This window comes from Gopherus flavomarginatus, chromosome 13, assembly GCF_025201925.1.
Source record: "Gopherus flavomarginatus isolate rGopFla2 chromosome 13, rGopFla2.mat.asm, whole genome shotgun sequence".
NCBI lineage: Eukaryota > Metazoa > Chordata > Testudines > Testudinidae > Gopherus > Gopherus flavomarginatus.
The window spans coordinates 17,177,525-18,330,957 of record NC_066629.1 but is presented as its reverse complement, the minus strand read 5'-3'; the positions used below and the strand labels follow the sequence as shown (position 1 = coordinate 18,330,957).

General features: G+C 47.1%; 2 protein-coding genes and 1 long non-coding RNA gene across 12 annotated transcripts in view; 1 reads left to right on the top strand and 2 right to left on the bottom strand.

Moving 5' to 3' along the window:
* Positions 1-390,880, top strand: part of OPCML (opioid binding protein/cell adhesion molecule like) — a 729,650-nt gene extending 338,770 nt beyond the window's left edge. The window contains exons 2-8 of one of the 2 annotated variants that reach the window (XM_050921726.1): positions 50,284-50,368; positions 226,546-226,778; positions 293,945-294,070; positions 343,127-343,261; positions 346,258-346,378; positions 347,373-347,524; positions 385,318-390,880. In XM_050921726.1, coding sequence (XP_050777683.1) covers positions 50,284-50,368; positions 226,546-226,778; positions 293,945-294,070; positions 343,127-343,261; positions 346,258-346,378; positions 347,373-347,524; positions 385,318-385,418 — 953 coding nt within the window. In that variant the 3' untranslated portion in view covers positions 385,419-390,880. Of the gene's footprint in view, positions 1-50,073; positions 50,369-226,545; positions 226,779-293,944; positions 294,071-343,126; positions 343,262-346,257; positions 346,379-347,372; positions 347,525-385,317 lie in introns of those variants that run through there. The other variant, XM_050921724.1, reaches the window with a different exon arrangement.
* Positions 390,881-431,321: 40,441 nt separating this feature from the next.
* Positions 431,322-1,132,391, bottom strand: NTM (neurotrimin). Of its 9 annotated transcripts, none has more exons than XM_050921713.1 (10): positions 1,132,136-1,132,391; positions 711,424-711,508; positions 557,365-557,597; positions 513,831-513,956; positions 460,006-460,140; positions 458,452-458,572; positions 454,217-454,368; positions 449,870-449,905; positions 436,707-436,739; positions 431,322-432,032 (listed from the first exon to the last, which is right to left on the bottom strand). In XM_050921713.1, exons 1-10 carry the CDS (start codon positions 1,132,194-1,132,196, stop codon positions 431,932-431,934), a joined length of 1,083 nt encoding a protein of 360 aa, XP_050777670.1. In that variant the 5' UTR covers positions 1,132,197-1,132,391; the 3' UTR covers positions 431,322-431,931. The 9 variants fall into 9 exon arrangements, with proteins under 9 accessions (XP_050777670.1, XP_050777677.1, XP_050777669.1 ...); XM_050921720.1 differs by lacking the exon at positions 1,132,136-1,132,391 and adding an exon at positions 808,571-808,605; XM_050921715.1 differs by lacking the exon at positions 1,132,136-1,132,391 and adding an exon at positions 446,283-446,373 and having other exon boundaries at positions 431,980-432,032; positions 711,424-711,722.
* LOC127033694 (uncharacterized) lies at positions 745,250-745,653 on the bottom strand. The gene is made up of 2 exons (XR_007769182.1): positions 745,601-745,653; positions 745,250-745,464 (listed from the first exon to the last, which is right to left on the bottom strand). It is a non-coding gene; the product is annotated as an uncharacterized LOC127033694 (long non-coding RNA).
* Positions 1,132,392-1,153,433: the final 21,042 nt, after the last annotated feature.

Here is a 1,153,433-nt window from a genome sequence, read left to right as displayed (position 1 = left end):
GGGGCTTGGACCGGCCCCATGTGGGGGAAGGGGTCCTTGAGCTGTCTCCACGTGGGCGGGAGGCAGGAAGCGCTCAGGCTGGCTGCGGGGGTGTCCCGTTTTCCATTTGGGAAAATATTCTCACCCTATTTTAATGCCATGTTTAAAGAATCTTTCTTGAGTAAGTCCACTGAGGATTCAAGAAAAGTGCAGGAGAAGACTTGGGGTAGAGGGTCAAAATGTAAAGAGGAAACGAGGATGTCCAGAGCAATGGAGTCAAAGTGATATTCAACAATTGACGGGGAGGGTTTGGCAGTTTTGGAACATGGGTTATGTAGGTTTAAGCCCCAACAAGGTTACCATGTAAGATCAGCTCTGGTTTTAGAACAAACTCATTGAACTTTCAGCGTGAAAACAGGATGAACATTGCGTCCCAGAGTGAGATGGAGAAGTGAAAATAGCAGTAAACGGGGCATCCTGGAATGAGCATCAGACTTTCCAAATAAGCCCTTGCTGCAGGATTTTGAATTTTGAAAACCTCCTTTCATTTATACCAGGCACCAGTTCAAAACCACAATATTTGGGTCTAGATTTTCAGCACCCCAAAAGCTAAGGAGTTCGGATCCAGCATTTTGGTTCAGCTGATGAGTCAGACATACGGCCTGTTTGCAATATATGGATCCAGAACTGGATTCAGATAGATCACCTTGAAGCCTGGGGCATTTTGACTTTGGTGGGTTGGATCATGTCTGCATCTGCTTTCCCGATCCAAGCCCCCTGCAGTCTTGTGGGATTTGGGGACAAGTGACACTTGTGGCTATCAGGTGGGGACTTTTTGAGCTGCTGGGAATTTCTCTGCCTTTTGTCTTTCACCTTTGGGAATCACGGATCACAGTGACAGCAGAGTCGTGTATGAGTGCAAAGTAAATAATATTGTGTGTGGGTGTGATGACAGGTTTCTTTTGTCCATAATATATTCCTCCCCAGAGTGCACTGGGGTTATGGATTTAATTTGTTGTGCAATTCGCAGCTTTAGAAATACTTAAATATCTAGCTATCTTTGCCTAAAAATACATTTGAAAAGAAAACAGTTTTCTGGAAGGAGTGAGGTACAGGGGGAGGAGGCTAGCAAGGAGGCAATTAATTGATAGACAGACCTTTCTTAATATGGCGGTAGATATTTTTGTCTCTCTCTCTCCTCCCACTCTTCGGCAGCATACTAATTTGAATCCCTGTCACTCTCTTCTTTGTTGAAATAGGATTTCCACTTCTCTCTTGCATGAGGGGCAGGAGAAATTGTCCCAAGAATGCCCATGGCCACTCCCATGGTATTTTCTGACTGTAGTAATATTATTCTGCATTTCCCTGGTGCCTTGCTTTGGAGGTACAGATGTTGGGGCAGATTTATGCCTTGCCCTGCTCACTGTGGGCCTCCAGAGTGAAAACCATCCAAATCTCCCCGCTGTTGGGGAGATCCCAGAAGGCACAGGGGCAGGATAGCTAGGTTTAATACCACCTTTCTGCAGCCCCGGTGAAGAGAGGCTGTGCCAAGAGCATGCTGTGCTCTGACTTGTCTCCAGTGGGAGATGGCCTCTTGGGGAACCCATGTCCAGCAGCCCCTGGGCTGGGTTTAATGTGAAGCTGTTAATGGTTGCCTAGCTGCCCTTGTCCTCTGCGCCGACCAACTCTCAATGACAGCAGAGTATTTGCTCTATTGTCTGATGCACTGAAAATGTTACAGATGGGTGAACTGAGGACGAGAGGGTGTCAAGGCAATGCCCAAGACCACAGTTAACTAGTGGCAGAGCTGGGAAAAGAACTCGGCAGCCCTGTCACCCAGCCCTCTGTTGTAAGCAGTAGAAAATTGACAGGAGAAAAGAATGGAGGCAGATGAGTGCTGTGGGGAGGAAAGGGGCAGCTCTGTGTTTCATTTAAGTGGTGCCAACTCTCACAATGGTTGAGCTTTTTTTCTCCTTAGACAAGCTCCCAGAGTTGTGTTGTTTCACGAGAATCTCAGTGTTTGTTATTTAAAAAAAAATAATCTAGCCTTAATGGCTGTGGAGAGGAAGGATGGTGGTTAGCACAGACGAGCCTAGGACTTGGATTCAAATCCTCATTCCGCCACAGACTTTCTGTTTGACCTTGGGCAAGTCACTTAGCTTGTGACTCAATCACCCATCAGTGTGCCCAAGGATTCAGAATGCCATGGAATTCCTACAGCCTCTGTGATCTCACTGTGGCCTCCAACTTTGGGCACCTGTATTTTTGGGAGCCATGGGCCTGATTTTCCAAGATTATGAGTCCCATATGTTCCTGTTGGCTTGAACTAGGGTTCCAGATGCTCAGCTCCTCTCAGAATCACGTCCTTGGCCTCTCCCGTTAGGCACCCAAAATTGGAGGCATCCAAAATCACTTGTCACTTGAGAAAATTCTTGCCTGCATGGGTAGCAACAGAGCTACACTAGGCCTTATTTGTGTTAGGGAGTTTTGCATAGAGTCATGCAAAACACGGGGCCCCAGAACATATAGGGCTTGGCTACACTAGAGAGTTGCAGCGCTGGTGAGGGAGTTACAGCGCTGCAACTTAGGATGTGGCCACACTTGCAAAGCACGGCCAGTGCTGCAACTCCCTGGTTGCAGCGCTGGCTGTACACCCGGTCGAGCCTCGGGTGTAGGGATTCCAGCGCTGGTGATCCAGCGCTGGTCAGCAAGTGTGGACACCCACCAGCGCTTTTATTGACCTCCGGGGTATAAGGAGGTATCCCAGCATACCTTAGAAGCCTCCCTGGTAATCATGCACACTCCACTGCCCTGGGCTCAGCTGACCCCTCCTTTAAATGCCCCGGGAATTTTAAAAATCCCCTTCCTGTTTGCTCAGCCAGGTGTGGAGTGCAATCAATCATTCAATCAATCAGCGACCATGCCTCCACGCCCCAAACAAGCCCCAGCATGGAACAATTCCGAGCTGCAGGACCTCATCAGTGTTTGGGGTGAGGAAGCTGTGCAAGCACAGCTGCGCTCCAGAAGGAGAAATTATGATACCTATGGACAGATATCGCAGTCCTTGCTGAGAAGGGGCCATGAACGGGATGCGTTGCAGTGCAGGGTCAAAATAAAAGAGCTGAGGAGTGCTTACTGCAAAGCCCGTGAGGGAAATCGCCGCTCAGGAGCTGCCCCCACAACCTGCCATTTTTACAAGGAGCTGGATGCCATACTTGGGTGTGACCCCACTGCCAATCCGAAAACCACGATGGAGAGTTCAGAGCAGGGAGAAGTGGGGGAGGGTGTAGAGGAAGCCGACAGTGAGGCTACTGGCGTGGAGGAAGACACCCCGGAGTCCCAGGAGGCATGCAGCCAGGAGTTCTTCTCAAGCCAGGAGGAGGCTAGCCAGTCGCAGCAGCTGGAAGTTGCTGGTGAGGAAGAAACTGAGGAGCGTGCTCGGGGTAAGCAGATTTTTATATTTTGGGAGAGGAGGGTTTGGGTTATGGCTGCCTGCATGCATGCCTAAACGTGGAATAGCCCATTGATTTGCTCTATCACGTCTCTGTAATCTGCCTCGGTAATCTCTTGAAAAGTTGCAGCCAGAGCATGCGCAATGTGCTTTCTCAAGTTTATCGGGAGAGCCACCGTGGTCCTTGTCTCGGTCAGGCTAACTCGTCCGATCCACTGTGCAGCGAGGGGTGGGGGGACCATGGCTGCACACAGGCAAGCTGCATAGGGGCCAGGGCGGAATCTACATTGCTGTAGAAGACCCTCCCTCTCTGGCTGGTCACCAATTTACTTACTATCTCACAATGCTGAAGTGGTTTCTGAATCACTGCATGCATCTGTTTGGCAGATGTCTGGGGGCAAAGAACTTCTGTTTCAGATCTTATAGTAGTTCTAAGCTAAAAGCCTTCTGAGCCCAGGGTCTGGGCCCCTAGAAAGATTGAATTCCCCATCCCTGCCTTGCAAGGAAGAAGACAATCTGTCTGGCAGGACAGGTTCATTAACAAATTAATAGAATAATCAGCAGGGCTTTGTGTGCATTTTGGAGATAAAAAACTGGTAACAGCATTCTTTGACTCTTTAATGGGCTGATAAGAGCTAACTATCTGTACCATGGCTGGGCTAATCGGAGAGATAACAGAGGTTAAATCAATTGCTGGGCTCTGGTGAGGGCATTAGCTGAGGGAGCTGCTTTCTAGGGAGGCGGAGGATGGAGGACAATGGTTTTGAATATGATAAAAGGAAAGGAAGCAAACCAAACTCGTCTCTGTAGATATTTCTAGCTTCGCCATGCAAAGCCCATCAGGGCTTTGTCTGTGGGCTGCACCTGGGAGAAGTTTTACGGGGTTGCAGAATGAATCACTGGCATGGGCCTTCCACTCCTGCTCTCAGTCCTGACCTGCCTGCACCCCTTTGTGCCTTTGCACTTCAATCCAGAGCTGCAGCACCTTCCTGCTAGTCTAGTTCTGGGCTCCCCACATCGATCTATACATTGCCCTGGGTTTCCAACCAGCTGGACCTCCTGCTCTTCTCACATTGGGTTCACACTGGCTCAGTCCTGACCTGCGCCCCTCTTCCAAATGCACCAGACCCTTGCACACAGGTGGAGGAACTGAGACAATGAGAGATTAAAGGACTTGCCCAAGGCAGCACAGCAAGTCTATGACAGAGCCAGAACTGAACCCAGATCTCTGGAGTCTCTGTCCAGTGCCTTAAGCCTTGTCTACACATAAAAGCCTTGCCAGCATAGCTATTTCACAGAACGCTCCTCGTGTAGACAGTTACAGCAGCAAAATAACCTTTTTGTCAGCACAGCATATTTTGGTTCATTGAGCCAAAGCACTGTGTTGCTGGTATAACTATGCCTGCACTAGGGTTTTTGCTGTTGTTAAACACACACACACACACACATACACACCCTGGCCTTGACCATGAGAGTACCTGCTTCTCGCCACTAGTCCACACCAGTGGAATGGTGCATCATCCTCGCCCCCTGCCGGCCAGAGAGAAAGGCATGGCAGGGATCCATCTCCAGCAAAGCACATGGGGGAAAGTGGCCATGAACCTCTCATAGTTCAGGGCTCCCTAGAACATCTCTCCTGCATATTGCTCTGCCTTGATGATTCCTGTGGGCTCAGTGATCACTCCAGCCAGATCCTCAAAGGGATTCCCTCAAAGCCCCACTGGTACAGGTACCTAACTCCGATGGATGGAAGGGTTATCGGTGGGCAGCCTAGTGTGAGCATAGCAGCAGGTGCTGCCGGTGGGGAATCCAGTGCAAAGCAGTGATCTGAGTTCAGTTTATGACTCTAGATTCCCTGATTGGGAAGATCAATCCTCAAAGGCACAGTCTTGAGGACCACAGCTCCTGCACAGGCTTTGAAAAGACATTGAGAACAAGCGGAAAAAAACACCGTCGGGGCTCGAGTGCAAAGGGCCTGCATGCGTCTGTGCCTGAAGGGCTATTAACTTGTACAATATTTTCTTTGCTAAAGAGAGAACGTTGTCAGGCGGCTTTCAAGTGATGTGTGAAAGTGACACTGTTAAGACGTTCTGGGGAAGCCTGCAGCCAGGCCCGCCTCTCCTCCAAAGCTCTTCATCTTCCCTTTGAAAGGAGCCTCCACCACCTTGATCCGCCTCCTCCACTAGCAAACGCACTCCCAGTACTAACTGCAAGTTCCTCTGGTGCGAGGAGTGAGGGGAGGAGGCAGCGGGCAGAGTGGGAGTGCCAAGGATTCCGGGTTTGGCAGATAATTGCACGAGTCTGACTGAAGGGGAAGACAAGTGAGGAGGAGGCGGCGCAGGCAGTGGGAGTTTTCTTAGGCGGCGCAGCTGCAGGCCAGAACTGGGGCAAGCTTAGTGGAGGAGACTACAGATGAGACTTAATGCTCTCGTATTAAAAAGAAGTATGGTCGGGTGGTTAAAATAGTGCCTCCATACTCGAGATCTGGGGTTCAAAGTCTGACTGTACGACAGGCATACCTCTGGCAAGTCATTTCATCAGTGTGTGCTTCAGTTTCCCATTTGGTACTCAGAGATGAGGATAACACTTGCCTATGTTGCCTTCCTCACATTGGTCTTGTCTTCACTAGGAAAAAAAGAACATAACGTAAGAATGGCCCTGCCTAGTCAGACCAAAGGTCCATCTAGCCCAGTATCCCGTCTTCCAACAGTGGCCAATGACAGGTGTTTCAGAGGGAATGAACAGAACAGGTAATCATCAAGTGATCCATCCCCTGTTGCTCATTCCCAGCTTCTGGCAAACAGAGGCTAGAACACCATTCCTGCCCATCCTACCTAATAGCCACTGATGGACCTATCATTCATGAATTCATCTAGTTCTTTTAGAACCCTGTTGTGGTCTTGACCTTCACAACATCCTCTGGCAAGGAGTTCCACAGGTTGACTGTGTGCTGTGTGAAGGTGTGTTCTTACCCCCTGTGAACGAGCATGTGATAAAACCCTCACGGAGATCAGGCAGTTTGTATTTTTCACACACGTGAGCAAGTCGAGGTAAACATTTTGGGGGCGGGGTTCCAGAGAGCACTTAGCTGGAATCCCTTGCAAGTAGTTCCATTTATTTCAATGAGGCTCTTTGCAGAGTAAGATGCTACATGACCTGAGTAATGGTGATCAACATCTGGCTTTTAATTGCAGGCGCTCTCAAGGCCGTTGATCACGACGGTCCCTTCTTGCCTTAGAAGTCTGTGAGTCTGCCTTGTCAGCTATGTCTTCCCTGCCGAGAAAGGTGTGGTTTTACAGTGAGATAATTAACATAAGTTAGCTCTCTTGCTGTAAAAAATTAAACAGAACCATCTTTAATGGCACTGAAGACATAACCTTACACTGTGTTTGTACAGCACCTGGCACAATCAGGCTCCGATCTTGGTTAGGGCCTCTAGGCACTACTGTAAGAGAAATAATAATAATGGAGTCAGAAATATCTGAGCATTGAAATCTCATCTGATTGGCTGCTGTAGCACTGTGACATCATAATATACATAGAACTTAAATAGCTTTGTCCTCTCATTTTGCACAATGTCATGTGGCAATATCATGGTAGAGCTGGGAACATTTGTGTGCAAAGCCCTTGCTCTCTATCCATTGATGGAGGGGGCATTACTGGGGAAGGCTGTAGCATAGTTTAACAGGGTTTTTTCCTCCCAAATTACAGGTAGCCAGCTCCTAACAACTGCGCCTCTTTTGTCGTACGGCTTGGCTACACTGGAAACTTCAAAGCACTGCCGCGGCAGCACTTTGAAGTGTGAGTGTGGTCATACCCCCAGCACTGGGAGAGAGCTCTCCCAGCACTGCACATACTCCACCTCCCCGTGAGGTTTAGCTTGCAGTTCTGGGAGCCGCGCTACCAGCGCTGCGGCACTGTTTACACTGGTGCTTTACAGCTCTGTATCTTGCAGTGCTCAGGGGTGTGTTTTTTTCACACCCCTGAGCGAGAAAATTGCAGCGCTGTAAAGCGCCAGTGTAGCCAAGGCCGTAGGCTGCACTGAAAGGAGAAAAAAGGGCTGTTACTCAGGTTCAATAAGCCATGAAGACACGCAGTTCAGATTAGCAGCTCAAATGAAAGCCTATTGACCACCCTGGGGGTTGAAATAGGATGATCAGATGTTCCGACTTTATAGGGACAATTCCATTCCCGATATTTGAGGCTTCGTCTTATATAGACACCTATCACCCCCTGCCCCCATCCCGATTTTTGATACTTATGATCTGGTCACCCTAGATTGAATTCAAGCTGCAAACACAACTAAGAAAGCCGACTCTCTTCCGTCTTTGCTGCTGTTTTAAGCAAAGATAGCAACACACACACACACACACACACCGCCCCCCAGCCCCACATAGACTTACCCTTAGTCTTAGGGGAAAGAGCAGTAAACTAAATCAAGTCATGTTCGCGCTAAGGCTTCCAGTGGAGTTCAGCAGCAAGAGCAGGACAGATGCAACCCTCTGAGCCACTCATGAATCTTTTTTTTTTTTCTCTTTTGCAGTTGTTGGAGGAATTAATTAATTCTTAATAAACTAATTAATATTTTGCACTTCCTTCACATCTTTCATCCAAGAATCTCAAAGCTTTTTACGGATATTAATGAAAACTGAAAAAGCCTCTTGCGAGGGCAGGCGAGGGATTATTATTCATTTTGCAGAATAGGTAAACTGAGGCACATAGCGCTTTGCCCAAGGTCAGTGGCTGAGCTGGCAATAGAATCCCAGAGTCCTACTACCTTGCTACAACTGCTAAATGTTGCCCCCCCCCCTCCTTTCCTGGTGTTTAGCTGTCAATTCCCAGTGACAGGCAGGACTCCAGCCACCTAGAAGAGAACGAGACCATTAATAAAACATCAAAACCATTAGAATCTAAAGAGCCAAACAGAAATGGGAGATAAAGGAGATCACATGCTCCGGCTCCCTGGAGTCCCCCAAAGAGACGCTTGTGCCCTGGAGGTGTATTAACTTGTGGAAGTGACTTTTAGGAGGCACTTGTGGAAAAAAAAAAAAAAAAGAAAGAAAGAAAGAAAAAGAAGAGGCCCCGGGATATAGAAGTAAAGTCTGGATTTTTACAAGGACAAGGTAGCGTGAAGCAGTCACATTACACACAGACAGGCAACATGTGCTCCTCCTCTCCTACAGTGGAAGATGCCCAAATCTCTGCACAACCTTCATTTGCCAATGAACTCCCCCAACCTACCTCGCCGCACGCCTACACCCCACTGTGCATTAGAATCAGCTGGTCCCTGTTGCCAGGACATTTGGGACAGTGCTGGGGAATCGACTCTTACGTCTCTCTCTTGGCACTCTGTTAGTTCCTTTTGCAGAGGGAGAGAGAGATCTGGAGCATGATTTTCCACCACACTGCACCCTCTGCCATCGTTTACACCGGTGAAAAGTGAACGTGAACCTCTACCTGATCCGAATGGTGACGTTTCACACTCACTTTGCATGTGTGTGGATGAATGAGAACAGGAAGTGTTGTGAGTCTGTGCACACACACAGAGTAACAGAGAAACCAGGTGCTGGGGCTGTATCTGGGTCAAAGCAATGAGTTCTCATTTCCAGGAATGCAGTGGGCCCCGTCGTCTAGCAGTTATAGCAAAAGACAGATAATCAGCGACCCTAGCTCTGACACTGTCTCACCTCTCTGTGCCTTTGTTTACTGGTTTATAAAATGGGGATAATAATGCTAACCTACTTCTTCTTACTATAGAAAACTACTGCAGATCTATAAAAAATAGCCCAATATATTCTCCTGCTGCATTGTTTTGGAGCATGAATCTAGCATACAATAGTACTTATATATAAAGTCCTGGGATTAATTAATGTTTGTAAAACACTTTAGACTCCTATTGTGCCCTCCCTCAAAGGATTATGACTGTAGATTCTCATCAGCTGAAAGATCTAATAAGTGCCAATTACTGAACTTTGCAAATTGCCAGGTAATAATAATAATAATGCTGATTAATAATGCTTCTCTCTTCTGATGCTGATCTCAGACTGATGGCATAGGGATATTAGTCTGTTGCCTTAAACTGAATTTACTCGTGATTTACATCAATGATGAGCAGGCTAAGAATCAGGCTCATGATATCTTTGGCCCAAAGGTTGCCAAATTCTAACCCACCCCATAAAACCCTTGTGAATTTGTAAACAGGCAAACAATTAAAAAAAGCAAGGAGAACCCATTGCGCAATGCACTTCATTCGTACCCTTGACAAGTGTAATTTGGTTTTAATTATTTATGATACTTCATAGCCTGCTAGTAAATGTGCTGTAGTATATTTTGTAAAACGAATGAAGTCTTAGTAATACAAGACCTACCTCGAGCCGTCTGCGTAGCAGTGGGGAGAGATGGGTATGGATTTTGTGAGGTTCTGTTGAATTATTCATTACAGATTGGATATGGGTTCTGATAGTGCCATTTTTCACATGGCAGCGGTAGGAACTGGAACCCAGAACATTAGTCCGGTTGAAACTGCTATAGGTTAGTTAGAAAAACAACTCATCCTTTGAACCTAGTGATGGGAAAGACCTTCAAGACAGGGAGTTTGGGTCTAGGTAAGCATCTGTATATTTGGAAGCTTTCTTTCTAACCTGTTGAGTCTGCAGAATTGCACAGGGGGGTTTCTCAGATGTTAGAGACTTTGTTTGGTCAGATTTTCCAGGGCTGATCTCAAATACAGAGGTTGAATGAGAAAGGGAGAATGGGGAAGAGAGTATAACAAGGGAGGAAGGGATGGCTCAGTGGTTTGCGCATTGGCCTGCTAAACCCAGGGTTGTGAATTCAATCCTTGAGGGGACCATTTAGGGATCTGGGGCAAAAATCTGTCTGGGGATTGGTCCTGCTTTGAGCAGGGGATTGGACTAGATGATCTTCTGAAGTCCCTTCCAACTCTGATATTCTATGATTCTAAGGGGGGGATTCCCATTTATGGGCCAGAGGAGGCTAGTCAACCCTATTTGATTATCAGGCCCAGCTGAGAAGGGGTAAGCTGACTCCCATGAAGGGCTAAGAGTGCTCAGTTGAAGGGGAGCTGTGGCAGAGTTTCACGGAAAAATGTCTCTGGGGCTATGTCTACACTACACAGCTTTTAGCAACATGGCTGTGTCACTACAGTGTTCTCCTGCCGACAAAAAAAGTCACCCCCTCAACAAGCTGCGCTAGCTTTGTTGGCAGGAGAGTGCTCCTGCTGACAAAGCACTGTTCACAGTGGCCCTTGTTGGCAAAATGTTTGTCTTTCGGGGGAGTGTGTTTTTTTAACACCTCTGAAAGGCAAAGGTTTTGTCATTCAGTTGCCAGTGTAGACATAGCCTGGGCAGCTACAGCCTGTGTTGGTCAGGGGAAGAGCTGTGGTTGGGTGTTACCTTGTGAGTGTCATGTTTGAGGGGAAAAAACTGCCCCCGGAGGAAGGGCTTAAGCAGACTTTGGGTGTTGGATTAGTCCTTCTGGGCTGGGGGAGATGGGCCAGTAGCCTACAGAGAGGAAAGTGATCCACACTTTGTCCAAAAAGAGCTCCCATTCAAGATTTGGGTGAAATCTGATCAAAACTGGTTCCTAGGGTAGGTACAACTGTAAAGTTACCCATAATTCCTTGCACGTGACTCCTCATACCTAGAAGAGAGCACCTTCTCTTGGGATCTGAAAGGCATTCAATCTCTGTGCCTCTTTAAGCTTCCCTTACATGCTGCTCCAGCCACCCTAACCTTGCAAGACGCTCACCAGGAGGCAAGGTCACGAGAGATCTTGGGGCTAACTTGGCAGAGTGAAGAGAAAGAGCCCATCCGTGGCATGGTGGGAGTTCTGATCAACAGAGCTGAGCACTGCAAACTCGTCTCATTGCAGACACTCAAATTTCAGCAAAGCCGCTTCTCAAACGGCTGGTGCAGGCCGACAGCCTCCCAGGGACCCTGAGCTGCTGACATTTTAGTAACCATGGATGGATCTGCCGCGTGGGCATGCTCAGAGCAGCATGGGGCATTGCACGGAAACCTAAATTTAAATGTTAAAAAGCTTTTATTCATTACCAGTGGCATTTCCCTCCCCCCATTTATCACTTGGAGCGGAGCTGTGACTCTTTTAATATCAAACAAATAATAAGCTCCCTCTAAAGTGATTTTTCTGACAAGGAGCTCAATATATTAAACTTTATCTATATTTTAATAGCCAATTTCACACCAAACTGCCTCCTTAATAATGTATTTACCACCTGGGGATATTATTCCAACCCATCTGGAAAGAATTGGAAATTAACTGTCCCTAAACTGAGTCTGTGTGTGCTTTAGATGCAGTGGAGATAACAGCAGTGTCATTCCTAGGGGAAGTGGGGGAGGAAGCTCATAATGCAGCGAGCAAAATGTCACCAGCAAAGGCAATAGTTGGTAGGGAAAAGAGTTGGTCTTCCCTAGCAATTCAAAGCCCACCCCAGCCTACGTCATCCATGTTCAGCAGCAAGAGGCATAGTCAATGGGGCCCCCTTCAGATAGTTCTTCCAAGCACCAAGGATTTACATTGCCAGGGATTGAGCATGGAGCCAGGACTCAGGCAATCTGGGTCCTATTCCACACACTGTCACTAACTCATTGTGCGACTCCAAACAAGTTGCTTCCTGTCTTTCTTTTTCTGCCTCAGTTTTTTCATCTGTAACATAGGGATGGTATGTACCTGCATTTGAAAATCACTTGGATGCTAGGAAGGAGAAACCCTAAAGCACGGAACATTATTTTCCCTTATCATCTTCCATCATATCTAATCTAAATATATGTGATCACACATCACATCTAATCTAGTCTCATCCTCTGTCTAATCTAAATCAATCTCTTCTAATCTAGTGTAATCTAATCCCCCATTCTCCCATCTATAATTATGTAATCCCAATCTATTTAATTTAAACCTGTCTGATCTCATTTTTCCTTGTTATGTATTTACTATTTATCATGTGGTGGTGGTGCCACAAGGCCAATCACTCTGTGCCCTATTGCAATAGGTGCTGTACAAACACAATGTAAATGAAGAGTTTGCAATCTAAAGTAATCTAACTACCTAGTCTGTCTAATCTCTCTCTCCCTGTACACCAAAGTGAAAATGGAGTTCAGCAGAGTGGGCAGTTTCTCAAAGAGACAACATTAAAGGTGCAACAGCAAACTATGCCCATGCGAAGGACAGATAAGAATAATAAGAGGCCAATATGGAGGAGCTCTTTAGTGACCTGGAAGTCGAGAGGGAATCCTACAAAAAATGGAAAGATGAACAAATTGCTAAGAAGTGTGGGGGAGGGGGAGGGGAGCACAACCAGATCAGAGGCTAAAGAACAAAATGAGTTACTCTTAGCAAGGGACATAACAGGCAATATGAAGAGGTTCTATAAATACCTCAGGAGCATGCGAAAGATGAAGGAAAGCGTAGGACCTCTACTCTGCAGGAAAACAGAGCCAATAGTGGATGACATCAAGAAGGCGGAGATGTTAAATACGTATTGTGCTTCAATCTTCACTGAAAAAATCAGTTGTGACCAGATACTTTACACAATTGATATTAACAACAAAGGGAAAGGAACACAAGCCAAAAGAGGGAAAGAACAGGTGAAAGAATATTTAGATGTACTGAAGTCAGTAGAGCTGGTGAAATTCGTGCTAGCGTATTTAAGGAACTAGCTGAAGCAATCTCGGAACCGAAAGCAATTATTTTAGAGAACTCCAGGAGGATCGGTGAGGACCCAGAGGACTAGAGAAGGGCAAGCATAGCCTCTATCTTTAAAGGTGGGAGCAAGAACCTTGGAAATTATAGATGAGTCAGCGTAACTTTGATAACTGGACAAATACTGGAACAAATTAATGACTTGGATACTAGAGTGAAGAGTCTGCTTATCACATTTTCAGATGACCCCAAGCTGGGATGGGTTACAAGCACTTTGGAAGTCAGGATGAGAATTCAAAACAACCGTGACAGATTGAAGAATTGGTCTAAAATCAACAAGGTGAAATTCAGTAAAGACGAGTGCAAAGTACTTCACTTAGGAAGGAAAAAAAACAAGCACATAACTAACTACAAAAAAGGGGTATAACTGGCTAGACAGTGGTAAAGCAAAAAAAGCTCTGGGCATTACAGTGGATCAGAAATTGAACGAGTCAACAATGTGTCGCTGTTGCAAAGAAGGCTAATATAATTCTGCTGTGTATGAACAGGAGTGTCGCAAGACATAGGAGGTAATTGTCCCACTCTACTTGTCACTGGGGAGGCCTCAGCTGGAGTATCATGGCTAGTTCTGGGTGTCAGACTTTAGGAAAGATGTGGAGAAATTGGAGAGAGTCCAGAGGAGAGCAACAAAAACAATAGATGGTTTAGAAAATTTGACCGCTGAGGAAAGGTTAAAAGAACTAGGCATGTTTACCCTTGAGAAAAGAAGATTGAAGGGGGGATCTGATAAGTCTTCAAATGTGTTAAGGGTGTTATAAAGAGGATGGTGATCAATTATTCTCTGTGTCTCTTGCAAGTAGAACAAGTAGTAATTGGCTTTCTCTGCAGCCAGGGAGATTTAGGTCAGATATTAGGCAAACTATAAGGATAATTAAGTTCTGGAACAGGCTTCCAAGGGAGGTTTGGAATTCCCATCATTGTAGGATTTAAGGAACATGTTGAGCAAAGATCTGCCAGGAGTGGTCCAGGTTTGCTTGGTCCTGCCTCAACACAGGAGCTGGACTAGCTGATTCTTGAGGTCCCTTCCAGCCGGACGTTTCTATGATTCGACCTTTTTAACTTAAGCTAATTGAATCAAAATCTATTCGGTTTATTTCATTTATTCATGAAATGTATTGAACACCAGTCAGTGCAGTATCTAGATTTTGAAGGAACCTCAGACCCCCACATTGCCTAAGACACTGATTCCGTGGCTTGGCCAAATCAGAGGTGAGACAATAATTTAGTCTCTTCCTTCCGTTCGACTAATTGTTCACCAGAGGTTCCTGATTTTTTCAGTTGCATTTGCTCTTCGAAATTGCTTCACCAGACCTGTTTGCAAATGATTCTTGGCTTGTGGACCATTGGTCAGCAGTTTGCTGCATGTATTTGGTACTTCACAGTAATCTAGCTGTTTTGGATAGCTCTGTTTCTGTGCCCCATTCCCATGGCTTTGGTCTGTTCCATCTAGCTGTGCCGGCTGACCGCAAACTCTTTAGTGTTTGGGTTTGGAGGTGACTATTCTTGTTCAACATTACTTTTTCATTAAAGTTCCCTGCAGTTTGATTAAAAATTCACTGGGAACATTCCTTTGAGAGATCTCCTTTGCTAGAAAAAGCAAGCAAATTCAACTGTTTTGTCTGCAGACATCTTGGCAAAAGGCCGTAGGGGGAGGTATGCCTCTCATTTCATCTGACAGGGACCTGGGGTAGTAGTGGTGATGGTGCGGGGCCAGGAGGTTGTTTGGCTTTTGTTTTCTTCCTCTGCAGCTTGGGGCATGGGTTTCTTACTAGGATCTTCTGCGTCTGTCTCACCAAATCAATTCCCTTCCATTGCAGGGGGCTTCGGTTCCTGCTGCTCTCTGCCTGTGGCACACAATAATTTGATCTCTGGAGGGCTGTAATATCTTAGGTTAACCTGGGTATTGGGCTCAATACAGGAGAAACTGGAGGGGGTTTGTGGGCAGGCTTGTGATTACAGGAGGTCCAACTAGATGATCTGGGGGTCCCTTCTGGCCTTAAACTCTATGACATTGAAAAAATAACCCCAACTGTACATACAATATGATGGGGGCTAATTTAGCTACAAGAAGTCAGGAAAAAGATCTTGGCGTCATCGTGGATAGTTCTCTGAAGATGTCCACGCAGTGGGCAGAGGCCGTCAAAAAAGCAAACGATGTTAGGAATCATTAAAAAGGGGATAGAGAATAAGACTGAGAATATATTATTGCCCTTATATAAATCCATGGTACGCCCACATCTCAAATACTGCGTATAGATGTGGTCTCCTCACCTCAAAAAAGATATTCTAGCACTAGAAAAGGTTCAGAAAAGGGCAACTAAAATGATTAGGGGTTTGGAGGGGGTCCCATACGAGGAAAGTTTAAAGAGGCTAGGCCTCTTCAGCTTGGAAAAGAGGAGACTAAGGGGAGATATGATAGAGGTATATAAAATCATGAGTGATGTTGAGAAAGTGGATAAAGGAAAGTTATTTACTTATTCCCATAATACAAGAACTAGGGGTCACCAAATGAAATTAATAGGTAACAGGTTTAAAACAAATAAAAGGAAATTCTTCTTCACACAGCGCACAGTCAACTTGTGGAACTCCTTATCTGAGGAGGTTGTGAAGGCTGGGACTATAACAGTGTTTAAAAGGGAACTGGATAAATTCATGGAGGTTAAATCCATAAATGGCTATTAGCCAGGAAGGGTAAATAATGGTGTCCCTAGACTCTGTTCATCAGAGGATGGTGATGGATGGCAGGAGAGAGATCACTGGATCATTGCCTGTTAGCTTCACTCCCTCTGGGGCACCTGGCATTGGCCACTGTCGGTGGACAGATGCTGGGCTAGATGGACCTTTGGTCTGACCCGGTACGGCCATTCTTATGTTCATATGACTCTGGCTATTGTCCCATGCAAACCCTACTTAGGTCTGTTTGGAGTTGGAAGGAGAGTAATGGGTCGAGATTGTCCCAGCCCTTACTCGGCCAAACAGGGGAGTGTGTCCAACTCCTATCTTACTCCCCTGCTCAGATGGCATTTAGGGCTGGAACAGAGGAGCAAGGTCCCTCTCCTCCCTCCCCCCACCTGAGAGCAAGTGGGTGGGGAGCAAGAGGACTCCGGCTCTACCCCACCCATCATAGGCTGGGATACAGGAAAGAGTCATCTGCTCCATAAAAAGAGATATAATACTTACTCCCCTGCCACAGCAAGCAGGCAGCAGGTGAGAAATCACACCTCTCTGAGTCACAGTTCCTTCTCTGGTCTGCTCCCAAGGCAGTGTAGCCATGCACTCCCTGACCCCCACGTCCTCAGGACACACTGTAAAGTCACAGCCTAGTCCATTGCAATCTCCAATGGGCCATTCCAGAGCCTGGTAGTGAGGGCTGCATGCCACAACCTGTGACAGACAGGGCACCTATAATCAGAGGTCACCTTTGCAAATTTCCCTGCTGACAGCCAAGGCTCTCCAGAGGGAGAAGCTGCATTGGAGAATGGACGAGGAGAAAGAGATTGACCCCTCCTGCTGGGAGAGGGGTCTAGGAATCACTCTACTCCACTAGCCCATCTGCCTACAAGTTACAAAGACAGGAACGTTCTGGGATCTGTGGCTCTTTCAGAGACTCCTGCATGTTGGGGTGTGTTTGTGTAGAGAAGGCAAGAAGTAATAGCTGTCTCTGCAGGTGACGGGGATCCACAGTCCCCAATTAATCAGCTAACTGGGAGACTAAGTGTGGTAGGCAGGTCCAGGGAGGAGCGGTGTAAAAAGGCTGCTTCAAGCCTGCGGTGGGAGGAGGAGGAGAATGCTGACGGTTACCTGGGGACCCTGAGACACCAGAATCCCTAACTTAATCCGACAGATAACAGGAGCAAGTCGTAGGACACGCAGAACCATAGGAGCCGGCCCCAGCGGACCCCTGTGCTGTGACTGAGATAATAAACTATATAAAAATCTGTCATCGTGCGATAAGTGATGAATTAGAATCAATTATATGTTTAAAATAATAGACATCCCCCTGGCGTTCCCCTTCCAGAAGTGTGATGGCTCCTGACAAGGCTCAGCAGCTTTAAGAAGGGGCTGGCTGGCTGGCATCTTTGTCGCCTGAGTCAGCTGGGCCAGGAAGCCTCGCACAGGCAGGGTCGCAGAGCAGGCAATTCAGGGAGGCAACAGAAATCAAAACTGGCAGCGGAACCGGTGTTTTTTAGCTGGCATGTCCTCCCACCAGACACACACGGTGTGCATGCTGCTAACGTGCATGCAGCCAGAGCGTGCCCAGCCCCTGGGACATGTGTGGCACAGAGAACTCTAATCGCAGGTGAGTAAAGATGTGTAGCGCACACGTGGAGATGGAGGGCGGGTTGAGCTCAGGGGATGGATGGTCTTTTGGTTAAGGCACTGGCCTGGGGCTGAAGGGAGCTGTGTTCACTTCCAGGCTCCCTCTGTGACCATGGGCACCTCACTTTATCTCCGTATCTTATTTCCCCTCTGATGCCCACTCCCTCTCCGTAAGCTTCAGAGCCTGAGCTCCAGCCCAAGGAACAACTGCAAAGTGCCATCTGTGCAGCCATTTTTAGAGTGCTAGCCCGAATCTATTGGCTCAGACTGGGTGATATGCTCCCACCAACTCTCAAACACAATATAGACATATCCTTCAAGTAATGGAAGCTAAACCAGTTGGACAGTGCTAGCGTGGTTCTTTGCAACAAATAGTCCCCATTCGCTGATGTAAATCGGCCATAAATCCCTGGGAATGGATGCTGTAAAACAGATGTGGGTGGTGAATCAGGCCCGGGATTTGTTGTAAACTTGGCTTGTTTTTTGGCTACAGACTTATTTGAAAATTGATCCCAGTCTTCGTGCTTTTGCCTGGTGTTCGTACTGAATGGCTTCACTACCTAACCATTAACTTTAAAGATTTGATATGTGTTTGTGTTATGTGACTGGCCATTGCAGGCATGTGCCACTGTTCCCCTTCCTCGATTGGATGACGGAACCTTCCTGAACAGGTGAATAAGGGATAGGGAATGATGCTCTTTTCCAGTACGGCCTTTCCACTGAATAAGCATCAGTGCTAACACTGGAGCACATTTTCACAAATACCAGGCAGCCATCTGAATATTCAAGAATAAAGAGTAGCCCCATGACTGAGTCATCGAATTATTTGTGAAGCTGGTTTTTTTCTAAACTGTTCCGGCTAACCAGACACTCATTGTATAGACTTGACACACCTGCCCCACATTTCAGGAGGGTTTTGTCATTCACCACTCCCATCCCTCTCTCTCCCTCTCCATTCATACCTTCTGCTTTAATTCTCTCCCAAGAAAAATCAATTTCCTGCCACATGCCAGTGGGTCCCCTGCTCTGACCTTGTGGAACTCGTCCTTTGTGTGGTCCTGTGTCAAAAGTTTAATTAGGAACTCATGTCTGGACTTTTTTTATTTTTAATAGCGGGAGCTCCAGCCATAAAACCCCTGGAAGTCTGTGTTAAGCAGGAGTGCTGGGACTGACGCTAATGGAATGAAGTGAGCGGCTCACCAGTCACAGGGGGACTCTGGGAATTCCTCTTTGAGTCTTATTTACATTAGGACTAACAATAGCTCCCGAGCTCGGCTATAAATAATTTCTAGGGAAGAATTATCTAATTAAATGTACAGGAACAAGGAAAATACTTCAACTCCACAAGGCAATGTCCTAATGAAAGTAATCACTGGGTGGGGACAGCTTAGGAAACAGAACTCGATGTTCTCCCCATGGAAGTGAAGAGATGGAGGGGAAATATACTTGGGGAGAATTTCCGGTCAATATTAATCATGCAGTGCAATAAATTCCTTAGCATTCTTTAAAAGAGAGGAGGGGCAAGGGAACGGGAAAACGTTAAAAATGGGTGTAATAAGTAACCTAAGTGCTCGATTTAACCCTCAGGAGAGGAGATGGCATCTGGAATCTAAATGCCCCATTTAAGTATAGAAATGGTAGCTCTTAATATACTACAGCACAGTCTAAACAGGGGATTAAGAACTGACTCAGTGCCAATTTCCACTCCTACTACTGAATTCTTCATGTTTCCCCTCTGTGCCTCAGTTTCCACATCTGTAAAATTGGGATAATGATAACACCCCCAGCAGGGGAGTTGTCTGGTTTTAGTTAATGTCTGCACAGTATCTGAAGTGAAAAGTCGCATATAAGTACTGAGTATTGTATACATAGGCGCCGGCTTCCTCCAGGCTCGGGGAATGCTCAACCTCCTTGCTCCACCCCAGGCCCAGCCCGCACCTGACCCCTTCCCTCCAAGTCCCTGCCACCACTCTGCAGCACCTTTTCCCACCCATTTCACCCCCTCCCCCGAGTGTGCCCCATCCCTGCTCATCTACCTCCTTGCCAGCACCTCCTGCACACCACGAAACAACTGATTGCGGTGGGCGGAAGGCACAGAGAGGAGTTGATTGGGAGGTGCTGGGGGAGAGGAGAGAGCTGCTAAGCACCCACTAATTTTTTTCTGTGGGTGCTCCAGGGAGCACCCACAGTGTTGGCAACTAAGATTGTGAAGGTATCTGTGCCTCACACCACAGTCCACTCAGAACTTCCTGGCAATTGCAGGAATATGTTATTTGTCTTGAGGTAGGACCTAGAGGCTTTCTTGTGGTAGGGGATGTACAAACATATCGCCAAGGGTCCCTGCCCCCTGACCTTACAGTCAAGGATAAGACTATAGGCAACGAGAGGAGACAATAACCAGATGGGGAGTACAAAGTAACGAGTCAGCTATGATCCAGCATGATGAGAGATAGTCACAGCTTACTAGCTGACTAACCATTGACTACTTTTTGTAGGCATAGAGCAGGAGTAATCTGAACAGAGCATGAGCCCTAAACTCTCAGGTTAAAAATCTGATGTTCTGCTGGCAGAGCTATAGATCAGATCACTTGAGCTAACCGAGAATATCCATTAATTCTCAAGTAGCATTGGGTCTGTCGCAGAGCTGGACAGTTCCAATCCTGTTCAGCAGAGGCAGTGACGCACACACCTTAGGCCACTGTACTAGTGGAGTTGCATTTACTGTTCAACACGTTGTATTTGCACTTTTCAGCACCCCATGTAAAATCTAGTAAGTGGCTGATGTTTTTTGTAGGCTGCATCCACTGATTACAGACCAGCACGGCTGCCACAGCCGCTGATGTCCTGCATGATGCCGTCATATAGATAAGAAACTGGTTGAAAGGCAGCTCTGCTGATTTCTGATTTGTTTAGAAACGGGGTGGGCGAGAAACACCCTGGTTCAGACTCTCAGCTGATATAAAACAGTGTCAATCCATAGTTATCAGCAGCTGTGAATAGGGTGACCAGACAGCAAATATGAAAAATCGGGATGAGGCGGGGTAATAGGATGCTATATAAGAAAAAGACCCAAAAATCGGGACATCTGGACACCCTAGCTGTGAACCCAATGGAAAGGGAAAACTGTGAGGCAAAGCCGTGGGGCTAGATCCTCAGCTTGTGTAAATCATTAGAACTCTACTCAGCGGAGCCGTGCGGCTTCACTTCAGCTGAGGATCCAGTTCCCAATAGTTTCCAGTTTCTAAGAGGGTTTTATGAATAACACAACATTAAGACGTGATTCCCCAACACAGCAGTGATACAAATGTGGTCCTGTTGTCATAGCCATTGAACTAGGCACACCATAGGAGTAATGCTGCGTGGAATGCCAGAGGCATTCCTATTCAGTTCCAAATCGAACTTCCATCCTTGTCAAAGAGCTAATTCCTTTCTCCATCCCCTGAGAAAATACGGTGTAGATACTCTGCGATTAATCTAATCGGCCACTGGATGTCAATGTTGCTTCAGCCAATTATAGTTGTGAAAATCCATGTAACTTGCAAAGCAAAGAAAAAGCACTCTACAGAATAGCAGCGTTGGGTGGTTGATTGTTTTTCTCCTCCTGGTGGTTGGCTATGAGGATACCATGGACTGGATGCAGCCCTGGTTGGAAGTAGGTGAAGTCAGGTCATCCAGGCTGGATTTGATCCCGTGTGTCTACTGGACTTGACCCTGATTTGGGGCAGAGAAAAGATGAGCTTCCGTTCCATGAAAAGCTGGATATGTTTGTGCTGAGAGACCATGCCCAGCCCCTTCTGGGTGGGAGCACGTTGAGTAGCTCTTTAGTGACCTACCCTTGACTAATGCTCAATAAGACCGCCTTGTGTACCACAAAGGTTCCAAGGCCTGAGGAAGGATGATTGGAGCACAAGCCCTTAGAAAGGGAGAGCAATGGGGGTATTCCAGAAAGCACTGACTCTGCCAAGAGAGAGAATAGGGGCACGCCAGTGAGATCTGAATTTAAAATTTGCAGCTTGGACCCATCCCTAGAACTATTCACAGGAAACCACAGGCAACAGCTGCGTCCTGTCGTGATCCATAATAGAGATGAACGCCTCTCCCACCTCCCGCCTTCCTTTGAAAAATAGTTTAAATGTGATCTCCATTTTCTAGTGCAGGTCATGGCTAGGCTCCTGGAAAGCCACATCTACCCATCTTCATGTCCAGAGGGGTGTATTCTAACCCAGCAAGTGCAAATGCATTTGAAACTTGAGACCCTGAATTTCAATGCAAACATATTACTTTATTTTTTAAATAAACCTATATTGTAATGAAACTTAGGACTTCCAAATGAGAGCAGGGATAGAACCCAGCTTCTCCTGCTTCAAGAGCTCAGGCCCCTACCACCTGAGCTAAAACCGAGCATGGGGCCTGACATACACCGTTAAGCAGTCCTGATTCCATCCACTACAGGCACTGTTACCCACCGGCAAACACGACTGTCCAGTTTTCTCAGAGGAAGCTGAGAGGAGGATGCAAATTGGCCTCTTCTCATACACCAAGGTGTAATTCCCTCCAAGTTAGGGCTCATGCATGGGACGAGCTTGCTGCCCTTCTGGTGAAATCAAGGACTTCGTTCCCTAGAGCTACCTTTTGCCAGCACTATAAAGGAAAGAAAATGGAATTGCGGTTTCCATCTCTTTGGAATTCTCCCCCCTCCCCTCACATTGCTCTCATTTATGCTCGTTAATATCTCGAATTGAATGATAAGCCTGGCGGAATTCATTATAAGGTAAATAAGATGCTATTAGTACCTTAGTGGCAAAAATGTGCAAGGACACAGCTGATCTAAGGTGAAAATTGCCGTATTGAGTGAAATTTAATTAGCAGATTGTGTTCTATTAGTGACTTGTACATTGAGTTCATGAAAATGAATACAAATATGATCCAGACAATCTCTTCAGAGAATGAGAGCCTCTGATAACCTAACCTCTCTCCCCTCCGCTTTGCATCTGAAGAAGAAAAATAATTTATGTCCTATTCCACTACCAGAAAGGGACTTTCCAGGGTTAGGATAGATGAGCATAAAACTGATGGAGGTAGTTGTGAAAAAGCCTTCCCCCTGCAGTTGGCTGAGTGGCTGATATGGTAGTGATTCTTCTATATTAGTGCAATAACAGTGAAGATCACAGAGGCCTTCCTCCCTGGTTTTCTCCTGCAGGCATCTGGAGCTCAGAGGTATGTGGGTGCAGTGGTAGCTGCTGATATCCTGCAGTAGGGGAGCAGGGGCCCTGGATGTGTGAAAGCATCTACCAGAAGGAGAGGAATTTGGAGGAAGTGCAAGGGCGAGAAGGCGAGTGATATAATCCTACCAGAAAGACTCATGTGCAACTTGTCGTTGGATGGCAGAAAGCTTCATTCGTGCGAGTCCATCAGTGTACTGTAGCTGCAGAGGAATGGATCAACTCCAAGGATATCAAATCTTTTAAAGGATTATGAGTCTCTACCAAGCAATAACATGTGCAGCATTTCTCACCAGGGCCATCCTAGAGACCAGAATGTACCCGTTCCCCTTTCTGGGGCTTACCCTAAGAAGCTAGGTGTGGAATGGGCACTCCTAGTTCACAGCACCACGTATGTGGTATAGGTGAGCTGCCTTCTTCCACATCCCTGGCCTGGGCTGTGCAACTAGCAGTCATCCCTGAGTGAGCTTTACACCAGACCCAATAGGCCAGTAGGCGTTGGGACTGTTCTGTGTACTGTGGGGGTGCTGCTGTTGTAACTGAGGTGCAAGGGGAAATTCTGGCTCTGTTGAAGCCAATAGCAAAACTGTGAGTGTGGCCAGTATTTTACCCTCTGTGTCTTAATTCCATGCTCCCAGTGATCGGAGACACAAGGAATCTTTATCTGTAACGTGCATGTCCCAGGCGAGCACTGGGCATGCTTTGTCTGTTGTCTGATATGATCTTGCGAGGTCTGCACCCCACCTGGTTTTTCTCCATGTCCTTTCAATGAGATGTCTTTTGGAGATTGGGGGAGAACCTTTCAGCTCTCATGACAGAAGTGGGGGAATCTGGTGATTTGAGAACTTCCTTCTGCCTCTGACATCTGGGCGGCCATGCAAGATTCAGTTCTCTCCGCTTCCTTTTACGAGCAGAAGCAGAACAGTGAACGGAGTGCACAGGGAGTCATTACTCATGCAGATGATCCTCACAATTCAATCGAGCTAATTAGTAAAACGATGGAGGAAATTATCACTATCTGCAGGTTTATTAATATTAATAAAATCACTCCACAGTTAAAAAAAGAATAATAAAGTAAAAACAGAAACACAAATGCCGTGCCCAGCTAGAAACTATCAGCATAGCCCAGCCACTGATCAATGAATGGCATGTGCTTCCCTTGAGAGGCAGAATTCTCTCTTTCCCTCCTAAGGTATCTTGAGAAAAGACTGTCGTGTGTAGAGCACGGAAAGTTTTTTGTTTCCAATTCATATCTCATCCACCCTACTGTCGGGTGAACCTCAGTCGTTTCAGCTCTGCAGCTTGCTTAGGAACACAAAAGACAGGATGCTTATCCGATCTGTGCTGAACCTCTGGGGTGTGGTAGATGCACATGAACATCTTGTAAGACCTGGCTCCGAAGCATGGTTTCTCCTTGCTTTTGATCGACGGTGTGTGTAATGATAATAATAATTCCTCACTCCTGGTTCAGGGCTCAGCGGTTCCCGGTTCCGCCTGTAGACCTCACCTCAGGTTTCTCATCTCATTTACAGCTCTCATGTCTTACTTTGCTGGTTAAAACACAGGACTGAGAGGCAGGATTTATGGCTTCTATCCATGCCTCTCGTGTTGACTTTCTAAGTGGCCGGGGGCAAGTCACTTCACCTCTCTGCTCCATCTGACTCAAGTTTATTGACAGAATTCATTAAAAATCATTTGCAAAGTGCCACAGGGATTCTCAGTAAAAAAAAAAAAAAACAGCCAAAGAACCAAAAACTTGTTGTTGATGTTACCGTTTCTTTTCACTCTGTTTGAGATTGGCTGGTTCCCAGTTCCTAGGTCTGACATCAGGTTTTCACATTTCCTGGCTCCCAGGTCAGGGACTGCTGGCTCCTGGTTCTTACTACTTTGTGCCCAATTTAGCTTCATGCATTTCCCACATCAGCACAGAATCAATATGGCGAGCTCCTATGGAAGCGCTGGCTATGGTGAACCAATGATGGCTGAGTAGGGGACAAAGCCTGGGAATCCTGGGTAGGCATTTAAAAATTAACACACACACACACACACACACACACACACACACTCTTACTTTTTAAATTGCATCATTTATTGAAAAGTCAATACAATAAAAACAGTTTCCCTTAAGCTGATGAATTCTCCTGGACAGTCAGAGTGGAGAACTAGGGACTCAGTACATGGCCCTGTCATCAGAATGTGCATTGGCTGGGAGGCTACAAACTAGGCCCTGGGCCAGATTTTGATCTGGTGTAAATTGAGCCTTAATTGGCTTGGAGTTGCTTGTTGGCTAGTTTTTGGCTTGTAGCTTGTTGCTTCTTTTTTTTTTGATCAGCTCCCAGCAAGCAGGGGTAAGGAGGAGCAAGCAAGGGCAAGGCAGGGAAAGCGTTAGGGTGCACAGCGGTCCCACCACAGTCCCAGACTGCACACCGTGAGATCTAGTCATATAGAGTGTTGGGGTTCTTAGGGATTGGCTTGTTTTGAAATGGGATTAACTTGATTTTTGGCTTAATGTGAAAGTCGGGGTTCTTATTTGCCGCTTGAAAGTTGGCAACTGTACCATTGACTTTACTGGAGCGAGGCTGGAATTACGTGGGTGCAGCTGAGATCTCAATCTGGCCGTCTATCCACATAGACTGGGGAATTTACAGTGGTCCCAATCCTGCTGCCATTGAAAGCAATAGGAACGTTGCCATTGACTTCAGTAGGCACGGGATCAGGCCTCATGTTAACCTTGGAAAGCAGTGCTTAAACCTGGTTGTGTAGGGAAGTGATCATGTGGTTTCCCTGGCCGTTGCTTATTGGATGGCAAAGCAGGCTGGAGTGACAATTGGGGATAGTCTGCATCTGGCTGGGGAGTAGCTGCTGTGGCAGCCTGCATTTGACTTTGAGTGGTGATTGATGAGGGTCGTGGCCTGCCAGAAGCTGCCTGCCACAAGACTGTAAAGACAGCTTCATTCCAAAGCCATCCTAATTTGACAATAAGTGCTCCACATCTGTAGTCTTCCTAATGCATGTCAGGGTCACACAGATAGCCCCAACACCTTATTTTTGCTAGAGGAGGATGCTGCTGCTGCTGCTCCTGGCCCTTCCAGCTGAGATGTCTCCCAGGGCCTAGGTGGGCTTTTTGGTTCGAGGATCATTCCAGAGCCTGGATTAGTGCCAGGGACAAGTGCCATTCTGCTGACTTCATCGCAGCCATAGCTGTTTGCAGAAGGCTCGACTTTCACCTTGCTTCCACATGAGCTGCAATACTGGCGACTAACCTCTCCTTCCCCAGTAATGGTGGCTGCATCTTCCTGGCTGCTCATCGAGCCTCCAAGCACAGGGATGTTATAGAGATCTGTGTTCTAAAACAGGCATTGTTGTTGCTGGTGAAAGCTTTGCAAGGCCTTATCTTCACTGGGGGGGAAAAGCGTGTTCCTAACTCGAGTTAGCAGGTCAAGGTAAACCTCAGGCTCTCCTGTAGCCTTTAACTCACCCTGCTAACTCACGAACATTATAAACCAGCTTGCCTTCTCTAAGATTTTACCTTATATTAGCTAGCTTGAGTGAAGAGCTCACCTTTTTTCCCAGTTTCTTACTGCATTGAGAATGAATAGCATCAGCGCAGGCTGCTTCATAGCTGTTCAGTCTGTCAGCTTCCACTCTGACTCCGGATACCACCCACCAGAAGTTTAGCCACTAGGGTCCATCCAACTCTTGGCTCTGTTGTGGTTGCCATCAAGGATTCTGGTTAGTGCTTGGCCAGTGGTTGTTTCTTTGTTATTATTTACTTGAAGAGCAGGTGGAAAAATTTCATCCAGTGAAAGGGGGTGAGTTGGTTTTAAGAAGGCTTTTAAAAATATGAAACTTAGAGCAATCAACTACATGATTAACATTTTCCTTTTTCTTTGTGAAGATTTCTGTGATCTATTCAACCAAAATTGTTATTGAAATCAGTTTTTTTAAATCTTGTGATTACCAAATACCAGATTTTCTTCATGAAAATAGGCTTTTTGTACAGACACACACAAATCTGAGACCACTTCAGTAAAAGTTTGGATTAAAAGTATCATAGAAAATGTCACCAAAAATAGAACATGGGGCCATTTCAAACCTTGTGACAAATTCAGAAATACTCATGAAACTATTTTCCTGTTTTTCAACCAGCTCTTTTTTTTTGTGGATTCCTGTAGCATCTACAGATCTCAGCTGATACAGGGTCTCCATTGTGTACAGAGTACAATGCAGTCCCTGCCCTGAAGAGCTTACTGTATAAATGAAGTGTGGGAAGGGAAAGAGATGCACAGTGAGAGGATGTGACTAGTCTAAAGCATCATGGCAAGTCAGTGATAGAGCTAGTATTAAAACCCAGGTTTCTTGGCTGATTGTCTTATGCCCTGTCCACTAGACTATACTGCCGTTTAGCCATGTGAATGTCTTATTCATTGCTCACAAGTCACCAGACTAGGAACAAGCTTCTTAGTAGCTCTCAGTCAGTATGAGCATAAGTGTGTTCAGACTGGTGAGTTAGAGATGCATGTCTCTGTGCCATGATACCAATTCCTTGAGCCATGCAATCTCCTATTTATTATTATTTTTTAATTTAAAAAGAAAACTTCCAGGGCAGTTGAATCCATGCTTCTACTGGTAGGATCCATTATATAGCTCAGTTATCAGAAAATCGCCTTGTTTCCTAAAAGAAAGGGCTTTTAAAGAATGTAATAATAGAGTTAGACATAGTGATTTTCTGCTAAAGTGTAGCCTGTGATCTGAATAGTGACTATTTAAAATAACCCATCATCTCTCAGTGTACCTATTCCTGGCAAGTCTTTGGCCTGGTCTGCATTACCAAGTTAGGCTGACATAACTACAGAGCTCTTGTAATGGCCCTTGTGTATCAAAGGCAGCAGACAGGCATTCCAATTCCGCCCTGACACTCACAGCAGCTTTTCCCCCTTTGCCTCGCAGATATTAAGCAGGACGCACAAGGCAGCTATAACCATTGGAATATTTTTTTTCTCACTCAGATCCAATCTAGTGAGTAAGCACCGCCAATGTCTCTTCAATCAACCGAAAGCACATTCAGCTGTCATCCTGTACCTGCTGTCGAGGTGGCCAGTTTGTGGCTTCTGAGCTAGGGGAGAAAGGGGTCCCCCCAGAATCACGACTGGCATTTCTGGACAAAATAACTTTTCAGACTATAACTCTACTCAAAAGCTAGAATATGTTGACAATGCTTAAAGCATGTTACATGGACACAGCACTTAGGACACGATACAATTTGCATGGAAGTATCTGCTAGTTGGACTGGATATTAGGTACTTGTACTTGAATATAAAATATTATTCAGGAATGCATCTGTTATTCCAGCTTTTTTTATTACTTAGAACAAGTAAGAGCCCCTGCCCTCTCTTTGCATCTTTGTTTCAGAGGGTCAGTTTTAGTGAAGGAGGCTAAAGAGGTTTATCCTGCATTAGAAAGGAATCTGATTCCAAAGCCTTGGATCCAGGAACTTGGAGGAAGTTTGAACCAGAGCGGAACTCATTGGGTCAGGCCATCTCTGCAATAGGCTGTATCAAAAACATAGCTCAGGTTGGTGTGGACATTAGCAGAGAGTCATCTCTGTTTGTCAGACTCTTTTGGGGAAAGCTAAATGACCATATGAACAAGGGACAGACAAGGTTTCAATAAAACAAAACAAACCCACCAAAACTCAAGTCTAACCCTAAATGAATCTTTCCAATTTTTTTTCTGTGTTTCGGGCACCTCTGCTCTACCAACTGGCATCAGAGGCAGATGTACTGAAATCATGCAAGAAAGACTCCTTCAACTTCACCGTACACCACAAGTTTTGCATCTGTAGGCTTACCAGATAGCAACTGTGAAAAAATGGGACAGGTAGAGGGAGGTAATAGGCGCCTATATAAGAAAAAGTCCCCCAAAATGGGACTGTCCCTTTAAAAATGGGACATCTGGTCACCCTATGCATCTGCTGCTTGTATTTCTATCACACACGGATTTGTTTAGTAGAGAGAAGGTTGGGAGATGCATCCTGGATGTGTGACTGCTTATATCAGCACAACCACCACCATTTCTGTGTGCTTCACCCATCACAGTTTGAATGCAGACAACTCAAAGCAGACCTTCAGGAAGGAAAATATATGGATTTTCTCTTTCCATCCTCTTGAGACCAGAAACCAAGGCAGTCAGCTTCTCTCAGTTCTCAGGCCTTCCTGCTCAACTAGCTTTTCAAACAGCAAACTTACACTTGGGCTGAGCACTCCTGAAATTTAAACAGCCCTCGAGTCAGCGAGATGTTTGAAAGGCTTGTGTTTCTTAGCTAGTTTCCTTGTTTCTCTCTAGAGACTCTGTGTGTATGTGTGTAGGAGAGAACATAAGCCCATGCTGAGCCAGAAGTAGGAATCCAGGCTTCCTCTTGGGGGTCTTATTTTTCTCTAGAGTCCAATTCTTCCTTGATATAACTCTATGAAAGGTTGCACCATGGCTCAGTTGGGCCTTTGTGTCCAAGAACAATGGAAGGTTTTAAAAGAGAATGTATTGTGCAGGATAGCGGAACGGAGTGCAAAATAACTTGCTGCCACTCTCATGTTTCAGGGCACAAACTGAAGGTGTTTAGGGGCTAGGAAGTTTGGGCTGGTTTTTTTTTTCAGTCACATCCTTCACTGCTCCGTTAGCTGAGTATAGAGTGTTAGATATTTTCTCCCTCCCTCTAAAGCTGCCCGAGGCAGGATACTAACCTAGATGAACCCATGGTCTGAGATGGCAAATCCCATTTTCTTTCTTTGTAACAGGGACCTAAAAATGTAAGGAGCAGGGATTGATTATGATTAGATTATATAAAGCACCAGTAAATCGTGGGATTTGCTAGACAAACCTGCCTAGCAGAATTGAGAGAACCTGCTGAGGACTCTGGGTATGTGCTGAATTATTGGTACATGTGCATTAGTTGGCTTGGTTGGAAGCTATTCGGGCTCTTCCTGAGCACTGCATGCTGCTCCTGTGTTCACTGGAAGAGTTAAAATAGAACTGGGCAGATTTTGGGGGGGGCAAATAATTTATCCACCAAAAAACGCAGTTTCAGATCAACAAAAATGATTTGTGAATTCAGATCAAATTCAAGGGGGAAAAAAAAAGGAAAATGTTTTTCAAAAAAGTTGAACTGTTTCATTTTGACTTTGGCGAAATGAACCTTTTAGACTCAGTTTCTAAACAAATTTTTGTTTTGAAGTTTGGCTAAAACAATAGCAGCAGCAACGAAAGGGTAAAACAAAGAAACAAAAAACACCAGAAAATGAATTAGCAAACAAAAAAAAAATTGTTTTGGGTCAGGAAAGAAAAATATTTTATTTGCCCTGAAGGAATACCTTTTCAGGGTTTGGTTTTGTTGAGAAAAAAACTACAACAAAATGTACATTTGGGGTCAACCCAAAACATTTCTATTTATTTAATTTATTTATTTATTGGCTCGGTCACTGAATCAAAAAGTCAGTTATATACTCAGCTCCATTAAAGTGGCTCCACTTGCTAAACAGAGTGATTAGATTTAGGGGAAAGTTTCTCCTCATGTTTTGAAGAATGTAAGTGATATGTGGCTATTAATGACACTGGGTTTTTTAGCCATATTGTATGGTAGATTAGTGTGTAAAGTAGTAGCTAGCTATGAGCAGCTGCCAAGTATAGGGGGATCTTTTAGTTGCTCAAATAGCAAAAACAAACAAACAAACAAAAACAACCCACTCACACACCCTACATAAATACTCTGGGTGAACTCCAAGCCCCACATGGCATAACTCCTACTGATGGCAGGATTTCACCCTATGCGTTCAGAAGAATTCCTTTGTTGGCATCTCAGAGCTGTTTATTTTCAGTTTAATTGGCTGGCAGCAGGGGGGGGAGGAGGTGGAGGGAATAAAGAGAGACTTTCACACAGGGGATGCTTCCGTCCATGCTGGTTTTGGCAACAAAGTCACAACATCCTACATTTATTTATTTATTTGCATTATTAAAAAAAAAACACAAATAAAAATAAATTCAGGAGAGCAGCCAAATCTGTTTTGTGCTGCATCTGTAAAATAGAACCATAAATGCCATGGAGCATGGGAGGGGATGATTTATTAGCCTGTTATTGTGAGTGACTGGGATGCTTTCGATGGAGTCCTTGCTAATTTCTAACAGCTGCATTAAATCACAGATGCTACCAACTATTATAAAATAATCAACCAGCCTTCTGCAAGCCAGCCTGAGTCTGGGGTCAGTGGTGGAGCCCTGGGTTGTTTTGTTTCACATCAACACCTCTGGGGTTCCTATTAAGAGGAAATAAATAGAGCTTGTAGGTCACTTTATTTCTATCAGCCTGTAGCTGTTGGGGGGGGGGGGGGTTACAAAAGGGAATTGGACAGGACATTCCCAGCTGATGCAAGTCGTGGTTAGAACTCCTAGATTCTACTTGTAGTTTTGGGTGGTGCCAGAACTCCTGGGTACTTATCATACTTCTTGAATGGGTTGTAAGTGTACTGATTTAGAGCAATGGACTCAGAATCAGGATTGCTGAGTTCTAGTTTTGGCAGGTGGGTGGGGAGAGGATCTAGGTTAAAGCAAGGAAATGTGCGTCAGGACTCTTGAGTTCCCTTCCTGTGTTGACTTTGCTGTACGATTTTAGCCAAGTCAATCCCAAGCCTCAGTTTGTCCCTCTGAGAAGCAGGGATAATAGCTCTCCGCGAGTAGGGCTAGTATTTGTGCTTTGACATCCTTTGCTGAAAGTCACTCAGGAAATGCTAAGTATTGACAACAAAGACAGATAAAAGAAGAGTATTCCATATTCACGTTCAATGAGCAGCTAGTTTCCTGGCAATGTTGGACAAGCAGCTCTGCACACCTAGTCCAGCAAGAAAAATAGTTTTAAAGGGAAGGGGAGGGAAACAATAAAGCGCATTAAATGACAAATGTCACCAGTTTGGAATGCTCATATTTTGTGACAGTGCTGCTCTACGCTGCGGCAGCCACTTAACATGACAAATGCTGGCTTTAATAGAAATGCACGCGAGGAGATGCAGGACCGGGAAGTGAATAATGGAGCTCTCTAACCTGACATCTTGTGTGACATGTTCGCCCAGCAATGAACAGCCCTGGCCGCTGTGACAGCGTCTGCTTGTGCTTCCCACAAACGCTTCGCCAGGCTCTGGGGAGATCATTTGGAAAACGACCCTGTCCATCAGGCCCAAGGATTTGGGAGCTATGTTTCGGTGGCTTCCCAAAGCTGTTCCATGTGAAGAGCTGTCGTTGGCATATGGTACATTGAACACAGTGTTTGCTTTTGCATGGTTTTGTCTGCACTGGGAATTTTACCTGTCGCTCAGTGGCAGGATGGTCCAGTGGTTAGGGCAGTACATGGCACTTGGGAGACTTGAGTGCCATACCCTGCTCTGACACTGATTCCCTGTGTGACCTTTGACAAGTCACTTAGCCTGAGATCCTAAAGGCATTTCGGCTTCTAACATCCATCCCTCTGAGGATCAGGTCTCAGTTCCCCATCTGTGAATGGAAAAACTATGTTGTGAGGATTTCAGATTAAGAGGCACTCAGGTACTATAGCAACGGGGACCATATTAGGGCCATAGATAACTGGCAATGGATGCAACTGAACTGGCACTACACACCACAGATCAGACCACTGCTTGTTCTGCACCCTTTTGAAATCATGGCTAAACCCTGCTATGAGGGTCTGTCTCTAGCACATTGGGTTTAATTTTGTGATATAGATGAGCCGAGATTCAAAGACTTGAATCCAAACAAACCTGAATGGTGAGGATCTCTGGATCCAGATCTGACCTGGGTGCTCAGACCCATCTCCGTAACAGGCTGAATCTAAAATGTGAATTAGAACAAACCAAGAATGATGGAGAAGTTCAGATTCAAAACCAGACTTGGCTATTTGGGGTCAGCTCTACTTGACGAACACCAGTTGGACTAAATGAATGAGCACATAAGGAGGGAACAGATAAACTAGTCTGGACAAGATGAAACCTGTAGTGACAATTTACCCAGAGTACAAATGAAACTGAACCTTTCTGAGGGTTTGAACTAGTTTTCTTCCCTCCCTCACCCACCATTGTTCATGTCTTTTCCTCTACTGTCCGAAGCACACCAGATGAAATTTCATATGATACAAAAACTCTTCTCTCCTGATCATAAAGAGAATAGACCTGAAATACTATAGAGGAACCACTTTTCCTATATATTTGTCGGCTTATCTCAACAACCACCAAACTCTCTGTGTTTCACCCATCACAGTTTGAATGCAGAAAATTCAAAGCAGACAGGAAGGAGAATTTATGTATTTCTTCTTTCCACCCTCTAGAGACCCGAAATCAAGCACATCAGCTTCCTCCAGTTCTCAGGCCTTCCCGCACTCTAACTGTTCAAACAGCAGGCTTATGCTCATGCAGAGCAGTCCTGCAATTCAAACTGTGGTCGAGTTGGAGGGACGTTTGGAAGGTTTGTGTGTGTGTGTTGGGTTCCTTGTTTCTCTTGTGACAAAGTTCCTCCTCTACCTTGATGGGTCCTGCGCTTATTTGGCAGATTTGCTCACCTCAGTGATCTTCCCCACAGTCCGGGTCAACTTCTCCTGTGTCTGATCAGGAGCTGGGAGGTTGGTGGGGAACCCGGGCCCACCGTCTACTCCGGGTTCCAGCCCAGGGCCCTATGGATTGCAGCTGTCTATAGTGCCTCTTGTAACAGCTGCATGACAGCTACAACTCCCTGGGCTACTTCCCCATGGCCTCCTCCAAACACCTTCTTTATCCTCACCATAGGACCTTCCTCTTGGTGTCTGATAACGTTTGTACTCCTTAGTCCTCCAGCAGCACAGCCTCTCACTCTCAGCTCCTTGTGCCTTTTGCTCCCAGCTCCTCACACGCACTTCCTCTCCTCTGGCTCCTCCTCGCCTGACTGGAGTGAGCTCCTTTTTAAACCCAGGTGCCCTGATTAGCCTGCCTTGATTGGTTGCAGGTGTTCTAATCAGCCTGTCTGCCTTAATTGGTTCCAGCAAGTTCCTGATTACTCTAGTGCAGCCCCTGCTCTGGTCACTCAGGGAACAGAAAACTACTTAGCCAGTGACCAGTATATTTGCCCTCTACCAGACTCCTGTACTCCACTGGCCTGGGTCTGTCACACTCTCTTGAGACTCTGTGTGTGTGTGTGTGTGTGTGTGCGTGTGTGTGCGCGCGCGCGCGCGCAAAGTGCCATCCCTAGGAGGGTGCAGAGCCCTGGGCAGAAGTGACAGATTCATCTCTTCCAGGACTGACCATGCCAGTCAATCGCACCAGCCCTAAGGGCCCCCCAAAGTGCAGAGCCAGGAGCAGGGGGCCCAGGGTGGAAGTGATGGACCATCTCTTCTGGGACTGACTGCACCGGCCAACCACACTGGCCTGAAGAGCTCCCCAAAGTGCGGGGCCCAGAACAGTCGCCCTGATTTGCCCTAGCCAAGGGATAGCTCTGTGCGTGTGAGAGAGAGAGAGAGAAAAAATAAGCCTATGTGCACCCAAAAGCAGGAATCCAGTCTTCTTCTTATGTGATTTTAGCCTTCTCTAGAGTCATATTCCTCCCCAGTGAAATAGCATTGAAGCCCTATGGGATTATAGCCAAGTTCGGTTGTTATGTCCAAGAGCAATGGAAAGTTTAAAAAGAAAATGAAATGGGCAGGATTACAGAATGGAGTACAAAATAACACATGTCCACTCTCATGCTTCAGGGTATAAGCTGATTGGTTTCAGGGGCTAGGAAGTTTCTTGTTGTTTTCTTTGGTTTGGATTCTGCTCACTTCTGTCGCTGCTCAATTAGCTACGTGTATTATGAAGGATATTTTCCCCCTTCCCTGTAAAGCATTAGCTATTGGCCATGGTGCCAGAAGCAGGATAACAGCCTGGATGGGCCTGAAGTTTGATCCAGGATGGCAAATCCCATTCATCTTCTTAGTGGCAGGGGCATGACTAATGCAAGGAGCAGGCATCTGTTAGGATTGGACAATGTAAAGTATCCGTAAGGAATGGGATTGCCTGAACCAACACGCCTGGTGGGGCTGACAGCCCCTGCAGGGTGGTGTTTATAGGCTGTGCTGCTTGTACCTGGGTTAGTTTACCTGTGAAGGCCTCAGGGATACGAGTGCTGGCTGCTCAGGTGCACCCCTGTGGCTTGATCCAGTACCCACTTCTGCCAATAGGAGACTTTTCCCGCACTTCCAGGGGATCTGGCCTTTGAGCAGCACAGACATCCCTGATCATAGGTTTTGAAGGGAAGGGGAGATGGAAGAAGAGCCCCCTCCTTCCACCCAGCTTAGCCAAGGGAAGCAACAGTGCTTTCCTCTGCTACTCCCTGCCGCCCTCAGTCTGGCTTGGAAAGGGCTGGGGGGACCTCAATCCGAGAGCCAGAATCGCTGCCCTGAGAGCTGCTGAGCCACCAAACGTCAGTGGAGCATTGACCTAGGCTCAGCAGCATCACTCTCAGCCAGCAGGAAGTACTCGGAGGTAGAGGAGAAGGCACCATGTTGGGGAGAAAAGACTCAGGTCCCAGTGAAGGGGGAGGAGAGAAGGTACCTTTGGGAGCACGGACAGGGGTCACAGAGTCCCTGGCATGGTGAGACACAGGGTGGTTGAGGAGATACTGAGACCCTGACCTAGGGAAGTGCCCCTAGCATGGAGGGAGATGTAGGGGAAGGAGGCCCTGGCATGGGAGAGATATGGGGGGAAGTGCCCCAGGTATGGAGAGGGAAGGGAAGGGAAGGGAAGGGGCCCCTGGCATGGGGTAGATTGGGGGGAAGCAGCACACAGTACCTGCTGACATGGTTTAGTTTTACCAAACACCCTGACTTCTGTTGTGTCACTCGGTGAATGTATCGGGGCACTAACTGTCCGCCAGGGTGCTGCTGCTGGAGCCTGTTGTGGAGGTGGAAAGGTCTGTCCAACCAGCTTTTTGTCCCCTGTTCTTATCTCTCTCTCTTTACCCACGCCCATGGCCCTATGCTCGGTTGCAGAGTTAAGGAGCCTGGAATCCCAGCAGGAAGGAGACCCAGGACTGGATTAAGGTTATGAGGGGCGTCAGGATAATGGGAGGGAAGGGCCTAAGTATGAATGACATATTGGAAAAAAAAATTACATCCACCTTGAATTCACAGTCTAGAGGGATTCATTTGTACAAAGCAATATCTAATGAGAAAAGATTTCCGATGGCCCCGCTGCCATCGCTTAGCTGTTACTTCAATATGGAATGTGAGGCCTACAGCAGGGCTTTCAGCCTCTGGGGAGGTTTGTGCTCTCACACCTGGGTTAATGAGCTAACTTGGGGAAGGAAGAGATCCCAGAAGGGTCTGTGAAATATGTTGGCAATTGAAAGGGCCATCTCAAAGACAAACTTGGCTTGGGCTGAGCCTGAGGTGGGCAGGGACCCGCCTCTAGGAGGAACCGTCCTCCTCTCTCTCCAGCACCACTCTGGCAGCTGAGTTGCCTTTGCTAATACACCCTAGATTTGAACTTTGGGGTGTCTCATTTAGGGCTCAAGTATCAGAGGGGTAGCCGTGTTAGTCTGGATCTGCAAAAGCAGCAGAGTCCTGTGGCACCTTATAGACTAACAGACGTTTTGGAGCATGAGCTTTTGTGGGTGAATACCCACTTCGTCAGATGCATCTGACGAAGTGAGTATTCACCCACGAAAGCTCATGCTCCAAAACATCTGTTAGTGTATAAGGTGCCACAGGACTCTTTGCTGCTTTCATTTAGGGCTGTCTCAGCGGAGGGTCTTGTATTCTGGAATTCACTCCCGCATCTGTCCACCAGGCTCCTAATTTTCTGACCCTGTGGGCATAATCCCTCTGCATGTGGGGTGACTGAGGAGAAATGACTGTGTGAGGCAGACAAATGGGTGGATTTCTCTTCTTTTATCCTCTGGAGTTTTGGGCAGGGGCCATTTGTCTCTGTGATGCCCAGCACTCCCAGGAGCAGTGTATATTTCTGTTATAGCATCTAGTGTTGGCAGCTGACTCATCCAGTGATAATTTGTGCTTCTCTTTGTTTTGCAAATAAGACTCAAGGCTACACAAATGGGTGCATATTTAGAAATATAATAGATAATAATAATATCATGCCCACATACAGCACTTTTAATCATTGGGGCTCAAATCACTTCACAGACATTAAAGAATTGAACCTCACAACTCCACCAAGTGGTCAGAAAAAATTCTGATCTTGTTTTATAGATAGGGGAAACTGAGACACAGAACAGTTCAGTGACTTGCCCAAAGTCACAGCAAGAGACAGTGGCAGAGATGGGAATAGAACCCAGGGGTCCAGAGCAGACTCTCATTCTCTAACCGCTGTACTGAACTCACTGCTTAAGAAATAATCCCTGCCCCAAAGAGCTCAACATTTACTGTATATTTGTATAGCACTGACCTGGTTGAAGCCTTTCAGGGTATGTCTACACTGCTGTTAAAAACCTGTGGCTGGCCCATTCCCATGGGCAGAGTTTGGAGCGGGCATGGGAGGGCATTGCCTTCCCAAACTGTAAGTCTCAGACAGGCAGCCTGAGTGTACAATGTAATGAGTTCTGCAGAGGAGATTGAGGAAATGCTGCTTCCAACTTGTGACTGTGAAAAAGGATATATCAGGCCAGATTTCCAGTACAGACAGGGAACTGTTAGTACCATTATACAAGGCACTGGTGCGATCGCATCGGGGATACTGTGTGCAATTCTGGTCTCCCATGTTGAAGAAAGAAAAAATCAAACTGGAACAGGTACAGAGAAGGGCTACTGGGATGATCTGAGGAATGGAAACCTACCTTATGAGAAGAGACTCAAAGAGCTTGGCTTGTTTAGCCGAACCAATAGAAAGCTGAGGGGAGATGTGATTGCTCTCTATAAATACATCAGAGGGATAAACACCAGTGAGGGAGAGAAGTTATTTAAGTTAAGCACCAGCGTGAACCCCAGAACAAATACATATAAACTGGCCATCAATGAGTTCAAGCTTAAAATTAGATGAGGGTTTCTTACCATCAGAGGAGTCAAGTTCTGGAGCAGTCTCCCAAGTGGAGCAGTGGGGACAAAAAACCTAACTGGCTTCAAGACCAAACTTGATAAATGTATGGATGGCATGGCATGATGGGACTGCCCATGATGGCATATGGCCCATCGAAGACTGCCTGTAGCAAAACTCTCCAATGACTGGAGATGGGACACTATATGGGGAGAGCTCTGAGTTACTACCAATAATTATTTCCCAGGTGTCTGCCTGGTGGATCTTGCAACATGCTCAGGATCTAATTGATCATCACATTTGGGATCAGGAAGGAATTTCCCCCCAGGTCAGATTGGCAGAGTCCATGGGAGGGGGGGTTCACCTTCTTCTATGGATTCTCTGTAACTTGAAGTCTTTAAACCATGATTTGAGGAGTTCAGTAACTTAGCCAGAGGTTAGGGGTCTGTTACAGGAGTGAGTGGGTAAGGTTCTGTGGCCTACGGTCTGCACCGAGTTGCTACAAAACATAAGGAACTGAAATAAGAGGTCAGATTAGATGATCATGATGGTCCCTTGTGACTTTAGTAAGAGTATCTGAGTAAGAATATACATTGCAATTTAAAACCTAACCAGTGTCCCACAAGCTGTCAGAACATGTTAATATTAGGGCTGAGTGGGTCTAATATTTATTAATTTTTCTTTCTTGATATAAGAATTAGATACAATGCTCCCATCAAATATTTCTAAGTTATTATCTGAAAAAAAATAGAGTTTTCAGTTGCCCACATAGCCCCTGGAATCACGGTTAAAGTGGCACTCTCATCCTCCCAATCTGAAATGGCATCCCTATGGGCAGGCACAGAATTTGTCTCCCCTCCCCGCTTCCCCCAACGCGCCACCCCGTTGACCTGACTGGAGCCCCTCCCACAACTGTAGAAGTCACACTGCACCTATGTCCGTGTCAGCTGACTCAGGCTCGTGGAGCTCGGGCAAAGGGGCTGTTTCATTGCACTGTAGATTTCCGGGCTCGGGCTCAGAGCAACTCCCGTCCAGCTGTCTTGTCCTGGTGTGATGGATGGCTGTCTTGGCGAGTGCCAGGGGAAGGCTGATGAGGAGTTCTCACACCTTTGTGAGGCCACGCCCACAGGTGGGATGTGCATGAATGGGGAGGTGTGGGGAAAAAAAGCAACCAGAACCTCAAGGAGAGGCTATAGGTGAGATTCTCATGCAGCCCCCTGGCCCGGGGAGCAAGGGCTTTTAAGCAGCACCTCAGAGATCACAATGTAATCAGGAGAACTGGCAACAGCGAACTGGCACAGAACCGAAATAAGAGGTGATATTCGAAATGAGGGATCCTTACAAGGTCTGTGTAGAAGGACACTCTGAACCCTCACAGGATATGTCTCCCCATTGTTTGCCTCACAGCCCGTGAACACTGCAAGGCAGAGAATAATATATTCTTCTCCATGTTGTAGAGTTCTGAGACTCTGGCCTGTAAAAACCAGCTGAGGTTCAGTCAGTCCTGCCCCACCCCTCATATTTCCAGTGAAACCCCCTCTCATCCATTCCCCCTGTCATGCCACTTCTTCCTCTCCAGTGGGAAAGTGGAACACAACATAGCAGTGTTTTGTCCCACTCCCCTGGGGAGATGGGAACCCGTGGGAATTCTGAACGCTGATATACCGTATGCAAAAGCTCGTCAGCCTGGCTGTGCAGTAACCTATTTGCACTACACGCTGCCTTTAAACAGGAGACTGGGCCATATAGGGATTGATCAGCCTGGCTATCCCCCGTGCAGCCTAAGAGTCCAGAGCAGGCATGGAGCAAGCAGGAGGGGCTTTATGCAAACTCAGAGCCTACCTTCTCCAACCTGCTCCACCACAGGGGATTCACACCAACAAGCTGAGCCCACTGCAGAAAAAGCACTGTCCTGGCCCCCTCCAAAGCCCTGTCGCCAGCAGCCCTAGAGCAATGGCATCTGGTTGAAAATTTCAGGGACTATATATTTCCAGTGAGCGGTTCCTTTATGGAAAGAAACGTTCTTTGGGGCGATATTGAATCAGACAGGCTTTTAATTGGCCATTTGTGTTCTCTTTCAAAGGGTGTTTTGGCGTGTCCTGAATGCATAGCACTCAGGCAAAGCCGAGCCTCTTTCTTTCCCTTTGCGCACACGAACACTCCAGTTTGTGCGTGGGGCCGGGGCCTGCGAGAGCTGGTGTGTGCCCAAGTCAGGTTCATCACCAGGCGTCCCCCTCTGCGCTGAGCGACCGTCAATCACAAGCCACCTGTGGGCCTATGCTGGGTAACAGGGTTGGGGTGCGGGAGAAGAATAGGTATGTCAGAGAAGACGCTGGCATAGCCATGATCCCTAATCATGCCAAAAGGGCACTTATCCTGGCCTCAGTTCTCCGCCATCTCTCCTCCTGCTAGGACATGCAACATCTCTACAGCACAGACTTGGGGGTCCCGATACCCAGCACCATTACCTTGGCACCTGTACTGCACTGGATGGTGCCCCAAATGTCCCCTCCTTGTCTCTGCACTCTCTTTCTTTACTCCCTCACTCAACCCTCCTCCTCTCCTTTGTCACTCTGCCTCTCTCCGTCTCCCGCCATGGACTCTGGCCTCTCCCCAGCCTCCTCTCTCAGTCCCGTTGTCTGGCTCCATAAGATTTACACGTCCTCTGCCATCGAGCATGCTCGCCTCCCCCAGACCATTTCTCTCATTCCTGTGCGTGCTGGATTCCACTTTGCAGTAAATATTAGCTGACCAAACGAACAACTGCAAGTGCCATTCTCACTCCCTAGAGTCTGCTCTTTTTTCCTCCCCTTTGGTTATTATTTTTAATTAGCTCACTGCTATAATTCTTGACTAGTTCTAGAAAATATGCAAGGATTTCTACATGGACTCTTCCCCCTCACGTCACCTCCATACCTTTGCAGCAGTAGGTGACTCCCGAAAGGTTTGGGGGATAATCACTCCAAACACGGGTTGCTTCTCTGAAGTCTCTGAATCTCCCAGGGCTGTGAACCTCACAGAAGAGGTAGATGGGCTTTAAAAAACAACCCGCTTCTCTGATGGTGTTTTGATACATTTGCTTCTGCTCCTGACTGCAAAGGGGTTGTGCAGCAGTGTGCATCAATGTAATGAGAAAAAAGTCACCCGAACAGAATCGGCATAAAGAATAGCAGCTGGGGAGAGAACCCAGGGAGTCAGGACTTAGGTATAAAGCTTAAGTACTTTGTTGAATCGTGGCTATAGGTTCTACAGGGCCATTGTGATCAAAGGTAGGGCTTTGATGCCTGTTACGGACCCTTTGAAAGAAAAGAAGGGGGGTCTTGGGGTCAAGGCACTAGATTAGTATTTAGATCTGTATTTAGTTCCTGAATCAGTCACAGGCTCCCTGCCTGCCTTGGGGTAAATCACTTGGTCTGTCTGTGCTTCTGTCTATCTCTAAAATGGAGAAAATATTTGCTTTCTCCACCCTGTTGTCTGTCGTGTCTATCTAGATTATAAGATCTTTGGGGCAGGGACTGTGTTTTACTAGGTGTATGTATTCCAGAGGTTAGATTGGAAGTAACTTTGGGAGTTGTTTTTTGTTTTGGCCTTCCTCTGCAGCATGGGCTATGGATGAGAAGTGGGAGACAGTTGTACTGGGACCTCCAAAATGTGCGTATGTCTGTAAATAACGCAAAGTGCCTATGTGAGTCACTTAATCAGTTCCCTACCATTGCAGAGGCCTCCAGATTTGATGCACATCGGTTCCTCCTATTTTCTCCCCACAACACGTAATAATCGAGTCTCCTGTGGGCTGTAGTGTTGTCTAATTTTGGTTGTCAGGTTTGGTGTGCAGGTGTTGGTGGTCTGTGACGTAAAGGAGATCAGACTGGGCGATCTGGTGGTTCCTTCTAGCCTAAACTGTGTACATCACCCATCACACTGGAGCCCAATCTCAAAAATAATTAAATTCGGCATCTAGTGTAAATGTAACTTTTAATGTAATGCTAATGTTGGCCAGTAGGGACTGCTGTAGAACAGTGCAAGATACTTCCTCTCTTTTCCTTCCACCAGAGCTGTGTCTGCAGGGCTAATCGAAGGAATGTTACCCATTTGAAGAGGAGATTACATTTACTGACTATAACCCCGATTGTTTTTACTAAAATTTGGACAGTAAAATACATTAAATGCAGACATACAGAAAATAAAAGCTGAGGCTGCAGAGAGATCCTGATTTAGTGCAAATATAAAAAGATAAAACAACTAAGAAATTAGGTAGAGTACGTAAATTGTGCCCAATAGATCCTCAAGAGGCCAAATCTGACAGTCTTAATTTTCAGAAGGGCCGGCCAAGAAAAGAACTGAGGGGAACATTTTTTACTGAGGTGAGCTGTTAATGTGGAATATACCAGGCAGCAGTAAATCCTGCGAAGTGTGAACAGCTTTAGAGAGACTTTCACTCTGGAAAGAACTTTTACACAGGGAGCAATGTACTTGGCTGGTATTTTTTGCTGTTCCCTTTGTGGTTCTTAAAGGCTCTTTTTTTTTGTTTTAATCAAGGCTTTTTCCTTCTCCCACTCAGCTTCTGTCTCTGATTTGTCTTGCAGGGATGTCACCGTCCAAGCCCACACTTGAAACACAATAGTAATATTTTCTAGTTACATTGCACCCTTCATTCACAGATCTCAAAGCACTCAGAGACGGGCAACTATTGCAACATCTAGGACTTAATAGTCACCATGGCAACAGCAGAGCCAGAACTTAGATACACCCCTCCCCCATCTCACATTTGTAAAGACTCAATCTCTTGGTCTGGGGCTACAAATGCATCTCAATTAGTTGTCAATGGTACAGAGCCTCTCACACGTCTGAGCTGGTTTTATCCAGCAGAGGCAGAGATGCACATACACGCTAGCTAGTTGATTACAGTCTTATTAATTCCATTTTGAAGATGGGGAAAATTGAGGCACAGAGAGGTTAAGTGACTTACCCAAGGTCATGGCTGGAAACAGTGGCAACACAGTACAATTACTTTGGTGTCTGACACTGGCCAGCACCTAATAGGAAGAAGGCAAGAGGAAGGCAAACAATCTTGCAGTGTTCTCTGTGGCACTTGTTGGTTTCATGATAGAGGAAAGACAGACTTTCTCCTCTAGACCACCAGTTCAAATCTGGTCCATGCTGGTGACAACTGAAAGTTTTTATTTTCTCTCTGATGACTGATGGGGGACATATTTGGTGGTCTGTTCAGTTCCCAAGCTTCAGATGTCCACAAGAGAACACCTTATTGGTAGTCCTAATGCAGAGGTCAAGAGCCGGATGCACCGCAGTGTCAGAACTAAATAAAAAGCGTTGACAGCAACAGGGAGTAGTTAGGCAAACCGGGATGAGGGAGGGAAAGGGTTGGAATTAATTCACAAACGTGTTGGGTAAAAAATAGCAGCTGAAAATGTGCGAGAGACGAGAAGGTGGAGAGAAAAAGGGGCTAGGGACAGATGGAGAGGAGGAGGGAGAGAAGAGGGGGAAGAGGAGAAAATGGCGCAGAAACTAGTTTAAAGATCTGATAAATACAGATGCCATCTGCATCTACCAATACAGCATAGGTATAGACACGTGCCAGGTACATACTATATGCATGTGGGCCAGATACTTAGGCCAGGTTTTCAAAAGGGGGACTAGTGATTATGAGATATCTTAAAGGGGCCTCATTTTTCTCTGAAAACAACAAGACAGTGTTAGCGTAAAGATGCTCACTCCATCAGATGATAACACCCTGCTAAACAGAGCCCTCCATGATTATGTGGCTGTGTAACATTTCTCTAAACAAAAAGCTGATCGTTGTAATGAATACTGTGTTGTCTCTGATAATTACGTGGCTAGGACTGGTAAAAGGGGAGGAGTAGGAGGGGGCCCAAAAACTATTGTGCATCTGCCCTCCACCAATCAGGTGCCTCTCAACCAGGGCACGCAAAAGTTGAGACCCTGGAAATCACTAATCAGCTTGTCCTGGGGAAATTCAGGTCCCATCAGCCCCCGGGTTGAATTCCATTGAGGAACGTGGAGTTCTTGTTTAATTAAACAAAAAACCAAAAGACCCTACTTTTCTCCAGGACAGACATGACTTGAAGGTCCACCTTGTGATGCACTGTACTTGTTTTTTTTCCAGCTCACCCGCTGTGTTCTATTCCTCCCTGCTTTTTTGTGATCTCCTTTTCCCCAACTTTATGGGCTTCTAGATCCTACAGCTGTGAGTGACCATGCCAGAGCCATGTTTTAATACTGTTTCCCCTTCACCCATGTGGACGTGTTTTTTTCCTTATCAATAAGGCTAGCAAAACCATGCAATAAAATAAATCCATTGTGTGTTTCCCCTTTTCTCTGAACATCCTAACTGTTAGGGGAACCCATTAACAACCAGGTAGCTGTTTGGCTAGGCTAAAACAAAACTGTAGCTCTTATGCAAGAGTCCTGTTGAATTTGATTGGGATTCAACCAATTGCATTCTACAGGAATTACTATAGACTGAAGGAGGTAATAGAGAATTCTAAGCTTTCTGTAGCTTTAAAAAAAGGTTTTTAACCAGTCTATAGAATTCTACGGCAGGGATATAATTTTTCTATTCAATTCTATAGATGGTCCAAAAAACTGACTGATCATTTTCTTAAAGGACAGATCAGAAACAGTTTTAAAACATTGTTTGGTCACCCTTCTGCTGCACGACCAATCTGTGTGTTAACTGTATTGCAGAGAGAAAGGATAGTCTTGTGGTCCTACTAAAGAAGTGGGTTCAACACCTGTCTTTACAATGGACTCCCTGTGTAATCTTGGCTAGATCACTTAGGGCTGGATGTGGCATGATGCTTCCTTATTCCAGCTGAGGATCTGGCCCAATATCGCTCTCCGAGTTCCCCACCTTTGAAAGGGGCGAATGATATTTTCTACTGTGTTCTTAAATTGCAACCTCTTTAGGGTAGAAGCCGCCTCTTTGTTTGTGCTCAGTACAATCCTACAACATGGCTCCGGTCTTGCTTAAAGCCTCTCTGTGCTACTGGAACACAAATAGCAACATGTAGGATGGATGGTTCAGATGGGACCTTACGCTGCTGCATGGTTTGCTAGTACCGAAACATGGCTCCTCAGCCCAGAAACCCTTCCCCATGCATGCTGATCAGAGGCAGTGTCCTGGAAGGCTGTTAGCCAGCACTGCGGATAAACATCTTGCTTGTTAGCGGATTCTCGAGTGAACTGCGGGCAGGGCCTTAGAGCCAGGTCTTGCTGGAATCTGGAGTGCTAGCATGCTGAGTAACACAGACAACGCTGAGTTGGCGAGTGCCTTTCAACAGGAATATAGGGATCCATACTAATAGACTCTGTCAGAGTTTTCTTAAATTCTCCCCGAGCCGAGGGGAAGGAAAGAAGAGCGTGGCTGGGTCTTTGGCTTGGAGCTGGAAGGGATGCTAGCTGTCTCTGCCTCTCTGACTGCAGCTTCCTATAGCTCTGGGGAGATGGAGAGAAAATCCAGTAGCAGCAGCAAGGTTGGAGAACAAGTTGATCAAATACCTCAGTCCTTCATTCCCAGGGGTCTTGCTGGCTGCTCACCATGAGCTTCTGGCCCCATTGCCTGACTCACTCCCCAGCCTCCAGTCTTCCCATCCCTCACTAATTGCTTCCAGGCCTGTACTCCTGACCTTTGCAAGCTGCTGATTAGAGCAAGGAGGGAGAAATCTCCAAGGGCGATTGTGGCCAACCTCCGCCACTAATAAAACCTGAGACTGACAATCAGAAGGAAAGAAAGAGGGGGGTGGGGAGAAGGGACTCGTCCTCACAAGCTCAGTTTCTTTCTGAGCCTGTGGTATGCTGAGAGCCGATCAGAGCTTGTTACCCTCACAAGTGACAATCCACCGCTGCTGAACCCTGGGTGCCCCCAGGAGATCACGCTGAGCTCCAAGTACTTCTTGGTTCTGTGATTTTATTAGAGATTGGTCTGATGCAAAGCCATGGAGCTGGGCACCCACATGGGCTGGGGGTGTTTGAAATCCAGGTCTGGAGTTTGCAGATGACCCCATCTTCATAACAATTGTTCTTATTCTTAGAGGGCCCACCTAAGCTCAGGGCCCAATTGTGCTGGGTGCTGTACATACACATAATAAGAGGCAATCTCTGCAGAGAAGAACTTGCAGCCTAAATAGACTAGACAGACAAAGGGCAGGAGGGAGAGCAGTATTATTCCCATTTTTCTGACAGGGAACTGAGGCATACAGAGACTAAGGGCCCGATTTTAAAAGTTATATAGGAGCCTAACTCCCCCATTCATTTCTGTGGGAGTTAGGCACCTAAATACCTTTCCAAATCTGGCCCAAGATCACACAGAAACTCTGTGACAGAGCTGGGAATTGAACTTGAGTTTCCTGAGACTCAAGCCAGTGTCTTAATAACAAGCCCCCCTTCCTCTCGTTTTCCTTTTATAATGGTGGACCCAAAGCTCCACTTCTCGTCAACCCCAGCCATCAAATTCAGATCCAAATGTTGTGCCCTTAGCACAAACCCACCCACCCACTCTTTTGCAAAGTTCTCTGTCTTCCCTCCCCGTTCTTACTCCTTTCTATTGAGACCAGCATGTTCACTCATTATTAATTATATTGTGGGTCCCAAATGCATTAGAAGTGTGATTCAAAGTATGCCAGAAAAATTACAGTGACTGTGTCACCCACTCCCGAAATGCAGCCACCTCTGGGGCATAACGTGGCAGCCGGAAATGTGAAGGATGGTAGGAGGCGCATGGAGGTTAGTGGGGCAGAAAGGCACTGAAAGTTGATTTGCTAGAGTGGGGAAAGGTTATCTTGTCTAAACTCTGCACGTTTGGAAAGGAATAGAGGTCAGGGCAACTTTTTATCTCCCTTCAATCACTTGGCTCAACCCCCAACTCTATTATCACATGGATCCACCATTCCACATTTAATCTGCTTGTGCTTCCTGCTCTTCTGTGTCCAAAACAGCCCCTGGAGGGAGTCTGGTTTAGGTGAATAAGCTGCACAGTCTCCTTCAAAGTCATTCCACTCCATTGGGTAAATACCCAGTTAGGCAGGTTTTTGTTACATAAATATGTATAACATTCTCTCTCTCTCTCCTCCCTCGTCCCTCACACAAATGCCCAGCTATAGATAGCAGGGAGTTATCTGTCTGTCTATCTATCCATCCCCTGTCTGCGCCTATCCATCCAGTCATGTGTATTCTTATCTCTGGAGGCTGGCTCAGCCTTTGGAAGGTAGATATGCACTGAGGCAGGATGTCAGTTCAATCTTCCCCTTGTATGCATTACACTCATTTCAGCGTTATTTCAGAAACATGCACTGTGTGTCAACAGCTTCCTATCCCAAGGGGTAAACACCAATTTACCCACCAGACCGGAAAGCCCCTGCAGCAGCAATCACTCCAGTCAACCCAGTCCTTGCGCTGGTATGTGCTTGATGGACTTGTTTGTGGTTTATTACTTCCTCTCAGCAGCTCCATATGCATTTCCCCTGTATTGATGCCTGGGGTGATCTGGCAGGGACAGCAGGCCAGTCTCTCAGTTACCTTGAGCCATCATTGACCCTACTTAAATGGACCAGCCAACTTGAACGTTAGGGGTAAAGCAAACTTTTTTTTTTTTAGAGCTATGCCATCTTTGGATGGAAAGCCCAGCCTCTGCCCAGTTTCATCAGACCCGGCTGCCCTACTTATCCGAATGACATAGTCAGCATCTCTCAGCCATACCTCTTGCCTTGAGCCAATGTGAGTCCTTGCAGCATTAGGCTCTTGGCTAGTGCTGTGTCTTTAGGGTTGTGACATTTCAATGCAAGATGGAAATTGATCTGGCTGGCCTGATTATTCCAAAAGACCTGAGCGACGCCAGGGATCCCCTCTTACATGTACACACACTGCTAGGATCCTTTCCATGTCAAAGCTCCCCAAACCTTAGCACCTGCCCCTCCCCACCTCTCAGACTTGAGGGGACCTTTAAGGACTCTAAAAGCTCCCAAGTCTCTAGCCATAGTCAAGAAATTGTAACCACCACATTTGGAACTTGACTCACCTGTCACACCCCCAGTCTAGGGAAGGCACATGAAGGCATAGTAAAGCAGCTAGAACTCCCTTCACTGGCCATATTACCCACATACAGTACACACCCCATCTCATGGGGTAGATAACACATCCTCACATGCTCCATCTGATCACTGACCCAGTGGGTTCCATCAGAGGGAGAAATCTAACTGGTGTTAACAGAGAGCTTGCCACTGGCGAGTCTGCGTGGCAGGGGTTAATTTTGCAATTAAAACATCACCGGGTCAGCAGCCTCTTGTCAGGGCATCTGAGCTGCTCCCTGAGCTGCCAGGAAATGCCCAGCCTGACTTGGGCATTGTGGAACAGGTGCCATGCAGGGGCCCTCTGAGCCCCGTGTGCATGCTGGGTGATCCTTGGCATGGGTCTGTTGATGATAATGGCAGAGGGCACTGAACCACGAGGGGTGGATGAAAAGCCCTGAGCATCTCCTTGCGCAATGGCCTTTGGGTCAGTGCCTGGCAGCACACAAAGGGAAGAACTTGCTTGGATGGGGAAGGCATGGCAAGGGGATCCCTGTGCTTAGATGACAGGTGGGACCAGGGTGGATGTGCATTCTGGTGCACCGTATGTGTGGGGTAGGTGAGGCCAGGGCTGGAGGCTGTATGCCCAGAGGTGGGCAGAGAGGAAATGGGGTGCTTGGGGAATGGGCAGGGTATGCGTGAGGGGTGCTGGAGGCCACCTGGGGGCATAGAGAGGGAGGAAGCAGGAGATACTGGGAGTGTGGGAGAAGCTGAGCAAGTCCTTGGTAGTGGGCTATTATGTATTTGTCTTGCGGTTGCACCTAGCAGCTTCAGACATGGACCAGGACTCCAGGGTGTTAGGTGCTGTACAGACAGAAAGAAAAGCTGGTCCCTGTGCAACCAAACTATAAAACTAGAGACAACAGATGGATCCGGACGAAGCACAAGGAAACCAGGAGACAATACGTGACCGGCGGTGGTCCCAGCACACCAGCTGCCTAAGCGGGGTGGCTTATGTAGGAGCGGGGACATTGAGGGTCTCATAGTTGTGTGGTGCCCTACTGTAAACCCAGCAGCCAGCGCTGATGCCTTCAGGGTAGGAGACGGATGCTTCTCAGAGGGGTCCCTGCTGCAGCTGCAGGAATGGTTTAATTACTTACACACACACACACACACACACACACACACACACACACACACACACACACACACACACACACACACACACACACACACACACACACACACACACACACTCTCTCCCCCCATCCCCCGCTGCTATGCCTGGCGCTGCGATGGTTAACGGGGGTGGAGGAGGCTGGTGGTCCCCTGGCTCGGTGATGCCGCCTCTGCGGGAGCCCAGAGCAAGCCCGGCTCCTAGCGCTTGCACCGCACCGGGCAGCCCGGCGCTGGCAGGGTTAAAGTGGGAGAGCCCCGCAGCGGCTCCGCGTTGCTCAGTGCGGCGGGGCCGGTGCCCGGGCGCTGGTCACTGATGGAGTCGCTGCCATGACAACCCCGGGAAGGCAGCGCCCGGGCGGGCGAGCTCCGAGGCGATGCTCCCGGCCGGGAGGGAGCGCGCAGCTGGGCTGCTGAAAGTGGGGGCAGCCGCCGGCTCCTGCGCGCCTCGGCTGCGCGCCTCTCGCCTCCCGCCGGCCGCCGCGTCCTGCCCGCGCTGAGCCGAGCCGAGCCGAGCCGGGCTCCTGCCCCGCGCCCGCCGGAGATCGGAGCCGAGCCGAGCAGAGCCGAGCCGGGCTCCTGCCCCGCGCCCGCCGGAGATCGGAGCCGAGCCGAGCCGAGCCGGGCTCCTGCCCCGCGCCCGCCGGAGATCGGAGCCGAGCCGAGCCGAGCCGAGCCCGGGCTGCTGGAGCGCGCCAGGCTGGCTTCGCCTTGCGCTGCGGGAGAGCCGCTGGCAGCAGAGTCCGCTGCTCCGCAGGGAAGTTTTGATCTTGCGACAGAAGCAATTTTTTGTGGCTTTTCTTTATTTTTCCTTCTCCTCCTCCCTTTTCTCCCCCCTCCCCGGGCCGGGGCCAGCCTGGGTTTGACAGCCACCCCCCTCTTGCCAGAGAGCCTCACGCGTCCTCCTTGGGTTCTAAACTTTTGATGCCAGATCTCCGCAGCGCGTGCCCAGCTGAATCTTAAAGTAGCGTCTGGAGCAGAGAGAGATCTGTGACCTTCATCTCTCGCTCGGCACCTTCCCTCCTCCTCTTCCTCCGCCCCCCACCCTGCCCCCTTCCTCCTCCCTCGCCCAAGGGATACTGGGGACTCCCTCCGGATGCTCGGGTCTCTGAGGCTGGATTGCCAGGGGCGCTGCTGATCTCCGAGGAGCTCCCGCCCCGTTTGCCTCTTTCCCCCTGGTTTCTCCTGGTTGCCTTGTCGGGTGTGTTTCTGGCCTTTTGGAAAGTCCCCGCTGCCCAGGATGGGGGTCGGCGGGTGCTTAGTCGTGCCCTGGAGGTGCCTCGTCGTCCTCTGTCTCAGGCTGGTCTTCCTTGTGCCCGCAGGAGTGCCCGTGCGCAGTGGAGATGCCACCTTCCCCAAAGCTATGGACAACGTGACCGTCAGACAAGGGGAGAGCGCCACCCTCAGGTAGGAGCAGATGCTTTTCCTCTGGGTATCTACAGGGGTGTTGCTCTGTGGGTGCTCCGGCCCCAGGTGCATGCCAGGAGGGGCAGTGTAGGAGTGGAACAAGCCTACTTAGCCAGGGCTTCGATGCCACATGGTAACAGGGGTTAGCCTTGGCTCTGACTGTTTCTCCTGTAAAAACAGGTTGAGAGGGTTTGTCGTGAATGGGGTGGGGTGAGACCCCTGAGTCAGGGAAGAACCTGCAATGCTGAGTCAGGAGCTCCGGAGCTGGGGCCCAGTGAGCTGGGAGTGGAGTGGGGGGGTTTGCTGACACGGTAATGGGGGTGTCTCTGCATAGAGTGCCAGGGCGTCTAAAGGAACAAAGAGGGTACGTTCTGTTGTTTCTTCAGCACTGGGGCGTGAGTGCCAGATGGGGGGGTTGCAGTGAAACGTGGGTGCTGGGTGGCGTGTTGGCAGTGTCACGGTGGAGCTGGCAGGAGAACACTGGTGCCAGACAGTGAGCTGGCAATTGGGTTTAGGTGGCAGACAGTGAGCTTGCGCTGGCTGACACTCCAGTTCTCTTCCTAAAGTTGTGTGTATGTGTGTGGGAGGAGAGGTGGGGTGACTATCAGGATTCTGTATTGCCTGTGTATCTATGTGAGTTTGCATTTCTAACTGGTTTCCAGGGCTGTGATGCCTCCAGAGATGTCAGTATTTTGCCTTGATCACTTTATATTCTCTGCACACATCTGTTAATATCAAATCAATCTTTTACTCCGGGGGTGCATCTTATGAATTCTGCTGGATGTTTTACCTTACACTGTTTGCTGCAAAAGAAATGCAGGCAACTTATATGCAGATGGGTCGCTTCTTCATGAGGCAGTACAGCAGAGCATTCCTTTCCCTTTCCTCGGCGAGTTACAGGTGTGCCCAGTGTGCTGTGGGCGCATGGTTTTGGCACAGCAGAGACAGCCAGTTCAGTAGATGCTGACTGTGCTGCTTGTGGTCAGATAGACAGGTCCAGTGTTTTTCCGGTCATCTGTGCGGCATGAAGTGTCCGTGGTGGGGTGTGGATTTTGCGTACGGATCTTAAACAAACAGGTCCTGAGAACTTTGCATTCTCCTGCCCTGTCTTGAATGCCAAATAGTCTGTGATACCGCTCCACCACACTAGCCTGCCTGCTTCCTTCCATACACCTAGAAGGCCAGGGCTGCAGTAAGCAGTTCTTCCTCCCAAACTGACACAAGGGGGAGCAACATGTAGGCTAAGTGTGTCATCATGTCCTCCTCTAGCAGCTGACCCACATAGGGGATAAGAGCCTACTATGATTACCAGCTGGCATGGCAGCAGAGGTGCTGAAGGGCCTGGGTTCTATCTCTGCTGGTGCCCCATGGTCGGGGGGTCACTACCAAAAGGATGCTGAGTTTCCGAGAAGAGAGACTGATAAGCCCTGCCCTTTTAATGGGGGCTTTGCCCCATTTACCTACCCGCTTCCTGGTCTGTCATCTCCCTGCTTCATGGGCAGAGGGGCTCCCAGAGGGAGATGGACAAATTGCACCCTGCCATTCAGACAGTGGCCTTGTTAAAACAGGATCCGCAACACCGCTGCCCCTTTCCAAAGCTCATTCCCAAAATTAGCTAATGAGCCCACACGTACTCTTCTGAGAAGAACAAGCAAACAGAACAGAAATCGAGAGGCAAAGTGCCACCCACCTCATCATACATAGGGGAATTGGGGTTAGGACTCAGGACTCCAGGACGCTTAACCCTCTGGCTCTGAAATAAACACACTTTCTGCAGGCCAGGCAGAGGGCCCCCCTCCCACCACAGCTCCCCTCTGTGCTCTGTCCTCTTCAGGGTCAGATTCTCCCTGAGGTCTGCCCAGCCCAAGCCGGGGTGGTTTACAACGTGTGATTAAATGGACGCAGGTTAAAAAGCCAAAGGCACAATTTCCGTTTTGCTCCCAATAATACAGCCTCTGAGATAATTAACCTAAGCTCGTTAAAAATCTCATTGTTCTTTCACCCTGGATGCTGCTTGGTGGTTTTCTGAATTCCTCCCAGCCTGGAAAATGGAGGCAGACTAGTTAGTAAACTTTCAGGTTCTCATGCCCTAGCAAAGTGCTGTGATGTTAGGGCTGCAAATCTAACAGGGAGAGAAGATCATATGTTAAAAATATAAAGCCATTTTCTTTTAGGGTTCTTGGTTTTAAACCACTGGGAACATGCCTCTTGGTCTAATAGCTTAAATTTTAGGGATACATTTGATCTGATGCTGTCTCTGATGCACTCTCTGATTTCCACCAGCAGAGGGCCAACTTTGATCTATTTTTTGAGGCTCTGGTCTGGTTGCCTGCTGCGAGGCTGGAGCTTGCTGCAGCTGGCCTTGGGAACGGGAATGGTTGGGAAGAATCCAGCCCCATAGCTGTTGGGCTTTTCAGCCTTTATCAGTCTCTCTCTCTATCTCTCCTTTCATCTTTTCTTTTGCCTTCTGTCTCTCCATCTTTTCAACCTCCCCCTCTTTATCCCGTCTCTTTGTCACCGCATGTCTCTTCTCCACTTTCCCCATTTCCACACTCTGCCCTTTCCATCTTTTCATCCCCAGCCACTCTCCTTGCAGTGAGCCACTCCCCTGTCAGCCCCTTGCACTTGCTTTGGTGGTGGCATCGCTGGGAGCCCAGCCACAGGAATTGTGTGCAGCTCTCCTCGTGCCTTTCCATGATAACTGCTTGCCAGGGTCTGCTGGTACCTCCTGCCAGCCCCACTTCCAGCTGGTCTTGCCAGGCTCCCTTTTGAATTTTTTCCCTGCTGCCTGGCTGCCAGTCCCTAGAAGACAATTAGCTGCTCAGTGAGCTAATGAAGATTCAGGACCCCCTAATGCGGACAACCCGCACAGTATCTATGCTAGCCCATCGCGCCCACAGCCTCTTCATTAATTAGCTTAACCCAGTGGACCTTTCAGGGAATGGTTTGTCTAACGGGGGCCCTGGGAGGCTATCAAAGCCAGGGCACCAGCTTCCCTGCTGTGCTCCACCATGGTGCCACTTCCCTTCCCAGGGGCTCCACTGCACAGAATGATCAGTACGTGTGTTGAAAAGCACAGCCTTAGCTCTCTCTGGAGCTGGGTTATTGCCATCACATGGGAGAACTCCACTAACCGTAGGAACAATCCTAGACTGCCAGGGCCTTCATTGCTGAAAGCAGCTGTTGCAGCTCAATCTGACTATCTGAGACACACATGTGCAATTCATCTTTAAAGTGAACCTTCCGCTTCCCTCAGATAATGTGGCATTGCGTTTGTCCTTACCTGAGATGTGACACCAGCAGCCATGCAGCGGGCTGCGGCATTTTGCAGGGATATGGTGTATCAGGGATGTAGTGGGAAATGATTTGCATCAGCACTGAGCAGGCTGCAATATCCTGCGGGAGACGAGATATCAAGGATGCAGCTGGTGCTGATTCGCAACAGCCCTATATAGCAGACCACAATATCTTGCAGGAGACAGGGTAGGGGGATGCATGTGATACTGCTTTGCAGTTTCAGGGAGAGGGTACATTGGGATGCATCTGACATTGATTTGTGGCTTCACTGTGCAACAGGCTGCAGTATCGCAGAAGACAGTGCAGTGGGATGCATGCAATACAGATTTTAGAATGTCCTTCTCCCATGGGATGGGAAAGCAGTGACACCCTTAAAATAGACTTCCAAGACTCACTGGATTATGCATTGATGACAGCTTGCATTAGGCCTCCGGCATGCACAGTCTCTGATTTGATCCTGGCATGAGATGCAGAGTCCACACCCAGATTGTGGAGGGAGGTTGCATTGACAGCTATCCGGTTAGGAGACTGACGCTTTAAAAGAGAAGTTAGAGGTTTCTTTTTCCAGTAACAAGAGGACTTGTAGGGCCTTCCAGCACTTTCACAAACCAGGGTCCAGAGATGCAAGCTCCTTATTCCTGTAAGCCCTGAAAATGCACTTTTTAGTTTTCACCCAGAAGGTCCCTTTTAAAATGATAATGTAGAAGGGCCTGATGCTGAGAGGTGCAGAGCACCTGCAACTCCCTGTTGGCTTTAATGGACTTATGGAAGCTCATCACCACTCTGGATCAGTCCTTTAAATGCGTACAGTGCTGAAAAAGTGACCACCTTAATAGAAGAAATGAGATCTACAATGGAGAGCAGGACTTTTGGCTTTTCGGGGTGGGGAGGGGGGCGGCAAATGAAGATTCCATGCGGACAGGCAATAGCTTAGTGCTCTCCTGGGTCTGAGTTGCTCCTGAATCGCGCTCTGCTTTTTCTCCCTAGAGATCGCTAGCATAATCTATGGCTCCCTCAACTGGCAGCTTCCAGTGTCACTTTAGATCACTGCCCTAAAACCATTCTCATATTTTAATGGATAACTTGCTGTTTTGTTTTAAGAACAAACAATTCCCTTAGTACATTTACACACTTTGCATCTCAAAGAAACTCCAAGTGGTTTGCAGTCAGTCTATACACTGTGAATAAAATCAAACAAACAGCCAACGTGTTACCAACTGCTGAAATGCAGCCACTTCTGGTGTGAAGCACAGTAGATGTTTAGTAGCCCACAGAAATGATCACTACATAGCAGTTAGAACAGGAAAGGAAAACACACAAATCTGCTTGCAACTAAAAGTAAGAATTTCATTATCTAGTTGGAATTTGGTCAGGATGCAAGGTTTAATATTCTTGTTCTTGTGGAAAGTGCTGTGGAATCCAAGGCCACCCAGAGGATTCAGGGGGCCTGGGACAAAGCAATTTTGGGGGCCCCTTCCATAAAAAAAAGTTGCAATACTATAGAATACTATATTCTTGTGGGGGCCCCTTCGAGGCCCAGGGCCTGGGGCAAATTGCTCCACTTGCTCCCCCCCCCACCGGGCAGCCCTGGTGGAATCTTGAATAACCATGTGCTTAGGGCCGCAGTTGTACATCTCATCTGAAACCCCATTTCCAGTCACACAGTGTATCCCAGCCCCAGGTTGGAGCGAGTGCCACCTACTGACTTACCAACATTTCTACCTGTAGTACCCAGGTACTCCCTGGAGTTATCTCGTCCAAATACTGATTGAACTGTACTGGTGTCTGTTGTAAAAGGCTGGTTTGCTGGCAAGATAAGCAATGCAATGTGGTTTACGGTAGATTCCCATTCTTATTTTACTTAAACATTTACCACAATAATGGCATTTTATCTAGCTTATTGACTTCAGCAGTCCTTTCCGTCCCCGCTCTGCTTTTGGCAGCCCTTAGTGACAAAGAAGTTCCCTCCAACGTAATGACATGCACTCTGACCACACCCAGACCACACAGAAACTTAGGTCCTACCGTGGTGCTACCTCAGCAGTCTCATCTAACTGAGCTGGGTCAAGTCTCATCACATCAAGACATAAAGCAACAGCAGAATTTTCAAGGCTTTATAGGTTAATCTGTAGCTAAGAAATAATAGCCCATTTATAAAGGCAAAGAAAGTGTGCATGGGAATTAGTGCAGGCCAGATTAATGAGGCCCTGCTCTGTCACTGCCCCCCTTACTCCCCTCAAAAGTTTCCTGAAGCAGCTAAATATATACCTGCCATTTCCAAGGTAGAGCTCCCTGCATGTAGGAGCTGTAATTGGCGAGGCAGTGAAATTACAGCCATGGATTCTGGCATTTGGATCCTCCTCGTTGGCATAATAATTTCCCCCTAGGTAGCTGGTATTTAACTTGTCTTATCTGTTCCTGATAGGTATAATTACAGTGCCCACTAATTTAACTGTAATATCAAAGCCACTGTCTGGGTGTTGGAGAAAGGGCATGGGGGTGAAGGAGAGTTCCCCTCTGCGCCAACCTGTTGCATCGAGACAAGTGCTATTACAGAACTGCAGCTGCTAGGGTACTGCCCGAACCCAGCCCCCTGGACTCATGCATGATGGAGTGTTTGAAATTCTCATTCACGCTTTGCAGCTAGGTGCCATCACTAGTGTTATGGGAGGAAGCGCGAGAAGTAGCAGTGAGAGGAATGTCTAATGTTTCTATAGCTCCTGACGGATGCTAAAGAGTTTTACACACTGTGGGCAAAATCCCAAAGTTCTCACTGCAGGCCGGCCTCTGCCATCCTTACTCACATCCTAATCCAGAATCAGATGCTCTGGTTTTACACTCAAGCAAACTTCCCACTGAAGTCAATGGCTCTAATTCACTCGGGATCTGATCCAACATCTATCGCAGTCAATGGCAAGAACTTTAGGTCCCAATTTAGGCACCTAAGTACCTTTGAGGATCTGGGCCCCAGTGAATTCAGCATGGGCTTTAGATCAGGCCTTTGGAATATATTCCTCAGCAAAACTTAGCCACTGATTCTGCCAACACCTCTCTGGGCCTGATGCTGGACCATGAAGACAAGGGGTGCTTTCCCACTGGCTGCCCTGGGTGCCAGATCAGACCTGCTCTCTTTGTCTGAACATTGTCCAGGGGGCTGGGTAGAATACAGCAGACAGGAGGAGGAAGTGGGTGAGGGGAGACCTGGAGACAGTGAAATTGCAACCAGAAAACTGGAACAACCATCCTTGCTTTAAAATCTGCTTTGCATAATGCAGCAGATCTCTTCTGTCTTCACAGAAAAGAAAGAGCGAGAGTTGCTTGCTGTTCTATGAGGAATACGATTTAAGTTCTAGCAAGGTTCCTGTATTTCTTTCTAGTGAAAAGCCAGCATCCACACACAGCTCCAAACGCTTGACACTTGAGCTTTATTCATCTGAAATAGTTGGAAGCAGCAATATTCAGTTACAGAGGTTCAGAATAAATTTTTTGTAATCCCTTTGCTGTGGAATACACTAAATCTTCTGCAGGCACAATAAACTCCCCTGGACTGAAGATGGTAATAGCTGCCCTTTGTCCGGACATATGCACAGTTCCTAGAGCTCTAGTCTTTGTTTTAGGAAAGGGCTTAGGAATTAACTCCACAAAATGAAATCAAGACCCAACAGGACCCTTGCTGTTCCAATTTCCATCTTCTGAAGCCTTTCTTGGTTCCACTACCTTCTTTCACAGTTTGTCTCTTGAATCTCGATATTTTTTCCATTTCCTGAATTTATTTGGTTTTCCCTCAACCCTTAAGTAAGGATACCTCATACAGCAGCCACGTGTATTATTTTAAATGATAATCTAGATACTACAGTCAAGCAGACAATTCATAAGGAATAACTAATTCAGTGAATTTCACCTCTTTCCCCTGCACTCCTTTTGCCAGTTATCTGTGGGTGGAGTGCCGTTTTTCTCCAATTTTATTCACGAAAAACAATTCACCAGGTAATTCCTGCCAATAATTCTTTGTCTGTTGTGAGCAGTTTGTTGTGGGATATTTGACATTCAAGCTGATTTGATAGGACATGTACATCTCATGTTTTCTGTTCCCTGGTGGGATGAGCCATAACTCTCAATGGTTAGATCTCCAGTGCCAATACTCACAAATACTAATTGTATATTTGTTTTCCATTCATATTCTCCTGTAGACTGTAAACTCCTTGAGGCAAGGACCATCTTTGGGTTCTGCGTTCATACAGCACCTAGCGTAACGGGGCTCTGGGGCATGAGTAATGCTGATATAATAATATTTGTTTAAAACTGGCTGATTGCATGAACATTCCCCCTAGCCAATTTGTTGGTTGGAATATGTGAGGAAAGCAAACACAAAAGGGCATTGAGTCCCATGAAAATAAATTTGATTAAGTAATTGGACAAATGGTGGTGGAAATAATTTTTTGCAGTAGCCGTCCCACTCTGCGTTATGCCCGCAGAAGAGGAGTACAGCTCTTAGTCTCGACTGGCTGATGAACTGAGGTTCTCTTTCTAGTCCTCTCTTCATCTGGGCAGTGCTGCATATAGAAGAAAGAAGGGTTTTTAGTTCTGCCCTTTGCAGGATACAGCTCATACCTTGAAGCAGGGATCGGATTAGCAAGGTTCAAAATGGCCATTGCCTAAGCATGTTGTGGGTTACCTACAGCTAAATATCCATTTGCAGAATAGGGTGCTGCTTGCTTCCAGTTTGTGCTGCAAGGAGCCTGGGTAAGGGCTTATTTACATGGAGAAATTGACTAGCATAGCCAGTGTTGAATAAAATACTCTGGAATAGCTCACCGAGTTGACACTCTGTTAATAAAAGTGCCTTTATTCCAGAATCATCAGTGCACTTGTAGAGTCGAGTCATTTATTCTGGAATAAAATCACTTTTATTCTGGGACAGCGGGTCAATGCGGGGAGCTGTTCTGGAATACTTCCTCAACCTTTATTGCTTATTCCTCAACAATCCTTATGCCTCAGTCTGGTCAATTTCCCCACTTAGACAAAGTCCTAAGACCCTTTGAATTGCCCTATGAAGGAGGGAGGCTCCAGATGAGTGGGAGAAGGATCTTTCATAGTTTCTCCTTCCCTATGGGGAAATCCAGGTTTCTCTTTTCCTGCTGTTTATGCAGCAAGGATCTGAAAAGGTATTGCATGTGGTGGAGGGGCTTCCTTTGTGTCCCAGTGAGGGAGTGGATGGAGCTGAGGAAAGGGAAAAAGGGATCAAGCAAGAAAGAGAAGGGTAGGATTGGAAGGAGAGAGAGGCAGGAAAATAGAGGGAAGAGTGGAAGAGAAAGAAAGGAGAAGAGAGTAGAAAGCAGGAATGCTTGAAGCTTGAATGGCAGTGCACAACAGGAAGCTTGTAAAGTTCAGTGCTCCGAGAAGGCGAGACTTCTTAAATCAGACCCAAGTAATCAACACAACTAGCCTGAGGACAGGAGGGAAAGGTGGTGGCTAGAGATAGCTAAGATTAATGGGGTTTCGGTTTAAGCCAGCCTGCTGTTACCCATCCCCCAGGATACGTCACAGCGGGGCAATGCCTTCCCGCCTGTCATTATTTATTTATTTGTTTATATATTTAGTGTGTGTGTACATTTAAAAAAAAATCTAACAAATTTCCACACCATCTAAATCCAATTACCCATGTTTTGCCTTGCGGGAGTGAGGGAGATTAATGTTGGTATTTTGGCAGGAGTGTAAAAAGAAATAGGTGGTAATAACCATGAAGGCTCGTAAAAAGGAGCCAACAGCCTAGTCCAGGCCTGGGAACTTGGCCATAATTCTCATGGGCCTTTGCCACTTTCCATGTGCATGTGCCAGGACCCTGTCCTCCCAACAGAGGGGCAGGGAAGAGCCAGGTTCTTTCCAGACCCTTGAGCAGTTTATCCTGAAAGGGAAGGCTTCAGGGTGGGAATAAGAGAAGAGATGAATAATAAATGTGTTAAGCTCCTGCAGTGTCTTCCGTTCAGGGGCCTTGAAGTACTTCGCACATGTTAAGTGAGGAAGCCCCATGACGGCCCTGTGAGTCTGGTATGGTTGTCCCCATTTTCCAGATGGGGAAACAGAGTCACAAAAGCAGCTGAGGACCTGTTTTGCAGACGTGCCAAGAGTCCTCAACTCCAGCTGAAGTCAGCAAGAGCTCCACGTGTGCCTTTCTCTTGCAAATTGGGCTTGGTTTGACTTGGCTCAAGGTCACTCAAGAAGTCCATGGCAAACTCAGGAGCAGAATCCAGCAGTTCAAACTGCCAGTCTCCTGGTCTAACTACCAGTTACCCTACGGAGGCTCTATCTGTGCAGAGGAGCCCACATCTCTGGCATTGGTCTATTTTGCAACTCATCTCCAACTCAGCCCTGTGTTTGTATCATTTCTCCATGCCAAGTTCTTCTCCAGTCCCTTCCCAGGTTCCTTGCCTCCTCACCCGAGTACAAACCCGGCCATGTAAAGTACATCTTCTCTGCAGAATTAACTCGCACCTGGGCCTGAGCAGCCACCTGGCAAAGCCCTACCCCAGTTACTGCATCCTCATTGGTGCCGCGCTCTGCCATGTGTGTCGCTTAGGACTTCAGGGGCCACCATCAGTGGTTCTTTGTGCCACAATAAGCTATGCTGCTCTATGATTCTTTCCCATGAATTGTGGGAGAACTTGTCTGTTCTTCTGGGCACTCAGGAGGGAATTGTGGGAAGGCTTTGAAGGGCTATCAGAGTTTCAGAGGTTTAGCCTGCAGCCTTACTGCAAAGTGGGTGGGTTACCAGCCCATGTGAAAGCCTCACTCAAGCTTTAGCTTGTAGCTCCAAATGGCCCAGCCAGCTCAGGTTTAAAGCACCATCAAATGTGTGTGAGTTTGATGGGTGGAGGGGAGAGGGGTTTGGGGCAACACCCTAGTAAGACCCCAGGCTAACTCTGCTGCGAAGATGGACCCATACAGTCTGTGCAATCAAGATGGTGCCAACTGTATAAAGCTTCAGAGATAAGAAACACAAATCTTGGCTTTGCTATTTCAGTGACCCCCAATCGACCTCCCACTCCTCAGGACTCCTAAAGCCCATCTTCAGCATCTTAAATGTGTTTCTATCCTTTGCCCTTCCTAAATCATTGCTTTGCCCCAGCTTGTGGAATACTGCTATGCTTCCCTGTAATCACCCTACTTCATTTATTAATAATACATCCTCACAACAGTATCTCCTTTTTCTGCCATGCTTTGCAGCAGGTTCCTCGCGCCGCGTTTATTACCGCAGCGCGTTTTATAACCCTCTTGATCAGATGTCATAAAAAAAAAAAAGGAAGCACGTAGCCCACAGTCAACTCATCATTCCATAAATAGGGAGAGAGCCTTTAGCAGAGAGGAGAAAGCAAGCTCCCATGCCTACCCCTTAAACGGAGAGGCTGTTTACGATGCATTTAATTCAATCCGGGCCGTTAAAGCCGGATTTAAAGTCTTTTGTGCTATCACAAGAGTTGCCCTGATGCAGTGACAGGTCTCCAAGGGAAGAGGGTTGCGTCCACACTGCAGCGAGTCTTAGATCCTGGGTCTACAGACTCAGGTTTATGCCAGCGGGCTAGAAATAGCTGTGTAGACATTCTGGCTGGGGCTGGAGCTTGTGTCTAAAACTTGGTGAGGGTGGGAGGTTTTCAGAGCCCAGCCAGAGCCTGAATGTCTGCACTGCTATTTTCAGTCCCGTAGCATGAGCCCTGGTTAGTTGACCCAGGCTCTGAGACTTCCTGCTCCAGGTCTTTATTTTTTTTGCCGTGTAGACGTACCCTGAACCATTTCCAGGGAGACTTGAAGTTACTGTGAGAAGCAGCCAGGCCTGGGGCTCACTGCAGCAGTGGCTTCATTTGGAAGCAGTTAGTATGCATGTCGCATAAGATCTCTCTTTCCCTCGCCTGCCCTCCCTCGCCTTGCTCCTTGTTCACATATATTCCATTAAGTGAAATTGATTAGTTTTTTTTTTGCTTTGTTTTAATTACTATGTTTAACTGTGTAATTATTACACCGGCTGGTCCTGGTACTGTTTGAAACAGCCTTGCTTCCTTCACATCTGTGGGAGGAATATTCAGACTTCACTGAAGTTAGGGTGCCAGGAGAGCAGAGCATCTTTTGCGGATGTGTAAGGTAACTGGAATGGTTATCGCTCTGGAGGAAGGAGCTGTTTAGTCAGAGAATCAAAGATTTTAAGGCCAGCAGGATTGCTATGATCATCTAGACTAATCTCCTGCATAACACAGGCCATAGAGTGTCATCTCGTAATTCCGGCATCAAGCCCGTAACTTCTAGTTGGAGAATCCACCACATCCCTGGATAAATTGTTCCAATGGTTAATTATCCGCAGTGTTAAACATTTGCATCTTGTTTCTCGTTTGCATTTGTCCAGTTTCAGCTTCTACTCTCAGAAATCCTCTCCCTATGTAAGTACTTATCGACAGCGATTAAATAACATCTTACTCTTTAAATTAAACAGATGGCGCTCCTGAACCCTCCCCCTGTATGGCATGTTTTCCAGACCTTGAACCATTCTTGCGGTTCTTCTCTAGAACCCTCTCCAATTTTTCAGCATGCTTTTCAAAGTGCAGTCACCAGAACTGGACATGGTATTGCAGTAAAGGTGTCACCAATGCCATATACTCGAGAGCATAGGAGAGTCTCTGAAGTGGAAACAGGACATGCTATCTTAAAAGTGGTTTTGTTTTGGTAGCGTCCTGGGTCTCATTTCCAGTAGGGAATAGCCATGACTCCAGCTATCAGTGGCCAGCACAACTGCATCGCTGCTGACCCCTAGTGTAGACGAGAGTGATTTGTACTAATTGAGCCAACCCAAGTTTCAAGCAAGACCAACTGCTGTAAATTGTGGCTTTCCTCGTGGGTGTGCCCTGGTGCACCTATGCCAACGTCTGGCCACTGATTGCTGAAGTTGGGGCTAATAACCAGTGGAGCCAATGCCCTAGAAAGATTCTGCACATTGTTTTTAATCAAGAATTTTTGGCAAAGTAAATTGGATAGACAATCTAAGGAATCCATGCCAGGGTTCACAGAAGACTCAGTGGTGGTAGGGTTACTTCAGGAGTTTTCTGCAGATTCAAGCCTGAATGGATGTACTCCATAAAGTCACTAATAATTTGCCCTAACAGAGAATTTTAGAGGATTAACTACATGTTTTGAGCAACCTGGAAACCAATAGCATTCAATTAATAGACGCACCTCTCACCATCCCCCAAATGGTGCCTGATTTGCCAGATGGAGACAATTCTGGTCATATTTCCAAACCAGACAGCCCTGCCCCATGGGAAGTGGTGAAGGAATCTGTGCAATGAAATCAAGCCGTTGTCTGTTCCCAAGAGGAATGGGAGCAGACAATGGCTTGATTGTTCAAATCGCAATGAAAACCATGCTGGATAGAGCACAAGAGTTGGGAATATAGCGCAGGGGATTGGGTATTGCTAGCTGGGAGTGGGGGAGGGGAACGGATGAGGCACTGAGGAGTCATCTGTCTTTTTCATCTCCAATTTCAGTGCTTCTGCTTTCAGGCAGCCCTGCCACTAGTGCTGCAATGCAGCCCAAGCAAGTGAGACTTAACAAGCCCCGAGAGCTGCCCGGAAAGTTATCCGGACACCAAGTGACAGGCTCTCAATTGATATCCTCTGGAGGCTTTAAACACACTTCTGTTAGGTTTCTAGAACTGGTTTTGTCTTGTACCTGAAGAATCCTTGATCTATTGTGACGCCTCCCCAGCTTATCTCACCACTCTTCGGTGCTTGCTTCAGTGTGCAGGTAAACGCCCACAGGTGCAGGATCTACGGGTACTGAGGGTGTTCCCACATCCCCTGGCTTGAAGTGGCTTCCATCATAGACAGGGTTTACAGTTTGGTTCAGTGGCTTTCAGCACCCCCACTATACAAATTGTTCCGGCACCCCTGTAAATGCCTCGCACGACTGGAAACCTTTGGCTTGCTCACGCTCTCCCTCTCTCGCTCCTTCCCATCCACCTGCTCTTGGTATTTATTCCATACTCCCCATCCTAAGGTCTGAGTGTCTGCCGAGTGTTACGTCAACTGTTTAGCATTCTAAGGCGATTCCTGGTCAGATGTCCCAGTCTTGAGTGGTTTGGCTTAGAAATAGACCTGAACCCAGGCCCCAGATACCAAGGGTGTGCAAAATACAAACTTGGATCTTGGTTTTGGGATTTTGCAAATGAGCCCATCCTACTCCTGCTCCCCCGGATCAGCTCGTCCTACTACATTGCAGGGCCACCGGAGGAGGGGGAGGGGCAAGTTGCCCCAGGCCTAGGCCCCTCAGGGGCCCCTATGAGAGTTTTTCTGGGGGCCCTGGAGTGGGATCCTTCACTCGCTCTGGGGGCCCCGGAAAACTCTCATGGGGCCTGGCCCCCGGTGCTTCTTCCACTCCGGGTCTTTGGCAGCAATTCAGCGGTGGGGGGTCCTTCTGCCCCGGGACCCGCCGCCGAAGTGCCGGGTCTTCGGCAGCGGGGGCCCCCCACCACTGAAGACCCCAGGTCCCCTGAATCCTCCAGGCGGCCCTGCTACATTGCCTTGAACCTGAATGTACCACTTGATCTCATCTCTAGTGCAGGTACAGTTCAGATAACTCAGGTTTCCCTATGCATTTCTGGCCCTATGACCTTCCGAGGTTCACCCACTGGCAGCCATTCTCCAGCCCTAGCTCCCAATAGAAACTCTCTTTGTGGATTAGTAACATAAGTAGGCCCTCTTTAGGCCTGTAGTAACTCTGTATTGCTTAGGGCTTCACCCATCCAAGGGCCCTGCTGTCTGCCCAGCCTGCCAGCCATCCTGCATCCTATATCTTTAGTATCCCAGTCTCTCTTCCTTGTCTGTGGATAAGTCCCACAGGCAGAGCCCGCATGGGATTCCAAGGTGAAAGATTCCAGGGGTCTGTGTTGTGGATATGCACAGGAGTCAAATGCACAGACAATGTGGGGGAGTCACACTTGTCACCAGGACCCCATGAAGCCAAAACCAGAGGTTCACTGACACGCTATGCCATCCCCCGCATAAAGTATCCGTCCCTGTGTGTGCTTTAGACACGGTCAGGTTTATGGCTTGACGTAGCTTTGTCACATCTGTTCTTCTGGCTCAAATATCTGCTAGGTCCACACTCTGGAATATCACCCAGGTCCGTAAAATGTTTCCTGGTGGCAAAGGTCTGATGCTGACAGTTCTGTGGACTTTAATAGAGTGTTCACTTTTCTGTAGGGCATTTGAATCACCCTATAGAATTTAATAGAGACTCCCATGCTGGCTGTAGAATTCTATAGGATGGTCTTAACAGCCTGTTGAAACTATCTCATTCTCTATTAAAGTCTAAAATATTTTTAGAGTAATTTCTCTCAAAGCCTGTTTATTAGCATCACCTCCTTGCATTCTGTAGAGAGTCTTGTAAAGGGCAGCTCTGTTACAGGGTTATGGGAGCAGGTTTGTGACCAGCAAGGGCAACAATTATATTCCATTTCATTGCTGTTGGGGTTCTGGAACCTATCACAGAGCCAGCCACCATCCTGCAGAGCTTGCTAACACCTTCTCCAAACTGTCCCACAGACTAATTAAGCACCTGTTGAGCCAAATGGGGTTGGGGGGAGTACCTCGGATACACTCAATTAAGCCACACCAGGTGCATAAATATAACTGATATTATTGCCAAGATATAATAAACTTCCCAGCCTTCACGCATTACTAAATACTTGCTTTCCAGCGCCCAAGCAAGAAAGAATCAATGCTTACGCCCCTTCTGCTGCGCACAGTCCCGGACCCTCCAGCCTTGTCCTTGAGGGCTCATAGCGGGTGCTGCTCCAGCATAGGGAATTCCTGGGCACCCACAAGGCCAGGGTCCGCAAGTGAGACTGTTCGTCTAAAGCAATTCACATAGCCGTTTTTATCACCATCTCTTTCTCAGGGGGCGCATATTGACCCACAAGCAAGCTCTGGCAGGAAACACTATTGCTTCCTGGTCCCGCACTTCACAGTCTGAGGTCTCGCTTATCTCTTTACTTGTTTATTCAGTGGAGTGGCTGCAAGCGAGCCCGTGTGGTCAAAGCCAGCTCACTACTAGCTCCCCCCTAAACTATGCTGTAATAACAGCCCAAGGTAACTTGCGGTCAGCCCCAACAGCACCACCACAGATTTCAAAGGAGAGCGAGGGACTGCCCAGACTCCACAAACATCACTTGCAGACGCCCAGAGATGTAGTCCAAGCATTTTGTCTTGATTTTTTTTTCTTTTATTGCCTTGGTAAATCAATTACTGGGGCAGCCTGTCTGCAGAAATCTCCTCCCTTTAAAAAGAAAAAAAAGTTGTTCCACCTTCTAAGTGGTACATTAACTTCCCTGGCTGTCAGTGATTGATGTACTGGGACAGCATTCTGTCTCTCCGCCCTCACCCGCTTTCTACTCCTCCCCTGGTGTCCTCTCCAGGAGCAGCATCCCAGAAATTAGGATTCTGCTGCAGTTGTCTCAGTCTTGGAGCAGGCAGGGGGGAAGATTCTTCATTGTCATTTGCAGCACCCACCCCCTGTTGTTCCAGTCCCTGCCCTCTTTGCCCCCCAGTTCTGCCAATTCCCCCCATCCTCACCTGCAGCACCCCCAGCTGTTCTGTGTTCTCCCCAGCACAGCTCTGCCAATAACCTCAGTCCTGGCTTGCACCTTTGCCAGCTCTCTTAGTGCTGACCCCGAGCTTAGTTCTTCAGATACAGCTTGGTGCTGACCCAAGGCACATGCTCTCACTCCAGGCCTGTACCTGTCGTGCTGCTCTGCCAATGCATCTCAATCCTGCCCTGTCCTTGCAAAGTCCCCTGCTATAGCAATCCTTGTGATGGCATTTTTGCACTTAACAGGGTGCTTCCCTGCACACTGTTCCCATTCAGAAACCATTTTCCCTTCAGCCTCATACTCAAGCATGCTGCTGCTGCTGCTTTTTGCAAACAGTGGGGCCTGGGCCTGCGAGGTGCCGAGCACTCCCAACTCTCATTGACTTGAGCTGAGTGCCCAGCACCTCCCTGCCAGGCCCCTGCTCCACACAGAATCAGGCCCTGTATGGTGCGATATTGAAGAGGAGGAGGAAACGCAGCAGCACGCAGCAGACCTGAGCTGTGAGCAGGCATCGTGCTTCCTGCCTCTCCGGTGAAGGGTTGACGGGACCCAGTTTGGTTCTGTGACATCGTGTGACACTTATTGATTCCCTTTGTTTATTATTTAGTGGTAAATCACTTCAGACTGGAGCTTGTGCGTGTCTTTTCTGATCAGCTGGCTTGTTACAGGTAAGATGCCCTGTGGGGCCATCAGAATCCCAGCAGAGGCTTCTGGGGATGATTAAACAGCTTGAAACCCATAGCAGGAGATGTGAGGGAATGACAGCATTTAGGAAGTTGTGATATCAAGGAGCCCTTTTCTGTCATTTGAAATGTACCTCAGGTGTACGAACTGTGGCGAAAGTCAAGCATTTTCACTCAAGGGGGTTAGCGGTATTGAATATGGAACTTGAACATGGATCTGACTCCCCCAGGTTTTTGGAGAAGTTCTGATCTGGAGGAGAGTTTCGTGTCTTGGCGTCCTCACTGGAAGGCATATGATCTAAACCAGAACACAGGACCTAGATTTCCTTGATGTTTAGGAAAGTTCAGCGCTGTCTTCTCAGATCAGTCCTATCTCTAGTGCCTACAAGAGACATTAGGTCTGGTTTCAGTTCCTGTAGAGTTTGCACCCTTGTGAGTTTCAGACTAAACCAAAAGCTCAATCAAAATTTGCAAGTGCATTGAAAATGCAACAAAGTGGTGGATTACCGATGATTTCTGGGTGAAACCATAAATCGGGCCAGGGCTACTCTAAAGGTTTGTAAATGTTAGCAAGTCTTTGAGGAACATGATCTGAATCTGAGATTCAGCCTGAAATTAGACACATTTTTTTCAAGATTCTGGGTTTCGTTGTGTGTAACTGTCTTTTAAATCCATGGCAGCTGCTGTGTCTCAACTCACTAGCAGCCTTGGATTACTACCATGAGTCTCAGTGTTAATTTAAAGACCTGGCAGCTCTGCTTCGTACATCTTGTTGTGTGGGAGGGTCTACATAGATCAAGAGAGATCTCTGTAGAGGCACAGGGCTAGGAGTCAGGAGACCTAGTTTCTCTCCCCAGCTTTGCCACTGACTCTATGTGAAGGTGTGCAAGTCACTTCTGCTCTCTCTCCCTCAGTTTCCACCTCTGTAAAAGGGCAAGAATGCTACACTTGCACAGAGCTTTGAGCTCTTTGGCTGAAAAGTGATCCAGAAGCGTATGCATCTGATTTGATGTTTCATTATTTTTAGACATGTAGGGCAGGATTCTCAAAGAAGCCTGAAGAAATCCCACTGAAATGCAGTGAGGAGGTGAGTGCCGAACTCCTGCTGGCTCATTTGAAACTCCCAGCCTTGAAGCCAACATAGTGCTGCTGACAGGTGCCAGGCTGACTGACCTGGAGACTCATCTAGTTAGTCGCAGAATAGATACAGCGCAGGAAGCATCAGTGTGAACCCCTCCCCCAACATGTCTGATCTCTTATGTAAGAACCACTTTCAGAAGGAGAGGGGAGAGTTCACTTTCCAGCATTGGCGGGTTGTGAACCGTTGGCGGGGGGAGGCCAGCCCACCAGCCACGCCCCTTCCAACTGAGGCCCCGCCCCTTCTGTACCCACTGCCAGAGCCCAGAACCCCCCCACTGCTGGCTAGTACCTCACAGGCCCGGAGCAACCCCAACCCCCTCATGCCAGTTCCGGAGTGCTGGGGGGGCAGTTGGCACCACCCCAGTCCCGGAGCGCCGGAAAGCAGGTGGCATGGTCTGAGCCAGGGCCACTCCACAAGGAAACTGGAACCATGCCGAGTGGAATGCAGTAGGAGGGGCCTGGGGGCGGAGCGTGGGTGGGACCTTGTCATGCTCAGGGTTTAACTGATCGCTATATTTGGAGTCGGGAAGGAATTTTCCTCCAGGGCAGATTGGCAGAAGCCTTGGGGGGGTTTCACCTTCCTCTGCAGCGTGGGGCACGGGTCACTTGCTGGAGGATTCTCTGCAGCTTGAGGTCTTCAAACCACAATTTGAGGACTTCAATAACTCAGACATAGGTTAGGGGCTTGTTATAGAAGCTGATGGGTGAGATTCTGTGGCCTGCATTGTGCAGGAGGTCAGACTAGATGATCATAATGGTCCCTTCTGACATTAAAGTCTATGAGTCTATGAGTTTGAGGAGATGCAGCCTCCTCCAGCCTCTGATACCCGCCACCCATGCTTTCCAGTCATTTCTTTGCCTTCTGCCATTTGTGCCTGTGGCTTGCTGATGCAGACACCTGGCCAGTAGGAATAGTCCGATTCCCACCGGGATCATTTCATGCTGGCCCCCAAATAAAGGTTGACCACAGTCTGCAAAGACGGGCACCTAAATCCATAGGTAAGCACCTCTATCAAAATGGCCTGATTTTTTTTTAAAGGTACCATGTCCCCCTTGGCTCCCATTGACAGCATCTCTGAATATCAGACCATTTGTATGTGAGTAGCGACATATCGATTTTAGGAGCCCAACTTTAGGTCCTCACGTTTGCAAAATTTGCCCCTTGCTTATCAGATGGGGCTTTCAGTGCTGGCCTAACTCCATTCTCATTTCACAGAACTCATTGGGAGCTATGCCATTCCTTCAATGTTAGCACAGTTTTTTCAATAGGGCCAGTTTTTTAAGTCAATGGGAGTTAGGCACCTATATACCTTTAAAAATCTGGCCTTTAGTCCAATGCTGTTTGCTTCTGAAAATCTCACCCACAATGTTATATTTAACAGAAGACCAATTTTACCAAATGATGCACAGGAAAGCTGTGTGGTAGTTATTAAAGTTCCACAACTGTGTATATCTGTTACATAGTTGTTAAAGCTTTATATGTCTTAAATAGTCCAGTTTTATTTAATTAGCATACAGTACAATTGCTGCCTTCCTGAATCTATAACGATAAACCAAGTTGCAAGTTATTGGATGTTAATTACCAGCTGATGATTAGAAACAGCTATGGACATTTTCCCGTCTCGTCCTAGTTATAATACAGCGTGTCCATTATGTACTGCAGAGGCGTTTACTGTGTCTTAATAATCAATGGGTGTTTAACATGCAATATTTGTCTAATTAACTCTAAATTAAAACCTCATTGACAACACTTCAGGATAAGAGATCTGCATCAAGTATGACGGATTAGACACAGAAGGTCCGTTATTGTTCGCTGGAGATGTGCGTGTCATCAGCTGTGCCTGCCATAGATGATGCTTGTCTCCCTTGTAGCATCAGCCTTGTCCAAGGGGGGCGGACTGAATAATGTCTTGGTGCTGGATTGACATTCCTGGGGAGCAGCAGGCTCTCTTTGACCACACAGCACATATAGCATGAGCAGCTCCCCTCTGCTCCCCCTACATGCTCCCCCAGGAGTGTCTACACTGAAGCCCTGCAGCAGCCCAGCTGTGCAGCGGTAGCATTCCACATGTAGACGAGCCCTGTGAAACTTCTCTTCTAATCAAGGCCTGGCTGGTCCTTCGAAAGCAGCAAGTCTAACAAGTCTGGTGCAGAAAACTTCCCCTCTCTCTTCCTTCTGGAGTGGGAATGACACTGTCATGCTAAGGGCAGGACTGCTGCTGTTCAGTGTGTGTTGTACCAGAGCCAGCTTGGTGACAAGCAAGGATCCCTCGGCGTGTGGCTATGTGTGACAGCACATCCTGCTACAGCTGAGCTTTCAGGTGTGGCCATGGAGGCAGCCCTTGACTACATTCACAGCCCAGTCTGATAGTGACGGCCGGCACAGGTCCCAAGGGCTTGTCTACACTTGAAATGCTACAGCAGTGCACCTGTAGTGCTTCAGTGTAGACACTACCTACGCTGACGGGAGAGGTTAATCCAGTAGCAAAGTGGTAGCTAGGTTGATGGAAGAATCCTTTTGTCAACCTAGTGCTGTCTACACAGGGACTTTGGTCGGCTTAACTATGTATGTCGCCCAAGAGTGTCGATTTTTCTCACCCCTGAATGAGGTAGCTGGATCAATCTTATTTTCTAGTGTAGCCCAGCTCTGAGCTCCATTTGGAAGAGCGGGGTGTGACGGCTTGGATCCCCCTTCTGGGAAGCCACCTGATGTACTGGGATTTCACTGAGCCTCTCCTGCTCAACCAGCCTGGGTTCCCTCTCCCTGCTTTGCTGGATTAGGCTCTCCAGCCTCTTGCAGCACACACCTTGCTGCAGACACAGACTGAAGTCAGCTCTGTGTGAGAGGTCTCTCCCTAGCACTTACATGCACCCTCCTTTTGGGAGATAAGCCGAAAATAATACTGTCTTGCACTGCGTAGAAAAATCTGCACAGTGCAAGCTCATAAAAATTCGCTCTCTTCCTCAGTGTGAAGAACGATATGCAGGACTTCTTGCCCCCCACAATTAGAAATTACATAAACTGGGACCTGTAGGTGCTACCATAATCTAATAACTAGAAAGAGAAACGAAGAAACGTTTCTTGAAGAGCTGGGCTTTGAGGAGAAGAAAGGAGAAATAGCACCAGCTGAGGGGTATTTGCAGCCCGTATTCGGGCATCATGACATGGATGCAGCAGTCAGATGGCCTCGCTGGGCAGTTTGGGAGGTGAGAGCATGTTGGGGTGGTGGCATGTGGCAGAGAACCCCCCATGGGCCCTACGTCTGCAGCATGCTGGGGGAAGCAGCCTCAGCTGCAGTACATCGGGACAATGGAAGATGTTTTGCAAGAGCAGTGGGCTGGATTGGATTGCCTCTGGCTCTTCTGAGAATCAGCTTGTCCTTCACACTCAGCATGGATGTAATTAACTGCACTGAGAGGATGGTATGCCAACAGCAAAGCAGAAAACACCAGAAGATGAGACAGAAACTGTACAGGGTTGCTGGGAGAGGAGGCACAGAGGGGGAAGCAGCCCACTGTGCCATGCAGCCAACCTGCTGCAGCAGGGACATATGCCCTGACATCAGTTCAGCCTCCGCCCCCATCTAATGGGGGAAGGGTTGTGAAATGGCTCTATCCCTTCCAGAGAGGAGGAAGAAGTTAAATGGTGTGGCATGGGGGAGGGCCAGAGCTCAATGATGGATCTGCAGTAGGAACTGAGGTATATTGCTACATCCCCAGGGTTAGAATTAATTTCAGTTTTTAGGGGGTGGGAGGAGGAGGCTTCTGCCATCCCATGCCTTCTGTTGGATGGGATCCGTCACTGGTTTGCTAATGCATTGATTTGGTTTGTTGTGGCTAGTGTGACCTGATTTTCAGAGGTGCTGATGTGGCTGCTATGTATTTGTATTACAATAGCACCTAGGAACTCCACACCAGGATCAGGGCCCCATTGTGCTAGACGCTGCACAGAAAAGCAGCGAAAACTTGTAGGATCATAAAAAAGCAGGGCTAGAAGGGACTTCAAGAAGCCATGAAGTCCAGCCCCTAGTGCTGAGGCATGGCCAGCATACCTAGACCATCTCCAACCTGTTCTTAAAACACACAGAAGACGACAGCCCCGGTGCTAGAGAACCACCAATGAGGACAGCACTTGAGCATGTGCCTAGATCTTATTGATACCAATAGGAGTTAAGCACATGTCTAAAGTTAAATATATTCTTTTAGTGTTATCCTGAGTATGGATGGACTAAATCAAACGCTTCCCTGAATCATAGCCTAAGTGATCTATTGCCATCCATGTCGGGGAGACCTGTGGCCGCTCAGCTCCTTTTTAAATCATGCCCTGGATTTTCATCCGCTTCCCTGGGGTTATTGTGTGTGAAATCCAGGGGTCAGGTTCTCATGATCCTTGCATACATCAAAGAGCATGAGTTGTCTCATTGGCTTCAAGGCGTTACTGAAAATGACTAAGGGCATCCATACCTAAACAAATACACAGAAGTCACTTTGTGTGCGCGTTTGTCACAAGGCTTCATGCTGCAAGATCCTGAGCCCCCAGATCACTGAGAGACACCCATTACAGCTGAGCACCCCACATGATCCAGAGCTAGAGAAGGGGGAAATTACTTTCAATTAGAAAGCGATATTGTCCTTAAAAGGATTTGCCTATTCTGCAAGGAATGTTTAGTAATTGATAGCAATTTCTCGTAATTAAATACAAATTAATTCATGTTACTGAGGAGCAGTTTATTTATGGCACCATATTTATGGGTGCTCTCTCCGCTTAGAAATATCATTGCTGCTTTTGTTAAGTAATTAAAGTTTGCTAAATAATTTCCCAGTGTAGGTGTGAATTTCAAGTAATTCTTCGTACAGAGCAAGTGTCACATTGCACCAGAGAGTCAGGAACGATTATTTGCCCTGTTGTAGCTCCTAGAGGCCAGGGTAAGCACTCTACAGATATACTGGATGTCAAAAGAGATGGTCCCTGGCCAAAAGTGTTGTTCCATGATTGTTGTTATAGTCTGTAGTCCCCACCGTGTGTTTCTGTAAGTACTTTACCCATGACTAAAGGCAGTGATGAGCTGCCAGAATGTTAATAACCGGTTCCCTACCAGGTCTTCGGCGGCACTTTGGTGGTGGGTCTTTCACTTGCTCCGGGTTTGATGGCACTTCAGCAGTGGGTCCTTCAGTGTCACTGAAGAGCCAGAGCGAGTGAACGACCCGCTGCCGAAGTGCCGATAATGACCCGGTAGGGAATCGGTTATTAAGCGCCACTCGTGAGTACAAGCCTGAGACCCCCCACCCTAACTGCTCCCTAGGGACCAATCCCCTACTCAACTCACCCCGCTCCCTGTCCCCTGACTGCCACCACCCCATCCACCACCACCCCCGGAACTCCCACGCCTTCCCAACCCCCTCTATTCCACATCCCCTGACTGCCCCCCCCCAGAACCTCCACCCTCTCCAAACTCGCCCTGCCCCTTATCCAACTTCTCCTCCCAGCCCCGGCCTGGCCCCCTTACCATGCTGCTCAGGGCAGCATGTATGGATGTCATGTGGCCCCCTGGAGCTCGCAGCCCCATCCCCTTACCATGCCGCTCAAGGCGGCAGAAGCTGCAGAGCTGCCCAGGAGTGGTCCAGAGCACTGGCGCCAGGCTCTGTGAGAGGGGGAAAGGCAGGGGAGGGGCCAGGGGAGCCTCCCCAGCCGGGAGCTCAGGGGGGCTGGACAAGATGTAGCCCGTGGGCCAGAGTTAGCCCACTCCTTCAACAACCGGTTCTAAACCAGCTTCTAAATTTAACAACCAGTTTTCATGAACCAGTGCTAACCAGCTTCAGCTCACCACTGACTGAAGGGCCCAGTTCTCCAGTGCCTGTTGTGCAGTCATTTTCACTAGTGCAATGTGAGTGTGAAACACTCCCCAGTCAGAATCCACATTTCACACTCTGTGCTTGTGTAAATGACTTAATCATGTGTAGGGTAATGGTGACCTGCATTGCTAATACCAGACATTCAAAAGTCATGTGTCAGGCCCCAAACATTCATGCAATTGGCTTAAAAATCACCAGTGTTTATTATTATTATTATTTTATTTTATTATTAAGATTCAGTTTATTTGCTTTCAAGTTTCTGAGTCTGTAGGGTGAACCTGGGTTTCATTTTCAGCCTTTATCTTGAAGATTCTAGGTTCATTGGCAGCAAGTACTATCTTCTTATCTTGGTCACAGGGTCAAATACAGCATCTGCAGGCTTAAAACAACACTGTCAGGTTGTTTTAGGCTCAGTGTGTAGGTTTTGCTTTTTTATTTATATATAGAAAGCCCAACTTAGCATTAATACAGAAGTTTTCATGACGTTTTCATGCATACATTCCCTGCACCTTGTGCAACCAGAGCAGTGTGGCATTGTGCTAGTAGATGCAGAAATTATTGGATGAAATTCTTTGGTCTGCATTATGCAGGAGGTCAGACTAGATGATCATAATGTTCCCTTTGAGATTTAAACTCTATGCATCCAGAAATGGCTAGCATAGCTCCATTGTCTGTGCTGAATGAAATGCAAAAACAGCTGCAGCAGCACAGGAGCCAGCAAACAGAGCTGCTAACAGGGGAGTTCCCAGGGGGAGGTTACAGGGGAGACCAAGGCAGAGAAACCAGGAAGTCAGACAAGGGAAGGGGCAGGGGTCCAGTGCTTGTTGGTGGCCTGTGGTGCGGTGTGAGGCGTGGATTGCCAGGCACAGAGTTGGAAGGGTATGATTGAGGCAGAGGCAGCAGGTAGAGACACACTGAGGATGACCGGATGCGGTAGCTGTGGCATGTACGTGGTCCTGGAGGGGGCACCTGAAAGGAGTTTTGTCTGCATGAAGTGCCGCCTGATAGAGCTGCTGGAAGAAAAGATAAGAGGACTGGAGATGCAGGTGGAAACTCTGGCTGAGTTTAGAAGGGGGTTTGAGCAGATGACGGAACACAGACATGATGAGGCACAAGGGATAAGCTCAGATGAGCGGATAGAAGCAGGACCAAAGAACTCTGAGGAGGGGCTGCTGGGTGAGGAAAGTGGATGGTGGAAGCATGTGACTAGGAGAACCAGGCAGAGGAAAAGACGGGCCAGCGATGGAGAAATAGAACTCAGGAACAGGTTTGCTGAGTTGGAAAATGAAGATGGAGCACAGGAAGCTGCTGAAGGAGAGAGGGCAAGGAAAAAGAGACGAGCAGCTAGTCCTGCAGAAAGAGGGGAGGAGTCAATGGAGGCGACACCAAGTATGAGCCCTAGGAGGATTGTAAGGGCGAATACAAATCGAGAGGACTTGCGGCCAGCTGGTGTGGAGGATAGACCGGAGAATCACACTGTCGCCAGGAAAAGGCAAGTCTATGTGATTGGAGACTCTTTACTGAGAAGAATAGACAGGCCTGTAACTAGACCTGATCGGGAGAACAGAAGGGTGTGCTGTCTGCCAGGGGCTAAGATACAGGATGTGGACCTGAGGCTGAATAGGATCATAGCGGGAGCGGGAAAGAATCCGTTGATTGTCCTTCATGTGGGAATGAATGATACGGCTAGTTACTCGCTGGACTGTATCAAGGAGGATTATGCCAGACTGGGGAAGACGCTCAAAGAAATCGAGGCTCAGGTGATCTTCAGTGGGATTCTGCCGGTTCCTAGAGCAGGGCGACGAAGGAGTGACAAGATTATGGCGATCAACAGATGGCTCAGGCATTGGTGTTATAAGGAGGGCTTTGGGATGTACGGTCATTGGGAAGCGTTTACGGACAGACGATTGTTTGCTCAGGATGGACTTCATCTAAGCAAGGAGGGAAATAGACTTCTAGGATGGAGGCTCACCGACCTCATCAAGAGAGCTTTAAACTAGGAAGTTGGGGGAGATGGTTGGGAGATGTTCAGGAGATCTCCACGCCGGAATATAACCTGGAGAGGGAAGTAAACAAAGTGAGAGGGGATACCCTTGCGGACCAAAGAATTGATCCAAGGAGGAATAATGGAGTAGAAACCAGATTAACGGGTGATGCTGGTGGTAGAAGGTCTGTGCACGACTGGGGAAAGAATGCCACTGACGCCAAACGCCAAAAATTAAAATGTCTGTACACTAATGCGAGGAGCCTAGGTAACAAGATGGAGGAACTGGAGCTACTGGTGCAGGAAGTGAAACCGGATATTATAGGGATAACAGAAACCTGGTGGAATAGTACTCATGACTGGAGTACAGGTATTGAAGGCTATGTGCTGTTTAGAAAAGACAGGAAGAAAGGCAAAGGTGGTGGAGTAGCCTTGTACATCAATGATGAGATTAACTGTAATGAAATAAGAAGTGATGGAATGGATAAGACAGAGTCTGTCTGGGCAAAAATCACACTGGGTAAAAAAGCAACTAGAGCTTCCCCTGAGATAGTACTTGGGGTATGCTATAGACCGCCGAGATCTGATTTGGATATGGATAGAGACCTCTTTAATGTCTTTAATGAAGTAAACACAAAGGGGAAATGTGTGATTATGGGAGACTTCAACTTCCCGGATATAGACTGGAGGACGAGTGCTTGCAAGAATAATAGGGGTCAGATTTTTCTGGATGTGATAGCGGATGGATTTCTTCATCAAGTAGTTGAAGTACCTACGAGAGGGGATGCCATTTTAGATTTGGTTTTGGTAAGCAGTGAGGACCTCGTAGAAGAAATGGTGGTAGGGGATAACCTTGGTTCGAGTGATCATGAGCTGATTCAGTTCAAACTAGATGGAAGGATAAACGAATGTAGATCTGAGATTAGGGTTTTCGACTTCTCGAGGGCTAATTTTAAAGAGTTAAGGAAATTAGTTGGGGAAGTGGATTGGACGGAGAAACTTGCGGATTTAAATGCGGAGGAGGCCTGGAATTACTTTAAGTCGCAGCTGCGGAAATTGTCGGAAGCCTGCATCCCAAGAAAGGGGGAAAAAACCATGGGCAGGAGTTGTAGGCCAAGATGGATGAGCAAGCAACTCAGAGAGGGGATTAGGAAAAAGCAGAAAGCTTACAGGGAGTGGAAGAAAGGCGGGATTAGCAAGGGAAGCTACCTTGGTGAGGTCAGAACACGTAGGGAAAAAGTGAGGAAGGCTAAAAGCCGCATTGAACTGGACCTTGCAAAGGGAATCAAAACCAATAGTAAAAGGTTCTACAGCCACATAAATAAGAAGAAAACAAAGAAAGAAGAAGTGGGGCCGCTATACACTGAGAATCGAATGGAGGTTAAGGATAACCTAGGCATGACCCAATATCTAAATAAGTACTTTGCCTCAGTTTTTAATAAGACTAGTGAGGAGTTTAGCGATGATGGAGGGATGATAAACGGGAATGTGGATATGGAGGTGGATATTACCGCAACTGAGGTAGAGGCCAAACTTGAACAGCTTAATGGGACAAAATCGGAGGGCCCGGACAATCTCCATCCGAGGATATTAAAGGAACTGGTGCGTGAAATTGCGAGCCCGTTAGCGAGAATTTTTAAGCAATCGATAAACTCGGGGGTTGTGCCGTATGACTGGAGAATTGCTAACGTAGTTCCTATTTTTAAGAAAGGGAATAAAAGTGATCCGGGTAATTATAGGCCTGTTAGCTTGACATCTGTAGTATGTAAGGTCTTGGAAAAAATTTTAAGGGAGAAAGTAGTTAAGGACATAGAGGTCAATGGTAATTGGGACGAATTGCAACATGGATTTACTAAAGGTAGATCATGCCAAACCAATCTGATCTCCTTCTTTGAGAAGGTGACGGATTACTTAGATAAAGGAAATGCGGTAGATCTAATTTACCTCGATTTCAGTAAGGCATTTGACACGGTTCCACATGGGGGACTGTTAGTTAAATTGGAAAAGATGGGGATGAATATGAAAGTTGTAAGGTGGATAAGGAACTGGTTAAAGGGGAGACTCCAGCGGGTCATATTGAAGGGTGAACTGTCAGGCTGGAAGGAGGTCACTAGTGGAGTCCCTCAAGGATCGGTTTTGGGACCGATCTTATTTAACCTTTTTATTACTGACCTTGGCACAAAGAGCGGGAATGTGCTAATAAAGTTTGCGGATGACACAAAGCTGGGGGGTATTGCTAACACGGAGAAGGACAGGGATACTATTCAGGAAGATCTGGACCACCTTGTAAACTGGAGTAATAGTAATAGGATGAAATACAATAGTGAAAAGTGCAAGGTCATGCACTTAGGGATTAATAATAAGAATTTTAGATATACGTTGGGGACGCATCAGTTGGAAGCGACAGAGGAGGAGAAGGACCTTGGGGTATTGGTTGATAGCAGGATGACTATGATCCGCCAATGTGATATGGCTGTTAAAAAAGCAAATGCGATTTTAGGATGCATTAGGCGAGGTATTTCCAGCAAGGATAAGGAGGTGTTAGTACCGTTATATAAGGCGCTGGTGAGACCCCATCTGGAATAGTGTGTGCAGTTCTGGTGTCCCATGTTCAAGAAGGATGAATTCAAACTGGAACAGGTCCAGAGACGGGCTACTAGGATGATCCGAGGAATGGAAAACCTGCCTTATGAAAGGAGACTCAAAGAGCTTGGCTTATTTAGCCTGGCCAAAAGAAGGCTGCGGGGGGATATGCTTGCTCTATATAAATATATCAGGGGGGTTAACGTTAGGGAGGGAGAGGAATTATTTACGTTTAGTACTAATGTAGGCACGAGGACGAATGGGTACAAACTGGATATTAGGAAGTTTAGACTTGAAATTAGACGAAGGTTTCTAACCATTAGGGGAGTGAAGTTCTGGAACAGCCTTTCGAGGGAAGTAGTGGGGGCAAAAGACTTATCTGGCTTTAAGACTAAGCTTGATAAGTATATGGAGGGGATGTTATGATAGGATAGTTTAATTTGGGCAATTGATCTTGGATTATCACCAGATAAGTCTGCTCAATGGTCTGCGGGGAGATGTTGGATGGGATGGGAACTGAGTTACTGCAGAGAATTCCTTCTTGGGTGCTGGCTGGTGAGTCTTGCCCATATGCTCAGGGTTTAGCTGATCACCATATTTGGGGTCGGGAAGGAATTTTCCTCCAGGGCGGATTGGCAGGGGCCCTGGAAGTTTTTCGCCTTCCTCTGCAGCGTGGGGCATGGGTCGCTTGCTGCTGGATTCTCTGCAGCTTGAGGTCTTCAAACCAGTTTTGAGGATTTCAATAACTCAGTCCTGGGTTAGGGGTTGTTATAAAAGTGGATGGGTAGGGTTCTGTGGCCTGCCTTGTGCAGGAGGTCAGTCTAGATGATCATATTGGTCCCTTCTGACCTATGAGTCTATGAGTCTATGAGTAAACAGCACAAATGGTCAGAAGTAAATTAGAGTTCTAAAATCCTTTCGTTGTTAATACAGTACTAGTGTGAGCACTCCTTTCCCCTGCTGGATAACATTTAAATTGCTCACTAGTGTGTAATAAACCCTGTACTGGTAACAGGTAGCGGTGATTCTCCTTTACTGAAAGTGGTAATGGCCTGTGCTTTCGAAGCAGGCGGACCCATGTTCCATCCTTGCTGTCATTGCGAAGCTGTGAGTGTCCACACAATGTGCAGCATTGTGACCTTTGTAAAGGCCTATGTGGCCACAAATTATAGTTACATCGTGTTAGAAATGGATTTTGAAGTCTTCCCCAGACAGTGCATTGACTAAGTGAGAGCTTAATGTACCAACCCTCTGTGTGTATGTGTCACCACTGCCCTCTAGCGAATACAAACAGAACTGCTGTACTGTGTGTCATAGGCCACGTAGTGCTCAAGTGGCACAGACCTCTGCTTTTGGAGCAGTGGGATCTCAGTTCTAGTCCTGTCACAGTGAAATTTTTAGTGCCTATGATGCACAGCAGAGTGACGGCTGTAAAGTTGGATGTGCCTGCAGATTTGCTGCAATGTGATATTTAAACTGGCCACAGCTTTTTGAAGCAACTGGGTTGCACTTTATTTTGCTTGTATCAGCTCTAATGGCTGTAAAAAAGGGCTCATATAAAAGCAGCCCTCGAGTGAGACGAGGAGGAGGAAGATCCGACAACCATGCTGCCCAGGTCAAAACCTTTCTCCCTTTATTGCTGTCTCCCGGACAGAAACCCATCCCTCTGCTGAGTGCAGCTTCCACGCACAGAGCCCATTAAAAACATCAATTAGCTCTAAAACAATTATTATTTTTTTGAAATGCCATTTTATAAATGCAATAACCCAACACAATAATTCAGGGTTATTGAAAAGAGCATTTAGCATGAAAACAGTCATTACACTTTAAACGCTGCTGACTATACAAGCCTCTTAACATTAAATGGCAAGTGAGGCAGAAGTGATGCAGTCAGAAATGCCACATCCCTTGAATATGTTATGAGAGGCACTGTGACTGAGAAGTTCCCTGCCCTGCTGAATGCCATTTCTTTGGCATTTCCTGCGTTCAGGAAGCTCTCACGTTCAGGAGCAGCTGTCACCATTGACAGTGACACCAGGACCACTGGCAAAGCTCTGGACTCTGCTCAGATATGAGCTGGGAGCTGCAGCACATGAAGGGAGGCAGCAAATTAGGAGAAGCCTGCCGCTCTACCCCTCTTTTTCCTGCGTTCCTGTCGCAGCTCACAAGGCGAGCTGAGATGCCCGCGGAACACCAAGACGGTAGGCTTCAAAGGAGCAGCGGTGTACATGCCCATCGGGAAGCAGGTGCTAGTGATTCAGTAGGGGGCACTCTTTTCTTAGTGTTGAACAAGCATCCTGTCACGGGACAGAATCATAGAATATCAGGGTTGGAAGGGACCTCAGGAGGTCATCTAGTCCAATCCCCTGCTCAAAGCAGGACCAATCCCCAACTAAATCAATCCAGCCAGGGCTTTGTCAAGCCTGACCTTAAAAGCCTCCAAGGATGGAGATTCCACCACCTTCTTAGGTAACCCATTCCAGTGCTTCACCAACCTCCTAGTGAAATAGTTCTTCCTAATATCCAACCTAGACCTCCCCTCTGCAACTTGAGACCATTGCTCCTTGTTCTGTCATCTGCCATCCCTGAGAACAGCCAAGCTCCATCCTCTTTGGAGCCTCCCTTCAGGTAGTTGAAGGCTGCTATCAAATCCCCCCTCACTCTTCTCTTCTGCAGATTAAATAACCCCAGTTCCCTCAACCTCTCCTGGTAAGTCATGTGCTCCAGCCCCCTAATCATTTTTGTTGCCCTCTGCTGAACTATCTCCAATTTGTCCACATCCTTTCTATAGTGGGGGGCCCAAAACTGGATGCAATTCTCCAGATGTGGCCTCATCAGTGCCAAATAGAGGCTGTGACCATTTTGGGGAGTTAGGCTCTGTCCCACTTGTACCTTTGTTATCCAGCCCCAGATGGTTGATTTGTGCTTGGGTTATCAGTTGGGTCAGAGGACCAGGATAGGAGCTGAGGGGTGGGATTTCCTATAAACCTAAGCCTGTTGCAATAAAGAAGAGAATGAGCGAGAGATGCGGGGAGGCTTCTACAGGGGACCCAGGATCAGAATGGATTTGGGAAGGCACTTGCCATACCAACCAGATGGAAAGGCCTGGTTGGAGTCACCTGGCATGAGGGCAGGAGCAGAAGCCTTAAGAGGCAGAGGCTTGAGGAAGTGCTAGGTGGCGGCAGGACCTAGGCATGTAGGAAAGAGCTATTGAGCCCAATGAGGGACTGAAGAAAGTAGAAACCGGATCCCAAGAACGGCTGTCATTTCTGTCACAGGAGATTTCTGGGTGCAGCTCTTGGGAAGCCCAAGAAAGGAAAACGGAGCCAGCGGGCAGTGTCCCGATGTGCTACTAGTGGTCAGCGTGCTGTTTTTGGTGCAGACTTTTGAATGAAATGTAAATCTCAGTCCTGTGCCATTAGTGGTCACAGAAGAGCCCATAGCACATTGTGCTAAAACGTAGGGCTCAGCGCGTTGGCCATATCCCAATGGAGATAATTTTGTCATTCCTCTCTCAGTCCCTGCTGCAGTTGCAGGTGGGTAGTTTCCTTATACACTTAGAATGAACCTCTTAAGTACGTGTTGTGTCCATGCCCTGGGCACTGAGCCTTGAGCCAGCCTCCTGTGGCATTAGAATTCACAGGCACCTTTATCTCTGTCTGTCCTGCAGGATGTTTTAATTATCAGGCGGCAGGATCCCCTGTATGGCTCCCACGGAAGTGAGAAGTGAGATGAGACAGTAGTCTGGGGCCGACAACTGGGCTGAGCAGAACTCTGCTCCTGTGTAAGGCTGGACGTTTGCGACAGCAATAGGTTTTGGCCTGATCACCAAAGTGTTGTACCCGAGGCCTGGTCTACACTCAAAAGTTAGGTTGACGTAGCTGTGGTGCTCAAGGGCATGAAAAATCCACCTTGGACGTAGTTAAGCTGAATTAACACCAGGTGTAGGAGCAACTAAGTTGATGGGAAAATTATTCTGTTGACCCAGCTACTACTACCTACATCAGTGGGAACCCTTCTGTCACTGCAGGAAGCATCTATGCTACAGTAGCACAGGAGCAGCACAGTAGGTGTGAGATTTGTAGCATCCACAGTAGATATGGCCTGAGCCTCAGCAGATTGTGAGCTGTATCTGCAAGAGTGCTAAATCAAGGGACTCACCGGTTCACCACCCAGAATAATCAGCACACATCTGTAATTAAACTAAGAGCTGGGGAAAAGCTGACAGGTGTGGAGGAGCATGTGGTTCAGACAAATGCATCCCTTAGGGCCATGGTTTTCAAACTTTTTTTCTGGTGACCCAGTTGAAGAAAATTGTTGATGCCCGTGACCCAGCGGAGCTGGGGATAGGGGTTTGGGGTGTGGGAGGGGCTCAGGGCTGGAGCAGAGGGTATGGCTGCGGGAGTGAGGGCTGTGGGGTGGAACCAGGAAGGAAGGGTTCAGAATATAGGAGGGAGCTCTGGGCTGGGGCAGGGGCTTGGGGTGCGGAAGGGGGTCAGAGCTCTGGGCTGGGTGTACAGGCTCTGGGGTGAGGCTGGGGATGAGAAGTTTGGGGTTCAGGAAGGGGTTCTAGGTTTGGGGGAATCTGGCACCATGGACCGTGCTGCGCCCTGGAAGTGAACAGCCAGGGACAGCTTTAGCAAGTGCGGGGCCCGATTCCTGGGGGCAGGGCTTGTACTCACCATGTGGCACTGCCAGTCTTCAGCAGCACTTCAGATTGCCAGCTGGGGGAGGGGGACCTAGGGGTTGCCGTGCTCCGGCTGGAGCTCTAGCTGGGAGAGCGGAGATATGGGGCTGCCATGCTCTGGCCGGGAGAGCGGGGCCACGGGGCTTGCCGCGCTCCAGCCGGAGCTCCAGCCGGGAGAGCAGGGCCACGAGGTTTGTTGTGCTCTGGCCGGAGTCAAGGGGCTGTGGGGCTGCCGAGCTCCAGCTGGGAGAGCGGGGCTGTGGGGCTGCCGAGCTCCAGCCGGAGCTCCAGCCAGGAGAGCAGGGCCACGAGGTTTGTTGTGCTCTGGCTGGAGTCGCGGGGCCGTGGGGCTGCCGAGCTCCAGCCGGGAGAGCGGGGCTGTGGGGCTGCCGAGCTTCGGCCGGAGCTCCAGCCGGGAGAGCGGGGCTGTGGGGCTTCGGAGCTCCGGCCAGAGCTCTGGCCAGAGGAGTGGGACCCCCACCGAAGACCCCTCCACTCTACACCTTTCTGGCCTGGTACTGTGGGGCTTACCTATGGAACCATGTTTTCTGCCCCATATTGCCTAATATTAGCTATTTTAATATTTCCTATAGTGCCCATCACACTGCACGGCAAATTAGACTGCCCAGTTAAATCAAGAGTGGATTTCATGTAGGATTCCACTTTACACCCCTAAGTTCTGGGGAATTCTGCTTGGTGAATATTGGTTACTTAAACTCCTGAAATAACTGATCTGAGCTGGGGGGCACTTGGGGGTGGCGGGGAGAGAAGGAGACACTCTTGTAAGGCTACCAAAAAGCCTTTGGCTTAAGCAAAATAGTTGTACTTAAAGATTAATTTAAGATGCTTTAAAAATTGAGCAGTCTCCATACATTTTTAATATCGATTGATATTATTATAAAAGATTCAGCTGCGGCTCTTCTCCTCGGCACCCCTCCCGGTGCGCGGACGGCGTGTCGTCTGCCAGGGACATGGCTTTGTCATCTTTCATCCTTGAAGCTGTCTCTTGTGAAATTTTATGGAAAGTGCCGCCTCTCCCCTGGCGTGCCGAATCGCCGCCGGAGAGTGGGGGACAAGCGACCGGGAAGGAAGCAAGGGTGAAAGAGCTGAGAACCTAGGCTAAGTTGAGGAAAGGATTAATAGCTTTCTGCTGGTATCTGAAGAGCACAGAGAAGGGGATAGATGTGATGAGGAGTTGTGGGATGAAGTAAGGCATGGGGAAACATAAGCTGAATATCAAACAGATCTAGCCCATGTCTATCTCCAGCTGCAGTCATCAGCTCATGCACCTGGCTTTGGCTTCTTGCAGACTGCTCATATTTCATCGTCTTCATTTAATTCTGTTTAACTTTGAAATCGATAGGGAGAGAAACATTAGGGACCCAGGACCAGATGCCAGATTCTGACAGGCTTGGTTGATGGGTGTTTCGTTTACAATTTAAAATTGGCGAAGCTGCTGTGCGTCCCCAGAGGAGCTGCAGTTTGCTACTGAAGAGGAGTTCTCCAAATTGCATTTATTCCGTGGGCGTGGAAGGTTGTGAATTGAAGGAAAACGAGAACTGTAGTCAATTAGACAATTCGATCAAAATATATCTGTCAAGGATTCTTGCTGAGGAATCAATTGGCTTGGAAAATGTTATGTCGCTTCTACGTATGTCTTGGTATTACTATTTGAAATCAGCTTTCGTGTCGGAGCTGCATGGGCGAGCAAGAGCACCTAGGCTATCCACGCTGTCCATCACTCCTATTAGATATTAATACATCCTCCTCTGCTTTGCATTTGAATGCCTTGTTAGTAGCTAAGTGGGACCAGAGCATTTCCTGCATGGAAGATACAAGTGGCTAGTGATGAGAAGGGCTGGGGAAGCTATTTTTAGGCTGAAGGTACAGGACAAGCAAATGCGTTTGGGCAGGTAGATATCTTGGGCTGAACTGAGAGGCAGATCTAAGTCAACATCACTATCCCCTGCTTTTGGTACCCCTCTGTGGGCCTGTTACACCGAGCAAGATGTTTGAGTCCTCTGTGGCCTGATTGAGCAACACATTTTAAAGCATGCTTAAAGCCCATTAGCATTAGTAGGATTTAAGTATGTGCATAAAGTTAAGTACATGGTTAAATTCATTGCTGAATCAGGGTCACAGTTATGATCATGGTATAAACACATACACAGAGAGAGAGAGAGAGAGAGAGAGAGAGATTATGCAGGAATTAGGTGGATACATCCACTCACTAATGTGTGATTAATACCCGCTTACATATCACCTTGGCTTCTTGAGACTGAGAGATAGAGTCTAAGGATCTGTCTACACTGCAGCCAGTGGTGTGACTGGAGCATGTATAGATATCCTTGAGCTAGCTTTAATCTAGCAAGCTCCAGTACAATAGCAGAGAAGCTGTGACAGCATGGGCTAGCCACTTGAGTACGTACCTAGGGTCCCTGGTGGCCTCATGCAGCCCGTGCTGCCACGGGTTCACAGGTATTGCTACTGGACCTTGCTAGATCCAAGCTAGCTCAGGAACCGTCTCCGACTGCAGTGTGGATGCTCCCTAAATTGGTGCAGCTCACATGTGCAAGGGCCTGAAGAGAGTCGTGTATCAGGAGCAACTTGACCGAAGGCAGGAAGAGATTAAAAGAACCCATATGCATAGACAAGACAAGGTGCTGAACTGGAACTTGGAACATATGGTTTCAGATCCCAGCTCTCCTGCAGATTCCCCGGGTAAACTTGCACAAGTCACTTAATCTCTCTGGGAATCAGCTCCCTAGCTGTCAAATGGGGATGATGAGAGGCTGCCTTCCTCCCACACTTGGTCTTTTTAGGTTGGAAGTTTTGTGTACGTGCAGTGCTCTGATATTAATTGCGGCTTCTAGGTGCTACTGTAATACAAATAACAATTAAGGTTGCATGCAGCTGGGTTTTTGAGGGAATCTACAAACCAGGAAAGAGGAGGAGCTTTTTAGAGGGACCCAAGCTCAGGTGAAATTGAGCATCAGAACGTTTGTAATGAATACACGTGGCATTAATGACAGGTTTCAGAGTAGCAGCTGTCTTAGTCCGTATCCACAAAAAGAACAGGAGTACTTGTGGCACCTTAGAGACCAACAAATGTATTTCAGCATGAGCTTTCGTGAGAAGTGAGCTGTAGCTCATGAAAGCTCATACTAAAATAAATTTGTTAGTCTTTAACATGGCATTAAAGAATTCCTACCAGTGAGGCCTTACACGGTGGGATCCTCTCCCCAGAGGACACACTTGTAAGATCCATCATTTCAGCCATTGAAAAGTTGATGCAATAAAGCACTAAGAAACATAGTGAAGAAACAGCTCTGCCGTTAGCCTGGATAACCTAAGAGCTTTGGAGCGTCTCTCTCTCCCTCAGCCATCAAACCTTCCCTTTAAACCAGCACTGTCCCACCTGCTCCCCCACGGTGGCCATCTCTTTGAAAATATAGTGCAGGAAAATCAAACATTAAAGTTTTCCTAGGACTGGGGGACTGGAAGTTGCTGCAAACATCAAGGATGGCTGTGCCTTGAGAGGCAGTATGAGACGTTTCATTGATCTTTCTCTACTAGCTGGGGTGTATTCTTTTTATTGGGCAGCCTATTCTACCAGCCCCTTTAAAAGGACTTATCACAGCAACGTACTGATTCAACTGTCTCCTGCTTGGTACATTTCACTGATTTACTCCCTGATGCAACTGGAGCAGATTCATTTGTTACCACAGTTCTCTTGCTCTGTTTCTTTTTCCTGCCCGCAGCTGTGTCACTTTATCATGCGAACCTTTCATATCTCACAAGCCGAGCAGGGTAGGACTAGACAGTATTTGGAGGGCGAGAGTAAGTGTGTGGCTACACTGCAATATGGGACCCGGGCCTCATCTGGGGCAGCTGACTCAGGCTGTGAGACTATAAAGTGGCAATCCACCAAATGTCAGAAAAAAATCAAAACATTTTGTTGTGATATTTTCATAACTAAATGTTTTTTTAATTTTTTTTTTAAATTCAAAACAGCTTTTCCCTTTGAAATTTCCTTTACTTTTCTTTTAATTAAAAACTTTTAAAATGCTCAAAACTGAAAGGAAACATCTCGTGTTGCATCAAATACAATGTTTCATCTGACCCAAAGCAAACATTTTTCTTTTTAATTCACTCACAATTAAAAAAAAAATCTTTTTCAGGTCGGCCCAAAACAATTTGTTTTTGACTTTTGGGGATTGTCAATGAATCAAAAAATTTTATTTGCATAGCTGTAGTCCTGAGCAGTTGGTATGAAAGATCCCACAACATTTACCACTGTTACCCCATTGTCCTAGCTAAATTCCAGCATGGACATCCTGCCTCTCCAATTCTCCTTTCCCAATTTGAAAGCATGTTGTGGATGATTGTCTGTCATTGTTATCTGTGAATCTTAACCCTGTCTGTGGAGCACTGAGATGGAGTGAATGAGGGGAAAAGATATAGAGATAGGTGGGAGAACAGGGGAACAGGGTAGAGTGAGAGAGGGGAGGAAGAGAGTGTGGTGAGAAAGAGACAGGGAAAAGGTAGGAAAATGGGAATATGAAAGAGGCATAAGAATATAAGAGTAGCTGTAATGGGTCAGAACAAAGGTCCATCTAGTCCAGTATCCTGTCTTCCAATGGTGGTTAATGCCAGGTGCCCCAGAGGGAATGAACAGAACAAATAATCATCATGTGATCCATCCCCAGTCACTCATTCCCAGCTTCTGGCAAACAAAGGCTAGAGAGACCATCCCTGCCCATCTTGGCTAATAGCCATTGATTGACCCGTCCTCCACGAACTTATTTAGTTCTTTTTTGAACCTTGTTATAGTCTTGGCCTTTACAACAACATCTAGCAAAAAGTTCCACAGGTTAGGTGTTGTGTGAAGAAATATTTTCTTTTGTTTGTTTTAAACCTGCTCCCTATTAATTTCATTTGGTGACCCCTAGTTCTTGTGTTATGAGAAGGAGTAAATAACACTTCCTTTTTTATTTTCCCCACACCCGTCATGATTTTATAGACCTCAATCATATTCCCCCTTAGTCATCTGTTTTCCAAGCTGAAGAGTCTCAGTCTTATTAATTTCTCATACGGAAGCCGTTCTATACCCCTAATCTTTTTTGTTGCCCTTTTCTGAACCTTTTCCAATTCCAGTATATCTTTTTTGAGATGGGGCAACCACATCTGCATGCAGTATTCAAGACGTGGGCATACCATGGATTTATATAGAGGCAATAGGATATTTTCTGTCTTATTATCTATCCCTTTCTTAATGAGTCCCAACATTCTGTTAGGTATAGAGGAAGAGAGAGAGACATCACAACTGTAAAAAGCACAAAACAAAATCCCCCAAACCCCTCCATTTCTTCTTTCCTTCTCTAGCACATTCAGTCACACGGAAAAATCCCATGCACTTGGCCTTTCTCCTCCACTCGTTAACTCCTGTGACCTCCCGGTGCTGAGGAGAGCAGAGCATTTATTCCAACAGAAGGATTATAAAAATAAATAACCAGAGTTTTCAGAAAGGTCACGTCCCTCGCATGCTCAGGCAGCAGCAAAACCTCTGTGCTCTGCTGAATTTGAACTGGCTTTGTTTCCCAAGGTCAGAGGCCACAAGCTGTCACTTTGTAGACAGGCTTCATCTCATGTCTTGTGTCTTGCGGAGCAGCCCACATGGATCTCCTTGGGCATGACCTAGGGAAGAGGAGAGGACTGGTCCCTGGAGTATAGCTAAACACCTCCTAATGGAATCACAGTATTGACTTGACATTGCCCCTGGAACTAGACCTGGTCATTGGAGGCTTCCATACAAAGATGATAGAAATACATTAGATAGATCCAAGTGTAGCTAGATTAGGTTAGATAAAGTACCTGGCAAATGGATGTTAGAGCTGCTTTGGTCAGAGGGTTGTTCTGTGTTTAGTGGCAACAAACAAGGAAGAAGCCTTGAATTTGTATGGGTTTTTTGTTGGATTTTTTAAAATAGTTTTTTCAATACCCATTTCAGTTGGGCATTGAGCTCTTCTGAGATCCTGGACAGAAGGACCACAGCGGGAGTTGCTGGGTTCTGAGCTCTTTAGAAATTCTAATCCCAGATCATGCGGAGAACTTGAAAATCTGGGCCGGTGGGCAAAATAAAATGCCCACAGTCCAAACTGATCCTCTCAAAATATGCCAGCAGGTAGCTGCATGCACAAAACAAGTAACTTCTATTGAAATGAATGGCCCCATATTCTATGCTGTTGTCAATTCAGAGTAATGCCGTTAACCTCAATGGGTGTTGCTCATATCCTGTAGTAGGAGAGTTCGGTCCCTGAACTCAAAATAATACCACAGTAGAATAGCCATGTTTCACCTGGTTTTACATCCATTGTGTGCTATACTGGAGATTTTTCTGTGTGTGAGAGTTGCCAGAGGTCAGAGACAGACCTGAAGCAGAGCCAAACATCCAAAAAGTTTAGAAAAGTTTGGTGATGGATCCAAAATTTGTACTTCATACTAAACCAATCCATCACAATCCCTTTGATTTCCAAGGCAGCTCAGGGTGGACTCCTTTCTACTGAACTGATCAGGTTTTGCTCAGACTTAGGTAAGGGATGCAATTTGTGGATCCAGGTGTTTGTTCAGACAGCATCCTGTCATAACAGAGTGCTTCCTTTCTCCATATTACATTCTGGCGTTCACTGGCATTTGATCTTCACCATGTTGCATGGACAAAGTGACTGAAGGCGGCACGACAGGAGCTCACTGGCTCTTTGAGAACTCCCCTTCCACTTCAGTTCAGAAGAGCCCTGTACTCCCAAGGAAGCCCTGCCTCCGATGTCTGTGTCCAACTTAAACCTTAGCAGTTTTTATCCTCTCCATCTGTCTCCCTCTTTCACGCTTGGGTGCAGGACAGAGCTGTCTCCTGTCGTCACACGTCCCAGGAAGTTTTTGTGGAACATTCATCCAGAGCAATAAAGAAGGCAGCGATTTGTAAAGAATTTAAGGGCTGACTCCCCTGCATCCGCCACCCCCCCCCCCCCGCTTTCATCTGCTCGTCGGCTCTGACATGATTTAACGCCCCAGAAATTGTAGAGGGTGGCTCTTTTCCTGTGTGTGAGCGCCCGCGTGTTGTTATAGAATTTGTAAATAATTCATCAAGCGGCTGAAAGGCGCGCGCAGCTTTAAATTATTAAAATACATTTTGAGCCTGAAAGGAGACATTAGAGATGTTTGCCTTGGCTCGTTCAGCTGCTCTGCTATGGGGCGGCGGGCAGGAGCAGAGGGAAACAAGTGGCTCTGAATGGACTCTGAATGTGCTTCAAAGACTGTCCATGATTTATGGGCTGGTGGGGATGGAGTCAAATAAACAAATAAACCCAGATTGGCAGAGGAACAATACAGACAACTTTCATTATTTAAACTGGAGATGCCTTTCCCCAGGGGGAAAAAAATGACCTTTTGTGGCATCTCCAGAGAAATGACATTTTCTCTCTCTCTCTTTTTTTTTTAAACAACCTCTTATTCACTTGGAGGCAGATGAGTAGACACATGTTTCTTCTTCCTTGTAACTTCCTTTCCCTAAGACGGCAGGGACATGGTACCCCCACCGTCCCTACACATACCTTCTCACAGTCGGGGATACAGAGGTGCCCACATACATTCCTGGTATGCACCTGCACACTCGTCAGCCAGAGGTCTGGGCCTGCACACCTGCCCACTACATAGGGGGGCAAGTCCCCCTATGTGTGCCCACTCACACAGTGTGGGTCGTGCCCAGCCATTTGCTCACACATACAAGGGTGCACACATGTCCATATATCTGCCCATCCATGCACACAAACACCCTGGCACACCAATGCATGCCTGTGCTTTCTTCTCCTCTCCACCCCTGCCTCCCATAGCCTGCTTCTGCCCTCCCACATACACAGATGCAGACCTGTGATCCCCATCCATGCCTGTGTCCTCCGGGAGGGCACTGCCCAGGGTGCTGTGCTCAGGGGTCACCGTGGCAGTGCTGACGTGAGCACCACGTAGAATATCCCACCTGATCTGCCAAGAGCCAGCTTGGCTTACAGAAGCAGCCAGGCAAGCAAGCGGCAGTGTCTGGACAGGACGGACAGATCCAAATGCCAGGCGGGCAGCTGGAGCAGCCAGGTAACTTCTCTGGAGCAGGGGTCCCCCTCCTCTCCCTACTGCCTTGCTCCACTGCCGTCTGCAGCCGCACGGCTTCCACCTGCCATAGAGCCGTCCCTGGTGCCCACATACACTTAGGCAACAGTCCTAGGCTTGGCATACACATGTCAACACACACACAACCCCACACATGCACTTGTGATGTTTTGGGGGTTTGGCAAGGCCAGTCAGGGGTTTGGTCACTATCTGCCTTGTAATCCTGGGTATGTTGTGGCTGTGCATTCAGCTTTGGTTCAGAACTCTGTCCCCAACAGGCTGCCAGTGCCAGTAGCACAAAAGGCTCACCCTGCCTTTGTCGAACCTGGTTACTCCTTGCAGGCTGACTTGAGGGCCCTTTCCAGCCCTGAATTTGCCCCCAAATCATCCTGCTGGAAGAACCTCCCAGAGAATGTGTTAGATTCGCTACCTTCCCAGAGACAGTCAAACTCTCCAGGCTGTCAGCTTCCTAGAAGCCCGCACTCTACTGAACTGACACAGCACTGATGATTTCTAACGAAGGCAAAATAAGTTTATTAACAAAAGTGCAAGGATTAAGTGATACCAAGTAAGAGATAAAGGTAGAGAGAGTTACAAGCCAATAGAAGTGAAAATACATGTGAAAGTCTAGAACTTAAATCTAGCACAACACAATCTTTGTTCAAGCTGGTTTCTCTCACCCCGTCTCCTTTCCAGCCTTTATTGGATGGTGTGGCCAGGAGCCGTCCCCAAGATCAAATCACTTGGTTCCTTTGTCTTGTAAGGTGAAGGATAAGGATGGAGTCTGGGGATTCAGTCTCCTGTCTCACTGGGGTGCAGGAGTCATGTTAATTCCCTGTCTCTGGAGTTCAGAAGCAAGGTAACTCCTGCTGGTTTAGCTCCATGGCTTTGTTTACTGCTAACATGTAAACTGAGGTAAACCCACATTCCTTATCTCCTACACCTAGGCTAGGCTGCCTGGTCTTAAACATGTTTCAGTAACATCATACAGGGGAAATTCATAACTTCACTGTTAACACATGCAGATGAATACCCAGAATGGTGTTAGCTTTCATATGATATCTCACAAGGCATAATCAGTACAGATCTTACTGCAGTAGCATGTAGCATGTGAATACAGGGGCATCTAGGGTCACAGGACCGACACAGGTCGCGTAGACACATGTACACGCACAAAGGTTCTCACCCAGTGTGTAAACCTCGTGAGCTGCCTGGAGCAGAAGTTTATGAGAAGTGACATGCATTGGAAATAGAACTGGCCGAGTGCGCAGCCAGTTTGTATTAGGGGTTCGGTTGTTCTCTCATTTTGGAGAGTGGCTGCCTTAACGGCCAAGCGTTGACCAGTGATGAGCAAGCCGGCATCTTGCTTTCCATTCTCATGCATGCTGAGATCTGGAAGCATCACTAGTGCTCAGATGTTTCTGGCAGGCTTCAGGATACTAAATGTAGCTAAGTGCCTGGAGCACCTGTAACTATTCCACTCCTTGCACTCTCTCCCTAAAGGGACACTTTCATAAGGGGAGCAAGGAAGCAAGCACAATCAACCATGTTAAATAGTATCCCAGCGTGGGGGTGCCATGGATACACCAGCCTGCAGGGCTGCTGGTTCAGTGTGCTGATTGGCTCCCACTGACCCTAGGGAATCTTTATGCTGTTCATACCCTTCTTTCCCTGGTTATGGTTTGGCCAATCCCTATCTATTCCGTTTTTTGAACCTTTTTCCTGAAGTCAGTCCCTCCAGCCCTATATCTGAGCTTCTCTGAGTTCTCTTCTATTAGGTGACGTCTTTCTGGTGTCTGGAGCTCAGGGTATTCTGCATGGGAGCCATAAAAGGCTTGCTGCCACAAGCTGCTGAGAGCACTAGCCCTGATCTAGCAAAGCACTTCAGCACCTGCTTAACTGCTTGACTGGTTCAGGGTCAGACGGCTCAGCATCTGGTCTGATTGAATCAGTGGAGAACACACTTAGATGCTATGGGAGGGACATGGAGGATGGACCTAGGTGGATAGATAGAGATATTCCCAACGCTAATCTGCAGTACCTCTCCATATGCAACGAAAAATCAACATAGATTTTGGTTTTTCTACATTGCCATCTCGTATCCATTTTGTCATCCACTCTCTTCCCTGGGCTATCTATTGGCATTAATTCTGCCGTTCAGCTATTCCGTCTGCGATATTCACAAGACAGCCTACTCACTGGTCTGTCCATCCATCCAATCATCTCCCATTTCTAATGCATCCTCCTAGCACTGTCTGTGCACAATAAATTGGTAGCTCTGTGTAGTTTGCAAACTCTGCTGTTGTTGTCCTAAACCCAGACGTCTGGCGCATTGCACCCTTGTGTTTTTGATAGCCAGAGTGCTTAGTGGAAACAGAATGAGATGTTGTTAATCCCTCAAGTGCTGAAGGAAGCTTGTAGATCACCAAAGCTGCAGGGATTCCATGGGCTCGGATTGGCAGAAAGCATTTTTTTAGGCCATAATAACTGTGTCCTGGGACATCAGTGACTTCCACAAGGAGGCCCTCTGCCTCCACTTTGGCTCTGGGCCCTAGTGAGTCACTCTCTGACTCCATTTGAACTAGACTACCAGGCTACCAGCTGGATCCCTGGCCCCAACTGCCCCTTGATCTTGGGGCTTAGTCCCTAGAATAGCTGTTCTCCAGGCCAGATTATTTTAATGGGGTTATCTCTACAGGAGGGCATGATGTGTGTGCCCACCCACACTCCTATCTGCTCCAGCCTGGGTCCCAGGCCAGTGGAACATCCTCCGGAGCGTTCAGGATATACAGATGAGGACAAAGGTGGTTGCTGAGCCCCGCTGCCAGTGTGAGGGGGGAGATCTCTGCATGGTTTCAGGTGGGGGGGGGGGAAGAGCAGAGGCAGGGAGGAGAATCTAGGCCAGTGAGTTCATTTTCCAAGTGATGTGTTTCCTTTTGGGTATTTGTGAGAAGCCTTTGTACTTGGTAAATAGCAAATTACTGAAAAACAGCAACAAGTAGTTATAAGTAATGTACAGAAAGGAAGCCCCAAATGTGTATGCCGGGTAAGTAGCTCTTAGCAAACACAGATTCCAAACTGATATCAGTAATTCAAGATCACTTAGTCATTTTATTTAGTTAGTTATTGGTTAACACAGCCCTTGTAGATATTTTGGTTTTGTTCATGCTACCATAGGAACCCACCCTGTCAAATCTGAGCTGAAATCCTAGCTCTAAATCAGCTTTGAGCTACTCTCCAAACCCTGGCTTCAACCACAGGCATGTTAGTTATGGACTTGTGGGACGAAGGCCCGAATCTCTCAAAGCACTAGAGCACAGGCTTAACTTCAAGCACGCAAATACTTACATTGTTGACAATGGGACTGTTCACCCACCCTAGAGTTAAGCACTTGCTGAAGGCTACACAGGCAGTGTAAATCAGCACTGGACCAGAGACTGCAATCGACAGTGGTGTGACCCAGCTGGGCATCTGGTCTAGAGTCATGAGGGGTCTGGGATTCTGGCCAGTGCCAGGTTGCATTTCCATCTGGCTTTTCTCCTCTATTGGGAGGCCAGAGGCTCCTGGGCTTTCCCCACCACTCACTTCCTCATTTCTGAGCACTGGAACAATGATGCAGTACATCGGCTGCTGGCTTTGCTGGCTTCCGAGCCTTTTCCTTGACTCAAAACCCCAGTGTGGGGGTTGAGAATCACAGGCTCCTTTCTGAGCAGGGTCTATATCAGGTATCATTGTTGGGATTAGCAAATCCTTGTACCGTGGCCCACTGCTCAAAGAGAGAGAGAGAAAGAGAAGAAAAGGCACCAGCATCCCCTTGTCCTTTCCAAATATCCCACCATCGGCACATTTGTATTAGATATTGATTTCTGTTTAATAGAATAAGCCAGGAGAAATCACACTCTTTGTTGGCATTCAAAGGATAAGCCATAAAAGCCATTAAAAAGTACTGTAAGCGGTGGGATGATTAATGGGACTTTAGGTGCTTTCTACTGAGTGTTTCCAGATAATGTCTTTGAAAGATCCCAGTGCTTCTGGCTGTAGTTCAGAGCTATTTATTTGCAAGGTGAAGCTCTGAGTAACAATGCTCCCAGCACAGGCCCTGCCTGACACCATTAAAGAGACAAACTGGATGCCCCTGAACTTGGATCTCTGAAGAGGGGTTTTTTTTTCCCCTCTGTGGAGCTACCAGGATACTTGTGAGGTCAAGGCTTGAAAGACAATATGTCTGCCCTCAGAATGCCTCTCTTGGCCTGTGCGGAGAGAGACTTCCCCGCCAGGTTTCAGGTTTGTAGGAAGGAAGCCCTTGTCAGGAGATATCGATTCCATCTTTTCTGAACCAGACATCTTTTCCCCTGGCTCCACAGCAGTGACACACTCAGCTTGGACCAGGTGAGCCCCTTCACGGCAGTGGCCTCATGGCTTCTGGCAGCGTTAGCTTCTTCACGACATCACAGCAGCATTCTGTCAGTGTTGGCTTGGGCAACGTTTGTGTGAGCTCCATCAGAGCAGTGCCCTATTACTGTCTGGGTTGTGACCGCCTCACAGCAATGCCCTGTCAGTCTCAGCTAAGAATCTATCCCCGTGAGCATTCGCCCAAAGCAAGCTGGAGCTCTTAAGCACTATGGGACATTCACAGTGTATCCCAATGTACACTGTCAGCCTGAAGGCCTTTCTCCCTGGCAGCTTCCCTGCTAAGTATTGTAATCTTGTCATCAGGGCCTTGCTGGAGCACCAGACGCATCACCAGTGAATCTAGCCAAGTTCAAAACATAAATAATCCCACCCTTGCCTTTCAGCAGCATCTTTGACTCAGGATGACAATGTGCTTTCCTCTGAAACTATAACACAGTACGCGTCACTGTCTTTCTGTGAGGTATTGTGCTGGAGCCTTAAAGATCCACCTCTTCTCCGAGAAAGGAAAGTTAGATTTCACAGGAACTCAGTGATTTTCAATGGAATTCACCCTTCAGGGCAGATGGAAATGTAAGGCTCCCCATCTCCCCTGCTGCTTCTTTTACTTACACCAAGGTAAGCCAGGAGACACTGAAGTCAGAGGGATTGCACTGAGGTAAAGATGCAGAGAGGGAGGGAAGTTTCAGGCCATTGTTCCTATTCACTGGTGAGGGTATTGAGGACACAGAGAGGGCCAGGCCCGAATGATTCTCAATGCCTTGGTTTTTGGGTGCCCAACTTGAGACATGGTGGGCCCAATTTTCGGAGGTGCTGCGGATGCCTCCCATTGACTTCAGCTCAACACTTCTAAAAATCACATCCAAGGTGGATCTAGCTGGGCTTGCAAATCAGTGCCCGCTTTTGGAAAATTGGAGGGTAAGTGGCTTGCCTGAGGTCACGCGGCAAATTGTGGCAGAGACACACAGGATCCAGGAGTCCTGTCTCCCAGGCTCCTCCTCTTTCCTTGTGAGTTGAACACTGCTGTCATTGCTACAAATCCCTTTTGATCTTTCAAAGTCTTGCTAGGACCAACTACAGCAAAAAAAAACTTGGAGTGGAATGATATTTTTGCACTCTCTGTGCTCCAACATAAATCCGTTGAAGTCTGTGATGTTAACATCAATGTACAACAGCCTAGGACCCATCCCTACCATATATAATTTAAAAGAATGTCTTCAGAAAGTTTCTCCACCCTCCTCCTCCCCTTGCTTGGTTAACGCCTGACTAGAGACCTCTTATTGGCGGTTGCACCTGTCAGTTCCGATCACTGGTGAGGAGGGCTCAGTTGCAGAGGGCAAAGAGGCGATACATAGCAAAAAGCAGCTTGAGAGGCAGCATTGCAAATGGAGTTCATGGTGCTTCCTGGCTCGGTTTGCTAAAACACTTACATCCTTCAGTGGAATGATGCTTTCTGCCTTCTGCCACAGAGGGGCGGGAAATCAGTTGTGTTCTTGAGTTATTCACCCCCATTGTTTGCTTTCATTTCCTCCCATCTCTCTCTCCTAGTCATGCTGTAGCATTCAGAAATCTGACTGTGAGAGGGCAGGAATTTCTGTCAGGGGAGCTTTAGCTGCAATAGTTTGTCATCCAGAATAATAACCAAATGATGATTGGCAAACCACTGTTGAGGGGGAAATAAGGATATAATCCATTGTGACCATTAAACAAGAAAGGAGGATGTGGCAGGGGGGCTCACCGGAGGAAGCAATATCCAGTCTTTAATGGAGAATAACAAGAAACTTAAACCACCGTTGGTGTGAAAGCAAGGGCCTGGTCCAGCCTGACAGGATAATTATTTACTCCTTCAGCTGCTGACTGCAAGTGCCACAGGGACAGTGGGAGAGATAAATTCACCTTAGTTAAGCAAGGAGTTTATTTTATTCTTAGCTGAAAGATAAAGCTCTGTTGTTAAATCCCTTTGTTACTATTTTATCTCATTCTGGTCCTCCTCTCTAGCTCTCCTTCACCTCCTTCTGCTTCTTTCTTTCTCATGTGGTTTGCTTCCGTCTCTCTCTTCTCCATCTCCTCCTCTCCCTCTTTTTTTGAATCCTCCTCCTTCCCTCTCTGCTTCTTCATCTCTCTCTTTTTCTCATTCTGATCCTCTCCGACTTCCCACCTCTCCCCCTCTCTCTCCATCTCTTGTCACTCAGCTCTCCGGCTAGAATTCTAATGAGCAGATCCCTCTGCTGGTGGCTGCAGTGCAGGGAAAGGCATGAATTGTGGTGGAGCAATCGGTTTCATTTGCCATTGCTGGAGCTGATGTATTGCTCTTTCCGGCTCAGTTGAAGAAAATTGTTGATGTTTTTGGCTTCTCCAAGATGCTGCTGGCAGTCGGGGTGGTGGACATTGTCTCAGGGGCCAGAAGGTATAGCTAGACTCTGCAAATGCACAGCCTGGCTGCAGGGAGGGAGGAAGGGTGGGGGAGAGAACAACCTCAGGAAATTAAAAGGAGACGAAAGCTCTGATTTTTCTCAGGATGGAAAAGAACAAACTCACCAGCTTTGTTTTAAACAACACTGTCAAGTAGTGTAGCGTGGGCGCCGCACTTGCCCTGCAGGCAGTGCCTTTAGAGAGCCAGGCATTAAGTTATTTCTCCCCGGGCTTCCCAGTACCCCCCATCCTTTTACACCTCTCCTTTAGATTGCAAGCTCCTCACAGCAGGGGGCTTCCCTGTTTTGTCTCTTGCCAGGCACTTAGCTCAGGGTTAGCACTTAATAAATACAGACAATAGGAAGGAGGTGTTGCCATCAGAGCTCGGAGCCTGGGACTTGGGAGCTGTGGTAGGAACTGGTGAGCTCTGACCATGCCTGTGTCATGGATTTCACCTAGGTAGGATCTTCGGGCAAGTCCTTCAGTCTCTCTGAGCCTCAGTTTTCCCCATCAGCTAAATGGGGATAGTGATCCATAACTAACTCACAGTACTGTGGAGGGGATGATTCGATTAGGGCCAGATCCTATAAGGCATTGAGCATCTTCACCTTCAGCTGCTGTAACTCCCATTGATTTCAGTGGAGGATCTGGGCCTTAGCCCATAGCAGATGCTGTCACCCACAATGTGCTGAAGAACGTGTATTCTGGCTGGTGGCACAGTTCACGTCCCAGCTGTGCCACATGGCAGTGAGGAGATGCTCAAGCTGGATATCTCTGCTCCCCTTCCCTTCCTTTGTGGTTTGCAGATGTTCCTTTTCCTTTCACTTCTGTATGCACGGGGGTTAATTGCCTGGTGCATCTGCCAGCCGCAGGGCTTCCCAGCCAATGCTGCTCTTCCAGGAACAGAAGCTCTTGGTTTTCAACTCTTTGTCATAAATCCAAAAAGAGAAAAAAGAATGGCGAGGAGAAAATAAAACCCGTTCTTCCCAACTTCCGCAATGTCTCTGGCCCCCTGACAGCTCAGTGCGGCTTAAAGAGAGGATGGTTTCCTTTAGGGGGACAGAAAGTGAAACAGACAATTAACAGATGGAGGAAGAGAGAGAGAGATGCACCCCTTGCCCATCTGTAGCATTGATTTTCCTCTTACCCTTCTCCCTTCAGCTCATGCGTGAGTGCTGCTCACACTGTTTCTCAGGCTAGTGCCCCTCTGGAACAGGGACCCTCTCCTGAGAGCATTTACTAATTTACCTTCCTCTGTGATGCACATCATACCCTTTGCCTGTAGCGTGAATGAGCCCTGTCTTACGAGTGGTCTCTGCCACCTTTGCTTGTGTTGAACACTTCCTGACCGTGCCAGGCGACCCAGGTAATAGCCGATGGGGCTGCTTACAGAGAAATGCACTGCTCAGCACGAGTGCCTGTGGGATTTAAGCATATGGTTAAGTGCTTTGTTAAATTGGGGCCATCCTTTTTATTCTTGGATTAACTTGCTAAAGAGCCTTTCCTCCTAAAACAATCCTTCCATTCCCCACATGAGGCTTCTTGCCTTGCCTGGATTCCTTCCAAGACTTGCTTGGCCTGTCTTGAAGTAGGTGAACGATATTGCACGTGATACTCTTGCTGAGGCGACTTATTTAGGGAGCCTGCTACCACCCTTGATTTTTAATTGTAATGATTCACCAGGGGCATCATTAGTATATTTGTTAGTGAACCCCAGCGCCCTGTTGATTCTCTTTGCTGCTGCTGCTTTGGCTGATCACTCTCCCTCTGGGTGGTGCATTTCAAAGGACTGGCTGACATCTAAGTAAACTGCCTCCGCTGCTTGCCTTCTGTCTGCTTTTCTTAGTCACTCCCTTAACAAAATCAATTATGTTTGTCTTACACCCTCTTTTTTTTCCCCCTTACATGATGAACCCATGCTGACAAGTGCTTAGATTCTCATTCTCTTTCCCCCTGCCAAAAAAACATCAACATCAACAAAACAAACAGAGAAATACATAAGAGTTCCACCAGTACTCATTTCATCTCTAATGAATGTCCTTAATATCGTTATGTTTCTAACAGGTTTCCTTGGCAAGGACCTAACACTAGCTGGACTCCAGTTGCCTCTATTCATCCTAGTGCTCTTTTTTCTTTTCCTTCTCTAAATAACGGCTTTAGAAGTGTCTGAAGTAGACTTAGCAAAATGCAATGTTGTTTAAAATCCAAATATATTGAAATGGCTACCGGGTGGGTTTGTTTGCTCGTGGTATTTCATGAGCAGTACAAAAGTGACCCCCCGCCAAAAAAAAGGCTTGACTTTTTTTCCCCCCAAAATCAGACCCATTTCCAAGCAGAAAGTCTCATTTCTAAGCAAGAAATTATTTTGTCTCAAAAGCATGAAGCAATTTGCATTTTTCACTTGGTCTGGATGAAAAATTGTCGCTTTTGTCAAAATGTTGAGTCATGAGAGCAGTCTAAACCTATATCGAACAGCCTAGATGATGCAGTGTGCTCTGTAAGCATCCTGTGACATGCTCCTCTCTTGGAACTGAACAGAACCAGCTGGGTCGTACAACTGAGAGGCAGCGAATCTCCTGCTTAGCTCCTGTGTTAACAATAGAAGTTATTTTAATCTCTACTGACTGGAGAGTTCTTAGGACATTGCACTCAGAATGCCTCCATCTGGCCATGCTGATACCCAAGTTCCTTTGAATGCACTGGGTACCTGCCCCCCACACACACACACATACACAGACGCTGATTCTGAATTTGCCCCCCCGCAGATTCTGAATTTGCCATGCCACACTCATAGACACAGTGATTCTGAATTTGCCATCTCTCTCTCTCTCTCTCTCTCACACACACACACATATACACTGATTCTGAATTTGCCATGCTGCACACCCATACCCACACATAAACCCACAGTGACTCTTAATTTGTCATCTTACACACCAGCCCACCACCCACACACAATTATTCTCAATTTGCCATGCTTTATACACACACGCAAGCTCACACCGTGGCTCTGAATTTTCCCAAATCCTGCCGCATGCATCCTCTCTTCTTCAGCCTGGTCCATACTAACCCTTTCTGTGCACTGCAAATACACTTACGCGCTGTGTTTGTTGCTTTGAAAGGTGCATGTTTCATCTCAGGGTGATAAAACACACAAGCTCTGCTAAGGTAAAAACACAGTGAAGACCAGGCCTGTTAGTTTTACCAAGAGGTAAACAGTCCTATACCCACTCCAGGTGTTGATCTTAGGGAATTATCTTGAAGTAAAACTAAAATGCCTGGACTTCACTCTGATTTTACCTCAGGATAACTCGTGTGTTAGTTACCTTGAGGTAAAAAAAATCCATCTTCTTTAGTAGTGGGGATAAGGCCTTATACGGTATTTCTCGGTGGTCTCATTTTTCTCCCACTTTACTCTGTAAAGAAACTTGGGCAGGGAAAGTGGTTTTGTTTTGTTTTGTTTTGAAAAAGGAAATTTTTAATTCTCCTCTTACTGCCCTTTCTCCTGCTGGGCAGGAACTGGACAAAGCTCTGTTGCTTGTGTGTGATGTTTTTAATAAAAATTGCTGCAGGGAGAATTCCTGCACTTTGTGAGTGAGGTGTACGAGGTGACATTAGAGGATTTTTTTCCCCTCTCTCATTTCTCTTTGAAGCCCTTGTTATTCCTTTCAAAACTATCCTATCTGCTGTTACTGAAGGGATGAGTCTCCTACCCCACGTCTTTGCTCTGTTTCTTTCTACTCAGGGTTTTTCCACTTAAAGGCAAAGCTTTCTTGGTTTGTGTTTGGCACAAATTTACCATCTGTACACTTTGAAATATATGCCCAGATATGCATCTTTCTGTGCAGAGCCTGATTAACTGGCTTTGCAAGGGGCTGCAAATGATGGTCTCCTGGGGAAAAAACTATGGTGCATTCTGTCTGTCTATCCAGCCTTACAGCCTGCTATACACAGAAACTGATTTATAGATTGAATGTTGACTCCATGTCTTTCAATATTTAATTAGATTTTGATCATTATCAAAATGATAATGTGGACAAATTGGAGAGAGTCCACTGGAAGGCAACGAAAATGATTAGGGGGCTGGGTCACACGACTTATGAGGATCGGCTGAGGGAACTGGGGTTGTTTAGTGTGCAGAAGAGAAGAGTGAGGCGGAATTTGATAGCTGCTTTCAACTACCTAAAGGGGCGATTTCAAAGAGGATGGAGCTTGGCTGTTCTCAGTGGTGGCAGATGAGAGAACAAGAAGCAATAGTTTCAAGTTGCAGTGTGGGAGGTCTTTGGTTGGATATTAGGAAACACTATTTCACTAGGAGGGTGGTGAAACACTGGAATGGATTGCCTAGGCAGGTGGTAGAATCTCCATCCTTAGAGGTTTTTAAGGCCCGGCTTGACAGAGCCTTGGCTGGGATGATTTAGTTGGGGTTGGACCTGCTTTGAGCAGGGAGTTGGACTAGATGACCTCCTGAGGTGTCTTCCAGCCCTGATATTCTATGATTCTATGATTAAGAGGAAAATTCCATCCCCATATCTGTGAATGGTCTGAAAAACACATGGGACTGCTGTTCCACCCCTCCAGCTCTGTGTCAGGTAGTGCCATATTACTAATGGGTAAAACTCAATTAAACAACTTGGTGGAGTGAAAATTCCATCCATGTGTGAGTTTCCAGGTATAACCTACACCATTAATAGGCCGGCTGCTGTTCTTATTTATTTGCATTACAGTATTGGCTAGAGATACCAGCTGAGCTCAAGATTCCATTGTGCCAGGCGCTGTACAGGCACAGATTGAGTACAAATCTGTGCCTTGAAGTACTTACAATCTAAATAGTCAAGACATTCAAAGTCTGTTCTTTTCCAGCCTTTGAAGGGAATTATCTTCACTGTCCATTCAATTCTGGGCTTCTATGCTCCCAGGCTGTTTCACATAAAGGCTTTTGTCCTCATTGCTAGGAACAACTGTCTTGAAATCTTGCCCTTCTCTCTTCCCCTGAGCCGCCAAAGAGATTCAGCCTCGGCATCCACTCAATCCCGTAAATCGTTTTTATGGACATGCAAAATATCGGCAAAAAATACTTCATCCCTTTAAGGAGAAAAATAAACAGTTTCTCTCATTACTATACAGTTTCCAGGAAGAAAAGCACATTCAGTATTGACAAAGCTTAAAATGAAAATAATAATAAAAAAAAGCCCAACCCAAGATGCTGAACTTTTCACAAAACAACCGTGTTTGATATTTACAAATGGGTAATTTACTCTTTATCGGATTTTGTATGAAGTCATATTTAATGTGGCTGGACTAAAACTGTGAGACTTGTCTCCCACGGGGATGTTCACTAAAGGCTAGGGAAAATGGTAGGTTATGGAGAAAATAAAATAAAATAAGAGACGTGTGTATGAGCATGTATTTGTTGGTTTAGATAGTACTGAATAGTCAATACTGAATTCCCCTAGCTGGATAGATCTGTGCTGGCTGAATCCAAATGTGGAACTGACTCAACGAGATGATCACGGGTGGGCCTTGCCATGTGTTGATATAATGGTGCTGATGAGGTAGCAGGTGGCACTCTATCCCCTGAATCTGTGAAGAATCATTGCCCCATTATGGTGTTAAGGAGTGGGCAGGGACTCAAAACAGTATTTATCTGGCTTGGTTCAGGTTTGGATTCAGTTCTATTCTTTGTATTCGGGTTCGGTTCTGGTGTAGCCGCCAACAAAACAAAACAACCCACGGTTTGGTCACCAGTTTGAAATGGTTCAAATCAAATTTCAATCTTAGTGGATGTAAATTCAAAAAACAGAGATGAACCTTCAAATCAAAACTATTTTGATTTTTGACCATTTATTTATTTTTTAACTTTACAAGAGTTTTCCTAGTGTTTGTGTGTTGCCAAATCAACACGATTTTTTTTGTGACCGATTTGTGTGAGTGAACTAAAATAACATAATCTAATATTTGTTCTGCCATGTTGGACCTCTGTGATCACAAGATAAATTTGAGGCTTGAAAACATTCTTTCAGCACTCATTATTGTTGCTGGGACTTCCCATACAATTTTTTGCCAGTTGATACAGCTTGGGCATGACATTTTTATGATGCTCCCAATAGTTAAATGTGTTTTCTTTCTTACTGAGACATGGCTCATCTGAAAATGAATCAAGAATTGGCCCAATCCTTTTGGGGGGTATCCTTTGTCCAGATACCTCTTCCTTTTTGGAGATGTCATGAGATTTCAGATTTGGCGCCCCAGAGGGAGGAGGACAGGGTTTGGGAGAGGTCATGAGGCTTGCTTAAAGGTGGAAGTAAGTTTGGGGAATGGGCAGTGACTGAAGTGGTGCTGTTGGAGGAAGAAACTGCCCCAGGGGTTGGGGATGGGTGAGGGGAAGCCTGTCTGTCTGGGAGAAGGTTGGGGACCCACTTCCTTTTTCCTTGGGCTTGAAGAGTTATTGTTAACTCCTGGGTCCAGGGAGAATTCCACCTCTTCTCTTCCCAGGCAGGAGCCTGAGGGCTTGTCTACATCACAAAGTTGCAGCGCTGGTGAGGGGGTTACAGCGCTGCAACTTAGGAGGTGTACACATCTGCAGGGCATCACCAGCGCTGCAACTCCCTGTTTGCAGCGCTGGCCGTACTCCCGTTTTGTCTCGGGTGTAGAGGATCCAGCGCTGGTGATCCAGCGCTGGTAATCAAGTGTAGACACTTACCAGCGCTTTTCTTGACCTCCGTGGAATAAGCAGGTATCCCAGCATACCTGAGGAAGCCTCTCTGGTAATCAAGCAGGTCTCCTTCCCCGCGGTTTGCTCCGGTGTTCTCCGAATCCCCCCCCAAGCGGGTCTCCTTCCCACCGGTTTGCAGGGGGGTTCGGGGAACGCGAGAGCAAACCGCGGGGAAGGAGATCTGCTTGCTCGGGGGTTCGGGGAACGCGAGAGCAAACCGCAGGGAAGGAGACCTGCTTGCAAGGGGGTTCGGGGAACGCGAGAGCAAACCGCTGGGAAGGAGACCTGCTTGCACGGGGGTTCGGGGAACGCGAGAGCAAACCGCGGGGAAGCAGGTCTCCTTCCCCGGTTTGCTCTCGCGTTCCCCGAACCCCCGTGCAAGCAGGTCTCCTTCCCCGCACCCCCGAGCAAGCAGGTCTCCTTCCCCGCCGTTTGCAGGGGGGTTCGGGGAACGCGAGAGCAAACCGCGGGGAAGGAGATCTGCTTGCTCGGGGGTTCGGGGAACACCGGAGCAAACCGGGGAAGGAGACCTGCTTTCCCGCGGTTTGCTCTCGCGTTCCCCGAGCCCCCCTTGAAGGCGCCCAACAGCGCTGCAGTGTGGCCACATCTAACACCACTTGCAGCGCTGGTTGCTGTAAGTGTGTCCACTCTGCGGCGCTGGCCTATACAGCTGTACTAATACAGCTGTAACAACCAGCACTGCAAAATTGTAGATGTAGACATACCCACACCAGAAATGGTTCTTCTATCTCTGGAGTCCCTGCTGTCTCATATGGTGTACAGGCAGCTGCCCCTCTCCCTCCGCACTTGTGTGGGCTAGTCTCCTGTTCTCATTCTCATGTCAGTCTCTTCTCATTACCGGAGAAAACCTTTGTAGGTAGCAATTACATGCCTATTAGTTATTTTGTTGTCTTCTTTTGTAATGAAAATAAGATCATTGTAACTTTGTAAAAGACAATTGAGCTTAAAAAATGCTGAACCTTTATTTTAACCAGTAACACTCCCCACCCCCCCACCCCCTGCAACTCAATTCCAATCAGGGTTGCTAGACAGGACAAAATTATGGTTCAGGTTCGGTTCCGATTCAAGTAAAAATTACCAGTTTGGTTTTGGTTCGATTCCCTTAAGGTGCCTGCTATGGGAAGTTGAAAAGCCTGGGATTTTCCATCGCCACCGCTATACGTGGGTTTCCCTCTGATGTTTAAAAATGGAGATGATACATCATGTGCATTTATTAAAAAAGAAAAGAGTGTGAGTTTAACAGACTGAGATGAGCATTTTAATATCTCATGCTACTTTCAATAACCTGAAATCGATGTCTGTGTTGTCTCTGCTTTTGGACAGGACTGTAAGAAGGAAAGGGGCTCTATTTTATTAATTTTATTAATGTTATGGTCAAAGTGCCAGTTAAATTTTAAAGCTAAAATCTAACAAAATATATTTGCTAAATGGATAACATTATAGCAAACATTCGACTGGAATCTAATAGGATAACCTCTGTGTACTGAGTTCAGGGAGTGTTAGCTTAGTAATTTAATGCTAGGTTCTGTTTTGGTCAGCTGTTAATTTGAACAGTAGTTCTCAAATCAGGACGCTTGCTTATTCCTAGCTGATCAACGATGTATGAATTAACTCAGAATCACATCAGTATACGATCAACACTTCATTAATCAGGTGCAGATACAACAGATATTCTAGGCCTGTACTGAATGCACCAATACAGTCCTTCTAGCAATTGTCATGTACTATAGGTAGGCTCAATAGTAAAATCAAGGAACAATGCAAGTCACCAGGTTTTTTTAATTACATTTACTTGTGACATCAGTCATCAATTCTTTAGCACCATTTAGCACATTTCAGGTATTCCTCCAAGGAGTAAGGATGCTCTTGTCTTTAAAGCACTTTCAAGTAGGGTGACCAGACAGCAAGTGTGAAACATCTGGACGGGGGGTGGGTGGTAATAGCCTATATAAGAAAAAGACCCAAAAATCAGGACTGTCCCTATAAAATTGGGACATCTGGTCACCCTACTTTCAAGAGTGTGGTCACTGCTATTTGAATGGTTTGATGGGAAAGGGACAAGTTAGACTATCTAAAGCAATTGCTTAAAGTTACGGTTCAGATCTTTCTTAGGTCGATTTGCTTGCACTTATAAAGGAGAACATGCAGATACCATTAGTTAAATCTACAGTATGGTTACTTGAGGTCTCAGTAAAATGTGTCAACTTAGTAAGATCACCTTCAGGTCTGGTCTACCCCTAAAAATTAGACTGACCAAGCTACATTGCTCAGGGCTGTGAAGAATTTCAAACTCTGGGATATTGTTAGGTTGACCTAAGCCTATTGTAGATGCAGCTAGTTTGATGGAAGAATTCTTCCTTTCTACATGGTTGGTCCAGGTGTCAGTCGAACTAGGGCTTCTGCAGCTTCTTAAGGGTTCAGTCAATTCTATGACCCTGGATGAAGGGAGAGGCTGTCCAGGGCATGGGTTTCTGGTAGCTTTAGGGCCCCACATGGTGACCTCAGTTTTAAACACCTTGATGATTCCAGGGCTCCTCGGAGGGGGCCACCCTCTGATTTCTGTTGGCTGTTTGCCAACTGAGTGCTCAGATTTCAGCTCTCTCAGTTTCTCTGCTGCTTCCATTGGCATCCAGTAGATGGTGATGGTATATAACAAACTTTTTCAGTCCTTTTCTTATTGGAGGCTTTTTATGTTTGATTCATTTTAAGGGTTGTATTTCAGCGTTAGCCCATGTTATTAGTTGGCATTTTCCCCTCTTTAAGCAATTTCTTTCAGTAATTCAAAGTTATAAGCTGATTTGTATCTTTCAACATTCCATCTTCCTTCTGCCATACAATACAATTGCTTCTAGAGTGCAACAATTATTTACAGTAAAAGCCAAGAAAACCCAGTATCTTCGAAATCTACACTTCATACATCACTTTATTGTACATAAGCATTTCATGTTCTTTTGGTTTTGCAAGAGAACAAGAGATGCTGTGAATGTATAGAAAGATGTAGATCTGACTCAAAGGCAAACAAAAGAGCAGCTTCTAATCTGGGGTGAAAACATGGTTTGGATTTCTTGGGGGCAACACGTAGTTTGTCCCATGTTACCTTCAGTCTCACAGCAAACAATCTCTAGTTTAACTCACAGCTTCCCCATCTGTCTCTTGATCCACTCATCGTGTGCAATGGGCCACTTTGCACTGGTAGCTTTTTGGAGTTTTTTTTAGCTAGGTTGAGAGGGGAAAAAGAAATGTTATCCATATGCTGATGGAGAGAGGTTCTTGGTTAAGCCATTAACAATAGTCTCATGTATTCATTTTAGTTTCCATTCTTGAGGAGTGGAACTCATAACCTTAACTGATCTGTAGGTCCTTAGACAAAGTGTCTCACATAATATGAGTCATTTTCTTACTGTTTTTTAATTCCTAACTGGGTCCTATTTTGAGATAAGCGGGTGGAGAGCTTTTCTAATTTTTGTGTGCAAAGCAGAATTAACAGTTGTTAACCATTCAGGGACTATCTGTTCTCTATATCCCTTTTGCACAGCTAGTGTATTTCAGTGTCACCTTCCCTCTAGACATATTATCTCCCAGCCACTGCACCAAAACCTTGAAGTTAGCTAGGTATGGTTGGGGAATGCTGTGCTGAAAGATACAGTCTTCTTCAGACGAGTTGTAAACAGAGGTCCTCCCCGCTTTTAGTCATTAAAGATCCAGCTTTTTGTAAGAATTAGGGATGGTAACCCTGGTATTTGCGCTGAATTCCAGCTCAAGTAGTTGTGTTTTAATTCTCTAATATCCCCCCTACTTTGGTTTCAGTTGGATACACTGTGCTAGCTTTTCTTCCTTTCCTAAACTGGTGCGTACTGTTGCTGTGCACTGTCAATCAGCTACCACATTTCTCTCCAGAGGTGGTTGCACTTCAGTGGTGTTTGAAGTGATCCTTACGTAGAGCAACTTACAGCCACTTATTAAGGCTGCAGAGTGCTATGGGATCAATTGAAATGAAAAGCGCACTGTACGGTGCCTTCCCTTCCTCCTTGGTTAAATCCCCCGGCCTTCCATATTTTACTTGAAAGTAGAGATGGGTCTGAGCCATAAAGTTCTTATCGGATGCAGATCCATATCCGTGGTAGGGAGCTGTTCTTATATTTGGTGTTTCTGTGCATGCCATTGTAGAGATGGACCCAAGCTATGAATTTCATATCCAGACCTAGATCCAGACCCCAGTTTTGGGGAGTTCTAGGTCCAGTGGTCTGGGCTGGCTCCCTCTATTTTAATGGGAGCTGGAGAACATGCTGTGCACTAGGGGTGAACTCTGTCAAAGACTGGGAAATCATCAGTGGACACAGCAATAAGCATCCAACATGACACTCATTTACCACTGAAAGAGACACGGGGGGGTGGGGGATGATCTTGCCATTAAAGATGCTTCCTCCTGAGAGCTCTTGAGCCCCTTCAGCTCCCAATGATGATCGCAGTTGCTGAACAACATGCAAGATCAGGCCCTAAAAGGGGATAAATAGTGTTTAAAAAACAGAAGCATGACGATATAACATAACCATCAACTTTTTCATGGTCCCCCTCATCACCCCCTTTACAATTTCCAGTAAAACATTTTGGAGGACAGGAATTTCAATAGCCCCCTGCAGTGCCAGGAACTCAGAGAAGGACAGCAGGGCAGATCCTCAGCTGATTTGCTGTAGCAAAAATGGCAGCAGCAGCAGCAAACAAATAGCACAGCGGTTGAAAAAGTAAATTAGGTTTTAAGAATTCTTTCTGTGGCAAGGCACTTTCAGTAACACAGGCAATATAAAAAGGAGTTCAGCAATTCCTCATACTTACAAAGGGATCAAGATGGGTTTCTTCTCTTCCCACTGGATCGAAGGCTAGTTAGATCACAGAGCCTCCTAGGATATATGGTGGCAGTTTATAATAAAGAATGAGTCAGTCTTCAATATTACACCAAGGTATCCAGCTTAAATAATGAATGGAGTAAAATAAATCAAAGTATCTCTGAAGGGAGATATGGACATTCTAATCTAGTAAATTCAGAAGCATCTCAGCAACTGTCAACGGGCAACAACAATGAAGTAATTTCCGATAACCAAATTGAGAGGTTCTCTGGATAGTGCTCCCTATTCCTTAACAAGAGTCATTTGTTTAGAGAGTTCCTGTTAAATGATCAGCCGCTTCGTGTTTAGAAGGCTCTCCCCTAGAGCTTTTCCAGTGTGAAACTTAGCCACAGTCCTGATGATAGCAGAGTTACGTCCTTTAACCACTAGGGTGAAAACTCCAGAAACTCAGTTTGGGCGTAAATCTGAGGAACTTGAGGTTTTGCTTAGGAACAAAGAAACTGGTTCAGATAGGGGGAGAATTCCCAGAAACCTGACGGACTCTCTCGCAGCTCAAACTCAGGTACTCAGACACCTCGGTGAGGAGTGAGATATAAATCCCAAGATATAAACAGATCCCAAAGATTTTTCATTCCCCTTCACTTTCTGGCTTCATTTTTAAATCCAAAGTACCACAGGTGAGGCTGTCTGCCTATTTCCTGGCCTGATCAGGAACAGAAGATATTTAAATTGTCTATGTGTCTTGTCTGTTTTCCAGAGTAATAAGCCTAAGCCTTAAATTCAGATCCAGCCGTAGGGTGTCCCTCCACTCTGCAATGTTGGGCTTTCTTGAGATTCCCCACCCCTGCCTTTCCAGGCCTGGTGGAAGACATCATAGAACAGACACCCCGCTTCAGGTAGTTGAAGGCTGCTATCAAATCCTTCCTCACTCTTCTCTTCTGCAGACTAAATAACCCCAGCTCCCTCAGCCTCTCCTCATAAGTCATGTGCCTCAGCCCCCTAATAATTTTCGTTGCCTTCCTCTGAACTCTCTCCAATTTGTCCACATCCTTTCTGTAGTGGGAGGCCCAAAACTGGACACAGTACTCCAGGTGTGGCCTCACCGGTGCTGAATAAAGGGGAATAATCACTTCCCTTGATCTGCTGGCAATGCTCCTACTAATGCAGCCCAATATAGAGTCACAGAATCATAGACTTTAAGGTCAGAAGGGACCATTATGATCATCTAGTCTGACCTTCTGCACAATACAGGCAACAGAATCTCACCCACCCACTCCTCTATCAAACCTGCGTCTGAGCCATTGAAGTCCTCAAATCATGGTTTAAAGACTTCATGCCATTGGCCTTCTTGGCAACAAGGGCATGCTGCTGACTCATATCCATATTCTCATCCACTGTAATCCCCAGGTCCTTTTCTGCAGAACTGCTGCTTAGCCAGTTAGTCCCCAGCCTGCAGCAGTGCATGGGATTCTTCCGTCCTAAGTGCAGGACTCTGCACTTGTCCTTGTTGAACCTCATCAGATTTCTTGTGCCCACATTCCACTGAAAGTCATTTGGAGTTGAGGGCCTAATTCTCTTAGTCAGCTTTGAAAATCCAAGCTGTAAACCTCCTGGCTTCACTCTCGTCAGACTCAGCCTTGGAACTGGATTCAGAGGATAAGAGGTAGATTTAACTTTTCCTCTCCTCTCAAGAAAGTGCTATATTAGCCCATGCACAAGGGTGGAGAATGGAATAGGATTTCCTTACTTCTAATGTGACAACTCAAGGATCCCCTTTAAGAGCCGGGTTAGGCTAGGCTGAGTTTGCTTTATGAAGCAGTCAGTAGCAAAAAACATACAAGATAATTGGAAAAGTAGCCAGTTTTGAGATTAAAGTTGTTCGGTCAACTGAGACATTTATAGCAGCTTCCTCTTTAGCTAATTTGCATAATGCTCCTGACCATTTCAGGAAGAGTATTGGGAATCCCATAATGCAAATAAGCCCCAAGTCTTTCTAATCAAATGCCTTCACCTGATCTAAGATGAATGCAGAAGGAAATTTACCACATGTTTTACACAGCTCAGCAATGTCTCCTCTGCAGACGGAATTGCTAACAATATTCCGACCTGTTGGAGCACAACATTGAAACGTATAGAAACAAGACCTGCAGCCACTTTCTGCAATTCAATCTTGTCTTTATTGCAGCAGTGGAGGTGTGCTGCATATTAGCAAGCGTGTGGTTCTTTTTTTTGTTGGTTTTTTTCCCCCTGACTAACCTTGGCTGGGTCCCATTACCAGCCTCCAGCTCTCTTAAGAATCACTGTTTGGGGTTTAGTTCTGCTGGTTATAAAGGTGATGAGCATCTTATTTTGTCTGGGGAGGGTGTGAAATGAATTTTAACTTAAGCTACAGTATATCTGCTCCTGCAAGGTAGTGAGCACCCACAGCTCTGAAAGAAGTCAATGCAGAATTAGGTTCAGAGTCTGAGCCAGATCTTCATCTGGCATCAGTTGGTGTAGCTTCATTGTAAATCATTGACTTCTATGGAGCTATGCTGATTTACAGCAACAGGGGATCTGTCCTCTGGTCCTTTATTTCTGCTTGTATCTACCAGAGAAGAACAATACATTTCACACCTTTCTGGGATATTTCCTCTCCATTCCCAGAATGAATTACACAGAATGTACACTTGAGTGATTTTAAATCTAAATGAAAATGGAAAGAACCTTTCGCCAGCATGTGCAGTCCTACCGGAAAGCGCATTGTTAAAGTTCCACACCCCGCCATCTGGCCTCAACTGATTCTTGTAACCAATCTGTGATTTCTAACATGTTCTAGTCAGAGAAATCTACCAGCACTAATTCTACATAGTGAGCGCTGATATGACATTTAATGTGAGAATGAGATCTATTTCCTGTCTTGAGATAGCTCAGGAGTAAGGGTAACCTTGGGGGATGTTCATTACATAGCAGTGATGGAGCCAACGAATGCAGAAATAAAAGGAACTGGGACAAACTTTTTTGAGGTTTGGAAATGAGTGGCGGGGGGTGGGGCGCAGAGGGTTCTTTCTTTTTCTCACATAGCTGCTCATCCTGATTCTTGTTTGCACTGGGAGTCCCACAAGGCAGGACTTGGGATAAGAAGTTGCCACATTTAGGAGCAGGCTACGAGGGCCATACCCACATGGGTGAGTAGTTACTGGCCCCATGGGCTTCAGAGGGCTTGCTCATGTGGGGGCCTGCTGCTAAATGGGCTTACAGGCTGGCCCTTGAGTTCTCTGCATGGTTTGGGCAGTGGTTGGGGCCGAGTCTGTTTTTTTGTGTGCACTGGTTCCACCACCCCAGCCCCTGCTGTGCACAGCACAACTTTGAGGGGTGTGTATCTGAGGATGTGTTGAATCAGGATAGCAGGTTGTTCTTTCTGAGCGATGCTATGAATAGAAGGATCTCTTGTTTTCTTGCTAAATTACTGGTGTTTTCTGTGTACTTGTGGCCTGTTGGTACAAGGAGTGTGAGTGAGGGCCCCTGTCGCTCATCCAAACACTCCAGTCTGATGGAAATAGCACAGGACCCACAGAAGTAAGTGCAAGCAGGCCTTTGGGGCTAGAACGATGTGGGCCATCATTCTCCCTTAGCTATCCCTTCCCTGAGGACACTGCCTTTCTCCTCATAACTTGGGTTGCCAACACTCCCAATTTGGCCAGGAGTCTTCTGGAATCAGGCTTTATCTCCCAGAGGCTACTGATGCCAAACCGGGAGATTTTAGGAGCTAACAGTCCGGTGATGCAGCAGGGCTAAGGCAGGCTCCCTACTTGCCCTGGCTCTGTTCTGCTCACAGAAGGGGCCAGCACGTCTCTGTGGCCCCTGGGAGGGAGCAGGGAATCGCTGCATACTGCCCCTGCCCTGAGCACCAGCTCCACAGCTCCCATTGGCTAGGAACTGCTGCCAATGGGAGCTGCGGGGGCGAAGCTTGTGGTGCGGGCAGCACACAAAGCCCCTTGCTCCCTCCCCTCCTGCAGCTGCAGGCTGCTTCTGGGAGCAGTGTGGAGCCAGGGCAGGGCCAGGCAGGGAGCCTGCCTTTGCCTCACTGTGCCGCCGACTGGGAACCAGCCCAGGTAAGCGCCTCCCAGCAAAAGCCTGCACCCCAAACTCCCTTCTGTACTCCAACCCCCTACCCCAACCCCGAGCACCCTCCTGTACCCAAAGTCCATCCCAGAACCCACACCCCTCAACCTCTCCTGCACACCAACCCCTCACAGCTCTGAGCCCCCTCCTGCACCCCAAAGCCCTCCCACAGCTTGCACACCACACCACTTCCTGCACTCCAACTCCCTGCCCCAGGCTCAGCCCAGAGCCCCCTCCCACACTCCAAACCCCGTGCTCTCAGCCCTCTGAAAGTGAGTGAGCGTGGGGGAGAGCAAGCGACAGATGGGGGGGATGGCATGAGTGGGGCAGGGCCTCAGAGAAGGGGTGAAGCTGGGGCGGGACAAAGATATTTGGGTTTGTGTGATTACACAGATGTCAGTGAAAACTCCTAGTTCAGACACAAAGGATGCTGATACTGCACGATTCAACCCACTAGTACAAATCATGTTGCGCCAGTGGAAATAATGTCCCCTCGGTGCATGCACGGATGCAGCTGTATTGGTGTCTGAAATCCCTGCACAGACGTTGCCTTTGTCTCTCATTACCTTAAGACAATAATAAACCCTAGAGTTGCCTTTCACCATTGCAGTCTAGTGTAACTGGCAGGTGAAAGGCTGCTTGGTGCCAGTGACTGGCAGGAAGCCAAGCTCTTAATAAAAGATGATAGGCTCAGCCAGGAACAATGAAGCCCAGCACCACGTGCTGATTGGGTTGGCTTATCCTTTGTGGCACTAGAAGAAATGCCACCTACAGTCTAGGTGATGGGGCTCAGAGCAGAAAAAGTGGAAGAAGCATCCCTGTTTTCCACCACAAGCAGCCCAGAGCATGGATAGAACATGGGAATCCTTCTGTTCATTCACAGAACAACACCAGTGATGGTGCCAGCTTCCCCGCATGCTGCCCCATTGATGTGCCTCACGCCTGACATAGAAGAATTACATCTACAGCAGGGGCAAGAAGGTTGTGCAGCCACCATTGGTCCATTTATTTTTCGGCCTCCCTACTGAAACTGCCAATCAAGAGGCTAATCTTGATGGTCACTTTCATGCTGTGGATGCTGGGAAGTAGACTGAGAGCCTCTGACTTATTTCCCACCAGCCTCTGAAAAGTGGAAGAAAATGTTAAATTGTCCTGCACAGCAGGAACCTGCTAAGCAAACCTCAGCTCTGGCAGTCAGAAGTCAGTATCGGTAAAGCACGTTCGGGCTCTGCCTTTCATTGGAAGGGTCATTCCTGTTCTCCAAACAACATACAAAGCCCATCTCCCATGGGGTGGCAAGGCCTTGAGGTCAAGGAGTGAATTAGTGGGCATTTGTCTTTCCATGTATGCACACGCATATGTGCTTGTGAGTTTATGTAGCTTAGGTTGTAGCGGGTGGGATGATCCTCTCAGACTTGACGATTGCATGGTTGTTTGCTGTAGTTTTTCTTGCAAAAGCTGCTGAGAATTGAAATGGGGGAGAAAAGGGCTCTTGATTCCAGAGGGGAGAATGTACCACAGTGATTTACGTGGAAAGGACTAAAAAGTTTCATTCTGTTAGTTTTGTAGTTGTGTTTTGTTCACTTATTGCTTGTTGTGTACATTAGACATTCAGGTCTTGTCTATCCTTTGTTTCCTGGGAGACTTTGAAGACAACTGGAGAACTTAGTAGGATTACCATTATCGATAATCTGATTCATTCAAAGAGAAAAGGGGTGTCAGAGTGATTCAAACCCACTGTTTGGAGCAGGGGTCGGCAACCTCTCAAGTGCTGTGCCGAGTTCTCGCTTATTCACTCTAATTTAAGATTTTGCGTGCCAGTAATACATTTTAACCTTTTTAGAAGGTCTCTTTCTGTAAGTCTGTAATATATAACTAAACTATTGTTGTATGGAAAGTAAATAAGGTTTTAAAAATGTTTAAGAAGCTTCATTTAAAATTAAATTAAAATGCAGAGCCCCCCGGACTGGTGGCCAGGACCTGGGCAGTGTGAGTGCCACTGAAAATCAGCTCGCATGCCGCCTTCAGCACACGTGCCATAGGTTGCCTACCCCTGGTTTGGAGGCAGGATTTGTTTTTATCATCACCTTTATTTACATCTGAGGCCTAGGGAGAACACATGGGAGAAAGGATGTCTTTGTTGAAGAGATGAGGTCCCTTGCTCTTCAAACAAGGATTCAGAAAGGCCCAAATCTATATTTCGGAGGCTTCTAATAACTTCTTCAGACAGACACAATTTGATATTCCTGATATTTGTACGTTCATTTAAAGAAAAAAAAAAGAGAAACAAACAAAATACTTTTTGGTCAGAAATGAGCAGTGAACACCCCAAACTTTACCTTTCAGATTTTCTTTGCACATTAATATTAATTAAAAAAAGGGCACACACCTATTTTTATTGACTCATCCTATATACTTTATTAATAAAGAATTACATCCCTTGTATATGATTATTAAAGAAGAAAAGAGGAGAAAAAGGATCTCATTTGCTATTATGAGGATGACAGTACATTATGTGGATGACAATAGATACATTTAAGCCATGTAGCCCTGACCTTGGCACGTGTTTTGTCTCAGCTCTCTGGGAGCACGGAATTGATACACTCAGACTCATCATTAATATGAAGAGACATCAGCTTCGTTACTGATGAGGAAATTTTTTCCAACAGTCGAGAGATGGAAATGACTTTTCCCATCCCTTCTCCCCTTGACTCAAATCTGGAGGTTCTCACAAATGGTTTTTTAACGTTAGTTTTCCTAATGACATTGAAGGAATTATTGTCCAAGGAATATTGCTGGGTAATAACCTCCTGTTCTGCTTCCCCTCATCCTCACTATCTAATTTGTCTGTCTTTTGATCCATATCTCTCTGGGTGGTCTCATAGTAATAAAGGCAGAGTATGTGTAGGTTCTGGTAGTATCTAGACCTTCTTACTCACCATGGGGCAAGGAGATGTTTCCATACTGCTTATTCCTGATGCTCTCAGTCAATGAGGAACCAAGGGAAAGCTGGAGGTTTGATTCCGCTGGATGAAAAGCCCCGGAGACCGAAGCTGAGATCCACCAGTGCTGCCTAAGGCATTTGGAGCCCCAACCCCCATTGATGGCAATGGGATTGTATCCAAATCCCTTAGACGGCTTTGGATAGCTCACTGAGCCCTGGGTCTAAAGGAGAGATGCAGCACAGGCAGTGCAAGAGCAAGCTTCTCACACATGCTGAGTATCTCTCTCAACCCTGACCTACTGGCACTCCATGAACTCTTCCCCCCGGGGTCTCCTGGGTAGGAGGACCAAAAAGGGGGCTAATTGTGACGGTGGGGTGCTGTTGTAGGCAGCTGGGAGCTGGCCTGAGATCTACCACAGTCAATTCGCAGAGGACACTGAGCAGCAGCTAGAGAGAGACAAGTTCTGTTTGCACCTGACCTGACCCAACACTCAGAGAAAGCTTCGGATCCCATTAGCCTCCCAGTGGCCCCCTTTAAAAGGTTTCCCCTTATATCCTGGACTCAGAACAATTTCTTCTGCCTCCAGAGTTGCTGCTGCTGCTGCTGCTGCTTCCTAAACCCTGTTGTTAATATTGCAGAGGCAAAAAGTCCTCCATTCTTTCTTCCTCAAACCAAGTTTGTTTAGCCCTCAAGCTGCTGTGAATATTGGGAGAGAGAATGAGCTGAGTTATGCAGTGATGACTCTGCTACATGCCGGCTAATGCAGATATCGTTTGATCAATGTGATCCCCTGCAACCTCTTGTGAGGATTAATAATGGGGAGTAATTTGTTCTAGTGAAACACCGTACAGTCTCAAAAGAAGTAGTCTCCAGTGCCCCAGTGCTTCAGATGGGACCTTGGGCTGGTCATGCGGGGGCATCACCGGAGAAGAGAAATAGCACCAGGGGGCTCTCTGGGGAAGATTTCATCCATGAGGCACCTCATGGGGGGTGGGAGGGATGGAGGAAAAGCAAAGCCTTGGGGAAGTGGGAAGAGAAAAGTGTTCTGATGCTATTGCTTCCACTTCAGGAAGGGCTCTCTCTCTGTACTGATATCTCCCCCATCTCCAGAGCCCCCTACATGCCACTCCATCAGGGGGAAGTCTCTATACCATTATCCCCCAACCAAGCGCCTTCTGTTCCATTCAGTAATGGGGTTCTATCCCCACAGAGCTTTATGTGTCTCATCATTCCTTAAGAGGCCAACCTCCACACTTGTCCCCCAGAACCCCCTCTGTCCCACTCCATGAAGGGGTTGTCTTCATGCCTGTCGCCTCCCAGAGCTCCCTCTGTCCCATCCCATCTCATCTCTGTGCTGCTGTCTGTGACGAACTGGGAATGTTCTTAATGTTTGCTCTGAATACTGTGTTGGTGCCTCAGTGTCCCCATGGCAGTTCTTAAGTATCTGGCAGAGCCAAGGGCCAGTGCACCTAAATGCCTGACCCTCTGTCTCCTAGCAACTGATGGCCTGGGCCCCTCCTCTGCAAAGGTGCCAGCTGAAGGTGTTGGAGACAAAGGGATCAGGTGACCTCCTGGCCCGGGAAAGGGGCTGAGCAGAGAGGAGGGGCTGGGAGGGGTGGTTAGTCTGGAGCTGGCTGAGGGCAGACGTGGGGGTCAGGCTCACTGACCCCCAGAATGGACCGGGCCGAGGGGTCCGGTTCTCTGTACCTACAAGCTCTGTTTTAGACCCTGTTCCTGTCATCGAATAAACCTCTGTTTTACTGGCTGGCTAAGAGTCATGTCTGACTGCAAAGTGGGGGTGCAGGACCTGGTGGCTTCCCCAGGACCCCACTGAGGCGGGCTTGCTGTGGGAAGCGCCCGGAGGGGCAGAGGATGCTGAATGCTCCAAGGAGAGACCCAGGAGGTGAAGACGTGTGAGCTTCTTGCCCTGAACAAGTCTGCTCCAAGGGAGAGGAGGCTCCCCAAAGTCCTGCCTGGCTTGGTGGGGAGCAGTTCCAGAGCATCGCCCGGTGACTCCGTGACACTGTCCTCACAGTGCCTCCTTTCCACAGCCTGTCTCCGTCTCTCTTCCTCCCTACCTTGAACTGGTCAGGGGCTGGAGTAGGAGAGGAGCTGTATTCCCACTTCTTAGCTGTCCTTGTTTGCTTCAGACTTCCCAGTGGGGCATTCTCAGTTGGCTTTTACTTTCTCCTGTATGCATGCAACCCACGCAGTCACCTGGCTGATTCAAGAGAGACTGTCTGGCCCGAATCACAGCAGGGGCCACATTCGGCTGACATAGTTTAAAAGGCAAGTCGGCTACAAATGGATAAATGCAGGAAAACGTTTGCCAAGAGAGAGCACGAAGGGACTTATCTCTAAAGACCTTGATGTGGAAGCTTAGCTGCCTGAAAGCACCGTGTGTGTTTATTTCTCTTTCTTTCCTCTCCTTTTTCTTTTTGTCCCCCTTTTGTGGTCTTTGTTAGTCCCGCTGAGCTGTCAACTCACTGGGAAGAAAAATATACCAGAACAAATGTTTCAGGCAAATTGAACCGGCTTGTTGGGATCTTCACCCTTCTTCCTTCTCTCTCTTTCCTCGGTCCCTTCCTCCCTTAGCATGCGCTCTCTCGCTCTCTCTCAATTTCAATGTCAATAACTTTATGGACATGACAAGATGTGCCAGTCTTGCTGGAGTTAATACTGTCTCAAGTGTCTGTGTCTAGGAGAGAGTTTCACAGTGGTAACTGGGGTTTATATAGTGTGTCTACTTCTTGATTTGATGGCTCAGGTAGGTGTATATTGGGAGGGTATTTCAGCCATCACTGCTCAAGTTAAGCACAGCTTTTCATCCTCAGTTTTGAATGAGGAATGGATAGGCCCCTCCCCAACTATTAATGCCTGAGGTAAAAACCCCTCTATATCTCAAAGGACAGAACGGCTCTCGGTTTCAATCTCTCCCCTGTCGTGTCAATTACAGAACTGTTCCTCCATGGATTTCCATTCCTCATTCTCTCACCCCATTTCTTTTTCCCATGTGTCTGGAGTAGCTGGCTCTGTACTTGGTAAAGCATCTGCCTGGAGTTTTGCATTTTGCAGATGCTACCGTGAAGATTCTATGCACGGTTCACTATCGCACGAGGTTGTGATCTTTGCTCTGCTCTGCAATTGGCACTCTCTTATCTCCTTGGAGCCTTGTCTAATGTTGAGCATTGGGGTGGTCGGCATGGCAGGTCTGCAGAAGACAACAATGAGCCCCCAGGGCTGGCCTATGTCGTAGCGATGTGCGTTGGCCAAACATCCATCTCCAGTTGCCAGTCAGACTTAGATCAGGCTCCTGAAGTCAATGGGAATCGTTGCAGTGATTGAAGTGGCAGTTGCAATGAGCCACTAGTGCTTTGTGGCAGGGGTTTGGGGCCCCTGTTGTTTTTACTGCCACGGCACCAGAAGCTGAGTGCTCGGTTATGTATAATGATGAGCAGAGGGAATTGTCCTAGTTTTGCCCTGCAGCCATTGTGAGGAGAGATCCTGTGTACGTGGAAAAGCACAGCTACAGGCTTTCTAATTGTGCCTGATCCCTTTCTCTATAGAGTGATAAGGCTATAATGCAGTTAAGCCCTAATCTTTGCTACCATAAGCAAAAAAGCAAGACTCCTGGGTCCTATTGCAAACTCTGATGAACAGAGTCTGTGACCTTGGGCAAGATGCATAGGCCCAATTTTTCAATCGTGTCTGGTAATTTTGGGTGGAGGGTGGCTAATTTTGGAAGGTGGCTGATCTGAGGCTTCTAAGTCACTTCTCTGCTAGGACATTTACCCACTGCTCAGAATGGAGGCTGAAGCAGGGCTGGAAATGCTTTGCAAGGCTCAGCCGTGGTGCGACGCATTGGCTCTCCCTGCAGTTCAGCCATTCTCTGCTCCAGGCCGGCCACTCCCATTGTCAGCAGTAGTGACTTCCTCAGTGCAGCCCAGGTGGTAGGGGGCCTGGTTTTTGGATATTGTGCAAGGCCCATGGAGCTTTCTCTTGTCCTGTTGATTCTGCATTTTCCCTGATGCCAAAGTACATGTAGGGTGAGAGGTGGCAGGTTCCTCAATAAAAGGCAGTGGGGCATGCTGTGGTTGGGGTGGGCTCCAGGCTTTCCCATCCAGTAGCCCCTCACTCGCATGCAAACTCTCCATTGTGTGGGTATGAGCACAACTGGGTCATCTGCATTGAGCAGGCAATCCATCTTGGCACCATTTAGTGGGAGGTTTGGGGACTGCTCCGGCAGAGTAGGCAGCTTATTGATGTCGGCACTGAGAAAGGCTACGTTCCTATCTCACTCCCCTTTCTTGCTTGAAGGCATCTGTTTGCATGTTATTTATTTCATCAGAGAGCTGGTGAGCATAGGATTAATTGTACCAGTTGGCATCCCCTACTTTCCTCCTCCTGTCCTTGGTCTCCTTTGCCTCTTTCTCTGCACTGCCCACACTCTCCTCCTCTGCTCCCTCACCCCGTCTTTTCTCCATTTCCTTTCTTCACCTCCTCACCTCCCTCCATTTCCACACCTCTCCTCCCTTTCCTTGCCTATCCCTCCACACCCCATCTCATTTTCCCTCCCCAATTCCAGGGCTTTCCCCATCCTTCCTTCCCCACTGCCTTCTCCCTTCACCCTCCCAGAAACTCTCCTTGCCTGCCATCCAGCTTAGCCCCTCTTAAAATGCCAGGAAGCCAGCTCAGAACAGAGACAGTGATGACACGTGGGCTGTTTGCAAACCAAAGGAATAAATGGGACTGAAGAAAGACAGTGTGCAGAGCAAGGAACCTTTTGCTCTGGGAGGCGATGAAAGGAGACAGAACTGGAAAAGATTTTATTTCAATTAGATTTTAATTAGCTCCTGTCTCCAAGCCATCAGATCAGTCACCAACTAATTGAAAAGCAACAATATCTGCAATGTGGCATTCCCAAGAATAGATGCATCTGATTTGCAGTGGGCAGGGTTTGGGGAGATAATTCCTGAGGTCAGCGGCTCCACGCTGCAATTCGTCAGGGGCATGTTTCTTGCAAATATCCCACTGCAGCCTCGCACTAATTTTACAGTAACTTAATGCCAAGCCAGCGTTCACATGGATTTAATTAGCAGGCAACACAAACTTTTATAAACCTTTTGCAATGGCAATTGAAACTTGATTGCAAAGTTATTAAAGGCAGCCATGGCAGGCTGGTTCTATTAGTCTACAGGGAGCAGGCAATGTGTATTTTCTATAGCAGCGGGCCACGCTGGGCCAAATTCAGACTGGTAGACCTCCCTTGATTTCAATGCAGTTGCACTATCTTAGACTGGGTCTGAATTTGACTCTCTAAAAAGCCTTTGTGCCGCTAACATCCCACGTTTGGCTCCAAACAGGATTAGGGTCAGTTACATATTTGATATGCTCTACACCCTGCATTTATAGGGGGTGCACTCAATAGTTTTAAAAGGTCCTTTCTGCCTGTAAATTCTATGATGTGTGAACTGCAGGCCTGTATTTCCCAGAGTGGCATTGCTGCTGCCAAGTTAATTGCCTGCATATTCCTTCATTGGTCTCCTTTGTCTGGATGGACAGGTATGCTCGGGAGAACCCAGGTCTGAACTGAAATCAGCTAGGTATTGCACCAAACTGCAGCCAACATGTGCGTGTATCACTGTAGCTGAAGGATTTTTCAGATAGCTACAAATAGTTAAGAAGACATGCTTGCTCAATTCCTATGGCCATTTCTGATCATGGCCTAGTAGGAGAAGGTTATAAGGAGAGTCTCTGAGCCCTCCTTATCACATTGGTCCTTCTTCTCTCCTCCTGGCCAATTCATGTGCGATCTTTCACCAGGCAGCTCCACCAGGGATACAGATCCTTGTGTATCCTGCTCCGTCTTACTTTCATTTCTTTCCCACCCTCTTCCCTGGAATCAGACCCTCCTCACATACCAGAGTGAAATCAGGAGCCTTGGCACAGAGCTGGTTTGCACCTGTCCACATTCCTCACTCTCACCATCTGCATTTTCCAACTCTCATTTCTACACTGTCAGAAACGTTATTTGAAAGATACAAATATCACCATTTGCTAGTCTCAGGGCCTGATCCTGCTGGGTGCTGAACATGCCCAACTGTCCTGGATTCCAGCTCTGCCCCTTGCAGAATCAGGCCTTGATGGACCCTGGACTCAGTTCTGCTACCCCTATATATACCTTGCTCCACGAGTATTCCCATTTTCTTCAATGAAACCGGGGATATGGTACTGTTCAAAGTGAGTAAAAGTGGCAGGATTGGGTCTTGTATTAATATCTGGTTAGATCCTCTCCTGCATTCAACATCCTGGGGCGGTTCAGAGGCACCAGGAGAACTGGGTTTGGGTTCTCTGGTTTGTGAGACCACCCTTGCTGGTGTTACTTAGACCAATCTAAGGTACCATACACCACATGGAGAATCAACAGAGCAGAGCTTCACACTGACTCGTCCCCTTCTCTCTCTGCCCCACTCCACCACCTCCCTCCCCCACTCCACATGCCTTCTAGACCAGCGTTGGAGAGGTGGGCTCCATCATCTTTATACCAGCTGAAATTTCCCATGCCCCAAAGGAATTCTCAGCTGACTACCTAAGGCCAGAATTCAGCTCCATTGCTCTGCCTGGAAAGTGCGAGGAGCCAGATCGCAGATGAGAAACTGGTCTGTTATGCGCTAGGCCGACAGCAAACACAAAAGAGTTCTCACAGGGAGGGTCCCAAGCCTTCCCGGAGTGGGTGAAGCCAGTTCATACTTTGAACACATTGGGTTTTTTTTTTAAATCATTTTATTAAAAAAAAAAATTCTTTGCACGGTGAATTTAATTACTGAGCTGCCTTTCTAGATAATGGGAATAACAGCCTTTAATTATGATTAGGATTTCCGTATGGAGATTCCAGGACACCTCTTTCATCAGCCATAGATATTTTGCCCGCCATGCTTTCCTCATAATGCGATATGATGAGAATGGCAAGTTATTAACGAAATATAATGGGAAAAGCTCTATCTAACTACTCCAGTCGTTTCTGTGAGGCTAGGAGAGTGACTAACCATTGCTATTTTGTTTTTTTACTACTACCATCCTGCATTGGCCATTCAAATACACTACAGGCGCCTGTGCCATTCACATCTCTGCCTGGCTTCTCTTTCAGCTTTGGATGAGCACTGCGCCCTGTTCAGTTGTCAGTTTCAGCCATGTAAATCTGGAGTCACTCCACTGTCTAACATTCATCCCATGTAAATGGTAGCGGAACCTGGAGTACTTCAATTGCTAATTACTGGGATGAATGCTCAGATTACTTGTCTTAAATATCTGATGAGGAAAACAATGATTGTGTCTCAAAGTGAATTAAGAAATAGCTGCATTGGCAGATGCAATAGGGGCAGACTCCTTTGCTGATATGACTGTGACATGACAGCTCAGTCAGATAATTTTAACAATGCTAATTATACCAGGACAGAGAAAGGGGCTCCCAGAATGAGATGGCCGTGGCTACTGGCTTAGAGCCCAGGTGTCCTTATGCCAACTTTGTGTGCTTCAATTAGGCATCTCAATTAATAGTTAGGCACCTACGTAAGTGGCTTGTTTTTCAGAGGTGTTAGACAACCACAATTCCCAACCAATGGGAGCTCACTATCTCTGAAAATCAGGCCACTTATTTAGGTGCCTAACTGAATTGTTCGCAGAGCCTATGGGAGTTAGGCACTCAAATCTCATTGGAATTCTATGTGAGATGGGCACCTAAGTCCCTAGGGATATGCCAGCCTTGGGAGACTAGACTAGCATTTGACTTCAAGGCCAGGATCATAACCTAATGATTTTGGGTGCCTCAGCTGTAGATGCTTTAAAAAGGGTCTTTCTACTGAGAAAGTGCTGAGCACTTGCTGTCTGAAAAGCAGGCCCCTTTAAGGTGTCTCAAGTTGAGAACCTATAATCAAGGATCCTTTTGGAAAACCGTAGTCCAGGATGTGAAACAATAACTTCCATGGGTAAGTGAGTTCAAGCAGAGAGGGGTGAGCTGAGGAAGGGACAGAGAGAGGAGTCATGCAAAGGATGGGGAAGACCAAAGTCTGGGAGATCCAAGAGGTATTCACAGATGGATGTGGTTTGGGAAATGAGAGAAAATGATATTTACAGCTTGTGGTTATAATAAATCTGAGCAGGAGAGAAGAAGGCAGGGCTGAGTCTGTTGATGTGTCTGATGAAGCAAAGCTGATTCCGCTAGAAATTGACACAGCTGTGTTAATGTGGCTGAAAATAGAAGCTCCTGTCTGCCTGTGATTAAGCGGCGATGGAAGGCCGACCCATCGCCTGTGGGTTTATAAATACAGATGATTCCCCCTTGACTGGAGATCATTTCTCCCTGGGTTCCCACACGTGATGAATCTCTGACTCCCACTGTTGGCTAAAGGAGCATTAAGTTGCAATTTGTTGTCTTGTCTCAGGCTCCCCAGGAAGCCAGTCAACAGCGAGGTACATTAACCCCAAGCTTTTTTAAATTTCTTCTCACATTTTGGTTTTCAAGGGGGGCAGGGAGCAAACCTCCACTATGTAGAATTGCAGTGATTTGCCCAATTGCTCTTGCATCCATGTTAGCCAGACAATTTTATGATACTGGATATGCACATGAGTCACTGAGCAGAATTAAGGTTTCATTAGCCAGCTCTCTGTCTGCAGCTTTAATTATGGAGGCAGGGGCCGGGGTGGGTGGAGGGAGGGAGAAAATGCTACAGGTGGGTGATGGGAATTCATATGTTCTCATCACAAGTCAGGTCCATTCTAAAATATCCCCATCTAGCCAAACTCCCATCAAGCAGCAGTTACGCTTTCTCTTGCTGTTGGTGCTCATCAGAACATTGGGGTATAAATAGCCATGCTCAGCTTGTACCCAACAGAGCTGCTCGGTCTTGTTTTGACATCACAGTTGTCTCCAGGGTACTGAATTGTGATGACACAGATGCCGGATTGTGACATGGCCGAACGATCGGTCTCTGCTTGTGCAGAGATCATCCCTGGAATCAGCAATTTGCAGCCAGCTTGGGAGTCCTGTTGACTGCGGGTGCCTGGCACCCTTCAGGAGTAGGAGCAAAAGGTAAATGGGAATGCGGTGCCCACATATTGTAACAAATTCAGCTGCTGCAGACAACAGGTGCATACATCACTGTGAAGGAGTGTGCCATTCATTAAAGGGACAGGCTGGAGCCAAAGACCAAAACAGCATGGAGTTTAATCCAGGAGGCCCTTGGTTATTTAAAGACGAAAAGGCAGCTGGGCAGAAGACAGAGGACAGGAAGCTATGGGCTGCAGTGTCTCTGACTTAGCTGCCTTTTCCTCTTTAAATAGCCTCCTTATTTATTACGCCTGGGCGTTTTTGATTGTAGGCTCTAGTCCATCTCCTAAGCTTTTCCCACAATCACCACTGTCCACCATGTGGTAGAAATTTCAACTCCAGAAATATAGGCTTCTACTAAATGAGGTAGAATTGACCTCTTGTTGCTGTGAATAGCACTCGGTCCCTTATCCACTCTTTGGGTCAGCCACAGAAGAACAGCCCTGCTTGTCTGGTGGTTAGAGCACAGAGGTGGGATTCAAACAGCCTGAGTTCTAGTCTGGCTCTGTCAGCCATTGTCTCTGGGCAGGGGTCACCTCACCTCTCTGTATCTTGGTTTTTCCCATTTGTTAAGTTGAGTAACGCTGCCTCTCCCCTTTTGAGTGACAGATGCTATGAAAGATAAAATGTGATTGTGGTCAGTCATAAGCAGACGCCCACAGAAAGCTGGTACATTACAATATGATGGTCATTAAATAATTACAAAAGGATGATGGGAGAGAGGTGACTTCAGGCTGAATGCTGGGAGCTGGGAATAACCCTCAGATTTCCTTGTCAGACTGTGTCGCTGAAACCCAAATGCCATCAGCAATTTGGATACACACAACGGTTCCTGTGAAGCCAAAGTGGGACATGTGCATTGGTTTATTACAGCTGCCATCTTGCCAGTCCACAGGGTTTACTTGTGATGGTGGTGTTCATTGAGGGCTAATGATGTGATCTCTGGAGATGGACGCTGCCCCAGAAGGCTTGAATCTGAATTAGTCTCATCCACTCTGAATGCTACTGTTATAACAAATCTGGGGCAACCTGTTGCAAGTAACAAAACCATTCGGCACTGCTACCGTAGGGATAGAACTCCAGTCCTCCTGCTCCATTAGCACAAGCTTCTACACCCCCCACCCCGAGCTAAAGGAGAGTCTCCATTGTTGCTAGCAGTACAGGGCCCGTGACGTGCAATACAGCAGCTCTGTTCAGTGTATTTTACTGTACTGATCAGAAAGGGTATTATATTGTTGAAAGGCCTCATGAAAGAAAGGATTTGAATGTGACCAGGAAGGACTCTTTGTGAATGAGGAGGAGGAGTGACAGAGCGCTGGGCAACAGCAGCTGTACCGTGTAATAGCCTGCTGGAAGTAAACCTGACAATCAGAGTGGGGCCTAATTGATAGATTGAGGATGGGCGGGAGAGCGCTCCAAGGCTAATTAACCCTTGAGCCTGGAAAGTGGAAAAGGCACAGGAAGGAAGTGCCAAGAAGGGAAGAGGGCAAGAGAGCTAGAGTTCGTGGTCTAAGAGGCTGATGATTATATGCTGTTGTAGATAATGCACTGAACAATGGTGTGAAGGTGGCAGGGGACCACGGTAAATAAACCACATATGGTGTTTATAAGCAGAGGGTCTCCACGTGGTCTGCGTGCACAGAGGAAAATAGGAGCAGAGGGCATGCCCTGTTGCTAGGGGGCTTTCCCTTCACCCCTTCCCCTGGTTCTTGTCAAGCAGACAGAAAGCAGACCGGAAGTCCGAAGTGCAGGCAATGCGATATTTATTGGGATTAGTTTCAAGCAGGCGTATCCATAGCTCTGATGCTACAGAGCCTTTACCAGTGTTCTCGTTCCCTAGTCCCACCTCCTTCTTAGCAGGCCCAAATATACCTGCAGTGCACACCCCTGGTCCCACCCCTTACAACGTATGGTCATGTTCTGTTTTGGAGGGTCAAGTCTGGGGCCTTGGTACCACCTCTCTTGTATCTCATGGGAGAAGTAAAGAGTGAGGTTGTTTACTAGCCAAAGCCAGGCTTTTCTTCAGCTTTTAATGTGTCTTATGCCTCCCCGCCCCCATCCCCTCTTGTCTCTCCTGACTGGTTGTGTGACCTTGGCTTGAGAGAGGAGTCAGATAGCCTTCCAGTATTTGCTCATGTATCACACCCCCACCATACCCTGTAACACTTTAGCCCTATCCCTTATCTTTTCTCATTTTGCTAACAAACTCATCTGGCTGGGCAGAAGCAACACGCTCTGTCTTTGTTCTTTATTCACACCTATAAGGATATGGGAAAAAAAAAGAGTATCAAAAATCAAACGCAAAATTCTATCTCTGGCTAACAAACAGGCCTATATATTGTCACCTGTTACAGGAGCAGAGACAGAGTTTGCATTGTTGTACCATCATTGCATTCGTGTCTCTGACAGCAGTGGTTGGGATAGTCACATCCCTTGTAGCAGATACACTAGTTTATCACAATAGCATCCCTGAAGCCAGGCACTCTGGCCTATCACAGCTGTGTCCCTGTGGGTAGGTGGCTGGTTATATCCCTGGGAGCAAGTGCTGTAGTAATCAAATTGCTTCTCTCCCACTAGAGGAAGTTTGCAGAAAGTTCCCTAAGGATTCTGGGGCACAGCCCTTCCTCCTTGTTTGGATAACCCCATGAGCTCTTCTCCTGTGGGCTATTGTGGGGTTAAACCTTATTCTCCGCAGTAATCAGAAAAGGGATAAAATGTGCCAGTTAGGAAACAGAAAACCTAATGGTCAGGTAATTAAAGAACATGCCAGGGGATAGATGGATGAATAGAGAGAAGGTAGGATGCGGAAAGTCTATAGAAACACATCAATACACATGCGAGGAGGGGATAGATGGAAGAGAAGATTAATTTATGAGTGTCCCTGTCTGTTATTCTGAGTCAGAGATTCTGAGCACATCTGGAAAGTCTCCAAAATTGCAATGGTGCCATAAGGTTAATAGAGGACCACTCACTGTTCTGAGATCCTCTGGGCCATGATCCGGATTAGAAACACACCAGGTGAAATTTAAGGTGGAGAAGATTCAGGGCTGAGAGAGAAAAGATTGAAGAGAGGAATTAGGGGACTGCATGGCTGGGATTGGCAAGTGAATCATCCTGCTTGGAACCAGCTTGAGGGCATCAGAGTGCTGTGAATATAGGGTGGCAGCAGCTGAGGAGTACATGTGTTTTCTGTGGGAAAAGGGCTAATCAATACCACCCCTCTACCCCCCTGCACCAAGTCTCAGAGCCCGGGTCAGCTGTCTTGGGCTGCAAGGCTAAAAATAGCAGTCTGGACATTTGGGCTTAGGCTGGAGCCCAGGATCTGAGCCCCCCGCCCCCTCCATCATGAGGTTTCAGAGTTCAGTCTTCAGCCCGAGCCTGAACGACTACACTGCAAATTTTATAGCACTGCAACCTGAGTCCCATGAGCCTGAGTCAGCCGATCCAGGCTGGTCGTGCCGTTGGTCTTTTATTGCAATGTAGACACACCCATTCTGTTTGTTGCCCAAGCGGGCACATGGGTATGGGTCACCGTCCTTATTTTCCAGGTGGGTTCCCAGCCCTCAATTACCAAGCTCTGCCACCGGGACACTGGGTCTGGAACTCAGCGGCTCCCTGGATGCAGAGAAAGAGGAGCCTTTACAACAATGCTCCTGATCGAGCCATCACTGACCAATATCAGTTTCACAGACCTTGAATGTGTAGCCAGCGCATACATATATTCCCTGTAAGGCTGCCTAGATACATTGCCGGGCTGCATTTGCAGCATTCCAGGGGAAGAGAATCCATACAGCAATGCATTGGCTTTGCTGTGGTAGCCGCAGCTCAGTGCCAGCACTTTGAATGGCAGCCCCTAGAAGCAGACAGGAAGGCAGGACAGTCTTTGGGGCATTGGCTTGATGCCTAGGCTCTAGCTGGCATTTGGCATGCCCTCTGCTTCACTGAGATGCAGGCTGCTTGCAACAACATGCCACCCCCCCGCCCATTTTTGTACAAGCCATTTGCAGCCAGCTGTCCTCTCCCACCTAGTAGGTCTGATGCAGTTCAAAGGAAATGTGTGGCCACTTTGCTCACCCTAGCAGCTTCAGCCACTCAAGAATAAGCTAAAGCGGTATTTCCCAGCAAGAGTTAAGCCATGAGACATGTTTGAAAATCTAGTTGTTAATGACAATCGTCAGCAGAAACTGCCCTTCCCCAAATACTTTTCCTCCATTTGAATCACACCTTTACTAGTTAGGCTTTCCGGGCTGCTTGGCTGAGCAAAATAGGCATTGATTTCCTTTCTGAATGACACGGGGGACAAAAAAGGGTATTGGAGCAAGAGTCTATTTTCCTTAAATGCTGTCTTTATTCCTCATTGTGATCTGTTCTTTGGTGTATGGCGCAACAAGCACCCACGCCTCCTCACATTCCCTGGGACATCTCACAAACCCAGGTGTGGAGCTCCAAATTAACTGTATAAACCGCATGTGACCAGAGAGGTCCTTATCTGTGTCATATCTGGAATAGCATAAATTGATCTCAAGAAACCAGCTCCAGATAGGGCTGTTTCAGACAGTACAATGTGGAAAGCTAATATGGTGTAGAGGGTTGAAGCTTCTTGCTTTGGGGTCAGATTGGATACATTGATAAGGCGGGATTGGCTATTTTGGTAGTGAAAGGCATTGTGGGACAAAGTTGCAAATGGCAACACAAAAGAGTAGGCCTAACAAATTATTCTTTTGGATGAGGTATAAAACTAAGGTCCTCACCACTTTGTAGTCATCAAAGATCCCATGACATTTTCCCAAGTAAAAGGATTTGAACCCTGGTGTTCTGTTGGAGATCATTTTGGGTAATTGCCAGGGCTGGTCAGCACATTTTTTAAATTAATTGCAAAACAGAAAGGTTGAAATTTGCAAGAGCACTCAATATTGACTTAACTTTGCTTCCGTTTAAATCAGTGGGAGTTTTACCATTGACTTTAGAGGGAGCTTCTAGGCCAATGCTAAGTGCTTTTGAAAAACTCATCCAAACTCCTTTAAGTGTGTGTAATATAAATCTTATGCTCTGCTCTATAGCAGGTACAACATTCTGAAATTTAACTGAAAAAATTGGGTAAGAGGATTGTAATGTGCCTTCCTGTCTCCCCAATATTCTGGCCCATACTGATAATATTCTGTCTAGATATGGGATCCTCCTTTACTTCCTGGCCCAAATTTGTCTGTAGTGTTTCCATGTGCTATTATATAGTCATTCCACCCCAGAAGCGGCTGCATTTTCATGATGGATCGAGTGAATGATTACGGTATACATAGGAGGCCAAATCTCAAAGTTTCCCTTTCAGTTTTAACTCACTCTCTTCTCAGGCAAAATTCCAAATAAAGTCACTGGAGTTTTGCTCAAATGAAGATTTAGCCAAGAGTCCTGGTACATCTCTGACTTGCACTGGTGTAAATCAGGAGTAACTCCACTGAAGCAGTGCTTCATTTGTAATGAAAGAGGTGCTGGGACTCAAAGCAATTCTGTTACATTCATAACTGATGCAGCAAGTCCAGAGGGGCCGGGGCTATGAACTGCCAATCCCAGAGGTGCAGTGACTTACCCCTGGCAAAACTCAGCATAAATTAAGCCCTGCACTGAAGTTAAAGGAGTTAGATCAGTGGGAGTGAGAGGATAACCAGGACTGAAGTTTGTAGCTTATTTGCTGCAAGAAGGGTGGGTGGCAAACGAGAACTAAGAGTTGTGTGACTCCTGCAAAATTCTAGATGAAATTCATCCCTGTGCAAGACCTCAGGAGTGCAAGGCCCAGGAGTGAATTTGCCCATCTAGACAGAACCTCATAGGCTTTCCCTTTGGTGGTGGAGCAGGGCACTCATGACCAGGCATGAATTCACAAGCCGTGACATGGCAGGGAGGGAGCACAGGCATCTCGGATTGTTTATTCCCTGTTTTAATAATTGGCTGATTAAGTTCCATTTTTATTTGGTTTCAGCAGCAATCAGATTGAGAGCTGTAATATCCCCTCGCACCTTGTAATTATCGTTAATTTCTTCCCATGCAAGTCAGGCTGAGGTTGGCAGAGGCAGCCCGGGGAGTGTGAGGGAATCAGTGGAGGAGAATGCATATGCATGAAGTGGAGCTAGTTCAGGACTCTTCGAAAGGAGGGAGGGAGGGTGCAGGAATAGGCCTTCAACTGAGAGTTTGGGGGTGGGGAAGGGGAGAGGAAAAAAACCCACTTTAAATCTGAGACAAAGGCAAGTGCAGCAAAGTGTCAGCGTCAGCACTACAGCCTTGCAAGCCTAATTACCATAATGATGTGAAATAGTCCAATCAGCAATCTGGGGCTAATCTTTCATGTATTACAGGTTTCTCTTTCATAGAGCTCCACAGCTAAATGCATTTTTAATGAAGATATTCCTAGACTCTCAGATAATTTCCCACTCTTTACAGGGAGGGTATCAGAGATCATTAAATGTGTCGTTCTTCTTTATATATATATATATATATATATATATATATATATATATATATATATCCTTAGCCAGTACCCACAGGAAGCGCTTGCCTCTCCTCATTGCTGGGAGTGTGTAGTTCTCCCAGTCCTAGCTTGGCAGGTTTGTTCTCCAGACCTCCCTTCTGTTCTTCCCTGGGCCTTTAGGTTCTCTGTGTCCCCTGCTCTGTGGGGAAGTGACCCAGTGATCTCATTGCATCCTGGGCTGAAGAGCTGTCTCAGGGACCCCATGTTTCCCCAGGCTCGCAAGGAGAGGTTTGCACACACACCCACCCACCCACACCCTGAGGGCTGTTTGAGAAGACCCAAGAAGTCCCATGTCTCAGGCTAAGAGGTAATGGAGAGGTGACCCCTGAGATAAACTGTGTGAGCTATGTCACAGAGATCCCCTCTGTCAATCACAGAGATTGGGTTTTTGGCAGAGGATGAAACGTCTTCAGCTTTGTGTCCCCAACAGACGACGGTTCCCAGGTGAGTTCTCTCAGATGTCTTTGTCCAGTGCAGCAGGGATAGGCATAAAGACCAGGTGAAAGGAGAGGTGACTTAACAATCGGGGCACAGGGCAGCTAGCAGCACATGCATGCACAAGAGTGGGAAGCCTTTATGAGAAATGCAAGGCAGAGACAGCAGGAAAACGGGAGACTGGGAGTGAATTGTGCAAAGGTGGGGGGGTGACATCTTCTGCCTTATCCAGTCCGAAAGGCATATGACATCCCTGGGCTGATGGCACCTCTGCCTCTGGTCCCTGAGGCTCTTTCTCCTGTCATCTTTCGCAGCTCCCAGTACACTCTGAACATTAGCCACTTTTCAGCATAGCTGGGGCATTTTCACCTCAGCCAGGCCTCTCATGTTGATGGGTTGGAAGCAGCCCGACCCTCCAGGGAAGCCGCAGACATGTACAATTGTTCTGGCCACTCCCGCCTTGCTCGGTGCTCTCGGGTGAGGTGAAGCGAACTGAGGCGCGCTCCCCTCCTCATACAACCATTACTGTCAACCGGTCCAGCGCCTCAGAGAGAGGCGACAAACTCCCTGTCACTCTGGAGTGGCCTCAGACTCCTCGTTGGGGGAGAAGAGGGTGGACCAGGATAGGGCTGGTGCCTGTGGAACCGGCAGCAGGTGTAATTATTGGTTCTTCTTTTACGGCTGTTGAGAGACTTTAATTGTATTATTATTACGACTTCTTCTAACACCCCCTGAAGAGCTCTCAGGGAATCTGACTGAATATTACAGGGGAAGCTCAGCCAGATCTGGAGTGGTATGGAGCCTGGGAACTAAGCAGCACCCCCCCAGCTCCCTTGGTGCTCATCTCACCAGGATCTTGGATGAGGCTTTAGCGGGGAGCCGGGATGAAAACAATGTGATTGTTTTTAAAGCAGCAGACAGCTGGCTCCTGTCATGAGGAGGTGGCAGAGGGTGCGTTTCCAATTATCTCTGCAGATTGGGCCAAATCCCCAGGGGTGATGAGGCAGCTGTAATACAAAATGAACCACAGGAATTGCCGTAGAGGATCAGACCAACAGCCCTCCAGTCCAATATCCCGTCTCTGACAGAGGTGGATGCTTCAGAGTAAGGGGCAGGAAACCGCACATTGTTCACTCCAGGCAGTTAGTGGTTGCTTTATGCCTTGAAGCAGGAAGCTGTGTACAGTTGTATCCCAGGTAGCATAGCTGTGGATCTCCTTAGTGTCTATCTGATGCCAACGGCTCGCTTGAACTTCACTGGCAGTTATACAGGGCTCATCCCTTCTCAGGATTTGGCCTGTAGAGATAAAAATGGCCAGCTAAGTGTCGAGCTCTTTAAAGACTCTCTGGAGATGGACCGGAGATGCCGCCTCCCAGTCGAGATGCTGATCTCCAACCCCACCAGCATCTGGGCATGATGTGAGCTGGGGTACTGGTTTGGCCCAAGGCTGACAGAGGGACCAGTGGTGACGTTTTGATCCATATCCAGTTTCCAAACCTCAGTGAACTCCAGGAGTGCGTAGTGTTGATTCAGACTTGTTTCTAGTCTGCTCCCTTCTTGGTGTTTGGACCCTTTAGACAGCTATGGTTTGTCACTTAGAAGGAAACAAAGTGGGGCAGTGAAGACTCTTTTTTAAAACAAGAGCCAGGCGAGCAGGAGGACTTGGCTGGAGGGGAGAAAGGTATATGATGGGGGGCAAAGGAGCAGCTATTGCATGTCCTCAGAAATTATTCCCCGCTGTTCTCCCAAAGCCCAGCATGGAGACCCCTCCCAGGGAGAGTGAGGAGCATGGCCAGTAAGGAGTTAAAGGGATAGAGGCATCTGAAGGGGACAGTAGCCTTTTGGGAGAGTGACTTTCTCTCTGCTGGTTGATGATTAGACTGGCTGAAGCTTTTCCAGAGTCATGTAGGAAACAGCGTGGTAGAGGCACAGAGGCCAAGGAAAGAAGGAACCTGAGCAGGGTAGGGACAGGGTGCCTGAGAGGAAGGTTTTGGTAACGGAGGCATGACCTGTGGAAAAGGTGGGTGGAAAGAGAAGAAATTGGAGAGGTGGGTACTGGGCCACATATAAAAGAAATAAGGCCCAAATCTTCAGTGGACCTTTGCCAGATATGTGTGTGGATTTAATACCCCTGGGCAGCTTCCTGTGCATGCTCACCGCAGCCTTCACTTGGAAGGGCCTCCTCTAGGAGTGAGAGGGGAGTTTGGCCTATGTGAGCTCATTCAATCCAGGGCCTTTCTGCTGAGACTGCCTGCCCGTGGCGGACTGTTAGCACTGACTGTGGCAGTGGGGTGCGTGTGCTGTAAACAACCAACCACTAGGAAATGGGCTGAGACCCTCCAAAGTCACTTCACAGAGGCCCCTCTGTTCCCTCACCACAATGCTTTGCACTCACACAGCTCTTTTCTAGGGTTGCCAACCCTCCCGGTTTTGCCGCGAGGCTCCCGGAATCACACCTTATCTCCCAGAGGCTGCTGCAGCCAAACCGGGAGATTTTAGTCGCTGAAAGTCTGGCAGTGCAGTGGGGCTAAGGCAGGCTTCCTGTCCTCCCTAGCCCCACACAGCTCCCAGAAGCAGCTGGTTCGTCCCTGTGGCCCCTGGGGAAGAGGCAGGTGGCTCTGCATGCTGCCCCCGTCCCCAGCGCTGACTCCTCAGCTTCCATTGGTCAATGGGAACTGTGGGGGTGGGCAGTGTGTGGAGCCCTCTTCCCCCTCCCCTGGGGCCGCAGAGACAAACCAGCCACTTCTGGGAGTGGTGTGGGGCCAGGGCAGGCAAGGAGCCTCCCACACCCAAACTCCCTCCCACAGCCCACACCTCTCACCCCCTCCTGAACCCCAATCCCCTGACCCAGCCCTGAGCTCCTCCAGTACCCAAACTTCCTCCCAGAGCTTGTACCCAACACCCCCTCCTGCACCCTAGCCCCCACCCCAGGCTCAGCCCAGAGCCCCCTCCCACACTCTGAACTCATCAGCTCCAGCCCAGAGCCCACACCCCAACCTCCTACCCCAGCCCAGTGAAAGTGAGTGAGAGCAAGTGAGGGAGGGAGCAGGGTGGGGCAAGGGTGTTTGGGTTTATGTGATTAGATAGTTGGCAACCCTACTCTTTTTTCCACTAAGGATCTCAAAGCAGTTCACCAAAGTGGCTAAGCAGAAGTACCTCTATCTGGCTTAAGGGCACAGTGAGACAGAGGCAGCCAGGAATAGATCCCAGATTTCCTGAGTGCTAGCCCTTTGCTTTAACCATTAGGACATGCTGTCTTCCGCTCTGTAGTGACTGGGTCTGGCTTCAAACCGGTGATGTAGAAATGGAGCGGGCTTTCACTGTAGTCAAGAATAATACTCCCTTTCATCGATTATAAGGCCAGATGGGAGCACTGTGATCTTCTAGTCTGACCTCCTGCATGACACAGGCCTCAGGGCTGCCCTGGAGTCAAAATGACTTCAGGAGGAGTCCAGTTAGGCCTAGCTGAAAATCCCACCATCAATACCATAAAGCGGCCTGCCCTACAAATTCTTTTGAGTGTGAATTCTTGCTTCCTGATTCCTGCCAGGGCCAGAAAGAGAAATTCTAAATGTCTCAAGAGATTCTGTTCTCGTGGAATGTCTGGCCTGAATTTGAGACCAAAGAGCTTAGCTTTCAAACTCTAAAAGTAGCTTCAGTCTTCTCTGATTGAAGCCCCAGAACCTTTTGAGGTTCACCCAACTTGGGCAAGAATATCCCATGAAGCCTCAGTCTGCAACTCAGGGCTTACATACTACCAGGAGGAGTGGTCTATAAATACCTATTCATAAATGAATAGGAAATATGGCAGATACTGTAGCTAACTAGGTAATGTAGGTATGTAAATAGATATCATAGACAGATATATGACAAAATTATATCTACAGTGCCTGTCTACATACCTAGGATATCTTTAAATACTGTAGATCAGGGGTCGGCAACCTTTCAGAATTGGTGTGCCGAGTCTTCATTTATTCACTCTAATATAAGATTTCGTGTGCCAGTGATATATTTTAACGTTTTTAGAAGGTCTCTTTCTCTAAGTCTCTAATATATAACTAAACTATTGCTGTATGTAAAGTAAAGAAGGTTTTTAAAATGTTTAAGAAGCTTCATTTAAAATTAAATTAAAATGCAGAGCCCTCCGGACTGGTGGCCAGGGCTGGCTCTAGCCATTTCACCGCCCCAAGCACGGCAGCACGGCGCGGGGGGCACACTGCTGCTCGCCAGTCCCGTGGCTCCAGTGGACCTCCCACAGGCATCCCTGTGGAGGGTCCGCCAGAGCCACTTGTCGCCCTCCCAGCAACCGGCAGAGCACCCCTCATGGCATGCCGCCCCAAGCACGCGCTTGGCGTGCTAGGGCCTGGAGCCAGCCCTGCCAGTGGCCAGGACCTGGGCAATGTGAGTGCCCCTGATAATCAGCTCGCATGCTGCCTTCGGCACACGTGCCATAGGTTGCCTACCTCTGCTGTAAATAAACACATAGAAATGGGTAGGAAGGTGGGACAGGAAGTCACTAGGTAGGTCAAGAGGTGCATAAGGAGGTACATTGGACAGGAGGTCACTAGGTAGGTAGGTATGGCAGGAGGTAAGTAGGTTGGCAGATAGATCAGGAGGTCACTAGGTAGGTAGATAGGTTAGTAGGCGGGGCTGGAGGTCATTAGTAGGTAGAAAGACCATGTGCATCCAGGCCAGCATGGGGGAAATGGGATAACAAAAGAGGAAGGGATTACATAGAACACACCGCCACAACATTTAATTACAACCACCACTTTCCTGTTTCCCTCCAGCTTTGTGACTGCAGCTGGGCCTCTAATTTTCCTCCCTGTCTATTATGCATATATACTCAGCCCTGTGGCTTCTTATTATGCTGATGATTTTAAAATAGGACCTGATTCTGTTGCTTTCTGTGTTTGGAAATCCATAGCAGGCACTGACCTTTCAAGTCTCTCCATGTATAAAGCTCTTACTAATTTCCTGGGGGGCTGCAGACATTCTGAAGCAGTAAAGTGCTGGGAGTTCATTAACATGCGGGGCTTTAATTAGTCAGCAGGAAATCTGTCTCTGTCCTGATTCAACCAAAAAAAAAAAAAAAGAGAGAGAGAGAGAAAGAAGAAGAAAGTGATGATGACATAGAAAACAATGGCAGTTAATGAGTGCATAAGAGGAATAGATTTAAGAGCTCACAATTTATTTAGCCAACACTTTAAACTGAATTCTGGCCATATGTTGCATACAAATTAGTGACACTGGCCCTTTAAATGGAGGGACAGAAGCTCTTGCTCCTTCTCCCTTTTTCCCCTACGGCTGTCCCTTCTGAACTAAGGACAGGGTATCTCCATGAAATCAGACATAAAGCGGAAAAGGAGAGGGTAAAAAAAAAAAAAACATGGGAAAGGAAAAGTAACGGAATCGTGCATGCCAGCAGAGGCTAAGAAAGGGTTAATCAGGGCAGGTGAGGGGGGCTCTCCAATCCTGCACACATCTTTCCCTCTGCTAGGTTAATGCACCTTCCCCAGGCAGCAGGGCCCAGCCATAAATGTCTTCATATAGCTCCCTACCCACTCATCCCTGGATTCCTTCCGCTTGTGTCATGCCCCCTCTCCTCAGCCTCTACTTATCCCTGTTGCCTGGGAAGCTTGGAGGTGGTGGCAGTCGGGCAGAGTGAGGGCAGCACACGTAGGGGATTCATTTCTGCCCAGACTTGCTGGTGCTGGTTCGATGGGACCGCAGGGAAGCAAAGAGTGATAGTCCTACAGCCAGTGGGCCAGATGTGTGTATAACCCAGTGCCCTCTGCAGCCTCCTGAGTCCCCATAGCCTATTCACAACACAGCATGCAACTTGGGGAGCCAAGTGCTATTTTCAATTACACGGGTGTGAATACAGAGTGAGTCCATGGACTTCAGAAAGATTTATGCCAGCGTCACTGTGGGGCGAGGGGGCTGTACTTCCCCTCATGCCAGTTTTACACCAGGGTAATTCTATCTACGTCAGTGGTAGTAACTCCAGATTGAAACTGAAATCAGAATCTGGCTGGGCATCTGAACAGAAAGCATAGAGGAACCCTATGAACAAGTGGCTCGCTCAGTGTCCCTCATCTCCCTCCTCCTAAACGTAGCCCATATGGGAGCTTGGAGCGCTCACCAAGCATGCCCACCAATGTGTAGGTCTTTTATTTACTTAAATCTCTGGGTGGAATAATATATGTTAGATTGCCCGGTTGATCTATTTGTGACAAGTGTTAAAACACATGTGCATTGATTTTTTTTTTCCGGAGCGTATTTCTAAGGGTAATTTAATAGTAGTATTGAGCATAGCTTTTACTGGCCCAGGAGAAGGAAGTGGAGGAGGAGAAGGAGGTGGAGGATGAAGGGGGGTGTGGGGGGATTAGATGAAGAGAAGAGAGCTGCTAATGGTGTTTTTGTAATGCAATTGCTTAGGTCAGTGAAAAGTTGTCACAGTTTAATGCACTCAGTTGTCGGGGATGTTATCATATACAGGATTAAGCCATTCCAAAACATGAAAACAAGAGCAGCTTGTTAGCGAGTGAGCCTGTTAAAGAGCTTCTCTTGCAGTTATGATCATTTTAAGAAGGGAGTTATAGTCGTCATTCTCCTCTTATCCTCCGGCTGGCATAAGTACTGAATGGAAGGAAATAATTTTCAGTTCTCTTGGGGTTACTTGGGGTTCAGTCAACCCTGTCTCCCTTCTCCCCTGAATCAGATTCCCTGTGAGATGGCCAGGCCAAGACAGGCTTGTTAATCATGGAAATTTGAGGACCAGACCCTTGACTTGAGATAAATCAATGAAGCTCTTTGGGGGTCCGTTTGCACCAGCTGGAGACCTAATGGAAATGCCTAATGTGACTTCAGTGGCGTTACAGTGATTTACACCAGCCGAGGATTTTGCCTACCGAGTGTGACTCAGCCATTCCTGCACCATCTTTCTTGTGCCTCAGTGATTCCATATCAAATGTATTTACCAGTGAAAGGATTTTCTGCAAACTCAACTTGTAGACTAGATGGAAATATCAGAATCAATCTTCCATAAGGGATCAAGAGTCGTATTTTGTTAAAAGGTGATAGCTGCTTTTTCTAACAAAATGTGAACCTGCTGATTTTGAAAATGGTTGTTACCAAGCTGAATTTTGACATGTGGACCTCAAACTTAAATATGGCCACCAAAATTCACCAGAAATGTTTGATATTCCAGCAGTGCATGTGTGGCCCTACCAGCAAAATCCAGTTGTTTGGCATAATTCCTTTTTAGTCTATTAAGAACAGATATGAGAAGACACATCATGGTTTTTACACCTATTTTACCCTAATATTCAACTTTTTATTGCATGTAGACATCTATATATCTGTAATATTAGAAATCAGTTAAATTAGAACACAAGTTATTTTTCCTGTATTTCGTGAAATCATTTTCTTGCATGCTTAGTTTTCGTTTGAGAGCACCATAATGCTTTGTAGTTAGAGCAGAATTAACATAGAATTGATGGTATTTTTTACAAAGAGAGAGAGCAACAGCAGTTAGGTGAGTTTGTGGTTGATGAGTAAGGCTGCAATTTAGTCACAGAGATCACGGCAGTCACGGATTAAGTGACTGTACCGGACCTCTGTGACGTCTTCAGCTTCAACTGTCAGCGTCGGAAGCCGGGGCTGGAAGAGGGACTGTGCACCCCTGCCCTGAAGCTGGGGATGGAGCCAGGGCCATGGGTCCCTGCCCTGTGGCTTGTGATCAGGGCCGTGTGCCTCCGCTCTGCAGCTTGTGGTGGGGATAGGAGCCGGGACCGTGTGTCCCTGCTCCATAGCTTCCAGTGGGGGCTGCAGCTGGGGCCGTGCGCCCTTGCCCCATAGCTTGTGGTGGGGGCTGCAGCTGGGACTGTGCACCTCTGTCCCACAGTTTGCAGCAGGGGTTGCAGTCAGGGCCATGTGCCCCTGCCCCGTGATAGGGGCTGCAGCGGGAGCCGTGCGTACCCCTTGCAGCTTCCCAGGGCCGTGGGCCACCCCCTGTGGCTGGAGTTGGAACTGGGACTGTGTGCCCCTGCCCACCAGCTGTGGCCAGCTCCAGAGCGGGGACTGTATACACCCTCCCCCCCCGGGGATGTATGCCCTCACTGGGGCTGTGACTGCTGGAGCTGGGGCTGTGCCTCCCCTCCCCCATGGCAGGGGACTTGGCCTATCAGCCCCCTCCTCCCCCCCACCATGGGACTCCAGCTGTCATTCCTTCCCCCCTACCTTGCCCTGCCCGTGGTTATTTTTAATAAAGTCACAGACAGGTCACAGGCTCCCGTGAATTTTTGTTTATTGCCCGTGACCTGTCCATGACTTTTACTAAAAGTAACCATGACAAAATCGTAGCCTTAGTTATGACACTCGTATTAGTTATAATTGTAGGTAAATGTCAAGGCACATCCTCATCTTGTGCCTGGACATGGCGTTACAGGGAACTTTGCCTTTCACACTCCCTTTGATGGCCACTTTCTCAGCCATAGTGACTGCTCCAAGCCGATCTCTTCACCCAGACTCCTTCCCTGGGTCTTCTGTGGTTCATCCTTCTGGCCAAGTCTGGCCACCCCTCTGTCCATGTAACAATTCAGTCCCTGTTCTGGGATTCAGCTGCAGGCAAAAGGTTCTTCATACTTCCTGAGTTCGACGCTAAACAATAAGTCCTTTGCCTCTCCTGGTCTCAAATTCAGTTCATCCCCCTTGTCAGGGTACTGATTCCCCAGGTTCTTCCCTGCTAGGAGTCTACCTCATTCGCTAATCCTTAGAGACTCTAGCCTGGGGGCTCTTCTCCACTGTAGGGCCCCACCACAGGAGCTAACCAACCCCTGTCACTCTGTTTCCTGGCCCTAATCAGTCCCAAACTACTGGGTCATACTCCAGGCCCTTCCCAGAGAGACAAAACTCTCCCCACCTCCTCTTTCCTGGATCTCTCAATTTCTACTGTGTTCCCAGCTCTATTTAAGCAGTGCTTACCCTGCTTCACCATCACAACTGGGGTCAGTCTTTCTAATTAAGCTTAATTACACCCAGCTGGGGTCACTAATTAGGCCTTATGTTGCTATCTCATCAGTGAGGCTGAAGGATAACTGCTAAGTCACGGGCAAGGGCTGAGTCTAGCCTGCCTCCAAGGGCCAGCCAGCCCATGAGAGTAAACTGTGGTAACGGTAGTAAGTCTCAAGAAATCCATGCCAGTTTCCTACAGTCTTTGCATTATTTGCATCCATCAGCATCCAGTCATCGTCGTCGAACATCTCCTCTTCTTCCTCCTCACACAACCTAGATGAGCTGCATCTCTTCACCGTCAGATGTATGCTGCCTTTGTTCGGGAGCTAGGATCACACAAATTATGCCAGCTGGGAAGCCATCTTCATTGCAGAAATGCATCAACTACCGCCCTAAGTGCTCCAGCAAGGGAGCTTTGTTGTCAAGAGATCGTGTCGGAAGTTCAACCAAGTGGACCCAAGTGTGGCTTTCATAGGAAAGAAAAGAGGTGGAATAGAGGCATCACAAAGACTTGCTCAGCCCTCATCAGAGTCATGTTTTGTGCTGGTTTGGATGACTAACTTAAGGCCTGGTCTACACTGGGAGAGCGGGGGGTGGGGAAATCGATCTAAGATATGCAACTTCAGCTATGAGAATAGTGTAGCTGAACTCGACATATCTTAGATTGACTTAGAATCACTTACTTCGCATCCTCGTGGCGGAGGATCAACGGCCGCCACTCCCCCATCGACATCGCTTCCACCTCTCGCCAAGCTGGAGTTCAGCAGTCGATGGGAGAGCGATCGAGGATCGATTTACTGCGTCTACACTACATGTGATAAATCGATCCCTGATAGATCGATCACTATCCGCCAGTCCAGCAGGTAGTGTAGACATGCTCTTATTCACTGTGAGTCAAGAAAGCCAAGGGAGAATGTGACAATGAAAATGAGGATGCACTCTTATAAACACTTCAAAGGTTTAAGATTTTATCTGGGGAGTAACCACCCGTATCATTGCAAAATATTACCCCAAAATATCTGGCTAATTAAATTACCCAAGATAAACTGTGGAATGCAAAGATCCCTGGAAAAGTGCAACTGGGCAGCTTTGTGGACACTTACGACTCAACAAGAAGAGCCTGGGCATGTACACATTCATGACCCATGCCACAAAATAACGCTGCAGCTTTTTCCATGGTATGCAAAGGAGGAAAGCAATCAAAGGAACGGTCCCAACCAGGAAGTCAGACAGAAACATTCTTCAGCTGCTAATCACAACCTAGGAACCTGGCCAGATTGTGAATTTGCAACAGGTTCTGAAACATGAATTAATGCCTGTCATTTGGCATTAGCATAGTCAAGTGGCAGTCTCAGAACAAACACAAAAGTAATACTAGGTGATGTGCTGACAGCTGATGTCCCTTGCCTACCCACAGTTACTCCCATTCGGAGAAGCTGTTTTGCGATAGATGCACAAGCTTTGGTACAGGCCATAGGAAAGGCCTCTGGAGCCAAAACACTTGGAGACCTTGCAGACGCATTTGTAAAACAGGATTTAGGAGTAGAGCAGGCTTCCACAGAGTTGATGCTGTGTTTGACAGGTGCTAAAAGGAATCTATGAAGGGTGGCACCAGGCAAAACCACGCAAGAGATACAAGGCCCATCTGAAGAGTGGTGAAAGGCAGATACATGCCTCTTCCAGTAACTGGATGAATTTCACAGTGCTTCCAGAAAATTAGGAGGGCCTTTGTAATATTGTTATCTGAACAACTAACGATCCAAGCACCACATGGTAAAATCATGACTCTGGCTGCTGGCTTTGAGGAGGAGGCTGAAGTATGGTGCTCAACAGCAGCAGTTGACACCGATCACCTGTGTGCTCCTCAAGCAGACACAAGAATGATTTTCCACTGTGTTCACGATGATGCTGACTGTGTGGTCGTTGCAGCCAGGGACACTGATGCACTTATTCTTTATCTGGCTTCCTATTGCAAAAATGACATGTAGGCAGCTTTGGATGACAGCTTGCACATCAAAGGAACTGCAGAACTCTCCTGTTCCTGCCATTTGTGAAAAACTACCATATGGACCATTGTTCTGGAAACTCTGCAGATCCCATTTCATGTGCTGCCTGGTTGTGAGGCTACCTTTTTTATTGCTGGGTACAGCAAAAGCCTGCATGGAAAAGCTTTTGCAGTGACACCACCATCAGCTTCTAATACACTCTGGACAGGGTGACCTGGACTTTGAGAAGGTAAAAAGTGCAGTAGAGTTTTTATAAGATTTGTGGATTGCCAGAAGTCCACAGCACTGACAAAGCATGTGCCATTTTGGTCACACGCTTGTGGTCATCAGAAGCTCTTCCCCCAACAAGTGATACTCTTTTCTTCCATGTACAGAGAGCTCATAGTCCGGAGACAGTCCCTTTGCCCAAATCCAGTGTTTCCTCCTCCAAATACAAAGGGTTGGAAACAGGAAGACGGAGGTCTGGTGCCACAGCTCATGTCCTTACTACCAATACCCACAGATTGCATGGAAGCAGTATTCAGTGGCCACACACCAGGTGCAGAAGTCAAGAGACAGAGGGGCAGGACGGCACGACTTGTTTGTATAGGAGACTGCAAATGTAAAGTGCTAGAACAAGTCTATGCTGATGTTCTTGATTCCAGGTGCTTAAGGGCAGCATTAGCAAATAAGTAGACGTGTCATAACATGTGACCTAATAAGATGTTGATTCAATCTGCCATTGTATGCTAAAATGTCTCAAAATAGTACAACATTAACACGTCTGCTTAGCTTGTGTGCATTAAAATGTTTACTTAATGTTTAGTCAAGAAAATACTTGTGCCTGTTTTAAAAAACCAGGTGTTCTCAGATTATGTATTGTGTTTCTCATAGTTATAGCAACTTGTGCACTTTTGTTTCAAGGTGCAAATGCTTGAGTTATAAGAGCCATGTAAACATGTTCTTTCATTGTCATATAAAGTATTAAATATTTCTAATGCCTCTTGCAGATAAGAAACTGAAATTCAATAGCTTTATAAAAAGGTCTGGCATATTATTTGATTACTTTTATTGCATCCTGCAGCTCATTAAGATCCTACAGAAGTGTATTATCCTAAACAAAAAGGAAATAAAGATTTACACTTCAGTGATTTCTCTGTTACTTTGTGCTCTTCATAGGGGCCTTTATACACAATATACAACTAGATAACAACCGTATTTGGATTCAGCACACCTAATTATCGTGAAAAGACTTGTTAACGACTTTTAACAAAAAATGCCTCTTACAGTTAACTTTTCTGATAGTCCGACTAGACAATTGGGATGTGCAAGTCAAGCTGGGCTTATTCTGGCCTGTGCATCAGCACACATAATGAAGATTTCCCCACAACAAATGCTGTCGTCATTTATATCTGTGCAACCTCCTTATCTTGTTTGGGATTACAGTGCTGTTAGTCACGGCAGAATCCAGGACTGTTGCTGCACTAGCCAGAATAAATAATGTCTGCTCCCTCTTTCTTAGTTACATTGACTCTGAAGTGGTAACAGGAGAAAAAAGCATTAAAACTTATTTTTGTTACTAAAAATCAGTTGATCTGGCCTTGAATACACATGGGGAACATATCTGTTGAGTTAGACAGTAAGATGGTGTCATTTTTCATAGTAGGGACTACATTTTATTTCATTCACTCTACTGGTACATACGTTAGTCCCCCCTATATGTTTAGTGCTTTGTCCAGGTTAGATTTAAATTAAATGTCTGAGACATGGGATTGCCATCCACTTCCCTTGGGAGACTGTACCGCAGATCTGTAGATCTCAGTACCAAAAAGCTTTTTTAAAAATCTATATTCAGCCTAAATTGTCTCTCTCTCAATTTCATCCTATTACACCTCTAGCAGCTAACCTTCCTAGTTTGTATCATGGTAAGTAATTCCTCCTTTTTTTTCTTTAGAATTTACATCCTTCAAATACTTGTAGACTGGTAAAATGTCCTACATTTCCACATCTCTTAACCAAGCTATAAGTCTTGCTAGTTGACAAGATTACTGCTACTTGGCTTCTGCCATGACCTACTGTTAAAATACATAATATAAATTACACAGAACATATCATACAAGCAATTTTCCCCGTATGAATCCTGAATAAATATTAATGGCCCGTTGCTGTAGCTTCATACAGGGGCAGTATTGGAGTCAATGAGGTTGATCTGACATGTGGTAATTGCTAGTGGACATGGACACCAACCAGCATAAAATTCTCTCTCTTCCCAGATGTGGAGCTGCCATTTGCCTCACAGATGTTTTCCACTTTGCTGCTCTGAACTTTCTGCCATGGATAGGAGATCTAGTTCAGATAAAATGAGACCTTGCCCAAACCATATACCAGACCCAGGCTTATTAACCTGTTTGTTTTTTTTGTTTGTTTGGTTCGTTGATTTTTTTTTTTTGTAGGAGGTGGGGGGTTCAAAAAAGTTTGGCTGACTCAGCTTTCCATGTTTGCTTCTCTGAGTTTCCAGCTGAGACTGGAAATCAGAATACTATGAGAGAGACTATTCTTGCATTGAGACTCCTGGGTTCTACACCCATCTCTAGAAGAGAATATGATCCAATGATTAGAACATGGGAGACTAGGATTGAGGGCTCCTGGGTTCTAGTGACAAATTTTTCTTTTTTACCTTGAGCAAGTCATTTCCCCTCTCTCTTCCTCAGTTAGCCCATCAGTGAAACCAGTATAAAACCTGCCTGCTTACAGCACATTGCAGTGTAATTGCAATAATTAATTAAGCTTAATTATTGTAATTAATATTTGCAAAGTGCTTGGAGATCGCCAGGTCAAAGGCTCTGTAAGGATAAAGCTCTATTACTCCTGGCAGGATTTTCTCTTGCCTGCCTATCGGGGATACTGAGGTTTGCCACCCACCTGGCACCAGATGTGTGTGAAGGAGCTTTGAAGTCTTCTGTGTTCTCAGACCCAGATCGATACTTCCCAGGGCGGCTTTGGGATACATCGGCACAAACCTTCCCTATCTTGGCAATCTAAATTCACAGCGCCTGCCTCATGTAAATAGCACTTTATCCACTGGAAATGTGAATGCTGTCACCGGCGCTGGCTCCGTCATGCTTATCAGAAATACATTATCAGGTGGGGATTAGACAGAGCCTGGTGCTGGTGCTGCTGTCCTCACCAGGTGAATAATGGATAATGAAAATTCCAGGGACCGGACACAAACGCAATTGACAGGCAGGGAAGCGCCTGTGCCTGCCTTTCTCTCATTTTAATGTGACAAACATGGCTCCTTTAGAAAGCTTTCCACTCCATTCACTGTGGCATCATTGATTTATTTTTTTCCTTTCTCCCGCCTCCCCTTGCCCTCTCTACCCCGCTCCCTGAGTCAAGTCGCTTTCCAGCAGCCTATGAAAGAGAAAATCTGATATTAGATTGAGGGGCGTCTGGAACAACTCAGCACTGACTCAACCAGACAGGAGGCTGTTTTGCAGTCAGCTCACTCCCAGTGCGGACACTGCATGATTTGGGTCCTTAACTGTTTTGAACTTGGATGTCGCTGAGTTTTTCTCCTTTTATTTGTTAATACATTTGGGGTCAGTGGGCTCAGATCTTGCAATATAGTGGACCAAGGTAGATACACAGCTCCATTCATGTGGATTTCACTTTTGCTTGCGGGTAGTTGTTGGGAAGTTGGCACTTATGCAAGTGGAAGGATTGATACTAGCAGCTAGCGGCAAATATAGTGCAGGCAGGGGATACAGAAAGTCCCACTTCACAGCTCTGCAGCCACAACCTTCAACAATGTTTGTTATTCTGGTCCTCCACCTTGAGATGCAGAATTCTGCAAATGCCCAATGCTGACCTGTCCTATCCCCTGTGCTCTGAGGCCCAGGAGCTTGCTCTGACTTACTACTGCACATCCATTCTGATCCACAACTCCTGGAGTACCTAATGTGGGACCTGCATCCCAGCTTTTCCACTCCTGGGCCTCATACATCTCTGCCAGTTCACTTCAGCCATGCCCTGCAGCTCCTCCCTTCCCCCTGCATTCCTTGTCCTAGGCTCTCATGCAGTTCTGTTGATGTTCAATCCTGTCTTGCAGAACCCTCTGCTTGTCCAGTCCTGGGCTACTCACTTGCCTCAGTCCTAATCTGCATCATTTACTAGACTGGGTTTCCCAGAACAGGTGCTGTCCGTGATGCTGAATTTCAAGTGTCTTTTGTTTTTGTATTTATTAAAGTGGACTGTAGGGTTAGATCCAACTTCTCTTTCTGATGTGAGCAAGATTTCAATCCAGACCTCAGGAAGTGAAAGACAATAGAGCAACCTAGAATGGTGTGACATTAACTTATTGGTCCCAGAGTGGTGGGGTTTTGGTTTGTGCTGTTATTGTTGTTTTGTTTTGCAACCCTGCATAAGGCATTGGGATAACCCTTGATGCATATGGAACACAGATGAAGGAAGAATAGATTAGGAATGGACATCCCCAAGTTGAACTCTCACTCAATTTATTATCCTCAAGAGAGGTTTTTTTGGCTATTTCATTTGAGGATGAACAGAGTACAATTCCAGGACTCTTAGGCTGTACACAGTCGATGGCCCAGCCATATTCAGAATAAGGATTTGAGATCTTCAAAGCGATGCAGGGGATTTAGCCACACATCTTCCAATAAAGTGTCATGAAGCAACTATGAGCCTGATTCAGACCTCACTCCAAGGATGGTAGCAGAATTACTTCTTGTTTAGTCCCAGGTAAGTGATATCAGAATTAGGCACGCTATAGGAATCACTTCAGATAGCACATAAATGCAGCTACCTCTTGGGTTAGGGCATTAGCTGAATAAATAATCAGCATACACAAAAGAGTGGAGTTATTGGGGCAATGGCATTGTGTCAAGGCCAGGCATGGGATATTTAAAAATAGTGCTCATTGTTGTCCTAATTCTACTCCCATTGAAGTGAACTGTAAAGCTCCCATTGCTTTTGAAAATCCCAACCTTAACATCCACATTGAGGAGACAGGGCAGAACATAAGAATGGCCATACTGGGTCATAATAAAGGTCCATCTAGCCCAGTATCCTGTCTTCCAACAGTGGCTAGTGCCAGGTGCCACTGTGTCTATCATATCCCCACTTAGTCATCTCTTTTCCAAGCTGAAAAGTTCAAGACTTATTAATCTCTCCTCATATAGCAACCACTCCATACCCATAATCATTTTTGTTGCCCCTTTCTGAACCTTTTTCAATTCCATTATGTCTTTTTTGAGATGGGCAACTACATCTGCATGAAGTATTCAAGATATGGATTTACCATGGATTTATATAGAGGCAATATGATATTTTCTGTCTTATTATCTATCCCTTTCTTAATGATTCCCAACATTCTGTTCACATTTTTTGACTGCTGCTGCACATTGAGTGGACGTTTTCAGAGAACTATCCACAATGACTCCAAGAAATCTGATGAGGTTCAACAAGGACAAGTGTAGAGTCCTGAACTTAGGACAGAAGAATCCCATACAGTGCTATAGGCTGGGGACCGACCGACTAAGCAGCAGTTCTGCAGAAAAGGACTGGGGATTACAATGAACAAGAAGCTGGATATGAGACAACAACATGCCCTTGTTGCCAAGAAGGCTATTAGTATATTGGGCTGCATTAGTAGGAGCATTGCCAGCAGATCGAAGGAAGTGATTATTCCCCTCTGTTCAGTACTAGTGAGGCCACATCTGGAGTACTGTGTCCAGTTTTGGGCCCCCCACTACAGAAAGGATGTGGACAAATTGGAGAAAGTTTAGCAGAAGGCAACAAAAATGATTTGGGGGCTGGGACACATGACTTACAAGGAGATGCTGAGGGAACTGGGGTTATTTAGTCTGCAGTAGAGAAGAGTGAGGGGAGATTTGATAGCAGCCATCAACTACCTGAAGGGGGATTCCAAAGAGAATGGAGCTTGGCTGTTCTCAGTGGTGGCAGATGACAGAACAAGGAGCAATGGTCTCAGGTTTTAGTGGGGGAGATCTAGGTTGGATATTAGGAAAAACTGTTTCACTAGGAGGGTGGTGAAGCACTGGAAATGGGTTATGTAGGGAGGCGATGGACTCTCCATCCTTAGAGGTTTTTAAGGTGCATCTTGTCAAAGCCCTGGCTGGGATGATTTAGTTGGGGTTGGTACTTCTTTGAGCAGGGAGTTGGACTGGATGATCTGTTTTCTTCCAACCCTAGTCTTCTATGATTCTAAGATCTCTTTCTTGAGTCGTAACAGCTAATTTAGACCCCATCATTTTATATGTATAGTTGGGATTATGTTTTCCAATGTGCATTACTTTGCATTTATCAACACTGAATTTCATCTCCCATTTTGTTCCCCAGTCACCCAGTTTGGAGAGATCCTTTTGTGCTCTTTGCAGTCTGCCTGGGACTTAACTAGCTTGAGTAGTTTTGTATCATCTGCAAATTTTGCCACCTCACTGTTTACCCCTTTTTCCAGATCATTCATGAATATGTTGAATAAGTCTGGACCCAATACAGACTCTTTGGGGACATCACTGTTTACCTCTCTCCCTTCTGAAAACTGACCATTTATTCCTAGTCTTTGTTTCCTATCTTTTAATCAATTATCAATCCATGAGAGGACCTTCCCTCTTATCCCATGACAGTATCCTGTCAGCTCTGTGGACCTGAGTTTACTGAGCCCAGTGGATGAAGGACTGAAGTGACCCTGTTTGAATTTGGATATAGGGTTCCAGAGAGATTAAGTATTTCAAAATTCATGCTTAGATCACCCAGTGGCCACACTTTAAAGAATCACCTATTCTCAGAATGACACAAAACTGCATTCCCCGGGGCAAGCAGACATATCTGGAGCTCAGGTTCCCTCTGCCCTTGCCTTGTCTGCCATACATGACATCTGCCCCCTGCCCCACATCTCTATTAAATAGGTCTCTAGTCCTGCAATTGAGAAGATGCCTCAAGTTAGCACCAATCGTGACAATAATTCTTGACATCGTCTTCTTGGATGTGATGTAAACTCTCAGAATATGCAGCTCTTCCCCCAATCCACCCAGCAGGCAGAGAGCCTGTCTGTGACACATCTGCTCTCAGTGTGCATCTTTGCCTGTGAAATTCTTGCTAATTAATGTCAAACTTATTTTAGCAAATAATACACATTATCTCGTCCTGCAGAAGAGATTGGTGCCAGCACTGATCATCACCCCTTCAGAGGAGAAACATCTGAAAAGCTTTTGTATTTCAGGCACAGAACCAGGTGGAAATGTGCAGTGACCTTGGAAAAGTGAACTGCTCCAGGGTCTGGATTCTGCTTTGACACACATGTGCATCTGGAGTAAGTCCACTGAAGGCTGCAGAAGGAGCCTCTGAGGGTATGTTTACACTGCATCAGGGAACAAGCTGTCATAAACAGATAGCTAAGGGTTAATGTCTCTTTCACCTGAAGCACCTGACCAGAGGACCAATCAGGAAACCGGATTTTTTCAACTTTGGGTGGAGGGAATTGAGTGTCTAAGGTCTTTGTTTTCTGCCTGCCTGCTTTCTCTGAGCTTTGGAGAAGTAGTTTCTTTTTTCTAGTCTTCTGTTTCTAAGTGTAAGGACAAAGAGATCAGCTAGTAAGTTATATGGTTTCTTTTCTTTGGTATTTGCATAAATATAAGTGCTGGAGTGCTTTGATTTGTATTCTTTTGGAATAAGGCTGTTTATTCAATATTCTTTTAAGAAATTGCCCTGTATTGTGTCATCTTAATACAGAGAGACTATTTGTATTTTTTCTTTCTTTTTTATATAAAGCTTTCTTTTAAGACCTGTTGGAGTTTTTCTTTACTGCAGGGAAATTGAGTCTGTACTCACCAGGGAATTGGTGGGAGGAAGAAATCAGGGGAGATCTGTGTGTGTTGAAGTGGCTAGCCTGATTTTGCATTCCCTCTGGGTGAAGAGGAAAGTACTTTTTGTTTCCAGGATTGGGAACAGAGAGGGAGATTCACTCTGTTTGGATTCACAGAGCTTGTGTCTGTGTATCTCTCCAGGAGCACCTGGAGGGGGGAAGGGAAAAAGGATTATTTCCCTTTGTTGTGAGACTCAAGGGATTTGGGTCTTGGGGTCCCCAGGGAAGGTTTTTCAGGGGGACCAGAGTGCCCCAAAACACTCTAATTTTTTGGGTGGTGGCAGCAAGTACCAGGTCCAAGCTGGTAGCTAAGCTTGGAGGTTTTCATGCTAACCCCCATATTTTGGACGCTAAGGTCCAAATCTGGGACTAAGGTTATTATATGGTGTGCAGCTGGTGGGAGATAGACAGAATCCAGAAGCCAGTAGAAATATTATATTTTTCTTTTCTCTGCTAAGGGCTTTTTAGCAGAGAGAAGCAGTTGGTTTTAAAAGGGAACCAGAGAGAATTTTTTTTTCTGCTCTCTCTCGCAGTTTGTGGCTTGCATGTTAAGGGTCTTTTGTCATGCAATAGCCCTCCCATTAGGAGGCAAGTACCGGCACTTATATGCATGCAAATAAAGTGGTTTTTCTGGTTTCCCTTCATTGAACATTAGCTAGAGAGAGAAAAGGAAAATTAACTAAAGGCACTGTTGCTAGGCAGACTTCAGGAGGCAACAGAGAACCTGCAGTTCAGAAGATAAACACCGGAGGGCACCCCAACACAAGAAAACAGGAACCATGACTTCTAAGGCAAAAATTGACGCCGAAGAACAAATCAAAGAAGCTGAACACAGGCGACAACTGGAAATAAAACAAAAAGAGATGGAGATGAAAGAAAGAGAAGAACAAATCAAACAGGCAGCACACAAAAGAAAACTAGAGGAAGAAGAGTTCGCCCACCGAAGGAAACAAGAAGAAGAAGAGTTGGCCCACCGCCGAGAAATGGAAAAGCACCAAAAAGAGAATGAAGAGAAGGAAAAACAGAGAAAACATGAACTGGAGTTGGCAAAAGCTGGGCTGCCTGTGCCAGCCAACCCTAACAACCCGGCGCCAAATATTGCTCCACAGCACAGGAAATTTCCCACCTACAAGGCAGGTGATGACACCGAGGCCTTCTTGGAAAATTTTGAAAGAGCCTGTCTTGGGTACAGCATTCCCGAAGACCAGTACATGGTAGAATTGAGGTCACAGCTCAGTGGACCTTTAGCAGAGGTGGCAGCTGAAATGCCTAAGCACCAAATGAATGACTATAAACTTTTTCTAACCAAGGCCAGATACAGGATGGGGATAACCCCAGATCATGCCCGTCGGCGCTTCAGAACCCAAAAGTGGAAACCCGAGGTGTCATTTCCCAAACACGCCTACTACATTGCAAAAAACTATGAGGCCTGGCTAACAGGAAACAACATTCAAACCTTGGAAGAACTGAACCTCCTCATACAAATGGAGCAGTTCTTGGATGGTGTTCCTGAAGACATCACGCGGTACATACAAGATGGAAACCCCAAGAATATCACTGAGGCGGGGGAGATTGGAGCCAAATGGATGGAACTGGCAGAAAGCAAGAAAGCTACTGTCAAGGGGAACGATTACCCCAGGGGGCACACAGACCATAAACCCTACAACCGAGGACAGCCAAAGACCCCACATACCACCCAAGTAAAGCCACAGATACCCTACCCTTCAACCTCACCAGTCTCCAGTAACTCACCTCGGCCCAGTGACCCATCAGATGGAAGATGCTTTAAGTGTAATGAACTGGGACATATCAAGGCCAAGTGTCCCAAGAACACCATGCGAGTGCAATTCATTACACCACCATCACACCAAAGATCCCCAGGCCCGGATGCCTCTCAAATACCCTTGGAGCGAAGGGAAAATTTGAGAGTGGGCGGAAAGAAGGTTACTGCGTGGAGAGACACGGGGGCACAAGTGTCAGCTATCCACCAATCCTTCGTTGACCCCAAATTCATCAACCCAAAGGCCAAAGTTACAATTTACCCCTTCATGTCACAAGCTGTAGACTTGCCTACAGCTCAACTGCCTGTCCAGTACAAAGGCTGGTCAGGAATGTGGACTTTTGCAGTCTATGACAATTATCCTATCCCCATGCTACTGGGGGAAGACTTGGCCAACCAGGTGAGGCGGGCCAAGAGAGTGGGAATGGTTACACGTAGCCAAACCAGGCAAGCTTCCAGACCCATTCCTGTTCCTGAACCGTCCACAGAGGCCCCGTCTGTGTTACCAGAGACCCAGACAGAGGTAGTGGACCCAGATTCCATGCCTACCACTGAAACAGCCACAGCATCTCCAGTCCCAGGCCCGGAACTGGAACAGCAACCAGCACCAGCAAGTGCAACCCCATCTTCAAACTCAACGCCAGAGGGCGCCAGCGAGCCAGAACTGGCAGAAGCAAAAGACAACCATACCCAAAAGGCTCAGCCAGAGCCTAAAATACCCTCAGGTGCACCAGCGGAGAGCGGTTCACCAGCAACGGAAACAACCCCATCACCTACATCGCTTCCGGAGGGACCAAGCCCAAGTCCACAGTCTGAGGAAGAACTGGTGACCCCAGCCTCAAGGGAACAGTTCCAGACTGAGCAGGAAGCAGATGACAGCCTTCAGAAAGCTTGGGCGGCGGCACGGAGCACCCCACCGCCTCTCAGCTCTTCTAATCGATCCCGGTTTGTTATAGACCAAGGACTTTTATACAAGGAAATTCTTTCTGGTGGACACCGGGAAGAATGGCAGCCGCAAAAACAGTTGGTGGTTCCAACTAAGTACCGGGAGAAGCTCTTAAGCTTAGCCCATGATCATCCCAGTGGCCATGCTGGGGTGAACAGAACCAAGGACCGGTTGGGGAAGTCCTTCCACTGGGAGGGGATGGGCAAGGACGTTGCCAAGTATGTCCGGTCTTGTGAGGTATGCCAAAGAGTGGGAAAGCCTCAAGACCAGGTCAAGGCCCCTCTCCAGCCACTCCCCATAATTGAGGTCCCATTTCAGCGAGTAGCTGTGGATATTCTGGGCCCTTTCCCAAAAAAGACGCCCAGAGGAAAGCAGTACGTACTGACTTTAGTGGACTTTGCTACCCGATGGCCAGAAGCAGTCGCTCTAGGCAACACCAGGGCTAACACTGTGTGCCTGGCCCTAACAGACATCTTTGCCAGGGTAGGTTGGCCCTCTGACATCCTTACAGATTCAGGGTCTAATTTCCTGGCAGGGACCATGGAAAAACTGTGGGAAACTCATGGGGTGAATCACTTGGTTGCCACCCCGTACCACCATCAAACCAATGGCCTGGTTGAAAGGTTCAATGGAACTTTGGGGGCCATGATACGAAAATTCATCAACGAATTCTCCAATAATTGGGACCTAGTGTTGCAGCAGTTGCTGTTTGCCTACAGGGCTGTACCACATCCCAGTTTAGGGTTTTCACCATTTGAACTTGTGTATGGTCACGAGGTTAAGGGGCCATTACAGTTGGTGAAGCAGCAATGGGAGGGGTTTACGCCTTCTCCAGGAACTAACATTCTGGACTTTGTAAGCAACCTACAAAGCACCCTCCGACACTCTTTAGCCCTTGCTAGAGAAAACCTAAAGGATGCTCAAGAAGAGCAAAAGGCCTGGTATGACAGACATGCCAGAGAACGTTCCTTCAAGGTAGGAGACCAGGTTATGGTCTTGAAGGCGCAACAGGCCCATAAGATGGAAGCATCATGGGAAGGGCCATTCACGGTCCAAGAGCGCCTGGGAGCTGTAAACTACCTCATAGCATTTCCCAATTCCTCACTAAAGCCTAAAGTGTACCATGTTAATTCTCTCAAGCCTTTCTATTCCAGAGACTTACAGGTTTGTCAGTTTACAGTCCAGGGAGATGATGCTGAGTGGCCTGACGGTGTCTACTACGACGGGAAAAAAGACGGTGGCGTGGAAGAGGTGAACCTCTCAACCACCCTGGAACGTCTGCAGCGGCAACAAATCAAGGAGCTGTGCACTAGCTTCGCCCCATTGTTCTCAGCCACCCCAGGACGGACTGAACGGGCATACCACTCCATTGATACAGGTAATGCTCACCCAATCAGAACCCCACCCTACCGAGTGTCTCCTCATGCCCAAGCTGCTATAGAACGGGAGATCCAGAACATGCTACAGATGGGTATAATCTGCTCATCTACCAGTGCATGGGCATCTCCAGTGGTTCTGGTACCCAAACCAGATGGGGAAATACGCTTTTGCGTGGACTACCGTAAGCTAAATGCTGTAACTCGTCCGGACAACTATCCAATGCCACGTACCGATGAGCTATTGGAGAAGTTGGGACGTGCCCAGTTCATCTCTACAATAGACTTAACCAAGGGGTACTGGCAAGTACCACTAGATGAACCTGCCAAGGAGAGGTCAGCATTTGTCACCCATGCGGGGGTGTATGAATTCAATGTCCTTCCTTTCGGCCTTCGAAATGCACCCGCCACCTTCCAGAGGCTGGTAGATGGTCTACTAGCTGGACTGGGAGAATTTGCAGTTGCCTACCTCGATGATGTGGCCATTTTTTCAGACTCCTGGCCCGAACACCTACTACACCTGGAAAAGGTCTTTGAGCGCATCAGGCAGGCAGGACTAACTGTTAAGGCCAAAAAGTGTCAAATAGGCCAAAACAGAGTGACTTACCTGGGGCACCAGGTGGGTCGAGGAACCATAAACCCCCTACAGGCCAAGGTGGATGCTATCCAAAAGTGGCCTGTCCCACGGTCCAAGAAACAGGTCCAATCCTTCTTAGGCTTGGCCGGATACTACAGGCGATTTGTACCACACTACAGCCAAATCGCTGCCCCACTGACCGACCTGACCAAAAAGACCCAGCCAAATGCAGTTAAGTGGACTGATGAGTGTCAAAAGGCCTTTACCCAACTTAAGGCAACGCTCATGTCTGACCCTGTGCTCAGGGCCCCGGATTTTGACAAGCCATTCCTAGTAACCACAGATGCATCTGAGCGTGGTATAGGAGCAGTGCTCATGCAGGAAGCAACAGATCACAACTTCCATCCTGTCGTTTTTCTCAGCAAGAAACTGTCTGAGAGGGAAAGTCACTGGTCAGTCAGTGAAAAGGAATGCTATGCCATTGTGTACGCCCTGGAAAAGCTACGCCCATATGTTTGGGGACGGCGGTTCCAACTACAAACTGACCATGCTGCACTAAAGTGGCTTCATACTGCCAAGGGGAACAACAAGAAACTTCTTCGTTGGAGTTTAGCTCTCCAAGATTTTGATTTTGAAATTCAACACATCACAGGAGCTTCTAATAAAGTTGCTGATGCACTCTCCCGTGAGAGTTTCCCAGAATTCAGTAGTTAAAAAGTGTTCTTAAAATGTAGAAGTCTGTTAGTTATATACTTAGGAGTATATGTAAAGGTGTATGTGTTGTATTAATCTGTTTATTTTCAAGTTCTAGAAGGAAATCGCCGCCAGTGAGCTTCCCCACTGTCTGCAATTTGGGGGGCGTGTCATAAACAGATAGCTAAGGGTTAATGTCTCTTTCACCTGAAGCACCTGACCAGAGGACCAATCAGGAAACCGGATTTTTTCAACTTTGGGTGGAGGGAATTGAGTGTCTAAGGTCTTTGTTTTCTGCCTGCCTGCTTTCTCTGAGCTTTGGAGAAGTAGTTTCTTTTTCTAGTCTTCTGTTTCTAAGTGTAAGGACAAAGAGATCAGCTAGTAAGTTATATGGTTTCTTTTCTTTGGTATTTGCATAAATATAAGTGCTGGAGTGCTTTGATTTGTATTCTTTTGGAATAAGGCTGTTTATTCAATATTCTTTTAAGAAATTGCCCTGTATTGTGTCATCTTAATACAGAGAGACTATTTGTATTTTTTCTTTCTTTTTTATATAAAGCTTTCTTTTAAGACCTGTTGGAGTTTTTCTTTACTGCAGGGAAATTGAGTCTGTACTCACCAGGGAATTGGTGGGAGGAAGAAATCAGGGGAGATCTGTGTGTGTTGAAGTGGCTAGCCTGATTTTGCATTCCCTCTGGGTGAAGAGGAAAGTACTTTTTGTTTCCAGGATTGGGAACAGAGAGGGAGATTCACTCTGTTTGGATTCACAGAGCTTGTGTCTGTGTATCTCTCCAGGAGCACCTGGAGGGGGGAAGGGAAAAAGGATTATTTCCCTTTGTTGTGAGACTCAAGGGATTTGGGTCTTGGGGTCCCCAGGGAAGGTTTTTCAGGGGGACCAGAGTGCCCCAAAACACTCTAATTTTTTGGGTGGTGGCAGCAAGTACCAGGTCCAAGCTGGTAGCTAAGCTTGGAGGTTTTCATGCTAACCCCCATATTTTGGACGCTAAGGTCCAAATCTGGGACTAAGGTTATTATACAAGCCTCCCAGCTCATGTTGATACACTTGCAGTAGCGAGGATCACACCAGCACACTAAAAATAGTGGTGTAGACATTGCGGCTAGGGAGAGCCTACGCCACTATTTTTAGTGCACCTGTGCAATGCCCATCACCACAGGTGTATCATCTCGGGATGGGATGCTTGCTCCAGGAGGCAGTCTAGAACAGATCCTTTGCCTGAGAAAGCCATTTGAATTCCAAGCATTTGTCAGAAGAGCACATCAAAATTTTACATTGGAAACACTGTTTTTCCAACCCATAACGTACTTTTGTTTTTGTCAAAACAGAAATTTCTGGGTTTTTTTCAGTTTGTATTTGAAAAAAACAAACCCTTAAAAGCCATCCATTTTTCAGTTTTTGATCAACTAAACATGGAAAAATTCTCAGCCAGTCAGGTAAAACATGTAAAGTAAAACCAAAATATATGGGTTTTTTTCTTCCTGACCAGATGAAACTGTTTTGTTTCTGCTTGTCAAAAACTGAAAACAAACATATATATTTGTCTCAAACCAAATGAATATATTTATGTATTTATTTATTTCGTGTCCCCTCCCAAAAAAAAAGATTTTAAAAAATCAACAAAATATGAAAAATAATTCATTTTCTAGTGGGATTGCTCAGCAAGCTCTAGGTGTGATGCACCAGTGCTCTTCCAAAGTGGAGTAATTATGCCAGCATAACATCACTTTTATTCCAGAATAGAGTGTCTGATAAACTGGCGTAGCCGTAGTGGAAGATAAACTGGCGTAGCTGTAGTGGGATAGTTATACTGCTATAGCTATGTTCCCAATTTTAGACAACCCCTTAGTTCATGATTTATAATACACCTAGTTGTCCATGTGGAGAAGTCTACAACCAGTAAACTTGACAGCTCTTGCATGGAGCTTTGAGTTTTATTCCTGAACATTTGCTGTTGTTAAACATGCCATAGAAAGTTTGTAAGAGTAGAGGAGTCAGTCATAGTGTCCTGGTCAAATTCCAGTCTAACCCCAAATATACAGTACCTTCCCTCTTAACTTGTGTATATTTAATTTTAAACATTAATTTTAATAATTTTTTAAATCTTGTCTCCCACAGTGGTTAGTCCCAGGTGCATCAGAGGAAAGTTCAAGGCACAATCTGGTAGGCATTTATAGAATAACCTGCCCAGGGGGAAGCCTCTTTCTAACACCAACAGTTAGTGGTTGACTTTATTCCCTGATATGGCGAGGGGCTGTATCCTTTCCAGAATGCATGTTTATTTGGCTTTTGTAAAAATCCTTGCTGTGAGTCTGGATGATATAGCTATCCAGAGAAATATCCACTCCTATCTGGAATCTTGGCATTCACCCCTGGTCCTAAACTGTTCTGTAATGTTGCTGTGTGCTCTTGTACAGTTGTCGCCTTCCACCTCAGAGGTCGTTGCATGTCAGTGCTGGGCAAAACAATCCATGTATTTATTTATTAGGATTTACACTAATTAAAACAAGCAATAGGTTATACACACATTTTTAAAAGTACAGCACAGCTAATGGCCTGGACATACAAATATCAATAAAATTGACCCCATATAAATAGCAGTGCATAAAAACAAAAATCGATCCTTGCAAAGTCAAGCTCTCAAAAGTTAAGAAATGCCAGCATTAAGGTTGCCCGGCAACCTGAAATCGGCCCCCTTATGCCTATATGTTATGATACAGTCTTCAATTACATAAGTCCATCTATAATAGCCCAGCAGTCACCATCACCCATCAGTAAACCCACCATCCTGCTAGAGTCACACACTATTAAACTGCCTTTTTATATGGAGATTGCAAAGTGCCAAGGAACCTTCGTTTGAAAGGGAGCAGAAGAGATTAGTTTTGGAAGATGATTATTCTTGGAAGATGCCAGGACTGAACTCTCCGAGTCATTTGAGCTTAACATCAATATATTACACCAGTCATACAGACAGGAGCAGAGAGGAGAGAGTGAAACTAAAAGCTCAAACCATGATCTCATGTAAGTGATATCACCTCGTGTGAAAATTAAATGCCTCTTCGGCTTTATCAGCCTGATGCTAGAATCATGACTATGGAGCTTCATAGTCCATATAACACAGAGGACTATGACCGTCCATTCTGCTGAGCCTGGATTTTGCTAGCACAGGCCTTGCCGTGAAGCCAGAAAAGAGGAGACAGTACATTTGGAAGAAGCACTGAATATTGGAACTCATTATCATAGTGGATTTCCACTGGTCAATATGCCAGTGACACAGGTGGTAGCCAGGGAGCAGTCTCCATGGAGATCCATTTGATGAGAACGAGACATGGTTCTTGAATCCCATACATCGACCACATTTCGGACTTGGGAAGAACACTTAATCCACAATGCTTCACTCACCTGTTTGATTAATATGCCGGTTTGTCACCTTCCCCCTCTCCCTCAGACAGAGTGTCCTTGCGTTTCAGTGTGAGGAAGAATGAAGTTCTGTCTTCAAAGCTCTGCAGAGAGCAAGTGAGCTGTTCAAATGCTAAGGAGACAAAAACCATGTGCTAGGCTTCCCTGAGCTTAAACACGACTTACAGAGATCCCTATTAAAGAGATGGTGTTTGCCAACTGGTAGCTGACATGCCATCATTTCCATCCCCTACACTTATGCTAGGAAACTGTATGGCTTTTCTTGGCACGCAGTGACTCTTGACTGTTGTAATCACTCAAATGTCCCCTTTCCCTGGGAGGGTAAGTAACAGCCACCAATTCTGACAGTCTGGAAAGAGAAAATCTGACCAGCGCCATGGTGTTATTAGTCTTTGGGCTTGCAAAATGTCCTTTTCATCCTTCCACCCCGGTGAGATAAACAATCCATATGCTACATGTATAATTACTGTACAAATCACATACATATGGGAAGCCAAGACAAGAACCATGGTCCTTTGGTTACAATAGCATAGGCTACTAGAACTGAAGGAGACCTCCCTCAGCCACACCTAGTAGTAGGTCCTCTGTGTTATATGCAGCCCGAGCCACTAGATCATACCAGACTTCTGTTACTTGTACACAGCTAGAACATTACAGCAGCTCCTCCTCTTCCCAGCTGGAGTCCTGAAATGCTGCTTTTTCTTTGTTTTAAACACTCCCCACCCATGAGCGGGTGTTGCTCCCAGCAGGAATGTTAACAGGACTACATTCGATACTCTGTAACTGGCCAGAAGCCATACTCTTCTTGTTAGAGCTGCATTCCCCAGGCATAGCAAACTTACCCTCTGTATTCCAGAACTGAGCCTAGGTCTGCTGTCAGGTAGTGAGGGTGGCTCTGTCACCACACCATTTCCTAAAGGTCCTTCTGTTCTGTCAACTAAAATAACTGAGGGCGGGCAAAGTGTTCGAGCCTTAAAATTCCACCTTTGCTGCTGGAGAAACCCTGACCTGCAGAGTGAACATAAGAACGGCCATACTGGATCAGACCAAAGGTCCATCTAGCCCAGTATCCTGTCTTCCAACAGTGTCCACTGCCAGGTGCCCCAGAGGGAATGAACAGAGCAGGTAGTCATCAAATGATCCATCCCCTGTTGTTCATTCCCAGCTTCTGGCAAACAGACTAGGGACACCATCCCTGTCCATCCTGGCTAATAGCCATTGATAGACCTATCCTCCATGAACTTATAGCTCTTTTTTGAACCCTGTTATAGAGTGAATTCCATCGAAAGACACAAAGTGCCTAATAATAAGCAAAACCACACCTGGTGAGTTACACCCGAGATAAATTTGGCCTCTTTGTATAGGTAGTGGTACTTAAAGGCATCAGATCTGAGTAGACAAGTTACATCCTGTTATGTCTTAGCCAGTTCCCTACCACCCTAAAGACATTGTGATACTTCAAGGGGATAGAATACCTCATGGGCAGTGTATGGCCATCGTTGTGAGCCCCTGCTGGTACCCACTGAGCTGCAGAGGATGCACCCTACATCCTGGATCATGCTCTGCTGACCAAGCACCAGAGCATGGACCTGCAGGGTGCCTTCTAGGGAATGTTGGAGAAACAATACAGTGCACCCAGCTTGCCTTTAGCATCCTGGCATGCTTGCCTCCAAAACTGCAGCATCTCCTGCTCATTAGCTCATAACTAATATGGACCAGCCGCGCTTGATGCTAATTAATTTTGTGAACTGAACCGGGGTGAATGAGGTAATTGTCCATGGCATTTGCAGCCATGCAGGTGCACGCTTCCTCTCCCCCCTCCTTGTTTACAGGCTTCTTTGTATTTATTTTAAGAAGCATTTGACCCCCCCACACACATACACACACTCCATGTAAAGAAGAAAACCCACATGATTCAACCCAGATAGAAGCAGCAAGCGCTGAATATTTAATTAAAACATATCCACACTCACACACAAAAAACCCACGCTGGAAAGGCTAAGAGCTAACAGAGATCCTTGGAACAATCTGTGTTTGGAATGAATTAATCAGACCATTAAACAAATCTTTTAATCTAAAGTATCCTTTTCATTTCAACGCTCTGTAAAACAAAGTGACTGGAGTGTTGATGAAAGAGTTTGTAGTCGCTTTGCCTTATTTGTATTACAGAGACTGGAGGGTGCTGTGATTCTCTCCCCCCCACCCCTTCCTTTTATGGAAATGCGCTTGGAAACTGAAGAGGCCCACATAAGGCAACTGTGTTGCAGAGAAACCCTTGAGGAGGAGTCCCCAGGGCTAACCGGCACCATTTACCTTGTTCCCCACCCCTGGCAGTGATGGCAAATTGATTGTATGGAAAGGACTAGTCTGATGTTCCCTGCTTGATATTCCAGAGGGAAGCAAAAATACCTAAGGGTGCTGGACTTGGGATGGAGGAGCAGATCCAGCTTCCTGATCCCCAAGTTGGAGAGCCAGTTTACCCCAGTGCATTTGACTAATTTAAATCTGGCAACTGGTTTACACTTGGGCATAAACATCCGATCCCATCTGTTCCCTGAGATGCTGTTTGGTGTCTAGGAAGCTGCCCATTTTGGCCCTTCTGCAGCAAAGCACTTAACTACGTGCTTAACGTTAAGCTGCTGACTTGGGACTTTAGCACGTGTCATAAACAGATAGCTAAGGATTAATGTCTCCTTCACCTATAAAGGGTTAAGAAATAGTGACCTGCAAACACCTGACCAGAGGACCAATCAGGAAACAAGACTTTTTCAAATCTGGGTGGAGGGAAGTTTGGGTGTGAGTTCTTTGTTCTTTGTCTTGGTTCGGTGACCCTCTCAGGTCTGAGAGTGATCTCTCTATCTCCAGGCTTTCTAGTCTTCTGTTTCCAAGTTGTAAGTACCAGGATAGTAAGACAATAGGTTTATATTGTTTTTTATGTATTTACATGTGTGTAGTTGCTGGAATGTGTTAAATTGTATTCTTTTTGGATAAGGCTGTTTATTCATTTTTTCTTTTAAGCAATTGACCCTGTATATTGTCACCTTAATACAGAGACCAATTTTATGTCTTTTTCTTTCTTTTTATATAAAGCTTTCTTTTTAAGATCTGTTGGATTTTTTTTTAGTGGGAGCTCAAGGGGATTGAGGCTGCAGCTCACCAGGGAATTGGTGGGAGGAAGAAGACGGGGGGAAGAGAGAATCTCTTTGTGTTAGATTTACTAAGCCTGAATTTGCATAACCTCTGGGTGAGGGGAGAGAAATATTTGATTTCTTGGTGCGGTGTTTCAAGGACTTGAAGCAGGGAATCTCCTGGAGTACCCAGGGCGGGGAAATCTGGGAGGAAGTAAAGAGGGGGAAGGGAAGTGGGTTATTTCCCTTTGTGGTGAGACTCAGGGCATCTGAGTATTGGGGTTCCCCAGGGAAGGTTTGGGGAGACCAGAGTGAGCCAGACACTGGAATTTTCTGGCTGGTGGCAGCGATATCAGATCCAAGCTGGTAATTAAGTTTGGAGGTTTCATGCTAGCTTCTCATGTTCTGAACTCTAAGGTTCAGATCTGAGTAGGAAAGTTATGACAGCACGTGCTGAGGGACTTTGCCGAATAAAGATGGGATTCCTCCCGTGCATGAAGTTTAGCAGGTGCTATGCTGAATTGGGGCCCTTGTGCTTTAATCTCAGCGAGATGTTGTGATCTGGTAGCGTTTCCTCCTGAGGACACAAGATGGCACATGTCCTAGAGTGGGGCTTGGACGCTGTGACCAACAGCACAGGCAGCCACAGCTCCTTGAGGTAGGGAGAGGGAATTGCTGTCAGAGCACCTCAGTAGGGGGGAAAGAAGGTGCTGAAGCAGCCTGGGGCAGGGTTAGGCAGGGTCCTTGGGACCTGTGCTCTAGAGTCAAGGAGCCATGTGCCTCTGTTGATAGGAAGATCAAGGGCCCGGAAGTGGGAAGAAGATAAGAGTCTGTGAGGGGGATGATTTAGTTGTGGTTGGTCCTGCTTTGAGCAGGGGGTTGGACTAGATGACCTCCTGAGGTCTCTTCCTACCCTAATCTTCTATGATTCTGTGCAGGGGGGGATGGAAAGGTAGACTGGGCTGGGAGGAAGGGTCTGTCTAGAGGCAGAGGGTTTTCTCAAGGCTTTTGAGTTGATGGGAAAGGAATAAGAAGCACAGCCTTCCGAGCACCCTCCCTGTCCTCCTCTCAAAGGCCCGCGTGTCTGGTGAAGTCAGGTCAATGCTTGGTATTCATTGGGCTCACAGAGATAAAGGGAGGGCAGAGCCAGGTAAAAAGGCAGGCAATCCTGTTTTCAAAGTCAAACGTATCCTTGTTATGCATGTATTTATTTATTTAATTTCTTTGAGACACCCTCTTCAAAGCTAGCAAAGATTAAGTGTGTGATTTATCTTTGCAGAGTTTGAATTTTAAAAGGAACAGCCAACTGTGTGATCATATTATTAATATTTATACCTCGTCACAGAATGTTGACGGATTAATTATGCAACATGGTATAAAAAGCAGCAGGCAGCGTGGGAGGGTGGTGGCAAAGTTCATGTATTAAGAACACAGCAGGGTGGCTTGCGCGGTCCCTGGGTGGCTCTGTGTTATCAGACACTGCATTGCTGATTTATCTAAGGTACCTTCCTCCTGGCTTGACTCAGCACCACGGTTTTTTATAGTGATGGGTGAGCTGGCTCAGGAAGTAAATAGAAAAGAGAACTGATTCTTATTTATGGTAAAGCCCATTTACACTGCTCTGAGAGTGTGAAGGGGCCTTCAAGTGAGTATTTATGCTCCCTCTAAGCCCCCCTCTTACACATTCAGATCAAAAACAATGTGCAGGTTCTGAAAGGTTAAGTTAACTTTTATTCCCTATGGTTTTTCCTTCTCTTAGCCACCTCTGCAGTGCTGAATTCCTGTAAAATGTTGATAGGAACACTTATCCACCTTTGTAAAACGTCTCCAGAGGAAAAGCTGAGCAACAGAGAAATTGCCATATTGAATCTGACTATTGGTTCATCTGGTTTTGTGTCCCTTCTCTGACACTGGTCAGGACTAGATACTCCAGAGAAAGGTGTGCAACTTTTACAATGGACAGTTATGAAATAATCTGTCTGTAGGGGGTGATTCCTTCTGTCCCTAGCCAGTTGGCTTCTGTTCTTAAGCATGAGGTTTGATAACGTTAGATACAATGCAGCACAGGCAAATCATTATTATTAATCTGATTGCATCGTTCTGTACGTCCTGGTCATAAGAAGCAATCGTGGTTCCTCAGGAACCTGTTCTCATGTCATGTCAAACCCAGTTTTGGAAAGTCCAGGGGCCATGCAAATGCTTGGGGATGCATATAGAATGTCACCTGCTTTTCGAAACCACAGCCCCAGTGCCAAACGTTTTGAGTTCCTCCCATCAACCCTTTGCTTTTGCAGATGTGTGGTCCCCAGTTAAAAAGTAATTAGTTCTGTAAGGGTTTGCTTGAGCACTGCAGCAATGGGTCCACTGAAGTGAGTGCTGATCAGGGTTTTTATTATGTCTGTGGGTGTTGCTGGATATAAGCTAAGCCATCAGAAAGCAACGAATACACCAGGGCCTGGTTCTGCTCTCACAGGGTCCTAGAGTCCAGACTCCAGCCCAAGTCCAGACGTCTAAATGGCAGTGAAACATCCCCGCAGCACAAGCCCCATGAGTCGGCTGGCCCAGGCCGGCCACCGGTGTCTAGTAGCTGTGTAGACATACACACGGAGATCAGGAGAGATCCAAGTGCCACCAAAGCCCAAGGCCCCTGCGGTGAGATATGCCCAGATCCTAGCAGTGGATTCATGCCCCTTGCTGCAGTGAAAAGGGAGAACACACACACAAACACACGTGGTTCTGGTCATTCTGACCTGGGGTAAATTCCTTCCTTACCCCCAAGATGACAATCAGTTAGACCCTGAGCCTGTGAGCAAGCCACCCCGCCCCAACCAAGCTTCTAACAGAGGATGAATAAGAGTCCATTGATTTCTGAGTGCAGCATAAGTGCAAATATTCTGGTTCGCTGGTTACTGGACAGAGAATGTGAGGAAACATATTTCACTCATGGGTGCATTGATGGCATGCGGTTTGTTGTGATTGTTCACAAAAACCAATCAGTTATCAGACCACATAACAAAACGCTGCTATAACAGCGGCACATCTAATGCATTCCGGCAATTCTATACCTTATAATCACACAATGCAAATAATCAAACTCAGTATGTAAGTCGGAGTGGAGTGTCTTCAGGCAGTACTCAAACCACAGCATCTCTGCTCACCTCAAATCAGCTCTTTAACTCTTGAGCCTCCAGCAGAGGCCAGCCATTGGCAGGATGCTGATGGACCCGGTTCTGGCAGGTCATAATTGGAAGGGTTCATACTTAGCATGTGCCTGATTAAATTAGCCAGTTCACCTCTCCATGGAGTTTGATTATGGGTATCCTATTCCAAGCCAGTTACATTTATCCTCTTGGGAGTTTCCTATACAGTCTGTTTTGTTGGTCCTCCTCCTAGGGGGTCGTTGTTGATAGCAGGTGGGTAAGTGGTGGTGCTCTCTTTTATTCTTAAGTGTCAGTGTTCCTTCTCTCCAAGTCTAAGTGTTCGTGATCTTCCAGGGTCTTGTGCCTGATATGTGTTATGTGGCTTACAAGGGCAATGGGGCCTTTTGTTCTGTTTTTTTACTGGTACTCTTCACTCTTAGCCTTCCTAGTTCATGCTGTCTTTGACTCTTAGATGCTATGTCTATGCTTAGGCCCCGCAGTGATGAGTGTGCTAGAAATAGTGTGGGTAGGCGTGCAGACAGACTGACGCCGCCTGAGGTTTTAGGCCTCAGTGACAGTCTGTTTTGAAGATATGGAGAGAGAGAGATTACCTTAAGATCCAATGCAGAAGTGATGCATGTTAGCCAGTCTGGCCGGATAGCAAAGGTCTCGAGCCTGGAATAAATCCTTCCACTTGGAGAGTGTGGCATTTTTCAGAAGCAGAGCTGTCTTCTTAACTAGCACATTTACAGTTGTGCCCTCCCGTCATATTCAGAGGGATGAAAGTGCCCCCTCTGAAGTCCTGGCCAGCGCTTCTTTCCATCAAGACATTGCTCTGCTGTTATATTATGGAACGATTACTGGTATTTCTCTGTTCTCCTTGTCTCAAGTGGGTGTTTTATATATAACAATTTGAGTGATCCAGATAGAATAATAAATGTCAGCTCACAATGTAGGGATGTCCCTAGTTCTAGAATAGAATTCTTTGTGAGTTAAGACCTTGAGTCTGAAGGGTAAGGAAGTTTGTTGAGACATTCAGGCTATACGTATGGCTGTCATTTTTTTCTCTTATTCCCTATCCTCGAACAAACTCTTAACTAAACTGTGCGTGCGCAGCTACCTTATCAGAAAGAGCCTTAGTAATGTGCTGCAGAGTAACTGTGAGAAAAGTGTCCAATGAGATGGCGAACTCACTGGAAAACACTGGGCCTTTAAAGAAAAATCATACGTAAAGTGGGATTTTCAAATCCTGTGATGAGATTTGGATTCTCGCTTTCCATTCTGATTCATTTTCCTAGTTCCCATGAATCTGAGCAGGGATTGAGAAGCCAGATCCCTGAGGTGGCTTTGACAGTTTCAGCTTTATTGTACTAAGAAATGGAAAGAACCAAGGCCCCAATTCAGCAGAGCACTTAAGCAAATGCCTAAATGTAGCAGACTTCGGTGGGATTTAAGCACATGCTTAAACTTGAGCATGTGCTTAAATGGGATTTTTTTGCTGCATAGAGATGATTTGTGGAATCAAGGCTCTCATGCATGTCTCACAGCCATATCTCACGATCTTTTGCCCTTGTAAGCATTGCTCTTCCAGTACCTCCCGAATCCTCCACCCACCATTGTCCCCACCAGCCACTCTTCTTTGCTGCGTCATGCCTAAGGTAGAGTAATCCCCTCAGGACTGTCTCTTTCGTTTCCTTGCCATGCACACCTGTAGCAGTGTATTGATAACAAGGCTCTGTGTGTGTGTGTGTGTGTGTGTGTGAGAGAGAGAGAGAGAGAGAGAGAGAGAGAGAGAGAGAGAGAGAGAGAGTGCATGCACATGCAGGAAAGAGAGGGAGGGAAATGTATCTAATTAATTCATTCTCAGAAGAGAAAAGAGACCCTCATTAACAGTGCGGTATGTAATTTGCCATGCAAAGCTCACCGCTTGTTTACCAAGGTGAAAGTTAATTGTGAGGCATGAAAATACCACGTGGTGGTGTCTTTTGCTATTGCTGCTCCTTTGTCTAAGTCTCCAGGAACTCTGGAGTAACTGAGTGGGTCCTTTGATAGCCACAGTGGCAGCCAATGTCCCTGGCTGTTCTTGGACAGGTTAATGTGTTGCTGCCACCTCTGTAGACTGAGGCAATCAGGATCGCAGCTTGAGAGAAATCAAATGGAGATGGGGATGGGGGGAGAAAAGAAAGCTAAATCCTGGGGCTGCTATTTCAGTTAGAGGCAAACCATACCTCAAATCAAATGTTGGGAGGAAAACTCATAGTAAAATAATAGCAGAGGGATAGCTCTGATGCATAGACTAATCCCCATTTCATGCTTTCTTTTTAGTTTGCTTGTTTTTCTGTTCTGTGCGGATGCTGTTGGGTGGGAGCATTTTATCTGGCATATCCATGTTGAGGGGATGATCAAGCTGTGAAAAGCCTGGATGCTGTGTTAGACTCTACTGTCCGTTTCACAGGTGTTAATCCAGGTAACTCCATTGATATTGGTAGTACTTCCAATGGACGCTGATGTAACTGAGATCAGAATAGGGCCTTCTCTCTTTCATTTGCTCTATGTCTGCCTGTCTCCTTTTGAGAATAAGGACACCCCCCCTCCTTCAGTTTCTGTTTTTCCAAGAGGCATTGACCTGGGTAAATGGGATCAAATGACTAAACTGAAGGATACTGTAAGCTCTAGGAGAGCAGGGAAATTCCACACATCCCAGTGAGGTTGTGACATGTCTGTTACATTACACAAACTCACTGCCAGGGATTGGCTCATCTCGGCAAACTTCAGTGCCAAAGAGGGGAAGTTACCCTTTGATCATACGTGAGTGTTACTCACATGCATGATGCTGCATAGACAGACCATGGTTGGAAAAGCTTCAGGGTGTGTCTGTGCCCCATTTCTCTAATTACATCAGTATCAACATCTACATCATACTGGGAATAAGAGGCTTCTGTCTGGTCTGTTCCCTCGGGCATTTAGAGTCCCTGTCCTCACAGCTGTAACTAAAAAGTAAGAGTGTGTGTGTGTGTGTGTGTGCGTGCGTGCGTGCGTGCGTGCGTGCGTGTAGCAGTGAGGAGGGAGAATGGATGGACTGGACTACTGGCTACTATAATAGTTGAAGCCATCCCAAGTACACCAGAAAACAAAATGTCCCTGTGCTGCTATGCTCTCTTTGCAAGATATGCAGCCCCTTTTTGGAGTCAGTACATGCTCCTTTCAATCAAACACACACTGGAGGAGATTCCATGCTGTTTTCAGACAGATTAAAAATACAGCTCAGTGTGTGTGTGTGTGTGTGTGTGTGTGTGTGTGAGAGAGAGAGAGAGAGAGAGAGAGAGAGAGACCCATAATGACTATATAGAGGCCCTCAAATATGTCTGATGCCGGGCCCATAAAAGGTTAATCCAGGCCTGCTCTTTTGGCTGGTCTACAGAGAGGATAAAGGACACTGCTTCTACAAGTTAGGGCCAAGTCTTTTGCAGCTGCTGTGATTGAAGCCTATGTTTTTGGAGTTGATATGCCAGGGTTTAAATCCTGCCACCCCAACTACGTGTGTCTGATGAATATATTAGATGTATCTGTGGTCTGTGGACATAGATTCATTATACCACCTATATCTAGTTTAAATCTGTGGGTCACTGGGCCTGGTTAGGGGACGTTTATTCAGGAAGAAGGTGGGGGAGATTGTGCTGTTTCCTGCATATTTCTCTTGTATTGTTTAGGGTTAGTTGGATAACAATTAGAACTGATTGGAAAAACTGTAGCTGAATCATTATCCCATCAGGGAATGCAGTGCCGTAGAAATTAAAATGCTTTGCAAAGTCATGTTGATTTTGACAAAATTTCATTTGGGAGAAAACCAGCATTAAAAAAGGGCCCCAACAATGTTGAAATGTCCCTTTTTAACATTTTTTGCTTTTCCATTTTGAAATGACATTTGGTTCAGGTTTTGTTTTAACTTCATAACATAAGGCCAGATTTAAAGAAAATGTTTCGATCAACCTGCAGTAGACTAAATCTGTTAGTCTTTAAGGTGCCACTGGACTCCTCGTTGTTTTTGTGGATACAGACTAACAAGGCTACCCCTCTGATAGTCTGCAATAGTTATTTTACTAAATTTTCTTTCACTGAGAATTTCATTTTTTTAGATGTTGTTCTTAATCTGAATGAAGACCACTTGAAACCTCAAAATCCTTCACACCATGGAATTTCTACCCTCTTCACAGCTGTAATAACAATCCTTACCTCCCTCATTGTGGGCTGGTGAGGTATTTCACTAACATCAGGTGCATGGAGAACATTTAAATGAAAGATGCAGTGGAAGTGAAAAGTATTTATAGTATAATAATATATAGTATAATAAAAGTATAATCATTGACTGCTCCATTCTCCACCTCTCCCTGGTCAAAGTTAGGCATCGCTGAGATTTCTGTCCCAACTTCCAGAGCTAACTTGGCTTGCTAAATGATTTATTACCGGTGAGACTCACTTGGCTGTCTATTTCCCAGCTCCCCAAGCTGAATTGTGTCACTTTCCTGGTCTTGTTTTGCTGTCACCGAACTATGTGAGGATCTGGTAACGTGGCACGAAGCAGATGGAGAACCCATCCTTTAGACATCAAGCCTCGGTGGCTAAGTGATTCTGTTCAGAGGTTGATAGCTCCCAAGACCCAGGCGTGTTCAGAGGAGCGTTCTACAAAAGCCCATTTCTCTGTGGGAAGGCGGCATTCGCTAGTTCAAGGTTCTTTTTAAAGCAGCCCTCAAGGTTAAAGTTGGATGTTCCTTCCAGATGGTCTCCATCTGATGCTTTTCATTATGAGGTTGAACTGCCCTGGAATCCAAGCCACCCACTGCCAAGAATAACAAGAAATGGAAGCCAGCAGCAGTGAGCACTGCTGTTATAAGGGCATAAGAAGAGTTGGGGTCAAGACACCACCATATGGCCCCTCAAGGTCCTTTCGTAACAACCCCGAGGAATACAAATCAACCTGCAATAGCCATCATCTTTCCAGCCTCCTGTTGAGTCTGTTGCTGTAACCTCTGAAGCCTTCATTCTCCAGCTCCCTCTTGTATTGATTTGTGCTATGGGTTTCTTATTGCACGGGCTGTATAGTCTGTATTTCAGACACATGAATTGCTTATAAGCTAATCTCCTCCTCAGTAGTCCCCTACAAGGAGAACACGTTTTCCTGGATAGAGCAAAGGCATTGGCAGTAGAGAGAAGTTGATTTCTCCGGTTCGCGGTCCAATCATAATTTCACTGCACATTTTTTCAGGGCAAGTCATTTCACCTTGTGCCTCACTGCAAAACTGGGTGTAAAGCTGGAAATTTGTAGGGACCTGATACCGCAAATGCGTTGGGGAGGGAAGTGAGGGGTTTATAAATTGTGCCATAAAGCCTTCTGAAATCTGTGTCAGGCTACTAGTTGGTATTACTTTCAGAACCATCTGCCCCCTCTGCTTGTAGACAGCCCATTTCCCAAAGCCGCACAGGTCAAAGCGGTCCAATCGTTCCTCAGGATTTATGTGCACCCGGACGTAGCTTTTTTCTTTCCTCAAATGGGATAGGGCTTGTGAGTCTGGGGCTCAAAAGATGCCATCCTTCAATCTCTGCCACCTGTGGCTTCCTGGTGGACCCCAGTCCCTCCTGGCTATTCACCGTGTTTTACCATCTTCTGTGTTTGCATACGCAAGGTACAGATGGGCCTGATATGCAACACTCAGGGCTTTTCCCTACTTACCGGTGGATCGATGCTGTGGTGATCGATCCACCAGGGGTTGATTTAGCGGGATCTAGTGAAGACCTGCTAAATCAACCGCTGATCGCTCTCCTGTCGACTCCAGTACTCCACTGGAACGAGAAGCATAAGGTAAGTTGATAGGAGAGTTTCTCCCGTCGACCCAGCATGATGTAGACACTGTAATAAGTCGACCTAAGGTACATCGACTCCAACTACATTAATAACATAGCTGGAGCTGTGTACCGTAGGTTGATTTAACCCCATAGTGTAGACCTGCACTCAGACTCACTCTTTTCCAAGATTTGGGTGGGGGTTCAGTTCTGGGGCTTTGCTCCAAGTCCATTATATAAACAAGAGCCCAGATCCACAGTTTGGGGAGGGGGTAATTTGTAGCTGGGCCTCCTGTTCCAATTAAGGGACCATGTATCTGCCTGTGTTTATATGGTGGCTGGCACTAGGGCCTTGGGACACTACTGCCATGCAAATAAATAATAATAGTAATTGCCAAAGCAGAGTGATCGCTTTCCCTGTTTCAGGCTGAGCTAAGGGCAAGTTTGTTTAATTAAGGCTGTGGGCGGGTGCAGGAAGGGTCAAGAGAACCATCTAGAGGAGGTGATGGGTGTGATAACTGATCCCTTTATTAAAGGGCATGGTCACTGATCATTAATAAGGTCTACGCACAGCCTGTCTGTTTCCCTTGCTTATATTTTTAATGACCCCATCTCTGTCATTGGTCGCACTTGCTGGTGAATGGCCCTGGGTCCTGTGAGTGCAGTTTTATTGCAGTGTGCACCCTTTCATGGTGTTTCTATAGCTCCAGGCCCTTCTTCTGAATCCACTGACTCCAGCCCTTACACCGAGTTTCATGGCATTCCTCTGTTTGGACGTAATACAGTAACATTTGAACGCAACAGCTCCTCAATTCCAAAATTCCAGAGAATGTTCTAGGCCAGAAACCTATTGATTTGGATGAAAATTGGAAAATCGGAAGAAGGAAATGGGGAACACATGGAGCCCTGGCATCTCCTTAGCAAAGCTGCCAGCTTCAGCTTCCTCTGTAATTGTTGGGTGAGGGCAGCGTGTAACAGGGTCTTCACCCACTTCCCATGGTTGCCCCCTTTTCTCTTGTCAATAGTACCAGCAAACACAGTTCTTTTCACGGGGAGGGGGGCACCCACCTCTCATGGATGCCCCCCTTTCTCTCAGGTGTGAGCTTGTTTTTCTTTGTTGGTCTTACATCAGCTGGCACCTGCCTCTCTGGAGCATCCCCTGGCTGCTGGTTCTCTCGGCTGGTCTTCAGCTGTTCAGCCCTCCGGCCAAGCCGCACACGCTGTCCCCCCATTCTGGGGTGTACAGTTCAAGTTCTTCCTCAGCCTTGGTATGGGGCCAAAGCTCTAAGACTTCTTCCCCAAGAGGCACTGCCTGTTTCAGACACCTAGCCAGGGCCCATCTTGGTACCCTCAACTGGTGTCCTTTTCTGGAGTCCTCCTTGGGCTCAATGTGCTACCAGACCAGCAAGGCCCATCTCGGTACCCTCGCCTGGTCTGGGCAGGTCCTGGGCTGAGTCCCCTGGGCTCAGCCTGCCCGCACTGACCTTTTCATGCTCCTGCTGCTATTCTATCCAGCCAGGCAGGCACCTGGTCTTTGGCAGCCTTCCCTGGGCTCAGTTCTGCCTGGTGAGCTATCTGCAGTGAGCTGCCCATGGCCTGCTGCTCGTCTAGCCAGCCAGGCACCCGGTTCTCCCTCATCAAGCTCCAGGTAGCAACTGAAGACTCTGCTCTGCTGCTTGCCTTTTCTCTGGCCCTTCTGGGCCCTTATTGGTCACTCTTGCAGCCCCGCTGCTCTGTTCTGGGACAGGGTGATGCAGGGCCATGAGGCCACCAGCAGGGCCCTTCTGGATTTAGTCCACCCTGCCACACAGCTGTTAAAACATTGCAACATAACAATAGCCCTCATCTTAGCCCTGACCCTCCCAATACAGTTTTAAAATGATGAAAGTGAGACAAAGAGAGAAAGAAAGAAAGATAGGTCTACACGTAAGCACTGCAGTGCTTCTCCCATTGGTGTAGGCACTCCACCTCTGTGAGAGGCAGTTACTATGTCGACAGGAGAAGCTACTCTGGGGTTGAGGAGGTTGGTATAATGATGTCACTCAGGATGGATGGATTTTTCACACCCTGAGCAATGTAGTTACACCGATGTAAGTTTATAGTATCAACCTGGCCAAGAAGAAGAGTTGTGCAGGTTGTGGGGGTACGCACGGTGCTCTGGCAGGATGGGGAGAGAACAGGGTACCCTGGCATGGAGGGGATGGGGAGCACAGTGGTTGTGATGGTGAGAATGGAGTTCACACTGAGCTCTGGCACGTGGAGAGAATGAGGGATCACCCGGAACCCTGGCCGGGGCTGGGGGGAGAGTGGGGGATACTGATAAGGAGTGGAATGGGGGAATGGAGAGAGAGGATGATGAGAAACGGGCCGGGGAGGGGTCACAAAGTGACCCTGGCATGGCGGGAGAAGGGAACGGGTGGGCAGACACGAGGAAGGGCTTCAGTGGTGGATTTCGAGAGTCCCTGAAATAGCTAGGGCTGGGCACGTGGCACATGGGGAGCATGTAGGGGTGGAATGGAGGGATGCAAGGAGTCCCTGGCGTGCGCAATGCTCTCACTTACAGGAGCAACTAAGTGTGCAACCCTCTAGTGTAAACTAGGAGTTACTACACTGAAGTCAAGCTGGTTACCTTGGCATAAAAACGGTGGAATCAGGCCTTAGCCTCTTCTTGTGTATTGCTCCTCTTGCTTGTTCAAGTGATCTCACAACAGGCTTTGTGCATGTTTGTGGATCCGTGCAATCTTCACACCAAGAGAGCATCAAGTTGCCACATCTGTTCCCTGCTTAGGAGACAGTCCCTAGTCTCAGGGGAGCTAGATCCTTCCTCTCCCACTCCTGTTCCATTCCAAGCAGCCAAGCCACTGTCCTCAATGTTGCACTTAGCCAAATGGTCCAGCTACCCAAGGGAACCTTCACAGCACTGAACTGAAAGAGCAATTTCAGGCAGGACTAGAGCAGCTCAATTGTTCATAAACCTGACATTTATGTTGTGCGGATTCTTTCTCTGCAGGAAGCGCTGCTCTTAAGAGTTTACACTCCCTCCGCCTACCCCACTCCACACCCCGCCATCACTTTTCCTGATGTCTTTGCCTCATCTAGCACAGGCAGAGAGCTGTAAGACTTGGGGGCATGTGTCTGTCCCTAATGTTGCAGCTTGGAGGGGTGGGAGGAGGTGGTTGTCCATGCATGAGCAATAATGAGTCACTAAATCTGTGCTTCGGCCTGACGCTGGTAATTGTGGTGCAGGGATTAGGGGCTTGGATTGTGCTTTCTTGGCATAGAGAAATGCAGGATAAAACATAAAGAGGCCAAGGATCTGATGACCCTTTAAAGTTTTAATCCTATGCCTGTGTGATATGGCTGTGGTCTCTAAAGGGTCCACACAAGGAGAAAGATTGAGTGAGAGCTGGCGGGGGAGGACTGAGAGGAGAGGCGGGGTGGAGACGGGCACAGTATGGAGGGAATCGAAGCCCCACCATCCCCTCTCCCTACCTCTCATATCACAGTCCCCGCACCGTGTCTCTGTTCCTCCTCACCCTCTGGCATTTGGCTCACAGTTTCCCCCTTTTCTCACCGCCCACCCCATCTCTCAACTCCCCCTCAGACTCCCACCTCCACTTCTCTTAGTCTTCAGAAGATATCTGAACCAGGAGATCAATACCACCTGCTAATCAGCTCTTCAGCTGCTCCAGCAAATACTCAATTTAATTCTCTTCTACTGCCTCCGCTAATCATTATTTCCAGGCCAGAGCCCTGCAGCCAGCAAAAGAGGTGAGTGGAGAATGTTAGATATAGTCACCTGCAGCAGGTTTTGAGATCTTGCAAGCACATTCAGGGTCTCTGCACCGGGCAAGAAAGGGACCGAGCAGCACAAAAGCTAGAGAACAGAGTACACCACAGAACTCCCAAGCTTGAGGGCAGAGCACTCCAGAGCTGGAAGGCAAATCTACCCACTTCATGTCACCCCTCTCTTTGAATCCGCCCGTTTGCTTCTCCTCCTCCACTGCATGATGCTCACGCTTCTTGTGCTACCCTTCAAGGTCTTGTGTAGCTCCATCTCTCCCTCTTTATCCACCCATGGCTGTTATTACACTGTTCCCACCATCCTCTTTCCCTTGCCAAGAATGCCAGCACTGATGTCCCATTTGTTTGTTTCTCCTGTAACCATCCCTGCGCTATATTCCACACTGTGAGCTGTACCTGGAACGTCTTCCCTGATCTGGTCCTCTACATCCCTGTCGCCCCTCCTGAAGGGCCAATTTTTCTGTGGCACCTAACGGAAACTGGCTGATTGCAGCAAGGTCATGAGATAGATTTATATAGTCAATGTTTTTGGCCAGCTCCAAAGCTGGTGTAAATCAGCATATTTCCATTGATTCAGTCATTGACTCCAGTGGAGCTATGCTGAGTAACACCAGCTGAGAATCTGCCCCTGCATATTTAACAAAAACAGCCACCTTCCGTGATGTTATTGAAAGCTCAGTTATGGGGCGTCAAGGTCTAGTGGATAGTGCACTGAACTAGGAGTCAGGAGACCTTGGCTCTTCATCGACCTGCTCTGTCACCTCCTTAGACAAATCACTTTGCATTTCTCTGTGCCCCTGTTTCTCCCCCCACCCTTTTTCCATTTAAACTGTAAACTTTTCTGGGCAAGGACTGCCTCTACGTCCTTGTCTACATGGGGAAATCGTTTCGGTATAACCTAAGAAGTGAATTTCGGCCTATCTAGTTATAGTGTAGACACTCTTACTGGAACATAAGAGTGGTTCATTTTGGTTTAGTTTTTGTTGTTTTTGAAGGGATTTAAGCTACAACAACAACAACAACAAAAAGCAACTCTTACAATGGAATAAAAGTGTCACATGGCAGTAGGGGGATTATTCTACTATAACTCTATTGGTATAACTGGTAAACTTTCCCATGGAGATAAGACCTTACTATTGTATGTCCAATGCCTAGCACAATGGGCCCCAATCTTGGTCAAGTCATCTAGATGCTGCTGTAATACAACCGACAATAAATAAAGACATTGTATTGTCAGAACAGGGCCAATTAACACTCAGCCATTTTACTTGTAGATAATACAGCGATGAGCATGATATAAAAACCTATATAGAATCTAATATGACCCCTTTCCCCTACCTTCCACCCTGCTGCCTGTTTATTCTATTCCTGATCTCCAGCTATGTATTGTTACCACCTCCTCTAGAGTACAGGGGCGTGATACTTCTGCCACTGATGCGTTGTGCCATGGACATCAGTCCAGAGCAGAATCGGGCTTCAAGAAGATGGCGTTATTTGGGGAAAGGGAAATAGTCTCCCCTCCCCAAATTGATACTCGCACCCTAAGCTCTCAAGTCCCTGTGTCATGGCAGGCCCACTTTGGCTGAGAACTGGATGCCTTTTGGGCCCACTGGTGCTGTTCCCACAATAGTCTGAGCACTCATGGAAGAGCAGAGTTCCCTATCTGGGGCCCATTAACCCCCTTGAGCAGAACTACCCATCAAAAGATCCAGCCGTTGGTGAGCATGGGAGGATGAGGCTCTGTGAAATGACCTTTCTCTTAGGAAGAGTCCCGTTGTTGGAGAAACACAGCCAACGAGCAAGAATCTGAAGTGCACTGTCTCTGCAATGTTCTGAGCCCATGCCAGCTCTGGAGACCAAGAGACCCCACTTGGAGAACTTTGCTTTGCCTTGGCTCTATGGCTAAGAGCCAGCGTAGCATCCATTTGACATCAGCTATAGCCCCTATCAAACATACTACTGTCCCCAGCACTTAATATGAGGTACTAATAGCCCTTTTCTAATTCTAACGGCTGTGATCCAGCAGAATGGTTCAGCACCGAAGCCTGCATGGAAAATCAGAATGAATGTTAATGATTTTTTTTCTTTTTTTGCCAAACCCAGAAGGAACAAACTCTACAGGGAATTGGTACTTTATTTTTTCCTGCTACCCAAGTTCAATAGCAATGAATTGCATATTTCTCTGAGGCGTCTCAACAAACAATTTACAGTGTAAATATATTGTTGGCATGCAAATCACTCTGCATTATGAGTCTTGATTAATATTATAATGTGTTGAAGAAAGCCTGTAAGTGGTTCTTGGAACTAAGGTTCCTGACAAAGATAGGCTGTTTGGGTGCTGAGTGTTTGTTGAATGTTAGATTAGGGCTTTTTGTTTTTGTTTTGTGGTTGTTATCCCCCCCCCTCACTCCTCACATCCTTTTCTTTTTTTTGATATGCTCATTGTTAAGTGGCATGGACACACTTCTTAATACACAATTAATTAACACAAACAATGTCTCCCCCAGATTGTGCCAAATCACTCCCTCCCCTCCCATTCCCGATGCATGCTTTATAACTGAGCCCACTCAAGATTGTCTTGTCTGTTATAACCCCCTTGGTCTGGTCTGACGATGTGGGACTGTCTGCCTTGGCAATGGGAGACTTTCCTTGAGGGAGCATACCTGAGCACTTAACATGAGAACCCAGGAAGGGGGTTGGAGGCCAGATGACACCTCTGCCCGGGAAACTGGAGAAAGGCTCGGGGAAGGAGCAGGGGAAGGCTGAGTGAGATGGCTGGAGGGAGTTTCAGTTGGGAGCTGGCTGGGGATGGGAAGTGAGTGCAAACATGGGTGTCTGGCTTGCTGCCCCCAGGATGGATCCGGCTGAGGGGTCCTGTTCTCTGTACCTACAAGTTCTGTTTTAGACCGTGTTCCTGTCATCTAATAAACCTCCTTTTTACTGGCTGGCTGAGTCACATCTGACTGTGAAGTAGGGGTACGTGCAGGACACTCTGGCTTCCCCAGGATCCCGCCTAAGTGGACTTGCTGTGGGAAGCGCACGGAGGGGCATATGCTGAATGCTCCAAGGTCGGAGCCAGGAAGGTGAAGCCGTGTGAGCTTCTTGCCCTGAAGACAGTCTGCTCCAAGGGAGAGGAGGCTCCCCAAAGTCCTGACTGGCTTTGTGGGAAGCAGTTCCAAAGCATCACCTAGGGACTCCGTGACATCTGGCTACTTTTTTAAGTAGTTGCTTGGCTGTATGGTCCCTTACTTGCATTTGCTTATCTCTATAGGAATAGGATGTTAAAGCACAGTGGTTTTATGTTTTATCCTAATCTTAGCTAACTAACAAGGAACTCGGGATGGTTGATTAGTTAGTGATTGTAAAGGATTTAGGAGATGAATTGTGTTTAGGAGACAAATTTAGGAATATTGTGTGCATTAAGTGCACATATACATATGTGTGTAGTGTGTGGGTATGTATAAGATAGACTTTCTCATAAGAAGGCTAAGGGAATGTGGTGTAGATGAAACTACTACAAAGTGGATGCACAACTGGTTGAAAAACCAAACTCAAAGTAGTTATCAATGGGTCACTCTCAGACTGAGAAGACATATATACTGGTGTCCTGCAGGGGTATGTCCTGGGTCTGGTACTGTTCAATATTTTCATTAATGACTTGAATAATAAGGTAAAGAGTATGCTTATAAAATTTGCAGATGACACCAAGCCAAGAAGGAGTTGCAAGCACTTTGGAGGATAGGATTTGAATTCAAAAGAATTTGGACAAATTGGAGAATTGGTGTAGCATCAACAAGATGAAATGCAATAAAGCCAAGTGCAAAGTGCCACACCAAGGGGGAAAAAAATCAAATGCACAAATACAAAATGGAGAGTAACAGGCTAGAGGGTAGTACTGCAGAAATGGATCTAGGGTATAGAGGCTCTCAAATAGAACATGAGCCAACAGTGTGGTGCAGTCTTACAAAAAGCTAATAGCATTCTAGGGTGTGTTAACAGGAGTAACATATGTAAGACACAGGAGATCACTGTTGCACTCTGTTTGGCACTGGCGAGGCCTCAACTGAAGATCTGTGCCCAGTTTCGGGCACCACACTTTAGGAAAGATGTGAACAAATTAGAGGGAGTCCAGAGGAGAGCAACAAAAAATGATTAAAAGGTTTAGGAAACCTGATATACGAGGAGGAAAGGTTAAAAAATACAACAACTGGGCATGTTTAGTCTTGAGAAAAGGAGACCAAGGGCCGGGGGAGGGGGCTGACAACAGTCTTCAAATATGTTAAGGGCTGTTATAAAGAGGACAGCGATCAGCTGTTCTCCTTGTCACTCATGGTAGAAGAAAGTACTGGGCTTAATCTGCAGCAAGGGACATTTAGGGAAAACTTTCTAACAATCAGGATAGATAGTTACAGGAATAGGTTGCTGTCACAGGGTGACTGGCCCCTTTAAGAGGGTGCACCTGGACTCATTTTCTGCTGCTTAACTGGGGCTTAAGGGGGGGGGGGCGCACTTTATGAAAGAGGGAATCAGGAAGAGGACTGCAGAGACTAAGAAAGACTTCTGCAGAGGGCGGTTCCCTGGGGACCTCTCTTGCAGCCGGAGAGGTAAGGGAAAAGGATTCCACTGGGAACTGCTGAAAGGGCTCTGAGGGAATAGAGTTGCCAGCTGTCTAATTGCACACACCCAATCACCCTTGCCCTGTCCTTTCCCCACCCCTTCCTCAAGTCCATGCCCCTGCCCCTTCTCAGAGGTCAAGCCCCCACTCACTCCATTCCCCCTCCCTCCATCGCTCGCTCTCCCCTACCCTCTCACTTTCACCAGGCTGGGGCAGGGGGTTGGCATGCAGGAGGGGATGTGTGGTGCAGGGTCTGGGAGGGAGTTTGGGTGCAGGATGGGGTGAGGGCTGCAGGCTCTGGGAGGGAGTTTGGGTGTGGGCTCTCAGCTGGGGCAGGGGGTTGGAGTGCGGGAGGAGGTGAGGGGTGCAGGCGCTGGCTGGGCAGCGCGTACCTGTGGCAGCTCCTGAAAGCGACCAGTACTTCCCTCTGGCAGTGGCTCCTAAGCGGGGCAGGAGGTCTCCACACACTGCCCCTGCCCTCAGGCACCACCTCTGCAGCTCCCATTGGCTGCAGTTCCTGGGCCAATGGGAGCTGTAGAATCAGGGCAAGGGCAGTGCACAGAGAGCCCCTGCCCTCTCACCTGGGGGATGCAGGGACATGACAGCTGCTTCTAGGAGCAGCACAGAGCCAGAGCAGGCTTATCCCCGTTGCACCACTGGACTTTAGTGCCTAAAATCTCCTGGTTTGGCTTCAGTAGCCTCCAGGAGATAGAGCCTGATTCTGGGAGGCTCCCTGTGAAACTGGGAGGGTTGGCAACCCTACCGAAACAGCTCAGGAAGAGACTAGCAGAGCTGCTGTGAGCAGGAATTAGAGGTCTTCTGCAACACCCTTAACTGAGGGAAAGGGTTTGGGCCCAAAAGCCAGCGCCAGAGGGCTGAAGTCAGAGAGGCAGGGAAAGCAGACTTCACAGAAGTAGAAAAGACTCTGGTCAGGAAGGCCTTAGTCAGTGCAATTTACCCAGGCAGGGAAGACTGGAGAGACCAGGCTGGGAGGGTGGGTGGAGAAGACTCCTGGCTCAGCATTGTTTGGGAGTTATGCAAATAAATTAGTCCCTGGGAGAAGGGACATTATTGGACAGAAATAAATCCTGTGTGGAGCTTATATACCAGAGGCAGGGCCTTCGCAGAGCCACACGTAGCCAGCATGGGGCGCAACAGGGCATCATGCCCATGTACAGCAACCAAGGGAGCCTGTGGAATCCCCATCACTGGAGGCTGGACAAACACTCGCCAAGGATGGTCTAGAGTTTACTTAGTTCTTCCTATCATGGGGGGACAGACTAAATGACTTCTCAAGGTCCCCTCTAACCTAGTCCAAGGCATATTGGAGTCCAAAACAAAAAGGGAAACAGTGAATTAAAACCCAACCAGACCCCACCCCTCTGCTCCAGGCTTGTCTCTTTGTAGCTAATTGTCAGGATCCTAAGCACAGCTAGGCAGGAACTTGGGATCCCAGAACTGAAGCCAAGGGTCAGAGCCAGAATCGGGGTCAAGAGTCAAGCTGAGGGTCAAGCCAAAGTCAGAGTCAGGAGTTAACCCAAGGGTCAATACTAGGTATTGGCATCCGTGTTGGGCTCCAGGGGTCGGTCAGGAATCAGAATCCAAGTCGGTACTGGGAGCTCAGGATCACAGAAGCAGGGGTATCATGACAGCTAGCTACAGAACCACATTGTTGCCTAGACACATCTTGTACACTCCACGGGCTTATCACTGTCAGTCAGAGACCTTGAGGCAGAACTTCCCATGGCATTCAAACTTTGTGGATCGCTGAGAGTGGCCAGGTTACAGCTGCTGCTGGGTGGCAGTGTAGGGATGTTGGTTGTCTGATAGTCTTGGGTTGAGCTCTGCTGATCCTTATGCTAATTCCTTTTTGTTCGTCTTCCTGGGCCTAGTCATTCTATTCACCAAATGGCTCATCTAGGTAGCAAGCTGTCTTAGTCTCTTGGCTGGAACCAAGGGGGGCCCAGGGAGCCATGACCCAATCACTTTTTCCCCTGCTTTAAGTGCGAGTGACATGGTGGGGGTGGAAGGGAGCGAGCACCAAGCGGGGCCTCAGGGGGAGAAGCGGAGCCATGGTTCAGGCTCCAGTGGCCCCCTCATTTCTCGGGCTCCTGGTTGGAACCCCACTGAGGAAGTACCAGAGCTCTGGTCAGCTCTTTTAACTCCCTTCTCCATGCCTGAGGCTGGCTGCATGTATAGCTGATTGGGGTCAGCTGGGTCCACAGGCTCTCCTTAACCCTTGTTTATTTTTTGACTGTGCTTCAACCTGATGACAGGAAGAAGGCAGTTCTGAGATACCAGCATGGTTGGGGTCCAGCACAGAGCCTGAAGACAGATTGCTAAGATACATGGCTGAGTCAGAAGGTGCAGACACACAATATACCTAAGGCTAGACTGGTACATGGTGTAAACAGTCACACACAATGCACATGAAGTTACGCAGGCAAATGTTGGGAGCAGGAAGTAATGCAGGGACATTAACAGTCCTGGATGTCGAGCTGGTCTTTGGTGCGCTAAAACGGTGTGTAAACAGGTAGCAGATGGAAGTGCAGCTGAGCCAGTCCGTGAACAGAGCTTTGGCTGGCATTATTAGACACAAGGAGGTGTTTGGTGTGATGGTGTTGTCTAGCCCTGTAAAGCCAAATTGTTCAGTACTAGTATTTTAGTCTGTATGGCTAACGTTGGGGATCTGTTTTAGCTAGCTCTCATCCCTGAGCTGTCATAAACAGATAGTTAAGAGTTAATGCCTCTTTTAACTGTAAAGGTTTAAGAAGCTCAGTAAACCTGGCTGACACCTGACCAGAGGACCAATAAGGGGACAAGATACTTTCAAATCTTGGTGGGAGGAAGTCTTTTGTTTGTGCTCTTTGTTTTGGGGGTTGTTCGCTTTTGGGACTAAGAGGGACCAGATGTCAATCCAGGCTCTCCAAATCTTTCTGAATCAGTCTCTCATGTTTCAAACTTGTAAGTAACAGCCAGGCAAGGCGTGTTAGTCTTATTTTTGTTTTCTCAACTTGTAAATGTTCCTTTTTGCTGAGAGGATTTTACCTCTGTTTGCTGTAACTTTGAACCTAAGGCTAGAGGGAGTTCCTCTGGGCTATATAAATCTGATTACCCTGTAAAGTATTTTCCATCCTGATTTTACAGAGATGATTTTTACCTTTCTTTCTTTAATTAAAAGCCTTCTTTTTAAGAACCTGATTGATTTTTCCTTGTTTTAAGATCCAAGGGGATTGGATCTGGACTCACCAGGAACTGGTGGGGGAAAGGAGGGGGGAATGGTTAAATTCTCCTTGTGTTAAGATCCAAGGGGTTGGATCGGGGTTCACCAGGAACTTGGTGAAAAAGCCTCTCAAGGCTGCCCTGGGAGGGGAAGGTTTTGGGGGGACAGGAAGTGATCCAGACACTGAAATTTCTGGATGGTGGCAGTGTTACCAGATCTAAGATAGGAATTAAGCTTAGACGTGTCCATGCAGGTCCCCACATCTGTATCCTAAAGTTCAGAGTGGGGGAGGAACCTTGACACGAGCCTTAGCATTCCACTTCTCCTGCATGGTGAATTCCAGTTCCTGTACACATAGAATAACATTCCCTTTCTCCCTTGGCTCCTGTAGCCTCTGTGCCCCCTGACATGCAAACAGGATCACTTCTTGGGCCTCCAAATCCCTTTGAAGGGGGGATTCCAAAAAGGAATCTGGCTGTGCCTGGGTGGAATGCACAATTTCCCCTGCTCTGTGTTAACCCCTTTATTAATATCAGCTGCTGTTTCTCTCTGCTATGTCCCAGGGTCCCTCTCTTGTCTTGCAGGGCATGTCTGAAGCCTGTAGCTGACTCCTGATCTGGCAGGGGCTTAAACCCTCATTCCTCCAGCCTGTCTCAGGCTGCCTTGCCCTGATGGCTCAAGGTGTTGCAGGGAGGGTGAGGAGATGACTCGTGGATGTTTTCGCAGGGCCATTCAAGCATTGACATTCACACAGCCGGCTGGGCAAATGGCACAGAGGGGACAGGTTTCAAGGGGCCATAATCCCTGATCTTGGTTTTGTGACTGCTCCTTGTTGCTCTCTCTCTCTTCTGCCCTTTGCAGCGCATCTCCCAATGGTGGCAGGACAAATGCCACCCTCTTCATGTGGATTTGCTGGAACACAAGGCCATCGGAGAGGACCCGGGGAGGGAGGAAATCCCTCCTTCACAGGCAACTGGGGAGTATTTAATGACAGCCTCAAGTTCTGACCTTTGTTAACTGCTGTTTTGCTCTGACAGTGACAGGGAGTTCGGTGAAATATCAATTTTTTTGCTTGTACCATTCCAGAGAGCTGCACAGCTCTCAGCAGGTTATACAAGGGCGTCTGCCCGTAATGTGCTAAACGGTTAACAGCAGGAGAGCAGAGGCAATTGACTGAGGGAAAGTGGAACAGCTCCCTGGGGCCTGCACCCATATTCGTTTGCACCAGGCTGCCCCATTGGGGAGGTAGCATCCGACAGGACAATATCCATATTAATTAATATTAAACAAATTAATATTTGTTATTAATATTAGGGCAGCCCTTACAGACCCATCAAGATCAGGACCCTCTTGCACTAGGTACTCTGCAAACACACAGTAAGGGACAGCCCCTCCTGGAAGTACTTACAAACTCAATAGGTAGGAACAATGGAAACTGGCAGCAAGGCAGCACTGTTATCCCCACACAGAGAGACAAAGTGACTTGCCCAAGGAGCCTGTGACAGAGCTGGGATTTGAGGCCTGTCTCCTGAGACACAGTCCAGGGCTTTAACCGCAGGCCCATCCTTTCTCACCACCCTTCACAGAACCCTGTCCTTTGGGACCCTGGTGCTGTGTGAGAGAGGCTAGCTCAACGTTCCCCGCCCTTCCCAGGACACGCCCCACTAAGTGGGGGCAGAGAATCTGAGGGCGAAGACAACTTTCCTGGGGACATTCCCAAGAAGCTGCAGTAAAACACCTGATAACTAGGCCATCCACTGATATAGTATCCTCTTCAAATGTGGTTTCCTAAACTCAGGTTAGATCCCTCATGATTCCCTTTCCCGCCCCCACCCCCTGCTAAACTGCAATCTGCTCTGCTCCATGGAGTTCCTCTCCCGTGGCCCCATAAGTTGGGGAAGCTGCTGCCATGAGACCAGTTAACACCCTTCTAATTAGCCTGATTTTTTAGCAGTGCACTGACGGTGAAATTTTAGAGGCTAGAAAGCTGTCATTGTCAGAACATAGCCGGGGAGGAGGGGGGAAAGGACACCTGAAGAAAGATAGCTCCTTAAAATAACATATATTGTCTTTCCTTTCCTTTGAAGGCAGTAGTGCCTTTTTCCAACACTTTTAAATGGTTGCCAAGGAAACAGAGCAAGGGAGAGTGGAAAGGTTAGATGGAGATTGGACCAGGCTAATGCACTTATTTCAAATGAGAATTGACAGGTGCTCAGGACACCAAAGGTTCTGATCACTCCTCATTTGCATGGCTCCTTTAACAGAGCCTCAAGTACCCACTTAGTGTTGTTAATTGGGTTTTAATCGTCTGTAAATTATACTCCATCTCCATCAGCGGGACTGTAGGGGTGGCTTTATGAAGCACATCCTCATATTCATAGCCTTTCCGGGACAATCGGGAGGAAAGTCTGACTTTAAAGAAGTTTGACTCCAAAGGGAGTCCTGAGAGAAATGTGGAGATCACAGTTCAGTAACCCAGACTTGTTCTGACAGCATTCAGGTGGGCTGGGGGTCAGGTGGAGAAAAGCCCAGATAAAAAGGAATGCACAGTTCCTGGCTGTTTCTTTGAGGTTGGGAATGTGTGGGCGTGTGCAGCACGATCCAGCAAGGTGCTGGTCATCTGGAGGTTGCTGGGTGCCTGCAACTCTTCCTATCGCTGACTCCTATATCTATAGTGAGCCAAACCAAAATCCTGGATCAGGAGAGACATCCTGGCATCACTGAAGTCAATGGAAGTTTTCCGTTGACTTCAGTGGAGCCAGGATTTCGCCTCCAGACTTTAGGGATGCTGCTGCATCAGAACTTTGTTCCGACAGTGGGTCCAAACCTCCTCAGCTGATGCCTTCTCATCCACAAAGATCTTAGATAAATCCCAGCTCGAGGGGACTTTTGCCTGTGAGATACAGTTATGTGATTCAGTGGACGAGTAACTGGGTCTGTTCAAAATCAAGGGAGCACTCTGCTTGTCAGATCGCAGGGCAGCCGCTTCGGAGGAGCAGCTGCAAATGAATCACAGACTGGCTTGAGTGTGAAATGCAGGCATGTTCCTTCGCTGCAGCACGCGTCAGGTGGCTGACCTGATGCTTTCTTCTCCACTCGGCAGAGTGTAAGCACATCAGAGCGTAAGGCCTTCTGAGCTGGATGAGTCACAACGCTGTATGCGAGATCAAGTCTGGTGAGAGGGTTGTTTTGTTCACTTCCCCCTGGACACACACATCTCCCATTATATCCTCCAGGAGGTGCATGTAGAGAGAAATGAAGCTTAGATTTTCGAAGGGCCCCACTGCCGCAGAAATTACCTGGGAGTTGGGTGACTAGCATCCCAAAGCTCCTCTGAAAAGCCCAACAAGACCTGAAAACCCTGGTGTAACTCCATAGGCTTTGATGGGCTTACACCAGGGATGCATTTGACCCATCACATACAGTGGCACCAGGTGCTACAGTGGGCACATGGCATGGATAAGCATCTAAAACACCAAAAAAAGGACCTGGAGAAATGGGTATTATTTAGGTCCCATGTTTGTCAGCTGTGGCCCAGGGGAGCCGTTCCACAGATAATCACCAGATCTGTGCTCGGCGACAGCCTATGGCATTTCCAGTGGCACATCATTTGGCTTATAGCCTCTGGTGAATCTCTGCCTGCCGGCAGTTTGACTCCAGTCTGACGCAGCTGTTTGTGAGAGTTGGTCCCGGGGTGCTAATAATGCTTCTTGGCATTTTCACCTTCCTCTGAGTTTAAAAACAAGGTTGAATGCATCACTATAGATTTTGTTGCTGCTGCTGTTGTAGCTGCTGTTGTTGGCTTTTTTTGATTTGCGTGGCATGCGTTTCTCCTCTAAAATAGCTGATCTGATCCATCTGCAGAATAACCAAGAGGCCTTACACTAAACCATTCCCCATGCATGTCGCATCTGGTGTTTGCAAAACAGAGAGAGCAATAAATAGCTACCATGTCATAAAATTTAGTCTCGGGCTCCAGAGGAGCGTGGGTGGGTTGTGTTATTTATTTATTTATTATTTAATGGAGATTTTACCTGAATTAGAAACTAATAACTAACCGACCCAGGGAGCCAGGAGACGGCAGGAGAGCAAATCTCTCCTTCACCTCCCCCAGCCTTGCATGTTGAGCTCTGCCGTTGAGCAGAATGAACTGTACGCAATGGCTGTGTGCATCGATCGCATTAGTGCTTTGACACAGTGGCTTGACTCCCTCCTGAGCAACTTCATGCTAGGGCATGCAGCAGCGTGAGTGCTGTCCATAGAGCAAAGACGTTCAGTGAGAGGGAGACCAGGTTTGCAAAGTGACAAGTGAAATGTCTTTTGCAGGAGAGTGGGGGTTATCCCAGGGCATTTTTTTGGGTGAGGAGGTCAGGAAAGTTTTTGGTGCTGGGTGATCAAGAGAAAATATTGTACCAATATCTCCCTCTCCTCCCTATCTCCACCAAGAAGCTCCCGACCCTGTTCATCTCGAGTATCAGGGAAAGCTGGCCTGAGAGCTGTGCAGAATGGAGAAGGTAGTTGGGAGGTCCTGTGGTATGTGCGGGAAGAGACTATGTGTCAGCATTAGGCATGCCTGATGTATCTGTCTGTCTATCTCAGGCTCATCACCATGGTATCTGAGCATCTCAAGTGATATTTGGACCTCAAGGAGGTGTGTGCTTTTCATAGAATCATAGAATATCAGGGTTGGACAGGACCTCAGGAGGTCATCTAGTCCAACGCCCTGCTCAAAGCAGGACCAATCCCCAACTAAATTTTGCCCAGCCCTGTTGTCAGTTTCCCCTGTTCAGCTGGCTGGCTACGGCTTCATAAAAACAGGACAAAGCTTGGTGTGGGGAGGAAAGGGAGTGGTTGGTAAAACAGTCAAGCTCTCCAGGACAAATGCCAAGAGCAGGGATGTTCTTGGAGCTCAGGGACATGTGGCTCCTGCCCCACTGGTGTGATTCAACACCATTGCTCTTCAATAACTTCCAGAGGAGGCTTGTCAGCAGGGTCAGGGTGACTTTCTGCGGCTCCCAGCAGGGATGTGCAAACTCAGCTCTCACCTTTAGCTTTTTCAATTATAATCCTCACATGAAGTGGAGGAAGTTTGTGTCACTCTTTGCCCATAGCCACAAATGAAGTTTCTTCCCGAACCGCCTTGTCACAGAGCTCCCAAGTCTGCAATCTGTCCATCACCCGTGAGTGACAGGTGCCAGGCCAGCATTGAGACATGAGGCTATCACAGTCCCCAGGATGACCTCATCGGTGTGTGGGAGGGGTGAGTGGTGAAGCAAATGTTACAATAACTACGAAAGGGTGATGGTGCCGTGCTTGGGCTCTGGTACTGCACTGATGTGCTCCTCTCCCCCAGGCAGTCCTGGGCAGTGAATCGTTTCTTCTCAGTCAGGGTTTTCGTTTTGATTTGAGTTGAGAAGTGATTTTAGTGCCGGTGAAAGGATCCAGATTGACAGCCTTGGAGAATGGTATCCTTGTACCCTACAGAACAGCTGCAACATGGGCAAGCTTCCCCTGCTCAGCATCCTGCCCAGTATATCAACCTAGCCATCTAGGTTCTGATACGTCCTCCTCGACAATGATATCTGAGCCTCTCAGCGCTGGTCTGAAGGGACCCCTTATAGCAATGTCAGGGGATGTTAGTCTCCAGGGCCTGCTCAGACCTTGGTGACTCTGCTCAGAATGCCGACAAGGGGGCTGGTCAGTGCCTTTTGGGGCTGGGATGGCAATGCTGGTATTTAGGCACCTTCATAGGTAAATCCCTGGTGACTGTAACTCCATTGACTCTGCTGGCCCCTCGTGTAATGCCAGTGACTCTGCCGAGCTAGGATGGGGTGAACAGGCCCTCGTACCCTGTAGGAGTACCCGGCTGCTGGATTCAGGGGTAACTATTTGCTCCTCACCTTGCTTTTGTCATTCTGAATGCTTGGTTCTTTTCTCCAGCTAATGTTCTGCATTCAGGCAGTGGGTATTGTTGCATCACTATAATCTTACCAGAGCCCCATGGCTGATCATAAGAAGCCATAAGAGATGGATGGCATACAATGAGGCTGTGTCTATACTACCACTTTCGGCGCTCAAACTTTAGTTGTTCGGGGTGTGAAAAAACCCTGAGCGACAAAAGCTTTGGTGCTGAAAAGCACCAGTATAGACAGCGCTTCCCAGTGACAAAGCTACCACCCCTCATTCGGGCTGTTTGTTTTTTTTTATCGCTCTCCCCCAGCAATGAAGTGTGACTATACTGCCCACGTCACAGGGCTGCTGTGGCTGCGCTGTGACATGGGCAGTGTAGACAAATCCTAACTTGACATTTTGGAATACTTTGCATTTCTCTAGCCCTTCCTCTCTGAGGGTCCCAAGTACCTCCCAGACATGAATGAATCAAGACTGGCAATGCTCTTGTGAGACAAGGGGAGAGAATAATACCTGCCTAACAGGTGGGAAAGCTGAAGCCCAGCTGAGCAACTGGCTCAGGTTCACACAGTGGGGTGGCCAAGCCAGGAATAAAACCCAGGATCCCTGACTCCTAGTCCCCTGCTGTAATCACTAAACCCGCACTCCTTCACGGATCTGCAAACTGAACCAGAAGTCCTGGTGGTTAGACCCCTCCTCTAATGACTAAACCCTCACACCCTCCCAGGTCTAGGAGTAGAACCCAGGAACCTGGACTCTCTGGTCTCCCGTTCTGCCTACAAGTCTCTACAACCTCTCTCAAATACCCTTACCCATTAACTTGTGTCTGCCCTCTCCTTAATTCCCCTCTTCCAAACCCTTTGCCTCTTCTCCCCGCTTACTCCTCAGTCTTTTTTCTGCCACATCTCCCTAACTTCCATTCCACGAACCCTCAACATGTTCGTGGAACTGGCAAGGCCGCGAACTCCCCAGCGAACTGACATTTTCCTGTTGAAGGAGAAATCAAGCGTAGGAAAGAAGAATGATTTATGAGGCTTCAGTTGCCCAAGCAGGAAATTCTCAGCATATTCCAAAATAATTTAACATCATCTATTCTGCCTGCAGCGAGAGTCTGTTGGCAGGAAGAGGGGAATCAGAGCTACTGGATTGGGATAGTTAGAGTTTGAAGTTCAGATTTTCCTAAGGGCGACTCTTTCTTCTCACTAGCCCTGTCTGTGATTCAAACTGTGATAGCTGGGGTTGGATTAGTGGCTCTGTATTTCTCCAAGAAGAAGGCAGCTTCTCCACTGGATTTCTAACTCCTCTCTGTGCAAAGGGGACACAGAAGCCACCTACAAATGTTTGAAGAGATTCAGCACAAGGGCAGAGCAGATGATTTGTGGTGAATGATTTAGTGGATGAATTTAAAGCCTTTTGTTCTCTTCATAAATGAGCTGTGAACAGACTTTGATCTTTACAAATTCATTTGATGCCATCGTTGTCTGTCTTTCTGTCTGCCTAGCTATCTGTCTAATCTATTTTATCTTTTAACAGAACAGCAGCTCCTCTGGGTGTATAATCTCATTGTGCTGCCATACTTGTGCCAATGGGCTGTTCACAAACTCTTTGCTCAGATTTGGTCTCTGACTATTTACTATTCTTTAATAATAACACCCGAGGTCACTTACGTCACATGATATCATTAGGCTTCTTGCTTGGATGACTGGGATGTTTATTGTACAGGAGGAGAGGTCAAGTGGGACAGTCCTGGTGTGAATCATCACACGCATTCGCATGCATTTGCACAAGTTGTGATGTTGCACTCCATATGCTTTATGAAAATATGTATGGAATGTGAATATATTTTAACTGGAATATGCTTTGTGCAAAAGGTCTCTTGTAAGGTATCATTACAAAGCTTATAATCTACTGAGTGTGTTCATCCTATTTGTATGAATGTATCATTCTTGTACCCTAAACTAGAAATACGAAGTATTACTCTGAGGTCCTATTGTAATTATGCAAAGTGTGGGCCATTGACGGTAGCTTAGGATCTTGATGGCTCCCATTAACTAGAGCAATTGGTTGTAAATGGCTCTGTTTACTTGTAAGCCTTCCTGAGAGTCAAGCCAGAAAGAATGGAGGCGTGGGGTCTCACGGGACATGTGAATATGTCACCAGGTAGTGGAATCTCTCTTAAACCTGTTGCTTTTTCATATAGAAGGAGGGGTGGGGACCCAGAGAGACAAAAGATTCCTGCCTTGTGCCAAAGCTATAAAAGGGAGTAGAACAGAACAAAGGACGTGGCCAGTCATGAGAAATCCCCTAGTTACTACCTGAGCTGGAACTAACAAGAACTATACCAGGGAAAGGATTGGGCCCAGACTAAGAAAGAGTCTAGTCTGTGAAAGAAGCTCATTGGAACACCTCTGCGGGTGAGATTTACCTGTATTCAGTTTCTTAAATGTATTAGGCTTAGACTTGCGTGTTTTGTTTTATTTTACTTGGTGACTTACTTTGTTCTGTCTGTTATTTCTTGAAACCACTTAAATCCTACTTTTTATATGTAATAAAATCACTTTTAAACCTAGAGTAAGTGATTAATACTTGGGGGAGCAAACAGCTGTACATATCTCTCTATCAGTGTTATAGACAGCTAACAATATATGAGTTCACTCTGTAAAAGCTTGGGGTCTGGGTGCTGGAGACAGGTGACTTGCTGAGCAGTTTTTGGTTAAAGTCTGCAGCTTTGCGGGCGTGGACCAGACCTGGGTCTGTGTTGCAGCAGGCTAGCGTGTCTGGCTCAGCAAGACGGGGTTCTGGAGTCCCAAGCTGGCAGGGGAAACGGGCTCAGAGGTAATTCTAGCACATCAGGTGACAGTCCCAAGGGGATCATTGTGACCAAACCTCACACAAGTATTCATGCGACTTTTGCTTTTCCGTGAGTAAAAAACCTGCTGCTAGTACAAATGTTTACAGAAGCAAATAGAAACAGCTGGGAATGCCATCACAGATGGCCTGAATTCTCCATTACATGAATGTCCCTTTACACCATTCTGGCTGTGTAAAGTGGCTTTCGTGTAACTGAGGATTCAGACCCTGGAGTTTTTATCCAAGGAAATGTATGGAGATACTTTTCTGAGCTGTCCTCCCATCTCTGGCAGGCACCCAGGAGGAGAAAGACTTCTGAAGTGTGATTTGAAGGGGGCATAACAAAGAATGATAGAGCGACCCTAAGAAAGGGGAACTTACGCCACTGGGGACATTACTATTGCTATTGATTTTACACAGAAAGTGCTCAGATACCATGGTGATGGGCATCAGTATCAAAACCTTAGATAGGTATGATTTAGTTGGGTATTGGCCCTGCTCTGAGTAGGGGGTTGGACTAGATGACCCCTTGAGGTCCCTTCCAACCCTAATATTCTTTGAGTCTATGATAGGTAGGCTGGCAGGTGGGTTGACCGAGTTTCAGGAAGTCCTGCATGTATTAGGCTGTAGAACAGGAGTAGGCAACCTATGGCACGCATGCCAAAGGCGACACTTGAGGTGATTTTCAGTGGCACTCACACTGCCTGAGTCCTGGCCACCGGTCCGAGGGGGAGCCTTGCATTTTAATTTAATTTTAAATGAAGCTTCTTAAACATTTTAAAAACCTTATTTACTTTACATGCAACAATAGTTTAGTTGTGCATTATAGACTTATAGAAAGAGACCTTCTAAAAACATTAAAATGTATTACTGGCACGCAAAAGCTTAAATTAGAGTGTGTAAATGAAGACTCAGCACATTACTTCTGAAAGGTTGCCGACCCCTGCTGTAGAATAATCTCCTAAGGGAAGCTCCGGATAGCCCTTTACCTGGTATTTGTAAGGCAGGGTGAATAAAGCTGTCGAGCACAAAGGAATTGCCTTGCACTGGCCTCAGGGAGAGGGAGTGAAGGATCTAAATAAGCCTTTTTCTAGCGGATTCCTCTCTACTGCTCCTCCTTAAGAGCAGCAATCCCACCTCTCACTCCTGCCAGAGTGGGGTTGCCTCACTTGTTCACTTCGGGCATGGTACCAGACTGTGAAACATATGGTTAGAGACAGTGGGACCCAGATTTTCCCAAGAGCTCTGCACCTACCATGCACCCAATAGGTTGAGCTCATTGGAAAATCTGGCGTGTGTGTGTGTGTGTGTGGAGCTGAGTTTGTGTAAAAATCTGCCCTGGTGCTTTTTGTGCTGAAAGAAAGAATCCCACATTGTTGCGAAGCATCTGTGCATCGGCGGGAAAGAGTCATTGGGAGTTTTACTGAATAAAAGACTGTGTAGAAATTCAATAAAGGACTCCTCCAGCTGGACTTGCGATTCTAAGCATAACTACAACACATACAACCTCAAATATCTCCTGCCCCTTTCATGTCCATTTTGGGAGCTTGTCCTATGTTGCCCCTCCCAGGCCTGATACTCCACTCACTGAACATCAGTGTAAATTATGCGTTCTCTCTTGAGGCCTATGCAATTGCCCTGTGATAAGCAGAAGTGGGACCCTGATTCTTGTTTTTTGGCAGAGGACCTTCCCACGGACTTGCTCCAACCTACCTAACAGGCCTTGTTTCTCTCCATTCCCCTCCTCTCATTTAGCTCCATCCTCTGTTCCATCCTTATTTGCAGTCTTGACACTGTAGGCCCAAGAGCCTTCTCCTCTGCAGCTCATTCCAAGAAGAAGGTCCTTGTGGTATATCCTTGTCTCAACATCCCTATGTCACCTCTGGAACCATCTCCATGTGGCCTTCTGTCTTTGCTTATGCCATCTTCCTGCTCAGGGCACAAGGGCCTTCTCCTTTGCATCCCCAGCACTCAGCTGATGACCTATCCTCTGCCTTTACCGCTCATTCCCCATCCCTCCGCTGCTGGTGTGCTATCATTTAGTTCAGTGATGGTGCATTGAAGTTTATTAAACCATGTCAAGAGAAGGGTACAGTTTGCCTGAAAGACACCATCTGAAATAAAGTTGTATCACATTTCGAGATCAAATTATCCTTTCGGCTCCCAGAGAGAGGATGTGGTAAAGTCCCCTGCAAGAGTTTGCCACCTCCTCATCTCGGTTTATATCTCCATTCCCCTGGCAGATGCTCCAAATGCTCACTCATTAGGGCTTGCTCCCTGTGCTAATGGCCCTCTATAAATAAGCCCCAGGAACAGTGATAGAGAACAATCATAAAAGGCAGGAGCATAAATTAAAGCTGATGTTATAATAAACTAGACAAGCCCTTCATCTGGGATTTTATGTTTCTCCTTGAGTCTGCAGCTTTGCCAAAAGAAAATGACTTCTGCTTTCTTTTGCCCATTCTCTCCTTTTTCAAAAACTGTGTGTGTGTGTGTGTGTGTGTGTGTGTGTGTGTGTGTGTGTGTGTGTGTGTGTGTGTGTGTGTGTGTGTGTGTGTGTGTGTAAAGAGAGATGTTAATAATAGTTTTACTGTTTCATAGGTAGAGGAGGCCACTGGCATTTCCTGGAACCACTTGTGACTTTTCCTGCAGAGGTACTTAAAGAGAAGACCGCAAATTAACTGGCTTGAGTGGTTTTGGTCCCTGTGTTTAGCTTTTTTCTTAAAGAGTTTTAAAGCTTTAAAGAGCTGAGATCATTTGGGGCTTGATCCACAGCCTGTTGAAGTGCCTGGGGGCTTTTCGGTTGACTTTAGTGTTTTGGATTAGGTCCCATGTGAGCAGAGGGAGATGCCGTGGGAGACTGAATGGAAGAGCTGCCATGGGGGCATAAAAAGGCATGTTCATTAACTTTGAAAGTGTGGTTTTCCTCCTCTGCAACACATTGATGTAGGGATTGGAAAGGGTGTGCTGCTGATGGACGTCTCCATCTTTCTGTCATGCCTGGATGTGCATTCTTCATCATCATGGCAAATCCCAAAGGCAATCTTATCACACTACCAAAGCTCTTGGTGATCGCTAGGTGGGCATTAGTGTCAATTAGACACTGCACCTTCTCTGCAGCATTTCACAGTGAGTTCATATTTGTACCTCTGCTGCATTTCCTGGCCCCCTGAAACCTCATGCCGAGAGCAGAGACAGAACTCAGATCTCCCTGCTTCCAGAGCACAGCGCTTACCAGCTTGTGCTGACGTACAGTTTCCCTAAGCATTGGCAGAGTACAGCCAGTGACTCAGGGTTGTACGATTCTGATTCCATCAGTGCACGGCAGTGGTGCATGTGAGCCAGCCAGTTACTAGGTGGTGCACTTCATTGATCCATGTAGAGAGAACAGCACAGGTGAACCTGGATGGCTCAAGTGAATGATCATGGGAGACAGGCTGTCACCATGAGGAAGCGGAGTCAAGTCCAGCCCAAGTCAGGAGCGACCATCATTTGTTGTCTTCTGATGGTTGCTTAGTAACCTGTGTAAAATGAGTCTCGGTCCTTATCCCCAGTGGACATGTGGTCTCTCTCGTGTGGTCCACTGGAGCACAGGCAGGATGGATCTCGGAGACTGAACTCTCCTCGCATGCCCGGAGGTGTCTACCCAGAACAGCACTGAGCCACACTCATGGGCAGGGGTGGCGTGTGCACAGAGGATGCCGTACCAGTTCTGAGGATAAGAAGATTTCACTTTCCAGGACTGCCAAGCTGGTGCCTTTGAATAGCACTAAATACCCATGAAATATTCAGAATAAGGGATTAAAGGGGGAGAAGGTGTAGCTCCTGTAGGTAAAAAGAGCGGGTGGTAGGCAGCACTCACCCGAAGGTACAGCTTCTCCTGATGGGAATGTGTGTTTTCCTCTGATGGGTGTGTGGTGTTCCCTGGCAGAGGCTGAAGCCGTCACTGGGAATGCATGGGGACACAGGCTAGTATGACACATGCAGCTGCAGAGGCTTAAATTGGGTCACCAATGAGCTTGAGCAGATGTCTAGTCGGGGAGGTGAGATGAGCATCTCTGAGTCCTGATGACAAAATCCAAACAATATAAGTATGTGTCTGGAGATGGTTGGAGGGGGCGTGAAATGCAATGGGTTTTCTGGGGGCTCGCAGCCTTTCACATTCAGAAGCTGCTACACTCGGGCTGCAAGAAAAACTGTGTTTTCCTTCTTGTCTTAATTACTTTCCAAGTAGGGAGGGGCTGGGAGCGGCAATTCATAATGCTTAAAATGCTGTATCCATAGGATGCTGTTGGTGCAATGACGAGAAGAATTATAGGGGTCATGCCCATAATTGGAGGTTCAAAGCAATTTGCAGGCACATGCCCCACACTGTGATAAATATAGCCCTCACAACCTTCAAAGTGTTGTGTAGAGACATGAGTAAACCATCCTCTGCTGAGGGAGGGTGGCAAGGGCTGCTGCTGACTCGCATGCTGGTGGTGGCTCTACGTAGCTACGTGCGTCTTGGGGCAGTGAGAATACTTCCTGTTACTCAGACGCTTCTTTTCCTTGCACTCCTATTCGGAGGCAGCGCAGCCTGCACCAGCGGAAGCGGTCGGTGTCTGTGTGAGACAGTGGGGTACGGAGAGCGTGGCGTGGGAATGGTGTGAAGGAGACAGTGAGGGTGGAGTGAAGAAAAGAGCAAGAGAAAGATAGGGAAGGGAGTAGGGGGGATGTGATGGGAAAGAGATGAGAAAAGGGGAGGGAGGAAAGGAAGGGAGGAATGAGAGAGATGGATGGATGGAGGTGTGAAAAGGAGGATGAGCCAGAAAGATGGGGAAAGGGATAGTTCAAATTTTTTGCTCTCTGCTCCCCATCAATCCATTGCCTGGGCTCCACCTAGCGTTCCAAAGTGTGTATTGCAGTAACCCCCTCCTGCACTCTTCTGTTAGCATAGAGGCAAAGCCAAACTTTCTGACATTCGACCCAGAATCTCAGATTCAAACCAAACTCCGACTGTAGGCTGCAGTCTGCCCAGTACGGAAAGGAGCATGCCAGGGAGGAATAGCCTTTCACCAGGCAGCTCAAGGGAAGACATCGCTAATAGCCAATGTGGCGCTCTAGGTTTGAACTCTGAAATTCAGTGTGAGCTTTCCTAGGCCCTAGTCCTTAAGGGACCGCTGAAGTGTGAGCTCCCCCAGATTCCATCTCAGTCTGACCTGCTGCATGATGTCAGGCCTCACTCTGTGATGTCGTCATTTGGGAACCACATCCTGATTGAGGGCTGCTGCCACAGGCTTGCACTGGTTGGTGGCAGGGAAGCCCATGGGGAGTCCTCCCTAGTCCTGTCTCCGAGCAGCTTTGGCAGCTCCAGGCAGAACACTTCCATTAGCTGTCTATGAAGGCAAAGGGGCAGCTAGCCTACCTGAGAATGTCCCGTGGACAAAAGGGGAGGGCCCAGCCGGGTTGGGGCATGGTCCTCAGGCTCCTTCTCCTTTCCGTGCTATGCCTCATGTCAGTGTGCACCCCAGCTTTACTGCACCTGATCCAGCGAGGCAGCATTGAGCTTCCTCCAAACAGACAAGAGGTGAGGAGATTTACTGGGGCTGGGGGATAGAGAAACAGACCATGATTACCCCAGTGAATGGTTGCTCTCTTTATTTCACTGCAAGCTGGCAGATAGTGTCACGGGCATAGACGTATGTGGGGCCATGTGGGTGCTGAAAGCATTCTAAGCCGACTACCTAAAATTCCCAAAGGCTCAGACGAATTGTGCACCTGCGGATTGGTGGTGGTGGTGGGGGGGGGGGATTACAAAGTGGTGATGAACAGAAAGTTGGAAACTGATTGCAAAGGGATTGGCCCTGTTAGATTTGTCCCTGCAGTCGACGTGCCTCAACCCATGAAACGCTACCCTGTGCGGATCAGCCAGTGACCATGCTCTGATTGAAAGAAAGCGTCCAAATCAGGTGCTTCATAGCCTCCTTGCTACCTTCCCTCCTCCTGGAGACCGGCTGGCTGCTCCCCTTATCCCACCACCTTAGTTCATCAGCATCTCCCTGCTCTCATGTTGGGTCATTTTCTGCTCCATTTCCTCTCCGAGCCCTTCGATCACCCCAGAGCGATCTGCTATCTTTACCGTCATCCCGGCTAGAATAAAATATGACTGCAACCGAGAAGTGCAGAAATCAAAGCTCCCCTCGGGGACTGTTTGCCCACATCACCTGTCGGATTGAGAGCCTGTGTGTCCTTGGAAAAATATGTATTTCAGGCCGCTGGGTGCTAATTTGCAAGGCCCATTACTCAACTGAAACATTAAAATAGCCATCCATAAACCAGACCCTTTATTCCTGCCTCTCCCCCTGTCTGAACTCCCCTCGCCAGGTATAGGCTTCCTGTCAAGCTTTGGAGCCAGAAGCAAAGATTTATTGATAGGTACCTTGACTCCAGCTTGCATTTTAATTATGTTGCCATCGGACTCTGGTGAGAATAAACTCTGTGGCTATTGTATTATCCTCACTCTCTCTCTCCAGATAATGCAAAGGGAGAGATGGTTTTATGAAGTCTCTTGCGTGGGCCCTCTTGCTGTTTCCTCCCCACTCATCTCCACACATCCACGGGGGTGACCTGCTTTGAAGCCTCTAAAGGTATGCCTACACTGCAAAGAAAGGTGTATTCTCAACTCAGGTTAAAATGGCAGTGAAGGCATGACAACTTGGCTTTTAACTTGGGTTAGCAGCTCCATTTCAAACCTAGAGGGCAGCCTGGGACTGAACTCTGGCTGCTAATCTGAGTTAAAAGCTGAGTTGGCGTCTCTTCACTGCTGTTTTAACCAGAGGTGACAGTAAGCCAGTATGGTCCGGTACGGTACGGCACGGTGTACCAGCAAGAGCTGGTACGCTGTGCTGGACTGGACCGGCTTCCCCGGTGGTGATTTAAAGGGCTCAGTGCTCCAGCTGCTGCAGGGAGCCCTGGGCCCTTTAAATTACTGCTGGAGCTCTGGCAGCAGGGCTCAGGTGGCGCTTTAAAGGGCTCAGGGCTCCCCACAGTGGCTGGAGCCTCTGTAAAGGACCAGGTGCTCCATGGTGGCCGGAGCACCGGGTCCTTTAAATCACCACTGTGGAAGCTCACCCCTGAGTTTAACCCAAATTAGCTAGCTCACGTTAAGAACGCAGCATTCTTTGCAGTGTAGACATACCTTAAGTAAAGTACCATAGCTAATCTTAAAGTAAGATAGTGCAGTTAGGATGTAGAATATGGGGGTGGGGAAGATCAGAGTTCTGTTCCCATCTGTGCCACTGACTCACTGTGGGACCCTGAACAAGTCACTGCTTTGTGCCTCAGTTTCCCCATCTGTAAAATGGGAGTGACACTTCTGTGAAGTGCTTTGAGATCTACAGGTAGAAGAGGAGCTATAGGGTTCTGAGCCATGCCCACTGAAGTGAATGGCACTCTTATTAATGAACATGGGGTCAGACCCTAAGATTGTTTAGTGGTATTATTAAAACTGGTACTTAGTACGGCAACATGGCACCTTGTGTTCTATTATCCCAGAATCCAAACTAGAACATAGCATTTGGGGTTGGCAAAGAATTCCCCCTGCAGGCTATTCTTGCCGGGACCTTGGAGGTTTGCAACATCCTCTGTTGTGCTGAGTGGGGAAGTCTCAGGAAGGGAGCCCCTATAAATAAACAATGCAGAGTTGCCCTAGAATAGCTTAAGCCACCATTTTCTAAGAAGGTCATACAGTATTTGGGGTTATGTCTCCAGGAAACCATCATTTTTTAAATGATGATGATTATAGTTCTTTATTTATTTATTGCATCAGTGGCTGGGTCATTAAAAGCAGCCCGAAAATATTTAGAGCCAGGAAATGTGGTTACTAGGCAGCATGCGCCAATGCCAGGCCTCGTTTCTCAGGGGGTATTGTGTAGGACTGCGTTACTACAAGTGACAAAGGAAAGTGGAGGTAACGCAGACCCATTATCAGCTGCCACAGCAACTTTAACCCAGCGCCCCAGAGTCATTCTGGACATGCATGCAGCATGTGTGGGGCCAGGCCTAACCGTGTATCTCTGTAAGTGATGCTGCCATGTTTTGTTGTTTCTTAGGCCACGTCCAGACTAGCTGCCGTATCGGCGGGTTAAAATCGATTGCTCGGGGATCGATATAGCGTCTAATCTAGACGCGATATATCGATCCCCGAGCGCGCTTATATTGATTCCGGAACTCCATCAACCCCAACGGAGTTCCGGAATCGACAGGGAGAGCCGCGGACATCGATCCCGCACGGTGTGGACGGGTGAGTAATCCGATCTTAGATATTCGACTTCAGCTACGTTATTCACGTAGCTGAAGTTGCGTATCTAAGATCGATTTCCCCCCCCTAGTGTGGACCAGCCCTCAGGGTGGCTCCAGGAACGTTAGGCCACTGTGAGGCAGAACACCCACTGCTCAGAGTCCCTGATAGCTGAATGTGGGGGTGTTGTGTGCACCCCCCCACACACACTGTGCGGGAGACACCCAAAGCCACCATACTGCTGCAAAAGCAGGGAGCCTTTGCACTGATTTCTGCAGTAGTTGGGCTTGACATGTTAGCATTGCTAATCGCCGACCCAACAGGCACATCACAGATTCAGCATGTGCCGATAATGATAATAGCACCCCTCCCCTTTCTAGCAGTGACAGTTACTCATCTTTGCATGTAGCTGCTTCTATCCTGCACTTTATAAACTCTGTGTATGTACGGTGATGAATCACCCTGCCTGCTGCTAAAATGCAGCCTCCTCTGGGGTGATGCAACAGCTTTATAACGGTGCAACACAACCAATAAAAATGCCAACAGCAACTTTGTCTGGGCAGAAGGATAACCCGAGTGACATTCCTACTCCTGCTTCTTAGGGCTTGTCTACATCACAAAGTTGCAGCGCTGGTGAGGGAGTTACAGCGCTGCAACTTAGGAGGTGTACACATCTGCAGGGCACCACCAGCGCTGCAACTCCCTGTTTGCAGCGCTGGCCGTACTCCCGTTTTGTCTCGGGTGTAGAGGATCCAGCGCTGGTGATCCAGCGCTGGTAATCGAGTATAGACACTTACCAGCACTTTTCTTGACCTCCGTGGAATAAGCAGGTATCCCAGCATACCTGAGGAAGCCTCTGGTAATCAAGCTGGTCTCCTTCCCCGGCTTGCTCTCAGCGTTCCCCGAACCCCGAGCAAGCAGGTCTCCTTCCCTGCGGTTTGCTGGGTGGTTCCGGGAACGCGAGAGCAAACCGCGGCGAAGCTGGTCTCCTTTCCCGGTTTTGCTCTCGCGTTCCCCGAACCCCGAGCAAGCAGGTCTCCTTCCCTGCGGTTTGCAGGGTGGTTCGGGGAACGCGAGAGCAAACCGCGGCGAAGCTGGTCTCCTTCCCCGGTTTGCTCTCGCGTTCCCCGAACCCCGAGCAAGCAGGTCTCCTTCCCTGAGGTTTGCTGGGTGGTTCCGGGAACGCGAGAGCAAACCGCGGCGAAGCTGGTCTCCTTCCCCGGTTTGCTCTCTCGTTCCCCGAACCCCGAGCAAGCAGGTCTCCTTCCCTGAGGTTTGCTGGGTGGTTCCGGGAACGCGAGAGCAAACCGCGGCGAAGCTGGTCTCCTTGCCCGGTTTGCTCTCTCGTTCCCCGAACCCCGAGCAAGCAGGTCTTCCCTGCGGTTTGCAGGGTGGTTCGGGGAACGCGAGAGCAAACCGGGAAAGGAGACCAGCTTCGCCGCGGTTTGCTCTCGCGTTCCCCGAACAAGCAGGTCTCCTTCCCTGCGGTTTGCAGGGTGGTTCGGGGAACACGAGAGCAAACCGCGGCGAAGCTGGTCTCCTTTCCCGGTTTGCTCTCGCGTTCCCCGAACCCCCCTTGAAGCCGCCCAACAGCGCTGCAGTGTGGCCACATCTAACACCACTTGCAGCGCTGGTTGCTGTAAGTGTGGCCACTCTGCAGCGCTGGCCCTATACAGCTGTACTAATACAGCTGTAACAACCAGCGCTGCAAATTTTAGATGTAGACATGGCCTTAGTCTAGTCTACCTGTGTGATGCCCATCGCTGTAGTATAAAGGACTCCTTAAGTTATTATGTATTTATTTATTCTTTGTATTACTGTAGTATCTAGGAGCCCCAATTATGGATCAAGAGCCCCTTGTGCTGTACAGAACAAAAAGATGGCCCCAGCTGCCAAGAGCTTACAAGCTAAGTTTATGCATGACCTTGTAAATCATGGGTAGTAGACATGCTCAAAAAGAGGGTGGGGCCTCTCTGGTATTGGGGAGGTGGGAAAAGGAGAACAAGGACACGGGATAGAGGACTGATCCTAAACTCATGAATGAAACTCTTGTCAGTGAAAAGAAAGCCATTGAGTTCAGTGGGCCAGACTGTGATACCCTCACAGGGAACTGTGCCTTATTTCACAAGTAGCCTTCATCTGGCCCGTGAATCCTAAATCAGTGCTCACTGAAGTCAGTGAGAATCTTTCTGTTGACTCCACTGGGTGCTGGCTGGAGCCGTGCGAGCCGAGAAGGAGGTGGGAAGGAGAGGAAGATGATCTAGGGAGAGCAAGAAAGCCCATTTTTCATGAGAAGATGTTCGAGAGGAAAACAAACCAACCAACCTCATAGGAACTGACAGTGTAAAGCAGAGCTAAACTTTGTTTCAATGTTACGCACTGTCAGGGGTAGATGTGTATCTCATTGAACAATGAAAAACAGGTATGCTTTAGAGCTGATTTGGCCAAGCGGGTTTGCGGGAACAAGCACTCCTTACCGTCTGGCTGCCCAATTTATTTTTTCCCTCGCTTTGCATCAAAACTGGAAGGAATGACGAGGTGCCCGTGCTGAAATTGCTTTTTGGCGGGCTGGATTTCACGCTGAGAGGGAAGCGGTGGCTCGGAGGCGAATTGGAAAGCCACGCTTGTCAGGAAAGAAATGTGATGAACTTCAGAGGGCATTTTTTTTTATTTTTTTTATTGACATGCAAGAGCCAGCGTCGGCATCTTTTTAATATACTGTGTTCTGGGGACGGCGTTTGACCGGACACGTTCTGGTGGAAATGATACATATTTATTAGAAAAGAGGAGTGCAAAATTATAACCCACTCGATGTGTCAGATGCTATATCAGCAAAACATTTCTGTTATTAAAAATAAAGACAAAGATAGTCTTGCCATGACAGTTTCTCTAATGTTAACTTTATTATGGAGCGACCTTCTTCCTTTGCATGAGATTCAGGTCCTGACCCAGAGTGATCATTAAAAATCCCATGGCATTTCTTGCAAGAGAAAAGATGCATTGTCTGGTTTGAATTCTAACTCTGAGGATTTGCACTGGGCTAAACTTTGAAGTCCTTGATTCCTTTGTTATTGGCTCCTTACCTGAGCAAAATGCCCATTGATATCAATGAGAGTTTTGCCTGAATAGCAGTAATGATGATGATGCTGATGATGATGATGATTTTAGGAGCATGTAGGGGCCCTGATTGAGATCAGGGCTTCAGCATGCAAGATGCACATGGTAAGACACAGACCATGTCCTGAAGAACTGACATTCGAAATACCAAGACAGAGAAAAGGCAGGGGAGAAGAAAGTACAACTCTTCCCATTGTACTCTTGGGGAGTTAAGGTGCAGAGAGATTGAGTTGCCTCAGGTCACACAGGAAGTCTGTGACATAGCCCGGAATTAAACCCAGACCTCTTAAGGGTTGAGTTTTGCCAGAATAAGGAGTTCAGAATTTGGGCTATTGAGCCTGTGGTAAATCTTGTCCGTCCATCCCTCCGTCCATCTCTGTGGCTGAGATTCTGTGTTGCTTTTCCTGAACAATGCAGCCCAGAGGAAGAGGTGCCTTTGCACCTTTCTGATGCTGGCATATTCCAGGAACCAGTGTGGCATCTGACATAATGCAGAGCAGCCAGGATGTACAATATGTATCGTCCCTCCTTGCATTCCCCACACTAGGCAGGGATCCCCCTCACGTGCTTGATACACCTCCTGTGGCTTGTGAAGGGACCTGTTACCGCAGTATACATCTGTGTTATACAGTGCTGGACAATTTCCCCCTTTCTGGCTATGGGGCTTTTATGGCCTGTATATTCCAAAGTGTATAGAGGCCATACTGAGGGAGGCGGGGGAATCCCTCCCCTTACATTTATAGTACACTCATCACTGAGGTAGTATATAGCAGTTTTGCAGTATCCTGTTAAACAGCTGCCAAATTCCACACCAGATGTGTTTGCATTTCAGTGGCCAGTGAAATGACTCCAGCCACACTATAAGGAAGTGGACCCTTTCTGGCTGAAACACGCTCTGTTAATATTAGCTCTGTATTATAGCTGGAGAGGCACCAGACTGCTCTAATGGTTGTATATTCTAGCCCCCCTGTTTTCGGTCAGTTAAACCCAGACCCTCAAAGGTATTTTTTGTGGAGTGGGGGTAACTGACTACCATTACAGTCAATGGGAGTTAGGTGCCTTAATACCTTTGAGGATCTGGGACTTAGAACTTAGTAACATTTTCATCCTTCAGACTGAAGTTTTCCAGGGCTACTCTCTGGCCAAAAGTGGTTTCTATACCTTCCTTATAACATGTATTTGTTTGTCTACCTCTAGCATGTCCCCCATTACTCATCAGCTACTTAAGCAAACAGCCCCAGTCTTTTCAATGTCTACTTACATTCAGAGTCTTTCCGGCCCCTCCTCATCTTCATCACCTGTCTTGGAACCCTTTCCGTTTCTGCTATTTTCTTATCAAGCATGCGAATTGGACCTGAAAATGGTTGAGACTCAAAAAACCATGGAATGGATCAGCGCTGTTTTTTCACAGTCGCTTTCAAGAGCCAAGCTACATTTGAGCCTCTCTGCCTTCATTTGACCCTCTGTAAAAAGGAGAGAAGTACTATGGATGTGCATCATAGCAGGGACCTTGAAAAGCTCAGTTCATTAATATGCGTACAGCACTTTGACATCCTTAGACAGAAGTGCAAGGTATTATTATAATATTACTGTAGCTCAGTTAACTTCCCTTTCTACCTGAAACCCGCTCTTGATCCTTTTACCTGTGGTAACAATTATCTGACTGTGTTTTACCATCTGAATATTTCAATTCAATTACATTTTTGAAACTCATACAGAGAGGTTCAAAATGATCACTATATCACTCCAACTTTCCACCATTTCCAGAAGGTTAATTGAAAGGCAGCCATCTTGGTGACGTTTAGACAAATGAGGATAATTATGTGTTCTCCAGTTCTTTGAGAGGTTAATTGCTTAGATGTACGAAGACTTGAAGAACAAAGAAGGAATAAATCAGACACAGGACTATGATCTGATAATGTAATTTGGTATATTCGTGTACAACTCAAACAAATAAACTCCCTAATTAGATGAACTCATTCAGTGGCATGGACACACTGCCAGTTTGCTTGTGTCGGGAGCCCTGAATCCACACATTTCATTCAGAAGCCAAATGAATCACTCCTCAGGGAAGGCTCAGAGACAGGTTGTCTGTTTAACATGAGAGAAACTTCAGCAATTTCCTGGTGATGGAGGTAGGAGGGAAGGAATGGGAAATTGATCAATATTTCTGATTCTCTCCTAGCAGATGAAGATGTTTTACTTCTTAAGGCTTTGGGGGGGTTTGTTGTTGTTTTGTTTTTGTTTTTTGTTGCACTTGGTGTTTCCTTTTCCTATGAGAGCCACTTTTGGCTCCAGGAGAGAAAATGAGGAATTGTATGCAGGAGCAATAAGTTGCTTGAAAGGGGGTTGTCAGTGAGGATGCTGTTGGTTAATACATACCTCTCTTTACAATCACGACACATACTGCTTAACTGAAGCTCAGCAGCTGGAATTACCAACAAATGTGTTTGTCTAGAGCAGCTGGTGCAATTGCAGCAGGTGTATCTAGTCAGTGCACCCCTGCAGGGCAACTGAAGGCACTGGCTGTACCCAGGGAATGCCCTTACTCACTGCATTCACCCACAGAGCACAGTCCCTCTCTAGTTACTGGAGCGGTCATGTCCAGCTAGGAAAATTGCTTCTCAAGCACAAACCGCCAAAGAACACAGTCCTCCCTCTGGCCAGAGATGTGGGTCCACCTCCAGGGCGGCCATCCCAGGAACACATTCTGACAGGGTTTTCATCCTGGACCCATGCAGCAAGAGTTCCAACTCTACGCCTCCAATGTAGCTAGAGATATAAAGTCTGTCCAGAAAACATGTCCCTTGACTGGGACCCACGTAGCCAGGTCCAGTCTGGGCCCTGCTTCTCCAGTGCAGATGAGAATATCTGGTCTTTATCAGAAGGACATTTCTCCAGGCTGGTCATTTTATTTGTTTAAATTCTGTGCTCATATTAGCATCGTATTCATTAGACATGTTTTTTTTTTTGTTAAGAAACCCTCAGTTATTTCCCTCTCTACATTGTACCATACCAAAGTGTTTGGGAGGAAAGAAGCTTTATATCCTAGAGAATTCCAGGGAAATTAGACGTTAGCAAAGTCGTTTTGCAGTTCCGCTGAGATGGTCACTTCCTTCCTATCTGTTGAATGAAAAATCCCACTTTAATTTCAGAACGAGAAATAAAATATTGAGTTGAATCTAGACACGTTTAAAGAGGTGCTGGAATGTCAGGCATTAAATTTCCTCAGGTGGGTTATTTTATTTTGCTTAATTGTTGGTGAATTTTTTGCAAATTGGCAATTATAATCGCGAGCTGATTGCTTACCCAGGTAATTTACAGATTTCTCATTTGGCAGGAATGGTTCATAACACCTCCCATGAAATATGGTTTCATCATCCTCTGAGAGAGTTTCCTTCTTTCTCTACAGTATTACTCCTGCCTACAGGACGTTTGCATACTAATTCTGTTTACTGTGCCTTGCTAAAGGAAGTCAAGATTCTATTTTGTTCTTGGTTTTTTCTTTTCATTTGTGTTTCTGTGTGTCACATATCTGGACGGCCTCCCCTGCTGATGGCCCACCAGATGCTATGAAGGGAATCCAGCCTCTGGATCCCTGGATGTTTTAAACATCCAGAATCCGAAGAGAGCCCAAGCATTGCTTAGTTCCTGCAACTAGTGCTGAATCCTCAGACACCGCTACATCTTAAACCCACCCTCTCCCAGAATCCCTCCAAAGGTCTGAGCCCTCTGGGTTACAGTTTAACCATCTGAGAGCACGTGGTGGGGGTAGCATATCACACAGACGTCTAACACATTATTGCTTTTTACTTAATCACATGAGAAATACACAGTTCTATCCAACCCTGTTCACATCTCCCTGTCTAGCTCACCCTTTCCTTGGGAATCGTGGGGAACCATCTGTGTTTAGGTAGGTAGGCAGGGTCCCTTCGTCCTCCTGCCTGATCTGACTCCTGCAGCACCTTTCCTCATCTTAAGATGGGGGGAAATGGCCAAAGAGACTAAATGGAGCAGTTTATGCCCTTTTCTAACCTTACAGTCCCTCTGTTGTCAGGTAATTTCCTGATTATCCTCCTCAGCTGACCAGAGACACCTCTCAGGTGCCTTTGTTACCAGGTGACCTCTCCTCTGACTAACCAATTCTTCTAGGTAGGAGCTATCTTCTTGTCTAAAATGTTTTCATTTGAATAGATGAGTATAGCGAGTTAATGACCATGTCTTGTCAGTCCTGTATCACTGACCCTTAGAATTCCAGTCCAGCATAGAGCCAAACAGATAATACAGAAGGCAAAGGGCTGCAAATGGAATTTGCAGCTTGGTAAAGGTACATACAGAAAGTGCATACTCTCACAGAGATTTCACAGATTGCACAGACAGATTCCTGTAATTATCACAGCATGTTTGCATTTTCCACCACCACCACCGTCCAGGGAGCTGAGTGTGAGATGTTGCTTGCTCTTCCCAGCCAAAAGCACCAGGAATCTCCATTGCCTTGCTCCCTGTGTTGTCATTTCCCCCTCAGGGTAGTGGAAGTAAAATGCTACCAGTGGCGTGAATAAGTGGGGAGTCCAGATTTGTGCCCACTTTCCAACCAAGGGAAAGGACTACAAGGAAACGCAAGGTAGTGGAGAAGCAAGACAAAGGTTTTGAAGGGGATGGGCCTGATGCTCATATATATGAAGACCACTTTACACCTCTCTGACTGTGTGTAAACTATATTTAAAACCACTGTGTGGCCCATTTGTGCTGCAGTATAAAATGGCTTGAGTATAAATGAGAATCAGGATTAATAGGTAGGTCAAACTGGGCCCTGAGAGGAGTTTTCATCTAGCCCATTCTTTTGTGCTGCCCTTTCCTCCAATACATTTGACTAGCTGTAGGTGGAGCGCAACCGATTGGATTTAGCTAGACTGACATGTGAAAAGTTGGGACTCTTATCAAGACCTCTAGGCTACACCAAAACTGCCAGAACGAACTGACACACAGCTGTTGCCTCGTAGCAATTTTGTAGGTGGTTGACAAACTGAAATTTCCTCCTGGGAGAAATTTAGAATGAAAAAACTTGGTTCCATTTTTTTTTTCAGTTGAACAACTTTGGTTTTCCCTGGGGAATTTTGAGCTGACTAGAAATTAAAATATTCTCCCTCAAATCTAAAGTTAGGGATGTCTTGAACTTTCACTTGCTACATGTCGGGCAAGATGCTTTTTCTGCCCATCTGTTAGGCCAGCCTGAAATTGCAGTTTAATTCTCCATATTTGCTCTTGTATTGTGTATGAAGATACCGAGAGTTTATCCACCAGTCCAGCTGTTTTGAAGATAATTACTACAGAACTCAACCTGATGTAAAATAATCCTTCTGGGCAGGCAGCCAAGAATCTGAGTCTTATCCTCCAAAGACTGAAACTTCTCCATTACCCTTAGGAGTCACAGAGATAGGAGCCAGTGTCTCATGACAAATATATTTTGGGAATGATTACAAGTGAGTCAGAAGTGGAACCTCAAATCAAAATCTCATCAGTCTTCAAGCTCAGAGGCACAGAATTTGAATCATTGGATCCCAAAACACTCAGATATCCTGGTGAAGGTGCCTAGGTACTATGGTGTTTAACAGATTGTAAATGCTGCATGAGAGGTGAATTATGAACCTGATCATACGGTTTTAGTTCTGGGCTGAATCCAGAGGACCCTATTTGGCAGTTCTCTAAGAATAACACAAGAACGGCCCTTGTTGCAAAATTTTGGCCTGGGATGATCATCAGAACTGATGAGCATGGTGCAACTTCCACCATTTCAAGCCCAAATCACACAAGAATAGCTCACAAGATTATGGTGATGCTGAAAGAAAGCCCAATGTCCAAGGTTGGACTTAATCTCCAGCGCAAGCCCTGGACTCCAGCATCCACCCGGTCCAGAACTTAACACACCTCCTTGGCTTATCTATGGAAATAATGGCAGGAGAGGGTTTTTAAGATCACTTGACATGCACGAGACGTTCTCCAGGTCTCTGACCAATCTAGTTTTAAATGATTCAAACATTCCATTGTTTCTCTTGTGAAACTGTGCCATAGATCTCATCCAAATACCTCACTTAAGTCTTCCTTCGCTTAACTTCATCACACTTAACTCCTTGCCATACCCACTTTGTATCAGACTACGCATTTCTTCCTCCCCCTTGTGGTTATGCCTTTTCCAAACAATGATCCTGCCCCTCCCCTTTTGTCATCGTGATGCTTCATGCAGCTGGCAGATCCTCAGCTGATACAAACTGACGTAGTTCAATTGACATGAGATCATTGACTGAGCCATTATTCAACCCTTCTGTGGTGCTGTCCCATTTTATGCCAACTGATATCCAGTCCAGTCTATGAGATTCATGGACAGCATGGGCTAAGTGATGAAACATCTCTAATTGTGGGTGCTCTGAACGTAACAAGTATTTTCTTTTCCTGTGTACTGATGCTAGTCTGGATCCTTTCATGGATTCCAGCCAGAATTCCACCGGCAATTTCACTGTCTGATTGATTCAGCACTGCAGCAGCTTGAAGCAGGTACTCGTGATATAGCTGGTCCAATTCTTCCTCCAGTCCTTAGGCATCAGTGGCAGATTTAAGATCCCTCTGCTTAAATAGCCAGCTGTCCCTTTTATCTCATACCTGCACTGGGAGTCTCCTGGCCCATATTCTAAGGATACTGGCAAACTCATTTCCTTGTTTGCCACTGCTATATGCTGGGAAGACTCCACTAAAGTCGATGAAGCAGTACCTGCTTTAACGCAGAGTGAATTTGGCCTAGTTTCTTGGTTCAGATGGAGATTGTGACCAATCTGTCAGGAAGACCGAATCATAGTAGCCAGAGCCTGGTATTAACACATGTTAATTACTGTTACTTAATTACAGAGCTAGCTGAAACCGCAGTGAAATTTCTCTCTCTCTCTTTCTCTGCCCCCAAAGGTGGAAGAAAAAAAAATCTAGAGAGCTCCAGGTTCTTACATTTTCAGGTCTGCTAACACTGCTAGCAATAAACTCTGCTTTTCTTCTCTTTCGTTTGATTGAAGAAGACTAGAAATCAGCCGGGGAGCAGGTGCTGTATTGTGTTAGATTAGCACTGATTGAATTCTTACACAGCCAGCTGATTGACGCACGTGTTCTGCAAGCACATGATTCTGCAAATGCCGGGTTGCAATGAGGAGGGTATTTTGCTGGATCATGTCCCTTAATCAGCACCCTTGAATCTGTCAATATTGTCAGCAGGTTTCCCTCTCTCTCTCCTTGGGTTGTGCTACGGAGCAGAATCCTAGTCTGGCTGTGCAAGTCGTCTAGTGGTTGAGAGGAGAATTCAGCTTCCTTGACCAGAAGACGCCTGTTTTAGTTCATGCTCTGAATCACCAGCTCCTTATAAAATACAAATTGTTAGGCTATAGGACAAAATTGCCAAGTGGGCTGTTATGCCCCAAGCCATCTATTCTGTGCCCACATCTCCTGCTGCAAAGTAACCCCAGAAGAACAGCTGTTTTGGGAGCTACCGGGGACATTATAATCCAGAATATATTTCCCATGATGCTGCAGGGTGCTTTGGTGCTAACGAGGGGTGGACGCCAGAAGATTTGCTGGTTTGGAGAAAAGCCCCAGTGTTGATGTGCTAATTACTGAAACGACACAACTCCCTTGAGGGTTGAAGACTAGTCTGGTGGTTAAAGCAGTAGATGGGGATCCAGGAAGACAGGGCTTAGTTCCTAGCTCCGTCACAGGCTTCCTCAGTGACCTTGGGCAAGTCACTGAGGGCCAGCTTTTTAAAAGGATTGAGGCAGCAAAAGATGCAGATAGGTTCCTACTGCAATTCTCAAAAGAGCCTAGGAACCTAATTCAATGGGAGTTAGATGCAACTAGGCACCTATCTGCATTTTAGCACCTCAAAATCTGACCCTTCGCCAGATTTTCCAAACATCTAAGGCCCAGATTTGTAAAGGTATTTAGGTGGTGGTCTGCAAAATGTTGCAAGGCCTGAACAATGCAGGAGCCTGTCTCTTTTTCAAAAAGTGACTTAGGAACTTAATACAAGTCTCATTGAAAGCCAATGGGACTTAGGCGCCTACTGCATAACTCAGTTTTGGAAATGAGACAGGCTCCTAAGTCACTGAGGCCTTCCAATGCTTAAGCTGAGCAACTCGTAAATACCTTTACAAGTTGGGCTTTAGCTCCCGTTGAGGCATCACAGGGTATGTCTACACTGCAATGTAAGCGCAGAGTTAGTGGGACTTGAGTCAGCTGCGCCATGTTAGGGAATCCTGAGCTTGACCGTCTACATTGTATTTTAACTCTATGTTAAGAATTTTCTGACCCATGCTTGAACCTAGGGCTCTGGCATCCACACTGCAGGGCACAGACCTGAGTCAAAGTGACCATATCCCAGATTCCCTTGCACCTCCAAAATATGGCCGCTCTAGCCCTAGGATTGTGGTGCACTGTGGGAAAACTTTACTGCGTGCCCTGCATGTTACCAGGAGGCAGCTTGCTTTGCAAAAGGCTTGATTGGTTGGCTCTTCATTGCAAACCCAGGAGGCTCTCTGAGACTGTGCTTGCAGATCAGTGATCAGAAGAGAATGCGCTGATGGTGATCCGACCTGTTGCTGTTTGCCAAAGTGGGGGTGGGGGGTGTTCCCTTTTCAGTAGAATGGACTGTCGATTGTTGGGATACAGAGGATTAATGAAGCTGTCCCATGGAACTATGGGATACTTCCAGATGACTCCCAGGACCTGAGTCAATCAGGGCTGTGGCTTCACTGCAAAGCAATAGGGAAAGCTTGGACCCTGGTTCCCAGCTTGATTCAAACTCGAACCTTCCAGCCCTGTAGGGTCCTGGGACCCTGGACCTGAGCCCTGGGTTAGCACAGTTGCAGAGTAGATGCAAGGCAGGTTAGCCATGAGCCCGGGATCAAACATGGGCTTATATTGCAGTGTAGAGTGGCTCAATTCTCAGAAGTACCCAGCATCACAGTCCAACACCATTGGGAGCAGCTGAGTGCTGGACACTTGAAAATCTGAGCACTCCAACTTGGTGTGTCAATGGGAGCTGAGAGCTTTTGAAAATCAGCACATTAGAGTCTCTCTTAGTCTCAAGTTTCCATCTGTAAAACCAAGCTAAGAATTCTACCCTACTGCAGAGCGGCAGTGTGAGGTTAAGGTCCTTAATCCTTCTGTGGGATAATGTGGTGATGAGAATCCTATAAATACCAAGCTAGCCTGCAAAACAGGTTCCCATATTAACTGGTTCTGGTCAGGTTGTAGGTGCCACTTTCTCGTGGTATTTCAGTACCCCTCCCAAGATTTATAAAAGATTTGGGTTTAGGTCTAGTATTAGGAGAAGGCACAGGGGCTAGTTCTGAGTTTATCCACACTGGTTGCTCATCCCTATTTGATACATTTTGTGTATTAGTTTTCATTATCATGCAGTACACCAGGGACGGACGCAAGCATCAGCTTACTCTGATGTTAGCATCCAAGTGCCGTCTGTGCTATAAACATTCCCATTGATTTGCTCTATCAAAGGCCTCCTACCCTATTTCTTCTGCTGCTGTCTCATAATTCCTAATGACAATTTCCATTAAACCAACAATAGCTCTCTGTCCGCCTCACTTACACAGGACTTAGGCTGAGGGTGCCAGTTTTTCCTCTCCACTGGACCTGTGCTGCTGCTGCTGCTTTAAAAATGTACTAAACTGCAGAGATGAGTTCGGGCCTGGAGAGGAGCAAGGTGCGGAGACATTCACATGCATGTACCCCAAAAGTCAGTGCTGGGAAACAGATTGAGGTTTTGGAGATGCCAGTGCAGCTCAGAGGGCTTCCTTCTCCACTTTCACCCCGCTCTTTGCCTCTGGTGGCTTCTTCTCTGGAGGACCCTTCCCAATGGAGGACACACTTTTGGGGGTAACCTGACACTTGCTTGGGTTTCTGGAAGGCTGGGTAACAATCAAAGAGATAGCCCCAACCAGAAACTATTCCGTTCAGTTGCTTCAGCTCCACTCCTTTATCATCTGGTCTGAGTGAATCTGCAAAGCCGTCTGGGCAACCACATTGTGTCACTTATGTGAAAGCCCAGTGTGCATTCAAGATGGAAGAGAGAGACAGTTCTTTGCCTGCTTGCTAGGTCCCAGCTGACTAGTCTCAGGCATCTCTTAGGCAGTCTCTACCCTTCGGTCAAGTGACCCAGTAGAAGACTTGAGCAGAGCTCAAAACAAGAGTTACTGCATGCAAAGCCTACTCTACCTGATACCTTGTTTTAAGAAGGAGCAATGGAGCAGAGAATGAGTTCAGGACTTGTGGGCCAAGTGATTCCATTTCACACTCTGAAGAGCTTTCAGATTCCATTTTATCGGATAGGGTTAAGTGATCCTTAGACGGAAGAAAGTAATTTAGCTGCAGAGACTTTCTCTTCCAGGGAGAGAGGGACCACTTGTGCTGCCAGACATAGCCAATGCACATTTGTGAAGCACTGTGAGATCTTCAAGTGGACAGAGCTGTAAATGGGAAAAGCGCCTTCATTATTTTGATCAGCATCATGCTTCAGAATAGACTAAGCTGGTGGGATGGGGGTCAGAATGGGTTGAGTGGAGGGGCAGCAAGGTTGAGATGGAGACACACATTCCAGACCGCAGAGCACTTGGCTGCTTGAAACATGCAGCAGGCTCATGTGTCAAGAGACCCTGACCAGACAGAGAAATATAGGTGCCTAAATCCCATTGACTGACTATGAGAGTTGCATGCCTAACTGTCCTTTGTGCTTTTGAAAACCTGCCCAGTATGGGTAATCTAAGGTCTGATTGTACCAGTAATAGCACAACTGAAAAAAAAAGCAGTGGCGCAGACTTCAGCATGGGATGTACAAGCATGTCAGGGACCCTGGGTATGTACTCACATGGCTACCCTGTGCTGAAGTCTGCACAGCCATGTCTGCATTGCCAATTTTAGACAAGCTAGTATGGGTAAAGCTAGCAAGGGTAGGTCTACCTGAGCTGCAGTCACACCTTAGACTGCAGGGTGGACTCGTCTTCAGTGTCTTCAAGGTTTGTACTTCAGTAACTCAACAGCCCTTTTCATGCTGTCCTAACAGCATCGCCCCAAATGGCCAGCACGTCATATGGAACATCTGACTTTTACATTCAAATCAAAACACATGCACACCCTGCAGAGTTCCTGAGGTTCAGCTGACAGACTATTTGGTGGGGAGAGGAGGCTTAGTTTTCGGTGGTAATATTAGAAAGGGATTGTGGATTCCACAGCCCTTTGCTTCTATATAGCTCCAAAGATCTATCATGTGGTCATGGTCAAGTTCACTAATTAATGACACTTTGGAGTCCCATTGCAATTGGCACCCAGAATCTATGGAGATAGCTGTTTTATCAGAGCCATAGGTAACACATAGCTATAAATAGATAAATGTATTTTATATAGGTAGTGTGAAGGGGCAAGTCCAGATGGCTACAGTAAAGTAATGAGGAACAAGTATGTTAGCCCCAGGCTAAACAAATCCCTGGTACCATGGTAACCAAATGGCAGTTGCTCCAGGTTAATCAAGACACCTAGGGCCAATTAAGATCTTTCTAGAAGGCAGTGGAGATAGTTACATTGATTGGGACACCTGAAGCCAGTCAAGGGCTGGCTGGAACTAGTTAAAAGCCTCCCAGTTTGTCAGGAGGGGCACGTGTGAGGAGCTGGGAGCAAGAGGCACAAGGAGCTGAGAGTGAGAGGGTGTGCTGCTGGAGGACTAAGGAGTACAAGCATTATCAGACACCAGGAGGAAAGTCCTGTGGTGAGGATAAAGATGATGTTTGGAGGAGGCCATGGGGAAGTAGCCCTGAGAGTTGTAGCTGTCATGCAGCTGTTACAGGAGGCACCATAGACAGCTGCGATCCACAGGGCACTGGGCTGGAACTCGGAGTAGAGGGCGGGCCCAGGTTCCCCCCAAACCTCCCAACTCCTGATCAGACACAGGAGGAGTTGACCCAGATTGTGGGTTCCACCAGAGGGGAAGATCACTGAGGTGAGCAAATCTGCCAATAAGTGCAGGACCCACCACAGGGCCAGTGCTGACATTTAGGCCAACTAGGCGGTTGCCTAAGGCACTAAGCTCTGGGGGCACCAAAAAGCAGCGCCCCCAATTTTTTTTTAAGCATTTCAGCGGCTGCTGTGCTGCAAGGGAGAGGGAGTCTGAGCCATCGGCAGGCAGCCCAGAGGTTCCCCTGGGTCAGCGCGCCAGCAGGCAGCCCAGGGGCTCAGACTGCTGGCGGCACGCTGACCCAGGGTAACCCATGGGCTGCCGGCCTACACTCCCTCTCCCTCCCAGCGCAGCGGCCGCTCCATCCCATGCGATTCTTCTCATTGCCGGCGGTGGCGCTCGCGGCTGGGCAGAGTTCCGCAGCTCTGCTTAGCGCATGTGGCACGAGCCGGCGACAGGCGTGATAGCAGGGATTCTGGAGCAGAGGTGAGCTGGGGTGGGGAGGTGCCGCATAGCTCACGGGGGGGGGGGGGCGCCTCAGGGCGGGGGGGAGCTGCCATGAGGGAGCTTAGAGTGGAGCTGCTGCAGGGCTGCGGGGGGGGAGAGCGCAAGGTAGAAGTTTTGCCTAGGGCGCGAAACTTCCTTGCACCGGCCCTGATCCACCAAGGTAGAGGAGGAACTTTGTCACAGTAGTTAGATAGACATAGAGAGACAAACAGATAAATGTATATAAGTAGATAGGTAGGTTTCTCTCTTTACTGGAAATATACTCCTGGTCCAGTGCAAATCTATGTGCATGCTCCCACTTAGGGTGATGGGATATATGCACAACTCATGATAAGCCAGGGACTTACAATACACTCGAGACGAGGATCTGATGGTTTGGTGCTTTGGATCACAAGCTGACCCCGGTGTGCTGGAGCCTTTCTTCAGAGCAAGGCAGTGAAGTTACCCTGCAGCAAAGGAATCTGTTAGGACATGATCCAAAGTCCATTGAAGTCAGTGGGAGTTTTTCCTAAGACTCTAATGGGGTTTGGATCAGGTCCTTAGTCATCGAAATATGGATATTTGTCTCTGTAAACCAGCGGCTCAGGCTCCTAATCAAGGGGGAGCTTATTTCATGTTAGAATACTCAACCACAAAGCCCAGGCAAATTCCCCTTCCCAACTGAAATGACTTTATCAAGGGTTTTGTTCTTGTTTTCCCCCGTAGTCTGAATCTGAGCTTCAAATAAAAAGCTTTTGGAAAAAATAATAAAGTAACTTGGTTTAAAGGATCAAACCATGGTTTCCGGATTTGCTTGATTTGGAGCATTAATTCAGAAAATCCAGTGAACAGCTTTGGAGAAGAAGATACAGTCATTTAGCGGCTATGAGGCCAGCGTAAAGTTGATTTTCTCTCCCTTGGTGCCTTCCTGGTTCAGACAGGGTCAGTATACACTGACCGCAAGACAGCTCTGTCCCCGTGAAGATTAGCATCACACAGCCTGCTGTAAGCTGCCCATAGTCAGTACCTAGTCCCATTGAACCTTAGTCTGCCTACAGCTGTTCAAGCCTGCGTGTAGAAAGGAAATTCAAAGGGAAGAAAGAGAAGTTGTATCTAAGGGCTGGTCTACACTAGGGGGGGGAATCGATCTAAGATACGCAACTTCAGCTACGTGAATAGCGTAGCTGAAGTCGAAGTATCTTAGATCGAGTTACCTACCGCCCTCATGGCGCGGGATCGACGTCAGCGGCTCCCACTGTCAACTCTGCTACCGCCGTTCGTGTTGGTGGAGTTCCGGAGTCGACCGGAGCTCGTTCGGGGATCGATATATCGCGTCTAGATGAGAGGCGATATATCGATCCCCGAGAAATAGATTGCTACCCGCCAATACGGCCGGTAGTGAAGACGTAGCCTGAATGACATACAGGCCTCTTCTGTGTAACCAGAGATGGTGAGATTTGTGCTCCAGCCACTTGCTGAGTATGACCCTACTTAACTTATTTAAATCTGCTGGTTTAGAATGTCCTCTTTACGAAGGTGCTCGAGCAGGGGAGTTGAAATGTGATTTGGACCAGATGTGCGCAAAAGTTAGCAGCTTTAGTGAGCGGAGGGCCATGTGAACCTTTTAACAGCAAGATGGGCCTGAATCCAACCCCAGGACTCAAATATTCTGGAGCTTTGTGGCAATCTGGACTTGGATCCAAACTTTGCAAGAACCCTTATCTCTGAAAAGAGCAGAACCGCAGCTCCTCAGGCGAAACATCCCCAGATTCTGAGGGCATTTGATCTCTATTCAAACATGGCTCATTCATGTTTCACTTATCCTCAGTGAGGGCACACAGTCCCCTGCCCATGAAGAAGCAGCATGCACATGTAGAACACGCTTCAGATGATCAAAGAGCAAGACGACAAGAAGATGTGGAAAGAAAAAATATTGGTGTATCAGTGCCATGGCGCAGATAGACCCATGGCTCAGAGAGAAGAGATGATGCCAACAGCAGGGATTGGGAATTAACACAAAGCGCTTTCTGCCCTCAACACCAGAAATAAATGTCACCAGTGACAATGATGGAAACCCGACAGACACTGCCCTGCGCTCTGGGATATATTGTATTAAACCAAATGTTACATGCTTTGCATTGCTGAGAGGGGATTAGTGGAACCTCCCACTTTGATGGCCTGTTTCTAATTTGCATCTTTAATGAGGTGGGACCCCAGCCAGGTTTTTGTTCCTTTGTGTTTACTTCTGAGGAACTGTGTTTATTTCCAATTATTACAAATAAATCTCTTCTTCCTTTTCTCCAGCTGCCTGGAATAAAAGACATTCAGAGCCTGTTAACTCTGTAGCTGGAGTGACTACCAGAAGAAGAGAAAATATTCAATTATGAGTCCCCTGAAAATGTAATTAACATTCCCTTCTCAAAGAGCATGTTGCCCGCACTTTTGTTCTTCCTCCTTTTACAGGTAGTTACAGCTGAAAACGTTCACAGCTGAAATGTGGAGCCAACATCAAGTAGCTAGAGCAATGAATTGGGAAGCTAAAGAATCTTTGGACTAAGTTATTTACTCTCATACATTATTGGTATAATGGCAATGTGTAGAGACTCAAATGAGATGGGGGCTCCGTTGTGCTAGGCACATACATACATGCTGGAAGAGATGGCCCCTGCTCCAAAGAGCTGGCGATCTAACAAGGCATATTGTTCTTCCCAAAGTGCAGATGAGAACCTGAGGTACAGATGGATCAAGTGACTTGCCTAACGTCACACAGGATGTGAGTGGCAAAAGCAGTGCTTTGGCATCACGACCACTCTGCCTCTCTGCTGAGATGTTCTCATGGCTTTGAACTAAGCATCTGAACTTTTCAGGAGCTTGATCAAGTCGTCAGCGGTCTTAAACCTCCCCTCCTTGAGACTTTCGTTCCTCCCAGGAATAGACTCATTAGGGTTGGAAGCGACCTCAGGAGGTCCCCTAGTCCAACCCCCTGTTCAAAGCAGGACCAATCCCCAGACAGATTTTTACCCCAGATCCCTAAATGGCCCCCTCGCAACTCTGGGTTTAGCAGGCCTATTTGTTCTCCCCCACACACACACACTTCTTTATCTGTCACTGATCCTCCTAAACCTCAGCATTAGAGGAACAGTGGCACTCTGACTGGAGAGCAGCAAAGCCTCCTATTCCTCTAGCACTGCAGCTGGCACCACTGCAAATAAAACCTCGCCCCTCAGAAAGCAATGCAAAGGTGAAGCAGGAGCTATTCTCTGCCGCAGACCTTCCTACTACTCCCCTAACATGAGACACAGCTAGGAGTCGAGGGGTGGAATAGCAACCACAGGAGATGAAGGTGGCTTCTGTTCTTTAATCTTCCCTACATGGTAACAGCATGTCAATATCATTAATGAGGCCAGGCGTAGGCCTGCCGGTGTGATCCAAGCAGGGACCTTTGTTAATAGGCCTCCAGAGATAGGGGCTGACCACTCGCTCTAGCAGATGCAAAGGACTTAGCAGTGCAATCTGTATTGTTGACACTAAGTAAAATAATTCCCTGGAAAACTTCAAAATTAGCATGTAAGGAGGAAGAATGGTTGCAATTAGAGTGCAAGCAGCAGAGTCTTGGTGCCCCAAAGCCCCTTCTTCATGCATCTTCTCATTCTGCGGCATTCAAATTTGTCTCCATTGTCTCTTCCAAAGCTGCATGACCTGTAAGGAAGCTCTTATGATTTCAGAGCCATGATGGGGGGATAAAAAATGGGCCTCAGGAGGCCTGCGTTTAGAGAGCACAGATTTGTCAGTATCAGCACAGACAGGGTTAGAGCCCTGGTGCCACGTGGCTTCTTTTTGCAGCCTCCGCTCCTGGGGACAGAATGAGGAACTAGCCCTGATGGCCACCTGTTGTGGTGGAAGGTGTTGTCGGTGAACCGGTTGTGCTGCTGGTGACTTTCTTTTTCATTGTGTTTGCTGCCATGCGAGACCAAAGTCTCTATTCCAAAGAGCAGAGAATATAAACCAGACAGACACGGAGGAAGTTGTATGCATGTGATACACACAGGAGCACTGTAGTCGGATGCAGCACACCATCTCAACAAAGGACACACCAGGCAAGAAAGGCTGTTTGAGTTTTTTTTTTTCCTGCAAGTTTGTTAGAAGAGCCACGGGCTGATGGCTTTCTGCTATGGGCAGAAGTTATGCAGTTGGCTTACCCAGCAGAAGTAGGTGTTTGCAAGTTGATACAACTTCATTCCTCCTAAGCCCAATGCAAAATTAGTGAGGAGAGAGACTGGTAAATATTCGGGCTCTAGCTGCAGTGTTTGGTGATCCCAGTTCTGAACCCTTCCCTGTGCTCCCAAGCCAAGAAAGGCTAAGGCCTCTCAAAATTTGGATCCAGGTTTCAAACAACCCCCAAATCAGGTGATTATAAAAATATAGGCCACTTGTAAAATTAGGAGCCAGGTCTGGTTCACATCTCAGCCCTACTCTCTAAATGTGGGAGTGTTTAGCTGAGGTTTTGATCCAAGCCCCTGTTTAGATTCAAGGAAAGGCTTCCCCAGAATCTGCAGTTCTTCAGGGATGCTGCCGTGAAGGAAGGAAATCTGTGTGGTAGCACCATGGGGCTGAACCTGCAGGGCACCCAGCGCTAAGCACCCTCCACTCCTGCTGACTTTAGTGGAAAGGTTGGCCACTCTCCTACAGGAAGGGGGACTCTATCCTGGGGAAAAGATTTGGGGAATGGTGAGGGTGGTACTAAGGGGAAGATGAGCTCCCAGTGTGATGCTGTGGCCAAAAGGGCTAATGAGATCCTGAGAAGCAGGGGAATCCCGAGTAAGAGCAGAGATGTTCTTTTACCCTCTGTATTTGGCACTGATGAATATTACCCAGCCAAAACACAACACCTGAGATGGGTTATTTCATCAGACACTCTCTCCTCACCTTCCCCACCTTCTTCTGGATTTGCTGCACAATGATTCCTTGGGAGATGGAGACAGAGCCTTTAGGAGAATGTTGATGCAGGTTTGTCTTTGTTCTTAATTAGATCCCTTAAAGGGAAAACCTCCTAGCCCGGTTTATTATCCAGCTTTGTCAGAGCTTGTCTGCTTTATCTAAACACTTTGGAGAAGTCTCTTTACCTGTTTGCTTTACGGGAGACATTATCATAATCCTGGTCAATTGGAAATAGGTACAAAGGACCACTCCACAGATAAGGGGATGCCTGAGGCTTAGAAGCTAATGGATATTGGTCTTGGAGCATATTGAACAATTATGCAGGGCGCTACTGGAATTTTGGTGCCTATGGGCATTTGTAGTTAGACCCTGATTTCCAGTGTGGGGTGTAGGCAGTTTCTATAAATACAAACCTTTGCATACAAGGAGCCAGCCCATGTGCAAAGTGACAGAGTTTCTTGGTCTCACTTGTGCTAGAGCATCTCCTGGGCCTACGTGTCGAGTAGAGTTTGTTATTGCTGGTGATGTACTAGTTCATATTAACCATAGTCGATAGGTGTGGTGCTTTCTCCCACCAGACACCAGCCTGAGCCCAAGTTTTGGCATGGTGTGAGGGGTCGTCTCTTTGTAAAATCACACCCCATGGGAGTTTTTGCCCAAGAAAGCACTTCAGAGAGCAAATGTGCAAAACGTACCCAACACACTCAGACCCATGCAGTTCTCTCGCTTTCATTGCAAACTCAAAGCCCAGCCCAGCCCAGCAAACATTGACAGGTCTATGGTTTTGATGCAGTGCAGCAATTTCACCTGCTTTTTGCTTTGAGTTCTTTGGGTGCATTCCAAACCCATCAGGCAGCTGAGAGAGGTATGGCTGAGATTCATGGAGCCCTAGCTAGAGACACAGCACACCTGATTCTGATCTCGTTTACTCTGTCTTTTAACCAAGTAACTCCACTGCTATCAACAGAGCCAATCCTGACTTCCACTGGTGCGAATGAGATCAGGAGTCAGATCAAGAAACTCACAAATGCTAGGCAAGCAGATGCAGTTATATGGGGGCATGTTGTTCTTCCCACTACACAGGTTCACCAGCAGTTGGGGACTGCACCCAGGTAAGCGAGAGAAGCATTTGAGGAACGGAGTTTTAACTTGCACAAAACTGGAGTGAACAACTCTTCACTGTCACTTCAAACCCTAGTTCCTGTTCTTCCCCCCTTAATGAGGGGACCATATATTACCTTGAGGGGCTTTATACTAGATATTTATATGAGTACAGACATGCACGTTGTCTGTTTTACATATTATTGCCCTGCTTTTTCAGTTCACGCAATGAATAATTTACAGAAAACGTGTGTAAGTATCTCTTTATTATTCATTATAATGAACTGAGACAGGAGTAATAGTCCACTAGACTGGAATTCCCTAGGGCTCAACTTAACTAGGCTGCGCTTAGCTCTCCCACAGTTCATTTGAATAAAGGGAGGGCTCTGAATCCTGACATTAGAATAGCAGGATATGTTGCAGGTCAGGACTGGGGTGTGCTGGCAGAGTTCTGGGGGTGTGGGAGAAGGACTGAGATAGCAGTGGGAGGGGTGCTGCCCATCAGGGGTAGGGGGGTTGCTTTCGATTCAAGCCCAACTTTCATTTCATGTATGGCCTTCCCCAGAATTTGCAGTTCTTCATGGCTGGCTGCTGTGAAGCGAGGAGTGTTTTGTGGTGGCACTCTGGGGCTGATCCTCCTGGGTGCAGGGCATGTCGTGGGAAGCACTGAGCACCCTCTGCCGACTTTCAGGAGACTTGCATCAGCTCACCACCTTTCAAAACCTCACCTTGCAATGCTGGGGACAGGAATAGCACAACATGGGTACAGTAGGTGAGGATTGAGATTCACTGGTCGAATTTTGCAGGACACAAGATTAGCCCTGCAGATGATGCCAATGTCAGGATTAAGGTGCATTGGCAGAGTTGTACAGAGAAGCCAACACCTGGGCTGCCAGTCTGGATTAAGTGCATGGGCAGAGTGGTATAAAGGGAACACAAAATATGATTCCAGTGGCTCAATCCCTCTGTTGTTTGAACTGTGATGGGGGAAATGAAGGGTGGAATGACACCTCTTCCCCATGGTCCGTGGGTCCACCATGTCCCATTAAATGATGTAGTGCCTCCTTCTGGAGTGGTGGGACCGGCCCTTTTGCCGCTTCTCCGGCTCCTGAGAGGCAAAGCTTGTGTAGCTGCAGACACGGCATCTTGTTTGAAATATGGCGGCCTCCTGGGGTAAAGGTAATAACATGCCAAGCTCAGCGGACCATCTGTCTTCCTAGGAGTCCACACTTGAAATGGCTAGTGGGAGCATGTAGCCGCTACAAGGGGAGAATTATTTGTTTAAGGGAGAATATATCTCTAATTCCTCTGCACTGCCTGCCCAGCGGGGCACTGAAATATGCTTAATGCAGTCCTACCCGCACACCCCAAATCATAACCTTGATCGAGCTGACACTCGGTGAACATGGCATGGGAGGCATATAACATTTCTGCAGCTTCAGTGCAAGAGGCCCAATGCTCCCCTCCTGCCATGTCTGGCGGCAGAGGTGAGTGAGATGAAACATCTTGGAAGGCACTACTGTCAATTTATAAGTTTGAAGAGGAGTCTGAGCATCATCATCAGCATTCATGCGTGGCACGATCCAGCATGGCCTGATGATCCTACTTCAGCACAGGGGGAAGGGCCAGATAACTTCTTGGGGGGTCCCTCCGGCCCCAGATTTCAATGGTGTTAATACTCTGAGAATTCTCCTTCCATACCAATGTCAAATCACATGCCTCAAACCACAAAAATATATACACCTCTACCTCAATATAACGCTGTCCTCGGGAGCCAAAAAATCTTACCGTGTTATAGGTGAAACCACGTTATATCGAACTTGCTTTGATCCACTGGAGTGCGCAGCGCCCCCTCACCCAGAGCACTGCTTTACCACGTTATATCCGAATTCATGTTATATCGGGTTGCATTATATCGGGGTAGAGGTATATCTGGACCCCCTGCTCCCATCCCATTTGAAAACAGTAGTAGCCTTGTACCTGTTTGTTTGCTAGAGATTAATGGCCCGCTTGGGTCAGTATGGGCTACAGACACTGCTTTCGGCAAGGAACAGTGCAGGATCAGTTTAGTATCTGAGACAGCTTCTGATGGGGGACTGTGTCCCATCTGCAGCTGGCTGAGCTTGATAAATCTAGTTGGGTCTATAACTGTAAGGGTGGTGATGTGGTTAAGGCACTTGCCTGGGATTCAGGAGATGTGGCTTCAATTCCCACTCCTGCCACAAACTCCTTGTGTGGCCTTGAGCAAGTCACTTCTCTCAACTTGCCTCAGCCTCCCATCTGGAAAATGGGGATCAGAATACTCCCATTTCCTGCCCTTCATCCCTCCTTTCTATTAAGGCTTGGGTTTTGTGGAGGGGTTGCTGCACTCAGCCTTCAAGTCCTACGTGACTGAGGTGGCTAAGTTCCATTTTCATAAGAGGTATAGGAGCCTAAGTCTATTGAAAGTCAAAGAGACTCACATGCCTAAAGCCCAGATCTGTAGAGGTATTTAGGTGCCTAATTTGCATTGATTTCTGTGATCTGAGAATCTGGGCCTAAGTCACTTGTGAAGTTAAATCACTCAAGACTTGCAGTGCTGAGCAGAGCAATGCCTAAATCCCTCAAAAATCTGGGCCTATGTGCTTTGGGGGGCAGGAACTATTTCTTAAAGTGTCTTTATAACACCTAGCATGATAGGGCCCTGATCTCAGCTGGGTCCTATAGGCACTGCCGCAATGCATAGAATAATAATCACCAAGCCACTTCCCAGCTCTTTTCCTCAGTTTCCCCATCTATAAAATGGGGATATCACTGGCCAGCCTGTCAGGGGAATTACGAGGGTTAATTCATTCATGTATGAAAAGCCCTTGGAGATCTTTGAAAGGACAGTGCTGTAGGAGGACCAAGTATTACTATTACAACCCACCACACCAGTAATGTCCATTTTATCACAACCTAGTGTTCTTGCCTTCTATGCTTGCTGAAGCTTTGGAAAGAAAGGGAAGGCTCTGGAGACATGTTCAGCTCTCGATATAGCCAAACATGTGACACTTTTTCTACGGGTGCTCCTGAGCCAGACAGACCCAGGAGTAAAATACATCAAGTAGGTTGTGTCAAATATCCTGCCAGACTTTGGAACTGAAGGGCACTCTATGAATGTTTCTGGTATTGTGCATTCTGAAATGACCTGTGGAATAGTTTCTGTGGTTCTTTGTCCAATTCATGTGGGTTGTAATCTCCTGGGGGTCAGGAACCTGCTTTTTATGTGAAGTCCCTACTACACTTGTAGGGGCTATGGAATAGGAATAATAATGAATACGTTTGCTAGAGTGGTTTCTATAATACCCCATTTGATTGTTTTGCCACCCTATTGTTTGCATCTCCATTATCCTGTACAGAGTTTTTTCATACTAAGTTGCCCAAAACCACCAGTGAAAAAAATGACCTCTTTTCAGCATCACTATGGGCACATTCCCAGCTGGCCACTGGCCTGTCTTCTGACATTCTCTCTCCCTCTGTTTGTAGGTGTACCGTGGACGAGAGGGTCACGCGAGTAGCTTGGTTGAACCGAAGCACCATCCTGTATGCTGGAAATGACAAGTGGTCTATAGACAACCGCGTAGTCATCCTATCAAACACAAACACCCAGTACAGCATCAAGATCCATAACGTGGACGTGTACGACGAGGGGCCCTACACCTGCTCTGTGCAGACAGACAATCACCCGAAGACCTCGCGGGTGCATCTGATCGTGCAAGGTAAGGCCCAGCGCTGCATGCTGAGAAAGAAACTTGTTAAGCTGAAGGCAGACAGGGCTTCCCGTCACTACAGCTTCTATTAGATGCTGCTGATGACATGCAGGGGATAATGAGACTGATAATTCCTGCTCGCTGTCTTGGATGCTCAGTAGCCAGGCATTGGAATTTTGTCCTTTGTCTGCTTTTCCATGCCCTCTGCTGTGTAGAACTTGGGCCAATGTCCTCTGATGATTATCCCATTGCAAGTGCTCTGCTCTCTTGGGATTGAATATAGAACAACTAGTGACTCTGCTAATTGAAAGTTTAACTTGGGCCCCTTTAGTGCTTGCTGTTTCCAGTTGGGAATTGCACCCAGGTCTAATGGTTGTTAACCAGGTATGCTACCAGCAAAGACATGGATCCATCAGCTTAGAGGGTCTGGATTGTTGTGGTCAATGAGCTCAGCTAGGGACTGTTCTTGAAAATACTCCCGGTAACAGCTGAAGTATTTCCCATAGAAGGCGAGAATGGCAAGCCGGAGTTTGTTTTGATAGTATCCTAGGGGTTGGAAGGGCCGGCCAGGCATTGCCAGTTCTTGCTTTCCTGCTTGCTCAGGGGGGCTCAGTTCCAGAGGAATAAGGGATTCTTAGCATTGGAAGTGATGTCTCAGTGGCACCTTACTGGCCTTGACAGCAGAGTTATCTTCTTCTTTGGGAAATGTAGTGCTGAAATAAAAGAACTGTCAGGTACTGTAGAGGAACAGATTCAAAGAGAACAAGGCCATCACTTTTCAGGAAAGACGACAGATTGTGTAAGTACGTCAAAGTCAGTACAGGCCATAAAGAGCTTTTGGCACACAGCTTCGATGGCTAATGCTATTAGAGAAATGCCTTGGCATAACACAAGCTGTTGGGTTGAAAAGTGGGCGTCTCGGAGCCTCTTCAGTCAGAAGGCTCTCAGAGCTTCTAGATCTGAGACGGGCTGGGTAGGAGGAGGTGGGCTGCAGCATGAATCTCTTTTTGAAGCAGTTCCATTGACTTGAAATATTTGATCCAAATCAGAAGAGTCTGAAAGCTTCCAGTACCCATTGGAGAACATGAATTATAAACTCAGAAGGCATGCGCCCTGCATCCCCTGGAAGGAGATGGAATCCTCCTTGCGTGACTAGGTCAGGAAAATGTCCCTGTGCATTAAGAGGAGGAAGTAACAGTGGCACCGTATTGGTTAGAAAGATTTGGTCACTTGTGGAAAGAGCTGTCAAAGAAGGGTGTGTAGGGCGGTTTTCACATCCAGTTGAATCATAGAAATAAATGCTGAAATGCATTGGTTCCTTTATCTCCAAAGAATAATGAGACCAGCGTTGCCTGTGAGGGGCTCTTGTTTTTCTCAGCACTAAACAGATTTCACCCCTTCACCAGCTACCCACCCGCCCACTTCAATTAGAAAGTAACTCCAGATCCCTACTTCTTTGCAACAGCTATTGAGTTTTGTCCAGTCTATAGATTAATTTTTCAGAGTTAGTGTTAGTTCAGGTTAGATAAAGATAATGAAAGTTTCCTAATCCTCTTAAAGAAGATTTATCTGGCTGAGTAGAAAGCTCTCCGAATACAATAAAGCATGTATAAAACCAGGACCTAATCTTTCCTTTAATTTCAAACATCTGATGGGTATTGATTTTGCAATGAGCAAATCTGAAAAATTTCTGTGCCCCAACCTGTTCCTTAAAAAAACTCCTACTATTATTTATCCTCTCTCCATTTAGAAATGCTAAGGTCTGATTACTGCCACCAATCAGTTGTTATTAAGGAAGAGAAAAACCCACCCAGATCTGTCACCTACCCTGTTAATTATGTATAGATCTAAGAATCAGTTACCTCACTGCTTGCCCAGATTATTTATGCTGTTTTTCTTGCCAAGCCTCTGATGGAATTTACTGTCATAGTCCATTTGGGATGCACTGTATGCTGTCCCAGGCATTCTAAAATAATCTAGGCATTGTCACCAGGAAAGGGCAAAACTGATTTGGGAAAAACAAAATAACTTACTGGGCCTTTCCTTCCCCATTTGGGGGCATTTCTAGATCTGAACTCAGACGAAGCAGCTGTTAAAATGTTTGCATGGCTGCGTATTCCATTTTTACACCCATCTACACATCTCACATTCAGCAGGATCTAGAAAGCAAAGTGCTAATATACCCCCCCAAAAAAGCGTGATCTTGCGAGATATGCACCTAAATTTGCAGATCCAATAGACTCTGAGAAATCTCTTTCTATAATCTTAATCTATTTATCTACCCTATCCCGTCTTTATCTTTCTAATTTATCCATTGTCCATTTCTGATGTATCTGAGCACTTGACACCATTATATAAACCCATGAGTGATTTACACGTGGACTTCTCTTTTTCTTTCTCCTCCAAGATCCAAAATTCCAAACCTTTTGTGGTTCACCCATACCTAACTGTAACTAGAGACAGGTTCAGAAGGCAAGTTTCAGAACTGGATATGGATTGCATTTAGCAGAGGGTTCAAGAAGCAGGTTTGATGCCAAGGCAAGTGTTCGGTGTCGGGTTTGATGTTGCTGGAATTCCTTGTGCTGGTCTTATGATAGTTTATCCACAGATACATGATTTTGAGATATAGTCCATTTTGGCCTAAAGTTGTAGGAGAATAGCAGTTGCCATGAGATTTTGGCTGCATCCAAACCATTTACTACTAAATTAACTATAAAAATCCTGGGGTGATTGTCTTATCTCTGTACTGGCACTTCAGTGTAACTACTTATGTGGTTAGAGCTACACATGTGCTTACATACCTCACTGAACTGGGGCTTATGTGATGCAATTTAGTGGTTATATGCCCAGTTTCAAACTGGAACCGGTCAAAATATATCTGTTCCTGCTAAGTTTCATTTTGAGCTTTGAGGTTAAAATTCTCACCACTATCATCGATCTACAGCAGGCATCGTCCCTCGTGTAATTAAGTCCATGGAATAATCGTAGGGATGCATTTGGCCCTGGGATTGTACACGGTAGTTCTAAACTGGAATTTACAAGGGGGCAGAGTGTGATGTCAGGCTTAGTTACAGAACCATTTGCTGCCTCCACAGGGTTAATATTAAGGACTGGAAAAGACTGGGTGGGGACCAAAATTAGGAGAGGAGAATGGCTGCAATATAGTTAGAGGGCAGGAAACAGATGGAAAGGGAGGGGCTCTTTTTTTTTGCCGCAAGAGTGTGTGTCTGAAATGAGTGTGTGTGTGAGATCGAGAGAGAGAGATTATAGCTTTGCCTCCTATTTCCCCCTCCGCATGCTCCACCTCTCTTCTGCACATAACAACCAGTATCTTGCCTACTAAAATCCTGTGTGATTATCTTATCTCTTTAAAACAAGCCGAAAAAGCCTCTTACTTCACAGAGACACTTGTGCCAAAACTCTGCTTGCAGCAAAGGAGAGCGCAGAGAAGTAGAGATCCAGCGGACCTGCAGCCATGGCTTTCACAGCAGCGCAGTCTGCAATGCAGACCTTTTCCCTAAAGCGCTCAAGAATCTAGAAGGTTAGGGCCTGTGACATTCATGGACGACCTTCCTCTGGAAATGCTTTATTTCCACACACGGGGCCAATTTTGCCTCGAGCGTAACCAGGCATTGTTCAGTTGACTTTAATGGAGTTCTCTCCACTTAACGTCAGCTGTGAATTTAGTCAGTAGTTCTTAGCTTTACCTTTATTCATCCAGATGACTGGATCTTCCTTTCACACTCTCCGTGTCTTTCAGGTGTCGTGATCATAACCCAGTGCTAAGAATGCTTGTGGCCAAGTGATGTTTGAAGCAATTTCACTGCTAGTATGGATAGGGCAAAACCAGAAAGTGCTCAGTGCTGCTGAAAATGGTTTTGTCCCATCCGTACTATCAGTTAAGCCATTTTCAGGGCATGCTCAGGGAGATTGAGGGCAAAGGTCATAACCATAGGTCAATTTCCCAGTTTAGCCGGGTCTTCTAAATTGAATCTGAGCTTGAGGAGCACAAGTGACTGTGCGAATAAGTGATTGTTTTGGTCGGCTGGCAATTCTGAAAAATGGGGAAGGGGGGACGAAATTGAAATTGAAATTTTCAGCTACACAAAACACTAATAGTTTCAGGCTGAACAAAACATTTTGTTTGACCTGCAGTGAAACTTTGCATTGAGATTTGGAGCTTTGTAAAACAAAAAGTCAGTTGGAATCAAAAAAATCAAAAAAGTTTGTTGACTTTTTTCAGATTTTTCTTTCCACATAAACTATTTAGGAAAACCAGCACAACTTTGTGAAGCAGTCCTGAGTCACTGACACTGCATTTTTCCCTGAAAAAAAGTTTCAGCTGAAAAATGTCACCTGTTTGTACAGGTGACCACACTATAATGGAAACCAGGTAACCAAGATCCAGTACAACTTTAACATGTAAAAAAGCTTTTACTTTACTGGCTTCCTATCAGTGGAAATGCATTAACTATTTTCTTCTTTGTGATTTGGGACTGCTAGCATAACCCAAATCACAAAGAAGTGCTCTGTCCCCCTCTAGTGGCACCTAGACCATCGAGAGCAGGGGTTCTCAAACTGGGGGTCGGGACACCTCAGGGGTCACAAGCTGTCAGCCTCCACCCCAAACCCCGCATTTCCCCAAGCATTTATAATATTGTTAAATATATTAAAACGTGCTTTTAATTTATATGGGGGGAATCGCACTCAGAGGCTTGCTGTGTGAAAGGGGTCACCAGTACAAAAGTTTGAGAACAACTGATCTAGAGGTTGATGAGTCTGTTACTACCATGGCTAAAAGTATGTATCATTCAGCTTATGAAGTAGAGGCTCATACATTAAGTTTCAGAAGTCCCAGGTTCAATCCTGCCCACTGACGACATGGACATACACTAGGACTGGCCCTCTAGGAGGGGATCCCCTTTTCACCCCAACTTTTTTTTAAGCAAAGTCATTTGCTTCATTTTCTCCCTCCAATAAATCCATGAGTTCATACTGCCTAGTTGTCATTTCAATGGAGCTATAAGGTACTACATCAAGGACTGGTCATAGGAGATACAGAAACTTTCACCACTTGTTTCCTGCTTTAGATGCAGCCCTGGTTGATAATGAGTGGGAACTGTTTTGCTCTGACAACTCTTTGATGGCCTGAGTCCAGTTCTGAGTGGGCAGTATCACAGAGCAAACCACCAGTGTTGACAGTAATTGCCCATCTCAGCAGAGAAGCCAAGGACTAAATGGGCCATGGAGACTGTATGCCCATCTTAACTCTGCAGTTGGTTTTCCCTGGTTAAGGTTGAGACTTGCAGGATAAGAGCAGCATATGGAGAATTTGCACAGTTGCGGCACACGTTGTCCCTGTTCAGTGGCTAAGTAGAGGATCCAGTCTCTGGGGCTGTCAGTCAGCATTAAATTCATGTACATTTTCAATACAAAGCCCAAACACTGCACTATCTCTAGTGTAAACTCTAACATTTTGGACCAGTAATTACAGTGTACACATGATGTCAACCTCATTTTTCATACAGTGCCTGAAGGGAGGCAGTGCTGTCTGTCTAGTGGTCAGAGCAAAGGAGGGGGCACCAAGATTCCTGGACTCTATTCCCAGTTTTTGCCACCTGACTTGCTCTGTGACACTAGGGAAAGTTCTCTAATTGCCTGGTGTTTCCCCATCTCTTACATGGGGATAATAATCCTTAATTCACTGTTATTAATGCTCATGAAGCGCTCAGAGAGGCTCAGATAGAAGCTCTCTCAGGTAGGAGAGCAAAGGATCATCATTTGTACCTAGTTACACCCAATGGAAGCGCCAGTGCTCTGATAGAAAGTTGGCACTTAAAAGACCCTCGCCATGTTCTGCTGCATCAGGGAGATTATAGCCAGACTGCAGCAATAATAATGAAAGAAGGGAAGGGTGGGGGCAGAGCCTGAGTTTAAACCTTTGAATGCAGTGTTAGCACGGAGCGAAAATCTACAGGTGAAGCAGAAAACTCCTGAAAACTGGAGACAAGCCTGAACCCAAACGCTGGCTCTAAAGTGACCCAAGCTTTAGGGGAAATCACATTTGGATCTGAACTTTGTGATTGGCCCGCCTCTGTATAATAAAAGGATACAATGGTTGGGTGGTGAAGTTTAGGAGATCTGGGAGGCTCCTTCCCAGCTCTGCCATGAGCTCTTTGGGCAAGTCACTTAGGGTACAGTTTTCAAAAGCAGCTAAATGACGTAGGAGCTTACAGCCTAGCTCAACACCAGTATTTAGATGTTGCTCTGCTCAGCATTACAATGCCTAACTAGTTCAGGAACGTAAGTCTCATTTTCAAAAGTGATTTAGGGACTTTGGTGCCCAAGCCCTATTGTTTTTTTAATGAGTCTAAGGCTAAAGATCTAAGTCCCATTTGAAAATGGGTCTTAGGCACCTACGTCATTCAGAGTGCTGTTCAAAATGTGACCTTTATGCTGTGTCTACACGGATGGCAGCATGTACAGTACTGGGACCCCATGGGTAACTACACGCTGCTGTGAAAAGTGGGCGGCGTCCACACTTGTCACTGCAAAGTGTAGCTACTTGCTGCCATGAAAAGACTCCGGCAGTGGGGAAAGGCTCCAACCACAGACATGCCGACTTTCTGATTTCCCTGGGGATGCTCAACCCCCATTATGCCCCAGGCACTGCCCCCACTCCACCCCTTCCCCCAAGACCCCACCCCTGCCTCTCTCTGCCCCATTCCTCCCCTCCCCTGAATGTGCCCCGCCCTTGCTCCACCTCTTCCTGCCCCCACTCCTCCTCGTCCCGCCATTGCCTTCTGCCCGCCGCTGAACAGCTGATCAGCAGCAGTTGGGAGGCGCTGGTGGGGGAGGAGCTGATCGGCAGGGCTCGCCAGTGGGTGCAGAGTGGGACTCAGCACCTATGGCTCCAGCAGCTACCTTTGCCTCCTTGCCTCTCCACTGCAAGAGCCTTTCGCCATGGCTGGAGACTTTCCCTGTGGCGGGCTTTGGCAGTGGGGAAGCAGTGGGACACGACACTGCTAAAAATAGCCATGTAGAAATGAGAGGCACTGCTTGGGCGTGCCGAGAGCCATGAAGAGAACATAGCCTGGGGGATTAGGCATGTAGGGCTCTCCCCCGCCTAAGCCGTACCTCGCCGTCTACACTACTGTCTATACCCGTGCTAGCAGGGTGGGCAGTGTCTGCACTCTACATGCTGTTGTGAGTGTAGACGTCCCTTTAATCTCTTTGTGCCTCAAATCTGCATCTGTAAAATGAGGTGGTTTTTTTCTCCAATCCTCTGTTTGGTTTGTTTAGACAGTAAATTATTTGGACCAGAGTTTGTCTCTTACTACATGTTTGTACAATACTTATTCCCTCTGATCTCAATGGAAGCCTCTAGGCGCTATCATTATAGCACTAATAATAGCAATGGGTGGGAGCAGAGCCCTACCTGGGTACCAGCCCTTCTGGCATTTTGGGGACACTCGGATGTGGGCCGGAATGTGGAAGCTCTGGTCCATCTCCCTTGAAAACCCAGGGGATCCCAGTGGAACCACAAACAGCCACTGTCTGGGGCAACACAAGTGGGAGGTTTATGCTCCTCAACTTAACGAGCTGCGTTGCGTGCTCAGCCTGGCTAGCTAACAGGCATTAATGACCAGTTAGCAACTGTGTTCAGCTCAATTAATTTATATGTGTATTTTGCAAAACTAAAAGTTGCCCGGTTAGATTATCGATTCTTTGTCCCTGTATTCAATTTGTTTTTAATTGCACTACTGCAGGGCCAGACCTCCCCTCGTAGCAACCCTGCGGTAAATCTGCCAGCAACTCAACAATCAACAATAAATGTGTCTCTTCATGTTGTTATTAATATGTCTCCTGGATTGGTTCATTACAGCAGTTAACAATGGTTTATAAGAGCGGTGATGGCGCAGGGCCAGAGGGCTTTTCTTTTTTCCTTTTCTCTTCTTCAGAGGCTATCTTGTTGTGATACGATGGATGGTTTCGGGCACACACGTGCGTGCGTGCATGCGTGCGTGTGTGTGTGTGCATGAGAGAGAGAGAGAGAGAGAGAGAGAGAAAGAGACAGAGATACCTGGGATTTAATTTAATGTAACTAGGGTATGAGCCACCCTAATTCTTTTCTTATCATAAACAGCTGTTGGGCTTAGGACTTTTCTATGTCTATCTCCCTCTGCTCTCGCCATCCCTGTATAAATGAAACTGGAGCCGTTTTGGCAGACCACGTAAAGGTGAACAGGGGAGGGGGGAAATAATTGGCAGACTGACTTCACTGGCACTAATGACATCAGAGGAGCTGTAATTTCGCCATCAGACCAATTAGTCGAAAGCAGAGGCTTTTGCCTTCGAAAGGCTGTTGATTAATAAAGACAGAAATGCAGCTCTTGGAAGGGAAGTGAGATTCTGGCTAGAGGGACGCCAAAAAAATCATCACAAATGTGCCAGCCAACAAAGCCACTTCCTTTTCATTTGATATTTTGTGCGTGTGAGTGATTTGCAGTCCTGTCGGGGAGGGAAGTGTCTTTTATCTGCGTGCCATAGATATGCACTCGGAGAAATCATTGGAAGCATCAGTGGTATAAACAGGAGCACTCTGGAATCTACTGACAGCACAGAACTCCTGCAGCCTCCCATGCATGGATTGTTTCAGGATATAGAATATATTTCTCTTGAATACAGAGCTCTTACTCAATGTTTTGGTTGATGCTGTGCATTTTACACTTAATGTACCGCTTAACAGTATCACTCCATTTCCTCAGTAGCACAGATTCCTTGGAGAGGGAAATGAATGACATAAAAATCATGCATCAGTGACAATTGGGGTGCCATGGAAGAGGCTGCAGCAGTAGCGGAAGGAGATGAAGGGTGAGTGTGAAAGATGGAAGGTAGTGAAGGCGGCGTAGGGCGAGGGATAGGGGAAATGGCAGGAATGGGGTAATACTTACCATCTCTAGGGCACTTTACCAACATCAACTAATTAATCAAGTTAAGGAAGTATAGTCAGAGAAGGACCGGCTGTTTGGAGAGGCTAATAGAAAAATAGAGGAAATTGGAAGATTGATAATGGGAGGAAAAGGAGGAGACATGGTGTGGAGGGGGAGGATATTAGAAAAGGATGGAGGGAAAATAGAGACAGGATGATAGAAAGTGGAACACAGAAGGAGAAATGGAAATGATCCCGGGGAAACAGGGAAAACACATGGAAAGAGGGAAACATGGAAGGAAGTGAGAAAGAGGAGGTTTGGGGAAGAGGGGAGAATAGGAGATAAAAGGGCTCGACCCTGCAAGGTGCTGAGCATTTTGGCCCTGTTGCAGGAAAGCGCTAGGGCATGTGCTGAACTGTAAGCATGCAGTAGTCTCATTGAAGTCAACTGGAGTGCTTGCATGCTGAAAGTTCATAGATTCATGGAGATCATAGATTTTAATGCTAGAAGAGACCAATATGATTATCTAGGATGATATGAATAATGTAGGCCAGACCATTTTACCGAGTGATTCCTTCTGCAGAAAGCCCATAACTTCTGGTTGAGTTGGAGCATATCTTTTAGACGGATGTCCAGTCTTGATGTAAAGGCTTCAAGTGAGAGGGAATCCACCACATACCTAGGTAGGTGGTTGCAATTGTCAGTTACCTCATGGTTACAAATCCATGACTTATTTCTAGTGTGAATTCGGCTGGGTTCAGCTCCCAGCCACTGGATCTTGTTATACCTTTGTTTGCTAGATTAAAGAGCCCTCTAGCAGGAATCTTCTCCCTGTGGAGGTACTTATAGGCCATGATCAAATCACCTCTTAACCTTTTCATTGAAAAAAACTCAGTAGATTGTGCTCCTGAAGTTTCAGTGTCAGGCAGGTTTTCAAGAGCTCAGATCATTCTGGTAGCGCTTTTGCGAACCCTCTGCAAATTTTCAACAACCTTTTAGAGGTGTGGGCACCAGAACTGGATACCTTACCCAGTAACAGTTTCACCAGTGCCACGTACACAGTGGTAATACCACCTCCCTTCTCTGATGGACTGCAACCTCGGTGTGGTGGAGAGGCTTGCATGGGCTAAAGATCCTCAGAGCTACATCATCCGGAGCTTTCATACTTCTAGTAGGGGCCCCCTTGGCGAGCAGGTCTGAGGTGAGGCTCCTGATTAACCAGGGTCCAAACTTCACAAGACCCCAACAGTGGATCAGGCACATATAGAGGACATTTTAGTGCTCTGCGGCTGTGAAGGAGGGTGAAGGAGGGTGATGGCTGCAGCATGTGGGAGGCCGCTGATTGTCTTGGATCTCCTTGCCACTGGATCAGGGCATTGCTCCTGTTTAGTCTCATGTGGTCACTGCCTGTGCACCAGTTTCCCCACATTAAAAGATTTTATGTGCAGGCCTCTGCCTAAGCGCTCACAACCGCACAAAGCCTTGTGGTGAGGGAGGAGTGGCGGTGAAGACAAGAGTAGTGATTTCTGGGAGTCTTTCATCACACACCTGCACATAGGCGGCAGCCGTGTGATGGTCGTCTTGTGCTTGGATGAGACAGAAGTGCATTTCGGCAGCAGCGGCTGTGACTGAGCAGGCCTTTTTAGGATCCCCTCTGCTCACCCCAAATAGGGAAGGGGCTAGAAAAGATGTCCCAAACATAGGCTGGCTCACACACTTCCAACTGGATGACCACGTCCAGTGGGATCTCCTAAGTCCACGGCTAAAACAAGAGATATAAGTACGGCTTTCTGAAATTCATGGTCCATTTTGGTAAATTTCATAGTCGTGGGATTTTTTAAATTGTACATTTCATGATTTCAGCTAGCCTGCATATCTTGAAGGGACTATTCAAGTTAAATGTCTCATCAAGGGACACTTAACTCACAAAGGACCGCAGGAGATGCCTACCTACACTTAATGGATTTTCCTGTGAGCGTTCCATCTGACGTATAGGTGATGGCTTCTGCTGTGACTAAGAGAAATCATGCACGGACATGTGACTTGCCCATGTGAACCCAAACACCATCTTGCTACCTGTAATTTTCCACAGGAAGAACAATGGGATTCCCTTCAGTTGGCAGAAGCTATGAAAGGCCCTGGAAACACCTCCATTTTGCCTCTTTCCTGCTTAAACCTCTGGACTATGAACTTATACTAATGGGCATTCTAACCAAGGGACTGAGGACCTTCCAATGATTTGGAAGCAGCCAGAGATTTGATTAAGCTAGCAGTTTATTCCATCACTGCTATAAGCCTGATCTAAGAATTTTTCAATTGTTGTATGTATTTGATTCCTTTAATCAATTTTAACTCTCACCTTTCTTTCTATAAATAAACCTTTAGATTTTGGATACTAAAGGATTGGCAACAGCGTGATTATTGGGTAAGATCTGAGTTATATATTGACCTGAGTATGTGGCCAGTCCTTTGGGATCAGAAGAACCCTTTTGTTTGATGAAATTGGTTTTAAAGAACCTATCATCTTTAAGTCTTGTGTCTGGGTGTTGAATCCAGGACTGGAATGCCCAAGGAGATTGCTTTTTCTGACTTCTTGTGAGTCAGAAGTTTACTTTTATTGCTGGTTTGGTATATCTTATGGGAGAATAACCATCAGTTTTGGGGTTTGTCTGCCCTATTTCTCAGCAGTTTGTCCTGAAGTTGGTATTCTCAGCTGTGCTCCATGGAGGCCCGGTGACAACCCCTAAATCCTTTTCAGAGTCACTGCTTTCCAGGGTATGTTCCCCCAAACCTGTAAATTTGACATACTCTTTTCCATCCTAGACCTTGTGTTTTGCACTATTAAAATATGTGTTGTTCAGATGAGCTAGACAGTGTTCCCAGTAACTCCGTAGAACTGATATGACCTTCTCATTGTTTACCATTCCTCCAAGTGGTAAATGTGTTCTCTGCAAACTTTACCAGGCATAATGTTATATTTTGTTCCAGGCTATTAATATACATATTGAAAAAACATAGAGTCATGGTAGTTCTCTGTGGGATCCCCCCTAGAAACATCCCCAATGGATGATAATTCCCCATTTACAAGTGGGCTTTTTGAGATCTGTCAGCTAGTCCGTTTTTAATCCATTTAATATGTGCTGAATTCATTTGTGGAGTGCTAATTTTTTAATCAGAATGTAGGCAGTACTTCATCTTTCTGAAGTCTGAGTATATTATAGCTGTACTATCCCTTGTCTATTTAGTGACAGATCTGTATCATTGCCAGGATTTCTTTTGCTCCCGATATACATAAAGAACCCTCCTCTTTACTTTCCTTAATCTTACTAGCCATAGATTTTTCATTAATACCTTTAGTTTCCCTTATCAATTGTGTGCAGTTCACAACTGTTAATTTATAGTCAGTTTGCAGTGTTGTTCTAGCCATGTTAGTCCCAGGATATTAGAGAGACCAGGTGGGTGAGGTAATATCTTTTATTGGACCAACTGATTTATGATTCGAACTGTGTGTAGCTTGAAAGCTTGTCTCTTTCACCAACAGAAGTTGGTCCAGTAAAAGATATTGCCTCATGCACCTGGTCTCTCTAATGTATAATCAGTGCTGTCAACTTCCCCCTTTCGCTAGGGATATCGCTGCTTTCACCTCCATTTTTAACCCAGAAAGAAGTCTTTTGTTGTTGTTGCAGAACTAGAGGTGTTTTGAGCATCCGGTGAAATGAGTTAAGTAAGGACCCAGATACCTCTCTGAATCAAGGCCTAAGTATTTTTTGCAGTGGGGCCAGAGTGCTCAACACCTCTCAGGTTGTAGCCCAGAAAGGAGATTGAGGGTGCATATTCACCTGGCAGAAGAGAGACTCTAGCTTTGGCTTCTGGGTCACATACACCTAGCAGGGGTAATTCGGTTCATTCACAACATGCCATTCTTGATCTCTTCAGCACAAAGAAAGATGCCCAATGTCAGACACAGCAGCATTGATCAAAGTGGGCTGTTTTGAGAAAATGCCATGCTGATGGATGCATCAGAGAGAGAGAAACACATCTCATCAGTAAGTGTTTCTAAAGCAGTTTGGTTGTGTTTTTTTTAATTTCCCTTCTTCCCAATAACAACTTGTTCCTTAACTCCAAAAAAACCCAAGGTGGCTGTTCTTCAGTTGCAACACATTGTGCCTGAGGGCCCTGAGACAGGAAATCTCACAACTCTGGCTTTTTAACTTTCTTTGATAATGTTGTCTTTGATATATGGTCAGATGATGAAACGGTGAGACCTATTAAAACTTTACCAGGAGGATGTACCACACAATATGGAGATGAGAAGGCTGTGTCAGCCTTAGTTTGTCTTTAGAAGTGTTATTCCAGCTGCATTAGATGTTGAGAGCAGAGATGCATGCTGCCTTTCCACTTGAGTTTGTTGCCCTGATGTCACGGAGTGTGGGGGAGTCCGGCCCTGCACCCCTCTTCCTGGGACCCACAGTGACTCTTAGCCAGCCAGTAAAACAGAAGGTTTATTGGACAACAGGAACACATGTTACAGCAGGGCTTGCAGGCACAGTCAGGACCCCTCCATCGAGTCCTTCTGGGCTTTCAGGGTGCTTGGATCCTAGCTAGGATACCCTGAATTCCGCCCATCCAGCCCCAAGCCCAAACTCAAACTGCTTCCCTCCTGCCACTCCCTTCCTTTGTCCCCTTCCCGGGCAAAGGTGTTGACCTTTCCCCTCCCTTACCTAGCTCAGGTTACAGGCCCTGGCATCGTCCATCCCCTAAAGTCCTCCCCTGCTCTCCCACTCCCCACACAGACAGTCCCTACTGCATCACACCTTAGTCTTCCTCCTTTTCAGGACATGGAAGGGTGTGTGTGTGTGTATGCACAGTGATGCACAAGGTAAATCAGTTTAGGTTTGATTTTGTACATTGTAGGATGCAACATCATCAGATAAAAGACTGTAAGAATAATAGTAGAGGGACCAGTCTTGTTCCCATTGAAGCATGGTAAAGGTTTGGCCAGTTATTATAATAGGAGCAGAATTTGATCCCAAGACAGTACCTTGAAAGAGTGACACCTGCCAGGTCAGGGATCAAATTCTCTGCTAGTGTAAATGCATGCAGCTCTGTTAATTTCAGCCAAGTTGCACCAATTTGAACTAGCAGAGAATTTGTCCACAGGAATCTTAGTTATTCAACAGTGTATATATAGATCCTTCAATATGCCAGGGCCCTGATGATGTCTGCACCTCAGTTTACCCATATGCAAAATGGAAATATTGCTTCTTCAGGCTTGGACGATTAGTTAAGACTCAGAGTGATCTGAACATAGGAAGTGCAAGGCATGTGCTAAATCTCTGTTTGCTAATGCAAGACTGGAGAGTTTAGAGGGAGGTTTTGCCATGTAGTCTGCAAAGACAACTACTGCTCAGACCTGAGGAAGGGATGATGAAGAACAGAATGCATGACCTGCAGCGATACAGACTCACTCAAGTATCTAAGATCAGTCTCCATCCCAGGCCTGGAAATTTTATTTGCATCTAAGATCCTTACCAAACAGCAGTAGGTTGGTGATTTCAAATCTTGATGTCAGTTTCATGAAAAAGACTGTAATGAGGATGAGAGTTGATGCAAACTAAACCCAAATCAAATGCTAGCCCTTCCCTGCCATCAGGTGATGGTCATTTAGAAGACACTAAACAGTACAGGGGAGCTTTGAGGAGAGCTACAACCTGGCCCATGAGTGGATCTAAACTCCTTAATGGACATTTACAGTGGGGCCCAGCATTTCCAACCCGAGGCAGTCAAAAGTCATGACTCCCCAAAATGGAGAGATTGGCTTAAAACCATGAAGTAAATGATTCATAATGAGTAGTTGTTACTCAATTAGTGTACAATTGGTGTTTGGATTTTGTTTACCTTTGGTTTGAGCTTTTAAGGTTCACCTGAGTCACGTTTGTAAGTGTTGCTTCGCAGCTGTGAGAACTAGAAACCTTTTTTAAATGGAAGCTGAGATTTTCATGTGATCACATGACTTCAGGAGCTGGGACTTCACCCACCACTGCTGTTTAACACAGGGTGGGCCCCCTTTTTTTTTAAGCAGCCCAACACACGAGTTTTGTCCAACAAAGCATCTTGTTCATACTCTATTGCAACAGTGTGTGTGGAATTTTCATTAGTCAGAATGTAATTATCTATATTGGGATTTAGTCAGAACAGAAGGTTCTCAGCCTCTTCCCTTGTCAAGATGCTCTTATAACCCACACACCTCACAGGTATGGTGCTCTATCCCCTCTAGTGGCACCAAGACTACTTAAAGAAAGAGCCATAAAATGAGTCTGCGACAGCCTTAATTAACAGACAGTTGGCTATTAGCTCATACACTAAGCTTCAGAGGTCCCAGGTTTGAGCTCACCTGCTAATGAATGACCAGGGTCTGCCAGCATTACCCTGTCACTTTTTTTAATTATCACAAATGATCTGGACCTTTGTTCCAATCTGAAACTAAAGAGAGCTCTTGTCATAAACAGATGTTTAAGGGTTAATGTCTCTTACCTGTAAAGGGTTAAGAAGCTCAGTAAACCTGGCTGACACCTGACCAGAGGACCAATAGAGGGACAAGATACTTTCAAATCTTGGTGGAGGGAAGTCTTTGTGCTTTTTTTTTGTTTGCTCTTGGGACTGAGAGGGCCAGGACATCATTCCAGGCTTAGCCAGATTAGTCTTATGTTTGTTTCCTCAACTTATAAATGTTTATCTGTTTGCTGTAACTGAATTTAAGGCTGGGGTGGTGGGTCGTCCCCTCTGGTCTATATGAATTTGAGTACCCTGTAAAGCATTTTCCATCCTCATCTTACAGAAATTTTTTTTACCTTTTCTTTCTTTAATTAAAAGCTCTAAGAACCTGATTGATTTTTCCTTGTTTTAAGATCCAAGGGGGGATAGTTAATTCCTCTTTGTTTTAAGATCCAAGGAGTTTGGATCTGTATGAAGCCTCTCAAGGCAACCCAGGGAGGGGAAAGTCTAGGGGGATGGTTACTGTCTCCTTGTTTTAAGATCCAATGGGGTTGGATCTTGGTTCCCCAGGGAAGGTTTTGGAGGAACAGAAAGTGTACCAGACACTACTTTCTGGCTGCATACCAGACCTAAGCTAGTAATTAAGCTTAGAATGTTCATGTAGGTCCCTACTTTTTGTAGTCTAAAGTAGAAAGTGGGGGAAAAACCTTCACAGCCCTTCACTAGGCACAGGACTGCCTGGCCTTCACCATGATGGGTCTTAAGATGTATCCATAGCAGGATTTAGCAGCAAGACCATGTTATGAGAGTTTTAAAAAAAAAGTCCCACACTTTTAAACAACTACCTTTGTTAACACGAACAGGCCCAGGTTCCTACAGGTAACCCTTCCTTGTGTAACTGACTCCCAGCTGTAAGATAGGGAGTTTTATACAGAGCTTCCCTACCCAGAACTCTTTGTGGGAAAGGGAAGTCCCTGACTGATTGACAGCTCTTTCTCCCTTCATTCCACAACAGCTTTCCTGTCACAGCATCCTTCTTTACTCTCCTATCAAGTGGGGGAGACTGACAGGGACTGGTCCCAAAAAGTGTTGAATGCCATCAACTCCTAGTGAAATCAACCTTACCAGAAGATGCTCAGCACTTCACAATGACACTGCTGAACATTGTGATTGTAGCTTATATGTTCCAAGTGCTATGCAGATCCATGGCACTGTTATAAGCAAAGACTAACTCCTTACCTAACTTAGCTCTTGAAATCACAGCCTGAGGTAGCTTAGCTGCAGGTAGAGTAGACTACATAACTGATGTGTGAGGGTTCCCTCCCCACACTGAACTCTGGGGTATGGATGTGAAAACCCACATGAAAGACCCTCTACACTTATATTCTACCAGCTTACATTACAAAACTTTCAAGGCATAGTTTCCTTTCCTTATCCTTGGACAGTATTGCTGCCCCACCAAGTGATTTAAACAAACTTTCAGGGAGGGGCTGCTTGGAGCCCTATCCCCCAAAATATCCCCCTAAGCTCCTTCACCCCCTTTCTGGTGGGGGCTTGAGAATACACCAACCAATAGGTTAACAAAATGAGCACAGACCAAAGCCCTGGTTTTTTTAGGACAAAAACCAGGTTCTTAAAAGAATAATTTTATTTAAAAAGTACAAGTATCACACCTGCAAAATTAGGACAGAAAGTAACTTTACAGGCTAAATAAAAAGATTTAACATAAATGATTCCCCTCTGACTCTGCTTCCAGTTACAAAACAGGAATAAAATTACCTCTTAGCAGAGAGGAAAATTCACAAGCTAAAACAAAAGATAATCATTTCCTTGCTATTACTTACAATTTCTGTAATTTTAGCTGCATCATTTCAGGATCTTGTTAGGAGCCTGTTTACCTTCTTGGTCTTTGTCCCAAGAGGGAACCAACAAGGAGCACAAACAAAACCTTCAAACACCCCTAAGATTTCAAACTATCTTCTTTCCCCATTGGTCCTTCTGGTCAGATGCCAACTAGGTTAATTGAACTGATTAACCCCTTACAGGTAAGTGATTCTCTACTTCTGGCCAGGAGGGATTCTATGTTACTGAATACATAAAAGATCTTACCCTTCCCTTTATATTTATGATATGATGTTCCCCCTTGGCTTGAACAGCTGCTCCTTGGATTGAGTGTTAAAGACTGGTATGTTGATCATACTCCATGTTTGATCATGTTGTCCCCACCACTGCACCTCAGAATAGCATTAGGTGTTTTGCTGATGCCTTGTTCAGAACATTGGCTTTTGCTGATCCCCATTGCAAGAGGTTAAATTATGCCAGTGGGGAAAAGCAAAGTCGTTATGCCCAGACTTTAGGCTTTGTAAGTGTGGGGACCGAGAGCAAGGAAATAACACAATCAAAGGGCTTTTAAAAGGAAGGGGGAATCTCCCTAGCAGGATAAGGGGGAAAACATCTGTTGCCTTGAAAATAATGTTTTGCAATCTCCTGTTCTGTACACATCTGCACAAGTTGTTGGGCCACAGGGGGAAGGCATAGACTGAAATGGGTCCAGTCAGCTTCAGTATGTTTTATTTCACTTCCGCTGGCTGACAGGACAGCAAAAAACAGGCAAAGCCAATTAGAGCTGGCACTATTGCAAGGGATCCTAGGGAAACATGAACATCTCAAGATCTCTTCTTATGGAGGTTGAAAGCCTCTGAAACTGGTTAGTGCCTAAAGTGACTACCTCCCAGCTTCATGTTGGATCTGACTCAGCAACTCAGAGATCATGCCAAGGAGGCAGGATAATATAATAATTCACCTTCTCACTTTCAGCTCTGCATATCAATGGGGTCTTGAGTGTTTAATCACAGCAAAGGTCCTGGGGAGAGACAAGAGGGAAGGAAAGTTTAGATTCAGATCTCACAGGCTGCTTATTTTTCCCCTGCTGTGTGAGTGGACTTGATCAAGAGGCCACTGAATTCATTGAGAATCCTTCCATTCAATTCATGGGACACTGGATCAGACTCAGGACTTGAATTTCAACCAGGAGCTGTGGAAATGGTTCTGATTTTATAAGGACTGGTTGGTCTTGTTTTGATTTTACAAAACCTAAACTGGTGATGGCTGGGTCTGGATCATAATTGCTAGAGGTTCAGGGCTTTGAATAAATAGTTCTGGTTGGGCCTGTTTCTGATACAGCATCCAGGGAGGTGCTGCATGATCTTGTTCCCTGGGATACCATGGTGACTAGTGGCATGGCATGGCATACACTCACCTGTACCAAGGTGAAACTGATTTCATTTTATCTCCAAATGTGGCATTTCCTCCAGGGCACATTAGCAGGGGCTGGCTAACCTCCACCTCTGAGCTGGTGTCATGTCAAGATTGCTGAAATTTTATGTCATCAAGGACTGCACTGTAGGCTTACCAAGGGCTGTGCCTAATTTGCATGAGTATTTACATAGTTTAGCCTAACAAGTAATTAGGCAACACTCCCTTGCTGTTAAAATGTGACATTGGGAACAGCAGGTTTTGGCTGCATCCAGTACAAGGTAATGGTGCCTGGGGACTTAGTCTGCCACTTTCACCAGCACTGTCAGTACAGACTGCTCAGGGGACTGAAGTGGTCAGTCTGTGGAATAGGCAGGACAGGCTCTCCCTCCCCCTGTCCTGTAAGCACCCCTTAACCCAGACAGGGACTGGATACCTACAGCTGTATAAGATCCCTGCTTAATTTCTTCAACCTCCCAGCTGAGACTGCCAACTAGGAGTTGGCCTGAGATCACTGGCTCCTTCCACATGGGCCAGCAAACAAACATTGGGATAACAACTTAGTCAGTACTGATCTTGGGCCTAGTACATCCCCCACTGAAGACAATGGAAGTTTTGCCATTTGCTTCAATGTGGAGCTCATAAACTACTCTTTAGCCCAATCTGCTCAGTCATAGTATTGCATGATATTGCAAAATGTGCATTACCTAGGCTGAGAACACATTCATTTTGCCATGAACAGCTCATTAGAAATGACTTCAAGACCACCACAATTCACCAGTTGTGTACATAGAGTAGGGTGGAATTTTGCTACATTGCCTAGAGGAAGGGTGTCATTTTATCCTGGATAGATTTCAGCTCACCTTGAATATACCCTTTAGTGAGCAGGTGCCAGCAATGCCCAAGCTGATAGCTTAATGTTTGGATAAGTGCTGTGACTTATCAAAGAGATAATGCAGAATCTAGAGTACGAAGTTACTTTCCATAGACGAAAGACAGGCATGTAAAAAACAATATAGTCTGAACCCTACAAAAACAAAGGGAAACAAAGCTAATGACAAAGCATAAGACAAAACAATTCAAAGCCAAGGAGAGACCAGAGAAAATCAGGAGAGAACAATGAATGGAGAATAAACTAACATTAAAAAAGAACAGCCCAGCAACTTGTGCATTTCAGTCGCTTCCGTGCTCTCTTGTACAAAAAGAGCCCATCATCAAAGGAGGAGAGAAAAGCACAGAAACAGAACAATGGAGGTGTGAGGGTGCAAGGAGGGGAAAGACTTCGAGAAAAGGCTTGGCTTGGCAGTAGAAAATAGCACATGGGCAAGACAGTGATGGCCTGGTTTGTGAATGAAAGCAGATTTGCCAAAGACCCATTGCTTGCAAGAGACAGCCTGTGGAAGACTGAGGTCTGTCAGCACTCACTTGGAGCTGCCATTGAGTGTTCTGCACTGTGCTATACTCTGTGCTCCTGCTAATACCTCTTGGAACCAGTACACAGAAGGGAAGAGCTACTTAGTGTAGCCAGGGGCCTGATTTTTCAGTGGCACAGCCACCATTCACACTGACAGCAGTTAGAGCTGTGGCACACAGGGTAAATCCTGGCCCTATTGAAGTCAAAGGCACAATAGTAAACTACTTCTTTTCAAAGGGAAGCTAGGAAGGGTAGTAACAGGCCAACATGGCTCCCTCATGAACTCTTTAATGACCTGAAAACCAAACAGCAATCCTACAAGAAAGTGGAAACATGGACAAATTGAATTCAAAGGGACCTTGATAAATTGGGAAAACTAGTCTGAAATCAACAAGACAAGTGGAAAATATTGCATTTAGGAAGAAAAAATCAGGTGCATAACTACAACTAGAGTGATATACTGGCTAGATGGTATTCCTGTAGAAAACCATCTAGGATTACAGTGGATCATAAATTGAATATGAGTTAACATAACACTGTTGTGAAAAAGGCAACTATCATTCTGGGGTGTATTAACAGGACTATCACATGGGAGGTGTGACAAGGTTGGGATTCACCACCTCAGCAGCTCCTGCTGGTCAACCTTGGAAATTAGCTCACTGCAGTGGAGCACCCTCTCATGGTGCTGTCTCACCCTTGGTTGGCATCTGAGCCCACATCACTCTCCACTCATGGCTTCTTCCAGACCACTGCCCTGCAGCAGTGCCCCTTAGTCCATCTACACCCTCTTGGGGGTCAATCAATTGCACCCCCAAAGTCACACCCCTCTTGGCAGGGGGTTGGTGCAGCCCCATACAGCCAGTCCTACTGGCCAGGTGTAAGGCAAGGGGGGGGTCTCAACCCAGGGACCCTCTAGGGGCAGCTATCCTGCCCACCTCTCTCCCTCCATCTGACCACATCCCCAGGCCATTTTCCCTTCCCCCCCCAGGGCCTGCAGCCTGGCAGACACCTGGCTAGACTTACCTTCTGCTTCCTCAGGCCTGCCCAGCACTGTGTGGTTCCTGATGTTACCTTCCCTGCTTTGGACACAGACCTTCCCTTATCAAAGGCCTGGGACAAACTGCCTGTTGCTGGTCTGGGCAGCCTTTATATATAGCTGAGCCTGGCCCCGATTGGCTGTCTCCAATCTGGGCCCTGATTGGCTCCAAATAAGCCATTTTCTGATTGGTTGTTCATGTGTGCAGGACCACTGGCTTATAGCAGCCTAAATTCTTAGGGAGTGGGGCAGCTGCCCCCCTAAAGGAGATAATTGTTCTGCTCTACTTGGTACCGCTGAGGTCTCAGTTGGAGTGCTATGTCCAGTTCTGAACACCATACTGTAAGAAAGACATGGAGAAATTGGACAAAGTCCAGAGGAGAGCAGCAAAAATGCTAAAAGGTTTAGAAAACCTGACCTATGAGGAAAGGTTTAAAAAAAACTGGGTATGTTTAGTCTTGAGAAAAGAAGACCGAGGGGGTACCTGACAATAGTCGTCAAATATGTTAAGGGCTGTTAAATAGAGGAGGGTGATCAGTTGTTCTCCATGTCCACTGAAGGTAGGGCAAGAAGTAGTGGGCTTAATCTGCAACAAGGGAGATTCAGATTAAATATTAAGAAAATCTTTCCTATTCTCAGAGTACATAGGCTTTGGAATAGGCTTCCAATTGAAGTTGAGGAGTCCCTGTGTTTTGGAATTATTTTAACAACAGGGCTGACAAACACCTGTCAGGGATGGTCTCGGTTTACTTGTTCCTGCCTCAGCTCAGGAGGCTGGGTTTGATGACCTCACAAGGTCCCTTGCAGCCCTACATTTCTGTGAGTCTATGATAAAGTGGGTCCAGGACTTCACTCTAGATGTCTCTGATTGGACTTCCTCAAATGGAAGCACCTAAAATCAGAGGCTAATTTTGAAAACATTTGGCCAAGCAAAAAATCTTTTGGGAAGGACCTGGGAACCCCACAATATTTACTGCGTGAAAGTTCATGTCAAAACCTGAAGTATGAAAAAAAATATCCAGAAGACCCAGTTCACAAATTTGTTTGAGGCTGATTTTTTTGGCCGTGTTCTAGCAATGACTGACAGCTTGTCATGGCGAAGTTCTGTCTCAGGCTGGGAGAAAAGGTATGTGTTTTTTCTTTGTTTGTTTTTGTTTGTTTGTTTATTTTGCTGTGGGTTGTACTATGGCTTCCTCTTTAAGATGTGGGTGGCTATTGAGAAAAAGTCTGTTCCATAGGTGGATCCTGAATAAATATTGCCCCGTGGCTCAGGGTTGCTGTGCAGGGTCAGGAAGGCAAGGAAACCTCCTTCCAAGTTGTGATACCAGCAGATCCACCTCATAGCTACTGTTGCGGTCAGGGCTGCAGCCACTCCCACAACCACTGCACTCTCCATACCTCCATAGCGGCACTGGAAGGTGGATCTGCACCCAGTACTCCAGCCGCATTAAGGAGCCCAGCAGAACTGTGATGCGCAAATGGGACCCAGACCTGCTGCGAGGGCCTCTTTTGCATCCTGCTGCACCAGAACTACAATAGTTCCCCTGCTTCCAGAGTCCAGGCTGCAGAATTTAGCCAGAGATGGGTTTCTCCTGGAGAAATCTCAGCTCTGGTCTGCAATATCTTTGTCTCATTTTCTGCGAGTTTGATAGCCTGGAGTTTGATAGCTGCTTTCCCTCTTCAGCACTGATTTGAGAGGCTGTGTGGTGAGGTAAATTGATGTGGACACCTGCTACACACTCCCTCCAAAAACATGCTTCCCCGTCCCCCTCATCCCCCCCCTCAAAAAAAAAAAGGCTTGAGAAATAAATGTTATAAGACTTCCTGCTCCAGAGCTCTTCGGCGTTCACCTATACCAGCCCCACCATTGTCATGCCGTGGAGTTCCTCACACAGCCCAGGTCAGTAGTGCCGTCTGAACAGCCTTCTCCCGCCAGCGCTATGGGGAGAGCAAAACCAATGTGGATTAATTTAATATCAAGTTGTGGGGTGGGAGCAGCACATGGGCTGTCCCTGGAGGGAGAGGATTTCAGAGGCCCTACATGGCCTGGCCGTTCCTACCAGAGGGCTCGCCTTTCTTCCAGGACCACTGCCATGCTTTGCAGAAGTTCTTGAGCTCCCCACATTATAAAGGAGATGGGGAACCTGGCAGGGTGTTCTCTGTGGGTACGTCTACACTTCAGTAAAAGAGCCCAGGTCAATTGACTTGGGCTCACAAGGTTTGGGCTGTGGGGCTAAAAATGACAGGGTAGATGCTCAGGCTTTTGCTGCAGCCCAGGCTCTGAGACCGCTTGACCCGGCTCTGAGACCCCATGACATGGACTTTGAGACTCGGTGCCGCAGGTTGTTCTTTGCAGTGGAGACATACCCTCTGAGGGCTCGGGACTCTGGAACTTGTTGGTACTGGTTCCAGATAGCCCAAATGTTGTGACTTTCTGAGCCCCCTGCCCAGGACACCTGTTGGATAGGGGATTTGGAGAAGGCTGAGGGTTTATTCCCTGGATAATGAGAAGGGTAGTGGCTGACTGAGTTCCGGTGGGACTGATGATTTGAATACTGCCGAGGTTGAATTTAACTGTATTTATTGTATAATTAATAATGTTGGAGTCTGGGATGGGCATCTTTTAGTAGTTTAAATCTAAATGAAAAATAGCTTTTAAAAAATATTAATTGAGTGGGTATTAGCGATGAGCACAGGGAAACCTTGTGGAATCAGAGATTCAGGGGAACGTGGAAACCAGTGCTGTGGAGAGTCTGCAAAAGCAAGTTTGAATATGTGAGCCATTTCTTCCACCCTGAGTCACCCCTGCATCACTCTGGTTTTATGCTCGTGTAACCTTGTTGATTTCAGTAGAGTTACACATGTGTGAAACTGTAGCAATTCAGTGGTGAAATAGGCCCATTATCTGCTATTTCTTTTTCCCGAGGGCGATTCAGTTGAAGCAGAAAGATTGTTTTGTTTTGCATTTTCTTGCTATGGGAAAGCCTATGTTATCTTGTAAGGAGTCCCCTTGGAGCTAGGTGACAAAGGAAGTTCAGATCCAGATCTGAGTTTTAAAACTGCCAGCCCCGAGCATTCAAAAATGACAAGTAAAGCCCCCAAAATAATGAGATTGGCTTATTTCAGAGTAGCAGCCGTGTTAGTCTGTATCCGCAAAAAGAACCGGAGTACTTGTGGCACTTTAGAGACTAACAAATTTATTTCAGCACAAGCTTTTGTGGGCTTAGAAATCATATGGCTTAAAACGGATAAATACATTTGGGGTCTTTTTATTTGTCCTCTGGCTTTTCAGCATTTATGGTTCGCATTTTCACACGTTTCTCTGCAGCAGTGACTGCTCAACATGTACTTACTTTTTTGAATGTAGGAGGAAGTTCTTACAAAAACACCAAATATTGAGAGACCAGTGATAAAATTGCACGAGTTAGCAGCACTGGAATTTGAAGACTAGTCACTCACTTTTTAACCAAAACCTAGATCCAAATGCCCCCAAATTTGCTGGGGTCAAGAGAGTGGAGCCACAAAATTGAGAGCTGAATTTTTCTGCTTGGGACCAGCGCTGTCACCAGCACAACACGACCAGGAGCACCAGAACACATCCATAAGGTTTTTAAGGTCAGGCTTGACAAAGCCCTGGCTAGGATGATTTAGTTTGGGTTGGTCCTGCTTTGAGCAGGGGGTTGGACTAGATGACCTCCTGAAGTCCCTTCCAACCCTGATATTCTATGATTCTATGATTCTATAATGTGAAAGACAAAAGGAAATCAAGGCAGGCTGTGGATATTTGTTAGATAAATTAAGTTGTGTCATCAGCTAGAGTAGGGGAAGGTACAACAAAAAGGCTAGTACGTGTGTGTCACCATTGCCCTTTACTGGTGTGAACGTCAGTTCTGACCAAGAGTCTACTGGCTGCAGCCCACAAAGGACATTGGTAGGCCTTAGTATTAGTGATGCCTAATGGAGATAATCCTTCAGGTCCAAAGCGAGGGACATGTATTCAATATTTATGCAACAGAAATGTCCCCATTACAGCCATGAAGCATGTTTGGCCATTGAACTGTATCCATTTAACACGTGTAATTTCCTGTGCCTGGAGTCTCAAGTTCTCTGGCTGTTATAAACGACCGTTTCAGCTCTGTGCAATTTGGTGTATTTGCATACTGAGGGGATCGTAAGTTTCAAGAATAAAAGAACAACAAAAGCTGATTAATTACCACAAAAGCTAAATTAAAAAGAGAGGAAAAATTAGAAAAGTTGTTTCCCCATTATATTTCCAAACAAAATGAGCATTTTATAGCTTGCGCAAATGGTTCCCTGGAAAGCACTTTCACTTCCTAATTGTTCATAAATTTACTGACAGGTGGTTACACAGTAGGTGAAACATCGTTATTTTCATTTTTATTGCGTACACTGTCTTAACAAGAAAATCTGGAGCAAAAGGGTGTGTGCAGAATATCACTTTGAGGTCCCAGGCAAAAAAGGGTAGCTCCATGGGATGGTATCTGGTTGTAGGCTAGCTATCGCTAAGGCCTGTGGGCTTGATTTAGCAGTCCATTCTGTTCAGCAAAGCGCTTAAGCATGTTCTTAAGTCTCACTTAGCTTAATGGCACTGAGGCATCTGCTTAAGTGTTTTACTGAATTGAGGCCTATTGACTTAAAGTCCAGCAAACTTTGCGTATGAAGCCTCTGAAACTATGCAACAGTCACTGGGATGGATGGGGGGATGGATGGGATTTTTGTGACTCCCACTGTCTGACTTCCATGAGTAAAGCCAGATTGGAAGCTTCATGAGTTGTTTAAAATCCTGGGCCAGTTTTGAAAATTCAGAATAAAATGTGAAGATCCCACTTTCTGAGGTTTTCAGATTTTGTTTGGGCGTCTTTTTATTTTATTTTATTGTAACGCCTATTTCCATCCTCTAAAAAATCTCATGGCCTGACAATGTCACATTCTAACCCTAACCACAGGCAGTGTTCCAAGCTGGGCACGTAATGTTTAGCGCTTAAATCCTCATTTAGGCACCTAATAAAACTGGCCAAAGGTTTAGAGAGAAGAGCTCCTACAACGCCAGTGGTTTCGTCACTTCTGGGTATCAAGTCACTTCTGCTTAGGGCCACAACACAGCGATACACTTACAGGTGGATGTGAAACCTCACTGCTACTCACATGCTTTAAACTCAGGCTTGCGTTCAACTGCTTTGCTGATTTGGGATGAAATCCTGGCTGCATTGAAGTCAATGACAAAACCCCATTGACTTCAGTGGGGTCAGGATTTCACCCACTATGCCTTTAGCCCTGATTCAACAAGGCACTGAAGCATTGCCTAACTTTCAGCACAAGAATGCTCCCTTTCTAGTGCTTGTTGCCCAGTCATCCCAGCTTCATCTTCACATCTGGCCCTACCCTCTAAGCTGCAAGTAATTGAGGCAGGTCCTGAAACTGAGGTTTAAATCATTTGGAGCCAGACAGTCCAGGTGTTTAATGTTTGGGATGTGCTTTTAGGGTGACCAGATGTCCTGATTTTATAGGGACAGTCCTGATTTTGGGGTCTTTTTCTTATATAGGCTCCTATTACCCGCCCCCTGTCCCAATTTTTTCACACTTTCTGTCTGATCACCATAGCTTAAGTGCTTTCCTGAATCAGGTGGTAAATTTGGCTTTAAGCACCCTGGTTTGAAAATGCTGTTGTTGGATTTTAGGTTTGATGCTAAATCTGGATGGAGAAGGAGTTTTGGATGGTTGGTGGAAGGGGTTGAGAGGAGGGAGTGGGCAAGGGTTTCAGGGCTGTGAAAGGGGCTTTTATGTTTTCCAAAACATGTTTTCAAGCAGTGTTTTTAGAGACAGGAAGAAGAGAAACAAGAAGGCACCATAACTGGAGAATAATTGCTGGGTTGGAAACTCTCTTCTGAAGCCGCCCTTACAAATTGTGTGGACATATTTTCCCCATGAAATGTATTTTCATCAGGGGAGCCAGATGAGGATGTCAGGGAAGGGGAGTATTTAAGCACAATATTGAACCCATACCAAAATGCTTTTAGAGAGAGAGCGATGGGTGCATAACTTGCCTGTCTGAGAAATTTGACAAAAATCATTTTATTGACCAAACTCTAGCTGTCAGATGTACTTAATCTATTATCTCGATAAAATCAACTCTGACGACTCTCTCAGATTATGCTGTCATCAAAATTGATTTTATCAAACAAGATATTCTTTGATTCAACAAGCAACACTTGGTTAAAACTCCAATTATTCCCCACTCCCCACTTTCTGTTCCCATAAGCTAAATGGGATTCTGAGACACAATTACACATTGTCACTCTTCACCCTGCCACAGTCTCCCAAACCAGAAACAAATTGGAAGAGGTTAACCAGGGGTGAGCATCTTTCAAGCCTCCAGATGCCTTCATCCCCACAAAGAATAACAAAGCTTAGATACCCAGGTTTTCAAACACAGCCGGCTGAGCTGTGTTTGAAAATTGTGTGCACAAAACCATCCACTTGTATTTGACACTTTGGTGTGTGTCTGTGTGTGCCAACATGTCTTTTGCAGATCCAGGCTTGGGTTTTCAAAAGAGCTCATGGAAGTTAGGCGCTGAGCTCTCACTGAAAGTCAATAAGAGTTGGTATGTAAATCATTTAGGCCCCGTTGAAAAATTTTACCCATAATCTCCAGATTACATGTTCATATTTTGTCAGTGCCACTGAACCAGCTAAATTTGAAAAGTTGGCTCTCTGGGCTGAATCCAATGCCCAGTGAAGAAAATGGAAAAACTCCTGTTGTCTTCGGTGGGCATTGGATCAGAGCTATAATGTCTGTGCATAGCTTAGGCTATTTGCTTACAATAAATAGAAGACTCTGGTTGAAGATCTGTCATGTGCAGAAAGCCAGCCCAAGGTCTATGTGCCCCTGAAGTCCCATGCAGGCCCTGTTTTAAGGACCTAAATGGAAGTTCATTGTTGCGAGGATTTTGTGCAGGCCTTCCGCAAGGGGGTGAATTTCACCCTCTTTGTTCCTAAAGTTAATCCTGACTAAACTCAATTTGTACCAATCTCTCTGTCCCAAATCTAAACTTCAAAATTAGTGCAAAATCTGAAAACATTACTTATTTATCTGTTCTAAATCAAATTCCCCAGGAGGTTTCCCTGTGTGATCAGTTGCTAACCTACCTGGATAGTTTGCAGCTCCTTTGTTCCATTGACTACTCCATCAATGTCTCCAGCTTTGTTCTCCCATTCAGCCTTCTGTGCTACAAACATTACCTTGATCTCTTTGATTTTTTTGGTTTGGCCTGTTCCCCAGCCTTCATCTGAATTTTGCCTCATTCAGCAGTTTTCAGCCTGAGCTCCACGGACCTCAGGGGTTCCGCAGGCTATGTCTAAGGGATCTGCAAAAGGTGGTTGTTATCAGAGAATGGTAGTTTTCAACCTGTGGTCCATGGGCATGTGCATTTGAAACATTTTAGGGGTCCGCAAATGAAAACAAAAGATTGAGAATCACTGGCCTATTTTGATTGTTCTCTCATCAGCTGAGGAACCTGTTCCCTGATAGCACCTGCTGTGGGGTGCACTTAGTATAATGATAACACTATCACTTGACTTAGAGGAGGAGCTGTTTTTAGCTTCAGCAATTGTGCCGCTATTATCCTGATTTTGGCCATCAGCCACCAAAGGATGTAAACAGAACAACAGCAATATAATAAAATAGGGCATGGCAATGGCTCTTCATTTTCACCAATCAGTGGTCAGTACTGTACAGCAGGTCTTGCCCTTTCAGACTATGTCCAGGTAGCATGGATACAATTTGAGGCAACATGGGGTCGCGATCAATTTTTCAGATGACAAAACTCTGCATTAGAAATTGTGTCACTGGCAATTTGTTTAAATCTCCAATGCTGATGCATTTTCCTTATTGTATTTGACCTCCTTCGATAGAAACAAACTATTTGTTTCCTTGACAGCAAAGAGGATCTGACCTCCGAGGAGCAGCCTACAGAAAAGTTCAGAAGCTTACGCTGTGTGATGGTTGGGGAAAATGTTTGGAACAAATTAGATCAACGGGAAGCTGAGAAGCCACACAAACAGCTTTGACAACACTACTCCGACTATGAAAGGAGTGGGTGATATCTACAGGGAGCTAAGAAACCCTGGCTCTCTCTTGATTGAAGGCAGAACTCTTGCTTCAATAAAAATAAATATTGTGAAAGGTTAGGCACCTTTAATAGAACAGCAAAGTCAAGGTATCACCTTGAGGTACCAGAGGGGCCACTGGCTGAGGATTAAAGGAGCAGAGAAAGCAAGCTAATGGCTCAGGGAGGATGTTTTCCACCTTGGGTACCACTAGCTAATGAACTGAGCTCAAAGGAAGGGTGCAAAATCATTAATGAAATACTGAGTGAATGATAAAACAATTCTAAATCCCATCTATATTTTGCAGTGACTCAACGGGGTTGAGTTTGATTGTCCCTAACAAGACAGATCACACATTTGTGGCCATCCTTTGTATCTGAGAAGTAATTAAACACTTGCCAAATGACAGTTTTCAAATGGAATGTCAGGCTGGAGTCTCCTCCGGAAATAATGATGCGGTTGTTGCAGCAGTACCCAAAGAGAAAAGCTCTTTGCTGTGTTCTGAAACCACCTCTCTGTTTGTGCTTCAGTCCAATTTGGTAGCTTTGACAATTAATTTCCTCTTCGGCTATCTTCTGTGTGTAAGTGTGTGTGTGTATGTCTATTTCTAGTGCTCTTTTCCACAGCGAGTCCTAGAGGAATACTGGTCATGAAAGTCCAAAAAACCACTCACTGCTGCCATCAAGCCTGTGTATTTTTAGTAAGCTGTGTTATTGATGGTGACTTCAGTAAAGCTGTAGTGGGAGACTAAGACTGCTGATGCATCAGAGTAACAGAGAGTTAAATAAGAACGTGTTCTTTACCGAGTAATTTCTTTCTGCACTGGGGAAACTTTAGATTAAAAAGAAAAAAAGACAGAAGGTTTAAAACCAGGTTCTGACTGCACAGCAGTTTAGTTCCTTCTGAATTATGCAGCTGGAGTTTGATGTACAAGGTGCTGAAAGTGCTAGTCCCAGTCCTGCAAAGTGCTTAATGTTAAGCACATACGTGGACACTGACTTCATTGATTTGCATAGTCCCTGCTCACATGCTTTAAATGACATAGGTGCCTAAGCAGAGCCATGATATTCAGCACCATGCATGACCAAGCCTTAGGTGTGCTCTGACCAGAGAAGATCATACAATACTTACACTTATGTGTTACTTTGCAGCTAAAAAATGCAAAGCATATTATAATTGCATAGTTTTAATAAATTAAGCCTCATATCATTGTCATCCTCATCATTATTTAATTAATAATTAGGTCATTTGTTTGTCTTACATTAGAACCTAGTGCTTATAGATTCTAATCAGGGAGCAGGGCGCCCTTGTGCTAAGCACTGTAAAAAGATGTAGGAGATAGTCCGTGCTCCAAAGACTGGTGACAAGATGCTACAGATGGGTGAAGTAGACAAGTAGAAGGAGGGAGAGTGAAGTAGCAATGAGCATACATTTTCACACAGACTAGCTGTGGATATGATGTACCTTGTCCCTTGCCTAGCCAGTAGGTACATTTGATGTAGTGAAAGGGACACGGTCCTCTTAAAAATCATATGTTGCAAAGAAGGACATATCTTACTAATATCATCCTGGATTGTTTCATATGGAAGAATTTTAGAAAGCCAGTTTGTGTGTTACTGTCAGCATAACTGCCTTTCTCTTGGCTTGGACAGTGCAAGTCAATGGGGTCAGTTTCACTTACTGATGAAATATTTGGGTAGCAAGCACTGGAGAGGAAATGTTTCTGAGTTTTAAAAAAAACAAGTTTTACTGGATTGTTGTTGTTGTTATTATTTGAAGGAAACATTTCTATTGGACTTAGGTTGTCTAACACCTTGTTTTTGTGCAATGTAAATGGTGGGCCAAATTCAAACTGACAGTGTCCTTTTCAATATTGTAATAATCTTGCTAGTATGTATTTGTACCACTGCCCGCTGCTGAATGCACTCAGAATTGCTCAGTTGTGTGTCATGGGCCTTGCATTGCTAGCAGAGATTCTCATTTAAGTGGCTGGGACATTTGGAGCAGAAGGATCTGAGTTGGGTGCACTCAGAATTGCTCAGTTGTGTGTCATGAGCCTGGCATTGCTAACAGAGATTCTCGTTTAGGTGGCCGAGGCATTTGGAGCAGAAGGATCTGAGTTCTGTCCTTGCTATTGGTGAGAGGCTCTGAGTTGCCATAGGTCTGGGGCTGAAGCTATGAAAGCACAGGTTTCGGCCTGGGCTGTACAGACCCTCCCAGGAACCTGCGTACCTACTTGGGCAGCTAGCCCACTCTGAAGTCCATGCTGCCAGAGCTGCACTGCTGTTGGTACCTGGTTGGTGTAAATCAAAGCTAGCTCGAGTGTGTCTACATGTGCTGCAATCACACCTCCAGCTGCCACGTAGATCTGCCCTTAGTGCTTTATCACAGCAAGGTGTCCAGCAGCAGAAAGAATAAGGCTGTGTTCGGGCTGGTTGCGTGGCTGCTGCCAAGTGCTGCTTCACACAGATAGCTGCTCTAGCTTATCAGGGAGGAAAGATAGTCTTGTGGCTAAAAGACTTTGGATTGGGTCTCATGGTTGCTGAACTCATTACCCAATTTTGCCACTGACTTCTGATCTGCCCTTTGGCTAGTCACTTAATCTCCCCGTCTCAATCCCCCCATCTGTAAACATGGGGATAGTGACACTTCATTTGTCTGTCTTGTCTATTTGGATTGTAAATTCTTCAGGGCTGTCTCTTAGTGTGGGTATGTACAGCGCCTAGCACAGTGGGGTCCTTGATCTCAGCTGAGGTCTCCAGGCATTACTGTAATACAAATAATAATAAGGGACGGATAAAAGAAACAGGGGAAAAAGACGAGGTATCAAGTGACAAGTTGTGTCTGCTCATTTCTACCGCTGCTGCCAGGCCTTTTCTTCCCATCTGTAAAGGAAATAAATACATTAGGGCTGATTAGTCCCTCGTCAGAGCTCTGACCCAGCCAGCGCTTTTTATAGAAAGTTTTACTTCCCTCGCTGAGCTTAACTGGAGTTGTTAATATATTTCTCCTTCCTTTGCTGGCTTCGCACACACCATCTAATTAGTTCCTGGACAATGACATCTCCAACAGCTCCATCCTTCCAATGCTGGGGAGCAGAGACGGGCATGGAGACTCTGACAGAGCTATAAATGGAGAGTGCTTTATATAGCAACGGAGAGAGGGGAAGGGGGCCGTTGTTAGGTATGCCCTGTGTCAGACCTTTGCTAGGGTTACAGTTGTGCTTCCTGGAGGTGACAACTGTGTCTGATGAAGGGCATGGCTGCGCAGCTTGCCTGGAGGATTAAAAGGACAACAGCAAACAATTCTCTTATGAGGTTTTTGGGAGAGGCAAGAAGAGGGCTGTGGAGAGCTGGATAGACTCCCAGACAGCTACAGAGAGGACTGAAGGGAGCCTAAGATGCCTGGGAAGGGTCAGAGACAGTCTGAAGGGGCTGAGAGGACCAGAGAGGGAGACTGAGATTGTTGGGGCAACACCTAAGAGGCCCAGAAAGGATCTCAGAAGTGTGGGTCATAGCCACCTCTCCCATATAGACGGGATAGGCAGTAGGCTTGGGGTACTAAACATTATGTTGTTGTTTGTTCAGGTAGCTGCAGGCTGGCACATTAGATAGGGACATTTGCTTGCGCTAAGGTAGAAGAACCCCTAGAGATTGCCCTGGGATGGGGTGCCGCCCCTGAATGCTGTTGGAGCTGGGCCACAGAGCAACTGGCCTGCCCAGCTGCAGATGTCTTGCGGAGCTAGATGAACTTTCCATCCCGCACGCGTCTGACTTTAACAAAGCGGAGATGGGTGGAAAGCCATATAAGGAGTTGATGCATAAGCTCTGTCTTTATGAGTTGCTGGGGAGGGGTGCTCCATCCCAGGCCCCGCTCCCACTCCACCCCTTCTCTTGAGCCTCCACCCTTGCCCCACCTCTTCATGCCCACACCCTGCCCCCAAGCGTGCCCTGCCCTCACCCCTTCTCCTTCCTTCCCTCCCCAGCACCTCCTGCACTCCGCTGAACAGCTGATCAGTGGCTCCCGGGAGGAAGGGGGAGGAGCTCATTGGTGGGGCCACTGGGGGAGGGGGAGGAGCTGATTGAGGAGACTGCCGGTGGGTGTTGATCCCCCACTATTTTTTTTTTGCAGCCCCGGAGCACCCACAGAGTCGGTGCCTATGAGCTGATAGGTTCGTAACTGCATCTGAATTGAGAAAGGCATTAACAATTAATGTAAAGAGGGCCAGGGCTCACCTTACAGCTACAAATATTGGAGGAAAGTCCTCTCGCAGCAAGGGAAAATAAAGTGCCTATCTCCATGTGAGCAGCCAGAGAGCTCTCAAGAACACTCACTCAGCATAAAGGAGCCGGGACTTGGGCAATGCATGCTGCCCTCCTGCAGAGTCCAAGAGCGATGGAGCAAGGAGGATCCTACACTCAGAACACATCCCAGGCAAAAGAAGCAGGAAGAGGACTCTTCTCCAGGAAAGTGCCTCTGGAGTGAGCAAAGTGGCCTCAAGAAGAGAGAGAGAGAGAGAGAGAGAGCGCTTTGCAGCACCTGTGGCAACATCTAAGAAACATTTTCCTTGGCCGCTTTTGCTACGTTTTCTCAGAGAGCTGGATTGAAATGCTGGCAAGCAGTGCTGGCAGCAATGTGAGCTCCCTGCCAATCCAAAAAGCCTTGGCCCAACCCCACCTCTCTAGCCTCAGCCCTGGCTTAGAGTCACCACCTCTAGGGGGGCAAGAAGATGTTGAGTTCTTTACTCCTTGGCACCTCCATTGATAAACGGGGCCAGTTAAGGCATTGTTCCGATGGGGGCTTTTGTGATGTGGACACGGGCCTGCTAGGAACTGTATAGAAAGCAATAGCAATCAAACAGGCAAAGATGTTTGTCACAACAGACCTGGAGTGGATTCTGTCTAGTACCCCAGGGCTGAGAGCTTTCCCGTGATGGATTAACCAGTTGAGAGAGTTCTTTCTAGTATCTCAAATTTCGTACCATGTCGGTTTTCATTGAAAGACATGTTGTCCTGGGAACATAGCGGGCAGATAGAGGGCAGGATTGTCCAGTGGTTGGGGTACTGGTTTAGGCTATGGGAGATCTGAATTCAGTTTCTTGCTGTGCCATAGACTATCTCTGTGTTCTTGGGCAAGTCAATTAAACCAATGTTCCTCAACTTTTTTGATACCAGGGACCAGTTTTCTGCCTTCCTAACCTGTGTCAGGGAAATCTCAGGAATTGGCACCACTCCATGGACTGGTTGTTGAGAAACACAGAATTAGACTTCCTGTGCCTCAGTTTCCGTGGGGGAAAACAAGGCTTCCCTACCTCATAGCGGTGTTGTGACGATAAATACATTAAAGAGTGAGAGCTACTAATGAAACATGCCAAGTACTGTAATAGTAGGCGTTATTATGTTGTTATTTTGACCAGCTGGGACCAGTAAAATCCAAAGAAAAAAAAATGAGAATTTTCACTAGAGGGTGGAATCTAAGTGGGAAAAAAAATGCGTGATGGGTGTGTGAAAGTTTGACCAAACTGTTCCTAATGGCAAACAATTTCCTTTGAGTTTAGGGTGCAGGCTTGGGCCAGCTCATACTTTAGCTGAAGCCAGTCATTCGCTGGGCTCTACCTCATGCCTGTCCTTCCTGTGCATAAATGAATTCCTAGTGGCGTTGCTGACAAACAGATGCCCTCCCAGCACAGCTGTAGAACTGGCTATCCCAGCTATCTTGCCTGCAGATTGAGGAAGGTAGTGAGTAGTGATTGCTTCTCCTGCCATGCCTTCCATGCAGAGACTTTTTGGACTCACGGGTGCAGGCAGTAGGCACTGAGAGGCATAAGCAGGGTGGGTGGAGCAGAATGGGAAGCACACGGTGTTTCAACAAGCTGCAGAAAACTTCGAGTGAAGTGAAGAGTAGGCAGAAGATGAACCCGACCTATAGAGGAGAGCAAGACTGTTGGGTTTGCAGTGCCCTGTGTGTATATGGGCAACCTGACTTCGCACTAATGAGAATCACACAGGGGTTGAGGATGGTATGGCAGAGTTCGGGCTTCTAATTACCGTAGGTAGACCCGGTTATTGGAATACAGAATTGGCTTTCTGACGGTATGACTGTATTGGTGCCATTTCACAGGAGGCTGTTGTGAATCAAAGCAAGCAGAAAAGGAAAGAATGGCTCAATATAAGCTGCTTCTCCACAAGCACTTGAGGGTAATTCAGAGAAAATGCCAGGACAGGAAGAAGCCTGGGATCACAGATCAAAGAACTGTAGCAGGGTTTAGAAAGGGCCTTTCTCTCAAGACAGAGCGGGGGAGTTGTTCAGAGAAACCACCCTAGGCCTGACTAGGTTCCCAGGAGGGCATGATAAGTGTTTAGGTAAAATAGATGTATATGTAGCTGGTTGTTTTAAAATCCTTTATTTCATGATGCATTGTTCCTATGGGTTAAAATAAACAATTCTTTGATTGAAACAGGCTGTGTGTCACTGTATGCCAGGGCTCACAGACTCCTGAAAGGAAGAATTGCAGGTACCAAACTCCTGCTGGGTTAGCACAGTTGATACCCAGGATCCTGTAGCCTGGGCCAGCTCTAAGAGGATTAGAATTGGAGAATTCTTCCTCAGCAGAGGTAAAGGTATGTGACCCAACACCTGAGGGTGTGCTCTCAGAGAGACCAGAGAGGTGCAGCCAGCCTTGTAACTGTGACAGAGGAAATTGTTTTTTATGCAAAATTAGAAATATCCGTTACCACATTAGCATTTTATTTGTAACCAGCTTGTTGCAAAGCGACAATGGCAAAACAAAAAAGCCATATCTGTTAGCCTGGCTAGGCTGGCCTGATGTGTGAGCAGTTTGTGAACCTGGGGAAGGAAAAGAGGAGGAGCATACTTAGTCTCCAGTGAGGCTCCCTCCATGGGATAACCCGTGAGCCTTGAGTCTGCATGGGCTTGCACCAAGAAACACGAGTTTGTTGAGTGAAAGCTAAGTGTGGGTGGAAGCTATGTACAAATATGATGATGCCTTAGGGCAGCATCCTTACAGAAGATACTTTGCTGCGCTCTGAATCTCATCAGCCGTGGTGGGATCAAAGTAGCCATCCACAGAACAAGTCACGCACATCAAAGAACACAAATTTGTTGGCTAGCCCAAAACTGGGTTAAGTGAAAAGGGTGAGCTATGTGTGTCTGCACGCATGCAGCCTAAGGGTACGGCTACACTTGAAATTTCAAAGCGCTGTGCTGTGGCAGCACTTTGAAGTGTGAGTGTGGTCGGAGCGCCAGCGCTGGGAGAGAGCTCTCCCAGTGCTGCACGTACTCCACCTCCTCTACGGGTGTAGCTTGCAGCACTGGGGGCCTTGCTCCCAGCGCTGCGGCACTGTTTACACTGAGGCTTTACAGCACTGCATCTTGCAGCACTCAGGGGGGTGTTTTTTTCACACTCCTGAGCGCGAAAGTTGCAGCGCTGTAAAGCGCCAGTGTAGCCAAGGCCTTAATGTGTGGCAGAGAGAGGCTCATTGGTAACTTGCCAGAATCATAGAATATCAGGGTTGGAAGAGAACTCAGGAGGTCATCTAACCCAACCCCCTGCTCAAAGCAGGACCAACCCCAACTAAATCATCCCAGCCAGGGCTTTGTCAAGCTGGGTCTTAAAAACCTCTAAAGAAGGAGATTCCACCACTTCCCTAGGTAACACATTCCAGTGCCTCACCACCCTCCTAGTGAAATAGTGTTTCCTAATATCCAACCTAGACCGCCCCAACTTCAACTTAAGACCATTGCTCCTTGTTTTGTCATCTGCCACCACGGAGAACAGCCAAGCTCCATCCTCCTAGCAGAAGCCCAAGGACCATTTCTAATTTGCTCATAGATTTATGTAGACTGTTTGTTGTTTTTAAAGTGATAGAAGCCATTATCTTCCTGGAGACATGGATGGACACTGCTTGTTGGTTAAGTTTACCAGCAGCAACACTGACATTTGATCAGAATGGTGCGCAGAGTGGGTCTAGAAGGGAAACCCTGCATGTGAACTCATTTTGGCTTTGGGCAAAATCAGATCACATCCAAAGCCAAATTGTGCAGTTCTGGTCTGTCTGAAATTTGGCCATGCCACTGCAATTACAAGGAGTGATACATGGAGGTTTTATTATGGGATAATATGACTGTAAACTAGATATAAAATATACCACCCACCTCCCTCTCCAAAAGACCAAGGTAATCAGCAATCATTCCAATAAGTCTGTCTGTCTGTCATCATCTACCATACATACCCCTCTATCTGTCTATCATCTTGAAAGGTTTAAAAGTAAGTATATTTTAATGGATTAAAAACTAATGATAAAGAGGAAGGATATTGGTGGTGGGTGTCAGTTCTGTAAGCTTACTTAGCCTCTTTACTGCTTGGTATGCAGCATTAATGATCTAGGCTAAAAATAGTCTGCTGCGCTGTCTGTGGGCTGCTGCCGAGAGCATCTTCAGAATATATCTGTGCAAAAGTGTGATTGTGAGATGAGTCAGCCTCTGTGTTTTTGTGTGTTTCGGCTCTACATTCAGTAAATAATCGCGCAGTAATTACTAAAGTGCTGTCTCTCACAAAAGGCTTTAGCGACAGTCGGTGAGAGCTGTGTCTGTCGGAGCAGGCATGACTCATCCTCCCTGGGTGGGTAGCACATGCCAGCAAGGGAATATTCATTGGTAATAATATTTAGGTTTCATCTAGCGTCTCACAAACGACAAGCTGCTTTACAAATGGTGTCTGTGCCACGCACCTCTATCAAGTAGTATCTCACCCACCACTGTAATGAAGCCTTCTCAGGGTAGAATCTGGAAGTTGTTTAGCAGACACATTGCAAAGCCAGACACATTTTAGGACAAAAATCCCATGTGCGGTTGGAACTATATTGGAACTGTATGTAGCTGCAATATGATTATCCCCATATTGTATTTGGGAAAAGCACAGTTTTTGTTTTATGTTTGTACAGCACCTAGCACCATGGGGTCCTGGTCTGCATCTACACTGCATGCTAAGCCTGGGCTCTGATTCAGGTTTAAGCCCAAGCCCTGCTTCCATCCACACACACATCAATCTGACTTGGATCAGCAAGCACTCAGGACTCAGGTCCTAGGATCCTGCTCAGGGGTGCGTCAGAGCCTGAGTTCTTCTGTGACTCAGGTCCAAGCCCTGTCATTTTGCAGTGTGGACACAGCTCAAGCCTCAGACCTGAGTCAGAAGGTCTGTGTAGCGCAGTGTGGACAGCAGGGCCAGTTCCAGGCACCAGCGCAGCAAGCAGGTGCCTAGGACGGCCAATGGGAAGGGGTGGCATATTCGGCTCTTCGGCAGCAATTCGGCGGCGGATCCCTCAGTCCCTCACATAGGGAAGGACCCACCGCCAAATTGCCACCGATCGCAATTGTGGATCCCGCCCCACCACCACTTAGGGCTCCAAAAACCCTGGAGCCGGCCCTGGTGGACATGTGAGCATGGTTGTGAGACTCGGGTCCAGCAGTTGTAAGCCTAGGTTTACAATGCAGTGTGGAGACTCAAGCACGGGCTTGGAAACGCTTGAGTCCACAAGCCCCAGTCCCACACACCCAGGCTTAGCGTGCAGTGTGAACATACCCCAGGGTAAGCACTGCAGCAATACAAATCATAATACTCATGAAAATTCTGCGTCTCTTTCAGGATCCAATTCAGCGCAGCATTCCTTTCTGACGACAGCCCTAAATCACAGTGTTAAGTCCCAAGACAATGGAACTTAAGGATACGTTTAAAGCTAAGGACATGCATACGTGATGTCTTGAGGAGGGATGGACTTAAGCATGTGCTTTGGTGCTTTTCTGAATCAGGACCTCCAAAAGCACCATAAGCACTTTCAGGTCCAGTCCAAACTACCAGTCAGGCTATGGCAGCATTCAGCTGCTACTCCAGGAGCGTGTCTGGGGCGGCAAGCTGTGGGGGGTGCCCTGACGGTCCCTGCAAGGGCAGCAGTCAGGCAGCCTTTGGCAGCTTGCCTACGGGAGGTCCGCCGGTCCTGTGGATTCGGTGGCAATTCGATGGCGGGTATGACGAAGCCGCAAGACTGGCGGACCTCCTGCAGGCACGCCGCCGAATCCGTGGGACGGGGGACTCACGCAGGCAAGCCGCCGAAGGCTGTCCAACTGCCGTACATGGGGCAGCAAAAAAGCTAGAGCCGCCCCTGACAGGATTTCTATTGGCTTCCACAGAGTTGGGTAGAACCCTGTTTGACCTTGAGAGGTCAGGATCTCAGTTTTCTGTCTGAGCTGCCTCCTGACGGCAAAACAAAGTTGAACTAACCAAGTATTTCAGGTCACAATTTTCCTGAGTGCCTTTGTTATTAGACTGTATTTGTTAAATAATTTCTGTGAATAATTGGTCTGTTGATCGCAATCAGTTTGTTGTGAGTTATTCCCTGCTCAAGCTACTTTGACTGGTTATATAGATCACATAGTATGGCTCAGTTCCCTGATTGGATGAGTGTAACTATTATAATCCAGTTTCTGGTGTAAACATTTGCTCTTCCAGATTTGAAATTCACACGCATATTGTGAAGTATTTTCTTAAAATTCCTTGTTTCTGTGATCAGCACTGCCTTGTTCTCCAGGCTATTCGCAGCAGGGAAGGCACAGACACAATTGAAGCAAATTTGTTTTAAAATTCCAATAAGTATTCATGGAAGCTGTTGTGAAGCGTTCACCAAGTTCTAATATAAAAGATTAATCAGAACATCAGATGATTTGGGTCTAAAACTGTAAAGGAAGGAGATAAATCAAGGGCTTATTGTTATTGAATTTAGTGGCATCACTTACATGTTCAATATCTCTCTCTGGCTTTTTGAACAAACAAGAAATTACAGTTTAAATGCATTTTTTGGCCCACCAAACATTATGTATTAACTTATCTTTGATTAATATTACACTGTGCTCCTGAAATCCTCTAAGGGCTGCTTGGTGCTCAAATAAGATTGTTAAACAATGTGTTGCGACTTGCTTCTTGAGATTTTGTTTCATATTCCATTTAGTTTTAATAGAAATGCTTTACATGGAAAACAAGACTATTAATAAAATAGACAGAATGCTTAGCTTCCCCATTACTTTTCATCCAGGGATCTCAAAGCACTTTGCAGAAGGGGGACAGTGTCATTATTCATGTTTTACAGATGGGGAAATTGAGGCACAGGGAGATGACCCAGGAAACCAGAGGCAGGAATAGCATCCAGGTCTCCTGATTGTAGTCCACAGATCTATGTATTAGGCCAAATTGCCCCCTAAATGGAAGCACACTAGAGCTCTGACTCATCGTTCACCCTCCCCAAAGGCCTGAACAAACCAAGTGTCATGCTGTCTGGAGTGGCTCAGGAGCATGTGTCCACCTCAGGGCAGACCCTCCAAACTGTGATGAGTTCTATAATTAGATTTCACCAACTGAGTAACAAATGTGAACTCCTGGATCACTGTAACAGTCTTGTCATGGGCTCACAGATAGTCCCCTTAGGCTCTCCAATCTTTCTTGGCACCCAGGCTGGGCTTTGTGGTAAATGGTCACTTACACCAAAATGACAAAACATTCAGAGTGCTCTCAGTCCTAAGAAACCAGTCACTTACCCAGCTCAATTTGTACCTTAGATCTCACACCACAGGCAACGCCTGTAGCCAGTTCTGTCATAAACTAACGGAAGGTTTATTAACTAGGAAAAAAGTTATGTACAGGTTAAAGCAAGGAAACAGGGACACATGAATGAGTTACCATCTATAGTTCCATAAGGGGACAGAGATGTAGTACTCTGTCAGTTCAAAATGTCTTTCAGGTTGACTCTGCGATTTCTGCTTAATTTTAGTGTGTCTGGCCCTGTGAGAGTTCAAACAGCAAAGGGATGATTTTTTTTTTCTTGTGACCATGTTTTATATTTTACCTTTGACCATCCCGTCCATGAGCAGAGCTCCTTTGGAGGTAGTATTTCCAAGGTGTGATAGGGCCATTCACCAATCCTTTGCATATGATATTCCTTAATGGCCCATTTACTCTTCATAGGCCTCCTGAATAGAGGGAGGAGGGAGAGAGACGATTCCCGGGCCTGGAATCACAAGTGCAGAGCAAACATTTTCCAAGTTATAAAGCAAAACTTACCTGTTTCCTTATAGTATGAAATACAGCCAATACAAGTGCTAATAATGCAGGCGGCAACTTACAAGCAGCTCATAGTCTAAACACGAAATACGTTCTTATAAGACTAGTACCTATTTTGGACAAAACTAGCATACGGGGGAGCTGTTTTGGTTTCCAGGCATAAGTCTGTCAGTTCCTAGCTAAATCCTACGGCCTTGGCCAGAGCTCGCACTTGGTCTACCAGCATCACACAAAGTTCCAAGGTTTGCAAGAATAATTGAGACAAAAGAACTCTTGTATTCCTACAGCAGAGCAAGGGAGAATAAGCATCCCTGAGCTTTACGGGGCCACAGCCGCTCCCATTGACGGCAGGGGGGGGGTTGTCATTGACTTCAGTGGAATCAGGATTTAGCGCTCTGAAAAGAAACTCATGAAGCTGCCACCACTACGCTGTGTGCAGGGCCTCGGTTATAATGAATATAAAGGAGCTTCTTCACTGAGGCTGCTGAGTGCAGACAGCCCCAGAGATGTCTCCCTGGCTCTCTAGCTATCACAGACTATGCTGCCTAATGTTCGCACACAGAGTAATCCTTAGTCCTGGACGGGACCTATGGCTACTGACAGTCACCTTTTGGAAATGACATTGCTACTACTCCCCCACTCCCCCAGCATGTCCTTCTATTCCACCAAAGAAGTACAGTACCCACCCTCCCTCTTTGCAAACACTATTGGCCAAATCATGCCACCTTCTCATAGGTCACTGGTAACTCTGGGGCAAATCACTTCTAGAGGTGGAATATAAGCAGGTGGAATGTAATTACCCCAAGCAGAATTTGGCCAGGACACCAGAGTTAACAACCTTAGTCTTTGGCAGGGAGAGGAGGGAAATGGGCTTTACTAACCACAAAATATCAGTATTGCAGTTTCATGTCACGTCTGGTAGAATGGTTGATGGCATATCCAGCAACCCAGCCTAGTTGTATTAACCCAGTAGAAGTAGCATCACCTGCTGAACCACCAACTGCCTGCAAAGGCCTATGCTGGCTTTTGACTCTACCATCCAAATCCTGGAGAGGATGAACCCTGGTTTAGTTGTTGAGGTGTGTCAGTATCACAGCACAAGGCAGAATGATGGAAGGGGAGGCGTGACATACAAAAGTTTTGCAGTATTGCACTTCTTTGGTGGCCAGTGATTTTCCACACTGCTGTCCATCTTGCATTCGGTTTCCTGAATCTTTGGTAGAAGAACTCAGAAGACATGACCTCCTACCTGATTACAATTTTAGGAGAAACCTAATCTATTCAACCAATAATCCCTTCAAGATGACTTCTTGTAATGGCTTAATTCACACGAAACAATGGAGGGGCGTGTAGCCTTTTTTTCTTAAATATTTTATTATCATACGTTATGAAGTGCATTAGTAATAACAGCTCCTGAACTGATGAGGCTGTGGCAAGCTGTTATAAAGCATATTATGTCTCAGAGAAGATGTTAACACAATGAAAGGGATAACAGGTAATAGTACTATATTTTCCTGTCTAAGTGACATTGCTATTCTCACTATTCCCCATGCTTTTGAATGTTAACAAATTTGTCTAGTGATCATTTCTTATGTTCTATATTTAGTGGTATAGATGGTGTGTCATAAATATTGAATGCTATCTGCATACTGGAGTTGTGTGGTTTGTTTCCCCCTCCCCTGTCATCTTTAACTATAGAATATCAAAGATAATCCAAAAAAAGATTACTGTAGACATTTATATGAATAAGAATAGCATCTGCAGTTCCACTTACCAGGATACAAGATATTACAAGGGCTATCAATCCTCATGCATCAGGGGACTTGGATGGCTTACAGGCTTGGTAATGGGATACAAGAGCTTTTCACCTTCATGTCTGGAGCTCTTGGTGGGAGGAATTGAAAGCAGTTACCGCCTGACAGATGTTTGGAGGCCTATTATGAAAGAAGCCAGGCATGTGAATCCAGCTGTTCGTGCATAGGTGTCTACATAAAACAAAACAAAAAAACCCACACAGCTGTAATACCCTGCTTGGCGGAAGAAAGATCAAAAAGCTGAATGGGCCACGGAGACCTAGCTCGTCTCTTACTCTTCGTGGCTGGGGCATACTGGCAGAGGAATGTGGAGAAGCTTGCATTGCAAGTGCCTTTGCTGGATAGGTTCATTGGGGCAGAAACCCAGTACAAGATCTATGCACCAGGTAATTCCCCCTTAAGCTTCAGAGTAGGACTTGAGTGGTACCTGTGCCTTTTGCTCCAGGGTTACATTTATCTTCCTAGATAAATAGAATTCTTCTATCACCAGAACTATCAGTCCAGCACCTGTCTGGAGCTTTCAAGAATTCCTAAATTCACTGAAACAGCTCCTCGTGCCCTGGGGTTTGAGGAGAAATTTCCTTTCCTCTTCTCCGTGGCACAATTGGATCCATTGTGGAGGTTTGCATCATCTGTTGAAAAATCTGGCATTGGCCAATCAGAGAACATAAACCAGTCCAGATGGACCATTAGTCTGTTCCGGTATGGCAAGTCCTAGCTTCATATTGCTACATAAGCCCTTAAGTTGTTTTTCTCCACTGCTCTAAATGTCACAGAAGACCATTTCCGTGTTATTGACAATGTTCACATCTCCAGTCTCCAACGCTCAGCGCTGCCTAGGAGGCACAGCTGCTGTAATAAACTGTCCTCCCTCCTTGCCAAATAACAGCCCTTTGCCAGTAGCTGTGGGACTGTAGGCCGCTCAAAGGGTTAATGCAGGTTTTTGAGCAGTGCAATGTTTTCATTCATGAAAACACACGATTCAGCAACAAGGAGGAGCAGTGTTGCTGTGCTGCCAGGTGTTGCTGAGAACATCTGCTCCGTAATAACTTGCTCAGATTTCTCTGTGGCAGGGTGGGAGCCCATTCCATATGTGACGTGGGTGCACCTATTTCACTTCATCCAGCAATCATGAATTCAAGATTATTTTTACCAGCGCAATCAAGTCTATTTTTTTTCTCTTAAATGTGCCGCTTCTTTTCTCCTCTTCAGTTCACTTCAGCTGTTAACCTTCCTCCCAGCCACTCCCTGTTCCCTTCCAGCCAGTTGCTGGGCTGAGTTTTTAAATGGTAAGGAGAGTGTGTCTTTAGGGAAAAGTTCCCTTGAATGAATCAAGTGGGCACCATAGAAATGCAATCAAGTCTTTTAGAAATGATTCTAAACACCTGTAGACTTTCATAAAGAATGATCTCCTTTCTATGGGTTTTTTGAACCCACCCTCTAGCACTGAATGCTATAGCATGGAGAATAGTCGCCACTGAATCCTAAAGGATAGCTTAAAAAGCCCACAGCAAGGATTTCTGTTAGATTCAATGGGGACTTTCACTAAGGGTGCTGTAGCAGTGAGGGTCAAGGCCCCCTGGTCTCCCAGGACTTTGCTGACTCTGTCACTGATTAGCTGTGTGATGTTGAGCTCATCACTTCACCTCTCTGTGTCTTTTTTCCCCACATCTGTGAAATGGGAATATCGATGCCTGATCAATGAATGCTTGTAAAGTGGTTAGAGAGCCTCAGATGGAAGATGCGATAGAACTATATGCTATTTAAGGAGCATTTTCTGTTACTCCTTCCCTTGGTGTTAAATTTTGGTAGCCCAAGTAGTATTACCCTGAGATGTTTGTCTCAGCTTCAAGGGATGTTTTTTTCTAGACCTCTCCGTGTGAATTTATGGCTCTGGACTCAGCAACTAGGCAAAACCAGCTTTAGCCCAAGGCTAAGGAAGGAAGGATGGTCTAGTGAGACGGGGTCAGTTCCTGACTCAGCTATTGAAGTCTTGTGTAACCCTGAGCAAGTCACTTGGTGCCTCAATTCCCTATCTATAGAATTGGGATACTACTTCCCTACCTTGCAGGGATGTCATGAAGGTAAGATCTGGGGATGACTATGAAGTGCTTGGATGCTATAGCATTACGGGGGGTTGTAAGTACCTGGATAGATTCCAGAGAATATTCTGCCATGAGGAGGTCCTAGCTTGAATGCTCCTCTCTGGAACTTCATTGTGGCTTGGTTCTGACCCCCGTTTTCTGCTGTGTTTTGTTCAGGTCTCCAGATGACACCCTGGAGATCTTCCATAAATTCTGCTGGATGTGTTGTTGATGACTTACATAGGCCGTGCCTTTCCTGGCTTTGTCAGCACCGACCTATGCCTTAGCACACCATTACAGAGGTCTGTGTTGCTGAGGGTGCTGTATTTCAGATGAGATGTAAGAATGTGGTTCTGGCCATCTGTGGTCAGTAAAGATCCCAAAGCATACCATGCAGATAGTCTGTATAAAATCTCAGTAAGTAGAATACTTTGAGATGAAAGGTGATATATAAATATTAGAGCTCAGTGAATAATTCACTATGAATAATTTACTAGACTAATTTAGCTTTTCTCTTCTGCTGGTGGAATATCTACCAGGAGATTTCAATTTCCTTGGATTTATTGGAAGGATTTGTTTCACACTTCTGTTTAGTTTTTGGGGTTTTTTTGGCTGTGGGTGGGTTGTGAGCAGTAGAATGTGTGAGTATTTGATAGACAGACAGTATTGGAAATTGAAGCAGGTGTGATGAAGAAGCATCACGGTCTAAGTCTCAAGGGAGCTGTGAACTATTCCAGGCTCTGCCACGAAGCAGATACATGACCTTTACTGAGTCACTGCACCTCTCTGTTTCTCTGTTTCCCCTTCCACTCTTTGCTTGTCTTGTGTAGTTAGGTTATAAAATCCTCGGGGCAGGGACTGTCTTATTGTTCTCCTGTGCAGCACCAAGCACAAAAGGGCCTTGATCTCAGTTGGGGCCTTTAGATGCTCCTACGCAATACAAACAATAATAATAAGCTGTGGTCATTCACCTATCGTCCTCCTCGCTCCCAGACCAAGTAAACACAATCATCCTAGCAAGCGCTTCAGTGTGAACTACTCTCGGGTGTGCATTTAACATCGGCTTTCCACAAATGATCACCCCACGGAAGTTTGAAGTTCGCTCCCTCCTCCAGAACATTGGTGAGAGTAAAAACTCAACCACTCAAATGTTTGCTTTGAGTCCTGTCCCAAGTCCACTGAAGTCAATGGGAGCTTTCCACTGGCTTCCTCAAATTTTGGATCAGGCCAGTAAGAGATCACAAAAGCTGCATGAGAGTAGTCATGAAAAAAATAAATAAATCATGGGGTTGTTTGCAGGAGCAGGAAATGTTTTACAGAATTTGCTCAATCTATATGAATATATTGGGCCATGTTCATTCCCTGGTGAGGAAGCAAGGAGTCTCAGCTCTCGGTGAATGACTTTTATTAAACTAATACATCAAGAACATAACGGATGAAACTAGATTTAGCTCTCACTCTGTCTGTCTCCGTGTCTCTCTCTAGCCTATTTCTACTTGCCTCTGCACTTCCTGTAAGATGCATGCTGTGTCCACAAGATGACACTATGCCACACCTAGTATAATGTCACTGAAGTAGCGTTACGTTAGGAATGAAACATGGTCCATTGTTGTGTGTCACTATCAATCTTTCCTTTCTTTCTTTCTTTCTTTCCAGTCCAGTTAGACAGTATCCTGCAAGAGTGCCCCACCTCCTGTTTTTGTGAAGAGACTGCTCCCTTCTCACGCCCTCTTGTTGGCAGAGAGGAGGCAAGGCCATGCCCCTAACACTCAGCAGAAGATCCGGCCAGCTGTGCAGGAGACCAGACTCCCTGAAGCAGCCATTAAGCCACCACTCACAATTTTGGGCCAAAATACCTGGTGGTGTCAGCTGGTGCAGATCCACTGCATTGAGTGGAACTGAGTTCATTTCCACCATCTGAAACTTTGGACCATTGTGCCTCACTTAGACACAGGGCCTCCCAGAGCTTCCTCTGGAGTGGGTTGGGATGCATACCAGCCCCAAACCAGGGTTGTTGCTAAAAGTCTAGAGAGAGCCCTACATGTCCTTTTGTCCATCTGTCTGTCTTTCTGCACTCCTGTGACAACATTAATCCATACAGGGAACATGTATATCTATTAACACTGAAAAGCAGATGATGTCTGAACATTTGTTTTCATTTTTCTGTAATCCATGGGAATATCCTCTTAGTTAGCCTGAAGGATAGAACACGGGGTTGCAAAGGAAAATTGATAGGAAGGGTAAGGAAAGAAAGTTAGAGTGCAGCTCCTCTCTTGCTTCATGAATAATGTGACTAATTCTGTTTCCAAACCACTCTGTCTCTATAACATACATTTTCTCTATTTCTGCACTCTCCATTTCATGATTAAGGACACTCACCTTAGAAACAGTATCTCCGCTCCTCACCAAGCCTTCTTCCCCTGCTGCCTTGTTGACCACTTTAAGGCATCACAATTGGCTGCTGCGGAAATGATGATGGTATCGCAAACAAAAGATTATATAATTCCCAGGTAGGGAAACAACAAGTAGGAGGGGATCTTTTCTTCAGAAACAACCGTTTTGTGCTTGTGCAATTACAGACAGAGAGAGAGGACTAAGGAGAAGGGAATTACAGCAAAATCTGTGATCGAAAAGGAAAACTGCTTCTGGAGAGGATTGTTTTTCCAGGCTTTACAGGAAATCATTATAAGCCCTTTACAATAAAATATTATGCAAAATATATACATAGTTGTATACTTTCCCAATATTGTTTTTTATGTGGCTTTAGTGCAGGTAAAAGATAATATATTGACACTCATCTCAGCTAATGGAGTCACCTCTTTAGTTCAGAAGAACAGCCATCCAAAGGTCCATCTAGCCCAGTATCTTGTCTTCCGGTAGTGGTCAATGCCAGGTGCCCCAGAGCGAATGAACAGAACAGGTAATTATCAAGTGATCCATCTCCTGTCGTCCATTCCTAGCTTCTGGCAAACAGAGGCTAGGGACACCATCTCTGCCCATCCTGGCTAATAGCCATTGATGGACCTATCCTCCATGAATTTTTTTGAACTCTGTTATAGTCTTGGTCTTCACAACATCCTCTGGCAAGGAGTTCCACAGGTTAACTGTGCATTGTGTGAAGAAAAACTTTATTTTGTTTGTTTTAAACCTGCTGCCTATTAATTTCATTTGGTGACCCCTAGTTTTTGTGTTATGAGGAATAAGTAACACTTCCTTATTTACTTTCTCCACACCAGTCATGAATTTATAGACCCCTTTCAGATCCCCCCTTAGTCGTCTCTTTTCCAAGCTGGAAAGTCCCAATTATATTAATCTCTCCTCATACCAAAGTTGTTCCATACCCCTAATCATTTTTTCAAGCAGTGGAAGACTGTCTTTTAGGGGATGAAGGTCCTGGGTTTGTTCCCAACTCATGATCACAATGTCCGTGCATATCCAGACACAGTGTGTTGCACAAGGTGGTAGGTAACTCGAATCCAGTGTTCTGAGTAGGGCTCATCCCTCCATTAAGTGTTTCATCTTATAAGTAGTGCTCCAGAGACCATGGTGTGCAAAGTGATGTTTTAGTCCATTCCATTTCCAGCACTTACTTGCCTGTTGCAATATTTCCTGGGGAGGAGAGTTTCTTTGAAGAGCCGGTAGTGCCTACCAGAGATTGTGTCAAGGATTGGTTATGTTCTGGAAGATACTGAGGGGAAGAGAGAAGAGCACCACCTCAGGAGCATGCATCTTCAAGTACAGATGATACAGTCTTATCTGCTTTTGTTTTTACAGAGCCTATACTTCCTGTATTGTGGACAGAGGTAAATTTGCAGAGACAGCACCCATTTAAGAAAAAATAAAATAATGGCCAATAATTTCAGATGTGACCAGCAATTTTAGGTGTTTCTGTTTCAGCTGCTCCGCACCATCTGGTCCTTTTAAGCTAGCTCAGATTGGGCACACAATGAATGAGATATTCAAGATTACTGGTCATGTTTGAAAATCTTGGCGAGAAGGTTTTATATTCAGGTCTCCCCCCAAAAAATATAAAACCTTTCATTGTCTATCTGTTTTCAATCCTATTCCCAAGAAAGGATCTGGCCCTTGGAAGCCAATGCAGGTGCTGGGCAGTAGAAACGGTTTCCTGAGATGGCGTTTGTCAGAGATAAGGTGGTAAAACTTGCTCAGTTCAACGCTCGATGTTGACTACATTTTTCACCCATTGCCAGCACACACTTTTCATTTTTGGATTGCCAGTTCCCCCTTAAGGACTAAGACAATCTCCCTTTGATATAACAGACTGTACTTCTATATTAATGTGTCAAGTTGCTGTGAAATTTACTGCCTCGCTGGGTCCATTAGACTGCTGAGATTCAGCTCCATCTTCAGTGCGTCTCAGTCTATCAGAACTCTATCGTCTCGCTCGGAACAGCCTGTGCCCGCATGCTACTGTACTGAGGAGAAACCCTTAATGGAAACAGTGCAGATGAATTCTTTAGGCCCTGAAAATCTCCATGATTGGAGGATGCCCTCTCGCAGGAGGCTAGGCGGCAGGCTCCAGGTGTCTGCTCTATGTAGCAGGAGTTTTTCCGTACCTCCTTCTTTTTGTAAAGAAATGATTTAGCAGCGCTGACTCAGTGCTTGTTTAGCACCATTCTTGCCCAAGAGACTACTACAGAGAGAGTCATTTTCAATTTAGTTCAAATCACCACAAGAAAAGTTTACCTCATTTTGCCCTGCTTCCTCCCCTCCTCCTCACTGTTCTACAATGAATTTAGTGCTGGCAATCTAGCCCTGCAGTCTGAAGTCTTCTATTTAATCATGGCTCAAACACAGTCTGAGCAACATCATGTCAAGTTTCACCACATAGTCCCCTGCTGATGTGCCTCAGGCCTGACCCAAACAGACCATGCCTAGATGACAAGATGGCAATTCAGTTTCCAGGAACCTTTTTCTCCGTTGAATCTTTGTTGTGACTGGCAACAAGGAAAGCATCTGGGAATGATGTGGGGGTGAAATTGTCACCTCTCTGCTGGAAGCAGGGGTGAGACCACCCAGTTCATGACACATGTTGGTAGGTCGCTGCACACAACCATCAGATGGTAGCAAATTGTAATCACAGTCCTTACCACCTACCCTGGGCTGGAGTCTAGCCTGGGAGTATGACCTGGCATTGGAAAGCTCTGTATCCCTTTATTAATCTCCTAACCCATCCAGCCCCAAAGATGTTTAACTAACCTGTTTGAATGTAACCAAAAGCAGAATTTGGCCTACACTGCAATAGTCACTCTGTAATAATCATCTGAATAATCAATCTGAATTCAACACTATTCTTGAACTAGGCTGTCATTGACAGTTTTATCTCACTGGATGTTATCATTTGAGAAAGAGCTTGACTGACTTAAAGATTTAGGCCTTTGATTCTGTCATATCTGTCTGAGCTCTCTGGATGTCTATAATGCACCCATCCCATAGTATCTGATCACCTCAGATTGCCTTGTGTTCTTTCCTCTTCTCTGAGACAGGGAGTAGGAGAGATTCTGTGTGTGTGTGTGTGTGTGTGAGAGAGAGAGAGAGAGAGATTGATCTTGCATTTTGTACTAAAAACGATAAATACGGAGATCATTCTGATCTGACGCGACTTTTATAGCAAGTTATATGGGTGACCATGTTAAACTCCAGTTTCTTTATAGATTAAGTAGCAGTTTGACTTAGCACTCTTGGCTGAGAATAGGCATGCATCAGCGGGGAAGCCAGTTCTTGCCGATGGTAATACTGCATATGATAATAATGCAGTCTAATGAGCTCTCCCAATGCAGTTTGTATATTATGTGCAGGATATGTCATTTGGCATTGTTCGTTAGCTCCAACAAATGCGGCTGTTTTCTTTATTCAAAAATTGCCTGCTTTGCTCCAGCGCAGAGACGACAGTACTGCTGGTACAATTTTATTTTTAACATTCTGAACTGTTGTAAGCCTAGTGAACTGTTTAATACGCTACATTCAACAAGGCCAGCTTACACACTACAGAGGCTTTGAAACTGTCATACCTTAAAATGAATACAAGTTATGGACAAAAGCTTTTTGTTATAAAGTTCTGCAAATGTGGAATCAGTTACCATTAAGACTGAAGAACGACTGTAGAAGGTTGTTGTGCGGGTTGGCTTCTGCCTGGAGAAATTTATTCTATTGTATATAAGTTCTTATGCCACCCTCACCACTGTAATATCTGAGTGCCTCCAATTGGGCATTGTTACATGTGGTTTGTTTTCTCATCCTCTCCCTGGGGGGAGAGTTGTTTGTGCACTGGGGTATTTTTTTTTGGTAGGGTTTTGTTTTCATTTCTTTCTTTTGAAGCCCCCTCTGTTTAAAGAAAGCAAACCAGAGAAGTGCACTTGAAGTGGAAGGTGGGGAAGTTTGCGATGACCCTGAGTTCTGGGTGAATTCATTCCATAGTCTTGGGCTGGCCCTCAGGAAAGCTTGTCTCCGGAACAGGTAAGCTTATGATAGAAAATCCCATTGTGTCTGGGAATTGTCACCACAGCTCCCAAATAGAGCTTTGTGTGGTCTGTTAGATATCCTGGGCCCAGCACATTGAGCACCTTGAGGATGAGCACCACGAACTTTCTCGAGAATAAATGATTGGGCTGGTTTCAGTTGTTGCCTTGACTGTGCTCGGGGATTGTTGTGCAAACACTTTGTGCAGCTTCCAGATAAAGAGAGAGAGAACAAATCATCCAGCCAGCCAGCCATCCTGGTTTCCTCAGAGGGCAGAATATGAGTGCAAAGCCAGTGAGGAAGGAAGCTTGTAGGCAGACTGGGAAAAACGAGCTGTAGTCACCAAACTCATCTAAAAGGCTGAAAGGGGCAATGGCATACATGCCAACTGTTTTCGGGAGCCGCAGGAGCTTTTCCTATGCATTCTGCTCTTTATACATTGGCTGACCCATCAGTTGGCCCCTTCCAGTCCTGAAGTCTGTCCACACACCTGCCTATCTGTGAGCCACAGCTGTCCGTGAGTGTGAGAGACAAAGGGAAACAGGCTTGCGAACACGAACCAGACATGTATGCACAGGATCCACAGGCACTGCACGTGCATAAGCAAATCTGACAGCAAAGGCAGACAAGGTGCAAAACAAATTCCACAAAAGAACACAGATGCATGTTTCACTTCTGGGCAACCATCGTGGGCCAGTGTGCTGAGAAAAAAATCCCTGAATAGAAGGGCAACAAATGGATTCCTCCACTTAGAGAAATCTGCCTTGTAAAAACCTGTCAGACAGATTAGAGCTACCCTGTGGCAGGGGGCCAAGAATTGACAGACACTTCCAAAGCACTCAGCTTACGCAAATTTGTGACACACAGGCAGCTTCCACCAGTACAAGGTGGTTAATTAATGGCTTGGATCCAGGCAAATGGGTAAAAGATCCTATGCTGCCTCTGCCAACGATCCTAGGGTACCACAAGGGGGAAACAGAGGCTCTAAAGTGAACAGTGAAGCGATTGTGTTGGTAGTGGCCAAAATAACTGTGCTTGTTGAAAGGAGAATAGGGGTAAAGGGAAGCCTTAGGCTACCTGATGTGGGAGTAACTCACACTGGGAGCATATGGTTGGTTGTCCCTCTCTAGTGGCTGTTCCAGGGAAGCCATGGAGTTCCCCCAAGTGGCAGAATCCCGTGCTCTTAGCACTGAAGGTCCGTACCCCAATGTTGATCCAGTTACGGCAGTGTGGTCGTTGTACATGGTCCTAGCACCATCCATTGGAGAGGAAAGTAGAGATCAGAGTGAAACCTATGGGAGCTTAACAGCTCCTTCTGCAGCAGTGCATTCAGGGGCAGAGGTGTTCATCTGTGTTCATCTGCAATGTTGTAGCTGTGTTAGTCTCAGGATATTAGAGAGACAAGATGGGTGAGGTAATATCTGTCATTGGATCAACTTCTGTGGATGAGAGACAAGCTTTCCAGCTTGCACAGAACTCTTCTTCCGGTCTCAGAGCCTCTCAGCGAAATACAAGGTGGAACAGATTGTAAAGCATAAGGAATTAACATGTGTAACAAGAGACATTCAAGATGCTTTTCATTGCTAGTAACTGTGAAGTGTGGGAAAGCATGGGGTCAGTATCCACTGTCTGCAGTCACAGAGATGCTCATCTGAGAGTGGAATCCGGTGCTAATATAGGGTGTGTTCCACTCCATCTCACGTACTATTCTAGTCTTTATATTTTTCTTATTTTAAAGACTCTCCCCCTCCCTCCCTTCCCGTGAAAGACTCTTCTATGACAATGTTAAGAAATTAGGTCCTGTTTTCCCTTTTCTTTTATTAATTTGGGTGTTTTAAATAATTTCTGTGATGAGCTTTGGGGGGAGAGGGAACAAAAAGCAAATGCCCTCAGCTGGGTGCAGTTGGAATCCAAAGGTTACAAATAATGGATTAGCTTTTCCCTATTTCCATGGCAACAGCTCGGTTGCTCTTAAATTCTACTTTAAAAGCTTCCCACAAATGTGTCTCGTGACCCTGAAAACTTTTCCATCTCCCTCCTGACTTCTTTCATTTTGTTTTTCAAACATGAGTTATTTGCCACAACCTTGCAGCTCGGCGCTGACAAGCTATTGAAGAGATGAGCTCAGAGGGGAACAGGATGGCTCGAGGGGATTGGCAATACTGCTTTGAAGGCTTTCACCTCTTGGTTCTTCTTTCAAATCTGGAGCCAGAGCGGTAGTGACTGAAAATTGGTACTGTCGGACAGCTCCTTTTTATCATGTGTGCAATGACTTAGCGGGTGTCAGTCTGGATCCTAGCGGATAGGTACTCGGATCTTGACAGCTGTTATTGCAGTCGGCCCTGATTGTGGAGGAAGAGGCTGGCCTAACAGGTAGGAGAAATGAGATGGTGTTGTGGTTAAAACACTCAACTGGGACTGGAAAGATTTGTGTTCTGTTCTCATCTCTGTCATAGTCTTCCAATGTGGCCTTTGGCCCCTCAGCTCTTCATCTGTAAAATGGGGAGACTAGCACTTGGCCTCGCTCCCAGGGGTATTGTGAGCATGCATGTTTGCGAAGTGTTTGCATACTGTGATGATGGTGGCCACGTACGAATATATCTGCATAAATAGGGCACTGGACTGGGAACCTGCAATCTGGCTTGTGTTCTGGTTCTGTCACTGGCTCAGTATCTGTGACCTTGCCCAAATGGCTTCACTTCTCTGTCCAACACTTTCCACATCTGAACATGAGGGGAAATAGTATTAACTTCCCCACCTTTGCACGGTGCTTTGAGCCCAACGGAGGATAAATGCTATGTAGTATTTTAAATATCCATTGGCACTTTTGCTCTTTGTCTCAATAGAGCATATTTATTTGGACATGGAAGTTGAACTCTAACCTCTGAGTCAAGACTAAGGCACAAGTTGCTTTGTTTTTTTGGTGTCTGTCCTATGAACAAAGGAAGAACGTTGCTCTCCAGGGATGTCAGCCTGGTACATCCCCCCTCCCCAGGGAAAGGGAGGAATAGCTCAGTGGTTTGAGCATTGGCTTGCTAAACCCAGGGTTATGAGTTAAGTCCTTGAGGGGCCACTTAGGGATCTGGGGAAAAATCAGTACTTGGTTCTGCCAGTGAAGGCAGGGGGCTGGACTTGATGACCTTCCAGGGTCCTTTCCAGTTCAATGAGATAGGTTTATCTCCATACATTATTTATATTATTACCTTTCACCTGCCTCAGCTTCATTTCCAAAATACCCAGAAATCTCTGCCACTCAGTGGGCTTTCGAATCACTCCATTATTTGTTCTCTTCCAGGTACCACGGCAGATTAGAATAGATGTAATGTGGATTTACACGGCCCCTCTCTTAATCAAGAAAATGCTGAGTGCTTTACTGGGATAATGCAAGTGAAACTGTAAGCAAACACAACATTCCCGATGCACTGAGCAACAGCATGTGCATAGCCTTGGATAGTAGAACTAGTCAGACATCCCAGAGGGTTAGGATTTGCCCACATAAGAGCACTGTCTGCATTAGAATGTTTCTTTAAGTCTATCACCATGGCACCACCACTGGTGCAGCTAATATAGGCAAGTCATTGCCAGCCAGGCTACATTAGCAACTCCATTGGTACTAATGTGGTGGTAGTGAAGCTGTGCAAACTTGGATGAAAAATGTTAGTGCAAATAGAGCCTAAGGCAGGAATCCTGCTAAGAACCATTGCCCACCATAATCATTACTAGCATGGCCCTTGCTGGGTTTCCTTATCCAGCATGGATAGGGATTTTTATGAGACTAGCCCAAATCATGCTATCAATTAGTCAGTCCCTAGGTATCCTATAGTATGATGGACACATGGTTGGAACACAGCCTATAAACAATGTTACAATTATGTTAGCACCCGGTTATGTCTCAAAACATTGGTTTCTTTGCTGGGCCTTTGTACTCCTTAATGCTGATCACTGCTTAGATACTGCAGGGAGGCACCTTATACAATCGTATAGGTCAAAAAGAAGGAAGTTTGAAAAATTCAGGTCTGGATTTCTAATATCCTCCTATATTTAGTAGTGCTCGACTCTAGGTCTTGACCTAAGCCTACTTAGAATCCAAAGGACTTTGTTCAGAGAATCATCCCCACTGATGATAATACCCAGTAGATTTCAAAGTGCTTTGCACAGGAGGGCAGCATCATTAGCCCAATTTTACAGATGGGGAAATTGAGGCACAGAGCGGTGAAGTGATTTGCCCAAGGTCACCCAGCCAGCTAGTAGCAGAGTAGGGAATAGAGCCCCAGTCTCCTGAATCACAGTTGAGTGCTCTATTCACTAGACCACAGAGCCTCCACTGCACAAGAGAGAGGGAGCCGCAGTCCTTGTGTTAGCCAAAGCCCTGTGGAAAGCTTTATGGGTATGGTCCTGATGGTAGACCTGGAGGCTCTGTGAGGCCAGTTTCAGGGATCTGACTGTCAGGGGAGAGGACACTGGTTGGGGTCAGTGTGAGGGCAGAGCTGGGGCCCAGTTTGGCGCTGGGAGCTGTGAGTACATCCTTAACTAAACCCATCTCAACTCTTAAAAATAGCTCGTTTTCAGCGTGGCACAGAGACAGGGCTGAAGTTCAAGCACGTCTCACCTACCAGAATGGTAGCATGCATTTCTAACTGCCGCCCATTTCATAGAGCAGGGGAACAGCAGCTTGGGTTTCATGCTTTTTACTCTTTTCTAAAAAGTGGCAGAGGATCTTTTGCTTTTCTCTGGGCAGGAGGGACCTCAATGTGTTGTGTATTTGAGGGAGTCTCCTAGCCAACTGGATGGTTGAAAGCGTAGAGCACTATATAGCACAGTCCGTAGAACTTCCCCAAAATAATTCCTAGTGCATTTGTAATAGATCTGCTCTAGGAATTATTTTGGGGAAGATTTCTAGCTTGTGTTATACAGGAGGTCAGAACAGGTGATCACAGTCGTCCCCTCCGGCTTTAGAATCTATGAATTTAATGCCTTTCTCACTAGACAATTCTTCTAAAGGTCCAGTACCCTTCTAGTCCTGTGATATATAAGAACACGTGCCCATAGGATACTAGACCCTATATTGACTGAACCACACTGAGAAACTGCTGGCCCATCTCTTCGTAGCGTGTCTGCATCTTTTGTGTCGGGGTAGGCAAGCTATCGAAAGTTTGTTAGAGAATAATTCACTCTAGGTAGTCTTAGGCCCTGTCTTCCACCAGTGGCACTGTCCTTCTGTTAGTGGAAACTGCCCTGTGTTCGTATACACATTTTCTTCCACGGATGATTCTCTGAGTACCCATCAACGCAAAGTATCCTGGTTTGCATCCAAGGCAGATGTCTATAAGAGAGAGTTACATCAGTGTAATGCCATTTTAGATGCGTTCCACTTCTGGGGCAACTGAATCGGTGCAAACAATCCTTCTGCCCTGCAACGATGACTGCAGAAGTGAACTACCTGGTCACCTTTCTGAGGGAATGCATCCCCAGAATGCAGGTTACAGAGAGAGCCTGGAATTACTTGTACATCCTGATACATTCCAGATTCCCTGTGAGATTGCATTGGCAAGTCCCTGTTTAACAGACTAAATTTCTCACCTGCTGTCTGGGATCGGGCCACCATCAATTAATTTCTTTGCAAATTAAAAAAAAGAGAGAGAGAGAGAAATTATGGATTGTGTTGGAGACTGTTCAGAGGAGATTTGCACCAAGAGGGACTATCACAATAATTAAAAAAGGATAAACTCTATAAACAGAGCTAGATGGGTGTGGAGCAGCTGTTTGACTTGGAACGCTGGGAATGGAAATTTGGTTAGCATTTGGCATTTGAGGGGCATTAATCTTTGGCTCTTTTTCCCCCCCTTGTATTTTAAATCATAAATCACTTGCCTGGGCAAAGTCCTATTTGCTCAAACATCTGCAGCAGGGAGCACACTGGCAAATCCCTGCAGAGCAAAAGCTGTTAGATTGCTTTTCTACTGGGGTCGTTCCAGAGCAGTTTGTTCTTCTTAAGGAACTGGCAATATCGTAAAAAGTTGAATCAGAAACCAAGTGGAAAAAAAAAACAGGTTGGGTGGGAGGAGGTTTCTGTTATAGGCAAGTGCCCTATAGTCCCTTCCAAGACCTTGCTAGCAGTCCAAGCAAAAATGGAACTAGTCTCTTCCTTGCTTTGCTGCCAGGCTGAAACCTGGCTGGAGCTAGGAAGAGGAGCAGAGGGAGATACAAAGAGGGGCCTATTCTCTCCATAGCACACAGTCTGGACAGCTGGGCTTGGACTCTGGTAAAATCTGCAAGGAGAAGGGGATATAATCCTCTCCCATGGCAGAGCAGTGAATGGCTTACAAGTTCTATTCAATATCTGCATGCAGCCACCAGGTGAACTGGCTGGCTGATGTGGAATCCAGTGCCAGCAATATGCAGATGACATAAGTCTACCTGTTTTTCACCACCACAGATGACTAAGGCTAAGATATAGTCACAGCTATTTTTGATAAAAGTCACGGACAAGTCATAGGCAATAAATAAAACATTTACAAAAAATACCCATGACTAAATCTCCACTTCTGGGGCCCAGCTGCTCCAGGGGTCCTGCTCCAGTGCCGGGGGTTGACTGCCCGCCAGCTGCTGCTCCTGGGACCACTCTCTGGATGGCCTCTGGGTGTCCCTGGGGCCCCTGCTCCAGCTGCCCCAGGACCGCTGCTGCCCAGGCAATCCCCAGGGCACCCCCAGGACCACGGCTCAGGCACTCCCCAAAGCCAGCCACACCAGCCAAAAGATACAGTACACTGCAGCACATGGCCTCAGCAACTCAGGCACTGCCAGCACATCAGACCTGCCCACCACTCCTTATACTGGCCTCCCGTAGAATATTGAATCAAGTACAAGGTCTCGATTGTTATCTGCATGGCACTCCCTGGCTTGGGCCCAGAGTATCTAAAAGAGCCACTAAAGCGCAATGATGAAGAGCGCAGTTAACTGCTTTGCTCCTCTGGCACAATGAAACTATTGGCTGTGAGGGTAACGTTTGTCTGTACAGGAGACGGCTTTTTCGCAGGCCAGCCCAAGCCCGGGGAATGATCTGCCCCAAGCATTAAGGCCCATTACAAACCTCACCACTTTTCGCTCCAAGTGCAAGACACCTCTTTTTTACCCTGCTTTCTCCAACATGAACATGGAGCAACGTGTGTGTGTGTGTGTGTGTGTGTATCATAAAAAAAAATCCACAACTAAACATTCCCCTTCACACACATCTCCCTCAGGATAAGGATGAGAGAACGAACACACAACACTCTGAGAGGACCTCAGATACTACGATGATGAGGATACCATAAGTTATAGATACTAGACTAGAACCCAGCTTAGGATACTTCGCCCTAGTGGCTGGAGGAGCATCCCTGGTCCTGTCTCTGTGGGTTGGAGAGTTCACATCACAGCAGCTGCTGTTAAACTTTCACATATGTCCCTGCCTTAGGATATCCAGTTCCACCTTTGGGTGCTCCAACTACCCTAAATACTTATTAAAGCCTACAAATGTCTCCTTGTTTCTCCTTGATGACAGGTTCAGTTCAAGGTCCTCTCCTCCTCACATTCCAAAGACAAGTGAATGGTACAGACTAGGGTTAGGCCTTTCCTTGCAAATTCCTGTGTTGCTCAGTGCTGTGGCCTGGGATTGGCCACACAGGTATATCCCAGTATGAAGGAACCTTCAGTCTGGGCCAAACTCATCCATGGTGTGAGTGTCACCAAATATGACTGTTAATTAAGGTAATTCACTTAGGACAGTCAGAGATAAATTCTAGGCTGAAGGAGACCTTCGCTGTCTGACATTGACAATGGTTCCCATTACTCCTTTTTAAATCTGTAGCAGGAAACCAGGCCAGGCATTAGACTCAGGGTCTCGTGCAAGGCTTTCCATCCCTAGATCTTAAAAAACGATAAGGGGACTTATCCCTGTTTTAGAGCTGGGGAAAAGAAGGCACCAAGAGGTGAAGTGACTTTATCAAGGACACCCAGCAGTTCAGTGGCAGAACTGGGACTAGACCCCACTTCCTCTAAGTCCGCCCACTCGTTATCCTAGTCCCTCGATCAGAGGTGGGCAATCTCTGGCCTACAGGCTGCATGCGGCCCATCAGGGTAACCTGGTTGTGGGCCACGAGACATTTTGCTGACATTGACCATCCACAGGCACAGCCCCCGGCAGTTCACCGTTCCTGGGATGTGCTGGTTGGCCACAGGGACGTGCTGGCCACTGCTTCCCGCAGCTCCCATTGGCCCGGAACAGCGAAGCGCAGCCACTGGGAGCTGTGGAGGGCCGTGCCTGCGGATGGTGAACATCAGCAAAATATCTTGTGGCCGGCAATCAGATTACCTTGATCGATCACATGTGGCCCGCAGGCCACAGGTTGCCCACCACTGCTCTAAACCAGAACTTTTCTGGAAAAACAGGAAGTGAACTTAGTTTTAAGGACAGTGGGTCAGCGTCCCACCATTGAAAGCAGTGGGAGTCAGGTGCCTACATACCTTTGAGAATCTGGGCTAAAGATGTTTTGCTTAGAGTCTGCCATACCCACTCCCCCTTCCTAGGCTTCAGAGCCTGCGCAGCACCTTCAAAGCACTGTCCACACAGCTATCTTAGAGCCCTCACTCAAGCCCCCCGGTCTTGGATCTGTACCCTTATGTGTACTTCTACACGGCAATAAAAAAACCCATGGCAGTGAGACCCACAGCCCAGGTCAGCTGGGCCCAGGCTGCAGGGCTAAAACTAGAGTGTAGACATTCAGGCTCAGGCTGGGTATCAGAGCCTGGGATCCAGTTAAGCGTGCGTGTCTACACCTTCTTTTTTTAGCCCCGCTGGCTCAAGTCAGCTGACCCGGATTCAGTTGCGATGTTGCATGCCTTTCACTGCTGTGTAGATGTACCCTGCATGCCTACTCAGGTTCATTAATCAGTATTAAAAGAAAACATGTCTTCCTGGGAGACTTTACCATGGTCTTATGAAAAATAGCTAGCACTTTTCAAGGGAGGGATAGCTCAGTGGTTTGAGCATTGGCCTGCTAAGCCCAGGATCATGAGCTCAATTCTTGAGGGAGGCATTTAGGAATCAGGAGGGGGAAGTGAGGAATTGGTCCTGCTTTGACTAGGGGGTTGGAGTACATGACCTTCTGAGGTCTCTTCCAACCCCAATATTCTGTTTTTCTAAAGTAAGTCCCACAATAACTCAACTGAACTAGATTCTTGGAATTCAATTAAATTTTGCAGTGAAACCCTCCATGACCTACCATTGCATAACAGGGAACTTCTGTTTGGAAAAGCCACAGTGTCCAGAGTACACAAGAGGTTCTCGTTCATCGTCCTGGTGAAAACAGGGAAGAATCAGGGACTTTCCTAGAGGTAGTGCCACTAAAGCATATAACACTGAACTCCAAGTTCTTCTCATAAATAAGGGTGACTTTTACCAGGCATACGCCTGAACTTTAATAACCTGAAATATATTCTGGGCTGGTGAGGCAGGAACCCTTAATAACATTTTAGTCTGCTGTCTTGGTGCTTATTGCCATACCATTTTAAGCACGTTCTTTGGCTCAACTGCTTCCCGAAGTAGTTTTTAACAATATTTTAGCAGCCTAAGCTGTCTCAGGAAGCTAAGGAACACTTGTTGCTGGAAATAATGTTTTCCTCGGTAACATCTCTGCATCATTGTGACATGTTTAAACATTAAAAAATTGTTTTGTATGTAGCTTGTTTTTAAATTGGAGCAAAAGCATAAATTTTGGATGGGGGGAGCTTGGCAAGAGTGGAGTTTTATGCGTATGGGTGGTTTGTTTTTCTTTTTTGCCTGAGTAAGTGGTGTGAAATATTCCAGGTGAAGCATCCAATGACATTGCAGTCTGGAGTGCTGGGAAGCAGCATTTCTTAACATGCTTTAATTGCTTTTTGCCAGGGCCAGGGATATTTATGGATTAGGAGATTGCCGAGTTATTTATTAGATGGAGTATCTGGGGATAGACTAATATAAATCACTTAGGCTGGTATTGAATATATCAGACACTCAGTAATTTAAAAAGCTTTAATAAAAATGCTAAAATATGAGACTTGTCTTTAGCTGTAATGAGACTCAGTTATCATGTTTTTATCAGCAATTTTCAGCCCTTTTTTTTTTTTTTGCTCAAAGCTGGAAAATGTAGACTTGACCCCCTCCCTATATCTGGCATTTCACAGCATCTGGCCCCAGCCTTTGATCTTGCAGGCATAACGAGTAGCACCTAGACATCTTGATCTACGGGTGCAAAATCAGAAGCTGTTCCTGAAAGTCACACTCACATAGGGAGCTCTAGGTCTGGCCATCAGGCCTCCAGGCCAGTCCACCTACTTTCTGCTCCGATTTCATCCCACATGGACACTTGGGCGTCCACATCTTTTTCAGATAAATTAAAGGCAACGAATAATTCTCTACTTCTGCTCTCCTTCCCCTCCATTAGCTGTTTCCCAAATGGTCCTATGACTAATGCTGCTGGCCATTGGTAAACAGGGAATGTCTCAATGCCTGTAGCCTTGATTAGGATTCTTGCATCCCTGCTACACCAGCTCCACTCACACCTGTCTGCTGATGGCAAGAAATCACCATTCCAGCCTGGAGAATAGGAGCTGCGGGAGGGGAGAGAGGGATGGTGATGGGGTGAAGAGAAGGCAGAGGAGCAAGGAGGATGCCGGACACACGAGCTGGAAGGAATTGCAGAGGGATAATAGGGTAGGGGAAGGAGAGAGAGAAATAAGTAGCAGCAGGAAAGAGAGGGTCAAGACTGAAGTAAGAGAAGGAGGAGCTGGTACTAAAGCAAAGGGGAGTTAGTGAGACAGTTGAACAAGCAGGTGCTAATAGGATAGGAGTGAGGTGGCAGTGCCAGGCCTTAGATGGTAACAGGGACTTTCATCTCAAGGTTAGTGGTTCAGATCCAGCCCAGGTTAATGGCCCGAAGTGCCTGCTCTGTATGAAATTAATTTGCCATCGGCCCGTTTCTGAGTGTGTATGTCACAAAATCACCACTGTGACAGGACCTGGCCAGGAGGCTCAGCAGAGGCAAAAAAGGGAGCAGACCAGAGAGACTCACGTTAGGGTGTGGGGGGAGGATTTCCAGTCTCCAGAGCCATCAAGCCAGTACCTTGCCCAAGAGACACTGGGAAGAGAGCCAAGGTAGATGCCAGGGGAAGGATGGGCAAGAAGTAACCTCTTGTTTTTCAGTGTGTAATAGACTCTATGCCTTGTGCACATTAAGACTAGGGAAACTGTGACTAAGTCTATAAATAAACATACCAGGAGATGCTCTGTAAACAATCATTATAAACCACCAGAGCAAAGCACGAGTAGTTTGTGATGTCATCAGCATCATGGCATGTATTTATATCCTTGTAATTCATAATCATTTGTTCTCATTCCCTATCATCTCTCTCCGCAAAATACAACACAGGGGCGAGACGCAATCATAAATATAACAGGATCTGAGCTGACATGACATGATATAAAGCAGCAGGGTTCTGGGTGCTGCTGCCCAAGGGCAGGGATTTAGCTGTGCACTGCATAATGCAAACCTCTCGGCAGACTCGCAACCTCAAAGGAGTATAGCATTCCTAGGAGTTAGGTGTAACCAGGCTCAGTGTCCTACTGTGCTAGGAGCGGTATATATTCAAGAGACAGTCCCTGCCCGAAAGAACATACCATGAGAGGGCTAAACTGTGGCACTAACACCTCGCCTCCTCTATGCAGGATGGATCACAGTTACCTGTGCTTGAATGGAAGTTTATCTTCTATGCATGGCCGTGTAATCCTGGATAATCTTCTTCATTTAAATATAAACCACAAAACTATTCAGTCATGCCGCGCTCCTTATACAGTGCCTTTAACGGACTCCAGTCCAGCCCTGGTAGAGACCACCCATACTCTCCTTGAACTAACGTCTTCCTTCCCTGCTTTATGGTGGGAGCGTAAGATACCAAGGACATAATCACTTCCATAGCAACCAGCTTTGAAGGCGCAAACAGGAGCTTATGATTTCAGGTGGGGAATAAACAGCAGAGACACAGACGAATCCTTGAAGAATATGTTTTCACGCCAGTGTCCTTTGTAATAAAGAGCCAGCGGAGAGAAATATAGAATATTTAGGATGGAGGGGGCTGAATAATTTCCTCATCGGATGTTTTTCAGCTTGCCATGAGACGTCAGCCATCCTTTAAATCTGCCAGGCTTTACATCGCCAGCAGCAGAGTGGGGAGTGAAAACGAAAGATCTTTCCCGGGGTGATTTCAGGCCATCGTGAATAGCTTTTAATTCTTCCTGCTCCCAGCAGTTGAGAGGGAAGTGTCAGAATTGAGCCTCCGCATGGCAAGAGATCTTCCCTCCAACCACCCACTGCTTTGCAGCACCACAGAATGAAGCTTTCTTAAATGAACGTTTTGAATAACCTGCCTGGTTAGCTAGGTGCTTGTCTTCATTGCTGTAGTGTCTGAGGGGCCCACAAACTTAAAGGAAGTTATCCTCACCAACTCCCTGTGGGCAGAGCCATAAGGGCAAGCTGAGGCCCAGAGAGAGAGCATTGCCATCCCTTGAAATGTTACTGCATCTTGGCATATTTGGTGTTTTACTTACAGCCCCAGCTCCTGGAGCCAAGGGATTATTGTGGGGAATCTCAAACGGAAAACCTAGTCCTCGTGGGAGTGAAGAAAAGCTTGAAATGTGGGCACCCAAAAGGCTCAGAACCCCCCTCCCTCACACATATACACTCTCTCTCTCTCTCAAAATAATGCTTCAGCTTCCTCATCTGTACAACTCTTGCCTCTTTGAACATTTGGGATTCACAAAACAGGATTAAGGCCTCAGTGGCCTTTACGTCTGGAGGCCTCCATCTTTGGCTGCCCAAGTTAGGGCCTAGTTTTCACATGCAGTGGTTCTCAGCCAGGGGTATGCAGAGGTCTTCCAGCTCCCACAGGCTGGTCCTTGGAGCTGTGGATTCTAAGCACCTTTGGGTGCTTCAGGTTTGGGCATAAAACATCAGGGGTCCCTTCTGAAAAGTTTGGCCTGAGTGACTTGCCCAGGGTCATCGCTGAGCTGGAAACCGAATTCAGTGCCCACTCCAGCTTCCTGGTTCCTTTTCTGACCAATCTCTTGTTTGTTTATTTGGATTGCTACATTTAATAAACTCTCCAAAATGTCTAGGAACTCCTGACTCCACACGTAGATAGCAGCTCGAACCTAGAACTAAACCAGTTACTACTGTGAAGCCTTGTCTACTTAAGGGCTTCCCTCCCATCTAACCAGGAGCACACCCTCCCCAGCAATATGAAAAGTGTAAGGGGCTTGTGACCCCTTTCTCAGCAGCCTTACTTGACCCCCATATTGAAAAACTCTGCCCTTCTAAATTCCTTTCACCCCACACAGACCAAACCCCATTTTCTGCAGTAATTTCCTTGACAGTTTCCATAGGAGGGATTGAACCAGTGATTTTGAGAGCTTAAAGTGTGAGTGCTAAAGCTTGAGCTATAGAGCCAGTGCTGTAAAACTTGACAGCCCCCCCCCTTAAGTCAGCATTGGGCTGCTCTGGGATGCTGTTTTGGAGGTTGTTTCTTTAAGAGGCAAGGGAAACAGAAATTAGGCTTGCCGATGAGAGAGAAGGGTCAGGAAGCAGGAGAGCTTTGAAGTCTGGCTGTTGTGTTTGCTGGGTGAGACATGAGTTTGCCATTAGGTGTAGAACATCATTGCAAGCCTCTTAGAGAGCCAGGCAGCAATGAATAAACAAATAGCTTTGATGGGCTCAAATCATGAAGGGATGAGGATAATCCCTGCATGACCTCAGGACTGGGCTGTGGGAAGGGGTCTTCTAGTATGGTCTCCACAACCTGAGGACTTGTGGTGGTGCTGCAGCCCTGGATGCCCAGCCAGGGCCATGACACTGAACTCAGAAGCAGGCAGACAGGGCCTGAATTCCCAGGGCAAGAATGGAATCACACGGCTGCTTTAGAGGTAACAGCTAAAAGGGACTTGAGTGCTCCTTCTCTATGAGTAGCTGAGCAAGCGGGAGGAGGATGGAGGCTTTGGGAGGGGAGAGAGTCATCTGAAAAGACCATCTCAGGCTTTCCATTTTCAGGTGGACAGGGCAGGGAATTGTGCTACTCCCAAGCACTCTATGGCAGGGAGGGTACTAGGTGGCTGAGGTCCTGGACAGTGTCCCAAATCAAATCAACAGGGTGTGGTTTGAAAAAAAATAACCCCTTCCCACTCTGTGCATGGACAGAGCCACATCAGTAACTGCCTATACATGGACAAGGATTTAAAAACCAAGTCAGCAAATTTAAAAAGCCTACAGACCTGGGTTACAAACCCAACAGCAAACAGACAAGGCTCATAAGCAGCAAGAGCAGCACCCTAGAGCAAATGAGCTGAGCATTAAAAATAGTAATAATAATAATAAAACAATTATAATTAGGAAAAGAGGGGGCAGGGAAAATCTAGTCTTCCATTCCATCTCTTTCCCCTTTCTTAAAACACCATCTGCAGACTGTAAATCTTGCAGGGCACAAGCCTATTTTCCCACCTGTCTGCAGAGCACTTGTGGGTCCCATGTACCACCTACAGGCAGTAACTGTAGCTAGGGCCTGATCCACAGTCAATAGAAATTCCACTGACATCAGGCCCTAAAAGCATCCAGGGGTTATATTCTGCCAGTGAGAGATTCCTGGGCCAAGCTGTGAAATCTCATTCTACAGTGATGAGATCTGGAGGTTTGTTTCAGGTTCATCTCTGATCACTATAAAATGTGCTTTGATGTGATGAGCCCAGACAGGTTTCATTTGCGTAAACTAATCCCTCGATGCTCTACCGAGGAATATTTGGTAACAGTGGCATGTTTTTTGTTGTAGTAAGTTGACTGCTCTGTGCTATTAAAACTTTGCAAGAAGACAGAGTATTTCAAACTGTGGGATGTGTAAACCGGCTGGATGCAAATGGCCAAGCTCCTACAGCATCCAGCATGTCTCTTTTGGAAACAAAGGGTACTTGGAAAGTAGGTGGATTCCCTTCTGGATGGTGGGATATATCAGTGCTTTTAAACAAGCCTTGGACTGTGGAATGAGGCTGCAGCTCTTGAGTGGGGGCAGCATGCACGAGGAGGCCTTTGAACAGCTGGTATTGTATTAACTCTTCAGTAGAGACTTCCCAAGTGTAACAGGGAAAGCACTAGGAATGTGGTTTACTCCAAACTCTTTGAGCCTGCATAATTCAGCCTTGAGCCACTTCAGACATGCTGTACCAGAGTGGAAGAGTTGAGATTGCCAAATATTAAGGATGCTGCCTTGTGTATGTGCATGGCAAAGCCTTGGATCAGACACAGTTCTTTTGAATTTCTCCTCATTCTCTCTCTCTCTCTCTCTCTCTTTTCTTCTAGTTCCTCCCCAGATTATAAACATCTCCTCAGACATCACAGTGAACGAAGGTAGCAGTGTAACTCTCATGTGTCTGGCCTTTGGGAGACCAGAGCCTACGGTGACATGGAAACACCTGTCTGGAAAAGGTAAGAGGATGCCTTGAGATGGACACTGGGGCTTCAGGCATCTGCGATGGTTCTGAACAGATACACTAAAATGCAGTAGGAGAATAGTCACAGGAAAGAGTGCTCAGTTTTTCTTCCTGTGTATTTCTCTCTCTTTGCACCTTTGCCCTTAGTCCTTGGTTCCTGATAGTATTCCTGGAATTGTAGTGATGGAATGGCACCAGGAGAGCAGGAGGCAGGCTTCATAGGATCTTTGTGGAGTTCTGCCTGATTTGCTGTGTGGCAAGTAACTCCTCTGTGCCTCAGTTTCCCTATGTGTAAAATGGCCATAATGGCACTTGCGTGGGACAGTTACTTAACCTCACGCTACCTCAGAGACACTGTAAGGTGTAAGTGATTAATGTTTTTAAAAAGATTTGAGGTCTGTGGCTGAAAGAGGCTAAATAAACACAAAGCCATAACTATTTAGATGTTTGTTTCTTGGGTGAGGCTTCCAAGCTCCTGCTTAGCAAGGGGGAGGGATTGGCTCCCAGAATGAGCTGAGGGATGAGGAGTTATTATTCGTAACAATAATATGCTGGATGTTGCTAGCCCCTTCTGTCCCAGCATCCCGAAGCATTTTACAGACACTAATGAATGAAGCCCCTTGATCCCCTGGAGACACAGGGTCAGTGCCATGTGTACAAAGGGGGAAATTGAGGCACGGAGCAGTGAAGTGACTTGCCCAAGGATACACACAAAGTCAGTGCTGGGGGTGAAACCCTGGAATCCCAATTCTCAGTCTTCTGCTTTAATCACTAGACCTCGCTCTTTGCTTACAACTCTGACTGTTGGGTTGTTTTATAGGTTATTCTCTGTGTATTCATAAACCTACTAAATATTGTACCTCTGTGATGCTTCCCGGGAGTACCCAGGGCTGAGTGGCACCTTGCTACCACCTACCCTTAGTGTATCTGTGCCTGTTGTGGGTCTGCTCTCCAATAGCACTGGTCATGGCAAACACAAGCCTCCCCTCTTGGCCTTGTAGGCCCTGCTGTCACAGTCCGAGCCCAGAGCCCTCCGAGCATCTCCCTGGACCGTCCAGCCCGTGATCCTCTGGAAATTTGCAGTATTCATTACGCTGCTGCTTCCAAAGAAAGAGGACAGCCCAGCTGACCAGTTCCACATAAATCTGCTTAAATCGTGGCACTTAGATTAGTTTATAGTGACATCAAGTATAAAATTATTTAACAAAGCACAGAGATTCAAATTGTAGCAAGTAGAAGTCTTGGAAACAAACTGTTACAAAATCAAATCATAACACACACTCTAGCGCCTAGATTTAATTAACCAGATATTCTCCTGTTGAGTAGAGAATTGCTTGCCCAGAGTCCCTGCAGTACTTTACAGCCAGGCTGGCTGCGAGCCTCTTTCATGAGACATGAATATGGTCAGTTTGCTTCCCAGGTGAAGGATTTCGTGTGTTGCTTTGCACGCTAAGATATACCAGACCTATCCTTTGTCTTTTTCATAAACAGGTAACCCCTCCCCCCATTGTTTGTTTCTTCCAGTAGAATTCCTTTCTTGTCGATTGTACAATCTCTCAATTTGCACCTGGGTCAGTATGCAAATAAGTGTACAATATACAAGTGGCCAGACAGGGAGATTGGTGTCAGTTACTTCCTGCCTGACAGGAACATCTCCAAGACACGTCACCTCCTAGTGAGCTGCTGTAACCCCAAGGCTTGAAGAACATCATTTTCTGTATAGGTACATAACTCCTTAAACATGATCCGTACATATTTTTTGCAATGATTATGGGAAACTGACTCTCAGAAAATTCCCATACCACCCTTCACTGGACTATTATGCCAATATCTGACCCAGGCATCCTTGTACAACCTTATGCACTCTGTTCCCTCTGCCAGTTGGCACCCAGGGGCTCTTGGGTCACAACCGCCAATGTGAACATTGAGAATGCTCCACCACAGTCATGAATGCATGTGCACATGTGTAAGTTGACATGCGCACACAAACACACACACAAGTTCTCTAATTCCTCCTTTTGATGAATTGGGGAGTTAAAAATATGAGCAATCATGGGCAATCAACACATCATGTTGCTTTTCTACCTTTGACATGGCCTGGCAGCTGCATCCACTTTACTATGAATCATGAAGCATAATTTTTTAACTGTGGTTCACACCGCTAGATGCTCCATGTCTTAGCACAGCAGGAAACCTAAGTAAAAGGACAATGTCACTTTAGAACTCATGTAAGTAAAAGGCTAACAGCTCTGACTGGAGGTGATGTACAGAGTGAATAGGAGCTGTACAACCTGCATCCGCCCAGCTCTGCCGAAGTATCTAAAACAGTCCTGACCTGCAGCTCAAATCCTGCTACCCCGGTCCTATACCCCATGCACCTCTGCAGCTGCATCTCATTTCTTGATCTGGAGCATAATTCTAATTTCTCGCCAGAGTCCTGAAATGGCAGCTGTCAGGCAGTGACTGATGGGGTGGCTTTGCGTCATGTGTTTGACTGCAGTATTTAAACCCAGCACACTAATTTTCACGATGTCTATGCTGGCAACTGAATGAAAAAGCTTTTGTCTTTCACCTCCAGCCCTGGGCAGACAAAAGTTTTGCCATGAACAGCATGTTGTCAGCAGCTGACAATGCAAACGTCGCTCGTTGGGGGGTAGACATTTTTGTCGGCAGGAGAACCGATAAACAGCGGCTACCCTGCATGACTTTTAAAAGCGGTGCAGTCTAGGCATAGCCTTTCACTCCTAAGTAAGCTTGGGTCCCCGATCTCTCTGGGCAGGATACAAATGACTCTTGTGCTGAGACTCAGGAGATCTGGGTTCAAGTACCTCCTCTTCTCCCTGTGTGACTTTAGGTAACTCACGTCGCTGCTCTCTGCCTCGGTTTCCCCATTTGTAAAATAGGAATTCTAAGATTTCCATTCATCTAACCTTTGTCTTCTCTGTAGAGTCTTCAGTGCAGGGGCTGCCTCTGTACAGCATCTAGCACTACAGAACCCCAGTCTTGCTTGGAAGCTCTGGTAGCTATTGTAATACAAATAATCATCCTCCTAATTGCCATCGGTGGTGTTTGCTCAGATCCTGCAGCAGGAGAATAGGACTCCTGCGTGTCAATCCCCATCTCCAGAGAGGAAAGAGGGGTTCGTTCATCGGTTAATTGAGCTGTTGTGCTCTTCCTCCTCATAGTACTGTGTTTTTCAGGCCAGAATGCGGGCTGGTGGATCTGAAGCATTTGGAGTCACAAATGCATTTGATATTGATGCCTGCCTTTGGGTATCCAGTAGGCTTTCAGAGGCACGTAAGCAGGAGCAGGAGAATGCCTCCCTTCCAAGTGAATGCTGCTGATGGCAACATTGTCTCACTTTCAAACAAGGGCCATGGCCCATGGTCAGGAAGCACAAAGTACCCGATTCTGATCCCATGCACACTGGTGTAAATCGGGAGTAACTCCACTGATCTCAATGGAATGATGTCAGGGTGACACTGATGTAAGAAGAGATTCAAGGCTGGTTCTGTCTTCAGCGGTTCTTACTGAGCATGACCTGGGCTACATTGGCCAGCGATGCCCAGATGATGTCTCCACGCCAGCTTTGGGGCAGTGTGGGTGGATTTTAAAAAGGGCTGAATCAGACTTAGCATTGCACTTACATAAGCTAGTCAGTTATATCAGCTAGGCAGATCTCATGCTTCTTGATTAAGCTGATCACTTCAGGGGTAAGGAAAAGATTTCCTCGTCTTTATCCCCAGCATTGTGTAATTGGCCAAGTGTCTATATAGTGGGGTGGATCAGCAACCTTGTTTTAAAACACTGGGTCCTGACCACTGCCGGAGCCTTGGTATTGAACTAGATGGACCAGTGATGCACTGACTCCTGGGTTTACATTATCTACTTTATTTGTACTCATGGATGTCTCCCAGTTGTAACAAATTACTTTCTGTATAGCTACACGTGAAGGAGGGAGACATATGTTAACAAGGTGTGTGGAAGCTCAGCCGCATGCCTGAATCTGTATGGCTAAGTCCGTCCCTTTCCAGTTCTATGAAAACTTGGCAGTAGTAATACGACTGATACAGTTCTTAGATGTGCTATGTCTGTTAGGCCAAATTCTGGCCTCTGTTATACACCCCAATGGCTTCCTTAGGGATGTATTGGAGGGGAGTTTGGCCCAATGTCTGTTTAGTGGGTTCACTGTCAAAGTAGATTTAGTTCTTATAAAGGATGCTAGAGTGATGGTCCTGGAGACAAAAGTTCCCTGTTTATCTAAAAAGCATCAGCAGTGTAGTGTGGTATTCCCCATGACATCCTACCAATATATCTCAGCCCTTCCCTGGCAGAACTTCCCTAGGGGTGAGAGAGGAATTCAGCTTCCATGTCCCGTTCAGCGGTTGCTCACACTGCCATGACTGTCAACAAGGGGCTGGTAAGTGCCAATGGTTTTTCTGCTGTTGACCAAGAACTGGACTGATTCCCTTAGACCACCAAACGTTCATCTGGGGACAGCTACAGGAACGAGCTAGTCTCTTAGAGGTGAAAGCCTTTGTCTCATGTTACCAGTGGTGCAAATAGAATTCATTTCTTAGCAGTATGCTGCACCAGCTAAATGGGGGGGCTGCTGTACAGACCTCAGACAGGAGACGCTAGATGCAGCTGCGTGGAAGGGATGGGGGCAGGGCTAGGGGTGGTACAGCTGCGATGGAGGAGCTGCCGGCATGGGACCACTTGGCAGCCCCACATTCTGCTCCTCCTGTGGCTTTCCAATACAGCGTACCAGCTATAAATATCTTACCAGTACGGCGTACCAGACAGCACCGCCCTACTTGCACCACTGCCTCTTTCTGAACCATAGAGCTGGCATAATTCTTGCCGTCCTTGTTGAGAACAGAACAGGTGAAAATATTTACCTCTGAGGCACCTGATTTTGCAGCCAAAGGCCTTGCTGCCACTGATGGGACCTACCAAAGCCATATGTCCATCTGCTGCTGACCAGTGGCCCAGTCAGTTTGCTGGCAGTAACACTCACTTTTGCTCACTCCTGGCTCTCCTGCAATGCTGCTCTAAATCTCCTAGCTCAATTCAGTCATCTTTGCCGTGCCTCATGGCAGCCCTGCATCTGCTCCCCAGCTTGCTTTGCATTGAGACCAGCCTCCTTTTAGCTCTTCCCTCCTAAAATGTCAGGCCAGAGCTGAAAGACATGTGCCTTAAGCACACGGCCACGCAGTATCTATTCCAAGCACCGGCAGGATCCTCTTTCTCTTGACTCTACTTTATTCCAGTATTCAGGACTCCTGCTTAGCATATGTTTGCTCTTTCATCTTGTCACTGTGTTACTGATCATTGTAAATCACCTGCTTCTCAGAGTATCCTACCAGACCCTACTTTGGCATGTCTCACCTTTATGTATCCCCCAGTAGCCCATGGAGAATATACTGCCAAAGATCTGGTACTTGTTACTTAAACTGCCAGGCAGATGTGGAAGTTTTGGGGTCAATGGGATTGAATAAGGCGTGAGAGACAGTGCAAAATATGGCCGTTAACCAGTAATGTAGTTTTCAAACTTATAGGCTCATCCATGTCTCCTATACCCTTTCAAAATTAGCCCATCCAGCCGCGGTATATATGTGCACAGCGTAGGAGGAATTATGGGAACAATGCTTGCCACGTAAACGAATCATGTACCAGACCATGTATGACAAACATATCAGAAACACACACAGGACATATACCATAACTGTCAGGGCTACATTTTTACAGTATGTGTATTGGTAGATATGTTACATGCTTTCGGCATGAATTGTACACGTGTGTTGGCATGCTTGCTTTCTGTACTTTGGAACATTTGTTACATGCATTTTGGTATGCATGTTGTATACTAAATTGCTTTCTCAGATTACACTATTGTAACTCTAAAGTAACTAATAGTGTTATTTACCTAATATATACTAGAGGTAAACTGGTGTTAATTGAGAGAAGAATTTAATGTATGACAAAGATGCCAACATACACAGAACACATATGCAAAGTGTGTGTAAGACATGTTCCAAATTACACAAAGCACCTGATTCATGCCAAAGACATGTAGCATATCTACTGATATATGTACAGCATAAACACACAACGAAACATTGGTAATGTGTAGCAAAATGTGTATTATATATGTACAGAACCATTACTCTCTGTACTAAAGCATAATCGGTGCAAAACACAATACATGTAACAAGTGCGGATGTATAACACCCAAACCAATTTCTCTCTGCAACCAGTGAAGAAAGACATCTTTACAAATGCTTGAAATCCCCGGTATGTATTTAGTTGATCCTAAATACATATTTATATAAGCCTGAAGATCTTTTTGAAGGCATCTTGGCTTCTGGTAAATGCTTTAACTCATTTTTTGTAGACCGTACATGGAAAGATTTAAAAAAACCAAAACAATAAAAACCCCAGGGAATTAAATACAGCATTGAAGTCACGACGCAAAGGGAAAAATGCTGGGGATATTCCAGGGTCAGACTGACCATCTATGCTCAACTCAGCTGATATCTTTATCTTTTTTGCTTTTGTTTTTATCACTTTGATTTTTTTAACTCCATGTCTTTTGTTCATTTCTGTCCCAGCCTTTAAACACAGAGGCCTTCATTTTCTCAAGGACCTAGTGGTCTTGCGTGTCTCTGGTTTTGGGTGTCCAGCTCCAGGGAACTGATTTTCAGAGAATGCTGAACACCTTGCCCTCTGACAATCAGGCCCTTGAAAAATCTCTCAAGTTGAAAACCCCAAGATTAAGGCCTCAGAAATCATGCGGCACTTTTGAAAATGCCGGTGAGGGTGGCTTTTTATTCCTTTTACTTAATTTTTTCATTTATTTGTTTTGAGACCAATGGAAATCTAGCTGCATGCAAATGTTTCTTCCAAGATATTTCTGTCTCCCTTCCCCTTCCCCTCTTTCAACTACTGAATATCCATTCACAGGCACCAGGTTAGGAAAGCCTTTAAGCACAAGGTTAATTTTAAGCTCATGCTCAAGTCCTTTTGAATTCAATAGGAACACGTGCTCAAAGTGAAGAATACACTTAAATGATTTATTGAGTAGGGAGGCTTTCCTGAACTGGGGCCATAGGGAGGAAGGATGGTCCAATGTTTAGAGTCTTCATCTCGGACATGAGAGAACAGGGTTCAGTTGCATACTCTGCTGCAGATTTCTTGTGTGAGCTTCTTGTGAGGAGGTAGGGCAAGAGGCGTAGGGCTTAATCTGCAGCAAGGGAGAATTTGGTCAGATATCAGGAAAAATTTTCTTACTATAAGGATAGTTAAGCACTGGAATAGGCTTTCAAGTGAGGTGGTGAAATCCCCATCACTGGAGGTTTTTAAAAACAGGTTGGTCAAACACCTTTTCAGGGGTGTTTACTTGGTCCTGCCTCAGTGAGGGGGCCGGACTTGATAACCTCACAAGGTCCCTTCCAGCCATACACTCCTACGATCTTATGACCTTAGGCAAGGCACTTAGCCTGTCTGTGCCTCGGTTTCCCATTTGTACAATAGGAATCAAAGCACTGCCCTGCCTTACAGGGTACTGACAGAGCTATGTTAAAGACTGGGAGCTGTTCAGATACAAAGATAATGGGGGGCATAAAAGAACCTTAGTAAAATACTTCTGGGTCGAAAATGCTCTGGTTAAAATAGCAATCAGCTGTATCGAGACTGTCATAACCAGGGTCATTCTTCTGCTGGAGAGGTGACGGCTTATCTAGGCTGGAGGCCCCTTTGAAAGCATCTTAATTATTACTCACACTTCTCATCAAGGGGGAGCACAGCATGTCTCTTAGTGTGGTGGCTGGAGACAGGTATTTGGTCTCAGATTGCATGCGGAGCGTGATCCTTAACTCTCATCCGCAGGGCTGGGAATTGTGAACTCTCAGTCACTGGCAGGAACCGATCTGATCTTTCTGAATTCCCTTTGATCCAACGCTCTCAGGAGATACTGGCTTCTCCCGGGTTTCGGATAGGTAGTAAATATCCCGAGAAGAGCTGTGCTCAGGCTTTCTTCAACATGTGTACTTCTGCTCACTGATGGGACTGGAAAATGCAGAAGCAGTCAAAAAATGATGCTTTATTGAAACTTGATAAATCCAAGGATCTCTCCAAACGTTAATGAATTCACTCTCACAGCCCCTCTCAGGACTCAAGAGGGAGAGAAATATCATATAACAGATGGGGGAATGAGGCTTATATAGAGTGACTCGCGCAAAAGCACACGGGAGGCCACTGGCAGACAACCCAGGAACCGTGACTCCCACTGCTCTGCTCTGTTGCTCTAACTATGTGTCAGGGAGAGAACTTGCTTTTTCCCCATGTTTCATGCCCTTCCATCTCTCTGTAGTTGGAGACCACACCTGCTCCTATTTATATTACACAGTGTCATTCTTTTTGTTTCCTTTCTGCAATAAAATTGGCTTGTGCTGGTGGGATCTGTAGCTTCCGAAGGCACCAGGCACTGAGACAGCTAGCAGATCTTTGTAACATTGCTGTATCTTCGCTACACAGGTAGGGTCTGCTCCTGAACAAGCAGCTGCTGACCCCTTGCCGCTGCACTGACAATTTTTTGAGCTTTCAGTTCTCATTGACTTGACAGGCTGATTGCACTAATTAAATTTGGGCTTGGTCCTGGGAGGGAAAAACAACCCTGCACAGCATTTCAGTTGCACCTTAGTCCTGACCCAAAGCCACTGAACTTTGCTGATGTATCTTATCTGAGCTACAGTACCCTCTGCCATTCTATCCCCAGCCTCCCACCCCCCACTCTGTTACTGATGCACCCCAGACCCCGTCAGCAGCTGGACACACATAGACACAAACTATGCTCAGGCAAAGCTTTTCAGTCATGCCCTTCCGTCCCACTGCTCTTTCAGTACCTGGTCCCCACACAGCTCTGCCAGATCCCAGATTACACTGCCCCTTTCCTAATCCCCCCACATACCTATTGCTCAGTTCAGGTGACCGCACCTGTACAGAAAGCACTCACCCTGCTTCCTTCTGCTTTTGTAGCCCTGGGATTTTCCTGATTCAATCTTGTGCAGCACCAGTGGCTTGCTACTTGCTGTTTTAATAGCTAATCAGCCAGCAATAAATATGGAGGAGCCCCACCAAAATAATCTCATTTGTGACCTAAACCAGGTAAAATTGCAAATGACTAACGAGAGACATCTAATATATTGACCTGCTGTGTCATCTAGTCTTGTCGCCTCCTCTGTTTCTTTTTCCTTTCTATCTACGAGGCGCTCTGTATCCCCATCTGAAGACCTGTTTAGAGGCTAATTAATCCCCCGAGAGCATGGATGAGGTGGCTGAGATGAGAAATCAAGGTTATTCATATCTTGCTCAGTAAAACAGTTATGGGCAAGCAAGCTGTTCCTTGCACGTTTTTTGCAAAGCAAATTTATGTTCGCTAACTTTGCTTCTTGTTGTAAATGAGAAGTGTAGGAAGGTCTAGCAGTGCGCTTTTTACCAGATGGGCGCCCATATGTTTCCCCTCGCTGCATGCATCCGTTTTAGCTTTGGCATGCACATATGCCTGTATTTTTGCAACTTAACAATATTAAAACTAATTCCATTTATGCTCCTTTTGGGTTGGTTGATTGAGTCGTAAATTCTTTGGAATATCTTCCTTGGGAGGCCCTTTTCATTCCCCTTCCCGAAGCCGAGAGAGGGCTGAGCAATCTGCTCACAGCTTAGGAGCTGGACTCAGTGCATTCACGCAGTCTTGGAATGAAGTGCTACAGGGAGAAGCCCCTACTTTCTGGAATGATGAGCCATCTCCAGGGAGGAGAATGCCCCTTGCCCACACCCCTTTCTTGTGAACTGTTCTGGGACTAAGCCCAGTCTGGCCCTAAAGCAGAAGTTGTGAACACCCAGGACAGACAGATAATTTTGTTATGGAAGGCACCAGCAGGTGGCACTGTTGTGCAGTCTTCCAAATTCTTTTTTTCTTGGGGTGCAAGCAAGTTTTGATTCCTGGGGAGATGTGCTGTTTGTGTTGTGCTTTTTTTGGATTAAGCAAGGTTGTGTGTAGAGGTAGATTAAGGAGAGAGGGAGCTGTGTGAGTTTGCTTTGTGCCTTGGTCAATGACTGGAGTCAGTGCTTGAGGCAGAGTTGCTCCCTGGGTGAGATTCCTGAAAAAAGAGATTGCCTTGCATGCTGTATGACCATCTTAGTTAAGGACTGGTGTACGGGTGTAACTCAATTGCACTCAGTGTATACCCAAACTCCACTTCACTGATTTCTCCTCCTCCTAAAAAGTCTGCTTGCAAGGACCCGGATTTCTGCTACCTCTTGGCAAAGGGGCAAAACGGGTCTCAGAAGAATGGGCAACTGAACAAAAGAATCTCAGACCCTGATGCTGCAGTGAGCTCTGCGTGGTCAGACATCTTGCATCCAGGTGGGACTCACAGCAGGATCTGGGCCTTACAGAGTGGAACCACAGCCAAACTGTGAGTCAGCTGTTGACATTATCAAGTTACAACTAGGGGGGAAATAATCCAAACCACAGACACTGAGTAGAAGAGAGGTACCTGGTGAAGGTTCATGGCTGAAAGAGACTCCGGGCTTGTCTACATTAGGGAAGCTCAAATTGATGCAGCGTCGCTGATGCAAAACTCAACTGCAGCTGCAGTGCGCCAGCGGACAATGCATCTCACACCAGTGCAGTGTTGCTCTGTGCAGGCCCCATTTTACACCAGGGCAGCTTATCGACATTAGGGGTTTCTACCAAAGTAGCTACCTTGAAGCAAATCTCTAATGAAGACAGGCCCTCGGTGGTGATAGTGGGCAGCCAATGAAGCATGAGCTGGCGATGTAGGACCGAAATGTCCAAAATAGGGGCATTGGTAGAGCTGCGATCTGCACGCCCAAAGACACCAAACTGGGGACCAGTGTATGAATGCTCCCTCTCTCCGCTGCCCTGGTGCGATGATCACAACCATAACATGGCTTTCAGCCTCGAAAGAGTTCAGATAAAGCAATGCAAAACTCAGGGGGCTGGCAGGAGTGATTCTCAGAGAGATAGCACAAGTTAATCGCCAATGGAGGGCCTCGCTCTCCCCATCCGTGCACTGGGCCTCCTCGCTCACACCTGTGCAAAGAGGCTGTAGCTGGCCATTCAGTCAGGATGGTAGCAATTTACACTTATTTTGCACAGGTATAAATAATGACACGCAGAGCCAGTCAGTAGAAAATCAGGCCTGGGAGGAAGGGAATGTCCGTATACAAATAGCTGACGGGTATAAGCACAGAGGAGGGATGGGTTAGCGTAGCTCACAGGGATATTGGGGGGAGGGGAATGAGATGAAATCTTTTTAAAAAGAAAAATTAGATTGAATATGACGACTGCATCTTGACAGCCATGGTCTGTGGGCAGCACAGGCTGTGTGATTGCGGGGCTAAATATCCCATCCCCTAAGGGGAGGGAACTGTGAACAGGCTGTTTCCCCTCCCCTGCCCTCAACAGAACACACAGACTCTGACGTAGGGCCCCGTTCAGAAAAGCTCTGAAGTATGTGCTTAGATCCCATTGACTTGGACGAAGCTGTACTCGGGCGGCTAGCCCATGCTGCCACCACAGCTTCGCTGAGATGTTTAACATGCTAGCTTGAGCACAGCTAGCATGTGTCTGGCTATTTGAACGGGGAATCGCACCTTCCAGCTGCAGGGTAAACCTATCCTTGCAGTTGAGAACATGCTTAAAGGCTTTGTTGAATTGGGGCTTTCATCCCCAATCTCCCACGTCATCCCGGGTGGTAACTCGAAAACAGAAATCCCCACCTTAAACTCCATCCATGAACTTGTGTGCCCCTAGGAGATCCCTCCTGCGTCCTAGCACTCACTTGCTAGGCTGGTGGTAGCTAAGCGGCTCCACCTTCAGCATGACAGATGGAGTGGTTCTCTTTAATCACAGGGCAAGAAATTCAGCATCCAGGCTGACTTAACAGAACAACTTTACATACCTGCACAGGGTCTTAGTGCCTCTTGCATCTGTACAGAGAATGTTTGCTCACCTTCTCTCAAGGCCTTGCCTTGAGGAATTTATATGGTGTGTGGGGCAGGAAATGAGTCAGCACATTTGTAACGGGAATGGTCACCTCCGTGGACCGTCTTGTGGCATTAAATATTTCCTCTGCCACTGATGACTACACAGTTGCCAAGCTAATTGGACCCTTCTCTCCGTGCTGAGCTTAGAGGAGGGAAAAGGGATGGACAGTAAAAAACAAAAAAAAACCCCAAGACAAACAGCCGTTAGCAGTGAGAACTTTAATTGGAGTGGAACACTCTGCCTGGCTAGTTGGACTGAGCTGGCTCCAAGGAAGGGTCCCTCTCCAATCTGGGATCCAGGCTCCTGGGCTGAGGGAGGAACCGGGCTCATTAAGCAGAAAATCCTTGATTGTTGCTTTGTGTCTGGGCCGCACAGCCAGAGGCATCCCTCATGCATCCGGCGCACCAGCAGGGACGGGGTGGGCGAGGGGGATGTGTTTCATCCCGCTGTATCTAATGCCGAGAGCCCTGGGGTCCTCTCTCTCCACTCCGCTCCCCTTTAGTCAAGGGACTGTCATTAGTCAAATGAAGGGTGATCATTAAGGCTCTCTTGTGCTCTTCACTGGCATGCCCAGCGCAGGGATGACTTATTAGTGAGTTCCAGACCTTCTGCAGGGCCGTGTAGTGGGTTGTGGATTTTAATGACTTTCTGGGTTATTTTGCTTCTTAAGCAAAGAGTTTGGATTATGAAATAGCCCATGTCTCCATCATCTCTCTCTCTATTCCCAAGCCCCTCCTCCTACCTCCCCTTCCCTTCGCCTCCCTTCTTAGCCTCGTTTTTATCACCCTGCTCTATCAAACTCATATTCCTTCACCTCCTTTCCCCACATTGTGTTTGCATGTGCGTGCTTCTCCCTGAACAGTTTGGGTCAGAAATGACGCAGCCGGATGGCAGCAATTATGAGTGATTAAACCCCACTGAGATGTACGTTGATGGATGTTGTTTATATATAGAGAGAGATAACTTTTTCTTCCCTTGAGAAGTAAAATTCCTACATGGTTGTCACAGGCGCCTCCATGACACTGCTGTTAATGGTCTCAAGAGTGTTGGCTTCCCAAGTCAAAGGGGATTTGGTTGTAGTCTGTGTTGTAAGGTGTGCCTGCCCTGTAGCGCCCTCTGCTGAGTTCGTCTTGAGCTGCAAGTATTCCTTGCCTCAGTTTCCCTTCTCAGGAAGCCAGTAATTGTGCTTCAGGCACTCTTGACACTTGATTCAATAATACTCTTTCTAGGGCTTGTTTATGACAGATCTCTTTGAAAAAGGGCCATAACAAAAAGTCTTAAACAAGCAAAAGGTGCTTCTGGTTTTCAGGATTCGTCTAAGCTCTGCTCCCAGTCCCCTCAGGGTTCTCTCTCAGTCTTTCTTCTCATGGCAGGATCCCTAACTCTCCTCCTGGAACTGGGTAGCACCTTCTCCGTATGCCAGGAGTCCCAGCGCACCTCCTGGAGCTAGCTAATTCAAACCTTGACTATCCCTCTCACATCCCCAGCTTGCCTCCTGGAGCAAGTGGCACTTTTTTTCCCTAAACTGGCCCCACTTAGTCCTCAAGCTCAGAGGGCTTGGCAGCTTTCTATTGGGGTCTGTTTCTGGCTAACTTAGAGCCCTGCCTTCTTACTCTTTTCTATGTCTGCAGGCATCTGCCCTGCTGGGTAGGAGGAGGCCAACATTTATGCTGGCCCCTTCTCCCAGCTGATTTGTTATTGGCTGGGTGAAAGGGGAGCCCTGTCTCATCATCTCTGCAAGGCTCCAGGTCCTGGGCCCTTAAACACAGATAAACAGTCCCTTCTAAGTGCTATTTTTCCCAGGATTCCTTTTGTCTTTCCCCTTGTCTCCTCGGGCTTGGTGTATCAGACCACCCCAAACTCTTAAAGGGCCATGCTAGGTGACAGGGTAGACTGACCAGTAGACAGTATTGCTTAAGGGGTAGACTCCCCCATTACAGTCCGGTTACTCTTCATTCCCTTCATTCCCTCCAGAATCATCCAGATCAACTCAACCACTCGCTATAACGTCCTTCACAGTTGGGAAGAAACCAGACTCTGTGGTAATGACTGTTCACAAACAATAAAAGGATATTCAGATGCAGCTAAGGTTGAGAGCACGGATCAGTAATTCAAGGGTATAAAACATTAAAGAGATGTAGTAATTATCCCATAACCATAAACCCTGGACATGGCTCGCCTGCAGGAGAGAGGGGGGAGCCCCGCTCTGCAAGGACTCGGCCCAGATGGTGACTAGGTCTGGGCTGAAGACGTCCCAGAACACGCAGAAGAACTCCACGGTCAGCCTGTCCATGCCCGGAGATTTTTGGGGGGGCCATGTGGCAGAGGGCTTCCGAGAACTCATCCAGAGTGAGAGGCAGCTCTAGCCGGTCTCGGTCGCCCGTGCTGACCATCAGGAGTCTGTCCCAGAGCACTCTGCAAGCCTTAGGATCGGTTGGATCCAGGGAGAAAAGGCCCGCATAGAAGGCCCTGCCCCTTCCGCACATCTCTGCTGGATCCGTGAGGGGGGTGCCGTTCTCCACCAGGAGGCAGGTGACGTGCTTCTTGGCTCCCCTCTTTTTCTCCAGGGCATAGAAAAAGCGGGAGCCGTGATCCATCTCCCAAAGGAGGAGGATGCAAGATCGAACAAAGGCACCCCGGGCCCGATGGTCCTCGAGGGCCTGGAGCACCTCCCGCTTCTCTCGGCATGCTCAGCAGAGGTGTGGATCCTCGGGGATGGTGGCCAGACGCTTATCCAGCTCTAAGACCTCCCGTTCCAACTGCTCTATCGCCACATCCCTCCATCAGCAGAAGTATGAAAAAAAAATCAAAAGTGTATCTCGAAATGTAGTTTCACTTAATTAGGCAGCACAAACACCAAAAGGCCTTAATGAAATTCTTATGATTACTGCCTGGCATCACTCTCCAGCGATGAGGGGATTTCCATCAAATCCTCCAGGCTCCCAGCTAAGAGAAGGCCTTGCACATTAGCCTCAATTCCCCTACATTTCTGAAATGTTACTGGCTCCCTGAAACAAGGTGATTTGCATTTCACTGCTGCAATTACCCTTCACCATCTCCCAACCACCCTCACATTTAAATAAAACTCTCATTTCACTTAACAATGGAAGGACTTAAGAAATTTGCATATTAAGTGCAAGTCACTTAGCTCCGAGATCTAATTAAAAACCTCTAACCCCCCCTTTTCATTTTTTCCCTTCCTCTCTCCTGAGCTGCTGACATTATTGTAACTGTATTTTGTGTCCCCATTCTGTCAGCGCCTGTGCTGTGAGAAAGGCAGAAAGTGCAAGCGGGCGAGCCAGAGCCAGGGAGATCGAGAAATGGGAATGGAACTAGGGGGAGACACTTTGCATGGCTTTCAAACAAACCCAGAGCAAGCAGGGAAGAGATGATTTTCCTAGTTCCCAAGGCCAGAAGGGACCGTTGGGGTCATCTAGTCTGAGCTCCACCCTAGAACTTCCTCAAAATTATTCCTAGAGCAGATAGGTTAGAAAAAACATCCAATTTTGGTTTAAAAAACTGTCACTGAGGGAGAATCCGCCACTATAGATAAGTTGTGTCAGTGGTTCAGGAGAGAGTGAGATCCAGGACCAAACGTTGGAGCCCTCCCTCAGGCAGAGCTGCCAACTGGACTCAATTACAGTCCATGGGAGTTCTACCTAAGGTGTGCCGGATTTGGAAGCTTTTGTGTTCACCTGTGTGTATTGGCAGGGCCAGATTGCCAATTTGGCACAGTAGGGACGTGCCTAGGGGTGCCGACAGTGTTCTAGGGGCAGCTAAAAGTTTAAAAGTGGGTTAAAAGTTAAAAAATGAACACATACAGCTCCCTTGCGGGCGGCCAGGTTCCTGGCGTGGGATGGTGGCCGCCCAGCGTGTGGGGCTGGAGCAGGGTGAGTGTCCGAGTCAGCCCGCCTGGGCGTGCTGTGAGCCGCGGCTGCGTGGGGTGCGGCAGCTGATGAAGGTGCTGGGAGAATCCCAGCCCCTTCCCAAGCTTGGCCACCCTGCTGCCTCCACCCGTGCCGGGGCGGGAGAGAGAGGGGCTTGGCCAGTGCCCCATTCACTTGCATGGGCAGAGCTGGAGTGGGGCTGCCACGCTGGTCTGTGGGAGGGATGGAAGACACCCATTTTTTATGGAAAACACAGTCAGCTGCAGACTGGGGGGTGCTGAAGATACTGTGCCTAGGGGCTCATAAGGTGTGAATCCAGCCCCATGTATTGGCCTGAGATTTCAGAGATGGTGGGAGATGGATTTGCAGTTGCCCCCGTCCCTGGATTGGAGGGATGTAATAGCAAAGGGAGGTACAAGGTGTGCATCACCAAATCCCTCACCTTTCACTTGGATGCGATCACCGGTTCTGTGTGTACGACTCACCGATTTTGTATGCTTATGATAGTTGCACGTGGGGGTTTTTCACACATATGCCTATTGTAGCCTCCTGTGTGTGTGTGGGGGGGAAACCTGTTCCCCAGAAATTTGCTGATTAGGAGATTCCTCCCTTTGATTCCCCTGAAGCAGAATTAAACTGCAGAAAAATGTCCCTTTTGCTCAACTTGTGTCTATTTCCTTCCCTCCCTCCACCCCAAGCCCCATTTGTCAACCAACCTCCTGTAAAGTTTCTGTGTTTAACAGGGATATCTTGAACCCCCCATCTTCTTAAGTTTATTTATACCTAGGTGTGCCCCGCAGCGTACACAGAAATTGACTTCAAAGGGATTTCTCTGTAATGGTTTTGTTAACTTCAGGATCCTGCCAATAGCAGGATATTTTTTTCACCTCATTAGAGCTTTTCTGGTACAATGAATATGAAATTAATTAAAACCTTCCACCTAGTGGTTTATTATTTCCACCTCTAACAGAAACCTGCATATCAAAAACCATATTTATGGAGAGAATCTGCTATTTGTGGAAATAACGTACAGTGTGAAAGGGCACTATGATGTGCTTGGAATCAGACAAAGTCAGGAACAAATGTGTTTTTCATTAGGCACAGTTTGGTGGGGAGTGAGGAGTGTTTTAAAAAAGCATGGGGGTGAGTAGTGGGTACCCCCCTCCCAACATATTTATTAATTAATTTGGTCCTGTTGTTAATTTCTAGTGCAGTAGTGACTGGTAGCTCCAACTGAAATCAGAGCTCTGTTGTGGTAGATGCTGTACAGAGACCTAATAGTCAATGCCAGAAAGAGTTTGTAATCTAAATAGGCAAGGAAAACAAGGACTGGGAGAGATCACGTGACTCACCCAAAGTCATTCATCAAGTCAAACTGTAGGTATATATTGTTGAAACAGTAAAATCAAATAAATAAGAAAAGCTCTCATGAATAGAAATGCTTTTATATTCTTTGTTTTGTTGTTTATTTTTAATTTCACTGAAAGTGGATTTTTATCCTGGTTTATATATTCCCCTTCCTATGTTCTGCAACCCACATGTTTCTGCATAGTGAAATGCTAGCATAAGACCCGTTTATCATGTCATTTCCACTGTAAGCCCTCTTGTGAGGTTTCCTTGGTAGGATTTAGGAGGTGCGCGGACCCTCGGCACAGGGGTGAATTTCATCCATTTGCAGTAAGTGCCTGGAAGTTAAATTGTCTCGAAGCAAAAGTGAAAGTGGCTGGTTTCCTCTCCTTCTCCATGAGGAGGGAAATGCAAAAATAAACCAATATTCATGGGGTGGGGAAATAAATTATTTTTTAAAATTCATTCTCCTTTAATACCGGAAGGTGTTGTCATCCAGTCTTGCACTTCTGAAGCATCCAAATCTCTCAGTGAAACCAATGGCAGAGAGTGGTTTGCGGAAATGGGCCCAGTTCTCAGAGTATCCTTTTCAGCAAAACGTAGGGCATGCCTCTGCTGGAGCTGGAGGGGTAATTTCCAGCTCAGGTAGACATACCTGCGCTAGTATCAATCAAGTTAGCATGCTAAAAATATCAGTGTATCCATGGCAGCATGGGCTAGCCACCCAGATACAATCCCATCTGAAACTCTAGCCATGTGCTGGGGCAGCTAGCCCATCCCACCGCTTGTGCTGCTACATTACACTGTGAGTTAGCTCAGTCAGATCTGAAACGGCTTTTTCTATCCAAGCTGGACTTGGACCTGGGGCCTAATCCTCTACAGAGGCAGTACAGCTCTGTGCTGCAGAGATTGGTCCCTACATAAGAACAACCATACCAGCTCAGAACAATGCTCCATCTAGCCTAGTGTCCTGTCTTCTGACAGCTATTTGTAAGCTCTTTGGGGTGGGAAATTCTGCAGTCTCATGCCCAGAAATGAGAGTGATCTGATTAGCTGTTGGCTCCCTATATGGTAGTGAATTTTAGCAGTATTGGGGAGAGTTTAGTACTGGCAACTCAAATGTTCAAAAATCATGAGTCAGGCCCCCCCAAAATCATCAGATTTCAAACATAAAAACTCTGCTGTTCTTTTGTTTTACTTCTGGCCTTTAAGACATTAGGATTTGTGTTTTCATCCCTTTCTCTGCAGTTGTGAGGGCTAGGAGTGGACTTTTTTTTTAAATGAAAGATGAGATTCTTCACATAATCCCATGATTCTAGGAGCTCGGGCTTTCAGAAAAAAGAAAGAGTCTCACAGTAAAATCACAAGAGCTGGCAACAATTGACTTTAATTCTGTGTGGCGGTTCCTACAGCGTATTTTGTTAACAATGAAATAAAACCAAAGAGCTTTTTCTGCAAAGTGTGAATTAGCTTGGTACAAACTCAGCAGCTCTTTAATCTGCAAGCCACAGGCTGCCTTTGGTTCCTCTCACACCAATTAACAGCTATGACTTGACTCCACACCAAGAACTTTTTGGAGCAACTTAGCCTCATTCTTGTTTCTAGGTAGCCCCTCTCTGCTCTCCCTGGGCATCACGTATTGTAGCCATAGCGGGGTGGCAAACCCTTGCCAAAACAACAGCATCTGCAGAAACAACAGCGTTTGGCATACACGGGCTCCTATCGTGGGCAGCGTCCCCAGTTGTGCAATTCAATCACTTGTCATATGGCTATCCTGCCTGTCGTGAAGGAGAGATAAAATCTTCAGCTGGGAAACATTCTCTTTCTCTGCTGACTGGAAACACTAGAGCCAATCAGCTGTTCACCTCTCTGAATCCCCTTATGTGGCGCTTTGATTCTTAGGGGGCTAATTTTTGCCCATGCTGGCTATATTTGTGCAGCAAACATGCATGAAACATGCAGGTGTGTCCTGAATCAGGGATGAGCCTGCATGTTCCTTGCATTACTCCTTGGATGACTTAGGCACATCTGCCTCATTTCTCACCCTTTTGTCTGAAACATCTGGTGCTGGCCATTGTGGCAAACAGCATAGACGGAACGTGAATCCAATCCGGTCTGGCAAAGCCGATTTTCCTCTGTTTCCTGTATTACTTCCCCCAGGCACAATGTTCAATAAGCATGATATGTAACCTCAGTCTGCCATCTGTAAAATAACAATTCTGTCCTTCTCCCCTGGTTTGTCTGGTTTGTCTATTGAAATTGTAAGCTCTTTGAGACAGAGACTGTGTCTTATTGTGTGTTTGCTCAGAGCATAGCCCCGTGGAACTCTGATCTTGATTGGAGGGTCATCCGTTGTGTTGTGATACAAATAAAAGGAAGAGTCAGGAAGGCAAGTGGAATGGAAAATTTGTGTATGTGGTTGAGAGAGACCGAGACAGACACAGATTGATCCCCCTACACAGTTGCTTGAAAAGAATTAGCAGGGTGAGCAGGGGAATAAAAATATCCAGAGACCTCCCTCTTGTCCCTACATGGGAGAAAGCAGCTATTTTTAAAAAGATAATTGTTCCATCTAGATTTATTATAAGCAGTGGCATATTTGGAGGCTGCCTGATTCATGACTGTACAGTGTCTGGAAAATAGCAGCTTGCAACGCAACGTTTTTCTTCCCTTGCCTCTGGCTAATTATTGATAAGGACAGCCGAGTGATTAGGAATAAAACTAGGTAGTAGCGGAAGGGCTGTGAGCCCTAATTGGCAGTGGCGAGATGCTGCCTCGAGAAGGAGGCTCACCCTCCCAGAGTCCTAGTTGACACTGACAGGCTGCGTCTTGGAGACATCTCTCCCAGCAGGATTAGTGGCTGGCGGTGATAGGGCACTGCTGTGAGGAAGCTCCCGCTGAGCTGCCACAGGGAAGGTGTTGCTGGGAGGAAATTTGGGCTCTTGTTCCAATGGAGATTGTCCACAAATTTTACCCAGCTGCTTGGTGCCACAGAATAAAAATGTGAGGTCTCTCCCCTTTTCTGTCTCAGTGGGACTGCCTGTCCCATCTAGCTACAAAGGGAAACCATTTGCAGCCTGCCTTCCCCCAAGTTCTGATCCCATACTTTCAAGCAAACAAATGTGACAAGTGGTGCAGGGGAACAGAGCCAGAGCAAATCCCCTGTGAAGCATGGAATAAACAAGTTCCCTGGGCTTGAATTCAGAGTCTTTGGGATCATGGAGGAAGGCAAGCAAAGAGACCAGCAAACCATGTATTATTAATACTGCACCGGTGTTCTCTTTACCAAGAGTTGTTACAGAGCAGACACAAACCACTGCAATAGACAGGGAGGCGAGGAGAGGAGGGAGAAACCCTTTGAAACCGGCAACTCTTTGTCTTGAGCTTCTCTCCATGGGATGTGATACGCATCCTCCTTTCACTGGAGACAGAGGAAAAGCAGAGAGAGACAGAAGTGCAAGAAAAGAGGGGAGAGAGGGGGAGGAGGAAGAGGACGGGAAGCTGACACAGGGGCTTTTGAGCCCCTTTAGCTGACTTGCCTGCTGCCACTAGGAATCCACTTCAGAACCATGCTGCCTGGCTTAGATTTTTAACCCTTTTGAGGCAGAAGAAAGCCAGGACCTGCTTTCATCCCTGGTGCCCCTACCCTGCCAGGACCCAAGCTGGTGGCCGAAAGCTAATTGGGAAACCCACACGGGTCTTAGCCAAATGAGCTGTCCCCGATTAAGTTCCATGTCCTCGGCCTGCTGCACGTGTTGCCAACATGTGAAAGGTCTGGCAAGGGCAGCTGGGTCTGTCTGCAAGCCAGGCAGCTGGGAAGAGGCTTCGTTGTAATTAGCAGCAGGTTCAGACTGTCTGAGTACCCGCTGTGCCGCTCACCTCTTACCCACGGAACACAGAGACCTCCCACACCGGTAGGGCAAGTCAGAACCAAGGCGGGGCACAGACAAAACATGGGAGGGGTTCGCGGCCGGAGAGCCGGTTATGTGATCTTCCTTAGCTGTGCGTATGGAGGAAGGGCCTTGCCAATTTCGGGGTCAGGGCAGTGCAGGTGTTGACAGAGACCCCAAAGAACACATCATCCAACAGTACAGGTACAAAACACTGTAACGTACACCAGTGGCTCTCAACTTTTCCAGCCACCTGTACCCCTTTCAGGAGTCTGATTTGTCTTCTGTACCCCCAAGTTTCACCTCATTTAAAAACAACTTGCTTACAAAATAAGACAGAAATATACAAAAGTGCCCCAGCATGCTGTTGCTGACAAATTGCTGACTTTCTCATTTTTATCCTATAATGATAAATTAAATCAACTGGAATGTAAACACTGCACTTACATTTCAGTGTATAGTATATGATCCAGTGTATAGCGTCTACACAGAGTATAATATATGATCCAGCACCTGCACTACAAGGAGAAATAGAGCCATGGTGACGCAGGCGGGAGGGGCGAGCCACCCCGAGTACATACCTGTCCCAGATGCTAGGCTTGTGTTTGGGGCGGCTAGCACCTCTTGCCTCTCGTGCTGCCTAGCTGCATTTGTTTCTAGCTCTGATCCAAGCTAGTGCAGGTAGGTTTCCTGGAGCTGGAAATTACACCTTCCAGCTCCAAATGTAGAGTGCCCTTAGTCACGGCTGGGGAATTAACTGATCTGTCCATTAACCCTTTTATTGCTGCTGTCCGGTATGGGCTATACATTCCATCATGTAACAGGGGTGTAACATACGCCACATCCCTAGTAAGCAGAAGAGAGGGAGTATTATTGAGAGATGAAGGCACAGTAAATGCCTTCATCTCTCAATAATACTCCCTCTCTTCTGCTTCTCCAGCCATGAAAACTGTTGTTGACCCTTAGGCCTTTTCTCCTCTACAGCTTTATTGTGTCAGAAAACAGTCTTTTCGAATCCAGTGAGTTAGGCAAGGATATCTCACGATCGCTATCACGCCAGCTAATCATGGTTAAGCGCTACTGGGACTAGGGTTCCCCAAAAGTTGTGGTCTGCATTGGCTTACTTATCTTGGCTCTTTGTTGGAGGCCTTAGTTTGCTGGCTTTTTCCAGACTGTCAGTCAAATGGAAGCTTATAAGGGGATGTATGTGATACACACGCACATTTATAATGTATACACACACATGCATTTTGTATTATGCATTATACTTAATGTATGTATACACACACACACAAACTGTACATTATATACACACATACCTGCACCCTCTGCAACGTATGTGGCATAAACAGACTACATGGTGGTGGGGTTCAAACATTTTACCAGTGATCATTTGCAGTCTCTAAAAGGTTAAGTTTTCCAGGAGCATCTGCCTGAAAATGGAGCTCTTTTGCCTGTCTGTCCATCTGATCTAATTTACTCTGCACCTAACCCATTTAGCATATGCATAAGGTACCTATCAACATGGAATCTAGGTGCCAAAGTAGACAGTTAAACTCTGTATGCCTAGTGGGGTTTGCTTTCATATGCCTGGGTTTAGCTGCTTATACTTAATACTACTGCTACTAATAATAATTAATAAAAAAATCTTTTTCCTTCTCCTCCTCCTCGAAGTTATTTTGCTACTGTTAGTGACAGAAGACTTGTGTGAAAAGGGGAGCTTTGCAACTGTGTTTAAAGTCCGCTGGGTTGGGGTTCATTCAAACCATGGACTAACTGATGTAGCCAATTGGCTATTTCTTTAAATAATATCAAAATATTTTATATCCAGGATGAAAACAGTTGCCCGTTTTTAATGGTGAGCAAAGGATGTGGTGAGATGGTCCATCACTTGGAGTTTTGAAGTCGAGACTAAATACTATGCTCTAGTTCAACCGCAAGTGATTGGGGTAGATGTTGGATGCTTTCCATCAAGTCTACAAACCATGAAAACATCTGATGCTTTATATTGATAAGCACACACAGCTTTTCTTAGACAAGTTGAATTTGTATTAGCAGAGATCTCTTCATATGATGGCGTATGATCTGTGAATTGTAGCTATTCTTCAAATTATGTCATACTTAGTGTTCTCTCTTGTATCTTTCCACTTGCTTATTGATCATTTTAGAGCTGTGAGGAAATCAAATTCTGTCTGTTTTTCATAGATTTCCAGGCCAGAAGGGGCCTCTGTGATCATGTAGTCTGTCCTCCTGCATAACGCAAGCAATAGAATTTTCCCTGAAATAATTCCCGTTTGAATAGATCTTTTAGAAAAAAAAATCCAATCTTGATTTAAAAATGGCCAGTGATGGAGAATCCACCCCAACCCTTGGTAAATCATTCGAGTGATTTATTACCCTCACTGTTAAAAATATGTGCCTTGTTTCCAGTCTGAATTCGTTTAACTTCAACTTCCAGCCATTGGATCTTGTCCACCAGATTGAAGAGCCAGTCATGACATATTTGGTTCTGGCAATGGAATGTGGCCATTGCCACAAAGCTTCTGTTGCTAAACGACATTGTGGCTTTGCTAAGGAAGCTCAGGAGAGTGGTGTGAAATAAGCAATAGGAAATTCATATGACCCACTGATTGTACCACTTGGTCAGCAAGCTACTTTCGAGCATTCAAGTGGTATAACAGCCTATTGAGATGAATTCAGTAGGGAGAGAAAATTTTCAGTGGCTAGCTAAACAGATCCAACTTTATTATGACTGTGCCTGTATCTCTTCATCTATGTACTTTATATGGCATCCAAATCACAATATTCAAACTGTAACCCAGATAAATACGATAATAGAGATAAATAATACCAGAAAGTGAGGAATCAATAATGGAAAAATACTTGTATGGATTGAGATGTTCTTTAAGAACTAATGGGAAAGATGAAAGTTAAAACCCAATTTCTCATGCTGTGAGCTCCCAATCAGATGCACTGGTTTAGGGTAGCACGTTTGGGGAGGGGACACTTAAAAAAACATGGATGCTTAAGTGCCACATAATACTGTAACACAGCCAGGATTGGCATCTGACGGCAATGAGTTTTGCTCAGGTGTGTCTGAGGGCATAATTTATCCTGCAGATCTCTTATTCATAGTGATCATGCACAAGATGGAAAGCCCAGCGGGAGTTTGCATGTCTGGCAGTTTGGAAAAAACAAATGTCTAGGCTTGTAAACTCAGCAAATCTGACATGGAAACCAGTGAGACAGAATGACGGAGATTTTCACAAGCAGCTTGTGATTTTGGATGCCGAACCTGAGGCACCTTAAAGAGGCCTGATTTTCAGAGGATAGGGGCACAGCACTTCCTAAGAATCAAGTAGCTCTGATGGGCCTCCCCTGGAAAATCGCAGCATCCAAAATCAGTCGTCACTTTTGAAAAGCTTGGCCAGCCTCACACTGATATTTTTTAAAGAGTCAATTTCAGGGCGGAGCCATGCTTTAAGGTACTGTGGATAGTGTTTGTAAGTGTGGCCAATTTTTAGCAGCTATGTACCTGATCCCACAAACACACCAGAGTTTCCATTAGCTGAATGAAGCAGGAGACGGGGGGTGTGGGGGGGAAATATGTGATCATGTAGGTTGCACAAGCAGTATGAAATCTGGCACTTCCAAACTTTTAAGTGCTTGCCTTTGCAACCATAACATTGTTTTAAGCCTGTGCATGTGTGTGCATACATACATGTGTGAGTAATATATATGTACATCTTCTCTGTCTAAGCATCACCAACAAAGGTGACGCCAGGGATGAATGTTAGGACAGACTTGGGGCCTCCCGCTGAATATACCTGTCAGATCCAGATCTCCAGCTGCTGTAAAGGGTCAAAGCTGCACTGACGTCTGTGGTGATTCATCCCTTTCTACCACTTGTGGATCTGCCCTGGCCGCCAGTCTTCAGGGGCCATGAGAGGCCTGCAGGCAGGAGAGGGGACACGAGGCCCAGATAGCGTAGACAAGGACCTGTGTGTAGAGCACAAAGAGAAAGAAGGAAAAATGAAGTTTGTACTCTGTCCTTTGCCCCTTTTCTAGCCCTCGCTGCTGCTCCGTGCCCTGGTGAGGTCCCAGCCTTGGTCACTTTGGCCCTTCTGTTCCCTGACTCTGAAACAATTGACTTTAATGACACTCATTTTCAATGATAAACAATTTCAAAGCTGGGCTGCACAAAAGGCTGGAACACACTGCAGGGAGCAATGCGGCATCAGCCAGGAGTGGCTAATGCAACCTGGGAGGTCATTTCTATCTCTATTTTCTATTATGATGATTCTATGAGTGTGATTGCTGACTGGCCCGGCGTCAGCCCTCTAATGGATTTAAGCCAGCAGGATCCTACCACAGGCTACTCTCCCAGACCCCAGAGACCTCCGTACCTGCCGTCCCTTCCCCAGTATGATTCAGTGACCCTTTACAGCGGCCCATTGTGCATGCGGCAACAGAGCCATGCTAATTAAATGGCTTCTGAATGCCAGACAGCACTCGTGGCATGTCCTAAAAGCAGGGAAACTGGATTGTGTGTGTGATATTTCATTTGCAACAGACACTTCACAGGACTGCTCCCTAACCTAGTTACAGGATATATTTCTCTCTTCAGTTACAGCCAGTGTCTCAGGCTCTGTACCCATAAGACATTCCCTCTGAAGAGCAGCGTCTCCTCCCATTTCTTCTGCTTCATTTCCAGGGCTTTGCTTGGCAAAAGCTCTCTTTTCTCCAGATTTGACATGTGTCCTGCCTCCCTGCTGGGGGGCCAGAGTGGAGAAAAAGCATTGTGTTACACCCCCCCACCCTCTTCTGCCCACAATCCCAGAGCAACTGGGTGCCTCTGCTAAAACAATCAGCCAGGAAACAGTTGCAACCCACTCATTCAGGAACGACCTCAGGATAGGTTAGAGGCTGGGACTTAACTTCAGCAGAGGGCTCTATCATTGGAGTAAAAGGGTCTATATCTACAAACTGCTAGCAGCAGTACGTTTTTATCCTCTTGTGCAGACCAGCCACTAGAGATGGATGGGTAACAAACCCTGAGTGAGTGGATGACAATGCTGGCATTTAAATAAATGTTGCTACTCTTTAGGATCAATGCACATTTGAGACGGAGAGTTCGTACATATCTTAGACCTGTTGTTTTGGTCTCTCCTTAGACGCAGTCTGACATCCTTGCATTCCGTTATCTAGGCAAAGTACAACTTTTTTTTTAAATTGACAGTTTAAATCTTGCAGAACATGATGAGTTATTGGACAAAGGCTTTTCCATGTAACCCCTCCACCCCAGCTCCATCCAGCCCATGTGTCTCCCATGTGGGTTTCTATTTCTAATTTGTCTGTTAGAAGCCAGGTGATGTGACAGGCTTCCAAACAACCCACAAAAACAACAGCAACAGATACTGGGGGCGGGGGCGGGGGAGGCGATATGTTGTAGACTGGGGAATTTAATCACAGCCATTGTACGTCCATCCGGGTCCTCTGTGTCAATTCCCTTCCCGTGTGTTGCACCGTATGGCACACCTAGCCCTGGGCTGAGCAATGAGACTGTGAATATGGGTGAGAGAGCTCAGGAAGGCAGCTATTCACAAGACGAAAGAGCCTCCTCTCAGCTCATGCCAGCAGTCATGCTACCTGGAGCTGAGATCTTGTCAGATCTTATCAGCTAAGGAGAGCTGGCCCTGGCTAGTAACTGAATGGGAGATCTCCAGCGGGAATCCAGCTGGTGTTGGTGGCACAATAAGCTGCCTCTCTTCCCTCTGAGTTAGTGCCCCAGCATGATGCTAAGGGATTCTGTGCTGCTGGCTGTTCATTCTCTTGGATAAAACCCTAAGGCCTCGTGGTAATTAAAAGTTTCATGGCATGTTTCCCAAGGGCACTACTGTGAGCCCTGGTGCCTTGGCCAACTTCCTAGGTAGGTTAATTACATTCTGCCTCCCTAAAAGCATGCTGCACTCACAATTGGATGCAATATTTCCCCTTACTTCCTGTCTCAAACTATTGCTTTAAACAGCTTCCCCACAGAGGTGCTGAGACATTTGCCTTTCTGTGCTGGCTGCTGAGATCCTTGCGTAGCACTTTGGGAACCGCATGGGTGAAAGGCATCGTAGAAATATACCTTCTTTTAAAACGGCATGACAGATACAGAGCTGCCAGACATGATTCTGACAGCTGCTGGGCCAAGGCAAGGTGGTGGCGGGGGGAGGAAAACGTGGACTGCATCTATTTTCTTGCCCCATCTGTTCCTTCCATTCCTTGGTGAGGTCAACTCTTTCTGAATTATGTTTCTGGTTCTCGGATTTGACATGTCAGATTCCGATGCTCCCTGCTCACAGACCCAGTTATAACCTGATTGCAAAGCGGTAACAGTTGTGCACAATCCGAGCCTGGGGCCAACTCTCCCAGTGCATGTCTGGTCGGTCCAGCCCTCTGTCCTACAGGATAGAAGAGTGTGGGTGAGCAGACTCCAACTGTTGACATGCAGATGCCTGGACATTCTTTATTTTGATTTCACCGGGTGGTCACTCCAGAAGATGCTCTTCATGTTCAGCCCCTTCTGCCCTACTTCAGCAAGAACTCGGTCTTACCAATTGCTAGCTGACACCCAAGCGAGTCTTCCTTCAGTCCCCAGCAACTGCATGATTTCTCTCCTTGATACAGTACATGGATTTAGGGCAGATCTACCAATCTTTGAGATTGAGTCCTTAGTGCAGGCAAAGCACAAGGCAGAGGGAGCGGCCCTGCAAGCTTCCCCCCTGCTGACCCAGGGTGATGTGTCTCATCTGTTCACTTGGAGCCATGTTCAGTCTTCATGCTCTGTTTGGTTCTTAGCCTCTCTGCTGAGGGACAAAGGGGGAAAGGGCAGTTACTGCCAATTGTGTTGGTGTTTTTCTGAATCAGATTGAAGCCCACCAAACTCACTTCATATCATCCACCAAACAGCCAAACAAGGGTAAATACCAACCTAAGCTGGATTTGAACAGTGACAGAGGGGTAAAAAGCTCTCTTGCCATTTACCAAGCTCTACCCTCAATTCTCACGGTGGTGCCCCTCATTGTAGATCTCCTGAGTCACCCACGTTGTAATCCATGGGGCCATTCTCCAGATTGGACACTGGGAGTCCAGTGCTTACGGTGAGAGACCTAATTTCTGACATACCGCTTCTTGCATGGGCACCTAGGTTCTTCAAATCATGCCATGTAGGCAGCTAAGTTGTGGCGGGAGGCAGCTAATTTTCAGCACTCAAGTTTGAAAATTGGGACTGTGCTATGAGGGAAAAAGACATGACATAATGACTTATGGAACTGGAAGTCTTATAGCCTTAGGAAAGCTGATCATTTTCTATCATTACCGGTCACATTTGGGCTGGTGAACATATTATACGTTTGCAGGAAAAAGGTGTGTCCTGTGTGGGAATAAATGTACATTGAAATGGAGTGGGTGATACAGTGCTTGCCCCCAGCGAGCCATGCTCTAAGAATGGACACAACGTCAAATGAAGTGGGTACCAGTGGAGCATCTTTTCCTGAGATAAGGTGCCCCAGGTCTCGGTATGATATCAGATGAAGAGGTTACCAAAGCAATGCTTTGTCCCTGGAACATCATGTCCTGCTTTGTAGCCTGCATCGAGTTACAACACACAAAGGCAGCAGCTGAGTCCCTGAAATGCTGTGACCTAGTTACCATGGAAAACTTGTGCACTCTTGGCTTCTTTTTTTTTTTTTTTCCACATGATCTGCAGAATTACAGAACAGGACGTCTTTACTGCTGGGAAGTATAAATATTACTGAGAGATGCTCATTTTCTCCGCATGTGATGATTATTTCCAGAGATATGCAAGAGGACTTCATTACAGAACATTGTCCCTCTTAACGAGCCCTTGGAAGTCTTTTATAGAACACACCATGAATAAACTTTATGAGAAGTGATTATTTTTAACACTTGGGTGTCTGAGGGCCCACCATGTACCTAAGGAATTATAAAATATCTATGGAGAATCAGAGAGACAATGTGGCTGAGGTAATATCTTTAATTGGACTAACTCCAGACAGCCTGTTTTACTGGCTCATTTTTTTTTGTCCTTCCAAAGTATCTCAATCCTGGTTGGTAGGAATGCCATCTTCTGTACTTGGAGGGAATCCTGGGCGTGGCCTCATGCTGCCTGCACGTGCCCCAATTTTTACCTGGAGCAGTCACCATTTTCTTGAGTATGAAGGGAACTCTGTCACCACATTTTGTTCAGTCCAGAACTTACCACATGCTCCTCCATCCGTGCACTCCCAGGTCCTGAGCTACAAGGTGTCTTCCTGCCTGAGATGGGAATTAAGTTGAAATGATTCTCATTCTTCACTGCACCTCACCTGGCCTGGAGGGACTACTGTGTCCTAGGAGAATGCAGTGCCCATGTTCATCTTCAGTCCTGGGCTTCCCACACTAAGGATGGATAGTCTGGATCTCTTGACAGACATGCAGGGGTCAGTGCAAGACAATAAGAGGCCCTGCACTTGGTACAGATGTTCGACATCCTGATTCAGCACCCGTTGAAGTAAATGGAAATACTTCAGATTGTGCCCCTCATCCTTCACACACTTCAGGGAAGGAGGGAGAGGGAAAACACAGTCTCCATCTTGAGTGGCCTGAACACTTTTCTACAGTTCTACAGAAGGCAAAGAATGAAAGACGCTTCAGCTGTAGACAACTTTGTATCCCTGCTTCCAGAGCGCAATTTCTGCCTCCCTAACAAAGAGCCTTCTGACTGGTGGATGAATCTGTTATCAGCTTGCGGCAGGTTGAGAAATAATCTCCAACTGGTAGCAACAATAGGTGCTGTATCTCAGGCCAGGTAATGAGGAGTCTTTAAACTGCATCAGCTCAATTTTATTATCCTTTAGTTTTATACTTTCCAGCTAGGAATATTCTTATCTGTTCTTTTCCTTTTTCTGTCTTTCTTCATTTTCTTTTTTTTTCTATTGCAACTATCTCTTTTATTCTCCCCTTCTTTTCACAAAAGGAAGATATTAGATGGCCTTTTCCTTTTCTTTTTCATTAATCTAAAGCCAATGCATGGAAATAAGTTTGTGTATGTATCTGTAAACACACATCTATACAAACACATGCATATATACACTCATTAAGATGCATATGAATATATATGCATGTGCATGCAGAATTGAACCTCCTTTGGCCTCATTTTACAACATTTAGAACATGTATGTATGAGAAAGTAAGTGTGTGGGGGTGTGTGCGCACGTGAGCCTGGAGGTAAATATAGACAGCTGTCCGTATATAAATAGAGAGATAGAGACAGGTGTACGTGTGTATGTTAGACTTTTTTGTAACTGTATATAAATACACAGACTCCACTTTCTGCATTTAGCTATATATCTTTACATCTCTAGACACACACACGCACCCCTCTCTCCCTCTATAGATTGTGTTTGTGTGTAGCTCTTGAGAGCAAGAGAGAGACACACATCTATGTGTGTTTGTAGTTCGATAGGTATAGAGATGTGTCTGTGGAGAGGTGTGAATTGGTAGGCATTAGTGTGCAGGTAGATATTCTAGCTGTGTATGTTTACCGGTAAGTAGGGGTGGGATTGTATGCATCTCTGTGTCTTATCTCCCCAAACTTCACCTTCTGGAAACTTTTGTCTTAATAACTTTTTTTTTTAACCAAAGGAAAAGGAAATAAAAATGGCCCAGCCCTTCCCCATGCTCTTTCAGCGAGAGGCGTTGAGGGCTCTTTCAATTTATCCCTTTTTAAAGGATGTTTCTTATTCCGCTGGGGATTAGCCACGCTTGATAAAGTTCTATTCTTGCAGCTGGAGCCGCTTTCAGGACATTTACCTACGCCTTTCCCCTCATCTGTGCTGCACGATGAAAAAGGCATCCCTCAAGCAAAACCACCAAGATAAACATCCACCTGCCTGCACAAAGAGGCCAACTCTCCAATGGGGGGATGCTGCATGTAATGTGTGAAGAGCCACAGAGCAGGGGGGAAAAACTCATTTCAAGGTATCAGCAGATGCTTTGCCAGCTCCCAGCTAGGATTCCCTCACCCACAGGCCCCATAATGAAAGGAGAGCCAAGAGAACTGAGAAAGAGGGGAAGAAGGCGAGACAAAAGCGGCCGCACAAGCTGAGCAATAGGAAACGGCGGTGAAAGGAACTCATTATGAGCTGCCTGCCTTGCTCTGCAGGGATTTGTGGGACAGAGAGGGAGTGTTTCACACAGGAGCCAGAGTCTTCTGTCTGCCGAGCAGTTTTTTACCGCACGGAAAAACTGCGTAGAAAGGCCAAGATCACAGTGTGGTGCTGTCCAGGGCTGGGAGGGCAGATTCGGGAGATGAGCATATTTCTGAGAAGCCGTTAAATGCTGCGGGAGTCACAAAGAAGAATTACTCTTCAAGCTCAGGGACAGATAAACCATCTCGAATGTCCCTGGATAGATCCTTCCCATATCTCCCACCTGGACTTAGGAACAACCAAGATCCTGGCCTCTCCTGTGCAATCTCTTCTGGTCTCTCCATGAGATTTGGTGCATGCTGTTTCCATCAACGTTAAGCAGGGACAGCAATGTTGTATGTGTCCAGTAAAGCTGCTTGGCCTTTTGCTTAATACCAGAGATAACCCTGACCCATCACCTGGACTATTGCTATGAACTATATTATTTAGTGTTTTTCAGTGTTTTTTTCAGTGCCCAAATGTGCTGGAAGACCCTTAGTATCTATATAGGCTTGTGGTTATGGGAGTGGACTTGAGGCTGAGAAGATCTTGGTTCAGGACCCAGCTCTGCAACAGATTCCCTGTGCCTCAGTTTTCCTATCTGTAAAATGGGCATAATAGCACTTCTCTAGGGTCAGAAGGCTGTTATGAGGTGAATTTTTGTGGTGCTCAGTTACTATGCTGATAGGGCCTACCTAGACAGGTAGAAGACACTTTTCCTGACCTGAAGAACCTCTCCAATCAGCCCTGAAGTTGGCTTCCATAACCCAGATCCCTCGGATTGCTACAGTTTATTCTCAGGCCAGTGGGTTATTGCTTTCAGCCACCTGATTTATCTCACTGTTTACACTCAGGTTGACCCAGCTGTGTTTTCTGGTCCTTCACTCTTTCCTGTAAAAAGTGAGAGCACATCATAAGGCATTCCTGGTTCTCCCTAGCCTGGGAACCTCAGAGACTAGTGGATGCTGTGAGCTCGTGGCTTGACTTCCAGTAAACACCTCATTAACCAGACATGACTGAGCCATCCATCCCGTTTGTAGCGAGAGCTGTTTCACAGTCACTAGCTACATTCTAGACTGTAAGGTTCGGTCTATCTAATTAAGATATATTGTTCTGAGTTGGACGGCGGGGAGGGAAGGTTGCCCAAGAGGTTATGAGGCATGGTAATTGAAGCTGTGTCCTTGCGTGCCATGTTCTGGGGAGATTTGCTGTCAGTAAGACAGTGTTTGGTCTCAGCTACGCTGATGCTAATCCAGAGTAACTCCACTGAAAATGAGATCTGAATCTGATTGCTTTCCTCAGCGAATAGCTTCCTGGAGACATATTCTGAATCAGAATATGCCCAGCAGCCCACTGATGTTCAAGGCTGGTGACGAACAGGCAAATCCCAAAAAGTTCCCTTCATAAAGCAGCCTAGAATTTCCGAGGCTTCAGCAAATGTCTGTGGTGGGTAAATCCCTTCAGAGCTGGATGCGCCTGGGAACATTTCCAGTACTTCCTGCTCCTAATCCAGAGCTGGGTCTGCCACAAACAATCTCCTGCTTGATCCAGAGACCCAACTGACCTACTTTCAGCCTAGATAGGACTTGAGTGCTCATTGGGCCAACTCCTGACCCCTTGCAAACTACGAGGCCCCAGCCTGTTCTCAATGGGGCCCTACCTCAGAACAGGGCTGGCTGGTCCCAGGCCCCCTGGCCCTTAAAGGGGCAGACCACTTTGTTACTGGTACTGTCTGAAAAGGCAAGGCACGTGCCAAGGTAGAAAATAACAAAGAATCAAAAACAGTTAAGTGCCAGGCAGAGTTTGGGGAGGAAGGTCCAGCAGGGCTGCCCATTGTCATTCTGGGGAGTGTGAAAGGGTCTGATTTAGCCAGGTGCTGAGGCTGAGTGCATTCAGCCCCTGGCAGAATCCAGACCCTCATTTTCTGAAGCTCTCTGATTAGTTTTGCAAAGGCTGCTGTTTTGTTGAGCTCTCCGGATGGCTTGGGATCCTCCTGGTGGTTGTCAATAAGAAGGTCAGGCGATTTCTTCCAGGGGGGTGATTCCTCTTGTGCAGATGGGGTGTGGAAATTATATAATCCCCTCCCCAAATTGCAAACACAGACGTGACTGCAGGTAGCAGTCAGTGGGGACGTCATACCACTTCTGCTACAAGTGTCCTTTTGTTTGCGCGGTGGGCGCGACAGCCACTCACCTGGCAGTTCACGCATATGAATGACACTCTTACTCCCAGAAAAGTACCTGCAGCAGCATGCATTTGCTTGAACTGCGCAGAAGGCCGGCTTTCTGCACGACCGGCCTGTATTTCCATTGCCTGGTGATGCAGAGGCACAAGAGTTTTGCAAAGGGTTAAACTAACATGGCTTCCTTATGAACAGTGACTCCTGTGAACTCTGAATTGACCTGATTGTCCTAGTGTAAATCAGGAGCAGCTTCCTTAGCACTAGGGGTGCTGATTCTCTGCTGCCTTGCACCTTTTGTGTAGCCATTTGCGGCCATTCAAAGTGAGCATAAAAGAGAGCAGCTGGTGTGTGGGGAGAGTTTACCACCCTTTTTGCAAGACGACACCAACGTGCAAAGTAGCAGAGGATCACTCCTAGTGGAATGACACTGGTGTGCGTGAGATCAGAACTGGGAGTTGAGACTGGCAGGGAAGAAGGGTCCAGTGGCTAGGGTACTAGCTTATGACGTCTGGGTTCGGTCCCTGCTCTGCCACAAACTTCCTTTGTGACCTTGGCAAAGTCACATAGTCTCTCTGTGCCTCTGCTCTGCTCTACCTCACAGGCGTATTGTGAGGATAAGTTCGCTAAAACCTGTGAGGTGTGGTCAGATATTGCAGTGATGAGGGCCAGATAGGTACCCAAGGTAGATTGATAGAATTGGGCTCAGCAACCTAAAAAAAGCTTTTTCAGAGTTAAACAACCTAGTTACAAAATTAAACGAGGGTGGAGGAATAATAGCAGAAGGAGAGGAAAGGAATAGAATCAGATAGAGGCAAGGGAGAAAAGATTTTTTTTAGAGGAGTTTTGAATATAGATGGTGAATTTTTTTACTCTTGTTTTGTGCCTTACCTGCTTGCTTCTGCTTGGATCTTTCCCAATTTCTCTTCGTCAGAGAGATCTCCAGCTCCTCTATATCACTGTGATATAAACCTCTTTCCCCTCATCTGCATATATGCCTTCATGAGAGAGTGCTGAACTTGCTGATTAATAATCTATTTTAAGAGTCACATTAAGTATTTCTGGTGGGATGATCCATCTCAGTATTTCAGCAAGGAGTCACTGATGCATCTAACTGGGTTGGGAGCCAGCCCTTGGCTGCTAGCAATGATTTGCCTGGTGCATTCTGATGTGAGATTAGGCTGTTGAAGGCACCCAGCTTCCCTTTCAGTGGGCTAGGAACCCTCTCCTGAGGAATTGGTGAGTGCCCTGTGATAGGAAATTAACCAGCCTTTCATCCACTCACTAAGACATTAGCTCACACGCAAACCTGATCAGAGAAACTCAGTCCTTTCCCCGAACTATCCTATTTCCCAAACCCCTTCCTTCAACATGGGTAGGTACAGCGTCCTGCTAGCAACCTGCCCACAGCACACTTCAGTTTCCCCTCCGAGATAGGCCGTGTCTGCCCACGGAAGTTGCACTGATTTAACCAAATTGGGGTAAAAACTCAAATTTACCACTCCAAGTCAAACTGATAGAAGCAGAGTTTAAATTGAATTAAGAACATCCATACAGGACTTTTCACCAATTTAACAAAATCTGCTTAAAAACGTACCTTTAGTTAAACCCAGCGCAACGTTGTGCTTTCAGCTTTGTCTTCTCTCCAGGAAGAGGAGAGTTTTTACATTGAGACAGCTGACTGGTATGATCCTAGTAGAGACAAGGCATGGTCGGTTTTACCTCAGCTAGCTACATCAAGGTAAAAAAAAAAATAAAAAAAAAAACATCTGTGCCTTGTCTCCCCTAGGATTTTAAATCAAGATGTCTCTCTCAAGGTAGCTGTCTCTGTGTAGAAACACACCTCTGTCTGCAGTGAACATGTAGCTTTAGACTGAAGGTCTGATTCTACACTGCCTTTCACATCATGCCACCATTGGAGCTGTTACAAGTTAGGTGTCAAATGCTACCGGATCAGAAGTCTTCACTCACTCACGCCTCTGATGATGCCTTTATACACACTTGGCACTCACTCTGCCCAGGTGTAAATAACTACACAGGTTGCTGGGCAGTGCAGAATGACTACCGAAGATTTCTGGGCTTGATACCTCCAACTAGGTCCCTCCCTGAAGCACTCTGCTAATCCTTCCCCCCCCCACACACACTCACTTTTGAGATCTGTTGCCTGTGAGATTCAGGGCCAGGATTTAAAATGTTTTGTACTACAATATTGTACTTAGTTGTCTGAAGGATGCTGGTTTTGGGGAGATGACTAGTTGGTAGGTGTATGGACGCCACTGTTGTCTATTGGAATCATTCCTTTGTAGTGAAACCATTTGCAATTGGGAATTGACACAGACTTTGAAGCTGTCACTTCCCTTTCCCTCAGTGTCGTCATATTGCCATTCGATTTCCCTGAGCATTGCTCTTGCGTGAGCACATTTTGGACTTTCTCTCTTGCTCTGCCGGCTGCACTGTAAGAGCCTCTGTTGGCCGAGAATTTGTTTCCAGGTGATCAGAACTGGGCACAACCTCCGTAGCTGAAGTCACTGGTTTTACTGCCCTGCAAAAAAGATGCTGCTTGCCCAGCTGCTCTCCCACAGACTCCATTCCAGTCCTGTAAGTCTGCGCTGCCTCCTCAGAAGTTTAATATCTGTGGGATTCCAGAGGTTTTGGTGCTCAATCTTGCTTTTATTTCCTGCGCTGCTGCAAAAGACCTGTTTATTATGTTGTGTGTCCTTGAGTTACCGTAGATTGGCCGTCCCCAGAGTTCCTTAGGGCTTTAGCTCGTGAAAAGGTAATGGGCCAAATCTCTAGCTCACGTTTCCAAATTCAGCCCCCAGGCAAAAGTCAATAGCATCTCTGGAGGCATTAAATAAATTGGTGCATCTCAATAACAAGTCTTTGTGGATTGAACGCCTGCCTATATCACTAACCACAATTGGCACTCACTGAGAATTTGTCTCTATTAAGAAAATGTGTCCCACTATAAATTACACCAGTGCACACGCCTAATATAGAGGCCTCACGTGCCCAAGGTGGGGTCTTAGCCTGGTTTACCTTAATTCAGTAACTTGCTTAATATAAATGAGTCCGTAGCAGAGAGGCCAGGGACAAAAAGGAGTATAGGACTTTAAGGAAGAGAGTTCTATCTTTATCTGCACTAGAGAAATGATTCAGTTTCAGCCCCACTTGTGTTAACAACACTGGAAGTCCTAGGGCAGAGAGATCCCTCAGTATTTTAAGCGCTATGTCAGTTACACCCACTCTGAGAAGGATCATATGACCCAAGGCTTAAAATCAGAGGCCTGTCTACACTAGGGCTTCCAACATGGTGGGATACTTTGATTGTCCTTCGCATAGAGAGGCTATTGGTGTTGCTGCTTGGGGCGAATGGGCAGAGTGCTGCATTCCCGCTTGCACTGTCATTGCCTGGGCTGCACCTGGACCTCCAGCTGCAGAACATTTTAATAGTAATATATACTAGGGTGGAGAGGCCGTCTGGAGGCCAAACCATTTGAACCGGATTGGGAACAAGGGGGCATGTATTGATCTGGGAGCCATTCGTGCCTCCTCTTGATGGTTTCCCCACAGATGGGTTCCAGTCCTACCATCCTGACTCAGGCAAAAGCCAAGTGGCTTCCATAAGAGTTTTGCCCAAGTCATTCTATTCTATTCAACCACCTCGTGCAATCACCTTCCAACACTGCATTAAGCAGGGTAATTAGCATCTGTCATGTATGTTGGGTTTTTCCCCTTCAATCACTCTTCCTCTCTTCAGGGAGGAAATTGGCTTGCTGATGGTTTGAGGCTTTTTAAGGGCTGCAGGACTGGGCTTCGTCTATCCTGGACTAAATTCATCCCTCTATAGAGAACCAGCACAAGTCCCACACATGCTCGGGGCTTGACTTGTTCTGGCCTTCTGCACAGGGGTGAATTTCATCCTCTGTGGATAAACAAAGGGTGTCAGTCGCCAATTCTGTCAAATTGGCATCTTGCCCTAGCAGTAAATTCACTTCAGAAATTACAAGTTGCAGTAAGAACAGGGCTCTGTTTATTCCTTTGTAGTTTATGCCTTCTGCTGTAGTGCAAAATCCCTGTCTCACCAGGGGCAGGAAATCATTATCTAGTTCTCATTTTGCATGAGTTCGGCTTCGTAACCTTAAGAAGGTCTGCTCCTTCTTGTCATTTTAATCTCAGCCATTGATTATTAGCATTAATAGCACAGCTCTGCTGTGCAGGGGTTCTAGTCCTGTGAAAGGCGAAGCTTTAGGAAGAGAAGACGACTCTGGGGAAGGGGCTGAAGGAGATCAAACGCGAAGAGGAGCAATAGACCTGGCAGTATCCTGAGCAAGGATACTAAAGCTCGTAAAGTGCTGAGAAATGGACATGGAGACATGGACAGGGAGCTCTGATTAAGAAATGTCAGGTCAACAGTGTTCTGGAGTGCATGGAGACAGGGCGAACCCAGCCACTTCTCTCCTCTCCCACAATTGGCTTGTGAGAGTGTGAGGGCCAGGTAATCCCCTTCGCTGCGTCCTGATGTGGCATGCAGATATTTCTAGGGAGGCCGGCCAGGTGCCATCGCGGAGCGGGCTCTAGCAGAATGAGGAAAGGCGTGGAGGAGTCGGGGTCTAGTTTCAGAGGAAGTGATCGCACTGAGCATTAGAAAGCGGACAGTTCCACTAGCCCCAAATGCTGTTATTTAACCCCCAAATGTAGTGCCACTGTGTGTTGCCCTGTCCTGACTGGCTGGCTGGAGCTGTGCCTGGCCTTGGACTGACATGGGAAGGGGATCCGGGCTTTGGGTTTGAACCTGTTCTCCCCACTTCCTCCATTCTCTCAATCATCCTTCTTTCACACAGCCCTGGAATCTTCTGTAGACCCACCCCCCTTTCTTGCCATTTTCCTGTACTCTTGTCTCAGCCCCAATCCACCATATTTCAGAGGATCCAGCGGGGAGCAGGGAAGGAGCATTCGGAAAATCTGGGAGCTTTTCTGCAGCTTCCAAATGGCAAGTGCTCTGTGCACCCTGGCACATGCTGGAATGGGGCTGTGCAGAGCTGCAACGGAGTGACTTACACCAAATAATGTGTTACATTTCTGTGTCAGCTCCACACGATTAACCACCAGTCATAATTATAATGTAAAGCGCCCTTACACAAAGCAGCTGCTTCCTCCGCTGATTTCCTGGGACGACTGTGTCGTAAGGGACCCGCTCGACACAAGTCAGTGTGTCCAAATCAGGCCCATTGCAGTTATCATCTGATTCAATTCAATCACACAAGCAAACCATACCTATAAATGCAGAGTAATAGCCTTTATATCCCTTCGCCATTAATGCCCTGAATCAAAGCACAGGCTCACCTCTGTTCTTAAAACTGATGCAGAGATTAAGATGGTGCTACCTGCTGCTGCCCCCTCCTGGATGGAATATGTCTACTCACAGGGATATATCAATTTGCTGTATCCGCTGAATGGGAGATATTGTTCCTTTAGCTCCGTGGATTGAGGCTCAATTGTCCTGAGTTCTGTTCTCTGCATTGCACCTCTGCATAGGTAAAGCCAGAGAACCAGGACAATGGCTCCATTTAGAGAAATGTACCCAGTTATTTCCTGGTCTCAAAATTTCAGCTGGCAGCAGTGCAAAGTGGGAATATGACGTAACCACGCACACTGCCGCACTACAAGTACAGATTGCGTCCGCCTAAGTCACAGACTGGCTCGCAGCTGCATTGTGCACGGGCTGAAGGCTCCACTACACCAACAGTGCAGACCTTCCGGTGTGGCGTGTGCTGCGCCAGTGGGAGAATCTCACCTGAGAGGTGGCGTCGCCGGACCCATCCCAGCACAAGGATCTTCCAGTTGGGTTGAGATAGAGACTCCCATGCTATCCCCTGCTACCAGTATGGACAGGGTGTGGTTGGAACGCTCCAATGCTTTGTCGAGACTCTTTCTTTACACAATGTCATTGGTAATTCCAAGAAGTTAATACCTGATTAGTAAATATGATGATAAAAGAGTTCTGGCTGCATCAAGGCCTCCATTTACAATCCGCCTCTGATTGAAAAATTACGTTCAGTTCAGTAATAATTGATGAAAATGGGCTCCCTTCTTCTGCAGCTGATTTGCTTTGTAATTGTGATTTAATAATGTAAATATCACTTGTTTTCTTCTGAAAATGAATTGCTTTCTGATTTGTTAAAGCAGGCTGCTCTGCGCCTGCCTGTCTTCTTCCTAACTGGAGACCAGTAGGCTTGTTTGCAAAGGATTTTGGGAGAGCAGAACCATTAGCTGACTCCTGGGTGTGGAATTGGATGTGGACTGGGGTGCCTAGGGTGGGCAGGTACAGCTGCAGCAGTCCAGTGTGGGCTCTGTCAGAAAGCACAGCACTTCCGGGAGTACAATAATGGTTCTTGCATTGCGCTTTTCATCTGTGGATCTCAAAGTGCTTTACAAAAGAAAGCAGTGCTATTAACCGCAGTTTACAGATGGGGAAACCGAGGCAAAGACAGGGGCCATAATGTGCCCAAGGTCATGGAACAGGCCTGTGATAAAGCCAAGAATAAAACCCGGGTCACCTGAGTCCCAGGCCATATCTGCTTCTTCCAAGTTTGTTGCCCCCAGGAAGGGGTGGTTTGCACTGTGAGAGCCAGCTGGTGGGCTGAGTCACAGAAACCGTGCAGAGGCAGGCAGGCGGGCCACCTGCAGCAGGGGCTGGGAGCTGAAGAGCTCAACTTTCTAAGCTCCTGATCTACGTCCATGACTGAGACATGCCATGCAGAAAGCCCCAGCTCTCCTGGAAGTGTTGGTGGCTGCTGCTACCAGGAATCCCCCGCATGGAAATGGATGCAGAAAAATCGGAAATCAGCTCCCAGACTTCTCCTCCTGGCCACCTTTCATCCCTTGAATCTCTCTTTCTCCCCTGTGTTCTGTATCCTTTGCCACTTGTTTGACTACCAGGACTTGCAATAGGTGGAGAACTGCTGTTCAGGATTGAACTGCATGCGTAACACTGTGCGAGGGACAGGGCTGGAACGGCAAAGGGTGGGTGGTGCCGATCAGGATCCCAGTAGTAAGCAGAGTGGCGTGAGGACTCGAGACTTAGAGCATTGGGGCGAGGCTGACGGTTAGGAATGAGATGAGCTAGGAGGAACAGGAGTGAGCCGGGAGAGGAGTCTGCAAACATGCCAGGAAGAACAGGCTAAGGGACGGGAGCTCAGGACTGGGACAATGAGGTCAGAGGTAACTGTAGTTCAGGAATGAGGCAGGAGTGATATTGGCAAAGGGTTGGGTCAGGGAAGCTTGCACAGCACCATCCTGCTCATGGCCAGTTCCAGTTAGCCCTGTCCATCCTTCCCTATGAGCACATCAGCCCCACGGAGCTGAGTCCTATCCCAGCTGCTTTACTCCCTGCTGATTCACCCTGGCACCAGAGAGGCATCAGGGCAATGGGTAAATAAAAAGGCACCTTCCAAAAGCAGGGCCCCTTTGCTGAGACGAGCAGCTCTGGCACCTGGTTCCAGTACCAGGCCAGTCTCCTGTGGATCATGCTGTCCTTTGGTGACATGATCGCTCTGGAGTGTTCTAAGGAACAATGAAATGAACATCATGTCCCTTGCTGATGCAAATCTGCCAATGCTGCCGCCGCTGTTAGTGGGTGTTTTGCCTGGGAGCTAATACAGGTAATTTAAAGATATTAACGAATGCTGTTAATTAGCATCATTATCATACCACTAGGGCTATGCATAGAGAGATAATCCTGCCGTGTCAAAAGGTCTCCAATAAAAACACCTGTAGGATGAGGAAGAAGGAGATGGATGTACTCAGCGCTGGAGGACATGCTAGGGCTGTCTTGGAGTTTGGAGCGAGAGAACCTGATCTTAGCCAGATGTGCTGGATAATGCAGCTGTTGATGATTCCAAAAGGAAGCAGCAAGGACTCAAGGGTATATTCTGGACTGAGCATTGTACTTCACTCTCTGTTGTAATGCCCTGCATTAACTTCCATACTGGCTTTGCATGGGTTTGTGATAATGTCTTTTCAGTGGCTGCCTCACAGGAGGAGAAGGGACCTATTACTACAGATTCCTGTTAAGAGAGTTCTCTTTTAGCTCCAGTGTTCGAGGTCTGTGTTTCTAGAAATGAAGGAGATATGCATCAGTGTACATGATTTCCACAGTAATCGTCTGCCTGTGCAGCACATGGATTCATTGTTATCCCACCAAGTTTTCTGATGATATCATGCATGTTCCAAAACTTCCGAGCAGAGAAGGGTCACAAGCTGCAAATTCCAGATCTGGATCCAAACTTCCCCCAAGGTCCCGGGCTCCTTGGAGACAGGATTTCTGGTTGGTCTATCATGGAGAGCCAGCCAGCAGTGCAGTTTGGATTCTGGTGCAGATCCAAACTGCTCTGAAGTTTGGGATGCTCAGATAAGGAAGTGGAGTCCAGTGCCCTCTCAAATTATGGCGTATCCCATTCCAGCAATGGCAGAAACATACCCTAACTTCTTGTTCTCCTTGCCCACTTATCTCTCATTGAGCAAAGCATGTGCCTTCTCCTCTTCCTATTTAAAACCTGCTGTGTGATAATGTCCTGGCAAGATCATTTTCATATGCTGGACAGAGACTTTGGACCAATTAAGCAGAACTGTCCGCAGAAGAATCCATCTGAGCCTTTACTTGAGTCTCAGGGAAGGCTGGTTGAGTCTTGGTGGGCAAAATCCTCCTTTGCTTGTACTGATGTTGCTTCAGTGGAGTTGGTCTAACTAGGGGGAATTTAGCCCCGTCAGTTTTGGTTAGTGTTATAAGGACAGGGGGATGGGTTGTATGCAGTAGACCTGCCACTTTCAATAGTGACTCCTAGCATAATAACCTAAGGCTTTCAGAAACCTGAGGCTCCATCCTTGCAGCCTTTCTGCATCATTCACTGTCCAGCCAGAGCCAGCTGACCTTCTGTGTTTCCAAAGACCCAGTTCCATCTGGGCATATCAGTCAAGATAGTCATCTCCCCCAGCTCGGCTGTCCCTGCCTTTCTCTCACTGTGTTGATTCAGGGTTTCCCGTGTCTTTAGCTGTATCCTGTTTCTATCTGGCTGGCTGGAAAGGTCATACAGATGTAATTAATCTGCAGCACTGGGGCTGCCTTGCCAAGAAAACTTTGCAATTATGTCACCCGTTGCATGCTAGCATCTCATAGGGCTTTACTGAATTCCCACCCCACACGTGTGAAATAGAGAATTAGTAGTACCCGCTGGAAAGCACTCGGGGCACCCTTTGGTTAATGGAATATGAACCTCCCTCTGGTAAGGACATGCCCATTTTTAAAGCACCTACTGGATCTGCATTGTTGCTGCTGCCCGGTGGAGTTGAAGGTGTTGCTTTAAACCTTCCGTGCTGTCGGAGAAAACCATAGTTCTCACTCTCTGGTTGGGTGCAGCAAAGTCAGATCCTTTATTCTCAAGCAATTGCATAGAGGGAGAGAGTGCACCAGGACACAGGTTTTCCCCCTCCTACGCAGGTCTCTCTCTACAGGTAAACAATTACAGGAAACATTTATACCTTTATTATAAACAATAACAAGCAACACTACACAGACAATAATAAGCAACAGCTGCATTTTGTTTATACATAGGTCATCCTGATAACTTATTTTTCTCACTTATTTAGACTCTAGTCTACATTCCGTATTTATCTACACAAGGTCGCAACAACTTCTCACACAGTTCTTCCCCACTCGCCTCACACAATCCTCGCTTCTACAAATCTCGCGTTATTAGGGTTACAGCTAGCCTGATTCTTGCTGACAGAGACTGTCATGCATTGAAACTCCCTTCAAATCCCTGTCGGTTTTTTCTCAACTTCCCCCCTGAATTTTATTCATAGCTATTACTGTTTGTATCGGATCAGGACCTCATTGTGCTAGGTGCTGTACAAACAGAACAAAAAGGTGATTCCTGACACAAAAAGCTGCAATCTAAATAAGTTAGTAGAACCTGCCTGCTCCCCACCCCACCCCTTGCCATGTGGCTGGAGAGATCATCTCTCTCCTCTCCCTCCATGCCACATGGCTGGAGTTCCTGAGCTTGATGCCCTGCGCTGGGTTCTCCATGAGAATGGAAGGCTCTGTCCCCTCCCGGACTGTGACTGTTGTCCTCCACATTTCTTCTAAGGAGGGTGGGGTCATACGTGTTGTGTGCCTGAATCTTCTCCTCCTCCCCAGAGTAACAGCTCCCATCACAGTCACACATTGGCCTTAGGGTTACCTTTCAGCTCTGGGAGAGGAGACAGAGTGCCTGGGCAGCAGCAGGAGGCCTGCGGGGGGGTTAGTGAGCAGGAGGGAGGGGAGCCCTGCAGAGCTCAGTCACAGCTGCTGCAGTCAGAGATGCTCGCGCTCATCCCACACCCCAGACAAAGAGCCGCCTCCTCACTCCACCAACCAGCAGGATGCTGACCCCGGGGCGCTTTCTCCAAACCAGGCTGACTTCAGCACAATCCAATCACTGGGATTAATTAAGGCGAAATGAAACAATGGGTTTATCACACTTTTCATTAACTCCAGCGTGGCGGCATCTCTGCTGCCCGACAGGAATGAAATGCACTGCAGTGACCGTCCTCACACTTAATTAGCGAGGGGAATCTACTCCTCCATTGCTGCAATTAGATTCCCAAATGGAGAGAGGCAGATGGCTGGTAGCTTGGAGAGCCCCCACATCCCTCTCTCCCCTCCTTCACCCCCCACAACCCCTGCCTTCCTCCCCTCACTTCACTGCGTCTCTCTCCACCACTATGCCCCGTTTTAGGCCTCTGTAGTCCTGCCTGCCAAGGCATCTCCCTTGTCATACCACATCAGGTACCCTAGCAGCGGAAACGCAGGCTGTTGTTGGCACTAAACTCAGGATGACAACACCCTGGGCTCTCCAGAACAGCGTATATCTGGGCGAGAGGCAGAAAGGCCCCAGTAATGCCAGATGCTGGGCCTGGACAGCAGGGGATGGAACCTTTTTCTGTGCCTGATGATTGCCCTGTTCTGGTCATTCGCTTTGATGCTGCTGGTGCTGTCCACTGTCGGAAGACAGGATACCGAGCTATATGGACCATCGGTCTGACCCACTATGGTCATTCTTAGGATCTAAGGGAAGGCTGCAGCCAGCAGGCTCTGTGCTTCCCTTTTCCCAGCGTGCTTCTGGGTCAGGCTTCATCTCGGAGACCCTGTTGCTGAAGGGCCTCAAGTGGTTCAAGGAGATGCCTTAGAGGGCATCACTTAGGTGAGGTAGGAAGAGAAACTTGCACCTCTCAGGTCAGCTCCCCTGAACAGGTGTCTGCATGGGAATGGAGCGGGTAGCTGGAGGGAGGTGTTAGACCAGCTAGAGTCTAATGGATTTAGTACTGATGAAAGGAGACCAATGAGCAGCGCTGGGCACCAGTGACCTTTGTTTATCCTAAGGGAGACTGGGGCCCTGCTTCACATCAGTCAGTCAGTGAGGCACCAAGCAGCACATCCCAGTTCAGCCCTGTCCCTGAGAGACCCCCCAACATATTTGTTATCCAGCCAGATGCAGGGGTGAGGGGCACGGCGCGTGACCTGGCGCGCGTCAGCTGGCTCCGGCATGACCCCCCCACTCCATGATTGATGGTCCCGTGTCTGTCACGCAGCCTCCGTCTGAGCGCGCCCATTTGTATCCTTGTAGATCCTTATCTCTCTAATGTAGCGAGCTGGGCTTATCTCTTCCCGAGGCCCCTTCTCCACAGAAAGAAATCACCTTGGTTATTTATGTATTTCTGTCATCGGCTCGTCAAATCTATTTTCTTTCGCTCCCAATCATCTTTTATAGAAATCGCCGGGCGGATAGGCCAGGTCCATAATGACCCCAGGATTATGGGATCATTACAAAGAAGACTCACTTGCAAAGAGTCGGTGTCACTCATCCGCTTCATCTCCCTACCCCCCAATCGTTATTTTTTGTCTTCCCACTCCACCTTCCCCAAACCACGCTCTGTGAGTTTCCTTCTCAAGGGATGGTTTTGTCTTCCAAGCAAGGAGGGTTTTGCAGTCAATACTGTTATTTCCTGGTTTGAAAGGCTTGGTATTCCTGGTATTAATGTCAGCAAGGGGTGATGGAGCTGTAGTTAAGGCAGTGAATCTTGTGTGTGGTTTTGCAACTAATATTTATATTCCAGCCTATGAAAACGATTGTGCGGTGAACTCTTATGCTTTGATCATTCCTGGTTAAACTGGGCCAGGCTTGGTCAGCATTTGGGGATATGATATTATTTCAGTAGACTCTTCTCCCAGGCTCTGGCAGACATTTGTCCCTACCCCACCAACCAGTTTCGCACAGCTGCTTTGAAAAGGTCCGTAGCTGAATTAGCAGTCGGGGTCTGCAAGTCAGGAACGAAGTGCAGTGGCAAAGCTCTGTGCATGTGCGTGTGTTATGACTGGGATAACAAGGGGTATTTCAGCTGGGTCATGGGTGGCCCTGGCAGAGAGATGTGGAGAATCATAGAAGATTAGGATTGGAAGAGACCTCAGAAGGTCATCTAGTCCAATCCCCTGCTCAAAGCAGGACCAACACCAACTAAATCATACCAGCCAGGGCTTTGTCAAGCTGAGCCTTAAAAACCTCTAAGGATAGAGCTTCCACCACCTCCCTAGATAATCCATTCCAGTGCTTCACCACCCTCCTAGTGGAGAAGCTTTGTCTGGTTCTAACTGGGTGTCCATGAACTTTAAAATTCACTGTTCACAAATTAGACTGCATGTGAGGATTATTTTTTACCACCTAATCCCGTATTTATTCAGTGTATAGAGATGACTGCACATTTAGAGGCACCCTTTTAGGATGGATTAGAGGGAGCATTTCAACATCCAGCCTTCAGATCCTCGTTGTCCGAGCAGAGTAGCCGTTAGAACAGTGATTCTTGAAACGTATGGCTCTCCTTGGCTCCTGTAGGTTGAGAAGAGCTTCTGCTGCCTGGTCTAGCCAGAGTGAACAGAACAACTGATGCATGTGATGCAAAGCAGCCTGGACATCATTGAGCAAATGGACAAGGAGTTGCTGTTGCTTCTAGATCAATGGGAGAGAGATGCTGGGGGAGAGGGAAGAAGCAGCTGGTCCATTTCACCTCTGCAGACAGAATGAGTGGGGAGGAGGAGAGAGGGAGCAGAGAGCCCCAAGCTAGTCGGGGTGTTACATCCTGATGTTGACTTGTAGTGTGAGCCACAGGTAGCTGCACCAATAGGGGATGCCATTTAGTCACGGTCACATGCTGCCATGAACTGCACTGTTAGGACATCACAGTCTGATTCTCTTGTGTCTCTCAGTGACCACGTCACCGGCAAAGATACTCTGCAACTCTGAGACCTGCTGGCTAGAGTCCAGGATCTTTGTAGCAACACTGCAGCTCTTATAACCCAAAATGTATTTACCCTGTAAGCTCTTCAGGGCAGGGCCTGTCTACTTCTCTGTGTTTGTGTAGCACCTTGCACAACGGGACCCTGAATAATAAGAATAACTACACGAATATAGCAGCAAACTTTAGCTTCCACAGGGAGGGCTGGAGTACAATTGTGATAATTGTCACATAGTGGCTGGCATCTCCTGATCTCTGACAATTTATGGTAATGATACTGTGCTACATTTTCATGATAAGAATGCTGCAGATAACTCGTGTCGCCGCTGCAATGAAATTCATCCTCCTCTCCTTGTTTGCAGAGTGACATGAATACATCCCCACACTGCTAGCCAAGAATAAGCGCTTGTATTTGCCATCCTTTCCAGACATCCCAAATTAAACCTCTGAGCATCCCTGGGAGGCCGAGAAGTAGCGCTATTCCCATTTTACAGATGGGGAGATTGAGGCACGGAGCGTGACTGGCCAACAGTTACACAATATCTGGATGGCAGAGCTGGGAATAGAACCCAGGAGACCTGACTCCCAGTCCCATTTGTTCACCAAGAGACCATTTTTTAATAATAATTTAGTCCCCAGCCCCCAAAACAATGGAAATGGTGTTTTTTTTGACGGGAGAGAGACACCTGCCCCGTGCAACACTGGGAACCCAAGCGCAAATGCAGGGTGCTAATGAATGACCATGGGAAATGATACTGACCAGTTTAATATTCTGCCGCAGTGGATTGAAATGCAAAACAGTGAGCAAACTGCACAAATGGCAACAAGTCGAGGAGCTCTTTGCATGTATTTCAGGTATAATAATCAGTGGCATTGTCAGTAGAACAGATTAGTATTAACTTAAAATGTGGGATAGATTCTGCGCTGCAGCTCGTGACGTGTGCAGCATGGACGGCACAGCCCAGGGGGAAGGGTTGACTTTGCCTCTGCACTGCTTTGGGAACATGTCCACTAGGATAAATTTGAGCAGCTCCTGGGTTGTAGCCTTCCCAGAGCTGCCTGAAGTCCATGCACTGGGCCAGAATAGCTGTAGCCCTCAGTCTAACCCAAATGCGACCCCAGCCACGCCCCTGACGTGCTTACATTCGCTCTGGCACTGCTCCAACCCGGAGGAGTTGTTTTTTGGCCCCTTACAGCTTATTCAGCAGCTTTATATGCTGCTGGAGGCAGAGCTGGAGGGGAATCAGTCCCAGGGTTCTTATGTGGGCAATAATGTTTTAAAATGAGGGACCACCAGGATTTCACCTCTTTTACAGCTGCAGTGAGATGTGGCCCCTGGGGTCCTGTGAGTGTTAGAGAGTCTGATTCTGAGTTAACCACCCTGTAACCCTCAGATTTACCCAGGACCAGTGCAACCATTTAGGCAACCTAGGTGGTCACCTAGGGCACTGGGATTTAGGGGGGTGCTATTTTCTTTGGCAGCGACCGCGGCGGCTGGATCTTTGGCCGCCCCGGTTGCTGCCGGCATTTAGGCGGAGGGAGCTGGGGCAGAGGAGCGCGGGGAGGGCCACCTGCAGCAAGTAAGGGGTGGGGCAGCACGCTGAGGAACTCCCCACCCCAGATCGCCTCTACCCCACCTTCTCCCTGAGCACACCGTGGCTGCTTCAGTTCTCCCGCCTCCCAGGCTTGCGGCGCCAATCAGCTTAGACACTGCAAGCCTGCGAGGCAGGAGAAGTGAAGCATTCATGGCATGCTCAGGGTGCTCGTGCGCTGAGCGCTGAGCAGGGATGAGCTGAGGCGGGGGGGGTGCCTTAGGGTGGAGGGTGGGAGGTGGGGAGCTGCTGCGGGGGGGAGCACCTCAGGGCAGAGGGGGGAGCTGCTGCGGGGTGGCGGGTGGGGGGAGGCGCAAGGTGCAAGTTTCGCCTAGGGCACAAAACATCCTTGCACCGGCCCTGGATTTACCCTCAGTGTAACCAAGCAGGATCTGACCTGTAGGTTGCCATTCCGTCAGACTATCAGAGTTTACTCCCAGTCACCAACGGGCGTGGAAGTGGCAGGCTGGCGGGTTGATCTTTCCACTTGCGCCTTCTCCCTTGCAGGCCGGGGCTTTGTGAGCGAAGACGAGTACTTGGAGATCTCTGGGATCACCCGGGATCAGTCCGGGGAGTACGAGTGCAGCGCTGTCAATGACGTGGCAGCTCCAGACATCCGGAGAGTAAAAGTCACCGTGAACTGTAAGTAGGGCACGACTCAGCATGATACATTCCCTGACCCCACCTCCTGGCTGCAGACAACACCAGGCTCAGGCTAGTTGTGGGGGCTTTTCACAGAGATCATTTTGGCTTTTACCCAGCCTGAACATCGGGGGCCGTAATGTAGTCTGTTTACAGTTCCACAACTGCCTATTCTATTCTGTTCTGTATACCGTGCCCCGTCGCCATACTTTCGAAAGGTACGTCTACACTTCAGGCGGAGGGTGTAATTCCCAGCTCAGGGAGACATGCCCATACCAGCTCTGATCGAGCTAGCGTGCTAGTAATAAAGTGTAGCCACAGCAGTCCGAATGGTGGGAGGGGCTAGCTGCCGGAGTATGATCCCATCCTAGGAACTAGACACGTACTCAGTGTGGCTAGCCTCTCCCACCACTCCCATCAACACAGCTGCACTCTATTTTTAGCATGCTAGCTGGATCAGAGCTAGTACAGGTATGTCTCCTTCAGCTGGGAATTGTGCCCCCAGCTCAGAGTGCTGATGTACCCTGACTGGGGATGGGTGCTCCTGAAGTGTGACTTTCCTTTCCCTACCCGCCAGTTTTGGGATCGAAGGGCCTTGATTCTTCCCCTCTTTGCAGGGGTGTAGAAGATGACGAAAGGCACAAGACGATGGGGATCCAAAGCTGAGATCCTAGTATTCCAGTGCCAGCTAGGGTTTGCTTGTGTGTTAGAACAGCTGAACTATAACCATAAACTCCTGAAAAAAAGTAAAGCAGATAACATCTACGTCAGCATCCCTTAAAGACTATTTATAGCTGGAACATAAATGGTAATACCTTTTTCCCGAGGAGCAATTCAGGGGAAAAAAATCTCTAGTGGCTCACCACACACAGAGCACATTAAATATCCTTCCCTTTAGGAAGGAGCTTGCAGAGTTTTTATATCCACTAAATTGCTGTAAGAAAATCACATATATACATTTCATTAAGCTTAAAGCATTTACAACTTAGGACAATTTGTTCTTTAGAAGCATGGTTAGGAATTTAGAGCCCAGATGATTTAAAGACTTCAGATGATGAGCCAAAGCAGAAAAGCTGGAGTGACATAGCTTGTCGGCATTTCAGGGGTGACTCGAATTCTTTTGCACCTCTGGGAAGCTTAAAAAAACCTGAGTATTTTAGGGATGAAGGGCTGTATCTGCTCTTCTGCTACCTGGTGCTCTTTTCTTTTCAAGCAGGGTTCCACTGTTATAATCCTCTTCACACCTGACACGAGGAGAAGTGGGTTTAGCAGAGATGGATGAAACTGGAGCAGTTGGTCTATTCTTTGAGTATACAAAACCAGGATTGGTTTGGCTAAGGGTTACACTTTATAGAAACCCTTCTGGGTGCAGGGGAGAGGCAAGACTTTGCATACATTGTTCTGGCTTTGGCTCATCTCTCCAAACTAGTCTTTTTGTCTAGATCCTACAGAGGGGTTGGCCTGTTTGTAAATTTCTCGGCACAACAGCATGGGTTAAAAGATGCAAAGATACTTACAAACCAGGGAACTTTCCCAATCAGATTAGAAGAACTTTAAAGTAAGCCCACTCTGGCTATGAGTCAGAGGAGTGCTTAAGGAAGGGTAGAGCCTTGTGAATTCAAAACATCCCTATTTAGGGCACTCATCCAATCCGCATCCCAAAGTGGGATTAGGGACATCAGGGACAGCACCCTACAATGGAGCAGCTCTTCTCATTCTGCAGGCTCCTTGTTTCCATCCTGTGTATGTGGTAGCTCCCTTATTAAACGTGTGTTTCCCACAGTCATGCGGTGTGGGGAGGACCAAAGATTTAATGTGCACTGAATTGACCCTTGGCATTCACCTTATTCATTTCTGAATGACCTAGTGCTGAGTGGGCTACCCAGGTCCTGAATCTTTCTCTCTGTCCCCATGGGTAGCAGTCGTCCAAGTCTAATCTACGTTGTGCTACCAGTGTGCCACAGTGTTGATCCAGTGAGGGGGGGAGAGCAGACTATGGTCTCCCTGGCCTGTTCCACCTTTGGTTTCTTCACTGAGATTGCTCACCCGGGCTCCAATGAGCGTCAGTCATGGTGGGGGAGGTCACTATGTGGCCCTCTGCCCTGATAGGACTTCTCATTTCATGCTGGCCGACGAACAGCCCTTAGATACTGACCCTCTCGACTGGCCCATGTTGGCCAGATATTGGCCATTTTTGCGGGGAGGGGTGACCACGTTGCGCGGGGAGGGGTGACAACGTTGTGTGTAGGGTGGTGACCACGTTGCTCAGAGAGGGTTGACCACGTTGTTTGTGGGGGGGTGACCACATTGCACGGGGAGGGGTGACCACATTGTGTGTGTGGGGGTAACCATGTTGCGCTGGGAACTGTCCCAGGCTCTTCTCCGTCTCTGCTCCCCTTTGCTGGATGGGCCTACTTGCTGCCAGCCACACCACCTCAGCTCTCTAAGCTGTGCTAGCCTCGGTCCACCTTCCCCACCACCAGCTGGGCTCAGGGGAAGGGTGGCTCCTTTTGTCCCTGCTCCCACATGGCTTTTCCCTCTTGCTGCCAGCCCTTTTCCCACCCTGTCCCAACACAATTCAAGGTTCTGTGCTCCCACTTCACGTGGGAAAGGAAGCCCCAGAGGTAAATGGGGGAGACCACAGGCCAAAGCACAGGGCAGATGAGGGGTGGGAAGAGAGAATGGAGATGGCTCGGGGTGGGGTGGGGTTGAGAAGGGAAAGGGAAAGATGCTGAGCAAAGCAATGTCAGCCAATTGTGTGTCCTTTATATGAAGGGTCAGTGCCTAACACTGCCTCTTCTGGGAGGTGGATCTGTGTGCCCCTCCCCCCTGCCATCCAAGGAGGGCACAACCTGGACTGGGTTCCAACCAGCCTCATAACGACGCGGCTCCATATCCCTCACCTCTCCCCACGTCTCTCTGAGTCCAGCCTGTGCTCATGATCCAGAGCCCCTCACAGCTGCAGTATGGTATAATAATATCCCTTTGCTCTGCAGACCCACCATACATCTCCAACGCCAAGAACACCGGCGCCTCGGTGGGCCAGAAAGGAATCTTGCGCTGCGAGGCCTCTGCTGTCCCTGTCGCAGAATTTCAGTGGTTTAAAGAAGAAACCAGGTACCTAAATAGGCTGCCAGGGCCTGGCAGATTCCAGGCTGTGTTCTTGGCAAGGATGGGGAGTGCTGAATTCCCTGGGTCAGGATGGCCATCTGTCAGCACGGGAAGGAGAGAGAATTACACTTAATTTTAATATATCTATTGGGGGCAGGGGTGGATCTTGCTGCAGACATCTCTCTAAATAAAGGATCCTGTGGGAGGCACATCGGGATCTGCAGTTAAAACATCCAGGTCCCAAATCTCATACCAGGAGGAGCCTCTGACCTGAGGCTGTTTCAGAAGGGAGGGGAGGAGAGTCCTAGTGCTAACCTGGTGTGAGCTGCTGGGATCCTAATGACTCAATGTGGAAGTCAGATAGAGACTCAGGGTATGTGTACTTGGGAACGGGATGTGGAATTTTTCGCTCAGATACCCATACCCCTGCTAACTCCGATCTAGCTAGCATGCTAAAAATAGCAGTGTTGCTGCAGCTCAATTGTATGGTGTAACCACGCCAAAAACAGTCTCATCTGAAACCCAGGCTAAATACTCGGGTGCCCATCCCATCCCATCACCCCGTGCTGCCCCACTGACACTGCTGTGTTTAGCAGGCTGGCTTGAGTTAGCTAGCATGGGTATGGCTACCTCAAATGGAAATTAAACCTCCTGCTCCAGTGGAGATGAACCCTTAGTGATGGCCTGGTCCGGGGGTCCCTTTAGCTGGAAGAACCTTCTCAATAACCTGGCAGAAAATATCCTGGACCAGGGAACCTTCAGGAGGAGGGGGAGACTTTGGGGCAGTGGCATAGCTCCGCTAAAATGACGAGAGTCACTCTGCTTTAGACCAGCTGAGCTAGTCCAGTGCCCTGGTGACAGCCAGCTGGGAGGCCCTGATCTGGGGACTGGCGGGGCTTTCCCTGCTAACCTAGATATAAGCTGGTGGGACTGCATGGGGGTGGGAATTGATTGATCTTGTCATTGGGGGGACCAGCCCTTCGTCTTTCTCGCCCCACAGATTAGCCAATGGGCTGGATGGAGTGAGAATTGAGAACAAAGGTCGAATGTCCACGCTGACCTTCTTCAATGTCTCGGAGAAGGATTATGGCAACTACACCTGCGTGGCCACTAACAAGCTGGGGAACACCAATGCCAGTATAATCCTGTACGGTAGGTATGAGGGGCGGAGCCTGTGTTTTGTAAGGAGACGCTTCTGGTACTGATGGAAGGAGCTGGATAACCACCGAGCCTCACAAGGGGTGGAATTCAGCTCCCTGCAAAGTGCCAGTCCAAGGCTGTGGGTGCCCTACTTTCAGGGCATAAGTGGCGTGGGCCTGTGTTGGGTTCTCTGGGGGAGAGAGACTCTGAATCTCGCCTGCAGAGAGGTGTGAGGCAAAACAAGATAAGCGATGAACCCACCATCCTGAGAAAGTGGAATCTGGCCATTTAATTCAATGCTTCCTCCTCAAGTCCAAGCTGCAAATAAACGAGGCCCTTATGCTTAGAAGAACCCGACCCTGCTTATTCACTAACTCACACAGATGTATACCGCTAGCAGCCGAGTACTAAAGGGAGCCATTTTCTCTTTCTGGGAGCAAAATGTGATGTCACCTCACCAATGAGTGTGCTTCATTCCCCGGCCCCCACCTGACCCAATGATATTTAATCTAAAGCCTCGTGTCTTCAAAGCACTGTTCACACGAGTGAATCCTCCCAGCACCTCTCTGAAGTAGGCAAGCACTGTCATCTGCATTTTACAGCTAGATAAACTGAAGCACACAGTGAGTACGGGTGAGTGAGCAGGAGTCAGTGGCTGAGCCGGGGTTGGGTAAGCCTGGCTCCCAGTCCCAGTCTCGTTCCACTAGACTACACTGCCTTGGGAAATGAATCTGGTTCCCTCGCCTGGAAAGGGAAAGCAACCCCTTCCATACCTTTGTAGTGGTCTCAGTTCTGCACCTCACTAAACCATTTCCATCTTCACGTCTATGCCTCCAAAATGCCACCTCCATGGTCACCGTCCTCGCCAGCAGACCTGCTCAGCATTTTCTCGTGGCAAAGCAGTGAGCGGGGCCGGAGGTCGGAGACATTGCTCTGCCTGGGTCTTCTTTAAAACCGGGGTTGCATTCTGCAAAAGTGATATAACATAGAGCAGAAGGGTCCAAGTATATTGTCTCCTAGTCTCTCCCAGGTTGCAGGCTGTTGAGTTTAACTGCCAGTCTCACCTGGCATCTGAAAATCTAGCAGTGTTCTCTTCCTATGCCTCAGCCCCTGTCATTATGATCCCATGTACTTAGCTGATATTTGTGCTGATACCCAAGGCAGAGAAGTATATAGCTTCCTCTGTAGTAGACTCTCATCACTGGGGGCTTCTCTACACATGGGATTATCCCAGAATAACTATTCTCAAATAACTCCACGTGTGGACACACTTATTCTGAAATAAGATTGCCTTGTTCCTGTGTAGTTTAATCCATTTTCAAACTAGATTAAGCTAAACCAGAACAAAGCTTGCTTATTCTGAAATAAGAACGTCCACTCACAGAGTTATTCAGGAATAGCTACTGTGCTTTAAATTCACAACCTCCCTTAATCCAAATTGTCTTTCAAGTGTAGACAAGCAAATGTGAGGCGGGATGTATGGAGAGAGAGATGCTGTCATTTTTTCTGATGGTAACCACACTTCCTGCCTGTTCTGTGTAACCATGTCAGCGGCATGCACATTATCATCAGTGCGTACTCACCTTTCTAATGATCATTCTTTGGTCAACTGTCTGAAAACATGAATTATATATTTTCTCCCCCTCCCCTTTCTGTTCTCTCCCTGTCTGTCTCCATTGTCCTCTGTTTTAGAAATAAGTGAACCCACAGCACGGGCAGGTTGATACAGCATGTTCCTCCCTTCATTTGCTTGCAACACCCAGACACCTTTGCCACGTAGGCTCGTTACAAATGATGACTGACTCCTAGATCAGCCCAAGTGGGCAAGCATGCACAGATTTAAGGCCAGCGATCTGTTCTAAGGAAGGATGGAAGGAAGGAACTGACCGGGCACAGATTTTTCTTCTAAGCAGGAAGGAGCCAGTTTGTATAAATACACATTAGTCACAGCCGCCTTGGTCCCATCTTTGCAGAAGTCAGTCTGGCAAAGTGTATTCCAGTTTTACAGACCCATGCACGGCTTTGCAGTGCTGGTATTTTGGAGGGTTGGGCTGCCGTGATAGAATGAGCCTCTAGTTGCTTTGTATAAAGCAGGGCAAACTCAGTTATACAAATGTAACAGGGGACACGACATTCCTTCGGATAATCAAAGGGTTTGGACAAATGACTATCAGTCAGTGCCAGGGATCTACAGAGTTCCTAAGCTCCAGCAGGGAGAGGCTGCCATGTTTATTTGATGGGCTTATGCTTTGAGAACTTCGCTGCACATGGTCAGTTTCAGATCTATGCGTGGGTGCAAATCCATTGATATCAGTAATGTTACACTGTTTATACCAGGTCAGATGCTTATTTGCTTTATACATTTAAACAACTAAAAACTCTCAGGGCACTTACACAGCAGAATCATCTGCCGCAAGATGGTTGAGGATTTTGTCTTAAAGGTGACCCACAAAGGAAAGCAAAGATTGGATGTGTGCCCTTTTTTGATTTCTTTCTGATATATTTAAAAGGTGCTTGGGGTGTGGGGACATGGGAAGAAGTATGCACTTGCTTCATTTCACCGTTAGAAAGTGAGGTCTTGTTTACACTGTGGCTACCAGAGAACTTGGAGAATTTGGACATAACCAATACTGAGGAATTGAAACCTAATTAATTATTATTATTATTATTATTATTAAACCTATTGAACGCAAATGTCCCACAAACAGCAGAAAAGTTCTCTTTGTTAATTATTCACTCCTTCATCGCCAAAGGCTGACAAAGCTTGGCAAACTTTTCTCTGAGACGCCAGCAAGTCTTTCACTGAAAGCAGAGATGACCAGACTTGATGTTTCTGCTACATCTAATAGCTTAAAACAAACAATCAAAGGAGCATATGCTTGATGAATTAAATAAATGTATAAGGTTGCCTTTGTACATCATAAAGACATAACAAGGTGCACCATCCTAATGTGTATGTTTTCCCCCTTCAGGACACCGTTACAGGGATACTGTCAGTTTGCGAGAAGCCCAAATTTTTAATTGGGGGTGGACTGAATCTTTACAAAATCTATGCTGAACAGAAATACTCCCATTATGGCCTCGTTTCAGTTCCAATGCAAGCAGCTTTATGGATTTAGTGGGGGTGGGGGAGATTTGTAAGGTAAACCTTGCACCACTGAAGTGCTACATGACCAGAAGAAAGTGAAGCTAATGCAGTCTCCTTGCTAGGTCTAAAAGAGTCTGGTTTCATTTTCAAACAAAGCTGCTAGAATGAAAATAAACTATAAACGTCTTTGTTTTATATACTCAAAGGGAGTGATTCTAAACAATTCTGTGTGTTATTAAAGTATATGATTTTTAATCAGACAATGTCGAGATACAGTTCCATTATCTTTTCTCATTAACTGAGTGTTTCTTTTGGATTCGATTTTACCCCGGCTGTGGGCCTTAACTCAGCTATTTCGGTACTGCACAGTGCCTTCCCTCCTGCTGTTTTCCTTCAGTTTTGCCTTCTGACATAGGACTTGGATCCAGGTTGCTGTGCACTAGTCAACAGCGTCCGGGCTTCAGTTGCTGTGCACTAGTCAACAGCATCTGGGCTTCAGCGCAGCATTCCCGGCACGGGAATGATGTTCTACAGGGAGAAGATAAAATACTGTGGAAGATGGGCTGGATGGCAGTGCTTTGTAAAGACATACTACTTTAGAGCAACAGGTGCCAGCAGTTACAATGAGAGACAGAACATGAACATTCTGTGCTAGTTTTGGACATGGGGTGGTGGTCGCATGTTTGAGGTTACAAGTCAAATAAAGGCAATGTCACCTCTTTATCCTTCATGGATATATATCTCTTTCATAGAGCTGGAAGGGACCCTGGAAGATCATTGAGTCCAGCCCCCTGCCTTCATTAGCAGGACCAAGTACTGATTTTGCCCCAGATCCCTAAGTGGCCCTCTCAAGGATTGAGCTCACAACCCTGGATTTAGGAAACCAATGCTCAAACCCCTGAGTTATCCCTCTCTTCTATACAAAAGACACCCCACAGCAGGGCCGGATTTAGGCCAATTCAATCAATTCCCCTGAATCAGGCCCTACCCCTAAGAGGGCCCCGCGCCCAAGCCCCGGTACAGCATACCGTCAAGAGCCTGGCTTCCCCAGGGGGCAATTTAAAGGGCCTGGAGCCCCAGGCCCTTTAAATTGCCACCAGAGCCCCACTGCTGGAGACCTGGGCTAGGGCTGTGGGGCTCTGGGGGATATTTGAAAAGTCCAGAGCTCCCGTTACTTCTACCACCCTAGCCCTTTAAATAGCCACCGGAGCCCCACTGCTCCCATGGCTATTTAAAGGGCCGGGGTGGTAGAAGCAGGGGAGCCCTGGGCCCTTTAAATAGCCCCCGAACCCTGGGCTGCTGCTGCTGCTACCCTGGTGGGAGAGGAGGAGGAGGAGGGGGCACTCACTGTACAGAGTGGGCTGTACCCCCTGTACCTGCACCTCCTGCCTGCAGCCAGCCCCTGCTGCACCCACCCCACACACCCTACCTGGCCCGCACCAGTCCCTGCCTGCAGCCAGCCCCTGCTGCAGCAGCCCCACACACCCTGCCCTATCTCCAGCCAGCCCCGCGCACCCTCCCCGCAGCCAGCCCATCTCCAGCCAGCCCCTGCCACACCCCTTGCCCTGCCTGCACCAGCCCTGCACCCCCTGCCTACACCAGCACTGCACCCCCTGCCCTGTCTCTAGCCATCCCCTGCCACACACCCCTGCCTGAAGCCAGCCAGTCCTGCACTCCTTTGTCTCCAGCCCTGCCAACCCATGCCGCACCCCCCTGTGGCGCTGCCTGAAGCCAGCCAGCCCACCCCACACACCGCTGTCTCCAGCCAGCCCCACACCCCTTGACCTGCCTGCAGCCGGACTCTACCTCCAGTCAGCCCCTGCCCTGCCTCCAGACAGCCCCATGTCCACTGGTGCCCTGCAGTTCCCAGGGCAGTAACCTTGCAGGGAACCACATATGTGCACACTCTAGGTGCCCTGACAGCAAGTGTGAAAAATCGGAACGGGGCAATAGGATCCTATATAGGAAAAAGACCCAAAAATTGGGACTGTCCCTATAAAATCAGGACATCTGATCACCCTAGCACACCCCCAGGGTGTGGCGGGGACCCACACATGTAAAACGGAGCTCATTTCTAGTTCAGGCCAGGCTTTTTTAAAAAGAACTTTAGGTAGGTTTAACAGATAGCCATATTTTCCTGGACACGTCAGGCTTTTTGGTTCTTAAATCGCCATCCGGGAGGAAAATACAGATGTATGGTAACCCTATTGGTACAAAAAATACATACTGTGGCACATCCTTTAAATCAGAACTTTTTATAGGGACCTGGTTGCCAAGAAATTAAAGGCATTTTTAACATTTTTTTTTAGTCATGCCTGCTGGGGCCCCGCTGAAAATGTTTGAATTGGGCCCTGCACTGCCTAAAGCCAGTCCTGCCCCACAGTGAAGTGTAAATGGATGAGTCTCCTTGCACACAGAGCGGGGGCAGGGGCACATTGGGCAGAGGGGTACAAATAAGGGTGTGGAAGGGGAATAGTCAGCCCACACATGGTGTGGGCATAGATGGAGACAGGCTCAGAGGTGTGGTCTGAAGATGACATGTGGACACCAGGATGTTTCAAGGGTATGTTCCGAGTGTACACGGGCTTGGGAGGGGCCTGTATCAAGGCTGATGTGAGCACACAAGGGTGTCAGGGATATGGCGGGGGCATGTTTCAAGGCTGCCTAGAGCCTATGGAGCCATGTCAGGGCCATGGGAGGGCTTCCTCAAGGCTATGGGTGGTCGTGTATCAAGACTGCTTCAAACCTATAGGGGTGTAGTGGGCAAGTGTCGGGGGTGTTACGGCAATGGCTCGAGCCTATGCAGGCATGGCAGGGGCATGGTGAGAGTGTGCCAGGGTGTAATGGGGTTGTGTCAGTGGCTTAGCCAGGATGTCTACAGCCTATGGGGGCATCGCAGGGGGCGTGTCTTTTGATGATGCATCTAACCTATGGGGGCGTGGTGGGGGCGTATCAGGGTTGTGCTTTGATTGCGCCTTTAGCCTCGGGGGGGGCGTATCGGGGGACGTGACAGAGGCGTGAAGGGTTCTGGTTCAATTATGCATTTAGCCTGGGAGTGGCCGTGGCGGGGGCATGCCAGGGACTTCACGGGGGTGTGTCAGGGTTGTGGGAGTATGTCAGGGTTGTGGTTCGATTATGCCTTTAGCCTGGGGGGTGTGTCAGGGGCGTGTCAGGGTTGTGGCTAGATTATGCCTTTAGCCTGGGGGAGTGGCGGGGGCGTGTCAGGGACATGGCAGGGGCGTGTCAGGGTTGTAGTTTGATTTGCCTTTAGCCTGAGGGCATGGCAGGGGCATGTCAGGGGTTTGGTGGGGGTGTGTCAGTGTTGTGGTTTGATTATGCCTTTAGCCTGGGGGCATGTCAGGGCGATTCAGAGACTTGGCAGGGGCGTATCAGGGTTGTGCTTGATTATGCCTTTAGCCTGGGGGTGGGGGCGTGTCAGGGTTGTGGGTTGATTATGCTGTTAGCCTGCGGGCATGTCAGGACTATGGCGGGGGCGTGTCAGGGTTGTGGGTCGATTATGCTGTTAGTCTGCGGGCATGTCAGGACTATGGTGGGGGCGTGTCAGGGTTGTGGGTCGATTATGCTGTTAGTCTGCGGGCATGTCAGGACTATGGTGGGGGCGTGTCAGGGTTGTGGGCCGATTATGCTGTTAGTCTGCAGGCATGTCAGGACTATGGCGGGGGGCGTGTCAGGGTTGTGGTTCGATTAAGCCTTTCGCCTGGGGGCGTGTCAGGAGCATGGTGGGGGCGTGGCAGGGTTGTGGTTCGATTGTGCCTTTAGCCTGGGGGCATGGCTGGGGCGTGTCAGAGGCTTGGCGGAGTCATGTCAGGGTTGTAGTTCAATTATCCCTTCAGCCTGGGTGCGTCAGGGGCTTGTCAGGGTTGTGGTTTGATTATGCCTTTAGAATGGGGGCATGTCAGTGGCGCGTCAAGGTTGTAGCTTGATGATGCCTTTAGTGCAGGGGTGTGTCTGGGGCTTGGCGGGGGCGTGTCAGGGTTGTAATTCAATCATGCCTTTAGTGCAGGGGTGTGTCTGGGGCTTGGCGGGGGCGTGTCAGGGTTGTGGCTCAATCATGCTGTAGCAGGGTGGACACCCGCTCCTGCCCTGAAGGGATTGAAATCAGCCCTGAAAGAGGGCTGCACTGGTAAAAGCAGCCCTAGAGAGGGCTGCAGCTCTAAAAGCTGGGCTGATTGGGGAAGTGGCCGCAGCTGGGCCACACCCCGATCAGGCCACAAAAGGCTGGGAGCCAGAAGCTCAGCAGTCTCTTTCTGCATTCAGAGAGAGAAGGGCCTGGCTGCAGGGAGCTGGACATAGGGTCTCTGAGTGGATCAGCCTGGGGAAAGGCAGAGGAGCTGGGGAGCTCCAGCTTGGAAAGTCCGAGGCTGTGGCCTAGCACAAGGCCAACAGGTACTGGGGGTTGCAGAGGGCAGCCCAGGGGTAGGCCAAGGCAGCAGGTCCAAACCCTCCTTGCCAGTGATGAGTAGGCTGAGACTGCAGTCTGCCCCAGGGCGTGGGGGCTAGACAATAACTGGCAGTAGCCATATACTGAGGCGAGGTGGGGATAGTGGGTGGGGGTTCCCCGGGGAGGGGAGATCCTAAGACTGAGGGGTGACTGCTGGGGGGCAGTGCCCCAGTTAACAGGACATTGGGTCTGGGAGGGACACGACACCAAGAGGTACTGGGACACGGGCCTGCAGAGGGTGCTCCAACAGCTTGAGAGCTAATTCCTGAGACGACCAGCAAGAGGCAATGCAGGGGTGAATCGCGCTACATATGCCTTTAGACTGGGGGTGTAGCAGGGCTGTGTCAGGGGCATGGTTCGATGATGCCTTTAGCCTGGCGGTGTGTCGGGCTTGGCAGGGTTCTGGTTCAATTATGTCTTTAGCATGACGGGAGTCGGCGGGGTCGTGTCAGTGTTATGGTTCGCTTATGCCTTTAGTCTGGGGGGCATGTCAGGGGCGTGGCGGGGTTTTGGCAGGGCATGTCAGGGTTGTGGTTCAATCAGACCTCTAGCCTGGGGCCATGTCAACGACGTGTCAAGGTTATATTTTGATGTTGCCTTTAGCCTGGCAGCATGTCGGGGTCTTGGCAGGGGCATGCCAAGATTGTGGTGCGATTACGCCTTTAGCCTGGGGGCATGTCATAAACATGGCGAGGTCATGTCAGGGTTCTCGTTAAATTATGCCTTCAGGCTGGCCGCGTGGCGAGGGCGTGTCAGGGGCTTGGCGGAGTCGTGTAAGGGTTGTGGTTCGATTATGCCTTTAGACTAGGGGCATGGCGGGGACATGTCAAGGGCATAGTGGGGGCTTTTCAGAGTGATGTTTCAATTATGTCTTTAGGCTGGGGGCATGGCAGGGGTGTGTCATGGTTGTGGTTAGATGATGCCTTTAGCCTGGGGTTGTGTCAGGGCCGTGGTGGGGCTGTGTCATTAGCTTGGCCAGGAGTATGTCATGGTTGTGGTTCGATTATGCTTTTAGACTGGGGGCATGTTAGGGGCATGATGGGGTTGTGTCAGGGTTGTGGTTCTATTATTCCTTCAGCCTGTGGATGTGGTGGTTGCGTGTCAGGGGCATGGCGGAGGCATGTCAGTGGTGTTGTTTGATTATGCCTTTAGCCTGGAGGCGTCATGGGGCATGTCAGGGTTGTGGTTCAATCATGCCTTTAGCCGGGAGGCGTGTCAGGGTTGTAGTTCAATGATGGCTTTATCCTGGTGGCGCGTCTAGGGGCTTGACAGGGGTATGTCAGGATTATACTCTGATTATGCCTTCTGCATGTCAGAAGATTCACAGGAGTGTATCAGAGTTGTGGTTCGACTATGCCTTTAGTCTGGGGGCGTGGCAGGGGTGTGTCAGGGACAAGGTGGGCAAGTGTCACGATTGTGGTTTGATTATGCCTTTACCCTGGGGGTGTCTGGGGCTTCGTGGGGCTGTGTCAGGGTTTTGCTTCAGTAATACCGTTAGTCTGGAGGCGTGTTCGGGGACTTGTCAGGGTTATGCTTTGATAATGTCTTTACATTAATGCGTGGCAGGGGTTGTCAGGGTTGTTGTTTGATCATGCCTTTTGACTGGAGGAGTGGCAGGGGCATGTTCCACTTACATAACATAGCTAGGGGCTATGATAGTTCAACTTCTCCCCAACTTGAATGGCCTCTTCTGAAGTTACATTTATTCAGTAGTAAATGGCAAAGCAAACCCCTGTGTAGTCCAGTGGTTTGGGTACTTAGCTGGCATGTGGCTGAGGCTAGTTCAACTTCTCCCCCAGCTTGCTGAGGAAGGACTTGAATGGCCTGTTCTGACATGAAGTGCCGGCTGCTAGACTCAGAGGTGTTCGCCTTGGGCCCCTTGACTCTTTCTTTTTTTCTGCTGAAGCTGTTCCACTTACTTACATTACATAGTCATGGGGCCAGCAAGAAACCCACCAGCGTGGTGTAGTTGGGGGGCTGCAGTGCATGCCTGGCATGTGGGCGGTTGGGGTTCAAAGCCTCTTTCTGAGAAGGGATTTGAACCGTGATCTCCTGCCTCTCTGCTGAATGGCCTGAGTGCTGGGCTGGGAGGTGTTCCCAGGTGGGGACTCTCTCTGGCTTTCCTGTCGAAGGAGGGTCACTTTGGTGACATAGTCATTTGAGCCACAAACAGCACCAGCTGGTTTGCTTAGCGCAGTGGTTGGACTGCGTGGCTGGTGGCCGGGAGTTTGGTAGTTCCCATCCCCTTTCTTCTTCTTCTTCTTGAAAAGCACGGAGTTGAGCATTTAGCTCTTAACTGAGTGGCCTAAGTGCCAGGCGAGAAAGTAGTGGGATGTGGGGGCTCCCTCTCTTTTCTGCTGAAGATGGGCCCCTTGCAGGAAATAGTACATGAGAAGTGGGCCCCAGCCTGGCTGTGGCTCCTTTGGTAGTCCTGTGGTTGGGCTCCTTGGCCTCCAGCTGGTGAGTGGCTGATTCAAGCCCCCTCACCTCTCTGTTTGTTAAGGGAGGGCCCCTTGAGCTCTTGCCTCGCAAGCGTTTCACTTTAACTATCTATTAACCGGGGCACAAGCTGCTCTCCAGTTCCTCTACGGTGCAGGGGGTTAGGGTGCAGACTTGCACTGGGGCTGGCCCCTGGTTCTGATCCCTCCTGGGTTGCTTGAGACTGGGTGGGCGTCTCAATCTCTTACCACTCAAACGTTCCACTTTAACTACATATTAACCGGGGGCAAGGGAAGTTCTTGTGTCCCTCTATGGTGTGGGGGTTAGGGTGCTCGCTTGGATTGTGAGTGCCCTGGGTTCAAGTCCCCACTCTGTGACCCAGGAGGGCTGCTGCTGGGTGAGAGGAGACCCCTCCTAGCTGAGCAAGAGGCCTGTCACAGGGCCTCTTGCTCTTTTAATTAAAGGGGCTTTGCTGCTGAGCAGTAAAACCCCCTCTCTCTCTTGTCCACCATGATCAGGATACACGCCCAGGTTGTGGCAGACCCCAGGGCACTCCCCTGCTCTTTTGAGGGGTGTGAACTGGGGGCTGCCACCTCCTGGGGAGAGTCACTGGTGAGCGATCCCTGTCCAAACCCCCTCTCCGTCCCAAGAAGACAACGGCCTCTTGAGAAAGAGAGGGGGTTCAGACAAGGATGGCCCACCGCAAAGGACGGTCGCCTAGGAGGCAGGAAAATCCCTGTGCAAATCCCTGCTGAACAGGCAGCTGGGGGATTTGAACCAGGATCTCCCACAACCCAGGCGAGTATCCTAACCACTGGACTAGAGAGTGAGGGTTGCTGGGGGGCCGGTCCAAAGCACATTTAACTAAAGTGGAACAGCTGCGAGAGGCAAGAAGGAGACAGACAGCCCCCCTCACTCTTACAGAAAGGACAGGGGACGCACACCAGGCAAGGTTCGAACCCACATCTCCGGCACCCCAGACACAAAGCACAACCATTGGCTTATAGAGGGCACTGAGTCTGATGGAGGACCAAAGGCCATTTAATTAAAGTGGAACAGCTTTGAAAGGCAAGAGGGAAGGCACACCCGACACTATCCCGACAGACAAGCACACGTGCACCACAGGGGAGATTTGAACTCCCATCCGCCCCTAGCCCAGGAACCCAAGTGAACCACCATGAACCTACAGAGGGAACTGGAGGTGTGGGTGGCCCAAATGCCAGTTAATTAAAGTGGAACAGCTGCCACCGGTAAGAGGAAAGCAGCCCTCGCATGGCAGGACCCAAAAACCTACCAGGCCATTGTTAAAGGCTCAGCTCAAGCCCTTTGAAGCATCAGCTGACCTGGAGAACTGAACCCACAGCACCCACATCCCACACCTGTGGCCCAAGCGCTGGACCATGGCAAGAGCCATAGCTGATGCTTTGCCCAAACAATAGTTAATTAACTTGGAACACTGTCCATGGGCAAAGAGAAAGCAACCAACTTGACCGCCCCAGAACAAGAGGCGAGCCAGAACCACTGGGGCTATCTTTCAAAGGTCTTTGCCGCACACCGAAAGGGGATTTGAACCCAGAGGGGTCACAAACCAGACCAATAGCCACACCACTGGGCTACAGAGGAAGATTGCTGGGAAACACTTGGCCCAAATAATATTTCATTAAAGTTGAACAGCTTCACGGGCAAGAGGAGGGGAACACAAGACCCCCTCCATCGCTAGAGCTGTGGCATTGCAGAGCGGAGGCAGGCTGTAGGAGAGCCCTCTTCAAATCCTCTCCTGCCCCACAACCTACCGGGCAGGCAGAAAGGGGATTTGAACAAGCCATCCTCAGGGTCCCTCTGTGAGGCCTAACCACGGGAATCAGAGAGGGAGCCACAGCCTTTAACTGGGGCTGGTAGCCTGGCATTAAAGTGGAACAGCTTCAACTGAGGGTGCTCCCATCACTGTAGCACAGGACCCAACGATGAGGGCACGCACCCGGGCGGTAGGTGAGTCCTTTGCAAATCCCTTCCGCTCGTCAGGCTAAGGGGAGCTTTAAGAACGTGAACGGGCAGATTGCATCAGAACAATGGCCCAGCTAGCTCACCGCCCTGTCTTCCCGCAGCGGCCAACGCCACCTGCTTCAAAGGCAATGACCCGAAGAGGCCAATTATCAAGCGATCCGGCCCGTTGGCCCCTCCCAGCAGCGGGCTAAGGACAGCCCGAGTGTGGGGCCACGTCTCTGACCGTCTCGGCTAACGGCCGCTGAGGGACCCATTCACCGCGCACGTTCTCATTCTTTTTTCGACCCCACTTCCAGTTTTGGCCCGCCCCACAGCAACTGGCAACAAGTTCCACAGGCTGTGCGTCGCGGGGGCGAAGTACGGCCTCTGGTTTGGGTGAAACCTGCTGCCTACTAATTCCAGCGGGGGAGCCCCGGTTCTTGCGTTGCGTGAAGGGGTGAATAACGCGTCCCGAGTCACGTTCTGCATCCAAGCCATGATTGGCTAGACCTAGCAGATCCAACCTTAACTGTCTCTTTCCCCAGCTGAACCCAAAGCAGCTCTCGACCCCCATGCCAGGCGAGGCCCCGTAACCACTAGGTTAAAAGTTACCCGGGAGGCCTCTGCCTCCTTCTCCCTGGGCTGTTTTGCAGGGCGTTGGGCGGGTCCCTAACCAGCTCACACTAAGCGGGTTAGGCACCTAAGTCACCTGAGGGGTTCCCGGCCCTGGCCTGCAAGCAGAGGTTGGGAGGGGAAGACGCTGTGTCAATGTCCTTCTCCCCGCCTGACGAGCAGGGCATTGAAGAGGGCTCTGCAGTCTCTCGAGCGCGAGCCCTGATACCGAAGAAAAGGACAGCCTGAGCAGGCTTGCTGGTTGTAACGTGGCGAGGCTGTGCCACTTTCATTCAGTAGGAAGTGGCCAGGCTTGCAAGATGAATCCCTGTGTAGTCCAGTGGCTTGGGTACTTACCCGGCGTGTGGCTGAGACTAGTTCAACTCCTCCCGCCCCCCAGCTTGCTGAGGAAGGACTTGAATGGCCTGTTCTGACGTGAAGCGCCAGCTGCTGGGCTCAGAGGTGTTTGCCTGGGGAGCTTGGGCCCCTTGACTTGTCCTCTTTTTTCTGCTGAAGCTGTTCCACTTACTTACATTACATAGTCATGGGGCCAACAAGGGACTCAGCTGCATGGCATAGGCAGGGGGTTGTGATGCATGCTCAGCATGTGGGCAGTTGGGGTTCAAAGCCCCTTTCTTCTTGCTGAGAAGGGATTTGAACCGTGATCTCCTGCCTCTCCGCTGAACGGCTTGAGTGCTGGGCTGGGAGGTGTTCCCATGTGGGGACTCTCTCTGGCTTTTCTGTCGAAGGAGGGTCACTTTGGTGACATAGTCATTTGGGCCACAAACAGCACTAACTGATTTGGTTAGCGCAGTGGTTGGAGCGCATGCCCAGCAGCTGGGAGGTTGGCGGTTCCCTTCTCCTTCTTCTTCTTGAAGAGCAGGGTGTTCAGCACTTAGCTCTCAACTGAGTGGCCTAAGTGCCAGGCTAGGAAGTAGTGGGATGTGGGGGCTCCTTCTCTTTTCTGCTGAAGATGGGCCCCTTGCAGGAAATAGTACATGAGAAGTGGGCCCCAGCCTGGCTGTGGCTCCTTTGGTAGTCCTGTGGTTGGGCTCCTTAGCCCCCAGCTGGTGAGTGGCTGGTTCAAGCCCCCTCACCTCTCTGTTTGTTGAGAAGGTAGGACCCCTTGAGCTCTTGCCTCGCAAGTGTTTCACTTTAGCTATCTATTAACCGGGGCACAGAGTGCTCTCCAGTTCCTCTACGGTGCAGACTTGCACTGGGGCTGGCCCCTGGTTCTGATCCCGACTGGGTGGGTGTCTCAATCTCTTACCGCTCAAACGTTCCACTTTAACTACATATTAACCGGGGGCAAGGGAAGTTCTTGTGTCCCTCTATGGTGTGGGGGTTAGGGTGCTCGCTTGGATTGTGAGTGCCCTGGGTTCAAGTCCCCACTCTGTGACCCAGGAGGGCTGCTGCTGGGTGAGAGGAGACCCCTCCTAGCTGAGCAAGAGGCCTGTCACAGGGCCTCTTGCTCTTTTAATTAAAGGGGCTTTGCTGCTGAGCAGTAAAACCCCCTCTCTCTCTTGTCCACCATGATCAGGATACACGCCCAGGTTGTGGCAGACCCCAGGGCACTCCCCTGCTCTTTTGAGGGGTGTGAACTGGGGGCTGCCACCTCCTGGGGAGAGTCACTGGTGAGCGATCCCTGTCCAAACCCCCTCTCCGTCCCAAGAAGACAACGGCCTCTTGAGAAAGAGAGGGGGTTCAGACAAGGATGGCCCACCGCAAAGGACGGTCGCCTAGGAGGCAGGAAAATCCCTGTGCAAATCCCTGCTGAACAGGCAGCTGGGGGATTTGAACCAGGATCTCCCACAACCCAGGCGAGTATCCTAACCACTGGACTAGAGAGTGAGGGTTGCTGGGGGGCTGGTCCAAAGCATGTTTAACTAAAGTAGAACAGCTGCGAGAGGCAAGAAGGAGACAGGCAACCCCCCTCACTCTTACAGAAAGGACAGGGGACGCACACCAGGCAAGGTTCGAACCCACATCTCCGGCATCCCAGGCACAGAGCACGACCATCGGCCTGCAGAGGGCACTGGGTCTGGGGGAGGACCAAAGGCCATTTAATTAAAGTGGAACAGCTTTGAAAGGCAAGAAGAAAGGCACACCCGACCCTATCCCGACAGACAAGCACACGTGCACCACAGGGGAGATTTGAACTCCCATCCGCCCCTAGCCCAGGCACCCAAGTGAACCACCATGAACCTACAGAGGGAACTGGAGTTGTGGGTGGCCCAAATGCCAGTTAATTAAAGTGGAACAGCTGCCACCGGTAAGAGGAAAGCAGCCCTCGCATGGCAGGACCCAAAAACCTACCAGGCCAGTGTTAAAGGCTCAGCTCAAGCCCTTTGAAGCATCAGCTGACCTGGGGAATTGAACCCACAGCACCCACATCCCACACCTGTGGCCCAAGCGCTGGACCATGGCAAGAGCCATGCCTGCAGCTTTGCCCAAACAATAGTTAATTAACTTGGAACACTGTCCATGGGCAAAGAGAATGCAACCAACTTGACCGCCCCAGAACGAGAGGCGAGCCAGAACCACTGGGGCTATCTTTCAAAGGTCTTTGCCACACACCAAGAAAAGATGTGAACCCACAGAGGCCACAAGCCAGACCGGCAGCCGCACCGCTGGGCTACAGAGGAAGATGTTGGGGAATGCTTGGTCCAAATAATATTCCACTAAAGTTGAACAACTTCACGGGCAAGAGGAGGGGAACACAAGACCCCCCATTGCTAGAGCTGTGGCATCGCAGAGCGGAGACAGGCTGTAGGAGAGCCCTCTTCAAATCCTCTCCCACCCCACAACCTACCGGGCAGGCAGAAAGGGGATTTGAACAAGCCATCCTCAGGGTCCCTCTGTGAGGCCTAACCACGGGAATCAGAGAGGGAGCCACAGCCTTTAACTGGGGCTGGCAGCCTGGCATTAAAGTGGAACAGCTTCAACTGAGGGTGCTCCCATCACTGTAGCCCAGGACCCAACGATGAGGGCACGCACCTGGGCGGTAGGTGAGTCCTTTGCAAATCCCTTGCGCTCATCAGGCAAAGGGGAGCTTTAAGAACGTGAACGGGTAGATTGCATCAGAACAATGGCCCAGCTAGCTCACCGCCCTGTCTTCCCGCAGCGGCCAACGCCACCTGCTTCAAAGGCAATGACCCGAAGAGGCCAATTATAAAGCGATCCGGCTCGTTGGCCCCTCCCAGCAGCGGGCTAAGGATGGCCCGAGTGTGGGGCCGCGTCTCTGACCGTCTCGGCTAACGGCCGCTGAGGGACCCATTCACCGAGCACGTTCTCATTCTTTTTTCGACCCCACTTCCAGTTTTGGCCCGCCCCACAGCAATTGGCGAGGTGTTCCACAGGCTGACTGTGTGTCACGGGGGCAAAGTACGGCCTCGGGTTTGGGGGAAACCTGCCGCCTACTAATTCCAGCGGGGGAGCCCCGGTTCTTGCGTTGCGTGAAGGGGTGAATAACGCGTCCCGAGTCACGTTCTGCACCCAAGCCATGATTGGCTAGACCTAGCAGATCCAACCTTAACTGTCTCTTTCCCCAGCTGAACCCGAAGCAGCTCTCGGCCCCCATGCCAGGTGAGGCCCCCTAACCACTAGGTTAAAAGTTACCCGAGAGGCCTCTGCCTCCTTCTCCCTGGGCTGTTTTGCGGGGCGTTGGGCGGGTCCCTAACCAGCTCACATTAAGCGGGTTAGGCACCTAAGTCACCTGAGGGGTTCCCGGCCGTGGCCGGCAAGCAGAGGTTGGGAGGGGAAGATGCTGGGTCAATTTCCTTCTCCCCGCCTGACGAGCAGGGCATTGAAGAGGGCTCTGCAGTCTCTCAAGCGCGAGCCCCGATACTGAAGGAAAGGACAGCCTGAGGAGGCTTGCTGGTTGTAACATGGCGGGGCTGTGGCACTTTCATTCAGTAGTAAGCGTCCAGGCCCGTGAGACCAACCTCTGTGTAGTCCAGTGGCTTGGGTACTTACCCGGCATGTGGCTGAGGCTAGTTCAACTCTTTCCCCAGCTTGCAGAGGAAGGATTTGAATGGCCTGTTCTGACATGAAGCGCTGGCTGCTGGACTCAGAGGCGTTTGCCTGGGAAGCTTGGGCCCCTTGACTCTCTCTTTTTTTTTTCTGCTGAAGCTGTTCCACTTACTTACATTACATAGTCATGGGGTCAGGAAAGGACCCACCAGCATGGTGTAGTTGGGGGTCTGTGGTTTGCGCCTGGCCTGTGGGCAGTTGGGGTTCAAAGCCCCTTTCTTCTTGCTGAGAAGGGATTTGAACTGTGATCTCCTGCCTCTCCGCTGAATGGCCTGAGTGCTGGACTGGGAGGTGTTCCCATGTGGGGACTCTCTCTGGCTTTTCTGTTGAAGGAGGGTCACTTTGGTGACATAGTCATTTGGGCCACAAGCAGCACTAGCTGGTTTGGTTAGTGCAGTGATTGGAGCAGGTGCCCAGCGGCTGGGAGGTTGGTAGTTCACCTGTCTCCTCTTCTTCTTCTCCTTGAAGAGCAGGGAGTTGAGCACTTAGTTCTCAACTGAGTGGCCTAAGTGCCAGGCTAGGAAGTAGTGGGATGTGGGGGCTCCCTCTCTTTTCTGCTGAAGATGGGCCCCTTGCAGGAAATAGTACATGAGAAGTGGGCCCCAGCCTGGCTTTGGCTCCTTTGGTAGTCCTGTGGTTGGGCTCCTTGGTCCCAAGCCAGTGAGTAGCTGGTTCAAGCCCCCTTCCCTCCCTGTTTGTTGAGTACGGAGGGTCCCTTGAGCTTTTGCCTCGCAAGCGTTTCACTTTAACTATTTATTAACCTGGGCACAGGGTGCTCTTTAGTCCCTGTACGGTGTGGGGGGTTAGGGTGCAGGTTTGCACTGGGGCTGGCCCCCAGTTCTGATCCCTCCTAGGTCAGTTGAGAGTGTGTGGGCATCTCAATCTCTTACTGCTCAAACGTTCCACTTTAACTACATATTAACCGGGGCAAAAGAAGCTCTTGTGTCCCTCTATGGTGTGGGGGTTAGGGTGCTTGCTTGGATTGTGAGTGTCCTGGGTTCAAGTCCCCAGTCTGTGGCCCAGGAGGGCTGCTGCTGGGTGAGAGGAGACCCCTCCTAGCTGAGCAAGAGGCCTGTCACAGGGCCTCTTGCTCTTTTAATTAAAGGGGCTTTGCTGCTGAGCAGTAAAACCCCCTCTCTCTCTTGTCCACCATGATCAGGATACACGCCCAGGTTGTGGCAGACCCCAGGGCACTCCCCTGCTCTTTTGAGGGGTGTGAACTGGGGGCCGCCGCCTCCTGGGGAGAGTCACTGGTGAGCGATCCCTGTCCAAACCCCCTCTCTGTCCCAAGAAGACAATGGCCTCTTGAGAAAGAGAGGGGGTTCGGCCAAGGATGGCCCACCGCAAAGGACGGTCGCCTAGGAGGCAGGAAATCCCTGTGCAAATCCCTGCTGAACAGGCAGCTGGGGGATTTGAACCAGGATCTCCCACAACCCAGGCGAGTATCCTAACCACTGGACTAGAGAGTGAGGGTTGTTGGGGGGCTGGTCCAAAGCACATTTAACTAAAGTGGAACAGCTGCGAGAGGCAAGAAGGAGACAGGCAACCCTCTCACTCTTACAGAAAGGTCAGCAGATGCACACCAGGCAAGGTTCGAACCCACATCTCCAGCACCCCAGGCACAAAGCACGACCATTGGCTTATAGAGGGCACTGGGTCTGAGGGAGGACCAAAGGCCATTTAATTAAAGTGGAACAGCTTTGAAAGGCAAGAAGGAAGGCACACCCGACACTATCCCAACAGACAAGCACACGTGCACCACAGGGGAGATTTGAACTCCCATCCGCCCCTAGCCCAGGAACCCAAGTGAACCACCATGAACCTACAGAGCGAACTGCAGGTGTGGGCGGCCCAAATGCCAGTTAATTAAAGTGGAACAGCTGCCACCGGTAAGAGGAAAGCAGCCCTCGCATGGCAGGACCCAAAAACCTACCAGGCCAGTGTTAAAGGCTCAGCTCAAGCCCTTTGAAGCATCAGCTGACCTGGGGAACTGAACCCACAGCACCCACATCCCACACGTGTGGCCCAAGCGCTGGACCATGGCAAGAGCCATATCTGCTGCTTTGCCCAAACAATAGTTAATTAACTTGGAACACTGTCCATGGGCAAAGAGAAAGCAACCAACTTGACCGCCCCAGAACGAGAGGTGAGCCAGAACCACTGGGGCTATCTTTCAAAGGTCTTTGCCACACACCAAAAGAGGATTTGAACCCAGAGGGGTCACAAACCAGACCAGTAGCCACACCACTGGGCTACAGAGGAAGGTGCTGGGAAACACTTGGCCCAAATAATATTTCATTAAAGTTGAACAGCTTCACGGGCAAGAGGAGGGGAACACAAGACCCCCTCCATCGCTAGAGCTGTGGCATCGCAGAGCGGAGACAGGCTGTAGGAGAGCCCTCTTCAAATCCCCTCCCACCCCACAACCTACCGGGCAGGCAGAAAGGGGATTTGAACAAGCCATCCTCAGAGTCCCTCTGTGAGCCCTAACCACGGGAATCAGAGAGGGAGCCACAGCCTTTAACTGGGGCCGGTAGCCTGGCATTAAAGTGGAACAGCTTCAACTGAGGGTGCTCCCATCACTGTAGCACAGGACCCAACGATGAGGGCACGCACCCGGGCGGTAGGTGAGTCCTTTGCAAATCCCTTCCGCTCGTCAGGCTAAGGGGAGCTTTAAGAACGTGAACGGGCAGATTGCATCAGAACAATGGCCCAGCTAGCTCACCGCCCTGTCTTCCCGCAGCGGCCAACGCCACCTGCTTCAAAGGCAATGACCCGAAGAGGCCAATTATCAAGCGATCCGGCTCGTCGGCCCCTCCCAGCAGCGGGCTAAGGACGGCCCGAGTGTGGGGCCACGTCTCTGACCGTCTCGGCTAACGGCCGCTGAGGGACCCATTCACCGAGCACGTTCTCATTCTTTTTTCGACCCCACTTCCAGTTTTGGCCCGCCCCACAGCAACTGGCAACAAGTTCCACAGGCTGTGCGTCGCGGGGGCGAAGTACGGCCTCGGGTTTGGGTGAAACCTGCTGCCTACTAATTCCAGCGGGGGAGCCCCGGTTCTTGCGTTGCGTGAAAGGGTGAATAACGCGTCCCGAGTCACGTTCTGCACCCAAGCCATGATTGGCTAGACCTAGCAGATCCAACCTTAACTGTCTCTTTCCCCAGCTGAACCCAAAGCAGCTCTCGACCCCCATGCCAGGTGAGGCCCCGTAACCACTAGGTTAAAAGTTACCCGGGAGGCCTCTGCCTCCTTCTCCCTGGGCTGTTTTGCGGGGCGTTGGGCAGGTCCCTAACCAGCTCACACTAAGCGGGTTAGGCACCTAAGTCACCTGAGGGGTTCCCGGCCATGGCCTGCAAGCAGAGGTTGGGAGGGGAAGACGCTGTGTCAATGTCCTTCTCCCCGCCTGACGAGCAGGGCATTGAAGAGGGCTCTGCAGTCTCTCGAGCGCGAGCCCTGATACCGAAGAAAAGGACAGCCTGAGCAGGCTTGCTGGTTGTAACGTGGCGAGGCTGTGCCACTTTCATTCAGTAGGAAGTGGCCAGGCTTGCAAGATGAATCCCTGTGTAGTCCAGTGGCTTGGGTACTTACCCGGCGTGTAGCTGAGGCTAGTTCAACTCCTCCCCGAGCTTGCTGAGGAAGAACTTAAATGGACTGTTCTGACATGAAGCGCCAGCTGCTGGACTCAGAGGTGTTTGCCTGGGAAGCTTGGGCCCCTTGACTCCTTCTCTTTTTTCTGCTGAAGCTGTTCCACTTACTTACATTACATAGTCATGGGGCCAACAAGGGACTCAGCAGCATGGCATAGGCAGGGGGTTGTGATGCATGCTCAGCATGTGGGCAGTTGGGGTTCAAAGCCCCTTTCTTCTTGCTGAGAAGGGATTTGAACCGTGATCTCCTGCCTCTCCACTAAACGGCTTGAGTGCTGGACTGGGAGGTGTTCCCATGTGGGGACTCTCTCTGGCTTTTCTGTCGAAGGAGGGTCACTTTGGTGACATAGTCATTTGGGCCACAAGCAGCACTAGCTGGTTTGGTTAGCGCAGTGGTTGGAGCGCATGCCCAGCAGCTGGGAGGTTGGCGGTTCCCTTCTCCTTCTCCTTCTTCTTGAAGAGCAGGGTGTTGAGCACTTAGCTCTCAACTGAGTGGCCTAAGTGCCAGGCTAGGAAGTAGTGGGATGTGGGGGCTCCCTCTCTTTTCTGCTGAAGATGGGCCCCTTGCAGGAAATAGTACATGAGAAGTGGGCCCCAGCCTGGCTGTGGCTCCTTTGGTAGTCCTGTGGTTGGGCTCCTTGGCCTCCAGCTGGTGAGTGGCTGATTCAAGCCCCCTCACCTCTCTGTTTGTTAAGGGAGGGCCCCTTGAGCTCTTGCCTCGCAAGCGTTTCACTTTAACTATTTATTAACCTGGGCACATGATGCTTTCTAGTCCCTGTACGGTGTGGGGGGTTAGGGTGCAGGCTTGCACTGGGGCTGGCCCCCAGTTCTGATCCCTCCTAGGTCAGTTGAGAGTGTGTGGGCATCTCAATCTCTTACTGCTCAAACGTTCCACTTTAACTACATATTAACCGGGGCAAAAGAAGCTCTTGTGTCCCTCTATGGTGTGGGGGTTAGGGTGCTTGCTTGGATTGTGAGTGTCCTGGGTTCAAGTCCCCAGTCTGTGGCCCAGGAGGGCTGCTGCTGGGTGAGAGGAGACCCCTCCTAGCTGAGCAAGAGGCCTGTCACAGGGCCTCTTGCTCTTTTAATTAAAGGGGCTTTGCTGCTGAGCAGTAAAACCCCCTCTCTCTCTTGTCCACCATGATCAGGATACACGCCCAGGTTGTGGCAGACCCCAGGGCACTCCCCTGCTCTTTTGAGGGGTGTGAACTGGGGGCCGCCGCCTCCTGGGGAGAGTCACTGGTGAGCGATCCCTGTCCGAATCCCCTCTCTGTCCCAAGAAGACAACGGCCTCTTGAGAAAGAGAGGGGGTTCAGACAAGGATGGCCCTCCACAAAGGACAGTCGCCTAGGAAGCAGGAAATCCCTGTGCAAATCCCTGCTGAACAGGCAGCTGGGGGATTTGAACCAGGATCTCCCACAACCCAGGCGAGTATCCTAACCACTGGACTAGAGAGTGAGGGTTGCTGGGGGGCTGGCCAAAAGCACATTTAACTAAAGTGGAACAGCTGCGAGAGGCAAGAAGGAGACAGGCAACCCCCTCACTCTTACAGAAAGGTCAGCAGATGCACACCAGGCAAGGTTCGAACCCACATCTCCAGCACCCCAGGCACAAAGCACGACCATTGGCTTATAGAGGGCACTGGGTCTGAGGGAGGACCAAAGGCCATTTAATTAAAGTGGAACAGCTTTGAAAGGCAAGAAGGAACACAGACCCAACGCTCCCCCTGACAGATAAGCGCACACACACCCCAGAGGGGATTTGAACTCACATCCATACCCAGCCCAGCTACCCAGTGAACCACCATGAACCTAGAGCTGTAGGAGGCCCAAATGCCAGTTAGCTAAAGTTGAACAGCTGCCAGAGGTAAGGGGAAGGGATCACAAAACCCCCATCTCTAAATTTGTGGCCTCACAGGGCATAGATAGGCTTTGGAGTGAGGAGTGTCAGGGTTGTGGTTCAATTATGCGTTTAGCATCGGAGCCTGTCAGCACTGGTGTTCAACAATGCCTATCAGGGTATGGGAGGGGTGTGCTTAGATGATGCTTGGGGTGGATCAGCGGCATTTCACAAGGGTTTTTTGAGCCTCTGGGCACGGCCTCAGTGCCAAGCGGGCATGGCAGGGGCGTGGTTCGACTATCCTTTGAGCCTATAGGACCATGTTTTGGGCATTGGTGGGAACATGAGGTGTGTCCCCCCACCGTTAGTCAGCTGATTCAAGCTTGCGGGGTGCATCGGGGCATTTCTAGTGTGCCTCAAACCTCTGGGGGCATTGTAGACTGTGTGGGAAGGATATGTTTTGAGGTTGCATCGAGGCTATGGGGGTGTGGCGGGGGTATGCTTAGAGGCTGGACTGAGTGAAAGCTCATTGTGAGGCTGTGTGGTCACTGCTGGCCTTTAGCCACCAGTACCTTTTGCATACAGCCCAGTACAGCACCTCTTTGCGCATAGTCAGGGCCAAGTCCCGACACCTTTGTGGTATAGAAAGCGGGGCAGGATATGCTGGAATAGTGGCTTTCAGGGATATAAAGGGTGAAAGTCACACACTGTGTTCTTAGTCTGGAGCAAGGTCACTTTGAATACGTATTAGAAATCAACCACTTTTGTCATAGAGGTGTAGAGAAGGCAGCGGCGCACAGTCTCGGCAGCGTGAAGCTTCCTTCCCTAGCGCAGCAGTTGTCACCTTCCCTCTTCTCCACCAACAGGGGCAAAGCCGGCTCTGCTTGCTTCAGCAATTCGCTTTGATGGTAGTAGCCTTGCATGATGGGGAGTGGAAAAGGAAGATGCTTTGAGATGAACTGTGGAAAGAACAAGGTGTTAGGCTGATTTTCCTTTTACTGAGGGAGTCGAGTGTGTGTGTGCGGGGGTGCAGAACTCTCATCCCAGAGCAGCAAAAGTGGAAAGTTATTCCACAGCTTCCACTCTGCCCACACTTAGATTAAAGAGGTGGTGGCCCAGTATTGGGGCACTATGGCCCCACTCCTCAGCAGCTGCTCCCCAGGGCAGCCTCAGCTCCCAAGGGAGCTCTGGCAGTCAGCCTGGGAGAAGGAGAGAGTGGCTGCAAGAGGGCAGACATGCAGTACCCGCTGAGGCAGCCCAGTCTGCAGGAGGAAAACCAGGACTATGAGCGAGACTCAGCCGGAAGAATGGGTGCCTGACCCCACATGCTCGTCCCCTCCCCTTCTCCCTGACTAGGGGGAAGCTCTCCCTGCACCCAGCTGGAGCTCTGAATTACTGAGACTGTGCCAGCAACTGAAGGGAAGGGACGAAGTGGCTCAGAGGAGGCACCTGCTGGAGGCACCCTCAGAGGCCGCACCCTAGGTCCTCCTACCCTTTCCTCTTCCCCCTGATAGATCCTGCAGGACTCCAGGGGCAGGCCCTGAACTGCGCCTTGCTCTGGGACTCCCCTCGCATTGCCCAGAAGAGCTGCCCCCAGACTTGGAGAGAGAGCTTGGAGCAGCCTGACCACTCCCTCTCCCTAGAACTTGTATGGAAGGGAAGGGATGGATCCTCTCTGCATTTACTTCGCTGAGTGCTGAGCTCCTCTGCAGGGCCTAAAGCAGTCATAGGGTCATTTACACCAGGGTGAGGGAAATGAAAACGCTCCTATTGGGTAGCACTTCCCACCCACTTTGCACTGGTGAAAATGACAACGCTATCCATCAACAGAGGCCTAGGTTTATAAAGCCAGGCTGCTACAAAGCAACATTTTAAAAAGAGAAGAAAAAAAAAATCCCATCTCGTAAACATTTTCAGAAAAATGAGAGTCTAGAAAGTTGTGAATAAAGGAGCGAGATAGACAGGAACAATAGAGGAGGTTACTGAGCCGCAGCTAATCAGATTTCAGAAGCCAAGATAAAGGAGCAGGGGAGAACATGAGATTGGGTAAAAATAAACAAGATGCAGCAGAATGAAGACGGCTGCAAACTGTGAGTAAGATCAAGTGGAACAGGCAGCAGTATTAATCTGTAATCTGAAAAACAGCAAGTGCAGCTAGAAGCCGCAGAGGGAGAGAAAACCAAACAGAACCCCCATCTCTTGACCCAAAAGGAATATCTCCCCCACCCCAAAGTAATAATAAACCAGCGTCTGTCCCATCTTACTGCATAAACTGGAGTGAGAAACACAGCCATGGGCAGAGTATTCTTCTCCAGAGGGGAAGGGCGAAAAAGAAAAATCCCACGAGACCCAGTGTAGTGGAAGCTTCTGCTATCACGGCTGCAAGGGAGAAAAAAAAAATCAGTTTGAAATATCTATTCACATTGTGTCTCCACTCAAGTCCAGCTCTTTGTGGAAGGAAAGAAAACAACTTGAATAAAACCCACTAGCTTGAGTTTTCTCTCCACACATAAGTTAAGAGCATACTGGGCTGTTCGGTGGTTTGTTTTCTGTCTTGTGCTGTGTTTGTACCTTTCAAATCCCCTGGGATTAAGGGAGATGAGACAAAGGCACAGCATCCCACTAATTGCATTCAGAACCTGAAAGGAGGGGCGTGGGGGAGGAGAGATGAAACAGGCTGATTTTTTTTTCCTTTACCATTTAAAGGCCAAAGACAACTGTAGTGAGCTGTGCTCCAGGCATGGCAGGAATGAGATCCACGTATCATGCCCTGGGAAAGTTATTGTCATTACCTTTTTGCAGGAAAATAATGCAGTAGTTCTAGTTTAGGGGAGGGCAAACTTTTTGGCCCAAGGCCACATCTGGGTGGCGGCATGCAGGGCCATGAATGTAGGGCTGGGGCAGTGGGTGGGGTGTTGGAGGGGGCTCAGAGAAGAGGAGTGGGGTGCAGGAGGGGTGCAGGGTGTGGAAGGGGCCCAGGGCAGGGGGTTGGGGTATGGCAGGGGTGTGAAGTGTGGGAGGGGGCTTGGGGCGGGGGATTGGGCTGCCGGAGGGGTTCAGGGTTCGGCCTGGGGCTGCTTACTTGGAGCTGCTCCGAGGTGGCAACGGCGCACAGCGGGGCTAAGGCCAGCTCCCTGCCTGCCCTGGCCCCGCGCTGCTCCAGCACCACGTCCCTGCGGCCCCGGGGGGAGGAAGGGGGAAGAGGGCTCTCCTCCCTGCCCTCACCAGTGAGTACCTCCCCTGAAGCTCCCATTGGCCGCGGTTCTCCTTTCCCAGCCAATGGGGGATGCGAGGCGGTGCCTGCAGGCAAGGGCAGCACACAGAGCCCTTTCCGCTCTGTCGACCATTTCCGGGAGCATCGCGGGGCCCACAGTGCCATGGAGGTGGCAGCCCCGCGGGTGCCGTTTGCCCACTCCTGTTCTAGCTGCAGGTTTCTGAGTGAGATCAGCTGGGCCACAAGGAAGTACCTTCATTACAAGCCACTTTGAATTTCAGGGGGACACAAGAGGGTTAAGGACAATACAATAACATCTTCATTCATCTCTTGAAACTTCAACTTTCTAGTGCTAGCTAGAGATTGGTGTGAATCACAGCATGAGTCTGATCTCCAAACTATGGGAGAGTATGGATCCACATACAAACGTCAGGACTTAGGGCTCTGTTGTGAGTCAAACTAACATCAAATGGAGGCCCCCTCTAGCCCAAAGGTTCTCAAACTGTGGATTGGGACCCCATTTTCATGGGGTCACCAAGTCTGTCATTAGACTTGCTGAGGCTCAGGGTTGAAGCCGAAACCCAAAGTGGCAGGCTCAGGCTTCAACTTCAGGCCTGGGTGGTGGAGCTCACATTACAAGCTCCCTGCCTAGGATTGAAGCCCTTGGGCTTCCGCTTTGCTCCCCCCCCGCCCCCCACCTGGGGTGGCAGTGCTGGGGTGGGCTCAGTCTTTGGTGCCCTCTCCCAGTGGGGTTGTGTAGTAATTTTCATCAGAAGGGGGTTGCGGTGAATGAAGTTTGAGAAGCCCTACTTTAGCCAATAGATATGAAGCCAACCTCTGCAAATCTTGCTTATCGCTATTATAAGCCCAGGCCTTTACAGTGACTGCAGATACTCCCTGGACTTCGGGGGTTGCTCTGGATTCCAGCCTGACTCTAAAGGTTCTGGCTCCTATGTAGCACTGAGCAAAACCAGTCCCTTTCTGCACACAGACTCTCAAACAGCATACTGGCTTCATCTGGTAAATTGGTGAGTCATACTGAAAGTGCCTTGAATTCAAACTGAAACAAGGTGGGGAAAAAAAACCACTTTCAATCAGAAATGGTTAAGCAAATTATTGTCAAGGGATTTCTTTTCCCCTCTGTAGCAAGAACTCTGAAGAGCCTTCCATTCCCGTCCCCAAATACATTTTCACATCTCCGATTTAGTTACGCAGGAGTGGAGTGAATCAGTCCCTTCCTTTCTCTGGCTGACAGCCGTGCAATCAGTTACTTTTTCTGAAACCTGCAGAATGTCAACATATTAGAAAAATATGCAGACATTTCACATTTCATTTCTGATGAGCGTCCCCCCCCAACCCTTTCCCAAATCATTGCCATCTGGTTATTAGTCCTAGCGTTCCGAGTTCTGACGCCGTCAATTCGACGTTTGCTAAAGTCAGCAGAGGCTTGGAGTTTTTGCAGCTTGGCAGTGTCTCTGTCTTTATTGTGATGATCCGACTGAAATTAGCTTTTCTGACAGAGCATTACAAGGCTCCTAGTCACAGCACTGTACCCTGCAACAACTCGATGTGATTTTAAAATACAAAACCAAAACAAGCTACCACTGCTCTCTCCCCGCCCCGCACAAAATAATTTTAATTGCTCTACAAAGATCGTCTAGTAGGTGCCTGGAAACACAATACCACAGTCTGTTGTAATTAAGGAAAATAAAAGTTCTGTTTGAAATGAAACAATTTGGCGAGGCTGGTTTTGCACTGCGGAAAAGAGGTTTGTGTTCCTGAACAAGCAGAGAGACGCATCAGCTAATTAGATCCCCTCACTCCATTATTTTTTTTTCCATTATGATGGTTGTTATTCCTTTGCCTTAAAATTAATGAGGTTAGGCTGTGCACACTGTGTTTATTTTCAGTTCAAATCACAGCCAAGTGTGAGAGATTGCACTTAATGTGTAATTATAAATTAACGATTCTTCTTTTAAAGGGGGAAAGTTCCCTTTTCCTCTTGTTGCAGTTATTTCTGACTGCACTGCAGTGAACTGAGAAAAGGGGGAGCTATTCCGATGGGAGTCTCAGGGTTTGAGGTTACAGCCGAATAAGAGACTGATGGCTCTGAAATCTCACAAGATTTTGTCTCCCCACATGGCAAAAATCTTTTGAACTCAGCTGAAGTCTCAAGTTTTCTATCAACTTGGGACAAATCTGAAAGTGTGACTGTAGAACCACTGAGGTGGCTTTCAATTTGGGGATTCAAATCTGAACCTCCATGGGATTTCAGAGGGGTTTTGACCAGAGGCTTCGCATTTGGCCCATCTGTAGTTACCGAGAGGGTGGAGGGTCTTGAGCTGTCCAGCCCAATAGCAGCTATGAGACACAGAGGTGCATTATTTCTGTCCTGGATCCCAGACACCCTCTGGATAGAAGGGTCCATATAACGTCTCACTTAAGCTTTAAAGCCTGAGAGTTAAGCAGTGCAAAGGTCTCATGCAAGCCCTTGCAAAGGGGCAAATTTCTCCCTTAACAGTTAGGGCCCGTCAGCAAGATTATAAGCCAGTCAAGTTTGCGAAGGATGATCTAGACAAGAGGTTCCCCCTCTCTCTGTAACTGGAGGCTGAATATATCCCACTGCAATTTGAGCAGCTGGGGAACAACAGTGAACAATTCCTGTTAATCTAAACAAGCATGGACAAATATTTCCTTTGGATGGATTTGCAATTAAAAAAAAAAGTCCTGCCAAGTGGCCAGTGAAACCCTTGGTGCCATAAAGCCGAGGGGCACTCCCCAAAACACACTCACGCTGCTGCCATATGCAGTTCATAGGCCACTGACTTCAATCAGTTAAACCAAACCAGCGAGAGGATGCAAGCTGAGTTTAGAATGTAACCCCCTCTTCCTCCCTGCCCAGTTGCCACTCCACTGGGTGAGCGACCCAGGCACTCCCACTAACTTGAGGAAAACAAGTTCCTTGAACAGATTGTCTAGATTTCCCTCCATGCGTGCAAGACAAATCCAAGGTGAAGCTGATGCCGGAGAGCGGACTGCATTTGTAGCATCAGCTGGTTATTAAACTCGCCCTTCGCCCGTCATAAAGTCATGTTCCACTCAGGCTCTCTTAGAATAATTGGCTCCTTTAAGAGGTTTGTCTTCCAGCGTCGCTGCCAGAAGAAACAGCGATGGAGCACAGTCACGTTTGTCAACCTGTTTTCAGACTCATCTCCCACTGAAAATGGTCTGTCTGGCTGAGTAATCCCTCTTCTCGCCCCCTGCACACACACAAATTGACCTTACAAATTCCCAAACAGCTTTATGTCTTCTTTATGGGCCTCTCTCTGCATGGCTCCTTGTTTTTTTCCTCTGTAGTTCTTTTTCTTTATGTCCTTCCCTGCTTTCTCTTTACTCTGTACACGAAGTCTTTATGGTGCCTTTTCCTTTTCCTTTTTTCTTTTGTCCTTCACACCCCATTTTCCTGGTTTCGCATGAGACCCTGGGGTATATACTGTACCTTCCCAAGGCTGAAGATCACAGGTGCAGAACATATGTTACTTTGTGCTGTGCTGGAATGATACATTTTACTTCTACCCAGTCTGGCCTTTACTGTATAGTGGCGAATTTTAGCATTCTGGGTAACCGCACTCATTCTAAAGGTGGCTTTGTACTGTTGACGTTCGCCCCACTTCAAGCAAGTCCCAATCAGGTTTGTTCTTAGCTTGTGACATTACAGTGCTGGCACAGACAAGAAGCACTGGAAAACTAGCTGGCATGTTCCAATTATTCCTGACACTCCGCTGTGGGCAGGGCACTTGTACTGCTTAACTACACCGCGAGGCATGAACCCGGGGAGTAATGCACGTGGAAGAGAACTGCTAGTTTATTACTGTTTATTATCTGTATTATAGTAGCAGCTAGGAGTCCCAACCAATTAAATCGGGGCCCTGCTGTGCCAGGTGCTGTATAAACGCACAATAAGAGACAGTCCCAGCCCCAAAGAGCTTACGTTTTGAATCGACAATTGGGACAGAGGGCAGGTGGGGAAACTGAGGCACAGAACAGTGAAGTGGCTTGCCCGAGGTCACAAAGTAGGTCAGTGGCAGAGCCAGGAATAGAATCCAACTCCTATTACAATGTCCTGTCTGCTAGATCACGCTGCCTTTCCCCATTACATACTACTGGCCCTAGCGTTTCCATTACACTGTACCATTCCCCAGCATAGACAAGGCCTATGTCTCCCAGTTTAGGGCCTGATACTGGTTGACTGAAGTCCCTGACAATTTTGCCCATTGAGACAGGAGCAAGTTAAGCTCCTTCAAGGCAAACCTTAGTTTAAGGCTGTTTTCATTAGGGTAGCTAGTTCGACCTAATTAATTCAGATTAATTTAAGTAGGCCACTTGGGACCGACTGGCTATTTAGCCATTTTTGTGGTGCCCATCACCATAGCTCTTGGGCAGCAATCACACTCTGCCCTCCTAGCGTGCCTTCCATCAGACAATCTCTATGTTCCTCATGCAGCTTAATGAGGCCCCTCTCCCACTTCCATTCCCCCGGCCTCAGGCAGAGGAAGCAGGCTGAAAGTCATTCGGCCTTTTACTTGATCAATGCTTTAAGATCTATCGCTCCAGCTATAATTACATTCAACAATATTTTGATGCTGTTCTTTGCATCTTCCTTAGAGATTAAACACACCTGTCCACGTAGCACATGGGAGCAGATGGAGTCCACACAGAGCTCTGCGTGTCTGTGTCTGGAACGTGCTAAGAGGAGCAGCTTTGGGTTTCTCTTCCAATTACAGCCAGAGAGCTTGATCTGAAAACATAATGGGATGGGCATGATTAACCAGGGCGGCCTTTGTTACAATTCCAGAGATGCTTAAAATGAAAAGATATCAAGGCACCTAGGCTGAGCCCCTTCAAATACGAAATGTGAATATTGTCTCCCCTGTGCTGTTGGCTGCCTTCTCCAGTTAGCCTAGAGAGGCAGAATGGTTTAAGTAATCCGAGCAGGGCGCAGGGAGGAGTCACACTTCTTGGATAGAGTTGGGCAAATCATGGATTTTTTTGATTTACTCGCAATTGCGGGGAAGGGTGTTGTTTTAGGGTAACCCAAAAATAAAAGTTTTTAAAATGGTGGGTGATTAGACAAACCAGAAAAAAAAACTCCATCTGGGATTGGAACAAAACGTTTTGGTGGGATTTCAAGTTATTTTTAAAATACGGATAATTCTTACTTTAGTCTGCCAGCCAGATCTAAAAAGGATCTTATTAATGAGTCAGAGTAACCCATCAGCTAGAAAAAATGTACTGCTGTCACACATGAAAAAAATAATAAAATCACAAAAAGGGACACAACTGGAAGAAACATAGTCTAAGGCCTGGTGTGTGTGTGTCAACCTAAGATACGCAACTTCAGCTACAAGAATAGTGTAGCTGAAGTCAATGTATCTTAGTTCGACTTACCTCGCGTCCTCATGGCGCGGGGTCGATTGCCGCGGCTCCTCCGTCGACTTTGCTTCCGCCTCTCACTGAGCTGGAGTTCAGCAGTCGATGGGAGAGCGATTGGGGATCGATTAATTGCATCTACACTACACGTGATAAACTGATCCCCGCTAGATCGAGTGCTATCCGGCAGGTAGAGTAGACGTAACCTAATTTTGACCAAAACTGGCAGAAAGCTTCTAAATACAATTGCTAACGCATCTATATACTCAACAGAGTACTGTTTTGGAAAGTTTGGGAAATATTTAGCCCCAGATGATATATTTTATGCATTTTCCTGTACAGATGCTCCCTAGGTTACGCAAACCCAACATACGCAAATCCGCACTTACGAAAAATGTTCTATAAATTCTGTAAGCTAGAAAGTCTTTTTTGGCTTTTGTTTTTTTTGCATAATGGTCAGGTAAACATTCAGGACTTACGCAAAATTCAAGTTACGCAAGGTGTTCTGGAATGATACACTTGCATAAGTTGGGGAGTGTCTGTACTTTTTGCCTTCTGTTAAAGCAAAAGTTTGTAGTCACATGACAGCATGAGCTTGTCCGTACCAGGTAATACATCAAAATGTGTGTCATTACTTGTAGAATGGACTGATCTGAGAAAAAATATTCTGTTTGCTATTTTATGAATAGTGGCTACTGTCCTAGGATTCCTGCACCAAGAACTAATGTTAATACAGCATACACAATGATGAAATATTTTCAGGATATGTTCCATTCTCAGGGCCAAGACTGGAGATATGTTATTTATGATGAAACAACCTATTGCAAAGAACAGTTGGTTAAATGGAGGAATCAAAACTAATTTGATAGGGACCACCTTGAGGTGGGATTCATGCACTCTACACTGAATTTCATGGGCAGTATAGGTAGCAATGAAGGGAAGTGGGTTTGAAAACATTCTTGTGGAAGCCACCGTCTATGAGCCATGCTCTGAGAGGGAAAGCATATAACCATGGCATTAGCATACACAAGTAATGAATGAAGCAATTAACTGCATGAAATGGATGACAGTTGGCGGTTCCACAAACAATGGTATTCTCCCAGAAGGTGACACATCTTGGAGAAAACTCGATTGTACAGGGATGCATTTGAAGCTGTAGAGAAAGCACACAGAGGAAACAGAGTAGAAGCACTGAATGTGCTGGCAGCTTTAAGGAATAGTACCCAATCACTCCATCAGATCATGGACACTTACGTTACCCAAGAAAAAAAACTGTTCATAAGCATTTCTCTTCTGGGAAAACTATCTAATGGATTTCTCCCAACTACTAATGGATACTTAGCAGCCAAGAGAGATGATGACAAATCCATGGAGCATTTGCAGAGATGATTCCACTTACTTCCAGTGTGGTCAAGTGAACGATGCTAGACGGAGTTCTGTAAATGGAGCAAAAACCAGACTTCTGGAGGTGGAGAAGCCAGCAATATGTCACGTCCTAGTTGTTTGTCAGGGAGCAGTATACCCGACTGCCAGACCCTTCAATGGTGGATGGCATGACATGTCCGTTGAGCAATCACTCAACAAGAACTGTGGGAAGCATCCACATCTTTGCACAAAAGATAAGGCTCTGACCAAGTATTAACTGGCTGCAGCTGTAACAGCTGTGACAAAACAAATGTGTGAAGGGCAGCCTTCGGCAACAGATCTCCACAATGCAGCTATCACAAAGTGAATGGCTGCAGATGAAATGTCTGTCCAAGAATGACAAATTCTTTTAGCACTAAACCTGAAACAAGCCCAGATAACAGACAGCCACTTGTGAACACCGTGGGCCCACCTGAAATGGCAGAAAGTTAGTGCATGACCAAAGAGAACGGCACACAAGAAATGAAGCCGTTCGTAACCAGGAGGCTGCAAAGAGATGAGGCACAATCTCAAATCATTTGGTAATCTCAACAAAACAATCGAAGAAGAGAAGAAGCAGACAGCACAAACAATAAACTACTGATTGTCAGATCATCTGCAAGCTGATCGTTATTGCCCAGTCCGGAGATGTTGCTATCCCAGGTTTGAAGTATGTCCCATTTCCCCTCTGCCGGAACTCGAGGCGAATCACAAGGACAAGGAACATGCAGATTCACACATGTTCTTCCACGTTGCCGATGCAAAGCAAACACTCGGCGTGAACAGGACGCTAACGTGGAGTTTGGAATCAGAGGTTGCACTGATGTGCCCAAGTTATTGCTCTATTCTTGGGGCAGATAAATTCTATTTCTGAACTGGTGTTGGCCCAAAGTAGAGAGGCATTCCTATGCATAGAGTAGCTGGGAATGGACACGCATCTTATGCTGTCAAACATTCATGCTGTCAGTCGATGTGACGCTAGTTCAGCTTTCAGAGGCAGGGGAAAAGAGATGATTGAAGACAGCAGCTGACCTCCAAAGGAGTGGATAGAGAAGGAATTTAGAACTCCCTATCCCAAGCAGCCTGGGTATGGAGGAAGAGGAACTCCAGAAAGCCTCTCACACACCCATCTGGACACCCCAGGTTTAGGGCTCTGTGTCTATGGCAGGCATTGAGGCTATTTGTTCTCAATTCCCCACCTTGGTCTTGGGTGCGAGGCTGTGGCCTGCACTGACGGTGTCTATTTTGCACTCTCTTCTTGATCTCAGTGCTTGTGGCATTTACAAAGCATGCCCTGCATGCCCATTCTCAGTTCTCTGGGTCCTGGTGATGTGGCATGAACAGAGCATGCCCAATCTCAGCATAACCCCTCTCCTCTGCAATCAGGGCGATATGCCCATTCTCTGCTCCCTTACAGTCACAGCATGGTCTGCCTATAAAATGGACCAAGTATACCCAGACTCAGCTCCTCTCTATCTCAGGACTGCGAACCAGATCCACAGGACTCAGATGTGGCAATATCAGCAGTGCCATCGCTGCCTTTTAGATGCCTAGAAAAATAATTGGAACAAAGAGATTCCCAAAGCTTGAGCTGAGCACATAGGCTCCCTCTTCAATGAAAAGGGAGAGACAGGTACCTAAGAACGGAATCCATAAAAGCCAGCTGGGAGACAGCGACAAGAGAGGTTCTGCTAAGCCCTGCTTCTTTCAGGGAATTCAGCGCCTATCTCTGCCAGGAACCCCCTCTCCTGGAGTCAGGTGACTTCGGTGCCTCAACCATTTCTTATGAGACTGTGAGGTCCTGGCCTAACACCCCGCAAAAGAGCCGAGGGCAGAGGGGGAAGGAGTCGGGAGGCCTGCGGTGTAACCTTTAGCCCAGTGGTTAGGGTGAGGGACCCTGTTTCAGTTTCATCCTCTGTCTGATGAGGAAAAGGCCTTTAGAGAAAGGTCTCCTACACTGCCCGTCTACTCCAGGGGTTAGGGTACTCACATGGGCTGAGGGAGATGCGGGTACGAATTTCCCCTCTGCCTGTTAAAAGCGGGTCTGAGCAGGCAGCCCAGATTTATGCCCTAACCTTGGAGGTACCACGATGGGTGGCTCCCTCACTCTTGCCTGTTGAAGCTATTCCACTTTAATTAGATATTCATTGGCCCCAGAGGGACAAAGAAACGCGAGCTCTCTGCAGGCTAGTGGGATGTGCTGGTTTGAACCCCGTGTCTGCTTGCTGAAAAGGGATTTGAACTTTGCCCTCTTACCTCTCAAGCGAATGGTCTAAGTCCTGGACTAGAAGCCCTGCCTGTTTGAAATCGGGGTTCTCCGTGTTCGAAGGGAGAAAGTGAAATCAACAGATCATTACTGCTAATATCCCCTGGTATGAAGAGGAATGACATTAAAATGAGCAGGGGCCGCATGCCGTATTTGTCGGTTCGCAGTCAGCCTGTGCGCCTTGGTAGTTATCAATTTTTAATTAGGCTAGTGCCATTAGGCGAGTTAAATAACAACTGAGATCTGTCTTTCCATGTACGGGGGAAAACAGAGCCCACTAGAGAACAGAGCTACAAGAGTGTAGAGCATTTAAGAGCAGTTACAGCATAAAGAGCTCCAGATGGGAGGAGTTAGGCACAGCTGCTTTCTTTTCTGTGGCTCCGGTCAATCATGGTTACTCTAAAATTGTGATTAATAAATCAAACAGCATGACGCTTTCCTCGCGTCTTTAGTCTCTAGCAATTCCACTGGGGGTGCAGTGGGGGGGTGGGGGAGGCAATCTGTTTGGAGAGAAAGCTTCTTCTGCTCAGATTCTATCCTAAATCCAGAGCTTTTGGAAAGCTGTGCAAAATACATAGATATATATTCTGGAATTGTAAGCAAATGAGCCTACCAGAGGCAGTGCGGTCTATGGAGTTTTGCTGGGCTAAAGCAGGGTCAGATACTTTTTGCAGCAATATGGTGCTCTGGAGAAATCATGTACAAGAATGCAGCGCATTTACGCTAACTTGCAAAGCACTGTGGAGCCGGCTGCAGGGTTCTGGGTTTTTTATATATGCCAACGTTTGAGGCAGCTTGATTGTGGTGCGGCTCAAACCCACAGACTGATAGCAACAGCTCGAGCTGCTTGCTCTCTGTGTAAGCTCTCTTTACGAGCTCTGACAATGCACCTCAGTTCTGATCTGCCGCTGCCCCCACTATTCCCGCCCTGAGCTTTCCCACATCTCTCTGTCAACACACTCCAACCCTCGTCCCCACTTTCCCACGCAGCTCTGCAGAGGCACCTTCATCCTGACCCGCAGCCCCGTCCCTGCTATGCCAATCCTGGGATCCAGTGTGAGGGTTTTGTAAGAGGTGTCAAGCAGGGACTCAGCAACGACGATTAAACTCACTCTTACTTACAGGACCTAAGTGGAACGACGCCGGTCAAAGACATATCACTTACAGTCTGGTTCCCCTGGTCCTAAGGCTAGGAGTGTCTTTACCACACCATCACCAACAGAAGAAGGATATAGGACGACACCAGTGGACCATGCTGCATATGACGGTGCCTGCAGCATGGCCCCCAGTGGTCTGCATGGGGCGTGCAAGCTGGAGACAGGGAGGCGGCTATTTCTTATCTCTAGGGACAGGCAGTGCCACCCATCGACAACTTCACAATGTTCCCTGGGAGGAACTCCTCTTCCTCTCTGCCCTTCCCCTCCCTATTGCATATGTAATGAGTTCCTTTGGGTCAAGTGCTCCTTCCCAGCAGGGGAGGGGAGCGTGGAAGGGAGAGTTGCTGGCTCTGTGACCCCAAGGAAGCTCCTCCAGGAATCCTCCATGGGGATCAGGCTCTGCAGAGGAGGATGGGGCAAATCAGGGGATGACAGCTCTTTAGAAGCAACCTGCCCTTGTGCCCCACAGGGATTCCTGGCCCAGGCCTATACAGTTCCAACAATAGCGCACCGAGTTCTCCTCACTGGGACGAGACTGCGCGGGAGGGCTGTTGGGATACCCCGGGAGCAGGCGGTGGGAGGGAGTCCTGAGGACTCGACTCTGACAACGGAGGCAGTTTTGGGGAGCGCTGCAAGCAGCCGGCGCCTTTCCCCTGCAGTAAAAACAGTGCGGGTCCATACTCTGCAGCTCTGGCTCCGACTTGGGAATCATCCACGTGGGGGACATTCCAGCCCTTGATCTCACTGTTCCTGACCCCAGCCCCCACAGTGGGAGCCAGTGTCATCATGATCTCCCCATGACATTTCAACCTTGCCTTGGCTGTACAGTGCTAACAGATTGGTAACAGGCATCACCTTCCATCCTGCCAGCAGTTACATGTCCGTGGTGAGTGTAATGTGTAATGCCTCTTGCTTATCAGCTCAAATCCAGTCCCCGTCGGTAGCAACCTGAGGAAAGGCTAGGAGGCTTACGTGAAATGAGCTAGCTCAGTTCATGTTTCTTCCCCATCACAACTGTACTGCCTGGACCTTGTATTAGCACAGCACAGAAGCTAAGGGCGGAATGGGATTGCTGATGCCAAGAGCTGGCTTCTCAATTTAAAATTAAGGTGCAAGGGAGCGCGGGTGGGAAGCCTGCGTTGAATTCTCTCTGGGAATAAACAGGAGACTGCTGTCTCCTCAGTGGCCAGGCCTGCACCTTTCTTGGTCCACCAGCCAGTATTTAAATAGTCCAGAGCCTTTCCTGAGCACTACAATTCACTTAAAGGAAAACAACCCGATGGATGTGTGTGGGCCATTTCCTTAGAAGGAAAAGCCCTGTGGAAAAGCAAAGGGATATTTTGAATTGGAGTCGAGGGACGGATATATTTATCTGCTCTTGTTATGAATGGCCATTTCATTTGAACCTCCCTGACAATTTAGTCCAGTGTAGTCCCGAGTAAAGATTCTCTCTGGGATTTCCAGAAGGAGCCCAATGGGAAAGAATTTCCTTGGGATTTGGGTCCCCAACTCCCTTAGGCACCTTCGAAAATCCTAGTGCCTGGTAATTAGGATGCAAGGCTGCATGGCATTAGTGGAGTGGGAGTGGAATTCAACTGGGACTCACAGATTTTGTTTCCACCTTTGATTTTCCCTAATCGGGGTCAAGCTGAAGTCACTCCGTGTAAGAACCTATGCAGAATAGGGTGGAATAGAAAAGACCCCCAAAGAGTCACATAGAGGATGGGGGATCCATGTAGGCAGCCACATGATGCAGCGGGAGAGCTAACTCACGGATGGAGGTCACTCACTCTGCCTAGTACAAACAGGTCCTCAAATTGTGCCACATGGACCAGATGGCATCCCTTCTAGTGGGCAGCGCAGTGAGGCCTTTGGGGACCTGAGTAGGAGGAAGTTGGCTGACTAGGAGTGATTCTTTCCCCCCCTGCAGTGGTTTGTGGACTGAAAGTAATGGTTGAGGATGCCCCCACCCCAGCAAACCCTGGCTTAGTGGGGCTGCAAGCAATGAGTGAGAGAAATGAAACTCTGGCTTTGGACAAAGGCAGGGAGGAAAGACCTGCTGTGTTTTTAGCTGAGATAAGCCTGAGCCATAGACCTCAGATCTAGACTTCCCCAAAGTTCAGGGCTTCCCTCTGGGACCCACCTCACCTAGAAGTCAATGGACCAGCTGATTTTCTTGTCCCTCCAGCTGATAATAACAAAACTTTCTTTCTTTCTCTCCCTCGTCCAGGCCCCGGAGCAGTTCATGACGGCAGCAATGCGGCTTCCAGAGCAATGGCCTGCCTCTGGCTATCGGGCACCCTCCTTGCTCACTTCCTCATCAAGTTTTGATAAGAAAGCAAAGGGTCCTCGGAGGCGACACCTGGCGTCTCCCACACCACAGACTTTAATCTCTACACTGCGGGGGCAACACCCAGTTTTACCACTTGAACGTACTGCCAAGGGGGAAGGGAGAGGGAGAGTGGGAGGGGAAAAGAGTTCCAACCGCCTGTTGGGGGATAAGTCATGGGCGTTTCGCAAGGCGAATCAATTTCTTCTACCCCGGCCCCGCCCTCAACCCTATTTATAAACCTATCCTAAAGGTAAGCGAGTCTCGGCTGAACCTGTTCAAATTGCCCCCAGAGACGTGTCTTGGTTTGAGGGACGACACACAGCGGAAGTCAAAATGAGTCAAAGTGTCCTATTATATCTGTGTCTCTTAAGCAAAAGGATTGTTCTTTCTACTTGTTACACTGTACATACCTGTTCATGTTGATAAGTGTCCTATTACACTTGGGCTTCACCTGGCATCCATTTGGAGGGATGTTTTAATAAATCAATCCACCCACCCAGCCCCCGCCAGCACCTGGGCTCTCGGAAACAACTGCAGTAAGTTGCGGCTGTGAACGGGCCATAGCGATAGTGCATTTGGACACTGACAAAGGATTTGAGATCCCTTGGAGTGCGGAAAGGGAAAAGCTAGAGGATACTGTTCTCCCCTCCTGCTAAAACTGATGGCTGAGTGGCTAATGCAAACAGATAAATAGACAAAATGGTGAGTCATCCATCTCCCCATCCATCAAAGTAATCACGGAGCCATTCTATCCATCCATCTATCCTATTCACCCATCCATCTAATTAGTTATCCATCTGGCTTTCTATCTCACCATCTCTTTACTGTATTTATCAATTTATCAATGTAATTATCTGTGCTTCTATCCAAATCTCTCCTTCTCTGCTCTTCATCCATCCATCAGCGTAATCATCTCTATTGAGCCACCTATTTATCTAGCCAAGTTTCTATCTCGTTCCCTCCATCCATTTAGCTTTCTTTCTATTTTGTCTGTTCATCCACCTGTTACGGCGGAGGATATTGAGAAATTTCACAATATTACATTTATGCGTGTGGTAGAACGTAACTACTGGTCATAAAGCTAAGCAATATTTGGCCATTTGGGCATGTCTCTGACAATTCAAAACATGATAATGCAGTAGCAATCCTTCACTTAGTCCTCCCCGCAAAAAAAATAAACTAAAAAAAAGAGAGATCTGTTTTCTCCTATCTCCCCAAAATATATACTCTCTTTTTCAAAGTAAACAACACCCGTCACTCCACCCCAATGCTGTTATAATCTTTTGCCTTTAAGAACCAATGTTTTATATTTGCTAACAGGTGCTTGTACTGCTGTTTTCCAATGGGGATGCATCCAGTTTCCTTTAAGAAAAGTCCTAATTATCCATTATTTATGGCAATTCCAAACAACATGTCCACTACCCATCCCGGGAGAGCCAGATGCAATCTGGCCAACACTTCTATGCTCACTCCCTTTCCCAGCCCCGATCCTCATTTGCTCTGTTCAGAATCCATCCAGTCAGAAGCTGACGGAGGCCAATTATTTTGCTAGTGTGTTGACATCACTCCTGTATTTGTTTGGGAACCTCTTATGAGCAGAGGGTACTTGAATAACTGACTTAATTTCCAAGCACTTGATTAACTCAACACAGAAAACAGATGGGAAAGAGGAAGGGAAGAGGAAAAAAAAAATACAACCTCCCACAAACCTACATTCACATGGTTTCCTGTTTCTCAGTTGCTTCTCTGGAAATGTTTTAGAGAGGGAATTTCAGGCAGCTGTCTCCAAAATGGAACAGCAGCATCAGACCTTTTATTTTTTAGACTATGGATGTTTATTTTGAAAGTTTCAATTGATTCTTCTCCAAGTTCCTTGCTTTGATTTAGGCCTTATTTGAATGAAACATGGCACTTTCTTGAAAGCCTAATGGCAGTAAGGGAGGAATCTGCATTGTTTAAATGTCTTTGAATGTACTTTTTTTTTTTTTTTTTTTAATTAAAAATACTACTAGCTTTCTGGGTCACTGCTAAGGCCTGACAGGGCTAGACGACTGTAGTATTCACAGACCAAACCGCAGCCTGCATGACAGGCATTCCAATCAACGCCCCAGACCTGACTGGGCGGCACAGTATGACCTGAATCACTAGAGTGAATCAAGTGGCTCTTACAAAGACCTGCCAAGTAGAAACCTCTTTGCTTTTTCTGATCCCACAAGACATAAACACTATTTTCCAGGTAGGAAGTAAAAGGAGACATTGATTCATTTGGTTATTTTTGTTGTTGTTGATTGTTTTAGTTTTTTTTTGTTCCTTTTACCACTGTGGCCATCTGACTGAGTGCAGGCACTACCAATGGTGCTGGTCTGAACGCAGTAGGCAAACAAACTGCAGCAAGGAAGCATACAACCTACCATAATGAGCTGCCGACAGCCATGTGTCAGGGACGCAAAGATGAACTTGCAGAGAGGGAGTGACTCGTGCCGGTTTCCTGTAGGATCTAGGTGTTTTAGTCAGAAGGTCAAGGATGTGCCTCATCCAATCTGTCAATAAATGTAAAACATGAATGATTAAAGGAAAGTCTGAAAAAATACTTATACAAGACTGAACGTTTGGGCGATATATTCATAAAATGGAGCAGGACATTCTTTTGAGTTCATGCATATGAAAAAAAAAAATCCAGCAGTCGAGTTCTTGAATGTATACACTTGCTTTCCCATTTATTTTTCCTTCCAAGAGGGAAGGTTTGAGTATGAAGAGGGACATGCCTGGATTTCACCACCACCACCACCATCTGTTTTACTGCTTTGAAAAAAAAAATCTAACAGCGTCCTCCCACTCTTTCATCTGGATAAAAAAAACATCATGAAGCTGTTGCACATTGGCTTAATCTGTGCAAGAAGTCTCCTACAACAGGTCCACATGGAACCTTGTTCATTGTCAAAGACATACAAAGGTGTATTCTTATTTTAAACCACAGATATGCACGCTGGATCCACTGGCTTATTAGGTGGAATGCTGGTAAAGAACTAAAACAATATGTCTTCACTTTTATATCTAGTTCAACCACAAGTTATAGGCTAGCAGCTGGGATCATTGGATATAATCTACGGCCTGTGTCATACAGGAGGACAGACTAGATGATCTAACAGTCCCTTAAAAATCTATGAATTAGTACTGAACAATGTTGTTGGTGTATGAATACCATAAACAGCAGCAGATGCCTTTAACTGTCAAAGCAGGGCACCAAACAGAGAGTTTTAAGTGCTTAATCATGCCATAACTCTGTTGAGGCTGAGGGAGGAGAGCTGCTGGAGAGAACCTGAAGAAGTGGTCTCTCAGAGGGGTTAACTAGTGTAGCTACTCCTACCTAGACGCCTCTTCTCTTCCTGCCTGCTATCATCATCAGAGAGACAATAACTTGAGAAGCCACACAGACACGCATACTGCCGTTAAGAAGAGAGAGGTACAAGTGGAATCTAGTGGAAGTAATAACAGACCATTTCAAAACAACATTTCAAAGCCCACTGGGGCATCCATATCTTTCATGACTTTCAAGGTCATGTGAACTGAAGTTGGTGGTAAATGTTAAGTGCCTGATACATGGTTGTTTGGAAGCCTGTTTTTTTCCTGGTGTTCAGGAGAAATGCCACCAATGTAAGAGTCAGGTCTCCATGTTCTGTTGCTGTGCTACAGCATTCCCTTGGGCAAGGGCAGACAAAACGTTTTCACTTCAGTATCTCAAGCACCCTGCAAATTTAGGCCAAGCTTTGGCAAAATGTTCACATTAGCAAGGAAGCTCTAGGCTCTCAACTCTGTATCCCAGACACCACATCTCTCTGCACAAGTTTCATGTGAGGATGACATTATGTGCTAGGTGTGTAGCAAGCCAGAGCACTGAAAGTCATAGAAAGTTCCTGTTTCAGGGTGTGTTACATTGACTTAAAATAGATCTGTTAAACCATGCAATAGAAAAAAAAACCCTACAAAAGTAATTGCTGCAGATGATTCACCTGGAAAACTTCTAAGATGTTTACACCCCGGGTGGTCCCAAGTGGAGCTGCATGAAAAATCTCAAGTGACGCATGACAAGGAGTGAGATTTTTCTCCCCTCATCAAAGGGAAAAGGAACAACAATAACAACAAAAACCAATGATTTCCCTGAATGTGACTCCAGGTTTCTTATCTCTGGAAACCCAGGGGAAAAAAAAAAACAGCAGCCACAAGGTAAAGCTGAAAAAATGTTTTAATTTGGGGCAAAAAATATGATTTTCTTCTCCTCTTCATTCCCCACTGACAGCAAGAGGGTTTTAGTTTCTGCACAGCCCTTGTTTTGAAAACCTTCAAGTGCAATTTTCCCTCCCCCAAAGACAGGAACGTTTAAGTAGCCACAGGACGCCTTTCTAAGAGGTGGGTGATATATCAGAGAAAAGTGTTTCCAAATAACGCTAAGATGGGAAAAATCCTATTCAAAAGGAAACAGCGTCCATTCGTCCCTTACAGGAGAAAAACAAAACAAAATATTGCAGTTAAAAGCTATGCCATAAAATAGCTAACCAAGATACATTGTCCATTCAGTATTCAACGCTTTGGAACAGAGGCCAAGTGATAGTCAACCAATGCACGTTGCTCTTCAGATATACTTTGGTACTAAGGCCAAATTTAATCAACGTAAGTTGTCCTTCAGATATTGAACATGCTGGCTCCAAGGCTAAGTGAAATGGAGTTTTTGGAAGATGGCAACCACACACCCAGATCTCTGCATTACTTTAAAGGGATCCTTTAGACTCTCCAAGACCCACGGCTTCAAGACTGAATTCTTCCTGCAACCATGGGTGGTTAGCATCAAGAACAGGAAAACCTCTAACCTAGTCCCCTCTGCTCCACACGATTAGTTCTTTTTGGCAGAGGAAACTAAAAAGAATGGCTAGCAGGGACCTTTTTTTTTTTTAAAGCATTCAAGTTTCTTGTGACACGTAAAGTGCAGTTGTGAGGAACATGTTGGGTGTATGAAACCGTTAACTGTCCAGTTCAGAGTCCTTCTCTTTGCTAGGTTTAAAAAATGCTATGACTTATCAATGGTGCAGTTCTACTAGCTGTGTAAAAGGCTATGGTTGTGCACATTTTACTCACAATTATCCTAAAAAAAACAACAAAAAACAAAAATAAATAATTTTCTGTATTCAAACGCTTAAAAGAAAATCAAACAAACAAACCATCACATTGTTACAAAAAAGCAAACTTTATTTTTCCTGTCAGCCTTCTAGGATTACTTTCATTTGATGATTATTTCTTAAAGCAATGAAGTCAAGTCTTGATTTTCCGTCAATAATTGTATTAAAAAGGGTGAATATACTACCTGAATTTTGTGCATGTTACATTGTAGTTGTAACCTTTTCTAATTCAGAAAGAATAAGAGATGGTTGTGATTGTGCAGTGTATCAATAAAGTTTGAAGAAATTTGTACCTGGGGGGGAGGGGTTATTTGGGACTCCACCCACACAGCGCTTCTGTATTGGACTCCATGAGGAATTCTAGTAATGGAGAGGCCCCCGCCAGTGGTGAAATTCAACCTGGCCTTAATCTGGAAAAACGTCCCTATTTGGTATTGGTCCCGTCTGCATGCGGGTTCATTTCACCTGGTATTCATAGCAGCACTGGTACTTAAGGCTCTTGTGAGTGGTACTCTAAGCTTCCCTCTCCCCTCCACCATCAGCCTCTGTCCTGATCCCCACTGTTCCTTCTTCCATTCTCCTGCCTGCACCCTGCCAGGCCTGGCCACTTGAGCAGCCACAAGTTCCTACGGTGACCACACCTCGCAGAGCCAGATGAGATGAGGTTGGTATATCTGGGCTCTAAATAAACTGGCCCGACAGCCACCGAGGAGAAGAGGCAACGCATACAAATATGGAGGGTGGTGATTCTATGCAAACGCCTGGCCTGCTCTTCCAGACAGACACAGGGTCAGAACCAAAATATAACAGCTATCCGCCAACCAGAAGAGCATGTTAAATGAACTGTTGAGATCTCAGTTGCCTGAAAGCCCTTTCTATCAGCATCTCTCTATAATTATCTTACTAGCTAACCATCCTGCTTTCATCCATCTCTGTCTGTCAATCCTCCAATTCCTCACTTCTTCACTCACCCCCTTATTTCTCTCTTCCCTCAACCAACAAGTTAACCACCCACCCATCTATCAGCACCCACGTAGAAAGCCCCCCTTTTATCCCTGCCACACTCCATCTATTCACTTGCCTACTTATCAATGATTCATCTAACTATTTATTTCTACATCGTCTAGCCACTAACCAGCCATCATGAACACCCATTAGTCTCCACTCCCATTTATCTTATCCCCTGAACGTGTATTCATCCAATCTACCTGCCTAATGTAACCATCTACACACATATATCCCTCCATCAATTTAGCTAACCATCCATCCCCCAACCTTCATCTATCAATCCATCCACCTAGCATCTCCATACTAGCCCTTAGCAGACACATGCCTATTTTCAGAGCCACTTCAATGTAATGAAAATCTTTGCCCTTATCTCTCTTTAATGTTCAACTGGGGAAGCTTTATCCAGTTGTTCTTTAAGCACAGCAGTTAAGCGATCCAATGCATTTTCTTTATCTTGTCCAGAAATACATGCTATTGAAAAAAAAACAACCCTGAACAAAACAGAAATGCCTTTGGAGCGGTAATAGTATTAAAGATGTTTCTGTCTCTATCAAGACATATCAACACGGGACTGAGGGGAAATAAAAGAGAGCAAAGCAGAGCAGAAACAAGATGGTTAACCCTTCCTTGTATTGTGCACAAGTCTGTCACTTTAAAAAGCATCATTTCCTACCCTGCAGGGTGAATTCCAACAAATAACATTGAGACCCTGAACAAAAATGCCCTCCCTTCTAGACACTGAGGAGAGGGTTTTTTTAAAGGGCCAGGGCAGTGTTTTGTCATGGCTCACATTTCCTCAGAAAGGGGGCTCCCGTGTCCTTTATTGGAGAGTTTATGTAGAGTTGAACAGTCTTTCCTGAGTGAAGTGAACGCAAGGGGTAATATTTAACAGGATCATTCTGTGAGAGGGTGTAATGAGGAAGCCGCAGCTGAGCTCTGCATTGGCTGCCTAGCTATCTCCATCTCAAGTCCTACAGGATTCAAAAGAGCTCAGCATTTCAGACGGTTTGATAACGAGGGCTGAGCTCCTTTGAAAAATCTGGCCGAGCATTTGGCCCCGATTCTGCAATCTGATCCACATACAGATCCCCAATTAGTGTGTATAAGTTCCTGCCTCACCCTAGCGACTGTGAGAGCCACTGGTGGAAAATAAAAGACAGTCCCTCTGATGAAGAAACGATATACATGAAGTACAGCCTGACACACAAGCCTCCTGTCACCACAGCTCCACCAGGAGGAACGCTAGCATCGACTGGACGCAGGCGGCTGCTGGCACTTTTATCACTATCTTGTCTAGAGCTGCTTTGCATATGCCTAGGTGACACAGTGGTTTGAACGCTAGTACGATTGCAGCACGAGTGTTCCCACTAGTACCGCCACACCGGCTGCAATGGGGGGTGATGCTAAGAAGAAAGCCTGAATAGTTCAGCCCACAGTGTTTCCATTTTGGGGCCCAGTCTCACACTGCTATTTCATGGAGAGTAAGTTTTGCAGGAGCAAGAACCAGAGGAGTGCCCCAATTTACAGACCTCGAAAAGGCGACGGGAGTCCGTTTTGTGACCCGTTTTGTAACAGGGTGCATTAACGTTCTGACTCCTGCAGAGTGCTCCGTCTGGGCTGAAGCAGTGCTGGGACTGTTGTTCACCCAACATCCCCATTGGCACAAACGTTGTCCTTCTCCAAGCCAGTTTGCTGCTGCTTTCTTCCAGCAAGAGAGAGAAAATCCCCACACCCAACTCTAACCAGCAACAGACGCCTAACCCTGAGTATACCAGGCCCTATCCTACGATTGCTTCTTAGGCAAAAGTACCCAGGTGACCAGACACAGTTCTGGTGGTGGCATCTGTCACGGAGTCCCCGGGCGATGCTCTGGAACTGCTCCCCACCAAGCCAGTCAGGATTTTGGGGAGCCTCCTCTCCCTTGGAGCAGACTTGTTCAGGGCAAGAAGCTCACACAGCTTCACCTCCTGGGTCTCTCCTTGGAGCATTCAGCATCCTCTGCCCCTCCGTGCGCTTCCCACAGCGAGTCCACCCCAGCGGGGTCCTGGGGAAGCCACAGGGTTCTGCACCCCCACTTTGCAGTCAGACGTGACTGTCAGCCAGCCAGTAAAACAGAGGTTTATTCGATGACAGGAACAGGGTCTAAAACAGAGCTTGTAGGTACAGAGAACCGGACCCCTCGGCTGGGTCCATTCTGGGGGGCAGTGAGCCAGACCCCCAGGTCTGCCCTCCACCCTTGACCCCAGCCAGCTCCAGACTAACTACCACTCCCAGCCCCTCCTCTCTCCTCAGCTCCTTTCCCGGGCCAGGTGGTCACCTGATCCCTTTGTCTCCAACACCTTCAGCTGGCACCTTTGCAGAGGAGGGGCCCAGGCCATCAGTTGCTAGGAGACAGAGTGTCAGGCATTTAGGTGCATTGGCCCTTGGCTCTGCCAGATACTTAAGAACTGCCATGGGGACACTGAGGCACCAATACAGTATTCAGAGAAAACATTAAGAACTTTCCCAGTTCGTCACATCTCTCCCCCCTTCGAGACCGAACTGAGCAAGGTCACTCCAGCCAGTGACCTGGGGAAGTTCGAACCCACCAAGGTTCCCATGGATGCCCCAGCATCTCTCCCATCCCTTGGTGTGAGTTACACCAGGACAGTCCAGTCTTACGCCCTCCCTTAGGTCGGGTGTGCTTGATGGCACTTGCAGGCCGCATGTGGGAAGGTTTATGCAGCCCACACCCTTTGCCACCCCAGTACCCCTGGGCTTCAAGCTGGGATTGGGTCTTTTCCCAGCACTCTGGTCTGTGATTCGGGCTCCCTTGGTTAAGAGCCCCCATCTTGGCCTTTGCCAGCTCTGGGCGTGGGCAGCCGCTTCCCACTTTGTGGCCCAGACACAACACCTCTGCCATCCCCCCTTGCACTTTCCAGCTTTTACCGTCAGTCCCACCTCCTTGAGGCAGCCCAGCCCCCTCTTCACCTGGGACACCTGTTCCTCCCAGGTCTGGCTAAAGATGCACATGTTATCAGTGTCTGCCAGGGCCAAGTTCTCCATCCCTCTCAGCTTGTCTAGAATCTCCCCAGGCCTAGGCATGGGGTCGGCATCGGACACTGTGATGGCTTTAAGCTTCTGATAGCCCCCATAAAACCAGATCATCCTGTCTCGCTTGGGGATCAGCCCCACGGGTGAGGCCCATGGGCTGTAAAATGGCTGGATCCCATCTAAAGCCAGCATGTCCCTGACCTCTCTCTCCAGGTTCTGGGCTGCTTTCCTAGTGACTCTGAACGGGGAACACCTGATGGGGAGATTGTCTCCCACCTCAGGGAAGAGATCCTCCCGGGGTTCTTCCCCCTTCTTCATCCAATCCTCCCTCTTCAGGTTCAGGGGTCCCCTCACTCTCCTCCCATCCAGCAGCTCGAACGGGAAGAACCCTGTGGATTCCTGGGGCACCACCAGCTGCCTCCCGATTCCCCCCAGTTCTACTTCCCCTTGGGGAGCCCATTCCCGGTACAGGAATCCCTTCTCCTGCAGGACTCTGTCCCTGCAGCCTTCCCCAAGGGGGTTTGCAGCGCTGTGGCCAGCAAGTTCTCTCAGCTTCTCCAAGGAGGGATCCCTCTGCAGCTCAGTCTGGGATTCAGCTGCTGGGGCAGGGAGTGGGACCTGCTCCCTCTCGCTGGCTGGGCCTGGGGTCACAGCCCCCCTGAGCCCTGTCCCTGGTAGCTCCCTCCCTGCTGTGTAATCACTTCCCAGCAGCACGTCTGGACCAGGCAAACCTGTTTGGCAGCTGACCTGCCCTGCCTGGGTGTCCCCCCACTCAGCTGGGGTCTCAGCTCCCCCCGTGCTCAGCGCTGCCCTTGCTGTCCCAGTGGGGGCAGGCAGCGAGCTCTCTGCTCTGGTCACAGCATCAGAGCCAGCGTGAGCCCCCTCTCCGGTGTGCAGGGGGGCGGGGAGCATCTCTCCCTCCCACTCAGCCCCAGGGGCTGGTTACAGGTAGGCAGGTATCCTGAGCCCAGCAGCCCCTCCCCCCTGCCAGCCAGGTTATTTGCATTTTCACTGACCATTTCCATCCTAGCCAATTGGTTCCCTGGATTTGAATTCAAACCCTCGGCAATTACAGGAGCGGGGCCTGGATCCTGTCCCATGGGGAGACAGTCACCCCCCAACAGGGCCTCCCAGCCGATATCCTGGAGAACCCGAACTACCAGCCAGCCCGACCCCTCCTGGGTCTGCACAGGGATCTGGGCCATAGGCAGGGCGAGGGGCTTCACCCCAGGGAACTTCACCCAGGTTCCACAGTCCCTCAGCATCTGGGGCTGCACCACCACAGTTCTCTCTGTCCCAGGGTCTCGCCCCTGCAGGCGTGTTTCCCCACTGACCCCTGGGCAGCCCCCTATGTCTCTCTGCTCCACCATCACCAATCCACGCTGCTGCTGCTTCTCCTGCAGCTTTTCCTTGGGCTCTTCCTTTCTCTCATGGTCCTCTCGCTCTCTTGGGCTCTGCTCCCATCCCATCCATCTCCAATCTCCTGATGGGGAACCCAATCGTGAAGACCCTCGTCTGATTGGGGACCAGACTCCCGGGGATGCCTGGCTGATGCTCCAGCTGCTCTCAGATCCTCTTGTAGCCCCATCTGGGCCAGGAATCTGCTCCTCAGAGCGGTGCTTCTCCTTCAACTGCACGATTAACTGTGCCTTGGTGAATTTCCCCATGCGTAACCCTCTCTTTGTGCACAGGATCACAGTGTCCTTTTCAAGGAGATGGTGATAGGCCATCACTTCATCGTTCCCAAATGGCTCTGGACTCACAGGCCTGTGTGCTCTTGGCTCCCCCATGGTTTCCAGGAAGAATCCCGGGTGTGCCAGCCCTTCTCGTGATCACCACCTCTTTGCCAGGGTCGAGCTGCAGACTCCTCCGCCACTGGGACTGCTCCTGCAATCCCTAGGGGAACCCTGCTACTGCAAAAATCCTTCTCTCTCCCAGGGTCGAGCGGCAAGCTCCTCCGCCCCTGAGACTGCTCGCTGCAGTCCTCAGGGGGACCCTGTTACTCCAACAGTCCTTCTCGCTGGTCACACACTCCCAGAGGTTAACCGCCTCCTGAAACCGTCCCACTCTGAGCCTTCAGCACGCCTGGTCCTCATTATCCCTCCTTTGTTTTACTGCTCCCCAGTCACTTACTGCAAGCAGCGCCATTCACGGGGTGCAGTACGTCCCACCGCTGCCACCAGTTGTCACGGAGTCCCCGGGCGATGCTCTGGAACTGCTCCCCACCAAGCCAGTCAGGACTTTGGGGAGCCTCCTCTCCCTTGGAGCAGACTTGTTCAGGGCAAGAAGCTCACACAGCTTCACCTCCTGGGTCTCTCCTTGGAGCATTCAGCATCCTCTGCCCCTCCGTGCGCTTCCCACAGCGAGTCCACCCCAGCGGGGTCCTGGGGAAGCCACAGGGTTCTGCACCCCCACTTTGCAGTCAGACGTGACTCTCAGCCAGCCAGTAAAACAGAGGTTTATTCGATGACAGGAACAGGGTCTAAAACAGAGCTTGTAGGTACAGAGAACCGGACCCCTCGGCTGGGTCCATTCTGGGGGGCAGTGAGCCAGACCCCCAGGTCTGCCCTCCACCCTTGACCTCAGCCAGCTCCAGACTAACAAGCCCCCCAGCCCCTCCTCTCTCCTCAGCTCCTTTCCCGGGCCAGGAGGTCACCTGATCCCTTTGTCTCCAACACCTTCAGCTGGCACCTTTGCAGAGGAGGGGCCCAGGCCATCAGTTGCTAGGAGACAGAGTGTCAGGCATTTAGGTGCACTGGCCCTTGGCTCTGCCAGATACTTAAGAACTGCCATGGGGACACTGAGGCACCAATACAGTATTCAGAGAAAACATTAAGAACTTTCCCAGTTCGTCACAGCATCAAAGTGACACAGCTGATTAAGCCAAAAGTTGCCCATCAACAGAAGGCTTCTGCCTATTCTTTCACCAGTGACTAGTGATTTTGGATTCCCTCCATGGGACACTTGATTTTCATGGAGTGGAGGCTCGGCAATTTCCAGAAATCAGGCCCTTTTAAAGGTGTCTCAACTGGGCCACCAAATCCCCAGTCTGTCTGTCTGTCTAGCTAAGAAAGCTAATATGAATTAAGACAGTTAAATTCCTTTTCCAGCAGCCCCGGGAGAGGGTGGGGTGGATTATTTTAAGCTATGCTGCTCTGAGAAGGGAAAGAGAAATTGAGCCGACCAAAAAGGGAAAACGAATGACCCCAAAAACCAGCTTCAAAGATATATAAGTGCTGAGGAAAAAACTGCTTTGCATACAATGATCGCTGTTAAGAAGTCAGCAGCAGTCATGCTGCGATGTCTGAAATCTTGCAGGTATTTTATTTGACTAAGAATAAAGACATTCAGCTCATCCTCGGACACTACCGCACGGTAACTTATCTAGCGGGCATTTCAATGGTGGTCGCTGCAAGGCAAGATTAACGTGTGTTGCTTATTAAAGCAAAGCGACATTGGAAACAGTGGCGTTTTAATGCGCCCTTTTATGCTCTTTGTTTAACTCCGCTGGGATGGTGAAGCTGGTCAGATTCCCTTGCGATTTGTTGTGGGTTTCCCCTTCTCTTTCCAGCTAGTTCCCAAGCATTAGCCAGTCCAGTGCCATAGCACTTGAGGTCCTGGGTGCCATGGGAAACTGTCGAAAATGGTCTTCACTGAAGGAATCTAAAAGGCATAGAGGCCCAGGTCTCAAAGGTATTTCAGTGCCTAACCCCAACTGAAATAAATGAGAGGTGCTTAAATACCTTGGAGAATCCATGCCAGAAGACCAATCCGTTGCTGACATGAACACTATCCCCAGAGAGCTCAGACGGCAGTTTGCCCTACTTCTGCTATGCTGTGTTTGGTCCAACACCGTTTCAATGGCTCACCCCCGTCAGCGGAGGCATCTGGCCTCAAACTCTGACCTCTCAACTCCCAGCCCCCTTGCTCCAACCACTTCACCAAAACCCTTTTCAAACAGCCCAGGTGGCCCATGTTTTGGGCCTGATGTCTCCACGGCGTCTCCTTTGGGCGATCCAAATGCTCAGCTCACTCTGCCGTCTTTCCCCTGCATGGGTCTTTATCACAGAGCGCTCTTCCTGCCGCTACGACCGCTGCCTAGTTGAACCACCCAGGGCTTTTTCCACCCCCACCCCCATATATATACTGCTGTGGTCCTTGGGGGCGGGGGGGGGGGGTCTGGAGCACACAAGGTTGCAGGTGTTGCTCTCCCTCCATGCAGGTGTGTAGCAACAGCTGATCCGGAGGGGAGAAATTCGCACAGCTGTGACAGTCCACCAGATGGGATGTGACACTTCCACTGTCTAACACAAAGGGTCAGCCCATTAATCAAAGGGTGATACAGAAATAACCAGGGACTGAGTATATTTCATTACAATTTACCGGTTAGGAGTGGCTCCTAGCAGACACCCTGCTTCACAGTGGGGAATGACTGGCTGCCTCACCTGCTTTCTGGACACGGCTTGCTCTCTGCCAGCGTCGGGGGGGTGGTGGTGGTGGTGGTGGATGTGATCCCAAGTTCCCTGCTGACCTTGCTTTGCTGGCACAGGCTGGCAGGGGAGGCCGAACCTCCACCCAGCCTTCCACTAACAGAGCTGAACACACTCCGGCAGCAGGCCCAAAGGGAGGGGAAGACTCATTGCCCTTGCTTGGGGCCTCAAGCATCCTAAACGTGGCTCCACCTGAATGGACACGCACCCTTTTGCTGTTTTGCTGCTACATTCTGCACAAAGGGGCCTGGCTGACAATCTCTCTCCCCGCGGGGGCTCTGAAGAGCGGCTGGAATAAGACATTCCACCCAGGGCTCTGCATTGCCCTAGAGACACAAGGGAACAGGGAGGTGCCACTCAGAGCCACATTCCCCCGCGCCTGAGCAGGTCTCTATTAGAAATCCTCTTTCTCTCTCTCTGTTAAGCCATGAAGGCAGCGACAGGTGCCCCGCTGGCACATAGCGGGCGCAGTGGTCCGGATGGCCTCTCAGTAAACAGCCCCGTGGCAATCAATGTGTCTTTCTTTTTGATGAAGACAAAAGCGTAGAGGAAAAAATCATTAGGGAAGGTAATAAAGGCCTTTGCCTACAGTTAATAGAGAGGCTCCTGGATGGTGCAGGCACAGCTGCGGCAGCGGGAAAATGCACTTCTCTTCTCAAGTTCAAATAGAGACTAAAACCTCCTGTCTGGGCCTACTGATTTTACGTCCTCCGAACACGTGCCACCTTAATTGTGTTGTGTGCGATAGTTCAGCCCCTGAAAGCTTTCGTTTATCTCTACCTGGTTAAACAACGTTAAATACTAACAGGTCAATATATCTGTCTGTTGACCAGACCTGTTCGCCCAGCCTCCCCGGCCCTACGCCCCTCCACTGCCTGTTTGGAAAAAAGGGGGAGATGTGATTATCTCACAGAGTCAGATATTCACTGCAGGACTAGCCTGGCAGGGCAACCGCAGCCAGGTACCAGCTGCCACCTATCCTGGGAAACCAAAGCCTGGGATACTCAGATGATGTGACTGATGGAGCATCCAACCCTCCCATAGCACCAGGATGCCAGCAGAACTCTCTTAACCCCCAGCTCCCACTCACCAATGCTACCCCTACTGGGGAGTAGGGTAGAAGGGGAAATTTACCTCCCTCTCCCCTTTCTCCAAACTCCCTCTGCCATGGGGGAATTTACCCATAGTTTATCCTCTTCTGCACTCTTTGTGCCAGAGTTTTACCCCTATGCCCCTCTCTATGCTCCCCAGGCCGGGGTTTTCCTGTTCACCCCGTGGCAGGTTCTTATCACTGAAAGCTCCATCCCATACATACATGTGCCATTCACAGGAGCGAGCAACAGCCCGATCTACTCCACCTCCCCCATGCTGACTATGAAGCTGCTGCATCACGAACATGCCAGAGGAGCTGGGCCATGTCTCACACATCTCAACTTCTGGGCTGACTTGGTCCCCACAGAAGTCTCTCCCACCTACATTCGGCAAACTCCATCCAACACTCATCTCCGCAGCCCTGGGTTGTCAACATGGCTAGACACACATGGCTCCTCTGGGCACCTTGCCACCTCCAGACCATTGTTCAGACATCAACTTGTTAACAGGGATAAAAAACATCCCTTCTCCTTGTGCGTCGTGTGGCTTCCCAGCACAGAACCCATCTCAGGCCAGCTCCCAGCAGCGACTCCATTTACATCATAACCCCCAGGACGCTTCCCAGGGTTTGGAGGCATCTTGCCACAGCCAGCCCTTAGCGTGAAGAAGTCTTGTCTGTGATGGATGTGGATCAGCTCCCTGAAACCACCAGCCTCTGGCAATCCAAGCACTCTGCAGGCTTTGCTGTCTCTCTACAGGTTTGCGATATGCACACGCCAACCCCTGAGCATCCTTCGGCTAGCCCTGTTTCGCTGAATGCCCCCAGATTTGATATTTCCAAAGGAACAGTACCTGCCAACTTGTAAGAGTCAACTCGGGATCTCCACTCCACTTAACACACAGCACTTAGATATATCTATATAGTGAAAACAAGACTATATTCGTTATGAAAGAACAAGGATTCAAGTGATAGGGAGTGTGAGAATACTCAAAACAAATGGTTACACATAAAACAAAATCATACCATGTTTTCTAGAGCCTAATCTTAACTCACAAGGCATTCCCTTATCTCCTACAAGACAGCTGACCCCAAGTCCTTTTCCCAGCATTTTCAGTTTGACAGGGTTCCCCTCTTGTAAGATGGAGCCAGCTGGCAGCTTGTCCTCACAGACTGAAGGAATGGCCGGCGATTCATCTGCACCCCACATACAGTTCCAAAAGTTCATAGTCTTTTCTTCTAACCAGCATAATCACTGCTGGTTTTATTTTTTTTCCTCCAGGCTCCAAAATCAATACATTCACATTTTGCTCAGACTGTAAATGGGCCTCCATTATGAACCATACAATACTCAAAGTGCATATGTCCAGCCAGAGAAAAGTGTCTCTCCCCACTGCACGACAGGAGTCAGTGGGTCACCTTTCGCTGACTTACCTTAACTCACAGTCCTAGAAACCATATGGTTATAGGTAGCTCTTCACACGTTTTGCATACATACATCGCCCAGCGATGATGATGACCCGTTGGCTTTCACTAGAGACCTTACAAGACATTCTTTGGTGTATTAGCAGCTAGATGCCAGACCCAGGGGATCTCTGTATCTGTATCCCTGTATCCTTTGCCAGTTGGCATCAAAAGTTCCTTCAGTCACATGCCCAATCATATCCTGTCGCCCTTACTGGGTGTCTCGACAGAGAGGCCAAGAATAAAGAGACACAGAGACCAAATTCTCAAGCCTGTGGAAATGGTGCTGACTGGTCATGGCACCTGTGTTGGGAGGGGCTTGCCTTCATGTTAATCCATTCTATACCTTTTCCATGGATAAACCCTGGACTCCAGTCCTCTGGGGCGGTCAAGCCACCATCCCCACTACCCCTGCCCCTTGTTAAACTCATCTTTTAACAAAGACTTGAAGCCAGCGCTGCACACAGTCTGGGATTTACTGCATGCCTCCGGTGTGTGCTTTGAATTTCCCTTAGAAAGGGTTGTGCCACTCTCTTTTTCCACAGGCGTCTCCCTCGGCAGCGATAGAGGGAGCTTCAAAACAGACACAAGCCTGTTCGTGTAGGTGCCCTGAATGGTGATGGGCCTGATCTAAGCCCGTGCGATGACAACTTCATGAAGAGAGCCTAAGGTGCCAAAACAGTCAACGCATATTTAATAGGGCTCCTTAGAAAAGCACCCTCGCCCTTTGTGGACTTTACACATATCCCTGTTGCTGCGCCAAGCGGGTTGCTAGCTTGGTTTTGAACTAAGTGCCTCTCTCATTTTGTTACTGAACTTTAGTCAAAGGCTTGTTTTCCCCCTCCTTCTTTCACCAATCAATGGTCGTTTCATTAACATGCAATCATTGTCTAATTAACTCTGCATTCAGTCGCTACCACTAAGTGGTATGGTCGTGCGCATCAAAGCTGAAGTCTGTTTCATCAGATTCTTATTACTGCCTGTTTATGAGCAAGCAAAGGGACTAGAGGTTGTAACCGAGGCTGGCAGGTAGACAGGGGAAGGCAGGAGGGGCCCCCCAATAAGGAAGTTTCTACCTGATCATTGTTTCCCTATTTAACAAACAATTGTGTCTTGAGCAAACCTGCTGCCTTATGAGTAACAAAAGATAATAAGAGCAATCAGCCCTCTTGACTCAGGAGCTGAGCTGCCTAGCAGCAGTGGGGTCAGGATAGAGTTACACAACAGTTCACATGCATTGTGGAAGGCTTTGTTTTGCTTTCTTTTGAAGCATTGGGTACTGGCCACTGCCAGAGACAGGATACGGGGCCTGGGCCTGAACTGAAACCCTGAGCCCTACGCTTGGTCAATGTTTTTTTTTGTCTCCCAAGAAAAGAGAGACATGAAGAAATACTCAGTGAACGAGCAGACAGACATGTAGAAATAAGGGTTGGAGAGAAGATACCGGGTGTCCCTCCCCTCTGGAACTGTAGGGTTGTTCCCACCAATGTATATGCTGGGATTGTAGTTGCTACAGAAATGTTGGCACTGATTGCTAATAGAATTAAAGGGTCTTTTTTTCTTCTGTCAATTTAGACCTTGAAACATAAGCTTTGTAAAATCTGTGTTTCTTCCAAAACTCCAGATCAGAAGTGTTTCTACAGATGGGATCGTCTCTGATCCTCTTCCTTCCTGGTCCTACTCCCTTCCTCTTTCTAACTCTCCGACTGCTGCCAAATCCTCATGTGCATTAATTTATACACAGTCCCTAACTTTTTAGGGGGGCTGTCTCTCCTTTTGTAACAGCCAGCTGAGACTCAATCCGGCAACCCTTATTCTAGCAAAGCTTCCACTAGCTTCCACAGGGGCTGCCTGCACATCAGACTGCAGGATCAGGTCTTTGATATTTCAGGGCTTGATTTTCAAAGGTGTTGAGCTCCCACAGTTCCTATTGGCTCCAGGCCTTTAACGAGCAATGCCGTCTAACCTTCACTCCGTGTCTACTCATGCTCATTCGCGAGTGCCGCTCATTTTTCTAGACTCTCTCATCTGATATTCCATTGGACAGCAAAACAGGAAAAGACAACCAACTTCAGCTGGGTAATGGTTCTCATAATCCATCCAAAATAATGCTACCTCCTGTAATTTCTTCTTCAAGGAAGTCTGTGACCTTGGAAATATCCAGAACTTGCCTGCAGCTACACCATCCATCCCAGCTTATCTCTCCAGCCTTAGTCTGAACTCAATTGATCATAAATTTTCAGTTTGTTTTCTTCTCAGAAGCCTAGAGGAGGAGGGAAGAGCCAGGGAGTTTGACACACACGCACTCTTTCTTGTCTGAGCTCTGCAATGAGCAGACTCCCTCCTCTGTCCTATCAATGCACTTGTAAGGCATTTGGGATGAATTATGTTGTTTTTCCCTGGTACAAGCATGAAGTCTTAGCCCCGGTCTACGCTAGCTGGGGGGTCGACCTAAGATACGCAACTTCAGCTATGCAAATAGACACCCGTATCGAATTACCTGGCCGTGAGGACGGCGGGGAGTTGACCGCTGCCGCTCCCTGGTCGACTCAGCTTCCCCCTCTAGCGAGCTGGAGTTCCGGAGTAGACAGGGAACACGATCAGGGATCGATTTTATCGCGTCTACACTAGACGTGATAATTTGACCCCTGATTGATTGACTGGGTAGTGAAGACCTGCCTTTAGAGTTCCACCTGATCTCCAGGAAGTGGATGTGACTGTCACAGGAACTTAGTGTGGAATTCATCCGGACACTTAAGACTCGGGACTAAGCAGTCATGATTTTAGTCTCAGCTGTGCTGCTGACCTGCCACATCACTTATCTGTGCCTCAGTTTCCCCTTTGTTTTGTCTATTTAAATTGTAAGCTCTTTAGGGGAAGGGACTGCTTCTTACTATGTGTTTGTACAGCGCCTAGCACAACGGGGCCCTGATTTTACTATACTATAAAACAAATGAATAATAAGACTCTGTAAGTGAACTTGACACTCTTTTGTATCTGAAGATTTCTTTCTTAAAGGGCCACAATTCAGGTCAAATTTGACTCCATATTTTTTCCCACAAAACTTAAGACCAACTGTAATATGTCTCTGTTTTTTTGTTTTGAATCCCAATGGGAGTCCATGTATATTTTGTAGATAGACAAATGAACATTCCTCTGCAGAATCAACCATCCACACACTGCAACCCTGTTCCTGAAGCATGAGCACCTGAAAGTGAAACTGACCTAAAACTGGCTATGAATTAGTGACAGAGCCCAAACTCCACTCTCTGGGGATGTGTGCATGTGGTGTCCCAGCCCCTTGTCACAAGAAATGAAAGTGAAACTCACTCATCTATTTTCACTATCCAACTTGAAATGCAAAAAGCAAACATTGCAACGACAGACTCACAAAGCACTATTTCTTTACAGTCTTTCATTTGTAACAAACCCTAAGGTAGTGTGGGCTGTGGGTAGAGTGCTGGACAGGGACTCAGGAGACCTTGGTCCTAGTCTCACCTCTGCCACTAGCCGGGTGGGTGACCTTAGGCAAGTCCTATCACCTACCCGTGCCTCAGTTTCCCCACCTGTGAAATGGGGATAATGCTAGTGATCACCTTTGTGAAATGTTTTGAGATCTATGGATAAACACTGTATAAGAACCAGGCATTGTTATCATTAAGGTAGCATCTCTACTATAGAAAGGAATTTCCCTCTATATGATGTTTAAGGCACATCTATTGGGGAAGGGCTGATAGCCAGGACCGCCAAGTCTACCACCACTGTTTTGCCTCTCTTGTTGTCTTGTGGGGCTATGGGCCTGATACAACACTCATTAATACCAGTGGAAAGACTCACGTTGACTTCAGTGGCAGCTGGATCATAGCATAACAGGAGCTCTCATGCAGAGTACAAATTATTACATCTACCCAGGGTGAGTGCCCTGGAATATAATATGAGGATAAATACGACCAGGAAGCAGACACACTTATCTCTATCCCTGAGCATCCTCCAGAGGCTGCCAAATTCAGGAGGCACATTCCATATTCCCATCAACCAGGACAAGCTACCTGCTTGGGGGGTGAGCCCTGTGACCTCCAAAGTAAGGCTTTTGATTGCCTCTGGATTTTGTTTCATTAAGGGGCTGTTACCCTGGCCCCTTCCAGGCTCCCCCATGGACTGCATCTTTCTTAATGGCAAAGCCCATGCAGTAACCCTGGAGATCCAGGCGTTCTACACGACATCTTACACAAAGACATCCTCCCGCCGGGAATTTCCCCTCCTCTACCTTCAGGACACTGAGCAACTTGGCAAGGTCTTTTTCAAGCACTGTTCTACCCTGAAAAGTGACCGCCCTACAGTGAGCGGTTCCGCGTTCACTGCGTCCCACTCATTTCCATATTGAACGAGCTCTCGATATGGAAAGATGGGGCGAAGAGCTGAGTGCTCAGATGGGGCTGGGAAGAGGTGGGGAACAGCTGCTATATGGTGCATGCTCCCTGGCTTAGGAACTAAAGCTCTGCTACAAGATTCTGTGGTGGTGAAACTGGCTCAGAGCCCATTAACTCCCTGCACCACATAGCACTGACTACAGTGATGGCGACTGTTATTCAGCCAATGGCAGCTCAGCACTGACGCTGTCCAAGGTAGCTGGAATCTAGGTAGAGTGACAACTGCTTGAGGAGCGGCACAGTTGGATCCCGGTTTACTAATCTCCTCTGTAGGCTTTGGCCAACCCACGCCCTAAAGGGGAGCCATCCCAGCGCAGCAACAGGGGAGACACAGGGAGGATGCACTGCACTGAACGGCACAATGCCACGCAGGTGTTGCCCCAGCTAGATTTGTGAATTACTGTACAACTCCAGAGCCTTTTCTCCAGTCCATCAGTGTCAGGATGTTTGCTGCTCTGCGGGGCCAAGTCCAGTGAATCCCACGGAGTTCCTTTAAAGGACGACACAGGGCAGGAGTGATTGTGAGGTTCTGGGTCTGTAGCTGTGGGACTCAGAGGCAGGGTACCACACTTCCCCATCCCCATCCCCGCACTATCAGATCCAGAAGGGAGAAGCCAAATGATACCAGTCTTCACTATCCTGGGCTCAATTCTCCAGATCTTTTGTATGCAGATCCAGTAATACTCCTGCAGTGACTTTTGTGCTGCAGAGTATGTCTTCAGCTCTGCCTCCCCATCCCTTGCCTTGGGAATGCCAAGGAAATGTTTGTTCTGGCAGCTTTTTATCTCACATTCTTCCAAGATGCCCCAAATAGGCCCAGCTCTTTTGCCATAGTACACCTCTACTCCGATATAACGCTGTCCTTGGGAGCCAAAAAATCTTACTGCGTTATAGGTGAAACTGCATTCTATCGAACTTACTTTGATCCGCCGGAGTGCGCACCCCCCGAGCGTTGCTTTACAGCGTTATATCCATATTCATCTTATATCGGGTCACGTTATATCGGGGTAGAGGTGTACCTGTAGGAAGTTATGCCCCTTCTTGGACCACGTCATTACATACTCTGGGAGTCCATTTTACTTTGAATAACACTGTGCCCCAGCACTGGAGTTTCTGTACCCGGAAGGTAAGGGCAATCTCTGTCTTCCTCTAAACCGCGGGTTCTCAAACTGGGGGTCGGGACCCCTCAAGGGGTCATGAGGTTATTACATGGGGGAGTTGCAAGCTCTCAACCTCCACCTCAAACCCTGTTTTGCCTCCAGCATTTATAACGGTGTTAAATATATTTAAAAGTGTTTTTCAGTTATAAGAAGGGTCACACTCAGAGGCTTGCTGGGCAAAAGGGGACACCAGTGCAAACGTTTGAGAACCACTGCTTTAAACCTTCCTTGCCTTAAATGAGAGTGCAGGCAAACACTTTGCAGACAATCTCTGGGGTCCAGTAGCTACATCACTGGATTTGGATTGCGGCTGCCTGGGTACTATTCCCATTAGCCTTGGACAAATCACTTCCCCTCCCCACTGAGGATAATTCTACTTATCATTCTTTGTAAAGCACCACCAGACCTCAGCATCATTATTTATCTGCTCAGGTAGGCTGCAGTCAAGTCAAACCACTTTGCTATCTCATCTGCAGGCTCCCCCACAGCCCAGGGCAAGCTACAGAGGGATAGTTCTCTGGATAGAATCTGAATTCAGCAGGAGGAAGAATTCTCATGCACTGCACAGGAAAGGGAAGAGAAAACCTTAGTGATTGTTTCTTTTCTGTGCTTAATCAGTGACCACTTTGTTTAAAGAAAAGTATGAAATTACCACTTTGCCTCTCCAAAGCACTGGTGACTGAGGAGCAAATGATTTTTGTGTCAGGAGCTTTAAGACTGAACAAGGCCAGAAACTCAAATCAGAAATTACAAGAAGGCACCTGGTGAATTTCTTTGCCTTTGTCAAAGTTAAGAGTTCTCTTAAAGGGACAGTAGCCATCTTTTACAACTCTTGACTGCACTGAAGACCCATGCTGGTCTAAGAACCCGTTTAATTTCCTAGCAACAGATGCGACAACCACATGCAGAAATGCTGCAGCTGGTTTATAAGCGTTTTGAAAATTGGTTGGCATAGATGAGGCTTGTATTGGGTCTAAGAACCAATTCAGTCTCAACTGGTTTAGTGTCTGTGTGGACACAGATTTGCTGAAATGCTCAATTATCCATCCCTACTAGCATTCTAATATTCAATGGTGCCCATAAGGAATTTCCCAGAATCCGCTGCTTCTGGGAGCTGTGACGGGAGGTTTAGAAGAGGTGGCCAGAGGACACTGTGACTGAAATGGATTGGAACACTGCTAGCGTGGGTGTATCTGCAAAGGTTCTTAAACTAGTTCAGCGTGGCCCGTGCGGATACACTGAACAGTCTGTGTTCAATTACAAATAGTTCCATTTCCTGGTGTAGACACAGCCTCACACCTTTCACCACTCCTCTTTCCTGCTCACAGCACCCACGCAAGCATCTACTCGCTTTTCCATCTCTCCCCACCACCTCAAGAGCCTGCCACATCCTCCAACCTCCTTGTTGACTTGTTTAAAGCAGCCTATTGCTCCCTTGTCTACACTTAAACATCTCTCTCTCCCTGCAGTTGGCCTGCTGACTAAATGCTTTAATTCTATCGCCGTACAACTGCTTTCCGTAATTTATACCAGGGACCTGCAGTGAACCATAAGTCTGCAAAGAGTTCTGGGATGTAGTTTGTATGGAAGACACTATACAAAAGCTATACTGTATTGATTATGCTGTTAGGAAATGTCGTCTTGGTAATATCCATGTGTTAGCTGTTAAAAATGATATCTCCAAAAAAGAGAGCAGAGGGGGAAAACATAACAACCTCAAATACACAATCAGTGCTTTTCACATAAGGGATGCAGTGCTGTCGAGCCGCTAGGGCACTAGGACGCGGAGTCAAGAAATGTCGGGTGAAGTCACAGGTCTACTAAAAGCAATGGGAATTTTGCCCCTGACTTCAACAGGGCAAGAGTTTTACTCCTGGGTCCCATTCCCAACTCTGTGGTTAAGCTGCTGCTAAGCAGAGACCAAGTGCACCATACTGATCAATACAGTCTCACTGTTTCCTTTGCTCCCCCATCGACCTGTCTCTATCCATTTGTCGTCTCTTGCCTTATATTTAGATTGACAGCTCTTTGGGGCTTTGTGTTCTGTTTGTACAGCACCTAGCACTACAGGGTCCTGGAGCATGGGCTCCTAAGCACTGAAGTTGTAATAATAATAAAGTCACTTCATTCCCCATTCCTCAGTTTCCCCTCCCACTCTTTGCCTATGTAGACTGTAAGCTCTCAGGGCACGGGGCTGTCTCTTACCATGTGCATGTACAGTAGCTAGCTTGGGGGAGAGGAGCTGTAATTTTGACTGGGGCCCCTAGCCACTCTTGTATTACAAGTAATACATCATCATCCTAATCACAGCAAAGAACACGTTATCCCCGATCATAGCTTTCAGGGGGAAGTTTCTTAAGTCCCTTCTGACACTCCATATCAAGGCACGCGAATTCTGCCTCTCACATGGCTTAGAGTGATGGAGAGATCTCAGCCGCCCCCCAGGCGTGGACTATTATACAAGAAGGCAGAGAGGAGAATAAAGAGATTTGAATGACTGAAGAGAATTCTTCAGCAGTGAAGTTAATACATCTAAATTCACAGGGTACGCAAATTACAACTCATTCGCTGCATCGTTCCCGGTGAGCTGATGGAAGAACTAAGGGCCGGATCCTCAGCTGGCGTCAGTGGGCACTGCTCCGCAGAAGTCAATGTGGCTATGCCAATTTATAGCATGGGAGGACCTTGCCCCATATTTTTTCTAGTACAGTGTTTTATATTAGATTAATGGAGTTATAGCTCCAGAAGGGGACTCAAAGGAGCTTAAAACCAATGGGAGTTCTCATGTCAATTTCAGTTTAATCATGAGTTTCTTTTCCTCTCTCTTTTGCGTTCTCTAGGAAGGCACTCAACACCATAGGGACGACCAGGCCCTTTCATGAAAACAGCTCATCTGTAAGCTGCAGCAGCATCTAAGTTGCTGCCAGCAAAGAGGAAGTGGCTTGTGAATCTAAAGCGAGAGCTCCCATGGGTTTTTGATTGCTGCCTGATTTTAAAGCCCAGAGCATTGCAGATCCATGTAATCTTTAATCACATTTACATACATCCCCTAACAATGGGTATGTCTGCTTTATCGATCAACGTTCATCTACGGATGGGAAGCTTGGAAAGATTCGGAGCATCTGATTACTAGCATCCAAGTGTTCAGGGCCAAGGTTTGCAAGAGTGGCTTCCAACATCAATTATTGGAAATCTTGACCCACATGCTTATCTTATTCTACAGGGTTGGTGAAATCTGGCACGGTTCTGGCATGAGAACCAGTTCTCCTGGGAAAGATCTATAACAGGGGTGGGCAGACTTTTTGGCCTGAGGGCCACATTGGGTTTCGGAAATTGTATGGAGGGCCAGTTAGCGGAGGCTGTGCTTCCTCAAACAGCCAGGTATGGCCTGGCCCCACCCCTTATGCAACCTCCACTGCTTCTCGCCCCTGACTTCCCCCATGGACTCCTGCCCATTAACCCCTCCAGTTCCCTAACGGCCCCCCTAGACCCGTACCCCAGCCCTGCTCCCTGTCCCCTGATAGCTCCCAAAATCCCTGCCCCTGACTGCCCCCCGCCTTCCCATCCAACCCCTCCTCTCATTCCTGACTGCCCCCACCCAGGACTCCTGCCCCATCCAACCACTCCTTCTCCCTGTCCCCTGACTCCCTGGGAACCTCTGCCCTTAACTGCCCCCGTCGTGCCATCCAACCCCACCTCTCATTCCTGACTGCCCACCCTGGGACCCCTGCCCCATCCAACCATCCCTCCTCCCTGTCCCCTGACTGCCCCCAGAACCCCTGCTCCTGACTGCCCCCTGTCCCTCCATCCAACCCTCCCTCTCCTTCCTGACTGCCCCCCCAGGCCTCCTGCCCCCATTTAATCCCTATTATCCGTCTTCTGACTGTCCTGCCCCCTATCCACACCCCTGCCCCCTGACCACCACTCCAAACTCCCTTGCCCTCTATCCAAATCTCCCTGCTCCCTGCCCCCTTATTGCGCTGCCTGGAGCACCAGTGGCTGGCGGCGCTACAGTTGCGCCACCCGGCTGGAGCCGGCCACACCCTCGCCACCGCGCAGCACAGAGCACCGGGTCAGGCTGGCTCTGCAGCTGCGCTGCCCCAGGAGCTCACAGCCCCGGCACCCAGAGCATTGTGCCAGTGGCACAGTGAGCTGAGGCTGCAGGGAAGAAGGAACAATGAGGGAGGGGCCGGGGACTAGCCTCCCGGGCCAGGAGCTCAAGGGCTGGGCAGGAGGGTCCTGCAGGCCAGATGTGGCCCGCAGGCTGTAGTTTGCCGACCTCTGGTCTATAACTTCCAGCTTCTTGTAGGTGCAAAAATACCCCATGGACGCAGTATTATTATTGTTACCCCACCGCATTTTAACCAGTACCAGAATCTCAGCAGCTACAAAAGTGAAAACGTTCAAATCACCTATAAGAATAAATGGTAATGGGAAAACATGCAAAAGGGAAACAGAGACTGAAAAAGTCAAAAGAAAAAGACTCCCTGGTCTATCTCAAGCCCCGTGTTAAAATGGTGTTTGGTAAATGAGAGAAACGTGGGACTGGAAATCAAGGAACCAAAACTGAGGAGCCTGTCCGAGAAGAACTCTCTCCAGCTAATGGGCAAGGGAACAAGGGATGTTGTTAAAATGAAACTTTACTTAACACTGCACGTTTTCAAGGCTTGCTGTGATTTCCCTTTTTTCTGTATCTTTAGTAAAGGCTTATAAGGCCTGATAATGGGTTTGCCACAGTATTAAGCAGCCTGAGGTAGGTCTCTTTATGCTACGCCCTGAATCTTGTTATGCGATGTCCTATAAGCCGGGTCCTGCTACCTTCACACACTAACCCGAATATGGGTTATGTTAACACATTTGGTCTACATAGTCCATCTAAATAATATACAACAGTGACCAATCTGCAAATAGAACCCAGGTCTCCGGGGCAGTCGCTGTCCAGTGCTCTACCCACTACTTATGGCCTTTTGTTTTTACACATGAAAGCATGTAAAGAAACCACATTTAGACAGTGTTAGCTTGGTTTCACCTCAGGTGCACATGCTCCAGCACAGTGTTGCAATATCTGTGACGTCAGTGTTGCTTGTTCGTTTATAGATATAAGTATTCCTACTAGGATCTGGGAAAAACAACAACAACCCATAAACGCATTACTAGTGGTCTTAAATTCTGTGGGGGGAAAAAATGATTTCAAATTTGACCTGAACTGTATTCCTTTAAGAGCTCTTTAGATATTCATGGAGTCTTTTTATCTATTTGTGTTCCCATAGTTCCCCCCGCCCCCAGAGATTGGGGCCCCATTGTGCTAGGTGCAGTACAAACACACAGTAAGAGACAGTCCTTTCCCCTCAAGAGTTTACAATAAAAAACAGGGGAAACTGAGGCACCGGGAGGGGAAGTGACCTGCCTATAGTCATCCAGCAAGCCAGTGGCAGTACCAGGAATAGAGTCCACATTTCCTGAGTCCTAGTCAAGTGCTCTAACCATTGGTCAACACTATCTCCCTAAAGCAGTGGCTCTCAACCTTTCTCATACCAGGACCCATAGGCATCCCGAAACCTAACTGGAAACAGCTTCTCATTCAGCAATATGGGAAGGGCAGGTTGGTCATGACCCAACCTCAGGATGAGAACTCAAGATCCAGACACACAGCAGAGAAACCAGGGCCACTTCGCTATGGCAGAACTCAGACATCATGATAGGGTGAGAGGCCACCAAAGCAGATCCCGCTACCTTCACTCACTCTGATTAGCACTTCACACTGCAAGCAGTCCCACTGAAATCAACGAGGGCCACCCATGGAACAAGGTGCTAGTCCACATAAAAGTGTCAGGATATGAACTCCCTGGGCGTAAAGTTTCATAGCTGTGTGTGGTTTCAGCAAAGTTATTAACATTCCTCTCTTTGCGGCAATTTAAAGTACACAGCAATCGCCGTTACAGAACAGCCACATCATGGGCCACCTCTTTTGGCATCCTGTCACTGACAGTGACCTGCTCCATCACAAAATGTGAACTAGACCCAGTGGACCCCAAGAATGTCTCATCCTAACCACAAATAGTTAGAGGTTGGATTAAGCTCTGAAGCAGGAGAATTATTTTTTTTAACCCAGATGAGAGCCGTAATAAATAATAATATTATTCTGCAGTTTTGGAACATCATCAGAGAATTGCTAAGTGCTTTCCCATCCCCGATTCACAGCTGGGGAAACCAAGGCACAGAGGGGTGAAGTGACTTGCCCAAGGCCATGCTGAGTCAATGGCAGGGCCTGGTACGGACCCCATGAGTCCCCACATTCACTGCTAGACCAGCCCACAGGGTTGCAAATGTTTCTTGCTACTTACGCAGATCCAAGTTCATGCATGGGGCTGGGTTTTCCAAAGACCCCCCCCACGACACAATGAGATTTGTGCTCATTAAAAAAAATTAAAATAGGAGGGGATGGAATCCCCAAACTACTGCTGGTAATGAATACATGAATCACCTGAGAGAGGGGGATAGAGTAGGCCAGAAAGGCTGCACAAGCTGATAGCCAATCAGGTAAAGGCTTACTGAGAGCCAATCAGGGTCAATATTAGAGCCATCCAATGAGGGCTAGGCTAGGCCCTATATAAAGGCTGCTCAGGGAGACAAGTCAGTCTTTCCCAGACCTTCAGAGGAGGTCTAGGTCTAGGTCTAGGTCTAGGTCTAGGTCTAGGTCTAGGTCTAGGTCTAGGTCTAGGTCTAGGTCTAGGTCTAGGTCTAGGTCTAGGTCTAGGTCTAGGTCTAGGTCTAGGTCTAGGTCTAGGTCTAGGTCTAGGTCTAGGTCTAGGTCTAGGTCTAGGTCTAGGTCTAGGTCTAGGTCTAGGTCTAGGTCTAGGTCTAGGTCTAGTCTGCTGAGTGAGGAGAGCAGTATCTGGAACAGCAGAAGGTAAGTCTAGCCAGGTGTCTGCCAGGCTGTAGGCCCTGAGGGGAAGGGGCTAGCTGGTGTGAGGAGCCAAGGGGGAAGTGGCCCAGGGATCTGGACAGATGGAGGGAGAGAAGGTGGGCAGGATGGCTGACACTAGAGGGTCCCTGGGTTGGGTCCCCCCTTGCCTTACACCTTGCTGATGAGAGTGGCTGTCTAGGGCTGTACCAACCCCTTGCCAAGAGGGGTGTGACTTTAGGAGTGCAGTTGCCCACATTGGCTGGGGTGCAGAGAGACAGCTGATTGGACCCCCTGGAAGGGGGTGAGGATGGACTAAGAGCCACTGCTGTAGGCAGTGGGGAGGACCCAGACAAGGGGGGACCCAGGCCTACCCACTACACTGGAGGCAGTGGCTCAAAAAGCACATTGCAGGTTGGGTGCAATGTGGGTTAACATGCCAACTGAGGGTGAGATGATGGATGGGACAACACCAAGAGGGAGCATTCCACTGGATGGTGGTAACTCCTGGAGCAAACAGCAGGAGGTGCTGTGGTGGTAAGTCCCAACACTGTTACACACCAGCATTGTGATGCTGCTAAATGGTGTCATGTCTTTCCTGAGGGCCTGCCCCAAAGCCTCCTGATACACTCTGGGAGCTGTTCTAATTAGTTCAGTAGCCTCTGGATGATGCTCCTACTGAGCTCCAAGCAGTAAAAGGTTGGCTACTTGTCCTTTTGACTCATAACTGATTTTATCAAGTGGGAGAAGGCTGGCTAGGAGAATGGGGGACTTTCTTGGATGTCTGCACTATTTCTGTCCTTTCTCTCTCTGGTTTATGGCTGAGATTTGCAAGGACATTAATACCCAATTTTTATGTGGCACTTCATCTCAAAGCACTTTAAAAAGGTCAGTGCCAATATCCCCATTTCATGTATGGGGAAACTGAGGCATGGGGAGTTGATCAGACTTGCCCATGGTCACCCAACAAGCCAATGGCAGAGCTGGAATAGAACTCAGGTCTCCTACATCCTTATCCAGTGCTCTACCTGCTAGGTATCACTGACTCCCAGTTAGTCACCCACATCCCACTGAAATGTAATGAGATGACTACCTAACTTGCTGAGGCCCTTTTGAAAATGTCAGTCTGTTTCTGGCTATTCTGTACATCTGCAGCTATTTCCCTTTGTAGATCCAAAATGAATAAGCCCCTCCCCTGGGAGGAGCTAAATTAGAGGGGCAGAAATAGGGCCCTCCATACAGACTTGTCTGACTCTGAGAAGCCAGTCCACATCTACTTTGCTGGCCTACCATTGGTTTTCTGCCCAGACTGCAATTCCACAAAGAGGCCACTTGGTTGCCCTGCCTTTTTAAGAAATCTGTAGCCACCTTGACCACAAAGGCACCCTTGTCCCACACCTGGCAGGCCAAACTGCTCTCTCACAGCAGAGGTGCAAACCCAGCACTAGGCTGCACCTGACCCAACTGCTTAGGCTGTCTAGACCACAAGTGCTGACCATTGTGCATTAAAAACCAAGTTACAAAATTGTTTTTATTTAGACCCCAAGAGGCAGGACTGCTTGAGGGATTAATTTGGTGTGGGAGTCTGATCTTGGGATCTCTACCTCAGTCCCCTTCTAGCTGCTGTTTAATCACCTCGTTGTCTTTATGGGACCTTCTGTCAAAGCTGCATGTGGTGGAGATGGGACTTAATTAATGAGGCAGGCCAAGATCCCATATGGGACCATGGGGTCCAACAACATTGGACCACTATGGCTGCACTTTCTGTGCAGGGGGAGAAAGGATGTTGGGTTGCTCCCCAGGATCAACCCCACAAGGCCCTCTTCCTGAAATCACTAACACAGCCTGTCTAAACAGATGGTTAAGGGCTAATGTCTCTCCTACCTGTAAAGGGTTAAGAAGCTTAGTAAACCTGGCTGACACCTGACTAGAGGACCAATGAGGGGACTCTTGCCCACTCTTGGGGATAAGAGGGACCAGAGGTACACCCAAGTGTTCCCAATCTTTCTGAGTCAGTCTTATGTTTCAAAATTGTAAGTATAGCCAGGCAAGGTAGATTAGTTTTGTTTGTTAACTTGTAAATGTGTCTTTTGCTGGAAGGATTTTTACCTCTGTTTGCTGTAACTTTGAATCTCAGGCAGGGTGGGGGGGAAGTCCCTCTAGGCTATATGAATCTGAGTACCCTGTAAGCATTTTTCATCCTGATTTTAGAGTTTTTACTTTTTCTTTTCTTTAATTGCTTTATTTTTAAGAACCTCATTTTTTCCCTTGTTTTGGAATCCAAGGGATTGAGTCTAAACTCACCAGGGATTGGTGGGGGGAAAAGGAAGGGAATGGTTAATTCCTTTGTTTTAGGATCCAATGGGTTTGGGTTCCCCAGGGAAGGTTTTGGGGGAAACAGGAAGTATTCCAAACTATATTTTTGGCTGGTGGCAGCATACCAAATTTAAGCTAGTAATTAATCTTACAGTGATCATGCAGGTCCCCACTTTCTGGACGCTAAAGTTCAAAGTAGGGGGGAAATCCCTTGACACAGTCCCTGTGGCTAGTGCCTGTTCACCTTCCCCTCCTGTGGTTGGGTGGCAGGTCTCTTCTCTTCCTTCCCCATGCAAATGGTCAGGAGAAAACCAAGCAGGCTGGCTTTTCCCAGTCCTGCTGAGGACAGAGCAAAGCTTGATGATTTTCAGACTAAGCAGAGACAGCAGGGCTGGATGCAGGCACCAGGGAAGCAGCAGACACTACTGTCCTGTAAAACAACTGATCGCACATCTCTGAACTGTACTGGATCTTAGAAGATGTGTGGTGCCTGTCCTGGGGCTTTCATGCCACCTGTCTCTGGGAATGTGCCAGGCAGGTTCACAGTCAGCCCCAAAAACTGCCCCTCATCAGAAGCCTTGCATGAGCTGTATTAACTCCAGAGGCCAACAGCCTGGCATGCCACAGTTGTGCATGAGATGGGCTGGTGCATCCCATATAAAATCACAGCCATGTAAATTGTCTGGTTCTCCATCTTCCCAGGATGCTGAATACAGGTGACACTTGCTTAGCAACTGACAACCTTCTACCATGATACATCAAGCCAAATCCCATACCTGGTATAACTCCACTGAAGCTAGTGGAGTTACACTGGGGCTGAGTTTGGCCCAACAGCATTCAGGAACAAGGGAGGCCCACCAGGGGGTCAAATGTTACAATATGTGCTGTGGTTGGCCCTGAAATGAAGATGCATGACAGGAAGATAGACCAAGGTTCTGTTCCCAGCTCTTCTACCGCCTTGCCCTTTCTGTGCCTGTTTCCCCATCTGCCAGATAGCACATGATCCCACCTTCCAAGGCATTGCCATGAGGCATTACCTGTTAATGTCTTTGAATTCCTCAAGTGGAACACACCAGAGAAGATCTGAAGTATTATTCTAACACAAACTAACCTCAGGAAGGAAAGTCATTCCAAGGCTACCTTATACCTTCTACATGCTCTGGGAGAGAAATGAAGCCTTCTGCTCAGTCCACCATGTTAAAAAAACAGGCTAACTCAACCCCAGCCCAAGAAAATCCCAGGATGGTTCAAGAAATGTGGCAAATCACCAGCAGCTGTTCCAAAATGCAGTGTAAGTCTAGGGAGGCCACAAGTAAAATACTGTGAATTGATGTGGCAGCCTTATTATATCATGGGGATTACAAGAACCAGCGAAGGCGGAGCAGAGGGCAGCCAGCATAAGGATGCAGGGAGCTGAGGAGCTCAGTTCTTCAGAAAGGTGAAACTCAGCTTGGATTCCTCAGCGGCGAAGAGAATTTAAGCTGAGGGCCAGGCACTACAGGGATTTAAGGTGCAATTCCTTGACCCGGGGCATGTTAACAGATGCAATCAGAGGATTCAGAGAACGAAAATGGGGCAAGATGCAGCTGTTACCACGGCACTATGGGGGATGCATGAGACCAGAGCAAGACAGTGTTCCAGTAGATAGTGTCATAGAGTTGGACCAAGTACCATGAGCTCATAGCCTCACCTTTTGTATAACACAACATTCAGTTACAGCCAGTCACCCCTGCCCAATAGTTTGGGTTAGCCTAGAGCACTTTGGCCTCCAGGAGACTAAAACTGGGCTGCAGGCTGAGAAAAGGGGAGACTAAGGTAATCCCTGGGTCTGAGGCCCCTGCAGTGGCAGGGGATCCTAGCAAGCAATCAGTGCCCCGTGCTGAAGAGGAAGGTCAACCTCCAGCCCAAGGTCCCCGTCAGTCTGACCCAGGGAAAAATTCCTTCCTGACCCCAAATCTGGCATGCAGTTTAACAACTCGTCACTAGACATCTGCTAAAGAGGGTTCTCTGCACTACCTCAGAGCACTGGCTCACTGCATCTACTGTCCTGTCTCCAGCTGTGGCCAAAACCAAGTCTTCAGAGGAAAGCAGGGGAATCCCATCCCAGAATAAGAACAGCCATACTGGGTCAGACCAAAGGTCCATCTAGCCCAGTATCTGTCTACTGACAGTGGCCAATACCAAGTGCCCCAGAGGGACTGAACCTAACAGGCAATGATCAAGTGATCTTTCCTGCCATCCATCTCCATCCTCTGAACAGATGCTAGGGACACTGTTCCTTACTCAGTCTGGCCAATTGCCATTTATGGACTTAACCACCATGAATTTATCCAGTTCTCTTGTAAATGCTGTTATAGTCCTAGCCTTCACCTCCTCCTCAGGCAAGGAGTTCCACAAGTTGACTGTGCACTGCATGGAGAACTTCCTTTTTGTTTTGTTTCTGCCTATTTTCATTTGGTGACACCTAGTTCTTGTATTAAGAGAATAAATAATAACTTTTCCTTATCTTTCTCCACATCACTCACGATTTTATATATCTCTATCATATCCCTTTGGTTTCTTCTCTTTCCAAGCTGAAGAGTCCTAGCCTCTTATCTTTCCTCATATGGGACCCTCTCCAAACCCCTAATCATTTTAGTTGCCCTTCTCTGAACCTTTTCTAGTGCCAGTATATCTATCTTGAGATGAGATCACAGCTGTATGCAGTATTTGAGATGTGGGCATACCATGGATTTATATAAGGGCAATAATATATTATTCTTTATCTCCTTTTTTGATTCCTAACATCCTATTTGCTTTTTTGACCACCTCTGCACACTGCATGGACATCTTCAGAGAACTGTCCACAATAACTCCCAAGATCTTTTTCCTGACTCATTGTAGCTAAATTAGCCCCCATCATATTGCATGTGTAATTGGTTATTTTTTTCAATGTGCATTACTTTACATTTATCCACATTAAATTTCATTTGCCATTTTGTTGCCCATCACTTAGTTTTGTGAGATCTTTTTGAAGTTCTTCACAATCTGCTTTGGTCTTAACTATCTTGAGTAGTTTAGTATCATCTGCAAACTTTGCCACCTCACTGTTTACCCCTTTCTCCAGATCATTTATGAATAAATTGAATAGGATTGGTCCTAGGACTGACCCTTGGGGATCACCACTAGTTACCCCTCTCCATTCTGAGACTTTATTATTAATTCCTACCCTTTGTTCCCTGTCTTTAAACCAGTTCTCAGTCCATGAAAGGATCTTCCCTTTTATCCCATGACAGCTTAATTTTATGTAAGAGCCTTTGGTGAAGCACTTTGTCAAAGGCTTTCTGGAAATATAAATACACAATGCTGCTCACTTGTGCACTAGAGAAAAATATTCCTTCCTGACCCTTGCAGACCAGTTGAAGCCATGAAATATGAGACTGCATTATAGACATTGTTTTAATACACTGCAGCAAGTGTTATGAGCACACTGAGGGCAATGCAGAGCTTCCTGTTCTCTTCCTGGGCCATGAAGTGAGGGAATGAGCAGAGGTCAGAAGGGACTCCCATGACCATCCAGCCCAACCCCTTGCATAGCCAGGCCATAGAATTTCTCCCAGATACCTTTCTAAAAAAATGCAATCTAACTAATGACTCCAAGCAATGGGGAGGCCACAACTCCCCTGGTAAGCTGTTCCACTCTTTAATTACCCTTGCTTCTTACTTCACTGCTGAATGTATGGCACTTCAGCATCCAGCCACTGAATCTTCTTGTGCCTTTCTCAAAGGCCACCCCCCCCCCAAGATGTCTTTGCACAAGTAAATACCTAGCCACAGTGACCAAGTCGCCTCTCTTCACTAAGCTGCCTGGGTTGAGCTCCATCACATGGCTTGTTTTCCAACCCCTGGATCACTTTTTCCTTAAACTCTCCCCAGTATTTCTATGTCTGGCTTGCTGTGTGGCCACTAGAGCCAGACATTCTATTGTAGGGCTAGCTTTAACAATACACTGTACAGACAATGCTTCCCTATTTCCCAGTTCCCTATTGGTATGCTATATGTATGTGCCCAATTAAAATTTATTATGCTAGTTTGGCACTAGAGGGCTGGAGACTAAAAACCCTCCACTTAGTTGATGGGTGGCAGCAGTGAGCATCGCCCTGCCAATTTTCCTGAAGTAGGATGTGGAACAGTGAAAGGAAAGCCCAAACTGCAAAACCTCCCAATCCTTGCCTCTCTGCTATCAGGCAGGCTGTCTGAGATCACTGGATGGGATTCTACTGCCTTGAGTGGGTAGGAGGCAGACTGCATGAACAAAATGGTCTCTTCTGGCTTTGAAATCTATGAAGCTATAATGCAAGGAGGGAGGGATGGATAGAATTATTTTTTAGGGCTTGGCAGGGGTGGCCTTTCATCCCCAGATCTCCTCCTGCAATCAGAGCTGCTTGCTTGGACCCCTGTGGTCTTACTGGACCCAGGAAGCTGTAGGTGATTGTGCTAAGGGGACCTGACTTGAGAATCAGGGCCTAAGACCTGGGTGGAGATCATCAACTGAGCATGTGAGCGAAATTTCCTCCTGAAAGCCAAAAACCTTGGGTTGCTCCCAACTTGGGCTGACACCATCATCTCCCCTGAAACAGCCCATGTGTCTCCTCTACAGTGGCAAGTTGGCCTTCTGCTGCAGAAACCTATTGGACCCTTCTAATGCACTCTACAAACTTATATACAATTATTTCAACTGCTGTGGGCAAGCAGCCACCTCTGGAGTGGAACGCAGCAGCAAACACCTATGATGGACAGGAAGAAATGGAACACGCAACAAATGACTACAAACTAACCAATCAACTGGTTAGGAAGCACAATGCTTTTAAACTCAATGGTAAGGAATGATGCTTTTAAACTAATCTGGGGCTGCATGTTGATAGACATCAGGCACTTATTTAGGTACTAAAAGCGGTGGCTAGGTTTTTGTTGGGCACTGAAAATCAGACCCTAGTTGTGGGGGTGCTGATAACCAGGCTTATGAAGTATTGTTTTCAGCCCTCATGATAATGATAACCACAATCCTGCAAACACTTAGGTGTGTGAGAAACTGTATGGTGCAGAGTCCCATTGAGTTCTGGGATTTTTCACCACCTTATGCAGCAAGGAGGATTTAGGATAAACACTAGGAAACTTCCTAACTCTAAAGGTAGTTAAGCATTGGACCAAGTTGCCTGGGGAGGCTGTGGAATCACCATCATTCAACATTTTTTAGAACAGGTTGGACAAACACCTACCTGGGAGGGTCTAGGTTTACTTGGTCCTGCCTCGGCACAGGGGATCTCAAGAGATCCCCTCCAAGCTGGCAAGTCTGATTCTGTAAGGTGACATTCAACTGCTGGGCTAATCTGGGAGTGTTTCACCTAATCAATTCCCTGCTGTTACAGGGGACCTTAAATTGGGCCCAAGTTCCCTGTAAGCTGCATGGCTGCTCAGTAGGCTATTAAGGGCTGCAGGTGCCTAGTGGGTAGAGGCACTTCTCACTTCAACCCTGCTAGAGCTGCCATGGCAGGGCGAAACTCTCTCCCCTGTCCACTGTAGTGAAAGAGGGCTGGAGGAGTCCTCTCCCCATGGAAGCCTGCACACCAAACCCCTCATCCATGGCCCCACCACAGAGCCTGCATCCCCAGCCAGAGCCCTCACTCCCTGCACCCCAACCCTCTGCCCCTAGCCCTGACCTCATCCCTGGCTGCATCCCAACCCTCTTCCTCAGCCCTGAGCCCCCTCTCACACCTCAAATGCCTCATCCCTGGCCCAACCCCAGAGCCTGCACCCCCAGCCAGATCCCACACCCCCTCTGCACCTCAACCCTCTGCCCCAGCCCTGAGTCCCCTCCCACACTTCTAACCCCTTAGACCACCCCCAAAAAACATGTCCCTTCCATATTGGTGCACCTAACAACATTCACTCAGCACATGGATGTAAAAACTTAGAGGGAACACTGCCTTGGGCCCTGGTGGCACCATAGCTTCCTGGTTTCTGCCAGTGGAACACAGCTTAGTCTCCTGGAGACTGCAACGCATTGGGTCTAACTGGTCTTTGGGTTTCACATAGGTGAAACGTAATGGCCTGGGATATACAAGAGGTCAGACAAGATGATCTGAGGTTCCCTTCTAGCAATTAAGTCTCAAACTATTATGCCTTTTCATATCTAAAATTCTTCCCCTGCCTAAATGCTGGCAGACGGTAGGCCTATCTTTCCAAGATTCAGACAATAGTCTCTCCTCACAACTTTTGCACAAGGACAATCACCATCCCCAGGTCTGTTCTGAACTCTAACTTACTTTGGCCTGTTTGAACACATGAAAATGGGACCTTGCACACTGGCATCAGCAATAAAGCAAAGCAACCACAAAGCCAAATATTAGCTAGAGGACAAGGCTTTTTCCCAGGAAAAAACCCAGCTCTCCATGCTCAGAAGAACCCAGCACCACAGTCAAAACGCATCAAAAGCAGCCAACTGAAGGCCCCAATCCAGCAAAAGCTCACATGCACAACTGTACAAGCTGGGAGCAGTGCTGGTGACTTCACCGGAGCACTTCCCATGTGTAAGCTGCATCAGTCTTTATAGGACCAGAGCCTGACTCTTTCCTTCATCGGCTTTTGTGTTTTCCTGGTGTGATCGTGACCCTCATTTCCCTTCTTGCATGCCTCATCCCAGTAAGAGCTTTTTAAATTAACTGAGTTGTGGCTATTTTTGGGGTCTGCAGTTTGGGTGGGGGGGAGGTAAGAGTGAGCCAAAGGAATGGGGACACAGGACAGAGGATAGTGGTATCAGCACCTCCCTGCACCAAGTCCCTTCAACTCTCAGTGCCTGTTGCCCTAGCTACAAAATGGGTATTGGGAGGGTAATCACACTAGTGTAGCCTATGGAATGTAGGACCAGAAGTAATGGGCGGCAGCATGGGAGACTGAAGTTAGATATTAGGAAAAGCTTTCCAACTCTAAAGTTGAACAGGTTATCTAGGGAGGCTGTGGAATCCCCCTCACTGGAGGTTTTTAAGGACAGTTTGAACAAACACCTGACAGGGATCTAGATGTATTTGGTCTTGCAGCAGGGCAGGGGGATGGACTAGGAGAGGATGTCTCATGGTCCTTTCCAGCTTGGCATTTCTATACTTTCAGGCACTGGAGTAGTTGTAACTGTTCCTGAGACATGAACAACTTCATGCAATCCCACAGATCTGTCAAGTGCAGCAATGGCATCCTGATGGCTTTTGCATCAGAAGGAGGAAGTGGAGGAGATTTCATGAGAGGAAGGGCCACCTGGCCCAGGGCATAACCAGAGGGGAAGTTTAATGAAGATCCTGAGCAGGAATGGTAAGTGAGCATCTTTGCTCAGACTGCAGCATGCACACAACACTGGACAAAACTGAATTGGAGCTAATGAGGCACCTGCCAAACATATCCACTCACAGACTTTAAGGTTAGAAGGGAGCATCCTAGGCAGGGGTGTCAAGGGGAGGGGGGAAGCAGGTACAAATTACTAGGGCATGGCAGTCTGGAACGGGGCCCAGCTTCCCTGGCCCTGTCTAGCCAGTCCACCCTTGCTGGGGGGAGGGGGGGGCTGAAATTGTTTTCACCAGGGCCCAAACCAGCTCTCAGTGGCCCTGATCCTAGGAAAGAATTCTGTAGTAGCTTAGAGCCTCCCCATCTAGTGTCCCATTGCCAACCACTGGAGATATTTACTCCTTCTTTGCTTTCAAATCATCCCTCCCTTGATGCTCTGAGCATCTTGCACTGCTGCCCCACAGTGAAACAGATTGGCCAGGAACACCCTCTGAGCCCCACCCCCCTTGTACAAGCCATAGGGGGCAATGCTGCCCCTCTGCTCCACCCCAGATGATAGTAGGCCCATTGCCCAAGGCAGCTTTAATCAGTGCCTGTTTGGATGCACACCAGCTCCCTGCTGCTGGGTGGCGTTCTCAATTTTCTATTTGGGATGGAAGGTCTTGGGGCACACCCTGCCTTCATACACCTAAAACATTCCAGTCACATAGAATATCAGGGTTGGAAAGGACCTCAGGAGGTCATCTAGTCCACCCCCTGCTCAAAGCAGGACCAATCCCCAACTGGCCCCCTCAAGGATTGAGTTCACAATCCTGGGTTTAGCAGTCCAATGCTCAAACCACATCCCTGATGCATTCTGCCCAGACTGCATGCACACAATGGAGGGCACAGCTCCCTCACTTCTGCAGGAAGGGCAGACCTGCTGCTCTGCCCACCCCAGCGCTACATGGTTTCTGAGTTGGGGAAACCTGCTATTTAGGCTGCCCCAATTCAGAGGAACCTGCAGCCCTGCTAATACCTCTGAACCTCAAACAATGGTCCTTCCTCCTCCCTCCCTCTCGCAGTGGGTAGCTGGGAGGCAGCTGGAAAAACCAGGCAAGGGCTGCAGGGGGCCAGTGCAAAGAGCAGTGATTTAAGTTCAATGCAAGGACAATGCACAGAACTGGCCCTTCCGGGCATGAGCCAGTATTTGCTGTTACTTTTTGCAAAGGGAGAGGCACAGAACTGTGGTTAAGAACATGGGGCCTGGCGAACATTTTAACACAGTGGGGCAAAGAAATGCCATGAGGAAGGGCCCCCCAGGCCTCCTTCCACCCCCTGCCCACTACAGCAGCAGCAGCAAGCTGGCCTCGCTTACCTTGGCCACGTGCAGCCCTAAAGAGCGAGGTGACGGAGCTGGGGCGCAGGGGAACCCAACACACCCAGCCTCCTGCAGGCAGACCATCTCGGATCACGTGCGTGGGGCTGGCCGGCAGCCCAGCTCATTTATAACCTCACACAGCACCACCTGCTGGCAGAGCCGCAGCACTGCAGGGTGCTATTAAAATGCAAGGCGACCCTGCAAATGTCCAGGGCTGGGCCGGCAGGTGCCGTGGATTATGATGCATGGGCTTAGGGTGACCAGACAGCAAACGTGAAAAATTAGAAAGGGGTGGGGGAATAGGAGCCTATATAACAGTGATGCAAAAATCAGGGCTGTCCCTGCAAAATTGGGACATCTAGTCACCCTATGGGTTTAACTTCAGCTGCATGCCCAAGCTGCCCCATGCTACTACTCACAGGTTAAAGGGATGTGTGGCTCTCAGCCACCCAGAGGGGGGACAAGTGGGGCATCTTGCCCCAGGCCTGCAGGGGCCCCACAAGCCCTGGCCCAGGAGCAGGGGGCCCTTCAGTCACTCCACGTCTTCAGCAGCACTGAAGGGCCTCTTGCTGCTGAAAGGTTGTGGAAGACATGGACTGCTGCCAAGTGAGTACAAGTGCTGCAGCTCCCCCACATTGCCCCAGGCCCCCTGAATCTTCCAGGCAGCCCTGGTGACTGATGAGGCAGCCATCTTCAGTGGCACAGAAGGGATTGAACAAAACCTCACAGCTGAAACAGCATAAATTCCAATAGCTGGAGCTAAAACACCCTATATCTAGTACTGTAGAGGAAGACCTGTAACACACACAGTGGGTGTTACACATGTTAGCATGATCTGAGGCTATATTTGTTTTGGTTCCTCTGGTTTTTAACTTTTGCCTTCCCTGCTTGTCTCCACAGGTGGATGCTGCTGGCTGCTCCAAGAAAGCTAAGGGGAGCAGAAGATTGAGGTGGTCTGGAAGAAGAGAATCTCAGGGAAGGGGGACAGACTGGAAAAGGCAGACTGAATGCAGCAAAAGGGAGGCAAAGACCATAGCTAGTTGGGCAGGGCAGAAGTCAGCCAACTGTGGGGTTTGTATTCTTAGGTAGTTATTACCCAAGGTGGTGCATGGTGAGCAGGTCCACTACTGCTCTTCCCTTTTAATGCAACTTGGAGTGAAACACTGCACAGTGCTGGGCTGCTGGAGTTTCTCTCTGAGCAGTTGGTGTTCAGAGAGTCATAGGTTCCAAGGTCAGAAAGGGCCATTGTCACCTAGTCCAACCTCCTGAATGACACAGGCCTTGGGGCTTCCTTGGAAGTATTCCTAGAACACAGCCTGAGGGGGAAAACAGCCACTCAATTTCAAAATTGCCAATGATGGCAAATCCATACAACTCTTGGTGCATTGTACCAACAGTTAACTATTCTCATTGTTAAAAATCAGCACCTTATTTCCAGTCTAAATGTGTCTAGCTTCAACTTCCAGCCACTGCACTGTACTAGGCTTTTCTCTGCTAGGTTGAAGAGCCCATTTATCAGGTAGTGGTTCCCCGTGCAGGTACTTAGACTGTAGTCATGTCACCCTTAAACCTTGCTTTTATTAAACTATCTAGACTGAGCTCCTTCCTTCTCATCACTGTCGGGCAGGTTTTCTAATCCTGCAGTCATTCTCATGGCTCTTCTCTGAGCCCTCTTCTATTTGTCTGCATCCTTCTTGAATTGCAGACACCTGGACTGGACACAAGATTCCAGCAGCAGTCCCACCCATGCCAAATAGAGAGGTAAGGTAACCTCTCTGCTCCTACTTGAGATTTCCTCTGCTTATGCATTCCAGGATTAGTGCTTTGGGCCACAGTGCCACACTGGAAGCTCATGTTCAGCTGATTATCTCTACCACCCACACTTTGTTTCCTGATTGAAAATGAGTCCCCACATCCTGTAAGGCCCACATTCTTTGTCCCTAGCAATAGACTTGTACATGTAGCCGTACTAAACGATGGATTGTTTGCACCCAGATTACCAAGCAATTCATTTTGCTCTGTAACAGTTACCTGTGCTCTTCATTATTCTCCCCCCATTTTCTGTCATCTGCAAACTTCATCAGTGATTTTTTTTCTTCCAGGTCCTCAATAAAATGGTAAAGAGCATAGGACCAAGAACTGATCCCTGTGGGACTCCTCTAGAAACACACGCACTCAATGGTGATTTCCTGTTGACACTTAAATTTGGAGACCTGTCTGTTAGGCAGATTTTTAAGGTGTGCCAGGTTAATATTTGCAGTCACTCAGCAGTTCAGCAAATGAGGTCCAAGTGCTTGTTATACAAAGCAGCATCCTGTGTGGACTCCATCTGCCCTTCCCACATTGACCCAATGTCTGAGTCCCACAGCTATTAGCCTGGCTTCAGCATGCTTCCAGGGACAGAACTAGGAGAGAAGGCTGAAGTCAGGCAGAATTCCTACAGCAATAGGGTTAGAAGGAAGTGTTTCAAGAGAGACATTTCATAGAATATCAAGGTAGAAGGGACCTCAGGCAGTCTAGTCCAGCCCCTCCTCAAAACAGGACTAATCCCCAGACAGACTTTTGCCCAAGATCCCTGAATGGCCCCCTCAAGGATTGAGCTCGCAACCCTTGGGTTTAATAGGACAATGCTCAAACCACTGAGATACTTTTGCTAATATCCTTTGCTTTTTCTTAAATGCACAGAGCACAGGAAGCAGTGATGCCAGATTGCCCAGCAGTGCTGCATGAACAGGCTTCAGTCTCACCCTGGTGAGACAACACTTCTAGAGATAAAGCAGAGTTCATTCTCTGTGCACCTTTGAAACTCTGGCTTCTCTGCACAGATTACCACTTGACAAGCACTAATGGAGCTAGTGGTTTCTGTGATGGGGACAAGTGTCTAAGGAACCCAATGGAGACCCACCAACTCGTTTCACATAAGCTACTGTACCACCTCCTGCTGACCAAGTGCTTTCACTTTCCAGACTGCATGCTGGATTTGAACCTGTCACTTAGACAGGTGAGGCTCCACTCCATGCCATTGTGGGAAGAGAGCTGACCACTGAAACAAATCCTTGTTAATTACACACAAAATAAATGATAGTTTTTTTATTCTGCTTTGGCTGTGGCATCTATTCATCCATTTAAAATGAACCTTGCCCACACCTTTTCCATATCCATCTCCATTTCTCTCCTGTGTTTTGCATGCTATCATGCCTTTATTTTCATGTGCTCCTCTGGCTAGGTACCAGCAAGAATGTATATGTACTCTGGGATTAGTGCCCTCTGGTTAACTGCTCCTTGGGGTACAACACAGACATCAGGCCATTCCCATTTCACCAAAACAGATACTGATGTATTTTATCTTTCTCCTCAGGGGATGGAATGGTACACTTCACTACTTTATCCCCTTAGATTCAACTGCAGCTTTCACTTACTTCAACCCTTGGTTAATTTGATCCTCCAGCTAATTCGATCAGCACCTTAGGAGCTCAGTCATTTGTGCTAACAGGGTGGAAGTTGTCTTCCTTTCTTTTGATCAATCCTCATCCCTTCAGGAAGCTATTATAGGATAATTTGATCATTGGCCATAAAAAAGCTGGCAATTGCTGAGGGCCAGATCCTGTTATCAGTGATGCTAGTGAAAGCTTAGCATATCCCCCCTGTCAAATTCTTCAGTGGATTTGTACAGCTGAACATGAGATTGGAATTCAGCCCTAAAGCTGAACCATAATTCTGCAATTAAAGAGACCAAGGAAGCCCCTGAAAATAAAAGAACAGAACTCCATTAGAGGAGCGAAGTTCTAGAACAGCCTTCCAAGGGGAGTAGTAGAGGCAAAAGCCACATCTAGCTTAAGACTAAGCTTAATAAATTTATGGAGAAGATGATATAATGGGATAGCCTAACTTTGGCAATTGATCTTTGATTATCAGCAGCTAAGTATGTCCAGTGGTCTGCAATGGGATGTTAGATGGGTTGTGATCTGCGTTACTATAGAGAATTCTTTCCTGGCTGGTGAGTCTTGGCCATATGCTCAGGGTTTAACTGATCACCATATTTGGGGTTAGGAAAGAATTTTCTTCCAGGGCAGATTAGCAGAGGCCCTGGAGGTTTTTTGCCTTCCTCTGCAGCATGGGTCACTTGTTGGAGGATTCTCTGCAGCTTCAGGTCTTCAAACCACAATTTGAGGACTTCAATAACTCAGACATAGGGGTTTGTTATAGAAGTGGATGGGTGAGATTCTGTGGCCTGTGTTGTGCAGGAGGTCAGACTAGATCATAATGGTCCCTTCTGACCTTAAAGTCTGAGTCTATGACTAACAGGCATTGGAATATGGAAGACATTCCCCAGTAGGTCAGGACCTGTTGAAAGTAGAGCACATTTTGGGGCTCTGCACTATTGTCTGTCTTTCTGGGATTGACAGGAGCAGCATGCCCTAGTCAATGAAAGGCTTGATCCTACAAGCTGCTGAGGAAGTGAGAGTTCCTAGCAATCCCCAGGCTCAGCCCTCAGCAGTCTATTCCAGGAGACCCAACTCACTGATCCAAAGTCAGTAAAGTCAATGGGAGTCTTTCAGCTGACCTCACTGGGCTTTGAGACTCAAACCCTCTTATGATGGGCTGAGCAGGATTGGGAGATTTTTACTCTCCCTCCTTCATTCTATGCTGCAATCCTGGCCATGATGTTGCTAATGATTATTTAGCATTATCTCTCTCCTATTCCCCCACCCCAAATGTCAGCTGCATCTGGACATTATCCATCATGGTGAGGCACTGGCACTCATACATTCATGTAATAGCCACCAGGCAGGGATAAGGGTTTCATCTGTCTGCCACTCTTCCTCCTCAGAGACTGCATCTCCTCCATCAGACTCACAGCAGGACTCTGGAGCTAATTGGCCCAGATCCTCAGGTTTTTATGTACCTAATGCCCACTGGGAACTAGGAGCCTAAATACCTTTGAGGATCTGGGCTGTTGTTCTCAAACCCACCTCTCTCCTTCAGGGGATAGCATGAGTTTACTGAAGAATTAACATTTTCTTGTTTATAGAAGCACAGATCCACCCCCTGACCATTACAACCAATTCTTCAAGCTTCACAATGAGGTACTACAACCAGGCTGAACAGCAACATGGAACATCTTTTTAATGTTTAGTCAGAGACAACCTCTCCCTCTTGTCCCCACCCCCGCCCCCCCCCAACAAGTCAAGGACACCGGAGGGCCTCTGGCCAAGTGGCTATCCCAGAACCTCGATGTGAAGCACATTCTTCAGTTTTGTCCACTAAGACGGAAACAAAATAATAAAATAAAGCAAGTTAATTTCTCCCATAGCCACACAAGTGTCATAGAACCGCCAATGGCCAAATCAAAGGGGGGTGATGGGTTTTATTCCTTTTCAGTTTGCAGTGGTGTTGTGTTAACGTCCCGAGCTGTGTTGAAAAGGGGGAATGACAAATTTGTCTTGTTATACATGGTTTCCCCTTGGAATAGCCAAACCTGCAAAGAGACACTGCATCTGTTACTTTTCCTTTTTTGTTTGTTTGTTTGGTTTTTTTAAATAAGTGTCTCCAACATGTAAATAACCCAGGGGAAGGAGGGGACAAAATAATAGGCAGGAATTGATTACACAATCATCAAGAAACTCTATCATCTCTTAGAAGACGACCAATACACAGCTAAGTCCATATACAGCATGCAGGAATGGCAGAAGGAGGAGTCTGTTGAGAAATAATGTGGCTAACAAAAAAAATAATATATATATATATATATGTGTGTATGTATATATATATATCTATATGTATATATCCCATAAAAAGAATAAGCATATCCATCCAATTCAAGATACAGTGAGCATCAGCTTTTCCGTTTCCAAAACAGTATGTAGATAGCCATAGCTAGCATAGTATCTTCTGCCTTCAACACCAGAGAAATGGATGAAGTTTCAATAATGCTGGTGGAGGAACTGTTTGTAAAAACACTTTTCTTCCCCCCACAGGACTTGTTGACTGTTCACACCAATTTTGCAAAAACCTTAAGACAAGCTGAGATGCCACCTCTTGCACACATAGTTAACAACAACACTATCTGCTTGTTTTGTTTTTAATGCTTAATAAACATACTTCTTTTTTTTTGTTTTTTATGAACTAATCGTTCTAGGCTCATCAGAAAATATAATTAATAAAATTAATAATGAATCAGATCCCTCATTCTCCATGATGTCCGTGCGTAGTAGAATGAAGAAATGTTTAACAACTGGTTTGCTTTGTTCCTTTTCGTTTGTCTCGGCGTCAGTTTTTGCTTGTTTGTTTCATACTAACACGAATGGCAGCACAGTCCATGAAAAGGAGGGAATATCTCCAGGAAAAAAAAATGCTGTGTGTCTGCATATGCATGCGCTGAAACAGCCGACTCCGTAATCATCCAGGGAGGAGAGTCGAGCAGAAAGAAATGACCGAGCCAGCTGCCTTGGAATGAGGGATGTGGTGGGGGAGCGGGGGGACCTGTTCAGCCAAATGTACTGGTTGGTCCTTGGTACCGGCACACTTGCCCATTGCAGAAAGAAAAAAAAAAAAAGAAAGAAAGAAAAAGGTTCAGCTGTGTCAAAACTTCAGCGAGAAAAAAATGGATTTTTTTTTTCAAAATTCCCTTTTCTCCCCCTCTCTCTCTCTCCCCCTCAGATTTTCTGGTAATACATTCTCTTTATTATAATGCTTATTTTTCTTTTTTAAATGTTATACTTTTTCTTCTTCTTGTTGCTGTGGTTGTCGCTACTCCGCAGAATCAGCACTTGGGTCAAAACTTGAGGAGCAGATGCAACAGCAGGAGGGGAAGCAGCCCAATGCAGCCAGCTCTTCTTGATGTGCCGTTGTTCCCATCATGCACTGCTCCAGGGCCTGCAAAGCGGGAGAGTGAGGGTGAGGGAAAAAGCCGATGGTGTTAGTCAGAGGAGTCAAGAAATAAACCAATTAGCCATGGTTAATTCATAGAATCATAGGGCAATGTCTGCAAAACTGAGCTGGGGCACGTCCATCTTTGGATGCCCACCCTGAAATGAATCTGCAATTAAAAATCCATGGCTGGCCTCTGCCAGCAGATTTAGGCTCGCAGGGTGGTTGAATTGTGATGTAGACGTTCAGGCTCGGGTTGGTGCCCAGGCTCAAGGACCCTGCAAAGTGGGAAGGTCCCAGAGTTTGGGATGCAGCCTGAGCCCAAACGCTGATGCAGCAATTAACCAGTCCCTTAGCTTGAGCTCATAGAATCATAGAATCTCAGGGTTGGAAGGGACCTCAGGAGGTCATCTAGTCCAACCCCCTGCTCAAAGCAGGACCAAGTCCCAAACAGATTTTTGCCCCAGATCCCTAAATGGCCCCCTCAAGGATTGAGCTCACAACCCTGGGTTTAGCAGGCCAATGCGCAAACCACTGAGCTTCTATAGCGTAAAACCAAGAGCCACATTCTTCCAGCTAAGCTCTACCAAACAAGTCAACACACATGCAATAGAAGCCTCAGAGATGGGACTGGCCTAGTGAACTGGATGTGCGACTGGACACCAAGGATTCTTGCATGCTAACTTGAGCTCTGAAGCTAATTCTTCCCCTCCGTGGCCTTGTGCCAGTCACACAGGCCAAAAATTTCAAAGGAGGCCACTGATTCCAAAATCAGTGGCCACTTTTGAAAACTTAGCCCATGATCCGTTCCTCATTTTTCCCATACACATAAATGGGACAGCAAATACTTCCCTAGCACCTTGGGGTGTTGTGAGGGTTAGTTAAGGTTTACAGTTCTTGGAAGTCACCTTTTGTTTGATGGCTCATTACAAAAGTGGCTTTGCCTCTCCTGGAGTTGAACCTCCTCATCTATTATTTTCAGAGTGGACCACATCCACCCTGATTGAATTGGCCCTGTCAACACTGCTTCTCCACTTGTAAGGTAACGCTTTTCTCTTCATGTGTCATTATATAATGCCTGCATCTGTAACTTTCACTCCATGCATCTGAACAAGTGGGGTTTTTTTACCCATGAAAGCTTATGCCCAAATACATCTGTTAGTCTTTAAGGTGCCACCGGACTTCTTGTTTTGGTTTAGCTCAGACAATAATAATGATAACTAAAAGAAAACACAAATTAAAAGCTGAAAACTCTTATGCGAGGGGCCGAATTCTGCACTCGGTGGAGTTAGAAGGGATGGAAGTGAGGACAGATTTTGACTTGATAACTAATTAGTTTCATGCTGTTATCTCCCAGTTCTCCTAAAGTCCTAGGCTCTACTGTAGTAATAATAATAATTGTGTAAAGTAAAAAATAAAGAAATGACAAGGCAAGTGAATACACTGAAAAGATCCCAACATCAAGATGAAAATATTTCCTAATGAGATGACCGATGGGGAAGATTTCCTGACAGATACCAGCAGCAGCAGGGACAGGGGCGGCTCTATGTATTCTGTCGCCCCAAGCATGGCAGTCAGGCAGCTTTCAGCAGCATGCCTGTGGGAAGTCCGCCAGTAACACGGATTTGGCATACCTGCTGCCGAAGCCGCAGGACTGGCAGACCTCCCACAGGCATGCCGCCGAAGGCAGCCTGACTGCCGCCCTCACAGCATCCGGCAGGCCACCCCCATCTGCTTGTTGCCCCAGGCACAAGTTTGCTGCGCTAGTATCTGGTGCCGCCCCTGAGCAGAAAGTCCTACAGAACCTGAGAAAGTTAACGGGACAGATCCTCGGCTGTTGTTGGAGTAACTGCTGGGGAGTGGGGACACAAAGTTGGCTTTAAATCACATTTAGGCTCCCCTGATTTGGGGGCTGCTCTCACTGGCGTCAGCTGCTTATGAGCCTAAGAGGCTATCAACTGATGATTGCTCGGAGAGCAGAGATGTCTGGGTCACACTGCCTTTTTCCCAGCCAGGCTCCGTCCCCCCAGCCATACCCACTTTATAGCACTAGCTGGAAGGAGGGATGGCAGAGGATCTGTTGTGCGAGAGAAGATGATTGCAAAGCCCGGTCAGACTAGAGGGGGTGAAGGGACTCAAAGCTTCCTCACTGAGCAACTAAAATTGGCCCAATGACTAATGTTTATACAACACCTTCCAGCCAATGAGTGAAAAATGCTTGGTAAACTTACAAGCTGACTCCAAACTTTATATAGAGAGGGATCTCTTCCCCATAACTGCAATGCATCCACCTTCCTTAAACTAGGGTGACCAGACAGCAAATGTGAAAAATCGGGACAGGGGGTGGGGGGTAATAGGAGCCTATATAAGAAAAAGACCCCAAATTTGGGACTGTCCCTATACAATCAGGACATCTGGTCACCCTACCTTAAACAGCCTTTAAAAAGTTCACAGCAGCTTTGCACAGCTGCCTGATACAGGGAATGAAGAATTCCCCCATTCTGTTGAGATGGCTGCAAGAATGATAGGTAAACAGGGGAACTGGAGCGGGAAACCATGATTCATAGATTCCAAGGCCAGCAGGGCCCACTGTGCCCATCTACTCTGACCTCCTGTATCACATAGTTAAGATCCCTATGCTTGTGAAAACAGTCCTGCGACTTTTAAGAAGTAGCCAGGAGTTTCATTCCACATCTCATGCAAAAGAAAACATGCTAGTAAAGTATAAAAGGTTTATATCTCCCTCCAGATGGAATCAAGAGTGGCGGGCAGGACTGAATGCAGATTCAACATTGCTGTTCACTAGCAGTCTTTAAACTCCCATGATGCAAAGGGAGTAGGGTACAGAGGGGTAACACACAACGATGTGTGTAAACAAAGTGCACTAGGATACATGCTTTGAACTACATTTTTACATGATCAGCACCAAAACTGGTTGGTTTTTCCTCCTGCCATTTATTTTTTATTTACTTATGTATTATTTTGTCTACATTTTGCACCAAAATTTTCAAATTTTTGGTGGAAATTTGAATACTGAAAATTTCAGTCGCAAACCAAAATATTTTGAATTGTAAATGGTGCTGAAGTGCCTCATGGAATTTGTAGTTAGGGTGCTTTATGTTCCCATTTGCCTAACTGGTCAGACTACATCTGCCATGATGCACCATGGGCTGTGAATGGTGGCAGTCCGTGGCCACAGGAGATGTAGTCTGGACAGGTAGTCTAGCTCAAAGGGAAAAATGGGAACATGAGTCAACCAAACTCTAACTCCCATAAGGCACCGCAGAAGCAACATTTCCAAATGAAAACATTTCCTTCTCCAGGCACTTTGTTTTTCAGTGATAAATTGAAATTTTCCACAAAAGCAGACACTTTCCAAGAAAAAATAGTTTCATTTCGTCAACCCCCTAATTTTCCATAGGAAAACAGTTTTGACAGCAAATTTTCAACTGGTCCTACTCAGGACCCATAACTGGGGCCAGACTTCTCAACAATGTCCCAGCAGGTCCCATTGTGATATTTCTGACCAGGTTTTCAAAAGAACTTTCCTTTGACCTCTTTAGACTCCAAAATAAGTGGTAAGCTTTTCTGAAGAGCTGAGCATGTTGGGAGCACATCAGACGCTGAGTGTTTCTGGCCGCTGGTGTGCATTTGTCTAGACGCCCTCTGGCACCAGAGAAGGGTGTAGCCATCCTTGGCTTTTTTTTTTTTTTAACATGCTCTTTTCCTTTGGCTAAACAGATTTCACTTCTTGTACCTGTTATCCATGGCATTCAAAAAAGAAAAGCCCATGTTTGCCAGCACTGGAGGGTCAACTGGGGTTATCATAACAAAGTTGGATCCAGCATCCTGGAGAGCTGAAAGCATCGGGTGCCTGAAAACTGGGCTGAACCTGCTGAAATTTCAGAGCAAGCTCTGGAGGGAGCCAAGTGCTGTGCGTGGATAATAATGGAACCCTTGCTGGCAGGAGCTAGCACTGCTGTGTTAGTAGCAGTGCAGCTGATAAGGAGGCCAGGCTGTGACTGCTCTCCAGGTCTCATGCATTCATTACTTCCAGCTCATTAGGGAAACATGTGACAGTCCAAAGAGGCCAATTATCAAACCCTGTAGTGTCCTAGAGAAATGTTACAAGCATCAATTATCTGCTGAAAACATCTGGGAGGAATAAGGACCTCGAATGAGACAGATTTTCTCTGAAGCCCAGTGAATCAGACCAGAAAAAACTCCTGCTATTTGCCAAAGCAAAAGGGGACAGAAAGAGAGTGAGAGCTAGGCAGGGAGCTGCACAGCATCCAGAGGAAAAGGCCGTGCAGAGAAGGTCTCTACAGAACGTTAGGCTACAAGAAAGGACAGGTTGCAGGATTCCGGACACAAGCATGGCTACACCTCATCACAGGTGTATTTCTTGCTCCCAATTCCTAATGCTACTGAATTAGAACCCTGCAAGCATTAATGGGTGGGCTGCAGCGGTCCCCACAAAGCCGGGGTGCAACGAGGAATTTAGTTGCATTGGTGCTCTCGGTGGTTTGCGGGACAAGAGATTGTGACTTCCACTCAGCCGATCCCTTGGTGTTAGCTGAGCCACGGGAAAACAAGGAACAGCAGAAGCAGAGGGGCTGGTGGCAGCAGCGAAACCAGAGTTTGGGGAGTAATCACAGTTTGGGGAGCACATTTACTGACCTTTCCAGGGTGTCAGGGCTGTAGTTGTCTCTTCTAAAAATTAAAAAACAAGTCATGGTTAAAGTGAATGGAAAATGACGTTTAAAGACAGTTCAGCTGATTCTTCCCCCTACTGAGCATCCTGCATAGCCTCTGACTCCCCCTGCTAATGTCAAGGTGGCTGTTACTAGTATTATTAGAGATAGGTCTGAGGCTTGCTGGGCCTGATTTCCCACTGACTTGCACCTTGTGTCGTCATCCATCCCTGTGCAAAAGAGAGTATAAAGCACAACCCTGCAGATCTGGCAGCGTTAGATGTTCCTTTTGCACAGGGGTGAACTGATGGCTACAAGGCAGGGGAGAACCAGCCACATAGTTCTGACCCAGGGTTCAGGGTTGTTTCCCCAATGTTCTCCAAGCTCAGAGGGTGGGTTATTTGTCCCATTAGAGCTAGGGTCGTTTGCAAAGACTGGATCAGGAACTCTCCCAAAGCATGGGGGATTTGGGTCAAGCTCATCTCCAATGGCTAGTACCAATGTCCCGCCTTCCCTGTTCTGACTAGCAATCCTGGGAAGGAGACAGCCCCATCCCATGTCGGAAATGAGATCAGCGCACTTTGGGGGATTTCAGGCAGATGGTCAGTCATGCCAATTGTATCCAAGAAATCTACCTGTTCTTTACTGCAGTGATGAGCCCCTGTGAGTTAACTGAAGGCCTCTGCTGGCCCAGGACATAGCATTATCCTCACTAATGTCAGGTCTTACTAGTTTCAGCTGACGTTGGTGCAAGCTAATGGTGGGAAGGGTTGTATTGCAGTGTTAGGCTCCTGTTGAGAATGCAGAGAAGACCAGCAAAGCGGCCTACATAATTCACCTAGCAATGCTCAGGCAGTGCCTTGATCCCACACTAAACCTTGTGGATTTGAAGAAAGACAGAGAAAAGCCAAAGGTGGTGGTGTAGGTTTTATCTTGGCTTGGACAAAAATGAGTCCTTCTCCATGTGCAACAGATGGTGATGAGTCTCAGAATTAGACAGGCGGACAGGAAGAGTGCAAAGAGCAACCTGGAGCACAAGGAACTTCAAATATCTGCATGTACAGGCCTTTCTCAATAACATTTGGGATTACCAGTCAACTATTGTGGGGAGCAATTGCGACTGGAAGAAATGAGCCCAGGGGTTAGAATCAGCATGTTCTGACTTCTCAACCTGGCTTGGCCACTGACTCAAAATGCTACCTTCCCTTATGCAAGTCACAGCACCTCTCTGCCTCAGTTTCCTCATCTATAAAATAGGATTGGTAAATACCTCACTCATAGGGCGGGGAAATTCATTTAGATAATAGTTGTAGGCCGTTTTACATAAGTAAAGCACTGCAAATGCAAAGTAGTATTATCATTTAGTCTTAAAACAACATCTAGGGCCAGATCCTCAGCTGGCGTTAATCACCATAGCTCCGGATCTGGCCCTTAAGTTAGACATTCAGGCCAACTTTTTCCAAAGGAGTCACTGATTCTGGGTGCCTCTGAGACACATAGGGCCTGATTTTTCAGTGGTCCTGAGCACCCTTTGATTTCATCTGGAGCTGTGGGGTGCTCAGCCATTTGGAAAATCACAAGCAGGGCACCCAAAATCAGAGGTGCCCAAAAAGCAGTGGCCACTTCAGAAACTGCCAGCCTTAGCTCCTACCTCTGATTTCAATCAAGCCCATTCCTACCCTTTAAATTAAGGGTTGGCCCATTGGCTTTAATGAGATGACTGATGCCAGTTCTCAGCAGTGTGCCTCATGGTTGCACTACTGAACCTTAAACAAGAAGCTGATTTTATTACAGACCTGGCCATCATAGATGGCAGAGCAGACAGCAAGATCTGTAATAAAACTTAAGGACGACCCACTAATTTACACCATTTGAGGCTCTGGCCCTTCAACTTGAGAGAGACATTCATTGATGGTGCAAAGGTGGAGTTACATCAGGATTGAGTTTGGCCCAGAATGTCTAAATAATGTGCCTTGAATTTACACTTGTCTTTTATTATTATTCTCGGGATTTCCCTTGGTCTCTTTCTTTCTCTCTCCCATGCCCCATCCTTATTAATTGCAACTTTCTAGATAGAATTATCTAATCGTACCTGCCTAAAGCAATCAGCATTGATCACAATAAAGGGTGGAAATTGAGGTTTTATGGGGTTTTTTTTAATAATAATAATAAAAAGATTTGGTTCCAGAGGTCTTCATAAATTAAAGAAAGAATCAAATCAGTGACTGAATTAAGCAGGATGCCCTGTACTGTATGTTAAATAATAATTTTAAAAAATAACTCTTTTCTCTCTTTTGGTGGAATATATTTATTCAAGATTAGCCACAAAATAAGCCAGGCTCCCTAACCCTGTTTGTAGGACTCAGTAAATAGATTTTACGGTCAAAATAATTAAGGATCAGATTCATGTAAGTGAGACTACTCAGAGAGTAAACTGCTTCCCTATAGGCCCAATTCTCTATTGACATACACCTTGTATAGTCATTTATAATTCTGCAAAGTGGTTTTAAAACACTACCATTCTGATTCGGTAGTGTTCATATCTGCTTTGCACAGCTGTGGATGACGGTGGGAAAAGAAGTGAGGGGATGGCACTCTACATTAAAGACAACATTACTGGTTTTAGAGTTATTGATACCAGGATTTTGAATGCATATGGATCAATGCTAGCTACCAACGCCCAAAAAGGGTACTGGTATGTTACTGGCCTCCGAATCAAACCAGTGAGCATGGTGAGATACTTCTTAACCATCTGTCTGTAAAGAGTGGAGAGAAAAAGTGTGTTGTTCTGGGAGAATTCAATTGGGGAGGCATAGGCTGCTGGTTTCATGCAGCCAGTAATAAAGCATCATCAGAGCTTCTAAAAATTCTAGATGATCACTTTCTAACACAAAGGTATTGCACCCATCCCAAGGTAACTCTATTTTGGACCTCATTATGATGGATAAAGATGAATTAATCACTGCACTGGAAGTTAGTGGTTGCCTAGGGACCAGTGATCAGACCTGATTACATTCAATATGGGCAAAGAGTAGACAGTCCTGACGAGTAATATATATATTCGGGGCTTCAAAAGGACTAATTTTCCAAAGCTGAAGAAAATGATGAGCAAAATTTACTTGGAGAAAAAAATTAAACAGAAAAATGTGAATAAAAATTAGGAGCTATTTAAGAAGAGTTTATTAGATGGCTTTTTGTCCCTGATTCCACCATCAAGAAAGAGGTCAACTTTGGCTAAAAGCCCACTGTTGTTCAATGGAAAAGTGAAGGCAGAAATTAAAAATAAATAAAGCAATATATAACAAATGGGAAAGGAAAAAATAGATAGCAATCAATATAAATTAGAAGTTATGCAGTGCAGAAAATTGATTAGGGAAGCTAAAGACAAGAAAATGCCATGGCTTGCAGGGCTAAGGACAATAAGGATTTTTTAACGTATATAAGGAATAAAAGAAATCCTACCAATTACATAGTTTCATTACTACATGGAGATTGTAAATTTGTTAATGAGGCAGAAGTGTTCAATAAGTATGTGTGTTCTAAATTTGGAAAGAAGCAGGATGTATCACGTGAGGATGACAAAGTACTTTGTAGGCCATTACTAACTAAGGAGGATAGTAAACAACAGTCACTAGAGATAAATATTTTAAAATCAGCAGGTCCAGAAAACTTGCACTCAAGAGTCCTAAAAGAGCTGGCTGAGGAGATCTCTGACCCACTGATGTTAATTTTTAGTAACTCTTGAAATAGCAGAGAAGTTCAAGAAGAATGTAAGAGTGCTATTGCTGTGCCAATATTCAATAAGGGAAAGTGAGATGATTCTTATCTATAGCTCAGGGCTTGGCTACACGTGCAGGTGTGCAGCGCTGGGAGTTGCAGCTGTCTTCGTACAGCTGTGTAGGGAAAGCGCTGCAGTGTGGCCACACTGACAGCTACCAGCGCTGCAGTGTGGCCACATTTGCAGCATTTGCAGCGCTGTTGGGAGCGGTGCATTATGGGCATTATGGGCAGCTATCCCAGCGTTCAAGTGGCTGCAACGTGCTTTTCAAAAGGGGGGGGGTGGAATGTGACAGGGAGCGTGGGGGAGACAGAGAGAGTGGATTTTTGGAGCTGACGCTGTGTCAGCTCCCTGCCTTGCAAGTTCTAAGGACTGGAAGATACACAGCACCAACCTTCAATCATTTTAAAAGTTTCGACCCCTTCACCCACCCCTCTTATTCACTAAATGCAAATTATGCATTCCTAAATAGCTTTCAGACCAGATAAGCAGCTGCTCCAAAACGGACTCCCCCCTCCCCCCCGCTGTGTTCCTTCTCTCCTCAAGCAAACTGTGAACATTCCAAAGAAATTCCCTTGCCTGCCTCTGCTTGAGCAAACAGGAGCTGTGTTTGTTTTTTAAAATAAGCAGCTCCGGGAGCCCGGAGTTCACAACAAACCGGAAGAGTGGCTGAACAGGCATTCTGGGATACCTCCAAATACCTCGGAGGCCAATTACAGTGCTTTTGGTGGCCACACTTGCAGAGCAGCGCTGCATCACCAGTGCTGCAATCCTTGTACCCGAGGCAGAGCAGGAGTACGGCCAGCGCTGCAGCCAGGGAGATGCAGTGCTGTATGTGCCTTGCAAGTGTGGACGGTGAGCAAGTTGCAGCACTGGTGGTGGGTTCGCAGCGCTGCAACTCTCCAGTGTAGCCAAGCCCTCAGTTAGCCTGTCATCAATCCCAAGCAAAATAATGGAAAAGCTGATGCAGTGTCTACACTGGGGCTTAGCTGAGCTAAATGACATCACACAGGGCATGACATTTTTCACAGCCCGGAGTGATGTAGTTAAGAAAACCTAACTTTGAAGTGGAGAGTATCCTTGAAAGAGCTTAATTTGTTTAACTATTCAAAAAGAAGATTGAGAGGTTATTTGATTACAGTGTATAAGTGCTTCTGAGGGAGAAAATACTGCATATGAAAGGACTCTAATCTAGTGGAAATAGGCAGAAGAAGAACTGGAAACTGAAGCCAGACAAATCCAGATTAGAAATCAGCACAGCTTTTTAACAGTGAGGGTGATTAACCATATTGGAATAAACTACTAAGGGAAGTGGTGGATTCTCAATGTCTTCAAACAGGGCCAGCTCCAGGGGTTTTGCCGCTCCAAGCAGGCAAAAAAAAAAAAAAAAAAAAAAAAAAAGAAGCCGCGATCGCGATCTGCGGCAATTCAGCGGGAAGTCCTTCGCTCCGAGCGGGAGTGAGGGATCCTCCGCCGAATTGCCACCAAATATCTGAAAGTGCCACCCTGCTGTGGAGTTGCCGCCCCAAGCCCCTGCTTGATAAGCTGGTGCCTGGAGTCGGCCCTGTCTTCACAGCAAGAGAGGATGTCTTTCTGGAATGTGCTTTAGCCAACTCACAAGCTACTGGGCTCAGTGCAGTGGTAAGATGAGTGAAAAGTAATGGCCTACAATATAGAGGTCAGATGAGATGATCTAATGGTCCTTTCTGGTAAGAATCGATGTAAAGTGTAAGGCAATGGAGAAAGAGACTCAATATAAGTAAGCATGACAGAATCTGGCACTCACTGGGTATTTTTTTCCAGGTCCAATCCTTATTATTATTATTTATTACTATTATTATTATTATTTATTTGTGTTACAATATCATTTGGATGCCCCCAACTGAGATCTGTTTCTGACTGTGATTATAAGAGAGAATCCCCACTTGAGGACTTTGCAATCTAAATAGACAAGACAGACAAAGGGTAAGGGAAGGGGAAGATGAGTATCCTCAGTTTCTAAGTGGGGAAGCTGAGGCACACAATTTACAGCTGACATTTTCAAAGTTCATTAGGAGATTTAGATGCACACAAATCTTTAAAATTAATTAGTTAAAATTAATCTGAATTGTGACTCTAAATCCCCTGGGTGGCTTTGAAAAAAATCATTTTAAGTGACCTGATCAAAGTCCCACAGCGAGTCTGGCAGAGCTAGCACCAAAACCTGGGTCTCTTGAGTTCCAGTTTAGTGCCTTAACCACAAGGTCAACTTCTCTTTCCTGCTCCCCTCACTCATTCAATGGGAGATTGACCTAATTAAGGGCTTCATGATCGGCCCCATGTGGTTTTTAATCAAATGGGCGGTCAAGACATTTCACCATGCATTTTCAACCTGGTGCCTGCAATTCATCCCTGCACGGCTAGTCACTGTGGGATTTTACATAAGCAATGCATGTGGTATATCAGTACCTATTTTATTCAGTCTAATTGCCAACTGCCATAAACCTGGCACAGAAAGAGATGCAACTGGAGCTTCTCTGCATAAGCATGGCCCGATGCATCACTATCCCGGGAAGACAGCTTTCAGTTTACCAGAGACCTGCTGGTGGAGTTTGATGAGGGTATGGGTTGAATCAGCACAACTCCTGCCCCCATGTAGACACCAATGCTTCCTTTGCAGACAGAGCTGGCCCACTACAACCCTTCCCCATTCCAAGTGCAAGGGAGGTTGTGGCCACTTTTTTTCCCTAATGAAACCTTGCCCAACTAGTGGGCTGTCTGCCATGTGGCTCCTCTGCCAGGTTATTTAATCCAGACGAAATTCTGTGTCAACTCTGGGTAAATTTCAGCCCAATGATGCATTAGTAAGGAGCATGTCTCAGGATGAATAGACCAGGAAACATGCATTTAACAGCCATAGACAGACAGACAGACAAACATTTAACTACAAAAGCCGAGTCACTTGTGACACTGATTAGCCTGAAAGCCTGGTGAGGGGGAGGCTGTGACAGCTTCCAGGCAGCTCTAATGATGCTTTCACAGTGTGGTGAAAACTCTACTGCTTACAATTTAAACAGTAAACTTTTTTTTTAAACACTCAATAATGCAAACATTATTTTTATACTGGTTAAAAAAAAAACAGTGAAATCCACAAAGCCAGAAGATTTAGGAATGAGGTTTGAAGAAAATTAGAATTCAAAATGATCTCGACAAACTGGAGGACTGCTCTGAAATAAATAGGCTGGAATTCAATAAGGACAAATGCAAAACAGGAAAGAACAATCAACTGCAGAAATACAAAACAGGAAACGACTGCTATGAAAGGAATACTGCTGAAAAAGATTCGAGAATGGATCACAAATTAAATATGAGCCAACAATGTCATACAGTTGGGAAAAAAGTGAACCTCATTCTTGGATGTATTAGCAAGAGCATTGTAAGCAAGTAATCCTTCCACTCTGCTCACCCTAATAATGACACCCTGATAAGGCCTCAACTGCAGTACTGTGTCCAATTCTAGGTACTAAACTTCAAGAAAGATGTGGACAAATTGGAGAGAGTCCAGAGGAGAGCAGCAAAAACTATCAAAGGTCTAGAAAACATGACCTACAAGGGAAGACTGGAAAAACTAGGTTTGTTTAGTCTGGAGAAGAGAAGACCGAGGGGGGAAGTGATAATAGTCTTCAAGAACGTAAAAAGTTGTTATAAAGAGGAAATTATTCTCCTTATCCATTGAGGAAAGGACAAGAAATGATGGACTTAAACTGCAGCGAGGGGGATTTAGACATGACAAAAACTTCCTAACTGTCAGTGTGGTTAAGCACTGGAATACATTGCCTGGGGATGCTGTGGAATCTCCATCACTGGAGATTTTTAAGAACGGGTTAGACAAATACATGCCAGTGATGGTCTAAAAAATACGTAGTCCTGCCTCAGTGCAGGGGACTGGACTAGATGACCGACTGAGGTCCCTTCCAGTCCTACTTTTCTAGGAGCCTATGAAAAGACAGTCTGAGAGATTGATGCTATAGCAACCACTACTCCTACTTCTAATTATGTCACTTGCTTCTTTTATGCCTTTGAAGTATTGATGGCTCCTACTGTCTGGGGATGGGCAACAGGACCACATGCGGCTCTGATGAGTGGCACATGAAAACCTGGGATCACAGAGGTCCCTCATTTCCCAAGAAGACTCCCTTCTGGATATTGCTTCACTGACTGGAGGATTTGGGGGGCCGCATTTTGATGTTCACAGAGGGGCTCTTAGGACACAGGGTCAGCCTCCATAGATGAGATGTTCTCTTTTAACTGATGTGGGAAAGATGGCGCTAGTACCTACATGGGGACTGAACCGCCTGCACTGTTCTGCACACCCATAAAACACTTGAAAACTCACCCATAAGGCAAAGGTCCTCACAGATGGTGAGGGGAACCTGACCGTGCTCTCTGCTAGGCTATGAGCCATCACCTCAGAGCATGTGTTTTCCTGAAGAATCCCTCCCTGCCCCCGAGGGGTTAGTTTAATCTCCAGCTTTTTTCCCACTTGCAGACAGGAATCATGCTTGTGCCATGTGTGACCCCTCCTGTCCTGGAAGAAGGCTACATGGACATGACATTCAGGCAACTCAACATGTCCAGCGACATGATCATGTGATCATGCTTTTCTAGCCGGGTGAAGAAAGGACAAACAACCTCTTGATCTCCTGCCACTCCTGCAGCCGACACCTTTTTGCTGATCTAGCTGATTCCATGCAGAAAGAGTCGCAGTTTGGGGTAGCATGCACACACACACAAAAGCCCAGACGATGCTGCTTTAGAGCAGAAAGCCCAGCAAATTTTCTGGCACATGCTATGCCTGTAAGTGCCGCAAACTGGAAGTCCAGCTCCTAAGTGACTCCCTTTAATCCTCAGGGGATGCTGAGCCTGTCTTTGATAACCACTTCTTTTTGCAATTGTTCCCGTGTGATCTGAGGAGTTTTCCTCCAGTCCCATATTTGCTAATAAATTGGCTTGATGATCGCTTTCAGACGTTAATCAGCCGACCTTTTACCGAGTGCTGATACCATCAAAAGCCAGCTTAATGCCTAGGGGATAAAAGACTCCGTGGGGACCAAGCCAGTCGGTAAGACAGCAGCAGCGCGACTCAGGTTGCTGTGAACGTTCCTTCACAGAACACTCCAAGTGAGAGAGAGAGGCTCAGAGCAAAATGACTTTGTGCACTGTCCTGAGCCCCTGGCCCGATGGTCTCTGTGTGCATGTGAAGGGGAGGCCTGGGGCATAGCAGAGTGAAAATCTCCCGTCAAATACCTTTACTTGTACAGTACCTTCAGGGACCTTGAAGAAGATGGATCAGGGTACTGATACCAGGTACTGCTCAGGTAAATCCTGATGCTTCAGGTCATAAACCAGTTGCTAGCTGGGAGCAGGGAGACACCCACCCCTATGGGGATATAATTGCAGGAAGGTGCACTGTGATTTTCTTTGAAGCATCCAGCACTTAAACTGCTTGCAGCTGTGCCGCCACAGTGATTTAGTGTAAATACCACCTATACCAACAGGAGTGGATTTCCCATCAGTACAGGTAATCCACCTCCCCCAAGAGGCAGTAGTGAGGTCAGCGAAAGAATTGGGGGTTGGACTGGCTTAGCTACATCTCTCCGGGATGTGGGTTTTTCACGTGCCTGAGAGACACAGCTATGCCGATGTAAGTTCCCAGTGTAGAGCAGTGCTGAGAAAGGAGAGAAGATTCAATGGAACACGGGTCCGCCCTTGGAGTGGCAGTCCCTTTGTTACCAGCTTGTGTACCTGGGCTCTCAGAGTCTCATCACACATGCGGGTTGTATTTCAAGTGAGCACGGGTGGATTTCTGGCTCAGCCTCTTTCCCAAGTGGAGTATCTGTGACAAGAACACAGATAAGCTGAAAGGCGATGACTTCCAAGCTGGGTGATCAGAGATTCTAGTGCCTACCCTCCTAGGAAGGCCCAAGCAAAGAGGTGTATTTGACCCCATGTTCTAAGTGTGGTCAGGCTCAGTATTTCCATGGCAAGTGTCTGCAACAGAGAACACCCCCAACTCCCCAGGCGTCACCACTGGGTCAGAAAGCCAAACCTTTCCTGACAAATACAGTCATCACAGTGCGGTATAAGGGGAGAAGAGATTGCTGAGGTAAGTAGGGCCCAAACCAACCCCTTGAATTTCACCCAGGAGTGAATTAGCGGACTGTATTCAGAGTGCAGCAGTAGCTGGGTTCCACTAGCCCACCCTGCTCCAAAGCTGAAGTCTGCCCCTGCCAAAGCCCCGGCGATGCCTTGAAGGTGAGTTGCAGGCTGAATTTCATGCAGTGATCTAGTCTAGAGGTAGCACAGACTTGGAGGGCGATGGTGGATCTGCATCTGAGAATAAAAGGAGCTAGACAAAGAAAACCCAGGGCATTTCATATACTGTTGCTCTCTAACTCCCATCTAGAATTACAGCAAACACACTGGATTTGATTCAGCACAGTGTCAACCTGGGGTATTTCAGTGGTGAATCGGGTCCAATGATCCTATTCCTATCCACTTCACAAAACCTTACTGCCTTTGGAGCAATTCAACAAATCATTCTGGAAAGGTCTAGTCAACCCCACCGTCGGACTCTGATGGGATTCGAGCTTTCTACCAGCTCAGGTCTGCTGGTTTCTATTTCTACTGGGTGAACTTCATCCCTGTTTGATTCCACTGAAGGCAGCGGAGTTACTCCAGGAATGGATCTGGAGCAGGGTGTATCTCCAAATCCTAATGTGCTCAAAGCGAATGCGCATGTGACAGAGACCTGTGGCGCCTGAAGATCAAAGCTGCCAAAGCCCCTGGCATAGCAGCTTGAGTCAGCTTCTTTCCTTGTGTCACAAAAGCAGGCCAGGTAATTCTGCATGCCACTGAGACACAGAGCTCATGACCTCACTGAAGAGGACAAATGGCTGGCAAATATACCCACAAGCCTTCCAAGAGGGACCGGGTTCTAATCTCTGTGCAACAGCCACCTTCTGAGAAGCCCAGATGGTTATAAACAGTTACCAGGACTTTGAGATGTTAACCCTGTTCTCTCTGCAGAGCTGCGTCACCTGTAAATGGTCTAACAATGTCTACCTCCTGTATCCATCTGTCTGTGTACTACATCCATCCACCTCTCATCCCGCCTCACTCCCCGCATCAGTATGTATTTATGCCACATACATCTATGGGATCTATGCACTGCACCTATCTGCCGACTTATACAAACCATTCACTGTGTCCATGGCTGTCTCATTCATCCGTCTCTTGCAGTGGTTCTCAACCTCTTCCACACTGGAAACCTCACGCCTAGGACTCCACTCCCATCTAGCCGGGATCTATCTGTGACTGCCCACACCTGTCTCATTTAGCAATATGGCTAATCGCAACCCACCTACACCTATTCACAACCCATTAGCAATTATGTTCAGCCATCTGAAGCATCCCATTGCTTTACCCAGCTCCATCTACCGTATCTCAGCCTGTATCTACCCTACCTCTGTGCCTGCACATGCATCTGTCCTATCTCTGTGCATTAGCTGGTTGGCTTCTGCGACAAGGCATTGTTTTTCTCTGCCTAACACCTCCCAATTTCCCTTCTTTACAGAACATTAAGGAGTTTAGTAGAATGAAGGTGAGTTATTAGGACTGGCGGGTACTTACATGGCAGAATGGAGGGAAGCACGAAGAGGAGAGATGTGGGCGTTGGCATGCAAGAGATAAACAGAAAAGAAAGAAAAAACAAAACAGGATGAAGGGATGATTAATAAATGCCTCCACGTGTGGGCATGAGGTGACCTTGTCTCTGTTGACACTGTGAGGGGAGTGGGGGATGCAGATAAACGTACCAGGATTGGTATGGAGTCTCTTTTTTTTAAAGACCACCATGGAGTAAGGGTGATTTTTTTCCCCATCTCTTCCCTTTGTGATCTTGACCATGTCATAAACAAAGGTGCCAGGCATGTAGGAGGACTGGCTGGAATTACTGGAATCCTTCACGGATATTTTTGGTTGGCTCTGACTGGCAAGGCTGTACACATACCCTGCTGGGAAGATACTCACTCCTACAGCTGGTTCTCTTTTACTTCCACCCGATGCTATTTCCCCTTCTGCACTAAATTATCATGCATGTAGCCTCTACCCTCCAGAGCAAGCCACACAGTGCCCCTTGGTATCACCCATGTAGCTGCTCTGCTCATGCGCTACCTCAGAGGGTCAATGATGAGATGCTCTTAGCCAACAGCTGCCATTTGGGAGCTGTCAAAGATAAAGCCAAGGGGGATTGCATTCGCGGAACAGCCAGTCCCAAAATGACTGCAACATTGAGAGTGCTGCTGCTGCTGCCCGGGGGTGCTGACCAGTGCTCCGCTAGATCTGCCTTGGTTCAGCCAGGGTCAGCAAGGCAAAGACCGGCATAATTTCTGACTTGGAGGAGGCCAGTCCTCAAGCAGGGAGAAAATCTTCCAGACCCTGTCCTGACCAAGGCTAGAGGAGATTGCATGAGAAAAGGGGAGATTAAAAGATTGAGGACCCTCCAAGAATAACCTCAGTACAGGCTCCCTAAATCCTAAAGCAGCTCTGCTTTAGCCTTTCCTCTAGCCTAGTTATCCAGGGAAAGGCTAAAGCAGATCTGGTGCATTGCTCTGATTTTGCACCAGATTCCCAGCAAGGCCTAAGAATGTTCCTGAGCCAGGGTCTCCAGCAATGGCAGGATGCCTTATCGCTGCACATCCCTCCTCCCAAGGCAGCTGTGGGCACAGCAAATCCTCTCAAGACAGTGAGTGACCATTAAGGCCTCACCTATAGCTCTCAAAAGTCCTACTGTTTGTTCTGCTATCAGGCGCCCTCAACTTCCATTGCACATTCAATGGGAGCAGCTGGAGCTCAGTACCTTGCAGGATGGGGTCCAATATCTGCATTAGCATCCAGGGGGATGTTTCATACTGCAACATTCAGAATAAGGAGAAGAACTGGGACTAGATCCCTGGGGCCAGCTTGAAGACATCCTAGCTACAATATTTTGAAGGTGAAGGTTGCAAACTGGATTTATATCCAATTGGACAAGGAGTCTGGGCGCAAGCTCCAGGAAGAGACGAAGCAGAACTGCATTTTGCACCCCCCCCAGGAAGGAATTCTGGGTCGACAAGACAAGCGTGTCAAGTTTAAGCCACACTATTTATGGAGACAAATTCCAGGTGACCAGTCATAGCCCATCTACCTGCATCCTTTCTGGCTGCCCTCCAGGAAGTGGTACTGGCCTCCATGCATGTTGTCAGACAGGGAAACAGGGAACGTGAGAGCAGGCAGAGGTTAAAGGCAGGGGAAGGACAGCGGATGTGACACACAGCAAGAGTGATACTGACCTTGGAACAAGGTTGAGCTTGTGGGCTCACTTATTTCTAAACCGGGGGAGGAAACGACGGAAGAGAAAAATGACAAAAATAAATAAATAAATAAATAAATTATAATTCACATATCACTCCGCAAACACTCTGATGTGTAAATAGAGGTGGAAGGAGGAGGGGCATTTAAAAGGTCAGAGGGTGGGGCCAGGGAGCAGCAGACTCTTTCTGATGTGAGTGAAATGAATAATGGGAAATTGCAGGAATGATCTTACCATGAGTTTAAAATAATAAATAATATTATGGCAGCCTTGCAAAAGGGAGATTATTATAGGAATGCCTGAAAGCCCCAGCCAAGACCAGGGCCCATTGTGTCAGGTGCTATAAAAAATACACTACGAGAAATCATCCCTTCCCTGAAGAGCTTACCATTGAAATAGACAAACAACAGGAGGGAGGACCAGAGCTATAGAGATGGGGAGAGATTTGCCCCAGGACACATAGTAGATAAGTGGCAGATCTCCAGGTCTTCTGACTCCTCGTCCAGTGCACTGGCCACTAGACCAAAGTGCCTCTTTGGAAATGTACCAACCCAATTACAAAATCCCCATGCTCGTCCTTGCCACCACAATGTAAATGAAAAGCTAACAATATGTTATTCACCCACCAAAATAAAGTCCCTACCCCTGAACACACAGAATTTTGCAAGGCTGTATTACACAATAGGTACTACCAATCGTGCATGGTGAGGTGAAGCATGACAAAGATTTGATAGCTGCAGGGACGTTATATACAGTTCTAGGTCCCGACTTATCCAGGCAGATCAATCCCTGCACCTACACAGACTCACCTGCAGGACTGGGGCCCTAATATGTTACAATCTCACTTGTTCTACAGGTAGGGTGTGTCTTTTTACAGGAACTCACTGTTACTCAGTGGAATGTCTCCTGCAGGGCAGGAAGCTGAGCAGCACAGAAGGGGTTTTAAGGCTCTAAAATGTTTTGCTTTTCATCCCATGATTTCCCACACCAATAAATCCAACTTCACAACCACCCCACTGTTCATGTCAGCACAGCCTGACTCATGATTGACTGGAAAAGCCGACTCAGCACATTTCCATTGTCCCCCTCACCCACAACCCAATAACAGTGTGGTTTGCAGCGGTGTTAACCAATCAGCCATGGCCTGGCTCACACTTTCAGACCAGTTCAACAGCAGCCCAGCACAAACTGAGGGGGCCCTGGAAGGTTCCCCAAAAGCCAGGGTGACCCCAGGGGTGGGCGTTAAAGGGGAAGGTGACCTGAGAGAAAGCTGAGGCAGGGTACATGCTGGCAGGGGTCCCCCATAATGGGCATAATCTGCAAGCGGATGAGGTAATGATGGTGGAAAGTGGCTGAAACTTGGGCTATAAGGGGGTCAGTGAACAAAGAGCGAGTGTTGCTTGCCTGAAATAGGGATATGGGGGGGAGGCTTTCCAGGCAATGCGCAATTCAGTACCTCCTGCTCCCAGATTTGTTTGATGGAGCTCCTCTGAAACTCCCACAGAAAAATAAAGCCACCCTACCCCCAGCAGAAACCACAACGGAAGCTGTAGCTGCAAATGCGCCTCCGAGACATTCCCTCCAGTGCAGGCTGATGCCCCCTGCACGTCCAGTACATGCTTAACATTCTGCAGCCATTTTATAGATCGGTAACCTGAGGCCAAGGTGGGAGGGAAGATCCACAGGCTCAACAGTGATGTCTAAGTTTGCATTCCTCAAGTTTTGCGGCCGCTCGGCTTCAGATCCGTCTAGGCAGCTGACTTTCAAAGAGGAAGCGCTCAGCACCTCTGCAAATCAGATGCCCCACAATGAAGCCACCCAAAAATTATCTTTTGGCCCATTGCATATTTTGTCCAGCTCTCATACTGTCTGGATTTCTGTCCTCTTTTTTTTTTTTTTTTAATTCCCTCTGTTATTAGTTGTCGCTAGTTACTAGCAGATGACAACATCATTCGCAGGGGTGGAGCTAAGTGATGTTCACAAGCCAGTCTGTATAATGAGATGAGGTTCAGCCCGTGGTCTGTAGGATACAGGTGCTAATGCAATGGTGGGTATCACCACAGGTGTGGTGTAGAACAGCTGGCTATGGGTGTGGGCTGGAATTGGGTGTGGGGGAATCTGGGAAGGGGATGATAAGGACTTTGCTCCCCACTTGGTTCCTGATCAGCGGTACAGGCTCCGACACCACTGACTGCCATAGCATGGAGATGCGTGACAAATGTGTCGAGCAATTATGTCCTCCCTGACTGTGAGCGGTGTCAGATGGATGCATCACTCTAATCACGGCTCTGGCATGTGGAGAAAACAGTTCCCAGATAAGGGCGCGGAACTCCCCCTCCCCCTCCCTCCCTCCCTCTGGCAAAGTCATCTTTCTATTTTTTTTTTTAATGCTGCAGTAACAGGAAATGTGACCTGGAAGCTGACACACGAAGACAGAACTGCGTGGGTCATTTATGCTGTGGAGTCGTCCACAGCAGATCAGCATATGAACTTCCTAACTGGGCCATGTCTCTGTCGTAAGGATCAAACATTTCATCCCGCTCCCATGGACTTGCACAAATTCAAATCTGGATCCGATCTGGGTTTAGGTCCTTTGAGTTTGGGATTTGACAGACCCAAAAACACAAATAGAAACTCAGCCAAACTGGCCAGGGTTTAAGCTCAAAACATGACAAAGCACAAAGTCTCCTGCATATATCCAGGAGTCAATCCAAGTCTATCTGGTTTGTGGCTGTGGCTGGCTGAAAGGTCCATATATCTCAGCAAAACAGTCTTGAGATTCAGGTTTGCAACAAAGCAAGTGCCGCCTAGATTCTGGTTCTGTTACTATAGCTTTTCATGGCTCTGTGCGAAGCTGCAGACACGTGACCCCACCTGGGCGATTGCCACATACCTGAAGGGTCCTCCTGTAGTTTATTACCATGAATATTATTGATAGGCTCAAAGTCCCAGCTCAGTAAATACCAAACTTTAGGGGTGACTGGAATCCCTAACCGGATCTGGATCCAAATTTGGCAATGCTACCAAGCCTCAAAGCAAAACTTGGCCGAGGGCACCCTCGAACCTTGACCTATTCAAAACCCGAGTCTGGATGTGGAATTTGTGGGTTGGGCCTGTTTCTAGGACAAATACTGTCATGTTTTATCCCATGGTTCAGAAAAAGGCACTGACTCAAGGGGCTGATCCTGACTGAGCTGTCTGGCAGAGATCTTACTCGTCATGCTTTGAATAAGCACCTAGATACCTGGATGCTTTATTCCAGCCTTTACAGAACTACCCAAATGCTCTGTCATTGGTAGTGAGAAGCTGGAACTCTCACAAGGACAAACTTTCTTGCAAGCTTCCTGATTCCTTCTGATCAGGCTAAAAATACAACACAAACTGGATATTTTGCCATTTTTTTTTATTCTCTGGTCTGGACCTGTTTTGAAGCACTGAGCTGCCATGAATATGGGGACATAATGGGAGTGAGGAGTTATCAAAATTTCATCCAACTCTTATGAACATGCAGTAGACGTTTGGGGCGATGAGGTAGGTGGGTTTATTTCAGCCAAACCAGGTTTCACTCACTCTCACAAAGCCCTTTCAGATCTTAATGTCCAACTTTAATCAAGCCTAGGTTGTTTGCAGGGTGGCAGTTGTTCTGATTTAGGGGCTCTCAGCTGTCCAGCCCTTAGGTCAATTCTGAGAAGTTTATAGGAGAGACAAAAGGCGAGAGGAAATCAAGGAGGGGATTTCAAGGCGAGGAAGGAGAAAGCAGTGTGTGGACAACCCCAGGGTTGCATGGAGATGGAGAAGACATCCTCTCTCAGTGCAGGAGGTCCCTCCCAGGTCAGGGCTGGGGGCATACTGGGACAGCAGGGTTGGGGAAACCCAGGAATGAACAAACATGGAGGATGAAGTTCTGGGGGAATGGATTCCAGCAGGACAGAACTGAAGGGCATGGGTGGAAGAAACTGGGGTGAAACAAGCATGAGACTGAATTTCCTTTTGCCTGGACAAGAGGCCACTCATCTCCCAGGTGCTGCACTGGTAGCTCAGCCCACCTGGCTCCTGGTCACGCTATACCTGGGAATAACAGCTGAGCATGTGTGAGCTTTCCCTTGCAACTTCAGAACCCCACCAAAGCAGAAACAATCAGTAAGAAATACGCATCCCATCTGGTGACATCTCCACTTTGAGATGAATGGAGGCTCCAAACTGAGGCGGTCCTGTCTGTCAGCAACACCCAGAAAATATAACCCTTGGGGGTTTGCATCCTTTCATCCTCTCCCCGCCACATCGGCTTCTCCCTACTTCTCCCCACCCAGCACTCCGCCCTACTCACCGTACAGGATGATGCTGACGTTGGTATTTCCTAGCTTGTTGGAGGCCACGCAGGTGTAGTTCCCGTAGTCCTGCTCAGAGACGTTGAAGAAGGTCAATCTGGAGAAGAAGGCTTTGCTTTCAACTTTCACCCCTTTCTGTCCTTCTACCAGCCTGAGGTGAGGGGAGAAGGGGAAAGGGACATGGTAACACCTTCAGAATGAAAGACACGGTCAGAGCAAGGGGCTGCTAACTATCCCCCAGGCTCTTATCCATATTGCAGTAAAACCTAGGGAACCCACCTGAGATCAAAGCTCCACCATACCGGACAAATAGTGTAAGACATTCCTTGACATGAAGAGCTTATATTTAAACAGACAAAGAGTAGGTGGGGAAAAAGAGAGATGAAATGAATGCCCAAGGTCACAGAACAGGTCAGCAGCAGAGCTGGAACTGGAATCTCGAATCTCATCCTATGCCTTATCCACTGGATCACACTCAGACCACCTCAGAGCTGAGCTAGCACAAGAAGCATCCTCAGATAAGCAGAGCAGCCACCATGGCAGAACAGTCTTGGGGTTTGCAAAGCTCCCGCCACAGGTAGTGATGATCACCATGTGGGCACTGCAACTCCTTGCCAGCTCCACGTCAGCTTTATCCTCTCCTCTCCTCCACCGTCAAAATGATCCCCTTGTTCCCTTCCAAATCTGACAACCCTGACAGGTGGCTCTAACCCCCTTCTCCAAGGCTCACTTCCTTCATGCATCCCTAATAAATTCTCCTGACCCCCTTCCTCCTGAAAATCTATCCCCAGAGGTCTTTGGGAGGACCCCTGGCAGTGTGTCCACTGGGCCCTGGCATTGCTGATCAATCCAGGCATGCTTTCAGGGGCACATCAGACAGCAGACCCAGAGCGGACTTGGTATGAGTGGAGCTGTAGTATGGGGTTCTGCAAACATGTTGCTGAACTCCCTGGTGCCTGCAAAGACTTTCACAGAGAGGAGACAAGACAGAGAGTTAGATGGAGCTGTAGGGAACTGAGTGAGGATTGTGTAGTGAGAGGAAGATGCCTGGGACATCATGTGGGATAGATGAAATGGTCTGGTGGGGACTCACAGAGATGGGAGGAGCTGGCATCGCTCTCAAGGGACACTACTGAGGTACTACAGAGAGAAAAGACCAGGGGGACAACTGGTAGAGGAAGAAGCCCTGCGTGGGACTGGAGACAGGGGAATTGGAGAGATGCCAGGAGCCTTTCATCCAGTCACCAGCTCCCCCAGAATTCCAGCAAAGTTCAGGCCTGGCCCAGAAAAAGGTCGGAAACTCAAGTCTTGCCTTGATTTGAGCCAAATCGATTTGTCCCACCCTGATTGCCAAAGGAGTGATGAGTTTAATCCTGTCATTCGATTCAAACTAGGACCCAGGAAAGCCCGCTCTAGAGACTCCATTTCCAGCTGGCAGAGCATGGCATGTGCCTGGCTAGGCTCTGGGAAGATTGTGAAGTGGCAGAAAGCCCTCTGTATAGGAACCCTAACCCTAGCTCCAGGTATCCTACCCATAGGAACCCGAACCCTAGCTCCGAGTACCAGACCCATAGGAACCCCAATCCTAGCTCCAAGTACCAGATCCATAGGAACCCCAATCCTAGCTCCAGGTACCAGACCCATAGGAACCCTAACCCTAGCTCCGAGTACCAGACCCATAGGACCCCCAATCCTAGCTCTGAGTACCAGGCCCATAGGAACCCAAATCCTAGCTCCGAGTACCAGACCCATAGGAATCCCAAACCTAGATCCGAGTACCAGGCCCACAGGAACCCCAAACCTAGATCCGAGTACCAGGCCCACAGGAACCTCAATCCTAGCTCTGAGTACCAGACCCATAAGAACTTCAATCCTAGGTCCGGGTACCAGGCCCACAGGAACCCCAACCCTAGCTCCAAGTACCCTACCTAGAGGAAACCATAGGGCAGGGATGAAGAAGGCAAGCCGAGGAGATGGGTCACAGCTGGATCATGCTGCCCTCTCTGGCTAAACGCAGTGTGGTGTGACATCATTTGCAGGTCTTCCATTCACCGATTTTTTTGTTTCGGTGTTTCACAACTCACTCGCCCTCCTCCCCAGCATCTCTATTTCTTCAGGCACTCTGGTCTTCTTTTTTTTTTACTAGCTAATTCCTCCCAGTGGGCGCCTGCTCTTCATTACCATCACCCCAGCTTGCTTTGGGTCTTGTCTGACAACTCTCACTAGCACTTGGCTTCAGTATGAATATGAATGTTATTCATATTAGCGGTTTAAAGGCCAGTGCAGTATGGCCTGCTTCTGAAAAATGCATAGCCTGACGGGAAAAATATCCTCCAATTAGTATTTTAAACCCATTTCTCCATTCCTGGGATGTGCTTAACACAGAAAACAAACGAAACAACACTCACAGTTGGTGTAGGGCCTACAAAAAGAGAGATCTAGTTAAGCTTACACTGATAGATTCTCATAGGATCTGAGCGTCACACAAGCTGTTTTAATGTATTTATCTTCACCACACCCCCCCGGAAGTTATCCCCATTTCACAGAAGGGAATGCAAAGCACAGAGAGGTTAAGTAACTTGTCCAAGGTCCCACAGAACAGTGGCATCGGTGGGAACCGAATGCGAGTCTCACAAATCCCAGGTTAGCACCCTAGTCAGCAGACTGTCCACTTCCCATCGGGGCATCTTTCTAGCATGATAAGGACCTTACGTTTTGTTTGTCATTTTAAAGGATCTGGACCGAGAGCATCTTTAGTCTTAAAGCCTCTGCATTTTCCCATACCCCCAAAGCCTGGATTTGTGCTTCCAATAATACTCTTGGCATTTTCAGGCAAGAAGCCACACAATCTTCACCAAGGAGGAGAATTGCTTTTGCTCCCATTTCACAGATAGAGAAAAGGAGGCACAAAGAGCATAATGATTTGCCCCACGGTCATCTAATGGGACATTGATGGTCAGGAACTGAAGCTAGGTTAATTGACTCTCAGCCCACTTCTGTAACCACTGGATCACACTGCCCACTTTAGCCCACCAATGCCATTTACACACGCAGCACGGGGCATGCACATCTGAATTCAGGGTAGGATGACCAGATGGCCCTGATTTTTGGGTCTTTTTCTTATATAGACTTCTATTACTCCCCCACCCCCGTGACAATTTTTCACACTTGCTGTCTGGTCACCCTAATTTAGGGGATCTGAATTTAGAGAGCAGATTCAGGCTACTTGGAAAACAAATGCCCAGAAGATCCATTCCCAGGCAGGAAAACTAGCCTAGGAGTTCAGATACTCTATATTGTAGAGAGATGAATTAAATATAAATTCATGGCCTGATTTTAAGACGTGTCAAACAACTGCAGGTCTTGTTGGAATGGATGGGTGCTGCACATGCTCAGCACCTGTACAGATCAGGTTATTAGTGCAGACTTGGGCCCAATACAAAAATCCAGATTCGAACCTGACCCAAGTTGGGGGGAAATCTGGCTCAGAATCCAGATCAGACTTTAGCTGCTGGCTCCTGTGTTTATAAAGGTCTGATTCAGCTGGATCTGAACACCACCAGTCTTTGAACTACGGGCAAGTTTGTATCCGGATCTAAACACACCACCTTGGGCACATCTCTAATTAGCTGCTGGTCTTTGCTCCCAGGAGCACTGGCCTCTTTATCTCTGCAAAAGCCTCTTTTTAAAGGGCTAAACGAGATTTGGGGAGAGTAAATGGCTCGGCAATCTGGCTTCCTCTGTTCTCCTTGTCATTTAATTAAAACATCTGGGACAGAGGGATGCTCAATATTTAATTATTGTTTCCCCTGCCTGGATACAGCACCTGGATGCACTGGATGAGGAGGCTGGCCGCCTTCTCTGCCCCTTCCTTGATATGCTGTTTTTATGGCTCTTTTTGCCGCTGTGAGTGTGTGTGGGGGAGATGGTGTGGAATTGCCAGAGAATCTTGGTGCCTCTTACAACAGCACTACAACAGAGTGGTCTATTCCCCACCTCCACTCCCCTCCTCTCTCCTACAGTGAGAGTGTGGCTGTCACAAAGACAGGGTGAAATCAGGTCGCTGACCCCTCTTTCCAGGCTCTGCAGTTCAAGTGCAGGCTCAACCACTCCAGCTTTGTTCAAGGTGAGTGGAGCCCTGGGAATGGCAGCAAATAGTTTTTCTGCTGGGGCGGATGCCACCTGCAAGACCTTTCTGTTCCCCCTACCCACATACCCTGTTGGATTCACCAACCTTTTGTCGTCTTTGTACCACTGGAATTCTGCGGCGGGGACGGCGGAGGCTTCGCACTGAAGAATGCCCTTGTGCCCCACGGGAACCCCGGTGCTCTTGGCGTCCGAGATGTACGGCGGGTCTGCGGGGACATGAGGGCGTGTGGGTTTCTCCCCTGGGCCTCGGACAACCCTTCTTTTCTGCCTTCACTCCACAAGCCTCTCTTTCTTCCCCACCTCGTGGGCTGAGCCAAATGAACCAGCTAGAGGCAGAAGGTCCCTGTGCCAGTCGCCCTCCCCTAGCCAACAGGAGGTCTGTTCCCCAAGCCGGTGCCCAGTTCCTGCCACTCAAGTGCTGTTTTACAGGCCCGCAAGGAACTTCACGCCCAGCACTCAGGCAGATGGAAAGAGAATGACCCCAAACCTCATTCTGTGTCTCTAGCCAGCATGGGCTCTTCCATCTGTCTGCCCCAGTTCACCAGCAGCACATGCTTATTGGAACCTCTGGTTCTCTCCACTGCTAACAGTTGTGTTCCTTTGGCGTGATTGCACGTGACTTCGTGTGTGCGTGGGTGAGCCCGTGCGCCTGTGTGTGCCCATACTGGTGAGTGCATTCACATATGTTTGTCTGTGCATGTGTGTGAGCTCATGCACACATTTGTTTGTACATGTGGGTGAGCACATGCACATGTTTGTGAATGAGTGTGTGCACATGTTTGTGCATGTGCATGAGCGCACGCACAGGTACTTGAGCATGTGTGTGTAAACGCATGCACCATGTGTATGCTTTTTGAGCACGGGTGCTCCTGCGTGTACCACAGTGTCTACGTGGAAGTGCATACCCCCTGTGTGTCTGTGCCTGTGTGTGTCTGAGTGCACGCACTGTGTGTGTATGCAGAGGAGTAGGGTGCCAGGAGGGCTGAGTTTTCTCTTAGCAGCAGCATTTCTGCTCATTATTTGTTTTTAAATTCCCACTTGCTGCTCACTTCCCGCTTCACTTCTCCCCTGAGGTTATCAACACAGCATCTCACCATGGGCTGCGAAAGCTCCCATGCACACAGAGAGCCAGGGAGGTGAGGGAGTGGGGAAAAAAAGGAATTCAAAACCCAAATGAATGGGCAGAACTACATCTGCTAAGAAAATAGGCACTCCCCTTCCCAACCCACTCTGTGTATGCCCCAAGCCCCCTGCCAGGACACACCCAGCCCTGCCCAGCCCTTCCCTCCTGCACAGATACCCCCTGTTCCCTGAAAGGGTGCCCCCAGCCCAGCTCCCCCTTGCACAAACACCCCATTCTCCTGCAAGGACACACCCAGCCCTCCCTAAAAGACACACCCAGCTCCCCCGCAGCCCTTCCCAGCCTCAGCCACACCGAGGCCTCTGCACAAACCCTGACCATGTCCCTTCTCCTTGGGCAGCAACACGGCCCGTGTGTGACGGGACAATGATCTCTACCCCTCCCCACTGCATGGGGGGGTGCTCTCCTTTCTTTGCCAACCACCCTGTCTCTGCTCTCTGCCTGCCCCCAGCGTCGCCTCTGTGCTGCGGCCATGAGCTGGCACACGTGGTTACTTACAGTTCACGGTGACTTTCACTCTCCGGACGACGGGAGCTGCCACGTCATTGGATGCGCTGCACTCATACTCGCCAGATTGCTCCCGGGTGATCCCCGTGATCTCCAGGTATTCGTCTTCGCTCACGAAACCCACAGCTGCAGGGACCGGAAAGAGGAGAATACAGGCTAAGGAGCAGCGCCTCACCTGGGTTAACAGTTGCGTGCGTTGAAAGGCGGTGGGGGGCCCTTCAGCCGCTCTACCTACCTCCAATGCCAGTGGGGTTTCCCGACACATGAGCCCCTCCTCCCCACCCCTCCTCTTCACCCCTTTCTCTGTCTGATGCAAGAGAGAAACTCAAGTGCTACAGTCCAGCCATGGAGTAATAAGGAATTGCAGAACCAGGTTTAGCAGGGCCCCATGGTGTCCCACATGCAGAAGACAGTTTCCACCCTGGTAGCATTGGTTTGGAGCCTGCAGTGTGAGAATATTCCCTTCTGGGTCAAGATGGGAAAATCATTTATCAGGCCCTATGGACAAGGTCTATTCTCTCTCACTCTAGCAAGGCCCCTGGACTGCGACCCTAAAGACTTCACCCTCCGAGAGGACTCGGGCACCCGCTGAACATAGGATTCTTCAGGTTAGCTCTATACAGGGGGAGCCGTGGATAAGAAGCTATCCCTTTGGTTCAGCTAACAGGCTGCCTCATCAAACCATAAAGATCATTCCAATTTGGTCTAAATGCCAGGCTTGAATCTCCGTAACTAAACACCAATGTCAGAAGGACCCTGAGCCAACAAATTCCCCTCGTCCAGGACCTTTTACCATCAGCTGGGTACTAATACAATCTGACCATTGGAAATCACCTTCCTGTCCCGAAGGATCACAACACATTCAGTTATCAGTTCATCCAGCACAGAAATGCTCTCCCCTCTGCTGTGAAATGTAGCAACTGTTTCACACTAGCAGCAAAACAGCTCCCGGCTTTACAAGAGGAAGTGCATGACACCATACACAACTGACTCTGGTGGTGGAAGTGAAGGCAGGAAGATTGTAATTACCCATGCTGGAATTTGTTCCAAGACGCCAGGCCTGATTTTCCCCTAATTTACAGGGAAGGGCTGATGTATCTTTATAGACAACCAGGGCCAGATTTTCCAATGAGCTCAGGGCTCCACACAGTACCAAATGGGCTGAGTTCTGCTGAAGATTTAGCCTCTCATTTATGTGCTGTGTTCTCTGGAGAGCTTTGTTTTGATTCAGTCTCTGCTAGCATGCCAAGTGCACCACAGCTTGGGTATCATGATCAGTGGAACTGGAATCAGAGGGCCCATGTTCCCTGTGGTAACTTGTATTCATGGGACACCAGAAAAAACAAGGAATGCAGGGAATTAGGCTGGAAGCAACACAGGGACACAGCAGTGCCCAGAATTTAATAAGTTCCACTTTAACTTAACCTGTGCCCACCTTCCCTCTTTGATAGTGAACCACGGAGGCAGTGTGGGAGCTGTGAATTCCCCTGTGAGCAGCAGCTGGCAGCGTGGGCCACGGAGCTTGGGTTGAAGCAGACAGAAACCTGGCCCCGCGATGGACCCAGTAAAAGGAGTTTGAGCTGTACACAGCCCTGGCCATGCAAGGAGACGACAACAGCGGGAAAGTAAAACTTCTACTTTACCTTATTGGGGAACAAGGCAGAGAAGTCTGCAGTGCTCTGATGCTCACCACTGTCCCAAGCCTCAGAGAAGTCCTCTGGAGAGCTACTGTTCCCCAAAGCAGAATGAAACTGTGGAGCAACACAGGTTTTTCACTAGAGACCAAGTCAAAGGATGAAAAGCCAAGGAGGCCCAATGTGCCCGGAGGTACATGCAGTGAGACAACAGCAAAGAAGAGCAGGTGGCCAGGATTCCCTACCCTTAATGAGATGCATTCACTGTGGAAGACAGCAGGAGCAGACAAAGGAGAAGAATTCCAAGACAGCATTCCAAGGAACATGGCAAGTTGGACCATTTTGGCAGTGTGCCCAAGAGCAGAAGGTCTCAAAAAGATTCATTCAGCCATGTACAAGAGGGGGGCAGCACATCAGAGAGTGGTGGTGACACCATGACTCTCTCTTTGAGTACGAGAGCATACCAACTTCAGGTTACCGAGATAGGAAGGCAACAAGGGACCACATCGACCTCTGTGTAAGCAACCATGTTAACAGGGAAACACCCTGCATGATTTCAGCTGGATAGCAGGGCCTCCTGCAACGTGACTGGAAAATCATTGGGAAGCTGATTGGAAACCCATACTCAGACAGTAATTATGAATGGTGCTCAGACAAGCTGGAAGGACATATCGAGTGGGACCCCACCAGGATCTGTCCTGGGTCCAGTTCTATTCAATATCTTCATAAATGATTTGGATAATGGCATAGACAGAACACTTATAAAGTCAGCAGATGATACAGAGCTGGGAGGGGTTGCAAGAATTTTGGAGGACAGGATTAGAATTAGGGATTGATAAACTGGAGAAACGGTCTGAAATAAATCGGATGGAAGTCAATAAGGCAAAGTATACCACTTAGGAAGGAATAATCAATCGAACAAACACAAAATGGGAAAACATTGCCTAGGAAGGAGAACTGCAGAAAAGGATGTGGGGGCTATAGTGGGTCACAAACCAAATATGAGCCAAGCATGTAATATTGTTACCAAAAAAAAAAAAAAAGAAAAAGAAGAGCAAACATCATTCTGGGATAGATTAGCAGGAACTTTGTAAGCAAGACACGAGAAGTAATTCTTCCATTCCACTCAGCACCGATAAGGCCTCAACTGGAGTACTGTGTCCATGCTTTGAGAAAAATGTGGACAAATTGGAGAAAGTTCAGAGGAGAGCGACACAAATGAGGAAAGGTCTAGAAAACATGACCTATGAGGAAAGATTGAAAAAACTGGGTTTGTTTAGTCTGGAGAAGAGAAGACGGAGGGAAGCCATGAAAATAGTCTTCAAGAATGTAAAAAGTTGTTATAAAGAGGAGGATGATAAATTGTTCTCCTTATCCACTGAAGAAAGGACAAGAAGTAATGGGCTTAAATTGCAGCAAGGGAGATTTAGGTTAGACATGAGGAAAAGCTTCCTAACTATAAGGATTGTTAAGCACCGGAACAAATTACCTAGGGAGGCTGTGGAACCTCTGTCATTAGACGTTTTTAAGAGCAGGTTAGACAAACACCTTTCAGGATGGTCTGGATAATACTTAGTCCTGCCTCAGTGCAGGGGACTGAACTAGATGACCTGTTGAGATCCCATCCTGTCCTACATTTCTACAATTATACGATTTGTTGGGGGTGAATTGGACTCAAACATGTGCTTTACAAACAGCAGATGCAAGCAAATAATGTACAATGACAGCACAATGCAGCCCAGGGAAAATGTGACCTCATAACAGCTAACCCAAAATATAACAGTTGGTTCCAGCTCAACTTTGCGGTGGTAGAAGGTAAGCACCACAGATCCCTCTTGGGAAATACGGCCATGCAAGCCATGGATCCAATCAGGTTCAGTAGCAATGCAAAAGAGGGAGTCCCATGGACAATGGAGACAATTTAAAAAGCACATGGGGATGTTTTCAAAGGCAATGGGTGCCTTGCAAGAAAGCTGCAGCTAGAACTATGCCCTGCCATGGATTGGGTGTGCTTACCATGAAGGGAAATTACATGGCACTGTGTAATCCAGTACACAGGGAGCTTCAAAGTCTACAGAGCAGAGGTATCACAGCACCTGTAGAAGCCAGTACAGCCTGGGTAAGCAGCATGGTAGTAAAGAAGTTATCAGGCAAATTATGCATCTGCCTCGACACAAAGCAACACAAATGAGTATTGAAAAGATGCCACTATTCACTGCTCACAACTTCCCAAAGCCAGAATCTTTGTGGTCTGTGACGTGAGGAACAGGCTTTGGTACATGAACCTGGATAAAGAGCCTGGTATGCTCACAACGTTTGCAATGCCATTTGGTTGCCACAGATGGCCGCGCATGCTGGTGGGCATAAGCCCAGCACCAGAGGTGTTGCAGAGAAAACTTGCCCAAGCGCTGGAAGGGCTGCCTGGGGTGAAAGTAATGGCAGATGATATCCTTACTGTAGGTGAAGGGAGCAATGATACAGGAGCAGAATGGGACCATAGCAGAGAATAACAAGCTTTTCTACAGTGATGCAGGGACAGGAACTTAAAACTCAACTGAAAAAAATGCAACTCAGACAACATGAGGTGACATATTGGACATTAGCTCATAGCAGAGGGACTGAAAGCAGATCCCAAAAAGCTGAAGGCAGTCAGAGACATGCCAGCTCTAGTGGCTATGAAAAGGGTACAGCACTTCATAGGAATGATACATTTTCTGACCAAGTTCTGTCCACACTGGCTGCCATAAGCAAGGCCATATATCAGCTCACAAGGCAGGATGCTGAATGGGCCTGGGCAGGTTCCTAACAGCAAGCATTTGACACTGTGAAACAAATTATAACAGATGCCCCTGTCCTGAAGTACTACCAGCTAGGAGAACCACTGAGACTCCAGGGTGATGCATTGGAGAAAGGATGGGGTGAATCTCATTTGCAGAAGCACTCAGTAGCTTATGCCAGCAGACTCCCTGTCACGGGGCTGTTACACTCCATCACTCCATCCTGGGGGCAGGGGAGAGGTGCGTCACCGCCCCACAATCAAGTTTGAAGGGGAGCCCCGGATCTCAGGGCTGCATGGAATGTTTATTTGCCAGGAATGAATAGAATCATAGACTTTAAGGTCAGAAGGTAAGGTAAGGTCTTTAAGGTAAGACCGCCTAGTCTGACCTCCTGCACAATGCAGGCCACAAAATCTCACTAGGGTGACCAGACACCCCGATTTTATCAGGACTGTCCCAATATTTACTTGTTTGTCCCACGTCCTGACTGATGTTGGGTCAGGACGCAAATTGTCTCGATATTTTGCCCTCCGGCGCACAAGCGGAGGGAGCTTGTGCCCTCAACTCAGCCCTGGCCCCACCCCAACTCCGTCCCCTTCCTGCCCCATTGGATTCCTCCCCAAGTCCCTGCCCTGGCCCGGCCTCTTCCCCAAACATGCTGCATTACTCCTCCCCCCGCTCCCTCCCAGGCTTGCACGAATCAGCCCCCATCAATTTTTCCTATGCTCCAGCGGCTCATTTCCCTCCCTACCCCTGCCGACAACCCATCCGCCCTTCCCCCCGTGTCCCCATATTTCATGTCTCTCATCTGGTCATCCTAGAATATCACCCATCCACTCCTGTATCAAACCCTTAACCTATTTCTGAGCTACTGAAGTCCTCAAATCGTGGTTTAAAGACTTCAAGGTGCAGAGAATCCTCCAGCAAGTGGCCCATGCCCCACGCCACAGAGGAAGGCGAAAAATCCCCAGGGCCTCTGCCGATCTGCCCTGGAAGAAAATTCCTTCCTGACCCCAAATATAGCGATCAGCTAAACCCTGAGCATGTGGGCAAGACTCACCAGCCAGACACCCAGGAAAGAATTCTCTGTAGTAACTCAGATCCCATCCCATTTAGTGTCCCATCACAGATCATTGGGCATATTTACCACCAATAGTCAAAGAACAGTCAGCTCTGCTCCTTGATGGAAGGTCATGGTCATGTGATAACTACCAACCACAGCCCCTTCCACTAAGGCACCAGGCTGTTGTATTGGCTCAGAGCCGGCTGAAGAGCATCATCTACTGAATCACAACCACCATTTCCTGCAGTGGTCCTTGGAGGTCTCCCAGCCATGTACCAAACCTCTCCAAAGGCTCTTTGTCAGCAAGCTGGGACTGCAGCAGAGGTGGTCCAGCTGGTTCTTAGTACTGGCTGGACCCCTACCCTATGTTTATAAGGAGCATGCATTAAAAAAAATATTCAGGTTATTAATGCTATGCTTCCCGCGGTGCCATTCCTGTGTCCTGTTTCCAATGAAAAAGTGTGTTTGACCTTGAAAGAAGAAGAAAAAAAAAGCAGCAGCAGCTTTTTTTTTAATAGCCCCTGAACTGGGAGCGAGTGGGATTTTTGTATTTCTTAGAAATCTCTCTATCGCCTTTATCAGATCTCCTGCAGCAGGGCTGCTATAATTACTGTGCAAAGCATCTCTGAGACCAGTGTCACACTTAATATTCCTATTAATTTTAAACGGTAGTCCTTGGTACATATGTGTGGCAATTGGTGTCATATTTTAATTAGGCTTGCCCTACACCATCTGAAATTAATAATAGCTCGAATTACCAGTGTAATTTATAAATTAACATTGCTGCAGCATTAGGAAATAAATTAGCTCCAGACAGCTGTTTCTGGGATTGAGCGCCACCGGTGAGGGGAGTGCTCACAGGTCCCCCAGGGAGATGGTGCGCTTGGCTGCTGGATCTGGGGAGATGAGAGGACACCGAGTCCTGCAGCTCTCCTGCCTCTCCTCTCACCTAGGACAATGCCACTCAGAGAAGCACCTTAATGATGGTGCGTGCGGGGGTTTGCCGTCCCAATAAGTTATGGCTCGAGGTGGGTGGCTGGTCACATCTCATGCATGGTTACTTGTGTGAATATGGAAAAGACACACACTGCATGCTCAAATACACCCCCCATAGCTGTGCAACTCCAGTAGGCAACCATACAAGAACCCATCACTGCAGCATCTGAACAGTGACTATGATCATGTAGATTGACAGCATTCTATCTGTCCGTCTGTCTATTTATCATGCCCCGAACATTATAGTATAAAGCACCCAAATATACTCACACATCTGCATAGATACTGATGCTCATGCAGGCACACACAGGTTCTAAGATATGCCTGTGTTCACTGCACAGAGGACTATGCAAACATGTACACGAGTATACACAGACTGCACATTAGCACAGGTTTGCAGATGCGCTCATGTGTTTCATGTGTGTGTGCATTTTGCGGAACACTTGCCATATGGCTAAACATGGCCCGTGGCAATCTCTCCAGCACCCGTTACTCGCCTGGGGACCGGGAACTGTGAGTCTAAGTGGAGATGAATCCTCCTCCCTGGCAGCTAAGCATAGCCGCTCCATGGTGAGTGGCCATAGGATCTGCATAGCAGTGCATCCTCCAGCCTCATTCCTTATCCAAAGGGCCCCCTCACGGAGACTCACAGAGCTGAGCTCTGCCCCAGAGAAGAACTCCATCCCTATAACGTTTCCCCTGTTGTACAGCAGAAACATACTAATTCCACAGCCAGATGGCCCTCATCCTCTTCCCCTGCCCCGATGGAGGGTGCAGGATTTGCCTCCTTTATACATGTATACAACACATATATACACAGAACGAACACACACAGATAGGGGCACACCCATACTTGCTGCCTCTGTTCATCATATGATTTAAAAAGCCAATTTGCAGCCATGCGTTTCTGTGACATGGGTTTGCAGGCAATGAAATTGACGCATGGCCACTCCTTTGATTTCCATCTACATCCTGTGTCCCTGCCTTCCTCCCCTCACTCTCCACTCCTCCCCCAGTACGTGTCTACTATAACCAGAATGCACACGCCAGTCACAAACCAGCCCTAAAGTGCACTGTGTGCAGCTCAGGCTGCACTCCAGAATGTAGAAAGGGGGCGAACCACTGCATCTTTACATCATCTCAGGCTCCTCAGCCCTGTGATGAATCGTTAACATCCATATGCTTCCGAGGTCCAAAGCAGGAATCCCCACCGGACTGGTTTACGACTAGAACTGCTGAGCTCATCAGTACCTAGCACAACTGAAGGACAAGATGTGAAGGCGTCACCCCCAAATCAATATCCTTTGGAGACACAAAAATTGCACTTTTCTATTCCACGGGTTGTGCGGTAAGGCATGCTGCAAAAAGGGCCACCCTTTTATGGCTGACCTAGAATTGGCTTCTCAGTAGCACAGTGCTGCCTGCTGATAAAGTGAGGACACAGTCAGTGGCCTTCAGATACTTCCGTGTGCCTTCCACCCACAAACACTAGGGAAAGATCAGAGATAAAGGCTCCCAAGTCCTTCCTTTTGTGCTTTGATAGTGCAGAAGCCGGAGATACGTGCATGATGACAAACCTACAGAGGGGTGAACCACAAAGGGCATGGGAATCCAAGTCACTTTGGACGGGTGCACACAAGATCGGATCCTTATCCAAACAATTTGGATGTCTAGAGCCTGCAAAGGCAGGCCAGAAATACAGCAGAGTACGGAGACACAGTTCTTGCACTGTATTTCAGCACTTGCTTTTGCCCTTTCAGAGACTGCAGGATCTGGCTTCAGGTATCTAGCTACTTTTGATGAGTATTATTGTAGCTTCTAGAGGCTTCACTGAGATCGAGGTTCCATTGCACTAGATGCTGTACATACACATACTGAGAGAGAGTCCATGCCCCAGAAAGCTTACAATCCAAACAGACAAGAGAAATAAAGGGTTGGAGGGGGATTGGAGGCACGGACAAGGTCACACAGCCAGGAAGAGATCCCAAGTTTTCTGAGTCCCAGTCCAGCGATCTATCCATTAGACCACACTGCCTCTCATCCATCTATTTATCATTAGTTACCCATAATACTAACAACACTGGGAATTATTAAGGCATTTGAGAAATCTAATCTGCTTTCCAACACCTATGTTCTTTTGTTGACTCTTTGATCTTTATTCAGCTTAAAACAATTAACCTAGAAGGGTCAGTTTCTCTTACTGTTTACGGTCAGTGTCTCGTGGACTAGTTCCATGATGCTGTGCTTGGGTTCCCACCACAGCAGAGAAACAAGTCAATCCCCCTGCTGTTTTCCATTAATGAGAAAAAAAAAATCCTGTGATCATTTCTGTGCACATCGGGACCCAGTCCTTCCACCCTGCCCCTTCGTCAGTCAGCGGCACCTGCGCCGAGGGAGTTCAAAACAGCGCTTTGCGGAGTTGGCACCATTACACAGTCAGTGTGGGTAAAGGACAACACAAGGTGCACAGCAGGGGGTATCCAGGCCATTACGTCCCCTCACCTTTTGATTTATCTTTTTAAATATATAAAACTTAAGTTTTGACTTTAAGTTCCCCTTCCCTGCACAATACCATGGGTGATTCAGTGCTGGCGCTGCAACTAGGCAGTAAAAAGACTTAAAAAAACCCCTATATATGGAAAAGCACGGTCACCTCCTAAACCATAATAGTTCATCAGTTTCCCTTTTTTTTAACACCTTAAGGCTCAAGAGCACAGGAGGCCTTTCTGAACAGTACGTTGCCATTGGGTTTCAGGTTTTTAAAAGGAGAGCAAGTTTCGCTGGACAGAGAAGCAGTAGATAAAGTCACAAGCCACAAAGTCTGTAAAACCCTCAACTAGTTGAGACCATTTAAAATGAGTGTGGTACAAAACAGATCAACATTCTACTTCCAAGCTGAAAATTCATTGCCCATATTCCACCCCCAACCCAAATAAAATGGGGTTTAGCAGACCCTTTGCTGTAGCATCCCCTGCTGGGTAACACCAGCCACTGCATCTGTCTAAAGCAAAAAGCGCAGATTGAGACTAATTGCTAATGCACTCTGCTCTGTGGCCTCTGCATTTTTGCCTATTTATAATGGGACGTCTTGTTGATATCTGGACAAATCTCATTCATTAGTGACTGCCACGAATGGAGAAACAAATAGACTGGACTCGGGGGAGCAGCACTGGGGTTAAGCAAACACAATCTGTAAGCACAGACAGTATGAAGCAACAGAATGCTCATGTAAACTGTGGCTGCTGGGATCTCACAGGGCCATTAGAGATGGAAAGGACAATTATTCACATAGAGAGTGGCGCTGACTGTCATGAAAGGTGGAACTGGTACGTCTTCGGGTGAAGATCACCCCTGTGTGGAGATCCGGCACAGCTGTATGCACTGTTTACATCCTGCTCAAGCCCTGTTTTGGCAGCTTAAGTGATGCTTAAGTCATAGGTCTCATGCTGGCCCTGCTGCAGAGGGGTAAATTTCACTCTTTGGGCCTGTTTTGCTGCGGCATTACTCCACTGCCATGCCAGTGCAGCTCTCTTGTTTGCAGCGACATTACAAGCTGGAGTGATGCAGTGGTGAAGCAGGTGTGTTGTGTTTCGATCTAGAGCACCGCCTCTGTGAACGTTTCTAGTGAGAAAGGGCTTGAGGGGCTGGCTCCCAGGAGAGAGATGGGGCTGTTCAGAAATTCTCCTCCCCATCTGATGGCTGTGTGAAATGGGGTAAAGTATCTCATAGACTCACAGACTTTAAGATCAGAAGGGACCATTATGATCATCTAGTCTGACCTCCTGCACAATGCAGGCCACAGAATCTCACCCACCCACTTCTGTAACAAACCCCTAACCTATGTCTGAGTTATTGAAGTCCTCAAATTGTGGTTTGAAGACTTAACTCAGTTCTTAGTTGGCACAGGTCTGTCACAACACCAAGCAACACAATGGGCACATTTGCTGGCAATTCCAGCAGAAAGGCATAGGATTAAATAGACCATGGAGTCCATCCTCTCATTTCGTACACAGAGGGGGTCCAGGGTGAGGCGGATTGGCAGGGCAGTGTATGCAGGTGAAGTTCTCCACATACCCGTGTTATAGCTTCCGTAGCTAGCACTTGCCTCTCCCAAAGTTCACTCCCCAGTACCATCGGAGACAGGACAGTCTGTTAATCCGAAATAGCCAGTTCCTGGTAGAAGCTTTGGGAGCTCCCGCACCTCCTTCCATTCTTCCTTGTTGAATCAACTTTGTTAACTTTTAAAATATGGCTTCGCTTAAGCACAGTTAGGAGCTGAAATATTACAGGAATTAATATTAAGCTCTCTGATCTCCTTGGGAGCCACAAAACTGGCACAGCCGGCACCTATTATTATTATTAATAATAATAATAATAAAGATATAACACAGGCCAGAAAATTGAGCCATTAAGAAGTACGTATTCCCCATCCGTCAACTAAGTGCACACAAGATTCTTGCTTTAACTAGGATAGGGAGCACCCTTCTGGCCTGGGGCATGCTAGAGCATCTCAAGGCAAGCTCTGAAGTTTGGTCAGATATCCTCCATCGTTTCTCATGTAGCAGGGGCAAGTGTGTCAGGGGACAACATTTCATTAGTTGAGTAAAGACCTGTTCAGAAGTCCTATTTATCCACCCATCTCCCCACACCTACCTACCTATCTATCTAATCTACCCACCTACCTATCCATCCATCCATCCCCAAATACTCCCAGCAATCTAGCTCTATATGTACCCCTCATCTCAATAGTATCTGAGTAACTTTCAGTCATTATTGGGTTTTAGTCACTGCTCTACACATGCGTGTGAGTCTATCTGTCTGTCTCCTCTGAAAGATGCAGACCTGTCTCGGGGCATATTATCACCTCTGGATTGTCACTATGACTGGAAGCTTCCAGATGTGAGGCTGCTATTGATTCCCTTCCTTGGGCTCATCGTTTTCACACTGCAAAGGAAGGTGAGCCTAGTCTCTTTAAGTCCCATGCTTCCCAGAAGCAGCATGTGGGGAACAGTCCATTAGATTTTTAACTCATTCATTTAAAAGCAAATGGCAGGCTGAATGTTCTGGAGCATCTCAAAGCCACAGACAAGAAGCACTTGTTTGGTTCAGGAACGGTGTGGGGTACACGCTTGGCCAGCCTCCCCACTCAGCTCTGCCAATGAACCCCGCTTTTCACCTGCAGTATCCCCTGCTATTCCAGTCCTAGGTGTCTCACGCAGGTCTGTTAATGCACCTGAAAGTGGCCCATTAGTGCTCCCAGCCGTGCCAGCACTGGGGCTCCTCATTGCTCTGCCGTACCACAGTCCTGATGGGCACAAGTGATCAACAACACTGCCAACAATACAACTAGAACCCGCAGCAGCATTCCTGGCTCCTCCCCACAGCTCTGCCAAGCCACTTCCCCTTTGGCTAGCAGCTCCACCCCTGCTACTACCACTTTCCTGAACACTACCGGGCTCCTGGTGTTTTCTTGTGATGTGTGCACAATTATTCACTAGCGGCTAGGAGGAGACGCCACCAAACACATTGCACCAGTGACCAGGGACTTAGCTGAACCCTGGAGAGGGACAGTTGGAGCTGTCATAAACAGATAGCTAAGGGTTAATGTCTCTTTCACCTGAAGCACCTGACCAGAGGACCAATCAGGAAACCGGATTTTTTCAACTCTGGGTGGAGGGAAGGTTGTGTCTGAGTCTTTTGTCTGTCTGCCTGCTTTCTCTGAGCTTTGGAGAAGTAGTTTCTACTTTCTAGTCTTCTGTTTCTAAGTGTAAGGACAAAGAGATCAGATAGTAAGTTCTATGGTTTCTTTTCTTTGGTATTTGCATGAATATAAGTGCTGGAGTGCTTTGATTTGTATTCTTTTTGAATAAGGCTGTTTATTCAATATTTCTTTTAAGCAATTGACCCTGTATTGTATCATCTTAATACAGAGAGACCATTTGTATGTATTTTTCTTTCTTTTTATATAAAGCTTTCTTTTAAGACCTGTTGGAGTTTTTTCTTTACTTCAGGGAAATTGAGTCTGTACTCACCAGGGAATTGGTGGGAGGAAAAAATCAGGGGAGATCTGTGTGTTGGATTTGCTAGCCTGATTTTGCATTCCCTCTGGGGGAATAGGAAAGTGCTTTTGGTTTCCAGGATTGGGAACGGAGAGGGGGAGTCACTCTGTGTAGTTTCACAGAGCTTGTGTCTGTGTATCTCTCCAGGAGCACCTGGAGGGGGGAAGGGAAAAAGGATTATTTCCCTTTGTTGTGAGACTCAAGGGATTTGGGTCTTGGGGTCCCCAGGGAAGGTTTTTCAGAGGGACCAGAGTGCCCCAAAACACTCTAATTTTTTGGGTGGTGGCAGCAAGTACCAGGTCCAAGCTGGTAACTAAGCTTGGAGGTTTTCATGCTAACCCCCATATTTTGGACGCTAAGGTCCAAATCTGGGACTAAGGTTATGACAGGAGCAATAACCTGCTATCCCAGTCAGCCTGTGACATAACTGCACAGTGCCTGGGGTATGTATCTAAGTTACCTAAGCATCCATATCTTCGGTTCTGCCCTTTGATTCCAAGCTCTAAAGCCCTGCACGTAGGAACTCTGCGGGAAACGGCGCCTGTCCCAGTGCATTCTGGAAGGGGGGAGTGTGTTGTAAGCCGGTGGTGCACAGTCAGCAGCTGGCGAGTGAAGCACTGCCTCTGAGAGAGTGGATGATAACTTACACTGTCAGGCAGAGAAGCCAAGCAGAACACAAGTGGTTGCAACAGAGCAATTAGCAAGGAACTTAGGTAAATCAGCAGAAAGCTTGTTCCTGCCTTCAGAGCCCTGTGCACATAGAAATGTGCATTCCTGTCCTCTGTCCCCGTTCATGCACAGAGAAGTACTTCTGTGCCTGCCCCCACACTCCTCATTATGCCTGCACATTTCCCGCCAGGGGAAGTGGGGTCCTGTGCATCGGCCATGAAAGTAGCCATCAGGAATCTCGATTTTGTTCTTGACTCTGCTATCAAGTCACTCTAGCGCTGCAGTGCCTCAGTTTTCCCATCTGTAAAGTAGCTCTAATGACACTGACCCCCCTTGTAAATGGCTTTGAGGCCTAGCAACGAAAAGCGCTATATCAATGCCAAGTACTTTCACCCCACAAGCACACATTTGTTTATTGCTTCTTTATGGCGCTCATCTTCCTGCTCCCTAAGACCGAATGATTTTATCCTGCTACGAGGAAGTGAAGCATTATCACCATTTTACAAACAGGGGAGCTGAGGCAGAGATTAAGTGAGCTGCCAAAGGTGACACAGTCAGTGAGTGGCAGAGCTGGGCACAGAACCAAGTTCTGCAATGTCCTTGCCCGATGTCTTAACCAAAAGGCCACTTTTCCTCTTGCGTCCTCCCATGTAGCCTTACACACTCACCCTGCTTGCCTGTACATGACTAGGCCCTGTCTGACCTGGGAGAACAACCCTTTAGGGGAACCTGGGTGCAATACAATAAAACACTGATCAGTCTTATAGCGTGGATGGAACCCAACCATGGCTGAACTCCGTCCCCAGAGAAAGGTAGCAGCATGATGCTGGGATGCAGGAAAGCACGACTTGGTTCTATCTACATTGCAAGGCTGACCATGGTGGGGATGACTGTGTTACACCCAGATCTCCTAACCCAGGAAGTCCCTACAGTGGGTTAAGGCCGTTGCTTCCCAGGGATACCCTGTGATATGAAAGTGCTCTACAAAGAGATGCATGGAGAGGATGGGGCTGGCTCCATACAAAATGGAAAATGACTGCCTAGGAAGGAGTACTGCAGAAAGGGATCTGGGGGTCATGGTGGATCACAAGCTACATATGAGTCAACAGTGTAACATTGTTGCAAAAAATCAAACATCATTCCGGGCTGCATTAGCAGGAGTGTGGTAAGCAAGACACGAGAAGTCATTCTTCCGCTCTACTTCACGGTGATTAGGCCTCAGCTGGAGTATTGTGTCCAGTTCCGGGCACCACATTTCATGTTACCTTTCTTGTCCTTGTGGACAAATTGGAGAAAGTCCAGGGAAGAGCAACAAAAATGATTAAAGGTCTAGAAAACATGACCTATGAGGGAAGATTGAAAAAAAATGGGTTTGTTTAGTCTGGAGAAGAGAAGACTGAGAGGGGACATGATAACAGTTTTCAAGTGACATAAAAGGTTGTTACAAGGAGGAGGGAGAACAATTCTTCTTCTTAACTTCTGAGGATAGGACACTAAACAATGGGCTTAAATTGCAGCAAGAGTGGTTTAGGTTGGACATCAGGAAAAATTTCCTAACTGTCAGAGTGGGTCAGCACTGGAATAAATTGCCTAGGGATGTTATGGAATCTCCATCATTGGACATTTTTAAGAGCAGGTTGGACAAACACCTGTCAGGGATGATCTAGGTAATACTTAGTCCTACCTTGAGTGCAGGGGACTGGACTAGATGACCTCTCGAGAGATCCCTTCCGGTCCTATGATTCTATGATTCTAACTGCAGTAAAACATAACATAATGCTAATGTCATCCCTAGGAGGACTACAAAGGATGGGGAAATGAGGCATGTCTGCAACCTCACCCTTCCATGCTCAGCCAGGGCTTGGCCTAAGGGGCTGCATTCTCCCCCGGTGTAGTCAGTAGAGTTACCCAGCACTTTAGCTCAAAGATTTCCGGTGCTGAGAACCAGGAACGAGAGGTCATAAGGGTGCTGGGGAAGGTTGGAGGATGAAGGAGAGAGGCAAGGACATGAAGTCCAGCCCAGGTCAATAGTGGCCATGTGTGCTCACCACCTATCAGCTGGTTGGTGGTTTGAGTGAAATGAGCTGGGTGGGTCTCAGCCTGTCGTGCAATGGGGCATGCACCCAGCTCCCAAAACTCCACCACACTTGGCACCAACTGGCTCTCTGCTGCCAGGTGTAGCAAGGAGGTCAAGTAGTTAGTAGAGCACAGGAGCTGCATGGTCTCTCTAGGGAAAGGCTAGAGTTCATTCACAGGGGGCACTGCCAGGCCCTGCTGCCGCTCACGCAGCACCTGTTAAATGACAGGGTGGCTGGTCTGGCCCCTTGCGCCAGTGCTAAGATTCACTCTTAAAACAAAAGCAGAAGCTTAGAAATAATGAGCCACATCCTCACCCTAGTCCTGGCTCCTCCTCCAAGGAAAAGAGGGCATGGCCAGAGCATGCTGGGCCATGGTGATTCTGGTGCTTCAGACCACTACAGGCAGCATAGGTCAAACCAGCCTTGAAGCTATTTCACACTGAGGGTGGAACCACTATGAGCCACCTTTCCTCCTTCCTCTGGATCCGGCACTGAGTGATCAGATCTGAGGATCAGGAGCCAAAAAAGAGGTGCAGAAGGGCTGAGAAAAAGGAACAGCCCAGGTCTGGAAAAGGGATGAGTTAGATGTCACATCCTGCAAGGCCTGTGCCATTAACACTGCTCCTGAAACCCAGCAGAGCTTGTGAATAGCCCCAATGTGTCACGCAGGTCCCCGTGTCCTCTCCGGAGACAGACGAGAGGAACGGCAGAGATGAGCCCGAAACAGAAAGGTATAAATAACAGAGCGCTGTCTTTCCCGTGGCGTGGCAGAGATAAGCCGCAGCGGGTACATTAGAGAGATTGCCATCTACAAGCCAGCGGATGGTGCCTTGCATTGTAAGGACCCTGGCTCATCTGTCAGAGATCAGGGGGAGGGGAGACGGGACAGCCTGTGCACTGGCAGCCTGGAATGAGCAGTGAGAAGAGGGAGGAAGGATCTGGGGTCTAGGCAGAGGGAATGAGTGAAGATAAAAGAAAGGAAGGGGGCATCTGCTCTTGGATCGGGGCTGCAGAAACCAGGCCACTGAGCAGGAGAAAGCACTTTTCTTCCTACCCCTGCCCCACACCCTTCAATCGTCTTCTCCTTTTCTCTCTCAACCCATCGTTTTCATCTAGGCTGTAACATGATAATAACGGACAAGAATGTGAACACATGCACCCAGACTAATGCCGTGCCATCCTCGCTTGGCTTAATGTCTGTTCAGGTCTCTGGGATTTGCCTTCCAAGTTCCCCAGACTGCACATTGTGTTGTGCCCATTAAAGAAGCTTTAATGAAGAAGGATGTCCCAGTGCAACCTGCCTTGCGCTTCTGTATCTTCGAGAGCTGACTGAAAAACTTTCTCCAACTCCAGACTGCTTCACCATGTCTCCTGGCACTGACAGAGAGAGCACTGCACCTCTGGGAAATATGCTCTGCAAATGAGAATCTGGATTTTGATTATTATTTATGTGCATTAGACTAGTGGCTAGACAAGATGAGGGTCCTGTTGTGGTAGATGGAGTATATACACAGAAGAAGAGACTGTCCCTACCCTAGATAGCTAACACTCTGAATAGACCAGACAATGTGTGGAAGGAAGGAACTATTACCCCTTTTCTTTTAAATCGATGGGGAACTGAGCCTCAGGGAGATTAAGTGCCTTGGCCAAGGTCACGCAGTGAGTCTGTGGCAGAATCATGAACTGAACCAAGACCTCGAATGCAGCATTTTAACGACAAGCTGATCCTTCCTCTCCATGTACAGCCCTCGTAAGACTCTAACCTGGCGGCGCATTCATGCCACTCTTGTCACAGCAGCACACGAGAGCCATTCTAACGGCGCCTTTCATCCATGTGGCTCCCAAGGCCCTGTTCAGTGCAGGAGTTGCTTCTTTCCCACTGCAGACAGTAGAGTCCACAGCATCTCACCTGATCACCAGGCTGACTTCCCATGCACAAGACAAAAACATGAACATAAAAAGCTTCCTTAAGTGCTTTCCTGCTCTACCCTGCTCGTGTTAGCCCAGTATTCCCACTCCTCACCTTGGTGCTGCCTCTACTCATGGTGTAATGAGTATGCACTGGACTGGAGTCTCCCCCTGTCATGCACTGTGTGTGCCTATGACACCACAGAGACACACATGTAGAACGCAACGGTCGGCACAATGGGGATTCCTCGGCTCTTTCCAAAAGAGAAGGAAAATCCACTAACCAGCTGTGTGACCTTGGGTAAGTCATTTTGCCCCTCTGTGCATCTCTTTCCTTTCTGCCCTGGGTCTACTTCGTCTGTTTAGATTGACTCCTACGATGCATATGCGCAGCACTAGCATGGAAGGACCCTGTTCTCAGCTGGGGACCCACGGTTCTACTGCAATATTAATAAATAATAGCACATCCCTTTTTAATCCAAAGATCTCAAGTGTTCTACAAGCATCACTTCATTTATTCGGTCAATTTTACCCATCCAGCAGGTCAGCCTCATTGTTCCCATTTTCCAAAGGGGGAAACTGAGGCATGGAGCATGAAAATGACATACTGCAGGTCACATGGTATCAGCACCAGAGCTGGCCATAGAACCCATGAGCCCTGACTCCCAGCCCCACACCTGAGTCACAAGGTCCCACGGCTTCGTTGCTGCACTGGCCCCTTTCCACAGCAAAGCTATCCCATGATTTTATCCAGCTCAGAAATCAGGCGAGCTTGAAAATAAGAATATTTTATGGATATAATTTTATTAAAATGTTTGCCACAATAGAGATATTGACATCTAGCTTCAATCAATAGCACAATTTATTGTCCTTCAAGGTGAACATTAAGCCAGCCTACTCATTGGTCAATATTTACCTCTAAGGTCTATAAATCTTTATACTGACTTCAGCAGATGTTGACAGCAACTGATTCCAGATAAGTAAAAGTGAGCTCCATGAAACATTGCTTCTTTTGGAGGTGAAATAGTAACTAGTTAATTACAATCCCAATAGCATTTCTGAGCTATCAATTTATGGTTACTTCTGGCAATAAAAATTAAGGTGTCAGGAATTTGTGCCTTAAGGTGACACTCTAAAGCTAAGAGTCATATATCTGAAATGGCACTCGGACACTATTGTGATGGCTCTATTATAAATGTGTATAGTAAATAAAATAAACAATGATACTAATAATTAATCTTAAGCACGTAGTACCTCATTCACCCCTTTTCAGCACTGAGGTCATTTACATAAGTGCAAAATGCAATCCTGATTTAGTTTGCAGCAGGACCGTCAAGAGCAGGTTCGGGCCCTGGTGACATTTTTTTTTCCGGGTCCCCCAGCAAGGGCAGACCGGCTAAATAGGGCCGATGAAGCCTAGGAAGCCAGGACTCAGGCCCCCTTCCGGATTGCCATGCCCCGGTAATTGTACCAGTTTCCCCCCCTCTCGTCGGTCCTGGTTTGCAGTGTAGTTGTAGCACTCTTGGTCTTAGGGTATTAGAGAGACCTTTTCTCTCTAATATCCTGATTCAGCAGCTTCACTCCTTCAGCTTTGACGTACAGGATTTTGCAGGGTGTAGGGAAATGGCAAAGCAGAATTCCATTCTTTATTTGTGCTTACAGCTGTGGTCAAAACCGATTTTCCCATCTCACAAATATTTTCAAGGCTAAAAATTATTTTCCTATCTCAAATCTGGATAAAAAATCATAATCTCAAATATATTTGTGAACCAAAATAAATAAATTAATAAATAAATAAAAATATTGGCTTTGGGTCAACCCAAACATTTCATTTTGATCATTTTGGACTATTTCTATTTTAGTCTTTAAAAACAAACAAACAAACAACAACAACAACGACAAAAACACACCACCCCTAATTAGCTTAAATTTCCAAATCAAAAAAGCATTTGAACTGAAAAACTAGAATGAAACATTCTGAAAATTTCCAGACATTTTTTCTCAATGTTTTTTCAAGCTGGGAAATTTGTTGAGTCTGACACTGTTCTGTGAATTGAAACTTGTTTTTCAGTGAAAAATTCCTGACCAGCTCTGCCTGTGATACACTTAGCAGCTTTTAGGATTGTTAAAAATAGAAGCATTTTAAAAATCAGTTACTTTTCACAATTTTTCTCTATTTTCTATACTTTTTCTTTTCACTCAGTTTGGACAATGAAACTAAACTGGTCAGTTTCACTTTTGGTTAATTAACATCATTTCCACTTCTTGGTTCTCCTGCACTAGCCCAGGACTGTTATATCTGAGCTTCCAAAATCTGAAGTAGGACTATTAAAGTGTGATTAAACTGCTGGAGAATGATTAAAGGAAAACAATTAAAAAAAACCAATATCTATATTCATGGAAATAAAAAAAACCCCCAGAACCTAATTTATTTATTTTAAAAAATATTCTATTTCCATTAGATGGAGTAAAAAATCTGTTTAAACCAAAATTTCGGATCGTTTACTTTTCAGATATATCATCTTTCATGTTCTCATGTCAAGTAACATGTTCTTACATGTCTTCATTATTTTACTAGAAGACCCGTAAACAGAATTCTCACTGTCCGCCAGATTGCCAACATACCTATGTTTTAATACAATCCTTAATGCTGTGGTATCTGAGCATCTGATTAAGCACCTGAACTTTGCAACTGATAGCTCTCCTGCCCACTGACATGTGCGTAATACCAGTTGTATGTCTTGATCTTTCAGTGCAAACAATAGTGAAAGTCCGAAATCATTTACCGTGTCACAACAATATAATATGTTACCACTGTCATGAACAATGTAATCAGAGCTGGGAGAAATGTCCAGCTTTTACTGCAGAGCAGAAGAGATACGTGAGGCTTAAACATTTGGGGAATGTTAAGGCCTTGTTGAAATTCAACCCAGTTTCAGTGACTGTAGTGAGTTCATTGTCTTTCTGAGAATTACAAATGTCATGGACCTTCAGATCAGAGGTCCTGCTTTGTCCCATTTCTAATATCAACTGAGAAACATTTCACACATGCAGTGACTCCCGAGTCTGACAGATTTACCACTCAGTCAGTTATCACCAGATATCACACAGCATCCGGCAGTAACTCAGTGAAATACAATGTGTCTCCATGGTAGCAGGCCAGATTTAAAGTTGCCAGTATTATAACTTAAGCCCAGTGACTATCTTAACAATAATATTTCCAAATTCTTCCTCTCATTCTCATCCTCTGGAGAGATATTTAAGGAGCAGGGTAGGGATAGGAGGAAGGATTTTAAGATTAATTTTCAGAAACACAAGGCATTTGATATTCACTGCTTATCCCAAATGCTTTTGTGCTGTTTCTGCCAATCATGGCTCCTTGCTTGACTGCCTGGGAACAATAATGCTTCCCTGCCTTTCTCTTCCTCTCACACACTCAAACACGCCGCTGTTTGTACAGTTAATTAAATTGGATTCGGCAGAACTTTCAGGTCCAATTTTGCCTCTTGGCCTGGCGGATGTTGCTTTGTCTCCGTCGGGGCGGACAGGACGAAGGTGTCTGGTGAGAGCTGCTGTAAGACGAGCGCCTCAGTTGTGCCCAAGGCAGATGTAAAGGAAGCGATGAAGGTCTGTCTTGCTGCAAGGTATTGGGAAAGTTTAGAGCAGCAGTTTCTTCCTATCCTTGATCAGTTTAACCGCTCCTTCCTCTCCAAGCTAAAGACAGGGCCATCTTCAGGGGCACCTGAACCATTTTCTTTTGCTTTGGAAGTATCAGTGAGCAAAATATTGTGAGCTGCTTCTGAAAGGCGCCGGTGACGCCCCAACCACGGTCCTGAGCAGGATTTTGGAATGATGCCATCCCCCAAAGATTTCATCCCAGGTTATATACGAGCCCAGAGCATGCTGGGACAGGGCTTTGAGAGTCGTGGGTGGACATTCCTGAAAGATGGGCATGCTCACTGAAGTTCATAGCTATGCACTGACTATCTAGTCTCAGAGCCTTCATTTAAGGAGATCCCCATCGCATTTCCCAAGTTGTTAGACTCCATAGGCTGTTTAGATGGTAGGTTCTTTGGGGCAGGGACTGTCTTTTTGTTCTGTTTGTACAATACCTAGCACAATGCAGCTGCTAGGTTCTACCACAATATGAATAAAAAGTTGCCATGTGAAATCTACATCGCCAGTTATCAAGTCATGTGACGCACTAACTCCTTTGTACAGAGATGCATTTAAGGTATCATGACACATCATGTGGCTATCTTGCTGCACTTGGTGTATTATGGAAAGTCCATTGTTCTTGATGCAGTCTGCATTGTGTGACCTCCACACCTCACGTTATTTCATGAGAGAGTTCAGAAGTTCATTCCTCTCGCTGCACGGCCAGTCCTCTAGATTTCTTCCTTTGTGTCTTTGCAACAGACCATTATCTGCCTAAAGATATTTGTTGCTACTTCACCTGGGGCCCAGTTCTGCTCTCAGGTATGCAAGTCTGATTTCTGCTGCTTTCAACAGGAGATGCAACCTTGCAACTGAGGGCAGAGCTTCTGGTGCTTAATGTATGCAAAATCAGATGGTGAATATCATTATCTCAATTTTACAGATGGTGAAACTGGGGCACAGGGGGACCACACTCACCCAAAAAGTCAGAAGCACAGCTGGGACTGGCATCCAGGTCTGTGGAATCACAGTGCAGTGCCCTATCCATTAGGCCACACTGTCTCATAGTACAATCGCTGAATGCATTAGACAGACACCAAGGAGTGCTCTGACACACCCAGCCGTTCTTTTCTATTTATTTTGCCATCATGGGGCCGCATGGCCTGGCCCCTCCCCAATGTGGTGCTGTGTGGGTGGGATCCATTGAGTGCCAAAGCCAATGGAACCAGTCCCCGGCGGGTCAGGTTGGCGTACTGTCCTCAGTAGCTCTCTGAAATGCAACTAACTGAAGACACCCATTATAACTCCATTGTGAGGAGTTTTTAACTGAAAAGCCCTTGAAAGTTTCCCACTGTGACTAGTCAAACAAGATCTTTTTCACTTTTCCTCCCTTCTCCGCTAACAATATTTATACTCATTTCTTTTATTGAAATCTATCTGCCACCTGTTCTATTGAAACCGCCTGAGTGGCAGCTCTGATTCTCCGCAAGCCTGCAGCCATCTCTTCTCCAGACAATGAGGTACAAGCATTCTATCTGCTATTGTGCTTCTCCGGCCTCCGACTCTCAAATCTTGTCTTAAAAGGCATGTTAGAGATGCCTCCAGCTAAAAGGTGGGGATCCAGCAGTTGCTATGAGCGCCACTCGGTGGTGCATATAGTCTGTGCAGTGCTAGTCTGTCTTCTTCTGCCCCCATTTGCCCATCTGCTTCCAGTAGGGTGACCAGATGTCCCGAATTTGTTTTTTTTCCCCTTATATAGGCTCCTATTACCCCCCAACCCCTGTCCCAATTTTTCACACTTGCTGTCTGGTCACCCTAGCTTCCAGTCCTCCACTAGTCCGTGTTAGCATTATGTTCTGAAAGTCCCACAAATACACACAAAGTGACAAAATCAACAGATCAATGACCCCAAGCTGGGAGTTTTGGGTTTGATGCTGGACTCAGCTCTGTCCTGAATAGCACCTCTCGTATAGTTAGAGCAACATCTACCAGAGAAACCCTCAGACACAGAAGCCACAGAGATGGATAATCCTCTTTTTGCACCTACACCAATGGTGCACTTTACCACGCCCAAGGGCAATTGCTGAACCAGCACTGGGGTTGCTCCCAGTTTGAATTTTTGGACGAAAATTTTTTATTTCTTTTTTGGCAACACTGGTTCCCAAGGTCGTGGATAGACTGTCTGGTCAGAGAGAGAGAGGCAGACACATGAGAGAGATCCCTACAAAAGCAGCCAGCAGGCTGGCAGCTAGTGCACTCGTCTAGGCCATGGGAGAGCTGGGTTCAGGCCCCTGTTCCAGAGACTCCAACCAGAGAGACTGGGAGAGTCCCAGCCTGGAACAGCCAAGCAGCAGGCAGTTAGAGAACTCACCTGGGGCACAGGGAAATAGTAGATCTGGGGGCTTCAACCGGTGTCTGCTATATCTCAGCTGCATGCCCCATTTGCCGGGCTAGGAGGTTGTCTCTCTTTTGCTTTCATTTTTCACAGAACACATTGAAAGGTCTCGGATTCATTCCGATGCAGAACAGGAAATTTTTTGGAGAGATGGGAAACCCATTTCCCAACCAGCCCTGCTCCTCCCAGTACATTCTCCCCCCATAGCTATTGCTGACATATGTTAGAGTAATGGCTGCCCATCATGGGCTGTCCCTGATCAAACCCCAGAACTATCAGTGCTAACAGCATGAGCTTCTGCTAATTGAGCTCAAGGGGTAACTCTCCTAGCTGGTAGCTGATGTCTTCTGTGGACCAGCCACTAGGGGGAATGCGTCAAGTATGCAGAACAGTGGGCTGCGATGGAAGAGCTGGGCAAAATGCTTGTAAAGAAAACACACACCTAGGTGAAGCTCACCCGGTTTCACATTTTGAACATTGAATATGTATGTAGTGCTGTACAAACATTAACTAATTAATCCTCAAAACATCCTGGTGAAGTCAGTAAATACAATCCTCATTTTACATGTGGGGAAACGGAGGCACAGAGCGAGTCAGTGGTGAGCTCTGGATCAGAACTCTGGATGCCCATGCCGGAGCACATTCTTCTAGACGACATTGCCCGAAAACGCCAATCTGACCCCAGCTTCGTTGTAAAATTTGCTAAGATTAATTAAAGAACACCTCTGAGCAGATAGCTTGTTCCTGCAGAGTTGGAGAGAGCATTTTTATTGCAGGTTATTCCTGAACACACATTTTGTTATTGAAGGTTGCTCACGAGCATGCAGTTATTTTAGGGTTGCATGTAAACGACCAGTTTGTTATTGCAGGGCTGCTCAGGAGCACGCTTTGTTACAGTAGGGTTGCTCACTTGAGGCTACATGTTTATTAGAAAAATGAGAACTTTAAACTGTGTGAGGCTCTCAGGAAAGAAGTGGATGGTGTAAATAGATATTCAAAACCCTATGGACCCACCATCTTCGAGTGAGCCTCTTTAACGTACAAGCAAACTAATTGCATAAAGAATGATTCCTTCTATTTCCAATGTGGATGGAGTAGAGAAGGAAGCAGTGTGTGCAGATGGTATTATCAGAGCTGCTGGTATCAGAGTCCAGGGAAGAGAAATGAAAGCTCAGAAAAGCCCAGCATCCATATAGCATCCAGAATACATGAGACTGTGATGGAGCCCATGGGGAAAAAGCTGGGACAGTCATATCCTTGATCCCCCCTATGTAGCAAACGTAACGAAATGCGGAAGAGAATGAGAGGAACTGAGTTAGTGCTGGGGAAAGAGCTGATTTAGAGGTGACAGCACTCCAGGATCATGCCAATGGCACAAAGGCAAGGAGCAGCAGGCAAGGGGGATTGTTATTGTAAACAAGGCCAGCTGTTTTGGAGACTCAACTGCAACCAGCTATACAATAGGAACTGAAACAGGAATGCACTGTGTTAACTCAGCTTACATACACCCTGTCACACACAGAGAGGCACCGTGTGTCTTGAAGTCCAATACACAATCTGACTACTAGGCACCTCTGACCCAAACTCTGGTGGAGAATTGCGTCCAGTTGTGCAGTTCACCCCCGGCAACCTAACTCTATATGGGGCCAAATGAAACCCTATTTAAAATAAAATTACTTCCGGGAAAGTTTGGATTCAAATTTCATGGTCCAGGTTCACGCAGTGACATTTATCACACTTGGGGGCAGTCATTGCAAGTCCAACTTTCCATGGACTTCAACCGGTGCAAAGCCCTTCTGCACTGCCAGTGAAGTTCAGAGCCATACTTCTGAATGATCGGCAGGATGAGAAATTCATGCAAAATGCACAAATAGCCTTTTCACCTACATCTACACACGGTAAATATACTGCTGCAAAATAAGTAACAAAATCACAGGGTTTGCTGAATTAGAGGAGGAGCAAAGAGAAAGCTGAGGAGGATAGAACAAGTCCAGCCACATTAAATGAGCCTATAACAGGCTCGCCTGAAATAACCCTCCCTGTTAGCAGATGTGGATCCTGCTGGGAAAGGGTGAAGAAGGTTCTGCTGACTGACTGAGGCAGGTGACTTGTAATCCCACTCAGCCATCAGGGAGGTGGGAATGGTTCTCTGGGGGGAAGAGGATACAGGGTTTAGGCTGAGCATTCCTGAGAGAGGAGCCCCACAGGCTGCAAAACTGGAAGAGAAGAACTGAGCTGAATTATGCGTTACCTTACTATTATCTTCCATATTAATAAAGCCAGGCCTCAGGAAAGGGGCATGTTTGGACAATACACGTTGTTGTTGGAGGAGGTTGCAAAGTTTGTAGCTCACAAAGCTCTTTAGTGTAGCTCGGCAGTAAAACATGTGTAAGTGCACATTAGGGGGCTGCTTTTCTTAATGGCATCTACATACAATACAACATTGAGTCAGCTAGCTTTCTTATCAGCCTGCAGACCTGCTGCATTTATTCATCCTGGGCCCAGAATTAGATCCTGCCTGCTGGTACCTGGCAGGACTAGGGGCATAGAGAATCTCTTTGCTTTGCACAAGCATTGGGGCAGGATCTTTTCCTAGTGCTCAAGAAACCACAAGGAGAGCAAGGCCAGCTGCCTCAGAAGCCTCTCCCTGGACCAGACTTCAGGCTGACCTGGGCTACTTTCATGTCAGAACCAGAGGAACGTGAAGGTGTTGTGGGTTTTGTACCAGCTCCAGGCAGAACGCTGTGATTCTCAAACGACTTTCCCACTGAGTTCATCAGACGGCAACGCTCAAAAGGGGGTGAACTCACCAGCTGATACCAAAAGCAGGGTTCTTATGCAGCCCTGCAATTTGACTGACCCCCCTCCCTGTGGCTTTGTCTTCCAAGAGGCACTACTGACGAAAAACAGCATTGCACTGCAGTTGTGCTCTCCTGTATTGACTCTGATGCCTCTCTGAGTGACTGCAAACCCCTCCTCCCTCTCTCCTATCACCTGCACTCCAGGGGTGCCAGCGGATAAAGCCAGACCTTGGCTAGACTTCTACCAGCTGGTAGTTCTTTGCTTTCTTTTCTTTTTTGCTACTCCCTCCTCCCTCCACCCCCCTACCCTTTTTTCTTTTCTTGGCTGCCTGCAAGGTGAGAGAGGACAGCGTCGCCAGAATGAAAGATTCTCCCACATGCCCTCTCCCAGCAGCGGCCCTAATTCATTTTTCATGGCCCCTCGCAGTGACAAAAGCTGCTGCTTCTCTCTTGTAAGTGTGCACCATGCAATAAGTCAAAGCTGATGTGCATTATCCCCCTGGGTGCCAAAGCTGCGCTTTTTGATTTAACTTGTCCTGTTGTTTGGCTCGTCACCTTTGCCGGTGAGTTTTTCAGGCGAGCTGGGGGAAGCAGGGGCCCATGATGGTGGAAGGGGCTCATCGCCAGATGGGGTTCAGTGGGTAATGTTTAATGCTAAGAAGAGGTTTGAGAGTGACAGATGCTTCTGATGAAAATCACTCAGACAAACACACACATCCTGTTTGTGGGAGCTCTGGCTTCAGACTAAATCCGCAACTTCCCTTGGCTGGAGTGAGTCCCATTCCCCTTCTTGCTTGACTCTGCTTAGGTCAAGCCACTTTACATACCACACCACCATTATCCCCTTCAGGCAGGGATGCAAGGGGGCTTTGAGTAATCAAATTAGCTTGGATGCTTCTGGCCTAATCTTTGCTGGACATTTCTAACACACTAGAATAAGTGCTGTGTAATTCACCACGATGGGGAATTCTCACCAGCTTCTGCTCAAGAGAGGCCCGAGTCTGGAGGAGCAGGAGCACCATCCCCTGAGTGCTCTGGTGGCCTAGGCTAGGTAAATGTGAGTGGTAGACAGCAGGCCTGGGTTGCCAGGGTGAAAAGGAAGCCTGTGTTTGGGGAAATAGGGGGGACTGCCTATCAGGATAAGGGGGTGTTGGGTAAGTGGTAGAGTGGCCCAAGACTGGAATAGCAGCAGGGCCGGATGGAGATGCAGTGTGAAGGGCCCAAGCCCGGCTAGCAGGGGGTGTTACTGGGCAGCTCTGAAGTGCATTGGCAAAGCTGTGAATGGCCGGAGTAGCAGGGGGTGCTGCAGGACTGGAGTGAGATGCTTGGACAGTGCTGCAATGACACGTTGTCCGGCCGATTAGGACTGAGGTGCTTTAGCAAAGCTTTGCCTCACACCTGCCGTCACGCTCACGTGTATGGAATAAACCAACAAACTGATACCTAAATATTCTATTTTTAGTCTTCTAGCAACCCTCCCTCCGTCCCCCCCCCCCAAACAGACAGACCAGAAAACATCCCAGGTGCCTTGGGATCAGTTTTATAACTGGCTACATTTTTTAGTGGTGGTACGCTCCACCCATAAGAGACTCAAACTCAGAGCTTTCAAGAAGTGATTTCCATCTGAACCGCTAAATGGCTGCACCCTGCAGAGCTCAGTCAAACATGGGTTTTAAGGATGGAAGCAAGTGGCAGTAGAGCACAAACAACACCATTCCCATCCCCATCCCCACCCCCAGCACTAAGTATTGGCCAAATCCATCTGTACAAGGACCTGGGAAACTTCAACCGCTTTGTGTGTGTCCTTCCAGTCACCAAAACACAACCCTGGCTCAAATCTCCAGTTCTCAGTGGGTCTGAAACCTCTCTCAGCTACTGGCTATTACATCTGCAGGCAAGACTTCAGGCTTCTCGCTGGAGACCAGAGCAGAGGTCCAAGAATGCTGGACAGGGCTGGAATTGAATACAGTACACAAACAACATGGAATATTTAATAGCCCTTCCCTAAACCTTTAAGCAGCTGGTAATTACAGCCAACGGAAATCTATTCTGGGGATTAGAGAGGGAGAGAAAGAGACTTTACAAGGGATGGCTAGTGACAGGGCAGATGGGGAGGGGAAGAGGAGGAGGAAGGAAAAGAGAAAGAATGATGGGAGAAGAAGAAATGTGGGAGGGATGGTGGAAGAAGAAGGGAGGGAGATATTAGTTCATAGCTGGAAGCTGAGGGAGCAGCACATGATGTCTTTCAAAAGTGCTTAGTTTAGGAGCCCTGGGCTGTCAGCTTTATTTAGTAGTTTGTGAAGCAGGCTCAGAGTCTGTGAAGGGACAGGCGAGCCAGTCTGAGAGCAGAGGAAGAGACCAGAGGAGCTGGTCCCAGACGCAGGCTGAGTCACACCTGGTCCCCTACTGGTTATGTACCTTGCTCCCTCCACAAGAATAATCCAATCGAAGGGCAAGTGGGGAGGCAGGAGGATGTGAGTTACACACATGACTAGCAACTGAACATCATCATCTAGAGACACCCCCCAAAGCTCTTTGCAAACTATATACAGAGATCCCTTCCTCCCACCTGTAGAATGCAGCCGCCTCTAGGTTGGAACACTGATGCTATTAAACTGCCCAGCAACACTGCGTTTGAAAAGTCTGACCACAAGTGGCGAGAGTGCTGGAAGGTATGTTGCAGAGGTACTGGACTCCTGCAGCACTCCCTGCTGTCCACGGCAGTTAAGGGAGTCCTGCATCTCTGAAAGTCAGGAACTTCCAGAGTCAATGTTACCCCCAGGCAGTGGTACCCCCAGGAGCCGTACTGACTGCGTTTCCACTGTTTAACCCACACGTGCCTCTCTGTGGCTCTACCCGCACCACAACTGAACAGTGAGCAGCTCAGTTTTGCATCTCGTCCTCTAAGCACAGTAGCCTGAGACCATGCTGGGGTATTGGAACAGTCCTGGCTCAGAACTCTGAGCATCTCTTACTGAGTCACCCACACCATCTGGGCCTGGCATCCCCAAACCAGGCCAGGCCGACCCTGTTCCAGCTGGGAAAGATGATGGTTCAGAATCACCACTTGCTTGAGAGAGCAGGAACGTGACTGTACCAACCAGCCCTCGGGCGCTGCGATCTTCCTTGCAGCATTGCCCTAATTATGCCAGCTCGGATCCCTGCATGGTGAAATTCCACACACCAGCGCCCTTATTGTGCCAGTGAACTCTCCTGAGCTGCACGCTTCCCCTTTTCCAGGTCTGTCCAAATTTTGTCAGTCCAGGCTTCTGGGAGGCTTCTCAGAGGGGGTGGATATTTTTATTCCTCTCCTGCCCCCAGGGGGCTGGGGAATACTGAAGAAGTAACGAAATTGTAGCAGCACATCTCTGCTTTGCTCTTTTGCCTGTGGGATATCTCTAGCTCGCCAAATTAGGAATTTGTTACATGATGCCTGTCAGAAATAAATGAGAAGAAGTGAGGGAGCAGGGGGAGCCAATAAAGAGCCCAGGCAAGGGCTGATTGGAGATAAATTTCCAATTTTTCAGAAGATGGGGAACAAATGTTAAAATAAAACAAGGCAGCAAAGTCCAGCTGAAGGGCCAGCATGGTGACTTGCTGTGCCCCGGGACGGGGGGAGGCACCAGAGATCAATGCGTGCGGCATACAGTCTCATCCCTTCTCCGTGAATGCTCTGCCCAGTCCCGGTGAGGGGGTGAGGACAGGAGGAGGCAGGGCTACATCAGTCACCTGTGCCAGTCTGGGACCGTCCACCAGCATGGAATTCACGGGCAGAAGGCAGCAACACTAATGCGACTCTGGCCTTCCCTTCTGAGCTGCATCACTCCGTATGCCCCGAATTAGACCATCCCAAGCCCCATGACTGAGCCCTGTGTGGGTCTGGGCTGCTTACTGGGTCCCCTCTCTCTGCCCTGTGGAGAGCTCCTTTCTGTTCTGGTGGGGACGAGCGAGCGATCCGAATTCAAACAGGGTTCTGATCATTGTCACTGCTCCGTCATGTGGAGACCATCTTTAGTTTTTCAGACACGCTGTTTTCCAGCCCAGCGGCCTTGTTCTACCCCTCATGTTTGACGGTGCTGGTATCTCCATTTCCAGAGGATCATTTGGAATATTGCTGCTTATTGACAGTAGCCTGGGAAATAGATGGGCAGAAGGAAGGGAAGATGGCTGGGGCTATCATCGCAGGGGGTGCAATGTGTCAGGATGCAGGGGCTTTGGAAGACCTGGAGGATAGAGATAGGACTGTGGATAGGGGCTGCAGGTCAGGATTGGGTGCACCAGTAGAACAGCATCCAGCACTGGAATGGCTGGGGATGAGGTTCATTCAGCCCAGCATGCAATGCCCACAAGTGGGGGGTCAGGGGACGCTAAGGGTTTGGAATGTGGTGCATTGGCAGGGCAGTAAAAAAGCTATGGAACAGAATGGACGTGCCCTGGCAGGACTGCAGTGGAGGTTCAGGGTTAGCAGACCAGGGGGTGCTGAGGATCAATCCTGTGGTGCACTGGCAGAGCTGGCATAGCAGCAGAGCTGAGGGTCAGGACTGGAGGACGTGGCAGAGGTACTGTGGGAGAGCTGCTCTGTGCTGAAGATATCAGTCTTCCCCATTTTATAAACCCAGGCTCACAACACAGCCCACAGGAAACCAAGAGTCAGACTGGCCTTTTAGAATCCACCAAGTTCAGAGACAAGGTCTGGTATTCTAACTGCTATGTCTCCCATCCTTCCCCCACACCTCTTGATCTCTCATTCAGACCTCACAGAAGCGGTGAGATATGTACGGTTTTTGCACTGATCTTCCAGAGCAAAAGCGTTCAACCAACAAAAAACAATAGGCCAACTCGAGACCCCGCCGGGCCTCACGCCCTCCCCTGACGAAAGCAGTGTCACGTGAGATGCCAGCTCCATTGCTCCAGAGGTGGGCAGAGGTGTGTGCGCGGGGGAGGAATGTGTTACTCTGAGAGGAAAGGCCATTATAAATAACAGCAGTGTATTAAAGCAAGGGTGGGGGGGAACCTCTCATGGGCTACAGCATTGCTGTGGCTTTAAATTATAGTGGTGAGGATAAAAATAAAGGAGAGGAAAGGAGGGAGACTGCAAAGAAAAAGAATTGCCATTGTTTTACCAAGCAGATGGGAAAGTTCAGGGGATCAGAAAAAGACTATTATTATCTCAACTCGACAGAGAGAAGATGGGAGAAAAATGGACTATTTTCTCCTTCCCCTCCTGAAGTGCAGGACACTGGGGCGGAATCTATTTCAGCAGAGAATTGGAAGCAAAGGGGAATTTCAAAGCTCCCGATCAGGGGAATTATCACCACAGCTGGGCATGGACTCGGAGTTTGTTTTATTGTCCTCTGTTTCCATGTCCTGGGGGCTATTTGGGGGAGGGGGCTTTAAAGGGGATGGAGCAGGGAAGCACATATCTGAGTCTTTGCTCCAGCCATAGCTCATGCTATTTTCTGGGCTACCAGCTTCAACCTACCAGGGACTGAGCAGTCTCAAAGTGTCAGTTCATGGCAGGATGGAACCCTGTGCTGAGCTGGGGGGCAGGGAGGAGGGATTTGTCTGAGAGAAGGGAAAGATCAGGCACTCGAATGTGAGAGAGGCAGGAAAAGAGAAAACTCACGAAAGAGAGTGGGAAGGTGAGAGGGAAACTACTGCAAGGAAGTGCACATATGAGAGAGATTATGTGAAAGACATGAAAGAAGGGGAATTAACAGCCTGGGATGGGGAGAATGAGAAGAGAGAGACAACACACTATGCAAGGAGATGAACCAAGACCAACTTTCCAAGCAGTCTGTCTTTAGCCTCTAATGCTGCACCCACCGTTTTGCACATGGAGTTCATATCACTGTACCTGAATGTGCAGATGACTGCATGCACTGTGCATATGTCTGAGGGCAAAATGAGATGCTTTTCTTTGCCCCAATGTCTAGACCGCTCCCTGTTGTGTTCTTCCTCCCTCAATTCTCCCTGCAGTTTCAATTCAGTACAGCATCCTTCATTCCCATGCCCTGAGCATTGCTACGCACCGTTCCGCAGCTGCCTGTTCCACCCCAGAGGTGGCTGCCTTTCAGTGGCAGGTGAAATTATTCTGTTTTTATACAGTCTGACAGTCGCTTTGTGATCCTTCAAGATGAAAGCGGATGGTCACGTGGGATAAGTTACAGAGCCCCCCAAACCTCTAGGATCCGGGATCAAATCCAGGCCTCAGCAGAGCAGCAGCTGGAATGTCTCAGCATCTCAGGCTGTTTGGTGGCCTGTATTGAAAGTGCTGGCTGGTTCTTAGCCTAGTTCTCAGTGGACAAGTGTCCACTTTACTAAAGATCCAGACGCCTGGATCCACAAAGGTATTTAGCCTCAGTGGAAATTAGGAGCCTACATACTTTTGAGGATCGAGTCCTAAGACAATCAGCGCTAATGGGCACCTTCCCTGGCAATCTCAGCAGACAAGGACAGGCTGGGCCAGGAAGTCTCTGGAGGCTGCCCCTTCAGCTCAGGGCCAGGACTTGCCTTGCTGTGAATGCAGAGGTGGGGTTGCCTAAGCAGTCCTCCCCACGGCAATGTGGAATTCTCCACAGATGCAGCTCCAGCTGCATCAGCTTCCCCGCTGCAGTGCCAGCTGTGACTCCAGCTGTTGAGAGTGCCCTTGCTACTATTAAGCCTGTAGGTGTTGTGTGAATCCACCTCCTCCCTCTCTTTGCTTCCCTACTTTCCCTGGCCTCAGGTGTCAGAGTTCACTTCTCCTGCTGCTCTCACATCTTCTCACTTCCCTCATCTTCAAATGTCTTTGCTGCACGGAGACCTCAGACCCATACCCTGCTGCCACTTCCCAGCCTCTTGCCCTGTACCCACTGGGAGTCCAGTAGAACTGAAAGGCAGCTTCCTCCTTTCATCCTCCCATCATCTGATCTTGCAGTGGGGCCTTTCACCCTGGAGGATCCCAAAGTGCTTTGCAACCTCCGCATAGGGCAGCTGCTTCACAGCTAAACCACGCACGCAGCTTCGGAGGCCAAAGGAAGGAGAGCACATGCAGCTGACCAGAATCAGCCCAGCTTAATACTCCCATTCATGCAAATATTGCAGGATTCTGAGTGGCCACAACTGATCAAGGTCTCTGCTTCCATGTCTCCTCTCAAATATGCAACCCCCCTACAAAGTGCTGCTTCCAAGTGAACGGCACTCCCTGTTAAAGCAGCAGCCCCGCTTGCTGCAGTACCTAGGGTTTTCCTGGGTGGTCCCTCATCCAAGTGCTAAGTCAAACCGAACCCTGCTTAGCTTCTAAATCCTGATAGACTCACATTGCCCAAAGCAGCCCGGCACAGCGTCCTACTCGTCTCGGCTCGCAGCCAGCGGACATCCTAATCCCTCAGCAAGCCCTGGGAGGAGAGGCACCTGCCTCTGGCTGGAGCGGAGCCATGTAACAACACAACTTAGGCAGGCGTGATCTAAATTAAACATTAAGAGGAAGCATATGAGAGCCAGAAGGGGCAAAGAGGGAGGGAACCAGAGCCTGGCACTGCCTCTGGCCGGACCCCTAGCCAGCCGCAGCTCTTGGCTGACTTTGCACGCAATCCCAGTGCTGACTCTTTGGGCAGCACGGCCACTGGAAGTTTAGATGCTGCAGTAGAAACTTGGAGAGGCTCCACTCATGGGAAATGAGTTCCAGAGGCAAGTGCCCCTGAGCAGTGGGTGACGCCATCCCAATGATACACGGGGGTACTCCCTCCCTCCCAGTCCTGGTCTCATGCACACACCTGCCCTCTCTTACCACTTTGGAACTGGAGGGTCAAAGCTCCTGCATTCTCTGCACAGGTGTGAGTACACACCCACTCCTCACATAAGCACACCCGCGTGTATGAGAACGCAGAGCGGTGCATGAACCCAGACATACACAAGTACACACACACTCTAGGACATACATGCACATACACAATACTAGTCTCGCACTCAGCTGTCACACCCATCACTCCCTGGGTTTGATGTTCCATCTGTTGCACAACACACAAGTTTTACAGCAGGGGACTAGGACTAATTCATAATGGATGATTTCACATACAAATCTCATCTCTTTTCAGTACGGATCGTGTACCCATGAGCAGATCATGATTTTATTCCAAATCATTTGACAAACCATTTTTCACATGTGTACAAATGACAGAGGATACATTCCCACTGCATGTGCGCACGCGCGCGCGCGCGCACACACACACACACACACACACACACTGGAACTGATCTCAAATAAATCCATGAGACTCTTTGCTGTTCCCTCTTGGAGCACGGTTGGTACCCCTCCACTGGCTAGCTAAGTCGCATGGCATGGTTTCTGCTCTCCGACTGGATGAGTGCACAAGTCCCGTGCAATGGCTCATGAAAAGGACTTGAGAGCTCCCTTCTGCAAGTGTTGGCACCAGTGAAACGTGGAAGAGACCCATGCATAGCTCACATGGAATTGTTTATAAATTAATGCAAACATTTGCAGCCATTTTTTTTTAATTATCCCACTGGTTCTGGGAAAATCAAGAGATGTGGGTTCTAATCCCAAATCCGACAAAGGCCTCAGACCCCCTCTTTCCCCTATAACCCATCTTTTCTCCCTCCTCCTCTCTCTCTCCCACCCTTAGCCACACACACCTCCCTCACTTTCTTTTCTCTTATGCCCTTCTTATTCTCCCTCTATCCAATTTCCATCTCTCCCTCTGCCACATTCCCTTCTTCTCACCCCTCAGAGCTTTCCACCTTTGTCTGTCTGCTTCCCAGCCATCACCAAGGAACCCCCCCTGTCATAAACAGATAGCTAAGGGTTAATGTTCTTTTACCTGGAAAGGAGTAACCTGAAACACCTGACCAGAGGACCAATCAGGAAACAAGACTTTTTCAAATCTGGGTGGAGGGAAGTTTGTGTGTGAGTCCTTTGTTCTTGTCTTGTGCCTGTCCTCCCTCTTGGCTATGGGAAGGATTTTTCTATCTCCTGCTTTCTAATCTTCTGTTTCCAAGTTGTGAGTACAAAGATCATAAAACAATAAGGGTTATTGTTTTTTTTCTTTTGTATTTACATGTGTGTAGTTGTTGGAGTGTTCTGAATTGTATTCTTTTTGAATAAGGCTGTTTATTCATATTTCTTTTAAGCAATTGACCCTGTATTTGTCACCTTATACAGAGAGACCATTTTTATGTACTTTTTCTTTCTTTTTATATAAAGCTTTCTTTTTAAGACCTGTTGGAGTTTTTCTTTAGTGGGGAACTCCAGGGAATTGAGTCTGTGCTCTCCAGGGAATTGGTGGGAGGAAGAAGTCAAGGGGAAATCTGTGTGTGTTAGATTTACTAGCCTGACTTTGCATTCCCTCTGGGTGAAGAAGGAAGTACTTGTGTTTCCAGGACTGGAAACAGGGAGGGTGGCGTCCCTCTGTTTAGATTCACGGAGCTTGCTTCTGTGTATCTCTCCAGGAACCCAGGGAGGGAGCACCTGGAAGGAGGAGGGGGAAGGGAAATGGTTTATTCCCCTTTGTTATAAGACTCAAGGAATTTGGGTCTTGGGGTCCACAGGGAAGGTTGTTGGGGGGACCAGAGTGCCCCAAAACACTCTAATTTTTTGGGTGGTGGCAGCTTTACCAGGTCCAAGCTGGTAACTAAGCTTGGAGGTTTTCATGCTCACCCCCATATTTTGGACGCTAAGGTCCAAATCTGGGAATAGGTTATGACACCCCCATACTCCTCTCTTCATACTTCAGCTCTCCATGTCGTTCAGGCTACGAACAGCATTCACACCCATGCCCCGGCAAAGCATCCCTGCTTCCCCAGACCTGAAAGGGAGCTGGGAATCCTCCCGGCCTAATCCTGCAGCCCTGGGCTCCTGGTGCACTTCATATTCACGACAGAGAGAACATTTCACGGCGAATTGGATGCACGTTCAACTGGAAATGGAAATTTTATGACTGTTCTCACTCCGAGGTGCAGATTACACCAGCTGAGAAAACATGGAAGCAAATGAACAAGCCGTGAACTGTAAAGTATATTAATAATGAAACCACAACCTGGGAAATGAAGGCTTTATTCTGTTTATATTCTGCTCCATTAATAGAAAGCACTCCAGCTAGCTCCACCCCATTAGCCAGCAATCTGTGCAGAGAGCTCAGAGTTGTCAGGCAGACTCAGGGGAAGGAGGGAGGAACGGGGGATTCTCTCTCCCACCAGGCCCAACACCACGCCTGCAGGATTTTGGGACAAGTCACAGTTTTTCCTTGAGTTGTCCTCAGCTGCAGATCCTCCACAGCAGGCCTTGTGCTGGAATGCAAACAAGTGGGTTGTGGCCTGAGATGGCAAAGGAACAGCATGCTTGCGGTGCATGATCCGGAGCCTGGCAATGGATAGGGGGCTGGTGGGGGAACCAAAGAGGCTGGCCAAGAGAAAAAAAGATCTAGAGACAGGGTAGGATTTCCCATTAGGCACAGTAGGTACGTGCCTGGGGAGCCAGCATTCTAGGGGCACCTAAAAATACAAAATTTGCCGCTCCCGGGGTCCCGGCAGGTGGCAGGGCGGGCTGAGGGGGAGACAGCCCTGCCCCACGCAGCCCTACTGAAGCGCTCCTCACTCAGCTCGGTGGACACGGTCACCTCCCAGCGGGGCCGGTGAGTGCGGCTGGGCAGCAGGGCGCAGGAGAGTGGGTCTCTAGGAAGTTTGTGGGGGAGTTCTGAGCAGTGGGGAGGTTTGTGGTGGGTTCTGGGCAGTGGGTGAGGTCTGTGTGTGTTGGGGCACTGGGCAGCTGGGGGGCTGTGGGTGGTAGGGCGCTGGGCAGCGGGGTGTCTAAAAGTTAAAAGTGGCAATACCCCTGTCTCCCGCAGCAGTTATGAGCTCCAGGCTGCTGTGGGCATCGGGGTGGGGAGGGGGACCCTGCAGCTCTCGGCAGCTGTGGAGTGTGTGGGGGAGGGCGGAGCTCCAAGCCCCATGTGGGCGGTAGTGGGTAGCTCAGAGCAGGGGCACCTGCATCTGCCCAGCCACTGGAGGCAGTGTTGGGACCCTGCCTAGCGGTGCAGAAGGTGTAAATCTGGTCCTGCCTAGAGTTCTGTAACTCGGGGTACTAATGCCAGGAGGACTCAGCTCCCAAAGCGGTGGGATTCCCCCACATCAAAGCATGAGACACACCCACTGCCTCTTAGTACAGGATCTTGCTCCCTTTCTCTCTCTTCCTTTGATATTTCTATGGCTCCTCGCCCCTTAATATCTAAGCACCGTAGGCTGAATGTGCAGGGCACTGGGGCCAGGATACCTACCCCAGCGCCTGAGTGCAGGACACATACTCAGGGCAGACATACATACATGCTCCCTGCTCCCTGAGTGCCGGAGGATATGCACCCCAGGATCCTAGGCAGTGGGTGTAAGTGTGACTCTAGCCTGAGGAGTTGCTTTGGGTACTATCCTATCTCCCGGCATGTCAGAGGGCCCATTTCTCTCTCTCATGGTCAGTTCCTCACCTGACACGATTTACCGACCTGCAGTGTCATTAGTAGCAACTGAGAAGGAGTCAAGAATCTGACAAGCCAATCGTGGGAGCCCATGAGACTGGACAGCAGATGGCAGGGATGAGCCCACTTGCCACCGCTTCCGCCTGTCCATTCCTTCAGCCTCTGGCTAGGAACCCAGGGTAATCACAGCTGCGGCGTGCAGAGGAGGGCAGGCCACAGGGAAAACTGCCTGATCCAAATGCTTGCCGTGAGCCACCGCAACAACCCTCAGGTCTAACATCTGTGCCCCTCACTCCCTGGTCTTTGAAATCCTTCCTTATGCTGAGCCCCAGTTAAGTCAATGGGACCAAGGGAGTGAGCGATGACTACTGACATGACAGAAGGCTGCAGGATCAGGGCCACACTCTTTAACCCAAAGCTGTATGCTGCCTACCCGCCACATCTTGGGCCCGATCCGGAAGCCCACGTTCATGGAACCACAGGAAAGAGATGAGTAAGAACCTCAAGTGAGCTCTGAGAACAAGCAGCTGCTTTTTTCCTGGGGGCACTGTCTTGGGTGCCAGAAACTCAGCTTTCACTGTAAAGAGAAAAATGCAGAGAGAGGTTCTCCCCCGTGTCTGAGCTCCTGTTGGGAGTCCATATGGCTCCCTGATCCTGGTGCCGGCCAGCCCCAGCTCCTGTGTGTTAACAGCCTGAGCAGTGCAAGGGGGCCAGATCGCCAGTAAAAATCAAAGCCTAACTTTTGACCTTGTGTTTGCAAATAAAACCCATTAAATGTGCAGGGAGTGATAACTGATACGGTGACGTCTGTCCAAGGCCATGTCTGTACTTCAGCTGCTACAGCAGTACAGCACAAGAATTCTTCTGTCAACCTAGCGCTGTCTATACTGGGGATTAGGCCGGCTTAATTGCATTGCTCATGGTGTGTGGATTTTTCATATCCTTGAGCAATGCAGCTGGATTGACCTAACTTGTTAGTGAAGACCAGTCTTGAGTCTGCAGACAGTAGGAAACAATAGCTCAGAGAGGTGAGGAATGCCCTTGATTCAGCTAAATGGTGTGTTCACTCTGAAACCCAATGATGCAAATTAATCATCAGCATTGCTATTTCACTAGTACACCAAACACACCCCAATCTGCACCATCCACTATGAGCACAGTCTCATTTTGGTGTCACAAGTGGGTGGAGCTTAGTTTGTGGGTGGAGTTTGGGGGAATCCCACCACTCTCCTCCCTCCACTTGTAAATTGATGCCCTGTGCTACCAATTGCCCTCCTTGGGAAGGCAAAACAAGAATGAGGCAGGCTGTCGGGAGTTGTACACAAAAAACCCTGCACTGCTCGTCCCTTCAGTGCAGCTCTGTCCTTAGCTGTGTTGCTTAAGAAGCCCGGGCCACATGTTACAATACAGCTGTGCTCCTCAACCTCCCCAAGGGCAACTGCTACAGCTTATGCGAACCTCATCACAGCAGCTAAAATGAGTCGGAGCCGAGTTTTCTGTAGCTGAAGCATCCTGGTGTTGACAGAATGGGGACGCGATTCCACAGCTCAGAATTTTATAATAATACCTTGGGGAGTCACTGGCGAAGTTTGGCCAAAATATAATTAGTTTGCACAGCTATTAGAGGCTGATAAAAGGTTTTAATTTGTGTGGAGATCTCTCGAATCTCAGCTACTCCCATCCCCTGCTCTTCCCCCTGCTTCCCAGTGCCAGCTGAGTGCCGCAGAAGCCCGAGTGAGCCACGGATAAAAGGCACCACATTTACCAGGGAAATGAAGGTGCCATTCTTCAGCCGCTCTGATTGCTAAAGAGGGCAGAGGAAATCTGGGAAGCTTGAGCTCATTTTTTCTCTCTTCCTACTATGAAAAAAACAAACAAACAAACAAAAACAAAAAACTAAACCATCCTTCTATAGCATCAAAAGCTTCATTTATGTTGGGCAATCATAAAGGAGAAGGTGCAAATGGATCCTGCTTGTAGGTCGGAATTTACAGCCCCTGCATGAAGTCTGATCCAGAGGGGTTTGGTGCAGGGCAATGAGGTGGGAGAGATGCGCTATGTTACAAGATTGTTACACGTTACAAGATTGTCCTGAAAACGGACCAGCCCAGAAGCAATAAATCTACAGTCATCACTGTTGTTATGTCTTCATATTATGCTAGCTCCCAGAGACGCTGATCCCATGGAGCTGGGCATCATGCAAACATGTAACAGAGCCTACTAGGGACTTGGCTGTTGCTCCTGATTTCCCAGGAAAGCTGACCAGACGCTATGGTGATGGGCAGCAGTATGAAACCCTAAAGTCCCTGCCCGAAAGAGCTTGCAATCTAAGTAGTGTGCCCTTCACCATGTGACCCAAGAATGTCTTGGTGCCAGCTGGCAAAGGCGCAAGGGGTGCACAGAGTCTCACAGGGACCCACTGGGTCAGATGAATGCACATTAAATTTACCAAAGGGTGTTAAACGTGAGAGCTCCACCAAGAACCAATAGCCCAATGGCTGCCACAATCACTGTGAAATGTGTGTATGGGTAATGTTTAAGGAATTATGTATCTGTGGTAAAAAATTACGTTCTTAAGGGCTATGAGTTACGGTGGGTCAACAGAAAGTCAGGTCAGGCCGGAAGGAAGAGACGCTTCTCTCTCTCTGGCCTGTCATGTATCTGTGGTGTGTTGTCTGCTTCACAACAGAAGCCTATTTGCATTACTGGGCCTGACACTAATCAGGAGATTGCGCATTTGACAAGCAAGGAAAGCTGTAGGAAAAAAATCAGAATAAACAGGGGGAATAACCTGTTTATAAGTGAAGAACATTTTGGGGTATAGCTGGGAGTACTGAGATACACCCCGGATCCTTCCCCAAGTAGACAAATGGTCAGTGAGCTCTGTCTAGAGTAACACTGCGGGAAGAGTCATACCCTGATGTTAGTGAATCCAGAACAATTTGCCTGTGGTGAGGAGGGAGAAGAGGATGTGGCAAAGCCACATATAGATAATATGCATCCCTCCTGGAAGTTGGAGGTTTCAGAGAACTACATCAACCCATTTGTGGCTGGGGGGTTTCTACTTTTTTAATGCAGATTTTAGTTTGGATAGCCCATGCACAAACAAACCGACTCAGCTCAATCATCTCAGCCATACCGGAAATCAGAAAAAAAAAACCACTGCTCAGAAACGATGGAGGGAACAAAAGTGCACTAGTGTGTGCTGCTGCGTCTGTTATACTGACATAAGATGAGCTAGCAGAGGGTTACTTCCTAGTGTAAGGCATGCTGTGAAGCTCGAATGGCATTTTTCCCATTCTCCACTAAAGCCAGTCTATCTGGATTAGACTCTTGGAACAAACTTTATCACCGGTGTAACTCCAAGAGTATCAGAGTTATACCAGGGATGGATTTGGCCCTTGGGTCCTCAGGGACTAATTCTGTGAAGTGCTGAGCACCTTGAAGCTCCCATTGGGCCAGATACTGCTGAACTAATTAAGTCAATGATGTTTTGCTATAGACTTAAATGGGAGCTGCAGATGCTCAGCATCTCAAGCGTTACAGGTCTATTGAGTTGACGGGAGCCGGAGCAGGCTCCCTTCATTTGGTCACAGCATGCATGTGTTGTCAATTACATGCTCATTTCCAGGGCAAGATGATCTGTCTGTGGGTTAAATGAGCGAGTGTTTGCTACCAGTTACACTGACACTGCGCCTGACAAATCTCACTCCAGAACAAAAGGAGCAAACGGATCAGAACTAACAGTCTCTTAGGCTTGTTCTTCCACTTACAGACATAACAGACAGGCCAGAAGAGCTCCGTGTAAGCTCAAAAGCTTGTCTCTTTCACCAACACAAGTTGGTCCAATAACAAGTGCGATAACCTTGCCCATCCTGTCTCTCTAGACATGCTACAGCCAGACAGAATACTGTAGACAGACAGACAGGCATATAATAGACAGATAGGCAAACCGAGCCACATACATAGGTCCTAGGAGTGAAGGGGTTAAGCTAATGACCCTTGCCATGTGTCCTGACTCTTTAAGGTAACTGCTGTACAGCCTGGTTTCACCTGGTGCATTATCCAGACATAGCTGGCCCATGCTGCCCAGCCCCCTAGCCTACTGCAATGAGACAGCGCTGGAGATTGCTATCTTCTTGCTTCTGTCTCTTCTGCCGCAGTCCATGCTCATTACTTTTCACTTCATCTCCCATCTCCCTGCACCGAGCAGTGCTAGCAGCAAGCGGAGATCTGGGAGCGCCTGATAAGGGACTCTCTTGGTGTGACCTGGATTGTGTGCCATGTGCACAGCATGCCCCCCTCCCCATCCCAGACTTGCATGCAGCCCTTTCCCCCCTTCGCTGCCTCAGTGATGTCGGAAGTGACCTTTCTCACAGATGACATCTCCAGCCCTGTGTGATGAAGTGCACATCAAAAACAGTGGCAGATTTACAGGTTAACACTGATTGAGTGGACTGCACTACAGCCAAATTAATGCTGGCTATAATGTAGTTTATCTCATTAAACAATGCACACCAAGATCCTGTCTGCTGTAAAACAATTGGTCTCTAAAGCCTAGTGCTCATCTTCCAGGGATGCTAGGAGATAATAAATGGGTAATATTCTGGCGATAATGGTAATGGAGTCACGGCTCAGAGCTAATATTATGGCAAAGCAGTAATTATTTCAACAGTAAACAAGGGGATGGTTGAGCTGCCAACAGGATTGGAGCCTGTTGAAATGCTTCAGTGAATTTAGCCGGATCCCAGGCCTGGGACTGGCTCTTAGGATGAAGATGACATTCTCACCTGCTGACTATGAGAGACAGGCCTCCCCATGGCTCACCAGCTCCAGCCATGTGGTGGCCTCCCCAACCCACCAGGAGAATTTAGTGCTGGTGGGAGGTGCCTTTCTATGGGAGAGGCGGAGCCTCACAGCAGCAGCCTCGTTCTCATCGGGAGAGGGGAGGGGCCATCAGAAAGCGTGAGTGACACTCGAGCAAAGAATCTTGGATGATGCCCATGCTCAGAGAAGGTGTGGCTGGTGCCAGCCTATGTGATGTCTGGTTGGGTGGGTGGAGCCTTGCCATCAAAAATGGAGCCGCAAGGCCACAGGAATCCTCTGTTTATGGGGGACAAAATATGAGGGGAAAAAAGAACAGGAAGGAAGAGGGGGTATTAAAACAATGCAGAGGGAATGGGGATAGAACCGGAAAGGGACACCTAGCAGAGAAACCCAGACAGAACCTTCCATGCCAAGAAGGTGGAGATGGTGCCAATTTGACAGAGAATCCAGGCCTCTGCTTATCCCCAGGACATGTACAACACAGGCAGTAGCAGGACTTGCTTCTCTGCTGCATTGCCCTGCCATCCCTGATCCGGAGGGAAGTCCCTGTAACAGGGGGCCGTCAATTCTCTGTGGCCCATCAGTCCTTGCCCTCCCTGTCCCAATGGGGTGACAAACAATACCGTATTCCCTGACAGTCCTTCTCACCGGAGGATTTCAAAGTGCCTCATGGATTCATTAGTTGAGCCTCACAAATTAGTCCGCACCAGAAAAGCCAGCATTATCAAGCCCTCTGATTCAGACGGTGATACTGGCACAGAGTGATGAAATAACTTGCCCCAGAACAACGGCAAAGGCTGAGAGAGAACCCAGCAGTACTGATCCCCCAGTCTCCTATGCTGAGCATGGAACAAAACATTTAGTGTTAATTATGGGTCTATTTTGTTGATTGACACCGGTAAGAACTGGGTTGATAACCACAAACGTATTCCACATGGGCCAAAACACACTGGTCAGAAAATAACAAGTTTTGGCCTCTACCAACCAGTGCTGGAGTTGAGGTTGTGACACATGTGGGAGAAAGGCTCCAGGTACAATGCTGAGATCCTGAGGTATCCAGCCCCTGGACTGCTGCTCTGAAGGAGAAGGGGAATTTTCACAGAACAGGGAAAGGCACAGTCCAAAGGTTCCATTTCTAAATGGTTGATAAAGGGTTCTAATAAGTGATATAAGTCTGTTACAGACATGAGTGGCATTGCTCAGGGATGGTCAGGAGCACATTAGTAGAAGGTGCTAACAGGTGATTACATGTCACAGTTATGTGTAATCTCAGGCCTGGCTTAACAAAGGCAGTGACAAAACAGCCTGTGAGTTCTTGAGCAGCAGGTCTGGCTTTCATAAAACAAAAGCCACTGGTGTCTTCTGGCTCTCGAGGGTGAAATAAAAGTTTTATTTCATCTCCCTAATCTGGGAAAGGACATCCCCAAAACACTGCAGACAACAAAACCCTCAAACCAGCCCAAAGTATATATTCAGGTTTCTCATCCTGCAGTCCTCCAAGGTTTAGCCCCAGCTCCCAAAGTTTCTATTGCGCCAGCACATGGGTTCAAGAGGCTGGTATCATCCAGTGTTTCAATCACCCCATAAATTCAGCCTCAACAAGCCACATCTGTCCTTTCGGGAGGAAACCAGGCCCTATAGCTCCTATCATTTCTGGCCAATTGTTAAGACAACCCAACTGAGTGCCAAGTGTCAGGGCTCACTGGTGCTCATTTGATTCTTGGAAGGAACTTGACCAGAAACGTGCTGCAGCATAGACAGACATAAAGCAGAGGAAAGAAAGGAGGAGGAAAACAAAACAGAGCAAGACAAGATGATCTTACATACTCTATTCGCATCACATTCACTCACTTAATCATACCAGATGCAACATAGTGAGTTTTATAGACTACAGAAACCTCCCCTAATGTACATACCATACAAAGTGCCTGTCACTGGAATACAAAGGTGAGACAGCATGACTGCATTCAACAAGAACAATGAAACAGCCTGGAATAAAACCCAGGAGTCCCGACTTCCTGTCTCTGGAGTCGAGGGTCCTTTGGACCAAAATCCTCTGGACTAAAGCATCTAAATCATTCTGACTGGGGTATTTATTTCGCTGGAATGTTTGGTCAAAACTTTATATTAAGGTTCCATTTCTAAATGGTTGAAAAAGGGTTAATAAGTGATAACTAGATGGTATAAGCATGTTACAGATATGAGTGGCATGGTTTCAGGACACTCAGAAGCATCAGTAGAAGGTGTTACAAATGATTAGATGTCACGGTTATGCATAACCTATCAACCCGTGGGACTCTATAACAATCTGTAACAACTGATTCATCATTTATTAAAATATCTATTAGCCATTTATTAACCCTTTATAAGAACCACTTTACTATAAAGTCTGACCAAATTGTCTCTTTTTGCGTTAGACAGCAATTGGCTTTCCTATTTCCCCACCTGAATACCTCAACTCATCAGTCTATTTTGCCATTGCTTTTAAAAAAAACCTCTTTCTATTACTCTGACCATCAATAACCCAATTCATCTGTCAACCACCGTCTCAGCTCCTGTGTCATCTATTTCCTTAACTCTCTCAACGAAGCACCCATTACTACCCAAAGTGCCAAGAGGACCAGAGACTCTGAACATACTTGGCTTAGGGAGCAACATCTGCTGTGAATGTCTCTGAGGCCTCAAAATGGGCCTTTTTGGAGAGCTGAGCTGGCCTGGCCTGGAGAACTGACCTTAAAGAGGTGGGTTCTGCTTGGCAAATTGCTTAGACAATTGTTACAGGGCTAGATATACCTCTACCCCGATATACTGTGACCTGATATAACACAAATTCAGATACAATGCGATAAAGCTGTGCTCCAGGGGTGGAGTAGGGCTGCGCACTCCGTCAGATCAAAGCAAGTTCAGTATAATGCGGTTTCACCTATAAGATTTTTTGGCTCCCAAGGACAGCGTTATATCAGGGTAGAGGTGTATATTATTGTTTAAAAGGCAATCTCTTTCCCTAGCAATCGTCCCACTCAGCAAGGGATGGGTCCCACAGAGATAAGTGCTATAGATGTAGTCAGACTGACTGATGAGATGCACAGACAGATACGTTAGGATAGACAGACAGATCCCCTGATCGATTCCAGTTTCCACAATGCAAGGGGATTTTTTTTAAAGCTTTTCCCACCCACCACACATCCTCCCATGGCCAAGCCCCTCATATCAGCCTCTCCAAGTCCTCTGCATTGCACCTGACTCTGCTCTATGTGCTCAGCTGGGGGGTTACAATTCTTTGAATTGTAATGGCTCTAATGGGCTGAATGCACTACAGACAGGGCTAGAGCGACAACAACCCAACGTGAAGTTCCTCATTCTCTTTGTGCACGCGCGTTATCAGGAACAGGGACACCGCTGTGAGCCTCCTGGCTGCCTCGCTGGCATGTGCTGCTTCTCCCTACATTGTTGATGGAACATGGTGTGTGTGTGCGCATGGTTGCAGGGGGACGGACCTTAAGAATCCTTAAGGTCCATAAGAATGGACCTTTCCCTCTCCCGGCTTTTAGCCTGGTCTGGGGAGAGCGGGCAGAAAGGTTTCCTTTCCAAAAGAAAGGCATGTTTATTAGGAGAGCATCACGGATAGAACCACAGCAGATGAAAGGCACCCGGACAACCCCACGGGCCAGGGCCCCGCAATGCCCCCGACATCCCCGTGGCCCACTCTCCATGACCTCCCTCTCCCCTGCATCGCTCTGCGGCCCAGCTCCCCACGAAGCCCTGACCAGCCCACAGCCCAGCGATGACCCACTGCCCAGCTCCCTGAAACACCCCAACCATCCCATGGCCCAGCTCCATACTGCTCTCACAGACCAAGTGGCCTGAACCAGTCCACTTCCAATCCACCAACTCATTCATCTCAAGATTCCCCACCTTGCTTTTAAGCCCTGCCAAGAATTATATAGAGAATTGGCTTGGTGTAGTGGACAGGGGGCTGGGCTGGGAGTTAAGAAGCCTGGAGTCTAGTCCCAGCTTCGCTGCTGTTGCAAATATGAGCAGAGGATCTCATGAGACCTCTGCCTTTTTTGGGACAAAATCTCATCTATCTTAGATACTGATCTGGACACTATTCCTGCTGTGTCTGAGCACCCGCCAACCTCTAATGTATTTAAATTAACATCAGCCCTGTGATGAAGGCTGTGCTAGTGCAACCATTTTACAGATCGGGAACTGATGCACGGACAGACTAACTGACTTGTCCATGGCCACCCAGGAAGTCCGCAGCACAGCCGTGAAACAAATTCTGGTCTCTCCAAGTCAGAGGTGATTGTCCCAAACACTGGACCACCCTTCCTCTCTTATACAAACAGCTGATGAAGTCTGGCCCAAAGGTCACCCTGGTTCATGGCGATGTTAACAATAATCCACCACTGAAACTGTCCTGTGGACCCTGCTCAAATGCCATCTCTAATCCTCCACATTGAGGCGAACATCACGGTTCATTGAATGAAACAGGCATTTTCAGTGAGCAAAGCCATTGTGAGCTGGCTTGTTATTAATAATCACACCCTCAGCCCTACATCAGGATGCCTCGTTAGCCTGACAGTCATTATTCTGGCCCCTGACACTGGAATCTATCATGCTAAATGGCAATCTTTCTACGTAAGACTCCCATCAAGCCTTGGACCTGGAATGGACCCATGAGTACAGATCCCATGCACGTAGAACCTGAGCACACGGCTCGGATCCCCACAAATGCCACCTGTTTGAAAGAGGAGTCTGATTTCTATCGTATCCATGGATAGGTGTCCCTGGGTTCACCAGCAGTGTCGCCTCTCACTCTTATTAGAGTGACATGTCTCTTCATTTCCATAATTCTCTTGTCCCCTACAGCTCATGAAGCTGTACTCTTGCTTAGCCAAGATATTCTGGCGCAAGTCTGCTGACACGCACATGACAATACTGCTGTCACCATGGCAACATTTGATTTACCCAAAAAAAAGTAGAAGGCCAGTAACCACGGAAACACTTGAGTGACCATAACCTGACGGTATGGGATACTGTATCCCAGTTTGGGATAAGAGGGAAGGTCCTCTCATGGATCAGTAAAAGACTGGAAACAGGGTAAGAATAAATGGCCGGTTTTCACAATGGAAAGTGGCAAATAGCAGGGTCCCCCCAAGGATCTGGACTGGGATCAGTGCTGTTCAATGTATTCATAAATGAACTGGAAAAGGAAGTAGGTAAACTATGAGGAGACAAAGTTTGCAAATTATGCTACATTACTAAAGATATTTAAGTCCAAAGCTGATTGTAAAGAGTTACAGGAGATCTCACCAAATTAGATGACTGGGCAACAAGATGGCAGATGAAATTCAATATTGGTAAATGAAAAGTAATGGAAAACATAATCCTAACTATACAAACAAAATGATAGAGTCTAAATTAGCTGTTACCATTCAAAAAAGAGATCTTGGAGTCACTGTGAATAGTTCTCTCAAAACATCTGCTCTGTGTGCAGCAGCAGTCAAAAAAGCCAACAATGTTAGGAATTATTAGGAAAGGGATAGATAATAAGACAGAAAATATTATAATGACACTACTAAATCCATGATAGGCCCACACTTTGAACACTGTGTGAAGTTCTGGTTGCCCTGTCTCAAAAAAGATATATTAGAATTGGAAAAGGTAGAGAGAAGGGCAAGAAAAAGTGATTAGGGATATGGAACAGCATTTATATGAGGGGAGATCAAGAAAACTGGGACCATTCATCTTAGAAAAAAGATGACTAAGGAGGGGGTGGAATTTGACAACAGTGAATACAATCTTGAATGGTGTGGAGAAAGTACACAGGGAAGTGTTATTTATCCCTCCAATAACACAAAAATTAGGGGGTATCTGATGAAATGCACAGGCAGCAGGTTTAAAACAAACAAAAGAAAGTACTTCATCTAACACAAAGGCCACCTGTGGAACTCATCAGGGGATGTTGTGAAGACCAGAAGTATAACTAGGTTCCGGAAAGAATTAGAGAAGTTCATGGAGGACAGATCCATCAACGGCTATTAGCCAAGTCCCAGGCTTACCGAAGCCCAGGACTCTCACTCAATATGGAGAAGACTAAAGTGCTCTATCAACCTGCTTCAGGCCTTGCACATGACCCACCGCAAATCGCCACTGAGGGTCAGACTTTGGAGACAGTTGAGCACTTTTGCTACCTCGGTAGCCAACTTTCTCAAAATGCAAAAATCGACAGTGAGATCCAGCACGCAAGTGCTTCCTTTGGGCAATTGCTCTGATGCATTTTCACGGACCGTGACCTACGGCAGGACACCAAGATTCAGGTCTACAAAACAATTGTTCCTACACTCCTCTATAGATGCAAAACCTATATGACCTACCAACAGCATGTGAAGAGCTTGGAGAGGTACCACCAATGATGCCTCCTGAAGGTTCTTTGTGTCAAGGTCACCACACTAAAGCCAGCATACTCACTGAAGCCAATGTCACCAGCATTGAAGCAATGATCCTCATGTACCAACTTCGCTGGGCTGGACACTGTGTGCAGATGCCAGACGTTCACCTCCCAAAACAAGTCCTCTACTCTCAGCTCACCCATGGTCAGAGATCCTGCGGTGGTCAAAGAAAACACTGCAAAGACTCACTGACAGGGTATCTTAATAAAACTAATGTGGATGTCACAAGCTGGGAGAAGCAAGCCATCAACCGACCCCAAAGGTACCATATCCGCCATCAGGCAATGGCCCGCTTTGAGGAGAAGTGCCTTGCCTTTGAAGCTGAAAAGAAAGAGAGAAGGAAGGAAAAGAAATAACTTTCTCTCAGCAGGCAGCTGGCCTGCTATGAAATGTGTACCTACTGCTGGCGGATTTGCGGTTCCAGGATCGGACTCCTGAGTCATCTTAGGACCCATATGTAAATCCGTGGTAGAGATCATCCTCGAATCGAGGGATCACCAATCCAATCCATTAGCCAAGATAGTCAGAGACACAACCCCTAAACCTCCGACTGCCAGAGGGTGGAACAGGACCGATGGGATGGATCACTTGAAATTGCCCTGTTCTGTTCATTTCCTTTGAAACATCTAGCACTGGCCACTATTGGAGACAGGATACTAGGCTAGCTGGACCATTGGTCTGACCCAGAATGGCTGTTCATATGTTCTTATGAAAGATGGAAGCAGTAGTCATAGGCTGGAACCCCAAAATCTGGCTCCTGGGCAAAACCTTCTCCCATTCCCTGAGCATTTGGACGCCATCCCTTTTGGGGAGTATGGGCACAGCTATGTGACTTGGGTTGGCATCTGAACTCCATCAGAGCTGGATTTTCAGTTCAGGGAGAAGCCAAATGTATTCTGCGCTGTGAAATGCGAATTTCACCCAGCTCTAGTAATTAGCAGAGTGCAAGATCTGCCTCCAAAATCAGCCAATTTAGAGCACCTTTAAAGCACCCCGAGGGCAAGTCTCCAGCACAAGTGACACAAGAAGGTTCTTCTGCAGTGGGGGTGGTTTCTCGGGAAGGATGCTGCTGCCTCCCACACAGCGCGTCATTTCTTGACCGTCATTGTCTTTCTCTCTCTCCTGTTTCCTCACTTCACACAGCTGGAAAAGCTTCTCCTGACTGCCATCCTAATGATCTCAGTGCCTCGTAGGCTCTGGCACTGGCGCTGATGACGAGGGTGCTGGTGTCAGCTGACCAAATGCCAGAGCGTGGCCTCCTGACAGCTTTTTACTGAACTGGTATTTGAAGGCAGGGTGCCTGGTGGGTCTGGCAGAACTTGAACTGCCCATTAGAGCCTCCAGGCCCCATTTGATGGCTGGAGGTGACTTCTCAGTGGAGATGCACCAAAGATTGGGGAAGGAGTCACAACAATCTTGGATCTTTGCACTAAGCAATTGAATAGACCCTCTCCCCTGCTCCACTAGATGTCAGAAGACTGAAGCACCTGCTCTTCCCTCAGCCCACTTGGATGGCTGTATTTGCTCTTTACGTTTTACCAGAGGTATCTAGCTGGAATAATACGTTGTGGTGCAGAATAAAAAGATGAGGGGAGTTGCTGCTGGTCAAGACTAAGGTGCATTGGCAGAGATGCATGGGGGACTCAGAACCGGGATAACAGAGCAGGCTGCTGGTCAGGAGAGAGGTGCATCGGCAGAGTTTTATGAGAGTCCCAGGGCTGAAGCAGCAAAAGGGGTGGTGCAGATCAGGACTGGAGTGCATCAACAGAGTTGGAGGAGAGTCCAGGACTGGAGTAACTGGGGGCCAGGGTTTAGTATATTAGCAAAACAGAGAGAGGGAGATGGAAACAGAGAGAAACAGTGTGTGTTATGGAATGAGATCTTGGCTAGACTGGAATAGGCTTTAGACAGCTCTTTTCAAAAGCTGTTTGCCTCAGTGATCCTAATTTTGTCATTCACAGCGAGAGGAATTTGGAAAGAGAGCTGTCTGTGAATGGAGACATGTGCAAAGGAACGGCAGGCGGCTCCTGCAGGGGAACTCCCCAAAGGCCTTAAGCATTCAGCCACAGACACAGAAGAGATCACTCAAAGCCCATGTGACTCAGTGACAGAGACGGTGTCAGCAGGAAATTCACCTGTTCCAGCTCTTAGCAAAAGAGTTAAATGGTAGAAATAATGCACCCCCACCCCCACACACAAGTAGCAACTAGGTCAGCACCAGAAAAGCCTCCCTCTCCCCCCCCCCCCACCCCCGGAAACAAGTGGTGTGAATGCAGCTCCCATAAGCACCATGCACTCAGAGGGGTTTATGAGTGCAAGCTGGTGCATATATATCACACTATACCAGAGCAATGCAGGCTGGTAGAAATCAGGTACCAAGGACTCCTCTGTTGTCACAGGAGCCAGTGGTGGACGGGAAGGAGCTGACAGCGGGGTGGGAGGGGTGGACGATGAGTCACTGGACTTAAAGTGGCTAGAAAACATCAGCAGAAAATTCACATTACACAGGGTAGCTCCTGCAGGGAAAGGCAGCGGAACTAGCTTCCACACCAGCTACCGGCCATCCCTGCCTCAGCCCTGGCATAAGAGGTGGTCACTGAAAGACCTCACACTGATGGTGCAGGTTACAAATGCTCATTAGCCACTCAAATGAATGCAGGGGCTGGAAACCATGGGACCAGGGACCTATAACCAATTCCCTGTGGCCCTGTTTCATCACTTCAGAGAATCCAGCTGAGGGAAACTGAGGCATGGGGTTGGGAAGTGATTCGTCCGAGGTCATTGGGGAATAATTGGCAGAGCCAGATACATGGGTTACAGTCCCCTCCCTGCTCCTCGGACGACACTGCCTCTTAGAAGGCTCCCCTGTCAGGCTCTTTACAGAACCATGTCAAAATGCATTTGCTTGGGATTAACAAAACTGGGGAGTTTTCTTTCTGGCATGTAGCACACGTTGAGGTCTCAGGATGCCCAAACATAGACAGATGACAGCCAAATAATCAACTCACAGATAGTCGCCCCCATCCCCAGGCACTATAAAAGTGTTAAGATGGTACGACGGGTGTGGGTGGAGACACTGAGAGACAGAGGACAGATCAAATGTAGTCATAACTACTTAGCTAGTGAGCGAGCGAGAGAGATGGCATGTCTGGCAATAAATAGGTAGGTAGGCAGGCATTGGAGCTGCCCTGTGCCAATTCTGAGCTTGGCACTCCCAGCTAGCAAGAACCCAGCCCCATGCAGTCTGTGCTGCGATTAGTTCTATTGGGTTTCAAATGCAGAATCTCTAATCTGGGCCAGAAATCTGGTAACAGCTACTGTTGTAAATTATCCAACTCCACAGGTAATTTCTGATTAGCTCACTCCTCTCCCCTTGGTGCATCCTCAGTTTCCATAGCAGCTAAGACCTAAGTAAAATGGAAACATCTGGTTGAAGCACAGGTAAAGCTCCCCTGAGGAAAGAAATCTGCTGGATGGCAGCACACAGAGATAACAGCCCCTCTGAAAGACAGTCGTGGCAGAACCTCAGCGACAGGGAGGGGAGTATGGGGGGAATAGAGCGAAGGGGATTGGGGGGAGGGAGAAGAAAGAAAGAAAGAAGAGGAATGGCTATAGAGTGGGAGCAAATGGATCAGTGCAGAGATGCCCTACCATAAACGCTTGCTGATAGTGATAGATGCACTGGCAGTAACCTTGATCCAGTCCCATTAGATGCTCAGCTAGGGGAGGGAGCACACAGAGATCTGTGGCATGGACTTTATCAATCACCCACACAAAGGGCCCACTCAGCAGCTTGGCCCACGTGAGGTGCATCCATCTCAAGCAGAGAGGTCAACACATGCAGGGAAGGCTGGGTTTTGTAACAGACCCGTTCGAAAGGTCCCCATTGTAAGTGACAGGAAAGGAATGGAGTGAGGTGTCGGGATCCCTGCTCCGTCCCTCTCAGTCCATAGGATTAATGAGTTGGCCCAGCAGCCGCAGAAAGCACTGGGGTCAGCTGAGAGCTCTGGGGTCGCACTCAGACATTGCAGTGATTAGCATGGACTTAGACTGGGGAACAATTGGACAAATGGGTATGTTTCTCAGGGGAGTTATGTTTGTCTAATAGATACATTCAACCCTGAGGTTCTTTCATTCCATGCGGGTTGAGGGTAGAGAGCTGCCGATATCACAGACAATCAGACCCTGCCCTGATCTAACCTGACAGCAGGCTGGCGGGCACTGTAACCAGACCCCCAGTACTCAAAGCCTTCCAGTCATCATCCTAGTCTAACCAATCCTAACCGCTTGGTTCAACAGCATCTGAGAAACACTGGAGATCGCACAATGCAAAGTGAAATTAAATAAAATCACAGGGAAAGTATTTTGAAATGTGATCAGATATCAATGAATTTGTGCCTATTGGAATCTCCAGCAATCAAATCCACACTGTTACAGGCCTCTGTTGTTTATTAATTAATGAGATGGCAATTAATATAATCTGTTTAGTTGTGTTCTCTCTTTTTGCATTGCTACTTCCAGCTCTAATTGGCACTGATATGGACATCCCAATGGTAACTTTTAATATTGCATTTTTTAAACTGGTGTTTTGTATAGGCCCTACACAAAAACAAAACGTTGCCCTTGATCGAACTTGCACTCACCAAGATCTCCTGTTATCACACTAGTCTGATTAAAGCATTCAACCCACAATTATGATAAAAAAACAAACTCGCACTTAGTGCAGTGTCTTCACAAACACAACTGAGAATTTGTGCCATGTTAGCCCTGAATCCTCTCTTCAGGACACAGTCTAAAATCATTTGTGCTCTCAGGATCAATTCCTGGGGCAGGGAAGGATGGAATCTTCCTTCCAGGCCATCAGGCAGAACTGCACATACTCTGTGGCCAGAATTCCAGCCTCCAACCGGAGACCCCTCCTTGCAGCATGCATCACATCTGTCTTTGTGAGTGGGAATGGCTGGTGCCCCTAAGCCCCTACTGCAGGGATAGCACTAGGAATGCATGAGGCCACATGTGGCCATCTTACCTTTGGGGGAGATGTGCCTCCAGGTGATTGTAGGATCCGGTCTGCCCGTGGCTATACAAGTGAGGCTGATGTTGCCGCCTTCGTTGATGGAGATATCGGAAGAAATCTCAACAATTTTGGGAGACACTGGAATGACATACAGGAAGAAGTAAGGAGGTGGCAGGTTCAGATTTGACTGTTTCATTTTAATTCTCCAGGGTTTTGTGTGTGTGTGATGGAGTTTGTGTGTGTAGGTGGATTCTCCCCATCTCACCATTACCAGCTAAGCAACAGCTCATCAGCCCCATCTAACATGGAGGTGACATTCCCCCATTGCCACTTCCTTCCCAGATATACAGGCTGCTTACCCCCAAATCCCTCCTTAACCTACTCCCTGCCCTGTTTCCATTGGAATCATGTCCTCGAGAGGATTAACTGGAGGAAAACACCCTCTTTGCCAGGCATTTCCAAACTAGGGCCGGTAGAGCTCTCGCTGGTGGGGTGCCCAGAGCTCACTCATCGCGTGGTGCTAATTCAAGCCCCTTGTTTGCAGCTGCCTCTATGTCATGAAGCAGATTCTGGAGGCCTGTGAAAGAAGCTGGAAGCCAGGAGAAAGAGCCAGCCTAGCTGCCTCTATGAGCTGCCACTACACAGAAGAGGAATACAGTGGTGCCCTCAGGGATGAGATCCACTCGTGCTGCTCTTCACCAATGTCCAGGGAGGGAGCTGGGGAGAAGAGAACCAGATGGTTGGGCAACATATCTAAGGTAGGATGTGTACCCCCTTGGGGTTTAGAGAGCACAGCCCCTTTAAAACCTCATCCTGAGGCTGTTCTGAGGGGAGGGGAGTTGAGAGGAGCAGCATGAGAGGGACCTGGGGGTGCCTGTAGCTCCAGACAAGAGGGCCTACAGCGTGTTGGCCATTGCACAGCGAAGCAGGCGAGAACCAGCTCAAAACTTGGGAGAGATAGAGTGGCTCTCCGGGGATGTCCCAAGATGGGAGCCAGGAGGTGCACTGTGCCAGGAAGGAATCACCTGAGACGTATAAACCGGAGTCACCGTTGACCAGAACTCTATGGGGCTGAGAGTACTGGTGCTTGTGACTTTGCATGGGGAATAAGGAGGGAGGCTGTAGCTAGCAAAGGGGAGGGGGTTGTTACTCTGTGTGGGTTTGTGGAGAGCAGCAGAACACCAGATGGGTTGGTTGTTGAAAGCGGACGGGTGCTGAAGATGACCAGGAGCACCCAAATAAAGGCAGAGCTAGTCCATTGGGGGCCCTAAGCAGGAAAACGTTTGGCCTCCCTCCCACCCCACACAACACATAACGAAAAGTGAATAGGGGGCCCCCTTGAGCGGTGCGGGGCCCTAAGCAATTACTAAGCCTGCTTACACCTAGCATTGGCGCTGCACTCACAGCTCACTGCTGGACTGGAATGCTGCCCGGGATTCTTGACCTCTGAGTCTAGACACACAGTTCTTGGCATCTATCCTTTTATACTGTGGTAGCACTGGGTCCACAGGTTCTTGTGTTGGATGTAATCCTGTTTTGCCACTCCCCCTATCTTCTCCCCCCTGGTGTTTTTCTCCATCCACCCCTCTGCAAATAAATATTTCCATTTCTTATGTCCGTTGTACTATTCCAATGAGCGTGTTTACTCAGGAGGGTTTGGAACAGGTGTCCCTGAGCTGGAAGGGAGTTTCCCTGCTGCGTTCCTGCGTATGCCTTTCCTTGGCCAAAGCTGCCTGGTAGAGCAGACTCCACCTTGGCCATGAGGGGCTATAGATACATATAGGGAAAGAGGGAGTCTTGTCAACAAGAATACATGAGTAGAACGAGCAGGACAGAAATGAAATGAAGAGCAAAAGGAAACAGCATGACGAGACGTATTCCAAAGGGGCTCAGTGCTCCGTGCACTAAATACAGTTGAAAGAAAACAGCTAAAGCCTTCCCCAATGTCACATTGCCATGTGAGCAGGGGATGGGATGTGATCTGTGTGGTCTCCGAAGGGAGAGGAAGTCTCTGCGAGACAAACTCTCTATTAACCTCCATGAAAATAGCCCTGTAGAACTGAACAGAAATAAACCCCTTTCTGTTTCATTGGACCATCCTATCACATTTAATAGAAAACTCAGTTCCTGCTATGGAATTTTATAGGATAAAAAAATAACCTATAGAAAGGATTCTATATGTTCCATAGGTGTTCTGAATACTTTGCATAGAATCCTCAAGGTTTCTTCATCATTATTGCATTTTCTACAGGACTTTTCCATAAGAGGAAATGTAAGGCCAGATTATCAGCTATTATAGATCAGCAAAGCTCTATGAACTTCAGTGGAGCTATGTCATTGATGCCAGCTGAAAATCCACGAATAGTGTAAAGAACCACTGCTACTCCCATTCTTGACTCTCACCCAGGCATGACAGCCACAGGCTACAGCATCCCCTGTGCTAGACACCGCCTTCATCTCTCTGGATCCTCATGTATGCACGATTAGCTGGTATGCACATAGAACTTTCCAGGGGACTGGCTGAGACAGAACAACTGCAGGGGCTTTCCTTGGACATCTTGCCTCTGCCACACAGGTAAGTAATTTATTGATCCATAAAGCACTCCAAGACAGCCTGGAAGGGATTATGTCATGCTAGCCTTGGACAATAAAATGAAATAAAATAAAATAAAAAGATGGGCTTTTTTGTGAATGCCAGTGTGATTAAAGGTTAGTGGCTGGAAGTATATTTAAAATACAGTTTAAGTGGAAATCAAGGTGGGTAATGAATTACCCTGTGATGTGAAGACTGCTGGGAGTTCATTTTCCCTACTTTGGACACAACAGCTAATCTGCTAATCATACACCGGAGGACAACAGCAGAACAAATGTAGGCAGAATGGAAGAGCTCCTGGGGCAGGGCACGGAGATGATAGTGGATGAACTGTACCTACATTTAGGTGAGTCATCGCAGCTCTTGCTAAGAGCCAATCTAACTGGACTGTGGGTACGTCTACACTTTGAGCTGGTGATATCATTTCCAGCTTGGGTAGATAGACTCACACAGGCTCTGATCGAGTTAGTGCACTAATGGTAGAAGGGCAGCCACAGGGGAGCAAGCAGCAGGATGGGCTGGCTGCGTAAGTATGATCCCATCCAAAACCCTCGGTGTATACTGAAGTGACTAGCCAGTAAGTCGGGTCCAGTGTAGGGACGACTATCTGTGCTGAAAATTCCACCTCCAGTTCCAAGGCAGATGTACTTTGTACGTTCCCCTTTGAACCAGTGCCCCAGTATGGTGCTAAGGGATGCTGTGCTCCTAGCAGTTCTGCCAACTGGAGGAGATGGGATTATGTTCATTATTAGCTGTATGACAGTTACACCGACAGGCATGACCTTGGGCCAGTGGCCCTTCATGGAGAATCAGGACTTAACTGGCCCATGCTGACCCTGTAAGCTACACCTGGGAGCAAGTAGGTGCTCCAGGTGCTGGCTTGTTAGCCAATCAGCATAGAACATCTGAGTTCTACAAGAAGAGTGCCAGAACAGTATATGTGGGGAGCTGCTTAGATATGACTGGCAATGCCAGGTGAGAGGAAGGAAGAGAGTGCTCTCCTTGGAGAAGGCATGGGACTACAGGCTAGGGGGAACCCACAGGAAGCACATGGGCTCCTGTAGGGGAGGAGCCCTGATTTGGGGCTTGGAGGTGACTGGGAGAGTCCTGGAGAAAGACTGTTAGAGCCCTGGGAAAGGGACACACTAGGGAACCTCCAGTTGTTAGCTTGGTGAAGAAAGCTGATGAATTGGAGAGGCCCAGCAGTTTGGGGCTGGCTCAGGCTGGAGAGCTGAGCCACAGGAGGGGCCAAGAACTTTTTGTTGACATCAGATGGGACTCTGAGAACCTCAGAAGGAAGGAGCTGTTCCATGATTTGACCAGAGGGCTGAGGTACGGAAGACCCAGAGGGAGGTAGGAGGGGCTGGAGCCAAGGATACTGGCAACATTATGTTCTGACGCCATAATAAGGTCCCGATTGAGACTGGAGCCACACTATGCTAGGAGCTGTACGTAAATACAATAAGAGACAGTCATTGCCCTGAAGAGCTTACCATCTCAATAGACAAGACAGACAAAGGAAATATTTATTATCCTCACATTACAGAGAGGGACTTGAAGCACAGAGAGATCAAGGGACTTGCTCAAGGTCATACAAGAAGAGGCAGCAATTGAGCACAAATATAAGTGCAGTGCCTTATCCTAAGTCCATACTTCCTTTCTAATTCAGCTCTGGGCCATTCATGAGTTTAAAACTACTGAATCCATTTTCATCAAACTTGGCTTGTTTTGTAGATCTCACTTGGGCTTAAAAGACGCTACTTACTGTAATATCACTTAGCAACACATTCGTTTGCATCAGACACTCCAAGTTGTATTACATCAACTGACAAATGTAAAGAGTAGCCACATTTTAAAACACAATTATAAGAAGGCAGTCTTAAAGTTAATCTTTCAACTCTGCTGTTCCTGACTCGGGAGCGCTTGCATTCTCTATCTTACCACTGTATTTGATGTTATATTTGTTTGGCGGCCTGGGACAGTTTTGGCCTTGCATATAATAGTATATGGTCAGTTGATTAAGCACTTTCTGATCTTGGCACATAAATCCACTTAGCTACGTGAGCTGCAATCGTTAGCCTCTTACGCACCAACTGGCAATGAGCCCACACTGACGCCCACATCTCAGGATGGAGTTGGGAAGAATCTTTAGGTGCCCAAGGAATGAAAAGATTTGCCCCAATCAAAAATCAGCTGGAGCAAGGCAGAGGTGACACTGGAGTACCTGGAGAAGAAAATGAGTGTGACAGGGGCAGAGGAGCCTTTAGTTACCCTTTCAATTATATATGCAATGTTCAGATTTAACACGACAGTTATTGTATGCAAATTAAATGTTTGAATAATTAATTGAATGAATTATTTAAAATGCCTTCCTTGAAACTTAACAGATATAGAGTGTAAGGTTTTACTACACAAGGGAGAAAAGCCTTAATAAATAAGTGACCATAAATATAAATCTGATATTATTTAACATTCAGTAGTAATCCCATTACATCTATATTAAAATGCATTATTATTTGGCCAGTATTTCTACAGCCAAGGTAGGGGTGAGGAATCGCGAACCGAACGAAAGATGCAGATGGAACTGCACCCAGATGAGGACGAATAAATAAATCCAGGCATCCTGGGTAGGAATTCTCTCATTGTTGCCAATCCCTTTCTTCCTGGCATCTCTCTTGCTCGGGGGTGATTAAACATGGCAGCGCCAGTCTGCCGCGTGCAGATTTCCCCAGAGCGGGGCCTGTGCTTTTGCTGATCTCATTTTCTTTGCCACGATGCTGGGAAAGGTGTTTAGTTTGCTATGAGCAGATTCAGCCCCTTTTGTGGGTCCTCAGAATGTAACCTGGCTTTGTCGCAGGGTCAGTTTTCATCCCTCTTGCCCACACACTCAGCAGATTAGAAAACACAGTATTTAGCTAAAAGAGATGGCACATGCACATTATATATATATGCATGGAGGGTGTGCATCTGTGTGGTGTGCTTGTTGAATGGTATATGCACATCTATTCACAGAGAAATGCCCCAACATGTGCACCATGCACATACCCAATTGCCTCATACTCTTACCCGCAGACATGTGTCCACCCCTGCAGACACGTGGCACATATGCAGCTTTGGGTGGATTGCACAGCCCCTTCCTCTGTGTCTGCACACACTCATGCTAACATATGGATGCTTCTGCTCCCCACACACTGGGACTAGCAGGCACGTACCTCCTGAGCCATTCCCCAGGTGACACGCTCCCAGTCGTTAACAGGGTGATTGATGTCCTCTGTGATCCCTGTTCCAGCCTTTTTTTTAATAGCCCTCCTGTATTTACATAAACATCTCTGGCTCTGCCTCCTCGTTCGGTCCATGCCATCGCCCCATCATCATGATCTCCCCATCTACCGTCCCCATCCTCGAGGGCTGTGCTGACAGTGCCCATCCCTTCCCCTGGTGTTATGTCCTCGCTCATTTCCTTGGCCACACCTCCCCGCATGAGCTCTCTTTCTGGAGCAGACAGTTCCTGATGTGCTCAGTCTTGTGTCCATGCTGTGCTCCTCAGTTCAGATCTGCGAGCGGAGCTCGGCTCAGATGAGCACTCCAGATTTCAGCCTCTTCTCTCAGCCAGAGCCAAACAATCCAAACTTCCTGGGTCTGCACAACTGGACTGGATATTTCACGAGCATACTGAAAATCCCAGTGCTTTCTGCTGAGCCAGCAAGCAGAGCCGGCTCTTGCAGTCCATCTCCCTTGCCTCCGAATGGGAGGTGTCCTCTCTAGGGGGTCGAAGGGGAAGGTTAGTTTCTATGGAAGGTGAAGTTTGAGGTGAGTGTCCAGAGAGGAAGGACGGTCTAGTAGTTAGGGCACTCATCTAGGTTTTGGGAGACCTGAGTTCAATTCCTGTCTCTGACACAAACTTCCTAGATAACCATGGGCAACTCACTTGGTTTCTTTGTGCCTCATTTCCCCATCTGTAGCACTGCACTACTTCAGATGGGTGTTGTGAGGAAAGAGCCATTAGAAATTGTTAGGTGCTTAGATACTATGGTGATGATGGGGGGTACGGGACATCAGCACCATCCATAGATATGGCCCATTTAAATCTGTGACTTCTTGCTAGCATGGACATTAATGAATGTGGTTGTTCTTTATGACACAGACCATTGTGCCTTGCGGGCTAGACTGAGAACCCAAAAAACTCATTTCAAACAGCCTTCAGATGGTAACGGCCCTTACAGAAGTGTACAGAACATCCTACATCAATGGTCCAAAACGCTACACTAGCTACAGTTAAGGACTATCACTGGAGAATACTACTGGTTTTTCTTCCCCACACAAAGTTCAAAACTTGTATTTTTCAGCCTAGGTGACATCTGTTTCAGATTAAGGAACATTATATTTGTTCTTTATTTAATAATCGTTCCCTTTGACAAGAGAAAAGGACTGAGAATAACGCTAATGTTCTGTAACCAATCTGAAATGCACAGTGGCAGCTGCCTGAGCACTGAACAGGCAGATTCTCTGCTTCTAACAAATGTCTTGGACGGCATCTTTCATCAGTCGACCTCACAGTGTTTTATTACAGATTGGGAAACTGAGTCACAGAGCAGGGAACTGACTGGAGCAACATCCCACAGCAGGTCAGAGTTAGAGCGAAGAACAGAACCCAAGTCTCCTAGTCAAGTCCCATTTCTACTAGATCACACTGCCTCCAATAAACACTACACAGAACATCACCTTTCATGCATACGGGGACAAAAGGCTGGAAGGGACCTTCTGTGTCACTGAGTGCAGTCCCCTGCTACCACAGGCAGCCCTGTCATATACCTCCCTCCAGAAACTCATCAAGCTCCATCTTAAAACTAGCTAGGTTGTATTCCTCTCTTCCCTCAGCCCCCCTGCACCTATTGGGAAGCTGTGCTAGAACTTCCCTCCTCTGATGCTTAGAAACCTTCTTCTAATTTCTAGCCTCAATTTATTCATGGCCAGTTTATCCCTACTCATGGCTAGTTGATACCAATTTATACTTATCCACCTCAGTCTATATAAAGCATCTATTGGCAATTGCCAACCTGGACTCAGAGTGTCCTAGAAGTCAAAGGCCTTATATCCTTTTATTGGACCTCAGAACCATTCTGTTCCTTCTGGCTGCATCCAAACCAATTCCGTCCATTTCCATTCACACACAAGTTCTTGGCATATCCGTAGGTGCCGACTCCATGGGTACTCTGGGGCTGGAGCACTCACGGAAAAAAAATAGTGGGTGCTCAGCACTCACTGGCAGCTCCGCTGATCAGCTCCTCCTCCCTCCCTCCCTCCCAGCACCTCCCCCCTGCCATGATCAGCTGTTCGGCGGTGTGCAGGAAGCGTTGGAGGTGGAGGGGTGGAGTGAGGGTGGGGGCTTGGGGAAGGAGTGGAGTGGGGGCCGGGCTTGGGGTGGAATGGGAGTTGAGCACCCCCCAGGAAAACAGGAAGTTGGCGTCTATGTACAGATCCCTCTATAGTTGCTGCCAGACTGTTCCATTGAGTCTCCTCTCCCTCTCGCGCTTGTTTTTCTAAAGGGAGTAAGAGAGAAAACTGGGAGAGCTGCTCCTTCAATAATATTTGTATTCTAAAGCACTTACAAAGGCCAGCAAACCAGCATCTGCCATTCTAACGCCACGTTGTTTGAAGAGCAAAACACAGAGGGTTTGATTTTTCTGTCACACCCATGCAAATTAGGAGCAACTCGACTGAAGTCAATGGCGTTAGGCCAATATAAATGAGGAAAATCAAGGTCTCAGAGCCACACTTCCCTGTGTCTTCCTCCTGTGTTCGTCCATTGGCTTTAATGAAGTTGTTAATTATCATTTATTTGTATGACATGAGAGATCCCAGTTGAGATCGGAGCCCTGTTGTGCTAGGTGCTGTACATACCTATAGTGAGACAATCCTTGCCCAAAGAATTTACAATCTAAATAGACCAAGTCTGGGAGAAATGAAATAGGGTTAGACCTATTTTACAAATAGGGAACTGAGGCCTGGAGAGACTAAGCAGTTTGGCCAAGAAAACACAAGGAGTCTCTGGTAAAGTCTCCAGCTGTCCCGAGTCCTGATCAAGTGACTCACATCAATGTGAGCATAGAACGGCGCCCACTGTTCTTCACAATGAAGAAGACGCCACCTTGTGCACTGGAATCTTTAAGGGGCAGTTCTATCCTGCTAAGGGATCTTTGTTATTTCTTCCCCTTATCACTTAAACACTCTGGCAGTTTTGCATGCTATCACAGTGACAATTAAATCACATGCTCCAGAGCATAAGCTGGTCTCTCCAGAGTGGTCAGGAAGGTGTCTAGCATTGCACAACGAGGCAAACAGACACTTATGGGTTCATTTTTTTTTATACCAGGCAATGTCCAGAAGTGAGACACTGGGCCAGTGGGACCATGTGACTGAATGCAACCCCTGTATTCATACCCTACATACTACTGTAATAATCTTTGTACAAACTATGCCTTGTGAGGTATCATCTGAAAACTAATAACTCACTGATCAATAATATCATGGTGAAATGAGGGTAGCAACATTACATACAAAGTTGTGAATTCCCTCCATATGATGGTGTTCAAACCAACATAGCCCTGACCAGGCAGATGTTAAACAGGTCTGTCCTAATCAATGAAATATGTCTTTACATCAATTTACATACAAGTAGTAAACAGGGTCCTTGAGGCAGCAAGAGGGATAAACCAGTTCCTCAAAGATAAAGGACAAGCTAATGCCTCTAGTCAGGTGTCATCAAAGTTGATTGGCAATCACCTGTCAACTGGCCATCCAGTGGCAAGCAAGAGGGGCAGGAATAGATCCATCTGCATTTTAGCAAGCAACAGTGTGGAACCTTTTCCACCACAAGACCCAATGTCTCCATCCTCACAGCAAAAGGGAACTTTATCTAGGATTAACTCTCAGGAAAATGCATTTCAAAGGGTGACTGGACTATAAAATTGAGGGAGGAAAACACACCAGGCTATCTATCTTTTTCTCTCTCTCTCACCTAAGAAGTCAAAGGAACCAGCCTTTTCACTTTGGTTAGCAACGTGGGTGGGAACATATGAGGAGGAATGATAAAAAATCCTCATTTGACCTTGAACCAAGTTTAGTTGTTAAGTTTTAGCTACCAGAAGGCTTTTTATCTTTATTTCTCTTGTACCCATTTCTGTCTTTAATACCTTATGCTTGTACTCATTTAAAAAGTCTTTGTAGTTAAATAAACTTGTTTTATTTGTAATCAAAATGAATCCAGTGTTGTGTTTCAACTGAACTGTTTGCTAACTGCAGTTAAAGTAGCAAACTGTTGTATACTGATCCCTCCCAGGGGTAACAGGCCTCTGAACTATCAAGGAGAGGGATGGACAGTGCAGAAACCAAGTTTTGGGGAACATTTGGGACTGCGAGCATGTTGGGGTCACCCTGCAGGTCGTAACTCAGGCTGCTGGAAGCCAGAGTGTGGCTGGTGTGTTGCTGACAGGCTGTTAGTGTCCGAGTTGTGGACCAGGACTGCAGTTACACACAGACACTCAGGTGGTGACCTGCATGCTGTTTGACTATTTGGGAGCTACAACAGCAAAGCCTTGTGAAGTACCCAAGGTTGCAGGAGAGGTGGTGACGCAACCCTTCCCTGATCTGGGTTGCATCCTGGAATGTGACAGACCAACTGTCTGATCTGGCTCTGCAAGTTTTGGTTGCTGTCCTGCCCTCCAGTAAGTCCCATTGGCGCCTCTCCAGTGGCACACTGTGGGCTTCAAGCTGCTTTAAACAGGCAGTGAGGGTTCCCTCAGAGCGGAGGAATCCTTGGCCAGAATAGCTGACTTTACGCCACCTGGTCTCTTCTCAGGGGGCAAGATGGAAGCTGAGATGACGCAAGCCAGGAGCAGTGGTGCTGGGGGGCGGAGCCAGAGCATGAGGCATGCTCCAAAGACCCTGGGCTAGCAGAATGGTTAATAAGCGCCATCCCTGCTGTCATAATTCACTGCAGTCCTAAAGCTGTTCTGATTTATGAAGTGACCCCCAAGTGAACCTACGATTGCAGGAAGGGGTGGGAGATTGGAGGGCCAGGGGAATAATACCAACTTTGCCAGCCCGACTTCCAGGTATGCTGAGCTCAGCCGCAGCTATGTAAAGCCGAACGCAGCTGAAGAAATGAAATGAGATGCCTGAAATGAAAGGGACATACATAACTGCCTTAATAAGCAATTAATAAATAACTAATAGCAATTGCTCTCTTTAAAATAAGGCCTAATGAGATGTATCATATGCCGCAGAGATGTGTCTAAATGATTTCCAAACTAGATAACAAAGCCTGCTGTCATAGCACTGCTTTTCTGAGCTGGAGGACATAAAATTATTTACACACATCTCTACAGCATGTTATATGATAAGATATTATCATAATTCATTGCAGGGGGGAAGAGAAAAGGAGTTTCCAATCAGGCATTAGTAAAGTATTTGTGGACGCTGATATAAATCACAGGGCAAGCAGCAGGATTATGTAGACACACACTGGGGCTGAGTGCCAAAATGGAGCCCAATCCTGATTTCATTTACATCAGTCTAAACCAAGACTAGCTCCACTGAAGGCAACAGGGATACATCAGAGTAACTGCCGTCAGAGAAAAATCAGAACCTACGTACCCAGAATTATCGCTTCCTGGCAGCTGGATCTACATCACCAAGTCTGGATTCAGATTTTGAATGCTGCAAAGATTGAGGGATGGCCAAAATTGGGGGGTTTGGTTAACACCATTATAAATAGGGGCAACAATATGGCCTGGTGGATAGATCACTGCTGCTCAGTGACTGCGGGCATGCCACTTCATCTCCTCATGCCTCAGTTTCCCAATCTGTAAGATGATGACAATGATACTGATGTCCCTTGAAAAGGGTCTTGAGATCCATGGATGAAAAGAGCCATACAGAGCTAGATATTACTGTTAAATATTGAGAACTCTGGCTCCTGATCTCGGTTTGGACTGCAAGTATTCACAGAACATACAACTTGTTTGGATCTGGGGATTTGTTTCAGTTTCTCTCTAGATTTTGGTCATGTTCCCTCTCATTCTAGGTCTCTATATGGATTCACCAACACCCATCCTTCCCTGCTATCCTCTCCCCCACAAACTAAACTGAAAGCCAAATCCTTTTAATGGTAAGAAATAGTTTAGTTGTTATGATTTGGTCCATTTTAGCCAGCTCCCTAGAGAAGGAAAGGACAAGTTTCAAGTAATGGTTCTGGTTTGGGCCAATCTCTGTTTCAAACAGAGACAGGCAAAAATGGAGATTGGGCCCACACCAATATTCTGGTTCTGAATCCACCCACTGCAACTTTAGGGAAGCCCATGTCCAAATCTGGACTTTGCAGCTGGCCCTTATTGCTAAAGTGGGGTGGCCCCAAAACTCCAGATGGGAACAGTCCTGGTTAGAAATCCAAACTCTGTATCTCAGGCTACAGGCTAAAATAACAAAATGAGGAATGTGATGTAAAGAAGCAGAATAGAATAGTATAGAACAGGTGTTCTCCAGTCAAATCCAGGGGTGATTCACCTTTTGCAACACCCATCAGTCACTGTTTCAGCCTTGGAAATAAAATGGTTGAGTTGGAGCTGGATGAAATTTAACCCAAAATCTAACATCTCCAAGAGCCAGCAGGTAAGAGGTGGGAGGGGGAAAGAGAGGTAGGTGTGTATACAGGGATGGGGGGAGAAAGAGATGTCTGAAGATGAATGAAGGATAGATTAGATACATGGGTGTGTATGGGGATGAATGGAGGATAGCTTAGACAGATGAGTGTAGATGGGGATGGATGGATACAAAATAAACTAGCTACCTATGTATTTGCTATTCAGGACTCTTAAAATCCCAGCTACATTGCAGGAATCAAGTCTCTGTTTTACTCCATGTTATTGTACGGAATTCCCCCGGCAAGACAAGAAATACCCTGTAGTACAGGCAGGAATATGACAACTCCAAGATTCCCGCATCATCCATCCAGTTTCTGAGACACCCATCCACAGAGCATCAAAGTGGGCTCTGAAGAAGAGCTCTGTGTAATCTGGAAAGCGTGCTATTTTCACGAACACAAGTTGGTCCAATAAAAGATACTACCTCACCCATCTTGTCTCTCTAAAAGCCTGGGACCAGCATAACTACAACTATGCCGCAAACAAGATGAGCTCTTCACAAAGTAACCACACTGCCAGTCGAACACAGAATGACTCCTTCCCACCCTCTTTCTCTATCACAAGAGTGTAGTACTTCCCAGCCATCTCTGTTTCATCCTACAAGGCCTCAGAGCTGACGGTGCCTCTGTTAATCCCCTTGTGAAATGTCACCACACGGGAGTGAGTTGAGAAGTGTTGAGACAGAGTGAGAGTGAAAGTTTGAACACTATTCCTTGTTAATACAAAGCATGTCAAACCCATCACCTAGAAATGCTGAATGTCTTTATTAGATTCCTTTATCTCCCCCTGAGATCGGAGGGACACGACTGGATGATTCTCAGCGGAGATGTCATCATCCAGAAACTAATTAAAGGCTGAGCAGGAAGTCAGGCCCGGCGCACTCAGGAGAACAAAACGCATTAGCAACTGGAGTCAAGAAAAATATCACAAGTGAACTTTAGATCGGAAAGGGCAAGCTGGGGATTTGACAATAGTTCTCTCCCATTTCCCATTCCCCCACTCCCCTTTCCTCGATGTCCGGCTCTAGGCAGGAGCAAGTCCGCTGGGATCCTGGTGATTGTCGGACACCAGCTGCTGCAGCCTGTGGCTTCTCATCTCAATGTGGGCGCCAGGAATGAAAAAGGATTTGGCTGCCTATTCCAGAGGGAAACGGTGGGGAATGGTGATCATGATTTGCACTTCCCCTTCACAGCAAAACCCTTTCACAGACATTAACTGTGTTAGTCAGTGGCAGGGACTGAATGACCCAATGTTTAGACCACTAGCTAGAGACTTGGGTTCAATTCTTTGCTCTGCCACTGATTTCCCACTGTGACCTTGGGCAAGTCACTTAGCTTTTCTTTATCTCAGTTCCCCATCTCCACAATGGCAGCAAGAACATGGCCCTGCCTCATGGGGTATTGCAAAGATAATACATTAAAGACTGTAAGGTGCTCAGATACTGCAGTAATGGGGCTGAATAAGCACCACAAACAGAAGACAATGTGGTAGGCGCTATTACTAGCAGCTCCATTTTGCAGATAGCCAGAGTGAGGCTCCGAGAGGTCCAGCCTTAGGATTTTTAATTTAGGGCCTGACCCTGAGTGCTATTGAGCGCCTAGAAATAACTCCCATTAATGACAACAGGGAGTTATGGGTACTCAGCAACTCTGGGATGAAATCTTGTTCCCATTAAATTCAATGGCAAAACTTCCAGAGAGTTCAATGGAGCCAGGATTTCATCCCAGGTTCTTACATCTTGAGGACTGGCCTCAAGATGGATAGCTCTAGGGTTACCTTCTTGTCAGGGAGGATTTCTGCCTTGAGGGAAAGCAGCCCATCTTGACCCGCCCTCTCTCTTCCCCTCACAACCTGCTGGCTCCTGACTGCCTTCTCTGACTGGGAATCAGCCAGGGAGAGGCAGAGCACAGCCACAGAGTGGCTTTAGGCTTGCTGGCAGCTGGGAGGCTGTCAGCATGGGGCAATAGGCATATTTGGAGGAGCCTCTTCCAGGGGAGGGACTTCATGAAAGACATGGGGCCTCCTGCTGGAGTGAGAGGAGCCTGGCGAACTCAGCTCCCCTCCCTCAGCATGTCCTGAGGTTAAAAGTGACTTGCCCACAGTCACACAGTAACGGAACAGAATCAAGGAGACCTGACTCCCAGTCACCTGCCCTCACCACTCAACCACACACCTGGAGAGATGATCTCAAGAAATAAGCCACAAGCATCATGCTCACATTCATCTATGGACCATTAGCCTCTTCTGCTGCTGTTTTCCCTCAGGAACTGGAAAGCCACTGGGCTTCTTCAGAGGGACACATAGAGGGTTGAATTGCCCCCTGCCCCGTATCACTTGCATGAACTAAAGAATGAAGCCAACCCTTCCAAGGATCAATAAGATGCTCTAATGTAGCTAGCATCTTCAATGAATACAGGGTAGGAGTCTTATGTGAAGTACTGGTTAAAATGATGCCCTTAAAATTACATGGCGGCGATTTTTGGGGAGTTGGTTGTGTTTTTTATGATCTATCTAGAGGCTTAAACAGACCCAGAGACAAATAAATCTCCTCTCCATTAAGCACACATTCTGCTCTTGCATGTTCATTCTTATCGTTGTGTGCTCGCTCTCTCTCATTCATGTTCTCCCTTTGACTCAAGCACAGAGTACGTGGTTTTTGTTACGCTTTCCACAATGATGCTAAGCTAATTCAAAGAGCTGGACAGAATGTGCTGGGGAAAACATGACTCGGGCCAGGACTGCTGAAAGATGTGGGAGATGTGAACAAATACTGGTTAACTGATGGTCAAAAGCCAGGCAGATTCATGGTTTTAATGTGAAACCAACGAAAAAGCCAAAATTTTGCCTGCATTTCCATTTCTAACTAAATATCTACCTACCATCTCTCTCTCTCCACATACTAGATCTGCATACCTGTTATATCTTTCATCTGTCTACCTACCACTCACATCTTTTCTAAGTTTATAATGAAGAAATAAAGAAACAAACATCTCTGTCGAGAGCCATTACCCTGGCATATCCCTCTTGTAATCGCAGGATGGAGATGGTGCGGCTCCTTAGCCCGTCTTTGCTGACTCTGCAGCTGTCTGTCCAAGCCCCAGTCTTACATAGGGAATGCACCCTTGTGTGATTTCTATTCAGATTGGGCATCTATCAGAGAAGCAGAAAGGTACAGGAGTCACTTTGTGCGCAGCCAGTGGTTTTGGTACTGTCGTCTCTCTCGGCTGGAGACTCACAGATTGATGCACTCACCCCCCTGGTATGGTGTCTGATACTAGAGAGGCCTGCAAACATTTGATATCAGACTCTCTCAGCTGCCTGCGTATCTGCATCTCACCCAAATGTTGCGCTGATGTCTTATTTACAGGGAATCCTGTTTTTGCCCCGGAGGAGCTGGGAGTAGTATCCCCCAGTGCTCCTTAAGGACACCCTGCCCCCATCCATCTCATTGTTTGTTTTTTCTCAGCTTCAGCCACTCACTCTCTCCCCCCATCTTTGGGACAGCAGCACTGCAGAGCAGCGGCTGAATGGCTCATTACCCGAGGCCGATTTAGCAGAGGCAAGGCTGTGTCTGAGAAGTGTAATGAGCCCCTCAATTGATTGGGAATGAATGCATTAATCTGAGGCTATTAGACTCTTTCATCAGCATGTTTAAAATACATAGCAGTGTTGCTTTATATGGGAGAGACAGACCAGCCATATCTCCATCCAGGGCCATTTGGTGGGGATCTTTACATTAAGAAAAAGAAGCACTGAGCACAAAAGAGGGAGCATTATCTAGTGGTTTAAACAAGATCCCGTGAGTCCAGAGATCCAAGTTGTAGTCCCAGCTTTTCCAGAGACTTGGGTGACCGTAGGCAAGTCACTTTCCCCATTTTCTAAATGGAGGATAAGTATGTTGACCAACTCACTGAGGGTGTTGAGAGACCTGATTTATTACTCATTCATTACCACTTTGAGATCCTTGCATGGGAAGTGTTATCATCTGTAGACAGGTCTCAAAGCATTTTTCAAAGGGTAGCACCAATTCCCTTATGTTACAGCTGGAGAAACTGAAGCACAGCTGGGACTTGCCCAAGGTCACCCAGCAGGTCAGTGGCACAGCTGGGAATGATCCTCCTGACTCCCAGTTGAGGGCACTATCCTGCAGACCATGCTGCCACCCGATATGTTGCACAGCCAGACAATTAACACAGGGTCATCAGCACCACCCTTCCTGACATTTGTGACATAGGCCCACTTTTCACTATAAACTGTCCTGCAATGTGAGGATCCAGGACATCCTCAGACATGTCAATCATCCTCACAGCAAGGAGAGTCACTGGAAAACTGTAAGGTTATCTCAAATGCAGCATCGCCCACATGTTGGAGACAGAGCCTTAAAAATCCACATTTTTGGAGACAGAGCCTTTTTTTGTAAAGCAACTTGATACAAAACACATAGTAGGGACCAAATCCCACAGTGACTCATCCCTTTGGGCTGAATTCAGAGGGGCTGCAACACAGGCTCTGTACATTCACAGAAACCCTCCAGTCCACCCGTGCATACCCCGCACTCCATCTCACAGCTGCCCAGTAGTGACAGAGGATCATCCCCAATTTTCTGTCCCCTTTAAGCTCTGGCAGAGGATCACAGTTCTTCACTTGCTGTTTTCCTATCTCTGTTGTCAGGCAAAAAGTATCAGTATTTCCTCCACAAGAAGCAGTGACCGAGAGGCGGCATTAACAGAGCTGCTGAACATCCGTGACCCCTGAGATCTGTCTGTCTTTCTGCCACGTGGCTGGCATTTTGGGTTCCATGGAAACCCAGGCTTTATTGATTCGACGCATGTCTCTTAATCTAGGTGGAGCCTTACAAATTTGATTCCCCTCTTCCCCCGATCTCCCTGCGCTCTGGTGAAAGGTAAACAGATCGGACAGGGAACAGCTTTCCCTAATACTTTTTGATTAGGAGGTCTCCAGGCAAACACTGCCATTTGTGACCAGACCCTCAGCAGAGGCTGGGGAGCTGTCCCACAGTCCAAAATGAGCTGCAGGAGGTGTGGTTTATGTCTCACAAGATGCTACTCAGATGTGTTGTCCCCCAGACGCCACACACACTCTCCATGGGACCAGGTCTCCTCACACCAGACATACCAGTCTTTCCATCACTCCTGCTGAAGCAAGCCTGTCTTCTAAAAGGCTCCTCAGTCTGCTCCTTCTCACCCTGGGCCACATCTCCACCAACAGTCATCTCCCTCCACGCTCTCTTAAATCCCTCTCCAATGCTTCCCTGTTCAGAGGCTATGCCTTCCCTGATCTCTGCTGCTTTTAAGCCTAGACTCCCTTCATCCATTCCTGCTCCCATAATCTCTATGGATCCACATGGCTGAGAGCCACCAAAAGTTCTTAAGAGTCCTCTTTCTGTTTCCCTCCCCACTCCACTTTGTAAAGGGCAGGCCCATTTCCACCAATAGGATTGGGGACTATGAGGTATGTTTCAAACAGAACTGAAGTTCTGGCATGTTATCCATAAATTGAACTCTGGCAGCACCTGCCAGCCAAGGATCTCAAGGCACCTTGATCAAACATGATTCAACAATTGATCATGCAAACTGCACAAGAGCTATACATAAGTAACCCAGGGCACCACTCCAACTACCATGAAGTAATGAATAGAAAATAAAACAAACACACACTCTTAGGGGCCAGTTTCTGCCCTGCGACCCATCAGAGATGAGTAACAAAAGACACAGTCTACAGAGAATTTGGGGGCAAAAGTGACTTTACACCACCTTTGTGAATCTCTGGTTTGAGGCAGCCCCAGCATAAGTTATAGAAGGCCTATATAATAGTCAGATAGGTGCAGGGTGACCAGATAGCAACTGTGAAAAAACAGGACGGGGGTGGGGGTAATAGGAGCCTATATAAGAAAAAGGCCAAAAAACTGACTGTCTCTTTAAAAATAGGACATCTGGTCACCCTAGATAGGTGTGTATTACAAGCAGTGCAGGCAGAGATATCTACACTTAAGGTTGCCTAACACTTTCTATCATAAGACACTGTTTTCAGTTGCTGATAATTTTGCCAGACTTAAGCCATTTGGGCTGACATTTTCCATACTGATGTCTGCCACCGGTTGCGTTGTTTTTGTTTTTAAGTTTCAGCAGAAACAGTTCCGCTGTTTCAGAGAACGTGCTTAGGGAAAAAGCTGATTTTGCCCATGATTCATTCCCGAAGCCTCAACTATCCTGTGCACTGAATGATGCAGGGCTCCTGTAGAAAACTGTAATATATATTCATGATATTAAAGATTGTACCATCATGTATATGCATAAGCAGGCCAAATTAAGGTTGCACAGGCAACATTCATTCTGGCATTTCCTAACTTCTGATTGATTGACTTTGCAACTTTCTTTTAATGTAACAGTTCTGGATTTTATACTTAGCTATATCCATCGGTCGTAAGTATCTGCTAAATATGGGTGCCCAATTTGAGACACCTAGGACATGATTTGTCACAGTCTGTAGCCTTATATATCACTTAATATATGCAAAGCACAGCTCCCATGACTTCAGTTGCAGTTGTGAGCGTGCAGCCCTTCTTCAAATTGGACTGCAGGGTCTCAAATCCGGCTCCCAGAAAATAAGGAACACACAGTTAGGGACCAAGTTTAAGTGACTCGCCCAACATCACCTAGGAGCACTGTGGCAGAGGCAAGGATAGAATCTATTTCCCCAGGGCAGCATTCAACTGCCTTAACCAGCATTTCATCCTTTCTCTCCCTGCAGTCCCCAACCATATTCACTATACACCTTCCAACTTCTTCAGCAAAGGGGACTTGAGTCCTACAGGTAACAGCCTCCTTCACTACACAACCATGAGCAGGTCCATCCCGTGCACTGAATGAGGCAGCGGTTCTGCAGAAAAACCAGTCTGTGATCATATCATTTAAAAACTGCAGCATACTTAGAGTGACCAGACAGCAAGTGTGAAAAATCAGGACAGGGGGTGGGGGAAATAGGCATCTATATAAGACAAACCCCTAAATATCAGGACTGTCCCTATAAAATCAGGACATCTGGTCACCCTAAGCATACTGCACAAGCCCAAGCAAAAGCGGGCAGAAGTGAGGCTGCGTGGAAAATTTCACCCCAAATGGTTAAACTCTGGCAAAGTTATAAACACCTGAAAACTGAGTCCTAGAGTGGGAAGGGTCAGGCAGTCTTACAATAGAAGGTGCTACCAGCCTGCCCATGATGTGTGTGTATGCGTGTTATCATTTTCCGGACTTTCACACAAAGCCTGCATCTTCAGTTTCCCAATAAAACCCTCAAGCTATCTCCTTGGCTATCCTCTCAACTTTGAGAATCCCTGAAAAACATCTCGCAGTTATTTTCTCTAAAGACGTCCCTCGTCTTTCTTATACCCCCACCTTAGCAGCCGCAACATGTCTCCTTCATTTGCCTCTGTTTTTCTTAGAACAGTTATTCCTCAGCCCCCACCCATCCCAACTGATCCATTTATCATTCTGCAGGCTGTTTACACTGAGTTTCTTTTTCTTCTTTCCTTGTTCCCTCTCCCCTTCTTGTTTTAAACCCAGGCGTTCCCTGATTATAAATCATTACCACTTTCAACTTGGCTCGGGTCTCTTTAATTAAGTTGTATTCTATTATTTTTTATCTAGTCCATTTGTGTCTGTTCCCCTCGTCCCGGCTTATTTTCCCCCCTGTTCCTCCTCCAGGCAGGCTGAGTGTGAAATCAGACATTTCCACTCTGCTAACAATCACTTTGAATTGTTAAATGCTATTAAATTGGATCACACTGTGGCCATTGGACTGGAGTCCTTGAGCTGTGATATTTACTTGCGCTAGTCAAAGGGAACTGGGTTGGAACATGGTGGGGTGGAGAGACACAGAATTGTTCCATCCATCCTGCTGAAAGCAAACGGCACCCATTAGGATTTTATGCCAAGTGAGTTCAAAGGAACCTCTTATGTTGAGCCATGCATGCATTGTAATGTCTTTAATAAATCAATTACTTTTTGGCAGGAAAGTGTCACAGCATCTGAAATCCTTCTAATCACCTCAGCCTTGCTGTGTTTTAAGTGCTGAAAAGCCACAGAAGCAGAAGAGGAAGCTATCAGGAGGAACTGGGTGGGGGGAATCAAGGGAAAATTTCATCTCTCCAGCAGGGGCCTAAAGGTGCTTAAAAATAAAATGATCCCCATGGTTCAAATACATTTCCAGAGAGTTACTGACCAAATTCAGCCCCCTTGGCTTTTGTCATGTTGCTTTCATCATCAGAATGAACGCAGACAGGGTATTTAGGGGTGCACTGTGCTTTTAAGACACAGACCCTTGTTGGTCAGGCTAAGCAGCACCGTGCCCCATTCGAGTACACCTTCGGTTGCACTGGAAGGGCTGTGCCCATGAGTGCAGCACCTGTTCCCCACTGCTGACTGATACGGGGTGGGGCTTAGGTGCATAGGTAACTTTGTTATAAGCCTAGGGTTTAAGTAGCCCAGGCCAGAAGTAAAAGGGCAAGAAGTGGAGGTTAAGGGGTACAGTTAGTTAGTGAACTAGTCTTTCACTTCTGGAGACCAGCGTGTAAATGCTGCTCATGCCGCAAGGAAGAATGAATTTGTTGATTTCAGCCTGTTCTCTGGTATATGTTTGCAGAAGGCCCTAAATGACCACATGGCTACAGGACAGAGACAGCAGAAGATTAGGATCAGAGTGCATTGGCAGCACTCCACTGGAGGTCAAGACTAGAGCTGGAGGATCTTTTCCCCCACCAGTGAATAATAATTCTGCCAAAAAATGCAATTTTTGTTCAAGGTACTGAAATCATTTTCAAATTTGGATTGAAGTCGGCAAATAGTTTCAGGCTCAACCTCCCTCCCAAAAACAAAAAATATCAGAATAGTCATTCAGCCACTGAACCAAAAAATCCCTTATTGACTCCGCTCTAGTCAAGACTGCAGAAGCAGGGAGGTTGGATACAGATGCACTGGCAGAGCTGTGAGGGAAACACTTGCCCAGGCCCTGCCAGCGCTGTGCCAGGCTGTAGTAGGCAATGCAATTGCTCTCACTCTTTCATAGAAAATGATTCCACCCAGGTGTTTAAAAGATCACAGATCTAGTGTACTGCCCTGTCCTCCAGGCACAGTGCTGGGCTGTGGGCACTTTTTCTTACAAGCTATTTGCAAGGCAACATCCTCCCCTGGCCTGAAATCCGGCACGTCCCTTTGCTGTGCTTTAATTAGGAAGCCCCAGGTTTTTGCTCCCCCGGCTCAACAGTGTGTCAGTATTTCAGTTCCACAGAAGAGGCCCTGTTACCACGGGATATTTATGGAAAAGAAAGAGAGCTCAGATTTTGATAACAACAGTGTCCTCGCTGAGCTCGATTTTGCTCTCCTCTCTCTGCCTGACAAAACCCTCCCTCCTTTCCAGAACAATTCTCAGCTGAGCACAAACAGGCATGAAGCTTTTCAAAAAGTAATGAACTCTGTGTTGGAGCCAAGGCAGGGGAAAGTTTAATGTTTAGCTCTGAGAGCCTGGCGAGGCCCATCAATTATACAGCCCTGCTACCGAAGGAGCAAAAAATAATATTTCAGACAAACTCAGCCAAAAAGAATGGAAAGGAAAGAAAAACACTACAAAAAATAAATCCCACCAGCGAAGAGATGTGTGTGCACAGGAAGAGGCACTGATCACACAGACTGGGCGAAAGCTGTGGGTGCAAGTTGGAAAAGGGAAGGCAGCTGATCATCTTTACTGACCCCGAAGCCTGCCCAGAGCAAGGATGGTCCTCCAGGCAAATCATAGCAACTAACTGCTGTGGTGGGTTTTATGATGTGGATGTTTATCCAACTAGGATGTGGACAGAGACTCACCAAAATTCATTATATCCAGGCTAGTAAGCTTCCGCTGGTAATAAAGAGCCTGGATCGCCCACCGACTTACTCCAGTTGTACATGAGAAATCAGCTAAAGGGGGATAAATAAAGCTTGTGGCACTGCTAAACTAAAAGCAGCCATCCAGTGGTGAAAATCTTGCAACTGCATCCACCCCTCTCCCTGCAGGCCATTGCAGCAGTGAGATTTGCCAGTGTTCTCCACTGCAGAGGAGACTGCTGTTATTTAGAGCTGGTCAAAATGTTTCATTCGAAACCAATTTCCAGTGAAAAATGGCTTTGTTTTTTTGCGACAATATTTGTGAAGCTCACAATTTCCTGGTTTGCAATGAAAAAAACAGAGACTCTGCCCCCCCCCCCTCCCAAAATATCAATATCACTGTTATGGCCCTGGCTTTTTTTTTCTTTTTTTTTGCTTTTGGCCACATGTTTTTCTTGGCTCCTCAAACAGGTTCAGACACCTGGTTTCTGGCAGTGTCGGGCTTTGGCGCTAGCTCTTCGCATGCAGCTCTCAGATAGGAAGGGGAAGGTGATCAGACCCCAGTCAGTGCAATCTACTTTGACTATCGAGCACTTGCCAGTGTCTGTGTGCTCAGCTCTCTTCCGTTCCAGGAACTTCTCAAGCCAGTAGCAGGCAGGGTTCCAGCCAGTCAGAGCCTGCTTGCTTGAGCTGATGTTTTGGCAAACTCTAACTTCTGGCATATTTGGGAGCTGGGGGGCAGTGGTGGTGGTGGGATTAAGCCTCTGTTATGCCCAAACTAGCCCAAGAGCAGCATTTAAAAGTGTCCAGCGGCTCATCAAAATGACGCAAAACCAGGATCTTTTAAACAAAGCATTATTTATTCACCGACTCCGAGATGCAAAGCACGCAGGGGAAAGACTAAAATTAATACAAGGCCCCTACACATGGGTCTTTCCTACCCTCGGTCTTTCCTTGCTGGTTTGTAAGTTCCCCTCGGGCCAGCTAGCCTGGTCACTGTCCTGTTCGCAGCAAGTTCTCCCTGTCTCTGTGCCTGCCTCTCTGCTCTCACAGACACTTGCTCGCCCCCATTTCTAGGCCCAGGGTCGTGGAGTGTTTCAGATTCTCCTTCTGATCCTAGGCTTAGGCTGTGTCTAGCTCTGTTGGTCAGGGCTAGGGTGACCAGACAGCAAGTGTGAAAAATCGGGATGGGTGTCGGAGGGTAATAGAAGCCTATTTAAGAAAAAGACCCCAAAATCAGGACTGTGCTTATAAAATTGGGACATCTGGTCACCCTAGACGGGGGGTGGTGGTGGTGATGGTTAAGAGTTGTGATTCCTGACTGACCCTAGAGCAGACGCAGCTATACTGGCAAAGCTGATCTACTGGCATAATTTGTTTCACTCATGGGCCGGGAGGAGAGGGAGTGACTATACAGGAACAAAGCACAATTTTGTCAGTATACCTAGATCCACACTAGGAGTGATTTGCCAGCGTAGCGCACCATTATCCCAGGGCAGATAAAAGCTCCCTAGTGTAGACATGGCCGTCGTCTTGGGAAGAGGACCGTTCTCAGCCTCCCTGGAGTCAAGCAGGGGGCATTCCCCAACGAACAGCATTCCCATTGATTCCTCTAAGATTTCTATCTGTGAAATTGTTTTATTTTTCCTGCATGGTTTCTTTAGCTCACTAGCAAGTAATCCCTGATACACAAGCACACAGAGGCATGCACCTTCGCCAGTCAAAAATAATACAGATATTTCCCAGTTTCGCAATAACACTAGAGCTTGATCTTGTAGCCTAAACACTGGGTAAGTGTGGAGTCCCAGGAAGTCCAACAGATCCACCAGACAGTCCACGTTTTGCAGTACGGCTCTGACCGCTTTGAACTGCTGTGGTAAACTGCAAACGCAGCTTGAAATGGGTTCACAGCTACTTTGCATCACCAGAAATAGCTGGCGATTATCTGTGAACCTGCTGCCACAGTTTCCAGTGAGGTTAGAAAAGAGCCAGAGAGGCTGGAAGGTGGAGTGGCAAAGGAGAAGGCTCTTGTGTTAGCAGCAGTGGCAGGACAGAGAAGAGGCTAGTGCTAAATGGAAGGAAAAGGGAGCAGAGAGACCCATCTTGTGAGGTCAGAAGAAGCAGTTGTATAAAGGATTGGTCTGACACGTCCTCTCTGGCACTGCAACTAATGTCTATCCAATGGAGCCAAGATGAGGGTTTCTCTTTAGGATCATGTCAGGATCTCTGCTGCTCATCTTGTGCCCATCATTGGTATTCCCCATTCCTTCTACCCTTTCAGGATCTACTGTTAGTGATTGCCGTCACAGCTCATTTGCCACTCCCATGCCACGCTCAGGCTTCTGCTAACCACAGGGAACAAGGCTCAGATTGCCCATCTGGCAGAGCAAGGGTTATTGGGCTGGGCTGGATTTGCTATCATCATGCGGATTGTTTCATCATGTAGGTTAACATCACCTTGGGGACTTGGATAAGACACCGCCCCCAATTCATTTCACCTGTGACCTCAACAGGATTGCAATCAAGGACTCCATGTGCGAAAGGCTGGTGCCCTAACCCAGTCTGGGATCTCACTGTGCAATACCTCCAGGGACTGTGGAGATTTGGCAGACGGGGCGACCGTTTGCCAAATCTCAAACCAGTTAAACTAGGATGCGCTACCATGAGCAGCACAACTGCAACTGCTCAAGTGCGATCAATGTTGCTGCAGATGCAGCTGCGCAACAAATCAAACTACTTCTGAGTAGGGTTGCCAGGTGTCCGCTTTTTGACTGGAACGCCCGGTCGAAAAGGGGCCCTAGCGGTTCCGGTCAGCACCGTCAACCAGGCCATTAAAAGCCTGGTTGGCAGCACTAGGGCAGGCTCCCTTCCTGCACTGGCTCCGTGCAGTGCCCTGCTCCTAGGCCCCTGCCCAGACACTCATCCTCTGGCCAAACCGCTGCCTCTGGCTTCTACCCCCAGCCAGGCCACTACTTCTATCTCTGAAGAATGAAGGGTGGGCGCCGCGGCCAAGAGTAACTCGGAGGGAGGCGACCAGTGCTGCGCAGGGCCTCCTGCGGCTGGTGCACCCAGGCAACGAGGACCCCACGGGGACCCATCACCACAGGCCGCAGTGACACCGCCCATGCAGATGGAGATTTACCAGCCTGAGCCTTCCTGTGCTGGAGGCTGGTGCCAGACTCCCCTCAGGCCATGCACAGTGATCCTTGCTCTGACTGAGCCTCTCCTTGCAGCCAGCTGGAGCATACCACGGCACCGGGGCAGCAGGCCAGCATTTGGGTCAGCAGACTGCAAGTCTGGACTCAGTGCTGGTGCTAGCCCACTGGGGGCCCTAGCAGAATATTTTGGGGTCCCTTCCCACAATACTAAAACAGGCAAATAAAAAACAAATGAGGATCTCATGGGCTACCTAAAGAGCTGATCTGGCTTAGATGCCTCACACAAGGATAAGGTTTGCAGTTGAAAACTCTGAGCAGAAGCCGCCTCCTTAGCCCCCTGTACGCCAAGGAGCCGGACGTGCCGGCCGCTTCCAGGTTGCTGCATGAAGCCAGCGCAGGCAGGGAGCCTGCCTTAGCCCCACAGCGTCACCAACCTAAGGAGCCACCTAAGATAAGCGCCACCTGGCCGGAGCCCACACCCCCTGCCCCAGCCCTGAGCACTCTCCTGCACCCAAACTTCCTCCTCGAGTCCACATCCCCTCCTGCACCCCAAACCCCTGCCCCAGCCCTGAGCCCTCCATTCCAAACCCCTGAACTCCAGCCCAGAGCCCCCTCCTGCACCCCAAACCCCTCATCTCTGACCCCACCCCAGAGCCCACACCCCCAGCTGGAGCCCTCACCCCCTCCTGCATCCCAACTCCCTGCCCCAGCCTGGAGCTCCCTCCCACACCCTGAATCCCTGTCATAAACAGATAGCTAAGAGTTAATGTCTCTTTCACCTTTAAAGGGTTAACAAACAACACCTGACCAGAGGACCAATCAGGAAACAAGACTTTTTCAAATCTGGGTGGAGGGAAGTTTGGGTGTGAGTCCTTTGTTCTTGGTCTGTTCTCTTTCTGGGCTCTGAGTGTGACCACAGGAATCTCCTGGCTCTCTAATCTTCTGTCTCCAAGTTGTGAGTACAAAGGTAGAAAGACAATATAGGCTTTTATATTATTTTTCTGTATTTGCAAATGTGTAGTCTGCTGGAAATAGTTTAAATTGTATTTTTTCTGGATAAGGCTGTTTATCCATTTTCTATAAGCTAAAAAACCCTGTATTGTTGACCACCTAAACTGCAGAGATAAACCTTTTACTTTTTCTGTCCTTTTTTATTAAAAGTTTTGCTTTTGAAGACCTGTTTGTTTTTTTTCCTCCCCTTGTTGAGGCTCGAGGAAATTGAGTCTGTACTTAACAGGAATAGAGAAGGGGGGGGGAAGAGTGGAATCCCTTTGTTTAGATTCACAGAGCTTAAATCTGTATATCTCTCCAGGAGCCCAGGGAGGGAACACCTGGAGGGGAGGAGGGGGAAGGGAAATGGTTTATTCCCCTTTGTTGTGAGACTCAAGGAATCTGGGTCTTAGGGTCACCTGGGAAGGTTTGGGGGGACCAGAGGGTATCAGGCCCTAAAAATTCCTGACTGGTGGCAGCGCTATCAGATCTAAGCTGGTAACTAAGCTTAGGGGAATTCATGCTAGTACCCATATTTTGGACGCTAAGGTCCAGAATTGGGAATTATATTATAACAATCCCTCATCCCCCACCCCACCCCAAAGCCTGCACCCCCAGCTGGAGCCCTCACCCGCTGATGCATCCCTAATCCCCTGCTCCAGCCCAGTGAAAGTGAGTGAGGGTGGGACGGAGTGAGCCAAGGAGGGAGGGGGAATGGAATGAGTGGGGTGGGTCCTTGAAGGGGTGGGGCAGGGGCAGGGCTAGGGTATGTGGTTTTGTTGTTAGAAAGTTGGCAACCCTACTTCTGAGCAGAGGTCGCTGCTCTTTCCTCTTCCCCCTCACTCCCAAACTCCTGCAACAAGCTCTGGACTTGACTCAAAGATTCCCCAGGAGAGCTGGCCTGAAAACCAGTTCTAAAGGCCAAAAAGAAGAACCAGAGGAGAGCCAGATTAAAGTATCAGCTCAGAATTTATGCTCAGGACTTAAGGTTTAATAATGTAACAGAAAATCAATATTTAATAAAGCAAATGATGGAGAAAAACACGGAATCAGAGATGAGGCTGCTGCACTGTTTTCAAACATGTAACTCCCAGAGGAGACTGTGTTGGCAGGATGGATCCGATGCCAGACTGGCCTGCAGGAGGCAGCAAGTCCCATTGATTCCAATTCTGGTATCTAGGGGGCTCATTTTTTTTTAATTAAAGAACAAACAAAGAATTACAATGAAGGTAAGAGCCTAAATACCCATACATAGTGATCCAAAGCTCACAGATAAGGGATGATTAGCAGTTGCATCTCGGGGGTGGGGGGCGGGGGGCAGGATTAAGATTCACTGGTAGAAAGGCCTGGGAACAGAACAGTCGGGGGACACTAAAGGTCAGAACAGAGATACATTGGCAGAGTAGGATTGGAAGTGCAGTTTGGACAGGCTGTGTGGGAGCCACCTGGAATAGTCGGTGCACTGACGGTCCCAAGTTAGGAGCATTCACTTGATCGGCACAGGAATAGAAGGGACTAGAGGGGTATAGGTCGTGACCGAGATTCACTTGGGAGAGGAGCCTAGTGCTAAAATGCCACAAAAAGGTGTGGCTCTGCACAGCATCCATCTGCAGGTGAGTGCCAGCTCCAGGGCTTTAAATGACATCAGATATTCTGCTGGCATAAATCAGGGCAACTCCACTGAAATGAATTCATAGATTTACACAGAGTTCCTGAGACTCTGGCAACTGGGACTCCTACCAAGAGGCAGGATTAGTCACCCCGCTCCAACCCTATGACGTGAGAAATCCACCCCAGTGCACTGACTGTGAGATGAGCAGCAAGAGCCACACCACAAAGGGGATAGGGGGTCTGACTGCTGGAGAGTTCCCAGAGCAACTCTGATTACCAGCAACAACCCCCTCCCCAGAAAACTGCATTGGGCATTAATGGATGGTGATTCAGAGCAGGCTTCATAACCATCCTGTGTGGACGGGTATCAGATTTACCATGGGTTGCTTACATGTGCAAAGTGCGTTACATGCACATGCAACACACAGGGACAAATTCTGCAGGCTACTACTATTGCCAGCTGAGGGAGCGCTCTTTCAGCTCAAATAGGATCGTGGGACCTCACGGATCAAGGGTCTAGACGTACGTGTGTGTGTGTGTGTGTGTGTGTGTGTGTGATATCACTGGTTTATGGCATGATTCTGTCTGTACTGTGTGAATCCATTATGGTGTTCCACACCTTGTGGAAATTAACCAGCTCCATCCAACTTCAGATGCTGGATGGATTGTATTGGGGTCTGTAGCTCACAAGAGTCTATAGGATTTATGGATTTATTTTAGTGAAATCCAACTAAGGGAGTAATACAGGGGAGCATGGGGAACAAAGACTGGGCTGTAAAGGATAGTGACAACCCCAGACTAGCTATATCGTTGTTTGAGATGGGCCTCTCACAAATCCCTCGATGATCTCAATACCCTTAGGGTTTGGGGCTGTTTGCAAGCCATAGGTCTGATCCTAGGAGTTGCTGAATGCTCTACTCCCAGTGACAGGGGATACTCTGTCTTATGAATGGTCCTACAGCTGCAAGAGGCTTTTGTTGCTCCTTCCCACCCCCTTCTACCCCCCCTCCCCCGTCCTGCTCCTCATCTGTCTGATTAATAAAACCCAGCCATTTCCGTCTGGGAAACAAAACATGCCTCTAACTGACGAGGTGATGCATTTTTCATGCATCAATAAGCAGCACGTCAACCACTGCCTGGCATGTGGCTCGCAGGTGGGTGGAGGTGGCAGCCACAAGGCAGGGAAGCTCTGTGCTGTTCAGGGGCTGACAAGCACTCACCGTGTGTAGTGGTGCCTGGATTAACAGCTCCAAAGCTCCAGACTCCTCTTCCAGGAGCTGTGAGCTTCTGCCTAGCCGCTTCTCCCAGAACAGGGTCTGTGGGCCAAATACTGTTCCAAGGAGCGCCCAGTGTGAGTCTGGAGTAACCTGGAGTTACACCTGGCGCAGAATTTGTCCCTCCTGTAAAAGGGGCTGCCAGTGAGGTCTGACAATGCTCATGTCCATGCTTAAAAGCGAGTGACAATCCAAGACCCCTCAGTGGCTGCAAGGAGAGGGAGAGGTTTTAAGCGACTAGCTGGTGTGGCCATCCAAGACAAGGGTCTGTGTGGGCACGCAGAGCAGCTGAACATGAAGGAAGACAAGGTGAGGCTAAGGTAGTTAGGAGAAAGGGGCAAAACTGACTCGTGATATAAATGTCTGAGTGGAGACATAGGACCAGCTTCTGTCCCCTTTGTGCGCACTGAGTCTCACTTTACCCTAGGGGGGCAGGCCCACTGAAATCAATGCAAAGCACTGCAGTGTGCACAGGGATGCAAATCAGGCCCATGCAGAATAGGAACAAGGACTGTATGCTGGAGGGGAAGGATTTGAATCCTCACTCTCAGGTTTGCCATACCTAAAATCACAGGTTCAAACCCCAGTTGCACCAGTCCTTCCGACTTCAGGAGATCAGTTCAGTCACACAGCTTATTCTCTGAAGTCTTCTGAATGAGACTCAAGTTCTGGGGTGCCTATAGTCCTCCAATGCTTTCCCACAATCCCCCCACCCCCCGTTTCCCCAGAAGGAAAGATAACTTCTGCATCAATTCACTGGGAAAGAACCACAGAGCAGCTCAACTTCCTGCACCGCAAAGAACCACGGGATATGCCCTTAGGAATATACCTGGGTGCATGCAGCAGTAATGAAGACCAGTAACTCAGGTATGGCTTTGCAGTGTGTCTGCTCACACCTGGGCTAGGGAGTGACACTACACACAAGCTCTAGATTCTCTGTTTCCCCCCTTTCCCGCAATCACTCCCCTGCCCCCTTGCTACATAATTAAGAACACTCAGGACTCACATTGCACATTCCATCTTCAAAGCACTTTGCAGACATTAACTAATTAATCCGTGTAACCCCCCTCCGAGGTAGGTGAAGAGTATTATCTCCATCTCACAGATGCTAAATTGATTTGGAGAGAGGTCAAGTGACTTGGTAAAGTCCAAAAGAGGAGTCAATATTGGAGCCGGGGCCAGTCCTCCGGGGTGCCTGGCTGCCCGTCCCATGCTCAGGCCAAACACCCCTTGAGTGAATATTAGTGAGCATGGTGAATTACGTTTGCAAGTAAAAACTTCCTCCCCTCCCAGCCCAGCTCAAATGCTGCACATTCATAATCCTGAGCCAATGATATTACAGCCTGTTGCCATGGAAATAACAACGATGTTGCAGATATTACCAAGTCAGAGGCCAAATCAGAGGTAATGAGTAAGTTATACATCAATAAGAGGGTGCAAGGAAGTCCAGGTGGATGTAAGGGAGTTAAGATGCCTTTTCTTCATTATTTTGCCCTGATGTAACAACAATGATATAGGTAGATGAGTGTACACCCCTACCCTTTGAGTAGGTTGAGACCTAAAAGCTTGGTTTACTTGGTCCTGCCTCAGCAACAGATGACTGGACTTGACGACTTTTTGAGGTCTCTTCCAACCCTACATTTCTATGATTCTTTGTCTTTAGAATTGTAACAGCGTTCACTCACCACTCTGGCGCCTCCCGCTGACTGTCTTGGGGATTAGCTCCGCATGTTAGTGCACCCTCTTCGGGTGGTGCCTCACCACTGTCACTCCTCTCTAGGACCTACGTCTCGCCAAGAACCACGGCATCCACTTCAGCGACACAGCCCTCCGGCTGTGCCACACACTGTGCTCCCCACATCTGGGGGACCTGCAGTCTGCTGTTCAGCCACTTCCCTTAATGGCTACTGCAGCAAATTGTCTGGCCACTTCCTCGTGGCCCCAGCATCCTCTTTGCCCCTGCCTCAGTGCCTCAGCCTGCAAACCCTAGCAACCAGCCAGGAGCTGTCTCTCGCTCCACCGGTCCCTGCTCGCAGCACTGCTCTGTCCAGAGTCCTGGCAGTTCTCTCAGTCCTCCAGAGAGACAGTCCTTCCTCCTTGGGCTCCCAGCAAAGAACTGCCCTCCTCTGCCCTGCAGCTCCCTTTTATATAGGCCTGATTGGCTGCTCCCTTCAGCCCTTCTCTGATTGGCTGCCTCCTGTGCAGCCTCCCTAGGGCTCTATTAACCTCTTAGAGCCCGGTGTGGGGCAGATGCCCCATCACAAGAATGTAAGCTTGCTGGATTGGGAACCAATGTTTATTCTGTTTGTACAATGTCTAGCATAATATGGTCCTCATCCATGACTGAGGCTCCTGTGCACATTCTAAACCACCACCAACAACAACAAAAGATATTAGCTAACACAAACTAACATTTAAAATGTATAGTGTAGACTAGGCAGTGCATACTTTAACAAAGGTTAAACGGGGCGGATTACAGCATAGGTTCCCCATTAGGGTTTAGTGCCACCAGTTTATTCATAGATTTCAAGGCCAGAAGGGACCACTGGGATCATCCAGTCTGACCTCCTTTATAACACAGGCCAGAGACCTGGCCCAAAATAATCCCTAGAAAGGATCTTTGAGCAAAACATGCCATCTTGATTTAAAAATTGTCAGTGATGGAGAATCCACCACAACCCTTGGTAAACTGTTCCAATGGTTAACTAACCTCACTGTTAAAAATGGCCATCTTATTTCCACTCTTTATTTCTAATATTTATCATGTGTTATACACTGTCTTGTCTGCTCCTGAGTGTTATGGTATGTCTACCCTACCAAAAAAAAGTGTTTTCTTAATTTGTCTTAGTTGTCTTGGATTACAATAGCAGTGAAGACACGGCAACTCTGCTTTTAACTCAGGTTAGCAGCTTGAGTTCAAGGCCAGGCTGCCCTATCAGCTTGAGCTTGAGCAGCTAACCCAGGTTAAAAGCAGAGTGTTGTGTCTTCACTGTTATTGTAACCCAAGACAGCTAACATGGGTTAGCTAACCCAAGATAAGAACAAACCTTTCTGCAGTGTAGATGCATCGTTAGAAGATATTTGCTAACATCTTCTAATAACTTTAAATTCTAGGCAATGCTATGTCTACACTAGACACAACTAGACACTAGACACAACATGCGCACTAGAGCAACTGAGATACAGTGCTGTAGATAGACCACCGTAAATCTGTAGCACAGATGCAGCCTCCAGTGATGAAAGGGGGATTTCCGTCACTGTAGGAAATCCACCTCTGTGAGTTATGGTAGGTAGGTTGATGGAATGTCTGTGTCTAGACTGGGCGCTAGCTCAGGGGTATGGATTTTTCACACCCCTGTGTGTTGTAGCTATGTCAATTTACATTTTAAGTGTAGACCAGGCCGTAGTCCAGACAATGTCCTAATGTAGATGGGCTGCCCTGTCACAAAGGGGGGCTTATAGCAGGTTAGTTAAATTCATTTTTACCAGTTAAAGGTATGCTAACTGGTTGTGGCCAACTCTGGCATCCCATGGGGTTGGCCATGACCAGCTAACACCTTTTTTAAACAGCACTGTCTTTGTCTACACTAAATGATCAGTGCTGTGTAACAAGGTGTTAATTAGCATGGTAAGCTAAAATGTCTGCCAAATACGCTCCATTTTTTAACATAGACAAAGCCATGGGAGAGCCTGAAGACAGTAAAAGGTAAAGTACAGGGTTACTTGCACATTCATATACAACCCTTTTAATGACTTCTCTTTCTACAACCAAGAGTCAGAATAAGAAAAAAAAATAAATGGTGGTTGTGACACTGCATCCCATATTCTTCATAGTTATATTATGATGATGTGATTATGGCAGAATTATGATGCATTTTGTACAAGATGGGTCATGTGAGGAGTCATTGGAAAAGTTATCATTTGCTGAATAGGATTATCCTATTTGTATAGATGTATCATCTTTGCATCCGAAGCTATGAATATTGACTATGTATCTGTACTTCAAATGTTACACCTGGGTCATGCCCATTAGACAAGATATTTTTAGTCTAGATAACTAGTTGAGACGGCCCTATTCAGGGCAATGAGCCATTAGGGAAAACAATACGCCTTAGGAGATGCTTATCTCCCACCTGGTGAGCCTTCCTCAGAACACTCTAGACAGCCTGTAAGTAATGCCTGCTATGACTCTACAAGGACATGTGACCAGGCCACATGATTCTGGACTCCATCTGGGGATATCAGTGTTTTTTCAAAAACTGAGTTTGGAACAAAGGGTTCCCACCATATGCTAAAGCTATATAAGGCAGGGAGTGACATCCTCCATTGTTCTTCCCTCCCCACACAAGAGGACTCCTGAAAACACCTGAGGAACAAAGACTGAACTGGGGGAAGTGCTGGACCCAGGCTAAAGGGATTTCTAGCCTGTGTATGAGACACCTGGGGATTCCAAGCTGCAAAGCAAATGTAGCTTGTGCCTTAAGAATCTGCAGCCTGCTTGTATCATCTGTCAGGGTGAGAGATTGTTAATTCATATCCTTTCTAGTGTTTTAGATTTAGCTTGCATTTTTCTTTATTTGCTAGGTAATTTGCATTGATCTGTTTGCTATCACTTATAATCACTTAAAATCTATCTTCTGTAGTTAATAAACTTGTTTTCACTTTATCTAAACCAGTGAGTTTGAGTGAAATGCATGGGAAATGGTAGCTCAAGGGGCAAAGGCTGTTGCATATTCCTCTCCACATTGAGGAGGCGGCGAACTGGATAATAAATTCATACCAGCTGGGGTTTGGACCAAGGCAGGATGGTACCACTCTGGGGTCCTCGGCTTGTAGCATCTCTATTGTTGGTTCATGCAGTGGCTGGTCAGAGAGCCTGAATGTAACTGCAGCTGGGAGTGTCCTTACCTGAGTGGATGTTGAAGGGAGTGTAGGACTTGGACTAGGTCTGCAGCTTGTCACAGAAGAACAGTGAGAGAGGAAGCCCAGGCTGGTGAGTCAGAGGGCTCGGTGGTAACCCAGTTCCAGGTGGCACCCAAGAGGGAACCCATCACAGTGATAATTTCCTAAACTGCACTCAGAACCCAGGCTCAACCCACTGACGATGCTGGAATGAACTGCTCCTCAGAATAGATTGAGATGACTACAATGGCACTGTCCTTCATCTTTGTGAGGTCACCAGTGAAATAGCCAATAGTTTTAACATTTCAGCTGTCATCATTAGGGTTCAGAGATAATACTTTATTGAGTAAATCAGGACATTCATAGCTCTTTCTCTCTCTCTAGCACTATTGTTCCAGGCTCTTTACAGACTCAGGCAGAAGTCGCTGTGTTGAACAACACCTGAAGGTTGCCTATATAAATAAATACTGAGATTCTGGAACACAAGACGGTGGTCACTATGGAAAAGTACCGGCTCGCTGAGCCTGTCTACGGAACCCTCTTCTGGCCCCTCTGCAGATGACACACACAGAGGGAGTCTTCCCATGGACTCCAGAGACTGAGCCAGGGTGACAGGGAGATCACAGCTCTGCTTTCAATGGCAGCCTGAATGAACTCTAGACCGGGCAGAGGAATGGCAAAGGCATTTGAGTAATGCATGGTAATGAGCCTGTAACAACCAGCCCTTCTCCTGGGGAGAATTAGCTGAGGCTAATTAGACATCTACAGCAGTGCAGAAGAGACAGCCGTTTTGACTGACTCCCATTCTGCGCCCCTCTGGTAGGTCACAAGCCCTACTGTTGAACTCCTGACCTCATAGAGTTCCGCACCTTTCCAGGAGTAGCCCCAGCCCTGATATGCATTATAAACCCATTGACCCAATATACCGAGTGCACTGGGTGGCTTCTCTCTCTTCCCCCAGTGAGCGACATGCAAAGTAAACTGGCACAACATTAGTAAAAGAGATGTGATTCACGCTCATGTTCCTCCCCCTATGCCCCAGGAAAAGGCTCCTTAAATCAGGGGAATGACTCAGCCTCTGTGAAGCATCCCAAGCGTGGCACTGAGGCCTTGTTTTGTTGCATACCAAACAGTTCAGTTGCAGGAATCGTTTGTTAGGCAAGGGCGGGGGGGAACTGGTGTAAGATGACTTTGTCTATCTGACTGCAGGTTCTTCGCTAGGGTGCCATGGCTGGTACTTAGTACTCAAGGGACACAAGCTGGCTTTTCACACAGCATCAGAGGGGGTGCAGTTGTGATAGACCTAAGAAGAGAGGCGAGGTTTGGTAACCTTGTACAAACAAAGACAGCAACAGAGAAAAAGTGACATGGATCTATGCCTACATGGTGACAAGCATTAGATAGATAGATAGATAGATAGATAGATAGATAGAGCTGGCCATCAATCAGCTGTTCGTTGACTGGCAGGAGGCACTCGAGGAGGGCAGAGAGGAGCCAGCAGCGGGCGGGCGACGGGGGGAGGAAGAGGCGGAGTGAGGGCAGGACCTCAGGGGAAGAAACAGAGTAGGGGCAGGGCCTTGGGGAGTAGCTGAGATGGAGCACCCTCCAGGAAAAAGAACAGTCAGTGCGGATGGATGGATAGATAGTTATGGTGTGTAGGGAGGGAGGGACGGATGGATGGCTGGATATTGGAAGCAAGGAAAAAACAGCACCAATAAAGAGTCCACAAAAGAGATGGAGAGTTTGTTTGAAGGAAAGGGTGGTTTTAACCTCTCAGCTCTGCATTCTTAGCTCCAAAGCACTTTCACTTCTGAATCGGTTTGAGGAGCGTCTCTGCATACCTTGCTTACTGCAGGGATACAGGGCTCAATCTACATTCACCCTTTACCTCTTGAACTGGCCAGGAGCCAGTCTCTCTTGGATATGAAGAATTCAAACACAAGGAATCAATTTTATCCCCGCTGTAGTTCCAGGAACGTTACAGGAACTACAACTGGGGTAGATTTTACCTGTTGTGACCCGGCTTTGTCTCTGCGCCAGTGCTGAGTCTGGCGTGAGGCCCGTGCGGTCCACTCTATAGAGGACTACTCTGGGAGTCCAGAGACCTGTGTCCTATTTGAAACTCTGCCACTAGCCTGCTGGGTGACTGTGGGAAAGTCACTTAATCTCACTGTGCAGCTCTTCCCCCTCCTACCCTTTGTCTGGCCTGTCTATTTAGTTTGTAAGCTCTTTGGGGCAGGGACTGTGTCTCTTCCAATGTGTTTGTACAGACCCTAAACCAACGGAGCGAACTCTGATCTTGATTGTGGACTCTACGCACAACAACAACAACAAATACTACTAATAATAATGAAGTTCACCTCCTCTAACATCACGGGCCCTAATTTGAACCCTGGCTACAACAACTCCTCTGGGATAGACGGGTTTTATCTTGGCCTCTCTTCACACCATATCCCTCCATCCAGTCCTTTCCTCCAGCAGCAACAAATGCAGGTGTCTCCTGGAGCTAATAACACCTCAAGCTTCTATCACATTAACACCTCAAGCTTCTATCACATTCTCCAGTAGCTTATCGCACAGGTTTGTTGTTCTGTGCCTGGAAATTCTTCCCTTGGACTTACACGCCAAGAGAAGGTACCTGAACAGAAGCGGCGCTAACAGGGATCGGCAAAGCAGAGGCTGTAGTCAGCTACGGGCACAAAGCCAGAAATGATTTTGGTTAGACAAGGCCAGAGATGACTGTGGAGAAAGGGGCTGCTTGCTGTGGACGTGATACCGCGCGGAGAGATGGGTAACACCTGCCATCTCACAAGTACGCTCACAATAGCTCGATCTAAGCGTTTAGATTCCACAGTGAAGAGCAAAGTATAAGCACATAGACCGAAACGCGATAGTTAGGCCATACTGCCTCACCTGATCACATTGGCTCTATTTCATCGCTATCCCGGCACCTGGCCAGGACTGGCGTGTTGGATGTGAAAGAGCTGGTGACAGCTCAAACTATATAAGAAACTGGAATGACTTTCCCTGGATATTCTCGTCTAGGTCAGTAGCAACCCTGTCTAGTGCAGGGCCCCCAACCCGCAGCTTTATCAGTGTTCTTGACTGAATGTGAGGCTGTCGTTTTCCTATGGGTTGCCTCGGACTCCAGACCTCACCATGCTGTGACCATCACGTTCTTGAAATCCACTCTGACTGCAGCTACTGCAGAACGCCCCGGCCTGATAGCTTCATAGCCTTCACTGGAGTGACTCAGTGCTACCAGTTCCCAGCCAGCTGCCTCTTATCCAACAGGACTTTCAGCAGCTAAAGCCATCTATCTCAGATGAGATCTGGGGAGCCGGGCTTGCTGAATGACTCCCATTGCAATCTGGAGTGGGAGGCATGATCCGCATAAGGGCCTGTGGCTTTGCAATTCTTTGCCCTTCTGCCTTAGCCATCCCCCAGAGCCCAGCAGTGGGGTCCTGCACAGCACCTTTCCTTGCCAGTGGCATAGGCTCGCTGTACATGGCAGCCGTCAGTGAGGTGCTCAGATTCCAGGTTCTACTCTGGCTCAGGCACTTATGCTGTTTTCACAACCATTGCCACATGGGTTGTGATAGGGTTACTCCTGATTTACACCAGCACAAGTGTGTGGGGGGAGTGAGGCCTTAGAAGTTATTCTTATTCTCATGTGAAGAATAGGGGCTCACACCACCAAAGGAAAATGAATTAGGCAGAGTTCAGTATTTGAATCAAAACAGACCCACAAAGGAAATAAAAGGTGGCGTGAACACGCCGTAGGCCCAAGGGCCCCATTATCTACACGATGCACACCTTGCAGAGAGGCTCGTGGGGCTGTGTGCCTCCATCCCGCACGACCGCATCGGCACCATATGTGGGGCGAAGCGCCATGGCTCTGCACCATTGGCTCTCCTATGGCTGGGCAAGATATAAGCGCTTCCTCCTTCCACCTGAGCTACACAGCCCCGCAACTCCGGCAAGCAGGTAATTAACTATCCAACAATGGCAGGATTTGCAGATTCACACGACCCAGGAAGGAGTGGGAATACTCATTTACACCAAACAAAGGGAGAGGGAGTGATTAGTTGCTCTAGTGACAACAAAAAGAGTCAGATAGGGCCAGGGAAACTGATAAAGAGACGGAAAAGTGCTAATATCCCCCAGGTTGGTTTGTCTGAAGCACTAAAATTCCCTTGTTTTCTATCATGCAAATGTGGTGTCTGAGTGAAATGCAACCCGAGCCAACAGGATGCTTCCCTCACCCTTCCCTTTCCAGTACCAAGATAATGCCCAGTTTCTTTAATGCATCTTACAAGGCTGCAGGAGCCTTTTGCAGGCAGAGGAGAGGGAGTATTACATATATAAATAAAGCTTTCCAGATGCCATCCTTCCCTTTCCCTTGGTAACCTCTGGAAGGGCTGTGTTTGCAAGACTTAAATAGCTTAAGTGTCCTATGGGGAGCAGGGCGAGGGGGTGGGGGCTAAGGCTGAGACACAGTAGGGGCCAGAGGCAGGTTTGCTTGGGATCCGCAGACCAAGGTGCCATGCCCCGGAGAGTGCAGCAACCACCCAGGTGGCTGAAAGGAGCAGGCAGGGCTTGGAAGCATTTGCTCATTAATTAGACCTGCAGGGGGAACGTCAAGATGAAAGGAAGGAAAGCTGCTGTGTCCCAAAGGCTAGTGGGTTGTGTGTGAAGTCCCCTCATTCAGAACTCAGAGACACACGAAAGGTTCCTCTGAGCAGTGTTGCATAGATCAGGAGCTGTGGCCTTGCATTTTGAAAATGAGGCTCTTCCAGGATTCCAGGGGGCAATTACATTTTTGTGGCATATACTCTCGTCGTTCCTCACCCCGAATCCCTCTCTGCCCGCAGTCCTGTGATCCTGACTACCCTTGTTGCTGTCTGCCTCCCTTGTACTTTTAATTGGATACAATATTCTTCTTCACTTCCTGCCCTAAACAGCTATGTAGCATTGCTGCGGGCTGTTAAACTGTTGTTGTGTTCCATCCCAGCAGTGGCTGCCTTTTGATGATGAGCTAAGCGATTCCTGTAGAAAACATAAGGCCTTATTCTACAAGGTACTGAATACCCTCAACTCCAGCCGACCACAATGAGAGCTGAGGGTGATCAGCACTTTGCAAGATTGGGCCCATCATTTGTGAACCTCTCGAGGATCCTCCAGTGCTTTGGAGGGATGCGCTAGAGAAATAAGACAGGATTTGACTTTGGTATCCAACACAATGGAGAGAGGGGTTTGGATACTTAAGAATATGGAGAAAGTTACATCAGGAAACCTGGCAGCAGAATCAGGACGGATCCAATAGAATCGTGTTGCGTCACGTTGGTGCCTGACAGCAACTCCAGAGCGTTCAGGCAACCAACTTCAGCTTAAGAAACTCAGGCAGGTAATAACAGATTGCAAGATAAACAGCAAGAATTTGGGGTGGCGATGCACCCGCTTTCCATTTCACAGCTCATGGAGATGGGGAAAGTCCGGCTCTTGTTTAGTTTGTTCGATTGCTTTAAAAAGAAGAAGGAGAAGGAGGGAGGAGGGGAAGCTCTGAAATCTGTTTGGCCTTCTATTCATTAGGCTGTCAATAACGCTCAGCCCCAGCATATCGACAGCGGATTAGCACAACGCAACTCTGTGTACCGGACCAATGCCTTTTTAACCCAGCTTGTTGCCAAATCAATACACCCATCAGCATTTGAAAATTAGCCCGAGATGAGATTCCAGTACTCAGGCTGGTGTGTCATGCTAAAAGGGCTCCCATCCAACTCGGAGAGAAAAGACTGCTAGCAAGGGATTAGAAGTTTTCCATTAATCCTCACCAAGACTGCCCTCAGCTAAAACAGCAACGTTTCGCACACATCGCACCATGCACACTCCTTCCTCCGCAATACACACCCACCCAGGTTCCTTCAGCACAGACACACGTGCACATATGTGAACACTGGTGAGTACACATGTTCTGAAGAGCCTTGCATGGTGACAGGCTTCATAGTGAAAGGCACTGAATTTAGCCGAACATTCTGAAGAAAATGCATGCACATATGGCCTGAATAGCGGGAACACATTGGGTTGTGCTGCTTATCAGGAAGCAGATCAGCCTGCTACATGATGGTGTACAAACCGATCAGCAGCAGGTTGATGACCCTCAGCTTGTCAGCCCATCCCTATAACATAAATGCTGCAGCCCAACTAGTGACAGTGATGGTGAAGAGGCTGAGAAAGTCTACTGCAACTTCGAGCAGGAGCAAGCAGTGGTTCGACGCAGAGACATCTTAATGGTATAGGGTAATTGGAATGCTTGCACTGGTCCAGAGAGTTCCCCAGAATGGTGCAGCTGCGTTGGGACATTTATCTACCCTGAGACAAACAGCAGAGGACTGCGACTCATGTAATGTGTGACTAGAAACAACGCGGTCTTAGTGAAGACTTTGTTCAAGCACAAACCGCCAAGGTGATGTACTTGGACATGATTGCATTTATGGACTCAGAACAAGATTGTCTTGGTCATGGCTTCGAAAAGATGCTATCTCAGTGGGGTGGGGAATCCATCCTTCAAGAAGGCCACATAGGACCTGATCATAAATTAGTAATAGCCAACATAAAGAACAAACTGGGAAACAAGAAAAGAGCAGCAAGTACCTTGGAGTCCCTTATAATGCTGACCAACTGAAAGTCCATCGAGCACAAGTGGAATTTAAGAGGATGATTAAACAAAAGCACAGATCAGGCACAGCACATCATCTCCTGCTGCATTACAGAGATCATGGATGGGCTCCTGGGCAAATGGATCCTAGAGAAGAAATCTTGGATCATGGAGAAGATTACTGAGTTATGTGATCGACAAAGGAAGTTTAGAGCACAAAGGAAGACCAATGAAACTGTAAAAGAGCTATATTCTCATTTAACACGAGAAATAGATTCACTGATTAAATTGGCAGAAGAAGACTAGCTTGAACAAGAGTGCTTCAATATATAGAACTCCTTTTTAGCAATGTCCCTAGGAAGGCCTATGAAACCATTAAGACCCTTTCAAAAGGTTTCCCTATCAGGAAAAAATATTGTTTCACCTAACGTTTTGGGTAGGTATTGCTGAGAACATGAACGAAACAAATTCTAAGTTGGAAGTGAAAGAGGCAGGGGCAATCTACCCAGGAAGCTTGACTTGTCCTGGTGACTCTGCTCCTATGTCACAGTTGAAGATGCAGTGAAGTCACTGAAAAAGCAATGGAGTAAATAACATAGAAGCAGAACTAATTAAAAGTGGCTGAGGGGTACTCATCCAAGCACACCATAAGTTTGCCAGTGCAATTTGGGAGGCTGGAAGATGCCCCAATTACTTCATCTCATTATTGACACCCTAACAAAATACTTCTGTGCCTCATTCTGAAGAGAACTGTGCCCAAGACAGAGAACTTTCTGGCTGAAGAACAAGGTTAAGACCCAAAAGAGCTACAGTGAAGCAAATATTCAATCTGCATGTGCTAAATGCCAAAGTGCTGGAGAATGATGGGACGGTAATACATGTCTTTGTGGATTTTGTGAAGGCATTTGACAACATATGGCACAAACCTTTTGGGGCAATCCTGCAGCTTGTTGGGGAAAATGGAATAAAACTGATAAAAAATATCTGTGGAAAAACGACAGCTTTGGTTTTTGTGGGCTGTGACCAAAGTAGTTGGATTATTGAGGATAGGTGTTAAACCAGGCTGCATGTTATCACTCTCTCTCTTCAACTGTTATGTTGAAGACATTTTAAGAACAGCCACTGATGGAAACATAAAAGAGAGTGTACCCATTGGCAGATGAAAAATTAGTCACCTATGCTTCAGGAATAAAATGGACCTGATTGGATCATTGCAAGAAATGCTGCAAAAACTGCTAGAACACTATAGTGGTGAAAGCAGAAAAGTTAGGTATAAAGAGATCACATGGAAAGACAAAGACAATGGTGACATCTGTGTGTGTTGAAAAGCCAAAGCTATTCCTACTCAAATCTAAAGAGGCACCAGAGTGTGTTGAACACTTCAGACACTTGTGTCGTATGACTACAAGGTACACTAAACATCATTCAGCCATCCAACACAGAAATCAGACTCACGACTGCTGCTCCAGCAATACTCAGCCGACTTTGGAGAAGCAAAGGTATTACCATGAAGTGTAAAAAGAAATTGCAGAGTCTTGTCTTCCGCATCTTGCTATGTGCCTGTGAGACATGGATGCTAAGGGAGCAGTACGTTAAGAGGTTTTCTGCCTTCAAATTGAGATGCTAAAGGTGATTGCCGTGCGTTAGCTAGACTTTGCATATGACTAATGAGAAGATAATCACCCAAACGTATAGCAGAACTGGAGTGATTTCTGATATCATTAAGGTGATCAAAATAAGATGACTTGTCTGTGGGCTATGTGGGCCAGCTGAGTGGAGGAAGATTACAGAAGCAAGTTTTGGAGGGACTGGTGCCAGGGGGCACCTGAGGCAGGTGTAGCGTGATGATGTCACTGACTGGATGGGACACAGAATGATGCTTCTTCAGGCTATGTGAAGATGGCAATGTGGAGGAAGATTGTGGGCCTGTGACTCCCATGTGCTGTGTTTACTGTATATTGTGACGTGAGTCTATGGCACTTTGCACTATGAGAGAATAAACGTATGGACACACAAGTGAGTGCACACAGCCTGACTAGCGTGCATGCACACACTAGTGAGTGCACACTTAGAAAACACAACTCTCCAATACAAACATCCTCCCTACACAGAGAATTCCCAAAACCCCCGCAGAGCACACAAATCTGCTCCCAACACACACAGATGGGTCTGATGCACATATCTTTCTCCCAGCACGGATGTGCTTGCTTGCTCTCCTCCCTCTCATCCTCTTTCTACTACATCAGACATAATTTGCTTTGCTGTTTCCCTCCAGCGTGAGAAAATTATGGTTTGAACAGAGTCTGTCCCCCCACTTGAGTGGCTGAGGTTGAGGCCTGATGCCTATTCAGAGGAAGTCAGGCAAGCCCTGCCCCATCTTCCTAGAAAAAAATAAAACACATGGACTTTGCCCAATTCTGCTTGCACTGCCTGGTCCTCACAATCCTGCTCCACTTGAGGCTAAACAACCACCACCACAACACTTGGACTGAGCTTTAGGCCAGATGGTCAGGCTGTGTGAGCAAGCTGGGACAAGGCTGGCAAAGAGCAATGGCAGCTGCTGGACTAGGAAGGGAGATGCTGTTGTTTGGGAAGAGGGAGCCTAGGATGGAGCTACAGGAACAAAGGAACTGGGAATAAAGGTCACTGTGACAATTGGGAAGAGGAGTTGCAAGGGGCCGTTGGGAAAAAGGAACCAGGAGAGATGGGAGAAGAGAAACCACAGAAGCAGGGCAATAAGCTCCTAGCAGCCCAAGAAGGCCTGTCTCCCCTGGGCCTTACCTTGCACAATGAGATGCACCCGTGATGTTTTGGGGTGATTGTCTGTCTGCACGGAGCAGGTGTAGGGTCCCTCGTCGTACACGTCCACATCCTGGATCTGGATGCTGTACTCGGTTTTGGTGTTGGACAGGAGCACCACCCGGGGGTCCAAACACCACTTGTCATTGCCAGCGTAGAGGATGCTGCTGCGATTCAGCCAGGCCACTCGAGTGACTCTGTTATCCACGGAGCACCTGAGGGAAAGGAGAAAAATGATTCATTAGCACATTGCCTCTCGTGGCTACGCTCACCCACTGCTGCTTTTCTTTTTGTCCTTTTCTTTTTTTAGCTTTGCTGTGAGCAGCACTTTCGGAGACCCAGTAACACTGGTCTCCCAGGAGGAGAACGTCAGCACTTTGCCTGCTGTGCTCAGGGCTTCTTGTTTCATCTAAAATTCTACCTGAGCCTCAGATCAGTTCAAGAAGATTTCCAAAAAGATTCTCAATGACTTTAGAGTCACATGGCTTGTGCTTCTCTCAGTCCATTCCCAAGCAGCTCTTTGGGCCCCTTTATTCACGCCAAAGCTGCCTTTTAACAAGTGCATAGTTACAGCCTTCAACTTTTGTCCAAATATCAACTCAAACTTTTTTGGAAACTTCAAATCTCTTTTCTCCCCCAGCAAAACCTTATTTTTCATTTCCCCCAGAGATTTCCATTTCCCTGCAGTCAGGAGAACAAAGGATGAAGGGAGCTAGTCTCTCTCTGTTTCTGGAAACAGGAAAGAGAAAATATCTCCTGTTCTCCCAAGTGTTCCAGGCAGAGAGTCTCAAAAAAAGATCAGGACACTCATCCAAAAAGAACCTTTCAACTTCCTAAAGTTTACCCATTGCAAGCATCCTCTCTTCCTTTCCCTCATCCGCATCACCATCCTATCATCTTGTTAGCAGTCACTGTCACTAAATGCCTCTACACATATCCCCAACTGCAAAATCAGTGCTCCTGTTTCACTGCCACTTCCAGGAGTCTTATGGTAACGCACGAACCCAAACCCCTTATGGGACAGGAGAACATTCAAACATCCGAGCTGAATACAACTGTGTTCCATTTAAAGCATGCACAGTATTTAACAGCTTTTATAACCCAGAGAAAGAGCTTTGTTAGGTGTCAGTGACAGAGGATAAACCCACTCAGCCTATGATCCCATGTTTAGATTCTCTCCAGTCAACTTCATTCCTTTCTCGAGCAGTGGGGATGCAAATTAACTTGCATGTTACCAAGCAAGGGAGCAGCAGAGATCACAGAGGTGGAACATGGAAACCTCAGTGAATGGACGTCAATGGAGTGACAGCAAGGATGAATGTGGCCCCAGTGTGGGATCTGTCAATGAGTTTTTGTGACACTGGACATGTTCTGGGGACCTTGGCCTTCGTCAGTGTTAGCATATTGGGGGTGCTACTGCAGTCTAAGTAATAAACAATGATAAAAGTAACATGGAAGACAACTAAAGTCACTATTAAAATTCATGCATCTCTCTGTCACCACTCTCTTGTAAGGCCTCTCTGCCCCCAGCCCTCCCATTTCTCCTCCCCCTACTGTATCTATTACTCTGCTCTTGACCTGTCATAGTGCCTGCTGCCAAGTTATATGAGGGACGAATGAGCTCTGTTGTAAAGTTATCTGTGAATGGACTCATTTTGAAGGAGGGACTCATGGACCCATACGCAGAGGTACCACATCATCATGAGCGGAATCCGCTTGAGCGTGAATCTGAATAGCGTGAACCTCCATCAACAGCAGCAGAATGAAAGATCCAAAATCACAGCCGTGTGTGAACTGCAGTTCTAGTACACCTTGCTCCAGGTGTGGTCTCCCAAGACGGTTTAGACCTGGGAACTGTGTCTTCCGTTCTTGGTGCTCCCACTGACTCAGTGTGCGATGCTTGGAAAAACCATTTAATCTCTCTGTGCAACAATTTCCTACCCATGAATGCTTACTTACTTCACAGAGATCCAGCAAGACTACTTTCACACTGCTTTGTCGATGTAGGTCCTGATCTGGGCCCCACTACCTGTATTGATGCTTCCACCACTCCTATGCGGATGGACTATGCTATTATCCTCATTTGACAGATGGGGAACTAAGCCACACAGAGGCTAAGTGGGGCATCCAGGGAGTCTGTAGGCAGAGCAGAGATCTGAACAAAGGTCTCCCAAATCCAGTGCCCTGACCACTGGCCCATTCTTCCTCTTTGCTTTGAAGACCTTCAGATGAAAGGAGATGTTGACATACACAGATTTTTATTATTTCTAAAAAATACCCATGGCTTCGCTATGGGCAAACCCAGAGTGCTTTATTCAGTTTGTGCTTAATCAAACTCCTGGCAAAGTCAGAGGGAGTTCTAACCGTGTAAGGACTGAGAAAGGTCCTTAGGATTTCACCCAAGAAGACAAATCTACTGTACTCCTCTCTTTTTTTAATGAATAATGGTTCATTATAGGGCTGGACTGGAGCCACAGAGTTTAGAGCCAACGTTGGAAGATGCATGGATCCAGGATTTTGCTCTGGGCCTACCTCTATTGGCACATTTAAAGACACTGTAAAAGAAAGGTTCCAGCAAATACTGTGAGGCCCATTTCTGTACAAACGAAGAGGTGCCCTGTCTACTGGATATTTCAGAGATGAAGCAGGTGATGGGAATGCAGATGATTAACTGCCTGTCGCCTTCTGCTGAAGTTTGCACCATGGACCAGTGAACAGGTTTAAATAAAAAATCCTCTGCCTCCCCCTCCGCCTTTGTGAAGCACCCCAGCTTGGAGATCCATGGACAACAATGGAACCAGACAGTGTGTAATCCGAACATTCTCTCCATCCAATGAGCATTTAAGCGCTTTTGAAAAGTGACAGGGCTCAGGCAACGCATGAGGCCACAGCAAAATCAGTGCTTTCGGCCTTCACAGTGCCTGGTCACCATCTCTTCTTATCACATAGACACGCTTCTCTGTCCCTGGAATGGGCAGACTCAAGGGTCTGGCTTTATTTTATTTTATTTATGTTGTATTTCCTTAAAGCTCAAAAAAAAAAAAAAAAAGCACAATACAAACAACTACCAGATAGAATCATAGAATATCACGGTTAGAAGAGATCTCAGGAGGTCATCTAGTCCAACCCCCTGCTCAAAGCAGGACCACCCCCAACTAAGTCAGTACCTGGAAATAGGCACCCAAAGCTCGGATACTGCAGCAATATTCCTGAGATCCCAGTCCTCCTCCATGCCATTCACATGGGATTCCTGAGCCCCTACAGGAACAGGTTCTCATCTTTCCCTCCAACCCATGTGAGATAGGAATGGACCAGGCAGTCGTGATGCTCAGAGTATGACTGGGCCCAGCTCATAGTGCATCCCTCCCAAGGGGAGGACGGACGGACAGACAGGTTGTGGTGCCAAGGTTGTGTTGGTCCTGGCTGAGTTGTAATGCCACCCAAAGCTCCCCTAGGGTGGTACATCTCCACTCCATCCTCTGTGTGGGGATGTACAGACCTGAGCAATAACAATGGGAGTCTTTTCATTGGCTTCCCTGGGAGCTGCATGAGGCCACTGAGTTCTAAGTGACTTGTCCAGCATCACAGAAGAACCAGATGCATCTCTGGCATTGATACCAGTGGACGTAGCCCACAGCGAGTCAATGGCAGATCCAGGAATCCTTATCCTCTCCAACAGGCCACACACCCTTTGCTCCAAAGTCTCTGTCGCATTAATAAAGGCCAACATCAGCTGCACACATCAGGGGCTTAGAAAGGGTCCAGAGCTCTGAACCTGACCCACAGCTGCCATCCAGAGCCATGCTGAAGTGCAGCCATGCTATATACTTGTAGGGAAGGGAGATGGTTCTGAAAGAGATGTCACATGGCCAAGGCTGTTTCCGCTCCTGATGCTGAGTGCAGCTCAGGATGGCCGAATGCTCTCTCCCTTCTCCTCCTCATCTGGTTCCTTTCCCTCTTCCAGGAGCTCCTAACTAAAAGCTGAGCCTGTCGATGGGCAACCCTGTTTTCCCCACAAAGGAGACAATATGGATTGGAGCAAATAAAATAACCAAAAGCCCCTTTGGTTGCAGCAGCAAGGGCAAGCTCCAAAGGGGGATGCGGGGGGAGCTAAAATACACGGCGGAGTCTGGATACTTTCCCTGCCCTCTTTTCCTTCCAGCAACACTCCAAGCCCAGAGACACTTTCCCCTTGCTCACTTGTGCACCTCTTTGAAGCCACTCTCTCCCTTCGATGTGCCAATGACGGAGGGGGAAATGGGTCCCCAGGGTGCCAGAAACAGCCATGGCCTCAGCAAAGATGTACAAGTCCACATCTACAACCAGAGATGGCTAGATAATCACCTCCTGGGAGATGGAAGTGCAGCCCAGGTGGAAATTGTAATGACCGGCATGGGACTTGGAGGGAAAAGCACCAGTTGCAGCAGGAAAAAATTTGGAGGATGCACCAGGAAGCCAGTTTATGGGCACATAATTTGAATGCAAGGTGGAGTTACAGCATGTCTCCTTCTAGATGCTGCTTTGTTTGCCTGTCAATCACATTCTCTTCCTTGCTGTGTCTCTCACTTGTCTGACTGCTGCCACCATGTTTCATGTACCGTGTGCTGGGTAATAAGGTCAAAGGACCCCATGTTTCTAAAATGAAACTGTTTCTTTATTAAGAGAACTATTTCCAGAGAGGCTTCAGCTGCAGCTAACATTCCAGCCATGTGTACACAGACTGACTTCTGCGTGTCTCCTCCAAACTGTTCCTCCCTCCACATTTCATGCACTTTGCTACAGAGATGGGGTGCAAATATGGCTTTCTGATAGCTTTTTTTCAGTATGGTTTCCAGATCTCTGCATGGTCCAAAACACCCCCTGGTGTAAGTTAGAGCAGCCCTGGGGTCAGTCCAACTTACAGCAGTCTGTCCTCGGTTGCCTATGGGCTACACTGCACACTATAGTACTTAGCACTAAAGCTATCCCCATTCCTACCCCTAGCCCTGTCCCAGTACACCCCTTAGGCTGAGGCCTACAGGACGGGTAGGATAGGATTCCTTATGTATGCTGCTCCAGCATTGGGAGAATTCTACCCTAGTCCTTTGTGGCTTATTTACAAACCTTACTTGCTGTGGGAGTGGTAAAGAGCAGCCATATCTGGCCCTTTTATAATAGACTGAATCAAAACCAGAGAGCAGAATTCTCTGAAGCTGGATCCCAGATATGGGGATTGGGCTCATCTTTCCTAACCCGGTAGAGCAAACAGATAGGGCTAGATGGGGACCCAGAGAATACTAGGGAGGGGTGGTAAAGGATCCAGAACCCTAACAAGGACACCAGCTCTTCCTTCTAGCCCCTTCTGCAGAACCATGCCTTAGCAACAGTTCTCTTTCCTCCAGATACAACGTTCCTTGCGCACCAAATCTCCCACTGAAGATAATGGGATTGCAGAGTGCAAAGAGAATATAGGCTCGTGCTCATACTCACTAAGTCCTTTCTAAGCCACCCACTGTCCTTGTAATTCACTTTAACTGCTTTCCGTGTGCAGAAATCCCAACTGCCCTTCTGCTGCATCTGTCCCCCTACCCCTGTCTCCTCCAATTCTTGTCTTTTTAGAGAGGAGGAGTTCAAACAGCTTGAGAAGTACCTCTCCTCTCTGCTCCCTTCTGAATCCCCAAGACCTCCGCAGGGGCGACTTGTTATGCCAAACTCCAGCATCTCCAAGCCCTTTACAAAAGATGCACAATCATAACACACAGCTCAGCCGGCAGCGCCATGGCAACAAGCAGGAAGCAAGAGGGAGAGATGCAAGAGGAGTTTTTAGTTTGAAATTGAAAGAGGGAAAGTGTCTCAGAAGAGATCCCCTCTATGGCTTTGTCTACATGCAAGCATTGTTGTGCAATAACTATGCAACTCTTTCTAGTGTGGATGCCAGTTATATAAGTTCCCCACTGGGGTAGCTTATCCCCATACAGAGGGTGGGGAATAAGGCTCTCAAAGCCCTTTTCAAGCATTAAAGAGTTAAGTCACCTATCTGCCCTCAGAAGTATGATCCTCATTTGACGCAGAGGGAAACTGAGGCATTGAACTGACTTTCCCAAGGCCACAAAGGAAGTCAGTGGCAGAGGTGGGAATAGACCCAAGGGGTCCTGCCCTCTCTTAGGCCATACTGCATCTGGATGGTAAAATCATAGAACAATAGGGTTGGAAGTGACCTCAGGAGGTCATCTAGTCCAACCCCCTGCTCAAAGCACAACCAAACCCCAGACAGATTTTTCCCCAGATCTCTTAATGGAGCCCTCAAGGACTGAGCTCACAACCCTGGGTTTAGCAGGCCAATGCTCAAACCACTGAGCTATCCCTCCCCCGACTACTCTCACTTGTCCCCAAATTCAGAAGAAGACTGATAGACTAACAGCCAACACAATTATGTCCCAGTCAAAGGCTAGAGGAAGTTTCTGCCAACTGTCCCTGTTTGTGTCCTCTAGTACACACACAAAGGTGGTGCGGGGAAGGAGGTTGTTAATTACTGAAGTGCTGGCACTGGAACACATGGCTTTGTCAGCTCTTACGCAAAGACCTGGTGTTTGAGATGGTTGGGCTGGGGAATGTGGCTTGTTTCAACCCAGCAGGGCACTGAAAGAAATGCATAATCTGAGTTCGAACTGCAAAGGAGCCATGCCAAATTAGCAACCTGATAGCTGCTTTCATTGCAATTGTCAGGGGGGAAGCTGGGCTCTCTTCTCCCCACAGCAAACTTGGGGGCCCATCTTCTCTTCCTCAGGCCAGATCTGGGCTGTGGGCTGGGATGATGGGGACTCTAAAGTACACACACACTGATGGCATTGGGTCTTCATCCAGCCACACCCTAGGATAAAACTAACTCCCAGTGAAGCTGCTGAGAGGCTCTTGTCTGTACAGGGGAAATTTCTTTCCCCCAAATACTAACCAGTTTCTTAAACCAGTTAATCTACGCTGGATTTCAGACGTGTTGGTGCCATAGTACTGACCAAGTTCCAGGAGGCTCAGGATGTTTTTTTTTTTTTAACTGAACCAGTTCCAAACCACTGTGGATTTTGAAACCAGTCCCTTAAACATGATCTGGGCAACTCAGATCCTGGTCTGCACTTTAGACCCATCTGAAAATCAGTTTAGACGAACTAGCTTGGAAACCAGGTAAAATGTGGGGCAGAAAATATTCCTAGTACAGACCTGGCCAGCAGGGGGAGCTGTTCCTAACCTGCACAGGGAGAAATGGACCCACAAACCCTACTGAGGGTGCTGGAAGCAGGAGAGCCTCAGAGTTCAGGCTGCATATCTGGTTTCCCCTTCTAAGCTGTTGTGCTATGAATGATCAACTAAGCTAGCCTGCTGCCGAAGGCAGGAGCTTCCCAACCTGGATTTATTTCTTTGACTATCACATTTTATTGCTATTTATTAGAATTAATTGGAGGCTGGGCTGTGAACCACTCACTCCTATCCAGGAGCAATTCCCACTGACATCATAGACTCTCCTGGTGCAAATAATCACTCCCCAGTGGGAATGTGAGAGTCACAATCTGGCCCTGCCGCAATCTGAGTGCCGGTGAAAGGTGCCAGACCGGCACCACCAGAGATGAAAGTCCCCTCTATTTATCTTATACGCACTGCCCCGCCTGCGTGTTCAAATCCTCTTTACCTGTCTGAAGAACATATACTATAGCTCTGAGCTAGCATCAGCCTGCGAGATACTAAGGGAATGTGTGGGAAAGTGGGTGGGTGGGACGGACGAATGGATGGAGAGAGGGAGGAATGGATAGCCCACTCTCATTAGAATTCCCAAAGCTTGCCTCTTCTTGTAATGATACACCATTCGGGATGGCACTATTCGGTAATATACAGTGCCCCATCACTTCAATGCCTAGTATCCTTTTAGAAGGCCATACCGTTCCAGCAGATTTACCAAGGCATTTAAGACGCAAGATTAAGATGCCATGGGTGCTTTTCACAGCTGTCTGGTGAGACCGTGCATCATTACAGTTTCCCTTGAAGGAGCTTTCGGGGTCTGAGAGAGAAGATTCCATGATCCACGGATCTACCAGAGACAAATGGGGGAAAAAACGAGCAGAACACTAGACTCAAATGATACAGAGCAAGATATTTATATAGCACCTAGACCTAACCTGAAGGGATTAGGCTCAATGCTAGTGCCACATCCTCATCTACAAGGCTGTCCACAAACCAAATCCCCTATGCCCCTCTGCTTTAATTTCATCCTCCACCCAACCATCCCTCCCAACTCCCCGCTATCCAAGGCTGTAAAGCCACGGCCGAGCAGGCAGTGTGCAGAGTGTGGTCATTTCCAGTCTCCACTTCTTCAGCCGTCAGGACATGGCTGCCACCCCGAACATTGATCATGATACTCAGGAGTTAGTGGGGGCGGGGGGCAACTTTCCCCCACTAATAAATAACAAGCCCGGGTCCTTGCTGTTGCATTTCTTCCTTGTTTGTATTTTTCTGCTTCGCCATCAAAAACAGTTCACCTCTGCTAGGTCAGGGAAAACAATAGCTACCTGCTGCTGCTCCCACAACTCACAGGCTGGCAACCTCTATCAATCAGGCCTGCCTCCTCAAGGGATTTATAGAGCCTGCTGGCTCTGCTCTTCGCTTCTATTCTATAACCAACATGCGCACATGCAGAGTGCACACCCCGTGTGCATACACAGAGCGCATACCCAGTGTGCACACAAACACAGAGCACACACCCAGTGTGCGCACACACAGAGCACACACCAAGTGTGCAAACACAAACACACACACAGAGCGCACACCCAGTGTGCACACACAAACACACACACACACACACACAGAGCGCACACCCAGTGTGGATACACAGAGAACACACCCAGTGTGCATACACACACACACACAAAGAGCGTATACCCAGTGTGCACACACAAAGAGCGCATGCCCAGGATGCACACACACATGCAGAGTGCCTACCCAATGTGCACACACAAACACACACACAGAGCGCATACCCAGTGTGCACACACACGCATATGCAGAGTGCCTACCCAATATGCGCGCGCGCACACACACACAGAGCGCATACCCAGTGTGCACACACAGGCACACACAGAGTGCATACCCAGTGCACACGCACACACATGCAAAGCTCCTACCCAATATGCACACACACACAGAGCCCATACCCAGTGTGCGCACACACAAGCACACGTAGAACACATACCCAGTGTGCACACACACAAGCACAGAGCGCATACCGAGTGTGAACACACAGGCAGAGCACATACCCAGTGTGCACACACACATAAGCGCGCGCACACACACAGAGTGTATACCCATTGTCCGTGCACACCACACACACAGTACACACTCATGTACATACACTGTGTATAACTACTCAACATACTGTACGTACACAGAGAACATACATATACACACACTGTCTGTAATCACTACATGCACATGCACACAGAGTATACATGTATACCCACAGAAAGAGCACACATACAAACTATACATATCACACACAGACATACCCCCCGACACACACTCATTGCACACACACAGATTACACACTGCAGATGCATCTGACAAAGTGGGTATTCACCCATGAAAGCTTATACTCCAGTACGTTTGTTAGTCTGTAAGGTGCCACAGGACTCTCTGTCGCTTTTTACAGATCCAGACTAACACGGCTACCCCGCTGATATTTGACACTGCACATGGAACTCCAACAATTTTTCTGCTGGCTCTCTACTAAATTTGTACATCCCTTTTGCTGTTCCTGGAGTTGTGAAAGGACACTGGACAAGAAAAATGAATCACAAGATATTTCACACTCAGCCACCCTTGGGAAATACAAGAAAATCACACAGGAATCCCTGATCTTGAGAGCTCTCTGGACCAAAGTAAATCAGAAAAATCCTTTTCTTCAACTCCTCAGACCTTTTCTTTCCTCCTTAGGACCCCCAGAACATGTGAAAGTGGCACCTCACTAAGCAATGCAAGATATGGGAACCATTTATCAGATCTCCCTACCCATAGCATTGGGGCCCGGATAAACTAGGACCTAGATCTGAAGCACATTAGCCAACCACAAATGACTGGGCTCAATACAAGAGTAAATGGATGAAATGTCACGGCCTGTGATGTACAGGAGATCAGAGCAGAGAATCCCATGGTCCTTTCTGGCCTTAAAATCTATGAATCTTGTTTTGGGTCTGCACACAGAAGATCCTGATTGATGGCTTATAAATCTAGGAGCGGGGCTGAAGATGCTTCTCAGCTGGTGTGTCTGAATGATTCAGTGACACATCAGAATGAGAGAGAAAGTGGATCTGGTTTTCTTCTCACCCCAGTTTTCCACTCAGGTCAGTGGAAATACTCCTGACTTACACCTTTGCAAATGAGAGGAGAATTAGGCTCATGGTTATACAACTCCTGGTCTCAAGGAGACTCAAATTACAGCAGCTATCGCATGAGAAAGAGGGGGCACTACCTCTGAGCACTGGACCTGGCAGCTCTGTCTGGACCTCAGCTCTCATGGCAGGGAGGCAGCTCATTTATCCCCCAGCAGCTCTTATTAGATTTGGCTCTGGTGCCGCAGCTATGTGTCCTCCTCGGTAATGGGGGCTTCAAGGAACGGATGTGCCCCACGGGTATGGGGAGAAACAGAGTCACCTTATGGGGTGGAAGTGATCTCCTGTTTGTCCTCTGCACATCCCCTTGGTAGAAAGCCCCTGGAAAATCTGGTACGCCCTGTCTCCACCCACGCCTACTGTCACACATTTCAGCGCTTTCCCCACCCTGTCCTTGTCATGCACACAAAATTTTATATGAAGCTGTAAAGTTTGCTGACAGCCCAGTCCGTCCGCACGGCCCTCAAGTTGATCCTGGTGTGATATATGGCACTAACTCTCAGAAGTGTGGACAGCTTCAGAACAAATCAAGAAAGAAAGAAAAGGAGAGACAGACAGACAGAAATGTAACCGCACAGGACAGATAGCATGAGGGGTTAAGAGAAGTTTCACTACCAGGGAAAATCTCTCTTTAGGTATTCACTATTAACTCAACAGCAGGAGAGCAGACAGATAAGGAAGGCGCACCTGCTGATTTCCACATGCACCTCAAATTTTCTCTTTCTCAGCAGTTGGAGCATTTCCAAAGGCTGGGAGTCAACAGCTGCCCTCAGATAGGCTGGCACCCAGGTTTTTATTCGGATTCACACAGTCAAAAGTGCAGCTCAGATATTGAAAATAAAAACCTTTTTGTGACACCTCCCTTCCTGCCCATGAAGATCTGAACATATTTAACCAGCTTCACTCAAACAGGCCCATCGGGGACATCAAATGCCATTCAAGCCTGCTCTTTCTTCTCCCTCCTCTGCAAACCAAATTGTTCTCTTTGTCCTTCGCTCCAGGCTGGAGGAGCAAAAAGACAATATCTAGGAGGAGACACTTCCTTGACTGCTAGAAGAAAGAGACTGGGAGTCAGGGTCAGGAGTCCTGGGTTCTATTCCCAGGGCTGTGAGGGAAGTGTGACCTAATGGTTATGGGGTGGGGCAGTGGTGAGGCCGAGTCAGGACTCCTGGGTTCTGTTCCCAGCTTTGGGGGAAGGAGTGTAACCTACTGGTTAGGCAGGGGACTGGAAGTCAAGATTTACAGATTCTGTCTCCAGCTCTGATAGGGGAGTGTGGTCATGTGGTTATTGCAGAAGGGACTAGGATCCGAGACTCCTGGGTTTGGTTACTGACTCACAGGGTGAGCTTGGGCAAAAAGCTTCATCTCTCCCCACCTCACTTGCCATTTGAGTAAAATGCAGTGACACATTTTAGCACTGGCCCCCCCGCGTGAGTTTGGAGGGTTAGTTTGCATGTTTGTGAAGCACCAGAGAGCACCAGAGAGCCTCAGTTCAAAGTCTACAGATGCAAATCATTTGCTCTAATTGTATTATTAATAAGATGCAAGCTATAAACGCTCCACCTTGCTTGGTCTGGTGCAATGCCATGATGCACAGACAGCTCAGGGCACACAGCTGTACACAAGCTTATTGGGAAATGCCAAAGAAATGGGTAGAAAGGAATGGAAAGAAAGAGAGAAAGGAAAAAATGAAGCCAGTGCTTGAAAACTCTCTTCTAGTTCTCACCATGCTGAGAGACCCCTCTCAACTTTAAAGCAATGGTGGATCACATGGGACCAGCCACCCAAGCAACTCAAAGTGCTTCCCAAACATTAAGGAATTAGGGCCAATAGATAAAGGCTGGCTGACATCAGTAAGATGAATCCTTTAGTCTCCAAGGGAAGCATTATCCTCATTTTGCCCTTAGATGCATTTGTACATTCTGAAACCAGGTAGATGGGCAATCTTACGCACTGGGACATTAAACGACTCATCCGTGGTCAGAGCAGAGATAGAGCCAAGAGTAGAACCCACATCTCTTCCTGACGCCCAGGCCTGGGCTCTGACCACTAACCTACATGCCCCTCCTGTACACTAGGGGCATTTGTGGAAGCGGATGAAGTCTGCTAGGACCACTGGGCTGGGCTAGAGGGGAGGTGGCAGAGAGAACGTGGGAAGGTGCTGGGGATTTGCTCTGGTGCTGACATGCTGCTTGTCTCCCCCACATGCAAGTCTCCTAACAGCGGAGGCTGGCTAAGCTGCAGGAGCAGCAGCCCAGGCCTGGCTCTCAGGAATGCTGACCCCCGCCCCCCATATCTGCCTTCCTCTGAGTGTGGGTGTGTGCACGTGCCTTCCAAGGCAATAGGAATCTAATTCTGGGAGGCTCTCTGACAGGAGAATATCTAGTGGTGGAAGATTAAGTCCATCAAAAGAAACTTAAGAGCTCACGTGTTCTCAACCTTGACGTATGAGTCACAGTGGGAGGACACCAAAGCAGACAAGTCCCAGTACGGCAGACAGTCATGCTCAGAAGGTCTTTATCTCTCCATAGCACTGCTGTGCTTTGCCCTGTGGCCCTGCACCAGGCTCATTCCCATCCTTCTATTAACACACCTTACCACCACCCCCACTTTGCACACCTTTGCCATGTTCCACCCAAGGATCTCAAAGTGCTTTACAAAACCCTAAGGAATTCAGCCTCACAGCTGCTATGTGAGATAGAGCAGTGTCTGGAGGGTAGGAGTCACTGCCCCAGCACGGACCAATAGGTCCTTTCATTCTGGGACCCTGTCTCTAAATCTAACCAAAGATAGTCACCCAGGGATACAGGATTTGTTACCTACAGCAAGCTACTGGCCCATCCAGTCAGGTACCCTCCAGGACTGGCTGGTTGGGAATGTTTCAAGGAAGGGTGAAAGCACCACCAAAGTACACACAGCCACTGTGCTTTTGAAATGCTGCACAGCGGCGGATTTATGAGCCGAAGTATGTGGATTAAGGGACCTTCTCCATTTTGTCCTAAGTGCTGGTATCATTTATTCGGATACATTGCGCTGGATGGTGTACACACACACACAGAATACGAGATACTCCCTGCTTAGAAAATTTACAGTGGAACTGCAAAGATCTTATCCATGTAGGAACAGAGGAATAGGCAGACTGGATCAGATCACAGGTCCATCCAGTCCACTGTCCTCTCTCCGACTGCAGCCCACACCAGAAGCTTCAGAAGAAGGTGCAAGAAACCCCTAGGAGGTAAATGTGAGGTAACCTGCCCTCAAGAAGGTCTCATCCTAATTCTAACAGTTGAAATGAATTTAAACACTGAAGTTTGAGGTTTAATTTCCCTTTCAGTAGTCTTTTTTTTTTTTTAGCATTAACTGTCATAACTCTGGATATTCTTGCTATATAAATATCCAATTCCCCTTTGAATCTTGTAAAATTGTTGGCCTTAGAGACTGCCAGTGGCAATGAATTCCACAGTCTAATTATGTGTTGCATAGAAAAAAAAAGTGTTTTCTTTTATCATTTTTGAATTTGCCACCTTTCAGTTTCATCGAATGTCCCTGTGTTCTCACCTTACGAGATGGGGAAATCGGAAACTCCCAATCTGACTTCCCTAGACCATTTACTTAGGTGTCTAAGCCAGTCTGGGGAACTTTCTACTGTACGTGCTGGAGATGGAAACAATCCTCTCCTTCCCTCCTGAATAGTACTGACCTTCCTGGGCTAGATATGGGCATGGGTTATGCACTTTGCTGCTTTGCAGAACAGTGTTTGTGTAGGCGGACTCTGTGCCATCCTGCCGGAGTCCATGCAAAGGCAAAGCTCTTACAGAACTCGCGCACTCCTTGCCCGTTCTAACGGCCTGTGGGCATTTGACTCACCAGATTACTCAGAAGGAGGAGACAGAACAATTCCCCACCCCCATCCTTTAACATTTCTTCCCCCACCCCCGCCACACACCTGCTCCATCTCCTTTTCAAGAACAGATGGGAAAAGGAAAAGGAGAAGCCCTTATCTCTTGGGAAGCCCGTGGCCGGCCATTTGCTACCCAGCTGTCTTCTCTGCCACGAGTGAGCAGCACTAGGGGTGGGCAATGGGTTCAGAGCCAACATTAACACTTGCATTGCCGAGGGACTCATAATGCTTTACAGATATTAGTTAACTGAGCCACCATCCCACTACGAAGTTCACAGTATTAATTCCATACATTCTTTGCAGGTAGGGATCATTTTTAATTTCTTTGTTTGTACAGCACCTAGCACCATGGGGTCCTGACCCTTGGTCCAGGACTGGGGTTCCTAGAGCTACCACAATACAAACAATGATGCATTTACACATGGGGAAATTGGGGTACCAAGCAGGGAAGTGACTTGCCCCAAGTCATGCAGAAAAGCTAGGAACAAAACCGAGGTTACCTGCCTCCCAGTGCAGTGTGCGGTCCACTGGGTAGTGCTGCCATCCCTGCACATTAGTACCCAGTAGAACAGTTTATGATAAGTCAGTGTGCTGGCAATTTACCACCTTGCTTTCCTCATTCAGCCTAACAGGGAGCAGCGGCTGGTCCCTCACCACTGCATTTGCAGCCGCTAGCGCTGCACTGAGTGTTGAACTCTCTGTTATGAGCTGTGTCCCCTGAATAAATTCAGGTTCTGCTTTGTGCAATTGACACTAATGGGCCACGAATAAAGTTAAGCCATTGCTCCAACGTATGTGAAAGGGATGCACTTAACTAGGCGCAAGGGCTAGGGACTGCAGCATTTAACTGCAATGATAACACATTTGGAGGGAAGTGGTGCACTTACGTTATTACAGATGGGAAACTATCGGTGCAACTGGTGTTTTCTCTTAAGAAGAGCCATACGACTGGAATAGCAGGGGGTGCTGCGGGTCAGGGCTGACATGCATCAGCAGAGCTGTCTGGACCAGGGCTGGAGTAGTAGAGGGGGCTGAGAGTCAAGACGGAAGGGTATTGGCAGAGTTGGATGGAGCGGGGATCGAATAGCAGGGGGTGCTGCGGGTCAGGGCCAAGGTGCAGTGGCACAGCTGTGAACAGGAAGTCAGGACTGAAAGAGGAAGGCATGCTGCAGGCTGGCATGCGCCAGGAGCCTCAGCCAAGCTGCAAGAATGGAAAGCCTGGGGGTTGCTGAGGGGCACTGAGAGAACCACGTGAAAACCTAGCCCTGGAGTAGCAGAGGTGCTACAGACTGGGGTTAAGAGGCACTGTCAGAGCTATGCAGCAGTTGAGGAGTGAGGTGACAGAGGTATGTGAAGCTTACACATCACCTGCACTATGCCTGCCTCTCACCAGCATGGTCTGGCTATTATTAGTTGAATTCGTTGAGCCCATCGTGTTCGGTGCTGTACAAATATGCAGGCAAGCTGCCAGTCTCAGATTTATTTATTAGATCCTTATCATGCATCTTGGGATGCAGATACATGATTAAGCAGATAGATAGATAGATATGCACTTTGAGAGGGAAAAGCCAATTTCCATAATAAACAATTAACCATCCCTCACCCAGCCCCTCTCACCCTCACACTATCAAATTCAAACCTGGAGAAAGGGCTGGATTTTGCAGAGGCCACAAGAGGGGTGTATTTTAGAGTCCAGAGAGTCCAGCACCGCCTCAACCCTGAGACCACTTGTCCTCCAAGCCAGCAAACTCTGGTGTTGCTTTAGATGCATCCATTGCCCCACAGAATACAGAATCAAGTCCCAGAGCTGCCTTGGGCTGTAGCTGTGAAATCTCTGATGTTACAGGTGGAGACTTGCCTCCTAACTGCAGACTAGAGCAGTCCATTCCAGTCTCCAGCGGGAACATTGGTTCCCAAATGGGAGTGGGAAGGGACCACACCAGCTCGCCGCTCTAAGAGAGGAGTAAAGCCAGCAAAGCGAGCTCCACTAGGCACAGCCGCCTCCCTGCTTTGCTGACACAGAGGGACATTGCTTTATAATCTACCTGTTTAGGATTCATAAGCAGGAGATTCTCTAGGGGTTGAAAAACATTCCTCGTGGAGCGCTTTCAAGAGCCCCTTCGGTCGCATACACCCCGGGAGCTGTGAAAGCTCCACGTCTGAGTTACACAGATCCATTATCTCCTCACACGTGCATCTGGAACCAGTCAGCACGTGCAGCTGTAGAACAGCAGCATGGAGAGTACAAACAAAGGGGAGAATTAGAGGAAATATCAAAGCTCTTGCAATGCCAACCCGTGGCATCCAGGAGAGCAGAGAGACGCTGGCAGCTCAGCCATGGCCAAGAGCTCAGGTAACAAATGGCCGGATGCCAAGGATTTGGCTTCCTCTCGGCCTACCCCGCTGACTTCCTAGCCTCATGACACCCAGGGAGGCATTTCCCAGTGGATAATATTTATACTCTGTGTTCTCTGCCTGAATCCTCTCCCCTGTCCACTGGCAGAATAATAATGAGGATATTTTGCCCTTCTCTTCTGCTTTCCATCCAGAGATCAGTGAATTTCATTTCACCTATGTTCTGTTGTAAGGTAGGAGAGTCTAAGCTCTGTTTTATGCATGGGGAAACCGAGTCACACAGGGGGTCACAGTGTCTTAAAATCACAGAATCATAGAAATGTGGGGTTGGAAGGGAGCTCAAGGGGTCATTTAGTCTACCCATGGCACTGAGGCTGGATTAAGTAAACCCTGCTCAAGGTCACACAGCCAATCAGCGTCAGAGTCAGGAACAGAAGCCAGATTTCCTGCCTTGTGCTCTCGCTGCTAAGTCAGGCATCCACTCACACACTCCCTGATGTTTCAGAGGGAAGGGAGGACAGCGGAACAGCAAGACAGAGGGAAAACAGAACTCCAGGCTGGAAGGGAAAGGAAGAGAGAACAATGGAACATCAAGGCTGAGGAGACAAGACTCCAGAACATCAGGGGGCATTCCCCGTCCAGGAGATTCAGATTGCTATCCCGTTGTCAGACCCTTCCCTATTAGAGAGCAGTGCTAACAAAGGGTAAAGCAAGATGGGGAAGGGGGAAACTTTCGCTCTATAACATCCCCCTTTTCCTCCCCCTCGCCCCTTGGGGACATCATCTTTAAAATATATTTCATTTCACAGCTGCATTATGGTACCACAAAATCCTGCGAATCCAATTTAAGAACAGATTACCTCCTCACTTACTTCATTTGACGCAATTACATGTTAATTTTCATTGAGACCAGCCTAATGCATACCAATCTGATGCTGCAATCTCATTTGAATACTTGAGGGAGCTCTAGAGGAGCTCTGGGCTCCAGAGGCTTGCATTTTAAAGGGCCACTTCACATTTTACTTTTTTTCCCCTGTTGCTTATTTATGTTCTTTCCCCACCATGGATTTCCCTCTCGCCCCGCACCAGTGTTTCCAGCACCTGGCACCACTCATGAGATTCCAGATAGAAAAGCTGATAAACTTTCACAGCAAATAGCCCCGAGCCAGATGCACAGCACCTGATTCCAGGTTTTATCACAGAGCTAGACGTGGGAAGGCAGCGTGGACTAATGGGTAGGGCACTGGACTGAGAGCTGAGAGACCATGGTGCTATTCTTGGCTTGGCCACTGTGACCCTGGGCAAATCAGTTCACAACCTTGTGCCTCTCTGGCTCCCATCTCACCTCTTGGCTGTTTAGATCGGACTGGTTCTCACTGTGTGCACAGCACCATGCACATTGGGGGGTTCGATCTTCATCTGCTAGGCAGGGCCTTTAGAGACGAGCATAAAGCAAATAATAATGAAGGTGAGTTTGTCAGAAAGTTCACTAGCTGATGACACTCAGCATTGGGCAAAGCAATAAAAAATGTGGGCTAACTCCAGCTTGGAAATGTTTTGAGCACTTAATCACTGACCAGAGTGTAAAGAGGGTGACTGGATGGCACAGGGGATTAATAACCATCTTTAGGGACTTTCTTCACCAGGTCATCAACAGTGCCAGAAGTTGTCCCTAACTGATGGCTGTTGGGTGGCGTAGGTCATGTGAGCAGATGGATCCTACTCTAGTTCCCAGTGGACAAGTCTGCGTGTCACAAATGCCAATACTGTGCGTGGTGCCGGCCGGCAGTCTGAACAGAGCAGCCATGGACTGAATGGGACATGAAGGCTAGATGCTCTTCTTAGCCCTAGAGCTGGACAAGTTTGACTGACACTGATAGGACAGCATGGGGGAAGCTTGCACTCACATTGACTATGCTACACTTATTATAAGGACTTCAGCCTCTCTAGCGATCAGCCTAGCACCTTTCCTCAGTGCTAAATCCATTGCAAACGTCTTTTTTCCCCTTTAAATAAAGAAAATAAATGGTTGGCACCATTGTCCCTTATGGATCTGCACCATCCTGACACACAGCTGTCCCTGGCCATGCCTCTGACAAGAACAGCCCCCACCCACCTCTCTGACAGACAATTACCTTATATTCCCTTATGTTCACTTAAAACTTCCTACCCAGCCAAGCCCAGTCTCTCAACTGGCATCTTGAACATGGAGCTTTCGGTAATTAACGCCGCTCAGAGACTGTAGAATCAGTTTCTGGTTGAGAGCTGAAAAAATGCCACGTCTGTCTCGGTTTACACGTTTCAGTGATGGGAATTCATGTTGGAGGCTGTGCTTTGATTAGATGTTTATGGTTGCAAAGGGCCCTGGGACTCTTGTGCAGATGCTATATATGTGTTCATTGCATTGTACTGGCATTGAGCAGAGGTGATGCAGAGTCAGACAGAGCAAGGGGATGAGATAAATTCAACATAGGAAAGTCAGGGAAGAGTCGACACCAAATCCAAACTCATCAGAAGGCCCCAGTCCTCGCCTATAATGTCCTCCATGTTGGGCTAAGCCTGGACTGTCCCACAGAGCATCCTCTTCATGTAGCTAACCAAGAATAGTACAAGTGACTGGGATGTTCTGACTGCACGATCTCAGGGAGCCAGAAGGAGGGACATTTCTGTAGAGGATCACCTGGCTTTGGGATTCCCATTGGCTCCCAAGCACCTCCTCTTCTAAATACAGCAGAGACTGTCCTCTGTAAGGCAGCTAGCAGGTTGCCATTGATTTCAAGGTGCTCAGATACCATGGCAATGGGCAGCAGAATAAACACAGTTCCATTCCCCAAGCTAAATACCAGAGACGCTGACACCATGGAAGCATGTTTGGAAGGGACTGGAACAGATCAACTGACTGGCTTCATCAGAGAGAAACCCACACGACCCTGCAACAAAGCTGGATGGTGTTTAATTCAGGAGCGTGAGAAGGGGTCTCCAGGGATCAGAGAATACAGCAGGAAGGGCCTGATTGAGGCCAGGGGTTGAGATCTGCTGAAGTCACCAGGAGAAGACTGAGCTTAGTCTGAAATGACTCAACAAATCACCATCCACTTTGCTGCCCTAGAGTTCTGGTGATGCCTTTCATGGGGAGATAGACATGTGGGGTTGCGCATCACTGACTGTTAGCTGACGGGTGTGACCCACCTCATTGCAGAGAAGGTTTGATCTGCAGAGCTTGGATACAGATTCTAACCTCTTGGAAGCTTAGGTGTCTGGTTTGGCCTGTTATAAAGAAAGGGGATGGTTGTAAACTCCCCAAAAAGCTCAGGAGCATAAGAGCTGGGTGGGGTAGTTAGGGGTGTCTCAAAGATATTCTGATTGCAGTTGAGAATTCTGGATGATTCAGACCACGCATGGAAGTTTCAGATGAACTCGGGGAGCTGTATTACATTGTGATTCACATCTTCCTTTATTTCAATTAATAAAATACAATGTTGTTTGCTCGATTCAACTGCCTTTGCCTCTGAGAAGCCAGTCTAAATGCAGACCAGGTGTCAACCTGAGCTACAGCATCACCTCAGATGGATGAAACTCTTTACGGACAGCATAGCCACAACTGACCATTGTCTAATGCACAGTGTTGGCTAATTATATCCCAGGGTGCTGCTGAGATTGCATTGCCCATGGGCCAGTTACTAGGTGCAGCTCCTTTCAAACAGCTGTGATGAGCCTCTTAATAGCTGTAGTGCTCACCAAGTGGCAATGCCGTACCCCGGATCCCCACATTCACTCTCACACTCATGTCACGACCCCCAGTTTGAGAACCGCAGAGATATATCCTACTGGAGAACATGGCGTTCTCTAGCTCCCCGTAGGGGTAGATCATAACAGTAGATTAGCTAGGGCTAGGAAATCATACACATTTCAAGCTAAAATGACAGACTTCTCCCATATCAATACATTTTCAAAGTGACATGAGAGGATTTGGATGCCTGGTTCCCATTTAATCAACTCAGCCCCTGCACAAGGCTTTGAAAAATGTATCCTTTATAGTTTACATTTTGATGTCCCATCTGTAAGAATATACAGTGGTGTGTTTTATTTTTTTTCCTCTCCCTCTTCTTCTTTTTAATAAAAGATGTCACATTTAAAACTTTTTTATTTTAATAAGTAAAGGATGTCAGTTACTACACTGTAGCACATGGGAAAAAAATACAGCCTTCAAAGGTGCCTGGATTTAATTTTTTATCACAGGAACAGACAGAGAAATTTGTTGATGATCAAATACATTCAAACACATTAAAAGAAGAGACCCACCGGTGATAGGAAACCAGTTAAGGAATTACATGAAAGAGGCAGAACGTACCCGAGAAACATAAGATGCCATAACTGAATGGAAAGCCAAATTGATCGGACCCAAACTGTCAGAGCAACTGAGAAACCCTCATCCTGGTATTTACTATAGATAAAAAGGAGGCAGTCAGATGTAATGGAAGCCTGATTTGCAGAGGTTCTGAGTATGTACAGCTCTGACAGCAGTGAGTATGCACAGCACTGACGGCAGTGAGTGGGAGCTCAGCACCGCTGAAATATCTTTGTTTTCTGTCTCCGGAGTTCCTGCGTGTTTTAACTCCATGCACCCTAAATGAGCACGCAGTCACTTCACGCGCAGTGTTGCTTTGAAATATGACAGTGAGGACTTTGTATGTTTTTTTTCCTCCGCCTTGACAATTTCCAGCTCAGATTACAAATCCAAAGAGGGTTTCTGTTTAGTTTTTAATCCACTGGCAGCACTTCCCAACTCAAGCTAGGTTCTGAAAACCAAGCTGGGTCCTCTTTGCATGGCCAGCTGTAATAGATTCTGGCACAGGGAATTCACTCATCCTTGAGGTGGGGAGATGCATTTGCAAGAGACTGGAAAAGATATTCTGGCATGGTCACTCGTTTGGCTCTATAGTACAGACATCAGCAAAAAACTGCTTTGCCCATATGGTTGATAGTACTCCCGACAAAGAGTAAAGCAAGGAAACAAACGTAAGTAAATAATAATTAGTGCTGAGATAGCACTGTTCATCTCAGGATCCCGAAGTGCATCACAAAGGTGGGTCAGTATTATTGTCTCCATTTTACAGGTGGGGAAACTAAGGCATGGAGTAGTGCATGATTTAGCCAGTGTCGTATGGGGTAAAGTCTGATCTGCCAGCTCACACTGAAATGTATTCTACTGCAAGAGAAGTTATATTGAAACCAATGGGAGAAATGGAGGAGTAAAGTGCTACTCGGGGAGAGTAAAGAGTATCAAACTCTGTACCACAGAGAGTCACTCAGAGAGTCAAGAACAGAACAAAGATCTCCCAACTGCCAATCAGATTCTCTATTCCACTAACCTGTCCCAAATGAATGAGGTGCAGAAGGCTAGGGGCTCTGAGCGTGAATTCAGCTGACCACTTAAGGCTGGAGAGGAAAAAAACAACCATTGACACCCTCCCACACCTGCTATCTTCTCAAGAGTGTTTCTGAAAAAGCCAGTAAGAGATCAGATCATGTTGTTCCCCAAACAGCGACCCAACCAGATTATCCCTGGAACCTTTTAAATAGGAAAACCGGGCCACTGTTTGTTTCCATGCAGAGTCAGTGGTGAGCAAAACCCAAGGGTTGCATTAGATTAGCAGCCCGCTCCTTGCAGGCGTGGAAACTGTGATTGTTTAATATGTAGACGCCACGTCGGTGCGAACAGGTCTCCAAATCCCAGTATATGTTTTATTAGGGCAGTACAGACGTTCGGGCCCAAGTCCTGCTCCTTCGGGATCTGTTGGAGAGATACTACTCGACTTCCTCTCCCTCTCGAAAGGAATAGCTGCACTGGACACATGCACTCAGCTTTGGATTTGGCCCGGCATTGTCCTTTCCATACATCCCGATGGGGCAAGTGCTAAGCAGCTTCGTTAACAACACAGGCCAACCTGTTCCATTCCAATTCAAGGGCTCAGAGAGCCACCGCTGTTTTCTGGATCTTCCCTAGTGAATCTGCGGTCAATGAAAGGCACATGCGGCTGGCGGGGCTGGATCAACACCCACCTTATAGGCACAGCATGCAGGCAGCAGAAATGCAGGCATCTCTCAATGACCTGCCAGTCTTCCTCAGCCCTATCCTGGAGGGTGCACTTCTACAGGGGAAAGGAAAGTCCAACCTTCATTGCTCAGTCAATCCTTGATTGCTCTTCTGAAGCTGCCAAGACAGCGGCCAATTAGGCCCCATCATGGCATTCAATGTGTGACAGGGACGTGTATCTAGTGTACGTTTCAAGTGCCTATTACTAAAATGTTATAAAGTACTCTATAAGAAATGCCTCCAAGGACCATCTAAAGCTCTGAGTTGCACACAACGGAAAAGGGAAATAAAATAAAATAGAAAGAGCTAGAGTTGCACATAATTAAAGGAAAGAGACAAGATGGACAAATATTGGGCCAAATTCAGCTCCGGCATAAGTGGGTGCAATTCACTGAAGTGACCCTGCTTATACTGATTGTAAGCATGTTGAAGTCAACTGAGCCACATCCACTTCCAACAAGTCTGAACGTGGCCCATAAGATGCACTTATGGCCCAAAGAGCAACGGTCCTGCCGCATCAAATGCATCGTACAGTCAGATCTGCTCACTTTACTGGCCAAGGCAGTTTATTTTTAATCCTGGCAGTCAACACAGAGTCTGAGCTAGATTCCATTCTGCCCTGTGCATCATCAGCAAGCCCATCAGTAACAAGTACGAATCACCTCTCATCACGTGAAAAAGAGAAAGAGAACTGAGCAGTGTATTCGCCCCTCAGGTAGGGTTTGAGATACAGGCAGCTAGGAGATGAACGTCTTGGATGGTTTAGACACAGCAAATCCTGCATCTTGGCAGGGAATTAGACTAGATCAGGGGTTCTCAACCTTTTTCTCTCTGAGGCCCCACCCCCTGGCCCAGCTGTGCCACAATTGTTTTTCTGCGTATCCAGTAGATTAAAAATCAGGGCCAGTGTTAGAGGGTAGCAAGCAGGGCTATTGTCCAGAGCCACATGCCACAAGGGGCCCCATGAAGCTAAGTTCCTCGGGCTTCATCTTCAGTCCTGGGCAATGGGGTTTGGCCTTTGGCTTTCTACCCTGGGCTCCACTAATCTAATGCCAGCCCTGCCCAATGGTTTATTTTAGAAGACCCCTTGAAACCTGCTCACGGCCCTGCAGGGCCTTAGGCCCCTGGTGGAGAACCACAGGACAAGATGACCCTTGTGGTTCCTTCTAACCCTATGGTTCTATCATTCAATGACCTTCTGGCTAGAGCTGGCTGGCAATTGAGCAACTAAACATTTGTTTTCCATGGGAAAATGCCACTTTATTGAAACCAAAACTCTCCGTGGGAATGTGCTGATTTCGATGAACTTTTGTTTAGAAAAAAATGATCCAAATTGATCAGTTCAGCGCTACTGGAATGGGACCGTCCCATTTTCCATTTTGAAATTAATTTTCATTTCAGCTTTTATTTTCTATTGTAAATGAGACTATGACATAAAAATCACAAGCAAAAAGCAAAATGAAACCTTTCCATTGACCTGAAATAATTATTTTTTAGATAATTCGGTGTGAAATTTCAAAATTTATGGCTTTTGTTTCAATGCAGAACGAGAACAAATTTGGAAGTTGTGGAACTTCTGTGAAATGGACATTCTGGTTCCTGCTCAGTTCTGCTTCTGACTAGTAAACAGAGCAAATGTGATCTGGGAGCCACGACGAGAGAGCAGGGCCTGAAGCAACATTCACTGGATGGAAGGACTCCCGTTGACTTTAATGGGCATCAGACCAAACCCATGAACACCGACGAAGGCAATGCCATTTCCACAGATGCTTCTCTGCCTATAGTTGTATTTCAGTGAGCCTCAGGAGAAATGTTGTCACTAGATCTATGACCCGCCCCAGCCCCCATCTGAACTATTAATGTTTCTATCCTTTTAAAAAATGTTTTTACATTAAAAAAGACAAAAAAGTGTAACGGGGAGAAAGAAAACAAGGGATGCTTTTATTTTATAGACCATGCTACTGCAGGAGACTGCTGAGGCAAGTAGTTTAGTAAGTTTCAAGAAAGGATTTGACATTTCTCTGAATAAAAATAGCATCTGGAGTTGCATGAGCTAGAATAACACCTGGTAGGAAACCTATAGATTTTAATCAAGAATAACAACCTTTCCATAGAATGCTTAAACCCATCCATAGAATTCCACAACAGGCAGCTCAATCTCCATTCAATTTTATAAGTTTTCAGACTAATTTCTGTAGAACTCCATTGGTCTCATCCTTATTACATTTGATTTGGATTTTTTTTTTCATGAGAGAAATTACAAAGGCTAGCAATTGTCTTGCTTCAAGGCATACACTGATCACCAGCTTGGGTTGGAATGACAATTACTTCCACAGTGTAACTGGGCACATTATGGATGCTTTATGCATTCTTTTCAAGCTTTCGACATTGACCACTGTCAGAGGAAAGAAACTGGGTCCACAGATCCTTGACTTCCACTGAATTCAAAGGGTTTTGGATCAAGTCCTTGGTGCAGTAACTCGTGTTGCCCAGATATTATTCTTATAAAAATATACTCCCATTAATGATTGAAAACATTGCAAAATGCAGCCTTCTGGACTATTGCATTAGAATAAGTTGTAGGTATGGACATGTATCCGGTAGCAATGGGCCAACTGGTTCAGCTAAAATAAGAGCTACCCAATTTTGAAGCAAAACCCATTTTTTTCATTTTCCGCCTACATCAACCCAGCACACCTTTTACAGCTGAGCAGAAAGGATTAACCAGAGGCCAAGCCTTGGATCTCATATTGAGACCAAACTCCCATTGGCTTCAGTGCCAGTCTGAATGACTAATAATTCAAAACGGTCATCAGGATTTGGCTCAGTAATGATTGTCATGGCAGCCTCTACACTTGATATTTCTGGCAAAGACCAGCAGCAGAAGTCTGACAATATATCAGTCAAGAAAGAGTTCTCGCGTTATTTTCAGCCCAAACAGACGTCAGAAATACTGCAAACCCCAAGGAAAAGTCTCTTCTAGTCTTCTCCCATCCCCATCACTATGATAGCTGAGTTCTCCAGCCCAGTTCTGCAGACCAGTCTTGCATCAAGTCTTAATAGTTCAGGGCTCAATTCTGTTGCAAGGACACAGCTCATGGTAGGGAAGGAAGCCAGCCAGCACCACACCAGTAGTATCCTAGGAAAAGAACTGTATCTTAGAGAACCTCAAATCCCTTTCAGCTCTCCACTTTCTCCCAAGAAAGTGGCAATTTATTCCTATAATTCCATTCCACTGTAAGTCACTACCCCACACCCGCACACCATGCGATCTCAGCTGTGCTGGACACAGCAAGTAGCAAGTGCAGCTATAGCTGTGTGCGTTGCCCACCGACTCTCCATTAACACACGCCAGGGAAGGAGTATTCCCCACTTACTCCTGCACAAGTGCATCAGGGGAAGAGGTTCTGTCGCCCTCAAAATTCTCTATACAGACATTTAGTTGAAATCATAATCTCAGCCGTAGAAACTACACAGGAGCTTTTGGGCCCTTACCCAAATCAAACGCAAGCTCCAGACCTTCCAATGCTGCCCCATCTCTGGTGCCAGGGTGGATGGCCACACAGATGGACAGCTAGAGAAATAAAAGGCATCACCACTGCCAGCTATGCCCTGAGAGTTGACCAACCTGGGCCCCTTCTGCTAGGTACTTTTGTTTACTAATCTGTTGTGCTCTGCAGCTCCTTCAGCGCAGCCAAGCTGTCCTGCCATGCCGCAATGTCTAATTGCTGCCAATGTGTAGCTTGACCCTCTTTATCCAGATGGCACAAATCTCAAAAGCACTGAGGCTCCTGCAGATATCCAGGAAAATGCCCAGTAGTCTCATTATATCCTTCACCCACACCAGCAAAATCCCCACCTCCTCTGAAAGACAAACAACAAACGCAAAAGAAAGAGCAGGACACCGGGGAGGGAACTTTGTTGTGGGTTGGGTTTCTGATTTACTGGAATATGAATGTGTTTATTTATAAATCAAAATTCAAACTAATTATTAGCTGGAGGCTTTCAAGTAAAAATGTAGGTCATGCAATGTTATGTGGGATAATAGCAATTGTTTCAGCTTCAGGAAGTGCATAAGTAATGGAAACTCTCTATTGCTCTGGCTTAGTTAAACAAAACAGCCATTCACCCACCATGCAATTTGACTATGCGGGTGTCCACAGTCCGGATTCCACCAAAGAGCTTTGCACCAACAGCATGGTTAACATCAGGTTATTCATGGGAACGGAGAAATGGCTAAGGCCAGTGGCCCATTTAGATTCCACCAAAGAGCTTTGCACCAACAGCATGGTTAACATCAGGTCATTCATGGGAATGGAGAAATGGCTAAGGCCAGTGGCCCATTTAGTTCAGTGTGTTGTCGCCATCAGTATCAAAATGGGGAAGGGATGTGACTTGCTAAAGGTTGCACAGGAAGTCTTTGGCAGAAAGAAATTGTGGAACTATTAACTAGGGTTTGTAACCTGTCCTTTAAATCAGCCTCAGTACCCAATGACTGGAAGATAACTAATGCAAGGCCAATATTTAAAAAGGGCTCTAGAGGTGATCCTGGCAATTACAGACCAGTAAGTCTAACATTGGTACTGGGCAAATGAGTCGAAATAATAGTAAAGAATAAAATTGTCAGACACATAGAAGAACATAAATTGTTGGGCAAAAGTCAACATGGTTTCTGTAAAGGGAAATCGTGTCTTACTAATCTATTAGAGTTCTTTGGAGGGGTCAACAAACATGTGGACAAGGGGGATCCAGTGGACATAGTGTACTTAGATTTCCAGAAAGCCTTTGACAAGGTCCCTCACCAAAGGCTGTTACATAAATTAAGCTGTCATGGGATAAGAGGGAAGGTCCTTTCATGGATTGAGAACTGGTTAAAAGACAGGGAACAAAGGGTAGGAATTAATGATAAATTCTCAGAATGGAGAGGGGTAACTAGTGGTGTTCCCCAAGAGTCAGTCCTAGGACCAATCCTATTCAACTTATTCACAAATGATCTGGAGAAAGGGGTAACAAGTTAGGTGCAAAGTTTGCAGATGACACTAAACTGCTCAAGATAGTTAAGACCAAAGCAGACTGTGAAGAACTTCAAAAAGATCTCACAAATCTAAGCGATTGGGCAACAAAATGGCAAATGACATTTAATGTGGATAAATTTAAAGTAATGCACATTGAAAAAAATAACTCCAACTATACATACAATATGATGGGGAATAATTTAGCTACAACAAATCAGGAAAACGATCTTGGAGTCATCATGGATAGGTCTCTGAAGATGTCCACCCAGTGTGCAGAGGCGGTCAAAAAAGCAAACAAGATGTTAGGAATCATAAAAAAGGAGATAGAGAATAAGAAGGAGAATATATTATTGCCCTTATATAAATCGATGGTATGCCCACATCTTGAATACTGCATACAGTTGTGGTCTCCTCATCTCAAAAAAGATATACTGGCACTAGAAAAGGTTCAGAGAAGGGCAACTAAAATTATTAGGGGTTTGGAATGGGTCCCATATGAGGAGAGATTAAAGAGGCTAGGACTTATCAGCTTGGAAAAGAGAAGACTAAGGGGGGATATGATAGAGGTATATAAAATCATGAGTGATGTGGAGAAAGTAGATAAGGAAAAATTATTTACTTACTCCCATAATACAAGAACTAGGGGCCACCAAATGAAATTAATAGGTGACAGGTTTATAACAAATAAAAGGAAGTTCTTCTTCAAACAGCGCACAGCCAACTTGTGGAACTCCTTACTTTAGGAAGGTTGTGAAGGCTAGGACTATAACAGGATTTAAAAGAGAACTGGATAAATTCATGGAGGTGAAGTCCGTTAATGGCTATTAGCCAGGATGGAGTAAGGAATAGTGTCCCTAGACTCTGTTTGTCAGAAGGTGGAGATGGATGGCAGGAGAGAGATCACTTGATCATTGCCTATTAGGTTCACTCCTCTGGGGCACGTGGCATCGGCCACTGTCAGTAGACAGGATACTGGGATAGATGGACCTTTGTTCTGACCCAGTCTGGCCGTTCTTATGTTCTTAAATCAACACTCCCCCTCCCCTGGCTCCTTTGTCCTCCGTCTTTGCACATCCACCCTCCCTTCTTGTCACTTGATGATATGGAACTAGGACAGAGTGGGCTTTTGATGACAGCTCCACCCCCTTCAGACGTCAAGAGCAATAGGGTTTGCTCACAGTACTGGGGGGCTGGACAATTCCCCATAAAGTAATGGGATTGGTTTGGTTTTTCTTTGCCTTGGCAGTTATAACACTGGGTTCTCTTTTTGTGTCAGTGCAAGCATGCTATGGGGATGGCTTAATCAAAGAATATCATCCAGGCATGAACCGAGACATTAAAGAGACTTCTCCCTAGGAGGCCGGAGCCTGGACCACAGATTACAGGCTTCTCCTGAAAAATAGGGGTAAGTGGGCGGTCTAATCCAGCATTCTCTTTCCTCCAACAGAGCTGATTAACAGTGCACACAAAATAAAAAGATCATTGAAAACATGCTCCCATTTTTAAGAGAAGTGGTTTCAATTGATCGAGGTTTATTGGCACAAGCATTCATGGACAGAGTCAAAACTTGTGGGAACCGAAAGGTAAATTGTACGCCAGAGAATATCTGCGGCCAGAAAGGCTCAGGCACTCATCCAGTCAGGGAGCAGAAACAACACCGTGTCCGTTTATCCAACCAATCGCAAGCAAGTGATGCAGTGCGCACAGAAAATCTATCCTACTTGTAGCAAGCCATTTGTCATCAAACCATGGGCTCAGACAAAAATGTTGCAGAGAAAAAAAAAAGCTGAATAATTTCACACAGTGAACAAATCTTGCCAAACTGCTTGTGAATATTCTGCACATGGAAAAAAGGGGCTAAAAATAGGTTGGTTACTGTGGGCCAGATTCTCAGCTAGTGTAAGCTCACTGATTTCACTGCAGCTCTGCTGATTCATAGCAGCGGAGAATTCACTCTTTTGACTTGCAGATTGTTTGCTTTTCCTGCAAAATACTGGATTCCCTGCCCGTCTGGGAGCCCCATGTCCCTGGGGAAGCTCATGCCATGAACATCAAAATAAACCCTCCACCTCTAATCTCACTAACACCCATTTCTCTGCTGCTAATGCTGGACTTCCTGCCATTAATCCGTAAGTACATCCTTATATAAGGATGACAGTATCTGAATCCCCTTACAAACCTGAATCAAACACAGACTGCCTCTGCTTTCTTAATTCTGTGTGCCATACAAGCCCTGACACTAATCCTGTATCCTCAGCCGTATAGCTCCAGCTCAAATGTCAACCCTATCACCCCACTCTCACCTTGAAATTAAAGTGCCCGCATCCTGAAAACTAAACCTTGTGGGTGAATCAAGCAGCAATGGCTGCCTCTTCAGCAATGCACATCAGGCCGGGGTGAAATTTACCCCTCTGCTGGGCACTGGTATAAGGCTTATGAGTCACACGTTAGGGGCGTGTGAGTCATTGTCCTCCTCTAATGGCTGACTTTCTATTTAGGGCACAAGGCTAGCACTCAAAAGATTTGCATTCAATTCCCACCCTTAGCACAGTCTCTCTGTGTGACCCATATCTCTTGGTAACTCAGTTTCCCATCTCTAAAATGGGGACAATTCTCCTTCCTTGTCTATTTAGATTGTAAGGTCTTCAGTGTCTTACTGTGTGTATGTACAGAACCTAGCACAGGGCAGTGTTCTGATCTTGAGTGCGCCTCTAAGGGTTAAAATTACACACATAAAAAGCCTGCTACAGCTGCAGGGCTAAGTTCTTTAGCTTGCTTTTGGCTCTGAAAATCCTGCTTTCAAGCCTGGCCATTGCCCCATACAGGTTTTGAGGATTTAAGAGATGCACAGACTTGTGCTTGGCTCTCTTTTTCACTCCAAATGCATCCCCTCAAATCCCACTGTGGTGCATGCAAACCAGGATTTGTTCGTGCACAATGGACACTTGCACACTTAAATGTTTGTGTGTGCAAACAGATGGTTGCCGGTGGTGCCCCATTGCGTTCTCCTTTGAGAAACGGAGCCCCATCCATGAAAGTCCAAGCAGACACTGGCAGATGCATTCCAAATAGATCTCAATCTTTACTCAGAACTCAAACTGAATGAGTTTCTGAATGAAAGTTCACTTAACATCTTATCCCTTCATTGCTGCAGTGGCCTCTGCCCTCCACTCTTTCAGTTGTGGCTGCATGCCTAAGAGTATCTATGTATCACAGCACAAGCTGCTAGTGCCACCACAGCTCTCCCGAACCCCTTCTCTCCCCCAACCCTATACCCCTTGCTGCACAATCTGGCCCAGCAACACCCCAGGGGCACTGGCAGAAGAAAGTAAGCTAACAGCATGGTAAGTGCAAACAATGAATAGAAAGCTGGCTAGATCATTGGGCTCAATGGGTAGTGCTCAACAGCGATGTCTAGTTGGCAACTGGTTTCAAGTGGAGTGCCCCAGGGGTTGGTCCTGGGGCTGGTTTTGTTCAACATCTTCATTAATGATCTGGATGATGGGATGGACTGCACCCTCAGCAAGTTTGCAGATGACACTAATCTAGGGGGAGATGTAGATATGCTGGAGGGTAGGGATAGGGTCCAGAGTGGGCCAAAAGAAATCTGAGGAGGTGCAACAAGGACAAATGCAGAGGCCTGCACTTAGGAGGGAAGAATCTCATGCACACCTAACAGGCTGGGGACCGATTGGCTATGCAGCAGTTCTGCAGAAAAGGACCTGAGGATTACAGTTGACAAGAATATGGATATGAGTCACCAGTGGGCCCTTGTTGCCATGAAGGCCAATGGCATATTGGGCTGCATTAGCAGAAGCATTGCCAGCAGATCAAGGGAAGTGATATTCCCCTCTATTCAGCACCAGTGAGGCCACACCTGGAGTATTGTGTCCAGTTTTGGTCCCCCCACTACAGAAGGGATGTGGACAAATTGGAGAGAGTGCAGCAGAGGTCAACAAAAATGATTAGGGGGCTGGGGCACATGATTTACAAGGAGAAGCTAAGGGAACTCGGGTTATTTAGTCTGCAGAAGAGAAGAATAAGGGGGAATTTGATAGCAACCTTCAACTACCTGAAGAGGGGTTCCAAAGAGGATGGAGCTCAGCTGTTCTCAGTGGTGGCAGATGACAGAACAAGGAGTAATGGTCTCAAGTTGCAGTAGGAGAGGACTAGGTTGGATATTAGGAAACACTATTTCACTAAGAGGGTGGTGAAGCACTGGAATGGGTTACATAGGGAGGTGGTGGAATCTCCATCCTTAGAGGTTTTTAAGTCCTGGCTTGACAAAACCCTGGCTGGGATGATTTAGCTGGGGACTGATCCTTCTTTGAGCAGGGGGTTGGACTAGATGACCTCCTGAAGTCCCTTCCAACTCTGATATTCAATGATTCTATGACCTGAGCAATTCAATTGGCTCACCTAGCTATGCAATCTTTACGTTTTCCTGAGTAAGAAGAACAATTCTTTATATTAGCAAGGCTGAGACTTCCAAAAAGATCAAATGGACCCAACTCCCATGGACTGAAACTTAATGGGAATTGGGAGTCTGATGCCCTTAGGCTCCTTTGACTATCCCAGCCTCAACACTGACAAATGGCCTTTGTCCGCAATATTATTGACTGGTGGATGTGCCAAGAGTTTGGAGCCTATGAGATGTTGTGGTCGTTCAGCTAAAGGAGCCCTGGGATGGAAGCTGAACAATATTTCAGAAAGAAGCATTTTTAAATAGAGCAGAGCAGGAATTTTTTCAGTAAATCTCCTTTTTTTTCCCAGTAGAAAATGGTGGTTCACTGAAACCAAAACTTTTCATGGAAACATGTCAGTTTCAGCTCAGCTTTCACTGGGAAGGTTTCTTGGATCGAAGATGGAATTTATGGTACAATCCAGCAAGAGACACTCCATCTCTGAACACCCGCACTATAACAAATCCAACTTCAGAGCAGGGACTTCAACCTCTCCTATTCCTTGTCACTGGGCTATTGACTACTCTGGGGAGGAATCTCTGGTTTTTCACAAAAAAAAGTTGGAAAGAGCTAGTTTTTGTTCTGATGCAGAATGAAAACCTAAGTCAAAACCTCTTTTTGGGTATAAAATAGAATTCTTGTTTTCTGGCCAGCCATATTTTTCATAGAATCATAGGACTTGAAGAGACCTCGAGAGGTCATCTAGTCCAGTTCCCTGCACTTGTGTCAGAACTAAGTATTATTTAGACCATCCCTGACAGGTGTTTGTCTTAAAATCTCCAACAATGGAGATTCTACAACCTCCCTAGGCAATTTATCCCAGTGCTTAACCACCCTGACAGGATGTTTTTTCCTAATGTCCAGCCTAAATGTCACTTGCTGCAATTTAAGCCCATTGTTTCTTGTCCTATCCTCAGAGGTTAAGGGGGAGATTTTTTCTCCCTCCTCCTTGTAACTTTTTATGTACTTGAAAACTGTTATGTCCTCTCTCAGTCTTCTCTTCTCCAGACTAAACAAACCCAATTTTTTTTTCAAACTTCCCTCATATTTCATGTTTTACTTTAAATGTCTCCTCTCCCAAAGTCGGTGAATACTTTACCCAAACAACATAGGAAGTTCTCTAGTCCTCCACAAACAGGGTGTTTAATGTGGCGACCCAATTCAGTCTTGAGAGTGTGAAGCAGGGGGGCTTCACTCCTGCTCTACACACAGACCTCAACTACGGAGTGCCTCCATAATCATTATCCACAGCATGTTCAAAGTTAGCATGTGGCAGCTGCAAGCCAGCAATGAACTGGAGACAAGAAATACCACCATAGCGGCAAAGGGAAATTGGCCTGCGCCAAGAATAATCCACACACAGGCTCCAAACCTTATTCCAAGCCACTGTAGACCCCACAGACTTGCAGAGGGCCAGCACCAAGCTGGTGGTGGGAAGATGCCAATGCGCATCATCCTGTCAAAACTGTCAGCGGCAGGAGCCGAATTTGCCATGGAGTGGCGGAAGGTTCAGATTTTGCATCTGTGCATCTGGGAGTCACCTAGCGAAGCATCTGCTGCTGATGTGCCACAAAAGGAATAATGAGATGAAACAAACGCTGACACTGGTGCTTTGCTCTATTCTTCTGTGCAGCCAATTTGCATTGTATATGCCACGGGCTCCCTGGAGCCAACAGGAACAGAGGGCCTTTGCAGTCCAAATTGGCTCCGTTGTGCACAGATGAGAAGCTTGTACTTTACTTTAATGCATCAACATGTGGTACATAATAAGCCCAAACACCTGTAACTGTGCTACAGAGCCTTGCTGCCAGAAACTGTATGAGAAGAGCCTCTCGCCTATCGCCACATGGAATGAAATTCAGGAGTATGAGTAGGTTTTTCTTCCCCTTACAAAGAACCCCTGCCCTTACATGTGATCAGTGCTGAAATGGCAGCACTTAGAAGGAATGGACAAGGTTGATCTAGGAAGAGTCTGCTTCTGGCGATAGGAAGCTCAGACCATCTGCCCATCCAGAAGTCGCTGTTTACAGCAATTAGTTGAGGCAGTGTTGCCTAGTGGGTAGATCACTGGACTGGGACTTCAGAGACCTGGGTACTAATTCCTGGCTCTTTTGGGTGACCTTGGGCAAATCACTTCACCCGTCTGTGCTTCATTAACCCCATCTATAAAGAGGGGATAATGATACAATAAATTCACTGCAAAGTGCGTTGAGATCCACTGATTAAAAGGCATGAGGTATTATTATTACTCACAGGAGTGAGGTTTGCAGGATCACACCTCTGAGTTCTAAACTGAGGCTTGAAACCGGTTCTCTTCAGAAAGTCACTATCTCAAGCCAAGGTACCACACCTCTTTGCCTCAGTTTCCCCACTTGCAAACCAGATGGGATAATACTTACCTATCTGAGAGGATGCTGTGAGGGTTCATTAATTAATTCATGTTTGCTGGAGAAATCTGGTTGTTCTTATAACAGAAATCCTTGCAGAGGATTAATTTAGAGAGAAACTCACTTTAGAGCGGAGATGGGTCCATACCAAAAAAAAACCCTGTTGGTCATATTTTTACCCTACAAAGGTTGGTCATTGGTGGGGAGAAGGAGTTCTGATTAGTGGTTTTGATCCACAGAATCACAGAAAGTTAGGGACCGCAAGACGTCATCTAGTCCAGTGGTTCTCAAAGCCGGTCCGCCGCTTGTTCAGGGAAAGTCCCTAGAGGGCCGGGCCGCAGGTTCAGCCGATCACAGCTCCCACTGACCACAGTTAGCCGCTCCAAACCAATGGAGATTGCAGGAATCAGCATGGGCCAAGGGATGTGCTGGCTGCCCTTCTTGCATCTCCTATTGGTCTGGAGCGGCGAACTGCGACTAGTGGGAGCCGCGATCAGCCAAATCTGCAGAGGCGGCAGATAAACAAACTGGCGCGGCCCGCCAGAGGCTTTCCCTGAACAAGCGATGGACCAGCTTTGAGAACCACTGATCTAGTCCATTCCTCCGTGCTGAGATAGGACCAAATAAACCTAGCCCATCTCTGACAGGTGTTTGTCCACTCTGTTCTTAAAAACATTCAGTGATGGGATTCCACAATCTCTCTAGGTAACTTGCTCCAGTGCTTAACTAACCTTAAGATGGAAAGTTTTCTCCTAATATCCAGCCTAAGTCTCTGTTGCTGCAAACTCAGGTGATTACTTCTCATCCTACCCTCGTTGGACATAGAGGAGAATCGATCCCTGTCCTCTATAACAGGCCTTCCCATATTTGAAGACTGATGTCCCCCATCAGCCTTCTCTTCTCTAGACTCTACAAACCGAGTTATTTCAACCTTTCCTCACAGGTCATGACTGTCATGTTTCTCCAAACATCTTTTTTTTTTTGGCTCACCTCCGGACTCTCTCCAATTTGTTCATCTCATTATAGACATACGAAGCATCTGCAAAATTCTGATCCACGTCTGGGATTCAGATTCCAAACTCGGGTACTCAGACCTGGGACCACGGCGTGAGCCCCTCCCTTGCACAGGAAAACAAAACAAAACAAAAAACAAAAACCCTGCAGCAGCAAATCTGAGAGCCCGCATCCACTGACTTGGGCTTGTGGTGCTTGCACTATTGGGCTAAAAATTGCCATGTAGATGTTCATGCTCCAGCTGGAGTCTGGCCTCCGAGTGTCTCCCTCCTTGCCAGGTTTCAGAGCCCAGGTTCCACCCCAAGCCCCAGTATCTACACTGCTATGTTTCACCCCACAGTGCGAGACACAGCAGCCCTACTCAGCTGACCCAGGCTCCAAGACGCACTGCCACAGTGAGACACAGAGAACTTCTGATTAAAGAGTGAAATCCACCTCTATGCACACAACAAACATGAGGCCTAGATGTAATTTACATGCCATTTAAGACCTTCAAATAGCACATACGTGGGATATGGTGCATGTATATCTCTTGTGCTGGGCTTGTACAGGGGGGTGAATTTCACCCAAGGAGAAAGTGCCCTAATCAACATCCTTCCATGCAATAGTTCTGAAGAACATGCCTTGGTGTTGCCAACTTTGTGATTTTAATTGCGCATCTCACAATATTTAGTGATCTTTTGTCAGGCTCCAGCTCCTGGAGTCATGTGATTAGATGACAATCTCAGCTTTTATCACACGCACACAAACCCCAAATTAGACATGATTTTTAAGGCAATCTCATGAGTTTAGGGGTCTGGACTCATTATTTTTGAAAGCTTGGGGTAAGCAGTACTGCTTTTTATACCATATATGCATCCTAGGAGGAGAGTTATCAGACTGATCTTCTGTTACAGGCTGGGTGGCTGTTTAAGAGAAGCTGGGCTCAGCTTTGCCTGTGGCTAGCAGCGGGGGACGGTGATCAGGAGAAGACTACTTAAACTGAACTATAAACTCAATCTGGGGCCAGACCCAGGAGAGTGGAGCAAGGACAGTTCCCTCAGTCTGCAGGGCCCAGGAGTAGGGGCAAAAGCAGAAGACTACGGAGTAGCCCAAGAGGGACAGAATAATTATTAGTCTGGATATTTATTTGGACATATAGTTTGACCTTTATCACCCTGGAAGGGGAGTGAACATTTAGGTGAGCTGGCTGAAGGGTCAGGCCTGGAAGGACTTGCACAGAGACAGGCAAGGAAGTAGCCACCAGGGGTGGCAAGAGGTGAAGTCTGTGCAACGCCACAGCCTTACGCCCTGGCATGCAACGGCAGTAAGAGCAGTTGCTTCCACCTTCCTCTCTCTTAGCTCGGCTCAGTGGGCACAATAAGTAAATATCAGTGGAATAATAATATTAACTGTGTGGGGAGGGATTCGTAATCCAGAGGACGTCTGAGAAACTGATGAAAGCTTTTAAGACTATATATGTTAATTATGCTGCTCAAAACCTGTCAGTCAACAGGCTGGATATTAAATGGAATTGGCCTGACATGACAGGTCTGCGCTGCCTTTTTTTTTTTTTTTTTTAATTATTTATGAAAATGCCCTGGCTAGAAATGAACGTTCTTAGTTCAAAATGTTTTAGCACTGCGCCAGCTTTGAACTCTAAAGCACTTGGAGAGATGAATGAGAAAGAGTTGTCAAATTTCACTCCTCTTTCTCCAAGTGATTCTGCATCCTCTGCTGAAATGCTACTTTGCAGTTTCCTTCAGCAACACCTCTCATTAAGTCACAGTAGAGAGCCGTGTGCCTCTGTTATCACCTCCCGCTGGCTGGGAGGGCAGGGTCTCCCCTCTCTTGCAGCCGATGAATGCCACTGCTACAGTCATCACGAACCCACGTGATACTGGCACTGATGGGCACTGAACTTAGGGCCTGATCTAAACCTTACTGATGCTACTTCAATCTTCTCCAGATCAGGCCCTTAGCACTCAATCTTGTCAGGTGCTGAGCTGCTCTGGGAAGCACTGAGTGCCCTCCGTTCCCATTGCCTTTAAGCAGTTGCTCAAGGCATTGCTGGATGCCCCTTTATTTTTAGACAAAGGCACTGCGTTATTAATAGTGAGCCAAATCCTGATTGATGCTGATCATCTGCAAGTCCCACTGAAGTCAATGGGCAAGGGTGGACTGGCCCAGGAAAGCACTGTGCCTCTCTGGTAAATCGCCTGGATTTTTTTGTTTGTTTTTTTACCTGCTCCAAGGGACCAGGGACCATTTTAAGGTGTGATATCTCAGAATGATTCCATGCTGCTGGCAAGCCGGGAATCTCAGCTTTCTAAGGAGGTATGGCTGCTCTTCTTGCTTTTAGCAGCTCATGAAATATCAGGCCTTACAAATCATATTGGGTCTGATCCAAAGCCCATGGAAATCAATGGAAATCTTCAGTGGGTTTGACTCAGGCCCGTTAGTCTGATTATAATTTTGCAACAACCTATGCTCACAGAACATCATCCAGCAAGCCCGCCCTGCCAGTCAGAGCTGAAGCCCCACCCCATCAGCCCACTATGCAAATTCCATCACTGTCTGGGGTTGCTAAAGCCGGCCACATGCCTGGACTCTCTGTAGAGTATACACAGCTTTGTTCCCAGGCCACCTCATTCCTTTCCCCTTTATCTCTTTTTATTTTTATTTTATTTTCTTACAACGTCTGTACAATTTCACTCTCGATAACACATGAGTTAATTAAGCCGTGATCTCCTGGAGACAGGTTGCTACAAGAAGATAAGCGACAGCTTCTGTTCACAGTAAACAGCTGTGCTCCTGACCAGCTTCTGGGATTTGCTGCCTTTGTATAGGAGACAAAACGATCATTGCCAATTAAACCTGGACATAATATTTTTCCTACGATCAGTGAGTTTCCTGACGTCACTTTCTCCACAATCCTTTCAAAGGTGCCTGGAGTGCATTGTGCAGCTTATGGGAAATTAATACCTGAAATGGTGGCACCTCAAGCCAGATAACAGTGTCAATTTGTGATGGCTGCAGATATGAAGCATGAAAGACAAAAGTCGAGCAGTGCTGGCCCCTTAGCTGTGAGTTACGAGATAACATTCTGATCAGACATTACAACAGGGTCTGATCCATTGTTGTTGACGAGAATTTAGTTATTGACTTCAGTGGAGAAGCAGGGCCCTATTTCTGTAACAGGTCAGATGTAAACTCTAGGAATAACCAAATCCAAATTCAGCAACATTAATTTGGACCCACGGTTTTGGTTCTGCCCTTTTCAGCAGTACGTGGTTCTGATTTGCAATAACACTCCTTAGTTCAATTTCTGGGTTCAAATTTTGAAAGATTTGGGATCTGTATCCAGATGCAAACTTTATAGCATTCTCTTGTACCCAGGTTATAACTTATTAAAATGTGCCATAATTCCAGGGTAGATACACTTCAATTGCTGCCTGAATACCCTGTGCTTTGGGTTTTCAGTATATTACCACTAGTTCACATAGTGGGGGAAGTTAACAATATGATTGAATTACTTATTACCCCTTCAGAGAGACAAGGTGGGTGAGATAATATCTTTTATTGGACCAACAATAATACCTTTTATTACCCTTTAGCATTCTCCTTAATACATACACCATTAGAATCCAGGTAGAATCTAGGTTTGTTACCACATTGTAACTCTCCTTTGCCACGAGGCCTACAAAAAACGGTGGTGTTAGGCAGCTGGTGTGCTGAGCCAGCTGCCCGTCATGCGGACCAGGATTGCCCCTTGTCTCTACCAGTCGTCTCTCGTCTTACATTTAAACCGTCAGCTCTCTGGGGCAGTGGCCATCTTTTTGTTCTGTAGTTGGCACAATGGGGTCTAGGTCCATGACTGGGGCTTATAGGTGCTACCTCAATACAAATAAATACGAATGGCATTTGCACTCATATTTTGAGATTTCCAGTGATGTGGATTAGAGGTAACTACTACTACTTCTAATACCTAGCTCTTATCTAGTGCTTTTTGTCAGTAGATCACAAAGCACTTTACAAAGGGAGGTCAGTGTCATTATCTCTCTGGTTTTTTTACAGGTGCCAAAAGGTACTACCTCAGTGTAAATGCACTGTAATGACATTGTAATGACAGTGCCTTCGTTATAAAGTGGGACCTATGTCTATAATGGGCTGAATCAATGTGTCGGCTCCAAATGCCCCCACATTTTGGAAGAGTTCAGATCTGGAACCAAACCGTGTGACTCACCTTCCCCACTGCTTTCCACCCACCTTGCTCTTAGCTGCTAGTAGGTAGAGGACAGTGTTGTGAAAAGACTGCAGCAACAGCAAGATCTCCCTTGATGAAGATACACACCCGCACTTGGTCAATTCAGTCCATAGTCCAGAAGTTCCCTTGGTTTCCTCACTGAGCTCTCACAGAGCAGCTTCAGTGACTAACGTTTCTACCATCTCTGTTTGGCTAGGAAACTCCGTCCCTTTCTGGCAGATGAAGACCTGGCTCCAGTTATTCACACCTTCGTCGTTTCTTGGCTGGACTACAGCATGAAGCCTTCAGCGGTTAAAAACTCCAGCTGATTCAGCACTCTGCAGCACAACTCAGCTACACAGGATATAAAAATTTATTAAAGTAAATGTTTGAAATTAAATATACACAGGTTGAGAGGGAAGGTACTGTACATCTGGGGTCAGGCTTGGGTTATGGGAGGTTACAGATATCATTTGCAAGGATGAAAAGTTACATACATATCACATAACTGGCATAGACCCAGATTGGGGTGTAAGGGTTTTTAAAGTGGCAGTGTATAAGTGGGCTCAGGTTCGCCACCCATGGAAAGAATAAGGAGTCCAAGTCAGTATCTGTGGAGCAGATAGGTACGTGGGTGGGGTGCATCCCTTGGACCCTCAGGGAAGGAAGTGGGTTATTTCCCTGGTCGGCTGTCTCAATTACTCAGTGTGGTATTGGCGGTGTCCGGTGATGTGTTCGGTATAAATGTCTCTGGACCATCTGATGGTTTCGGACACCATGAGCTGGGCGTAGCGTCGACAGACCCCAGATGCTCTCAGAACCGGCTCATTGCGGGAGTCCCATGAGCCCAGGGCTCCCACAATCAGGGTGTGTACTGGATTTCATAGCCCTGGGCTCTCAAGGTCTCAGCCAGCGAGGCATACTTCGACTCCTTCCGTGCTCGGGCCTCATGGAAGGCACTGTGACGTCTACCAGGAGGACCTTCTTCTTTTCTGCGTCCGTCACGACGATGTCGGGTGGCAGTCAGCTGTCTGTCCCGGGGATGGCGGAGTCAACGGTGATCTTCCCCAGGGACTATGGGATGGCTTTCATTAGTCAGTTCTGGATGGCGTTGTGGCAGTGCCGCCAGGCTCCAGAGTGCTGCTTGCATCCACACAGGACATGTGGCAGGGTCTCGTTCACGTAGCCGCACTTCCTGCAGCACTTGTCCTGGCTGCTGTGGCGGATGGCTCCGTTGAGGGAAACCCAGTTGAGTCGGGCCCTGTGGATGAACCGCCAGTAGGCAAACCTGGCGAAGCTGCCCCCAGGGGAGGAAGTGGTTAAATGCATCAAACTTATCCTTCAATCTCTACAAAAGCTTCCCAGAGAATTTCTTCGAAGAACTCCATTGTCTCAGTCCAGGATAACAAAAGATCATCTAAAGCTCTGGGAAGGACCTTGGTTGACAACTCTGTTCCTCTGGCACAAGGGAACGCTCTAGAACAGAGGTGGGCAAACTATGGCCCGCAGGCCCATGGGACCCTCTTGCCTGGCCCCTGAGTTCCTGCCCTGGGAGGCTAGCCCCCAGCCCCTCCCCTGCTGTCTTCCCTCCCCCGTAGCCTGAGTTCACTTTGCCGGCGGTGCAATGCTCTGGGTGGCGGGACTGCGAGCTCCTGGGGCAGCGCAGCTGCAGAGCCGCGGCCTGACCCGGTGCTCTGTGCTGCACTGTGGCTTGGGTGGCTCCAGCCGGGAGGCCTGGCTGCCTGTCCTGGTGCTCTAGGCGACGCGGCTGTAGCACCACCAGCCACCAGTGCTCCAGGCAGTGCAGTAAGGGCGCAGGGAACGGGAGGGTTGCATAGAGGGCAGGGGAGTTGGGGGTGGGGGTCAGGGGCTGAGGTGTGGATAGAAGTTGGGGTGGTCAGAGGGCAGGGAACAGGGGAGTTGAATGGGGACAGGGGTCCCCAGGGGGCAGACAGGAAGAAGAGGGGGGTTGGATGGGGCAGCAGGGGTGGGGGGAAGGAAGTCAGAGCAGAGGTTCTGGGGGCTGTCAGGGGACAGGGACAGGGGGTTGGATGGGGCAAGAGTCCTGGGGAGGCCATCAGCGGGCGAGAAGCAGGAGGGATTGGATGGGGGTTGGGGCCAGGCCATGCCTGGCTGTTTGAGGAGGCACAGACTCTGCTAACCAGCCCTCCATACAACTTTGGAAACCCAATGCAGACCTCAGGCCAAAAAGTTTGCCCTCCCCTGCTCTACAATATGAGTAAACTTCATCTGTTTGGGAGACAGAGCTATCACAGGGGCTGGTCCCAGATTGTGGATTGAACTCCCCAAGGAACCAGGGACTATCACAAACCTTCCCACTTTCCAGTTGAAGTGGAAGGTGCATTGTTTTTACCTTGCCTTCTCGAACACACACATACCATCAGGTATACTTATATTAAAGAGAAACATTACCAAATGAGGCACTCTCCTGCACACGCTACTCCCACTGGGGCCAGGATGGGAGAACAAACATCCTGTGACAGATATGTAGTTCCGTTGTTTACTGCACTCCTGGAAGTCGCTCAGATACTACAGTGATGACACAGTATAAAAACCGTGTAGAATAAAATAGTCTGCTGTTGCATTTGCTCTCAGTGGCGCCAGGGGGCACTGTCTGTATGGAGCAGGTATCAAGAGTACAGGAGGGCTTCCAATATTGTGGATTGAATGCTCGTGACACAGAGCTGGGGAGAGAGAGTAATATTTCACTGGTGGAAAACAGTCCAGTGATTAGTGCTTTAGTGTGGGATTTAGGACACCTGAGTTCAATTCCTTGTCACTTAGCATCTCCATGCCTCAGTTTCCCAATAATAGCACTTTTGTGAGGATCAATACATTAACGATGGTGAGGTACTCAGATTCTACAGTGCTGCAGACCGTAAAAGTTTAGAAGCAAAATTGATGGTGGCTGATGGTCACGTAGGGCCTCGTGGTGGGTTAGAAATCCATCAGATTGGTGAGATGTGAGACTTTTAGAATTATGGATTCAGAATAGCCCCCTCTTGGGCAGCCCTGCTCCTAGCACAATTGCCAGAATATTATAAGTCATATGCCAGCAGCATCTTATTAAATACAAAGTGAATCACTCAGGGTTGGAGGGAGGAGGGAAGGGAGGGGAGCTCCATTTTCCATTCCCTTCCCTGAATGTGGTTTTAATGATTTTAAATCCTTTCAACCCAATTACTGCCCAGTATTCCAACTAGTGTCTCTGGGCTATTGTGCACAGGAGCCATTATCCAGCAGCCCATAGAAGAATTAGTACCTGGAGAGTCTGCATTGGGAAATAAATCTTTCCTTGACATTTCAGGACCAATTTTCAGCCAATTAGAGCACACTCTGCTATGCAGGTAATGTGTATCCAAACTGTTCTCTCCACTGAAAAGGCCAAACAGAGAACAAGTAAAATCCATTAAAAGGGAAAAAAAAATACCCATCACAGTCTGGTAACTTACTGGTTCTAAGTGACAAGTTCTGCACCCTGCTGCAAACGACTGGTATGGCTGACACTGGGTGTGAGAGGAGCGGGCACGAAGATCCGGTTATTTGAGAAAGAGGGAATGATGGGCAGAAAGTGACAGAGAGGGAGAGGCAGAGAAGACAGAGGAGAGCAAGGGGGCAAGAGAGAGAGGGAGAAAGGGAACTGGTGTTCAAAGCAGCACTGAGGGCTGGGAATGGTATTCTGAGACGAACAGGCGGGAACTAGTATTCTGAGCAAGGCTTGGGCGGCAAGGCAGGCTGGGAGAGTAACTCAGGCAATGACTTTGAGTCAAATGCCTCTGATCTCCTTGTGCCTCTATCGACCCACCTGGGAAAGTGGATTGCAAACGAAGGGGTGAACCTGCCCGAAAGCTGTTGATGTGGGTGAGCTGAGCTTTCCTTGGGGTGGTGGAGGGGAATTTAACATAAATAAATACAAATACCTGACATGGCACTGTTGCCTGAATGTCCATGGAGCTCAGGTTTTGAGCCCGCATACTGAAAGGCATGCACAGGCATTCGCTGACCATGCCCAGTTCCTGTACAACATTTGATTTGCTCCTCACATTCACGTCACAATTTCAGGTCCTGGATTGCCAAAATCACAGCTCCTGAGACTTATCTTAGGTCTCCTCAGTGCTGTCACAAAGATCCGGCTAGTCCAGTACATTGGTTTCAATGCCCTTTAACTTAAGAGTTCAGAAGAGAGTCCCATCAGGTATCTTCAATTACAGTGTGAAAATCAGATGAAACCAGAAGAGCCAGAAGGTCTCTTTTCAGTTCTTCTCAGGCCTGCCTCCTAATGATCCTTGGTCCATGATCAAGGGTGGACCAGACAGTAACAATCCCACGTAGACAATAGGGACTTGAGAGACCAATGTGAAGCAGGGAAAGGTGTCCACCTAGAGAGCTCTACATGGGCCTTCCCCTCTTCCTAAGAAGTGATAAATCCAGGTAAATCTAAGGAGATGCACATATAGCACAAGATTTGCCAATCATTAGAACATAAGAACGGCCACACTGGATCAGACCAAAGGTCCATCTAGTCCAGTATCCTGTCTTCTGACCAGGGCTGGCTTTAGCAAGCGTGGGGCCCGATTCGTACTCACCCAGCAGCGCTCCAGGTCTTCAGCGGCACTTCAGCAGTGGGTCCTTCACTGGCCCCGGGTCTTTGGCAGCACGCAAGGACCCACCACCGAAATGCTGCCGAAGACCCGGAGTGCCGCCGGGTGAGTAAAAATTTTAAAGGCGCCGGCGCGGGGCCCTCTTAGGCTCAGGGCCCGATTTTGGGGAATCGGGCAAATTGGCCTAAAGCCATCCCTGCTTCTGACAGTGGCCAATGCCAGGTGCCCCAGAGGGAATGATCACTGGCTCATCAAGTCCAACATCCCACCTCTGGGCACATCCATCAGCTGAATGTTGGAACCAAAATTAAAAATCCTGGTCTTTTGTACAAGGTAAGGAGAATATGGGGAGATCTGAGATGTGCAGACTGCAAAGAGGTAGGAGATTCTAAACACACACCATCACCATTCTCAAGCTTAACTGCAGCATATTTAAAATCAGGAGGAAGAGTCACTTCAGAGCTAGTTCTCCTTTACTGCCACTCATCTGCCTCTGATTTCTTGCATCTCCATCACTTCCCTCTATTAATCTGATGGAGCTGTCATCACAGCCTTCCTAATTGCTAAAAGCTGCAAGTTGTCTCCTGCTCGGGTCCCGCCTGTAACGTATGCTACTAATAATCCTCCGAACTTCCTACACCCCAGTGGCATGCCAGAGATTGTGGGAAAATAAGAAAGCATAGTCATCTTTGACAAACTGAGGGTAGCGGGTGTCTCATTGCTCTAACCTCCGTGACTTTTGTGTTCTCTCTCTCTTGCCTTGTTTCCACGGCAACCAAAATAAGGGTATTGAACTACAACAACAACAACAAAAGAATCCCAAATGGAATAACTCCTTTGCTGCCAAGAGCAGCCTCTGTCTCCCCAAGGAGCCTTCAGGAAGGGCAGCCACAAGTTCTTGTCTCTCTCCACTGTGCAGGTGAATGACCCTACAACCAACTGGCTTGCCAGCTGAGGTGCCTGCAGATGGGTTGGCTGGCCTGCTCCGAGAAAGCCAGTGGGGAGGGACTGATGAAAGAGTGGTCCCAGTAGCCCAGGGTTTCAGAGATGTGGGTTCAATTCTCTGCTCCCCCCAAGACCCCCGTGTGACCTCGGAGAAGAAGTTACTTAGCCTCTCTATGCCTCTCAGTGCAGGATATCAATCAACAAATGGTTCAACCAATGAAACAAAACAATGAACCATTGGATCATCAGGGCACATTTCCATTGGCTGATCTGTGATGCTGTGACTGGAGGACAAAGAAAGAAGCATGAACCAATGCTTAGGGTGGTAGCCAGGAGCTCAGGAGATGCTGGGGTCAATTCCCTGTTCCATCACAGACTTCCTCTGTAACATTGGCCAAGTCACTTAGCTTCTCTGGGCCTCAGTTCCCCACGTGCCAAACGAGAATAATAGCCCTGCCCTACCTCCCAAGGACACAGTGACATGTTCCGATACTACGGTGATGGGGACTGCACAATATTTAAGATACATATCTAGGCCACAGAGGCTAACACCAAGGGGCTATAAAAGGAAGGCACCATGGCAGCTGGTCAGCCTTGGATACCAACCCCAAGAAAACAGCCATCTGAAAAGACCATCACCGGCCCTTCTCTGGAAACATGTCTCCTCCAGCTGCTGCTAATGCATCAAAGAAAGTTGCCATCGGCCTGCCTGTCAGAAGGTTTGCATGAGAATGGAGTAAGAAATGGGACTAAAGTTCTGTTAACATTTTTTTGGTTGAAAATGTTCCTCTTTTCCCATCAAAATTCCATACTTTGAATTCCTCCCCCCTCCACACACACACCAGCTCTCGTTTTTGACCTGGTGGCAGTCTTTATTTTTTTTAATTTCAATTTCTAACGACAACATAAAAGTTGTCCAAACAGAGCTCTAGGCTCCTGAGTGTGAACAGGGCCGGTGCAACCATTTAGGCGACCTAGGCAGTCGCCTAGGGCACTAGGATTTGGGAGGTGCCATTTTCTTCGGCAGCGACTGGAGGCTGGATCTTTGGCCGCCCCAGTCGCTGCTGGCATTTAGGCGGAGGGAGCTGGGGCAGGGGAGCGCGGGAAGGGATGCCTGCAGCAAGTAATGGGGGGGGGCGGCATTCAGGGGAACTCCCCGCCCCAGCTCACCCCTGTCCCGCCTCCTCCCCGAGCACGCCGTGGCTGCTTCACTTCTCCCGCCTCCCAGGTTTGTGGCGTCAATCAGCTTAGGCGCCACAAGCCTGGGAGGTGGGAGACGTGAAGTAGTGACAACATGCTTGGGGTGCTTGTGCTCGGAGCAGGGGTGAACTGGGGCGGGAGGGGTGCCTCGGGATGGGGGCGGGTGGGGAGCTGCCGCAAGGGGGACGCCTCAGGGATGAGAGGGGGAGCTGCCATGGAGGGGGTGGGTGGGCGCGCATCAGGGCAGAGGTGTGGGGGGGGGGCGCAAGGTGGATGTTTCGCCTAGGGCGCGAAACATCCTAGCACCGGCCCTGGGTGTGAATTCAAACATTGCCTATGAAATTATACATCCCCCAGTTAGCCCTGGACCCTGAGCAAAATTCAGCCCTGACAGCCGAAGGAAAACAACAACATCCCATTAACCCATATGCCCACCCACTCCTGAGAAAACACATGAACCTTGATTCATGCCTACAGAGTTACCAGATTCAGGCTATTTCAAACACAGGGTTTAATCCCAACATTGAAGGGATGTCCTGAAGTCAGGTCCTTGTCTATTAACTCAAAGCACCCCCCAAGTAAAAACACCTCCAATGCCAATAGTATTGCACAAGGAGAAAGGTGGTCTTGCCGTACAAGCCACTTCGAGCTTGCTGGGACAAAATCAACATCTTAAAATCAACCCAGAATTCAACAGATTCTGGTGGATTGGCATAACGCGCTCCCAGAGAGATGCGCACTCAGTAGCCAGGTGGCCACGTTGTGCACCAGCTTAAGCTTCTGAACAGTCAGCAGGTGCAGCCTTTACAGCAGCCTGACGACAACAGCGTTTAGTGCACTTGATCTGTAGATCCCAATGGTGGCTCAGTTCCATTGTCCTGATTTTACTAAGGGCATGGACAGATGAGGGGACTTGCACATGGTCACACAGTGAGGCACATGGTCACACAGTGAGTCAGCAGCAAAGCTGGAGAGAAAGCACTGACTCCCAAGCCTCCGATGCACTGGATGATAGCTCTGCCCAGCCCCTCAGGTGCACAGTAATACTAATATTCTATTAAGAGTCAGGACTGATTTGGTGGGAAGGCGTCCACATCACATAAAGTGATCTGTCTGGGCCTCATTGGTGGCAATCTCAGCAAAGGCCACAGAGATGGAGATTCACATGCCAAAGATCCCTAAAAACGGTGCCTTCAGAACAAGACTGATGCAGTGGAGAGACCGTTTACAGTGCTGCTTTCCCCGCTGCTCCTCTGGATATACACTTCTCTCCCACATACGTCATATCCACATTTATTGCACCCAGCATTGTAGGATTTAGCTAATAAATAGAGGCCTCCAAAATGCCAATGCTGGCAGTCAAATACCTCTCAGGAGCAATCAAGTTACCGAGCAAATGACAAATACATATTTATTTATTTGCTAGCAGTTGGTTCAGCAGTAAGGTAAAACAGAGCAGCGTCGCCTGCCATCAGCTCAGCGGTCCAGCTGTGCGGGCAATATTGGCACAGCTGCCGGAGGCACGCTGCAGTAACTGCGGCTCCAGTCACTGGGCAAATTAAAATTGTGTCCTACGCTGGCTTTCGCTTCTTCTGTACTTAGCAACACAGGGGTGCTGAAGGTGATGGCAGCACTGCACGGAGAGAGAGTAACGTGGGAAAAATGCCATGTGATGGTGTGAATAAAGACTGCAGCTTAATGCATATGCACAAGGCACCTTAATGCAATTTTTGATATGTAATCACAACAATGGCAACTGTGGGTCAAATTCATCCCTGATGTAAAGATCATCATAGTTAATTAAACTCACGCCCAATCTGAATGTGGCTCATGAACCATCCAGCCCTCAGCAGGAACATCACAAATATTGTGTTGGACCTCAGCGCACATATTACTCATATATCTTGCACAAGCTCCCACCATCTGAGGTGGAGAAAAACCTGTCAATCCATCGATTCCTGGTGTCATCATGATTCCATGGCCTAATGAAGACAATCTGCTGCCCTAGGCATGATGCACACAGAGTGCCTTGCAGCCCCACCACCATGTCATGACTCCACCCTGTATCCACCCCTTCTTGGGACAGCCTCAGGTTTCAGAAAGAATATGAATGGGGCCATTCTTAGAGCTCATATCAGGGTTTCTGCAGACTGAAGCAGGCTCAGATTGCATGTGGTCACCATTATGTCCAGGTTTTCCTTTGCATACATCAGGGTCACCCTCCCCCAGTCCCCCCAAACATCTCAGCCGTTGGTGATCACACTCGTTCCCTTTAGTCCAACAGAGCTTAGTTTTGCTGACTTTCAGGGCATGTTGTCAGTTAGGAATTTTCCTAGAAAGGGCTGATGGCACGGGACAGAGGTTCTGCAGTGGTCTGACAGTTTACCTCTCACGCTCCATTCCTTCAGGTATTGACACACATGATAACACACATTTTTTTTTAATCTTTGCATTTGCAGATGTCATTAGGCATTTTATAAATGAGTGACAAATAAGTGAACACAGTTTGAGTTTCCCAAGTTTATGATGAGACTTGAAATCAGACATCTTGGGTTGTGCATATGTTGGGCCGTTCTAGCAGCAATGTCTCTAGGAGACGACACCAGCATGAGATAGACATGGAAAAGCTGCGAGACAAAACAAAGAACTGGCTAGAAAATCTCTGATCCAAATGGATTGTAGGAGAGGAGGCTGCAAAGTAGTGTTTAAAAACCAGCTCTGTTTGCTGAAACAAGATTACAATAGCAACAGGTTCATTCCAGTGCCAGCTAAATCCCCATTAAATCAGATTAATGCAGATGGTCTTTACGTAACTGACCAGGACGATCAATACTGTTGGTTCAGTTGGGGAGGTAACAAAAATTCTTGTTTGACAAAAAACATATTATTGATTACACACAGCGACCTCAATCAGGGCTACCTAGTTCAGGCATTGCCTAAATTAGGGCTGTCTGGATAGTACTCGCTAAATCAGAACTATTGGTACTAGCTAGATCGCAGATAATGCACTGCTGCTCTAAAGTACTAATGGACATTTTCTTTTAGTTAAAGTAAGAGGGACCTGTGCTTTTCTGTCCTTGCTGTCACCATGAAGTGCCCAGGAGCGCCGAGTGACACATCAGACATTCCTAGGCAGCCACAGATCTATTGCAATTAAGGCTGGTCCAAAATTTTCAAATGAAATGTGGGTTTCATCGGAAAAGGGTGACTCACTGAAGCAAAACGTTTTGCCTAATCTATTACAAATTCAAGGACACTTTTGTGGGAAACACAGGTTGGTTTCCATTGGAAATCTGCTGGTGTTGCAGGGTCCACTGCTCTATAGCAGGGAGCCTGCCAGCCCTCAGAGCCTTGGTTTCGAGGGCTGATAGGTTCCCATCTTCATGGCAGCAGACCACAGAGCTCTGCAGGAGCTGGACTGACAGGCAGCAAGATGGAGTGAAAGTGACTTTATTTTTTCAGTTTCACCAATGCTATTCACTCAATAGCAGCTGTGAAACTGACAAGAGGATCAATTTGCTTTCCACGTTTCCAAAGCAAAATTTGGGGTGATAGTTCACAGGAAATTTCAGTAAAATTTGCTCTTGTTCCAAACTGGAATGAAAGCAGAGTCCAAACTACAGAGATTTCTTGCAAACAGCCCCCTGAGTTTCGGCTAGCTCTACTTGCAATACATTTCCAGATATTTCTTTGCAAGTAGCCAAGACTTCCCCAAAATCAGGCTGGCAATGCTGGGGAGTGGGGATGGAAGGCCAGGTCCTTCTTAGCTAGCATCCTGAAAGAATCTTAGAGACCCACCAAAGAGTTGTTTCTGTCTAAAAAATTCCACCTCACAATAGCACTCAAGTTAGGGTACTCAACATGGCTTAATGCCCTGGGTTTTCATCCCAGGAGACCTCTGCTCAGACTAGTAATGGTTCAGAAGCTCATCCAGCCTTCTCCCAGGCCTGCCAGCATGAAAATAGATAGGAACGGCAATCACAGCTACTGAGGTTCCCGCTTCAGTTTTCATTCCTAGGGAAGCTCTCACGCTGAGTCACACCCCCACTTTCAACCCAGGAACAGAATTCTCTTTACAGTAGCTATTGGGAGCTTTCACAGGAGCATTCCCGTTCACAGCGTTTCCCCTTCACCCATTACTCTATAAGGTGGCAAGAAGATATCATTAGATCTTACTCCTTGTGTATCTTTTTGCCTTCGGGAACCTGCCAAGCGCACACAGGATAAAAAAGAAAAGGGGCACTGGGAACCATGGGTTATTTTCTCCATGAGCCATTATCCAGTGGCCTATAGCTAAATTAGTGCCTAGAGAGAGAGGTTACAGGGAGATATAAATCTCCCTGTGACATTTCAGGACTGATTCCTGGCCAATTAGTGCACACACTGTTACACTGGTAATGCATATCCCAGCCCTCTCTGTGTGACAAAGGCCAAATCTGGAGTAAGTAAAATCCATGCAGAAAAAAAAAATCCCCACTGCAGAATCGTAACTTCAAGGATATACACGGCAAGTCCTATGCGCCTGCAGCGCCAGCTTGCCACTGTCTGCTGGGGCACAGAATCATCCCTCATCTGGATTCAGAGCATGATTTCCCAGTTTTAGAGAGCCAGGTGAATGATTTAAAGTACTGCAGAGATTGCTGAAGGCAAGCAGGGTGGGCAGCGCCTGCCATGGTTTGAATCAGATCCCACAAGATCATCATCGGCTGCTGTAAATGGGCTGCAGCTGGCACCTTTGCTTTCCAATAACCAATGCAGGTGGGACTCCTAGAATATTGAGGCATTTCACTACCCATCATTCTGGCAAGATCTAAGCAGTGCTGTGTTGGGGGGCTGGCATGGAGGGACTGCATACTTCATACATACACTGACAAACAATGGAACCCACAGCATTCCCAGGAGCCTAAAACGGTCCTGTTCTCCACTGGGAGAGAGCTATTGAGGTAGACAGGACTTGTTATTGCCTCTGAGTTTGTACAGCACGAAGCATGACAGAGCTCTCCTTTGCCTCTCTAACTCTGATGTGGATAAATTGAAGCAGGCGGGGATTAAATGGCCTAGGACCTGCTTCTTCATTGCCCTGAACCCCGTGTAGCTATAACGGAGGCAGGAGTGAACCTGGGACCTCTGGTGCTTAGTGCATGAGCCTCTACAGCAGGAGCAGGCAAACTTTTTGGCCTGAGAGCCGCATCAGGTTTCCATAATTGTATGGAGGGCCAGTTAGCGGAGGCTGTGCTTCCTCAAACAGCCAGGTGTGGCCCGGCCCCACCCCCTATCTGATCCCTCCTGCTTCTTGCCTCCAGCGACACCTGCCCCATTCAGCCCCTGTTCTCTGTCCCCTGACAGCCCCCGGAACCTCTGCCCCTGACTGCCCCCCGTCGCTCCATCCAACCCCCGCTTCGTCTTGACTCCCTCCTCCCCAGGACCCTTGCCCCCATTCAACCCTCCTGTTCCCCACCCTCTAACCGCTCCAACCCCTATCCACACCCCTGACCCAAACTCCCTTGCCCTCTATCCAACACCTCCCCCCCTTCCTGCCCCCTTAGTGTGCTGCCTGGAGCACCCCTCTGCTTCCTGACTGTCCCTGTGGGGACCCTTGTCCCATCCCCATCCAACCGCCCCTTCTCCCTGTCCTCTGACAATCCCCTGGGAACCCCTGTCCCTGACTGCCCCCCCTTCAGGACCCCTGTCCCCATTCAACTCTCCTGTTCCCTGCCCTCCTTCCGTCTCAACCCCTATCCCACAGTCCTGACCCCTGACTCCCCCAAACTCCCCTGCCCTCTACCCAACCCACCCTCCCCTGCTCCCTGCTCCCTTACCACACTGCCTGGAGCACCGGTGACTGGTGGCGCTACAGCTGCACCTCCCAGAGCACCAGGACAGGCAGACGAGCCACCCAGCTGGAGCCAGCCAAGCCACTGCACAGCACAGAGCACTGGGTCAGGCTGCGGCTCTGCAGCCCTGCTGCCCAGAGCACTGCACTGGTGGCACAGTGAACTGAGGCTGCGGGGGACGAGGAGCAGCAAGCGAGGGGCCAGGGCAGGAGCTCAGGGCCTGGGCAGGAGCGTCCCGTAGGCCACCCGTAGTTTGCCCACCTCTGCTCTACCACATGAGCTGAAAGCCAATTGGCTGTTAGCTAAGGCCATAGAGCAGACTCATTAATTTCTGTCTCTCTCTCTAAGTTGCGTGGGTGCCACTAGATGAGACACAACACCCCACCCAGGAGATGTGCACCCTGTTCCCTGTACACTTTGAATTACCTGATCCTGCTAAATGCTATTTTGTCCTGCGAACTGAATCAATGCAGTGTCTATGCCGCACCCTGCATGGTCACAGCCACATGCTTAGCAGAATGTAGGTGAGCTGGAGGGATTTTTAACTAACACTGCTCCAGCTGCCAGCTCTCACAGCATCTGCAGAGCTGGCTGCAGGAGGTGATCACTGAAAACTCACTGCATATTCATTTGCTCTGAAAATCTCCAGCGGATTCTGAACAGCTAGGTTCCTGCTGCAAGAGAAGATGCAGCAAAATGAGAGAGATAGAGAGACCTGCAAAGCCTCTTCTATGGAGGAGCACAAGGGGTTAACGCAAACAGGATTCTATTATTTGGCCTAATCCCCTTGTTTCTGTAAAGCTAAAAATAATCACAACATGTTTCCACAGGTGTCTTTCTTCCCCATCCCCATGGGAATCAGTAATAGCATCAAAGAAAAGCAGTCCCTAAAGAGGCTTGTCAGCTGCAGATATGTGGAAGCCTGGTGAACAATTCGTAGCAAATAATTTACTCAGCAAATTTCACTCACACTCTCCCTTTGTTGTTTGCAAATGTGCGCAGGAAGTGGCATATTTCGCAAACTTAATTCAAGTAGCACCTTCTTAGCAGCCTGAGGATGGCTTGCTCCAGCCGTACCATTTTCATCTTTTCCCTTCTCTGGCTAACATCGACTACTTCCCTCTGTGTTTCTAATGGACCTGAAGGAGTCTTGTTACCTATTTTATTTGTGCTCCAGCACCAGTGAAGATGGAAGAGGAGCTGTTGGGAGACGAATCAGATAGACAGCTGATGCAGCGTGCCCAGCAAAGAGAGGAGCATCACTTTTGCTTTCCCCTAGGTCCCAGGGAGTTGCTGATTTATTTTAGTGTTTTTTTTGTCTTTTGTATTCCTCAGAAACACTGGGTGTGAAAATGACAAAGAAGGGTTCCCTAATGAGTGATGGCATTTCGACAATCTGCGGGCATGCATGGTTTATTTTAAAGCAGTTTCCTTTGTGGAATAACAGCCCCTCTGAGAGCATCTCATTGTGGCGTTCTCTGTGGGTACTGCATTAGTCATGGAGGCTGGAATGAATCTGGAGGGTTAACTAAACCACCTGCCCCCCTTTTCTTGCCAATCTCATGCCTATTGCAGGGGAAAGGTGAGACTCATACATTTCTCTAATGGAGGCGTATGGTAGGAGCCATTATCTGCTGGTATAGAAACATACCCAGCAGAGAGCACTGTATGACCTGCCTCTCTAGGTACAGAGGAGTAGAAAACAAACACATACACAAGAACATGGTACAGTAGCCTTGAACACAGCCCTCCTGCAAAACAGAGACAAGTTATTCCAACTACACACTGATTATACTGTGCTAAATGGTGAGAGCCTTTGTAATCTGTGGCTTCCTTATCTCCATTTGTATGGTTGAATGAATGCATTCTGATCGGCATCCGGACTCCATTACACAGTATCATAACAAACACGCCAGGCAACTGTGTGGGAAGATGAATATGCTTTGGTGAAAGATTAGGCTTTTCCACCCACTTTTCTGAAGTTCAAGGGTGCTGCTTGGGAACATATGGAATCAGGAATGGGTCCTAAGACTTTTCATGAGAGGTCAGCTCCTCAGAAGGTCTAAATTAGCATAGTTCCATTGACTTTCATCATTGGGTACATCTATACAGCAATCACAGGGTGTGATTACTGCGTATGCAGACACACCTGAGCTAGCTTAAATCTAACTAAGCCCTGGCCCTGGAGCAACGAAGCCATGATTTTCCATTTTTCAGTTTTCTAATGAAAACTCAAACTATTTTTGCAGAACATTTTCTGTTCCGTTTTCAGCAAATTCCCCTCCCACAATGATTTCCCACCCAGCCCTGCCTTTGAATGTGAGAGACCGCTATACCTAGCTTGTGTTTGCCTTAGTTCAGTTTCATCTCAATCTTCTTTCGTGTCCCACCTGCTGTGCTGTTATTATGTATGATTTGTATTGAGGAATCACAGTCACAGGCCAGGACCCCACTGTGGTAGGTGCGCTATAAACACAGAACAAAAAGACAGCAATTCTACTCACTCTGTGCCCTTGGCAATCATCACACGCTTGTGGGCACTTGTCATGCCCTCTTTGCCCCAGGTGTGGCTTGGCCCAGCTGCACATATTTAGTTCGTTTCATGTCCTCCTAACCCATCATCTCTTCAGTCTCCTAATCGCGCTCAAGATCTGCCCTCCATCTGCTAGAGCTCAGCTCACCTTCCCAATAAGTTTGAAGAGCATTACCCAGCATGCTCTGGGCTGTTGCGTTTGCTTTCCAAACTAATACACACATTTCAAGATCAACCGGAAACCTAACTCAGACGGGGCTACTAAAGGGACTGAGGCTGTGTGCAGACGGGAGAGCAGCCGCCCGGGATGGATGAACCTTTGCATTCCACTCTTGGGGCCAGATTCACCCCTGCTTTGTGTGACTGTGCTGAACTAATCCTCTTTGCCCTCTCCCCTGACCCACTAGCCTGCACTCACTGGCTAGGTCTACACTGCAATCTGAGGTGTGATTGCAGCTTTGATGGGCATTCCTGCATTACTATGGCTGAAAGTAGCACTGCCGATGGGATGGCATGAGCATCAGCATCACGAGTTGGTATCCAGGGTCCCCGGTGTACAAGTACTTGCACTGCTGCAGCTACACAGCTACTTTAAGCCATGGTAGCACAGGTATATCCACCCACCGTGCAATCACACCTCAGATTGCAGTGTAGATCCACCCACTCTCTCATGGGGGAATCCCTCCAGTGTGCTCTGCCTGCCTCAAAGCTGCACAAGCAGAAGTCTTCCTGACTGAGCACTGTGGGACCACTGCTGGGGTGCAAAACCCACCACCTAATCTACTCATCAGACCTTTCTTTAAGCTTCTAGGGTCCATATTTTTCCCCTCCTCCCTGCTGTTGACTATTGAGGAAATCTGCATGGTGCTGAATACCTCCCTGGTGGTGTAACTGAACTGAATCCATCCTGATGAGTTCCCAGGAACAGGATCTCAGTTGCTTCTGCCGCACAGGTCCCAACCTGAGGCCTTAAATCTTTTGTCAGTGACAACTTCACCCAGAAATGCAGAGTCTCAGGTTCCCTAAAGGCAACCTCATGACACCTGCCACCCAAAACTGGTTGTGATCAGCTGTTCAGGAAAGCTTCTGGGATGGTCTCCAGCCATGAAAAGGGCAAGACATGGCTGGTGACCCACCTTCCCACCTTTGCCCAGAAGCTGTAGCAAAGGCCTGGTGTGGAATACAGGGTGAATTATTGCTGTAAAATAACCCCCATCTTTTATTAGTCTTTTGACTCCAGCTCAACTACATATAAAGAGGAGGGGTGTCCATGCAGATGGAAAATGTTTACATCAGGGCCAAATTCTGTTGTCACTAGGGTAAATCTGGAGTCACACCACTTCAGTCAATGGAGTGACTGTGGATTTACTTTAGTATAACTAGGCAGTGTTTGGGTCCAGGGGGGAACAGGAACTGCTTAGGGCACTCTCAGGGGATAAGTCTGTGCTAATGCTTATTATTATTTTGTATTTCAGCTGTACTGTGCTAGGTTCTGTATATAAACAGTAAGAGACAGTCCCTGCCCCAAGGAGCTCACAGTCTAATACACAAGACAGTTAAAGGAAACAAAGGCACAAGGAAAGGAAGTGATTTGCCCAAGGTCCCACGGCAGATCAGAGGATAGAACCCAGATGTCATGAGTCCCAGCACCGTGCTCTGCCCTCTGGACCATACTCCTCTATCTATGGGCTATTATTTATGAGCTTTATTACATCTCCACCACTCACCCTTCACATTTCTCTGGGGAGACAGTGGGGCACATCTCCAGCTGATGGACACTTTAATAGAGTTACACGGTTTGACATCAGCTAAGCATCTGGACCAGTGTGTCCAGTGGTTAGAGCAAGTCAAGAGACCTGGGCTCTACACTCAGCTCTTCTTCTGATTAGCTTCGTGATCTGAGCAAGTCTCTGTCTCAGCTTTCCCCATCTGCAAATAATGCTACTTACTCCCCTGTGTAAAGGGCTCTGGATTACTGAATGCTAGGACACGGCCACTCGCTCGCCTCCTCCTCCTCCACCACCCTCATTTTAACTCCCACCTGCGCTCCTCTCAGCCACCACCCATGCTCCCCTCCTCCCTTGTTCGATCGCACTCACGGAGCGGGAGAGTCAGAATTTCATTTTCTAGCTATAATACATTACAAGGTAATTACTCTGTATACAGAACAGGGCTTGGGCTGTATCGACTTCCAAAGACCACACAGTCTGAGTGCAGCCCAAACAAATCAATGACATTGTTTAGTCAAATAAACCCTCCGAGCTGTTCTAGCAGCCTGGTGATGCCCGAGGTCCTGGAATGGGCGTGTATTATGCTGGGACAGCCGATGGCTACAGGGCAAGCAGTAGCCTCTGAAGAATTCAGTAGGTAAATCGATCACATTCTGCTTGTTCATATTCACACGCTATCTAGCTGGAGCCTCAATTATCTACTTGTATCTAAAACTTTTGTAAAACATTTGTTAAGCCCTGGGTCAGCTCCATAAGCGGCGACTCTGTGGGTGCTCCGGGGCTTGAGCGCCCACAGAAAAAAAGCTAGAGCCACCCCTGGGGGCGAGGAGAGGTGGGGCAAGGGGGGGGCCTTGGGGGATGGGGTGGAGCTTCAGGGCAAAGCAGGGGTGGAGCAACATCAGGGAAAAATAAAAGTCAGCACCTTTGGTCAGATTCTTAGCTGGTGTGTGTCAGCTTAGCCCTACAGACTTTAGTGGAGTTTTGCCGGTCTACGCCAGCTGAGGAACTGGCCCTAAGTGTTGGTAGTTGTTTGATCATTTGCAAATGCCTGTGACCGTGGATTAGCAGAGCTGGGTTGTGGCCCAAGGCTGTTGTAGTGTGGGCTGCTGAAAGTCAGGACTGAAGTTCACCGGTAGAGTTAAGTGGATTGTCCCAGGACAGCAGGATTAGGGAGTGCTGTGGGTGAAGACGGAGAACCAATGATAGAACATACGTGGACTAAGGACTGGAAAAATCAATGGGGTTCTACAAGTGGGGACGGAGGGGACAATGGCAAACCAAGCAGAGGTCCCAGAACCGGAACAACAGAGAGTACTGCAGATCACAACTGAGGCATATTGGCAAAATTATATATAGGGGAAGCCTACATTAAGTGTGCCTCCAGCCATCCACTCCGCTTCATGGCACTCACAAGGTGAAAACCAGTGGTGTTCGCTAGAGAACAAACTACCATTCCCTGCTGGTTCTTTCTTTTTTAAACTTACTACAGTGCCATTTTTTAAACCTGGCTAGATAATGCAAAACATTTGCGTGTGGATTCCATCTTCCTCCCTTGTTAATTGAAATGCCAAACTTTTGAAACATTTCCAGCCAGTTCTAGCAATTCCCTGCCCCTGGAGAGGTAAATCACCCCAGGAGAATGAAACTAGTTGTCATCAGCATATCTGGAGTTTACAGAAACAAACAACATCTTCTGGAATCTAGTCTACATAAAGGCCTGTGTAGTGATTCTGGGTGCCCGAGTTGAATTAACTTTTTAAAGGGGCCTGATTTTCAGAGGGCGGGAGCTCAGCACATCCTGAAAATCAGGCCCTCTAAGGTGTCTTTGCTGGACACCCTAAACCACTAATTGCTTTGGAAAATCTTGGCCAAAAGTGTTTTGATTCACCATAGAAACAGCACAGCTTCAACACATCAGGCTGGAAAAAAAGATGTTCAAGCCAAACAAATAACATCCTGACATGCAGCAGAACTACAGCTACCAAGGTGACCGCACAACAATGAGAGCAGCTGCCATACATGAGAAAACACTGAGGAGAGATTGTTCTCAAACCATATAGATATATAGCCCAGCGTTCTGCGCAGCATCATGGAAACAATTATAATAGTAGTTTGAGATGACAGATGGTCCCCTGAGCCTGCTCTCTGACACTGATTTGGAACAAGCAACCCTACACAGGACAGCACTTTGCGCTTGCTTAAGTACCATTGAAGTCAATGGGATTTGAGCATGCACTTGAATGTTTTCCTGAACCAGGGCCTTTGGTCACCCGTGTCCCCTTGTATGGTCCACTCTTGGTCAGTCCATTCCCCACATTGTCACTTCCTCTGCTGCTGGTGCCTTCCCCAGCTCACTAAGGGTACTGATCAGCACTCCCGCTGGAAACAATGGAGCACCGAAATCTGCTCAGACCTGCCTAAAACACCACCCCACTGCCCCTGCCCCTCCAACCACCACCTTTGTGCTAACTTCCTACTCAGCAGAGCACTTGAGGAAGCAGCTCTTTCATCTCTCCAAGCGTGGCCCATGCATTGGTGTCCTTTGCCATTCCCAGCCCAGGTTTCGCTTTGGTCCCAGCACTGGAGCTGCTATACTGGATGTATTCAGTGACCCTTCCTACCTGGTGACAACTTCTCTCTTCATTCCTCCCTCCTTGATCTCAGCAATAACTGTTAAAACCCCTACTAAGACACAGCCCTGCACGGCACAGAGAGATCTCCCCCGGGATGAGGATGACAGAAAGAACGAACTGCACATGAGCTGCCTTATTAGTCACATAGCTTAATGCACGACCAGAAAGTGCTCTGCCATCACGGTGATGAGGGCGGGGTAAGATCCCATGCAGAACAGAATAAAGCAGTCTGCGGCCTGGTCTGTGCACAGTTTTTGGACCACTGTAGAAACCAGGCTGGTGCAAGTGGTGTCAAAACCCCAGTGCTGATGCCGTTATGCCAGCACGAGGTTGGTTATATTGCCCCTAATGGGAATGATGCCCTGTGTGCGCAGTAACAGAAAGACCCTCTTCCACCACGGGGATCAGGTAATGTCATGGTATCCGCCCATTTGCAAGTCAAATGACCTCAGCACTAGGGGGCTGCACTGCTTTGTTTGTAAACCAGTGCAGTAGAACAAAAGCCATGTGTACTATTATTATTTACTTGTATGGAGACAGCACCTAGAAAACCCGGCATGGTAGGTGTTGTACAAACACAGAACAAAACGATGCCTCTCTGCCCCAAAGAACATGCAAAGCTATTTGGCATCACGGGCCATGCCACCCTCCTGCACTTCTCCCCTGTGGTTCTCTAGTAGCTTGCCCATCAAAGCATTCCTTCTGGCTCTGTGCACAATCCCTGCCCTGTCTTCATCGGGCAGTCCCCTGGTTGTTCTTTTCCATCCACCTTCCCCCTTTCTCCTCGTTTTCCACGTGGCCCCACAACCTTCAAATCAGACCTAGGCTGCAGGCCGAATTCCACTGCAAGACAGTGAATTGCTGCACTGCTCATCTAGGACAGGTGGGAATTTAAGGCCCTGGATGTGTTATTTACAGGGCTCAACCTCCAGTGCAGTGTCTCTGGCAAGAAGCCTGAGACCCATCTGTTCTAAGAGCCTTAAGAGCAAAGACCAGATAAGAGCAGCAGAGTCCCCGGCTACATTCACACAGTAAGGATGTGTCTGAAAGAACAAGTTGGTTCCACGAGCATGGTTGGCTCCCCACCTGAAACTGACGAAACTCTCCAAGTGTTCTGTCCCACGGTGGACTGCTCAAAGTCCCAGATTCTGGCTGGAGAGAGAGGTGCATTGAAAAGCAGGGAGATCCAGATTGGTTTTCTCGCTACGTTTTCCTCCTGCCACCCTCTGGAATTTTTCCAACATTGCTCCACTCTTGTTCCTTACCCTCTCCAGTCCTGCAGCTGGGGTGGGAGATTTGCCTACCTTCTCCTCTGTCTTAACCTGTGCAATAGTCAGACCTCCCTGCTCAGCGCCGGGGTGGGGCAGGAGCTTTCCTATGCTAAACAGAACAAGAGACAGTGCTGGACTAGCACTCAGCTCCCTCCTGCTGCTAGGCTCCTCAGGCTGGCAAAGAGCCTCCTCACCCTTGAAAGGAAGGTGCAAAGGAGCACCACATCCTTCTGTATTTCACGTCTCTCCCTGTTTAGTGCTAACGGTCAGTGGCACAACAGTACAGCTGTTGCTTCTTAGCAGCTGAGTTCTCCTGCTCTAGGCCGTCCTGGCCAAGGTTCCCAAGATTGCTCCCGCCACCCCAGGGATGACCTGGCCAGAAGCAGCCATGTCCTTCAAGGACGAGAAAGCAGATGATCAAATCCTGAGCAATGCCGAGTCCCCGCAATTCCCGTGGGAGCCAACGCACAAAATCCCGAGGGCTTTACACAGGCATTACACAACTCTCACTCACTCTCATTAAGGCTTTGTTTCACCAGGATCTGCTGGGGCTCAGCACCAATAAGCATTTGGCCAGTGATCTTGTCAGCTGTTCCTTATGTAACTCCACAAGATGAGAGGGGAGCTTCTCATTAGTGGCAGACACTTGCCCTTTACCGCGGCAGCTTGCTGTCCGGTGGGGGGAGCGCAGCACGGGGCCCCTGTCCATATGCAGCGCGTACAAAAGGCGAGCCAAGGCCAGCCTGCTCCATAATGAGGCTTCCTGCCTGCACTGCGATTCTTGGCTTGCTGCTGGGGGACAAGACTAAACGCTGTGCACTCAGACAAAGAAAACAGATGTGAGTGTGTGTGTGTCTTTCATTTGCACTGAGACACACAAACAAGATTCTGAACCCTTGATGGCCTTTCTGCCAGCCTGCTAGAGCCCATCCCGCTTCCATCTATAGCCCAGGTGGGTAAGCAAGCTCTAAAAGAAGCATCAACCAGATCTCATGACGTCTTCAGCTCTGGCTGTTGGCGTTCAGCAGGATTAATGGACAGAGCAGAGCAGGTGGCCTCATCTCTCACCTACCCCAGGCTCCGCCCTTCCTTTAATCCGCATTCCGTCCTTTGCCAGGCAAAATGTCCCTCCGTTCAAATCTTGTGCTCCTCATCGAGGGGACGCTCAAGCAACTGTTCCTCAGCTGGTGTAGACTGGAAGGAATGTCCAGTAACTAGGGCACAAGCCTGAGATTGGGGCACCTGGGTTCCGATCCTTTCCCCACACAGACCCCCGCTGTGGCCTTGGCCAGGCTAGGTTTTTAAAGGGGTTTAGGAGCCTAAGGTGCAAATAGGCACCTAGTGCAATTTGCAAAGCCCCTCAATGCCTAACTTCCATCAACTTCTAATCAATGATTGGTTTTGAATTTCAAAATCAATGGGAGTTAGGCATATGGGGCTTTTGAAAATCCCACAAGGTGCTTATCTGCATCCTCAGGTGCCTAAATCCCTTAAAACCTGGTTCTTTTCCTAGCTGCGCTTTTGTCCCTATCTGTAAAACGGGATGAGGGGATAGCCCTGCCCTACCCCACAGGGGTCTTGTGAGGTAAATCCATTCAAGATTGAGAGGCACTCAGATACCGTGGTCATGGGGGCGAGAAAGGGCCTATGATAAATCAGTGTAGCTCCATGGAATAGCATTCGTTAATGTTGTACGGGCTGTAATAGTTTCGTCTCCTGAGGCCTGTACTAATTTGGTCTCATTCCGGTTGTTTGCCTGGTGTGGTGGTGTCTGGGGGGTGTTGGTAGCCTGGGACATACAGGATGTCAGACTAGATGATCCCTTCTGGCCATAAACTCTATGGCTGTAAGTCAACGTGGCTAGGCCAGTTTACACCAGCTAAGAATCCGGACCTCAGTGTTTACTCAGAACAGGCCTCAGGACTTGGCCTGCTGACTTCACCAGGAGAATTGCCTGAGTCCGTTCATCATCAGGACAGGATGCTACAGGATCCCCAGAGCAAGATGGACCCTGAGTCTAAATCACCACAACAAATGACGCAGACAACACTCTGCTCACCTTATTTTTCCTTTCAACCAGCTCTACCTTATTGTGCATTAAATACTGCTTTGGTTTTTTACCCCCTCATAATTTTACTGCTTTGTACCCCCCCTTGCCTGGCATTCCTGGATTCAGCTGCCGTCCTGCTGAGATTGTGCATGCAGGTGTCATAAAGAGGGGTTGTGCTTGTTTTTAATTTGCATTCAAAGAAAAAAGGAAAAAAATATATTTCAGATTATTTGTGTTTTCTCCTTGCTAGACTCCCACTTTTGCCATCCCTTCAGATGATGCATCAAGCCAGCGAGATGTGCCAAGTCACCTAGAAACAGCTCCAGCTCCGGTTGTAAAATGACTCCAAGTTAATTGGAGAGAAAGAGATGCAACTGTATTTTTCCAGGAAGAGACCCCCGGCCGGGGAATGGGCAAAGCAGAATGTGCCCTGAGGGGATGGATCTAAGTGAGAATCAATGGTTGTTTTAAGAAGAGCCCAATCTGAATCCGATGAAGTCAGGGGATGACTTTAATGTTTGCAAAGTACAGCACTCAAGCCTTCTAGTTACCCACAGGGTAGCGACAGCACCCACTGTAGCAGTGTGGGCTTCCTTATCAGGATGCTTCTCAGGAGCACCATCCCTAAGCAGCAGAGTTCAGGCCCCATGGCTCATTGAAGTGCTTGGCCTCTCTGCTGTGATTGCTTATGATGTGGGCCAAGTGCTGCTTGTGATGGCTGACACCTGTCTCTGTTGTATCTGCAGAGTTTTGTTAAGCACACACAGAGCTTTTCAAAACACCTAGAAAGGCAAAGGGCTATGCACCAAGCAGCCTCCAGTCTACTGTGAAGAGGACTCTCAGGACCACAGTTCAGATTCAAGGGATGATATCCTGGCCTTAAAGAATGAAGTCAACGAAAGGTTTGCCGTTGCCTTCAGAGGGGACAGGATTTCACCCAAGAAGGTGTAGAGACATTGTCAGCGTATTGTTAATAGAGACAGACCTGTGATGGGAGGTAAGATCCAGGTTTGAATTTCACATGGTTCAGATCTTAGGACTCCTCTCTAGGCAGTAGATGGGGTAGAAGTGCAGGGCAGGAAGCAGGCCAGATGTAACATGAAGGAATCACAAACTGGGTTTACCAACTGATGGGGCAGAGAACACCAACTCATTATGTAAATGTTGCCTAATAACAGCGGCCATTGACCCGAGTCCGACAGTGACCAAAAACCCCAACCCCACACCCAATCCCCATGGAAACTACAGCAAATGGGCAGATTATGCAAAATCGTTTCTGCAAGTCAACGACATTACTCTTCATGTTTGTTTTTCAATGCAGTCTGGAAATACGAGATTTCTACAGGGAGGAAATTCACCACCAACAGGGGGTGGGGTGGGTGGGTGCGGGTTGGGGGTGTGCACGCCAAAGGGCCATCAATTTGCCAGGACTCCTGGAGAGTACAGACAAAGGCAACTAGTACTCTGAGGGGACTTCATTGCAGAGGGAATACACACACACACACACACACACACACACACACTTTATTTGATCAACGGAAGAGAGTTTGCACAGCTTGTGGGGAAATTAGCTCTTCCAACTCATTTCTCCAATTGCCAGCTCCCACTTTCAGCTCTCTCCCTGTCTCCTTGGAAGCACCAGATTCGCCCATAAAAGCTGCAGAACTCTATTCATTCTCCTCAGGAAAACTGGAGGGCAATGTGCTTGCTTTGGAGAGTGCATTTCAGGCCAGTGGCGCTGGCTCATGGAAAGCTGCAAGGCCTGTAAAGAACAACCTCTCGCTGAGATGAGCTCAGCAAACCACCCACTGCAGGGAAGATGGAGAAGTTCTTGTTTTAACTCAGTTTGCTGGCTGCTGGGGTCCTACTTCAGATCTCAGCTGTGGGAACCCGCAGAACACATATGCACAGAACCACCTTATGCTGTGCAAGGGCATTTTCACGTCTGGCCATCCATTGTCAGACCTGAAGGGTGAAATCCTGGCCCCACTGAACTCAATGAGAGTTCTCTTAGTGTTAGAGACAATGGCTTTACCCGACCAGAGAAATCAGCCTTTATCCCTGTCCGAGAGAGAGTCCTCTTGCCTCCCATCTGCCTAGTCTCAGGTAAGGCTGTGCCCCTACAAAAACTACCCCCATTTAAGACCACCAGGAAGGATTATCCACCACACCAAAGGGCAGACTGTGTTTTTTCAATCAGACCATTCCTACGTGGAGTCAGATGCTGATCTCTGTGCCAGCTCCTTAGCTGGTGCCAACTGGCATAACAACATGGACTTCAGGGGGCCATGTCACTCCCATTGACTCCATTCTCCATATCTCCATTTACTCGTGTGACTCAGGACTACTGTTTGGTTGTGCGTTTTCCCTTCCCCAGTGAGAATGTATCTCCTTTGTGAGGTGCATGGCCAGGCACCCCTGCCTTTCTTTCACTGCACAGACCTGAAGAAAGAGATTGAGCAACACTCACATGTGATGGGGCGGCTTCCCCAAGCAACTGTAAACCCTGTGCGGTATAACAAGTTGGAGTGGATGTGAGGGGAAAGGATCATGATCCCTGGCATTAGCCCCTGGACCAGTCCTGGCTGTTGCTTATCTCTCCTGCCCATCATCTGTTGTGGTGCATCCCATAATGCTCTGTCTATTTATAGATTGCCCTTTACTGGTTTTTATTTGGCAGCCTGGCTTGACGCTCCCCTTTAATTGATCCATTATGCATTCTAATTTATTGGCCAATAATGGTCCTCCCAGCTTTAAAGCAAATTTCCAGCCCATGTGCTTTTAGTGGGGCTGTAAGCAAGCAGTTTAACTCATTACATTATAACTCTCATGCCCAGGGTAACCCTATGGATAAAGGGTAATTTCAGGACCATGCATACTGAAAACATAGCTGATCTGTATCTCCCGGGGGCCCTGGCTACTTGTGATCATTAAAGTTCCAAGGACATTTCTGTGAGCTCCCCAGAAATGACTTTTTCTCCTGCTGATCCCTACCCAAGCAGATCTGAGCAGGGGGTTGGACTAGATGACCTCTTGAGATCTCTTCCAACCCTAATCTTCTATGATTCTACGATCTGCGGCCTTCTAACTATCTGTGCATTTATGCTACGCCCTCACAATATGTTGACCAATATGATGCCAGCCTTCATTGTCCAGCTGTCAAGTTTTCCAACAACCACCTTCACACTTTCTCTTATGCCATCCCTTATGCATGGGGGGAGATCCCTGTAAACACTGGCAAAGCCACTACATTATCCTCCTTAAAACCACCTCTGCTGGGATGCCTGAAAAACACTTAGCAATAGCTAAGCAACTGGCGACCATTGCTTATTACGTTGATCATAACCGTTTTGCTGTTACCTTGTGTCTGTCTGTTACATTCACCTTTTATCTTGCATCATGTGCTTACATAGCAAGTTATCTGGGGCAGGGACCATATTTTCATGTGTGTGTGTGTGTTTGGCCCCTAGCATCAGAGCCACTAGGCTCTACCCTACGTAAATAATAAAAGATCGGCACCCCGAAAAAAGTGATCACAGCCATCCCACCAACGCAACAACGCTGTGGAACTGCAGTTCCCCAGGAACTATTCATCTCTGAACTAAAGCCTTTCCTCCACCCCTCAGATTTTAACCCACGAAAGGGAGACAATAGACCTTAGTTTGTACAGTGCTTTGAGATCACTCAAGGCTTAGACACAAGACAATACCAGTACTAATATACAAAATCTGTGGCACTGGAAACAGCCATTTCCTGCCTCAGCCCATCATGCTGTACCCCATGCATCACACCGGCCGACCCTCATGCTCAGATTATAGAGACCTCTCTTTCTCTCGGGGTTTTCAAAAGCCATAACAGAGCTTATGAATGTAAACGTACAGGTACTTATTACTGTTACTAACAAGGAGTGAGATGGGAGAGTAGGGAGAAGAAAATTAATTCTGCTGGACTGACTCAAGAAAAGAAAAGAAAAGAGATAGGCTAACTCAAAAAACAAATATTTCCCTAGACTACGAAACTGGGAGTGAATAAACGATTGACTTCCACTTGGTGCCTCAATTCCTGTCCATCAGCTCCTCTGCCTCTTCTCCCCTCAAAATGTTATTGCCTATCACTCTGTTGGCACTAACAGGACCAGGTACATCTCCCTGTCTCATTCGCTCAGCTGATAAGCATGACAGACCCAGGCCCTGGCAATGGGAATCACACTTCCAGTGGATAAAGTGCCATTTACATGAGGCAGACACCTCGATCAACGTGACTGAGGGCATGGGAATGGTACGCGTTTTGTTTTGAAAGGGCAAAACATGGCCCTTCCCCTCCAATCAGAAATAAAAACAAAACTATGAACAAGGCCACAAGTCCTTATTAAAATTCCCGGCATGCCAGAGTTTGCAAAATCTCAGGAGTGAAGCAAAACAGGCTCTGGGGAAGTTTGGCAACCGGGTCTATTTTTCTGTTGTCGAGGAGATTAGAGGGGAATTTGGCATAGTCCTTTTTTCCCTTCCATCAGACTGATGTCTTAGAGATTTTCAAGAAACCTTCCTTAAGCCCAATGGTTGTTTTCCTCAAGGAGCTGGTTGTTTTTTAATGTTCCCTTTTCTTTTCTTGGCACTGCTGCTTTCTTCACATTTTACTCAGCAAATTGTTACCTTCTTTAAGAGGGAACAATCAATGTCTTGTTCCCACAAGAGAAAAGGGGTGGGGGTGGGGGAGGAATATGTTCCCAGCACAAATTCCCCTTCTGATAACTCTCCTCCTCAGTGTGGAGTTTTAGGTTCTCTAATCCCCCTACCCACCTCTGGACCACAGTGCTAAATGGGGACAGATCCTCGGCTGCCTCATCAGCATAGACCAAACCATAGTGGAACTGAGATCTGGCCCAGGAAGGGCAAACTGAGTGCTTAGTGCAAAGAGCAGATGCACTATGGACAAACAACACAAGTTTCAATGACTGTGATTTGAGTCTAGATATCATGGTGATGGGCTTGTTAGAAACATACTTAGACAGATGGATTATAGCATACTATACACCACCTTGTAGTGTTTCTTTTTCCTTTAGCTTGAACCTTTTTCAGTGCTGTACAGACATGTAGGGCCTTTACTTCAGAGCCGCTCACACTTTGCAATTCTCATGGAATCAAACTGAAGTGGTGGCCACTCAGCATCTCTGAGAATCATCAGATTTGTGGTGACGCATGACAAGAGCCTCACTCCTGAGTGCAACCAACACTGGACAGCTAAGGAGCTAAACAAAGCTGTTGCATGCTCCATTGGGGATGCTGCCCCTTCCTACCACCACCATTCTCCCTCTCTCCCAGAAAAGGCTTTTTACTCTGGGGCAAATCCCAATGTCTTCACTCAGCTGTCACTTGGGCATGTCTCAGGCCTGACTCAAATGGAGAGCTGGCTGGCAGACGAGCATTCCATTTCACAGCCACTTCTGAGGGTTTGAACTTTGTATTGGTACCACTGTGGAATGAACCCTGAACCTTCTGAATGTTCTTGCAAATGTGGAAATGAGCGTGTGCCCCACTCGATAGCCCAGCACTTAGGAAAGTGGAGGGGGAGACCCAAGTTCAAATCCGAGCTCTGCTGGATTCCAAGCAGACTCTTATATCACAGACCACTCCAAATACAGCAGGGCAGAAATGTGAACGTGGCTCTTCAACGTCCCAAGCCAGGACCTTAACCCGCAAGCTATCCAGTCTCTCTATCATAGGAGCCGACTCTGTGCAAATTACTGAAAAAAATTAGCAGGTGTTTAGTACCCACTGGCAGCCAAGCTCCCCACCCCTCTCCCCAGTGCCTCTTGCCCATCGGTGGCCCCACTGATCAACTCCTCTCCTTTCCCCCAGCCATGGATCACCTGTTCAGTGGCATGCAGGAGGGACTGGGAGAGAGAGAGGGGGAGGAGAGAGAATGGGGTGTGCTCAGATGAGGGGACAGAACTGGGTGGAGCAGTGGCGGAGTGGGTGTGGGGCCAGGGGAAGGGGTAGTGTGGAGGCAGGAAGAGGTGGGGTGGGGGCTTGGGGGAAGGTCTAGAGAGAGGGCGAGGCCTGGGACGGGGGGTGTCGAGCACTCCCTGGGTAGAGAGGAAGTCGGCACCTATGCTCTATATCCCTCTGTTTCTCCCCAACATAAAACCCTGTCCACAAAAGTTTTGTGCCATTGAATACGTCGCCATGAAACATTTCCACATCAACAAAGCAGCCTGTTTCTCTGAAATTTTGCTTCAGCAATGACATTCCGACCAGCTTGACCTGAATGGGATTTGGCTTGAGTCAAGACTGAGCAAGGAACCCTGGCATCTGGCTCACAATTATTATCCTGCAACACTGCCCAGCGGGCTGTGACAGAGAGCCCAGGCTCATGCCTCGCACTTCCCAAGGTCTGGGCTGCACTGGCTTAGGAAGTGAGCCTCTTTCCTCTCCTGCATCACCGCCTGAGATGATTGACAGAGACAGCTCTCCTTGTGCGCTATTAACTGCAGGGCTGCTGGCCGACTTGCACTTGCATGAGCTCCGCATTCGCCAGCCTTGTTGCTGGGAAGGCAGTGACTTCGTCAGAGGGGCTCCTGCTGGGTACCAAGAGCGGGCTAATTACTAGCAACTGACATGCCGTCTGTCATGGTGCTGGGCTCATGGTTCCTAGGGCAGTGTTAACTAGGTTGTTTTCCAGCCTGGACAGTAGTAGAGGGGGAGATAAGGAATGATGGGTAAGGGGGGGAAGAAAGAGTAGGGGCAGGGTACGGCACAGAAACAAGCTTCTGTTGGCTTCCTTCCCCTGTCCCCTCTGCTCTGTCACACACAGCAAGCGGTGCCCACAGGACAGATGGAGAGCTGCATTGAGGAGACACAGGGGGATCCACAGCATAGGGAGGCAGCAGCTGAGACATCCGCTGAGGTGCCAGATCACACGAGGGGAGCAGCATGGCACCTTCCCCCTCTGCACTCGCCAGCCCTTGTCCCTGCAGCGTCTCCCACTCGCGGTGCCCAGGCGAGTCACGTCGCTGAATGCTCAGGCCACCGACAGAAGCAATAAAGCTCTCCGGCAGCACGGATAACTGCCAAGGTCACCGGCTTGAGGGTGCGCGCCTCTCTGACAGCCCAGGCTCTGACAACATCAGAAACACATTTTTATTTTGAGATGATGCACAACTCAGTGGCAGCTGCTGCCTGTTCCACCCTGCACACCCTCTGCTTTGCAGTGCTTCATCCCTGGGAGAGAAGATGGTGCTCTGGCCTTAAAGCCCCCGGCCTCAGCCCAGGAACAACTGATCTGGCTAACACTCCAAGGGACAGACTGTCTGTAATGCAGCAGGTAGGGCAGAGAAGGATTCTAACCTCCTTCTGCGGCTGGGTGAAGGCTGCCTGTATTGCAGCTCCAATGTATAGTAAGGAGAGCCATGGCTTGTGTGGCTGATGCTTGACCAGTGGGCACATGAGTGGGGAGTGGATGGGAGCTGAGGTTCTTCTCCCCATGTGCTGGGCAGGAACAATAAATATAACAACACCTAACTCACTTCATCCCTTGATCTCTCAGACCTTTCCTAAGGAGGCATGGGTCTTTATCTCCATTGCATTGGGAATCAGAGGCACGGACGCGCCCTTCCCAAGCAGGGTAACAACAGAACCCAACATGCTCCAATCCCAGGTCACTGAGCCACATGTGGGGGGGAGGAGAGGGACAGAGGAGCCTTGTGTGCCCATCTATGGATACGGCTGCACTGTGTGATTTCCAGCTCGAGCAGACTTGCACAGGCCAGCTTTCACTGAGCTCGTCTGATACAAACAGTAGCATAGCCGTGGCTGCCTAGGCAGCAGGATGGACTAGCCGCCCCAAGGATGATCTCATCCAAGACTCTAGGCAAGTACTCGGGTGGCTAGCCCATCCTAGCACTTCTGGTTTTAGTGCACTGGCTGGATCAGAGCTAGCGCAGGTATGTCTGCGCCAGATGGAAACTCCACCGTACAGCTCCGGTGTAGACATTCCGTATGTGTCAAAGAGAGCAAGGCTGCACCAGTGGCTGGGCTGCTCACCTGAGACCTGGGTCCAATTCCCTGATCTGCCAAAGAATGTGTGAGACCTTGGGCAAATCAGCTCCACTTCCTTCCTTCCTCTCTGGAGGTCATAGCACTGCCCTGTATCCTGGGGTATTGTCAAGATAAATCCATTAGACTGTGAGGTGCTCAGACACTGTGGGAACGGAGGCCTGATAAAGACCTAAGAGAGATCAGAACCATATTTTGGGCTGAATCTACAGCCCCACCTAACTAGTCAAAGCAATGGGGCCTTTACTTAATACATCCACTCCTCTGTGGGGATGTGCTGGCTCCTTCGGTCTCATCTTTCTCTTGTGCTTTACAGCCCTGTTCCTCCTGCGATGAATCTGGCCTTGCTCCTCCTTGACACATTTTATAACAACCATATTTTGCCGTTCTCTGGCGGTTTCCACTGAAGGGCACAGGAGCACGGCACAGGAATTAAGCTTTCAGATGCCTTCCTCGCCAGCCTTGATTGATGGATGTTTGCCGGCTGCTTCGGAATCCTCTGGTGGAAGATGCTGTGGTACTCAGGTTAGAACCAGAGATGCTGAGGCGTGGACAGATGAATTCAACTGTTGATGGCCATGCCACAAGCCCATGCCAGAGCTGGGCATAGGCTCCAGGTGGTGCGTACCCAGGGGAAGTGGGAGGCCAGAGGGCCAGAGCTGAGGTACATGACCTTGGGCCATGCATGGTGTGTTGGGGCTTGAGGGCATGAGGTTACTGATCTGAGGTTGGCTCGGTCAGTGAGAGTGGGTAATGTGATCGGAGGGGATTATGAGATGTCAAAGAATCCCCTTTGTCTGTTTCAATGGGATGAGGTGGATCAGTTTGGATCTCACCCTCAGCGATAATCAAGTGTGACTTTCTGTTTGTAATGAGAGACGGATCAGGATCAAAATCCTCCAGCCAAACACCCTTTCTACCTTCCTCCCCTGCCACCAATTCTGGGGTTTCACAGTCTGGATCTCGAGTCAAGAGGCTCAGGCCTGTGTCTAAAGAACATTAATTAATCCTGCTTCCAAATGACGAGGGGATCAGGTGGGTGCTTCAAAGCCCAAGCGCTGGCCCTGGCCTCAATCACACACAGCCCATTGTGCCTACAAAACAAGACAAAGAGGTTCCCAGATGCTGGACTTCACCAAGAAGAGTGTGGCTGTGTGTGACTAAGGTGAGGGTCTCCTCAAAGTCTATGGGGGTAGCTATGCCACTGCTGCCAGCTGGCAGAATCAAAGGGAAGGAGAAGGACAAGAGGCAGGATGTAGCTTAGAGTGTGTCTACACAGCAAAGGCAGGGGTTAGCCTACCTGAGCCAGCCTGAATCCAGCTAGTGCAGGCAATAGTGGCAGTGAAGGCACAGCAGCTCAGGTGTGAGCTGAACACATGCCCAGGGTCTGTTCCGGGCTCGTACTAACCACACTGAAGCCCAGGTTGCTCTGTCACTGCTCTTGTTGTTACCCGCGCTAGTAGGCTCGAGTAGGCTTTGCTGTGTAGACATGCTCACAGACAACGCCTGGCTCTCATGGTCTGCCAGAGCCACTGGGGGAAAGCTTCAGCTCCATCATCATCCTGGTGCCAGGTCAGATGTTCAGTGACCTGTGCTGAGCTGAGTGCAACGGACACTCAAAGCTACTGAGAGACAGGAACCTTGCTCCTGCATGCTCCACCCAGTTCCACCCCTGGGTCTCCATCAGCAGGCAGCGACGGGAACGGACACCAGTGGGAAGAAGAGCCAGCCTCCCGCAGAGCCTGAGCTCTGAGACAAACACAGAGACCTTCCATTCTGTGCTGGACGAGAACAGGGGCATTGTTCCCTCCAACAAACCAGAAATCGTCCTGGGCACCCGTGCTCAAACCAGCCCCATCATTGCTCTGGAATGCAGCCATGGCTACTCTATGGGCAGAGAGAGGGCATGCAGCCGTGGTACACCATGCAGCGGGGTCTTTGTGCTGCGCAGCCCGAGAGACCATCAGGGATGGAGAATGTGTACGGTGTGCATGTGTCCAAGCATTGGGGCAGCAAGTGGAGCAGCTGGCTGGGAGCATCGAGAACAGAAGCTAGATTTATCGTGTGGCCAGCAACCCATTCTAGGATTCTTTCAACCAGGTCATGAGTTAGGCAGAGCCCATGGGAGAACAGTACAGCAAAAGCTGTGCTCGGTCTGCTAACTAGTGTGGTCTGCCCATGTCCTGCAGCCTCATTGACGGATCCTCTTTCTCTTTTCCTGCACGTGGGTCCTGTCCCTTTCAAAGTGCAAGGGACACCATCCCATTCAGGGGGGAGGAGAGAGCAGGAAAAGCTGGTTGGTTACAACTAAGTTCAGCTTCAAGTTTTGTGCATTCGAACGCTAGAGCTAAGCACAAACCCAGGGAGTGAAAACCCACGTGGACTGAAACAGACGAGTGATTCTGTTGTAGCTAATGCTAACTGAATAGCAGAGCTGGTCAAAACTTGGGAAGTTGAAATCTCTCTCCTCCTTGCCAAAAATACGCATTTTCTGTTTTTTGGGGGGTAAAAAAAATAAATCAAGATTTGTTGTTTTTTGGTGCCAAAATATTCAATAATTATTCTTTTTTTCTTTTTTTTTTTAAATTTTCAAAAAGTTTTGATGGGGAAAAAACTGCAGCTTTAGCTCGCTTTTTACCTCTCCCCCTTTTCCCTCCATAAATTAAAAAAAAAAAAAAAAAAACGTGCGGGGTGGGGGGGGGGGGAGATAAACTCCCTTGCCAACCCCAGAGCTGAAAAATGTTAAGCTCCTGATCAGGAGTGTGAAGACACAAAACATATTTGGGAACACTAGGGGGAGCAGAAGCAAGGGAAAAAGAGAAGCAAGAGGTTGTATTTTGAGTGATGTTCCTTCCGCTATGGCCTGGCCAGGTTCTGACACTGGGCCCACCACTGCTGTATGTAACTGAATAATCCAGTTGGACCCTCCTTGGCTGCCTGTTTACTCATGTCAAAATTCAACAGTCGCTCCCAGATCTGCAAGCCAAGGTTCCTTCTCACAGCTCCGAATGTGAGGCTGCAGACCAAGGAGTAAATTCCTGTAGTCACTCGAGGTGCGACGCTCACGGCTCTGTTACTGCTCCAGATTCACTTCCTGGTGCACTGTGGTAACATTTCACTATCAAGTCCCCACCTATGCAGTTACATTAGACACCACTATGACCAACCCTACTGGGATTCAACAAGAAGACGTGAACCCTGGACTTTCAGCGCTAAAAGCAGATGCCTTGGCCACTTGAGCTACAAGACTAAGTACATTAGCATCCGACTGATAAACCACTTTATGTGAACCAGTCACTACAGAGAGACAAAGACTAGTTACACCAGCACAGCCACTCAGTTTACTCCCTCTCCTAGCCACTATTCAGCCCAGTCACATTCTGTAGGAATCTTTGCACCCTAAATTTGGCCTACTACAAGTAGATCTGAATCAGTGGATCCGGGCCTTGTTCCCCCATCTGGATCCTGGAGTCAGTAATGCTTTCCCACCACTGTGTGGTTTGATTCATGAATGCTTGTAAAAAGAGACCAAGAGTCCTGTGGCACTAACTGTTAGTCTATAAGGTGCCACAGGACTCTTGGTCGCTTTTTACAGATCCAGACTAACACAGCTGCCCCACTGATACTTAATGCTTGTAAGGAACTTTTGGATCCTTGCAGAAACACAAATGGTCATTCAATCTCCTTCCAGAGGGGCGTGGGGAACCATCTACTCTATCTGGAATTCAGATGGGGACATAAAAAGGGCCTCTCTGATACCAGCAATCTCAGGGTTACCTTTGCCCCTCCTCTGCAGAACAAACGTTGCCCTACAAGCAAATAGTTCATCTGGGCTTCAAGGGCAAGGCTTGGGAGATGGATTTGTTCCACACGCAGCTTCCTTTTCCAAGGACAGCCAACCCCTTGGGGCAGGGCAGAGCGCGGCTCTGCCGGTGTGTGGGGAAGGCTGGCTGCTGACATGATTTTTTAGCCGCAGCAGCAGTATTTCTATGCACAAGTCATTAATCATTAGGTTATAGGAAAGGCTTTTAGCTAGTCAAAGAGGGAGACAAGTCGCCTGCAAGCTGGTGAATAATTCTGCCTGCCAGCCTCATGGGTGCTGCTCTCCGCCACTTTCAGGGCCCTCTAGTGGCTGTTTTGGGGATGACACAAGAGCGTGATTACCAGAAGGGCTCCTGGCTCAATCTGTGCATGTCTCAGGGCATTTCAGAAAAGCCACAGAGCTGCTGCTACCAAATGACGTGGACACACTTCCTTCTCTCCCTGTCCAGCAGTGACTGATTTTACAGCAAGGACTGCAGGTGGCAAGACAGTTTGTTAGGCGGTTCTGACTTGCTAGATTCTCACCACCTGATTTTCGACCTGCACAGGTATCCCCCTTAGCTTTTACAACACAGGCCCGGTGAATGAGTTAAAGGGCAATGTGGTTCTGGCTCTCCCTCCGGCTCTCCAACATCCTCATGAGTGAATGATTCAACAGCTCTTGCGCTTGTTTTTCCGCCTCTGACTCACTGTTTAGACAGGGCATTCCCCTCCACTGGCTCCCGCCTGCTGTTTGCATCGTGCTGCAATAGCCTTACCCACAATGCCCTGGCATGCTGAAGTGTAGCACAGACCCCGTGACCAGAGCTCCCCAAGGTAAGGGTCTCACAGTCTGACCCGTAGAAGGGAAACACCCCAGAGCTGGCCCCACTCCTGTCTTTGCTTCTTCTACAGCGACGAACAAAGTGTCTGTACGTACCCACTAAATAACATACTATTAATGATGAATGCAGGAATTAGGAACAAGAATGAGCTTTTTTACATTGCTAACCGCCAGTCCCCTACTGTCCACTTCTATCACACTGGAGATCCCTGGGTGTGTTACACATATTTATTCTCACAAGACAAGTAAAGTGAATAAGCTGAGGGCCAGAAGGTTAAAGGACTTGACCAGGTCAGTCAGTGGCAGAGCCAGGAACAGAACCTGACTCTCGGTCCCCTACTCTAGTTAATAGACCATGATTCCCTTACAGGAGGATGAACAGAATGAAGGAGTCCAGAGTGACCTATAGAGGAAGGATGGTCTAGTGGTTAGGGCACTTCGCTTTTTGGTGTCTCAGTTTCCCATCTGTAAAATGGGGATCCCAGCACTGCCCTGCCTTACAGGGCTGCCAGGATGACAAACATATTAAAGGATTGTGCTCACATACTGTAATCATGGGAATCATACAAACACTACAGGGCACGTCTACACTGCAAGAAAACGCCTGTAGCTGGCACAGGTGAGCTGACTCAGAGCTGTAAAATACAGTGTAGACATTCAGGCTTGGGCTGGACCCTGGGTTCTGGGCTCATCTCCCCTCACTAGATCTCAGAGCCTGGGCTCCAGCCCAAGTCTGAATAGCCCCGCCACCCGAGCCAGCTGACCCAGGTCAGGCATGAGTCTTAACGTAGTGTAGACGTACCCACAGACACACAGACTCTCAGTCTCTCGCTCTTTGACTTAACACCACAACCACACTCCAGCCCTACAAAGAGAGCCCAGAAGTCTTCACTTTTCATCCCTGTTCTCACTGCTTCACAGTGCTAGATGCAGAAACCAGCAGTCCCGCAGCTCAATTCCGCTCTATTTGATCACACTGCTTTCCCAGTCCCCACTTGCAAAGCTGCTTCTCACACCCCGGCGCTCTGATGATGATTACACCTTCATACCAGTGTGTGACAGAAATGTTTGTGCAGAAAAAATCCCACAAGTCAGTACATTAATGTCCTGTGATGAAAAATAGGTCTGTCTAAAGACACTCAAGGTAATTTCAGACCACATTTGAGGTGATTTCAGATTCTCAAGCCTGCCTGTTACAGTGTTTCAGTCTGTGTTTATCATTAATTTCCCTCCCCCTTCACTTCCATTTTTCCTTCCCGGTTGTTTTTAAAACATTCGGATAACAATAGAATAAAAGGACCACAGCATGGAGCTCAAGTCAGCCTTATACGAGCCCTTCTCTGCTCGCCTGGAAGTTACATTGTTGCACTTTATAATCAAAATCTTTGCACTCCAATGTGTTCTACATATATTAGCTAAGGGCTCCTAACCCCATCTCTGGCAGATATATCCCCAATTGACAGATGGAGAAACTGAGGCCGGGGTTGAAGGGTGCCTTTAACCACATGAGCTGTTAGCTGGGAGTGGGGAGGTGCAGCAGTAGTGGATGATCAGAAGTTGTCTAAGGTGTTCTGCAGGCAGATGCAGGCACAATGTCTTGCTAGACTGAGACTGAGGGGGCTGGGAGTGGCCACTGGGGCTCCTCCCACACCTGCTGCTGGATGCTGAGGGACCTGCTCCCTCTAGGCTGGCAGCAGCGTTCTCTGTGGGCTCTGCGTGAGTGTGGCAAGATGATCCCTGTGGGCAGGATCCCCGCACCACGCATGGCTCAGAACAGGGCTATTGGTGTTTAATTCTCCAAGTGGGAGAGGGTAAAATAATGTTATGAGTTGGGTGACACCTTGTTCTGGGTCAAGTTAAAAATCCCATTGAGATTGGTAGGTGTGCACTTGCCCTTCAATTAACATAACTATAAACATAATCTCCAACCTAAAACAAAAGGTGGGTGTGAACCAGCCCAGGGGGTGTGTGTGTGATGACAAATCAGGGCAGGGATGTACAGGAGAACAAACGGCACAGAAGCTGAGGTCAGAGCAGAACAAGAACAAGAACAGAGTCAGGTCTGGACTACATTAAAAAGTTAAGTTGACTCAGCCACATTGTTCAGGGGTGTGAAGAATCCATGTCCCTGCATGATGAAGTTAAGCCAACCTAACCTCCAGTGTTGACAGTGCCAGGTCAATGGAAGAATTCTTCCATCAACCTAGCAACCACTTCTCAGAGAGATGGATTATCTGCACCAACAGGACAACCTCTCCCATTGGCATAGTCAGTGTCTACACTGAAGAGCTACAGTAGCGCATCTGCAGTTGTGCCACCGTAGCATTTCAAGTGTAGACAAACCCTCTGAGAGAGAAACAGGCTGAAGGAGCAGCTGAAAACACAGTGGGTGACTCTAGGTGGTTTTTGGATCAGGGGTGCAAGCTGAAAAAAGTGGCCTTGATGCTGTGAGCAAGAGAAGCTATTTCCAGCCTTTTGGTCTCTTCTGCATTCGGAGACACGGACCTTTGTGCATTCTTTGTAAATACACACAAGTGCATTGAAGAAAGACCTGACTACCACCAAGTTCTACTCCCCATGGGAGCACCCACAGGGCCTCAAACTGTGACTAGCCACTCCAGTCATAAAAGGGCGACAAGAGCCACTTGGGGGACTTCGGCATAGAGGGCCAGGAGCGTTGGTGGTCGAACTTTGCATGAGCATCAATGGGCTTTGGATCAAGTGGATAATAAGCAAGTCTGGAGTAATTAACTCTCTCCAAGGCTTGGTCACTCACTCACTCTCTGGGGATACTCAGTTTTAAATTTTCAGCCCCACTTGCCCACTCCTTCCAGAAATGCACCCAGCTAAGAGCAGGGCTACCCTGCTACACAGCCATTAGTGTTCCGTCCTTGGACTGTCAAAGCAATGGAAGTGAAGGGCTGAGGAGCCATCTCAATGGTGAATGTGAAATAGGGTGACCAGACAGCAAGTGTGAAAAATTGGGATGGGGTGAGGGGTAATAGGAGCCTATATAAGAAAAAGACCCAAAAATTGGGACTGTCCCTATAAAATCGGGACAACTGGTCATCCTAATGTGAAACCAGACAGACCCCTCTCTGCCAACTTCTCTCACTGCTGCTGCTGGTTAGAATGCCATGTGGTTCCCAGGCACACTCACCCATGTAGGACAGCCATGCACTTCCCATCCAAACGTGCACACACGCTTGTAAACAAACACATGCATGCCCTCACACACATTCTGACTCACCTACTGGAAGAGAACTTCCAGCAAGGTGGGTCAGAGGGATTGGAAAAACCTCCCTCGGTATCAGGGCTGGCGCTTCCATTTAGGCGACCAAGGCAGTCGCCTAGGGTGCCAGGATTTGGGAGGGTGGCATTTTGCGGCCCTTGGCAGCAATTCGGCAGCGGGGGGTGCTTCCACGCTCCATGTCTTTGGGGGCAATTTGGCAGCGGGGGGTCCTTCTGCGCTCCAGGTCTTCGGCGGCAATTCTGCGGCGGGTCCTTCACTTGCTCTGGGACCTGCCGCTGAAGTGCCCCGAAGTCCGGGAGTGCCGAAGGACCCCCCGTCGCAGAATTGCCACTGACCGGGAGCACGGAAGGACCCCTGCCTAGAGCGCCAAAAACCCTGGCGCCGCTCCTGCTTGGCATTGCCATCACAGACATTGCTATTAACTTCTCTCCCACGCCGATCCATTACAGAAGGGACAGGAGACTGAGAGATGACAGCAGACCATACATCCTGGAAATGAAACATCAGATGGGTCATTCCCTGTAACAGATCACACTGCAGAAGCTCAGAAAGACCAACAGTACACACAGAGCAGTGTGTGTGGTGCTGGGGATAGTGTGTGTGTGTGCATATATATATATTATTGCAATGCTGCAGAATCACATCCTATTTACAGAAAAGACCAGAGCTCTGCATTTCTGCATTAAGGTAAGGACACACCCAGCAAGCTAAGTGGGCAGGCATTCTACAGGGCTGTTTGCTTGTCCAAATAAGAAAAACTGTAGAACCTGTAGTCAAATCACGTGCACCACTTATGGCAAAACATTGCCATCCAGATGGAGGCAGAATTTACAGAGAGAACACATTGCAGAGACCAAAAGGGTGTGCTGGACTCACATCTGTATTCCTGCTCTGAAGTACAAGCTGCGAAAGAAACAAAAAGCAGCAATGCCTGGCTATAGGGCCAATATCTATTTTTATATAGTATTTATTTAATCAATTGATGTATCTATTTTACCATGTCGTATTGCACCATATTGAAAGCGGAGTCTCATCTCTGAGCCATCTTGCCCCTTGCCATCTGGTAAACTATCGTTCAGTTTTTTTCCCTTCTTTCTTTTTTTAACCTCTGGTTTTTCTAACACAGATTGAGATCCATCACCTCTGTGCTGAGAAAGTCTGAAGTAATAAATAACAATAATAATAATTGCACTTGGATGACACTTTTCCATCTGGGAATCTCAAAGTGTTTTACCAGCATCTGCAAACACCTATCGGAGGGAGACAAATATGATGCTAATTTTAAGGCGGGGTAAAAAGAGGATGAGACTTTCCCAGGGTCACACTGCCAGGCAGTAGCAGAATTGTGAATAGGACCCAAGAGTCCTGGCACCTATTCGCCTGGTATAACAGTTAGGTTGCACATATGTACACTCATCTATGTTCTCTGATGCTTTTGTGCCGTGGACACCCTTCACTGATTATGCTCTGGCCTCATTACAATAGCCTATAACTTTATTCTGCAATAGCTCAGGTAATTACCAAAGCCTGGCACTTAAGTGGGGAGGGATAGTTAAGTTAAGTTAAGAGGGGAGGGATAGCTCAGTGGTTGAGCCTTGGGTTCACTACTAAACTCAGGGTTATGAGTTCAATCCTTGAGAGGGCCATTTAGGGATCTGGGGCAAAAATTTGTCTGGGATTGGTCCTGCTTTGAGCAGGGGGTTGGACTAGATGACCTCCTGAGGTTCCTTCCAACCCTGATATTCTAAGAGTTTACTGTAGATCTAGCAGAGGGAGCCCACACATTCATTTTGGTGGGAGACAACATTAACTGACCTGAATATCAGCTCCTCTGAGTTTTATTACTGCTCCCATGATTACATGCACAACTCTTCATTAATGTTACATGCCATCCTTACTCCTCCAGAAGTCCCTCTGAAATCAACGTCACTAGCACACATGCTTAAGCGCTTTGCTGAGTTGTGACCTTAGCATGGCAACACTAAATTAAACCAACAAACTATGGCCTCCATCATGGCTTGGCCAGGAGCCTTGAACAAAGGTTAGCCCATTATTATGCTGCTCCAGAAGCAGACAAGGAAGCAAACTGCAACTCAAGAGATTTGCCATCTGTTTGACTGGGACACTCCATTACTCCAGGGAGGTTTGGGATGTCCCTTACATGGTAAGCTCTTTGGAGCATGCATCATCTTTTTGTTTTGTGTTTGTATAGCACCGAGCACAATAGGGGTCCATGTCTGGGGATCGTAGATGCTTCCTCAATATAAACAAACAACAACAACACACGAGCCCTATAGCTGATGCAGTGGCCATCACTGAGAGAAGACTGCAGACCACACATCCTAGAAATGAAACATCAAATGGGTCATTCCCTGTAACAGATCACTCTGCAGAAGTTCCACCCATTCTCCACACGGAGAGTGCTCTGACCCTGCGTAGCTACCCACAGCATGTGCAGCAGATGCAGAGAAGTAAAGGTGTGCCTCGAACCCTCTCCGTACTTGAGCGGGCATGAAGGATGGGCCACTCTCCCAGTCTAACAAAAAAAACACGTTTGGGTTTCACAAGGTGAAACTTTTCTCATTTCCTTTAACTGAAAAATGCAGATTTGAATCGACCAAAACACGTTGAGAGCTTGTGTCAGGTTCAGCAAATTATATCTGGTTGAACCTCTCCCCCAGAAAACAATTCTGAAGAAAACGAAATGTTCTGTTTCACCATTTCCAAAATGGAAGAGTTTGATGTTTCAATTCAAAAAGACTATTTTGTTTTGAATTTTCTTCAATTTCATTTTGAAAAAACTAAAACTCCAAAATGAAACAAAATGTTCAAACAAAACATTTCATTTCACTCAAAATAGTCAGTTCACTTAAAAATGTTACCAAAAAAACCCAGTTTTGGATTGATCCAAAATGTTAGTTTTTTTTTTATTTTTCAGATTGTCCAACCGAGAAATCAATTCTTTGCACTGCTCTATTCCACGCATATTTCAGTATTAATTATTCACGCTGCTTCATACCAAGCTAGAAAATGTTCTTCGGTGTATTTATTTTAAGTGGAACACAATCAAAAAACTAATGACAGGGGTTAAACCCTTTCTGTCCCCTCAAAAACATGACATTAAAAATAGACGTACATCTTGAATGACAGAGATGGTGTTCCAGCTAGAAAGAGCGCGGGGGAGAGAGAGAGAGAGACGCGCAGGATTTATAGCTTGAAACATTTTAACAGTTGTTCACAGCGTTAGCTATCTGCACATTATAAACACTTACCATTTCTATCTCGTACACTGATTGTACTTTGCAGTTATGAAGTTGTTTCCACTTTCCACGTCTCCTGCCCCCTCCCCTCAACTCCACTATAATATTGAGTCTGAAGCTTTGCTTATTTACATACCTAATTTCAGTTCTGTTTGCAAACACAAATTAGTTTTGTGCAATTACTTTGTGCACGGACATGAAGTTTATCCGCTTCAGTGATTTAACAGCATTGAAAGTGACGGCACAGGGCCATATGGCTCTCTCTATATAATCACAATATTACCTGCACATGTTAGTTACATAAGAGCTACATTATAATTAAAGCAGTTGAAAGAAAGAAAGAAAGAAAGAAAGAAAGAAAGAAAGAAAGAAAGAAAGAAAGAAAGAAAGAAAGAAAGAAAGAAAGAAAGAAAGAAAGAGAAAAATCAGTCGATTGATCAGCAAGGTATGAAGGTGTTTTATACAGACAACAGATGGATGATACACAAAAAGATCTCCCCAAACCAATAGACAGATCACTGGGTGCAGAATTGATTCTCATATAGAGATGGGCAAATAACAGATTTTTTAGTCGGAAAAATAAAATTGCTTAGAAAATTAGAACAAAATTTCAACAAATCAAGAGTTTTTTGGTTGTGTTTCACATCAAATGAAAGATTCCATGTTGACAAAATCAAAATGTTTTGTTTCAGTTTCAATTATCTGTAAGCTGGTGCAAATTCTGAAACACAAAAAAGTGGTTTTAAAATAAAAAAAATAAATAATAGGTCATTTTGAAAATATCAAAACAATTTTTTTGATTATTTGAGAATGTTTTATTTGGAAAACAAATCAAACAATTTGCTGAAACCAATATGAATTTACTACATGTTATATTGTCACTGAATTTGCACTTTTTGTGCAAAGAAGTTTCAGATGAAAAATTGTACCCAGCTCTACACCCAATTTGCTAGCTGTCTTGGTCCAATACATAATGTTGCCCTAAGCATGTTGTTTGAATTGGGGTACAGCTGTTGAGAAAATGTTAATTCTTTTAAATTGCTTTTTAAAAAAATCTCCCCCCCCCAAGATTTCCAGTGAAACTTTTTTTATTTTCGATCCCCTATATCCCCCTGCGGCCCCCCCGTGCTGTTTTCACAGGAATTTTTTTCCCAAGTTGATTGTTTTGTTTAAAAAAGAAATACCAAAAAGCCATTCTCCATCAAACAATTTTTTTTTCCAATGGAAAAATCAGAACCAGCACCAGAACTGGGGCCCCATACGTGGAGGCTTACTGAGGGCTAGATTGTGACATGGATGAGATGCTCACACAAGAGAATCAGAAACACCCTTTTGATATCCCTAAACAGCTGTTCCCAGGGCATTGGGTCCAAGCGTGTAGAAGTAAGTGGGGGATACTCCTTCGCTTAGATCCTCCCCAGAGCAGGTGGGCGAGGAATGGGTGGAGCTTTACTGGTCAGCCAGAGTCATTGAGCCTGCTGGATGCTTCCCCCTTTCCCCATCTCACTAGCTAATGTAGCTGAACCACAAGGACAGAGAGAGGAGGAGGATTTTACTGCTGGGGTAGAATAGCAACAAATTTTACCAGCCCGTTCCCACCGCCCCTCCAGAGCAAATGCGGGGGGGAAGGGAGGAATTGGGACTCAGAGGGCTGCTGCCATGTCACAATGAATGCTGGAGCTACATGCAGCTTGTACACAGCCCCATACTCTGGCCTGTGCCTAAAGGCACAGTATAGCCCTAAGTGATGGGCAGTGGCAGGCAACAGGATCAATACCTGGTACCTGTTTGGTGTATTGGTTGATCGCAGTATCTGACTGATCTCAGAGACCACCACGGTGGATGTAGAACACATCTACAGAGAAGTAAAGTAGCTAGGTTAAATGTTTCTGTCTAGGTACCTGATCCCCACCTGGTCGGGCTGTCCTTGGGGAGGCCTGGGGAAAGATTTTCTTCTTAATAATTTCCTCATTTCTATAGCTCCTTTCATCCCCAGGACAGCCAGGATTTTGTCATGCATGGAGAACAATTATACTCAAGCTATACAGAGGGATTGCTTTATCCACTACAAACACGCAGCCACCTCTGTGCAGAATGGCAGCAGCTGTTTAACAGTGCACGGCACTACTCTGCAAATAGGCTAGGGCGGGAAGGGAAGAACACGGCTTTCTATTGAAAAAGCAGGGGAATTTAAAAAGGAAAAACTTAATTCAGGGCCAAATTCTGCTTTCAGTTTTACCGCTGAAATCTGGAACAACACTACTTAGCTTGATAGACTAACTTAGGGTTTACTCCAGTGGAAAAGAGCAGAATTAGGCCCTAAAAGAGTTAGAACTGGTTTGGGCAGCAGAGTTAACACCTCCACCCTGGTGACACGTGACATGAGTCTTTAGTGACCACCTGTGGTCAGTATATTGTTATTACTGCCATGGTACAGGATCCCCTCATGCCATGCTGGGCCATGGATTCAGTAGTGACTTAGTGGAAAGGAAGTCACCCTTTGACTCACCATTGCTTTGATGGTCTTACCTACCATCCCTCTGCTCACTAAGGGTATGTCTACACTACAGGATTATTCCGATTTTACATAAACCATTTCTGTAAAACAGATTGTATAAAGTCGAGTGCACGCGGCCACACAAAGCACAATAATTCGGCGGTGTGCGTCCATGTACTGAGGCTAGCGTCGATTTCTGGAGCGTTGCACTGTAGGTAGCTATCCTGTAGCTATCCCATAGGACCCGCAGTCTCCCCCGCCCATTGGAATTCTGGGTTGAGATCCCAATGCATGGTGGTGCAAAAACAGTGTCGCAGGTGATTCTGGGTAAATGTCGTCACTCATTCCTTCCTCTGTGAAAGCAATGGCAGACAATCATTTCGCGCATTTTTTTCCTGGATTGCCCTGGCGGACGCCACAGCATGGCAATCATGGAGCCCGTTTTGCCTTTTGTCACTGTCACCGTATGTGTACTGGATGCCGCTGACAGAGGCAGTACTGCAGCGCTACACAGCAGCATTCATTTGCCTTGGCAGGTAGCAGAGACGGTTACCAGTCGTTTTGTATTGTCCGCTGTGCCATTGTAAATTGGCAATGAGATGACGGTTATCAGTCGTTCTGTACCATCTGCTGCTGTCATGGGTGCTCCTGGCTGGCCTTCGCTGAAGTCGGCCGGGGGCGCAAAGACAAAAATGGGAATGACTCCCCAGGTCATTCCCTCCTTTATATTTTATCTGAAAATAGAGTCAGTCCTGCCTATAATACGGGGCAATTGTACTAGGGCGCCAGTATATCAGAGAACCAGAGAGCACAGCTGCTCCACATCAGATCCCACAGAAATGATGAGCTGCATGCCATTCTAAGGGGGTGCCCCTGCAACAACCCCACCCGTTGCTTCCCTTCTCCCCCAACCCTCCTGGGCTACCGTGGCAGTGTCCCCACATTTGTGTGATGAAGTAATAAAGAATGCGGGAATAAGAAACACTGAGTTTTTAGTGAGATAAAATGAGGCGGAGGCAGCCTCCAGCTGCTATGGTAGTCCAGGCAGGATATTAAATGGTGGGGGGGAGAGGAGCCCAGCATCCCACTGCTATGATAGTCCAGGCAGTACAGAATCTTTTCTTTAGACATGAAAGGGGGGGTCTGACGGAGCTCAGCTTCCAGTTGCTATGATGAGGATGGTTACCAGCCGTTCTGTACCATCTACCAGGAATGACTGGGAGTTATTCCTATTTTTACCCAGGTGCCCCCCGCCGACCTCACCTGAGGCCAGCCAGGAGCACTCATGGGATGATGACGAGGACGGCTATCAGTCCTTTTGTACTGTACCGTCTGCCACCAGGGAGGGGAGGGGAGAGGAGAGGATGCTGCTGTTCAGTGCCGTGGCACCACGTCTACCAGCAGCATGCAGTAGACCTAGCATGACATTGAAAAAAGTCAAGAAACATTTTTTTTCCCTTTTCTTTCATGGGAGGGGAGGGGGGTGTAAATTGACGAGATATACGCTGAACCACCCAGGACAATGTGTTTGACCCTACAGGCATTGGGAGCTCAGCCAAGAATGCAAATACTTTTCGGAGCCTGCGGGGACTGTGGGATAGCTGGAGTCCTCAGTCTCCCCTCCCTCCCTCCATGAGCGTCCATTTGATTCTTTGGCTTTCCGTTATGCTTGTCACACAGCACTGTGCTGTGGACTCTGTATCATAGCCTGGAGATTTTTTTTAAATGCTTTGGCATTTCGTCTTCTGTAACTTAGCTCTGATAGAACAGATTTGTCTCCTCATACAGCGATCAGATCTAGTATCTCCCGTATGGTCCATACTGGAGCTCTTTTTGGATTTGGGACTGCATCGCCACCCGTGCTGATCAGAGCTCCACGCTGGGCAAACAGGAAATGCAATTCAAGAGTTTGCGGCGCTCTTCCTGTCTACCTGGCCAGTGCATCCGAGTTCAGATTGCTTTCCAGAGCGGTCACAATGGTGCACTGTGAGATACCGCCCAGAGGCCAATACCATCGATTTGTGGCCACACTAACCCTAATCTGACATGGCAATACCGATTTCAGCACTACTCCTCTCGTCAGGGAGGAGTACAGAAACCGGTTTAAAGAGCCCTTTATATTTAGATTAAGGGCCTCATTGTGTGGACAGGTGCAGGGTTAAATTGGTTTAACTCTGCTAAATTTGGTTTAAATGCGTACTGTAGACCAGGCCTAAGTTGCTCACAAAGTAGAATTCTACTTCTTGATTCAACAGGATCAAGAGCAGATCTTTTCTAAAAGATCTGTTCTAGTTCAAAAAGGAATTAATACAAGAAATTCCTCTGGTCTGGACTATACAGAAGGTCAGACTAGGGGCTGGTCTACACTAACGAGGTAAGTCAATCTAAGTTACACTAGTTCAGTTACGTCACTTACGTAACTGAGGTCGACATAGTTTTGATCGACTTACAGCGGTTTCTAAGGGAGATGCTCTCCCATCGACATAACTTCTGCCTCTTGGGGAGGTGAAGTACAGACAATAACGGGAGAGCACTCTTCTGTTGACTTAGCGTGTCTTCACCAGACCCGCTAACTCAACTTCACTGCATTGATTGCAGTGGTGCCAATTTAGTCCATAGTGTAGACTTGGCCTAGGTGATAACAGTAGTCCCTTCCAGTCTAGGAACCTAGCGATTGTCGGAACCATGGATGAGCCCAAGCACCGAAGTCCATAGGGGCTCAGATAGAGACAGTTAGGTTCAGTCCATTAAAAAGACATGGCCTACTCATAAAGTTCAATTCTAGATTATGACTTCCTCAAAGGTTTATGGTGGTTGGATGCAGGACATGTATTCAAGCCCATCTTGAGTTATCACACATGGTTTGGAGTTGGAGTAGAAGACAGAAAAGTCACTTTGAGAGGCCATGCAAGCTAACAGTTGTGGGATCCTTTAGAAAAAGTAGAGTCTCATACTTGGAGATGCAGAGGTCCCAGAGTTCAATCACTGGAGCTGACCTAACCAGAGGTACCATTACACCACCAGCTGGCTTGACCACTGTGTATTGTTCTTTTCAAAACATCTGTTCTTTGGCCTCCCTTTTCCCTGGAGACTTCCTAAGACCACTGAGAAGTAAGAGAATAGATACTTCATTTGACATCCAGGAGTTCAGGTGAGTACATTTACACAGCCTGTGGCAGTGAGCCTCAGATCCAGGCTCGCACTACTGCTCCAGAAATAGGTGTGTAGACACAGCTTTGAAGTTATGGCTTGGCCTGCAGATCAGGCTCCTCAGGCTTCAGAGGCCAAGCAGCAACTTCAAAGGACTGTCTACATAGCTATTTTAGAGCACCGGACCCTCTAGCCTGAGTTTGTTGACCCAGGCTGAGAGGCTCATGCTATGTCAGGTACCTAGTGATGGATACAACTTTAGTATCTGGACCCTGGACTCAGCTGACATGGATCAGGGCTACAAAATGTCGCATCTCTCCTACCGAACAAGGGCCAATTTCCACTGCTTCCAGTGGCTGCTATTGGACTGTATGATGGGGTCACCCTAGAGGCCTTGGACAGCAGCTAGGACTAATCAGCACATCGACTCCAAGCAATTTTAGCTTACCCTTTTCTAATGCAGTGTTTAGCGCAGAACAGGAGGGCACAGAGGGGTAAAGATGTTTTCCCGTTGTGCTGCAAGGCAGAGTACAAGGAAGCAGAACACTGGGTATCACTTTTCATATGGCAGCAAAATAACCGTCTAATAATTCGCCAACTACAGTGCACTGGTGCCCGTAAACCATCTGCATGATGATAAAGTCATCCCGGGCAGTGATCTTCCTCGCTTTAAAAGTGCAATCCACAGGTTTCATGATATTAATGCTCTCCCCCTTCTTTTTAATGTGTGTTCAGCAAAAGGTGCCTGCCTGAAAGACCTGGAGCATGAGGTCCTGGCAGCCATAGACGAGGTACCACAGTGGCAACAATGCCAATTTCCTCAACAGTACCCCACAGCCTTGAGCCAGGGGTACCACCTCGACAGTACTGCAACCTCCATGGCCCATGTAAGCCTTGGCCTTTCTATAAACACAGCCAAAGACCTTGGTAAGTGTGTCATCTTTTATTATCGCCAATGAATGAGCTCCGACCATAAATGCAATTATGAACCACCTTCGGATTGAAAAGTGTTAAAATCTACAAACCTAGAGTGGATTTGAACCTGCGACCTAGCTGCGGACGGACTAGGCCCCTATTTCCAATCCACTGAGCTCCTCAATCTCCCTTATTTCAAGGGACCTTTGAATTACCTAATAACTTCACATATTCCCATGAAAGCTGGGAGAACCTTTATTTCTCCTCCAAGACTTGTCTTTATTTATATAATGTGTTTCATGTCCAAGATATCTCTGAGAGCTTTACACAAATGTAAATTACCAGGCCGTATGGGGTAAATTATAAATATCACTTCTCTCCAGATTAAAAACTCTACATTTAATAAATAAACAAACAACAACAATAGACTTCAACATAGCATCTAAAGAGCTAAGTTAAGGGGTGTTCTTATGCCCATGGGCAGAATTAAAATAGCACTAGACTGCAGAAGGCTTAAGCCATGGAACAGCCAAAAGCTTGTGTTTAATGAATGCACCATGGAGAAGGTAGTACACGTGCTCCAAATGATCAAGGCATTCATTATAAGCACTCGCGAGGCACTTGAAGCCTTGTAAAGCACAATGTTAAAGTCAATGCACCGGGCAAGAAGAAGCCAATGCAAGTAATGACTTAAATAGGAGTGTGACGGTGTGTGAGAGTAATCTGCCTGCAGCCCTTGTGAATGTTCTCCAATCCATGGAGGTTCTTAGCAGTAGGGCTGAAACACAGGTGAATTGCAGCAATCAGCCGCAGACACTACAAAAGTCTAGATAGAAGGCTCCAGGTGTGAAGCCGCTGAAAAGAGGACGCAATCCAGCACTATTCCTTAGGTGATAAAAAGGGGCATTTTACTACAGATCCCTAGCTCCCGGAAAAGCAAAAAGCAGAAACAAAGAAAGCCCCCCTCTACTACCAAGGCTCTTGATGGTTATTAAAGGAACAGAAGCTTCGCCTTGGCAAAGGGAAGTGCAGCATAAAAGGGTTATTATCTGCCAACTCCTAAGGGTCATTCAGCACGACCCTCGTGGTTTTCATCTAGATCTAATTTAAGAAAATTTGCCAGCGGGAGGCTGCTTGGTAACACGTAACATCACAGGGCACAAATGCTCTGTGGCTGTGTTTCACTGCAATATTAAGTGTCTCCTTGCTTCACACTGCAGTTACATGGCAATTACTGTCTGCTTGTTAGTTAATTGCACTTGTGTCTTTCTAGCTGAAGTATTTATCTGACCGTCAATATCTTTAATGTATTTATTCCCACAACAGCCCAGTGAGACAGGACTGTGCTGCTATCCCCAACATTCAGAGGGGAAACCAAGGCACAGAGAGACTACGTGACTGCTTCACGGTCATAAGACAATGTCTGTGGGGAAACTGGGACTTAAACCCACGTCTCCCAAGTCCTAGGCTAAGTGAGCTACCCATTGGACCATCCTTCCTCATCTACACGGAGGATCAGGCAGAAAGGTGACCCTGCTCTCTTTGACACAAGTCACATGACAGAACGGTGTGTTGCCCAAGCAAGGGGATGGCTCAGGTCTCCCTTGGGACGGAGGGTGGGAAATCTGGAGACTGCATCGAGGGTGGCAAAAAGGTCATGCACAAATCCATTAAAAATAAAAAGACAGTCAGCCTGATGGCCACATTATTGTCCTTCCCAGCCCCCTAAAGCAATAATAACCCTTCAATGCAACCACCACCAATCATTCAGCCTACTACCTGAGACAAAGCTGGCTCTGCAATGCACCCTGACCAATTGCAGTGGTCCTGAATTCCAGGGTTGAGCACATTTATTTTGTTGGGAGGGACAACTGGTGATTAATTGGTCGGTCGGTCTATCTAATTTGTGACCAGCATCACAGTTCAGGACAATTATAACTATATTCCCCCTCTATGCATCAGCAAAAGCATCCACCCTAGGTTCCCCAGCCATCACCTCTCTTGGGCAGAGACCCACGTCTCTCTCTCTTCTGACCAGGGATTTTCCAGGCTGCACAGTTCCCTGCTCACACAGTGAGTTCCCCAGTGAATCAGACTGCCTGAGCAGGCCTGCTTTGCTTTCTTCTTAGAGGCTATCAACAGCATGATTGCCCACAGTGAAAAGGTACCGCTCAACCCTTTCTAAGCAAGCACATTTATTCTTGAAGTGAAAGTATTACAGAGAAAGCCATATTAAAACAAAAAAAGAACCTCCATGCACGCTAAAGGGGGCTTATCAGAGATCACCTCCAACTCCAATCTAGGGCTTAGGTAGGATTTAGTCCTTCAGACCTCACCATGGGATGGTCACTTTTGCTCAGAACAAGAGGAATCACGGATCCACGAATCACTCTTTTATACAGTTTGGGCCTTTGATCTTGGGTCCCTGGGAATAGATGATCAGCAGACAATCACCTCAGGGCATAGCTTCAAAATGCTGGGCTTTACATCACCAGATGCTGGGGTGAGGCGCGGGAAGGGAATTGCATTCACCTACCCTTAGATATTTCCCAGGAAATCCACTTCACATGTATTGCCTCCAACCAGAGGTGAAAGTAAGCCAGTCTGGTCCAATCCGGGTTACTGGCAGGAGCCGGTATGCCGTGCCGGACTGGATCGGCTTCTCTGGTGGTGCTTTAAAGGGCCCAGGACTCTCCGCAGTGACCGGAGCACTGGACCCTTTAAATCCCCACCCGAGCTCTGACGCCATGGGGTAGCAGCGGTAGGGCTCCCGTGGTGATTTAAAGGGCCCAGAGCTCTGCAGCGGCTGGAGCCCTGGCCTTTTAATTCACTCTAGGGTGATTTAAAGGCCCTGGAGCTCCCAGCCACAGCCGGAGACCCAGGACCTTTAAATCTTGAAAGGCCACACCTCTTCTGGTTGAGGCCACACCCCCGCTCAGGACTCCGGTGTACCAGTAGGTCCTTTAAGGTACTTTCACCTCTGCCTCCAACATTCCTTCTTGTCTGACATATTGTTTAAAATACTCCTTTGAAGCTTATAACGCTTCCCAGGTTTTACACTGGCCACTTCTCCCTGCTTGAGAAATTACATCCAATCTCGCAATAAGACAAACATTTTGCATTTATAAGAAAATGGATTCCAAAGCTACTGAAACTTAAAATCTCCCAAAGATATTGCAGGACCAAGGATCAATTTCAGAACCTTATTTGGTGACAAACATTAAACTTAAACCACACAGGAACTTTTTTATTTGTAAAAAAGGAGGCTCCTAATTGGTCTAAGATCAGAAGGATCCAGTTCTCTGCACCAATCATGAAGCAGCATCTGCTATAACAGCACCAGGAGCAATTGTCACTCTGGTTACACCAGAAATCTATTGCATTTCTCTCTCCTTATCATTTGGGATGAAGAGAATCAAAGTCCCTGGTACTGAGGAATATTGTCACAGGATCAATGTCTCCTGTTTTGAAAATAAAGGTCTCGGCTTTGCTTGGCATTTATCTAGCAGCTGGAAATCATTACCCTGTGATAGTGTCCTACTCTCCATTGATGTTATCTCCTAGGCAAGTGAGGTAGCAGAACTCTGCTTGTCTGACACTGATTGCACTCAGCAGAATTTACATTAAACATATCATGTCAAAGCCATGGCAACATCTGGCTGTGAGGACAGACTCAACGGTTATGAAGCCAGATGACATGGGGAGGAGGATGCTTTTAGGACAATGGTTCTGCTCTGGGATCTCTTGTTCTTGCAGTACGCACCTGAGGAGCATATGGGATGAAATGAGGAATGAGCACAGGATGCACAACAGAGAAATACAGCCCTGAAGGGGTTAGAGCCCCAGGCCCTTCTCCAGCACTTGGCCGAGTAGTGCCAAGGATGTCAAGAATTCCAAGATTGGAAGTTGACACCAACGGTACCACTCACGTGCTTAAAGCTCTTCACAAGGGTTGGAGCCCTACAGAAAAGAAGCCGGAGCAGAATTTGGCCCTAAAATAGTGCTCTGAGTCTTGATGATGGCCAGGTCTCCTTGGCACAGAACTTCCATCCCTGGAAGACTGAAGCTCATGTTTGAGCATTGGCAGTCAGTGACAGAGGCCGCTTCCATAGACCAATCTAATCAGGGCCAACAAGAGGTAAGAGCCCTCTCCCTACTCTTACATTCTGGCATGATGTGAGGGTGTGCTGGGCTGGGTAGGCCGCAGTGCTGCCAATGCCGTGACTTTTGGTGGATCACAGTTCTCACTAATAGATCTTCCTTGTAGCCTTTGCGGGATTAGCTGGGCCTCTTTTAGAGCTCAATCAAACCGAGGTGCAAGACATGACTTCTCTTGACACCTGCATCCACCCCTCCCTAAGAGACTGGAGCAAACAGTTGACTGTGATCTTAGATCTCTGCTCATTCCCCTGGGGTCCTTTATCTTCAGTTAAAGAATGCGAGTGAGCAACTTCCGAGCTGCGGATGACACAGCTAGTGTGGGGTCTTTTTTGTTCTCTAAATACTCTGGGCTGGTGTCCGCGGGGTTCCCCTCTTTTATGTCCATCACAGCAATCAGTGAAGAGCATGAAACGCCCAGCTTCCCAAAATGAAACAGGCAGGCAATCAAAGCTATTGGAAAGGACACGCCAGGAAGTCAATGAAGAATAGAAATAACATTTACAAAACTGGGACTCAGCGGGACAGGGGTGCCTTGCCTGGCTTTCTGAGCAGCGCGTGCTATTCTCTGCCCTCAAGTGAAGCCAACAGCTGCATGGTAACTAAGGGTGCCTAATTATGATAATGTTGATGAAGATAATAGCAATAACCTCCCCGCCTTGATACAGTGCCTTTCATTCGCACGGCTCGCAAACTTTCCTAACCTGATTGCGCAGGCTGGCGGTAGAGAGGTGACTCACCGCTGCCTGTCCTCAAGGAGCAGCCATCTCCACGGTGACACCAGACAATGGCTGAAAAAACCCATCGCGGCTCTTCCTGCCAGTTTGAGACCAGGAGTGAAGCCAACCCAATTGCAAGGGGAATAACAAAGATGCAGGACGGAGCTTTCTTTGCCAGGACACCTATATTCCTGCTGAAAGACCCAGGGGATCTTTAATGAGCACAAGGGGGCCATGGGTTGGGTTTCCATTTATTCTCCATGGTGGCACCTCCAGCAGTGAGGTGATCCAAGGGGGAAGAGAGAGGATTAGCTGGGCACTAACTTAGAGAGGAGGATGTCCCCTATGGAATCACCAGCAAGGGCTGGTAGCATCCTACTCCACTGTGTCCTACCAAAGCAGTGCTGAGGCAGGACGCGGAGCCAACGACTACTGGGGTGCTACTGAATAAGGTGGTTTTTTTAAAGACCTTATTCCCATATGACAAAGATTTTGCACTTTTAAGAGGTAGAGGCAGGAGCCTCCAGCAAACATGTGGTTTAGAAAGTAGCCTGCCATGTCTTTACACCAAGCTTGAGTGATCGTAATTCCCAGGACTTGCTGGGACCTATCGTGCTCTGCTCTATGGACGTGGGGTGAACGGATTTTATCGTGGGGCTTGGGCTGTGTCCTTCTCTGTCAATGAATAGCTGCACTTGCATCCTAGAAGCTATCACAGTCAGAGGGGGTTGGTTGAACACTAAAGTTCCAAGAGGACTCCAGAGATCTCTGTTTGCTTATGTGGCAAAGAATGGCTCAGTGAGCCACCGGGGCTCCATCTTTCATCTTTAACACCCCAAGAATATCACTGTGCAACGGGCAAAGCCTGCAGCCTGCTTTCTGGCTGCCCCACAGGGATGGCAATGGGGCTGGGTAGCTAGAGAAAAGCTCAGAGGTGGGTGCTACTTGACAGGCTGAAAGGAGTGGCAAATCAAGGGAACTGTGAGATACAGAATGAGAGAGAGGGAGGGAGATGGACACATCCTGTGACCATCTTTTTGTTCTATGTTTGCACAGCACCTAGCCAAATGGGGTCCGGGTCCATGACCGATGTCCTAGACTTCACAATAATACTAATAATTAAATAATAATTAATAATGGCCGTCCCCCATGCATGTATTTTCCTCTGCACCCCATAGTCTTCTCTCCCGGCCCCAGCTGTGGATGAGAGGTCCAATTTCACAGCAGCTCAGTTCCAAATTGGGCTTATGCTTCACAGCTGCACTTGGACTGGCTCATATTTGTTTGCTTTCAGCTTTAATTAAGAGAGGCTTCATCATGTGATGCACAGAACCCCCCGCTCCCACTTTCTCACAGGCCGCCGTTGGCAAGAGCAGGGTGCAGTCTCCTCCTCTGCCTTCTTCTGGGCGCTGGCTTTCTCAGCAGGGGTCAGGGCACCATTAGGGGGAGCTGGTGACCCTGAAAATTTGCCAAAGAGGTGTCTCATGGAGGTGTATAGCCCGGTCTTCCGCAAACATGCACTCTCCCCAGGATGCTGCCCAACAGGTCCTGCTGAGCTGCGAGACAGAACTGAGCTAAAGAAATCAAAGCTGATTCCAATCTTATTATCCAACGTGGCCCTATCAGAGGTGACAGCAACATTTATCACATTAATAGGAATGATAGAAGAAATCTGGGATCCTGTCCAACAGGAGCGCTTTATCACACGTTGCACTGTCTTACAAATCCAATTATCGCCAGCCCAAGCTCTTAACAGCCCTCGAATAGCAGCTTTGGAAATCTGAAAAAGATCCACAAACGCACTTGCCCAGAGCCTGCGGTATCGCCTATGGCAGGCTGCGGGTTGTATGTGATGAGCCTTTACTGCCCTGCCAAAGCTGAAACAGACACTCAGAGATGGAGAGCAGATGCCACAGCAGAGTCTGCCCATGCGTTCTCAGCCAGGGCCAGTTCTGAGCTGGCGGGTATTAGAGCAAGCAGGTCAGATCCCTTCAGGGCGTGGGGATAGACAGATGGGTACTGCAGGTGGAGTGTTTTGCTCAGAAGGGAGCTGAGGTTAACAGACTGCCGCTAGAGCCTAAGACAAGGAGGCTGTGACCCAGCACAGAAAGACGGGAGATTAAAAGGAAGAAAAACAAGGAATAAGCCACAAAGGCAGGAAAGGTTATCCATTGCCATGGAGCGGTTCTAAGCGTTACCGCACAAGATGCAAGTTGCCAGCACTGCCAGTGACTCACTGAGTGGTCTTGGGTAAGCGGCTTAATTTCTCCATGCCTCAGTTTCCCCAGGGATAATGCCTGTTCTCGTGAGGGCAAAGTGGCGGTGGGTGGGGTTAAATAGTTAATTTGTGCAAAGCAAAGCCAGATCTCCAGATGAAAGGAGCTGTAGAGCCGATTGATTCACTCCAAAGAAACCCCCAAAGAAATAGTGAGCCACAGGCACAATTGGAGAGGATTTTGGTAGCGACTTTGTTTTCTTGCTAGTTTTGCTATGACAACATGCTGTAGGGGTTATCCCCTTCACTTTCTCTCTCCATACACACACACTTCTATTCAACATCCTTTCTTTCCCCTACAATTCAGTAGTTGGTGTGTGTGTGTGTGTGTGTGTGCACGCGCGCGTGTGTATGCGCAGAGATTTATTATAGTGAGATCGGTCTCCCATTTGAGTCTTCTCTGATCAGCAACTGGGACACGAGGCCTGACACTCGACGGCCTTGCACATCATGTGGGAGGAGAATTTCACAGGCACACAAGGCCCTCGGGCACCACTGAAAGCCAATGGGAGTTAGGTGCTGTGACGAACTGGGAAAGTTCTTAATGTTTTCTCTGAATACTGTGTTGGTGCCTCAGTGTCCCCATGGCAGTTCTTAGTATCTGGCAGAGCAAAGGGCCAGTGCACCTAAATGCCTGACACTCTGTCTCCTAGCAACTGATGGCCTGGGCCCCCCCCTGCAAAGGTGCCAACTGAAGGTGTTGGAGACAAAGGGATCAGGTGACCTCCTGGCCCGGGAAAGGGGCTGAGGAGAGAGGAGGGGCTGGGAGGGGTTGTTAGTCTGGAGCTGGCTGAGGGCAGACCTGGGGGTCTGGCTCACTGCCCCCCAGAATGGACCCGGCCGAGGGGTCCGGTTCTCTGTACCTACAAGCTCTGTTTTAGACCCTGTTCCTGTCATCGAATAAACCTCTGTGTTACTGGCCGGCTAAGAGTCACGTCTGACTGCAAAGTGGGGGTGCAGGACCCGGTGGCTTCCCCAGGACCCCGCTGGGGTGGACTCGCTGTGGGAAGCGCACGGAGGGGCAGAGGATGCTGAATGCTCCAAGGAGAGACCCAGGAGGTGAAGACGTGTGAGCTTCTTGCCCTGAACAAGTCTGCTCCAAGGGAGAGGAGGCTCCCCAAAGTCCTGACTGGCTTGGTGGGGAGCAGTTCCGGAGCATCGCCCGGGGACTCTGTGACAGGTGCCTCACCTACCATTTGTACCTTTGAAAATTTCCCCCTTACGGCAACACAATCATGAGCTACCCAGGCAGACTGGAAGCATGTCACACCCATTTAGCACTGGTGTAAGTGACAAGGAGCAGGACAGTGTGAAACCTGCCTCATTGTATTAAGCCATGGGGTGGGGAGTATCTATCCATCCAAATGCTGCTCTTGTTTGCAGTTGACTTCAGAGGGATTGGCACGGATATGACTGAGAGCAGAGTTTGACTTACTGTGCACTGGCATTTCAGATTGATTCTGAGGGCATGTAAAAGGCAGATTTCAAAAGGGGCTGGGATGAGAAATTTTCTAAATTTGCTGTTGTTGTAAAGCAGCTTCAGAGGCAGAATCTCCATGAAGGGCGGGACGCTGCGCACCCAGTGAACAAGTCTGACCAGCCCAACCCACTGGGATGTCGCTTTGGATCAGTAGGAGTATCAGAGAGAACTCAAGCACTGATAGCCATCCGGAGAAGAAATGGGGCGCCCGGCACCCTCAGCCAGCAGTCGCTGGAATTTACAAGCGACCCTAAGGACTCTGTTGATGGCTGTCACTCACTTCCAACCCCATTCCCATGGAAACAGACAGCTTCAGAGGGAGCTGAGAAGGAGAAGCAGTGGCTAAATTTGTTGGCATTTCGGTACTATGGCCATAGGGGCCTTTTGAACACCTAGAGGTTGTGCTCAGATTCTGACACTGGAAACATGCCTGCCTGATAGGAGCACTTATTGATCATCCCTCAACCGAGTAATTGCTCAGCGCTAGGGGGTGCTGAGCAGAATGGCCCAGACACAGCACATCACGAATAGCCCCAGTGAGACCACCCATATGTGCAAAGTTAAACACACAATGGATTGGGGGAGCATGCTGACTACTCACACAGTCCAGCCTAGTCAGAAGCCAGAGGCTCCTACCATCTGGATTACTTCAGCTTGGAGAAAACACACAAACCAGTCACAAACCAGTCATAAAGCTTCACCTCCCTGACTTCTGAATGGGAATGAACTGCTCCATCTTTATATAATCCCAGGCTTCTCAGCACTGCAATGAACTAATATCATGATGTGGCTTACGTCCAGTCTTGGAATCCCCACTGGAATGGTTTGCTGTAAATACATTTGACTGTAAACCTTTCGGGGAAGGGCCTGTCTTCTTGTGCTGCCTGTACAGCTCCTAGCACAACGGGGTTCTGGTCTATTATTATTTATATTATTGTATCACCTAGGAACCCCAGTCATAGCCCAGAACCCCATTGTGCAAGGTGGTGGACAAACACAGAGCAAAAATCAGGGGGTGGAGGGTCCTAAGCACTGCTGTAATACATAATCAATACATAATAATTAGACAGACAGATTATACCATTTCCCCCGCAGCGCTTGTACTTTCACAGAGACAGAACAACTGGATCCGCATTACCCAGCTGGACCCACTGCTGAAATGCAATACGGTTCATTCACAAGGCCCATAGATTCTGACACCTCTTTACTGGTTAAGGCAGGAATTTTCCTACCAGGTAGTGATACGATGAAAGAACTGACTGGATTTTTTGACTTTTTGGGGGGCAGGAGAGGAGAAATACAACAAAAATACCTAACAACATATTTGTCAAATGTTCTCCCCTATGTGGGAGGCAGCCCAGTTCAGTGAATAGGGTATTGGACTGCGACTCAGCAGACCTAAGCTCTACTCCTGAATCTATCAGTGGCCAGCTGGGTGACCTTGGACAAGTTTCTGCACCCAGTCCGTGCCTCAGTTTCCCCATCTGTAAAATGAGGATAATGATACCAAAGTGCTTTGAGATCTACTGAGGAATGGTGTTATGTAAGAGCTAGGCATTACTACTATTATTGAGCAGCATTTTAAAAGTGGCACATTTCACGGCTGTGCAGCCTATGGAGGAGTGGGTTTAGTAAATTGATGCTCTTTTATTATAACTGTTTATCATTTGCACAGCAGTAGTCCCTGTCTAGCCATGAACCAGGACCCCACTGTGCTAGGTGCTGTACAAATATAGAACAAAAAGACACTTTCTGTCCCAAAGGGCTCAAGGTTGAAAGATCTTGATGTAAACAGGGGTACCTCTGTCCATGTCAGGTGTAGGTGCAGTGGAATATCAAGTTGCTACTGTTCAGGGTGATGAAGAGAGTTTTTAATAAACAGCATAATGGAATTTATGCCAGGGACTGCAAAGCATTACGAATGGTAGTTTGTCTCTCCAATTCATGAAAATCAAACCATATTATAGTCTCCTGAAACACTATATGAAATTATAAAGCATAAAAATAAATGAAATATATATATATTTGCTTCTGCCTGTAAGAACACGCTTCTGGCAAAGAGATCAATAGAGTATAGGCCTGATCCCATGGGAATCTATAGATCACAGGATTAACCCTGCCTTCAAATTAATGTATACAGGGTCCCCACTTGTACCATGCACCTGCCAGAAGGGCTGTATGAGTCCAACCATAGAAGGGGGCTCAGGCTGGCTGGCTTCTGGCCAGGGACCAGATAGAATATTTCCTGGAAAGCAGCCCAAGATTTCTGCAAAGCCCTTCTCCTCCCCATGAGTGTGGGACACAATATAGCTCCTACACATACATAACGCAGGTATACACACCTCTACACCCCCTGCCTCCAACGTTAAAATACCCTGCAGGATGTGACAATGTAGCAGAAGCCAGGACATTCTGAGTTAACATGGAAACTTCCCAGCTGGCTGTGGGAACGGACAGCTAAAACAGCAGGTGACGGGATCTGCAGGACATCTTCCCTACGCTGGTGATTTGGGGGCGACACGAGCTCCTTTCAGGCTCCTGTTGTCCTTCCCTGGCATCCTGCTGATGGATTCTCTCCAGTTATAAAACACATTGCTACCTTCATTCACTCTTAATTAAAAACGGAAGACGCTCCAGGGGCTTTGACAACACAAAGAAACCTCTCTGTGCTGAAAGCAAAGAGCCTGATGAAAAGAGAGGAGTGATTGCCGCTTCAGGAGATGAAGGCGGAGGGGAACGGGGGGGGGGGGGGTAAGAGAAAAGTAACAACAACAAGAGGGACTTTTAAAATGCAGCTTTAATCTTTCCTGAAACTATGTGAATTCAGCAAAGTAGAAATCAGTGCTGGGAGTTGGGAGAGGGGCAAATTCCACCTTCAATGCACGTCTAACCTGACCTTCCCTTCCATACAGGCTCCATGCACTCAGAGGGAAGGAATGCAGCTTTTAGGGCCAAATCCTGTTCCTGTAGGTGTCACAGTGAGTTTTGCCAGTGGTCCCAGGGGCCGTGCTGAGTCAGTGTGAGACGGAGGGGGTAGTTGGCCAGGCTGAAGGTGAATCATACAAATTAAATGAATTTAATGACAATTTATAGCATGGCCCAGCCTGCTCTGGAAGTATTCTTTCTTCCATGTCCCTTTGTGCTTGAGCAACTCTGGCCAATTACTCTGTGGTTTACATTAAATCGGTCTTGGAACAACTGATGCACACAGATCTCAGGATTGTTCCATCCTGGAGCCGATCAGCAGCAAATATCTAGTGACATAGAGGGAGGGGGAGACTAAACCTGGCCCCTCGTTCAGTACAACATGGGGAAGGATTCCTCCCTGCCACCTGCTGGCTCAGCTGATGCCCTGAAGCAAAGCATGAGAGCTGATCACCCATGGTTTTTACTTGCACAGATATAAATGGTGGTGGTTGCAAAATAATCTAGCTTTCAAGCCAACCACTCTACCCAACCAGGTCTGTACAGCCGAGGATAAAAAGGTGAGAAATGAGAGAACCCTGGCGCTGTCACACGGCTTGATTCTCACTGCTGCCCTGTGAGACTGTCCAATTTTCTCTTTGTAAAATCTCCTCCTCGTGTCCCGCACCTCCTATTTCCTCCCCAGCTAAAAAAACCAGCTGAGCCATCTTGCATTAATTTCAATGGCTGTGTTATGTCTCTTGAGCTTTTGCACCACTGAGGGCTGAGTGATGCAAGTGTTCTGCATACCTACATGATGCAGTTGGCTTTCACTCCATGAAAGGGATTGCAAGTTGGATTTTTGTCTGCTTTCACTCAGCCTTGCACATTGACAGTGAAAGCTCTGGTTACAGGAGCTGTCAGGGTGCATTATCTAAAGGGGTTGATGCTTCTGGAGAAAGGAAAGCTGAAACCATGAGTGAGAAGGCGGTTGGGGGGGGGGGAAGGGATGAAAAAAAACATGAGCACAAATAAAAGCAGCAGCATGCACTGAAGAGGAGCAATGTGATTGGGAATTTTAAAAAGTCACCTTGATGGCCTCCATCACTTGCTCTGTGCACTGAGGGAGGATGCTAGAACCGGCTTCATTAGGAGCTCACACCTCTGTTTGCTGCTCCCTGCTACACCCAATTCCTGGTGGCATTGCCTCTGTAAGCATTAGGTTGGCACAGCAGCCATGAATCCGGTGTCTCTGAATCTTTCTATCCAAGAGCATGTGTTCCACTGACAGTTTTTAGCTGCATTTCAAGTTAGGACCAAAGCCAAATGCCAGCGGTCTACCGAGTTCCTTATTATTGTTAGTTTGCGCTACTGCAGCAGAGGTCAAGTGTCCCAGTCAGGGACTCCACTGAGTTAGGTGACACAGAAACACACAACAAAACACACAGTATCTTGCCCCGAGGATCGTCACAATCTAAGACGAGAGACAACAAATAGATGCAACAAACAGGTGCTAGGATCAATACAACAAAACTTGTCACCATGGAAAGCAACAAAGGGCACACCAGCGGCCTAACCATTGTCCAGCATCCCATCTCCAGTGGTGGCCAGCACCAGCTGCTTCAGAGGCAGGTCCAAGAGACCCTGCAGTGGAGCATCATGGAATAACCTACCCATAGAGGAAGTTTCTTCCTAATATCCCGGACACTGAGTAACTGGCTTATAGCCTGATGCATGAAGTTTTATAGTCCTTCTACATTAGCAGTGGATGGTCTCATTAGCCATACAAATGTCTAATCCCTTTTGGAATCCTAATAGGTTGGCTCGTAGAGGGAGATGGAAGCAGGACCAGAGGAAGCAGAGATCCCAGCAGATAAGCCAAGAGAGTAGGCAGCAGAAGTGTGGGGGGTAAAGAAGCGATGAGAGCTCCCCAGGCATCACCGGGATTCTGCACAATCCTGAGAATCAAAGGGTCTACCCCTCCAGACCATCCCACTGACATCTCTTGGTTTCTTCCAGACTGACCAAGGAACAGCTGCAATTGCAAATCTGCTCATTTTTTTTTAAGTGCCTGAAGCTTCTCCCCATGGAATCCAGAAGAATTCTGGTTAAGTCCCCTTAAAAGACAGTGAGCAGTGCTCATGCCATCCTTTCATTCTCCTGCATTTAGCTAGTCAGAAGCTAAACAACCACCCACAGAAGTTTCATCTTCACAAGGTGTGAATTGCTGTCATCCCACGTATTTCCATTGATGTTCCCGCTGACACAATACAATTTACTTTTGTGCAGCACCTTTCATAGGAAAATATCATGGAATGCTTCCCAGCTTCTTATGGCCAATGCCAGCCTCTACCCATGTGTTGTCTGTAGGCTACAATGCATATGACTGGGCTCAGTAGCAGAGGTGGTGGTGGGCCATGGGGGAAGAGGGGCCCAAGAGCCAAACTGTGAGGAGAAAGGTTGGATGTGAGGGACATGAGAAGATAAGAGGTTGGAATTTTAGTGTCATTAGGAATCACAGAAGAGGGAGAAAATATGGGTCTAGAGAGGAACGAGGGTTTTGTGATTAAGGCACTAGACTTGGACTCCGTAGATCCGTGTTCAACTGCTGGCTGTGCCACTGACTTCCTCGGTGACCTTGTGCAAATCACTTCATCTCACTGTGCCTCTGTTCCACATCTGTAAAATGGGGACAACAATACTTTCCCCGATGGTTTGTCTGTCTTGTCTATTTAGTTTGTAAGCTCCACGAGGCAGGGACTCTCTCCTGATATTTTGGAGAATTTTGGTCTGATCCATTATAGAGATAGCAAGCCAGATTCTCAGCTCATGGAAATTAGGGCAATCCTATTGAATTGATATTGAAATCAATGGTACTGTACCAATTTACACCAACTGGGAAGGTCACCATTGGCTCCGATTCTGATCTCATTTACTGTGGCTATACAATGGTGTTGCTCCACTGACTTAGTGGAATTACTCCTGATTTACACTGGTGTCAGTGAGATCAGAATCATGCCCAAGAAGTTTAACTATGGATCCAGTATTTGAGTCTCAGATTCTGCTCCAAGATGTAGGTTCAGTCCCTTCTTCATTCAGTAGGAGGTGCTCTTCCCACTGAATCAGTAACAAACCAACACTGAGGATACAATGCTCACATTATTTGACTGAGATGTAAAACCACTGTGACTAGAAGTGGGCAGGGAACAGTTTTCCCATCCCATTAATATTTCTGAGAGTTCAAAATGTTTGCTGTCTCAAATTAAGGTGAAACGTCAAAATCTCAAAAATATTTATGAACCAAAAAGCCATTCCCCTCACTCACCCACTTTAGGACAACTGAAACATCCATTTCAATCATTCTGAAATGTTTTCGATTTGGACTTTTCCTATTTTTGAGCCTGATTAGCTTAAACTTCAAAACATAAAGTCCTTTACAACTAGAAAAGAGAAAAAAATGTCATTTCAAAAATGTGGAAATGGTTCATTTTGCCAATTTCAAAACATTTTTCTCAACATTTTGTCTCGTCTGGAAATTCATCAAACTTGATCCTGTATTAGAATAGTTTTGGTTTAGATGAATAAGCATTTTTCAAAAAAAGGACCATTTGTCCACATATTGCCAACTTACTCTGGGCGCTGACTACTTATGGGCACTTATGACTGTGTGACACATTTTATGAGAGTCACGTGGTATCCCTAGATCCTGGTTAGTGTGACCAGACAGCAAGCGTGAAAAATCGGGACCAGGAGTGGGGGATAATAGGTGCCTATATAAGACAAAGCCCCCAAAATCGGGACTGTCCCTATAAAATCTGGACATCTGGTCACCTTCATCCTGGTGAAATCCCAACTCAAGTAATTACATTCTACCTTTTAAAATCCTCCCAAGTGGTTTCAAATGAATACAGAATCCTTCTTTCCATCCTGTCCTAAGCTGTTGTGCAAGAATGTTGTGCACTGTCAAACAGATGGGTAAAGCATTTATAGTATTGTAGCATCTTACATTCAATTTGTAGCCCCAAAGCAGCAGTGAAAGAGACATTGTATGGCAAATAAATTAAAGCCTTTGGCCATAAAGCCAATAACACATAGAGAGAAATAAAGATGCATAGACAAAGGAGAAAAGAGAGGTTTTAAAATGAGATCATGGAGATATGCAAAACCAAGAGAAAGAGAACCCTGGGAAAAAAAGCAAGGCTGCGCTTTAGGATACATGGATATATTTCAAACACAAAGAACAGCAGATACGTGACTGTCTCAGGACAGGAGCTTGAAGGGGAAAGGTTAAATTTCTATAAATGTTTGAAGAAACAAACTAGAATAGAAAACACAGAATAAAATGGGTGGGGGGTGGCTTGGGGAGAGTTAAGAGCTTTCATGTGGAATATTCAGCAGGACTATGCCATTCACTTTTCCACTTCACTGGCCAGCCGCATGTGTTGGTTAGAGCTACCCAGGTTCCCACCTGCTGTGACTGCAGAGAGCAAGACACACAGGTGGATTGATAACTCACAGCTCACAGTCCCTTGGATAGTTTAAAAAACATTTTTATTAAGCCAGATGGAGAAATGGGGAAGGAGAGATACATCTACTTGCCAGGTGCCAACAAGCGAGAAGGAAGAAAAAAAGAGAAATCAAGCGTGGAAAATAAAAGAAAATGTAGTCAGAGATATAAAGCCTGTCAAATTGGCTGCAAACAGTAACAAAAGCAAAGGAGAGATAGTTTTCTCTTTAACAAATGCTTTGATCAGCTGTAGTTGATATAATTACTATATAAAGCTACAGCAAGACAGAAATAAGATACATTTATCTTTGCACAGCGAAGAGAACCTTTATGATCACGTCCTTTATCTCGCTTTCTTTTTCCCTTTCCCGAGCCATGACAAGCCGTTTCCAAGCTGGGAAACCAGTGCAAAGGTTGTACAAGCCTACAGTTCATTGCCCCAGCTGCTACGGAGATTCCTGACATCAGAGCCAGGCGCCTCTGCCATTCCCCTGCCCCTAGCTTTGCTCTGATGGACCGTCTCAGCCTGTAATTATTAAGGTGAGCTGCCCTGAATGAAGTCTTCTGCTCACACATACGCTCTCTGCTGTAATATCAACTTTGCAACCCTGCTAGACTTGCTGGGTCCCACCTGCCCACTCATGGCTACTTTCTCACTTAGGAAGCGCCGGCCTCTGTTTCAGGGATGGATGCTGGCACTTTTGGAGAGCATCTGGAAGAAGCATCTTGATAGCATGGAGCTCCCCCAGGCTTGTGTGTGTGTTGGAGCACATGTGGGACTGGTAGAAAGGTGGGTGGGTGGGTGGGTGTGTGTGAGAGTGAGAGAGAGAGAGAGAGAGAGAGAGAGAGCACATGCACGTATATGGGGTGCAAAAGGGAGAAGCCCTCCTTCTCTGCATGCAAAACACTGTAGTATTTCCTGGTGGAAAGGGGTGAGAAGTGGATTCTGAGAGGCACAGCGTGGCGGTGGGTAGCGTTGTGTACGTGTGCGCATGAGTGCTGGAGTGTTTTGGATGCAAAAGAGAGCCAAGTTCCTCCTTCCCATCACATGCCAACCCCTGATTTATCCGGACTGGAACAATTTGTCTACGGCTGTAATTTTAATTACCTTCGAGCTGAGGAGCCAATCAGGGGCTTCGCTCATCGTGGCTTTTATGAGTCCCTATAAAAGCAGCAAAATGAAAACTCAGGGGTCCTTAAAATATACTCCACGGGGTTTGTGCAGTGCAATCGGAGGCTTTTATGACTCCTGTCAGGGCTTTTATGACCCTGTAAAACTGTGCAGCAGCCCAGTCTGCAATGAAAAGTTGTCTTAAAAGCCTAAATGGTCTTGTACATTTACAGGCCCTGTTGGAACAATGCGGGGAACCCTGGAGGAACCGCATTGGGGTTCAGCTGTGCCACTGTTGGTTTGGAAGGGGTGACAGAAATTGAGGGGACTGAATCCCAGATGTTCACTATCTGAGCACAGTCAGGAGCCCGTTCATGGGCTATGGAGTGTGTGACAATGGCAATGTTCCGGAATGCAAAGTTAAAGCCAGGTAGGTGCCCTCTAGACCGGAGGAAAATAGCTACACATAAGTCCTTTTATAATATACTAAATAAAACCAAGTTATCACAGACTGGATGCTTTACAGCTGTTTGCCCTTGTCAGATAAGAGTTTGGCAAGAGGTTTCTGCATCTGGGAGGAGGAGAGAAACTGAAGGAGAGAGAGGAGAGAAAAATTCAGACTGGCCTGGAATAAATAGAGAAGCTGCCACACTCTTAAAAGGTCTTGTCATTGGGTCAAATTCTGCTATGAACATCCCATATGAACACCCTTAATTTCTAAATGCACAAACACACACACACGTTGGCCATCACAGACACTTTTCTTCATGCCCGGCAGGGGCAATATAGCTCTCCATTAAACACCACGCAGAGAAGGAAAATTTATGGGACTTTGCACAGAGGACATGCAAAGAGCAGCTGTAAGTGCCATCTAATAGGAAGGATTCAAAATGCTAATTTTAGAGGGGTGCCTGAGAACTGAGAGGGGCTCTCGGCTGCCCCCAAAAAGTGATTTACACTATCCTGGGTTCAAATCTGGGTAACTCCCAAACGAAATGCGTTTGATGGGATTAGTCATTCATTCTCCAAAACAATCAGCCCTTGACCTAGCGTGGCTGGCAATTTCTCCTCAAGCAAGGCCCGGGACTGTGAGGTCCAGAGCGTTGCAGGTCAGGACTGAAGTAAACGGAAAGCTATTGGGTAAGCAATAGTGACAGTGCATTAGCAAGGCTGCATGAGAAACAGAGAGAGAGTGTCAAGGATACGACAGGCGGGACTGATGTGGGACAGCAGGGGTCAGTTGCACTGGCCGTGTTTGTGTGGTGCAGGGATAGGGACAGGTCGGGATTAAAGTGTATCGGGTCCCCAAGCTGGAATAACAAAAGGTTCTGCAGATAAGGAATATCAGCAGCAAGGCTTTGTGGAGAATACTCACAGAGCTAGATCCCAAAATAAAAAGAATAGTTTTGTGCATGAGAAAAAAATCCTGCCTCACGATTGCCTGAAAGCTTCAAAACAATCATGGGACAAGTCTACATTTCTATTATTTAGCTCTGAGTAGTAAGCGTTACTAATTATTATTATTTATTTGTATTACTGTAGAACGTAGGAGCCCCAGCCATGTATGAGAATCTGACGGTGCCATGAGCTGTACAAACAAAACAAAAAGACAGTCTCTGCCTCAAAGTAACAGTAAGATCTGGAGCACAGTCATCCAGTCGAAAAATATATTCAGAAAAGTGTCTCATAAGTATTTGTACCGGTAACCTGAGTCAAAAGTTATGTTCATCCAATCAGGGAAGACAAATACACCATTGGACTCAGTAATCCATTTGAAACTGCTCAAGTTTCTAAAATTCACAAAGCATTGCAGTATGAGAATTATTCACAGAAACGATGGGACAAATTATTTTAAATACTGAATACATTTGAGACAACTGTGACTTGTTTCTGGTCAATTCACAGACAGCAACAGCAGTGAAATTTGGCTCTAATTAAAATAGATATTGATTTCTTGTTTCAATAAGTATTTGATCAGAGGTCTGATGCTGATCATACCTTCACTTCTGTCAATACTTTCCTTTTGGATCAATTAGTCTTGAAACTCAGACGGAAGAAATCAGTTCTTGCTTAATATCAATAATAGGAACTATGAAGATAATTATAAAACATTAAACTTTCAGTGGAAATTCAGGCAGATATCATATGTCCTTTTGTTATTTTTTTCCATTTTAGCAAGAAGGCTTGCAGATTTAGCACAGTACAAAAAGATCATTACGCTAGCAAATTAAGAATTTAAGTATAACTACTAATAGATCATGAATAGAAAATGCCTACCAGAACTCTGCAGTACTTCAACGTATATGCCAAAGCAACTCTGTACACCTAGCTCAGATAGATTCTATGGTATAGCTTGCATCTAGCACACAATTTATCAGGCAATAAAGTTCACAGTGGATGCCTCCAAAACCAGGGTGAGATTTTTTTTAAAAAAAGTAAAATAGTCTTTTACTTCTTTTCCTCTCTTTGAACAGATCATGGATGTGGAAAATAGCTTATTGAGCCCCCTTCCCTGCCTCACGGGAGCTGCAAATGTGATCCTTTGCAAGCTCAGACAAAATCTGCTATGCTACATTAGGCTTGATAGCAAATTCACTACTTGCAAGCTTTTATCAAAACTGTATATCTAAAAGCTTAATAATACAGAGAACAGGGGGGGTTGTGTTTGGTTTTTGTTTTGCTTTGTTTTTGGCATCCCCTCTGAAACTCACTCACTCACATAGACACATATTTCCATCAGGTTTATAGGTGAATACTTGGAACCAATTCCCAATTTTGAGCTCAGCAGTTTTCACAGAGCGAGAAAGCAGACAACAGCAGGACATCAACAGGATGAAGTTGGCTGGTCTGACGTCACTGGGTGAAATTCACCCCTGTGCAGAAGAGCCAGAGCAAGCTCTGTGTACTATTTAAGTCACACTATTTTGAGGATTTACGTGGTTCACAGAGAGTATGTGCTTTGCACTGGTGCTATCTTCACCCACTGTGCTTGGGTACCTACGTGCTAAAGAGCATGCCTCTTGCTTCAGTTATCGATGAGGACAACGAGAATGGGCCAGATTAAAAGGTCACTATCAGGTTGACTTGAGTGCAAAATGAGGTTTAGTAAATACCAGGTTTTACCAAATCAAAGACTAATATACATTTTTCTATGGATTTGTAAATTCCATTGCAAATTTTTTTGGCGGTGGTGATTGTTGATGTTAAATAAGACATTTCAGTGCTAGTTCTAGGCTGCCAGACACTGACCAGAAACAAGAAGGGAAACTGAAAAAACCACCTCAGATATGTCTATTTTAATTGTTGAAATCGAGTCAAATGCAAAAAAAAACCAAAAAAACATACACCGCAAATAGCTAGTATTTAAATTAATTATTATTGTTATTATTTATTAGCAGCTCTATTTAGTAGCCCCAAAGCATCCCAAACAGGGATTAGAGACTCATTCTCCAAAGCACCATGCAAACAGGACTAAACAAATCCCTGTTTCAGAGAGCTCAGAATGAGTGTTCTCGAAATTCAGGATTTCCACTCTGTGGGGAGTTCCAACTTTTCAAAAAATTTGTTTTTATTCCAATTTGTGAAGCAGCTTCAGCAGCTGTTATACCATCTCCAATAGCCCCTTCTCCAGCAAAACTGACCAGTTTCTTATTTCTGCTTGACCTGAGTGATTTCCCCAGTCCAGCTATAGCCTGAGTCAGCTGGAAGCTGACGGGATCCAAGCAGCACAATACTTCTAGCCAGGGATCATACTAGGGATAATCTCTGAGTCCTATCTGCAGAAGCAGGGGTTTCCTTACCTCCAAGTCTACATAGCAGATGGAAGCAAGTCTTTCTAGGAAAAGAGATGCTCTGCAGATGTCTCTGAGCAAAGCAGAGCCCTGAACGGAGAGCTCAATAAAGAGCTGTTGAAATGCAGGTGGCTGAAGTTAATTCCTTATGAAGGCTTGTTCGGGCTTTAGTTAAGGACAAAGCTTTGTGAAGAGGAAATAATGGGACACCTTGCCAAGTACAACAATATCTGGATTTTGTGGCTTGTCCCATTACAACAAGGTAAATCCCCAAATAATACTTCTAAGATCTTCCACAAGCCGGTTAGGCTTCACACAAAGAAATCTGCCACCACCACTTGCTTACACTTATTTTCAGTGACAGATCTCCATCATAGAACAGATTCACTGGATGGCGCAGTCAAAATCCAGTGCTTAAGTAGTGGCTAATGGGAATCTTTCTTCTTTAAATCTCTTTGGATATGTTTAACCCAGTACAGAGACACTGAGGATTGTTTTGAGGGCTCCTAGGTTTTCCTTATAATACAAGCAAGGAAGTTTAAAATGTATTTGAAACTTTGTAACTTTTTTTATTTGATAACATGGATTTTTCTCCCCAATGGCCAAAGCCTCCAAAATTCCATTGTCAACATTGTCCCCTCCTGCTTATTGCAAAAATGGCAAAAAGGAGGTCATTCCTTTTATTAACGTTATTACTGAACTGTGAAGCTGTCTGTTGCCCCATAGACATATCACAGGGATAAGTATGTCATAAACACTCAGGATGGCTACCTTACCCCTTCACATCCTGAGTCGTTAGCCAATATTTGGGGCCTTACAGATTGTTTCCAGTAGGAGGAGAAGTTGATGATAGAGTCAGATATTTGATGCAATCCAGTTTACTTACAAAATACGTACACAAAAATATGTTTCCCTGAACACAGTAGCAATCAAATAATAGGAGGAAAGTTTCTTTGCTCAGAACTCCAAGCCTCTTTCCAGCCAGCAATCTACCCAAAAAACTCTGTTGGCTTTCTCTCAGGGACACATTACCAATTTCTCACTAGTTTTCTCCTCCAGGCTCTTTCCTTGCTTTCTAGCTTCCACATATCCAGCCCCCTGTGCTTACAATCAGCAAAAATCCCGTCCACATAGCTCAGTGTCTGTCCAGTCTTGAATGTGGTGGTCTGTATTTTGGACAGTAGCTCCTAGTGTTTTAACTATCTTAGAACATAAAGGAACTTAATTGCTTCTTATATCTGTCTTGAATGAAGGATGGCTAGCATGACTTCTAGCCTCAGTGAGGTATGTCATTGCTTATTGATAGCCACCACTACCCGCCAGCTAGATAAGGGAGTCATAGAATATAAGGCCAGAAGGGATCACTGTATCATCTAGTCTGCCCTCATGTATGTCATAGGGCACCAACAGCACCCGGCACCTGCACACTAAACCCAACAACCGTAATTAGACCAAAGTGAGAGAATAAGAGGGACCAAAGTGCACCAGTGCCCAAGGTCCTGCAGCAGGGAAGTGATTAAGTGAGATCTACCCAGATAATCTCAGTATGTGACCCGCACTCCCATATGGAGAGGAAGGTGAAAAAAGCCCCATGGTCACTGACAATCTGACGAGGGGGGAAATTTCTTCCCAACGCAACATATAGCGATCTGTTAGAGCACATGAGAAAGAACCGGCCAGCCAAACCCTTGAAATAGAGAATGCTCAGTGTTGCTTCAGAGCACTGGCCCACCCCAGCCAACGTCCCATTCTCCAGCTGCGACCATCCCTGATGCTTCAGAGGAAGATTACAAACAAAAACAAAAACAAAAAAAACCACCACAACACCTCCCAGACTATGACCCCCTGCCAGTGCCCAGCTGAAACCTGGAAGCATGAGCATCAGGAACATAATACATAAACCGGAAGCCACAGAGCTGTTGAGCCCCAACCTTCACCATCACAACCAACTCCGCACTCATAAATTTGTTCAGCTGATGCCTAAAATTAATTACGTTTAAGAACATAAGAACAGCCATACTGGGTCAGACCAATAGTCCATCTAGCCCAGTGTCCTGTTCTCAAACAGTGGCCAGTGCCAGCTGCTTCAGAGGGAACGAACAGAACAGGGCAATTGTTGAGTGATCTATCCCCTGTTGTCCAATCCCAGCTTCTGGCAGTTAGAAGTTTAGGCACAACCAGAGTATGGGGTTGCATCCCTGACCATTCTGGCTAGTAGCCATTGATGGACTTATCCTCCATAAGTTTATGTAATTCTTTTTTGAGCCCTGTTATACTTTTAAGTTTATCCTCACAACAGCTGTTGGGAATCTGTTCCAGAACCTCATCTCTCTGATGGTCAGAAATCTTTTAATTTCCAGCCTGAGTTACTTCATGGCCAGTTTACATCCAAACAGTTGGAATCTATTTCTCTTTGGCAATTGACACACACGGGCGGGGGGCGGGTATTCACAATTATGGAGAAGTTCAACATCAGGCTTGAGTCTCACTTAAGTCTTCAAAAATGAGCTAAACACAACTTTTATGAGCTTAAGCAAAAGTGTCCTCGGAGTAGCTCTGAGAAGGACATTTGAACAAGAAGAAAGGAGCCAATAAGAACAACAGGCGAGTTCTTTCTCCCTCTCTCTTAGCTGACAACATACAAGATAAATTTTCATCCTGTCATCCAAACACAGCTGCCCCAGTGCTCTCACTCAGAATTTTGTGAGATGGACATTTTGAACGAATCCTGGACACTGTGTTTAAACCATGTCTTGAAGGGGGAATTGAAGGGGAAAAGCGGAAAAATTGCAGGTGCCTGAGATCCCCCACAATGTCGTGGTGAACATTTTCCAGTGAGCTGTTTTCTCATCCCAGAGCACAGCTCCCCACCTGATAACAAAGAGCCAGGGATGGAACCTGGAGCAGGTCGCTGTCTCATGCCCAGGTCTCACTTTTAAAACGAATGGTTTCTTCTATTTCCCTGGGGAGTAAGAAACACAGAGATACACACACAAAAATCAATAAGTCATTGGGTCTCAGGGAACAGCTCTTTTAATTATAACTCTCATCTGAGCTGGACGGAGGGCAGTGACTGCAGGGCTGGCAATGAGAGACATTTGCAGCAGTACACAGAGAGGGCTGATGTATCAAAGCATGTGGTTTTGGTCTAGGGAATGATACATTAGGACAGACTCAGAGGAAAAAGTGCCACCTATTGGGCTTACAGACACCTGCAGGGTTTGCCCTTGGAATCCTGACCAGCTACTGACCAGGTCGGACTTAGTTTGGCCTGATCACAGTCCATAGTATTGCACCTGCTTCTCTCCCCACACCCCAGTGTGAACTTCAAACGACAAGAAATATGTCTGCTATTTATCATAAGGGGACTTAATCTAAAGCACTTCTCTCTCTCTCTCTCTCTCTCTCTCTGCAGGCTTTATCCATTCCATTTATCTGCTCATCTCTCCCTCTCCTATCTCATCTTTCATTCAAGCCACCATCCCCTGAGCTGCGGGCTTTTGCAGGCAGCAGGAATAAATCCTAGGTTAATGCCGGGGAATGGGGGGCAATGCCCTTTTTTGAGGAGCTGGAATTGGGGCAATTCCCTGGCAGGAGGCAGCAGGACGCTGTCGATTCCATGGGGTTTCTTTAGGCAAACAGGCAGTCTAAGCCTTTTGATCCTAAAAGCTTTCCCTGCAGAAAGGTAAGATCAGCGACGGTCTTTGCTCTAAGTCTCCCCTTGATTAAATTGGCTTTTTTTTTTCCTTTCTTTTTCTCTAAGTGAGTTTCCAAGTGCGGAGTTACTAGCAAGAAAAGGATTTAATGGGGTCTTGGATTTTAAAGCCACTGGCAACGCAGTCTGGGCCTTTTATGGTTAGTAATGAACAAAATAACCCAAATCACTGCTTTTTTTTTAAATGTCCTCTGTCTTCAAATTAAAGTAATTTTACTTCTCTCTCTCTCTCACGCACTTTCATTTTATGTTGCTCTAATGCCGTTTTAGCCAAAGTGGCACAATCTAAATAGGCAGCTGTACCCATATTACCGCCATGCCTGGCTGGGTTCCCTCCTCCCTGACCCACTATAATATCAGTTACAGGAACTGGCCTCACTTAATCAATCCCAAAGCCTTTTCCCAGTCAGCCAATGAACCAGCACAAAAGGCTTGTCTTTCTCTTTCTGTCCTTTTCCCGTCTCTTTATTTCAGCGGTTGTCATCTTCACTCCATCTTTCTTCCCTTCTGCCCCCTCGCTCTACTTCTTTCGGCCTCCTCGTGATTACTCGTGTGAGTAAGGACTGCAGAATCAGGCCCTTTTCCTTTTAGCCATGTGTAAAAACAGCATTAGGAATCAACCCCTCATGTCACAGAGATGCTGCAAAACCTAATTTACTTTCACCATGTTGCCAACTCTTGCTATATTTGGTGTTTCGGTCTTAAAGCCCTAGCTTGTGGAATCATGTGATCACAGAAGAATGTCAGTTCCCTCTAAAGAAGAAAAGTTTCTGCCCACCATGGCTAGAGAGGAAAGCTTGAAAATTTACCCGTTAAAGGCTGAAACATCAGAAGGCAAATAAAAAGGACCCAGAATGTATTATTATTATTATTATTTTAATCTCCTGATTTTGGGGGGATGTCTGACTTATGATTTTTGAATGTTTTGAATTGGCTATTGAGTGAAATTCACCCCCATGCAGAGGGGCCAACTTGAGGCCTATGTATCACTTAAGTCCCCAAAGTGGGCCTTAAAAGAATAGTGCCTGAAGATTTATTTCCCGCCCCTCAACTAGTGAAAGCACCCAGCAGCTTGCAAAGTTCTAACAAGGCAGCTTAAAACTGATTAGGGCTCATGCAGAGACATGTCTAACTCAATACAAAACTTGTATTCCTGTCAATAACAACAGTAATGCTTCCGACACGGCACCTGCCATCCAAGGTCATCAAAGCCCTATATAGCCAGTAGGGTGAAAATTAAATATATGTAGCCCGCCAGCTGAAGGCTCATCACCACTTACATCCTAGTAAGTGGGCAGTGTCACCAGTCTGGGAAGGGGAATGAAGCCCTTTTAATATAGCATTTTAAGGCCTTTTCCTCGGGGCTTGTTTTATCATCCACACAACAAAAGCAATCAACTGAGAAACACAGGGCAATAATTCCTCTTGGCTTTCCCTGCTTTAGCCAGCCTTCCCCTGAGGTCCCCTTTGACTCAGCTGGCCCTGACAACAAGGACCTCTTATAACTTTTCATTCTTCAGACTTTTCTTTACTTGGTCATAAACTTCTAGGCTGATTCCCCCTCATCCTCCATGCCCCCACCAAAGCTGCCTTTGAATCCCAGACTAGTGGGAATTGGGCATCCAAACAACTATCATCAGGCAGCTTTGAAAATCCCAGCCATGTTGTAAATAATTAAGACACTAAATATATTTGTAGGCTCGGGGGTGAAATCCTGTTCCCGTTGAAGGTTTCCCATTGATTTCAATGGGATTAGGATTTCAGTCTGGGCATTTACTGGGGCATTAAAATGAAATAGCTGATGTGACAGTCACGACCTAGGGAGCTAAGAGCTGATTTCAAGGCAAAATCCTCTTGCTTATCGTCAAACAATTGCCCATTATCTGATACAGAATTATTGACGTCCAATGGCTATCTGATGGCATGCCAGCTAACAGCTTCATTTGCAGAGCTCGCTGGGCAGGATGCCCCCACCCTTCCCTCTGCATCCCTGAGAGAGTTTGACACGACAAAGGCACTCTGGTGCCCTTTGCTCACCCAGGTTCTGCCTAGCTTTATCCTCCTGAGTGAAGAAGATTGTCTGCCCTGGTGCAATGGATCAACAGGGTGGTCCTGGCACATACAAGGAAGAAGGGAAAGAGAAGAAAAGAAAATATCTGGGCCCTCTCCTCACCTCTGCCTCTCTTTAAATCTCCCCTTACAGCCCCCTTCCTTCTTTTGCTTAAGATCGATTCTCTCTCCAGAAAGTATTTTGTGACGTGGTGGGTGGCGATGACTGCATAAATATTGTGTTCTGCTATTAGTAATGAAGTTAACTCTGCCCTTCCAGGACACCTTCCAGTTCAAGATCTGAGAGTGTTTTGGAAACACAGAGTCCTCAAACACCCATGTATGGGAGTGATTCCATTAATTCTACAAATGAATACACTCAGGCATAGAGAGGTCTGGCATAACATCTTTTTCCCAGATCTGGACCTTAGCATCCAAAATATGGGTGTTAGCATGAAAACCTCCAAGCTTAGTTACCAGCTTGGACCTGATAACGCTGCCACCAGCCAGGGATTTATACAGTGCCTAGCTCACTGCGGTCTCCCCAAAACCTTCCCTGGGGGACCCCCAGACTCAGATGCCTTGAGTCCTACAACAAAGGGAAATAACCCCCTCCCCTTGTTTCCTGGTTACTTCCTCCCAGGCTCCCCTCCCTGGACGACCCTAAGAGATTCCCTGCTTCCAGTCCTGGAAACACAAGTACCGAGAGAGCTAATCTCTCTCCCGCCCTCACCCAGAGGGTATGCAAAGTCAGGCTTAGTAAATCTAACACAAAGAGATTTTCCCCCTGACTTCTTCCTCCCACCAATTCCCTGGTGAGCTGCAGACTCAATTCCCTGGAGTCCCCACTAAAGAAAAACTCCAACAGGTCTTAAAAAGAAAGCTTTATATAAAAAAGGAAAGAAGACATTAAAAATAGTCTCTGTATAAGGTGAAAATATACAGGGTCAATTGCTTAAGAAAAAAAAAGTGAATAAACAGCCTTATCCAAAAAGAACACAATTCAAAACACTCCAGCAACTACACACATGTAAATACAAAAAAACAATATAAACCTATTGTCTTACTATCTTTGTACTTACAACTTGGAAACAGAAGATTAGAAAGCTGGAGATAGAGAAATCACTCTCAGAGCCGAGAGGGCACAGACACAAGACAAAGAACAAAGAAGTTACACCCAAACTTCCCTCCACCCAGTTTTGAAAAAATCTTGTTTTCTGATTGGTCCTCTGGTCAGGTGTTTCAGGTTCCGTGTGTTAACCCTTTACAAGTAAAAGAACATTAATCCTTAGCTATCTCCAAACACCCATGTATGGGAGTGATTCCATTAATTCTACAAATGAATACACTCAGGCATGGAGAGGTCTCACCCAGGGCCACACACTCACACCATTTGGCCATGAGCTCTCTTTATAATGGTGCCGTGAGAACAGAGATTCCATGCCAGATTGACCACTTGAGCTACTACATGGTCCTTTGCAGACCAGAGCCACCTGGTGGAACTTAGATCAGCATATATGCTCCTCTAACATACAGCAGGGGCCAGGGCTCAACTAGCTGGAGAATCAGGGAGTTGTAACCAGCACCTTGAATTGCCCTTCATTGCCCCCCACCAAGCAGACCTCAGGGCAGGAGAGAATCTGAGCCTGTAATGTTTGGGTGTAGAATTCTGGTACAGTCAGTCACATTGGTTTGGGGGCATTCGTTGGATTCCATGCAAATATGCCCGGGAACATAGCACTTGTTGTAGTTCTTTCGTTCGCCAGTGGAGGGTTGCACATAAATGACACGATGTCTGGCATTTATCTTCATGACTGAAGAGAGAAGGCACTGTTAGTTATCTTCCCTCATCCTTTGATTGACAGCAAATGTCAGGCTAGATTAGTTGCTGTGTACCATATACATGCCATGCATGCTTTTAATCCTCCCTTGGTTCTGACACTGCTTTCGGTTACAGTTGTAATAAATCCAATATAATTCAATGGATAGGGAATAGGATCATAAAATGGGAAAGACCCCTTTGGTCACCTTTCCTGTTTCCTCGATCCCTGGCCAATGCAAGGATGTTCCCTATGGTTTATTGCTATGACAAAGGAGGTCCTCATGCCTGTTAAAGCTGTAATTAAAATGACCTTCCACTTATGCATCACCCCTTCATCGTGACGGGTCCCAAGGCACACCACAAAATGATCTAAAATGAATTATTTTATCCAGCAGTGAAATACAGCCACGTCTAGGGTGAAACATCTGGTATTTAACAGCTCGGTGCAATTCTCAGAGCACTTGCAGGGGAGAGGAAGATGAAGAAACGGCAGGAGGAAGCGAGAAAAGCAGGATGGTGGAATTTGGCCAGGACACCAGAGCTAACATCTCCATACTCACAAGAAGTGCCTGGGATCCTTAATATCGCAAGTGGACAGGAACACGAGCTTACATCACATTTGACTGACAGTGCCTCCTGCAGCAGTATGCCCTCGTGCCACTCTGGGGCACTAGATCGCCATTGACTCAGGCTGGGTCGAGACTAGGGTTTAAAGGTGTGTTGGTAGCTAGCTTGATCTAGCTAACACAGTCTAACCTTCTAGTCAGCACAAGGCAAGTTGTATGGCAAACGTGCTAAGCTGGCCAAGTTAAAACCCAGACTAGCTTTCGCTTGACCAGTTCAGCATGTGTTAAAGGCAGTCTACACTAGACTTTTAAACCACACAAGTTAGCACCTGTTAGTGCCAACATCATGCCTTTAAATCCTACTCTAGACATGTCTCAGGGAGAGGAGTTCTCCTTTTGAAAGGCTTGTCTACACATGGAGTTGTTCCTGGGGTTAAGCTAAACAGGAACCAGGAATGCTTTTTGCAGAATAAGTGTGTCCACACATGGAGTTAATCAGGAGCTGCTCCTGAATAAATCCATGTGTAGGTAAGCCCTATCTCACCAGCACGGCACAGACACAACTTCCAGGTCATCCATTTAATTACAGTCCTAGCCGAACCTTGCTTGACTCGGGAAAGCTGATGAGATCACAGCACAAAGCTACACTGTTGGGGGTGGTAACTTGGGAGCTATGTCACAGATACCAAAGTGGCTTTTTATTTGTAGGAGGTTGTGGGTTCAAATGCCATCCCTGAGTGACGTAGTTACACAGATCTAGTCCCCCCCCTCCCCCACAAAGACAGCACTATGTCGACGGGAGAGCTTCTCCTGTTGTCATAGCTACCGCCTCTCGGGGAGGTGGATGACCTAAGCCGATAGGAGAGCATCCTCACTTAGGCTCTGCAGCTGTGCTGATGCAGTGTTTTAAGTGTAGTCCTGTCCTATGACATGGGGCTCAGATCCAAGTTTAAACGGCAGTGCAGGAAGAGAGGGGAGAGGTGTGCTATACTTCAGCTGAGATGATAAATCACAGTCCTTTCTGATCATCCCTTGTGGCTATTTAGGTGGAAGCTGAAACTAGCACAGAACCTGCCTAGACAATAGTAAGAGAGGACCCCACTGATCTCCTGACCGATGTTCTTCCTTGCTAAAATAAGTACTTGCATCCAAGGCTGTGTGCTAGCTGTCACAAAGCACATTATGGCTCTTGCATTTGCCAATGTAATCCTTGCACTAGCAGGATCTAACACCGTGCTTTGTAGAAAAGTTGGACTTACCTGCAGATGAACAGGAGTTACCTAAAATCAAACTCTCACCAAAGGGATGGAGTCAGTGAAACAACAAGAAATGTGCGTTCAGTTGAAAAGACAGAATGTGGGACTATCGCCTCCTGGTGCCCATGCCTATATTATGCAGAGTCAGCTCTCCTTAAAAGCTATGCTGAAAAAACACTCTTATAGTGAAGTTCATGCTCATAAAAGGTGCTGTATTGACAACCCAGAGGACTTAACTCCTTTATTTACCCAAAGAGCAGGTAGTATGGTGGCTGGACCAGCTCCCATCACTTGAATCTTCACCCAAAACTCAATGCAAACCACTTCTGGAGGGCTTGAAAATGGGTTTGGGCTCCCTCAGCAATTTCAGTCTCTTGAGCAGCAGCTTGCACCCGATATCAGGAGGTGACATGCCAAGGCATCATGAGAAAGTAGATCTCATAGTATTTCCAATGCGATTGGGCAGGAGATCCCATGAGAGAATGTGATCACCAGCCCAGTTTTGAAAGGTGCAGAAGTACGGTGACCAGATGTCCCAATTTTACAGGGACAGTCCCGATATTTGGGGGCTGTGTCTTATATAGGTGCCTATTACTCCCCACCCCCATCCTGATTTTTCACCCTTGCTATCTGGTCACCCTATGCAGAGGGCAACATCTAGAATGCTTATCTGAACGAAACCTGAGCTCTGAATCCTTTCAGAGGTTCGCCAGCTCTAGATAACAACCTTCTGCCAATCCTCCTTTTCCTTTCCTATTTTAGGATCATTATTTTCTTCACAGGCCTTTGCAGATCTAGATTCTCTCTCCTTGCAGTTAGAGATGGCCCCTAATTCCACCCACTGATGGAGTCTGACAAAGTTATTCAACATGAAATTCAGCTCTAACTTTATGCTTAAGCAGTCCTCCTCCTTCCAGTTTTTGCTGCACATTTCCCATCACTTTTCTAGTTTCAGATGTTTGTCACAAGCAATACAAGATGGATTTGGGGGTGGCCTGGAGAAGACTGAAATATCTCAGGACAGGGAGGCTATGTCCGTTCCTAATGGCTTTCATGTCCTCATGTACCTTTAAATAATTGAAACCTCTTTGCTGCTAAATAGAGGGTAAATACTACCAAGCCAGAGGGCACTAATGCTGTTAAACCTCTCTGGAGAGCCAAGGCCAGGATTGGAAAAGCTACATAATTCACAGGATGTCCCGCCACCACACTATCTTGTCTCCTGTATGGAGTCTAGCCACACCATCTTTTCGTCTTGCCCTCCTTAATGGCTCATGTCTTTGGATGTTTGGTATTAGTTTCTGAAAGGCTTTCCCCCCTGTTCCTAGCAATGTTTTTAGAACAACTCTACAAACAAGCATAGCCTATCGCATAGTGTCTCCAAAACGTTCCTCCAAAGAGAGGGCATAAAGGATAGTCAAGGGTTACATGGTAATTTGATAACAACTTTTGGAAAGCACAGGATGCAAATAATATATGACCAGTCCTTATTCACATGCACAGGGGACCTTGGGTGTCATCCTGTTGTACAGGATGTGGCAATACAGAGACGGATCATGCCTTCTGCTTGATGGAATATTACAGGAGACAAGGTCTAAGAAGCATCTTTCCTTCTCCCTGTACACAGCAGCGTGGGACTCCAGTTGAGAGTTCATGGAACATGGACCTTCTCCTATGTTGGTAGTTCTCCTACGTTGAGGTAGTGGACTGCCTAATAGAGAGTGCGGTCAAACTGCTGACTAAGCCAACTAGTGTGCATGGTGAGTGAGTTACAGGTGCCTGACACACAAAGAAGATGAGTTATTAAAGCCTCTCACTATAAGCATTTTGGCTATTTAACTCAAGCTGTTGCAAGCTTGTGCTTTTCACAGCTGGAGGCCCCAGTTCAATTCCTGACATGTCAGCCAAGAGGCAGTTGTCACACAGGCTGCTAACTACATAACACACTAGCCAGGCATGCTGGGAGCTCCTCTGTGAAGGGGGACAGCAGCATCAGTGCGTCTCGGATCATCCCATGGAATTCTGACCTGAGCTGCAGGATTTGAGTAGCAAGCAAATGCATGAGTTCCTCTCAGTTCTGGCAAGGGCAGGATGCTCAGATATCACCGCTATGGGTTTAAGCCCTAAAGCTGTGTGTTCCTTCAGATACTTGGGTGGTTAAATAACACCTTGAACTCAAGGGGTGCATTTTATTTGAGGATCTCAAAGCAACTTTAAAAGCTATGAAGTTTCACAGAACTCCTGTGAGACAGGTAGGTAAATCTATTCGATATCCAGCAGTTTCTCTAACTGTGGGTTGGGACCCCAAAGTGGGTCAAGACCCAGTTTTAATGGAATCACCAGGGCTGGCATTCAAAGCCAAAGCCAGAATCCCATCCCCTGGATAAAAGCCAAAGCCTGAACCTCACTGTCTGGGGCCAAAACTCAAGGGCATCAGCCCTGGGTGGTGGGGCTTGGGTTACAGGCCCCCTGCCTGGGGCTGAAACCCTTGGGCTTCGGCTTTGCCCAGCCGCAGTAGTTGGGCTTGGGCTTTGGCCTCCCTACCCAGGGCAGGGGCTCAGACTTCGGTCCCCATCCTGGGGTCATGTAGTAATTTTTGTTGTCAAAAGGGGTTCCTGATGCAATGAAGTTTGAGAACTGCTGAGATAGACCAATAGATGCTCGATTTTATACGCAGCAACTCAAGGGCAGAATCAGACATAAAACTTGCCATTCCCATCTCACAGTCTCATGCTCTGGCCACTAGTCCCCACATGCCCAAGAAATAAATCCCTGTGTATCCTGGATGACTGAAATAACCACGCATATAATCCTTTGTAATTACCTGACTATTTCTGTGTCCTGCCACTGTATGGTAGTTATTCTGCAATTATAGTTAATTACTTTGATTGCTGCTGCATATTTCTGGTATGCTTGAGAAAGAGTGCACCTGTTCTTCTTCGCTGCTAGATATACCAGACAAGCATGTCAATCGAATGCAGCAGCAGCAGCACAGAAAGAGCATCAGTGAAAGAGTTAACATTTAACTTCCTGAAGGAGCCTACAGAACTGCAAATGGAGAGGATATCTGTGCTTTGGATCTTAAAACCCAGTCAGAAATGTAGGAATATGGGAAAAGCTGGATCAGATCAAACCTCCCCTAGCCCAGTAACCTGTTTCTGGGACTGCCTTTCAAGAGGATGCTCCAAAAATTGTCATCATGGACAATTACACAACAATCTGTCCTGGAAGGAATTTTCTTCCTAACCCCAGATAGTTAGAGACCAGTTGATGCACTAAGGCAGGAATCCTTTGCAGTGTTTTTCCTATCCGAGTGTAATTGCAGGAGTTCTTGTTACCAAGATCAACTTCTAAACCCATGAGACTCTTGGGACAATGAGTTCCATGGGTCAGTATCTTTAATAAAATGAGAAAGGATCATGGTTTAGTGTGGGAACTTTTACCCTGCCAGCCTGATATTCTCCTCTACAGTCTGCCATCAGCTGGCACTTTTCCCCTCTCTCTATTTAGGATACACTTTCACTCCAAAAAAGGAGTCTTTTTACACTGGTATAGGTAGTCGAGGTCAAAACTACCCATAAGATGTCTCCCTGAGGATTTTACCTCCAGACAGTTAACATGTTAACTGCCTCAGTACAGAAACACACTTATTTTGTGCAGTGAAGACATAGCTTAAAGCACAGGTGCCGACTCTGTCATTTCCCGGGGGTGCTCGATCCCTGCTCTGCCCCTGACCCTGCCCCCACCCCCACCCTGTCCTCCCTCTTCACCTGCTCTATCTTTATCCCACCTCTTCTCACCCTCATCTCTCACCTCCAGTGCCTCCTGCCTGCCACTGAACAGCTAATCACGCTGGGAGGGAGGTGATGGGAGGAAGAGGGAGGAGTTGATTGGTGGAGCCACTGAATGCTCCAGCCCCAGAGCACCCATGGAGTTGTCACCTCTGGCCATATTGTGACAGCAGCTCAGCTAGACATACCCACACTAGCTTTGCACAAGCTAGCATGACCAAAAGGAGCAGTGTACATGCAGCAGTGGGGGTGGCGGGCACAGGCTAGCAATGCAGATTTACCTCAGGCAGGTACATCCATTTGAGCTGCAATCACACCTCAGATTGCAGTTTAGATCTCAGGGCAGAGACGGTATTTTATACTCCATCAGTAAAGTGCCAAGAACATGCTGGATACTAAAATAAATCTTAAACACTAATAAGAATTTAACGAGGTAAAGTATTCTCTAGCAAGGCCTAAAATACAGCTGGGGCTGCGATTACTAATATCATTCTAATTAATAACAAGATAATCCCAATACAGTAACAATATTACTGTAGTGCAATCTGATTATGTAGTGTTGTAACCGTGCTGGTCCCAGGATATTAGAGAGACAAGAGGATATATCTTTTATTGGACTACCTTCTCCTGGAGAAAGCGACAAGCTTTTGAGCTACACAGAATAAAAGATATTACCTCATCCACCTTGTCTATGTTATTAAAATAATTCCAGGAGTAGTTATAGTACCCAGTCTGCCGTTGCTAGTGCCAGGAATCAATGCCAAGCAGATGGCATGCTCCTGTGCCCAAGAAACACACACACACACACACACACACACACACACACACACACAGATTTTGCCACAGAGACATTAGTTTGGGCCTAAAGAATGATCTGAACATGCCTGAGTTTTGAAGAAGTTTGACTCTGGATTGGTCTTTGTGGTTGGACCCCTTCTCACATGCAGTGGAGCCTTAAGTGGAGTTTTTCTTCCCCCCTGTTCACTCCATTCCACTCCCACCTCTCCTCCTCCTTCCCTCCTCACTCCATTCCTGCTATCCTCTGTCTCAATCTTCTTCCTCCCATTCCCCAGTCTCAGGCACTGCTCCTCACACACTAGCACCAGAAGCCTTGATTGTTCTCCCGGCAATGCCCACACACATCTGAAGGGTAAGGTCAACAAGAGTAAAGGATCCTGCTGAATCACAAAACCTAAACTCGGCTTCTCTCTGAAGGACCATCAATTATTCAGAGCTGTCAGGCTGCATGGCAGTCTGGCCCGGCAATAAAGGGAAAATATACAGGCTAATAACATCCCATTAAGCACTGTGGAGCCTGATGTTATTCCTGATTTTCTTGAGATCCATGACTGCTACCCCTACTCTGCCTATATTGTCAAGGGACATGGTGTGGGCTATACACACAAAAGGACAAGCCAACTACCACCACCTTCAGCCTTCTCCTCCCTGCTACGCTCTTTCACTGGCACTGCTTCTGTTCTCCTCGCATACATAGCCCAGCCCAGCCCTGCAGAAACCCAGGGAAGGTCTCAGGATTCTCTTCTCCCACTCAGTCCTCTTCTAGCCCTTCTATCCTACCCACACATTCCCCTCCTTCAGCAGTACTCCCTTGGCCATGCCTGTCCTCACCACCAGTCTGCCAGCTAGTCGCTTTCCCTCCCCACCTCTCTCTCTGAGATGGACACTTGCCTCCCAACACAGCCCTCTGAGGCATGGAAGGTTATTATCCTTTTGGAGGAACCAGAGGAGCAAGGTAAAGGTCAAAGAAGGAATCAGTGGACAACTTAGGAACAGAACCTACAATCTTCGGAGTTCCAACCTAGTGCTTAACCAGCACACCATTCCTCCTCCCATCATGGAGGATAGCAGTGGACACTGTCTAATACAGACGTGCGATACATATGGTGTCACCCATCCCCTGCTCACCAGTGATCAATTTTCAAGGCTAGTAGATTGCTGGGGAAGCTGTGACGGAAAGAGTGCTGAGCTAAACCTCTCTGCTATTTGCTCTCGTCTGACTGGTTTTCCACCATGAGTGGAGAGGAGCTGCTGGACTGCTCAGGGTCAGGGCTAATTTATGAAACACAGTTTTCATATCCACACCTATTTGCCTTCCCTCCTTTGGCATCTACTAAACCTTGTGCCTCGTTGCTGCAGTGGGTCTCCCCATCTAACTCCAGAGGGGTTCAGTCTAATTTACCTACAGATACCATGGATGGGAATAAACCTCTCATCCCTCTCCACTTCTCCGTGTCCTTCCAGCAGGGAATAACTCAGGAGGCCGTCTCAGTGCTTTTTATGTCCTCAGCCTCTTTCGAGTGCTAAACTGGGTCAGACGGGTAGGGGTTACGTTCACCTCGTAAAATGTGCCGGAGAAAAATCTCCAATCCATTAAGGCTTCATAAAATTTTTACAAGGTTTCTGCTAAAGGAAGGAAAACAAACAGAGATGGTGTTGACATCCAGCCACTCTCTAAATCAAACATTCACTCTCGAATGCATTTTTTTATCGTACCAATCAGGAAAGCAATCAAGCGTGAAGCCCGGGATCCATTTGCTTCCATTTCCAGCTTCTAAAATCATCCCAGATCAGGACATTCCCATCTGGCTAGGAGCATGTTGGTGATAAACTCCCCCTCATTTTAATGGACTCCCAGATCAAGGCACATCTTGCCAGCTAGAACCAGGGGATTTTGCTAGGTTTCCTGTTCTGCTACTACTAGGGGAAATTGGATGCCTACATATTATAGCAGCTATCGAGGGCAGGGTTGCAGGTTATTAACAGGGATCTGGACTGCAAGACAGAGTCACAAAATTGTGCCGGAGCTGAGGTCGGGAATAGGAAGGGGTGGTAACATGGGTCAGGACTAGAGCTGGGCAGAACATTTTCGATAGAACAGTTTTCTGTTGGAAAATGCCGTTTTGTCAAAATGGAGATGCTTGGCGGGAATAGTGCATTGTGATGATACTTTCAATGGAAAAGTTTCCTAGCAATTTGAAACCCAAATGCTGTATTATGTTTTGACTATCTCATTTCTCTTCGACTTCCTTATTTTTACATTATAGCTATCTAAATCACAGTTACAGGGCTAGCTACACCTCTGTATATCCAGCTGGGCTCAGCATCTGCAGTTCTTCCAATTTCTGTGACTAGTGGCGAATGGAATGACCAGACTGCCTTCAGAACCCAAATCATTATTTATCTTAACAGCAGGGACAATACATTTAGAGAGACGAATTTTATCGCAACAGTCTACATGTATGGCTATTTTACCCTAATCCTTACCATCCTGTGATGCTGACCCACACAAACCTAACTATTTCAGACACCCTCAGTGGTTTTAATATGTTCCCCCAAACAGCTCCCCAGAAGCTGCCCCCTCAATCTCACAGAAGAGTCACATTTTATCCAGTCAAAATTCCTTTGCTTTCTTATTCCCCAAGGCTTTTTGATCCGCTGTCCAACACTAGTTTGTTGCTCTTAGCAGAATGTTGAGCCAGATTCCCTAGAACCAATGGCTCTGCCATTGCACCAAAACAACCTCCAGTGTCAGATAAGGGGACCTTATCTAAGTCACTGCTTCTTCTTCCTGCTTGTTTCCCAACAGGACAGCTGGTTCAGTGCAATACAGTCCTACAGTAAACATCCCACTGTCTAACTCAATATAATCATACAGAAAACATCCCCATAACCAGGTCACCATACACCATTCATAAATGATTACAGAGTAGTCCGACTTCTACCACAATATTATAGTGAGAGATGCATTATATTATGCTTTGATGTTAACAAATTGAAATGGTTTGTTAGGACTTAACTAAAGGAGAGCTCGACAATGATAGCTGGTGATGGAAAACAAGAACATTAAAAAAAAAAAGACAAGGCAAATTGAACAAGAAACCAAGCAAACTAGAATATTCAACCATGTAGAGTTTCCACTGAAAATGTAAGAAACCCTAGGGTGCTTTCTGTTAAATAAAACTGAGGGTCAGAAACAGGTGGCCAAACGAGCCCTCCTGCAACAGGGTGTTGAGAAGCCTGGTGCTAAAAAATCTTGGGGATCAGCCCATCTCCCAGTATTTACAGTCTGCATGCTCTGTCATCACTATGGAAGTGCCTCCTTCCCAGACATTGACAGCACCACAAATGATGCCAGAGGAAGCTTTCTCTCTTTTCTATAATCTTCTCTCCTTCGCTATTTCACTGAGTGGCCTTTGGTTGTCTAAGCAGTTTAACTAAATAGGGAGCCTCCCAGACCTCAAATATACTGAGGAGAAGCAGCAGGCGGGTTATACAAACTTGACTCCCACCTCCTATTTTTTCTCCCCTCTCCCAGTCCGATTCGACCCTTGCCAATCACAGCCATGTCTACAGAGTCGAGCTGGAGAGGAGCGAGAGAAAAGCACACAAACAGATGAGGCAAAATTAGCAACGAAGCCCATACTGCCTCCATTAATGGCCCTGGAGAGGCCATGAAGCTGGCTAATGCACGTCTGCGCCATTTCAATGGGAAGGAAAATCAATGAGAGGCTCTCAGACAGCCAGAGTATGGAGACATCCCCAAGATGCTGACTTCCCCTTCTGCCCCTTGGCAGTCACAGCCTTACCCAGAACAGCAAATGTTTGCACTCATCCCTTGCATTTCCGAAATTATGCACAGCAAGAGCCGAGCTTCAGAACAAGCAGCCAAGTCTGGTTTCCCCACCAGCTTTCGCAGGGGGTGATTCAGTCTGGTTTCCCCACCAGCTCTAGTGGGGGATGATTCAATTCTCAGCCCTTGCTGTTTAACTCAGATTCCGATGCAAAATTGGGTCACTTTGGGCCCTTCACCGGTGCAGAGGGAATGCTGGTGATCTTCCAAGTTTGTGTATGAGCTACCAAATCCCGAACCACTTACTGGAACCTCCCTGAACCCAACAGGATCAGGATTTGCCTCTGGTTTTGCCCAGATCTATTTAGTGAGGTATAATAGCACCACCTTGTAATTTGCTAGCTAGTGTGTATATGCCCAAGTGTCCTCTACTGCAGTGGTTCTCAACCAGGGGATCAGGGGCCACGAGCAGGTTTCAGAGGGTCCGCCAAGCAGGCCAGCATTAGACTCACTAAGGCCCAGGGCAGAACTGCAGCCCAGGGCACCGAGCCCCACCATCCAGGACTGAAGCCTAAACCTGACCAACTTAGCTTTACGGGGCCCCAGACAGTTGCCCTTCTTGCTACCCCTTAAAACCAGTCCCAACTTTCAGCAATAATCAGTCCTACATTTTCCATGGTGACTTGTTGTTCTGCTGCCTCATTTTTTGGGTACTCAACTGGAGGCCTGATTTTCACAAGGCAAGATGCTCAGTGTTTTCTGTAACTCCAGCCCATCCAAGGTGTCCCAAGTTGTGCATGTAAAAAGCGAAGCACTCAAAAATCACCAGCTATTTGTCCTGGGTTCAGACTCTACCACTGGTGCAAGCAGAGTCAGTCATATTTGTGGCATTACGTTCCATATTTTTCATAGTAATATTATGATATGATTGTGACATAATCATAATGTATTTTATACAAGAAATATCAATGGAAAGGTTATGATTTACTGAATGATTATCCTATCTGTACGCATGTATCATTTTGGTATATGAAGTTAGGAATACTGTTTATGCATCTATTACAAATGTGTTTACACCCAGGGAATACCCACTAGGTAGAATGCAATCAGTCTAGATGACTGGCTGGGAACAAGCCAATGGACCATTAGGGAAAACAATAGGTCTTAGAAGATGCTACTCTCCGACCAGGGAGCCTTCCTGGGAAGGCTTCCTGAGGATGTTACAAACAGCCTCTGAATCATGGTTGCTATGGCCCTAGAGACATGTGACCAAATCACCTGTTACTGGACTCCATCAGAGAACACCAGTGTTTTTCCACTGACCAGGCGTGGGAATCAAACTAGGAGACAAAGGGTTCCTGCCATATCCAAAAGCTATTTAAGGCAGGGGAATGACATCATCGTGGTGGTTCTTCACTGACTCCCCGCCCAAAGGAGATGCTTCAAAACACCTGAGAAACAATGACTGAACAGGGGGAGAAGGGTTGAACCCAGGCTAGAGAGATGTCTAGCTTTTGAAAGGAATACTTGGAGTTTTAAGCTGCACACAAGGATCTGCAATCTGCCTAAAACAACATTTAGGGTGAGAATTTGCTACACGTATCCAGTTTCTTTAGTATATTAAGCTTAGTTTGTGTGTTTTGTTTTATTTACTAGGTAATCCGCTTTGATCTGTTTCCTATCCATTAAAATCACTTAAAATCTATTTTTGTTTTGTCCAGAACCAGTGTGTAGGAGTCATAACTGGGGGCAGAAAGCTGTTGAATATCTTCCTCCACATTGAGGGAGGGGGTGAATTTCATGAGCTTATGCTGTACAGTCCCCTGTACAGTGCAAGACGGTATAATTTTAGATTTACCCTTCAAAGGCGGAGGGGTGCACTTGAATATCTGGGCAGTTCCTTAGCTGAGCCTTCCCAGGCACAGCTGATCTCAGCATCTGTGTGAAGCTGCAGCCAAGTGAGTCCCTACTTGTATATGTGCCAGTGAAAGTGAAAGACTGGGAGTGTGTCTGCAGCTTGTCACAGCATTACAGGTTGAGTGGGAGCCCGGGCTGGTGGATCAGACAGGATCAGTGATACCCCAGTTCCAGGTGGCACCCCGGGGGAACCCGTCACAATATTAACAACCACACATGTGTGTGATCAGCTAATGATCATGGTGTGTCCACGCTAAATGCCAAGAAGGAGCTTTTTATTCCATGTAGTAAAACATGACATGAGGCCTTCTCCGTATTTCTCATGCCATGGCACCTGGGGTCACAATCAAGCCTCCCCAGATGATTTCAAATGGGCAGTTCAAGGGTTGTTGTTTTTTTAATATTGGGCTGCTTCAGATTGTCCCATACCACCTCCAGCTGTGCACTAAGCAGGGTTTGCCTTGTCAGTTGCAGGATGGGAGTCTGTTGAGGAAAACCCAGTTGCCCCTGGAAGTGGTGGTGTTGATTCAATAGCTGACACTCTTCTCTCTGAGCTAGGGGGCTCTGCACTGTCTGAAATTCCATTCCAGTGAGACACAAAACCAGGTGTGGGCAGCTTTTATAGAAGGAGGGATCTCAGTCTGCTGACTCTTTCAGATGGGGCAGCTTAGAGGCAACAGAGCCATCATTTGAATTATCTTGCTTACTTGACCTTTTTACCCACATACACCCTTCCCTCTCAATCTCCCAGGTCAGGAAAGTTGCTCTAACATATGCTATTGGATTGTCTGGCTGAGTGCATGACTCTGCAGCGAGTGTTCTGCAAACAGCTCTGTTTGCCGTCTCTAAGACGGTCTAAAAAAATGTCAGAGACCCTGTCAAAAAAGCTTTTCAGAGAACAGCTGCCCCTTGTCCTACATTACTGCTGTGCAGTCTATGCATCCAGGGTGAGTATCCTGGCCCAGGAAAGGGGCTGTTTGCAGACATTTTCCAGGCCCCTGGAGAACATTCCTTTAACACAAGAATCCTGAGAAGAAGGGAAGGAGGTGGGGGGCAGAGGAGGGGAGATAGCATCCACATTCACATTCTCCATTACCAGAAAGAAAAGATAACACACAACAGCTGAGTCCTCCACCTCTGAGAGGTCACTTCCATGCTCTGTGGACTAGCAGTACAAACTAAAATCACAGGTCTTAACACCTGTGGTATGGGGAACTGTACCTTTAAGGGGTTTGGCTTCCCAGGTAGGAAATCGGGGGAAGGACACTACAGAAGCCCATCCTCTGCTATGCCGAGGCAGTTGAAATGAAAGAGGATCTCTTTCAAGCATCATGGCCCAAGTGCTACTACTGAACACCACAATACCCTAAAATTCAGATCCAGATCCCAACATCCCAATACAATCAAGTCCAGTTACGTTTTCTGCATACCGGAAGCAAATTCCACGCCTCATGACTTTATTTTGGATTGGGTGGGGGGGAGACACAGCAGCGAAGAAAAGTAAAGTTTCCAGAGAGAACACAGGTTGTGCATCTCCTCTGTACTATGCTGCATCTGAACTGAACACAAAATGGCAGCTGCCTCCACAGAATGCCTGTAAATTCAAAGGTGCCGTGCACAGAAAACAAGCATTTCCATTATTATATAGACTATAAGGCTGATACACACCCTGCATTCAAATGGCCCTACATTTCAGGGAGTTTGAATGTGGGTTTGTACTTTGCAGCTCAGGCCCTCCTGGGTTTCATTAGACCAACTCTAATAGTACTAGGTGCTGCAGCACCAGGCTGGTTCTGTCAAAGGACAGAATGGGCTTTCAGAGCAGATACGATTCTGTAAAACTCAGCAGTAAAGCATTTCATCCTGGTGCTACTCATATGTGCCATACAGCACTTTAATGATACCACAATTAAACACCCGCTAATAGTGAAGGGCTTAGTAATTGGAGATGTGGCCATCAATTTTCCATCAAAAGATTCTTTTAATGCAAAAAGTCTTTTGGATAAATAGAAATTTTCATGGACACGGAACCTCCCCCATCCCCAAAGAAATTCATTTCAGGATTTCTGTCAAAAATGCCCAAACCAGAAACCGAATCATTTGTGGTTTTAAACTGAAAAATATCTCTGATTTTTAGATAAAATCCTGCAATTTTTTCACATTAAAAAGGGAATTTCCCCAGTATTTATAATGTACTGAATGATACATAGAATGTCTACAGTTAAGGTAGTATTCAAAACAACTATATAAACATTAACTAATGGATACTCAAAAATCCCTATGAAGTTAGGTGACTATCGTTAGCCCCATTCTAGACATGGATACACAGAGGCATAAAGAAGCAAAGTGATTTGCCAAAGGCTGCAGAGATAGCTGGTGTCAGAACCAGGATTAGCACTGAGGAGTTCCTGATGGTGCTCACTCACAGAGTTTGAGGCCAGAAGACATCACCAGATTGTCTGACGTTCTGCATATCACAGGCCAGCAACACCACCCAGCGCCCACACATTAAACCCAACAACTGCAAAGTATTACAGCCCACTGGAAACTAGATTGTTATGTGCCATAGGCAGAGAATAAGAGGGGCCGAGGTGCACCAGTGTTCAAGGCCTCCACAATGGCATGAAAATGATTAATTGAGATACACCCAGATAATCCCTGCACCACACACTGCAAAGGAAGGCAAAAACCCACCACGGTCACTGCCAATCTGAGCTGGGGGAAATTCCTACCCGACCCCAATTATGGCCATCAGTTGGATCATGTGAGCAAGAACCAGTCCGCCAAGCACAGACAGAGAATGCTTGGTGCCACTTCAGAATTCCAGTCCACTCTGCCCAATGTCCCATGTCCAGCTGTGGCCATGTTTGAGGCTTCAGAGGAAAGAGATTAAAAAATAAAACCAACCAACCAAAAAAATAGAATATGGGGGAGTGGGGGAGGAGAAGGAGAGATACCTTTCTGGCTGAAGCCTTGAAGCATGAGCTTTTAGGAACATAAGACATAAACCAGAAGTAAATCCCAGGGCCTTGGAGCTCCATCTCCCACTATCACAGGCAACCCCATCATACAATCCCCCTCATAAATGTGTCCTCCTCCTTCTTGAGAAGGTGTTTGGCCCCACAACTCCTCACTTTTCTGATAGTTAGAAACCTTCTTCTGATTTCCAGACTGAACTTGTTCATGGCCAGTTTAAACTCATTTGTTCTTGTCCCAGCATTGTCCTTAGCTTAAAAAAAAGCCCTTCACCCTCCCTGGTATTTACCCTCCCCCTGACATATTTATAAAGAACAATTATATCCCCTTTTTCAGCCTTCTTTTTGGTAAACTAAACAAGCCAAGCTCTTCCAGTCTCCTCCATTAAATAGGCCCTTCTTTCCGCTGATCATCCTAGTAGCTTTTCTTTGCACCATGCTTCCATCCAATTAGAAAGGGGGAGGCGTTCAGATTGAACACAGTGAGGAGCTTGGCATACTGCAAGAGGCAAATGGCATTGTGGAATCTGGGAAGATTTCCTGTGGGTTTGGGGCTACTCACTCTTTCTATACACACCAGATCTGGAAATAATTCCCTGGCCCGGCAGCTCCCAGCAGGTACAGATGGGTTTTGCAGACCAAGATGAATAATTTGGCATATTAAAAAGACCTGGATGGGACTGCAGATTGGACTTGCGCTCTATCGCCTCTCTGGGTTTGGGGAAGAACCATGATCCATGCCTCCTGGCTAGAGAACCTTCCCATCTGGCCACTCGGGCCCCCTCTCCCCTCAGACATCTAGGGCACTATTGCTTGTTTCTCTGAAGAAAGGCCCCCTCATTCTTACGCAAGGTTAACAGGATAGAAAGGGAGCATCTGTTTATGAGAGGGTTATCAAGTGAAAGGCAGTAATACAGACTCCAAACCAGTCTTTCAGAGCCTCTTACTTATTATTTAATTTGGCTCCAATACGTGAAATTAGGCTAATGGCTGTTAAGTGGTTAAGGCGCGCACATTGTCCATCTGCTCTGAAGGCTGCAGGCCATTGTTCTGTTTCAAAGACTGAGGAAAAATAATATGAGAGGAGCATGCTGTTAGTTTGAAAGCATCATAAATGCATCTCCCCCCCGCCCCCTTGGCTTTTTATTTCTTTTCAGCTCCAATGCTTTTCCTGCTACATGGTTAAGAAGTTCTGGAAAGCAAGTTTTTTATGGACTAGAAGGGCAAGCCAGTCTATCTCAGCAATGCCACAGATGCCAGCTGTTGCAATCGACAGGCCCAGTCCTGTAAGGTGCTGAGCACCCGCCGCTTCCACTTGGTGTCAACACCATTCAGGATTAGGCCCTTCCTGAAATAAGGCATCTCTGTTCCTCTCGGTGCAAGAGATCAGTACGCAGCAGGCATCCGGGCAAAGATCCATGGGCAATAACGTCCCCAGACATCAGCCCGTGCGAGACCCTTGGATCATAGCCAATGAGGAAGAGAGCTCTAAATCTTCACAGAGGCCCTTGCCACATTTGAAAACAAAAGACACAAGCAAAAGTTTCTTCAGAGGCAGCGGTGATGACATCAAGGGGGAATTACCAGAGAAAAGGGGCAAGGGCAATCCTGGGTTAGGGATAGGAGACAAGGAGAGCTGAGAAGAGCAGAGTGGAGAGGGCTTTAAGTGGCTCCTGCGTGTCTCCCTGCCTGTCTCATCACTCTGGCCATCAAGGATTAAGCAATATGAACTAGCCATCCTATGGCTTTTCCCATGCTTAATCCTTGGGCTCTTCCCTGCTTAGTAAGAGGTTTGATTACCTTCCAGGTAAATGACATAATGGGGGCAGGTTAAATTGAATCCAACTCTGATGGAGACCTTTAGAATGAGAGGGTCAAATGGGTGCTAAAAACTTTTCTCCACGGAGGTTTTTGGCTAAAGCTAGACTAGAATAATCATGGGATTTAATCTAACACTTTACGTACCCCAGCTCTCAGAAAGCACTTTGCAAACAATGAGTCACCCGGCATTCAGCAAAAGCTCACTCATGCATACAGCCTTGGACATTAGAACCTGGGTTTAGTGGGGGAAAATCCAAGGCAGGACACTGGGGCAATCAGCAAAGAGAATCATGGGAAATTTATCTTGTCTGTGGCCCTCCCACCAGAAACAGTCCACAGGGAACTCGGGCTACCATCTCATCTAAAGGACGGCACATTTGTTGGGGTCAGCATTTGACAGGAACCCAAATCCCCAAGCATCAACCTGACCTGAGGGCTCAGAGTAAGCTACTACGTGAGCGCTATTTGCTCGGGAGTTTTGAGAATGACAGTGAAAACGTGGCCACAACGTGGCACATGCCAGTGCCAGATGGAAGAGCAAGCCTATGCCATTGTGTGCATGAGTGAAGTGCACTGTGTGCGAGAGGGCTACTGCTGTTCGTGAGAAGAAAGAATTACCAACAATCACAGCAGCACTATGCACCTGCCCGGCGGCACTGGGGAACCAGTAGAACAGAAGCTGCATTTCCATAGGGCACAGCTGTTAGATTCCAGAGCTTTCGGACTAAACACATCACAGATTTCCCAGCAAGAAGGGCAGCAGGGTAAAGGAGCCTTTTATCTGCTGCAAAAAATAATGGGCTCTGTTCTCTAATTGGGGGCAATGCTGCATCCAAATGAGAGGGATTATTTCTGGAGAAGAGGGACAGTCCTGGTGACGAAAGGGAGGGTGGCTGGAGAGCAGTTAGCTTTGAACTTCATTAGAACAACAATCCCATTTGAGACCATTCTTTATTTAATTCCTTCTCCTCCAAGTCTCGAGAAATGACATTAGCTAAACAAACTTCCACCTACAACAACAGCCCCATATTTATGCTAGAGGTTACTCTGTGGTTCGGAGGTCATTGCAGAGTCTTGGCAGCAGAGGAGGAACAACTAGCTGTCAGCATCACCCAAAGAAAGGATTTGAATGTTTGCAAATGGTTCCATTTCCCCAGCTCCCCAGTGGTGCCCTGACTCTGCCTTCCCAAGGTCTCTCTTCCCTGTAGCTGTTTGCGATATCTACCATCTCCATCTGCACAATCTCTCACAGCCTTTATCTCTGAGTCCTGCATCTCTCTGCAGGAATCTGTGTGAATTACTCTTCCTCCCTACTCTATCTATCCTAGTTCATTAGCCGTACACAAGGTATATATATACAATCAATCTCCATGTGCTCTGATGGTTGGTGTGTGCAGAATGCAAGCAGACTCCTGCACTCGGAGGCAGCTGGTTACAACAGTCAGAGAACAAATCTCCAGCCCTGATCTGTTCATTATCGTAACGGTCTTTCCTGGGTCCCAATGGACCACCCCCCCGCCCTAGCTGCACCTTTCGTGCACAGTTAGGGGTCAAGCTTATGGGAAAGAAATGAAAGACGTTGAAATGTGTGTTTATTTCAATGTGCGATGTTAGAATCAAATGGCTGCACCTTGGAACAGACACCAAATTAAGATGGTCAGTGTATCTCCAGCAGCTCTGCACCTGTTTTTAGTGACGTGATCACACACTGAAATAAATGAGATGCATGCAAAGCTGATATTAAGAAGATCAAAACCTCAAGAAACTAGTTTTGCTTAGGCCAGACCTATACTAGAAACAATGTTACATGGAGGTGATTTTTTGCGACACTGTTATGCCAATAAAAGTCCTAGTATAGATGCAGTTATACTGGCATAAGAGTGCATTTACCAGTATAGCGTATTTCACTCACCAAACTGGCATAAGCTATACTGGCAAAATCACTCTTATCCTGTTACAAACTGCATCCTACACTAGGAGGGTTTAAGTATAAACTAGGGCTAATAAGGGCTTGCCTACACAGCCTTGAAGTGCAGACTATGGGGGAGTGAATTGCAGGGTAGGCTAGGGTGCTATCCCCTAACTCCCCCATATGGACCCTGCTGGTGTGAACTAAAAGGTACCTAGTTTGTGTTAACATTGTCTTCTTTCAAACAGGACTAGGTTAACCAAGCGTGCTGGAACAATTTGTGTAGTGGGGGTGCTGAGAACCATTGAACCAAACTGTAAACTCTGTATATGATGGAAACCATTTCAAGCCGGGGGGGGATGGCGGCATATCCAGCACCCGAAGTGCCAGCATGGATGAAGTTAACATGAACTCAGTACCTTTTAGTTCATGCCCACAGTGTCCATATGTGGGAGTCATTGCATATTACGTGCTGCAGTTCACACCCCTGTAGTCTGAACTGTGGCTCTAGCCCTTGACCAGGTAGGGGGAGAAGTTTGCTAAAGCTCACAGTTCTATTGACCGAACAAAGGAAGATGAATCCGAAGCTGAGTGAACTTGAGAAGTTCTATGATCTTCCAGCGAACTGGAGACAGGTCACAGTTGCTAAGGCTGGGCCTAAAATATCAAAGCAGGTGAAAGGCTGGGAGTTTCGACTGTACGTTGCCTTATTTGAGACTGAGATGTCTTCTGAGCAGAACTGAGATGAGTTGTGCATGACAGGTACTAAGTTATGGCTTTGTAGAATCTGAACTCTCCTCAACCTCAAAAACGGGAGAAGTTTTGACCCAGATACGGATCCAGCTTCACGGTTTGGGCATCTCTCTAGAATTGGCGTACATAGCACACGCACACACACGCGCGCACACACACACACAGCTTTGGAGGAATTCAGGTTGTGACTTAGGCCTGACCCTTCCCATGAAACTGCCTTCAAACCAAAAATGCTGAGTCATCTGCAGCATTAGCTGTAAAAATCCTGGAGACCCAGGCTGAGATAAAAGCGTCTCTTTGCCTGTAACTACAGTGCTGGTTCCACAATTCTGCAGAGCAGTGTACAGGAGGGAGCAAGAGCATTACAGTGCTTAGCTTTTGATTATCAGTTTTCTGAAGGGTTTCTTGGCCTATTTGCTGGCCTAATTTGGCGAGACTTTCCTCAGCACTAAGCTGCCAATTGCAGGAAGGGGAATATATTTGTCTATGGGAACCATGCTGAGCTTAAAGCCAACAGAGGAGAAATGAGAGAGGAGATGCCCTTTCGGGAGCCGTTAGGACAGCTTCCTCCGAGATGGAACACAAGGTTGTGGGACAGAGCTGATCTTGGAGGTGATCTCTGAGAGGATGCAGAACCTGTGAGGGCCAAGCCCTGTAGGTCTCTGACTGAGCTTACAAGCGTGCTGAGTGCCTACAGAGAGGTTCTTGGCTTGCATTGATTTCCAGGAAGCCTAGAGGGTGCTCAGCACCTTGCAGGATACGGAGGCAAGACCAGCAATAGTAATAATCTGACTTTCCCCACTAGGGAAAAAGAGAGAGGGGAAGGAGTTGCTTGGATTTTCTAACAACATGGACCTGGCAGGAAAAGCTAATCTGGCAATTCCTCAGCGCTCGACCTCTCCCGCCAGTATATTCAATGTGGGTGACTCCACAGCATGCTTCTTTTAAGAATCCATTGCTCTCAAAGGCAAAGTTATTGTAATTTCCAGCCACTTACAAAAAGGCGAATTTTACAAGCAATCAGACTGAGATCTGGATCCCCATAAGTGTGGCACAGTGAGGCCAAGAAATTACATGCAATGACCTAAATGGGACATTCCCCCAACACCAGGACATCACAGCCAGAGGACGAGTGTGTTGGAGGGGTCGTTCTCAGTATAGTTAACTACTGAGGATTGCTGATGGAGGTATATGGGTAGGAAGGAACTGAGAGCCCAGGGCAGAAGAAAGGGAGTAGTGTCCTATCACAGGTCAGGTGAGTTGACACAAGTGCCCATTGCTATAAGGGAATGAAGGTCTGCACTGTCTTGGGGTTTTAAGGATTGTCCTGCTAGGGGGACTGCACGGAGCAGGGCATGGGTAAAAGACTTGGGACAACCTGTCAGCCATAGGTCACCTGTTCAAACACAGCCCCTGATCTGCCACAACCTAAATGATGGTGTCATTTGATGGCTTCGCAATGGCCTCATTGAAGAGAGTCCAGGTCCCAGTGGGAAAGAATCCATAACTGGTAGAACTAACTGCCCCTTTGTTGTAAGGATGAGCAGAGAGGCCAATGGCTGATTGACCTCCCCATCTCCTCCCTAGATGTGATCCTTCCAGCTCAGGTCTGAGTCATAGTGGTATTGCAGAGAACCTGGCCTCCCCACTGCCTATGCTGTACCTCCCCTGTGGTTGAACGGAGAAGATGCTGGTCTCCAGGACTGCCAATCTGCCAGTGCCACATTCACACACAAATGGATTTTCTGGTTTTTAAATGATTATGCTCCCCTCATGTGAAATCCAGGTCCCACAGCCACTGGTCTGCATGTGTTTCCCTGACAGCCCTGGATCCAGGAGCCAACTGGCACTGCTGGCTGCATTTGCAGGGGAAACAGAGAGGCAATGCCAGCTTTTAGTGACAAAAGGAGTGTTTATAACAGGCACAGTGATAGCTGTCCGAATGCCACATTTATTTACAAAACGGTTAAATTATTGACAGTTGGCGCTGCAAAGGGAAAGCTGAGAGGAAGAGCTGACATCTCCTCACTCAGCAGCACCAGTTCCTCTTTGTAGATCAGAACGTTTTGTTCCCCCTTTCCACCAACTTCTCTCTCTTGCACGCCATGAGACTATGCCACCTGAAGGCACTGAGCTAGAAGGTGGGGGAATATGCTTAAATTAATAGCGTCATCACAGTGGTGATCGTTACAAGCTGCCTGCAGCTTAAATGCTGCATCACACCTTTCTGTTCCCGCCTAAACCTGCCGAGGGCCTGATGCTGCTCAATGAACTTTGACTTTACAAGAGCTCAAGTATTACAGTGACAGATGGACCTGGCTCATCATTTGCAGAATAAAGTTAGGGCTGGTGATTGACAGCCCTGGGGCTTGAATCCAAAGGAAAGGTGCAGCCCATGGGGTAAGATTTTCCTACATTAAAGCTGGCTATCATGCCTCTGCTTTTTACTGAGAGGACCCCTTCTAGGAGTGAGATGTGGTTCATTCAGGCCTAAACCGCAGGCCGGGACTCCCTGCAGCTGGGCCACTTGTGATGTGGAAAATGGAGTGAGGTCACCAAGCAGGCCACAGAAGAGCTGTATGTTACCCCTTGCAGACTTGAAAGGCTCCATCTCTCACTCACCTCCCCAAAAGTCTGTGTGTTCATAACTTAAGCCTCTTAAGAAATTGCTGACACTGTTCTCCATGAGGCATGGAAAAGCAAAGATCTTTAGGAGTCAGGGGTGAGGCGTGCAAATGGGAAAACTCCTGGATTCAGAACCAGTTGGAAACTAAAATTCTCCAGGAATCCATGAAGATGGGCAAACCTGCAGTTATAACTTTTGTGCGTGTACATGCATGTGTGTGTAGCCCAGCACTGAATAAACATGAAGACAGGATTTCCCCAGCCCTGTCTCAGGAGAAGCAGCCCTTCCAGAATTGGGGCAAATCAGGTCATTCTCATTATAGAGCATAATTATAGGAAACCCAAAATAAGATCCATCTATCCAGGGTTAAACACTGCACATAGTGTCATGGAATCTGAGCATCAGGAGACAGAAAATGAATGCTTAAACCTCTTGGACCTCAGAAGAACCATACATGAGTTAACGGGCAGTTGATGTTCTTAGGAGCAAAATGCCAGTATCAGAGAGACCAGGTCTCATCTCTCTCACACATACACAACCCATCTGCTATAGGCTGGGAGGAATCCAAAATGCTCCTTCATAAACAGAACATCATGCACGGTATTCTACACTGATTTACACCCCCTAAAGCCAATTGGGTTGCAGTGGGTCTTAGCCAGCCTAGGATTTGCAGAAATTGACACTTAGTGTGAAGTTTGCTCTGAGTGGAAGAAGGTGACCCAGATTCTAATGTTAGAAAGGACCATTGTACTCCACTCATCTGACCTCTTGCATAACATCTGCCAGAGAACTTGCCCCCAAACAATTCCTAGAGCAGATGTAATGCAGACTAGAGCTGGGTGGGAACTGGATTTTTTGTTTCCTGGAGAATTCTAAGATTTCCAAATTCCTTCTGTTCTTAAACAGAATGAAAACAAAACATTTCAACATTTCCTGAAAAAATGACATTCTGGAAAACGTATTGTCTGGGGTCAAAACATTTTGATAAAATCAAAACGTTTTGTTTAGATTTCAACTTATTTTATATAATATAAACTTTGCAAAAACTGACATCAAAAGTAATCTTGTGATGATAAATGGAGATGTTCCATTCTGAAAAGATCAAAATACTTGCCCTGCAATTTTTCTTTCTAAATGAACTTGTCAAAATCAACTTAATGTTTCCTTTTCACTGAATCAGCATTTTCTGACTGAAAAAATATTTCCAGCCAGCTCGTGTTGAAACTTTTTACTCATCCAAGCTCCTCTTTTCCCATTCCCCAGTTGGACCTGGGAGTAGACTCTTCTTTTCCACGCTTTCCAGAAAAGCTTTCCAGCTGCTCAATGGAGAGTTTATGGGAAGAGCCAAATGTTCTAGAGGTGGGTGGAGAAAGGTAATTCCTTCCACAGAGGATTTTGATACTTCAAAATCTGGTTTCATTCCAATTTGGATCAAAACCCAAACCTTTCAAAATTCCCCACAAAGGGGGATGGAGCCATGGGCATAGGAAGCCCAGGCTGTGAAGGAGTCATGGCTTAAAAGCCAGCCCTCCCAGGACTTCCAGAGTCTCAGCTCCCAATCTACCCACCAGCCAGGCTGCTGAGGCGGCAGGTGAGTAAACTAGCAGGAAACAAGACGGTTTTCCAACGTAAATCTGCTGGAGGTCAGGGTTACGTTGGAAATTTGGCAAAGTCAAGCCATCACTGTGGAACAGTTCCATTTTGAGGAATCAGCAAATTCTGACAAAAAAAAAAACCCACAACATTTTATTGGAATTTCTCTGACCAGCTGTAATTCTGATCATCATTTTATATTAATGGGATCTAGGGAAAACAGCTGATTTTCCAGAATAAAAACCCAATCTTCAGAAATAAGGAAATACAAAGCTGGATGCATAACCATATAGTAAGCAAGAGCCAAACCCTGTAGTCTAGGAATTTCAAATGTGACTATGGGAAGCAGGTGCACAGGGCCCATTACATTTTATTGCAAGTTGAGCACCTAACTCCTATAGGTCCATCTGAAAATCCCAACTGTGGTCTTTACGCAGACCCTGCTTCCTTTGAACTCAATAGGAGTTTCATAAGGAGTGCAGAAATGTTATTTATTAGAGACTGGCTTAAACCAAAGCCCTAGATCCGAAACCCTGTGTTGTGAATGGTTCAGGATTGTAGCCTAGATCTGTATAAAAATGTCAAGACTAGCCCCTATCTCAATGATGAGTCCAAACAACCCTGATCTTCGGGGTGATTCAAAACCTGGGTTTGAATTCTGTGACTCTGCCCCACTTCTGTTATTCATGCAATTTTACATCTTCTTCCTCACCTCTGAGAATTAGGCTTGCCTGCCTGCTCTGTACAATGCTTCTCATTAGAGGTGCCCAGAAAACATGAGCTTGAAAAACTCTGCTGCTGCTGCATGGAGAAAGCGAAGCTGAGAAATAATGAACCCACCACAAAAAAAAAAACAGACTGTAAAACCCAAACTAATGAATGTCTGGATCGTCTCCGGGGCTCTGCATGTGTCTGATAAAACAGACGCAAGTGTCAGAGCCATTTATGGTTGCAGGTTGGTCAAAATCTCCCATCTCTGGAAAAAAAACTGAGATATTTCAGCAACTGCTTGTGTTGGAAGGTAGTTTTATTCTTGACTTACTCTGTCCTCATTGACATGCAGAGCTGAACTCTCTTGTCTCTAATTCAACAATCTGTGCCCTTTCTTTCTACATCCCCCCGCCACACACAGTAGTCACCACCTTTAGGTGCATTGTAGCCCTTCACTGCCTTGTCTCAGTCGCAACACTAATATTTTTTTCCATCAGCTGCAAAGTTAACCTGACACACTGATCCTAAAATCACCCGGCTCTCTAACTATGCACATAAACTCCTTCCTCTATGTCTGCTTCTTGGTAGGGGGACACACCACTCATTGCAGGTAGAAGCTTCCGTACAGGCAAAAGTAAGATTTTTAATATACTAATAATTTGGACATGGTTCACATTATAATGGATGCCCCAGCACATGGAGGGGTTAGCCTGATTCTCAGGACATTTTACATAAGGATATTCTGGGGCTAATCCTCCTCTGCTTTGTACAATGTAACCGAATCAGTCTGGTAGCATTTCACACAAATGCAATATGACTAAAGATGCAAAGCTGTGTCTAGAACAGGGGTTGGCAACCTTTCAGAAATGGTGTGCTGAGTCTTCATTTATTCACTCTGATTTAAGGTTTCGCATGCCAGTAATACATTTTAATGTTTTTAGAAGGTCTCTTTCTAGAAGTCTATTCTACATAATTAAACTATTGTTTTATGTAAAGTAAATGAGGTTTTTAAAATGTTTAAGAAACTTCATTTAAAATTAAACTGAAATGCAGAACCCCTCGGACCGGTGGCCAGGACCCGGGCAGTGAGAGTGTCACTGAAAATCAGCTCGTGCGCCGCCTTTGGCACACGTGCCATAGGTTGCCTATCCCTGGTCTAGAAGGTCTCTCTGCCTTGCTACCCCACTCACAACTTACTGACAGTTTGAACATTCCAGCCAACCCAATTTTTTTCTTCTAGCCTGATCCAAAGTCCATTAAGGATAAGAAATAGCCTCCCATGGACTTTAATGAGTCTTCGTTTGGGCCCTTTGTCTCTATTGAATTGATGAGAAGCATTCCCGCCCCCTGGTTTGACCGTATATTTTCATTTCAATTCTGTTACCTTTTTTTTTAACCCACTGATATGATTGGAGACTGATTCATCCTCTTTTGGGGGGCCAGAGAACCCCCCAAAATAACGGAAATGCATAAAACTGCCAAGGTTTTTTGTTTGTTTGTTTATTTGTTTGAGGAGGGAGAAGATATAGGAAGATGAAAACTCTTAGCTAGAGTCGAGTGACACTGATTTATTCCAGCTGAAGAACTGGTCCTCAGTATGTATTAGTTAATATGTATATGTCACAGTAAATCCACACGGCACTATAGAGTAAGGAAGCGGTGCCAAACAACAAGTGCATGGCCACTAAGGGCTTTGGCAATGCCAAACGAGATGATATGAGGATGAGGCATTGGGTAAGGATTCGGGTCAGAGATGGAGTCAAGCTATCTGAGTCTTCATCCTTCACACTCCAGCTCAGGACATTCAGGCCTGAGTCGGTGAGCGGGTGGCCGGGACCCCAGCAGGTAGCAGCGCGCCATTAAAAATCCTGCCTGTCCCGGCCTGCTCTTCTCCGCCCCTCCTGCCAGCATTTGCACATGCTTTCCTGACTTCCGTCACTTCCAGCGGGAGGCTGTGTTTCTGAGTTAGTGTGTCCATACCGCTACCTGGTACCCATGAAGTCTGAGCAGCCCTGGAAGCGGCCCCGCCGGCATGGGCAGGAAGAGGGACCCAGCCCCACAGGACTTGCAGTGCCCGCGAGGCCTGTAAGTGGGGAAAGGTCCTGCGTCCCAGAGGCACCGTGCACCCACCCGCCCTAAGCATGGCCGGCCCTGCTCCCTGGACTCAGGCAGGCTGCCCCAGGGTTGGAGCCCCGGTGCCGGGATGAGCTTGGCTCTGTACTGGAGCAGGCCGCGTCCCACAGCCCAAATCCGAGACTGGGGGCTGCGGCTGCCACCTGCTGGACCCTGGGAACAGATGGGTCACGCCTCTTTCCCCACCCCAGGTCACTGGTCCCCACTCCCCTCTGGCACTGAGGGTAGAACCCAGGAGTCCAGAGCCTTAGTCTCCATCTGCCCCTCACCCCCTCGCCCAGCTGGAAACCTAGGTAACCAGAGTCCTCGCTCCCAGCACTCCTCCCCCGAGTGTCAGATACGAGCCCCTTCCCAGAATCCAGGAGTCCCAACTCCCACCCCACTCCCTGCCCTACCCCCCCACACACACACACCCCGAGCCCTCTGCCATGAACCCTGCATCCCCCAGCCCTCTGTCCTGACCCCTGCACCCCCTCACACACCCCTAGTCCTCTGCTCTGACCCCTGCACCCCCTCACACACCCCCAGTCCTCTGCTCTGACCCCTGCACCCCCTCACACACCCCCAGTCCGCTGCTCTGACCCCTGCACCCCCTCACACACTCCCAGTCCTCTGCTCTGACCCCTGCACCCCCTCACACACGCCCAGTCCGCTGCTCTGACCCCTGCACCCCCTCACACACCCCCAGTCCGCTGCTCTGACCCCTGCAGCCCCTCACACACCCCCAGTCCTCTGCTCTGACCCCTGCACCCCCTCACACACTCCCAGTCCTCTGCTCTGACCCCTGCACCCCCTCACACACGCCCAGTCCGCTGCTCTGACCCCTGCACCCCCTCACACACGCCCAGTCCGCTGCTCTGACCCCTGCACCCCCTCACACACGCCCAGTCCTCTGCTCTGACCCCTGCACCCCCTCACACACCCCCAGTCCTCTGCTCTGACCCCTGCACCCCCTCACACACCCCCAGTCCTCTGCTCTGACCCCTGCACCCCCTCACACACCCCTAGTCCTCTGCTCTGACCCCTGCACCCATGACCCCAGCCAACTCCAGCCCTCCCACACATACCCAGCTCCCCCACCCCATATCTTGACTCTTGCACCCCCCACATCCCCACCCCCACCCTGAGAACCAAATGAGAGTTCCTGCACTACCCTCCCCCCATTCCCACCTGCACCCCTCGCACCAAATAGGAGCTGCCCAGGTAAGCACTCCACACCCAAACCTTCTGCCCCAATCCTGAGCCCCCTCCTTCATTCTAACTCCCGTCCAGACCCTACACCCCAACCCCCAGCCTGCTCCTTCACCCCCAGCCCTGTGCTCAGTGCACGCCAGCCCTCAGCTCAGAGCAGAGAGAGAGGAAGGGAATGGGCTCAAACCAGGGAGAAGGTAGGTACCCACTCCATGTGGGCAGGGCCAGGACCCCAGACCAGCAGCAGGCTGAGTGGCAGCGGGCTGAGCCGCTCAGCCCACTGTCGGTCTGGGGTCCCGACCGCCGGCCCCACTCAGTCCACTGCCAGCCCCAGGTTCTGGCTGCCGGCCCCTTGCCAGCCGGGGTCCCAGCCACTGGTCCTTGCTGCTGGCCTAGGTGAACATAACCCCGGGCTAGCAGCAGACTGAACGGGCCAGTGGTGTAAGATCAGCATTTTAATTTAATTTTAAATGAAGCTTCTTAAACATTTTGAAAACCTTGTTTACTTTACATATGACAATAGATTAGTTATATAAAATAGACAAAGAGAGGCCTTCTAAAAACGTTAAAATGTATCACTGGCACACGAAACCTTGAATTAGAGTGAATAAATGAAGACTCGGCACACCACGTCAAAATGTTGCCAACCCCGAGCTATACAAACCCACCTGAAATTTCTTATAGCCATGGCTTCACTGACCCAGGCCTCCATGAGCTGCAATCACTCATTGCATTCACTCCTCTATACACTGGGACACTCCTTCAGACAGGTCCAGAGCACATGATACTCTACAGGCAGCCTCTCTATCAGAAAAAAATATCAAGGGAAACCTTCCCCCGGCTTAGATGAAAACGGCACTTAAAAATCCACGCATATCCCAACTGTTTCCACTTAAACCTGGTTCCATCTCAGCCACCTCTCTCCCGTCACCGAGATGTACTAACATGTCACATTAGCAATAAACTCTCTTTATAAAAACTTGCCACCGTGAGCAAAGCAATTGACTTGGAGGCTGCAAACAAGCTTCCTTTGAACAATACACACTGGTAATAATGCTCCATGCTTCCACAGCCCCTTTTGAGTGACGAGCTTAAAGTGCGCTGCAGGGCACCCGATTTTACGGGCGAAAGGTGACATGACTTGCTGAACAGCGAGGCACAGCTCGGGATGGAACCCAGGGGTTCTGACTCCCAGTGCTCCCCCCTACAATTTGCAATGATTTTCATGGTGAAGGTGGTACTTGGAGGGTGAGTAGATATGGGCGGAAATGTGTTCTGTGGCTCATACACACACACACCTTTATGTAAAGGTCTTAGCACAAAATCTATTTAATTGTTAGTTTGCCAGCCTCTCCCTTCCAGAGACCACAAATCTTTAAAGGGATTGGGCCTGGAAGGGAAATAGAAGACACTCCCATGACCCAAAATGAGGTTCCCGTGATCCATGTGGAGCAGCAGGGGATCAAGGCAGAGTGAACAAGGCACTAAAGGGACCAGAAGAAGTTGTTCATGATAGCGCCAAATGACTCAGTGGCTTAATTCTATCCTGGCCTTGCACACATACAGTATTGTCCAGGCTGCCTCCACAGCTGTGGGCTCTTTTACAGCTCAGGGAGCAGCAGAAGCAGGGTGACTGCTCCTCTGCTTTGGAAGTCAGAAGCAGATAGCCCAGATCAAGCCCCCAAAGAACCCATCTGTGGGCAAGCCAGGAGGAAAAAGCAGGTAGGAGATCTGTTCTTTACCCGATGAAGCTCTGAAATGAACAAGTGCAGAAGGTGAAAAAAATACCAAGTGGTGAACATTCGAGACATCAGAATGGGATGAATATTTCATGGGAACAGTATGCTGGGGGCCTGAGCCCTGGAGAGGAACATAAGTACTAATCCACTCGCAGGGAGTTGGATGGGTGTACAAGCATGCTGGGAGTGAGCCGGGGCAGGAGCAGGGAGTGCTGGGGTGAATGGTGAGAGACTCAGGCTGACTCTGACCTCATTGGCATGACAGAGAGGTGTGAAAAAGTCCCCACATGACTGAATCAGCACCCCTTCAGGGAGGGACTGGGGTCCAGGAACACATGGCGTATTGTACACAGGGCTGCAGAGTATGAAACCATGCGACTCACGGTGCCGTTCCTCATCGCTGCCCCACTTCCGACTGCTGCCCTCCACCTGCATGGGGATGGTGGCTGTCCCACTCTACCTTCACCAGTTTAGCTCTGCCTGCTGCCCCATTTCACCCACTGCGCTCCACTCACCACCTGCACTGTCCCATCCACTGAATGCCTGGCACTGCCCATCCACTTCCACCTGCCCCTGCTGCCCTTGGCCCTGCTCCAGCTTCTTTTCAAAAGAGCACGAGTCCTTCCAGCAGTGGACATCCTGCTGGGTGGGGGGAGGGGAGCGTGAGGCCCAGCGCTCAGATTGTCCTAAGAGATCCCTGCCCAGGGTCCTTCAGAGTGATGGCTGGGAAGGAGCTTTTCTGTCCCCTGCATCCTGGCAGAGACTCTCTCAGCTCATTGATTACAAACCACTGGCAGCAGACCAAAAACCGCAGGAGAGATTTCCCATCACTCAACTCTGGCAGCCTGCAATCGGGCCGGAATCAGGGGCTGTGCTTGGCACGGAAGAGGGTGAGATTCCAGTATTCATTAATGTGCTCAAATATCCAAAAGAGACAAGCAACAACGGAGCAAAGCTGAGTCCTGCTGTAAGTGGTGAACCAAAGGCGCACGCTGCTTGGGCTGATTTTTGCCTTGTGTTTCCACTAGTGGGAGCAGCGGGAAAAAACCCACAAGCTGCATTCTCAGCTGTGGACCAGAGGAAAAGTTCAGAGCAAACTCCAGCACTTGAGCTGGAAGATTTGCAGGAGTTTCAGAGGAACCAAGCAAAGGTTTTGAGGGAATTTCAGCCTCTTTTCAGTTCTCGGTGAAAGCCTGATGTGGGTGAAATATGAACAGACATGTGAAAGGCTTGAAATCTGAGCACTGCCCCCAATTGGCTGCAAATCAGAAATCAGCCCGTGTGTTGGAAATATTAAACTGGGACCATTTTCAGAGGAAACAGGCCTTTTTTTCCTAAGCCAGGTTCTTTTTTCACTTAGGAACTGGAAAGTTTCATAGTAGTCTCCATGTGTCCAAGTGAAAACAGGCTTGTTTTGGTATGGAGCCAAGTTGCCAATTCCCCAATATTATTCCAGGGGAGCAATACTGGGTGAAATGAATGTGCAAAATATAGCCGTGAAAAATGTTGCGAAAGGGTCCATGGAAAAACATGTTGCAGTTTTGCAGGGCCTAAGTCGAGACCACAGGAAACTCTGGGGCTATGAGCCAAATCCAAGCAAAAGTCCGCTGTGTTCAGCGTGGACATCTGGAGTTATTCAATTCAAATGCAAAAATGTAGGGAGTTCAACTCCACATCAAGCAAACCCAGGCAAAAATGTATAAAAGTCCTGCAAAAAAATTACCCCAGCCCTGAACTAGGACCCACGGGGGCCTGTGGCCTCCTTGGGGGCACCAGTGACTGCAGTGCAATGCTGTATGGGTACAAAAAACAGGAGTACAAATGTCATCAGATGCTGATGCAATTCCAAGATCAAGACTTAAAGTGTGGAGTGAAATTGCCAGGATGGATATTCTCTGCAGGTACATCTACATTGCAGCTGGGAGCATGCGTCCCAGCTCAGGCAGACAGACATGCTAGCTCTGCTTGAGCTAGCATGCTAAAATAGCAGCATAGCTGGGGAGAACACAAATCCTGGCTCGGACTAGCTGCCCAAAGGGTTCAGGCATGCTCCTGGCTGCAGAGTAGACGTACCCTATGACAACAAAACAGCGGGATTCGGGGCAATGCACCCACTTGCCAACTTTTCATGCAGCATCTGGCACTTCCTGGTTCCAGTCAAGCTGGAAACATAGTAAGAGGAGTCAGCGGGGTAGCCGCGTTAGTCTGGATCTGTAAAAGGCGACAGAGAGTCCTGTGGCACCTTACAGACTAACAGAAGTATTGGAGCATAAGCTTTTGTGGGTGAATACCCACTTTGTTAGACACATGCAAGAGGAGTGTCATTCATGGTATATCAGTGCTTCTGGTCCAGCTAGAAATGGGAAGCATAGAGGACAATGGAAAGGAAGATGACAGGCCTCAAACTTCCCATAACGATGAAGAGGTTAAAAGGAGTTACTGTAGGTGGCTGACTTCTTTTGGAAGTGAAGGGAAAGTTATTTACTTGTTCCCATAATATAAGAACTAGGGGCCACAAATGAAATTAATGGGCAGCAGGTTTAAAACAAACAAAAGGAAGTTCTTCCTCATACAGCACACTGTGGAACTCCTTACCTGAGGAGGTTGTGAAGGTTAGGACTATAACAGGGTTTAAAAGAGAACTAGATAAATTCATGGGGGTTAAGTCCATTAATGGCTATTAGCCAGGATGGGTAAGGAATGGTGTCCCTAGACTCTGTTTGTCAGAGGGTGGAGATGGATGGCAAGAGAGAGATCACTTGATCATTACCCGTTAGGTTCACTCCCGCTGGGGCACCTGGCATTGGCCACTGTTGGCAGACAGGATATTAGGCTGGATGGACCTTTGGTCTGACCCAGTATGGCCGTTCTTATGTTGGGAGCATTCATTTATTAATGATGTGTCAAGACACGTGGGACCTTGGACAGGAGTCCTTTATTACTGGAAATCTAAATAATTCTCATCTCATGTCAGCTTTACAGTAGGGTAGCTCCATTGATACCAACAAAGCTACTAACTGATCTATACCAGTTTAGGTGAGATTAGAATCCAGGCCTTTGTTGTTGTTTTGGTTTTTTTTTTTTTTTTTTAACATTAACCAAACATTTTTTTTCAAAAATCCCCCCAAAAATTGGGCTTGGTTCAAGTTTTGGGAGAAGGTTCAGGTTAGTTTGTCTATGATGGGAACCTTCTCACCCACCATTAACACTGAATAATGTTAATAGTACCATGTATGAGATAATATCTTCAGGCTGGGCTGAAACTGGACCTGGAAATAGTCTTATAGCATGGATAAAACCTGTGTTCCCCACAACTTGTGCTGGAGCTGGGGGGTGGGGGGACGACACACGACACTTGCAGCTCTGGGGACTGGTATAGGCAATGTCACATTTCATATCTAGGCCACCAGTTTGAGTCAGTCGTTTCAGGTAATGCCCATCATTCAGAACCATCTAATGCAGTGATTCTCAGCCTTTTCCATCTGGGACCCCATACTGGCAGGTCCTTTTATCTAGCCAGGACCCCTTTCCTACTTAGCGATACAGGAAGGACAGGGTGGTTGTGACCCCTCAACAGCCATGCATGATCTCCCTTACAGTCATGACAGCCAGGTCAAGAACCCGGATCTAATAACTGATCTTTGGCACTGATCTAATGAATTGGTGGCTACTCAGCCTGGTTGCCCCTTGACAGGTGTGCCACCTCTCCTAAAACGACCCTGTAACAGACATTAGCTTGGCCCTGAGCAGAGAGATCAAGGACTGAATGGACCAGGGAGAGTGGACCCTTCTTTAACCCTGTGATAGAGATTGTTCTATGCCAGGATGAAAGCACGTTGGCATGGGGCAGTGTGAGGCGTTTCCCTGGTCACTGTCCAGGCTGTAACAGTGCTGTGGACAAAGACTGGCCTTCAGTCTCCCCAGGGTTGCAATCTGGTGCCTTTCACTAGCGCTGAATTAACTTCATTCTCAAGGAAAGCGTGGACAGAGTTTATAACAACCTCATTGGCTAATGTGACAGAAGGTGGCCCGGGGGGGGGGGGGGGTCCAGGACTCTCATAGTGCTCCAGGGAATCTGCTTCTTTGGCAGTCAAGTTATTAAACTTGTGTTCCCTTTGCTGGCTGTGAAAGGACAAGAACAAAACTCCAGAGCCTGCTGCTTCCTTCAAACTCCTTTGCTGCAGTTTGCTGCTTTCCAGACTCAACGGAAATCAGCTGGAAACAAGGAAGCCTTTTCTTTGAGTCACTTCCATTAACTTCCATGCTGCCAGCAGTTGAGAGGGCATTGTCCACCTACAGGGTCAGAGGAGAAACCCATTGGTGGTGATGGGGAAGGACAGTGGCCTCACCCAGATCAGCACAAGCTTCTCTGAAGAGCATTACCATTCAGAACAAGTTAACTCAAACAACAGATCAATAGTTACACATGGAGCCAGCCTCTGCCATCAGGCTTCGGACAAGGAGGGTGAGGAGAGAGTGCAAGAGACACTCATGCGTCTTTGCTTTCCTATCTTGGAAATCGTTATTTTCCTGCACTTTTCCCCACCAGCCAGTAAATACTGCACAGCTCAAAGCGGGCATGCCCACAAGTGTCTGTGACTGCCTGTGTGCCCACGTGAGCACACGTGTGAAGTCACAGGTGAGCACAGTGCACATGCTCATGCATATGGGTGTAGGGCATAGGCATGGTTTGCATGTCTATAAGCACATGTGTGGGAATGGGCATCTGTGAGCCTACATATGTTGTGTGTAGCCAAGAGTATGACTGCCTGAATAATGATTCTCAACATGGGTCATCAGCAGGGGTAGAACCCAGAAGCAGCCAAAACACAGTCCTCTACCACTTTAGCTAAAGGACTAACTCCATGAGATGATACATTAGTAGGCTGTTATCTTTGATGTGCAATGGCCACTACAAGGGTATTATGCTCACATGGTTCGCACGTTCCTGGGAATGCATGCAAGGTGTAAACGGGCATCTCTTCACGCATATTGGTGCACGGGTGTTTGTGTCTATGGACGTCTGTTGCTAAACATTGTCTCTCATTAAGCTCCTGTGGTGGATGGGCTCTAGTGTTGAACTCAGCAAAGCACACTGCTGTCCCGAGGTGCTGGCTGAATGCATTCAATCACACCACTGCTGCCTGCTCAACTGAACCCACCGTTCCCTGTGGCAGCCCATCTTTCTGCAGGATTTTTCACTCTTTCCCACAGGCCTCATTCATAAAAAGGGAAATGACCCAGCTGCTGACTCACGCTATTGATCCTTTGTTCCAGGCTGACACCACAGCACCACTCGCAGTAGAGTACGTCTCTATCGTGCGCAAAGTGCCCAGGCTTACATTAGAACCAAGTGACCGGGATACACCTCCAGCACTGCCAGAATCCCCCCCGACCCACTGCCACTCTAGTCAGACCTGACACAGAGACATAAAGACCAATTCACATTCTCCTTCCCTTTGAGTAACTTGGGGGGTGGGAGGGAGAGAACTGGGGTGTCAGTCAGTGCCAGTCCCCTGGTCCGTATCCTAGTGTCACCTTTGCTGCCTGGTGCCCACATGCCCCTGCCGGATCCTGTGCCTTTTGCATGCATTCCGGTCACAAATGAAGGACTGGCCTCTGAACACTGGGTAGTGCTGCTCATGGTGGGAGTCACAGGCAAGCTTCTCCCAAAAGAGCTCAGTAGGCTTAGCCTTGACCTGGGTCACCCCGTTTTTTCCATTACTAGGCACCCTCACACACAGCCAGGCTAATGCGGATCAGATACGAGGGACAACCACCCTTCTCTTCTGCTACTGGGATCCTCGAAACCCAGGAATCCTGCAGCGAGCAAGCAGGTGCAGGCTAGGAGGGAATTGACAGCAACCCAGCTGGAGGAACCTGTGAGGCATAGTCTCTACATTGGCATTGTGATTATATTTCCAGGGGTAGTACATGGCCCTAATTTCATTTCTTTTCCCTGCACCACTCCAAAAGAGACACTCAACCAGCATTCCATGGCTTCTCCCCTGGAGCCAGCCCCACTTTTTGCCCATGCTTGGCACTGCTCCACTCACTGACGCAGAGGAGAGTTTAGATTTTGCCTGACACACCCCGCAGATGGTCATGCAGTGCCGGTGCAACATGCGGCCACTAAAAAGTCGCCCCTGAGCACCAGAGAGTTTTAATCGCCGATTGTGAAGCTTGCAATTAAAACCAATCATTTAAAGAAAAGAAAGGGAAAAAAAGAAAGATCCTCATCATCGGAGACAGAAGAGACCTATTAGACGACCATGTCCGTCTGCTGCCAGAGGAGGAATGGGTGTCCAGGCAAAGGACAACCCAGATATTGCACTGATTGCGAACTGAGACATTGTGTGTTTGGCAGCATCCTCAGCCTCTACATCTCTTGAATAAAGCTCTTCTCTTCTTCCCTTTAAACAGACCCCCCAGCATGGCTAACAGAGGAGGAGGGAAATGCCCCTAGCCGTCTCTGAACACTCCAAAGAGTTAATGCCTGCAGGGAGTGGACCCCCCCTGCCACGCCAGAGCGTGCATGCAATGGGATTTTAATGAGTAGTTCTGCAGGCGAGGCACGCTGGTGTTTGCACCCGCCATGGCACCAAACTGACACCCCTCCCATCACTGACACTTTATGGCTGCTCCTCACTCTGCCCCTCTCGTGCCAAAAAGAGCCCGCTTCTGGCTCACTACACGCCTGTCGGTGCCTGCAAACCAAACAGGGGACTCAAACTTCAGCACCATTTATACTTTGCAAACACACAAGCCCAGCTCATGTTTACTGGACATGCTCAGAGGCATCTGTAACAGCAACATCAGCCTCAGAGGACCAGCTCTCTCCCGATCCCAAAATACAGGCACACACAAGCCCACATGTTCTACGAAGTGACCCAGCCACAGCATTGCCAGAGATGCCAGAGCCTTAAACACCATGCTGGCCATCCAAGCAGATACTGGCACAGAGGTGTAAAGACTAATTCCCACTTCCCTTCCCTTTCAGTAACTTTAAGGAAGGGAATTGGGGTGTCAGTGAATGGTAACTCCCTGCCTGGCATCCAGATCTCACTGCCAGCTTCACTGCCTGGCATCTGTATTTGCCTGCCTGTCCCCTGTGTGGCAGCAGCATTCCAGTGCCAAGTGGGTAACAGAATTTGCCCTCTTCATTCCTTTGCAGACACCGTGGCGTTCTCTGAACCGACAGCCACTTCCCTATATCAGCAACCCTCCCTGTCCCCCTTCCACCACACTCCCAGCCCACTTGCCCCAAATGCAGTAGTCCCAGACTCAGCGTTGCATTTTCTTCCCCGACTCAGGGGTCTTATCCTGCTCCACTCAGGACAAAACCAGCCAGAACCCAGGCTAAGCAGAAGCCACCCCCTGTAGCAATGTGGCATCGAAAGCCCCTGGCATGCACCTGGGGCCGGAGCACCCACAGAGCAACACCCCTGTAGATACCCAGAGGAAAAGCATCTGCTCCTACCTGAGGGTGGCGCTCTCCCCTTGTCTGACGGTCACGTTGTCCATAGCTTTGGGGAAGGTGGCATCTCCACTGCGCACGGGCACTCCTGCGGGCACAAGGAAGACCAGCCTGAGACAGAGGACGACGAGGCACCTCCAGGGCACGACTAAGCACCCGCCGACCCCCATCCTGGGCAGCGGGGACTTTCCAAAAGGCCAGAAACACACCCGACAAGGCAACCAGGAGAAACCAGGGGGAAAGAGGCAAACGGGGCGGGAGCTCCTCGGAGATCAGCAGCGCCCCTGGCAATCCAGCCTCAGAGACCCGAGCATCCGGAGGGAGTCCCCAGTATCCCTTGGGCGAGGGAGGAGGAAGGGGGCACCGGGGTGCAGGGGACAGGAGAGGGGCGCGGGGGGCTTCTCCAGCCGGCTCTTCCCACGAACAGTTCGGAATCTCACTTTGCCCAGGCGATCCCTGCCCCCCGAGCTCTAAACTCCCATCTCTGGGGCTCTGGCGACCGGCTCTGCCGGCAGCAGCGAGAAAGTGAGGAGCCGGGCAGGGGCCTCCGCGGGCGCCGGGCACCGCAGTCCGCTCCGCCCCTGCAACTTGCTGATCGCGCCAGCTGCAGCCGCCCGGGCTCGGCTCGGCTCCGATCTCCGGCGGGCGCGGGGCAGGAGCCCGGCTCGGCTCGGCTCGGCTCGGCTCCGATCTCCGGCGGGCGCGGGGCAGGAGCCCGGCTCGGCTCGGCTCGGCTCGGCTCTGCTCAGCGCGGGCAGGACGCGGCGGCCGGCGGGAGGCGAGAGGCGCGCAGCAGAGGCGCGCAGGAGCCGGCGGCTGCCCCCACTTTCAGCAGCCCAGCTGCGCGCTCCCTCCCGGCCGGGAGCATCGCCTCGGAGCTCGCCCGCCCGGGCGCTGCCTTCCCGGGGTTGTCATGGCAGCGACTCCATCAGTGACCAGCGCCCGGGCACCGGCCCCGCCGCACTGAGCAACGCGGAGCCGCTGCGGGGCTCTCCCACTTTAACCCTGCCAGCGCCGGGCCGGCTTTAACCCCCTCCTCGCCACAAGCCCGCCTTTTCGCAGCCACTTTGCTCCTTCTAGCGCAGCGAAACTCCAAGCCCACCGCCAACATTAATTACTTCCTGCAACTCGGGATTATTACCCACCACTTGACAGACGGGGAAACTGAGGCATAGAGCAGCAAGGTCTCACAGTGGCTCAGCAAAAGGAATGGGAACAGAACCTGTCTGTGCTAGCCCTGACACCACACTTCCTCACGGGGCTCACAAGCTCTTACACGGTAGTTAGTTTAATCCCTAAATACTTTTTTTTTAATCCACTCATAACTTCGGACACACTGCAGTTGCATTATGCCTAGTCATTTCTCCCTCCCTCCACCAGCTGCTCAGTATGTTGCGATTTTTATGCACAATTTCCTGCAGGTAAAAGGTGCCAGGTAGACAGCCCTGGAGAACGAAGTCCTTTATTTAGCCAAACAGGTACAACGCAGGCAGACGACGCACCAGTCTCCCACTATACCTTAGTGTCAACCCAAGGCACACAACTCCTGTTGAAATTAGTGCAAGCGGCAGGTGCCCAGCACTTGTGAAAGTCAAGCCCTTCATACCTGCTGTAAATGGTGATTTTAATGGTGAAGATACCCAGGAACTGATCTGAGACTTCCCAATTCCTTCCCACACACAGGGCACCCACTAGTGATTAGATAACACGTTTTTTTTGTTTTTTGTTTGTTTTAAATCCCTGCCAACCTGAGCTGGATTCACGCTGGTGACCTAGACGTGAAAAGATCCATAGCCCACTACTAATCGCTGAGTTTCCCACTCCCCCTGTAAACTACTATTTAATTCAGTAACTGGGCTAATTAATTTTTCAAACATTATGAGATGTGCCTGATAGAGAAGACATTATCAAATAAAGCCTTATTATTAATTATTATTGAGCATGCTAATGGATTGCAAGAGAAGGGGATTGCTTTGCCAGTCTTCTTGTGCCTTCTTGTACTTTTTTTAAGACTGTTTGCTCTGAGTTTAACACTGGTAGAAGGTACTGGATTGACAACCCGAGAGGCAGGAGTCATATTTATCAACAGCTTCCCCATTTCAGGAACAAACTCCCAATAGGAGGAGTGAGACAAACCACCTAACTAAGTTTAAGATGGAGTTTGATATGTTTATGCTGTGGTTGCCTGTGATAGCAGGGGACTGGACCACATGACCCAGGAAGTCCCTCCAGTTACATTCACAGCATACATACAGCAAAGTTAGCTAAAAGCATAATATTTGGGCTGGAAGGTTGCAAGGTATCACTACTTTATTTCTTAAAATTTGGCATGATCACACACACAGGAACCCAAAACCAGAGAGCAGGCTGCTTCCCAATACAGAGGGACACAACTCACTCCACTTTACTATTTCCCTGTACACTGATTGCTGAGGCACCAGACTGCACACTTCCTTACAGAGGCCTCTAACCTGCAAGCAGGACCAGGAATACCCTTAGGATTTAAAGTGAGAGCTTGGTGTTTTTACAGCACCTTCCAGTTCCTATTTTTCCCCCTGCTGTGGTAGGGAGACACTCGCTGGCATGAGGAGTTCTGTCTCAGTGGTCCATTCGGTCCCCAAAGCCAACAAAGGGTTAAACTGACTTAATTCATTGTTTCCTCTACTGTTGTAATGCTCCAATGCCCCAGTAAGGATTGGAACCCCATTGCACCCCACCGTACAAAACAGAGTGCAAGATTCATATGAGGCAATGTGGAGGCTTTTCAGCTAGGAAGAAACCTGAGAGCAAACTGGGCTTATTTCACACAGATCTTCCCAATTCTCCTCCAGGCTGCTTGTGACCAGTCTGTTGGCAAGAGACCGTTCTCTTTAGCAGCTAAAGAGGAACTCTTAGAGCCATTCAGATAACCCTTCTCTGCCTGTTTCCTAATGCACAAGGTGCTGTGTTGTATTCTAGGCTAGTAGCAGCTGCTTAAATCAAAGGCTTTAAAGGTTTGTCTATGGTAGTGGGGGAGTTTTTTCAGGTAGACCCCCTCCATGTGGACACTGTTATTCCAGTACACATAAAACCCCTGAAATTTATTGATCACAGGAATGTTGTACAACACTCACTAAATCTCCAAGTCCAACCGCAGCATGCACTGGGCTCAGTTAAAATCATCAGATGGATTCTCTTTGGCTGTTCTCAAGTCCTGGCTGGGCATCTGATGGGGAGCTCTTCCTCTCATTTTTCACACCCCACTAGTATAAAGGAACAGTCAGCACAGGAACACTAGACCCCATCCATATGCCCCACTTCTACCCTCGATGAGCCAACCTGTCCTTCATTCTCATGCAACCCCCAGTCACTTTTTCCAATGGATTTAGACAAAGCGAAGAATGACTCCCACATGAGAAGGGCTGGGACAGGAGACAGCGAGTGAGCCTGTCACTTGTCAAAATCAAGGCTGCCTTTCAACATTAAATGTGCCATTCTCTAACTACACCACCATACTGCCTGGCGTGATCTTTCCACAGGCCAGACTGCCAGCGTCTGTGCATCAACTCCCCTCCCTGTTCAGTATAAAAGAGCAGCATTGGAGGCAATAATGCTTCGGGCGCAGAGAATGAAAGGAATGTTGAAGAGCCTGGACTGGGGGGATATGAGAAAGATCGGAGCAGCATTTAAAGAGAAATTAATTCAGCTACACAAACAGGAGAGCTGAAGTATTCCCTAAACCAATTCGAACCGCACAGAGATCTTCACAACGCAGGATACCGAGCGGAAAAAGTTTCAAGCAATGAAACAAAAGAAATAAGGACTGGATCATCAGGGCGCAATTTCATTGGCTGATCCGTGATGCTGTCATTGGTTGAAGCATGAAGCAGCATGGTCCAGTGGTTAGGGTGTTAACCTGGAATGTGGGAGACACGGGGTCAAATTCCCTGCTTTGCCACAGACTTGCCACAGACTTTGCCACTGTCTCTCCTTCTTGCACATGTACAAACAAATGAGCCTGTCACAGCTCATCTCCTCACTGTTTGCTGTAATTGGCTAGGATTTAAAAAGTATCCATAAACAGTAAAACAGATGCACACAAACAGCAAAAGAGAAAAAGAAATCCACCATCCTTGGAATAACTCTGCGGCTCCAGGAGCAAAGGAGCCAGCAGTCAAGTCCAGCTGTGACTGTGCAGCAGCAGAGAGAGCGCTTTGTAGCTTCCTCTGGGGACACGGACAATCATTTTCCTTTGATGGATTTCAACCACAACAGAAGGCTGGGGTCTGGTACACATGGGGAGGGTGCTAGCACACTGGCACCCAACTGAACAGGGAATGTGGCACCTTTTCTGATCTCTCCCAGCTTTCTTCATACTCCAGAAAGATCTGTTTCCCTTGTGCCTGTTGCCTGCCCAGGGCAAATACGGCAAGAAAAATACCCCCAACCTGGTTCCTTCTTTCTAACAAGGCTAAGTGACCCCCTCTCCTGGCAGAGTCCATAAGCAGCATGTGCAGGAGGCTTTGCAAAGCAAGGTACAGACTGGCCAGGAGAAGGTTGACTAAGAGTACTAGTGTGCATGTGTGGGGGGAATACTAGAAAGACGGATTTAAAGACAGTCTAAACTGGGATAGTATTTTCCCTGGGATTATCAGAAACTGGAGGGAAGGGGGCTGCATCGACTGATGAACCCAGGAAAGGCAAAGGGGCAGGAGAAGCAATAGTTCATGTGTCTAGTCTATGGAGAAATCTCCAGGGAGATTCTGAAGGAGGTAGAAGCCACCTGAATGAAAGCTGAGAGCCCAGGAATCTTGCCACGTCATAGGCTGAGTGGATGGGAGCTTTAAGAGTCCAGATAAGGTGTGGCAAAGCAGGCTGAAATCCTGTCTGTATCAGTGAAGCAAAATGCTTTTGAGGTGATATTTATTCGTATTTCTAGAGAGAAATGGACAGAGACCGTGCAAAATTCAGAGAGGGCGAGACTGGACAGGCAGACAGTGCAAAATTCAGCAGTTCATAAGGACTTACATCTTTCCATCCTTGACTCACGTGGCCCCGTCACAGTTCTGCTATGACCTTCAACTTCAAGCAAGGGCATTTTCATGCAAACACACTCCTAAACTCACAGCTATTCTCTGTAAAACCCACCAAGTTCCACCTGCGTTAGCATCCCCACTCGGCTCTGATGCAAAAATGGCCCCTGGGTCTTGTGAATGGTTTGCAAGCCTTCCAACACACACAGGCTGAACTTCTAGGGGGTTTTAGCAAGACTAGAAATAAGCATAAGCAAAATCTCCAGATCTGAACACTTCTGAACTTTGAGGAGCTTTGGATTGGGTTCCAGATGCAAAAATTTGTCAATTTGTAGTTAAGGGCTGTAAGTCAAGTGAAGCCAGGTCAATTTCATGTTATTTCAGTTTTTCTGCAAACTCGGCACAGAGTTCATGTTCAGCTTACATGCGGGTGTGTGTAGGAGGCCTTTGATACACGTACGCACACACACGCACAATGAAAGAACCAAACACTACAAAGAAAATATATACCCACTAACATGGAAGAATTTCATTTCAGATACAATTTCACCTGCAGAAATTCTTGGTATATTCTATGCATACAACTAGATGAGCAACATTTTGTTTCAATTTACAGATTCTTTTATGAGGAAAGAGCTCAGATACTGCACTGAGCTCAGATACTACAGCATAAAACCTGACGATGGATGGACACGTATAAACATTTTGAAATTACTAACTCTCATCTGAAACTTAATTGATCCAAAACTCATCTCTAACAGCCACTGTAACACCTATGCATACAGTACCCTTAACATACACACACAATTATTGCACCAACCTCTTTCATACAACAGGTACAATTTATCCTTCAGCTTTCTCAAGGTTAGAAATGTGTTTTGCAAAACCTCACACTCGCTATAGAAGCAAACCCCCCATTAAAGTCAGTGGGTCCTAAGAGTCTAAAAATTAAAGAATCAGTGACGATACAAAGGATTCTCACCCCTCCGCACTCACAGAGGACACACAAACTATTTTTTCCCACTGCTAAGAGTGGCCCCAATTAGGAAACAATGATCACACATGTTATATGGCTGGTGACCTTTCAGAACTCTCTCCTCCCCAGAGGAATTCATACCATGAACAGAGATGATACTCATGGATGGTCCACTGCAACTCTGCTGTGTTAGATCTCAGAGGTTCCCAAATAATCATAGTTCATTCCACCCCCCAGCTCCACCCGAGGAGTGATTCACTTTCCCTTCTGCTGTTTTTTTTTTTTTTGGCTGTCCATAATTTCCCATCACAGCCTGACCTCTTGCAGGATAACCTGATAATGTCACTTACCCCTACTCCTCCCCCTTCGTGTCTCACAATCGCCATGCTCCCCAAACCCTCAAACTGCTCCAGCTCTTGTCTGGCTAATGCTTTCCGGGAGCTGCCCCAAATAATTGTTTGATGTAGATTCAGCAGTAGCAGCAGCAGCTGCTGTCACATTTGAAGAGGAGTGGTGATTATTAGCAACATATTTATTGACTTTAAAAAACATAATACAAGAGGCTCCGTTAATCCCCCAATAAAGATGCAGTTAATATTTAACTGGCATTTATTTAAACTTACAGTAACTGTCCAATTAAATTTAAATTAACTACACATTTGGGAGTCTTCCCCTAAAAACTAGCTGGGATTCTGCAGCTCTGGTCCTTCTCTTCCCTGCACTTTACACTAGGCGGGTGGCCATAAAAAGAACATTTCCTCTGCCCTTTAAAAAGCTAGTCAGTTTGGGGTTGTTTTTGTCTCTCTCTCCCTTCTTCACTGTCTGGGTCTTAAGTTAAAATGGAACTTAACTCTTTCCAGCCTGTGACAGGCTATTCTGGAGGCTGAGCGAAGAGTCTGATCTTGCAGACTTTTGTTCACACAAATAAAGCCTGCTGACAGCCAAGTGGGTTGCTGGGGTGGGTAGGGAACAGCCATGTCCTTAGAAGTTGCAGGATTGGCTCCCAATGAGTCAGCTCCTACCCTGTAGTGCACGGCTGGCTTAAGTGGTCAGTGGAGGATTCCCCTTCCCTGTGAGAATCCTCAGGCTGTCTACAGTCATCCTGAACCATCTCCTCTCAGCCCCAGCAGGGGCACTGTTGCTAGGGGTAAGCCTTTGTAGGTTGGTAGCCACCAGCTGCTATAACAGCCACATGTTGCTGGGGCAGATTACAGAAGCCTTTAGGCTTCTCTAACATATTATGGACTGGGCAGAGAACCCCACAGTATAGGCTCAGAGGAGACGGGGGTGCACAATAGTCTTTGCACCTTCCCTCAAGTCTTAGACCAAGCACTCCTCAGCCCCATGGGAGATTCAGGGCCCCACTATCTGTTTCGCTTGCCTACCTTTACCTAGCAAATCCCAAACAGTGATTTTATTTACCTCATGCCACAGTTGTACATGCCCCTTTAATATTTATATCGGGAGTCCAAAGAAGTTATCTTGGAAATCCAGAGCAGCACAGGCACAGTGGAAGTTATTAAACAGAATTGATCTTTGCTCTCCTTGGTACAAATCAATATTGTTTTTATATAAATCTGTTTCTTGTGGCATTGTTGGGAGCTTAGCTGGTTGCAATAACACTTAAAAAGTCATTGCACAGTCAGACACTGCTTCCTCACCTGCATTTGATCAGGGCTGAGCCAGGTGCCAGAGACATCTATTGATGTCAGATAAAGTATGTCATCAGCCATCTAATAGTATTTTATAGGCATATGGCATTAACTCAGGGCTCTACAATTCACTCCAGGCTGAATTTTAATAGGGAGTAAGAGTGGAAAAATGCTGAATAGGCTAAAATCAAACAAGGCCTAAATCTTCACCTAAAACATTCAAGAGCGCTGGAGCAGTTTGGTTAAACTTGAAAAACCTCAAACAAAAAGCTTCCAGTTGGGTGGTTTTATTCTTCTTCTATCATAGACTTAGCCTGTAAATTCTCTGGGGGTAACGAGTGTCTTTCATCACAAGTGTCTACAGAACCTAGTACAATGAAGCCCAGTAGCAGGGACTTACCAGATCTGGCTTCAGGTGCTGTTTTGTTTTGTTTTTGTTTTTTTCTCTCCAGGGGAGCAAACTTTACACTGTGGAGGTTTTCTTCCCCTTTGTCAAGTCTGGCATATTAATGTAAACTTTAGAATAATACAAGTCTCCCACCAGCACTTAGCTCTCTACAGGTTTTGACTCCCTAGGCCTTCCACTTGGGAATGAAGGCAAGTCAGTCTATGAAATACAACTCAGACAATCACAATCCTCCTCCTGCTTTGAGTTCTTCCCCTCCAACAGAGCACACGCTGCTCTTGTACCCCTAGTCACATGCTCTAATCATATAACACCTGGATTGAAATTTGAACTAGTCACAGGTGAGGCTCAACCCAGGACACCCTTAAAGAGCTAGTGTATGCTGATAAGCCCCAACTGTGTTGAGATTTTCAGGCATTTTGACAAAGACAAAAGTTTGGATTCAAAAAATGGCCAGAGGAGAAGTTGACAGAGGGTGCTCTCTAGCAGTTACAGCGATATGCTTAGGACACTCATCTGGGAAATAAGAGATCCAGGTTCAATTCTGTCTACCTAAGGTGGGGAAAGAAGTTGGACTCAGTTGTCCCTGTTACAGGGGAAGGCCTGATTTGGGAAGCTATGGGATAGTCCGGTGTGGGGCTCTGCCAATCCCTCCTCTGGAAGCTGTTCCACTTTATAGAAATAACTAAAGCATCATTAGAGCAGAACTTGCACTCAGTTCTCTCACTGCCTTGGGAAGGGCCCTAACCACCAGGCTACATAGTTATTCATACCAGTATACGCTGACTAGACAACTATCCATTGTCAATCATATCGGCAGTTCATTATCATTCATGATAACAATGAACAGACCTTGGGCCAGGCAGAGTCACACTGGTAGTTAGGTGGCACTGCTAAGATATGGCCCCCAATGATGCTTTAACGATTGATAAAAAGTAGAACAGCTTCAACAAGAGAGAAAGCCCCACAGCAGCATACACCAGTGTTCTCACCCCCAGCGAGAGGAACCAAATTCAAATCCCTTTTCCACAGCAGGCAGAATCAAACCAAGGAGTTCCCCATCCCAGCAGAGTGCCCTAACCGCTGGGCTAAAGCTTACCAAGCAGGCCAGAGCTTCTCCTCCAGCTGTTTTGTAAATTCAGGCCTTTGCTTTTGTCAAGAGGCCTGAAAATCTAAATGAATCTGTTTATGGTCAAAACAAAATATTTTGTTTCAATCTTACCACAATATTGACTTGAAATTTGATTAACTTTTTGATTCACACAAATATTTCTGGAAAAAAGATTTGCCTTTTTTTTTTTTTTTAAACATTGCCAGCAAATCAAAACATCCAATATTAACCCAGCTCTGCTCCTGGATGCTCCTCCCAGACCAAATTTGTGCCTCTTCATCAGGTTCATGTTTTGCTGATCATAAAGTAACAGTGCTTCATTTCACATGGCACTGAGGCAGACAAATCATTCACTTTTTAGTAACAAAAGCAAGGCTCACCACTGTCGCAGTGAGTCAATTTTACTTTGGTTGCCAGCCTCCTGACCCTAGCAGCATTCCCCATCCAAGAATAATATTAATAATAACCATGCTATTAAGCAAGATGCTTGATTTGAAGCTGAAATTTTTGAGAAATGATCTCATAAATTAAATTCCCGGGATACCATCTTTGAGAGTTAAAAGGCACAGTAGCCTCTGAATTCTGGGAATTGAGCATAATTACATGGAAATTGACAAGGCACAAATGCCAAGAATTCTGTTAACCTTTAATATCTCGAAAAAAACTCTCCCCTTGTAATTATCTCTTTCCTTTGTCTTAAATGTTACTGATGAATATTTAGTGGGAAAAGCAAATAAAAGGAGGCTGAGGGGTGATGGAAACTGGAGCCCTGTGTAGAATAACTCTACAAACTTTGTGACTTGAGACTGGCTGTCACCAACAGCCCAGATCTGAATGTGGATGCAGTGCAGACTGTTAGCTATGCACAGAGGCTGGTTCATGCAGGCTGCCAGCTGGGGACAGATGCCTGTGCTCACATGTAGACTCCAATGGTTTCAATAGGAGGATGCTCATATGGAGCAGTTTGCAGGGTGGGGGCCTTGGGATCTTGGCTCTGCCTCCACAGCAGATTGAAACAAGCCCACCATCCAAACACCCCTTAGCTTTCTTTATTCTCCTGTCACTTATACAGATTCAGCTCCATTCATGTTGATGGGGGATGCACAGAGGCGCCACATTTGACCCCAAGTACAGAGAAACATCCACACTTTGTGGTACTTTTCCAAGCGCGCCTCAACTAGGAACTTGTGCAGGTTTCCATCATTCTAGGTATAAAACACTTCTCTGTGAAGTAGAAGTAGAAGCTGCTGCTCTTTTGCAATGTAGGATCATTAGCCAGAATCCAAGGAGGGTGATTACTGGGGGCAGAGAGGAGCAGAGCCTGAGGACCACAAGCAAGGCACGAGGCACACTCAGTTACTGGAAAGGGTTGCAGGGCACTGTTCTCTCCTCAGGGGGATGCTGTTATGAAGATTAGTTTGGATGACTCCCCTCAAAGTGTTATATCTGACCGAGTCCTACACCCAGATCCATGGGAAAACCATGAGAGTTCCCAAGCTGATGTGGTGGGCTGGTGGGCTATCCCAGAGCAGTCAACCCTGGGGTCTCCGATTCCAAGGCAGGCCAGCAGGAGGGCTGCAGAGGAACCAGGCCGGCAAACTGGCAGGAACCCAGTTGGCTGGAACATTGTTGAAATTGTACCATCCCCACAAAACTTTTCAATTTAGACAAATGGGCAAATTAAAAAAAAAGTGTCATTAAATTTTTCTGACCAGCTCTAAATGATTGCGAAGACACCACCCAGACTTATGCACGTACTTAGCTTGACTCATGTGTGTAGCCTTCTGGACTAGGAAGAGTGGTCTTGTGATTAACACACTGGACTGAGAGTGAGAAGATCTGGATTCAATTCCTAGCTCTTCCACAGATTCCCTGTGTGACCTTGGGTGAGTCATTTCATCTCTGCGCCTTGGTTTCCAATAGGTAAAATGGGGCTTGCAATATTTCCTTTCTAGGGCTGCCCACAGGATTCAGTGGCCTGGGGAAAAAGCAATTTCAGGGGCCCCTTCCAAAAAAAAAAAAACTTGCAATATTATAGAATACTATATTCTCATGGGGGCCCCTGTGGGGCCCTGGGTCTGGGGCAAATTGCACCACTTGCCCCCCCTACCCCTGGGTGGCCCTGTGGATATGTAGCCCAAGTCATTTACAGACACACCTCCTTGTTCCAGTAAGATCAAAGCCAGAGAAGCATTTATTCAAGGAGAACAAGAGAGAGTGTGAAATAAAACAGGTTAGATCATTATGCACCACACTTACTCCACCCCTTAAAGATCCGAGGAACTAGCTCAGCAGTTATACGGAAAGGAAACACACGTCAAAGCTTAGAGATGGGTCCAATCTGCGTAACTGAGATATGGCCCCAAAGTGTAGAAGTGTCTATCTGTTGCTTTGGACTCAGGCCCGCTGCTAGTGCAAACATGCAGAAACCTCTTCCAGGAATTAACCCTGCACTGAACCTGATTAGTTCTGACTTCAGTGCGTGGCCCATGCTTGCTCTCTTTCTCTCTTTCTCCGTCTTAAAATGGAGAGAGCTTTCCAGTCGCCAAGCTGCTTTTATGCCTCTTTAAAGGGTTATAAAAGCTGTCTTTATATTCCAATAAAGCAATATAAAAACAACCTTTTCTGCAGTTCAATAAAAGTGGTTAACTTTTCCCCTCCATTAACGTTCCTTTCTGCAGTGGTGTCTGCACACACTGGCTGCTGCCTGGGGCTGGAGGCATGCAATGCTACGTGAGAGGCCGCTCTAGTGGCATTAGCGCCCTGGAGGCCCGAGGAGGGGGAGGTCTTGCAAGGAAGCAAAGCGGTGAGGCTGAATTCTTGAGCAATACCAGCGACACAGGATCAGGACTTTCAAGCTAAAGCAGAAGGCGGAGGTGTGCGTAACAATGGGGGAGACAGGTTGCCATGCAAACACAAAGGGCTGCAGAAATGACACACACACACAAAGCAACTGGCACTGCAGAGATGTGTCTTCTTTTGTCAACTGTCTGCTCCAGGGGATAAGATTTTCCATCCTTAAAACACTATGCACAAATCAGGGGATGTGCTGTGGCTTAAAAAGATGAAAACCAGAATGGACAAAGCATTGGACATTGCACAGCATTGGCTGGGAGAGATGCATCCAATAGAGCATTGGCACCTCTGACTTCTATGAGCCATACCCTGAAATCCGTATGAAGGCAAAACATCTCTTGGAGTCAACATGGGGTCAACTTCAGCAAGGACTGAGAGAGCTCTTCAAGACTCGGCACTGGGATTGACAAGGTGCCCAACGCGTTGTCTAGCGGATAGCCTGGAACTAAGATGACCTAGGATCTAGCCCTGATTCTGCCACTCACTTGCCGTGTGACCTTCAGCTACTCACTTCCCCTCTCCACGCCCATTTCACCTCACGCCCTTTGTCTGTCACACCCATATGGATGTTAAGGTCTTTGCAGATAGGATTGTCCCTTTCCTTACCTCTTACAGTGCCTAGCACAATGGGGCCCCAATCTCAGTCAGTCTCAGACACAGCAGCAATTATCCTATATTGTTTGCACAACCATCCCACGGAAGGCAAACACTCTTCCCCAACAGCTCCTCTGCCCTTGGAACTGCAACAAAGGGGGTCTAATCAGTCCCAGTGCCCATCTACCACCCTCTCTAGGCAGTCAGATAAGGAGGTTTATTATTTTCACAAGGCAAGGTTCGCATAGCTCATATGTATGAAGTGGGTTTGGATTTCATACATCATTCATCCCTCTGCACCAGCAAAATGAAGGGTTGGAGGGTTTCTGGCTGCAGAATACAGACTACAGAAGAACATTGTTTACATGCACACACACACTTAACAAAAGTCACAATTCTTTCTGTAACAGCCAATCCGCTCTCAGCAGCACAATAAGAGCTGTCAGATTGCGCATGTAACGTCATGGAAGTAGTGTGCAGCCACCTTCACACACTCCTTGACACCTGTTTCCATGCGCACCCCATAGCCTGCCCCTCTGCACCCATTTGAACGTACCCACAATTGCGCTGCTGAGCCTCGATGCTAGATCGAGCCAAGGTTTGTTACCACACAAAGCACAATGACTTGGAAAGAAGACTATTAATTAATCCAGCTAATTAACATTACGAGGCTTGTTTTAAGGATCCACGTGAGCAATAAGGCTGAGGCAAAGAAGGGAAGGGTGTTAGAGCCTGCAGCTCCCACGAGGACTCAGAGGTGTTTACAATCCCTGATCCAAGAAGCTCTACAGTATACTCATCTTGGCTTTCTAAGGAGAGGCAGTACAATTGAGCTCCTATTAGCAATTGCCAATCCTCTTTGATTAGCACCGGATTGATTTGTTCCTTGTTTTGGTGGGAATGGCAGCCTAACCCCGATAGGAACTTATAGAGCGTGTCAGCTAAGGAAACCCGGCACTCTAAGCCAATTGTCAATTGCCCTATTTAAGGCCAGCTGAGACAGGGACTGAGAAGAGTTGCCATTTCCCAGTGGGAGTACTGGGAGGACTCACTCATGTTTGCAGAGACAGATGTGCACTTGCTGCTACATCTCTCCATGTAGCTGGCCAGCATGCATGGGGGTGGAAGGGGGAAAGCCAGGATCCTGCCTCCTCCTCCTCATTTCATGCATCCCCTACACGTTGATGTTAGGAGGGCTAAGTGTGAAAGAGAGGCAGAGCGTGAGAGCAAGCAAGCATGTGCATGACAGGATGAAAGAGTATGTGTGTGTGAGATCGAGTGAGAGAGAAAGGGCCCTGCAGAACTAATTACTAATGGCTTCAGAGACAATTTCTCATGCTACAACTTTCTCCTCCTTCCCTTTACCTCCTTTTTATTTCGTGTGCATTGCCTCTCCCTCAAGTCCTCCAAGATCATGCTACATTAGGTTACTTGTAAGCTGTCAGCCGTGAGTCAGTCCCAGATGTTCCCTACCAGAGAGCACCAGGCCAGGAATGAAATTTCAGGAGATCGAGCTGGCCGACCACGACTGCCCGCCAGGTAAAGTCACTCAGAGGCTGGGACTCTGAAATCCAGCGCCGTGGGGCAATCTGGGCCCAGCCCTTTTCCTGCCAGATCTGTGCAGTAAATATGGTAAAAGCTGTGCAGAATGAGATGAAACTTACAAGGAGGGTTGGCCTAGAACCTATTAGAGAAAAGGAAGATAGTGCATGTGCATATGAGATAGAATCGAGTCTGGGAGTGTCAGGTGGGTACCCTTGGATTAGGAATCAGGGTGTTGGCAGCACTAGTATTGCCACTTTTGAGTGTGCCCAGAGGGTCATGCCAGTGACAGACTGTTGTGTGCACATAACAGTTGGTGTTATGTGCATACACTTGCTAGCTGGAAAGTGTTGTGCTTTCTTCATAGATATACACTGTGTGTGCGCATGACAGAGAAACAGTCAACATATATAAGCACGTCTATGTACGTATAGTGTGGGTGCATGCGTGTATGCATATACATGGTGCATGATGTACACACACAGAGTAAATGGAATCCTACAAAATGGGAAATGAATTTGGTCTTGAAGAGAGTGTGTGGTTATTCTGACATTCCCATTTATGATGACTATTAATTGGGTTTATTACAGCGACATGTAGGGACCAATCTCAAGAACAGGGCCCCATTATGCGAGGCACTAAACAGAGAAGTAAACAGTTCCTGCTCCAAAGAGCTTACAGTCTTTGGAAGGAAGACTGTGCTTAATGTCTTTATTGCAGCAGGAAACCTGATGCTGGGGGAAAGCGAGAGATGATATTTTGGAGCCTGGGGAGGAGGAGAGAAGAGGTTAAAACCCATGTTCCTCTTTACCTGCACCAGCCAGTTCTTGCTTTATCCCCTCACGGGACACATTTCTCAAAAGACTGAGGAAGGGGGCAGGGGAAAGAGAGCGAGCGAACTTCTTCGCATTTAAACTTAATTATAATGATATATATAAAAAAGGCCTCCAAGTGAGCGATTGTGAGAGGGGCTTTCAAACGCCACAGGAAATATGAAAATGGGAGCATGGATGCAGTGGAGAATGGTTCGTAAATGCCTGCAGTTAGGGGAGATAAAGGCAAAGGCAGCCGTCGCGGATGCATCTCACTTCAGAGAGAGAGAAAAAAGCCGATGTCGTTAAATTCTGCCCCAGATCTGCCAGCGTGGAATTTTTTTACTCCCCTTTCTGGCAACAGAATTATCTCCTTGAGAAGCTGCCGCCTCCAGGCCATTCTTCGGGATGTGATTGGAAACAGAGAATGTGGACTCCTGCTGTCCTTATGATCAGAGTTGTTGGTTAGTTGTATTACGGTAGCACCTAGTGGCCAGGGCTCCGTTGCACTAGTGCTTCGAACTGGGTGCTAGTGCCAGCATCCAGTAGCAAGGCTCTGGCCCACAGCTGAGTCAGCCGATCCATGGTTAAGGTCGGGCCGCGCTGGCTGGAAGCGGGAGTCTGTTCAGGCAGGGAGAAGAGACCCAGGGTCAGAGGAAGGAGCTGAGAGGGGCATTGCTGCTCCAGCCGGGCAGCAGATTCCTAGTTCTTCCCCAGTGGAAGTCAGGGTTGGGTTGGGGAAGGAGGTGGAGACCCTAAAACAAAGAGGGCAGCTTTCTTAAGAGTTGAGGCATGAGCCCCGGTGCCCACCCTCCTGTGGGCTTAGCATGCCCTAGAGTTTCCATTGCATACACGATTCTGCTTCCCGTCCCAGCCTGAACTGTCATGGAGTGTTGCCGGGACTCATCAAACAGCCACTGTGGTTCTTTGGAGAGTGGGCTGCGTTTCAGTGCGTGTGGGAGGAGCAGGGGGAGATTCCAGTTAGTTTGGGTCCATCTACCTACCAGACAGCTGCCTTTGCTTTTACCCCCTAACTGCAGGGTTTACGAACCATTCTCCGCTGAACCCATGTTCCAGTTTTCATATTTCCTGTGATGTTTGAAAGCCCCTCTCAGTTTGGGCCCACCTATCTACCTGGCCCTTGTCACTATAGTATCTGAGCACCTCACAAGGTTAATGTATTAAACCTCGCTGGGAGGCAGGGCAGAGCTATTATGCCCATTGCACAGGTGGGGAACTGAGGCACAGAGACTAAAGGACTCGCTGATAGTCTCACAAGAGATCAGTGACAGAGCAAGGAATCAAACCCAGACCCCTCAAAGCCCAGGCCCAAAAAAACTAGCCCCTCATTAAAGAGAAAAGCTGAACTCCCAGGCCTGCGTCTGTCCTTGGTGAACTCAAGGGGCATATCTGCCACCTACTCCATGTGGAAGCAGGATCCCGGACCTGAGCTGACGCTCACGTTGCTGGTGTCGTTTGCAACAGAGTGGATGGACACAGTGGGTCTGATCCAAAGCCAGGGGCCACCATCCCACTGATGAATAATCCTGCATTGTTTCTGTATCTCCAGCCAGCCTCTGGGGGTGGGGAGTGCGGGTGGGGCGGGGAGAGGAGAGTGTGTGAGGCAGAGAATGGAATAGGGCTCTCCTTGTGCCCTTATATTGAATAGGCTTTTTGATTCCCACCTTCCATTCCCCCATTGCTCCCAAAGTCAGATGATTTTTTCCTTTTTTTGCAAGTTTCAGGCACCTCTGAGGAAGGAGGTAGTCAGAGAGTCATCAGTCACTGGCTGAACTGGACTGTCAACATCCCGCTCACCAGTTTTAATAAGCCCTTTCGACTGGCACCGGTGCACATCTAGCAAACAGAGCTGGCTAGATTTCATCTCGGTGCAGCTTAATTGGAGTCAGTGGAGTGACACCAGGGAGGAATCTGGTCCATTGTCCCATACTGGAGTCCACAAGTCCAGCTGACAATGCATGCATGCATCCATATGATAGGAATGGTGCCTGGTGCAGGAAATGACTGAGGGGATTATGTTCTGTCCTTGCAAGGGGGCTGGGGGACAGACCCAGAACTAAGTAAAGCAGTTTCCTAACAAACAATATCAGGCAGCAGTCACGTAGCACATCACTTCCTGTAAGTGCCACAGAGATTTGACCCAGAGAATCCGCGCCACGCCCCAGTGAGGCAGGTACATTTCCTCACTCCCATTTCAATGATGCAGAAATAGTCACGGAGGGGTTAATAAGAAGAGATACTGGCTCTTTTATGACATGCTTCAGCTGTAGATCTCAAAGTGCTTCACAAACGGAAGAAAACATCATTATCTCCATGTGACCTAGAGAGAAATGAAAGTGCAGGGAAGTGAAGTGAAGTGATTTGCCTAAGGCCACAGAGCAGGGCAGTGGCAGAACCAGGAACAGAAGCTAGGAACTTCTGGTTCCTAACCCAGTGCTCCAGCCACTGTTCATAAATTGTGTGGTCATTTGCCTGACCACTCTTTGGGTCATTATGAAATGTACTCAAGAGACCAAAGTAGTATAAGGGCCCTACCATCAATCAAACCCTAACCCCGCCCCTAACCCCGCCCCTTGACCCCTCTAGTCCCTCCCACCTGTCACCGGAAGTCCCACCCTATGGGGGTATTACTTCCGGGGTCAAGATGGCCACATGACCGGAAGCAAAGTGGGTCATGTGACCCCTCTAAGAACTCCTCCCACCATCCTCTACCAATCAGGAGGTGTTTCCTCCAGAAAGGACCACCCCAAGAGGAGATTTGACCAATCAGGGCAACTTCCGGGGGCGGGTGACCTATCTAGAAGTGGGTCATGTGACCCCTCTAAGAACTCCTCCCACCACCCTCTACCAATCAGGAGGGGTTTCCTCCAGAAAGGACCACCCCAAGAGGAGATTTGACCAATCAGGGCAACTTCCGGGGGCGGGTGACCTATCTAGAAGTGGGTCATGTGACCCCTCTAAGAACTCCTCCCACCACCCTCTACCAATCAGGAGGGGTTTCCTCCCGAACGGACCACCCCGAGAGGAGATTTGACCAATCAGGGTGACTTCCGGGGGTGGGTGACCCCGTCTAGAAGAGGGTCATGTGACCCCCTCTAAGAACTCCTCCCACCACCCTCTACCAATCAGGACGGGTTTTCCTCCCGAAAGGACCACCCCGAGAGGAGAGTTTTGACCAACCGGGGTGACCCCTCTAAGAACTCCTCCCAAGGCCCTCCACCAACCCGAGTGCAGCACCAATACCCCATAAGTACCAGCGCCGAACAGAGGAGGCCATTTTTCTTACCAAGGACACGTGTTTTAGAAAGCGTGGAAAGGCTGCTCAGAGGAAAACATGGACTCCTTTACCACCCCCGTTAGAACTTCAGACTTTGTTTTACCCCCGAGAGTCTTTGACCGTCCACGGAGAAAACGTTACATCAGTGACAGTTCTGAGGAGGAGGTTGTGACCACGGGGAGCCCTTTGGCCCAGCCGTTGTTGGATACGCCGGAATCCGACCCCGAAACTCTTGTGAGACATCCCAAAGAGCCTGATGGCCTCTCTTTGTCCAACCCCTCAGATCGCCACTTGGGAGAGTCACCGGTGGACAAGGCAAATGGAAAAGATGGCTCTCAGGTAAATGAACGATTAAGAAACGGCGGTGGGGAGGGGGGAGGGTAATGAAGCTAGGAACCGGGGGTTTGCATAAATTAAAAAAAAACCCTAAGCTGAGGTACTTACACTGTTTCTTTTTTGAAAAAATCTTTTAGCAGCTCAATGATGCCTTTCTAGAGGACCCAGAGCCCCTGGACAGCATTGTATCAAGCAGCGAAGATGAACCGGGCCCACCATGTTTTTGCTCAACACCAGTACAAATTGTTGAAGAGGGCTCCGAGGATGATGGGTTTGAAGAGTTTAGAGGAGGCTAGGCATAGAACTGTCCGAGCCAGTGCCACGTCGTGAGCGTAAAAAAGTTATGCGGATTATTGTACGTGTTGCTGTTTATGCTGTCCTTAAACACTGCCTTAGGGAAAAGCTTTTTGAAGATTGTGAGGGCTGTGTCATAGATGCGCCAGCCCAACGGCACCATGACTGTGTGACTTGGACTTCAGTGGATATAAACTGCAAGCTCCGGGCCCTGTGTGCTGAGCTGTGTTTGGAAAGCTTACTAAACACTGTTATTGCCATAGGTTATGCTATGCAATGTCTGTGCCTAACCCAAGAACATTTAGCACAAGGGGTGACTTTGATAAATGCTGTGCAATTCAGTGGAGACCCTGACCGTGTTTTAAAGAAAATGACCAAGCCGGAAGATGCCTGCTTACAACGTTATATTGACCGTCTAGTTCGCACAAGAAGTTACAGAACCCTGCTTAAGAAAAAGACTATTTGTAAGAAATCTAAAAGGATTAAGTTAGAGAATGGTGAGGGTGCAAACATGCGATATAAAACTTGGCAGCTGTAAATTAAAAAAAAAAAGGGGGCGGGGGGCTTTTGTGACTATCTGTGTTTTGTTAGAAGGCTTTTGGCCCTTAAGTTTTAATGAAGCATCTTTGTTTGTTTTTAAGGAGTTGTATGTCTTTTTAAAATAAATAAATAGTTTTTGTGAGAATTAGTTTTTGTGTGTGTGTGTGTGTGTGTGTAAAAGACATTCATTTGTAGCAAAAAGCTGAAATGCATGTTGTGGGAGGGAAAAAATCCTAAAAACCAAACAAACAGGATAGTTCAGACATGTTTGAGTATAATACAGTTATTATGGAGAGCTGCTTTTACCAGCAGGACCAAATATTGTTTTTTTTTCATCCCATGTCCCTAAGTGGCTCTCTCAGGGATTGAACTCCCAACCTTGGGCTTACCAAACAATTACTTAAGCCACTGAGCTATCCTGCTTGTTGAAATAAATAGGTTTAAGCACACACCCCACCCTCACTGAATAGCCAGAATGTTTGCAATTACTTACCTTTGTTCCTATAGGGTTACAATTGATTGGTGAGTTGGATGGTGAGTTCTGATTAATATGAAATGCTATTGGACAGTTTAAATGTAACCCCCTGGGGTAAAGGTGAAGCACTATTGGGCAGTTTAAAAGACCCAGGAGTTGGTGGAATGCTATTGGACAGTTTAAATGTAACCCCCTGGGGTAAAGGTGGAGCACTATTGGGCAGTTTAAAGGACCCAGGAGTTGGTGGAATGCTATGAGTCATTCTTGCTAGAAAAACACCCCACCCCCCAAACTTTAAGCATGAAAGAAACAACCAACCCCAAGACATTAACTGATATTGCAAAAGGGGACCCTGCACTTGGAAATGGGGTACTGTTTAATACTGTAAGAAAGCCACAAATGTATTTTAACTTACAGGGGTGGAGGAAGCCCTATTGTGTATATAGCATGGTTCCCACAACAGAGATACAAAAGGGTGTTCTGCAGAATCTATTATTTGAGAGCTGTGGTGATTAAATTAACCTGTTAGCAACTATGTTGAAACAATGGGGCTAAGAGGGTATAAAAACCTTAGGTATGCTGCAGTCTGTCCTTTTAACAGAAAATCTTTTTACATAACTGCTGGACTGCAAAAAGAGGTAAGCTTGCTGTCTCTAACTCTGAAACTACTGCCACTTTTTGCCCATGCTGTCTTTAGTAAATAATGGTGCCTATGCTTATTGCAGTGTGATCTGTTTTAGCATGGAACCAGTAACTTCAAACTGCATTTTACCACCAGGCCAAGGTAAAAACCATTTTAACTATAGTTAGCTTAATACTGTTAATTTTAAAAAAGTATAGGGATTTGGTGGTAATGCTAACATGTTTGCTTGTTTTTAACCTGAAGGCCCACACACACATGGGGGGGAACAGAACAATCATGTTCCAGCAACACTTTATCCCATAGTGAAAGGTAACTTTTTTTTTTTACACAACTGGTTTTTAAAATGCATGTGGGGTTTTTGAAAAGTGTGTGGCTGCAAGCTTGATTTGGGATGGGGGGGGTGGATTTGTGAAGGCATAGGTTTTTTACATAAGTATTTGGTTTGTTTTAAACAGGTTTTTTGTTACTGTACATAATGTGGTGTGTGTTTAAAAATGGGCTTTGAGGGGGAAAGGCCCAAACACATGGGCTTTTAAATGCAGGGGGGGGGGGGGCAGGCTGCAACTGGTTTTTAAAATGCATGTGGGTTTTTGAAAAGTGTGTGTGGCTGCAAGCATGATTTGGTGTGTGTGTGTGTTATAAAGCTGGGATGGGGGGGGGAGGCAAGGGGGATATGTGAAGGCATAGGTTTTTTTAAAAAAGTATTTGGTTTGTTTTAAACAGGTTTTTTTGTTACTGTACATAATGGTGTGTGTTTAAAAATGGGCTTTGAGGGGGAAAGGCCCAAACACATGGGCTTTTAAATGCAGGGGGGGGGGGGCAGGCTGCAACTGGTTTTTAAAATGCATGTGGGCTTTTGAAAAGTGTGTGGCTGCAAGCATGATTTGGGATGGGGGGGGGGAGGCAAGGGGGATTTGTGAAGGCATAGGTTTTTTTAAAAAGTATTTGGTTTTGTTTTAAACAGGTTTTTTTTGTTACTGTACATAATGTGGTGTGTGTTTAAAAATGGGCTTTGAGGGGGAAAGGCCCAAACACATGGGCTTTTAAATGCAGGGGGAGGGGGGGCTGCAACTGGTTTTTAAAATGCATGTGGGCTTTTGAAAAGTGTGTGTGGCTGCAAGCATGATTTGGTGTGTGTGTGTGTTATAAAGCTGGGATGGGGGGGGAGGCAAGGGGGATATGTGAAGGCATAGGTTTTTTTAAAAAAGTATTTGGTTTGTTTTAAACAGGTTTTTTTTGTTACTGTACATAATGGTGTGTGTTTAAAAATGGGCTTTGAGGGGGAAAGGCCCAAACACATGGGCTTTTAAATGCAGAGGGGGGGGGCAGGCTGCAACTGGTTTTTAAAATGCATGTGGGTTTTTGAAAAGTGTGTGTGGCTGCAAGCATGATTTGGTTTGTGTGTGTTATAAAGCTGGGATGGGGGGGGAGGCAAGGGGGATTTGTGAAGGCATAGGTTTTTTTAAAAAGTATTTTGGTTTTTACTGTGCATAATGGATTTTTTAAAAAGCAGTTTTTGGTTTTTATTTTGCGAAATAAGATGTTTATTGTAGGGCCAGAAATGGATTATTTTGTTGTAAAGCTATGATTTTTTAAATAGAAAAACACCCTGCTGAATGAATATATATAATTTAAGTTTTACAAGATGGCTTTATGTGTTTGCTCCACAGTACTGTCAAAACATGACCAGAGGGAAAACAAACTCAAAAGAAAAAGAGGAGAAAGCTGAAAAGGAAAATTTACCAGCATCAGTGACTGATGGACAGATGAAGCCCAGTAAATATATTTTGCTTATTGGTTTAGTTGTTCTATGAGGTTTTGTATTTTAAGTAAATACACAGGTGTGGGTGAGAGAGAGAGAGAGATGGTAAAATTCAGTTTTTGTAAACTGTTGTGTTTTTTTCCCCTCATAGGCATGGGCAACCTTTCTGAAAATACTGTAGTCAGCGCTACAAGGACACCTCCTCCAGAACCACCAAAGAAACTCAAAAGAAAAAGAGAGGAGACAACTGAAAAGGAAAATTTACCAGCATCAGTGACTGATGGACAGATGAAGCCCAGTAAATATATTTTGCTTATTGGTTTAGTTGTTCTATGAGGTTTTGTATTTTAAGTAAATACACAGGTGTGGGTGAGAGAGAGATGGTAAAATTCAGTTTTTGTAAACTGTTGTTATGGTTTCTTTCCCCTCATAGGCATGGGCAACCTTTCTGAAAATGCTGTAGTCAGCGCTACAAGCACACCTCCTCCAGAAGAACTACCAAAGAACCAAAAATCTGCTTTGAGACCTTTAACAACGCAAAACAGCACTGAAGTGCAGATGAAGCATCCGGGCAGCCCAGACCTCATATACGTGAAACCCAAGGACAAAACAAAAGACTCTGGTAAAAAGCAACCACACAAACACAACTCCTGTTGCTCAGCGGCTACAGCCACACCAAGCCCTGAGAAAACTGTGAGTGAAAATGCCCACGTTCACAAACCCAGAGCACGCACTCTAGGGGTTCTGAAGGTGCGCAAACCTGGAGCATGTGGTGTATGGGCTCCGTATAAAAAACCACGGTCTAGAAGCTTCTGCGATGCCAAGGTGTTGCAACCACACACACACAATTCCAGTTCCTCAGCGGCCACCGCCACAGCAAGCCCTGAGAAAACTGTGAAAGAAAATGCCCACGTTCACAAACCCGGAGCATGCGCTCTAGGGGTTGTGAATAAAACACCGAGCACTGACAAAACATTCTCCCAAAACCATAAGCTCGCCACAGCTCCCCCAAGTTCTAGTGTTTGGGAAGAGTTTGATGCTTCCATCAGAAAAGTGATGGATGCTGTATCCTCGGGGAGTCTAAAAGAACGGCCTTCTAGAAAGACTTGGGAAAAATATGATGCTTTGTTCAGAGCAATGTTAAAAGACAAGAGGGCTGAAAAGGGTGTCTCTGAGCAGGCATGACTAGTCGTGGAAAGGGGCCTGGGTAAAAGGGGCACCCTCCAGAGTACACATCAGCTTATGTGTAAACAAAAGGGGGGACAGCGCTTGAGGGATAAACGAATGGCTGCCAAAAAGTTTCAGGCCAGGGTGGCTGTAAAAATCTTAAAAAGGGCTAAAGAGGTAATGAGGAAAAAAAAACAAAGAGAGATGCCTCCTACTGGAGGCTCTCAGACTGGCTTCTCTGAAAATGGGGAGATGGAATCAGACTCTGGTTTAGCAAATTCCCCAGAGGGCTCTCTAGACAGGCCCCATTCTACTTCCAATGACCCTCATGGAGGCTTCTCAGAGTTTGACTCCCAAATAGCATCTGATGTAGAAGATCCCGCTAATGATCCCATAGAGGAACCCCCAAGTAACCCCGAAAATGCAGAGGTGTATATGGAAAGAGTGAGAAGTTGGCAACGTGAATTACCTAGATTTGGGGGGTCGGTATATTGTGAGGAATTTCGTTTTGTCAATCTTGAGCAAGTAAATTCAGCTCAGCGGGTTGTTGAAGCCATACACCAGGGAATACAGTTGGTACTCGATGATGTTAATGGTAGGGTAGGCCCTGATGATTACGTTCAGTTACGTTTAGAGAGCCGTAATTTAGCTAACCCTTTGTTTTCAGTCAGAAGAACTAGGGATGAGCTATCTGCTGAGGATTTCTTAAATCAGACCTCAAAGCTGCTACAGAGCAATAGAGAGTTGCATCTCGATGGGACATTGCGCCTTGTTGTGACAGTTGTAAAAAACAGGGGTGGGGGTGCTCGTAGAGTTTTAAATTCTATCCTTAGTAGTCAAATTATTCATAAAAAAAGACAGTGTTTGGTAGACCTGACTTACACCGGTACCAATCTGTGTTTTGCGGGTGGCCTTTTGGCCGTCATGTCCGATCGTAAACCTACGGACACGGAATTGTTAGCGGAGGCGAGAAAGTTGCATGAGAAACTGGGGTGGTCAGATCAAAAAAAGATTCTGGTCAGTGACGTAGCAAAGTTTGAACAGCATTTAGGAGTGAACATACACGTGGTGCTGTATACGGAAAAAGGTGGCTGGGGCTTTTTTAAAACAGGAGGCCTCACGTACCCCAAGACTTATTTCATCCTGTTGCACGATGAGCATTACTATGGAGTTCTGGATGTGAAAAAGTTGTTTGGAGCGAAAAATTATTGTGAGTTTTGCCACACGGTGTACAGCCACGACCACTCTTGTAGGTATCGTTGCCGCCTCTGCTTGAGTGTAACGTGCTCAGACAGCGTGGGCGTGCAGCTGCGGTGTCCTAGCTGTAGACTGTATTGTCGATCCAAAGAATGTTTAGACAGACATGTCGACTGTGCATCAAAAAACCAAGTTGAATGCCTGTCTAAAACTTTGTGTGATAAGTGTCAGTCTTACGTGAACAAGCGGCATAAGTGTAAAGGGAGGCGATGTAAGCAGTGTCAGGGTTTGATTGTTGGTGATGTAGACAGTCACTTTTGTTTTATGGATAGCCTTAGAAAGCCTGAATCCTCAGAAAAGTATATTTTTTATGATTTTGAATGCATGCAGGAGACTGGGTTGCACACTCCCAATTACATTTTTGCTATGTCCTTAAATCCAGAAAAATCCTGGGAATTTAAGGGCGATGAGTGTCTGTCTGTCTTTGTTAAGACCTTTATCGGCAAAGAGTTTCGCGACTATACGTTCCTAGCGCACAATTCCAAAGGTTATGATGCGTACTTCATCGTTAGGCAGTTACTGAAGGAAAAGATGTGCATAGAACTGATCACTCAGGGTAGTAAACTAATGTGTGTGGAAGTGAAGGCCCTGGGGATTCGTTTTATAGACTCTTTAAACTTCTTGCCCATGAAGCTTAGCAAGCTACCGCAGGCATTGGGATTTGAAGGGTGCAAAGGTTATTTTCCACATTTTTTTAACACTGTAAAAAATCAAAATTATGTGGGACCTATGCCCAGTGTGGCACACTATGGTGTAGAAAGCATGATGCCCAGGGAGAAAACAGAGTTTCTCGACTGGTATCAGGACCACAGTTCTGAGGTGTTTGACTTGCAGAAAGAGCTCGCGTATTACTGTCAGCAGGATGTCAAAATTTTGAGACAGGCTTGTATTCTATACAGAAAAGAGATTATGAAAATGACGGAGAAGGGAGATGTAGTAGAGAAAGAACCTGGTAAATTCACCGAAGTAAAACTGTGCATAGATCCATTCCAGTACATAACACTGGCATCTGTTTGCATGGCTATGTACAGGTTTATGTTTTTGGAGCCTAACACAGTAGCTCTTCTGCCTCCAGACAACTATCACAGGCAGAAAAAAAGATATTCAACTCCATCTATTCAGTGGCTGTTGTATATCTCTTACAAAGAAAATATACAAATACGGCATGCTTTACAGGGTGGGGAACTACAGGTAGGACCCTACTTTTTAGACGGTTATGCCGATGTTGATGGGGTACGCACAGCCTTTGAGTTTAATGGATGTTTTTTCCACGGCTGTGTCACCTGTTATTGTGAAAAAGCACAAAATCCTATGACGGGGACATCTTTTGGGTTTCTTTATTACAAGACGCAGCTCAAGGCTGACTATCTGAAACGACTTGGTTTTGTAGTGAGGACTCTTTGGGAGCACGAGTGGGAGGTGATGAAAGAAACAGACAGGGAGTTGGCAGACTTTTTAAACCGAGCCCAGTTACCCCAGCCTCTTGTGCCTAGAGATGCTCTTTTTGGGGGGAGAACAAACGCTATCCGCCTGTATTACAAGCCTAACCCCGGGGAAGAAATCCACTATTATGATTTTACCAGCCTGTACCCTTTCGTAAACAAAACCAAAGAATACCCTATCGGACACCCCGATATTCTTTATGACAAATTTGGACCCCTGGCAAATTATTTTGGAATTGCAAAAGTTAAAGTTTACCCCCCACGAGGTCTCTTTTTTCCATTGTTACCCGTCAGAGTGGGTGGCAAGCTTATGTTCCCGCTATGCCAAACCTGTGCGGAAACCGAGCAGCGGGAGATATGCACCCATACTGACGAGGAGCGGGCCATCCTGGGGACTTGGTGCACGGTGGAATTGAACGCGGCTATAGCGAAGGGGTACGTGGTGGCTGAAATCTATGAAATCTGGCATTTTAATGAAAAATCTAATAAACTCTTTTCAGAGTACATAAAATTACACCTCCGCCAGAAACAAGAGGCTTCAGGGTATCCCAGTTGGTGCACCAACGAGGAAAAACAAAATAAGTACATTAGCGATTTCTACCAGAAAGAAGGCGTTCGTTTACGCCAACATGAGATCAGATCAAACCCTGCTAAACGCCAAATCGCTAAACTGTTTTTAAATTCTCTGTGGGGTAAATTCGGCCAAAGAACCAACCTACCCAACACCAGCATCGTGAGAGACCCTGACGAACTCTTGCAGTACCTATTTTCCCCCAATTACAAGGTTTCATCCTGCGAGTTTATCGATGATGAAACAGCGTGCGTGTCTTGGAAGCACGCAAAAGAACGGTACTCTGTCTCTGGCAATACCAATGTTGTCATAGCCTGTTTCACCACCGCTTATGCCCGCTTAGAATTATACAGTCTGCTAGACGGTTTGCAAGAGCGGTGCCTGTATCACGACACTGACTCGGTGATATTTGTGAAAAGGGAGGGTGCCTGGAATCCCCCTCTGGGGGATTATTTAGGGGAGCTCACAAGTGAGCTCCCGCCAGATCAACACATCACCGAGTTTGTGTCGGCAGGCCCAAAAACGTATGGGTATAAGTTGTCTGGAGGAAAGGCCTGTATAAAAGTCAAAGGTATTACCCTAAACGTAGCAAACTGTGAAAAAATCAACTTTGAAAGTTTAAGAGATCTAGTCCTGGACTACTGCACGGGCCTGCGAGATAACGAAAACACCTCAAAAAAGATAGAGGTGCAGCAGCCCTCTATCGTAAGAAACAAAAACCAGTGGCAAATAGAAACAAAAACCCTTAAAAAAACACAAAAAGTGGTTTATAACAAGAGGGTCCTAGGAAAAGGTTTTAAAACCCTGCCCTACGGCTTTTGAAAAAAAATGGATACGAGGTGGAAACACCCCTTTTCCGCAATTCTTGCGGGGCCTAGCAACTGCGGAAAAAGTTACTTTATAAAAAATGTGTTGAATAATGCCAAACAAATACTATCTGTTATGCCTGAGAATATCGTGTGGTGTTATAGTTGTTGGCAACCTCTGTATAAAGAACTGCTCTGTAAATATCCCTTTATCAATTTTATGGAGGGGTTGCCTGATGCTTTGGATGATGACAGTTTGTTTCCTACTAATAAAGTAAATATGGTTATCATAGACGATCTGATGAACTCTGCTTGTGAAAGCAATGAAATCGAGAAAGCTTTTACCAAGTACGTGCATCACAGAAACCTGAGCATTATGTATATAGTTCAGAACGTATTTTGTCAGGGAAAAAAGAGTCGCACAATTAACCTAAACACAAAGTACATGGTTCTGTTCAAAAACCCCAGGGATAAATTACAAATCGCTACGCTCGCTCGGCAAATGTACCCTGGCAAAGCTCAATTCTTTCTAGAAGCTTTTGAGGATGCTACCAAAAGACCTTATGGCTACCTGGTGGTGGATTTAAATGCTTCCACACCGGAAGCTTATAGACTAAGAACCGGTCTTTTCCCTCCAGACTGGCCAGTGGTTTATACTTTAAAAAAAACAGCTGGATATAAAAAGAAATGACTTATCGGCAGGTCCCTTTTTAACAGCTGGGACTGCTGACTGAAAACATGTCTAGCTGCGTGAAGAGAAACCTGGGCCTTTTAAAATTACTTAGCAAATCGTCCCCACAGCAAAGGAAGGCTATTCTGTGTTCGGCCTCTGACGATCTAGTAGTGGCCATCTCAGAAATAGCGCTCAATACCTTAAAAGGAAACATACCTTTAACACAAAATCAAGTGCGTGTGTTGAAAAAGAAACGCACGCTTATAAAAACTTTGTGTAATAAGAGCGTTTCACTTAAAAGAAAAAAGCATCTGGTAAAGCAGTCTGGGGGGTTTATTGGGCCTCTGTTAAGTTTTGCTATCCCTCTGATAACAGGGCTTTTAACTAATCGATAATGGAGTATGCAGAAAAAATGTACCTGGTGCCCAGCCACCAGTTGGAGCAATTAAGGGCTCCCCCTCCAGCAGAGGAAAATATCAGAACAACAGCAACTCGCTTACTGGACGCTGAAATGAAGTCTGTTCTTCAAAGAACTGACCTGGCCGAATACGAAAAGGCTAAACTTTACAGCGCCGTGCTTCAAAGGTACCTAACGTACGTGAGGCAAAGTGATGCGGATAAAGGGAAAATAAGTCTGTTTCTACCGGAACAGGAACAAAGCGTAACTGCCAAACCCCCAGAAACACCAAAGAACTCAGACTCTATTGCTCAGGAGGTGCTGGATAATGTGAATAAGCGTTATAAAAAAAATGCAATAGTATTGCTAAATAAACTGGGGCAGGATAAAAATCTCTCTTCATGGAATGATAAAGGGTCTTTTGTGTACAAAGGCTCTGTGGTTAATGGTTCTAACATGCTTGACTTAGTCAGGGCTGTCACCCAAACTCGCTCTGTACCTAGCAAACGTGTACCTAAAGGATGGGATGTGTTTATGAATGCCATGGCGGAACTGAACGTACCATCTTCTGTCATGGGCAATGCAGCCAACAGAGACCTTTTGGAACGCCTCAAGGCCTCGACTGCTGACACCGGGGTGGATCAGGAATCCGTGACCCCTTTTTTGCCCTATAAAAAAAAAAAAGATTGGCTAAAAGAGCCCAATGGCTCAGTGTGTAACGTTTTTCACATTCTAAAAATTTTAAAACTTGTAATGTTTTGCTTTAAATAAAACATTTCTAGATTTTTTTTAAAAAAATCTGTGTAATTTTTTCAATTGGTCATTTAAAAAAACAGACAAACATCAATTTCTTTAAACCCCTAACCTGGGGTGCTTTATTGGGTAACATGGCTATAAAAATCATTACAAGATACACATGTCTGGGCTTGTTGAAACATGTTTTGAGCAAGGCTAGGCATGCCCAAAAATTTAAATTTATTTTTTACAAAATTTATCACCATCCGGTCATTTTGCACTAAGTCGTCAGAATACAATTTTAAAATCCGGTCAAAAGATAAACCCTTGCTACGATGATGTAAAAAAAACACGCAGTGATAGCCACAGGCGACGGAGCGGGGGGTTTGTAATTGTCTATTGTGAAACACCATGTCTGTGGCATTTTTGTTTAAAAATTTCATAATGCTTTTAGGAAACAACACGCTGTTCGGGGGTTGCCCATATGAGTCAAAAAACTCTCCACGGTTATGCTCCGCCAGATACAGGGCGAGCCAGTGTTCACCCGGTTGGTTGTGTGGATGCGTGTTCACCACCAAACCTACGGGCCTCTGAGACAGCTTGCTTCCAGGGAGCCAATCACAAGGGAACACATCTAAAAAATTCTTTTTTGTGTAAGGATCCGTTGATAAGACACGTGAGAGCTGCACGGTGTCCATGTTCACATGTAGTCAAACAGAACGTTTCTTCTCTGATTTATTTCTATGACATTGTCAAAAACTCCATACACAATCATATTGACGGTAACCGTTAAAGCCTTTCCAAACCGTATTTCTGCTCTCAGGTTCCCAGTTTTAATCAGGGAATAGTGATCTGCGCATTCCTGGTCGGGAGACAGGTCAAAGGCAAACAAGGTGTAACCCTGTGCAAACTCCTCACGGTCGATTAACAGAGAACGATCTTTCATGTGTTTACCAGCTGTCTGTACCAGATTCATGTATTCTCTCACGCAGCGTCCTGCCTCGAAGTCCGGTTGCAGAGGCTTGGTCGGTACCTGTTCACCATCCACATACAGGGCCACAAAATTAATATCGTAATGTTTAAAATGAAAGGGATTTTTAGTGTAACTGCCGCTAAAGGCATCGTTATCCACAAATCCTAGGACAAGCATTTTGGGTAACTGTCCCAAGAACAGGTTTTCCTGGTTACTGACCCTGCTGCCTGCAGGGATGCTAAACACTTTCATTCCCACACGGTCCACGGGGTATTTAGCATTAGCGGCAAGCAGGGCCTCTGCATGCCCCAAACGGACACCCGGGGCCACCCGTACTTTCTTCACAAAAAGGGACGCTGATACAATGCGCAGTTTAAAGCCTTCAGCCGCACTGCCCATTAAACAGAAGGCGTCTTTACTGCGTGTCAGTTTAATTTTCACATCCACTCCGTTTAACAAAAGTTTTTCTTGAAAAAACAGGTCACTGTGTAGATGGCCCAGCAGCTCTACCGTTCTGCTCTGGGCTGTCAGCTTTGCACGCTTCACAAACCCTAGATTCTCTCCATCCAACTCTGTTTTTTCATGTTGTCCAGCAGTGTCTTTGTAAAACAGGCCGGCAGAAAATTGCGTGGCGAGGGTGTCATCGCTGTAATTGAGCACTGATTCTATAAAGGCCCTGTAAGGGTAACAGTTGTTGCTTTGGCTTACAAGGCGGTCTCCCAGCGTAACATCCAACTGACTGAAAATAGAGGCCACGGGGTAATTCACCAGGCCCACTTCAGCGTCCGCAGCAAGTTCAGTTCCGTCTCCTTTTACAATCTTGCAACACAGGTAAAGCAGCGTGTTGTTTAAATCCATATAATCTATGCCATTCCCTGCTATAAAAAAGTCAATGGGGGCAGACTCCGTAACGGCCGATAGAGGTGGCACCTCGATGTAAATGCTTTTCTCGATGCTGGTCTGCGTAGGGGCTATTTGAAACAAGTCTAGTTCGGATTTGGTGCACTCTTCAGACCCGCAGTGAACAAAAGCCATATTGATTAAAATATGTCTCTTTTACCAAGCAGAGCGCGTCTCCTCTTTTGCCCAGGCTGCTTCTTGGACTTTCGTTTATGGCCGGCTCTGCATGTCAAAGTCCTTCTTTTAAAAGGTTTTGGGGGACCTGTGCGTCGCGGGTATGACGTATTTCTCTTTCTTTTCTTCCTCCTTTTAATGTACATCAGCCCTGATCCTTCCTGTGAAGCTGTATTCCCCACCTTCTCCAGAACAGCACGGGAGACATGACCTACCACATCTTTAGCTATGTTTTGAGCGGCGGTTTTTACGTGGGGCTTAATAATCTCTAGCCCCCTCCTCAAAAGCGGTACAGCTTTTCGAAAGAGGCTACGAAATATTCCACCCACACCAGCCCCGTACATCACGGGGGCCCCATGATATCCAGGAAGGGCGTATCCAGCCTGGGCTTTGTAATAGTTCCTGTAGATGGTGGGGTCGCCATAATTTTTTAGGATCGCCATAATAGTGTGTTTTTTTTTGCTTTTTAGAAACCTCGCTCTCTCCGCGGTCGCAAATGCAGCTTGATGATCACCTTGCCGAAGCGAAATGAGACATGTCTGTTCTGATCTGTCTTTATTTCAATGGTAATGGTGTCGATGTGGTGTTTACTAACAGGAACGTAATGAGGTTTATCATAGGTGATGGTAACAAACTCATTGTTCCTTCCTTGGACAGGGACGCAGCGTAACAGGGGAACAGAAAAGTCCCCCACAAACTGGTGTTCTACAATATCCGTGTACAGATACAAGGAGTTAAAACCCCCTGTAATGTCTGCTGAGAAGGGAAATTTTTGGACGTTGCGTTTTGGGCCCAAACCCAAAATGTTAGCTAGTTCCCCGCCAGTAGAAAACCCGTAGTTAAAATTGGTAGATTTAAGTCTCACTTTTCTACCTACAGGGTCGTAGTTCATGACCATCTCAGGCGGTCCTTGGTGACGAGCCATGGTGCTGTTCATATGCTCCAGTAATTCAGGTATGGTCGAGTAATAACCTCGTCGTAGGATGAAATTCCACTTCATATCTTCAAAGGTAATTTCAAAAGGGGTGTCTTCATTGATAGTGTTCCAGCTGTGCGGGTATTGTATTTCCACTAACCCCACCTCCCAGGCACCCGGGAGATCCAAGGGCTTAATTAGCCGTATTGTAAAGTTCGAGATGGTGTTTTGGGGAAAAACTGCAGAGCTGGCATTGCTGGGCAAAGTGATGTAAAACCCGCCGTCGCTCATTATTATTTTTTCTTCTATCTGTCTTTGCAGGAGGAATTGGTTTTTTGTTTTTTTTTTTCTCTCTTTGTTTTGTGTCTAAATGTCACAGAGTTGAGAAGCTTCCACCCAGCTGTTAAACTTATCAGGCCAACCCAACCATTTTACCAGTAAGTGTTTTTTTTCTCCCTTTTCCTTTCTCCGCTAGAATTTTTTCAATCCTGTAAATCCTGTCTCGTTTGGGGTTTACTTTTTGTAACTCTTCAGGGTAAAAAGATCCAGTAACTGCCTCACCTTCGTAATCTTTTAATCGGTATACAGGTCTTCGGCCCCTGGTTAAGGCTTCATCCACTATGAATATCTCATCGGTAAACGTCTGTTCATAACCTTTTTCAAAAGCGCCTTTGGTTTTAGATAGTCTCACGTGATCGCCTTTTCTAAAAGGGGGAACAACCTGTTTTATTTTAAAACTGTCTCCATAAACCGTTTTCCACACCTTCAGAGAATTTGAAGGGTTAACATCTATGGGTCTGGTACGTATAGTCCTGTGAAAGCTCTGGTTATAACTCTTTATAAAGTCAGGTAAGACGTCAATGTAGCGAAAGGTGTTATGGGCTGTAAAATATCTCCACATCCTAGTTTTTAAAGTTCTGTTAAATCGCTCCACAACCCCTGCTTTGACTTCATTATTAGTAAGAAAATGGTGAACCCCATGCTGCTTTAACAGTCCACTTAAAGGTTTGTTTAAAAATTCTTTCCCCCGATCGGTTTGTAATTTTTGAGGCACGCGACCTTCGCTGAAAATAGCTTTAAAGGCCTTGGATACCTCACCACTTGTCTTGTCTTTTAGGCATAAGGCCCAGGCATATTTGGATAAAATGTCTATCACTGTTAAGATGTACTTAAAGCCACTGTTGTGTTTGGAGAACTGATGCATATCCACCAAATCTGCCTGCCACTGTGCATCCACATCTGAAACAATAGTCTTGTTTCTTTTAAAATGTATTCGAGCTGGTTTGTGTAAAGTGTATGCATCCTGGTCTGAAAGCCAAGCTGTTACCTGTCTTCTATTTAAAGTTTTACTATGCTTTCTGGCCACTTGAAAAAGAGAGTTCACCCCGCCAAAGCTCCCAACTTCCCTGGGATTGTAATATATTTTCTTTAACAGAGCTGTCGGTGTAGACATGACTGTTACTGGTACCGTCTTTTACTACCACAAGTATGAAAGGGGACACGCTCATATTGACACATTTAAATACATTTTATTAATTGCCTGGTTTAACATGATCTTTTACAGCCGCCTGTAAAATGGACGCCATAACTGCTACCATAAGGGAGTCTGAGCTGTTTCATTCTTCCATTTTGTGATTTTCGGTTTCAGATCTGTCTCTTGGATAGCAGTAAAAACAGCTGACGCGCAAGTTCTTAAAGGCCTCTAGAAAGGCATCGTCGAGCTCCTGAAAGATTTTCAGAAAAAGAAACAGAGTAAGTACCCCAGCTGCTGGGGTTTTTTTTTAATTTACGCAAACCCCCGGTTCCTAGCTTCATTACCCACCCCCCTCCTCTACCGCCATTTCTTAATCGTTCATTTACCTGAGCGCCATCTTTTCCATTTGCCTTGTCCACCGGTGACTCTCCCAAGTGGCAATCTGAGGGGGTGGACAAAGAGAGGTCATCAGGCTCCTCAGGGCGCCTCACGAGGGGTTTCTGGTCGGTTTCCGACGTATCCATCAACTGGTCGGCCAAAGGGCTCCTCTCGGTCATTCCCTCCTCCTCAGAACTGTCGCTGGTGTAGGTCCTGCGCCACATAAGTATGGTGCTTGGGTCCAAAACAAAGTTCGAAGTTCTAACGGGGGTGGTAAAGGAGTCCATGTTTTCCTCTGAGCAGCCTTTCCACGCTTTCTAAAACACGTGTCCTTGGTAAGAAAAATGGCCTCCTCTGTTCGGCGCTGGTACTTATGGGGTATTGGTGCTGCACTCGGGTTGGTGGAGGGCCTTGGGAGGAGTTCTTAGAGGGGTCACCCCGGTTGGTCAAAATCTCCTCTCGGGGTGGTCCTTTCGGGAGGAAACCCGTCCTGATTGGTAGAGGGTGGTGGGAGGAGTTCTTAGAGGGGTCACATGACCCTCTTCTAGACGGGGTCACCCACCCCCGGAAGTCACCCTGATTGGTCAAATCTCCTCTCGGGGTGGTCCGTTCGGGAGGAAACCCCTCCTGATTGGTAGAGGGTGGTGGGAGGAGTTCTTAGAGGGGTCACATGACCCACTTCTAGATAGGTCACCCGCCCCCGGAAGTTGCCCTGATTGGTCAAATCTCCTCTTGGGGTGGTCCTTTCTGGAGGAAACCCCTCCTGATTGGTAGAGGGTGGTGGGAGGAGTTCTTAGAGGGGTCACATGACCCACTTCTAGATAGGTCACCCGCCCCCGGAAGTTGCCCTGATTGGTCAAATCTCCTCTTGGGGTGGTCCTTTCTGGAGGAAACACCTCCTGATTGGTAGAGGATGGTGGGAGGAGTTCTTAGAGGGGTCACATGACCCACTTTGCTTCCGGTCATGTGGCCATCTTGACCCCGGAAGTAATACCCCCATAGGGTGGGACTTCCGGTGACAGGTGGGAGGGACTAGAGGGGTCAAGGGGCGGGGTTAGGGGCGGGGTTAGGGTTTGATTGATGGTAGGGCCCTTATACTACTGACCAAATAACCAACGTCAGTCAGGTTTATTGCGATGAGCCAAAAAACAAGCGTGCACAAGATAAGAGTTCTGTACGATACCCGGCTCTGGGAAGCTGTCTCATGCAGAAGCTGTGCTCCCCAAGTTACACATTGCAGCTGGTAATATTGATAGGATGGTTTTACAATACATATTTCTTTACAAGTCACTCAAGTTCACCTCATCCGTTTGGCCCAGTTCCTTAACTTCTTGTTCTGTGCCTTTCCTTATCTAGGTTTTGGATACTAGAATTCCAGGTACTGGTCCAGAAGGTATCTTCTAGGTTTGTACCAGGGTAGACTCATCAACTCTCTTTTCCTCTTCTTTTGGGACATTGCAGTACTGGCCTTTGAGAATAACTCCCTACCTGTTGCTATGGTAAAATATTCCTATGTCCTGAATCTGACAGCTTTCCTGCCTATTTAAGCCAAAGCTTACTTCACCTAATGCAAGGTGTTATGGGATACTTTGCATAAGAGAACAGGATTATAGTAAAGGTATAGGCCCAATTAGGCTTTATCTCAGGTATAATATTTGTGTATAATGTTATTTGTGCTTAATTCATACCAATACACACACAAATATATGGTGCAGACAATACATATTAATAATATGATACATATGCTAGCCAGTAGACATTGGTCAATGCTACTAGGTCACACGCAGCCCTTGGGTGATTTGCCCAAAGGCACAGGCAGAATAGATTTCAGATGTTCCTGGTTTCCAGGCTTCTGATGAAGGAAGCTTACATCAAGTGCCTGAGGCCCACCGCAGCTCAAATCCTGGATGAGCCCCCCACTTATGTGGTATTTGGTATCTTGATTGACACACCGAGGACTTCGCGAGCTAAAAGCAAGAGTGGTTACAGCTTAAGCTAAAGAGCCCACCGTCCCTGGCTGCGGCTGTAAGAGACTCATATCCTCTGCGGATTGAGGACAAGCCGGGGAGACCGGTAACACACACACCAACAGTGGGGTACACTCAGACCTCAATTCCTCCCTCAGTAGCCTATCAGGGTGTTCTCCATTTCCAGCTCCTATGATTCAACTTCCTTTCATTTGAAAGTGAAATATTAACACCCACTTCCTCGGTACAATTGCCTCAGCACAGGAATAAGTTCTAGGCACATAGGCTGGGAGCTGCCTCCACACCTGTCTCTTCAGGGACTCAAGGACCTTGCCTTTCCTATCTCCATGGCAATGTGACATTGGCTGCTGAATAGAACGCGCTGTCCTCTTCCCTGCTTCCAAGTACTTTGAAATTAGGTCAATGGAACTCAATAGGCCAGATCCCCAACTGGTGTAGCTGGGTGTTGCTCCACTGAAATTAATGGGCTAGATCCACAACTGATATACTTGGGTCTAGCTCCACAGAAGTCTGTGATGGGGTAGTCTGCCCCTTAAAGGTAGTAGTTCCTAGTGGTCAGCCCACCCTGTCTCATGGCATGGTCCTTTTAGGGCTTGAAAGGGCCAATATAAGGACCAAAAGGGGATATGGAGAGAGAGGAAGAAGTCCCAGCAACCACCAGTGAGTGGGAGGAAATCACATCACTGTATCTTTAAGAGCCCAGCATCAGAAACCTTGTAGAGAAGTGGGGCAAGGCTCCCCCCAACCCAACCAACTGGGGATGGCTGGGAGAAAAGGACCAGCATAAATACTGCCTCCTCTCTCACAACAGATGCTTCAGGGATCGAGAAGGCTCCTGTAGGGCCCTGAGTTAGTAGGGAGAGGACAGCAGCAGGAGCAGGTCTGCCTGCCAGCTGGAGGACAGAAGGACTGGTCGGGAAAAGGGCCAGCTGAGGAGAAGCTGCCTGCAGTTCTACAACTGGCCTAAAGTACCACTCCAGCCTCAAGGAGGAGAGCTAAGGGGCTCCCTTCATAAGGAGCGGGATAGAGGGATTGTCCAAAGTACAACCCAGCTCCAGGAGAAGGGTTGGGCCCCCCTGAATGGGGGAGGAACCTGTCCAGGACTCAGGGGTGAACATGAGCCATTAAATAAGTGAGTTGCCCTCTGCAGAATGACTGAATAAACCAGAGCCTGCAAAAGGGGGGGGAGGTGGGAGGTAAGTCTGGTAACTGATTGAAAGAACCCGTGGGGGCGGCGACATGGAGTGGGGGCCGGGGAGCGGCAGACCCACAAGCGGGTGGGACAGAGCAGCTCATGCCTTGACCAAGTCACGGGGCCAGGCTGCAGCTGAAGAAAACAGGTGTAGCTCTAATGGAGTCTGTGCCTGATGACGTCAGAGGATCTGTTCCTCTGGCTTGATCTTTTCTGATCGTTCCAAGCAAATTTTTTAAGAAAATCCTAATTTGGTTACACTTTACAATACAACCACTACAGTTCACGGCAATTACAGTGTGATTATATGGTAGTTATGATTCTGATACCTGTAATTTCTGCTGCATTCACATACCTAGAAGGTTAACTCCATGACTGTGAGGAAGGGGCGATAGTGATCTAATCTGGCAAGTTTTAAAAACAAGGCACTAGCAAACATTAGAGTAGTGAGCAGCTAAAAGGGGAGTTTCCATGTGAGTTTGCAGGTAAGACTTTAGGAGGGGTTGTGTCCTCTTTTTCTTCAGGAGTAGGGGCTAGGAAGAGAAAATAGCAGTGACTACCGAGGCAGCAGCAGACATAGCCCCAGGAGGAGAGGAGACAAGGAAGATAGTGAGAAGCAGAAGCTGCAGGATGTATTTCATCCTTGAGTGAGTATCTGATGGAAACTACTTACACGTGAGATATTGCCTGATAGAGCTCATGGCAGAAAAGATCCAAGGATTAGAAATGCAGCTGGAGACAATGATGGAATTCAGACAGGGATCTGAAGGCATCATGAGTTAATTCAGTTTAAATTAAATGGAAGGATAAATAATAATAGGGCTGCAACTAGAGTACCTGAAAGGCAAATAAAAAAAAAATCAGGGACTTAGTCAGGGAAGTGAACTTGACTGAAGAACTTAAGGATCTGGATATGGAGGAGGCTTGGAATTACTTTCAGTCAAAGTTGCAGAAGCCTGAATCCCAAGCAAGGGTGGTTGGGGGGGAGATTCATATAGGGAGGATCTCCAGATCAAACCAGATGAACAAGCATCTGAAACAGGTTATCAGGAGAAAGCCGACAGGGAATGGAAGGAGGGATGGATCAGCAAGAAAAGCTACCTCCTGGTGGTCAGAGAGTGTAAGGATACAGTGAGAACTACCAAAAGCCAGGCAGAGTTGGATTTTGCAAAGGAAATTAAAACCAATAGGAAAAGGTTTGTTAGCCGTACAAAGAAAAAGAAAACAAGGAAAGAAGAAGTGGGACCGCGAAGCACTGAGAATGGAGTAGAGATTAAAGATGATCTAGGCATGGCCCAACACTGACATGAATACAGTGTCTCAGTTTTTAATAAGGTTAATGAGGGGACTTGGGGGCATTGGCTGAGTGGCTAATAGGAGCAAGGATATGGGCGCAGAAATTATCACACCGGAGGTCGAAGCCAAACTCAAACAGCTTAATGGGATCAAATCAGGGGGCGCAGATCATCTCCATCCAGGAACATTAAAGAATTTGACTGTTATGCTATCTGGAGTGGCTCATGACTATGAGTGCCTACCTCAACGCAGACACCTCGAACTGGCAGTATGTTCGATAATTCAATTTCACCAACCCAGCACCAAACGTGAACTCCAAAAGCACTATAGTAGTCTTATAATAGAGCCACAGACAGTCCCCTTAGACACCCCAGGCTATCTTGCCACTCAGGCAAGCTGGCCTATGTGACAGATGGTCACTTACACCCAAAATCACAGAACATTCAGATTATGCCCGGTCCCAAGCAGGGCCGGCTCTAGCAATTTCGCAGCCCCAAGCATGGCGGCACGCTGCTGGGGGCGCTCTGCCGCTCGCCAGTCCCGCGGTTCCAGTGGCTCTCCCACAGGCGTCTCTGCGGAGGGTCCGCTGGTCCCGCAGCTCCAGTGGACCTCCCGCAGGCGTGCCTGCGGATGCTCCACCAGAGCCGCGGGACCAGCGGACCCTCCACAGGCACGTCTGCGGGAAGTCCACCGGAGCCGCGTGCCCCCCTCCCGGCAACCGGCAGAGCGCCCCCCGCAGCATGCCGCCCCAAGCACACGCTTGGCGCGCTGTGGCCTGGAGCCGGCCCTGGTCCCAAGAGACCAGTCACTCACTCAGGTCAATTTGCAGCCCAGATCTCACACCAAAGACAATGCTGGTAGCCAATTCCACAGTAAACCAACAAAAGGTTTATTAGCTAAGAAAAGGGAATGAGTTATTGAGAGGTTGAAGCAGATAAAAAAATATATGTACAGTCTATAATCACAGGCTATAATTTCAAAGGTCGCCGAGATGTAGTAATCTGCCAGTTTCCCAGAAGTCTTTTACAACTATCCAGATAACTCAGAGACTCTCCGTCTTCTCATTTGGTTATTCTGCCCTGTTAGAATCCAAACACTACAGAGATGAAGAATTCTTCCTTATGTCCATATTTATAGCTTCTTCTCACAGAAGGTCAGGAAAGACACCCTCACCCCCAGGTTAGATTGACAGGGATCATGTGTTTTTTCACCTTCCTCTGCAACACGGGCTGTGGGTCACTTGCCAGATTATCTGGGTACATCTCATTAATCAATTCCCTGCCATTACAGGGCTCTTGGGTACTGGGGAACCTTGGTCCTCCCTAGTCTCTGCATGTGGCACATCATGGTCTAGCCTTCTGTGGGCTGTAATATTCTGATCTAACTTTGGTTTTTGTGGGTAATGTTCAGGTACTGGGAGGTAGTGGTGGCCTGTGACACACAGAAAGTCAGACTAGACCATCTGGTTGTCCCTTCTGGCCTTAAATTCTTGATTCAGTGATTAATAACCATGTCACTAATGCACTTGAATTCTAAAAACACACACATGAAGTGAGCAAAGGGGAAATTGCTGTCATGTAGGTAACCTTAATTCTGCAACATAGAGAAGTGGTTCTCAACCAGGGGTCCAGGGCCCCCTGAGGGGGCTGCCAGCAGGTTTCAGGGGGTACGCCAAGCCAAGCCAGCATTAGACTTTCTGGGGCCCATGGCAGAAAGCTGAAGCCCCACTGCATGGGGCTGAATCCCAGGGCCCTAAGCCCCACCACCCAAGGTTGAAGCCAATATCTGAGCAACTTAGCATCACACAGCCCCTATGATGTGGGGCCCTAGGCAGCTGTCCTGTTTGCTACCTCATAACACTGGTCCTGGCTTTTATATGCAGAAAAACAGTTGTGGCACAGGTGGGCCATGGAGTTTTTTATAGCCTGTTGGGGGAGCCTCAGAAAGAAAAAGGTTGAGAACTCCTGACGTAGAGAAAATTCCGATTGTGTGATTTAATGGTGCAGCATTATTCAAAAGCATAACCATGATGCTGTATTTGCAGGGTATTTACAGCCCCTCTGTTATACATTGCAACACTTCATTACATGAATACTCCCTCCAGCTAACTTTAGAAAGGATGCAGAGTGACAGCTGGCATATATCTGAAGGGTGTAAACCCCAAGGAGAAAGTAGAATTGACTAGAGCAGTCTGAGAGGAGCAGAGCTAGGAGCAGTGGAATTAAATTAAGGAAAGAGGCATGTCGGCTGAATACCAGGAAACATTCATTTATGCTGAGATAGACTAGCCTGGGGAATATTCTCCCAGGTTGCTTGCCTAACTTAAAGTTAGGACAAAGGACTGGAGAATGTTCAGCAGGAGACAGTTCTGCACTAGATAGCCCATCCAAGGCACTTACATGGCCCTTGTTACAGTAGTTGTGATGGGTTCGGTCACAGAGACCCCCTTGGGACTGTCACCTGATGTGCAGAATTTGCCTCTGAGCCCATTTTCTCTGCCAGCTTGGGACTTCAGAACCCTGCCTTGTTGAGCCAGACACGCAAGCCTGCTGCAACAAAGACCCAGTCTGGTCCATGCCCCCAAAGCTGCAGACTTTAACCAAAAACTGCTCAGCAGGTCACCTATCTCCAGCACCTGGTTCTCAATGGGATCCAAACCCCAAATAAATCAGTTTTACTCTGTATAAAGCTTATACAGGATAAACTCAAATTGTCCACCCTCTGTAACAGTGATAGAGAGATATGCACAGCTGTTTGCTCCCTCAGGTATTAATCAACTATTCTGGTTAATTAATAAACAAAGGTGATTTTATTAAGTATAAAAAGTAGGATGTAGGTGATTTCAAGTAATAAGAGACAGAACTAAGTAAGTTACCAAGCAAAAATAAAACAAAAAATGTAAGTCTAAGTCTAACACATTAAGAAACTGAATACAGGTAAATCTCACCCTCAGAGATGTTCCAATAAACATATTTTACAGACTAGACTCCTTTATACCTAGTCTGGGCCCAATCTTTTCCCCTGGTACAATCTTGTTAGTTTCAGCTCAGGTGATAACTTGGGGCTTTCTCATGACTGGCTGCCCCCTTTGTTCTGTTCCACCCCCTTATATATCTTTGGCACAAGGCGGGAATCATTTGTTTCTCTCTGGGTTTCCACTCCTTTTTCTAAATGGAAAAGCACCAGATTTAAGATGGATTCCAGTATCATGTGACATTAGGGTGACCAGGTGTCCCGATTTTATAGGGACAGTCCAGATATTTGGGTTATTGTTTTTTTTTTAATATGGGCTCCTATTACCCCCACCCCCGTCCCGATTTTTCACACTTGCTGTCTGGTCAACCTATGTGACATGTTCACATGTCCTGTGAGACTTAATTACCCACTCACTGGCATACATGTATACAGGAAGGCTTACAGGTAAACAGAGCAATTTACTACTAATTGTCCTAGTCAATGGGAGTCATCAAGATTCTCAACCACCAATAATGGCCCACACTTTGCATAATTACAATAAGACCTCAGAGTTATATTTCATATTCCTAATTTCAGATACAAGAATGATATATTTATACAAACAGGATGAACACACTCAGTAGATTATAAGCTTTGTAATGAGACCTTACAAGAGACCTTTTGCATAAAGCATATTCCAGTTACATCATATTCACACTTATGGAGTGCAACATCACAGTACTATCTATCCTCACAACACCCCTGTGAGCTAGGGTGGTGCTATCATCTTGTTGTGCACATGGGGAACCAAGGCATAGCGAGAGAAAGTGATGTGCCCAAGGTCACACAGGAAGTCTGTGGCAGAGCCGGGACATAATGACAGGTGTCTCAAGTACTAAGCTAGTGCCCTAACCACTAGACCATCCTTCCAGTAAAATGGTTTCCAGCCTCGTCTTCCAGGGCCTTGATTTTACACCATTGGAGTCAATGGGGATTTTGCTAGTGAGTTCAAAGTCCAGCAAGTTCTAGGTTTATGATGGTGTTCTCCATTTCTCTAAGATGGCTAGGATTTGCAGGTCTCCCAGTATATCTTATTCACCACGTATTATTTTCATAGATAGAGTCACTTGCTCACAATGAGGGGCCGAGCTCAGGCAGGGACATATGGTACAATATCCATTGAGTCATTTTGTAATTCAGCGAAGCCTCAGAACAAACTAAACTCTTTCTGTTGCACTGTGCACTAATGCAATGAGAAACTATTCTCCCCTGTGCTCTAACTGCATTTATGGAGAGCTGACATGTGGGCATGGAAATGCAATCAGATGGGACAGAGATTTTGCTTTGGCTGGAAATTTTCCTCTCTCTGGTTTTACTTCATCTTTGGTCAGGTTCAAAGGAGAGTAGGCCCAGGTCTCAGTTCCTCTGCTTCTGCACCTGGGATTGTCTTTAAGCCATTTTTGCACTGCCCATATTCTGGGGCCTGGCAGGGGACAGTGCTTACTTTACAATCTACTTCCCATGGCACCCAGAGAGTGGAGAACAGTTGTGGCATGGTGCATCTGGCCACACCCTTGCCCTGCTCCCAATCAGCCCTTATTCTAGGGGTTGAGATCATGCCTAGCCCACAGCTCTTAGACCAACTCCACGCTGACTAGGGAAGCTCTTTGTACAAGGGGCATGCTCAGGGGCCACTGCAATCCTAGACCTAGAGTTTAATTTAAAAGTGTAGTTACACTTAGTGCAACTAATCCCCTTTGTCCGAGACAGGCAAAAAAGCCACAGCATTTTTAAGCCCATTGTTCTGTATCCTTGCTCAGCGTTCATTGCCAGTGTGGCTATGCAGCACCCCATTGACCTTTATAGAAATATTGGCCACTGCTGAGCAGCTCCTGCCCCCAGGGACCCTTCATCTTTTTAACCACGGTGCCTGAAGGAGCTTTCCAAAGTCCAAGGGGCTTGTCTCTCCCCGCTCTGCTGTCCCTTCATCAGTAGCAGCACCCCTCGGGGCTGTACATAAATCCCACTTCTCCCTCTCAGCTGCCTTGAGGGAACCCTTTTTCAATCCAGCTATAACAGGCGCTGGCACCGGGTGCCATGTGGATCTGTTAGACTCAGCAGCAAAGTTTGTTTCATGTAAATGGCCAGTCAGAGTTCCTGCCCCAGACTCTTGCCTCACATACAAATTGACCTGAACCGGAAAGTTCAGAGCAGGAGCCTCATCGGAACTGTCCCCAAGTTGCCTTTGTGTAGTGCCCCCCAGCCAAATGGTCATGAGGGAGGTTTGAACACAAGAGCTGCCCTCTCACAGCACACACTGCTCTACCACCTAAGACAAGGGAATAATTCTGTTGGGGATAATAGTAATGGAGTCTTATTCCAGTCGGTGGACCAACTGCTAAAGGAGAACATGACACAATCTGCCAATGTATTACGTTGGGACCCAGATTTTTCTTTCAGGCCATCTTTAGTGCCACCCTGCCAGTTCTGCAAACAGATTTCCCCTCCCAATCTTGGAAACAGTGGCATTGGGTGACCCCTGAGCGACTGTGGAGCTGGAGAACGACACCTCATGGACCTCAGTTTAAGCAAACATATCCAAATAGAGAGGAACTGTTTAGATTGACCTCATAGATGTAATTAGTAACACAGGAAGTATCAGCCTGGATCAAATCCGAGGTCCATCTAGTCCAGCCTGTTGTCAGCTGCGGCCAGTACCAGATACTTCCGAGGAAGGTGCAAGAAAACCTGCAGTAAAAGATATGGGATAATCTACTCCCAGGGAAAGTTCCCTCCTGACCTGCATTAGTTAGAGGTTGGTTTATGCCCTGAAGCATGACAGTATATATGACTTTATTTTTTAACATTCTAAACAGAAAAAGTATATCTCAGCTATCAGGAAACATCTCCCAACAGAGACTGTACAATAGATTCCCAAGAGGATTGATGCAGAAGCCCCATCAGCGGAACGAGTCAGTTAGACTGGTGTCAGGGGGTAACTGTGTTAGTCTGTATCCACAAAAACAAGGAGTCCGGTGGCACCTTAAAGACTAACAGATTTATTTGGGCATAAGCTTTAGTGGGGAAAAAAACACTACTTCAGATGCAACTGTTAGACTGGATACTGGAGAATATACCGAATGGGGAACATTCATGCCGCTGGCTGAACTTGGTGGAACCTAATGGGTAGAGCTGCCTGGAAAATAGTAATCTGTTCCCATGGAAAAATTCAAGTTTTTGCAAATGTTTCCATCCTGAATCAGGATGAAAACTAAAACACACTTTTATTTTATTTTTTGTGGGAAGGGATTTGCTGAAAGATTCCAAATGTAATTTTTCAGCTAGCAGCCTGCCTGGCTGCTTGGTTCTTGTCAATTTCATTTCTGCCTGCAAGGACAAAGTGAAATTGACAACCATCACCGAAGCAGGTAGCTTGTGGCTCATCTTTTTTGATTTTTCCCCAATTTAATTTTTTCTGGCAACACCATAATTTTCTTGTGGAAAATTTCAATGTTGCAAAAAGGACATTTTCCATCAGAAAGTTATTCCAAGGGGGAAATTCCCAGTGGATCTTTCTCCATCTCTCCCTGCCATGATTCTGTTTTTCCATGCCTCCTCTAACACTCCTGACCCGGGAGTCTGTTCCCCTGACTCACTCAAGGAGCCCCGCTGACTTCAGTGAGCACACAGAAAGGAAATAAGTGTATCACACTGCAGTAGGTTGCAAGGAGGGCATATCATCCCACCCGAAGGTGTGGAGGGTAACACAGGATCCTCTCCAGCGTGCCACAGTTGACCAGAATACTAGGAGCTTGCATGGAGCACTTTGCATTTTGAGAAGAAGAGAGAGATTCCTCAAGATACATTCACAAGGGGACCCTTCACATCAGATTATCAAAAGGCAGCTGATACAGACAGATCCTTTGCTGCACTGTAGTCTGCTAGCAATTTACTGTAACAGCCTCTGGAAAGGGCCATGGATTCCTTCGACAATAATACACTGCTCGTTACAATGGAACGCTGATGCTCTTGAGGGAGTGTCCCCCGGGGGTCATCAGAAACAGCTATTCTCTAAGGGGGCACTCACTCCTTCCCCCTCCCACACACTCCACCTGCAGTGTTGCACCTAGTTAACAGCGGAGGTATTATTCGCTGTCGCTAGCAGACCCTCAGGACAAACCATTTGTAATTCAATCCAAGCAGAACAAGACTGCACCTTCAAATATATTTCTCCCTTCCCCTTCCTGATTTTTTTTTAAACTAAATGATTAGGCCTGAATCGAGCATGAATTAATACTCAAGAGGAGACAGAAGGAAACGTGTTCCTGCCCCAAAGAGGTGATTTGGAGATTGTGTGAGGTAGGCCTCACAGCCTCTCCTTCCACCATTTGCAATGAGGGTCTTGAGCACCCTCAGAGCATGTCTCGGATTCTAAGCTCTGCAATGGCCTTGTGGGGAGCTTAAGCTAGCCCACAGTTAGGAAGGAAAGGGCTCCCCAGGCTCTTCTCCATGGAGTTGTTCCATCCCAGGGTCATATCAGACCATGATGAGCTTCACAGTGTCCATTCTGGAACTCTGAGGTGCGTATCCAACCCAACCTCCAGAGACAGAACAGAACATTCAGCGGTCAATGGCCTGAAAGGTTGGACAGAGCTTATATTACTTTAAAGTCTGGCTGTCTCACTGATGACCATCCAGAATATGGGATGGGACAGATCATTCTGGAAAGTTAGTTTTCCTTTCTCCCCAGTCATAAATCATTCTCACAGAAGCAGCCATTTTTGCAGATCCGTTTCCAGCATGCACTGGGACAGAACTCTCCTGTTCCACTGAGTCCCTGCCTGCCTTCTGCACCATTGCTACAGGAGCCAATAAAACAACTTCCGTGTCAGGATCTCAGTGTTTCCAATCCCAAGCACTCAAAAAAATTATGAGCTAACCTTCCCGCCCCATCATGATATTGCAAAATAATAAATTTAGGGTTCTTTTTATGTCTCTTCTGGTTTATTTGTCTCCAGGTCACACACAGGTCTGGCTTGTAAAGTTTTTCTCGGCAACCACTAATGCTAGAAACTTTTTTTCTGAAAATTGAGATTCTCACATAATCACATGATTCCAGAAGCTGGGGTTTTATGACAAACATTGCAGACTATGAGCTCGCAACAAAATCATGGGAGTTGGCAGCACTGGGATTTCAAGTACATTAATGAATTAAGGCAGAAAACACCCTGCTTGGGTAGATAAATCTTGTTATCCCCCTGAGGAGGAAATGGAGGTGTTGAGAAGTTAAGACCAAAAGCAGCCGCTAATTTTGGGTGCCCAACTTGAAGGGGCCTGATCTTCAGAGGTGCTGAGCACTCAGAGTGCCCATTGATTTCAGATGGAATGATAAGTCCTCAGTGACTCTGAAAATCAGTCCCAGCGTGTCTCAGGTTGGGCACCTAGAAATGGAAGCACCAAATATTAGAGGCAACTTTTGAAAATCTGGCCCCCAGTGGCTTGACCAAGCTCACAAAGCAAATCAGTGGCAGAGATGAGAAAAAAAACCAAGAGTTCTGACACTGATGAGGAGCCTAATGAAAAGAGAGTGGTGCCTCTGAGATGCTGTGTTATGGCTTAAACCCAGGACCAAAAGGTGGGACTCTGCTTTAGGTGGGGTGGGGCAGCTGAATGACAAAACTTCCTACCCATTTGGGATGTATATATGCTGCATTGTAAAATGTGCTCAGATGCAGGTTTGAGTCCATCCCCCCCGCCACACACCATCCACACAAACATCTTTCTGACTCAGATCTGCAAGCCCCCAGGACCTGGAGCCTACTACCCACCAGTGACGGGTGGAGGGGAGGGTCCTAAGACTCAGGTGGGTGGGACTCACAGCCAGGCCATGTCATTTTGCAGTGTGCATGCAACTCAAACCACAAGCCTGAGTCGGAAGGTCTGTGCAATGTAGCGTGGACACATTAGCTCAGCTGTGAGAGCCTAGTCCTGCAATTGTAAGCCAAGGTTTGCAACGCAGTGTGGATGCTCAAGCATGGGCTTGGAAACACCGTGTTCAAAAGCATGGGTCCCACCGACTCGGGTTTACAATCCAGTGTAAACATACCTTATAGCAAAAATGTAGGGTATCAGCAGTAAAATGGCATAAATGGAATTGAACATGGAATCTATCGAGCACAAAGCCAGAAGAGAGATGTCTTGGGTCAGCAGGTTGCCCTCTTACATTTTACAAAGATTCCTCACATCATATTTCCCATTAATATCTTGTCTAGCTCATTCCTGAACCTCTGCCATGACGGTGCCTCCACTCCCCCTCTGGGAATCTATTCCACGGCTCACTTGCTCTTACTGTTGAGAACTTTTTACTAGTAGTTGCCCAACAACTTTTCTTTCCTTCGCTCCAGGTCATAACTCCTTGTCCTACCACCTTCTGAGACTGTGAATAATTCCCTTCCTTCATTTATATTGTTGCCTTGCAGGTATTTATAGGCTGAGATCATTCTCCCCTCTCCCCCCAGCCCAACCTCAGAGGACTCTCCTGTAGACTATAATTTAACATTAGACCCTGACAGTATAGCCTCACAGTGAGCATGCCCATGAATTCCACACTGGCTGCTTTCAGAACCATCAGGAATGAGTCTGAACTGGCAACATCTTTTCCCAGGTTTTCTGCTCAGAATCATTAACCCCAAAGGCAACAGTTGGGTCTCCGGTTAGATCCCCACCAAGGCAAAGGGGAAATTCACACCCATCGCTCTCAGACAGGGGAAAGCTGGGAGCAAATTATTTCATCTACAGACCAAAAACAAACGGCACCCACCATTTTAAATTCAGGATCTCTGCTATTCGGGTACGAAGTGGCTTTGTTTGATTTGGGAACGATGAACCCGTTTGGACAAGAATCAGCTGGATCCTTCACCCAAAAGTCCAGTTGGATCTTGCATATTTGTGGGGGGTTTTTTGTTTTTATTTGTTTCTTAAATTGACATTATTTTTATTTTCAGGTGACTCTTTTCTGGAAGAAGGAATGCTAGAATATCTAGAGGGAAGTCTTTTCCTGCCTCATATTAGCAGATCCAAGAGACCTTTCCCAAGGGAAGGTCAGTCCATGCGGCTAAAATTCCAAACACAAACGTTTAAACAAAACCAGAGGAGTGTTGCACAAAACACTTTGGGCCCCAAGACACATTCGTCCAAACACTTTGGGTAAAGTGAGAGTTTTCTGCTAGTTTCAAAAAGAAACATGGCATCTGATAATAGGGCAGGTCACCTGGGTCACACAAACGCAGAGGAGGCCTGCAGAGCTTAATAAAAGTCACCAGTTCAATTTGGATTTCACCCTCACCAGGAGGAGTTCAAATGAACCTGAAACTTACAGAGATGAATCTCAAGGGATATGAAACCAACCTGACCTGAAAAAGACATGTAACTTCATTGAAAGCCACACATATAACAGCCACTAAGTTTTCCCCAAGGGACCAGCGTGGAAAATTTGGATAAAAATTCAGAGCCACATCCTCAATTGGGATAAATCAGTCTAACTCCACAGAACCCTTTGATTTACACCCACTGAGACTCAAGCCCTCCATCTTTTGGGACGTTCCTCTGAACTGAACAGTTTGAGGTTTGCCCATCGAATGAGCAGTGCATAACTTCCCCGTCCAAGAGTTTGTGCAGATAATTCCCAATGACACCTGGCGAGTCACATGAAGACCACAGAAATGCCCGCACCTCAGTAACAATACTGTCCCAGACACCTTGTATAGGTGGCACCGAGGCCTGGCCCATGGCACCCCCCACTTTACATGGGCACAGAAGGTACTGCACACTGCATCTTCTTGAGAGATGGTGCACAGGGAGCTCCCCTGGGGTAGTGCTGCTCTGCCAAACAGAGACAAGTTCTGTAAGGGCACAATCTAGGCCATCATCAGAACTATGGAGCTCTTGGCCTGTGTACCCCTGTATGGACATGTTAGAAGAGAAGCCTTGCTATGTAACTCAAGCCAGGTGACAGTGGCTGGGGCTGCCTAATGTCCAAACCCTCTCAGGCTGCAGATTTCTCACCATCTCCATTTGAAGCCACCAATCATCCCCCGGTTTGCTCAAAACCGCCCCTGGCTTCCCCTCAAAAGATTTATGAACCTGAGCGCAGCTTTCTGTGAATTAGGGCTGATTTTGACCAACACATCAGCAATGGGTTGCACCATGGACCTTCAGAGTTGGGAGCGTGAATTTCTACCATGTGAGTCAAAGACCCAAGCTTTATAGCAGGGACCTATTGCAAGCTCACATTCTCCGTGGATCAGATGCACAGTACACCCTGGCCAGTGACTTACACAAGTGCCTGAGAAAAGCTTCGGGAATCCTGGTGAACCTTCCCCAGCATACAGAACATACACAGCTTGAGTGCCTGCCACTTTACTCCAGTTCTATATGGAGTGTGACTCCAGTGATCCTGGGGCATGCCAGTGTAAACGGGGAGTGATGTAGGGTTGAGTCAGGCCTGCCATGCTTGGAAATCCTCTCCCTCTCTGCTTTCCACTCACCTCTCTCTGTGCCATTGAATTTCAGACTCACACCCAGCTCCCTCTTGCTGTTTTTCAGACCCCCCCACCCCACCCTGGGATAACCCGATCAGGCAGAGCACATGTGACCTCTGCTTCCCAGGAGTGTGTGTGGCTATATCGAGGCTGTGCCAGCGACCCAGGGACAGCTGCAGCCAGCACAAAGCTCAGTAGAAATGTCTTTTTTATTGACCTGAGCTCCAGTGAGCTCTCTCGGCCTGTTTACTCCTCTCCACCTAGCTTCTTTGCTGTCCTGGCTCCTGCCAAGAGCAGAGAGGAGAAGGGAAGGAGGGACGGATGGATGGGCAGCACCTGTCAGCGAAGCGAGTGTTGCACAGACACTTGGAACAAACTCCTAGACTCTCACCAGCTCTGAACTCGGCATGCAAACAAGACCTGTCAGCTCTCTCCGACCCCCTCTCGTCCCTCCAACATGCTCTCCTCTCCGCTCCAATACTCGCCAAGCTCAGTCACTTCCGCCAATACAGCAGAATCCATCCTCCCCAAGGACCGGAGCACCAGGCCCCTCCAGTGCACAGACGACCGACATGGCTCGAGGACCCCCCACACAACAGCAGGCTCTTCGCGTGACACTGCTCCTCGCCGAGATCAACGGGCGTCACAGCTGCGCTCGGAGAGTCGGGGCACAATGCGCCGTGTGGCAGGGCCAAGGTGACATTTGCCAGCTGTTTGCTTTTAAAAGAGAGAAAAATCCACCCTTTGGGTCATGTTCAGCAGCAGCAGGAGGAGGGTGGAAGTGCTACCGGGGTGCACCAGCACAAGTGGAGTGGGCATGACAGCTGTCATCTTGGCCAACACCATCAGGGCTTGAGTTGGGGATTTCCAGAGCTGCTAGAGCACAAGGTAAAGTGCCAAGGGGCTTTGTAGCTGAGGCAACAACAGACTCATATCTTCTGCGGATCGGGCCCATGAGGGGACCTGGAGCACACACACCAGTGGGCTACACGTGCAAAACGAGTGTAACTGACTTGCCACAGGCCTGATCCTTCTCTGATTTATACCAGGGGTAACGCCACTGATGGCAGTGTAGCTTACTCTGGTGTGAGAAGAGAGTCTGATTGCAGAGAGGGTGGGAGCAGGCAGGGATTAAGTAAAACAAGGCCCCGCACCTCACGCTACACTCTCCTGGGGAGTTGATTTTCCTGCTCCGTACCACCCTGTTGCACTTCCTCTGCGCGTACCTTGCCTCCATTTTCCACACCCGAGTTCTGAATCAGAACATATGAATGCCACTTTCACTGCTTCCACCCCATGTGCGACCCACATCACCATTGATCCCACTGCTCATAGACTCATAGACTTAAGATCAGAAGGGATCATTATGGTCACCTAGTCCAACCTCCTGCACTTGGATTCAGGAAAAGGACCCACACTGTGAGAAGGGCTCTAGGACCAGAGACACCTCGGTTTGATTTCTGTGCCCACCTGCAACAAAATTTGGCTGCACTCCTTGATAGAAGCTGGCCTGGATTCTGGGTGCAGCTCTTCGAGGGGCTGGGACTGGATTCAGAATACATCCCTGGACAGAGTGCAGGCTGGCTTCCCGACTCTACCTGGAAGTGATTCAGAACGCAGCCCTCAGCAGAGCTCTGCCTGGGTTATGTAGCCCACCTGGAATGACTCCTGGGTACTGGCAGGCTCAGTTCTCAGTTCAGAGTGAAAACCAGCCCATCTGTGCTGCGACAGGGTGATATAGAGGGTGAAATACCTAAGTAAAATTCCACAACAGAGCATTAAAAAGATGCAATAAAATATACACGAGTTATTAAATATTGTCATCAAGATGAGCTGTAAATCAGTGATTTTATGGTGTCTGATTATAAATTCCATTTATTCTGTAAGCGGTTAAACAAAGAAAAATGGAGACTCAGTAAAGATTTAAGCCCAGCCATGCTGCTGCTGATATTTTACTGTTGCTTTGTGGGTGTCATGTCCACAGGAGCGAAACAGGCTGTGGGAGTGTCGTGTAGGGATGTATAGAGCTGTCTCTTTGGAGCATCCCACTGCTCAGACTTCCTGTGCAGCAGAGCATCCAAAGCCATGCAGCTCAGAGACCAAACAGACTGCAGATGTCCAAGTGCATGCACAGAGGTAGCACATGTCCAGACATTCTTGCAAGCTCCCATGGCCGTGTGATCGCACATAGAACCATAGATCATCAGGGTTTGAAGGGACCTCAGGAGGTCATCTAGTCCAACCCCCTGCTCAAAGCAGGACCAATCCCCAACTAAAACATCCCATGCAGGGCTTTGTCAAGCCAGGCCTTAAAAACCTCTAAGGATGGAGATTCCACCACCTCCCTAGGTAACCCATTCCAGTGCTTTACCACCCTCCTAGTGAAATAGTGTTTCCTAATATCCAACCTAGACCGCCCCCACTGCAACTTGAGACCATTGCTCCTTGTTCTGTCAACTACCACCACTGAGAACAGCCGAGGTCCATCCTCTTTGGAACCCCCTTCAGGTAGTTGAAGGCTGCTGTCAAATCTCCCCTCATTCTCTTCTGCAGACTAAACAAGCCCATTTCCTTCAGTCTCTCCTCACAAATCACGTGCCCCATGTTCATACTCATGTTCACACACATATGTGCTCACTAGCATCCCCTGAAAACTGCCCACTTCAGCACTCACCCTCTCATAGGCTCTTTATTATAGGCCTTCACCTGCTCACATCCATGCTCCCACCTGCCCATTACTCACACTCAAGCATGCTCTCCTTTGTGTTCATCTTCGTGTGCTCACAAGCACACACACTCCCATACACTCTCTCTCACACTTATGTATTCACACGCAAATACATCTGCCCATGTATGCCGACACAGACATCACCATTCACACACACGCATCTCCTCACCCTCAAACAGGTACACACTCTCATGTGCTCCCTGTCACTTACACACTTGCGCTCTGTCGCACACCCCAATGCTCGCACCTACTGTTCACTGCTTGGAGACAGCTGCTGACTTTTACAGAGCAAGGAGTTAAATCACTACAGGGAAAGGAGGAATGGACATAGTGGTGTGGGGGGGGGAGGGAAAGGAGGGAAGCTACTTTTCTTCCCCTTCAAATGCCAAGAGAAAATGTCATAGAAATTGCTTTCCTGGAAATAACTCAAGAGTTCAAACAAATTGTCAAGTGTCATTTCTCAACCCTCCCTGCCTCCCAGCAGGATGGTAACTCTTATCTTATGTTTGGTCTATTAGCTGGTATTTTCCCCTCCGGTCCTTCTCTTCCCCTGACACTCTGCCAGACAGAGGGAGGGATCGTGCTATATTTCTTAGCGCCACATGAAATTTCAGGATAAAACAGCACTTTTAAATTCACCGGCAGAAAAAAACCCTCCCCACCCTCCCACCCAGCAACAGCAATATTAACAAGGGATTGCCAAGTACCTGACAACTTGGGGTATAACTACAGACCTCGCCCGACTTTTCACAGGCACTGAAATATTATAGATTGGATGCCCATGCCAAAGTCCCATGGGAGTAATTACATTCTGCCCATCTAAAATCCACCCTCCACTGTAATTGGATGAGGTTCCTTCACTTCTTATCTGAAACGGCCATGCAGCATTGCTCTGTGTGTTCTTTAACAGCTGCCTCCTCCCACCCCAGAGGTGGCTGCATTTCAGTGCTGGGCCAAGTGAATCCTATTGTGTCCATTGTCTAGCCACCTGTTCGTAAACAGCTTTGGGATCCTTAATGTGGAATGTACCATACAAATGTGCGTTATTTATATCAATCTGTTACACTTCTGGTGACGGTGCCAGCAAACTCCAGGTTATTAACTGCCTGTGCTAGAGCCCTGAAAGGATAATTTAGTGGGATCCCAGCAGGGATATATATCAGTTTGGTGCAGGGCTCACTTTCCAGTTTGACTTTCTCTTGCCAGAATGTATTAAAAAAACAGGTCAAATTCAGCCCTGGTGTCAGCGGATGTAACTTCAGTGGGGTCACTTGGATTGCACCTGCTTACCTCGAGTCTGAATTTGGACCACCGTCTTTGGGACGGTGTGGAAAAGCTGTACTGGGGGCTGCCTGGCTCCTGAGGCCCTGCCCTGGGGTTGCTGTAGGCTCAAATATCCAGCTCCGTCAAAGGTTCCGTCTAGACTTCAGTCAGAGTGTGATGCAGCACGTGTAGACATACCTGATCTAGCTAGTGTGAGTGCCAATAGCAATGAATGGCACTTACCCTGCCTGGGACCGTAGATAAGTAGCCAGGCAGCTAGCCCACACTGCCGCAGCCTCACCGCTCCTGTATCTGAGCTAACTTGATCAAAGCTAGCTCAGGTACGTTCACATGGGTGCAATCACACCTCTGCCATGCCCACCATGACCAAAGGGGTGCCAGAGTTGCTACATTCGAGTGGACGTGTAGAACCAATATGATCCATTTCCAAGTGAAAATGTCCGTTTCCCTTGACTGGCAGCACATGCTTTGCCTCGTCTCTGAACAGCCAGAGGCAGGAGACAGGCCAGCTTGAATTTCCACAACTAGCGTTAAAGTCTTGTTTGTTCTGGGATGGCCACAAGGCAGGTCTTCCTGTTAACAGCCAGGGCAAGTGGAAATATGCAAACCCATGCTGCATGGTACTTCTCCTGACCCTGGCTGTGTGTTAGAGGGGCAACTCCTGGCTTGAGGAGATGGGGGAAGGCATGGCTTGGACTCTCCCATGTAGGGTTGCACAATGGTTTGTATTCTCGGGGGGGGGTGCTGGGCCAGAGGGAGGGGAGCTGAGATGGAGCAGCCCAGTGGAGGTTCCCTGAGCATGCACAGCAGCACCTCAAAAAGCTGCTGCAGCAGCAGTAAGAAGCATGCATTACACCAGGTGGGGGCATGCTCTTCAAAAAGGACTGATTACATCCTCCCCCACCCCCCATTTCTGGGGCTATGGAGCATTCTCAGGCAGCACCGAGCACTCAGGATGGTTTTCCACCCAGTTGTGGCAGGGGTGCAGTGAGGGGACAAGGGTCACCTCTCCCCACTGTTCACCTTTGCCAGTTAAAATCCGACGGCGCTGCACAAAAAGGGTTCCAACTATCACAGTAGCAAATTCGATCTTTTCTGGAGTTCCCCACTGTATGGCACTGGAGCAGCAGTCCTGGAGCCCTCTGCTTACCCAGTGAATGAGGACAGCAGTAGCCTGCGCACTACCTCCCTGCCCCTGGCCCTTGCGACAAGTCTAGCAATGAAGAGTTCAGTCTACATGGCCCATTCATTCCCGAGCCTGTGTTGAGATTATCGAATGATGCCATCTGGTGCTGGTGGCAGCAGTGGTGATCTGACCCCTTCCCCACTCGACTGAGAACCTTCTAGCCAGCAGTTCCCAAACTGTGGGTCACAATCCCATTTATTGGGGTTGCCAGGGCCAACATTAGACTTGCTGGAACCTGGGGCTGAGGCCTGAGCTCCATCCCCATTCAGGGCAGAGGAGCTCAGGCTGCAGCCCCCATTCCTCCACACGGGGGGCAGCAGGGCTTGAGCTTTGTCCCCCCTCTTGCCCCCGCCCCCCGGATCACGTAGTAACTTTGTTCTCAGAAGGGGATTGTGGTGCAATGAAGTCTGAGAACCCCTGTGCCCACTCTGCAGCCCACGGGGTAGAGGGAAATACATTTTAGTCACAACCAACTACAGATTGCTTCAGATGGGCAAAACTAGCAGCATAAAGGTGTGCATCCCAATATTCACTCTCATCAACACATGATTCTATTGGAGATCATTTAGACAAGGCTGAAAACCCACCAACAAAGAACTATACACCTACCATCCAGCAGTTAAATCCCATCCTTCAGCCAGCCTGAGTAAAAGGCAGACCAGGGGGCAACACCTTTTTAATGAGGGCACATAAAACCCTCCTGTAGCCGCGCTGGAGAGTGGGTCTGATTTGCAGCTGCCTCTAAAACCAACAGGGTTACTGCTTCAGCAGTTTCCAGGCCAGTTTTATGAACGCAACAATAAAGCAAAAAAAGTTTGTGCACAGAGAGTTTTACTGCCCAAGCATCTGGAAACATACGCCAGCTTATCGGAGGATCAAGAGGACGGGAGCACCGGGGCGGACAGAGGGGATGCAGCCAAGCTGCAAACCGGATGCAAGGTTGTGAGTTACTGAGCCACAGAAGTTTCTCAATAGGTAGATAAGAGGCACCTAAAATTAGCTTCACCATATTTTCTAATAGTCCACAAAGACTTATTTCTTTAACTGAATTTAATGCCAGTCTGGCTGCCAGGAAACTGATGCCCTCTATTTATCCACAGAACAGGGAAAGGGGTCACAAAGTTTCCTCCGAACTAAAGACATTATTATTTATTTTTTGTGTTATTGTAGCATCCTGGAGCCTAGTGATGGACCAGATCCCCACTGTGCTAGGCGCTGTACAAAGCTCTTGCAATTCTACTCTGGAGGGAATCACCTATTCTCTCTTGATGGCCCATTCGGACCTTGGCTGATATTGCCAGAAAGGGGGCTGATTAGCACCAATTTTAATGACTTCTGTAATTCCTAGGAACTACATAGAAACGCTCCCTAACTCATTGCAAGCAAGCTAAACAACGGCTGCTGCTGAGCGACACAGGCTCAATTTGAACCACTGAACTAGAGCTGCGGGCTTGATAGCCTGCCCCCATCGCAGTGAGCCATCTCCAGTGGGTAACATGTCTAGGGTGGGGCACTGCCTAAGGTATTGACAATACCAGACATGAAACGTCACACAGGAGATACTGGCTCAAAGTGCTTCCACCAGAGACGAACTTGGCCCAGTTATTACAGCGACCTACTTTCCACTGCATACATGTGCTCAGCACATTGCCACGCTGTTTGGATACAATACTCAGCAGTGGACTAGCAGGGGCTGCTGCAGATCAGGATAGAGGTGCAGGGACAGAGCACCGGGGGGACCAGCACTGGAGCAGCAGCAGGTGATGCAGATGAGGATCGAAGGGCATGGGCAGAGCTGATGCTACAAGTCAGGGTGGGGTGCACTGGCTGGTCTAGAGTTATGGGGGACAGGACAAGAATTATGGGCAATGCAGCATGTCACAGTTGAGGGGCACAGATGCTGGAGGAATATTTGATTCAGCAAATAATAGGGTACCATGTTCCCTCTTTGATTAAGAGTTAAGGTGGCTCGGCATTTTAGGCATTGCATGATGGGACCACAATTATTCAGGTTTATAACCGTCCCCCCCTCCAGCTTTTAATTCCAGCCCTTGTTTTATAATGAATCCTTTTGATCACCTGTAAAGGAAAAACTGATGAGCCAAGCTCTATGCATTAAAAAGGCCAATAGGTGGGAGACTGGTCTTTTAAAAAAGCTAGGACAAGTGTAAGGAAGGAAGGACAAGATGAAATTGACGAGGTCAGGGCACTGCTAAGGACGTCGATATCCATCGCTGTAACTTCTGACCTAGCAGTGGGTGTTACTAAACTGCAGCAAAATTAAAAGAGAAATGAAGCAGTGACAGCTCTTGGGGAGAGACTGAGGCAGCAGGCATGCAGACAAAGGAACTTGACCCAGAGACAAGAGTGATGCTGTGTTGGGTTTTATAACCCACTTTGAAGTGCCCCCTCCTCCCCCTGGTCTGGAAAATATGTGGGGAGCAGGATACAGTATGAGAACAGCACCGGCAACCAAGAGAGAGAGAGATACAGAAATCGGGCCCTCAGCACAATGGGACACGCAGAAGTTTGCAAAGTTGAACTGACAGCATAGGGGTTGAGCGTGGTCCCCAGGGAGAAGGGAAGACAAAGCTAATGTAGCTGTAACAGCTACGGCAGGAGAGGAGACAGCAGCCGCCAGCTGGGTTACTGAAGCGTGAGGATGCTCTGTGCTACCCGGGAGTCAGCCAGGAAGCTGCTGTTTCCTCGGGCCCTGGAAAGGGTTGGTTTCCCTGCAGGCTCGCTCCAGGATACTCAGCACCAAACGTCTAACCTTTTTGTAAATATTTTCCTGTAAAACTCATTCTTGGCCTCCATCCCTCTGCCCTTCATACCACTTTACATGTGATTCACGTGGAGGCTGGCCTTTGCAAGGGACAGAGAGGCAAAGGAATTGGAAAATATCAGCGGGGAAGTGACAGTGGTTATTGTTCTGGGGTCCCGGGGGGGGGGGAAACAAAACAAAACATGCCTCGCGTTTTAAAACTGATCATGCATGGTCCCAGCTAGCAGAGGAGTGGGAGAGGGAGAATGAACTAAGTTCAAGCCCCCAAGAAACCAAGCCTCAACCGCCCTATTCCCAGAGGGAAATGTCACAATCTCCTCGAGTAAGTGGCTGTGGACTGAAGTCATGCTGGAAAGCCTGTGGTCCCAAACATCTGGGAGCAACCCCTGTTTCTCCCAAGAAGCAGAACCAGGTCAGTCTATGCAGCACTAATGGCATCTTCAAGGAGAGAGCCTTTACACAGCACAACAAGAGGGAGAGATTGTAACAGACACAGTGTTGGTCGACACTCCAGGGATCTCCAGTGCTAAAAGTGTGCACTATTATAGCTTGAGCTAAAGACTCCTAGGCTGTCCCACATCTGTATCCTCTGTAGATCAGGCATAATGGAACTAGATGACACACTCATCAGTGGGGTTCACTGGTTCACCCCAAGTCCTTTCCCTGTGCACGGAGAACCCAGAAAGGGGTTTGAGGATAAGGAATTGGGTGATGTTGTTTGGTCAGGGCCCAATTTTCAAAATCAGCCCCTGACTTGAGGTGTCTCAGTTTTAGGGAAACAAATCTGAAGTATACCGGGGGGGGGGGGCCGGCAGCCTGAAATTGAAACACCCCAAATCTGGGGCCATTTTAAGGGGATGGGGGGTAGGATCTGGCTGTGACCTTAGTTCTGAATGGACAGGCCTAGGAGCCCTTTACAGACAAGGCAGTGCACAGAGAGCAGGACAGGCTTCCCTCCCTGACTGAACCCTGAACTGGAGTGACCACCTCAGGGTTTAAGAGGAGTTCAGTGCTCATGGCCCAGCCAGTCCAAGCAGGTCCCCATGCACCTGCAAACCAGTTTCCTCCTTGCAGGTCACCTTCCATAGGATCTGATTTTTGCCTATGCCACACAGATGTCCAGCACCCACACCTCATTCACCCAGAACCTCATATTACGTATTGGGGAAGGAAAACAAATTAATCATGGAGAGAAGAAAAGTACTCTTTAGGGGGTCATCTGGCCTCAATATCATGTGGCAATGAGTTCCACAAGACAATTGTGACAGGTGAAATATTATGTCCTTTCATCAGTTTTACACATGTTGCCTTTCAGTTTCCCCAGCAGATCCCTTGGTGCTTTCATTATGAGTTGCCAGGCTGACTTCTGTGCCATTTGTTGTTTTCTATACTATTGTTACAGACCAGCACTGACCAAGAAAAGCTCTCACAGACACAGGGAATCCAGCCATGCCAAGCACGATGGATAGACACACACTGTGACAACACATGCACACACTGCAACACAGATGTACACACACTGGGACCCCCTGTACCCTCAGACACACTTTGCAAGGGCTATACACACATTGTGGAAGAGGATGATCACACACAGATGCACATGCACTGGGAACACCTCTGCCCACCCACGTACACTGCAAGGGACCACACTTTGCCATCACTCTCCCACACCTTGTTTTCTTCCCAGTTCTAAGTGATAGTGAAACTCAGAGTCCTTTTCTTACTGGCTATAACTTCCCTCACTCCATCCCAAGATGTCCAGAATCTTAGACAGAACAGAATCATCTTCCCAACTCTGCTGCGAGGGCATAAACAATGCACTGAGGCGTTAGAGCATTCAAGATGACACACGTCGGAAATTTTAATGGCTAATTAGCTATTTAATTTACTAACATGCTAATAATGGCTATCGCAGCACCACACTGATCTCCCCAGTTCAAACCTAATCTCCACAGAAGAGGGACGAGAACAATCTTTTCCCCTTCCTGCCCTCTCTAAAAACCTTCTGAGCCTGCAAACATCCTGCTTACCACCTGAGCTGCAGAGGAGCCATGCTTCACTCAATCCAAACCAATGCAAGCAGCACTGGTGCAATCACATTCCCTGTTAACACATATTATACGGGGCAGTCATTTCACCCGAGGACGCTTGGTTTTCCCCTTCCCCTACCCTGATTATTTTGGTGGGTTTTCCCCCTCCTTTGGGTTGTTTTTAATTACAATCTATTTATTCATTTATGCACATTTCCCCTCAGCTGCCAAAGGGCCAGGCCTGACAGAGACCTCCCAGCAACCTCATGGCCAGGGACTGCAGAATGGATTTAGTCCCAACTTGTTTTGGAGACAAAGATGGCAGGGGGAAGGTTAATTCACACGCAACCTGAAGATGTTTCTGACTGCTCATGCGAAGATTTTGCCAGTGGTCTCAGGCTCTGTGGAGCGAGGGTTTGTTTCTAGTTGAGAGATTTGCTGAAAAACTGATGGCTAGATTCTTCTCTTTGACTATTCAGCCCATCAGGGACTTCCACGCCCCCCGGATGGCATGATACACTGCAGACACTTTCGGCTTGATTCACAGAGCACATTCGTAGTGGTAGCAGTTATGTGGCAGTTGGAGTTACAATCTCAATCCTGCAAGGCACTGAGGTCCAGATTTTCAAAGATATTTAGGAATGGCTCTCCATTGCAACACCTAACTGATTTATGATCCTAAATGTCATTTTCAAAATGGATTTAGGTACATAGAAGACAAATTCCCATAGAGAGTTGATGGTGTTTTGGCTGTTAAGTGCCTAAATCCTTTTTGAAAATGACATGTGGGCTCCTAAATCAGTTAGGTTTGCAATGCTGAGTGCTGTGACATCAAGGTTCCTTTCAAAATCTGAGTCTGTAGCTCAATCAGCAGAACTGTCCACATGCCTAAAGACAAGCACATGTTTTAGCAGCCAGAGTGCACAGCTCTAGAGATGGAAAAACATTCCATTGGGAAATATTTGACCCTCAGAAAATGCCATTTCATTAAAACAGACACTCTCAAAGGGAACAGGATCCTTCTGACAAAATCTTGTGTTTTTTTCAATCATAATGAAGCATTTTGATCATTTTTTTTGGTTCAAAACAACTCTGTTTTGAAATGTATTTTATTTTATATTACATTATAAATTCTAAGGTACTATAAAATATGAAAAAGCTGAAATCAGAATGAAACTCTTGGGTTTTATCTAAACAGAATGTTTCAATTGACCCAAAGCACATTTTTTTAAAGTTTAGTTTCATGGGAAATTTTCAAAATAACTGTGATTTGGGGGCTTGAATTTCAGAGAGCAGGGGCTCAGCACTTTCTGAAAATCAGGTGTCTCATGTTGAGCATCTCAAAACGGAGGCACCCAAAATGAATGGTATCTTGTGAAAATCTTGGTCATAATTTGAAATTAATCATTTATTTGATTAATGAAACCTTTTTTCTGCCTGTGAGCAGCAAGGGATTCTCTACAGCTTCGTTGCTATTCAGAGGTATCTGTTGTATTGACCAACCGCCAGTATTCAAAGGTTGAGCTGTGTTTCTTACTTGTGATTGGTCAGGGAAGCCATAAGGTGGCTGAGCTACTCGGATGCTGATTGGATGCACAAGTGAGCACTGCTGGTGGGTGCATTAACGAGGGTGGATCTACCATCTGATAGCCACAGGCACTGGGACATCACCTTGGCAAACACTGTTGCTGGCAGAACTTGGCTGCGCAAATGCAAAAGGAGCTGGGACATGGGGGAGTGGCTGCTTTTAAACCTTTGTCTGAATAGTTGGGGAATATGGATTGCATTACTGAGCCAACTCCACACATCAATGCCCGGTGCATGTGGCTTGCGAGGGAAGACAGGGCCATGGTAGGAAGCTCTAAGAAGAAGGCTAGCCTGGGGGTTGGGGTTGTAGCCTAGTATTTAGGCGAGCTGGGTTCAATTCCTGCTCAGACTTCCTGTGTGGTGTAAGCCAAATCAGTTTCTGGGTTTCAGTTCTCCATCTACGAAACCGGGATAAGAGCAGTGCCCTACCGCACAGGTATATTGTGAAGGTAAACACATTAAAGATGGTGAGAAAACGATAGGAATGAGGGTTTGTGTACCAATCGACACTCACACTACATCTGTGAAATGTCACAGACGCCACCTCCAAATATGGCTCCCCCTCTGTTGCTGTCCTGTGTCATCACATCACACAATGATAGACAGACCCCAAATGGTGCCCAGAGAAGGGGCCTGTCTGCGCTACTGCATGGACCATGTGACACTATCCATTCCAACTCCTCCTGTGCAGTGGTGCCAGCAACAGGGGAGTCAGCTGAGGCTTCAGGGGACTTCAATATCCCACCAGAGCTAATAAGTCCAGCACTGGGAAATGCCTTGCTGGTTGTTGATCAAGTCTCCTCTTCCAAAGAAGCCTGGGGTCAGGCCATTCTGCACCTGGGTATTGCTACAATTCACCCTTCTGTTCAGGACATTCCCTGCCATGAAACCACCATGTACTGGAGCTACAGGAGCATCTTCATCAGCTGGCCCATTAATTCCATAGGCAAGACCCATGTTCCACTCCATGCATATTAATTCACTTGGCGATACACACCCCGCTTCCTCCCCTCCCCAAGTCCTCACCGCATGACCAAGAGCATCAGTTTCATCTGGGTGAGACATCACATCACTCTTCTTTTATCTCCCTCTCCTTCCACTTCCCTTAGGACATAATCTGGGGCTATCTGAGTGACGCAGCTATCCCGACATGGCCAGAGAAGCACTTTTTTGTGTCTGTGCAAAATGAGACATATTCATTAGCAAAATATCAGAAACCTCTGGGGCAGCTTGTGCTTCTAATTCATTTTCCAAATGTATAATGAGCCAGGAGTGAAATTTTTAGGGTGAATTTAATTGACCTTTCTAGTGGCATCAGGCAGATTGGCTTAAATGCTATTAAAGCATAATGTAACCTGGTGAGACGTTAGGGAAGGTTATTGGAAAAATCTATTGAGTTGTTTTTTCTCCTTAATTTTTCGCCAAGAAAGAGAAAGATGGATAGAGGACACAGAGAGCTGAACAGAAGGGGAGGCAGCCAGACAGATGGGGAGAGACTTAAAAGCGGGAGTGAGGAAAAGAGTTGGAGGGAGGGAAAGCAGAGCAGATCTAACATGGCACATCTGGGGGAGTGTTTTAAATCCAAACATCTAGGGTTGGAGCTGCAGTCCATGTAAATCAGCATAGCTCGTTAACTTGCAAGGTGCTATACTGATTTACACTGAGTATGCAGTCCTTAGGCAATGGAAGTCACCTCAGCTCCGTGTGGCTGGCTGATATGCGTAGTTCTTACCCTCTCATAGGGAAACATAGGCCTGTAAGAGAGGACAGATGTTAAGCTCAGCTCTGTCTTGCTTTTTCGGTTCCCTGGCCAGGAGGATGCAGAGCCAGCTGACCACACCCATTTAAAGGACATCATTGTGGGTCACAAGTGGGCTAACTGCTGCAAGGGTTGTCCTAGCTTGTTCCTGGAGAACATATCAACCCCCAGACACTGGTATTGATGGATCTCCAGTGATTGACAAGAAGAGTGAAATTCCAGGCCGGAGGTGAAATTCACCCCTGTGCAGAGGGCCACCCCCCGGGCCCAGCCCCTAGACACTACAAAAGTTCATCTTAAGCCCTGGTGTGTAGGTCATTCTGTACAGTGGTCTCATCCCCAGTGAAGAGTTGAGACCAGAAGTGGAACGGGGGATCTCTGTGCAGCGTGGCCCTGACCTCATTCCAAATGCCTCCCAGAAGCTGACCCTCACCCACCCACTTTCAGGCACTCCAAAGAACCCACCACAGGACACCACTGATTCAGTGGGAATTGGCTGGAAAACACCGCATGTTCCACACTGAATTGGATCCTCTCCTCCCTCACACAAGCTCTGACCTGATCATGACCCAGAACACACAGCTTGGTTTGACTTCCCTTTGCTCCTAGCAGATGTGGCCAAGAACATCACGTGTTGGCTGCTAAGCACATTCTGCACCATGCTTCCTTTGCAGGCCTCCTCTGAAACACCTCTCTGTTGCTTAGCCACATGCAGCCCATCCTCTTTATATTCCACATGCTCCACCATCACCCCAGACCCACTTGCTCCAGTGCCCCCACAGCATAATGGATTGCAATTGCCGGGGGAAGGAGACTCAGCCAGAGGCCCCCCATGTCCCTTGCTAAAGCAATATCTGTCTTTGTCTAGCAGGCACTGGCCAAGCCAGTCTGGGAGGTTGGCACCATGACCATGGGTGTGGACCTCTGTGAAACAGATCATTCCCCTCTGTTTCTGTTTCTTCCTCCCCCTCCAACCCGCCTTCGCACAATGGCATTCTTAACAATTTCTCCAGCCTCTCTATTACTCAGACTTTCCAGTCTGGGCCACCCTTCTCTCACCCTGGGATCTCGCAGGTGCTCTGGTATTTCTGAGCATAAATGGTTCTTTGTTGCAACACGCCCCTACTGAAATGTCAGAGGAGGGCAGATTGACGACTCTAAAGATGAGCTAGGCACCTACCAATGGGGACAAAATAGCAGTGATCAAAACCAGCCTGGGATAACTCCCTTAAAGACTTAATTAAAGAACAAAATAAAGAATGAGAATGATAATTTAAAATAAACAAGCATTCGTCAAACAGCATGACGGTGCAAAACTCATTGGACCCAAGGAAGGAAAATCACTATCTACGCAAGGTGCCTTGCCATGAAACTTTGGGTTCGTCCTTCCAAGATTACCCAGAGCATCATGTCGCGACCAACAGAACCTGGCTCCTCTCTACCTGTGATCAACCTAGCTGGCCACTAGATTGATCCCAACTCTGGACTGGTAACTATTACGTTTACTGGTGAGACAGAGTATGAGTGTGTTTGAATGCATATGCTAATTGTTGTATTTCCAATAACTGCGGTGTATTGCCTTTTCCCCTGAAAAAAAAAATCCCATGTGCTTCTTTTAAGCATAACAGGCTCTCAGCCTGCTTTGAATAAGATGGAAAGAGGTGACCCACCTAAGATCCACGGGAATCCTATGCAAACTGTATGCCCTCCAGCACTGGAGAAGGTCTCTGTGAATGATAGAGCTGAAAGCGAACCTTTCAGGAGAAGGGCTGAGCCATCAGAAGGGGCCTTGTGGACAGAGGAAGAAAGGAAAGTCACAGCAGGTATGTGCATCACTACTGCAGCTGGGAGATGTGATGGCCAGCAGGGCTTGACTGACTCGTGCATGTGGATGTTACAGCACTGGTGGCTGCGGCTCAGGCTAGCCACCCAAACTCAGGCACAGAGGGTCAGGTGGGCTTAGACCCACCCAAAGCAGCTACCCTAACTGCCGCCTGGGCTGCAGCGCACATGCAGCTATTTTTAGAGCTCTAGCTTGTGCTGAGCTAGTGAGATTCTGTTAAGCTAGGCTAGGAATCAGATGTCTCAGTTGCAGCATAGAGACCCTCATTGACAAATCAAGAGCAATTCTTTCCTTGCTGCCCCCAATGCCATGCGGATGGGTACACTGCAAACTCCTGGGGAGGCAGATATGCAAAGCGTTGGTCAGTCCAGGCAAATCACATGTGAGCCACACAAACCTGACGGGGGACCCTGACAAGCCCCACGTGAGGCATCCAAACCCATCAACCCGATCCACGCTAACCCTCCAGGAAGCATGTGCAAGTCACACGGGAGCCAGAGAAAACCTAAGTCCTCTCTGAGAGCCCCACATATAAATCACATGCACAACTCCACATAACTGAAATAAATACAAGACATGCAAATCACATGCAGATCTTACAATTCACAGAACTCCCAGCAGGCAAGGCTCTCCCAGTACAGTCACCTGCTCCTAGGCTCTGTAACAAGCTATAGTCCCCGCCTCGCAGCATCAGAGCAACTAGCACTCTTCAATGCATTTATCCGCACGATGCTCCTGCGAGGCAGGACAGTTTTATCAGGAGGGCATTTGATAGCTGGAAACAGACACAGAGGCAGGGATCCCACAAGATCTCTGGGGTGAAACAAGGAATTGAATGCTGCATTCTCAAGGCCCAGGGTAGCTCCATAACCACAGGATCATCCTTCATCTCTGATACCCTTGCTCATTTTATACAAGTTTGCTAGCACATCCTCTCTCTTTGGCTGAATAGGGGCACAGACTAACTTGAAAGAGATGCATCTTGCCTGCTACATCTCCTCTGGGCTGGAGAAATAAATGAAGCTTCCAAAACCCTGAAGACCGGTTGCAAAACTTCTTTAGGCTCTCAGCCAGTGTGCTAAACTTGCCTGTTGTGCCAGGACATGATTTTACAATGCTGTCTCTCAAGCTGGGCTCAGAAAAATACATGCTCAAAACGAGAGCTAGCCAGGAATTTACAACTAAACAGAAAATGCTGATTTGTCAAAACAAACTGTTAGCAGGAAAGGGTCGGTTTTGTCAAGTTTCTCTTTTTGAAAAAACTTTGGAAAAGAATTTCAAATTTGTCAAAATGTCCCATTTCATTCTGGTTTTTGGTTTAAAATGATTTTTTTTATTTAGAAGTTTAAGCTGATTATAATATAAACATTAAAAAAAGATTGAAATTGAATGTTTCGATTGACCCAAACCATTTTTCCTCCCAGAGGTTGTCAGTTTGTGAAAGTTTGAGATTTTGTCTTTCCATCTCAACTCAAGACAGGATAAAAATTTCACATTCTCATTTTTTTCCCCCCAGATGGGAAATGGTTTTCCCATCCAGCTCTCTTCAAAACCTCTAAGAGCACAGGCCAACAGAAGTGTGCACACAAGACAAGCAGAGGAAGAGAGGTGCAAATGCAGATTGTGCACATCTAACAGGAGTGCATGCATTCTGAGTTTTGCGTTTGCAGCCTAGGTGCTCACCACTTACATCCAGGAAGAACATACTTGCTCCTGTGGGGCTGCTGAATGCTTCCAGTGGCATGCAGACAGAGGAAGCAGGACACATGGTTGCTTTTCAGTTTCATCCCCGGTCAGATACATCAGCCCTGTTACTGCAGAATTCTCCATGAAAGGACCCTTGCAGCACTGATCATTCCAGTAACCCCTTAGTGTCCCCTCTGCTCTCAGGATACTGGCTGCTCAGCAGAGCACTCTCCAGAAAGAAGAGTTACACAACTGTTCTCAAATCACTTTCCTGTCCAAATTTGCTCATTTCCTTTCCTCTCCTGAGGCTCTCTGGTGGGGTGGGGAGGGGCGGGGGAGAGAAACAGCATTTCAAAGGGAAGAGAGAAAGAATGAGAGAAAATGGGAAATGTTTCAAATGGATGCAATTGAAATTGGAGATTTGATGTTTTTGAAAACGAAAGGTGTGAGGGGTCCCTATGTGTGAAATGCTCTAGAAGGGATGAAAGTAAATAGGGCCTTACTGGGCAGCGGGGATAGGATGATGTTGAGAGCAATTTTTATCCCTGTTAGCTATTAATTTCCCATAGATCATCTGTCCATCCTCTGCTTGTTTGAAGTTCTCAAGGTTTCAAGCTTCAAAGCACATCATGACTGCCATTCGCGCCAAACTCCTGGATCCACGGAGAGTCGCATCAGCAGGTTATAACATTGGGTCCCAGAATGAACGCTCCTCTCATGCTCCCTCTCTCTCTGCCTCTGCCCCAAGGACAAGCCTGGATGCCAGCAGCAGGAGGACCAACGTGTGGCGAGTTTCTCAGGTCTCCGTTGCGGGTGTGCGAACCAGGTCAGATACAGAACCAAGCCGGCGCTTCATCCAAAACATTCAGTTGGACCCAAAACCATTTTCATTTTAAATCAGAAAAATTCTGGAGAACTTAGTCCCAAATCCCTTGCTTCTAAAACTTTGAGTCAGATCCTCAGCTCCTGTAAATCAACACCATACCATTACTGTCAATGGAACTACATTGATTTGCACCAGCTGACAATCTGCCTTTTAGTGGTTCAGTAGTGGAAAGGCCAAAGTACTACCTAGAAAGCTGTTCTCATACAGCCAGTCTGATGGGAAGCACTGGAAATCTCTGGACGGAGCCAGCTTTCACTTGATTTCCAGCCTAGATTTGGAGGTTGCCATCTCTCTAGCCAGATTTCTGATTACTGACTAGGACTTCCAGACTTGGATAGTCCCACTCCTCACTAGCCTCTGCTGCACAAAGGGATGGAGTGATGGAACTCTTTGCCAGAGGAAAAGGCAAATTTGTGAAGGCAAAGATTACAAGAACGTTCAAAAAAAAGAACTAGATAAGTTCATGGAGGATAGGTCCATCCCTGGCTACCAGCTAGGATGGGCAAGGATGATGTCCCTAGCCTCTGTTTGCCAGAAGTTGGGAATGAGCAATGGGATAGATCACTTGATGATTCCCTGTTCTGTTCATTCCCTCTGGGGCGCCTGGCATTGGTTGGCAGACAGGATACTGGGCTAGATGGACCTTTGGTCGGACCCAGTATGGCCCTTCTGATGTTCTTATGGTGCAAGATTCTTAGAATTTGAACCCAAAACTCAGAGGGACCTAAAAGTAACATTGCTTGGTTCTTACGGGGCTTGACCCAAACCCCACTGATTGGTATCGGGTCCATATAGTGCTTTGCATGCCCAGATCAGAGAGCACTTTCCAGAAGATGACCAATATGATTATTGGTATTTTATGCACAGGCCAACCAAGGCACGAAGTGACTTTCCCAAGGCCTGACAGTAGAGCAGCACCTAGAGCAAAACTCAAGATGCCCCAGCTCTAGTGCAAAGCTCTGTGCCCTGAGCCAGACTGTCTCAGGCACAACAGCTAATGAGAGAAGATTGCTGCCTGCTGGGTCTCTTCGGGGGTAAGATTGGGAGGAGTGTGACACAATCAGGAGAACAGAAAGAAAGAGCCAAGTCAGCCAAAGTCTAAAGCTGCTTCCAAGGAGCCAAACCACCAAGGTGGAAAGTGACTTAACTTGTTATTATGAAAGAATCCAGCCATAAATTTGCAAAAGTCCTTTAAAAAGTGTCCATCCCATCCCCTGGACTATGTGGCTCAGGGCACATCCCATAGCAGAGGGACTAATAATCAGTACTGGTAATAATTATGATGATCATATAATTAAGAATACACCTTCATGAACAGACCATAGCTGACTATCTAATGCTGTGCACATACGGGAATAGGGATGAGGATGCAAACTGGACATAGCGGGTGTCACATTCGATAGCCACAGGACTCAGCTGCCCTTTTCATGACTAAAGCTTGCATAGCTATAGTTGCTATTCAGGATCATCAAATAATGGCATCCTCTTAAACCTCTCTCAGCCACAATACCGGACTCTAATCCTCTGCAGCAGTGAGTTCCACAGGTTAGCGTCAAACTGCAAAATGGCTTCTCTTTCCATTTGGTGTAAAGAGAAGCATTGAGTTACTATTCAGAGTGTTGTTTATTTTGGTTATTTGTTTTATGTTTATGTGACTTACTATAACTGCTTAGGTAGCAGCAAAAGTGCCTCCTCCAAAGGGGATGGAGAAGGGAAACTTACACCTCTAACTACAGCAGGGCGATCGGGTGGACTGTGCGCAGAATGAGAACCAGGACTGAGTTCTAAGCCTGAATCAGCAAAGCATTTCAGCACGTGCTGAACTTTAAGCACATGCTTAAGTGTTTCCTGAATAAGGATGTAGTCAAATTTGCACTCAAGTGCTTTTCTAATGCTCTAATCCTGGCTCTGCCGCTGACTCACTGTGTGGCTTTGGAGGAATCACTTAACCTCTCCATGCCTAAATTTACCTATCTGTAAAATGGGATGATGAGGATGAGGATGAGGATGATGATATTCCGTGGAAAGAATTTTTCTTTGTTCAGTGCTTCAAAGATGGAAAAATAAATCATATTTACTGGCTATTAATTTCAAGCATCACCTTTTGGTCTAAGGTACAAGAAAGGAATTGAGTGGCATCCCTTTGTAATGCATGGTCTAGACACACTGATTGTGCTAGTATCACTGTCAGTTGAACTGTTTGGGTTTTTTTTTTTTGACATAGTTATACCTGTACAACCCCTACACATGATGGACACATCTACACCAGTATAGCTTATTTTCCTTTCCATACAAGTATAGTTATACTGGTGTAATGCACCTTTATTCTGACATAACTGATCCATGCAAGCGGGGTTGTACCACTTTAACAATCCTGATATAGTTAAAGCCAGAGAGCTTGTGTATGTTTACTCCTCTGACATATAGACCTCTGTGCATTAACCCCTCCAGAACACTTCATTCTAACAACTGTCTGCCCCTTTCAAGCGCTCCAGATCTCTGCTGCCTAAGGGTGCTTGCCTCTGTCTTGATTAAGAGTAAATGCTAAGAATAAGGGAGTTGCTTTGATCTGAGAAGGGATGCATAAGAGTTAGCCCTGTTTTGTGCAGCTGATTGCAAAGCAGAAGCTGGAAAGGGCCTTCTCCCTTGAAGAGGATTGTGCCATTAATGTGGAAAATGTGGCTTTTTTCCCCCGAATGACTGTAGGAGAAACAGTATGATGGTTGAACAGAAAGGAATCCAGCTTGAGTCTGGTCATTAGGAAGAATCCCTTTCTTTCTCCCTTTGATTAAAAAAATAGATATAGCATGTGTATTTTAAGGATGTTAAAAATGTTCACTCTTCTCCCTTCCTGGAGAGACAAACTCACCACACTCTGATCAGTGAGAGCTCTCTGATCCCAGGGAGTAGATACATCACCCAAAGTGAGTAGAGAGTAGGGATGCAGCACCCCCTGTAGGATACAGAGCACAAAAGTGGCTGTGGTTTGGCACATGTGCCTCTCTCAAGATGGGCTCCTTTCCGAGTGAGAACTAGCCAGTTCTGGGTGGAAACCAGGATTCTTTGGGGTGAAATAACTTGAAAACAGAAAGGGCCACATTCAGACTTTTCACTTCTCTTGTTTTCTATGGGAAGTGAGCTATTTGGGCAAAATGTCACCAGCAAAGCAAAATGTGAGGGATGCTAGTTGACCCAGAGAGAGATAGAGCAAAATATTATCTGGAGAAATTTTGTGGTAAGATGTTTGCTGATCCTGCCTGGCCCTGATGGAGAGTGTACCCCATAGAGTATCATAGACTATCAGTGTTGGAATGGACCTCAGGAGGTCATCTAGTCCAACCCTCTGCTCAAAGCAGGACCAATTCCCAACTAAATCATCCCAGCCAGGGCTTTGTCAAGCTGGGCCCTAAAAACCTCTAAGGAAGGAGATTCCACCACCTTCCTAGATAACCCATTCCAGTCCTTCACCACCCTCCTAGTGAAAAAGTTTTTCCTAATATCCAATAGGATGTTCTACTTTCTTTTAACCAGCTGGTCTTGACATGTCTCTGAGTCTCAGGGTTAAGGGCCAAACTTGCCCAAGGATGGGAGCGTCTGTGGGCTAGAGTCACAGTTTGGCCCACTACAGAAATTGGGAACAGCAATAAATTCTAATCCAGATATCAGAGCCAGTGTAGCCAGTGGCTTCTCTGACAGTACACTGGCAGTGCCGATGCCATGTGCAACCAGTTAGGTAGGAACCACAGAGAAAACACCAGGAAAGGAAGAATTGTTCAAATGCTTTGAACTTCACAAATGGATCAATTTTGAGTCATGCATGGAAATTCGCTGGAGACTGCAACACTGTATCCATCTAGGCTTTTATACACTATCACCATGGCATCAGAGCACCTCTGGGTAATTTTACAACCCATTTCAAACAGGTCATGCTCATAAATTAACCACTTGAATGGCTTTAGTTATTTCTAATAGCTGAACAAATTCAAGTTGCAACAAACCTTGGCTCCTGGCAAACCAGACGGTTGGGAACGTTTCCGACCTGGATCTGAACTCCAGGGCTAGTTTTGCTGCTTCTTTTAACAGACTCAAACAACGCCAACAAGATGTTAAGCTGTTTTTGTTCCGTGTTTGTACAGTGCCTAGCACAATGGGAACCTGGAACATGACTGAGGATCTCAAGGTGTTACAAATTAAGAACAATAATAGTTGTGGCCTGGGAGCTAGTTGTAATCTGTCTCCCATCTCTATGCTGTTGTTCCTTAAAGAAACAATGAAAAGTCATAAACTTAAATGGGTTCCACTGATTTATGGACAATTAGTTTAGTCTTGGAGAGCTTGTGACATTAGAAACCAGCCAAACGCCACTCCTGGCTTTATGATGTTTCCAAGCCTCCTCAATGCAATTATTTCTCTGTCCCCGCACTGTCCATCCATTATTCTCTATAATAATGTGCTTTCTGAAACTCCTTTCCACAGCAGGCAGACAGAAACTGCATTATTATTGATATCATGTCACATCGGTAGTAAAATGACTTATGGAAAATGGACTGTGAATGGAGACGGTTTCCACTGAAACACATTCTGAACCTTCTGCGTTATTAAGCAATAAATAAATAAAGTGAGCTAACAGGCAAAGGTGCTACACAAAGACGTTCCACCTTGGAATTGCTGGTGACTTGAGCGCTACTCTTTTGTGCTTGGCTGTGAGAATGTATCTGCAGGACCGAACAGCCTGGTATCCTGTTGTAATGAACCGGTTCGGGCGTGGGCATGCACCACTCCCCTCTGCTGGACTGAATCAGAATTTCACCACTGTGTGTCTCAAATCCAAAGCCAGATTAAGGTCCATCCCAATTTGGACATACACACCCCCTGTGGCTCCACCCTCCATGGCCTGACACCTGTTCTGTTGCCCCACCCACACATGGAGTGGTAATGTTGGAGGCATCCAAAGCAGCATAGGGCCTCATGTCAACAAGGGCTCCCACTCCTGATGGAGAAGTGGCAGCAGCCTGAAAAGACCTTCAGTGTTTACTCCAGCAGCCAGGGTGTATCCACTTGTTTGGGATGAGGAGTTAGGGCATCTGCATTCTTTTTCTCCGGCCATATAGAGTCTCCTGCTGGGGTGGGGTTGGTGGGCCCTGCCAGAGCAGCATATCTTGGCGTTAATACCCTTGAGATGCTTAAGATAACTCACACCATTCAGAACAATGGTTTCAGGCTGTCTGCAGACTCAGGCAGATGTCCATGCATTGCTTATGCTCAGATCGCATTGCCAAACTTTTCATCACAACCGTGTGGGCTAAAGACTCTCTCTATAAAAAAAAAAAAAATGAGGGCTGAGATTCTGCCTACATCACATGATCCCAGAAGCCAGGGCCTTGAGGATGGGTTTATAGTGTCCATGACTTAATCCAGCGCTACATAAACCTTAAACTACTATCAACGAACAAAGATTCTCCCTCTATTCAAGCAATAGTAGTTTGTGCTTTAGAAGCATGTGGGTCCGAGTTTTAACCTCTTGCTCTCTCCAGGGACTATGTTGTTGAGCAGATTGAAAAGAGTGACATCCTAAGTAGCCATGAATTTATTAAAATATGGATTCTTACAGTGTATACTGGACAGGACTTTCAAAAGGGAAAGTCACTGGCAGTTTGGCTCCTAACTCACACAGGTACTTGTGAAAAATCTCATCGGTTATTAATTTCATATTGTGATTATTAAAATGCCAGAGGCCACATGGTATTATTGGGAATCACCAGATGGTGCTAATACAGCTAGTTTTACAAGTTCTGTTAAACTGATTGGGTAGGCATTGAGATCCTGGAGGACTGCTCATTGTTAACTGCAGGGCAGTTGTTCCCAAAGTTGTGCATCTGCAAATACAGCTGGGTCTCCCTGTCTGACTCTCTTTCTCTGATGGAATTATTCTTAGACACAGAGGGTAAAATTTGTCATTTTGGTTTTACTTTCAATGGGACTTAGGTTCCTAAATCTCTTAAATTCTTTTTAAAGTTTACTGAGAGCTGCTGCATACTCACACAAGCAAATTGGACGTTGCATAACAGACAAACTGCAGATGAGGGAAGTAATTTTGTTGGCCAACAATAGTTCCAACCCTTGAGGATACATCTTTATGACCAGGAGTATGTTGCCATCCTATCTCTTCTCAATATATTCAAGATCAGCATTTTTATGATAAAAAAAGAAGAAAATATTTGCAATTTAGGAGGGAAAAACAATTAAAAAACAGGAAGGAAATACTCAAAACTTATTTGGAAGCTGTCTAATAGGGTGAAACTAAACTACATTCCCAGGCTCCAAACAACTCTTTATCTTTAAGCTTATGCAGTATTGGTAGCCAGTTGACATATTTAATCAGGGATCACATTTAATCATTGATCCAGAACCAAGACTTGGAAATGTTTACTGGTCCAGAAAGCATTTGTACAGTTCCACCAACTAAGCGCCTTTGCAACAGTCTTTTACACTTGATTGTAGCCGCTGATAGCTCATGAGCTGCTAGCTAAAGATTGATGCTTTATACATTTGAAAGCTGAAACTCCAAGCATAGTATATAGCCTTGGATTCTAGCTTTAACGGTTTTCATAACTGCAACCACAGTAATAGCATGCTGCAAGTGGAGCTGCAAAATTTTGGACCTGGATTGAAAACAGCCCAAGGTTCAAGGGGCTTGAATCCAGGGGGCTGGCTTGGCCTATTGTAAAGATAGTAATTCGATCCAGTTTGTCCCCTATTTATATTACAGTAATGGCTAGAGACTTCACTTAAGTTCAGGACCTTGTTATGCTAGGTGATGTACACGCACATTGTAAGAGACCATCTCTGCCTCCAAAGACCTTACAATCTAAATCAATAAGGCAGGAAATATTATCCCTGTTGTACAGATGAGCAATGAAGGAGGCACAAAAGAGTGAAGTGACCTGCCCACGGTGTGACAAAAAGTCTTTGTAAGAGCCAGGAATGAACCCAGTTCTACCAAATTCTAGTCCAGTGCCTTAACCAGACCATCCTTCCTTCTGCTGAGTTTGGATCTCAGATATGCACACGATTCAAGCCGAACTGAAGTAGCAGGTTAAAAACAAAGATTAAAGGCAGGAGTAAGTGATTTTAAGGATGGGCCAGAAATAAAATGTTTCTTTCCCGTTTCTGCAGAGATCAGAACTTAGAGCCAATCAGGCCGGCCTTGCTCTCTGAATCTACTAATGATTTCTTTCTCTTGTTTATGGATGGGTCTATCGAGGCCTGTTAGTGCCCTGGATCAGTTACATCCCTGGTTTAAGTGAAGTGTCTTCACTTCGTTCCGGAACTAGCAGTGGGCTTGAATGCCTCTGAACTTTGCTGAAGTTTGAAATCTGAACCCAGATCAAGATATGAACATCACCAACAGCCCTTGAACCAAAGCAAACCCCAAGAGACTAATTCTCAAATGTGATAAGCACCTACATTCAACCTCTGCTGGCACCCTGCTCAGCCCCCTCAGATCGCTCTTCTGTGCCTTGATTGGGTTCATCTCCTGCCAAAACAGATTGGCTGATGTCATTTCCATGGACGAGCCCTATGCCCTGATTTTTAGTGAAAGCTGGGCTCTCTTTCTACATGCGGAGAAGTTCTGCAAGGCTGCAATATAACACTACTTAATGTCTTAGAATCCAGAACCCTAACACACAAGGATCCCAAACAGGAAGCAGCCTGCTTTATCTTGCTCTAAGGAAGAGAGGCTCAATACTCCCCATCTTGCTCTAGGCTGGCTTTTTGCAAACTGGCTCAGCTCACACGCTTCTCTACACAGAGCCTCCTAGCTTGCAAGCAGGGCCGGAAAACTCCTTACAAATTAAAGTGGCAGCTTGTAATTTTAACACAGTTTCCCAAACACAGCTGTTTCCACCATTTCCAATGAAGACACCCATAAGATCAGAGGACGCTTTCTGAGATAAATCTCATATCTAGCGTTCAGAATGGTCTCATGTTCTAACTAACTCCAGGTTGCGGCAGTGACGTTTATTCAGACCCACAAATAAGAGATTATTCAGACAGCAAGATTGCAAATTCTTCAGACCGTAATGACATGTACAAACATGTCTGGAGCAATTTATTAAAGCTGAGAGGGCCCATACATGGGGTATGCAAAACAAAACGTGGCAAAGAGATTTACTCAAGTGTGACATCGGTGACCTGCACAGAATATCAAGCAGCAGACAAGGAAGTGCTAATGATGCCGTTTTTGCAAACAAAACAATGCTTTTCTAGTAGAGATGGGCTGGAGAGGCAAAGCTCCATTCCTGTTGAGAATTCCTTCCCCTTGACCCTTGCAGCAAAGCAATCCTACAGATGTTAATTTTCATTCTTCTTGCAGGTGATTTCCATTGGATAACACTGAGCTCCTGCACAACATGAGAATATCAGACTTCAGAACTACACCAGTTGAAAAGATGGGGAGGCCACATGTTGACATTCTCCATGGGCTAGTGATACTAGGTTTTCATAGATTCGGTGATTTTAAGGTAGACCAAAACATTATGATAATTGACCCTGCATAACCCTGGTGATAGTGACTCCTGAAGTGGAAAGAATTATTCTTCTTTCTATCAAACCCAATAGCTTGTGGTTGAACTAGAGCATACGTTTTAGACAAATATCCAATCTTGATTTAAAGACAATGACTTTGCCACCTCCCTTGGTCATCAGACCCTAGCATGATTTGGATCTCGGTTCCATTATATCTGAGCCATCAAAGTTTGGGAGAGACATTGAATATAACAGTCTGAATACGGACCACCTATCGCTGACATCTCCACTCAAGGAAGTAGCCTCTGCTGGTGCAAGAACTTTATGGTTATGGACACTATGGCTGGTTGAATGAAACACACAAGCACCTGTAGAGAAGACAGAATTAGAACCCTGTCTTTCACCTTCAAATGCCTGTGCTTCTGCTGCATAAGTTAAAGGAGAGCTCCTATAGTGACTAGGATGGAATTTCCTCACTGGAAATTAGAAGGGAAGATTAGTCACCCATGCACATGGGTGTACAAAGAAACAGGCATGGATGTCATAGAATCATAGAATATCAGGGTTGGAAGGGACCTCAGGAGGTCATCTAGTCCAACCCCCTGCTCAAAGCAGGACCAACCCCCAAGTAAATTATCCCATGTCAAGCCTGACCTTAAAAACCTCTAAGGATGGAGATTCCACTACCTCCCTAGGTAACCCATTCCAGTGCTTCACCACTCTCTGAGTGAAAAAGTTTTTTCCTAATATCCCACCTACACCTCCCGCACTGCAACTTGAGACCATTACTCCTTGTTCTGTCACCTGCTCCCACTGAGAACTATCTAGCTCTATCCTCTTTGGAACCGCTTCAGGTTGAAAGCAGCTATCAAATACCTTCTCATTCTTCTCTTCTTTAGACCAAACAAACCCAGTTCCCTCAGCCTCTCCTCATAAATCACATGTTCCAGCCCCCTTATTCACACATAAGGAAAGAAATGGAACATCTAGGTAGACACCTGGGTACACCGGAGCCTCTTGTCACAGCCAGCACCATGCACCTTTCCCAGCCACAGCCTCTCTGTCCATGGAACAGAACAAATACCAGGCTGAGTCATTCAGAGGCAAAGTAGCTGTGTTCCACCTCCACAATCTCCATGGGTGAAGTCACTGGGAAATCCCGCCTTCTGCATGCCCGCAGAAGGTGGGGAATGCCCCTCGTACCTGCTGTGATGGTGGAGTGTGAGAGAGGGAAATGTAAATAAATAAATAAGTCCAATCCAATCTCCATTTGGAGGCACTAAATCCCCACTCCTTTGCAGATGGCTGGGAGATTTCTCCCAGGTGGTAAATATATTATTAAGAAGTCATTTCACCGTGAAATTGACTATTCAAAACACAGACAGAAGTTAATATATTAGGACAACCTGTCTGAAAACGCGCATTAGAGGGAATTTATTTTTGTTTAATATCAGACCTGATATTATACGCATCACCTTCCTCAAGCTCACGTCCCTCAAGCTGTCCCCAGCTGGAACATGTGTTCCAATGTCAGACGCCCTGTGACAGTGAGACACAGGCCCCTGTGTCAGGCCAGCCAGCATCTCTGTCACAGGGTCGGACAAGGCTGCTTCTGAAGGGTCAGCTCTCCCAGCCTTTGTCTTGCTGAGATAGGGTACTCCTGAAGCACCTCACAGTCTTTAATGCACTTATTTGCACAACACTCCTGAGATGTCCTATTATTTTAAAGAGGGAGAATTGAGAGAAAGAGAAACTAAATAACTTGTGCAAGGTCATGCTGGAAGCCTGCAGAAGATCAGGAAATGGAGCTCAGATCTTGCATGTAGTACCCTAACCACTGAAGCATCCTTCCTCTCCTACGGCATAGTAACTTCCTACATAGCTAGTCCCAATGATGCCACTAGCACTATTTGAGGAGTAAGTATAGCAGAATTGGGTCCATAATATACAGCCTTATTGTGGTGCAAGGTAATAACTATGGTTCTGAAGCTGGAAGCAGCTGAGAAGAGGCAGAGACATGGGAATCCCATCTCACTGAGCACTAGGAGAAGGACCAAGTAGGTTCCAGGGGAAATGGGTAAGAGCTGCCCTTGCCTGTGAGAATGCATCTCCAGAACTTAGGGGAGAGGGCCAGCTGCTGACAGACATGGCTAGCTTTCCTCTGACTTTTGATGAGAGGCTCCTGCTAGGGAACAAATCAATGGGCTTGCTAATGGGAAGCTGCGTTCCTCCAAGCTTTAGGGCTATGATCACACATTCTTTGGGCTCACCCCCATGAGGAGCATGGCACAATCCTTACTGCTGACTTCTAGATAATGAGGTCTCTTTTTCGTACCATAGGCAGTTATTCCTAGGCCAGCCCCTGCCTGCCTGACTTCAGCACTGCTAACAGTGGCCTCTGTGAGTATGTCAGCACACCGTTAAATGCCAGGGGCTGGCCTGGGTCAGCTGACTTGGATCCGCGGGGCTTAGGCTGTGGGGCTGTAAAATTGCAGTGTAGACATTTGGGCTTTGGCTGTAGCCCAGTCTCTGGGTCCCTCCCCCCCACAAGCAGTTTTCCCCATAAGTTTCCTTACCCAAGTCACTTAGCAGATCAGAAGCTTACAACAAGGTCTGTGGCACTCCAGTGAGAATAGCTAGGTATGAACTGTACCAGAAGGTGGACTGATAGCAAGGTCTGTCCTGAGCTTCTCAGCACACGTCCCACTCCATGTCATTTTCTCATGATGGTCCCGATTCAGCAAACGACCTAAAATTACCATGCCTAACTTTAAGCATGCAAATAGTCCCTTGGATGATTGATGGCACAGCTCACCTGTTTAAAACATGTTCTTACGTGTTCTTCTGATTTGGGGTTTAAACTTCAGTTGTGAAGAAGGTCTTGAAACAAAACCCCAGTCAGGACCTCAAACCTCTCGTCAATAACATTAGATTATATTAGACAGGCAGTACGTACATAGACACCCATGTTAACAAGCCGATTTTAAGCTACCTAATCACAAGTCAAACTGAAATGTGAATAAGGGTAGCACAGAGGAGCTCTGCATCTGCAGAGATCCTTCCAGCATGGCAGATTCATCATGAGTAGTACAGATGGATTGAATGAAATTTGGATCAGAACATTCCCAAATTTTGGCAAAATCTGCATCCAGCTCCACATGTTACAGCTGGAACATGTCTACATGATTAATCAAACCATAATCCTGATTCTGAATCCTTTCAGACATTGGGGAAGTTTGGTGATAGATCCAAACTTCAGAGCTGGAATCCAAGGTTATTAAATTCATTGAGTCACTATCATACAGTAATATACAAAATAATGAGGTTATGGCTAACTAGTGTGTCCGCTGAAGCATTTCCTACTTCAATAAATTGTTAAGTTTTAGGTAATTATTTACATAAATGAAGAATTTCTTGGAAAACCTCATATATATTTTTACTACTGCTTCAAAATAATTTATGAAACAAGTAACAAATTAGCCCCAGAAGGCAGACAAATACTTCACTTGATGCAATAAACAACACATCCCTTGCCATTAAAGGCTTTGGTCTTTTCCTTATTGAAACAGGGGATCTGGGCAAAATCTACACAAGGAGCCTGTGGCAGAACCAGCAATCAAACTCAGAGCTCGTGAAGCCCAGGCTCGTGCCTCATCTAAAAGACCAAGCTTTCTAGAAGTACATGTGCCTGCCCCTCTACTTCTCCTTTGTTTGGCTGTTTCTGCTCGTTTGTGCCACACGGTCTTTCTGTTTTCCCCTCTCTTCTTCTCCTATGTCATATCTTCTTTTACCTCCTTCCCTTTGCTTTTCTTGCTTCACCACCACTTGTTTTCTTTCTGCATCTTTTCCTTCCTGCTCACTCTCTCTCCTCTTCCATCTCTTCACTACTCTCTCCTTCCTCCCTGCTTCATTTCTCTTCCCTTCCTCACTTATTCCTTCCTTCTCTCTTTCTTCTCCTCCCTGCCTAGGCTAGAACAAGGCTCACATGAATGAATGATTACTAGAAGGAATAGAATTGTTTAAAAAAATATTTCAGTGCATCAATGTGTAAAATGTACAATAATAAAGCAGAACTGCACTAAATGTATTATGGTAAAAAAGAAACAAATTACCGACATGTCAAATACTATTAGTGCTCAAATCTGTAGAAAGAATAGGAACGCGTGTCTAGGGAAAGCGTCTTTTTATTATTTTTTTCTGCTCCCTTTGTAGAGCAAATACCAGCCACTCGTAACCAGCTCATTTCAGTGTCTTGAATGAATAACCGATAAAAAAAAGAAAAGCAAGCAGCTCTCCCCAGAATCATTTTTTTTAACGGTGTCAGGGTATCAAGGTAATGTGTTACTTTTTGTGTGGACTTCAGACGTGTTCCTGTGTGTGAGTGAAAGTTTCATTGCCTTTGGCTGGATTAATGATCGCTTATTCTGCAGGGGAAGAGAATGAAAACTAGGAGGATTGAGAAAGAGAAATCCTGTCCAGAAATTGATTTGCTACTCTGTGAGGGTTGGTTTAATGGGAGCTCATCCCAGGGGACTGGGCATCTCCATTTCAGCCTTGACTAGACTGCAACTTTTAATTGAGTTTATAATACTATGGGCAGCCATAGCTGAAGTGTGTCTGTGCACATATCACGGTTAATACTCTGTAGCTGAGGCAGCTGGGTTACGACTGGCCAGAAAATAGATACATTTCCTCCTTCCTGCCCCTAGGGGAAATTCTCCTTGAAAAGCCAAACCAACCCCACCCAACATTTTCAATTTTCTATCCATGAAAAAGGGAAAACGTTACAGTCAAAGCGGACCAAGTTTCAGTTTTCTGCCCCTGAAATGTTATTTTTAGGTAGTTGGTTTTTCTGATGAAAGATCAACATTTTGGAGAAAAGAAAACGTTTTGCACAAAATAAATAAATAATGCAAAATAGTTTGATCCAAAACATAGTTTTCTGTTGGCAGGGAGGGGAAATGTTATGGAAAGCTTATAACCAGTCCTACTAGCCATGCTTCATCCTTGCCAGCTGCCTAGGCTGGGACAATGTTTTCTTCTGGCAGAGGCACTTTGGGATAGCCATCCAGATTGCCCTAGAATACCCTGAAAAAGGTATTTAGGCAGTGCGTGTGCTCAAAAACTTACATGCCGCTCTGTTTTGAAGGAAGTGGCTGTGTGGATATATGCTTTAATCCGTCAGTGAAGAGTCTCACAAAGTGGGTAAAAATACACAGAGGTACCTGTAGTGTAGATAGACAGGGCCTTACTGGCAGGGCCTGTATACAAATGTGTAATAATTAATGGTGATGCGCCCATGCTCTTAAGTCCAAATCCAGATTCCAAACTTCTCCAGGCTCAGGGCTGTTTGCATCTTGGCACAGTCTATTACACAGACAGGGACCGGCTGACCAGCTCAGATCCACACCTGCATCCTCATTCACCCTTGTCCTTTCACCCCATCATATCCCAATCCTCCTATGCTTCCTCTATCCTTCTGCTGGCTCCTGAGTTTCATCCGTTTCTTCTGCGTCCCCCTTCCAACTCTTCCCCCCTCAGTTTCCCCACCCTTCTCTCTACTCTGTTCCACTGAGCTTTGCTGCTTCCTAAACACTCCACGGTTTTCTGCTCTAGAGCTCCTCCTCCTCCATCTCCTCATACTTCCATCTGCTCCCTTCCCTCTTTCCAGTGATACATCACCCAATTCATGTAACTCAGAGTCGCAGGACTGGAAGGGACCTCAAGAGGTCATCTAGTCTAGTCCCCTGCACTCATGGCAGGACTAAGAATTATCTAGACATAGCCAGTGCTATGTAAACTAGAGACCCATAAGTAGTCACTGGGGGGTTATCTACAGAGGTTTTCCTCCTCCACAACATTCAGTAACAAACGTGTGTGTCCTCGAACAAATGTTTGTGGAGTGTCTAGATTAGCATATGCAAAAATATGAGTCAAGTTAAAGGATGTGGAAAAATTGGAATGAGTCCAGCAGAGGGCAACAAAAATTATTAGGGGGCTGGAGCACATGACCTATGAGGAGAGGCTGAGAGAACTGGGATTGTTTAGTCTGCAGAAGAGACGAATGAGAGGGGATTTGACAGCTGCTTTCAACTACCTGAAAGGGGGTTCCAAAAAGGATGGATCTAGACTGTTCTCAGTGCTAGCAGATGAGAGAACAAGGAGTAATGGTCTCAAGCTGCAGTGGGGGAGGTTCAGGTTGGATATTAGGAAACACTATTTCACTAGGAAGGTGGTGAAGCACTGGAATGGGTTACTTAGGGAGGAGGTGGCATCTCCTTCCTTAGAGGTTTTTAAGGTCAGGCTTGACAAAGCCCTGGCTGGGATGATTAAGTTGGGGTTGGTCCTGCTTTGAGCAGGGGGTTGGACTAGATGGACTCCTGAGGTCCCTTCCAATCCTGATAGTCTATGTTCTATGATCACTGGCAATCAATTAACTTGAGTTAGACCAGGAGCAAAATCTGTACTTGAGACACAGCCCTGATGATCAGTGCTACTACCTAATAGTAAATTCACAGGATTGCAACTCTAGGTTATCAGCTCTCAAAGCAAGGACTTGTCCTGAAAAGCACTTAGCAAATTTCTGTGCCGTGTAATTTATAATAATAGATCTGAACTCTTCAAAAGTTCTTTTTACTCACAGGAGAACTGGGTGCAGTTATTCAGATGGATCATTTATCTGATTAAAACCACGGCTTCTGTCAATCTGAAACTATTGTTCTGGCCATTCAGAAAACGGTTGGAGGAGAAAGTGGTGATGTTGCTACTACTGCTTCCTGTACTCCTTTTATAACCTTTAACCCAGTGCTAAGAGAACTCACTTGGGATTCCCAGGTTTGAATCCCTATTCTGGAACAGACCCAAAACTGACTTTTTGGATTCACCAACAATTCCAAAACATTTCAGATTAGATTTGACTAGACCTGATTTGTTTGTTTCCCTTCTATTTCTTGGAACTGCCACTGAACTTTAAAAAGAGTCTTTTGCCCAGGTCTAATTTCAATAATTTTATATATATGCTATAATGAACTCAAAATTAGATATGAACAGGCTTTTTGGACTGCTTTTATAATTTAGAAAGTGTTGAAACAAAACATTTCAATAATTTTGAAATTTTCCCAAATATATATTATACTTTCCAGTCAAGAAATTTGTTGAAACCGACCTTTTCCCATGAAGAGCTTCAGTTCAGACAAAACAGCATTTTCTCATAGAAAGTTTTGTCGAAACATTCCTGACCAGCTCTAGTACAGTGCATTTGACAATCTGGCCCCCAGGTCACACTGAGAAGTGCTCAGCTTACGCTAAGGGCCCCAGAGAGCAGGAAGCTATTAACAGCTAGCTGGGAATCCCAGATTCTCAGCCCCAGCCCAGAGACAGTTGACCAATGATCATGTTCTGCAAGGGAGTCTTTGTGAACTGGCTGCGCTCCCTGCCGCTGCTGCGCTCCTGGCCCTGGGGTCTGAAGGCCCAAAGGGAGCACAGCAGGCCATAGAATCCACCCTGGATGTCTCTTTGGCAGTGCTTTAACTCCTCATTTTACAGAAAGCACCTTCCTTTCCCCCATTCTTGACAACTCTTTGGTCTTTCACTATGTGTTTGTACAGCACCTAGCACAATGGGCCTAGATCTCTGTTCAGGCCTCTAGGTTCTACCACTATACAAATGATATAACAGCACCACTACACACTGTATTAGACAAAGAAATACACGCACCCAGGTGACACAAAGAGACAGCCAGCAGCAGACAAATAGGGAGAAGGGAACGAAAAGGGTAAGAGAAGAGATTTGTTAATCCAGCATGTTGTGCTTGAAAGCACCCACTTTGCTCCCAAGCAGCCGCTTATGTTATTATTTCTTCCAGAGGGCTTCAAGCTGCCTGCAATTCCCTGTTAGTTAATAGGAAAACTGAGAGATGCAACAATTGCTTTTGCTTGATTGCCTTGTAAAGGCTTTGTCACTCAGCACTGGAACAAAGGGGGGCTAATAACACCCTGTGCCACAAAGGCAAGTGCCAAGGAAGAGACAGAAATCAATTATCTGGGTGAAATTCAAAGGGAGAGAGAGCGATGCACACGTACGCATCAGCAAACAGCACGCATAATCCCATTAACAGAGACGCTATCTCCCTTGTGGGAGCACCGAGACAGGGAGGAAAATGATAATTAAAATAAACAAACAAAAAAAACCGAGCCTTGACTTCATGGCCAAAGGACAGCAATGCAACTGGGATTTCACTGGTACATGGCAAACTGTTAGAGGAGCCGGCACAAAGGGAAACCAATAGCAGGAAGCATTTCCTAATGGAAAGGTCTATACTACAACTGGATTTCTCAAAATGAGTGCCATGCATGCTGGTGGTCTGTAAAGAGCTGGCTGGTTGCACATCTCTAAGCTGCATTTAAAGACAGTTAATACACAAATGACTCTATCATCTTCGCAATTGCTCAGTTTGCCACAGGGTTGGGGACTTGCTGCATGAGGACAAATAGATCTAGTGTTATTGAAAATGGGAAGGGATGGGTTCATGAGACAATCTCTGTGTTAAGGCTTAGTGCCCCGCAGAGCTGGTCAGGACATTTTCAATGAAACATTTTCACCATTGGGGAAAAAAATGTTGCTCTGTTGATGTCAAAACTATTAGTAAGAAAGTGTCGATTTTGATGAATTTGCTGTTTCAAAATAATTTTGAATAATGAAGTTTCAAAATTGCTTAAACATCCCACTTCAACATTTTCAAAACCAAACCGGTTAAAAGTGACTTGCCATTTTGAAATTTAAATTTATAATAAAAAAAGTTTTTGCCAAAGGTCAAAAATCAATCAATTTTGATAGACCCAATATGATTTTTTTTTCAGATTTTTGGAGTGCAACAATTTTGGAGGTTGACTTCTTTGTCCCAGTTTGTGATGGGACAAGAATGTTCAAGTTGTGAAGATCCTTGTGGGATGGGAAAAACATTTCCTGTCCAGCTCTAGTCGATATGATTAAATGGTTTTTGGTAGCCTGGTATGGTGAAAGGGACCACGTCTAGAACAAAGCTCTAGGGTGAATGTGCTTTCATGATGAACGGTTGTTCCCAACACTGCTGGGACTGGCCATTATGCATCTTGCAATCCCTGATGATGGAGATATGACATTTGAGGCCAAAAACATGTGGATAGCACCCTACTGAATGTACCATAATTGCAAAACACGCAGGGAAATGGTCTAGATCAGTGGTCCCCAATGTAGTGGCTGTGAGCACAATGGCGTCCGCCAGGGCATCTATGCGCACCTGCGTACTGGCCAGCAGACAAGCATCCACCGAAATGCCGCCGAAAAGCAGCGTCATCAAGAGGTGTGGCCATCAAAATGCCACCGAAAAGCAGCGTCACCAATAGGCGCTGCCGCCGATAGGCCGCTGATTTTCAGCAGCATTTTGGCAGCGACACCTCTTGATGATGCTACTTCAGCGGCATTTCGGCGGTGATGTCTCTTGATGTTGCTGCTTCTCAGTGGCATTTTGGCGGATGCTTGTCTGCTGGCCAGTGTCGTCCGGCGCCTGCCACCTAGAAAAGGTTGGAGACCACTGGTCTAGATGCTCTAAAAGGAGGCTTTCTTCTGTCACATCAAGAAGAGAAGGAGGAAGATTTCTAGAATGATACTGGTGTCCCTGCTGCTTTGCAGACAAATGTAAACACGCTCCATATACAATACAGAACAAAGCTGTCTATCAGTGCAAACTGGTGCCGCTTCATTGATTGAAACCAGCAGAAAATGTATCCTTACAAATTCATTAAATAAATACATCAGTATTGGTTGTCAACTCACTGGGATGGCCATGGGGCAAAGCTCATTGCCATAAGCGGTGAGTGGTTGAGAGTCCCATAATAACTTTAGTATCTGCTCCAAATTGGCCTACTGCCTATGCTGCAATAGCTTATGTATGTTAAATAACCCAAACTGATGGAAGTTAAAGAACGGCACATTTAAATGAGCAATAAGACACACATTTTTAACAGCGAGGGTGATGAACCATTGAAACAAACTACCATGAGAAGAGATGGATTCTCTACCTCTTGATGTCTTCAGAACAAGCTCAGATGCTTTTCTGGACGATGGGATTTAGTCAACCATAAAAGTTACTGGTTTTAGTAAAGGAGAATCTGGAAGAAATTCTACAGCTTGTATTTTGCAGGATTTGGGAGGTCGACCCAGATAATCCAATAGTCCCATCTGGCCTTAAAATCTATGAGTAAATCCCCTTAGAAATTGTTCTGCTAAGATGTAAAATTTATGTCACAGAATTAAGATACAGAGCCTCCAACATCTAACGTGCCCAAATAAGTGACCTGACTTTCAGAGGCACTGAGTAGTGAGTACTCACAACCAATGGGAGCTTTAGTTGCTTGGCACTTGTGAAAATCAGGCCAAGTATTAATGCACCCACATGCGTGTTTAGGTGACTGTGCTCAGGCCTTCAGATTTGAAAATGGGGATGCACAGTTCTGCAAAACATAGGTGCACAATTCTGTATGACAGGTTTGGTGGGCTGATGTTGCTATAAATATATATTTTTCTCCCTAGTGGTGCAATTAGGCCAAAAGTATGTTTGACCCAATTAGCAAGAGTCACTAGGAATGAATGGAGCCCCCGCGGGTGGCTAAGCACACAGTTTATCTGGCGCTCCCTGGCTGGAGGTCAGGAAAGTCCAATGTATATTGCAGATACTGGTCTCCTTTTCACGGCCTGTTTCTAATACTGGCATCCCTAATCCAAGGAAAGAGCTAAGTGAGTCAGTTACTGAGTTCCCCTTAAAAAGTGACAAAGAGTCCTGTGGCACCTTATAGACTAACAGACGTATTGGAGGATAAGCTTTCGTGGGTGAATACCCACTTTGTCAGATGCATGTTCCCTTTAAATTTTTTCCTCAGACTAATGAACTACTAAACAAGCAGACACTTTCTTCCCATGCTGGGGCTAGATTTTGCAGACCCTTACAGGATTGTTTGATTTTACAAGATTGCAGCCCTATGGCTCCCCCACTGACTTCCCTGTGAGATAGGGCAATGCCATTATCCCCCTTTTAAAGATAGGGCACCAAGGCACCAACAGGCTAAGTGTACGGCCTCTCGTCATTTCACGTCTTAATTGCTAGAACATCCTTCTCTCTGGTGTTGACAAATGCAATCTTGCACTACTCTTATCCATTCAGGCTGCTGCAGCAAAGATCCATCTCCTGGCCCGTCATTTTGGTCACATTACGCCTCTCTTTGAATCTCTCTGCTGGCTTCCCTTTCTCCACTGCATCAGACATGAATGGATTGTCTTCACTGTCAAGGCCCTGCACAGCTCAGCCCCCAACAGCTATCACCTCGCTTTCATGTTCCCACCACCGACGTCAGTTCCCACCACCGATGGGGATGCCAGCCTCCATCGCCCATTTGTTCAATTTTAAAACACTCCCCTGTAACTCTCTCCTCCAAACTCTTTTCCAGGATGCCTACAATAAACTTGACATCAGTGAGACTGCCGGCGTGTTGAGATGCCCATCGTACAAACGACTATCGTATAATTTTTTTCCTTGTGTTCCCCCAACTGTCTGTCTCCATCTGTTTTCTCTTGTTTTACACTTACGATTGTAACTTTTGGGGGCAGATAGCATCTTTTTGTTGCATTTGTACAGCGCCTGACACAACAGAATGCTGCTCCTTGACTGGGTTTCGTAAGTGCTATGGTAATATAAATAATAATATTGCTACACCTCAGTTCCTTAGCTTTCAAACCCGTCAGCGCAGATGTTTCACATGTACAATGCCAAGTACAGAAATCCTGACTGGAATGTCCAGGTACTACCATAATCCAATTTTAAATAGGACTAATAATCCGACATGGGTTTCTGGCGCCCTTCTCTGAAGCGGCAGATACTGACTGCTTTGGACATGGGATACCAGACTAATCCTGTGTTCTCAGGGCCTGATTCAAAGCTCATTGAAAACAGCAGAAAAAGACTCCCAATTACTTCAGTGGACTTTGGATCAGAACGAACATGATGAGCATCTGAACTTGACAAGAGCTCCACAACTTTCTTGATTCCCCTTATCACTAGGCCTATCCAACCCAACCCAACCCACCTCGTCATGGGCTCTTGCTTGGACATAGAGCTAGTCTATAATTGATACCTCTTCACCAGCTAACAGAGAGCGGCACATCAATCCAAGATGTCAGAGCTGGATAGCTTTAAGTTAAGTCCTTTAATTGTAGGAAAGGCTGGTCTGAGTAAATTCCTGGAAGCACAGTTCTCTTGCTTACTGGTCATCTGTCCTGAGCACATTCGAGAGCAGGAGACGGGGAGAGAGAATGAATGAATCCACAAGTTCAGGCAGCGTGCTGGAATCCTTGACACATCACCATGAAGAAGGCAAGATTAAAATACAGTCACTTAATCCCCTCCAAAGCCTCTTAAGCATTTATATCAGGGTCAGCTCAGTCGGTGCTTAGTCAACTGCCTCTGAAAAATATCCCAATTTAGACCCTCCCGCTTACTGTCAAGTTGGCTGCAATGAGGCACAGGATGAAAGACGGTGGAGGGCAGGAGGAGGGGGTGGGATGGTATAATGCAGTGTAAGTCACTCTCATTAGGTAGCAGAAGCCTTTTTAGCCTCCCCTCTGCTCCCATCCCTTCCCAGAATTCTCTTGTGGCCTATTCTGAGCAAGATTTTCCTCCTCACTTCTCTGACCTCACAGAATTTCCCTGAAAGATAACTGGTCAGATTCCTCCCAGGAGTAAGTCCACTGGCTTCAGTGCAGTCACAGCAAGGAAAAATATATCCCACATGCTGTCAGGCAGTTTGTGCAGGGCAGGGAGGCTGCTAGCTGGGGAGGAGGGAAAATAAGTTAACCCCTTACAGAAAAGTCCTAGAGAAATCTTTGGTGTCATCCCTACTTTCCGACCATGCTACAGACAGAATTCCCTGTTGCGACCCCAGCTATGGAATTCTACTGGGGGCAGGAGAGGGAAGTGTTCAAAACCCCCCTTCTTTAGACCAGATTCTCCACTCCACTGGGTCCCCTTTACACCACTTGAGTGGCAAAATGTGGACTGAAAGCAGCCAGAAATGCTCAGTGGAGAATTCCCCCCACTAACAGAGCCTGCTCCTGTACCAGCCCCCCACCTTACCCACACTGTAAGGGGAGAAAAGGGGATACATCCAGATTGGGGCACATGATGCAGCAGAGATCTGCTGAGTCTGATCCTCTCCTGGAGAGAAATTACTGGGACCAGGTGACACAGGATCCAGTCATTGCAATTGGCTCCCTGTAGCACCACCCTCCTTTGCACCTGGGTAGAGCACTCTAGGGCGATTTCTCTAGACTCCTGTTGGTTTCATCCCGGTTTATTTTTAAAGGAGGCAGGGCAGGCCATGGCCTTAGCAGGGCTATTGCAAGACACATGGAGAAGAGCAGGGCTGAGGGTGGGGATTGCACTTAAGTTTATTTAAAAGGTGGCAGTTACCAAATCTACCTTTTTTGACCAATGTTTGGATTTGTTTTGGACCTTCCTCCCCAAGGAGACTCATGTGAGTAGCAAGGAGAGCAGGCAGCATCATGGGTAATTCCCATCCTTGATCAGCTGCAGGCTCACAGACCTGCCAACGCAGGGCCTTGCTAGTCTGGAAATAGCTCAGAGTAGCAGGGGAAAGGAAGGTGCCTATGTGGCTAACTTAGGTCTGATCCAGCGCTCAGTGAAATCACTGGGAGCCTTTCCAGTGACTGCACTGGGCAATGGATCAGGGTCTTAGAGCTTCTGTAACTCACTCCATCTGGGCCTAAATGAGAAGCTCACGCAGAAGCTACAGCTGGCATATGAGATGATGCCCCAACTCCCAAGCAGGACAAGCTGTAGAAAACATAGTAGATCCACAGCTGTACAACCTGCACTGCTTTACCTTTACAAAGCTTTCCATGGGGCTAGGCTCCAGGCCATTCCAGGAACTCACTCTCTTCCTCAGCTATGCTACTCTGGCACACTGCATTATACAGAGCCCATGCCTAGGCCCCAAGGTGCTGGAGGTGGAGCCTTCTCAACAACAGACCCACAGACCTGTAAGGAGGTCAAGAAGAGTCTTGCTCTTGCCATCTTCGGTCCACACCTCTCCTCCAGGAATTGGTAGCAGCTTGCACCTTACAGGACTGAGACCTGAAGGAGCTGATTGAATTAGGTGCATGCGTATAATCTGTAGGTGTGTGACTGTCACCATCTTGGCTGACAACGCAGGGATTGAACCAGGAACTGCCCGAGCTAAAAGACTGAGAGCCTAGGCTCTAATAACAACTCGTTGCCTTTATGGATTGGCATATGGGAGGACCTGTAACACACCAGAGGGCTATATATGCATGTGTATAGCATTACACACAAGTGCATACAGGCAAGTGTGAGCATATCTCCACCCCCCACAGCTATACACATATCCCCACGCACCCAGAGACACATTGCAAAGCCCATAAGCTCCCCACAGCATATTTTAATGTTCCAGTACCAGGGTCAGAGAGAATCTTGTTGTATCCTTCTTATCTTCCCACTGCATACCAGCACTGTCAATGCCATTGGCAATTTTACATGTAAATGAGCCCATCCATCACTCTCTACTATGCAGCACCTCACTTCCAAGCCTGCGTGAAGTTACACCATTAAATCTCCCAGCTTTACAATATACATCATGACATATTTGACATCAATCAGCTGTGTCAGTCCGCTCTCTGCAAACCATAAACTTGCTCTGCATTCCATCACCACACACGGTGATTAAAACCTTCCCAGGCTAGTTTCCTGATTACAGGGATGAATGAATATTCAGGCCTTCCGACTCCCTCTTCAGCCATCCTCTCCCGATCATCCTCACCCCATCTGAACCCCACCCCTATTTATTCACATGCAGTATGCACTCCTCTGGCAAGCTTGCCAATCAGCTGTCTTCTGAGCCATCTCATCCATCCTTCCTGTGGTCAGCGTTAAGAGGCATGTACTTCTACTGTGCCTCTAGCTACCAACTTGTCCTTCAAAGTAGTTGCCAGTCCAACTTTGTCTCTTTCTCTCGAGTCATTTAGGTAAAGCATTACAGACCATACCAATGGGAAGGATCATGCTCTGGCTGTAGGCATGTGGGCCAGTTAACTAACTTTTTTTTTTATCATGAGTGCTTCCACATCCATAACCCGGATCCTGCAAAGATTCAAATATGCGAGTATCTTTATGCAACTGTGACTAGATCCACTGACTTCAAGAGGGCTTTTCATAGTGCATTGTAGGTGTAGGATCAAGGCCTTAACATCTAAATGCACATGCCCTGATTTTCAGAACTGAATACTTGATAGTCTTGTTGACTTCACTGAGACCAGAGGCTGCTGGGAATCTCAGTCCCTTGGTTTTCAGAATTTTGGCCTAGATCTTTAGGAAAGAGATGTCTCCTATCAAAAAGACAAAGAATATGGGTGATAAGTTCATCCTGTTCTGGGTCAGTTCAGACCCCAGTAATACCCATTTTCAAAACTTTTGCTGAACACTCAGAAAGAGGTGAAACACATCATTTCCCATGTGACTTGATTCCTCCTCCTCCATCCAAAAGAAATTCTAAATTCCAAAAATATCAGAAAATGTGTTAAGTACTTTGGCTGTAAATAAGATCATTTTGGATGGGATCATTTCAGCTAAAAACATCTCCATATTTGAGCAAAATCCCAGGCATTTTTTGTGAAGGCTCCCCCCTACCCAGTAAATTGGACCTTGTGTAAAAGTTCAAAACTAAAAGATGAAACCCTCAATCTGAGGTTTTAAAGTCTTATTTCCATTCCCTCCACACACTTCCATAGACCTCTTAATACATATTTCCGTTCTCATGTCTAGTTTCTGTGTTGTTCTTGTGTTGAGTACAGTCCATTCTAAGCACATCCCCATGAGACGATAACATAGGGAACTCACTGGGCCCTGAAGATTTCTGATCATGAGCCCCATCTCCTCCCTGTGAGGTAGAAAACAGATAAAGATAAAAGCTGTCCATCTTTCCAATGATGTCTATGATCACTTCTCTTTCAAACCAGACCATTCCACCACTTGATCACCACCACTGTCTAGATGAAAGGGGTGGGGCATTTGGGTCATAGATTATGCCATCCATTTTAAATCATTAGTGAGCACCCTAGGAAAGAGATATGGAAATTGTCAAGTGGCATGAAAATAATGAGACAGGCAGAGACAGAAGAGGCATGGGAAGAGATAGGGTGGGGGCAGGGCCGGCACTTCCATTTAGGCGACCTAGGCGATCACCTAGGGCACCAGGATTTGGGGATGCGGCAATTCGGCCACGGGGGGTCCTTCCGCGCTCCAGGTCTTTGGCGGCAATTCTGCGGCGGGTCCTTCACTCGCTCCGGGACCCGCCGCTGAAGTGCCCCGAAGACCGGGAGCATGAAAGGACCCCTGCCTAGGGCGCCAAAAACCCTGGCACCGCTTCTGGATGGGAGGTTAGCGCCTCACTTTGATTCTTGGGCCATCCATAGAGTAATGAACCCTCCTTCGGTGCAAGATGAACAGGCAGCTGTACAGGTTATGAGACAGGCTTATTTGCAGATCAATAAATCTGTGTCAGAGACCCCATCTGGAGCGAGTTTTAATTTAAAGGACGGAGTGATGAATTCAGAAAACCAATAAATCAAAAAGTTGTGTATTCGCATATACACTGACCTTCTATCAGTGTGAACTACTGCAGTGAAGGGAATATTAGGGAATGGGTTTATTGGCCCATCAGCAGTAACTGGGTTTTGGAGGCAGAGTAGGGAGGGTTTCTGTCACAAGAGCCGCCCTATACTCTTTCCCTAAGAGGGAACAAGGAGAAAACCCAGGATTTATTTCTATGCTGCTATCAAAGATCAGTGGGTATCACTAGGAGACAGCACTCTCAGATCAAAATCAGGAAGAGTGTGCTTAACAAACAACACAAAACCAAGGAGATTTCACAGGAACAAATGCAACAGAGGGATTGACAAGAAGATTGGAATATCAAAGATAATCTGAAACCTCTACATTCAAAACATAGAATGTCACTCTGTCATAAACAGATAAGTAAGAGTTAATAGAACAAAAGTACTTCATATCTCTTTTGCCTGTAAAGGGTTAACAAGATCAATGAGCCTGGCTGTCACCTGACCAGAGGACCAATCAGGGGACAGGATACTGTCAAATCTTGAGGGAGGGAAGTTTTTGTGTGTGCTGTTAGATTTTGGTGGTTGTTCTCTCTGGGTTCTGAGTATCTGAGTGACCAAACATGCAACCAGGGTTTTCTCCAATCTCCTTGATACAGGTTCTTATAGATTCAGAATAGTAAGTACTAGGTGATAAGGCGAGTTAGGCTTATGTTTGTTTTCTTTATTTGCAATTGTGTATTTGGCTGGGAGGAGTTCAAATGTGTATTTGGCTGGAAGGATTTTAATTTGTACTTGTATACTTAGGCTGGGAGGGTATTCCCAGTGTCTATAGCTGAAAGACCCTGTAACATATTCCATCTTAAATTTACAAAGATAATTTTTACTGTTTTTCCTTTCTTTAATTAAAAGCTTTTCTTGTTTAAGGACCTGATTGTTTTTGATTCTGGTGAGACCCCAGGGGACTGGGTCTGGATCCACCAGGGAATTGGTGGGGAGAAAGGATGAAAGGGGGAGAGAAAGGTTAATGTCTCTCTGTGTTAGGATTACTGTCTCTCTCAGGGAGAGTCTGCGAGGGGGAGAGAGAAGGAGGGGGGAAGGTGAATTTTCCTCTCTGTTTTTAAGATTCAAGGAGTTTGAATCACAGTGATCTTCCAGGGTAGCCCAGGGAGGGGAATCCTGGGAGAGGCAACGGTGAGGGAAAGGGTTTACTTTCCTTGTGTTAAGATCCAGAGGGTCTGGGTCTTGGGGGTCCCTGGGCAAGGTTTTGTGGGGACCAGAATGTACCAGGCACTGGAATTCCTGGTTGGTGGCAGCGCTACAGGTTCTAAGCTGGTAATTGAGCTTAGAGGACTTCATGCTGGTACCCCATCTTTTGGACGCTAAGGTTCAGAGTGGGGAATTATACCATGACACGCTCCAAGGAAAACTTCAAAAGACATTGTGTTTCAACACCCTACTTTCTCTTAATTTCTCCTCTTCTTTGTTGTAAGCCTGATCCCAAGCCTGCTCAAGTCATCCTAAAGATTCTTATTGAGAAAAGGGGTGATCCAGTGGTTAGAACACTAGCTTTGACAAACAGCCTATGTGGTCTTGGGCAAGTCACTTAGCTTCTCTGAACCTCAGTTGCCCATCTGTACAGTGAGGATAAGAGTGCTGCCCTACATCACAGGGAGATTGGAAGGATAAACCCATTCAAGACTGAGGTGCCCCTATGGGCTTTGGATTCAGACCAAGGGTGGGCAAACTTTTTGGCCTGAGGGCCGTGTCTGGTTTCGGAAATTGTATGGAGGGCCGGTTAGGGGAGGGGGTTGTGGTCCGGTCCCCATCCCCTATCTGCCTCCCCAGGACTCCTGCCCCATCCAACCCCCCTTGTTTCCTGACAGTCACCCCGGAACCTCTGCCCCATCCACTTCCCCCCACTCCTTGTCCCCTGAATGCCCTGGGAACCCCTGCCCCTGACTGCCCCACACCACCCCATCCAACCCCTCCTCTCATTCCTGACTTCCCCTTTGGGAACCTCTGCTCCCATTCAACCCCCCTGTTCCCTGCCCTCTGACCACCTCAACCCCTATCCACACCCCTGCCACCCCAAACTCCCCTGGCCTCTATTCAACCCCCCACTCCCTGCTCCCTTACCACACGGCCTGGAGTACCGGTGACTGGTGATGCTACAGCCACACTGCCCAAGTGGAGCCAGCCACACCATCGCCCCCATGTAGCACAGAGCACTGGGTCAGCCCGTGGCTTTGCAGCTGTGCTGACCCCGGAGCTCACATCCCCACCGCTCAGAGCTTTGCACCCATGGCTGAGTGACCTGAGGCTGTGGGGGAGGGACAACAGCGGGGGCTAGCCTCCAGGGGCAGGAGTTTAGGGGCCAAGCAGGAGGGTCCCGTGGGCCATAGTTTGCCCACCTCTGATTTAGACCCTTCGTTCACAAAGCCAGATTCCCAGTTGGTTTAAAGAAGCATGACTTTGAAGTTTGAATGTGGCCCCTATTGACTTTCTAGCTGGGAATCGCAGGCGACTTTACAAAAGTTTAATAAGCAGAGAGAATAAAAAAAATGGGAATTCTGCAAAAAGATTAGAAGGGAACACATTTTTCTGCATCTTTTGAAAAATTCCAGATTATTTTTTTCCATTTTTTTTGACAAAACAATTGAAAACAGCCAACAAAAATATTACATTTTGATTCAGATCAAAATGTATCAAACCAACAACATTTTTTGGATTTCTGGTTTCTTTCTCCCTCCACCACCTTCCCACTGGAAAAAAAAACGAGCAGAACTGAAAAAAAGGTAAATAAAGACACCCATTTTATTTATTTCATTTGAGTCTAAACATTTTTTATTGTTGGCACTGTTATATTGAAAACTCAAACTGTCAAACATTTTTAGTGAAAAAAATTCACATGGTTTGAAAAGCTTTTCACTGAAACAAAAAATTGGTTGCTAAGTTTTGTGCTGCCCTTCGAACATTCACCACAACACTTGTGAAACAGAGAAGTGTTCTCTTTAGAGGTCACTGACAGGGACACTAAGCCACAGAAAGGGGAAGACCCACCTTTTAAAAAAAAATAGCTTCTGATATTGAATTGGATACCTGAACTGAGTGCGCAATTTAAACAGCTAGAGTCTGACTTTCTCTCCAGCTACAGTGTTCAACCTCTCTGACAGTGAGGAAACAGAAGAATATTTTCAATGGAAAAAACATCGCAAGCAGCTCTCCTGAGTAATCCCCAACTACAGCAGTAGTCAATGGAAACTGCGAGCGTTCAGTGCTGCTATTAAACCCTATATGCCTATGGTCAGGCAACTAAAAGCAGAGATACCTAAAATTAAAGGGCACTCCTGAAAACTTGAGCCGAAGTGATGTGTAGGGTGACCAGATGTCCCGATTGTATAGGGACAGTCCTGATTTTTGGGTCTTTTTCCTATATAGGCTCCTATTACCCCCCACCCCGTCTCGATTTTTCACACTTGCTGTCTGGTCACCCGAGATGCGTCCAAGTTGGAACAGCATGCCTTTGGCAGAGCTGGGCCTAGGCACATGCTGACTCTCAGTTCCTTGTGCTTATTACTAGAAAAAAAAAACTGTCAGTTTCTCAAAAGCCAAAGTTTTGACTGCATCCGGAGTGCTCATCATTGTGCAATCCAGATGCCCAAAACTCTCTTATTCTCCTGGATTTGAACCTCAGAACTCTTGAATCCTAAGGTCCCGACCCAGCAAATATTCACACATACTTACCTTGGAAATCTAAGGGACTTAAGCATGTGCATCAAATTAAGAAGTATGACCATGCAAATCGGGGTCTACGTGAAAATCATACATCTACACCAACAGCCCATCTCTCTTACACTTAAAGTTATTCTGTTTCCGTTTCTGTCATGGAATACACACAGACAGCTTGGGATAAACAACATTTGTACTCTGTGCATAAAGTTGCAACATAACATGACTTTATCTCTTAAAATCCAGAAATCTAACACATAACAACCAATTACAGAGAGACACCGCAGACTCTTACCTAAAGGCAGAAAGACACAGTTCAACTTGCCTGGCTCTTTGCAGATAACCCAGATCCCACCCTTCCCTACAGAGCCCCTAGCCTGCCAGCATGGAAGGGAAATACCTTGCAACTTAAAGTGATAGCTTGTAATATTAACATAGCGTTCAATACACCACAATTTTGCTTCCCTAAGTGTCTCTCCAGCAATAACAACGGGGCTAAGAAGAGGTAATGCAGTCTAGCTATTTGTTAATTACATGGAACACTAATAGGTCTTGTTGGTCAGTCCCATATAATGGCAGAGTCTTTGCACAGGCTTCTGTGGATTACTGTGTAATTATATCTACTGGAAACCAAACTAAGCCCCATGTCACCTACATTTGGGGATGTGGGTGTTAGAAGACAGAAATAATCATATATTAGCATTTAATAATATAACACCTATTATATAATAATCTGTTTACTACAGGATATTTACCAGCTAGTTAAATTGGTAACAGCTGCCACTGGATGAAGGACAGTTTTATACATAGTATCCCCACCCTATTTTCAAAAGTGACTAGCAAAGGGGTTCTCAAAGTGGGGGTTGGGACCCCTCAAGGGGTCGCAAGGTTATTACATGGGGGGTCATGAGCTGTCAGGCTCTACCCCCAAACCCTGCTTTGCATCCGGCATTTATAAGGGGGTTATATATATAAACAAGTGTTTTTAATTTATAAGGGGGGGGTCGCACTTAGAGGCTTGCTGTGTGAAAGGAGTCACCAGGACAAAAGTTTGAGAACCACTGGACTAGCAATTCTGGATGCCTAAACTGAGGTGCTCTGAAGAGACCTGATTTTCAGAGAGTGATAGTTCAGCACTTACTGCAAATGTGCTTACTTTAAGGTATCTCATGTTGTCCCTCCCTTCTCTGACCCCAAAATCAAGGTATCTGAAATCAGTCGTTTTTTGAAAAACTGAGACATGCGTATTTTAAAATTCCTCCAGCTGTGTTACTAATGTCAGCTCAGATTATGGAAACGGAAAGCATTTGTAAAATCCAATTTACTTTTCACCATACACGCTTCGGCTTACTTTAGTTTTCACTTTACTCGGATTGGTGGAGGCAAGGATCACTTTCAGTTCAATAACCAACAACACTGTGCACTTTCAGACCAGCAACCTTAATAGCCTTTCTCACCAGTGGAGGATTTCCTGTTCTGAAGGGTGATTTTGTTTAATAAGATTGTGTTCCTGAAAAAGAGAAGACACTTCTTTGCTACAAACAGAATCTCAGGGCTCCAGAACTTCACAGTCATAGATCTCAGAGTATCTTACAAAGGTAAGGGTTATTATTAAAGACAGCCTCAGCCGGTAAATTCCACAGAAGCAAGACACTCTTCAAGAGCACAGAGGGGAAAAGCAAGGCATATAGAGGTGCTTTAAGGTACCCAGGGTCTCCTACTAAATCAATGGTAGTGCTACGAATGCAACACATCTACTTAACCCCAGACCTAATCCCTGACCCCAAGATCACACTTCTGCCTGGGCAGTTCCACTCTCTCAACCGCAATCCCCTCCATTCCTCATTTGTTAAATAAGGATAATAATTAGATCTGGGCAGAGAAAAATAATCTCGTTTGGTGGAGGATTGGGGTATTTCAAAATTTGGTTTCACCCGATTCAGAACGAAAATGGAAAATTTTGAAATTCTGCCGGCCTGCAAGACAGATTGCCCCAGAGCCCCAGAGCCACAGGCACTGGACAGCCTTGCTTACTCGACCCCTAGGCACTGTGTCAGGCGAACTCATGAGAAGCTGAGCAGGAAACCAGGCATGCTTTGAAACCTGCCTGCCAGGCAAGGCTCCATCAAAACTCGGCCCAGGTTCCGTCAGGACTGTGCTGAACTTAAACTGTCTCCATGAAACATTCTGACCTCAACAAATCGGCAAATTCCAATGAAAAACACTCTTGTCTTGTTTACTAAGGTTGTGAACTCTTCAGGGCAGGGACTGCCTCTTCCTATGTGTACGTACATCGCCTAGCAGGATGAGGTCATGATCTTGGCTTGGGCCTCTACGTCCTAAGGTAATAGAATAAATAAGTCTGAGAGTTGCTCTTGTAATTGCTCAGTGTAAGAACATGAAAGTTCCCACAGTAGGAGAGGCTTGCCACAAGAAATAAAATATGAAACGTTTCTTTTAAAAAAAATTAACATTGTAATTTATACAGCAGGTGTTGGAGGCTGCCACCTTACCAGAAAATGATGTCATTTGTGAAACTAGCCTCCAGCGCTAGGCTGAGAAAATGCTAATTTCAATTCAAACTTTACGAAAAAATATTGATGTTCCCCAGTTTCCCCTTGGTGACGAGGGCCTCTTTGCTCCTGAACCTGCAGACTGCTGGGCTCAGCAAAACAACAACAGGCATTGTTAGCTTCGCTCCGTAGAGAAGGTAATTGAGGCACAGGGAGGTACCACTGCTTGCCCAGAGTCATTCAGGAAGTCAGTGGCTGTGTTAAGAATAAAACGTTGGTCAACATCCAGTGAAGTGAATGGAAATCTTCTCATTAGCTTCACCAGCGGCTGGATCAGAACTTTGACTCCCAGACAAATGCTCAATCTGGGCCAGATGAGCCAGATGTTGTTTATCCCAAACTGTTTGCCTGTATTCTGTGACTAAGGGAAGTGGCTGAATAGCAGACTGCACGTCCCCTGGAAGTGGGGAGCACAGTGTGTGGCATGGTCGGAGGGCTATGTTGCTGAAGAGGACACATGATACTTGAAGAGACCTGGGTCCTAGAGCAGGAGTGACAGCGGTGAGACACCACCCAAAGGGGGTGCACTAATAGGCAGAGCTAATTCCCAAGATAGCCAGCAGGAGGCGCCAGAGTGCTGAATGAACCCCATTACAGAGGCTATTGAGAGAAGGAGACTCAACAGATAAAGTACGATGCAGTAAAGTAGAAACCTGATCAAAAGGCTTTAGAAGTCTTGCTGCATTCAAATCACAATATGCTGTTGCTGATCTTCCTTTCCATCCCCATCTCAGCCCATTTGGGAAGTCAGAAGAACATAGACAGCTATATACACAACAGAAAGCCTTCCAGTCTTACACACCTTTCCATTCATCTGGTGATCTCAGATGGTCTAGCCCACACAGACTTTTACATATTTTGCATTCAATTACTATACCCCTTTAGGCAGACAGGGAAAATAGTTCGGAAATTCTGATCATGATCCTTAGTTGAACAACTTGGATTTCCCTGCATTTCATTGATCTACCTCTGCTTCCTGCCCTCTCAGCACAGAGCCTTTGTTTCAAAGTTCACAGGCTGATAACATTCCCCACGCAGTAACTAGCTCAAAAACCCTAGAACCTTCTGAGGCTAGAACTGCTCCATCAAAGGATTTCAGTCGTGTTTGAATAGTTAAGTTAACTATTGCAAATAGGGAAAAGCACTGAAGCTGGACAGTGACTAAAGGCTGGTGGTTGGGAGGTTAGAGGCAACTCAGCAGTTACAGAGGACTGTCCTTTAAGAGGAAGTTTGGTTTTTGAGTAATAGAATTAACTTGTGGAACTCACCCCTACAAGATATTATTGAACAAAAGGATCAACAACAAGGTTCTGCATGAACATGCAAAAAAATAGCCTCTGCAGAGGGCTCTGGCTGTGTCAGCGGACAGCTGCTGTGCCATTTAATGTTACTAATTCAAACTCAGCCTGGGTCAGTAGTGAATGAAAGTTACCACTATCAGATAGCTGGGAGGTGAAACTGCTGGCCTCAGTGACCACATCCCACATTACAGAAACCCAACAGTGCAGTTGGCATGAATGGGCCCTGTTCAGCTGAGAGGGCAATGGGTGACTGGCCCTGGAGATAGAGTTCCACAGGCATCCCTAGAGAAGGGTCCCTCCATGTCAGGAGGAGAAACACACTGACTTTTGAGATGGAGAGTAGCTTGTGCAGCCCCTGACTGAGATGTCCCATAGAGAAAGGACACTCCAAGCCCCAGGGCTGTCAATGCAGCATCTGCCACTAGCTAGGATGAAGCTAACAAAGGCCCAACACTTGTGGTCAGGGAGGCCCTCCCCTGCTATAACATGTATCGGGTATATTAGGGAGGACAGGTGGATTATGTGTATGTCCAAGCCACCTTTCTGTACCACCTCACCCAGCACTGTACTGAGGAGAAGGTTGCAGTGACCCCGAGTCGAGTGGTGCCATCCAAGCCCAATGGAAATTCTGAGCTACCACACCTGCTGTTTTCACTCTTTTCCCTCCCATTTGATCCATTACTCCTCCCCACCCCATCACCAATGAACCACGCAGGCTGCCTTGTTAGAATCATCATCGTTAGCAGGATCACATTTCATCAGCTAACAAGGCTCCGCTTGACCCATGCTGGCCCAACACCACTTCCTGGGGCTGTTGGGGAAGAGCTTTATTTCTAATCAAAACCAAAGGCTTTGAGGGAAAGGCAGAGAGGAGAGATGGAGGGAATAGATCTTTAACAGCTTTCTGGGTCATCATATAAAAGGATCATGTAAAAAGAGGGCAGATAAATATTTAATACATGTATTAATCTCTGTTGTTAATTTCCCTCCTCCTTTTGAACCCCAATAGAAAGCAAAAAAGCCTTTGTCTCCTTCAAATCGCTCTGCTGATCCCTTTTAAGAAGGTCAGCACAGCTTGCAAGATGATGCAAGGTGGATCAGCTGCACACTTCTTCCCAAGGAGCCCAGTGTGAATCGAGTTACCTCTTTGAACTGAGCTCCTGACGGCATGAACTCAAGGCCCTGACCACGGGTGATCATTACAGGCCCAAGGGTTCTTTTCTCAGGGGTGTGCAGTGGCTGAATTCTAGCATGGGTAAGGCCTTGTCTAGTGGAAACTTGTGCACCTGGAAATGTACCCCTAACACGGCACAACGCCCCCAGTTTGGATGCAGTTAGAGCAGTATAACTGTGCCTATGCCAGTACAGTTCTTGCTATAAACTATAATGGTAGAAGGCACCTTTGTACTGGTATAAATGGATCTGCATTAGGGGTTGTACTGGAATAATTACATTGGCAATAAATCCAGCCCTGAACTAACATAGAAACCTAACAAAGCCAGTTACACTGACATCATGTTCCCATGTAAACAAGGCCTAGATTATTTTAATCAGGACCAGCTCACTACCGCCTTGCTCCTTATCTTGTCATTTATGCCTGTGGAAAATAGATATTAGAGGATGCCATTCCATTCTGGTAGCAGTTTACGTACACTTAGCACTGTTGTAAACAACCACACAAGTAGGACCAGGCCCTTTGTACAGCTCCCTCTTGTCATTTTTTGCGGATGTGTCATTCTTTTTATTGTTTTGATACAGTTACATACATTGACTAGTTTTCCTTCTTCCTCTTCCAGGCCTGCACTGCTGTGTTACTATGCACTGTTAAACAGCTGCTGCATTCCACACGAGAGATGGCTGCATTAGCGGTAGGTGACCTGATCCCCAAGGACAGATTTTGTAATCAGTGTGTTGAGTGTTTGTGATCTTGGAGTGATTGTCTGTTAACATCTGTGTCCCTGCCTCACTTGGTGCAGCATCCATCCTAATTCTGGTTAGGAAGCAGTTACAAACATATAGTTTCTATTCTCTTGTGTATCATGGGATTCATTTTGGTTCATGTTCTCTTACACACACACACACGCCATGTTTTAACATTTTACAGCTCCACGGAGGAATGCTACATGATCTAGGGCCAGATGCGTAAGATGCTGAGCAATACAAGGAAGATGCTGAGAGTCAGAGCTTCACCAGATGCAAGTCACGAGTGCTTCATTGAGTTCAATGCAGTGATGCTGATACATCTCAGCTGAGGATTTGGCCCTGTATACCCTCAGCCCAGTGGCAGGAGGGGACATTTGGCTCTTTGCATACACAGACTCACACATTTTGTCCCTTATATCCAACAGCCAGTTACAGAGAGACACAAACAAGACCAAGAAGGAAAGGCCAGCAGTCCATTTGTCATCATGTGGAGAGACAAAAAAATAAATCACACACCACAGGCCTTCTCACAGTGCTGTCCTTAAAGAGTCGCCGAAGTAAACATCCTACTCACAGAACATTCAGCGCCTCTCTCACTCACCAACATTAGGGAAGCCACAAAACATATCAATGTGTTTTTATATATATATATATATATATATATATATATATGTTAACATTATAGTAGCAACATTAAAGTAGCAAAGCCAAGCAATCAAAAGTTAGGAACTGCCAGAATTAAGGATGCCCATGCAACCTTAATTCAGCCCCCTCGTGCAGATGCATTATGATGCAGTCTTTAATGACATACTATTTTTTCCCCCACAGGACCCTTGCCTCATTCAGTGCATGGATGGCTGCTCACTTAATGAGCAGCTATTCCATATTTTGTTGCATCCTTCTTGTTCAGTGTGGCCCCAGGCTTTATTTATCACACACTATTAGAAGCCTGCTGTGAAGACCAAATTATTTATTTTCTCTTGGGCTATTCTATGGCACACACCTTTACAGTATCTGACTGCTTCCAAGTCACAATGAATATGTCTGCACTGGACCCCTGCGAGATAAGGGGCTATTATCCGCATTTTACAGATAGGGGATTGAAACAGAGAGATTAAGGTCCAAAGTGTCTATGTAACGTCTCCCAGGAGCACAACACAGCAGGGAGTGGAAAAGAGCACTATATCCAACCTAAAACACGGGGGTGGAGGACTCCAAATGACCTGAAAGCACCATTAAAATTAACATGGAGCTCCCACTAGTATAATTTGACATACAGTACCTGTCTTTTATTCTTTGGATAGCAAAATACTGCCATCACTCAGACCCTCTTGCTTAGTAAAGATGTTCACCACCGTAATTACTCAACAAACAAGCTGCCCAGGATGCAATGGAGTTATCATCTCATCTCTCTATCAAGCTGCTGTGGGGATTTTTAAACTCACAAAGCGGGGCTAGGACTTTGGTGCTTGGAAGGGAGACTTCTATGGAGCCCTTGGGAACTGCAGAAATAATTCGGCAGGGTGCTGTTGCTTCTTCAGAGGCAGTGCTGAGCCTCAGTGGAGTGAACTGCTGCCTTTCAGGTGAGAGAGAAAACCAATCTGACCTAGCATTGCTTAGCTAAGCTGATTCACTCCTACCAGAAGGCATCACAGCTGCAGGCAATAAACGAGTAACCATGAATTTAGTGACCTGTTCTGAATTTTGCTGTCAGCACCTAAGCATTTGTAACACCTTCCCTTTTTTTAACCTCTGTTACAAACGGGGTTGCCGTGATAACAAGACTGTTCTTTATCAACAAGACAGGGATCGCTTACATATACAACCCCTTCTCCCCCTCCTAAAAATCCTTATGTCACTTGAGAGTATCGAGGAGCAGAAATTGTGGCAATTTACTGTAACCACAATCAAGCGCCCAACTTTCCGAGCTCGCAGCGGGCCCTGCTATTAATTCCAAACACTTGTGTGGGAGACGGGATTCCATTAGAGGGGCCAATTTCAAGTCCATTTCCCTGATAAACAGACAGGAGCCAGCTCCTAAATGGGACTTGATAGATTTGATTAGGGCAGAGTTTTCACAGGTTGTGATTTCGGCAAGGGAAATTGCTGTTTGATGTGCAAGCGAAAATTGCACTTGAAATCCTCTTGTGACGGAGTGGGGGCAGTGGAGATGATGGAGCATCTAAACACCTAGCCAATTACTATCATCTAGCCGACGCGGTCATCAAGCTGTCACGCTCAGGAAAACGGGCATGCAGGGGATGCTGCCGAGCAGCGCTGAGTTAGAGGAGCTGAAGGGATCAGCTGCCGTGAAAACAAAATGTTATTTAACCAAGGCATAACAAAATCCAGCTCTCTCCTCCGGGCTTGGGGACAGGTTGGCAGAGCTTCCTCCATCTTATGCACACCAAGCAAGAAGCAGCCAAGCTTTGAGGGATGCCTCTTTCTAAGTTCCCACTCCTGAAGTGCAGGGAGAAAAGAGGGGGATCTCTCCCTCATGAGTAGCACTAGCGTCAAAGGCTGGAAAATGTGCCCTGCTGTCCCCTCTGGTGGCTGACTCATTAGCAGATAATAGTCTATTATTGTTGCTGGGTCTCATGGATTCACCCACTAGGGTGTTCAAAGTCCCAAGTGCAAACTTTGCTGGTGATCCATGCAGCTGCTCCTAGCCTCCTATGTTCTCCTAGCCACCCATGATGGGTGGTTTTGGGAAGTATGCGTGAGGTTTCATGCATCTGACTCCATGCACCAGTGGTGGCCATAAGTTGTCCCAGACAGACACATGTACATGTACCACAGGCATGGCTACAGGGATTGTTAGCACTTGGGGGAAGCGACCGTCGTTTTGTTCTGTGGTTGTACAGCGCCAAGCACAATGAGATCTTGGTCCATGACTGGGGCTCCAAGGTGCTACCACTGTACATCGAACAAACACTACTAATGGAGAAGGGGAGGGAAGTGGATGAAATACCATAAATGAAGGGTCAACCTTGCCATCAGGGGAGAACCAGTTCTCCCAGGGTGCTGCAGCCTCGTGCCCCATGAGGCCTGGCTAGAAGTATCCAAATGGAAGTTTATGGGCACTTGTGTGTGAAGGTTTGTTAGTTGTCACCAATTCAGTTCTACAATACGTGTCTTGGAATCCACCTTCTGCCCTTGAATGCCAATGACCGGTTCTCAATAGGAGGCAATATGAAGCAACGCTGCACAGCAGTTTAGGACAGGGAGTAAAACTATATCCGGCTGAAGGGGCCTTGGGGAGAAGCTGTGATCTAGCGAAGAGGGCACTGGACTTGTGTTCTACTTCTGGATCAGACCTGCTGCATCTCCTTGGGAAAGTCACATTCTTGCCTTGTGCCTCTTATCCTTTGTCTATTTAAACTGCCAGCTCTTCGGGGCCAGAGCAGGGACTCCTGCTCCTGGCAGTCTTCCAGTCAGCCCTGCTCCCTTCCTGGACCTGCAGCCCCAGGGCTGCTTCTCTGAGCCTGGACATCTTGGTCCAGGGACCCAGCACAGGTGCCAGCTCCACTGTGACTTTCCCACCACAGCCTCTCTCAGTCCTTCCTCCAGCTGCCCACTAGCAGTTCTTTATAGAGGTAACCCAGCCTTCCTTAACTGGCCCGACTAGGCTCACCTATTCTGGTCCAGGGACCAGTTATCTTGTGACAGGTCTCAGTGCGGACACCAAAGACAAATATGAATGATTTGGGGGGCTGTACGATACTCCTACTTTTTGGTTCACTTAGACAAACTGAGAATTCCCTTGGCTCTGCAGCTGGGAGTTTTAGATTCATGCAAACTCCAGAACACCTGAGTAAGGACTGGGGTGGGGTGAACTTTGGGTTCATTCATGGCTTTCCCGGTAAATCTATTCTGACATCACCTCCGCTGCAGCACCAGTGGAATCCTCATGCTGCATGAGCACTGCCATCTAACACAAGCAGGTGCCTGGGAAATGACCAGGTCATGCTGTCCCATTTTAGACCAAACCCATACACCATGCTGCACTGAGCATCCCCTTCACGCAGGCATGCGGTCCCAGCTAAAACCAAACCAACCAAATAACAGCATCGCCTCACTGGTGTGTGTAAACCAGGAGGCAAAACAACCCGCACTGCCCGTTTGACAGCAAGCTGCCTCCCTGACATTGCCTCTTCTTGGAAACAGCAGTAAATCCCCTTTGACAGGGACAGCAGGGCCATACTCCCCGCCTACCTAACTAAAGGATGAATATTCATTTCAGCATTACCTCCCACGTCTGGCCAGCCAGGCGGGCTGCATTCAGACTAGATCTCCAGAGAAGGTTTTTTAAGTCTATTTTTGTTTCATTCCCAAGAAGCACAGCCTTGACTTTTTGGAGCAATGGTTTACTTAAGGGACATTAATTAATTCTCCCAGACAATTTAAGTAGAGCAAAGACACCATTCTCAATCCCCAGAACCTGGAAACAGCTGCCTTCTTCCATTCTACCTCTGCCTAGAAGCACACACTTGAGTCCTCCAATATCCCAATTCTGTAGGGCACATGCCTGATGTACACGTGTGTAGCTCCAGTAACTTCAAGAGAGGCACTCCTGGGTTAAGAATCTTGCTGAACCGGTCCCAAGTACAATGTCATTTAAAATGCACCAGTTCCCTTGACAACTAAACATTACTGTACCTCAGTCTTTGCAGCTGCCCTTCTTGGCAATACAAGGAGTAATGATAGCTCAGTATGCACCGTATCTAGCTACTGAAAGCAAAACTGGATAGCTTCTAAGTGTAAGCACTGAAGGGATAAAATTCAGCTGTGCAGGTAAGGCTAATTCTATGTACTGTTTTGTGATGGGAGTGCTCCAGTCACCGCCGGTCTTGCGCCTCCTCCTGGCCACTCTGGGGATTAGCTCTTCAGGTCCACACATCTTTCTATGGTTGCATGCCCTCACTCCGTCACTTTCTTTGTTCTGAAGCCCCCCTCCTGGAACCCCAGGATCCTCTTCATGACTCAGTCCACTGGCCAGGTAATTCAGTGTTTTCCCCTTCCGGCGTACCAAAGTCTTTTACAGTCTCTCTTCACACTGGCAGTCTCAGGCGGTCTGTCCCATTCACTGTCCCATTGTACCACTCCCGCCGTGGCTGGGAGAGGAACTCAGGCCCTCCCTCTACTCTGAGTTCCAGTCTAGGGACCCTCAATCCAGCAGTTCTGGGCTTTCCTCTCCCATCTCTCACTGCTCCTTCCCTGGACTGCTTCCTGCCACTCCTGGTTCCCCGCCTTATTCTGGCTTTACCAGCTCCAAGTCAAGGAGTAACTGCCCTTTCCCAGAAGCAGCCCCTGTCTGTTGCCAGCTTCCTGGGCCCTGCCTGCTCCTGCACAGCTGAGCCTGCTTGCAATCTGCTCCCTGGCTCTTCCTCCAGGTGCAGCATGTTGAGTTAATAGGCCTGCCTGTCCACTTTAGCCCTTTCCAATCATGTGTGAGGTGGACACCCCATCACACACTTACATCCCATGTAAGTGTAATAATACCTTGCCTTATATCCAAATGTCTCAGAGAACTTTATAAAAGATCCCATTATGCCCATTTTACAGATGGGGAAACTGAGGCACAATGCAGCAAAGTGACTTGTCCAAGGCCGTCACCAACAGCAGACACAGGAATAGAATAGAGGTCTCCTAAACTTCAGTTCAGTCCTCTATCCCTACCCAGCCCCACTCTGCTGCTATTGCCCATTGTGAAGGTCTAAATCCATTGGCTCACTGTTTGATGGGATTGGGTGGGGTCTCAGCTCAGATGCCAGCCGACACATCTTATCTGTGTGATATTGTGCCTCAGTTTCCCAACCTGTACAGCAGGGAAAAGAGTGCATATTCATCACTGAAATCCCAAAGCTGAAGTGTTAAACTCCTAAGTTTTGACAGGTGCTAGAACAGCAGCATTCATTATCAGTTTTGCTCTGTTTAATGCTCTTTGCTCATGTGTTCCCCCCCAGGGCCTGGTTTACTCCTCCTCAGAAATCTCTCTGAATTCAGTACATCTTAACACAGTAATTGGGATCATGTTGCCCCTAAGGAAGAGCATCTTTATCTTCCCAGGCCCCCATCTGTGGATATGTCACTCACAATTTTGCATTCTTTAAGCGTCCCAAAGACTGCACCCCACACAACAAGTCACCTCCTCCCAGGATCTTAGGGGATATCTAATCTAGTTTGTTATGATGATAGTTGGTTTATCTAATCCATTTTATTACATGGGGCAATAAGTTACCAAGTCTGTAATTAATTAGCTGATTCTCACCTCAACAACAGGAAACCTTTGGCTAATTGTAGAGCATTTTCCTCTGGAAATATGTGACTTATACGTACCCGATGAAGGTGCTCTGTATCTCTCTCATTTTCCAGCCTAGCCCTGATCCTGCAAAGAATTATGTGATCATGCAACTTTATGTTATGGGGTTTTTTGTGTGCATAAAGTTAACCATGAGTATAATTCTTAGCAAGCTTAGGGATGTGTGAATAATAGGAAATTAACATTTCAGTCAGTTCATTGTGTCTCGGATCATCTGCAAACAGATCCTCCCCTATATTCATTCTTCATAATTATGCAAACAATTTTTTTCTCAACTTATGCTTAGGTCATGGCTTGCTATTCCAGTTGTGTTGCTCAGTCAATTGCGGGTGGACAGCAATTTAAAACTCACTTCCTGAGGGTGCTCGATCATGCCAGGCTGTAAGAAGAGATGCTTTCTGTGAACATTCACACCACTGAGTCATGAATCATCTCAGGGATACTGAGGATATGAGAATGTCAACATCATCCAAGCAAGCTCATGGAAAAATCAGAACTAAGGGAGAACTGTTTTCACTCTTTGCCTGCACTGTCCCATGTGAGAATCTCCATCATATGCCTCTGACCCTCCCTTGCCTCAATCCAGGGTCAGAGATGTTTAGATTCCAGACAGCTGCCATCAGAAGAATGGTTTCATTTTAGTACATTTCATAGCACAAGTTTAAGGGCTTGTATTTCCTCTGCATCACAACTTGTGCAAAGTGAGTGCAAAGCACTACCAGACTCAGCCTGTGCACGAGTGTAAAGGAGCCTTCCAGGCACAAGGCTGGAGAGAATCAGGGTCATGGGGTATTTCTTGCAGCTCAAAAGGTACCAGGTCAACATCCCTCAAGATCAAAGCCCTCTATCCATCAACAGAGCAGGTACAATAAGGCAGTAGCATTTGCTGCCCAGATCTGCACCTCCTACACTTCCACCTCTAATCCAGAGGGATAACTTCTAGGGGAGGGAGAACAGATTAGTCTTCACCCCCTTTCATGCCTTGAGCTCTTCGCTGGCAAAAGAGTGTGTTAACTGTGCTATTGGCTTAGATGATGTCAACACATCTACTAAGATCTGGAGTGAGATTCCCACCCCTCCAAACTTCTTTCACAATAGCCATTGAGCAGTGATTGGATTGTAAACAGAAACATATTTTAATCCTTACTGTGCTGCTGATAGGATCCCAGGAGAATCACTCTTAGGTTTTTATTTTAATAGCACTGCATGAGCCTTTCCTGGTGATTACACACAGGGGGAAATTCACCTCTGTGCAGAGGGGCTGACACAAGGACTACAGAATAGAACCATGGTCTCTAAGTTCCAAGTACCCACATGGGAAGAGATGCTGACCCCCTGCACAGGGGGTGGATTTCACATACAATTGGGATGAGTTCACATCTTTTTTTTCTGGAGGCTCTGTCCATGGTGCTGAACTGACTGGCCAACCCATGAAAGTTTAACTATCTTGATAGTCTGTTTGATTCCCCACTCCACGTGACCATGTCCCTCAAAGAGAATATTTTTCTGTTGCAGCTGGATGCCTCTATAGCTGTGCTAGACAGACTTTCAAAACACTGCTGAAATGTTACACAGCCTTTTTATTGCTGGGACAAGCAGCTCTGAGGACCAGGGTAGATTTCACAGGGATTCTTATCCTTGTTCCATTCCCGCTCAAACAGAATCTGTAGGGAAAAAAATAACATTTTCCTTCTTCTAAACTGGGCTCACAAAGCAAAAGCAAAATCAGGAGGAAAGATGCTCTTGTGATAAAGACAGTGAACTAGACCACAGGAGAGATCTAGGTTCCTTTTCTGTCTCTGCCACAGACTTTCTGGGTGAACTTGGGTTAGCCATTTACTCTCTCTGTGCCTTAGTTCCTCATATGTAAAATGAGGCCAATACTTCCTTTGTTTATTTAGCTTGTGAGCTTCCCAGGGCAGGGACTGCCTCTCATTACATGCACATGCCAAACTTAGTACAGTGGCACCTTGATCTTAGCTGAGGCCTCCAGATTCTGCCATAATGACAATCATATTAAATTCATTGGCACACAGAAAAACAACAACAACAACAAAGAGCAATCAAGAGTAACTTTTAAATGAAAGATTTTTTTTAAAGTTGGCATTATGCAAACATACACTTCATTCCATAAAAAATGGATGTGAGCGTGTTTTGTAAATTATAGATTAGCTAGACATGATTCCTCACCAAAAAGGCCGGACAGTTACAAAGCCAGCATCGTTTCAATGGAGATCACTGGGCAGCAGGTCAAAACAGTCGTAACAGTGTGTTCTCTTCTTTATTGTTGTTATTTCTACATCCGTATAATAATAGTTTGCAGTGTGGTTGCAGCTGTGCTGGTCCCAGGATATAAAAGAGACCAGGCAGGGGAGGTAACATATTTATTGGATCAAATTCTGTTGCGATCTGTGTAAGCTCAAATACTTGTACCTCGCACCAACAGAACCTGATCCAATAAAAGCTATTACCTCACTCCCCCTCTTTGTCTCTTTCAATAATAATTACACTTACAAAGGAGGATGCACATTGTACCAGTCTGGTGTGTGAGGGAAGGAGACAGTAACACATGGGGAAGGAAAGATCTAACACCACTGTTTTGCATCTCATACTTGTCTGGTTGCTCCTGGTTATTAACTGAAACAATATTTGGTGTATGTCTCAATGGGACATTACTCGTGCCGGTGTGTGTGTCATACACAGAGTGGGTCTCTTGGAAGAGTTACTGCTAGCACCAGGCAGAACTCGGGACACTGACAAGGTGACCCCATCCCACCTCCTGGGCACGTTGCATTTCAGAAGATATTCCAGTGCCAGGGCTAGGCAGGGTTAACATTTGTGCCTGCTGCTTAAGAGGTAGTGGGACGAGGGTGAGCAACAGGCACCGGGGAGGCCTTAGAGAAAAGCCGATCAAAAGCCAAAATAAATACATCTGATGAGCATAACCAGTTCTTAAGAAGTGCAGATTTTCTCTGACATCATGCAGCCAAGACTCAAGACTTTGAAGCAAAGAAACATATGAAAGAGGGGAATAAATCCAGCTCGATGCGCCAGTAAGGAGCTTCCTCTTGATAACTATACATCTGACTGTGGCGGGGAAATCCCACCCTCCATGCCATTCCCTCAGCCTTCTCTGCTGGCATCCAATCCATCCGGGAAGGGAGGGAAACCTCCCTCCTTCACCAATCTCTGCCCAGATGGGAAAACAATATATTTGCCACGTGTGTACGTGTCATAACCTGAACTACATGGCCATAGCTGCTTCTGAAAACAAAATTCCTGTCCTCTTTTATTAAAGGGACATGGACAGGTGTTAGACCCCAACATGTAGTGGGGGAAACATGGAGTTTGCAAAGAACGTTTCCATGCAATGTTCCTCTTGAAGTTTCAAAAAGAACAGTCATTCTGTTGGGTTTAAAATCTCCCTCCACCCCTGCTGCTGGAAGTCCAAACACAAAAGCACTGTGGAAGCTCGTGAGAGCTGGGAAATCAAGCAGATGAGAAACTGGAGGGAAAGTGTCAAGCCTAATTTGATTATGCTAAGAAAGGGGGAAATGAAACATCCCTGGTGAGCCTTCTGCGCTAGAAGGAAAATCTCAGCCTGAAACACACACACACAAAACAAAGCTTGCTAGTGTCACATGCATGAAGTCATAAAACGGTGCAAAACTCAGCTCGGTTTCACTCATATGATTTAAAAAAAACTGAGTAAAGGGAAGATGCACGTGCAACTTTGCCCTGGGTATTTTCGCTGAAGCAGCTGCACCAGTGCAAACCCATTAGGCAGACAGGCAAAATCACTATTGACATCACACAAACTCCCCCTGCTTGAAACTGGACTAAACTGCACCACCAAAAATCACGGGTTACCCCATCCACATGAGCGATTGCACTGTTGCAACTACACTTGTGGTCAAAATGGGGGCAAATCTCCAGTGCAGTCCAAGCCCTAGAGCAGTGTTTCCCAAACTTGGGAGGCCACTTGTGTAGGGAAAGCCCCTGGCAGGCTGGGCTAGTTTATTAACCTGCTGCATCCACAGGTCCACCTGACCGCGGCTCCCACAGGCCATGGTTCACTGCTCCAGGCCAATGGGAGCTGCTGGAAATGGCAGCCAGTATGTCCCTCGGGCCGCAACGCTTCCACAGCCCCCATTGGCCTGGAGCAGCGAACCGCGGCCACTGGGAGCTGCGATCGGGCGGACCTGCCGACAGGGCGGGTAAACAAACCAGCCCAGCCCACCAGGGGCTTTCCCTACACAAGCGGCATCCCAGGTTTGGGAAACACTGCCCTAGAGAGTCATATAGCAGTCCAGACCCTCAGCTGGCGTAATATCATTGCCGCTGTCCTTACAGATAAAGAGATCTGTCAATACTGCTTTTTTATCTACCAGAAGGAGTCACTGTTGAAACGAGCAACAGCAGACAACCCCACACCTCCGGTTCATCCTAGTATGCTACCAGTCCAGGGAGGAGCTTGGGGGTGGAGTGGAGAACCACAATATGTGCATAATGTATTCAATGCAACATAAGAGCTGCTGGGAACCAAGTTGCCCATAGTGCTAGGGGGGAGTAATTTCATACTGTGTGGGCTCCACACTGTGGCCGAATAAAGCTTTGGATGTGGAGGGGCTGCATTTCTTTTGGAAGCCTTCCTCCCCGGGCCTCAGTGAGACTGGCAATTTGGAGCTGCTGCCTCTCCAGCTCAGTATGAAGCAGCAGGCTCTTCCAGCCGAAGGGAATGTGGCACTCCTATTCCCTTCCCCCAGCATCCATCAGGGCCGAGAGGACCATTGTGTTCCTCATTTGCAGGGCATCTAGCTGTCACCAGCCGGTTGTGACTTGGAAGGCAACAACTGCTCCCTGCTTTCCCTCATGTAGGTCTCTGGGGTCTGGAGGAGGGGGTGAGGGGCCCCAGAGCTCTCAAGATTACTAGAGCAAGGAGGGGAGTTTCTTGCCACCTCCCTGGCTGCAGGTCCTGAGGCCTGAGAGTGGAATTCCTGCTGAGGGAAGGGGCAGGGGGACGGAACTCCAGGCCTTTGCAAGAGAGGAAGGGACAGTCCCCTTTTTATTCTCATCTCCTCTGTCCTGGTACCTCCCCAGGTAGGAGAGTGACAGGGTGACGTGTGACTACGATTTACCTCTCCTTCTGGCTCTCTCTCCACAGCACCCGGGTTTCCCATTTTGCACCCAAACACTGGAGGCACCAGCCCTTGTTGGCCCTATTCGAGGGCGAGTCCTTGTATCTCCTAAGGGCAGGCAGAACCCCTGGTTTTGCCTGAGCAGAGCTCCCCGTGCTGTTCTGCTTGACAAAGAGTAGGTTTTGCCCCTCACTCCACAGGATTCAGAGACAGTCTGAAATCTGGGAGCAAGTAGCTGCTTCCTGGTCAGAGGCAGAGCCCAGCTGGGCCTGACTGAAAGGGGCACAGGTGGCAATCAGCAGCAGCTACAGCAGCAGGCTGGGATCTCAGCTTACAGGAGGTGTGAGCAGTGGCTCAGAGCTCATGTCTGTTGGGCTGCTGCAGAAAGGGGCCAAGATAGGAAAGCCTGGGCGAGTGGAGCTGAACCTCATGCATTTGGGAGACTTTCAAGTTCTTTACCTGACAGATTGGCTATTAAATATCCTGTGTGTTCAGTTCTTGCTCTGAGCTAACTGGAGTCCTTACTTACTGGCCCTCCCCACAATGTTACGCCATGACTGAGTTCTGTAATACATTTGTCTAGCCGCAGTGAATGGGCTGAAATTAGGGGTGAATGGGAGGGTTAGTGGCCTGTGATCTGCAGGAGTCGGTCTAGATAATTTGCTAATCTCTTCTGGCCTTAAGCTGCAGGATGCTCGGGAGTCTGATTACCCGTGGGCTTGGGTGAACATTTCCTTTGGCCCATCAGGGTTCTCATCTCTACCACAAGTATGATGCTGGGCAAACATTGCTGACACACCAGTAACGAGCAAAAGGTTTACACCGGAACAGGACGATTTCCTGGCTATTCACAGTCTGAGATCTGGAAGCAAGTGGGCCTCTCATCTGGGCATCTTAGACCAGTGCCATTGTCAAGCAGGGCTCCTGTGGCAATCTATGGAGAGTAATAATACTCCACCATCACCCGGAGGTGCTGTAAAGCATAACCAGACATTGCACAGGGAGAAGGTTTGTCTGTGGCAGGAAAAGAACCTAGGTAAGTCCTGGCTCATGCTCCACCCATTAGGCCACATCTATAGACACAAATGGATTTGAAGGACACATGATGATTGTAACGTATATTTGGGGGAAAATGCTGCAGTTGGATGATTTTGGAAACACAGAGATTGTGGGGGGGGCAGGTATTGCAGCAAATATTCCCTCCCCCCCCAACACTTTCCGTTCTAATGATCTCCCAAACACAGGTTTGAATTATGTCTCACCACATCCTGTAAGTGTTATCTCAGTTTTACAGACAGGGAAGTTCAACCTCTGTGTGTCTCAAGTGACCAGTCCCCTTGTAACTCCTCTCTGAAGTCCACTGAAGATTTCTCATTAGGCTAGTCAAGAAGTATCAGGTCATTGAGTCAGGACCTAGGTTGTCTGAATCCTAGATTTGTGCTTCTGCCTTTCAAATGAACAGAACTTCATGACAGTCCAGTGCAGATGTAGGTCTTGGTTATACATGTACATGGTCAGCACTGAAGGGGTTAAAGCAGAAGGCACTGAGCCCCAAGGAGAGCTTTGGGAATTACATATTTGACCGTTCTCTGGCTTATTAGCATTGTTTTATTTCTCCTCTGCCTGGCAATTTTTTTAAAACTTCCATAGCAAAAACTGGGCAATTACCATAATTGGGTCACCCCTAAGATGTGTGATTGACACCCAGGGCACTCGACCAAGAGAAATAGACTTCTGATTCATTATGAGCTTTAGCATGACAGGCTATTTCAGTGGCAGGAAGAAAAGCCATCAGAACAAATGCACTAGGGAAAACCTAGGGGGCATGCATCCTGCCAGGTTAGCGGTTTTGATCAGCCAGTGTGAAGTTCCACAATGTCACCTAAGAGCCTATGGATCTTTCTGGACATGGTCTGCTATGGAGGAGATAAGACCTATTCACCCAGCTCACTAGGACCCATGATGGCCAATGCTGCTAGTGACAAACACCCACTATTGCCCTTTTCTTGGTGGAATCAGCCCAGCACCATGTTTGATTCTCTCTCTGGAAGTCTTCAAAGTCGGTAGAAGCCCTTGAGGGGGTCAAAGCTGAATCCCAGGTATTCTTAAAGTTCAGTTTCATCTAGGTCTGAATCTAGAGTGTGGGCCTGGCTTCTAAGTTGAGATGTGCCCCAAAGTATGGGGTGTTTGCACATAGGGTTGGGATCTGTACCCAACTCTAACCCTAACATGCTGATTAGGGATGGGCAAGCTGGCTAACAGAAGTGCCAGGTTGCACAGGCGTCAGTCTGTTATCAGATGGAAAACATCAGCCAGTGCCCATGCTGTCTGTGTTTAGTGCTCTGCTGCCAACCTCAGCCTAGCATTAAGAGAGTAAGACCATGCACTGGGTGGCCAGCGGCATCTGGCTAGTGAGTCTCCCATGCAGGGCAAAATCTCTCCAGCTGCCCTCATTGGGGGATGGCAGGTGAGCTGAGCATGTTGACAGCCAGGTGCAGGAGCTATTTCTCTTACCTTCCCCTCCCCGGTTGGAGGGGACAGAGAACTGAAAATCCCCTGGCTTTCAGAGTGAGGGAGAAGTGAGGGACCATCTTCTCAGCTTTCCTCCAGGACCACAGGTGGTAGGATTACAAGATACCAGATTCGTTTGTCCGTTCTGCACACACACACGTCCACACACGAGCTGTTTTGTTTGAAATGGCCCCTGCAGTAGCATAGAACCTGCCCTAAGCCACAGAACAAGTGTAATATGGGTATTCGCTGTGCAAGCTTCCTTTAGGCTACCTGGAGAGTATGCCCCTGCTCTGCACTGCAAAGGACTCCTGTAGAGGAGTCAATGACTCAGGGACCATTTGATCTTTGCTGAGACTCCTTCCAAGAGGGGCCAATTTTAGGGGTGGTTCTGGTACGTGGATACTGATAAAAACCAGTTTCCCATATGAGTCAGTCAACAGTCAACAGCTGATAACTGCTGTGGCCCAGACATGCCCGGGAAGGGATTTCAATTTTTTATTGAGAGGATGTTTAAAAAAAAAAGTGAACAGTACAGTTACACCTGTGTCCAACCCTCCTCATGGTAAGAGCTGAAACATATCACCTGAGGCAGGGTGGGGCTCAGAGCTGACTCAATCAACATTGAGAACAACTGAAATCCATCCATCCAGCCCTCTCTTTACAGTCTGGAGCAGACACAGCCCTGAGCACTGGCAAAGCCAAAAAGAACACCATGGGCCGAGTCTGAATAGAGAACCATCAGGCCTGAGGTGAAGGCAATGAAACACCCCAATTATGACATGAGACAAAAATCTAGGACTGTGTAAGAGAATGAGAAGAGGTGCCAAATGTTATCCTTTATGGAGGAGACACTCTGCCAAAGTGAGTGTCTCATGGAAAGTGAATCCCAGTTCTCTCAACCACACAAGTGCTGTAAGGGAACTGACCATTGGGTAAGAAATACCTTAGTAGATAAGAAAATACCTTGTTAATAGTTATAAATTATACCTTACATGTTATGTTTTTTCTTTTATCTCTAACCTTATGTTTCCACATCCTTTTTACTGGCTTTTATTTGAAACTTTAACTCAAGCTTTGTTAAATAAACTTCAGTGTGGTTTCCCTATCGACACGTTTAAGTGACTTATGCTAAGGCAAGTGCTGGACTGAGGTAAAGCCAATAAACTGAAGTGCACTACTTCCCTGGAGGCAGCCGACTGGTGTACAATGGTGTGTCCCAAAGACACAGGACTGGGACACTTGAATGTAATAAGGTGGGGTGTGTAAATTGCTAGCCTGCACTGGAAAAGAGCAGGCCTTCTGGTAGTCTGGCCTGAAGTGTGTGTGTTGCCTACAGCTGGTATCTTGGGACAATTTGCCCTGGTTGGGAACAGACAAGACTTCCTTGCACTGTAAGCTGCTGGGTGACATCAGGACACCTCAGTTAATCCCCCAAAGTGTCACAACTTCCAGTCCAGATTAAAACATGCACCACATGTGGAAAAGGTCCCATGTCCTCTCCGGCACCAAAGTCATGAGGCAACCAGTCCCCTAGGAAACTAAGTGGACTTTCTAAGGCATCATCAACTCTGCTTTCAGGGTGCAATTTTCAAAGGAGCTGAAGGAAGTTAGGTGCCCAATTCCACTTGAGCTACCCTGGAGTCTGAGTACCTAACTCCCCTTGGCTCCTTGGAAAAACCCAGCCTCAAACCAGGCCCTGCCTAGACAACTAGAGCAAGAACACACCTGAACCCTACTCATCCAAGCAGCGCCTACCCGCCCCCCCCGGCTCCAAACGACACTGCTACTTTTAGCAGTGTTGTGTCCTGCTGCCAGAGTCCTTCACTGACATATGTAGTGACACACTGCAGCGTGGAGGCAGCCTGCATTCCACTGCAGTGTGCAGCCACATATACATGACATGCTGCTGCCAGAGGTGTGCAGCAGACATGTAGCCTCTGTCTCTATTGTGCTGATGGCATCAAGCTGCCTATCAAATGGCTGCCCTGTCCCAGGCCGTTCTTCTTTGCCTTTGCCCCTGGGACTCTCCACATTAACACGCAGCAAATGTATCTCGATCAAAACCAATTGTCGTCAGACAGCTCCGCCAAGTCATGTCTCTCTCTCTCAGTCAGAGCTGTTAAAAGACTGCGGAATCAGGATGGCAACAGATATTTTAAGGACTTCATAAATCCGTGAAGATAAGAAACCAACCACCCAGCACTTTATAACAATACCCCATGCTAGTAAACAGGCGTACAAGAAATTCAGACAACAGCACACAGAAACCCTTCAATAAATCTCTCCTGCATATTTATATATATATATATATATATATATATATATACACACACACACACACACACACACACACACACACACACACACGTCATTCATTTAAAAACTTGGACCAAAAAAAAAATTTCACTGACTTTTCCCCCTATGTGCATTACCTCCCCAATCTCCCTACCCCAGGTTGGCCACCCCATGGCGGTTGTCACTCCTTTCCTCCTCCCTGTCACTCCCCAATAACTCCTCTCTGAATTCCAATGAGGTTTTCTAATTAAACTAATTAATTTTCTGCCCAAGTTAATAAGACTGCCTGCATTTCAGAAATAATTGGACTCCCCAAACACCCATTTCCCCTCCCCTCCCGCCTTCCCCTTGGTGGGGAGCTGTGATAGGCCTCCTTAAAAATGCAAAATTAGCTTCTGTTTTTCAGGTGATGGCTTCACATTTCAAGAGTTATTTAGTGGTTTTTTTCATTCACACTTTCACACCAGCTTCCCCGTCCTAAAGATAAAAGAAGCCAGGGTGAGTGTGGGACAGGCGAACGGCGGGGCGGGGAGGCAACAAGCCTAGACTCATTCCATGAGCCACTAAGTCCGTTCAGGGATCAGCACGCTACGAAATTCTCATGCTATATAAGATCAGTTTTCTGGCAGATTAATTTCCACCCATCCCGGGCTTTGCTTTTTACTTTCCACGGTAGGTTAGAGCGCTGGGTGCATTGTGGCATCTGTGTCGAACTGATTGCCGAGAAAAGAGGGTTTGGTTGGAGGGCGTCACTCCCTTCTGCTGTCCTGCTTTGGGGTCAGTGAACAGTTTCCTAAGGATGGCATGGCCTTTCTTTCTACAGCAAATGTCTCAATTCCCGGTTTTCTGCACAAAGTCCCCTCTGTGCCAGACAGCCTTCAGGGATAGGTGATGGCATTTAGATTGTTAATCACATTTTGGATGGTAGTCCCTAAGGATCTGCCAGGGGGCTAGATACTTTACAGACACAAGGCAGCCCCTGCCCTGAAGGACTTAGAATCTGAGTCTATTTAAATTGTAAGACGGGAAGGGACCATTGTGATCATCTATTCTGACTTCCTAGTCTTCTCCAGAGAGCTTCCCCAAATTAATCCCTAGAGCAGAGCTTTTAGAAAAACATTCAATCGTGATTTAAAAATAATTTAAAAATCAACCACCACAACTCTGGGTAAGTTGTTCCCATGGTTAATGACTCTCACTGTTAAAAATCTACACTGTATTTCCAGTCTGAATTTGTCTTGCTTCAGCTGCCAGCCATTGGAAAGGTCGGGTTAGGCCATTCTCTGCTAGACTGAAGAGCCCGATATTAAATATTTGTTCCCCAGGTAGGTACCTACAGAGTCACTCCTTAGCCTCTTTGTGAAGCCAAACAGAGAAGCCAGACACAAGGTGAGGGAAAGGGGTACAGTATGCAACACAGAGCTCTGTGTTCAAGGTCACTGGTTCAAAGCCACACATGGCAGAAGGTCTCTGGGAACTAATGTGAAAGGGGCTTGTAGTTTCAGGCTAAGCATCTGTGTCGCAGCTGGTGCCTTCGGGCATGTCCTGCATCCATTTACACTAGATGGATATAAATTGTAGAGCAGTTATCAACCTTTTAGAGTGTGTCAGCAGGGTCAGGGAGCAGTTAAAGTACAACACTATAGCACCGACTACAATTGACCTCCCTCTGGTGCACCCTTCTGCACTATATAGACTAGGTCTCAGCTGCATGGTCCTGTGAGGTGCTGGGGTTCTGCAGCTCCCTGTCAGATCGATGGGGGTAGAGGGTACTCAGAACCTCCCAGAATGGGACTCAAGGGGGAATGCAAACAGGAGGTCGGGTCTCCATTCTCATCTTCACAGGCAGTCCCTCCCATGTGTTGTGTTCAAACATGCGAATTGCTACAGACACGCACAGTATTGGCACTCTTACCACATTTCATTTTAATATGGTAAAAACGGTGAGTAATTAATACATCTGTCTAAAGCAAAAAATAAAATAAAATTCAGCATTATCAAATGGAAATAAGAAAAGGCCAGGCTCATAGTTTCAATTTTTTTCCACTGACAAAGTTGTCAAAATTGCCGCCTTCCTACAAAACATTGCTAAATTGACAAACCTACATTTTCCAACAGAAAACTGTTCTGTCGAAAGTTTTTTAGCCAGCTCTAATGAATGTGCCATATTTTGCCACTGGAAAACTAAGCAAACCAAGCATCTGTACAACCCACCGGAGTGGGAGACAAGAATGGAATCCCTCACCCCAATCATGAACTTATCGATCTACCTATCTATCTATGAAGGTATGTTCCCCTTTTCTCCCACACCAACCTAGAGTTTCTGAGGACACCGGGAAGCAGGGGAGGGAGAGGGGCTGAGTCAGCAGAACCCAGAGATGCAGGCCTTCACTTTTCAAAAGTGGCTGGTGGTTTTGGGTGCCCAATTTGAGACACCTTAAAGGGCCTGATTTTCAGGGGTGGGGGTTGGCTCAGCACCTCCTGAGAAACACATTCCGTTGCCTGAGTCATATAGTGCATCATTTCCCCAGCTCATCAGATTCCCTGCTTCCCCCCCTCTCTTCACCTGTTCATGTTGAAATCTGGCTTGCTCCATTTATCCAATGCTTTGTTCCTCTCTCTCCCTCTGCCCTGATTTTATATTACATAGAGATCTATCAGCGTGCCTGCTGTCTGTGCGTGGGCTGCGTTTGTCAGCAGTGTTATCTCGGACTCACCTCATCATTCTGTCACTGCAGCATTCAGAGGAAATGGCATTAATGTTAATGATGATGATCTTACATTTATTTAGTGCCTTCCATTGGGTTTCATAAAGTAAATGCCAAGGCCTTGAGTCACACCCTAAAGTGGACAAGATACCAGTGAAATGACTAACAACTTAGTCACCAGCAAAGATGGACACTGGGACCTCCAGGAAAACACAGCGTGAGCCTCTAGAGTTGGAACTAAAGAAGGACGTTTCCTCACTGAGTGCTATAGTAGACTTTTATCCTTTGTGAATCAGGCACAGAAGCTAGAGAGAAACAGCACACTCTGAACAGTGGGTTACACATGCCGCAAGATTGGCATGCACTTACACTGACCATGACTTCACTAAGCAGGTGCCCCCTCATATTCTGCACCAGTGGAAGCATCCAAATTGCCTTCTCAAGAAGCCCCACAAAGGACTCAGCCCAGTCAGGCCAGCTTGTCAGGGACCAAGACCTGGATGACTGTAGTGGGGTCTCCATTGGCAAGACAAGGCTGCTGTCTCCTGTCTGAAGCAAATTAACAACAACAAAATCATACTGGACTCCAGCTTCTAACTGGGAATCCAGCAGCAGTCGGAATCCAAAATTACCCCAAGACCGTGAACCATTATGGTCAGAGATGGAACATTCATAACCCTCACTTGATCTTCTGTCTGCCCCTGCCAGCCAGCATCATCTCCATCTTATCAGGACTGAGCATGAGACAGATGATCTCACTCCCAGTCTTATCCTGACACTAGGAAAGCAAGAAAAGGGCACCGCTTGGAAACAGTTGTGACAGTCAATGGTATATTAACGACACTGGAGCCCCCAAAATCACACCATGCCCCTAGAAACCTCATGTGCATGTTAAGGAGAAGGAAAATGGGCAGCCACTCACCATCATCTTCTGGTATCTCCAAGAGAAGAAGGAACTGAGCTTCTGAGAACTCCATCATTCAGTGCAAGCCCCTGCAAGCTGGTCAGCAGAAGCTAATGGACAATGATTGCAAAAGATGCTCATAGATGTAATGACCTTTGTTCACCTTCAGGATATCATTGAACAAGGACATTAATGGGGTCTCTGCATTACACCCAAGACTAAAGCCAGATTGCTAGGAAGCCGGGACACTGGAAGAATCCTCAAACAACTGTAGTTACTCCAGCATGGCTTCCTTAGGAAGGGACCAACCCAAGGCTCAATGGAGATACTCTCATTGACTTCAAGGGGCTGTGGGGTCAGGCCTTATCCCTTTGTGAGGAAAAGAAGGTGGAGACGGGCCACTCACTTCAAATGAAGACATTGGGTGCCAAGAATTTTTAGCACCTTGCAAGATTGGGGCCATTATCTATCCTAATGAGAAATTCCCCAGCCCCATTAGACAGGCTGTGAGTGGGCATGGTTTGTGATCCAGGCTGAGAAAATGGGAATTGAAAGGAAGCAGTCTTTGGGTGCATGGGACGGCCTGTCATCAGCTCTTGGAGAAGCCTACATTAACGCATGTGGGAGGTTTAGACAATGTGGTCTCATCTCATTTCTTTGAATGTTCCTGATGCTACACTATATTTTCTGCTGTAAAATCCAAACAAGCCTTATCATCATGTATATGGTGGCAGGTCCTAGATTCCTCAAACAGTCCCATGCTCCATCATGCTAGGGGTTGTACAAACATATGTAGTAAGCAGCATTGCCTTCCCCAAGTATACAGAAATCACGAATCCTCCCCATCATAATATTTTATTACAAATATGAATTTGTGCTTATTTTTATTTGCCATCTGAGACTTTGTATTTTCATGCTTTTCTATGCACCCACAAAAGTTAAAAATTTACATTAAAAAAAAAGCTGAGAATTTCAAATAATCACAGGACTCCAGAATCAGAGACTTTGGAAAAGAAACCATCAGCAAATATTGTGAGACGTGTGAGAAAAACTGTGTCGCAATAAGTGGTACTCCATGTCCCAAACAATATGCAGTCTCAATTTGCAACAGATGTTGGAAAAACTAGAACCTCTCTGGAATCTGGTTATCTTCCTAGCTCAGTTTTACACACAAGGGGGAAAAAATTCATTTAAATTACTGATCAAAAATAAATTACTTGCTGTTGACTAGGTCTTATTTATTTATTTTAGAAATTACTTTCTAAAATTACTTAAACGTATTAATATATTTATAAGGAAAGAAAACACCCATAAATGACATAAATACTCAGCCAATGAATTAATTTGCATCAAATTACTAGTGGTTGCTACTACTGTTCAGTACTAGACCTTCCTACCCCATTATGAAGGGAACGGACAAAAATCTCTTGCCGCTGTTAATAATTTCAATTATTAATTTTACTTAATAATTCATCCCCCTCCCTGACTCCCTTGAATACAGCTGCTGTCTCTGCATCTCTCCTCTCTGTATTTCTATTACTATACAACACCACTCGCAGCAAGACTATATATCACCTTGCAAGGTTGCTGGCTTTCAGAGGGTTATTTTACTTTATTTGTTCATAATCTGCAGTCATTTCCACAGAGAAATACCCCAGTAAATACCTTCTCTGGAAAAAAACATAATAAATCCTTAAGGTTCCCCCCGCTCCACCATCCCCCGCCTTTTTTTCAAGGTAAGATAACGTATAAAATCCTCTGAGCGCCCAAATCCTTAACAGAACATACAAAATTACAAATAAATCCACTTTAAAGCAAAGGGGAAAGGATTTTTTAAACACCTTTTAGGATCTGAATTTAGGCATGGATGAAATCACTAGCAACTACTATAGAGGGAGTTGGCGCGGTACCAAAGACATCAGCGTCAGTCCTTTCACTTATCCAGAACTCTGCATTTGGATCTTGGAAGATACATAAAGGAGGACTTAAAGTGCCACTCTTTTGTTTTTAAATGCATCTGTAATGCTTGCAAAGGACCCGGGGATTGTAGGCAGTTTGGGTCAACAATTTAATTGTTTTTAACACCTCAGTTCACCTTTAAAGACCAGCTTCCCATGGGAAAGGTTGGAGGGGAGTTTGTTAACATGTGTACAGTTCTGGCCCTTTACAAGCCTTGTTTCTCTTTCAGGGACGGAATGTCTTTAAGGCAAGAACTCACTGTTCATCAATGGAATTCTCCCTGTAGTGACTTCTAAAGGGTCAGAACTGTGTACAGTATAGGACTCTCCAAGCCGGTGGCAAACAGGATGCCAGGTGGTGGTGGTGGGAGTGGACAGAGTGAGAGACAGAGGAATCTAACATGGATATGACAGGGTGATAATTCTAAATGTTCATCATTTAAAGGTTGATCCAAAGCCTATTGAAGTCTAGGGGTATGTCTAGACTGCAGTTAAAAACCCACGGCTGGCCTGTGCCCACTGGCTTAGGCTCATGGGGATCGTGCTAAGGGACTGTTTAAATGTGGGGTAGATGTTTGGGCTTGGGCTGGTTTCTAGGACCCTGCGAGGGTCTCACAGTTTGGGCCCAAAAGCCCCCTTAGCCCAAGCCCCACAAGCTTGAGTCAGCTGGCACAGGCCAGCTGCAGGTGTCTAATTGCAGAATAGACACATCCTAAGAGAGCATTTCCATAGACTTCAATGGGCTTGGAGTGGGTCCTTAAGCTGTTCAAACCTTTTTCAGGGACTGAGATGCAGCATCACCTCGGCACAGAAGCTGACAGGCGCCGGCATCGAGACTGGTTCCAAATGTCCCATCCCTTAAAGGTCACAGGAATGATCAAAGATTATCAAGCCTCCTTTGTGGCGATTAAGTTCTGCCAAGAGTCGTGCCTGCCCTCAGCTCCAGCTGCCACATCCAGGGTCAATAAACTATTATTCTAACAGCTTTTCACAGCCCACTGACTTGAAATTGACTGCCTGAAGCTCTGTGCTACTCCATGGAGGACAGAGGAAATAAGAGCATGTGGGGAAGAGAGGAGAAGAAGTGTAGGAAGAGAGGGGTGAGAGGCAGTGAGGATGAGACAGAGGCATTGCTTGCAAAGCAGATTTATTGCAGCTGACAAGCCCGAGAGAGGCACTACTTCCTGCAGCACCGACATTCAAACAGGTGCCACAAGTGGGGGGGAGGGTCAACCCGCCCTAACCAGGCAGGGCTACTGCCTGAATGTTTCCAAACTGCACATGCTTCCCTGGGCTTTGATCCTCCTGCCCCTTGTGCAGTCATTTACAGCACAGCAACATAGGGTAAAACGCTACCAGATCTGACCAGCTGCATTGTGCATTGGGGTAGATGACTGCACAAGAAGGATCAGAGCAAGGGTGAACTGGCCCCCATATTTCTAAGTCCAACTGTAGCTCAATCACTTCAGTTCCTTATGGCTGTTACACTGATCAGCCAGCAAAGCAGGCTCCTCGGTATCCTGCACACAGCCCCGGTTATTAAAAAGCGTTGATATTTCTTTCAGGGTGGCTAGGACTGGGTTGAGGGTCCAAGCATCAATGCCAACGAGGTGTCTGAAAATTAAGGAACTGGATGAAAGGGATGTCAGGTGTACATTTCAAGAGACACTCTTGAAATTCAGACAAATGACTTAGGATTCTTGGGTTTTGGTTCATTATTGTCCTGCACCTGTCCAGTCATTTTCATCAGTACAAAGCACCTGCAAATGTGACCATTTGGGTTTGATTTGATAGTATGTTCCACCCACTTTGCACTACTGTGACTGCACAAAACATTGAGTGGGCATGAATCAGGCTTTTGTTCTTTATGGGTCTTTATTAGCAGTCCTGCCAAGAGCTAAAAGAGGCCAGTTTTAAAGGTCAGATGTTAGTATCATGCATGGACTTTACAACCTTTCATTGTGGAAGATCTTCAGTATTCCTACCTCCAAGTGTTCAAAAAATGTGAGCTGGACCCCCACAAAAAACATTGAGATTAACTTGAAACTCATGAGATTTAATAATAAACTATTATTATTAATAATACATTGGGTATTTTTAATTATCTTCTCATTTTTGAGCCTTTAGGCTTTGCATTTTCAAGCTTAGAAACTTATTTTTGAAGGAAAAAAATAAAGATGAGATTTATCAGGTTATAACATGACTCCAGGAGCTGGTACTTTAAGAAAAAACACCAAAAATCAGGCACTATTGCCATCCAAAGCACTTTTCACTGAAGGCGTTGGTTTGTGGGGCTCCCAAGCAAAACATTGTGCCATTCAATGAGAAACCCACCTAACTGTGGGAAATCTGCATTTCTCCAGAGCAGTTTAATCCTAACAAACGTCTGTTGCTTTTGGCTCCTGTTGTGTTTCAGAGACATTTGAGAGAAACAGCTGAAACTAGACAAAATGAAGAAGTCAGACTGATCTATGGTATAATTACAACTTTGCTCAGAGAGGACACCAAATTGGCCCATCACGTGCGTGCGTGCGTGTGTGTGTGTATGTGAGAGTGTGTGTGTGTTTCTTTTTCTGTCTAGAAATTAATTTTAAGATCAAAAGGAAACCGGTTAATGACAGAAGATAAATAGGGTTGGCGGAGGATGGGGAAAGGATGAAAAATCCTGCAGCCCTCGGGACATCTCTTGCCATGGAGAGGATTAATATTTCTGACAGATTTTCACAGGGAAAGAGAAGAAACTTGCTGATCAACTCTGGGGGAGAGAGTCAAAATATGGTTCCAAATGGAAACGTTTTTAAAGAGAGCAAGACGCGCACACACACATAATAAAGGTTCTAATCTATTAATCTCTTCCCTTTATCTAGAGGGTAGAACTACAATGATGTTTGATGCTCTTTGACGATCTCTGGAGGGAAAATCAAATAACAAATAATGGGGAAAAAACAGCCAGAAAAAACAACAGTTTATATCACATAAAATAGACACAGAAGCAAAATAAATAGTAGGGTTGTTGGTGTTTGTTTGTTTTTTTTCCCTTATGAGGAAGGGAGGGGAGAGAACATACTTTCTAGCTTCCAGAACAGATTTTTTTTTTCTATTTGAGTGCTGACATTTCTAGGATAAAGAGTTCAAATTAAATTATAGCACGACCTGATTGGCTCCTGGGAATTCTGACTAGACACAGCCTTGCTCCGGGTGTAGAGTAATTATTAATCCTACTTTGCTCTTCTATAGCAGGATCTCCAAGTGCTCTGCAACCATGAATTAAGCTTCACAGACCCAGTTGCATCACATTAGATAAATTTTACCAGTCCCATTTTAGAGCTGGAAAAACTGAAGGACAGAGAGGTGAAGTGACATCCCAAGATCGTACAGTGAGTAAGTGGCAGGACCACAAATAGAACCCAGGTGTCCCTGATCCCACTCCCCCTGTTCTAACCACTCCACCGTCACTTCCTCTCAACATCGCTACCTGCGTGCTCTGCTTTGACTGTGTCAATTTCACAGGTCACTTTAGCTGGCCAAAGTAACACTCCCTCTTTTTTTTTTTCCTGATATTTCAAAGTTGCCTCTCACTCCTCTCCCGTAGGTGCTCCCTGTGCTGTGCTTTCCCACGCACGATGAACAGCTCTCCGCTTCAGGACTGAATGGTTAAGCTGGTGGAAAGCAATAAAACAAAGAAACGAAGTCAAGCCTCCATGGGAGAGAGCACAGAGTGTGCGCGTATGACTCTACTCTAACATGCAGCACCAACTCTGTCCTCACGAAATGGCAGCTGCCCCTACAGACTTCAGACTACTGGAAGCTTAAAGGCAGACACTGCAATGCAGCCACACACAGCACATAGCAGCTCTCAAGAATTTGCTGTTCAACCCATTGTTAGTATTCTCTTTCTAAAGAACCAAACAATCCCTCCAGGACACAGTGTAATAAACCCCAATACCACAGACAATCCCATATTTCCACAATATCAACCATACACCAGGAGATAAACCTTGATTTCTCAACTCCAAGCACACAGGCCTCTGTTACTTGAGCTAAAGGAGAGCTTTCTAGTTTCACTTCTAGTAATAGGTCTCTTATCCTCTTTCTGAGCCAGTCACTAGAGGGCAGTCTTGTTCCCTCGCTCAGACACACAAAGCCAGTCTATTACCATACGCCTCCTTCCCGTTCCCTCTTTTCTTCTGTTGTAGAGGGAAAAAAATGAACGCAGCTCTGATTTGTTTTTAAGGTGGTTTGAGCTCAAAGGGGAGGCCTGTCAGTTTGACATGAATCCCAGGCTGACTCCTTGGAGGACATTATGCAGAGGTGCATAGAGAGAGGCAGGGTTGCCTAGTGGCCAGTACACTAGACCAAGATGACCTAGACTAATTCTCAGCTCTGCCTCATGACCGTGGGCATGTCCTGTCTTGGTGCATTTCCCACCTGCAGTCTGTCTTCTCTATTTACTTGCCAATTAATTTGGCAATTGATTTTTGATTATTAGCAGGTAAATATGCCCACTGGCCTGTGATGTGATGTTAGATGGGGTGGGATCTGAGTTACAACAGAGAATTCTTTCCTGGGTGCTGGCTGGTGAGTCTTGCCTACATGCTCAGGGTTTAACTGATCGCCATTGGGAAGGAATTTTCCTCCAGGGCAGACTGGCAGCGGCCCTGGATGTTTTTCACCTTCCTGTGCAGCGTGGGGCATGGGTCACTTGCTGAAGGATTCTCTGCACCTTGAGGTCTTTAAACCACAATTTGAGGACTTCAATAACTCAGACATAGGTTAGAGGTTTGTTACAGGAGTGGGTGGGTGAGATTCTGTGGCCTGCCTTGTGCAGGAGGTCAGACTAGATGATCACATTGGTCCCTTCTGACCTTAAAGTCTATGAGTCTATGGGTCTGTGATAAACTCTCCAGAGCACAGGCTGTTTCTGCCTATCTGTCTGTACAGCACCTAGCACTCTGGAGTCAGGACTTGGTTGGGGCTGCAAATTATAAATACACAGCATAATCCAGAGACCTCCCTTGGAGTCCGTTGCCTTTATGGGAAGTATTTATTAATTTATATTGCTGGCCTGATCGATTTAACGAGCGTCTCTTTGACCTAGGAAACTTACTGTTCATTTTCATCGTTTTACCCAAAGAACAATGTGTCCTGGGGGCATCTTTGAGCTCAGCAGACACTGTCATCATCCAGACGAATGCTGGAAGTACCCATCTGCCACGTTATCAGTGTGTGTTGGCTCACTGAGCCGGACACTGCTTAGGGGGCGAGGGAGCTCTTACTCTGACGGAAGTGACGGATGCTCCCGCTAAGCTTTTCAGCAATTAGAGAGACCAGCACAGACTTGTGTTTTGAGTTGCTAGTTTTCACTCCCCAGACTGGAAGAACAGGAAACTGGGGACTTCCTGGGAGATTTCAGTTCCTATAGGACAGATGTAAGCGCAAAGAATGGATTGTCCCATCAATGGTTCACTAGGGCACTAGGTAGAACCCCAGTTAGCCAAAATTTGCCCTTAACTCAACCAGGTTATATCCCTTGGCATGTGTTAGCTGAGAGGAAAGCAGGCCCTGTGGTTCAGATCTGGGTTTAGATTCTAGCACAGTCATGTGTCACATTCAGCAAGTTTACTTCGGTCTTGTTTACACAAATTGCACTGCGGGGTGGACTAAGGTGGCGTGAATTGCAGCAGACACTCAAGCGCTGCCTTGTGTGAATACTGTTAACATGAACAAAAAGGTACCTCGTTAGCATTTACATCGTACTACATTACACCAATGAGGTACCTTTTAGATCGCACCAGCAGCGTCCACGTGGGATAGCTGCAGAGCAACGCCTTGGGCTGCACTGCGATTCGCACCCCCATAGTCTGCGCTATGGGGCCATGGAGACATAGCCTTAATCTCGCCATGCCTCAGTGCCCCACTCATAAAATGGAGTTAATAATTCTGTATTACCACTTTCGTCCGTGAACTCTTCAGAGACGGGACTCTCTCCAACCGTGCGTCTATTCACTGCCTAGCATCACAGCCCCCTGATCTCAGCTGGAGCCTCTAATGCTACAGTAATGTAAATAATCCCCTGGACATTTATTAGCTACATTCAGTTCCTTCAATTATACAAAGCTTTCCAGTTTCCCCAGTGGCAGTCACACAATCAAGGCTCTTCGGCACCAAGATATTCAGCTTTATACAGATTTGTTCTTCCCTTCCCCAAAGCCACTTCTCAAAGGAGGTTTCTAAGTGATGGCCTCTTCTACATTTAATATAGAAATAGTTTGAAATAAATACCAATAGTAGTCAAAATAGTAAAAAACAAACAAAAAACAAACAACCCCCCAAAAACAAACAAACAAACAAACAAACAAAACAACCCAACCTTTAAATAAAACACCCTTTGTTGCTCCCTAGGTGTTTGTCTTTCAAGTGGCAAAATAATTACATTTTGTTTTTAATTTATTATAGATACTACAGTAATGCCTATAGGTCACCCTCTGAAGTTACAGCCCCATTGAACCACTGAAAGAGTTTATATTCTAAATTGTGATCTCCTCTAGTCCTTCCATTCTGCTGCCCACCCCAGAGAGATTGTCTTCGCTGCTGATTCTAATCTTAACATAACTCCCTGGCTATGTTTGTCATATCCCCATTCTATTGGCTAGTCCACACAGATGGTAAGAACCTACTACTGCTACCAACAGATGGAGCTATCCCTCTAGGTCAAGTGGCAGAACTTTTGGTACTGAAAGTTCCACATTCAATGTTCACTGTGGATACCTAGGGTGAGGCAGGGAGTTGTGGCATGATGTGTGTGATCAATACCACAACTTTTACTCACATGCAGCAGTGCTCACACAAATATCCCTATTCAACTACTTGCATAAATCCTGAATAAGGATGGCAGAATCAAGCACTTAGATAGTCAGGTCTTTGGTACTGGGAAAGCAGTACTGTACTGTATGGAGCCATGCAAATCTAGGGCACTATATGAGCAGACTGGAGTTTTCCAAAGGAAGCTAAGGGAGTTGAGTGCCCAGTCCCATGGAATTCACTCTCATAAGCTCCTTGGAAAAAACACAGTCAGTGTGTAATAATCTTCTACTGAACTTCCTGAAGAACCTGCATTTTCCACTCATATGGATTTATGTTCTTCACCAGCCAGCCTTGTTGTTAATGAAATGCCAATGCACATGAAGCTTTATAAACCCACCTGGAAGAACTGCACCGTCCTTCCCATGAATAGCTCACAGTGCAGCTGAGTCAGCCGTGGTGCGTGGGAGAAACAGATCAGGTGCAAGAACGGGTGGTGCCACCCTACGGAGGGCTACCGGCAATGGAAGAGGTGGGGTCTGAGGAAGGATTTGGAGGGATGGGGTGTTCTCAGTGCTTAGAAGGACAGGGCAGCGAGGTGTGATGCACTGGCTTCATGAGGGAGTATCAGTCTGCAGCCTCTGCTTCATGGAATCTCAGAGCTACTTAAGTAGATGTCAGAAGCCTTAGCAGGACCGTAGGAGAGATTGCCCTTTAGCTCAGGTCTTGGAGACCTGTGCTTTTGGAGAAAGAGGACAAGGTTCTCTCCCCATCTTTGACTATGCGCCTGCAGATGCTGTTGGTCTTTCCAGGGGAGAAGGGTGGCTTATGTTTAAAGCCTATGAGTAAAGGAAAGAATCTTCCATGGGCAGCAAAGCCTCTTTGTCTAACACAGAGCACAGCTCCGATGCCCTTATACATATGTATAAGAACAGCTAACAAGCTTGTTCGCTTCCTTAACACAGCGGAGAGAGTGGTCCCTCTTCACCTCAGCCCACAACAAGCAACAGCCCTTCTGGAAGGGGAGTTGGGAGGAATTTGCTACTCTCCCCCCACCCCCACCCCGCCCTGATAGCGCTGAGGGAAATGGCTGCAGTGTAATGAGATCAGCAGGCCAGACTAATCACATCCCTGGCGCGGGTGTTGCCTTGCCAGGGAGTGAGAGCTTTTTGGCAGGTAAGGGCTGGATCTCAGGAGCTGACAGTGCACTGTCTCAGAGCCGTCTACAGCTGATGAAGTGTCAAATGAGATGGAACAGCAAGTGAAATCCATCTGCAGGGAAGCAGGAGCTACCAGGCTGATTAATACAAGGAAGAGGAGGAGGAGGAGGGAAGAGTTAGCCAGACCATCTCTGAGACCCACTGCCGCTTCCGTGAGCTGAGAGTCAATGTTGAGTCAGGCCCAAAGGGGCACCCCTCCGCCAGCTCGCTCTTCGACACAATGGGAAGATTCCCCCTCCCCCTCTTCAGCTCATGGGGAGAACGATAATGATTTCCATCGATAACCGCTACAATGACAATCACAGTCAATCAGCGTCACGATCATAAACACCACTAATGACTCCCATTCATTACTATCCTTTTCATGATGACTGGAGAGGGCCGCAAGCCACAGCCGTGTAGGGCTGGTTTTCAATATGGGGAGGAGCTCAGATCTAGGATGTGGGGGCTTGCTCTCCTTGGAATATTTGACTTTGGAGTTTGAGCCCTCCGCCCTCAAAAAAAGGATGGGGAATGGGGGCGCAGATTGTAGTTCAAGCCCATTACTCATCAATAATAGCGAAAGAGCTTTGTAAAACCCAGCGAGAGGGTAAGTTAAATAGATCCTGGTGGTTTATCTTGATGGTGGTTAGGCTGCTGGGATGCTGAGGCCACGTCCTAGAGCCTTGCGGGTTGACCAGCGTTGTCTCACTGTTTCTTTGTTTCTCTGTTTATGAGAAAATCTCAGGCCAGAAAGTAAGGTCTTTACTCACATTCTCATCATCGTTCATTTTTTATTACAATAGCCTCCACCAAAATCAGGGAGCCATAGTGCTCAGTGCCATATATACATACAATGAGAGACAGCCCCTGCCAACAAAGCTTACAATTGAAATACGCAAGAGAAGCAAATGTGGGGAGGGGAAACAGAGTCACAGAAAGAAGTGACTTAGTAGATCAGTGGGAGAATCACAAATAAAACTCTGGTATCCTCTGGTAAACTCTGGTCCCAGACAAGTGCATTATCCATTGGGCAACACTGCCCCCAAGGGTTGAAGACAATGAGTTACTCATGTGAGTAATTGCTCACTGGTATGAATAAGGGCTTCCCAATCTAGCACTTGGATTGGTATAGTTCCTTTCACCTGAAAGTGCTTTACAAACTATATACCTACTCTTTCATAAATAGAATCACACACCTACACACCCATACACACAGAGAAATAGAAAGGAAAACTCAGCATTACTGGGCTACAATTTTCAAAGATGCCTGTGGGAGTTATGTGCCCAGTTAAATGGGATTTAGACACCTAAATCCCTTTGGCACCTGTGAAAAGCCCAGTCCTGGTTCACGTGGGATTCCTGGAACCTTTTTCCTTTTGGTGCTGGTTTATGTGGAGAGGGTTTGTGTCCCAAATTTCAATTTGACTCTGAAAGTTCAACCAGTTCAGGCCAAAACATTTTTTCAGATGGTATGAATCTGAAACCAGAAATCCCTCCCTAACCCTCCAGGGAGCGGGTGTTGCATTGAAACTCAGTCCCAGTTCCCCCATCTCTGATAGAACTGGGAGTGGTGCCTCCCGGCTCCAAAACGAAACACGGCCAAAGAAAATACTCAGATGAAAAGCCAAACACACATAGCCACAAGGTTGTCTGTTTTGTGATACCCATTAATAAATAGGATCAGCTAAACAGGGTCAGCATGTAAACGACAGTTACTTTAGAGATCACATAAAATAATTTAATCTGCAATGGTTTTTCACCTCCAGGGGCCTGAGAACTGGTATATTATATCTACTTATTTAGCTGATCTTGTTAAAAAGGTATCAGAAATAAAGAGGGGGGAATCTTTCATCGAGTGAGCTGAGCCAGAGAAAACTTTGCCTCTAGCAAGACTCTGGCAAAAATCCCAGTTCCATGCCACTGGTGGTTTGAAATACAAACAACCAGATCTGCTGTGTGTACAAGGGATTTCACACAGCCCTGCCTTCTGAGTTCAACACCCTCTCCTCTCTTATTTGTCAGGTTGCCCTCCAGACAGAGGGGGTGGGACGCTTAAGGACATGCCACTTTTTTTTCCCACTGCTCAGAGACATAACATCCCTCATCACATCTTCCAGACAAGGATTGTGAGGTTGGAGCACATCAAGGCTATTCCAAAACTGGCCATCTGGAGGATACAAGAATGTATGTCCCTGGGATGGAATTTGTGTCAGCTGCAGGGTTACAATGTCCCTGCTGGCCAAAGCATTGGTGCTTTCCTTGATGGTTCAACACAGCCGAGGAGTGACAGGAACGAAGTTTGGGGGAAGGAAACCAGAAGCAGTTTGGTTGTACAGTCATTGAGGGAGTCTCAGCAGGCTGGTGCTGCAGTTACCTTCCAGGTGCGATCAAATCCTTACCTGTACTGCAGACCAGGAAGGCTAGATCCAAAACCTGTGGAAGCCAAGGCTAAGATTTCAATGAACTTTGGCTCAAACCCTGGAAAATGGACACAAACATGGAGTGCTCTCTCTCTCTGTCCTATCTTTAAAACATAGTCACACGTGGGATGGAGCCTAGGAGTAGCAATGAAGAGGACTTTCTTATGCCATGAGGTTGCGAATGGCTGAGATGGATAGGTGAGAACAAGTGGCACCAACTGAAGTTTTGGGTTTTTTTTACTCTGGAGGAGGGAGGAAGGGAGTCAAGGCACAAGGACCTGTCTGATGAAGAAGTCACAAGTTAATGAAAGGTGGGAGACACGGGGGAATCTGCTCATGGGCAAGTTGTTAAGATGCAAGGAATGGAGTGAGGCAGACTGAGGTGTGAGACACATGCTCAGGGAGGAAGGATGGAGAGTCATCTCCTGCCAGGCTTGTCTACAGCAACCAGGACATCCTGCTGGTGATGGGATCAGAGTCTGAGATGAGGGACCACAATTTACTCCAGTGTAGGCAGGCACCAGTCCGCAGAGTCCGTTAGAGGGCGATGAAGACGACCCGTGCCAGATAGTGGCAGGTTTGCTGTTTGCCTGGCTCTGAATTCCTGGTGGTGAGGGGGCTAGAGAAAGGCATAACTTACTTCATCAGCAGCCTGGAGACTACAAGCTGCCAGAGCGGGAGATGGTGCAGCGAGCAACCTTCCCACTGTATCGGCCTTGCATCAGAGGGGGAAATCTCGGGATGAAGTTGCTTCTCCCTTGGGGCCTGCTGCCGAAGCAGGGAGGCGCAAGGGAGGTCTGGCTGGGCTGTAGGCTACGCAACTTCCCAGGGTCCCCAGCCAGTCACCTGCACTGCTTGGACTTAGCACCAGCCCTGGTTTGCTTGGCTAGTGCTTTATCCCTGCTTGCTGTTCTGCTGGGCACATTTCAATTCGTGTCAGGTTGTGCTATTGACTTTTTTTATTTTTGGTTTGCCCTGTGGTCAGATTTATTTGTCAAAGCCAGTAAAATAAACGTATGCACGTGTGAGAGAGAGAAAGAGAGGCCTGGGTGCTACCGTGCACGGTGCATTAGACATGCTGCAGACTACACAGAGCCTAGCACCAGTCCCATGTCATTTGTTGCAGGAGCTTATTGCTACTCAATAGCAACCCTCCCACCTCTGCAGGAAGGCTGGGAGTTAGCGGCTCAGAACTGGAAAGATAGAGAGGTTTAGGGATGATAGAGGAGATTTGGTGGGGAGGAAAGAGAAGAAATAACCTGGGGTGGAAAGGAATATCGTAGCAAATACAAATCTCCAAGTGATCAGCAGGGGAACAAGCCTTCTCATGTGAATAAAGAGAGTGGGATCTGGCCCCCAGCAGGGTCAGAGAGGCTTCCACCCCAGCGCCACATTATTATACAGTGAGGTGCATTATAGGAAGCTCGCACCTTTCACAGGAGCATCCAGAAGCCAGACTACATACTCAGAGCACAGCACCCATATTCCCTGCCCAGGACAGAATCCCAGCAACCACTCTCTTCCCCTGCGTCGATCACGCTCTGTACAATTAAACACACAGGCCATGAATCAGACAGGCCAGGATGTTTTCCAAAGATGCCTGGGTTGGTTCCCTCCCCAATCCATACATTCTGCAATAGGAGACAGCACATCCTAGCTTCCCACTATGGCTCCAATGCTGGGATTACTCCTAAGGGAGTTAAGTGCCTAATTCCCTTAGGTTCCTTTGAGGATTTCAGCGTACTTAACCAAGCCCTGCATGTGACTGAACTCATCCCTTAGCAAAGGGGAGGAGAACAGGCATAGATTTTTTTTTTATTGTTTGCCTCGAGTTAGCACCTAGCAGCCAAGCCAAGAACCAGGACGGTGCTAGGAGCTGTATAAACACAGAACAACAAAGACAGTTCCTGCCCCAAAGAGTTTATCCGAGCCGATCACAGCTCATTCCCATTGTATGATGAAGAAATGAGTGAAAAGCCAGAGAAAACCCAGGAGGTCAGAAAATCCAACCTCAGACCTAGTTAGGTGAGAGGAAGCTCCCAGTAGCCCAACTGGGAAATCAAGTGAAATTGCCAGAATGCTAATTACAATGTACATCCCAGAATAAGCCCAGGTAACACTCCCTTCCCCTGCCTCAGGACCTGAGAACTTTGAAGTACCTTCCAGCTCTCTATTTCTATGGTTCTACCTCTGTGCATTTTTCGCCCTGCCACTCCATGCAACGTTCCCTCTCAGCACAGCTCAGCAGCCTGCTTTCCCCTGCCTGCTGCTGGGCATTTTCATCCAGGGAACATTTCCCCCCGGCGCTCAGGGCCAATTCTGTTCTGATTGCTTCCACCAGATCAAAAAGGAAATTGAAAAGATTGCAGCGCGTGCACACACACACACACACAAAAGTGGGAAAAGGCAATGATTGGCGCCTCCAGCCGTGACCTTTATTTTCCATTAATGGACCCGGGTGAGCGTCGGCTGTCGGTTTGAAGCTGCATAAAATGAACTGGAAATAAGAGGGATAAACAGTAGCAGTTAAGGCCTTTTTTTTCCTAGAGGAATGCTGAGCCAATTTCAGCAAGTTATCGACACATAGAGAGCTTCCAATAGCTCCTGACAAGGGGCTGGAAAACAGCCAGGAGCCTCAGGCCACCAGGTACACAAGCACACAAAACAAACCCCCCTATTCTGGGGGTGATGCCTTAGTGTTTTAAATCCTTGCTTTTGGAATCTCTAAACTTTTGGGAGTCATAAGTTCAAACCCCAGCACCCAGGTTATACATCTGTATAGGCCAGAATCTGCAAGCTTGAGTGCCTATGCTTAGGCACCTGATCCAAGATTAGGTACCTACAAAAGTGGCTTGATCATTAGAGTGCTGTGCATCCACTGCTCCCTCCTTTTAAGATCGGCCCTGAACATGGATTTAGCTGCCTGGGTTTGGGTATTTTGATCCTCATTCCTTGCAGTTCACTGTGCTTCTCTCTTTTGGACGGGACCTTATAAAGTGGGTCTAGAGGTGCCAGTATTTCTAATGCAGCATTTTAAAGTGAGTGGACAGTGCCCACCCCCCTACCCCTCTATATCTGTGCTGTACATGGGTTGAGAAGGTCAATGTCCATCCACTTCACACAAGCAGCTCCCATTTATATGCAAAACTGCAGATTGGGGAGGAGAGGTTACTTTGCATACACAAATTGCAGGGACAAACAGAGAGGCCAGACTGAAGCTGCTATCCCAAAATGGCACTTTCAGAGAGAGTAGAGAACTTGCCTTGGTTTCTTGGGGAAAATCTTCCCTTCCTCCACTGTTAAAACTTCCATTGTCATCTGGCTGCTGCTTTCCACCACAGAGGCAGCCGCATTTGCTCCTCTGCCTACAGTGGTCACCATTAAAAAGTCTGCATTTGCCAACAGGTACCTGAGACACCATAGTTTGTCCCATTCTTTAGGAAGTAAATGTGTATCTGTTGCCAAATGTTAACTTTATCATGGTAACTGATATATATATAATTTGTTAAGCTTTTGGGGGAATTAGATTTGCTGGATAAATGTAATATACTCATTCAGATAGTGCTGTATCTATAGCTTCTGGGTATAATTGTATTACACTAACCCCTAGATGCCCAAACTGAGACCAGACCCCCTTTGTTCTAGGTGCTATACATACGCTAGGGATACCTCTGCAAGTGAAGATGTATTTGTAGCACGGGTAGACATACCAGCTCTAGCTTTTATACATCTAGTGTGGGTAACAATAGCAGTGTAGATGAGGCAGCACAGACTAACAACCTGAGTACATGTCTGCCAAGGAGCTTGGAGATGTACTCTAGCCAATGTCATCACTACATTGTCAGGCAGGTAGCAGGCTGTCTCATTCATCTGCTCCCATCCCTGCCACAGACACCGAGGGCCCAGCAGTCGAGTTCTGATTTATAATTTATAGGGAGGCTTCTGCTGGATCTTGAAGGCTTTTTCTTTCCTCGGGAAACACTGCCACATGGGCCTTGCTTAGCAGATCAGAGATGATGCAGGTGTTTGAACAGCCCCAGATGCAGGGACTCAGAGGCTGACATGGGGCTAGGATAAGCAATTTTAAGATTTCAGCCGGCGCTGTGCTAGATAGCGGACTCTTTAATACTTTAAAATCAAATCTTGTCAACCTCCCGACTAGGCCTTTAATTTAAATTTAACAGCTCTTCCACGTTAAATAAATAACTACTGATTATTAAAAAGCACCCTGGTTGAAGTGTATCACCTCTAGGGTGGGGACATATGCAGACACAGACAATGCCTGTAATAGCATTATTAAGCCTCGGTCCTAGGCATGTGTTTAATAACCACTTGCTACTTAATTAACTGGTGATTCCAGGGCTTATTTGGAGGGGGGTGGGATTTTTTTTTTCCAAAGAGAACATAGTGCTGGAGAGAGATGCTGGAGTGACAGCCTGGGAATTGGTCTCCACACGTTATCCTTGGAATAAATGCAAAGCAGGCACTGCAGTCTTCTCCACCTGAGTACTCTGATGAGAGGAAGCACCCCCTGCAGCCAGAAGAGAGGCGTTTACAGCCAGCCAGGTCCTATCTTGGGCTTCTCTGTTGAGATGGCCAGCAAAGAGCCAGGACACACTTATCCACCTGGAGACTGGTCTGAGAAGCTACCCATTGGCCTCACTTACTGAACAGCCACCAAAGAACTGTACCATAAGCCTGAGCTGTGTCTGGAGCAGTCACATGGACAGTGAAAGGCTCACAACCAAGCCCCTGAGCAGTCTCATCTCCCTGTGACGGGGGCGCCAACGTCACGTCTGTTTGACTGAACGCCTTCCTGGCCATTTCCTTCCTGGTGAGTCACTCTCAGAAAGGAGACAGGATAGCTCTGAGACATCACTCGGTTCGCTGGGAGGACAGAGGCTTGACTTGTACCTTTCTAGGCCTTTTCATCTGCCAGTTTATTATAAATATAAATAAATAAATAAATAAATAAATAAGCATTTGAATCTCTTCCTTTCGGTATGTCTGTGCCTGGCAATCACGAAGGCACATCGCAGGAGAGCGGAGAGATTAAACAGACCTGACGGCTTTGAGCTGCCGCTGTTGTGAGGCTCAGTGGCCGTGGATCAGTCCCCGTCAGCTCTGCGTTAGCTGCAAGCCTCATGACGGGAGTTTAAGGAAGAGGAGTTTGATGAGTCGATCATCTGGCAGGATTTAAAGGGGTACTGCCAGCTACTGCTCAAGGCTTTCGGAAGGGAGCCTGCTCTCTTCAGCTCAACTTCTTAGAGTTTCTCTTCACTGCCAAGTTAACTGGAGTCCTGTCCATATACCAAAACATTGACTTGAGGCTGTGCCTGCTTTTAACTCAAGATGGCTGACCCGAGATTGGGTACAGGCTAAAACTCAAGTGAGCACAAGTGTGTTATCGGCTAACACAAGCCCTCTGCGGTGTGGACAATGGCTAGCATCACTTGAGTGCTACTCATCCACCAGCGCCTTCCCACAATTGCTCGGGTACTCAGAAAGGACAGACATGTTTTCCCACAATTCACTGAGCAAGAATTCACAGAGCGGCTCAACGCTAAGACCCAGGGGCTCTGCCCCCAGAAGTCTCAGGACCACATGCAAGGGAAGCCAACACCTTTGCGGATAGGGTGACCAGACAGCAAATGTGAAAAATCGGGACGGGGGTGGGGTGTAATAGAAGCCTATATAAGAAAGAGACCCAAAATAGGGACTGTCCCTATAAAATAGGGACATCTGGTCACCCTATTTATGGACAAAGCAGCTGGAGAGTTATTGGTGAGGCTGCTCACCCTCGAGCTAGGCTGACTCAGGAGGAGTGCAGGTAATTCACGTTAACCCTGGAGCGATGACAGACCCAGAGAGGGTACTAGCCATTCTGGGAAGGGTCTGGAAAACTCAACTCTCTGAGAAACTTTCCCCCTGGCTGCTTTCTGTGCCACGGATTTGAGCATGGACCGGATTGCACTGTCCTCCAGAATCGCCATACCTGAGCTCCCCTCAATCACTAGTCAGCGTTGCCTCCGCAGCTTCTCTGACAGGCCTGGCAATATTACCCTCCCGGCCTTCTCCCAAGGTCATAGAGGAGGCCTGGGCTGGAGGCAGGAACTGAACCCACTTGCCTAAGTCCCACTCCAGAGCCCGGACCACAAGATCATCTGTCTTCTCTGCGGTTGTGTATTGCCAGCAAATTCTCCGGCAAACTCTCCAGGAGCTAATTAAGTGCCAAGCTTTGCAGTAAGCAGTATGTCTGCCTCGCCCTTCTCTAGAACCCCACATTATCATATTTCACATTAAACATGAGATATTTAAAGGTAAGTTTCCATCAGGACATATGAGGATTTATCTGCATAGGCTCCCATTAGTGTTAATAAAACCATGGCGATCAGCCTAGTACGTTTCACTTTGGCCCGTATAAATGCCTTCACATTCACGAGACAAATGACTGCTGGAATCATGGGCAGGGAAGAAAAAAAAGCCTCTGGGGCAAATTTAAGACCTTTTCTTTGCTAGGAAAAGTGGTTGAGTTTAGGTCATGCTCAGCTAACATATGCTCGCTAAGTGCATCCCCGATACACCGTTTGCCTGATGTAGATGGAGGATGGCAGCTTGTAGTTTAATTTAGCGGCTTGCGTTGTAGCCTAGGCTAGAGTTAGCTCAAGTGGTTGCAGTTAATGATTTTATCCCAGTGGGTCTCGTTCTGTGTAGATTTTTATACTGTATCCTTTCAAAGACAAGGCTAGCAGAGCACCTGAGCACCTTCCAGTAGCGTAACACCCAATTTGACTGACATCTCTCATGTGTTTGTTCTCTTCTATGTGTTTATGTCAGAAGGCAAAGTCAAAGAATTCCCACCTGGGGAGGTTTGTGGTGTCCCTTCATTACTGGTGGAGTCCATCCCATAGTCTTGGATTGGCTCCTGGACTACATGCCCATTGTTGGCTGCGGAGCAGGGCAGTGGGGTGGGTGGGATTTACTTCCAGTCAAAATGCACCCCCCATCCTTCCTGAGTGTGGGGAAAATACAGAGAATGAAGGTCCTCCTAACAAAGGTGTCGCATGACATGGGCAGCCCCTTCTCAAAGGAGGGAACTCAGCAGTTCCAAAGTATAGAGACAGCCCCACTCATACTGCAGGACAGAGGAAACCCTGCAACTCAGAAGTATGGAGAGAGCCCTGATCACCATGTTGCAGGTCAGGGAGCTCCGGCTTTAGGGGATTGGCGACTGCAGTGAGTTGGTGTAGGAAAAAGAGTGTTTGGAGGGATGGGGGCAAAAGTGGAACTGGGTAGAGGGGATTCTGGGAGTTGGAGGTGGGGAGGCAACAGCCCCTCCCAACTTGGGACAGAGAGAACTTCAAAGGTGACTGGTGTGAAGACAGCTCCTCAGAGTATGTGGAAGGAGGCACTCTGGGGATGGGAGCTCAGCTGGGCTGGCAACCATCCACCAGAGAGATTCTTAAATATGAGGGCTTGCTAATCCCCTATGGGCCTGCAGGCTCCCAGGCTGGTCTGTTTCTCTAGACTACAAGAAAGGGTGAACATTGCCTTGCCAGAGTGCATTTCAGTAGCCTGTCAGAGACACAGACTCCAAAGGGAACATGCCTGCCAGAGACACGGACAAAAAAACAAATAAAGTGGCATCGATCCCACCTTGAACGCAGCAGATTCAGGGGCGGGACTCAGACAGAGGGCATCAAGAAATTACACTTGAACGTGGGTGCCTCAGGTTGGAAGCCTTTTCCTAGGCCCAGTGATGGAGAGCAGAGGGGACTGCCCTGTGCCTGGTCTGTTGGGAGACTGAATTCCAGAAGAAGGGGGCTCAGGAGGGAAAGGGAGGGGTTCCCGGTTGGGACAGCAAAAGTTGCTTTAGTGCTGCCTAAGTGGATGGTTTCTCCAGGGTGTAACTGGGCTGCGACAGCCCAGGACTGAATGACTCTACAGACTAAAGTCCCCACTTCCCTCAGCAAAGGGTGCCCTCTCCAGTGAAGGCTAGCAGAGCAGCGTGTGGCATCAGTGAAGACTGACTCCAAGGAAGGAATCCTGTTCTTAGTGCCCTCCGTACATAATCCATGCTAACCTCTCACTTCCACAGCCAAACGCAGCTCCTCTCTCACTGGCAGGAGAGCGTGGTTATGGAGCCAGCCCCGCTGCAAGGCACTGGAACAGCTCATCAGCACTCCCGGGTCCTGCAGGGGAGCAGAGAGGCATGGGCCGAAGCCCAACCCTCTCTCACTGCCATTGCTTTGTCAGACTCCTGCGATTTGATGGAGTGAGGACAGAGCTGGTCACACAGCATTACCCTGGGCACTGAACCCGGGAGACTCCTCTGACGCGCCGTACATTTACAAAATATTGATGGGGCTCTGAGCACACAATGTATGGGCCGGTAACAGGGCTGCTTCGGGGTGGAGGAAGGGTAGGAATTGGACCGGGCTTGCTGGGAAGTGGCTGTTACTGAACAATCACATAAAGGGAACATATAGCTTGTGGTCAACAAGCTGATCAGAGGCTTGTTTGCTTCCCGGGGAAAGAAGCGAAGGAGAAATGCTAAGCTTAGATGCTAGGGGGATGGGCACAATGGCAAAGCCATGAAGAAAGTGAACACGTTTCTGAGATGATAGATAGATATCCCTAAAGGCTGGTCCCAGGACAGCAGAGTTAAACCCTGGGAAGGACTCTCTGGGGTCTCCTGGGGCGACTCTAAAGCCCTGCCCTGTACCAGAGAGGGACACCGTAACAGACCTGGCATCTGGCCTTGCCAGAAACTCAGGGTATCAGATATAGAGTGTTTACCCCCTCAAAGAGACAGAGACCAGCTGCCATGTCTTGCTCTAGATGGGGACTTCTCCCAGGTGGTTGAGATACCGAGTTTGGGCTTGGTCCCATCGCAGAGAAAGACACTGCGCAAATGATACCGCAAAGCCGAAACCAAGAGAGTTTGATGGGAAATATGCACCCCTGGTAGAACATGTACAGAGATAGTTGGGGGAAATGTCTAATCTTAGAAACCATTCATGGCTAAAGAGCTCCCCCTGGTGTCTGGGCCTTATGCACCATCCTCGGGGAATTCACTGCAGGATGAACTCGGTAAGTCAGTGCACAGCCAGCTCGGCGCATGACTGTGTGTGCATGACTGGAGCACAATCACTGAGAGCTCCCAAAGCAGAGCAGGGGAGATCCAGAGGGAGCATCATCTATCTGTGTGATGGGAAGGGAACTAGCAGCTCCTACACATCCTCTCCCTTATTTCACAGGCTGTTGCCAGGGACTAGGCAAAGCTCTGAACCCAACCGCAGCTCCTTCTTTGGTGTTCTCTGCTCCTAACCAATTACAGGGTAACAGCAGTGAACTTGGGAGAGAGGGAACTGCTAGCAAAAAAAACCTTCCAGGAGTCAATTAAAATGAAGCTATGAACCCCAGCATAACATCTGTCCTCTGTATTCCCAGGGGTTTTCAGTGGCTGCCTGGATCAGCTCGCAAAAAAACAAAAACACAATGAATGAAGGGAAAATAAGCAGACCCATCCAACAGGTGGTGTTAGAGCCTGGAGGATTCGCTCCTGACACCTCTCATAATATAAGGGGATCCCCTCCATCCCACCCAGGATTCGTGTATCAGGATTTGCGTGTACCACGAGCAACAGGCGTGGCAGCCTGTGCTTATGAAATCCTAAACGGATGCACAATCCTTTCCCCCCTCTCCATTTTTTGCAAGACTTCTGGTTGCTATTTTGCACTGTCCCAGCTGAGGCTGCCATCTGCCAGCATGTCCCCCTGCCAGGCAGCTTTGGAAGTGCTGAGGCCCTTGTCACCAGGAAGGTGACATTTTTCAGGTTTATTTTTTTTTCCTTACTGAGCAACTTAGAAAACAAAAAGATCAGACAATTAAAAACCTCGCGAGCAGCCCATGGGATGACAGCAGATTGCATCTCAGCTACCCTCCAGCATCAGCAGCATCTGACCCCTTGGCCTGAATTCACTAACATTTCAAATGTGAATGCAAAAGGGTTTTAAAGTATAAAAAAAAACCCCCTCTTTAAGATTAGTATTATTCCAGTAGCAACAAGCCCTCCCCCACAACTGGCATGAGGGCCCCATTGTGCTAGGTGGTGTAAATACTCAGACACATAGTGACAGACCATCCCTGTCTCATGGAGATTACAATCTGTCTACATTATGGCAGAGCCAAGCAAGAGTGTGCTAGGTGCTGTATATACTCACAGCGAGAAACAGTCCCTGACTGAAGGATCTTACAGTCCAGACAAAGAGTAGGCAAAAGGCAGTATTATTACCTCCATTTTACAGATGGGGAACTGAGTCCCAGAGAGATGAAATGACTTGCCCAAGGTCATACAAGATGACCATGGCGCAGCCAGAAAATGAACGTGGGTCTCTTGAATCCGTGTCCAACGCTCTACCCACAAGCAAAACGTTCTTCTTGCTAACACCTATAGGAAATAAATAGCTGCCTGTAATGTGATTAGCTGACACTTTATCAATTTATAATAATAAAAAATACATCTAAAATATTATCTATGTGTTTGGGTTTGACTGCTCAGCCATCAAATGCTGCTTGTTTGCTTGATCCTACAGCTGCATAAATCTCTAGTTACTCCTTTAGCTCACATGGTTGAGATTCTGTTTTCAGTGTTGATGGCCATAGGTTCAAAAGGTACCAGTAACCCACTCCTGGGGAAGTTACATGATCTCTCCTCATTCATCTTAACTGGTGTTAACTCTGAAGGGTAACGATGGTGATTTAAATGTCAGCATCACTAACTATTTTACTTCTGCTCATTTAAGTAAAACTGGCCAACTACTCCCTCGCTGTGCGTGGGGCTTGGATTTGTGGGGTGGACCCTTCGCTGGCATGCAACATTGGCAAAGCTCTTTCAAATCAAACTTGGAAGGGTTTTTTGCCCATCTCCAGCCTCTGGGTCTCCTTCTCCCCCTGCTATGTTGAACACACATTCCTATTTACTCAGCTGTTACATCTCTGAGGATAGTATGCCAGATCTCCCTTAGCACCACCACACCATCTTGGATGTCAGTATCTTAGATGGCCTGTCACGCAACATTAACCTCTGGGCTGCATCCACGCATAGCATGGGCAACACACTATTAACATGGCCCATCGTCCATTGCAACATCAGTTTTTCCTGCAGCTCTCAAAAACTGGAGATGGGATAGAGCCATCAGACTCATTTAAAGGTTTACTGTTATCTGCCTCTAGGCCAGCACATGCTCTCACTGATTTGAGGCTGGAGAGGGGACCAGACAAACCCATGCAAATGTCTGATGCTGTTGAGCCAACTCACCATTTCCACAACACAACATTCATGATCCCTAATTACCAGCCTGACTTAATTTTCAAGCAATTGACACTGATCACTTTTACTGCTGCCTTTGGCTGTCAATTGCATAGATTAAGTAATCTGGCTACAGAAAAAAAAATCCACCTACATTCCTTGGGTGTCCTGCTTCTGTTTCTTGGCTTCAATTCATGTCCACTTGTTCCTCTAATGTGACAGTAGTTTAAAGAACCTCCTGGCATCAAGCCACTCAGTTCCCATCAGATATGGGTAAAACCTCAGCAAGGTCCTGTCTTAATCTCCTCTTTGCCAGTAGTTACAGAGCCAGTGTCTCTAACCCTGCTTGGATAGCAGACCTCTCCCAGACCCTGTATCATTGTTTTGGTTACCTTCTTCTCTGTCTTTGCTGCTTTGCTGTTACCACTGTAGAATTGTCAACCCCAAGCATTTAAAATGAAAGAATCAGATCTTCCCAAATCAGAAGACTGGCTTCAAAATCTTTAAAGTTGATATCTAAATGTAGCTAAACAGTGGTCTCTTTTGATTTGCTTTCTGGGTTTTGAAACGTTAAAGTGAACTCAGGTCAATATTTTCAAGCTTTTCGCTGCAACTATGAGAGCTAGAGACATACTTTGAAAATGTCTCTCCTAATCACAGGCCTCCAGGAGCTGGGGGTTTATGAAACATGCCCTTGCAATAACCCTTAGAAAAAAATTAAAACCCGTGATGGATGCACAGTTAATGAAAGAGAGGAGAACTTCAGCACTACAGCAATTGGTCTAGTCTCAGTGCAAGTCTCAAAACAACCTTTCACTCCAACCTTACACCTTTCCCCACCCTGCCTACCACCCTTTGATGGAGTAGAAACCCCTTGCTAGAGGGCTAGAGTCATTTCCTCACTTGTAAACTGCACACTTGCATTTAACTTGTCTTTGCTTTGAGTCTGATGCCAAAGCTTCTGGATTTAACTCTCTGTACCTCAGAGGCCTTTCTCCTTCTAGTATCTAGTAACCTACTCTTTTCTTTTGACGTATAAGGAAAGAGACAGGTTGAATGATTCACTCATCATCTCTTTCTTTACCTTTTGTTCCTAGTCTGTCCAAGCTGCTCTGGGCAGCATGGTCTTCCTCTGGACTAACTGCACCTCAGCGTTCTTATTTCGAGTTCATCTTGCTTGATTTGAATCAGCATCAAATTTCATCCATTTCCTTTCATGATCACTTTCTAAAGCGATCCAGATCATTTCCGATACTATCCCATACCAGGTTTCATACTGCACTGTGATATCTCAGTGCCTGACCTCCGTGGGCCTAGTGACAATTTAAGTCCATCTTGCAATGTTAGCAAAGTGCTGGATGGATGGATGGATTCATAAATCATAGATTCCAAGCCCAGAAGGGATCACTGCGATCATCTAGTCTGACCTCCTATGTAACACAAGCCAGAGAACTGCCCCAAAGTAATCTCTAGAGCAGAGCTTTTAGAAAACCACCCAATCTTGACTGAAAAGTTGTCAGTGATGGAGAATCCACCACAACCTTTGGCAAATTGTCCCAACAATTAATGGAGAAGAGATCCCTGGGTGGGTGTATCGGTGGGGAGTATGGGGACAGTAGACTGTGTGAATGGCTAGCTGGCTGGTGGGAATGATTGATATGGGAGCAGACTGACAAACCAACTGCCATTTGACCTTCCTGTCAGAGCATTTCTGCCTTCTCCCCTGTGCTCCCTGAATTTCTGCTTGGCTGGATCGTCATGAGTCAGAGTGTAGCAAGGTCCTTATAGACTGGACATTGGGAGGATAAGTGGCTGCAATATATCCAGCTAGTTTCACAGTGAGTGCGAATCATGCCTGAGGTGCTGGCTGGAAAAAACAGGCCCAGGGTGGTCACTGATGGGGGGATTTCAGCTTTACATATATGCATGGCAAGAGAGAAGAAATCATTCACCACCAGGGCTCCGGTTTGCCCCCGGGGCACGAGACAGGAGCAGGACATTGCCAAGCCCAGCAAGCTCAGCCACTCCTCAGAAAGAAGAGGGAGAGAAACTTTGCAGAGCACTCGGGGTTATGGCTCGGTTTTGGCCTGTCCCTAGGAAGCCCAGTCCCAAGGCTGAGTGCCAGAAATAAGCCAAACCCCACAGAGAGCTCTCCACCTCTTGACCATGCCCAGGGATTTCACCAGGTGCCATGTCATGGGGCCTTAGAGGGCACTCAACGGTGCCTGCCCTGACTCCTGAGTTCGGGCCAGTACTCAGTCGCTGATCTGGGAGATAGAAAACCAGAGAGAAACACAGGGTCCGTCTGAGCCCTGATATAAAATCCCACTTTGATCCATTACAGCCGAGTCTTGCCTCCTCTCTACCATTGTATGAGTACTTCAGGACTTAATTTGCCTAACTCCCAGACAAGACAGGTAATTAGTGAGATCAGCCAGCCAGCCAGCCAGGGCCTGCGCTGCATCTCCATGGAGCAAGAGGTTGGCAACGGGAGCATCTCAGAAGTTTCAGGGAGTTGTGAGAAGCCCCCAGAACTCAGTGCTCCTCCAAAGCTCTATGATCTGCTAATGGAGCCGGGAATCTCTGGAAAACCCAAATGCCCTTGCTACCCCCAGGTGGGGTGACCAGACAGCAAGTGGGAAAATCGGGACAGGGGGTGGGGGGTAATAGGAGCCTATATAAGAAAAAGACCCCAAAATCAGGACTGTCCCTGTAAAATTGGGACATCTGGTCACCCTATCCCCAGGCTGGGGGATGGCGCAGGCACTGCTGGCCTCATGGCTCTCTACTCATAGCTCCTGAGGGAGCCAGAAGTGACTGGAAGATGGAAATGAATGGGAGGATAGAACCAGGGCAAGTGGCGCTTCTGGGATCTCAAAAACCAGGGTGGCAAGTGAAGGCCGAGTCCCGTGCATTAGTGCTACGTGAGGGGACGAGGCACTGCTGCAGAGTGAGCTGCTGCTTTAACCGGTTGTGGAGCTTCTGTGACCACCGCCACTGGAGGGGTTTGTAGGCCTGTGCTTACAGGGGCCATGTGCCTTGGAGTGGAAGGGGTGGGTCCCGGAGTTCTTACAGGGTAAGGAGCTCAAGGGGCTTTGTTCACATCACAAAGGGTAGTGCCAGGCCTCTGGTTAGCCCCCTCAGCAGAGGCTCCTTAGTTTGAATGAGCCACGGAGATGGAACTCGTCTCTTCTCTAGAACATAAGAACGGCCAGGGTGGGTTGGGCAAATGGTCCACCTAGCCCAGTAGCCTGTCTTCCAACAGTGGCCAATGCTAGGTGCTTCAGTCGAAACGAACCGAACAGGCAATCATCGAGTGATCCATCCCCTGTCATCCACTCCCGCGTGTGGCACACCGAGGCTAGGGACACCCACAGCATAGGGTTTCATCCTTGCACATCTTGGCTAATAGCCATCGATGGATCTACCCTCCACTGCTGCCTCCTATGTGTATGTACAGTGCCTAGCATAACGGGACCCTGATCTTGGCTGCAGCTTCTGGGCACCGCTCTAATATAAATAATATTGTAGCTCCCGGACAACAGGCACATTTTGCTCATCCAGGAGCTGGATTTCCAAGCCCTGGCACCTCTTGCGAGGAGGTTAGCCCTGCACTTTGCCCTCCATTGCGCACTGGTGGTCCTGAACCCACCTGTCCTTGCCCGCAGATTGTCTGTCTTCCCGCCAGGCAGGCCTTACACCAAAGCTCTGTTGTTTACCACTGCACCTTACCCAGAGCTCACTGTCCGCCTACTATATTCTCTCCTGATAATCGGCTGTGTGCCGGCTTCCCCTGGACAAGGCTGCGGCTGCTTCCTTTCTCTTTCTCTTGTTTTCTTTCTTTTCTAACCTAGCGCTTCGCTACGTGAGCTCCAGCAATCTCCCAGAAGAAGAGCTTTTGTGCAGCGCCACTGTGCAAAAACAAGGTTGGCTTCAGCTGGCATTCCTGGAATGTGTAATTCTCTACTGCTTGCGAATAATGCGCTGGCACAATGTTCCCAGAGCCTTTCTTTCACTGCATTATAACTTGGTGTGTGTGTGTGTGTGTGTGCGTGCGCGCGAGTGTGACAAATCGCCTCTTCACCGTGTTCCAATTTGCTGTATGTGAGAGGGAGAGACAGAGTTAGTATTTATTCCAGTGTGCACATCAGCACGGATGCAATTGTTCATGTGTGTATTTCTACGTATGCCTCTGCAATTGTGTTTGCTAGAGAGCTTGAGGGAGTAGGCCAGAGAATGGGAGTTAATGTTTGCATAGGTGCATCTGGAAGTGAATCGCTGTACTTGTGCAAAAGAGGTAATGTGCGTGTCAGTGTCTGCTTCTGTGGTTGTGCGCAATTGTGTGTTGGTTGTGCAACAGTGCGGGTTTGCACATCAGTGCCCCTCTGTTAAGGTGCATGCCCTGTGCGTGTATGAATGTAACTGAGGGTCTGTCACTGTTTCTCTCTCTCTCTACCCTGCCTTAACCTGGGATCCCTGGCTGCCTCTGGCCATCTCGATGCAGTCCTGTAAGCCCGGCTCCGACAGACGAAACCTGCATCTGCGCTGGACTCGTGATGGTCCAGTGAGATGGCTTCAGCTCTCACAGATGGAAGCTGGGACATGGCAGGCCTGTAGGTGCACAGTACTACGGCCTGTCACGCCAGTTCCACTGGAATGTGCCCCCTGAATGGAGTGTTGGGGGCCAGCAAGTGGGGTAGGATGGGAACAGACTAGAAAGGGCAGAAGGAAGGAGAGCCAAGGAGGAAGGAAGAGAGTAGTCATGAAAAGGTAGCTTGGGCCTGGAGTGAAACTGGTGCAGTGGGAAATCAACAGCAACCCTCCCACTGTTTAATGGGAGCAGGGTAAGCCTCTCCCAACAAGCTCCTCCAGCTGGCAAGGCAGGTCTCGGCATCTCCATCCTTCTGTACTGCTCCCAAACTCTGGCCAGAGAGGCCTTCGAACCAGCAGCCGCCCATGGTGCCCGGGTCCGTTCCGACTGGTGCTGGACCCTTCGTGCCAGCCCCCTGTTGTGTGCAGATTAAAGCTCAGCAAGCTTAACAGTAACCCCACCCAACGCCCGGCACCATGCACTGTCCCAACTGCGCTTTAAACATCAGGCTGCTAAACCCACCAGCCATCCACTCCCCTTAGGCCTTGGCAGGGTCCGACAGCACTGCCTTGACTCCAAAGCGAAAGCATCTAACGGAGAGACAGAACTTGGACGAGGAGGGAGAGGCCCAAGATAAACCCATAACTCTGCTGCCAGTGTGCACGCTGTCTCTCGGATTGAGGACACTGAAGGTTAGAGGAAGAGTTAGTGCTTCACGCTGCAACTGCGCTTGTATAAATTTTGTCCCTCCAACTTATCTCTTTTGTTCTAAGTCTTCAGAGCTGAATGACAGGGGAGAGTGCCAGGCTGGGGAGCTGCAAGTGACTCTGGCATAGCTCTCTTTTGCCATCTAGTGCCCAACCCTCAGCACCGCAGGTAGTTCACATCCCAGGCAAGGAGTGTGGAGACAAGACATACTTTTCCAATGGAAATTTGGAAGTGAGTGGGGAAGAGGAGAGAAGAAACTTGCCAATGGTTTCAGATTTCTAAAACCTTATGGAGGAGGTGTTTCTCTTGCAGAACTAGAACCGGACATGGTCCAGAACTGGGTGCCATAGACCTGAAGCTCCAAAGTTGGAGGCATTCAGATGTGATTGGGGTTCTGATGGGTTTTCTAGCTATGCAGTGTTGGTGCCAGGATATTAGAGAAATGAGGTGATGAGGTCTAATAAAATATATTACCTCATCCACCATTTCTAAGAAGGCCTTTTCACGCACACATTGAATGGAAGTGAGGAATCCCAAAACCAGACTGATTCAGTCACATTAGAAAATATGGGAGGGATGGTCTTGTGTTTAACACCCAAACCTGGGAGCCAGGGCTCCTTCGGTTCATCTCAATCTCTGCCACAGACTCATTGTGTGACCTTGCACAAGTCACCTCCCTCCTCTGTGCCTCAGTTTCCCCATCTGTAAAATGGGGAAAATAATTTTGAGTGAGGATGTAAAAATGAATCTAGCTACAAACCTCATTGTGGTCCTGGGACGTGTAAGTGGTGAATGCTTGTAAACATCCTATAAAATATTAAATGGTAATACTTTGCACATGCATGGCAAGAGCAAGAGATTTTCCTTAGGGAACTGCTGGATTTCTTCTGTCTGATATTTGTACATCTACCCTCAATAGATAGAAGCATAGAAACATCATTTGCTATCTACTGTCTCATATCACATGTTCTCTATATTCACGGAGCAACACGTAATAACTCAAATATGAAAGCATTTTAACTGATATATAATATACAGGCAGCTATTTCTGAAGCTACCATTGGAATGCAGCTGCCTCTGGGGCAGAGAGTGGCTACTGCTTAACAGCTCACAGCAACACTATACATCACTAAAGAACAATCCAATATCCAACTAGAACTGCAGTAGAAATGTAGAGAGGCACCACCTAATTACCCAAGTCAAAATTTAAGCCAAGCCACAGAGGTTAAGCCCCTTAGTTCTCACACAAAGCACCACCCGACCTTAAATGGCTGCAAGCATTCAGGACATAGCCTCAGAAAGACAGGACCCTGCAGAACAGCTGGCCTCTGGCACCCTGCTCAAATGTTTGTTTGTCCCTGACATGAAAGGAACAGCGCCATCTCACGAATCCCTAACATCAAGGGCCACAAAGGTGTTGTAGTGGCACTAACCCAGTCTGAGCCTGCTTAGCTTGCAAGATGTGCCGGGATCAGAGCCCATATTGGTCTGGCCCTACGCAAGATAACCCACTTGGTCTATGGGGAACAAGGGAGACATCACACCATGCTCTCCGTGGAAGCGAGGCACTGCTGTCCCCTATCTTGCTCTGCAGAGGTGAATGAGCTCTGCTGTGGATACTGAACGTGGTATTTACATAGCTGCAGCTGGACAACTGCCTGTCATCAGCGTGTGTATCCTCGTTGAGGCGCCGGTCTTTTCCCTGCCACTGAAAAGGATCTGCTGTTTTTCAGACTCCCCTGAAGGCGCTGCACATGCCCGGCTCTATGGCATGGGAACTCAGGCTGCAGGCATGCCAGACCACCTGAATGCTGCCATTGCCACAGTGGGTGCTTACAAGAGCCTCTGTGGGTTTATTCACTGCATCTGGCTCTCCACTGCGAAGACCCTCTGCTACTGATGTGCTTTGCAAATAGGTCCCCAGCGTCACAGCCCAGCCAAGCTAGTGAACATGCACCTTCAAAGCCCTGGGTTAACACTTGACAGTGAGCAGTTTCCTACTCATCTGTGGCCAACTCAGCCATCTCGTGGCCATGTGCTGCACAGCATGGCCTCTCACCTCCCAGACTCACTACCAGCACCTCTGGGTCTGGGAGCCTGCTGGGGCAGAGCACTCAGACATACAGGCTGGGAGCACCTCCTCTGGTTGGCACTTGGTGTGGAGCTGATGGAGCAGCATCAAAAGTGTGTTTGTGTAGGGGATCCCGGGGTCCCAGTGGGACAAAAATATTAGAGTTTCCTATAAAGCCTCCCCCTCCTAGGGGAAGAGGACTTGGAGGCCCAGATTTCAGAGCAGACAAGGCATCCCGAGCCCATGGATCAAGGGAGCCAGGCAGAAAGGGTCTCCCCAGTCTGCAGAACTGGGCGCTAACTGCAGAAATAGCTCCTAGGCACCTTGCCCCCAAATTCCCACAGGGCGAACATGAGTCTACATTGTGCGTTACTGCACGGCAAGCCAGGGGGTGAATGTCCAGCATGCAGACTTGCTGTGTGGACCCTGCTACCACACACTATATGTTCTGTAGTGTGTTTGGATGCACTCCCGTTTCCAACAGCAGCAGGTCAGAGCAGGGTCCAAGTGGCTGGTTAGTGCCGAGCAAGCTGGTGGCTTGGAGATTCACATCCTGGATGCTCACCCTGGAAATTCACCATGTAGACAAGCCCTGCATGCCCTACAGAGTTCTAGGGAAAGAAAATGATGCCCATGGAGGTGGCCTCCCTCCCTCTTCCATACAGGCAGAAAAAGATCTGCCCACAGAGGTAACTAACGAGGGTCACAAAGACAAACTTTCTCCTAGTGCTGGCATCTGGAGTCAGAGATTCCAAAGCCAGGAGGGACCATTATGGTATCTAGGCAGACCACTGACTTTCTCTCACTGGTTCCTACTTTGAGCCCAATCACTCGTGGTTAAACTGGAGCATCTTTTTCAGAGACTTGCAATCCTGGATATGCAGAGGTAGCTTGAGAAAGGAAAAGCCCAGAGGAGAGGTAGGAAAATGAGCTATCCAAATGGTCTGCAAGCAATGAGCTGCTCCGAGATCCAGCCGAGGTATGAGGTGGTGGTTCGTCTCTCCAAACAAGCTCACAGGCATTATCTCAACTTCTCCTCCTGCTCACAGAACATGAGATGCTGCTGTACGGAATGGAAATCAAATCTAGTCCCAGAGAGTAATAATAATACATCAACATTAGATCTCAAAGGGCTTAACAAAGGAGATAAGCCTCAATATTCCATTTTACAGATAGAGAAACTGAGGCACAGAAAGGTGAAGTGACTTGCCTAAGGTCCCCCAGAGACCAGTAGCTGGCAACACTACCTAGGCAATACTACCTAGTAGTCAAATTAGGCTCCTGAGTGTTTCACAGCTGAACCGCTACTCCTTCGCCAACTTTACTCCTATCCAAAGACTTCCCACCACACACACACACACACAAAAAGATAGATACCCTCCCCTGCAGCCCCAAATCCCATTGCTGAGCCCTAGTAACTCATTGCATGGATGGGACATGCCATCTTCTACTCCCTGCATATTTGTAAATATATTGTACACATGGGAAAAAAAATAGGGAGGAAATGAAGTCGGAACCTTCAGGGATAGATAAAGAGAAGGGTGCAGGTTTGAGAGGGGCTGGACAGGTGATCAGAAGGAGAGAAGAAGGACTATCAAAGAAAGCATGGAAGGGAGAGGATAGCAAGAATGGACGGGGAGTCTGTCAAGGGAAGTTTGAAGCCCTCTGAGCCTTACAAACCCCTGCCATACAGCAAAGGGAGTGGTGAAGCGTCCTGGGCCCCTCTAACCCCATGTAAATGAGAAAAGGCATTGAGAAATGAAGTGGAGTGATTGTGAAGGGCTCTCCGAGCGACTCTTCCAAACCCTTGTGTGTGGTCTCAATGCACTCATCTGGTTGCATATGGGATTAGAGAGAGAACATTGACATCTAGTGGTCACCATCAGTGTTTACAAGCAAATAATAAACCCATTACAGATTAAGATACAAAAAAAAATATTTGATAATCACAATATATATTTATTAATAATTGGCTGCTCGATGGGACAGAACATGAGGGCACCAGCTGTCTGCCAGTGCAAACAGTTAAGTGGCTTCTATATGTCACAGAATCATAGAATCATAGGACTGGAAGGGACCTCGAGAGATCATCTAGCCCAGTCCCGTGAACTCAGGGAAGGATTAAGTATTATCTAGACCATCCCTGACAGGTGTTTGTCCAACCTGCTCTTAACAATCTCCAATTATGGAGATTCCACAACCTCCCTGGGCAATTTATTCCAGTGCGTAACCACCCTGACAGTTAGGAAGCTTTTCGTAATGTCCAACCTAAACCGCCCTTGCTGCAATTTAAGCCGATTGTTTCGTGTCCTATCCTCAGAGGTTAAGAAGAAGAATTTGTCTCCCTCCTCCTTGTAACAACCTTTTATTTATTTGAAAACTGTTATCATGTCCCCCCTCAGTCTTCTCTTCTCCAGGCTAAACAAACCCATTTTTTCTTCATCTTCCCTCAGAGACCTTTGATGCTTTCCTTTGGGAAAGTCGTTGGCCCAGGTGAAGGGCCCAATTCTCAGCTCAACTCAGACAGAGCTTCCTCGCTTGCCAGCTGGAGGAGGAGAAATTCAGCATCTCTAAAACCCGGCCCTAAATAGAGTGAGCCTCACAACACTCCCAGCGGGACAGAGGTGATTGAGGACGATGCAATTTGTCTGAGGGAGGCAATGGCAGGGCAGAGAATAAAACCCAGGAGTCCTAGCTCCCAGGTCTGAGCTCACATCACCCCCGTCTCTATAATAAGCTGAACAAATGTGGAGAGCCTTCGATAAGCTGGTGAGTGGGAAAGGCTAAGTATCCTTATTAAAATGATGAATGAGAAAAACACAGGCCAGAAAATCCTGTTAACGATATTATTTTCAAATGTCATGGCACGACCTTCCCCTCCCACCCCAAGAACTCCTTGGCATGGACGTCCTCTCGGCTTTCTACTGCCAAGATGAATTCCCCCTAATGATGAAGCCGGTCCTTTGACGAGCCCATTTTACCATCACATCTCCCGCTTTGCAGGCTAGGAACCTGCCGTTTAGCCAGTACCCTGATTCCCCAGGGCCCTTGGGACCTCTGGGTCCATCAGAGTCTATTAGCCAGGCAGCCCTTGTGGGAGCGGTTCTGTTCCTTTATCAGGTAACCCCTTGGAATGGAGGAGTTATGTGGGTTCCGTGCCAGGCAAGGCTGATCACACAGCCATTGCTGCTACTGCTAATGAGGCCCTTAGGCTAATTAAAAAGACGAGTAAAACACAAAACCATAATGAGGAGCCAGTTTATCAGTCAATCAGAGGACTGGAATATGCCAATAAAAGTTTGAACTCCCTTTTCGCTGGCAGCCTCCCTGTGTCTGCCTAGCACAGCAGGAGTGAAGGCAGGCAAAGAGCTTGGAATCCGTACCAGGACCGGGATACGGTGCGGGAGGTGACCCCTTTCCATCATGCTATCCCTTCATCTGACATTGGGGTAGCAAGTGGCCTTTGGCATTTACTGAGCAATGGGAAAATACGGAGGTCCAGAGAAGTAGCCCAATACACCAGGAGAGAGTCCAACGAGAACCCTGCCTCTGAACACCCTGCAGCTTTGCGGGAGCTCAGGACATGCAAATTTTAAATCAAGATCCAAATGGGTCCAGCTTTAGAGTATGATGAGCCCAAAGTCTGGGTCTTGTGAAGTTTTTAAATACCTGATTCTGGATCCAGATGGACAGCCTTGATCTGAAGAGTCATTCGAAACTGGACTTCATGATCACATGTGCTACCATAAGGAGGAAGGATGGTCTAGTGGTTAGACAGAATTAGGAACACCCAAGTTCAATTCCCTACTTTGCTCAACACTTCCTATGTGACCTTGGGCAAGTCACTTAGGTTCTTGGTGCCTCAGCTCCCCATCTGTACAATGGAGATAACAGCTCTGCCCTGTCCCACAAGGGTGTTGTGAGGATAAATATATTCAAAAGTTTGAAGTGCTTTGAGATCTCCTGAGGAAAAGTGCTATGTAAGAAATAAGTATTATTACTAATAACCAATCCGTTGTTGTTACTACATACAAGTGCCCCCGCTCTGTCCTTCAGCCCATTCTGCCAAAACATCAAGGCGGAGAGAAAGGAAAATGGTGAAAACCTCTTGCTGTCTCCACAGCAGCTGGGAGCCATGCTGCGCAGCGTGGGTAGCCAGACACGCACTAGCTGTGCTCGAGTTAAGAACATAAGAGTGGCCATAGTGGGTCAGACCAAGGGTCCATCTAGCCCAGTATCCTGTCTTCTGACAGTGGCCATTGCTATGTGCTTCAGAGGGAATGAACAGAACAGGTAATCATCAAGTGCTTCATTCCCTGTCACCCATTCCCAGCTTCTGGCAAACAGAGGCTAGGACATCATCCCTGATCATCCTGGCTAATAGCCATTGATGGACCTATCCTCCATGAATACAGTTCTTTTCTAAACCCCATTAAAGACATGGCCTTCACAACATCTCTGGCAAGGAGTTCCACAGGTTGACTGTGTGCTGCATGAAGAAATACTTCTTTTTGTTTGTTTTAAATCTGCTGCCTATTCATTTCATTTGGTGACCCCTAGTTTGTGTGTTATGAGAAGGAGTAAACACCACAAGAACTAGGAGTCTAAAAAGAGAGGTGTAGCCACGGTGGCATAAATGGCTGCTCAGGCTACCCACACCCATATGTACCTGACCAGGGCTATGCAGGACTGTATGTGTGTTTGCTTGAGCAGAACTAGCACAGGCCTCCCACCTGCTTTGCAGATGTATCTCCAGTTAGGTAGGGCGAAGCAGAGGGTTTGGGGAGGCAGTTCCATGGTCAATGTCTTTCAAGGGTTTCCTCTCTGCCTCTCAGGCCCCACTTGCGGATGATCCGGAAAATCTCCAGGGTGTCTTTTCAATATGCAAATGTAAACAGTTAAATCTAAACAGCAGCAGCTGGAGCTGCCATGCTTGGGTGCCCCAGGGCATTGGCCCATCCTGCTGTGAAGTTAAGGCAGGCTGCACGGTCAGGTTGACACACAAAGGGAGGGGGCATTGCTCTGCCCAGGGATGTAGGTGGCTGCTGCTGTAGGGATGTAGCAGTGTTAGGGGAAGGAGCATACGGCTTTGAATCTCCTAGGAGCAACTGGCAGCTTTGCGGTGTGTTCATCAGGTCTTTTAGCAATATGGTGTGGACGAGACCTTAAAGCCCTGCTCTGCATAGACATCCCAGGTCCATTATGCCACTTTGAGGAAGGTTAAGCCCTTGTATTCTCAGTCAAAATCCTACCCATCCCCATTCTACTGCTGCACAATAGTTGGTTACCACTCTTCACCCTAGAGGTGGCTGCATTTCAGGTGCTGCCACAGTGCAGCACCCACTGGCTTGGGCACTTTGAAAGTGCCCCTACAGGGCTCTCCTCTGGCTACTGGACCGTTCAGTGATGTACTTCTGCTTTTGAGCCCCATACTGGTTACATTCTAGGGTGCAATCCAGACCAGTGAGGGGTTGGGCCTTGTAACCTTGGGAGCCTCGTGGCGCTCTGCTGCTGTTGCTCCCAGCTTGGACTGTTCACAACCAGCCTATCAGCATGCAGGGCACACCCTGAGCATCTGTGTGCTAGACAGCCCTGGTGAAGCAACTCTGATGCCAGCAGTCTGTCTACAGCCACACATCGCAGCTCTGGCTTCTACCAGCCTGGGTTACCATTTGCAGGGTGACCCCAACACACTCCTAAGCCCAGGTTTTCCCAAAAGCCTGTATTCTGTACTGTCCAGCCGCCTCCCGGACTGTTCCGATATTGAGGTTCATTGCTCCAGCAAGGAGACAATACTCAGCTCATGGTTACTTTAGCTGGAGTTACCAACCCATTCCATTTAAACACAGCACTGGATCGGGTGCGATTAAAAAGAAAACACACTTATTAACAAACGAAGATCGGATTTTAAGTGAATTCAAGTACAAGAGAGAAAGTTAGAAATGGTTACTGGAAACGTGCAGTTAAGAGTCTAAAATTTAATACAGCAAGTTTTAGTTCAGGGCTTTATTTAAGATGGCCTTTCTCACCCACAGTCCTCCAGCAAGATGGACACTGACCCTTTCCTCAGTCAGGATCGCTTCCCAAGGCCCAGAGGTGCTGGTGCCTTTGTCTTCTTAATGAGAGAGGGCTGTCTGGCTTTGAACATATGCTAACATCACCACACAGGGGGAATTCATAACTTTATTTATAATGTTGCCACTTACATTTTACCGTGAGATTACTGGCCAGCAAGTTATTCGTTTTCCAGTGATACTGCACAAGGCATATTTTGTACAAAGGTTATTACAAGTGTGCCTAGGGTGTGAATACAGGGGTGCATTTAGTCACAATGTACCATACAGCCTGGCCCTCAGGCTACCCTAGCTTCCATTCTCCCACACAGTGTCTTACAGCTGGATCCCCCCGAACGGCTCCCTGGATAGATCCTGACTGTTACTGTACCACAGGTTTTTTCGCAGGAATGAAACTCAGGGTATCTCATAACATGGAGAAGCCGCTTCTGGCCTGGGGTTCATTACCAACTCACAGACTCTCAGAGAGGAGAAGACCCATTAGAGCATTCACCTATCTCCCTGAGATCAGTGCAGGATTATTCCCTACAGAGCAACTGGTCCACACAGGAGGTTAACAATGAGCTTGCTACAGCTGCCAGCTAGGGGTCAGGTCTCTAGCTCAGTGACAGAAGCTTATTCTTTTATCACTGGCTTCAAATTCCCATTGTTTCTTTGTGCTGTTGCCTCTTGTCTGATATTTAGATTGTGAACTCTTTGGGGGAGGGGCTGGGATTTTTTTGGTCTGTGTTTGTACAGAGCCTAGCACAACGGGTTCTCCTATGCCTTACTGCAATGCAAATGCATAATAATCAATCATTAATAACACCACCAGTTCTTCTGGGCTAAGTGGGGCAGGTGATACGTTCCCCGGTGCTCTGTTCAGTCTAGTTCTAAAGCTCTAAAGGGGCCTTTCACCACGGTGACTAAGCCACAGACAATACACCTGGGCCCTCATCTTCAGCTTCCTTTTCCTACCACACCTCATTTCTCCTAGTGCCACTCCTCCCACATGCTGCCCTAAATATGTCCCCTCCCTTCTTGGCATTAACCCCCTTTGCTCTATGGTTTCCCCGTCCCACCTCACTATACAATTCATCTAGCTCCCTGAGCCTTCCTAGGGTTCTTCTGCGAATGTCCTCCCGCTTGGCTGTATCTTTTGGCCAAGCGGGGCCCAGGACTGAATGCACCATTCCAAGTCTGGCCATAGGGAGGGACTGAGTCCCATAAGCCTTTGCAGCTCAGCATTTAACCCTAAAGTATGCTCCACCAACAGAGTGACTTCTCTCTTCTTGGCTACCTATGTGAGGAGATGACACTGGGAGGAGCTCATTCTCTCATATGCAGGCAGAACCGAACCTCCCCAGCCCCCGCAGGCTCCCTCCTCTCCCTCAGCTTACTGTCAGGAAAGCCTCTGAAACAGAGATGCTAATTCAATTACGCTTCCAGCCGCAACTGCTCTGTCAAGCAAATAAATAAATAAAAATTAGAAGGTCATCAAGTTGTGTTTGGAAACCGGCAGATTAGCATGCATCTGCATAGCAATGAAGGGAAAAGGACCATTTAAAGTGAGCTGGTAATTTCGCCAGCCAAGTAAACTTCATTACCTTTAAGTAGTGCTGCAGGATAAACACTCATTCACACCTTTAACTACCCTAGCACAGATGGTAAATAGGGGCTTTGGGTAAACGACGGTACCAGACAAGGTGCCCTCATCCTTTGGGAGCTGCATCGCTGTGCCGGGGACAGAAAGCGAAGGGAGAGTCAGGGCTAGGAAGGCAGGCAGCTTTGCCAAACATGGGCTCTGTGGCCAGTGATGCCATCATGCCAGGAAAGCTTTGTCAGCCCAAGTTGATGCCAGGAGGGTAGTGCCATCTGCAGCTGTCTGGTTCTGTACAATCACATAGCTCCTCTGCTCTACACAGGCCCCAGTTAGCGTTCAGGGAAAGGCTGGGGCCATCTGTCAAGTGTTCAAAGGGCCCAATGCAGTGGTGGTGCCGCAGGGCAACAGTGTGTCTGCGGAGTGCTTCCTGCTCTGCACCCGGTGATGGCCCAGCGGGTCTGGCTTTGATAGGATGGAGCCCCCTATCTCCTTCCCACCAACAGGTTCTGCATGGAATGGGATGGACTGAGCTCCACAGGATTGAGCTGACATTCAGCTTGGAGACAGGCAGGACGCTCCGAGTACATCCACAGACTGACTCTGTATCTCGATACCAAGCCAATAGTAGGGTTTGAACCATCCTGTACTCCAGTGGTGAGTGAGCATTATAGGTCTCACTCTGTGCCCAGTCCATAGCGGATATGAGCCTGTTACAGGTCCAGCTGTGGAGCTTTAGCTCAAGCTAGAACAGCTTATGCCTTCAGCTCTGAAGGTCCCTGGTTCAATCAGGTTCCCCCCTCGCTCCTGAAACAGGAGCAGGGCAGACCTGGAAATGCAGGTGTTTAGAGTGAAAGGGGCCCTGCCAAGGATGCCATCTAGCAGAGATCAGGAGGCCAAAGGGAACTCCTTCACTTCTCCTAGACACAGAGTCAGCTTCAGAGCCATGAGGCTGGACCTGAGTCAAGCTGTTTTTTCCCTTGCCCTGCCAATCTGAACAGCACCAATCTTCACCCACCCGGATTGCCCTGCCAGGCCCTTGGGGAGGCCCCACAAGATGATTCTTTGGGACGTGACCCAACCCTCACCAACTCGTTCCACATAAACCCTGTCTTTGATCAGGAGCAGGGGGGGCACCCTGCAGATCCTCACTCCAACAGAGACAAAGGGTGAAAGGAACAATCATCTAGGGTGAATCCGTTTAAATCAGAGGCAAAACTTGCATGGATTTCAGGAGGGCTAGGATTTCCTCTCCTGAGGCTCGTTCCTTTCAGCTCTGGCAACTTATTTCTATCAGTTAACATCCCACTGCTGTTTGCAAGACTGTTCACAAGGGAGAGGGATAGAGGCAACAGAAAATCTCACATAATGCCAGGACTCCAGAAGCTGGGGCTTTAAGGAACACACCAAATATCGCAACACTTGTGATACAGTCGAGAGCAGGCAGCACTGAATTCTCCTATATATGTAGAGATCCATGCACACCCAGGGGACTGGAAGCCTATGTCACAGGTGTAAGCACAGACCCCCCCCCACTCCCCTACACACACACACACTCTACACGTGGGAGAGAAGCTCACATACGCCTTCAGATCCACAGACTGGACAGAAGCAGGCACTCTCCCTACATAAGCTAAGGATCGGTGGGAGAGGAGTTACCCAAGCCAGGCAAAGTTGGCGTTGCTCGCGCTCTGTTTTTGCCTCACCCCTGCATTGCAAACTTCCCCTCCCTCCCTACCCCAATACCTGCTTTCCAAGCCTTCTCTTCCAGAGAAATGGCTTCAGCATACCATGTGTAGCCACCAGAGGCTGCTGTAGCCCCACATTCCTGTCCCCGTCTCTCCATTAAATATGACACCTGATTTCTCTGTGCTGTTATGTGTATATTTATTTCCAATAAGGTCAGGAGTATCAAGGTTGTAAAATAACATATTTTCACTCGTTGTCTTCCCAGATCTCATACGAAGCGCTTCCAAAGTCAATTATCTTCTGGAGGCTGTGCTCCCCCCTCCTCCCCTGGCTCAGCTCTGCCTTTCAGCACATCACCCGCCTGACACCAGAAGGCTGGGGAATGAAAAGGCGGGGGGAAGGAAACATATTTCCCTGATGTGGGACATCAAATCTCAAATGACACTTGGTATAAAAAGACAATCGTCAGCATGAGTGCTGCAATTATCTACACAACAGCCTGGAGCGTCAGATAAACAGAGGCTGGCAATGCAGTAAGTGGGAGCTCGCCTGTAGGCAATGCTGCCGCACAGCACTCTCTGCTGAAAGGAAAAATGACTGCACCTGGTGCTTCTATGCCATTCCTCATAGCACCCCCTGCCAAGAGAGACTGCAGAGTCATCAAAACAGAAATGTAGGGCTGGAAGGGAAGTCATCAAGTCCAGCCCTCTGCGCTGAAGTAGGACCAAGTTAACTTTGACCATCCCTGAAAGGGGTTTGTCTAACTTGTTTTTAAAAACCTTCAGTAAAGGGGATTCCACAACCTCCCTTGGAAGCCTGTTGCAGAGCTGAATTACCCTTACAGTTAGAAAGTTTTTCCTACTATGTAACCTAAATCTCCCTTGCTGCAGATTAAGCCCTTTACTTCTTGTCCTACCTTCAGTGGGCTTGGAGAACAATTGATCACAGTCCTCTTTATAACAGCCCTTAACGTAAATGAGGATTATCAAGTTCCCCTCAGTCTTCTTTTTTCAAGAATAAAGAAGCCCAGTTTTGATGGGGTTTTTTTAAAACCTTTCCTCATTGGTCAGGCTTTCTAAATATTTTTATCATTTTTGTTGCTCTCTTCTGGATGATCTTCAATTTGTCCACATCTTTCTTGAAGTGCGGCGCCCTGAATTGGACACAGTACTCCACTTGAGGCCTCACCGGTGCCTACTAGCATGGACCAATTACCTCCCGTCCTACGTGCAACACTCCTGTTAATACACCCCAGAATAATAGTAGTTTTTTGCAACTGCAAATTGTTGGCTCATATTCAATTTGTGATCCATTATAACCCCCAAATCCTTTTCAGCACTACTACAATCTAGCCAGTTATTCCTCAGTTTGTAGTTTTGCATTTGATTTTTCCTTCCTACGTGTTGCATTTTCTACTTGTCTTTATTGAACTTCATCATGTTGATTTCCACTTTGTCAAGGTCACTTTGAATTCTGATCCTGTCCTGCTGTGTGTGCTTGCAACTCCTTCCAGCTTGGTGTCATCTGCAAATCTGCATGCTCTCCACTCCATTATCCAAGTCATTAGTGAACATATTGAATTGTACAGGACTCAGGACTAACCTCTGCAGGACCCCACTAGATACACCCTTCCAGCTGGACAGCGAACTGTTGATTACTACTTTTTGTGTACGGTCTTTCAACCAGTTGTGCTCTCATCTAGATAACATTTCCCTAGTTTGCTTATGAGAAGATCATGTAGCATGATGTCAGAAGCCTTACTAAAATCAAGTTATATCACATGTACTCCCCCCATCCCAATCCACTAGGCTATAACTCTGTCAGAGAAGGAAATTAGATTGGTTTGGCAGGATTTGTTCTTGTCAACTCCATGTTGGCCATTCCTGATCATTCTGTTCTCGTCTAGGTGCTTACAAACTGATTGTTCAATCATTTGTTCCAGTATCTTTTCAGGTATTGAAGTTAGGCTGACTGGTCTATAATTTCCTGGGTCCTCTCTGTTCCCCTTTTTAAAAAATAGATACTTGCTCTTCTCCAATTCTCTGAGCCATCACCCATCCTCCAGGAGCTGTCGAAGATAATCACTAACCATTCTGAGATTGCTTCAGCTAGCTCCTGAATAATCTTAGGATGAATTTTGTCAGGCCCTCTCAATCTGAATACATCTAACTTCTCTAAATATTCTTTAACTTGTTCTTTCCCTATTGTGGTTTCATTCCTTCCCCCTTGCTGTTAATATTAATTGTGTTGAGTATCTGGGCATCATTAACCTTTGTAGTGAAGACTGAAGCAAAATAGGTACTAAATATCTCAGCCTTCTTGATGTCATCAGTCATTAGCTTCCTTCCCTGTTGAGTAGAGGGCCTCCACTTTCCTCCACCTTTCTCTCTTGCACCCAATGTATTTAAAAAAAAAACCTGTTTTTAATTGCCTTTTATGTTTCTTGCTAGATGTAACTCATTTTGTGCCTTAGCTTTTCTCATGTTGTCCCTACAGGCTTGTGCTATTATTTTGTACTCCTCCTCGGCAATTTGCCCAGGTGTCCACTTTTTGTAGGATTCCTTTTGGATTTTGGGGGGATTAAGAGCTCCTGATGGAGCCATACTGGCCCTTCATTATTCTTCCTATCTTTCCTTTGTGTCAGGATAGTTTGCAGTTGTGCCTTTAATACTGTCTCCTTGAGAAACTGCCAGCTCTCCTGAACTCCTTTACCCCTTTCTTAGATTTTCTCCCCAGTGGACCTTACCTACCAGTTCTTTGAGTCGGTTAAAGTCTGCTCCTTTGAAGGCCACTGTCCTTATTCTGCCACTTTCACTCCCTCCTTTCTGTAGAATCATGAGATCTGCCGTTTGATGGTCACTTTCACCCAAATTGCCTTCCCCGTTCAGATATGCTATCAATTCCTCCCTCTTGCTCAGAATTAAGTCTGAAATATGTAATCCCCAGGTCACTTCCTCCGTTTTCTGAAACAAAAAGTTGCCCCCAATACCTTCCAAGAACACATTGGGCATTTTGTGTTTGGCCATATGACTTTTCCAACAGAAATCTGAGTAGTTAAATTTAGGCAGGCTGTCTGTCTGGTTATAAACTAGACAGTCCTGTTTTTGGATGATCTGTTCTCCATCCAGTATGTAGACAAAACCGGATGTGCTTTGGTCTACTATTGGACAGGAGACCCCATTTTGAAGATTACACCGCTCCACCCCCATTGGTGTGACCTTACACACGCTGTATGTGCAAGGTCATGCCAGTGCAGGCAGAGACATGCCAAAGGGGACATATATATATTCTGGCTGTATAATGCAACACATCCTCCCTTTTTTCCCCTGCCTGTCCTTCCTGAGCAAGTTATTCCCCTCTATAGCAATATTCTAGTCATAAGATTTATCCCACCAACTTCCTGTGCTGGCAATTATGTCATAATTTAGCTTATGTACCAAAGCTTCCAATTCTTCCTGTTTGTTTCCCATGCTTCTTGCATTTGCGTATAGATTGTTGATCAGATTCCCACACTGATTTTCCCTCTTTTTGCTCCTATGACCCAATCATAATTGTCCATATCCCACCCCTCAATGTCTAGCTCTCTGTTAAGGCTGATGGCTTTTTTATGCTTACCTGTGGTCTGTTATCACCTGCCCCCTTTGGCTACAGGAGAACTGGGAGCTTCCCCATAGCCAGTGTTGCCATACAGCTTGCTAAACCTGGGGTTGTGAGTTCAATCCTTGAGGGGGCCATTTGGAGATTGGTCCTGCTTTGAGCAGGAGGTTGGACTTAGATGATCTCTTGAGGTCCCTTCCAACCCTAATGATCTATGACTGTAACAATTCTCGACAGCATGTCCTGCTGAGAGACACTAGGATTGCAATAACTGGGAGCTAGCCCATAGCTGGTGCTTCCTGCCATTCCATACAACACCCCCTGCTGAAAGTGACTGGAACTACAATAGCTGTGAGCTCCACCATAACCAGTGATCCTGCACAATTCCATACAGCATGCAACAGGCCAGTTGTACAGTAACGGTGAATTGCCCATAGCACATAGCAGTATGCCTAGACCACTCCCAGCCAGTGACTCCTGTTGGGACAGACTGAGCTCACAATACGTGTGAATTCCCCCAGGGCGCCTTTAGCTCCATCACTTCTGAGATTCCATCCCAGAACCACCTCAAATAAAACTGCTTTTGCTTTGCACCATAAAACACAGCCCACTCAGTACTTCACAGCGAGAGCAGTCTAAGACTCAGGCCTTCCTGCTTCAAATCTCAGGCATCTACTCCTTGAACTAATGGAGAATCCCCATCAGCTGGCAATAGTAAAGGGTGTATGACACATAGTTTTGAACTCCTCTGATAGAGAGCAATGGAAACTAGCCGGTCCAATGCAATGTTTACCAACTTCCCAGCATTGCCGCAGCACACTTCGCAATCCTTGCACCAAAGATAACACTCAGAGGCCAAGAAATTATAATTTCAGATGCCTGTGGAGCAGCAAGAGGGGAAGTGCCCTCTGCTGCTGGGAACAAGGCACTGGGACAACCAACTGAAGATCAGAAATGCTGCAGAGATCCCCAGAGATCAGAAAGTACCAGCAGTCCTGTTAGGCACTGCTGTAAATTGAGGTTGCCGTCGTAGCGTCGAACCTAATTCCCATCTCAGTTACACTAGTGTAAATCAGGGAAAACTCCATTCAAGTCAGTGGAGTTTCACTGGTGTAAAATTAAGGAGAATTAGGCCCATTATATTTCTGTTGCAAGGAGAATTAGGCCAATATATTTCTATTGCAAATGATTGTTAACAGCAGCGCCCCCTCTAGAAAGCTGCCACAGGCTCCTACATCCACATCTCCATTGTCTAGCCTCACCACTTAAAGGAACAGTCCCAGCAATGGAGGCAAGAATGAATGGAGAGAGAGAGAGAGACCAAAATCCAACTGTCTGCCTGAAGCTGAATGGGGAGATGGGAAACATACGTGCTGGACTTGTTTCTAAAGACAGGGGCAGCGCATGGCTCTGTGCCCGAGACCTCGGGGTAGAAAGCTTTGAATTAAGGTTCCCAAATACGCATGTAATTTAGATTGAATGAGACAGCCTGCATTGTACGCTACATACATAAATATCACATTGATTGTCAGGCTCAGATTAAGGAAGGATTAATGCCCTGGCTCAGATAGGGTGTCGGCTGGATCTCACGCTGATTAAACCTCCGTGAATCAGATGAGATATCTCATTGGTGCAGGAGAGTTGACTGAAATGGATCTAGCATTCCAGGCTGGCGTTTCTCATATCTAGGGAAGTTTGATTCTCCACTCGTTCCCCCAGAGCTGGGGGGTCTGAAAGCCACTGCACCCCTGTCTACCAAGCGATCAATTGCCTCATCAGTCTTTGAGCTGTTTTAATCTGTGTATGATCAGCTGTGCTCTGGTGCAGTGCCGAGGAATCAGGGCAAAGGCATTGCATTACTCAGGACTGGAACGCAGAGAAAGAGTTATCATCATCATTTCTATCACAATAGGGGCCTCAACCTCAATCCACAGACTCACTGTGCTAGGTGCTGTTCACACACACATACATACACTCACACACACACACTCCCTGCAGCTCGGGCAGTCCCTGGGCCAGCCAAACTGACCACACTGAGCTTGGTTCCACTCCCCAGCAGCAGTGGGGGTCCCAGGCCACCCCCTGAGCATGTGTGGCACCCCCAAGAGCACCCACGGTGCCCCTAGGCCATCTCCTGCCCAGACCACTCAAGGTTTAGTCAGGGGTATATCGTACAAGTCATGGACAGGTCACTGGCCATGAATTTTTGTTTGCTGCCTGTGACCTGTCCATGACTTTTACTAAAAATACCCATGAGTAAAATGTAGCCTTAATTATAAGACTCATAGCCTGGGGGGTCATCTCCATATTAAAGATGGGGAACTGAGGCAGAGAGAGATTAAGAGACTTGCCCAAGATCACACAGGAAGGCTGTGACAGAGCCAGGAATTAACCCTGATCTTGTGAGTCCATACTCCTAAAACTACATGGCTCTGCTAAGGAAAGTGCTTGGCCTCCAGGCCTGGAGCTCCACATGCCCACTTGTCTAGCAAGGGTGAAGTCTTGTAAAGATATAGTCTCTTCCCTGAATGGATTTGAAAGGGCCAAGACTGTACTGAATAAACTGTTCTCCCATTTCTCTGCCTTCCCCAACACACACACACCCACTGCCCCACAGCAATGTGGCATCTAAACCAGCAAACCACACAGCCGGTAGTCAGCAGTCATGGCGCCTGCAGGCAAGACGGGGCTCTGGAGTCATTACTGTCATCTAATCTTGCTCAAAGCAGCACAGAGCAGGTGGCAGGTGAATTACAGTTCTGAGGCTTGTAGTGTATCATTGAGAGAGTATGAAAAGCCCAGTGAAACTCCCTATGGGCCCAACCACCCCCTTCTGTTACAGGGAGGCACCAGGGCCAAGAGAAGGAACCTAAGACTTAGAAGATTCCCAGCAAGGAAGCCAATAATAATAGCTCACTTGTTTTATCAATAGATCTCAATCACTTCACAAAGGGAGGTCAGTATTATTAATACCACATTACAGATGGGGAAACTGAGGCAGAGAACAATTAAATGACCTACCCAAAGTCACCCAGCAGCCAGTGGAAAAGCCAGGAATAGAGGCCAAGTCTCCTGAGTCCCAGTCCAGTTCTCTATCCATTAGGACACTGACTGGAAGAGTAGCAGGCTAAGGACAAAGGGCTATATAATTCTCGGAGACTCAGATGTGATGGACAGACAGGGATGGTGGAAGCACACTGCTACACAGGAGGCCACTCTTGCAATGGGAAATGACCCCCATATTGACAGCACATGGCTGGGATTATCAAAAGCAAGCTACTGGACTTATTGTAGAGGTGGGGAAACTGAGGCAGGTGAAAACCAAGTCAGAGCCAGGAATAGAAACCAGGAATCCTGAACTCCTCACACCCAATTTCTATCCTAGGTCCATGGACCCCCAGATTCCAGTACTGACTGTGATGGTTGAACTTGCCTCTCCCCTCCAACACAAAGTGAGCAGCAAAGCTTCCAGCTAACAGTGCCCTCTCCAAGCCAGGGCTGTCTCTGCAGGACTCAGACACACACAGCGATCAAATATCCTCCCTCCAAAATTCAGAACAAAATGAACATGTGTGTATGGTGACCCCTTGCATGGTCTGAAATGGAGATTTTCAGCACCATGGCACAAGTCTCAATTCATATCTGTTAGAGTCGTCATGCTATTAACTGGCAGCAGTAGTAGGTTGTTATCCTTTTGTGGGCCAGGTTCTTGAGGAAGACAAGATGTGATGCACAGTTGCCCATTGTTGTGCACTGCAGCCCTCTGCTGGAATAGCAGAGTACTTCCTCAACATGCCCCTGCTCCCTGTGGAAATACTCCTCCTCCTCACTGTTTTTTGGAGACTGAGTTCAAATTCCAGCATCTCCGCTCATGGAGACAATACCTATTGCTAGAAAAGAGAGTACCTGGCCTGAGAACTTGTTCCCTTTTTTTCCAGTCCACTTCCTTTTAAGTCAGCCAGGCCTATAAGGCCTGATCCAAAGCCCAAATTAGGTCCTTTCCATTGAATTCAATGGTCATTGGAGCAGACCCTTACAGGGTATGCATCACAGACTATTGCAGCCCACGGCAGCCAACCACCAAACCTGGGACAACAGACTCACGCAAGCTCCAGCCCAAGCTGTAATGTCTACAAGGCTATATTTAGCATGGTGGCACAAACCCTGCGAACCCAAGTCAGTTGCCTACTGTGGGGTGGGTAGACACATGCAAAGAGCCAGGCAAGAATAGATCCCGCCCGACCAGTTCCTCTGAACACAAAGGGGACCCGCAAGAGCATAATGTGTGGATTTGTTCTGTGGCTTTTAAAAGATTCTGCTGTGGCTGGATAATTATCATTGTGTATTTCCCAGCATAATCCTGGCTTGTTTCACGCCTCCTTTTTCTAACCCGAGTGCCCAGCAGAACTGGCAAACAGCTGACGGACAATAATAGTAAGAGAGAGAGAGAGAAAATGATTGTTTTTTTCTTGCGTCTCATCTCCCTGGATTAATATTATTTGGGAGCGTAACATAATTTAACAGCACAATAAAGAACCCACTACAGCTCCACAGACTGGGAGTTAGGGATTAGAAATTGCTCCTCGACTGTTCTTTATCCCCCTGCCCCCAACTTTTGTTACACACTCGCCAGTCGAACAGCAACAGGGACCAATATATTCATAAATATGGAGAAAAGGAGGCACTCGAGAGGCTGCATTGCTCAGGCTCTCTGTCGGGTGCTGGGCCAACGCACATGCCTTTCTGCCCACTCTAAGCAGGGGAACTAAGAAGCAGACAGCTGCCATGTGGCAAGGGATTGTTGTGGGTGAGAAGGAAAGGACAATTACATCCCTCTCCCTCCTCCACACACACACATTTCCATCCGGTTTATTCACACCTCAGGGGCAGGAAGACATCCTAGGGGCAGGAAGAGCCTTTTAGAGATGGGGGAAATTTTTCAAAAGTACCTAGGTGCCTTAGGAGCCTATCCGCCGAGCTGGAGATGTGCTTCTCAGCTCGAGAAGACATACCCAGGGCAGCTCTGATCAAGCGAGAGTGACTAATACAGAGTGCAGCCACAGTGCCACAAAGGGTGGGTGGGGTTAGCCACCCCAAGTATGAGCCTGCCCAACATGCTAGGTACATACTTCGCCTTTCCTGCTGCTTGTGCCACCATGACTCTGCTCTATTTTTAGCACACTCTCTTGCTCAGAGCTAGTGTGGGTAGGTTGCCTCAAGCTGGAAATTATACCTTCTGCTCCAAGAGTAAACACAGCCAAAGTCCCGTTTTCAAAAGAGACTGGGACCTTAAGAGATGAAGGGTCTGTCTACACAGCAACCAGAGGTAGGACTGCCGCACATGTAGACTTGGATCTGGTGTGCTTGAACAAAAGCTGTGAAGTCGCAGCAGCACGGGGCTGTCCGAGCCCACATGGGGCCCTAGATACAGATGTGAGTGGCTAGTCTGTGCTGATGAGGTAATTGGAGCTAGCTAGATGAAAGCTAGGGTCGTCTAGCCATAATGCAGTCACGCCTCTGATTGCAGTCTCATTGAAAAGAAATGGAGCTTAGCCTCATAAGTGTCTACGCCTCGTGTACACTTGTAACTTCTACTGGCCAGGAGTGTGGGGACCCCCCCTCCCACATGCCTGGCAATATAGCTGTTGACAAAACAACCCCACATAGACACAGCTACGTAGAGAGAAGAGGGCTTCTGTCAGCATCGCTACCGTCGTTTGGGGAGGTGGTGTTCCTACATTGGCGGAAAAACTCCTTCTTTTGTTGTAGGCTGCATTTACACTATGCGGCTGCGCTGACATAAGTTCTGTGGTGTAGTCATAAGCTACGTCTGCACCATAGCTGATACAGCAGCATAGCTATGATGTTGCAGCCGTAGTGCAGACACTTCCTACATCAATGGAAGGGGTTTTTCTCTGTTGTAAGCAATCCATTTCTCCAAGAGACAGTAGCTAAGTTGACAGAGGAATTCTTTTGTTGACCTAGCTGTGTCCACGGCGGAGGTTAGGTCGGCCTAACTACACTGCACAGGGTGCACAATGTTTCACAGCCCTGGGTGACTAGATCCATCTAAATTTTTAAGTGAGAGTCAGGCTTTAGCCCAGTGGCTCCTAATCTTTCCAGACGACTGTACCCCTTTCGGGAGTCTGATTTGTCTTGTGCACTCCCAAGTTTCACTTAATTTAAAAACTACTCATCAGACATAAAAATACAAGTGTCACAGCACACTCTTACTGAAAAATTGCTGCCTTTTTCATTGTTTACCAGATAAATATTAAATAATTCCTTTGGAATATAAATATTGTACTTACATTTCAGTATAGAGTATATAGAGCAGTATAAACAAGTCATTGTCGGTAGGAAATTTTAGTTTGTACTGACTTCACTGGTCCTTTTTAGGTAGCTTGTTGTAAAACTGGGAAAATATTTGCATGGGTTGATGTATCCCTGGAACACCTTAGCGTACCCCCACAGGTACACGTATCCCCAGTTGAGAACCACTACTCTTGCCTAAGTCCCTTCTGAAAATGGGACTTAGGTTATTAAGTCACTTTAGTACTTTTGAAAAATTTACCTCTGCTTTGTGTGATTTTCATTGGTTTTTGTTTGCTTTTACTGATTTCTCTATTTTGGTTCTAGGTGTGACTTGTTTTAAACTGAAATAGTAATACCTGAACAACTGTGTGTGGACAGTTATACTGGTATAAAAGTACTTTATAATGGTATAGCTTATTCCCCTTCCCTTATAGGAATAAATTCTACTGGTTTAAGCTATTTTATACCAGCATAACTGTGTCCACACTAGGGAGTTGAACTGTTTTAACTATAGCAATTTCAAACCAATATAGTTAAAGTGATAAAGATGTATACATAGAAGTCATTATAAGAAGCACCACAATTACTATTATTCATGTTTCAGTTGCATCTAGAGGGCTGAGTTCAGGTCCCCATTGTGCTAGGGGCTGTACAGACACAGTCTCTGTCCTGAAGAGCATAACTAGACAAGAGAGTTACAGGATAGGAAACTGAGGCACTGAGAATGGAAGTGTTGTGCTGAAGGTTACTGACAGAACCAGGAACAGAATCTAGGTCTCCTGACTCCCAGACTAGTGTCCCATCCACTGGATGCTGCTGCTTCTGATGATATAACACTGATATTACTCCATCAGACCAGATTCACTTACCACGGAGTAAGTTACATGGCCTTACGCTGCCCCCTTCCTCAGTGGGGGTTCCACTTGGGAACAGGGCCAGCAGCTTCAACTCACCATGCACAGAGGCTGTAAAAGCAGAGACTGCACCGAATCAACTCATTCCCCAGCTGCCCTGACCATTTCCTCTTCCCACCCATACCCTGAGGTCGTGCCAGTCTCCTACTGCCCCTTGTGGTGGATGGAGAGGTTGCAATTGCATGCTCCAAAAGAGCTGGAGAACCCCTAGGTGAGAATAACCCACCTGCTCTGCTCCAGCTGTAATATGACTTTTAATTCCTCTCCTCCTCTAGTATTCATCATTTCACACTGTAACAGTGTTAGATCCTGCAAAGAGCTTTCAGAGGCAGGTTGGTATGAAAGACACTGAACAAAATCAAGTTGTATTGTAGAGTAATTGTACCTGGAAGGTACAGAAGCAGCTGTGCCCAAATACCATGTGTTGGCTCTTTGAAATGTGCGAGAAGCCACCTGAACATGGCAGGAATAAAAACAACAAAGGAGAAAACTGGGACAATCTTTTTAACACCTGGGACCGGGAGGAGGTGGAAGCGACTGCCAGTGAGAAGGGGAATGGAATGATTTTCCCCATCCATCTGCAGGCATCTGCAAACTCCCTTGCCCTGACACCTCCAACCCTTTAGATTTCAATTTTGGTACAGATGCTTCTATGTGGGGTGCCTCCTAACTAGACTGTCATGTAGGCTGGAGTCCTGTAAACTCACATCATGCCAAACTGGGGTTCAGAGCAGACCGGATTTCACTGCACAACACAGACCGACAGTAAAGTGCCTGGTGCTGGGACGGTCAGGATAGGTGCTGCTGATCTCTCCCCCTGGCAGCTCATGTCCAGATTAGGGCTGAACAAAAATGGTTTGACCCCACGAGTTAATGCTAAAGAAAAACCAACAACATTGCTTGAACCACTTTGGGTTCCTGGGAAAGACTCAAGCCAACACATGAGTGTGGTGTGATTTGGGGTATTTCAGCAACCCGTGTTCCAGATGGTAGTATTGGCAGCAGCAGTGGCGGGAGTATAGTCAGTACTGGGGGGATCCAGTACACCAATTAGAGCGACCCCAGGATGTGGCACTACAGAACAGGCTGGAAGCTAGAGAGAACTACAAGTTCCCCGCCTGTGTCCAGCAGCAGCCCCAGTGAAGAAACTCCTTTATGTTCATCACAGCCAAGACCTGTCCTCTTCCTGCTATGACAAGTTTCAGAGTGGTAGCCGTGTTAGTCTGTATCAGCAAAAAGAACGAGCTGTCCTTGTGGCACCTAAGAGATTAACATGCATGAATCTGATGAAGTGGATTTTAGCCCACGAAAGCTTATGCCCAAGTAATTGGGTTAGTCTCCAAGGTGCCACAAGTACTCCTTGTTTTTTTTTCTGCTATGAGGGACTCTACATTATCTACTGCTGCTTCAGCTCACTGTCCGGAAGAGGACTGCCTCAAGGGGGTTGGGGAGCAGTGTCTCTCTTTCCTGGTTGCCCTGACAGTGGCATATGGGGGGTGGGCCCACACCAACCACCACTTAAGGAAAAAACAAGGGGAGGGGAGGTTGCGAGCTAGCCCATACCCCCTGGAAACATGGATTGGTAGTGAAGGGATTTCCCAGGGCTTGTGGGGGGGATGGATTAAATCTTAATAGTGAAAGCCGTTAAGTTCACAGGGAGATCAGGAACTGCAAACAAAGCACTGAACAGCCTTTGTGCCGTTAAGTAAGATGGAAGTCTTGGGAAGCTGGAATAGAGGGAAGCAATTCCATAGCTGGGACCTCCCTTCCAGATGATGTCATAGAATCATAGGATATTACGGTTGGGAGAGACCTCAGGAGGTCATCTAGCCAACCCCCTGCTCAAAGCAGGACCAACCCCAACTAAATAATGGTGTCCTCTCTCACCAAAGGAATACCAGTTACTAGGAAGAGCCAGGTAATAGTAATGGGGGATTTGATTAGGGTACGAGCAACATAAGGAAAAATAGGAGAGAGGTCCTGGAGGCCAAATTTAGGTGCGGGACCTCCATGGAAGCATTATCTGAAATACTTCAAATTCCATGCACAGGGCCAGAAAGACAGACAAACTACAGGATCCCAATGCCTGGATAAGATGATGGTGTAAAAGGAGGGTTTTAGTTTTCTTAGGAACTGGGGACCCTTTGGGGAAAGGAAAAGCCTGCACAGGGAGGATGGGCTTCTCTAAACCAAAATAGAACCAGACTGCCGGCATGTAAAATTAAAAACGCTGTAGAGGAGCATGTAAAACAAGGGATGGGGAAAGTCGACAGGAGCATGGGAGCACGTGGTTCAGACACAGACATCCCTTAGGGGAGGATTTATACATCTTAGGAAAGATGATTGCAAAGAAGTTGGTAAATTACAGGTGGGAGCTAGTAAGGAAGAGTAAAATGTAAACAAGTCCTATTGAAATAAAACACATGAAAGCAAGCAACTGAATATTAACGAACTGTGGTACAAGTGCTTATGTACAAATGCTAGGAGTCTAAATACTAATGTGGGTGAACTAGAGTGCCTGGCATTCAATGAGGATATTGATAGAATAAGCATCACAGAACCTTGGTGGAATGAGGATAGTCAGTGAGACATGGTAGTACCAGGGTACAAAATATATAGCAATGACAGTAGGTTGCACTGGTGGGGGAGTGGCACTATATATGTGAAAAAAATCAGAGTGAAATAAAGTAAACATCTTAAATGAATCTAACTGTACCATAGAATCTCCATGGATAGAAATTCCATGTTTGAATAATAAGAGTATAGCAGTAGGAACATACGACTGACCACCTGACTAAGCTGGTGATGGTGATTGTGAAATGCTCAGGGGGATTAGAGAGGCTACTAAGGCAGAAAATGCAATGCTAATGGGGGGTTTCAACCATCTTCATATTGACTGAGTAAATGTCACCACATGAAGGGATGCAGAGAATAAAATTTCTAGACACCATAAACGACTGCTTCTTGGAGCAGCTCATCCTGAAACCCACAAGGGGAGAGGCAATTCTTGATTTAATCCTAAAAGGTGCACAGGATCTGGTCCAAGAAGTGAATATAGCCGAACTTCATGGTAATAGTGACCATAATACAGGGGGTAAAGTGCCAAAGAAATCCTCATGGGGGAAAGTACAAAGGAAACCCACCACAGTAGCATTCAACTTCAAAACAGAGAACTATACAGTGTGGAGACTATTCAAAAACATCATAATAAAGGCAAATATATATACCAAGTCAAAAAAACACCAGTAAGAGAACCAAAAAATTGTCACCATGGCTAAACAGCAGAATAAAAGAGGCGATTAGAGGCAAAAAGGCATCCTTTGAAAACTGGAAGTCAGATCCTACTGAGGAAAATAGAAAGGAGTATAAACTCTGGCAAGTCAAGTGTACAAATATAATAATGGAGGCCAAGAAAAAAATCTGAAGAGCAACTAGCTAAGGACACAAGTACTAAGAACAAAAAAGAAAGCAAGAAAGAACATCTGAATCTGGAATCCTGCCAACAAGTCCACTGTACCACTGGACGATCAAGGTCCTAAAGGAGTTAAAGGAGCACTCAAGGAAGACAAGGACATTGCAAAGAAGGCAAATGAATTTTTTTTTTTTTGCATTGGTCTTCACTGCAGAGGATATGAGGGAGATCCCGACACCAGAGTCACTTTTTTTAGTGGACAAATCTGAAGAACTGTCCCAGAATGAGGTGTCAGTGGAGGAGGTTTTGGAACAAATTGATAATCTGATCAGTAATAAGTCACCAGAACTAGAGGGTATCACCCAAGAGTTCTCAAGGAACTCAAATATGAAATTGCAAAACTGCTAACAATGTTATGTAATTTATGGGTTAAATTATCTTCTGTACCAGATGACAGGATGGTATATAGTGTAATACCATTTTTTTTTCAAAAGCTCCAGAGACAATCCTGACAATTACAGGCCAATAAACCAAACTTCAGTATCGGGCAGATTTCCTGAAAGTATAGTAAAGAAGAAAATGATCAGACACAAAGATATACATGATATATTGGGGAAGTATCAACACAGCTTTTGTAAAAGGACATCATGCCTCACTAACTAAGTTCCCTCTACTCTGTGTGGCTGCGCAACTGCCTATTAAGTGCAGCACAGGTGCTCAGGGATGCGGCAGGGAGAGATGCCTCTCCCCAACCCCGGACCTGCCATGGTGCTCCCCTCGGCAGCCCCCACCTGCCGCAGCTGGGACACAGGCACCCCTTCCCCAGCCCTAGCCTAGCCTTGACCCTGACCCAGCCCAGCCCAGCCCTGCTTCAGCCAGGGGAGAGGTACCTTTCCCCCCTCCAGCCCAGGTGCTGCTTTGGGGAGAGAGAGCTGTGGGGAGTCTTCTCTCCCCGCCGTAGCCCCGGGGAGCCCCACTGCATCCCAAACACCTCATCCCCAGCCCCGCCCCAGAACCTGCATCCCCAGCCGGAGCCCTCACCCCCCAGCCCCACCCCAGAGCCCTCAACCCTTGCACTCCAACTCTCTGCCCCAGCCCTGAGCCCCTCATCCCCAGCTCCACCCCAGAGTCCACCTGGCCCTGTACCTCAACCCTCTGCCAGAGTCCTGAGCTCCCTCCCATACTCCTAATCCCTCGGCCTCACCCCACCACACAAATTTTGTGTGCATCAATATGGAGGTGATGTGTCATATTGGTGCACATAACAAAATGCATTCCACACATGGGTGGGAAAAATTAGAGGGAACACTGCTCCCTATTCTACTACAATTCCTCGAGGGCATCAACAAGGGGGATCCAGTGGATATAGTGTACCTGGACTTTCAGAAAGCCTTCAACAAGGACCCTCCCCAAATGTTCTTAAGCAAAGTAAGCTGTTTGTGAGATAAGAGGAAAGGTTCTCTCATGGATCAATAACTGGTTAAAAGATAAGAAACTGAAAGTAGGAATAAATGATCATTTTTCACAAAGGAGAGGAGTAAATAATGATATCCCCCTCAAAGGTCTGTACTGGGACCTGTGCTGATCTGGAAAATGGAGTGAACAATGAAGTGGCAAAATTTGCAGGTGATACAAAATGACTCATGATAGTTAAGTCCACAGCTGACTGCAAAGAGTTACAAAGGGATCTCACATAACTGGGTGACTGGGCAACAAAACGGCAGATGAAACACAATGTTGATATGGGCAAAGTAATGCACATTGCAAAAGAATTCCGCAACCATACATATAAAATGATGGGGTCTAAATTAGCTCTTATCAGTCAAGGAAGAGATCTTGGGGTCATTGTGCATATTCCTCAAAAAAGAATTAGGTAAGTTCATGGAAGATAGGTCCATCAAAGGCTATTAGCCAAGATGGTCAGGGCAACAATCCCATATTCTGGGTGACCCTAAACAGCCAGATGCCAGAAGCTGGGACTGGATGACAGGGGATGGATCACTAGATAATTGCACTCTTCTGTTCATTGCCTCTGAAGCATATGGCACTGGTCGCTGTCAGAGACAGGATACTGGACTAGATGGACCAGTCCCAGTATGGCCATTCTTATGTTTTTATGTTCTAATTTGGCTGAACTGGAACCAGCTCACATTCAAGTTCACAAAATCTACATGACCTGAAACCATCCACCTGAAATTTTTACCGTCACTGACTGTTTCCCCCTTAATAACCTTTCAATATTGCAGTGGAGGCACAGGACTGAGACTAACAAGACCTTCCTCCTATTCCTGACTCTGCCACAGACTTCCTGTGTTCCCTCAGGCAAGTCACTCAATCCCTTTGGGTCAGATTCACAGAGATATTTAGGTGCCTGAAGATGCAGAGAGGTTTCAAGCAGAGCTTTAAAAAGTGCTGTAGGGAGTTAGCCACCTAACTCTCTTAGGCCTTTTTGTAAATTCCACTAGGTGCTTATCTGCACCTTCAGGCACCAACACCCCTTTGTAAAATCTCTCACGTCGTGCCTCAGTTTCCCCCACCTATAAAACTAGGATAATAATCCTCTCTTCCATCCATTGTCTGTCCTGTTGATTAAGATTGTAAGATCTTCAGGACAGGGGCCCCCTATTTGTACGGCTCCTGGCACAATGGCTGCCTCTGATATTGATTGGAACTATCATAATACAAACAATTAACAGAAGCAGCCAGGAACACTCCCATAGATATGTGAGGTAACCCAGAAATCCTCTTCCGCCTACGGTTTTGTATTACCTCGCTGAGGTTATCATGCTTGCAGACCAACACATTATTAATACTTTTTTTATGACCACCTTTAAAAAAAATAAGCACCTCACTCCAGTAATAATATGGAGACATTTCTCAGGATGCCAAATAATGAAATGCATTTCCACACCAGCTTCATAATTAATGTTTGCATCATTTATCTTTTGTGGAAAGATTATTCTGACTAACGAGGTTCTGGGCCACTAATTCATTACGGTGCCTTGTCACTTCCTGCTCCTTCTTATTACCCAGAAATAGACTCATTAGTCAGAGTTCAGTGACAGGGAGAAATTGTGTACATTAATTTAATTCCCTTCTCTCCCTTCTGGGTGAGCATTTGTCCAAAACCAAGGACTAGAAAGAGGTGGGGAAAATATGACTGGTTGGAATGATTGATACTTTCCTTGCTGTGCTTCCAACCTTGCACCTGCATGGCAGAGAATAAAGGACAGATCATGAGAGTGTGTGTGTGTAAACAGGTGTGTAACTGATCTGGGATCATGTAGGACTTCTGGATCATCACCCTATCAGATGGGATGCTGAGAGGTTAATAATGGGCAGAGGAAGGTGAGAGAGAGTCTCATTGCTGCCTTGCAGTCCCCCAGTATGTCTGTATCCATCTCTTGTCTTATATGTAGATTGTAAGCTCTTGGGGGCAGTGACTGTCTTTTTGTTCTGGTTTTGTACAGCACCAAGCACAATGGATGATGACTAGGGCGCCCAGGCACTATGGTAACACAACTGATTCATAATAATCTAACACAGCGTTTGAGCTGGAAGCTTCCTCCTACCCTGCAGGGTGAATTCCATTGGCTAGCACTGAGTTCCTGTAAACATGACACTCCTCCTGCAGGACAGGTGGAATTCTAATGCTGCCACAGTGCACCCCTAGCAGGAGTCAGTGTACTGAGAAGCTCAGCTTGCTAGCTGACTGCTTCCTGATCCAAAGCCCACTGAAGTCACCAGAAAGTCTCCCCTTGACTTCGCTGCCCCCCTCATTGTTGCTGCTTTGATAAATGGGGTTGGGTGTTACATTTTCATAGAAGAGCTAACAGATCTTTGCCAGTCCTTTCCTCGTGTGCATTGGGCATAGTGGCGGCGGGGAGCAAGGAAGCATACAGGACTATCTTGGCAGATGGCCTGTGTTTTTGCATGGCTGGGCACAATTTCAGGGCCTGATCCAAAAGCTTATTGAAGTGGAAAGATTCCCATCGACCACGGCGGACTTCAGATCAGGCCTTAATAAGCAAGTGCACACAAGCAGGAAAAAATACAAGCCACTTGTCTAACAGATCAAGAGCTCAATGGGATCCCTGCAATGGAGCGGGGAGCTGGCAAGGACCCCACCGAAGTGGAGCTGATCTTTATCAGGCAAGGAGGTATGTGTGTTATGATCTGTGCTCGTACCATTGCATCCACCCCCTACTTCATACGTGCCTGTAATATGTGGTTCAGATTTTCCCCTCTCGGATTTATCACCTTGCTGGAGCGCCGTGATGGAATTACAGCTCTGTATTTTATGGTTACTGATCTATTCTTCTACAGCTAGTTGCCCATTGTCCGACCTGATGTGATGTTTTATTTCCATCCCCACCCATTTCAATATTTTTACCCTCACTTGCTGCTTCTCCCTTAACAACCAGCAAGCCATTTCACCCAGAGCAACACTCCGCCAAACAAACACAAGCAATGCGCTTGATGTGCCTCTTCTGCAATGAACAATCGCTGTCCGGGCTGGAGCAGAAGGGGACAAAAGGAAAAAAATTGATTAAATGTAGTAAAGAGGGTGGAAAGGCACTGGGGGAAATTGATTACGAATGAGAAATAATTAACAATTGCAAATTGGGGTTGATGGGACCTGAAGGCCTGGGAGGATCAATAGACAGCCTGTGAACCAAACCCAGGACCCTGAGCACCCATCATCAGTGGATTTGTGGTCATTAACTACAGAAAAACTGCTGGCTATCAGCAAGGCAGAGAATTGGCCACAAGGCTGGTAATAAACATGACGAGGTTGGAGAGTCCATATATTTCCTCTTCATTGCCTGGTCAGGGCCTCTTTCAAAGAGCTTGTGAGTTCTTTAAGGTGGGGAATTTCTTTTTCTTCTATAGGGCCACTCCTGCAGTGAGGTTGTGATCAATGTCTGGGGCTTTTAGATGCTACTGCAATGCAAATACATTAATAATAGAGACACATCCACCTCCAAACCAGTTATCACCAAACTTAGATCTGTATCCAAATTTCATGCTGGTTCCTTTCTCAATAATGGGTCAAGCCAAAAACTGCAGATCAGAACAATCCCAAACTCTGGGCCTGGGAGGCATTCTCTAACCTGAGCATGCACAGTACTTGTATTTCTATCTGAGTAAAGCCAAAAGCCTAGATCTGAATTCCCTTAAACTTGGCAGGCGGAATTTTCAAAGATGCCAGAGAGGGTCTGGATATACAGTGCTTTGAGAATCTCAGCCTGTAGGTCTAAAAATCCATATCCAAATGTTGGCACCTGCCTCTCTGTCTACTTCTGTTGCTCCCCTGATGAATGTGAACTTCCCAATTATTAAATGATTTAGCTTCACAATCTTAGTGTGAAATAGGGGGACATTGTTAACTCTGTTATATAGATGGGGAACTGATCAATTGACTTCCCTAAGATCTTCTGAGGCCTCCGGCAATGACTTATCCACAAGACCACTCTGTCTGCCCTGTAGCAAGTGTTAATGCTGTCCCCCTAGGTAACTATAGCTACAGATATCTATGTAAGCAGAGAGGACTGCAGGATGGAAATTCCATTTCACAAAGAATTTCAAATTTTTGATATCTGGGTTTGTTTGGAATTGGAATGAAACCAGCACACTTAGAAATTCTCTGCGAAGGAAAATACTGATTTTTGTTTGTTGAGTTGGTGGAGTTTTTCATTTTGACAAAATCATTCTTTTTCAATTTCAGCTTTCTTTTACACACAGGGGCGGCTCTAGCTCTTTTGCCGCCCCAAGCATGGCAAGCAGGCTGCCTTCGGCGGCGCGCCTGTGGGAGGTCCCCGGCCCCGAATTGCCGCCGAATCTGCGGGACCGGCAGACCTCCCTCAGGCATGCCACTGAAGGCTGCCTGAGTGCCACCCTCGCAAGGACCCGCAGAGCACCTCCCATGGCTTGCCGCCCCAGGCATGTGCTTGGAGCACTGGTACCTGGAGCTGCTGCTGTTTACACATCATATTATATAATATGATAGTGTATATATATTTTTTTCAAAATGAAAAGCAATTTCATTTTAACGTTTTAAAAATGTCAAAATGGGAACTTTGAGGTTTTTCTCCTAAACAATATTGTAACACAATTTCACAAATTTGATGGAACTGCATTTTCCAATGGAAAATGGTTTTGTCAAAGTTTGTCCAATCAGTTCTAACATGTAGTTATAAAAATGACATACAGAGAGTATATGCCACACATGCAGACACATTATATATTAAAATCCACTGTTAAGGTCAAGATTTTAAATTCACAAAAGATAGGAAATTCAGATGCAATGTTCCTATCAAAACTTGGAAGTCAGCCCCAGATGTGCACGTATTACAAAATCTAGACTCCGATTACACCACATACAGTTTAAGCAGCAATGCTAAATGGTACATGTTTGCATTCACAGTGACAGAAAGAGGAGCATTTTAAACATACATAAGTTATGTGCAGAGGCTCAAGAGAGGAGCAGAACAGAGAAAAATATGCAGATCTAGTCCACTGGGTCTTATTATACTGCATTCTGTGCTGAACAGCATGTGGATTTACTCAGTGATACTATAATGGCACATCATGGTGTAGTGCACTGGCACAAGGGGATAGAATTAAAGGTAAATTGCAAAGGAAAGTTAAATGCTCAAAGCAAGATTCAGGGTGGGGGGGGGGGGAGCATATGTCTGCATGTTTAATAACAGAAACATTGCACCAAAATTGCCTCCCTTAGATCCTGAGTAGTGGATTCTACAAACCTCCTGGCTTCTCTGCCCTAAATCCTAAAATCACAACAAACACTCAGGGTGCATCTTCAGTAGAAAAAGATGCATGCTTAACCAGAGTTGGCCACCACGAGGTAATAGCCTAGTGAAGACAAGGCAGCCTGGAGTTTTCACAGGAGTTTGCAGGTCAAGGTAAAGCCTCTGGAGGAGCTTAGGGTTTACCATGACCTGCTAACTTGTGTGAAAACTACAAATTGCCTCAGCTTGTCTAGGAGTTTTAGCTTGAGTCAAGAACACTCTTCTTCCCTGTGACATCACAACCTCCATAAGCAAAGCCCTCAAGCCTGTGTTGGGGCAGTTATGAATCTGCTCCTGGGGGCTAGAGGTGGGATCCGAAGTGTGGATTTGTCAGGATCAAATGGTTTCAGTACTGCACTGATTATGGAATATCTTGGTTTCCTTAAAGCGATTACAATAATAATGCAATGTAAATACTTTACAGATCAAAAAGGAGGGTAGGGATGGGGGAGAGACAAGGGCAAACAAGACCATAAGAAAAAATATGAAAAATCTCTATATTGCTGCTTTCAATACCCCTGTGACACCTGACCCAGGTCTACAAGTTCAAGTGAAAGACTCTGGTGCCACATTTAGTTACTGGGCCTTCATTTTCATGCTGTTTCATAAGGCTGGTTTTATTAAACCACGCAGCAAGGCCTCAGTCAAGCATACTCTGAAACCAGCTCCAGAGCTCCCATTGACTTCAATGCAATCAGGCTCAGACCCTTGGGGATCATGACTTTAAAGAGCATAATATTATATGCATTATGGCAGCACCTATGTGATTTACACTATAGGTAGATCTGAGTGGCCCTTACCCTGAGTGAGGCCACATGGCACTAGACATATAGTCCCTGCCCTGAAGAGCTCACACTTCGAATAGAAAAGCCAGAAAAGAACCATTGTCCTCAGGGGACACTAAGGCACAAAAATGGAGTGACTTCTCAAGGTCACACAGGAAGCCTGTGGCAAAGATGGGAAATGAACTCTTATCTCCGGATCCCTAGTTTAGTCCTAAACTACAAGGCCAGCCTTCCCTTCTTAAAGGAAAACTCTTAACAAGAGTTTGAAGGATTTCATTCAAGGGAGGTGGAGGCAGGGGTAGGAACAGGGGCGGACGAGGGAGAGAGACGTTAAACATGCTAATGTGTTAGTGCATGCTGGCAAGAATAAATACACACTGCAAAGCCTGATGCGAAGGGCACAAAATACACAAAGGTTTCCAAGTGAGTAAACATGAAATGGAGGATTAGTCTTGTTTGCAAGGCATCCTTTGCACGAAGAAATTGAACTGGGGGCCTCTGCATCCTCAAGAAGCAGGGCTGCCTTGAGAGCTGAAGGAGACCTCTCTTACCATATGTTTACACTGCAATGAAAGGCCACAGGCACAGAGTCTCAGAGCCTGGGTCACTCAGCTCAGACTGTGAGGTTTAGTTAGACCCTATTTCTTCAAGCAGATCTCTGCCCTGCCTTCTTGGAGGTAATTCCTCCAGGCACTCTCGAAGCAGCCCTAGCTTCCCTGATGGTCTAAAGCCAGATCAGGGTTAGGCCTGTTCCAACCAGCTGCCCCACACACTGTCCAGCTTACACTTCTTCAGCTGCAACTAGCTGGGGCTCGCATAATGCTGTTCATCGCAGGGTCCGTTTGCACATCTGGGCTATGTATTTCCACGAGTTGTTTTTTAATCAATACCACTAGCTCTAAAATGGTAGAAGTTGAGAGTCGAACAGTTAGGGAAGGAGTATGGGCTACGATAAATGGGCATTCAACAAAGATCACCCCAAATTAAAGGTCCATGCAAATTCTTTTGAGGGTGCAGCAGGTAGCACTTGGAAGAATCTCCAGCAATGGAAGATTGACAGCTCCAGATTAGCCCCTCTCCTTCACTGGTCTTCAGTGCAAAGTTCAGCTGAGGATGCAAAGGATCTCTGAGAACAGTCATACTTCAGTGCATGCTTGGATCAGAGAGGAAAGTGCATGCTAGGGAGACCAGACAGCAAAAGTGAAAAATCAGGATGGGGCGAGGGGTAATAGGACCCTAAGAAAGAGTCCCCAAAATTGGGACTGTCCCTATAAAGTCGGGACATCTGGTCAATCTAGTGCATGCCCAGGTGGGGACGGGGCGGCCAGGGGGAGATACAGACAATGGTCTTGTCCTCCCTGCGCTCTGGGGACAATGTGTGAAATGTGGCCACTCATGCATGATTTGATTGGGTAGGAACGGTTGTGACACTAAACACTACTCCCTTGAGCCACAGAATCATGAAGAGTCTCTGGGAAAAGGGACAGTTTCCTATGCTTTCACCATCACTTCCAGCCTTGACGAAGAGTTCGATGAGCGGCTCCTTGTCACCGTCCTTCAGCCCGTTCACTGGCACCGACAGCGCCATGCTCCCCTGCCCGGCCGGCAGCGCCAGCTCGTTCCTGCCCACCTCGCGCGGACCAAAAGACGCCGCCGTTCCCAGCACCTGCCCTGAGTGTGACTGACTGACTGACTGACCGTCTTGACTAGCAAAACCCAGGCAACATGAGCTTTGGGGCTGCTTAAAACCAGCGCTTATATTTCTCAGCTCAAATCTGTCTCTGGTACAGCTGCATCCCCCATTAAGGACACACAGGGTAAAATCCTAGCAGTGGGACTTGTTCTGAAATGAAAGGAACTAAATCTCAACCCCCCCCACCCCTGCCCCCACCAGTGTTTAGCACAGGGATCCCCCCGGAGAGGGGACCAGAATCCCAGCCTCCCCTCTCTAATACGTACATGGCACAAACATCGTGTAATGCCCCACTCCCCACTGGAACTGCTATTAGCAGTCGACTCTTCATTGCAGCAGAGCCTCTAACTTTCTAAATATTTCCCTTGAATACGCTCTGTGTCTCCATTCCTAGCTCTGCTCCCACCAGGGGGTATATTCGCTTGGACTTTCCCATACATTGTTCTTGCACCAGGCTCACACAGAGTCCACATTAGAGCCCCGCAGGGGACTAGGGGAGAGCCCTGCAGTGGGACTGGGATACCGGGGACCCACGGCCATACTAGTGGGAGCGGGATTAAAAATAGCCCTGCGCGGGGCTCTAGCCCACAGCAGGTACCTGAGCTCAGCTAGGGTAAAACAGAGCTGGGGTCAGGGGGTTGCATGAGGGGAGTTAAGGTTTAGCAGGTGACCTAGTAGCACAGTGTCCATTAACCCCTGAGTTACCGAGTCACTACCAGTGCCAGAGAATACACAGGCCAATCCCTAAGGCTCTAAGCATCACCTGAGAGCCATGCACAGTCCTAGCCCCTTTAAGGGTCCACTGACCAAGAGCAGTAGCAAGGGGTGGGGGCCACCCTACCAGCATGGCACCAGCCTGACCACTTTTACCCCTTTAATTCCCTCCCACACACCATACCAGCCGCGGGGAGCAGCTACATCGGCACAGCTTCTTCCCCCGATCCTCTAATACAAGCACAAGGGGAATGTTTACAGAGGCACAAAGCCTACCACCAGCATGGCACATTTTGCACATGGATGCCAAAAGCTCAGGAGAGAAGAGATTCATCGCAACAGTGAGATACTTTCACCCAGAGAACTCAGGCATCCGGGGCATGAGGAGGCTGCCCCAAAACACTGCCAGGAGCTAATGTCACACAGTCCTGACCTAGAGCATGCAAAGACAGAAATGGGGACAGCCCTGTTTATCTGGTGCCTGGCAATGGGACGGGCAGGGCAAACCTTGCTAATCCAGTGCCTGGCACAGGGATGGGGAAGAGGCCCCCTCTCCACGCAGCAAGCACACGCTTGAAAACCCATCTGCCTCCATGCGCAGCTAAAGTGGGTACTTTTACTGCCAGGAAAGTGACTCTATATAAACCCCACATCTTGATGCCCATACTGATCCTTGACTGGCCACTTCCCTAGTTATCTTTCTAAGTCAAGCCAAGGATTTCTCTCCCTGTCTACAAATCAGATGGAGCTGGGCTCTGGGATAATCCAGCTGCGGCCTCCTTTCCCTTTCCCACATTATAACCAGCACACGCAGGCAGGAATCACAATTAGGCTGGCAATTTTTGCTGATGAGGAGTGGAGGGGAAGGGGGAAAAAATACACCGGCTCCGCACGCTCTCCTCCCACTGTCCTAACTCCCTGGGGCTGTGTTTCTTCTCCGCAGCAGCTTTTCCCCATGCTTTCCCCCTTGCTGTGCTTGCATAAAACCTTGTTTAGCTGCACCCCTCGGCTAATCATCCTGAGCGTAGACACAGCTATGAGGAAACAGCAGAGGAGCAGCATCCAAGGCCGCCCCGGATCATTCTGCCAATAATCGGGAAGCACACAGAGGGTTTGTTGCTGTCGTTTAGGTTCAGGCGTTTGTTTTTCTGGGCTGGATTTTTTCAGAAAAACTCAGCGCATTGGGTGTTGAGCGCTTTGGCAGGCAGCAGCGCCATGCGAGTTGCTGGCAGAGCAACGCGCGTTGAAAGAGCTGGTCCTGTTCAAATCAGCACCCAGGACTTCAAGGGCCTGTTCTCTGCCTCATGGAGCTCTTTGGGTGGTGATACAATGCCAATCTGCTTTCCTCTTGGTATCTGCACCATTCAGGAACTAAAATGCCGTTTGCCACACAAATAATACTCCAGAGGCAGGCTCTGTTTGCTCGGTTCCCTATTGCATTGCCACCTCGCCTTATCTTTAGGTAACAATGTAATTTTTTATGGCTAACCGTTCTGTTTACTATTAAAAAAATTGCAGTTAAAATGAGCTACACAAATGTATGCAAGACAAAGCCACACACACCAAATACACACAGCCCGTATCAACCCATGAAAGGCCCCATCCTTCAGTCCAGCCACCCCAAATGCCCTGAGCACCACCTACCACAACACAACCCAGACACTGAAAAACTAAAGGCCAATTCCTAATGCCCATCCCTTGCGCCATGCACCCCCTTAGCCCAGAACCACACTTTCCAGTAAGCACCCTGCCCAAATGTTCATTCCTATCCCCAGGCATTCCCTAGCTTCCCAAGTCCTCCACCAAAGCGACACAACAGCTGGCTGCAAAGGCCCCCGAGGGGCGCTCTTCCTCAAGAGTGAGCACAGAGCCAGTGTCATCAGCAATAATCATTCCGAGGCTGTTTTCACCACAGCATGCAGCTCCGTACACATCCTCTTTCTTCAAAGCTTCCGAGGCAATAAAGAAGTCTCCGTTTGGTAGCCACCTACCTGAGCAGTTGTCTTCTGATCCAGCTCTCCCCGTTCCACTGTCCTCCGTGCCTGCTTTACTCTTTCACTGCAACTCTTTATTTTCCTCACACACTTTAAAAAAAATTCCAACTTTGCCTTAGGGACGAGCAGAGTAAAATGTCACTTACCTAAAAAAAAAAAAAAAAAAGAGAGAGAAAAAGAGAAGAGAAAGCAAAGCATTACACACACGTTCTTTGAAATCAGGTCAGCTTAAAGCTTTGAAAATGACTACTTTCCTCCTCCTTTCTATATTTTAATGAAACTTGCTGCTTTTCAAAACCTGTGTCCCCGGGTTCAGATTTCCCTTCATTAGCACTCTTTTGTTTCATGCTGTGTCCCGTTCTCCCCTCCGCCCCCCGTGACTCCCTGTTGCCCCCAGAGAGGTCAAGAGAGAGGCATAGAAAAGCACATCAGAGCGCCTGAGTGGAAAAACATCAGGAGCCTGAAATAAAAAATATGAATGCATGCAAAAGAGTCTTTGGTGTGGAGAAATTGCAGAAGTTAAGAGAGGGAGAAGAATTTTGCTACTCTAAGTACTTTTATGGCCTTAAACATTGCAATCCCCGAGCACCCCACGACCAGTAACTGATTTCATGCTTATGACCATTCTACCAGGTGGGGAAGTATTACGCCCATTGTACTGATGGGGAACTCAAGCAGGGGAGATTAAGTGGTTTGCCCAAGATCACTCTGAGAACCTGTGACACAGCCAGGAGTTAAGCCAGGGCTCTTGCATCAAAAATCCAGTTTTTCTTCCCACGAAGCCAACCTTCCTACTGTGGCTACCTACCATAGGACTGAGCCCTACAGGGTTTCCTCTGGTTCATTTTCAGATGACTCAAGTGATGGGGCTTCCATTATATTTTTCAGGAAACTATTCAACAGCCGAATGGATCTCACGGTTCGGAAATGTTTTCTGCTATCCCTCCCTCTTCATAGCGAGCTCATTATCAGTATCTGAGTGTCCCACTACAAAATGGCTGCCCAGGTGGGACTAGAACCCCCTGTGGGTCTCAGGAGCCCAGGACTAGCTGGTCTAACAGGCAGAGTGTGTAATATGCTGTCACAGTGTCTACGAACATATCACCCTAGGTTGGCAGAAAGCAGAAGCTACAAGAGTCTGATGCCTTCTCACAACACTGTGCATCTGGTCCAGAAAGCCTCAGGCTCAGTTCCCACTCATGGTATGGTGGTACCCAGGGCTGGTTTTATGACCCACAGGGCCTGATTAGAATACCAGCGGTGGGGCATCCGCTCTGAGTTTTCCGTGGCACTGAAGGATCCCCCACTGCCAAAATGCCACTGAAGACCCCCGGAGAGGGGACCTTAGGCGTCAGTGCAGGGCCCTCTTTGGCGCAGGGTCTCATTCCAGGGAATTGGGTGAATTGGCTTAAAGCCGGCCCTGGTGGTACCTGTTCGTACACGGCTAGCATTAGTAGTTGAAATCAAGCATCTATAAGCAGCAGAAAACAACCCAACTGAGACTAGCCCAACTCTGCGTGCCTGTGACCAGCATTGGATTTCCACCCAAGCCCCGATGAGTGAAAACACTGCTAGAGTGGCACTGCCCAGCATTTAAGCTGCATCCTCACCAGTCTTCCTTCTCTCCCTTCTGCTTTGTCTTACACCAGCCCACCGCACAAGCAGCCTCACAAGATGGAGGACTAAGCCTTGAGCCCTGTCGCTGCCCTCTTCCTCTCTTGTGTCTCGCAAGGATCCCATGTAGATGCTTGCAGAGAGGCTGCCTGTTTCATATGCAGCCCCAGTTAAGAGCCTGCAAACCAAGCCTGTTTCAGTGAATTACCAGCTGATCTTTATAGGGCCATCATAAAGCCAAGAGTGGTGACAGCCCAAACTGCTCATAATCAGTTTCAACTCAGGAGATTCTCTCACCCTCACCTTTTGCAGCAGAAGCAAATGCAACAGAATTAACTCTTTGCCTTCTGCTGCTTTGCGTGGATTTGGCATTGCAGGAGCAGGAGCAGGGAGAGGAGAGAAACAAGTATCAGACACTCAAGGAGCTGGGCCGAGTGAACGTGGCAGCTGCGCTTTTCTTTGGGAAGGTTTAACCTCTGTTCAGAGGAATCATGGCCATATTGACTCTCATTCACCCTCAAACACTCACACACATGCAATCACAGAGGAAAAAAAACAGTGGAGGGGTGATAATCAAATGCTGGAGCAAGTACTGCACTCAGGGCCCAATCTGCCCTAATTCAATCCAGCTGAAACTGCTAGGGACTGAGTGGGTCAGACAGGGCATCAGATCCACACACAGAGTGGGACAGGAGCTAACACTGGACAGTGCTATGCCCCTAGGTGATTCAGTGGGATTCATACCTGGAATCTCTGGATCTTAAAGCATGAGTCTCTACTACCTGAGCTAAAAGACGTGATACTCCTTTAGCCCAGAGGGTAGCAGGCTCAACAATCTCTGTGTGGTCCAGCCAACAACAGATGGAGACGGAGCGTCACGCTGAGCAGCTTACAACTGAAAACTCTACATACTCCACAACATATCTTCATGCCAGACAGTTTTGCCTATTGGTTGAAGCGGAGAACTGGGAACCAGCGGACTCTGCCCCGACGACAGACAGGTTGCTGGGCTAGATAGAACACCACTCTTCTTGTCATTGCTTTATTATTATTCTTTATATTAATGTGGTTGCTTGGAGCCCCAGCCCTGGTCCAGGACCCTGCCGTGCCAGGCACTGTACAAACACAGAACAGACTGTGAATTTTGGGTCGAAATCCCCCAAAAGTTAGAAGGAAATGTAGGGTGTGAAAGGATCCAATGCGATGTGAAACACATTCACGCAACCCCCTGCTGAGTGACACTACCACCCTCCGCCCAAGTCCCAGCTTTATCCAGTAAGAACGTTCCTTTCAAGTTGATGCTATTGCCCGCTTCCCAAGCCAACACCAGACCTGACAGGCCAGCAATCTGATCCTCTGACAAGCCTGTGGTTTTGATGCCTTATGTTATTCTATTTCCACCAGAAATTGCTTTCTTTTTTATTATTATTTTCCAAGGCTTCCATTTCAAACCGTTATTCCTTTGAGAAAAGCTTTTACTTTTGCCCTCATTGCTTCACACTGATTTTTCCTGTGTATTATTATTATTATTATTTTTGGTAGCAAGAATATTTATTGATTTTCACACTGGGCAAAGAAACACACTATACTCCTGAGAGGATCTCCATTTCCAGGAGCCATGAGGTTCCTGTCAGCCCTCCACACAACAGAATGGTGAATTAAAAGGCAGAAAATCAAGGGGAGGTCTGCACTTGCAAAGAGGTAGAGGCCCAACTGTACCAGAAAACAAGAGACCAGGAGCATGTCGTTTTATTCATTCATAGAATATTAGGGTTGGACCTCAGGAAGTCATCTAGTCCAACCCCCTGCTCAAAGCGGGATCAATCCCCAGGAGGATTTTTACTCCAGTTCCGTAAATGCTCCCCTCAAGCAGGGCCAGCACAACCCATTAGGTGAGGGCACTAACATTTGCGGGGCGGCGACCGCGGCAGCTGGATCTTCGGCCGCTGGAGTCGTTGGTGGTATTTTGGGGGCAGGACCTTCCGCCACCTAGGACGACAAAAAAGCTGGCGGCGCTCCTGCCCTCAAGGATTGAACTCTCAACCGGGGGTTTAGCAGGCCAATGCTCAAACCACTGAGTTATCCCTCCCTCATTATTCAAAATGAGGCACCAAACTGTTGATGCAAGCAGATCCTGACCTGTAGTATTTCATAAGCAGTTTACTGTGGGGAAATGGTATTCAAAATCTCAGATGTTCTGACTGGATTTGCAGGTCACATTTATTCACTTTTGTTCTTCAATCAGATTGTGATAATTCTTGGAATTGGATTTTCCCTGATAAATACTCACAATTAAGAAGTTCACTCTTTGCAGCTATTTTCCACAATCTGCTGAAAATTCACCATTCCTGCCAGCAAATTCATTGGCTACAATACCTGTGGAAAGTGAACCCACAAGAGGAGCAGACATGGGTGGAATATTATTTGCAGCAGTCTCTCAGCTGTAATTCTCTAATACCTTGGAAAAAATAAAACAGGTATCCCAGCTGTAAGCCACAATTCTGCTACCAGCTGTGCTAGAGGAGAATCTCGTTGACTTCAGTAGAACTCCCCAAACTGGAACAAGCATGCGAGTAAAGCTAGGTCTACACTACAGCAGCACAACCCTGGTGCTGGAGCTGTGCGGCAGTGTGCACACTTCCTCCATGGACAGAAGGGGCATCCTGTTTTATGGGATGGTAGGTCACTACATCACCAGAACAATTCTTCCGTTGACCTAGGTATGTTTACAGTAGGGGTTAGGTCGACCTAATGATGTTGCACAGGGTGCAAAATTTTTCACAGCCCCAAGCAGTGTAGCTAGGTCAATTTGAGTTTTAGGTGTAGACCAGGCTTTAGCATAGATACAATTGCAGGTCGTGAGTTGTACTGTAGTACCATGCAGACGGGGGAATCTCTTAATCTTACAGGTAACGTAAGAGCTCCCCCTGGCTCTGAAATGACAAAGACATTACAGTACCCAACAATTAACTGTTCTTGCAGATTACTTTGGAGCTATAGGGGATGTTATTGGATAAACGCAAGATTAAGGTCTGTTAATATCATTATCTATATTAAAGTAGCTCACAGATGCCCCAGGACGAGCTTGGAGTTTACAATCCAAAGGGACTAGACAGACAAAGGATTGGAGGGAAACAGAAGTAGAGGAAGGAGGAAGCAACTTGCCCAAGGTCACAGAGCAGAGCTATGAACACAGAACTCACAGACTCAGAAACTTTAAGGTCAAAAGGGACCATCGTGATCATCTAGTCTGACCTGCACATCACAGGCCACAGAACCTCACTCACTGCAGAAACAGACCCCTAACCGCTGGCTGAGTTACTAATGTCCTCAAATCATGGTTTAAAGACTTCAAGTTACACAGAATCCATCATTTACAGGAGTTTAAATCTGCAAGTGACCCTGGGCACCATGCTGCAGAGGAAGGCAAAAGACGCTCAGGGTTTCTTCCAATCTGACTTGGGGGAAAATTCCTACATGAACCAAAATATGGCAATCAGTTAGACCCTGAGCATGTGGGTAAGACCCATCAGCCAATAGCGTAGCTGGGGGGGAGCAGCTGCTCCCCCACTGAGCACAAATGGTGCTTTGTCAATTTCCTAGCACCTTTGTACTCACCCAGGGGAGTGATAAAAATAAAAAGCCACCACCCGCTGCAGTGCTTTTATTTTACTGACCCGGCAGCGCTCCAGGTCTTTGGTGGCACTTTGGCCACAGGACCTTCACTCGCTCTGGGTCTTTGGCAGCATTTCGGCAGCGGGGACTTCAGTGCCACCGAAGTTTGAATTCATCTTTCTTAAACATGAAAGAGAAGAAATGTACACAGTATCCCCGATGCGTTCTCACCAGTGCCTTGTATATTGGTATGAACACTTCCCTGTCTCTACTGGAAATACCTCCCCTGATGCATCCTAGGAGTGCATTAGCCTTTTTCATGGTCACATCACATTGACGACTCATAGTTATCCTGTGGTCAACCAATACTCTCAGGTCTTTCTCCTCCTCTGTTGCTTCCAACTGATAAGTCCCCAGCTGAGTCCCAGTCCAGCATCTTATCCACTAAACTATTCTGCCTTTTCAGCGTTTTCACCATTCTACCTCCTCCCTCAATTGATATTAACACAGGAAAGACACCCATTTTGTCCCTCACTCACTGATCTCCTCTGGTAATACCTGAGAAATGAGTTAATCACCCATGGTCTGGAGTTACACAGCTGGTCATGGCAGAAGACTTACACAGTTATTACGGGTGTCTTTGCACCCTTCCATAAAACAGGATGCCAAGAGCATGGCTTGCCAGCTATTTCTGATGCAGCAAAGAAAGCATGAGACAGGAACCGTAGGTAAATTCTTTGGGACAGGAACACAAGGCTTTGCTGGGGCTTAACAGATAATTATTGACTGTAGAGTGCTTTTCTCTGTACATCTCATTATGCCCCATCTTATGGATGGGGAAATGACTTGCACAAGGATAATTTGCACAAAAGCTGGGAAAAGACCCCCAGGTGTCCTAATGGCTAATGCCCAGTCTAGCCATGAGTCCATGCTGCAAACATCTTCATGGGCCTGCTTCCCTGACCCCCAAAAAGAAAAATAAATGAATTAACTTCTCCTGGCAGCATGGAGTGGAAGCCTCTGTTGCTCTGTAGGAAGGTTTCCTACCAGGCCCGCTGCAGTTTGCTCAAAGCAGTGCATGCTGGAATGCCTGCCCCAGCTTCACAGCATGCTAGCAATCATAAAATTCAGATCACTAAAGGAAGAGAAACTGCAGTAGCTATGGGAGCTGACAGGCTCCCTCTTCCTGGGTTTCACCTCCTTCCTCAACCTTTCTTGATGGAGGAAGCACACAGTGTCAGATTAACTGGTGTATGCAGGAGACATGGCCATGGATTCATGGTGAAGAAAAAGAAATTGCTTTCTGAAGTGTGCCGTCTTGCTGCTACTGTCAATCACGGGGTCCTTACCTGGTCAGGCTGAGCTCAGCCAAAGCAAGGATGCAATCTGGATGTCAGAGCATCATCTGTTAGCTGCTGCAATCTCACTGTCTCAACACCCCCACCTCTACATCTCTCCTGAACTTCCCGGCCTCCAAATATCACACACAGCGATTCTTGTCTCTGAACACTTTTCCTGCATACTAGCCTCTCTGTGTGTACTTTTGCAGGATGAAAGGAAGAAAGAATGAACAAATGAACCATGGAAAGGGAAGAGGAGACAGATTTGCAGCACTTATACTGTTCCCCATGGGGATCCTACAGAAGTCTTGTCCTCAGCCTGGATCCCCCTGAAATACTTTAGCTTACCAAACAGCAGCCACCTCTGAAGATTTCCAGACTCATCTGCCCTGCAAGGGGAATTCCACTGAATGATGCTGAGTTCCTGTTAACAAAAAGGCTCCTGTGAGGATAGGTGGAACGCTAAAGCCCAAGGGCTGTAAGTGAGTTGAGGCAAGCATCCCATCTCCAGGAGCAGCTGGCTCTGGACATTTCAGAAGGAAGTGCGAGAGAACGGCCCTAGGCTCGCCCAAGGGCTGTAGGTGAGTTGAGGCAAGCATCCCATCTCCAGGAGCAGCTGGCTCTGGACATTTCAGAAGGAAGTGCGAGGGAAGGGCCCTAGGCTCGCCCAAGGGCTGTAGGTGAGTTGAGGCAAGCATCCCATCTCCAGGAGCAGCTGGCTCTGGATATTTCAGAAGGAAGTGCGAGGGAAGGGCCCTAGGCTCGCCCAGCCATGGGATGCCATGTCTCCAGCCCTGCACCCTAGTCTCACACCCTTGGAGTAAAAAGAACAGGAGTACTTGTGGCACCTTAGAGACTAAGAAATTTATTTCAGCATGAGCTTTCGTGAGCTACAGCTCATTTCTTTGGATGCATAGAATGGAACACGCAGACAGGAGATATTTATACATACAGAGAACATGAAAAGGTGGAAGTATGCATACCAACAGGAAGAGTCTAATCAATTGAGATGAGCTATCATCAGCAGCAGAAAAAAAAAACTTTTGAAGTGATAATTACGATGACCTATAGAAGGTGTGAAGAGAACTTAACATAGGGATATAGATTCAATTAGTGTAATGACCCAACCATTCCCAGTCTCTGTTTAAGTCTGAGTTAATTGTATCTAATTTGCATATTAATTCGAGTTCAGCGGTCTCTCTTTGGAGTCTGTTTTTGAAGTTTTTTTGTTGCAAAATTGCCACCTTCAAGTCTGTCACTGAGTGGTTAGAGAGGTTGAAGTGTTCTCCCACTGGTTTTTGAATGTTATGATTCCTGATGTCAGATTTGTGTCCATTTATTCTTTTGCGTAGAATCTGTCCGGTTTGGCCAATGTGCATGGCAGAGGGGCATTGCTGGCACATGATGGCATATATCACATTGGTAGATGTGCAGGTGAATGAGCCTCTGATGGCGTGGCTGATGTGATTAGGTCCTATGATGGTGTCACTTGAATAGATATGTGGACAGAGCTGGCATTGGGCTTTGTTGCAACGATAGGTTCCTGGGTTAGTGTTTATGTTGTATGGTGTGCGGTTGCTGGTGAGTATTTGCTTCAGGTTGGGAGGCTGTCTATAAGCGAGGACTGGCCTGTCTCCCAAGATCTGTGAGAGTGAGAGATCATCTTTAAGCATAGGTTATAGATCTTTGATGATGCGCTGGAGAGGTTTTAGTTGGGGGCTGTAGGTGATGGCTAGTGGTGTTCTGTTATTTTCTTTGTTGGGCCTGTCCTGTATTAGGTGGCTTCTGGGTACTCTTCTGGCTCTGTCAATCTGTTTTTTCACTTCAGCAAGCGGGTATTGTAGTTTTAAGAATGCTTGATAGAGATCTTGTAGGTGTTTATCTCTGTCTGAGGGATTGGAGCAAATACGATTGTATCTTAGAGCTTGGCTGTAGACAATGGATTGTGTGGTGTGTCCTGGATGGAAGCTGGAGGCATGTAGGTAAGTATAGTGGTCAGTGGGTTTCTGGTATAGGGGGGTGTTTATGTGACCATCACTTATTAGCACAGTAGTGTCTAGGAAACTTGTGTGGATTGATCTAGGCTGAGGTTGATGGTGGGATGGAAATTGTTAAAATCATGGTGGAATTCCTTGAGGGCTTCCTTTCCATGAGTCCAGATGATGAAGATGTCATCAATGTAGCGCAAGTAGAGTAGGGGCATTAGGGAACGAGAGCTAAGGAAGCATTGTTCTAAGTCAGCCATAAAGATATTGGCATACTGTGGGGCCATGTGGGTACCCATAGCAGTGCCGCTGACTTGAAGGTATATATTGTCCCCAAATATGAAATAGTTGTGGGTGAGGACAAAGTCACAAAGTTCAGCCACCAGGTTAGCCATGATATTATCGAGGATACTATTCCTGACGGCTTGTAATCCATCTTTGTCTGGAATGTTGGTGTAGAGGGCTTCCACATCCACAGTGGCCAGGATGGTGTTTTCTGGAAGATCACCGATGGATTGTAGTTTCCTCAAGAAGTCAGTGGTGTCTCGAAGATAGCTGGGAGTGCCGGTAGCATAGGGCCTGAGGAAAGAGTCCACATAGCCAGACGATCCTGCTGTTAAGGTGCCAATGCTTGAGATGATGGGGCGTCCAGGATTTCCAGGTTTATGGATCTTGGGTAGCAAACAGAATACACCTGGTCGGGGTTCTAGACATGTGTCTGTACAGATCTGTTCTTATGCTTTCTCAGGGATTTTTTTGAGCACTTGGTGTAGTTTCTTTTGGTAATCATCAGTGGGATCAGAAGGTAATGGCCTGTAGAATGTGGAGTTAGAGAGAGCTGCGTAGCAGCCTCCTATTCATATTCTGACCTATTCATGATGACGACAGCACCTCCTTGTCAGCCTTTTTGATTATGATGTCAGAGTTGTTTTTGAGGCTGTTGATGGCATTGTGTTCAGTACGGCTTAGGTTATGGGGCAAGTGATGCTGCTTTTCCACAATTTCAGCCCGTGCACGTTGACGGAAGCAATCTATATAGAAGTCCAGTCTGTTGTTTCGACTCTCAGGAGGAGTCCATGCAGAATCCTTTTTATTATAGCGTTGGTAGGAAGGATTCTGTGGGTTAGTATGTTGTTCAGAGGTGTGTTGGAAGTATTCTTTGAGTCGGAGACGGCGAAAGTAGGATTCTAGGTCACCGCACAACTGTATCACGTTCGTGGGTCTAGAAGGAGAAAAGGAGAGGCCCCGAGATAGGACAGATTCTTCTGCTGGGCTAAGAGAATAGCTGGGAAGATTAACAATATTGTTGGGTGGGTTAAGGGAGCTACTGTTGTGGCTCCTTGTGGCATGTAGCAGTTTAGACAGATTAGTGTCATTTTTCTTTTGTAGAGAAGCAAAGTTTGTGTAGTAAATGGCTTGTCTAGTTTTTGTAAGGTCCATCCATGAGGAAGTTTGTGTAAAAGGTTGGTTTTTCATGAGAGTATCTAGTTTTGAGAGTTCAGTCTTAATCTTCCCGTTTGCTGTATAGGATGTTGATCAGGTGGTTTCCAAGTTTCTTTGAGAGTGTGTGGCACAATCTGTCAGCATAGTCTGTGTGATATGTAGATTGTAATGGATTTTTTACCTTTAGTCCTTTTGGTATGATGTCCATCTGTTTGCATTTGGAAACAAAGATGATGTCTGTCTGTATCTGTAAGAGCTTTTTCATGAAGTTGATGGATTTCCACTCCATACAGCTAAATGCAATGCCTTGCATAATGACAGGTTTCAGAGTAGCAGCCGTGTTAGTCTGTATCCGCAAAAAGAACAGGAGTACTTGTGGCACCTTAGAGACTAACAAATTTATTTCAGCATGAGCTTTCGTGAGCTACAGCTCACTTCTTCGGATGCATAGAATGGAACCCTTGGAGTGGGTTGCTTTTCTTTTCACAGAGGCAGGGGCAGCAGCAGGTTTATCACAGGGGTTCCAGGAGCACAGTCTCTGCCCTGAACCCAGCATCCACCTTCCTGAACCCTCCTCTACCCAAGGAGGAAGGATGATTAAGTGGTTAAGGCTCAGACTTAGGGTTCACTACCTCACTCTGGCATGTATTTCACAAGGGACCTAGGCAAGTCCTGTCATACTTCAGGCCCAGATTTTTGAGTTAGGCACCTAAATACCTTTAAATTATTGGAAGCAAAGTGCCTAAATCTCTTTAAAAAGTTGCCCCCCTGTGCCTCAGCCCTCCATCTGTACAATGGGTGTAACAGCATTGCCCTCGTTTCCAGGGGTGTTCTGAGGATGGCTCTGTGTGGCGCTCGGCTACTGCGGCAATAGAGCCCACGTAAGTACTACGTCGAACAGACAAGAAAGGAGGGTTGTATGACTCAGGCCTCCAACAGGCGGAAAGGGATTGAGAGTCAGCTCTGACCCATGCCTGTGTGACGGGCTATGAGTCCATAGTTCCCCTCTACACATGCTTTTAATAACCAATTAATATTTATTCAGCACAAAGCCCTATTAGATCTAAATTGCCGGCTCAACTAGGAGGGTTGTTCTATGTTAAATGAACACTGACTCATAGGCAGCATTGATCTAGAGTTAATTAGGCGTTAGTCACAGGTGAGGTACCTATCGATCATGGCAAACCCAATGTAACAGCCCATATGTGAGGCATGAAGTCAAAGCACCCCAGCAACGTGGCTGACTAAGCACACATGCTAGCTTGGAGGAGGTGAATTGCCGTGACTTGCATTACCTCCACCTGCCGACATACAGACCGTAACCTTTCTCCTGGGGGAGCCATCCCTGGCCCAGCCTCCTGTCAAGGGAGTGCCTGCTCCTCACCCAACCTGCTCTCTAAAGAGGAGGCCAGGGCCAGATCCTCAGCTGGTATCCACTTATGTGTTGCCACTGAAGTCCAAAGGAGCTATGAGAATTCATGCCCGCCACTCCTCTGCCCACATCCTTCTACAAAGGCACCTTGTGGTCTCCAAACTGAGCACACAAGCCAGGGAACAGAGTCATTCATGGGACTCACCTACCCTGCCACCAAATCTCCTGCTTGGAGAGCCCCAGGACTCTGAGAGCCTCCTGAAAACAAGAATATCTGGCTGAGCCCAGAGGTGAGCCAAGCTTATCTCAGCTGGAAGTCCTCCACGGTGCTTGTGAACAATAACGTTCAGTGATATTGGTCCCCAGCTATCCGCTGTGGGGGATAAACCTACTATCGCATATGGGACGAGAAACGGAATTCCGGTGTTGTGGCTCCAGGAAAAGGTACTCAGGCAGTACAGATATGCTGTGTCCTCATCCACCTGCATGGAGCCAACGCTGAAGTTTCTGGGTCTGAGCCTCCATTGCCCTGTGTTTTGTGCTGTCATTTTCACCAGGGCCAAGTGAGCGTAAGCACCACCATTCAATGGTGCTAGCTCACCTATCGTCCTAACTGCCCTTCCGGCCCAGTAGCCCAGCCACCAATGCCTATACACAGCGCAGGGTGAGAGGCACTCTGCATTTAGCTGGGGCATCATACCTTAGAAGGAAGCTAATATTGCATGAGAGGGGAGTACAAAAGGTAATGGGCCAGATAGGGCAGTTGATCCTTCTGGATGCCCATACATAAAGCTCAGATTGCAGTCTGATCTCTTTACTAGGGTAGGCTGGCCTAGGCACTGATCCTATTCTCCAGCTTTCAGGCTACGGATCCTTAGCATCGCTCATCCGGGAGTAAGGGTTGTGCTTGCATCCTAAAGCTCTAAGGCCTTTTGTCCCAACCCTGGCCTGGAGGCACTGCCCCCTCCTGAGGTGAGAATGGAAGCCAGGTTCCCATGTTCATTCAGTCCCAGACTTCCCGCACCTCCCCATTAATGAGCTTCCAGTCCTGCCCTGCAAAGGATACCATCTTCTCAGCGGAGGAGGGGAAATACCATCCCCCGACACTCATCCATCTGGGGGCTTGCCCCATTCTTGTCCTCCAAGGGCCACCATCTCGTGGGATGGAAAGGAAAGAAAGTCTGCCAGGTGAAACCTGGCCTTCCCTTTGGTATCTCCCCCATACCTCCACACACTCCCTGCTCCCCCAAGGCATCAGAGGGCAACAAGAAACGTTGGCTAGTAGCATGATCTAGTGAAAAGGGCATGGGCGTGAAAGACCTGGGTTCTACTCCCAGCTCTTCCACCAACCTGCTGGGAGGCCCTTGGGCAAGTCACTTCACTTTTCCACACCTTTGTTTTCCTTCGACCCCTTTGACTTGCCTGTTTGGACTATATTCTCGCCAGGGCAGGGGCTGCCTCTCACTATGTGCGTGTACAGCACCTAGCACCAGGGAGGGGGTCTGATCTCACTACTGGAATGCGAACAACAGTAAATGCCAAAAGCAGCTCCCGTTCTGCTCTCTCTCTCTCGGAGTCCAGTTTGGACAGAGATGCCCTTTCCCTAGGAAAGAGAGAAAGATGCAATGTGTCTTTGGAAAGACTAGCCACCAAATCCCTTCCCTCTTGGATCAATTTCCGAATAAAAACTGGATTGTGAAACACAAACCCAAGAGACAGGTGCAGGCAGGCTCCTTGCCCCCTCCCCACCCTTCTCCCATGGTAAAGCCAGCAGACACTCCAAGCCTGGGCAGGCTCACTGTACATATACAGCACACTCAGCCTCTTATCTGCATTGCTTCCACTGAAGGAGGTGATTAACTCCCTGACCTGTGGAGCTTTAAAGCGACCTCCGAGAATAGATAGAATCTTGTTATCTTGTAATGAGTTTTATGGCTTATTTCAGTACATTTCAGCCATGTTTCTCCAGTGATTAAGGCAATTATCAGCCAGTGCATTTCAGGATTATGAATTATGGAGCTCTCAAGATGCTAAAGAAAATAGCCTCAGAAAGTCTAGAGATATTTAAAAGCTCTCCGTACACCCTCTCCACTCCCATAGTTCTTTAACTTGGAAGTCAGCCCCCTCTCTGAGAGCTTGGGAAAAGTTACAATCAAAGGAGCTAAGTGTCAAAGGTTACAGTGTGTTCCAGTGGTTACAATAAGTAATACATAATATTTAATACCCCAAGTGCTTTACCGAGGGAAGGCAGCGGAGTTTTCCCAGTTTAACAAGTTTCCCCAACTGAGCCAGGAACAGGAGGGATTTGTCCTCACTCCCAGCCTATGGACCACTCTGCTAGCCCACAAGACCTTCCCGGGAACGAAGAGACCAGAGTTCTGTTTCTGCCAGCTGACTCATTGTGTTTGGGCAAGTTAGGCATCACTTTGTGCCTCAGTTTCCCTATCAGTAACACCTGCCTTGCCAGGGTATCATGAAGCTTAATTCTTGCTCACAAAGTGCCAATAGAGCCTCAGATGACTGGCAAGTGTTCGAGAGACAAGGTGGGAAGGGTACTCACAGGGTACGTCTACAATGCAATAAAAGACCCACAGCACGGCTGTGGCTGGCCCAGGCTTATGTGACAGGGACTCTGGGGCTAAAAGCTGCAGCGTAGATGTCTGGGTTCAGGCTCAGGCTGGAACCTGGGCTCTGAACCCCTATGTAAGTGGTGGGTCTCAAAGCCCAGGCTCCAGCCGAGCCTGAATCTCTCCACTGCCATTTTTAGCCCTGCAGTGATCCTGTCATAAACAGATAGCTAAGGGTTAATGTCTCTTTCACCTATAAAAGGGTTAACAAACAGTAACCTGAAATACCTGACCAGAGGACCAATCAGGAAACAAGACTTTTTCAAATCTGGGTGGAGGGAAGTTTTGGGTGTGAGTTCTTTGTCTTGGTCTGTTCCTTTTTCTCAGCTCTGAGAGTGATTTTTCTATCTCCAGGTTTTCTAATCTTCTGTTTCCAAGTTGTAAGTACAAGGATAGTAAGACAATAGGTTTATATTGTTTTCTTTTGTATTTACATGTGTGTAGTTGCTGGAATGTGTTAAATTGTATTCTTTTGGAATAAGGCTGTTTATTCACTTTTTTTTCTTAAGCAATTGACCCTGTATATTGTCACCTTAATACAGAGATCATTTTATGTCCTTTTTCTTTCTTTTTATATAAAGCTTTCTTTTTAAGACCTGTTGGAGTTTTTCTTTAGTGGGGACTCCAGGGAACTGAGTCTGCAGCTCACCAGGGAATTGGTGGGAGGAAGAAGTCAGGGGGAAAAATCTCTTTGTGTTAGATTTACTAAGCCTGACTTTGCATACCCTATGGGTGAGGGGGGAGAGAGGTTAGATCTCTCAGTGCTTGTGTTTCAAGGACTTGAAGCAGGGAGGGTGGAGTCCCTTTGTTTAGATTCATGGAGCTTGCTTCTGTATATCTCTCCAGGAACCCAGGGAGGGAACACCTGGAGGGGAGGAGGGGGAAGGGAAATGGTTTATTCCCCTTTGTTGTGAGACTCAAGGAATCTGAGTCTTGGGGTCCCCCAGGAAAGGTTTTGGGGAGACCACAGTGAGCTAGGCACTATATAATTCCTGGCTGGTGGCAGCAATTACCAGGTACAAGCTGGTAACTAAGCTTGGAGGTTTTCATGCTAACACCCATATTTTGGATGCTAACAGATGCTGAGACTTGGGCCGTGGATTTTTTAGGGCAGTGTACATGTACCTGGAGTGTCACAGGTAATTACAGGAGCTACAACAGGGGTGGGCAAACTTTTTGGCCTGAGGGCCACATCGAGTTTGGCAACTTGTATGGAGGGTCGGTTAGCGGAGGGGGTTGTGGCCCGGCCTCCACCTCTTATCTACCCGCCCCCGGGACTCCTGTCCCATCCACCACCATCCCTTTTTCCTGACAGCCCCTTTGGGACCCCTGCCCCATCCACATACACCAGCTCCCTGTCCCCTGACTGCCCCTGGACCCCAGATGCCCTATCCAACCCCTCCTCTCATTCCTGACTGTCTCCCCAGGACTCTTGCCCCATCCAACCACCCCTTCCCCCTGTCCCTTGACTGCCCCCAGAACCCCTGCCCCTGACTGCCCCCCACCACCCCATCCAACCCCTCCTCTCATTCCTGACCATACCCCCAGGACCCCTGCCCCATCCAACCCCCTGTTCCCCCCCAACCACCCCGACCCCATCCACGTGTTCTGTAGCCACGTGTTCTCAGCTGAAATCCGCGTGCTTCACAACCTCGACACCAGACCTGCAGCTGTGTTACTGCTGCTGGCACCCCGGGCTTGGCTCCAGGCTGGGATGGCAGGAGAGGGTTTAACTAAGCCATGCCTGAAGTGCAGGCATTTAGGTTTGGGGAGCTAGTCCCCCGGGAGGGCAGGATTCCATCAGCCCTGGATGGAGTTGAGCTGGGATTCAGAATTCCCCCCACCCCTGCAGCAGAAGTCCTCAGTCCCAGCAAATTCCTCCTGACAGGAGCCTGTTTGATGTCCTTATCTGCTAGAGCCAAGGGCCCGCTAAGCTTGTTTCAGGCAACAAGTTCACAGCCATTCCCCTTCATCCCTCCTCTATGCTCTCTGGGTGACTTTGAAGCTGGGGCTGCTGGATGGGAGTTTACTGAGTAATCTCTCAAACAGGGCCATCTTTAACTGTGAAAGCAGCAGGGACTCCTAACCCTTCTGGCAAGAAACAGATTATCCATCTGGGCAACAGTGCCACTGCTCAGCCTCTCTGGGTGCCATCCAGCATGGATCGGTGCTATTTTTGGCCTCGTGAGGTGTCTCAGCCAGTGCTGGTCAGTGCTATTTATGTCCCTCCCTCCAGGATCTCCCATCAAATCCAGCGTTTATTTATAGGTCTAATGCCACTGAGCAGCTTAGTTCTAACCACATGTCTGGGATTACTCAGAAAGTGAATGGACAGTTACTACAGAATCCTGTTCGGCTCATGGGATCAACCCATACCAGCATTACGCAACCTATTCTAGCCCAGAGCAGATCACTGTTGGAGGAGCTGGGATGAAGTCTCCATTCACAGACTTGGTCAGGTTGGGCTGGATAAACATGGCTCCATCCACACCGTGCTGGCAAACACATGCTGCAAACTGCTTTTAAAGACAGATTAAAGCTAGTTCAAGGCCAAGTCCGCATGGCTGCTTGGACCCCTCATGAATTGACTTAAGCCCTTATATGATATAATGCCTAGCCCTTCTCATCTATAGATCTCAGAGCACGTTACAAAGGAGGTCAGTATAATTAGCCCCATTTTACAGAAGGGAAAAGTGAGGCACACTGAGGCAGGGCTAGTACTAGAACCTAGGTCTTCTGAGTCCCAGTCCAGTGCTCTATCCACTAGGCAACACTGTCACCATGTTTAAAATCAGCTCAAGGGACACAGGTCACAAACCAGGGCAGATGGGACATAAGTGCTCCTACTGTCAATGCTACTGAAAGCTGCTGTGTTGCGGGGCACAGTGACAGAATGGCAGTACCGGACACAGGTAAATCATAGCTCAGTCTGGCAGAGTAGATGGAACCAAATCATCTCCCAGAAGTTCTTCTATCCTGAATCACGCTGCAGCTGTGAACTTTGCAGACATGGTGCACGGATATGGGCGCTTTGTTCAGTCCTATTTATATTGCAAGACAGAAATGGCTTAGCCAGGTTGAGAAGTACTGTTTTATCACCCAGTTCTGCAACACAGGTTAATGATACCCGGCCATCCTGGGGCCAAGACCTCTGCTACTCAGCACAACATAGGTAGTGTGAACACAGCTGGTGCTATAAAGTGACATGACCAACACAGGCAGGGATTTTGTTCCAAGTATCGTGCCAATATAATACTGATTGGCCCAGTATGTGATCACACACTTCCTGTAGTGCCCAAGCTGGTAAGATAAGAGTCTACTACTTCATCATCCTAATCATAGAAATGTAGGGCTGGAAGGGACTTCAAGGGGTCATCTAGTCTATCCCCCTTGCTCCCCCACATGGAGGCAGGACCAAGCAAACCTAGATCATCCCTGACAGATGTCCGTCCAATCAGTCCTTAAAACCCTCCAGGGACAGGGATTTCACAACCTCCCTTGGGAGCCTAGTCCAGAGCCTAACCACCCAGATGGCACAGACATGATGCTCCATCTGGTCCAAGCCAAAGCTCATATTCTAGCATCCCCTGGCTCTTGGGTGTCTGTGAGCCAGACACACATTCTACATCTTGATCTATGCCACACGGCTCTCCAGATTGGCTCTCGGTCAGAAGGAATGAGGTGACATAATGGGAAGAGCTGCTTTCTACATTTTATGGCAACTAAACGGCATAGGGGCCTCTAGAGGAGAGTCCTCAAACATTCTCCAGCAGCCACAGCAGGGAAGAGAGAGAAGGCAGTGTTGGGCTCCCCAACCTAGACCCACACATAGGCATCCAAAGTTCAAGTGTTCATATTATCATCTCAATTATACAGGGAAACTGAGGCACTGAGCGAAGTTACTTGTCTAAGGTCACACAGGGATTCTTGTGGTAGAGCCAAAGGTTGAACGCATATCCCCTGAGCTTCACCCACTAGCTTACGCTTCTTGACTAGCTTACAGTCACAGAGGGATTCAGGGTTCACAACAGAATTTGAACTCAGGGGGTTCTGGATTCCAGCCCTGTGCTCAGATCACCCCACCCATAAGGCAGTCACATATATACACACAGACTCTTTGCACTTTCTGGGTCCTCGAGGCTGAAATGGATATAAAGAAGTCCAAGAAAGGGGATTCTGCTGACAGAACCATTCCTTAATTTGCCCTAAAACCAAGCTGTTTAATTATCTTGATTCATGCTTTGTTTGTTTTCTTCCCCTGAAAACGAGCATTGGAAATCGAGTGCCGCTCCCAGAAATAAAACATTTCTTTAATGTAAGCAGAGATAGGAGCCAGGTCCCACTCATCTCTCATCCTCTCTCTATATTGTGTCTATTCTTCTCCTAAGTGTAAGTGTAAAATATTAATTTTGTGTAGAAATAAAATGAAGCCCCTGGAAATGAGTTCAAGGAAATAAAGCCATCACTTGAGTTAATTAAGAAGCAATTATACTCAAACTCTGTAATAAGGGTTTCAAATAGTAGGACACACTGATATGCAAGTATGAAATCAACTGAAGGAGGAGAGACTAGGGAACTCTGGAGTCAGGGCCTCTGAACAGAATGGAATAGATTACGAAGCTTCCCATTCACATTCCAAGGAACAAACCAGTGGAGCTATATTGACTAGCACCAGTTGAGGGTTTCACACAGAACTGCCTGGATCCTTTCCACCTTGCAAATAGAACCTTCCCAAGGGACCTGGTTTACAATCAGAGCTGGACAAATAGCTGGTTTTTCAGTTCAGTGGTACTTCCCCCCATCCCAAAAAATAAGAAAAAAAAACAACTGGCAAACCAAAATGTTGAAAGAACATTAGTTTTGGGTCCAAAAAACTGAGTTTAATTTCAGGCGTTATCAATGGTTTTCAATTAAAGACAGAAGGAGATTTTAAAATCATGTTGTTTCAAATAAAAAAAAATGCTTCACGTAGAAAATGTCAAATGAGACATTTTGAATTTTTCTGACTTTTTGCTCTATATGATCTTTTTCAGCTGAAACAATTTTGTAAAATCGACCTGAAATGGTGAATGGTTTCAGTCCACCCAAACCTACAGATTTTAATGAAAAAAGTTTGAGACAAAAAATTTTGCCCAGCTCTTGTTAGGTGGTCCTCTCTGAGTGACTATGTTGTAACCCCCATTGGTTTAATTATCTCAGCGCTATTCTGCGGAATCATGCTTGTGGCCACATTCCCATGAAACAAGGATGCTTTTGTTTCTGGTGCACTTGCTTCTCAGTAATTTGTCTGTGCCTCTTGCTATTCCATCCTGTGCCCCACTCCCCAAAATAATTCTAATGGTGCCCCTCAACCCTGACCCACAACACAGCCAGCTATTCCAATCCACCTCTGCCCATACTTTTGGAAATGGATCCCATGAAGCATCCCACATTCTTTCAGTCTTAGGCCCCCCCATATAGTCCTGCAGATGTCCCTCCATTCCATCTTGACACATCTTCAGCTCCTTATGGTTCATCTCTGCTAACAGGCCTGTAATGTGCTGTCTGAAAGGATCTGCTAATCTCTTTCAGATGTTAGCCGAGTGCTTCTGTTGCATTGTACTTGGGCTGTCTGGCTAATATCACAAAGCACTAGATGCAAAGAATATGCAAAACAGGGCTCCCCCCAGAGGTGGAAGCGGGTCAGCCATCCATAAGATGACAGACAAAATCCCTAGTTACTGGAAGAAGGTAATTTGACATAACAGCTGTTCTGACATTGTCTCCCTATGGATAGTGCTGGCAATAGGAATGCAAATAAGCATGCTTTGCACTTCTCCTGGAGAGCAACTTTCAACAGAGGAGCCAAAAGCGCTTTAGAAATGTGAAACAATTAAGCTTCACAACCCTACTGTGAGGCAGATATTATATACGCCCATTTTAGAGACAGCTATACCAATGCACACAGAGACATGACTTGCCTCAGGTTTCACCACAGATAAGTGACAGAGCCAGGAATGGAACCCAGGAATACTATCTCCCTGCTGTAATCACCAGGCTGCCCATCCTTTACCATCCATCTTTCAGAAAAGCAGGAAGAGGGCATGAAGATGGACTGGGAGAAATTCAAAGATAAAATGTGCACACCGGCTGATCCTGCAGTGTGGACTAATGGCCAGAGCAGACAATGGAAGTAGCGGTAATCAGGAGATCTAAGTTCTGTTCCCAGCTCTGGCACTGACCCTGGGCAAGTCACTTCACTGCTCTGTGACTCAGTTTGCCCATCTGTAAAATGGGGATAAAATATTTCCCTGCTTTAGTAAAATGCCTTGAGACCTAGGAATGAAAAGTGAGACATACAGCAAGATCTAATATAATTATTATTAAATTACTCACTCACCTATGGTATCTTTGGTCTCTACTATAATTATAATCTAATAATATATAACTATAGTATTACTCTGGCTCAAAATTAATCTATATGGCACTTTCCCATCCCAAAGATTCCTCCGTTCCTTCTCCAGGTTCCAACCCTCTCTCTTGGTGACCCCTGTATAAACAGAACTGCCTCTGTCTCCATCCCTTTATGAGACGGAGGAACAACCCAGCTCCTTTCTTTCTGGAACTCAGCCATCCAGACAGAATCGTAGAGAGACTGACGAGACCCCACAACTCTAGCAAATGTGGTTACTGCCCTGCTGCTTTCTGTATGGCAGCTACTAATTATCCCCTGAAATGTATATGCTCCTGGGATGCGAGCAGATGGGTATTTAAGTTAATAGCAGATTCAAATTGTCCTCCATTAATTCCACAATGATACCTGGTTTTACTTGGGCTCTGATTCCACTTGGTTAATCCATGAGTTATTAGTCAAATGCCATTAGTCCCTCTCTTCCCCACCTCCCTAAGAGCAGGATTGTATTGACGGCTCAGAACACACCTGTCCCCCATGGGCTTTTCTTTTGCCTTTTCTAGGGCATCTGCTCAGGACAGATCCACCTGAATTCAGACCTTCTAATCCAGTTGAGTCTGCCTAGGAATTCAGTGCTGCACAACGCAGCCACTCAGAGAACCATTTGCAAGAGCAGGAATTGAACTCAGCTCCAAAAGTCCCAGATCCTCAGAGATAGTTAGGAACCCAACTCTCCCTGAAGTCAATGAGAATTAGGTGCCTAGCTACTCTGAGGATACAATCTGGGCCCAGGTCCCTGCCACGTCAGCTAACCCAGAAGCCCCGTTAGCAGACTAGGTCCTACAACACAGTTCAGCAGTTCTGATTCCATCCAGGAAACGTCAGTGTTAAGCATACCCAGTTCATTACACTATCAGGAGATTCCCACTGGTACATTATTCCTCACTGGCCCATTGAGAAAAAGAAGACAAAGGCAGACAAAAGCAAAGTAGTCTTGAGCTCGGGAACCCACACAAGCGGTAATGAAGAAGCATATTTCATGGTATCATATTGCATGAAGCACCCCAGTACTGAGCAATAATGCTTCCCCCTGCCTGGAGGAAATATTTGATGTGCCCCAAATTGCAGCATTTAAGGGATAAAGCCTGCATTACATGGGATGCTTTTGCAGACTGAATCATATGAGTGTGAGAACATTCTCACTTTAGATCACATTTTTGTCTGTACTAGAAAAGTTGCACTGGTTTATCTATTTGAGGGGCTTATCTGGCCCACATTACCTTGATATCCGAGCATCTCACTGTCTATAATGTATTTATGCTCACAGCCACCCTATGAGGTAGGGCAGGGTAATCATCCTATTTTTCCAGAGGGGAAGCTGAGGCACAGAGAGGCTATGTTACTTGTCCAAGGAGACTGTGGCAGAGCAGGGAATTGAATCCAGCTCCTGAGCTGGCACCTTATTCACTGAACCATCCTGTCTCTCTAAACTAGCACAACCCCGTAATCTGGACACATTTAAACAAGTTTAAGCCTGAATTAAATCAGTTCAGTTTAACGCAGTAATTTCTCGATGCAAGCTAGATCGATTTAAGCAAGGGTTAAAGTGATTCACATGTGACTGTGTTTGCACTGCATTAACTACAGTGAGTTAAAATCAAGCTAATTGAATCCATGCAATTCTGGGGTCAGTTCTTCCCTTATCTGATTGCTGGTGTTTTCAAAATGTCATTGAAATTCCAGATTTTGATTTTAAAAAATGGATTTTTTTAAGACAATAAAATTCTGGACAAAACTGTCATTTCCAATCCATCTGTAATCAGACTCAGAGCTAATTCCATCCCATCTCAGAGCTGCCACCATTCGCCTCTCTCCAAATTACAAGATAAACTCCCTGCTTTTCCTCTGAGGTACACCTAGTGAATTTCTACCCTTCTGCTGGGTTGCTTAGAGTGAACCTTTTGGATTTGCAGAGAAGAATCCTTTAGATAGTCCCCGTCTCTGATCTCTGTCTATCTTCTTGTTTATCTGTTTATCTTTAGACTATGATATAGCCCTTTTAGTGTGTCTGGAAAGCACTTAGCACATCACAGGTGACACCACAAATAAATGCTTAATAATAATTCAGCTATTCATCCTCTGCAGAGTTTTCTTCGAAAGCCAGCCCTTAGAGCATTCTGTTGACCAGCCTTGCCTTGCTATCAGAGTGACAAAAGAATGCAATTCTCTCCAGCACAATACAGACATGTGGAAAAACATGTCTCACTGCTAAGCACAATTGACCTCTGCTCCCTTCAAGAATCATACTCTTTCCTCCCTAACATAAATATACAAGCTCACAAAAACAGAAAAAAAAAACAAAATAAAACAAAAATAAACAAAACCTCCAAACATTTTATTTTCATCTGCACATTCTTCACAAAAACCATAGGGCACTTTTTGCAAAACGCCCTTTCTGACTCCTGCTAAGCTCTTGGCATCAGAGATACCTTGTGGCAGAGAGTTCCACAGGGTAAATATGCCCTTTGTTTGTTTGTTTTAAATATTTACTTGTCTCAATTTTAATTTTGTGACCTTTTAAGTTCACTGGGCATCCCCTGGATCTTGTCTTATATAGCAGGACTGACTGGAAAACAAGAATTCTGTTTCATGAACAGTTGTGAGGTTTCAAATTTTGCTTTCATTCTGTAGCAGTATAAAAATCCCATTGACTCTGTTCCCTGGTGCTGAAAGCAGTCTCTTGGGATGTGGGAAACTCAGGTTCAAGTCTTTGCTCTGAAGCGAGCAGAATAAGGACTTAAACCTGGGTGTCCCACATCCCAGGGAAATGCCCTAATTGCTAGAATCCTGGTTATTTTGAGGGCGTTCTCCCTCTCTCATTACAACCTGAAATTCCATCCTGAACTGGAGACAACTTCCCAATGAAACTGGCTTGTATGTATAAAAAGATCAGGTTTCAACAGATCAGCATTTTCCAATGAATAAATGTTTCATTGAAAAATTGCCAACTAGCTCTACCAAATAGCAGTTCCTGACTGACCCCTCTGTATCATCTACTGTCACATAAATGGCGCAAAATGCTCCAGAGGAGAGTTGAAATATTCAGCAACTAAGACCCCAGCCTTTTTGGCTGCCTTCCTGGGCAAACAGAGTAGTAATTCATTGGCACCCAAGGTATGTGTCGTTGCTGTTACCTCCAGCGCCTGCAGTTGCTTGGCTCCAAGTCAAGGGAAATGATTTTAGACCAACATTTGTTGGAAGGAACATGGAACAAACTTCCACAGTCAGCAGTAGATGTAAGTCATGCCCATGAACTGCAGACCAGGCTGGAGAAATCATTGGAGGAAAAGGGAATGCAGAATTCTCAAGGCTAACTTTATTAGAGGGGATTAACGCAGTGTGATTGTAATGTATTGGGTCAGGTATTTCTTGCAGAAGGCTGAGTCTCTGCTATGTCACATCAGTTCGGAACACCAACAAAGTCAATGGTCTGATATGTACAGGGGAACATCAGACCTAGAGACTCGGTCTCCTGGGCTGTCAATTTCTGGTTGGAACATTACTCTTTTCCACCCTGAATCACAAAGAAGGGACAGACGAGGTCTAGGGGGCACAGAACCCCTGCCAAGAGCAAGTGGTGATAAAAGTCACCCCACAACGGTTCTAAAAAAAAACAAAACTGAATTCAAACCTTTTGCCCAATCCAAAATCTTGGGAGTTCGGAGATAAGGCACCCAGATCATTGGGGCAACCAATGTAGGAGTAGGAAGAGTTAGGCCTGGCCTACACCCCTGAGCAATGCAGTTAAATCTATCTAACCCCCTCTGTAGACAGCACTATTCAGTGAGAGAATTCTCCTGTTGATCTAGCTGTTACTGCTTGGGGAGGTGGATTACCTATGCTGATGGGAGAACCCTTCTCATCAGCCCAGGTAGTGTATTCACTGAATCACTACAGTGGTACAGGTGCAGCCTTTTAAGTGTGGACACGCCTTCCGAGGAGAAGACGTAGGACAATGCATTTGGAGCTCAATCCAAAGACCATTGAAATTAATAGATTCCCGCAGTGATGTTTGATGAGGGTAGATACAGAACTAAAGGCCTAAGTGGGGCAGAAAACATTGGGGGTGAGTTAGGGAACATCCTCCTTCTTCCCTCCTATAACACATCCATCCACCCACTCCGGTTGCGCCCAGGCCCCAGATTCAGACAGCTTCTGGTTTTACAAAAGCAAACCTGCTTCTTACCAGACCAGCTCTATTTTATTATCGAGCATCCCAGAGTATCCAATGAAGCTCACACAGATTCAATGCTGTGACCTCTGACAGCTCCGTCATCACTGGGTGAGATGGTTTAGAAGCCTACCCACCACTACCATTTCCAGCAACGTCACCTGGGCCCAGCTTCCTCCCGAGATGCCACACTGCCCACACCACGGGCTGGATTCTGCAGGTGAGCCTGTTAAAATCGACGACCTCTCTGGTCTGTACGGACATTAAAGACCCCAGATTTTGCCCTTGGCCTTTCTCACTGTTGCATTGTGCTCCGCTGCACTGGCACTCTTCCACCGGAGAAGGGGCTGCATGCAGATAGTTTGCCGAGTGCTTCCTTGGATAAAAGGTGCTACACAGAGGTAAGGAACGTTTCATAACGGTGCATGTATCATAACTGAGCAGCTCCTGGGTTATGTGTTCAAAAGCACTTCTGAAAGGCTGTCCTAGATTTAGATGCCCAGATGGGATCAGAGCTCTTTAGAAAAAGCTGGCCCTAACTGGGGGTAATGAGTGCTTCAAAATTTGACCCTGAGCTCTTGAAAAGTCTTCCCCTAAGTGACTTGCCTAATGTGCCACAGGCAGTTTGGGAGCAAACAGGAATTAGAACTGGTTCAGAATGACACTTCAACATTTTAAAGTTCTCCGTGGAAGGGAATGGAGCCCCAGCTGTGAGGTGGTCCACCTGGTGTGCTGTCCCAGAGTCACAGACCCTGGGAGTCCTGAGCTCCTTGACTGAGTTTATCTGCTTAGCAGGCAGCCTGGTGCCAAAGTCCTGGAAAATCTGGATGCAGGCAGGATTCCATCAGGCTTCCCCCTGGGTTCTGTCGTAACTTTGTCAAAATCGACCCGTCTCCACCAAATGTTTCAATTTGGATGAATTGGCTGATTTTGATAAAACAAATTATTGGATTTTTTCTGACTAGCTCCGCTCCCAAGCCTAGTGCCTTAACAACCCCATCCCCTCTGATCAGACTATCCACCCTTCCAACAACCCATCTCCTTGCGCCGCAAAGGTAGGTACAGCAGGTCAGAATTTACACCTGGAGCTTTTGTGCCACCTACTCAGGGACCTGCAGGAGGAGATTGGATTTCATTTCCCATCACTACAGTCTGCAGAAGAAAAGTGTCTAGCAGGAGCTGACTCTTTTTTGGAAAGTAGGTGGGGAGGAGAAGACGGTGTTTGAAATTTCCTCCTGGCAGCTCTTTTCAAGAAGAGTTATTAGAATTTAGTTTCAATTATACACAAGAATAAGCCGTCTGTGGTATAGTTAACTTTCAATTCCAACCAATTTTCGAGGCATTCAATCATAGATGCCTGAGTGATTAAGGATCTATGTTGCAAAACAATTCCCACTTTGCAACAATGCAATCAAACAGATCTACAACTCATAACCCATTATGCACTACTTTCTCAGCTCACGGGTGAAGTGAAATAGGATTTATCAAGCATCCTCATTTAGCCAATGAACCCCCATGCTCATTTGCAGAGAGTTCTGCAATTCAAAACAGCACACAAGGGGTTGGGGGTTGGGTTGTTTTCATTCCCCCTTTTCAAGGCACAGAATTGCAAAGGTGGATCCTGGCCAGGTTGGTTACTTATGACTTCAGAAGCCTTTATTCTGCCTTCTGCCCATCAGCTGCCTCCTCTTGTTGCAAATGTATTTGGGGATTATTTTAAGAATGCAGGAATGATTAACACATTCTGTGTTAACTTGATGTGCTCTTATCTGTCATTCTCTGGGTCAGGAGTTAGAATGGAGCATAGAGGGCCAGACGCCAAGCTCAGCTGCAGAGCTGCAAATCCAGAGTGACACCACTGATTTCCTTAGTGCTGCTGTTGATTTACACCAAGATCAGAATCTAGCCCAATGCCCTACTGTCCTATGCTCTGTTATTGTTTTCCCTACTCTCCAGGTCTATTCTCTGACTCTGTGTATCACTAACTGCTCTTCCCGTTCTCAGCCTTGCAGCCCTCTATTCACAGAAAAGTTCCCCTTATTCTCAACCACGAAAAGCCCTTCTCTCTCCTTCCTATGCCTCACCCCAAAGTTGCCCCCCCTCAGCAGCCCAGAACCAACTTACCATACCTGCTGAGTCACCAACACCCCTTCTGGCAAAACTACCAACATGTGTTCTCCAGAGGTCTCCCAAGCAAGCACTGACCCTTCCAGGGTCGAGTAGGCTGTGAGTGATGATGGAATGGCAGCTTAAGGTGAACGGATCACAAGGTCCTGTTAAATAAAGGCCTTGCAAAAGACCACTGTAAGAGACACAAGATAGACCAGGGAGCTCCAGATTTGGGACAAACCTGGAGAATTCTTTCTAAAGAAAGAGTTACTGGCTCTGTAGAAGAACCTGTTCTATAGCTTGGATTTTATCAGCAAAAAGGGTTTACAAAGAGTAGCATAGTCTAGTGGCTAAGGTACAGAACTGGGAGTCAGAAGACCCATCTCTGCCACTGACTTGCTGTGAGGCTTGGGCAAGTCGCTGCTGTGCTCTGTGCCTCAGTTTCCCCTCCCACCTTGGTGCCTGCTTTTGGGGCATGGATGGGCTCACCCCGTGTATGTGCAGAGCCTAGGTAGGCTGAGGCCTCTAAACTCGACTGTAATATAAACAAGAATGACAACAACGACATCTGCGGGGTGTGACTATGAGGTTAGAGGAGAGGACAAAGGCAACAAGTCAATACAACCATTGGAGCATCCCTGGGTGCACAGACCTCCATACACAGTCCCAACCCAGCAAGACCTCTCAGTAATGTAACCCCCCGTCGTCCCTCCCACCTCACCTGGGTGCAGCCTCTTGCAGACACAAGGAAATGACCAGGGCTTGCAGATCAAGGCAGAAAACAAAGGATGCCTCCTCCACTTCCAGCCTGAGTGAGCAGAATCCAAATCATGCCTCTGTATTGCAAGCACGTGGTGATGGCCACACCGGAGGGAATGGGGGCAGTGGAGTAGGGCACAGTCTCTAAAAATTAGGGGCTTCTCCCTGGGGGTCCGTGGGCTACAGTAAATACATACCTGTGATTTAAAACAGTGGAGACTCCCTCTGGGTCACCACTGAGATGAGAAGCCAATTACTCCTCTTCATACAGATGCATGCATATGCATCTTCTATTCAGTGCACATCTACAATATACAATCACGCACACAGGCTTGCTGAGGGCCATCTGCCGGAAGACAAGACAACCCTTTGAGAAGGGACTGGTAAGTTTCACTGTGAGTGCATAGGAACTGGATGATTCAGGTGGCTTAAATGGGATGCTGAGGGCTGGTCTACTCTACGGGGGGAAATCGATCTCAGATACGCAACTTCAGCTACGTGCGTAACATAGCAGAAGTCGAAGTATCTAAGATCGAATTACTCACCGTCCTCACAGCGCGGGATCGATGTCCGCGGCTCCCTATGTCGACTCCGCAACTCCGTTGGGGTTGGTAGAGTTCCAGAATTGATATAAGAGCGTTCAGGGATCGATATATCGCGTCTAGATGAGATGCAATATATCGATCCCCGAGAAATTGATTGCTACCCGCCGATACGGTGGGTAGTGAAGACGTAGCCTGAGTTTTAGACAGGTTGGCCTTGGGGTTAAGGCACTGAGCAAGGACTCAGGAGGTCTAATTTCAATTCCTGGCTTTGTCACAGACTCCCACAGGGATCTTGTCTTCATTTCTTGGCTGGCAGTATAGCCTAGAGCAGGGGTCCTCAATGCAGTGCCCGCGGGCACCATGGCGTCTGCCGGGGTGTCTAAGTGTTCCTGCGTACTGGCCGGCGAATGAGCATCCTCTGAAATGCCGCCAACAAGCTGCATCATCCAGAGGCATCGCCGCTGAAATGCTGCCAATTTTCAGCAGTATTTCAGCGGCAATGCCTCTGAATGATGCTACTTGTCGGCAGCATTTCAGCGGCGACGCCTATTGACGTTGCCACTTGTCGGTGGAATTTCAGTGGATGCTCTTCTGTTGCCACGGTCCTCTGTGGCTCATCATCTGGCGCCCACCAGACAAAAAAGGTTGGGGACCACTGGTGTAGAGGTTTTAGCACCCCAGTGTAACTCAGGAAAGTCGATTCTATTCCCAGCTCTGCCACTGGCCAGCTTGGGCAAGTCACTTCTCTGTGCCTCAATTTTCTCATCTGTAAAATGGAGACAGTAACACTGACCTCCCTTGTAAAGTGCTTTGAGATCAAAAGATTAAGAGATTGGTATTATTATTATAGTCTAGGCCCACACCTTCCTTCAGTCAAACTTTGAGAGTATTATACATTTTCTGATGGGATGTTCTTCCGTTACAAAATGCCACTTCAATGAAACAAATGTTCTGTGGGAATTTGTTGATTTTTGTCAATATTTTGTTTAATGGGGGAAAATGAAAGGAAGCATGTTGATAAGGTCGAAATGTTTGGTTTTGACCTTATGGGAACCGAACATTTTGATAGTTCATTTCAATACAATTCTCTTCACTTTGAGAAGTCTTGTCTTTTATAGTTTATTATAAATTCTAATCTCAAATCAGCAAAAAGTAGAAATTAGAATGAAATATTTCAATTGACTGGGAGGCCATTTTTTTTTTTTGCAAACATTTCAGGCTGCTGGAAATTTTGAATTTTCTTTTCCTTTCAGAACAGGAACGAACCTTAGAAATGTCAGAATCTCCTAATGAATGGAAATTCTGAGCTTGGAATGGCTCTAGTATTAGTTTATTTGCAATACATTAGCACGTCAGGTCAACAAACAAGACTGGGGCCTCATTGTGCTAGGTACAATACAAGCACATAGCGACAGACACTTCCTGCCACACAGCTTATAGTCTAAAAACACAAGACAGACAAAGAGTGGGAGCGGAAACTGAGGCACGGGGGCAAGTGATTTGTTGAAGGTCATACAAGAAGATCAGTGGCATAGCTGGGAATAGAACCTTGCATTTTTAGGGTCCTAGCCTCTTGAATGCATTGATTTTTTCGTTGACCCAGACAGGTCTTCATAAAATAGTGAGATCTGATGGACTTCAGGTCCTGTAATTCCTCTGGCAGAGGGCAGGTTAAGGAAGTGGTGAAAATGGTGCCCATGATGCTTCCTTGTGGTGTCCTGGGTACCTATTTCTCAGAGGCTGAGAGAGAAGGATCCTGGGTTCATGATCTTTTACAACAGATCAGAGGCCAAGAAGGCAGCCAGCATTCATGATTTAAGGAAGGGACGAGGCCCCAAGCTTGGCGTGCTCCATCAAAACCCTGTTGATGGTTCGTGGCCTCTTAGTTCTGGAGCTCGCTCTCCACCCAGGGTGTGAAATAGCCCTAATGTATCGGCCTTCAGGGCTCCAGGCAGAGCCCATCTTTGTAAAAGGGGCTTTATAGGAGGGGGATGCTGACGGGGGAGCAGTTTGTTTCTAGGTAAGTTTGGGGTATTTCCCTTTTTTGTGGTTCGGCCGCAGGTGGCAGAGAGAGGAACAAAGCCAGCAGCTGTGTTAGCGCTGCTTGTAGCAGTTGCCAGTGGCATCAGGACCAGGCCCCATTCATGTCTCCATCTGTTATGGTGTATAGGGAAATAGGGCGTTGGTTTCAATCACTCCAGCTCCAGGCAGAACGACATTCACATCCGACCTGATGCCGAGCCGCACTCTGCACGAACGCCAAGGACAGAATGGGTGGTGGAAACTGAACTGCCTCCTCCTGTTCCAAAGGACAGGTGCTGCCCGACAGGGCGCCCATGCTACGCTTCTTTGGAGATAATCTCTACATGAGGCAGGGGCTGTCACTCAAGCACCCAGATGCTCCACAGCTGTGGCCATCCTGCTGGGGTCCAATGACAGAGAGGAGCAAAATCTCCATCTCCACCCACTGCCTCCCCATGGGGAAAACGAGTTGTGTCCCTAGACAGTCATCCATCCTCCCTCCCTGTACTGCAGCGTCTACTCCAAAGTGGTGGGGGCAACTCACGTGACCCCCTGGATTTGCCCCTCTCCTCCTCCACCTTGTGTTGGAAGGCCCCAAATAACCATTTCAAACTGGGGGAAAGACACCTGGGAGAGCCGAGGCACTTGTGCTACAAGATAATTAGAGATTATTATAATTGAAATTTCATTGCCACATCAAACTGTTTTTTAGCATTAATTAATCTCCTCTGCCAGCCTCGGAGCACTCTGAGCTCTCCCACTGTAGGACAGCAGCTTGTCAAACACACCAAAGCTGTGCATCTCATTATCTTATCAGAGGGGGCGAGTGGGGAAAGCAGGAGCAGATTCCTCAGTGCATTGATGTGAGGTGCTGCCTGTAAATTCACTCGCTGCTTTACAAACCTATAGAACAAAGTCCAGGCTAGTGAAATGAGTATTAAGAGCTCTCCTGTCCCCGCCCAGCCAAGAGGTATAGATGTTAAAAATATTCCTTCCTTCATGAGAATTGTCTTACACCAACAAGAGATTCTGGACCTCGGGGTTCAATTCCTGGCTCTTCTTTCCCAGACTCCCTGTGCGACCTTAGGGCAAAATTTTCGAAAAAGTGCATAGGAGATTTAGGAGCCCGCTTCACTTTCAAAAGTGAGGTAGGCACCTAGGGGATGAAGTCTTATTGACTGTCAGAGACTTCGGTTCCTAAGTCACTTAGGGATGCTTGAAAAGATTACCCTTTTGCCGATCTGTGCCTCAGTTTCCCCAATCTGTAACATGGAGATCATAGCACTTCCCTACCACAGAACAGTGGTGTGAGCGTAATCCATTAACACACAGGAGGCGCTCCGTTATTACTGTGCAGGGGAGGCATAGATATACAAACCTCCAGCAAGATTTTTTTTTAAAGTAGCAAGTTATTTGGGGATAACCAGCTTGGGACCCATTAAAGTGGGCAGTGAGTCCCCTGTACAACTGACAATTCTGCACTTTCCAGGATCAGGCCCACGGGTGACAGGCAGGGATGTATATAATGCCAGCATAAATGGGAATCCAAATGTTCTATTTATCGATTCTCCACTTTGTCATAAACAGATAGCTAAGGGTTAATGTCTCTTTCACCTGGAAAGGAGTAACCTGAAACACCTGACCAGAGGACCAATCAGGAAACAAGACTTTTTCAAATCTGGGTGGAGGGAAGTTTTGGGTGTGAGTTCTTTGTCCTTTGTCTTGTGTCTGACCCTCTCGGCTATGAGAGTAATTTTTCTATCTCCGGGCTTTCTAATCTTCTGTTTCCAAGTTGTAAGTACAAAAATAGTAAGACAATAAGGTTTATATTGTTTTCTTTTGTATTTACATGTGTGTAGTTGCTGGAATGTTTTGAATTGTATTCTTTTTGGATAAGGCTGTTTATTCATTTTTTTCTTTTAAGCAAATGACCCTGTATTTGTCACCTTAATACAGAGAGACCATTTTTATGTCCTTTTCTTTCTTTTTATATAAAGCTTTCTTTTTAAGACCTGTTGAAGTTTTTCTTTAGTGGGGACTCCAGGGAATTAAGTCTGCAGCTCACCAGGGAATTGGTGGGAGGAAAAAGTCAGGGGGAAAATCTCTTTGTGCTAGATTTACTAAGCCTGACTTTGCATACCCTCTGGGTGAAGTGGGGTGGGGGAGAGATTAGCTCTCTCGGTACTTGTGTTTTCCAGGACTGGAAACAGGGAGGGTGGAGTCCCTCTGTTTAGATTCACGAAGCTTGCTTCTGTATATCTCTCCAGGAACCCAGGGAGGGGAGGAGGGGGAAGGGAAATGGTTTATTCCCCTTTATTGTGAGACTCAAGGAATCTGAGTCTTGGGGTCCCCCAGGGAAGGTTTTGGGGAGACCACAGTGAGCTAGGCACTGTATAATTCCTGGCTGGTGGCAGCTTTACCAGGTCCAAGCTGGTAACTAAGCTTGGAGGTTTTCATGCTAACACCCATATTTTGGACGCTAAGGTCCAGATCTGGGAAAAATGTTATGACACACTTCCTTTCGAATTTCATCTAGAAAAGAAAACCCACTCCCTCGTCTCTAGCTCTTCACTTTTCCTTCCCCGTTATTGGCTTTGCGACTGAAGGCTTTAATTTATTCACCATGCCTTATCTTCACAGCACTGTTTTTCTACAATTTACACCATATATTATCCCCCGCCTTGTGTCATTTAGCTCTGGAAAGCGTTTTGAGATACAGTTTGCCGGAAAGACGCTGTGCCCATTAATCCTGATTCTGCAGCCCTGCCTTGCATACAACTCCCATTGACTCCAGTGGCCATTGTGGGTGCTTTAATATGCAGACTGCGTTCATAGCATGTACCGACACTGAGAGAACACAGCTGCACACCTCATGCTTCCCCCAATTTTAGATGGATAATGATAATTACATAGATATTCAGGTATCTATGTGCATGCACACACTGCTAAGTCTTCGAGCCTGTTTCACCACTGCATGACTCCAGTTTTTTCACGTCTTCAGTGTCAAACTGGGTGATCGGGTGAATCAAGCCCTAGAGATTCAGCTGCTCCTGAAGACAGTAATGTTCAACATACACTCACTGTGCACAGGTGCTTCCCCCTGGTTTTAACACACAAGTAGGAGCCAGGAACCTTATGTTCTAACCCCAACTGCTTCTGTGGTCTTGGACAAGCCCCAACTTGTCTGTCTCAGTTTCCCCACTTGAAACATACAGATCACTCGGATGGGGACATTTATCTAATAGGAACCCATTCGGACCCTGGGACCCAGGTGATGCAGGTTCAGCTTCCTAACTCTGGCACAGACTCATTGGATGACCTTGGGCACGTCACTTCCCCGCTCTGCGCTTCTGTTCCCTTTGTCCTGTCTGTTTAGAGGGCAAGCTCTTTGGTTAAAGGCCTGTCTCTTAAGCATGTGTATGTACAGCACCCAGCACAATAGGGCCCCGATCTCATGTGGGACAAATAATAAGCAACAATTCCTCTGAGAAGCTGGTCTTAGCCAGTGCTATTAATCCCTCACTTTCGCAGGCATCACAAGATGTGAAGGGATACACATCAGTCCCCAAAGTAGCCGCAACATAAAATGCTGAGAAGAGAAAGGGATCGTTTCGCCCTCAGTCAGCTTCCAACAGGGCAAAATGAGTTCTGAAGAGGAGTCAATGCTCAGGCTGTGAAAGGGCAGGGAGACGCCCGGCAGCGACCTTCTAGGGCATGGTGCCCACACATGGCTTCTGCAGGGGGATCTCTCAGTACAGCCATGATGCCTACAAATGAACTTCACAACAGCTACGCTGTTGGCACATAGAGACCACTGTCCAGCATGCTGGCCTGCAATATCTCATTGTTTCCTTGCATTCCCCTTCTGCCTGTTATAGCCACCAATTGCCTCGCCTGATACTTAGAATGTACATTTTGGGGGCAGGAACCATCGTTTTGTTCTGGCGTTTACAGCACTTAGCACGGTGGGGTTGTGGTCCATGGCAGGGGATCCTAGAAGCTACAGCAATACAAATAACCAATATCATCATCATCATCAGGGCAGAGTCTCAGCACAAAGTGCTCCCCAGACTCTGGGTAGAACTGTGGATCACAGGACAGCCCAGGAAGGCTACTGTGACCTAGTCAGGTCTGCACATTGGTTTAAGAGCTTGTCTACACTAACATTTACCTAGTGGCAAGTTACCCCATGCTAACCTACTGTGGACTGTGTGTGGACGCACAATAACTAACCTTGACCTACCAGTCCTGTTTCAAAGAGGACAAGATTGAAGTGTATTAGTGAGCTGGTAATGCACATCAGCAGGGGCCACATGGACACTTAGTATATGGCAGGTTAGCACGGGATGGAGTCACACTCTAGCTTGCTGCCAACTAACAGATCGGGTAGACATCCGTCCCCTGACTTGCACTTGGCGCCTGCCCAGAGCAGCTCCAAGATTGTGAAGGCCCCAAAGCATCTTGCAAATTCCTATGTTTTACCCAAGAGGCCATAATGGCAGGAGATGAAGTAAGAGCAAGTGGAACAGGGAGAGGAGAAGGAAGATGAAACAACAGTAGAGAAGTTTCCCTTGGTTTCTTTCCTCTCCCCATTTCGGGGCCACGGTTCAGAACTCAACCACACCCGAAGTAGCTCTCCCGATTCCCACCAGCGTACCCAGATCAGAGCGTAGTCCTGGGCCAGGCAAGTGAGGGCAGGTGCCGTTTGGGGGAAGCCAGTCCAATCTGCCCCATAAAAAACAGGATAAAAACCAACCACTTCACCACACGAACTACGGCAACTCCTTCCCTGTGAGGCTTCCAGCGCCAAGCCGGCTGGAAGACGCTTAGCAGAACAATCTCCGATGAAAAATGGAAAAACAAATTAATGAAAATGTAATGAAATGAAACATTTAATGAAGCTTTTTATATTTATTTGTTTATGGTAGCTTTTTTTCTTTTTGGACCAGCTCTGTTTGTTTGTTTGTTTGTATTCTAGACAGCAGGCTCCCCAGGGAAGAATTGCTTTGATACTCATGTCTGTACAGTGTCTGGCTCACTGACAGGGCTTAATTAATGATAATCTATCTATCTAAGGTACTTATAACCCATGACAGTAATATCTGAATGCCTCACAGTCTGTAATATATTTATCCTCACTATATGCCTGTGAGGTATGACAGTGCTATTATCCCCATTGCGCTAATGGGAAACTGAGGCAGAGAGAGAGGCAAAGGCTTAGATTTTCAAAGGTATTTAGGTGCCTAACACGCATTGAAATCTTATATCTCCCCTTGACTAGCTGCATCAAGAGAATGGGTTCCTGTGCCTTATGCTCCTAAGATTTTGCAAGGAGAGAACTATCATGAAGTAAAAAAGAATCCTTATTGTTAGCACAAAAGACATAGCCAACACATGCAAAAAGTGGGAGGGGAAACTGAGGCACAGAGCAGCAAAGTGACTTGCAGCCAGGGCCAGCTACAGGGTTTTTGCCGCCCCAACCGGCGAGGGGGGGAGGGAAAAAAGCCACGATCACAATAGGCGGCAACTCCACCACGCAGCTTTCTTCTTCGGCTGCAATTCGGTGGCTGGTCCTTCCCTCCGAGAGGGACGGAGGGACCTGCCACCAAATTGCCGCCTGAGAGCCCGACCTGCCTCCCCTTCCCCTCGGCTGCCCCAAGCACCTTCTTGCTGAGCTGGTGCCTGGAGCCGGCCCTGCTTACAGCCGGTCAGCGGCAGAGCTGTGAATAGAACCCAGGCAGGTACCCTGCTCACTAGACTGCACTGTCAAGTCTGCTCTTGCACCATTCCTTGGTCCTGGCTGTGTTTCCGGTGCCTGTAGTCACATGACAGTGTTTGTTCTGCTCTTTCATGACGAACTTTAAAATGGGGAGAATGGCAAATGACAAATAGCCAGCACCACAATTTTCTGGCCTGGCTCATTATTCGTGGTGAACTTGACAAAGCTCTCAGGATTTGCAAATATTTTCCTACAAAGCCCATGGCCGCCTGAAGGCTCATAAATAAAAAATAATTACAACCTCATGAATAACGGTGACCAGAACTTGACTCTCTGGTTCAGGAGACTGTGCACAAATCACTTTTTGGAAGGGCTTTATTTTACTAGCTCTAATCGCTCTCCCAAAAAGAGAAAAACAATCATCTCCAATTCGGTTCCAAGCCTAGCTGCCCCTGTATAGAGCTTGTGTTTGCCTTCTCATGAAATAAGGAGAAGGAAGAGGAGCGGGGAAGGTGATTTTTTTAAAGCTATAATTTAAAGGCCACAGCACTAAGGGGGAGCACAAGGGCAAAAGGCGAGGAACACTTCTATGAAAAATACAAAATTACCATTTTAATGGATGAGTGTTGACTCGCCGCCTCTCCCTGGGGGCAGCCTGTTTGATTTCGTTAGCTTGTTAGCACAAGGATTTGACACAAGCGATTAATGCTGAGTTCATTACGGTGGTTTCATATTCAGCGGAGGAGAAGGGGTTCTGGGGGAGGCAGGGAGCGTGCACGTCGAAGGCGTTAAAGGTACCCAAGGAAGGAGAAGAGACACAGGCCTGGTCTATACCGAAAACTTAGATTGACCTAGCTATGTTGCTCAAGCGTGTGAAAAATTAACACCTTTGAGAGTTAGTTAAGCCGACCTAAGCCTGGTTGTAGACCCTGCTGGGTTGACTTAAGACGTCTTCTGTTGACCTAGCTACCACCTCTCGAGGGGGTGGATTAACCACAGCAAGCCATAGCAAGTGTCTGAATGGCAGCGGCATAACTGCAGCACCACAGCTATGCCACTGGGGCATCTGCAGCATAGACAAACCCTTAGCCAAATTGAGTGCCTGATCCTGCTCTTAGGTGCATGTCTGCAGAGTGAGATCAGAAACTGAAGGTTCCCAGGATGGCACAGAGCTCAGCCATCAGGCCACTGATCCTGGGTGAGGAGTTCTTTTGGCAGCTCACCTCCAGAATCAGCATGAGGGACTTCAGTGACATTCTGTACCTTGAGGGAGCAAACTGTAACCCCCCCATATTCTTCATTCTCTTATAATTGCAATCTTACATAGGAATCATGCCTTGTAAGGTATCAGGGGAAAGGTGATGATCTGCTGAAAGTCATTTCTCTACCCATATATGTGCATTATTGATGCATAGGAAGTTATGAGAATTGTGTTGTATAGTTGTCACTAAAACATGCTGTAAATTGGGGAATCAGTAAGATATTAGCTTCCCAGAGGCAACAGCAAGGAAAATAACCAACGCCCAGGCAGGTGTCAAATAACCATCAATAGCCAATGTCCAGCAAGGGAGCAATGACTCACCTGCATGAGGCTCCACCGGGGAATTGCTCAACCTTGCTCGGCGAGACTCAGTAATGCCCCTCAGATGTGCCTGGACTTGCATTCCCCAAGCACATGGACTGAGAGTATAAAACAGACAGAGTGGACACATACTGGGTCCTTCTTCTGCCCCTACCTTTGCTGCAAGCAACTAGGACGCTGCGAAGAAGACAAGACCCCAACAGTGGAGACTGGTTCAGGTTTAAGGAACAAACCTGTATATTAAGGACTGCAGTATCCAGTGGGGTGAGAAAAACTGCTTCATCTAGATGTTGCCCAGTCTACTAGGGTTGAGAGTTTAGACTGCGTGCTTATATTTTATTTTATTTTGGTAACCACTCTGACTTTTTGTCTATCACTTAATATCACTTAAGATCTATCTTTGTAGTTAATAAATCTGTCTGTTTATTCTATCTGAAGCCGTGTGTTTGGTTTGAAGTGCGTCAGAGACTCTCCTTGGGATAACAAGCCTGGTACATGTCAGTTTCTTGGTTAAATTGACGAACTCAGATAAGCTTACAGCGTCCAGCGGGCATAACTGGACCCGGCAAGATGGAGGTTCCTAGGTTTGTGTCTGGGACTGGAGATATTGGCTAGTGTCATTCAGTTGCACAATCCAAGGAGCAGCTTACATGCCAGAGGCTGTGTGTAAACAGCCCAGGAGTGGGGGCTTCTCACAGCAGATCAGGGTAAGGCTGGCTCCCAGAGTCAAGGATTCGAGTGATCTAGCAGAACATTGGTCCGGATAACACCAGGGGAACATCACTCCATTGTCCTTTCCTCATCCCGCACCCCTTCCTATATCTCCCCCCCCCACACCCCTTTCCTCCTCTGTCAAAACTGGTGCAGCACTTGTGTTTGGACAGTTCCCACTGTTTTCCTGCTAGCTCAGTCCAGCCAGCTGCTCTCATACTGCAGGGGAGGACCCCTATCAACCAATTCTGTTGCCAGAAGCTTCTTCCTCTTGGAATCAAAGACCCTGTCTCCCTCCCATACCTAAAATGAGCTGGGCACTCATGTGGCTGTGAACCCAGGCTGTGCTTAACTCCCGCAAAGCACAGTCACGAGGTGGCACCATGACAGGCAGCAGAGCAGTTTACCCATGTCACTGCCATGCTTGGTTGGAATTTAAACCAGAGAGGAATTGAGAGATGAGCTCCTGAGCCAACTCAATATGACAGATGTGCCTGTGGCTTCAGTCCATTACCCAGCCAGGAACAACGCAGTTTCTCTGATAGGCCCATGGCTGGCTGACTCCAGGAGAGAAGGGAGCAGGCAGGGAGGCTATTAGGAATTCCTGGGACCGCAGACTGGCTGATCCACCACACAGAGCGTTAAACTCCCCTCTCCTGGATAATAGCCAGGGACATTGGGAAGTCTGTGCCTGCCTGTCCTTTTCTAAGACCAAAGTCCTAGTGCAGTTACTAGTGGGAACTGCTCCTTAACTCCTTAAAGTGGTCTCATTCCATGACTGGCATGTTAAAATCAATGCTTACCACTTACTTAGGAAGCATGGAGGGGACAAAAGGGATCAGGGAGTGGCACTCTACTTTAAAAATGGCATTGCCTGTTTCTGAGTCACTGACAACACAGAAGAAAATGATCTTGAATGCTTATGGATCAATATCCTAACAGATAAAGCACAAGATGAGGTATCAGTTGGTGTCTGCTAGAGACCATAAAATCACACAAAGAAACACGATGACTGGCTCCTTATGCACCTATCTATAATATGAAGGAAAAGAGGCTGTGTGATCGCAGCGGACTTCAATTTGAGTGACATATGCTGGAGATTCATGCTGCCAGGACATCTTTGGAATTTCTAAATAGTATAGATGACAATTTCCTCATTCAAACAGTACTGCATCCAACATGAGGGGATTCTCTACAAGACTATCTTGACTGACAAAAAAGGAACTGATCACAGAACTAAAAACTAGTGGTAACTTAGGTGCAAATGGTCATGACTTGATCACATTTATAATGTACAAACAGAATAATGCCCAGACCAGTGATATCCATAATTGGGGATTTAAAGGGATTAATTTTACAAAGCTGAAAACAATTGTAAGCCAAATCAGCTGGGAGGAAGAATTTAATCTAAAAAAACATGACTGATAATTGGGAACCATTTAAGAATGAAGAGTGGATGTTTTTTTCCTAAAAGATCTGCTCTAGGATGCTCTGGCAGAGGTCAGACTAGATGATCACAATAGACCTTTCTGTCCTTGAAATCTATGAATTTCCCCCTCCCCCCTCCTTGTAAAAATTAAATCCAGGTGCAATGTGCCAACCTGATACCCTTGGAGACTGAAGCTCGCTAACTTTCTCCCCACACAGAATGGACAGTGGCACAGTGTGCTTCCCAAACAGTGCCCCTAGGTTCAACCTTAACCTAGACAGACAAGCTATAGGGCTGGGAAAGTAGCTCCTTTTCCAGACACATTCAGGCCTTACTCTCCCTGCAGAGGCTCCGAGTGCCAGCAGCGGAGGTCCTTTCTGTGCTGTGGGCATCTGTCCATCAGGAACTGGATTGAGAACCCACCAATTCATTTCATGCAAGCCACTATCACATGGTAACTACTTCTAATTACTCCAGTTGAGCCTGCGACCATGTACCTCTTGCCTAATCACACACTCTTTAGCATTTCTGCTCCCCGACACACAGGCTGAAAGCTGACAGCGGGGAAGCTTTCCAGCCATTCACACTTATTACATACACTGCACGCGTGTGACTACAGCTCTTCCCACAGTTCCGACACCAGCAACCCAAGAAAACAGCCGAGGGCTGGAACGGCATTCTGGAGAATGGCAGACACGTTAAGCATTGCCCAGCCTCCTGCTCTGCTTCGAGAATTCCCACTCCTGCCACCACTTCTCTCCCTTGACACAAGGCGGAAGCAGAACTTTCCATCACTCTATCTGGCTCCTGCTCCAAGGGACAAATCAGTGCAGAACATCTGAAGGTTTGGGGCCTTTGGAGACAGAGGGATCAGGGTGGGCTGAATGTATCTCCTTCCCCCACCTTCCCTCCTCCCCCTCTTCCATGCCTTTGCAGATGCCTTTCTTCCTTTCTCAAGGTCAAGTTGGAAGTTAGTTATGTGATGACACTCAGGTGTAGCTGTCACCCATGCTAGTTGTACCAACCTGGTGCAGAGGAAAGGGATGGCCATATCTGCAGCTGCCAGCTCCCTGCCCTTCATTTCAGAACCCCACTGAAAACATACATTCTGCAATAATAGTTTATGTTGAGGAAGCACAATAGAAGGTGGAGGATTAAGCCCCTCTGCAGGATCTTTAACTTACATAGCACAGTGCTTTGGTTAACACGTGCAGGCAGGACTGGCTAGGACTGCATCTGCACACACATACTTCTCTAAACCCACTCCTATGCCTCTCTCCCCCTACACATGCCAAAGAAAATGCCAGCTCCTCCCCACAACCTACCCACACACATTACACCCCTCAACGCAAATACGCACTGCGCTTCTCACTCACTGAGCATGGTCCCAAAGGGGATTCACACACTCTCCCCTTAGTGACCGCACCTGTTCTCCATCTGTGTTACCACACACCCACAGCACTCCACAAACACAACACACTGGCAATTGCACAACATCAGCAGCCACTGCACAACAGAGAAACCACCCAACATTACATCCTGAGCACAACACATCTGCACATCCCTGGAGACACAGGTACTGTGCATTGCACAAAACACACACATGACACCAACAGACATTTCCTCCCTGCCAACACAACTCCCCTGTCCACACTCCATCACATGCCAACACTTTCCTTCCACCTAGCCCTGCTTCCTGGGGGTCCTATCAGTCACGGACATCCTTGTTCCCTCCCCTGAAAACACTGTGCATTGTGTGTGGGGAAGGGGGGACAGGCGTTTTTACCCTGTGGTCTTGCCTTGCTAAATGAGCAAAGTGCATTTCAGATGCATCTGGGCTAGAAGGGGTGCAGATCTTGGAACTTATTTCAAGGTCAATTTGCTTCCAAATCAAAACTCATTTGCTATAAAGCACAGAGACACCAGAGGAGTGGTGGGAAGGTGGGGAGAGGAGAAGAGATGCAATTGCCACTAAAAAGGCTTTTAAAAGAATAAATAAATAAAAAACAACTCTCTCTTCCTTTAGATTCTTCCTCCCTAATCTCCTCTCCTCTGGACTCTATGCGAAGCACAACTCTCAAAGCAGGGGGTTGGAGTTTTCATATCCTGTCACCTGGGGCTAAGAGCTGGAAAGATGCTTCTCAGTCACAGCTGTACCCTGCCACATCATTTCAAGTCACCAGGCCATTACTAAACTATTACCAGTTCCTTGCAGATTATTTCCCCCCTCTCTCCCCCAGATGATGATAGATCTTGCTGAGTTCTCAGAGGGGACTCGGAGATGTCACGGACAATGGTAGTTCTCATCTGCTCCTCAAATTGCTCTCTCAGATGTAGAGATACAGGCTGGAGGAGATATGTTTTACAGAGATATTTAACATTTACACAGCGCTTTGCGTTTGTGGAGGGCTGGAAAATTATTTATTTATCAGCGGAGGGGCTGGCCCACAGACATCAGCAGAGCTGGTCTGATCTATGCCCGTTGAAGATCTGGCTCAGCGACTTCATTTCAACACCACCCGGGGAGTTGGCTCATTCATTTTGGTGGTGCGAGACTGATTTACACCCTAGAACCCCAACTTTATTCTTCTTTAAATAATTGAAATTATCTTCTGTTTCTGAGGTTTCCTTCATCGTCCATCTCTCTCTTTCTCTCTCTCTCTCTCTCTCTCTCTGCCCACTCTCCCTAGAGACTGGAACAGCTACAAATTCAAGTGGCAATAAAGAAGGCATGTCTCATAAACAATATAAATCATACTCAGCACTGTCCCCTTGTACTCAAAGCAGTGGACAAAGGAGGGAAAGCAGCACTATCGAGCCCATTTAACAGATGTGAGAAAATGAGAGGACCAAGGTCACGTAGTAGGTCATTGGCAAGGTCAGGAACAGAAGCCAGGTTTTCTGGCTCCTGGTCTAATGCTGAATTCACTGGACCAAACTAGCACTAGATGGTTAAGTCTCTCTGGAAAGAATGGCTAATGTCAGGGCCGGTTCAAAGGGACAGCATTCCGTCCGGGATCAGGGCAGCACGTGGGAATTTGGTGACGGGTCCCTCATTCCCTCTCTTCTTCTTTGAGCTGCCGCCGAATTGCCGCTGAAGAGGAAGAGAGGGAGGACCCGCCGCTGAATTGCGGCCAAAGAAGCAGCGTGATTGAGCTGCCGCCGACTGCTGCTGCTCGTCATTTTTTTTTCTTTTGCTGCTAGGGACAGCAGAAAAGCTGGAGCCGCCCCTGCCAGTGTCCATAGTGCCTCAGTTTAGGGGCAGAGGGACCATTAGAAGAAAATTTCTCTAAATATTGATATCCAAACTACATTTGGGACAATGACCATTTTGAGTTCGTTTTCTGTGACATCTGGTCTGTCCACGCTCTCCAAGTGAGAAGGCTCATTCGGAATGAACATTAAGCCTGAATATTCACCCAAAGCAAATATCAAATTATATGTTCAAGGCTCAAATTTGAAATCCGTGCCATGTTGTTTAGCTATGTAAGGCATCCAATCAGAAAACAAACAAAACACAACTTTTTCTCAGAAGTATTATGTGCATTACAGTCAGGGCTAACAGGTCTACTCTAAGTAAGTAACCAAGACAGCGCAAATCTCAAATCCAAACCTCTGCAATTAACTACTTGATGTCAACTCAAGGAGGGTGAGGGGAAAATGACAACAAATAAATTGGTTAATATCAATCAACAAATATATAATAATACCTAGGTCATAGAGAGTGCTTGTCACCAGTAGATCTCAGAGAACCTCACAACCTTTACTGGATTTATCCTCACAACACCCCTGTGAGGCAGGGAAGTGCTATTTTTTACAGATGGGGAACCGAGGCACAAAATGGCAAAGTGACTTGCCCAAGACCATGCAGGAAGTCTGTGGCACAGCAGGGAATTGCACCTGTGCCCTAGCCACTGGACCATGTTTTCTCTAAGTCTGAGAACTTCAGAACAATGCAAACGCTCCCCCAGATTTAACAACTGGCTCTTGCTAATAGGATGAGTCAAAAGCTGTACCCTAACCTACCCTGAAACATCAGGAACGTTCAGATACAAATACTAACATAGTGTCTCTGGTTCATTCCTAATGATAATTAAAGGCTTACCTCAACCACAACTCTGGATCTAGACTTTCCAGAATCTTATGGAGGTTTGGAGCATGATTCAGGTCTGAACTTTGCAGCTCTACAATATTGCTAATGATAAATGGGTATTTTGTCAAAAGTATTATGTGTATTACAATCAGGTCTAAACGAGTCCGGCTCAGACTGGGGCCTCATCGTGCTAGGGACTGTATAGCTACGTAGTCCCAGTACTATAGCGCTTACAGAGTAAATAGGCAAGACAAACAAAATACAGGAGAAAGGAAGCATTATCCCCATTTTACAGACAGGATGTTGACGAGAGATTAAGTCATTTGCACAAGGTCATATCGGGAGCTTGTGTCAGAACCACGTATTGAATCCAGATGTCCTGAATTTTCACCCATTTAATACCAAATAGACCAGGACAAACCATTTTGGTCAAAACTTTTTTTTCTGGCACAATAATGCAGACTCAGCAACACCAAAACATTTCACAAATTTGAGCTGGTTTTGCTGACTCGTTTGTCTTGGGGGGAAAAAATCAGAAAAAAGTCAAAATGTTTCAGTTGCACATTTTCAGAATGAAATGTTTCCATTGGGGGGGGTGGAAATGACTTTTCATTTCAGAAGTCCCTTCAGTTTTATTTAAAATATATATTAAAAGCTTTTTAAAAAGCCCAAAACCTTCTGATTCAGGAAAAGAAATGTATATGTTCTTGCATCAACCCAAAACAAATTTTTATTTTTATTTTTCAGGACTGCCAGAGAATCAGAAATCCATTATTTTCACAGCTCTAATCCCAGTACCATCCTTCCTTTCTCTAACATAGGCACCTAACAAATGGCATTTCACATAATCGGCAGCAAAGCTCTGATAGTAGCTTCCTACCGCATCAGAGTTATATTGACAATTAGCCATACACAGAGGTTAAGACAATGCAGCTGTTTCCCTCTTGGACAGAAGATGCCAAGACAGCATGTGCTAGTGATGACAAGGCTTTCTTAGCCACTTGCTAAAATAATTCCACACCTAACCTCATAAAGCTTCCTCAGATGACTGCGCCTCGCTCGCCAGCTCCCGGTTGGATCTGGGAGAGACAACCATTTGTATGAGATATACAAAGCCATTTAGCTGTTCAAAAGCTATCAGCACTTACAGGCAAGGTTGAAGTCAGACAGATTCTGCTGTATTCAGGGCATCAAAGGGAATTATCTGGGAAACGATAACAGATTTTAATTTAGATGGGTACTGCAGACGGGGGAGGGAGAGCTACAGCAAGAAGCTGGTCGAGTTCGAGATGGTGAAAGAAAAAAAAGATAACCAATCGTAAAAGTCGTGCCCAGTAATTTACCATGCTGACCGTGATGTCTTATATTCTTCTACAGTGCCTTGCATGCTGCCTTCTGTATGGTACAGTCTTTTGCGTAGCATCCCTAGGTACCAAATCCCTGACCGTTTAAAAATTCCTAATAGACAGCAGAATGAATTGCATTGGATAAAACTGGGTTCTAGATTAAATATAAAGGGATCCCCTCCCAGAAGCAGAAAGGGAATTTTAAAGGACCGGGACAGTCTCATGGTCTACTGTTGTCAGGAATCTGATTCCACATGCTACTTTAGGATTTGAATGGTACTTTCACCCTTTAAGTCTAACAGCGTGGTGGATTGGAAAGATCACTCCTGGATGAACTACAGAGCAGGAAGAAGTGTAGATTGGATTTTTCAGCCCTAGATGATAGAATAAAAGTCTTTGGGCCAAACAGATAGGATCTCCAGGCTGCTGCTGAAAGGGAGAAGGATCTGGAAGCTCCTGATGGGTATCCCCCAAAGATTCCTGGAGGCCAGGTGGAGGTTAGACCACCAGGGCCTCCTGTGAAGGAGGAGTGGGAACAGAGCAGAACTTCAGCTGCCTTTTCATGGGACTATATTTCACCATCCCCAAAGAGTTTGCACCTTTCTCTTGCAGGGTGGCTTCCCAGACGTTTGCATTTCTAAGACAAGCATTTATAGCCATCATAAATGGACACCACAAATAAAACTGAGGACAAAGGCTAGGAAGAATTATCACTGCAAATACAGACATTGCTGAAAGCCCCAGGGCCCAAGTGTGAGGACCAAAACTTCCTTCTGCTTCTTCCATTAGAGTGGGATTTCAGTTCTTCAGGCCAGATCCAGTCTGGTGGAGCTCTACCGATATTAGCAGAGCTGTGCTGACTTATCTGAACTGAGGATCTGGTCCTACACCTGCCCTCTGCTTCCCCACAAATGAATGTAGGGCTAGAGAAAGACAGGAGAAGGAATCCTTCCACTCTACTCCACACTGATAAGGCCTCAGATTGAAGTTCTGTGTCCAGTTCCGGGTGCCATATTTCAGGAAAGATGTGGACAAACTAGAGAAAGTCCAGAGGACAGCAACAAAAATGATTAAAGGGGTAGAAAACATGACTTATGAGGACAGATAGGAAAAAAAATTGTTTAGTTTGGAGAAGAAAAGAGTTGGTGAGGTGGACACATGATAACAGTTTTCAAGTACATAAAAAGGTTGTTACAAGGAAGAGGATGAAAAATTGTTCTTGATAGCCTCTGAGGACAGAACAAGCAGCAATGGGCTTAAATTGCAGAAAGGGAGGTTTAGGTTGGACATTAGAAATAAAAAACTTCCTAACTGTCAGGGTGGTTAAGCACTGGAATAAATTTCTAGGGAGGCTGTGGAATCTCCATCATTGGCGGTTTTTAAGAACAGGTTGGACAAACACCTGTCAGGGATGGTCTAGTTATTACTTAGTCCTGCCTTGAGTGCAGGGGACTCGACTGGATGACCTATTGAGGTCTCTTCCAGTCCTACACTTCCATGATCCTAGATTGACAGCCTGGGAGACTGAATTCTTCTGTTTATAGAACACAGGCAGGAGGTCTGGAAGCTCCCTATGCCCACTGCCCTTCTAGCAGGCATCAACCTTCACCCAGAGAGAGGGACGTTCCTTCTTCCATTTACTTCTTGACCTTGCTGCCAAGCAGATCTGTGTCCTAACCAAATGCCCATTGAGCAGATGTTTTTCCATTGACTTCAGTGGGCATTGGACTGGGCCTCACAGGCATAACAATATCCAAATCCAGACCTCTTCCCCAAAGCACATATTCAACCTGGGTCTTACCTAAAGGACCCCTCTTCTCATGCCTTGACCCCTTTTGGTCACCTCTCCAAAATATCCACCTTTGGCAATCAGTAGCAATAGCCACTGGCACTGGGCTGGGGGAATGGACATGGATTGGCTCTTTCCATCAGAACATGTCTTAATGTGTCACACAACGCAGGTTTCAGCATGTTCTTGGTCCTACAGGAAGCAGTGTAACTCCCACAAGGAAGCCTGCTAGCGAGAGCTCCTGCCCCTTTTTGCAGAGCTCAGCCGTCTGGATAGTTCAGATCAGAGATGGAGAATGAACACACAGACTAGATGCCAAGCACCTCTAAATTTTCCAGCCTTGTTCTGAATCTAAACCTCATGGTTAACCCTATTCAGATGAAGGACTGTACAATTCTCCCCCGAATAAGAAGGGAAGAAAGATGGAAAGAACCACCGACGACAGATGCTAGTCATGACACTTAATGCGCTATGGGAAGGTTCACAGATACCATAGTGATGGGCGCAATAGAAAAACCCAAACAGCATAGAACTAAAACCCACACCACCCCGAACTCTGGGACAGTTTGGAGCTGGCTCCAAGCTTTGCAGCTTTGAAAGCTGCTAAAGATGAGAGAGAAATAACAGATAAGACATCCAGTACATTGGGTCTATCCCTACATCCCCGCCCAGGCTCAGACACTTTCAGAAACCCACCTGTCACTAACTGGAGCTAGGAGAAAAATCCTCTCTCCCCACCTCCCAAACTAGACCTTGTGCCAAGTTGCTTTCTTGGCAATTAAAGTAATAAATAAAAGCAGAGAGACTCATTTTATTTTAATGCAACGGGTATGCAAATGGAAAAAGAATAGCGCTGCAGGGAGGCAGGGGGCCATAATTAAACCCCCTTTTTTGTTGGTTTTGTTTTTCAAACAGCTGATTAAAATGCTTGTAAAACCTGCTACACAAAAGCACCAGCAAGAAGCCCCTCCACCTCACCACCCACCCATCCGCTGCTAAATGGAATGAAATGGATTTTTCAAATGTCACGCTAGTATCCACTTAATAATACATTTTCCTATAGACAGGACAATAACATATATTTTAATCACTTTTCTACAGGCAAATAGACAGCATGGAAGCTCAGCCTTTGCTGGTGCTTGAAAATTATGAATTTTTCAGTAACCTTTTCTATTATTCATCCTGTGTTATTCCGTAACATTTCTGCATGAGGAATGCGCTTACAAGACACTTTATGAATCTCTTCTTTTATTTATTAAACAGCAAGGTGTCTCCCTACAACCATCTCTTCATGTCCCCCTCCCACAGAAAGATGTTGGTTGAGAGCAAATAGGCCTGAGACATGTATAATTATATCAAGAGTTATTCATAATTTCCTATCTGTAAGAGACACTGTTTGAGCCACTCCTCTGCTGCAGCAATTTCAGGGCAGGCCAAAGGGAGCAGAATCCAGTCTGAGGAAGTGGAAGGGGGCAATAGGGCTTGTCTCAAGGGGACATGCTTGTAAAATGCATTTCAAAAATTGCACAGCTTTGGGTACCTTCAAGCAGCGTGAGTAAGAACATGGGGTGGAAGTTGTAAAGTTAGAGATGTTAGACACAGGGGAACAGATCCTCATCTAGCATAGGTCAGCACAGCTCCACTGACTTCCATAGCGCTATGTCAGCTGGGGATCTGACCTAGGGTCTCTCATTTGCTGAAAGAAACATCAAGCCAGAGTCCAACATACTCTTATACCCCTGCACTGATTCTCCGCTGCCCTGCAGCTCGTGGTATCATTTACACAAGGGCCAAGTGCTATCCGAGCTTTGAGCTTGGGTAAATGAAGACATGTGGTGGAGAGCACGCCCTACCGTATAGGCAGGACAGATCAATCAGAGATAGAACCCCTTGTACTCAACCAGAGCTGGGCGAAGAACAGATTTTTTGGTTTGCTAGCTATCCAGAAAAGAAATAATAATGGAAGATCATTTTTGAGTTGAACTGGGTTTTTTTGCTAATTTTGAAGAGGGATGGGTTTACTTTATTTTAAGTAAAGGAAATTTCTAAATGAAAAATCAAAACATTTCATTCTGAAAATGCTGAAGTGAAACATCTCAACTTTTTCTGAAATTTTTCAGTTTTTTTTTTTAACTGAAACATTTCGGTGAAATTATCACAAATTCACAGAATGTTTCAGGGCTACTGAATCTGCATTTATTTTAAAAAAAGGGTTTGGTAAGAAAATTTTCACTCAGCTTTCTATATAGGTTTGGCAGAATGCAATTTGTATTTTCATTTTTTTTTATAATTTTGACAGATAATATCAATATTTATTGTAAAGCATTTTTTCTGTGCTTATTTATGTTTTCACGGGGGCACAAAATTTGTGGCCTTTAAGGATAGTTTTTTCCATTTTTATTCATTTAAATGTTCACAGTTGTAGGAAAATTATCTAATGACAGTAGATATTGAGATTCAAATAATTAAAGCTTTATAACTATTAAAACACAAACTGTCAACATCATAGGTCAAAATTTTAGCCTGAAATCCAACTCTAATATGTTCTCAAGCAGTTTTTTTCTCACTTTGCCTATCTGCACATTTCTATTATCATCAATGGAAATTGTTTGTGTCTGTTTCTGTGTATATGATCAAATCAACATTTATTGGCATTTACAGATAAAATTCTAATTCTTCCAACCTCATCTATACTCAACTCCAGTTTTGTATTGCTGCCAATGAACCACTGCAACTGTTGGTTCACCATTCCCCCTATATAATCTCACCCCATTGCCCCGTTCTGAGCATCATGCTGCTGTTCAATCACAACCTTACACCATGCCCAGAGTTGGACCTCCACTAGAATGGACACTAGGTACAGCCTGAAGGAGAAGTCAGAGTCGAATTCCATCATGCCCCATGGATTCTGACCCATTCAGCCATTAGCAGGTAATGGTCTTTGAGATCACCCCATTTACAACTAAGAAGAGACATGCAGCTTCAACCACATTTTTCAAAGGTGAAAAAGGAAACTAGGAAAGAAACTTCTACCATTAGGACAAATTTGCCAGTGCATAAATGGAAATTGTGTTCCAGGCTGCCCTTTGAAAATCTCCTCCTAAATCTGTAAAGCAGTACCAAGCAATTGCTCCCAGCACTATCCTCTCCACAAAGCACCACATCATCTCACGGGGTAGGAACCAATGGCCGTTTGGAAAGTTAGGGGCCACGCCTGACTTTTTACACATCTGTCTTTCAAGCACAATAAACCCTGAACTTACTCTAACCAGTACTTTACCTTGATGAAATGCTGAATTGGATGGGTTGATGGTCACGTCTTTCTTTGTGGCACGGCTGACCTCAGGTCTGTAGAGGAAGAGAGGTGGCTCTGGAAGTGTGAATGAGCATTGCCACCAGCAGACATAGCATCCCAATGTGCAGTAGAACATGCTAGACAGTCTTCAAATATGTTGGGGGCTGTTATAAGGAGCAATTGTTCTCCGTGTCCACCAAGGGGAGGACAAGACGTAATCAGCTTCATCTGCAGCAAGGGAGATCAGGCCTAGATATCGGGGAAAAAAGACTTTCTAACTATAAAGGTAGTTAAGCACTGGAGCAGGCTACCTAGGTAGATTGTGGAATCCCCATCACTGGGGGGTTTTAAGAACTCCCCAGACAAACACCTGTCAAGGATGGTCTAGGCATACTTTGTCCTGCCTCAGTGCAGGGCGATGGTACACTTAACCCTGCTTCAACCTGGGGGGGATGGATAAGATAACCTCTTGAAGCCCCTTCCAGTCCTATATGGCTATGATTCTATACCAGCTCGCTGATATCATTCTCCTTAATTCAGTTACCCTAAGCATTCCTTCCAGGAACAACCACCCACTTTGTGCTCTGCTTGCAGGTGGCTTGTGAAGATGAAAATAAATGCATGGTCCTAACTACTGTGGCTTTTTAGCAGGATTCAAATAAAATTAAAAACATTTAACCACGGGACAAATACCAAACAAGGGCAGGTCTGGAATGAGTAAAGGTTCTCAGCGGGGGGCGGGGTGGGGGTTGTGGTGAAATTATGAACTCCATTGTGTTCTACTGTGTTAGGGACACTCAGCAGTGATAGCCGTAGGAATCTGGAGCTAATCTGGTGGATCATCAGCTTCCATCATTTCCTTCCTCTGCAGTAAAATTAATAAATAAATAAAAAGTATTGCAGAACTCTCCACTTCATCTGGTTGAAAACCAGCACAGGCTCCTGTCAATTTTCTCTGAAAACAGTAGCCATCCTTCTCCTCATCCAGCACCGCCTGTCCAGATTCAGTGGGTTTGATTTTGTAAACTGATCACAAACTTTTTTTCCAGGAATCACTTTTGTCCAGCATCAAATGCAGCCACCTCTAAGCTGGAGCAAGACAGCAGAAATAGTCTTATTTTTTCTGGAGTGGAAACAAATAGCTGCCTCGCAGCTGGTTGAAACATCAGGGGAAATTCCTTTGCATGCATCCTTGAGGAAAGCAGGAAGGATAGCCTTGTGGGCTGGGATTCAGGAGACCTAGCTTCAATTCTCAGCTCCGCAAGTCACGTAATATCCCCGTTTTACACGAGAAAACAGTAGTGCGGAGCTATTATTTCCCTGCCTAGCAAGGATGCTGTGATGACAAATTCATTAACAATTGTGAGGCACTTAGATGCTATGCCAATGCAGGCCACACAATTAGATGGGCCAAATGCAACTGACAATGCTATGCTGGTGTTTCTGTGACCTATGCTAACCCATTATTACTATTACCCGCTTCCATTGTGGCAGTGCCCAGGAGACTCTCTTATGGACCAGGAACCCACTGTGTTCGGTGCTGTACAAAAACAGAACCATGTGGCTCTTCGTCTGTCTCTAGTAGTGCTTGGATCATGTATCAAGGTTTGTGAGTCTGCTCCCGGCTATGACCTCAGGTTTTTAGATCCATCTTGTAAACTCTTCCTATTTTTAAATTCTCTTTCTGCCTCCCTATTTCTGTTTAAAACCTCAGAGTTTGGAGCTTTTTTTATTTATTTGTTTTAATTCCCAGTCCATGACCGTGTCTGTCTCTGGGAGGCAAACAGGAATGTCATGGGAACTCTATACCTCCATTCTTTCATCTCAGCCAAGACTCTGCTCAAAGTGGCTCCTCTGATTATCATTTATTCATGTGTGTTTTAGCGAGAGACGCTCTTGTTTATGATGGAGATGTCATTTGCAAAATAATCGGGTCCCAAGCTGATAAGAGGCAAATGCACCTCCCTCCCCTGGGTTCATTCCCTCTAAATTATACATTTACATAATAATAAAAAAACTATTTAGCTAGTACGTATACATGAACACAGCACTTAAACTAGTTCCAGGGTCCTTTTATATTATATATATATAAACCATTCAGTTCTCTTGAATGTTGAATCTGTATTCCTAATTGGTTCTCATCAAAGGACCTCTTTGCCTTCAGCTGACGAAGTCTCGGCACTGTGACAGTAAGTAACTGACACCATCAGATAATTAAGCTGGTATTAGGTAGGGAACTGGTGATTTCTTTTTTGATCCCTTTCTTTGCTGTTCATGGAGTTGCAGATACGTAGCTGAGCCTCAGGAGTAAGAGTGCACTCCTCTCACAGGGTACAGTGAGAAAGAGGCACAGCAGGCAGCAGTCACTGTCACTCAAGGAAGCCAGGGTGTCTCTTTTTTTCCCAAGAGCTATTCTTCGACTGGGACACTTATTAAGTAGCTGGATGGATGGATGGAGATAACTGAGCTGGCTAAACCATTTGTTACTAAATAACATCCCTTATGAATGTCACCATTCTTTTGGTCAGCAAATTGTCCATGACTGGATCCTGATTCAAGATTACCCAGATAGTCTGCAATTATCACTTTCAGGGTCATTCACAAAACATGTTGAGTCTCTGTATTCACGTGGCGTGACTGGTCACCTGAAATCAGATGCTGTTGTTTGCTATTCAATCAGAAGCCAGAAACATTTTATGCAAGGGGCACGTAGAACATAGGGCTGGAAGAGATACTCAGAGGTCATCTAGTCCAGCCTCTTGAGGTGGGACCATCCATGACAAGTGTTTGTTTATCTATTCTTTACAACCTCAAAGATGCGACCTCCCCAAACAACCTGCTCCAGTGCTTACTGATCCTTATAGTTAGAAAGTTGTCCCTACTATCTAACCTGAACCTGTTTTGCTGCAGATTAAGCCCATTACCTCTTGTCCTACCGTCAGTGGACATGGAGAACAATTGATCGACATCCTCTTTATGACAGCCCTTAACTTATTTGAAGACTGTTATCAAGTGTCCCCCCTCCAAGTCTTTTTTTCTCACAGAGAACAAAGGCATGGGATGGGTGTTGCTTGTCTGAAGAAGGATCAGTCACTCTACAACTTGTGAAACTTTGGGGATTTGCAACCATTTTCACAAATACCTGATGGTCGACCAGATGCTCCAACAGAACAAATCATTTGGCTTCCAATTTAGTGAACCTGCACTTTTAATGGCAAAAGTACCTATGAGCTAGGGGTGGTTATTATTTAAATCCCCAGCTCTAAGGCAAAGGTTGTCATGAGTATTACAATGGCACTGAGAGGACTCTTCAGAAATCGGGACCCCATTGTGCTCGGTGTATAAACACATGTGCCACTTCTCATCCTGAAAAAAGAACGAGGAGTACTGTGGCACCTTAGAGACTGTGGCCTTGGCTACACTGGCGCTTTACAGCGCTGCAACTTTCTCGCTCAGGGGTGTGAAAAAACACCCCCCTGAGCGCACTAAGCTACAGAGCTGCAAAGCGCCAGTGTAAAAAGTGCCCCAGCGCCGAAAGTGCGGCTCCCAGCGCCGAAAGTGCGGCTCCCAGCCCTGCAAGCTAATCCCCATGGGGAGGTGGAGTACATGCAGCGCTGGGAGAACTCTCTCCCAGCGCTGGCACCGCGACCACACTCGCACTTCGAAGCGCTGCCGCGGGAGCGCTCCCACAGCAGTACTTTGGAGTTTTGAGTGTAGCCAAGCCGTAAGACAGTCTAAACAGGGGAGGAGAACCTGGCACACAAAGGTGAAGTGACTTTCCCAAGATGCCACAGTAGTTCAGTGGTGGAGAGGAGAATTGACTCCAGGTCCCCTGACTCCTAATCCATGATAGCCATTCCTGAGGCCACGTGTTTTACATCTCTAGTTCCGATCCTTTCAACAAGGCATTAGCAATCCGATTATTGTTTGTATTGCAGTGGCACCTAGCAGTGCCGGTTGGGGACCAAGACCCCATTGTGCCAGGTGCTGTACAAGCAAAGGATGAAAAGATGGCTCCTGTTCCTAAGAGTTTACAGTCTAAGCAGATCTTGCAGGTAATGGCCGAATACCCAGAGAAGCACCAGAAGGTAGGCAACAGCAGCTGGGGTACAGGTACCTCACTGCATATCTGGCACCTGTGCATACGAAGCTAGTTACCTTGGGTGAGGGTGAGCCCAGATATAGAGAGAATTCACATTTCATGCCCAGCATTATCAATTTTTAAACTTTTAAATAAATCCTCTGCAAGGAGATGGGAAAAGAAGCGAGCTAGGCTCTGGCTGGCAGAGGGAAAGATTTGGCAAGGTGATCCTAACCCCGCAGAGCCAGCAGCAGCCAAAGCGACAAGACAAAGCCATAAAGAAAGAAGAGTGTATAGGTGAGTGGGGTGGGAGGAAAGCTAAAGGATAATCAGAAGCATCAGTGGCTCATCTTGTCTTTTGCTATAATATCTCCCAAGTGGGGAGAGGTGCAGGTGGAGGCTGGGGAGAGAAGGGGAAAAATAGGTTGCTTCTTACAAGATGCTGGGGCACATTTCCCTGCTGCTTGCAAGGGCAGAAGCTTGACACCTAGTGGAGGAAGCGCGCCTGCAAAATGGGACAAGATAAAATTACAAGTGACAGCTGAGCCTGTGTCTGCAATTACAATGCATTGTAAACAAGGGGACTGGCAATTCCAGCTGCCACGCATGGCCAGTGATTGGCAGGGGCAGCGCAGTATCCCAGAGCGGATGGCTGCTTCTCGGCATCTGCATCCGACCAGGGGCAGAGGAGGAAAGGCAAGGTGTGAGGGCCTCAGTCGGAGAGAGACAGAGGTAAAGCCAAACTGAGATTGGAGGCTGAGATAAAAAAAACAACAAAACCCAGCTGCATGCTTTTCCTGTTTCTACCAACTCTGCAACCCTAGTGTCTCATAGGCTCATAGACTCATAGACTTTAGGGTCAGAAGGGACCAATATGATCATCTAGTCTGACCTCCTGCACAAAGCAGGCCACAGAACCCTACCCATCCACTTCTATAACAAACCCCTAACCTATGCCTGAGTTATTGAAGTCTTCAAATTGTGGTTTGAAGACCTCAAGCTGCAGAGAATCCACCAGCAAGTGACCCATGCCCCACGCTGTGGAGGAAGGAGAAAAACCTCCAGGGCCTCTGCAAATCTGCCCCAGAGGAAAATTCCTTCCTGACCACAAATATGGGGATCAGCTAAACCCTGAGCATGTGGGCAGGACTCACCAGCCAGCACTTAGGAAAGAATTCTCTGCAGTAACTCAGATCCCATCCCATCTAACATCCCATCACAGACCACTGGGCACACTTACCTGCTGATAATCAAAGATAAATTGCCAAAATTAAGCTATCCCATCATACCATCCCTTCCATAAACTTATCAAGCATAGTCTTAAAGCCAGATATGTCTTTTGCCCCCACTACTCCCCTTGGAAGTCAACACCTTCCAAACCCATGGATCCAAAATAGCCAGGCCAACTGTCATTTGCTCCAAGATGCATTTCCCTAGAGGACTGGGGTGGTGGCAAGATGCTGGAAGTGAGGAGAGATTAATAAGACTAGGATTTTTCAGCTTGCAAAAAAGACGACTAAGGGGGGATATGATTGAGGTCTATAAAATCATGACAGGTGTGGTGAAAGTAAACAAGGAAGTGTTATTTACTCTTTCTCACCCAACACACAGTGAGTCTGCGGAACTCCTTGTCAGAGGATTTTTTGAAGGCCAAGACTATAACAGGGTTCAAAAAAGAACTAGATAAGTTCATGGAGGACAGGTCCATCAATGGCTATTAGCCAAGATGGGCAGGGATGGTGTCCCTAGCCTCTGTTTGCCAGAAGCTGAGACCAGGCGACAGGGGATGGATCATTCAATGATTACCTGTTCTGTTCATTCTTTCTGGGGCACCTGGCATTGGTCACTGTCGAAAGATAGGATACTGGGTTAGATGGACCTTTGGTCTGACCCAGTATGGCTGTTCTTATGTTAAGTGACTGCACTCCCATTACAAGATGGCTGGGCTCCTCACTGCACAGCATCCCACATGCTGACCCCAATGCGGTTTTGACTGGGGTCACTTCATGGTGCACAATCAGCAGCCCCCAGGGAGCCTCTACCCAGCAAACCAACTCCTATAATGCCCACAGGGTTACACCAAGTGTAAGTGAGAGAGGAATCAAGCCCAGTGTTCCTTATTTTGATTTGTTGCATTTGAGGATAACTGTCATCTAATGCATGGTTCTTGGGGATAGAGATTTCTCTGTAGCAGGTATTGTTAAACAGGGCTGGCCTTAGGGAATATAGTGCCCCGAGTGAACTTTCTTTGGTTCCCTTTAAGTACTGCTCCCCAAGCAGCAGGTAACTGCTCAGCAGGCAGAGCAGCAGCAGGTGAGGCTACAGCTTCAGCCCCAGGTGGCGGAGCTCAGGCTTTTAGCCCCAAGTGGCTAAATGGAAACGGGCCGTGAAGTATGGGAATAGGAGGGGAGGCAAACCATTTTTCTTTTGTAACCTGGGTCTCCATGCTCTCTGCTGACTGCTCCTGGTAGCTATCCACATCCTCTTGTCATGTAAGAAAGTAGGAGACTGCAAGGATCTCTCTTCATCTGAACATACCTTTGGGCGGTTCAGAGACCAATAATGAACAGGTGAGGGAGCAGAAGGAGATGAGAGTTTCCCTCAGAAGGCAGATCACAGCCTTCGCCACCCTCTCTTCCCAACTCCCAACCCACAGACTCTAGCTCTCTCTCTTCCAGACTCCCAAGCCACAGACTCCAGCTCCTTCTCTTCCTGACATCCTCTTTTTGTTTGGCTGCTGAAATGCCAAACAAATCACTTTAGATGAAGCCATATAGTTGATTTTGTTCACTTACCCTCTGACTTGCTAGTGGTCATCATGCTGTTTTATGGAGGAGATGGGGCCATTAAAGACCTCCCCTTCCCCCACCTCATGCATTGTTTGTAAGAGGAGGAAGGTTAACTGTTGCTCTGCCATGTAGAACTAGCCGTTACCAAGGATAACAAATTTCTACTACTAGAGAGACAAACACAGCTGTTGCCAACAGTCCCCAAGTAAGGATCACAGTAACGCTAGACACAAAATGGTGGCATAGTTGGAAGGGTCAATGGATGAGAGATGTTGGATTCTCTCCCACTGATCCATGTTCTCCCTCAAGCTTCTTCTGATGCATTGTGAACAGTTTGCTAACACATTGATATTCCCGCTGTTTAATTTTTTGGGCCATTTCAGAAGAAATAGATCTTCCCCCGAGTCAAGCTCCCCATTCCAACTGCAAGGGTCTCAAGACACCTTGCCAGGACCAACAGCGGGAGCTCATCCTAGCAGGGCTGCCCAGAGGATTCAAAGGGCCTGAGGGAAAGTAATTTTGGGGGCCCTTCCCATAAAAAAAAAGTTGCAATACTATAGAATATTATATTCTCGTGCGGGCTCCTGTGGGGCTCGGGGCCTGAGACAAATTTTCCCATTCCCTCCCCCACCCCCCGGGCAGCCCTGCATCCAAGCAGCCCAGTCAAAGAACCACTGTGCAATCATTGTCAACTCTAAGCATTCAAAAATCATGAGTTAGGCCCCCTCAAGAATCGTACAACTGATACAAAAATCATGTGATTTTAAAAAGTACTAAAACTTTTTTCATTTTTTTTTAATTTGCTTTCTGGTTTTTGATACTTTGGGAGTCATGTTTTCAAGCTTTTCTTGTCATGAGGGATAGAAACTTTAAAAAAAAACCCAAAACTGAGATTCTCAAGTAATCACTGGACTCCAGGATCTGGGGCTTTTGGGAAAAAAACCCACCAAATATCACAGGACAGTGCAGTTGTGAGAGTTGGCAATGCTGAGACTGTGTTGAAGGAGCCCTGTGGCCACTCCATAATGTAGACCTCATGACATGAAAAGGTGTGAGGTTTTGCCTGTTGCAATAAACCACCGGTGCCAGGTTTCCCCTCACGGCCACACCAGCTGTTGGGCCCGTTGCCAAGAGAGCTGATCTGAGAAGAGAAACCTCAATCACATTTACATGCATATTGTCTAAAGAAAAGTAGCCAACCCTCAAGAGAGCGCATCAGCTCCAGGCTTCTTCTCTGATGTTCCCAGTCTCTGCCTCCTTCTCATAGTTGCAAAAAAAAAAAAAAAAAAAAAAAAAATCTCTAATTTACTTTTAATTTGTGCCTTCGTTTCAAGAACAAAAGCCAGCATCAGTAAAGACGTCCTACCAAACTACCCCTCCTTCCTGGCAGGCAGCTGTGTTTCCTCACCACTCTTGCAGCTTTTTTCTGCACTATCATTTTCTTTCCTTTCTTAAGATGACCCTTCATAACATCAGGTCTGATGTAACACACCGGCAAAGTGTACGCTGTGTTCCCTTCTATGGGCTGCTTCACTAGTGGAGACCAGCCTTCTACTGCACACGTGTGATGGGTGCATTGACATACTGGATGTGCACAATGACTTGTGAAGCACACATTGTGTTCTCTTCTACTGGCTGCTCTGTTACAGTATACTAGCCTACTATTGCTACCAGCTAATGGAGTCACTCCTTCAGCTCAAGTGTCAAAGCGCTGCTGTATAGATCATTTATTCTTTATATAACGTAGCACTCACAGGCCCAAACTGAGAGCAGGGACCACCTATTATGCTAGGCATTTAACATACACATAGCAAGAGACAGACCCTGCCTTTAAGAGTTTACACTCTAAATAAAGACCCTGTTGGACAGATGTAGGACTGAGGAACAAAGAAATTTAGCTGCCTAATGCCACACAAGAGACTTGTAGAAGTGCCAGGAATTGAATGCAGGTGTCTTCTGCATCCTAGTCCAGTGAATTAACCATCCTGCTTCGTTTCTGAGTACAAACGTCATGACTTTTGTAGTTACCAAACTCTGCTGGTAACTACAGAGAAGTAGGGAACAGCTTTCTGACCCATGGAAATGTTTGACATTTTGGAAATGTTTCAATTTTGCATCAGGAGGAACCAGAGACCTTTCAAAGTTGACCTTTCAATGTTTTTCATTAGAAATGAGAGACGCACAGACCCCTGGCACAGCCAACAGCTTCGGGGTGAAGGCACTCACTTGGGATGTGAGTGATGCAGATTCAAGTCTGCGCTGCCTGATGTCTACACTACAGCACTGCAGCTATGCCAGCATAACCTCGTACTGCAGATGCAGCCTATGGCTGAGGAAAGGGTTTTTCTATCTGTTTAGGAACAGCATCTCCCCAAGCGACGGTAGCTAGGCCAAAGGAAGCCAGCAGCTAAACTTAGGGTTAGGTAGGCAAAGCTGTGGTGCTCAAGGGTGTGGATTTTCCCCACCTCTGAGTGCTGTATCTATGTTGACCTAAGCTTTAAGTATAGATCAGACCTTTCTAAATTTGTTTTCATTAATACATTTTAAACACCACTTAGCCACTTGGCTAGACAAAGAAGGTTCTGTTTAAAAACATGTTAGGTGGCCTTGCTCAGCATGTTTTTAAAGATGTTAAACCAGTCCATACACGAGTTACAACGTATTAGCACACGTTTGCACACGCCACTTGTCCTCTCAGTCTAGGCAGGGCCTGAGCCATCTTTGGAGAATGAGCACTTTCCATGTCATTTCTGCTCACTTTGCGAATCATATTTGGTCATTTAGGTATATCTACACTGCAGCTGGGAGAGAGCCTCCCAGCCCGGGTGAACAGACTCATGCTAGCAGGGCTTGCTCACATCCTGTGCTAAAAATAGCTTTGTGGAGGCTTTGGCAAGCTTGGCCCCAAAGTGTAGGGTGGGCTTGAGCTCAGGTGACTACCCCGAGCATCCGCTGGGACCGTAACATCCACAACGTCCCTCAACTCTTCAATCTCTCCTCTCCTAGAGCCGCTACCCAATGTGTCCTCTTTGATTCAAGTTCAGCCTAGCGATGAGCAGCTATAGTTGGTGGAGGAGGCTTGGAGGAGCCCAGAGAAAGGAAAAGAAATTGCCGAGGGGGTGGAGGATTAGAGGGGACAAACTGAAGTCGGTGAGATTTGACAGCATTTCAGCTTTACACAGGAGTGCATGACTTGCAGTCTAACTGATCCCTTTGGAGCCAAAAGCCAGGAACCGAGCTCATTTCAGATCTTACTTCAGTTCATCAGGTGGCCGGGAGAGAGAGCGAAAAAGAAAAAAATAAACAAACAAACCTTGGAAAACCTTTTAAAGCTTGCACAATTCTCCCTCGAAGGTGCACTGTTAAAAGAGATGTTATTCCAGGGGGACCTCGTCAATCCATACAGTCAATGCTCTGGCACTTCAGTGGCAAAACAACTCAATAACCTCAACTGACTAAGCAAAATGCTATCATTTTACCACTAAACAGAAAGAGGAAGAAAACGAATGGCTCACGTTGTATTTCCCTTCGCTAACTCTCCAGGCATGGTTTTCTGCACTCCAGTCCTCAGGGCATGACAATCTGATGCCTAATCAGATACAGAAAGATGAGATTATATAAATCCCTCCCACACTCCTGATCTTCTCTGTCAACTCTTCACTCCCTCCCCCTCTTCCCCCCGCAAAAAAGGGACAACCTCAGCAGCATATTAAAACATCATCTTCTCCTGCTAGGAGCCTTGATTGCCACCTCCCATCGGATGAAGATGATGATGATGATGATACAGGATCTGATTAAAGATGCTCTGAAGGGACACTGGGTAACTGACAAGAACTTTGCAGATGTGTTGCTCTGACCCATTCCCTAGCTAGGTCACTGGGTGGTTCAATCTTAAGGGCTCATTTTTTATTCCAAGTGTGCACGTACCCCACTCTGCTTCATCAGCAGATGAGTTCTGAGATCTTGAAGCACTGAATGTTTCCCTCTCCTGTTGATTGGGCTCGGTGGCTCTTGGAGAGCTTCTGTTAAAAGCAGAAGTCTGGATGCACCCGGATGTGCTGTTTTCTACAGGGGGTTGGAGAACGTGCATGGAAACTTCAGAGCTTTTTGTGGAATCAGAAAATCATCGTCTCTATAAAAGATTTTTTTTTCCTCCTCTTATGCAAACCGTGGCATATTGGGCACTCCTAGGATCTATCTATTCCAATGTCTCCTTCTCTGTAGCTTCTGGGTGCCCCATCCACATTTATTAGTTTATCTTCACAAAAGCCCTTTAAGGTAGGGAAAAGAAATCCCTTCCAGCAGTGCGGGGCAGCAAACATGGCACTGGACTGGGAGGGAAACCGGGACCCCTGGGTTCTATTCCAGGATCTGCTGTGTGATCTCATTTAAGTCACTTCACCTCTCTCTGCCTGTTTTCCTGCCTGGTCTGTTTAGAGGGTAACTCTTCAGGGCAGAGACTGTCTATATGTGTCTGTGCAGCACCCAGCATAGTGATCTCAGCTGGGGCCTCTAGATGCTACCATAATATAAGGGTTAAATAACAGTGCCCGCAGCAGCACCTGATGAGTCATGTATCTGACCAACAGCATGGCCGGGGCTTCCATTCCAATGTGTCCTTCCAATTTGCAGGGGAAGAATTAAAAACAGCTGCATGGACCTCGGGAGGCTGAGTACCATCAGGACAAGCTGGCACAGTGCTGGTAGGAATCATTCAAATTTCCCCAGACAGCTCTGCCAAATCAACCTCGGTTCTCCAGTCCCCCCTTCCTAGTCCAGTCCTGTCCCCCCCAGACAGCTATGCCAATATACTGCAGCCCCTATGGTTCTATACTGGTCCCTGCGTGTGCTCCTAAGAGCTTTGTCCTGATTGACAGCACCCCCTGCTGCCTGTGGTACTTCCCTCAAACAGCTTTGTTTGTGCACTTCAATGCTGACCTGAAGCACACCTGCTTTTCCAGTCCTGGCTCCCTACCTGGCTCTGCCAGCAGGCCTCAGTTTGACTCCTGACCCATAGCACCTCCTAGTACTGCAACCACTCTCCCCTGCACAGCTCTGCCGAGGCAGCTCAGTTCTAGCCTGCAGCACCCCCTGCTATTCCAGCCCTGTTCTCCAACACAGCTCTGCCAATTAGGAGCAGGTGGAATTGACTGGAGATGGAATTTTGTTTGAGTCAATGCGCCAAAGCCAAACTGTGCCTCTCTGCTGAGGGACTGAATTGACTTCTAAAGTCTCTTCTGTTCAAGGCAGTACCTGGCGGGACTTCTAATCACTGCCAATTGATATTCTAGTGAGCAGCTTTGGAAAATAATCTGCAAACAAGAAGCTGCAGGCTATAAAAGTCTCTCTCCTCTCCTTTGCTTTAGATCGCAGCTTAATAAAAACATAACACAAAGTAAGGGATGAAACCGTATTACTTGGAGATGGTCAGGCATTTTTCAATGAAACTTTGTTGCTGTTGTCAGAAAATTACAATTCATCAGAACTGAAACTTTTACAGAAATGTATCAGTTTCTATGTCAATTTTGTTGGCAAGTTTTCTCAGGACCATCGTGGAATTGTTGGAGGGAGAGGGATGGGGGGGTGGGGAGGAGAGAGGACAGAGAGAGAGAGCCCAGAATGGTCATCAACGTTGGGGCTAGGGAACTCACCAGAGATGTGGAAGACCCAGGTTCAAATCGCTGCTCTAAGTCGGCGTGATTCAGAGCAGAGACTTGAGTGTGGGTCTCCTACCACCCAGGTGAGTTCCCTCATTGCAGAACGTGCCTCTCTCTTGTGTTCTCTCATTAACAACTTTGAAAGGTTTCGTTTTTAGCCCAACCCATAATGTTGAACCACCCACTTTTTCATGAAAGCGAATTCTGGTTTTCTGGCCAGCCCCACTTAGCCCTTTGCCCAACCACACTGTCCTTTTAAGAGCATTATTAATTGGTTTAACGTTAAACCACGGTCTACTGAGAAGATGGAACCTTCCTCTGCTGATGAGGCCCAATTTTTCTGTCAGGATTTGGCATGACAGTGGAGAAAAGCAAGTCAGCATGTAAAGTTCTCTGGGTCCAAGCTGCACAAATTGTAAGGATCAATATTAAGAAGTATTTTGGCTAATCTCCAGTAGTAAACACAAACACACACATCCTCATTCATCTTGGGAGTGGACAGGTTGGCCATTATCAGACTCCAAAGGGGCCTGGAATATATTTGTCACGGGAAAAGCTACCAGCCTGGGAAAACAGGCTGACATGTCGGTCAGTTGAACAATGTGATGCTGAAGGAGCTTCCTGTAATGGTGAGAGGGACAACTGGACTTCATCTGCTCCCACTACAGTCACAGGGATCATTTTGCTGCTGCCTTCACTGGTGGCAGGATCCAGCCCTCTCAAAGCCAGATCCTGCCCCTAGCAGAAATCTCATTTGTGGATCTCAAAGAGCTTTACATAGATATTTGCATCAACTCTATGATAAGTAAAATATCATTATCCCCAGTGTATGGGGAAACTGAGGCACAGAAGAGTGAGGTGACTTGTCCAAGGCCACACAGAAACTTAGAGGCGGAGTTGGTGTCCAAACTGCTATTATTATGTCTATGGTGATGGCCTCTAACAGCTCCACTCGTGGACCAGGAGCCCAGCGTGCTAGGCACTGTATGCACACAGAACAAAACAATGCTCCCCACCCCCAAAGCGCCTGAAGTCTCTCATTTCAGAGCACGCCAAAAGCTGCTGCAGGTGTAATCAGCTTTCCATTTACATGACACACTGAGGGACTTGCATACATGAATGGGCCTCAGACGCCAGTGTAAAAACCCAGGCTGGGCAGGTATTAACAGAGGTTTCTTACAGCTCACTTTAATACGACCACATAGAACATAATCTACCTCTTGCAGAGACAGCACAGGGCCTAGGCAGCACTTCAGGCCCACTTACGGCATGATTTTGAGAACAGAGGTGGGACCTAAGTAGGTGAGAATTTCACTGCACAGGGGAGAATTTCACTCAAAATCTATCACTAGAGGATCTCCTCCCTTTGTTTTCCCTTGTTCTCTATTGCTTTTTGCAACATTTTTGTTTAGATCACAAGCTGTTCAGGGACTTTATCTTTCCTGGACTCTTTAAAGTGCTTAGCACACATTTGGGTGCTGTAAAAAAACAATGCAATAGAATAATATGGTGCTTTGCAACCTGCTTATTTACTGTAGTGTTCGCTCTCCTTGGACACACACAGCGGGATCAGTCAGGGCTACCCCTCAAAATGTAGCCACCTCTGGGGTGGAACACTGCTGCTGTTTAACAACTCACAGCAACACTACACAGCTTCTGAAAACGACATTGTATTCAGTGGCCCTATTTGGAAGCCTTTGGTTAGCTCTCTAAGTGGGAGGGGATTTCACCCAGAAAGCAGGCATGAAAGGCATTTTAATGCAGGCGAAGACCACCTGTTCCACCCCATTGAACTGTGTGCACCCTAGCCTGGCCTACGGTACGAGCTGTTCTCAGGCAATGTCTACACTGCAGCTGGGAGGTGGGATTGCAGTGCTCCCGCAGAAGGATGGACAGAGGCATGGCTAAATACCCTAGTATATACCCAGGGTCCAGGGCGGGCCAGTGCTCAAGTGGCTAGCTCGTGCCACGGCCCAGGCTGCCACGGCTATTTGCAGCAAGCTGGATCAATCAAAGCTAACTCAGGTCTGCCGGCATGTACTGCTGTCCCACTTGCTGACGGCAGGGTAGATGCACCGACAGGGTCTCGGTGGATGAGGCCAGCACATTTGGAAGGTGGGGATGAGTGGGGGGCAGAGGGTTACCGAACGCTGAAGGCTGAGCCTCCATCCTGAACAATGGGAGTTATGGGCACCCAGCACCTCCCATGATCAAGCCCTAAGGCAAGGAAGGAGGAGACCCAAGCGTCAGCTCACACAAAAGCGCGGCTGTGCCGGGAAACCGCTGTAACAAGCGTACCAGCACAATCGCTTACCCCAATCAATAGAGAGTGAACAGAAAGCCACTGCAATGGTTTCACATCATTTTTGCTCCCATGGAAAATGTATTTGCTCCCACTGAATATTGTCTTTTTGGGAGCAGTTAAAGTTGGTTCATTTCATACAGTAAATTAACCTGCCTTCTTTAATAGGAGACTCTTATTTGGTGTCAGACCCCGACTATTATTTTGAGTACTGGATATTGGAGTGCCAGCTATTAAACTTTCTCCCCTTGCTATGTGCACGCTGAGCAGAAAGCGCGGCTAGGACAGAAGAGCTGGTAGCATTTTGAAATAATGGCTCAATCATTTCTAAACACCGCTGCTATTTATTGTTACCACCTCGCTAGCGAGTTCTCCCAAAGCAAAGCTATTTTAGCTATGTAGAACTAACAACAAGGCGGCTGGAGCTTCGCTGGGTTCAGATCCTTCCAGGGCTCTTTCAGTGATGTACAACAGAGCAGCTCTGAGTCTGAATCCAAAGGCGACTGCTCACAATTGGCAGTGACCACTTCCTGTTGGGAAGGGAGACAGAGACAGGACTCCTAGGAGTTAGAGGAGGTGGAAAAGACCCACTGAAGCATAATAGTACTTAGAACTTGTCATGGGTAGATGTCAAAGAACTCTACAGAAGGAGTAAGCATAAATATCTTCATTTTACAGGTGGGGAAACTGAGGCACAGAGTAGGTTCGTGATTCACCTGAAGTGGCACAAGTCAGTGGCAGAGACAAATAGAACTAGTGTCTCTCAACTCTTACACCCCATTCATCTCTTAGTTGCACGATTATTTGCCTGTGCTTTGCTTACCCTTAGTTTTAAATATGTCAGGTGTGTCTCTTGTTTTCCCGGGGACTCTGTTTCACAGGCCAATTGGTCTCCCCTTGGAGAAGAGGAGGAGAGAAGGGGCCAGAGGAATCCTTGTCCTGTGCTTCTTTGGCATCAAGCAGGCTGACTGAAATAAGCCCATGGTATTCGAGGAAACTAGCAGGGACATCTCCATACCCAGCAATTCTGCACTCCCTCAAGGCCTCTGATACAGGGTTGCAAATTGGCAGTTTCACCAGCCTCAAGTGTTCACAAGCCATGAGTCAGGAGCCATGAAATCATGAGATTGGCTTAAAAAGACATTATTTTTTAAACAAACACTTTTTTTCTTGTTTTGTACCTTCTTGGATCACATGTTCCTGCTTTTCTCCCCAGCTACAAAAGTTAGAAACATAATGTCTCTTTTTTAATGAAAACTGAAATTCTCACATAATCCCACGACCCCAGGAGCAGGGGCTTTGAAAGGAAAAAAACCCAACACCATCTCATATCACAATAGCAGTCCCCATAGTCTCTGAAGAGAGAATCTGCATGCAGTATGCTCTCTCTGTCCCTGGGCTGGCTTCAGTGCCACTGCAGGGGTGTCACTCATTACCTCCCTAGGCAGGGATCAGCTTGAAGTTTCTTTAAAGTGGTTTCCCCAGGGCCAATGGAATCTTAGCTAATGTCCCTCAGGAGTGTCATGAGAATCTGTACATTCTCTGCCAGGGCAAAAATATGCCCCTTTCCACATCAGATGTCAGAATATTTCCACTTGCACAAAGAGAGGCCCTGATCCTACCATCTGATCCATGCAAACTGCTCCCTGTGCTTGGGCAGAACTCGATCAAATTCAAATCCTACAAAACGTAAGGAGGTCCCTGCACGGCAAGTCACATTGCAGGGCCAGGCCCATATTTTGTAGCCAGAGGCTCTGCCTTTCACAGCCAATGAGGCAAATATTTGCAAAACTCTACGGAGAGTGTAATGACTTTTGGGGAATAAGGGGTTGCTTTTTGGTCACCCCAACAAAATGACTATGTGGTATTGCCATAGAAACATTTGTTGAAGGATCTCAAAGCGCTTTACAAACAAAGAAGTCCCCTCACCCCATGTACATATATATTGCATCCTAGTCTAAAGAAGGGTAAACTGAGGGACAGAGCAGCTAAGCAACATGCTCAAGGTTATACAGTAAGGCAGAATCAAAGTCAGGAGTAGAAACTAGAGGTGAAATTCTGGCCTCATTGTAGTTAACTGCAAAACGCCCATTAACTTCAATAGGGACAGGACATTACCGCAGGCGTGCCGACTCCCAGTCCTTCCTGCTCTAACCACTAGATCCTACACCCTGCTAAAGTTATCCAGGCAGATTCTGCTTCTGATGTGAAAAGCCTCTTCCATAGGCCTTTGCCCCCTTGCCAGAGCTCTTAGGAGGTACACAGTCCAGCTCTTTCACATTTTATTCTGACTCCATGCCTGGTTTAGCAACTGACAAATGGCACCGATTAATTTCTATCCCTTACTCCTAACTTGGGTGCTGCTGGCATTTTGATATTTCCCTCTGAGATTATGCTTCATATAGTGAATTTTTCCCCAACTTCTTTGGGGGGGGTTTTGGTCTATTTGCTTTCCCTCTTCAGTCTCTAAACTCCGCCAACTCCAGGCATGTACCCAATGCAAGATGAATTGTCCGGAGACTCGTGGCACATCTTTCTTTACACTTCACCTCTTTCCACCATGAATGAGAAATAGGCTTTTCCCTCATCCATCATAAGTTGGTGTGACAAGGCTGTCACTCCTAAGCACTGCATCACTGTATCATCCTCCTCTTCGTCCTGCTTCACTGAACAGTCTGGCTTTCCTGGGAGCATCTGGGACCTTTCAAAAGTGTTTTAGTTTGTATCAGGGATTCAGGCAAAAAAAAAAAAAAAAAAAAAGGAGAGATAGAAAGTTATTTCCAAACTCTTTTCTCCTCCAAATCGGCTCACCTCTGAGCTGCATCCTGATAACAACCTACAAGCATCAAGAATTGTTAGCGATCAGGAGAACCAGTGGTGGCTCCAGGCCCCAACACGCCAAGTGCGTGCTTGGGGCGGCAAGCCGCGGGGGGTGCTCTGCCAGCGCCTCGAGGGCGGCAGGCAGGCTGCCTCCTGCGGTTTGCCTGTGGAGGGTCTGCTGGTCCCATGACTTCGGTGGCAGCTTGCCTGCCATGCTTGGGGTGGCAAAATCCCTAGAGCGCCCCTGAGGAGAACTGAGTCATTTTGCAGATGGAGAAACTGAGGCACACGGCACATACATGACTCTCCCCTCAGTGACAGCTGAGAATAAACCTCCAAACTTCCTGGCTTCCTGCCCTGCGCCTAGTCAATGCTACCTTACTAACCTTCTCTCATCTGCAAATTGAGCATGAGAGAAAGCAGCAGAAGCATCACAGCTGGTTCAATTAACAGAGTTGCAAGAGGAATCAAATCCTGGCAGGAAAAAGATCACCAAAAGATCTCAACTTTTGACTAAAAGTTAAGATGTGATTGGAAGTCAGGACTCCTGGATTCTGCTCCCAGTTTTGCCATTCCCTTGCACGGAACCTCGAGCAAGTTCCCAGCCTTTGTACCTCACTTTTCTCATTTGGAAAATGGGGATGAGACCTATCACTGGAGAAAGGTCATGAGATTCAAAATGCTTTGAGATCCTCAAATGAAAGACCCTATATGTGAAGGCCAAGAAGAGCTGTGTGAATGCCAGGTTTGTCAGTTTGCTGACAGTTCTGAAAAACTGGGAAAAAAAATTGTTTCCAGTTAATTAGAAAACACATTTTTTGTTGAATCATTAATTAGATAAATAAATAAATACAAAAATTGGTTGGTGGGCCAAATGAAATGTTTCATTTATAAAAAGCGAACCATTTTGTTTCAATTGTGACCATTTTTTATTGCTTTGGGGCATTTTAAAAATAAATGTAATGGCAATTTTGAAACTAAAAGTCATTTCTAACCATAACATTGTAACATTTTTGTGGGGGGGTTGCTACTGTTCTTCCCCCCACCACCGCAAAATGAAAAAATTGGCAAAACTGACAGATTTGCAAAACATTTTGGTGTCACTGAATCTGCATTTTGCACTGCAAAAAAGGTTTGGCCATTAATTTGCACATAGCTCGAAACTATTGAAGGAGACCTTTTCCCTTCCTGCTCATGCACTGTAGCATGCACATCTCCAACACCACAAGTCCCCTGCCTTCCACTTCAATCCATATTCACTGAAAGAGGTGTGGGACCTGGGTTACTTGATAGTTGCATAAAAGAACAAGAAGAAACATGACCTCACACACTGTTTTGTTGCGAAACCACACAGCACAACACAGAAGCAAGCATATTTGCATGTGCAGCTGCAAAACAAAAACACTCAGATGTGTTCAGTTGGAACAGAAGGTGGGGTTTAAGTCTGCAGCTCACCAGGGAATTGGTGGGAGGAAGAAGACAGGGAGAAAGGGAAAATCTCTTTGTGTTAGATTTACTAAGCCTGACTTTGCATACCCTCTGGGTGAGGGGAGAGAGAGATTTGATCTCTCGGTACTTGTGTTTCAAGGACTTGAAGCAGGGAGTATCCCTAGGGTCCCCAGGGCGGGGAAATCTGGGAGGAGGTAAAGAGGGGGAAGGGAAGTGGGTTATTTCCCTTTGTGGTGAGACTCAGGGCATCTGAGTCTTGGGGTTCCCCAGGGAAGGTTTTGGGGAGACCAGAGTGAGCCAGACACTGGAATTTTTCTGGCTGGTGGCAGCGATATCAGATCCAAGCTGGTAATTAAGTTTGGAGGTTTCATGCTAGCTTCTCATGTTCTGAACTCTAAGGTTCAGATCTGAGTAGGACAGTTATGACAGGATTGTGCCGATAGCAAAGGACTGGGAGCAAGGAGTGTTGGCTCATTCTTGGATCAACACTGACCTTCCTGCGTGATTTTCACAGAATCATAGAATATCAGAGTTGGAAGGGACTTCAGGAGGTCATCTAGTCCAACCCCCTGCTCAAAGCAGGACCAATCCCCAACTTTGAGTAGTTTCTTCAAGCAAAGTTTTCAAAAGGGGCCTCAAATTTTTGGTGCCTCAAGATTTGGGGAGCCCAACATTGGACACAAAGGGTGAAATCAGGCCTTGCTGATTTCACTGGGACCAGGCTATCACTCCATGAGCCTAACTGGCACAGATTTTCAACACCTGCAGCTCCGACAGGCTTAAGTTTGAGTGGCGGGTGCTTAGAACTTCTCAAAATCAGACCCTAGATGTTTAAAACTATCTATCGAGGTACTTAGGTGGTCCCTCAATGCCATACTTTCTGTGCCCCGCAGTCACCAATGCATTTTACTCTCACCCCTGTGAAGCACCGAGGGGTTTATCCCCATTTTATAGATGGGAAACTGAGACAAAGTATATTACATGACTTGCCCAAAGTCACACAAGAAGGCTGAATTGGAATTGAACTCAGATCTTGAGTTCCAGCCCAGTAGGTCTTCCCCTCTGCACCCCCAAAATGGAGCAACTCAAAATTAGAGGGAACTTCTGAAAATCCAGGACTCAGGACCTCACTAAGTATCGGTTTCCCTGTCTCTAAAATGGAGATAACATATCAGAAATGGCTGAAAAAAATGTTTACCCAAAATATAACATTTTAATGAAAAAATTCATAAATTTTGACCAACTCCAATAATGACACCCCCTCCACAGGGAAGAGTTGGGCTGCTTAGCTCATTAATGCTCCAAGGTCCATCTTTGCAATAGCTGAGCAAAGTATAATCATCACTGTGAACAGCAATTCTAAGTGAGATGGGCTCCGAGGGGTTTCGTGGGAACTCTTTGTGGGTCATAAGGGAAATGGAGAAGAGCATTTCAGATTCAAATATATGGAGAACAAACGTGATCAAGAATTAGAGAGCGAATTAACACAAGAAGAGAGGCACTAGTTGGCATGTCAGAGTGCCACCACCTCTTATCCAATAGAAATACAATATCAAATACTCGGCTGCTGAGATTATACCCCTAGGCAGACTGAGGAAATAAATAGCCCATGATTACTTGATAGCATGCACCAGTCTGGAGCAGATATTACAGCGATGCTCCTGTACAATAGACATGTGGAACAAGATTCAACTTACACTATGATCATGCAGGACGCACATTTTTGATGGAACTTATTTGTTATCGTAGATGTGCCACTCAATAGGGGGCTATTGCAGTGTTGAAGAGAAATTGATGAATGTGAAAACTGCCCACTCAGCCTCCCTTTTTGGACAAATGGTGGGGCGGGAGGCAGGGGAGGGAATCTATGTAGCTAAGATGGACTTAGCGAAATAATGGGTAAACAGCAACTGTATTGCAGCATGACTTTTATTCTTGATGACACTAACAGGTGATGTGTGGAAGAGCTCACAAACACTTACATAACCCGCGCTGCTTATTAATTATGCTATATGGCAGCTATGCTGATCCTGCAAATAAAAAACCACATTTCTTTTAAGACAATGGTGTGCTGTTAAAGATGCATTGGCAGAGCTGAGCTGATAGGTCAGCGCTGGGTCCTGCAGGTCAGTAACGATGTACATTAACAAAGCTGTGCTGAAACCAATGACTGGAATAGCAGGGGCTGCTGGCTAGGATGGAGGTGTACTGGTAGAGCTGTCAAAGGAGCCCAGGACTGGAATAGCAGGGTCAGAGGGACATTTGTTCAGTTTCGAAACACCAGGTCATGCTGCAGAACATCTTTAAGTGAACAAGAGAGCGGAGACTAGTGGAGTTATTTAAAATCAGAGCTCCGGTGCATTGTCAGACGCGCAAAGAAGCTTGCATAGCGTCATACAGTGCTATATCTGGCTCCAATCAAAGCTACCAGACCTATACTTTGAATACAAAAATCACACAGATGCAGAGATGTACGCAAGCTGGAAAGTTCAGGCCTCGGTCTGTACTCAAGGGTATTCTGACATGGGTTTGGGATTTGGTCCCCTATTCAGGCATAAGGTAAGGAGAGAAGCTCATCATAAACCCACCCATGCTCGGTGGTAGGAGGTTAAATATTACTCTGCAGGAATGCATGCCAACCTCTCAGCTACTAATCTAACCTTGGAAAAACTAAGGGACAAATTCACCTTTTTTTCCTCAGCAACAGACCCTAAACTGTCATGTAAAAAAATAAGCACCATTATTAGATTAGATTATGTTTTTGTATCCATATTGGTCCCAGGATATTAGAAAGACAGGATAGGTAAAGTAATATCTTTAGTGACCAACTTCTGTTGGTGAAAGATACAAGCTTCTGAGCTTACACAGATATCTTCTTCTGGTCTGGGAAAAAGTACCAAAAGAAGTCTGTCCAGTACCCAACATACCCTGAAACTCTATTATTAGACTGGGTCAAAATTTTATTGACTGAACCACTGGAAAATGCTGATGTGACTCAACAGAAATGTTTCATGGGAATATATTGATTTTATCAATTTTTTTGATGATATATGTTCAAACCGTTTCATTTATAAGACCAAAGCACTTTGTTTTTGCTTTATCCTTTCAGCTATAATACGTAAGTCAATCATTTTGACCTTATCCAAATGAAACATTTCAATAATCATGTTCTGATGTTCCTTAAATGACCCTTTTCAGAACTTGTATTTTCTGGGAAATGTCTACTTTTTGATCCAGTTCAAGATGAAAGGAAAATTGGAAATGTTGGCATTTCCAATCAACAGAAATTCTGAGTTTCATCCAACTCTAGTCATTAACCAGGGTAAACTCCAGTAACCTGAAAGGTATTGAAGGCCATCCCGCTCCCTCAGTTATTCCCAATGATCAGCAAAAGCCAGTTCAGAGCCTAACCATTCTTTATTAGGACACCTCTCTTGCCAGCACTAAGCACTGTCTCTGTGCTTCCAGCTCGAGGGGGTCACCTCGGGATCATGCTGCTAAATCATAGCATCATAGAAATGTAGGGTTGGAAAGTACCTCAAGAGGTCATGTAGCCCAGCTCCCAGCACTGAGGCAAGGCCAGGTGTTTGTCAAACCTGTTCTTAAACTTCACTGATGGCGAGTCCACAACCTCCCTTGGAAACTGTTCCAGAGCTTAACTATCCTTAGGCCACGTCTACACTACCCGCCGGATCGGCAGGTAGTAATCAATCTATCGGGGATCGATTTATCATGTCTTGTCTAGGAGATAGTAAGCAGAGTCGACGGGGGAGCCGTGGCGGTCGACTTGCCGCCATGAAGACAGCCAGGTACGTCGAACTAAGATACTTCGCCTTCAGCTACATGAATAGCGTAGCTGAAGTTCTGTATCTTAGATCGACCCGCCCCCAGTGCAGAACAGCCCTTAGAGTTAGAAAGTTGTCCGTACTATCTAACCTGAACCTCCCTTGCTGCAGATTAAGCCCATTACTTCTTATCCTACCCTCAGTGGACATGAAGAACAACTGATCACCATCTTCTTTATAGCAGCCCTTAACATATTTGAAGGCTATTAGGTGCCCCCTCAGTCCTCTTTTCTTAAGACTCAGCATGCCCAGTTTTTTAACCTTTCCTCACACATCAGGTTTTCCAAACTTTTATCATTTTTGTTGCTCTCTTCTGGACTCTCTCCATTTTGTCCACAGCATCCCTGAAGTCTGGCACCCTGAATTACACATAATCATCCAGCTGAGGCCTCACTAGTGCCTAGCAGAGCAGAACAGTTACCTCCCATGTCTTACAACACTCCCGTTAATACACCCAGAAGGATATTACCCTGTTCTGCAACTGCATCACATTGACGACTCATGTTCAATTTGTGATCCCCTATTGCCCCTAGATCCTTTTCAGCAGTACTATGATCTAGCCAGTTATTCCCCATTTAGTAGTGGTGCATTTGATTTTTCCTTCCTACATTTAGCACTTCGCACTTGTTTTTACTGAGTTTGATCTTGTTGATTTCAGACCAATTCTCCAATTTTCAAGGTCCTTTTGAATTCTAATCCTGTTATGCAAAATGCTGTAAACCCTCCCATTTTGGGGTCATCCATAAATTGTATAAGCATACTCTCTACTCCATTATTCAAGTCATTGGTGAAAATATTGAATAGTACCAGACCCGGACTGACCCCGGCAGGACCCCATTAGGTACACCCTCCCAGTCTGACATCAAACCATTGATAACTACTCTTTGAATATGCTCTTTCAAGCAGTTGTGCACCCACCTTATAGTAATTTCATCCTAAGTACATTTCTCTGGTTTACTGATCAGAATGTCACATGGAGCTGTGTCAGAAGCCAGACTCAAATCAAGATAAATCACGTCTACAGTTTCCCCCCATGCCCCAGGCCAGTAACCCTATCAAAGAAAGAAATTAAGTTGGTTTTGGCCTGTTTTGCCCTTGGCAATTCCGCGTGCCTAGGACACACACATGCAGGAAATTTGCAGCCTGGCCATGTACCTCACGGTGCAAAAGTAGTTTTGGTGGCTTCAGAACCACACCACATCACAACTGTTTATGTCTTAAGACAGGAAATCAAAGAAACAGCGGAAGTCGGAACTCTGTGTTTAGTGCTGAAACCCTATGCTTGTTTCCATAGCAATTTCAGGTGACTTAACTCCAAAAGCCATTAAGACAACTCAGTGTTAGGCTGTAAGGTGAAAAGACCAGCTTAGTAGAGTAAGACTCAGGGCATTTGGGTCCAGTTCTTAGCTATGCCACAGACTCCCTGACAGGCCTTGAGCAAATCACTTAACCTCTCATTTCTCTATCCGCAAAATGAAGACAAGAACATTTTACTCTCTCACAAGGCTGCTCAAATCTTATGTTGATGAGGCTCATATAAGTATCGTGAAGGGTCAGTGTACCGAACGACGAAGCTGTGACCTTTGCAAAGGCAAAATGCAGGTGACAATCATACAGAGAGATCAACACTAGAAATTCCCATGTATTTAAAGGCCAGATCATTAGCAGGTAAAGCATCTCTGTGTAGTCTAAGGTTACTGACCGATATGCAGGAGACATCAGTGGCGATACTGATGAGATTAGGTCCATGTTAATTCTTGCTTGGTCTACACAATTATTAAACTCATCACCAAGACCCAGAAAGGGATGTTCCGGAGGGATGCAATATGTTCACAGTGGACCTGAAACCACACAAAACTCTGCTGGGCTTTGGGTTTCATTAGGAATGAGTAAGGGCTCCCAAGTCAAAGGGACAGATCTGGGTTTGGAGCAGGAACACTGCAAAACCCTGGAGTGATTGTATCTGGGGTTCGGGGACCTATCATAGAGAAAAGGGGCACTTTGCAATGGTAAGTTCCTGGTTACTATTTGAGCACTTCTGTGCTAGGGCCTTGGCTGGCAGAAATCCAAACCAGGATCATCCTTTTTATTATTATTATTATTATTTAGCAGAAACAATGAACTTGTGTTACACATCACATAAACAAACAGGGTCCTTAAATCAGGTATGCCATCATGGGCTATAAAGGTGCAAAGAGATGCAAGCCAGGCGAACCAGCAGCCAAGTGGACACAACCTGCCTGGGTGAGCATTCTACAAACACAATGCAGAATCAGGCCATCGGAAGAGACATCTATCCAGTGTGCAGAGCCAAGGTAAGTGCCCATCAGGTGACAAGCAATCTGGCTCCACACGTCCTGCAGTAGAATACCAGGGAGAGCGCCTAGCCTATAAGCTCTTCTTTCATTCCCAAGATAAGAGGCTCAGCTGGAAAGATAAGATTTAACTATGTTTGCTTCAAAGCCCCAGAATGAGCTGCCCCTGCCTGTCAAGAGAGATTGATTTCCTAAATAAGTTATAAGACACCTGAAATTTCCCCTGGTACACATGGCGGGGCGGGCCGGGAAAGAGAGGAGGAAGAGAGAAAGAAAGCGGTAAGCATATTATTCCATTAGGGCTGAAGCATCACCAGGGTACTGTTTTTAAGCAGGTTCATTATCCGGGGCATTTCTTAAACATAATGTTTGGGTTTGTTTTTAAAACGTAATCTCTATATAATGATTTTTCCACCCCTAAAATTTAATCTCTGCTCCGCTGCATTATCTACTCTGTTGCACTGATTCCTTGACTGATGCAGCTCTGTGCTGGTCTCATAGGATGTAATTGCAGAGAGACACTTGCTGGTTAAGGGACAAGGCTAGTGGTTATTTGGGACTCCTGAGTTCTATTCCTGCTGCTGCTGCTAAATCCCTGTATAGCCACGGATGAGTCATTTCACCTCTCCCAGACTCCATTTCCCCTTCTGACAGGTTGTGATGATGCTTAGGCCATTAAGGAGTGAAGTGTACTATCTTAGGTACTTATCTGAGCATCTCATGATCTTTAACATAGTTACAACACCCCTTTAAGGTAGCATTGCCCTGTTAGCCTCACTGTACAGATAAGGTACTGAGGTTCAGAGATCCAGTGTAACACAGAAAGTCTGTGGCAGTGCAAGGAATTGAATGCAGGTTTCCTAAGCCCCTGGCTAGCACCTGAACCACTGGGTCATCCTTTCTCTCTGTTCAAAATAGGGTTCTTGTGACACCGGGGCCTTTTACTGGCCCTCTGCGTAGGGGTGAATACCACTATACTGTTTGCAAAGCACTTTGAGATCTTTGGATAAAAAGCGGCACACAGAGTAAAAAGTATGATCATTAAGTTGTTCCACAGGAAGAATGCTTTTGCATCCTGCCCATGAGGATGAAGATTTAATTTCCCCTGAATAATCTTGTTCCTGTGATTGTTAACAATATGTTACATTTCTAAAGCAATTTCTGTATTTGAAGACTCTCAAAAGGACATGATAAGTTATATGTCGTCATGCAGAAATCGCTTCTCCCATCACTGCAGTGCACGCCTCTCTGGGCAGAACTCAACAGCTGGTTAATACCACCTGGCAGCACTGGACAAAAATTTAGAACAGAATAAGTACAAGAATACCATTTATAACTGAAACGATTCGCTATCACAAATTCCCTCCCAGTCTTCCTGTTTAAGATGGCTTTTTTACTAGATGGAGCAAATAATCCGTATTAAATATTGTAATAAATTTTGCCTTTGCTCGCAGACTATCCAGAAACTGATGGAAGAAATGTGACACAGTCATGTCTTTCAAATTTACTTGATCAAGTTGAATATATGCATCTTTTAGCCCTAAGGAATGCTAGTCAAAGTTTGAGCTGTGTTGCTCAGTTATAATTGGTCACAACAGTCATGTGCTATTGTTTCTGTTCCCTGATTGGGTGAACACAACTTACTGTGTTACATTTGATAAAATAGGGTTCTCCCCGCCATGAGTGTTCAAACACATGAGCTCAAAATTTGCTTCCTATGTTAGTAAAAGCAGGTCATGGAAGTTTGCAAAAGTTGATTGTTGTATTGTCAACCCCAAAAGTTCAAAAACTGGGCATCAAGACCCACAAAAAAAAAAGATATTACATTTTAAAATCATGAGATTTATAATAAAGATTAAAAAAATGTGGAGTTTTCCATTCTTTTTGTTTCTGAGTGCAAAATGCCTCATGTTTTCAAGCTTTTTTCTACTGCCAAGAGGGCTAGAAATTTAACGTTTTTAATGAAAGCTTTTCTCATGCAATTTTCTGACTGCAGAAGCTGGGGCTTTATGAAAAAACTCATAATATCACGAGACTTGCAATAAAATCATGAGATGGCAACACTGTGACTGCACTGGCTGACAAATAAACCACCCTCACAGCCCTTGCTTGTTTTCCATAGATATCTCATCAGTCAAGGTCATTGCATAGAAAGCAGATTTCAAGTTGTAGACAAAGTTTTAAATTCCCGTTTGCAAGTATTTATGGCTGTCAGGGGTACGCGCATATATATCCAATCAAGGGGACAGAAAAAAAGTCATGTGACTGGTCAGAATAGACCAAGCATCACTCAGCTTCTGAATATCAGATTGCCACTGATCAACCTGCAGTGGAAAAAATGCATTGAATGAATTCAAACAGAGTGAAATTGGTCCCCTGAGCAGAGTACAGCACATAGCTTAGACACTCCTTAAGTCCAGGTGCATGAGGTATGGCGTGGGACTAAAGTGGTGGGTGGGAATTGGAGGAAATTGCAATGGGCATTCTGCACACAGAAAAGGAGATGGAATTCATTGGATAAACGATATTCTGTGAATTATTTGCTTAGCTCCAGCCATTACAGCCCCCTCACCGGAATCAGCAGGGAGATAGCAAACCCACTTGTGCTTCGCTTGCTCCTAATCTGCCTGTAACTGTGAGGTGCCATGGTCCTACAAATGTTCAAGATGTATTTTGCAGCAGTTCAGGTCTCTTCGCTAATTTCCTCTCCAGGTCGCTCTGTTCCACCAGATATTCCATCCTTTGGAATATCGCACTCATAAGCCTCAAGAGAGACATCAACCACCATTGTAAATCCACTCAGTTCCACTGAAGTTAATGGAACTATGCCCATTTATACCAGCTGAGGATCTAGCTCGTTATTTCTTGGCATTCCAACCCAGCCCAGTGACTGACAAGTGCTACCATTCGGTTGCCCGTGTACAAAGAGCCAGTTCTTTAAGAAAGCAGCCCCCTTTGTTTTCCCTTTTCCTTCCGCTGGGGCCATCAACTGCCTTCATCTCACTCATCTGGATACAGGATGCCTCCCTAATAATTAGCCACTCGGCCTTCACCTCCTCTGCAGACTGCTGATTTGCCCCTCCCACAAGCCCATGATGGAGAGATGGCAGGGGCCAGATAGCGGGGTGATAAACAGCTGGAGATGGACTCAGAGAACAAGGGAAAGTCCCCAGGAGGAAAGCAAGAGAAGCTGTCGTGCCATTGAGCTACAGCCACCAGGGCTAACTGAGCCTTCAGGCCCCCACATTCTTTCCAGACAAAGGAATCTGGGTGAGATTAATGAGCAGAACTGATTTTTTTTTCCCCACATAGCAATGCCTCAGCTGAGCAGCAGAATTAGATCAATGTGGGGAAAGATAAGTAGTAATGGCCCTTTAATAAGGCAGCTGGGACCAGTAACTCCAACTCAGGTGGGCAGTGGCCTCCGTCCTGTCCTTAGTGGATTAGAATTTACAGTCACACCCACACACCACTATTTGTACCAGCTGGCTCCTTTGCTGGAGAGATGCCAAGAGCCGACAGGGTTCTGAAGACTGAATCTCTCTCCCCACTCTCAAAGGGGTCCCCACTAGGAGAAGGTCCAACACAGGCTTATAGGGCTGCATGGGAGAGGTGTGTGTGGCCACTGCCCATGCAGCACACAGAAGACTTCAGTTTCCAGAGATCTCGGTCTGTCCCCTTTCAGGTACACAGCTTAGCCCTGAAATATCTGAATCCAATTTTTAGCCCGGTAACCATCGCCTAGCACCAGAGGGGAGTTTGATTTTTGCAGGGATCCTATTACCATTTCTATTCAAATTGTCCCCTCTAAGGAAGAGTAACAAAACAGAGGGGGTTATGAGGCCCCACAATTTTTATCGGCCGTACGGGTGAGCGACAGGGGGAGGGAGCAGAGAGGAGTGAGCAGGGGATGGGATCTTAGGGGAAGGGGTAGCATAAGGTCGGGGCCTCGGGGGTGATGCGGTGTATGGGGCAGGGCCACTGTTCAAGCACCTGTGCGTCCTCCACACACCTATAGGGCACTTCCACCACTCCTGCCTCTGAGCCCCATTTTCTGCCACTGCACAGAAAACCACCTCAGGACATGAGTATGGGGGGTTTAAATATAAAGGTGAAGGAGCTGAGAAATATTTTACATAGGACTATAAGCATTGCCCCAGAGGATCAGGCCCATGGCCCATTTCATCCAGCATCCTCTCTCCAACAGTAGCCAGCACCTGCTACTTCAGAGGAAGTTGCAAGAACCCCCCACAACAGAAAGATGTGGGGCAAAACTCCCCCCCATGAAGAGATCATCCCTATTCCTAGCAGCTTTGTTTTCCGCGGTGGAGCAAAGTTTGCCTGTTTGGATGCTGTAAAGCTAGCAGCCATTGTCTGTCCAGTCTCTTATCCGCGAGGAAACGGGCTCGCTTGCCGTGCAGCTACAAACCTGGATGACTAAACCAAACAGCTGCTTCAGCAGCAGGTCTCTGGCTGAACGATAAGCAGCCTGGCACTCAATTGGTTGAGGATGAGTTTACCTGAAGCTGATGTTATTATGCAAGTCAGGCAGTTTTCAAGACAATTAGGCATCTCTTGTGATGCACTGAATTGCAGGTGGCTATGTGGATGCAGCTGGAGCTACAGGCAATGTCATTCACAAGGCATCAGGATCTAGTGGTTAGAGCATGGGACTGGGAAGTCAGAGCAGTTGGGATCCAGTTCTGGATCGGACTGTGACTTATGGGGCAACTTTGGGGGAGACACACAACCTCTTTGAGCCTCAGCTGCCCCATCTGTACAACGGGCATGATTGCTATCTCCCATGGGGGGGTCACGAGAACAATAGCCAATATAAAGTCCTATGCAAGTGGTATTATTTATTATCAGTATTCTCCAGGAACTGGGCTCTCTGCATACAAGAGAACCAATCCCGTTGAGAAAAATCACAACAAACTGGCCTCACTGGAGCATCATCAAGGGGACTGACACAAGCACCAGCCCCACAGAGAGGGATCTCACTGGAATTCAAAGCTTATGTGTCAGAGGAATCCAAAGTCCAAGCAAGTAGCTGCTCAAGGCATCAATCAGCTTCAAGTGCTGATTGCTGATGGCTTCTGGAGACTGTCTGGCTTCCTCAAAGGAGCACGGACTTGGGCTTCTCCAGACCTATCCTCATCAGAGTTACTGTTTCAGGCAACGAAGAAGCAGGGGAATTGATTTGAAGCCTAATGAATAATCAGCCACCATCAATAATTGTAATCACTAATCTGCGCAATTATGGGCAATTATAATAAATGCAATTTCCTCCCGAGCTGCTAACGAACTGCAGAAATATGAATTGACTTGAACTATCTGCCTGTGATTTATACAGTTGCAAGATCAAGGATGCCATTATCCCGGCAAAGACTCTTAAAGGGACAGTGACTTTGGTGTGGTCCCTCCCTCAGCAAGGCTCTTTTCCTCCCTTGTCCTTCTGATTCCAATAGGGGCAACAAAACTACATATGCATAATTCTGCAATCCTAGAAGTAACGTCTCGTTCGGTGTGAGACACATCTCCCCGTCATCACAACTTGCGCACAAGTGTAAATGCAACTCCCAATTCAGTTCCGATTTCCATGATGCAACATCTGGGAAGCAAGAGACTATTCGAGCTCAAAGAGGTTGTGGGTGCCTAGTGTGATGCACTGGCTCTGTGTAGGTGCATGTGCAGACATTATGACTGACATGCTGCCATTTGCTGGCTGACGCCACAGGACACTTATACATCCGCAGCTATAGCTCTATAGCTCAATTAGACATTTTAAACCCAGCTAGGTCCAGATAGCTTGCATCAAAGAGCTTTAAAAGGGATGGCTGAGGAGCTCACTGGACTTTCAATTGTTGATTTTCAATAAGTTTTGGAGTGCCCGGGAAGTTCCAGAAGAAAGCTAATTAAAAGGCTAAAACAGGATGACTTGGGTAATTATAGGCCTGTCAGCCTGACATCACTCTTGGGCAAGATAATAGAGTGGCTGATTCGGGATTCAATTAATAAAGGAGGGTAATGTAATTAATGTACATCAACAAGGGTTTATGGGAAAAACAGATTAGTCAAACCAACTTGACACTTTTTTCATGAGATTACCAGTTTGGTTGATAAAAGTCCTAGTGATTCTCAGCCCTGTGCCATCAAACATTTTTATCAGTGACCTGGAAGAAAACTTGAAATTGTCCCTGATAAAGCTGGCAGATGACAAAATTTGGGAAAGTGCTAAATAATGCCGAGGAAAGGTCACTGCTTCAGAGTGATCTGGATTGCTTGGTAAACTGGGCACAAGCAAGCAGTGTGTGTTTATATATATATGGCTAAAAGTAAATGTATACATCTAGGTATAAAGAATGTAGGCCATGCTCACAGGATGGGGGAGTCTATGCTGGGGAGCAGTGACTGGAAAAGATTTGGGGTCATGGTGGATAATCAGCTGAACATGAGCTCCCAGAGCAACACTCTGGCCAAAAGCATTAAATCCATCCTGGGGTGCATAGACAGGGGAGTCTGGAGAAGGGGTAGAGAGGTTATTTAACCTCTGTATTTGGCACTGGTGGGACCATTCTGTGTCCAGTTCTGGTGTCTACAATTCAAGAAGGATGCTGATAAATTGGAAAGGGTTCACAGAAGAGCCACTAGAATGATTAAAGAATTAGAAAACAAGCCTTATAGTGATAAACTAAATAGATTGAACTCCTTGAGTTTAACAAAGGGAGAAGATTAGGGATGACTCAATTACAGTCTATAAGCATGTAGCTGGGCAACAAATATTTAATAAAGGGCTCTTCAGTGTAGCAGAGAGAAATACCACGAGCCAGTGGCTAGAAGTTGGAGTCAGACATACTCAGACTGGAGATTAGGATTTTTCACAGAGGTAATTAACCACTGGAACAATTTAACAAGGGTCATGGTAGATTATCCATCACTAACGATTTTTAAATCAAGATTTGATGTCTTTCTGAAAGATATATGATAGGAATTATTTGGCGGATGTAGTGGCAGAGAGGTGGAAGAAACAGAGTTCTAATTGCATCTCCTTTGTGTGGTTATGGCCCTTTTTTTTTTTTCTTTAAGTTTCCACTAACTTTGGTACCCAAGTTGAGATACTATGAGCATGATTTTTCAGAGGTGATGTAGAGGCAGGAAACTGTTCCTGTCCCGCTGAAATTTTTTGAGACTTCTAAAATATTTCTCATCTCTAATGAAGAGAAAGTGTTGAGATCTTAAATTTTTTCACAACTGAAAATCCAGTTGGTTTGGGTCACTCAGAATGTTTTGTTTCAATTTTGATCACTTAACTATAATTAGCTTAAATTTCTCAATGGAAAGTCATTTGGAACTAGAACACTTAATTTTTCAAATTTTCCTCGAGTTAGGAAATTTGTCTAAATCAACCCTTTCCTGTGAATAGTTTCAGTTTCACTGACCTGACATGTTCCAGTGGGGAAAAAAATTACTCCAAAAACTGCTGAGTAGCTCAAATGACCACTCATAACTCCATTCTAAGTCAGTTCTAAGAACCTCTGACAAATCATTCTCTAGGGACCTCAGCCAAACGAGTGGCTACTTCACAAAAAATGATCTTGTGCCTTTGTGTGTGTGTTCAAACATTCCCGCAAATTAAAAAAAAATAAAAATCCAGTTTTGTCTTTTTGACAAATAAATAAATACATGAAAAAAATATTCAGGGGACATTAACACCCAACATGCCCCCCCTCATCCACAGAAAATTCCATTGGCATTTTTTGACCAGCTCTGCTCCACATTGACCGCCTCAGCAGACAGCCCCTGGAGTCTAAACTGCCTTCTAGCCCTGTGATGAATTGTGATGAGCTACATCTGTACAGCTTATGAATTCTGATTGCTATTGTGAAGGTGGATTATGAAAAACTGCTATGTGCCTAAATGTATGTGGGAGACAAGGTGGGTGAGGTAATATCTTTTATTGGATCAACTTCTATTGGTGACAGAGACAAGCTTTCAAGCTTCTTAAGATTTCTGTGTACGTTCAAAATCTTGTCTCACCCATCTCCTTGTCTCTCTAATATTATGTCTACAACAACACTGCAAATATATATGTATGTGGATCCACCATTGCTGACAGGTCCTGTAGCAGATATGAATCAGACAAGGACAATGGGAAATATTTAAGATTAACGACGGTACTTAAGTCTCACAAATGTTTATGCGAAAAAAGCAGCTGCATCCTTAGACAAACTATTTTAGTTGACTCCTCTGAAGGGAGGCGGAAAGGTAGGAGAGGTGGAAATTTACCAGGAGAACAACAAAAGAGGCCAGGTGACCAGAAGGTGCGTGTACACAAATATGGACACACACACAAAAGAGGTCAAACAGGAAAGGGAAGGTGAGTCAGAAGAGAGCAGGTCACAGAAACTGGATAAGGGGCTCCATTTGGGAAAGATACCAGTTAGCATGCAGCTCCTGCATGAGGAGGGCACACCCTGTCTGCCTGCCTTAGCAGACATGGATGATCCCTAAAGACGCCCAAGGGAAGGATGAGATAGAAAGTGACATACCTGTAATATTTATTGTGTTGTAAGAGCTCTCCTCTCCTGTGTTTTACATGATTAAATATAAAAGAGCATAAAGGTGTTAGACTGTGAAAAGCATATACGTGTTGTCTGCTTTACAATTGCTGTGTGCCCTGAGAGAGTTAAACGGTAAACCAGAAGATTCACACCTTTGGAGTTGAGGTCTGGGAAAGGGAGGCATTTAAGTACCCGGGGAGGGGGGGGAGGAAATTTCAGGAGTCAGCACTGATCAGGGGGCTATGGCAGGTGGGCTGAGGGCTACAGAAGGAACCAGTGCTGCAGCCTGGTGAGACAATAAAAGCCTAAATAATTCCAGGGGATCCAGAGCACAGAGGTTTGGATTCCGCTCACAGTAGTCCTAGTAAGTGGCCGTGAAGGGTCGCTCACTATGTTCCATGAGAGACCCCTAAAGGAGCTTCTAAGTCATGGTGAAGACCCCAAGTAGTAGCTGGCATAGGGAAACATGCACCGTTATCTGTGCTGTACTGTAGTGTTGGGGGAATTAACATTCAACATTGGTCTCCAAAGCTGTCAATCAACCCCTTTCACCAAAGCTAAATCCACACAAGGGAAGAGCCAGCAGCAGCAATGGCGGCTAAGCACTGAGTAAACCTTGTCATGCTAGTGATTACATTGATTTGAAATTCACTAGACAAAAGTGTGTGGTGCATCTGGTGACAGGGTGAGTTGGAAAAGGGTAGGTCTGAGACACTGCTATAAACAGCCTCTTGCTGTTAAGATAAGATCAGCTAATGACAGCCTTCGTCTGGAATTAGGTCAGTGACTAAGCAGCACTCAGGTGAATCCTTACCTATTCAAATTGCTGCCCAGACATTCATTTACCTTTACAACCTCCCCTCCCTCATTCCCATGTGAGGTAGATTCATATCATTATCTCCATTTTGCAGGCAGGGGAAAGTTACACAACTCGCTCAAGGGCCAACAGCACATCAGTAGCATTGCTGGGACTACAACATGCTTCTGACTCAAACCAGCATGGAGCAATGGAGAGGGGACTAGACGGAGCCTCAGGCTTCTATTCCCAGTGCTTCCACTGACCTCCTTTGGGGCACTGGGCAAGTCACTTCACTGTGTCCTGCCTCAGTTTCCCCTCCCACTTTTTGTGTGTCATGTCTACTTCAACTATAAGATTTTTAGCCTAGGTACTTCCTCTGTGTGGCTGTGCTGTGGCTAGCACAGTGGGACCCCGATCTCAGTTGGGAGGGGCCCTAAACAATTCTGAAAGCAACAGCAGCAGCAAACCTGTGCTCATTGCACACTGGAACACAAAGCCTGAAAGATTTTCCAGCATTCATGAAATTCCCCTGAAAGTTCTAAACATAAAGGCCGAGCCTCCTCTTTCTGAAGGCTCAAATCCTTCCCCAAAATGCCTCTCTCATTGGCCTTTGGCCTTCGTCCCCCAAAAGGCTGGATCCTCTGTAGGTCTAAAGGAGATCGAAATGCCACACTCCCCCTTCACACACTTCTCGTGCTTTGGAAGTCTGTTTTCTTTCTTTTCTTTTTTTTTTACACTCAGGTAACGATTTAAAGATTCATCAGAAAACTATGAAAAAAATACATCTGCAAAAAAATTAACAGATTATTCTTAACTACCTGGCAACAAATGATGCCAGTGTCCTAAAGATATATAAATAATACATGCACATGCATAGGGATAAAACCTCACATCCCCAGCTTTAATATTTCCAATGGCAAAACATCCTCAACCTCCTTCTCTCTTCCCTCCTACCCTGGCACAAAACGAGCAATAAAAATGGAAATCTGAAAATCCAGAGAAAATAGTGACTCCTCGGTCTTTCGCCAACAAAGTACACAGCAGCTTCATAGGGAAATGAGCGAGTTTGTCCCTTCACTGCACTTGCATGAATTCCTCACGGTTTCGTGTTATTGCTGGCCCATCAAAGTGACAGGTGTCTTTCTTCCACTGACAGCCCGCTGTTTACAGGCCATCAGGCAGTCAGTCTCCCAGTGGCTGCTCCCCTGCCAGCAACCCAATTGAAGAGCTACAGTTCTCTTTACCAAAGCTGCTAAAAACCTACTTATATTCATCTCAAGTTAAATCTACATGGAAAATAGATACAACAGGGACAGGGGGGCCAGGGGGGAGGGGAAATGATATTGCATTGGTTGTACCAGAATCCTCTATTAAAGGAAAGAGGCAAATAGTTTTCAATTTTGTACAAGCGTATCCTATAATTAGCCTGTGGTTTCCAGGCTCATTCCAATCCTCTATCTTTCAGGAAGTGGCCAGGGGTTTGGGTTTTTAAGCTCTCACTTGTGCTGTACGTGTCCCAGGAAGGATTAGGGTAAATAAGATCTCTGCATGATGCTGGTTCAGGGGTATCCATGGTATTGCCATTACAAATCAGACCAGCCAGCCATCTAGTTCAGAACTTTCTCTCCAACAGCACTGGTCGCTTCAGATGAATCTCCTTGGTGAACAATTACAGGAGAACCTGTCCATAGGGGATAACCTTTCCTCAGCTAGCCCCTATCCATTATTGTTTATTTGTACTCTATTAGCACCTACACGTCCCATTGTGCTAGATGTTTTCCCTAAGGTCTCCATGATGGTCATCATCACTAGAGCGGGTTGAAAATTTTCCAGCAAAAGGTTTTTTGTTTTTGTTTTTTTAATAGAAAAGTTTTGTGTGGGTTTTTTTTTTTTGACTAAATGATTTTTTAATGCAAAAAATGTTGATTTTTTTTTATTTTTTGTTGTTGTTGAACAAACAAAGCACATGAAAAGCAAAACATTTCAACTCTCAAAAGCAGTGGCAGTATCTCATGCCCCTGTTTCAGCTGGGCTCCTCCCAATCCAGATTTTGTCTTGCATGATGTCCATGATGCACCTCTTCCCTTTGTAGTAGGAAAAGAGCCTGAAACATAAGCCTTTGTATCAGACGCCTGGAATGAGGCCTGACGCCTGAACTAAAGTAGTGGTCAAAACTTTGCCGATATGAGCAGGCCCTGCTCACAGAATCTGGCAAGAACAGGGCTGAAACACATTCCTAAGTAATGCTAGCCATAAGAAAATACACGCAAACACATTCCAGAAAGGTGATACCAGAACACCTCAACACCAAACACATTTCTCAAAGATCACAGGAACACATTGGCCCATGCTGAAGATAAGGTCAGGATAACAGCATGATGAATAGAGACCTTTTGATTGAACCAACATGTACAAGGCAATAAGAGGCACCCAAACACATCAGAGGGTGGTACCTTGATACGTCAGAGGGGCAATACCTAACTTGTTTGTATCTATGTATAAAGATGTATCTCAGAGGGAGTGTCTTTGGCTGGTCTAGGGGATAATGGGAACTTCGGCCATTAACTAAGCTAGTCCATGGCAACAGCATACAAGTGTTAGTGTATCTGTAACCATTGAGCCAGGACATTAGGACCGTGCTTATTTGACAATAAACCTGACCAAGTTCCTTCACTACGAACCGAATCTGTGGATTTATTGGGCCATTCAATTGGACCTGCTGTACAGGCTATCTGGCCAGAGTCAGTACAGCACAGAGAACGAACACACACACACGGCCGAACATCTGACCACACCTTTCACCAAAAGGGGAAACCATGGAGCACCATTGGTGACATAGTCCAACCAGGGAGTCCCATACATAGAGGAGACTGGCAGCATGATGTGCCCAAAGTACAATGCCCAGAAGATACTACCACAACATTTCAGAATCAAAATATTTCAGTTTTTGATTTTTTGTCAAAAACTCACAAAATTTCCACAGGGAGGGGAAAAATATATCTAACCAACTCTACTCAATCTCCAGAGTCCTCCAAAGAGACCTCTACCTAGACCACACCATGTATTTCTGCCCTTCCTTTCAGCCCTTCATCTCCTGGGTCGGAAAGCTCAGCCGTCACCTTGTAAAAATGCCTTTGTTTTTTTTTTAAGTTTCTTCTCTTCTGTTGTTTTTCTTTCTCCTTCCTGGATCTTAGTCCCGTCTTTGGAAAGCTGATGTTCATGAGCTGGGAAAGACCCTGGGGCCTGATCTCCTTACATTAGTGATTCTTTTTTATGTGCATTATCCCCAGCAATGTCAATGAACTATGCATGTGAGTAGGGACTACTAGAATGACTATAAGCTACAGGATAGTTCCGTTTGGTAGAACTATGATGCACCAAGGTAGTGATCTGGCCCCCATCATTGTTGGATCTGACCTCCTCATAATCATTAATGTATTCACCCTCACATCACCCCTATGAATTAGAGACGTGCTGTTATCCCCATCTGTAAAATGTAGAACCCAGGCCCAAAGGGCCAGATTTTCAAAGGTATTTAGACATCTAAATAGGCACCTAATAGGATTCTCAAAAGCAAGGTAGATGCCTACATCCCACTTAAAGCCTGCCGTCTCTATCTCATAATTTTTCACGTGTTTTAACAATCACACAAACATGCTCAGGACCTGTCACTGCCCCATTATGCAGCAATGTGACTCTCAGTAACGTACAGGATAAAATAGATGGATTTTCAGCAGTGGGATTCCCAGACTGTGGTGGAGCAATAGATGGCATGCATATCCCTATTTTGGCTTATTATCTATCATTTTCCTAATAGTTCCTAATATTGTTAGCTTTTGGAAGGCAAGCTGCACACTGAGCATGTGTTTTCAGAGAACTGTCCATGTCCATGATGACTCCAAGATCTCCTTCTTGAGTGGGGTAACAGCTAATTTAGACTCCATCATTCCATACATATTGTTGAGATTAGGTTTTCTAGTTTATATACCTTTGAAAATTTGGCCTAGAGAACCAGAGGTTATGTCTACACTCCAGTCAGAGGTGTGACTGCTGCACGTGTAGCACCAGCTTAGATATGGTCAGCTCGAATAACGATAGCAGTGAAGTGGCTGCAGCCTGTCTGTGACACTGGGTATGCACTGGAGAGGCTAGCCCATGCTGCCATGGCTTCGCTGCTATTGTTATTGAATCTAGCTAGATCACAGCTGGCTCAGGTACCCATGCTGAAGTCACACCTCTGGTTGCTGTGTAGACAGACCCTGAGTGACTTGCCCAAGGTAACTTAGAAGAGCAGGGAAATGAACCGGAGTCAAAGTCTAGCATCCTAATCACTGGATCTGCCTTCCTTTCTCTGTACAGGGCTAGATTTCCAGGGTGCTTTCTGAACAGAGCACAGAGCAGTGGTACACACAATTTCTCATGCAAAGGAACATAATTAGTTCCAGAAGTGTGCCGGACCCTCCAAGAGCTCTGCACTGCCGAGCTGTGTGCATAGCTCTGAGACTCATTCAACCTAGCAAACATTCAATAAGGTTACCCCGGCACTACGGTGACCGCACTAGCTTGTAGCTACACTAATGTAGCCTCCTCGTGTAGACGCAGACTACACCAGCAGGACTGTTTCTGTTGGGGATATATCTCCACTAGGAATGCTGCCCTCTGCCATTGTAACACTGTAATGTAGACATTTACTGCAGCAATGGAAGGGGTTCTTCTGATGCTTAATGAACCACTTCTCCAAGGGGCGGTAGCTAGGTCAATGGAGGAATTCTCCTGTCAACTTAGCTGTGTCTACACCAGGGCTAAGGTCAGCTTAATTACATCGCACAGGGTGTGAATGTTTTCGCAGCCCTGAGCAATGCAGTTAAGCCAATCTAGCTTTGTAGTAGAAAGCAGCCCTCAGTGCAGGAACCCAACCTTCCTAAACAACATCATCTTATACCCCCAGAACCATTCTTCTGCTGACATTGCTGCATCTAAACTGGGGGATTTGTCGGCAAAGCAATGTCGGTCAGGGGCGTGGTCTTTGCACACTTCTGACCCATGTAGCTATGCCAATCAGAGCTGGCTGTAGGAAGTGCGGGGCCCAATTCAAACAGTTTCGATGGGGCCCCAGCAGGGATGACTAGAAAAACAAAAACAAAAAAAACCCCCCAAAAAAACCACATGTAAAAAAACATGTGGGGCTTGTACTCACCAGGCGGTGCTCCGAGTCTTCGATGGTGAGTCCTTCACTCGCTCCAGGTCTTCGGCGGCACTGAAGGACCTGCCACCGAAGTGCCACTGAAGACCCAGAGCAAGCGAAGGGCCCGCCACCTAAGACCTGGAGCGAGTGAAGGACTAGCTGCCAAAGTGCCCCTGAAGACCCGAAGTGCCGCCAGTGAGTAAAAATTTAAAAGGCGCCTCTAGCCAGGGAAGTGATTCTCACTGGGTTCGGGACCCTCTTAGGCGCGGGGCCCGATTTGGGGGAATTAGTGGAATAGACCTAAAGCCGGACCTGATGCCAATATAACTTTTAAGCATAGACTGAGCCTAAGATCAGGGAGGAGATGAGGCCTTTGTAATTGCTCAACCATCTTCACCCCCTTCCTCATTACCGTATGTGCCCTTCCCTTATTAGCATGACCATTTTCCCTGTGTAGACAGACTCTAAAACAGCCTCTTCTCCTCTTCATTTAAACAACAGCCTTTGTAATCACGAAGCAGCTTACTTTTAATCACACTGAGACCAAATTGTTATTTACATTGGAGATCTTGCCTTTTTCTCCCCAAATCTCCTTTAATTCCTCACAGATATTAATTATACTGTGGCTTGCTCTACTCACAGTTCTGAAATCTCAATCTGCCTTTTGGAAATTGCCTTCAGCCAAATCCTCAGCGTGTGTAAAAAAATGCTGTAGCTCCATTAAAGGTTGTGAAGCTACACCAATTTACACCAGACCAGGACCTGGTCTGCTGGATTCCACAGTTGAGATTTTCACAGATGCCTATGGAAGTTGCATGCCCAGGGAATTTAGGGATAACATTTCCCAAAAGCACATAAGTGATTTAGGAGCCTAAGGCTGGGTCTACACTATAGGCACTACAGTGGCTCAGTTTCCTACAGAGACAGAAGAGGTTTGTCCATCAATGTAGTTAGTACACCTCTTTGAGAGCCAGTACCTAGGTTGGATGGAAGAATTCTTCCATCAACCCAGAGGCAACTACACTGGGAGTTAGGTCGGCTTATTTAAATTGATTGGATGGGTGAATTTCACCCCTAAGTGAAATAGCTGGGTTGGCCTAAATTTTACATGTAGGTCTGGCCTAAGTCTCATTTTCAGAAGGGATTTAGGCATTCAGAACAGAAGTCCTATTGCCTTTCAGTAACATTTAGTCTATTAAGTGCCTACAGGTCAGGATTTTAAAGGTATTTAGGTGCCTAAAAGCCAATTAAATACCTTTCAAATCTCGCCCAAAGTCTCATTTGAAACTTGGGTTTAGGCTCCTCAGACACTTAGGTGCCTAACTCCCTTCACCTTTGGCCTTTAAACCATACAAGCAGGGTAGCGTGGCCATATCTCCTGCTCATTCTCTCCCTTGTTTTTCAGTGCATAGGAATGATACCAAGTGAGGCTGTTAGAATAATAGAATCATAGACTTTAAGGTCATAAGGGACCATTATGGTCACCTAGTCCAACCTCCTGAACAATGCAGACCACAGAATCTTACTCACCCACTCCTGTAACAAACCTCTAACCTATGTCTGAGCTATTGAAGTCCTCAAATGATGGTTCAAAGACTTCAAGGTGCAGAGAATCCTCCAGCAAGTGACCCATGTCCCACGCTGCAGAGGAAGGTGAAAACCCTCCAGGGCCTCTGCCAATCTGCCCTGGAGGAAAATTCCTTCTCCACGCCAAATATGGCAATCAACTAAACCTTGAGCATGTGGGCAAGACTCACCAGCCAGCACCCAGGAAAGAATTCTCTGTAGTAACTCAGATCCCAACCCATCTAACATCCCATCACACGCCCTTGGGTATATTTACTGCCAATAGTCAAAGATCAATTAATTGCCAAAATTAGGCTATCCCATCATACCATCCCCTCCATAAACTTATCAAGCTTAGTCTTGAAGCCAGATATGTCTTTCGTCTCCACTGCTCCCCTTGGAAAGCTGTTCCAGAACTTCACTCCTCTGATGGTTAGAAACCTTCATCTAATTTCAAGTCTAAACTTCCTGATGGCCAGTTTATATCCATTTGTTTTTGTGTCCACATCGGTACTAAGCTTTTAAATAATTCCTCTCCCTCCCTGGTTGTTATCCCTCTGATATATTTATAGAGAGCAATCATATCTCCACTCAGCCTTCTTTTGGTTAGGCTAAACAAGTCAAGCTCTTTGAGTCTCCTTTCATAAGACAAGTTTTCCATTCCTCGGATCATCCTAGTAGCCCATCTCTGAACCCGTTCCAGTTTGAATTCATTCTTCTTAAACATGGGAGACCAGAATTGCACACAGTATTCCAGATGAGGTCTCACCAGTGTCTTGTATAATGGTACTAACACCTCCTTATCTCTACTGGAAATACCTCGCCTCATGCATCCCAAGATTGCGCTAGTTTTTTTCACAGCCAGATCACATTGGCGATTCATAGCCATCCTTTCATCAACCAATACTCTGAGGTTCTTTTCCTCCTCTGTTACTTCCAACTGATGCATCCCCATCTTAGAACAAAAATTCTTGATATTAATCCCTAAAAGCATGACTTTGCACTTTTCACTATTACATTTCATCCTATTATTTTTATTCCAGTTTACAAGGTCATCCAGATTCTCCTGTATTATATCCCGGTTCTTCTCTGTATTGGCAATACCTCCCAGCTTTGTATCATCCACAAACTTTATTAGCACATTCCTACTTTTTGTGCCAAGGTCAGTAATAAAAAGATTAAATAAGACTGGTCCCAAAACTGATCCCTGAAGAACTCCACTAGTAATCTCCTTCCAGCCTGACAGTTCATCTTTCAGTATGACCCGCTGTTGTCTCCCCTTTAATCAGTTCCTTACCCACCTTTCAATTTTCATATTGATCCTCATCTTTTCCAATTTACCTAATAATTCCCCATGTGGAACCGTATCAAATGCCTTACTGAAAGCGAAGTAAATTAGATCCACTGCGTTTCCTTTGTTGGGATTTATCAGGGCCATTTCGGCAGCCTTTTCATGTTTATTCGGCACTGCAAGATATAAATCGAATTTGGGGCTCTCTCAATAAGGAGGTGTTAGTGACTCAGACAAGCATAATGGGTTTCTATTATAATTGTGTACAGGAGCCAGGATTTACATCATGCTTCATTGTTTTATATTGGTTTTCAGGTTTTAGTACAGATTTACTTAAAAAAACCAAGAGAAACTTGTCACAGTGGGTTGTGGCATTTTTGTGGCTCATTTTAACCTTTGCGATAAGAAGGGAATTTGAAAAGCCAGAATGAAAACATTTCCCCCCACCCCCTTCCAAAGAGGTTCAGTGGCAGATCTAACCCTTAGCAAATTGATTTCTAACAACGAAAGAGAGACCACAAAGCATTAGTGCTTCTTAATAATTCATAATTCCTTAAGCATGGAAATCCAGTGCCTATAAACTACATTAAAATATACATTTGTCTTGGATTCTAAGCCCTGTGGGGCAGGGGGCTCTTTTCGCTCTGTTTGTGCAGCTCCTAGCACAATGGGGACTTGGTACATGACTGCGGCACCTCAGTGCTATTGCAATTAAAATACCACTACTAATAAATCCCAGCCCCATCTCTTAAGTTTGATGCTTTAGTTTAGATACAAAACTGCAGCCAGAACCAAACCTCACTGAGTAATATCACCGCCTAACTGTTTTACAGGACTCTTCATCCATGGATTTCAAGGCAATTTCAAAGGGAGGCAAGTATCATTAGCCCCTTCTACAGAAGGGGAAACTGAGGCATGGGGACTTGAAATGATTTGCCCAAGATGCCCATTGGCAGAACTCAGGTCTCCTGAGTCCCATACAGTGCCTTACCCACTCGCTTACACTTTGCCTCCTTTCCACTGACTTTGGATCCGCCCTCAGAGGAGCTGCTGATTGCTCAGGGCTCCAGCTGAAGTCAGTAGGAGCTGCAAATGTTCAGCATGGCTGGAAGTCAAGCCCTTTCATTTACAGTGCTCTTCGGCACTTCCTGTGGCCTTCCTGTGATGCTCCCCCTTTGAGGTACACAACTGCACAGTCATTTGGAAATGCATCCCCTTAGGGCATACATTATCCACACGTAACACCTGACCACCTATGATCTTTACAAAGCATGGTGCAGGAATTACTATGAAACTTCAGGCTAGTTAGGTGTTTTTATGCCTAGCATAGGGTGACCAGACAGCAAGTGTGAAAAATCAGGACAGGGGGTGGGGGGTAATAGGGTCCTTTATAAGAAAAAGACTCATAAATCGGGACTGTCCCTATAAAATCAGGACATCTGGTCACCCTAGCCTAGCATCTGATAATGAGACATCCCCAGCAGAAGTGTTTACAGCAGTGACGGGCAAGAGCAACACATTTTGGATCCCTTTGGCGACATTCAGACCTGGGGCTCTGCTCCAGACCCAGCTCTAGTTTTCAGAACCTCCTGAAAGAGTGGACGCTGCTCAGATTGTTGCACCTTGCATCAGAAGATGAGATCTAGAGTGAGAGATTGGCTGGGGAGAGGGGGAAGAGCAGTAGTGGCAAAGCTGGGCATAGCCAGGCAATAAGGGAAAGGAGAGAGGGGAAGACACCTGGTTAAACAAATGATGGAGAGAATTGACAGCGCAGGGGGAGGAACAGGCAGTAAAAGTGGATGAAGAGCAAGGATGTCTCTTATCCTTCTTGCTGTTCACTGGCTGATTGTGGGAGGCTCACTGGAGTGGAACCAGAGCTCATTGACAGTCCTGGGCAGTGCCTCTTTGTCAGCTCACTGCTTTGTCTCTTCCCTTCGCCAGTGCTTGCCTTTCCCAGGGTTTCTCCCCGCAGCCCAGCTCCTTTCTGGGTTGCTGCCACCTTTTGGCTGCTGCTAAATCAGTTTGGCTTCTCACTTCACTTTCACAGCATCTGCCAGGCCCTTTCTCAGGAGCTCCAACTCACCAGGGATGGCAGGGTGGCAGGACTTACTATGCCAGGGGAGCACAGTCCGCTCTCTTCTTCCTCCGAAACAGCTGTTACGGGAAAGCCTTTCATTTCTCTCACAGTCAGGAGCCAATTAAGTCCCTAGCCCCTTCAGCCAGGTTTGGCAGGCCCTTCTGTCCTCTGGGGCCCACTGTTTCAGTCATTTTCTCTGTGCAGATGGCAAGATACAATTCAGCTGATCTACTCCCCCAGGGTGTCCACAGAGGAACTGCCAGACTAGATCTGACTAGGAGCCCATCTAGTCCAGTGTCCTCTCTCTGACAGTGGCCAGTGCCAGCTGGAGAAAAAAGTACAAAAAAAATCCGCACTCTGGAAAAGTATAAACTAACCTGCTTATGGAGAAGTATGTTCCTCACTTCTATTTATTTAGTGTCTGGCTTATGCCCTGAAGCACAATGGGTTTATATTCTTTCTGAAGGCTACCTCTTACTGTGTGTATATTCAGTGACTGACACAACGGGGCCCCAAATCTCTGTTGGTGTTGCCATAATACTGTAACAACATACCGCAGCTGAGGGTGGCCTTGTTATCCGTGTAAATCCATATAAATGTCCAATTCACAGATTTCAAGGCCAGAAGGGACCGTTCTGATAATCTAGTCTGACCTTCTGTGTAACACAGGCCAGAGAACTTCCCAAAGATAATTCCTAGAACAGATCTATTTCTCTGCGGATCCTTCTAGTCTTGTCTGGGACTGCCCATCTAGTGACAATAGGTTCCACTGATTATTTCAGAGCTTACTTTTTTTCTTAAATATTTCTTTTAGCAATGTAAAACCTGTTGGATTACAATTTCACTGAATAGCCCCTTCTCCGTGTATTATGTCAGAAGGCAAACAGAGAAGGTAAATCAGACATCTCTAGGCTATTCATTATCTGCTTCAGACCTCTGCGGTGTCCCCATTAATTTCTCTCCTCTTTGAACTGAGCAGCCCCAATCTATTCAGCCTCCAAAGAGCCCTTTAAGAAACTTGTACTGTAGGAGCTGTGTTATGTTCACAGCATACACACAAAGAAGTTGGATAAAAATATAACTGGTCTTGCTGGAAGGGTGCAATGTTACACTATTTTATTTTTTAGAACTCAGAAACACACACAAGAATCTAAAAGCAGAGAGAAAAAAAAAACAGATTGCTCCCTAAGCCAGCAAGGCACAACTCACTCCACCTTGCTTTAAGCTGGCTCTTTGCTGACAGACTCTGACTGCACACTACAGAGCTCCTCTGGCCCACAATAGGATAAAAAACACCTCCCTGCCCCCTCCCACACTCACTCTTAAAGTGATAGCTTGTAATTCCAAAGCCGTCATCGATACAACACACTCTGTACAGAACATTTAGGGGGAAATCTGAAAGAATTGGAAAAGTGGAGGGTTTGTTGTGTTTCGCTGCAAATTTGCAAAAACATGCAAGAGAGCGAAATGTCACGGGGTTTTCCTTGGAAAGATGAGCATGTGGAATGCAAAGCCCAAGAGAGTTAGAGAAGCTGGAGACAGATAACTATCTGCCCTCACTTCTAGAAGAAAAAAAACAGAGCAAAGCTGCAGGTGCTTCAGGGTAAGCGTGGTCCACACTGCAGCTGGGAGGTGTAATTCCCAGCTCAGGGAGACCTACACACACTAGCTCTGGTTGAACTTGTGTGCTAAATAGAGCAGTGCAGCCAAAGTGTCTCAGGCCAGCTGCCCAACCTCCTGCTTACGTATGTGGGCAGCTAGGCCAAGCTGCCACTACACTGCTATTTTTAGGTGCTATCTTGATCCAAATTAGTGCACGTATGCCTGCCCCAGTTGGGAATTACACTTCCCAGCTTCTGTGCAAACATACCCAACGTCTCTAGCCTTGTTTCTAGGACAATCACACAGCTGCCTCCCAGATTTCCTTTACCCCTTGCACTCATGAAGGACATGCGCTGCCATGTGCCCCTCCACGTCAGCAGGAGTTTAATCTTTCCCTTCTCCCAGACCAATCCTTTTCCAATAATGCTACAATTTGCTTTTTAACATACATCCCTTGCACAGGCCACTGGGGTGGGTTCCGAGGGCCCCTGGGGATGCACGGCTGGGATTCCAGTTCGAAGACGTGTGCTTCAAGACGCTGCAAGGAACGAGTGCACTCTGCTTTGTTCACCGAACATTAAATCCACCTCCAGAATCCCAGGGTGATAATAAGGTTTGGACTAATATGTGCTTTTTTTTTTTTTTTAAACAAAAAATTCAAATTTCTTTCATCCGGACACACAGCTAATCCACTTACAGTCATTTCCCCAATTATCCCATGGTCTTCTGCACAGCCCATTACTCTGTAGATGTTACTAAGTGCTGCATAAACAACCCTCTCCGCTGAGTGGCTGACACTTAAACGGACAAGTGTAAGTACATTGCAGCAGGACGGCAAATGCAAGCATAACAAGCTCAGCAGCAGGCTCGTCATTGCTCCAAGGCCCATCATCACACACACATCTGTGCAGCTGCAGCCATCCAGAAAGCTCATGGAAGAGCCAAGCCATCATCAAATCCCCCCTTCCTTATTGCTCTCTTCGCTGCTTAAGAATCACTGCCAGCACTGAGAGGAGCTATTAAAGCATGTGGCACTGAAACTACACAACAGGGCTGTCTTCACCCACAGCCAGTGGCTGAGATCTCTGCGGTCATAGGTGCGGTGTCTGGCAACACTGGCACTACAATGGTGGGTGTGTTAGCTCTCACACACAGTGCCGGAATGTAAGCAGGAGCGTAAACGTGCAAACCTGAGCAAAGAAACAGTGAAGCTTTGCTACGGCGGCAATAGGCACCCTCCAAATACCTAGGAGCTTTTTTTATTCTATACACACCTACTCACAAACGTGTGTGCATGGAAGCATGCATGTATGCACGTGTATATATATTTTGTCACAGGCTTCCCAGACAGCACTGACAGTTCTGCCAAGACACGAACCCTGCGGCGCTAGTAATAATCATGAGCCGCCCGTGGCTATGCTCAGTGGCATGCTTGTCCCATTAGGTACCCAGACATGGAAATCAGCTATGAAAACAAAAGGAGGGATACTGACACATACGTAAAACGCTGGGAAAACCAGGGGAAGCAGAGAGGAGAAGGCAGCAAAGGGAATGTCTGCTCCTGTATTTGGGTAAGAGGGGCGAAAAAGGAGGGAACTGGCCTCTAGACCTCTCCCTGAAGGCATCCATGCAGCAGCACGTCCTTTTGCCATGTGCAAAGAACCCCTTTGGCATCACGGGAGCAGCGGGACACTGGCAAGCACCTGGAATGGACCACTGGCCCACCTGGTGTGGTATCCTGCTTCCTGCCAAGCCAGGACAGCATAGTGGCCTATCCAGACCCTGACAGTGGCCAATGCCAGACATGTCAGAGCGAAGCACGGTGCTCAATAATGCGTCTAGTAGAGCAACTCTGTCCAACAGGGGGAGCCGTGCCCCTCCCAGCCATGGTCTGAAGCAGGGAGGTTGACAACCACAGGCACTTTACTCTGCTTGGTGCAGCAGCTAACGCTACTAGAGAGTCTCGTGAGCCCTAACTCACCGTGTCCTCTGCTCAGAAGAAACCAAGGACCTGATTCTCCATCTAGGGTATGTCTACACTGCAGCCGGGGGCTGCGAATAGCAGCTAGTGTTGCTATCCCTGCGCTAGCTGGTGAAAAATAGCAGTGACGATGCAGCAGGATGTTTCAGCAATGGTTGCCCGCATGCTGATGTACCCGGGAGGGTGGTCAGGTGGGCTTGTGCAGCAACTCTTGCTGATGTCCGTGCTGGGGTATCCTCACTGGTCGTCTTAGTGAGCTAGTTGGCATGCCGCCGGCATGGGGCCATCCACCGGAGCTGCCATTCACACCCTGGCTGCAGTAGAGACGCACACTTGCGCCTCTATAAATCTGGGTAACTCCACTGAACCCAGTAGAAACACAGTGGTTTCACCTCACCGTTAGCAAGAAGAGAACAAGGCCTTAAGCTTACCTGACAGCCCGCCACGACCGTGGTCCAACACTTGCCCCATGCTGAGAGCTCTAAACGTCACCATGTTCATTCCGGTTCCCTTCCCCCCCACCAATACAGCTCCCCCACCTCTTCCATTTCCCCATTGTTTTTTAAGCGGGCAGATTATTAATTAAAAAGCCAGAAATCAATCACCCTCATCTCCCCATCCTAGGCTCCCATGCACGGGGGGATTAGAGCCTGCCTTTCCTTTAAGTCAATTAGAGATAAGGGGAAGCTGACATTTCTACAGTCCACCTTATCAAACTGCTTGAAAATGGCTCAGATTAAAATGTAATAAAGATTATTTCTTCAGCATTCTCTCTCTCTGTCACTTCTTTTTCTTAAATATTCATAAGAAGTTTGCCAATCGGTTGCTGATAGTCTCAGATAGCCCCAGACCAGCAGGGAGTAGTTAGTAATTCTCAGACTTACCTGGGACAGGTCCCTTTGGTCTGGCTGATGGATGTTCCCTTGGACATGCACTGCTCCATTCTTCTGCTTCCATTTACTTTCCCTGCCTAGAGGGCCTGGTGATTGTCAGTCAATGCAAAGCCTGCCATCAACATGCTAAGTGGGTCGCTGTGATTCCCCACCACCAGCTCTGCACTGGTGTTTTCAGAGTGGGGGTGGACACTTGGGAACCGCTGGAAGCAGGAGGGGAATTGATGCATGAAAGCTGATTTTCAGCAGCAGGCAGAGGATATGATGGATCTGATTCCAGGCGGAGGCTGCGTGGCAGGGCTCCATGTCTCGGCAGATACAGAGCAGGAGTCCCAGGCAAAATAGGGAAAAATGTCTCTGGGGACTCAGGTGGGTGGGCATTTTTTTTTGCTATTGGGCTGCTAGTGGCGTTAAAAACATCACAATCCACAGTAGCATCTAGCCACCTTCCCTTCCTACTACTGTGAACTTCTAATAACCAACACAAACAGGGCAGCGAGCATGTCTCCAGAGCCCAAGGGCCTGGCTTCTTACCAGAAAACCTCTCTCTCCTTCCTCTGGGCCAGACCCTTTCTAATGGTCTGATCTTAATTAGGCTCAGCTGAACCTAATTAATTGTAGTGCAAATAAGAAGCTAGGAGTTAACCCTCCAAATTCCCTTTTCACAGTCTGGGAATGAAATCACTTGAGTCCCTGATCATGCACATTACAAGACAGCCACATGCTTTATTACTAGTTGTATTATATTAGAACCTAGAAGCCTCAGTGAGGCTTCCTACCTCCCAGAGCTGGGTACAGAACACCCTAGAGTCCTGCCTCCGACTCCCTCTAGCTCTAACCATTAGACCACCCTGCACCACAGAGCTGGGCCTGTGTGCACACCTTCAAAAGGCAGTCCCTTCTCCAACATGTTTACGTGGTGGACATTGCTACACTGCACTGCAAACAAGAGTAGACTTGATTGTTCCTTTGAAGAAGCAGGTGTGAAGCAGGCAAAATAGTTTCTATCACAATGGTTTTGTTTTGTTTTGTTTTTTGTTGTTTAACAAAAATGGAAATTTTTACCCTCAAACATCTGTTTTTGGTGTTTGGCAAATAAATTCAAAAATGTTTGTTTTAAACTCTATTTTTAAACAAAAACACATGATTTCAAAGACAATTTGCAGCAAGATACAACAAAAATGTCATTTTCATCAAAAAAATTCTTGGGGGGGGGGAATCCCCATTTGCTCTAGTAAACAGGCAGGCCAAGATCCTCAAAGGTATTTAGGCACCTAGCTCCCACTGAAATGAAAGGGAATTAGGTACTTTTGAGGATCTGGGCCATAGCTTGGGGACTAAACTGTTTAATACAAACACAGCAAGAGAAAAGGAGCCACTTTACCAGACTGTGCCTGCCTGGTTGCCATCTGTCCTGGGCCACACCCGGAATTTGCCCGCTAATATTTGGAAGAAAGGGCAGTTTTTACACCACTAGCACCTCCAGTGTAAGGCTTTAAGGTGGTGAATTGCTGCTGTGCTCTCAGCTCTGAAAGGCGACAGGAGCATCTGAATAATCTCACCAGCTGACATAGCCGGAGAAGGAAGCCGATAGATCAATGGTTCCATTTGGACATGCACAGAAAGAGCAAGCAGCAAAGAGAAAACCTTGGGCCTTGAAGGTGATGGGGGAAGATCTTGCTTTGCCAAGAATTCAGTACCGACTATGGGCCTATCCTGCCCATAGCCATATATGCTGGCTTGCTGGCCAGCCAGTGCCACAGCATACTAGTAGGAATTAGACATTGAGTTGCGAAAGTGATGTTTTCTAAGTGTTATATCAAGGGGGACTCCCGGGTTCTATTTCTGATTCTGGGTGGTAGTGGTGTCTAATGGTTAAAGCAAAGAGGACCATGAGGCAGAACTCCTGGGTTCTATTCCTGGCCCTGGGAGGTAGATAATGTGGCCTAATGGTCAGAGCGAGGGAAGTAGAAAGCAGGACTCCTGGGTTCTAGTCCTCATTTTACTTAAGATTCATTGAACTCTATTGGGCAAGTCCTGCAACAGATCTGTGCCTCAGTTTACTCACCTGTAAAACAGGGATAGTATTATCAGCAATATACGGATTTCATGAATCTTAACTAAATAAGATTTTTAAAGCACTGGTGAAAGCTCTTGTGTATGAAATATTCGATTATCACTAAATATGTCAAATCTAACCTATTAAATCTCTCTCTTTCTTTAATATAAAATGGGATTATGTCCCAAGAGGAAATTTCCCCACTAGATTTCTTTATTCTTCTAAAACCCAACCGATATAACTTAATGGCTCATAAATTCAATCTTGCATTAAGCAGATATTAAACATGCATTTATAAAGGTTTAAACAGATCCCTTCACTTAATTTTCAGTTCTGCTTTAGGCAAAAGGAATGAATCCCAATAATGAGAAAGTCCTATGGAATTTAAAAGAGACGGATCTCCTTTAACACCTCCTAGAGAACTGTATCACAGGGATCTTTGGCTGGCTCAGCAGGGCATTTTTCTAGGGATATCCAGGGCCGCCTGGTGGGGGGGGGCAAGTGGGGCAATTTGCCCCAGGTCCCGGGCCCCGCAGGGGCCCCCACGAGAGTTTTTTGAGGCCCTCGGAGCAGGGTCCTTCATTCATTCTGGGGGCCCTGGAAAACTCTCGTGGGGCCCAGGCCCCCGGAGCTTCTTCCGCTCCGGGTCTTCAGCAGCAATTCGGCGGCAGGGGGTCCTTCCGCTCCGGGACCCGCCGCCGAAGTTCCAGATCTTTGGCGGCAATTGGGTGGCGGGGGGCCTCACCGCAGGTCTTCAGGGTACTTCGGCAGCAGGTCCCGGACCGGAAGGATCCCCCGCCGCAGAATTACTGCCAAAGCATGGTCCCCCTGAATTCTCTGGGTGGCCCTGGGGATATCACTGGAATAGGGTGCAGCAGGGTTTTAGGGTCCCCTCCAAAGGGCACCATCTTTATGTTCCATCCCATACTGCTATAAGCCCCAGTTAAGCAAAGCACTTAAACACATCAGTGGGACTTCAGCACTTACTTAAAGTTGAGCAAGGAATTCTCCTGAATCAGGGCCATAATTCTGTTGGATAGTTTAAAAATGGTATAGAAAAGATTTCATCATCTATTAAATTCTATGGGATGGATTCTCCGCAACCAGTGTAAACGATGATGCTCCATTGAATTGAGCTATACCATTTGAGGATCTTGACCTAGAGGTTTTAAGAATGATTTTTACAGAACCCTATTAAATGGCCATTAAATCTTGTTAGTATCATCCCTATTGATTATATAGGACTTTACAATAAATGACATTCCAATTTATTTATTTTTTAAATCCCTACAAATCAAAGTACATTGATTTTGTTTTTAGGAAGAACCACATAATTGGTCCGTCCATTCTAGTAACCTGCTCCAGCAGTATCTGACATCTGATGTTTCAAGGGAAGGTGAAAAAAAAACATAATACATCTGGACCAATGGAAGAAAGGGATTTATTTCCACAAGCAACATTATGATCAGCTTACGTTCTGGTGCAGGAAGTGTGATTGTTCTTATAGATTCATACATTCTCAGGTCAGAAGGGACCACTGTGATCATCCAATCTAACCTTCTGCATAACAGAGGCCATGAATTTCCCTGACATAATGCCTGGAAGAACTAGAGCAATGTTAGTATGTGTCGCGACAGCTGTTCTTAACAGTCACAAATGATCCAGGGCTTGTTTAAAATCTAGTCAAAGAACCTGAATGTTCATAATACCAACAGCTTGGAAACAAATGGATTTGAGCAAGTCTACCTTTGGGAAAGTTCTGAGCTGGCTGGGAATTTTGCTGCTCCGATCCATTCTGTACTCAGATTTTGAAAGCAAACACCCTTACAACTTACATTTCGACCAGTCTAGGGAAAAAAAAGTTCATCTTTTTGTCTCAGTGGATTGGTAAAGAAAATGCTGGGCTTAAACTTCAGTAAATGTTCAGGACGTACAATATGACCCAGGAAAGTCTGCATGGTTGAAAATGAAAGGAAAAAGGAGGTGGGGGCAGAGGGTGACTCAAGGTGGCTGCAGGTTTCCTGGCTTGTTATCATTTCAAGTAAAAAATTAGCTGAGCCAGCCTGAATGCAGCCCTGTTGCTGGGAAATCCCCACAAATGATTGGGCTTAATGCAGGAATCACTTGGTGGTCAGACAAGATTAACTGACCTTAAAGTCATTGGGTCAAATCCTCAGCTGATGTAAATCAATCTAGCCCTATTGACTTGGAGGACATGAATAAGGAAGTTTTATTTACCCCTTCATATAACACAAGAACTAGGGGGCACCCAATGAAATGAATAGGCAGCACGTTTAAAACAAACAAAACAAAGTATTTCTTCACACAATGGATAGTCGACCTATGGAACTCATTGCCAGGGGATATTTTGAAGGCCCAAAGTATAACTGGGTTCCAAAAACAATTAGATAAGTTCACGGGGGATAGGTTTATCAATGACTGTTAGCCAAGATGGTGAGGGACACAACCTCATGCTCCGAGTGTCCCTAAACCTCTGACTGGTAAAGGCTGGGACTGGACAACAGTGGATGGATCACTCAAAATTGCCATATTCTGTTCATTCCCACTGAAGCATCTGGCATTGGCCCCTGTCAGAGACATGATACTGGGCTAGATGGATCATTGATATGATCCAGTATGGCCATTCTTATGATTTCAGTGCAGCTGGACTGATTTATACCAGCTGAGGATATAGCCCCTTGAATCTATGAATATCAGAAGTAGAAAGTCTGCGAGCAAATCAGTAGAATCACTGGTCTATACTAGTGAGGAAAGGGAACAATTCTACAGGACTCTACAAGAAAAATAAATGATTTCTTTACCTCACTCTTTACCACAGTGGATGTTGGGGAGATGCTTGCTCTTTCTGAGTACTAAAGATTGAGTACTGAAGAAGACTGAAGCACTAAAACAAAATGACAAACCAAGGAGCAAGACGTGTCCTGGAGCAGGCAGCACAGAGTCAAGAGTTCTTAAGGAGCTGAAGTATCATCAGCCTCTTCATTGTCACAAGAATATGCAATCCTTAAAATGAACTGCTAGACCAGATGCCTGGCGGGGAGCAAAGGCTGAACTGATCTTTACATAGGCCCACTAAAGACACGAGAATGATCCTAGAAATAACAAACCAATGAAGCTTTCAGCAAGAAAGGTTGAAATGTTCATATTATAAACCATCACATGGCAGGGATAAAAGTGGGCAACTCTATCACCCAGAACTGGTCAAAAAACGGCATTTCTGTCCTGTGGGAAATTCTGAGATTTCAGATTTTGGCTTCATCCTGAATTGGGGATGAAAAGTTGCAATCTTGGAATTTTTTGCAAAATGAAACATTATGAAAATATTTTACTCTGACTTTATCCTTTTCACTTTTGTATGATATTATATAAAACAACATAAAAGTCAAAATGTAACATTTCAATAATTTTCCACGAATACTTGACAAAAATCGATAGGTTCCTGCAAAACATGTTGAATTGTCATTTTCCATTGGAAAGTGTTCAAGTGGCTCTACCATTTCCCCTTCCCCGTAGCAGAAGAACAAGGGGGCATTCAATGAAACAGAAAGACGGCATGTTTAAAATAGATACGAGGAGATCCTTTTTTCACAACACTTAATTAACCTCCCTGCCATTAGGTATCATTGAGAGCAAGAGCTTAGCAGGATTCAAAAAAGGATTAGACATTTATATAGCTAATGAGAACATCCACGGTTACATTACACAGGATAAAAAAAAAGAAAAGAATGGATATAAATCCCCATGCTTCAGGGCATTTGCTAGCTGCTAATGGCCTGAGGTCAGGAAGAAACTTCTCCTATAGGATGGCTATTTTATAATAATCCATTATTAGGTTTCTTGTGCTTTCCTTTGTCTTTTTTGCTGGCCACCATTGGGGAAAGGATACTGGACTAGATGGATCACTGATCTGATTCAATCTGGCAGTTCCTATGTCCCTAAACTAGTTCAATGGCAGAAATAACTGAAAAAAAAAAGACAAAAATCCAGTGTTTCTGTGACAGGGTCACTGTAAGTATTGGACTGAATTGTCTTTTTTTAATGAGGGTTAATACTCTCCTTACATTTCTATGGCCGTGGGATGCCAGCCCATTTATCTGTGTTATGAGTCTCAGCTCAATTTCAAGAGACGTTTCTCTGGACACAGAGCATCACTAATTTGCACTAGCGACCCATCTCAAATGGCTGACGTTTGAAAAATCACCACATAAGTGATCAAATACATTATAAAACTGCCAGGCTAATGCATCACCTTAAGACTCATTTACAGATTTCAGTCCAGAGCCCACTGAAGTCCATGGAAAGACTACCGCTGAATTCAGTGGGCTTTTGATCAAATCCTCAGTGTGACATCCATAAGAAATAGGGCAGATATTTATACAGTTTAAAGATGTTTTGCTCCACCGTGCAGGGTATTAGCCTTTTCCGAGTGTTTGCACAAGTCACTGAGGCCCCGTCTATGGTACAGGTACTAAAGCAACACAGCTACAGTACTGCAACTGTAGCACCATAGTATGGACACTCCCTACAGTGACAGAAAGGGGTTTTCCATTGATATAGGCAACCTGCCTCTCCAAGAGGCAGTAGCTAGATCTTCCTTCAACCTTGCTGCATCTACACCAGGGGCTAGATCGGCATAGCGACATCACTCACGGGTGTGGATTTTTCACACTCCTGAGCACTGAAGCTATGTCAAGCTAACTTTTAAGAGTAGACCAGGCTGGAATCTCTCTGTGGCTCAATTCCCAGTCTGTAAAATGAGGAATATAGCAATGCACAAGAGTGTCATCAGGATAAATATATGAACAGCTGTGAAGTGATCACCTGTGACGTGACCATATAAATACCTAAGACAGACAGATCAATCCCAGAATCATTACTTCGTTTCCAAAGTGGAGTAATTAGTCCAGAATAAAGGCACTTTTATGCTGGAACAGAACGGATTGTCCACGCATGAGAGAGATGCTAGATAATTTCCACTTAGAATGGAAGCTTCCTGAGGCAGGGACCTTACCTTTATACATGTCCTGTGAGGTGAACTAGCATTCCTTTGGGCACTGTGAAATAAGTAACGTTGGACCCAATCCTGAAAACACGTACACACATTTAATATTACACGTGACTCATCTCATTGACGTCCAAACGACGCACACACATGCTTAACAGCTAGCAGTACCAGAGTCTTCGTTTATTCAAGGTAGTCCAGTTATGATCATTTCTTTTACTTTGCAGTACAGTAGACAACATACTGCAGTATAACCTGCACAAACCGTGAAACCTGAGTCATATGGAAACTCATTTTAGCATCTGCTGTTCAAATTTGATGAAGTAGGAGAAAAATGACTGACTTTTGCATGTGCAGCTTATGAGATTTAGCAAAGTTCTATGGAGTTATTTTTGCCTATGTGGATTTTGGCCTTTTCAGTAAAAGCCAATGGAAAGAAATGCCACCAGGTACACTGTGTGTAGACCTTTTATAAGGGGGACATTTTGAAAATGCGTGTCACTTGAATGACTAGTCATTATAAGTAATAAAGGACTGCAAATAGAGATGGGTGAATAGCTCTAAAGTATGCCAGTGGAGCCAAGAGCATTAGGCATTGTCCTAGGACCAATTTAACTGGAGAATAAATCTTGGTTTTTAGTATGAATTTAATGACTGCTGGATATGGTTTAAATAGGAGAAAATCTGCTGAATGTATTGTTATTATTTATTTGCTATCCTGATGACAAAATGAATGGTGGTTTTGCAATGAACAAGGAACAGGGATAGAAGCCCAGAACTTCAAAGATATTTAAGTGCCTAATGCCCACGGGAGTTGTGTGACTAAACACTTTTGAGGATTTGGGCCAAAGTTACCATTGGGTGCAAATGTGTCATTGTAACAATATCTTTTCCTCCTAATGAGTTTGCTTTCGATTCACTATTGGCCAGGGCTAGATTTCAGCCAGTGACCTAGAGCAGTGGCTCTCAACCTTTCCGGACGACTGTACCCCTTTCAGGAATCTGATTTGTCTTGTGTACTCCCAAGTTCCACCTCACTTAAAAACGACTTGCTTACAAAATCAGACATAAAAATACAAAAGCATCACAGCCACACTGTTACTGACAAATTGCTGACTTTCTCATTTTACCATATAATTATAAAATAAATCAACTGCAATATAAATATTGTAATTTCATTTCAGTGCATGGTATATAGAGCATATAAACAAGTCATTGTCTGTAGGAAATTTTAGTTTGTACTGACTTCACTAGTGCTTTTTATGTAGCCTGTTGTAAAACTAGGCAAATATCTAGATGAGTTGACTTACCCGCTGGAAGGCTTCTGTGTTCCCTCCCCCTGGCTGAGAACCACTGACCTAGAGGTGAAAGAGTCTGTATTTCATTCCTAATCTTCAAAGTCATCAAGTCCTCCAAAGTTCATCTGCAACTATGATGCCCTCCGGCTGCTTCCCAGAGCATGGAGTCTGCATTCTCTATATCAAGGAAGCCAGCAATCAGATGCATTGAAGTAATTCTTCCTGCATCATCAACCAACCTTGAAATTCAGTCTCGAGCGGGTCTATCTACGTCTTTGGAAACCACTTAGTCAGGGGTGGCAGAAGTGAAGAAGCGCTTCAGGCAGAAGCCAAATGTTACGACAAATGTCTCCCTCATTGGTCACTAACTGAGAGTAAGGGCTACAAAGGGCCTAAACCCAGTAGAACCGGATGGATAATTCAGAATAATAATTTTTCTGAATGAATTTAGACCCTTTTCTGCTCACAGAGTATCAACAAACAGTTCACTGTTTCCTCAGATGTATGGAAACATAGGACTTGCCAGATGGGTCAGACCTAAGGTCCATCTAAATCCATGACTACCACCAGATGAAGTTATAAGAACCCCACAGTAAATTTGTCATTCAGATTTCTTCAGTTTTTTTTGGTTTGTTTTAATTTATTTCTGGATCAGTGGCAGCAGATATTCAATGTCTGATCTATGTGTGTCTTAGCTGGGATTGGTCAACTATGCTAAACCACATGGTAAAACTGCTGGTCTCTGGCTGGATAAGCACACACGTGTCTCCGATTTGCTTTGCCTAAACAAGCGTGTACATGTGACTGAAATTTGCTTTCTGGGGCTGATGCTAAAAGGGGACGGGGCTCCCTCAGCTACCAGGGACTCCAGTGACTGGCACTTTGCCGTGCCATGTCTGCTGTGAGCATTCCTGCTGGTAAAAGCTGATTGGTCGAGTGTTCATGGGAAACGAACACAAAACAGGCACCAGAGCAGCCAGAGTTCATATGATCCCACTTAGTATGACGGGTCTATTTATATGCAGTTTATAAAGTGTTAATAAATGATTAACAGAGCTTTTAATAAATGGTCAATCAATGGCAACAGCTTGCTGCAGAGCCCAATAGATCAATCAGGTTACTTAGAATCCTGGCATATATGTATCCCTTAACAGGCTGGCTTTTTAGCTCAAGCTGTAGCAACTCGTGTGTTTACCACAGGAGGGCCCTTGCTCAGTACCTATGTCAGCCAAATTGATGGGTCTCGCATAGCTGGGGGCTCGTCTGGTATGTCAACTGCTGTGAGCATCAGACACTTGGAACGAGGAAGGAGGATACTCGTGTGGTTAGGGCCCTAATCTAGGACTTAGGAAACCGGGGTTCAATTCCTTGCTTTACCATAGTCTTCTTGAGTAACCTTGGACAAATCATTTAGCGTCTTTGTGCCTCAGTTTCCCAGCTGTACAATGGGGATAACAGTACTGCCCTGGTTCAGACGGGATAAATATGCTAATGATTGTTAGGTGCTCAAATACTACAGCAAGGTGGGCTATGAAAGAATCTACAATAGATAAGATCATACAGACTACTACTATCTGTAATATGATTATAACAACCATTAATCATTAATTAACCCTTTATACATTGTTAATATATGTACTTTATTATATAGTGGAAGCACAAATTCATTTGAAAAGCAAAGTGAATATTCACCGAGGTTTTTTAAAACCATTATTGGATAAGATATATCCACAAGACAAAGGGGTAAGAAGGTGAAAGGTGTTGATTCAGGGGCTGGCTGCCTCATATCTAAAGCAGAAGAGAATTTATCTCCTTTCTTCCAAAAAGGGATTTAAAAACAAAGAAACGGGGGACGGGGGGAATCCAAGTAATTCCCTCAAATCCTTTTTGTCATTTCCGTACCGTCCTTAAACATCTGACAAGCCAAATCGACCGTGCAAAGCGCAGAGGGAATCTCAGAGCCAGGGCTATAACTCTAAGTTCATTAACTGTGAATTATTTCAGCCAGCCTCAATTTTCACGAGCGGAATTATACATTCCTAAAATAATGTCCCTGACACATGCAGAAAATCGGCTTTACGGCTCTCACCTTGAACTCCATCAGAACTCCTACCTCATCTGTTACCCTTTCTCCAGATAGAAGACTCAACAAAGCACAGCAGTTTCACCTTTAATTATGCTGGGTATTTAAGAGCTAATGTTCATAGAAGAGGAGTATACGAGGCAATAAATGGCTTTTGCCGGTGATTAAATGCCCAAGCAGAGCTGAAGCATTTGATTAGCGCAAAAGTCATTTGTTCGATTATATTCCCAAAGCCATGAACTTGATTCCTATTACAAAACTAGGCAAAGAATTTTCAACAAGCCATGGACAGAGAAAACAACTCAAAATGGGTTTTCTGTATTTTTCATGGGGGCACTGGAAGTTCAGTCCTGCCCACACATCTCAACCTACCAGGGTGCAAAGGAGAGACACAATGTATCATGAAGATCCAAAATGAGGAGGGTTACCAACAATCTTTCTCCAGGAAACTCAACATGCTGCAGATTCAATCCCTTGTTGAAAAAGCAGAACATCAGTTCTTTGTTTCTGGTGCGACACTTGATGTGGAGGACGCCTCTTTGGTGTGGAATAGGTGATCTGGGGACTCCGAGGGACGATATCCCTTGGGGTGAGGAGCATTTGTGAGATTTTGTGCTGCTGCTTCTCTCTGGTAATGCCCAGAGTATAAGGCGGGTGTTAGGTGGAAATGGAGTGACTGCAGGCACTTGGGACAGTGGGTGGGATGCACCATTGGACTACCAAGACTTGCACATCCTACAAGTTCCCCCGGCGTGCAGGACTTTGATGGCTCTCTGCCTTGGGTGAAATCTACTCAGTGTGGATAAGCATGTTACCCTCATTTGATATTATCCTGGTGGTGGTTGCCTGAAAGCCTTGCTTGCCATAAAATTAAACAAAGCCTAGTCTCTCCTCCTCACCCCCTCAGCCTTTTCAACCTCCTCCCTTCACTCATCAAGTCCAGATCTCTTAGGAACATTGCTACCAACCAATGTCTTGCCAACAGCTGTTTCAGGCAAGCCCTTGGTGAGCCTGCCTTTCAGAAATCGTACTGCTCCACTCGAGCTTGGACAAAGGGGGGGAGCACTAGTCCCCTCTCCATATCCTTTTTTTGCTCCTCTCTCTCAAACATTCCCTTCTGTTTACACCAGGAGATCTGACCCTAGCTGGAACGAACACATTGGAACATAAAAAAATTGAATCTATACTGATGTCCTGCCTCTGCTACCACCAAATGCTTTCAAAGGAAGGCATACAACCGCCATCATCAGTATTGCTATTTACATCTGTTGCTTTTTTAAGTTTATCATCAAAAATATCATTTTTCCCCAACCAATGCTACTACAACATGTTTTATTCTAGTAATTATGGAAATTTATTCCTTGGGTGAAAGTCCAGAAATATCATATGAACTTTGAGGGAAGGAGGGTCCAGCTGTTGATCATTCCATGTTCTGAAGCATGAGAATTGAAAACTCTTCTACTTTTATCTGTATAGTTCACACACACACACACACACACACACACACACACACACACACACACACACAGAGGAATTGGCACACCAGACCAAACCAATTACCCGTTTAGTCTGGGATTCTTCTGCCAACCATGGCCAATGCCGGATGCTTCAATTGGGTAGAATCAAAGCACACATAGCAGATCAGAGTGCAATACTACATCATGGGGGCAGATTTCTTCCTGATCCAAACCCATGACCAGCTTCTGCCCTGAAACCTGAGGATTGATAGCATAGTTTCCACTTGGACGGCAAGCAACAGAGAATGGCAAATGAAAGATGAGAAAGAGATCTGGGGCCAGATTTTTTGAAGTGCTGAGAACCCACCACACCAGCCAAAGCACCTTTGAGAATCAACCCTCCAGGGTACCTGAATTTTTGGCCCTCAGTTATTTGACTTCCTTGGGATTTTTCTTTCCTTAAGAGTCACAGAACTTGGCGTCACATAACTAGGCCTATTGAGTGAGAGCAGAGCAGGGGGTAGGATCTATTTGATGGAAACATAAGCTACTTCTACATTGCAAAGCAACAGGGCTTGACTCAGGCTCAGACCCTCCACCCCTGTGGGGTCCGGAGAATATCAGGAAGGATTGAAAACTTTTTATTAATAATTATTAATTATTATTATTATTATTAGCCTCCATTTTTGGTCAGCATGCTCTCTATTTCTGGGTTCCAAGCTGGACGCAGAAATGACATAATACATTGAGAACCAATGTTCAGAGGGAGGTGTTCCCATTCCGTGCTTTGAGTTGAGCTACGATCCATCAGAGCACTTTCACACAGGCTTCACTTTAAGCATGTGAGTTTTTCCCCATTAACTTCAATGGGACGATTTGCGTACTAGACAACAAACATTGGTGAGTTTTAAAATGTTGGCTGTATGGACTTTGCGCAACAAAAGCCAAACATTTTGCTTGCATGCTAGATCTTTTTCCCTTGCTCTTTGTCTATCTTGTTTATTTGGAGCGTTAGGCATTCCAGGCAGGGACTGTCTCTTACTCTGCATTTGTACAGCACCCAGCATACCCAGACCAACCAAGAACTGTGCTCCGATAATAATCATGTGTCATAACTATAAAGGGAAGGGTAATAACTCTCCTGTATACAGTACCATAAAATCCCTCCTGGCCAGAGGCACCAAAATCCTTTACCTGTAAAGGGTTAAGAAGCTCAGGTAACCTGGCTGACCCCTGACCCAAAGGAGCAATAAGGGGACAAGATACTTTCAAATCTTGTGGGGCTGGGGGAGTGGAGGATTTTGTTTGTGCTCTTTGTTTTGGGGTTTGTTGGCTCTTGGGACTAAGAGGGACCGGAGATCAATCCACGTTCTACAAACCTTTCTGAACCAGTCTCTCATATTTCAAACTTGTAAGTAACAAGCCAGGCAAGGCGTATTCATTTATCTTTGTTTTCTCAACTTGCGAATTTTACCTTTGCTAGAGGAAGGTTTATCCCTGTTTTGTTGTAACTTTGAACCTAAGGCTAGAGGGGATTCCTCTGGGCTCTTTGAATCTGATTACCCTGTAAAGTTATTTTCTATCCTAATTTTACAGAGATGATTTTTACATTTTCTTTTCAATAAAATCCTTCTTTTAAGAACCTGACTGATGTTTCCATTGTCCAAAGACCCAGGGGTTTGATCTGTGCTCACTTTGTAACCAATTGGTTAGAATATTATTCTCAAGCCTCTCCAGGAAAGCGGGTGTAAGGGCTTGGGGGGATATTTTGGGGGAATAGGACGCCAAGTGGTCCTTTCCCTGTTTCTTGTTAAATCACTTGGTGGTGGCAGCATACCAGGTTTTAACCTAAGCTGGTAGAAATAAGCTTCGGGGGCTTTCATGTGGGTCCCCATATCTGTATCCTAGAGTTCAGAGTAGAGAAGGAACCCTGACAGCATGATTGTGGAAAATCCTGAAAATATTTTTCAGGTAATAAATTGTATTAGGTTTCATGAACTCACTACAGCCCATATCCCCCGATTCCTTCCATTAGGAGCTGTTTCTTTTCTCAGCAGCCCGGGAGAAGATCCACAATGAATCACGTCACCAGAAGCCTGATGCTCACTGCCAACTTCCTACCATTCCCACTTCCACTCATAGCCAAGAGTTAGAGAAGTGCCTCGGTGAAATGTAACATCTTTCCGCTTTTATTTATTTACAGGCAACTTGATCTCATTCTCCATTCCTGCTTTCTGGGCAACAGATTTCATAACATTTTTTTTTTACTGGAAATGGGACTCTGTTCATTTTACTTGTACTCCTCGGTATGTACTTTAGACAGCTAGAGACAGTTAATCAGAGAGAAGAAGGACAGTCTTGTGCTTAAACCTTGGCACTGAGACTGTGGAGATCTGGATTCAAATCCCAGTTCTACCACGGCTTTTATTCATGATCTAGAGCAGGGGTCGGCAACCTTTCAGAAGTGGTGTGCCAAGTCTTCATTTATTCACTTTAATTTAAAGTTTCGCATGCCAGTAATACATTTTAACGTTTTTAGAAGATCTCTTTCTATGTCTATAATATATATCTAAACTATTGTTGTATGCAAAGTAAATAAGGTTTTTTAAATGTTTAAGAAACTTCATTTAAAATTAAATTAAAATGCAGAGCTCCCCCCCGGACCGGTGGCTAGGACCCTGGCAGTGTGAGTGCCACTGAAAATCAGCTTGCGTGCTGCCTTCGGCACACGTGCCACAGGTTGCCTACCCCTGATGCAGAGCAAGTCAATGGGGATCATTATATTAGCTTTCATGGATTCGGCCCTATATATTTCTGTGACTCAACTGTCGCTCCCTAAAATGTCTGTCTTGTCTATTTAGATTGTCCATTCTCCAGGGCAGGGACTGTCTCTTATGATATGTATATACCAGTACCCAACACAATGGTCTCTGATCTTGGTTGGAGCTTCTGGGTGCTACTGTAACACGGATAATAATAATAATAATAATGATGAGAGACAGAGAGAAAGCAAGAATGAGATTGACAGAGAGAACATCAAGGCCCGCAGACAACTTTAAGATAAGGAGGCCCTGATCTAGCCTCCTAAAATGTCTCCTGCACTGTATCAATTTACAGGACCGTGCAATAAAAATGCCCGTGGATGTCCCAGAGACAGCAGCACTGCTTAATGGAACGGGGAGCTGGCTATTTACTGATGTTCAAAAAAGTGTGGAACCAGCTGTAAGGTCTCCTCTGCTAGTGATTGCCCTGCAAAATAATCCCATCTTCCTGGCTTAGTGCGATGAAGGTTGAAGAAAAATCAATCCAAAGCCAAGATTGGATACACTAATACAATATTTATGGCTTGGTACTCAAGTCAGGTGCTACCTGAGGAGCAGGAGTGCAGAAAGGTTTACTGTGTGTGTGTGTGTGTGTGTGTGTGTGTGTGTGTGTGTGTGTGTGTGTGTGTGTGTGTGTGTGTGTGTGTGTGTGTGTGTGTGTGAGAGAGAGAGAGGTGTGTGTGTGTGTGTGTGTGTGTGAGAGAGAGAAGCTCAGGACTGGGCATATTAGCCGATCTGTATGAGGAAGCAAGGTCTGGAATAGCAGGGGGTGCTACAAAAACCAAAGGCTGGAAGCTGAAGCGAGACAAATTCAGACTAGAAATAAGGCATATATATATATTTTTTTTAACAGTGAGTGCAATTAAGCATTGGAACAACTTACCTAAGACCGTAGTGGATTTTCCATTATTGGCAATTTTTAAATCAAGGTTGGACGTGGGTTTTTTTTTCCTAAAAGAGATGCTTTATTTCCAACAGGAATTCGGGGAAGTCCTATGGCCTCTGTTCTAGGGGAAGTCAGATTACATGATCACAGTGGTTCCTTCAAGCCCTGAACCTATGAATGAATCTATGAAGCCAGGACTGAAGTGCATTGGCCAAGCTATATGGAAGCACACACCACACCTTGCTCTAGCCTCCTCTGATCAGACTGAGGGGTTCACAGGAATTTATCAGCCGGCTACTCTCCCAGCCCCACCAGTTCTGCCCTGATATCTCACTCCAATGTTTGTGAGAGCGCCCAGCCAGATCAGCAGCACTCGTACAAGCCAGAGCAAGCGCCTTTGATGTGCTCAAAAGCAGCATGTCCTATAATGGCCATTAACATTCCCTAGACTGCAAGAGCAAGGGACAGAACAGAGGCCAAAAAATTATAGGTGCTTTCACGCAGGAAGGTCCTTGGCCAGAAGATGCTGCAGTTAGGAGGGTTGCTTGTTTCCTCACTCCCCAGGTCAATTGGTGCTGGGGCAGCTCGATGTTGGAGCATATGGCATGTTAGTGAGACTCCTTGTGGGCCTGTATGAAGGACATTCTAGTCAGTCATTCTAATATAGCAGTAGCCCAGAGGGGATGGGCTACACTGGACTGCTATACACACACTCTTTTTATAGCGGAGGGTGGTTTTGGGGGGCGGGGTTGAAGTCGGGATAGGATCGGGGTAACGGCGAGGAGAGGCACTGCAGGAGGCAGAGAACAGTGCTCGCTGCTGGAGGAGAGAGTCACTGTGGCACCCCCAGGAGGTGGAACGGAACAAGAGCACAAAGAGTTGCCTCGTCATTTTTTCTCTGCTACCCCAGTATGGGTGCCACTGGTCAAAGCCCCTGTGCCCCATGACCTCTCCCGTGGGAATTCACACCGCATAACACAGGGTCTACGGTGAAGGGGTAGGTACAGGACACCAGCTGTTCAGACAAAGCCCTGCCCCAGCTCTCATGCCAACGCGAGAGACTCTGTAGCACGGGCTGCGATACCAGCTGGGAACATCTCAGGCTAATCTGTCCTGCTATTCCAGGCCCAAGAGGCAGGGCCGTGCAAGGAAGCCAGCCAGGAACTACAGATTGGAGATGGTCCAACCGCCTGGGCCAAAGCAGATGGCAGCAGCACAGAGCCATGGTGAGAGTGGGCTGGATCCCAGTGACTGGCGATGGGGGACAGGGGCAGTGTAAATGGAGATGGCCCTGTACAAGCCTCCCCAGGGCCCAGCTGGATACGTTAACCCCTTCCGTGCCCTTTGGGCACCACCAAGCACCTGCTCAGTGCTGTGAGCCTCTCAAGGTTCCCATGGCACACAAGACGACGAGTCCCATTGAGGCAGTGATTCTGGCTGTATGCCAGATCTCCGCGGAGTCCCACAGTCAGGGAATGAGGAGGTCGATACACTGCACTCCCACTGACTTATATAGACCCCATCGCTTATAAATGCCCTCCCCACTGAAGACAGTAGCCCTCCCCACTAGCCCCCCTGCCCTGAATATACTGCTGTTGGCCACAGATGCCAACATGAGTGTCCGAAAGACATAAATGCAGAAGGGCTCCCCGGGATATTCAACAAGGACTAAGGGCCTTCCCAAAGATAGTGAGATGCGGGGCTCAGACGTCCACCTAGGGCTCCAAACTACTATGCTATGGGCCCCTCAATAACACTGCAGAGATCCCCCAGATGTCAGCACATGCTCATTGAGACGGTCCCATCAGGTACATTGGTACAGGGCCCCATGACATCTTGGGTCCAGACAGTCACTGCAACAGATGCCCTATCTCCCCAAAGAAAGCCACGTACGCCTCCCTGCAAACACCTCCATGTGATCCCCCCACCTTTCAGTCCCAGACACTTCCCAAGACACCTTCCCTGTGAGTCGCCTCTCCCCACAGCTCCCTCACCTCCGGGGAGTGGAGCAGGAAGATTGATAGGGCTGTCCCAGCGACACACCATCTCAGTAACTGCAGTCTCACGATTGTAAAAAATCCCATTCACTGGCGTATTAGAATCCTATTAGCACTCCCAGTGGAGGAATAACCCAGGCCCTCCTGGCACAGTTACAGACTCGAGCTCCAGCCTCGGCAGCTTTATGGCCCTTCTCCCTGTGTGCTGATCAAACCAACAGATATAAAGCCAGGCTGCAAGTCTTCTTAGTCCTTAAGCCCCATGACAAAAGCCCTTTGAAGACGACACGCTGAAGCAACCGTGTCCTGGTAAGCAGACTTCAGCCTGCCAGGCCTATGGGCAAGAGACAAGTGCTTTGTTTGTTTCAGCCTGACATAGTTTGGAGTCCGTTAGAGTTCTAGCTGGGTGTTTCAATCTAAATCTTAATCTTAAACCACAGCTGGTGCAAATGATCAGTGCTCACGGTAGTCAATGACATAGTGGCACTCCCTGTCACATACACACACACACCTCCTGATCACGTCCACAGAGGGAAAGCAAAGCTCTCCCAGAGAGGCCATAAACAAATGTCACTTAAAATGGTGCATTTCCAATCTGTGGCACAGAACACTTGGGGGAGACTATACCCTGGTGTTTTAAAGGCCATGAAAACCAGCCAGTTGCATAATAATTATAATGATCACACATATATAGCTATGAATTAATTCAAAGCATTGCAGAAAAGAAAGATGTTCACTAAAAATAACAACTCTGGTACAGATTGGCACTTTCTTACATCCCCCAGCATAGGGCTGTTTGCAGGATTGAGCGTAGGACATTTACCACCACAAGCGCAAGCCTCTGCCTGCTAAGCTAAAAAAATAGCTTCTTTTGCTGACAGCATTAGTAGGCTGTAATCCTCTACAACAGTGCTTCCCAAACTTGTTTCGCCGCTTGTGCAAGGAAAGCCTGTGGCAGGCCAGGCTGGTTTGTTTACCTACCGTGTCCACAGGTTCGGCCGATCGTGGCTCCCAGTATGTCCCTTGGCCTGCGCCACTTCCAGCAGCCTCCATTGGCCTGGAGCAGCGAACCACGGCTACTGGGAGCCGCGATTGGCCAAACCTGTGGATGTGGCAGGTAAAAAAAAGCCTGGGCTTTCCCTGCACAAGTGGCGAAACAAGTTTGGGAACCATTGCTCTACAACAACCAGCCACCAGACAGGGACAAAACACACTTCGTCAGCATGTTACAAAGATTAGCCATTTAGTCCTCAAAACACCCCACTGAAATAATTGCATCATCCGTACTTCACAGATGGGAAAAGAGAGGCACAGAGACTTAGTAGTTTGGGAGATTCTATTTTCCAGACCTTGTCATCATCCATTCCGACAGCACTGCTACACACACATACACAGCAAAATGTCTCCAAACACACACTGTGTATTTACCACATATTTCACAAGACATCTAGTTATCCTGCAGGGTCTGGGTATTTGTCTCCTTTTCTCCTGTCCTCCCTAGCTGTCCCTTTTCCTTTCCCTGCTACACTTATTTCTTCTCTCTCTCTGACATTCATTCCCAATCCTTCATTTTCCTACTCTTTCTCTCTGTTCTTTCTGCAACTTCTAAAATGTGCTTGCTCTCCTCAACCTCTGGCCTGGTATGGAGCCCCAAGCAGGTGGTGATGGAATACCTCCAAACCATGAAGATAATTTCAGCTCCGGAAACACGATCATGAAGATATGACACCACAGGCTTATCTACTCTGTGTGGCAATGCGCACCCGGCGGGTGTGAATTATCATGTGCATCAACATGTCATGTCTTATTGACCCATGTAGACCCTGCTGGTGTGCACTAAAAGTTCTCAAATGATCATTAGCATACAGTACTATGTGAACACATGGTGGTTTACTCTGGAGTTTACATACCACTATCACCCTATGTAAAGCAGCTCACAGAGCTGGTGGAATTCTTTCAGTGCAAACTGCAGATTTGACAACATCCAAAATTTCACGAATTCTCGCTGGTTTCATCAAATTGTTTCACTCAGAAAACAAACAAACAAACCTCCTTAAAACTTTAAAATAAAATCTGAAAACAAACCAAACCTTGAGAGGTTTTGGTTCAAAATGACCTTTCATTTCAAACATTCCTTCCATTTTATTAAAAATAAACCAACAAAACCCCAATCAAAACTGCTTAACAATGGCCAATGTCGAAATAAAATGTTTCCTTTGACCCGAAACAATTTTTGTGGTTGTTTATACTTTTTGATTCACTGGAAAAAAATCAGTCTAGGTTTAACCTGAAATGCTAGGTTTCAGGTTTTGTCAGAATTGCCAGCAAACTGAAAAATCCAAAAACAGCTGTTTGCACAATTCTAACGACACACAGCAAATGAGACATGCGGACACAGAAAGCCCAGTTAAGTCTGACAGCAAGAGGGCTGGCTAATGATACCCATCTTTGCACAGCAAAAGCAGCATTCACCTAACAGGCGGTGCTTGTATGCAGCAGCTGCATGGTCTGGAACTGGCATGTTGGCCTCTCCGGTTGCCGGCTGCTCTGAGCACTCCCCATGTGTTATGCTGTTCCCTGCCTTCCACTGGACCCTACTGGGAGGTGCCTCTCTGTGGGAATTCCAGAGACGGAAGCTATGCAGAGGGAGCCCAGAGGCACTTCTGCTTCCCTCTGGGCTTGCAAAGTGCCATCCAGCAAAAAAGCGGGGGTGGAATAAATAAATACTTGCAGGTCACTTGCTCAGCATGGTTGTAAATAGTTCATGAGCTCCCAGAGATTTATTCCCCTCCTCTTGCACTAACTAGCTCATGGAGCCAACAGAGAGCTGGGAAGGTCCACAGCCTCCAAATGGTGCTCACTGGGGGATAAAGGCAGCATCATGCTGGGCTGCAGAGATGGATTCAATCCAGTGACCCCTGCAGGACCAATGGCAGAGGCAGACTGGCTCCTCAGAAAATAGCAATCACCAGATTGGCTGCATCTTCTCCAGTATTCCAGTGGTGGCCAGCTGTGTCAGAGGAAGGTAAAAGAAAGCTTGAATGGGGCAATTATGGATCAACCAGGTCCCTCCAAATCAGCTTCCACTGGGCTTATGCCCTGCAGTATGAACAGCAGAAGGTGTGTTGGCATCAGAACTGGTCCGTCACTATTAACTAACATTTGTACAGTGCTATAGATGATTCAGGCATTCGTGGCTATTTCCTACAAATATCTGCAATGTGGTAGGTGCTTTGCAGGAATAAAAAATAAAATCACAGCCCTGCCCCTAATTCCTCTGCAGACTAATTTAAACAGTTAATGCAAGGGGGAAAGACAGCAAAATTGCAAAAGGGTGGGGAAGGTGGGAAAAAAATGAAAGCTACTTGGAGGCAGGTAATGTGAGAATAGGGGCCTAATGCTTTGAGAGCTATCCAGTGGTAGTTTTGAGTGAGTAATTCTCAGTGCTTTGATTACACAACCACTGGTGGAACTGGGCAGTAGCTGGCATATTGAGGTGCCAATCACACAGGAGGAAGGAGGGTGTTCTGGGCATAGGGGACAGTGTGAAAGAAGTGAGGATGGGATACATAGATTCCAAGACCAGACAGGACCATGGTAATCATCTGTTTGTCTAACCCAGGGGTTGGCAACCTTTCAGATGTGGTGTGCCGAGTCTTCACTTATTTACCCTGATTTAAGGTTTCGCGTGCTGTGCACCCTGAACTCCCATGGAGGGTGCACAGCCCCTCCCTCCCACCCCCCCCCACGAGCCCTCCCCTCCTCACCCCACCCTGGTGGCCCCCGCCCCGAGTCGACTCACTGACTTTGCTGGGCTTGGGCCGCTGCAGCGGCTCGGCAGGGAGAAGCCACCTTCCGGAGGCACTGGAGACACACAGCATCCCGCTTGCAGCGGCAGTGAGCCCCAGCCATGGAAGAGCCGGTGCGGTGCAGGGGGCAGCAGCCCTGCAAAGGCACCAACGCTGCTAGTGGGGAGCAGTCACGCCCCCCAGGCCCTCCTGCCCAGGCTGTGGCCTGCCCCTCCTGGGGGCTCCTCCAAGCTGCAGTGGATGTATGCGGGCGCCAGCCCCCATATGCCCCCTGCTCCCTTCTCGCCTAGGGTTACCATATTTCAACAATCAAAAAAGAGGAGAGAGCCCTGACCTAGCCCCGCCCCCATCCACTCCCTCTCACTTCCCACCTCGTCTGCCCCCGTCAGAACCCCCAACCCTCCCTGCTCCTTGTCCCCTGACTGCCCCCTCCTGGGACCCCTGCCTCTAACTTCTCCCCAGAACCCCACCCTCTATCTAAGCCTCCCTGCTCCTTGTCCCCTGACTGCCCCCTCCTGAGACCCTCCCACCCTAACTGCCCCGCTAGGACCCTACACCCTACCTGTCCCCTAACTGTCCCAACCCTTATCCACACACACACACACACACACACACACACAGACAGACCCCCAGGACTCCCATGCCCCATCCAACCACTTCCCTCCCCCTGACAGAACCCCCAGAACTCCTGAACCATCCAACCCTCCCACTGCTCCCTGACTGCCCCCTGGGACTCCTCTTACCATGCCCATGCTGGTCAGACACTGGCGTCATGTGGAGGCAAAATACTCTGCTACGCTGCTGTGTGCACAGTCTCTCCCCAGCAGAGTGCTGAGGCAGCGGGAGGCGGGGAGCTGCCGGAAGGGCAGCAGGAGGGGCTCACACTTCTGGGAGCCACAGAACCTGAGCATGGTGAGGGGGCAGCTAGGGGGCACGCCTGCCTGGGCTGCGGCCCAGTGCCACCCACCCCAGGGGGCTCCTGCAGCTGATGCATGCGGAGACGGTCCTCATGTGCCCCTCAGCTCCCCCCTCGCCATGCTCGGGCTCTGCAACTCCAGGGAGTGTGAGCTGCCGCTGCCACCCCTCCTGCAGTAGGCTCAGGGCCCCGCACCCCGGCACCTCACACTCCTGGGAGCTGCACAACTCGAGCATAGTGAGAGGGAAGCCAGGGGCGCGCTTGCCGCCGGTCTGGATCCCAGCTGCCGGCTCCGCGGCCTGGGGTTTCGTTCACTCACCCAGCAGCGAACTGAGCACTGCCAGCTGCCGGCACCTCGGCTGACAGCTGCATGCCAGGCAACATCGGCACGCGTACCATAGGTTGCCGACCCCTGTTCTAATCCTTTAATCATTCTCGTGGCTCTGTTCTGACCCTGCTCTAGTTTATCAACCTCCTCTTTGAACAGTGGACTCCAGAACTAGATGCAGTGTTCCAGCAGTGGTCACACCAGTGCCAAATACAGAGGGAAAATAACCTCTCTGCTCCTAATTGAGATTCCCCTGTTTTGTGTGTCCCAGGATTACATTAGTCCTTTTGGCCAGGGCATGACACTGGCAGCTCATGTTCAGCTGATTATCCACCACAGGACCCTCAAGCCTTTTTCAGTCTCTGCTTCCCAGCATAGAGTCCCGCATCCTGTAAGTATGGCCTATGTTCTTTCTTCTTAGATGTATACAGTAACATTTAGCCATATCAAAATGCATTGTTTGCTGGTGCCAAGCATGCCAGATCTCTCTATATCATCGACCTGTCCTCTTCATGATTTGCCACTCTCCCACTTCATGTGTTCTCTGTGAATGGCATCAGTGATGATTTTATGTTTTCTTGCAGAATAAAAACACTAAATAGTGAAAGACCCCACTGGAAACACCAGTTTAAGGCAGAATCCCCACTGTAATTCATTTAATGTGTGCCAGGTTAATTTTATATTGTTCAAGGCTTTTTAATCAAAATATCGTGCAGTACCAAGTCAAACTCCGTACAGAAGTCCAAGTATATTACATCAACACCATTTCACGCTGGCAGAGCATGGTAGGAGATGGGAAATGAGACAAAGGCAGGTGCAGAATCCTGGAGAGCGAGAGCAGTGAATGGGGTCTGTGGGTGATGGAGGCCTGGAGCAAGGGGACTTGGGGAGAGGGCTGAGGTGGCTGGAGGGGTGGGCAAGGAAGCTGGTAAGGAAGAACTGACCCAATGCTCACCCTGAGCTCTATAACACACCTTTGATGCTATTTACCAAGAGTTCATTAGCTCTTCTTGCCAGTTCCCCTGGCTTTCTGGCTTCAGCAGGAAGCAGGGTGGCAGGAGAAAGGCTGTTCTTCCTGCAGGAAACCTTGGCAGAAAGCCTCTTCCTACAAAATGTCCAGCCTGTTCTTTTGTGGACTAGGGAGACGTGGCTGGGTTCCATCACTTATCTCCTCCTTCGTGCATTGTGCAAGGCTGCGCTGACATGGCCAAACATGGGTAGGCCCGCGAGAGGGAGAGACACTTCCTTTGCTTGCTGCTATCATATCCCTAGACGCAAACAATGGTGACCTGACCCACAGCCAGCAGTTGAAGAAGGTGCTGACCACACACTGTTGACTGAGGTCCCCTCTTCAGCTACAAAACAGGTCTGGCATGATGGCAGTATAGCAGTAAAATCTTCCCCATCCCCATATGTTTCACCTCTCTCCTAAAGCCACAGTTATGAGGAGGGGTCCAGTTCATTGGCGATTTTGTGGTGCTGCTAGGATCAGGTCTGAGCTGCAAAACACATCCATACGCTCCCCATCTTGGCTTGGCTGGAAACCAACAGTGTATAGGCTTTATCGGGCCCCAGAGCCATCCAGCCTCCCCTGCTAGGTCTCTTTATTATGTTCCTTGACATTTTCAAAGGGTTATATTTCCGCCTGTGAGAACCATCAGTCCAGCAGCACACAGTAATATATGGAGTAATAGAGTCTCGGCACAGCAGGTTTAATCTCATATTGCTGAAGCCCCTGGTGTCCTAGCTGAAGTAAGTTTGTCATTAGGAATTCCTTTCTCCTGACTGCAAGCTTGTTTTGTTTGGGGTTATTATTTTTCCCCTAAAGAGAAGAGAAACACTCCAGATTGATTTATGACTCTCCCATTTCCTTCCATGCAATGCAAAGTGGCAAGCTCCCAGGAGAGAATGGCCAGCATAGGAGTATCTTCCCCACCAGTTCCCACCACTGCACTGTGCATCGGTCCCTAATGTTAGGGCCTCTGGGGTCCCACGTGGGGTAAGATTTGTTAGCGGAGGGGGCTGTGACTGCCTTTGCCAAAACAGATTTACTAGCAGTGCTGGGAGCTGTGGAAAGATTAATGACCTACTCTGGTAAACCTAGGAACGCAACAAGAGGGCTGGCACCAAGGGTGAAGGGCAGTGGTGGGAATCTAATCATGATACATTTCACTGTGGCTGGGTTGGATGCAGACGGACGAGGCTGGGAGTAGGGGAGGAGATTCCACTGGTGGGCTGTGCTCTCTGTACCCAGGGAGGGAAAGGGGTGAGAGACGCATTGTTGAAGGCATTTTAAGCAGGACTTAGCAAATTGCTAGAAGATGCCCTATAGGGAACAGGCCAGTGCTGGTCAGGAGAGGGGCGTTGGCCAGCTGATAGGACTCCCTTTTCCATGGCTGCTGATCTGCATGGTGCTACGCCTCGCTCTTGCACACACCGGATTCCAGTACACCTGCGAGCACTCACAGAAGATGGGTGTGAAAATCCCTCGACACATTGAGAGCCATTACAGCAGCTAACTGGGCTCTGACAGCCGGGTATCGAATCCTGGCTAAACTCAATAGAGGGAGTCCAGGAGTGCTGGCTGTTTGGTGGGTCTTAGCTATGCTGGTGGCTAAGGAGAGGTGTTATGGGATACACTCAACAGACTGCCGTATGCTCATCATATTGCTAGGAACACAGCCGGCCCTGCTCCGTGGATCTGCTAGAAGGGGTGAGAAGAGAGAGAGGTCTGCCTGCCAGTCCCGCAACCAGCTATGCATATCCTCTCTCAGGTTAAATATCATCCCAACAGCAAATTCCCTGGCAATTTTTGGAACAGGTACTTTTTGTTTGGTGTCTGTACAGTGCCTGGCACAATGGGGCCTTGGTGCATGCCTGAGCTCCTGTTGGCTACACTTCAATACAAATAAAACAACAACAATAGAAAGCTGAAAATGAGGATGGCTGGGTGTAGGAACCCCAAAGCCTAGACAACTTAGAGAAAGAGCCAAGCATGAGGATCACAAATAGACCCAACCAGGAGATCCCGCCTTCAAAATCCACCCCCCATCCACCAACATTGGGAAAGTTCTGATCCAGATACCATGTCTTGGGCCCATCTCTAATCACACTGTGCAGTTGCTGGTAGGTTTTTTTTTTTCCTTTCAGGAATTCTCTTCTCCACTACGAGATGGCTTCTTTTCCCCAGAATATGGCCATTCGCAGCATCCTAACTTCTCTGAGGAGAGAGATAAAGATCAGACAGGAAAGGTGCCAGCACTCTTGGGCTTAATCCATTCAATGCTAGTTGACATTTTCCAGTTGAAATCTCTGGCTCTATCTAGCGGATGATGCTCTGACAGTTGCTGGAGAGCGAGTCTGGAAAGTTGATTCAATTAGATGGTTTACTTGGATGCCATGGCCAAGGCAAACAAGGAGCTCAGGTGGCCTCTTTGAAACCTTTCTATTTCCAATTCAACAACTAATTGCAAAGGCTCAGGATGCCTCATTTGCTCACCCAGCGGTGTCCTTGCCAGGGGAGGCATGCTAGCCCAGTGTTTCTCAAACGTGGCCACAGCCCTCCTGGGCAGTGATTGGGAGCGGGGTACAAAGCAGTGGCCCATCCCCAGGGCTTCCCTCTGGAGACACAAACACTAGAAGAACAGACAGTCAGTGAGTTCCCCATCTTCCCAGATGTAGCGGGGTCGGACTTCAGACCTTGGGTGGCGGGTAGCAGACTCCAGCCGTGGGACTTTGGACTCTGACTGCACACTGGCAGGCTCCATCCCACGGTTGCAGGGCTTCGGGCTTCAGACTATGGCCACGGGGCTTCGGGCTCCGTTCCCTGGGCTCACCCCCTCCACCATCCCTGGCCCCTGCTGCCTCCCTCCCTCCCTCCCCATCCAGGGTTTAATTTGTCCCTGAGCTTCCTGAGACTGAGTAAATCTGCTGTGAAAAGTGATATTTGTATGTTTGTTAATATCACTTTTCACAGCAGATTTAGTAGCCAGCTCGAAGGCTGTGAAAAGTGATATTAACATACAAGTATCAGGTTTCATAGCAGCAGACTTACTAGCTAATATGTCTTTTTAAAAAAAAAGCAAAAGCAACAACAACAAAAAATACAAGCACACGCAAAGCACCTTATTTGTGTGTCTCTTCTGTTCAGGTCCATAAAGAATAGAGACAACTGTATATTATTTTTATTATTGAGTCTGCAAGAAAAAACACCTACATAAGTAAATGTCAATGTTTTGGACATGTGTATGCACATATTTATTTGTTTTATCCTAAATGTAAGTAAGTATTTTAGGGAAAAAAAATTCAGAGCAGCCACTAAAAAAGTTGGTGGCCATATTCTGAGGCCACCAAAAATGTGCTGTGAGAACCCCCTGCCTGTGGATTCCCATTGTGGGTGAGATGTGTTCCTTGGCAAAGCCAATGGGGCTTTCAGAACCAGAGTCCCAGATCGGACTACTGCAAGGGTGTTAACACGGCAGGAGTCCTAGCTGGCCCTGCCCAAAGGTGCTCCCCTGCAGGAGCTGGCTTGAAATGCATGCCCCAGCATGCAGGTACTGGCTGGACACAGTGCTGTGGGGAAGCTCACAGCTTTGTCCTCCTATCTGGCACCAGCATGGCCCTGCGGGGACCTACAGCCAGCACTGACAGCACCCTGCCATGCACAAAGTCAGGGCATCATGAAGTCCCTCCACTGACCAGCAGGTAGGAGCCTAAAGAACTAAACTGAAATAACTCAAGGACCCACCTCCTCCCTCCTGCCCATGTCTTCCTGCTCAGACACACACCCGCTGCAGCTCCCTGACAGAGCTGTCTTCCTGTGAGTCAGGCCACCGCACTGATCCTCTGCCCAGAGGCCATGTCTCTGGAATAGAAATGAGGGGGCACTCATGAATATGCAAAGCAGGGCAGGAAGACAGCCCGCTGGAATTAACATTTTTAATGAAATAATAACACGGGCGAGATGCTTGCTTTCCGGCCATTTCTTGACAGCTGTGGAAGCCCTGATAATACAGGGTACGGAGGGAGGAGGAGAGAGGGAGATAAACTGCTCCTGGAGGCTTGCAAAGGGCTCTTATTTTTCTAATGCACTGTTTCGCTTGCTCCATTTTTGATTTTTAAGTCCACTCCCCCAGCATTTCTTACCCAGAGACATGAATGCAGGCAGCCCCCGTCAGAGGCTGAGTGGCCCTGCTGAATCTGCAGCCACTGACCAGGGGCCAGAGGAGACAGAGGGGCAAATCCATCCTTGCACAGAGGGCCAGCATACACCCTAGGCACCACGTAAGTCCGACTCACAAGGCCTAGGCATGGGCTGAAGCAGGACTTAAGTGGAGCCTAGACCATGTGCCAGCCCTCTGCACTAGGGTGAATTTAACCAACTGAGAGCAGAGTGGAGTTGTACCTCACCCATCCCCCTCCATCTCTAAGACCTATTAAGTTGACTCACAGCTACTTGAGAACCACACGCAAAATTGCATCTTTCCTGAGAAAACCGGCCTCTGTGTCAAGTTATCAGTGCCCAACTCCCAGCAGCGATTAGTGCCCAAATTCACAGCTCAATAATGTCGAGTCGCCTGGCACGGAAGCTCCTGGGACACCTCCAATCCTCATCCACAGACGACCAACAACCATGACCAACGATAGGTAGGTGGTCACAATAGCTCCTCTGATCAACAGACGCCAAACTGGGTCTGCTGGCCGGTAGTTACCGATTGAGACACTCAGAGCCAATGGCCAAGGTTTTCAGAGGTGACTAGTGATTCGGGGTGGTTCCCATTTTGGAGGGGCCCAATTTGAGACCCAGATAAGGGTCCTGATTTTCACCCACCCACTGAAGTTCAGGCCCCTGTAAGGTGTTTTGAGTGGGACACCCCTACCCCCACTCAAAATCAAGACACCCGGTTGTCATCAGTCACTTTTGAAAAGCTTGGCCAATAGGCCGGATAGAACACAATGACATGAGCTGTTGCCTTACCCCAGGCCCTGGGTGGAGTGCCACAGACGAGGGGTATAGCACACACAAGCCAGTGAAGACATACGTCCACCTAAAGTGTGGGTGCTGGTGTGCAGCATAGGTGGGTATAGGTGGGTGCTGGGGCTCACAGGTGGTGCCTGAATGCCAATTTTCAAGCAACCATTTATATCAGGTTGTAGAGGAGGTGTGTGTTGGCTGGGGGAGATTAGGGAAAGGCAAATGGGAATCAGAAGGAAGGGATTTTTATGGAGTCAGATACCGTGAATCACCAGGAACTGCTGCTTGCCTGGTAGTTCCACAGATAACATGACTAGTCCCTGGTTCCTCAGACCAGGCATACAGCCCATTTACCAGACAGGCCAGGGTGTTTTCCATATCCAGGCTCTCCCTCCCAACAGCTGCTGCATCCCAAGGCTGAAAAGGATCTCTCATAATGGAAAACCAATCATTTTGCTATTGATTAGAAAGAGTGGAGAATTCAATTAGCAAGAATCTCATGTGTGCTGTGGGGCTGGCGGCGGGAGCAGAGACCAGGGATGTAGCGGGTTGTGTAGAGATGTGGCTGCCAAAAGATATTGAGCCTGTATAATAATAAAAAATGAATTTTAATCTAATGGTACCTCGAGTCCCCGGCTGCAGCTGGGATCCCGGGATGAATACGCTAAAGGGCTCAGCATTGTAATGTAAAACATCACCCACATTATTGAACCCAGTCTCACTGACTGGATGCTGAAGTAGAGCACGTTTCTACTTTCCCCTTGCTCTCATCATTCTCCCCTCTCTCAGTGTAGCATAGGCAAGCAGGCCTTTCCACGAGCGCTTGATCACGGCCACAAATTAGAGAGAAAAGCCGTCTGCTGACAAAGGCTGTCAGTCAATCCAGGACCAAAAGAGACCAAGAGAACCACAGAGTCTATCTGAGTCCAGCAGCATCAACCAATGATTCCTTTATACACATTACAGCTGTGTCCTGTTCTTCTCTACCAGAAAGCACGCTGTTCTGCTTTGCACATTCTCTCATGCTGCCCCTACACTAGGAACAGCCTCCCTAAGTCCCCACTTAAAGCCCACCTGTCTCCACCATCCACTCGTGATGGAGTGGGTACGGTTGTAAACTCTTCAGTGGCATTGTCCTCTCGCACCAGACTGACACCAGTGAAATGCCGTGGGCTGCAGTGGATTCATGCCTGATCTTCACCAGAGTGTGGAAGATCAGAAGCAGGTCCCCTGCCTCTCACATGTCCGTGAAGGGCCGTGCACACTAGCGGAATCTGAAAATGATGCGCAATTGCAAACATCAAACTCTCCCCAGTATCCAACTGACGCCAGAGGCTGAGTCACAAGCAGTCTTACATCATGTGGGACTTTGCTTTCTGTTACCACAGAAGGCCTGATTTTTAAGAGAACCCGTAATTCCCATTAACTCCAGTTGGTTTTGAGAGTTCTCAGCCCCTCTGTAAATCAAACCCAACCTGTTGAACTCACAGAGCCACTCCATTGCTTTACACATCTAGCACGTAACACACTGGATCAGTCTTTGAAGCGGGCACAGAGACCTGTAATTGACAGTGGCATATTGGGTTGCATTAGTAGGAGCATTGCCAGCAGATCAAGGGATGTGATTATTCTCCTCTATTCGGCACTCGTGAGGGCACATCTGGAGTATTGCATCCAGTTTTGGTCCCTTCCACTACAAAAAGGATGTGAATAAATTGGAGAGAGTCCAGTGGAGGGCATCGAAAATGATCAAGTGGCTGGGACACGAGACTTCTGAGGAGACACTGAGGGAACTTGGGTTATTTAGTCTGCAGAAGAGAAGAGTGAGGGGGGATTTGATAGCAGCTTTCAACTACCCAAAGAGGTTCCAAAGAGGATGGAGCTTGACTGTTCTCAGTGGTGGCAGATGACAGAACAAGGAACAATGGTCTCAAGTTGCAGTGGGGGAGGTCGAGGTTGGATATTAGGAAACACTGTTTCACTAGGAGGGTGGTGAAACACTGGAATGGGTTACCTAGGGAGGTGATGGAATCTCCATCCTTAGAGGTTTTTAAGGCCCAGCTTGACAAAGCCCTGGCTGGGATGATTTAGTTGGAGATTGGTCCTGCTTTGAGCAGGGGGTTGGACTAGATGACCTCCTGAGGTCCCTTCCAGCCCTGATATTCTATGATTCTATGACACATCCTTACACCAAATCACACCTCTTGAAGTAAAGTTGAGGGCTAGGATTGATCATGGGGGAAGTGAGACCGCATCATTGCCACTTGCCCTTTATTGGGGTTTCACTGGTGGGAGCAGTTCTAGGTCCCAATCCTGCCATTGGAGCCATGCCAGCAGCCTCTCAACCTGAGCAAACCCCCAGTGACATCAATGGGGCTTAGTACAGGGGAGTCAATTGCAAAATGGGGGCCTTGATTCTAACCTGCATCTCCATCGGAGGCTGCACTGCTTTATGACATAACACCAGCCAGCTGGACAAATCACTTGTGTGTTATTTTTAATCTAATTTAATTTAGAAAAAGAGGTGAGGGTTAGATTAATAAGCAGTGTGAAAAATAGCAGGTGAAGCAATATGCCTGTCTGCTCCACCCTTCAGTATGAATCATTCAGCTGGTAGATTGTTTAGTTGAACTTAGACAGCCTTGTGGGGTGTGCAAGCAAGAGTCAGATCGTGCTCCCTGTTAAATATTTCAGCTCAGGTGCTGCTGGCTTCTCATGGGTTAAGAGGACACTGAGCAGTAGAGGAGCCAACGCAGACAGAAGTTTCTCACTCTCTTTTGTCAGGTCAAATTTACTGCAGTGGCAGAATGTTTCGGAGAGATCCGTCATTGCTTGTGGCGGTTTGGAAAGCTCCTAAATATGCTCTGTGCAATCGCGAATGTAAATTGAATAGAAGAAAAAGCAATTTGTGAGGCATTAAAATCCCTCTGCAGGTTCCTCTGAAATGATCGATGTCTGTAAACCACGATGTTATCGAGACGTAACTGAGTTAGGTGATACAATCCCATCCCTAAACTCATTGGCTTCACAGGCTGTTTCTTGGCAACTTACCAGACCACGGACTGCATCCACCACCGACCTTAGCAGACGGAGCTCTATTGACCCCAGTGGAGCTCTGCTTCCGCCAGCGACGCGTTTGATTCCATCTCTTTTATAAGCACCATTACCACAAAATACAAAAGGGAGACATGGGGATTGTCACACTTGATCAGAGCAGTTTAGGAGCACACCTGGATCTTTGCTGATGCTAAGCTCGTACAAAGTAGCGTCCATGAATAATGCTCTCTGCCATCTTTGGTTGGTGAGGAGACCCCACCTCATCCTGGTGACCTGGCTTTAGTTACACACACCTTCAACACCTCCGGTCCGTACTACAGCAATGCAACATACCTGGGCATGAAGACACCAGCCCTTGGGAGATTCCAATACACAATGCTGCAGCATGTCTACTCAGCAACCCTGGCTACCATAAGCATATCAAATCAGTCCTCTGCCCCCTATGCTGGCTTGCCCTGGAATGAGACAAATTCTGGGTCTCAGATCTCATCTTCAAGGTGCTCCAGTATATCTAAACAAACCACTCCACTGTGCATGCAATTCTCCCGGAGAACAGCTAGAGAACAAACTGCATGTAACGGAAGTTGCCTGTGTTGCTTAAGGTGCTTGGGCACAGATCCTCAGAGGTATTTAGGTGCCTAACTCCCACTGAAAAGCCTATGCACCTTTCAGGATCTGGGCCTCTTATACAAGCATGAAGAGGGGGTATAAGAACCAATATAGAACAGACAGTGGTCGTCTAGTCTAGTATTCTGTCTCCCACAGTGGCCAGAACTAGCTACTTCAGACCAGCAACTCCTGCAGCAGGCAGATATGGGATAACTTATCCACAAGGAGAGATTCTTCCTAACCCTTGTTAATTAGAGGTGGTTTTATGCCGTGAAACATGAGGTCTTTTATCCCTTCCAAAGCTCTAGTTTATTAAAATAAATGCAATGTTATTGTAATTGTGGATATTTGTGTCATTCATATAAACATTTAATCCTTTTCTTTTTGGGGAGTGGAGTGGGGGGGGGGGGGCAGGGTTTGGAAGCCTGCTAAGCTTTAGTGAAAGAAAGAAAGAAAGAAAGAAGCAATCCTTCTCTGTCTCCGTCACAGGCAATGTGTATGTCTCTCAATCAGACTGTGATTGCAATCAGCAGGATGGTGTGGTTTGCATTAAATAGAGCAGGGGAAAAAATCCAGACTGTGCAATCTGCAAAATGTATGTAAAAAATCACAAACAACAATAAAAACAGCCATTTCCCTGCTTTTTCCTGCTTACTATTTTCCTAAGGGCGGAGAAACAGGTTGGAAAGTGGAGCCAGCTCCTTTGAGCCCCTCACCCGAGCCTGCCTGCCTGCCATCCCTAAAACTTTCCCATGTCAGACCGTCAAATTGGTCTGTTTTATTACTAATTTCCCCTCGTGTTTTTTAATTAAATTCTCCACTTCCTTCAAACAGTAGTCAATGAAGCATCCAAATTTCCTCCAAATACCCTGGAAAACGTTGAATTATACAGTTAAGCATGGTGTAATACAATAGCATTAGGAGAAATATTGCCATGGATCCATTAGTAATGGTATGTGCAGGCAACATAAGGAGCTGAGGGAAAGCCTTTGGGCAAACCACACAAAACTGTCCTGCTTTAGGGGTTTTGTTTCACATTTGAAACAAGTTTGTGAAAGTTCAGAAACCTTTGGAGCAACCCTGATTCCATCAGAATTAACACAGAGGCTCCAAGCAGTGGCTTATTCTCTATTCTGTTCCCTAGATGCTTCAGAGAAAGGTGCAGGAAATCCCAGAAGGGGCAGTTATAGGATAACCTACACAGAGGGTAAGTTTCTTCCTGACCCTTATTAGTTCAAGGTTTCCTGAAGCATGAAGGTTATATCCTTTGAAAGTCTTGATTTTTAAACCCTTACCATTGTAACTCTGGATATTCTTGTTATCTATAAAAACACCAGTCCAGCCATGGATTTCTCACGGCCTCAGCGGTATCTTGCAGCAATGAGCTCTACAGGTTAATTAGGCCTTCTGTGAAAGACTATTCACTTTCATCCATTTCCCGTGGACTACTTTTCCATTTCCTTGTACATCCCTTCATTCCTGTAAGATGAGAGAGGGTGAACAAAAGGGCTCGCTCTGCCTTCCTAACCCCATTCATTATGTTGTATCCCTTGATCACATCTCCTCTTATTCATTTCTCTAACTTTTGGAATGAGCCTATCTGCAATTTTAAATGAGGTTGGGACCATTTTATTTATTTATTTTGGTCTTCTTACTCATGCAAGATTTGCAGCCTCCCTTGATTTGGACACAACCTGGGTGAAACTGATGGTTCCAATGGACAGAAGCTTTAGATGAACAGAATAATAGATACCTGGTTCTTATACTGTGTTTTCATCCACCAATCTCAAAACACTTTACCAAGGAGGTCAGTATCACTATCCCAACTTCACAGATGGAGAAACTGAGGCACAGGGAAGGGATGTGACTTGCCAAAGATCACCCAGCAGCCAGTGGCAAAGCCAGGAATAGAACCCAGCTCTTCTCTGTCCCAGAGCAGTACTCTATCCACTAAGCCATGTTGCAAAAACTCTTAAAGTAGGCAGTTAGGGAACAACCTGACCACACAGAAATCTCCTCCTAAATCTTGTTAATTAAAAATTACTTTACATCCTGAAGTACAAGTGATTAGACTCCCTTCCATATTTTTGGGGAGTGTAATAGGGACTGTTCACATTAGCCATATAAACATCTCAATCTTTTTTCCCCTTGATCTCCCTCACCCCTTAAATCCTGTTAAGATTTTGGCTGCAAGAATCTCTTGTGGCAATGAGTCCCACTGGCAAAAACGATGTCTCTTTTTTTTTGAAGGATTTCCTTTCATTTGCTTTAAATGTGCTGCCTTTTAGTTTCATTGACTGTCCCCTCATCCATTGGTCATGAGCAGGGGATCTAGTAGCACCCCATTTGCCTATTTGGATTCCTCATTCCAACCCAGGACTGATTTACACAGCTCTGCAGTGAGACTTGATGAGAACTGGATGAAACAAAACAGTGTTGCCTTGCATTTTGCTTTGAGGGTTCCAGCTCATTTGAGAATGAGAAGCTCAACATGCAGTGGCTTTGATGCCCATATGGCTTAAGACTGAATAAAAAGTCCCCACGAGCACTTGTGAATTCAGGCTGCCCAGTCTCCCTCTGCTCTAGTGTCCATTTACCCTTTGCTGGGCATTCCAAACCACTGAGGTCCCTGACTGTCCCTTAACACCGCCGTGTTGCTGGACCCAGTTACAACATGGGGCTATCCCCATAGCAGACACATGGCTCTTTCTTGCAGGGCAGCCACAACTGAGCTTTGTTTGAATCATGTTTGTGATCTACGCTAAAGCCTTGGGACTCAACCCTGAGCTGTGATGAGTTCCTTCGAGGCAGCTCTATGCCAGCTTCCTACCTCCCTCAGCCCTGGGGTTGATAGCCTGTTCCTACAGCCTAGGATATTGGCAACCATCTATGCTATGCCTTCTCCCGTCCCCTGGGATGATCCCCATACTGAGTGGGGAGGAGCAGGGAAAGTGAAGCAGGTTATACCAATTTTATATCATTGGGCTTCTGCACCTACGTCCCCTTCCATTTTCTTCCCTCCAGAAACAATTCAAGGAATTCGTGTCAAATTAGCCAAATTAGGTTTCAGGTCAGCCAAACCTGTATTTTTGGGCAAATAAACTATTTGTCTGAAAAAATTCACCCAAAGCCATACAGAGATGGGTCCTACATGAGCTCCAGACCTGATCCTAAACTGTCCCAAAGGTTGGGGAGAAAAGGGGGGCTCTGATCCAGACTCTCCAATAGATCAATCGATCTGCCCACCACTCACCATTGCGCACAGACCATCTTGTGGGGGGGTGGGGGAGACACATTAGGCCTATTGCAGCCCCAGGATAGAACTCGGATGAGTATGTGAAACTAGACGCTGCTGGGATTCAGGGTCTAACGGGCAAACTCCTGTAGAAGTGAGAACAAGGGGCTTTGTTAGGCTTCTCTGCTTATAAGTTGCAGGCATGAGACTTATTTCAGGAAGGAACCAGCTCTGCCGAAGATAGCAAACAGGGTAATATGTTACCGAGAGATCTTTCATTTGTAAGCAGAGCACTACTACAGCTGCTCCTGTTCTCTGTGCATTATTTATAGTCATACTTAGTTCTGCACTCCCCTTTATCTGCCTTCCAAGGGGTTTTATAAGAAAACGAATCTTTGACTCAGTAATTTTAATCTTGACTAAACGAAAAAGAAACAGACACACACAAGCTGAATCCACACTGGGGAGGTGACAGCAACCTCACTTCAGTCGCAAGTGTCTCCAGGTATCGGCTTCTTGCTTAGAGCGAAGAGCCTTAACCTATATATAAATTATCTATTGCTGTTCCTCTCTCTCTAACCTGTGTCTGTCTGTCCTTGTACCACGGGATCCTAAAACTCAGAGACTGTACTACAGGCATGTGTGGAAATTATTTAGCATCCTGGGGGTATGACTGCAATCCATACAAAAGATAATAATGGAGCTTTTATGGAATAATGGAAATTTTCCAAGTTGTGATTTTTTTAAGCCAAGTTTTCATCACAACTTCAGGGGGGGAATAGCAAGAAAAACATAACAATCATGAAAAAATCATCATATTTTTCAGCCAGCTATTGAGCTGTTTTTGTTTAATTTTGAAATTACGATGGAAACGTCAAACTAGCCGCCTCCAAAAATCAAGATGAGTTTTTCCACAAAAACTTTCATCTGTTCCTCCCCTGCCACACTCCCAGTTTTCAAACATTAAATAAAAACAACAAAAAAGTTGAGCCCATAGGGATAAAAGGGTAGAGAAACATGCCCTCTTGTCTCCTACAAAAAACCCATCTACGCTTGCCCCTGGACCATAAATCTCTCTCTCTCGGATCACCTTTGTGAAGCATACAGTCCAGTTTCCATTGCAAACTAATTACCACTGCCTCATTCTCAGAATCCAGCTGACCATAGGGCTTTCTAAATACTTTCTTTAATACAGGCTGTGCCCACCGGGATGGAATGTGAAATGCTAGTGTCAGTGCAAATGGATGCTCTAGATCTACTTACGGCAGGTAGGTGTGGAGGTCACCCTTTGCACCATAAAGAAGTGGGTGGAAGTAGGGGGCTTGACAGCTGACAATATCCTGGACAAACCTTACGGAACTAAAATAATCTTTATTGAATTAAGTTTCACCTTGTTGAATTTGGTAAATACCTTTGGGATCCATTGTATAAAAATACAATTGTGTACGTGCTATTGTAGGATTAAATACAATTTTTCTAGAGACTTGCCTAATGCAAATGTTAAGAAGTTCAAAGAGCTGTTTGGGACAATATGTGTAAAATGGATTTGTGAGGAACTACCTGGGGGATGAAGGGAATCCAAATGACCCACTTTGAATCAATGTTTTTGGATCTATGCCTTGGAAGGAGACTCATTGTCTACTAATTAGCTACTGCTGGAAATTCCAGAGCAAAGACCCCTGAACTGTATAAAGGATGGACTAAACTGTACATGAGTGCACCAGGGTTCCGAGCTGAGGCATTATGAACTTGTAACCGCAAGAGACACCCCTTTGGGGGTTTGAAGGACTCACTTGCCAGAGCCCATGTTAGAGCTTGGTGATATCTGATAGACTTGTGGGCCTGTAGGTAGGTTCTTCTATTGTTTTTAAAATATGTTTCCTCTGCTTTTGTCTGAAGAATAAAACAGGCTTGCACGAAAAGAGCAGTGCGGGATCTACATCTGTGAGCAGTCAAACTGTGAACCGTCTCTGAAGAGAAAGCCAGCAGGTGTGCTTGGGTAGCCTGTCTCTGAGGAAAGGCAGGGAACTGTGCAGGCTGAAGATAACCCGGTCAAAGGAGAGAGACACTCCTGTCTCCACGCAAGAGAAGCAACAGCCAAGATTGCTAGGAGCCTGAGAGCGGGTGCCCTTGGTGGACCATACAGGGGAAATTCAGGTGCAGTTGCCCTGAACGGTGACCACAGGCAGCCTAGGGGAACCCATTCACTTATTTCCTGGACAGGTTTATTCCCTGGAGTGGTGTTTCTGCCCTGACATTTCATAATTTCACATTTCAGCTATTCAGATTAAAAAAAACATTCTGCTAGCAAGCCAACCCACATAACTTCAATATCCATGCAGACTCATTCGACAACCAACCTATTCCTCTCTTTACAACCTCTGGGGCTGAATGCTCAGCGCACTGTCTCGCTGGGACTGGTTGGCAGGAGGGGGCAGAGGCCATGGCCTCCTCCAACTCCCGGGGGCACAAAAAGGGCAGGGGCTCCGACTGTGACAGGAAGCTGCATGGGGGTGCTGATGGTCATGAGGGTGTGGCTAGACACACACTAACCTGCGGACTGTAATCCTTTCTGGCCATTGACCTTGTCTTCAGGGAGAGAAGGTTAATGTTTAAGTTGCCTTTATCCATTCTGGATTTTCTCTCTACCTCTTTCCCATCTCCATTTCCACTGTCTCTCCCCAAACCTATAGAGTCCAAGGCCTGGTCTAAACGAGGAGGAATAATCCCTACCACTGAGCACTGCAAAAATGCCACCTCAATCCCCCAGTGCAGGTGGGGCTAGGTTGACAGAAAGCTGCATCCTAGCTCCCATCACTCAGGGAGGTGGCGTTACTAGAGCATCGGAAAAGTCTTTTTCATCACTTTAGCAGGCGTCTAAACTACGGGATAATAGCGGCACTGCTCCCGCACCGTAGCTATGCTGCTGTAGCCACGGTGGTGTAGACTAGCCCTTGGTCTGAATCAAACTCTTACGTTCATAGCACCTTAGTGGGGGCAGCAGTCTCTCATTTGAAACACAGGGGTTGGGGGGTAGGGACAACTCCCGAAGGAGTTCATCTCTCCAGCATATCCTATCAGGAGGGAGGGAGGGATCTGAGTTTGACTCTACCCCAGGCTACCTTCCTGGGGGACACATTCTAGCAGCTCTACTCCTCCTCTCCAACAGCAGGAGGAACCCCTCTCCAGAAATCGTTTCAGACAGATATTTACATCTGAAATGTACCGACGAGTGGGTGCAGCTGGCCAAGTGATTCACATTCCGGTTTGGCCCCCAGGTGAAGACCAGGAATTAGCACTACAGGATAAAGAGTAGTCTGAAGCGTGCAGTCCATCTCGTCATGCCGCCATGGGCATAAGGGGAGGTGGTACCCCTAGGATCAGCACAACCCATGGAGAGAGAAATACGCAGCACGCCGGTCCTATCTGCAGTGCCTGTTCTCATATATGTTTAGTGCATTCCTGCTGTGTTGGTGACCCACTGAGTGCAGTGGCAAGCAGTTTCACTCTGCCTACCTGCCTCCTAATGCACCAATCACAGGGAGGAAATCCCAGCAGTCGTTCCTTAACTTACCATCTTCCACTGAATTTAACTAGGAGAGGCCCTTGTGAGCGTGATGATGCTCTGCCATAGCATTCAATGTGATGCCGATCACCATGTGACGATGTTGTGATGCCACATTGCAGTATGATACATCCTGCCATGCTACCAGGTTGGGATGCAAGCTGACCCCTTTGCGTCACAAGGTGATATCATAAAGCAATGTCGTCGCTCCTGCCATATCCTCACATGCTCACGATGCAACTTGACTCCGAAGTGGCCACATTCTGATCTCAGACGCCAGGCAGTGCCAGTGTAAACAGGAAGCAGAATCTGGCCCCGTGTCATGATACTGTGACAGATTTGTTCTTCAATCTAAAGTAGCTAAATCTAGCTGCAAGTATTCCCCCCCATCCCCCTCGAATTAGGTAGCAAGCCTACCCGACTCCTAACACTGGAGAGCACCCTTTGTCTCTGCCTGGTTTGACAAGCACTCCCTCTCATTTCAATGTCCCCCTGGAATTTCAACCTCCTAGCATAGCTGCTGCCCAGAACTGTTGATCCACCTTGGCCAGGGGGTGCTCGCCCTGCCACTAACCATGCTGGATCTGTCCTGGGGCTAAAGACACAGCACTGTCATGACTGCGTGGTGCACTGTGTGCAAACAGGAACAGGTACAAATCGCGCTTAATCTCCAGTAGAAGAAGTGGAAAGCTCGCACCTTTCCTTAGCATTGGTCTTGAGATGGCTTCCAAATCCCGTTGGGCACAGCAGGCTGGGCGGGTGCTCAGCACCACCCCGGATCAGACCACATGCTCACCTTTAAACAAAAACAGGTCAAAAGAAAAGACCCATAAGAAAAAGGAGTGAAACGGGGAAGTGGTTGGCAGTGCCTGCTGCTCGTTAGAAGAGGGGATACTTAACACAAAACACAGGCAGCAAATTAGCCTTTAATTATTGTCTTCTTCGGCTGGGTTTTATTTTAAAAAGTGCATTTAAATCCTGGCGCTTCCCTCCGCACCAGCAGCCTTAGGGACTCTGGCTTGCCTCCTGTTTATTCCCCAGCTGCTTTGTTGTCTCCTATCAGCGGAATTAGGGAGCCGTGTTGGCAAAGATATTTCGGTGCAGCCAGTGAGAAGTTCACACAGAAAATTGATATTCGCTACAAATTATTTTGGATTATTTACTGGAATGAATTAACTCACAGGAATGTGGGAAAAATTCCAATGGCGCTTTCACTGCCTGCCTGCCCTGACTCTGGGGAGAGCTCGTCTTCCCTGCAGGCTTTAGGGCACAGGTTCTCAGTTGGGGGAGCACTGGTGGTCTGCAAACATTTGCCAGTGGCCCATGGACAGCTGCCTGATCACAGGGTCCTTGTTCCCAGGTGCTAAATTGCATTCACAGAAACTAAGCGCTATGTCCAGCATTTTCCTAATGTTCCTTTCCCATGTGAGCTCTAGTCCTAATCACCAACAGGAAGAAGAGGCAGGGCCCTGCCAGGACAGGTGGGGGTCACATCCTCACAGATCAGGGCAATAGTGTCCATCAGATGAGCTGTCTATTAAAACATGGCAAACACTCTGAAATGGTTTGAGGAGCCTGTGTAAAAGTGTGCTGTTGCCCGTAACTTCATTATAAAAGGCAGAAGAATCCTGTTCCCCAAGAAGAAAATGAGAGTTTTGCCACTGATATCAAAGGATGGGAAGAGGAGTAGGAATTACGGAGAGAACTTCCCTGAGCATGGAGACACAGATGGACTGGTGGAACAGACAGACCAGCTTCCTAAACAGCCAAGGATGAAAGCAGAAAGACGTGCTTTTCTCCATCATTCTAACAGCCAGTGGGATTTAGGTAAACAGAACAGTCCCACCCTAACCCTGGCACAAACCCACTGACTTCAGTATATTTACACTAGAGATGAACGTAGCCAGGATAGCAACCTTATTCTTGCAAGAAGTGTCATGGACTTCTTAATTTGTATGGGCAACACCTCCATTATACATCTCAGCCTAAAGATAGCAACTCCAGCGTGACACTGTGCTAGATGTTAGCTCACGGGCAGAGTGTGACCAAGGGATCACCAACCCCACTTGGGTGCTCTTCGAAGGTCTCCTGTCCAAACACTGACTCAACCCAGCACTGCTCAGTTTACAAGATTAAACTGAATCCCAGCATTAGAGGCTAAGACTGCCGAGAGCCGGACTGTTGTAGCTCGTTGTACGTACAATCAGAAATAAGCTAATGTACTTGTAGCCGAGTGAGTATTGAGACACAGTCACTTTACACATTGTACCTTAATGTAATGACAAGAGATGAAGCACCGTACAGAAACTGACAGGAGGCAACATATATCCTATGGGAGGGTAAGAAAATTGTTTCCACATCAACCATAGTTCTCTGGTCTGAAAGGAAGGCAATGCAAGGATATTACAATACCAATAATGAGATTTGAAATGGGCTGAAAAACATAACTCTTGTCCACTTAAGGGACGTTAAAGACCTGTGGCACATTCTGCAGTAAGAAGGGCATCTCTGAGATTGAGCACCCTAACACACAGGCACTTTATGAAACCTTTAGTGTTAACCTCTCTGTTCCTCAGTCTTCAGGTCTGTAAAAAGGGAAAAATAATATTCAGGGGGAGGGGAAAGGGGCTATGAGACTTAATTAGTGTTTATAAAGCTCATACAAACCCTTGGCTGAAAGGGTCAATGCAAACACAATAAATTTCTAGTGAAGTCTCTAGGTTTAGTCCAATGAAGCAGACCTGCCAGAGAGGTCATGCAGATTGTGCCAGTAAGAAGAATTTAAGAATGGCCATACAGCATCAGACCAAAGATCCATTTGGCCCAGTATCCTGTCTTCCGATAGTGGCCAGTGCCAGGTGCCCCTGAGGGAATGAACAAAACAGGTAATCATCAAGTGATCCATCCCCTGTCGCTCCTTCCCAGATTCTGGCAAACAAGCTAGGGACACCATCCCTGCCCATCTCAGCTAATAGCCATTGATGGACCTATCCTCCATGAATTTATCTAGTTCTTTTTTGAACCCTGTTATGGTCTTGGCCTTCACAACATCTTTTGGTAAGGAGTTCCACAGGTTGACTGTGCGTTGTGTGAAGAAATACTTCCTTTATTTGTTTTAAAACTGCTGCCTATTAGTTTCATTTGGTGACCCCTAGTTCTTGTGTTATGAGAAGTAGTAAACAATACTTCCTTACCTATTTTCTCTACAGTCAATCAAACTCCACACACCAGGGGCACTAGCGTCCTCAGGGACCAGTGCCAGTTTCTCTCCATCACCATCGTTTGGATGGTGAAAATCCTGCACTGTTCACAAGGGGTGTCTCACTGAGTGTGTTCTCTCTTGATTGTTGGATTTGCTGTTTTGAGTAAATACATTTGGGATTTCCAAAGGGACTTGGGGGCTGGGGAAGGGGGAGATGAAGCAACCTGTATGCCTCACTCCCTTAGTCTCCTTTGAAAATCCCAGTTTACACATACTTACTAAATGCATTTTCAAATCATTGCTATTTTGAGGAGAGGCAGCATGCTCTTTTGAGAGAAACTGGGAGAAAGGGCTTTTGGTTTTTATTCCTGCCTGCGTCACTGATGTGCTCTGTGACCAAGGGCAAAGCACATCACCTCTCTAGGCCTCATTTTCCACATCTGTAAACTGGGCGTAATGGTACTGCTCCAGCTTTGTGAAATGCTTTGAGATCTATGGATGAAAGGCACTGTGCTTCTACAGAATAAAGAAATGTATTCTAATAAAGCAGCCATTCTCTTTTGTTTGTATGTCCTCACACACACTTGTCAGGCAATGACCTGCCTTATGAGCCGGTGCCTTCCAAGCAGGACACGTAACTTGCACAGAGGTCACTGATTGATCTAGCATTTGAAAAGTGATCCTGTGATTCAAACTCCCATGCAAATGACTGCTGGCCAACTCAGCACTGGGTTATTCTAAGTCACTTGCCCTTAGGGGGTTTCTAATTAGCACTCCTGTAGTGTGAAAAAACTCATTGGGACTGCTTCATCCCTGATGTAATGCCACTCAGTTGGATGGGTTTACACCAGGGCTGAACTGAATTTAGTCCTTCAATCTTGAATCCCCTCTCACGCACGCCACATCAGTGACATCCAGCTCTGATCAACACTGATTGCACACTGCTGGGGTGAGAGGAGTCATTCAGCATCTGCCTTCCATATTGGGCTTCTCTGGTACTGCTTCATCAATAGACCTTAACTTTACCCTCCCGCAACCACCTGTCTAATGGGGCAAGAGAGAGGTTCATTCTTTCTTCTACTTGGGTCTAGGACAGAAAGAAGGGAGGTGGCTTTAAGCTACCTTCACATTCTCTTTATTCTGGGGCCATGCATGATTCTGCCCAGTCCTCAGTGTAAATTAGAGCAACCTCAGGGCTTCTCTAACTAGCACTGTTTCCTATGGCTCCCTTTAGACCTTGGAAGCAGAGAGTAACCATCATGCAGTATGCTCGTGCCAGGCCCCTGATCTGTCCCCTTCTTCCAGGACTGGAAGTCAGGCCAGCCTAGAGCCCTTATGTCAGCTCTGCAATTTCCAGGGAAACCCCTTGCATTTCCCATTTCTGCCCACTACAGGGCTCCTTTACTTTGCTAGAAGGAAGCATAGTGTATCTGAGGATCAGCCCCCCAGTCTTCTCTGATGGCGTTCCAGCAGTGGAACCCAGCCCTGACCCACCAGTCCCAAACCCCTGATCTGAAACTTACATTAGATTTCATCACACTTCCCATTACAGCTGTAAACTCTGTAGACTTTGCTGGCTCCAAGGCGATCAGGATCTGTCCCTCAGAGTTACTCCAGATCAACACCAGTGCACACAAGATCAGAACCTGGCCCCAAACTGGATGCCATCTGCCCCCTCCCTGTTCTCTGCAGGGCACCCAGCCTTGTAAAGTTTAGTTCTCCTATGGTTGGTTTACGTGTAGCCTGTACATGGCTGTCTAAACGCTGTAAACACATCGAAATAAGCATGAAAATTGGTTTCCAGGCTCCAGCAGTTTCTAAATAATGGATGCTTAAGATAAAAATAATAATTAAAAAAAAAGACCACAAAGTGGATTCTGGAAAAAAACAAAAACGAGAGCATTTTCCACACAAGTCTCCAAGAAAAACAGGGCAACAGGGCATCAATAAAGCGAACAGCCCAAGTCTGGGAGAAGAGGGGGGAAGGAAGAGAAAGCCACTAACTCTCTGCTCCCTCAATGTAGCAAACCTCATTTCTCTTCATTCCCTGAAGCTTCTCTTCACTTTATATTCTGCCTCGATGCAGATGTAATATATTCTGTCAGTGCAAAATTTGAGCTGAAAAATGCGCTGGCCTTCAGAGACGTCTGGATTGAATGAGGGCGGGGGTGGCTGGTGCTACGGATCCGGGCTGTGCAAAATCAGCTCAGTGGCACCCAGAGGCAGAAGGAACTCAGGGTTCTGGAAGGAGTTAACCGGATGGACCCTGGGTCTTACCAGAGGCAGCACCGACTAATGGTTAGAATAGTGGACTGGGAATTAGAAGATCTAGATTCTTCATGGCTCTGTAACTAGTTCACTTGTGTGACCTGTGCAGAGCCAGGGCAATGTGCCGTGCCTCAGTTTCCACAGCCATGTGAGGAGGAGAACACGTGCCTAACATTGGACAGCATTTTAAGACCCTCAGAGGGAAGGTATTATAGTCGAGCTAAGCATCATTATGGCTTGCCAGGAGAATAAGAGAAGGATGTTGTGAGTCATGAGAAGAAAGATGGCAGAGATCCAGGTGTGAGTAATAGCCCTGGAATGTAAGCAGGACACTGCACTAATCATGCCATCACAAAAAAGCTGGTCCGGTAAAAGATATAACATCTCTTATATCCTGGGATCGACACAGCTACAAGAAAACTGCAAAACACACATGCACAAAATTCCTTACAAGACTATATGTAAGAATTATGTCACCCATCATGAAATGCAGCCACCTCTGGAGTGAAACCCAGCAGCTGTTTAAAGGGCATTAAAGTCAGTGAAAAGACTCTTACTGACTTCAGTGGGCTTTGTATCTGGCCAAAGCAGTGCACAGCAATACTAACCCATACTTGGGGACAGGAAACTAAAGAGAAAATATAAGTAGAAACAGCATAATTTGCTCCAGACACTGGGATTAACTGGTGTTAAATGGCATATTCACTAGTCACAAGGGTCCAGTTTGTTTTCTCATGTTGGCCAGGCAGAGCTTTCCCCAACACCATGCTGAAACAGGGATTTAACACTGACTCAGAGGGGAAGGTGTATCACTATTGTATCACTAGCAGAACCTTGGGTTTTTCCTTGCAAGTCTCCCCACCAAAATACAAGCCCTGGACTCCAATGTTACCAGCCCCTCCACTCTTGAAATCTCAGTCTTTTCTGCTGGAGATAGGCGTGGGGGTGGCTAGTAGGATGGAGTCTGAGACCAGACTAACTTCTCTTGTAAATGTTGATGAGGGCTGAGCTGGAGGCGGTGGACTGCCTGCCACTGCTGGAAATGTCAGGCTGAGCAATTAGAGGCTGAAACAATATTCAGATGCAGGCCCATATCACATTCAGGGTTACACATGCTATGGAACGGGACTGTAGCCTTGCCCTCCCCCCCACCTTGGAGGTTTTATTGTCCTTTAGTGGGGCACTCACTGTAGCAAATCTCTCTCAAAGGGCACGTGCAACAGCTTGATTGCAAAATCCTGTTCTCTTTCCAAAAGCCCTGGAAAATCGCAACTGTACTGTACTCTGCAATACAAATAAGAAAATCACCTGGTACCCCCGATTGTCTCTGAGTTTTCTTATAACTCCTTCTCCCTCTGAGGGGTTTTCCCTCCCCTTCCCTCCGTCCTGTTAAAGTAGAAGGGCTGATATGCTTTGTAAATTGCCTTGTTAGGATAGCCAGAATCCACCCCGCCTTCTCTGAATTTCATTCCAGCCTTGAAAAACATTCAGGAGAAACCCCAGGGTCACCTCTCTCCCGTTGATTTCCTACTGCCTTCCAGATGATTTCAGTTCAGCCATCACTCACAGATCAGCCTCTGAGGGCTGGAAAGTTTAGTCCCGACAATCATGTTGTTATCAATTTTTTTTTTTTTTTTTGCTTCTACAGCACCTTCCCTTGCAGTGTTGTAGAAGCATTAACCCTCTCCATCCCCACTGCGCAGCATTAGCTCCACTTTGGCGGTGCCGAGAATCAAAGCAACTTGCTCAAGGTGATGCAGAAAATCAGCGGCAGAGCCCGGACTAGAACCCAGCCGTCCTGATGCCCAGTTCCCTGCTGTAACCACTACATCATGCTGCCTTGACTAAGATGGGGGAGGATTTTGGAAGGTCTCACATTTTCTGAGCAGATTCCTCCATTTCTTTATTCGTTGTTCTAAACCACCTTCACCACCACAGGCTTGCAGAGGAGATTTTCAGTCAGAGAGTCTATGAGGGGGAAGAAGGTGAAGAAGACATGCCCTACATTTCTCCAGGGCCCCACGTGAAGTAACAATGCTGGACCTTAGGCCCACCTCCTCCGAGGGACGTAGGTATTTAACTCCAGTGGCCATTAAGCACCTAAATACTGTCATATGCTCACAACACCTCTGTGTCCCGCTGCCTCAGAACCCCTCCTCACCCCCCAGGCTGTGAGAAGCCCTTGCTCATAAAGTTCCCTGGTGTCACGGAGTCACCGGGCGATGCTCTGGAACTGCTCCCCACCAAGCCAGGCAGGACTTTGGGGAGCCTCCTCTCTGGTGTGCAGGAGGGCGGGGAGCATCTCTCCCTCCCACTCAGCCCCAGGGGGCTGGTTACAGGTAGGCAGGTATCCTGAGCCCAGCAGCCCCTCCCCCCTGCCAGCAAGGTTATTTGCATTTTCACTGACCATTTCAATCCTAGCCAATTGGTTCCCTGGATTTGAATTCAAACCCTCGGCCGTTACAAGAGCAGGGCCTGGATCCTGTCCCATGGGAAGACAGTCACCCCCCAACAGGGCCTCCCAGCCGATATCCTGGAGAACCTCAACTACCAGCCAGCCCGACCCCTTCTGGGTCTGCACAGGGATCTGGGCCATAGGCAGGGCGAGGGGCTTCACCCCAGGGAACTTCACCCAGGTTCCACAGTCTCTCAGCATCTGGGGCTGCACCACCACAGTTCTCTCTGTCCCAGGGTCTCGCCCCTGCAGGCGTGTTTCCCCACTGACCCCTGGGCAGCCCCCTATGTCTCTCTGCTCCACCATCACCAGTCCACGCTGCTGCTGCTTCTCATGCAGCTTTTCCTCGGGCTCTTGCTCTCTCTCACGGTCCTCTCGCTCTCTCGGGCTCTGCTCCCATCCCATCCATCTCCAATCTCCTGATGGGGAACCCAATCGTGAAGACCCTCGTCTGATTGGGGACCAGACTCCCGGGGATGCCTGGCTGATGCTCCAGCTGCTCTCAGATCCTCTTGTAGCCCCATCTGGGCCAGGAATCTGCTCCTCAGAGCGGTGCTTCTCCTTCAACTGCACGATTAACTGTGCCTTGGTGAATTTCCCCATGCGTAACCCTCTCTTTGTGCACAGGATCACAATGTCCTTCTCAAGGAGATGGTGATAGACCATCACTTCACCGTTCCCAAGTGGCTCTGGACTCACAGGCCTGTATGCTCTTGGGTCCCCCATGGTTTCCAGGAAGAACCCCGGGTGTGCCAGCCCTTCTCGTGATCACCACCTCTTTGCCAGGGTCGAGCTGCAGACTCCTCTGCCCCTGGGACTGCTCCTGCAATCCCCAGGGGAACCCTGCTACTGCAAAAATCCTTCTCTCTCCCAGGGTCGAGCGGCAAGCTCCTCTGCCCCTGAGACTGCTGGCTGCAATCCTCAGGGGGACCCTGTTACTCCAACAGTCCTTCTCGCTGGTCACACACTCCCAGAGGTTAACCGCCCCCTGAAACCGTCCCACTCTGAGCCTTCAGCATGCCTGGTCCTCATTATCCCTCCTTTGTTTTACTGCTCCCCAGTCACTTACTGCAAGCAGCGCCATTCACGGGGTGCAGTACGTCCCGCCGCTGCCACCAGTTGTCACGGAGTCCCCGGGCGATGCTCTGGAACTGCTCCCCACCAAGCCAGTCAGGACTGCTCTCCCTTGGAGCAGACTTGTTCAGGGCAAGAAGCTCACACAGCTTCACCTCCTGGGTCTCTCCTTGGAGCATTCAGCATCCTCTGCCCCTCCGTGCGCTTCCCACAGCGAGTCCACCCCAGCGGGGTCCTGGGGAAGCCACCGGGTTCTGCATCCCCACTTTGCAGTCAGACGTGACTCTCAGCCAGCCAGTAAAACAGAGGTTTATTCGATGACAGGAACAGGGTCTAAAACAGAGCTTGTAGGTACAGCGAACCAGACCCCTTGGCTGGGTCCATTCTGGGGGGCAGTGAGCCAGACCCCCAGGTCTGCCCTCCACCCTTGACCCCAGCCAGCTCCAGACTAACCACCACTCCCAGCCCCTCCTCTCTGCTCAGCCCCTTTCCCGGGCCAGGAGGTCACCTGATCCCTTTGTCTCCAACACCTTCAGCTGGCACCTTTGCAGAGGAGGGGCCCAGGCCATCAGTTGCTAGGAGACAGAGTGTCAGGCATTTAGGTGCACTGGCCCTTTGCTCTGCCAGATACTTAAGAACTGCCATGGGGACACTGAGGCACCAACACAGTATTCAGAGAAAACATTAAGAACTTTCCCAGTTCGTCACACCTGGCCTCCTGTGAGACCCCCTGCACAAACAGAGACGCCAAGGCTAGAGCGGGAAGCAACGGGGATTGGGTGCTGGCTGCACCACAGTCAGAGAGGAACCTGGCAACATGGGGCACTCTGCTCATGCATAGGGTGCTTAGGCCTCAGGCTGTGACTAGTCAGAGCTAGTGAGAGTGAAATGCAGGTGACCCACGAGTAAAAACCTGCAGGAGGAGAGAGCCCATTTATCTGCCTGCTTTGTGTGTCTCTCTCCCGATCCTGCTCTCCCTCCCTGTGTGTTGCATTAGCAACAGCGCTCGCAGCAGCTGTCAAAACAAGCACTTAGCTTTTGGCCTATGCACGGCTGTGTCAGAGCCCGAGGTATCTGCCCCTGTGTCGCTGCAGACCTCCGGCCTTTCACTCCCTGCCTCTCTCACATACTGCTGCGTGGGGCCATGCAGCCCAGCTGGGTTTCTTTGCCAGGCTGTGCTTGGGCACCTGCATGGTGCAGAGCAGCTCCTCTTAAGTCACGGGAAGTTACTCAAGGGATGGAGATGATGGACATAGGGGACCCAGTTCTCATCTCATACTGGTGTAAAGCAGAAGGAACTTCCCTGAAGCCAGTGGAGTTACCCCATGGTGACGCTAGTGTAAGAGAGAGTAGCAGCAGCCCTAGGCAGAGAGACAGCCAAAGGAAGCATGGGTCTAGCCGTTCGATCCAGGGACTGGGAGTCAAGACTCCTGGGTTCAGTGCCCAGCTCTGTTCCTCATTCTCTGCATCAACTGGCTCAAGTCACTTCCCCCAGTTACAGAGAGAGGAAACTGAGTCACAGAGGTGCAATGATATTTACCTACTACCTAACATCAAGACATCAGAAGCTTAACTCACAAAGGTTTGCCATGTGCTCTGCTGCCTTTGGGTGGAAGCCGCTATTGAAGTGTGCATGCCAGGGGCTAATTGAAGGATTAGGACCCACTTCAGTCGCACAGAAGCCCTATTTTAAGGACTTAGGTGGGGCATAAGGCAGCTTTGTGAGCGCTTTCTGAGCAGCAGGGCATGTCACTCTAGGAGAATGCTAAGAAAATGGAGCTAGTCCTGGCCCTTTGAAATGTCTCCCGCCCTGCAGGAAACAGGATATTTTGTTTTTTCTTTTCACAGGAACTCAGCGTTATTCAGCAGAATTCACTCTGCAGGGAAGACGTTTTTAAGGCCTGGCTAGACAAAGCCCTGGCTGGGATGATTTAGTTGGGGATTGGTCCTGCTTTGAGCAGAGGGTTGGACTAAATGACCTCCTGAGGTCCCTTCCAACCCTGATATTCTATGATTCTATGAAGAAACATCTTAAAGAACCAGGCGATTTCTCCCAGCATCTACTACAGGGCTTTCCCACAAGGATACTCATAAAAGCAACTTCTGGGAACTCCAGCGCTCAGAGGCCAACACCGCCAGCCAGGAAGGGACATGTTTTAATTATAAGAAGTGTGCTACCTGTACGTGTCATCCAAATTATTAACAGGCATTGTAATTCACTCAAGGGGGCTTTCTGCCAAAGTCAGCAAAATGAAGAGATTCAATTACAGCCTTTGACTGGGCCTGCTTATTGTTATTTATAATACAATACATCCCGGCTGCAAGGGAGAGAAAGAGAGAGAGAGATGTGCAGATGCTGAAATGCTGGCTGTCTTGCCAGTTAATTGAAATGCCTGCACCTTGCTAAGATTGCTTCTTCTGGCCTCCATGACATCAGGGGGTGTGATATACCTGGAGCACTGTAACAGAGAGGCACTCTCTTGAAAGGACGCCAGCGGAAGGAATAGCAGACCTCTAAAGAGCAGCCAGCACCTGTGCTCCAAGACAAATTGCCAAAGAGTTACAATGGGATTTTTTAAAATGAATCCCAAAAGGAGTGTCAGTAGAAGAGTGATTCTATCTTTAAAGATAGCATTGCAGGGTTCTAGAATCATTCACGCCAAATGATTGCACATCTGGCCATGGTTGATAAGCAGAGAGATTATTACCACCACACTCCACCTGGGAGGCAAGAAATCCTTTGTCTATTCCTCCTCCGGAGAAAAAGGTTTTGCCCTTGGTTATCAGCTCATTTGCTGTTGCAAATGCACCGGTAAGGCAGGAGTAGAATTCAGCTTACTCGCCGGTAGCCGAGTGGGCTCAGAAGGACTAGTCGGAAAAGCTTCGTTCAATACCCATCTCCACCACAGGCTCCCTGCGTCACCTCGGTCAAGTCACATAGGGACATATTTTCAAGGGCTTTGCACCCAGCAGCTCCCACTAGGACGACAGCTACACAACTGCCCCCGCCCCCACTGCACTGGCTAAGCTCTTCCCGTCTGCTGGCCTGTGCACGGAGGGGTGGAGCCAAAATTCAGCCCAGGCCCCACCCACTCCTCACCCACTTACTGTGGAGAAGAAGAAGAGAGTCCCACAACGCCTATTTCACCTAGGCAGCTGGCCCAACGACCCAGAGACCCTGTGCAGGAGCATATGGTGCGGTCTCACTTCCTGTAATGGCCCTGCTCAGAGCAAACACCCAGCTTGAGGGAGCACGGTTCAGTGGTCAGACTGCTCCTCGAATTCCCTGCCCTGCTCTGGACTTCCTGTGGGACCTCGGGCAAGCTGCTTGGTCCTTCTGTCTCTCCATTCCCCATCAGTAAAGGGGGAGCTCACACTTTATATATATATGGTAATGGGGGCCAGCTAGGTACCTAAAATAGACAGACAAGTCTCTCCTCATCCTGGCTGGTGCCTTCACACTCCTCCCATGCATGCAAGGAGCCATGGTTAGGTGCAGGCTCCATACAACCCTCCCTGCCCTTGCCTTGCAAGTTCAGCTCTTCATCACTTCTCAGAGCCTGAGTTTTGTCACCCCCTCATGTTCCAAAAAAAGAAAGCAATCTGGAGGTGCAATTGGAGGATGGGATGGGAGGGAAGGGCCCTGGAGATAGCAGCAACTATGTAAACTTTCTCGATTGCCTCTGCCTACTCAAACCTTTGTGTGTGTGTGTTAACAGCGAGACAGGAATCTTGTATATATTTGATAAATAAACCTCTCCTTTTATTCAGGAAAGTGAATTTGTAGCTATTATGATTCAAATGGCATGACATGTTTGGGTTTTTTGTTTTTTTTTTTGGTTTTTTTTTTGCTATTGGGATTTTTAAAAGCCATGAAAATTGCAAAAACCAAAGCAATTTTCTTTGCATATGTATCTCTGTGAAACAGACACACACACACACACACACACACACACACACACACACACACACACACTCACAAATAACCTGTCCAACTGCATCTTCCCTTGAGGAAGTGGATGAGGGGTATGATAAATACATCTGAAATTGCTACCATCACTTGATTCTAAGAAGTGCATCTGGCATGTGTTAAAACAAGGCACATGCTGTATTCATTACCCATTGAGCTACATTTTAATTTCTCCCTCATTAACATTATCTGCTACAGGGATTGTGTATCATGTCAAATCCTTGGGCTGTCAATCAATTCATTAGACGGTTGTTTAATTTGTCATATGTGCTGTTATCTCGTATTAGGCTGCCACGCCAATCAGTCAATCAAAGGGAAAGGAAAAGGAAGCTCCAAGGAGAAGTACTGTTCTGGGATAGCAGAGATGCTGTACTTCAAGATTTAAACCAGTCTTATTACTAGACATCAGGAGAAGAATGAGGGGAATGGGCACTGGATTTTTTGTTTCACAGGGATCATCACAAGTTCTAACTTTTTCCTCCACTCCAAAATGAGATGAAAGCAAAACAATTCAAAAGTTTGCATGAAATAATTGTTTATTTGTTTTAAGTTTTGGGTAAATGGAAACATGGTTCTGATAAAAATAAAAACACTTCATTACAATGCTGACTTTTAATATTTTAGATCGTATTCATTTTTAAAATGTAAGAAAACAACCAGACTGAAATGGAAAAATCCAAGTGTGCTGCTCTGTAAAGGTTGAAATGGACGGGTCAGACAGTCTCACACTGGGGGGGGTTGCAGGCGAGGCAGGTCAATTTTTCTTTTGAAATGAACTTTTTCTGATATCAGCACAGACATGACACATTCTGCTTTCAACAAATCAGCATTTTCCAATGGAAAAATGTGTGGTCGGAAACCTGCCTAGCAGCACTAGAGGAGATCTAATATGAGGGGCAGATTATCCCACAGCAGGGATCTTACAGATTCCCCTGAGACATCTGGTGGTAGCCACTGCCACAGACAAGATGCTGGATAGCTGTACCATAGAAATTACCTAATTGGATCAGACCAACATCCTTAGAGGAGTAAAGACACCAGCCAGAGGTTTAGCTTTGCTCTCCAAAAGCCGAGTGACTTTCACGGAGTCTAACTTTCCGTGCTTAAACTGGGCAGGTTGAGTATCAGGCCTCCACCCCTGGGGTCCACATATGGAGCTAATGATCTTATCAGTGTCTGCCACCCACTTGCTCGGTAAACAATAATCCTGAACACTTCCCCAGTGTCACATGTTCAAAGTGCTCTACAGATAGCAATTAATATAGCCTCACAATGACCCTCTATGGGTGCAGATGTAGGAGCTGGTCCAGTCTAGAAAGGAGGAGGAGGATTATGCTTTGAGCAATGCTTTGGTGCTCAGGAAACCCTGCTTCAGTTCCTGGCTCTGTCACATACTCCCAGGGTGAGCTTGGGTAAATGATTTAATTGTTCTGTGCCTCAGTTCCCCATCTTTAAAATGGCGATAATCATAATTTCTTCCTCCCTCCCTTTCTCTGTCTTGTCCATTTGGATTGTAAATTCATCAGGTCAGGGGCTGCCTCTTGCCATGAGGCTGCACATTGCCTTGGGTCAGATTTTTCAGAAGAGCTCCACACCCGCTCTACGGAACTGATTAGAACATCCAGCCAGAATTGTTACAATGGCACATTCTGGGTGCCGGCGTCTCTTGAAAATCTCACACACACACACTCTCTTTCTCTCAATAAATGAATAGTAATGCTCTTGCAAATAAACTCAGTCACTGCACCTCTGTGGCATTTGCAGCCCTTTTTATGCCCACATTCATGCATATTTGGCCGAGCAAGCCTTTATTTGCTAGGATGTTCATGCAAAGCAAGAGCCTCGAAAATCCCAGTGTGAGCATCCTCGCTCTGGGAAAAAAGTGCACGGATCCCTCTCGGAAAGCTATACTTCATCTGCCTGTTTATTGGTTTCCCTTCCCTGATTGGACGACCTGTGTGGCACAATCATTTCCACAATACACCACTGAATAAAAGAAAAAAGGAATCGCAAAGTCCTTGTGGGTGAGGAATCAGTAAATGAGTATCAAGCCTGGCCTGTTCTACCATGCTTCCTCCAGCACAGAAATGGGCTGAATCTCTTGGGGGCATGGCCGAGAAGTATGGGGAGACTCTGCTCTAGTCGCCCATCTCCACAATCCAAACTCTGCGTTAAGTTACCTGATCAGTTAATGCTCCCTTCAAGCTCAGTGATCTCCAAAGCTCACAGTGCAGGTCCCAGGTAGCCTATAGGGCTAGTCTGCTTGCGTGCCTACATATCTTTTCTTATGAATTTGATCACAGGTTTGTTATTTGTCAATATAATAGGTTATTGATAAAACTTGCCTTGTATTTTAGCTGGAATGCAAGAAACCTACAGGCCACATCTCTATGCATCTGTAGGATGAGGGTTGAGGTTGCTTGGCCTCTCCTCAGCCTGTGCTTTACCTCAACCAGCCCCACGGAGTGGGGTCGGGGAATGCAGACAGTCCACGAGGGAATCTGATCATCCCCTCTGCCCCCCAAAAGTTTTGATCCCACATCCCTCTCTCCAGCTCCCATATTCTTCTGATCATTTCTGGACCACAAGATACAAAATCGCTCCCCTGAACATCACTGCCTCAAGCCAGCACTGATGTTCCCATTAATTCTGGCTGCCTTCCTATTCCTCCCATCTCTCTTCAGCCCCTGTATTCACTCACTCTCCTGCATTTTCTGTGTGTGTGTGTGTTAGGGAGGAATTTTTCATTTCATCTCTCATCATTCATAGCCTTCTGTGGCGATTCCCCAGCGCCTGCGTGGCACAGACACCGGGATCAGTGGGGAAAAGGGGGCCGCATGTATTATTGTGATTTCTTTGAAAGTCAGGTGTGCTGGGCATAGATTTAATTTTTGTTGCATAAGCACGCAGCAAACGAGTCAACTGCACCAACAGCCAATGAGCGTGCGTGTCCCTGGTGCCGAGGAAAAGGAATAAGAGTGAGGGGGCTTCTGGCTGGTATGTTGTGAACCTCTCTCTCTCTCTCCTCCCAGAGCACACAAGATACAAGCCCTCTTCCAGTGCTCCATCCGCTCTGACCCTTGCACAAGAGGGGGCTGCAGCCAGCCTCAGCATAGCAGATCTAAGGTCTAGGGTGGGGAGCATGCACCCCCACACCCATACAGCATATACTACTGCAGCCTTTGTACTCCCCCAGAGCTCGCCCCAGGCTCGTGCTTTCCTAGGTGCTAGAGGTCGGGAGACTTGGCCCAGCCACTATTTGCACCAGAGGAGAGAAGGGAACTTTGAACTCTGCTCAGGGATGGCATGGTAGCTACATACTAGGAGGCACTGTACCCTCTGGGGCAGTGTGCCCCTGACCTAGGGCTATGTGTAAAATAGCAAATTCTAGGCCAATTTATTGTAACAAATCCATAGCCGCCTAGAACATGTCACAGGGTTGTCACTGTGCTGCATATCACAGCCAGGCAGTGCTCTACACTGACAGCAGGGCTAGAACGCTTATCTTCCTGCTCTGAAAGCAGTCCTTTGCCTCTGGCACTAAAGGAGACTCTCCGCTACTGGGGCGGCTCTAGACATTTCGCCTCCCCAAGCAGGGCAGCATGCCGCAGGGGGCGCTCTGCCGGTCTCCGGGAGGGTGGCAGGCGGCTCCGGTAGACCTCCCGCAGGCGTGCCTGCGGAGGGTCCGCTGGTCCCATGGCTTTGGTGGACCTCCCACAGGCACGCCTATGGGAGGTCCACCAGAGCAGCCTGCCGCCCTCCCGGCTACCGGCAGAGAGCCCCCGTGGCATGCTGCCCCAAGCACGCGCTTGGCGTGCTGGGGTCTGGAGCCGCCCCTTTCCGCTACTAGTGCAGGGTCTAGGACAGTCATGTGAGCGGTTCTGATTTCTTCCAGTAGAGGGCAGTACTACCCATTTCCAGCGCAGTTCATAGTTGTATAGCCAACCAAGGCAATCTTCACGCGGCATCTTAGGGCCAGGAAACCAACCAGCTAAACGTTCCGAATATCAGGATGTTCAGGATCATCTGCCCTGCTGAGCTCACTGCTGCATGACCTTGCCCAAGTTTCCCCTCCCAGTCTCCTCCTTGTCTACGTAGACTGTAAGCTCTTTGTGCTAGTGGCGCTCGAGCTTGCATGCTAAAAATAGCAGTGTGGACAGTGCCGCTCAGGCCCTCAAGCCCACCCGATCCCTGGGATCTGCCTTTAGGAGGCTAGCTTAAGCCTTCAGAGCTGCAACATCCACACCTCGAGCCTGTCTACCCACGTTGGACAGCTTGCCTCAGCTCCAGAAGCACCCGAGGTGCTGCCACATCATTGCACACCAGGGGAAAGATTTTGCTCTCCAACCTCCCGCCTTGTGGTGCTGACTGGGGTGGCCTTGCCATGCAGCTGCTAGAGAAGCTCTGATAGACCACAGCGTTCTCGCTAGTCCAAGGTGAAGAATGGTCCCGACCTGCAGCTGTTTTTTCATGGCCGATACCAACTGAAATAGGTTGTAGGGCAAACAATATGTAGGAGCATTAAGGAGCAGCACAGGTTTGCTGTGCATCTGAGGGCTTGCTAACATGCAAGACAGAGAGCAAGTTACTTTGCCCTGGGCTGGATTCATCCCTCCCGACCTCACTAAGCTCTGTGGGACACCTCCATGCTAGGAGTCCCCACCCTCCCATCTGGAAATGGCAGGTTGTGAGTCCGTTCCAGTCATTGGCAACAAAATGGCCGGAGCGGAAAGCCCAATTCCCTCAGACAGGTGCAGCTTTCCACCCAGTGGCCACTAAACATGGAATGCTTCCACGCTCCAAACCCAGCCTCTTCCTTGCTGTCTGCACTGAGATGGCCCCACGCCTTGCTCCTCCCCTCTACACTCTGCCTGCTGAGCAAGCCTCAATCTCCTCAATCTTGTCTGTTACTGACAGCGGTTAGACTCCCGGGGAGGAGTTGTTTGCTTCTATCAGTTGCAGCTGCATGACCTCTCTCCTTCTATACCATGCTCATCACCACCATGGTATCGGACTACCTTGAGGCCTCAATAAACTGCATTAGAGTCATATTCTGCCCTGAGCTAACCCCCATGCAGCAAATCACTAGCCCACAAATAGAATCCAGGAGTCCTAATTCTCCATCCTGTGCTCTCAATGCTACAAATCATGTTCTCTCCTCTCCCCCGCCCCCCACACTTCTGCTGTGAAACAAAGCACCAAGACTGGTGCGAGCTAAATAAGCTCATGCGGGTGCTATAGCATGACAAGACAGCTGGGGAAAATATGAATCCACTGAAACCAGCGCAAGGCTCAAACCAATGGCTGGAAGTTGAAGCTAGACAAACCCAGACCAGAAATACGGCATCCATTTTTAACGGGAAGGATAGTAACCATTGGAACGATTCACCAAGGATCATGGTGGATTCTCCATCCTGGGCCATTTTAAAATCAAGATTGGATGGTTTGCTAAAAGCTTTGCTCTAGGGATTATTTGGGGGAAGTTTTCTGCCTTGTGTTATGCAGGAGGTCAGACTAGATGATCACACCGGTCCCTTCCGGGCTTGGAATCTATGAATCAAACCCAACTCGCAAACCTCGGTGGAAGTTCAGATCACATCTTTGTTCCCCTCTGCACTTCTCAGACGCAGCTGAGATCCAAAGCAGAAGCTTCCAAGGGTATGTCTACATGACAAATCAACCAAAACAAAACCCAAACCCCAAAACAAAACCAAAAAAACCTGCGAGTCTCAGAGCCCAGTTCAACTGATTCAGGCTCATGCTTTGGAGCTAAAACCAGCAGCGTATCCATGCTCAGACTGTGGCTCAGGTCTGAGACCCACCCCCCCCCCCCAGGTTTCCGAGCCCGAGCTCCAACCTGAGCAGGAATGTCTACACTGCTATTTTCAGCCCTGTAACACAAGCCCAGCTCAACTGAGCCAGGCTCTGAGGCTTGCAATGTGGACGTAATCCAAAGCGCACAAGGGAGGGCACAGGCGTGCTATCACCAGCCGTGAATGCCTAGGAAATGCTGGGAGAAACTCTCTTCTTTCAGCATCCTCAGCCCACGTTTGAGGGGCTGAAAGCTAAGGCATGTTAAAGGATGTTACAGAATCACAGAAATGTAGGGCCAGAAAGGAAATCAAGAGGTACTATAGGGCCCTCCCCCCGTGCTGAGGCAGGATTCAACATTTATCACTGTAACTAAGAGGGAATTAGCTGCTAGTCCTCAAAGCACGAGACGGAAGCTAGTCATATTCTTTGTACTCACTGCTCGGTGTCATGGCAGCTTTCCACAGGGGAAGTGAGAGGGAAGAGAGCCAGTCCTCATGCGACAGCCACCACGACAGATAATGCATAATGCACATTGATGCTTGCACACCTGAAGCTCTCATTGCTATGAATGGGAGTTTCTGTTCGTGCAAAGGTAGCGTGGCTGGACTATCAACTGAATGAGGCCACATGAGATTTCTAGATAAGTCATCGAAACACACAGCAACTCCCCTCTCCACTTCTTCATAAGAAATGTGATGCTCCATTGATTGCCGCAAGCCCCATGCAGAACAAGGGAGCCTCCCTGAACATACCTGGGACCTGGCAGCCTATTGGAGTAAGTGAATCAGAGCTGCTGCAACATTTTGGTTACGTCCAAGCCGTAGGCTGGAAACTCCCAGGCTGTAGGCTGTCAAAGAAGCAGGGGAGGGACACAGTGTTACCTGTTCATTTCTTTTCTTTTAGGGAGATTCCTTTTTAAAAGGCTGCCCTGCTAAGAAATTTACCATGGCTATATGAGATTATGCCACAGATCAGAGTATCTAAAAGCAGGTTTCTAGGGGATTCAGAATTTGGTCCAGATACTCAGTTGCTTTTGCCATTTATCTGTCTATCTAGAACCACATACACCCTCTATCCATCCATCATCTTCCCACAAATACCCTTCTCTTAACCTATTATATATCCACCCTTCTATGTAGCCACGATCTGTCTCTCACTTAATATAGCTTTCTATCTATCTATCTATCAGTCATCACATATACCTTTCTATCTCACCATTATTTATCTAGCTGCTGCTTTCCCCCTTTGTTTTCAGTATCTAAGTATCTAACAACAGTTAGTTTGACTGGATTTTGTTGCTTTTTTCTAAATTAAATCTCTCAGGGCATTGGTGTTTTTCCTGAGATCAAGTATCACATCATGCTCAAATCTGATCAGTCTTCTGTTTAGAGATGGGCCAATTCCAGACACCCCAAACTTTAGCCCAAATCTAGATCCAGCTTTGTAGCTGCTGCTTCTCTCTCTACAGACATGACTTTGAGAAGTGCTAAGCATTGGCCTGACTCTGAAAAGTCCATTTTGTCTCCACTGGAAGCAGAGGTAGGCTGAGCACCTCACAATCTTTAATGCAACATCCCTGGGAGGCAGGTCAGAGCTCTTGTACCCTCTGCAAAGCTGGGGAATTGAGGCACAGAGAGACCATGTGACTTGACGAAGGAGGTTTGTGGCAGAGCAGGGAAGTGGACCCAGGTTCCCTGAGTCACAGATCAGCACCTGCACTAGAACTGGGCAAGAAGAGACAGAACCACCCCCCACAGCCCAGGAGATCCAATAGCCCAGGGGTCAGGACATTCCCCGGGGATGTCAGAGACCCAGGGTCAAGTCTTTGCTCTGAATCAGGCAGGGTGGGAAGCTGAACCAGATTCTGTCACATCCCAGGTGATTGTCCTAACCACAGGGCTCTCGAGTCAGCCCCTATTTCAGTCTCATGCAGAATGAAAACAAATTCCAAAACCTCAACTTTTTTTCTGCGAGCCAGAAACCTTTCCTGAGGAATCCTCACCCAGCACCCTAGGATTCTGTTGGGAAGAAACACTTGGCTCCAATGCCTGCCCCTTAACCTCCATCCCTCAGCTGCTGCTGAGGCTAATGTTAATGGCAGGAGAAGGACACCTTTCACCAATAGATGCAAGATAAAAAGGGGAAGGAGGGGATGCCGTCTAAAGAGAAACAGGGAAGAAATCTGCTGGAGAGGAGAAGCACGAGAATGACAAAAAACAAAAGCTGTTACTTTAATTACGGGCTTTCTGCTTTAACACTGATAGTATTTCTCACACATTCATCAGCAAACCTGGTGATAAATCAATCGTGGGTAGCCAGGAGCTGCAGTCTGGCTCCTTCCCTTCCCTGTTCTCAGTCCTCTCAGAGCGCTATTAGTATGCAGTCCGGCACTGCCAGTCTGTGCATTTCACAGCGGCTTTGGACTGAAGCAGATATCAAGCTGATGCCCCCACCGCAGATTTCACACGGCCATCTTTGGCAGCGAAGAAGGGAGGGTCTAGCAAGGGAGACAGAGAACGTGTCTGTCTGTCTTTCGGGGCATGTGCAGGAGTAAGTTGGGGTGTATTTTGACATGCGTGTGCCTTTCATGGGTGGCTGTGCATGGAGGGCGTGATGATGTTTGTGTGCCTCAGGGCACGGCGGGGGGTTTATTCCAAATGGATCAGTGTGCCTACCTGCATGTGTTCCAGGGTGACTGTTGTTTTCAGTGCGTTTTGGGCTGTCCGTGTGCGCGCGTTTCTCGGGGCTGGGGTGAGTTGTCTGAGCATTTCCTTTGCTGCTCCCTGCGAGCGTGTGCTGTGGGTGGAGGTCAGTGTGCGTAGTGGCAAGGCTTGCGTGTGGTGCTATCCCACTGGGTGGGCAGGATTGTGCAGGGAGTGTCTAAAATACTCCATGAGGAAATCAACGTTTACAGAACAGTTTGCGTCTCTCATCACACCCGTGGCCAAACACAAATGCCAAGCTATAGTCCATAGAAAGAAACAGCACCGGGGGGACATTTATGATCGGCATCTTCCCTTCCTTCTTGGCTGTCACCTTGCATTTCAGTACCATCACACAGAACAGACCCCATCAGCCCTTTCCCCCACCAGGGTGACCCATGTGCAACCCTGGAAATAAACATCCAGCTACAAATCTTGTTTCCTCCTCTCCTCTGATGCTACCAATGTTGGCCCATTAGGAAACGTGACAGGTTCTCCATGGGACCACTGCATTCGCTTTTCAGGAGCCCCTTGGAAGACTGGGTAGCCACAGAGAAGAGTCCTCCCAGCTCCCTCACAAACACACACACCACCACCACCACCACCTTCAACTTCATCTGCAGCAGAGTGGTAGATAGACGTCCCCAGGGTCTCTGGTTCTACCATGATGCCCTCTCTCATTGCCTATGCTGAGACCCCTGATGACCTGACCCACTGCTCTGATTTACTCAACTGCTGTGAGAACAGAAAATGAACCCCAAAAAGACTTGTTTCCTCTGTCACATCCCCCACTGATCACAAACCCAGATTCCTCTGTGCTACCGGAACCCCCAATGAGCCACAGCTCTGCAAAGCACTCTCTTCCACTCCACAGGTGGCCTCTCATGTGAACGGACTAGCCCAAGCCAGAGCACCTTGGCTGAGCTGGGAAGGAGTTTCAGGGCTGGAGACGCAGGTGGTGCTCCAGGGCAAGATAGAGGAGCACTAGTAGAGCTGTTTGGTATCTGCCCAACTTCTGGTCCATCATTGCCGCATGCAGTAAATACACTGGCCATGAGGCATCAGTCAGCCCTTGGTGCTTTCCTTTAACTCCATGCAAGTACTCCCACTAGAGTCAAAGGCCTTATTTTATTCAATTCTCATCCTATTTCGTTCTCTTTTTATATTCTTTTCACTCCTCCACCCCTTGCTTTTTTTTGGGTGCATCTCAACTCCCTGTAGCAAAATCTGCAAAGCATTGTGGGAGAGGATGGCCCCTACTCTGCCCCAGTAAGTTACTTTACTTTCTATTTTCCATTAATGCTTTCAGTGCTTTATGGACATACAGCAGAGTGGCACCTGTATCCATATCTTCAGGGATGTCTGTCGGGATGGCTTCGAGGACTGATAATAGGGACACGGTCTTTCACCTCTAGATCACTGGCTGAAGTCTAGACTAGCTCAGTAGAGTCATTACCGACTGCTGGTTGGTGGCCTGGGTGAAATTATTTCATGCTCTCAGTCCAATTCCAAGTAGAACTAGTGTCCAAATCACATTCCCACTGAGCACTAACCAGCCGCTGATTGGCACTTTCAGCAGAGAAGCAAAAGACTGAAGAGAGACTCTCCTTCCCAAGCAGGGTGGGAGGTGTCCTGACGGGGGAACGTAAGAGCAGCTCACACTGCCACAGTGTGTGTCATACCTGCTCTATGCATAAAGAGACGATCTCAGAGCTGGGTCCTCCCAACAGCAAGAAATGCACATTTTAAACCACACAGTCATTTTCAAATGTAACAGACAAGGGGGAAGGGGAGTGTCCTTGGAAGAGAGGGAGAGTGTGTCCATTTCCCACCCCTTCCATCCCACCAGAACCCCACCCACACAACGCTGCGCTCCTGTACACACACAGTTCTCCTGCTAGCGGAAAGAACAAACCACACACGACAGGCTTTAGCCGCATCACGCAGTGCACAGCTGGAAGGGGTGAGGGTCGGTGCAAGAACCAAACCAGACTAGAAAAGAATCCCAGGGTTAAGTGTTGTGTGTCCATGGAGTTGGCGTATGACCACGGTGGGGTTGGGGGTGTTTAGTTATTAAATTCTCCTCTCTGAGAGTGCCTGCTCTGGGCTATCCAGCCTGGGGACCCTGAGACCACCAGCCCTTCCCTGGTTGGGAATCACTTGCACACTAAATAGCTATTCAACATTTTACTGCGCCTAATAACATGCTCCACTGTGTGGCCACCTGTTCTGCTGATACAATAGTGCCAGCACCAGTGCTATTTACTCCTGATAAGCCTGGAAACTCTCCAGGAGAACCCAGCATCAGAAAGGAGAGCAGCAAATCCCAGCAGCTCCAGTGCCTCAAATCCGCACCCTGCTCTACTGACACTGTACGCTAGACGGCAAGCCAGGCTCCCAGGCCTCCCTTCGCCACTGAAACCACAGTGCCTTACAGCTCCTTTCCGACCTCTGCATTACATGTGTAGATTACCTATTGATTACCCGGCTGCCATGTCATGCTGGCTGGCTCGCCAGCCAGCCGGGCCCCGGCAGAGAGAGATTTTTAGGTTTTGCTGAGCCTTGAAGATGGAGTGATCAGGCTCCCATTAAACTGCACACCCTGCCCTTGGAGATCAGGATATTTAGAGTCCACACAGAGGCATGGAAATAATGTTTCCTCTCTCTAGGGGGCACGACTAGTGAGAAATATTTTAGGAAGGAGAGAGCTGTCATACTTCTCTCCTCCCCAGCCAGTCTTTTTCCATCATTTTGTCTGTCTGTCTGTCTGTCTGTCTCTCTCTCTCACACACACACACACCGGGCTTAACACTTCCCTTGAGGATGATCCACACCAGGTCAGATGTGAGGATGTGGGCACAGGTGCTTTCTCCTCGCCTTTCGCTCCACGACCCAAGCGGAACACTGAATTGCTGAGCCTGGCTACCTCCCTGCAGATGTCATTAATTTCCAAGTCCCAGAGTTCAGCCCCCCACCCCCGAACTCAAGATGACAAATTCCCAAAATTTATAGCAGCTGCAGCCTGGTGCGCTCTCAGGCAGAGTCTTCCCCTCCCCTCCTCTGTCTTCGCTAGCATAATCCTCAGCTCCGGAGCTCACTCACAAGCAGCACTCTCACACTGTTAAGGAAGCCTCCTTGAGTGTGATCTTTTGGAGCCCAATCTTGAAGGATTTCAGTGGAAATCATTCAAAAGGTGTTTGTTGCCTCTAACAGGAGCAGGCCCCAGGGAAGCAGAAGCAGCCTTGGGTTCTGGGATTTCCATTCCGCCCCTTCATTTCTCCTCTGGCAAAGCACATGCCCTTTGCAACCCGGGGTCACTCATGTAACAGTCAGTGAACAGATGAGTAGTTGCTAGCGCTCTGCTCCCTGAGCTCCTGCTCTGCCCTGGCCAGCAAAGCTGGCCCTCAATCCAATGCCATGGATACGTTCCACCCTGGCAGGAATGTGGCCTCAGAACTCAGACATTGACGTTAACCAGGTGCTGGACCAGCAGCCACTAGGCACAACAGGGCAAGGCGAGGTCTATCAATTCATGCACAGAATGGGAAGCCAGGACTTCTGGGTTCCATCTACCTATATGGCTCTCGAGCATCTCACCAGCATCAATAAATTTACCCCTCATAACCACCCTGAGAGGTGTTCTCTCCATTTTACTAATGAGTAAACTGAGGCACAGTGCGGTGAAGTGACTGTCCTGAGCTTGCACAGGGAGTCTGTGGCAGAGCAGGGAATTGCATCCATGTCTCCTGAGGCTCAGTCCAGTGCCTTAACCACTAGACCATCCTTCCTCTGTTACAATCTCCGCCACTGCCTTACTGTGCAAGTCATTGTGCAAATCTCTTCATCTCTCAGTGCCTCTGATTTATCCCACCGGTGCAATGGGGATTGTGCTGATCTACTTCACAGGATGGCTCAGCTTAACAATGGGACTCACTCAGGGATCCCAGCTCACATTGGCTCAGTTTAACAAGCAAGACGATGCTTTATTACCCAGCAGACAGCACTCCAGTCTGCCCCAGGTTCGGATAGCTGAGCAGGGCTCTTTCTTGACTGGACACGGCTCATAGAAATCCTGCTATTGGAACCTAGCAAAGGACAGTTCTGACACTGATTCTGGAGTTACTACAGACTCCAGCTCTCTCCTTCATCACCGCAGTGAGCAGAACGGGCTGTGAAAACACCCCAGGAGCCGATTCAGGCAGTTATCAGGGGCCTTTGTCATCTTTTTTGCACCTTGTCACAGTCCTGACCATAACAGCTCTCAAATTATATAATGCCTGTAAAAACACCTTGAGATCTTGCATAGGCAGATGAACTGCAAGACCTCAGATAGGCCTTTTCCATCTCTAACTCCTTCCATTTTATCCTGGGATGAAAGGAGCTCCATTAGGGAAAGCATCGGCATGATTAGATTTCCTTAGACTCCGAACACGCAGCTATTAGATTATTACTGCAGACACGTTTCTGAGGCACTCTTCACCAGAGTATCTGGGCCCCAATTACGCAGATTTAGAGATAAAAAATGCTTCCCTCAAGAAAGAAGGGAACAAAACACTACAGCTCTCTTGCTTCCCCTACCGACCCCTCTTCAAAATATGCTCCCCCGTCCCTTCCACCTCCCGCTGCAGACCTGGCACGGCCTAGAAGGAAGGCTCTAGGATTGATAGGCAATCCTAAATCTTTGAAGCATCTAAAGCCGCGAAACCTTTTCTGTAGACAGCTGGATGAAAAGATGTAAATGTGCAAATGGACATGAAAAGATGCACACGGATGGAGGGGGGAGGAAATGCAGGATTCCTCCTCTTAAAGGGGACAAGATTTGCCAATAGAGGAGTTGATCTATGGCTCAGTAGCTACTCTCCCAGATCATGCTTTAGAAGAAGACAACCCTCCTTAATATTTAGTTATGGGCAAATTGTGAAAGCGTCAGAGTTCAGGTTCGGGTCAGATGAACATCCTGCATCTCCTCCCCGCCCTGGAAATTTCTATTACTGTAGTTTCTAGCAGCCACAGCTTAGAGGAGTGCCCCATTGGTAGGTGATGTACATACACAGGCCTGACGAACTTACACTCTACATAGACAAGACACAAAGGGAGAGAGCAGAATGAAAGGAAAGTTATTTGCCCAAGGACACATGGCAGGTCTGGGGCAGAGGTGGGAAAAAGCCTTGTCTCTTGCTGTCCAGTGCAGTGCCCTATCCACTGGACTATGCTGCCTTACCCCTTTGGCAGGCAGGTGACTTCATAACAATGGCTTTTATTGTCAGATAAAGTATTGTCTGGTACTTCCTGCTTTCGTATGTGCTGGAAATACCAGACCAATGGGATTTGCTAGTTCCACCAAGTCCTGGGTAGAACTTGGAAGCTGATGGGCAGCTGTGAAAGTGCAAAGCAAAGTTTACTTCACTTTTTTGAATCTTTGCAAATAGTTTCAGGGATTTGGGGTCAGCCTCAATTTCCGTCTGATGGTTCCAACTGATGATTCAATCAAAACCAGTTTGCTCATCTCCATTCTAACCCAAGGTATTCAGACACCACAGTCAAAGGTGCCTTAGATATATAGACATATGCCGTACCAATATTCATGATCTCACCCTTTTACAGATGGAAAACTGAGGCTCACAGAGGATAAGTTAAATGGTTTTCCCTGTTCTCCCAGCAAGCTTGTTGCAGTGCTAGGAACAAAGCCCAGGTTTCCTGACTCCTGGAGCTGCGTTTCAACTGCTAGATCACACTCCCTCTGTGACACACCTGCAGTTCTCGGAGCCATGTGCAGCTTTTTAACAGCAGAAGGTCCTTCAGGAGAAGGATCTAGGCAGGGCCAAGCTGCTCCAGCGAGTTGAGACCATTATGCAAGTTCCAAAAGCCTCAGCTCATCAGGCACAGCACCTACGTTTTAATGAAGAGCCCGGCAGCCAAGCTGGATCACTTTCCAAATTTCCCTCCACTCCCAACCCCCTGGAGAGCTTTGCACCAAGACCCACGTGTAACTTAAGTGTCCCACTTACAATGCTGACCTAGAGCCAGCACTAGGCCTTCCCTCCCCATCCCAGCTCCTCAGACTGCAGGCTTAAGCCCAACAGAATCATTCTTGGAGCCCTAAAATCCCTCCAGCTGGGAGTACCTTCAGAAACAGGAACTCAATGTCAGTCGGTGGAATTCACCCGGCAGAGCAGCACGTCCCCTGGAGGAGGGTAAGGCTCTAGGGCTACTGAACTGTTCCTCGAACGCTCCGACAGATGGTATGGTCAGAAGAGTGGGGAAAAGAGCATTCAGACACCATGCAGAGCATTTCTGACCTCCCACAGTTGTGCAGAGACAGAGAAGTGGAGGAGTGAGGTCCCGATTGTGCTGATACTCACACGAGCTCAGTCCCTCACAGGGCTTATTTTTTACCATCACGTTTCAGCATGGAAACTCGGGATTTTTTTACACCTCTTCGCTGGCCAATGCGAGTTGCAAGCCCTCCTGGCAAAGCAGCTCTCGCCCCCTGCCAACACCTTAAAAGTGCCTTGACGGGGTCTGCCAGGCAGTGCCCGAGACGTTGCAGTGCCAAAGTACAGCACCTCAGGAGTTAAACTTTTAACATGCAGAACCCAGGGCATCCACCTCATCAGCATAAGAAACCCTGACCCACTTGGAGAAAGGCCATGATCCTGTCATCTACCCTGCAGGAAAGGCCTCGGGAGAAATCAATGCCAGGGAACAGATGGACGGGGGAGCCTACATTCAAAGAGGCTCTAGTGTGGCTGATGAGGCTAAGAATAGAGAGAGACAGAGAGGCACCAGGTAGCCACGGCCACGTAATAAACTCTGCAGAGCGACAGCAGGTTGGGAGGCCAGCGCCATCTGAGTGAGTTTCTATTTCTCAGCCCATTAGGCTTAGAAAACCCATAATGTTCCCAATACTTTCCCAGTGATAAAACAGCACAGCCCTATCCCAGCAACCCTGATGTGTCACCCCCCAGATCTGGGCTTTGGCCATGCTTGGAGGGTGGGGGCTAGCGGGGACGGGGGCAGGATCCTCGGAAGAGAGCATGGAGGTTTGCCAACATTAGAAAAAGAAAGGGGGTAGGTATGATTTGGCAGAAGGGTAGATCATCTTGGCCAGAGCAGGAAGCACTGATGATCTACCAGAGTGTGCAGTCCCATTGAAAGCACTTACCAGCACTGCCTTGCACCCAAGCCAACTAAGGGTTTGCAAAAGAGGGGAAGCATGACTGCATATGCTCCAACTGCAGCTTCTCCTCCTCTTTTTGTACAGTTCATTGAAGGGAAAGATGAGTGTAAGGTTGAATTGTCATCTAACCCAGGCACTGAGTGTTTGGAGAAAACGGAGCCAGGATCCAAATAATCCCTGGGATTTTGCTTTGGCGAAGCCAAAACCTGATGACAGAGAAGATTTCGCACAGCCCAATCCACTCCCAGGGTGGATCCATGTCTAGCCAAAGGGAATCGCTTGGAGATGTGCTTCTGAGGAACATATGCCCCAGCAAAACAGCAAGGGGGGATTTCATGTATGCTTGACCGTATTACTCTGCTGGCCAGATTCTAACTCAAATGGGACAACTCAAGGAATAAGATACCTCTCATTGGGAATAAAGAAGGCACAGTCTAGACCTGTGTTTGTACAGCACCTAGCACAATGGAGCTTGATCCCAACTAGGGCCTCCAGCACTACCAAAATAGGACAAATAACACTGTTAAGCAAACGGCAAAATGGGCCACTGCCATGGCTTTTTAAAAGTTAAGGGATCAAAGGGCTTCTCTCTCTCAGACAGGGACTCAATTGGACGTTGCGGCATTGTGCCACGCTGGTTGTGACAGCGCTGTCTAGTTCATTGCAAGCCAGGCTACCAAGGGTATGTCTACACTGCCAAAAAAAGAGTGTCAGAGAGTCTCAGAGCCCAAGTCTGTAGACTCGAGCTTATGGGGCCCACAATACAGGGCTGAAAATATCCGTACCAATGTTCCCACTTGGGCTGGAACTCAGGCTCTGAAGCCTGGCAAGGGGGATGAGTCTCAGAGCCTGAGCTCCAGCTTGGGCAGGAACAGCTCCCCTGCTATTTTAGCCCTGTAGTGCAAGCCCCATGGGCAAGAGTCTGTAGACCTGGGCTCTGAGACTTGCTGCCACGGCTTCTCCCCTGCCCTTCCTAGTGTTGACATATCCAAGGAGGCCCCAGTTTGTCAGCCCAAGGAATCCCAACCTACCTTGGGAGAGGTGCTGGTCATGTCTCAGCAGAACCATGGGCCTCGACCTGCCATCTCTGTCAGGGCACCTTGTAAGGACCAATAGATGGTGCCGCTCTCCCAGACGTAAGTGCTTGGGCTGAGAGGCAGCTGTGCTGTGCACCCTCAGCCATTAGTGAGGAAGGGAACTGATCTGGAGAATATGCTACTTGAATTTGAGATTGAAAGGGCTGGGGTCCAGCAAGTGAGCTAAAATGTACCCCTCCCTGCATAAACACACACACACACACACACACACACACACACACACATTTCTAGGCACAATAAATTATTGCTTCTTGGAGCAGCTAGTCTTGGAACCCACCAAGAGAGAGTCAATTCTTGATTTAGTTCTAAGTGGAGCACGGGATCTGATCCAAGAGGTGAATATAGCTGAAATGCTTGATAGTAGTGACCATAGTATAATTAAATGTAACATCTTTGTGAGGGGAGGGAACACCAAAGAAGCCCACCCACAGTAGCATTTAACTCCAGAAAGGGGAACTACACAAAAATGAGAAAGCTAGTTAAATGGAAATTAAAAAGGTACGGTCACAAAAGTGAAATGCCTGCAAACTACATGGAAAACACTTTAAAAACACTCTAATAGAGGCTCATATTAAATGTATACCCCAAATTACAAAACATAGTAAAAGGACCAAAAAAAGTGTCATCATGGCTAACCAATAAAGTAACCGAAGCAGCTAGAGGGGAAAAGGCATCATTTAAAATTTGGAAGTTAAATCCTACCAAGGAAAATAGAAAGGAGCATAAACTCTGGCAAGTCAAGTATAATAAGGCAGGCCAAAAAAAATTAAGAGCAACTAGCTCAAGACTCAAAAACTAAACATAATAATAACGAAAAAAAAAAAAGAAAGTACATCAGAAACAGGAAGTCTGTCAAATAATCCCTGGGGCCACTGGACGATCAAGGTGCTAAAGGAACACTCAAAGAAGATAAGGCCATTGCAGAGAAGCTAAATGAATTCTTCCCACTCCTGAGCCATTCTTTTTAGGTGACAAATCTGAAGAACTGTCCCAGATTGATTTGTCAGTAGAGGTGATTTTGGAACAAATTCATAAATTAAACAATAAGAAGTCACTAGGACCAGGTGGTATTCACCCAAGAGCGCTGAAGGAACTCAAATATGAAATTCCGGAACAAATAGCTGTAGTATATAACAGATGACTGGAGGATAGCTAATGTGATGCCAATTTTTTAAAAAAGCAAAGAGTCCTGTGACATCTTATGGACTAACAGATGTATTGGAACATGAGCTTTCATGGGTGAATACCCACTTCGTCAGGTGTTGCATCCGACAAAGTGGGTATTCACCCACGAAAGCTCATGCTCCAAAACGTCTGTTAGTCTATAAGGTGCCACAGAATTCTTTGCTGCTTTTACAGATCCAGACTAACACGGCTACTTCTCTGATACAATTTTTTAAAAGGCTCCAGAGGTGATCCTGGCAATTACGGGATGATAAGCCTAACTTCAGTATCAGAAAAACTGGTTGAAACTATAGAAAAGAACAGAAATATAAGACACATAGATGAAGACGATTTGTTGTGGGAAGAGTCAACATGGCTTTTGTAAATGCCTCATCAAACTATTAGAATTCTTTGAGGGGGTCGACAAAGGCGTGAGCCAATGGATCTAGTGTACTTGGACATTCTGAAAGCCTTTGACAGGATCACTCACCAAAGGCTCTTAAGCAAAGCAAGCTGTCATGGGATAAGAGGGTAGGTCCTTCCCATGAATTGATAACTGATTAAAAGATAGGAAACAAAGGGTAGGAACAAAGGGTCAGTTTTCAGAAAGAAGAGAGATAAATAGCAGTGTCCCACAGAGACCTGTACTGGAACCAGTACTGTTCAACATATTCATACATGAGCTGGAAAAAGAGGTCAACAGTGAGGTGGCATAATCTCCAGATGATACAAAACTACTCAAAATTGTTAAGTCCAAAGCAGACTGTGAAGAGCTACAAAGAGATCTCACAAAATGGTGATTCAGCAACAAAATGGCAGATGAAATTGAGTGTTAATACATGCAAAGTAATGGACATTGGAAAAAATCCCAACTATACATACGAAATGATGGGATTTAAATTAGCTGTTACCACTCAAGAAAGAGCTCTTGGAGTCATTGTGGATAGTTCTCTGAAAACATCCATTGAATGTGCAGCGGCAGACAAAAACCTAACAGAATGTTAAGAGCCATTAGGAAAGGGAGAGATAAGAAGACAGAAAATACCATAACGCCACTATATAAATCCATGGAAAGCCACACCTTGAATACTGCAAGCAGTTCTGGTCACTCCATCTCACAAAAGATATACTGGAATTGGAAAAGGAACAGAGAAGGACAACACAAATGTTTAAGGGTATGGAACAGCTTCTATAGGAGAAGCGACTAAAAAGACTTTTCAGCTTGGAAACGGCAGGGATATGATAGAGGTCTATAAAATCCTGAATGGTGTGGAGAAAGTGAAAGGGTTATTTACTACTTCTCATAACACAAGAACTAGGGTCACTCAATGAAATTAATAGGCAGCAGGTTTAAAACAAACAAAAGGAAATATTTCTTCACACAATGCACAGACAACTGGGGGAACTCATTGCCGGGGATGTTGTGAAGGCCAAAACTATAACAGGGTTCAAAAAATAATTAGTTATAAGTTTGTGGAGGATAGGTCCACCAATGGCTATTAGCCAGGATGGTCAGGGATGCAGCCACATGCTCTGGATGCCCTTAGCTTCCAACTGCCAGAAGCTGGTCATGGGCTAAAGGGCATGGACCACTTGATGATTGCCTGTTCTGTTCACTCCCTCTGAAGCATCTGGCTTTGGCCACCATCTGAAGACAGGATACTGGGCTAGATGGACCCGTACAGCCATTCTTACGCAGACACCCACCAAGAGTCACGCTCTTCCACTAGCATACACTCACAGTGTGTTTTCTTACTCACACTCCTGCATTGTCTGTCTTGTTATACACAGATGTGCACACACACACACACGCTCTGCTTTACCATCTCCTACTTCCTCCCCCTCCACTCACACACACACACACACACACACACACACACACACACACACACTCTCTCTCTCTCTCGCTCTGTTCCCCTTATATGCTGCTAATCTCATGCATGAGTTCCCACAGAGCGACTCCATTACCTGCCTCAGCATCTGTGCTGATGAGAAAAAATAAATTTAAACACATAATCTGGCTGCACAGATTTATAATGGAGGAGACAAAGATTTCCCAAAGATTCAGAGGCCCAACCTTTTCACCTGCCCTCTCAGCCCCATTCCATTTGTGAGCATCATAGCATGCCACATATACTGAATCCAGAGAGGCAAAACGCATGGAGCCCCATTTAGTTCCTCTGTTTTATTTATTAAGCTTTCTGTTTGAACTCCCACTTTCTTCTATAGAGGGAGCAAGAGGAGAAGCTTTGTGCCTGGAGAGAGAGAGACACATCCCTAGATGGCATGTATCAGAGGGGTAGCCGTGTTAGTCTGGATCTGTAAAAGCAGCAAAGAATCCTGTGGCACCTTACAGACTAACAGACATTTTGGAGCATGAGCTTTCGTGGGTGAATACCCACTTCGTCAGATCCCGTGCATGTGCATCTGAGGAAGCGGGTATTCACCCACGAAAGCTCATGCTCCAAAATGTCTGTTAGTCTTTAAGGTGCCACAGGATTCTTTGCTACCCCTAGATGGGTTACGGATAGGAGACTCCTTTTGAAGGTTCGGCTTCAAATGCAGCTTGCAGGAGGATGGCTGGAAGCGGCTAGCAATTGAAGGCTGAGCAGTGGATGACCGTGAACTGCATAGGTGGGTTTCAATACAGTTCCAGGTGCTCGGACACTCTGGTGATGGGCACAATAGAACATTTCCTCTGGGGTGGTGTCTATATAACACTGATTGAACATGGCATCTTCCTAGCTAGTTGATGCCTCACAACACCCTCACGGGATAAGTAGAACCACCGCCACGTTATATAGGAGGAGGCTTGAGGCACAGAAAAAAGGAGAAGTGACTTGCCCCAGGTCATACACTGTGTCTGTTTATGGCTACAACTCTTCCCAAGGAGACCTGGATTCCCAGCCCCATGATCAAACCCTGGTAGTCTCAGAATAAAGCACCTGGCCCATAGGCAGCTGGAGCAGAGAGGGTAAAGGCTGAATGAGTCACTGGAGCTGAAATGTGGAGTGAGTCCTGGAGGGAATGGGGGTAAGGGACAAAGGCCAGAGGCAGCATGGGAGAAGTTTGCTTCGCTGCTGCCTAGGCTGTACCTGTCTTGACAGCCCTGCAGACTGCAATCTAGCACCCTTCCCCAGAGCTACCATCACTTAAAAATGAGCATCTTTCAGAAAGACAGTGGCTCTCTCCTCTGCTCAGCTTTCCCTCCCTCAGCACACCATCTGCAAGCACATTAACATGAATGGCAGTGTCTGTCAGTGGTCTGACAGTGAGATTTCATTAGTGCCAAAAATCTCCCGGAACCCTCTATGGAACTAACCCCCGCCATCCCCCTGTGGGCTCATTCACATTCAATGACGCTCATGCAACCTTCAGTAGATGCCAGGTATGGCAAGCAAAGTGCACGACTGAGCCCAGAGACGGGACCAGCTCCCCGGGCCCTTCGTGCCGCAGGATAGGAGTAACTTCCAGTTCGCTTTGGCGGAGTGACTCATAACCTGCAGCAGGCGTGAGCTTCTTTATTCGTCTTTGCTTCCAGCTAGAAGCCACAGCAGACAGACAGAACGACAGACAGAAATGGGGAGACAAAGAGACCATCAGTGAAACAAGCACCAGGATGATATCACTGCTCTGTAATTTCAGAGCAACTCAGATTCCTCAGGGTTGGCCTGGGGTGACACTCGCTCAGGGCTACCCAAAGGACTCAGGGGGCCTGCAGCAAAGCAAAAAAGTTGCAATACTATAGAATACTATATTGTCGAGGGGGCCCCTGCAGGGCCTGGGGCAAATTGCCCCACTTGCCCCACCCCCTGGGTGGCCCTGCACGCGCTGAGCTGTGCTTGGGGACCAAGCCCTGCTTCTCTTTCTAACATAACCAAGAGATGTGTAGCTAGAACCATGCCTGCAGCATTAACTAATCCTTAACTGATCAGGCAAGTGCTCACTTTGTATTCTGCATATGCAAATACCTGCTGCTTGCAGTGGCAGGGTTGTCCCCCCTGCCTCTCTCTCGTGTCTTCACCGTGCATGGCCATAAAAATTCAGGCCTGACCTCAAAGGAAGAAAGAGTTTGTTTTTACCTTCAGCTGGAGATCCGAGAGGGAGGGCATCGGAGCAGCTCAGCTGCAGCGGGCCAGACAAAGCAGCACAAATGGGGCACCTGTTTTACGGGATAATTGGAAGCCCAGAGAAATAAAGGGCTGGCAGGTAGGCATGCCCACAAGCAGATGCTGCACCCGCTCCCACGGCTCTGCCAGTGCACCTGAGCTGCAGCATTCCCTGCGATTCCAGTCCTGGGCTCCCACCACAGCACTCCCAGTGCTGCATCCTCGGCATTGCCTGCTGTTTCCCCACACACCGCAGTGCCCTTCCTGAACACCCCAGCATCCACCTCTGCTGATGCAGCTCCATAACCCCCTGCAGCAAGCCTGCCTCTTCCAGCCCTCATACAGCTGTGTCAGCACACCTCCGTCCTGACCTGTAGCTGCCACCACTATCCCGGTCCCCACCCAGGGTCTCCATGTGACTCCGCTAACGCACATGGCTGCTATTCGCAGTTTGGGGGTGTGCACTGCTGAGATATATTTATCTTTCTGGGTATGTGAGCTAGGGAGACAATTCTAATCCAGATCCCAGGAGGCCAAAAGCTGGTATTCACCACTCAGGCACCAGATATGGGCAGCTGGCATCTCCCTTTCCTGCTTTCACCTCCCTCTCCCCTGAAGCTGTTATGACATAGATTCCATGCAATGGTATCACAAGGTAACTCAGCCACACAATCCTCCTTCATATCCTACAGGTGAACAACAAATCGAGCTCAAAGTGCTTACGGAAGAGGCAATACTATAATCCCCATCTTGTAGATGGGGAAACAGAGGCAGAAAGCGGCAAAGTGACTTGCCCGAGGTCACCCAGCAGGCCAGTGGCAGAGCCGTGAATAGAACCTATGTCTCCTGGGTCCCAGACCTTGGTTTATCCACTAGGACACACTGCCTCTCACGTGGATAGCTGAACAAACGTGGCCAGTCTATGCAAATTCAGCCTGGCTAAGAGAATGGGATGAGCTCCTGGCTTACAAACTGGTTTAAACAGATCTGATTTTCTCACTGACAATGTCCCTGCACTGACCTTTCAGCACCTGGACAGCTGTCTGGTAGGTTGCCTCTCTCCCAGTTAGGAGTGTAAGCACTTTGGGTTGGGGATCTTGTCATTGTGCAGTGCCTTGGTACACAAGAGGCAGCCTGCTCTTGTTCGAACAGCTGACTGGAAGACAGGACTCCTCCATTTGCTCCTTAGCTCTGCCACTGACTTCTCGGGGAAGACACATAGATCCAGATTTTCAAGTGCCCACTAATGTTGGGTGCCTTGTTTTTAGGCAACCAGTTCAAAACTGGAGCACCCACAGCTCCCATTAAAACATGAGACACCCAAAATTAATGCAGGGCTTAACTTTTTGTGCCTCAGTTCCCCAAACATATCTTAATTTGCAATAGAACAGAGCAAGGACAGGGGAGATTTTTCCTGAGATGATCATGGTGTCATCGATAACGTGCACATAAATATCTGCTACCAGCATCTGCTAAGAAATACCTTGCCCTCTCCAGGCAGAGAATTACAATCTAATAATATCCCATCTGCCCCCTACCCCCCTTCCATTTCCCCCTCCCTATTACCGAGCCTGACATTATCCGTCATCCTCCCTTTGTGTTGGTGAGAATTCGAGCGCAGACACGGGGAAATTAATAATAATTGTTGTGTCAAAACACGGGATGTAATCAGGATGCAGCGTGGAAGCGAACGCAAACACAAACAAATGGTATTTATCCTCTCAAAAGACCCCTCCCCTCCCCTTGGGGCCACCAATAATAATGCTCGCGAAAGAGATGAATCCGTGCTAATATAGGGATTAAGGATGGATTCCAACCCCCAGCCCGGCTGCAATAGAGAAAGCACTCTTAATTGAAATTAGAGCTGGGATTTCTGTGCCTCTGCAGAGACGGGTGAAACCCACTGGGGCTAAACAGAAGGGAAAATAAAAATAGCATCTTTATTCAGACTCCAGCAGGAAAGAACTCAGGGAGGGAAGCACAGTGGAAAGCTTCTCTCTGGTTTCAGCACACCTGGTTTTCACACAGCTATGAATTCACTTTGGGCAAACGTGCAGCCAGACTCACTCAGGCTGGCCAGAGTTCTGCTTTTGGTTCTCACCTCAGAAAGGTTCGTGCTTCTGGAATTCAAATGCTTCATTCATAAAAGGTTTTTAAAGATTAAGTTGAGTCACTAACATTCAGACCAATCCACAACTGAAACCGTCAGATTGGCTCAGGGGCCTGTCCGGGTCCTCTTCCAAGACTCAGAGTTAGACCACAAGTTACATGAGATGAGCGGTCTTCATCCTAACGCCATGGGGGATCGTTAACCTGCCCCAGTCGCATCAACTCCAACAAAAATGTCAATGCTTCAGCTCTCCCATTGAATCCAGATGAGAAGCCAAGATTTAAAGTATTGGACCGGGTATCAGGACTCCTGGGTTCTATTCCCCCTTCTGCCTCTGACTCACTGTGTGATTGCCAGGATACTACATCCTTCTTTGCCTCAGTTTCTCCATCACTAAAGTGGAGTTAACAACACCCACTTGACAGGCACATTCTGAGGCTTAATCCATTTGCAGTGCTTTGTCTTCCTTGTATATAAATGCTTGCAGAAGGGCCAAGTATCATGACTGAAAAGGTTCAGGGTTCGATTCAAGTACAGGTCAGCTCTTATTTTAGCCAAAGCAGACTGTCTGTCAGTAGTGCTTGCTCAGGTCAGTTCCTGCACACAGCCCCTCCACAGCTCAAGCTGGAAAGAGATGTATAGTGGTATCTACTACTAAAGGAGTGAGGTAATGGAAAAGGGAGGAAGGAGGTCATGTGGTTAAGTCATTGGAAAAAATGCTGAGTTGAGTTCTCAGCTCTGCTACAGACCGTGGGCAAATGGCCTGAGGCCAGATTTGCAGAAGAGCTCTGCCCCCATGGAGTCATCTAAATAATTAGCCCACTTTCTTAGCACAGTCGGAAATCTGGCCTTACTTTGGTGCCAAAATGGAAACTGAACTCTTTTTGAATATCTGGTCCCAGTTGTGAGGTCTGAACACTTAGAAACCTGGGTCGTCTTGTTTGTGCCTCAGTTTCTTTACCTGTAAAAGGAAATGAACATCCTTCCTATCTCTCACCCTTTGAATATCTTGTCTAGTAAGACTATATAAGCTCTTTGGGACAGGGACTGTCCTTTTTACCAGGTGTACACCACAGCTAGCACACTGGGTTTATGGGTACTCCTGTAACACAAATGGCTAATAATAACAGTGAAAAACTCTGCATTCCCATCCTTAAACAGTGGACAGCAAGAAGGGGAGTGGAATTGTTTCATGTGACCCACAGGGGCTATAACTAAACAGACAAACATACATATCACCAGAGTGACAGGTGCTTCTGAAACACTTAGAATCCAGTTATACCGATTACTGGGAACAATAGGATGAAATTGGAGAAAGGGACATGAGAAAAAGAAGACGACTGGATGATCAAGTCCATCTCCTGAAGGAATAACACAGCAGCGTTCCCACCAGCAGATTGCCCAGGCTTGTTCTTGGGATGCTAAATGCTCTCTTTCCTGGCTCCTGGGAGACAATTCGAGTCAAAGAAATTTCACCACCAGGAAGATTTCCCTGAAGTTCTGCACCAATATTTCTCGGCTTCCCCACTGACACCTCATGCCACCCTAAATATTTCCTCTCTATCCCTGATGTCTGAGAAGAGCTATCCACACAACAAAAACACAAAAACAGACACCCGGCCAGTTTCAGTCCTGTAGAGAGATGAGCAGGATCAGTGCCTCAGTCCCAAATCGGATTTTAATTCCAAGGCAGAGTTTCTAATTCTTTCCATATGCAGTCTGTGCTTACCAGCCTCAAATGCATATCTAGTGTACAGACGAGTCTAAACCAATGCCCCCATTCCAAATGTGTCCAACCCTTGGGGAACTTCAGACCTGGACCTGACCTTCACGGCTCAGGCCCAGCTTTGCTCTGTCTGCATCTCTCTCTACTTAGGACCCAGCTGCATTCCCTATTGCAAGAAGCCCAAAATGGTACCTCTAGCAGAGCTTACCAGAATGCTGGGAAGAAAGAAAAAACAGATTGAATTAATCTGTTCACCACAGAGATACTATAAATGACAGGCACCACCAGGGCTTCCCAGAGGGGGGTGCAAGTGGGGCAATTTGCCCTAGGCCCCAGGCACCACAGGGACCCCCACGAGAATATAATATTCTATAGTATTGCAACTTTTTTTTTATGGAAGGGGCCCCCAAAATTGCTTTGCCCTAGGCCCCCTGAATCCTCTGGGCGGCCCTGGGCACCACAGAGCAACCCTCAGTGCTGTGGATAAAGAGATGCCAACTCCAAAATTTCTTGTCTCCTTGGAAACACAGGTCAACATTCTAGGTCTAAAGTTATGCACTTACACTAGTATCTGTCGACACCCTTGGCCTGAGTTCCCATAGCCCCCTACTGAAGTCCACATGAGTTGAATGTTCAGGACATCTCAAAATCGAGCCAGTTATTAGGTGCTTGAAATACGTATGCAAGAGCTTTATTTGAGGCACTCTGTGTGGAAGGCCAGCTTATCGTCTCCTATGTGAGCGAGGTTCTTTTTATAAAATGGACCCAAAGAAACACATCCTGCCCTCTTTGAAACAGTCATCCCTCATGGCCATGATTCAGCAAAGCACATGCTTAAGTCCTATTAAATTCAATGGTATTTAAGCATGTCTCAAAGCAAAGCATGTGCTAGTCTGATATTCATTCAGTCGAATATATTCGGTAACTGCTGATTTATGTGCATTAAAGTTTCAGCATGTAAACGCTCCACAGCTGTGCAACGCGCCTACCTGGAGAAATATCTTGAGCAGCAGTTGAGTGTGTGTATGGTTAAAAATCAAGAGAAATAAACACAGGACTTGACTCTCCTCTCTCTGTTCCATCAATATTATGCTATGGCAATGCTGTTGAATTGACCTGCATTACTCCCGACTGTGAGAGGAAAGCTAAGCGGCTTGTCTCCATCCAACCACCTATTCATGTAAATATCAGGAAAGTTCTACAAACTGGGATCTTTCCCATGGCCAGATAAAGGAGTGAAGGGGACTTGACTTAAATCATGGAAGGCCAGAGAATTGAGGTCCCTTTAGATAACATTATTGAGGTCTTGATTTATGCGGTTATCACTTAGATTCCACTGTGATAAGCCTGAGATGGACAAACTGAATTTAAAAGCAGCAAAGAATCCTGTGGCACCTTATAGACTAACAGACGTTTTGGAGCATGAGCTTTCGTGGGTGAATACCCACTTCTTCAGATGCATGTGGTGGAAATTTCCAGGGGCAGTATATATATGCCAGCAAGCAAGCTAGAGATAACGAGGTCAGTTCAATCAGGGAGGATGAGACCCTGTTCTAGCAGTTGAGGTGTGAAAACCAAGAGAGGAGAAACTGGTTCTGTAGTTGGCAAGCCATTCACAGTCTTTGTTCAATCCTGAGCTGATGGTGTCAAATTTGCAGATGAACTGAAGCTCAGCAGTTTCTCTTTGAAGTCTGGTCCTTAAGTTTTTTTGCTGCAGGATGGCCACCTTAAAGTCTGCAATAGTGTGGCCAGGGAGGTTGAAGTGCTCCCCTACAGGTTTTTGCATATTGCCATTCCTAATGTCTGATTTGTGTCCACTTATCCTTTTCCATAGAGACTGTCCAGTTTGGCCGATGTACATAGCAGAGGGGCATTGCTGGCATATGATGGCGTATATTACATTGGTGGATGTGCAGGTGAATGAACCGGTGATGGTGTGGCTGATCTGGTTAGGTCCTGTGATGGTGTCGCTGGTGTAGATATGTGGGCAGAGTTAGCATCGAGGTTTGTTGCATGGATTGGTTCCTGAGCTAGAGTTATTATGGTGCGGTGTGCAGTTACTGGTGAGAATATGTTTCAGGTTGGCAGGTTGTCTGTGGGCAAGGACTGGCCTGCCACCCAAGGCCTGTGAAAGTGTGGGATCATTGTCCAGGATGGGTTGTAGATCCTTGATGATGCATTGGAGGGGTTTTAGCTGGGGGTTGTATGTGATGGCCAGTGGAGTCCTGTTGGTTTCTTTCTTGGGTTTGTCTTGCAGTAGGAGGCTTCTGGGTACACGTCTGGCTCTGTTGATCTGTTTCCTTATTTCCTCGTGCGGGTATTGTAGTTTTGAGAATGCTTGGTGGAGATTTTGTAGGTGTTGGTCTCTGTCTGAGGGGTTAGAGCAGATGCAGTTGTACCTCAGTGCTTGGCTGTACACAATGGATCGTGTGATGTGTCCGGGATGGAAGCTGGAGGCATGAAGGTAGGCATAGCGGTCGGTAGGTTTTCGATATAGGGTGGTGTTAATGTGATCATCACTTATTTGCACTGTGGTGTCAAGAAAGTGGACCTCCCGTGTAGATTGGTCCAGGCTGAGGTTGATGGTGGGGTGGAAGCTGTTGAAATCGTGGTGGAATTTTTCCAGAGTCTCCTTCCCATGGGTCCAGATGATGAAGATGTCATCAATGTAGCGTAGGTAGAGAAGGGGCGTGAGTGGACGAGAGCTGAGGAAGCGTTGTTCCAGGTCAGCCATAAAGATATTGGCATATTGTGGGGCCATGCGGGTGCCCATAGCAGTGCCACTGATCTGGAGATATATATTGTCATCAAATTTGAAATAGTTGTGTGTAAGTATAAAGGCACAGAGCTCAGCAGCCAGTTGTGCTGTGGCATCGTCAGGGATAGTGTTCCTGACAGCTTGTATTCCATCTGTGTGTGGGATGTTTGTGTAGAGAGCCTCTACATCCATGGTGGCTAGGATGGTGTTTTCTGGGAGGTGACCAATGCATTGTAGTTTCCTCAGGAAATCAGTGGTGAATTTTCATGCCTGCAACAATCCATGATCCGGCCACAGCCTCCACTACACTTGTCCTAAGGCATTTCTGAATTTAGTTCAGAGAAGCTCTCAGGGCTAGATGGTCAAAAGAGCCCGGCACGTTGTATTTTGATCTCTTTGGAGAATCTGACTGATTGTGAACGCCATACGCTTGAAAATCTGACCCTGAGCTCCTTTGATCTGGCACTTAGATCAGGTTTACACCCAGATATCAAAATTTGCTGGCCTGTAAGATTGGACTGGAAATCTCCCAAGACCCAGCTTTCTCCATGAGATTCTGGGACATCCTGCTTGCGGTTGGGCTGGGTGCACCATGATAATCTCTTGGCTGTTGCTTCCAGGAGGCTACTGTGGAAAGGAAACTAACTGTAGGCAGCTACCCAAACTCTTACCAACCTGCTGAAAGTTGTGGGGTTTGGTATAAACTCTAGGGAGCTGTTGTCTCATTTTGTTCATGATTTTGACCAGGTTTTTTATTTCATGCTTTTTGGACAAGCCCCCTGTGAGGTAGATCAGGATAATGTCCCCCTTTCAAAAAGGGGAAACAAGCACAGAGCTGAAGGGACTTCCCAAGAGGCCACAGAGTGGAAAAGTTGGAGAAGAAAATTGTGTGTCCTGACTCCCCGTCCCCTGCAATTACTACTAAACCCAGGTTCCCTACCTGAGCTGGTTTTCCCATCCCTGTCAAGAGCGCTTGCATCATTGGCATCTACAGACTGAACTGACTCCAATTCCTGCACTAGGCTATACTGCTGTCTGACCAAGAGCTGGCCCTGTGCCTGCTCGATGCTTCCAAAGCCAGGGGGGTCATAGCGCGAGCTGGTCAGAAAGGCAAAGACAGAGAAGGACCAAGAAAAGCCAGCCAGACGCCGCTGATCGGCAGCAGTCCAGCCAGCTCCCCCCTCCTCCAGAGATTCAATGGAGTCGGAAATGCAGTGAGACAGTCAGTGCCTTAGGACAAGTGTAGCGGAGGCTGTGGCCGGATCATGGATTGTTGCAGGCATGAAAATTCATTCATATGAGTTTGGAATATAATACCTGACACAAGATGTATCACTTGCTGCCACGCTGCAATCCCAGATAAGGACACAGCAGTAACAGATGGAGGAACAAGAAACTTATCTTGTTAGGTGATGGATTTATCTCTCTTCCCCCTACCCTTCCCTACATATTCCATAGCATTTAGGCAGCTACATTCCTGACTGAGGCAGCATATGGGGAGTGAATAGATTGCTTCCTAACCCACTCCCACTTCTTAATTCAATAAGGCCCAGAGTGGCAGGTGAACAGCTTGCTGTTTTAGGAAAATTTCAAACTGTCTTCTTTATGTGTGTCATATTCTTTGCCCCCCTGCTTAGGGCATGGATGCTAGAGACAAGGGGGCAAAGGGCCAGTGCCTCCTTTTTAAATAGAGGGCCATGACCCCCCACTTTTGAGGCACTGAAATCAGCAGGAGCACATTGGGGGAGGTCAGCCATCTGCCTCTTGACCTCTAACCAGAGCTGAGTAGCATAATGCTGCAGCCCCTTCTCAGCTGGCATGATGGAGGGGTGGCTGGGCTAAATTGGAGTGTGTGGTACCGCAAGCTGCCTTGGCCCCCACTGGCTTGGCAGCCCTTCCTGTGCCCATAGCTCACAGAGCAGACTGGCACAGGGGATCTCAGCAGAGCCCACTCCGAGGGCTGTCTCTAATGAGATGGATCTACTCAGGCTGTGGGAAGGAAATGTACGTGAAGGAGGCCGTGTTAGGGGGATCCTTTCTCAGGCCAGTTCATGGAGGCATGCGGCTATAGTTGAATGCTTGGAGGGGTTCTGGGGTGAATGACCAGGCAGATGGTTCTGTCTGGCAATTCCCTTAATCTTATTACTGGAGGTGATCAAAATATTTCATTTGAAACTTCCCCCTCCCTCTCCCTCCCAGCAAAAAAAAAATTTAAAAAAAAATGGCCTTTTTTCCAAATGAACATTTAGTGGAAAATTTGGAGGTTCTCAAAATGTTCCCCCCTCCCCCAAAAAAAATAAATGTGTTTTTTCCTCCTTTTTTGCTGTTTCTCCCCTTTTTCCAACCTTATTTTCTGGCTGCAAAACGGAGGCATGGTGGGAGAAAAAAAAATTAAAAACAAAAGACAAAATAACCCTAAAAAAATCCCACCACTATTTCATCAAAAATAGGGGCACTTGGAAATGGTGGGTGGACATTTTTAAAAATGAAGACTTTTTATGCACCTGGCCAGCCAGCCCCCATCATAAACCCACATTCCCCTCCTCCCTGGTGAGCTTCACTGAGGCACTGCCAAGGATTGTATCCATCTGAAGGATGCTGAGACCACCTCAGCCGACCATTTGAGCTTCTCCTGGCTTTCCAACCATCTTGGCCAGCGCCTCCACAAGAATTCCAAGTGCTTCATAGGTGCCTACAGCTGTCACAACTCTCCCCCAAAATGCCGCCACCCCGACAGTCCCCTTCTCAGTTGATTTCCCCCCCTCCCCAAATCTGATAATGCTCATGCTAACTCCCCTCTTTAGTCAACTCTCCTAATGCCAGCTTCCCCTGTTGCTTGCCCCAATATTCCCTATGTCTCAGCTGCCAACTCTTCCCAAGACAAGTGCCCCACTGCCAGCTCCATCATAGAAACCTCATCCTCCCAACCAGGGCTGCAGATAGACCTAGCCTCATCTCTCAGCCCTCAGCACAGCTCCTCCAGCAGGGTGGAATTACTTCCACTGCAGATGTTTCCAACCCACAATGGTTTTTTTGAATGATACAGATGTTTTAGTGTCGGGAAACAAACAAAAAAATCACATCACTCCAATATTCTAGTTCTTCATCAAAGAAAATCTATTTCATTTCCACTGTGTTTAAAAGGAAGAATAATTCAGTTTTCATTTTTTGCGGGTTTCCTCTGCCCTCTTTTCAGGCAGTGGGGGAAGGAAGAGAGAGGAGGGGGAAAAATGAGTTTTGGTGAGAGGGAGGTAAACACTGACAATTTTTCATTTCCAATTGAATCAACACAAAACATTTCATTTCAGCAACAATGAACTGGACCCACAGATTCCATGAAAAATTTCAGAGCACAGAAACATGGTTTTGTTTCTTTCAAAAATTTCCCTGGAAACTAATGAGCCTTTTCCCAAAAGGTGAGTAACTCCAGTACTTCCAGAGAGTTCTGCCTTTCGCAGCAGCAAGTCTCGGCCAGCACCCCAAAGGTTAACTTGTAATGGGAATTCTTGGTAGGACTCACATACAGAGCGACATTACTGTCACCACAGCCCATGGTGCTGGCTGCAGCCACCGCCAGAGCTCACTGGAGGGACTTGTGGCTGAAAGTTTCTCATCCACGGCAACATCATCTGCAGACCCACGGGGGAGTGGAAATAAAAGCAGATGTGCACAGCTGATAGATACTATCGGAGCCAATGGGATTTTCCAGCTCCCTGCAGCGCTGTGCACTGGGCTGCTGTGGATAAGTATAATAGACTACCTAGCATCACACAATAGTTCTCTCAGCAGCACCGTTTCTGTTGGTTGCAGAAAACTGCGGGGAACGATTGCCTTGTGATGGATGCAGAATGTGTCCGATCGGCAGCATCCTGCCTGGCAACAGTGCACCAGGGGGGCAAGTGACCCTGATTTGCAGTGGGTTGCAGTGCCCTGCAAGTATATGGTGCATCGGGGTACTCGGGATAATGGCGGGGCTCGTAGTAGTGAAGAGACAAAGAAAACCTGTTGGATCAGGGATTCTCCCCTGGAAAGAAGTGCTCTGAAAAGGGAGGGTCCCGACCTCTCCCCTGTAACATTCCTGGTGAAGCAATGCTGCCACTACACTACCAGGATCACGCCTCCCCATGCCCTCTGCAGCAGTGCAGCATATCAGGCTGCAGTATCCTGTAGGGAGACCAAGTATTGTCATGCAGGAGACGGCACCGAGCAAAAGCTCAGTGTCATCCCAGCGTGTGGCGACAGAAACCTTCCCAGCTGTCTTCTGGGAAGAGTTAACCTGATAACCAGTGGACTGAGTTATGGTGGTCACTGCAGCTTTTCTGCACCGCTGACTAGACAAGACACACTCTCTCTCCAGGATTCTCCTTCTCTCCTCATGGTGCCCCTTTCCCCCTCTCTACAGTGCTCTGGTTTGAATCAGCCCAGGGCTCCCAACCAATTAATGTACTAGCCGCCCAATGCCAAGCGGGGGAGTGGGTTTCTAGGGCAAGAGAGTCGGCTGGGTGTTATAATGAACTGAACACTCCACCCGGACCGTCTGGCTTCATGCTCCAGATCCCTCTGCAGGGCCAGAAGGCTCAGGTGCAGAGGTGAATGGCAGAGAAGCTTGGCATGTTTCAGGGTGGTGGGAGGAGGAAGGAGAGGTTGGTTCAGCCCATTATACAGCCACGAGCCAGCCTAGCCTTCGCCTTAGTCAAAGCCCACCTCTAGCCTTTGCAGGCTCCACTGTAGCATTCAGCTGGCAGAGCCCAAGCTCAACTGCACTCCCCTAGCTGTTCATTTCCCAGCCTAGCTACTAGCCTGCAGGCCTGATACCGCCACAAGAGGTCTGCACGCCTCCTGAGAAGGAACAGAATGGGAACTGTATTGCATTAGCCACCCCTGTTCCTGTCTCTCTTCAGCCCTGTCTAGATCCCAGAGGCAAAAAGGTATACAATCCAATGGGAGACTCCTGGGTTGTGTCCTATGTGACCCCAGGACAAGTCTCTTAACCTCCTTGCCTCAGTTTCCCCATCTGCAACGCACTTCAGCGGAGCCTAATGAGACTTCATTCATTAAAACACTTTGCGATCCAGGCCTGAAAAGAATTATAGCTGCACCAAGCACAGCCAACCATTCTCCTCTGACATAAATCAAGCAGCCCGTTTCCAGCTCGACAACTCGCTTTATACCCAGACAACATTAAAACAACCACTACAAAAAAATCCCAACCACCGCCAACCCTGGGCAATGATTCCTGCCAATCACAGAGCGGCTCGAGGGTCTGGCAGCAGCAGGCTGAGTTGCATCCGGTAATTGTGAGGCCAGGGTCACCTCTTACCAAGAAATAACCCCTGCCCGCCAAGTTGACATTTCTTCCTCTGAGGTGGTTTTCCAGGTTGGCCCTCCTTAACCTCTCAGAGGCTGCTAATGGGCTCTCCCTACCCTTCCCCTCCTTCCTCAGATGGCATCAGTCACACAGGAGAAGGCCAAAGTATTCTGCAGGGCTCCAGCATAGACGGCTCTGTGTCTCCGTTTGATCCCGACTGCCTCTGATCTGTAAGAACCTCTGTCCCTCCATCCCAAAACGACATCAGAAGCCAGTCCTGCCCCTATGCCCTCTCTCCCATCAACATGCAGGCCAGTCTATGCCCTTTTTAATGCTGTCCCCTTTCAAGCAGAAGTTTGCATCTTGGTCCCCATTATGGCCATGTGCCGGAGGTTTAAAAGCCTGAGGTTGGCCAGCATCTCTTTTTTTCTTTTTAAGTCCCCTCCTCCCTTCTCATGAGGTTAAAAAGCTAAAAGACCAACTCGGAGGCAGATAATAGAGTGACAGCACCTCATAAAAAGGAAGCTGCAGCCTTCGAGAAAGTCGGCGTATGGTGCATTAAGGATGTCTGTCGCAGCAGCTGGGAGTAATAGTGACCCTCTGAACTCAATTTGCTCCATGACTATAAACCTAAAGAAACACTCTGGATGGTGGAACTCCTTCTCCGGCTGACGAGGTTCGCCAGAGCCTCTGGCACAAGCACTCCGTTGCCTCCCGCCTTAGTGCTAACAGTGTTTCACACTACGGGTCCAGCCCTCTTCTCCCAGCTTTGTTAATTCAGTGGCATTATGCCTAATTCCTACCAGAGCAGGTAGGAGAGGAATCAGGGCCGCAGGTGAAGTGGGAGAGGGTGTGAGTGAAATCTAGCAGCATGGAGGGCTGCGGGGGCATCAGTGTTTGGTCGGCTAGTATTAGTACTTGTAATTGCATTATGGTAATAGCACCTACAACTGAGGCCAGTGCTAGGTGCTGTACATACAAGTAGGGAAAGAAAGCTCCCGCTCCAAAACAGCTTACAGTCTAGATAAGCAAACGAGGGCGGGGCGAGAGGGAATGATTCTCCTTGGAAACTTCCAGCCACACTGTGCTTAGCAACGTAATATAATGGTTAGAGCAGGGATTGGACGTCAGGACTCCTGGGTTCCCTAGCCAACTCTGCCACGGACTCATTCCCTCATCTCCCTCTTTGTGCCTCAGTGTCACCAGCTGCAGAACAGGAACAACCCTTGCCATCCTGACAGCACGGGGGAGGCTTGATGATGTTTGCAAGGTGCATTAAGATCCTCGGCTGGGAGGCAAAAGGAGGGTGGGGCATCAGAACAGTAGATGGTCATAGCAGCATCTGAGACCCAGTGTCTCTTGCGGGCAGACCGCTGCATGCAAATAGGTTTGTGCAATTGCACTAAGCTATCATCTTCCTCTCGGCTGTTCGCTCTTTTTGTTAATGAGTAGAAATTCTTCCCACTACGCATTAGCGCCCAGCGTAATGGTGCAAAGCGTTTTTCATTTATCATCATAATGCCAGTCAAACGAACCCCCTAATAAGGTAAATTTGAGAGGAAAGCTATTAGAGTTTATTTGTGCAGTGGCTTTGAACAAGTTCCCACAGCTCTGACTGGGTAACCAGAGGGGACGGCTGGGTCTTGACTCTTCAGGCCTTTTCATCAAAAGCTATTCCTTGGCTAGGCAGAGTCTTACCCCTGCAGGATATTTCAGCCTCCTGCACCTAACTGCACTTGCTGTCTTCTTTTTTAATCCCAGACCCATTTAGAAGCAGCCATCGATTTTTTGTTTCCAAACCACTGACTTGCTGTTCCAAGCAGGGGCATTGGGAAAAATTGTGCCTTGTGTCCTACAGACTCGAGTTCCCTCCAGCTAACAGCAATTACAGCTCATGTTTTTAGAGCCCAGAGAGTCCCCAAAAGTGCTTGGCAGGGTTTGCTTTTGTTTTCTACTTCAAAATGGGCCCTTCACTCAGCAAACATGAGGGAAGTGATCTGAGGGTTTGGCCATTTATTTTTTTCCATTTGAAACCAGCCATTTTGTAGAATTTCCCAGAAATGGGAACATCTGAGTGGCGCAAAATCGCCCCAAATGAGAAGGCAACAGTGCTCTTGCAATATGGCAGGCACATCATCTGGGGCAGGGCCGTCCTTAGGATTTATGGTGCCCTAGGCGGGATTATTAAACTGGTGCCCCTGTGCCTGTCTTGCTCTTAGCAACACAAACATAAGCTTACAGTATTGGAAAACTTGCCACAGGCATGTTACTAAAACCAGTTTAACTTAATTAAGCACACTGTAATACTGATGAACTAACACTAAAAAGTCGCACTATAGAAAAAATTCTGATTTGACAGAATGATGCAAATAATATATATTTTTTAAATTTGTCAACATTTTATTGGAAATTTATATGAAGAGGTATTGAAACAAGGATTAGTTTTTAATTAAAAGCAGACTTTCTGGCTTTTTTGTCTGCAAAATCAGTAATAATGTCATCGTATGACAAAGACAAAGTGATGTCTTGTTCGATTGTAAGAATAGCAAGACCAGTCAAGGTTCCTGACTCATTGTAGAGTGCAGATAGTTTTTAATGAGCTTTAGTTTTGAGAAACTCTATTCTCCTGATGCTACTGTTACAGGAATTGTCTGTAGAATATGAGTGGCAAGTTTGCTGGTATGAATAAACTGTACAATGTCCATCACTGATTTTGCATGTGGCAACAACTCAGTTCTTCGTACAGTTCAAGTCCATTTAAATCAAAATGATCACCATGCTTCAGGAGGCTCTCTAGGTCAGGGATCCACAATGTGGTGCCAGCGGGTGTCATGGCGCCCGCAGGGACTTCTCAGTGCACCCACATACTGGCCGGAGGATGAGCATCTGCAGAAATGTCGCCGAAATTCGGTGGCATTTTGGCGCCAATGCCTCTGGATGACACTGCTTTCCGTCGAATTTAGGCAGCATTTTGGCAGATGCTCGTCCACCACCACGGTCCTTCGTCAGGTGCACGCCAGACGAAAAAGGTTGGTGACCACTGCTCTAGGTTCTTGCACTTTGTCATTAGTTGCTCTTGTTTTCCTATTTCGTTGAATTTAGTCCCACTCAGCCCGTTGCCAGCTGAGTGAATAGAACCCCAGGCCGACAGTGGGTTGAGTGGCTCAGCTAGGGTCTCAGCCGCCGGCCTGCTCAGCCTGCTGCCAGCCTGGGGTTCCTTGGGGGTCTCCAGGCCAGCAGCGGGTGGTGAGTGGGGCTGGCAGCTGGGACCCTGAGTGGCAATGGGGCAGCAGCTGGAATCCCAGAGCAGCGGTGCGCTGAGCCATTCAGCCCACCACTGCGTGTCATCAAAAATCAGCTCACGTGCCACCTTTGGCACATGTGTCGTAGGTTGCTGACCCCTGCTCTATACACTAGTAAGGAGATGAGCATATTACAGTTGTTGGAGGGCTCTATTTAGCAGTAACAGGGCTATAGGAAAGTCAGTCAACATTTTTTGTTTCTCTGATGAAAACTGGTCCACTCTCTTCCCCATTCCAAAATTGTCACAAATAATTGTCAACAACTTAATTTTCTGTTTTTGGCTAAGATACTGATTTTTTTAAAAAAAAATATATATTGAAATTGAATTCAGGAATCTTAGCAAGCATTTTTAGCAAACAAATTTGCTCAATGACAATCAAAATGGCAACACAGTACTGCTTTCATGCTTGGCTCACACCCCCCCCCCAGCCTGCTGGTTCAACAGCTGCAGTAGAAGAGGAGAGGTGGAAAGGTGCAGGACCCCAAAATCCACGTCTTGGGGTGCAGAGCGGCAACAGCAGCAGCAAATCCTCAGGTCTGATCACACACCAATGGGCACCACCGCCAGCTCAACGGACCATGGTGAAGTTAGCACAGCATCTGATCTCAGGGACGGGGCACCCATGGAGCCACAGCAGCTCATCCTGCCCTGTGCAGCTCCCCCCAGATGAGATGGATCACTGCCAGTCCAGGGGAGAGATGCACTCCCCAGCTAGGGTGACCAGATCCAGATGTCCTGATTTTATAGGGCCAGTCTCGATATTTGGGGCTTTGTCTTATATAGGCACCAATTACCCCCACCTAGGGTGACCAGACCGCAAGTATGAAAAATCAGGATGGGAGGTGGGGTGCAATAGGAGCCTATATAAGAAAAAGACCCAACATATGGGACTGTCTCTATAAAAGTGGGACATCTGCTCACCCTACCGCAACCCCCTGTCCTGATTTTTCGCACATGCTATCTGGCTATCCCCAGCCCAGCCGTGTGTGACCATTCCAATCCTGGCTGCCTGCGAGGAAGTGAGTTACTTTCACTGTCATTCCTCAGCAGGTAGGCAGCCTGCCTCACCTCCCCCGCAGCACCTCACCCAACACAGCCCTGACAGCCCTCACGCCAGGGGAAAGAGTCACACTCACAGGTGAGCATAGGCAGCAAGTTTGTATAATTTTTGGTGGTGCCCAAAATGGTGTTGCCCGCCCCCCTCCCCCCCCGCTGTAGCCCTGTAAGCCGATATAAAATGAAGCTACAATGCGTTGGCACCACAAGATTACAAGGGTCAATTAAAAGTGTAAACTCAGAAGCAGCACTTGCCTGCTTCAATATACAGTATTATATTTTGTTGCACTTGTGAAAAAGTGGGAATGTTCTAAATGTTTTCTCTGAATACTGTGTGGGTGCCTCAGTTTCCCCTGCAAGGTGCCAATTGAAGGTGCTGGGGACAAAGAGATCAGAAGAGATCTAGAAGAGACACAAAGGCTAGAGGAGGGAGTGTCAGTTTGGAGCTGGCTGGGGAAATGGGGAGAGGCTCAGAACTTGGGTCTAGGCTCCCCACCCTCCAAGATGGACCTGACTGAGGGGTCCTATTTTCTGTACCTACAAGCTTTGTTTTAGACTGTGATCCTGTCATCTAATAAACCTTCTGTTTTACTGGCTGGCTGACAGTCACATCTGACTGCAGAGTTGGGATGCAGGGACCTCTGGTTGCCCCAAGACCTGCCTGGACAGACTTGCTGCGGAAAGCGCACAGTGTGGAAGGGCATGCTGAATGCTCTGAGGTCAGACCCAGGAAGGTGTAAGCGTCTTGCTCTGGAGACAGTATGCTCAGAGAGAGGAGGCTCCCCCAGAGTCCTAACTGGCTTTGTATGGAGTAGTTCCAAAGCATCCCAGCATCCTCTTCCACACCATGCACTTCCCGGAAGTCCAAACAGGCACTGACACTCTCTCCTCTGGCCTTTGTCTCTTTTCCAGGCATTAGGCGGCCACCTGATCTCTTTGTTCTCCAACACCTTCAGTTGGCACCTTGCAGGAGAGTGACCCAGGCCATCAGTTGCCCGGAGACAGGGTTTCAGCCATTCTCTGTGCAAAGGGCATCACACTGGCACTCTAGGGCTCTACAACAATCACACATCTTTATCCCACCATCTAGATCCTTGAGAAATGCATAGGGGAAACTGAGGCACCCACACAGTATTCAGAGAAAACATTAAGAACATTCCCACTTTGTAACACCTGTATACTTTAAAGGGCGTAAAATAATCAAGTATTGTGCTAAACACAATGATACTCCAAACTGACCACCAAATTTAAGTTGCATGTTTTTCCCCTCAAGTGAGGGCTCTGGGATGGGGCTAGGGATGAGGGGTTCACACTGCAGCAGAGTGCTCAGGGTTGGGGTGCTGGGGGCACAGGCTCTGGGGTGGGGCAGGGCTAAGGCTAAGGAACTTGGGATGCAGACAGGCTGCCCAGGGCTGGGGCCAGAGAGGACTCTCCCCCCTCCTTACTGGCAGAAGCAAGCTCCAAGAAAGGGACCCCTCCTCTCTCTCCTGCCCCCCACTCGCAGCACACTCACTCTGCACCACAGTCACTGCACATGCTCCTAGTGACTCTCTCAGGTCCAGAAAGCCCACTCGCCTCCCCTATGATGGGTACCAGGGCGGGGGGGTTGCCATCATGTGTGGCCTCCCCATCCCTGCTGCTGCCACTGAGTGCCGGGGGGGGCGGGGGAGAGAGCTCCCAAGCATGTGTGTGCCTCCTTCCCCCTCCTCTCTTCCTCTTCCCCTCCCCCAGTGCTCCAAGAGGCTGCCTCCCAATGATCTCTATAGCCTTAGGCAAAAGCAGCCCAAACAAAGGAGAGAGGCACTGGCTGTTTTCTTTCAGCCAGGGAAGTTCCGAGGTGGGGGCAGAGGAGAAACCCAGCTCCAAATATTGGTGGAGCACAGCCCCCAGCCTTGAATATTCCTGGTGCTTGAGCACCTTGAGCCCCTATAAGCTGCCACCCCTGCAGGTGAGTTCCTTCCCCCACCCCTTCCCAGAGACTTCCCAGCAGCCAATCTCCTCCCTCAGACTGTGCTGCATTCGGCTCTCTCTAGGACCCAGCAGCCCTGCTCTTACATTCTCCACTGCTTCCCCTCTGTCTGGGCTCCCTGCAGAGAGGTGCCCCCAGACCTTTTGGTGCCCTAGGCGGCTGCCTATTCTGCCTATGGCTAAGGACGGCCCTGATCTGGGTTTTTTTATGGACTTCTGCACATTTCTAATCCTGATCCACTGCCATCCTCTTCATTATTTTAGCCCTGGTCTGAATGAGAGCTCCACCAATGCGCCCTCATCCTCACCTGTAGTACCTCAGCTTTTCCAGCATGGGGCATCACATGGCTCTGCAGATACTTCATCTGTCCTTACTTGCAACACCCATTCCAAGTTCTGTTTTTAGTCCACCATACTGCTCCACCAATACACCTCAGTCCAGTACCCTCGCGCTATTCCAGCCTAGGGACCTGATCCTGCAAAATCTTATACTTTAGAGTAACTTTACTCATGAAAGTGGCCTGATTGAAGCCAATGGGAACGTGCTTACATGAGTAAAGTTACTCTCACGTGGAAGCATTTGCAGGACTGGGCCCTTAATCACCCACACAGCTCTGCTAGTTCACTGAAGCAAGCGTGCTATTGCCATCGTGGGTTATCACTTCAAGCATCTCTTTCCTGTCCTTCAGCATACACCTTGGACAACCCCCCACCAATACATCTCACCCTTGACCTGTAGCACCTCTACTCTTCCAGTCGTGGGCCTGTCCTGGAGGCAGGCCAGAATGCATTTCATTCGCTAGGAGCTAATTTCCTCACTAGGTCTAAATTAAATGCATATTTCAGAACCTTGCAATGAGCAAACCCTGCTCAGCCTTCTGCTGGATACAAAAATAAATAAATAACCTTTGCCGGGAATGAGCCTCGGTGAGACATTACAGCCCTGTCAGTGGGGTTGAGCGATCCCTCGCTCTACGGTAATAGCTGTGTCAGATGTGCAGTGCTGGCGAATGGGGCCAGCGCTGCGGAGGCAACAGAACAGATCCCGCCTGAGGAATTAGCATCTTCATTAGCTTGAGCAGCCCGTTTACTTGACTTCTAAAAGCAACGTAGCAATCGGGAAACTCGAAGGGCTGGCGCCAGAGCGGGTGTAGATCAATGCAGCTCAGTGGAACTATATTGAGTGGATAGGACACCAGGCTGGAACTCCGCAGACCTGGGTTACAGTTCCCAAGTTCTGCCACTGAGCTGCTGCATGACCTCCGGCAGGTCAGTTACCTCCCTGTGCCTCTTTCCCCTTCTGCTCTTTGTCCATTTGGGCTTTAAAGCACCTCAGGGCAGGGACGGACTCTCACTCTGGGTCTGTCTGCACTGGCATTGGAGGTGGGATTGTAGCGCATGCAGACAGACCCAAGTTTGCTTTAAGCTGAGCAGCTGCGGTACCAATAGCAGTCAAGCTGCAGCAGCAGCAATTTCAGCGCAGGCGATAAAAGCTCACCCGGGACCCTGACTAATTACATCCCACCCATACTGCTGTGACTGCACTGCTATCGGTACATAAACTAGCAAGATTAAAGCTAGCTCATGTATGTACTGCAATTACATCCCTTGATTAGGCTGCAGGCATAGCCGCTATGTATGGACCGTAACTAGCATAGTGGGACACTGATCTCTGTTACGGCCACTAGGTGCTACCAGAAATACGACTACTATGCACAGTCTATAGCAGCGGAGGGTCTGACCCTAATCTGTACCCCCATCTCCTGCCATGTGGCTCCCTCTTCCAGCTTAAAACAGTTCCTGTTCCACAGCACTAGGGGTAGTTTGAGGGAGAGGGATAGCTCAGTGGTTTGAGCCTTGGCCTGCTAAACCCAGAGTTGTGAGTTCAGCCCTTGAGGGGGGCCATTTAGGGATCTGGGGCAAAAATCTGGTGATTGGTCCTGCTTTGAGCAGGGGTTTGGACTAGATGACCTCCTGAGGTCCCTTCCAACACTGATATTCTATGATTCAACTTGGGAGAAGCATGGGGAGCTCCAGAGCAAGGTTCAGTTGCAAAGCCAGATAGCCATGGTGTGTGGGAATGAGGGGGCTGCCTGCCAGTTAAGCCTCATCTACCCTGAAATAAAACCACTCTTGCTGTAGCAAGTGCTGGTACTAGCCACTGGATGGCTAGTGTGGACAGACCACTGGTGTTCTCAAACCCAGTGTGTTGTCTAGCTATGCTCTGGGCAGGTCTAGATGACATGGCGCTTACCACACCAGCAGCAGCCTAGAGCCCAGCATACCTCCCACTGTTACTACCATGTCCTAGGATATCTGACAGAGTGTAGATATAAGCTCAGTATGGATGAGGCAGAGGAGGGATTGCATGTAGTGCAGATGCATTATGTGAAGCCCAGGACTGCAACAGCAGGAGGTGCTGTAGGTGGGTGAGGAGAAATGCAATTGCAGGACGGGGCTGCAGGCCATAAAGGCTGCATTGGACAGAGAGGTGGGGGAGGCAGGATTAAAACAGCTGGGGGAACTTTCAATCTGGATCGAGGTGCACTAGCAAAGCCAGGGAAGGAGGGCTGGAATAGCAGCTAATGCTGCACAGTACGATTGCTGAAGTAGGCAGAGATTTGAGGCAGCCCAGGCCTAGAAGAGGAGGGGACACTTCAGGGGAGGACTGAGATGCATTGAGATGAGTCATTGGAGGAGGGGTTCAGGACTATACGGCAGAGGCTGCTGCAGGTCAGGACCACGGAGGCCTCACAGAGCTGGGGAGGAGGCTGGCCAGGCCTAGAAAAGCAGGTACCAGCAGCAGCCGAGACTAGAATTGCAGGGCATGTTTTCAGTCAGGCGGGAGGTGCGGCCGCAGAGCTGTGCATGGGAGGCTAAGCACTGCCTGTCACCTGCCTGCAGCCAGCGCTAAGCAAGCTATAAACTCTCTGCCTCTCTCTTCCATTTATACCAGTGATGACAGCACATTGAACAAATAAATAAATAATGATCATGCAAAAAACATCTCTGACCTGGTCTCCCCAGGCGGCAGCTGCTGCTGCTCTGAATTTGCAGCCCCAGCAGGTCGGAGCTGCTCCTGGCCGCCAGCCGGCTGGGGTTTGGGAGCTAGGCTTTGCAAACAAGTTTTCTAGGTATGATGGGGAGGGGGTGAGGAAGACAGACGTGACTCAAGACACCTATAGGGAGTTATGGTGGTGAGAGGGCCTGAATGGGATCCCAAAAGGGGTGACAATCACACACACATTAATGAGTGCTTCCCAGATATGATCATTTCTGGGCATTACTACATTAAATGCAATAGTGGCTTGGTCTGCTGGGAAGAACTGCATCAGCCAACCCTATGATGGGGAATTGCTGGGTATCCTCCGTTTGTGTGTCTGTCTTTTATCATGCTTGTGTGTGTTTATTTGCCAGTTTCAGGGGGGAGGGGATGTGTTTTAAGGTGTTTGCACACATACTTTGGGGTTAGTTGTGTGTGTGGCAAATGTGTCTATCAGTGTAGCGTAAATACGTCTAAGCATGTGTGTGGTTGTCAGGGTAAAATGCGTATACATTTGGAAGTGTATGTGTGTGTGAAATAGCTTTGGCTGTGCGTTTCAGAGAGAGCAATGTGTTTTAGTAGCTGTGTACGTCCGACAATGAGACAGAAGTGTGTGTGTGTGTGTGTATCAGTCTGGGTCACACAGCGAACATATGCATCTGGGTGTCTCTGTCTGTGTCAATGCAGCAAAAGTGTCTTACTGTGCTAAAGACGCACCTGCCATGCATGGGCACTCAAGCTCAGTGACTTCATGGTGTTGCCAAATTGGGTCAGACTTTCTGTGCACTGGTCCCATTTGCAGAGCTTGGGCAGAAAACAACAAGTGGGAGGGACAGATCTTGGTTATAATTTCAAAACCACTGCATTTAATGCTGCTCTGATAAAGCAGCAGAAGGGCATTGCCAGCTTGCTTGTGTTTAACTCTGCAGTGGTTGGGGCCAACATCTTGGCAACTGGAGCAATAGTTGCATCATGAGCCACTGATCTTGAAGCCCAGGAGGTACAGATGGTAAAATATCATGGGGCAAATGCTACCCTCGCTGCGACTGTGACCCTTTTCTTCTCCAGCCATGGAGCTGGGTTCAAGATCCCCATGGAGACCTAGGAGGGGGAGGTTGCAACCAAAATTTCTTTCCTAAAAGGAACACTTTCAAATGCACCTACTGCAGCCTCCCACTGACATCAGCCAGAGGTATCTCAACCTCTGCTCTGTGCATCTCTGTGCCTTGGGGATCTCCCAAGTATCCCTATCCAAACTGCCCCAGGAGACTGCTCTCCCTGGCATCTCTCTCTGCTTTAGAGAGCTGCCTACCACAAACCCCATGGGAAGGGGAAGCCACCAGACCTTTAGCATCTCTGTAGCTGCTGCCAATACTGATCTGCACTGGCTGTAACTCCTTGTTTCACAGGCCGGCAGATAAATAAATCCCTTCTGTGAAGGAAGCTGCCAGGATTGGAGCACATTGCTCAGAGGTGGGGAGGAGGGTGGGGGAGAGTTGCAGTCTTGTTGTGCAGCATCACGTCGGCTTGCCATTAAGATCGGAACGCCATGCAGAATTGCTTTGGTGACATTTAAAGGTTTCTGTCAATCTGGCCCCACATTTCTTAGTTATTTGCTGCCGAGAGATGAGCTTGCTGGGTCAGCGGGAATTAGCCTCCCAACTGGCCACCCACAACTGAACTGCTCTGCTGGTTACGAGAGCTCATTGAGTCACTCCTTGTGCGCAGAGCTGGCTGGGAAATGCTTTTGCCATCTTACAAGATTTTGACTCCCCCCCGTCCCATATTGAGACAAACAGTTGAAATCACAAAAATGTTCACAAACTGATCTGGAAAAAAACACAACCCTCGGGTCATTTGAAACATTTTGTTTTGATCATCTTGGAAGGTTTCCTTTTGATTTTGACCTTTTAAAAACAAATGAATAAATAAACCTCTCTTTAGACTAAATTAGAGACACATGGTGGGGGGAGGTCATATTTTTTATTGGACCAACTCCTGTTTGAGAGAGACACAAGCTTTCCATCTTACTCAGAGCTCTTCTTCGACATTTAGAAACAAGAAGTCCTTTCGCATCAGAAAAGGAAGATTTCCATTTTGATCACATCAAAATGGGATGATTCGATAATATTGAAACTCCCCCCCCCCAAAAAAAAGAATGTTTTTCCATCATAAATTTGCTCAAAACCAGCCCTGTCCCATGAATAGTTTTGACTGAAAAATTGGTATTTTCCCATAGGGAAAAAAAAAAAAAAAAAAAAAAAAAAAAAAGAGTCTTTCATCGGCAAATTCCCAACCAGCTTTAATTGTAACAGTTATGAAATAGCCCCTTTTTGAGCTATTCCTGGGGCCCAATCCTGTCCTGCCTTGTATCTCATGTGGTCATTTGCACCAGCATAAAATTGGTGTCAGATGCTGCCATTCAGCTTTGGTAATGTTTTTATACCCACTGTGCACGCCCTTTGCATAGAGGTAGATGGCCAGGGAGACAGTTAGGCCAGTAGTCATCTCCAGTGCATATGTTACTTGTAAGCATTTGCTGAATAGCTTGGGCAAACAGAAGAGGGAGCGTTTGTAAATTGTTCACTTGGACGGTTTGGTATTGGCAACAGGACTGTCACATGATATCATTTCTGGACCGGGATAAACTGAACGCTTAGTAGCAGTTTCCCCAGTACAACTATGCAGACAGATCACCATCCATGTTAAACTGCAGGAACTTTTCAGGATTCACGGGCACACAGAAAACATGAATAGCAAACAGTAGGCCAGACTGCAAACTCCAGGCACTGTGGCAAGAAGTAACTCACGGGAGTAACCCAGGTGATTTCAGTGAAACAACTTGTGCAGGCAGTGGAAAAAAGGGTTTTTCATCCAGGCCAATGTAACCCCTCAAATCACAACCAACAGTACTCAGCATTTTTATTCTTTATTGTTCCAGTTCAGACAGACAGTTCCATTATATATCTAGGTTACTTATTCATGTATCAGTCCCATGGACAACCTGACTTTCTGGATAACATTAAGACAATTTCTCTCATCTCTCCATTGAGTCCTAACGTGCCCATCATCATAGTATCTGGTGCAGGCATTAGGCATGGTACCACTGCAATCCAGCTAATAAAGGTTGGTCTATTTCCCTCCAACCTCTGACCACAACTTTGGCGAGGATTGAAAACGCTGGGTTAAGATTTTTACTTTACTTTTAACTCGCTCTCCACTCACTCTCTGGCTGAGAGTGGATGCAGAAGAGGCAGGTCTCCCACGATACTGACCAACCAAAAAGTACCTGGCTTTTCTGTGGGAGTCAATTCCAAGCACCTTTCATGAGCACCTTTCCAGACTCAAGAAGTGGGAACCGTTCAGACAAGCATAGATATTGCCTGGGGAGGTAGCAGTATCTAGGGGTTGGAGCAAGGGGTTGGGGTCCAGAAGCCCTGACTCCTCCACACAACGGGAATTTGGCCAAACCACTTTGGGGGAAATTGTAAAAAGCACCTAAGAGATTTTGGATAGAGATAGCGAAGGTATTTACATTGCCTCAGCACCACTGTATTTCAACCCCTCACCATCATTAATGGACTTATCCTCATACGCCCCTGTGAGATAGGGCAGTTCTGGTATGCCCATTGTACAGATAGGTCTGTGCAATAGGGATAAGGCACAGAGCAGCTAAGTAACTCACCCAAGGGCACACAGTATGCCTGTAGCAGAATAGAGACTGACCCTGGGTATCCAGAGTTTTAGCTGACAGCCTTAACCATAAGACCATCCTTTGTCACTGATTTTCAGTGGGACTTGGGTTCCTAAATCCCTTAGGCCCTTTTCAAAAATATACCCCTTTGCTTCTCTTTGACTCAGTATCCCGATCTGTACAATAGGGCTAGTGAGGTCAACGTTTCATTGTGAAGCACTAGGAGATCTCTGGCTGGGAGGCACTTCTACATACACAATGTTACAGCACTAGCACTGCTGAATGCTCATTTGCCAAACTCCCATCTCGCCTCTGCCACGAGTAGATGTAGCCAGCAGGAGCCCAAGCTCACCCCCATAACAACTTGACAGCCCATCATGCCTCCCGGCATCGTGGGAGAAATCCCCCAAGATCATGCTGCTGCGAACGGAAGAACTCCAAAGCAACCGATTTAATTCCCCTCAGGAAACGCCTGCTCTTGTTAAACTAAGGGAGGTTTCTCTGAGAAGTAAAAGGAATCAGAACAACCACCTAACAAGATTTCAAACAATATTCTAGATACATCTTTCTCACCTCCATCTCTCAAACCACCCTTTGCCAGGCATAGAGCCCTATTCTGCCATGTGCTGAGCACTTTCAGGGAGGTGCCCAAACCCCTCAGATCCCATTGACTTCAATCAGCACTAGAAGTGCTAAATACCTGGCAGCACTGAGCTCTGAAGACACAGAGGTGCAGGCTAGAACATTAGATTCAACAATGTCCAATAACATTTACACAGTCCCTGGACGGTTCTAGTCCAATAAGAAGTGGGCAGCACAAGGGACTCCAGTTTAATTCTTGCTCAGATATGGAGATAATTAACCCTTTTGTCACTGGGCTGAAATATAACTGGACTAGATGAACTATTGAGGTCCCTTCAAGTTCTACATTTCTATGATTCATTTCTATAACACTACAAGAAACATATCTAAGGCCTTTCTACATTATAAGCATTATGACATTATAGTTATGCCACTGTAGGATCACAGCATGGAGATTTCTTGCAGTGATGGAAAGGTTTTATTTTTCCACCTGTGCAGGTAATCAACCTCTCTGAGCAGTGGTACCTAGGTCGATGGAAGACCTAGCTGTGTCTACGCTGGGGGGGTCGGTTGACATAGCCACAGAGCCATAGCTAACTTTTATGCATAGACCAGATCTCTCTTGCCATCATTTCAATAGAACATCTATTCTTCCTTACCCACTAGGGAAAACTAGTCAGCAGCTTGTGTCTCCATTGAATTTGGAATACCAACCACCAGCGCTGAAGTCTCTCAAATCACATGCCGAGCACATAAATGCACTTAGTTCCAACTTCCAAGCGTGTTCTCCAAGCCGAGCCACGCTTTGAGGTGCTGAACTGCAGCAGCATCTGAAAGACATTCTAATCACTGTGTATAATTTCAAAGCAGGGTAAGGACTGTGTTACGCCTTGAGATACATGGGAACAGCTCCCACTGAAGTGAAAGGGAGCAGTACAGATCTGAAGCCGGAATGGGGTCCTAAATCACTAAAATAAAATATTGAAAGTGGGTTAAAAAACCTAATACATGAGGTGAATTAACTATCAAATGGAAAGCAGCCTTCCTGATGTGCTGATAGATATGGGGGACTCAAGGAATGGAGTTCCTTGGTAGAGAGACTGAACAGCCTTATTTGGAGAAAAATCAGCTTTACATCAAACACACATGGAAATTCAGACTCTCTCAATGAGGGTAACAGCCCTCAAGGCCTTGTTTTGAGTAGAAATGGCTGAAAATCCCATCCGAAGTGTTTTGCACAGCCCTGCATTGGACTGAATAGGAAGTCGCTCCATAGCACCCACTGCTGTCATAATGCAAGGTCAGTTCTTTCTCTCTCTCTGAAATATTTCTGATTAATTTTAAAAATGTTTCAGTCCTCTCTTGCTCCAAACTTTCTGAACTGCATGGAGGATGCACATCCTGCTCTCACAGTCCATGCTGCTTAGAGCCACTGATACATCACAACAGACATCATCTATCAGCGTGCCGTTGGGAGACAATGTAAGAGACAGACAGGAGGCAGGTCATCTCCAGGAGTCATGCCATGCTGTTTGGCCTTTTATACAAGCAACCAACAGCCGTGATCTGCAGTCAAGGCATTCACTAGCTGACACCATCCCTTTCAGCGCAGCATCATAGGGCCCTGAGCCATGGACTGATGGAGAGACACAACAGAGAAAATCAAAGATAATTAGGTGACAAGGTTGCCCCTTCCAGTCCTTGTGAGGCAGGCACTAGATACCCACAAGAACCGTGAGCAGGCATATCCTGGGCACAAGCACTGCAGGCATTGCCACGTTCTCAGTGACGTTGCCAGGTTCCAGGCTCGTAACTAGCAAGTCACCACCTCCTGTTCCCCACTTTGCTCTCCATCATGGGCGGACTTGATTTTAGTTGCTCATTAAAACGTCTGCGCAGGAGACATCTTTCATCTGCTGGCACCATCCGGGAAAAAGAAAGGAGCCATCAGCAGAAATTAGCAGAGAGAGGGTTAGAGGGAGGGCAGGAGCACAATGCATTTTTTAAAAACGTCAGCTTCTTACTCAGCAGTTCTTGAGACCAGGAGGAGGCGGAAGGCATATAAATAATAAATCGGGATTGCGATGAGCTGGAAGGTTGGGCTGTTGCCTTTCAAGATGTCTCTGAGGCCACACCACAGTTTTGTTCCTCCTATGCCCACCACCCCAGATTCCTCTACAACCTGCCTTCTAGGCACAGAGGAGTCATGGATGGGGATCTCAGCTACCTGTTGATTAATTAGTGTGTGTTTCAGCGCTACGGGGGAGGGAAATAAGGGTCAATCCAGATCTGCCACTCTCTCCTCTCCCCAAGGTTGGAAAGTACTTTGGTAAGTGTGGCATCATACCTGCTGCAATCAGTGCAAACATCCCACATAACGTGAGCTGGACAAGAACCCTGGTCCCCCCTGGTTCCAAAAGACTCCCCCAGGAGTTTTACAGAAATCCTCCATCTGGTCTCCTCAGTAGAGCCGTGTGATTTCAGCTTGCAGGGGCGAATTTGGGTCACTCTTGGTCATACCCCACCAATTCTGGTGGTTGGAAGGAGAATGAAAGTCTATTCAAATCACTGAGGCTCGTCTGGGATTACGACCTTATGGCACCTCTCAGTTCAACCCTCACCTGGACTGCATGGGGTGGAACGGAGGACAGACATATCATTAGACAACAGGAAGATGTTCATTCCAAACTTAGCCCGGGTCTACTTACTAGGTGCATGAGCCTCAAAAAAGCTCACGGTGAACCTCTGTCACCCAAACCAAGGGGTCTGTTGTGAACATTTTCTAATCTATACAGTCTCAGACAGGGTCAGCTGCTGTGTTCGCATCTTCAGAGCACTGGGGACTCCCTGGGCCTGAGGGGATAAACAGGGCTTTCTTGGACACCTCAGACAGGGGGAAGCCACAAAACATGCAACATTTGATTGGAGCATTGAGCCAGGACCCAAAGAAGCATGTGCTCGATCTGAGCTCCACCTGCTCCTGAAGGAACATCGACCAAAGTAAGAACTAGGTTGTGGTGTTGGAGAGAGGATGTGCTGTGTTGTCACAGACCTTGTGCCGGTGGTGGGGAGAATTGAGGAAATTGATTTGTGGGCTCACCTGGCATTTGGAGATGGCAGAGGAGAAGTTTTGGGGGAAGACATTGGGTGTCCCTAGCAGTGTGGGTATGAGGAAGGATCTGATTCAGATACCAGGAGTGCTGGAAGGAGGGGCAATGTCATAGCTAGATAAAGGACTCAGTTGCCCCAGGGCTGGTCCATTGACTTCGGCAGACTGAAGGTGTAAGGGAGCAGAGAATTTGCTCCAATGCACTTTAATCATAGCATGGCTTGTGGTGCCGTCGGAAGGCAGCTCACTCTGATGTCAGGGCCTTGCTTTTGGGGCTCGGGTCTGGGAAACTGACAACAGAAGTGTATAATCCTCTCACAAGTTCATGAAAGCTCCCGTCCCTCCTTCATTCAAACTATTGGCCACGGTTTTTACAGTTCATTTTCTGGAACCGAATCAAAACATACAAACAAGAGAGAGAGAAAAAGGCAACAATAGCAGAGATGGGAAGCAGAAAGAATGAGCTTATGCCCGGTGGTAGTCAGGCCCCTTCCATTCGCCAGCCTGTCCTCCACAAACGCCTCTCAGGCACTGAATTGAGGTTTGCAGACATTTCATTCATGCATTGTCAGAGAGGATGTCTAGCTTTATGGCTACTGCACTGAAGTGGGACTCAGAAAATCTGGGTTCAGGCTACATATCTGCCCCAAGCTCCCAATGAGACTTCTGAGAAGTCACTTCATCTCTCTGAGATCACTCACATGCTTAATCGCTTGGAGGGATGAGACTCAGAGCTCTTAGCTTGAGCATCCTACTTCCCATGGGTTAATCTAGTCATTCCTCTCTCTAATTTCAAGACTTTAGCACCAAAATCACCCAATTCCATTGGTGTGAAGATCTGACAGTAAAAAGCAGGAGAGACATCCCAGCCCCACCGATGGCTAAGAAAGGACTCATGAATATTGTAATGAGGACAAGTATCTCTCATACCCAATGGAGTCTTGGTCCCCAAGTCTTTGGCCTAGTTTACTTCCTCTGGGATCTCCCTTGATTTCTAAGTGCCCCATTTCTGTGTATGCATTTATAGGGGTACCAGACCTCCCCTTCTCTCCTGGGTCTCCGACTTGTCCTTATAGACACACACTGACTCTTACCCTCACCTCCTATCTTCTCTGCCCCCCATTCCCCTCCTACCAGTACTCATTACTAGGTTTAGTGTTTCCCCAGCTCTTTCATTTGCCTGTGTAAATTAAGGCAAGCCTGTTGGCTGCTTGAGTGGAACACGCTGTTTTATATGTGCCATAAAAGGAAAAGAGCTCTGTAAACAAATATTATTTTTAATATAATCCCAGGCTTTGGCAGGCCAGCTGTTTTTGTGTTGTCTTAATTTAATCAGACAATCAGTTCGCTCAAGCAGCGACAGGGAATGAAAAGCATTGGCAAGGAACTGAGAAACTGGTGGAAAAAGAAATGGCTCCCATCAGATGCTTCCCAATGTGTTGATGGGAGAACACAGGTTAAGGTCTATTGGGTGACAAATCCCCCACACATTTCTTTAATGAAGAGCTTTGTCACAACACAAGTCATATGTCATCTCCACATTTCCACTGGGATACTGGAGGATGAGGTGGAAGTGACCCTGGATTACATCTCGTCTGTGCCCTTGGCCAACACAGTCCTCTTGCCTACAGCATGTTACCAGTAGAGATCGACCAATGCCAGGAGCTCAGATCTGAATGTCCCAGAGATGTTTGGGGGCTTGAGCGTGATTCCTTGGATACGAACAAATGTAAAGACTTTCTGTTCTCGTTGCTTGCCCTTTCCCCACTTCGCTCCATTAGCAAAGCCTGCCTCACCACTCATTTCATCCTGCCTCCTTCTTCCAGGCTGATCTATATGCCAGGAGTATTCACTCTATCCTGGTATGCCGCTCTCTATTTAAACCTCACTCCCCCTACTCACTTCTCCCATGCCCCCTCCCCCGCCAAATCTCAACCTGCACCCACTGCAGGCACCAACACTTTGCTTAGACAAAAACTGAAGGCTAAAACAGTTCATCACAATGCTGAACAACAAAGACAGGTTGAACAATGATCTCATCTAGAATAATCTCTGGTCTCCCATCACATTGGTGTGTCTGGTCTTCATCTGTCTGGTGATAGTGAAGCTGCTTAGGATGGGAACTCTGTTGCCCTTTGTGACTAATTCACTGCAAGGCCTTAAACAACCACCTTAATCCATAATATTAACCTACCTTACAATTACCAGGCCAAATTCCAAACGACAAGAGGGCCACTGTGCAGTTCCAGTTTGCACATGGCCAAAGTCCCTTAACAGCAAATGTAGAAATAGCAATAATTCAGTAGCACTCAGTGTTGCATTCAGGAATCTGGGCCCCCTTATGCTGTGCATTGTAATAAGGAAGAAAGTCTCTGCCCAAAAGAGCTTACAGTTGTAGCATATGATGAGACACAACAGGTGGATAGAACAAGCCATCAAATGAGGTGGGAGTGGGGAGAAGAAAGACCGTAAGAGCGAAGCGATAATGCTTAGTGTCATCGGCAGCAGCAGATTTTGAAGGGTCTCAGCTCTAGGCAGCAGAGATCTCATGGAAGCAGCCGATTATGAAAGAGTCCCGTTATTAGAGATTGCGGAAATGGCAAAAATTGGCTGCTCTCAAGAAATTCTAGTCATCTTGAACTGAACTCTCCTGAGAGATTTCAGTGCTGTCACAGCTGACCCTGGCCTGAGTTCCATCTCACACTCCAGCCTGATCACCACCTCCTTGTCCTCTATCTTCTTTCGGTTATTATGTATATTGCAATAGCGCCTGGGAAAACCATGGCTCAACTGAGCTAGGTACTCTAAACTTTGTCCACTTCCCTCCAAGATGGGGAGCTTCCAGACCAGTGTTCCTCAATGAAAAAAAACGAATTGCTAATTACAGACACAGCATGACCAAACTGTTCTCTAGTCATGTTTGCTCAGAGTTGCAAAATATTTTTGGAAAACTACATAGTACATTTTAATGTATCTTTAAAAAGATGCATGTTACAGAGCAGCCATAAATACCACCCGTAAAGCAAATATGGTGTTCTGCATGGTAAAGGAATTAATTAGTATTTAAATGACTGGAAATCGCTTGAAGTCCTTTTGCTGCCATTAATCTCTTTCAATTACTAACGTAATTATAAGTCATCTTTTCTCTTTGGGGGGTTCCTGCAGGGACTTGAATCACAGACCCTCAGTTCCAAAAGGGAAAGTGACACGCCTTCAGCCAAGTGGCCTGTGATGGGCTTGAAGGCACTACAGCAATTATAGCATCTATGAAGTGCTCAGATTTGAAGAGCAGGGGAAGAGAGAGAAACAAAGTCCCCCTTTTACTACCCCAGTGTAACTTTATTGACTTAGCAGAGTTACTCCTGATCTACAACCGTGTAAGTGAGAGCAGCATTAGGTAGGTAGGTAAATATTGCGTCCTCCAGTTATTAGAGGATAAAGTCTAATATCTCTTGCCACGAGGCAGTAAAAGCCTAAATGCTGTACTTTTCCCTGTAACAAAAGCTTTTCAGTGGGGACACGTGTCACTTCGATTTAGTGTAGCCAGCAGAATGGCCCCTCTCGTAGCAGGTGCTGGAAGCAGAGGAAGTACCTGTCCCCGGTCAGCGCTAGCCAACACCTTCCTTTTTCCAGGTAGCTGGCACCTGCACTGGCTCGACAGGTGTTATTTCTTTAGGGGGGCCAATGGCACCTGGTGACTATGGAGCAGCACTGCACGATGGAACAAAAAGGAAGCGGAGCTGAAAATTGTCCTGTCTCACAGGGTCAGAAAGATGTTAAAGCTCAGTTGTTGTTTTTTTTTCCCCCGCCCCCAAGAGGCATCTGCAGCTGGGCCCGAGGTCAGAGAATTTGTGATTGCCCAGATCAGGCCTTGTCAACCATACGTAAGCATAACCAGTATCCTATCAGAACAGATGAAGGCTCTGCTCCAGATCATACTTCTTGCCACTAGTGCATAGTCTTGCACATTCTGGTACCCTGGTCCCTGGTGCAACTAATCGGATCACTGGTTTATTTAGCCTCACATTTAAGGGGAAGATACAAATATACAAGGCAGCTGGAAAATGGCAAAAAAAAAAAAAAATCCGTTCTGGTTCCTGGGGTGACAATGCACATGGGATTTGACTGGACTCTCCTTATCTTTGCACAAATAGTTATTGCTGAGCATGAAATCATCCAGATCTTTCTTTTTAAATCCAGCCATATTCTTTGGGTCAAAACAACCCAGAATAGCCTGTCTGTTTCCTTCTAATGAACACGCTGCCTTCTTTCCAGTACTTGACTGAGCCTGCCCTGCTTAGCGTGGTCAGAAAAACAGTAAGACAAGTTATTTTTCAGGAAGCTTTTGGAGGCTGGGCCAGAGGTCAGTAAGCTCATGACAGCCCAGACCAGGTCCATTTCAAATCAAAACAAATCTAGGTGTAGGAGGAAGCACAGCATGATTTTGAGGAGAAAGGTGGCTGGGTAACTCAGGGGCAGAGCTGCAAAGGATGAGCCTCAGGGGAAGAGATCGGCTCAGGCTTCAGAGTTCACACCTGGAAGCAATCTCTACTCAAACGATTCAAGAAATACAATTTGGAAGAGCCTCCAAAACCACAACCTGAGCCTTCTCTAAAGAAGCCGCAGCTCCCGGGTCTGGGAAACTGGGCTGTAGATCAGAACGGGACAGGCTCGCTCATGTGATGGTTGTCCTTTTCTGTCATTCTTTGGCAAAGGAGATGCTTGCAATAGGGGCACTTCCTTGTCTGATCCCAGCCAGAAATGTAGTGACAGCAGCAACATGTATTATTACCAACTAAATTGATTCAGACCCCAGGAAATATTCAGTTTAGGTTGTGGACCTTGGGTGAAAGTTTAGCTTGATCCATTGTTGACCCATTTTGTTCTGCCTAGCATCCCTGCTGTCTCCCAGATTCCTCATCTTGTCTTTGGAAAAGCTGTTGATTGTATGAAAACCCACAGGACAACTTTTTCCTCTTGCTATCAACAGCCCAATTTCCCAGGCCCAAGAGCTGTGGGTACTTGAAAGAAAGTTCAGGCCACAGGTTTGGAAGCTCCTCCAAGCTGAACTTCTTAATTCTCAGAAACTGATAGGCCTGAACCAAGAAATGGATCAGAACAGATCTGGGCGGCTCTAAATGCAGTTGCAAACTTCACAGCTGGTCCTTGCCTGTCCAATGGGCAGTACTAAAACCTTGTCATCCCGTGCTTTGCGGAGGTTCAGTTCTGGATCCAGACCAAGATCCAAACTTCCCAGCAGGCTCATCTCTCTGTCAAATGTCAATCCAGCATACCAGAAGCAGTTTGAATCCAGGTGTGAACTCTGCAGCCTGAGCCGATCTCATCTCCTGAGATTCATCCATTGCTATTTAACAGCTCTGCACCTGAGTTACCCGGCCACCTTCCTCCCCAAAAATTGTGCTGTGCTTCCTCCTAATTAACAGGGTTCTTTTTGCCTTCTTCCCAGTATTCGGCTGAGCCTGCCCTCCCTCTGCTCTCTGCTTATTCTGTTCTCTGAACTAATTGCCAAGTGCCTGCACCCTGGGAGTCTGCTGCTGTTGGAGAAGATTAGTAATTTTTACGGGGGGTTGGGGGGAGGAGATTAAAAAAAAAGATTGTGTTTTTTAAAGCAGATGAAAGGAGAGCCCAAGGAGATGTGCATTTGACTCTCAAACACACTCCTTCAAGTCTCCCTCAGCAGTACTTAAAGGCGTTTCCAAAGCAAGACTTTATGAATGCTAAATGAACCCAGAGCCTTGTTCCTTTGCCACAAGAAAGGGAAAAAACTTATCTTTTATATACAATATTTCCTTTCTGGCTGACACTGCACATCATGCATCTCTCCTATCTGCCTCACTTCAGAAGTGAGCACTGACCTTCACAAAGTCACAGAGAGAGCCAGGCCCGGGGAACATCCTGCTGGGGTGGAGGAGGTGGAGACAAGTTGAAACACATCAGGAGCCTGCTCGGATCCAAATGGCTTGGATCAAAATACCCACCCTGCTCCCTACTAGTCGGTGCCAGAAGTTTTGTGTTCCCGTGGCCTGGTGAAAAGAACATACGACTGTGAGCCAGGAATTCTGTCCTTTATCAACTTGTGTGGCCTCCATCATTGAAGTATTTGTCTTACTATTGCACTGAGAGGTCCCAACTGAAATCGGGGCCTTATAGTGCTCGGTGCTGTATGGACCATAGTGAAAGAGTACCTGCCTGAAGGGCTTACAATCCAAATAGACAAGACACAAGATAGGACGGGAAAGAGAGGAAGTGACTTGCTCGAGATCACAGGACTGGTCAGCAGCAGAGCTGGGGCACAACATAGCTCTCCTCGCTCACAATCCAGAATTGGGTCCACTAGATCAAGCACAACATTGATAAATTTATCATCACAACACTCCTCAGAGGGAAGGAAGGGCCATTATACCCATTTTACAGATGGAAAACCAAGGTTCATAGTAATTAAGTGCTCCGTCTGAGGTCACACAGGAAGTTTTCAACTGAGCTAGAAACCCAACCACATCTCATGAGAACTAGTCCAGTATCTTAACTGCAAGGTCATCCATCCTCTCAGGTCCTGGGTTCCAGTCCTGCCCTTGTTCCTGACTCACTGTCAGATGCGGAGAACATATACTTGACTTCACAGGGGTGTTGTGTGTGTGTAATACGGTACACGTCATAGGTGAAAACACCCACACAACAGAGGTGTTGTGAGGTTTAATTAGTTGCTATCTGCACTGTTCGAGCTTGTTAAGTGCTATATAATTGCTAAATATTATTATTATCTCTACAGCTACAGCAGTTTGTGACAATGACTGTGATTGACATTCCTTTGTGCACCCAGATGGCAAAGCATTTCATAATAAAAACAATACTTGGCCTTTATTCTCTGTGCATTTCTAAGCTGTCTACAAAGTTGGGTAAACACCATCATTACTACCTCTGTGTTACAGGTGGGGGAAACTGAGGCATAAAGCAGCAAAGTGACTGGCCCAAGGTCGCACACCAAGTCAGCAGCATATTAGGAACCAGGTCTCTTGAGTCCCTTCTGGCTCTGTTGAGCACTAGTCACTGAGCTGTACATATTTGGGATTGCTTCTATGCCAGCCTGCTCAGGTTCTTATATTGCCGCCATCATGGCAATATCTGTCCAGACCTACTGTGTCTTCCATCACCACTGAAACGCAGCCACCTCTGGTGTGGAATGTGGCAGCTGTTTAGTCTTGATGAAGACGTTTGTTTCCAGTTAGGGCAAAGGAAGGCTTATTTGCTTGTTTTTAAGGAAGGCATGTTGCTGAGGTTCATCTACAGCAGGAGGTTAATGCCCCACCATAAAAAGAACCATGAGATTTTCACCAGTCATATGAACTGTTTGGTACCTACAGTTAAACATGTTCTCAGAGCAAATACTGAGCACCACTCATCAACAAGCAGATTCTTCCCACACATGGTCCTTTAAGCAAGAAGAATCCGCAGACAGGTTAATATCATGGAAGGGAGACAAGCGTGGTTCTGTCTCCTTCTGCCGGCAGAAAGTTGTATGTGCAAGAACAGCCAAACGTGAAAGCTTGAAAAATCTATTCCAGAAGCAACAGAGTAGAGGGGCTAGCGAGTGATTAATTGGAGGCTATCGGTTTGGGCTAGCCCTCTAAATCCTCATTAGGTTGAGTGTTGAGGCATTGCACATTAATCCAAAACATATCCCCTTTGGCCCAAAGAAATAAATAACTGTTGTAGAATTCAGGAAGAACAGGGTGGGGCTCTCTCGCTCTCTCTGAGTAACCAGTGAATAAAACATCGCTCACAAATCTGTTAGGCTAATTTTAAATCCTGACAATTTAGCTGCACTTCAGCAAGATAAGAGCCATTTATTAAAAGCCACAGTTCATTAAGCCAAACACTGCCAGCGTATTTACTTGGCGAAACGGGGGCTGGATGAGGATGTCATAAAGAATTAGAACTGCCCCGAAGGAAACAGGAACCGAACAGTTTTACCCGAGTAAAAAAAATAAATCTATCCAATGTGAGTCTTTGCTCCCCCGCAACCTAGTGCAAATGCACCAGGCCAGATCTCAATTGACACCGATCGAACCCTGCTGAAGAAGTGACCAGATGATTGTGGAGCCATCTTCCATTACAGTCACTTACACACTAATAACTAGGGCTGTGGGATATTTGCGATGGCTACCAGGGTTACACAGGGCCTAGTGCTGTCATCTCACCCTAGCCTGGAAACGTTATTCAATAGGTAGAGCAGAGGGCCTCAGCAATAGGCACCTGCTAAATTTTGCCGGTCAGCTCACTGGGCGGAGATAACACTGTCCTCAGCAGCATCCGGAAGTGATCAGAGATGGGCCTAAATCTCAGCCTAGCCTTGGCCTTATAATAGATCAAACCAAAGCCCTGGATCTCCACCCCTCTCTGGACCAGAATCCAGATTACAAAATTGCCACTTGGGCCCATCTCTATTACCCATGAGGAGGAAATGATTTCAGAATAGGATTCACTTTTTCCTGCTGCAGAGAGAGAGAGAGAGAGAGAGAGAGACTGAAAGTCTGCAAGCAAAGGAGAGAGAGAGAGACTTTCTGACATGATAACAGGTCTATTTAAGAACAGCCAATGCCTGCCAAAAGCTACCAGATTGTGCCACTAGCTTTCTCTCCTCCGAGCTGCTTCTTGACATCTCTGTCAGATCCCCTTCTGCTATGCCATTACATCAGCCTCTCTGGGGCTCATGGGACAACTGGCTTAGCTGTAGTGATGAGGAAGTGACAGCAGATGCCCTAGGACAGAGGCGTGGGGCGGGGGGGGAGAAGGTCTGTTTTTCAGTGCAATATGAGAAAATAAAGGGAGATAAAAATAAACAGTGCAAGTGCCCCTCAGACATCTCCCTCTCTCTGGTGGTTTACCGGTTTTTAAACCTTCAGAATGGATGTGGTTTATGCCCAAACCAAGGGGACATCTCCTATGGCTGCTAGGGGAGTGCTTGTGATCTTTTCACTCACCCCCAGCCCATCTCTGTCCCTCTCCCCCATTGGAAAGATTCTGGTTGACTTTGAATCAAATCCTCATGCCAGCGTAATTGAGCAGAGCCTGTGGAGCTGGATTATGCTTTCCTTCATTCTTCTGCTGCCAGCTCCATGCTGGCCTGGCAACCCCCTTACACCGGGGTTATTTACTGGGGGCAGACCCCACTGCTTTGATGGCCAAGTGCTGCCTGAGAGGTAATGAGGAACCAAGCCCTTGTCTGAGGCCTTTGACTTCAGAGGTGACATGGGCAGCCCACTGCTGGCACATTGTACGCACCAAGGACAGCAACAACTTCCTTAAGGAAGAGGCATAGAAACAGCCATGGACACGTGCAAGAGCCCCACGACTCTTCCCACATAACCAACTGCTCCAGCATCTAGGATGCGAGTGGAATTTGGTGTGTAGACAGGGCAGGATTAAGACCAAGGTGTTATAGGCCTATGCCTAGGGCCCTCGCGTTCCTGAAATCATGTGATTGTACCAGAATCTCAGCTTTTTGTTGTTGTTAAGGGAAGATTCTAGTCCCTGTGGTTGGGAGGAAAAGCTTGAGAATGTGACTCAGGAACCTCTGCCGGAGTCTGCAGACATCCTGAAACAATACGTGTGAACTCCCCCTCAGGGCCGGCTTTAGGAAGTACGGGGCCCAATTCGAACAGTTTCGACGGAGCCCCGGCAAGGATGACTATTAAAAAAAAATAATAATAATGTAAAAAACCACATGGGGCTTGTACTCACCGGGCGGTGCTCCGAGTCTTGGGCAGCACTTCAGTGGCGGGTCCTTTACTCAATCCAGGTGTGTTCGGTGGCACTAAAGGACCTGCCACCAAAGACCCAGAGCAAGCGAAGGACCCACCGCCGAAGTGCCGCCAAAAACCCAGAGCGCTGCCAGGTGAGTAAAAATTAAAAAGATGCCTTTAGCCAGGGAAGAGATTCTTACCGGGTGCGGGGCCCTCTTAGCCGCAGGGCCCGATTCGGGGGAATTGGTGGAATTGGCCTAAAGCCGGCCCTGCTCCCCCTTTCATCTTAATGGAGTGTTCACTCCATGACCCAATTCTATGCCCCCCTGCCCATCCTACTCCAGAAGGGGGCTATGGGTGGGCACGAGAAGAATGCAATAGGCCCTGCTCATGCCACCCAGCAGATACAGACCAGTCTGCACCTTCCTAACAATACAGACCCTCCGGCCCCCCAAGAGGGGATACAGGCATAGGAAGGGAATGAGCCATACCAGCAACGCTTCACAGAGCAGCCAGCAGAGGGCAGTGAAGCCTCCCTCTCCCTGCTTGTACATAAAGTTTCATGCCAGCAGGGGAAATCCAAGAAGAGACTTTATCAAGCACAATCGTCCCCCTGAGCCTTTCACCTGCACACATGAGACACAGTCCAGAGTCATTGCAATGTTTGCCTTTCCAGTCAGAGCCGAAAGGAGCTTTATAAAGCTGAATTAACATTTTAAAGGAATAGAAAAACCCAGAACCGGTCTAATGATGATTAATAGTGAGCTAGAAGGGAGGCTGTGACCTGCCAGTGTCATTAAATGGATTGGCAGGTTTCTGAGCATTAATTATAAATAGTGATCAGAGTGTTACTACTTAGCAGGATGATGATAAATCCAAGTCATAGAGACAGAAGGGACAGGGAGTTACAGAGAGAGAAAAGTTTGTGTGGGAGAAAGAAAGAAAAAAGAAAGGAGAGAGAAAGAGACAGACAAACTGGATAAATGATGGATTAGACCCTGCCAGTCATCCACATTTGCTAAATGTTTTATATCCCAAAAGCTATAAAAGCAATATTCCTTTCTGCCCTTATTGGACCCATTTCTGTAAGGCAATCACATCTGTTTCCTCGAGGATTTGAGCTGAAATGTGCTTTGGCTTTCTTCCCTGCCTTTTATATTTACTCTTTAGCCTGCTACTGAAGAAGGGTCAAAGCATGCATACCAATAGGGACGGGGGGGAAACAGAGTCAGTGATGGACAGACAGGAACAAGAAGTGGCTACAAACTTCTCCCAATCCCCCAGCCCATTAGCAGAGAAAGAACAAGCTGCAATAATCAGAAGCTGATTAGGTTTCGCTACTGTTTCGCTGTTATGGTTGATGTTTCCCCAGCTTTAATGTGCATTATTCTCCAGTCGCATGGATATTATGAAAGCATGTATCCTGGGGCAATGTGTCACATATTACCTCAGTTTTATGCTGATCCACTCATCCAGCTCACGATTTGGAACATTCTGTACCAGTGACATCTCCATGGTTGTACTAGCTGAATTATTATCTCAAGAACTCAGAGTGAGATTGTCACAGGAGCACAAGACGTCCACTGAAAGTCCGTGGGATTTGTGCTTCTGGGTCACATGGGAGGTTTCGGAAACATCCCCCTAAAGACTAAAAGAACTGGCCAGTATGGCTATGTGCCACTGCCCTCTACTAGATGCAATCAGAACTGCTCAACTATGTGTCATAACCCATCCATGTTAAAGGAGATTCTCCTTCAGCTCGGTACTGGTTGGAAGATGGTCAAGTTCTCCCGCTTCACAAAACAGTTTGAAACTTTTCATGAAAAATAATCTGTCAACATTTCAATGCACTAAGATCAACTCTTTTTCAATCCACTTTAGGATTGGTTCTGACCTCCGTGACTCTGGTGTAACTCCACTCTTTTCAGTAAGGATACTCCAGATTTTACAGCCAACACTTGGGTCAGAAACTGGTCCATAAAATATATGCAACTGGAGCCTTCAAATTCTTTGCATTCTGAAGGGGATTCTCGACCTTGGAGGGTGAATTCCATTGAAGAATTCTGAGTGAAACCCCCCTCCACATCCTTCCCACATGATGAGGAGCTTCAGTACTTCCAGTGTAGTTATGCACACAAATACATTTATGTCACAAATAGCAACTGGCTTTGAGGATACACTGCTAAATAACTGAGGCAACTTTCCTGTGTCACAGATACTACTTCACACCACAGCTGTTCAAAGCAACCAAAATGTGGTTCACTTACATGATTCTTTGCAATCACAGGGAAATGAAAAGGAAGGATATTTATCTAAGTTATAGATGCTTACCTGACCTGAACCAAGCTTCTGAATCTTTTCATCATTCAGAAGTCCAGTCTGATGCATGCTATCTTAGCCTCTTTATTGGGGTTCATCAGAGGATGAGTGAGCCCAAAGAAAAGAATTGCAAACAAAATTTCTGTGGGAGAATCTACGTTCTATACCAGTTGGGGTAGCACTGAACACACACACCAGTGCAGTCTCACTGGGTACATCCCAGGATCCATGTTGAGCGAGACTCTCAATAGAGGTGGTCAGAAAGCTTGGATGCAATCATTCTCCATCAGAGAATGCAGTTCCACTGAAATCGAAACACCAACACGATTGTGTCAATTTCAGAGAAGTTATTTTTTAGAGGTGGAAAGTGACAACATCAAAAAGTCCCTTTCCCGCAGAATGATTTGATTTTTTCTTTCAAAACTACTTATTTAGAATGTTTAAAACAGCATGTGACAGCTTCAAGAGGCTTTGGACCCAGCTCTCTGTATAGTCCCTCCAGCACTTTGTCCGTAATCAGAGGGATGTTTGACATTGACTCCCAGAGGAGCAGAAGCGCATCTTAAGAAACAGGCAAATCCTAAGGTCCCTATGCTACATTATTACTCAGCCAAAGGGAGTTTGGCCTGAATAAAGACACAGAACAAACTGAGTAAGGACCTCAGGCTCTTTACCAGGACTCCCACCAGACTCAATGGCAGATACCCCGTCGACACCAGCAACATCAGACCAGACCAAGTCTTTAAAGCAAAGCACTCTGGGTAACATTCCCTGCTCTGCACCAATGAAATCTCACTTCAGCTCTCCAGACGGATGCCATTGGTTCACAGACATAGTGCTCACTCTGCCTGGAGGGGTGAATGGTCACCCACTTTTCACACACCCCCAATCCCACAAGACAGACTGGGCTCCAGTGATCAGTTGCATGCAATGAGACGTCTTGTGCTCAGCTAGAAGAAATCTGTGTATCTGAATTGTGAACAGATGCACCTCATATCTTTGGGCTCTGATTTTCAAAGCTACTTGGGAAAATTAGATGTCCACTCACCTGCATTTTAATGGGAATAAACCTAAATCCTTTCAGCAGCATCACAAGCCTTAGCCGTGGTTTCTGCGTATGATATGAAGACAGCCTATACATACATACATAAGCCCAAATCATGTGGATTGGAATAATGGATATCCTTGGGTTTCTCTTTTTATTAAATGTCATTACCTTGCTAGGCCCTTCCATAGCAAGTCATTATTTCAGCCGATTGGAAAATAGTGTTGAAAGACCAGATTCTCCAGTACAATTTTCTTCATATCCTATTAGTTGCAATACAATTACAATGAATACATCAATTCCTGGTCCCAGCAGCTGCTGGAAGAAGCCACCTATTAAAAAGGCAGTTTATTAATGAAATTGTACATCCAGGATTAATCGGCTTGCATTTCCCATTTACATTTCTCATTCCACAAGCACTTTTGTTTGCTTAATAGGCTGAAGTAGCTTGAAAATGACACCAACTTAATGCTTTCCCCAATTGCTGCATGCACCGCCAGTAAATTTAATATCCCTTCCCCTCTTTCATTCTCAAGTGCTGCTCTGGGATGGAATCTGGCAGACGCCATCAGGGAAATGCAGGAAGAGGCTGGGAGCGGAGGGGGAAGAATGGGCCCTTCTGAAGAGTATGGTGGAACTGGGGAGGGGACTTGGGGGTGGAAATTTCAGTGAGTTGATGAGGTAGTAGCTAACAGGAGAGAGACAGATTTTAGGTATCTAGATAGGCCCACCAGTATAATCACTCAGTTTGAGACAGACAGGTAGCCTGATGGTAGGTAGGTAGAAGGAATGCTTGGTGATAAATGAACCAAGAGGGATTTTTTTTTTAATTTAATTTTATTTTTAAAAGTAGGCTGCTGGTAAGGCAACGGTCCTCTGATTTGGAGCTAGCTTCCTTCCCTTGACCAACCAGGGCCTGGATGTATTAACCATCTGGCCATGCGGCAAAGGCCAAGCCATTACTGGAGGGCATTTGCAAGAGACACATTGATGGGATGGATACGTGAGGGATTGGCTGACTACTTATATAGTTGATGGGCTCTTGTTGTTGGAGGCAGTTTGTCCTTAGCTGTTTGGTTAGTCTCGAGTAGAGGATTACATTTTCTAATGGAATATGGCTGGTTTGTTTTAATTAGCACAAACGGCCAGAGTCTAGTATGAGCAGTGAGCAAAATCTATAGAAAATATAACAATAAATACAAGGACAGTGCCCCCTGCTGGATTCCTTGGAATAACCGTCATGGCATAAATCTATCACTCCTTGGGAACTTCGAAGGGGTGGAGGGACCTGAGGAGTATTACCCCAGATATTGCTGATTATTAGATAACTAGCACTGGTGAAGAGGACAGAGGACTTGTTTGGCCAACAGCACCACCCTAAGCAGAGTTCTTTCCCTTTACCTCATGCCATCTTCCAACAAGGAGAACTGTCTGATGGTTAGAATATGGCAATGGAAGTCAAGACTTCTGGGTTCTATTCATGGCCATTGCCCTGGCTTAGAGCGAAAATTTGGACAAGACAAGACTAACGACTTGTCTACACAGATTTATCTTCAGATATGATGTTAAACTGATTTAGCCAAGCCAAGTGCAATAGGCCATGTGGCTACTCCTACTTTTGTTTAAACCAGACTTATTTTGGTATAGTTTAAGTCAATTAGGCATTGGCATAGGCGATCTTTAAATAAACCAATCTCTTAAACTGAAATAGAAGCATACATGCAGGGGTCTGCACCTGTTTAACTAGATCAGTTTAAAGTACAAGTCAAGTCAAATTGGTGTGACATCTCATGTTGACATGGCCTAGAATTCTCTGGTTCCCCACATGTGAAACAGGACCAATGACTATCACAGATTCATAGAATATCAGGGTTGGAAGGGACCTCAGGAAGTCATCTAGTTCAACCACCTGCTCAAAGACTATCACTGGTTGGGAGTCTTGTGACATATGTGCCCCCTCATCTCCCTCCCCCAACACACTGGAAAATGCTGGTTCATCAAAACTGAAAAAGTTTGTCGGAAAGGGTCAGTTTCAATTAATTTGCCATTTCAAAAAAAAAATTAAATTGTCAAATATCCCACTTGGGCATTTTCTAGATGAAAAAGTTCCATTTCTTGGGTCCAAACAACTTTCTGTTTGCAAATTTTAATTAATAAATATGTAAACAAAGTTTTAAAAGGTCAAAATTGAAACAAAACATTTCAACTGAACAGATGCAAGATTTTTTTTTTTAAACAGGATTTTTGGTTAATGAAAATTTTAGCTTTTTCAACTTTCTGTCACAATTTGGGGTGGGAACAATGTTCAAAATCTCCATCATTATGGCAAGTCATGGAAACCATTTCCTGCCAGCTCTGGTAATGGCTACATCCTAGCTCCCAGAGCTGCATCCAGGCTCAGTGAACTACTACCTGGGAAGGGCTTTGAGATCTTTGTGTGAAAAGCCCAATCCAAGTGGATCTTGTTCTTAAGGGCTCTGCCCCATTGCTGCTCATTAACTGCTGTGGTGCAAGGATTGGGGCCTAACTGACTTGCTGGGGGATGCCAGAAGCAAAAGGAACGGAGCATCAGTAATAAGTCACCACAGGACATCATCAAAGAGCAGAGAAGCTCAGGCTTCACAAAATCGGGGATTGGTCTTGCTTTGAGCAGGGGGTTGGACTAGATGACCTCCTGAGGTCTCTTCCAACCCTATTATTCTATGACTCTAAGTACATGTCCATTGTCTAACTATAAATTTGATGAACACACCACATTACCCAGTCCCCAGTGAGACTCATACATGAAAGCCCAGCCTTCAAATGACTCTTTACCAGATGTGTTTCTTTCGCACTCACTCCCTTGCCCAATGGTGGAAGTGTGTGTGGGTCACGACTAATGGACACTGGTGGAATATTAAACCCCAAACTTCCATTCCCAGCCACTGTGCCTGTGCTTAGAGCAAGAGCAGTCGGCTCTCAGCAAGGAGATTGACTTTTGCTGCCGAGGTAATGTGTGTGGAAGAGCAGTCATATACTATGACTTTTTTCCCTTTAATGGAATTTTTCTAGCCAAGTAGGAAGAAAAGACTCCATTAACCATACTACAAAGGCATCTACTTATTAGTATTTTAGCACCGCGACAAAAACATTTCTTGAATCTAATTATTGCTGACAAATATGAAAATTGAAATCCAAGTTAAATTTTCAGCCACAGTGCCTCGCACGGCAGTGGCTCACTGGCTCCCAAGTATTGCATCAACACATTTATTCTGCCAATAGCGCTGCCACAAATTGGATATTTTCCTCTCCCTCCACCATCCCCTCCAACCCCTATAAGTTTTGAAGCATTAATTCTGACATATTCATCTCAACGGCCAGTGCCAGGTAACTAACTTTATGTTTACCAGGCACATGTAGTTGATGGATCTAAGCTAAATGCACAGTGGGGGGGGGGGGGCGGATTTTTTCCTCTTTCGGCTCCCTCCCTCTCTCCTCAATGAGTCATTGCAAATTCCTCATGATATGAGGGATCTGAGAAAAGCCTTGTCAACATATTTCCTCCCCCCCGCCCTTTTAAGCGCACTGTAAAAAAATCAATCCCTTTTGTCATTTCGCTCTGCTTGTGTGAATGTTTAATGGATGTCGAGGGAGCTAATGATTGCAGCTAGGAAATTCATTTCAGATTTGCTATTTATAAAGTACTTGGTGCTCAGGTGGGAAATTAACATAAGGAAGGGGGAAGAGACCAAAAAAAACAGGAGACATCACAGGCTGCAGGGCCAGCTGATGGGAAAAGGCCTGACATAGCCCGTTTATAATGTGTTTGATTTACAGGAGCAGAGTTAGAGACAGCCCTCTGCCTCTCAGGAGCAGTCAGCGTCAAGCTGCTTTGTAGGTGAGGGTAAGAAAGAGCAGGCACCCTGGGTAACACAGAGTTACCCTTAGGTCTTGTCTATGCTTAAAATTTAGGTCAACCGAGCTATGCCGCTCAGGGTGTGAAAAATCCACATCCCTGAGTGTCAGAGCTATGCCTGCCTAACCCCCTAGGACAGGCAGAGCTACATCGATGGAGAGTGCTTACAGAGAACCCCTTCTGTCAGACTGTCAATGCTACAGGGGTATGCCAGCACAGCTACGGAGCCAGAGCTGGGTCGGTATAGTCCACACTGGGGAGTCAAGCCCTCAGCCAAGACGCAGGGTCTTTCTCAGAGTCTGCATGAACTAGAACATGCTTGCATTGACCTTGCATGTGCTGGCCTTACACTCGTTCCCAGGAATGAAAACACAAACACACACACACACAGTCAGTTCCTCTCACACAACAACCTACACCAGCTCACATTCTCTCTCTGACACACACTCCGCCTCAAACACACACACACGCTTTCCTCACAACCTCTCTCCCCCTTCCACACACTCTCCCGCCGCATTCAGATACAGAGAGCGAGGGCAGGAGATCCACTAATTGGCTAATTCCCTGGCTGCCAGTTGGGCAGACACACTGACAGCTGGGGGCTGGCTCACCGCCCCTCATGGGATCCAGTCACGTCTGACACACCTTAGAGCCACAGAGCGCCGGCTGCAGCCCCATACCAAACTATGCCAGATACCATCCTTTAGGTCCTACCCATCCCAACACCGACCACCACGTGTCTTCATACAAATCACATACAGCTGCAGGTCTGAAATGCTTTAGCCCCATTTTCCTTCTTGCATCATCCGTATGCTCCTCTCCTGGATGCGCCCTCTGTTCTAGCTGGATTAGCTGCAAATCTCCTTTGATTACCCAGTCGCTGTTGAAACAGACAACCTGTTGCCACGTGTTTGATTACTGAATCTCAAGGGAGTTCCCATTTGTAACACAGCCGCATCCAATACAGTCATCTTTACGCACACACAGACACTGAGCTGTTAATTCGTGGTCTTCGAAGTTGCTTTTCACTTTCTGATTTTTTTCCAATAATAGGCTTTGTATGAAGACCTTAAGCTTCTGAAATAAGTCAAAAATGGCTTTTCAGCCATTTACATAAACACAAGTGGATCAGAAGGAATACGCATAGTTTATTTATTTCTTTGGGGGGAGAGGGGGCTTCAGTGCTGGCTGTTAATGTGATGTCAGTGTGGGAAGCCTGAGATGTGCAACTTTGACTTGCAGAAAGTGAGCAATAAATAATGCAATTTCTAATGCTGTACTCGCTGACAATTTGCTTTGGCTCCGGGGATATCCCAGCTGCTAACAAACCATCTTCCCAGCCAGCACCAGTCTTAAATACACCTTATTGCAAGCTAGGTCACTACCGTTAAATCCAAATTGATTTCTATGCCAAATACTGCTGGTGTTCTCCCACTATTTGGCCAATTATTGAGAACACTATTTCTGGCTGTGGACATAGTGAAGACTTTCATACATGCTGCCCTGTCCCCTTTAATTATTGCATCAGTGCTGCAGGAAGGGAATGTAGCTATTTAAAAAAAAAAAAAAAAAAAGGAAAAAGTCAGGGCAGAAGAAATTGAAAAGGGGCAGGATGGTATTAAAACAACAAATCTCACTTTACTTCACTTTGAGATCCACCCTCTGATTTTCTGGTTGAGTTTCATATTTGGGTCTTTGTTGGCCTTTCAAAAGGCCATTGTCTCCCATTCAGGGTCTTGGCAGATTGAGAGTTTGCTACTGTAACAGTAACAAGAGAACCTTGCTGAAACCAGAGTCCCTCTGTGCTAGGCACTGGACAGATGGGAGGAGAGAGTCTCTTCCCCCAAAGAGGTTACAACCTAAACAGGCAATGCAAAGAGAGGAGACAGTAGGGATTATTATCCTCATTTTACAAAGGGGAAACTGAGGCACTAAGAGGTGAAATGACTTGCCCAAGGAATCAGTGGCAGAGCCAGGAAATAAACCTAGATTTCCTGAATCCTAGCCCAGTGCTTACGTACAAGACCATCCTTCTTCCTGGCAGTTTGCTACTCTAACCACTATGCTTCCCCACCTCACTCCAGGGGAGCGATAATATGGGCCTCATTTTGAAGTACCTGGAGCCCCACAACTCAGGGTGAAGTCAGTGGTGCTTAGTTCCTCTGGAAATCAGGTCCCAGGTAACCTCACAATGTCTTTGATAGACACTTTTCTGATCATAAGCTCCCTGTGTGATGTGCAGCTTGTTTGCCTTACTGGAGGGAAAGAGAAGAGACTTGCTCATTTGTTGTGCTGAGCACTCTGAGCTCTTGTTGACGTCAATGGGAGCTGAGGGTGCCCAGTTCCTCCAAAGGAGCGCTCCGCATGTCGCAGCATCGGACCCTTGGACTCCACCACAGCAGCAGTTCTGGTTTGGGGGCAGGGAGATGCTGGTAGTTCGACAATGTCCCCATTTGTGTTTCCTAGGAAAAATGGAGGTGGCAGGGCCAGCTTCGATCCCAGTGCCCTTGGCATTTTAAGGGAAATAGTTCAGCAACCCAGAATTTATTCATGTTGACTCGCTGGGCTCCTGGCTTCTAGACACACCTGCTATGAAGCTCCCACCTCCTGCTTGGAACTGCAGCCTTCACCTCTGCCTAGAGCTCTGCATTACAGCTCCTTTGGAGGCCTGCTTGGGCTCCCTCTGATTAGCAGGCTGCACATGCAGGAGAGGGGCGAGTAGGAGGAAGGGAGAGAGGGGAGGATACCAAGAACTAGATATTGTCTTTAGTGAGAACAGTTGACGGGACAAGGGGGGGTCAAAGGGCCAATTAATTTACAACAGCTTTCAGCACTGGACATATTAACTGTAAGCGCATCAAAAATCCATGATATCCTTCTTGGCAGGAGATAAGAGAGAGCGCAGTGAAGACATCACCTCTGATTTATTATTAACCGAGAGCAAGGAGCGCGCTTCTGAAAGGAGAAACCAGGCAGCGGCTGGAGCCACAGCTCCCAAACGTGCCAGGATGCTGCAGCACTTGAGGCCTGAAAGCGCCGCAGGACACAACGCCACACACGGGCTCGGCGGCCGTTTGCGGAGGTGGCTGCCTTTAGGGTTATCAGCCCTCCGCTTATCCCAGTGAACTGGGAAGTGAAGGAAGAGGACAGGGCTAGTCAGTTCAATATCATGCCTCTAGGGCCTGAGCGAAACTTTCCAATGGAGTTGGTGGGAGATTTTCCCCTAGTTAAAAGATACAGGACTGCATCAGGGAACTGCAAGCCAGGATCTCTGGGTTTTGTTCCCACCTCTGAGACGGGGGGGATGATGCCGGACTAGAAAATTAAGGCCACGGACAAGAAGCCAGGACTCCTGGCTTAGCTCTGGGAGGGGAATGTGGTTTAACAGTTAGGGTAGGTCAATTGGGAGCCAGGATTCCTGGGGTCTATTCCCAGCTTTGCAAACACCATGCTGTGTAATCCTGAGCAAATCTCCCAAATGCTATTAAAAATCTTAACCCTCTAAACAGGTGGCAACCCTATCCCACCCCTAGCACAGCAGGCACTTGTCCTGACCGGCTCCAAACTTACCTCTCCCTGAGGTTTCCTTTGTATTATCCAGCAAACAGACATTTCACCCTGAACTCGTTTCTGAACTTGGCTGGGGCTCCCTGTTACATCTCGGGTCTCCCTCTGCCACGGAGGGATTCTCCACCCTTTCAGGCCCACCTAGTCTAGCTGTCAGCAGCTCCAAAGGTCCTGTCCTAGTTCCTCTATCTAAAATGAGGAGAGTCAGGTGATATCTGTGTTGCTGTGGCATTTCAATGTAGCTGTTCACCATGGTGATGGGAGAGGTTCTCCCATTGCTGTAGTTAATCCACCTTCCCAAGAGACAGTTGCTAGGTCAACAGAAGAATTCATCTGTTGACCTAGCGCTGTCTCCATGAGCAGCTAGGTCGGCATGGCTACCTCTCTCCAAGATGTGGATTATTCATACTCCTGAAACACGTATCGATGCTGATGACAGTTTTGAGCATAGACCAGCCCTAATTCACACCTCCAAGCAAATGCTTGAGGTGGACCAGAGGTGCAAGGGCTTCACCTTGCACTGGTGGACATCGATAAGAGTTTTGCATTATCTTCTGTGGGAGCAGGGACAGGTACTGGCTCTCTCAGGGTGAAATTCACCAGCTGGACAGCATGAAGCCTGTGCCCCAGTTAAGTCCCACTTCAGCCTCAGCGGGTGCACACGCCCCTGCACGGGGGTGGATTTTAGCACTGGCCAGAAAACATTTCTGTTTCCTGGAAAATTTTGAAGTTTTGGAATTTATTTTTATTCTGAAGTAGGATGAAACTGAGATCTTTTGAAATTAAGAGAGCAGAAGAGACCCTTCCCCAAACACCCCTGCAAACAACCAACAGCCTGGAATGAGTCAGTCGAAATAAGGATTTGAACCTGTATCTCCCAAGTGCATCCCCGAACCACTGGGCTATTAGCAATTCTGGGGTTCGCTTTTGCTCTCACTCACTTGGACCTGAAATTCCATCCTGGACCTGAGAAAGCTTCCCATTCAGATTGATGCATGTCTGCAAACAAGTTGCAGCTGCAACAACAGTTTGTCCAAAAGATTCCCAAATAAACCTAGTGAATTTCCCCTGAACTAAGCAGAGTCAGTCCACCCTCTGCTGCCACATCTTACATTTGGGAAGGAAAAACAGATGCAGAGAAGCTCTCCCATGATCCCTCAGGTCAGAGGAAAAGTCCCAGTGTGCCTTGCTGGCTACTGAGGGCTGCCGGACCTCGCCAGCACTACTCACAACTCTGTGATGTGATTGCAAGATCTCTGCCAAGTGCAGGCCAGCTCTTCTCTTCCTACTTTATGTTAAACTAGTGTGGAACACAGCAACCCCTGCTAGCTTGACCCAGATCTGTCAACTGATCAGTTCTTTTTCCCCATAAGGAAAAATAAATAAGGATTTTGGTTTTTTAAGCTAAAGCAGCAAGAAAATAAATGAACCAAGGCTTAAAATATTGAATGCACCAAATTAAATCTATGGAAGCAGGGACGGCAAAAGCATAGCCAGGTGCCAGGGAGATCGGGCTGATATATATGCCAGGTAGATTGGGGGCGGGGCAGGGCAAAGGAGGTAGTTTGCCTCACGGGAGGTTATTTCATAACAGGCTGATGCAGAGTTTCATGGGCTGAAGAAGTTGGTGCTGGTCATGATCAGACACAGGAGTAGATGGATCCCTGTCTAATCAAGTTTGGAGGTTTATACAGACACCTATGGGATGACAAGTCTTCCAGAAGGACAATTAGAGATTATGATGATCAAATCTTGGGTCTTTTATCTGCTCCCTTTGTTCCACTCTGGCTCTAGGAAACTTGCCACATCTCCCCTACTGGGCATAAATTGACCTAGCTGATCTCTATATCACTGCCCCTGCAGCCCCTGGCAAAAAGGAGGTGGAAAGACTGTAGCAGGTGCACAACACCCTCTGGCCATTCCCAGCTGGTAGAAGGTACTGCGGGAGCTGTTACTAGTTGACAGAATGTAGAGCAGCTCCCAGGCTGTTCTAAACTCAGCTGAGACTGGGGCCAGTGTTAATCCAGCCTGAAGATCAAGGAGTCATAATCAGCTCCCTTAAGCATCTTGCTTTTTCCTGCTATGTCCATTCAACTACCTGACTCTAGCTGTAGGGCTTTGGCCATATATATATGTCAAGAGATTTTTAGTGCTGGTGAAAGATACCAGACTAACACCCGATGGCCCCTGGTGGGATACATGCATGGACTCCAGCATGGCCAAGCCTTGACTCCAATATGCAGCTGGAGGGTGTGGACTGCATGCTGGGTATTTCAGGAGTTATGGGGAGGGAATCCTCCCTGTTGCCAGGCTGTTCTGCAATAGTCCCGCTGGAATGGAAATGTGAGCCAAAAGAGTTTGTGGATCTGCATATCTGCCAGCCACACCACAACCCCCACTCCTCAACACACACACACTGCATGTGGCACCCAAACCCCACCCCTTTCTGAGGTGGAAGAGCATTGGGGTATTTCTGAGGGAAAAAATCCTATCACCCAGTTTGCTACGGGAGCAACATCCCAGAGAGGAACAGGCCCAACTAATTGGTGGATTGTGACATTCCACCCAGGGGGCGATGGTGCTTCAAACACAGGGATCTGAGAAAATATCACTGCCCTGACACCAGTGCTTCATTTGTGCTGAGTCCTGGCAGCTACATCTAGGCTTGGCAGTTCATAGCCACAGCACCTCTGGGCTTGGCATGTCAGTTATGAAAGTAAAAAGAAAGGGCTGGAGCCCCGGCACCTCTTTCATTACAAATGAAGCACGGCCTGACACCACCGAAATAAAAGCTAAATTCCAGCAGAGCTTGCTGGTGTTAAGTAAACCAGCTGGAGGTTCACACAATTCTTGTTGCGGTCTCTGGAGCCCAGAGAGGTTTTTTGGTAACGTGTTCCCATATGGAAAGATTTCTATCTAAATTCACCACTATCCCCCTGCTTTTAGCGGACTTTGCTCTGGATTCCAAACTCATGCAGGTGGAATCTACTGGGACTGGGTGTGTGAGATGCCTACAGTGCGCTTGGCAATGGTTAGGCAATTGGTGTGCCAAGACCGCTGCTTGTTGCGCTGAGCGGTGATGTGTCACTGTTTCCTTGTACTCCCCTACCTGCCTGTAGCCACCTGTTGTCTCTTGTCTTATATTTAAGCCTGTAAGCTCCTAGGGGCGTGGACCAGCTTTTTGCTCTGTGTTTGTAGAGCTCCTAATGCAGTTGGGTCCTGCTTCATGACTGGGCCTCCCAGGTGCGACTAATTTATTATGTGTATTGCAGTAACAACAATGGGAACCCAAATCAGCAGATTCCACACAGCTCTATTGCCCGCTACCAGTCAAAGGTCTTTATTTACAGAACCTCACAGCCTTCCTCCATGCCACCCCGCCAATCCATCCAGACACCTCCATGCCCTCCTACCATGGTAGTATGAATGAATTTACCCTTACCATTCCCCTGTGAGGAAGGAGTGTGTGACCATCCCCATGTTACAGATAGGGAAACCGAGGCACAGAGAATTATGAGAGATGCATGAGGTCTATGGCAGAGCCAGGAATTGAAACCCAGTCTCCTATACCTCAATGTGGTGCCTTATCTACAAGACCCTCTTTCTCCTCAGTGTACCTTGGTCTCAAGGATGCCCTTTAGGAACATGTGGTCTATTTCTTTTTTCATGTTTTAATCCATTGGGCCTAAGGAATGTGCCAATTATTCCCATTATCAGCCTCATTTCAGAGATGCATGGTACCCACCCCCCTTATGAAAGCTGTCAAGAATGGCAGGTGCTCAGCTAGTCTCAAAATCAGGCCACTGACCAGTAAAGACCATCCTGTGTGACCACGGGCAGGTCAGTTAGCCTTTGTACACCTCCATTCCCCATCCGTAAAACTGGGATATCTCCAGGGCTGTTTTGGGGATAAATACACTGAAGACTGTGAGATGCTCAGTGCCTACAGTTGTGGGTACCAGATAAGCACCTTAGATAGGTTAGATAGATAGAACATGAGGGATGGTGTAGATAATACTCAATCCTGCCTTGAATGCAGGGGACTGGACAAGATGACCTCTCGAGGTCCCTTGCAGTCCTATGATTCTGTAACTTCTTTCCTCTTCTGTGCTATAACTGGGTTATCTAATCCTATACATATCAATTATTATTATTAGCTATTAAGCTGCTGTTGAGGTGAATATCAAGTTTTATTGACCTGAGTGGTAAATATTGACTGAAGTGAAACTAAATCTAATATTTTCTTCAAGGGACAATAAATCTTGATGCTTACAGAAAGAAGTCAATATCTGTGATATATTTTTTTTAAAACACAGACATTCATTGGTAGTCATCCTGCAGCACAAATTGCCAAAGGATTTTTTTTCCCCCTTCTGAATCTAGTGTGAGTTTTTAGCAGGAGGCTGGAACAATTCCCATTCTCAGCAGATCAGGACAGAAGGAGACATGTGTCACTCACCAGCCCACCTAAAATCCATAACACATGTATGAGGTTTGCTGACAGCTGTAGTGTATTAGCATAACCTACTGGTGAGTGTGCGCTATATGTACCCCTTTATGCCCAATCCACAGAGAACAGGAGTCTGTTATGGGGCTAGCTAGGGAGCCTTGCTTCTTCAGCTAAAGCTGTAGCAGCTGATGCTTTAAGCTCTGGGTGTCCCCAGGTCAGTCTCCAGAGTGTTGGCCAACATAACAGCCATTGAAATGAGGCTAGGGATCATAACTGACTGCAGAAGCAAGAGCAGAACCCAGTTCTAGAACTGGTCAAATAAAAACTTGTTGGGGGATGGGGGGGGGGGAATTAAAAAAAAAAGGTAATTTTCCAAAACACTTTTTTTAAAAAAATGTTTAACCTGCTGTACCCAGGCCTACTAGTTCCAGTGCACCAACCTCTAATACATGAGCTAAAGAACTAGGGGGCAGGTTTTCTGACGTCTTGGAGATTTGGAATTGTTGAGATTTTGACATTTTTTTTCCTATTCCAAATCAGGACAAAGTCAAAATCTCCAAACAATTTTGAGACAGACTTCTAGACCAGCTCAGTCGGCACATTTCATTTCCAATCATTTCCAAGTGTTGCAGTTTTCATTAGTTTTCTTATCTTTGTTGAATACTGGACATGAACTTAAATTTCTTAACAAAACATACTTTTGAACTGAAAAAAGCAGAACTTCAGTTTCAAAACTGTCAGAGCAGAATTGTTGAGACAATTTCAAAAAACTCTCCCTCTCCCCAGCCCCAAGTTTTGAAAACTAACCCTTTCCTGTAAAGGATGTTGAATCAGCATTTTCCAACAACAAAACAAACAAAAAAACATTTTGGTGAAAAACTCCCTAGCAGCTCTACTGGTAACATTCAGTACAATATTTACATTTTTAAATGTGCTATTCAGAGATTTCCTGGTTATGCTTCATCTCTGCCCTCATGCACATGGCTCTGCTATCCTCTCCACCACCCTCGGACATGGCTCCCCAGTGCCAGTTAAGTCATTTTTACAACTGCGATCCATGCAACTCGCCTGGTTCTAGAGCACCAAACGCAGTCACCAATGGATCCTGATGACAGGAAGCAGGACGCAAGCTATTGCTTTTCCTTCCCCTGGAACGCCGAGTGAATTTGCTGCCCCTTGACCACACCAGAGAAAGAACCTTGTTTGGAATTCTGCTGATGCCAGGGATACTTAATAGCAGCTAAGTCAACTCGGTTTGGTGATCAGGGTGGGACTATTTTGGGGGGTGATCTGAATGCATCCTCTCGCAGCCATCTGTATATGCTGAAAAGGGAGAGATTACCAGACACAGAAAATGAGATAGCAGGAAGAGGGGTATAAAAAAGGAATAGGGAATCAAACCAAACTGATCAGAAAGCATTAACAGGAACAAACCTTCCTAAGAGGAAACGCTCCAATTGCTAGAAAGATAAATAGGGGAGAAAGCAGCAACACCCTTCAGGCTGGGTCTAACTCAGGAGCAGGGAGGAGTGTGCTTAAGGGACAGCTCCCTCTGCTTGCCACTGACTCCACGGAAATCAGAATCTCTTACCAATCAACCTCAGCCCTTGGTAGAGGCCAGAGCCCTAGGGAGCTAATCATCTGCCTTCCCCCCCTCTCTCTTCTCCATTAATCAGCACTGATACCGAGGAAATACTCTTCTGCACAAAGCTTGGAAGCAGGGGGAGAGTTACGAACCTGCTGTGGGCACTAGACACCTTTTCAAGAAGAAAAAAAAAGGCAGGAAGTAGCAGCCCCGGCAGAAGGAGCCAGCTTAAAGAGAGAGAGGAAGAGAAAAATGCCTTGGAATGTGAACTGCATTCTAAGTAGCCCCAGAGGATCAATGCAATAGGGGTGGATCATTGCATACCAGACTACAGCTACCCAAGAGTGGTGGAAGTTTGATCCAACAGCGATTGCTGGCAGACTGGCATTTCCTCCTCCTTCAAATAAAACAAACAAGTGGCCTGACAACACTGCCATATCCCCGCATCAGCTTTGGTGCTTGAGATTAAAGATAGCAGCTATTTTTATATCTGATTTCAAAGTTGACTTGTGGACCAGGCGACATCCATCACTGGGAGAGCTGGGCAAAGGGCACCCAACTTCCTCTCACTCCACTAAAGCAGTCAATGGCATGCACAGAGAAATGCAGAGAGCAACATGTAGAAAACACTGTCCTACAGCATGATATGCCCTGGAATCATAAGGAAAGGGACGAGATGACCTGTGAGCTTGAGTTCTGCTGGCTGGTGCACTCAGGCTACTTTGGTTGCACTATGGTATGTGTTTCTTGCACAAATCTGGCTCACGCCAAGAAGCCAGCACAGCCCTTGGGGTCTCAAATGCAGGCAACCCTCTGCTTTAACCTCTCCAGGGAAGGGAGCAGACAGCCAGAAGCCTGCCGCTTGCCCTTGTTAAACATCTGGGGCCAAACCCTCTGCTGGCATAAATGTACAATAAAGTCAATGAAGCTACACTGACTTCCACCAGCTGCGGACTCAGCCCTTAGTATCCAAGAGCACCCCTCAAAACTACCTCCAGGCACAGGGCCCCAGAGCTCAGGAATTTCCAGCGCATGGTACTCAGAATCCTCCCTGGTGCCTTGTATGCTGGGTAAGGCCAAACCAGTGCGGAGAGAATGGGAGGGGGATTTATTGTAACCCATAAGCCAGGGGTGTCATTTGCTAAGGGGCAAGACTTGGCAGGATATAACATAATCACGCATTTTTGCCAAAAGCTGGGAGTGGGTGGCAGGGGAAGGATCAGTCAACTGCCTGGTCTGTTCACTCCCTCTGAAGCACGTGGCATTGGTCACTGCTGGAAGACAGGATACTGAGCTAAATGGACCTTTGGTCTGACTCTATAAGGCCATTCCTATGGTCTTACACATCAGCTAAGCCAGCAGTGCCTTTCCCCCCAGAATTTTTCTGAAGTTGACCCCTGCAAACAGCCCTGCCCTCAGGGGGCAGCGGCAGAGCCAGACTGAGGGACCCAGCAGCAGGGGGCAGCATTATGTAATAAAGTGGCACATTTATGCCACCTGCAAAAGGCAGTTCCCTCCAGGCAACCAGGCCAGGAGGGCGCCTCCAACTGGCTGCATGGAATCCAGCGCAAACTGACACTGGCTCCCCAGAGCAGCAGGGTGGGGAAGCAGTTGGGTCCCTTTTTCCTTGCCGGCAGCCTCTTTAAAAGGCAAGCTCCGCTTTGCCCCAGGCTGGGAGGTTACATAAGAGCCCCCGGCTGGCTCTGCTGCAGGCGCTAAGACCCCCAGGGGGGACGGCTGCATTAAGACTTCATCAACTCGATTGACCTCAGCAGAAGGGGCAGAGCGGATTACCAGCAAAGTAGTTAATCAAGTGCATGGAACGACCCTGCGAGGAAACACAGAGCGAGCCAGACACAGGGGGACAGAAGGGACCGTCTCTTGACTCCGCCCCGCCCAGTATCCCCAGCCTCACACCAGCCTTTCGCAGCCTGTTGGATGCCGCTTTCCTAGCGGAATAAAGTTGCTGGGCTCTAGGGGACACAGGGGTTCAGCGCACTGGGGGCGGAGTGGATGGGTGCATTACCTCGCTGTCCTCGACTCAATCTAACACAGCAAAGCGGCGGGGGGGCGCAGATCAGAGGGTGAAGGCTGCTGCAGGCGATGGTGCTTATTAATAATACAAGGCAATCAGTGTGCAGGCATCGCAGAGATACCTAGAGCAGCGCGCTACAGCCCCGCAGCCCCCCCGCCCCCCCGGCTTCCTTTCTAGCAGTGCCCAAAAGGATGCAGCAGCGCCGGTGGCTGGGACGGGAGCTTCTCCCGGGACCCCGCAGCTCTGTACGCAAACACGCGGAGAACTTCGCAGCGCGGGGCGGACGCGCCGCGGAGCCGTTTAGCTTTCGCAGAGGTTCGCTCCCCGCGCCCCCACTGAGCCAAGCAGCCCCCTAACCCCTCTACCCCCCCGGCCTAAAGCATCTGTCCACAGCTGCTGCAGACTGACTCATCCAGCCAGGGTGGCGGAAGCTGCCAGCCGAAATCTCAGCCCAGACCCCGCTCTCTGGGGTTCATACGAAGCTCCCACCCAGCTCCTGCTTGAGAGGTCGGCTGGCTTTTTTGCAATGGGGGAAGTTTAGAAATCAATCGTCCAAGTTTCCTTTCTCCCCTGCGGTGGCAGGCAGCGCCTGAGCGCTAGACAGTGTCCCAACATGCCTCCATACCGGGCAGGGGGGGTCTGTGTAGACAGGGGTGCGCCGAGCACCCTCCAGTGAGTGATGCACCAGGCATCCCCCTGCAGAAACGGGCACTCGCCTCTCAGCACCGGCTCGCCAGCAGCTTCAGCCCGGAGTCTCCGCTTTAAACCCACTCCCCTACCTGCCCAGAAGTGCAAGCCGCGCAGCGCACCCCAGCTCCGCGCCCGGCGCAAGCCCTACCTTGGAAGAGGAATAACGCAGCCAGCCCCGCGAAGATCACCCAAGAGATAGATCGGTGCATTTTTCTTTTCTTCTCAGGGGTTGTTGTGGTTGTTGGTTGTCCCGCCTCCCCCTCGCCTCGCTCCCCTTCCCCGGCAGCTCTCGGTGGTTCTCAAGCTGGCGGGGAAAGGTTTAAATCCAGCGTTTCTCCCCCACTCGCGAAGGACGCTTCTCACTCCGTAATTATCTCCCCTAGTACTGGGGCAGCAGGCACGTTCTGCAAGCCGGCCATGGCCAACCCTCCTCCGCCGCGCAGCCATTGGTTCCGAGCCAGGGATTGGCAGAGGTACCCCCCCCCCGCACACACACACACACACACGGATCATTCACCCAGCGAATCGGGCCAACTGATTACAGAAACACGTGCCTACGGAGATGGAGGAACACACGCCAGGACTAGGCTTGGGTTCCTTAAACCCACGGGGGCTGATACCTTGAAATGGTTTCCCTTATAGGCAGGGTTTACAGCTTGGTTTAATGCAGTGGTTCACAAACTTGTGTACTGGTGACCCCTTTCACACAGCAAGCCTCTGAGTGCGACCCCCCAATACATGAAAGACACTCTTTGATCTATTTAACGCCACTATAAATGCTGGAGGCCAAGTGGGTTTGGGGTGGAGGCTGACAGCTCACGACCTCCCATTTAATAACCTCACAACCCTCTCAGGGGTCCCGACCCCCAGTTTGAGAACTCTTGGTTTAATGGCTCTCAGCACCCTCAGGCCAGCTCTGCCAAGGTGGAAACTGGGGCACTGGAACAATGTGGGGAGTGGCACACTCTAGACATTGGTCCAATACCCCTGCCTAAGCGCCCCCCTTTCCACATTGGGCAGTGGGAAAGCAGGAGGGCTGGGAGCTGCTCTTCCAGCATCTTCAAGGGATATTTTCCTGCTCAGTGAAACTTTCAGACAGGAGGCCAAAATTTCATTCGTCTGCCCATTTTCCTTCCCTAAGAAAGCGAGACCAACCACACACACATACACATCAGGGCCGACACTAAGGGGGTACAGGGCCCTGGGCAAATCAGTCTGTCTGGCCCCCATGCTAAGCCCCCAGGCTGGCCTGGTCCCCCAAACTCCTAATCCCACCCCCTGGGCCAGCCTGCCCCCCCGCATGACACACGTACACTGAAGCACAGGGCCCCCCAAAGCGCAGGGCCCAGACCAGTCACCCCAATTCACCATACACCAAGGATGGCTCTGCACACCTCCCGCCCCCCATACCCTTGTTGTTTCGAAAAAAGCCACCAGCTGATTCTTCCTGCCTCATTCCTATCTAAAACACCCCTGTGAATCTGGACCCTGCTTCAAGAAACACTAGTTTAAAATGCTGCGTGCAGACATGGCACCTGGGCTTTGACAAGCCGGTCAGCAGCTCCAGTTCAAGCCTATAAAGAAGCCTGGAGTTAAAGGCAAGCTGCCAACCCCAGTTAAAAGCCAAGTCACTATTAGTATGTCTACACTGCAGTAAAAACCTGAGTCTCAGAGCCTCGGTCAATTAACTCGGGAGCTGGCCACTCCAGCCAAAGCCCAAATGTCTACACTGCATTTCTGAGCTCCGCAGCCCAAGCCCCGTGAGTCTGGGTCATTTGCAGCTGTACTGCAGTTCTCTCATTGCAGTATAGATGTACCCTATGTCTTCACTGTGGATTTAACCCGAGTTAGCTAACCAGAGTTAAGCACTTTTTTTTTCTGAAGACAGAAGCTGTGTTGTTTTTTTTACTGAAGACAGACCCTGAGTTTAGCAAAGCTCTTCAGGACAGGCCCATCTCTTAACAGCCATGTATGGGGCTCTGATCTAAGTCACCGTGTGTATGTACAGTGCCTGGCACAGTGGGGCTTTGATCTCAGTTGCCATGTATACGTACAGCGCCTGGTGCAATGAAGCCCTGAATTCAGTTGCCACTTGTATGTACAGCACCTGGCACAATGGGGCCCTGATCTCAGTTGCTGTGTGTATGTACAGCACCTGGCACAATGGGGCCCTGATCTCAGTTGCCATGTGAATATACAGTGCCTGGCACAATGGGGCCCTGATCTCAGTTGCTGTGTGTATGTACAGCACCTGGCACAATGGGGCCCTAATCTCAGTTGCCATGTGTATATACAGCGCCTGGCATAATGGGGCCCTGATCTCAGTTGCTGTGTGTATGTACAGCACCTGGCACAATGGGTCTGTGGTAAGCATGCCAATTAATGCCAGCTGTGCTGCGAGTGTAGTCAGGAGGATGCCTGTCTCCCTGGAACTGACAAGGAGTCAGTTGAGTCGCTTCTGAGATGATCTCTCCCCCTTCCCTGAGCAGATAATGTCACTTCCCTCTTCTGTCGTTCCACTGCCTATCCCCACCCTCAGTAATTACTCTAACCTTCTCATCCTTCTTCTTGAGATCCCGCACAGCCCCAGATCTTGTGTATTCTGCTCCCCCTGTGCTCTGCCAATGACACCAGCCTCAATGCTGCATCATTTCCTCGATGCTTAACACGTTTACTCTCACCTTCCCCCTTGGCATGGAAGAGCTTCCCAAACCCAGTGTGCCAAGCTCCTCACCCTCTATTCTTTCCTGAAGACACACTCCTTTCACAATGCCCACCCCCACTTACCCATGCCAGAAGAAGACAGCCTTCACCCCCTTATACAAGAGGCAATGAAGTGACAAGGAATAAATAGAGAGGGGAAGGATGGCTTTATGCTTACAACACTGGCCTGCAATTCAGGGGAGAAGGGCTCAATTATCAGCTCTACTATAGACTCTGTGGTACTTTGTGCAAGTTACTCCACCCCTCCGTGCCTCAGTTTCCCCCCTCCGTAAAATGGGGCTCATTCCCTAACTCTCAGGATAAATTCGCTAATGTGTGAGATGTTCAGGTACTGTGGTGATGGGGGCTGTAGAAACAAAAGGATGTGATAAACATTCCAAGGGAACTCCTTCACCTGGGCCTCCCAGTGGGCCATAGCTGTGGTTTGATCACATGGGGAAATTGACTGCATAGCTTTATCGGAATAACTCCTCTGATAGGCACTATTCTGGAATTTATGCCTCAAGGTGGGCACTTATTCCAGGACTGGAGTAATTATTCCAGAATAGTGTCCACCTGGGGAGTTATTCCAGCATAGCTGGAGCAGAATAATGTGTCCTCCTATAGCTAACCGTGACCTTTCCCCTGATAAACAAGCTGTCCAACTGGGTTGGAGCAGAGACAATCTTGTCACTCACGTTCTGCACACGCCTGAGTACGTTCTTGGTGCTTAAGAAATTGCTCATTTTCCTCTCTCTGCTAGGGTCCACTGCAGCCCGTTCCCAGTAGGCAGGAGTGACATAGACCCTCACCACTCTCCTCTGCTCCACCCCAAAGATAATGGCAGCACCATGCCCTGGTCCAGCCAAAGCACAAGAGCATCATGGGAGATGCTGACACATAGATTACAAGGGAGCTCGCAGGGTACATCATTGCCTGCGAGAAAAGAGCTCCGGGCACTGCCATGGCTGGCCCGGCTCTGCTGACTCAGACTTAAAATTGGAGTGTAGATGTTTGGCCTCAAATGAAGTATGGACCCAAATGTCTACACAGCAACTTTGAGTCCCGCAGCCCAAGCCTTGCGAGCCCGAATCAATTGACTCTGGCTCTGAGATGCAGTGCCGGAAGTTTTTATTGCTGTGAGGGACAGGAGAAGGGCCTTTTGTGGTGCCGGAGGAGGGGCGGGGGGCAGAACTCCTAGAGGAGCCAGAATATAGACAACTACACTGAACTAACACCAAGGACTTCACAGAAATTGTTGCATCTCCTGTGCTGCAGGTGATCTCACACCCTGTACCACATGCTTAGCAAATCCCAGGCCCCGGGGCTTCTGAAATCCAGTCTGCCTTTAGGATTTAGTCAGTTGTGGAGGGCCAGATGCTGATCTCTGTTACGCTGGGAGAAACCCTGAGGTACTCAGCTACAACAGCAAGGAGGGCCAGATAAACTCAACTGACGTGAATGGAGTGACTCTGGCTTTATTCTTTTTTTTTAGTACAAGAGTAACCCCTAAAACCCCCCAACTGTGATTAGGGCCCCTTTGTGCTAGATGCAGTACACACACACAGTAATGGACAGTCTCTCCCTGAAGAGCTTACAATTTAAGTAGACAAGACCTAGAAAAACTGGGAAACAGAAGGGTAAATCCTTGGCCAAAGTCAGACAGCAGGTCAGTTGCCAAACCGGGATAAGGACCGGGGCTACCTGCTTCCCAATCCTGTGTCCCATTCCACTGGACCATACTTCATCAGGCTTTACATGGGGGGGTAATAGAGATTAGTGGTACTTAAACAATGATTTTTCAAGAAGGCACAGAGATTTCCTATTGAAAGTGTCCTTTAATGCTTTTCAAATTGCAGGGGCCATCCCATTGTTCTGTGTTTGTACAAGGGGGTCTTGACCCTTAACAGAAGCTCTTAAACAATACAAATGATAAATACATAAAAATAATATTTCTTAGTGAATGCTCACTATTTTCCTTAGTGGCAAGAACAGTTCATATCACTTGGGCTGACTCATAGCTCCTTAAACAGCATTATGCTCACAAAAGTGGTGATGGGTGTGTGTGCGTGAAGATGAGGTTTCATGTTTATTATCTTTCAGAGACTTCCAGATCTGAGCTGTTCGTTTTGCAATTCAAGAGATTTGGCTGCGAAATCTCAAGACAATCCAGCTGTGTTTCTCACTGTCTCTTCTGTGACCACCTCCTATAGAGATGCTTAGAATCAGATCTGGGCCAGCAGTTCTGTGGAGGAAGCGTGAGGCACAACAGAATCTAGCTCACTCTTCTAACGTCACATTGGCAATGCTGACCATACAAAACTCTTGTTTTGGTCAGTAAGCAAAGCGGAGATGACTTGATTGCATTCAAGCAAGAGAGAGGGCCCCAGAGCCTCTGTGGGTGTAACAGTATTGAAGGCATATGGATCTCTGCCAATTTATTCCAGATAAGGAACTGGATTCTAAGTCGTTAACATAAGACTCTTTTCACATAATGTTTCTGATTAGAGCTGAGTGAAACCAGCACATTTTCTTATTTTCCCCCACTAAATTTGCTGACAAAATACTTGCAGTTTTGTCCTTGTTCCAGGATATTTCGTAACTCCTAAAGTTTTATGCTGGATGTAATTTTGTTTCTTTTTTTTTTAATTTTGTATGGTTTTATTTTAAGGAATCAGAGGACGAGGTGTGATGGGGAGCTGTGTGAAGTGGTGGGTTGTGCATTAAAAAGAAAAGGAATATTTCAAAATCTCATGCTCTTACTTTTGAATTTTTACTCAAACCAGTTGCACCTGCAAGCAAAGAAATGAAAAGAAAATTCACTTTCCCCCGCCACAGGGAATTGCATGAGTTTTGCAAAATTGAAAGAAAAAACACACTAATCTCACAGGTTCTGAAGCATTCATACTTTCTGGGCAACGTGTTGCAAATCTGAGCAGGACCATGCTATACTGAGAAGCTCTTTCAAAATACCACCACCTCTAATTTTATTTAAACACCAATTCATTCTTGGTCTGCTGGGCGCACCACCTGATCACACTCCGTCTGATTCTCCCCTGGCCTGCCTCTTGTGCAGTCGTTTACTGGCCCAATGGATGCAAAATATTACCACTGTCATCCGATGGCATTTTACATGCACTTTGTGCTAATATACATGAGTCAGCAAAGTGCCTGGAAATGGGAAATCAGGTCCATTTTGACGGCTCAGCTAAACCAAAGTAGAGTATACCTACGCTCTGGGATTGGAAGTAGACGATTGAAATGCCAGAAGATTTTTGCAGCCAGGCTCCAGCACATGAATAAGCAAAAAGGGGTTTCTTGTAGCTGAAGTATCTTTGCTTCCCAGCTTATCCCAGACTTGGAGCTACAAATATGGCATTAGGGTGTGTGGCTTTAAGGGCTGAGCTTCCAAGACACAGAGGGGAATTGTGAAGTTCTTGTTGTTATGAAGAGCCATTTGGGACAAGACATTGATTAGTGCAGAGTTCTTGCAAGGGGCAAAGAATCATAGAATATCAGGGTTGGAAGGGACCTCAGGAGGTCATCTAGTCCAACCCCCTGTGCAAAGCAGGGCCAACCCCAACTAAATCATCCAACCAAATTTTTCCCCAGATCCCTAAGTGGCCCCCTTAAGGATTGAACTCACAATCCTATCCCTCCTGAACACTTCAGCCACCCTATAAGACAAGCTCAGAGGCACACTAGAATGCAAATGCATGAGTCCTGCTGGCATACGAAGGGAGCCATCAGTAGGGGACTAAAACACTGGTCATGGCAGAGACATGTCCTCCTTATCCCAGCACAATGGCTGCATCTCTAATTGGACAGAGACTAGGTAACTCTCTACTGCTTCTCTCTTCTCGCAGTCAGTCCTGATGCAGATATTGGGCCCCATTCTGGTCTCGCTGCTGTCTGATACTGGTGTAACTCCTTTGACATCAACGCCTGATTGAGACATTGGTAACAAAGCAGAATCGTGTGTATTCTTTCCAGCTGAGCCCCCCAGACATGTTCTCTGTTTGCAGAGTTATTAATCTGTGAATGGTTAATGTGTGTTTTGATATGATCAAAACTATAGTCTCTGCAGAGCAGCGCTCTGGTGCTAGCTACTGGAAAGGACTTCTGCGATTCATCCTGCAGGGAGCCAGGCACTCCCGTGAGCTGATGAGCACCCTCAGTCCTCTCTGGCTTTGCTGAGAGTCAAGAACAGTTGGTACCTTGCCAGACTGAGCCCGCCTAGGAGGAGTGTTTGTAGCCATACCCCATCTGCAAAAGTCATGTGACCAGGAGACACCTAGCCAGGGAGTTATAGGGGGTCAAATGATGGATGTTATAGTGCAGGTGCATGGGAGGGTGGAAAGTGGGTAGAAGAGACCCTTACATCTCTCCCCCACCCCCAACACTCCTGTGGAGCAGACAGCCATAATTTGGCTGCTTGTGTCTGGAGGCTAGACTCTGCAAGATGTCCTCAGCAGGAGATCGGGGCACTCAGCACATCCTGGAAGGGTGGCCAGGAAGTAGAAGGTGGTGGATGACCCGGCATCGCTTATCAGCCCACAGTGCCTGTGTGGGACCTTGCCCATGTTCCCCCTTAGCAGAAGCTGGTAGTTATGGGGGAGCATAGACAGTAGAACTGGCTGGAAAACCACATTTCCATCCCATGGAAAATGTTGAGGTTTTGTAAAGAAAATACTCATGATTCAGGGTGAAAAATATGAATCACAAGTATTCATATTTTCATGGGACAAAAATTTTGATGGATTCCATTTAGGGCAAATTGAAACCAATTTTGTTTGGCTTGCCAGCTGCCCACCTGGAAAGCTCTTATCAATTTCACCTTTGCCATTGCAGTCAGAAAATGAAATTGACAAGAGCCTACCAGGAGGCAGTCAAGGGCAAAGCACCCCAACTCCTAGCCTCCCTGCTACTCCAGGCAGGGAGAAAGTGAAACTGAGAGGAGCCTTCTAACTGAGCAGCCAGGGAGCCATCATTTCATTTTTCCTAATGGAAAAAATCAACATTTTTCAGCAAGATCAAAATTTTCCCATGTAAAATTTCCAATGTGTGTCCAAGTTGAAAATCAATCCAATGGAAACGTCCTGACTTGCTCAAGTAGACTGAATCTGTCCCACAGGGCAGGCAGATGCTGCCACAAACACTGTGACCCTAGAGACATCATGCCCATCTTTGGTCTTCCCAGATAGGATGACTCCAGCCCTGCTCAGGTGGTGTGCCTGAAACTTGGCTTTCACTGGATTCAAAGAACAAAGTGAATGGTTAAACTTTCTCTCCTCACAGCACTTTGAACTATACAGCTCAAAATAAAAATGCTGGGAGCCGGACACAGCGTGAAAGCGGTTTGGATTGGAGGTCTTGGAAGGAACAAGAAGAATTAAGAGTGACAGTCAAAGGCTGAGTATAGCCCGCGTACACTCCTTGTTCCATGATGCACAGCAGGACTGAGGGGCAAGGTGCTGGAAGAGGAATTGTTGGAAGCAAAGGGCAACATTTCTAAGGAACAAGATATTTTGCACATCTGGGCAATAAGGCTCTGCTCTCCACCAGCCACAGCCTGGATTCAAGCTCCTGACCTAGAGGAGAAAGTCTCTATAACCTCTGACAGCTCCCCACTGCTGGCCTTGAACAGAACCATCAGGCGCTTTTCGCAGGGGTTTCTTTGGGACTGCCCAAGGCCCATGGTGAAGTAGAGGGAGCAACAGTCAATGTCTTTGGACTGGATTCAGCACCATCATGGTCTTTCCATTGACTTAAATGGGGGTTGCATCAGGCCTTTTTCCAGCAAACTGACAGAACTGCCTGAGAAGACTGTGATCTAGCACACTGCCCAGCTAGGGCAAGGTACTTTCCTATTACAACCAATTCACCCACTCCTGTACTTCCGACACAACTGGGGGGAGAGTGTCAGCAATCTGTAAACTACCACGGAAAGGAGTGTGAACACAACTGAAGGGAAGGAGTAAGACAGAAGGTGTTGCTTCAGCTGTGTACATCCAGGCAGTGTGGTCTAGTGGACAGAGCACTAATCAGGAAAGCTGGGTTCAATTCCTGGTCCTGCCACTGGCTTCTTGGGTGACTTTGGGCAAATCGTATCTCCCATGCCTCAGTTTCCCCAACTATTAGCTGGAAAGGATGTGACCTCCTTTGCCAGGTAGATCCTTTGGATCTTTATGTGAGGTGTTATCTTCTTACATCCTCTCTCTTTTTTTTTTCCTGCTATGCCCTCAGCACATACATAAGTTATTAACTTGAAATTTATAGCACCCTTCACAGCACCTTTGGATTCATCTCTGCTTGTGAAGGCAACTAATCTATTGGAGTGGCTTGGAACAGGCAATTGGATTATTCCACTTAATTACCTACATTATATGCTTTAGAAAATTAAACATATTTGTGTATTTGCCTGCGAAAAGAGAACGGTTTATAATAGGGCCATATGCAATAGCTGCTCTTCCTAAGGATTTGGGCTATGCATTATTAATTCACACAGGGCTTGTTCTAAGCATGTATATTTACCCGACACACCAGAACAGCTCTCTTGGAGCTCTCATGGCTTTGTGGAACATCAACTTTTCATGCTGAACAGCAGGTGATGTTCAACAGAACGCTTTGCAATAAATGCTTAATATCTGTTACACTCCTACATAGCTATGTGTTGTGCCGATATGAGCCCACAGACAACAGGGCTGCATGCAGGAGATATGGAGTCATAGGTGAGAAGGAGTTCACTCCAAGTACAATACACACTACATATTAATAAAGAGAGAGAAAGACACAGGGAGCTGTACGGAAAGCAGAATTTCCATTTCGTAGGACATGATGAAATGTTCAATTTTGAAATCTTCAAGGGGAAAAATTAATTTCAGGTTAATAAAAAACATTTTTAAAAAATAATTATTTTTTATCATATAAAGTAAAATATATTTCTAAATGAAAAGCTGTTTCAAAAGAAAACATCCAAATGTTCTGGTCCAAAAAATCTTGAACATTATCAAACATTTTAACCGTACTGAAATGCTTTGTTTCATTTTTTTTTAAATGAAATTTCATCAAAAATTAACACAGGTCTGCAGAAAGCTTCAATTTTGACAAAAAGGCATTTTCCGATGACAAATCTTCCAGCCAGAAACTTGTTGACTACCTCTACATATACACATGTATATAATTATTTTTTGTATCACGGTCCTGTGGTAACCCTGCTAGGCTAACTGTGAGGAAAGGCAAAGGCAAACCAGGACAAAAGGGATCATTTAAAATTTTTAGAAGTTTATAAGGGAAACCCCCAAATCATACCAGGACCATAAATAATATAGAACATTACCAAATACTTACTACTTATTATAATAAACTATAGGTAGTGCTCCGTGTTTGTCACAGAGGTTGCGAAGTAACGGATTCCACACTTCTGTACTGACCAGTGTGGCTCAGACCCAAGCAGCTGGCTCTGTGGATAGCCACATTGGCCACTGCTGGAATAGCTCTGAAGCCAGCCACTCGGATGGCCCCACAACCAGGCACACTGCATGCAGCTGGAGCAGCTCTGGGGCCAGCCTCATCGGCTGCTGCTTAGGCGGTCCCCAGACAGTGGCACCTATGGGTCCAAGCAATGATCAAGGCCCCATCATGCCAGATGTTTTAGATACATAGGGGATAGTCCCTCCCAGAAGTGGTTACAATCTGTATAGATAAGACAGACAATGTGTGGGAGAACAAGGAGGTTATCTCCAATTTTACAGATGGTGAATGAGAGGCTGAGAGTTAGGGTATTTCTACAGTCCACACTGAACCTGGGCTCTGACTCAGGTAAGACCCCAAACCCCAGTTCCGTCCACACACATCAGTCTGACACAGGTCAGCAAGCACTCAGGTCCCATGTCCAAGGACTCTTTGTGACTTGGCTCCAAAGCCTGTCATTTTGCAGTGTGGATGCAGCTCAACCCGAAGACCTGGGTCAGAAGATCTGCATAGTGCTATATGGACACATTAGCACGTTTGTGAGACCTGGGCCCAGCAATTGTAAACCCAGGTGTACAATGCAGTATGGCGACTCACGCACGGGCTTGGAAACCAGGAGTCTATAATGCCGGGTTCCACAGACCCAGGTTTACAATGTAGTATAACCATGAGTGATGTGCTCAAAGTCACGGGGGGAAGCCGGAGCAGAGCCAGGAATTAAACCAAGATCTCTGGAGTGAGAAACAAGGCAGGCGTGGGGAGAAGGGTAGTTCATCCTGCTCTATATTGTGGTTCAGTAGGATGAGTGCAAACTCTCAGTCCCCTTTCCCTGCACTGTGAAGACCGCCACTGCACTACATGGCTGAATGAGACAAAATTAGAGCTGGGTAAAAATTATTCCAGTGGAGCCTTTTTTTCTGTTGGTAAATGCCATTTGTTGAAATTGAAGCTTCCTGCTGAAACACGTCAACTTTAATGGCATTTTGTTTAGAAAAATAAGTGAAACAAAGCATTTCGAGGAGGTCAAAAACTTCCTTCTTTTCCAAACAACTTCTCATTTCATCTTTTGTTTTATGTTGTAATGTACAATAAAAAGCCAAATTGCAATGAAACGTTGAGATCTGAGCCAAACAGAACATCTCAAAGGACCCAAAAAATGCAATATTTTAAAAATTGAAATGAAAACACATTTCCCAGAGTGTTGGAAATTTCCAAGTTCTGACCACCTCTATGCAAGATAGAAGGAAAACAGCAGGCAGCCAGTTCAGCAGCAGACAAGAGGATGAAATCATGAATGAGACCAACAGGCTAAGCACACCCAGAGCAGGGGGAGGAGAGACCCATATGCACCAGAACAAGGTCCACTGTGCTGTATGGCCAGATTAACAAAAGGGTTGAGCTCTCACCAGTTCCTGCTGAGATTCCCCATCCTTGTCTCCACTGAAAACCAGGGGAGCAGTTGAGTGCTGAGTTCTTTTGTAGCTCTGGCCTTTGCCACCCTTGCACACACACCACTGTGATGTTGGCTGAGTCATTTAGTTTCCCAACTGGGAATTAGGGATAATCTCACAGCCCTACCTTACAGGGGTTCTGTGAGGATAAATATTGTGAGGTGCTCAGATACTACAGTAGTGCCGGCTAGATAAGTACCTAAGTCAGACAGCCGAATGTCATGCACACTGCCACACAAACATGTGTGCGTACACAAATACACCTATGTTGCTGCACCCAAAAATCTGCACACCTTTGAATGCACAAACCTGCAATTACAGGTACAAATACACACCCAATTGCATGCACAAAAGCACGTGCATATCAGGACACAATGACAAAAGCACACGGGTACACATAGCCAAACACAATGTACACGGATGCTGGGTTTTGTTCTTTTAATGACGCCTCCTACAAATCAGAAAGATAAGTCCAAATGGAGTGACTGCATGAAGGAAGGAAGCCTATAAGTTATTCATAAGTTCAGGCTCCTCTCTTGCCTTCACGCCATGACTCCTTCAAAACATATTATTCATCTATTTTTTTCCTCCTTTGGGAAGAGAGCTGGTAATTGTAGTAAATACATCACTGCCAAGGCATCCTCGCAGCCACAAAGCCTGCACTGTCCTGTGGGTAGCAAATGAACGCAGCAGCTGCTCTCGAGGTGCTTCATGATGGAATGACGTGCTCAGACATGGTGATGAAGAGCTTGTGATAGCTCCTCATAGCACAGACACAGGAGGCATCAAACCCTGGGTATCATGCCAAGGCTGGGCAAACTCTACAGTACGGGCTGTTCAGAATCTCCGTGTGACATTCCGACCAATCCAGGCACCATGCCCCGAAAAGTTCATAGGTTTCACAGATTCGTAGATTCCAAGGCCAGAAGGGACCACTGCAATCATCTAGTCTGACCTCCTGTGTAATACAGGCCAGAGAACTCCGTGAAATAATCCCTAGAGCAGAGCTTTTACAAAAACATCCACTCTTGATTGAAAAATTGTCAGTGACGAAGAATCCACCACAACTCTTGATAAATTATTCCAATGGTTACTTACTCTCACCATTAAAAATGTATGCCCTTTTTCTAGTCTGAGTTTGTCTAGCTTCAACTTGCGTTATACCTTTCTCTGCTAGATTGAAAAGCCCATTATGAAATATTTGTTCCCCATCAAGTTGCCCCTTTGCCTTCTCTTTGTTAAGCTAAATAGACTGAACTCCTTGAGTTTATCACGATAAGGCAGGTTTTCTAATCCTTTGATCATTTCTGGAGCTCTTCTCTGAACCCTCCCCAATTTAGCAACATCTTTCTTGAACTGCGGGCACCACACGTGGACACAGGATTCCAGTGGCTGTCACACCAGTGCCAGATAGAGGGAAAATAACCTCTCTACTCCTGCTTTTGTTTCCCATTTACACAGCCCAAGATCACATTAGCTCTTTTGGCCAAAAACATCGCACTGGGATCTCAAGTTCAGCTGATCATTCACCCTCACCCCCATTTTTTCCCCCAGTCACTGCTTCCCAGGATATAGTCCCCCATCCTGTAAGTATGGCCTACATTCTTTGCTCCTAGATGTATATATTTAGTCATATTAAAACACATACTGTTTGCTTGTACCTAGTTTACTAAGCGATTCAGATCGTTCTGTATCAGTGACATGTCCTCTTCATTATTTACCACTCCCCCTAATTTTTGCCTCATCTGCAAACTTTATCAGGGATGATTTTATGTTTTCTTCCAGGCCATTGATAAAAATGTTAAACAGCAACAGGCCAAGAACTGATCCCTGCAGGACTCCTCTAAAAACACATCCGCTTCATGATGATTATCCATTTACAATTGCATTTTGAGACCTATCAGTTAGCCAGCTTTTAAGCCATTGAATGTGTGCCATGTTAATTGTATATCATTCGCTGTTTTCTAGTCAAAATGTCACACGGAACTAAGTCAAACACCTTACAGAAGTCTAAGTGTATTACATCCCCACTATTAGTTTTATCAACCAAATTGTAATCTCATAAAGAAAAAGATATGAAGTTAGTTTGACAGGATCTGTTTTCCATAAAACCATGTTGATTGGCATTAATTACATCACCCTCTTTTAATTCTTCATAAATTAAGTCCCAGATCACCTGCTCCATTATCTTGCCAGGATTAATGTCAGACTAACAGGCCTATAATTACCCAAGTCACCCCGTTTACCCTTTTTAAACAGTGGCACAACATGAGCTTTGTTCCAGTTCTCCAGAACTTCGCTGGTGTTCCAAGACTTGTTCAAAATCACCGTTCTTTGAATGTTACTGTTCCATCCCTCAGGGAGCCCAGTCCTGGGCAATTTGCAGCCCAGAACTAAGGGTACATCTACCCTGCAATCATGATTGTGATTGCAGCTTGAGGAGACATATGCAGTCTAGCTTTAATCTAGCCAGCTCAGGTACCAAAGCCGTGAAGCCTGGGCAGTAGACATTTCAGCATGGACTAGCCCTGTGAGTAATTACTCATGCAGTCGTGGCTTCACTGCTATAGGTATGTGAGATACCCAAGCTAAATGTCATCTGCCTATGTTTACACATGTTGCCATCACACCCCGTAACTGCACTGTAGACATACTCCAACACGCAGCCTTGGGTGCCAACCTGCACTGGGAACTTTTGCTGCCTCATCTAAACACCTCTGAGCTTTTTGAAGGGGCAAGTTGGAATCTGAACCCAGATCTAGACCTTCATTTTGCAAGAGCCTTCATCTCTCCAGCCCCCTTACTCTTCCCCAAATCCACATAATTTGGGCATTCTAAATTCCAATCTGAAAGGCAGTTTAGGCCGATCTTGGTGTTAGCACAGAGATACTCACATCAGCTGCTGTTTCCTGGTCCCATTGCAACCCACTGGCATTTGGGCCATGCTGGGCAGTTTATGGAGTGCTAGCCTTAGAAGGCGTGGATCAAAGAGCCAGTCTCCTCCTCTGTACCAGAAACAGCTTTGAAAGAAGGCTGGTTACTGGGTCTTCTGAAAAATCTGACCATAATTATACTTAATTCTTCATCCTGAATCCTGCCTCAGCACAGGGAGATGGTCTAGATGGCCTCTTTAGGTCCCTTCCAGCCCTACACTTCTAGGATTATCACAACAGGTGCTCTCCTGGGAGCTTTTGAAAATCTGATCCTGATTGTGGGTGCTGAGTCCTTCCAAATTTGCTCTACAGAGCCTTGTTTTTAAGAGCCGCTGATCGCCCACAGCCCCAGCTGATGTCCACAGGTGCTGCGGCCTTTGAAAATCAGACTAGATTTTAGATTATGACTGAGCATGATGTTGCTCCCCCATATCTGCCCCACAGAGAGATAAAGGACCACTTACTACCATTTGCTATGACCAAGATCTGTGTTTTGGAGTATAACAACCAAGGTTCGAGTCCCAGCTCTCCATGTGTGTTATTTATACAAAAGTTGGTTTGTCCCCCCACAGGGCATCTAATGTTCTATGCAAGTGCAATGGGTCGTATGAAAGGAGGAGCATGCACTGGTAGAGGAGAATGGAAGACTAATGAGGGGGTAGGGAGGAACATAGGGAAAGAGAGATGGAGCTAGGGCTTCCATTTTATTTGCCCTTAATCGCCAGGAAGATCATTTACAACAAAACCCATGGTACTTCCCCAGCCCTTTCCAACAGGACTTTGGAGTGTTTGCTCAATCCTGTCTCCCTTCTTGGTTATTGCTTCCCCAGCTCAACGTCAGCAAAATCACTTCTGTTTACAGAGTGATTAGAGCCAAGCACATTAAACACAATCAGGCCATGTACTAGAGGACATTGGGTCAGCACCCTCTGGCTATAGATTTATATCTTCTTGGAATGGGTCTCTCTCTCTGTGTGTGTCCTTAACACACAACTCTGCAATGCATTATGCATGCAGGCCAGGATTGCAGGCACTCCTAAGGAGCCCCCGTGGAATGCACTGTAAGGAATGCTTCAAAGATTAGAAAAAAAGAAAAAAAAAGTAGGAACTAGCAGCTGTAGCACTGAGCACATCTCATTGTATTTCATTAAAATTTAACTGATGATGAATCAAGTGTTCAGGGACATGATGATCTTTGAAGCACCAGAGGCTGAAAGAGAAGGCGCACAGAGTATGGGCTGGCAAGGCCTCTTCTCCGTTGCTTACTTATAAGAAGCAAGTGGCATGACTGGAGCACCAATTTGGAGCAGAGTTCTAGAAGTGACTCGGAGACTCACCTCCTTGTATTATGGTGGGTTGGCAGCCTCACCTCCCTGGCAGAGCACCATGAGGTCTCTGTGCCACCTAGTCCCATTTAAGTTTTATTTTGATGACCTTAACAGATGTAGGAGCGTGTGCAGGCCGGGGTTGTTGTTGTTTTGGGGGTTTTTTTGGACAAGTTTTTTCTGTCAAAAAATGCTTCTTTCATCAAAACCAAAATGTTTCATGGAAATGTCTCAATTTGGACCAACCCCCCCCCCACACACACATACACACCAGGGGAGGTTTCTCAGGTCCAGGATGGAATTACTTGTCAAAACCAGAGACCCCCGCTCCCTGGGGGACAGGAAGGTGTGCAAGAGAAACCAAAAACACACACACACACCAGAATAGCCAATAGGCTGGTGGTTAGGACACTGAAGTCAGAGACTGATGTCATCCTTCCTCCAAATTAGGTAGGGCAGGGACTTGGCTTCCGACATCTCAGATGAGTGCCCTGACCATTATTAGCTATTCTAGGGGTGGGATGACCGGGAGGAGATCTCAGTGTCCCTCTACATTTTTGGTAAGGTCTCAGTTTCATTCTACATCAGGCTGCAAAACTGGTTTTGAATCCTCAAAATTTCTTGCAAAACAGAATTGTTTTCTGGCCAGCCCTAGGGCTAACCCTTGGGGGTGAAGGAATTTCACTTGCCTCTTGCCACCATCCTTCCTGTAAGGAAATGGGAAGATAATACTTCCCAGTCTGCCTCCCAGGATGGGATATGAGGTTGAATAAGGGAGTATTTGTAGAGCCCTTGGGGAGCTGAACTCTCCCAAAGTTTGGGGCAGTTTTGATCCGGGGTGACGTCCTGGCCCTATTGATGTAAATGGGAGTTTTGCTATGGACATCGCCGGTGCCAGGTCTATAGGGCTTGTTCTGGCAAGATGCTGAGCAGCTCCTGAGAGCCCGCAGCCCTGTTGACTCCACAAGGCCCTTCGTTTTGTTGGTTGTCCTTAAAGAAGCTTGGCTCCAGCTCTAAAGTGCAGAAGTGCTGGGATCCAGGGTCCATCTTTCAGCATCATCATAGAGGTAAGGACAGGGATCACCACCGACCCTTCTGTCTGGCAGCCCACCTTGCCCTGCAGGACATGACGCTGAGAGGATGGCAAATTTTGATGGCTAATCCCAAGACAGTTCTCTATTGTTGTTGGCTGCTTCTGTTTCATGCTTTCCAGTTGATTAGATGTATATTTATTCAGGGATGACATAGAAGCAACAAGCCCACAGGGAGTGGACGTGTGAGGAAGGATCTGGCCCACAGCCAAGGAATTTGCAGAGAAAGGGGCTGAGGAGATGGAGTAATATTTACTGCCCCGTGCATACTCCATCGCTTGGTGGTGAGATGTGCCAGGCACTCTATCTCCCTGTATATTTATACTCCTTTCTAGGGAACACAGCACCTGTTGTCTCCTAGCCCTTGGAGAGAATGGTGGTCAAAGTAAGGAGAAGGAAAGAAAGGTCTCATCCTCTATGTTTATTACCAGCTTCCTAGAGTGGATCACCAAAGAGACCTCTTGCCTCAGTTTCCCTATCTGGAAGCTGGAATGATGATACTTGCCCTCCTTTGTAATGCTCTGTAAATTATGAGCCAGGGCTTCAGTTGGCGAGGACTGCCAACTCTCGAGTGATGCCAGCTGAGGAACTGCCCTGAGAAGTGCTATGAAAGTTGCCTCCAGAGCTATTTTAAATATTATAATTTTTTAATCCTTAGAAAACTGATTTCAGAAGGCACCAGCACTCTACCAACAACAGAACAGATTCCCCAGATGGTGTAAATCAGCACTATTGAACTCAATGGAATCACATCCTCAGCTGGGGTTAATTAGTGTAGCTCCATTGATGTTGATGACTTCCCAGCTGGGAGTCTATATTAGTAGACTATTTGCATAGTGCCTTTTATCCCAAATGAAATGCATCCTGAACACAAGGATCATTTCACCACCACCAAAATGCAGCCACCTCTGGAGCAGGAGATGGCAACAGATTATCAGCAGCAATGGCCTAAGGTATTTGGCTGTTGACTGGCCCTCAACATTAAGCTGAAGAATTCAATGAGCTGGTCCAATGGCTTGAAAGTCGAAGGATGGTGATACCTTGGGGTGGCAGTCAGAAGGCACATGACCAGGATTCATGCCTGAAGCATGATCCAAACCCAGTTTACCTTGGTGTGACATTGGCTAGGTCATTAACGTGCTGCACCCACTTGAGGAAGATAGGAGTCAAAGTCAGTGCTCAGAACAACGTGCCTGGAAAATTGGCTGGTTCAGTCAAGTGCCTGGATGCTTAGAACATCAGCCCCTGCTCTCTGCTGTTCAACAGCAGAGTACTGTGTTCCTGTCTGGAGTCGCTCATCTCACACAAGGCTGGTCAATGTAGTGTTGAACAAAGCTATGTGTATTCTTACTGGGACTTTACGGGAAACTCTGTTGCCATGGCTACCGATACTTAGTAACCTAGCATCACCCCGTATTCACCATGAGAAGGCTTCTGTCATGCTGCTGGCCAGATCTGAGACCAGTGACCTGCCTTTGTACACAGATCTCTTCAAACAACTGCTGGCTCGTCTGTCTTCTAAACGCCTTTTATAGTCATTTGTGCCACCACGTGACATGACAGTAGAATGTACTTGGTGCAACCACTGGTCAGCAATGACAGGAATTGATCACACTTTCGTCATTGACCCAACCATGTGTCCAGCAGGTTTTGATCTGCCAAGGCACCTGTGGCCATCCCTGAACCAATTTCAAACTGGACAGGGCAACTGTGCGGCCAATCTCTTTAAATGGGGTTTTTATATTGACCCGTGATGTATCTGCAATCAACTTCAGACCATGTCGCATCTCCTTGATGAGTTCCCACTGACTTATTTGGTTATCAGGCTACCAACTCTCCACCTGGCTGATGACAACACCATGAAATGGCTGGGTGCATTGCACTATATGTTGATCTATAATAGCAACAATGAGCGACAGTTTAGGGCAGGAAGCAAAGGAAGCCATCACAACCATTCCAGACCACAGCAGGAAATAGCTAACCAGAAAGTAATGGTCCAAGCTGAAATTATGGAAGATCCCAGTGGCTAACATTGCTCTTATGCAAGGTGCCAGAGCAAAAGGCTGGTCAAAAGATTTCAAGCCAAACCTTTTCCCCATACCCGACAATGAGGTTTCATCAAACTTGATGTTTTCCATGGGGGAAGGGCGGGGAGAGAGAGATTTAGGAGGGATTTTCCCCATCAGGAAAATTGGAAGCAAAACATTTCATGTCAGGTTGACGGTCTGAGTCTGCCTGAGCTACTGTGTGTCTTATAGGAGTTATAGTCCCAGGTGTCCCATTACCCCATTCTCCCCTACAGGCTCTTCTCCTCAGCCAGGCTGCATCTCCTATGATTAGAGTGACTAGATGTCCCATTTTTATAGGGACAGTCCCATTTTTGGGGACTTATTCTTATATAGGTGCCTACTACCCCCCACCCCTGTCCTACTTTTTTTAAAAGTTATCTGGTCACCCTACCCATGATGCATCACAGTCTCACCGTGTGGCTGAGCTGCTGCCGTCTGAGCAACTTAAGCAGACAAAAATGATCATTCAACCATAATGAAGCATTTTGGTACAGGAATGTTCCAACATCAATGTTTCCAAATCAAATTTTTATGGAATTTTTTGTTTCAAACTTCTCATCCCAAATGAGGACGAAAACAAATTTGGAAATATTAAAATCTCTGCAGGTCAGAAATTCCATTATTTGATCAGTTCTGAATGAGTGACGGCTTAATCTCATCCAAACTGCAGCATAGTGGCCCTGACCTTATGCTGGGAAAATAAGTTCAACGCTCAGAGGGAAGAGTGTCCCATGCTAATACTCCAATAACTTAGCTATAAGAAGTTCTTGGAGGTCTCTCATCCAGCTATTGCTCCCTTCGACTGGGAGAGATGGTAGAAACATAACAAAAGAGGATAAACTGCAACATAAAATCCTCTTTTTTTATGGCAGCTAGTATAAAATATGGAGAGAGGAAAAGATCTGGCACTATTTTTGTACCTAAATGGTGAAGTTCCCATAGCAAGACTAACTCTTGGGTCATCTTTGGCCCCATATATGACATTGTGGCATTTAAAAAGCCTGTGGAAAAAATGATATTGAGATATTTGTGTTTATCTGAATAATGCAATTTGAGGCTGTATTCAGGTTTCCATGGAACCTAAATGTACAGTGCTAATTGTTATATAAATATTAATTATAAAACTAACTGGCTATTGCAGCAAAGAATCCTGTGGCACCTTATAGACTAACAGAGGTTTTGGAGCATGAGCTTTCGTGGGTGAATACCCACTTCCTCAGATGCATGTAATGGAAATATCCAGGGGCAGGTATATATATGTGTGCTAGCAAGCAAGCTAGAGAGAAGATGATATCTGTCTGTATTTGTGCAAGTTTCTTCATGAGGTTGATGGATTTCCATTCCATACGGCTAAATGCAGTGCCTTGCATGGTGTCAAGTATCAGAGGGTAGCCGTGTTAGTCTGGATCTGTAAAAGCAGCAAAGAATCCTGTGGCACCTTATAGACTAACAGAGGTTTTGGAGCATGAGCTTTCGTGGGTGAATACTTAACTGGCTATTGTATGTGCAACTATATTTTCACATTCTTCCTCTCACATATAGTATCACTGTCCTTTACTGAATGGAATCAGAAGATGCTGACCTGTGTGTCATAGGCTTTATACTGCTCAAGGAGAGTCTCTTTTAGCTCAAGGGGCAGGGTCTGTGCTTTTACAGTAGGACGATCCAAATTCTAGCCTTACTGTTGCAACGGCGTTCCAAGCGGCCATGATGTGCAGCAGAGGGACTGCTCTGAAGTCTTAGATGCTACATTTTTGTAGTCATCCTCATACCATCTCCAAAGGATGTAAAAATAACTGGCTAGGTGTTCTTTCCTGGTCCCTCAGAGCCTAGGATTCAAACACTGACCTCACTTGAGAGGCGAGATTGGGAGCTCAGAACCTGCCAGCTTCGCTGTGATCGGCTTGGCTATTATGGGGTCAAGAGAACCTTATTTAGTAAAGATTATTCAGTACTGGGAGTGAAAGCCTTATGTCATAAACAGATAGCTAAGGGTTAACGTCTCTTTCACCTGGAAAGAAGTGATCTGAAACACCTGACCAGAGGACCGATCAGGAAACGGGACTTTTTCGGATCTGGGTGGAGGGAAGTTTGTGTGTGGGTCCTTTGTTCTGGGGTCTTCTGCCTGCACTCTCTCGGCTATGAGAAGTGAATTCTGTTTCTTGCTTTCTAATCTTCTGTTTCCAAGTTGTAAGTACAATATAGTAAGGCAGTAAGGTTTCTATTGTTTTTCTTTTTGTATTTACATGGATATAGTTGCTGGAGTGCTTTGAATTGTATTCTTTTTGAATAAGGCTGTTTATTCAATATTCTTTTAAGCAAATGACCTGTATTTGTCACCTTGATACAGAGAGACCATTTTTATGTATTTTTCTTTCTTTTTATATAAAGCTTTCTTTTA

Excerpts from the sequence above, each read along its gene's own strand:
- NTM (XM_050921712.1), bottom strand. The coding sequence starts at position 711,590 with ATGGGGGTCGGCGGGTGCTTAGTCGTGCCCTGGAGGTGCCTCGTCGTC. Across the intron at positions 458,573-460,005 it reads AGTGAAAGTCACCGTGAACT|ACCCGCCGTACATCTCGGAC; the intron begins GTAAGTAACCAC and ends ATGTCCCCGCAG. Across the intron at positions 432,033-436,706 it reads AGCCCTGACACCCTGGAAAG|GCCCTGGAGCAGTGCATGAT; the intron begins GTCAGTAAATGT and ends CCCGCTTTGCAG.